This window comes from Ictidomys tridecemlineatus, chromosome 10, assembly GCF_052094955.1.
Source record: "Ictidomys tridecemlineatus isolate mIctTri1 chromosome 10, mIctTri1.hap1, whole genome shotgun sequence".
NCBI lineage: Eukaryota > Metazoa > Chordata > Mammalia > Rodentia > Sciuridae > Ictidomys > Ictidomys tridecemlineatus.
The window spans coordinates 37,870,664-39,024,096 of NC_135486.1; the positions used below are offsets into that span (position 1 = coordinate 37,870,664).

At 40.3% G+C, this 1,153,433-nt stretch overlaps 8 protein-coding genes, 3 long non-coding RNA genes, 1 other non-coding gene and 1 pseudogene across 36 annotated transcripts in view; 5 read left to right on the forward strand and 8 right to left on the reverse strand.

Moving 5' to 3' along the window:
• Positions 1-42,298: 42,298 nt before the first annotated feature.
• LOC120887301 (uncharacterized) lies at positions 42,299-48,979 on the reverse strand. Its single transcript, XR_013426533.1, has 3 exons — positions 48,838-48,979; positions 46,581-48,415; positions 42,299-44,674 (listed from the first exon to the last, which is right to left on the reverse strand). It is a non-coding gene; the product is annotated as an uncharacterized LOC120887301 (long non-coding RNA).
• A 38-nt stretch (positions 48,980-49,017) lies between these two features.
• On the forward strand, positions 49,018-60,753 carry Sertad4 (SERTA domain containing 4). Of its 2 annotated transcripts, none has more exons than XM_078022759.1 (4): positions 49,018-49,156; positions 54,038-54,229; positions 55,390-55,505; positions 57,846-60,753. In XM_078022759.1, exons 2-4 carry the CDS (start codon positions 54,055-54,057, stop codon positions 58,587-58,589), a joined length of 1,035 nt encoding a protein of 344 aa, XP_077878885.1. In that variant the 5' UTR covers positions 49,018-49,156; positions 54,038-54,054; the 3' UTR covers positions 58,590-60,753. The 2 variants fall into 2 exon arrangements, with proteins under 2 accessions (XP_077878885.1, XP_077878886.1); XM_078022760.1 differs by lacking the exon at positions 49,018-49,156 and adding an exon at positions 49,439-49,530.
• LOC101964016 (putative uncharacterized protein SERTAD4-AS1) lies at positions 49,578-50,021 on the reverse strand. Its single transcript, XM_005329525.2, has one exon. The coding sequence runs from the start codon at positions 50,019-50,021 to the stop codon at positions 49,578-49,580; it is 444 nt and encodes a 147-aa protein (XP_005329582.1).
• Positions 60,754-69,823: 9,070 nt separating the features above from the next.
• LOC101963714 (glyceraldehyde-3-phosphate dehydrogenase pseudogene) lies at positions 69,824-71,376 on the reverse strand (annotated as a pseudogene).
• Positions 71,377-137,535: 66,159 nt separating this feature from the next.
• Hhat (hedgehog acyltransferase) lies at positions 137,536-453,945 on the forward strand. Of its 3 annotated transcripts, none has more exons than XM_078022761.1 (13): positions 137,536-138,152; positions 156,395-156,528; positions 171,558-171,625; positions 191,722-191,835; positions 204,889-205,083; positions 208,866-209,081; positions 217,303-217,474; positions 271,237-271,387; positions 315,505-315,540; positions 382,026-382,227; positions 411,412-411,556; positions 446,350-446,424; positions 451,891-453,945. In XM_078022761.1, exons 2-13 carry the CDS (start codon positions 156,438-156,440, stop codon positions 451,980-451,982), a joined length of 1,557 nt encoding a protein of 518 aa, XP_077878887.1. In that variant the 5' UTR covers positions 137,536-138,152; positions 156,395-156,437; the 3' UTR covers positions 451,983-453,945. The 3 variants fall into 3 exon arrangements, with proteins under 3 accessions (XP_077878887.1, XP_077878888.1, XP_040134635.1); XM_078022762.1 differs by having other exon boundaries at positions 137,536-137,667; XM_040278701.2 differs by lacking the exon at positions 446,350-446,424.
• Positions 180,394-180,509, reverse strand: LOC120887755 (U5 spliceosomal RNA). The gene has a single exon (XR_005731081.2). It is a non-coding gene; the product is annotated as a U5 spliceosomal RNA (small nuclear RNA).
• Positions 453,946-456,515: 2,570 nt separating the features above from the next.
• Kcnh1 (potassium voltage-gated channel subfamily H member 1) lies at positions 456,516-813,532 on the reverse strand. Of its 3 annotated transcripts, none has more exons than XM_005329450.5 (11): positions 813,210-813,532; positions 789,869-789,992; positions 786,958-787,064; positions 775,574-775,702; positions 767,737-767,855; positions 738,611-739,084; positions 672,767-673,196; positions 566,487-566,686; positions 561,129-561,381; positions 541,457-541,653; positions 456,516-461,552 (listed from the first exon to the last, which is right to left on the reverse strand). In XM_005329450.5, exons 1-11 carry the CDS (start codon positions 813,286-813,288, stop codon positions 460,695-460,697), a joined length of 2,970 nt encoding a protein of 989 aa, XP_005329507.1. In that variant the 5' UTR covers positions 813,289-813,532; the 3' UTR covers positions 456,516-460,694. The 3 variants fall into 3 exon arrangements, with proteins under 3 accessions (XP_005329507.1, XP_005329508.1, XP_040134634.1); XM_005329451.4 differs by having other exon boundaries at positions 738,692-739,084; positions 813,210-813,531; XM_040278700.2 differs by lacking the exons at positions 767,737-767,855; positions 789,869-789,992; positions 813,210-813,532 and having other exon boundaries at positions 786,958-787,058.
• Positions 813,533-912,481: 98,949 nt separating this feature from the next.
• Positions 912,482-914,759, reverse strand: LOC144367210 (uncharacterized). Its single transcript, XR_013426534.1, has 2 exons — positions 914,406-914,759; positions 912,482-913,286 (listed from the first exon to the last, which is right to left on the reverse strand). It is a non-coding gene; the product is annotated as an uncharacterized LOC144367210 (long non-coding RNA).
• Positions 914,760-914,883: 124 nt separating this feature from the next.
• Rcor3 (REST corepressor 3) lies at positions 914,884-959,789 on the forward strand. 12 transcript variants are annotated; one of them, XM_078022763.1, is made up of 13 exons: positions 914,887-915,249; positions 915,645-915,701; positions 915,972-915,989; positions 922,394-922,471; positions 925,038-925,090; positions 926,398-926,559; positions 928,086-928,210; positions 929,064-929,142; positions 937,632-937,850; positions 942,625-942,702; positions 949,054-949,111; positions 956,475-956,716; positions 957,193-959,789. In XM_078022763.1, the coding sequence occupies exons 1-13, from the start codon at positions 915,084-915,086 to the stop codon at positions 957,535-957,537; spliced, it is 1,680 nt and encodes a 559-aa protein (XP_077878889.1). In that variant the 5' UTR covers positions 914,887-915,083; the 3' UTR covers positions 957,538-959,789. The 12 variants fall into 12 exon arrangements, with proteins under 12 accessions (XP_077878894.1, XP_077878889.1, XP_077878893.1 ...); XM_078022764.1 differs by having other exon boundaries at positions 914,888-915,246; XM_078022767.1 differs by lacking the exon at positions 926,398-926,559.
• Positions 959,790-974,853: 15,064 nt separating this feature from the next.
• Traf5 (TNF receptor associated factor 5) lies at positions 974,854-1,017,721 on the forward strand. Of its 2 annotated transcripts, none has more exons than XM_021729191.3 (11): positions 974,854-975,021; positions 999,240-999,458; positions 1,000,793-1,000,850; positions 1,003,463-1,003,564; positions 1,006,354-1,006,518; positions 1,007,114-1,007,191; positions 1,007,473-1,007,547; positions 1,010,121-1,010,213; positions 1,012,596-1,012,736; positions 1,014,107-1,014,275; positions 1,015,198-1,017,721. In XM_021729191.3, exons 2-11 carry the CDS (start codon positions 999,241-999,243, stop codon positions 1,015,773-1,015,775), a joined length of 1,677 nt encoding a protein of 558 aa, XP_021584866.2. In that variant the 5' UTR covers positions 974,854-975,021; position 999,240; the 3' UTR covers positions 1,015,776-1,017,721. The 2 variants fall into 2 exon arrangements, with proteins under 2 accessions (XP_021584866.2, XP_077878897.1); XM_078022771.1 differs by lacking the exon at positions 974,854-975,021 and adding an exon at positions 994,226-994,379.
• A 9,445-nt stretch (positions 1,017,722-1,027,166) lies between these two features.
• Positions 1,027,167-1,062,329, forward strand: LOC106145017 (uncharacterized). 2 transcript variants are annotated; one of them, XR_013426535.1, is made up of 8 exons: positions 1,027,167-1,027,346; positions 1,031,353-1,031,434; positions 1,031,570-1,031,716; positions 1,045,369-1,045,436; positions 1,047,820-1,047,900; positions 1,048,523-1,048,621; positions 1,051,068-1,051,139; positions 1,062,125-1,062,329. It is a non-coding gene; the product is annotated as an uncharacterized LOC106145017 (long non-coding RNA). The 2 variants fall into 2 exon arrangements; XR_001229890.4 differs by lacking the exon at positions 1,047,820-1,047,900 and having other exon boundaries at positions 1,027,168-1,027,346.
• A 9,364-nt stretch (positions 1,062,330-1,071,693) lies between these two features.
• Positions 1,071,694-1,092,785, reverse strand: Rd3 (RD3 regulator of GUCY2D). Of its 7 annotated transcripts, none has more exons than XM_021729188.3 (4): positions 1,084,469-1,084,887; positions 1,083,919-1,084,184; positions 1,075,570-1,075,882; positions 1,071,694-1,073,800 (listed from the first exon to the last, which is right to left on the reverse strand). In XM_021729188.3, the coding sequence occupies exons 3-4, from the start codon at positions 1,075,863-1,075,865 to the stop codon at positions 1,073,509-1,073,511; spliced, it is 588 nt and encodes a 195-aa protein (XP_021584863.1). In that variant the 5' UTR covers positions 1,075,866-1,075,882; positions 1,083,919-1,084,184; positions 1,084,469-1,084,887; the 3' UTR covers positions 1,071,694-1,073,508. The 7 variants fall into 7 exon arrangements, with proteins under 7 accessions (XP_021584863.1, XP_021584862.1, XP_021584865.1 ...); XM_021729187.3 differs by having other exon boundaries at positions 1,075,570-1,075,879; positions 1,084,469-1,084,886; XM_021729190.3 differs by lacking the exons at positions 1,083,919-1,084,184; positions 1,084,469-1,084,887 and adding an exon at positions 1,092,363-1,092,785 and having other exon boundaries at positions 1,075,570-1,075,879.
• Positions 1,092,786-1,149,591: 56,806 nt separating this feature from the next.
• Positions 1,149,592-1,153,433, reverse strand: part of Slc30a1 (solute carrier family 30 member 1) — a 7,544-nt gene continuing 3,702 nt past the window's right edge. Inside the window, exon 2 of the mRNA XM_005329444.4 lies at positions 1,149,592-1,153,433. This exon is cut by the window's right edge and continues 881 nt beyond it. Coding sequence (XP_005329501.1) covers positions 1,153,407-1,153,433 — 27 coding nt within the window. The 3' untranslated portion in view covers positions 1,149,592-1,153,406.

Genomic DNA, 1,153,433 nt, shown 5'->3' on the forward strand with positions numbered 1-1,153,433 from the left:
TCCTTTAAAGTTCATACAAACGAAGAATAAAACCAAGTAGCTTTCCAATGGCCTCAATGTTCCTAGCTAGAATATACACATGGGTCCAGCTTTCCGCCTTACACTTCCATTTAATGTGACTTTCTCATGATTCATGGTGATATTGTTCTTCCATTTAACAATATCTTTTTCTACTTGGCAGCAGTAGAATGATGATTTTTTTTTAATTTTTTCTTATTAGGTAGTTCTATTATTTCCCAAAGACCTTGAAGTGAGGTTCTTTTCATCTTTCATTACTTTGTCCTTTTATTTCCAGAAACAAAGATTTATAACAACACATTCAACAAGTACTATATTGCATATGAAAGAGAATTTAAACATTTGGTGCTCTAAAATTGCCAGAAATTAAAGTTGCTGAATCATCTAATCTTTGATTGTCTTTGAATCCTTAGTTTCCTAAATCTAGTATTTGACTGTCTTTGAATCCTTGGTTCCATAAATCACCTGAGCTTTTCAAAAGTGGAATGCCAGGGACCAGTTGCTTTACCTTTTTTTCTTTTTTATAGAGATGTCTCTATTAAAACAGTGAAAACATGAAACACTTCTGCTCAAAATAAATGGATTCATAATGTAATTTCAATCTAAAGTTTAAGTAATTTTTATCTCTTCCTAGTACTTTGTTAATTCTTCCCCTTTTTCAAATATTTTGGGCTTCCATTGTTAAGACATTTTAAGTTTCAAGAAGCAAAAACAACAGACTTCTTGAGTGTTCATAAGAAAAAATGTTTTCTGAATTGTAAACAACTTCTCAACTGGGCATGATTTATTAGTTATTTAGCACTTTAAAAAAGAGTAATTTGCATCTGGGTCATGGTTTATTGTCTTTCAGAGAATTATAATTTATATAAAGTGAAATTCCAGCAGAAAATTGTCACAAAAGTTGGTATTTTCTGTTGTCACAGAGGGTTTTAGGTGGTTAATCTTCATAACATGTTATTATACTTAGGATTATGTTTTAATTGCAAATTACTTGTAACTCTTTTTGACCTCCCGTATGCAAAATAACATTTAAGTCAACTTTTTCTTTCCATAGATTATCAAAATATTCCATAATGTTTCCCATTTGAAAATAAAGTCATTCCCAATTTAAAAACAAAAGGTCTCAGTAAAATATGTGGGATATTTTGTTTGGTTAGTACTTTATAATGAATTATAAAAGTATAATATACACTAAATGCTTCTAAGTAATTAAATACCGAATAGGGACAAATTACAGCCATGCGTTGCTTAATGAAGGGGATATGTCTGAGAAACGTTTAACTTGGTCTCATCATTGTGTGAAAAAACTGCCAGACTTCCAAAGTGTCTGTAGCATTTTGCAGTACCACCAGCAATGAATGGAAGTTTTTGTTGCGCCCATCACTGCCAGCAATTGGACTTGTCGGTTTCTTAGATTTTAACATTCTAGTAGATTTATAGTAGTATATCATTGTTTTAATTTGTAGTTCCCTACAGATGAGATAGTTTCTAAGTTTGTATACTTTTGTTGGTGAGGTGTCTGTTCAGATCTTTTCCCATTTTTTAAAACTGATTTATTTCCCTAACCTTGAGTTTTAAGAGTTCTTTGTATGTTGTATCTGTATCAAATGCAATGCTTCACAAGTATTTTCTTCTAGCCAGTGTAATGTCTTTGCATTCCCTTAACAATGTCTTTCACAGAGCAGAAGTGTTCATCATAACGAAGTTCAACTTATCAATTTTTTTCTTTCATGGGTTGTACTTTTGATGTTTATATAAAAGCTCATAATCAAACCCATAGTTGCCTAGATTTTCTCCTGCTTTTTACCCCTAAATTTTCCGTTTTTGCATTTTTCATTTATGTCTATCAAGTATTTTGAGTAAAAACTTTTAAAAGGTAAAATGTCTGTATCTGTATTTGCTTACTTTTCATGGATGGAGATATAATTGTTTCAGCACTATTTTTTGAAGTGCCCTCTGCTCCTTTGTCAAGATGAGTTGACTATATTTGTATGGGTCTGGGGGTTTTTTTTCTTTTTTAAAATTTGTTTTAGTTATACATTACAGTAGAATCCATTTTGATATAATTATGTAAGCATGGAATATATCTTATTCTAACTTCTGAATGAGAGTAACTTCTTATTTTAATTCTCTTTATTTTTCAGTGATCTGTGTACCTATTCTTTCACCAATAAGGATGTGGTCTTTGCTACCATAGTCTCACAGTTAAATCTTAATGTTAGGTACTGTGAGAACTCTTTTCTTCAGTATTGTCTTAAATTTTCTAGGCATTTTATCTTTTCTGCATAAACTTTAGAACCAATTTGTTGGTATCTACAAAACATCTTCTTGCATTTTTTATTGGAATTGTGTTGAACTTAAAGATCTATGTGAGAATTGACATTTTAATATTGAGTTTTGTACTCCAAGAGCACAAAATATCTTTTCATTTATTTAAATCATTACTTGCTTTCTTTCATTATTACTTTTATAGTCTTCCATATATAGGTTTTCTGAGAGTTTTCATAATGGATGGCTATTGAATTTTGTCAAATGCCTTTCTGTATCAATGGATAATGATCACATGGGGGTTTTCTCCTCATTCCCTTTTTCTCCTGTTAAAGTGGTGGTTGACACTGATAAGTTTCTTAACATTGATCTAACCCTGCATACCTAGAATAAGTCTAATGTGGGGATGGTAAACAGTGACAATTCTTGTTACATACATTGTCAGATTTCATTTGCTCATATTTTGTTGAAGACTATCAAGTCTTTAGTTCCTCCTTTGTCTTCACATTTTAGTATTGGGCCTCCTAGAACAAATTCTAGGTGTCCCTCAATAGATGAATGGATAAAGAAAATGTGGTATATATACTCAAGGGAATATTACTCAGCTTTAAAAAAGAGTGAAATTATGGCATTTGCCAGTAAATGGTTGGAGTTGGAGAATATCGTGCCAAGTGAAATAAGCCAATGCCACAAAACCAAAGGCCAAATGTTTTCTCTAATCTGCAGATGCTAATTCACAATAAGGTGGGAGACACTAGGGAAGAATAGCCTTAGGTAGAGATTAGGTAGAGGGAAGTGATGGGAGGGGAGGGAAAGGGAGGTGGGGATAGGAAAGATAATAGAATCTATTGAAACAGACATTATTACTGTATGTATATATGTGACCAGTATGACCAGTATGATTCTGCATCATGTACACTCAGAAAAATGAGACATTATATCCCATCTATGTATATCAAAGTGCATAAATGCATTCTACTATCATGAATAACTAATTAAAACAAATTTTAAAAAATTTAAATCTCCCCCCAAAAAAAGAGTGTTCCATCTACTTCTGTTTTTTCTGGAAGAATTTGTGGAGAATTGGTAACTTTTTTAAAAAAAATGTTTGATAAAATTCATTTGTGAAACTATCTGGGCATGGTGCTTTCTTTTCTTTCTTTTCTTAAAGTTATTATTCAGTTTTTAACAACTACCAGCCTATTTGTATTATTGACTTATTTTGTGTCACTTTTGGGTCAGTTTCTGTTTCATTGAAAGTATCAAACTCGTGGATGAGGAGCTGCTAATACTATTCCATTGTCATTCTTTTAATGTTTATTGCATCATAGTGATGGCCTTCTTTCATTTCTGATACTGTTAATTTGTATCTTTTCCTCAGCCTAGCTAGGAGTTTGTCAATTTTATTGATATTTTCAGAGAACGATGTTTGGTTTTGTTGATTTTATCTAGCAATTTCTTGTTTCTAGTTTTATTGATTTCAGCTTTAATTATTATTTATTTTCTTTGACTTGCTTTTCTTTTTAAATTTATTTATTTATTTATCTATCTATCTATTTATTTATTTATTTAAGGGATGCAAGTGATAATATCCAAACTCTTAACATGTTGAAGCTAAAGCCAGAAGTTCTTGGGAAGGTTTTAACTCTCTGAGCCTATTTTCTGACCTGGAAATACAATTTACTTAGCACAGAATTATGACTTATAAAGTGGGTTGACTGGGGCGAGGGCAAATTATCTCACACTTACTTAGTAAAAGTTAAAATAGTTTTATTCCCATTTTTTCATTTTTAATGAAAGGATTATGTTTTTAGCACAGTCACTTCATATACTTAAGGGACATTTTTAAATTAGCCATCGTTACTCTATATAATACTGTTACCTTGGATGAATCCTATTTTCCCAGTTTTCCATCCTAGAGAGTCTTTTGAACTACCTTAACATCTTTAATCTGTGAAATTATAACCTTTATCCTCTATGTTTTTAAATCACAAAATAACCATGAGGACTCAGTTTTAATTATAAGCAAACTCTCAAGCATAACTTTTTTTTGCCTTGCTAACATTATCAGTAGACAATGGAAAATTCCTCCAGACTTTTAAACTGGACAGTAACATTATGAGATTTTCATTTTATTAAGATTTTCATTCTTGCAGCAATTTGGAGGATGAGTTGGAGCAAAAGGAAACACTGAAAGTAGGACCTCCATAAATAAGTTGTCACAGTAAAGGAAGTGAGGAGTATTGAGGAACGAAGGCAGTTGCAGAGAGAATATGGGAAAGAGAAAGAAGAAATGCAGAGATGGAACAGGGCTTGGTGACTGGCTAAAGTAGGAAGGATTAGGTAGAGGAAAAAGCCTGGGAAGATACTCAGTTACCAGCATAGGCAACTGGATATAGGAAGGATGCTACTGTCTAAGAGACGGTGAGCCTTTCTCAAGGAAAAGGTCCTGCATCAGCCGCCTTGGGTACCTGTGGGTATCCCAAAGAAGGTTTCCAATAGGTTATTGCATATTCAGACTCAGAGCTCCGAAGAAAATTCTGAGCCAATGACATAAATCTGTTTCATCAAATTTAAAATTAATTGACGTGTGAATAAGCAGAATTTGTATTTTCCCACAATATATAGTTCAACCAGCATATATTACTGGTGAACATTTTAAAAACATTTGGGGTCTGGGGTTGTGGTTCAGTGGTAGAGTGCTTACCTAGCACATGTGAGACAGTGGGTTTGATCCTTAGCACCACATAAAAATAAATAAAATAAAAATGTCCAGCTACAACTAAAAACTATTTTTAAAAAATAAAATAATAAATCCCTGGGTTCGCTCCCCAGCACCTAAATAAAAATAAAAATCATTTGGGGAATACTAAACTCAATAGGAAGATGGCATTGTGGATAGTCAACACTTCTGCCACTTATTAATTATAAAATAATTAGGGATTGGAGGTCTAGCTTCATGGTAGAATACTTGCCTAGCATGTGTGAAGACATGGGCTGGATCCCCATCACCCAAATAAAAATAATAATGAGAAAATTTCAGATAAATTGGCATCTAAAACTGTCTCTAGAATGTAAAGTGCCACCATTATTGCTACACTTAAGTTGGCATTTATCCCTCTGTATATTAGATCATTGTTAAGAATTAGTTTAGGGAGCTAAAGATGTAGCTCAATGGTAAAGCATTTGCCTAGCATGCCCAAGGCCCTGAGTTTAATCCTCAGCACTGCAAAAAAATAATAAAATAAGAACATTTTTTGGTCTTCGTTTGTTCGATTTTGTGTTTTTATTTTTGGAACTGGTTTATACCACTTAATGTTCCACAAATGTTGGATGGATGGACAGTAACTGCTAGACAAATAATGAAAAATTAATGAGCTGTTTCAAGTAAGAGGTTGAAACACATAAAATAATAAAACTGATTTTAAAACATTTTCATATTGCAATGAGCATTATACTTTGGTAGTCCTGTCACATGGTATGCTATTTATCTATTTTAAAAATGCTGCCTTATTCAAACATTCTGGAAACATACCATTTTGATATTATTTTCAGAAGCTGCCTAGCAGCCATGTAAGAAAAATATCTCATTGTTTTATAGTCAACTCAGTTATGACAAAAAAATCAGCATTTTTTTCTTTTTAAAAATGTTTTATTAAATTGAAAACACCAATAAAATAAATGGGTTCAAATAAAAAATGTTCATGAACTACTCACCCAACTTTAGTAGTTAACCAACAGTCTGTCTTAATCTTTAATATTTTTTAAGTTTGCGTGTTTATCTGACTGTACCTTGCACATACTAGGTAATTTTTCTATCACTGAGCTGCATCCCCTGCCCTATTTTTAAGCTTTTGAAGTAAAATGTACCTAAATTCAGATGCATAAATACTACTGAAATGAATGATGTTAGCAAACAGATGTGCCTTTGCTGCTACACTATCATGACAGGCCATCTTCATCCACCAAGAAGTGTGTTCATGACCTTTCTTAGCAGGCTGCACCCAAAGGCAACCACTATTCAATGTATTCATCTTAATTTTGCTTGTTCCAGAATTTGGAATAAGTGGAAATGTACAGAATATATTCTGTTTCCAGCTTCTTTGACTAAACATAAGATCTTTAAGATTTATCTTATTTGTCACATTTATTGGTTCATTCCCTTTGATGGCTGAATAATATCCCACTGCATATATTATACCACAATTTGCTTTCCATTCTCTTTTCCTAATTTATTATTGTATAACAAACCACCCCAAACTCAGTGGTTTTAGAAAACATACAACTTTATTTCTCTCATCTGTATTTTGTGCATGGAGTGGCAGGGATAGTTTCTCTCTGTTCTGGCCAGAGACTGGAATCAAGTCACATATCTTGTGGTTGATACTCACTATCAGCTGGCACTTTATCTGGAGCCTCTACACATGGCTGCTTACCTTCCTCGCAGTCTGTGGGAACTGAGGTCCAAGAATAAGCATCCCAAGAGAACAAGGTAGCGTATGCTATTTTTATGATGTCCTCACACATCACAAAGGTGCACTTTCTTTGAACTCCATTGGCCAATATAGGCACAAAGTTCTATCCAGTCTCAGAGGAGTAGAGCAGAGACTCAACAACTCAATGAGAGGAGTGTCAGTGTCACACTATAAGAAAATGAGGGATAGAATATGTTACTGTGGCCATCTTTGTGGCTATCTGCCACTTGCTCCCTTCTGGCTACTAGAGTTTATATTTCTCTATATACAAAATGCATCCAAATCCCTCCTCCAAGAGCCCTACATCTTTGGCCATTATGATATTAACATAAAGTCGGAGATTTCATCATGGGCCAGGCATGGTGGTGCACGCCTGTAATCCCAGTGGCTCAAGAGGCTGAGACTGGAGGATTGCACATTCAAAGCCAGCCTTAGCAAAAGTGAGGCACTAAGCAACTCAGTGAGACCCTGTCTCTAAATAAAATACAAAATAGGGCTGGGGATGTGGCTCAGTGGTTGAGCGCCCCTAAGTTCAATCCCGGTACCCACCCCCCAAAAAATAAAAATAAAAGATTTCATCACTAAACTGGGAATGTAGCCCAGTGGTAGCACATTCACCTAGCATGCATGAGACTCTGGGCTTGATTACCAGCACTGTAAAAAAAAAAGTCATCGGATCAGTTAGATATAAGTGTGGATTTGTCGAATTGAGTAGCATTGTGAAGAACCGTGATCTAGAGAAACACATTATGTATTATTGACCTACGTAGAGCATACAGCACACAGCAATGGAATAGGCAGAGGATAACCACTGACCTTACTGTTCAAAAAAGACTTCTGCCTCTGAGATTCCTTCCTTCCAGTAAAATGCGGTCCATCTTTGCAACTGAACAGATTACTTTCTGCTTTAAAAGTTTGAGGGTCCCGTGGTCTCTTTTCATATTGTATTTTCTTCGTTCCTTTCAGTCCAACCAATATAATTTTTACAAATCTGATGGAATTTTTGTGTATTGATTTCCAATTCAGTGTATTAAACAAAAACCGTATTCACAAATCACTCCAAGATAAGCCTTCTTTTCCTGGGAATCTGGGGCTCAGATGTTAGATGGCCTATTGTTTAACAGGGAGAGTTTCCTTCAGATTGTTAGAAGGAGCTATGTTTATTTGAAAAAGTATCTAAAACACTACCTTAAGAGTTTCTGAGGTCTTAAAGAAATTTCCAGCCTTCTGGCTTCATATGTAGATCACATTTTTCTGCAGCATCATTGATTTACCTAGAAACTATTTCTTAATTCAAATATTATTTATCATTTGGAAAGGCTGAGAATGAGAAAAAGTTTAATTTTTGTACCCATTAAATCCTGGCTCCTTATATATTGTTCTTTCTCTTATCTCTCTTCTAATGCATAGCCTGTCAGGAGTCAGGTGGAATTTTCAATGCAAGGTCTGTAAATCTCCTTAACTAGATTATTGATTGAATTGGGTGCATTTCCTATTTTCAGTAGTATTGCATATGACTTAGGGACAACTCTTTACCATTATAAAGCAAAGCTTTTTTCCCTCTGTTTCTAATAACATTTTCCTCGATTTCTTTTCAGCCCTTGCTGACAGCCACCAAAAGGTCCTTTAGACCCCTGATTACCATACAGTGTCTCCTGAAGGCCCTTCCAGCTCCTCCCATACCTAGTCTTGAAACCAGTGTCACATGTTTTAGGTTTTTGGTCAGCAGTACAATACTGTTCTAGTTCTGTATGGCTGAGTAACAAATCACGCCACAGGTGGTGGCTTAAAAGACCAACAACCATTTGTTTTACTCAAGAATCTGTCGTTGGGCCAAACTTGGTAGAGACACCTCATCTCTGGTCTTTGTAGCATTACCTGGAATAACTTACCAGCTGGGAGTGACTCCATTAGTTGAAACTGAAATCACTGGAAGGCTCAATACCTGACTGGTGGTCGACAGGACACCTCTGCATGACCTCTCCTGGTTAGTGTCCTTTCAGCATAGTGCCTGGTTCCAAAAGCAAGTGTCCTAGGAAAACAAGGCTGAAGCATGTGGTATTTGTATAAAAGAGGCTTGTATGTCACAAAGTATTACTACTCCCACTATTTGTTGACAGAGTCACCAAGGTTTGCCCAGGTACAAGTAGAGGGAAAGTAGGAGATGTGATAAAAGGAGGTTGACTTCCTCTGGGAAATGTTATCTGTCACATTCCTATTGAGGAATACTACTCAGTTTAACCTATAGTTTTAGTGTGTATGTTATTTACAAGTCTAGATTCTGATTAATATTTTTGTATTGTTCGTGATTAAACCCATTCTGGAGGAGCTGTGTTTAAGGTCTTAAGAAGAATGAAGTAGAGACTTTCAAATTCCTAAAGAATTGTTAACAATATTTTTGAACAAAGCCATAATCTTTTAAAATAGTGTTTGAACTTACATATAATTCTAATTACCATCCCTTTAAATAGATTATTTATATGTTTAATTGAATGCATTGTCTACTTTGACTCTTAATTGCAATGGTTATATCATCACTATCAGAGAGAGAATTAAATTTTGCTGGCAAGGGATAGACTAATTTCTCCAGCTCTCCAACACCTGCCAACAATTTCATGAAAATATTTTGAGACCTTGGTATTGTTAATTATTAGCATGCTTGATTGTTCTCTCCCACTAGCATATTCCTATGAGGAAAATCAACTCCAATATACTTTTCATGAATTAACCAGAATATGTAATAATCTAATTGTATGCATAATTCCACTAAGAACTAGGCTATTAAAAATTGGTCCTGAGGATCTCTTTTGCTAAACTCTCTTCAAAGCATAAAGACTTTTAAGAAAACATCTGGGAAGTAGTTAATATATAATTCTTTCTTCTATATTTGAGATGCCCAACTGAATTGAGAATGTTCTACAGGCATAGAGACAATGCTGCTTTTCTTGAAACCTTCTAACTGTAAAGAAACCATTAATTGCATATATTCTTGTCACTTTCCTATGTTCCCTTGCAGGAGGAAAGACAAGAAAAAGAGGATATATGAAAATGTCAATCAGAATCACTTAATCTTGTTGGCTGGTTGAGTCAGAAAAGAATAATCTTACTTGCTAAAAGACAGTGAAAGCCACAAGAGCACAGGGAAGTATTTGGGTGCACAATTCTGGAGCTTTGTATTCACCCTGAATAGGGTGTTTACCTTCAAAGTAAGAGATGTGGAATAGTTACCAAAAATCTGCTTAAATTTGATTTAAATTTGGTTCTTTGTTAAAGAAAGAACAGGCTTTACTAGCATGTTTTACATACTATATATGTATAATGTTTTAAGTCATAACAGTAACAATTACTGTTTAACTTTTAAAACAGATATTAAAAGAAAAATGTGCATAATTACATGACAAATAAGAGTATAAGAATGATAGCTATTTTGGTCATCTTTGCATCACTGTGACCAAAAGACCTAACAAGAATAAGTTAATAGGGCTGGGGATATAGCTCAGTTGGCAGAGTGCTTGCCTTTGTGCATGCACAAAGCCCTGGGTTCAATCCCCAGCACCAAAAAGGAAAAAAAAAATTTTGGAGGAGGAAAAGTTTGTTTTGTTTCAGAGGTTGTGTCCGTGGTCAGTGGACTCCATAGCCCTGGGCCCAAGATGAGGCAGAGCATCATGGAAGAAGGGCATGGCGGAGGAAAACATCTCAGGAATGGCAACCAAGAAGAAAGAGAGCTCCACTCAGCTCCACTCACCAAGGACAAAATATAAACCCCCAAGGCACATCCTTAGTAACCTACTTCCACTAGCCACGCCCTACCTGCCTATAGTTACCATCCAGTTAATCCATATCAATGGATTAATCCATGATTAGTTTACATCCTTCATAATCTAATCATTCATTTCACCTCTGAAAATTCTTGTATTGTCTTACACATGAGTTTTCCAGGGACACCTCAGATCTAAACCATAGAAACAGTTATCAGCTGGGACCATGTGGCCATTACCAAGGGCTCATTACCATTTAGTGCAGCTCTATCCTAAGTGCAGGAGGAGGGAAGCAAAACCTTTTGAGTATCAGATTTGCAGTATTCATAGGAAGGTTCATGGATAATATTTTTTGGAAAACAGTGTTAAGTATGATTTTGGAGAAGAATGAACAGATGTTCTTCCCATTTCCACTGTGTGAGTTGCCCTAGGAAGGCAGTTATAGCAGCTACCCAGCCTTCTCTCCTAGCTTCAAGCATTAGCTTGTTTTTCAAAGTTATATGATCTCCTTTGGTTGATCTTTGGTTGGCTCTATTTTGTTATTGAGAACATTTAGTTAATAATGTTATCTACATAACATTCCTAGATAAGAATCATTCTTTATGAATATATATATCATCAGGGTACAGGAAATCATAAAAGGTAAAAACTGGATTTGGTTGTTTACATTTATTCAAAGTGTTTTAGTTTTTATTTCTTGAATCCATGAGTGGATGGTGGTCTATGTCTTCTCATTCTCACTACAAACACAATCACTTTTTTCCCAATAAAGTTACTTCTGATTCTCTCTTGATTTTGACTTTGTTCTAAATGGATCTCTGACAGCAACAGGGTGAAATGTCTTGAAGGGGAAATTGCTTCATATGATAGTTTTGAAATAAAATTTCTGCCAGATGGGGTTGATTGGCGCTCTGAATGCAGCAGTATTAACATTAAGTGGGGCTGGGGATGTGGCTCAAGCGGTAGCGCGCTCGCCTGGCATGAGTGTGGCCCGGGTTCGATCCTCAGCACCACATACAAACAAAGATGTTGTGTCCGCCGAGAACTAAAAAATAAATATTAAAAATTCTCTCTCTCTCTCTCTCTTTCTCTCTCTCTCTCTCAAAAAAAAAAAACATTAAGTGAAGGGTATGTATTCCATAAAAACCTTTGGGTAAAATAATCACTTACGGGCTGTATTTCAAGATGTTAAATGGAGTTCATGAAAATGAAACACTAACTTTAAAAATGCCAAGGGTACTCAGAATTATAGAGATGTGCCTAGATCTGGAGGCATAATCCAGTGGTTTTTAGTCTTTATTTCTCAAAACCCACTAGTGGATAGTTGCATTGCCTTCTCATTCACTTTATACACACACACTTTGTTCCTAATAAGGTATTTCTGATTTTCTTTTTGATTTCGATTTTGTTATTGGCAGCAACAGAGTGAAATGCGTTAAAGGTCATTTGGGATGCTAGGTATAGAGGAGGTAAGGAGAACACTCATTAGTTCTCCTGTCAGTGATTCTCAAACTTGCATGTGCTTACAAACCACCTGGGGAGGGAGTCATATTAAAAACACATATTTTTCTGCACACAGAGCATCTAGAATGTACAGTGGAGGAAAGAAATAGGTCCCATTCCAAGCTGAGTATGGATGTATGGGCCACGTACAATTTGCGTATGAGGTTGTTTTAAAATGTTTTCTCTCAAAACAAGTCACTTCAAAAATAATAATTTTTTAAAAAAGAACAGATTGTTCAGACCTCAGCCTCGAAGGTACTTCCCAAGATATTCCAAAGATTACATTCCATTTACTTCTATGATCAACGGAGAGTATCTCTTTACTGGATCAGTTCTTCTCAACTTTGAAGAATTTCCTTATTAGGATTTGGATCCTAAATGCCTCCCAAAGGTCCATAAGCTGGAGGCTTCGTTCCCAGCCTGTGGTGCTGTTGGGAGGTGATGGAACCTTTAGAAGTTGGAGCCTAGTGGAAGAAAGTTAGGTCTTGTAGGGGATATTGGGACTCCCAGCCTCTTCCTCTCTTCCCAGCTGATGTTAGGTGAGTAGTTTTGCTCCACCACATTCTCCCACCATGATATTCTGCCTCACCACAAGCCCAAAGCTGACCAGGCACTGAAACCATCAGCCAAAATAAATCCTTACTCCTTATAATTGATTCTCTCAGTCATTTTGTCACAGTAATGAAAACATGACTAATGCACCCGCTTCCTGGTCCCTTCCTCTGAAAATGCTGTGAATCTTTTTTTTTTTTTTCCTAAAGTAGCCCAAACCTAGGACTGAATACTGATGTTGCCTGGAAACTTTCAGTACACAATTTACTCTCAAGCATCTTCAGGCTTTGAATGTATGATCTCTAGAGGTCTAAAAACTATTTCCTGACTTTAATGATTATTGCAGATTTTAAATATATTTATTGTACATCGAATATTATTTGAAAATTATGAAAGTAATTTATATGTTCACTGAGCATATTTATTTATTGCAGGACATTTCATTTGGCAGGAAGTTCTCTTTATTCTGTCACTGCTAAAATCTTCTTTGAGCTGAATCGAAGTTCAGAGGTCCAAATTATGAACTCAGACAGAGCGATATCCATTGTATTGCTTTGCAGATGCAGAGTTATAAAGGAAATGAGGAGCCCTCCTTAATGGGGAAAGGAGTAAGGCTATAACTCTACCATCCAGTGAGGTTTAAGAATGAAATATCATTTCTGATGAACTGGGATAAAATCAAACCAAATCTTGATCCCAGAAAATGGTACTGGGACCTCTAAGAAGAAAGAGGGATATTGTAATTATCTTTTGATAAATAATGTCATGGTGTAGATGTGAGATGTCACCCAAAAGCTCACATGTGAGACAATGCAAGAAGGTTCATAAGAAAAATGATTGGGTTTTAAGAGTCTTAACCCAATCCGTGATTTAATCCCCTGATAGGAATTAACTGAATGGTAACTGAAGTGCTAGGATATGGCTGGAGGAGGTAGGTACTGGAACGTGGCTTTGTTGTACATATTTGTATCTGGAAAGTGGAGTTTCTTTCTCTGCCTCCTGATCACCGTGATGTGAGCTGCTTCCCTCTGCCTCTCTCTCCCACCGCGATGTTCAGTCTCACCTTGAGCCCAGAGGAATGGAGCCAGCCTTCTATGAACTAAGACCTCTGTGACCGTGAGCCCTCAAATAAACTTTTCTTCCTCTAAGTTGTACTGGTCAGATCAGCAAAAAAGATGACTAAAACAAATAATAACCCCCAAACTTAGTGACCTTAAAAAATGTATTTATTATGAGTCTATGAGTCAGGAATTGGGAGTGGGTGAAAAAGGAATGGCTCATCTATCCTCCGTGATGTCTGGGGTCTCAGAGTGATCCCAAAGCTCTGGGGCTATAACTCCCTGAGGCTTTTTAGTTACCCTACCCCTGTCTTAGCATACAGCCTGTCTTCATGGGTAGCTTAGCATCTTCTGGGATAAGACTCACCGTTGTCTAACATCTTATGTAGCAGATAGGGCTCCAAGAGGAAGTCTCTTATAAGATCTGAGCAGAAGGTAAAAATCTTTTTATGACCTAGCCTCAGATGTTCCAGAACATCACTTCTGCCACATTCAACTAGTCAAGGAAGTTAGATCCTCTCAGATTCAAGAAGGGAATCAGATTCCACCTATCAATGGGAAAATAACAAAGAATTTGCTGTCATTTTCCAGTTTGTTTTTTTGCCTACAAATCATTTACGTTTACCCCACTTGCAAAACACGTTTAACTGCTCCCGAGTCTTCCAAATCTCTCAGCCTATTTCAGCACTGGCCTGAAGTCTATGTTTTCGTCATGTAGATAAGTCCCCTTGATGCAGTTCCTTGAGGACAGTCTCTTGATCTGAAGATTGTGCAATGAAGATGCACGTTATCTGTCTCCCCCACATCCCCATATCCAATGGTGACACAGGGATGGATGAGGACTGCAATCACACTACCATTCCAAAAAGGGAAGGGGAGAACCAAAGGCTCATTATAGCCATGGGTCCACAATACTTACAAAACCCATCAGACCTCTATCAGCAGTCCCTTTGCTCTAAAACCATTTCTTAATTTGAGGTTCTTGTTGAAAGAGACTAGGTATTAGAAACAGTTTTATTTTTTAACCAAACATGCTCTAGCTCCTTAATATGTCCTCTAAGTTTTCAAAAGTTGAACAGTCCCATGTTCATGTTTTGTCTTCGCTTCTCATACTTCTATAAATTTTAAAATTTTATTTAGATATACATGACAGTAGAATGTACTTTGACATATTATACATACATGAAGTATAACTTCCCGTTCCTGTGGTTATACATGATGTGGAGTTACACTGGTTGTGTACTCATGTATGAATATAAGAAAGTAATGTCCGTTTTATTCTATGGTCTTTCCTGTTGGCATCTCCCCCTCCCTTCCCCTCATTCCTCTTTGTCTAATCCAATGAACTTCTATTCCTCCTCCCACCTCTTATTGTGTTAGCATCCACATATCAGAACATTCAGCCTCACTTCTCATATTTTAATGTAGGTAAATAGAAAAGGCCAAGTAGTATTTTCTGCATTCTGCCTGGAAATCTATTTAACCACAAAATCTTTCTTTTTTACATAACCCCAGGTAATGGTTTGCCTACTTACTCTGTGAGGACATATATTTATTACACATTCTATCCTCCAGCATCTCATGACATTTTCCTCACCATCCACCAAGGCCTTACTAATGGCTTCCTTAGGCCTGAATAGGTTTCATAAATAGTCTCCTCAAGGCCCTTCCAGCTTCCACCTGCCACCCAGTCCCAATCCAATGTCATATGTCTTAGGTTTTTTTAAGCCAGCACCCCACTCCTGGCACCAAATTCTCTTCCAGTTATCTATGTTGTGTAACTACTCCAAACAGCAATCTTTCCATTTTCCTCATGAATCTGTGAGTCTGAAATTCAAACATTGCATAGTGGGGATAGCTCATCTCTACTGTACCAATTCTGGGTACAGCTCTTGCTATTCTTTCTTACCTTGGATGTATGACTTGAATAGCTGGAGGCTAGAGCAATGTAGGGACTTTCTTGGGTGTTCTTGTAGCATAATGATGTCAAGGAAGTGAGAACCTTTTAAATTGGTAGCTCAGGACTCCAAGAATAAGTATAGTCAGAGCTGCCTTCTTGTGACCTAACTTCCAAATTCCTAAATTGTCATTTCTGATGCATTCTATTTATCAAGAAAGTCATTATAGTCATCCCAGATTCAAGGAGAGTGAAATTGTACCCCATCTCTTAATAGGAGAAATAGCAAAGAATTTTTAGCCATCTTTCATCTATCAATCACAAGAGATATTTTAGACATCAAGAACTGATTTTTCTTCACATCCAATTCAACAGAATTCTAAGAGGATTCCTATAGTTCTGTTCCACTAATGCCTACACCTTTCCCTAGTTACTCATAAGACACTAATCCAGGTGCTGCTTGTGAAGGGTTTTGTAGATATAACTGAAATCATTTGATTTTAAGTGATGGATGTTTTCCTAGGTAGGCCTGACCTAATAATCAGATGAGTGTTTAAAAGAAGTCAGGAGACACCTTCCTGATGGCCTAGAAGAAAACAATCTGCCACATTGTGGTAAGGAACAACAGGTAGCTTCTACAGCTGAGAACTTCCCAGACTGGGGGCTGGCAAGAGAGTGGTCTTACAACCCCAAGGAGCTGAATTCTGCCAACAACAATGAACTTAGAAGTAGACTCTAAGCCTCAGGTGAGATCATTACCCCAGCTGATACCTTGATTTCAGCTTGGTGAGATCCTAAGCAGAGAGCCCAGTTGAGCTCTGCCCTGACTTGTGATTCACAGAACTGTAGAAAATAAGTGGATATTGTTTTAAGCCACTAAGATTGTAGCACTTGGTTACATACTGTCATAGTCTGTTAGGACTGCTGTAACAAAATGCTTCATACCAGCTAACTTACAAACAACAGAAATGATTTTTTATATAGGCACCAGAGTTGTCTGATGAGAGCCAACTTCCTCAAAAGGTGGCATTCTTATGGTTGCAGTGTTCAGTCAAAGTTCAGGTCATTGGTGTCACGGACAAAGAATTGAGGGAGACATACAAAAGTAACAGAGTCCAGATTTATTGAAGGTGACGATAGCACTCGATTAGGTAGAACATTTTACCTAATGGAGAGAGAGAGGCTTAAGGCCCCAATGTCTGGAAATTAGGGTCTTATATCCTGAACTGTGGGGCATGTTCTTCCCTATACAGATCTGATTGAAGACTTTACCCCATTTTCTCCATTAGTTACCTTATACTACCTGATTAGACTATTTTCCAGTTTTCTCCCCCATTGGTTACTTTAGAAAACCTAATTAGGATACTGCCCACTTTACTTCCACTGGTCATTTTAAATTTGAACTTGTGGCAGGAGTTGTCATGGTGATAAGTGGTAGGAGTTGTCATGGCAATGGAATTTATTGTAAACAGGGACAGGACTTGCCTGCTTGTCTTGTCTTCCAGTGACTCCTTTTCAGTACCCTGCCTCTGCCATCTTGGTGTCCCTGAACTCCTAACAGTACCTTCCTCCTGCATGCTCTCCTGGGAGAAAGGGCCAGTTAGCTCCCTGGCTCTAATCCCCTTCATGAGTGCTCTTTCTAATCACCTTCCAAATGCCTCCTTACACTATTACATTGAGGATTAGATTTAAATGTATAAATGGGGGGGGGGGTATTCAGATCATAAAATATAGCAATGGAAAACTAACACAAGCAACATTGTGAGTTGGCAGGTATCTTCTCAATTGTCACAAGGCAGAGTGATTCTAGACCTAAAAGATGTAGCACAGAAGACTCCTGGTCCTACAACTTCTTGATCATGGTACAGTCTGGTGGTCTACCAGCAGCCAGCTTTGTGGTGGGTTTGAGAGTCATTTCTGAAGTTCTGCAAAGAGTTTCTTTCTTCAGTTCTTTCAAGTGTCCTATAAGCAAGAGTGGGTTCTAGGGCTGGGGATGTGGCTCAGTGGTAGAGCACTCGCCTCGCACGTGCAAGACCCTGGGTTCGATCCTCAGCACCACAATTAAAAAATAAATAAACAAGTGAAATAAAGGTATTGTGTCCAACGACAACTAAAAAAAAAGAGAGAGACAGAGTGAGTTCTGTCCTCTTTCTTAACTAATGCCCTTTGAACCTACAAGCCATGCTCTGTGCTGAGAGCTAAATGGGAGAGCTGTTGATTCCAAGAGTTCATCCCAATTCAGTAATTCTAGGAACTTGACCCCATCTTGGGGAAATTGGGGAAAATGTGTCTGTGCATGTAAGAATAGCAAGAGCTGTGCCATTAAAGACATATCCTTCAGGGTACAAGCCACTTTGTTATAGAAAGCTGGGTTAGTATAACAAAGCAGAGCATTTATTGTCTCATGGTTGCTGATGCCCAGCCTACTTGGAGCCAACCTATAATGACACCAATGGATTCAGTGACACAAGACACTGACAGGGCTCTATGAATTTTGCCAACAGCAAAACATCTTTTTCATCTATGATACACTCAAGTTTTATATATGACGCACTCAGGTCATATGTAAAACAGAGCAGTTTCGCTGCTAAATATTCTTGAAAAGCCTTAAGAGTGATCATACCCACTGGATTCTGGAAGAGGGCATCAAGCGGTTCATAGATGTAAAGTTGAGCTTCCAGAAAGACACTGAAAGACATTCTTCCTCTATACTAGGATAAGTGAAACCCAAGACTAACTTGCAGATACATGGATATGATCACTCTTAAGGCTTTTCAGGAATATCTAGCAAGTAAAACAGCTGTGTTTTACATATGACTTGAGTGTGTTCCCCAAAGGTTCGTGTGTTGGAGGCTTGGCCTCAATGAAGCAATGTTAAGGGCTGGTGGGACTAAAAGTCCATCCTTAAAAGGGGTGGGGCCTGGTTGAAGGTCCTTAGGTCAAATGAGAACATGCCCTTGGAAGAAATCTCTGGGACTTCTGCTCTCTGGGATCTCTGTGGCTTCCTAACTGGCAATGTATTCTCTTCCTCTCATATGTGTTCCCTCCATTGTGACACCAACCACCTTAAGGTCTTTACCAGATTAAGCTGATGCCTATGTCCTTGAACCTTGAGCTGTGAGCTAAATTAATCTCTTTTCTTTATAAAGAAGCCTGACCTGGGTGTTTCATTATAGTAAAAAGAAACAGATTAGGGGCTGGGGTTGTAGCTCTCGCCTAGCTTGTGTGAGACACTGAGTTTGATCCTCAGCAAAATAAATACTGGCCAGAGCAATTACACAGACAAAAGAAATTAAAGGAATACAGATAGGAAAATAAGAACTCAAATTAGCACTATTTGCTAACAATATGATTCTATACCTAGAAGACCCAAAAAATTTCACCAGCAAACTTCTAGAACTAGTAAATGAATTCAGCAAAGTAGTAGGTTATAAAATCAACACCCATAAATCAAAGGCATTTCTGTATATCAGTAACAAATCCTCTGAAAGGGATATGAGGAAAACTACCCCATTTACAATAGCCTGAAAAAAATAAAATGCTTGGGAATCGACCTAACAAAAGAAGTGAAAGACCTCTATAACAAAAACTACAGGGCACTAAAGAAAGAAATTAAAGAAGAATTTAGAAAATGGAAAGATCTACCTTGTTCTTAGGCAGAATTAGTATTGTCAAAATGACCATACTACCAAAAGCACTATACAGATTTAATACAATTCCAATCAAAATCCCAATGACATTCCTCATAAAAATAGAAAAAGCAGTCATGAAATTCATCTGGAAAAATAAGAGACCCAGAATACCTAAAGCAATCCTTAGCAAGAAGAGTGAAACAGGTGGTATCACTATACCAGACCTTAAACTATACTACAGAGCAACAGTTAAAAAACAAAACAACAACAACAACAACAACAAAAACAACAACAGCATGGTATTGTCACCAAAATAGACTTGAGACCAGTGGTACAGAATAGAGGACATAGAGACTAACCTACATAATTACAGTTATCTTATATTAGACAAAAGTGCCAAAAAGATACATTGGAGAAAAGATAGCCTCTTCAACAAATGGTGCTGGGAAAACTGAAAATCCATATGCAACAAATTGAAATTAAACCTCTATCTTTCAAAACATGCACAAAACTCAACTCAAAGTGGATCAAGGACCTCGGAATTAAACCAGAGACACTGCATCTATTAGACGATAAAGTAGGCCCAAATCTCCATCATGTCGGACTAGACCCCAACTTCCTTAATAAGACTCCTATAGTGCAAGAATTAATATAAAGAATCAAGGACTGGGGTTGTAGCTCAGTGGTAGAATGCCTGCCTCACACACATGAGGAACTGGGTTCAATCCTCAGCACCACATAAAAATAAATAAATAAAGATTGTATCCATCTACAACTTAAAAATTAAAAAAAAAAAGAATCAATAAGTGGGATGGACTCAAACTAAAAAGATTCTTCTCAGCAAAAGAAACAATCAGTGAGATGAACAGAGAGCCTACAAATTGGGAATAAATTTTTACCACACACACATCAGATAGAGCACTAATCTCTAGGATATATAAAGAACTCAAAAATCTTAACACCAAAAAAACAAATAACCCAATCAATAAATGGGCCAAGGAGCTGAACAATACTTCTCAGAAGAAGATGTATAATCAATCAACAAATATATGAAAAAATGTTCAACAACTCTAGCAACTGGAGAAATGCAAATCAAAGCTACTCTAAGATTTCATCTCTCTCCAGTCAGAATGACATCTATTAAGAATACAAACAACAATAAGTGTTGCTGAGGATGTGCGGAAAAAGGCACATTCATACATTGCTGGCAAATTGGTGCAGCCAATATGGAAAAGAGTATGGAGATTCATTGGAAAATTGGGAATAGAACCACCATTTGACCCAGTTATCCCACTACTTGGTCTATATCCAAAGGACTTAAAAACAGCATACTACAGGGACACAGCCACATCAATGTTTATAGCAGCACAGTTCACAATAGCTCAACTGTGGAACCAACCTAGATCCCTTTCAGTAGATGAATGGATAAAGAAAATGTGGTATATATACACAATGGAATATCATTCAGTATTAAAAGAGAATAAAAATCATGGCATTTTTGGGGTTGGGATTGTGGCTTAGCGGTAGAGCGCTCAACTAGCACAGGTGGGACCCGGGTTTGATTCTCAGCACCACATAAAAAAAATAAAGGCATTGTGTTGTGTCCATCTGTCCATCTACAAAAAAGATTCTCTCTCTCTCTCTCTCTCTAAAAAAAAAAAAAAAAAAAAAAGTCATGGCATTTGCAGGTAAATGAATGGAGTTGGAGACTATAATGCTAAGTGAAGTCAGCCAATCTCAAAAGACCACATGCCGAATGTTTTCTCTGATTTAAGGCTGCTGATTCATAATATGGTGGAGGAGGGGCATGAGAGGATTAGATGAACTCTCGATAGGGGAGAGGGGGAAAGGGGAAGGAGGAGAAGAGAGGGGGCATGGGGGTAGGGAAGATGGAGGAATGAGATGGACATCATTATCCTAAGTACATGTATGAAGACACAAATGATGTGACTCTACTTTATGTACAACCAGAGATATAAAAATTGTGCTCTATGTGTGTAATATGAATTGTCATGCATTCTGCTGTCATATACAACAAATAAAAATTTTAAAAAGAAAAATTAATTAAAGATATTATATCCATATATAACTAAAAATTTTTTAAGAGAGAGAGGAGAGAGAGAGAGAGAGAGAGAATTTTCTAATATTTATTATTCAGTTTTCGGTGGACTCAACATCTTTATTTTATTTTTATGTGGTGCTGAGGATTGAACCCAGCGCCCCGCGCATGCCAGGCGAGCGTGTTACTGCTTGAGCCACATCCCCAGCCCCCAACAACTAAAAATTTTTTAAAAAAGAAATAGATGAACACAGAAAGACTCATCAAAGATGTAGTAGTGTCAAGGAATTCAGAGATTGGTCAAGACTATTTGTTGTTTCCAGGCTAGCTCAAAAACACAGGTTCTGGTCCAGTGGAAGATTGATGGATAGGACCTACAAATCATGATTCTATATGCTATGAATCTTATTTATTAAATGATAAAGTTTATAACATACATTGAACAGGGCCCGGCATATGGTAAGTGTTGTGTAAATGTAGTTCTCTAAATACTTTTATTTTTTAAAATATTTATTTTTTAGTTGTAGTTGGACACAAACCCCAGCCTCTCTGAATCCTTTTTTTTTTTTTGAAGGTAACTATATATATATATATATATATATATGAAACTTTGCTAAATTTTGTACAGAATTATAGTAAAAAGGTGTGGTTCCTATTCTTAGTTTCTAACCTGCAGAGAAACAATTTAAAATGGTTATTTCCTAAATAATGAATTAAAGAGAGACCGAAAAAGTGAAGAGTATGTGTAACACCTTCTGTTTTAAAGAGCTCTACACTGTAACATAACCACATTACTTAGACATGAGCATTTTTCCAAATGGCAGCAACCAAACAATAGCATGTAGTGTGGGAGCCAATGAACAGTGAAAAGGGAAAATCAAGTATAATCCAGAAAAATATTCAAACCAGAGGAGTGGTGCAATAGACATCACTCCTATACATTAGGGTTCCTATTTTAATTTTTCATCTTCGTAAAATTTCTCACAAGTACATTTAGACACAAGGTGTCAGCACAACCTTGAGCTCACTTAACTCTCAGCCCACTCTCTAGATAATTGAGTGAGGAAGACTTGGTCTAAAGACAGCAATGTAGCTTTGTTCTCTATTTCGTGTGAGACATTCTACCTACTCATAAAATACTGATGGTTTTTAAATGCTGTAATATAAACTCAAAGGGGTGCTCAAAATAATATTAAGACAAAGCACAAAACCATAGGAAAGCTATAAAATTTATCCAATGGGATCATATAACACATCATATGGATTTTACAAAAACAATTTATCTGGCAGTAAACCCTGGTACGATCATGAATAATGCGTAAAGTTTACTGTTATTTGTTTCAGGCCTAATTAGAAGTCATGCATCTCAGACTATTAATAATAGAAAGCTATTTCTACAAATGCATGTTATCACTAACATGTACCTGCTCAGCCTCGAGCAGAATCTAAGCAACTGTTTTCAATTGTGAGTGAAATACTCGATTTTTTCAGATTGCCACTGCTTATAAAAGGTGTTGCATATATTTGTATCCCTACATTAACTAACTGACAAAATATTACTCCACTTTTGGGGTTTGGGAATAAAACAGGACATTACATAATGATACAAGGGTATATTCACCAAAAGATATAGCAATCGTAAATGTGTGTATGCTAATAGCTGAATCTTTGCTTTCATTCTCAGTTACTTTCTTAAGATTAATTTGTTGCATCCAAGTACATTCATTTGTAAACCTTCCGGCAAATCCTGCCATATTTCCCTCCAGAAAGGTCATTCCTATTCAGAATGTATCAAAAGTGCCTTCTTTCTTCATTTTCATTAAGGCTAGATAACCATTCCATCTAAAAGGATTTTTCAAAGTGCTTTTTTAAAGTTACTTTTAATTTCTCTACTTATGGCAACTACAAAATTATAGGAATTTTTCTAAACATAAGTTCTCGCATCTGCTTTCAAAAGTGAATGAAAAATACGTTAGTGATGTGCAAATGAGTGCTTCAAAAAACTTAAGAATGAGTCAAAGTTTTTCTTTGAAATTTGATATGGAGTGGTCATTTCAAACAAAATTGTGTATGTATGAGAGAGACATAGATGGAGATAGAGACAGAAAGCTTCAATTTTAGTAAATTCTCCCCTTTTAGCCTTCATATATCTCTATCAATAAATTGTCTCATCATTATAATGATCAAATCATGTTTTGCCTGATAAATTGTGACCCTCAGGGACTGATATATGTTTTTTTTAAATTGTTTTTAGTTGTTTATAGACCTTTATTTATTGTGGTGCTGAGAATTGAACCCAGTGCCTCATCCGTGCCAGGCAAGTGCGCAACTGCTGAGCCTCAGCCCCAACCCTGATCTATGTTTTTATATCTGGAAATTACAGAGTCTGGTATAGTAACCATGCAATAAATACTTGGTGAAGAAAAGATGGAATGAAGGAAGGAAATGCGCATTTCATATCCAAATATCACAAATGTCAATTAGCCTTAACCCATGAGTGGAGGTTAACTGTAATTATAATTGGTTATTAATTTGTTAGTTTCTAAATTCATTGTCTATGTTAAAAATACAGAGGAAATTGCATTGCAGAGCCTACCTAGGGCCCATCAGAATAGTCTTGCTTGTCCAAATATTTTCATAAATTTCATCTGATAATCTGTATTTCCCAATTAATGAAGGAGTAAGAATTGATTGACAGCTATCCAAATGTTATATATGAACGAATCAGCCCTGAACAAGAGAGTTACATCTCTTTCTTTTCCTGGTTAATTAAAGAATTAGGGTTTGTTTTATTAACATGAGGGTAAATTTTTCATTGCCATTAGAATTTTATATTTGTGTAAAACACTTGTAAAAGCTAATCTAATGAGGCTTCCATTAGTCTGAAATTTCTCTTTAACCAGAACTTTGCTAGACTGTTCATAGTAATGCCTCTAAGCAGCATTTTGAAATGCATTCTGAATTATCAAGAATTTAATTATATTTAATATAAGTTTATATAGTGTATTCAAATAATTTGAAAAATGGTGTTGCATGCAGAATCAGAAGTGGTTTTTAGAGCTGTAGTTAATTTTAGGGATTATCAGATTGAACCCTATCTTTATACATATAAGAAAACTAAGGCCCCCCAATATGACTTGACTTGCCCAGAGTCAACAACTAAAGTCACAGTGGAACTGGAGCCAAGTCTACTGAAGCCCAGCCAATTACTATATAAATTGCTTGTCAAGATTGACTGACTGAGCACTTCTTTCTTCAACTGACCTTAATTCCTCACTCAGGAAATAGGGAAATTTTTTTCCTGTATTCATATGTAGTAAAACAACAATAGGTCAAATGGCCAATCCCATTAAGATTTGTCTGTCCGATGAAAAAGCAAATAATTTCCTAAGTCTGAATATTTTGAAGTCAAATCTCTCTCAAAAAAAAAAAAACTCTCTAGTCTAGGATCTGCTTCTCCTTTTATAGTTCTAGTTTTTGCACAAAACTAAGCATCTGGTACTTACTTGTTAGTTCACAATGAAGAATGATAAGAATTAACAAGAAGTAGCTCAATCCTCTTTCTTCCCAACCTTAATGATCAGGTTGAGCATCTTTATCTCATTAATATCTGACTATGAAAATCCCTTGACACCAGAAAACACTAGCAATTTATTTGTAAGGATATGATACCTGATTGTGAAGCCTTCTGCCAGCAGAGATTTTTCAAAGATTTATCTTTCTCCTGGAGTAAATATCATATTTTTTAATTATTCATAATGTTTCTTCTGTTTTACCAGAAGCTTCCTCAGAGGACATTAAGGCTCTTCTGTTACTATAAGAGTAAAAAGAAGTGTGAATAGAATATATATATATATTTTTAGCATTTCATTGTTATTCTGGGCAAACAAAATTAAACATGATTGGCAATCGCTGCTGTCAGAGGCAACAGAAGATGTAAAGCGAGGCAGCAGAATCACTCTGCGTGCACACCAGAAAACTTAAATGAGAAGTGCTCATAGATGAAGTAGAAACTGAAAAGATTTCATAGGCTTAATAGCTATATTAGAGAGGAAAACACGTGAGCATGCCTAGACAGATGATCAGAAAAGCTTTATTTAGATTTGTGCTGGAAAACTCCACCATTGTGTCTTCTATACAAGCTAAATTTGGAAAACTGACTTTTCTCATATTGAAGTCTTAATAATTAGTCAAAGAGAGATACTTTCTCCATATTTCAAAGTTACTTGGAACATTAGGTTACTATCTTGTAAATGAAAAATAGCACTATAAAGCAGCCTTATATTACCTACAGTAGAATTCTTCATTTTTAGTGCAGACTGTACAGTCCTATGTGTTTGGACAAACCCCAGTTACAACCACCCCTGCAATCAAATGTCCAATAGCTGCCTTTCTTCCCTAGTCTCTTTTGCTTCTTTGTTTACAATCTTTTCCCCACTTTTAAACTCCAGTAACCACCCATCTTTTTTTTTCTGCTTTACCTTTTTAAGAACATTGTATACATAGAATCAAACAACTTAAGACCTCTTGGGTCTGACTTGGTTTTCTTAGTAGAGTGCATCTGAGGTTCATCCACATTTTTGTATCAGCCCTCTATTCCTTTTTATTGCTGAGTGGTATTCCCTGTTATGGATGTACCAGTGTGTATAACTACTCACCAGGCGAAGCACATTTGTTTTGTTTCCAGTTTGGGGTGATTACAAATAAAATAGCTATAACATTCACGTATAATTTTTTGTGAATGTAAGTTTTCAATTTCTCCTAGAAAAATGCTAGGAGTGGGATTTCTGGATGATATGGTAAGTGTATGTTTAACTTTATTTAAAAAAATGCCAAACTATTTTCCAAAGGAGCTGTAACATTTTGCATTGTCACAAACTGTGTGAATGCTGCTTTGCATCCTTGCCAGAATTGAGTATTGAAAGTCATTTTTGCTTTACTTTTTAAAGGTTAGCCATTCTAATAGATGTATCAGTAACATATTATGATTTTAATTTACTTTTCTCTAATGACTAAAAATGTTGAGTATCTTTTAATGTGTCTGATTTGCCATCTGTTTGTTTGGTATAGTGTATGTTCAAATCTCTTGCCCATTTTCTTATTGGTTTACTTGTTTCTTTATTATGAAGCTATTTTAAAAGGGTTCTTTATAGATAAACTGTGGTTCCCAGTCTTATGGGAGATAATGTGGTTTGCAAATATTTTCTTCCAGTCTGTGGCTTTCTTTGTATTTTTTCAGCGCTATTTTTGAAGAGCAGTGGTTTTTTAGCTTGAGTTTTGTTTTGTGAGGATTTTATATACAAGTGTCCAATAGTTCTAACACCATTTCTTGAAAAGATTATCTTTTCCATTAAATCAACTTTGCACCTTTATTAAAAAAAAAAAAATCAAAGGACCACATCAGAGTGGGTTGATTCCTGTGTTCTATTTTTCTTCATTGATCTCCAAGTCCACCAAACACCACAATGTTTTGATTACTGTAACTTGATAGTGAGCCTGGAGATCAGATAATGTGAGTTCTCTAACTTTGTTCTTATGTTGGTCAGTCGGGAGTAGTGGGAAATGTGGGGAAAATGGAGAATGCATGACCAACTTATAAACAATCAAATCTAATCTTTTTAAAATACAAACTTTGTTGTGTAGGCCAACAATACATAACTGCAGGCTGAATTCATTTAGTAGATGGCCAGTTTGTTTGGAGGGAGATTTCTTGAAAGACCTCATAACACTAGCCTTTGCAGAAAAGTGTTCTTCAACCCTGCAAACTGGGATTGATCTCAGCAGTATTTTGCCAATTTTCCCAAAACAAAAACCTACCCTCATCTAGAGAGTACACAGTCTATCTTCTGTGAGAACCAGAAGCACTCTACAAATCACTCTTAAAGAATAAAACTAGATTTCCCCTCAGTGAGAGCCTGCTGTCCCTCCAGCTTTATAAGTCTCTCCATTGCTTATTAATGGTTGAAATTCCTTTAGTTAAGGGAAAATCTTTGAATTCATATTCAAAGATGACTGATCATATGATCCAGCAATTTCACTCCTGGATATCTGTTCAAGAAAAATAAAGATATGAATCCACACAAAGACTAGTACGTAAATGTTCATAGCAGCTTTATTTACAACAGCCAAAAAATAGGAACAATCCAAATGTCAATCTACCACTGAATGGATAAACAAAATAAGGCATATCAACCCGAAGGAATAGTATTCAGCAATTTAAAAGAGGAACTAAAACACACTTCAAAGTCTCATAAAGATTATGCTAAGGAAAAGAAGTCAAACACAAAATACCCTTTACTGTCCAATTTCTTTTTTCTCCAGGATCTTTAAAAAGGCAAATCTATAGAGACAGAAAGGAAAGTGGTATCCGTGCCTGAGGGTGGAAATGTGAGTATACTGTAACTGAGCATGAAGGAATTTGTTTGGATGATAAAAATATCCTAAAAATGAATTCTTCAGGACAGGTTGCATAGCTCAATGAACCTAATAAAAGTCATTGCATTGTACACTTAGGGTGAGTGAATTTTATGTAAATTTATACCTCAATAAAGTTTTTTAAATGTGGGTAGCTGGCTGAGGTAACAGCTTAGTGTGAATCAGTTTCAAGTACACTGCAAATCTTGTCTCTGAACTAGATGTAAATAGTTGCAAACTTATCTCTTGCTTGGGAGGAAGATAAGCATAGCATTAAGGATTAGAGTTCAGAAAAGAAACAGAAGTTCAGGGGAGAAAGCTTTGCAGAGGCATTAGGAACTTAGCCAGAGCTTGGCTTCTCACACTTCCTAGCAGGACATTATGAACAAGATATTTCTCTTCCTTTAATCTTCATTACCCTTCTTGAAAGAGTGTCTCTCTTGGGGATTGGGGTTGTGGCTCAGTGGTAGAGCGCTTGCCTAGCATGTGTGAGGCTAGCATGTGTGAGGCTAGCATGTGTGAGGCACTGGGTTCGATTCTCAGCACCACATACAAATAAATAAAATAAAGGTTCATCGACAACTAAAAAATAATAAAAAAAGGAAGAATGTCTCTATAACACTATTGTAAAACACACACACACACACACACACACACACACACACACACACAGAGGATAATCCATGTAAAATACTTAGCATAGTGCCAGAACCATGAAAAGAGTTTTTAAATAACCTATTGTTATTTAAAATAGCAGTTTTTGAATAGAAGACAAAACTCTAAGGTGCCACTAATTTGCAGGTGGCATTCCTTATTTACTCTCAACTGGGAAGATTAAGTAGATTTTTATCCTTTATAACCCAAAGTGCAGGCCTGGATGCCAGCAGAATCTCCTTGAACCCATCTGGAGTTTCTCTGGGCTAGGGGGCATTGCTCTAACTCATATTCTAAGGTCTTCTGGGTGGAGTTTTATGTGCAGGTCACTAAACTTCGGTTTTCATAAGTGAAGTCTGACATTTTTTTTTTTCTCCCAACAAAGCCTGACTTTCAAGACTATTATCGAAGATGGAAAAATGAAAGAAAGTTGGACCAAACTGAACAATAAATTCATTGTTCCAGCAGACGCCTGCCATGACAGTGAAATACTAATTCGGTGAAGAGAAAAATCAGGGCATCACACTATAAGAGAAATTTTAAACTACATTGGTTTAAAATTTTCAAAATTATTATATCTGTTATAAATGTATGAGAAAAAAAGTCATTTTAAATTTAAAAAATCAAGAAATTTAAAACTATTTTTTGACTATTGGTGAGAGTGAGAAGCTCACTCATTACAGGTGGCTACCTAGACTTACTGAATGAGCCCGCATAAGGTCCAAGCAAATTTCTGTTTCAGCTTGTACCTCTGTTCACGTCTACCTAACCCCTTTCTTACCTTCCCCTAAAATTAACAGAAATGTCCATAGATAGGAACTCTCCAAGCCTGGAAAGAAGTTATTTTCTCTTATATAAATAATTTACCTAATAAGCTAATTGAAATACATCAAGGACATACTTTCTTTTTCAAACTATTATCTTTCAAGATGTGGGGATAGTTTATTCCATCCATATCAATCAACATGTTATTATGAAATACACAGGTTCCTTTTAAGGTTGGCAGTCTTTATTGTATCTTTTTACCTGTTAATTCAGTGGATTTCTAACTTACTGAAGTGTTGATTAAGGTCTTAAAGGTTTATGTTCATAGAGGCTGTCTTGATTCAAATTTTGTATTTTTCCAAGAGTAAGCTTTGCATATAGAAAAAGTAGCATTTCTGGGCCTGGGGTTGTGGCTTAGTGGTGGAGCGCTTGCCTAGCATGTGTGAGGCACTGGGTTTGATTCTCAGCACACCACATAACAATAAACAAATAAATAAAATAAAGGTATTACGTTCGTTTACAGCTAAAAATGTTTTTTTTTTTAAAGTAGCATTTCTATCCAGATTTACCCCACAGGCCTAGTGGGAGAAATTTCATTTTTTCTTATCTTATGCCCCCATAGAATGAAACTTTAAGAAGCAAAAGAGACTTTTGTTCAAATACACCAGATTAAATATATGAGTTTGCCTCCACTTCCTTCCCAAACCTTACTACCACAAAAGAGATTGCCTAAAAGACATACACCTTTAAGAGTGATGCAAAAGAAAGAGGGAGATAACAGTATAACATATCAGAGAGTAGAAGGCAGATACATGAGTGGTATGTTATTCACTAAATAAAAGAAAGGTGAAGCAAACCAGAGGTGAGGAAACGGGGGGGATAGCCCAGAAGCAAGATAATTAACTCCAGAGAACCCCAGAAAAACTCAGAAATTACAGGTGCTAAAAATGGAAGGGTGGGCAAGTCTGTATAGGATATAGTTAGAACTCCTCAGAGCTCCTCTGTACCCCCAAATAACAACAACCCAAACCCCAATAGAAAATTTATTTTCTCTCTGAAGAGGCTGCACTGTAGTAGCTTGGGTCATAGGAGATCAGGAAGCCAGAAACAGCACTACTATCGTGAAAATCAAAGTCTTATGTAAGAAAGATAAGAATCTTATCAACCTTCTTTCATTCAGCTCCCCAAAACAATGGCATCCAGACTGACACCCCCAAGAAGACTGGAATATTCCTCTCTGGGGAAATAGACCCACTCAAGAGGAAAGGCTCACAGATATTATGGAGGGCACTATCACTGTCCAGTCCAGCCACCCTGGGATGAAGACCACCACTCACACAAAAGCTCCATCCAGTTTCCCGATGCCTCGCTCTTCAATGAACTCACACAGTAGCAGAGGAAGATTGTGCAAAGAGTTAAGTTAATCTGCTAAGAGAAAAAAAAAAAGACAGAGGTGGGAATGGGAGAGAAAATTTAGAAATTTAGAGGACCTGTGTGCACAGTACAATATCCATATAATAGAAATTCCAGAAAGAATGAGTAGAGGAAACGAAGTGGAGGACGTTATTAAAGAAATAATTGAAGACAATGTCTCACACTCGGTGGCACCAGTTTCCAGATGATGTCCAAACGCAATACCAAGGCACCTATGAAAGTCATACCAAGACTCATCATGAAATACCAGGACCCTATAATAAAGAGGAGACCCTAAAAGCTTCCAGAGATTTTTTTTTTTAAATATTGTTCAGTGAATCAGAAATCAAACTGGCATCAAATTTCTTAGCAATGACAATGGAAACTAGAAAAAGATGTAAGGGGATTCAAAATTCTGAAGGAAATATTCTCAACCCAGAATTGTCTACTAGCCAAGTATTCAATCAAATGAAATGATAGAATAAAGGCATTTTCAGATGTGCAAATTATCAGACCAAATTAAGTTAGAATTCTGACTGATGGAGGGATAACTGAATACAAAGAATTCATAATTAGTAAAAGATGATTAACTACTAAGGGGGGGGTAAAAGAGGACCCTAAAGAATAAGAGAATACTAAGTGTAGGGAGCCTCTGCTTCCTCTAGGGCTGAGATAAAATATCCATAACCAAGGAAGGAATCAACTGGAAATGTTTCCTCCTTGAAAGGATGAAATTCAGATCTCATCCTAGAGGGTGTGGTTGAAGCCTGCGGAATGGCAGAGAAGTTCCTTGGGGATACCAGAAGCCAAAACAGATCCACAAGAAGCTGGACCCCCGAGTGTGATGAGCTGAAGCCAGTAGGCAGGAGGTCACCCCCTGGAGAGAACTGGAGCTGACTGCTGGAGAATCGAAGGAGCTGACTGGAGACCAAGTCCCCTGTCCACCTGTTGGCAGCTGCGTGAGGAAATCAAGAAGACTTTTTCTCTGCAGTGACTTACAGAATCTTTCCAGAGCCTGCAACTGACAAAGCCTAGCATTATTCCAACTGGCAAAAGAAATGTGGACAGGGTCCAGCTCCAGTATCAGAAAGAAAAATAATAGAGTTAAGAGGTAACAAATTGATCACAGGCGCACGAAGCCTCAGAAAATACACTTGCTACGTACCTTTTCTTAGGAAAGAAAAAGGCTGAAACTTGTGGTCCATCAAAAGGAAAGTATATTAAGAAAAGAAGAACGTTTGAGATCCAAGAAACAAGAGATAGGAGACAGAGTATAGGACTGAGATGAAGCGAATCCCAGAATGATGACAGAGGAAGTTCCTGGATGACAGCTGGATGCAGCAGGACTGGGGAGCAACCAGCATCTTTGATTAGAACAGAGAGATGAAGGACTTCAGAAGGGATGCCTGAAAAGAGAAAGTGTGCGTGTGCATGTGTGTGTGTGCACAAGTGAGGGAGAGGAAAACGGAGAAAGAGGAAAAGGGAAGGAAACAGAATATTATCTAAGTTTGGATCTTAAATGTCCCCCCAAAGCCCATGTGTTAGAAATCTTGGTCCCAGGGAGGTACGATTAGGAGCTGGTGAAAACTTGAAGTGATAGTGCCTTAGTTCTTCAGGAGTGTGATCTTGAAGTGGATTGTGGTATCCTGACCCCATGCTCACTCTCTTTTGCTTCTTGGCATAAGGTGAGAGGGTTTGCTCCACCATGCACTGCCACCATGAAGTGCTGCCTCACCACAGCCTTAAAAGCATAGGTCTATCCAATCCTCTACCAGAATCTCTAAAACTGGGAGCCCAAAATAAACCTTTTATCATTATAATTTAATTATCTCAGGTATTTTCTTATAAGGACAGAAATGACAAGCACAAACTATGTTAAGAAGATGGGGTGAGAATTGGAAGAATCTGGGGGGTGTAAGAGAATATCATCTTACATAGTGGGAAGTCAATGATAGATGATAACCAAAATTAAAAAATAGAAGGTGGTAGCCTTCTAGAAATGTCATTTAGAAATATCAAGGTAAATACCACAAGAAAGACCTAAATGTGTGTAAGTGGTTGTTTCTGGCTAGCATTAATTGTGGATGAGGAAAGTAAGATGGAAATTGTTGGTTTTAGTTATAAAATTTATAGAACTTTAACATTTTAAATCGTGCATATGGATATCTTAAATTAAAATTGGGGAAAATATGTAATAAAGGGCAAGTTCTTTCTTAATTTTGAATTGGAGCTTAGGCCTAAGTTAAACCATATCGTTGCCGTGACCTTTTTATCTCTCCTGGCTGTGGCCATTAATTAATGAGATACCTGTTGTGCAGAGGCAATGAGGGATAAAGAAAAGACAAACAGACACACATAGAAAAAAAAGCTGGGGCCAGGTGGGTAGCCAAGCCCTGGTGAAGCTTGACCTACTCAGAGTGAGCTCAGCAAGTTTATTATATAGGTTTTATCATCAAAAGGTTAATTGTAGGAAAGTTTCAGCAAAGCAAGCAATCTGAAGGATGCAGGACTGGTGAGACATTAGGGTTATTTTGTTTTGCTCAGAATTTACTATCCATGGGAGAAGGTGCTGAACTCAAGGCCTCAACTGACAACAGCTCTGTAATTTGGTATGGAGCCTTCTCAGGCCAGTGTCACCATAGCAACTGGAGAATCTGGGCCTGAACCTTTGTACAGGCAGTTCCCAGTTCCAATGTGCCCACAAGAGTCAGACACCAGGATTTAGATCATTGCTCTCCACATCTCTTCACTTTCTTTCAATGAAAGATTGATCCTATGGAATATCTCCCTTCTTTGGGTGTATTCTCAGAGATACAAATTCTTGGGCAGTAAAGACACCCTACTCAAATTGCGTGATTAAGCAGACCTACAGTATTCTGGAAGGAATGAGGAACTATAGTGTAAGCTTGATCCATCTTTAGATTAGGGACTCAACTTTACCCAAGGGTTACTAGCATAAAGATCCTTTCTGTGTTAGAAAACATGTTCATGTTATAGGGAACAGTGAAGCATTAAAACACGGTTTTAGATGAAGCCTCAATATACATGCTCATTCTTCTCACTATTAAGAACTGCTGCTAGTAATTACCTTAAAGATAGAGAGAAATTGGAATTAATTTCAGTGCTAAGTTGATGGTTACACTGACATCAGAGCTTTCTGAGTACTGTCATTTCCTCTCAAGAAGTTCAAGGCCCTCTAGCTTTTCATAGGCATATTACCTTTCAATTCAATATTTCAAGTATATATTGAGGGCTGGGAATGTGGCTCAAGCGGTAGCGCGCTCGCCTGGCATGCGTGCGGCCCGGGTTGGATCCTCAGCACCACATACCAACAAAGATGCTGTATCCACCGAAAACTAAAAAATAAATATTAAAAAAAAAGTATATATTGAATACTTAATGCCGCAGTCTGGCTGGGCACAAAATCACGAGCCATTCAAGCAGGAACAAACTTTATGTTTTGAAACTGCCACCAATGCTCTGTCCGCGCCAGGGAAGATTGCCGATCCACCCACATGGCGTTCTCTGGACCCCCACCCCCAGCAAGTTCCTCCCCCGGAATTCCCTCCTACTGCACCCCTCCTACTGCACTTCCCCAACCAATGGGAACTCTCCAGGAGTCCCGAAGCAGGCCAAGGTGAACTGTAGGAGTCCAAAATCCATATGAATGTAAATCTTAACATAATCATATCATCTCAATGGCTAGCTGGTGTCACCTTTCAACCAAAAATGTCATGCATCATATTACTTGGCTGTGGCTCTTAGCAACTTAATGTGTATGTTATGGCTTAAATTGTGACACCCCCCACCCCATTCATATGCTGAAGTCCAAACCCTCATCACTCAGAATGTGACTTTTTTTAGAAGTATGGCCATGGCTGATATGATTATTAAGATGAGGTCATTAAGGGCAGATCTTACTCCAATAAGATTGGTGTCCCTATAGAAAGGGGACATGATCCTCCTGCCACAGAAAAATCACCATGAGAAAATGAAGGCAGAGATTGGGGTGATGCTTCTATAAGACCAGGAATACCAGATTGCCAACAAACCACCAGAAAACTAATACCATGTGAAATATGTGTTTGAAGTGATAGTCTACTGGCCAGATAACTTTCTTTTTGTTGTAAAAATTACCTAGAGTCAATATGGCTATCGTTTATCTTCTCAACATAATTATGGTCAACTGAATTAAATTCTTCTTTAGAGCTTCAGGTGTAGAATTATGAGAGGGGATAGCTGAGAGAGAAAATATAATACATTCTTTAGACTGAATGAATTCTATCATGGGATGGAAAAGATCAGACTCACAAAGACTTTCCAGTTCTTTATTTGATTTTCTAACTAATTCAAGTATTTTCAGTGTACATTTGGTTTATGTCTTAGTCCATGTTCTGTTGCCATAACAAAATAACTAAGACTGGGTAACTGGGTTTTTTGTTTGTTTGTTTTGTCAGTACCAGGGATTGCATCCAGGGGGTATTTAACCACTGAGCTGTATCCCCAGCCCTTTTGTATGTTTTATTTAGAGACAGGGTCTCACTGAATTGCTTAGGGCTTTGCTGAATTGCGAAGCCTGGCTTTGAACTCACAATCCTTCTGTCTCAGCCTCCCAAAATTCTGAGATTACAGATGTGCACCACCATAGCCAGCCTGGGTAACTTATAAAGAAAAGTGATCTCGCAGTTCTGGAGATCCCAGAGTAAGATACCTGTATCTTCTTAGGCTCTGGTGAGGGCCTTCTGGCTACATCACAGCATGGTGAATGGGATATTAGGAGGAGCAAATGCCTATGCGGAGAGAGTATATGGTGAGACAAGACATCAAACATTTAAGGAGTCAATAGACTTTTTGTTGTTGTTGTTACCTAGGATCCAACCCAGGGATGCTTAACCACGGAGTCACATTCCCAGCCCTTTGTTATATTTGACTTAGAGATAAGGTCTTGCCGAGCTGCTTAGAGCCTAACTCAGTTGCTGAGGCTGGCTTTGAACTCATGATCCTCCTGCCTCAGCCTCCCAAGCTGCTAGGATTACAGGCATGCATGCCCCACCCTCCCCAAGCAACAGATCTTTTTATCAATCCCTTCTAAGGGTAATGCTCATAGCCTAAGTTGTTTCCACTAGACTCCAGCTAGGTTCTACCACCTCTTCATAGCACCACCCTAGGGACCAAGCCTCCAGCACATGAACCTTGAGAGACAAACTATATACAAATCACAGAAATTGTTAAGCTTTCTTGAAAGATCACTGAATGGGGCTGGGGCTGTAGCTCAGTGGTAGAGCCTTTGCCTTGTACATGTGAGGCACTGGCTTCAATCCTCAGCACCACATAAAAATAAATAAATATATGTGTCCATCTAGAACTAAAATATATTTTTTTAAAAAGGTCATTGAATGTACACTATTGTATATAGATTGCTTAGGATCTATACACTTCAAGTCAAGAGTAAGCCTGTGTTTCCATTTAAAACATTCCCTACATTCATACAAATGACCAGAAGGTCTGAACTAGACAGTACTATCCTAAGACAGAAGTATTACACAGAAGTCCAATTGGTTTAGAGATCTGTGGATCCAGATGGAATGACAAAGGTTTATCTAACACAGAACTCATTTCTAATCAATCGTGAGTATGTATCTTGATGCACAGTCAACCACAAAAATCTCTGGAATATATGAGTTATCTCAGTGTGTGTATTTGGAGTATCTCCAGAAAGAGTCACATTCCTCTTCATATTCTTAAGAACGTCAATTCTGGCACTTGAATCTACGTATTCGAAGTGCAGTTGAGAATTGTGATATTGCTATGCTGCTAATTCAAGTTAAAAACACTTTTTCTTTGATTATCTGGATATTGCAGGCAAATGTAGGAACCTATTAGCGTGAATTATTATCTAGAGAATTGACTCAATTTTCCATTTCATTTTGCTCATGTAAGCATGGTCTAAATCATTGGGTGAAAAATATTCCTTGCAATGAACTGCATTTAAAACCTTGGTAAAAAGTCATTTTTATCTAATGGCCAAGGATAACAAATAATAATAGTGATTCCTTATAGAGTTGGCACTGCTGAGAAAAATGAGTATCCTAGGGGTGAATTTGATGGAGAGTACACAATTTATGACTCAATTCAAGTTTCTTCCACTACTTCAGAGGTTCTTCAACTTTTTTGTTCTGTGAGTTTTCTTAACAATCTAGAGAAGCCTTTGAACTCCTTCTCAGAAAAATGTTTTCAAATATATTTTTTAAGGGGCTGGGGATATAGCTCATTTGGTAGAGTGCTTGCCTTGCATGCACAAGGCCCTGGGTTCAATCTCCAGCACCAAAAAAATCAATCAAAACACACACATACACACACAAAAATAAATAAATTAATTAATTTAAAAATATATATATATATATTTTTAAATACCATAGAATCACAAAAGAAACCAATTATATTAAAATACAATTATCAAAATACTTTAAAATTTGTAATACAGTAATCCACGTGCATAATTAATATATTAAATATCAAGATACAGTAGCAAATCTAATAACTAGCAAATACTAATAACTATAATTACAAAGCAGTGATAGTGTAAACAATATTTAAAGTTATCTATAATAACTGTAATGTGCTGGGTGCACATCTATGATTTCTTTTTTTATTGTAATTGGGCACAATATCTTTATTTTATTTATTTTTATGTGGTGCTGAGAATTGAACCCAGGGCCTCACATGTGCTAGGCGAGCGCTTTACCGCTGAGCCACAACCCCAGCCCCCAACACATCTAAGATTTCTATTGATGACAAAGTTGCTGTTATTGCTACATGTAAGACTTTAGGAGTTACCAATTAGTATAAACAGGATGTGGCATTTGTGTTTTGAATTGAGATAATTATTTGATCAGTTTCTGGATTGATTCAGGAACCCTTGTTAAGTTCTAAAGAGAGAGAAACTAACACCTTGGAGTAGCTTGACATTGGACTGTGGGTGGTGGGAGGAAGGTCTTCAGTGCCAGCCAGGGAAGCTCTGCAAGCATATGTTGCAATGGAATTCAGTTATTCCAGAAGAATATCTACTGGGAACACAGGAATAAACTGAATCATTCCTTTGCAACTTGGCCCTATCTTTAAATATTCAAAAGCCAGTCATAAAACTCCAAAATCAACAGGAAACTAAATTGCACTAATTTAAGAAAAAGCTATTCATCTTGATTGGATTGGCTTTCAAGATAGGGGCAAATATTCTCCATCTAGTCATGTTACAGGTTCTCTCGGTATTCTTGGATTATTCACTGTGTGTGTGTGTGTGTGTGTGTGTGTATGTGTGTGTGTAAACATATTTTCATAGGCTTAATTGTGTACAAGGGTTTTAGATTTATAGAAAACAACAAAATTCCATATGCCCAGTACAACTATTTTTGCTCTTATGAACAACTTATGGTATGGGTGTTTTTTTTTTAAATTAATGAACAATGATGATACATTATAATTAAAATCCATACTTCCTCATATTTCCTTAGTTTTCACCGAATTTCCTTTTTCTGTTCTGTGGATACCATATTATATGTAGTCATCCTGTCTTGGTGGACTCCTCTAGACTGCAACAGTTTCTAAGTCTTTCTTTGTTTTTGATGATCTTGACAGTTTTGAGGAGTACCAGTCAAGTATTTTATACAATGCCTCTCAGTTGGGATTTGCCTGGTGTTTTTCATGGTTAGGTTGAAGTAATGGCATTGGAGGAGGAAGACCACAGAGGTAAAGTGCCACTTCAATACATCACACCGAGCATACTATCAACTTGAGTTAGTATTTGTTAACATTGACCTTGATCACCTGGTTGATGTAGTGTTTGTTGGGTTATGATAAAGTTATTTGTTTTTCCTCCTGACAATTTACTTCTTACCCTTCTGTAATTAATGATGAAAGAGAAAATAATTTTCCTTCCACATGATAAGCTAGTCCTGTATAGAAGCCTAGGTCTATAAGAGATTTGGGGAGATGGATTTATCCAGTCTCTTGTCTCCATATCCAAACCACAGATGAGTTTCTGGATTAAAAAAAAAAAAAAAAAAAGCAAAGGTGAAAGAATCCTGAACTTTTAACAAATCAAGGTTCTACCACTCTGTTGATCAACACATACTTGTAGTGTACTGTGTGCTAGCTGCTTAGATATGTATAACTCCAAGTCATTTCCACTACCTTAAATCACTTCTGGAACAAGGTGGTATATAGTGAATAAATGCATAAGTGGAGAGACAAATGACTGATTAAAATACAAGGCCATGTATCTCTGTGGGTGTCAATATGAAAAAGTTGTAATGGTTATGGGCACATTTTTTTTTTTTGATTCATGAAATCTAAGTTTACATTCCAGTTCCACTAAGTTAAGAAATACAACTTTAGATAAGCTACTCAGGCTTTCTCAACCTTAGTCTTCGTGAATGTGAAAGGAGGAAAAAAATGATACCCACTATTAAAAGATGTTCAAATCATATAACATATAGAAAGCACATAGCAGGTCCTCAGTACGTTGTAGCTATCTTTAGAAGGCAGGGAATAACCCCAGGATCCCACTTAAGATTCACTGTAAATTACATGGGGTCTGCTTTAGAAGGGTCTTCCTCTGCAGACCCTAAGCTTAAGGAATGCACACTGCGTATTCTTTTTAGTTTTCTTGACACTTCCCACCTTCCTCCTCTTCCTTCTTCCTCCCTTGTTTTTTTTTTTTTTTTCTTAGATTTTGTTACCTCCCTCCTGTTTTCCTAGACTGCTGGTGCCTTCACACCTTTTCTGGTGCCAAGTCCCTTTGTTACTCTGGCATTTCTGAAGCAGCCAAGCTGCTTAGCGACTGATAAAATCAACTTCTCCCCTAGGTAGTCAGGGAGAGGCAGGGAGCAGGCACAGTGGAGAAAACAGGACCACTACAGGACTTGGATTCCTGCATCTGTTTGTTTTGTTTTAAGTGGTTGCTTTGCTGATCCTATTACGGTAAAGGGTAATGATATTTGGGAATAAAAGTCTATGAATAAGTAATGATAATAGAAGTAGGAACCAGAGCTGTGGGATAGAAAGCTCGTGTTAAAAATAGTCTGTCATTTCCAACTCTGCCTACTAAGCCTTTTCCTTGACTGAGAGACACAGTGCTTCAGTGAGAGGAGCCAGCACAGCATGCTGGTCGCTCACAACCACAGGGAAACGTGCTGCAGAGCAAAGCAACTTCTCCATGGTGTTCAGACCACCTCCACTGAGTTCCTCTGATGCAGGCAATGAAACTTTGTTTTCCATCCAAAGCCAAGTCACTCAAAGTAAAATGTATTAAGAATGGAAACTACCAAATGAGAACATGTCAGGGTCTGCTTTGAAAACTTCCTGCTTCTCAAGATGGTCCTTCTTCCAAGTAGTGTTCATGGTTATGTACACTGCTGTAACAGGCAGGCCATCCGGGGATCAAATAAAAGCCTAGGAGCAAGGTTGAAACCTAAGGAAATATGAGAAGCGTCTGTGACTCAGGATGAGAATTCAAACCAGAGCAGCTGAGGCATCACGCATGTCATTATCTAGAAGACTGGTCACACTGAAGTCCTGCAACCTCAGCAGAAACGGCTGCCAAACCCTGGTTCTAGTGAACTGAGCAAAAACAGACAACTCTGCAAGCAGAACTTTGTGCCTGAAACACCCAGCCTGTGGTCCACGAAGACCAGATCTTTAGGACTGCAAGCCAAGACATTACAACCCACGTAAGCAATTGCTCTGGTGCCAATCATGGCCTTGGATTTATTGTTTTAATGGCTAAGGTCACAGGCTAAGGCATTCTCCAGATCCTGCTATTGAATACAGACCCATCACCCCTCCTGCTTCCCCCCCATCAAACACCAGGAGTCTGTTAGGGCAGAACTGCACAAATGGGAAACACCCATCAAATGCAGCAGGAATATTAACTTCACTAGGAAGCCTTTATATGCCATTACTTTAGAAAGGATTCCTTGTTAGTCCTACCATTAAACAATTAAATTGTCAGAGATGAATTCTGTGCATGTGTGTGCAGAGCCTGCCTGTGTGTGCAGGATGTGTAATTTCCTGCTCAGGTGATGTCTGCTGCAGGTTGTTTCTTTTCTTTCTTTCTCTCGCCCTTTCTCTCTCCCCCACCGCCTCCTTCTGCCTCTCTCTCCATTTTTTTTCCAGCACCAATTGTGTGGCTTTCCCTTTAGATTGTGGAAAATAAATATACCTTTCCGATGGCATAAGCAGGTTTTGTTGTGAAATTTGATAGGCCTGCATGCTTTTTACAACTCATAAAGTAGGAATACAAAGAAATGCTTAAAGATGAATTTTTCTCCTGGTATCCCCCCCCCCTAGTTCCCCTTTCCTGCACCAGTTATTGACATAGTTCACTCTCTCTGTGTTGTATACATGGTCATTCAATCAAGAGCTTTAAGCCAAGGCCATTACCTACAGGGGAGAAAAATGATCAGCAAATGCTATGTCTCCCTTATATTTTTATCAGAAATAGGGCTTTATGCCTTTATAGCTATCGTAGATCTCTACTGGAACATATTTGATCTATGAAAAACATGCTTGTGAAAGTGGACACATTTCACTTAAACTTTGTGTCAATCATTTTAGTAATGAAAGAGCATACTACTTAAATTTAATAAATAGAATTATGATGGCACTTAAATCTCTATCCTTTTTTAAAAACAGAATAAAGATGCACTTTATTTGTTTTGGTTTTTATTTTTTGGGGGGGGGGCGGTAATAGGGACTGAACTCAGGAGCACTCTACCACTGAGCCACATTCCCCAGCCCTATTTTTTGTATTTTATTTAGAGTCAGAGTCTCACTGAATTGCTTAGTGCCTTGCTTTGTGCTGAGACTGGCTTTGAACTCATGATCCTCCTGTCTCAGCCTCCTGAGCTGCTGGGATTGATTACAAGAGTGCACCACTGTGCCCAGCTCTATACTTTTTAAAAATAGCTCAAATTATTACTTAATTGGAGTGTATTCTTGTCAGTTACCAAAACTTTTCTTTGAGGCTTGAATCTTATATAAAAAGCAGAAATAGACTAGGTGTACATTAATGTGTAAAGACTTGTAGGTGAAATTTGAGCTCAAAAAAATACTGCCAATGTCTACAGATACCACAGCTCCTGAAAGAACTATGTTGGGCTAATTCTCTATGTGCCAATGCAGCTTGATTGTGATGACACAGTATCACTGACTATGCTAATCTGTGCATAAAATGTTTAGCCTGCCTGTTTTATAACAATGTACAGATGAGGCATGTAAGAGAAGGAAAAGGAGTTTGAATCAAATTATGAGTGGCTGCAGTTTCTCTATATATGCCCCCTTTTTGGATCTTATGCCCTTTGGCTTATATCTTCTTTCTATTGGGATGATAAAACGAGGGTTTCAGGAGGCTTCTGTTGTTGTACAATGAGAATAATATTTAGGCTTAAACAGCCTTGTGTGTCGCTGTCCAGCTCTGGACATCCCACACCACCACCACCAACCACCCTGCACAGCCTCTCCCTGGCCTCACCAAAATCTGCATTTAGATTTCAGATGAAACATGGCACCTCTGTATTCAGTAATTCAGATTTCAAAATTAAGTGTTCTAGAAAGTGTTGATCTTGTGTGTTGGGTTTTTGGTGAAGAAAAAAAAAACTACATATGCTCTTAAAAAAAAAAGGAAAAGGATACAGGGAAGAAAATCTCTGGAAGAGGAAAAGAGAAATAACAACAACCAAAAAAAAAAAAAGTGATATTTCTGGCAAATATTCATGTCACCATTTTCTCATTAACTTATTATCCAAGTTTATTACGTAAAAAGTTTAAACCCAGTCCACTTCCAAAGCATGCGCACGTGCACACACACACACGTGTACACACACACACACACACACACACACACACACACACACACACACATACACTCTTTCACTACCTTTTGCTCAAACAACTCTTCCCTCCTCCCTCTGTGCTCCTGACAACAGCACGGCCATATTCCCAAGCAGATTTTTTTGAAGCATCGAGTTGGCTTTGATTCATCCAGTGCCCTCATTTCTAGAGTATTCAGTGCTCATGGTCACATGTGGGTCACACAGAGGGCCTTCCTCTTCTCTGGTTATCCAGGTCCAACCCAAATTCATACATGACTTAGGACCCATTTTCTCCTTGACGTCTTGAGATGAATGTTGGTGTCATTGGACACCTAGTTACCATGCTTTTTTAGCTAATATAGTATTAATAATATTAAGGGAATTTCAATGGAAATTTTTAAATTAAAAAATTACCAAGAATGTTAGAAGAACATCTCTCTACACATAATTGATAAGCTTACTGTAAATCATTCCTAGCTATTCACCAATGTAGGTCCCCCCCAAATAGTACCCTGAGCAAGGACGATATGTGTTATGGAATTTCCATTAAGAAATAATACTTACTGACTTGTATTACATCTGAAATCATGTCATTAATTATTAATTGCTTTGATTAAAGTCATGATACTCCTATTAAAATGCAAATATCCCCAAGAGAGATAACACTCGGAGCTCATGATCAATAATGAACATCTTTTCAGGGGTTATTTCAGGATTATCTGATGAAACAAATCACTTTCCACCTATGATGGCACATAAGTAAATTCAGCCACATGCAGAAACATGTCATAAAATTACCTCTGTGTTATGCTTTCAAGGCAGTTTGGAGAGACTCCTGGTACCAAAACTCTACCACCCCGTCCCTAATTTCTTCCTTTAAATTTAAGCCAAAGGATGTACACTATTAACTACAGATAATACTGAAATAACTCATATATCTAGCCCACAAATGTTGTTTTCACCTCTAAATAAATGCATTTAATAGATTGTTTAAAGTAGTGATGTAACTCTTTCACTCTTGGGGTCTTGACAATGTCTTCAACCATTGCACCAAGTTCTAAGGCTTCAGCTTCAATATATGTTAAAATAATGATACAGTTCTATAATTTGCTCTCTTATTCTGCCTCAGCTAGACCAGGACATTCAGATGTCTATTGGATGCTCCATCTGTCTGTTCCATAAACACCTCACATTCAACATACCCAGAACCAGCACATCCTATTCCCTTCAAACCTGTTTCTTGACCACACAGTAACTCAACCAGCAACCTCAGAGTCACTTTCCACTCCTCTTTCCCTCAGTTAAGTATAGCCCAAACATTCCATCTCCCACATGTCCAAGAGTCTCACACCTGTGGCATCTCAGCTGTCTTCTTCTCACTCAGAGACCTGCACTCTAATGCAGAACCACATTTTTCCTCTCTTGGCGGCCAAAAGAGCTTTCTGATTGTTATTCCCAATACCATTTTCCATTGGACCGTACTCATCCTTAAACTTGGCTTTGACTATGTCATCCCCCAGTTCAAGTATCTTTAATGAACTCATTGCTTATTGAATGAAAATCAAGCTCATCTTGTTTTTCAGTGTCTATTATGATACAGCTTCATCTACCTTCTACTTTCCCATGCCCTCTAGTAAAACCAGATCACTCACTCTTCTCTAAAAGTACCTTTTGCTTTCCAACTTACATATCTTTCCTCCAGTTGTTTCTTCTGCTTGGAATACTTTTCACTCATTGCCCATTTCTACGAATTGAGAGCTACCTATCTTCAAGGTCAACTTCTTAGATTTTACTTTCTTAGATTAGTCTTTCTGGATCATCCCACTGAGAATATGATTGTCCATCACTGGTATCCCATGGTTCCTACTATGCCCTGAGTTACTAAATAGTACCACTAATTCTATGCTTGTCTTTGCAACTCACCATATGGACAAGCCCATAAGTCTAGGAACAGTGTCTTACTCATTTCTACTTTACCCGTCTTGCCTAGCTCAATTCTTGCATATATGAGGCATGTAATTATTGAAGCATTTCTGAGTGAGTTTTGAAGGAAGGTGAGAAAGTGGAGGAGTTCTGGGCTTCTGCAAAGGTGGCTTTGCCAAGAAGTAACACTATAGGGTCCTGGAGAGCAACTTCACATACTTTGTAATTTTGTCTAAGATTGTAGCTTAGGAGAAGCATCTGGGTGATGATGGAAATCTGAGTTGGGAGAAAGGAGGGCTGGTCCAGAGCACCAGCACCCACTTGATGACATCGTATTGGAGACTCTCCGGCAGGCAGGGCAGCATGAGACCATTGGGTGCTAAGGACGTTGGTAGTATCCTCAGGTCTTGAAATGCTGCAGATGGATGAGAACATGGAAGCAAAGAATTCTACAAGAGGCAAATGAGTTGGTAACAAAATAAACTGTCTGCTTCACCATTCTACATGCACTAGAATAGCTCTATTTTAGCCTTGTTGGGTTTCTGTACATATGTGAAACAAACTTCAGTCAAATCCTCAATCAATCAACGCACGTATTTATTGTCTTTGGTGTACTAGGCAATGAAGATTTAGACAGGGGTAAATTAAAAAAAAACAACATTAAAATATCTGCCATATGGATCTCTCTTCCTAGCGGAAAGAGAGAAGTGGTAAATAAAATATATACATAAAACAGAGCTTATTAATCAATCTTCTGGATAAAAATAAAGCAGGATATAGAGTTGAAGTGTTCACATTTTAAGTAGTGTGGTCAGGACTTGTTAAGAAATTGATATTTGAGCAGGATGTGGAAGAGGTGAGCATTGGACTACACAGTTATCTGGGAAAGTGCATTCCACACAGGAAACTGCCTGTGCAAACATCCTGAGGCTAGCAAGACCTGGCATGTTGGAGGAACAGAAAGAAGGCAGAATGACTGGAGTGACTGCAGCTCAGAGTGAGGTCAAGGAAATTCAGGGAAGTGTCAGCCTCTGCAGCCCATTGCAAAGTTCTGGCTTTTGAGTAAAATAGGGAACCTTAGGAAGAGTCTTAGCAAAAAATAACATGAGTGACATCAATTTTGAGCCAAGACTAAACTGTAGAGAGGGTCAAAGATTGAAGCAGGAAGACCAGTTAGGAGGCTATTGCAATATCCCAAGCATGAGGTAGTGCTGATGGCTTAGACGGGTGATGGTAGTAGCAATACTGAGAAATGATCAGTGTCTAGAAAACTTTAAAAGAAATTCCTTGAGGAATTTCTGAAGCGTCAGATGTAGGGTGTGAGGTTAATGAATAGAGAATGTCAATGATAGCACAAGTTAGTGGGGGCAGAGACAATCGGGGATTGAGTTTTAGATCTGCAAAGCTTGTGATACCTACTGGAAATCTAAATGGAGTTTGGAGGTCAGGAGAGAATCTGGGCTGGAGATATAAATTTAGGAGTCATCAGATTTGGACAATATTTGAAGCCAAGAGACAGGATCAGATTGATAAGGGAGGAGCTATAGAGCAGAGATGAAGTTCAAGGGCTGAGCTTGAGGGAGACTGACATTTTGAGATCCCAGGAGGAATCATCAAAGGAGCCTTGGAAGGGATCAACCCAGTAAAGTAGGAGTCAAGTCAGGAAAAGTGTGTTATCCTGAAAGCCATTTTAAAAGGTATTTGAAGAAAGAAGAATTGAACAACTGATTCAAACTCTAATAACAGGTCAAGAAAGAGTAGGAACAAGAAAAGACTTTTGGATTTAGCAACATGGAAGTGATAGGTGACAATGACAAGAATAGGTTCAATGAAATGATTGGATAAGAAAGTCTAATTAGAGAAAGTCCGAAAAAGGGAGAAGAGGAATTCGATTCAGTGCTTCTTTTTGCTCTAAAAAGAGTTGCATTTTTTTTAAAAGCCAGTAATTCAGACTTTATTAATCCAAACAGGGTTTGTGTCCACAGAAATCTGAATAAGTCAGATTTTACTTGCAAAAATCTCCCTTTCAAATGAGTAAAAGATTTTGTGAAATGGGTTTCAGCAGTTTTAAGTCTGGCACTCTGTTTGTTAACTGTAGAAAAACAATCACTGCCTTCAGTGAATTTGCAGCTCCAAGTATTTTAAGTTTTATAATCAACCGTCTATCTTGGAAACTCACACACATATCCACATATATCCCAAAATGATGATGTCATAGTTCTCAGTCGAATAGTGTCCCTCATAAATAGCATTCACTCATTCCAAATATTTCATTGTTGAATTGCAGTTAGTTCTTTACTCGAGCCATAGCTGCCACTTACCTTAAATTTTTAAATGATGTTTCTCATTCCATAGACATATGGCTGCCTTTTCTACTTGTAGACACAGGTTCACATTGTCAACAGTTGGGCACTGAATCTCAGAAAACAATAAACTTGAGATTAAAAGTAGGCAAGGAAAGCCGGCAGTAGGACATGCTAGCCTGACATATCTGAAGGAAACAGGGTCAGGTTCACACCCAGAGCCGCAAGGGTACTGGGAAGCATAATGATTTGATTCTTGTGTTGTGATGTCATTTTGTTGTACCACTAAAAGCCAAGAGTCCTCTTCACCCAAGGGCAATGCCAATTTCCCAGAAGGCTCATTTCTCAGAGACAAAGCAAAGCTCCAAAGATGCCAATGCAACCCATGCTGATTCTTAGTCTCATGTTATTTCTCAATTTTATGCTTAATTTGCTCCTTTTGGTTTTATGTATTTTGACACAGCCAAGTGTGTGTGTGGATTTCCCCATAGTCCTTTAAATGCTATAAAACTTTAATACAGAGAGATAAAAACAATAATAAGCCATGCCTCCAAGCCCTCACATTTAGTTCATTGGAGTTAGAGGATAACCAGTTTTACATACGGATTTAGAATTCTCAAGTACTTACACTGCTTTGGATGCCCTTGTGCCTTTCCTTGCCCTCCTCCCTGACCCAAATGGAAATTATATTCTACCTTTAACCTGGACTACAACTCTCATTGATTGCAAATAAATAAATAAATAAGTGGCATTTTTACAATTCTTAAATCATCATTGTAATAACCTGCATCATGCATCAGCCAATGCAATTTGATATAGTTTTCAAATAAAGCCAAGACGGGTGCCGGTTCCCAATTCTAGGCATCCAACCCTGGAATGTCTTGTGGAAAAAATGAAATAATGCTCCTGATAGTCTGTTGGGTTAGTCTGTTTTCAGCATAATTGCCTCCTCCAGGCTTCCTAATACCCCTGAAACCTCTGAGTGTCTTTAATGTACAAAGTTCAACAAAAACACCTTCAAAACAGATTAGTTCTAATTATGCTTAATATTTGTTTGCTGCTTTATTGAATAAACCACATTTTCTTTTAAAAGGAAAAAGGAAATTCACTTAACTGCATGTCAGTCACCCAAATTTTAAGTATACAAATGAAATGGAAAACATTTATTACACAAATTTAATTACAATTCTAAGAAATAAACATGCAAATTAGATAGAGTTCAATTTGCAGATGCTAATCCTCATCCTTGATCTTGTTCCTTTCCTCCCCGATTTTCAGTCTGTGCATCTCCCTGATTCCTAGGGAGTCAGGCAGCCAGAGGTCTGGCTTTTCACAGTTGGAGGATCACTGTTTTAAAGAAGTGTTATATTTAGCACATCTGGCATAGTAGCAGTAAACAAACACGATAGTCCTTGTAACACTTTTGTGCAGGTGCCTCCTCCACCCCCGATTTTATTAGGTGTATGCATTCCAAGCCCCTGCGTTCATTACACCTGAAATGACCCATCTTAACTATGGAGGGGTCCCTAGACACAAGTTATGAATTAATGTTTCAAAAATACAAACTCCAATTGAGACCAATATAGGGGAAACCACTATTTGCAAAATAGTGTGATTCTGGAGCTTAAATTACATTCTTTTGACCAAGGATAGCTTCCTTTATTACTTTTTTTTCCCCTGGAGGTTTTCACCAGAGAATCCCCACCCAGAAAGAGTTGCCAATTCAAGTTGCAGCAGGACCTAGGTTGCTTTTTTATACATATGCAGCTCAGGAGGGGAACGGGCGGGGGCGGGCGGCGAGAGGAGAATAACTGCTTGGTCCTGCACAGACATCTGTTTCTCATCTCCGTTTGCTGTGGCAAAAGAGAAGAAAGTCTTTTGCAAAGGGTGGGAAAGGCACAGTTTTTTTTTTTTTAATCACACGCACACACAACAAAACTAAACCAAATAAAAAAAGACAAGACATCTCAGAAGGTTGCAGAGTGAATACATTATTCGGTTGGAGCCGAGCCCCCAGGGTTAGGGCGGGAGCCGAGTGCGCGTGGGGTCTGGGTTGCGGGCTGGAGCTGGGCCCGGGTGTCCCCGGGCACCGGGAGGGGAGGGGAAGGGAGGAGAGGGAGGAGGGAGGGCGGGAAGGAGGGAAGGAGGCAGGGGGCGGGCTGGGGTGGGGGTGAGGGGAAGGCGCCCCGTGTGCTGCCTGAGGAGCGGTGGCGGCGGCGACGGGAGCAGAGAGAGGGAGGGAGAGCGGGCGCGCTTGTCATGTTCCCTCTCTCACCCTGGGGGCATCCTGCAGAACCTCTCCTCGGAAATCCACGGGGAAATGGCAAACAGGATTGACGGGTTTCACACGCTCCTCGCTAGACAGAGCCGCTCATTACCATAACCGTCTGCAGCGACGGCGGCGCAGCACCCCAGTCGCGGCGGCGGGACCTGCCGGGACCCTCGCCTGCCGCGCACCAGCGGCCACCGCCGACCGGGCCGCTCGGCCGGGATCGGCGCGAGTGTGCACCGGTGGTCCGGCTGGCGCCGAGCCTAGAGCGGACCAGCGGCAGCCCAAGCGCTGCGGCCGCCGCCGCCTCCCCGCTGACCCCGCGGTAAGACCCGGCTGGGCGCGGGTGGCGGGGGTGAGGCCGGGGCGGGCGGAGGGCGAGGGCCAGGTTCTGGGCTTCTGCTGGCGCAAACCCGCACCCACGCGGCCTCCGGCGCGCCCCCCCCCGGCTCCAGGGCAGCGCCCGGGTCACCTAGTGGACTCGCGGCGGCTGCTGCGGGGTCGGAGCGGCGAGGCGGCCAGAGCGGCGAGGTGGCCGGGGCAGAGCTGGGCGCGGAGGCGGCGCGGGCTTTTCCCGGGGCTAGCATGCGCCGCGGGGCCCTTTACCAGGGCGGGAACCGCCGCCTCCACTAGGGCTGCTCCGACTGTCGCCCGCGCGCAGGAGCTGACTCCAGAGGCTGGTAGGGACAGCAGCTCTGGGTGAGACCTCAGGGTCCTGGGTGGCGGCTTAGCCCCTCATTCTAGGGTCAGCAGGAAGGATGTTCCCAGAGCTGGACGCCGCGGTGCTTGGCAGGTGGGGAGGGAGGTGTTATGGATGTCAGGAGCGCGCGTTTGCAAGAAAAAGGAATAGCTGCAGGAGCTGACACCTTCTGTCCCCCGCCACCTCCGCCCCCGCACCCTCCTCCCCAGCAGCCGAGCCGCGCTGCGGGCGGCGGCGGCTCCTCTGTCCTCAGCTCACCTCCCCAGCGGGCTGAGGCTGCTGCCCGCCGGGTCCACGCCTCCGCCTCTCTCCTCGCTTTCTCTCCTCCCGCCTCCTCGGCCTTAGCAACTTTCCCAAGTGCCCGGCTTCGGCCACAGATGTTTGGGGGGAGAGGCGGACCCCAGGTCCAAGGAAGCGCAGGCCGGGTGCTCGCCGGCGGGTCCCACCAGCGCGCCGGGCGCTCCCGCAGTCGCCTGCTCTGAGCGGGCATGGGCCGTGAGGGCGTGAGGGCCCCGCAGGCATCTGCTGCGGGCAGGAGCGCGGGGCTCGGGCCAGCCTAGCCAGAGCCCTGCCAGCCGCCGTGAGTCATTTCCTTGGAATCCTACCTTCGGTGTTTATTTCCCTTAGAAGGAAACTTGGTTTTGAAAGAAAGAATGAATAATAATAGCTCTTATTCTTCAGAAGAGGCACTGGGCTCCTGCACCGTGGAAAGACAACTTGCCTTTGTTCCCAGACACTTGGGGTGTTTACTTTCTCCTGCGGTCAGCAACTGGCCGGGCTCTGACCGCTACCCAGGAGAGAGATTTAGGGGCCTGGGCGCCAATCCCCGGGGGGTGTGGTTGTGCGGAATCCAGGAGTGGTGGCTGCCACCCGCTGGTAGGGGATTGGCCCGCCAAACCCCAGACCCCCCTCTTTGGGCTATCACCCAGGGAACCCCTCAACCTCCTTAGGAGCAGCGCCCGCATTCCCAGCCCCAAGACCCAACTTAAGCTATTGGCCTCGCGGGATTACAGCTGAGAAATGGACTTCCCAGGGAAGACAGGTGTACTGCAGGGACCAGCAGAAAAGAGACAGCTGTCTGTTTAGAAAGGTTGGAAGATTTTGTTCTGCCTATCCAGCCTCTTCCACAACCACCACCATGAGCCAGCCAAGGTGTTGAGAGCTTGTTAGGGATAATGTCCAGGTCAGGGGCTTGATTCCACCTGGACAGAATATTTAAGACTGGCAGTGTCAAGGGTGAGTTGGAAATACCTGCCCTTTACCTCCCGGCTTCCAGCATTGGAATCAGTCCTCTCACTGCTACAATGCTCTCAATAAAATGTTTTCTGATTTCTAATGACAGATGGGAGGAGGGATGGGCAAAACATGACCAGGAGCCCTCTGTTAGATTCAAGGTGCCACTGAATCATAGCTACCCTCCTGTTCTGTGTGCCAGCCACTCCTATTAGCATTATAATGAAGGAAGGAGCAAGCACAGCTCATCTGGAAAAGCCAAATTGTATTGAAATGCCTGGTAACTTTACTATGAACATTTGCTAGGACCGCTTGACATTTTAACCCTCATACTCAGGTATGCTTGAGGGGGTCATTCCACTACATCCCCTTGGGTAACAAAACAGACACACAGTAGCCTGAGGATAAAGGGTTAGGGCTTTTTTATTTTTTAAATGCATGCACAGACAAAACACACTTTAACACCCTCCTTTTGAATCTGTTCACTTTTGATGTTAAAAAATTTGCCATAGTGAACATCTTTGTGGCTATATTTAATATTAACAGCATATGAATTTGTGGACTTGAACTTCTGAATTCTGTAGCAGAATTGTAATGTAAATCTCATCATTCTGAGAATAATGAGCTTGGCTGTCTACATATACTACAAATAAAGATGCATGTTAAACGTTGGTGTTGATGCTATACAGTCCAGTGTTTCATGACCATTAAACTTTCCTTCTTAATTTAATATCCCAGTGTAAGTTCTAAATAGGCTAGGAAGATGCAATTGCAAAATCTCCTCCCTGCTCCCAAATAATCCCAACTCATTCATGTTTTATTCAGATTTACATAAATCACTTGCAGAACCCAGCCTCTTTCATTTAGAATTTTGTGTGCAACAGTTTCCAATTCAAAAAGGAAAAACTTAACTGAAATTAGATGTTGTAAACAAAAGAAACAACCAAAATAAAAACTATTATGCCACATTTCAAGTTCAAATGCAAAATGATGAAATTTCATATGCTGGAAACAATACTAACAAATAGAAACACTGAAAATCTTAACAACCAAAAAAGCTACTCACCATTATAATACAAACAAACTCTGACTAACATAAAACAGCACAGGGCCCAGGAACATCCTATTAAACAAAGGTAATTGCTCCTGGGGGCCTGCAAATGCTTTTCTTTCTTAAGCGGGTTGGGTTTGTCAACCTGCTTTTGTTTATTTGTAATAAAAGTTCTGCCAGGCGAAAGGCTTGGATGTTTTCCCCAAAATCCAGCACAAAAATGAGTGTAAAATTCAAGCTGGAAAATATCATTCTTGTCAAAAAGAGAAGCCTGCTGATTCTGATAAAAAGCTATGATTTGTGTGCTTCTAGCAATAGCATTTCCTGATATGATCATCTCTTAGAATAGTTTAAGAAATTGGATCATTTCATGAGAGTTTTCCAGGGAATAAAGTATCCTGAGGTTTGATACCTTGCCTGCTTGTGGAGTTTGAGAAGTGATGGACAGAGTGGCTTAGTTTGTTAAATCAACAGAGGCTAAATTTCTTGGTTGATGATTCAAACAGAAAAAAAAAATGGCATATCCATTATTTCTTCATAATTACTCAAACCTCTTTTCTCTCCCCCTCTTGTAACAAAGTTCTCTTATAAGTCCTTGTGGATGTCTCTCTGGAGGGCATCTTGAAAGAAAGGGGAGGTCAGGTTTAGCAGCCTAAATCAGCTGAGTACTAATTCCACCCAATGACCTGGACACCTTCTCTGTCTTCAGTGGGTTTGGGACTGACTGAGAACTGAGAGAGAAGCCTGATGAAAGACAGGCACTGCTGCCAAGAGCTGCTCTGTTAGCCAGAGGACTTTGTCACTTTAATGAAGCTATTTCCCCTTACCCTGAAGCTTTTCATTCTTTTACCTGGAAGTGGACCTTCGTTATAGCATAAGGGAGTAATGGTCTCCCTCGAGACAATGACAGATTCACACCCACCTCCAAACATTACAAGCTGTATAATTTGGAAAAGAAAGAAAGAACGAGACCCTTAGTGTATATTTGAAAGACAATCAATCTTCAGAAAGCAAGCCTGACATCACTTTTGTGACAGTTCTTTAAACCACAGAATGAGAGAGTGGAGGTTTGGGTCTCCTAAAGGAATTGGCAGTTAACTAGGCATTGAGGCTTCGGGGCTGTCACCACTGGTCTACGTCCCCAAGATCTTTTTGTTTTAATATCAGACTCTCTTCTCGTTCTTGTTTCAACTTATCCTTGACCCTACCTTGAACCCTTCTTTGGATCAAGTGAAAACATGGAGTCCCCATGGAAGTGGCCCCATGCATGAATTATGGAGGAGCCCAGGGAGCATCACCATCTAAGATATTCCCATCTTCCTGCAGTCTCCAGGGAAGGGCGTGACCTGGAGAGGAGGGCAGTGATGTGTTGCCTCTTGGAAAGTTCCTGCCTTGTGTCTGGGCTTTGCTGTGTAAGGAGTTGCTGGCTGCCTCTGGCCCCTGAGCCCTGGCTGCTGTTTAATATTCTGCCTGCTCCGTTGATGTTGTGCTTGGCTCCTGTGGGACTGCAACTCACGGCTGGAAACTGGAGCCAATTTTCTGTCTTCATCTCACAGTGTTTTGACTGGAGGCAGATCCAGTTCAGGCGGATCAGGGCTGGTGGAAACAACTACCAAGTGTCTCTCTGTCTGCTTCGCTTTGGAAGGAGAAAGTGGAGGGAGCCCCCAGAATGTTGTAGAGGAACTGGCCTGTGGAAGCGAGAGGAGGAGGGGACAGGGGGCAGCAGAACAGACTGAACCTCAGAGTATCAGTTGGGATTATGGTGGAGATTTCTGCCTCCCCCGCCCTTTCCTTTTGATTGATTAGCGGGTTTCATCAAAGGAGACTCCCGGGGGATTGACTAGAAAATTGATTTTGCCTTATTAATAGAAAGGAAGCGCAAGGGTTTTGGCCCTGCCTCTTAGTGGAACATTTTCTGAGGGAAGGTCAGGAGGAAAATGTGTTTAGGAGGCAAAGCAGCTGTCTGGAAGAGGGCTGAAGGGAATCTGAGAACAATAAGAAATGGGCTTTTAAAGATCCGCCCCTGAGATGCAGATTGCTGAACACAGAGGCTGAGCTAATAGCAGGAGTTTGCTGAGGTTTTCTTGGGAAAATAATCAAATGGTTCAGGGTGAAGGGGAGGACTGGGAAGTAAAAGTTTCCCAAAGCAAAGGCATGAAGATGCCAAGGCAGTCCCTTAGCTTAGTCTTGATTAGGGCTGTTTTCTCTTTTTCTTTTTCCAGATCTGAGGCTGTCAGAGATGACTCTGGTTCTGTCCATGAATAGATTCTGCGAGCCCATTGTCTCGGAAGGAGCTGCTGAAATTGCTGGGTACCAAACACTATGGGAGGCTGACAGCTACAGAGGCCCGAGCCCCCCGGGGCCAGCACAGGCTCCTTTGCAGGGAGACCGGGGAGCCGGTCCCCCACTGGCAGGTATTGCCCTTGACCTTCCCCTTCTGCCCTCCACAGCCAGACTGGTAGACAGATGGGACGTCCTTCTGAGCTGAGAGCTGATGCTCCAGGGCTGCCAGTGTGCCTTTCATAAGCAAACCCAGGGCTCCTGGAGAGGACAGTGGTGGTATTTAAATTGCATTCAAATGTGCCTGTACTTCTGCTGCTCCTTGCATACAAGTCATGGGCCTGTATTTTTAGGAGCAGCAAACCAAATTTTTGAAACTCTGAGTTTATTTTCCAATCTCGTACAACTGTATAGTTCTCTCAGAGTGGCACAAACTCTGGTGGGCTTGACAGTGAAATCTTTACCCCCTTGAGACATAAAAGAATATGCACTTTGGATGAGCAGCTGTGTACCTTTTCTCTTTATGGAACATATGACCGGCTTTGGTATTGGAGGAAAACTATTACAAGCCAACAAAATAGAAGTCTATTCTTCCTGATTCTTTATCCTTGAGGTTTAAGTTCCTTTGGGGATTTTTTGGTAGCACTGGCTATTTAAAGAAAAAAAAAACTAAAATATTAAAGTAAGACTTGAAGGAAGTCTGTTTATTAATAATAAAGCCTACTTTATTATGAATGATGTGCTACATTTTTAAGAGTGAAAATGATTTTAATTACCCAAAATCTGAATTTTAATATCTAAGTTTTGCATTTTAAAAGAACTGTTATAACACCAGTGTGTCCCCATGTGTTTACTACCTAGAACCAAAAATATTTAAAAGAAATCTGGTTACCAGTGGTTCCCATTAAAGATGTATACATCTGAATAGTGATGTTATGTTGTCTGGATTTAATGAAACAGTTGGAATAAATATTAATATTATTTCGGAGTTGCCATACTCCTCCCCTTTACAAATTTCACTGTTTGTCTATGCATTGAGTTAAGAATCTGAGTGTTTAGTAGGTGCTGAAAGTTATCATTTTCCTCTAAAATTGCCTGGAAGCCCTCACCCAGCTTGGGTCACAGGATTCTGTGTGATAGCAACTATTAAGACAAATGTTTATTTTTAATCACCACATGTACAGACAAAGATGTAGCCAAGCTATCTTCTGGAAGAAAAGGAAATGAAAGTATTTTGTTTGGAGAACCTCTGGCAAACCGCATGTCATTTGTCATATCTGATTTATTACCACAGGATCACATTACAGGGGAATTTCAAATCCTATAACAACATCCAAGATCACATACTTTAAGAGGAAGTATGTGGAAGAAGAGGATTTTCACCCACCACTCAGCAGCTGTAGCCATAAAGTATGTTTTTTTTTAATAGTCATTATTTTTATTAAGAGTTTAAGATACTTAGTTGCTTGAGCCACTTCTTTGGAGGGCCACATTAAGTGTTGTCACTTTTTTGGGTCCTGTGTTATTTTTCACAAGTACTTGAAGAGAGAGCCAGAAAGAGATCTTCTATGCAGAAATAACAAAATCATACAATGCAACAAACATCTTTTTTACTTAAGATTTAATATTTCTCAAGTTGCCTGAAGGGTTATAGTTGTTCTACACTTTCATGTGCCAGGAAATGCACTTGTTCTGTCCTGACATGCTCTCCCCAGCCTGAGCTCTGCCTCTGGTGGCCCATGTTACTTCTGTGTACCCACATGGGGGTGGCTGCTCAGGGCTTTCCCTGCCCTCTCAGTATGTGCATGCAATACAGACATGCGCTTCCTCTTACATTCATTCATGGCTGAGGGAGGTCACATTCATTCATGTTAAGTTTGTGGAAATATAGAATCCATTCCTAAGAGAAGAACAAACCTTACTTTCTTGCACATATTCTAAGAGATTATTAAGATGAGGAAAGAGCATAGGATTATGGAACTTTTGAAATATCAATTATTTTTTCCTTATAATAATCTTCCTTCAAAAAATGATCTGGTGATTTAATGAAAGAGGGAAAGAGGATATAGCCCCAGACCATTGTTATCTGAAATGCAGAGGGGTTTTGAGTTCAGCTCCCCTTCTGTCTCCTCTGGCACCTGTACCACATGCTTTAGATGTTGCTTTTGCCTTGCCCATAGAAAGACACCAGCATGTGTTGGCAGATGTTCCTTTCCCTGTGTGCGTTGTCCTTGTCTCAGCCTCTGGTCAGTCTTCCCTGATTTAATTCACAGCTCTTTGGGTCATGCTACCAGTTTGCCTTTTTTTTTTTTTTTTTTTTTTTTAATGATCTGGGAGAGCTGGCCCCCAGGACACTGGCAGTTTATTTTCTTTTCAATTTTGAAGTTGTGGTTGTAGCAGTTTTCCAGTGTCTACTGGATCTGCACCAACCATCACACAGGGATGGTATCTCACAGCCCAAGAGTGAGTCCCCTCATTTCCTCTCTGCAGTTGCCTTCTCCTGCCAGACCCTAAAAGAAAGCTTACTTTGGTCCTTCAACTGACAGATACTGTCCATGTCTGAGCCTCATTAATTATTGTCATTCTCTTATCAAGCAAGGGTCATTACAGATATGACACCCAGAGGATTACAAGAAGGACAGCACCAAAAGCCAAATCTCATGCTCCCTGACGGCTAGATCAGACTCTGGGTATACTTCAAAGCATACCCAATATGATCTGTGCCTTGGCATCTTTTTAAAATCATTTATTGATATGCAGTACATGTGTATGCCTATGTGTGCATATGTATTTGTATATACACACATAAAAAAAAAGTGCAAGTGAAGTACAGCTTGATGATTTTTCACCCATGAACATACCCACATCACTAATATCCAGGTCAAGAACCAAAATGTAACCAGCTATCAGAATGCTTCATTGAACCCACTTCTAGTCACTACCCCTTTGCTCCACCCAAGGTAACTGCTCTTCTAACAGCTTAGATTAGTTGTGTTTTTCATCATCTTCCTCACTGAGCCATAAAAGATTGAACAACCAGGCTGCCCCTGCTGAGATCTGCACTGGGCTGGATTCTCTGGTGTGACCATATCAGTGGGTGGGAAGACAGTAGAATGAGTCAGACATCACTTTCCTGTGTTCATATATGAATACATGAACAGTGTAACTCCACATCATGTACAACCACAAGAATGGGAAGTTATACTTCATGTATTACAATATGTCAAAATATACTCTACTGTCCTGTATAACTAAAAAGAACAACAACAAAAAAAGTGTCAAACCAAAATACTCATAAGAGTATCAATGTTGGTTTGGGGATATTGTGAAAACTTGCGAATTTTCCAAAGTGTTAACCAAATTGTTACATATATAGGCAGTTAGAAGTGTAATTCCAGAGGGGTCTTTAAAAACTTTGAAAACTTTATAAATGGTTTTCGTGCCCCAGGAAAATAACCTTCAAAAAAAAAAAACTTATAGATTTAGTTGGTTATTTTACATCCTAGTTTGTTGCCCCTGTAATAAGATTGTGATTGGTTTCTGAAAATAAAGAAAAAAAGAAGTGGGTGGGAGCTTTGCGGGTGAGGATGGGGGGCATCTGCAGCATTGGGGTCAGCCTTTCTAAGTGGACCCCCGGGGGAAGCAAGAAAACAACATTGCCAGACCAGATCCTGCCAAGAAAGAAATATGCAGGCATGATATTTTTGTACAGTCTGTTTTCTAAGCTTTCTCTTTTTTTAAAATTTTTAGACCATCTCAATTTTTGAGGAACGAGCCCACATCCTTTACATGTCCTTAGAAAAGCTGAAGTTTATCGATGATCCTGAAGTGTACCTCCGAAGATCTGTCCTTATAAACAACTTGATGAAAAGGATTCATGGAGAAATCATCATGCAGAATAACTGGTGCTTTCCCGCCTGCTCCTTCAGTGGCGCCTCTGCCCAGGAGTGGTTTATGGCTCAAGACTGTCCTTACCGAAAACGACCACGGATGGCCAAAGAGGAGTGTGAAAAGTTTCATGCCTGCTGCTTTTACCAAGAGTGCGGTGGTCACTACCTGAATTTACCCCTTTCTGTCAATGCGAATGTGGGAAGTGCCTCCTCCTCCTCTTCTTCCTCTTCCTCTCCCCCTCTGCCTTTGCCGAGTTGTTCCCATCAGGTGGATTTTGATGTAGGCGGGGCTCCCATTTACAAGAGTGATGGCCAGATACCTGCCAATGAAATCTTTGTCACTAATGTCAGGTCACTTGGCGTTCAGGAAAAGGCCAGGTTAAGTGAGGAGAAAGCGAACGACACCAACAGAGAAGGTGACCCCCTCAGCCATGAACCTGTGGGCAATGACCTCGATCTGGAGTGCAAAGGCCAGTTTTATGATTATTTCGAGACTGGATATAATGACAAAAACAATGTAAGTGAGTCCTGGAAAAAGTCTTTAAGGAAAAAGGAGCCTTCACCAAGCAACAAACTGTGCTGCAGCAAAGGAAGTAAAATATGAACCATCTTTTCACCGAAACTTGGAAGCATGCGCAGCATGATCAGTTAGCTCTCATAAATTTTATTTTGAATGGATTTTATAGTTTTGTACAACTGATAAAATTATGCCATGAACATACCGTGTCGTTTTAATGCCTGGAGAGCAGATTGCATAAAACATCTGTATAGTAGGCATCAGCAAGCTACTTATAAATGCGGTGATTCTACCAAGGAAACAGTTGACTTAATTCTTAAAAGTTCATCTTAGTTTTCTTACAGAAAAAGATCAGTAGGTTAAATTGGGGGACAACCTGCCCTTGTGATAGTTTCATGGCCCCCCAAGAAGCCTGTCACTACTAGCTAAGAAAGTTCAACTCGTTTGCCAATTCATTAGGTAGTTATTTGGTAAGCAAATCAATATAACCAGCAAAAGATGTCTGCTTCTTCCATATGATACAGTATTTTTTTTTTCTGAATAAAAGACTGAAGACAGGGAGCTAGATAAATGGCTTCATAGTGCTGTTAAGTATTTGTATTTAACAGTCTCTGTGTGACAGGTAAAAGTAGGATGGAACCGAATGAAACACCTGTCTAGGGGCAGCAATTGACACTCTTTGGAGAGGGTATTCCCTGCAAGTTCCCGGCTTGCCTGTGATGGGGGATGAGGCTTTTAGGGAGGTGGTATACAGGGCGATTTTTGGTGCCTTACTTTATCTTAATTTTTGCCAATGTGAAAATTAAGGATAAATCAGAGTTACAGCAGGGATTTGACAAACAGGAATAAAAAAAAAAAAACACAGGGTGGATACATATGGTTTGGAAACTGTTAACTTTGAACTATTGCGTTCAGCTTTTGATTCGACACCTCTATTCTCCCTTTATTTTTGATGCCCAGTTGCTTTGGGTTTGGCATTTTTGGATAGGGATGGAGGACACAATAGAGAGAGCTGTTAGCAACCAGCACTAGCTGCTTGAGCTTTTCTATGGCAACGGTGTGTTGCTGGGGTCTGGGTTTTCTGGGTTTTGGGTTGTTTTGTTTTGTTTTGTTTTCTTGTCCAATGAAGTTCATGAGCCCGTGGCATGCATTATACTTTAATCTGTTTTGCATCATTTCACTCGTTTAGATTATAAAAGCATGTGGTTTTTTATATATGACTTTTGCTGTTGATTAAGAAGCACAATGTTAATAAATGATGTGGTGATCAATAAGATTTATCTTAAAGAATGTAAAGATTTTAGTTTTTGGAAAGTTATTTTGGAGAAATGGGACTTGGTCTGTAATCATTACTGTGTATTTAGCCAACAGTCTTCTCAGTAATGTCTTGAATTTGGATATTTGCAAGAGTGTTCAGGTGACCCTCTGACCATCTTTCCTTCCACTCCAGCCAACTCCTTCTGCGAAATGGTATTCCTATTGCCAGGGTTACCAAGTGACTTGGGCCTCTTGAAATATTACTTTACAGGAACCAAATGCCAAACAGAGGAAATAAGTAAGTCCTCCCAGTTTCTCCAAGATAAAGCTTTTTTTTTAATTATTATTATTGCTATTAATATTAAATATAGGTCTCATTCATACAGTGTATGAGTAGGATCATTTGGACAATTGTCCACAAGGACCAATTTTTAAAACAAATGTTCTTGTGTTATAGCTAAATAGTCTAGCAATGTTTTGTCCTTTATTTTCAATATTTGATAAACATTTGATGTTGAAAATTTAGATGATAGATGCTTGTATATGAATGTGTTGTAATAAAGTGAGGTTTTCTTGATATATATTTATTAAAATGATCAAAATTCATTAAGCTTTTTTATTTTATCTTAATGACTATTGGCTATGGTTCTCTTTGCCATTATTCTCTCTCCATGAAAAAAACTCAAAACACTTAGAAACTGTAGTGGAGTGACCACACAGGAATTTTCAAATTGAAAGAGTACTTTAAAAGGCCAATATTTTAGACTGGTCCTAGTTCGTAGGTGTAGATTACTGTTGATTAAGAAGCTCAGTGTTGATAAATGATGTGATTGATTAAAGTTATATCTTAAAGAATGTAAAAAGTTTTGTTTTGGGAAAATTTCTGAAAAAACTTGTGTAACACAAATCCATTAAATACTGAACCCTGGGTGATTTCTTTATGAAATGTCAAATTATTAAGATGACCCATATATAAATGGTTTTAACAGCTACAGATTATTGCAAGTAGTATTCCATTCAATTCTGTATTAATGTTATTCTTAAAAGCCAATATTTTATTTGATAAAGGGGAAAGCTAGTTGAAAGCTAATTAATTTGTCAAAAGTAGCATTCTTATTATAATACCATGGAGATTTAAATATGAAAGAAAGGGCATATCTTTTTGCTGTTTTAAAAGCCCCCAACGCTGCCATATAATGTGTTCTTGGTGGCCCAAACTATCAAATGAAGGAGTTGGTGATTTTTCCATTTGCTCAGTAGAACCAACTGGAATTACTTCTTTGCAGGGTGGGTGGTACCTTTGAATCCAGCAGCATAAAAATCTGTAATTGTTAGTCATCAGTTTTTTTTTTTTTTTTTTGGATCCTAGGACATTTCCAGAATACGTATAGAAATTCTTTTTATTCACCAAATATAATCCCTAAACACCCATCCAAATTACAAAAATTTTCCGTGTTATTAGCATGAGAGCCTGAGTGCCTCCTGTGTGGGCCCTTCATGCCCAGCATTGTCACTTCTGTTTACAAGATACTAAGATTTTTCCCAAAGTGGCCAAGGCACTCCTTCATGGTATGTTAAATCCATTATGGGAGAATTGGAAAAGTTGACACTTTCCACCCAATCTGCCATCTGCCTGCTTGGAAGTAGCACCTTCTCTCATTGCTGTGCTCTACCTTAAGTGTAACCCAATAGAACTGAATCCAGACTTTTGAAAGACAAGGGAATTCTTTAGAAAGTGGCCCTGCTTCTCAAGAGTGCCTTCCATTGCTTCTCCCCGGCATCTCAGGACATGTCTTGAGCCAATCATTAGACTTTATCACTGGACCTTCCTTTCCAAAGTGGGTCATTGTAGAAAGGGGCTCAGCAAAGGCAATTTAAAAGGGTAAAGATTTTATACACTTCCATTCTTAAAATCCTATTCTTGAAAAGAGTCTTAAGGCTAGGACAGGATGGGATGTGGGAGGAAAGTAGAAAAACTCAGTCAAGAGAAGTCACAGTTTGACAATTAATCAATAATTAGAGAAAAGCATCTTTAGCGTGATCTTGTAAGGTAACAGAAATTTAGAACATTTTATATGCTGAAGCAAGTGAATGAAAGTATTTTTATTTTTAGAACTCATCCTTAAATCCATCAAAGCATGACTACCACCCTTCCAATCATGAACTTTTTATTAGAGTTCCCCTTGATTACCTCCTTTCTGTGTATCAGAAGGGCAATAGAAAACTTACAGAAGACATGGGCATTCCACTGGGACTCCAACTTCCCAGGAAATATCAGCTAATAACATAAGGATTCTTAGGTGATGCAGCCAGTCTTCTAACCTTCAAACAAATTGGGAGCAGGAGATGTTTTTAGACATTATTAGTCATTCGAAACCATGCTTATGACAGCCCCTTAAATTTGAAGTCATTTCATTTGTAGTTAAGGCTATCACATCCCTGCCAATTTTATTAGGCCTTTTCGAAGACAAGGATTCAGCCTTAACAATGATGGCTGAAACTAACTGCACAACTATCCTATGAAGAAAAGCATGAAATCAGCATTTAAGTGAAAAAGAAGAAACAAGGTATGGTTTCTAGTTACTCATTTTAAGATTGCTGTGTTTTGATTCTTCAGTTTAAAATGAAGGCAGTAAGGACCTAAGTTACCTACAAGATGCCTCTGTTGCTTTCCTAGGGTTATGGTACATCCGCAAGGTATATTCTCCTCACATGGCTAAAACTTCTCCATTTTATGTGATATAGCTGCATGACCTAGGGTGAAACAGTTACTATTTAAGAGATGTTTCCAGTCCTGGGTACATGCTAAATTTTAGCTGGGAGAACTCACTCAGAAAAAGCACTTGCAAAGATGTAAGTTATGAACACTTGAATCTCGCATCCTGCCATAAAGTGCATCAGCAAGTGAATTTAATAAAACATGCTGTTTAAAATAGTCTGTAATTTCCTGTTTCTGCCTTTCCCTTCACTATCTGTGACAGGCTGAAGAACGATGACTAAACGAATGGAATTTATACAAGTTAGTCTGGTGGTGTTTGCAAACCATTGCCATGAGCTGCTTCTTTGGTAAACAGTTCTCTGGTGGGCTGTCTATGATTGTTTTTTTTCCCCTTGGTGTTGATCCAGTTAACTTCAAAAATGCAAACTACTTATTCATAGCCTGAAAACACCTGCTTTTGACCACAATGAAGCTAATAGAAAGTATGGTCATGTATTAATCATTTCTCATGAAATTTCCCATATTCCCATTTTATAAGTATTTCTTTGATTTAAAGTGATAAAGTTAACACAGTAACTTTATCACTTCTAAGCTCATGCTTCTAATCTTAGCAACTCAGGAGGCTGAGGCTGAAGGTTCAGGGCTAGTCTAGAACCTAGCAAGACCCAGTCTCCAAACAAAAAAGAGAAATAAATTAAAAGGTCTGAGGATGGGGGGGGTGGTGGTAGAGCACCACTGGTTCAACCCTCAACACTGCAAAAAAAAAAAAAAAAAAGAAAATACTAATAAAAATAAAGTGATCCCATCTTATAAAATGCCTTATGTTGGGGACAGAATCCACGTCAAAAAGAATTTACAGAGATATAAATTGTGATATTCCCACAGAGATCCTCAAGACAATGAACAAATATCAGAACTTTGTGGGGAAGGGATCCAATCTACACTTTGGCTTGTGCTGCCCAAACCAGCTGGGCCTTTAGTAGATACTGTTTCCATCCAGAGCTACTGAATCCTGGCATGTGATGTGATCAGTCAACTCTCATACAAACCAGCTCTGAGGCTTCTGACATGTCTGCAGCTGCCTCTTGAGGTTGCTGCAATGAACTAAGCTCAGATATGGCATGACCCTCGCATTCTTGCAATTGAGAGATGAATGTGTCGCTCTAAAGTTTGCCTGGCACAGCAGTCCGACAGCTACACCATCTTCAAAACTCACAGCAGCCCCCTGTGCTGATAAGGAAAAAACAGGGCGAGAGGCTATGCAAGGGATTTTGGCAGAAAGTTAGGGAGTTGATCTCTGATCCAGTAGAGTGGAGGAAGTCTGGTGTTCCACATGAGTTACAGAATGATCAGTTTAAAGTCTAAAGACTAAAAAGGAAGGAAGACAATTTTTCCCCCTCTGTCAAAGCTCTTTATGAAGACAAGAAAAAACATCTCAGGGATGAAAGAATTTCCTTTATGTTTTTGCAGGAAGAGGGAAATGACTTGTCTGCCCTTTCAGGAGCCAGAGGAGTTTCTTGTTGTTCTCCAGGTCTATAGATGCCGCCCAACTGTCTTTGTGAGTAGGTATAGGCATTAGCACCTGTCTCCTGTTCAGTTCAGGCATAGAAGTTGTGGGTGTCTAATGAGATTGGGACGTAGCAGAGGGTTACTAGTGTGGGGTTTGGAGTGGAATTGTCTGGATGCAAATCCCAACTCCACCATTGTAGTTGTGCAGTCCTGGCCAACGAGCCACATACCTCCTAGTGCCTTTATTCTCTTGACTGTAAAATGGGATGGCACACGGTATCTCCACATCATAAGGTTGTCAGGATTAAAGTCTTCAATATTGAGGAAGTGACTGAACCTGGGGCAGGTATGCATTATGGGTGTACCATAAGAGCAAGCCTCTGTGACTTTTCCACTACTGTCCCTGGATGCCCTGTGACAGGGTCCTGACAATACTAGATTCTCTTTTTGATGGAGAATGTTCAGCCTCTGCAGTTTTGTACAGTGAGCTTGAAATTGAACAGGGGGATGTTGTCAAACTTGGGGTCCCAGGGCTTTTAGACAATTATAAAAGTAGTCTCAGGACATTGGTGTCCCTGAGATACATTCAGTGCTTCCAAAAGCATATTGAAACTCATAAAATTTCCTGAAAGCAGTTGCGTTGGCAAACCCATGTCAGATTTCTTTTTACCTTTGTTGGAATTAAATCAGCTCTAGGTCGACCCATTTATCACAGATTGAGAAGAAAATGAGGAAATCAAGGCATGATTCTTAATAAGTGCAATTTGTTTTGAAGTTAGTATATTTTAAAACATTGTGTTGAGGGACTAAGAAGTGTCCCTTACAAGGGAAAAGATTAAAAACCACTAACCTCTGACTCACCCCCAGAATTTGCCCAAGTTCCAGTTGATTCTATTAGCATAATTAAATGGGTCTCTGAGAAAAAAATGGTGTTAAGTTTAATATATATATATATATATATATATATATATATATATATATATATATATATATATATACACATATATATTATTATTATTTAAACTCAATACTATTCCCTGGCAACAAAAGCCAAAGCAGAATTTTCTAGATAATCATAACTGAGGACTTGGCCTATCATAAAATAACTACGACAGAGAGCTGGAAGTGTCGGTCAGTGGTAGAACACTTGTCTAGCATGCATTAGGCCCTGAGTTCAATCCCCAGCACCACAAAAAACAAACAAAACTAAGATACAGTTTCCACTCATAAAATCTAAATTTAAAAAGTAGAACTACCAGAGTTGTAGCTAAGGGTTAACCACAACTCTTAACTATGGGGTGATTATCCCTACTTCAAACTGTCATCCCTTTTTAATGCTACCTCTCAATGCAGCCCAACTGATGATTTCAAAAAAGATTTTCATTTACAAAGTTGCATTTCCCTCTCTGACCACTTTTCAAGAGTATATATTTTTCCACAAGATGAGATGCACCTGTAGTGATACTTGCTGATTGATAGGACCTGAAATGAGTTTCTGAACCATGTGATTTGAGAATGAGAAATGGGCACCAGAGTGTAATGAAATCAATGTAGTTTGGGTCATGATGGTTCCAGGACTTCTCAGCAACAGGGTCTCCTCCTACGCCCCCCAGGCTCTGGAATGGCATGATTGGTATCCGTAGTTGCCATTGCGGTTGATTGACAAAAGGAAAGGAAAGGCCAGGACACCTGAACATGCTCAAGGATATTCCAGCTGTGCATCTCCAAACCCCTGTCCTCTCTGTTTGGAAACCCAGAAGATGATTCCAACCAGTAAGGATGATCAATTCGATTTTTCAACCAGTCCAGCCTTGACCTAGCTGGTTTTAGCCAACATGATAAAGCTCCCTGGGAAACATTGTTGGTACCCAAACAGAAAGAACCTTAAATAAACCTTAGGATCATCTGTCCATCTGGGTGTTTTAATGGGTGAATAAATAGATACATATGTACTGGAAGAACCTTGGGATGGAATTTGTAAGAATTAATTTCCAACTCTAATTATAGCTCAGATAAGATTTAACTTAATCATTCATTGTTAAATTTTTCTCATTTTTAGCTATTTTCTTAGGGTCTACTACTCATTTCTGGTCAAATAACTGCTGTTTCTTAATCACAAAATTATAGCTAAAGCAGTGATAAGGGCATTAGGTTAGGAGTTAGAAGACAGATTCTTGTCCATCTCTGGTACCTGCTAGCTGTCCTACCATGAACAGTGTCTGGGTGTCAAGTGAAGAGGCTGGACCTAAAGGGACTCTAAGATTGTTCTCTCCTGAGTCTAACATCTGTGACTCCAACAACCTGGGATCTTTCTGAAGATTTGCATTTGAATTTTCAACAACATTTTTCTTTCCTTAGCTTCCCCAGGTTCTACCCCCTTGGTGAAACTGCTTCTGGGTGTTTTAAAATTTTATTTTATTTTATTTTATTATGGTGCTGGGCATTGACCCCAGGGCCCTGGTGCATGCTAGGTAAGCCTCTACCACCGAGCCACATCCCAGCCCTCTGAATGATCTTTAGAGACTAAATATGAGATTTTTCTGTTCAGAATCATTGCTTTCTGCATTTGGCTGCCAACCTATTGTCTGCATTACATTCCTCCAGATAGTCCACGCTCCCCATCCTCAATACAGCCACTCTATCCCTCCCCCTGGAGTGCTCCCCCCTCCCCGTTCCCCGCCCCCAGCCCATTAGCTGCATACACCCGGAGCCAGCCAGGCACAACGCTGCTCCTCTTGGCATAAGATTGTCCTCGCCTTCAAGCTAGTGTGGTGCAGGCAGGGGATCCGTGAACCCTCTTCTCTCTCATGTTTATGCGTAATAAAATAGCCGACTTTCCTTGGTTTTATGAAGACAGTCCTTGCAGCTGTGACTATAACTGTTTTTTTTTTCCATACCAGCCAAGATTATGGTCCCATAACCCAATTAGTGTCATTTGGTGGTGGTCCAAGTGCTTCCCCTGCACGAGTTTTAATTTGGGGATCCCCGGAGGCTGCACTCCACATCTGTAGCCGGCCTGTTCTTCCTCTCCCCTTATTTGCTCGAGGTTTATGGGAGGATTAGCTGTGTGGTCTGGGAGGCGGCTTCCTCTCTTTCATCCACACGGCTCTCGAGCCGCCAAGGAGCCTTTTACTTTTCATCAAGCCCTGGCACCTGGAGGGCGGGCAGCCCAGGCGACTGGAATGAATCAGTGGATGCCCTGAAGGCCCCTAGGGGCGCGGCCTTGCAAGCATGGGGGAGGGAAGGATGTGGGAAGGCTGCTTATTGGGCAGCTCACCTCTGCGCCACGCAGGGCCAGGCTGAAATCGCCGGCGCAGGGCGTAGTGTCCTCCCCCCACCCCACCCCCGCGCCCCCCACCCCACCTCACCCCCCGCGTCCCTCTCCACCCCCGCTCTCTGGCTGGCGAAGGCTGGCGAGGGCTCCGGGCGCTCATTGTGCAGGCAGCTGGCACCAGCTGGGAAGGGGAATTAGCATAACAAAGAGCCGAAGCGAGCGCGGCGCGGCCCTGCGGGGGCTCTGCACAGCGCCCCGGGCTCCGAAGAGCCGCGCTGTCACCAGCAGCAGTGCGTCCCCGGGCCGTGGGGCAGGAGACCTTCTTTGCCCACCGCTGGCGCACACTGCCTGGGTCTGGGCGGCTGGACATGCCAGGAGAAGACAGTGCGTGTGGGTTTGAGCGTCCGTGCAGCGCCAAAGTGTGTATGTGTGTGTGGATGGGATGAGTGTCAATCCCTATCAATATGCGTCTGAGCACGCGTGTGACCGTGTTCCTACGTGTGAGTGCAGGTGGGAAAGGCTCACCTGCAGACGGCAAGGGACCCAGCAACTCCCTTCCCTCCTGCCCTGGAAGGCCTCTTTGTTTATTCCTTTCGGAAAGAGCGCTCGTTTTACTTACCTCGCCAGTTCTTAATCCTGGCTGTACCTCGGAAACCCCCGGAGAGCTTTTACAAAACCCCTAGGCCCAGGCTTTGCCCTGGAGAATCAGGACTAATTAGCCTCCACTGAGACCCCCCAACGTGGGCGGTGATTCCTAGCGACTGCTGGGCTGGGAATCCCGGAGCCAGGCGCTGACCTTGGCCTAGAGCGAGTGCGGAACAGGGAAGGGCCAGCTGAGCCTTGGATGTAAGGCCTTGAAGTTTGTCCTTTGCCCTCACTGGCCGAGGTCAAGTGCACCTTCTTTGGCTGCGCAATTTGATTACTACATGTAAACCTTCCAGCAGTACCGTGGGAAGAAAGCTGGCTCAGGAAACGAAGGCTCAGTTGTGTTACAAAAGGTCACAAAGCTGGTATTTCGCCCCCACAAAACTGGAACCCAGGGCTGTGGAACTCCAGAGGCCACCTTCTTCTCATTGTAATATTTTTAAATAAAAAAAAAAGATAAAAAGAACCCCCAAACACAGCTTTTAGATTGATGCCAGACCTTGAGTTGGCCAAGTCCCCAAAAGGACCCTGGGATGCCTGCGGGGAAGTGAGGGTCAGGCTGCCCCAGACACCACGACCCGAGAAAGCGGACATGACCCAGACAACGTCCCTAGAAGAAGCCCAGGACATCTCCAGCCACCTTCGACCTGGGTCTCCCCCTCCCTGGCCACAGATGTCACACAAAGGTCCCCGCCCAGCCTCTGCAGACTCCAGCTCCCAGCCCACTCTGTACTCAAAGAAAAGATGACAGCACCAGGGATTCGAGGTCCTCAGGGAGCTGTCTGCAGCTATGCTGCCCTGGGCGGGGTAAGGAGGAGGTGGGAGGAGCGCCCCAGCAGGGGATCCAGTACCTGGGGAACCCGGCACTGCCCCTCCGAGGCTCGCCTGGCTTCTGGGCCTGCCTCATTGCCAAGCTTACCTGAACCGTGCCTCTCAGAGCCTCTGACCCCCTTCGCGACGTGAGTCAGTTCCTTAGGCTGAGCAGCCCTGCGGAGAGGGAGGAGAGAAGTAGATGAGCTGCCGGGCTCTGCCAGCCCCAAGCTGCCCCATTACTCAGAGAATAGTGTAGGTGCTATGGGGAGCCTCAGCATGACCAAGTTCCAGAGAGCCTGGGCTTCTAAGGCCACCTAGGCTCATCGCCCATTTTTTACAGACCTAGAGATACAGGCCCACGTTGGTGAAGTGACTTTGGAGGTTTAAAAGCCTTCTGACTGCCTTGCCCCAGCCTTGCTCCCGAGCACCAGATGATTACTTAACACGTTGAACCCAAGGGCTGGGGAAAGTACAGCCTTAGGAACGTGGGCAACATCTGGCCCCTGAGGTGCCCGGGAAAGAGAGGGAGGGTTGGGACCCTTGATCCCCAGCCTCAACATCACCCATCCGAGTTAAGGAGACCAGCAGGTGAATGGGTGGCCTGATGGGGCTGCTGGTGGCTGCTTTTGTTATTAAGAGTTCAGAATTCTCCCAGGTTCTAACAACTGTGTTCACTCTCAATAAATGGTTTCTTAATAATCGTTTTAATTAGCAAAAAGGCTGTCTTATTAAAGCTAATTAAAGGCAATTTGGGAACCTTATTTTCATACAATCATAAAATTAGAGAAATAAGAGGCTGGAGAAATGGGGGATGTCTTGGTTTTAATGCAGAGGGGGCAGGGAAGAGCTCGGAAGAGACCCTAATCCCAAATCTGGCCTGTGGGGTAGGAGTGTTCAGTGGGTAGGCTGGAGACCCCTGACTTGGATGTAGCTTCAGACTGTGCTGGGGACCAGGTGCAAGGAGGAACCTCTGTGCACATCCTCCAACTGGGGCCTCAGAGTCACTTGTACTATTCCTCCTTTTCCTCCCTCTGCTCCTGGTTTGTCAGTTCTTGCCCTCTAATTTTTACATATTAAATAAAAGAAGGCACTACTGTTGTTCTGCTACCATTGCACCTGGCACCTTTTTTCAGGGTGGTACAGTGGAGTTTTTATTAAGGGTATATGACAGTAGGGCTCTCTAAGCCTCTCCCCTTCTTCGGGGGTCCCAGAGGGGAACTGGGAGGAGGGAGATTCTCTGTGTGTAGTCCTTGGGGCAATGCCAGCCCCAGTATCAAAGGTGGAATTGTGCATGTTGCTGTTAAAGTCACAGGAGACAACCTAGTCCTCACTGTAGCCCTGGATGTCCTTCAGGGTGTTGTTCGATGCCTGCTTACCACCTTCTTAATGTCATCATACTTGGTGGATTTCTCCAGGTGGCAGATCAGATCCATGACTGACACATTGGGGTAAGCATACAAAAAGCCATGCTAGCAATCTTCCCATTCAGTTCCGGAATGCTCTCGCCTGCTGACTTTGCAGTGCCTGTGGACACAGGTATGATGTTCTGGGTAGACGCGTGACATCATGCCAAAGTTTCTCAGAGGGGACAGCAAAGACTTCTGGGTGACAGTGATGACAGGAACTGTGGTCCTGAGTCCCATCACGCACATCAACTTGTCATGGATGATCTTGGCCAGGGGTGCTAAGCAATTGGTGATACAGGAGGAATTTCTGGTGACACTAAAGGAGTTGTTATGTTTCGTGCCTGTTACAAACATGGGGGTATCAGCGGAAGCCTCAGAGATGATGACCCTTTTGGCTTCATCCTTCAAATGAGCTCAGGCCTTCTCCATGATAGTGAAGACACCAGTGGATTTCACAACATACTCAGTACCAGCAACACCCCATTTGACGTAGGCAAGATCTCACTGCTGGAAGATGGAAACCGGCTTTCCATTGATGACAAGCTTCCCATTCTTAGCTTTGTGCCATTGAACTTGCCATGAGTAGAATCAAACTAGAACATGAGAATCATATAGTTGAGGTCACTGAAGACATCACTGCTAGTGACAATATCTCCTGCTGCTGGCAACAGCTCTGCAGGCCTATGTGCACACTTCTGTTCTCAACCTGCACTGGGCCTGTGTGTTCAACCAAAGCGTGATGTCCGGGTAAGGGTGTCTTAGCACATAAAAACAAGCACATAGACAATTGGTCTTCAATTCAAATGAAACACAAATGGTCCCTTTGTTCACAGTTCATAGCGCAGGCTTGGAGACAGACAGTAAGGATCAAGTCGTGGCCCTTAATTTTGCCAGACTTGAGAGCAGTCCTGATGACCAGGTGCCCAATATGAGGCAAATTTGGTAACTCTGACTTTAACTATCCTGCCTCAGGGACATGACTGGTACTCCCTGAAATGCAGAGAGCCACCCCTAGCAGCTTTAACCTGCCAAGCTTCATTCCTGCCTAGAGGCATAGCTTCCACTGATTCCTGGTGGCATTCCCTCCCCAGCTATTATGTGACTGATTGTCCTAAATCACCAGCCTCAAGTGAGCATTTAACCTCCCAGCACTTTCACTGCCCTCCAGACTTCAGCCCAGGCCACACGTCAAACCCTACCTTCTGCTGTCTGGGGAGGAACCTTCTGATTCATCTTGTCTGTCCTCTTCATGTCCTCTCCTGCTGGCTGACACACACCCCACCATCACACCACCAGCATTCAACCCTGCACTTAACCTAGGATAAGCTCTTCTTGCCCCCACATCCTCAGTCACTTCCTCTCAAGGCCCATTCAAGGTTCATGCTCCATTGGAGCTGTCATAGGGCCTGCTGCATGATATAATACGAGAATCATAGTTTTTTGATGGGTGTTAGGGGGCTGTCTCTTAAGAAAGACGTTATAAAGTAGAAATTCAGTTGGTTTTGGAATCACAGACCTTTGTTACAATCCTGGCTTCACATAACTTTGTGACTTCAAGCAAATCCCTTGATTTCTGTAAGCTCTGATTTTCTCACTAGTAAAATGAGGCTAATAATGTTACCTACATAACTAAGTTATTGGGATTTATGGATAAATAATGAGCACAAATCACTCATAAGTCACCTTACGCAATGCCAGGCACATAATACTAATAGCTCTATGATCATTATCCCAGAGAGTCCCCCACTTAGAGGGATTTCCTGGTTATCTGAACTCCTGCCCTGCCTTATCCCTAGAGGTGCTAATGTCTCAGGGCCTGCTTGCTATCCCTTCTCACCAGGGTCCTTTGCAAATCCCTAGGATGGGCTTCTTCTCTGGAGTTCACAAGCTAGTAATATTTAAGCATATACTATAATCAGAACTCCACACAAGGAAGACACGGAATGGGGGTGAGTTCCTTGTCTTTGTTCTCCAACCTCCATCGCTGGCTCTACCACTCTTCTCCTTTGATGTAGTGCCCCGAGGCCATCCATGCAGGCCAGGTCAGGCCTGGGATAGACACAGCACTTCCCAGGTGGTAGACCTCCTTCCTATGGCAGAATTCCACAATTTAATAGAGTTCTCCAGCAAATCCTGCCATAATCCAAGAATCCGTGCCTGTCCTTGAAGATGCAAGTTGATGCATACTTACATCGATTTTGCAAGGCAGGTCTTGTGCCTCTCTTTATATGTTGCTTAGACCACAGGACAATGAGTGGCTATGAGTCAGCAGGGGCTCCTGTCCTGCCCCCCGCACCCAAACGAGCATGCTTTGGATGAAATCTTAACCATGGCAAAAGTGACAACGGAGGAGGGACAATGAGCAGTTCCACAATACATGTACTAGTGTTTAGCTGCCTATTCTCAAAGTAATTGTTTAAGTAGAGGTCTCTACCTTGATAATAGCTATTATCACCAGACCTTATGCTTAGTAGGCTCTCCTCATCAGAAGGAAATGCAAACCTATGACATTTGGATTCTAATAAGCAGCATGCTTTCACCTACCAGGGCTGTAATGGAAGCAGTTGCACTGTACAAATTAACCAGCAGTGTCCCACATACCAAGCACAGTGGTTATTTTCTCCATTGCAGCCAAGAAAGGGACTTGTTTCCCAACCCTGAGCATCCGCAGTTATGTCAGCCCCAACACAGCTTCCGCTGGGGCTGGAGCTACCCTGACATGTATGATTAAAGCCCCAACGTTATATGGCAGTGGCTGCATTTTCAAGGAGACGAAGAAACCGCACAGGACCCCTGGGGCAGGACACAGCGCTGCTCCTCAGAACATTTCTTTTAAAAAAGTTGTCATGAAATCCAATTAACCAGCTGGAAGGCCAGCGTGGGCAGGCCTCCTCGGGGTTAATAAATAATAGAACATGCCCTGCATTGGAAAGGGTATCTCTCTTCTCTAAGCTTGCAGGCTGTGACAAGCCCTCCTGAAAGGAGGAAACTCGTACCACCACCACCCTGGTCCCTGGAACTTCTGTGGGTCCTGCAGTAGGTAGGACCCTTAGGTAGGTGGCCTAGAGTCCTGGGGGCACCTTCTCCCATCCATCCATCATGAGTCACCAGTTTATCAACCCATCCTGGGGAGGGGAAGGGCTTGTGTCTTAAAGGAACAGAATATTAGAATGGGGTCAGGGACTCTGGTTCTAGCTCCAGGTCTGTCTCCTTCCCAGGTAAACTATTCAGAGGCTTCTGTTTCCAGCCCCATTCTGTGAGGTGGGCATCGAAGGCCCTCCTCAAAGGCCCTCCTCACTCCAGAGCTGATCCCCTGGGTGGGCCCTCTGCTTTGGCTAGGCCAGACCAGCACTATTCCACAGAAATAAAATTTGAACCATGGATATGATTTTAAAATTTCCAGTAACCTCATTAAAAGAAAAAAAGAAGTTCAAAAAAGAAGGTGACATTAATTTTAATAATGTATTTTATTTAATCTAATTTATGCAAAATATTGTCACTCTAACATGGAATCATATAAAATTCTGAACAAGATATTTTATATTCTTTTCAGTGTTGCCATGTCTGAAACCTGGTGTGTGTTTTATATTTACAACACATATCAATGGGGATGAGACACATTTCAAGTGCTCAGGAGCCACATGTGGCTAGTGGCTACCATTTTGGATAAAGTCAGTCTATTTCCCCATAGTCCCTTGGACAGGGAGTCATGCAACTCCTGTCTTGATCATAATCACTTTCTCTGCTCTCCCTGCCCTCTGGGTACCATATTCTTGTTTCTTAGGGGCTCCTCAGCCCAGTCCTCTAGTTCAAAGCAGGGAGAACACTGAAAGACATTAGAATCTGCTATCACTCACAGCAACTGCCCAGTGGAAACTCCCAGGGACCAGAGGGTCAACATCCTGGGGTGGACACGCTGCGGCCCACGTTCTCCTGCCTCATCCACCCTGGCCTGAGCTGGAGGTTGTGTGGGGCCATCCTAGAGCCAGTAGAGCCATGAAAGGCAGACGGGGGTGGAGGACTGCATAACAGCATTGTTCCCAGGGTGGTGAGGGCTTTTGTTAGGAGGAGAGCCAGGATCCTTTAATCCTCTGTTACCAATGTGGGTGGCAAGTAAAGTCTTGTCAGGGAGAATACTGGCAGGAAGGTGAGCCACATGCCTGAATAATCGCCGGCTCTACCACTCTTCTCCTTTGATGTAGCGCCCTGATGCCATCCGTGCAGGCCAGGCCAGGCCTGGGACAGACACAGCACTTCCCAGGTGGTTGTGACTGGATGTGGATGTCTGTGGCCTCTAATCAGGTTGCAGATGGTTCTTTCTATATGCTTCACAGCTGAGAGCATCCCAAGGAGGATACTAATCCTGGGTTCATATATTCTGAACCCCAAATTTAGATATATGGTTTGAGAAATAGGACTGTCCTAGGGATGTCACTGTCTCACTATGCCTGTCCTTCCCTGACTGCTCCCAGGGAATAGCGGTGGATGAATGAGCATAGAACTGTCACAGGCAGGGAGCATGTGTCATGCAGCCATGGTCAGTGGGTTAAATAGAGGGTGCTGCAGGAAGCAGACAGCTCTGGAGGAAGTGATGTTCATGGGTCTGAAATTCAGAACATGAAGCAGCTTCAAAGAGGCCCCCGAATGGGGAAAGGCCCATTCATTTCTAAGGGGTGACATCACTGGGTTCTAGTTCTCAGGCCCTAGAGTGGTACCAGGGATTCTGACAACTCTAGCCTGATGTCACCACCATCCCCTAGGTTTTATAAAAGGCAACTGCCTAAGTTATTCCTTACATTTACAAAAAAAAAAAAAAAAGTTCACTTCTACTATGGTATGATTCTAACAGTGCTATAGGATTGGCAGGGTGGCTTTTATTAGCCTTTTAATACAGGTGAGAAAACAGGCTCAAGAAAGAAATAGACTCTTTTTCTAGGGGCAGAACCAAATTGAGCTGGCAGATTTTTCCAGCAGAGTTTTCCAGAATCATTGCCTCCAGGTGACTTTAAAGCAGGGATCCTATAATTTGGAGATCATTAGATCCCTTTGGGACTCTGATGGTAAAACAACTTTGAATCTTCTTGATGAGTAAGTGAACTTGAAACCAGGCACTATGGCATATAACTAGAATCCCAGCTACTTGGAAGGCTGAAGTAGGAGGATCACAAGTTTGAGGTCAGTCTGGGTAATTTAGGGAGGATGGCAAGTTACAGATCAGCTGGTTTCAAAATTAAAAACCAAAAGGGCTGGGGATGTACTCAGTGGTATAGTGCTTGTCTAGCACACATAAGGCGGCCCTGGGTTCAATCCCCAGAATCAAAGAAAAGGAAGGAAGGAAGGAAGGGAGGGAGGGAGGGGATGGGACCTAACAAAGTACTTCTTGAAATCTTACAGAAAATATTATGTATTACCACCACCACCACCACTCCTCCCTCTCCCTCCGCCTTTTTTTTTTGCAGGAGTGGGGGTTGTGTGAGAGTTGGAGACAGGAGGAAAGAGGATCATATTTTTAATGGCTAAGAATTAGTGATCCTTCCTTTAGCAGATGAGGAAACTGAAGTCCCCACAGTCAGTGGTTTGCCCTAGATTACATTAGCCTCAGAGCAGAGATGGGAACTGGAAGTCTGAATGGGTCTGCCCTTTTCACTAGACACCAATCTAATGAGGTCTGCAGATGTCTGAGCTACTCATAGCTCCAGGGAGCCCTGGTTTGGGAAGCACCAAGCCCTTGAACAGAAAGAGATAGACTGATGTGTCTGTCACTGCCTCTCCACCCGTAGCTGCTCAGTCAAGATGCTGCCTTCACTGGACATCATTGTACCTTCCTGAAAGACAGAGACAACTATCTTCTCCTGAGTTCCCCACTTCTGAGGAATAGTGTGACGATGCAGGGAGAGGAAATGTGAAGAGCTAGGGCAGGAGAGGGCAGGAGCAGGGACGTACGGGTGGGAGCCAATAAGTAGAAACAGGTAGACGGAGGCTGGGGCTGGACACTGGGGGAAATAGAATGGCTTTATTTTATGCTCTCATTTCATTCTCTGGGGCCGAATTTCCCCCATCCTTCATACTATATGCATGTGACAAAAGTCTACTGAAAATTTGCCCCTGAAGCATAAGAATTGGTCAGGGCTCTTCTTTGAAAACAATGCAAACATAAAGAGCTGGAATCCTGCTCCCTGGTTTAAACATGATGGGATTTAGTAAGGGTATTGGGAGAACTGAAGAAATGACTTCAGGTGGAGCTTCTAGGATGACTCCCAGAACCACAGCACAGGTATGGCTGCCAGCAGAGCTCTTGCCCTGGTCAGGAACAGAAAAGCTGCCAATCCCTACCCACACTGTGCCTACTGTGACCTGTGCCAGCAAAAAGGGATGACCTGGTCCTGCATATCCCTATTCCCAGGTAACTCTTTTCTGAGTCAAAGATTGAGTTGGATTGGTGGGGCTGGAATCACTTACCTGTTCCAGCAGCAACAGAAAATGGAAGATGGACGCAGTTTGTTTTACTTTTCATTAGGAAAGTGGGATGTGTATTCTCAGGAACTATCAAAATACCAAGAGGGTGTTGCAAATATGTGGGCAAACCACAAATGACATCTATTTGTGACACTTGCTCCTTGGAATGCTGAGGATATAATCCTAAGAGGCTTCCTGTTTTTTGATGCCTCTCATTTTCATTTGAATAATTAAAAAATAAATACATGTAACCTCTGTATTTTATTAATATTTATCCCTACCTATCTAGACCCAACTATGTATTTCTATATGTATACACATATATACTTCTTACAAGTACACATATACAACATATGCACATACATCTTATTTAACATAATAAAGTCTTCCTTATGTTGGATCCACAGACCTAAACCAGGCCTGTTCCAGATAAATTGAAAATATGAAAGTCTTCATGTAGAATTGAGGCATTGAAGGATATTTGAAGCTAATCCTTTGGCTTCTCTGCAACCTCCCCAGCTGCACACACACAGGCCTTCAAGAGTTCAGGAAGGGAGGGGGTGCTAAATGTCCTGGTTTACGTGAAGCAGGCCTGGCGTATGCCTGTGGCCCAGCAGAATGATTAATAAGACCTCTTTCCTTCTCCAAAGTGTCCCAGTTCAGATGATAAATCATGTGGTCATCTTATTCTTGGGGGACACCTGACAGTCCCTAGCCTCTAGGACGGGCTGACAAAGATGTCATTACAGCCTGACCCAGCAATCCCTGCGGCTGGGCAAGAACCTTCAGGGAAAACTAGGCAGTCAAGTAATTTGTCTTTGTTCTCCTACTGTGAAAGATCTGGCACTCAGACCCTGCTTCACCACTCCCAACCAGTGGAACTGAGAGCTCTGGGGACGTGGGTGCCTAAATTCTGCCTGCTAAGAACTAACAGGCTGTTGTCCTAACCAAGCCATGGACATCTTGCTGCTCTTGGGAACCAGCCCTAACTCCAATGCACTGTGCATGTAAATCCTTCATCTGGCCTGAAATCCAATGGAGCCTGTTTTCATGCCAGTTTTAGATGAGTTTGATGACTGCTTGGTTTACTACAGTCCTGCTCTCCCAACACACTAGGGATCCCAGGGTCAGGAGGAATCCCTAAATGCAGGATTGTCCCTGAGGGCAAAAGACTGCTTTCCCTATTCAATGAGGCTCCCCAGGACAGGAATCCTGTCATCTGCCAGACAAAGATTCCATCTGTCAATTGCTCCAGCCTTTTCCCTCAGCGCCCAACATCCGCTCTCAAGGTCAAGGGAAAGTATAGGTATGAGGCTTGTTCTCCTAATTAGCCCCCAGTCGAGCTGGGTGGATGGGTGAGATTTGTCCCTGCTACTTCCCCTGGAAGCAGTTCTGATTTTTCCAGGCTGCCTGGGCCTCCAGGCTGCAGAGCGGACTTGTGCTTAACGAAGCGCATTCTCCATCTGTGGTCTGGCCCTCCTGGCAGCTCCAGCTGCCTGGGGCCTGGCTGTGGGGAGAGCAGTAAAGAAGTTCCCTCATCCCACACCCCCACCCCCTGCATACTCACCAGGGGATGGCAGCCCCCACGGCCTCACCCCACCCATGTTAGTCTAATGAGTTCCAGACCCCACACCAGAGCCGCCCTGATGGGGTTGACCTATTTAATTAAAACGGCAGCTTCCAAAAATGGAGGTTCTGCTCCAAGGCCCTGGCCCTGGCCACAAAGACAGACTCTGGCTGTCTCTGGCCAGCTTGGACTTTGGCATTCCTTCTCTGTCCTTTGACTTTCTTCTCTCCCTCCCTCCTTCCTTCTCCTCCTTTTTCCAACATCTGTGTCCAGAAAGGAAGAAAAACCCTGTTTGGACTGGCCTCCTTCCACCCGTCATTTTTTTTTTTTCTGCTTTCAAACGTCTTGTCTAAAGCAGAGTCAGTTACATAAACATTCCACCTCTTTCCATAAATTGGCCGCAGTTTCTGAACAATAGAGTTACTGTGTAAGGGAAGAGGGAGCCCAAGGCCACACCCCACAAGTGCTGGTCCCTCAGCCAAATAGAACCAGAGACTCATTCTTTGAAAGAACTAAAGAGGAAATCCAGAATCTTCAGGCGAGACCTTTGCTGTTGTGCTTGGAGCCGTTTCTTCACCAAAACCCCTCCTACCCTGCCCTGGCCCCCCTGCTGCTGCCCTTCCATCTCCATATCCTCAGGCTGTTTGAAAGGATGCCCATTTTCTGTTTTTTTCCTGAACTGCCGGACACTGAATGTCACTGTGTGTCTGTATTTCAAGAGCAGAGTGTGGATGATGGAGGTGGTGGTGGGGTGGTGTTGGTATTGGTGGTGGTAGGGTGTGTGTGTGTGTGTGTGTGTGTGTCTTTTGGCAAGATATTCAGAGGCACACCCACAAGATTTTGTTGCCTTTTTCTTTAAATAGAAACAGACCTCACTAATTCAGAACAGTTGAAGAAAAGTCCAGAGGGGAAGAAAAGTCTGACTTAACACAGTTAAACTTAGGCTTTCTTATTTCTCCCAAGTGTATTCAGTTACTGGAAAGGGACGTGATCCCATAGGCAGATACTGTCCTGCCAGACCTGCTGCATGTATATAGATGAAGATTAGTTATTGCCACCATCTTGAAGACCTAATGAATGGGAGGGTTAGGCAGGGTGTGGAAATGCTTTTTTAAAAGGATTTCTTCAACACTTGTAGTACTTCTCCCTGGCTTGCAAACTGTCTTCCTGGCCAGATTGTACACTCTTTAGGGACCCTTGTCCTCCAATGCCTATAATAGCTTCTAGTGCAGAGTAAGTGTGCAAAATATGTGTTGAACAGGAAATGAATGGGTGGATGAAGGGAAGGAGGAATGGATGGATGGAGAAATGGAGGGATGGACGGAGGGATGGAGGGAAGGATAGATGGATAGATGAAACTAGTGAGGTAAGAGTACAGGAATGGGCAAAGAACTGTGGTAATGGAATTTTGAAGGAGACTTCCTGTCCTGATGAGTGGGGAGAACAAAAAACTTTGTCAGTGTTATCGTTTAGAATTTTCCCTAAGGCCCATGTGGCTTTTTAAGGCTTGGTACTTAGATTGGCACTGTTGTGCGGTGGTGGAAATCGAAAGAGGTGGGAGGTCCTCCAGACAGTGGAGGGCATGCTCTCAAAGTGGATATTGGGATCCTCACCCTGTCCTCTTTCTTTCTTTTAGTTCTGGACAGGCCAGCAGGTATATGGCTCCTGTTTCATCAGGTACTTCCTGTTTTGATAGGCTTTCTTGCTACAGATGCAAAAGCAAGGGGGCTAACTTACCACAAACCCTCTGGAACTGCAAGTTAAAATAAACATTTCTTCTTTATAAGTTGATTATCTCAGCTATATTGTTATAGGAACAGAAAACTGACTAACAGGGCAGGAGTAAGTAACTGAGCCCCTTGTCACCAGCTTCCACAGCAAGTGGCAGGAGATGCTAAAGGCAGAGATGATATGAGACAGTATAAAGCAGAGATAGGAAGACTGGTATTGAATGGAGCTGGTAGGCAGATATTTTTGTGTGAGTGTCTGTGAGCGGGTCTGGAGCTGGAGGCAGGTGTGGTGTACATAGATAAAAAGAGATTAGTCTGCTATGGGTAAATCAGCAGGACGGTGTTATATCAATTAAGATGATTTTGGCTACAACCAATAGAAAATGTAGATCAATTGGCTACACCAGTAGTTCTCAAGGGAGGCCATTTTGCCAGGGGACATCTGATAGGGTATGGAGACAACTTTGGTTGTCGTAACTTGATGAGGGATATTACTGGTACATTGCTCAATGTCCTATGTGGCCCCAAATGGCAGCAATGTTGAGAAGCCCTGGCTTAAACCAATAAGGAACAATTTATTCTCCCATATAACAAGTAGTTTCAGGCCCACAGGTTATTTTATTTCCTTAATGAGGAACTGGGTTCCCTGCATCAGTAGGCTTTGCCTCTGCCATTTATGGGACATTTATTTCTTCTGAGCCACAAGACACCCCAAGTATCACAGTTGCACATAAAATTTCCTTGCGTCCCATGCCTATTCCTTAATCTATCCCAAGAAAATTTAATCCAGATCCTTCACCAAACATCCCCACATCAATGCTGGGGTAGGAAACCTGAACCCTGTTAGAAAAAAAAAAAAAAAAAGCCTTCTGGAGTGGGAAAGGATGCTGCATAGTTTCCAACAGAATCTAACCTGGACACTGTGCTCATGGAACTGAGAAATGTATTGCTGACCCTCCAGGTTAGAGCTTGCTTCTTGGGTATCCACTTTGGATCTACCTCTTCAGTAAACAGTAGGAATTTGCAGAAGCCTTTTCTTGGTGCTAGGGGCATAATAGACTTGGATCCTACCAACCTGGACCTTTCAGTCTTATAAAGGAGACATAAAATTATCCCACAGATCATGTGCAATTAGGCAGATATTCTGTGAATAAAAGGCCTATGGAGTTATGAGAGCATCTAATAGGAGCCCCTACATAGGGGTGGGACAAAGTCAAGAGAGGATTCTTTGGTTGAGCTAAGAACAGGAGAATGAATAAAAAATAGGCAAAAGACTGGGGACAAAGACATTTCCCTGGAAAGTGACAACATGTGTGCATCCCCTGTTGAAATGTCCCAGAATTGGCACAGGGCAGTGCAGTGCATAGCAGAGATCCTAGGAAGAAGGGTTAGGATTTGGGGGGTTTAGGCAAGGGCTAAATCTCACAGGGTCTTGTAGCCCATGTTAATGATGTTGGTCTTGGCCTTAAAAGCAAGGGAAAGCCATTTAAGTGACCCAATAAAGGATCACTTTGGATGCAGTGTAAAGACCAAATCAGAAAGGATCAAGTTACACTTAGAGAGACAGGAGACTACTACAGGCAAAGACATTGGTGAGGGATGATGGCAGGTTGGACCAGGATGATGGTAAGAATCATGAGAGGTGGTGAGATTTGAGGGACAGTTAGGGATAAATTGACCTAATTTGTTGATGGATTTATTGTGGATTGAGGAGGAACAGGAAGGATTAAGAGATGATTCCTAAATTTCTAGACTGAGAACATGGCTGGAAAGTGGAAGCATTTACCAAGAAATAACACACTGGGAAAAGATCCTACCTGGAAAGAGTTTTGGATGTGCTGAGATGACAGTTGAGCTATCCAAGTGCAAATGATGAATACACAATTCCATGTATGGATTTAGAGACCAAATGAGAAGCCTTGGTTGGAAAGATGAATTTAGGAGATATCAGTATACAGTGGTTATCTATTGCTGAGTAACAAAGGACCTCAATGTTTAATGACTTTAAACAACATGTATTATCTCTTGTGGTTTGGGTGTGTTGGGACTTTGGACAGGGTACAGAGGGGATGGCTTAACTCTGGTCTATCATGTCGGAGGTCTCAGCTGGGAGCCTCAGTAGCTGACAGCTGGGGCTATCTGATGTTGATGTTGGCTGTTGACTAAGACCATAACTGGAGTTGCTGGCTTACAACACCCACATGTGGCTTCTCCATGTGGCCTGGGTTTCCTCACCAGACGACAGCTTGATTCTGAGGGAGAATCCCAAGAGAGAGAGAGCCAAGTGGAAACTATCCTTTATAGGACCTAACCTTGGAAGTCATAGAGTATCTCTTCTACCATACTTCCTTGACTCAGGAACTCATAATCTGAAACCCATATGCAAGAGGAGGGGACTTAGACTTCACTTCTTAGTGGAAAAGTATCGGTTGTATTGTAAGAAGAGTATGTGAAATGGGATAAACAGATAGTTGTGGCCGTCCTCAGACAATACAAACTGCCACAGATGCTAATTAAAGGTAATGAGTGAAATCTCCCAGGGAAAGAGAATGCAGACTTAACAACAATTCAACTTTTTGACTTTATAGTGGTGCTAAAAGCACACCCAAACTGCTGTTCTCTTTTTCACCTACAGTACCTTCAAAAATTACATGAGTCAACACTTGACTATAAAATAGGCTTTGTGTTAGATGATTTTTGCCCAACTATAGGCTAATGTAAAAGTTCTGAGCACTTTTAGGCTAGGCTAAGATCTGATGTTCCGTAGGTCAGATACATTAAACACACTTTTGACTTGGGATATATATTTCATATATATATCTCAAATATATATACATTTCAAATATATATGTATATATATATATATTTTAAATATTTATTTTTTAGTTGTAGTTGGACATAATACCATTATTTTATTCATATATTTATTTTAGCATTTTATTTATTTTTTTTATTGTTGGTTATTCAAAACATTACATAGTTCTTAATATATCATATTTCACAGTTTGATTCAAGTGGGTTATGAACTCCCAATTTTACCCCATATACAGATTGCTGTATCACATCAGTTACCCTTCCATTGATTTACATATTGCCTTTCTAGTGTCTGATGTATTCTGCTGTCAATCCTATTCTCTACTATCCCCCCTCCCCTCCCCTCCCCTCCCCTCCCCTTTTCTCTCTCTACCCCCTCTACTGTAAATCGTTTCTTCCACTTGTATTATCTTGTTTTACCCCTCCTTTCCTCTTATATGTAATTTTGTATAACCCTGAGGATCACCTTCCATTTCCATGCTATTCATATATTTTTAGGTGGTGCTGAGGATCGAACCCAGGGTCTCGCATGTGCAAGACAAGTACTCTACGGCTGAGCCACAACCCCAGCCCCGACTTAGGATATTTTAAAATTTTTTTTAGTTGTAGATGGACACAATGTCTTTATTTTATTTATCTATTTTTATGTGGTGCTGAGGATTGAACCCAGTGCCTCACATGTGCTAGGCAGTGCTCTACCACTGAGCCCCAACCTCAGCCCTGACTTAGGGTATTTTTGGCTGATGATGGAATTATCAGGATGTAACCCCATCATAAGTAGGGAAGCATCCAAATAGATGAGAAGAGAAAATTGCCCAGGATGGAGTCTTCGAGTGTCCTCCATGGCAGGATGAAGAAGAGTCTACAGAGGGGACAAGAAAGGAGAACACAAGGAATAGGAGAAAACTGGGGATGACCATGTCACAGAAATCAATGGAAGAAAGTTCTTTTTCCCTGCCCCTTTCCTTCCTTCCTTCCTTTATACTGGGTATTGAACCCAGGGTTGCTTTATTACTGAGCTATATCCAACCTTTAAATTATTATTTTTTTTTAATTTGGAGAGGGTCTTGCTGAGTTGCTGAGGCTGGCCTCCAACTTGCAATCCTCCTGCTTCAGTCTCCTGAGTCACTGGGATTATAGTCATGCCTCACTGTACCTGGCTCATTTTTTGTTTACTAAGCACCTATTATCCCAGTCTTTTCTAGATTCTGGGAAAGTAGTAGTGAATGAAAGATTTTCTGACCTCATGATAATTTCATTCTATTCTAAGTACCCAGTTAGTTGAGGACTGAAAGAATGTGCTTCGGATTTAGTGACAAGAAAGTCACTAGTGTCCCTCATGAAAAAGTCTTTACTTTGTTTAGAAGAAATAGGGTGAAATCCAGACTGGGCTGAGTTGAGGAATGAATTGGAGATGGATTGGGAAGGTGAAGGCAGCTCTGATTATGAGGATAAAGAGAGAACCCCTGGCAGGACATTTTGTCTTCTCTATAACCTACCCCGTTATCAGCTGGCTGTCTGCAGTGGCTCCTTATGCCCGGGGACTTGTAAGTGGCACCGGCTGAAGACACAGCGTAACTGCCAAGGAGCCTGGGTGGTTTGATCCTGGGCTCCCCTCTGTTGTTTGGGAGGGAACTGAGAACATGCGGCCTTGTGCCTCTCCACCTCCACAGTTTGGCAACAGCTCTCTTGTCTCCTTGACCCTCACAGATTCTTCCTTGGGTGGATTTTTGGTTCCTGCCTGATCCTACCCTGAGCATGCAGCACAGCTTCCGCCACATGGATCTCCTCATGGGCTATGCCTATTCCTACCTTCTTTTATATTCCACTCATTTTTTTATTTGTATTTTTTAGATATCCATGACAGTAGAGTGTATTTTGACATACATACGTGGAGCTAACTTATTCTAATTAGGATCTCATTCTTACGGTTGTACTTGATGTGGAAATTCATTATGATTTATTCATATATGAGCATAGGAAAATTATGTTCAGTTCATTCCACTATTTTTCCTACTCTCATTTCCCCTCCCTTCCCTTCATTCCCCTCTGTCTAATCAATTGAACTTCTATTCTCCACCCCTACAACCCCTTGTGTGTTAGCATCCACAGGTCAGAGAGAACATTCGACCTTTGGTTGTTTGAGATTGGCTTTTTTCACTTAACATCCATCTCTAGATCCATCCATTTACCACCAAAAGTCGTGTTTTATGGCTGAGTAATATTCTATTATGTGTATGTACCACATTTTCTTTATCCGTTCATCTATTGAAGGGCACATTGGTTGGTTCCATAGCTTAACTATTGTGAGTTGAGCTTCTGTAAACATTGATGTGGCTGTGTCACTGTAGTCTGTTTCCACCTTCTTGATGCCTGGATTCCAATCTTTCTTTCCAACTATTCCCACTGAAGATTTCCTCCATGAGGAAGTACCCACTCAAGCCCTCACAGATCCCCTGACCCAGTAAAGGCCACCCCAAACTTGGCTGTGCACCATGTGCTTTTCTGAATGGCCTAAGATCTTTGTGTCTAACAGTCTCCCCATAGCACAGGTCACTTCCTTGAAAGAGGACCAGGTTACCATGTTTTCTATGTCCATAGTGACCCTGACCTGAGCTCAACATTGAACTAAGTAAACAGCGGGGACCCAATATTTGTTGCATCTAGTGGATAAATAAGTGCAAAGCCTCCCTATGGCTTCCCACAGTTGTCCTAGACTACACGTCATGTGAGCTGCTAGCAGTAGACAAAGATGGGGTTGTGGGCTGATTTTTCAAGAATCGCTTGCAGAGCTTCCGGAGAATCAATGGCAAAAGAGGCCCTCTCTGTACACAATAAATTTAGGGTTCATTATGGAAATCCCCTGTCCCCAGAAGCATTTCCAAATAAGTTAGGCAGAACACACCAACTCATGACTGAACAAGCTCATTTAAATATGGGTATTGAAACAAAACAAAGACCAAAGCAGGATGGTCCTCGCTGGTAGTGTTTCTTCCAAGTGAAATGTCTTTAAATGGATAAGGGAGAAATACCAAGCATCATTTTTGGCTTGTGCATATCCTATAACCAACTGGGCCCAAGTTTTCTAGTCTTTAAAATGGGAATTATATTAATACCTACCACATGGAATTGTTAGGAGAAGTAAATGGAGTAATATAGAGTCAAACCTTAATATTGGTGAATTCTGTATTTGTGAATTTGCTTACTCACTAAAATTTATTGGTAACCCCCAAATCATTATTTGCCATGCTTTTGGAGTCATTTGTGGACATATACAGAGGAGTAGAAATGGGACTCACCCAACACACGTACTCCCAGCTGAGGTCAAACAGGTGCTCTCTGGCTTCTTACCTCAGTTCTTGTGAATAAGTTCTTGTGTCCCCTTGTTTGGGGACACTTTTGTGCTTTTGGTTGGTGATTTCACTGTTTAAAATGGTCCCCAAGCATAATGTGGAAGTCTGCATCTTCCTCGGCACAGGAAAATCATGGTGAGACTTTCAGAGGAATTGAGCACACGGGATAAGCTGTGTTCAGGTGTGAGTTATCGTTCTGATGGCTGGGAGTTCAATGTTAATGAATATGTATTACTCATTATTTACATGTATATTATTAATATTGAGTGAACCGGAAGAACACATCCAAGAAAGTTATATATTGTTCAGCTGAAAAAAAAATGTTGGGGCCTGAGGCTCACAGTGACCTACCTGTATTTCTGCAAAGAGCCAAGTCTCAGTGTTGGCTAATTCAGGGTTTGCGGTGACAGAGTGTAACTACCATAAACAGAGGCTCCTATGCAGGGTGCGTGTCAGGGTGAAGGATTCCGGAAATGCTGACTTCTAATCTCAGTAAGAAGGCTGGAAGCCCTCAGCTCCTCCATTGCCACAGTTACTCATGCTGTGCCAGGACTCTGGGTCCTCAAAGACTCAAAAGGCTGCTTTCACACATCCCTCACTTCTTCTCCTGTCAGAGATAGCAGTAAGACAATGGTTTATAACTACCCCTTGGAGCTCTCCGTCTGCTGCTATTTGTGTTCTTGTTGATAAGTTTCTGTCTTATTCCTCTTATTTCCTATGATGTTTCTGCCCTGGGACAGGGAGCTCTAGACAGGGGCTGCATCTTCCCACAGCCCTAGGGGTGCAAAGGGGGGGCATGTCTTGCTGTCTCAGTATGTTTCCTCCTGCATTCCTCCCTGTCCTAACTATCTTGTATTTCAGGGGTTGCCTCCACTTTGATCCTGGGGAAAGAAAACAGCCACATGAAACCTTGTCTAGATACAGATTCCCCCTCGGTGAGAGAGAGGAGGTCTCTAAGCACGAGCCCTGGGGGAGACCCTGCTCACCAGGTCCCCAACCCCATAGGAAAGGTCCTCCCCTTTTGGGGCAACTCCTGTGTCCTCCGGGTAGGGACGGAGGCAGCAAGAACAAGAGGCAAGGACAGTGGTTTTCTCGACACATGGGTCTGATTAGACTCCATTCCTGAGGCTCCCTGGACTTGAACAATCTCTCCCCAGGAAGCCAGACAGCCAACTGGAGGAAATCTACAAACGCTGTTCTGAGGCCCGGTTTCAGGAGGCCTCTGGGGTGAGATGGGAGGGCTGTGGGCACTTGATCTTTATCAGAGCCTTCTCCACCTCCGGCCTCCTGCCAGCTCCTGGTAGCCCCTGGCCAGGATCCTCCAGAATCCAGAGCTTCGGGATTATGTTACCTTCTGAATTCTATTAGTTTGGGGGTAGGGACAGGGGTGGCAGGGCTCACAGGGCGCCTTTGGTTGCCTGTTTTTAACTTTTCGGCTCCAACTCCCTCATCTCTCACGTTCTCTGCAGAGAAGGGTGTGGATTATTTATATATATAAATGAAAAAGTTATAAGTTTTTCAGATGTTCTTAGGGAACAGAAGTTAACAATAAGAGCTTAATGATCTCCAGGCTGAGTATCTCTTATCCAAAAAATACTAGGATTTCAGCATCTTTTGGATTGGGGATTATTTTCCCATATATAATGAAGTATCTTGGGGATGGGACCTAAGTGGAGAAGGAAATTCATTTATGTTTCATGTACACCTTCCGCACGGAGCCTGCAGGTAACTTGATACAGTATTTTTTTGCGCCTATGTTTTGACTGCAACTAGTTACATGAAGCCAGGTGTGGAATTTTTCACTTGTGGTATCAGAAAGTTTCAGGTTTGGGTGCATTTTGGATTTTCAGATTAGGAAGAATTCAACTTGTGCTAGCAAAAGAGTGTGCCAGGTACTGTTCTAATCACTGAACACGTATCAGCACATTCACCCTCCAAATACCTGTTTTATAGATGAGGACATTGACACTTCCCATTTTGGAGTATGGTTTCCTCATAACCGTAAAATGTACCTACAGTACCTTTGGTCTTTTTATTGGTCTCTACTTATAACAAGAAGGAGGAAAAAAGGAGAAAAGAGATTTTATGAGTCCCGACTACATTGACCTTATAACAGGGTCTGCAAACTTTTTTTTTAAAGAGCTAGTAAATATTTTAGGCTTTTTGATTCGTACAATGTCAATCACAACTACTCAGCCCACCTTTGTAGCATGAAAGCTGCCAGAGATCATCTGTGAGCTAAGTCTAGCATGACTGAACTTCAGTGAAACTTCATTAACCAAATAGATCAATTTGCTTTATAGATATTTGATTACCTAGGCCAGAGTCTTGCCTCAGAAAGTTGAGGTGTGTGGATGTGACTGGCACAATCATTTAACATACAAAACACATACATGCATGGAAACTACACACACACACACACACACACACACACACACACACACACACACACACACCTCACACCTTCCCAGGCTTATGTCTATTTGTAAACTAAAGGTTTCTTTTACACATTGATGAGTACTTCATATCTCCAGGGGGATTTGCTTCAAACTGTCATTTGTTTTTTATTTTTATTTTTGGGTACCAGGAATTGAACACAGGGGCACTCAACTACTGAGCCACATCTCCAGCCCCTTTTTGTATTTTATTAGAGACAGGGTCTCACTGAGCTGCTTAGGGCTTCACTAAGTTGCTGAGGCTGGCTTTGAACTCACAATCCTCCTGCCTCAGCCTCCCGAGCCTCTGGGATTACAGGTATGCATCACTGTGCCCAGCATCATACTGCCATTTATTAGATATTCACTATTTCCAGGCATTGTGGCTGGTGACCTCATTTTGACTTCATTACCTCTTTGAAGACCCTGTCTCCAAATAGATATTCTGAGACATTGGGGATCAGGACTCTAACACATGAATTTCTGGAAGCTTATAAGTCAACCCACAATAGTCTCATTTATAGGAAAGATAACAGAGACTCTGAGAGGCCAAGTAATCTACCCAAAGTCATACAGTAATTTAATGCCTTATTCCAAAGCTCATGATGCCTGTATGTGTCAGTAGCTCATTACTCTTTATTGTGGTATAACCAATATCTCACTATTTTCTTACACATTTTTTTTCATCAACAGATATTTGTGTTGTTTTCAGACTATTAATAATAAAGCCACTGTAAGTATTCTTGTGAGTCTTTGTGGACATAAACTAATTTCTCCTGGCTAAATACATATGAGAGTGTATGTATTGGGTAATAGGGAAATTGAAACTTTTAGTTTTATGAAACTACCAAACTGTTCCAGAGTATTTCTCTAACACTACAGTTCCATCAGTAAAGGATGAGAGGTGTGATTGTTCCATATCCTAATCAACATTGGGTTGTTTGCCTCTTTGTTAGTGAGTTATAGGAGTTTTTCATGCAGTCCTTCATTGAAGAGATACACTTCCAGTATGACACAGTCAGGAGCCCCCCGAAGGACTATTTCTCAGTGAAACTGATGAAAATCATTTTTTAGAAACCCTAAGCATTTAAAGACTCAGGAAATGGGTCTAAGGGAAAGCAGTAAATGAATTTATATCTAGTGAAAAAATCTATAAATACCTGGTAAGAAAAATTATAATCTGCCATATTTGAGCTACTGCTCCTTTGTAGAAATTGACAAGCTAATTCTAAAATTCATATGGATTTGCAAAGGACCCAGAATAGTGAAAATCTTGCAAAAGAAAAAAAAGTATGTCTCACACTTCCCAACTGGAAAACTTACTACAAAGCAACAAAAAACAAACATTGTGATACTGGTCCAGGATAGACGTATAGACATATAATCAATGGAATATAATTGAGAATCCAGAAGTAAAACCATCTGTCCTATGATCAACTGAAATTTTTACAAGGGTACCATTTATAAAATAGGAAAGGAGTTGCCTTTTCAGTGAGTGGTGCTGGGATAACTCAATGGCCATGTACAAAAACTGAGGGACCTTACCTCACAATATATATAAAAATTAACACAAAATGAATAAAAACCTAAACATAAGGGCTGGAGTTGTGGCTCAGTGGTAAAGTGCTTGCCTCCCATGCATGGGACACTGGGTTTGATCCTCAGCACCACATAAATAAATAAAATAAACGTATTGTGTCCATTTAAATTTTTTTAAATATTAAAAAAAAGAAAAATGCAGGGGCTGGGGTTGTAGCTCAGTGGCAGTGTGCTGGCCTCCTACGTGGGAGGCACTGGGTTTGATCTTCAGCACCACATTAAAAAATAAAATAAAATAAAATAAAAGTATTGTGTCTAGAAGTAAAAAAAATTAAAAAAAAAACAAACCTACACATAAGACCTCAAACTCTAAAAATCTTTGGAAAAAAATTAGGGATAAATCTTTGTGACCTAGGATTTTGACAAAATAGATTGGATTCTAAAAATTCCAGCAAAGAAAAGAAAAGAAAAGAAAAAGGAAAAAGATAATCTTAACTACATCAAAATAAAAAACTTATTATCTTTAAATGACACTACAGATAAATAGAAAAGACACTCCAAAGAGTGAGAGAAAATATTTGCAAATAATATTCTAAAATGACACCTGTATCTAAAATATATAACAAACTAATTCAATAGCACAACAACTCCATTCAAAAAAAGCAAAGGGCCTGAATAGATACTTCTCTAAGGAAGATAAACAAATGACCTACAAACACATGGAACGTTTCTCAATATCTTAGTCATCAATTAAATGCAATCCCATCACAATGAGTTAGTACTTCACACCTGGTAAGGTGACAAGATCAAAAAATTAGATAACAAAAAGTATTGGTAAAGATGTGGAGATATTGGGACTCTCATATACTGCAAATGAGGCAACATTTAAAGGAATGAAGTACCACAGCATGAAAGGGACTAAATGAAAGAATCCTGGCACCGAAAAAATCATGTGCTGTATAATTTCATCCATATAAAGTATCCAGACTAGGGAAATCTGAAATAGAATAGTTATTGCTTAGGACTGGAAGTTTTGGTGGATAAGAGGCAATATCTAAAGGGTTTGGATGTCTTTTGGAGGCAATGAAACGTTTCAAAAACTGACTGTGGTAATGATTACACATATCTATGAGTATACAAATGACCATTGAACATATTTTGATTAATTGTATGTGAATTATATTTGAATAAAACTATTATATAAAGCTGTTTAATAAAAACTGTTAAAATTGTAATTCTTTGTTGAATCAGGAATATTGGTCTACATGTGCATGTCTGTATTAGTTCCCTATTGCTGCTGTAACAAAATTACCACAAACCTAAGAGCTTACAACAACATTTATTGTACTGAAAGTCAAAAATAGAAAATGGGTTTCACTGTATCGTCAGGGCCATCCTCCCTCTAGAGGATCTGGGGAGCGTCTATTCCCTTGTCTTTTCCAACTTCTCAAGGTCACTTGCATGGATAGCTCCTCTGTGTTCAAAACTCATTCCTCCATCCTTTCCATCTCCTCTTTCTGACTTTGACTTCCTAATAAGGACTGATATGATTACATTGGGACCAGCTGAACTATCCAACATCATCTTCCCATCTCGAGATCCTTAATTTAATCTGACACTTTCAAATTCCCATTTTCCATGTAAAATGATGAGCGTTCTAAAGATTAAGTTGTGAAAATCTTTGGGCAAACCTTTATTCAGTTTACCATGCCTCAGATGCATGCAGGTGCATGTATGTGTGTTTATCTCAAATCTCTCTTCCAACCCATATCTTGCCTATTCATTTTCTTAACATCCTTTTTAAAAAATATATTTTTAGATGTTGATGGATCTTTATTTTATTTATTTATTTATATGTGGTGCTGAGAATTGAACCCAGTGCCTCACATGTGCTAGGCAAGTGCTCTACCACTGAGCCACAACCCCCACCCCTTCTTTTTAAAAATTTTTAATTCTAATTTGTTATATATGACAGCAGAATGCATTACAATTCATATTATACATATATAGCAAAATTTTTCATATCTTGGTTGTATACAAAGTATATTCACACCATTTGTGTCTTCATACATATACTTAGGGTAATGATATCCATCTCATTCCACCATCTTTTTTACCCCCTTGCCCCTTCCCTTCCTCTTCCTCCCCTTTGCCCTATCTGGAGTTCATGGAATCCTCCCATTCTCCCCCTCCCAACCCCACTATGAATCGGCCTCCTTATATCAGAGAAAACATTCAGCTTTTGTTTTAGGGGGGGATTGGCTCACTTCACTTAGCATTATATTCTCCAACTCCATCCATTTACCTGCAAATGCCATGATTTTATTCTCTTTTATTGCTGAGTAATAGTCCATTGTGTATATATATATACCACATTTTCTTTATCCATTCATCTACTGAAGGGCATCTAGGTTGGTTCCACAGTTTAGCTATTGGGAATTGTGCTGCTATAAACATTGATGAGGCTGTGTCTCTGAGGGATGCTGTTTTTAAGTCCTTTGGGTATAGACCAAGGAGAGGAATAGCTGGGTCAAATGGTGGTTCCATTCCCAGTTTTCCAAGGAATTTCCATATTGCTTTTCATATTGGCTGCACCATTTTACAGTCCCACTAGCAATGTTTGAGTGTGCCCTTTTTCCCACATCCTCACCAATACTTATTGTTGTTTGTATGCTTAATAGCTCCCATTCTGACTGGAGTGAGATGAAATCTTAGAGTAGTTTTGATTCGCATTTCTCTAATTGCTAGAGATGTTGAACATTTTTTCATATATTTGTTGATTGATTGTATATCACCTTCTGAAAAGTGTCTGTTCAGTTCCTTGGTCCATTTATTGACTGGGTTATTTGTTTATTTGGCGTTTAGCTTTTTGAGTTCTTTATATACTCTATAATGCTCTATCTGATGTGCAAGTGGTAAAAATTTGCTCCCAAGCTGTAGACTCTCTATTCACTTCACAGATTGTTTCTTTTGCTGAGAAGAAGCTTTTTAGTTTGAATCCACCCCATTTATTAATTCTTGATTTTAATTTTTGCCCCAGTCCCTTCCTAACATCTTTGACTAACAAGTTTCTTTTGGTAGAACCAGATACACTGATTCTAAAATGTATATGAAAATTCCAAGGACCACAGTAATTAAAATAATCTTGAAAAGAAAAGAACTCTTTCTTTTTTTTTTAAAATACATTGCTGAATTCTACTTGCCAATACAGTATTGTATTAAGTACTTTCACATCAATATATATAAAGGCTATTGGTCTATAGTTTTCTTTCCTTGTAATTACCCATCTTTTTCCAATTTTGGCTTAGGTTTATAGGGACCTTATAGTATGAGTTGGAAAATATTTTCTTCTATTTTTTAAAAGTGTTTTTGCAAGACTAACATTATTTCTTTCTTAAGGGTTTTATACTATTTACTAGGGAAGCTATTTGGGCCTGAAGTTTTCATTTTGGGAAGGTTTTAAATCATAAATTTGAATTCTTCAATAGATTACAGTACTGAGATTTTTCTATTCCCTCGTATATGTATGTAAGTATATATGCATGTATGTATTGTATTGGGGATAAAACCCAGGGCCTTATACTGACTTAGCACATGCTGAACTATAAACTATACCCTCAGCCCCATTTTTATAATTTGTGTTTTTCAAGGAATTTTGTCCATTTCACCTAAATTATTGCAGTCCCCTTATTTGACAAACACAAACTTCTTTCCTTCTTCTTGTCATCGATTGGACAAGATTTACTAATTGCCCCTGGTTTCAATGCAGAGTAATTGCTTATCAGATATGTTTTCTCTGCCCCCTCCCCACCCTCTCTTTGGTACCAGGGATTGAACCCAATGATACTTAACCATTGAGCCACATCCCCAGCCCTTTTTATTTTTTGAGACAAGGTCTTGCTAAGTTGCTTAGGGCCTCTCAAGTTGCTGAGGCTGGCTTTTAATTTATAATTCTTCTGCCTCAGCCTCCTGAGATTACAGGCATGGGCCACTATGCCCAGCTTCTTTCTCATTCTCTTTCTTTTTTCTAATTGTAATAGCAATGCTAGTTTATTAGTCATGTTTGAAAACATTCATAAGCCTAAAGAAGAAACTAAAAGTCACCATTGGTCATACTACTCAGGAACAAATCACTATTAACACTTTGCTCTAATTTTGTTTTATAATAATTTATATATATATATATATATATATATCCATATGGATATATATATAAATGGATATATATCCATATAAATATATATATCCATATATGTGTAGATATATATCTCCATGTGGATATATATATCTATATAAAGTTCCATCGACAACTATATATATATGTGTGTATATATGTATATATATATAAACCTCTCTCTCTTTTATATATATATAAAATTGTCAAAACCTCTGAAACCTTTTTCTCTCTCTCTCTCTGTCTCTCTATATATAATTGTCAAAACCTCTAAAACCTCTCTCTCTCTCTCTCTCTCTCATATATATATATATATATATATATATATATATATATATATACACACACACACACACACACACACATATATGGTTGCCAATAGACCTTTATTTAATTTATTTGTATGTGGTGCTGAGAATTGAACCCAGTGCCTCACACATGCCAGGCAAGCGCTCCACCACTGAGCTACAACCCCAGCCCTGTAATAATTTCTAATGACAAAAAACAATATTATTAAAGGTACACAGAATAAAATTGAATTTTTAGGGTATAGCCCTCTAAGTGTATGGGAATCATAATGAGGGAAGTTCAGAAAGCACTGCATTGCTGGAAGGAGCACTCTTGACTCTCTTTGCAGGCTGGGTTTTTCCTAGAGAGGTAGGGAGGCTAACAGCATCTTCCTAAGGGAGGGGTCCCCAGCACTTTGGAGGTAGTGACCAAACAGGCTAAGAGCAGTCCAGGGTTGGAGCCTGACACGGGATTTAAATAAATGGATTATTTTGGCTCCAGCTACAATGGAAGTAGCTCCATTGTGACTGGAGTTCAGAGGGGGTCTTGGGTGTCTCATTGGAATTTCTAGGTGGCTCTAGCTTCATCAGAGTCTATCATGATGGGTAGGGAAGGGCCTGGATTCTTAGGACTTTGATTAACCCTATTTAAAAAAATTTTTTTTTGTAGTTGTAGATGGACAGAATGTCTTTATTTGTTCATTCCTATATGATGCTGAGGATAGAACCCAGTGCCTCCCACATACAAGGCAAATGCTCTGCCACTGAGCTGCAGCCCCAGCCCCTGAGCCTATTTTTAAACTAGCAAAATGGCTCCCCTCAGATATGGAGTCTCAGTGAAGGCAACCTGTATGTTATGAAGCTTAAATGTCCCACAGAGATTGGTGTGTTGAAGACGAGGTCCCCAGCTGATGATGCTATTGGGAAGTGGTAGAATCTTTAGGAGATGGGGGTTAGTAGAAAGATGTGAGGTAACTAGGGGCATGTCCTTGAAGGAGACATTGGAACCCAGGTTCTTTCCTGTCTTTGCTTTTTGGCGGCCATGAGGTGGGTAGACTTCTTTGCCATGTTTTTTTCTGCCATCATGAGGTACTGTTTCACCACAGACCCCAAGGTAACTAAGCCATCCATGGACTGAAACCTCTGAAACCCTAAGGTTAAATAAACTTTTGCCCTTTTAAGTTGATTTTCTCAAGCATCTTGTCATAGTATCAGAAAACTGACTTATTGGAGAAGGGTCATTATCTGCCTGGGGATTCCTGAAGATTCATAAGGCTTAGTGAGATACTGGAATGACGGAGTCTTGGGTCCCTGCCTGATATCATTGTTCTTGTTCCAAACTTGTCTATTTGGAGAAATGCCCAAGAACTAAAGCTGAGATGGTATTTGGCCTTGTATCTCCCTCAGTCCAGATTCACTGATGAGGCAAAACTAACGAAGGCATGGATGGTGACTCCCTCTCCCTCTTTCCCCTTCAACCTGCCTCTCCTTTGTCCCTCTTTTTTTTTTTAAGATTTTTTATGGGCTGAGGCTGTAGCTCGGTGGTAAAGTGCTTGCCTCGCATGTATGAGGCCCTGGGTTCAATCCTCAGCGCCACTTAAAAACAAATAAAAACAAATACTGTGTGTTCATCTACAACCAAATAAATATTTTTTTTAAAAAAGATTTTTTAATTTGTTTTAATTAGTTACACATGACAGAACAATGATCTTGATCCTTTGTCCCTCTTTATCTAAGACCTCTTCCAAAGAACAGGAGCTTCTCCTACTTTAAAAGTACTCTCCTCTTACAGGTATTTTGTTAAGAGAGCAACTCATAGACTTATATGAGGTTATTACCTTGGGAGATGGATCAATCCCAGTATCTCTGGGCAGGGCTGAAGGAAAGCAAATGGCATCCAGGCAGAGCCCATATAGATCTATCCCTGTGGTGCTGGCTTGAGATGGAGTAGGGAGGCCTGTGCACTTGACCTTCATATCAATAGCCCTCAGAGGCTGGGACTATGTCTTAGAAAGAAAGAGTATGCATCACAGCAGTTTCATGTAAGGGTCCACATTTGTCAAACTATCAGCCGAGGCGGCCTGAGCATCTGGGACTTAGGCTTGATTTTTTTTAAAATTTTATTTATTTATTCATTTTAGTTATTGATGGACCTTGATTTTTTAATTTATATATGGTGCTGAGAGTTGAACCCAGTGCCTCACACATTCGAGGCAAGCGCTTTACCACTGAGCCACAACCCCAGCCCCTTAGGCTTGATTTTAAGGAAGTTGATAATCTATGCAAGGGAGGCAAGAAAGTGTTTTTATTCTTGGGCCCATCAACATTAAGGAATCGATCAGTAGAGCTCTACTTCAGTGTAATTGTTTTCCTAAGCAATCCTATTTATTTTATGTATTTTAAAACACTATTCAGAGAAGGGGCCATAGTTTTCATTAGGCTGTCAAAGTGGCCTCTGACACCAAAAAAAAGAAGGTCAAAAGGATAAGAGCACAGTCTCTCTCCCCACCCTGTTTCTCCTTACTTTCCTCTTTTCTGTCTCCTTTTTCAGTCTTCAAAACATAATTTCCATGTTTGTTAAAAAAAAAAAAAAAGAAAAAATACACACACACACACACACACACACACCCTTAACAAGAGAAGACAGGGACAAAGGAGACACTTCACTCCACTTTCCAGTGAGGAATCCAACCTGCAGTATATGTGTTGCTTAGTTCCTTCCAGAAAGAGCTTGGGGCAAACAGGAACATTTCAACACATGCCAACCTAGGGGTTATGGGTTAAAGAGCGTGACTGGGAGCAGGGCGTGATTCTGGAGTGCTTGCTTAGATCTTGCTTAGCTGTTGAAATCAGCATTAGCATTTGGCTCTAGTCCCAAAACTTCCTTCATCACCTTCAAAATGTATCTCAGAATCTAATAATAATTTTAGTGAGTATTTTTGTCAAACTTAAAAAGCCTGACGTATTCTGCCCTTTAATAATCCCTTCTCAGAAAAGGTAATCTACTTAATAAATCTCATTGGTAATGGATGGAATCAATCCAGAGGAAGAAAGTTTATTCAGTAGTTCTTTGACTTAATTAACCTTCAAAATATTTTCCTGGAGAGAACTTGGACAATTCAAGGCATGTTCCCATGAACATTGATAAGGCTTTGGTACTTAGGTAGCAGTGGGGTCATTGTAGGAAGCTTGCAAATTCCAACTCTTTTTATGGTTTGGCCTTTTAAATGATGGTCACAAATGATATGGCATTGTCATGTGTTTCGAAAATCATTGAAATAAAAATTCCCATTAGGATCCCAATGTCCATTAGTTCTAGAGCAGACACAATGTCCATTTCTCCTTTTTTTTTCACCATGATTTAGCTGAGTAAGTGACTACTTAGCTAGACTGTATTCCCAGCCTCCTTTGCAGCTCTTTGATCATGTGACTAAGTCTTGGCCAATGAGATATAAGCAGAAGTGGTGTACATCTTCTAGGTTATTCCTTTGGGAAAAGGATATAATCACTATCACTTTTCTCTTTTTCCCACTGGCTAGAGGCCAGATGTTATGGCAGGAGCTGCAGCAGCCATCTCAGACTAAGAGATGGAACCACATGTTGAGAATGGCAGACCCACAAGGCAGAAGGAACCTGGCGGATCTCCAATACCGTGGAATCACCATACCAACCCTGACCCATCTACCCCGATTTTTATGTAAGAGAAATATTCTTTATTAAACATACCATTATTCTAACTTTTAGTAGAGTAGCTAAATCGGTATCCTAACCCATGTTTTTCACATTTCTTCCTGCTCCTCATTACTCGTACCCTCTTTGAGGATCCATTTCATCTGGCTGGTCAACCTCTGACACTCACTGTTATAATCCATTGCCAAAGCTTCTCAGTCACTCACCTTCACAGCAGTTTGTATCATTTCTTCATCCAGTTTCCCCTCCCCCTCTGACTTTCAGTTCTCCACCATGGCCTGAATCTCCACAATCTGTGATCTCCCACATGGGGAGAGAATCCATCGAAATGAAACAAAAAGAAGTTGACCATGTTTATTGAGCACATATCATTGCCAGTTTCTGCTCTAATTTCATATTAATGATGTGTAACTAGTTACATCTCACTTGAACCCTTCAACAACCCTTTGAAATAAGGAGCTGTATTTCCTCCCTGTTGGAGACCAGGAATCCTAGGCCCAGATAGACCAGGGGATGCTCTGCCTGACAGAAATCTCCAAGAGACAGAGAAATCATTGAGGACACGGAAGAGTATGATGGCTTGGTTATCTATGACCAGGGGCAGTTGCTGGCTCTTCCTTGGTGGCCCCAGAAACCCACCCAAAGTTGGCAGCCTCATCTTGCCCAAGTCACTCCAGGAAAGCGGCAGATGGTGAGGGAGCAGAGCCCCGTGGAGGTGGCGCTTCTTGTCGTTCCAGGCTGTTGAGCTTTATAGGACAAGCTGAAGGGATTCCCCAGACAGACTTTCCTGACGGTGTAATTCCATTTAGTACCCCCGTCTCTCCTATCCTCATCTCTGCAGCTTCTTCTGGCGAGATCTCATTTGGTCACTGACCAAACCCCAGTCTATTCTCCAGGCACCCTTCAATCTTTGGCCGATGTCCTTGACTGTGTCCTACCTCAGCAAGGCAACCTGCTTATTGATCCCGCTAACCCAGGACGGGCAATCTAAGCCCATTGTGTTCTGCTGCCACACATAACTCTGGGTGGGACCCTAACTGAGAGGTGGAGACAAGACCAGTGGTTTTGAGGGCCCCCTCCCATGGGTCTGTCTCTCAAGAAGCTGTCTCACAGCCATGCACTTCTTTTGTCACGAATGCCCTTTCCCTGTGCACCCCTCTCCCTTTCGCTCCCCAAACACATGCAATTCCATGGTTGTTTAAATGGTGTCCTCCCTAGAGGCCCCTTTGGAATCTTCCAATTCCTACCCTCAGGCCCTTTTCATTTTTATCTAATTTTTTTCTTTGTCAAGCTTTGTGTTTAATTAGAACCACATTACAGCGGAGAGCAGCTCGCCAAGTCAGACCCCCAGAGAGCCCTGGGAGGAGGAACTGGGTCTCTCCTCTCAGCCTGGGGACAGCTGTGTCACTCTTCTCCCACGCCGCACACTGACCCGCTGAAGGACATTCAGTCAGACCACAAAAGAAGTCAAATGGAAGGAAAAGATGCCTATTTAAGATTGAAAATATACCTTTTTTCATTCTTCCATTTTCCACCTAAAATGGCTCTGTTTCCTCCTTCCTTCCCCCAGCTTCAGCAAGGGTGGTGTGTAATCATATTAATGGAGGTATAAGTCCTCCTCCCTTCAAGTGGGTGGTTATTTGTTCATGAGGGAGTTTGATGCTCCTATGCTAGGGATGCCAGGGGTAGTTCTTCCTTTTAAAAACCAGCATCTGGCCTGGGTTCTGTGTTCGCTGTATCGATGCTATTGTTATTTTTGCCAAATGCATGATAGGGTCACAGTAATTATGGCCAATGGGCACTCAGCATCTCTTCTACCTTCCCAGGTATGATATCCTATATGATTTACCCTGAATCTGTAAATTCTGTTTTTCAGACTTCCTTGTAGCTAGAATTCTCAATGAGAATGTACGTTCTGCCTGTTCAATGCACTGGTACAAGCGAGACAAAGGTTCTCTTCCTGCAGCTTTGGCCCTTGAGTGTCCGCAGGAGAATTGAGCAGCCCGGCTTGTCTTTCCTCAGTCTTGTCCAGAGTCATCCGGGTTCCTGCAGCAGGTGTGTCTGGGCAGACATGGTGTGCTCTATAGCGGCCTTCCTGTGCCCTGTCACAGCCTTAAAGGTAACAAAAGGTTGTGGGTCTGATGATGGTGGTGACAGATTCTTGATCCCTGAAGTGAGTGGTGGCCCTGGCCATGTGGATGCTTTAATTCGTCATCTTCAGACTCACCGTCATGGGCAGCAGTACCCCTATCCAGCCAGCTCTGGGCTGTTGTTTTGGGAGTCATTCCAGTATGCCTGGGCTAGATCTGCTGCTTCAGACCTGCCAACAATTTTGCAGGCACCTAATTCCTGATATTAAATAATTTTTCTGTTTAAAATGAGTATAATGGTTTCTGTATCCTGAAACCAAACTCTTCTGAATCAGGGGCCTTTGGAAGAAAAAAAAAAAATTGCTGAGAGCCATGGAGAAAATTCTAGAATTTGACTATGGAAAGAGACAGTCCTAATACTGTTCTTGCTGAAATGCCCCTGAAAAGATAGGAAGATACTTCTAATGCCAACGTTTGTTTCAGTTAGTCACAAGACTTAGAATTAAGGCTTGCCCTAAAAATGTCATTCATTTATTCAACAAACCTGTATTTTGTGTCAGTGACTGTATACCAGGACTGGGGTCAAATGGAGAATAAACTGTAATTCTTGCTCTCCAGGTGCTGGGGCAAACAGCCAAAGTAAAATTAAAGGTAGCTTGGAAGAAGCATTTTAATCAAAGTTTGGGAATAGGACCAACTTAAGATTAAACTGTGATTGATGACAGTTAAAATTACCCATTTCTGTACAGTTTTTCCCCGACAAAGCCTTTTTGGAACTGATGGGAGTCAGTAGATAGAGATCCTTGCCTGTATATGTCTTATTGAAAGCTTGCTTCAGGAACATCTTATCTGAATAGATTGTTTGTATTCATATACAAATATAATTAGGAAATAATTATATTTTTTATTTCTAAAATGTCTGGAAATGTTATTTTCCAACTAGACCTTAGGTATAACACACACACTGTAGTTTGTGATGTGATATCAAGGCATCTATCACCAGCACGACACAGAACATTTCAATTGGGGGAAGAAATAGAGCATCCTGAGTACTGAATTTGTAAATTTAAACCATTAAAGAAATAACAATAAAGTGCCAGTGGCTATGGCTGTATATACATACAAACATGTTTTATAATATTGACCAATTAAATCAACTGCTTATTTCAACATGCACAAAGCAGAACTTGTCTTCAATTTCTTCTCCAAACTTTTGTCTCCCTCAGGACTGGCACCTTCTGTATTTTGCTCACTGATGAACCTCCAGCAATGATATTAGGCCCTCTCATATAGCTGTACTCAATACGTATATTTTGAATGTGGAATACATTTTTGAAAAGGATCTTTCTAGCTACTAAGTGAAGGATAGGTAATAGGTGCAGGATGTCAAACAAGGTCGGTGTAGTCATCCGACTGAGATAGGGCAGTGGCTTGGATTAGGATCATGTGTACTAGTAGAAGAAGTGTTCTGACTTGGATTCCCTTGAAGTGGACACCTGTCAGGACTTGCCAATGGATTGGCTGTGGCACAAAAGAAAAGGAGTCAAGAGCCACTCCTAAAATCTATGGCCAGACCAATTGGGTGAATCACGGTCCACTTATGGGAGCTACAGGTCTAGGGACCGCCCAGAGAGCAGCCCAGGCAGGTGTGTGCTTGGCCTGTTCCAGGAAGAGCCAGGGCTGGCGGCTGGTGAGAAAGCAAAGGCGGGACTGAGGTCAGAGAGGTGGCTGGCAGAGGCCTGAGGGCTTTGGCCAGGCAAGGGAAAGACCTGGGATGTTGTTGTGAGTGATGGCAAGTTCCTGGAGGCTTTTGTAGTGTTCTAACATGATCTCATTTACATTTGCAAAGGATCACTAAGGCTGCCTGTATGGAAAATCGGCCATAGAAAGCAAGAAACAGAAATTGGGAGACAGGCCGGAGCTATAGGGCTGGTAAGAAACGAGGTGAAAGGCCAAGGAAGACAGATCGGGTCTTGTCTCCCGCTCAGATACGATGCACGTCACCCTGGCTCACTCCCATGCAGGTCTCAGCCTGAATGTCATTGCAAAGGTCTTCCTTGAACACTGTTTTTTGGGTGGTTCCCCGTACCCCCTTCTCTCCCATTTCCTCCTCCTTACTTTATCATAATAATACATTTATGTGTGTGTATTGTGCATGCTAGACAAGGGCTTTATCACAAAGCTACTTCTCCCCTCTTGCTTTATTTTTATTCACAGCCGGTATCGCTTACTGTTCTTATGTTTTATTTACTATTTTTTGTTTTGTTTTGTGAGCTATGTTGCCCAGGCTGGCCTCAGTCAGCCTCCTGAGTGGCTGAGACCACAGGCCTACACCTGAGATCACCTGGCTTCTGATCTTTGTTATCTCTCTCCCCCACTAGAGGGTAATCTTCATCAGGGTGGGGGCTTTGTTCTGCTCACTGTTACTTCTAGACCATCGCCTACAAATAGACCCTCAAGAGGTACTTGTTGAATATAAATGAAGTGCTTGGGTAGGTGCTGGAAAAGTTTTCTTTATATGAGAAAAATGTTGCATATGCATATATATAGCATAAACATGATTAAAGAACAGGGGTAGTAATCCAACTGCGTTAGGGAACTTTCTACCTTAGGGACCGTTCCATTGACATCCAGTCATCTTGTGATGAGAGTACCAATAGATGTATACCGATGTGTGCAAGGAATCTCTAAATAAAAAATGCTATTTATTGTAAATAACTTATGAATGAGTCATATTTTTAAAAAATCATATAGCTACACATGACAATCTTTTCCCAATTGCATGTGTTGAGCAAATTCATGGCTTTTGTTATTTTCAAGCGTAGTCTTCCCCCTGCCCTATTTCGGTTGTATGATTAGCCCTGGCTCCATTTTCTACCCACCTTAATACCATTAATATAGAGTATATTCTCCATAATTTTCTTTTTGCTCTTATAATTCTGTATAGAATATATACTTATGCACATTCTGGGGTGGGGAAGTGCTGCTCATTTTTTTACAGTGGTGGGAACATTTATACACCTTTCCTCGCATCTTACTTTTCTTGCTTAGCACCTCATGGAAATTCCACCAAGCTATCTGGTGTAGCTCTGATTTTTCATGTTCATTAGTGTGTACTATTCCATTGTGTGGGTGTGTAGCAACAGATCCAGTTATTTCCTCTTAGAAAGTATTCTCTGCTTCCTGGCTTTTGCTCCTTTGAACCATACCATAACAACCATCCTTGAAATGTACCACTTCAGAGCAGGAGGTGGAGCAGAATGTTCTTTAACTCAATCTCATAGGTTTTTTTTGTGTGGGGGGGTTGATATTCTTTTTTTTCCCCACATTTTTTATTGGTGCACTATAGTTGCACATACTGACAGGATTTGTTGTTACATATTCATACACGCATATAATATGACAATATAATTTGGCCAATATCATTCCCCAGCATACCCCTCTCCCTCCTCACTCCCATCCTTCGGTCCCATTCCCTCCTGATCTCCCTTTGATTTTTAAGAAATCCACACTCACCTTTCTTTTCCTTTTTACTCTCTAGCTTCCACATATAACAGGAAACATATGACCCTTGACCTTCTGAATTTGACTTATTTTGCTTAACATAATGGTCTCTAGTTCCACCCATTTTCCTGCAAATACCATAATTTCATTTTTCTTTATGACTGAATAAAATTCCATTGTGTATATGAACCACATTTTTTATACACTCATCCATGGATGGACACCTACGCCTGCTCTACAGTTAGGCTATTGTGAATTGTGCTGCTATAAACATGGGTATGCATGTGTCACTGCAGTAAGATGATTTTACTTCTTCAGGATAAATACTGAGGAGTGGTATAGCTGGGTCATACAGTGGTTCCATTTCTAGTCTTTTGAGGAACCTACATACTGTCAATCTCAGTTTTATAGTTAGGATAAATAAAGATCAGAAGGTAAAGGAATGTACACAATTATTTTCCTAGTGCTTTATAAAAATGAGAATAGCCATTATTCAAATGATCTTCATTAGTGGGGCAATAATCATCAAGTCAACCTTTAAGGTGGAGAAACTGAAGCTACAAAGACTAATTTCCTGATTTTATGGGTAAGAAGGGCTAAAGCTAGAGCTGAAAGACAGGGCTTTTTGCAGTACTGGGAATTGAACCCAGGACTTTTAGCAAGCTAGGCAAGCACTCTACCACTGAACTATATTCCCAGCCCAGAAAGACTAAAATTTTTGATTCTTAATCCTCAGAACTTTCTTCCACTCCTAGGTTAATCACTATCATTAACAAGAATGTCTACAAAGGAAAGTTTTGCTAATATATTGTAGACATTAACTATACAATCTGCTTTAAAAAAAAAATGTTTTGGTATAAGAACGACACAATTTGGACTTGCCCAAAATTCAGACAGACTTAATTTTGAGTGTTGACTCTGCCACTGACTGTGACCTTCGGCAGATTACTCAGCATCTTTAAAACCCAGCTCCATTTACAAACTAGGGATACAGTTTTATTGTACCAGGTATTGTTAGGATTATATAACATATGCATAAGAGCAAATAGGAGTGTACCTGGAAAGGAATGAACTCACAATCAATGTCAGATATTACTATTATTATTACCTGGTACTGGAGATTAAACTCGGGCACTCGACCACTGAGCCACATCCCAGCCCTAGTTTGTATTTATTTTGAGACAGAGTCTCACTGAGTTGCTTAGTGCCTCACCATTGCTGAGGCTGGCTTTGAACTCACAATCTACCTCCCTCAACCTCCCAAGCCGCTGGGAGTGTGCCACCTGGCCTGGCAATAAACACCAGGTATTGTTTTAGTGGCTGTGATTCTTTGGTCCAACTCAACTAATCTGATACATATCTCTCCTTCCTCATTGTTCTTTGGAAAGCCTTTCTCATCTAGGTCTAGGTCTGTTAGATGTCCTTGCTGGCTACCCACTTGTTTCTTCATAGATGTAGAGTAAGAGTGGGGAACACCTTGAAAGTGTTTTGTCTTTTTTGTATTGGATATTGGCATAAAGTGGAGAGGAATCTGTCCCTAAAAAGAGCAGAGTAGGAACTGAGTGTGCTTGCCTGTGTGAGACAGGGAGAGTACAGACATTTTTTTCAGCAGCAGAGCATAACTGTCAATGGATGTGTTACAGCTATTTTAGTGCCTTCTCCCCTCCTGGAGAAAAGCCATATTCAAGCCAGTTGCTTGCAATGCATCAAGTGATGAAATACAGATAACAAATTGTGCATTTGTTTGGCTTCATGCTTATTACACCCCCAGTTCTGGAAAGCATTGCACTTAGCCCCTTAATAATCCCTCTCCCGAGATCAATTACCAGGATTTATCTGGTTCCTGGAGCATAAAAGTGTTTTATTGTTTTTCTTTTGCTCCAAGTAAAGTGTGAGGGGGTAGGCCAGGTTTAAAGGGACTGTCTGTCCCAGGCAAGAGTGCAAAACGAGGATCATCAGTTGGGTTTTACTGTCTACCATGAACAGGAAAGGAGAGAACATTTGGAGGCACCTTCCCCTGAGGAATGACCTGGTCCAGATGTTCTCATCTCTGGTTATTTGCACAGAGAATGTAGGTCTGCAGGTGCCTGGGAAGGTGGGTGCTTCTCCAGGGGAGAGGCTGGATGCAGAGCTAAGTTACCATTGCAGACCAAATCGTTTTTCCTCTAGAGTTTCACTGTAATCCAAACCAGTTGAGCATTTGAGAAGTAGGTACCATGAAAAGGGGTAATGGAATTAGCTTTCATGTTTTTCCAGGACTCTAAACCATATTTCCTGTCACAACTGTACATTATTAATACAAGGCATCTGTTAGCACAGAACTGCCTGAAAATGTGCACCCCAAACCTTACATCTGGTTTCGATCATTTATTTCTGACATTTGTAGAGTGTGTGTGTGTGTGTGTGTGTGTGTGTGTGTGTGTGTGTGTGTGTTGGGGGGGGGTACGATGGGAAAAAAGAAGGAATTAAACCAAGATGTTGCCTTTAACTCATCAGAAGCTCCTAGTTGGAATAGAGAGCCGGAGTTCTTAACGTGGTTTCTGTATTAGGTAATATAATTATATTAATTTAGCAGCAAATAGCATGACTCTAGGCCTAGTGGGTGTGGGTCCCCCGCTCGCTTTTATCCTGCCTTCTCTGGCTGCAGTAATTAGCTTCCTCTCGCGAAGGGATTAGCAGGACCACCCCCCAGCGGTGGCGGGTGGGGGGCTCTCTCGGAGCTGTCAGGTGTCATTCGGCTTACCCGGCCCCCTCCTCCTCCCCGCCCCTGCAATTAATTCCTTCTCCTTTGCCAGCCCCTCACCCTCATAGACAAAGAGCCCTGATCCCGAGGTGTCCGACCTCCCGCCCCCTCCGAGGGCCCAGCAGGGTTCCTCCCGCAGGAATCGCCCCAGGCACTGGGAGCCAGAGCCGCGCGGGTCTGAGACCCGCCCCAGACTTTCCACGATCAGATTTCAGCTCCGCTAAGCACAGGAAAAGAAAGAAAGAACACGCGACTTCCGCGGCTGGGGGAACCGCCAGCCTGGCCTGGGCAGGAAGGGACGCCCAGAGGCTCTGGCGTCCGCCTGTGTCTGCCCGGGGTTGGCCCCAGGACTGGGTCAGGCTTAGGTGTCCGAGGAGGGGGCGCCCTGATCCTGGCGCCAAGGCAGCCTGCACCTTCGCCACGACTCCCAGAAGTGGCCCTGCCTCTGCCCAGATGTCATTGCCTCGGTCGGAGATGTTCTACGTGGATGGACTGTCCACTAAAATGGGCGGTCCTCAGTGATCTGGCCTGCAGGGGGTCAGGGCCCAGAGTGCCTTCAGTGAGAACACTTGCCAAAAGGGGGCCTTAGTGGTCTTTGGGATTTGGAGACTTCCTTTTCAATCAATAGCCCTATCTTGGTAGAAATACAGGCTCTCTGTTTATTTCATTATTAGACCCTGGAAGACCATCACCTCCAACAGCCTCCTTTTCCAGATGAGGGAATTGAAAAGCAGAAAGGTTTTGCGTTTTTGATCAAGGTCACTGGGCTCAAGTTCAACTGTGCAGCTGAGACTAGAAGGGCCATGTCTATTGAGCCTCAGCTCAGTGCTTTTGGGGCTATAATAGGAAAACAATAAGCTTGGCTGGGGTGAGGGTATCCAGGTCTGGCCTGGACAGCCGCAGGGAGGCTCAGCCGGGGTTCAGATTTTCCTGGAGCTGGTCCACCAGCGGTCAGGCCACATGTGAGTAATAAAGGATTGAGTGTTGTGTACTTTAGGTTGGCCTCCTTCCCCAGCCTTAACTTCCTTTTGGAGTCCCTACAGACTTCTGGGTGTCCACAATGGGCCCTGTTGGAAAAATTTCAGCTCCATCTCAGAATAAAAGGAATGAAAACTCGGGGAAAGGAGCCAAGGAGGAAAGCCACAAATATGCATCTGGCCGAAGCAGACGGAGCAGCTCCAAGAATCTGCAGAGATGCACCCTCACGGCTGTTTGCAGATGTTAAACTTACAGGGGCTCTGGTGCCCTCCCTGGGCCTGCTTTGGAGAGATGAGAGCAGCCAAGAGAGAAGACACATTCCCCCACGGAAATTTCCTCCCTGACACTCACCCCCAGTCCTTCACTTTTCTGCAGATGATGGGGAAAAGGAAGAGCTGGGGAGTCAGACAGAAATAGCAGGGATGCTAGCTCTACAGTTTATGAGCCGGGGTCTCGAGCAAGTGATTTAACCTCTTTGAGTCTCAGTTTCTTTACCTGTTACATGGGGATAACAAAAGGACTATTATGAAGACTCCTATATATGAAGTTCTTAGCACAGTTCTCATACCCAGGGTCTCATTGTGACTTTTGTAGGTCCTGGGCACTTTGGCCTTTGTGGTTGTGGGTATCTTCATCAAAAACCAGCAAAATATATTTTATGACTATTGGTATAAAAATAAATATACTAATTTATGTATTAAAATATTTTTTATTTAAAATTTCATTTTTCTTCTGTTTCTAAAAAAAAAAAAAATTGAAACATTTTCATGGGCCCCCAAAAGTGTTGTGGGTAAGTTACCCCTACTTATATCCTAGCTCAGGGTCTAGGATGTTCCAAACCAAGACATAGGTTGCATTAGGAACCCCAGCAAGAGGCTATTGGGAGTATAAATGAGAGAGAGAGAGAGAGAATTTTTTAATATTTATTTTTTAGTTATCGGCAGACACAACATCTTTGTTTGTATGTGGTGCTGAGGATCAAACCCAGGCCGCACGCATGCCAGGCGAGTGCGCTACCGCTTGAGCCAAATCTATTGGGAGTATAAATGAGTGAGGGTGTGGGTAGCAGGAGAGTAATAGCTTTCACAAATCCAGTCTTACACCTTACCCCCTGTACCCGGCCCCCACCATCTTTTCTCCACTCCATGGGACTGCGGTTCTAGCTTTCTCTGTCAGGGCCATGCTTCCTCTACATCAGTATGCTCTCTGCACCACTGTCCTTCATCTTCCCTTCCTCTGCTCATGACCAGGCAAGTAGAGTGAGGCCCACCTTTCCTTATAGACCTCTCTCCTCAGTCCCTCTTCACAGACAGACATCTATCCTGCTCCTTGTAGGAGAGACTCAGGCCCTGGCACTCCTCATCTAATCCCTCACTCTCCGAGTCTCCAGAGGCTCGCATCTGGATATCTGGCCAGGCCTTCCTGCTCACTTCCCTCCTCAGAGCAAGTGTCCCTCAGGTACACTTTGGCTTCAGAGAGCCTCAGGAACCAAGTGGACACAAGAGAAAAAAGTCGTCCTCTGGCATGATATTAGCTTTCTTGCCTTCTGAAGTCACCAGGCTGGATCCCGTCGTCCCTGGGGGCTCCTAGCTCTTAGGATTCTCTCCAAGCTACCAGGCAACAGGCAGGGACTAAAGCGCTTATGTTTCTGAAGTGGGAGTGGCTGGTGTTTATCAAAGACTGATGTGTGGGCTCCAGAGGCCTCTCCAGACAGTGGCTGAGGCCTGTCCCGAGCTCTGGGGAAGCAGGAAGTCCCCGGCTGGGCTGGGGCTTGCAGGCTTTGCCAGAGCACTGGCAGGATCTGAGGAAAGCATTCCTCACAAATGTCTCCTTCAGAGGCTGCCAGATTCTTTAACAGCTAATTAGTGAGAAGCCGCTACTGTGGTGGGGGCTGACCTAGACCTTCCTCTACCTCCTCCTGGGGTCCAGGCCCCTGGGGAGGCCCGTGAGGCTTTACCATAGCCCTGCTTTCTCACTTGGCTCTTTCTTCAGGAATCCTCTCTCCTGCCTAAGCTTTTTCTCAGAAACCAGCTTTTCCCTGACAAGTTTGCAGCTCAAAAGGAACCAGCTCCTCTTTACTGTTGAAACCAGACGCATCTGGAAGCAGTAAACTTTTCAACAGGCTGAGGGGAGAAAAAAATAAAAGACACATTGCAGGGGATGGATCCACCTCTGGGATTAATTATTCTTTATATTTCACCCGTCACATTTACCATTTTCGTCAGAGCAAAGAGACAATAAATGATCTCATTAAAACCCAGGAAGATGTTCTCCCTTCAAGAAGAACCTCCTTTAAATATCCTGTTCTCTGATGAGGGTGATGCCAGGGAGATTGGCATCAGGGTCCTGGGAACCAGGGATGCGTGGGGCAGGGGCTTGCCAGCTGCTTTACCATGTTCGAATACCGTATCTATGTTTTCTGCTTCTGGGAATACCTCCTGTGTCTGAAACCAAAGTCCTTTCTGGCCACATTTTCCCAAGAGGCAGGTTCCCTGGGGAAAGAAGGTCAATGAGAAGGAATGCTAAACGGTGGGGTTAAAAACAAAAGATCGTGGAGGAATTCTGGACCAGCTACTCTCTCTTTTGCACCTTACCAAAAACTTATTCTGTTAAAAGATTCCAGAGAAGACACAGGGTCAGTTTCTGATAGGACTCAGGTGACACCCACAAAGCCATCTCTGGGATAAGAGGGTATGGGTAGGGTTCAAGAGCTGTCATTACTTCTTTTCAAACACATAAAGGGGCAGTCCAGACTCGGCCACAGTACCCCCATGGTTCTCTCAATCCATACCTCCTTACTTTCTACCTAGCACAGTGGCTTTGGGGCAACTTAGATGGAACGTCTCCTCCCCACCCCCTACCGCATACATCCCCACACTACTCCTTCTTTAAGGGAACGTGCATAGAAGCAATATTGGGTGCTGGCCTGAGGTTGTCCTGAAGAATCAGAACCCTTTTTGCTGAAGGATGCTGGAGTCTTCCAGGTCCTTGCTATTTAAAATGTGGTTGCCAACTTGAGCATTGTATGGGAGCTCCTTAAAAACAATAGAATCTCCTGATCCTTCCCTACCAGACATCCTAGGCATTTTAACAAGACTTTCAGATGACTTGTATGAATGCTGCAGAGTGAGAAGTCATGTCCCAGACCAGTTCTCAATCTTTTGCTTGGCTTAGAGTTAGCTGCAGCTCCTGTTAAAACTCTGAGTGCAGGACCCTGCCCCAGAATTTCTAACTCAGGAATCTGAGAATTTGCATTTCCAATAAGTTAGGTGTTCCTGGTCCAGGGACCACACAGAGGTTGTTCTCTAGCCTAATGACATAGCACTTGAAAAATCCTGCTTACAAATTCAGATTCCTGGGTTCTTTTTGAGGACATTTACATTCAAGGTTCGTGTAATCTAATAACAAAGTTATACAAAAATGCATTTGTATAATACTTCATAGTTTACCAACTACTTTGAAAAACCATATTCAATGTATTCTTTGGAATGAGGAAACTTAGAATGAGGAATCTCAGGCTCTGGCAGGTAAATCTATTTATCTAGCGTTTTTTTAGTGAATAAGCAAGCCAGAATTTGAACCCAGGATGCTATGGTTCTTGTAAGTGCCCCACCCTCCTAAGGTCATATGTCAAAGGCTTGGTTGCCAGCCAACAGGAGCAGAGTTGCTGCTACCCCATTGTGGAGGTGGTCATACCTTTAGGAGGTGGAGCCTAGTGGAAGGAAGTTAGGTCATTGGGGGCATGTCCTTGAAAGGGATATTGGGACCCTCTCTTGCTGTTTGCTTTCCAGCTATCAAGACATGAGTAACCTTGTCCCCCATGTGCTCCAGCCATAATGTATTGTGTTGCCACAGGTCTGAAGCAACAGGGCCAATAAACCATGGGTTAAAATCTCTGAAACCATGAGGCACAATAAACCTTTCCTCCTTTGAATTTATTACCTCGGACATCTTGACACATATTAGCACAAAAGAATCCTGAAGTCACAACCTCAACTTTCCCATCTCATTGCAACTTCTATTACAAGATCATTTTAAAGAACGTTGAGTTCATTTTGAGTATTTTTAGTTTTATGATCACATTTTCTCACATGAGTCTGTGGTGCTGGGGATTGAACCCAGGTCCTTACACATGCTAGGCCAGCACTCGATACTGCTGAGCTACATCCCCAGTTCTCCTGACCACATCTGAATTAACTGTTCATAGGGGTTCTCAGAGTCAGTTTTATGGTTCTGTGAAGGCTTGTTCATGAACAGATCAGACTGTTTTATACTGAGCACTGAGCGGCATCCATTTTCATGCTAGCAATATCCTACTGAATTTAGAAGCATGGTAAGTGATTGAAGGTGCCTTCTCAGTTCTTGCCTTTCAATTCACCTTTTAAAAAATACGCCAAAAAAAAAAAAAACAAACTTGACCCTTTCTTCTAAGGTTAACATGATCAAATTTTGATTTGGCTGAGCTTGAATCACTGAGTTTTCTGTTATGTACAGAATCCCAGTCCCCCTTATTGCCCAGTTAAGCTTTTCTAGTCAAAGAAAATGCATCTGCCTGTATTGTAAGTACTAGTGGTTGATGACAAAAAAAAAAAAAGCCCACACATTGTATGCCTTAGGCTATATTTATGAAAAAAAAAAAAATCTTCTCAAAGCCCGTCCTCAGATCCTTTTAAAATGCAAGTTGAGACGAGAGGTTTTCAAGCCGGCTGGAACCAAGAACAGTGCCCCATGGCTGAGGGTGTGGGAGTGGGTGCGGCTTGTCATCCCGCAGCTTTTGAACAGGTGTCAAAAAAAGGCCATTTCGAAATAAATGTTCCTGTTTGCCTAAAAGAGAGCAGTGAGTAGGTCAGAAATGTCCAGAGGTCGGTCCCTTTGAAAAGACAAAAAAGGCGAGAAAACCCACTTTTCTGCTCTGAGCAGGGTCTGGGAAGCAGAGCTGCTGCTCTCCCATTGACAGAGTGCTCTCTCTCTCCCAGAGGTGTTTCTGGAAGCACGGAGATCAAATTACTAAGCCATTTTCTGCCTCACAATTACTTAGTTGGGTTTTTAACTTGTAGAACTTGCTTCTTTCAAAGTCTAGTGCTCATCTACTTTTCCTCTCTCCACTCTCTGACAGGGGTGGGGGTGGGGGATTGAGGTGCCAAGGAAGAGTGAGGCAGGGGTGTCTGTGCATTAGATCACATGTCAGAACCAGGAAGTATTTTTAGAAATGAAAAAAAAAAAAAATCTCCTGGGTGAATGGTGTCGATCTGGCGCTGTTTGGGGAAAGTGGCTCATCAGAGTAAATGCCTTTTTTCTCTGATGCCTTAAGTATCCTCCCAGCCTCCGATGAGCAGGTTATTAAGGTAATGTTACCCTTTATTGCTGAAAAGCAGTGTAAATAGACACCCAGACTACAGAGATTACCTGCTTTCAAACTGCAGAAATGAGACACTTTCTCTTACAATTTCCCTTTCCACCAAATAGCATACCCTATTTACTTGAGGGGAATAGTCGCCTTATAATGACCACACCCATTCGCTCAGATGGAAAAAACTGGCAAAGTTAAGTGCAGCTATTATGTGGGCAGATCTTTGAGAATTTTCTTCCATCTCCTGTGTTGCTCCGTGTACCTTAGTACCCTCTTATGGTTCTATCAGCTGGAAAAGTTACTGCCACCCCCACCCCCGCTTGACACCTCTCCCACAGGGGTCAGGGGAGTTCCCAGTCCTAGGAGAGCGGGTGTCTTTTCACTGATACGGGAGGCAGAGAATCATCCCAGGAACCTCTGAGACTGAGGGAGGAGACCCAGACAGCTGTTCTAGAGTGTTCCCAGGGGATGGAGAAGGCACAACCCTGAGGTGACGAAAACATATGCATACACACACGTACGTACATATACACACATATTTATAGGAATATATGTATTTTCACCACATATTATATTTTACAATGTATACATGTATTTCACCTACAACATATGGGAAAATGGTTTTTGATAAATAACACTGAGATAGGACACAAGGACATCGTTACTATTAGTTGAGTCCAACTGAAACGGAGTTTTGAGATGAGACTGGATCCCCTGCCCTGCCAATTTCCTTCTGTATTCTTGTCTCACAAAATATAAAGAATAAAATCCTTGGGCAACAATGCAGGAGAATAGTAAACAGAGCAGGATTTATTTAAGCGAGAAGAGAGGACTCCTTCCATGCAGGAGGGGGCCTGATAGCAGAAATTTCCCCTTTGGTGTGCTAGTTTAGGAGGATAGAGCATGACTGGATAGGGCATGGAGCAAAATCTATGTTAAACAGGCACTGAAAACAGCACCAAGGCTTTAATCCTCCTTGCCTCTGGGACAAAGGAGTTGTTCCACAGGTGAGCCTCACGGCCTTTTACATTTGAAATAGGCCTTGCTGTTTAGATCTAAAGGTTAGCTTCCTGGTGTGGGCTTTGCATTTGAACAAGACCTCAGATGGAGTCCATCACTTCTGATTGCTAACCACTGACTATTTTTATTCAAAACTTTATGGAGTTAGTGTTAGGAAAAGAGGTTTAGAGAGAAGTGTTGTCCAGCTCCAAGTAAACTGAGTCAGTGCAGCCTGGGTATATACGGCGTGCTTCCTAGTAGGCCAGAAAGGATGGCAGAAACTCTTCCTTCTCAATAGGGGATTCCTCCATAACCAAAGCACAATAGCTTTACCAGCCCACTGTAACAGGATAAACACTTTTGATGTAACTTCCAAATCTATTTTCTATTGTAAGTTCCGTTTATTGAATAAAATAGCAATTCAACATGTTTGCAAATCATGGTGCTGCTAGATGCCAGCGCTGGCAGAGATTCATGTGTTTACTGTACAGCTCGCCCAGTTCGGCTCTGCTACTCAGCAGAGCAGCAATGTGGAATTCCAAACAGCTGCAAGTAGTAAGTTGAAAGCAATTTTTGCTAATCTTCCAGGGGGTTATGTGGCGTTGCTGGAAACTGGTTCCAGACAGCAAAAGGTACTTGCTTTGAGCGTCAGAGCTTGAAGCAACTTCTGGATACTTGCTTTTTTGCACTGACAGAAATGGAGAGCCAGATAGTGTAGTGAGTTTGCGCATTTACGTGTAGCATTGTCTGAATGTGAACCTGAATTTGTTTCCTATTTTTTAACCAAAAAAACATTTAAAAAAAAAAAAAAAAACTTCTTTTTTTCAACATTTGTTGGGCCTGGTTCCCAGTCTCTGTGGAAAATGTACAAAAGCAAAGATGTGGTCCACTGGTGGAGGAATACGGGAAGATGGGAAGCTAACAATACCTCCTCAAGCTTTTCCAAAGGATTCAGACATTCTTTGGGGGATTAGTTGTTTAGCTTTGCCAAATACAGAGTTAACTTGCATCCATTCAACCAGAGAAGTCAATCTTGGTTTCTCAGTGAAAGCACATTTTCAAGGTACACATGTGGAATGGGGGACTTTGGTGGGGGGTCTTCCAAGAAGTGCACCTATCTGTGAATTGCCCTGCCTCAGGTGGCCATGCTAAAAATCAGGATTTTCTAGGCCCATCATCACCTATGGCCATTTAATCATCCCTGGTCCTGTTCTATTTTGCCCTCCTGCTGCAGCCCAGAATGGGCCATGGAAGCCTGGCCTGGAGGCTGCATCTCTCTCTCATCAAGACCAGCCTGTGAAGACCTTTGCTGTTGCCTCTTGCCTGCGGCTGGAGCGTGGTGAACACAGCCTTGAATCTGACTGCCAGGCCCATGAGTGGCCAGGTTGTCTGCTTGGTCCCTTCTGTCCTCATCCTTGGCATGGAGTAGGCCTCGCCTGTGTTCCAGCCGCCTAGAGGGTTGCTGCCAGTTCAGTTTCCCAGGACTTGGGCCCAATCCCAGTCTCACGCCTCACAAGGAGCTGGCTGGTTCCTGTTAGCATTTCAGTCTACCCCTAACAGCGAGCGCTGCTGCTGCCAAGAACTCATGAAACTGGATTCCCATTTGGCCTCTTCTGATCAGACCCTCCTGGATCACTTTGCCTGCTTGGAAACAGACGGCGGTTGTGCCACGTCCCTCGGTCTTGACTGTGGCTGCACAGGGAAGGGCTGCATCTGGTCCATATGCTCTGATTCATGATATCTCCTTTCTCTGGGGTTGCTAGTGCAATTGGCTGTAATCTGGAATTTTCCGTAATGCTAACCCCCTTTTGGAGTAGTTCCTTATGGCTATGACCTGCGCTAAACAAAAATAAAGAAAGCTTATCAAGTGGGAAGGCTTTCAGAGTTATTTTATCTACCTTTCAAAGTCTTCAAAGAAAAGTTCCCAAGAACATTCTAGAATTTTTTTTTTTTTTTTTGCTTAATAGCCTAGCTCAAGTCAAGGGGGATTTGATAGATTTATGACAAGGCCTTTTTCAAAAATGTTGGTTTGGCTAGCTTTGACTGGCCCTCAAAAGAATGCTCTGCCCTGGAGCAAGCCCATCTGGTCAGACATAGTTACACAAATGGATAGGTTTTTGCAAATGGTCCATCAACTTACCATAGAGAAAAACAATTAGCCAGGTCTTTAGTTATGCCTGGGGGTGTACTTCTACTTTCAAAGCTATTTTCATTGAGACCTTCTGCCTGGAGGAAAATACTTGTTGATAGGTGTATTATGAAGTGTTAGGCTAGGACATTCAAAACTGTTAACATTCACATATTTTTTATTTACTATTAAACTTTAATCTTTTCAAATCCTTTTTGAAAGCAACAATAATCTTCTGATCAAAATTCATACAGAAACACAATTTATGAATTGGCCATTATTTTTTCTTGCTATGGAAAATTAGTCAACAACTGTTAAACAGACCCACACAACCAGCAATAACTTTGAAATATAGATAATAACAAACGTATTCACGATCTTTCACTATTTTGCTTGTTTCCAATAGATAGAATCAATATAAATGTCCCACATTAAGATTTGTGTTTGTTCATTTCTGGTGTTTGCAAAAGAAAGAAAACAGCATTCTCAACACTTTACTATTTTAATTGCTTTGTTGTTTTCAACCAATTTTAGAAATAAATCACTTTCTCTGGTTTCATCCATTAATAAAAAGTTATTGTAGCTTCAAATCCTCTTTTGCCTCAATTGTGTATACAAATACATACGTAATTCATTGAAAATCTATATATGAGTCTCTGGGCTTAGTCAAGGGAGCTCTAAAACAGGGGTATTTGAGAGCTTTTTATGAAACTATGAAGGTCTTTTTGTTCATTATGAAACCTCTCTTACCAAAAGAAAAATAGATGAAATAATGACTGTGGCAGTTGAGTTGGTGGTGAAAGGCCCAGAACCTGCTATCAGATACTCCACCCATCTCACTGTATTCCTGGGGTCTCTTCAGAACACTTAGACTATTATGGAGCACAGCCTGACAGATGAGGTACAATTTTAATCTTACTGTTTCTTAGGTATGGCAGAGGCAGGAAGGGGATCACCTTAGTCTGAGTAATACAAGTTTTGACTCTTTTTGCCACATGTTCAACTAGGGTTTTCTACTTATTTCAATAATGCCCCACTCAGACCAGATGCGGTGGCACATGCCTGTAATCCCAGCCGTTTGAGAGGCTGAGACAGGAGGATGGTGCGTTCGTAGCCAGCCTCAGCAACAGTGAGGGACTAAGCAACTCAGTGAGGCCCTGTCTCTAAATAAAACACAAAATGGGGCTGGGGAAGTGGTTCAGTAGCCGAGAGACCCTTAGTTCATTCCCTGGTACCTCCCTCCCCGCCAAAAAAGAAATGTCCCACCCAGAGTATGTCCCATTTGTCCTTATGAATGGTGACCACGTTATTAGAGTCAACATTCAGATTCCCCTAGGCTCATTCCTCCTTTTTCGTGGCCTGATTTCTAATCCAATGTCTTCTGTCAACAAAGACTCTAGAGGGTGACTTCATTGTCCCTCTTTCTAGCTGCTGTGCTGAGGGCCATTACCAAGTAGGAATGACCGAAATTTCCTTGCCAAGCGTACCCCATGCTGCTTAGAGGACATTCGATGGGACATTGCATGCATGCTTTAATAAGGTGACCTTGCTCAAGGACCAAGGCGGATCCGGGTTTAGAGCTGATCAGGTTTGAGGAAGTAACCGGCTCCTTGAGTTTAAGGCGTTGCCAGTTTAAGACAATGGGTTTTAGGGAAGTTAGAGATTGAAGATTATTGCTGGGATTAGGGTGTTCCTGTTGCTTGTTCCCGTTGAGTTCTCGTGAGATTAAAATGGGATTTGGAGAGAGCCTCGTGGAGTAGGTGAATTGTGCGGGAGATGGCAGAACGTTTTGCCCCTGGACCTGTGTGGAGGCGGTGTGAGAGCTGGAATAAAGAATTGCTGTTTGAACCTACGAAGCTGTGTGGTGGCTCGTGATTCTGGTGCCAAGCCCAGACATTGGCACTGCTGTGATCAGAATTCCAATATCCAAGCCAACTAAATCTAGAGGCCAAATCCTCCAATCCATCATGGCCAGAGAAGTGCTATGTTTTGGCCCATCTATCCAGCAATCTGCATCATATTAATCTCTCATGGACATAAGAATGACATTTTTCTTTTTTTGCCTTGGGCCTTACAGAGTCCTTCATAGAGACCAATCCTATAATTTTTGCTCACTGCCCCTTTTCTACAGGACTCAAGACACTAAGCCATGGTATCAGGTATGGAACAAATCCCATGATGGCGTCTCATTTTTACCTTGTACAAAACAGCCACCAAATCTCCTCTCTTCTATTTCAGCCCATTCAATAAATCTGAAAATTGCCTCTTCTTGTCTACCTGGCACTTTAGGTTTATTATCTGACATGTTTAAATCTCAGTTGGAATTTAAATTGGAATTTACCAGATGACATTCTAACCACATTTGCTATCAGCTGTTTTGCTTTTCCTCCGAACAACATCATCAACTTCTTTAAGTAAGGGCTGGGTTTAGAGTCCAGCCCTTAGGGTGCTATGAGCTCAGACAGTGAGATGTACTCAGGACAGGAGACAGTTTCAGTAAATGTATCAATTTCTTTGGTCCTTGAGATGAATGTTTTACCCAAAAGGCAGCTACTGTCTCGACTAGATTTCTTGGAAAACTGCAAAGAACAACAAACACACAAACAAACCAACCACAAAAACTCTTTCCTGGATCTTCCAGCAACTCTGACTAGTCTTGAGTGGGGTTGCTTTATTCCTTCCTTTGGGGGAACGAATTAAAGTTGTATGTTTATTTCTTTGGTGTTGAGAAACACAAAGAGAAAGCCTCCCAAAAGGACGGTCCTGTTTCCCATTCCAGATATCTGCCAACAACCACATAAAAAGGAAAAATATTCTTAAAGTCATTGCATTATGCAATAGACTTTCCTTATAATATTACTTAAAATTCCATTTCTATTTTAAATTCACTTGAGGTGTGACTTACATCCCATGCACCATTCAAAGTCATTGAAAGACCTGGTTGATACAGCAATGATCACACTGATACAGCATCTCTTATTACCAGAGAAAACACAATTCTGATAAAAGCCAGTTGTGACCATACTCTGGTGTGGGATGGAAATCTGTTGTTTTCTTTTCCCATTGATTCTTCTTGGAGGTCATACTGAAGATAGATTTAGGGCATCTAAAAGCCCTTTCCAGAGGACTTCTTGAGACTGGTTCCAGTTAGTGGCTGAGTCCAACTTTTTCAATTTTCCAAGAGGACCATCCGTGAGCAAACTTTCTCCTTCCAATAGTGATGCCCTCACATAACTGTGATGTGTTTCTGTGATAAAAGAATGTATTTCTCATTCCAAGGTGAGGAAGGGATGGAATGAAGACAGTGAAAAGGGCTGAGAAATACACACGTATGAGTTTCTTATAGCTGCTATAATAAAATATTACTGATTTCATGGTTTAAAACAACAGAAATCTATTCCCTTTAATTCTGGAGACTAGAAGTCCAAAGTCAAGGTACTATTAGGGTTAGTTCCTTCTGGAGACACTGAGGAGGGATTCATTTCATGCCTGTCTCCTACATTCTGGTAGCTGCTGGCAATCCTCAGTGTTCCCTGGCCAATGCATGCAACATCCCAGTTTTTGTCTCCACATTGCCTTCTCCATTTCCCTTCTCTACATTGAACTTGGGGTCCACCTTCATCAAGAATAATCTAAAGACTCTTAACTTAAGTACACCTGAAAAGACCCTTTTCCCAAATAAGCTCACAGTCATTACTTCCATATCTTTTTTTTTGGGGGGGGGCACTACTTAGTATCATGCAACCACCATAACATACAAGGGAAAATCTAGTAAATCCAAATAAGAAAGGCAGTGACTTTCTCTATAACTCTTTAAAAGCAGATAAAATAGACTGGAATTGTGAGCTGAGAGTTAAAATATTGGGTGCTAGTCTTAGTTTTATCTGCAGTGACTCTAGGATCTCAAGGAAGAAGAGACTTTTCTTTGTAAGCCTGATTTCTGCAGCTGTTAATCGGGAAGAGGATTCAATTTCTGCAGAGGCAATTCCAGAATTCCATTTCTGGTGTTCCTTGAATCCACATGAACAGCCTTTTCCTAACTAGTTCTCACATGCGCTCATGGGCCTGCACACAGGTACAGTGTTCCCCATAACTCCTGCCCTTCAAGTCAGACATCTCCCAGTTCCAACCATGATTTCCACACTAAGTCTGGAGCATAGACTTCCTCCTATGGGACTTTTGGAAACCATTGTGTCATGTTTGACTTGGCTAGAGAAATAGAGTTGGCCGTGTGGAGAAATGCCACACCTTTATATTCTGAGTTTTTCCTCCCCGACAATCTTCTTGGAATCCTGAATTTTGGAACTTTTCTTTCTTATTTTCCAATTACGTACTTCAGTCTCTGGACCTCAGTGTGTTCACAGAGATTTCTGCCCCAGGAGAAGCCCCCAACTGTGGTGTATGTCCTGGTCTCCTGATGACCAAAGAAGAATGAGATGGGGAAGGGTGGAAATCTAATGGCATTATTTCTTCATGGAACTCCTGGTCATATACTAGAAATTATTCTGCAACCCTCCTCCAGGAAATCTTTGTGACATCTAATTTTGGTGGATTAGTTGAATCTTGTTATCCCATACCTCTATATGTGAGAGCTGGACAAAGGAAGAGTATCATCCTGGAAATACAGAATTGTACATAATGGAGAAATTGTATGCACTTTTTCTATGTCTATGCATTTTTCTCAAGTGTTCTGTGAGAGTACAGGGGCCATGTCAGTGTTGTTCACAGTTGTCTCTCTAGCACCTCGCCTAGGTGTGGCACATGGTAGGCGCTCATTAAATTCTGATTATGAATGAAAATGAGTATGAATCAGCTTCTTAGAGGAGTTCAAATCTCTTGACATATCCTGATTTCTGATTCATTCTTTGTAGCCAGAAACATTAGCAGGCGGACACTTCAGTTTCTTTGCCAAATAACTAACTGATGAGCTAAAAATAACTAAAGGAATTAAGGGAATTCTGCTCCTTTTTAGCTTTGTGCTTCTTCCATTTTAGGCATCAAGAAAAAGAATCACCTTTAAGGGAACAGTTTTTGTAAACTTAGGTTATTTAGCATTGGTTTTTCTTAAACTTCTGCCTTTGCCTCCCTAGGTACCCTCCTCTCTCTCTCTCTCTCTCTCTCTCTCTCTCTCTCTCTCTCTCTCTCTCTCTCTCTCTCTCACACACACACACACACACACACACACACACACACACACACACACACACACACACACACACACACACCCCTGTAGAGGGTCTGGTCTTTGCCACCAGTTTAGCACCTACAGAAACAAACAAGGTCTCAGGCACCACCTAGTGGTGACACTTTATCCCTGCAACGTCTGGTAGTTTTTAAAGGACCTCTGAGGGACCTGCAGGCACAGAGACACCCTTGAGATGGCCCACTTCCTGGAGGCCTCTGACAGCAGCCCTGGAAGATGGGCCACTTGGGAAAGGCGGGTGAGCTCAGGGTGTGTCCAGCTCTGGCCGCTGCCCACTTCCTCCTGGGTCAGCGGCCCAAGGCCTCTGGGTGTGAGACTGGCTGACCCAGAACCACCCACCCCGAAGGATGTGATGTCATGGCTCCTTCTTAGAGATGCCTTTGATACAGCGGGAGGGAGAGGGAGAGCAGGAATGAGTAGTGCCAGGAGGAGACAGACAGCCCTTGTTTCCTGAGGAAAGTTAGGTTTTGAGAGACTCATTTAGCAAAGTTCCTTTGCCTCAAATTTGAACTCTCCATTTGAGTTCTTGTGTAGAACTGCTCCTTGGGACCAAGAAATGATTGTAGAGAACACACACACACACACACACACAAAATATGTCAGCAAAGAGAACAGTGATCAGAACACAGGGGCCCAGGGAAAAGTCAGCACCACTGGTTCAAATGAAGAGGAAATTGAGCCATAACACTGAAGGAGGCTCCTAGAAGGGAGGGGGGATTCTGAAACCCTTCCACTGGGTCTCCATCCTTCCCAGGTACTCAGGTGTTGGTCTCCAAGAAGGAGTAGTGCTGGGGGTCAGAAGTCAAGGAGAAACACTGCTCAGACTCACACCTTTAGAAATACCTTCCTCTGTAATGTTTTGAACAATCAATAAAAAAAGAAAAGAAAAGAAAAGAAATACCTTCCTTCCCATTCCCTATTCCTTTCTGCAGGCGTCCCAGGACCAATGAGTGACACCACCCTCCCTTTGCTAATGTTACCGCTGTTTACCTGTGACCAGTCCTTGCTTCCCCAAATGCCGAAGAATAACACCAGAGAAGCCCACGGAGGAGGCAAGTTTAGAGTGGAAAGTAGAAGCTTTATTAAAGGACAGCAGAAAAGACTTCTCCGGAGGAAGAAGGGGACCCAAAAGGTGGAAGGGGGAGGTCTTCCCATTTTTATAGCTAAGGTCTTCTTTCAGCTTTCCCACACTCCTGTCCTTTGTTTCCTGTTATCTTGCAGTGATAGAATGCAGGTGGGAAGGTCCAAAAGGTGGAGGGATAGGAGTAATCTGGGCAGGAAGGGCCTGGGGCAGCTTTGATCAGCCTTTCCCTGTTTGCTGGAAGCTACTTCACTAACATTTCCTTAGGATGGGCTCGAGACCTTGGGAACATTAACATTTCAATTTCCCCAAGTGCTACTCTGGTTTCCAGGACTCCATTCTCAACAATGGCCTCCATTTATTCATCTTACTGGATATTAGACCCAATTTACCTAACTACACTAACTACCTATCTTCAAATCTGGCTTCACTAATTCGGATCAGTTTTCACTTTAAAAACATATCTGATGTACACTGGCTCCTGCTTTTACCCAAGGATAGCTCTGTGTACGTCCTCTTCATCTGCCTACAATTTTTTTCCCCTATAAATTCTTGTGTTTTTCCATTTAAAATAAACAGAACTTTCCCTCAAGCCTGCTGTCCATATTCTTCCATTCCCACTCTCCTTGCCAGTGTCTCCAGTGAACAGTTTATTCTGACCACTCTGTCCTGACCCCGTTCCCATCTGGCTTGTGTACTAACCCTTCTTCGGAAACTACCCTTTTGGAGAGTGCTCAAGACGTTTAAAGCACCAAATTCAAAGGCCTCATTAATAATATGTCAGGGTTGATATTTTATACAGACCCAGCCCTGAAGTTCAAGGATGTAACTTTACTTTTTTAGACCTGACCTCAGATCATGAACACAATTTCCAGCGTCTGCAATGGCTGCAGAAATTGTGGTCTTCCTAGTTTAAGATGAATTCTGCCAATTCTGCTTTAAAACATGCTCTTTTTCATGGGCAGCTAATCGAGAGTTCCTTCCTTCTTCTTCCCTGTAGTCTCTGAGTCTCTGTAGCTTCCAGGAACAGGCGTTGTGGTGCAGAACTTGTATACCAGGCTGATTGGGGGAGGAAAGCAGTGGCCAATCCATCATGGCGTTCCCTCCACACCAGCTTCCACAATGGGTGGGTCTTCTCACTTGGTCAATTGCCATCTTCTGCTCTTGATGTCCAAGTTTCCACCATTATCTTCTCTTCACACATTCTTATTATCCAGACTCCAACTCCTTTAGGTCTTTTGGCTTGTTTGGGACCTCTTCTGTATTCTTTCTGCTAGCCACAGAAACTTTTCAGATCTTTCTTTGACCTCACGAAGGCTCTTGGGGCTGGGTATGGCCAACTTATAGGCCTTGGCTGCTCTGTTCTTTTATTACCTTTGATACAGAAGTTCCCTCAGGAACTTTGGTTCTTCCTGGTATATTCTGAGAGGACAAACATGTGTGTCCTCTGCTATAGAGTCCCTGGCGATAAACAAACCTGTGACTATGATAGAAAACACATTTTTTTTTTGCAAGGGTGGGGGGGTGTATCAGGGACTGAACTCAAGGGTACTCGACCACTGAGCCACATTCCCAACCCTATTTTTTTTTTTTTTTTAAGAAACAGGGTCTCACTGAACTGTTTAGTGCTTCACTGGATTTGAACTTGCAATCCTCTTGTCTCAGCCTCCCCAGGCACTGGGATTACAGGCCTGCGCCACTGTGCCTGGCTAGAAAACACATTTTAAGTCATGGCTGAGTATGTGCATGTAGCACAAATAAAACAATAGCTTAATGAAACAGTATTTACCAATACCTTGTAATATACTCAGATATGTTTTAAATTTTTCTTTTTTAAGGCAGGGTCTTGCTATGTTGCCCAGGCTGGACTTGAACTTCTGGACTCAGGTGATCCTCCTAACTCAGCTTCCCAAGTAGCTAAGACTATAGGCTCATGCCATTGTACTCGGATATGTTCTGTTCTGTTGTGTCTTGTTTCTTTTAATGTGGTTTTATCCCAACAAATCAATTTTATGATCCAAGAGTAGCTCTCAGCCCACGGTTTGAAAAACATTGCCTTAATAGTGGGTGTACTTGGTTCAGGATGGGGGTGCTGGGCTCCATACCAAAAAAATGAGGAAACCGCTACACACTTGTTTTGTTCTTTTTCAAAACGCACAGCTTTGTGAATAAAAGAAAGTCTTGCCTTTCAAGCTGTTGTCTCTACTATGGGTTTAAAATAAATCCATTCAGACATTCAACAGATTTTTTTTTTTTTTTATCGTCAGCCTTATCTACTCTGTCTGAGAACAATGTGTATGGAATAAGATAGAATGATAAAGAGTAATGGGTTTAAAGACACACAAAGAAATAAATCTTCAGTTAATGTTTCCTAACGTTACACATTCTGCTGGTAATAGTAACAACACTTAGTTATGAGTGAGTGCATATTATGGGCCAGGCACATTTCGCATTTATTATTTCAGTCAATCTTTATAACATCCCTATGATGTTATGAATACTGTCCAAATTTGATAAAGAAGAAACTAGGGTTGACCTCACTTTGCTCCCTCCTGGAAACCATTTCTCATGTCTGTTCCTTCCTTTGATCTTATCTGACCTTCATAAAATGAGGGATGGGGACCAGGCTCTCTCTCTTACAGCGCAGAAAGAACTGGGCAGGCTTTCAAGGGCACAACTGATCTCTACTAAGTGTGAAAAGTGACGGTTTCATTGCACACTCCTGCAGTTGGTCCGGCTTACATTCCTCCTGCTGCCCTCAGTCACTCCCAACCAGGGCTGCATTGACCTGGAACTCAAGGTCATACACAGGCCACTCCCAACCAGAGGGAATCGGGAGTCTTTCCAAGTTCTTAGCAACTCATAGGCCCTTATGGAAAATGACCTTGGCAATGGCCTCAAAAGGAATAGATAGAAAGATGCCTGGATAACGTGGACAAGAGGTAATTACGTACCATTGAATTTTCCCTTTCAATTTGGTTAGCTCCTTCACTTATTCATCAAACATCTATTTGCTGAAAAAATAGTTATATTTATTTGGCATTTTTTTGGGTGCTACTAGAGATCTGGTGATGAATAAGACAGATCAAATCCTTGCCCATCTGGAGTTGCTTTTTATAGGGGCTGATGTGGGAGGAGGGAAGGCACTAAATGATACTTTTGAACTTACTAAAAAAAATCAGACCTCCTAATAAAAAAGTACCTTTTACATAGCAATATATTATATTCCTCCTGCCACTACACAACAGAATAAAAAGTTTTGTAGGACAAAATTTGCTCTTATTACATATAAAGAACTGAAAACAAAAGGCTAATATTACTTTACTAAGACTTCAATGCAGCTTAGAAGAGAGTTCTCCAAATGAGCAATACCAAAAAAAAAAAAAAAAAGAAGGAATCAGGCAAGATCCCTATGCATCCAGATGCATAGGGATGCTTCTCTGCTTTTAAGTTTACTGCACTCCAGAAAAACATACAAGGACAATATTACTATGTGCATGCATTCATGGGCCTGCCTCCTTCTTTCCTTTGCTTTATTCAGTTTTAATGGTTGAAAAATGCTTACCAACACAAAAAGGTAATTGTGAACAGTAATAGTATGTATTATGGTTTGGACCTTAAATGTCTGCCAAAGGCTGTGTGTTAAAGGCTTGACTGGCTGCTGGTGACACTACTGGAAGATGGTGGAACTTTTAGGAGGTGGGGCCTCTTGAAAGAAGAAATATTATTGTGGACATTACTCTTGAAGGAGGTATTGGGACCCTTGCCACTTTCTCCCTCTCTTTTTGCTCATGAGATGAGCAGTTTTGCTCTGTAATATGCTCCTGGTCACGATGTGCTATCTTGTCATGGGCTCAAAGAAACAGGGACTAAAATTTCTAAACCCATGAACCAAAATTAACCTTTTCACCTTCCAAGATTAACTTTTCCTCTTTTAAATTATTTATTACAGGTATTTTGTCACAATAACAGAAAGCTGACTAATAATAATAATGCATTCTTTTTGTGAAACAATGGAAAATTTTTCTTAATCTTACTCTAAAATGATAAAATTTATTTTCTTGTGATCATTCACTAGTATGGATTAAGGACTAAGCTGTAATAATTCATTCACCTCTTTTGAGCATGAAATTGAGGTCAGTTATTGAGTCAGGGTTTCAAAAAGAACACCATTATTTGATTTTTAAAAATGTCTCTGATATTTATCATTTCTCTTCTGGAAAATAATGTAACAATATCCCTAATTTTATTTCAGTAACACTGAAGGAGACTAATAAAGGAGACCAATAATGTCTCCTTCAATATGTTGAAACAATACCATGAACAAACAGGTGAGCTTGGTGACTGCTTTTCGGTCTCACTTTCTATAACAAAAAGTCTTGAAGTCCTGGATATGTTTGGCTTGCTGAATTATATTGTGTTTTTATTCTCCCTGAGGGAAAAAAAATGTACATTTAAGTTCATTAAAAATATCAATAACCTCCATTAAATATACTAACTTTAAATCCCAAATATCATATTTGAAAATGAGATTGCTTGCTAGATGAGATTGCTTTTCAATGAGAAAAATGTGGCTGTCATTTCTGGGTTTATTCACTCTGCTTAATACTTTTCATTATGTTCCCTCAGTACAAACAATGATTATTAGTATGTTTCAACATGAGGGTATGGTTAGCTCTGACTTGAACAAAACATGTCCAGATTTTCAGTATTTATTTATTGTGGTGCTGAGAATAGAACCCCAACTAGGCAAGCATTCCTCTTCAGTCCTTGTGTGTGTGTGTGTGTGTGTGTGTGTGTGTGTGTTAGGGTTTTTAAAAATAGTTTCATTCAAAAAATAATTCCTTTCTTTTCTTTCCTTTTTTTGCAGTGCTGGGGATAGAACCCAGGGCCACTTTGTCACTGAGCCACATATCCAGTTCTGTTTCATGTTTTCTTTAAATAGCAAGCTCATTATTTCATACCTAAAAATCCTGAGTTTGTATGACACAAGAAACACATTTGTCACAAGAGCAAGGTTCACTCTGCTCTTAAAGTCACGAAATGAAAACAACACTTGAGCTTGCTTGCTGGATCTTTGAGGGCAGGAGAGTCTCTTTGGATACAGCATGTGACTCTACCTCTTCCAAGTAAACTTTCATGATAAAGATGCCCAGTGTGTGAAAGAAGAGCTCATGGCTATTTCCTCAATCATACCATAGCCTTTACCTACTGAATCTAAAGAGGTTTATTTTGGCTCTACTTTCATTTTATGATAGAGACTGAGCACCTGATCGAGTTCTATTATTCTGCGTGATATTTTTGTTGTGTTGCTGCGTGCGTGCGTACTGAGGCTAACCTTGGTTTTGCTCAGCCCCTGTTTTGGGTATTTAATGTGTTCTCTTTAATAAATTTAACAATCTTCCCCATAAACACTTCCATGAGATATAGTGGAGTTATTTATAGAGGTGGCACACAGAATTAACACTGGGTTACTGACCCTTACTGATATTTTAATAGTTTTGTTATGTTTTTCTTTTATCTGCTGGCCCTATCATTCATAATTCCACTATTATTTTTTACATTTTATTAGATATTGACTAATAAAACTCTTTCCAGTTTAATAACTAGATTGAATCCACTGCACATCAGGTTAAATTTTAGTACCACCATACACACACATACTCATCTTGCCATTTTGCATACAGTAGGGGAGATAAACAATTGTAGTATCTATGCTGTTTGGGGGATAGTCTTAAGCTCTATACTGGATTTCAATCACATGAAAAGCATGACTCCAGAAGGTTCTGTAGCAATGCAGATTAAGAATAGCATTATCATGAAGAATTATACATTTTAACTTATCAGTTGAGTCAGCATTAAAAATTACACATGTTGGGGCTGGGAATGTGGCTCAAGTGGTAGCGCACTCGCCTGGCATGCGGGGGCACTGAGTTCGATCCTCAACACCACATAAAAATAAAATAAAGATATTGTGTCCATCTTAAACTAAAAAGATAAATATAAAAAAAAATTACACATGCCTTTTTTTTTTTCCAATACTGGGGATTGAACCCAATGGCACTTTGCCACTGAGCTACATCACCAGCCCTTTTTTAAAATTATTTTTTATTTTGAGACAAGTGCTCCTTAAGTTACCCAGACTGGCCTTGAACTTGTGATCCTCCTGTCTCTACCTCCCAAGCAGCTGAGATTTCAGGCATGTGCTCCTGCACCCAGCCATATGTACCATTTCTATTCATGTTAAAAGAGTTCATTTTTCAATAACTGTGCAAGCCATCTTTTCTTTTGCAGAACCATATGCAAATAAAACTCTTTAATACTCTGTGGAACAATGAAGGAATTGTGCCAACAATTTTTAAAAATATTTGAAGGGCCAGGCACAGTGGCACATGCCTAATCTCAGCTACTCAGGAGGCTGAGGCAGGATTGTGAATTCTAGACCAGTCTTAGCAATTTAGCACTGGGGATGTAGCTTAGTGGTAGAGAACTCTTGGGTTCAATCACCAGTGCCAAAAAATAAGTCTATCATGCTATCTTTCCAAGTGTTCTGCTCGTTTTGAAGATATCATCACAAATACTATATTGGGGTTTGTCACTTTGTTTGATTTTATGCACTGAGAAAAATATTTTAAAAATCTGCCTTAAAAAGTCTTGCATTTTCTTTTAATTTTAAAAATCCTCCTTAAATGAAGTTGAAGCTTACTAATTAGAATCAAGGATTGTCTCAACTTTGTCACTATTTACAGTTCTAGATATTTGGTGGTTGAACTTGGCTGTTGTTTTAATTCTCATTTCATCATTATTTTTTTTTGTCAAATAATAATGAGAAATCCTGTTAAAGGGAAATTCATGCTAACTTAATAAAACGTGCATTTGATGCAAACTTGAAATATTTCATTTGATAATGTCCTTTCATAAAAAATGCTTTACTGGGCTGGGGATGTGGCTCAAGCGGTAGCGTGCTCGCCTGGCATGCGTGCAGCCCGGGTTTGATCCTTAGCACCACATACAAATAAAGATGTTGTGTCCGCCAAAAACTAAAAAATAAATATTAAAAAAATTCTCTCTCTTTCTCTCTAATATTAAAAAAATTCTCTCTCTTTCTCTCTCTTAAAAAAAAAAAAAAAGGTGCAGTTAAGGGCTGGGGATGTGGCTTAAGCGGTAACGTGCTCGCCTTGCATCCCCAGAGCGCTGGATTCGATCCTCAGCACCACATAAAAATAAAATAAAGATGTTGTGTCCACTGAAAAACTAAGACATAAATATTTTAAAAAAATTCTCTCTCTCTTAAAAAAAAAGAAAAGAAAAAATGCTTTCTATGAACTCTGAATAATTTTAATAAAAAACAGACTGTTAATGGTCTTATAATGGTGATGGCCATATTTGCATCATATACTAGAAAATCAAATGAGCTTTTTGCTTTTAAAAGATAGAGTGACTTGTACTACCCAACTGATACTCATTTTTCCTTCATTATCTCTTTTAATCCTGCTCATTGCCACTGAATGCAACATTTCCAACAATGTTCATAATCCTTAAGAAAAGTCCAGTGATATGTTCTCTTCCATTTTGTTAAAAAATTTAGTTGTGACCAATTTGCATTATTTTATAATCTACTTATGTGTCATCTTGAAAGTAGTTTGAATAATGCTGACATTAATAATGCATATATAAACAGACAAGAGAAGTCCAGATGGTGGTGCTATAGAAGTACATAGGAAAATAACAGGATATATCAATGGTAGAGTAGAGAGTGCTTGGGCAAGGGTTAATTTTGCCAGGGTGGTCAGGGACTGTTTCATGGAGGAGGTGACATTGAATTGTGCTCTGCATAGTTTAGGCTACAGATGTGAGTCCTTTCTTCAGGACTTATGGGCAATTTGAAGTATATTAATGCAATTTTACATATGTTGTCTAGTTGTGAGTGTGTTTTCTCCCTGTCCCTCTCAGTTATGGGGTCTGAGCCTCCTGGTTGTCTAGCTGGTTGTCTAGTGTTTATTTGGTGAATCTGCTGGTAGACTGGGCAAATCATCTTTCATTAAAAAAAAAGCAAAACAAACAAACAAACAACAACAACAACAAAACAACTCCTCCAGCATGTAGTTTTGTGCTATATGTAAAGCAGCTGCTGGACAAGTACTGGTTGAACATTGACCTTCGAAATGTAGTGGAGAACAATAAGATACGAGGCCAACATCCTGATAGGTAGAGCAGAGCCTGTGGTAGGTGGTGGGAGGACCTTTGCATCCTTCAGAATATTTCCGGGTGTAAAATTTCATAATTAGATATTTACTCCTTTGTTTTAATGGCTTTGTGTCTCATCAATCATTGTGTCTCTGTTGAATGAAGATAATTTCTATGACGAAGTCCTGGTTGAGTTTAAAAGAGTTGGCTTGGATAATCCCTCCTAAGCTCCAGTTCTACTGTCTGGAGTGTTGTTACCAGGTGCTCAGGTCTGCCTGTCTGATGGGGTGGCCCCACTAGGAGGCTCAGACCCCATAACTGAGAGGGACAGGGAGAAAACACACTCACAACAGGCACTTGATGAATGCCTTAGAATTAAAATAACGGCACACAGAATCAGTGGCCATTGATTGCTCACATTTACATGCTCATTCTGATATTTTTGCTTTTAAACAAGCACATTACCAAGGTAAAATTTGATTTTCTCTTTTAAACCTCACTTACGGGTTTTGCTTAATTTATTCTATTCCTGATTTGCTTCTCACCGCCAGGGAGGAGTCTCCCTGGTTTTGCATATATGGTCAGGACAGTAGTCTTTCAAGCCAAGGCAGCTCTGTTCATGTCTGGCCCCAAGTTGGCTGCTGTGGTTTCAAGTCAGGGAGCCCAGTGCCTGACTGTTCCAACACTGGTTTCTGCCTGTGTGTGAAGCCATAAAGATATGGAGGAAAATCTTCTCTTCTTTTTCCTCCCTTCCGCTTACCCTTCCCAATCAAAACCCAACTATTCTAGGTGGTTTATACTTTGAAATTGGTTTATTCCTTTTCTCTTTTCTCTCACTCCAAGAAGAATTTAGTTTCTGACCATCCATTTCTTCAACTCCAAATCCAGACACCTAAAATATGTCTATGCTTTTTAACAAATGGTACTAGGAAAACTGGATATCCACAGGCAAAGAGTGAAGTTGGACCCTTACCTTATACCATATAAGAAAAGCAACTTGACATGGACAAGACACCTAAGAACTAAATCTGCAAAGCTTTTAAAAGAAAAATGTAGTAAAGAAATTTTATAGCATTAGGTTTGGGATTTGGCAATGATTTCTTAGATATGACATCAAAAGCACCAGCCACAAAAGAAAAAATAGATAAGTTGGACTTCATCAAAATTAAAATTTCTGTTCTCCAAATAGCACAATTAACATAGTGGTCATGGAAAGTGAGAAAATATTTGCAAATCCTATGTATAATAAAGGCATAATATGCAGAATATATAAAGAACTCCAACAACAAAACACCACCACAGTTTAAAAATGGACAAAGGATTTGATAAGACATTTCTTCAAAGAAGATAGGTAAATGATCAATAAGCACATGAAAAGATGGTAAACATCACTAATCATTTAGGAAATACAAATCAAAACCACAATGAGTACCACCTCACACCCACCTAGGATGAGTATAATAAAAATCAATGAACCAATCAGTGTTGTTGAATACATGGAGGAGTTAGAATCTTCTTGCCCTGGGCTGGGGTTGTGACTCAAGCGGTAGTGCACTCACCTGGCGTGTGCGGGGCGCTGGGTTCGAATCTTGACACCATATAAAACTAAAATACAGATATTGTGTCCACCTAAAACTAACTAACTAACTAACTATATATAAAAAAAGAATCTTCTTGCCCTACTGATGGGAAGGTGAAATGGTAAAAACTCTCTATAAAAAATAGGGCAATTCCTCAAAAAATTAACAACAGAATTACTATCTAATCCAGCAATCACACTGGTATATACCCAAAATAATTGAAAGCAGTGTCTCAAAGACATATTTTTATATCCACGTTCATATAGCATCAGTATTCACCAGAGTCAGAAGGTGGAAGAAACCTAGTGTTCATCAATGGATTAATGGATGAAAATATAATATGTACATACAATGGGATATTATCTGCGTTTAAAAGGAAGAAAACTCTGATGCATGTTACAAAATGGATAAATCATTTTGGTAAGTAAAACAAGCCTGTCACCAATGTATAAATGCTGTAGAATGGCTCCCCTCTATCTGTTGGACTCAGGGTAGTCTAAAAGTCTCAGAGACAGAAAGTAGAATAAATAGAGGGAGGAAGGGAATGAGCAGTTGTCTACTGAGTCTAGGGTTTTATATTTGCAAGACAAGGAGCCTGGAGGTGCACAACTATCTGAATGTACTTAACACCTGGAACTGTACAATTAAAAATGGTTAAGAGGGCAAACTTTATGCTATGTATATTTTACTACAAATGACAAAAAACACCGTCTCAGCTTGTGCATTTTGGAGTTTAATCCAAAGGAAGGAGTGAGGCTTCATGTGACTTGCTGAACTTAATAAAACACTTAAGGCACTTTTATTAGCATGTAGTTACATGAATGACTAGCTTGATAAATTCAGTGTAGAAATAAGAATTTGCTAAGGATAGTGTCTAAGTTAACAGATAACATGTGGAGTTTGGAACAGTGTTTATATTTAGGGGAAATGTTTTAAGGAGTTTTAATATTTAGATAGGCTTAGTATTTAATAAAGACCATGTAAGCTGAGATCTACAGTTCATAAAAACACCTTCATAGGGCTGGGATTGTGGCTCAGCGGTAGAGCGCTTGCCTAGCATGTGTGAGGCACTGGGTTCGATTCTCAGCACTGCATATAAATAAATGAATTAAATAAAGGTCCATTAACATCTAAAGAAATATTAAAAATAAAAACCCTCACTTTTATGGCTGTTATAGTTTGGCTCTGGAACGTCCCTCAAAGGCCCATGTATTGAAGGCTTGGTTTCCAGCCCATGGAGCTATTGTGAGGTGGTGGGGCATTTAGGAAAGGGGGTCTAGTGGAGGGAATGAGGCCACTGAGGGCATGTCCTTGAAGGGGATATTGGGGCCTGGCCACTTCCTGTTTCTGTTTCCTGGCAACCATGAGATGGACAGCTTTGCTCCTCCAGGTGCTCTCCACCATCATGTGCCGTCTTACTGCAGACCCAAAAGCAACAGGGCCAACCATCCTCCATAGACTGAGACCTCTAAAGTCATGAGCCAAAGAAGTTGAGCCAACTTCTTTATAAGTTGATCATCTCAGGTATTGTTTTAATCAGCACTTTTTTTTTTTTTTTTTTTTTTTACTGCTGTGACTAAAAGACCTGACCAGAACAGTTGTAGAGGAGGAGAAGTTTACTTGGGGGCTCACAGTTTCAGAGGTCTCAGTCCATAGCCAGCTCCATTCCTTGGGGCTCCAGGTGAGGCAGAACATCAGGGTGGAAGTGGGTGGCGGAGGAAAGAGGTTCGCATTATGAGCAGGAAGTAGAGAGAGACTCCACTCACCAGATGCAAATTATATACCTCAAAGCCACACCTCCTCCAGCCATGCCCTATCTGCTTTCAGTTACCACTCAGTTAATCCCACCAAGGGATTAATTCACCGATTGGGTTAAGGCTCTCATAACTCAAACATTTCTCCTCTACCTTCTTACATTGTCTCACACGTGAGCTTTTGGGGGACACCTCACATCTGAAATATAACAGGTATTTTGTCACAGTTCTAGAAAGCTAACACAGTGATCATAAAATTATTTTGTTTGGATTCAAATTTGTTCCATTATAAACTAACTTATCTCAATGAAAATTTTCAAAAATTAAGAATAAAGCAAGCACCCTCATCTAAATGATTTTATTTCCTCTCCAGTCATATCCAGTCATTTTTCCATGCACAGGTTTAAAACATACATAGTTATGATCATATTACATATGAATAGTAACTGTTATTTCAAAGGTTGCATATGTAATACATCACAGAGAAGAGGATATAATTTTGATTAAATTTCTACTTCTTTATTTTTATAATATTATGGAGTTTCCAAACTGCCCCTGGCCCCCATGGTGAATTTTGGCATATACGGTGCATTTTCCCTACTATGGTATAAATTAAAATGAAATGAATTAAGAGTAAATTTTTTTTCTTAGCCAGGTGTGATAAGACATGTCTGTTATCCCAGTGATTCAGGAGCCTGAGGTAGGAGGACTGCAAGGTGCCAGTCTCAGCACCTTGGTGAGGTCCTGTCCCCAAATAAAAATGGGCTGGGGGTGTAGCTCAGGAGTAAAGTGCCCTGGATTCAATTCCCAGTACCATAATTATATAATTTTGTAATTGTTCTTTTGATTGACAAGTCATAGTTGAATATGTTCATGAAATTTAGAATACTTGCTGATAAAGATAATTTTCTAGCTTTATTCACAATAATATGGAAGCAATGCAAGTATCTAACAACAGAAAAGTGGATAAAGAAACTGTGGTATATAAATACAATGGAATATTACTCAGCCTTAAAAAGAATATCCTACCATTTTGTGACAACATGGACAAACCTGGAGGACATTATGCTAAGTGAAATAAGTCAAACACAGACAAATACTGCATGATCTCATTTAAATGTGTAATCTGATACAGTTGAATTCACAGAAAGAGAATAAAACAGTGGTTACCAGGGTGAGGGGGTGGGGGAAATGAGAACATATTGGCCATTGGCCATAAGGGTACAAACTTGTATTTATAAGATAAATAAGTTCTGCACATCATAGTGACTATACTTGATAATATATGGTAAACTTGAAATTTACTGAGAACAGGTCTCAGGTTGCCACAGTCTGGCTGGGCACAAAATAACCAAGCCACCACACAGCCTTGTAGGTTCAAACAGCAACCTTTATTCCCGAACTGTCACTGGCACTTTACACACACACTTCCCGGAAACACACTGCCTCTACCAGGCTCTGCAGGCCAATTCTCTCAGAACCGGAGAACTCAACGGGAACTCCAAAGTTGGGGGGGAGGGCAGAGGCAGCAGGATCCGCCCTAATTCTGGAGCCGCCCTATTCCCAGCAGGATCTGACCTAATCCAGGAGCAGGGTCACCTTTCAACCATTCTCTCTGGCAAAAATGCCAGACGACTAAACTGTGACTCTCAACATCAGATATTCTATACACACACACACACACACACACACACACACACACACACGCACATACAGAGTTAATTAAACAAGGTGATGGAGGCTAATTAGGTTGATTATTTTCATCATTTAACAACGTATGCATATACCAAAATATCCAGTTGTATACCTTGAATATATGCCTCAATTAAACTGAAAAAATATTTTCTACATTATGGATTATTTCCTTTGGACTTATTCTCATAAATAAAATTGATAGTCAAAAAGGTTTGAATGTTTTTGAGGATTTTCATATATTTTAAGTGTTTTGATAGTGTCAAATTGCTTGTGTACCTAAGAGTTGTGTGGTGACTGCTACCATAATCACCCTTACTAAACTTTAAAGTCATTTTTAAAATATTTATTTTAGTTATAGGTGGATACAATATCTTTATTTTACTTTCATGTGGTGCTGAGAACCGAACCCAGTGCCTCACGCATGCCAGGAGAGCGCTCTACCTTGGAATCACAACCCCAGCCCTCATTTATTTATTACTTTTAATTTTTTTTTAGTTGTTGATGGGCCTTTATTTAATTTATTTGTAAATGGTGCTGAAAATAGAACTCAGTGCCTCACATATGCTAGGCAAGCGTGCTACCACTGAGCTACAACCCACTCCCCTCATTTATTTTTTTTGGTCAACTTTATATGTGAAAAACAGTGTTCATATTTTACTATGCATTTCTTCAAGGGTTTTGCGAAATATATGTTTCCTAATTTTCCTTCCCTCCTTTTTTAGTGCAAATGCTTTCCCCATTCTGTAATTAGAAGTAAATGACAACGGAACTTTAGATAGGGCCTAGGGGAGAGAGGGGAAGGGAGGGGGCAAGCGTGTAGGAATGACCGTGGAATGAATGCAGGGAATATATTACCCTAAGTATATGTATGAAGACACGAATGGTGTGAAAATACTTTATGTACAATCAGTGACTTGAAAAACTGTGCTCTACGTAAGCAATATGAAGTGAATTGCATTCTCCCATCGTGTATAACAAATTAGAATAAATAAATAATGACAATAAAAAAGAAATAAATGAAGACAAACCAACATTAATATCCAATAGCATCACTTAGAAATAACAGGAGCTGTTATCTCTCTCCCTGAGTTGGCCACGCCCTGAGCTCATACCTTGCCACGCCCCTGCTAAATCCTGGGGTCTAGAGTTGACAGATAAGAACCCAGTGAACTATGTACATATATAATTACTCGACAAGTGTGATTCTACATCATGTACAACCAGAAGAATGAGAAGTTATATTCCATTTATGGATGATTGTGTCAAAAATGCGTTCGGTCATGTATAACTAATTAGAACAAAAAATGTAAATAAAGAAAAAAAAACAGTTGAATTTGATTTCCAGATAGCAGGATGCCCGTTAAATTTTAACTTAAGATAAAAGACAGAAGATTTCCTTTTTTTAGCACAAGCATATGTCACAAATATTGCATGGTCCATACTGATTGTAAAATTTATTCGTTGTATATCTGAAATTCAGTTTCAGCTGGGTAGCCTGTCTCTTTATTGGCTACACCTGTCTCTCACTGGGGCTTGTTTACTAGCACCTGTCAGATGAACATTGTCCTTTGAACTGGGCGTTGGGGGCCCAGGAGGGTGACATACAAGATAGTTCCAATTCTGACTTCAAATTCTGGATTTCAGGAGAATTCTGCCATTAGAAAAACAATCCCTGGACCTTCATAATGACTGGTAGTTTAAGCTTCTTACAACACAACCTTTGTTTTCCTGCTGCCCCAGGCAGAGTTATCCATTCCTAGCTCACCATAGAAAAACACCTGGGAACTCTGATTCCTTATTGGGAGAAACCAGAAACAGGTCTTAATGAGAGCCCAGGTGATTCTGCTCCTATAAATCTGCAGAAGTCAGGCAGTTTTGTTCCTCAGATCTGCACAGGAGGCCTCTGAGCATCAACACTCAACGTAAAAGTCACCGTCCTAATTACATCCTTTGAGCCATCTTCAGATCGTCCACTCTTCACAGTTCATTCAAAATCTGTTTGCAGTAGTGCTCTCTGCAAGTTGCTTGACAATTCATAAAGTTGTTCCCATTTGATCTTCACTCTCATTTTTTTTTTTTTTTAACAAATGACAGAGAGACTCACAGGGGCTAAGTTCACAGGGCAAAGCTTGTGAAGCTGCCAGGGCTGCAGAGCCCTCCCTCTTTCCACCACCCCACCAAGCTACCTCCTTTCGCCTACAAAACGTACGTGGGGACCACTGGTGTTGGATTTACTGTCCACTTCGGGTTTCAGGTGACATCCGCCCTGCAATTGACCCGAAGCTAGCCCCAGACCTGCAAACAACACGCGGCGAGGGGAGAGATCTGGGTGCTCTGCTCAGCGCAGGAACCCGGGCCTTGGCAAGACAGAGCTGGCGCGATCTGCTACGGAGAGGCAGGCCGCCCTCTTGCGGGTCCCCTTCCGGCAGCAGGGCCTCCTAGCCATCGCCCCTGGAGCGCCCGGATTCCCGTGAGCCGCCGCTTGGAGCTGAGGGCGCGCGGGCACCGCGGCGGGGGCGTGCTCCGAGGACGCGCGCGGGCTGCTCCTCCAGAGGGCCGCTCCCTGGGAAAGAGGGCGGTGTTCGGGGAAGCTGGCTGGCGCTGGCACTCGGAAGTGCCGAGAGAGGGGTGTTGGGAACTCGTGGCGCGCGGGAACATCGCGGTCGCCGCCGCCCGGGACAGCCCCGGAGGTTGGTAGCTGGTGACCGTAGGGAGTCCTGGGGAGGTTAGGGTGCTGACTTTTTTTGCTTTGGTTTGCTCGGTTGAAAAAGCGAAACGAACAAGACGCTTTTCTTATCCTAACCCGGTCCCCGTGTGCGCGCCGGAGGGCGGGACAGAGGAAGTTCCCGGTGCCGCGGAGGAGACAAAGGCGGCGGGGACTGCGCGCCTGGCAAACGCGCGGAATCCGGGAGCCTGGAACAGGGCTTGCGTACCAAGTCCGTGCACACCTCTGCCCGCGTCCTCTCTCCGCGATTTCAGGCACTGTTGTTGAAATTGCAGAACCCTGGTTCTCTTGGCAGTATTAGGGGTGCGCCTGCCTGCCTGCCTGCTGCAAATCTAGGAACCCCAACGTTAGGAATGTCTTGCTTTCTGATCTTCAGACTCAGTTTCTCTCTTCTGTTCTGAGTCTAGCATTCAGATGGCACCAGTCTTTATAAGAAAGTTCCCCACATGCTCTTGTTACCCAAGGTACTAGGTAGGAGTGGCATTGGTGTTAAGAACAATTGATGCTTCCCGTGTTCCTTGCACTTGGATCAGTGCTGCCTGGCTGGGGATTGGCATGTTCAGTGGTTTGCCTTATGTGAGGGGAGAGTCATTGTTTCTGCACCTTTCTGTTTTGTATTTCTTATCCTTCCTTTCTTGTAGCTAAGCACTCACCAGAGTGTGATTAAATCTCATAAGAACACCCGACAGGAGAAGGAGGGCTTCAGTGAGGTGGTGATTTTTATACTGGATTTTAAAGAATGACCCCCACATTCTCTCTGTTCCACCTTCCCCGTGATTTTTCTTCCTTTTTTCTCACTGGCAGTCCCTAATGTTATTAAGTGTTGCATAAGGACAGTTCTGCCCTGAGAGATGCAATTAATGTCAAATTAAGGGGGATGATGCTTGGCATGTGCTTTAGATAATTATGTCTAAATCTTATGGTAATTGGGAAAGATGGGTAGCTTATCCTTTTTACAGGGCTTGGAGGGAATGTGAACACCACAGAGTAGTATGTTTTAGACTGGGTTTGGGGCTCCTCCATTGGATCAAAGCCTGTGCTTTATCTACTATTTGCTCCCTTCTTGAGAAGTTTGGATAGGTGACAGCCAAGGACCTGAATGAAGCAGTCATTTTTTTTTTTTTTTTTTTTTTTTTTTTTTTTTTAAAGAGAGAGTGAGAGACAGAGGGGGACAGAGAGAGACAGAGAGAGAGAGAGAGAGAGAGAGAGAATTTTAACATTTATTTATTTTTTTCTTAGTTCTTGGCGGACACAACATCTTTGTTGGTATGTGGTGCTGCTGAGGATCGAACCCGGGCCGCACGCATGCTAGGCGAGCGCGCTACCGCTTGAGCCACATCCCCAGCCCTGAAGCAGTCATTTTTGAGGGTGTCCAGATGTTGGTGGGGAACTCTGTAGGTAACATAAAGAACTGGTTAGTGTGGGCTTGGCCCAAGGGGAAGGACTCCTTAAATGTTGCTTTGAACTTCCTGGGTCCCTTGTAGGTAGTTCTTAAATTTCTTTCTTTCTTTTTTTTTTTTTTTTCCTTTTGACCATGGACTTCTTTGGAGTCTGGGAAGTCAGTGTTTTAAAAGGCATGAAAAAAAATTACATATGATAACTGGGCATGGTAGTGCATACCTGGAGGCTGAGGTAGGAGGATTGCAAGTTCAAGGCCAGCCTGAGTAACTTGGGGAGACTCTGTCTCAAAATAAAAAGTTCTGGAAATGTAGTTCAGAGTGTTAAGCCCTAGGTTCAATTTCTGCTACTGCAAAAAACTTATAGAAAAGTCATAGGATTATAAATGATACTCAAACAAAATTATCAAAATAGTATTAAACCTCATCAAATTTATGTGCATCTTCATTAATGCATTATGTAACAAAATTCAGTGCTGAAGCAATGGAGTCTCATACTTTCAAATTGGTGATGTTCATGTCAATGATATTTTGCAGTGTTTGCAACAGTTGGACTGTAGTATGAACATATCTATGATTTTTTATTGATGACTCAATCGCTAGAACTTCTCTTATTGTGGTTTGTTGTCCACACTTATAATCCAATGAAATAGTGATTTTAAATTAGAGATTTATGAAAATAAAGATGTGTGAGAAAAAAAAGTATGAGCTAATGGCTTCTTGGGTAATATACCCGAGAATAGTAGATATGCGACATATACCAGCCCCCCTCCTCCTTTTGTGTGTGTAAATGATCTTTAGTGGTATATAGTATTACTAGTGTCATGAAAGAAGGAACTAATCATTATATATTCCACACATAAAAAGATCTGAAGATGTTACTATGAACATTTTATGCTAAAACATTTTAAAATTCAGATGAAATGGACAAGTTTTTCAAATAAAAAGATATGAGAACTAGAAAATTTGAATAGGTCTATATCTATTAAAGAAATTGATCATAGATAAAAACCTTCCATAGCAAAATTTCCAAATCCAGATGGCTTCACTCATGAAATTCTCCAAAAATTTAAAATAATAAAAGAGGAACCACTCCCTGGTTGCTTTTATGAGGCCAGCATAAGCTTGTGACTAAGGCTTGATAAGGAAGTTACAAGAAAATTATAGGCCAAGTGCTCATAAAAAAGAATGCAGAAGCCTTAAAACAATGTATTGGTAAATCAAATCTAGCAACCTATAAAAAGAACAATAAATCATGAACAACTTGGATTTATTCCAGAAATGTAGACTGTCTAACATTTGAAAACCAATAAATGTGATTAGCTCCATACACAGAATAAAGGAGAAAAAAGTTTGATAAAAAGCAATACCCATTCATGATTAAAAAAATTCTTTGCGAGCTAAAACACTGAGGAAAATTAAAGAAGACTGAAAATAATGGAGAGTGTGTCATCACTCAATAAACAAATCTAGAGATTCTGTGCAATGCCAATCAAAATCAAAATCCCAAGAGATTAATATTTTTCAAAAAAGTTGATAAACTGATTCTCAAATTTATTTGGAAATTGTACACAATCTAAGAAGAGCAAAATTGGAGAACTTAAGCTGCAAGATCAATACGTAGTTATTTCAATGTGTGTTGGTACAAGGCCAGACAGGCAGAGAATCCACAAATAGGTTTACATACATGTGATCTTTTGATTCATGACAGAGATGACCCTGTAGTGGAGAGAAAATGGCCTTTTCAGTAAATGATGCTGAGTCAAGTGGAAATTCATTTGGATAATATTAATCTTGATCATCTTCCTTATCTCATATACAAAAATCAGTCAAGAGCCATCATGCACTGAAATGTGAAAGCTAAAACAATAGGTTTCTGGAAGAAAGCTAAGTAAAATATCCTTGTGACCTAGGACACACAAAATACAAATAGTTAAAGGAAAATATTAGTAAGAACTTCCATTCATCTAACAACTCCATAAAGAGAAGACAAGCTACAGAATGGGTAAAGGTATTTGTAATACATATTTCAAAATCAAGAACTCATAGCTAGATTGTGGAAAGATTTATAAATAAAGGAGAAAAACAATTGGATAGTTCTGAAGAAAAATGGGCAAATGTCACCCCATAAAAGAGGATCTCCAAATTTCTAATAAAAAATGAAAAGATGAACAAGTTTCACTAGGAATTAGGGAAATGCAAATTAAAACTACAGTGGGATCCCATTATATGTTCACCAGAATGGCTAAAATTAAAGACTGTCAATGCTAAGCACTGATTAGAATGTGGATAAACTGGAATTCTAATTCATGGGTATGAAAGGTAGCATAAGGGCTTGGAAATTTGTTTTGCAGTATCATTTACTGAAGTGGGGTATGTACATCCCCTATGATCCAGCTGTTCCATTATTAGACACTCAAAAATAAGGTATACATATGTAAACCAAAAGACAGGTAAAAGAATAACTTGAGCAATATTATCACAGTAGGCCCCAACTGGAAAAAAAACTCACATGTTCTTCAATAGTAGAATGGATAAATGCATAAAAGACATTGTTTATACAATGGAATACTCTACAGTAATGAGGGTAGACAAATTATTGCCTCATACAACAATTTGGAAGAGTCTCAGAACAGGAGGTGGGTAGAAAGAATATACACCAGGACAAGTGCTATGTGATTTCATTCATAGGAAGTTCAAAAGCAAGCAAAACAAACTATAGTGGCCGAACTCAGGCTAGTGGTCTTTCCTTCTTACCTCCTCCTTCTTTTTTTTTTTTTTCCTGAACTAGGGATTGAAACTAGGGGCACTTTACCACTGAGCTCCATTCACCTCCAGTCATTTTTTATTTTGAGACAGGGTCTCCCAAAGTTGTGGGGGTTTGCCTTGAACTTGCTATCCTGCCTCTTGTGCTCCCTTTTGGTGGAGTTGGTGAGTGGGAAAGCACAGAAGGGGCTTCTAAGGCATTCAGGTTTTCAATCTCAGTGGTAATAACTAGGGTGAGTCTACTGCTTAAAAGCCTCTCCCCCCATATATTTTAACAAAAAATTTACTTAAAATATTATATTGTGAAAAAAGCTTATATTCATTCAGATGCCCCTAATCTGGAGTTTATAAACTGTGGTGGACATGATTCTTGGTGATTTAAAAAGTTTAAAATAGGTTGAGAATTTTCAGAGGGAAAATACAATATCTGATCAGTAGTTTTGTTGAATGAAGGACTTATCAAATTAACTCCTTTTTGCTGCTCTTTAACAGTTCATATAAAAAGACTTAGAGTTATGTTTGATTATAAGATTGATATTGGAGTATTATGGAAGCCAAGAATTGCTAAGGGGAGGACTGAAGACAAACTTTTGTTTTCAGATTTCATTTTCTTCAATTTAATTTTTTAAAGTTTATAACCATTGGATTTAAAAACCCATCTGTTTTAAACAAAACCTTTAGATAGATACTCTTTTCCCATGAGACCATGAGCTAACTGAATGCAGGGATGACATATTAGTTTCCTGTTGCCTCTAACAAATTGCTACATAAGTTAGCAGCTTAAAAGGACACTCAGTTGACCCTCCATGTCTTTGGGTTCCATAGCCCTGCATTCAACCAACTGTGTATTGCAAATATTTGAAAAAAATTGCATATTTATAGACTTTGTTCTTGTTATTTTCTAAACAATTCAGTATAACAATTATTTACATATCATTAACATTGTATTAGATATTGTAAGTAATCTAGAGATGGTTTAGAGTATGCAGGAGGATGTGTGTGGATTCTAGGTAAATACTATACCATTGTGTATAAAGCACATGAGAGTTTGCAGATTTTGGTGTTCACGGGACTCCTGGAACTAATCCTGTATGGATTCTGAGGAACCACTGCATTTATTATCTTGTGATTCTAAAGGTCAGAAGTCCTCCTTCTGGAGGATGTAGGGCAGAATTTTTTAAAATGTTTTTATTAGTGCATTGGTTCATTTGGACATAAACATATATGCATGGACGATAATTTGTCTCATTTCAGTCCTCATAGACAAGAATATTTTAGTCGTTGCCTCTTCCAAATTCTAGATGCATCTTATATTCCTTTTTAGTGATTCCTTCCTCCATCTTCAAAGTGCATCTCTTGTCTCCTCTGAGAGCCCCCTCCCTGCTTCCCTCTTGTAAGGGTCCTAGTGATTACACTGGACCCACCTGGGTAATCCAGGATAATTTCCCCATGGAAATATCCTTAAGCACATCTGCAAAGTTCCTTTTGCAGTATAAGGTGACAAAGTGGCAGGTTTCAGGGATTAGAAATCTAGGGGAGTCCTGTGTGTGGAATCCCATGAGGGGATCTTTATATTTTGTCTCCAATAATGGCACAGTTTCTGGTTCTCATCTGGAGTTTTGGGTTCAGTTATAGGTACCTACGATGTAAAGAGATAAAAAACACATAGTACCTATATTGTAAAGAGACAACTGAGACAGACAGTAAAAGGTCCAGAAACCAAGCCGCCCAGGAAATGGTTAGAAGGAGTCATGGATGTTGGTTCTGGAAGAGGATGGCATCCACTATCTTTAAACATTTGAAGGATTATTGGAAGAATAATAAAGCCTTATTTGTATACTTAATAACAAAAATAATGTTAAAAACAAAAGAATAAACATTTCAGAGTCTATTATGCCCAAGATACTGTTCTTTCACTTTTAAAATTAACTCCTACAGAAACTGTCTGCAGGTTGCTCTTTTTTTTTTTTTTTAAGAGAGAGAGAGAGAATTTTTAATATTTATTTTTTAGTTCTCGGCAGACACAACATCTTTGTTGGTATGTGGTGCTGAGGATCGAACCTGGGTCACACGCATACCAGGCGAGCACACTACTGCCTGAGCCACATCCCCAGACCCTACAGGTTGCTCTTATCCCTACTTTGCAGATAAAGAAGTTGAGGCATGGAAAAGTTACGCAATCTGTCCTAGGCCCACAAAGTAGAAAGTGGCAAAACCGGGAAGCAAACTTCAGCATTCTGTCTTCAGAGCTATTATAATTTGGATCTTAAATGTCTCCCAAAGGAATATATATGCTAATGGTTTGGTTGCCAGCTTGTGGCACTCTTGGGAGGCGATGGAACCTTTAGGAAGTGTGACATACTGGAAGGAAGTTAGGTCTATTGGGGGATAATGGAACTCAAGCCCTTCCTTTCTTATTGTTTCCTGGACATTATGAGGTGAACAGTGTCCTCCACCATGTGCTTCTGTCATCATGTTCTGCCTTGCCACAGACCCCAAAGAAATAAGGCCAGGTGACCATGGACTGAAACCTTTGAGACCACAAGCCCAAATAAACCTTTTCTCCTTCTAAGTTGTTTATCACAGGTATTTTGTCATAGCACTGGAAAGCTAACTAACACAAGAGCCATCCTGTAACTTACATTATATCCTATCTTCATGTCTTGTCTTTCAAAAGGTAGCAGAAGACTGGTAGCAGATTTTTTTTTTTTTTTTTTTTTAGAATTGGAGAATTGGATTTGGACTCTGTTAAAGAAAAAACATGCTGATAATCAAAACTGCTTAGGAAAGAGTTTCTCTGCCTTGTAATGTTATTGGAAAGGGCCAAATAGTTTATTATAAAAGGAATTCCCAAGCTGGCAATAAGATCCCTGCTGATTTTGAAACCGTTTTCTTTGTAATTATATATAAATTAATATGTATACAGTGACATGTTGTTTAGAGATGGGGATATAAATCTGGGAAATGCATTGCTTAGCAATTTTTCTCATTATGTAAATGTTATAGAGTGAACTTATACAAAAGTAAGATGGCTACAGTGTCACTAGGTGATCTAATCTTATGTGACTACTGTTGTATAGGTGGTCGGTCACAGATCAGAATGTTGTTACACAGTATAAGACTGTGTGTGAGAGAGAGAGAAAAGAGAGAGAGAGAGAGAGATATGGAGATGGATGGAGGGAGAGAGAATGAATAACTCTTTGCAACATTTTATGTACTAAAGACCCATCAGGGAGCTGCAGGTGTAGCTCAGTGGTAGAGCATGTGCTTAGAATGCATGAGGCCCTGGGCCTTTCCTAGCACTGGAAAAGAATAAAAGTTCTATTGTGAAATGTTTTTCAACTATTTTTATAGATTTTAGTGACTCTTTTGGATACTCCTGATGTGGCAGATTATGTCCCTGTCTTCCCCTTTCAAGATGTCGTTCCTCCCAGGCTGGGGATGTGGCTCAAGCGGTAGTGTGCTCGCCTGTCATGTGCGGGGCACTGGGTTCGACCCTCAGCACCACATAAAAATAAAATAAAGATGTTGTGTCCACCAAAAACTAAAAAAATGAATATTAAAAAAATCCTTTCTCTCTCTCTCTCTCAAAAAAAAAAAAGATGTCATTCCTCCCATAAAAACAGGGAATTGATTATTTTTCCCTTTTCTTTGGATCTAGGCCAATCTTTGACTTGCTTTGGCCATTAAAAAGTCTCAAGACATTCAAAGACGTCATCTTAAGTGACTTTGCACCTTTTCACTTTGGAATCCTGCCGCCCCTGTGCTGTGAAAAAGCTCAGGTTGTCCTGCTGGAGGGTGAGCGCCCACATGGTGGGGGGGATCGAGGCACTTGGCATCTACTTGCCCCAAATATCAGACAGGCACATGAGCCACTGGCTGCTGTTGAGCTGTGTGGTGTTTGTACTCACATGAATGACCCCAGGAGTGACATCAGCATAAGAACCACCCAGATTGTGTTCACATAGAATCCTGAGAAAGAATAAGTTTTTGTTGTTTGAAGGCATTACATGTCAGAACAGTTTGTTAAGCAGGGCTACAGAAGAGATATATGGTATTTTTTAGTCGGATGCGGTGGTGCACACCTGGAATCCCAGTGGCTCAGGAGGAGACTGAGGCAGGAGGATTATGAATTCAAAGCCTCAGCAACAGTGAGGTGCTAAGCAATTCAATGAGACCCTGTCTCTAAATAAAATACAAAATAGGGCTGGGGATGTGGCTCAGTGGTTGAGTGCCCCTGAGTTAATTCCCAGGTAAACCCTTCCCCCCCACACACACATACACACAAAGAGAGGATATGGTATTTTTGTGCAAAATTGGAAGTAGTGAGCATATATTTTAAAATATTCTGTGGCTGGACTTTTTGCCCAGTCTGTGGACCTCCTCTGGCCAGTCACATCATTCTGTGGTGAAGCTGCTGTGGGTTTGGAGAAGTGTCTCCCGTTTGATTGCTGTGGGTCAATCAGACTCTGAAGTGAGGTTTGGAGAGAACGGTGATATCTGAGGACACCATGAGTCTGGACTTGGTTTTCCTGGGAAAATCACATAATTTATATTCCGCAAAATAGTCTTCTTTCCCATCAAATTGAACCCTGGAAAAAAGCAGAAGTCCCATACCACTTTTTTTTTTTTTTTTCCTGAATATGCTAGACTCTTGCTCCACTGTTCCATCTTTTTAAAAGCTGTTGTCATTTTGATGGGCATATGCTCCTTTCGTTTTTACTACTTTGTGGTTTCCATAGTGCTCATTTGCTCCTAAATTTAGAGCTATTTCTGTTTCACTCAGCCCTTGTCTCTATATAACTGCCAACTTCCCCTTTGCTATACAAGGTAAGTTGGTTTGGTTTGCCCTCTTCATTACATCTTTTGAGGAACATACATAAGTTAGAAGTTTTGTGTGCATTCTGATTACATTGGCTTTTCCAATTTTCTTCAGGAACATCTGAAAGTATACATAACTTTGAATTCTTTTAGATAACTTATGTGATTGTTTTGCATTCTGATAGATTGGTTTCATTACAGATTTTGAAAAAAAAATGAATCCAGTGTTCTTTTAAGAATAGTGAGGTGATAGAGGAAAGAATTTGGAGTTAGACCTGGTGGGGGAAAGTCTGACCTCTGCAGCTTGCCAGCTGGGTGACTTTGGGCAGGTGTCTTAACCTTTCTGGACCTTGATTTCCTCTTGTGGTAAATGAGGATACCCTCAAAAGAATATGATGATTAAAAAGATCATACTCATAAGGTACTTTTTTCAACTCAGGTTGTATGTACTTAATTATGGTGTGGCTATTGCTAAAGTGTAAGAAAACTTTGTGGAGGAAAATCTTAGTTTAAGACCTCAAGCATTTGGTGGAAGTGTTCTTGGGGATGCTATGCTGATGATTGCTAGCTTAAAGCTGAGCATCTGATTTTTAAAAAAGTCCTCTGGTGCATGTGAGTATTTGGTTATAGCCCATTTAGTACTTACGTCAAGATTTAGGAGCAGAAACACTTTAAAGTGCAAGTGTTAGAATCCATTTGTTGTCTGCATCAGAACTAAAGTAATTTTGAAATGATGTTGGAAATTGCTGGGGAAAAAGCACTTCTGGCAGTTACATCGATGCACATTTCGGGCTTTGGCACAGTGAGCTGTGTACTCTTCCCCTCAAAGTAAGGAACAGAATTTCTGCCTGAGAGAGTGGAAGCTGGGAACTTTGGTTCTAATTTTTGGTCCAGTGCAGGCTTGTCTATATCCTTGGTTAGATCCCTCCTTTTTCCTCAGCAGATTCTGAGAGATGGCATCTTTGAAAGCAGGTAGAGTGTTCAATTACAAAGCAAATGCGATTAGAAGTCACTCTACAAAAAAAGCTGTCAGCTGAGTTCTTGCCTTTTTGTGGCTCTCACTTCATTCTGTGAGCCTCTTGATTTTTATGATTCCCAGATAAATACTTTTTTTTTAAAAATGTACAACCTCTGGGCTCTTACACACAACCTGGTTGAGAAAGCTTCTTAGAATGGCCGTCTAACTTCCCTCCCTCTGGTTCCAGGGAAACCACTGCAATGATTTCCTTCCAACACCTACTATTAAATGCATTTCCTATCCCTTTGTCTTGAATTTCTCCTTCTCATCTATAACATTTAGCTTTAAGATCCTGTAGTCTTAACAGCTTTGGAGCTGCAGTTCCATGTTCTTTATTTTCCTCTTTCTTTCTCCCCTACTGATTCCTGGACTAGTTTGATGCCAGGTACAATTTAATTTCCTCTCAGCTGTGTGGCTTGATTCTAGCACTTTCTCTCCACCTCCTACTGAAGGCCCAAGTGGCCGACCTCCTTGCTTGTAGACTCTACCACAGAGTCAAGGGGCTTCTTTCTGAAGCTTCCTTCAAATCATTAAATGTCCAGCATTTCCCCCTTATCTGAGGTTTTTTTTTTTTTTTTCTCTCCATGATTTGATTCACCTGTGCTCAATGGTGATCTGAAAATATTAAGTGGAGAATTCTAGGAATAAATAATTCATATGTTTAAAACAGGCCCCATTTCGTTAGCATGATGAAAGCTCTGTTTTGCCTGGGACATGAATCAATCCTTTGTCCAGTGTGTCCTCATTTTATGCACTACCTGCCAGTTAGTCATTTAGTCATTCGATTGACCGGCACAGTATCACAGCTTATGTTAAATGACCCTTATTTTACTTAATAATGGTGCCAAAGTGCCAGAATAGTGATGTTCGCAATTCAGATATGCCCATAGGAAACCACAAAATGCTTCCTTTAAATGAAGAAGTGAAAGTTCTTGACTTAATAAGACAATGAGTCATGCTGAGGTTGCTAAGATCTTGGGCAGGAACAAATCTTCTTATTCATAAAATTGTGAAGAAGGAAAAAGAAATTCATGCTATTTTCGCTATATCTCAATCTGCAAAAGTCATAGCCACGGTGCGTGGTAAGTGCTTAATTAATATGGAAAGGCATTAATTTTGTTTGTGTGGAGAAAACGGCAGTGCAGATGGTCCCCAACTTAAAATAATTTTGACTTAGGATTTATTTTATTTTATTTATTTTTTTTACTTTGCAGAGGGCTTACAGGGGTTTTAGGTGCATTTTAACTTATACTTTTCCAAATTTGTATTGGTACATTACAATTATACATGATGATGGAATTTATTGTTACATATTCGTACAAGCACCCTACACAATAATATAATTTGGCCAATATCATTCCCTGGTATTTAACTTATATTTTCAACTTTCAATGGGCTTATCAGGATATAAGGCCACTGTAGATCAAGCAGTGTCTGTATGTACAAGAGCTGGTGCTAAGTTTCAGACATTCACTGGGGTCTTGGAACACATCCCCCCTAGAATAGGAGGGGACTACTTTCCTGGCTCACCAGCCTGAGGTTTCTTCAGGAAATCCAACCCAATCCTGAAATCTCATGTTGAAGACCATCTGCTACTTGGCTCCTAGTCCCCTTTCACCTAACCATCTCCATTTTCCCTTATCTTCAGTTTTGACCAGCACTCCTGCCCTGGTGGAAGTGCTCTCAGGCACATCTCTTCACGTCAGATATCCACAGCCCTTCTTAGTGCTCACGTATCCATGGTACAACCTAATTCCTCTAGATTGATCAGATAGATGGCCTGTGTCCTTGGAAATGATGTTATGAATGGCAATTAGTTTCTAGGCTGTCTCACGGCTACCCACTTACATATTGCTGCAAGACTGCATCTGTACATGAAAACAAGAAGCATCCCATATATATTGGAATAAGAGCCTCTCTGACGTTATCATGATAGTGTCTTCTTAAAGAAGAGCATGCTCCTTTAGAGCATTGAGAAATAGAAACATGGGGGATTTGTTGAGAAAGTATTTGGAAACATTTAAAGTCTTGGACATTAAAAAAAAAAAAGGTTTTGGTTATGTTCATATCTACTCTGATTTGCTTTCTGAGTGCACAGATAAAAAAACCCAGAATGGCAAGGGGAATGATTTTTCCTGAGATAAGAGGGCAAGAGTTAGAAAGTGAGGTATGAGGAGGGATGATCTATTCAGTGTTGATGTCACTGTTGTTTTGAGTGGACATTAATCCACTTGTGTGAGAACACTATGTATAATTCCTTTGGGGATAAGGACAGAAGGGGTGAGGAAGAGTTACTGGGCACAGAGCTCCCAGCTGGCCCCAAGGAGAGTTTGTGTGATGTCCAGGGTGGCCTTGGGCTGAGTGGGTGAAGAGGAAGAGTGAGGTGTTAAAGAGAATTCCGGAGCTGCCAATCTGTTGAGAGAGGTACAGAGGCTGTCGGGATGGCCGTGCCCCATGTCAGGTCAGTTAGATTTCTTCCATTCAGGGAGTCAACCAGGGCCATGGCAAGGGAGGAAACTGGTGTATCGAATCCATGTTTATTGAGTGCATATGTAGTGCCAGGCCCTGGGCTAAGCAATTATATTTCATCAACTCCACAACGCCAAGAGAAACCATATCTGGGAGCTTCCGGCCTACCCAGGTTTCTCAACCAGCACATGGCAAAGCTTGGATGATTTGCCTAAGCTGAGTTTGGTGCCAGAATTTACTACCATGTCATGTTGTTAGGTGGAAACTGGTTCAATCCCCCAATTTTTGAAGTGAGGCAGGAGATAGTCCTGTCGTTTTGCAGCTAACTGCTACGTATATTTGTGTACGTCCTCCCAAACCATATACAATATAGCTCAGAGCATCCCAAAAGGGAGAAATGTTATAAAAGTGAATTTTGTGCTCTTTCTTAATACATCATGGCATATATAAGGCATCATTCCATATATAATGTCTCCAAAAAGCCTCTAAACAGTAGGGCTTCTAGAACTTTAATCTTTAAGATTATTTACATTCAAATTTTAGTAGATTTTTAAGGAATTCTATTCTTTACTCTTCAGACTCTCAACTGAGTTGAGGAGGTCATCTAAAGCAATCTTAGCATCCTTTGACCCAAGAGGCACTATGAAACCAAGCTCAGGGGATGGCCGTGCTCGTCCTACAAAGTTCTGGAAAGGAATCAAGTGAGTCTAGGAGATGCCAGGTATTTAAAAACAAAGTATGAATGGAAATGCATGAAGTAGAGTGGTTTTGAAAAAGAGTAGGGAACCCAAGAAAGCATTATTGAAGTAGTAGGATTTTGAGAGTCTTGTGCTTAAATCATGACTGTCTGTAGGAGCAGCCATATCAAACTTCCTGGGCAATTTTTTAGGTCATGACCATGGGGTACTTTGGGTGAAGGACCATTGATTTCTGATTTTATAGTTTATGAAGACTGAAATTTCTTTCCTTTCCTGCATGTCTTCTGGCAGCCTGAAGAAAAGATTCTGTGGCAGATTCTGAGCCTGGCTTTGAGGGGAGAGGCAGAGCCAGGAAGCTCTGGATTCGAGCCCAGGCACAGTTATTTATTTATTCATTGTTTTAGTCAGCTTTTTCATCACTGTGAGCAAAAGACTTGATAAGAACGACTTAGAGGGGGGGAATTTTATTTTAGCTCACAGCTTCAGGGGTTCAGTACATGGTCAGTCAATTCCATGGGTTCAAGGGGAGACAGAACATTGTGGTGGAAAACATGACAGAAAAAGCAGTTCAGCACATGGCCAGTAGGAGGCAAAGAGAGTTCTGTTCACCAGGAACCAAAATATATGCCCCCAAAGTATATCACCAGTGACCTACTTCTTCCAGCCACACCCTACCTGTCTACAGCTCCAGTTAATCCATATCAGTGAATTAATCCACAGATCTGGTTATACTTTCTTATAATCTAATCATTTCACCTTGAAAATTCCTCCATTGTCTCACACATGCACTTTTGGGGGATACAACATACTTAAACCATAACATTCTGCCGTTGGCCCCCCAAAGCTCCTACGCATCTCACAATGCAAAATACATTTAGTCCATTTCAAAGATTCCCCATAGTCTTAACAGTTCTAGCATTGCCCACAAGGTCAAGTCCAAAGTCTCCTCTGACTCAAGGGAAACTCTTAGTGTCAGCCCCTGTAAAGATCAAAAACAAATTACACATATCCAGTATATAATGGCACAGAGTAAACATTTCCATTCCAAAAGGGAGAAATAAGAGACATTGAAAGAAGGGATAGAGCCAAAGCAAGACCAAAATCTAAGCTGAGCAAACAAATTCTGTAGATGCACATCCAGCATCTGGGGCACATGGCATCAAGATGTTCTCTTAAAAGGTCTGCTCCTGTAACCTTGCTGTCCACATGCCTCTCTCTTACCTTGTACCTGCTTGATTCTCACAGCTGTTCTTGGCAGACATTTCCCAATACTGGCGTCTCTTAATCTCGGGGGTCTCCACTGCAGCTGCAGCTTCCTTCTTGAATCATCATGCATCACCCTCTCAGAGGCAGCCCTTAGGGACTCTGACTCTGCCACACTTGGCCAGCCTCCCAAGCCTTCCTTTGAAATCTTGGTGGGAGCTTCTATGATCTCCTGACTCCAGCATCCTGCAGTCCTGCAGAACCAGCACCACATGGTGGATAGTGAGGTCTGCTGCCATTTTGGGCAGTAGCCAAGCCTCCTGGAACCATGCTGCAGAAGCCTCTGAGTACCTGGGTCACTGAACACATGTTAGGCCCCCTGTGCAACCAGGGTGCCCCGTGGTCTCTTCTCAAAGGAATTTTTACTTTTATACCTTTGAGCCTGAGCTGGTGTAGTCTTGCCAATGCCTGAGACGCCCTTAAGCCATCTTTCCTATTGTTTCTTTAGCGACTGTAATCTCTCTGACAGCCACACTTTCCTTAGCCCCAGTTTTACTTACACTTTTCTGGCCAAACTGCAAATCTTTATGCTCTGCTTTCTGCTCCTAATTATGACGATAAGGTTGGCTGAAAATTACCAGGAGTATCCATGTCACTGTCTGAATGCTATGCTGCCTTGAAATTTCCTCTGCCTGATTAATTAGTCTACCCCCTTTGAATTCAGCCTCCCAGAAAGTCTCAGGATATGAGCAAAATATAAACAATTTCTTTGTTAGAATACAACATGAATGGCCTCTCCTCCAGTATTCAACAGAATCCTCCTTCTACTCTGAAATCTCATGAGACCAGCCTTTACTGTCCACAGTCCTGTTGACATTCTAGTCTCTGAACTCCCATCAGAATTGCTCATTAAGTTCTGCTTACAGCATTCTGAAACTTTTCCAGCCTGTATCGCCAAACTTTTCAGAATTCCTCTTGCCAATTCCAGTTCCCAATGCTGAACAGCATCGTGAGGTTAGTCACAGCAATGACCGTATCTGGGTACCAATTTGTTTCTGTCAGCTTTTTCCTCTGTGACCAAAAGACCTGACAAGATGATTTAGAGGAGGAGACGTTTATTGATAATTTAGAGGAGGAGACATTTATAGATAATAAACTTATTATCACAGTTTCAGAGGTTCAGACCATGGTTGACTGACTCCATAACTCTGGACCTGAGGTCAGGCAGGCAGAACATTATGGAAGAAGGGCATGGTGGAGGCAAGCTGCTCAGAACATGATCACCAGGGAGCAGAGAGAGGAGAGAGAGAGAGAGAGAGAGAGAGAGAGAGAGAGAGAGAGAGAGAGAGAATGAATGAGAGAGAGAGAGAGAATGAATGAGAGAGAGAATGAGGGAAAGAATGAGAGAATGAGAGAATGAGGATGTGAGCTAGCTGTGTTCACCAGGGACAAAAATATAGACCTCAAAGGTACACCCCAGTGACATACTTCCTCCAATCACACCCTACCTGCCTATAGTTATTGCCCAGTTAATCCATATCAGTGGATTAGTCTATTGATTAGATTACACATCTAATAATCATCTCACCTCTGAAAATTCTTGCATTATCACAAGTGAACTTTTGGGGGATATCTCATATCTAAACCATAACATTAATTTAGACAAAAATTGTACATGTTCCTAGTGTATGATGTGGTGTTTTGATTAAAGTGTGCATTGTGAAATGACTAAATCAAGGTAATTCACGTGTCCCTCGCCTTAACATATTTATTTTTGTTTATTTTGTACTTGGGATTGAACCCAGGGGTGCCTAACCACTGGGCAACATCTCCAGTCCTTTTAATTTTTTATTTTGAGACAGATTCTCACTAAGTTCTGAGGCTGCTTTGATCTCTCAATCCTCCTGTCTCAGCTTCCCAAGTGGTGAGGATGCTTATGATCTACTCTCGGCAATTTTCAAGCACACTGTGTTGTTATTAACTGTGGTCACCATGCTGTACAAGAGATTTCCACAACTTGTTTGTTGTGTTTTTACTGAAACTTTGTACCTTTTAACTTCCCTCACCCCTGCTTCCTGGCAGCTATTGTTCTATTCTTTGCTTCTGTGAGTATGACCTTTTTAGGTTCTACATGTAAATGAGATGGTGGAGTATTTGTCTTTCTGTCCCGGGTCAGTTATTTCTGGATGTGTGACCTCATTGCATTCGTCATCTGTAAAATGCCTACCTCCTTTCCTCTACCTGCTCTACAGAGCTATTGTGAAACACAGTGAAATCTTAGTCTTAACAGTTCTAGCATTGTGAGAATTCTGAGTCTTAACATTACCATCCACATATTAAGAACTGCTTGCTTGGGGCTCAAAAATTTGCTCTCATTTAAATCTGGCATCCACAGTGACATGTATTTCATGTTGAGTAAAGCAATGAGATTTATAAAAGAGCTTAAATTTAGTTAATTCTTTGTTACTTGGGAATATTTGGGATCATTGAATTTGCAGAATTTTTAGACCTAAGTTTCCTTTATCTCTTTCATTACTTAGAAAACAGTAATGCCATCTATTTGGACTAGTAGAGGCTTAAACAACCTACAAGTACATTTCTCTTTCATGTAATAGTCCAGGTAGAAATGGTCCAGGACAGTTTTAGGGGGTAGGTTGGTACATGGAGCCAGGGATGGAGGTGTCTCTTTTGTTTTTAAAAAAATTTTTAGTTATAGTTAGATACAAGTTTATTTTATTTATTTTTTTGTTTTATGTGGTGCTAGGATCCAACCCAGGGCCTCAAACGTGCTAGGCGAATGCTTACCACTGAGCCACTAACCCAGTGTCTATCTTCTTTTTCATGTGGCTTTTATCTCTTGGCCCAAAGTGGCTGTCCCAACTCTGATCATTCGGAAAGGGATGAAAAGAAGACAATGACCACAGCCTCACATCTCTGTATGCACATCCCTGTGGGCAGAACTATTCAGTGTCCACTTGGCTAGGGAGTACTTTTGAGCTCAGTTCCATGTGTCCAGATAGAAATTCAATTACTAAAGCAGGGAGACTGAGTATCATTGGGGATGGGTGGGCAGTGTCTGCCACAGGTGTCCAGGGTCATGTCAGTAATCTTCACTTAAGGAGTTCACAGATATGTGGAAGGTAGTTTTTATTAGACCATCCCCATCCACAACTATGGGATGACATTTAAAGAGAAGAATGGGGAGCTTGAGGCTGTTGGCTTAGAAGAGGCTTGGAGATTTTATTTGTGCTTTTCTTTTATTCAATCTTTTGAAGCCATTTATTATTCATGGAGTTCTTGGTTATTCCTTCTTGCCACATTCCAGGCACATTTGTAGGTGCTGGGGAGTCAGAAATCATGATTCCCGCTCTCCAAAGGTCTACTTTACAGGGGAGATGGATATCACACAAAAGGAGAGAACTCTCTGCTACGTACTGTGATAGAAGGCCCTGGGCAGTGCTGGGGGAAGACCTAACCACCTCTAGCAGGAATGAGTATGTGTGTGTGTGTTGGATGCAGGATGGGGTGAGGTCCTCGGAAGGAGGAGGTTTGATCCGGGTCAAGTTCGCTCACCTTGAATAGTGAAGGGTCCCTGGGAGTATGAACAAAGTGCAGTGATGTTAAGAGGGTATTACCTGGGCTGGGGTTGTGTTTCAGTGGTAGAGCGCTTGCCTAGCACATGGGAGGCACTGGGTTTGATCCTCAGCAGCACATCAAAATAAATAAATTAAAGGTTTTGTGTCCATCTACAACTAAAATAAATAAATAAATATATATATGGCTATTATCTAGGGTCAAGTCCATGGTCTCATGTTTTATCATTTTCTCTTCCTAGAACCTCTCACTGTGGACATTGAGAACCATCCTGAGAAGGAACAATGCTGTCCCGATGGGAACTATCTCTTTACCTGCTGGCTTCACTAGGCTTCCACTTCTATTCTTTCTATGAAGTTTACAAAGTCTCCAGAGGTAAGGATCCAAGCTTTTCTGATCTCTTATCACAAAAAAAAAAAAAAAAAAAAAAGCGAGGAGGGAATGCCCACAGATATAAGATTCAGGAAGATGGTTCCATAGGATTAGGATGACTTGGATCCTGCTTTTCTTTTGCTCATAGTTTGAATTAATGACCTGAGTTCATGACATGCTTTATCTCAATGCTGTGGTCTTTTAGGTGATTTTGTGACTCATCTCCTGTAATAGCTGCTGCTACGTGTGTGTTTGTGTGTGTGTGTGTGTGTGTGTGTGTGTGTGTATGTGTATGTATATGCAGTTGTTGGGGACAGAACCCAGAGCCTGGTGCATGCTGATCATATGCTCTTCCCTGAGCTACACCCCTAGCCTCTCCTGTAATCGGAGGATTTGATTCAATAGCTGTTGAAGGCCCTGGAGGGAACTTGCCTTAGGAATTTGAAGTATAACTTTTAAATTTCTCTTTCACCAACATTCTTTTCAGGCATATCTCAGACATATGGAGACAGTTTGAAGGTGTTAGTGTTTCAGACTCTTTTTATCTTCTTTATTTTTTCATTAGTCAGAGACTTGCTGTGTTCCCCAGACTGGCCTCGAGCCTCTGGACTTAATCAGTCCTCCATCTCAGCCTCCCAAGTGGCTGGGACTGTAAGAACCTACCACCACACCCTGCTTCCTTTTATCTTCTCGTTCTGCCATATTTAATGTGTTGCTGTTGTCTGTGTGTTGGAGGTGAATTACCCCAACTCATATTCTAGCCCATAGTAAGGGGAACAGGGTCCCGCTTTTCTTTTGACAGCAGTTTGGCAAGAGTACCTGTCACTCCTGCTCATTTGGTCCAGTTGGTCAGCACTGAGCCACATGGCCACAGCTGGGAGACTGGGAAGTATAGTCCTTAGCTTAGTGACCATGTGCTACCTAAAATCTAAAAGAATTTTGGAGGGACCGGGGGTAGTCTCTACCATAGTTAGGGACAATTTCTTAGATATAATGGAGATTGTGGAGGTTGTCCTAAAGAAGGGCAGGAGCTAGTCAAGTAGAGAGGAGAGTTGAGGAGCTGTGGCTAGAGATGGCTTTGCTGGCGAGTGGACAAGCTAGTGTAATACCATTGGGACATGAGAAAGTGAAATATGATCTAGGAACTGCAAACCACTCATGGGATGTAGTGTATGTCTGGAATGTGGGATATGATGAGGGGGTGGAAATAGTTGAACTCAGATCAAAAAGCTATGGATTGTGAAAGACATTGTATATTCTACTGAGGGATTTGGATTTCATTTTAAAGGAGGGAGAAACGTTTTAAAAGTAGGTGAGGTCACTTCAAATGGAAAAAGTAGAAGCCAGGGGTATAGCTCCAAGTAGAGTACATGCTCAGTATGTGCAAGGCCCTGGGTTTGATCCCCAGAACTACCATAAAATAAAATGGCAATGTTAGGTTTGGGGAAGCACCACAGAGTGTCTCTTGTCTGTTGTGTGCAGACTACCTTATGGATCACCAGGATTGGTTTGGATACAGATCACCAGTATTGACTTTTCTCTCCATTTTACTCACATCCCAATTAAAGCCATGGGCTTGATGGCAGGGACTGACTAAAGTAGAGGGGGGTTGGTTTTGATCAGGGCTGGCCACGCAGTTGTGTTTCCTGCTGAAGCTCTGGTCTCTCAGCCCATGTAGAGGAAATGAACCTGCTGTGTCACACACCATGTTGGCTACTTTGTGTTTCTCATCTCATTGAATCTTTGGCATAGCCAAAGATGAGATAGTACATGACTTAGAAGACAGGTTTGGCAACAGGAATGACATCCCAGATAACTGTGGTCCACAGTGGCTATGGTGTCTAGGTGGCATTAGATATCCTGGTTCCTTCTCCTGTGTCCCTCTGAGGTCCTTAGCACAGAGCTCCATCTCATGCACCGGGGCTGCTCCAGGAGTCAAAGGATGGAAGGGGAGGAGAGTCAACTCCTTTTAAGAAAGTGACCTGAAAGTTGCTTATGTCATATATATTCAGTTGTGTCCCATTTACTGGAACCTAGTCCTGTGGCCACATTAGTTGAGAAAGAAGCTAGGAAGCATAATCTTCCACTAGGAGGTCATTTTTCCAGTGTAAACTCAATGGTTTTATGATAGAGGGAGAAAGCAAGAATGGATATTAGCAATTAATCAGTCTCCTCCATAGATGGGTGTCTTAGTTATCGATTGCTGCACAATGAATTATCCTAAAATCTTGTGATTTAAAATAATACCCGCTATCTATTATTTCTCACTGTTCTGGGAGAATTTTCCCCTTCTGGAAAATAGGCTTTACATATATGCATCCATATACATATCAGGGATTGAAACCAGGGGACATAACCACGGAGCCACATCCCCAGCTCTTTTTATTTTTTATTTTGAGACAGGGGCTTACTAAGTAGCTGAGGGTCTTTCTGAGTTGCTGAAGCTGGCCTCGAACTTGTGATCCTCCTGCTTCAGCCTTAGGTGTTGCTGGGATTAGAGGCGTGTGCCCCTGTGCCCTGCAAAGTTTTACTTTTTTTTTTTTTTTTTTTTTAGAGAGAGAGAGAGAGAGAGAGAGAGAGAGAGAGAGAGAGAGAGAGAGAGAGAGAGAATTTTAATATTTAGTTTTTAGTTTTCGGCAGACACAACATCTTTGTTTGTATGTGGCGCTGAGGATCGAACCCGGGCCGCACGCATGCCAGGCTAGCACGCTACCGCTTGAGCCATATCCCCAGCCCCTTTGTGTGGGTTTTTGTGTGGACTAAGTTTCTGACTTATATGGGTAAATGACAAGAAATACAATTACTTGATCATACGATTAAGAGTATGTTTATATTTGTAAGAAACTGCCAAACTGTCAAACAAGGTGGCTGTACCATTTTGTGTGCCCCTCAGCAATGAGTAGCAATCCTTGTTACTCCACATCCTTGTCAGCAATTGCTATTGTCAGAGCTGTGGTTCTTGGCTGTCCTCATAGGTGTGTAGTGGTGTCCTGTTGTTACATTTGATGACATAGGACATGGAACATCTTTTCATATGCTTATTTGTATATCTTCTTTGACTAGCTGTTTGGGTCTTTGGCCCATTTTTAAATTGGATGGTTCATTTTGATAATGTTGAGCTTAAAGATTCATAAAAAAAAGTTGAGTATATAAAATCTTTGTGTATTTTGGGTAATACTTCCAAAATGTATCAGATACACCTTTTGCAAATATTTTTTTTCCTATTCCGTGGCTTGTCTTTTCATTTTCCTGACAGTATTCTTTTCAATTTATTATTATTATTCTTTTTAATTTAAATGAAGTCTGGCTTATCAATTCTTTCTTTCAGAGATCATGCCAAAAAAGTCATTACCACACCTAATATCATCTAGGTTTTCTCCTATGTTATCTTCCGGAAGTTTTACATTTTACTTTTAGATTTATGTTCCATTTTGATTAATTTTTGTGAAAGATTTTTTTTTTCTTTGCACATGGATGTCTAGTTGTTCCAGGACCATTTGTCGAAAAGACTGTCTTTATTCTATTGTATTGCCTTTGTTCTTTCTCTGAATCTGTTGATTATGTTTATGTGGGTCTATTTTTGGGCTCTCTATTCTGCTCCAGTGACTTATTTGTTCTTTGACCAATACCACACTCTCTTTATTACTGTACCTTTGTCATTAAAATCTTGAAGGCAGGCAGTGACGGTTTTCTGACTTTCTTCAATATCATGTTGGCTATTCAAGAATCTTTGCCTCTCTCTATAAACTTGACAGTCACTTTGTCAATATCTACGAAATAATGCAATGGGATTTTGATTTGGATTACATTGAATCTGAAGATTAAAATTGGAGAACTTCTTCAATATTGAGTGTCTAGTGGAAGCATGGACTGTCTCTCCATTTGTTTAGTTCTTTGATTTTTTAATGAGAGTTCTGTATTTCTCATCATGTAGATCGTGTACATATTTGGTTAGATGTATACCTACATATTTTATTTTTTGGAGAGATAATGTAAATGGCACTGTTTTAATTTCAAGTTCCATTTATTTATTGCTAGCATATAGTAAAGCAGTTGACTTTTGTATATTAACCTTATATTCTGCAACCTTGCTATACCTATACTTTAATGGACTGGAGGTGGAAACCCAGGTCTTTTCATCTAGACCTAATCCTTTTTCTATTCTACCACTCATCTTAATTGATGTTTCCTAAGTCAGCTTGTTTTAAAGGGGAGATTCTTTTTGTCTGTTCTACTATTAAACTTTAAGCTGAAAATTTTTATTTCAGTGGAGCAAATTATTTTATTCCTTCTTACACAAGTGGTAGCTTCCAGGTTGGGGGTGGGGCTTCCTCTGTTTTGGGGTATAAAACCTTCTGTGCCTCAGATGGCTCAGAAGCTGAATGCTCCTTGGCATATTACTGAACACTTTGCAGCCCAAAGCTGCTTTTATCCCTCTGATTGTCGGTGCCAAAATGTTTCTCAGAACATTGTCGGAAACTATCTTCCTCTAATCCTTTGGCCAGTTCAGTTCACGGAAGCTGGATCTCCCTGCCTTGATGAAGTGTGCTTTATTGGTGTGATGCCAAGCCTTCTTGATTCCTCATTTCACTTACTAGCCCAAGAAAAAGTGCCACTAACCTACATTTTAGAGGTAGGACACTGGGAAAATTTTCTCCTTGGTGAACTTTTCTGGAATCCTTCTATCTGGTGCAAGCACAGTGTCTAGAATAAACTAGAGGCTCATAATGTACTTGTGAAGTGAAATGCCTGTGGTGGACATCTGCAGGGCTGCTCTTTTTTCTGGGCTTGGGGCAGGCATCTTGTCCACGGAGGCCTCAATAGTTGCAGAACTGGCAGGCCATGAGGGACAGCAGATTGATTTTAACAGTCTCAGTCAAATGGAATCTCTTGACAAATTTATAGCAGGGATTGAACAGAATCCCCCTATTCTCCCTAATTCTACCAAATCTAGAATATCTCTAAGTCATAAAGAACTTTTTGGGGAAGGTGATGGTGATCTGCTGTGCCGGGTGGCTCGCCCCTGGTGTTATTGGATTAAATTTAAATAATTAAATTCAATAGCTACTGGATTAAATTTGTGCTGATGTTTTAGGAGAGGTGGAAACACTTATCTCTCTGCTTACCCTGAACATGGGGAAAGTTGCAGTGTACCACGCAACTTATAATGTATCCTGCCAAGCCTTAAAGGCTTGCATAATAAGCCTTGAAAGGATGAATGCCTGTGCCTAAAAGAGGACCATCTATTTTTGTGACACTATCAGCTTAATGAAAAACTGGAAGTGCAACTAACTGAATTCCTACTAGTGAAAACAATGGATGATAGGAGGTTACCTGTTAAAACACGAGAGAGGGAGAGAGGGAATCCTTTAATGACCCGTTCATTTTACTACCTGTTGGTTCCTACTTAAATATTTTATTTCTTCTTGTTCCCACGTTGACAGTTTGTAGCTTTCTAGGAGTCTGTTTTATGCAGCTTTTAAATTTGATTAGTATATAGTTCATAATATTAAAAGCTTTTTTTTTATGGTTTCTTTAATTGTCCTTTCTTTTTTATTGTGTGTGTGTGTGTGTGTGTGTGTGTTTAATTTTACTTTCATTTCTCTGTTCCCCCTGGAGCTGGGCTCCCCACTCCCCATCCCCTGCCATATTGTATTTTAAAATTTTTTTCTTTTTCCCTTACTCCCTCTTTTGTTCTTTCTCCTTCTTCCCTTATATATTTTTTCTTTCTTTGATCCACTGTGCCAGAAATTGCATTCATCTTTTCAGCTTTTGACTATTAGATTTCACCGTTGTTTCTTTTTCTCCAATTGATTGATTTTCTGCCCTTATTATTTCCTCCCTTTTTGTTTCTCTGGGTTGGCTCTCCTCCTTTTTATTCCAACTTCACGAGTTGGATGCTTAGCTCCTTTAATTTGTAAGGAAGGGATTTGTTGTCTCTGATTGCTGTTCTCAGAGGTTTTTCAGGTTGTATGGAGTGAAACTGCACAAACACCTTCCAGGTTCTTCCTAGACCCCGCCTACTCTCAGGTGATGTCTGAACACTGGAGCCTTTATGTTTTAATCCATTGCAAATGCACTTGGCATGTAATGTGAGATGAAAAGTCAGATTGTTTTTTTCCACAAATAGTTAACTTCACATTATTTATGAAGTCCCTTTCTCCATTGGCTTATGGTACAATCTTGATCATGTCTTAAATTTTTAAATCCCAGACTGTCTGGGGACTGTCTCTTCAGTTTCATTGATTGAGAAATCAATTCATATATTAGTACTGTGCTATTTTAATATTTTTTGCTTTGTCAAATATATAAGTGTTTCTTAGCTATTCTTACTGGTTTATTTTTCCTAGACATATCTTTGAAATTTCCAAGTTCCAAAAAAAAAAATCTCAGTAGGTTTTCATAGGAATCACAATAGACTAGAAAGTAATTTGTAAATTGTTTATATTTTTACAACACTGTATCTTTCCTTCCAGGAATACAATATTGTATCCCCTTTCTTTTCTTTAAAATCTTGTTATTTCCCTTAATGAAGGTTCATGGTCTTCTTCAAAATAGATCCTGCTAAATTTTTTTTTTTAAGAGAGAGAGAGAGAGAGAGAGAGAGAGAGAGAGAGAGAGAGAGAGAGAGAGAGAGAATTTTAATATTTATTTTTAGTTTTCGGAGGACATAACATCTTTGTTTGTATGTGGTGCTGAGGATCGAACCTGGGCCACACGCATGCCAGGCGAGCGTGAGACCACTTGAGCCACATCCCCAGCCCTAAAATTTTTAAGATTATTTATGAGTCTGTTTTCTCCTCTTAGGATTGGGATATTTTCCATCTGATTATTTCTGGTCTATGGTAAAGGTATTTATGTATTTCTTTTATATTTCCATTACTTATCACTTGTTTTTGTGTTTTTTTTTTCCTGTTTAGATAACACCATCCACAGATAATGACTTTGCTTCATCTGTTTTTACTTTGCTAGGCCTTCTAGGACCATATAATAGTTGGTGGTTTTTCTGCTTTAATTCTAACCTAAATGGAAATCCTCATATTGCTTTCACCATTAGTGAGAGATTGTGCAAGTTTTACTTATTTATCATTAAAGAACCATGTTAAGGATTCCTTCTGATTTCCTTTTAAAAGTGGTATTTTTTTCAATCTTGAAAGCTCCCATTCAGAAGAGTCCCTGGTTTCCCTCCTTTGTTCCATCAGTATGACATTTAAGAGTAATCAGCTTTTCAGTCGCAAACTCCAGAGACTCCTACAATAAACTGGCCATGACCATGGGATTTTAAAATTCACTGCTTTCCCCAAGTTTTTTTTTTTTTAATACTAATTTCTAAGTGAGATTGATTGGCCTGTAATTTTATCCTCAGATTTCAATCTTGGCACTCTGCTAGCTTTATAAAACACATGGGGAAGATTACTTTTTAAAGTTTAAAAAATAATACTGTGAAGCTAATGTATGATATGTCTGTGTCCTCAAAGCTTTGGATCATTCACTTGTAAGTTTGTCAAGGCATGAAGTCTGTTTGGCAGTCGAGCCATTGAAAACTTTCCCATATCTTTCAGGGTTATTGGTATATTTAGAATTCTCTTCTTCTTAAGTCAGTTGGGGCAATTTGTATTTTTCCATATCACAGAGATTTTCAAATGTACTAACACACAGTTGTATCATGTTCTCATGATGTTTTTTTTTAAAAAATTTAATTTTAATTAATTTATTTCATTCTTACACTCATGGAGCACAACTTTTCATTTCTCTGGTTGTACACAATGCAGAGTCACACCATTCATGCAATCACACACACACACATAGGGTAATAATGTCTGTTTCATTCCACCATCTTTCCAACCCCACAGCCCCTCCTCTCTTCTTGCTGTCCTCTGCCCAATCCAAAGTTCTTGCATTCTTCCCTTGCCTCCCCTACACACATTATGGATCACCATCCACTTATCATAGAAAACATTCAAACTTTGTTTTTTTTGGGATTGGTTTACTTTGATTAGCACGATATTTTCCAACTCCCTCCATTTACCTGCAAATGCTATAATTTCATTTCTCTTTAAGGCTGAGAATATTCCATTGCATGTATATACCACAGTTTCTTTATCCATTCATCTATAGAAGGGCATCTAGGTTGGTCCTGTAGTTTAGCTATTTTGAATTGAGCTGCTATAAACATTGAGTAGTTATGTCACTGTTGTATCCTGATTTTAAATTCTTGGGGTATAGACAGAGGAGTGAGATAGCTGGGTCAAATGGTGGTTCTCATAATGTTTTTGGATAATGTATGCGTTTCATTTCACCTGTTTTAAGATTTATCTAGTAGGTTTACTTTCTTTCTCAAAGAACAAGTTCTTGGATTTATTTGTAAATTCTACCATTTTTTTTTCTGTGTTCTGTTTCTGAAGATTATTTTTGAATGAATAACAGCCACCCTAGGTCCTTCTGACATCATGGAGTCCAAGCACACCTTCTTCTCTGCAGTTACTACCTTCCTGGAAAGTTAGACTAACCATATTTTTATAAATGGAACTGTGCTTTCCATCGACTTGTGTTCTCACTTCATAGGAGCTTTATTATCATTTCTTTAATCTTCAGTGATATGAAGTTAATGTTTCTTTAAATAAACTCTCAAATGCAGGGAGCCCTGCCGGTTAAAGAGTCTGATTTTTATGGTGTAAAGTATTTATTTGACTTGCAACCCCCAGTTTCTTTGTTTTCATATAGCAGGCATCTCCAAGTGGGATGTAACGATAATTGAACACTTTTACTTTCTGCCTTTTCTTTTTTCCTGTACTCACGGGTGGGATTCACTGTTCCTCATCTCAGTTTATGTGAAAAGGGCAGAGCAGCTCATTTATGGATTAGTTCTTTCTTTCACACAATTTGTTCAATAGGAACCTCTTGAAGGGTGTGGGCTTTGTTAGGAGAAAAATTTTCCCACTTCCTCTTGTGATTAGTGAAGTGTGGTTGCAAGATAGTTGGTCATTCTGGAAACCTGAGAACAGGGTGGGGAAACCAAGCCAATAGGTCCTGTCCTTCAACAGGTGGCCTTGCCTTAGGAACCAGGGGAGCTGGCTCACCAAGGGTGGGACAACCAGGGACCCCTCAGTTACAAGGCTCTGTGGAAGTCCACGGTCCCACAGGAGCCAAGGACTGGACAGCCTGTTGCAGTGTGATAGGTGGAGTGACACGGCAGCCAAGGTTCCAAGCATCCTGTTTGGTGACACTTCACTTTGTACCTGACCATTGTCTGCCCTGTTACCTGTGGCCAGGGCCTTGGGAAACTAGTGAGTCACTGTCTTCCTTTTCTGGTGTTTTCCCCCTTGTTGATACTGGTCCTTAAAGTAGGTGATGGGGTTCAGGAACAATACCCCAAGTCTGGTACCCTGGCATTTGAGAAATGCCAAGTAGCAGGAAGTCAGTCTCACCTGCTGTCTACCCTTTTTCCTTGAGACATGTCATAAAACCTAGGAAGGATTTTCTGACCCTCCCCTGAGGTTGGTAATGAGACCTCTAATAGGGAGTTGCCCTTTATCTACCTGGAGGAAAGAAAGATCCTGTTCTCTGAAGATACAGGGATACAGGAGAACCTAAAAAAGATCAGGCCTGGTTGTTTCTGTCTTTCTTTCTTTTTTTTTTTAAATTGTAGTTGGACATAATACCTTTATTTTATTTTACTTATTTTTATGTAGTGCTGAGGATCAAACCCAGCCACCTCCTACATGCTAGGCGAGTGTTCTACTGCTGAGCCCCAGCCCCTCCCCCAGTTTCTTATCACAAGATCATACTGGTTGCCTGTATATTTCCCCACAATCGCCCACTTTTCCTGAAACCTGGAATCGCAGCAAGCAAGCGTATAACCATTGCTTTGGGTTTTCATTTCCTTATGAAAGCTCCTGTGTCATGTGTTAAACCAAAACTTTGAGGGAATCTCTGAAACACAAGGGTTTATTGAGCTGTTTCAGACACTCGTCAGGAAAGAGACCAGATCCTGGGACAAGTTCCTGTAATTTCTGGTAGCAGAACCGGGAAGGGGTTGGAAAAATGTCTGTAGGACCTAGAACTAAGAGAATCTTTATTCCTTTGGAGAAGGAAAGCACAGATGTTTACACCAAACTCATATTGGTCATGGGTGACAAGGGTGGAATTATGCAAAGCAGAGTGAGGGGTCAGAAGGGTGATCCATAGGAAGTGACTTGCTTCTGCATTTGTCCAGTTAACAATTGGGAACGTTTATATGTAAACAGCCCTGCTGATCCTCTGTGATGGGATTTAAGATTCCAGCACTCATTGAAGAGTAGCTTTCATTGTTTTTGGCTTGTAGCTTGTTATTGATTAACCTCTTCCCCTTGTTCTTCTCTGTCCCCTTAGATTAAGGACATCTCAGAAATTCTTTTATCACATGTAAAAAATTTACATGAAATAAATTCATATGCTTTTGTCTTTGTTGGTCTTTTATTATAGGGGCTTTAGCCACAAGTCTAAGAAAAGGTAAAGACGAGATGTTTGTCCTCCCCTATATTATGTAGGGGTGTGTGGGGTTCCAGAGACGCTGCCTCCTGATGTTATGGGGCTAGAGCCTTCTGTGAAACTGAGGCAGTGCAAAGTCCCCTCCAAGTCCCAATTCTTGGGATCAGGCCAGAAAGACTTCAGATCGTGTTGCTCAGAGTTACAGGAATGAGTTCATTACAAGGGAGAGTAAAGGGGAAAGGGGACCCTCTCAGAAGGTCTCTCTCAAAGGAGACAGTGGGTCCTCTCAGAGAGAAGAGGGATGGCATGTACGTCCTGTCCTCCGGTTTTCTAGGAGGTCCCAGGGAAGTTTCCAGAGAGTCTCGACCAGGTCCACCTGGTCCAGGATTTTTGATTGTTAGCAGCATGACATTAGACTTTCAAGTCCCCACTGCCATGACAACTCTAGGTCACTTTGGCCCATGTTGACCTAGTCTTGCAGCTTTTATGGTTAGGGGCAATTATCCTTATCTCCCCAAGTTCTGAGATCTGATCTGCTTCAGGGTAACTTGTGTTCTTCTTATCAGCATTTCAGGCCTACCTTTCTCCTGCAGATAACAGGTAGTTTCTGGAAGAATGTAGCATATCCTGTGGACTTAAGCCAGGCAGGGCTGCAGGTAAATTGCTTTTTTAAAAGAGAAAGTTGTGGGAGTCAACACATGGACCCATTTACAGAATTAGTCCCTTAAGCTCATATTCCTACCACTCAATGTCTGTCTGTCCCCTATCACTGATACTTTTTTTTTTTTTGGGTACCAGGGATTGAACTCAGGGGCACTCAACCATTGAGCCACATCCCTATCCCTATTTTTTATTTGATTTAGAGACAGGGTCTCATTGAGTTGCTCAGTGCCTCTCTTGCTGGGGCTGGCTTTGAACTTGTGATCCTCCTGCCACAGCCTCCCAAGCTGCTGGGATTACAGGCTTGTGCCACTGTGCCCCCAGGCCTCACTGATACTTTAAATAAATTCTTTAATAAGTGCCTTGGAACATGGCCTAGGTCTGAGGGCCCTTGAAGGCAACCCGTAGTGTTGGATCTCCCCACTCCTCCTCTGCTTTCTCCCACTGCTGCCCACCAGTGATCCATGTTGCACCCGACACATGCAACAGCACACCTCATAGTTCTCTCTTAGCTTGAGAGTTTCCATTTTCAGTTGCAATGTCATTTGGAATGGTAAGGATTCCCATAGAAATTGCATTCTTGGTGGTCAGCCCTAAGAGATCTCAGAATTTCTTATGTGAGCAGCTCTTTTTGGGGAGGTTTGCAAGCCATTTATGAAGTGTATAGGTTTGCATCCTATTTACATGTCTGATTTGCTTTTGCTTAGGCTATTTCTAAATAACATTTTTATTCCTTAAGTGAGGATTGGGATAGAGGAAAGGGAAACCCAAGCTTCAAATGGCGTGGAAAAACCAGCCCTTTATCACCACTCTTCTATATGATAATTTACCTATGAATATTTGAAAGTTGTTTCCCGTTACATTTTCTTATCATTAGTGGCCCATCTTTTCTGCTCCCCTTCCCCTTTTTCATTTATTGCCCTAGTTGGCTGTATCCACTGGCTTCCTAGGGAAATAAAGAATCAGCAGAAGCTGATTGGAATTTTTCAAACGCATAGAAACAGCAGGACACAAACACTATGAGTGGGTGTGCCCCTCTATGACAGTGCAGTGGCTTGCATCAGTTGAGAGAGAGAGAGAGAGAGAGAGAGAGAGAGAGAGAGAGAGAGAGAGAGAATATGAATTTTCCCTTCTCCCTGATTATTGCCCACTAATTACCCCCTCCCCAGAACTAATTTCCCATCAAAATCTTGAGGGTGAAAGTGGTAGGTTAGTTAGAGGTTTTAAGTAAGTGGTTTACTACCATTGCTCATAAGCAGAGATTAAAATGCAAATCCTCTGGCTCAGTAGGTAGGATGGGGATATGAAGTATTCTTTTGTTGGGGGCTGGATGGGGATTGGGGGGGTGGAATCCACAACAGACTAGTAATCAAGGCTCATCAGTGGGAATTGCTGCATTCCTAGGCTCTCAGGCAGCTTTGTGGAGTGCTGAATTTTGGGAAATGGTACCAGGACACTAGAGGAAAGGACTGGCTCTGCTGCCAATCTGTCCTGTGAGGTATGGAGAGTATTCCCAGGGATAGAAGGCTTCCACCCATTTGCAGCAGCCTCCTGCTTGACTGCATTTGAGTCAGGAGGAAAACTCCAGTCCTGCCCATGGGAGTGAGGGCGTGGGCCCCCAACCTGGGAAGGAATTGTCCCTGAGGGTCTGGGGGGCTATCATTCTTCAAAGAAAAATCAGTTGCTGCAGGTTCTCAGCTTCTGCTCAATCAAATGCATTCTGCAGCTGTGAATTTTCAGCTAACTTCAGACAGTCTAAAGATAATGATTTCTAAAGGGGTCATGGATAGATTTGAGTTGGAATTTAACATTAATATCATATGTACAGCATTTGCTTGCATCAAGAAATCAGACAAGGGTGATTTGTAGAAATTCTACAAAACTGGGGGAGAATTTTTGGCCTGGAATTATGTTGTCCAATCTGGTAATCCCTAGCCACCTAGGCGTAGTAAGCACTTAACATGTGGTTCTTCTGAATTAAATGTGCTATAAGGACAGTGTGTATTTAAGATTACAAAAGGAATGTAAAATAACGTATTAATAATTGTTTAATAGTGATTGTATATTGAAATAATGTTTTGGTTATTTTGTTTAAAAAGAATATAATAAAATTAATTTCACCTTTTTTTTCTTTCTTTGTTGCTATAAGAAACTTTAGTGGCTCAGATTGAATTTCTGTTGGACCCTGCTGAGCAGGTTTTATCCTGATTTTCCTGTTTACATAGGTGACTTTTTCCCACTAGATGAAGGAAAGGAATACTCTGTTCTTAAATTCTGAATACTTCTGGCTGGATATTTCCTTTCTTGGAGCCTGTAGGAGGTGGCAAGCAAATTTTTCCCACTAGAGGGAGATATATTACAATTTCAGGAAGTCTGGGATTAGCATGTCAACTGCTATTTATGAATATCCTTTTTTAAAAAGAAGAGACTAGCTCAAGTTTTTGCTTTGTTTCACTTGTGCATAATTTCAGTGTTTCTGGAGTTTGCATTTTGTGTAAGCGTGAGGCTGAAATAAAAGAGGGAATAGGCAGAGAGGTTTCCCACTCTCTCCAGAATGAATTCTGAGCTTTCTGTTACTTCTTTGTGGGATTGCAGTCACTTGTCTGTTGCCCATGGACTGTTTCCTTGGACTGGAGCCCAGGCACAATGCAAAACACACAATGTGGCCTTGGTGTAGCTGTAACAGAAAAGACCAGTGCCCCACTACACTTGCACGCCTGCTGTCATCATGCCCCTGTGTGACACCCCATGCATGTGGGATACACATCAATGGGTTCCTGGAGCTGTGATGTGGTTCCCTGGGCCAGCGTGCAACACCCTGTCCTTTCCTCTTGTTCTTTGGAGCAGTGTTGCCTGGGGTGTGGGCCTGGGGCTACTGCGTCCATCTAGTGCATGTGAGTCTGCCCCTCAATCCTACTCTGAAAAAGCAGCAGCATTTCATGATCATGCTTAGTGACCCCACCCTCTTTTGGTTTTTGCTTCTGGGTAGTTCCTTCTCAATTTTTGGAGTTTTTTTTTTTTAAATATTATTATTTCTAATTCTGATAGGCATAGAGTTTTCTTCCTTTCCTTGTCTATGTATTCCTTGTCCCTCTTTAATGAATCACAGCCATTCTGATGGCTTTGTCACTACGGTTGTACTGAGGACCCCTATGCCTTTATCTCTCCCTTAGGACATTCTTTGAGCTCCACCCCCACCCACTCCTCTGTCTCCTGGACATCACACAGGCCTCAAGGTTAGCTCTTATGTCCACTATCAAGGCACTACTCAGCCCAAGGCAGTTTCATATTTTCTGTTTGTGTCTCTTCCCCAGTGGACAGGACGCCCCCAGAGGCTGAGAGCTTTGCCAGTCAGATTCTTTTTCATTTTTTCATTCCTAGTATCTCACATGAGGTCTGGTTATTGCACACCCTTAAGAAGAATCGAAGATTTTGTTGTTTAAAAAAACAGATAAGCCATCATGTCATTAACTTAGGAACACATTCTGACCCTGATTTGATTCCGTTTTATTCTATCTTGTGAGCATTTTGTCCTAGAATCGTCATGATCACTATCATTTGGTGGCACCAGTCCTTATAGAAACAAATTTAATTACCTGTCCAACTGGGGAATTTGCACCAGCCTCCCCCAGTTTCCCTGTGTTGGACACTTTTCTCCTCTGATCCCCTCTCCTTCTGTGACCCTAATTACAAGTTGAAAGGGCCATTTCCACCAGCCCCATCCTGTATTTCCAAGAACTTAGATCCCAGAAAACCAGAAAGGAGGTCAAGGAGTGTGATGGGCTTGTGCCCCCACCCCGTCTGCTTTTGCAGGACATTCTCCAATTTCTTTTAGTGCCTTTGCTCTGTAGCCAACCCGTTTGTTTAGACTTGTGACTAATGGAGACTGTTTTTCTTGCCAGAGCATGAAGAGGAACTGGACCAGGAATTTGAGTTGGAGGCTGACGCTTTCTTTGGAGGACTAAAGAAGGTACAAAGTGGACCGATGGTGAATTTTCTCAACTTTCAAATCTAGTGTTTTGTATCACTTATATATTTGGAGTTTGCCAGGTACAGTATGGTATTCAGCAATAACCGGGAATAAAGTGCCTTCCTAGAGTAGAAATATGAGAGTGTCCGGCTGGATAAGGCACTCTCCATGGTTATTTTCTTGTTCTTGGCCTCTTCTTAAGGCACCAGAAATCTGGTTATGTAACCTTATTGGTCAGTACAATTTTCACTTGGGTCCAGCTCAGGAAGTCCCGTCTTGATCTAGCTGTATCTATTAGAATCAACCATGGCCCTGGGCACTCCCTGTGCCTGCCCTTGACAACTGTGAGAATGTCCTCCTTCAGCCCCTCAGGGGCCCCGCTGTGCCCGCTGTGGTGGAGCATGCGGGGAATGGCCACCCCTTTCTTCCTCCCCTGCCCTGGTGGAGGAATGGCTCCTTTGTCTTTTGCTGCAGTTTATTTTGTAGCAGGCAGGATGGCCATTGTTCCGTCAGACCTTTTGATACGACAGGTAGCACTTCCGTGCTAGAGAATGTCGTAGGTGGGCACCAGAACCTCCCCTAAGTAGACCCCTCAGTCTTTCCATCAGCACCTTTTTTCCCTGAAATTCTTCTCATTCTTCCCTTGTAAGTTTCCCAGGAACCTGTTTTAATACTGACTTGGATATCAAGAGGTCCATAGCCCAGCTCTTGGTTTGAGGTTCAGGTCAAAGGTCAAATCCAGTTATGAGCTAGGTAGTTGTTTTCTGTTTCAATGTTCTTGTTTTTTTTTTTTTTTTGGTACTGGGGATTAAACCCAGGTGGTGCACTTAGCCACTGAGCCACATCCCCAGACCTTTTTTTGTGTGTTTTATATATAGAGAGAGTCTCTGTGAATTTCTTAGGGCCTTGCTAAGTTACTGAGGCTAGCTTTGAACTTGTGATCCTCTTGTCTCAGCCTCCACATCTGCTAGGGTTCCAGATGTGGGCCACTATACCCAGCTTCAAAATGTTTTAAAAATGATATCAAAGCACTGCTTTTTACCACTTCTACTCTAAGTATATGGTATAATGGGGTGGCCTGCAACCTCACAGAGTAGGTTCCTGCTCAGGAGGTGTGAGCTGCCTAGGAAAATTAAAAAGTCTGAAATAATTAGTAAGAAAAAAAGACCAAGCCAGAAATTAGCTATAAAAAGAGGAGCAGCTGATGGGTCTTCCAGTCCAGATAGGGGCTGGAACTGAACAACTAAAAAAAAGGCTCCTATTCTGTATTTAAGGGGGAGTCCGTCAAAGGCAGGGACAAGGTTTCAGCAGGAGGAGTCTTGGTTTGGAGCTTGCTTTGCAATTGTGGCAGGGGTCTTGCAGTAAACAGGCTGATGGGCATTTGGGCAAGCCGCACCCATCTCTGGGAAGCTGTGTGGCTCCACCCAGTCACTCCCACCTATGTAGCTATGCTAGAACTTCAGCGGTGAGCTAGGTAGGACCCCACATGAACCAGGCATTTTCAAACCAGTGGATTCCTACAGGGAGTTCCTAATACCAGGCTTTCCTGCCTAAACGGCTCCAACATTGCTTTAGTCCATGCACGGTTCATGGATGGCCCCCGGCATACCAGATATCGTTTCAATCATCTTTTGTGGGCTGGCCTGAGACATGAAATAATGCGTACAGTTCTGAGCATCCTACTTATCAATGAACTTTTGGAGGACAATTCATCTCAGAGTTGGGCACTGCCTGTCCTGCTGTTTTTCTCCCTTGACAGTTGCCAATCTTGCTGAGTTGTTACAAGTTTACTTCAATTTCCATTTTGGTTTGCTGGGGTGGTCTGTCCCTCATCCAGCTCTGGCTCTATACAGAGGCGGTATGTTTGACGTAAGGCCCATGTTTATCTGGTACTAGGAGGAGAGCCCTGTATTGCACGGGGTGCTCTTCCTGGCTTTTATTGTTCTATCCCTGGACTATTTCCATGAAAAATTGGATGTAAATTGAATTTGCAATCATGGCATCCTTTTGTAGATGTTTCTTGTTCACACAGCCCTCTCATAGTAAGAAGGGGAGGTTGGTAGGTTTGTGCCCATTTCAGAGATGAGGAAACTTGGGAAGTTTCTGTCAGGGTGGAATTTGGGATGTAACAGGAAATGACCCTCATGACTCTCTTTAGAGATAAAACACTATTGAATCTCTGATGATAACAACAACAAAACACAGTGATTTTTTTTTCCCTGTGTAGTCACAATTCTGGCATTTCAGATAATACTGAATAACATAGATTTTTTTTCTTTTTTTTTGCCAGGGTCCAAAATAAGCAAACTGATTTTAGAACAAGAAACTTTTAGCTGAAGAGATGCTATTGTGAGGTAGTATGAGAACATGAACACAGGGTCAGGCTCTGACAAGTTTTTGAGCTGTGGCCGGATTTCATTGTCAAGGGCAGGCTCAGCCCAGGGTGTGCTGCTATTTCTAGACAAAGGGGCTTTGTGTTCACTGACTTCCTGCCTCCCACCAAATTCCATTAGTCCAGCTGCCTGACTCCCCCTAAGGCTCTAGAGTTCTGGGGAGTTGATCTCTCCCCAGCCATTCTCTTTGGTGGCCCTCGTAAGAGGCCAGGGGTGTTGACAGTCAGGCCCACCCTGCCTTCGTGAAAAAAAAAAACCACACACACACACACAAGGCACAGATACATGTGCATGGGAGCCCTAAGGACTACGTCCTTTGCCATCCCAACACATCTTTCTCTTTCCCTCTATCCATGTGACAATTTATCCCTCGGCCCGGGGCTACTGAGCACCTGTTTTCTCATTCGTTTACATTTCATGTGGGTGGGTGGTTTGGAGTCCTAGAGTTTAGAGAGAAAATGACGGGTCCTGGTGGGTATCCAACAAATGAAGGAAATTGATACCACGCCCTGAGGTTCTAGATGCTCCTCACTGAATATTTCCCATTTTGGAGGCTTTAACAGGCGGCAAGCAAATGCTCCTTTAGTCTGAATTCTAATCAAAGGAAAATGTTAAGTGTGGACAGAAGAGGAATCGTGACCTTAATAAGAAAGCTCGTGTTCTCCAGCCAGCCCGTTCCTTGCCCATGAGTCTATGGCTGGCTGAACCTCAGCGCCACGGACATTTGGGACCAGAAGATTCTTCTTTTGGGGAGTTGCTCTGTACCTTGTAGGATGCATGACATCCCTGGACTCTCCTAGTAAATGCCAATCAGATTGTATTTCCCCTGTCTTGACCGTTAAGAATGTCACCAGGCGCTGCCAAAGCCTCCCAGGGGGCGGGATCACCCACTTGCGAGAACAGCTGTTCTATCCAGCAGTGAAGGGCTTTGCCCCGGTCCCTTGGTCATGTTGACTTGACATTCTCACCTCTGCCCATCCTGTTTCCTCATCTGGAGGTGTCTCCCCTCTTCCCTTTCTGGCCCTTACACTTCAGATCTCACCTGGGTTTGCCCGTCAAGGATGTGTTGCCTGAACCTCAAAGGTGTGCTTAGCCCCCAACCCTTCCCTACCTCTCTCTATACTTCCTTCCACAGCTTTTAATGAAGGTGTTTCTGTGTCTAAGTTCATGTTGGGAACAGCAGTGAATCAGAGAGACAAGGTTCCATGCTAGTGTCTCCTAGTGGGGACAGACCAACAACAGATAAATGGGCAAATGTAGGCTGGGCAAGGTGGTGCTTGCCTGTAATCCCAGCAACTCAGGAGACTGAGGCAGGAAGATCTCAAATTTGAGGCCAGTCTAAGACCCTATCTCAAAATTAGAAACACCCCCCCCCAAAAAAAGAGCCTCCACAAACAAGCAAACAAATAAACAAATAAAACAACCAGGGATGGGAATGTAGGTTAGTGGTAAAGTGCCCCTGGGTTCAGTTTCTAGTACCATTTTAAAAAAATGTGCAAATGTAACAGCCACAGATTGAGCTAAATGGTACAAAGGTGTTCTAATCCATTTACATACTATAGCAAAATACCTGAGGTAGGCTATTTTATAAAGAAAAGAGGCTTATTTTGGCTCACAGTTCTTTAGGTGCAAGGTTGAGAGGCCTGAACCTCAACACCTGGGACAACACCTTCTGGGTGCCCATCGGAGCAACCTTCTTGCTGTCAGGGTGAGTCCCAAGGTGGCACAGGGCATCACACAGCAAGGGACAGTGAGAGCTCATGTGTCTGTGTGGTCTCTCTTCTTATAGAATGACCTAATGACCTTTTTCCTAAGGTCCTCTCTAAACACCAGAGTTGGATTAAGCTTCCACCCTCTTCATACCTCATGGTGGGAATTAAATTTCAACACTTGAAACTTTGGGGGACATACTCATCTAGATCCAAATCATAGCAGAAGGAAATAAACAGGCTATTGTGATAATGATGCTTTGGTCGAATGCCCTATTATTATAAGGTGGCTGGTAAAGTGTCATTTTGTATTAGCCATTCCCACTAGACTGTCAGTCTCCCAGGCAGGGCTGGAATTTAATAATTTCTGTATCTTCTATGCCTGGGACAGAGTAGATGAGTATTTTAATGAAGCTATCTGCAGGAAAGAGTGGATGCTTTGAAGTGAAATGCATCAATCCCAAATGCGGGCAGACAGACCGACAGACACGTAGGTAAATGCTAGGTGGACAGTGTTCATATCACAGCAGGAGAGACCATGTGAGCACCTCCTGCTGCTGGGAGGAGGAGGTCGACCTTCTGTCCAGCTCATGTGTAGGATTTGGCCAGATCTCCTCAGTAGAGGAGACACTAATTTGGGGTTGTGGGTGGGGCAGGTCACCATGATTGGAAAAGGGAAGGGCACATTGGGGATATGCAGGTGCCAGGTGCAGCTGCATTTAGGACAGGGAAAGGGGGCTGGGCCCTACCATGGACCTCCATGTGTCAGTGATGGTAGGATTTGGAAGATCACAGTCCACATCAGGATGCCTTCCAGAGACCTTGTGTAGTTATGGCTGTCGGGCTTCTCTGAGGTCTGATCATCTCGTCTGCTCTCCCAGGCCCTAAGAGGGCATGCCTCAGGACCCCACAGACTCCAGTGGCCTCCTGCAGTGGTTGTGTGCTGGGGGACTGCATGTGGCCTGGGCCTTGCCTCTTGGGCATTATCTGTCATGGTGTGCGGCAGCCTCCTTCCTCTTTTTTCTTGACAGTCTTCTCTCTAGTGGTGGCAAGGAGCTGCAGAGGCTCCGTGTCATGTGCCTTGCCTGATGCTCTGAATGTGCTTGTAGGCTGCAGGGTCTGTGTCAAACGGGTACTATTGCAGCTCTCATCTTTGGGTTGCATTGTTATCAATTTTTTTTCTTCTGTTTTTATTTCTCGGTCAAGGTACTTGGAAGCCAAATGAAAAAAGCTCAGGTTTGGAGTTGGGTAGACTTGAGTTCAAATCTGACTTTGCTGCATCTGGGAAAATATTTCCCTCCTCTGAGTCTCAGTTTTGTTATCTGGAATGTGGGTGTGGGGGGGTGGTTATGGGGAAAGAGATGATGGATATAAAGCACCCCAGCATGCAAGTGCTTGATACAGAATAGATGGCCACTGTTTCCTTCAGTGGGTGATTACTTCCTTGATTGAGTGTTAAGAGCCACCGGCTCCCGCTCTCTGGCAAGGAGATCATGCTCTACAGAGAAGCATTGAAGTGCAGAAGGAGATGCCACGGAAGGAGCGTTATGCTCCTTTGCATTACGAAGTTATCTGCAGGAAAGAGTGGATGCGTTTGAAGTGAAATGCATCTGTCCCAAATGTACAGGTCGTCAGTTCTTCGTTTCTTTCCTGAGAAGAGGTTTTTCCTGTGGCAGGTTGCTGAAATTGGGGTGTGCCTGTGAATAAGACATTCTTTCAGAAGTAAAATCAGAGAGGATTTTACTTTAAGAGTCTGTGGGAAGGACTAGGAAGAAACCATAAGGGGCAGAAAGGGACCCTTGATGGGTTATGTCTTGGAATATAGACAGAAAAGAGGTACTTTCCTAAGACACAGTTTTTTAGCTACTCAGGATTTGGCATAAAGATGGTAAGATGCAGTTTATTTATAAATGCCTCTTTATCTCAATGCTTTGAAAAATCAACAATGCTGTCTTGATCCCTTTGACAAAGACGCACCGGGCACCTACTCAGGAACAGGCTCCCAGGCCGTGTGCTGGGGATGCTGGGATGTTCCAGGCTCAGCCTCTGACCTCGGGATATTGGGAGAGGGTGATAATGAGATGGTGAGGTAAGCAACTCAACTGCCACAGGGGACTGTGGAACAGAGGAGGTTTGTACCTGGCTCACTAGGACAGAGGCTGAGGTGTGGGCTGGGGGGCAGAGGAAGGTGAGTGGTCAGAGCAGCAGGCCTGGGGACCTGCCTGAGGACCTGCCTGGGGACCTTCCTGGTGTGAGCCAGAGCAATTCAGCTTGACTGGAGGGTTGCATGTGAGGAGGGGAGGGCCCAAGAAAGGACAGTCCATGGGAGGGTTTCAGTGTCATTTCTTCTGTGGGCTCTTGGGAGAGCCCTTTGACTGTCTCCCCATCTTGCTGTTCCTGTCACCTCCAACTTGATCTTTCGGTTTTGCAGAGCTAAACCCTGGGTTCTAACTTCATCTTGTTTTCTCCTTGCTTCTTCAAGAACCTTTTCAATGAAACAAATGTACTCTTTTACATGAAGTAGTAGATAGATCAGCAAACGGAGAGCAGAGCTGGGTACTTGGTGGCCAAGAGTTAATAAGCAAAGTTTAGCATTTGCACTGTATATTCTTTTTTTTTCTTAACATAAGAATGCAATATACACTCTGTACTACCAAGAAATCTCCACCATCCCCCCCCCTTTCTCCCCACATGCCTGAAAATCTTCCACATATCAGGATGGAAATCCAGCAAGGCTGAGTCTAGACGGGAGGCGGGGGACTGATGATACAGAGCAAGAATTTTCCCACATGTGCTTGTGAGCCTTCCTTCCATCACTAACCCTTGGATTTTTTTTGCCCCTACTGTTTAGAGACTCTTCCGCCCACATTCTCTGTGCCCACTGAGGTTGGCACAGGACACAAGAACATACCACTCTGCAAAGGGGTAAAGCTGTAAAAAATCCATTTTTCTGCAAGGACAGGCTGAAACTCACACACAGCCAGTGTGCATATTAATCTGCTGTCCTCCCATGGAGGGAGGCAGAGGCAACAGAGAAACACTGGAATCATTTTTGAGAGCTTGCAGCTTCATGAAAATGAGCAAAGGCCTACCCCCTGTCAGCTCAGAGTTTGGACACATGAAGCAAAGCAGACAGTGCCAGAATGTCCCCTCACAAGAAGCCCCCGACCACACTCGCACGTCTGCCTCAACCCAGGAAACACCGCCAAAGGCCTGCTGTGTGTCAGGGAGCTGGATGCAGAGATGAAAGACGATCTTCCCTCGGGAAGGGCGAGACATTTCTCAGCCACGCTCCAGTCAGTTCATCAGTAATTATGTGCGTATTACCAGCTTTATGGTCCCGATGGTGACAAGTTCTGTGGGATGAGGGAAGTCAGAGGCATGGTTTCTCTCCTCAAGAAGTTTAGACTCCAGCGGGGGTTGTGGCTCAGTGGTAAAGCACTTGCCTATGGTATGTGAGGCACTGAGTTCGATTCTCGGCACTGCATATAAAAATAAAAAATAAAATAAAGCTCCATCAAAAACTAAAAAAATATTTTTTTTAAAAAAGAAAATTGAGACTCCATTTGAGAATGACAGGTGGCAGTTAGCTCTTGTGAGGTGATTGTTATTGAAAAATCAATTTTTTGGTTTTACTCTGGGCAACTTCTGGCAGTGGGAGGTGAATAGAAGTTACATGTGTTCTCTCCCACAACCTTGCTACCTACTGGTGTGTTAGAGTCTGGATCTGAATCCTGCTACGTGTAAAAACATTTATCAGTAAGAAGTTACTAAACCCATCCTCAAACCTGGGTCTGAAGCTTATGAACCTCCCCCTGTCTCTGGGTCTTTCAACAAGCATTACAGAAATGCCATGCTGCCCTCTGAAGAAGCAACCCTTCTTCTTCTTCTTCTTCTTTTTTGGTACTGAGAATTGAACCTAGGGCCAGTCTCCTTAAAGCTTAAGCACTGACTTGAAAGATTCCTACAGTTTATTCTTATAAGCATATTGGAGCCTGAGAAAACATTTTTAACCCACCACATGCTGAATACCACTCTTTTCATTAGTAAAATGTGGATTTCTGTTATTGGAATTATTTGAATAGCAGCCATGTCTGGGATGTGGATTTCTGATTGGGATCTTTCAACGACTAACTCACGCCTTTTGGAGTGTGGATTCCTCAGGTGGACACTTTCAGTGTTAAAAACTGTCTTTAGGAGGTGGATTAAAGTTAATTTACACACACATATGTTCTATAAGTACTCTAACAGATAGGATTGTGTGTGTGTGTGGGGGGGACAGGGATCATTCCAAGTAGGCTGCATTTAGAGACACAGAGCTGAAATTTGGGGGGTGGTATGGGAAAACAGGGAGGAGGGGAAACATTTTCTTTTCTCAGTACTTTCCCTAAAAATGGTGCCTGTCAGCATTGTTAAAAAGGTTATTACCTCTTAAAATCATGACATGACAGTTGATAATTCTCTGTTAGAAAGAAATTAGAAGCAGCAGCAAGGTAAGTGCAAGATCATGGGGCATGAGGGAGATGTGCTGGGTGTTGCCTGAGTGGAGAACTGACTGAAGCCACTTTCAGGGATGACAGTAGCTGCTGAAAAATTTGAGGTAGATGAAGGTTATTCAAATACGGCATCCTTAAAACTTAAGGTCTTACTTTGTGACAACATTATTAGCCTTGCCTAAGCAAGGCCTCAAAAAATTGGTTTAAAACTCAGAAATGTTCCTCTCCACGGAAATCTTTAGTAAAAGGCGAAAGATTTATACGATCTGAAGAGAAACCAGAGTATGTTTCTATCTTTGTTCCTGCTCTCTGCCAGTAACTGCAAGTCCTAGTTCAATGATGGTGGCTGTAAGACCAACCCCTCATGGCTATTTACTGCCTAAAGTTGTTTGTATAGGAATTAGTAATTAAATTTTTCACAGTTAGAAATGTTGAGCTGAAAAAAAAAATATGTATATTTTAAAGTTGAAAGGATTGTGCAGGGTACTATGGGTATGCAAATGAGAAGGCTGAGTCATCAACTTATACCTTAGTACTCACCAGTTTCCTGAACCACCATTAGGGGGCGAAGCAAAGGTTGAGTGGCTGGCTTCTAATCCTTATCTTGGTTCAACCAAAGAAACTCTGGTTTTGTTCCTTTTTTTTTATATTGGGACTTTGAGTCCATTTGTTTCTTTCATTTTCCATTTTGCTTAAAGGCTTTTAATTTTGAAACAATTGTGTGCTCACAGGAAGTGGAACAGTGGTACTGAGAAGTCCTGGGTATTTCTGCCTGGCTTTCCTGAAGGGGAATCTAACTTAACTCTAGTGAACTGTGAAGTGCAGGAAGTTGGCATTGGTATGACCCCCAGCCCTTTTTAGGATTTCACTGGTATCACAGGCCCTCATTTGTGAATGTGTGTAAAACTGCCTGCCATTTTGTTACGTGTGTGGATTCATGTTACCACAACACAGCAAAGGTACAGAACCTCAACAAACGACAGTGCTGTCTCTTTAGAGTCACACCTGCTCCACCTTCCTCATCCCTAACCTCAAAGCCACAGTGATACAATGGAGCAGGCACACGATTCCGACAACACACAGCTTGAAGATTGTAAGATCCTGGTGAGAGGATTGGCCCTTTTCTCATTCCGCAGTGACTGTTTTTGACCTTGGTGATGTTCTTTCTCTGGTCTCCTATACCTGGTATTATTATGGCCATTCCCTTTTCTTTTGATTAATGTTGTATGGCATTATCCTTTCCATTTTCCATTCTTAATTTTCAGCCTTCCTATATTGTTTTATTTGTTTCTTTCTTTCATTCTTTGGTTTTCTTCTAGTTTTTCCCCCAGGGCCTTGCACATGCTAAGCAGGAGCTCTTCTACGGAGCTCCATCCTCATCCCCTGAAATGAATTTCCTATAGACAGCATAGAATTGGGTCATTTTTAAACTATTCATTCTGCCAATGTCTTTTTTTTAAATTAGTGTATTTAATTTGGTTGGGGTTCATTCACCTTCTAGAATCTATAGGTTTATGTCTTCTACCAAATTTGGGATTTTCTTGGCCATTATTATTTTGAATATTTTTTCAGTACCATTTTTTTTTCTCTTTTCTTTCTGGAAAATTTAATAACACCCATGTTAGATCTTTGGCTATTATACCATGGTTCTCTGAAGCTTTGTTAAATTTTTGCCTATTTTCTCTCTGTTATTCAGATAGCATAATTTCTACTGAACCATCCTTAGGTTCAATGATTCTTATATCATCATCTTCTACTAGTAAGTCCTTTCAGTGAGTTATTTTATTTAGTTAACTTTATTTTGTTGGTTGTCATTTCTCAAGTCCTGATGTCCCTGGCTAACCTGCCCTCTTCTTCCCACCTCTCAGAGTCTTCTGATGATTATTTTCTAGATACTGTGTTGTTCTTGGTGGGAGAGGGGAAAATGTAGCTATTGTATCTTGCCTGGAATTCAAAGTACGCATGCCAAAATGTTTAAAGTAGATTTTTTAGTCATGATATCAAACATAAACCATTTTATTAGCACACAATAATTTTCTGAAGAGAGATGATGAAGGCTGTGTGTCCTGAAGATGGGATGAGTCTTTGGTCTTGTTTGTCTTTGTTCCCACTCTCTCAGGTACTCTCCCAGAAAATGCATTAGTACATTTTTTTTTGTTGCTATAGTAAAATACTTGAAGCTGAGTACTTAGAAAGAAAAGAGGTTTTTCTTTTCTTTTTCAGCTCACAGGTTCAGAGGCTGAAAGTCCAAGGGCAGGTGGCTCCATCGGTTTGTTCTCTGGTGAGGGCCCACTTGGCTGGGTCACAACATGATGGAGATATAGAATGGAAACCAGATGGATACAGAAGCTAAACCATGAGGAGGCCTTATTTTATAATAGTCTGTTCTCTAGAGAACGAATCAGGGCCCCGTGAGAACGATACTAATGTCTTCAGAGGGTGATATCCTGAGTGACCTAATTACCTTCCACTTGGCCTCACATTAAAGGTCCCACTATCTCTCAACAGCACCACACCCAAGACCAAGCTGTTGGCACATGAACCTTTGGGGGACACACTCACCCTCCATATTAACCATAGCACTGACCCTGCTCAGAGATGCTCTTGGATAACTTGAACAACTAAAGGGCAAAATGGGCAGATGGAGGTGTGTGGGAGAGTCTCTTCATCTAACCTCAGTTGCTTACTACATTTCTGGTCTTTATACATTGGAGCAAGGTGGTGCTGTGGTTTGGATGTGAGGTGTCCCCGAAAACCTCATGTGTGAGACAATGCAAGAACATTCACAGGTGAAGTGATTGGGTTATGAGAGAGTGAACCCCATCAACGAATTCATCCCCTGATGGGAATCAATTGAGTTGTAACTGAAGGCAGGTATGGTATGGCTGGAGGAGGTAGGTGTTGGGGGCATGCCTGTGGGTGTATACTTTGCATCTGGCAAGTGGAGTCTCTCTCTCTCTCTCTCTCTCTCTCTCTCTCTCTGTCTCTCTCTCTCTCTCTCTCTCTCTCTCTCTCTCTCTCTCTCTGCTTTCTAATTATCATGTGACCCACTTCCCTCCACCATACCCTTCTGCCGTGATGTTCTGCCTCACTTTGAGTCCTGAGGAATGAAATAGGCTATTTAGGAACTGAAGCCTCTGGAACCATGAGTCCCACATAAGTTTTTCCTCCTAAAATCGTTCTAGTTAGGTCTTTTGGTCACAGCAGTGAAAAAAAAAGCTGACTAAAACAGTCGGTATCTGGGATTATGAAGAATTCTCCTCTCTTCCCCCCCGATGGAGGGCCAAGAGGCTGAGTTTTCCTTCATTTCTGTTTGATCAGGCTGACTTCTTCACTGGCCTTCTGCACTGGCAACCTCTGAGATTTTAAAATTCCATCTGGAGCTCTAGTTGGCCAGTGTGCATCCACTCAGAGGTTTTTTTCTTTTCTTTTATTTGGTACTGGGGATTGAACTCAGAGGCACTGAGTTAACCACTGAACCACATCTTCAACCTTTTTAAAAATATTTTATTTAGAGACAAGTTCTCATTGAATTGCTTAGTGTCTCAAGAAATTGCTGAGGCTGGCTTTGAACTCATGATCCTCCTGCCTCCGCCTCCTGAGCTGCTGGGATTATAGGTGTGCACCACATCCGGCCACTTGGAGATCTTGTGTGCAAACCAGCTTGCTTGAATGGGCAATGATTTCCTGGGCAGAAACCATAGTGTCTGAGAGCTTGTCGGAGGCTCTGGTCCCTGGGGGGGGGGGATAGAGATCTTCATTTTCTTTGTTATTGGGACATACCTTGTTTCTTTGGTGTTCTGGAGAAGTGACTTGAATCAGCTGCATGATTTGTTAGCAGAGTGTGTCCCTGGGGAGTCTTGTGAGTTTGTGCAGTTTGATTTCTAGTCATTCCAAGCTCTTACATTTTTCGTGATCCCTGACTTATTTCTCAGTCCTGCTCACTGTTTACAGTTCTTTCTTCCCCCATATACCTTATAGAAAACATAGTGTTTTTCCGGTTTGGAAAAGGGTGGGGGAAATCATGTAGTTTTCATGCCTTTGACTTCATCCTGGAATTTAATGCTTCTTTTCAAACCTTGTGCTATAGTTTGGATGTGGCTGGAGTGTGTCCCCAGTGGTTGCTGTGCAGGAAGCCTGGTCTCCAGTATGGTGATGTTAAAAGGTGATGGGACCTTTAAGAAGAAGGGCCTAGTAGGAGGACATTTGGCCACCCAAGGCATGTTCTCATACGAAATTTACTTACTTTTCACAAAATACCAGCTTCTCTCCAGCTTTCTAAATTGCCATGTGATATCTTCTTCTCACATGCATTCCTGCCATGATGCCATCCACCATGAGGTCCTTCCAATATCTGGTTCTAGGCCCTCAAACCTCCAAAACTGTTAGCTAATAAACCTTTTTTTCTTTATAAAGCACCCAGCTTCAGTTATTTTGTTGTAGTAACAGAAAATGGACTGATGTTGTTATATTGTATGCATATGCAAATATGTTACAACAAATAGAAAAGAAAATGGACCAATACAGATTTATTCTTTGTGAGCTTCAGGAAGAAAGGGAGGAACATAAAACAGATAAATCAGGGAAACAAATCTATCCATGTTAAATCAAGGATATGTTAGTCTTTCATAATCCAGGGTAACTTCTAAGAATTAGGTGAGTAAAGAGTTGTTGTGACCAGAAGCTGTTATGGACTTCAGGTTGGCAGTTGGGTTGAAAATATTCAAAGAATTTACCCGCATTGATTAGGTCATCATGAGTCAATCAAGTCCTCTTAAGAGGGCTTCTCTTTCCTTCTTTCATGAACCTCTTTTCCTCTGCCATCATACCCTGGATCAATTTACCTGTCTTAGGTGGTGAGGGCATTGAAGAAATTGGGCATGGCACACAGATTGGTGCTGTTTGTACCTCTCTTCTTGGTACCATTTCCACCCTTGTAAATATCTTCATTTGTACAGATGGAAAAGATGTTTCAGCACAGACTCTGCTCTTTGCAGGAAAAAAAGTTTTATTAGTGAAAGCATTTTACCTTTAAGGAGTTTTAGTTGAGAGAGGGTATTGTCTCTGGAAATGGTGAGCAGTAAAATGATTTAGTTCAAATGATTTTAGAAATAGCAAAGCAGCTGTTGAAAGAAAAAGAAAACTCTTCCAATAATTGCTCGGTGAATCATTAGCCTGAGTTCATCCAGAGAGCAGTGCTTCTTCTTTGTAGAATTTCTACAAAATTAGTCTCCTTTTGTGTTTCTCGTCTGGAGATTTATAGACCATTAAGGTGGGTTTGTAGCCTTTGAACGTGCAAGGAAACATTTGTGATTTTGAGAACCTTTTAAAGGTTTTCTCTGATCACAGGGAAAGTTTTACTCAGTGTAATTAGGAATCAGGCATAATCTCAAAGCAAGTAATAAGCAAATAATGTTGTTGGGACTTAGATACACAAAAATGCCCAGTGTTTCTCTTGTGTTTTGTTTTTGCAACATGTTGGATCTGAGGGTAAGGAAAGAAGTAATTATATTTATGTTTAGCTCTCTACCATTTTCACTGTGTGAGGAAAAAAATACAAATTGGTGAGGAAGGCAGGTCGTTTTTTGGTTTGTTTTGGAATACATAAATAGGTGCATTGGTGAATCTGCTGTGACAAGCGTTTACTGCCTTTATATCTGTTTTTTTTTTTTGGGGGGGCAGTGCTGCAGATTGAACCTGGGGGTCCTCTATCACTGAACATACCTTCCCTTCACCATTAGTGTCTTGTTAAGTTGCTCAGGCTGGAAAACGTGGATTTCTCCTGCTGCCTGAGTAGCTGTGATTACAGGTGTGCACCATTGGACCCAGCTCAGTTCTTGAACACTTAACGGATTGACCTAACTGGTATTTTCTTCAATTGAATAGATTTATTTCAGAATAATGTTCTTTAAAGGACATTATGTTCATAATGCTCATTTTATAAATCTAGAGCCGGATACCAATCAGAAGAAGCATTTATTTCTTCATAGTATGTTAATTGAAGTTTATTGCAGACAACAGAATCCAATCCAGACATTTAAAAAAGAAGAACAATTATTGCAAGGATTTGAAGGTATTTCACAATAATTAAAAGGGCTGCAGGAGCAACAATAAGTGAGTTTCCAGAGCCACTCTACAAAACTACTGCTGCTGTTCAGCTGCTGGTTTGAGAACCTGTGCTGTGGGTGCACTAGCAAAAGCGTCACCCCAGGAAGCCCCAGCACCCCTGGATTGATCAGACCCTGGTGTCTCTAGCATGGCTGCTGAAGAACAATCAAAGGGTCTCTGCCACCATTCTTCCAGATGTATCTCACAGCCTATATGTTATGTTATATTCTTTTTACCTTCAAAGTCACAGTGAATTGTTTCCTCTGAAGCTAGGCCATTTGCAGACATGCCAGCCACAAGGAATTCTGGGATATGTAGTTCTGAACCTCACCTCTATTGTGTAGGAAGTCATGCTAGAAGGGACTGGAGCTATGATGATTGAGTCCAACAGCAGCGTCTGCCATAGAGAACAGGAATCTTCTTTTGAGGAAAAGATTAACATGGTTGCTTTCCCATGGCATTTTGGAAGTCACAGCTTCTCTGAATATGGATGCTGCCCTTTCTTTTGGTTGGAGTTGGGAGCTTGAACAGCTCTACTCTCTTATGTTTCACCCATAGGTGTCTCCATGGGTTTGAGTATGTGCGGCTTGGAAACTGTTGGATTTATTGTTTCTGGGGCTATCAAAGTAAAATAGAGTTTCTTTGTTTACATATTTACTTAATGAACATGTCTATAGTATTTAATAAATGCCAGACATTCTTCTAAGTGTTTTCCATATTTAATTTATTTAATTCTTATAATTGAACCATGATGGATCATCTGTTGTAATAGTACTGTTTTTTTTTCCTTGTTTCTAAAATGAGTGAGTGATGTATCAGAAAGTAGGCCTTGATTCGTGCAGGTAATAGGCAGAACAGATCATCTACCACAAATATTCTGTGAGTTTATTATGTTTGCTACCTGTGTTTATAATGGCATTCAAGGGCAGGTCCCAGATTCTCTACCTTTTGTAATTCTTCTTCCCCTTTCTCAATAGTCAGTGCTTATGCCAGGTTCTTATCAATGATTTGAACCATGTATAATAGTGTGTATTCAGTTAATCTTTTCAACACACTTTCCTCAAGTGTCTAGTTTGTTTATTTACTGGGGGAGACAATGCTAAGTGTCAAAAGAGAAACTTGTAGTCTAGTGGCCTGCAACCACAGTGCAATGTGGGAGACTGTCTGGATGAAGGTCCTGGTGAGGGACACTGAATCCAGAGTGGGAACAGGTGACTTAGGAGAAGGCTTCTGCCTAAGCTAAGACCTGTATGGTAGGCTGTCATTAACAGGGTGTTTGGGTGATAATTTCCCCAAACAGAGGGAGAAGGCCCAACCATGTGGACATGGCACTTTTGGGTAATGGTTAGTATGTTGTAATGTGGGATGAGGGGGACAGAGCAGGTAGGATAGTAGTGGGGTAGATGGTCTAGGTTACGAAGAACTGCCAGGAGTCTCATTGAAAAGGCTTCTCTGGAATGCTTAGGAGAAGCATGAAGAATATCTGGTGGTAGGAGTGACAAGATGAGGTAGGATCTTCAACTTATTATTGTGGTGTTATGCAGAGGGGACAGAATGCATGGAATAAACCTGAACTGGCAGAGAATAGATCCCAGGACTACAGTAGGTCCTGCACACAGCAAAGGCAGGAATGAGATTCACAGTGACTCCCAGTTTTTCCTGGATAACAATGACTAATTGATGTGCTGTTGCTGAGACTCTTCCATGGCTTCTCTAGAAGCTGCTTCCTTTGTAGCTGTGGACATCTGAGCCAATGGGAAGTTATGCCATCCATACGTATAGTAAAAGAACGCTCCTGATCATACTCACTGCAGATGGGAGATAATTCATGGACTGAGTGACAATTTGGTGTGAATGATATGGCTGAGGGCGAATTTCTCTTCTTTTTTTTGTGACATCTTGCTTTGAGATTGTGCTTGGCGCTTGGCAATTTAACAATATTTTAGTCTATTGACCTGGACTTTTTAGCCACATTTGTCGTCTGCAGCTAGAAGATAGGCTTCGGGGCCTGTGGCTTGCTTCAGGATTGTATGGGGGAATGCAAGACAAAGCACAGAAATCAGGTCCTAGCCTCCCCCCTGTGATGACAGTGTATACCCCACCAAGAGACCAGAATGCTGGCGTTAGGATCTGGCCAGGTTTAAGGGTAATGAAAATTCATGCAGGAAAGTGGAAGGATTTTTATCAGCAGTGAATTGATAGTCTAAGTCCTCATTTGCCAAGAACGTTTTCTTTTAACCTTTTTCCCTGGTCATGTGGGATGGAAGATGGGAGATCACCCCTTCTCAGCCAGGTCAGCCCATGGGAGGGTGGGTGACCAGTGCTCCCCAGGGCTTCTGTCCTAGAAAGTAACTGTTTCTTCTACCCTCTGAGAGGAATCTTAGACACTGTGTTAGTTCAGCTCTTCATGGTACCAACAAGGAGACTCAGGCCCACGTAGTAGGTGGCTTGTTCATGTTCAAACAAGGGCAGAAATATGAGGAGGTCTTGGGCTGCCTGACTTCTCTGCTCCTTCCACACCCCTGACCACTTTAAAGGCCTACTGAATGTCGGGCATCTGTGATGTAGATTTAAGTATTGAATTGTACTGTTTATTTATTTATTTTTTAGAGAGAGAGAGAGAGAGAGGGGGGAGAGAGAGAGAGAGAGAGAGAGAGAGAGAGAGAGAGAGAGAGAGAGAGAATTTTTAATATTTATTTTTTAGTTTTCTGCGGACACAACATCTTTGTATGTGGTGCTGAGGATCGAACCCGGGTCGCACGCCACATCCCTAGCCCCTGTACTGTTTATTGAGTACTTTTTTGTATAGGTTGCTGGGCTGGCTTTGGGTTTAGGGGGTGTTAATGAGGCACCCTCTGGGTGGTAGATCTTTGGTCATACCAATATATATATATATATATATATATATATATATAAATACATATATATGTTTTTCTCTTTTGGGGGTTCTCAAAAATATTTATTGGGGATGCCAGGAAAGTCATTTTTCTTTTAAATGAATATTTTCTGAAAGAATTAGGGAAAGATTATATAATTTTTGTTGATGGGATTTTATCAGCACAGAATTTTCAGTAGTTCTGGCTTTCTAATGGAAAGAAAGTTGGTGTTGTTGCTTATATAATTTCACCCCCTAAAAACTTAAACTTGGAAAAGTTTTGAAGTATAATTAAGACTGGGGTCATGGATACTAAATGAAATTTCTTAGTGTTCAAAAACATTATATATGTGTGTGTGTGTGTATGTATGTATGTGTATATATCTATATATACACATACATACATATAAAGTTATTTCTATTTTTTGGTACTGGGGATTGAACTGAGGGGCACAGTTAACCACTGAGCCACATCCCCAGTCTTATTTTGTATTTTATTTAGAGACAGGGTCTTACTGAGTTATTTAGTGTCTCACCATTGTTGAGGCTGGTTTTAAACTTGCAATTGTCCTGCCTCATTCTCCCGAGCAGCAGGGATTACAGATGTGTGCCACTTATAAAGCTAAAATGTCAGAGTCTTTTTTGAATGGTATAATAAAAATACTCAATTTTGGTTTTTGGTGTCTTTTGGCCTTTATCTCTGTTACGAGAGTGGTATTTACCAGCATGGCCTTATCACATGAACTTTAAATTTGCTTACCTTTAGCTAATTTGGAAATTTAGAGATGGGGCAGTAGTTCTGGATCAGGAATGGAGAGACAGATTAATGGTTTGAGTTTTCTGCTCTGCTGCCTGGCTATGTGGTGCTGTCTCTAAATAGAAGGAATTCTACTAGCTCCATGATTTTCAGCAGGGGACAAGGATTCTCCGAGGAGGTTGTGTGTGTATTAGCACCTTGGGGGTGTGGGGAGCATGCATTATTAGAGAACACATAGAATCATATTTATTTATTTGTAAAAATAGGAAAAACTATTTTTTTAAACAAGAGGCAAAAAGTAAATATGGTATAGTCTTGGCTGGTGGTTAACATGGATAGGGCGGGGGCTGTGGCTGTGGCTCAGTGGTAGTGCACTTACCTGGCATGTGTGAGGCACTGGGTTCGATCCTCAGCACTACATATAAACAAATAAAAAAAGAAATCTATCAACAATGAAAAAAATTAAAAAAAAACTGGATGGGGCACTCATGGGACTATAAGGGAATAGCAGGTAACATTTCTTTTTGAATATGTTCTTATTTAAATCTCATAAATACCAATAAATGCTATCGTCATGTGAAGAAACAGAACAGAAAGGTTATGTCTCAAGGTCATCACAACAAATGTGAGGGTAGATTTGGGGTCTTAGGCTAAGTCTTTGAGGTTTGTTCCCTTAGCATTCATATCTGATATGAATCAAGATAGGTTTTTCTAGAAAATAGAACTTTTATAACATATATAACTGGTATACAATTACTTCTTTATTTTCAGGTGCAAAAACAGTTTTCACTGCTAAATCCAATTAAGTGGGTCTCCAAGATCCATTTACAGAGATCCATAAAAAAAGCGTTTAATATCAGTAGTCATTGGAACATTCCTTCCCCACCCACACAATTTACTAGAAGATTCTGACTCCATCATGATGGTGCTGCTCGGTGGCCAAGCCTGCCCTGCCTTAGGGTGGCCGATAGCTGTGTTTGTTTTCTCCATGCTCAACTTGGCCACCATGATTTCCCCTGGGGCTCCTGAGGCTATGGCTTTTAGATGCTGGCTCCCAGGTGTCCTCATGTCTGTTGCTGTCGGAGGTTTCCATCTGCCCCTGCCAGGGTGCAGCATAGAGATATGGGACCTGGTACAGATGCAGACACAGAGCCCTCCATTGATGCAGAACTTCTCCAGGGGAAGGGAAGTGGATCTCTCATCCTTTCTTTCAGTTTATATAAAATTGGCTAATTTCTCTATTCAGTTACCCTGCTGCCTGTAAATGACAGCAAGATTTAACATGACAGACCGTAAGTGCTTTTATTAGTGTCCAATTTACATTCTGTTGTTAAAGGAGGCGTCTTGGTGTCTAAACAGAGACAGCCTCAATTCATTACTTGTATTATCTTTGTGACCTTCAGTAAATGAATTGATGTCCTTAAGCCTGTTTCATCTTTTACAAATTGGGGATGGTAATAGCTTCTATCCCATAGAGGGTCCCAAGGGGCCAACTTTAGCAAAAGATACTGAATTATAGAGAAAATGTGAGGTTTATTTGGAGATTGGCCCCAAGACCAGCCAGACTGGAGGGAATAGTTTAGGATGGGTGGAGGGTCATTGCGTGGGGAATGGTTAAAAGTAGATAAATACTATTTTACAGATTTAGGCTCAAATTGATCTTCTTTGAAGTTGTGTTATTCACTGAAACTTACGTTCTGACTCAGACATGTGCTAAAATCTCTCTGATAGTATCAACTCCTCTTTCAACCTATTTAGGACCCAACCGATTTTGAGTGGAGCTTCTGGATGGAATGGGCGAAGCAGAGACTGGTGTGGCTCTTCCTTGGCCATATGGTAGTGTCTCAAATGGCCACACTGCTTGTAAGGAAGGTATGTGCATCATTTCCTTTTAAGCCTCTTTCTGCTTAGCTTTTTGTGGAGTTCTGAGCTCAGAATCAAGAGACACAGGTATTGACCTTTAAGATAAAGGTGTCTTATGTTCTCATCCTGAATGTATTTCCTCCAAGTAATTTTTTTTAAGGCATGGAACAAGAGGGTGAAACTAACTTCAGGTAGTGTTCTCTAAGATCATTGCTGATCAAATGATCTTGTAAAGAGCCACCTGATGGGGAGAATCTACATGGTTTCACTTACAAGTTTAAAAGCAAGTGAATGATTTCATTAAGATGTGAGCATAATTTTAGTGTCAAGTAAGGTGTGCTATTGTGGATGTTTTAGATCAGAATTCCAGTAGCATTTTGTTCTCACCTTGGCCTGAATTACAGGAAAAGGGATTCTTTAAAATCGATATTTGAGAAGTGCTATGTAAGCATAACAGAGACTATTAGGGAAGGGGAATAGGGCAAGAAAGGGTGGAGGGAAGGAGGATGGTCATGGTCAAGGCACCATATAGAAATGTCACAGTAAAGCCCATAAATGTGTACAAATAATATGTGTTAATAATAATGAAGTGCTTTCACAGGAGGCAGAATTGTGACCCTTTTCTTAGTCCTGAGGTACCAGAGGATTGCTCTATCATACCAGGAGTCTGGCTTTTGCCCAGGATCCTCTGAGACTTGCTTCTTACCTAATCTCAAATTTTAATGTAAAAATAAAAATGAGTCTGTGCTTCAAAATCTGTAAGGTGAAAACAAAACACAAGCAAACCGACTTAAAATTCAACTCAGGAAGCATGTTTGATTCTCAGAGGTTCATGAAGGTGATGACACCGAGGATCAGAAGCAGCTTCTGGGAGGGAGACCAGAAAGGGAAACTGAGGAACAGGTACCATGTGATTACAGATGTGCCCTGGACTTTTTTTCAGCTCTTTCTTGAAAATTGTTACTTTCTAGGCTGGCTTCTCATTCTGGAAAATCAGAAATCCCAACAGCATGCCAACTTTCTTAAAGTTAAATATAATATCAATTACTTTTTTGTACTCAAGTGTTTGTTTCCATCTTCTAAAGTGGCAAAAACTAAAATATAAAATGCTGTCAGATCTGAATATATTTAAATTTCATGCAACTTTCTGAGCAAAACTAATAATAAATAGTGTATTTATTATTATATTTTTTCATATTTTTCCTTTATAAACATCTATTTAGTTTCTTTTTTTCCCAGAACTTCAGAATTTCTAGAAATTTAAGACTTTTATTTATAATACAGAGTTTCTCTGCTTATAGATACTATAAATGTCTTTAAGTCTTAGATTTCCCATGTGCAAATGAGTAGCTTAGCACTTGTCTTTCACCTTACTTTGAAGTGCTTTGCAGACAGTCTATAGTAAGATGTCGAATCTTTCTATTATAGCCCTGGTTAAGGACCAGTGAAGTAGTGGGAGAGTACCAGATGCTGTGTTACTCATGTTTGGCCCTTGGCTTTGTCATTAATCAGCTTTCTAACATTAGGAATGTGTTTCCCATTGAATCTTAATTTGTCATTCTCTGCAAAATAGAGTTGGTAAGAAACTATAATTCCTTCCCTTCATTAAAATATGATGAGCTTCATTTGTTAGAAATTTCGTCACTAAAGGTAAAGATAAAATGTGGGAAAAAAGAGATGAAAACGCAAAAGAGATGGAAGAAATAGATAAAAATATGTTAGTAATTGCCATCGGAATAAATGGATTCTTTAAAAAGATGAAGATTGTCAGACTAGATTTAAAAAAACACTCAGAAATAAAGGAAAGCAAAAAAAACAACAAAATCCAGAGATGTGCTTCTTAACTAGATATGTTTAAAACAGAAGGAAACGAAGTTTGAAAGTAAAAGGTGGGAAAAGATATTCTAGGCAAATACAAACTCCTATATCCCCTAACAAAATACTGGTACAGTTTTCTTCGTAGCTGGCAAATGGCATTACTAGTGACAAAGAGGTTCATTGTTTAATAATAGGGAGTTTGGGAATATATCACAAGTGTAAATTTGTTTACTTTAAAATATATAAAGAAAAATCAGAACCATAATAAAAATAAGTAAGTCAGTGATTATAGGGAGAGGTTTTAATATAACTCCTTCAATAATCGATATTCTGTGGAGTAAAAAAACCCACTGAAGAACCATACAACTAATAAGCTTCATATAAAAAATACACATATAAATCAATGTATGCACAAAATACATATATATATATAAATGTGTATATATATGTGTGTGTGTGTTTATATATACGTACACACATATATAGGTGTGTGGTGTGTTTGTGTGTGTGTGTATGTGTGTGTATATATACTATATATATATAAAACAAAGAATCTATACATATATAAAAGTTTTTGCATTCAACACTGGAGAATCCACCTTCTTTTAAAAAATATATATACATATATTTTAGTTTTAGGAGGATACAATATCTTCATTTTATTTTTATGTGGTGCTGAGGATCGAACCCAGTGCCTCGCATGTGCTAGGTGAGCATTCTACCATTTGAGCCAACCCCAGCCCATAGAATTCACATTCTTTTTAAGAACACACAAAATGTTCAAAATGACTATATATTGGGCCAACACATTTCAAAGGATGTGTTTTATATAGATCATGTCCTCTAATTCTAGTGCAATTAAGTTGGAAGGTAGTAACAAAATGACCTAAAAACTCTTAGTTTATCTAGAAAGTAAAAAAAAAAATACCTTAAAATAATTCGTGCATCAAAGAAGAAAACTTATTAGAAATTAAATGTATTTGTAGATAAATAGAAAAAAATTAGATATCAACATTTGTAAAATGCAGCAAGAGTGGTACTGAATTAAACATAATCCTACATATTCATATTAAAGTAGAAAGACTGAAATTAATGTGCTAAGTGTACAACATAAACTGAAAAAATAGAGCAGGAGTAGAAACAGCAAAGAAAGAAGGAAGGAAAACAAAAGAGCAGAAATGAATGAAATAATCAATGACAAGATTGATCAAGAAAAAAGAGACTGTACAAATAAACAATATTAAGAATGGAAAAGCAGATTACCATAGATATTACAGAGATGAAAAACATAGTAAGAGTATGTTTTACATACCTTTATGGTTATAATTTTGAAAATGTGGGCAAAGCAGACAAATTTCTAAATATATGACAAAATTGACTCATGAAGAAATAGAAAGGCTAATACCATTACAACTGTTAAAATAAATCAGTAGTATTGGGCACCGTGGTGTACACTTATAATCCCAGAGGCTCGGGAGGCTGAGGCAGGAGGATAACAAGTTCAAAGACAGCCTCAGCAAAAGTAAGGAGCTAAGCAACTCAGTGAGACCCTGTCTTTAAATAAAATAAGAAATAGGGCTGGGGATGGGGCTCAGTGGTGGAGTGCCCCTGAGCTCAATCTCTGGAACCTTCCACCCTTGTGTATATATGTATATGTATATGTATATGTATATGTGTGTGTGTGTGTGTGTGTGTGTGTGTGTGTGTGTGTGTGTGTATATATATATATATATATATATATTAAAAAACAAACAAAAAACCCCAAACCAATAATCTAACAAATGAATTCTGTCAAATATCAAAGGCACAAATAATTTCATTATTTCCCAGGATATTTTCTAATTCATACTTATGAAGCTAGCAAAAATTTGATAACCAAAATTGGAAGTTATGACCTACCAGATATATAAAGACATAATAATTAAGACATGGTTATATTGGCACCAGGACAGACAAATAGATGAATAGACCAGAATAGAATCTAGAAAATAACTACATATATACGGAAATTTGATTTATGACAGAGCAAACATTTCAGATCTGGTGGAAAAGATTATTCATTCAAATATAACACAGGAAGTGAAAAGGCAAGTTAATTAATTAAAATGATTTGCAAACTGACAAATAATTAGTATATAGAACATATGAAGAGATTTTGGGGGCTGGGATGTAGCCAGTAGTAGAGTGCTTACCTTGCGTCTGAAGAGCCCTGGGTTCCATTCCCAGTACTGCTAATAATAATAATAATAATAATAGATAAATTACTCAATAGAAAAATGACACAGTATTTGAAAAGGAATTCATAGACGAGGAAACAGAAATAACCAATAAGCTTGATATTCAACTTCATTAATGATCAAGTAAATATGTCTTAAAACTACCATAAGATATATTTCATACTTTCCAGTTTGGCAAAAACAAAACCTAAATCCCCTGAAGATATCAGATATTGGCCTCCTGAACTCATCCACTGATACACACTCTAGAGAACCTGCTCATCCTACCAGGGCCCATGAGCCCTAGTGTTCCTTGCTGTGGTGTTTGCAATAAGAAGAACTGGAAGTAGTCGATCCAAATGTACATTTTGGGGAAATAGATGAATTGTAGTGAATTATTTCATGAAATAGAATTAATTATAGTCATAAGTTTGTCAATATGGATGAATTTCTGAACCATGACCTTGAGCTAATAAAACAAGTTGCAGAGAAATAGATTAGATATGATTCCTGTTTAGAAAGCTCAAAAGTGTGCAAACTAAATAGTACATTCCTAAGTGCAAAACTACCACATAAAATTAGGTACTTGTTATGGTTTGGATATGGCCTGAGTGTGTTGTCCCCAAAGGTTTCATGTGTTGGAAGCTTGCTACTGAGTGCAGCAATATCTTTCCACTTAATTTACTTATAACTTTAAGTTCAGGCTCCTTTGCTTAGGAGGCACTCTCCTCAGTATGTATCGGGGGATTTCTTCCAGAACCCCCTCTCCTCAAGATACCAATGTCCATAAATGCTTGAGTCTCTTATATAAAATGACACATATTTACATGTAATCTACACACATCCTCCTGTGCATTTTTAGTTGTCTCTAGAATACTTATAATAACTAATACAATATAGAGACTAAACAATATAATGCTATTATTCAGGAAATTAGGTCAAAAATGCATGTGTTCCGTGTAGGTGCAATTTTTTTTTCCCTAAAGATTTTACATTTGAGATTGAATCATCACATGTGGAACCTTCAGACATGGAGGGTTGACTGTACTTGGAAGAGCACTTGGTAAATCGTAGCGTTGTTACTTTCAAGGTCTGTCAACTCAAGCAAGTTACTTAATGCCTTTGAGGGTGACTCCTCAGTTGTTCAGTAGAGGTGATGCTGCTGGCTTCTTGGTTGTGGAGAGAGGCTGATGAGCGATGCTTTTCAAGGTTATCCTTGCCAGTGATGAGAGCCAAGAACCTGGTGGCTGTTCTTTTCTCTGCTGGCACTTGCTCCTGGGAGCCGTTCCCTCTATGGTGTATAAAGGGTGACTGTCTTGAGAGTCCAAAATCCTCAAGGGCAGCAGCTGTGTTTGCTCATCCACACCACTGGTCTTCCCATGAACAGCTTCTTCTGAACCTATTTTAAGCTTGTCTTGGGGAAAGGATTGGGAGATACAGTCCCTTTCTTTGGGAGTCATGGTTGAGTGAGAAGTTAGAGAGGAAATCAAATACTGATCACTATGCTATACCTGTTGTGGTCCTGGGCTGTGCCAGCTGCAGTGGGTGCCTGGTACCATGAGTGGGCCACTGTGGCCTTTCTGGTATCAGGGATGGACTCCGAGGAGGCCGCTTTGGACATTTGACTTTGAAGCAAATGACAGTTCACCTAGTTGGGCTTCTTGCATCATTCTCAGGCATGGGTGGACAGGTAGACATCTTCTCTGCAGAGCTTGTGTGATCCAATGTCAGTAGGAGGTGTACTTTGCATTTTTCTTGGAATGAAGCAGAGTGAGCACTGCGTCATCTCCCTGTGTGTGTCTCTCTCATCTCCTGTGTGACCACAGGTTTGATTTGTGAGACAGCTGGTGGGCAGGGATCTGCTTGTGGCTGGGGCACAGTGCTTGCTTTGTCTGAGTCTGCTTGGCCCTGGTGTAAATATGAACCACAACTTTGGCTTCATTAGCTCCAGGCTTTCACCACCTGGATTAAGTATTCCAGATGGCCTTAATTTGGGTAGTTGTTTTTGGTACTTATTCAGGGTGGAAGATTTGGGCTGTAGTTGGCTTTTATTTTCCCATCCTCTGAGGCATCATAAACCAAGGCAATGCTGTGGAGGGTCAGGCGTTAGTGATTCTTGGTTAAAACCAGAAGCCCCAAAGGATGCTTCCCATCTCCATCTAAGATCTAACCTCAGCTCTTTCTTGCTTGTCCCACCTCCTCGCACTGAGAGGCAGGTTACTTTCAAAAGCATAGTATTATTTCTTTTCTTTTTAAAATGTTGGGTCATGATAAGTAGTAAAACTTTCCACTGTGCTCCTTGGCAGAGGTGAAATGCCTTTTCTCTGGGTAGGACTTTCTCTTTGGGTTTTGGCTAGACTGTTTAAGGACCGGTGCTCTGGAAGCAGAGGCTGAGTAATGGCTTTGAGCTCTGGCTCTGGGTTTGTTATGGTTGGATTGCGTGTTGGGCGGGTCAGACAGTGGCCTCCTTTCTAGAATACCACTGTGGCCTCACCACCAGCTGAGACACTGTGTTCTCTGCCCTCAAAACTAAAAATACCCCTGGGTGAACTTTGAGAAGGCCAGCTTAGTGTGGGGGGCAGAGGTGTGTGGTGCTGCTGATTACCCAGCAGTTTCCACTGTACCCCCAACTGGGAGGACCTACATCGTTAGCATTGGTCCTGATGGTGGAGCTCCTCACCAAGGATATGCAGAAGGTCAGTCTTGTGGCCTTGGCTCTGGGAGGCCAAGGTGTACAGGAGTTACCTTCTAGAAGATTGTCAAATCTATATACCTAATAGGCATCTCATGCACTAACGGTTTTCCTTGAATTCTTCTACCTTCATTAGTACCATCTATGGAGGGGTGAAATTCCCTTAGTATGGGCCCCATAGACTTTGCTCCTGGGGAAAGCTGGCCCAGAGGTAGTTGTTGGCACTCTGGGATGAGGTGTTTTTGTTTTTTTTTTCCTGTTTTCTTGGGGAGATTTAATCTGTGTGTATATTTTTCTTATATATAATATGTGCATTTCAGCAGCTGCACATATTGATTATGTAGTATGTAATAAATCATGCCATGCATAAGAATATTGATTGACTCCTTTTCTATTTCTCAAATGATGTTTCCACTAAGTGGTTTCTTGGTAGATGTGCAAAAAGAATTAAGGTGCAGCAGTCTGATACTGTTGCCCATAGGAGTCCTGACCAAAGCTTTGCACTTCTGCCTCTCCCTGCAGAGGGAAGGTGAGGAGGGAAACCACTCAGGCACATCCTATTATCACTTGGTGCCCAGAGCACAGAATGAGCTGAAATAGAGAGGGTGTGGGAAGGGGCACTGTCAGCCAGTTTTCCCTTTGGTTTGAAGAGTATAGTTTTCAGAGGAGAAGGGAAAAGTCCAAAGTCTTTTCTCAGGGGCATTGAGCTAGCCTTAGAAATAGGCCAGCTCAACTAATTAGCATCCCAGGAGACAGCATGGGGTGAAGGACAGCAGGCGTGCACCTTCATGGGTTGGAGCCCATGCCTCATCTGCTGTTAACAACACAAGTTGAATTGTAAGAGACCCCTGTGAGTGGAAAACAGTATTGGATAGAAAGATGTGAAATGACACCCATCTATTTTATCTGTTTGGTTTATAAGGAAGAAGATGGAACAAGTAGAGATTTGGAATATTATGTGTTTTCTCATTAGCTGGCTAAAAAATATCTAAAAATTTGATGCTAATTTCTTCATCTTAGTCATAACTATCAGGTTAAATCCCAAGTCTTGAGAAGGTTGACCTATCTACCTACCCACCCTATGCATCTAGCTCCCTTCACCTACCCAACCACCCATCTACCCACCTCTACCCCCGTCCATTTGTCTACCCACCCATCTCCCTTCACCTGCCTACCTCACCTCCATCCGTCCATCCACCCACACAACTTCATCTATTCTCCCTTCTCCATCCATCTCCCCATCCACTCACCCATCCATTTGCCTTTCACTTTCTTCCTCCCAACCATTCATTCATCCACTTTATGAAATTGATATATGCTAGGCACCATGCTAGATTCTTACATTACTGTGATATGAGTAAGAGAAGGTGTGCCTGCTAAGGGGGACTTGATAATCTAAAATAAAACACAGTGGGTGTTTTAGTCAGCTTTCTTGTTGCTGAGATTAGAGGGCCTGACCAGCACAATTACAGAGGAGGAAGAGTTTCTTTGAGGGCTCATGGTTTCAAAGGTCTAAGTTCATAGAAGGCCAGCTCCATTTCTCGAGGCTGAACATGGAGGAAGAGTGTGGCAGAGAGAAGCAGCTTTTTAAATTTTTATTTATTTATTTTTTCATCTTTTACTAAAAGCAGAAGAGCCTGGGGTAGAATCAAGTGGGGGTCATCCTGTGCTCCAGTCAAGTCCTTTTAGGTCATCTTGATCTCAGGTTCCAGGTTGCTCACATTTTTATACCCATCATAAGAGCATCATAAATTCAGACTAGAGCCACAGCAGGATATCACTACACACCTACCAGATGGGCTGAGATTAAATGCAGTAACCCTACCAAATGGGTGGTATTACTGGCAAGGATGCAGATACACTGGATCATTTGTACATTGCTGGTGGGGATGTACAATGTCAAAGTCACACTGGAAAACTGCGCGGCTGTTCACTGCGGCACTAAACATGCAATTGCCATGCCACCCAGCAAGTGCTCTTTTGGGGAGAAATGAAAGCTTATTTGTACACAAAAACCTGTACACATATATTTGTAACACTTTATTTGTAATCTCCCCAAACTGGAGAGAGCCTAAGTGTCCTTCAGCTGGCACATGATTAAATAAACAGTGGTCCATTCATACCATGGAAAACGCAGCAATAAAAATTCAAAACCCTCAGTGACCACAGCAACTTGGATGACTCTCCAGGGAATTACGCTGAGTGAAAAGAGCACATCCTACAGGTGACCTACTGTGTGAGTTTGAAGTGACAGAATTTCAGAAATGGAGATTAGTGGTGGCTGAGAGTTATGGTGGGGAGGGGAGAGTGGATGAGAAGAAGGTGCACGTGGTGTGAAAGGGCAGCATGGGGATCCTTGGGGGGAGATGATTGTTCTGGGTCTCTACTGTGGTAGAAACCAAACCAACACTCGAGATGAAATTGTACAGAACTCAACACACACACACACACACACACACACACACACACACACACACACACGAGTAAAAGTTAACTGGGGAAATTTGAAAAAGTATAGTCATGTTAATATTTTGATTGTGATATCATACTAAGGTTTTGCAAAATGTTACCACTGAGGAAAACTAGGTAAGGGATTTATCTGTATTATTTCCAACAGTTGCATGTAAATCTATAATCATCTCAATAAAAATATCAACTGGAAAAAGCCTTGTGTAAAAGTTATACTTAATGAAGAGTGAAATTTTCTAAGTGAGAGACATCATAGCCAAGCATTCAATTAAGTTCATGTTTTCTTCATCTACTTGATCGATGTGATTCTCTGTGCTTTCTTTTCTAGTGATCAGCAGTTACCAATTCTAGTTATCTCTTGAACATAATAATTTAAATGAATTGGCCTGATTTGATTTCTGTGTGGGTTTTAAAGATGATCTGAACTTGACATAGAATATGTGTGTGATCCAGACCCTGTATATCTGCTAAAGCTTGGAAAAACACTTAGGGTGCTTCTAGTGACAAGTCAAAAGTACTGTTTTGCAATGAAACATAACACATTTTATTTTTGAAAAGTTAAAAAAGTTCTGGCCTGTTTTGGGTTAGAGGCTTAACATTTTCACTTAACAGATAGGTAAGAGTTTGATAAATATGTAATACATTTGGAGTAGAGATAGATGGGCAGGCCTGAATTTAGGCTTTTGTACATGATATTGATCTTTGAAATACTTGGAAAAATCTCCCTTGCCACCCAAAGAAGATGACCATCCATGATGACCTTGTGGCCATGGGCAGCAAAGGCAATGTCACTCTGCGGTTCCATGACCCCTCTGAGTACTGCTGCTTCTGGTTCTAGGCCTGCTGGTGGAGGGATAGTGGATGGGGTGGGTGGGTAGGAGCTGCGTCCACAGGGGGGACTGCTCTCTATGATGCAGTTGGAGAATGGGGTGGGACCGATCATGCAATATCAAAATTTTAATGGTATTTTGGGGATGGGATTTCAATAGTGTTTTTATAGATGAGATATGAAAATCAATATTGCAGTGGGGTTCTGATTCACACAGCTGTTTTGTATAGGTGGTTCTCGTTGCATGATTCAAGTCATTTCATTTCCTGTTCACCACCAACGAATTGCAGAGTTAATGGACTGGGGGAGGTGGGGGCAAGCAAGGTTAGTTCAGAACATGAAGCGAACTTGAGAGCATTCCCTGGGTGTCTTAGTACTGTATTCAGGGTCATCTGTCTGTACTGTTTGGCAGGAGGCAGACAATGGGGCAATGAGGCAGAATATGGGACACATTTGTCTGCCCCCAAGGTGGCTTTCGAGACCACTGTTAAATTCATCATAGGATCTCTCAAGTAGATGGGGTGGACACAGCACTACCAAGTATTTCCTGAAGGTTCCTTCAGCTTTTTCCAAGTTGAAGCAGCTTCAGTCTGCGGTAAGTTCCAGATGAATCCCAGCAAACAGGCTTTTTCCAAACGGATCAAGTAGCACTTAATAAAAGTGGAACTGTGTGTGTGTCTGTGGACGCAGCCACGCATGCATGGAGAAGAATCCTGCCAGTAACTGCTTTAGGTCAGGCTGAAAAGGAACTGTCTTTCTTTCATTTGTTAAAACTATGTCTTAAAATAATCTTTGGCAACCTTGTTCCTTAAAATTGGACTGTGCCCAGAGGTGAGTGAGTGGGGAAAAGTCTGAAGCAAATTTATGAGCCTGTGTTCTGCGGGTAGTAGGATGGAAAAAAAGTAAAATTGGGTTTCAGATTTCTCTGGTTTTCTTGGAACTTAAAAGTGCCTGACCTAGTCTCACATTTAAAATATTCTCCTAGACTCGGGTATAGGTTTGGGAAATAGTAGTAGTAACTCAAGTGATATTCTGGAAGAATTAACATCTAAGCATGGAACTTACAATTTACATTTCACATCTGTCTTTCCCTGCAAAAAGTCTTTTTGTTTTCACGAGAAGATCTAAATTCAGTCAGTTGCTACTTTTTTTTTTTTTTTTTTAAGCTTTGTGTGTTTATGGAAACCACATTTTAAAATGCACACCCAGGCTGGGGGATGTAGCTTAATAGTAGAGTGCTTACCTAGGAAATGCAAGACCCTGGCTGGGTTCAATTCCCAGCAAAACACACACACACACACACACACACACACACACACACACACACACACAAAGGCACACCCATGAGACATGAGACATCATATTTCCTTAGGAATAACAGCTAGTATTTGAGCATTTCTTACTGTGTGTTGATACTGTACTAAGTATTTTATAGGTTTAACTTATTTAATCTATGCAACAACCTCGTGAAGTTGATATTGTCCTTACCCCAATTTTATATATGAAGAAACAGAAGTATAGAGAGCTCAAGTAACTTGCCTAGAGTCACAACAGCTAGTTGATGGGAACACCAGCATTTGCATTTAGACAAATGGACTTCAAAGATTGAGTCATTAAACCATAATGATATTACTTCTCAATGTTAAAGCATTATTATGGATTTTAAACATGAATTTACCATCCACAGACTGCAAATTGCTGCAACCACTCTGGAAAGCAGTATGGAGATACCTCAAAAATCTTGGAATGGAACCACCGTTTGACCCAGTTATCTCACTTCTTGTTATATACCCAAATGACTTAAAATCACCATACTATAGGGACTTACCCACATCAACATTTTTTAGAGCTCAATTCACAATAGCTAAACTATGGAACCAGCCTAGGTGCTCTTCAACAGATGAATGGATAAAGAAAATGTGGTGTATATACATGATGGGATATTACTCAGTCTTAAAGAAAAATAAAATTATGGCATTTGCTGGTAAATGGATGGAACTGGAAACCGTCATGCTAAGTGAAATAAGCCAATCCCCTCCCAAACCAAAGGCCGAATATTCTCTCTGATTTGTGGATGCTAACACATAATAAGGGGGAGGGGGAGAGGGAAGAATAGAAGTTCATTGGATTAGACAAAGGGGAAAGAAGGGAAGGGAGTGGGGATGGGAATGAGAAAGACAGAAGAATGAATTGGACATAACTTTCCTGTTTCCATATATGAATACATGACCAGCGTAACTCCACATTTTGTACAACCACAGAATGGGGAGTTATACTTCATGTATGTATAATGTTAGAATACACTCTACTGTCACGTATATCTAAAAAGAACAAATGAAAAATTTAAAAAATTTACCAGCCAGATATGACTAAGCGTATATCATAATAGCAAGGACATGCTGATTTATCTGCTTAGTTACTCAATATAATAACTGTAAATTACATGGTAATTAAATAGAAAAATATTCTGATTCTCTTAAAATGGGAATACGTGTTGTCAGTTTTGATGACTGCATAAAGGTCTCACCATCTTGTAAAGCTGGTAAGATATGATTTTATTTAATGTAATTAGATATTTAACTCTCTGGCCTGGATGTCAGGAAGGCTTTTGTGGTGTGGACAGTACACTCCCTAGGAATGCTCAGACTCCCTCTCCTCTTCACCTTGGAAGGGTGGTGCCTGCCGGGTGTGGCTTCTGGGGTGGCACGTTTTGCACCTGCCTTCTGTCTTCCTAGTGTCTGCTGAGAAGTCAGCTAGAGCAAGGTCTTATTGGGGTGGGATCTGGTAGTCTGGGATCCTAGCTGAGGGCAGGGAGGTGGCCACCTGCTCTGGGGTGGATCTGATGGAATTCTGGAAATGTGGGAGTGAAGCTAAGTTCATCTGAACTTCAGGGCAGTGAGAAGAGAGGTCGGTTATGGGTCACTGAGTGGCCGAACATTGTCCTCTGAGGTGTAACAGCCCATGAAGTCACCTCTTTCTCTTTTCCTCCCTCTGCCCCCTCCCCCTCTCCCTCTCCCTGGGACCCTCCCTGTCTGTAGCACAGACCCTGGATTCTCATGGTCTATGGGATGTGGGCCTGCTGGAGTGTGCTGGGGGTCCCTGGTGTGGCCATGGTGTTCCTGCACACCGTCATCGCCTTCTGTGTGGCCCAGTTCCGGTCGCTGCTCCTGTCATGGCTCTGTTCTCTCCTGCTGCTCTCCACACTGAGGCTGCAAGGTGTAGAGGAAGTTAAGGTAAGTGTCTTCCTATTGTGTCTTTAGGCGGAGAAGGTGAGGTCCCCCTGGCCTTTCCTGATCCCAGCAGGTTAACTTTTTTTTTTTTTTTTTTTTTCAAACACAAAAAAAACGATTGTGGCGCCTCGGCGGAGCTCCCCCTTGTGGCCACACAGGGTTGATACAGGTGAGCCCTGCTTAAATTCTGCAATCTTAGTTGTTTGTTCTGTCTCTGCCCTGTGAGGTTGCCCAGGTCTAGCCCTGTACCTTTCCTCCCTATTTGGAAAGGCAGGGAGGGTGCCAGATGTCATAAATAAATGAAGAGTCCCCTAGGCATTTGATTAAAATGATCTGTTCAGTGGCCTACAATTTTTAGGGAATGTTCTTGCTCACAAGCCTTATCACTTCTAGTGCCCACCATGGCTCTGAGACAGGTAAGACAAGTGGTTTTCTTCTTAATTGATGAACATACCTACTGATTATCTCCTCATGTAGATAACGGACGGAGGCTCTTTGTGGTTAGAAAGTGAGAAAAATGTGTTTTGCTGCAAAATGCACAGTCCAGGCCCAGGGGTTGGCTCTGGAGTGTGTAGCTGAGCTGATTGCACCCCTCTTCCTGCACTGTTTTCTGGTTCCTGTTGAACAGTCCCAGACCATGTCCTGGCAGGTGTACAGCATCCTCTGGACACCTCTCAGTGGTCTCTTCTGTGATTCGTAACTTGAAAGACTTTCTACTTGTGCAAAATGGGGCTGGAACGGGACACCTTGGGCAGTTTGCATAGCTTCCCTATCTCATCCCCTTGTTGAGAATCAGGCTTGTCATTTAAGACCACAGCCAAGGAGGCCACCAGGTGTGCAAATGGTATGGAGGTCTCAGCCAATCAGAAGTGGGAACTCTCCTTGGGGAAGAAATGCATGGTAAGAAGAAAAAATTCCAAACACCAAGGGCAGCATGTCTGAAGCCCTTGAACTTCAGGCTCAGTCGACTTTGACACCAAACAGCTGGAGAAACTCCCAACTCTGAAAACTCAGGGCCATCATGTGCCTAGGGCAGGGGTACCACCGTTGTCCATCTTCCCATGTCAAAGCTGGGTTCCCAGACACTTCTTGCGTGGAGATGCAGGTGCTGATGGAGTCCAGTGACTCTGCCTCCCTTTCGCCTTTAGACATTTATGTCCTGTCTCTCGGACCTAGCCTCTTCCCTCATCCTTGTTCGTCTGATTCTGTTGTTTCCTCTGAAGCACAGCCCAATGTGCTACTCCAGCCTCTACAGAAAGCCCTCTCCTGTCTGGTTGGTTTCTCAGGTGAAATCTGTCAGTACTTGACTGCTTCGTTGGTGTTGGGCCTGCTGTTAGCTGAAGATTTTTCATGTTCACTTTAGAGGATGTGACAATGACTATTCACTGCTTGGTATGATGAAGTAGTTCCTATACCTGGTCTTGCAGACTAGAAATATGAACTCTTTGAGAGGAAGGGCCCTGTTCCCAGGCACCCAAGTACAGGGCTCCAATCCAGGCCAGTTCTCTGAAGATGCCTGCTCACAAAGTGAATGAGTGTGTGGAGATGATATGGTGTTAGAGGAAGGGATAAGTGTGTTAAACAAAATTTGTGAGAGGTCAGGGGTTCAGACTGGGCATCTGCACTGGGCCCAGCAGGCCACACCAATGTAGAGTTTAATCACAGTAACTGAGCTTTGGTTGATTGCAGAAGGCCCTGTAGCCAATTAACTAATTAAGCTGTAAATAATTAATTACTTAAGCTGTAACCAGTTGATGGCTTGATTGACTAGGCTGTAGCTAATTAAGTTGTTCTTTATCTGATCACATTGTTGGCTGGAGTTCTCAGAACCTGGTCTGATCTGGAATCTGCTGACTGGTGAATCGTGTTTTGATTTGTTTTATTCTTCTTTGCTCAAGTGAATGTTACTAAATTTAATTGGTCGAAGGATTTTCCTCTTAACAGGTGTGTGTGCAGCACCCCACAAAGCTCCACGTGACGCCAGCAGCTCTAAATGGTTTATGATGTTTAATGGATCTGTTTTCCTGTGGCCTTCTTATTTCTTGCCTTCACCCCATTAACATTCCTTGCATAGAAAATCTTGGGAAGTTTTGATGTTCTTTCCTCCATCACTGTGGTCTTGGAACTCCTTATGATGTCTTTATTTTTGTTCACTTGTTTATTCCAGGTGACTGCATTTAGAATTGGTGTGTCTTGAGTCAACATTGGTGGGAAAGATGAGAAGACAACCTGGTTTCGGATCTGTTCTAGTTACTTTCTTTTCACTTCACCTCCCTCCTGAGATTGTTCCGAAGGTTGAACAAAATAATCTGCCTTAAGCAATGTTGTTAACACTTCTAGTATTTGGAAAGTTTAGAAAGTTTTTGCTGTTAGGAGATCTTAATTTTTCTGTCCTCTCACCAATGAACTGAGGCTGGTTATATTAAACACATATATAAGAATTTGGACCTAGAGGAAATAGGGTGGCTGCTGAAGTCCTAGACATGGAGCAGAAAGTGTTTTGTGGCAAGTTTTTCTGGGTACAGCCTTAAAAGACCCTCATAGACCAAACTGGGATGTGGTTCGGTGGCAGAGCTCCCCTGGGTTAAATTTCCAGTACTACATGGACAAAACAAAAACAAAAATAAATGTGTATGTTTATCATGGAAAATATAGATAATAAAAAATGATCAAATGCTCATGATTTTACTCTCGCCAATGTTGCTAAGCCTTCCCCAGTCTTCCTTTTCTTGTTCCATGCACATTTTTTATGTGTGCATGTGATTTGTTTCATGCTGTATGGATGTCCTCTATCCCAGGCCTCTACCTGAGGAGCGTTCTCCTTCTCCATCTATCTGTAGGTTCAATATAAATGATTTATTTTCTTCCACCAAATTTTCATTATAAAACATCCTAGTTCTCTAGGTCCCGTGGACATTTTCCCAACTGCTATCAGGCTGTGCTGCTGGTGGCTTAGGAAACCTGTCCCAAGACCATTTCTTTTATTTTTGTCTACTTAGTCTCTGTAATAACTCAGTAAATCCTTTGTTTTAGAGACCTCTTAGTCTGCGAAGTTTGATTTAACATAGTATTCAGCTAAAGTGGAGCCAAATTCATAACTGAAGAGCAAGGAGAAAAAGTGTTTAAGACAAAAACCCCAAGTGACATTTACAAGTCCCTTTTTGTCATAAGAATTACAGAAGGAACTGTCAAAGTATCCGTTGAATGTAACGTTCCTCCTTGTTATCCAATGGATGTTTCTCATAGTTGCATATCCACAAAAAACTTTATTATGTGCATCAACCCTCATGCTAATTTGAAGGTGGATGTAAGAGACATTTCTTTGTTCATTTCCTGTTTATTGGCTGCTTGATTGAGTGTGTGTGTGTGTGCGTGTGTGTGTGTATACACACACGTGCGTGCGCGCACACTGGGGATTAACCCAGGGCTTTATGCATGCTAGGCTCCTGCTCTACCATTTAACTACAACCCCACCCCACCCCCACCCCTAGCTCTAACTGCTTGCTTTGATTGCCAAGCCTGGCCTTAAACTCGTGATCCTCCTGCCTCAGCCTTTCAAGCCTTTCAAGACCTGGGATTACAGGTCTGCGCACCACACCTGGCTCCAATGAGTTAATTGATTTTCAATGGCTCTTGACTCCCTTTATAAGCAGCTGTCCTAGCCAAGGAAGAGGTCTCCTTTTGCGCTTCTCAGAAAACGGTGATCCTGCTGGGCAGCTCCTGTATCGGATCCATGCTGTCTCTCCTTGCCAGTCAATGGTTGCTTTCTCCTTTTGGTTTTGCAGAGAAGGTGGTACAAGACAGATAATGAGTATGACTTGCTGCACTTCACGCTGACGGTTCGCTGCCTGTGCTACACCAGCTTCAGCCTCGAGTTCTGCTGGCAGCAGCTGCCCGCAGCCCGGGCCTCCTACTCCTTCCCCTGGGTGCTGGCCTATGTCTTTTACTATCCGGTCTTCCACAACGGGCCCATCCTCACCTTCCCGGACTTCGTCAAACAGGTTAGAGCCCACTTTGGGGGTTGGATAGGATTCCATAGATTAAACCTTTGTCTGTGTTGCTGTGTGGTCTGTGACTGAGTCCTTCCACTCAGGTGCACTCACAGAATTAACAACACCATTAGTTGTCTGGAGTTTTTGCAGGTAGGTGAAATGTATCGGGCAATAATAAGCCTTCACAATAAATGTTGACCCGTCTCTTGTGTTTTAGCTCCAGGGGCCCCACCCTTGGCTGCCAGGGTTCCAAACAACTCGGTTAAGACTGGGAGTTGATATCCACTACAGCAAAAGTCCGGGGAAAGAAAAAGTTTGGTTATGATGCTATTCCTTGAAAGAGTAGGAAGAGAGAATGTCTATGCTGTTTGTTGTTGCTTGGCAAATAGTGTGGTTCCTTTCACATTCATAAACTGCTCATGAAATTGTTCCACTATAGCTTAGGAATGGTTCAGGCAACCTAGATGCAAAAGCAGAGTTGGAGAACATTTGAAGACAGTTGTGGATTCTGAGGTCCCAGAGCCTGTCTGCCTTCTCTGGAGGGCATCCTTATGGGAGACACTGTGCTAAGCTGCTGTGCCCTTATCCAGCACTTTCACTCTACTAAACCTCCCTTTCTTCCTCAACCCACAGCTAGGTTCACGGGGCATATTTAAGTTAATTATCTTCAAGTGTTAAGGAACAGTTCTCAATATTATTACTAAGGGGTACTTCTGCCCTCCACCACCAAAACAATTTTGGTAGGGGAGAGAATAACACGTGCAGATTTATACAACAAGTGCATACACCTGTACAATACACACAGATGCATGTGCCTGGAAGCATAGTTCAAAGTATAGGGCCAGCAGCAGTGTTATCCTTTACTGAGGGACGACTTGAAAGATGTACCCCCCCGCCCTGGGAGAAAGTGGGATTCTTAGTGGAATTAAGACAAAATTGGTGATTCTCAAGTTCTGCATTGCATTTAAGGTTACTTTTTTTTTTTTTGCATTATGATAACATCATGTTCTCAAATTGCCAGTGACAGATGCAACTTCTTACTCTCCAGTATTCTTTTATGTGAAATTGATATACTGGGCAAATGGAGGTTTAGTATAGGGTTTCTCATACTTCAGTTTGGGTGACGTGGGATTATTCTTTGACTGTGAGGTAATTTCATATCTGAAACTGTTGCAGTTGGTAAAGGATAGAGGTGGCTAAGTGATGGCAGCTGATCTTCTAACTGAGCTGCTCTCAGTGAGGTCCCAGAGCCAGCAGGATCAGCACCTCCAGGGACTAGTTAAAATGCCAATGCTTAGAACCTCTGGGGGTGGTCCTATCTGGATAGTTTAACAGGCCCCCCCCAGGTGATTGCGATTCTCCTGTATGCTAAAGTCTGAGGGCCACTATTCCAAGTCCCCTCCCCCAGGAAGAGCAGGCATAGTATAGGGAAGGTTCAGATCCTCCAGTTTTTTTCTTTTATATTTTGTCATATAAAAAGGGACACTGTGGATTTTTATTTCTTCCCAATTTTCCAGTCAGTAACTTTTGGACTAAACATCTCCCCATTTCCTCCCCCAAAGATGAATAGTAATTGTCTGAGAAACAGACTGAATCTATTGGGAGGAAACAGATTATTTTCCTGCCTCTTAACCATAAAGAGCTTTGCCGGGTGGCAAAATCTGTGCTTTTGTTATGAGGCAAAAAACATCATTATAAAAATTTCATGTCTCCTTTCAAAATTTACCCTTAAGGGTCCAGCAGGAGTACTAGAGGCCTATCATAGCATCCTGTATCTGCTCCATAGAGGCCAGCTTTGAGATTATTGCTCCCCTAAACCTTAGCCAAGAGCCCCCATTCTTGTCCATCTCAGACTGGGAAAGAGAAGCGGGTGGCTTTTTATAGGGGTCAGATTAGGGATTCTGAGTTCCATTTATATATTATCCCTGTCTTGTTCCCTTTCCCAAATGGTAGCAATTGCTGAGAGCAGGGTATTTGGAAAGGCAAATTAAAGCCTTTCACTGTGGCCTGGGAATAGTCGGTCTAGAAAATGGAAAAATGTTCATTAAGGTACAAGGCAAATTAAAAAATCCAGGGGGTTTCTATAGTTGGCTGAAGAAGCCTATGGGGTTGCTTACCTGTGAAGAGGGGAGGGTTGAATGAGAAGCAAATCTGGTGGTGAATGGGCTCCTTCAGGGAGGCCTCCAAGGAAAAGCCTGGGAAGGGGTGGAGAATGTTAATTTGAAGAACTCTTAAGCAGAGTTTTCTCTGAATGAGTGCTTGAATAAATGAATGTATGAAACACTTTCAGAAGGAAGGACTGGTAATAAGGAACTCAATGGTTATTTCTTAAATGGTCAGGTCAATTCTTAGACAAGGTCAGGTAGAAGAGTAAGGCTTCACCAGCAGGGGGCAGCAGAGCCCTACAGTGAAAACCAATCCAGGCCCGAGAAGCAGTTGGGGACGCCACAAACTTAAAATGAGACAAAAATGAGACAAAATGAGATGAGGCACAGCCCTAGTAAATGCCTGTGTCACCCAAACTTTTAACATGTTGACATACACAAGATGAAGTATAGAAGAGGTGACTTTTTTTAAGTTGAAGCATGTGAAGTTTGCACTTAGCAGTGATGAATAGCTAAAAGTTTTACCTGTTGCAGAGTCTGTGCTCAACTTGAAGTCCATTTCTGATGGCATTTAGAGTTTCAGGAACACAATCTTCAGCTATTTTTTCTGTTGTGCTTCTGTGGAACTCGAATACTGAGCAGGAGTAAAATTGGGGGATCCAGGAGGGTCTAGGGAAAAGTAGAGTAGTTTACTTAGCTGGGAGTCTGAGGCCCCTGCATCTTTGAACAGGTGGACTGTGCTGTGTATGGGCTGGGTTGGGAGGAAGTTGGGCCAAGGGATCCTCCTTGTGGAGAGCCGTGCTCCTACCCTGGGCAGAGAGCCAGTGCCCAAATGGGGAACTTGCACCAAGGTTGAGAACAAAGGCTCTGCAGCTCAGCTCCTGGTCTCAGGCTTGAGTGGGTTTTTTAAGTTACCTGATATGTGCCTGTTTCCTTTGAATGTGAGGACTAGTACTTCCATCACAGGATTGAGAGGATTAAATGGTTTTGTGTGAGTAACATAGCTTGACACAAATAGTATAAAGTGTTACCTACTATTACTGTTAAACAGAAGCATTTGGCAATTCCCGGGTAAGGTTAGGCCAGAACTGGGACCCTGGGTGTCTAACTTAGTGGGCAGGCACGGCAATGGGGGATTCTGGAAGCAACCATCTTGACCTCCAAAGAGCAACCATCTTGACCTCCAAAGAGCCAGTCCATCTTTTTGTAGAGAGATGAGAGCAGCTGCTGCAGGTATGGGGTGGTTTCGGCCTGAGTGGCTATCAAGGGCTGGGCAGGCACCCAGTGTATAGGAGTCTGGAGAGTATCAGGAATAATATTATCTGTGATAATAGTGAGAACTTACTCTCAACTGGGCTTTCCATATTCTAGCTCCTTCAGTCCTCAGTCAACCCTGTGAGAGTCTTCTCTTACCACTTTATAGATGAGCTAGAGGCAAAGGGAGGCTAATGGAGTGTAGATTGAGTGGAAGAAATAGACATGAGCCTTGTGCCTCTGACTTGCTGTGACAAGAGTTTGAGGGGGATGGAGTGTGGTCTGGTGGACTTACCTGCATGTCTGGAGGCTCCAGTTGGCCAGACCAGGACCACTCTGGAATAGCACCAGCTGCAGGCCCATGAGCAGTCTGGGAGAGACCAGTGTGCATCTCTGGCCTTGGCATGGGAGGCTGGGCTGGGGCCAGTGAGATTCTGATTAGGGAGTGATTTTAGTTTTTTGGTGTGGGAGTAGGGTTTGGTCTGTGACCACCAAATGCAAAGCAGCTACCCACCCACCCTGAAGGAATAAGGCTTCTGCCAGAAGATCCCTAGATCCAAGCAGACAGAAGTTGGTGGTTGGTGGCAGGGTGGAATAATTGGCTCTGGGTAAGGCCTTTGTTTGCTGCCCTCAAACATACGTGTTACTAGTGTGTGAAGGAAAAGAACCTTTTCATCTTTGAGAACTGTCATCTTTAATCATCAGAATATCTTTGAAAGGAGAAAGGCTTCGATATTCCCTTTCATGCAATTTGCATGAAATGAGGTTTTAAAGTATAATGTGTTTTAAAATGCACTTTGCAGATGAGTTAATGTGTTTTTTCTCTTTTCTTTTTTTTCTTAAATGGAGCCTGAACTTAAAATTCCCTTGATGGCACTTTCCGATGGTCTGCAGGTCGACAATCCCCTAGGTTGGAAATCTCTCAAATGAAATGCTTTACATGCAGACAAGAGTGCAGCCTTGCTCATTAGCTGAGCTGTGTGTCGAGTGTCTGCTCTTCCCACTGCTTGGTGCTTTAAAGAAGAGTCCATTAGACTCAAGGTACAAGTGGATTATAATAATGGCACAACCCTACGGACAGACAAAAATGACCTTTTTTTTTTAGGTAAAAGCAAATAGAATGAAAAAGTTGGGTTGTCCCCCTCTTCCTGTATGCATTTGTACAGTTAAGGAATGTTTCCTTTGCTTTGAATGAGGCCCTCATCTAAAAGGGAGCATTGTAGAGAGAGGTCCAGCCTTTTTGGTCCTGTTGTGACACATAATTATGCTTTATCAAACCTGGTAGGGAAGTTTCGGCCTGAGGAAAGTAGGTAAGTTATTATTAGGAGGCAGTCAGCCACAAACGGCGCCTCATGGTTCTTGATAATTACAGATATTTGTCATTTTTAGGTTGCACCTGGTTTGGGGAGGATAAGGAGGCCTTACCTTGAACTGACATTGAAGTGTGATTGCCTGGAGCCCAGAGGTGACTGGGAAAGGTGTGTTTTCTGGATAGCCTGGCAGAGATGCCCTGGCTTTCTGCAGGGCCACCTCCACTCCAGCTGCTGTCTCTAATCCCAGGGATGGGGCTACACATTGATGGTGCCCTGTGGCCTCGGGTGCAGGTCTCGTCTGCAGGGGACCTGAGTTTAGGGTAGGTGTTTGCTCAGAGGCCTTCAGCCTTTGTGCAGAGCTACTCATTTAGAAACCAGAAACATTCTGTTGTGTGAAGATTGTCTCCTGCCAACATTGCTTTTGGGGACATTATCACATTCAGCCAGAAGACTTGCTTCTGTCCAAGACCATAGGCACTGAGAAAGATGTGTCTGTTGCTCTAGAATGATTTTTGGTGCCTCTCAATATCTTGTCCTTGTTAGTGGCCTTGGTGTGAACTCTCAGCCTCCACAGATGAATGGATTCCATGCATTTTAGCCATCCAAGCTGCTGTAATGAAAGTCGATTCCCCCTGCCCTTAAATCCTGGAGGCTAGGAAGTCTAGGATTGAGGCACCAGTCATCTTGGGGTCTGGTGAGGATCTACTTCCTGGTTTACAGAAGACCCTCTTCTTTGGGGTCCCTTTTCTAAGGGTGCTAATCCCAGTTATGAGGGCTTTGTGCTGGTGACCTCATAACATCAAAGGTCCTACTTCCTAATATCATGACTGAAGAGCTAGGATTTCTACCTATGAACTTCAGAGGGACATTGAAACTACAGCACTGTTTGTGTATTGGGGTTTTCTGAGCTCCTGGTGGTCATTAAGACAATAGATTTGCTTCAGTGAGTTGGGGAAAAAGAAAGTGAACAAAGAAACTCGGTACGTGGCTAAGAAGTTGAAAGGAGGAGGTGGGAAGGTAAGGAGACATAAAGATGACTCTAGCGTAAAAGAATACATGATCATAGAAGATGTTGGCCTTTGTGAGATAGGCTTCCTGGGAAAGTCCTGGCGCTAGGCATCATTTTAGAAGCAGGGTGCAGAAATCCAAGGACTTTGAGTGTTTTCCTCACCAGCAGAGGTTCAAAGTTTTCACAGTATTATAAAATTACATTACTTTGCCCAAATTACAGAAAGAATTGATTTTTAATTGTTAACAACTGAAATCTCACTATCCAAAGATTATCGTTGTGATTTGGGTGTTTATTTTATCAGTCTTTCATGTTATATATAGTGAACAAAAATTATTTTCATGGCTCTCTAATACCAAAGGACAGTCATATTGGATCAATCCTCTACTGTAGGATATTTTTTTTCTCAAATAGCAGGTATTAATGAGCTGGCAGATAGTTGTTACAGCATTGAGGATGTACTGATCGACTGTCTTGAAGGTCCGTTGCTGTGGACTTTGTAGGGCCTCTCAGAGCATGTGTGCTGGAGGTGAATTTTGACGTGAAACTGTTCTTGGTTTATGCCCAGAAAGGGGGTCTGCCCTGGGTCATTGTTGTACAGCTGTCATTGCAGCTACCTCTGACCACTACAAGTACCAGGGTAATCCTCCTCCTTGGAGACCCCTTTCCAAATAGGGCTGTTCAGGTCAAAGCCTGCCAGGTGAATCCTTTAATAGCAGATGCCATTTGTTTCCTAACAATTCAGTCTGGTTTGGCTGGACAGAATGTCATCCTGAGGTGAACTGAGGGAGACAAAGAAATTCCTGTTTTGTGAGTTTACATGAACAAGATATAAACCAATGAGCTCTCCAGGGCGTAGCCAAACAGATGGCAAATGGAAAAAGTCCTTTCTTCTACTAACTGTAATGCTACCGAGCCAGCCAGGATTTCTTAGCATGGTTTCTTGGTGTAGCACAGTTTGAGAAAGTGGTAGACTGTATGTTAATAAGTTTCCTGGCCTAGAGCTCTCCCTTTGCCAGCTGCTGCACTTGGTGGTTAGAGGGGAGAGAGAAGCTGAGGTGGCATCTTGGGGGTCCTCAGCTAGGTTGGCCTTTCTGGTTTACTTGCGTCTTGAGCCCCACATGTCAGAAGTGAAGCCAAGTCTACTTCCTCTTTCAGCCCTTTTGCAGGTTCAGCTTTTTGTTTGGCATGGCCTCACCTCGGAATCTCAAGGCAGCCTCTAGCCCAGTAGACCCGAGATCTCGTAAGATCAGAAAACTACTTACCTGCTCTCTGGTTTATCTCTCTCTCTCTGTGTGTGTGTGTGTGTGTGTGTGTGTGTTTATATGGTGATATAAGGATGACATTGAATTCACGTCAAATTGGGTAGCAAGTTTATGAATTCTAGAATCAGTTTAGATGATTGTATATTGCTTGTGCAGTAGATGAGACTTCACAACTAGGCTGCTTTAGTAGAACTGTGATGCGGTGTTGTGGGTCGTGTCCCCCCCGCCCCGTGTATTATCCCCATATGTTGAGGATAATCTCGGCACAGCCTGAGCATCTCAAATTTGAAATGCTTCAAAATCTGAAAGTTTTGGGGCAGATTTTCAGACTGGGCACTCGACTAGTAGAGTCTGTGTAGATAGTCTAAAATCTGAAAAATTGAAATACTCTTGGTCCCAAGCATTTCAGATAAGGGCTAGTGGGACTGTAATTCCTCTCTGAACAACATGAACACCTCTCTCTCTCACCTTTGATGTTTGGCCATGAACTTTCTTTCTCTTCATGCTGCCCTGAAGCTGGTGTTCTAGAACTCCAGAGGGGAGAACATGAAGAAGGTACATGAAGGCTGTCAGTTACCTGGTGCTTTCAATATGCTAAGTGCTATACTTAGTACTTAAGTGCTTTTTCATGACAACTTTTTTTTTTTTCTTCCCATGTGAGGAAACCAAGACTGGTTGCTCAGGATCACACAGATCTATGGTTTGTGCTACAGTTGGACCTTGACTTAGACTCTAAAGTCTTGTGTTCTTAACTAATATATTGCTGCTGAGCAGGACACATATCACTGTTAGGTTGACTTTATTTCAAAAACAACTTTAGGTAAAATAACACACACTTAATATCTTTATACTTAATCTTTCTTTCTCTCTCTCAGGCTGGCTCCCACTCTTTCTCTTGTCGGCTGGTGCCTCTTCCTGACTTGGCCTGACTCTACAGACATGAGTGAATGTAGGAAGAAGACAGATAGGTTGACACCTAGATTCCCCAGATGCCAAGGTCCCCGGGGTGGGGGTTCAGGGGCAAAATACACTAAGCGCTGCCTCCCAGCCAGGTAGCTTGTTGGTTGGTTCCACCCTATTCCTTTTCTGGGACAGTCTTCCAGCTCAGATATGACATTTTCACCCAAGAAAAAGGTTTCCAAGGCAACCCAACCCAACCTTCTGTTAGCAGAAATGGCAACAGTTTTTGAGCAGTTTATTAAAAACATCACTGAAGGGACTATCTGAAGGTTTTGGAAATCAAGGCACCATTTAATACCACCTTCTCCTTTGTTTCCATTTTAGATGCAGCAGCAAGAACTCCCCTCCCTGAGGGACAGCCTCTGTGTCCTTGCCCGGGGCCTGGGCCGCCTTCTCTGCTGGTGGGGGCTAGCCGAGCTGATGGCTCACCTCATGTACATGCATGCCATCTACAGCAGCATCCCTCTTCTGGAGACCGTCTCTTCTTGGACCTTAGGTAATTGTGGAAACCACTGTTGCTAGGACAAGCGCAAGAGGTTGGCCTCAGAATTAAGTGGGTTCAGGGTGGGAGAGGTTCAGGGTGCTGTGGCTTTGCACAAACCTTTTATATTAAACCTTTCCCTCTTGTGGCTAAAATTATACGTGTGAGAAGTTTGTGTCTGGAGGTGTGGCCTGGGAGTGAAGAATGTAGTGACCCCCTCCTTGTCGCAGAATCCTACCCAGCTTAGCAGGGTGTGCATCTTGATATGTGGCTGCATTGCATTTGGCATTAGAGAGCAGGAGTTGCTGGGGGCAGCCTTGGAGTCCATTCTAAGAGAAAGCACTCCAAGACTGTGTTATTCTACAGTCATTGTTTTTCTTTTTGTGTGAGATACAAAAGGAGTGTGAGCTTTAACATCAGACAGACATAGGTTTGAACCCCAGTCTACCAGCCAATCATGGGCTTTGGTGTCTTATTGAGTGTTAGCATCCTCGTGTCTAAAGTGAGACTTGTCTTTGCAGAGTTTTGAGGATTACATAAAATAATGCGCTTTAAGGGTATATTCATAGTGTCTGGTGCACAGGGTAAGTAAGGGGTGTGTTTGTGCACTTATGTGTGTTCCCTTGGCCTGTTTCTTCTCTACCCCTCTTCTCTCCATCTGCCTGCAAGGTGGGGCGAAAGTCTTATTTCCTCAGCAGGACATAGCCTCCGGTATAGAATTTGTAAAGAAACCTGTCCTTTATTCCTCTGGCCAAAACAACAGTGTGTTGCCCTGTTCAGAACTACCTCTCCTCCTTGCCTTGTTCTGCTCCTTTGGAGAACTCCAGCGGTGGCCGAGTTCTGCCTGTGGTCTGACCTCTAGTTTTTAATGACAGCTGGGGGTGTGTGATCTTCCAGGCAGATTAAGCTGCTCCCTGCCAAGGGCAAGAGTAGAAGCCTGTTTTATCTGTTCGGTGACTTATAGATTTATAAATCTTGATTGTCCTTGGTTTTGCACATGCTTAATCAGAATGTTTTAAGGAGAAAACCTTTTAGGATTGAAAAATGCCAAACAGTTTAAATGAGTCTCTTCTTTCCCAGTAGATTTTTTTTTTTTTAAAAACTAGCTTTGTGCAGCTTTTTACAGCATTCTTTGACAGAAGGTTCTTTTAATTTTTTTTTAGTGTGTAATAACTACAGATTTATGGGACATGATGTGATGTCAGTACATATATTGAAGGCATACTGATCAAATTGGAGTGATTAGCATTTCTCTATCATTTATTTGGAGCATTTGAGTTCCTTCTAGATCTTTTGTAGGTGGGGCTGATACTGTCAGGTTTTAATGATGAGACAAATGGAATAGGGTTAAATAGCCTAGACTAAATCGGTTGTAGAGCATCCAAATTAAAGGAATTTCTTTTGGAGTCCTTTTTTTTTTTTTTTTTTTTTTTAAACTGAGTAATGGAAAACAACTTGGGGCTTTAAATAGTAAGGAAAAGTTGCTACATATAAGACTTACACCTAAGATCAGCACTAGGCATGGTAAATTTGGTAACGCAGATGCTACCAATGATTACTTCTTACCATTCGCTTTAACCAGAATCCTAGAGGCCCGTTGTATCATCCCATCCTGTCGATCTCCTGGTGCCACTTTTGGTTTTGTTTATCATTCCCTTTCCTTTCATTGTACTTTGACCACAGTCAAATCCCTAAGATTACATATCTTAAGACCTCTTCATATACATTAGGTCCATTTTTTTTTGCCATAGAGGGGACTGAACCCAGGATCTTGTGCGCAGGATAAGCCAAGTGCTGTACGGCTGAGTAACATCTCCACCCTTGTGTTCTTTGACTTTTTAAATTTATTTTTTTACCCCCACAATGGTTTCTGAGAAGTGCCCATGTTGATACGTGTAGCCACAGAGTGCTCAATATCACTGTTGTGGAGCACCCCTGTGCATTTGTGTACTACAAGTCATCTGTTCTATGTGTTGGAAACATTTGAGTTTGCCATTTCGTGTTCTGCATTTGAGAGTTTCTTGGGGCTTACATGCAAGAATTCCCCCATGTAGCAAACTCTTTGGTACATGGCCAATAGTAAGAAATGCACTTTGTGTGTGGGGGGTGTGTGTGTGTTTGTGTATATATGTATGTATGTAAACTATCACAAAGCAATACTTTAATGCACCAGCGAAGTGCTGACTTAATAATTTATGAAAAAATGCTGCTTAGAAACTTCAACTGAAATGGATGTAGTGGCTCATACCTGTAACCCAGCTACTAAAGAGGATGAAGCAATAGGATCTTGGGTTCAAGGTCAACCTCGGCAACATAGTGAGATCCTGTCTCAAAAAACAGAGCTGGGGATTTAGCTCAGTGGCAGGATGCACCTGGATTCAATCTCTAGTACCACAAAACAAAACCGAAAATAATCCCCATTTGACTGGGCGAGTTGCTGTCAAGGGTTCGTGAAAGTGTAATAAATACACCTAAAAATGGAATTGGGTTGTATGCAGTATGCATGTTAAGATTTACAAGGTAATACCAAGTTACTTTTTTAGCTGGTTAAAAGAATTAATGCTCCTCTTGGCAGTGTCAAGAGTTTTGCCCCTTGAAATTCTCCTTGGCACTTGATATTGGCTTTTAATTTCAAAAAAATGTGGGTGTTGAATCAGATCTCATAGTTTTAATTTGCATTTCCTTAATTACTAATGAGCATGTGCATCTTTTCATAGGTCTATAGGACTCGGATTAATCATCTTCAGTGGTGTGACCATTAATAACTTTTGCTCATTTTTCTGAGATTTTTTTTAATGGAGCCACAGGAGTTATTTATTCTGTTACCATCTTTTTAAAGTTTGTGTACAGCAAATATTAATATCCTTCTGGTTTGTGGTTTGACTTTTTACTGTTGTCTTTTGATAAATAGTCCTTATTTTAATGCAATAGTATTGGTAAAATTTCCTCCATACTTCATGCCCTTTTTTGGCGGGGGAGGTGGGTCTTTTAAAATAAGTCTTTGTGACCTTGGTAGGAAAGACATTCTCTTCTAAATCTATTAAAAATAAAACTTTTGTTATTATGTACATTTTCATTGTAGATAATAAAAAATATGGGTCATCCATAATTTAAAAATGAAAGCATTGTATCTATCCAGAGAGCATTGTATCTAAGGTCACATCTGATAAAATCTTATGCTTCTTCATTTTTTAATACCTCATATACAGTGCTCCCAAATAAGCTTATGTTCTGTGTATATATGTGTGTGGTGTGTATGTGTGTATATAAATATATATTTTTGTAACTAGATTCAAATGATCTCTACCTTTACACATTAAATTTTTAACTGATGTCCAGACAATCTAGATTTTTTTTTTACCAGTTAACCCCAAACATCCTTCATATTCTATTTGGTAAGTAGTACCACCTGTTGTTTCTACTTGTTCTGTCCTTAGAAAGGGATGGTGCTACATTAAGATAGTCTATGTCATCAACTTGGACCAGGCCATTTCTTTCAGGATGTTCTACCTTATGCCTCCTAATGAGGCCATTTAGCTTAGCCTCCCTTGACCTATATTTCTTATAAACTGAAAGTTATATCAAAATGCTTAATGGATTTTTAAATTATTTTTAGCTACCTCAGAGGTGATAGTGTATACTTGAGCTCTTCCCTAATTTTTATTAAAAGTTTTAACTAAACACTAGAAAGTTTTCAGGAACTACATAATAAACATGATGTAACCATCAGATAGATTAACATTTTTCCTATGTTCTCCTTTCTAATCTCAATTATGTATCACATGTATCATAACTAATATCTAGTCTCTTTATATTTTTCTATCTCAAATGTTTTTGGCTATTTTCTCAACCTAGACTCTATCCAAATGCATCATTTGATTTGATTTTTTTTTTGTTTACCTCAAGGTTTAATAGTTCAACCACTTTTTAAAATAATTCTTTTTGAAAAATCCATACCTGTGATCTTACAGAATATCCTATATATAGGATATTTTTTTTTGTTTCATTATTCTCAAATTTGTTTTTATATTATGTCTGCTTTCTGTAAACTGAAAGTTGGGTCTATATTCTTTAGAGATTTGCTGTATGAAAACTTAATTATTTTTTGAAAAATCACTTCATATGGGATGCTATATGCCTCATTTATTTTTGAGAAGCATACAATGTCAGGTCGTCTCTGCTGTTTGCATTGCTGAGCTACATCACCTGCATGTTGAGCTACATCACCTGCAGGTCTCAACCTTGTAAAGATACATTTAATCCCCTTGCCATTGGCACTTATCACATGATGTTAATTTAGTGCGCCGTGATACCCTGTTCCTCAATAGCCTAGAATAATGTTATTGAATAGGTTTTGCATCCTTTAATGAACCATGTCTGCATCAGTTTTTTCCCCCACTGGAGTTGGAAATGCTGATCGTCTAAATCTATCATTACAGTTTTGGTGTTCTGTACAGAACTTTCCCTTATAAATTGGATTTGAATAGTTTCTCATTAAGACTGGGCAAATGTGTGGTAATGTCAGTTTAAATATATATTTTTTCAAAGTAAGAAGTTAGTGAAATGCTCCCATCCAGTGGTAATTTTCCAAATGATTTTGTTTTAAGCATCAAAAATCAAAATAACTACGTTTAAAACAAAATCATTTTGATTTTTATGCTTAAATGGTCCCAAAGGTGGTCAAGCTGGCATCTCTGTGTTCTCTTTGTACCTCTATTTGCTTCTGAGCATTTCCTTGCTTTCTGGAATGATAAATGTCCCAGTGCTCACCTTGGATTTTCCTGGGTCCAGGATTGGAATCTGCCAGATCTCCAGAGAAACTTTGGTTCTTTTTAGTTCGGAGACTGTACTTAGGAGCCGAGAGCTGAGTTTTCATTGCTATAGGGGTGTGATTGCTTGGAGCCTTTTCAGTGCACAGACTTAGAAATATTTTCCATAAAATATACTCCCACGAGTTTGTATTGATATTTTAAATTCAAGTTTACTTACTGTTTCTTAGCTCCTTAGATTTTTGTTTGTGCCTTTTTACTTTAAATCAATGGGAATTTCTGTTCCTAATTACATAACTGTTGACTTATTTGTTCTACTCATGCTATACATAAAATAGTCTCACAATTACACTTAGCATTATGACTCAAAATATAACCACTGAGTAGCATTTTATAAGAAATAATTTCAGTTCTTTTTGCTGTTATAATGTATACTAAGTGAGTATATACTGCATTCAAACTATTTGAAGTAGTGTGTGTTCAAAATTTGTGATCATTACTGCTTTGATATTTGAGATTAATTTTTGAATTTTGGATTTATCTTTGTGTTTAATTATCAATTATTTGAATTTTCTTTGGTACTTTGGTACTTCATATTTGCAAAGTCTTTTTCAGTTTCCTGTGTGTATACATACATATTGATATATGTGTATGCATAAAACAGTCCTTGGTATCCATGGAAGGGTTGGCTCCAGGACTCCCCCTTGAAGTTCAAAATCTGCAGATACTTGGGTTCCTTCTATAAAATGGCACATAGCCAACACATGTCCTCATGTGTCCTTTAACTCGTGTCTAGATTACTTATAATTCCTAAAACTATATACATAGCATTTATATTGCATTATCTAGGAAATAATGACAAAAAATCTGTTCATGTTCAGTACAGAAACAGTTTTTTTGAATATTTGACTTATGGTTGATCAAAAACATGAATGTGAAACTCAGATAAGGAGAGCTGTGTTTTCAAACATGTTAAGCATTTTGTGTTCTAGAGCTATAGATGATTTAAAATATCTTAGTCTCACTCTCCATCTCACTATCAATTTTCACCCATGTTCTAGGGGTTCTGATTGTGAATTCATGTTCTTTGCCATTTTTGTCTTTGGCATTCTTTAGCATCTGGATTTGGAATATGTGCATCCAGAGGAGGTTTATTTCTGCCAGGTCCCTGGAGGTGTTAGCACCTTGGTGCTACTTTAAAGTTCTGGCTTGGGTTTTTGGGGCTATGTGGGTCATGGGAATTTTGGCCTTTGGAAATCTAGATTTTTGTGGAATCTCATCCTAAGCTCCTCTGTAATGTGGGCTCCAAGTGTTGCTGCCAATCCTCACATGTGGCTGATGTAAAGTCAAGGGCCTCAGGGTCTGACAGATGCAACCATGGCAAAGACGAGCAGCTCTGCTCACCCATCTTTCTGCTTGGGTTGTTTTTATGTTTCTGCCCTCCAAGGACTTTATTCATTTTCCAAATAGCTGGTTATATATTTAAAAGTTTGCTTTTAAATATTTTATCCAACATTTAAATGTTCTCAGGGGTGGTTATCTGGATGGGTAATCTGCTATCTGGCCATAAATGCAAGTCCCCTGTGCCTCTTTGTAAGAAGGCAAATCTCCCAAGTCCCCCAGCAGCCTTCTTGGTGGCTCATGGCACAAACTGGGTCATACCCCCACCCATGTTGTATTCGGGCTCCCACAAAGGCAATGCGTGCCTGTGATTAGCTGAGAACCAGGAATTTCTTCTAGGTCACATGGGGAAGAGGTCAGACAAATGAACGAACTTGCACTCTCAACATTGAGGACTGGAGAAGGGAGTTGTTTGGGCAACCGGTAATGTTCATCCATTTCTGAATGCAAAATAGCAGTACGGTGTTTTGGAAATTTAAAAAATTAACATAAGGGGCACTCAGGAAAAACTTCTGTTTCATGTCATTCTTAAAACAATTTTGGGATCGTAATTTGTAAGGTGACTACATTCCATTTTAAAGATCTGTTTTAGATCTATCGACTTGGCATAATATCTATTTGCTTTTTCCTCCAAAAGTGTCCTGATTTGAGTAAAACAGTCACCGTCTTAATAATTTCCTCTTTGCCAACCTGCACTCTATTCTTTTAAAAATATTTTAAAAATTGTAGATGGACACAATGCCTTTTATTTTTTTTTTATGTGGTACCAGATTGAACCCAGAGCCTCACGCAGGCTAGTCAAGTGCTCTACCACTGAGCCACAACCACAGCTGCCCAGTACTGCATTCTTAGTCAAATCCTGACTCCAGATAGTAAGCCTTTTGTATTAACCCTTTCCAAACTTGAAAACATTTTTACTCTGAATTCCCTTTGCACTTGAGTATTTAGCATATGAGCTGAGAGCTGTCATATTCATTTCTCTACTCAGTAAGCATTTATTGGGTGCCTGGTTTTGCACTTGGCCCTGGAGGTATGAAGATGAATGGGATGTCATCCTTGTTCTTATGACTCATTCTAGAGAAGTCATATGCAGAAAATAGACTTTCTTCATTTTATATATAGTTTTATAGGACTGAGATAGATGTCTGCAAAGACTCAGTGGTCAGAGGGCATACAAAGAAGAGGGGATTATCTGCCTCTTGACATGGGAAAGAACAGGTCATAAAATCATCATAGGGTAAACTGATGCATCTGTTGGTTCTAAGAAATCAGGTGGATGAGCCAATGAAGGGGTTGGGGCTGTGACGTGAACAAAGGTCCTTGGTTGGGTGGGTTACTCTGAGGCATTCAGGGAAGGATGAGTTCTAAGTTGAACTGGATGCAGAGTTGAGATAAAACGGGGCATGTTTCTGGGAAGGTAGCAAAGGGTTTTATTATGGAGAGTTTCTGGATCATGCTAAAGAAGATTTGCATGGTAGTATTTAAATGGTGAGGAATAGTATTAAATCTGGGGTTGAGAAATGTCAATCTGATTGCAGTGAGGAAGATGAATCGGAGTGAGTCTGAAACTAGGTGATAGAGATGGACATTTTGGAGCCATTGCTTATATGTGATCACTGAGGCTGTGGGAGTGAAGAATTTCCTAGAAAAATGTCAAAGGAGAAGGAAGGAGAGCCAAGTATGGAACCTTAAGGAATGCCAACATGTAAGAGGATGGTAGAAAGGACTGGCTATGAATGAATGAAAGAGGAAGCAAACGGTTTCATGAGGAAAGAAGTGCTGACGAGAGGCTGAGCAGGAGAATGAAGTCTTTCACTGCAGCAAACAGGAAGTCATGGCTGACTTTGTTCATTTTGGAGGTGAAAAATTTGGGATAAGTCAAAGATGAGAAAACAGAAGCAGCAGCTGATGCAGTGTCACTGACTGGTGTGTCCAGTGGGTCCTGATGGCTTCATTTATCCTTGTGGTGGACCTGCCATCTCTATGCCACTCCCTAGGGCTTTCCTCTCCAGGCATGTGGCATTAGGGCACATTGTGACAAGAAACCCCTTTACTACGCATAGGCTTTTCCCCCAGCTTTAGGGTTTGGTGGCTGATCACTCTTGGGATGTTCAGAGAAGGCGAGAGAATAAAGCACGAGGAGGTTAGGAGCTTGCAAAGGCCATGCAAGTCCTGGACCCTGACTAGTTTTTTTTTTTGTACAGAGGATTGAACTAAGGGGCGTTTCGCCACTGAGCCAGATCACCAAATTATTATTTTTTTTGAGACAGGGTCTTCATAAGTTGCTGAGGTTGGCTTTGAACTTGGAGTCCTCTTGCCTTGGCCTCCAGAGTTGCTGGGATTATAGGTGAGCCCCACCACATGGGCTCTAATTTCTTTTTGAAATTATGAAGATGTCATTTTATTTCATCCCTTTTACACTCTTGATCACAGAAGATGCTCTCTTCTGTAATAGCCTTCCTCCCCATCCTAAAATTGCAATCAAATGTGAGACAGCACAGGCAGAATAAAGGATGTCTCTTGGGCAAGAAAATGTACAACTGGCTTTTCTCCAAGGATCTTAGAACTGAGTCATGTTTTACCCTGCCCAGAAATGACCCTTCTGGCCACCCCCAAGCAGAGAACTGTTTTAGAGAAAACACCGCTTCGGCCTTTGGTGTCTGTCTCCCTCCATGCTCACTGTGGAAATGCTTAACGAACACTCCTGTAGCTGCTTTAAAGAAAAATTCCATAAGAACAATGCCTTGTGGATGACATTAGATTGGTGTTCTCAGGAGTGGCCAGATATCCTAGTTAGTGATCCAAGATCTCGCATAAGGCAGCAAAGAGAAGCTATGCATCTTTATGTTGTTCCAGAAAGCGATCCCTACAAAACGAATAGGAATAGCTGTGTTGGTCAGGGTTATCGTGGGATGCATTTGTGGTTAATCAAAGGAAGAGGACATCCATGAACTCTGGGAGGTGTTGAATCCTCTCCTGGTGCAGAGGGAGGAGCAGTGTGGTTGGGTGTCTATCAGAGCTTAAGTACTACTTACTATAATTGAGAGGACATTAGGAGCTCCATGGTAACCAGGGACACTGGATTTTTTTTCCCTCTTTCATTCCCTTTAATATTCTCCTGGAGACGTCAAAATAAAATTTTTCTCCCTGTGTATTTTTATTTTTAGGGTGATATTACTGTTTGAAGGTTTAAAAAAAAAAATTCCAGAGACGCTTAGAGTTGCTCTAAGCCTTGGTGGAGTCTGATCTGGGAAGACCTGCTCCACAAGGGCATGGACAGGGCACTGGGAGTCGTGGATGTTGCCCACGTTGGGCTCTAGGCAGGTTACCTCAGACCCCTTTGGGACTATTTCAGCACTTGCATCAAACATATCTTCCCAAGGACCAGACCCAGCTGAATATTCTCATTTAAGAGGCAGATGGAAGAGGAGGAGCCCAAAGTGAGTGGGCAGGAATGTTTGACACAGGAGGAAATGTGGTCTTGTGACCCACTCAAGAAGAAGGAAGTGTTCTGTTAGAGTTTCAAGAGGCCAAAAGAGAAGAGACAGAGGAGGGTCTCTTTCATTTTGGCAAATGGGAAGTCCTGACTGACTTTGGTCATGGTTGGCAGTGTTCATTTTGGGGGAGTGTAAATCTTGGTCAAAGAATAATTGGAAGTGAGAATGAAGGTAGTTTAGAGGTAACTTTAACAACATCTGCTTTCAGCTACTTAAAAGCAATCAGTGGGGAAAGTGGTAGTAATTGTAGCTTCCTGAAGGCCGATGGGAAGCTGAGTGCTGTTACTGTGCAGGGACATTTGGGAAGAGGGGTACTGAGCAGCTCCTCCCAAGGTCTGCTGAGAAAGATTTAAGGAGGTCTTATTAGAGATAGTTGCAGGGGGTGTGCTGCAGGCTGGATATCTTCAGAAAAATACACACCTATAGCTCATGTCACTGAAAATGTGCATGCCTCTTCCCCAGTGAGATAATTCATGAGTATGTAATTGTATACAGTGCTGGGGGTGTCCATGTCTTGAGTTCTGCCATTATGTTAATTGGCTGTAGTTGTGGGCTTGGTTGTAGAGGTGACCCCCACTAACATGTTTTAGATTAAAAGGGAAATAATGGAAGTTAAAATACATTACACAGAAAATAACTTGGAATGCATGCTTCAGAGCTAACGTCTGTTACTGATGGGATGGTCTGACTTTTCCCTTTCGTGTGTCATCATTCTGTGTCTTCTTTGTCAGTACCTTTGCCATTTGGGGTTCTTAACCCAGTGGTTAAATCCATAACCTCCATTCCTGTGAGGTTGGTCCAAAGCATTGCTAGTCCCATGTGTGTTTGGTTACTATAGTCAGATCCACAGTTAGTGGAAGGCAGGAGCTCTCGGGTTCTCCTTCCTGCCTCCATTAGGTAGGAGTAACTGTTTGCCCTTACGGTAAAGACTAATCTTCCAAGCTCATACAAATCTCCTTTACTTGTTCACATAGCTCCCTGAGGAGTCCCAAGGGACTGGGTGATTAAACCCTTGATTTGGTGGAATCATTGTTTCTTTCCTGGGTGGTAAGGCTTCTCAATGGCACATGAGAGTTGTAGAACAGAAGGTATTTTAGGAGTGGATTAAGAGGGTACTCATGAGAGATGCCACTTTTACCATGTGGACACCTTCTATATTTAAGCTGTGGATAAGGGCGTAATATGTAGTCTGCTGGTTCAGAGCACATTTTATTTCCCATGGGACAGCATCCCAACCTCCTAATGTGCTTCAACAGACTATTTTGTAAAGCCAGCTACTTCTGGATGATTTGTAGGACCAGTGAACCCCATGAGCAGTACCCAGGTCTTACTGTTACCAAGTAAGGTCCCTAGAGGTGATATTATACTTGATAACAGGACAGTGAGCCTGTGGATGGTGGCACTGATGATAGAAGAAGCATGTGGAGTTGGAAAGCCTATATGTTCACGATAACTCTCTGGCCTCTCAAAAATGGTCCAATGTAATGAACTTGGCATCTAAATGTGGGAGGTCAGAGACTGGAAAGTTAGACTCCCAGCTTTTCTGGGAGTCAGGTCAGTTCTGTGAGGGCTAATCCACATTTGTTGACCCATCCCAAAACCCTTGTTGCTGCCACTATGGCCACTCTGGTGATGAACCCCTTGAACAAGCATTGGAATGACTGTGGGAAGAGGCTGGCGGGTGGACACGGGGCCTTGTTGAGATCAACAGGTCCTTCTGTTATTTACATAAATAACTAATATTCTTGCTAGGCTCATTCTGAGGTGTTCCTTTACAGACATCTTCCCCCAACAACCCTATCAACATTCATCCAGTTAATTTCTTTCGTGCTCCTGACTATCCTGGGAACTACTGAAGACTCTCATGAATCAGTTTTAAATACTTTCCTTCCAGAAAAAAATTGGTTTATGGAATATACCACTTAGTAGTCTACTCAATATGAGGTTTTTCTTTTTTTTTGGTTGCTTCTGGGACCGCCTCGTGTAAGGTTGCAGCTGTCCATTTCTGGGAGATTGCAGAGTAGCATGAATAAATGGCTCATTTCTATCCCCACCCCCACTGCTGGCCCCCACCCGCCCCCATCCATCAAATCCTTTTGGGGCCTCAGGTGGGGCTTGAGAGGAGGTTAGCAGTATAGCAGGAGTCGGCAGCCTGGGAGGGCAAGTTCCCTTTTTCTTCAACTTATTTATGAATTCAGGCTCCTCTCAATGTATGTGTTCATGTATTCTTGGATGGAGGGCTGTGCAGCATGCCTGACTTTGTGGATAGGTAGAACAGGTAACTCCCAATTGATCATGGATGACTCAGGTAGCATGGCCTCCTAGTGTTCTGTGGTCAGGTAAAACTCACCTGGTAAATGAGCTTGAGTGACATGCCTGTGTGTATGTATATTACTACCAAATTCCTAAGGCTTACCAATAGTTGTGCTTCTGAGGAATAAGTGACACACGTTGACCAATTTGTCCTTTTCTTGGATCTTAAGCCCCTAGAAACTTCAGTGGTGATTAAACCTTTAAATATTTAAAATTTTTTTTTTCTTTGTATGTTAGTACCTTGTTAAGGTTATCTGGTGTGCTTCACACTAGTAGATTTTTATTTTCTATCTTCATGGTGCTATTAATGATTTTGCTAATGGGTATTTGGCTTCCCGTTCCTTCAAGGGGCTTTAGATCTGTGAACTGACTCCCGTCTTGGAATTGGGTACAGAGTTGTAATAATCATGGTTGTGAGCAAAGCTTTGGCTGAGCTTTGTTCATCCAGACTAGCTATTTTCTGATTGTACTTACAATGACAATCACAACAGTTATAGTAATAGTAATAATATCTAACCTTTACTGAGTACTTTACACATGTGGCTTTAAGAACTGATATCAAATTCTCACAACCCTATGAGTAGGTAATAGTCTTATCCTTATAAGACCAAACGGTATTTATAGGTATGGGGCAAGGCAATGGAGAGGTTCAGTAACTTTTCTAAGGTAAGTGACTTCGGCCCTCATCTATTCAAAGTCGAGGAGCCTTATGATAATGCTTCACCAAAAATTCCCCATGGCTCACAGCATTCTGACCACCAGGCTGGCTGTGTGGCATAGAGGACTAGTCATGCCCACACTACCTTGGGGTTAAGTGCCACTATGTGTTTTTATCACTTAAGCAGTCTGGTCTTCCTATTGAAATGAAGACCCTCAATGTCCCACAGCAGCATCTCTAGCCTAGAGAATAGCCTGGTTGGCACATTTGAGATGCCTGGACTCCTTGCACTGAAATATTTCTCAGTCTTGGTGAATGGTATGTATCTGGGCTCTCTTAGGGCATAGTTAGCAGGTCACAAGTGATGAATCCACTCTGACATTCTTATTGCCTGAAATCATTCTATTACTTCCTTGATGATTTCTCCATTTCTGACATCTCGGCCACATAGAGGGAGCTTTGGAGTTTGGATTACCAAGTGTGCTCAGTTGGTACCACTTCTAGCTGCCATAAGCAATCTTGGATTTCTTATAAATGCGTCCATGTCAATAACTCCATCCAATCTAACATTTGTTATTTGGTCCAACTAGAATCCTCAGAATCGATTCCCATCCATATTTTTGTCCATGTACAGTAGCAAAAATATTATTGTGCTTTGGGAATGAAAACCTTATAATAAGCCCCTTAGGGGATGCTGGGGTCCATTTCTAGACAGTGAAGAGTGCTGAGCAAGAGGGATAAGGGAAATATGCTTTTCTTGCACAGTAATTCCTCAAGTGATTTCATTAAAAAGTGTCCCCTGGCAAGGCCAGATAGCCCTTATTAGGGAAAGGGGTTGCTACTGCTGTCAAGGAATGCTGATTAAGGATTAGGTAGGCAGGGTCTCAAGTATCGCACATCCCTACTTTATTTTTTTGAGACTTCTAGATTGGGATCCTAATCTATGGATACCTTATAAAGGTAGGAATTCAGCTGGCATTGGAGCTTAATAAAGTAGTGATCAAACATTTTATTTTTGCTTTCTTAGCCCTATGACTATAAGATTGTTTATAGCAGAGTCATAGAAGGTTCTGGTGTCAAGCCATAAATTCAGGGATTTTTTTTTTGTGGGGGTACTGGGGATTGAATTTGGGGACACTTGATCACTGATCCACATCCTCAGCCCTATTTTGTATTTTATTTAGATGCAGGGTCTCACTGAGTTGCTTATTGCTGAGGCTGGCTTTGAATTCGTAACCCTTCTGGTTCTGCTTCCTGAGCTGCTGGGCTTACAGGTCACTACACCCATCCCAAATTCAGGGATTTGATCCTATCATTCTCCTTATAATTCTTTAAACATTTCATGGAAATTGAAAGCGACCAGCCTCTCCTACTCTTCTTAGAATTAAAGACACCAAAAAATGGTTCTCCAGGTAGACTAGCAAGCAGGTACGTGTTAAGGAATTCTCTGGAGGTCAGCAGCAGCGGAAGGACAGAAAGCAGGATTGGGAAGAGGGAAAAGCGCATGTGGTGTAGTCTTGATGGAAGCTTCTTCACTAGATCCTGTAGGAAGTTGAGTTGTCCCAGTTGGAGTGGCAGTAGGGAGGCCTCTATCCTTCCATATCAATTGGTGATCAGGTGCAGGCTGCCCTAGAAAGGTATTGAACTTGGGTGAGGCAGCTTCCTTGGAACAGAGGCGATCTCCAGTAAAGGTTAACTGTCTGGGTTTCTGCTGGCCAGCTGGGGTGCCATGATGATGGGAGAACTGGGTAGTGTCAGTGTTCACCACAGAAATGTTCTGTGGACTTGCTCACTTGGTTACTTGGAGTCTTACTGAGGCTTCTTTCTGGGTGATCAAACATCTTATGAATAGTTCATCTGCGTGCCGCAACTTCCAGAGTCTGTTTATTAGCATCTGGATTTTTCACTACCTTTAAGCTCCAAAGAATCCAGAGTGAACAAATGTAGATTCTCTAAATTTTTGTGACCATAATGCTGACAGCTATGCTGGTATCAGTTTCTGGACCAGCTTCCTCTTTGGAAAGAGCAGAAACCAACTGGATGATTTATGCAGAAAACCAGATTTTTTCAAAAGGGAAAAAGCGTAGCTTAATACAATCACAGGGATCTGAACAAAGAGAATGGGATTTGGGGCTATGCCCCCAGGAATCAAACTCCTACTTGTGACACAGACTTCATTGTGTCAGGATGTTACTGCCCCCAGATAGTACTGGGCACTAGTCTGTCTTACACCATGAATACCACCAGCACTGGCTACTGTGTACTGCCACCAGAGTGTCCCCAGCTAATTGGCAGAGCGTAGGTAAATTATGAGAGCCTGGGTAAGCAAGAGCCTTTTTTCCCCCCAATAGCAGGAGAGAGGTTATACTAACGAGACTCATAAGATGAGGAATTCCCAAAAAATGGGAGAATCAGTGCTGGGAATCAAAAAGCAATAACAAATGTTCACAATTTTTTTAAAAAAATCAATCACCCTTCACCCAATCACCAGGTTATCTCCTTTTCCTTTAACACAACAATTGCTCCTGCTTTCACTCTAAATTCTTTTTTTCACAGATCCGTGCTTCCTATACATCCACCTTTCCAATAGTTTTTTTTCCATTTTTGTTAGATCAATATGTAATGCTTATAATAAGATGGTCTGCTAATGTATTTTTCATGATTTTCCTTTACTGCAGTGTTTTCGTTTCCTCAAAGTTAATAGTTTTTCTCATTTTAGTTTTCTGTGTGTCCATTAATTTATCTCCACTTTTTCTCCCAGGTAAGCACATCTCCTTTGAGTGTGTTCAGAGATTAAGTACTCTATCAATTTTTATCTTCTAGTATTTTCTGGAAATTTCTGTCTCCATCTAGATTATTGATCCCCAGGCCTGTTACTTACAGTTGTTCAGGGAAACTTTATTATCCTGGATATTCCTTTTGCCTCTTTCTTGGGTTGAAATTTTACTTATTGGAGTTGATGTATTTTTTAAAATTTGCTCTCCCATTTTGGCAAAGCTCCTCCTTCAGTTGCTTCCTGAGAAAGGATGGTTGGGAGGTTAAATTTTGTTACTGACAATGCTTTTTTAAAAATATTTTTTAGTTTTAGGTGGACACAATATTTTTATATAGTGTTGAGGATTGAACCCAGCGTCTCGCACATGCCAGGCAGGCATGCCACCACTTGAGCCATATCTCCAGCCCCTGACAATGCTTTTTAATCCTTTATGTCGCTCCACAGTGTGGCTAGGTGTAGAATTCTGAGTCGGAAATCATCTAGGATTTGAGAATGTTGCTTTCTTACCTTCTAGCTTGGATTGTTGCAGTTGATTCTGAGGCCATTCCATTTCCGTGTGTGTGTGTGTGTGTGTGTGTGTTTGTGTGTACACACACACACACATATATACACACACACACACGTATGAAACTTGACTTTTGATCCTCCTTTGAGAGCCTTTAAAATCTTCTCTATGGCTAGAATGTTTTAAAATTTCATAATGACATATCCTGGAAAAGGTTTGGGACTACTTTCATCTATTGTACTGGATGCTCAGAGGTTGTTCCAAACAAACGAATTTTAAATTCTGGATGCTATTCTTGAATTACCTTGCCCATGGTTCTTTCATTTTTTTTTCCCCTTTGAGTTTTCTTTCATTCTTTCATTCAGTTTTGGAACTTCTTGATGAGTCCTCTAATTTCCTAAAGTTTTTTCTTTCCTGTTTTATAGGCTATATTTTAAACTCTTTCAACCTATTAATTTTGTTTTTAGCTTTCTTGCTTTTAATTTTTAAGAGTTCTCTAGTTCTCTGATAACATCCTGTTGTCAGGGTCACAGTATCTTCTGATCATTTGACAGACTTTCTTTTCTTTGTGTAGTTCCTTTCTCCAGGCTCCTGTTTTCTCCTTTGTTTGCTTTTTTTTTTCTGTCTTTGAAGTTCATTGGTGACTGGGCTTTAGTCCTTAGTTTGTGAGAGTGAGGCTCTTAAAATTAGGAGCAGAGTTTTTGTTTGCTGCCTGTGGTATCCCCAGGCAGGCTACATATTTCAGAAAGCTGACTACAGTAAGAACCACCACCCAAAAGTGTTGATTTTTCTCACAATATGATGTGAGCAGGTCAGTGTTCCTAGAGCAGCTACTACCTGGGCTCTTTCCAGCTTTCTGCTTCCCCGTTTGCAACCTGTGGTTTCAAGGTGGCTTCTTCACCCATGGGCATCATGATGTATTCTAGGAAGGGAGACTAGGATGACAAGAAATGAGCTTCAAATCTATTTTCCTTTTTTTTTTTTTTTTTTGGAAAACAATTTCCCTGGCAGTCCTATGGAGATAATTACTAGCTCAATCTGGGTCATGGCCACTCCCAGGTGCAAAGCATCCTGGGAGGTATTTTTACAGAAGGTACACTGCTCCTTGAGCAAAATCGGGATTCTGATAGAAAGGGCAAGTGGATGTTGGATAGGCAAAAATGGAAGTGTTAGCTTCACCAAACTTAGCATCTGACACACAAATATATGTTGAATGGATAAATGAAGAATGAGACAAATTTTACAGAGCATGGATACCCATCTGTTAACATGTCTATTTTCAAATGTCTTTTAACTGTGAGACACCACTGAGAAATCAAAATTTTTGTTTTTGCAACTATGAATATAAATTAGTTTCTTAGAAAATGCCATAGAGGAAGAAAAATAAAAGATCAACTTTTCCTTTAGATCAGAAGTAATTTACCCTTAGTCTAGTAATCTGGCATTGCTGGCTAGATAGGCAGCTCTGTCCCAGAATTATAGACTTTTTCTGAACTGGAAGTCTGGTCTATGTACCCCTTCTTGCTCTATTTTCCAAATCCTTATTCCCTGGTATGTTTCCTTGTCTGTCCTCTACTGCAGACCTACCTAATCCATGTTCACTGCTTGCTTTTAAGGTAAATTTGTGTATCCCTGTGTATGTTGTATTTGTGTGTGTATATATTTGTGTTTATACACATATATGCATATATGATCTGTTTGAATATCTCATATCTGTCCTAGGCTCTCTATTGTGAGCAGACCCATGAGGAACTGAAAACACCTTCTCTTAATTCCAGTTGTGTTGCTGTGGAATCTGGAAGGGCGTCCCCTTTGCCCTGGGTTGCACTTTCAGGTCTGACATTTGAAAAGGAAGTAAGTACCTACTAAAAACTGGAGGCCAGGTGTTGATTGTCAAGTGATGGCTATGGGTCTTTTTCCTAGGGTAAGAACCCCCAGCAGCAAACATCCTGTGGCATATATTTGTCATATTCGGATGCCTCTAAAGCTAAAGACTGGTGCTAACATTATAGTACCTTATTCTTCAGAAAGTTATGCAGACTGGGGGACAAGTAGATAGAAACCAATTCAACAGATCCCTACAATATTCATTTGAGGTAACTAGGATTTCTGTCCTTTGCACTTATAATTGCTTTTCTTCAGTTAATGTCATTCTTCCATGAACTGTATGTGACCAAAGCTTAAACTTGGGCTAATATCAACAAAGGAAAAGTTATTACTTAAGGTATGTTGACATTTCTTACTACCATTATGACTATCCAAAAATAAGTCTCACATCATACAACTGAAGTTGATTGTGTGAAAATGTATTAGGCCATCAGTATAAACTATTTCCTTTCAGTATTTTTTAGTAGGATCTCGGGCTTACTTAGTGTCATAGCATAATAGGATCCTGTGTCGTCATCGTCTTTTTTTAATTTGCTAACAGATCACTTTCCTTTTCTACTGAGCTATAAGCCTGACCATAAATGCCATGTGCTCTTATGCTCATTGTCCCCAATTCTGTCTCCAGCCATGTTAGTGTCCTTTCTGTTGTAAATATTTGGGCTATAAACTCTTGGGAATGGGACCTAGGTATTTCTAGGGAATCTATTTTAGAGACCCTTTTCTAATACTATTTGTGACTAAAGTGAAATCCCCAGGGTTGTCTGCCATGATTGTGGTCTACAAAGATAGTATAGGACCGATAAAGTCAGCACCCCAAATTGTCTTCCATGACAAGAAAATAAGGATCAGAGCTAGAAAGTTTGTTAGATTTCTATTGCTGTAATAAAATGCCTGAGATAATTATAAAGAGAAAAGTTTTATTTTGGCATATTTATTCCTTTGGGCCTCTAGATCTGCCAGATGGCAACAGTGGGGGGGGAGTACATTGTGGAGTGCACTGATGACCATAGCTAGAGGCTAGTGACAGAAGACAGACATGGCCAGGAAGCCAGAGGAGAACAAGGAAGATATGAGGTTCCACAATCTTTTCAAGGACACACACCCACTGACCTAAAGACCTTCTACTATCCCTCACCTCCTGGAAGTTCCACCACTTCCTGGTGGGGATCAAGCCTTTAACACACAGTCCTTTGGGGAAAACATTCAACATCTAAGGTGTACAGCCCAGTAAGATTTGAGATAGGGTCATGAGAGATGGGAGGCCATTCTGAATTGTTGGAGTGGAATTCTACAGGTAAAGATCGGGTTGTAAAAGTAATACCAGTTAAACCCAATGATAATAAATTTAAAGTTAGGGGCACAAAACAGATTAAAAATTACCAAGTGGCCAGATAAGGTGGTGCATGCCTGTAATCTCAGCAATTTGGGAGGCTGAAGCAGGAGGATCGCAGCTCAAAGCCAGCCTCAGCAAAAGTGAGGTGCTATGCAACTTGGTGAGACCCTGAATTGACATAAAATACAAAATGGGGTTGGGGATGTGGCTCAGTGGTCAAGCGCCCCTGAGTTCAATTCCCAGTACAAGAACAAAACAACAACAACAAAATTCCCCCCAAACAACTGGTACTACATAGATTATAAATTCCCAGGTTTCTGCCTCTGGGTGGGGGGTGTTCAAGGAATTTAAGGGGTAATCGAGAAGCAAAGACCCAGGTCCAAATGGTGGCAGTACTCAAAGCTTTATTTGGGTTAAGCTTTGATGGGGTGGTGTTTAGGGAAGTTCTATGAAACATGAGCCCTGCCAGATGTTATGGCATGGGGGCATCTCTCCGTAGGAGAGGCAGGCAAGAAAACCCCTAAGGGAGATCATGTGGCTCAGTATTGTCACTCACCAGCAAAGCGGGGAGGCTGGATCAGAGTTCAGAAGGGCAGCAGTACCTCGGCCTCTGTCTTCTGAGCTTTCTCTTATCTATGGGATATAGTTGCAAGGAGTGCAAAGCAGGCAGGCTCTAAATGGCCCAAAACCCGCTGATGTAGACTGTTATATATTTGAGTCTTGGTCTACTGTGGAGAAATAAGGTAGGGGCCAATATAAATTGACAGTCTTTGGCTCATTTGTATCCTGCTTCCTCTGAGGGCCATACCTATTAGTGCATTGGTCTGGAGAAGTCTGGCCTAGGAGACAGATGGAAAGCAGGTGATGGTCTAGCCTGGGTCAGAGTCTGCTCAGATTTGGAGCCCAGTGGCAAAGTGAAGCTCATGGACACAGTTGAACTGGGCATTACCCATTCTAATGAACGATTAGTTGGTGGTGCATGCCTGTAATCTCGGCAGTTTGGGAGGCTGAGGCAGGAAGATCCTTTGGTTGAGATGAGAAGGTAGTAAAGATGAAGAAGTCAAGGGTGGCCTCTGAGCATGGTCTAAATTGTGGTTTAGACAGGCAGTTGTAATGTAGATCCCTTGGTGATAGGAGTCCAGTGTAGAAATGCAGAGGAAAAGTACCCGAATCAGTCCAGAGGGATCTGAAAAGACATCTAGGAGGAATTGATGTCTAAGAGGTAATGAGAAATGGAACAAGTGATAGGGAGATGAGAGACTGAAGACTGGGGAAGAGGTGCTATTGGAAGAGGGACCAGTATTGAAAAATCTAAAGATGAAATGAGGCATACTTGGGAACTGAAATTTCAGCATGGTTAAAATTGTGTGTGTGTGTGTGTGTGTGTGTGTGTGTGTGTGCGTGCGTGTGTGTGTGTGCGCGTGCATGTGTGTTGTGTTACAAAACAAAATTGAAGCAAATGGGCAGATGAGTGATGGCCTGAACCAGGACAGCGTATTGAAGTCTGTGCTAACAGACCCAGACCCATAGCTAAGGCATCCATGAAGTGGACTTGACTGGGCATTTCTAACTGGCTGACTGTGGAGGTTGGGGGGAGCAGGTAGAGCTGGGGATGGTGGCTGGGCTTCTGCCTGAGGCAGCCAGTGGGTGGGGTACCATCAACCTACTAAGCCACACCCTTCAAGGCTCTCTCTCCACGTTTGTACTAGGAGATATGTCTTTCTACCATTCCAGTGACCAGCTGTGATGGAAAGCAACCATTGGTGACTTCCCATGTGTTGCCTGCATGAATGTATGTGCTCATTTCTGATCATATAAGCCTGAAATGAGCTCTTGTCTGTCTTCCCTTCTTTCTCTGAGTATGTGGAGAACTTCTGAAAATCTAGCACTCTGTTTTGTTCCCTGTTTAAGATTTTTTTTAGTGGAAAAGGCATGTGAGCTTTTAGCCACTCCAAGTGCTTCTGAATTCTGGCACCCTGATTTTGAAGAGTGTCTTGGTATGGCAGATGAACTGAAGCTACAGAACACTGTCTTCTTGCTTAGAACAATTTTCTTATCTTCTTGCTTTAGTCTGACCATTTTTGATATTTTCAGTACAATTTCACAAAAGGGGTGAGGTGCTCTGAAGGGTTAAAGAAAAGAACACTCATTCTGTGGATATTCCTAGGTCTCTAAGATATTAAGGGTGAAATAATTAATGTTTTAACTTTGATTACATGTAATCAGACTGGAGCCAATTTGGGAAATGGATTTGTTAAATGCTCTGATTAATATCCAAACTTTGAGATTGTAATTTCCATGTCACGGTGTCTTTCTCTCATCATTGTTTTCTTGGCACAGAGGAAGTGCTCTGAGCATATTCGTGAGGAGAATCAACAAGTGACTACAATCTTTTATTCACTCTTCTGTTGTTGGCCATGGGTTTGGTCACATCAAAATAATGTACAGTGATGATTCAATGCTAAAATAAAAGATTTTTTCTTTTTTTTAGGTTGAATAAGAGAAATATAAAGGAATTTTTGAGTACAAAATCATGCCATTTTAAGAGCACTGTTTTAGTCAGATTTCTCACTGCTGTGACTAAAAGATCTGAGTAGAACATTTTAAATTTTATTTATTCGAATTAGTTATATATGACAGCAGAATGCAATTCAATTCCTATTATACAAATAGAGCAGTTTTTCATGTTTCTGGTTGAACACAAAGCAGAGTCACACCATTTGTGTTTTCATACCACCATCTTTCCTATCCCCATCTCTCTTCCCCTCTTCCCCTTTGCCCTATCTAAAGATTGTCTATTCCTCCCATGCTCCCCTCCATCCCCACTATGAATCAGCATCCTTATATAAGAGAGGTGTGGCATTTGTTTTTTTGGGATTGGCTAACTTCACTTAGCATTTGCAGGGAAATGGATGGAATTGGAGAATATAATGCTATGATTTTATTATTTCAATGCTGAATAATATTCCATTACAAATATATACCACACTTTCTTTGTCTGTTCATCTACTGAAGGGTACCTAGGTTGGATTCACAGTTTAACTATTGTGAATTGTGCTGCAATAAACATTGATGTGGCTGTGTCCCTGTAATGTGCTGTTTTTTTAAGTCCTTTGGGTATACATTGAGGAGTGAGATAGCTGGGTCAAATGGTGGTTCCATTCCCAGTTTTCCAAAGAATCTCCATACTGCTTTCCATATTGGCTGCACCATGTTGCAGTCCCACCAGCAATGTAAGAGTGTGCCCTTTTCCCCACATCCTCGAGGACACTTATTGTTTGTATTCTTAATAGCTGCCATTCTGTCTGGAGTGAGATGAAATCTTAGTTTTGATTTGCATTTCTCTAATTGCTAGAGATGTTGAACATTTTTTCATATATTTGTTGATTGATTGTATATCTTATTCTGAGAGTGTCTGTTCAGTTCCTTTGACCAGAACAATTTTAGGGGAGGAAAAGTTTATTTGGGGGCTCATGGTTTCAGTGTTCTCCATCCACAGACAGCAGGCTCCAAGTGTGGCAGGGGGAAGTAGCTCACATGATGATCAGGAACCAGAGAGTTCTCCACTCTCCAGATGAAAAATATATACCCCATAGCCTTGCCCCCAGTGAAGCACTTCCTCCTGCCACACCCTACCTACCTTTTGTCACCACTCAATCCCATCAGGGATTAATTCACTGATTAGGTTGATGCTATAGCCCAATCAATTCTCCAAACCGTCTTGCATTGTCTCATACATGAGCTTTTGGGGGACACCTCACATCCAAACCATAACAAGCACCCTCCTAATGGAAAGCGGCAAATGCAGATACTCTTACCTGAGGACAATCCAAGGAATTCATTGTGAATGATCTACAGCTGATATTGATTTGAGCAGCAGTAGGACTGTCTTGGATTTGGCACTGAAAACCTATTCCTGCTCAACTTCCCAGTCTTAACAAATTGAGATGAATGGCCCTTTGTGTGAGAAGTCAGAATTGAGAACAGAGGGAATGTAAGTGGTACTTCTGCATGATGAATGAAATGTTTAGGATAGATGTTACACAGGATGGCTTTTCCAGGAGGGGCATAACAGAGGCACCTCATTGTTTCTCACTGGGTCCAGATTTGTACAGAAAGCGTTGCTATAAAGTAGAAATAGTGTCAGATACTCTCCTGTGGATCTCTCATAGATGGGACTTATCTCTCCAGGGCAAAATATTTATTTAGTGAGACATTTGGGAGATTTTAAAAACCACAATTTGAATATGAATTAATTATAGATCATCTAATATCCTCATGTTACAGACTGGAAAACAGAGGCTCAGAGAAGGCTTAGTGACCTTTTAGGGTCATAGGTGGTTCATGGTCAGGTCATTGAGAGCCAGGTGTGTCGGCTTCTAGGCCTTGTTCCTCTGCCTTGGCTTCCTTTTGTTTGGTACATCATCCAGGTACATGGTAATATTACAGTGACTCTTGCCATTCGGAACCAACGTGGGGTTTGTAGGGAGAGAAAGTAATCTTTTCCATATCCATTGCTAGGTTCATGGCTGAAACCCCTATAATGAAAGATAAACTAACGAGAAATGCATAACAAATTGATTTAACCAAAGTTTTATGTGATCCAGGAGTCTTCAGAAATGAAGACCCAAAGTCACGGAACATTTTAATGCTAATGTTTGCAGAAAGGACAATCATTTAGAAAGATGGTTGGACCAGAAGGCATGAGCTAATGGTAATAAGCTCAGGGACACTTGGTAAGGCATGTTAGTTCAGATTATTTTCCATGTCTGTTTTCACTTCTTTCCTGCAAGTGTAAGGCAGGCCATTGGTCATCTGAGGGTGTTCAGGGAAGAAGGGTTATTTTTATGACCCTGGGAGAAAGAAAAGTTCAGAGGGTGATTTTGCTTCTGTAGTTTCTTCAACTTTCTTCATCTTAAATACTCAGTGTGCCAAGGTACCATGTTCTGGGCAATTGTATTCTGAACCTTGACAGCTGTTTGAAGGTTTCAAAATTGAAGATCATTGATATTTTGGCCTATGGTTGTCCCAAGACTCACCATTTGTCTATTCACATTGTTCTTTTTAACAGTATACATTATAGTTATGCATGGATATGAAACTGTAAATGATCATTAACTAGAACAAAAGTATTTGTTCATTATTTATAATGTGTTCCCCAATTTGTAATTGAGCATAAAAATTCACTGAACATTCCAACATGGAATACAAATATAGTAAATACATGTTTCTGCATGTGCATCTGTTTATCTCATACAAATGTGTTTTTAACAATGGTCATGCTCACACTAGTGAGCAAACTAACAGTGTAGAGAACACAAAATATAATCGTGAAAGTTGCTTCCCCTATTCCCTTCTGCTGTACCCATTTGCTTTCTGCATTTGTGTAGATAGCTACAAAGACTTGGTTGTTGTCCTTCATTCCATATAACCTACTTTTAAACTTAAAATATGATCTTTTCTTCATGTGATAAAATACTCTTAGATTCTGTTCTTTTAAAGTATGATTTTTAAAGGAGTTTTATGGTGCTTTTTATGACTTTATTTGTAATTTAGTTAACCAATTCTGAGAAGTTACATATTTACATAAGCCTTCTTGAACTCATCTGGGATGATTTCCTGGGTCAAAGGGTTTTGCTATTCACTGCCAAACTAATCTTTAGAAAGAGAGTGCTGTTTTTCTTTCCCAGGGTCAGTGGTGGTTGAGCGATTGTTGTAGACTGATTTTTTTTTTTTTCCTAAGACAAAATATTATACATCTTTATTGGGTACATTATGGTAATATGATATATACATACATCATACATATATACACAATGTATAATAAGGGTAATAAATATTTTCATCTCCTTAAACATGAATTATTTTTATATGTTGGAAATATTTGTACTTGCGTGGTCATTTTGAAATAGACCATAGTTTTTTTTGGGGGGAGGGGGAGAGCAAACTGGGGTTTGAATCCAAGGCTTCAAACATGCTAGTCAAGTGCTCTGCCAACTGAGCTATCTGCCAGCTGAATTATATCCTCAGCACAGATAGTTTTAACCAATAGTTCCTCTACTGTGCTACAGAAAAACTGGAACTAATTTCTCCCGTTTTGGTGTCCCTCGTTTAACTTCTTTCCATCTCCCCTGTTGTCTGCCCTTCCCAGACTCTAGTTACCACTGTTACATTCCCTTCTATGACTGTTGAGTTCCCACAGATGAGTGAGAACATGTGGTATTTGTTTTTGTGTAGGCTTATTTTGATTAACATGATGACCTCCAGTTCTATCCATGTTGCTGCAAATGACAGGATTTCATCTTTTTAAATGACTTAATAATTTGTGTATATACACCACATTTCTTTATTCATTATATTCACTGATAGGCATCTCTGTAGATTCCATATTTTAGCTATTATGAATGGTACTGCAATAAACATGGGATTGTATCTTTTTGGTATAATGATTTTTCTTTTTTTGGCAATATATACGTATATAAATATATATATATATAAATATATATATAAAATGTATATATAAAAAATATACAGCATTGAAATAGCTTGAAATTATTTTTAATTTTTTTGAAGAATTTTCATGCTACTTTTTTCCAGGGTGGGTGTTAAATGGATCTGAGCTATTACAATGAACTGACAACTATTAAAACTCTAATGAAACAGAACAACCACTCATACACCCAATGAGGTTGCAGGATTATCTATAGGACTTGAAATCATGTTTAAGAGCTATCACCATTCTCATGCTCATTGCAACACTTTTTTCCATAATGACAAAACTAATTTACATTCCCAAAAGTGTATGAGTTCCTTTTGAAAGAATGTTAAAAGGAGCCTATAGAATGAGAGAAAATCTTTACCACCTGAACCTTAGAACATTAATCTCCAGGATATATAAAGAACTCAAACCTTAAAACCAAAAGCAAATAACCCCATAAATAGGCAAAGGAATGAACAGGCTTATCAGAAATATAAATGGTCAACAAATATGAAAAAAGTTCAACATCTCTAGCAATTGGAATCTGTTTTAATCTGCATTTCTGTATATCACGCCAATCAAAATGGGCAACTGTATTCTGAACCTCAAGAATACAAGTAACAAATGATGTCTAGGATATAGGGGAAAAAGGTACACACATACATTGCTGGTGGGACTGCAAATCGGTACAACCGCTATGGAAATCGGTATGGAGATTGCTCAAAGTAGGAATGGAAGAAGCACATATATCTAAAAAGAACAAATAAAATTCCCTTTTATCCACATCAGTATTTTTTTTTAAAGAAAGTGAGAGAGTGAGAAAGAGGGAGAGAGAGAGAACTTTAATATTTTTCAGTATTTGGCAGACACAGCATCTTTGTCTGTCTGTGGTGCTGAGGATCGAACCCGGGCCGCACGCATGCCAGGCGAGCGTGCTACCACTTGAGCCACATCCCCAGCCCAGTATTTTTTTTTAATAGCCATTCTAATTGGGTGAGGTTTCATTGATGTTGTGATTTTCATTTTCCCATTAGTAATATTGAGCGTGGTTTTCTACACCTGTTTGCTATTTATTTTTTTAAAAAATATTTTTCATTTGGTTTGTTTTTATGTGGTGCTGAGGATTGAACGCAGGGCCTCCCATGTGCTAGGCGAGTACTCTACCATTGAGCCATAACCCCAGTCGCCCTGTGGGCTATTTGTATGTAATCATTTTGAAAGAATCTATTTAGATCTTTAGCCCATTATTAGTTGGATTATTTCTTTTCAGTGTTCAGCTTTTTTAGTTCTTTATATATGTTGGATATCAATACCTTCTCAGATGATAGTTTGCAAATATTTTTTCCTCATTCTGGAGGTTGTCATCTGAATAATAGAGGTGTTGTATATGCCCGTTTTTTTCTTTAATTTTTCTTTCCCCCTCCAGATTTTATTACTTTAACATCCTATATTTTTTCTAAGTACATGTTTTTGTTTTATGTATTCTAGTGTCTTCCTATGTACTTGTCTACCCTAAATTACTTCCTGTCTATTCTCTTGCTATTAACCGTCTTCATTAGAATTCTTTCACACTTCCTAAGATATATTAACTGTATATCGTCACATCCATCCTTCTCAGCATATCATTCTACACCCCACCCCCATTCATTATCCACTGCCAGAAACTTTTACAAAACTACTGATTACATTTTAAATAATAATTGAACCCAACATTTCTGTACATTGAGACTAAACTATAAATGTCTTAATAACCACAAATTGTTCATAGGTGGTATATTGTTGATATTGGGATCTGTTAACATTGTCCTTCCCTAGAAAGGAGAGATCTTGTTTTCTGAGAAGAAAGTCATTGGTTTTTGATAGGGACTACCATGGATCCTTAGATAGTATGGTCTTTGTAATATTCTTTTGATTCATGAACATTGACTTCTCTCTCCATATTTTGGAGTGTCCCCTCTATAATTTATTTCATCAGTGTTTTATAATTTCATTGTAGAGATCTTTCACTTCCTTGATTGATTTTATTCCTAAACATTTTTTATAGCTGTTATGGATGGGATTGCTTTAATTTCTTTCACTCAGTTCATTTTTGTCATTTAAAATGCTGCTTTTTGTATATTATCTTTTGTACCTGAAAATTTTACTGAGTTCATTTCAGTTCTGATAGCTTTTTGATGGAGTATTTGGTTTTTCTAGGAATAAAATCATGTCATCTGCAAACATGGGTAATTTAACTCTATTGTTTTGGATGCCCTTTCTTTTGCCTAATTGCTCTTGCTAAGACTTTTGGTACTGTATTAGATAAGTGTTGAAGCATCGTGATCTTACAGGAAATGCTTTCAGCTTTTCCCCATGTGATATGCTGTTGTATTTTTTTCATATATAGTCCTTAGTGTTTTGAGGTATGTTTTTCTCATATTTAATTTTTAAAAAATATTTTTTCTTTAGTTTTAGGTGGGCACAATATCTTTATTTTACATTTATGTGGTGCTGAGGATTGAACCCAGTGCCTCGTGCATGCTAGGCGAGCACTCTACCACTTAGCCACAACCCCAGCCCCCATATTTTTTTTTAAAAATATTTTTTGGTAGTTGTAAATGGACACAATACCTTCATTTTATTTACTTATTTTTATATGGTGCTGAGGATCGAACCCAGGGCCTCATGCATGCTAGGCAAGTTGCTCTACCACTGTACTACAACCCCAGCCCGCTATATCTGATTTTCTAGAGAATTTTAATCTTGAAGGCATGTTGAATCTTACCAGATGCTCTTTCTGTATCTATTGAGATGATCATATAGTTTCTCTTTAATTAACATGTTGCATCATGTTCGTTGATTTATATATGTTGAATCATCCTTGCATCCTTGGGATTAGTCCCACTTGATCATGGTATATGATCTTTTTGTGCTATTGATTTCAGTTTCTTTATTTCTTATTCAGTTTGTATTTTACTGAGGTTTTTGTATCTATGTTCATCAGGGATATGGGTCTATTGTTTTTTGTTGTATCTTTGGTTTTGTGCTGGGGTTGTGCTGGTTTCATAAAGAGTTAGAAGATGTTTTCATTTTTCTGGAAAAATTTAACAGAATTGATATTAGTTCTTTAGACGTTTTGTAGAATGCAGCAGTGAAGAGATCAGGTTCTATAACTTAATATGGAGAGACTTTACTCTTTAACTCATTACTAATTGATCTGTTCATATTTTATACTTTTGATTCAATTTTGGTAGCTTGTATGTATTCAGAAATTTGTTTCTTCTAGATTTTAGTTTTTAGTATGTAATTATTTACAATAGTTTCTTATTTCTATGGAATCAGTTGTAACTTTTTCATTTGATTTTATTTCAGTCTTCTTGGTTAGTCTAGCTAAGTGTGTGTCAATTTTCTTTAAAAAATCAACTGTGTCATTGATATTTTGTATTTTTAGTTTTGATTTTATTTCTGCTCAGATTATTATTTCCGTGTACTAATTTTGGGTTACTTTGTTATTGAGTTTCTAAGTCCTTGACTTCAAAGACATGATTTCAGTTTTTAAGAATTGATTTGAACTTGATTTATGCTCCATCCTGGAGTTTTTCATATGTTGATAAGAATGTATGCTTTGTTGCTTTCTTCTTTTTAATATCTGAATGTTTTTTGAGGTAAATGGGGTGTTGAAGTCCCAGTTATTGTATCAGTCAGTTCGATGTAGCAATATTTACATGATATATTGGGGTGATCCTGTTTTGGGGAATGTAGATTTAATTATTGTATCATCTTGCTGAATTGATCCTTTAATCAATATATAATCACCTTCATTGTTTCACTTCACATTTTTTAAAAACTTAAGATTTTTAAAATCTGATTTGATTACTACAGCTACTCCTGCTTGCTTTTGGTTCCCATTTGCATGATGCATCTTTTTTCAATTCCTTACTTTCAGTCTGTCTTTATAGATACCAGCCAACTGAATTTCTTGTGGGCAGTGTATAGTTGGGTCCTGTTTTTTAAAATACATTCATCTAGGTAGGGGTGTGTGTGTGTGTGTGTGTGTCTGTCTGTCTGTCTGTTTGAAGTGGGGTTTCAATCTGAGCCACATCCCCAACCTTTCTTAAACATATTAAAACACATTGTTACCCAGTCTGCCTATGAATTTTCAATCCCCTTGCCTCAGCCTCCCAAGTAGCTGGGATTACAGGCATGTGCCATCACACCTTGCTCACTGTATATTTTAACTGGTGAATTTAACCCATTTTCATTCAAGGTTATTATTGATAGGTTATGAATTTTTCCTACCCCTTCACTGCTCGTTTTTGCTGATTTTTTTTTTAATTTTTATTTTTTTAAATACTTTCCCCCCTTTTACCTATCCTATTTTTATGATTTGGTAGTTTTATCATGCTGAGATTTGATTGCCTTCTTTCTTTCATGTACTTCCTCTAGTGAATTTTATATATTCATGTTTTCCTCATGGTGGTTGTTATTTGTAGATGTCTCTCGAGTGTTCCCTTGGGGCTGGTCTGGTTGTGATGAATTCCCTCACTTTCTGTTTACCTGAAAAAAAACTTCTTTTTCTTTTTCTTTTTTTTTGAAAGAGAGCTTTTCTGAGTATAATCTTCGTTGGAACATTTTATTTTTTTTTCAGGACTTTGAATCCCATTTTCCTCTGGTTTATAAAGTTTCTGTTTAGAAATGTTAAATCTAAGGGACATTCCTTTATATTTAACTTGATGCTTTCCTCTTGCTGTTATTAGAATTCTTTCTTATACTCAAAATGATAAAAGTATATATTGATGAAAGTCTTTTTTTGATTGAATCTAATTGGGGAATTTTGCACTTTTTATATTTGGATGCTATACTGCTTTGAAGATTTTGGAAGTTTTTGTCTATTCTCAAAATTGGTATTTGGTGCTTTTGAATTCCTAGTATTTGTTTACTTAATGGTATCCTTTAGGTTGTAAAAGCTCCCCATTGTTTTAGCTCTAAGATTTCTGATTGGTTCTTTTTTAGGATTTTTATATTTGGCAAATTTCTTATTAATATCCTCAATTACTTTTCTAATGTACTTCTTATTGTCTATTTGTGTTCTTTTGTATATGAGTTTTCTTAGTATTAGTCTGAATTATTTTTCAGGAAATTCATGTATTTTCCAAATTGGTATGTTTCTGGAGAATTATTTTTTATTGAAGGTGTCTTGTTTCCTTTTTTTGTGATACTACATTCATATCTGCACATCTGGTGCAACAGTGACCTTTTCCAATTTTATGGAGTAACCTTTATAGGACAGGTTTTCTCACTTAGATATGATATAGAGCATCAATTGGGTAGGTGCTTTGGTTTGGTTATAGGGGAGCTCAAACATGTAGTCTTTGTGTGATTTCCTCAGCTTTGATGTCAACGAAGTCTGAATACCTCAATAGTCTAGACTGTAGTGGTTCATGGAGTAAGTTGTAACACTTTGCAGAAGACAGATTTCCAAAGGTTTGTGTCCTCAGGTGCCACAGAGTCAAGCACTAGTGGTGCTGGGGCTTGTGGAAATAGCTGTCATATTCTTGGTGGTACAGAATGTGAAAAGTCCTGTCACCAGATCCTTTGGGGCAAGCACAAGTATTATGGCAACAGCTGCCATAATTTCTGAGCCACAGAATGTGAAAGAAATCTTCCCCAAGTTTTGCAAGATGAATGCAGGGGATGCCTGGGCCTGTGACAATAGCACCCATAGATCTGGAGCCACAAGATGGGATGAAACTTTCCCAAGGTCCTACAGGATGAGCATAGGTGATTCTTGGGTCTGTAGCACTGGTAACTACTTACTTCAGATCATGGATTGTGATGCGGACCTTCCCTAGGTTCTATGGGGGTGATTGTGGTTGGTACTGAGGTTGTAGGACCCAAGTGATATCTTTTCTATGTTCCAAGGGATAAAATCAAGTAAAGCCATGGCTTTCAGCATCATCAGCTATAGAGGAGACTCCTCTGGGTCTCCCAGTGTGCATATAACATTTTAGCTTATGGCACTGGTATCCCTGCTCCTGGAGAAGACCTTCCCTAGACCCTGCAAATTGAGCATGGTGGCATTAGGGTCCATGACTTTGGTAACTGTGGTCATAGAGCTGCAGGATATGGATGGGAGTAGCCTTAGGTCACAAAGGGAAAGAATGGTGGGCCTGAGGCTTATGACATTAGTAGCTATGGTCCTGGAGTTGTAGGACATAGGAGGAACCTTCCTCTGGTCCCAAGAGACAAGGTTGAGTGGTGCTGGACTTTTTGTACCAGCAGCTGTAGTTCAAAGGAGGCCATGACTGAGTAGAAATGCTCTCCATTGGTTCTACTGGATGAGTACAGGTGGTGCCAGATTTGAGGCAGTGATAGCCAATATTCTCCAAAAGCTATATGCTGGGGAGGAGACCTTCCCTAATTGTCAAAGGGAGAGCCCAGAGGGGATTTGTTCGCATGATTGTGAAAGCTGTTGGTTCTGAGGTGGCAGGATGCTGAGGGGGCTATCTTCTGCCCTTCCAGGTGTGCATAGGTCCAACACTTCTTGTGGCCTCAACATTGGCTTCTGGTTTCTTAGGCCAGGTAGCCTCTAGTGGCTGTTGTAGCAGTTTGGATTAAGGGATAGAGCAAACCTAATCTCCTCTTTTGGAGTACAGCAGTCAGAACAGCCAGCCAGCTCTTAAGATTAAATTTAAAGCTCACAAGAACTTTAGAATTCATGCCATTAAGACTACAGGTCTGCCACCCATGGGCAGGTCAGGCCCAGCAACCTGCGGAGTGACAGAGCTGCCCCACGCGCCTGCAGGGTAGGCGGACCTGCGACACACCAGCAGGACAGGTCCAGTGGCCTGCTGAGGGGCAGGCCCGCCCCCTCCCCCAGTGCCTGCAAGGTAGGCGGGACTGTGACCACTGGCAGATCAGGCCCAGCGGCCTGCTGAGGGGCGGAGCTGCCCCCTCCCCCCACACCTGCAAGGTAGGTGGACCTGCCACCCACCGGAAGGTTAGGCCCAGAAACCTGCGGAGTGACAGAGCTGTCCCATGCGCCTGCTCGGTAGGGGGACCTTTGACCGACTGGCAGAGCAGACCTAGCGGCCTGCCAGCGTGGTAGACAAATCACCCCAATTGGAGGAGGATCACAGCCACTACCTGCCCTGCAAGGGAGATTTTTCAACTATACAAGAGCAATATAAATAGAGGGAAAATTTCCAAAACACAACAGTTTCACCAAGCAGAAAGAAACACGAGCAGTATGAAAAGACAAGGAAAGAAAGGACCACAAGCAATGCAGGTCAACTCAACTTTAGAAGAGGTAATAGCTGCAACAGATGGAATGTCAGATAAAGAGTTCAGGATATACATGCTTCAGATGATCAGGAGTCTCAAGGAAGACATGAGACGGCAAAATCAGACAATGAAAGATTACATTGACGAGGAACTACATAAACAAATCCAGGAAGTAAAAGATCAATTTCACAGGGAGATAGAGGTAATAAAAAACAAATAGAAATCCTAGAAATGCAGGAAGCAATAAACCAACTTAAAAACTCAATTGAGAACACTACCAGCAGAGTAGATCACTTAGAAGATAGAACATCAGACAATGAAGACAAAGTATTTCAACTTGAAAAGAACATAGACAGCTCAGCAAGTCTGCTAAGAAACCATGAGCAGAACATCCAAGAATTATGGGATAATATTAAAAGACCAAACTTAAGAGTCATTGGGATATAAGAAGGCACAGAACTCCAAACCAAAGGAATAAACAATCTATTCAGTGAAATAATAGGAGAAAACTTCCCAGACTTGAAGAATGAGACAGAATCCCAAATCCTAGAAGCCTACAGGACGCCGAATGTGCAAAATCATAAGAGATCCACACCTAGACACATTATAATGAAGATGTCCAACATACAGAATAAGGAGAGAATTTTAAAAGCTACAAGAGAAAGGAAGCAGATTACATTTAGGGGTAAACCAATCAGGATAACGGCTGATCTCTCAACACAGACTCTGAAAGCTAGAAGATCCTGGAATAACATATTTCAAACACTAAAAGAAAATGGGTTCCAACCAAGAATCGTGTATCTGGCGAAATTAAGCTTCAGGATGGAAGATGAAATTAAAACCTTCCACGATAAACAAAAGTTAAAAGAATTTGCAGCTAGAAAACCATCTCTTCAAAAAATCCTTGGCAAAACATTACAGGAAGAGGAAATGGAAAACAACAATGAAAACCAACAGTGGGAGGTAGGACAGTAAAGGGGGGAAAATAATCAGAGGAAAACAAATCGGGTTTAGTAGCATTAATAAACAAATATGGCTGGAAGAACAAACCATATCTCAATAATAACTCTAAATGTTAATGGCTTAAACTCACCAATTAAGAGACACAGGCTAGTTGAATGGATCACAAAAGAAGACCCAACAATATGCTGCCTACAGGAGACGCATTTGATAGGAAAAGATATACATAGACTAAAAGTGAAAGGTTGGGAAAAATCATATCACTCATATGGACTGCAGAAACAAGCAGGCAGGAGTGTCCATACTCGTATCAAATAAAATAGATTTCAAACCAAAGTTAATCAAAAGGGATAAAGAGGGACACTACATACTGCTCAAGGAAATCATACACCAACAAGACATAACAATCATAAATATATATGCCCAAAACAACGGGCTTCTATGTTCATCAAGCAAACTCTTCTCAAGTTCAAGACTCTAATAGACCACCATACAATAATCATGGGAGACTTCAACACACCTCTCTCACCACAGGACAGATCTTCCAAACAAAAGTTGAATAAGGAAACTATAGAACTCAATAACACAATTAACAACCTAGACTTAATTGACATATTTAGAATATACCATCCAACATCAAGCAGTTATACTTTTTTCTCAGCAGCACATGGATCCTTTTCAAAAATAGATCATATATTATGTCACAGGGCAACTCTTAGACAATGTAAAGGAGTAGAGATAATACCATGCATCTTATCTGATCATAATGGAATGAAACTGAAAATCAATGATAAAAGAAGGAAGGAAAAACATTGGATCACTTGGAGAATGAACAATAGGTTACTGAATGATCAATGGGTTTTAGAATACATCAAGGAGGAAATTAAAAAATTCTTAGAGTTAAATGAAAACACAGACACAACATATCGGAATCTATGGGACACACTGAAAGCAGTTCTAAGAGGAAAATTCATTGCTTGGAGTTCATTCCTTAAAAAAAGAAAAAACCAACAAATGATCTCGTACTTCATCTCAAAATCCTAGAAAAAGAAGAGCAAAACAACAGCAAAAGAAGTAGAAGGCAAGAAATAATTAAAATCAGAGCTGAAATTAATGAAATCGAAACAAAAGAAACAATTGAAAAAAATTGACAAAACTAAAAGTTGGTTCTTTGAAAAAATAAACAAAATTGACAGACCCTTAGCCATGCTAGCGAAGAGAAGAAGAGAGAGAACTCAAATTACTAGCATACGGGATGAAAAAGGCAATATCACAACAGACACTTCAGAAATACAGAAGATAATCAGAAATTATTTTGAATCCTTATACTCCAAAAAAATAGAAGATAGTGAAGGCATCGATAAATTTCTTAAGTCATATAATCTGCCCAGATTGAGTCAGGAGGATATAGACAACCTAAACAGACCAATATCAATTAAGGAAATAGAAGAAACCATCAAAAGATTACCATCTAAGAAAAGCCCAGGACCGGATGGGTATACAGCAGAGTTCTACAAAACCTTTAAAGAGGAATTAATACCAATACTTTTCAAGCTATTTCAGGAAATAGAAAAAGAGGGAGAACTTCCAAATTCATTCTACGAGGCCAACATCACCCTGATGCCTAAACCAGACAAAGACACTTCAAAGAAAAAACTACAGACCAATATCTCTAATGAACCTAGATGTAAAAATCCTCAATAAAATTCTGGTGAATCGGATACAAAAACATATCAAAAAAGTTGTGCACCATGATCAAGTAGGATTCATCCCTGGTATGCAAGGCTGGTTCAATATACGGAAATCAATAAATGTTATTCACCACATCAATAGACTTAAAAATAAGAACCATATGATCATCTCGATAGATGCGGATAAAGCATTTGACAAAGTACAGCATCCCTTTATGTTCAAAACTCTCGAAAAACTAGGGATAACAGGAACATACCTCAACAATGTAAAAGCAATCTATGCTAAGCCTCAGGCTAGCATCATTCTGAATGGAGAAAAATTGAAGGCATTCCCTCTAAAATCTGGAACAAGATAGGGATGCCCTCTCTCACCACTTCTGTTCAACATAGTTCTTGAAACACTGGTCAGAGCAATTAGACTGATGAAAGAAATTAAAGGCATAAAAATAGGAAAAGAAGAACTTAAATTATCACTATTTGCAGGTGACATGATCCTATACCTAGCAGACCCAAAAGGGTCTACAAAGAAACTATTAGAGCTAATAAATGAATTCAGCAAAGTGGCAGGATAGAAAATCAACATGCATAAATCAAAGGCATTCCTGTATATCAGCGACAAATCCTCTGAAATGGAAATGAGGACAACCACTCCATTCACAATATCCTCAAAAATAATAAAATACTTAGGAATCAAAACAAAAGAGGTGAAAGACTTATACAATGAAAACTACAGGACCCTAAAGAGAGAAATTGAAGAAGATCTTAGAAGATGGAAAAATATACCCTGTTCATGGATAGGCAAAATGGCGATATTACCAGAAGTTCTCTATAGGTTTAATGCAAAGCCAATCAAAATCCCAATGGCATTTCTTGTAGAAATAGTGAAAGCAATCATGAAATTCATATGGAGGAATAAAAGACCCAGAATAGCAAAAACAATGCTAAGCAGGAAGTGTGAATCAGGCGGTATAGCGATACCAGATTTCAAACTATACTACAGAGCAATAGTAACAAAAACAGCATGGTACTGGTACCAAAACAGGCGGGTGGACCAATGGTACAGAATAGAGGACACAGAAACCAACCCACAAAACTACAACTTTCTTATATTTGATAAAGTGGCTAAAAGCATGCAATGGAGGAAGGATAGCATCTTCAACAAATGGTGCTGGGAAAACTGGAAATCCATATGCAACAAAATGGTACTGAATCCCTTTCTCTCGCCATGCACAAAAGTTAACTCAAAATGGATCAAAGAGCTTGATATCAAATCAGACACGGCATCTGATAGAAGAAAAAGTTGGCTACGACCTACATACTGTGGGGTCGGGCTCCAAATTCCTCAATAGGACACCCATAGCACAAGAGTTAACATCTAGAATCAACAAATGGGACTTACTCAAACTAAAAAGTTTTTTCGCAGCAAAAGAAACAATAAGAGAGGTAAATAGGGAGCCTACATCATGGGAACAAATCTTTACTCCTCACACTTCAGATAGAGCCCTAATATCCAGAGTATATAAGGAACTCAAAAAATTAGACAATAAGATAACAAATAACCCAATCAACAAATGGGCCAAGGACCTGAACAGACACTTCTCAGAGGAGGACATACAATCAACAAGTACATGGAAAAATGCTCACCATCTCTAGCAGTCAGAGAAATGCAAATCAAAACCACCCTAAGATACCATCTCACTCCAGTAAGATTGGCAGCCATTATGAAGTCAAAAAACAACAAATGCTGGCGAGGATGTGGGGAAAAGGGTACACTTATACATTGTTGGTGGGACTGCAAATTGGTGTGGCCAATTTGGAAAGCAGTATGGAGATTTCTTGGAAAGCTGGGAATGGAACCACCATTTGACCCAGCTATTCCCCTTCTCGGTCTATTCGCTAAAGACCTAAAAAGAGCATGCTACAGGGACACTGCTACATCGATGTTCATAGCAGCACAATTCACAATAGCAAGACTGAGGAACCAACCCAGATGCCCTTCAATAGACAAATGGGTAAAAAAAAATGTGGCATTTATATACAATGGAGTATTACTCTGCATTAAAAAATGACAAAATCATAGAATTTGGAGGGAAATGGATGGCATTAGAGCAGATTATGCTAAGTGAAGCTAGCCAATCCCTAAAAAACAAATGCCAAATGTCTTCTTTGATATAAAGAGAGTAACTAAGAACAGACTAGGGAAGAAGAGCACGAGAAGAAGACCAACATTAAACAAGGATGAGAGGTGGGAGGGAAAGCGAGAGAGAAGGGAAATTGTATGGAAATTGAAGGAGACCCTCAGGGTTATACAAAATTACATACAAGAGGAAGTGAGGGGAAAGGGAAAAAATAATACAAGGGGGAGGAATGAATTACAGTAGAGGGGGTAGAGAGAGAAGAGGGGAGGGGAGGAGGGAGAGTAGAGGATAGGAAAGGCAGCAGAATACAACAGACATGAGTATGTCAATATGTAAATCAATGGAAGTGTAACTGATGTGATTCTGCAAGCTGTATACGGGGTAAAAATGGGAGTTCATAACCCACTTGAATCAAAATGTGAAATATGATATATCAAGAACTATGTAATGTTTTGAACAACCAACAATAAAAAAAAGGAGTAAAAAAAAAAAAGACTACAGGTCTGCTTCTATGATTGCGGATACTGGCACTTTCTTGCTTACCTTTTCTCCACAGTATGGGATTGTCTTTTGGCCATGGAGCCTGGATTGAACTTGTAACTTGTTTTGTTCTTTAGGTTTCATTTCTATCTTTGTGCTCTTTAGGGTTCCTTTTAGTTCCTTGCTTCATCCAGGTCCCGAACCTGTTGGACTGTGCTGCCCGCATTTAGAGTGGGTCTCCCCCTTAGTTTGCTGTCCCACATGCCAATTGTTCCTAGAAATTGGCCTTACTGACAAACCCAAAAGCCTCTTAATCTTGGGCATCTCTTAATCCAGTCGGGTTGACAACTCATATTAACCACCACATCATCCCATATTACCCTTTTCTCTGATTCTTTCCCTGTGCCCACTCTCGGGGAGTTTTGAACTTCCTTTTGTTGTAGATCAGTTATATATTTGATCTGTGAGTCTGGAAAGAGTGGTAGTAAGGCTTCTATCTAAACCACAGACTTTGAAAGGGCTTGATGGGCCATAGCCTCAGGGAGCTGCCCCTGACAAATGAGGCCTGGAGCTCTGTCTGCCTAGTCTCACTTAACCCAGTCCTTCTAAAAGACATCTGGTGCCTCAGGGAGCCTTGCAGGGCTTCCTGGGACCCAATTTCCCTGAATGCAGAGCGTTATGGACCTACCACTTATAAATATGGGTGTTTAGATGGAACAACCCCCTTTCCTTCTTGCAGGATAGATTATGTTTGAAGTCTTTCAAATATTTCCCATTTTATGGAGCACTATATGAATAAAGAGTTGAAATGTGTTCTAGGAAGAGTAAGATGATGGGAAGTTTGAATCCTGGAGTGTAAAACCTGTTCTAGAGTCGTGTGACCTCATTAAAGAGCAGCACACATCTGTACTGTTGGAATGGCTTTCCATTGTGTTTAGAGTAAAGCCAGACTGCACCTCCTTAACAAAACACCATGTGGTTTGGCTCCTGCCCACCCTCTGCACACTCCTTTCCCTCTCTGTTCTAGCACACTGGGCTTCTTTCTCGTCTTCAGACATAGCGGGCATGATCCCATCCTACAGTGTTTTTACACTCTTCAGAATACACGTTCCCTTCATCATTTACGCCCTCTTGTCATCTCCATCTCGGCTTAAATGTCACTTCCTAAAAGAAGCTATTCTCTGGTGATCCAAACAGAATAGCCAAGTAGTGTTTTGCTTTCCCCTGTTTTGGTCTCAAAAATAGGACTCGTCACCATCTGAAATTGTCCTCTTTTCTCTGCCTTCCGTTTTTTGAATGTATGTTCCATGGAAGTAGGAACCTTACTGAACTCTTTCATGGTGGCATCCCGAGTGCCTACAACAGTGGTAGCTAGTATTGACACTCCATACATACCTGCTGAATATAGGAATAGTGCAGTTGGTCAGGCAAAGCTCTTGTTTTCTCTTAAGAGCAGATGTTTTCAGCAGAATCATTTAAGATCTGAATACGTGAGTTTTAGTCTTAACTCTACATTTGCTAATTCTGTGACCTTGGAAACATCATTTATCCTATCGGAATCTGTCTTATCTGTAAAATAGCAATGTCAGTACTTATCCAAAGAACCCCATTCAGTGGTTGGGAGGAGTAGCTGTGATAATGGATGTGGAAACTCTTTGTAAATTTGTCATCATTAAACAAATGGAAATTGTCACTCCCAATAAACTAGACATCTACGCAGTGATCTGCTTAGATGTCTAGTTCATTTATTGGGAGTATATCAGACTATGATGAAGGTACCTCCAAAGTATTTCCAAGGAAATACTGGAAATATAGCCCATACGAAGAGCAGGCTCTATGTCAATGCATAGTCCATGTTGGACAGCACTTGACTGATTATAGCTTCATTTTTGAGTCTTTATCATACCCATGGAAAGATTATGCTAACCAGGAAGGGAGTTGGTTGGTTGAACCTAGACAAGGAAACATCCCAAAGGCAAGTTCTGACAATGCCCACTCAAGCTGGCTGGGGAAGGATATTCTCATCTAATAATTTATTTGTTAGGTCAGGGCATAAGACAAGGCCCCCCTGAACATATCATCCAGAGCTTGATGGCATTATAGATTCATGTTTTCTGGCCAGTTCTCTGGCATCTATCTCTTCACAAAGCAACTGAATACATGATTTGATTTCCTATATAGCCCAATTAGAAAATAGACTCTCACAGGAAGAGGGGAGGCCTGTTACCTTGGAGGTAATAATTCTCATCCTAAATTGACAAACTGACATTTCAGTATTCTAGATCTGTTTCCATGCATCTAGGCTAACATGCATCTGCCTTCAGGCTGCTGATGGATCCTGACCTGAAAAATTGGGGACCTAGCCGGGATGCCTTAAAGGGATATTTCTGGGTGGCCACTTGCCTTGATTGGGGTTTCCCACTCAAGTAGGTTAGCTTTTTATTTGTGAAGGAGTCATGGTTTGATGCTTTACTTGGTTGTATATTCCTAAATGCAATGATTTGAGTATGTTATCAGTATTAGTCGTTCGGGGTAGATATACTGGAAAGGGCCAGGAGGGGGCAGTAAAACCTAGCTAGTGATTTGAGCAATTTTAATCAGACAAAATTCCATTAGTCTAATATTCAGCCTCTCCTGGACAATTGACAGGGTATTGCCATGAGGAGCGGGTAGTGCCTCTTGAATATGAGAGAGGTGATCTACCAGAATAGCCATACTCATCCCAGCTTTCATGATATCCTTGTTATCACTTTAAACTTTTTTTTTTGGAATTCTGTGAAATGTCAAATTTCCCCAATTTTCCTCTTGTTTTTATATTCTATGAAGAACATATTTTTATATATAGGCCATAGATGAGATTGTCATTGGGTATCAGCAGTGAGGGTCTCCAGCCCCTTAATTTCTAGACCAGATGGGCTTGACTCTATTCCTTGGCCTCAGAAGAGCCCAGTGCTGTGCTGAGATGTCTAGTTCGTAGTTGCATCTGTCCCTGGTCTTGTGCCTTTGTGGAACTTTGCTTAGGGATCATCTTGCTGGCCTCAATGTACACCTCCCTGATTACCATGTACTGTTTGTCTATTTTTCTCAATTTGTACACACATGCCATGTATAATAACCATAGGCCCCAAACAAAAGTATGCTCAGATAAGGCGTTTGTGCATATTAGAGGGTTTTGATAAAGGTTTGGCAGCAACTGCACAAATAGCTTAAAACTGGGGATTGGGTCTCACCTGTCCCTACTCCTGGACTTTGTCCACCTCCTACTTCTGCCCTTCTTAATAAAGTCCACCCCCATTTTCTTACAGACTGATATTTCTAAAACAACAAATATTATTTGCAAAATTTCACAGGTCTTTCACTAATATCTTACCATGACCAATCATCTTCTTTGTTACGGAGGTCCCCATTCCTGCATATGCTTCCCCACCCCACTTTGGCTGTTTGGGCTGCCTCATGTCTTCAGGCTTTGTACATGATTTTGCTTGAGGTTTCTTTTATGTAGCTAACTCATCCTTCACACAATACTTTTAGACTTAGCCTGGTGTGATGGTGTATGCCTGTAGTCCCGGTGGCTCAGGAGGCTGAGGCAGGAGGATCTCGAGTTCAAAGCCAACCTCAGCAACTTGGAAAGGCTTTAAGGAACTTAGTGAGACCCTGACTCAAAATATTAAAAAGGGCTGGGGATGCGCAGGATATGGCTCAGTGGTTAAGCACCCTTGGGCTCAATCTCTGGTACTCACCCCCACAAAAAAGAATAAAACCATATAGATTTAGAATTTACCTCCAAGTCTTCATCCTCTAGGTACATCAGTGACCAACTCTTGGCCAATTTTCTTTCATCTGTACTCTCATATTGTTTTGAAGAAAATCCCATATATCTTATTATTCATAAATATTAGTATCTCTAAAAGATAAGAACTCCTACTTTTGAACTTGAGAATATTTTAAGAAGACCAAATATGGCACAGTGGAACCATACTCCAATTTGACAGAGTCTAGGATTAAGTGGAGCAAAGGAGGCTGTGGTTCTTCTTCAAAAGCTCAGAAAGATCACCTTTCTTGAATTCGTCATTGAATGGTGTTTTTTCCATGGTAAATTCAGGTATATGAAATTATGGGGGCGGGGGGGAGATTGTCAGGGAGTCTTGGAGTTGAGTGAGAAAAGATGAGTAAGTGAAAATAATAACTTAGTTGTTCCAAGATTACAGAACATACTTGAGAGTCCATTATGGAAGGTTTAACTGTGCATGGGCTGAAGTTCAAAAAACCTATCTCCTAAGTGACAAGAGACAGAGGGGTTTTTAAGCTCAGTGCTTAAGCACCAGCTGGTGACTTGTTGAAATAATGGCTGTGTGCCTATCTAAATGGTAATGAAATGCTAACCAAGTCATTTATTTGCTTATTCTACAAAATCCCCGAAAGAAAGGGGTAAGACATTTGGCACCTAATATTTGTTGTGAAAACTGGGGACATGAACATATGTCAGGTAGCATACAATTTTTTACTTTTTTCCACCCTTTTGAGACATTAGACATTCTAAGCCTTGTTAAGATACAGTGGAAAAAATTAACTTTTATAAATTCTCATCTTGGATTAGAATCCAGAGGTTATTTAAAATTAATGCAGTGTGAATCCAAAGCTACTCTGGGATTTACTACTGTGGAACTCGACTGTTCAATTACAGATGTTCCATGTGGTGTGAGGATAATTTCATGGAGCATGCTTGCAGAATGGAAGAGATGTCTGCTTGATGTGGCAGTCTAAAGGGTATCAGGTCTCAAGACAGTCCTTTAATAAAACTTCAACTATACCCTGCTACCACTCCTCTTGCCCCAATAGCAGAATTGAAGAATATGGATCCTTATTGAGCTCTACTTAAACCATTATTGTGCCCGAGTAAGTTGGCATACAGATAACTTCTTAGATACATAAAGTAAGAATCTTTTTTGTTTAAGCCAAGATAACACTATGGAAACCTAAATATGTTAGACACCTTAGGGAGGCAATTATTTGCTTCCTAAAGGGATTCTTGGCTTCCTTGAAGGGTTTCAAGTAGAATCCTTTAATTGGTAATTCCCAATTCTTTTTGCACAGGGTTTTCAGAGCATTTCTCCTCAGCAAAGCAAGTGAGAGTCCCTACTTGAAAATTTGCTTTTCAGAATTTCCAGACTACTTGGCCCTGTATGAATTCTCTCCTTTCCCCACATGGCTTGAGTCTTGCATAGCTGAGTGTGCATGCTGTTACTTTGCCTCTGCTGGGTGAGGTCTTTTTCCCTGATGTTTCTTGGATCAAGTACAGATTGACGGCACTAGGCATGTCATGAAGAAGATGGGGAAGGGCCTATGTGAAGCTAAACTCTGTTCTGTTTTACTACTATAGTCAGTGAAAAAAATTTTCATTTTTCCATATAGAAATACTTCTAGAACACCTTGATTTAAGATACGTTTTGTGAAGTATTCCATGTTTTTATTGGATAATTATAATTTTGGTGAGTGTGATATATCATGACTTACAACCATTTTCTCCAAGACATTAATAGACAAAGAGGATGGGCAAATAGGATCTAACATTCTACCTTGGGGTTCTGGGGATGTGGCTCAGTGGTTGAATGTGTGTCCGGCAAGCATGAGGCCCTGAGCTCCCAGCACCACAAAGCAACCCCCAGAACTTTATACCTAGGTAAAAATTTTCTCCCAGCAACACGCCTTTTCTTGGGAGAGAGAAACTTTAGTGTTTTAATGACTATAAGAAGAAAACACTTAAAACTGAATTTTCCCATGTCTAATATGTCCAAAGATTAAATACCTCGAAACACGAACTCCCCTTTGGGTTTCTGAGTTAATAACCACTCTTTTCTTACACTGAATCAATCTAAGGTTAGAGGTAATATGGCAAAAGACGTAGTTTAGTTTGTGGTTGTCTGGCGAAGAGTGCTTTTCACTGACCACTGGCTCAGGTCACTTGGGGACAAGGCAAGGGAGAATGATAGAGGCCAGACAGCAGGTCAGAGGTGAAGCCCCTTTCTGGGCTTCTTCAAGCCAAGACTTCTCTCTTGACTGGTATCACCCTCTGGGAGTAACTGATGGTGTGTTGAAGACCAGCAAGATAGGAGCCTAAGTGCTTGCCTGCCTGTCCCATCTGTCTGGATGGTGGCCTCTCTTCTTGGACTTCCACTTCTTGGACTTAGTATTTGCTTGAACCAACTCACAGCAAATTTGTTTGCAGAGAATCATGGTGAGCAACTCTGGGCAACCTCAGTTGTTTCTCAGATACCTTTGCAGGCAGTGTGCTCCTTGAGGCCTATTATGTAATCTATCCTGAAGCATGTTCAACTTGCTGATTAGAATAAAGTGTATTCTGCAGCCGTTGGATGGCATGTTCCATAGATGGTTAAGTCCATTTGGTATAGGGTGCAATTTGACTTCAGTTTCTTTGTTGATTTTTCTGTCTAGATGTCCTACAGTAGGGAATTTTATGATACAAACTGTACAGGTAGATAAATTCCTGATGCTCACCTTAGAGATTCAGCTTAGACTCTTGCAGTGGATGAATCCATACTCCTGGGTTCCAACCAGTATCCACTTGAAACAGGCCAGTTGTCCTGCCGAGCCCAGCAGGTAGGGACAGTAACTTCTAGATGGATGGGTTTTGCTGTAGTCATTTGTAGGATTCAAAGACTAGAAATAACTGAATTCCTGTTCCCTCCTCGACTTGGGAGAGGCATGTCTCATCAGCATGCTCTTCTTTTTGATTCTAGCACTTGTGGGGTTCTTGGTGGCCCATTCCTCAGTGCTGCTTATTGCCTCACTCTTCCCTATCAATCACACTTAGTGACTCTTGTTTTTCATCGCACTGATATTTTTTTTCTGACAAGGAACCTCATGTAACTACTGTAAGGCAATAGCTATCTTTTGTTTAATGTTTTTACAGAAATCGGTAAATCACAGTGACTGATCACTTGCGTTGACTTTTGCGGGACATTACCTTTTCTTTATGCCTAAGCTGGAAGGGAAAATCTCTCTCTATCATGGCACTTCTACTTCATCCTGTGGTTCCTGGTTTGTTTTCTTCTTGGTTAATCTTTATATTTCTAATACTGATGCCAGATGTCACAGGTGAAAGAAAGGTTCTTACAGGAAACTTCATGTGAGAAGCAGCTTGGTTTAAAAAAAAAAAAAGTAAGCTTTCTGAATATGAAAGGATTTAATTGTAAAGTAGTTAAACAAGGTTTTTTTTTTTGTTTGTTTGTTTTTAAACAAGGTTTTGAGTAGATGTGAATGATGTGAAAGTGATTGGAATCATTTATTGTTGAGCAGAAAAGGTCCAGATCAGAGGTCAGGCTGTGAATTGAGGTGGAGCCCAGGACCAGCTGGAGATGAGGGTGTGTAGGGGTGGGTCAGGGTGGCGCAAGCTTCTAGAAGCAGAGACAACATGCTCCTTGATGTCAAGTGAAGCTGAACTGGTCTGTTATGCTCACTGTGAGAATTGCAACGGCAGGGCTCCAATGCAAAGATGGCCGTTCAGCAGCTGTCTGACAGAGCTGGAGGGCATCTATCTCCGATCTTGGACAAACCCTGACATAATGTGGTTTGTAAAGGTTTTCATGATGCAGTTACTGAACTGTTCCCCAATTCTGTGGGGGAAGCTAAGAATTCAAAAGGGTATTTAATACAACTCAACCCTTGTGTTCCCCCTGAAGAAAATCTTATCTTTGGCAACATTTACTGGACAAGCTACTCTCAAATGAGCACCTGCTACTTGGAGGCCTAATATTCAACCATCTGGGGATAGGCTTGGAGCATCCTGTAATCTGGTAGACAATACAAGCAAGTACAAAAATAACTATGAGGTAATGTGTAATAGAGATGTTAATGTCACTTTCTCGTGCATGATGTTTTGGTTGGCTTTTCTCATTGCTGTGACTAAAAGACCTGTCAAGAATAATGAGAGGAGGGAAAATTAATTTTGGTTTATGGTGTCAGAGGGTCTCAGTCTGTAGATGTCGACTCCAAAGCTCTGGGCCTAAGGTGAGGCAAAACATCATGGTGGGAAAGTGTGGAGGAGGAAAGCGGTAGGGTATCAGGAAGCAGAACTGTGCTTACCCGGCCAAAATAGAACCCCCAAAGGCATATCCCCAGTGGCCTACTTCTTTTAGCCACATCCTACCTGCCTATAGTTACTGCCCAGTTAATCCCTATGGGTGGATTAATGTGTTGATTGGGTTATGACAGCCTTACCTAATCAATTCACCTCTGAACTTTGTCTCACACATTAGCCTTTGGGGGACACCGCATGTCTAAACCGCAATCATATAGTTGATATTCGAATTGAAATTATAAAATACGAAAATATTAAATCTATATAACAATGTTTTTACATAAACAAAAAACACATTTCTAGATATGTGAATGTTACAGAACGAATACATTTTAGAAGCATCACATTTTGTGGGAAATAACTGATTTTGGAGCCAAGAGAACTGGGTTCAAGTCCCAAATGTTGTTAACTCTGAGACTTTAAAAGGTCATTTAATTCTTAATAATCTTTCTTAATATGATAGGTAGAACCAATAATAAATATGGCACAAGGTTGGGCAAAAATTAAGAGTGGGATATCGTGTGTGCAAATGCATTCATTCTCTCAGCTTATTCATTCATTGAGAAAACGCTGCTTCTTATCACTGTGTGTCTGGCACTGCTTGGCACCCAGAAGGTTGAGAAGAAGCCAGCCATGGTCTCTGCCCCACAGAGCTAATAGGTAACATGGTAGAGCTTCCTGTGAAATACTGTTATGTTGTTGCAGGGTAGCATGTGACTCTTGTGGCTGTGGCGTTGAGGAAAAACTGAAATAATGGTATTTATGTGGCACCTTGAAGAAAGGTAGGATTTTGATAGGAAAAAAATGGAGGATATGAATGTGTTGGCAGAAGAATGAGTGTGAGCAAGAAGAAAGTGAAGGAGTAAGTGGGTAAAATGAGGGAAGTCCAGCAAGGGTGGGAAAGTCAGGGCAGGAAAATTGGGATGGGTCTTGCCTCCTCCTCCCTACTCCCTACTCCCCTCAGGGTGAGATCTTCAGCAGCTCATTTGAGAACTAGAGGTGAGAGGGTGGTAATAAGCTAGGTAGAAGCCAATTGCTGTCAGTTAAAATCGTGGTGGGGTAATAGGGGAGAGAGCTGAGTACGTGGGTACGTCAATCTGGGAAGGACGAGCTCCAGGAGTTGAGGTGGCTTTTGTTCCTTAGTCCTCCTCTTTCTGGGACTCTATAGCACTTGGCATTCATCTTCTGTCTTGAAAATGTACTGTTTCTAGTTTTGAGGGGGAGAGCTAAATTGTTTAGAGGAGGTACGTTTGACACACTTGCAATTGGAGGTGGCCCGGCCTGCTGGTAGGCAGAACTAACCACTCCTCTAGTAATTTCCACACAGTAGCAAACGATGCTAGGACTTCCTGTCCTCACTCGTGTTCTTGATACTGGGAGTGCAAGGTCTCAAACCCACAGAAGACTCCTGTTTGGCAGATCTGAGCCTCAGTAGCAACTCGACAATCCTCCAACCTGATGATAGAGCATCAGTACTGTTTCCAGAAAAGTCATGATGTGGGTAGTCTTCATGCTTTAAGTGAGTCATTAAATGCTTCATTGAGAAATAACTGAATTGTCAAACATCAACTATTTACCAGATATCAGGTACTGGGAGTACAAAAGGTGCAAGACACCAGTTTAAACTTGAGCTTGTGAACAAGCAGGATAACTGTGCATGATCTGATGTGACAATCCTATAAGTATGATGGTAGTCTGTGACTGCATAGTTGACCTCTCACCCCATTCAGACTTTTGCTGAAATATGCTCATTTCAATGAAGATCACCCTGACTTCCAACTTCAAAACGGCAGCATCTGCTGTCTCAGTATTTTATGAGCTTTTTCAGTTTGGCTTTTTCCATTAAATTTCTTATCCTCTCAGTTGGCTGTTACTGAATAATTATCTGAAAATTTACTAGCTTACAATAATGGCTTCCTCTCTCACTGATCTGTTGGTTGACTGGTCTTGAATGGGTATTTCTTGCCTGGGGTCTCTCCTAGGGTTCAGTCAGACATCAGCTGGTGCTGCAGCCTTCTGCAGACTAGATTGGGCAGGACATCCAAGATGGCTTTTCAATTGGTTGGCAGTTGAGGCTGGCTGTCAGCTAGAAGCTCAGCTGATGCTGTCAGCCAGAACTTCTTCATGTGATCTATGGGGTATGTACTTCTAACAGTAAAGCAGCTGCATTACAAAAGGATGTGTCTTAAGGGTGGGTGTACTCCTTAAGGGTGGGTGTATTCCAGCTGGGTGTACTCCTACAATCTTAGGGGCTCAGGAGGCTGAGGCAGGAGGATCATAGATTCAAAGTTGGCCTCAGCAACTTAATGAGGTCCTAAGCAACTTAGTGAGACCCTGTTTTAAAATAAAAAACAAAATAGGCTGGGGATGTGGCTCTGTGGTGAAGAATCTCTGGGTTCAATCCCTTGTGGGGGCAGGGGAAGCATTCTAAGGGGCAGGAAACGGAAGGTGCCAGGCCAATGTTAGGCTATACTTGAAACTGAAATTGTGTTAGTCTTCTGTTATTGTAAAGAAACACCTGAGATAATAAACTTAAAAGAACGGTTTATTTTTGCTCCATTTTGGAGATTCAGTCCATGGTTGACGAGGCAGCACATCATAGTGGCTGGAGATGGAGGGAGAGAAGGTGGGGAGGGAAGAAAGGTCCAGTGTCCCAATATCCCCTTCAAGGCCATGCCTCCTGTGATCTAATTTTCTCCCATCTCTGAAAGGTGTCACTATCTACAAATAGTGCTATAGACTGGTGAACAAGACTTTAACACATGAGCCTTTGTGGGACATTTATTCAAAATAACGAATAGCATTATTTCTTCTGTAGACACAGAAGACATTCCAGTCTTACTTCCAATGGTGGGAAAGGGAAGGTCACCTTGCAGGAGAGCATGTGGGATGGAGGACATGGTTGTAGCCATTTCTGGTAATATGTTCTGCCATTCTTCCTAGCTTATTAATCTAGAATTCAATTTGTTTATTTTTTTGGTTGATTCTTGACAATGTCTCTTGATGTATATTAAACACTTAGAATCGTGCTTGGCACACAAACACAGAATGAGTACTTATTAAATATTTAACAAATGGTGTCTGAGCCACTGTGTACAGATTGTTTCCTGTCCCAGTGGTGCGAGTGTAATTGCACTCCTGATTTAGTCTCCTCCTCCTCTTACAGACCCTAATGCTCCTTAAGGGCAGGTGTCTTTGCCTCTTTATTTACTATTACATTGCTCAGTGCCTACCAAGCCCTTGGTGCTCAATGACAATGTTAAATGAGGGAGATAGGACTGTGTTTGAGCTGGGATCTCAATGATGGATAGGATTTTTGCTAAGGAAGGGAGGTGGAGGGAATAAAGGCAAAAGAAAATAGCAAAAAGGGAAGGGTAAAGGTGAATAAAATGGACCATGAGCCCACAGAAGCTGACTCCTACCTAATTTGACCTCTAGTTGGTTTCCTATAGTCCTTAATGGATTCCAGTGGTCATGTGCTCAGTAAATGTTTCTTGAATGAATGTCAAGGGAGAATGTAACACATAAACTTTATCCATGGATTTTTGGAGGGGTAAAGATAAATTCAATTATAATTGACGAGTTGAAAAGAATATTTGAAATACCCAGCAGTTTTTAGGAATTGAAATACAGTCACACTTTGTATCTTTGAACTTAAAAAGGGTTACTCCATTTATATATGTCAAATAACTTTCAGTCAGGGTAGAGTAATTTATATTCTTACGTTGTTTTCTTGCCACTTATGTGCCTGAGAGAATGTAGCAAAATCCTTAGGGTCAATTCCAAAAACTTAAACTAAATCTTACAAGGACAAGGCTAATTTCTAGGTCAAGGGAAAAGAACAAGCCATGCATCTTTCATAGGGATAATGAAAATCAATAGCAAGACAGAATAGTTAACCCCACAGGTGAAACACAATTAAAAAAAAATTAACAGATATTGTACAATGATAATCTAGGAATATCATTATGCATCCTTTCCTTAAAATTTTGTTAACATTTATTAAAAGTTCAAAAAAGCAGCTATTTAAACCTTTAGTGTCTTAATCCATAGAAATATTCAATAACAGAATATGGTATTTGCTGCATATTAATAAATGTGTGGCTTTTGTAGTTTTTATCCATATTGGGATTTAAAAAAACCCTCAGATTTAGCTATAGAGTTACATTGAACACTTCTACAAAATCTTTCTTTGGCCTCATTTTATATGAAGATACTAACAAATGGTAAGGGTTTTGTACAAATGGTTATATATAGACTCAGCTATTGGTTTAACATATATGCCTTATATATGACAATTATACAAAAATCATGGCAGTTCTCATATTTGTGCTTTTTAAAATTTTAAAAAATATTTTGGTGATGCTGGGGATTGAACCTGGGATGCTAGGCAACACTGTACCACTGAGCTGTACACACAGCCCTAAGGGCAGTACTTGAGGCACAAAGCAACTTACTCTTCCTGAGCTGACATCCTGTTAACAGGGCAAAGCTGTTAAGCACAGCTGCTACTATATGTAAGAGCTCGAGTCAGCCTTCACCAGCCTTCACTGGCAGTCTCTGGCCCTGGAATGTTTCTGATCTCAGAGTGGCCATATGTCTCCCTGCACCCCGAGTGCTTTTAAGATGTATTGTTAGCACAGATGTCTCTTCTTGATCAATGTGTATATACACGTTTTCACACACCGGTTAGCTTTGTAGCTTTGTACTTCTATCGCACAATGTTCAAGAATGAGAGTCTGTACCCAGGCTTTCCAGCATATTTCCAAACATCTAAAGAATCTTTCATCACTTCTGAAAGGGAACAAGACGATGATTCCTGAGGTCTTCTAATTGTACATCCTACAATGAGGTAAACCTACAGTTTCCACATTTGAACCACCATCTGCCGTCACCCCAATTATCTTGTTTCATTTGGCACAGAGCTACCATTTACAGCCACACACTCCACAGTAGGGACATTCTTCAAAGATCCTCCTGTGGCATTAGGAAGGCCAGATGGTAATATTTTCTGTTGGCACCTTTTTGAGGCTTAGATATTTTCTTTAGAATGTTCCAGAAAATTACCTGGTCAGCTACACCAACATGTCCTGCAGTATTTCTCTGCACACTGGGGAAGGTGGCCTTGAGGTTGGATAGCACGTGGCCCCTGGTCATCTTCTCTGCGGCTGCCTGCCATGCTTTGCCTGGGAATATGTTCTGCCATATCCTTGCCAACACTGCTCTGGAGACCTGCCTCACTGTCTCCACCACACTGCCAAGGCCAGCAGGAATGATATCCAGTCAGCGTGGCGCCCAAGCCCTTTACCTACCTCCTGGGTGAAGAGGTTGAAGTGATCATCCAGGACACCCGGGGAGGCTGGGAATCATGGAGCACCCCAAGTCCCAGCTGGTGCTGCAGGGTGTTCCCACTGGGGAACCAGAACTGCCGCATTGGCTTCACATCATACCCAGTGCCCACACCCTGCTGGCCGAGAGGCCAGCACAGGGCCTACTGTAGAGTTTTTTGTTCACTTTATTCCTAACAATTTTTAACAGGTTACAGTTGACATACTGTACAGTTCACCGACTCAAAGTGCACAGTTCAATGGCTTTTAGTATAATTACAGATACATACAACCATCATTGCTTGCTAGTTATATACTTTTTTCCACCTCAAAAACAAATTCTACCTTTAGCTGCCCCCTTCTTGCCCCATATCCTCCTGCCTTCCCCGAGCATGCAAAAATCACTATCCTGCTTTCTCTAAGTTTCCTCGTTCTGGACTTTCATATGAATGAATCGTGAAGTATGTGATCTTTTGTGACTGGCTTCTTTCCTTTGCATAATGCTTTCAAGGCTCATCCATGTTGTGTCAGTACTTAATTCCTTCTTAAGATGGAATAATATTCCTTGGGTTGGATATACCATGGTTAGTTTATTCACTTATGGAAATTTAGATTCTTCCCAACCTTTGGCTATTATGAATAATGTTCCTAAGGATATCTGGGTATACAGTTTTTAAAATTTTTTATTTATATATGACAGCAGAATGCATTACAATTCTTATTGAAATTATACATCTAGAGCACAATTTTCACATCTCTGGTTGTATACATAGTATATTCACACCAATTCATATCTTCATACATGTACTTTGGATAATAATGATCATCACATTCCACCATCATCAATAACCGCATGCCCCCTCCCTTCCCCTCCAACTCCTCTGCCCTATCTAGAGTTCATCTATTTCTCCCTGCTTCCACTCCCTATCCCACTATGAATCAGCCTCCTCATTTCAAAGAAAACATTTGGCATTTGGTTTTTTGGGATTGGCTAACTTCACTTAGCATTATCTTCTGTAACTCCATCCATTTACCTGCAAATGCCATGATTTTGTTATATTTTGTTGCTGAGTAATATTCCATTGTGTGTATATGCCATATCTTTTAATCTGTTCACCTATTGAAGGGCACCTAGGTTGGTTACACAGTTTAGCTATTGTGAATTGTGCTTCTATAAACATTGATGTGGCTGTGTCCCTGTAGTATGCTGTTTTTACGTCCTTTGGGTATAGACCAAGGAGAGGGATAGCTGGGTCAAATGGTGGTTCCATTCCCAATTTTCCAAGAAATCTCTATACTGCTTTCCATATCGGCTACACCAATTTTCATTCCCACCAGCAGTGTATGAGTATCCGTTTCCCCCATATCCTTGCCAATACATTGTTGTTTGTCTTCATAATAGCTGCCATTATGACTGGAGATGAAATCTTGGAGTGGTTTTGATTTGCATTTCTATAATTGCTAGTGTTGAACATTTTTTTCATGTATTTGTTGATTGATTGTACATCATCTTCTGAGAAATGTCTGTTCAGGTCCTTGGCCCATTTATTGACTGGGTTATTTGTGTTTTTGGTATTTAGCTTTCTGAGTTCTTTATATTGGGTATACATTTCTGTGTGGATCTGCTTGTGTTTCTGTTGGGTTCACACCAACGGCTGGTTTTCTGGGTCAGATGGTAACTGTGGCATTGTTGGAGGAACCACTGGACTATCTTCCAAAGCGGCTATACTGTTTTACACCTCTGTAGGATGGTTCTGTTTCCCCACGTCTTTACCAATACTTGTTGGTCTGACTTTTGACTCCAGCCATCCTAGTGGGTATGAACTGATAGATTTTTGAAAGGATTGGGAAGAGTTTTCCCTTTCTAATAGCTTTTAACTACAACATTTTTTAAATTTAATTTTATTTTTGGTACTCCCTTGCCTATCATCTATCATGTGTTTGAAAGAAACAACAACAAAAGATTGCTATAAGGTCCTGTTGTCTGTCAGAATAATAAAGGAGATGTCATTATTTGTTCAAGATTTTTATGGAATAAAACCCATGATGAGATACTGTTTAAAATGTGTGAGATGTGGGGGAGAAAGAGTTGGTGGAGAAGTGGGGCAGGTGATGTGCTCCTCCAGTGTCTGTCTTCTTCTGTCCCAGGAGACTGCCTCCCTTCTGGCTGGTGTTTCTAAGAATGAGCCCCTTTGCCTTTCAGGAGGACTGGCGTTGGCCCAAGTGCTCTTCTTCTATGTGAAGTACTTGGTGCTCTTTGGTGTCCCCGCTCTGCTCATGCGCCTGGATGGACTCGACCCACCGCCCCTCCCCCGCTGCGTGAGCACCATGTTCAGCTTCACCGGGATGTGGAGGTCAGTCGCATGGTTTCCAAAGTCCTTCAGGGGGTGTGTGGTGGGAGGAACCGCAGCTTATTTGGCTTCAAAGAATTTGAGTACTGCTTGCTCTTCCCCTTACTCAAGCCCCGTTTGGCACTTCAGTTTCTTTGTCCCACTACTAGAGCCATGACCCAGGCTTTCTGTGCCTCTCAAAATCATCATTAAGCTAATGAAGACGAGTTTCTCACCAAGTCTGTCCGCCAGCGCACAAAAGGTTATGTTTGAAGTGATTTCTTACTAGGGGTGGGCTACTATATATTATTTTGAAAATGATATCTGTAGTTGATTTAAAATACAGTGTCTCAAGATGATAGAATAGTCATGGTGGCTATTTGCTAGATCTGGGTGACTTGAGAAAATCTTGGTTTTAGTTTCCTATCTCTGCAACAATAATGATAAAGATAACACCTACCCACAGGAGTTGTTTTGAAGATTATATAAGCTGATGCATTTAGAACAGCTGGCACATAGCAGATATTTACACATTAGCTTTTAGCTTTATACGTTTCCAATGCTCAGAGCAGATCGATAGAGAGGTGATTTTTGAGTTCTTTTACTATTCTTGATTTTTATCCCATAAAGTAGGATTGGCCTGGATGTTGTTGTTTTTTGTTCCAGGAGATCCCTCAGCCCCACACCCCCATTGTTTGATGGATGTTTTACAGATGGACTTGCTTGTGGCTGTTTCTCTTTACTTTCAGTGTGTAACAAGTGACAGGAGTGCTTTTGCAATTGCACACCTAGTGGATAAAGCTCCGGGTTGGCACTGGCTCAACCTTAGTCAGTGCCTCCTTAAAATTTGTCCTCTGAATACTTCATCGGGGATTCCTCTGGTCCTGGTCAGAATTTTCATTTCACCTCATTCCTGTGACCTGTTCAAGTCTCACATTTTCTATCAGGGAAGAGCTCAGTGAACATTGTCCTACCTAATGTTGCTCTTCAAAAGGAGGTGGGCCGCACTCTACAAGCTGGTTTACCATAATAACTTATTATAGATGCTGAAATTATCTAAGTCTCTTTCAGTGCAAAATCTAGTTTGATTTGGGGGGAGGGTTAGAAATTTCATATGGCGATTGCAGGGAATGTCAAGTAATTGCTTTGATTGGTCCTTAATTACTTCATTGAATACCAGGTTGCCCTGTTTTCATGGTAAGATTAGAGAAGGCTCTCCCTAACAAGAAGGCCATGGAGTAGCTTTTTGTTTAAAAAGTGGACCTGATGGGAAGCTCCGTTAACTTTCAACCTACCCATAAATGTAATTTCCTGAATCAATGGGTTGGGACCCACCATGATTTGGGGACATGACTTAAATGTTTGTGAGCTTCTGTGCCTCTGCGGTGTGCATGTCTGCGCTGATGCATTCTTGGAAAGCACATTCTCCTTGGGGACTTTTCAGTGTCCACTCGTACCATAAAACCATGACTCTTGTAGCAGGCCTGCCTCCAGGTTCCTGATCCAGAAATACCAACCCATTGATTGTCACAGAGGCAGTTTAGACAATTGACTACATTTTTATACTCGGGCTGCCTGTCTTGTCCTTTGTTCATTCTTTCTGTCCCATAAAGGCCCCTAGTTCCTCATGAAGCATGGGGGAGGGGGTCATGTCTACCAAGAGTTTTTTTTTTTTTTAATTGTCTTGATTAGAAAGGATTCAAATAGTTTAGACTCCAGGCTATTTGAACCACTCTCTCCTTCATCCCAATTAAAATTTTAAGACAAAGATGGGGAAGAGAATAATAATGAAGTTACATCAGGGAGGAAGCTCTAAGTTGACCCTTTGGAGTGAACTCGTTCTGAAAGATATTTACAAGGGCAGATGATAAAATGACCAAAGGGTGTTTCTGGGAGCTACCTGGACTCCTGTCCTAGTTTCTTTATTCTACAAGGATGTAGATTTAACCTTGTGTGGTTTTAAGTTTCTTGAAGAATTTTCTAGTTTGCCAATTATACTTACAAACACTTGGATTATTGTACACAACAACCATTTTATATTAAATGGTTGGATTTAGGAATGAAGGTTAACTGTCCCTGAGCTATAGGGAATAAAGGAAAGGCTCCAAAGTAGTTGAATTAAAAAAAAAATTATTTAAGCTTTTGTGCTGTTTGCAAATGTTCCTTCATCCTTAGGAAGATGTTTATCATGTTTCATGTTTGGTATTTGCTAGCATAACCTTGACCCTGGTCCCCAGTTTTCAACTTTTCTCTTTAGCAATGCATATTTAGGGAAAACAAGTTTTGAATTGATATGTCTATTAACAGCTAAATTCATGCTAATATTTCTGGACTATTGAGGTGTTGCCACAGATAGGAAGTGGCTCCCTCTTCCTGGATTTAGGTCCAGAAAGAATTTAATCATGAGCAGATGGGAAAGCTGGTGATCCAGATTATTCCTCTAGGCCATAGCAGTCTTTATACAGTAGCACGAAGGACAGGGTGGGTGGGAAATGGAAGGAAGAGATTTAAAACAGTCTCTGGAGATTATGATTATCCGAACTTGTAGGAAATCTATACTGAATGGGGTTTAGAACTTATGAAGAGAGATGAATTTTTAGCCCACCATGTCAGAGGCACCTTTTATGCCTCTGGACACAGTGCTGATCGATTGCACCATCTTTCAGTCCACTTAGCATTGAGAGAAGACTTGAAGCTAGCAGTTTGCCCCTTTGATAGGAATCTGAGCTCTACATCATAGAACAGATGAAATTGGCCATCAACAGAGAGATAATCTTCCCTGACACGATAGTTCAAATTGGCCATGAGAAATTGCCATTCACCCAGATGGCCAAACCTTAAAGTTAGGACCTGATGAATCTTTTTTTTTTTTTTTTTTTTTGTCCCGCTCCTGGCTCTCTTTCATAGAATTACTGTTGAAATGGTTTCAGGCACAGCAAAGCCCTCAAGAGTATGTGTACACTTGCTTGATTCCCCCACCCACCCCGTGGTCACACAAACCAGAGAAATTGAGAATTTTCTGCTTTAATTTTTAGGTTTCATGTTTTAATTTAGATGGGTTGAGATCTATAATGAGTATCTTTTTCCCAGGGTCATTAAATATGACATTGCATGTCTGAGGTTTCAAATTAGAAATCTGATCATGCCCCTCTGATTTGCTTTCTAGTTATGAAAGCAAAACTTGCAAAGTGATAGAACTTCCCATGGTGGCTGCTGAGTTATGGGTCAATTTCAATTATCTCAGGAATCTTGCCCTCTGCATTTTTTGACTTATGATGCTCTCGGGTCTTCACACGCAAACTCATGCATCACTGCTTATCACAGAAGGATCTAGGTGCTGTTTGGTGGCTGCAAGACCTTAATATATGGGAGGTATCTTTAGCCTGGAAGGAGGAGGAGTCTGAACCCCATCTTCTGTTCAGGCTCCAATTGCATGGGCTGGTAGTTCAATAGAAGAATTTAATTTCCTAGGTTGGTTCAGGCATGTGGTAGATGATAAAAGCACTGTTAGATGCACAGCAGAGTCAGGATAAACCCAGAAGAAAGGTGAAATGGGTGTTGTTCCTTTTTTTTTTTTTTTTGGTGAGACGGTCTAGTGACTAAGAACTTGCTGCTAACTACTTGGGCAACTGGTTTAAGTTCTAGGCCAATCCTTCCATTTGTAAAAAAGAGGATAATACTATTTGTCCCAGAGGTATGATAGGAGCATTAATTGAGCCTGACATGAAGTACATCCTCAGGTAGTGGCAGCTTCTCAATTTTTTTTTTTTTGATGGGGGAGAGTTGAAAACCTAAGAAAACCAGAGGTGACTGAGAGGCCAGTCTGCTGATGGTTCAGGTTGGAGAAGTGGTGAGTTAATGGGACGGGTGAGGGAAAGCTCCATCCAGCTTGGAGCTAGAGATGTGATGATTCATAGACTACAGTGATAGTCATGGGTTCTGCCCTCAAAAGAGGGCCCAGGGTCAAGTCATTTTTGTCTCATTTTCCTCATCTGTTGAATGAGACTATGAGCAAAATCCTAGCACTAGATGGTGCCTATGCTCCCGACCTTCTTGCTGTGGCACCTGCCACAAGGCACAGGTGCCTCCACTCCCAGTACCCACATCATGGGCAGGTTGTTAACCTCCTCATGCCTCAGTTTTCCGAGATGCTAAGATGGGGCTACACATAGTATTGCTTCCCTGGGTTGTAGCATTAAGAAAGATCATACACTAAAGTGCTAAATCCTGGGCAAGCATATCGTCAAAGCCAAAATATTCACTAATAGTTGTCATTACAGTTAAGAAAATTTTCCATAGTTTCTTTAATTTCTCAGAAAAGCCTGGTAGGGTGGTTGAAGTGGGGAGAAAAGGTGGTAGTGATGGGTGATAGGTAGTATGTGAAAGATGTGGGTTTCAAAATGGAAGAATGGGGTTCCCAGTATCACCTCCCTTACCCTAAGCAGAACTCTTAAAATGACTTTGCAAGTGGTTTCCAGCTACTGGACATTTATATGACCTCTTTTTACATCTTAGTCAATGCTTTCTCATGATTCCATGTCAACAGACTCAGAAAACATTTTCCTCCTTCTAACATTTATGTTTTAACACTCCTTTCCTTTTTCTCCAAGCACAGACTTCATAGATCAAAGTAGGAAGGAAATACCAAGTTGAGGCATATTTTATGAACCATGATTATGTTTTGCTTCCTGGAATTTATTTTTGTTCAAAGATAGTCTGTCCTCTTCATTTTCTCTGGAAGATTTTTTTTTTTTTTAATTTCTAGCTCCCTTTACTGCTAAGCTCTTAGACTGAAAGCTTCTAGAGGAAGAAGAGTCTGACACAAGGAACAGCAGGATACCTTCATTTAGAAGGTGTCGGTCACCAGAGCGTGGTGTTTGCATAGATGTGGAGTCAGATGGCCTGGGCTTGGATCTTGCTTCCACTCCTTATTAGCTAGTATCTTCTCTCCATCCTTGGTTTCCTTCTCTTTTAAGATAGGGATATTGTACTGCCTACCCCATAGAACCAAAACATATGGTGCTCACATATTGCTCAACAGCACAATAGTCACATTCCACTTACCCACATCCCACCAGATCATAAACTTTTGGAAGGCAGCCATCATGTCTCCTCCTGGATTAGCACTGTTATTCTTCCTAATGACCTAGCATTTTGTGACACTCAAGAAATCTGTGCTGAATGGATGGATGGTCACTCCTCTGAAATTTTGATCACTGGGTCTTAAGAGTAAACTTTTCAAATCTGATCTAGTAGCTGAGTGATTTCTCTCTGCAGCACGTGTTGACATAAGACTGTAGGTGTACCATGCCATGATCACTGGTGATGCTTCATCTCTTAATTTTCTCATTAAATATTGGGACATGGTATGCCAAAATATTATGTCTACCTGCAATTTTCATGAATGAATTTTCCGTGTAAGGAATCTAGAGTGAGGAGTGTACACCTTTCCTACTTAATGACTGTCATTATTTGATCAGGCATTGTGCTCTGTCCTAGATATCAGATGAGCAAGGAGGTTGAACACTGGAAGAAAAGAAATTCAGTTCAGACTTGGATAGGAGAGAGGAGTCTGACAGCTGTTTGTCTTTGGGGATGGGATTTTTCTGAGGGAAGTACTGAAAGGAAATGCCTTATTTTAGATGAAGATGAAAAAGGTTAAATAAGAGGCTGAGAGTGAAACACACTCTCAGAACAGCCCAAACTTTAATAATAAATAATAATGATAATAATTACAGCAGCAGTAAACACCATGCAGATGTTCTGCAGGTCAATTCTAAGGTTTTTTTTTTTTTTTTTGTATTCAGAGCATTTAATCCTCACAACACTCCTGTGAAGTAGGTGCTGTTATTGTTTCTACCTTATAAATGGTGAAACTGGGTCAGAGGGTATCCTTAAGTCACATATCGAGTAAGTGGCAGATCTGGGCTTTGAATTCAAGCACGACTCCAGAGTCTAGGCTCTTAGTTGCTCCCTTTTAGTGTCTTTCTAGTGGACTGAAGCACAGTCCTCCCTGTCTGGAATGTGAGGCTTGTTTGATAGGATCTAGAACTCGGGACCTGGGAGTGATGTAGGCTTAGGTACTAATACCTAAAAATTATACGTCAGAGTGATAGAAGAAGGATGTGGTGGGCAGTGAGTTGGTCTGTATTCACCAATGGACCTTAGAAGAAAGGGAGTATTCATTTTATTTCTATATTTTTAATTCTTTTTAGATATATATGACAGTATATTTTGACATTATACATACATGGAATATCATTTATTCTAATTAGGATCCATTTTTGTGGTTATACATGATGTAGAGTACACTGGTCATGGATTCATGTATGAATTTAGGAATGATGTGTCCTGTTCATTCTGTTGTCTTTCCTATTTCCATCCCCTTTCCCTTTATTCCCCTTTGTCTAATCCAGTGAACTTCTATTCTCCCCCACCTCCCTTAGAGTGTGTTAGCTTCCACATATCAGAGAACATTTGGCCTTAGGTTTTTTGGGATTGGCTTATTTCACTTAGTGTGTTAGTCTCCAGTTTCACTCATTCATTGGCAAATGTTCTTTATGGCTAATATTCCATTGTGTATATATGCCACATCTTCTTATCCATTCATCTGTTGAAAGGCACCTGGGTGGGTTCCATTCCTTAGCGATTGAGAATTCAGCTGCTATAAACATTGATGTGGCCACCTCACTATAGTATGCTGATTTTTTAAGTCCTTTGGGTATATACCAAGAGTGGGATGATAACCAGGTCAAATGGTGTTTCCATTCCAATATTTATGAGGAATATTTCAGGTGGGTACACTAATTTGCAGTCCTACCAGCAATAAGAGTGTACCTTTCCCCTTATATCTTGCCAGTATTGTTAGTGTATTCTTGATAATTGCTGTTCTGATTGGAGTGAGATAGAATCTCAGTGTAGTTGTAATTTGAATTTCTCTAATTGCTAGAGATTTTGAATATTTTTTCATATGTGTTGACCATTCTATTTCTTCTGTGAAGTGCCTGTTCAGTTCCTTTGCTCGTTTGCTGACTGGGTTATTTATTTATTTTTGGTGTTACGGTCTTTGAGTTCTTTGGAGATTAATGCTCTACTGGGAGTATCCATTTTAACCTGAGACATGGGGTGAGTGGTGTGGGGTCAGCTGTGTCTTCTGCTCTTACATGACCCCCTTACATTACAAATGACAACCCAGTCAACCTGGTGGAGGTGAGAGGAGGGGACTTTGACATTTATTGGACTAGATTGCTCCTTTCTGCATCTCCTCTGCCGTCCCCCTTACCCACTGCCACCTGGGTGACTATCCTTGTGCTGCTCTGTTCCTTCATCTCACTTCAGGCTGGGTCAGGTCCTCTTTGCCAATGAGGGAGGAGAATTGCCCTGCGTCTGCTAATCTTCAGGCTTCTCCCTGTCCTTCCCAACACTCTCACCCCAGCACCATCCTACTTCTAGTTCTGACCCTCCTTTGAGTAGTATTGCCCTTTGCCTCACCTTAATTTCTGAGAAATGAAGAATATTTTGATATACCAATCAAATGGACTTCTTGGTTGCAGTCATGTCTTTTCCTGAATAGTTTCTTTGATAAGTTGAGAACATGCTTCTACATTCCATCTGTAGCATATTTTTGGTATGTGTGCGTGTGTGTGTGTGTGTGTGTGTGTGTGTGTGTGCGTGCGCGCTATAATTCACAATTTGGGGATCCATAAGCTACTGAAAAAGTTTTTGTTGTTTTGTGTTTTAGATTCTTAGACTTCTCATCATAGGATCCCTACTACCTAGCATGGGGCCTGACACACAGTAGGCACTCAACAGATAGTTCCTAAATGAAGGAACAGATGATTCCCTACTATGCACAGTCTCTTGAAGAGATAAAAATCTGGTTTAGGTATGAAATATGGGACTAATGACTTATTTCCAGGGGTTGCCCTGCCGTCCTAACTGCATTTAGTATAAAATGCCATCTGTTGTCACATTATCTATTTCCAATGTTGATTTAGGACTTCCTGGGTCCATCCCCTGAAAGAATGTATTCTAGGTTTGTTCTTCAGAATGTGAATTGTTCCCTTTTTTATGCATTGAAAGACTCAGCATTGGAATCCAAGGAGGGTGGTTGTTGGTGTGTTTTTTTTTTTTTTTTTGGCTATACTACCAGGAGCCAGGCTTTGAGGTGTTCAGACTGGGTGGAGGCCACTGAACCCGGGGCATCATGCATGTTAGGCAAGCACTCTACCACTGAGCTACATCTCCAGCCCCGGATTTGTGGTTTTTTTAATTGAGTCTAGTGGAAGAAAGTGGGTCTGAGAGATAGTGGAGAATGTGGCTTGGTTTGGGCCCACACTCTCTCTACATTGGCCTCCCTCAAGTTATTACCCACTGTGCAGACCCTTTTGAATCTTAGCCAGGCCCTGGGTGACTATCCATGTGCTGCTCACCTTGCCACTTGTGTGTTCACCTTGCCGTTTGTCATGGTGTCATGGTTTTCTGGGCCTCATCTCGCTACCTTTCATGCAGGAAATCCTCAGGCTCTTTTTGGTTCCAGGATTGTTGAGGGAGACTCAGCAATGCCAGTGAGGCTTCATATTTTACTTTGTGTGATAGTTATTTATTATGATGTGGCAGTCTGTTTTCTGGTACTACAATAAAAAATTGATGTCTGGGTACTTTATAAAGAAAAAGGGTTTGTTTAGCTCATTTTTGGAGCCTGAAAGTCCAAGGTTGGACATGACTATTGATTTGGACTCCATTGAGGGCCGTATGAGAACATGGCCATAATGGTAATAGGAGATTTGTAGACAAGATCATATGGCAAGACAGGAAGTCAAAGAACCCACTCATGCAGGAACTAACCAGGGTTCCGTCAGAATCACATCTTCCAAGGTCAGTACCGCTAATAACCTAGCCACCTCCGACTGGGCCCCACCTTTAAAAGGTTCCACCACTTCTCAGCATTACCAGGCTTTCAGCACATGAAACTTTTAGGGACACATTCAAGCCATAGTAGCACCTTGTGCTGTTGTAGAGTGTACTACAAGGTGCTCCCTGCTTGAGTTCTTACTTCCACTTATACAATAGACTTCTCTTTTAGGACGTCATGGGTTTAGTTGAGGGGAGGGGAAGTTAGACTATGTGTCTCTTCCATCTCTTTCAGTATCTTCCCACTCTCCTCTATGTCACAGGGGCAGGTTTTCTTTTTCCTCTTCCTATATTCTCTTATGACATTCTTTCTTATGAGAATGTGGCCCAGCTTTCTTGGTGAGAATGGGATCTTCATTTTGTAATGTGGAGAAAATTACTTTGAGAGTTGACTGATTTGATTCTGGGTATGGGAGCAACCAGACAACCACCAAGAACTAGGGATTGTTGAGAACAAAACATTGTTTTAATTTAAAATTCCCTGTTATTTATTCTTGTGTAATGGTGTTAAGATTTAGATGTGGTTATTAATAGAAACCAGAGACACTAAGTAAGACATTCTAGGTCACATCACTAGTGACCGAGCTATACTTAAGTACTAGCTGCACTCAAGTACTAATCTTCTTAGAAAGGTTTTGACGTATAGATGCATTTGCTCATAAATAGTACATGAAACTTCAAACATTCAGTAGCACTGGGGGGGGGGAGTAGTTCTCATCTTCCTATTATGCCAAGAAGAGAGGCACAAGTTTTTGGTGTCGTCTCCTTTGTAAGTCCTGAGAATGTGGCCCATTTAGCTTCAGCCATGTTTGCTTTGTGTTGCTACTGCAGAGTGACCCGCCACTTAGGCAGGTAGATGGGAATAAAGAGGCTTTAAGTGGCAATAGTATATATTTGTACAGTAGCAAAATTCTCCGATACTGCTTCTCTGTCCAACTGCTTCCTAATGAGCAAGATTAATACTTTGTCCTCTAAGAACTGTAAACTGTGGTTAACCTGCAGGGTAAAAGTTTAGAGTAATTGTCTGGTTGTCATGCTTGGAAATGCCTATTTATTTACTTACTTGACATTATACATAAACCTGGCTGTGATGGGCCATTCCAAGTTCTTCCCACTCACCTCACATTAGGGTAGTAGAGAACAGGTCTGCATTCCTCAGTCCTGCCCATGCAATTCTTTGTACATCTCCACGACTTTGCTGTAGGCCTTCTGGTACTGTGAGGGGCTCTTTATAGAACCTTCTATCGGGCAAAACATCTCTGAACTTTTGGAGGCCAGGAATTGTATTTGACATTTTGTGTTAACATAGTCATTGGGTGTGCATTAGCAAGTGCCTTGCATTAGATCTTTGCAATTCCAAAAAACGGTCTTGGGAACAGCCTCTCCTGGGTGCTCCTTAGAAACCCAGGACTTTGGGCCCCACCCCAGACCTACTGAATCGGGTTTTTGACAAGATCACCTTAGAAAATTATGTGCATATTAAAATATGAGAGGCACTGGGCTAGATGACTGCTTAGAGCCTCTCCTCCTTGATCTGCCACAGCTCAGGAGGGTGGCCTTAAGTGGTACAAATACATATGAATATTCAACATCTTATGACACACAGGTGCCAGGGACTAGAGCCTGAATGGGGACTTTGGCTGACTTTCCTAAGGTATAGGTCCATAATAGGACTGAAAAGGTGGGCTAGTTCCAAGGCAGGGACGGCACTGGAAGGTAGCTCTTTTGGAGAAGACAAGGAGTTGGGGGAGCCAGGCTTTGAGGTGCTCAGACTGGATGGAAACCACTGATCCATAACCACAAAACTGAGGAAAATTGAGTTGTCCATATGACGTGTTTGTCCTCCAACTTCTTTTCCTACATGTGACTTCTCTGCCTTCTTTCCTCTGTTGTTCCCCTAGACTTGTTCCTCACATGTAAGAAGCTGACAGGTGAGGGGCTCTGCCACGTAGGAAGGAATGACCGAGCCACTCCTGGTGGGTGGCAGAGTCCTGCAGACAACCCTCTATAGACTTAGGAGGGTTGCCTTCCTGCTCCCCACTACAGGGAGGGATATAGTTCCCTGTGAGACTGTTTACATAGAAGAGCTGACCCACCACATGACTGGAAACCAGCACTAGGGATGCTGCTTACTGTTAAAATACAGGTGACAGGTCCACATAGACGTTACCATTTCTACGTAATGTTATGTAGAGGATTTTCTAAGAAGTTAATTAAAATATACATTATGAATATCCTATAGGTGCCCCCTGGGCTGTGATCAGTGAGAGAGAGCGTTGGGTGAGGTTGCTTATTATAACTGAGGTTCTCCAGCTGGGGGCAGGGAGCAGGGTTGACATGAAGGGAACTTGGAGGGGATAGGGGTGACATGCTGTCATAATGTAAACCTGTGGTATAGTATTGTCTCGTTGGCAACTGACTTAATTGGTGGCAGTTAATTACCCTAGAAATATTTTCCAGATCACTTAGGGTCTTATTGCAGTTCTTGTAATCTGTAGTTTTCCTGTGACAGCTGAGCCTAACATATTAGGTTCTCCAGGACTTCTCAACTGAGTTTCTATAGCAGGATGAGAGGTGGTACACGTGAGACTGACGGCATCTTTCCTTCTAGTAGTTGGGTGGTGACTCACTCCAGTGAGATTAATTCTAGAGAAATCCAAGGGACCTGGTTTTATGTGTTCTGTTTAATTTCCATCACAATAGCAGACTTAATTTCTCCCAAATATCTAACAAAATGACTAACAGTGTTTTGCCTTTGACTTGGTCTTCAGCAACAAAAATGCCATCACAGTGCTTCTCTTCCTCAGGGTTGTAGGTCACAAAGTTTATCAGTAGGACCAAGAAATTGGCCCTTTTGTAGGTTTAGGTGGAGACCTCAAATTGAGTTACCTGTGGGGGTTTGGCTGAGATCTTTGTCTCTAATAATGGTAAAAGATGAAGGTTGGGGGCTGCCTTTCTGAATTGGGAAAAATCCTTCCTATTGTGATGGTTCTAGCATCCCAGCTGTGGATCACAGGAGCAGGGAGAATGTGAGGTGGAGTGAGGTTCTCTCCTGCTCTGTAAAGGACTCAATAATGGAGCCCTGACCACGAGGCACTGTTTCAGCACAATGAAGGTAGGAAGGACTTTTTCTTCTGATGGGTAGGTATAGGACTTGTTCTCTCCCCTCCAAACAAACAAGAACAACAAAAATCCATGAGGTTGTTGTTGGTGCATGAGTTCGTGGGTTCCATATATGAACCTCAAACATAGATGAAAATTTCAGAATTGCTGGCAGCAGGGAACATGCCTTGGAATGTGTTCTTGGTACTGGGGATGGTTGTTGGAGCCTTTTTTCCTCCACAATGAAAGAAGGTTGTCGGCTAGGGGAACCCTCTGCCAGGCCACCTGGCCATTGCGGGGGTTAAACTCATGCCCTGTCAGCTCTGTGCTCCAACGATGAAGCAGTTGGTAGAAATGTCCTACAGATGGGAAGCAAAACATTCAGCATTTCCAAAGCAAGTTTAATCATCATCTCAAAAAGCAGAGTGACGGACTTTCCCAAACTATTCTGTGGTTTCATGTTTGATTCTCAAATGATTTAGATAATTTTCACTAGTGATTTCCTTAGACTGTTAAGACACATTGTAAACACTGAGTGGATTTCATCTAAAATCCAAATTCTTTGTTCAAGGAATATTTCTCTAACACCTATTATAGTCCAACCACTGACCTATGGATGTAGAGCTGAACAGGGAAGTCTCTGCTCTCCAGAAACTAATACTAAGAAGTAACAGGTCACAAAATGGGCATCACCACTGCTGGGTCTGTATAGTGCTTGAGCAATTAAAAAAAAATTCACTTTTGTGGTCTCATTTGTTGTTTCTATGCAGCAGTCAAAGAAGTTCTCCCCATTTTATTGATGAGAAAAACCCAGAGAAATTATATGACTTTAACATTAAATGTGCCAAGGAAATGTGACACATGGGGTCAATACCATGTCATCTTTCAGTAACATGCCCTTATTTTAATATTAACTTCTTTAACATTTAATTTTAAACTGTCTTTATGCAAATGTTCTATCTACACTAACTATTAGGTATAAACAAAGCTCTAATTAAAAAAAACTAAATATACAAAGCAAATGCACAAATAAAAGCAAATGTTGTAGAATGTGGACACCATGAAAAATATAGTAGTTCCTTAAAGATATGTGAAATAAGTTGGTTTGTTGTTGTAATGGTCTACCACTGCTGATGTAAAGTTGTTGAAAAGGCAGAGCAGTATTTTATATCAATTTACTAAGCATTTCAGGGAGTTGTTAGAATTTACAAGATAAAGAGTCTAAGCTTATACTCCCATGGGACTGGGGCCACATTCTCTCCTGACTAGTTTGGTGACCTTGGTTATGTGCCCTAACTTCTCTAAACTTTAGTTTCTCTGCCTACTAATAGGCCAATGATGCCTACTGCTTGGAAGGAGATGAAAATTTAATCATTTTGTATGCATGAAATACTTATTTTTCTTATTACTGAATCTTGTAGGTGGTGTGTGTGTGTTGGGGTGAGCGGACTTAAACTTCTGATAGGCTCTGTAGTTGATATTTAGGATTTAATGATATAGTAACTTTGTTGAGGGTCCTGATATTAGGGCCCACGACATAGCTGAAGTGAATGCTAATTGGGAGAGACCTGGCCTGTGTATTATAGATTCTGGACAGAACACAAGCTGAGGAATCAGAGTCTCCATTCTGAAGTTTCCAGGGTAGACCCTGACCTGCAGTTACTGATTTGTGCTAAAGGTGCTACTTACGTGGCCCACTCTATAGAGCTTATTCCAAGGTGCATAGTATTAGAGATTGTGTTCATCAGGAAACATGATGGCTCTTGGTACCCCCACTTCTCTCTGGAGTCCATTGCATCCCATGTTCTGTGGTGGCCTGCACCCCAAGTGTATAGTCTGTCTCTAGAAACTTAGTGACTGTCTCCTGGGATCAGCTTCAGAGCCTCTAGGCAAATTCTTTGCTCTAACCAGCTTCTGTCTTTCTTTGGCCTCAGCTGGCTCTGACCTGCTTTCTTGGGCCTCATTTTGATATCTATCTCCTCTCTAGGCTAGAATTCACTTACTTTTTCTGGGTGCACCCATGGCTGACTTAACCTTCAGGAACACACCTGTCCAGACTGCTGCTTCAGAAGCAGTTCTGGCTGTCAATCTTCTGATCATTTATTAACTGAGCAGAATATTGGCTAACCACCTACTGTGTGCCAGCAACTGTTCTTGGTGCTTAGGATGTGGTATTGAGCAAAACTAGCACATGTGCTTGATCTTTGAATTTACTCTCAAGCTGGTGCAACAGATAGTAACCAATAAACGTAATAAGTATGTGGTGTGCAAATAATGTTTTGGAAAAAAGTAGTTAAGGAGGATTGGTAAGACACATTGGAAGGAAGGTTGCTATATGCAATTGATAGTGTTTCTGTAAACATGGAGTTAATGGGTAATGAGCCTTGCTCCTATGGGAAATACTGGGTCAGATTCCTGCCGGCCTCTGGTCACAACCATTTACTCATTAATGCAGGTTGATTATCCCTTGTCAAAATGTTTTGGATTGTTTGCAAAGACATTACCAGTTGAGCAACCCTAGTTGAAAAATGTGGAATCTGAAATGCTGCAAACAATGTTGGTCAAATGCTCAAAGTTTTGGATCTTGGAGTACTTCAGGTTTGGGATTTTCCACTTAGGGATGCTCGCCTGTGTGTAGCTTTGTTTTATGTTTCTGTTTAAAGACTCCTTATTTATATTGGTTTATTAACACTGAATACAGGGTCAACAGTGCTATAACTCATGCCTGAATGAAGCTAATCTAACACTTAGGCTTTCTCCACAAGGTACATCACAGCCTTCTTGCACTTGGAAGCACTACACGGCACGTAGCACTGTGCTTGGAGACCCTTTTAAATGGTGAAATCGCCTAAAACACAAAATGTGGCAAATGTGGCACTTCAGAGCTGGAAGAAGGGATACTGATATAGTAGGAGAGCTGAAGCCTGAAGTCAGAGTGCGCCCTGTTCAGTCGAACATGAGTTAATTCAAATATTTGGCCACTGAGCTCTTTTGTGAATGTCTGAAAAGGTGTCTCAAGTATTGAATGTGGGATCACTAATAGATTTTAGTGAGCAGGTGAATTCACAAATGCTGGAACTGTGAATAACGAGGGTGGGCTGCCAGTGGGTGATCAGGTAGGCCTCCCTGAGAATGTGAGGCCTGATGAGGGCTGGGAAGAAGGCATGTGAATCACATGGGTGTCTGCAGAGCTGGTGCCTGAAGAGGGTATAGTCGGTGCAAAGGCCCTGGGCTAGAAGCATACCTAAAATGCTGAAGGAACAGCTAGGAGCTCAGTGTGATTGTAATGAAGTAGGAAATGACCCATGAGAGATGGCATCCAGCAACTTTTTTTTTTTTTTTTTTTTTTTAAATATGAGGTAATAGGAAGATGTAGAAGAGAGTTGAGCCGAGAAGCAACTCTGTACCATGTTCAGGCAGAAGCAGTAAACCAGTTGGAGGATGTTGCAAGTAACCCAGAGCCAGGCCCTAATGTGTTTGAGTCTACTACTTCAAAGAACTTACCTGCACCTCCCTGTTCCTAAATTGCTCCTGCATAATGGAACACAGCTTCTGGAACCTGGTGCTCTTTTTGGAGGGTTAGGAAGAGAACTGAACTCTCAAATTGCAGTAGCTGGTGCTGGTGGTGCCTATCTGAAGATGTGCTTTAGCTTAAGTTGAACTAATGGAAGCGTTAGTTTCCATAAAGCCATTTGGCATTTGCATTTGTAGTCTTGCACATTCAAATTATTTCAAATATAGGGTGGCAGTAACTAGAAGAATACTCCTTTGCTCTTCTGAATAAGAGGTCCATATGATTCCTGGTTAAGTTTCAGCTTTCCTTTTTGCAACCATAAGCCCAGTCCTTGAGGACCACCTGTCCCTCACCTGGGCTGGGAAGGGGAATGTGGTGAAATGATCGTCTGTGTGAAGATATCTGCATCCGAAGTAGAGTATAGAAATGATTCATGTCACGTTGCCACACTGCTTTAATGAATACAGAAAATGCTTTAGGTATTGCATTATTAAAGGCATGCGTGGCAGGGCTTCTGTGTGCACAATTTGAAGCGTGAACTTATTAGCATTTCAGGTTGATACCTCTTTTAGATTTAATTAGATTTCAGGCTTCAATCGATTTATTAAATGAATTTCTCACTGCTTAAAAGGTGTAATATGTTCACGACAGTAGCTTTTCATCACTCTCTTCTCATTTCCTCATGCGCTCAAGCAGATCTCAGCTTCCGTCTTGAATTCAAAGCCAGAGGTTATTTTTCGAAGATACTGTGCTCTATCAACTTGGCCTCTTTTGTGCTTTGGGATGCTGGGGCCAGGAGAAGGGTTGTGTTATCTGTTATCTGCCATGAATGCATCTCTAGTAGATTTAACATCAGAAAACATAGCAAATGCATAATAATAGAACTACCTTTTGTTCCAGTGGCCTTTTGTCACTGTGAATCTTTCCATAAACCTTTACTTTTGCCATGAGGAGGACTGGACTGGGGCTATTCAAATAACGGAAAATTAAGTGTAATGAATCAAACCATATTAGCGGTTTGCAAGATGAGCTGCAGAGATAGACCTTACAATGCAGTAACTTAGTGATGTTTTGTATTTGTTTAGAAATGTGGAGGGAACACTTCCCTGAGCCACTGGAGCATCCTAACCCCATTTCTGTCATTGCCTGGGCCATGATTGCTTCATTTACAAAATGGGGGCTCATTAAAGGCAGCAGGGAGGTCTACTTCATGTCCACAATTTCCTTCAAGCTTTTAGTTTATGTGTGTGTGTGTGTGTGTATGCATGCATGCATGCGTGTGCGAGTGTGTACATGCACAGTGAAATATGCAAAATAGACTAAATTCCAGTTATGTTTAATAACTGATCTAGGTCAATAGTATGAAGTAGAAGATATCATCTGTAGTTTCAATATTTAAATGAACCAGGGCCTCAGGTTAAAGACTATTGGCAGCTTGATAAAGGAAATTATTTTTATTATATAATGGACATCTATTATTGTGTTGTTTTTGAAACTTCAGTTGGAAAGAGGATTAAAGTCCAGAAACTAAATCAGAATAATGTAACCCTTTCTATAAGGATAAGTTCATTTTTGTCACAAAGCAAAAGCTGTGTTCCGAATGCTGTGATTCAAGATTCAGAGGGGGGAAATGCTTAAGAAGCAAAGCCCAGAGGCAAAATGGGATTGTGGCTGATTGGCAGTCTCATCCTAGAGAAGAGGACTGGTTTTATTTATTTTTACAAGACTCGGTGTGCTAGGTTATGTAAGAGGTCTTTGAATTTTAAAGAACTTCTGATTTTGTCTGTACGCTATTCACATAAGAGGGTTTACCACTCCTTAATAACCCCAGGCCTGATTCCTTCCGGGCGGGTAAGTGGGAGAGTGCTAGACTAACACAGAATTGGAGTTCCAGGGTTTCCTTTAATCTGGAAAGTTCTCATGGCCTTTCTTTGTCTCTTATGACATGAAAGGGCATAGCTCTCCCTTACTTAATAGAACATTTGCCATTTTGATGTAAGATTTAAATTATGCATTCTGGGCAGGAATACTGAATAAGAAATGTTATATCCTCTTTCTAGCATCACACTGGAGGCACGCCAATTCAACTGTTCTCACTGGTGGTTAGTTTTTTTTTTTTTTCTTTAATTTTTTATTTCTTCTTGGTGATAGTTTTCATCATCCTGGAAGGCTGTTGTCAGATTTACCCACTGTATAGCTGTTTTTCTTTTTTGCCTTACAGCTAATGAGCAATCTACAGGAGACACTTGCAGACCATGCAAGTATCCTGGTCTTTGCCAAAATTTTCCCTCCTACGTTTGTCATTATGACCGATTCTTGTCTAAGTCGGTCTTTATTCTGATGGTTGCAAAATGATTTTCCAACTTTGGCGTTTAGCATTTGGTGCTTGGCATTCTGTTATATACAAGAGCTTCCCACTGCCCCATTTGTCATCTGTGTGGATGCCTCAACTTTGTTTTTCATGGTTCATAATTCTTACTGTGCTCAACTTTGTGGCGTTCCAATTGTCCCCTCTTCACCAGGGTGCCCCATCAACCTGGCTTCTGTATCCTTAGACATGTTCACCCTAAGATCAAGGATGCTTGATGTTTACAAATCTTGCTCTACCAATCACCCTTCTTTTCCTCTCTGGTCCCTGAAGTATCTAAATAAATTCAGGGTCCTGGCTGGCTTGACGCAGAGAACCAATAAAATGAGGTATGGGCTGGAAAGCTCATGGAGTCTCTTTGCTCTTCATGGAGTCCAAACTTGAACCTCGGTATCCTAGCTCAGCTTGAGTGGTTACTGGAAGAACAAGAGCAAGAAGATTCCATAAGGATATGAATGAAAAAGGAGAAAGGATGAAGAGGCCAGATCTCATCCCATTCAGGAGTGGGCCCAAGGCCAAGATTGGAATGAGAATATAGACCAGGCCTCTCTACCCGATTTTTTAACATGGGGACCCCTCCCTCTGGGATATGCAGTGTGCAGTGCCCTAATCTGGCCACTTTGAAGTGAATCCTCTGAGGGCTTGGGATCAAGCTTCATGGACTTGTTCACCATCTTCCCTTTGTCAGAGCTGTGACCTGGTCCTTCACTGTTGCTTAGGAACAGAGCCCGTGTCTTAGCTGCTCTGGCACAGCTGACACACAGCCCTTTTCCACTGGCATCTTTTCAGACTCCAGGGCCACTTGCACCTTAGGGTCTCAGACTGCATGCTCTGTGTGGTCTTGTTTCCAGAGGGTCTGTGATAAGCTATTGTACTGAGCCTCAATTTCCTTTTATGCTAAAACACATGAAGGTATGAATTTGATGTGCTTGAGCTGGTATCCTCATGGATTTGTCCACAGCCGTCAATCCTAAGTTTTCTGTCCTTGTATCAAGGAAAATAGGCTCTTTTCATGGAGTTTCTTCTTTACTAATTAACTCCCTTAAATTGTTCCTAATGATAGAAGTATAATCAGGATTTTAATTAATACATTTTCTGACTATATTGTAGTGACACGAAGACAAAAATTATTCTTACAATAAGGGAAAGGAATTTCTGTAACAGGCTGTTAAATGGCATATTTTTGAATTCCTCCTAAGACTACATTAAGTTAATGCTCATCCATAATGAAGAACACTCTAATCAGCTTCTCATTTCTCCTTCACTCATTTAAAAGGATTGTACTGAAGCTCCTGAAAGCGCTATTCACATTATTAATAATTAGAGCTATTATCAAGAGATGGGATGCTCTTCTCAAGTACTCTGTCTGAAGTTCTGTATCTTTATTTGCCAGACAGTGGCAGGACTGGCCAAGCTCTGTGTCCACTCAGATGGACTGACAGAGTCCACACACTGACCTTCAGTGTTTCCTGTGCATCGGGCCAACTTCTGAGCTGGTTCTCCAGTATTTAAAATTTATGCCAAATAGTGCCTTTTCTGGAGTTCATACACTTGGGAAGTTGGGGACTTCTGAATATTCCAGAGTCAAAAGCATTCATCCCAGGCATATCTATCATATGATCAAGCCTCCTGATTGTCTTGTTGGTGTGGACATCAGGCAGGCAAGTGTCCCCTCCCCCATGTTTTTAAACACTGCACAGGCTGGTAGCCTAAGGAAAGCTTGAATTGTTAATTCTGTGGTTTTGAAAGCTGTTTCTGCTTCCTTGAACAAGGAGGAAACAGTTTGCCTCTAAAGAATGAGGAGAAAAAAGGAGGGGATAATGAAGTCCCCAGTCCCTCTCAACTTAGATCTATGTAATTATTTTAAGTTGTTTTCATTGGCTACTCTTCACACCTGGGAAATGCTTCCCCCCACCCCTAGGTGTCACTCCTAAGAAGTCCAGTTTTTGGTGCAGAGGACAGGGGAAGGGAGACTGGGGGGAAAGCCATGCATGTGTGCGGCAGTGTACAGAGGCTGAGGACCAGTTCCGATGGCAAAGCAGCTGGACCAGGATGGAGACCAACAGGGTTCCAGAGTGAGGAGAGTGTGGCTTGGGAGACCACACCCAGAATCTGTAAGGGTCCGGTGGAGCATCGGAGAAAGAGACCACACAAGAGACTGGCTCCATGCAATTGGCAAAAGGGGATTTATTGGGGATCCATTCCAGCTCCCTGGGACCCCGTGCTCACTCAAGAAGGGAGAGCAGCCCGGAGCCCAGAGCAGAGATCAAGCAGAGCTTAAGTACACTTTCTGGAGAGGGCGGTGGGCTTTGCATACATCAGAACAAATCATCATGAGGCGTGGGAAAAATTGAACAACAACTCTGAGACGTGATTGGCACATTCATTGGCAGGAACAGGTCAGGCGGGAGTGATTGGTCACTCCTAAGCAGGATACACATTCAAACTGATTGGTTCGGGCCCTGTGACAAATTGCACAGGGCCCTAGGCTAAATGGCCAGTAGGGCTTTGTCTTAACTATCTCAGGAATCTGGGTGTAACAGAGGAACTCAATAATACCTAATCTTTTACATTTTAATTCAAGCTTTCCAGCTTAGAAACTTTACCCTTTCAATCCATGGACCTAGAAAAGCAACAAGAACCAAGAGGGCTTTCTTAACATGGTCTCCCACTAAACCACAAAACACCCACTTGAATTCCTTCCTGGATTTTGAGAAGAATGTTCTTTAGGGATGTCCATTTAAGGACACAGGCTGAAAGTGTCCTGAAGGGAGATACAGTGGTGGCCAGGGTGCTGTCCTCGTCTGTTTGTTTTTATAGCCAGGAAGCATGTGTTTGGAAAGTGACGTGGAGGTGCTGGGGAAGGGGTTCAGAACACGACACACCAAAATATGTTACTTTGGCAGATTGATGAGTTGGAACTAAAAAGAAATTGAGAACCAGCCAACACAGAAAAAGCTTTCCGTCTCCTCAACTGCCTAAAATAAAATGTAAGTCTTCCCTCTTGTGAAGGCAATTTCCGTTAGTAAAGGCATCTGTACCAGGAAGAGAGTGGCTGGGACGCCACATACATCACCTGAGAGGGGCCATCTGCATGCCACGGCTCCTTTATTCACCACGTGTTTCCTTCTCTTCTCTTGCCTCCTCCACTCCCTGAAGCCTGGAAAACTTTAATTCCTTTCTCCAGCTCAAGATGATGTATGAGTCTTGGTCATCTGAGTGCCTCATTGAGTCTCAAATTTCGTAAAATTCCTGGGCATATGTGTATAATTAAAACTTTTTTTCTTCTGTTCATCTGTTTTATGCCAGTTTAATCTGTAGACCAACCAAAGAGAACTAGAGGGAAGCCATTTTTCCTTCTTTACAAACTGGAAGACTTGACAGATCAGCCCAGGGGTTCATGATGCAGAAGGGATACTTCTGTAGCTCCTGAAAGCACTATTCACATTATTAATAATTAGAGCCCCTCCTTTTGCCTGATGCCTCTTCCCTCTATGCATTTATATCACAGATTGGCTCATCTCCTTCAAGTCTTGATTCGAATGTCACTGTGAACATGAGGACCACCTGACCATCTGTCTAAAATTGCAACCCAGCCCTCTCTCCCCTCTTATGCTGCTTTTTCTTTTGACTGTAGCACTTGCCACCCCAATATGACATGCTTTCTTCTTGTTACATGTGCTTTCCAATGTCTGCCTCTTGTAGTTGGGACAGAAGCCCCAAGAGAGTGGGGGTGTTGGTCTGTTTTGACCACTGATATATGCCCAGAGCCCAAACCAGGCCTGGCATCTAGGAGGTGTTTGATGGCTATTCATTAAGTGAATTAATGAATGAAATAAGAGGTGAACCATTCAGATGTAGCCAAGAAGACAAAATGGGAGCCAGAGGAATCTCATTCTTGAGTTTGGCTTAAGAGAAAAAGGGTATCTCCATAGCTACGACTGAAGCAAGGTTTTGCTGAATGGGTTTACAACAATTTCAGTTGACTGAAAAAGCCTAGGTATCGGGTTTTACACCTGTGCTTGTTCGTGGAAGATTCAGTCTTTTGGGTATCATTTTTGTTACTATTCACTTCTGGTGCCATTTCATTTAAAAGTAGAGTAAGTTATTTATTGGGGGGGGGGAAGATCACCAACGCAAACTTTTGCGAGACTGTTTTCTGCTGGCCCTGAAGGACTAAGCATGGGGGATGGTGGGGTTGAAAAGAAGTAGGTCACCCAGGGGTTGGGGGGGTGAGTGGATTGGGTTTCCTTAGGAGGAATGAGGGAAAAGTCATTCCGAGTTCCTGTCAGTTTAATGACATGATTACCCACATAGTTAAATACATACACATTGAGTAAATACTGAAAGAAGCCCTCAGGAGAGAGAAGCTGATCTAATTTTAGGGTCTTGTTTTGTGCTCCTTGACCTGTGTTTATAGTTGTTCTCATGTTATTTTGTTTTAAGCCTCTCCAACTTGTTACCTCCCCTCGATCTATTCTATTGTGGATCTCCAACCCAGGGACTCACAGTTGTCCCACGACAGAGCTACACCCTTAGCCCCAGGGTTTTGTTTAATGTCCTTTTCCTACTTTGTAGTGACTGGTATTCAGCGTTGTCCTCGTAACTGTCAACTCCTGCTTCTGCATCCCTTACTGTAAGCTGGTGGAGCTGAGGTGGTAGGTGAACCTCCTACACACTGATGTGTGAATCCAGGAAAACTGCCCAGGACCTTATTATCCAGAGCATACATCTCTGAATTGTTAAAGTGGGGAATGGGGAGAATCTGAATGCTCATCCCAGGTACCCGACCCCAGTGTGCTAGCGTATAGAGCCAGTCTTTTGTGAAAGCCCAATTATGCCATTCCTGATCATTTCAAATTAGCTGAGTGAGTTTGCCTGTGTGCATGGTCCTTACACATGATCCACGCCTTACTAACTGCTGAAATTCAGAAGGAAGCAAAGCTTAGCAAGGGCTCATTTTAGTAAAAAATCGATCTAAAAAGTCCGAGTTATATGAAACACACCATTGTGAGATCCAGTCACCAGTGCTGTGGCCTCAATGTCAGCCCATGTTTGGTATCTGAGCTTTGTTCTTGCTGGCTGACAGGGAGGTCTGAACTCCTGGCTTGGAGCTGTCGGAGTCTCCAAGTTACGCTAAGCCTGAATGGAGTGGGGTCCCAGTAATGGTCTAGAAGAGGGAATGAAGGAGACTTGCAAAACCAGGGAAGAACTTTGGCCTTTAATACTTTATAAAGAAAAGAGATCTCTGAGCATCTCAGAAAATTTCAGCCACCAGCAAATCATCTACTAGAAATGAGTACAAATTTATGAGTGGAAATACATCTCTGCTAATTTCCTTGGACATCTCCATTTGGAGGTGAAATGCCCTTGCTTACACTTGGCTCCCAGGAAAACCCTCTAGAGAGAGCCCAGGCAGACAGAAAAGCTGAAGTTCAAAAACCAAACCAAGGAATTTTCAAGTTCGTCCAAGAAATGCTATTCTGTCTGAATCAAACTCCTTAGAATCCTTATGTGTCCTTAGGCAAAATCCCTTAATGAGACTATTAGTCAAAACTAATGTTCTCACAACAGGAATGAAATGGGAAGTCACTGACCTGCTGATGGCATTGTACCAGAACTTTAAATTAAAGTTGGTGGCATTTAATCTTGGTGTCATGTCTTAATTTTTGTCAAGTGCAAATTTGATAATAGGAAAAGGCTGTGGAGACACTAAGAAAACATTCCAAGGTGGAGATTTCTACTTTCAACTTCGAAAATGCTTAAAATAATGAAACTACAAAAATACTTCTTTCATACCAAAAGGCTAAAAGTAACATATGGTAAGGAGTATAGGAAAAAAGTTCCTTAGAGAAAAAATTGAAGCAGCTAATATGTGTTTAAACATCTTCATTATGCAGCCATCTCATAACCTGCCAGAAGATAATGGTTTTTGTATGATTTTATATATATATACACACATACGTGTGTATATGTGTGTGTTTATCTGCCTGTATGACTTCCTATGCATGTATATATGTATTTTATATGTTTATACTCCCTTGATTGAATATGGGAAGAAGTGGGAAGGGGGGCATGATTTCTTTATGTGTCATAACTCATGTGGGACCACAGTCTACCCACATGCATATCTAAATTGATTTTAAGGATTTGGCAAGCCTGAAATCTGCAGGACATGCCGGAGACCCAGGGAAGAGTTAATACTATAGTTTTGAGTCGGAATGCAGTTTGCAGAAAGAAGTACTTCCTTCTTGGAGGTCCTCCATCTTTGTTTTTAGGGCCTTCAGCCAATTGGATAAGGCCCACGACATAATGGAGGGTAACCCAAAGTCTGAAGTGTTGATCACATTTTAAAAACATATTCACAACATCTGGACCAGTGTTCAAACAAATAACTTGGCTATGCTATGGTCCCAGTTAAGACAGAATTAATTATACAAGGTTTGGAATATGGACAAGAGATCAAAGCTAGAAATAGAAATCTGGGTGTCTTTAGCATCTAGAATGCATTTACAACCTTGAGACTGGACTTTGCTGAGCTTAACAAGGGAATTTGATCTAGTGTTAGGAGTCTTCCTAAGGCAGTCCATTGGTTATAATCACATTAAAAATCTACCTGAGGATGTTTTCTGATCTGTTACTTGTCTGTTTAAATTTGGTGATTCCTTGTGTTACACCTTCAGTTGGCTTACTTTCAAATCCCTTCTTCCTGGCTGGTACTTTCTGAGTATGTTCCTCTTCGTTGATCTCTTTGAAGTACGTACTTGGAAATTGACAGTGACTCTCCAGATATGGTCTAGTGAGCACAGGTCATGCCCATTTCTTTTGTTCTCTTAAAGTTAACAAATGTCAGAATTCTCTGGTGGGAGGGAGGCACCTGTTAGTTGGTGGCATGCGTTCTTGGCTGAAGCCCTCGGATCTGAACCTGCTTCTGCTGCCCTCCCTTGCCCTGATCCTGCACATGCTGTGCTCTGCAGCCCATAGCAAAGACTGGCTGTTTCTCTGAGTGAAATGGGGAGCCATGGCAGGGTTTAATAAGGAATGATGGACCCTGGGATTTTAAAGGCTCCTCCTGAGGCTCTATCAAGAATGGCCTTTTGGAGAGCAAGAAGAGCATTTGAAGTAGAAGTGTTGAGAAGTCATCAGATGATGTACTTTTCAGTAGAGATAACAGGTTAATTGGATGTGGGGGTTAGAGAGTCAAGGATGATAATGGGGTTTTGGGTTCAAAGAGCTGGAAGAAAGTAGCTGCCATCAATGGAGATGGAGAAGGCCACCATAGAAGCAGATGCAAGGGAAAATTAGGAGTTTAATTTTGGATGTGTTAAATGTAAAACTGCTTATAGATAATCCATGTCAAGATGTGAAAATGGGGAGATACATGACTGGAGTATAAGAAGGAGGTCTGAATTGAAATCCAACATGGGAGCCTTTTGTATTTGGAGAGGCTTCGAGACCTGAGGCTGGATGGTGAGACTATCAAAGGCTGGACTATGTAGAGAAAAGGACCAAGAAGTGAAGAACTGGTTATAATCACATTAAAATCACATCTCAAGCAGCCAGAGGTAGGAATTGGCAAAGATGCCAGGGGCACCTGCCAGAGAGTAGGAGGGAACCCAGAGAGTTCTGAGTGTCCTTCCTGGGTGTTTGTGCAATAAATCAGACTTTACATCAATGTGTGATGTAGAATTTTTTTATAAATATATAGTATATTTTATTTATTTTAATTGTAGATAACATTAGGATTCATTTTGATGTAACTAAAGCATGGAATAATTTGCTCAAGTTTAGTATTTCCCCTTTTCCTCCCTTGTCCTGTTCCCTTCCCTCTTCTCCTATTAATTTTTACATGAGGATTATTTTTTGTTAATGTTTTATGGATATACATGATGGTGAGATTCACTGGAGAATACTCATATATAAAGATATATATAACCTAATTTAGAGTAAAGGTAAGTAAAACTTCTTGAAATTTTTTGTTGGGTTTCTATATGAGCTAGTTATTACTGTATAATAAGACACACACATACTGGGTTATAAGATTTCTGTGATGGATTATATCTGAGGAAATACAGCAAACGTGTCCTAGTGAAAAGGGCCTCAGGGATCAGAAGGCCCCAGTGATTGACCTCAGTTCTGCTGCTTTTTGTTCTTTGACTATAGGCACATTAAATAGCTTTGTTTTCTAGCACCATTTTAAACTTATCTGGAGTGTGGAGGTTGTAATCCTTGCTTTCCTCTGTTATTGTAAGAATCAATTGAAATAATAGCTCTGAATATGGCTTAACATGAGTGTCTCTTTCTGTATGAATGTGATCCCATATATTTGTTATATTATTAGTATCTAATAAGTTACTCAGATTATCACCTATTGTAGGCCATAATCATTTTAGTGGTTTTTACATAGTCATTTGACAAGTGGGGTAGAATAGAAAGTACCAGTAATACTGCTCAGAGTAAAGATAAGGTTCTTAATTTTTCCCTTTCAGTTGAATACTTGTATTAGTTAATGGATATACACACATATATGTATATGTGTATACATGTATACGCGTATATATGTATTATTTAACTAGTCTGAAAGAATTACTCTCAAATTTAGAAGTTTGAAACAGTAAGTTTGTGGGGGTGGGCAGTGGTGGTAAAGGATCTGTGAGCTGCTTCGTTGGTTTGACTTGGGTTGAAAGCAATCCATCAGGCAGGAATGGAAGGCCTCTGAAGTTCTGAGTGAGTTAGAGGACCCATTTCTTTCTTTTTCTTTTCTTTTTTTTAAAATACATAACAGTAGAATTCATTACAATCCTTATTACATATAGAGCACAATTTTTCATACCTCTGTATATGAAGTATTTTCATGCCAACTTATGCCATTATATATGTACTAGTTTTGCATTACAATCCTTAATACACACATATACCACAATTTTTCACCTCTGTTTGTATATAAGGTATGTTGGCAGCTTACCCTTCACTTCCAGGCTTAGCCTTGTGGGTGTTGCCAGGGGGCCTTGTTTGGCCTTTCGCCATCTGGACCTTTCCTTAGCACTATTTATCTTACCATCACTGCTTCCTTCAGACACATGATCCAAGAAGGAACAATAAAGTGACTTGAGTCATAGTATCTTTTGTAACCTAATCTCAAAAGTGAAATGTGATATCTTTTGCTGTGATTCTCATTAGTCACACAGCTCCTGGTACAATGTGAGAGGGGACTCTATAAGGGTGTAAACACCAGGAGTGTGGGAATCGTTGTTTTGGAGACTGGCTACCACAACTTCTATATATTTGTGAATACTGGGTTAAGATAGAAAATAGATTTTGAAAAAATGAGTCATGTGAATGTATTAATGAAACACCCCTCTACAATGTCTTACCATTAGAGGTGCATTTTAGATGTACATTTAAGCTCAATGCTTGATGTTCTTTACACCCTTGGTGAATTACCAGCGACTCTAAGATCATGGATATGCACTCTAGTGATTTTTACAATGACATGATGTGATTGAAGTTTTATGGACCATGTGGGACTGTTTGTCTTTAAATAAATCCAGCATATTCTAGCATCTTTTCATAATCCTCCTGTCTGATTTCTGTAGTTCTGCATCTTTTTGTATGATCTGCAAAGTACAACTACCATTGATGGATTCTCTTTCCAGGTGTGTGGCTTGATTCAAGTGTTTTGGAGAATTCAATACATAGGCTGGTGGTAGCAGTTATACCTTCTCCCTTTTCTGCCTGATACTGGCTTGTGAGTGTGGTCTGGGTAATGAGCTTGTGGGAAATTCTACCTGCAGATAAATGGGGTATAATTAAACTCTTATATTTTGTGAATAGACTATTATATCCATAAAGGTTTGCTCTACTTTAAGATATCTTGTAGAATAATTATAGACATGATTTTCAGTATAATTTGATATACCCTGCTGTGAAAAAACAAATCTCTTAGTTCTCCTAGCTGCTAATTTTTGTTTTTCTTAGTATAAGTGACTGAGAAAAGAACCAGATTATCTTTGAAGTGCTAATAGAGCCTAAGCAGACTAAAAGTCTCGGGTTATACTGTTAAAAGAGCAATAGAAAGCACAACACAGGAAAGACATATGGCCACTGGTTTTTAACTTAAAAACCGTGGGAGTTTCAAAACTTGTCATCAAGCAAGTGCTACAAATTAGTTGGAAAGGAACTGTTTTACAAGAATGCCTCCTGTTTGGCACTTGCTGTTCATACTGCAAGTCAGCCCTGCAGCCACAGGTCTTTTCTAGCTTATTAAGGTCTTGGAAGGAAGCCAGTGTTTCTCCATCTTCCAGGCACAGTGAAGAAATGAGGGACCTGTTACTCTCAGCAGGCTCCTAGGACCATGCATAGTCACTTTTCTTCTTAAAGATGTTTTCCCAGAAGGCTGGGCTTGCTGAAATTTCTTTTTAATTTATGCATCAGTTGCCTCCTTAAGCTGCCAACTCCTGTGAGCAGGGACTATTTGTTCCAGCACCTGGCATCTACTGGAGGTTCAATATTTTTTGAAGAGAAAAATAAGAATTCATTCTCTGGAATGAATTTATGTCCAGAAGAGTTAGGTTTGTGTGTTATAATGTATATGTTGTTTTCTCAGTGTTTCAACTAAATGTACTAAAACTTAATTGTCCTTGAAATGTGTGAAATTGTAAATAGCCTCCAAATTTTTCAATATATAAGATGAATGTCTTCAACCGGAATATTTGGGAATAGAAGAGTTTCAGATTTTGGATTTCTGGATGAGGGATACTAAAACCTATAATTACTACTTCTTGAAGTAAGATCTCCCCTTCCCCCTCCTTTTGAATCCTATAATTATTTCTGCTAAAATTCAATGTAAGGGAGATTTAATTTCTATAACTCAGATGTGGACCACTGACAAGTTGAGCAAGTTGATCTACTGGATTGGAGAACTTCGAGGGTCCCTTTATGCCTAAAGCTGTAAACATTCCTGAAGGCCAAGCAGCATTATCAGTCAGCCGTCTAAAGTGGCTTCCTTTTTGTATAGAGGCTGCTGAGCATCAGGCTGGCTGCTAATGCAGTTGCTAGAGACCTGGCTCACTAACTTTGGCTTTGGTACTGTGATTATGAAAAACAAAAGCAGTGTTGGCATGATGATTTATGAAAGGCCAGGAACTTTTGTTTTTAGCTGTCTGTCTTTGTAGCCTCCTGTGATTTTCTTTACTTCTCCCCCGCCCGCCTTGCTGCTTCTTTTGCACTGATCAGTCTTCTGTGCATGCCCTGTCTAGTCTTGGTGAGAGCATCTGTGTCACAGCCACAAGCCTTGCATCATAACCCAGCCCGGAGGACTCCAGTTTATCCATGTCCCACTCATCTCTGCTCCCCATCTCGCCTCTGCATGTGCTGGATTGTCATGTGGGTTAATATTCCACTGATAAATGGTTACTCTTTTATTTTCTTCCGGATTTAAAATTTTTTTTTATAGAATGCTATAGATGGGAAAAGTCATATTTATTTAGATTGATTCGGCCATTGGAGTGAAAGAGATACAAGGAAATTGTGCTAGTAATTAGCATAAGAGATGCTGCAAAGACCTGGTGACCTTGTTTTCAAAACCCTTGTTTTATTCTCTGGAATGGATTTATGGAATCTTGGGCATTGAAGTAGGGAATAAATATCAAATGGGCATTCTTTTAAAGGTGCCTATATTTAATTAGTATGAAAATAAAACTGAGATGGGAGAGATTATAAATTAGTGAGCATGACACATTGAACTTATTTAAAAATCTATTATGCATCATTTTTAGACACAGTGGCATTTAAAAAATAATTTTGGTTATAAGAACCTTTTTTCATTATAAAAAGGAGAGAAAAACCTGTGTACTTACCCCAGTTAAATACACTTGAGTCTTTTCAGACCTGTTGGCCTTGGGTTTCTAACAGTGGCAGAGCTAAATGTTCACCTGTTCTGACAGATGAAACCAGATTGCTGAGGTGATCATACAATGGCAAGTTTTCAAACCATACTGAAGGGATTCATCAAATACCTATCGCAGAGATTGTAAATATGTTTGTGCTGAGAAGATCTTCAACTTTTAGGATTGTATACTTTTGTTGTTGTTGTTTGTTGTTACTGGGAATTGAACTAGGGCACTTGACCATTGAACCACATTACCATCTCACTGAGTTGCTTAGCACTTTGCTTCTGTTGAGGCTGCTTTGAACTCATGATTCTCCTGCCTCAGTCTCTTGAGCTGCTGGGATTACAGGCATGTGCCACAGCATCCAGTGTCTTAATAGTTTTAACATTTGCTTTGTGTTAATTTTTTTGTGACCTGGTGACATTTTTAACAATATTATCTAATTGCCCAGCTTTTAGAACCCAACCATCTTAAGGCCTGGCCTGACTTTTTTTTTTTTTTTTTTAAGGTCCAGAATCATGGGGTATTTGAAGCCCAGTTTATTTTACAAACAGATTTAAGGTTCCATATCTGCATTCAACTTTTTCCTGAGTGGGGGAAGTGCAAAAGTCATATATCCTTGTTCTTTCTTTGGAAATGCTCAATATTCTGTTACAGGCAGCCTGAGCCAAAAGATCAGCAGGGCACTATCTATGGTTGCCTTGGGGATGTGAATTTCTCTTCCCTTTATCTTGCTGCTTCTGGTCCTGTGGACTTCATTGCTGCAGGTGTTGCTTGGGAGAAAGATGAGAGCATCTGTTGCCATCTCCTCTGGCCTTGGAGCTACCTCCCCTTCATATCAGTAACATTAGGTGCTCTATGGGGGACATTGCCAGTTGGCTTTCAGTTTCAGGAATCTAAGTACTTGGAATGGACATGTTGCTTGGTAAATACCTCCCACCAGGCTATCTAATTACTATGCATCTTTCAAAACCCAGTGAGAGTGTCACCTCCTCTGAGGAGCCCTTCCTGCGTCCTTCCTCTGCCCTTCCTTATGTTGGTGTAATAGGAATACCTTTGCATGAGCTCCACAGCATCCCATGCTCGGCTCCTATTTTGTATTTTCTACCTTGGTTGGTATTTCTTACATTTCCTCCACTAGACTGGATCCTTGGGGGAACACTGTGCTCTTGATATTCAATTTTATTTCCCCAGCATCTAGTATGTTTGGCTCATAGTAGGCCACCTTACATATTAAATAAATGAATTTCTCCTCTCTCCTGACTGTGGCCCATAGACTTATTCTCCCTAGCTTCTGCCCTTTTCAGGTGCTTCAAATTGCCAGGCACACATGTTTCTATCCTTGTCACCTCCCCTCTCCCTTTCGCTCCAGCACCTTTGCCATCTTTTATCTATCTATTTCTTTGGTGTTTGGCTAGGAAGAAAAACCGCTCTAGGTATTTTGAGTGGTGAGGATTCAGTATAGGGAACCAGAAGCGCATGCTCATCATCATTGGGGGGTGTGTGGGCCGGTGAAGGCTGGGAAGGCTATGGGAAGTTGCTGCAACTGGAGCTCAGCTGCCTGTAGTGCCCAAGTAGGGTCTCGGGAGGCCTCCAGTGTAGAAGTGGCTAGAAAAATCTGTGTCTGCCATCTCTGAATATTCCCAACTCTGGCAAAACTTAATAAGAAATCCGCTGAAAGAGAATCTGGGAAGTGTAATTTCATAGACTTTCACCCTTGAGCTACAGGCTAGTTAGTTCTTAGAAGAAGAGAATAGTTTAAAAAAATGGCATATCCAGTGTTCTGTCTTGCTGGATCCTGGATCTGAGACTGCTGCAAAATAACCCGGGGGTGGGAGGGCGGGGGTGATGAGCAACTTGTGTACATTGATACAGCAGGAGTGGGAGCCGTTTATTGTAGGAGAGGAGAGGTATATATACATTCCACACAGCTTATCTTAATTAACATAAACTAGATACAGCAGTCAACCAATGAGGAATCTCCACGCTTAATGGCTTGCTGGCGTTACTTCACAAACCACTCCCTCTGGCAAAATGCCAGGCGCCATCCTGACTTGTTTACAGACTCTAACGTGAGACCTTCTCCCCAAGCTGCTGGATACCACATATTTTTAAAGTGCAAGATTTTTCCCACCCCAATAATAGGTGCTTTAATTTCATCAATATAAAGGAATCCTTATCCATAGCCCTAAGCCAACAATTAAGATTCTCTTTATAGCTCATTTTATGTTCCCATGAGATCTTCTTTGGAATAAAAAGAAATCTGTTTTAGTCCAGAAATTATAGACATAAATGAGGAATGCGTTTCAAAAATTAAGTCACTTTATTTGTGTACCCAGTGCCTCACACATGGTAGGCAAGTGCTCTACCACTGAGCCACAGCCCCAGGCCCTAATTTTTTTTTTTTTTTTAGCAGTGGTATCATGGTCATGCCAAGTTGTAATGCCTGAGGTAGATCAACCTCAGTGATTGGCTTAGCCTGAATGCCTTGCTCATGTTCTTACTGAAGGTAGGGATGAGAATTGATTGTTTTACTAGAACTGGGCACAGTGGGTGAGATCTGAGTTCCAAAGCAAGTCAGTTCTCTTCTCAAACTGAAAAACAAATGTCTACCAGGTAACCCAACCACCCCCCCCCCAAACAAAAAAACACAAGCATTTGCAGGTTGAACTGGACATGGTTGATAATGCCAGTTAGCATAGGATATCATGGGGAAACTTGTCCCAATCACTGCCTCAGCCATTCTTAGAAAATAGATGTTGATTGAGGCTAAGACAGGGTAGCATTGTGGCACCCCCTCTAACAACTGGAGTGTAACGGACTAGCTCAGCTCTGCCACTAGACCCTGAGTATACAGGACCACTAGATGGGTTTCAAATGCTTTCATCTTCCTCCTCCTCCTGCTTTCTCATCAGTCAAGGGAAGGGTTAGATTAGCTCAGCTCTAAGGCCTTTTCTGCTTTCTGAAATTAGCACTGGACTATCTGGCTTAATCAGGGCCTCTTCAGTCTAGGGGTAAACTTTCTTAGTGATTTGGTGTAGTTTTTACCCCTCATTCTCTAAGTTGGTTTCCAGGCAGGAATGTGAAAGCCAAACTCCAGCAGCCTACCAATGGGATAAATGACCATGCAGCTGAAAGACTATGATGATTGTAAATTGAAGAGACAAAGGCAAGGATTATGATCTGAATGTGGTACTTTGTATAAATATCACCCTTCATGTGTCATGCTAAGTGGCCATAACAAGGACTTCCAAAACTGTCCTCACGAGCTGTTTGGCATTTGCAGCTTTTGGCCACAATTCATTGCTGTTTTTAATGTCTAGCTCTCAAACAGCCAAACTCGGCCTGGGAGGAAGGACTAGGACTTGGTGGGCAGGCAGCATGGTAGTCCAGAACAAATCCTGGAACCAACCACGGGTTCTGGCCCATGTTCTATCATGGACATGCACTGTGAAGTGTAAAGGTTCCTTTGTCACAGTCGCCTCTAAATGGAATGGCACATAAATCCACATGCTCTGTGAGTGTGGGCAGCACCACAAGGCTTCACAAGCCTCATTATTGTGCACTGTGAGGCTCTAATGAGTATGGCAGTCATAATTGTTATAAATAAACCATCAGGGGCACAGCAGGTGCATGAGCCCAGGCACTCTACTAATCCACTGATATAGTCATCAGACGAGAGCCGAGGCTCTGGGAGTGAGCATCGGTACTTGGAGATGTTTTTTTTTTTTTTAAATGTCCCTGGAACTTGACCACAGAAGCCTGAGGCTAGAAACAATCTTAAAGGTGACCCCTTTCAGTTTTCCAAGTTTCCTCTCAACACCCTGTGCTACCTGAGCTCATACTCATCTAGTAATAGGAAGTTTACAGTCTCCTGTGGATACTGCAGTTTATATCAAACTGAAATCTACCTTCCCATTGCTGCTGTCAGTTGATGTTCAGGCAACAGAATCTTGAATATCTCAGATATGCACATAGGATTTCCAACTTTTATTTCTGGGAGGAACTAAGAAGAATTTGCATAGGATTGATGTTCCTTATATCTCCCTATAAGGAAATCCTGGCTTTCTGTGTGTTAGTGGCCATGAAAGATTATTTTCTTACTAGGTGACAAGAAAAATTGTGCTTGAGTCTAGTAACTTTCTTACTGCAGAGGAATAAACACATTCTTGTTTATTTTATGCTTTTATATATAATAATTGATGTATTAAATAACCACTTTTGAGCATCTTCCATCTGCAGGGTACTGTTGTAATTGCCAGAGCATACAGAGGCATTGGGGTCTTATTACAGTGTATCGTTCACCCATTAAATTGGCCCAGTATTTGGCTTATGGAATAGATATTGAGGATCTGGTGTAGGTTCTAGGCTTTGGTTCTTGCACTCTTGAAATTTATAGTCCATCAAGGGAAAGGATATTATACCATATTGAAATTCTTATTGATTTTTTTTGCCATCTCTTTACTGGACTTTCTACTCCTTGGAGCAGAGGTTGTATGCTATGCGGTTCTGAATCCCCAGAATTTGGCATATATTAAGCTTGTGGTAAATAATGATTGACTGAATATAGGAAGGGAAAGAGTACCAACATTGGCATTTGATATGCCTTACTAGATCCTGAACCAGCAGTTTATTGGTTATGTGACTAGGAATAAGGACATGAGGCTTCTTAAAATAGGAACCTATTTTTCAGGGCTCTTATGAGAATTAAGAGATAATATAGAGGGCCTAGCACAGTGCTTGGCATAGAGTGCTAAAAAGAAAATTGCTCATTTTCTTCCAATTTTAGTTCCTGAGGGACCTTTTGCATGTATATAAGAAAATTAAATCAGAAGATATTTCTGGAGTTCACTGGTTTGCTTGTGTTCTGAAATCACAGCCCCACTTCTGAGTTCTTTAGAAGGAACCCAAGTCAATTCCAGAGATCTGTTCTTGTACATTTGCTGTCCAACGCTGGAATCTTGCATTTCTGGAAGGAGTTTGTTGGGTGGGTTTTAGAAACCATAATCCAAGATTAAGGAGACTCGTTACTACTAGGTTGGCTATTTCCCCTCTACACATTTTCAGTGGACACAGTGGGGAGGGCAGTTGTTTTAAGAAAAACAATTCTGAATTTATTCTTCTTTCCAACCCAAATATAGGATTAGCAAGTTTTTTTTCTAACCTGCTTTGACTTTATATTTTAATATATGTATTTTTACCATGCTAAAGAGCTGGATGTCTAATAATAGCATACAAGATGATGCATGGCTTTGGAGGTTTCAGTTCGTGATGGTTTTCAGGCCTGTTGTAAGACGGCAAGCACATCACGGCAGGGCAGTCTGCTCATCTCCTAGCTATAAAGTAAAAACAAGGCCAGAGGAAAAAGGGTCCTACAATCCTTCCAATGACTGGAAGACTTGCCACTAGTCTCCACCTCTTCAAGTTTCCACCACCTTCCAAAAGTGCCACGCAGGAGACAAACATTTTATGCATGAGCCCCTGGGGGAACATTCCAGATTCAAGTTATAGTTTCCAGTCCTTTACTGTTGCCAAAAAAACAAACAAAAACTGCCGTCAAGTCTAGTCTTTACCCCTAGTCTTTCTCATAAGTGCTGGATGAAGGCCCAAGGAGAAAAGTGTGTGAACAGATATGAGCACTCCTCTGTCTGGGGCTTTAGACTTTCATGCTAGAACACATTTGGGTTTTAACCATTTGTTGAATGTTTTGCTGAATTCTTACTTGCCTGTGTGGTACCTGGTGTCACTTTCATGCCCTGCCACAGGGTTCCATGTCTCCTGGGAAGAGCCTGCTTTCCTCGCCCATAGGCTGCACGATCACCATGCAACCTCATCTCTCTAATGATTGTATTTTTTTTTTTTTACATTAAGATGACAGAGCCAACGTTCCCAACTTTCTATATCATGAGTGATAGTGTTTCTTTGGTATGGTTTCCTACAAAGGAGATTGCATCATTGCAGGGTGAATGTATATGAAATTGACTTACTGCCAACTTTTCTGTCCTAGCGATGACACCATTTGGCGTTTCCTCAGAGATGACACTATGCTACATTTCTTCCAGCAAAGTAAGAGACTACCTATTTCCCCACAGCCTCTCTAACACAGGATGTTGGCAAATTTAGAATGTTGACAGTTTAGGTGAGAAATACAGTTGAGTTAATCTGTTTTTCATCCCCGTAACTTTCAAAATACCTGAGATGATCAACTTAAAAAGAGAGAAGATTTATTTTGGTTCATGGTATCATAGGTTTCACTATGTGGTTGCATGACCCTGTTGCTTTGGGCCTGTGGTGGGATAGTGTATCATGGCTGGAGTGTGTGGTAGAAGAGGTCTGTTCCCTTCATGGCACACAGGAAGCAAAGAGAGGGGACCTAGGTTCGACTATCCCCTTCAAAGATATATTCTCAGTGACCCAAGGTTCCTTTTACTAGGACTCGCGTCCTAAAGTGTCACCACCTTCCAATGGCACTAAGAGCTAGGATACCATGCCTTCATTACATAGACCTTTAGGAGATGGGCAAGATACAAATGATAGCTGGGTGTGGTGGCACATATCCGTAGTCGCAGCTATTTCGGAGGCCAGATAACTTGAGCTGAGGAATTTGAGGCCAGGCTGGACAACATAGTGATACTGTGTCATCTCAAAAAACAAAATACGATAGAGTTGGTATTGTTTTATTTGCACATTTCTTAGTATGAACAAGATTATTTTTTCATGTGTTAAAGGTCCATTTGCATGTCTTTTTTTCTGTCTCATTTTGTAGGTTTTTTTTTTTCTTAGCCTGTTCTTTAGTTTTAGAACTCCTAAGTAGTGTTGTCTGTTTCTTTTTTCTTAATGATTTTTGGTCATATAGGAGATAGATTATCTTTCTTAAATTTTAATGTTGAAAATTTTACTACTACTTTTTGATGGCTGAGTTTTGAGTGAATTTTATCTACTTCCAGGTGGTGAAGTTCACCTCCCCTTCAAAAAATATTTCCAGTACTTGAATAAATTCATATTTTACATTTAAATGTCTGATCCACTTAAAATTATTTCCCACTATGGGGTATGAGAATTGGATCCAGTGTGACATTTGCATGTGTGGCTGGCCAGACCCACTGATTTGAGATGCTGCCTTAATACTAAAATTTTTGGTTCTCATTGGGTCTATTCGTGGATTATCCCATTCTGTTTCACTTGTTCTGCCTGCTCATGTACCAGCACGGCACTACTTTAATGAGAAACCCTCAGTACTATGTTCCAATGACGAATGGGCTTAATTTTCCTTTTTTGCTGTTTGTATCCAGAGTCTCCCTGACTATTCTGCCAAATGAATGTTATAATAAATTTGCAGAGGTGTCCACACAGATCCTGATGGTATTTTTATTGGGATCAAAATTATAAATTAATTTGAGGAAAATGACATTTCTATGACTATCCAAAAAATATTTTATGCCTTTCCATTAGTTTGAGCCTAGTTTTGTATCTTTTTGGTAGGTTTTTATAACTTTATCATAGGTATGGATACCTTTCAGGTTTGTATCTAAGTATTTCAGTATTTTTCTATTCTAATAGGGTTTTCTCTTCCTACTAGTTTTAAGTTGAATATCAATGCTATTTGCATGTTTATATTTAACCTATTAAAATTTCTTTATTTTCTGTAATTCCTTTGGGTTTTCATGTGCATGATCACATCATATGCACATAGGGGAATTCTGCTTTTTCCTCTTTCATTCCTTTGCCTCTTCTGACTTGAGCGCTTTTTTTAGCTGCATTGGCCAGCACCTCAAACAGAGAATTCAGTATAGTGGATACAGCGGGCCTCTTTGTCTTACTCCTGACATTGGTAGAAAAGTGTCTAATATTGTCCCTTGAAGTAATTTGCTATTTTTGGGTCTGAAGTACATACATATATTTTTATGACAACAACCAAAATTTTAAATGCCATTTTAACATGAATGGATATTGGGTCTCATTAAATGCTTTTTCTGAATTAATGATAAAATGATTTCTCTCAAATAGTTTTATGATACATTATTAGATTTTCTAATATCAAACCACTCTTGCACTCCTGGAAATAACTTATTAAATTTTTTTTCCTGATATATTTAGAAAAGTCTGGTGAGCAGCCTGATCTCTCAATACTTGATCATTCTCAATAAAAGTCAGGAATATACCTAGTTATTTTCCATGTACAATGATTCCTCCTTGCAAATTGTGTTTTTTTTGAGGTGCTTTAATTTTTTAGTGCTGGGGATTGAACTCGGGGCCTCACATATGCTAGGCATCTGATCTATATTGCTGTTGGCATCTGCCTGAATTGCCACAGTGAGTAAAGGGGACCTCTTTCCTTGGGGAACTCTAGACTGATGGAATGTGCTTGAGTTCAGATGCTGGCTTTACCTCTAACTATGACCATTGGACAGTCATTTATCTATGCCTATTTATTCCTCTGAAAATTGGGGATAATAATAGCACTCACATTGTAGCATTGTTGCAAAGACTTGCTGTGTATATGTGTATAGCTCCAGAGTGGCTGGCACGTATTGAGAACTGCATGTGTTTGGACCAAGATTACTAACATTCGCCCCTTCACTGTATGCTGTGCCCTGCCCTCACAGTGAGAAACTCTAACCCTTTACTCTTAGAAAGCGTTGCCTTTCTTTTCCACATGATCCAAAGAAGATGGGAGGCAGTATTAAATTAAAACTTTCTTGAATTCTACCATATTATGTAGTCTCCATGAAGGCTCTTACATTTAGAGATGGTTATGAGGAGTCTATTCTTTGACCTGTGTCTGGAGTTAGAATATTAGTTCTTAGTGAGACTGACACTTTGGGTTGAAACCTTCATGCATCAGTTGGTTATAAAACAATTATCACCGAGACGTAGCTCAAAGTCTAAAATGTGCTTTCCAGTGGAAATCTCTCATGTGTATTATAAGAATGGATAATTTCCTGGCCATTAGTCACATAAGGAAGAAAAATTTTGCTTTTCAGAGGTTGTTAGATTCTACCACGTGATTGCCATTTTGAATGTTTAGTTTTTAAATACTGGATGGATGGGGTGATAAAGCTTAGTGTCCAGTAGCCAGACCATATGTTATAGGTGGAGGAGGAGGAAGACTCTTATTGGTTAGCTATTCCCTTCATGCTACAGGGCAACAGGATATGGAAGAAGACAAAGTTCTGACCACATCATTCTGGAGGCTTTGGATCTTAAGAGAATGATGATGTTGGTATGAGTTAGGTGAAACCTGTTTTTAAAATCCTGTGTCCATCCAGATACGAAAGGGAAAACATCATATGATCCCACTTAGATGAGGTACAGACAATTGTCAAACTTATAGAAACAAAGAATGGTGGTTGCTAGGGCCTGAGGCGGCAGCAAAGTTGACTTATTATTTAATGAGCATAGTTTCAGTATGGGAAGATGGAAAAGTTCTGAAGATGAAGGACAGTGATGATAGCACAGTAATTCGAATATGCTTTCCCCCACTTTTTTTTTTTTTTGGTGCCAAGGATTGAACACATGGTCTTATGCATGCTAAGCATGCACTGTACCACTAAGGTACATCTCTAACACAATATGAATGTACTCAATGCCATTGACATGTACTCTTAAAAATGCTTAAAATTATAAAAAAAAAATGTAGCTGTGATTTATAGCTCTCCCAGCAGGCAAACCATTTCCAAATTAAGCTAGTCCGAGGACCATTTCATTCCCTTGGCCTGAATGTGGGTCCTCAAGTATTACTCTGGAGGTTCTGTAGGAAGTCAAAGATCTGGTTAAGTTCTATTTAGGTTTCCTGATTTGAAATTGAGCAATAGGAGGCACTTACAGCTGTTTTGAAGGTCATTCTCTTTCCCTTATTTTCCCAGCTCTCTCCGTAACCAGCACTGTAACCCAGAAGTCCTGCTGGGGTTCTGAGAGATGATTTGGTTGTGCCTCTGCCCAACATCAGAAACGAGAAAAATTACAAAAAGAAAAAGGGAATTCAATCAGTCTTCCTCAAATTGGGAAGGTAGCTAATCTACCTCATTCCACCCTACGGAAGTGGTTAAAATATATAGGGTGGGGGGAAAGAAATGTAATTGTGTAGATTCAATCAGGCTGTGCTAGCCAGATATTTTTCATAATTCCAGTTCCAATGATGCCCACCAATGGGCCAAAGGGACATCTTTTCAGTTCCATCCTAAGTATGAGGAAGCTGGGATGGAGGAATACTGGTTATCTGGAAATTGGGAAGATAGGGGCTTTTAATTTTAGAGGTGCTCTATTATACCCGCACACACCTGCGTGGATTTATTAATAAATCTTTTTGACTATACCACAGAATCATATCTGGATCCACCCCTGCCACGCTCGGTTATTTCTCGATGTACTACAGTGATCTTCTATTGTCTCCCTGCCCCAATTCCTCTCTTACCATTCACTGTCTGTGAGATACCCAATGTGACATTCTAGAACCATAAATCAAACAATCCTAATTAAGCTTCTCCAGAGACCCTCACCATAATTGTTCTTTTCAACAGAATATCAGCAAAGATTTCTGCAAAAGAGCTTAAATGTGGTTAGACTTCCTATTTTCTGTTGCTCTGTCTTGCAAAAGCTGTTTGTCCCTGGATTTCATGTTACTTCTGTTTTTGTGGAAAAATGTGTAAATCCTCTGACTAATCTTAAAAAATGAGACAAAAAGTACTCTGTGAACTCAAAGAAAAGAAATACTTTTATGTAGACTAAATAATTTTATGTAAAATGTAAACCTCCAAGCCCCTCTTCCCACGAGGTATAAAGTTCAAAGAATTTCTAGACTCATTGTTCAGAAGAAAAAATTTTCGGGCACAAGCCATACTCTGAACCGGCTGCAGCCAACAAACCTGCTTCCTACTAATTCCTCGGGTGTCCAGGCTCCTCTGTCCTACATCAAAAGTATGCTATGCCCCACCCCCCCACCTCCATCTCTCCGAAGAATGAAATTAAAACAAATTTAAGAACTCATTCTGCTGTTATGTTATCCTATCAATGTTCAGGTAAAACTAAAACTAAAACTTCTTATGCACATGGCTGTAAGATCAGGTGCCTGCTCAGTTCTCCAAACCCAGCCTGTCCTCATTCTCTTGTCCACCGTGCTCTGGTTATGTTGTCCTGCTTTTGGCAACTCTAGCCTGCTTCATTCCTTCTCAGTTTGGGCCCCACTTTCCCACTTGGTTCCATACCCTAGATGTCTTTCTTTCTAGAATATTCTTCCTATGGTTTCTGTTCAGCTGTCCTTGAACTGTACAGAAAAAAATATACCCCCCCTCAAGGAGGTCTTGCTGAGTCTTTGTGGGGGCTGGTCACACTATCCTTTTGCCTCACTGGCATTTGTTGCTATCAGATATAAATTATTTATGCACTGCTTTGTTTCCCTCTTCCAGAATGTGAGCCCCATGAGAGCTGGGGGCCTTGATACAATGCTCACCTCTGTACCCGCTGGACGTAGAAGACACAAAGTATTTATTGAATGAGAGTGTCAACATAGATGCATAAAGATGTAAGACTAGCTTATGCTGTTGAGGAAGCTTTGATTTCCTCCTTTTACTGTTTTCCTGTTGCATTTTCTGATGCTAATTCCACCCTCGATCTTCTCCGTTTCACTTCAGTTTTCAAGGGATTGCCAACTCTTTATTCTTTTTATGCTTTCCCATCATAAGCACACAGCCTACTTCTTGCTCCAGTCTCTAGTTCCCTCTGTAATCAATCACACATGCATGAGAGAGAGTTTGATGCAGCATGTGTCAGTCCCTCACTTCTGTGCAGATAGACCCTAAGCATACAGTGGTGTGTGCACTGGCATATGTCTGAGGCAGACAGGATGAGGTCATCCCTTTGTTCTCATGCTTGCTTCCAAGATCTGCCTGATCCTACTGTCCTGCCATTTCCTGAATTCTGTGCTGGTCACTTGGAGGCCCTGCCCCTCCCAAGCCTTCAGCTTTCTATCTGCCCTGGGTGGGTCCTGAAAGAGTATTTTCCCTTTCTGGGCCACAGTGTAAGTCATCTTATGTCCCTTTTATACAGTTAGTTTCTCTCAATGAGTTATTGGGAAGGGAGCTCCATTAAAAATATGGAAGGAGATGAACATTTATTGAGTACTTCCTGTGTACCAAGTACTCTGCTAATCCATGTTTACATATATCACTTATTTCTCATAAGTTGCCTGTGAATAAGTTCTCTCCATTTCCCCAATGAGGAAGCTGAAGCCCAGAGAACTGAATCAAATTTCCAGAGCCCGACTGATACCAAGATCCTGCAGAGCACATGAGCATAAGGGAGCAGAAGAAGGTGGGCTTACCTGGAGCAGGGTAGCCATGTAGGGGGAAGCAGAATCATGTAGGTGAGAAGGGATCTGTGTATAAAATGACCACCATTTTCATCTAGCAATACTGAGAAGTAGTGAGAGCCTGTGCTTTTAGAAGGGTACTTGGGAAGAATAAATAACTCCTGTCTTTTAGAACTTAAATTTAACTCCTAGCTTTGTCTTCTACTGACTATGCGCTCTGCAAGTTACTTAGCCTCTCTGAACCTTAGTTCCTGCACCAGTGAATTGGGTACCACTACCTGTTGCAGCAGTAATTATATGCATATGTGAGTACTGAACATAGTGCTTGCCACATTCCAAACAATAAGTAGTAACTCGTAATGGTTTTTCATTATTCTCCCTCCTACTCCAATATTATACTGAGTATGTAGTGATTCTTTCCATGTCTGTTTTGTCCTGTGGTCCTGAAATAAGTCTGTTGCATCTGTAGCTGATGTAATTGAAAGAGCTGAATAAACTTTGGATGAGCGAAGGAAACGGAAATCTTTGTCTAAAGCTGCACATGTTTCTTCCTTCCATATTGCAGATCTGGCAAAGTTACTCTTGCTACCTGAAGTGCAGATATTTACTTTTGTGGCTATGCTAAGTACCCTTGGTTTTTAAGAGGAGGGATCATTTTTTTTTATTAAGAAAATTTTATTAAATATTATTGCGCAAGAACTTGGCATCTCATTCAGGCCAATGTAAAATCTAATGTAACAAGTCAGCCACTCCTAGTATAGGTATATCTCCCTTTTGAGAAGGGCTTGGGCAGAAGACTTAGAATAAGTGGAATCTGTGTATCTTAAATCCCATCTCTCCTGAATTTTTAAATTTTTTCAGGTAAGGTATGTAGTGAATGATGTATCTTCTAATTTGGCTTTGAGGTTATCTATATGCATAAAAGAACCTTGTCATTTAAAGGTATCCCACAAGAAATCCTATTGTAATGTGCGAAATCACTGGGTGTTTGTCAAGTGGGTGAAGTGCCAAACCTGCTGGGTTGCTCCAGGGATAGAGCCAAAGGCCAGGGACAGGCAGGGCCTGGAAAGTCGAACCCCACCCTGAGTGAATTCCTGTGTCCATTGCCCAAAGGGACAGAATTAACTCGGTCTTCCTCAGGCCGATTGCCAACCTAGAAAGTGAGTCTGTGGATGGGGCATGACAACCATCCTCTAGGTATTATGAGCATGAACTGTGCCTTATGGACAGGAGCATCATAATTCACTCAACGTTGCACACAAAGGGAGAGAAGGCAATTGGTTCAGGAGGAGCAAGCTAATTGAACAAACCAGGACAGTGCCAATTGTGTGCACTAAGTCAGTTGGATGAAGTAGGAGGGTTGTGATATGAATGGTCCACCATTGCGCAGGTCTTACTAAAGGCTCCTGTGGGTGGAGCTGCTCTTTCGCCTCCCTGCTCAACACAGACCCACCTATGAAACTGGGGTCTTTCCAGGTGGAAAGCTGCAGGGACTTCACCTGGGGGAAGCTCTGAAGACCAGGGCGAAACCTCACAAGGGTCACTTTGCTGTTGGCTAGTATTATGTGCTTTCTAAACATGTCTTATTTATTTTTGAGGAAATGAGTATCTGAGGAAATTGTATTATAACAGGTCTCCTCTATTGGAAAACAGAGTGGAAGGTACCTTGAAATCCACCTGCATGACCTTGATTTTTAGAGAGCTTAGACTTGCTGAGATACCTTGCTCTCAGAGAGCCATGGCTTGACATTAGAATCACGAGGAGGGCTTGATAAATTTCTGGGCCCCATCCCTAGAAATTTGGAATCATTATATCTGGACATTTGCATTTCCAACAATAATGCTGCTGCTACTTAAGGAGTCACACTTTGAGAATCACTGCCATGGAGTAATTCATTTCTTCATCATGATTTGAATGTGTGCATATATATATTTTGTGTGTGTATATACATGCATACATATATATACATATGTATTTTTTGTCAAGTTTACTATTGTGTAAACCTGTTTTGTTGATATGCTTGTCTTTTTTCCTTCTCTGAACAGGCATTTTGATGTTGGACTACATAATTTCTTAATCAGGTAAGTCAGTATTTTTTTATTTTTAATACCATTGAATAGCATTTCTATTATGGAAAATTGTAATAGAAAATAAATCCTCATTAAATATCTTGATAAAATAATGGTAATTATACACTTGCAAGAAAAAAAACCTGCTAAAACTATTTTTTTTTTGTTTACCACAATCACACATGATTAAGTAATCAAGGAAATCTATGTTTAGAGATTTGTATCTGAACTAATAGTTAACCAAGATCTTAATTCTAACTACTAGGCTTTTGGAAAGACAAATAGAAAAGGAAGCAGTGTCAGCTTATTCAGACATTAAACAGACCATTTAATGTTTCTCCATTGAATTTAATCTTTTTAAGCTGAATTTAATGCTTAGTATATTCAAAACTGTTAAATATCTTGTTCATAATTGAAATATTACAGATGTCCATTTATACCCTAGCTTATTGGTGATTTTTACCAGAGTTGGCTTATGGGCATATTCATTTCAAGTAGCTATTAGAAAGATTAAATGGTAATGTACCAAATTGTAACAGTACTTGTAAGAATTTATGAGATTTTAAAAAAACATCAACTTGGCCTGGGGATGTAGCTCAGTTGGTAGAGTGCTTGCCTCACATACACAAGGCCCTGGGTTCAATCCCTAGTACCGTGCGCGCGCGCGCACACACACACACACACACAAAACAAACAAACCAAAAAAAAAACCCATCAACTTGCCGAATTTCCTAAATTTTTCATGTTGTGCATGTATTACTCTAAAAATGGTAAAAAATGGTTAAAATGCTTATTAAAAAATAAAGGAAGCAATAATGGTTGTTGAAGTGAACCACTGTAAAGATTATAGGGAAACTGTACATGATTATGTATAGTGATCTGCACATGTGATTTTTAAATGCTATTTCATTCAGATTGCCTGCTAAGCTCTATAGGTCGGTTGCAATTTTTGTATAGATGTTATGGTGGCTCATTTTCCCATAATGCATGACCATCTATTAGCAAGATGTTCTCTGAGGGGAAATGTTCAGAATTCATATCACCTTTATTTACCCTCTCTGCTGGATTGCATATGGCAGTGTCCAAGAGAGGTCACGGGCACCTTGTCTTCTTTTTCAAGCCTCACTCCAAGGATGTACATTTTGAAAGTCTCCTTTGCTTACCCCAGACTGTGGGAATATGGATTGTGCCATTTTCTTCCAGGAGTTCAATCACAAAAAAGAATCTTTTCTTAATACACCAAGGGTGAATTAATTTTAGTAGCAGAGATAGTTGCCAGCAGTCATGGAAAAAGTAGGCAGGAGAAATCTTTATCTCAACTGACCAAAAAGTGTCTGTATATATTTCATGGAATGGTTAGGATTTTTGACTTGGTGGCTTTGATGCTTTGGAAAACTCTTGAAACTGCTCACCTCATGCCTTTTGATGAGTGCAAATTTGTACATAATTTCTCTAACTTTGAGGGCAGAGGGTCGTGCTTAAGCACCTATTGATGGTTAAATTCAGAGTCTTGTATAGAATTAACCTTCAACATTTGTGGTAGGAGTGAATGAAATGAGACAGAGGGTAAGTTGAATTGAAGTTGTCCCATGACTTATTCAGCACATAGTTCACAATTCTAGCATGCACCACTTACTTGGATATGTCTGGGATACTGTCATTTGCAAAAATAGATGTCTGATTAAAAGGCTTTCCTGAGTTTGTTTGCTAAGCTTGTGGTCTGAGCAAGAGGTGGTCTGCCTCTGGGGTCCTGTTTCCCTTTCCTCATCTGGATTCCCATCATTTCTCCTGTGTTGGATCTGTGAAAAGGGAAGAATAGTCAAGTGCCTGTAATGTAGCTGGTGTTGGGATCACTATGTCCTGGCCTTGTGGGGGCAGATACTGGAAGATGCTCTAGCTAGTCACTTTCTTCAGTGATCTGTGAAGCAAGGAGAACTGGGGAGTCAGGTTTCTCTCTGCCCTGCAATCTCCCTAGAGTTTTTCTTGCCCTTACTCTGGGAGGGGCAGAGCAAATTAACACATGCATTACTTTCCTAATCGGTGAATGAGAGGTCAGTTTCTCCTTCTTGCAGGCATCCCCATGTCCCCAGGCCAACAACATAGACTCAAAAGGATTCCCCTTTTCTTTCCTCCTCCCACCTTGGGAGCAGCAGGAGGGAGTGAAGAGATGGGTAGATAGAGGTGGTTTCTGGGAACAGAGTCAGTTCTCTGGATAGCTGGCTTTACTTGCACCTTGCTGGGTGTGGTGGTGCATGCCTGCAATCCCAGCAACTCATGAGGTTGAGGGAGGAGGATCACAAATTGGAGATCAACCTTGGATATGTCTGAGATAACTGTCATTTGCAAAAATAGATGTCTGATTAAAAGACTTTCCTGTGTTTATTGCTTGCTAAGCTTGTGGTCTGAGCAAAAGGTGGTCTGACTCTGGGGTTCTGCTTCCCTTTTACTTCAGGATGCTATGAGAGGACCTGGAGCAACCTTTCTCCTGGTTTCTCTAAAACATTCAATTTTTCAAGTTCCCCTTTTCTAATTTTTCATTGCTTTTATGTTTAAAGATTTAAAAATTAGAAAAGTGTATATATATATATATTATTTTCTATATTGTTTGTATTTAAATATCATTTCATATATATAATTTCAAATATATATTTCAAATAGGGTCTAATTTAGAATTATATATATCTCAAAATGTAAAAAGAACTGGGGATGTATCTCAGTGTAAGCACCCAGGTTCAATACCTGGTTACCTTACAACCCCACAAAAAGAAAAAGAAAAAATGAGCTCTTTGTTCTTCAGAATTGGAAGGTAAAGTATGGGCACTGAATACAATTTAGGACTGAATCCATTACTGAATTATTTCACTGGAATTATGACCCTGGAGTAGTTTGAAGAGGGTGAGGTCCAGTCGAAAGGGAGGTAAGGAAAAGGAAATGACTATTTTTAAGGAGTTGAACTATGAGGTGGAGAAAGGAAAATGAGGACAGCTGATGGAGAAGGTGGGTTGAATGGACTGTTTTTTTTTTTTTTTTAAATGGGAGAAACTCTCATGTTTAGTTACCAGAACTTCTTCAGTGCCCTTTAAGTGCAGAGAAAGCGGTTTCAGTTGGGTAGAGAGGCACAGAGTCTGATTGCCAGGGGGCAGTCCGTGGTCCCATGGTTATTCTGGAGAGCAATGGCATTTTTCTGCAAAGCTACTCCTAGAGGAAACCTTAGGGGTTGTAAGAGTCAAGGGGATGGCACCTGATAAATCTAAGGGAGGAAAACATATTTCCCTTTGCACAAGAAATGTGGGAAGAATTGGCATCATTTTTTTGCTTTTGTTTCTAGATTAAGTACATATATTGGCTCCAACGAGCTCTTAAAGCATTTCCCGAATTGACAGACTATATTGAATGCCTAGTGTTTGCATAAAAGAAACTGCAACATGCCTAAAATTAATCAGTTGCATCTTTTACGTTGATGCAAGTCACATTGGCTTCTCTGGAGTGATGTAAATTTCCCCAGAGCCCTATCTGTGATCTCGGCCTGGGCAACTGCACAAAGTAACAGGCTTCCTTGTGAGTTGTTGGAGTGCTGCTCTGAGCTCTGGGGCAGGAAGGAGCTGTCACCTTGAATGAAATGTGAGCGTTTTGGGTATAGGTGCTTAATGGCGACTGTGGGAAAACTCGGCTCAAGCCTTCCACATCTTATGGCAATCAGAGGAAAGACTTTGAGAAAGCAGGGATCACAAGTCACCTGAGAATAACCTGAGAGGACTGTTGGCTGGAATTCTTCATATGTCTCTACAAAAGAAAGCAAGGAAATGACCAACTTGGAAAGAGATTCTAGAATAAAACAGCTGTTTATTATAGATAATACAGCAGCTTGTTTAAATCTATCTTAGCTTAGGCAAAGAATTAAAAAAGGATTCGTGGGGTTTTTTTTTGATTCTTTCATTGTACCCTGGCCTTACCACCACTCCTTCCCTTTAAGAAATGGGATCTTGCTATGTCACCTAGGCTGGCCTTGAACTCCTGAGCTCAAAACAATCCTCCTGCCTAAGATGAGAGAATGAGTTTAAGGGATACAGGTTGCTACGAGAGGACCTAGAGCAACCTTTCTCCTGGTTTATCTAAAACATTCAATTTTTCAAGTTTTCTTTTTCGAATTTTTCATTGATTTTATGTTTACATATTTAAAAATCAGAAAAGTATTCATATATATATTGTTTGTATATAATTTCAAATAAGGATCAAGCTTTTTCCCCCCACTAACAAAATTTTCTTTATTCTTTCTGTATTTATTTCAAAGATGTGTGTATCCATGAGAGCTGCTCCTTCTGTAGTCGGGGGGGATGTCTTTATCCTGTTAGCAGAAATGCAGAGTGTGAGAATCCTTCCTTTGATACTTCTTAAGCAAATAGAAAAAGGCCATGGGTCTCTTGCATGGCCCTGAAGTTATTTAAGATGATTTCTGGAGTTAATATGGTTCTTGGAAGATAATTTTCTTTTCATAAGTAAACAGATTCTACATATGGAGTGGCATTCGGTATAGTGCAGGTTGACTCCTATACAAGTGCTAGCATTTATGTGAAACGGCACATGCCCTTCTGAAGCATGATCGATTCTGAAGAAGAGAGGAGGTAGCCAGGTTGGGAGGGTGGCTGTTCACTTCCTGTGCTGTCCTTACTTCCTCTTCTGGAGTTTGGTCCAGGCTGGCCTTTCACCAGGCTCTGGAGTATCTTTGAATTGTCAGAAGGGAAGGAAATGTCATTAAAGTGTGAATGGATGGTCCACTGAGTGCTGAAATGAGCAAAACTGACATTGTTGCCTTTGGCTTTTCCTTGTTGACACCCAATGTCTGACCTATTAATAAATCTAGTTCTACAGAAGAATTGAAGAGTCGTTTGGGGGTAAAAAATAAATCAGGGTTCTGAGCTTTATGGATCACAGTGTAGTTTTTCATTTTACCCTGTACTACCAAACTGACTGCTGTAAACAATTGTTGTAGTTAATTGTAATATTCAGTGTTGGTGGAGATATCTGTTCACCATCATTGGAAGAATATCTTGGGTTGTGTGATGTCTGAGATATCCAAAAGAGTTTTCCTGATGTCTTTAATAAGCCAAACAGTCAAATGAAAGATTCATTTAGACTAAAGGACTTTTGAGAGGAAAAGAGGCAGTGTTTTAGCTTTTTGTTTCCTGCTGTGACCCAAAGACCTAATAAGAACCATTTTAGAGGAGGAAAAGTTTATTTGGCACCCAGAGTTTCAGAAGTCTAGGTCCTAAGATGATTGACTCCATTGTTCTAGACCCAAGTTGAGGCAGAAAACCATGAACATCATGGTGAAGGAGTATGGAGGAGGAAAGCATTTCAGGACATGGCAGTGAAGAAACAGAGAAAACTGTTCACCAAGGCCAAAATATAACCCCCAAAGGCATATATATCCCCAGTGACCTACTTCTTTCAGCTACATGCTACCTGTCTAGAGTTAACTGCCCAGTTAATTCTTATCAGTGGAATCACAGACTAGGTTAAGGCTCTTACAACCCAGTCATTTCACCTCTAAATTTTCTTATATTTTACACATTATCTTTTGGGGAACACCTCAGATCCAAACCATAACAGGTATAATGAACAATTATCTTCCTTTTGTTCTCTTAAGATCATTGAAACCTGTTAGTGCCCTGAGCTGTTCTGGAAACAGAAGTTAAGGCATTTGTCCTGCAAGTATGATCCGGATAATGGGCAGATTGTTAGGGTTGGTATTCAGTCTAGCAGCCTAAGAACAGCTAAAGCGCACATGTCTTCTGGATCCACCAAGAGAGAAAGGCAATGTGTACATATTTAACTCAGTGGTGATAACTCAAAGGCTTTGATACAAAGGATTTTGATTTGTTAGTTTTGCAAAAAGAATACAGAAGCCCACTTCTGTTTGAGTAAATAATTTTCAATAGAGGTGTATAAAGTTGAATGATATTACAAAGTCCTGCTCCAACCTAAGCTCAGCCTAGGGTCTGTGTTTTTACAGTCCTGATTGGACACTACTGATCATCTCTTAGTGGCAACCAGAGGGGAAAAGTGGTACCTGAAGGAGCCCTAGGTCTCTTTTGTTCCTCCCTCCTGCAAACTCATATTCCTTGAAGTGGCTGTGGTATCAGTTTTCTTCATCACCACCCAAGGCCTGTGAAAACCAGAATCTAGTGAGATGTGTGGTGCTCTTATAAGAGGGTGCTTTAAATAAAAAGTGGAGAACTTGAGAGTGAAGAAAGCCAGATCCCAGATCAGGATCCAACAGAGGCAGATAGTAGAAACGAAGGCAGGTGTTGAAGACAAGCTAATGCTTCCCTGTGGCTGGGTCCCTGCTCTGTCTTTCCCTGTGCCCAGTTTCCAAATCCTGTAGGCTCCTTGACCTTAGCATCTTGTATTTACCCCTTCCTTTCTCTTTCTGGTGGAAAAAAAATCCACCTTTGTCTTTTTTTTTAAAACCTCACCCAGTCCTAGTTGAGGTTTAATATATATATTTGGTCTTCTGTATCTGCAGGTTCTTCATCCAAGGATTAAACCAACTGCAGATTAAAAACATTAAAAAAAATTAAATCTGTACTGGTCATGTCCAGACTCCCCCCTTATTATTCTCTAAGCAACACAGTACACCAATTCTTGACATAACATTGACATTGTATTAGAGACTACACAGAGGTTAGAGATAACTTAAAGTGTATGGAAGGATGCGTGTAGGTTATATGTGAACACTATGCCCTTCTATATAAGGGACTTGAGCATCTGCAGATCTTGGTATTTTGAAAGTGGGCTGTGGGGGGAGGGTCTCCTGGAACCAGTGCTCTGAGGATACAAAGGGATGGCTGTGTACACTCGTTCAGATCTCTGCCTGGGAACAGTGGGGACTGATGAAGGCTAGTTATCACTAGCCATTTTTAACAGGAATTACAGTACTTCTTTCTCCCCTGTGATGTTATGGTGCTACCTTTGATAAAATGGGTAGGAAGAATCTCTAAGAGTAGGTAATTTGGGCTGAGAGATGAATGAAGAGAATATAGCAGCCAGGGGATGATCTGGGCTAAACTATTCTAGGAAGAGGGAAGGGCAAGTCTCAGATCCCCAAATTGAGAAGAGTATGTTTGGGGAACAGAAGGGATTCCAGGGTGGGAGGGTAGAAGAGCCAGGAGTCCCAAGGTGAGGCTGGAGGAAGAGGGAAGGGTCAGATTGATGAGAACTGGGTACCATTTTAAATGCAAGAGGAGCCAGAAGTTTTAAGGAGGTGGGGAAGATGTGATCTAGTTGAAAGTCAGTTTGACTAATTTCACCAGCAGTTACTGAAGTTGGGATTTTTGAACTTTGGCCATAACCATGTTCTTCCATTTTAAGCTGGAGATCTGTGGCCCAGGCCTGTGCTTGCTCCCCAGGAAAATTCCTCTGACAATCAACACAATAGCCCTGAACTATCCTTTAATTTCTTCTTGGTGTATAAAAGATGTAATTATGTGTCAATACCAACTTGGAGGCAGCTACCTGATGGTGCATTATGGCAGTTGGAACTCTGAGGAGTGTGGTCAGCTGGGGGAGAGTCTGTTACAGCTGGGAAAAGCCACTTCCTCCGATCACAATGTAGGTTTGGAAGGGCCCCCACTTAGAAGGGAGGTTTCCAGCTTTCATGGGGTGAGGAATAACTACCTTGTCTTTAGACCTGTCAGCAAGACCAGGCTTCCAATCCTCCCCATGTTCTTTACCCTCTCTGTTAGGGTTCAGTTCTTAGGCTACTCTAGGGCTAAGAAGCTTCCACAATCCACAGCCCGGAGCAGAGTTCCATCTGGAAGTCTTGTATATTAAATGTAGTACAGAAACAGAACACCTTTCGTAGTAGCTTCCCATAGATCACTACCAATGCTCGTGACAACATTCTTTGTCCCTCAGACCTCAACACCTTTCACCAATTTTCAGTTCCTTGACTTTTTTTTTCTGATTCCTCCCTCCAATTCTACTGCTACCATTTTTGAGGTAAACGCTTGTTAGAATTATTCTTCTTTGTAGCTGAGCTATATTTAGGTTTGTTAATTAGAAAATCCAGGTTAAAAAAAAAAACAAAAGGAATCCTCCATAGTCAGAGTTGAAATGCATAATTCATTTCCTGCCATACATAGCTTTTACCCATACAGATGTTCCTGTGAATAAATGTATCTTTTAATAAAATTAAAAAGAGCCCCTGGTGACTTGATTGAGACATTTGAAATGTAGAGACAGTTTTCAATGTAAAAAGCTCTGAGTCGGGGATGCTCCTAAGCAAGCTGGGCTTTAGGATCCATGGCCCCTAACCAGTGCCAGTGGGTTATTTAATAGGTCATTTGGTAAATGTTATCCTTGCCACCTTCTGAAATTTCATTTCTAATGCTTGGGGCTCTTTATGTTTTATGGGACAAGGCACAGGGTAGAAGCCAGAAATACCTTTTTGTATGGCAAGGATCTTGGACTCCCCAGTGTCTGAAATTTAGATTCTGAAAAGAATGATGTGTGGTTAGAGGTGAGACGTGGGATGCGTTCTGGTGAGTGTGGTGGCAGTGACGCCCTGCTTTGAGAGGCAGTGGTCCTAGGGTGGAGCCCCGTGCCCAACACTGAGAGAGAGCCACTTCATCCGATCACAGTGTAGGCATGGAAGGGCCCCCACTGGAGCAGTTAGTGGTATAATTTCTTGATAGTTTCTGATTGCTTCACCTCCAAGCCTTGAAAGTCAGTTTGACTAATTTCACTAGCAGTTAGTGAAGTTGGGATTTTTGAACTTTGGCCATTTGGGGTGCTCCTGGAGGTCATGCATGGTGCCAGAACTTGCTTAATTTAACCTCAACAGGAATTTACTAACCAGAGTGCATTCTTATCTGCAACTAGGAAAATCTAATGCATTTATTTATTCAATGAACACTAGAAGAGGCCTAGTTCAGCAGGGGGAGTGCATGATCTTTAGTTGGCTTTGCCCGTGAGCTGCATTGATTCCACACCCCAGAATTAGACAAAATAGCAGCTATTTTTATATCATTACTAGAAGCATCCCATGAAATGGAAAGGGCATTGGATCAGATGCAGAAGACCAGGGCTTTAGTCTGCTTTCCTTCTTTCTTTGCTTCACTGATTTTGTATGTCACTTGTCCTGCTTGGACCTTAGTTTTTTTTGTTTTTGAAATGAGAGAATTATACCAGATAAACTCTACAATTCTTTCCAATCTCAGCAGCCTTGGTGTATCTAATATTAGATAGCAGCTTCTGTTGTCTAGATCTGTGCTAGCCAATACACTGGTTATTAACAGCGCGTGGCTGTTTAAATTTAGGTTAATTAAAATTCAGTAAAATTACCATGATATTGTGATAGAATATGAAATAGATATTAGGTTTCTGCCCCCCTGCCCTGGTTTCTAGCACAAAGCTTCTAAAAACCTTGTAGATAGGGACACTGGGAGAACCTTCTGATATTTGGTCTTTGATCCCCCAGTTCCTCACACACAGCTCCTCAGACCTTTGTAATTCTCTGAGTGATAGGAGCATCTGACACAGCTCCAAATTCCTTTGGGATTTCTTGGATGATACGCACATCTTTCCCTCTAATGAGGCAACTCTTGGTGAACTCCTGGGCAGCGTCAGGATGGGGAATGGTTGCCAGGGGAAACAACCATGTGATTAGAGGGTTAGGACTTTCAGTGGTACCTTACCTGTCACCCCTACCTCTGGGTGGAGGAGCAGGGATAAAGGTTTTCTTAATTGCCAATGAGTTCATGGTTATGTAGTGAAGCCTCCAAGAAAACCCCCCAAACAAAGATCGAGGCGTTTCCAGGTTGAAGAACACACGAAGGTACCTGGAGGGGGGAGAACCCAGAGGGGGCATGGCAGTGCTATGTCCCCTCTCCTATAACTTGCCCTGTGTGTCCCTTCTATCTAGCTTTAATCTGCATTTTAAAAAAATGTTTATAATAGACATTTAAATAAAATTCTTTATAATAAGCAAATTAAGCCTGAGAAGGAGGTCCTGGGAACCCCAATTTATAGGCAGCTAGTCAAAAGCATGAATAAAACAACCTGGGACTTTCCACTGATGTCTGAAGTGGGTGCTGGCCTCCTGGGACTGAGCCCTTAGCCTGTAGGATCTTTCCCTAGGTAGACAGTGTCAGAATTGAACAGCATTGGCAGAACTAGTGTCTGCTGGAGTATTGACTGCTGAGTGTGTGGGCAGGAACCCCCACACATCTGGTCACAAAAATGTTCTGGGTTGAATGTAAAAGAAGGAAAAACACCTTGTTTTTTTTCTTTTCCCCTAACTTGGTAATTACACAATCAATTCCCCTGTTGCAGTAGCCACCTTTTAAGTGCTCAGTGGTCAAGCGTAACAGCTGGCCAAATTTTCTATCAGTGCAGAGAATCCCCTGGGATAATGTGGGATTGGGTCTGATAGTGTCATTTTGTACCTCCTTTGGGGGAGATGCTGGGGTTCTGTTCTATGTCAAGCTGACTTTCTGAATCATCATCATACCCCATATATAACTCGCCACCTCTCCTGTTTTCCCTCATGCCTTAACCTTACTCCTCCCAGGGACTGGTACCCCACACTCGCCCACCAAGGCAGAAACTTTGGTATTCTAGAAATTTCCTTCTTCAACCTCTATACCTATTTGTCTCTAATTCTGTCAGTTTCCCCAATTAAATATTGATTGAACAGGCTCTGTTTTCCTCATTCCTATTATATTCACTACAACTGAGAATTCTTTCATCTTTCATTTGGCTTCTGTGAATCTACCTGAAGTTTTTTTCATTCCAGTGTGTCCCTTCACTCTATGCGTAAGGGTACTAAGCAAAATGCAGTTTAAAAGCAAACAAAATGCAGTTTTAATTGGTGAGTCTCCTGCCTTCGCCGTCATATACTGGGCTTGTGGATGTAAACTCACAGCTCTTCCCCCGTCTTGTCACATTTTTTTCTATTCACTGAATAAGTCACGCTCATCTGTTTCCTTCTTGCATTTTGTGCATGCTTCAGTCTGTCTTCCCGCACAGGCTCCTCAGCACCCAGGTGGGAGGTCACCTCTGCTGTGTAGCCTCTGCCACCTCCCATCAAGGAGTGGGTGCTTCCAAGCTGCTGTGCTGCCTCTTCCAAAGCATGGCCCATTTTTGCAGCTCAGGCTCTGGTGTCGGGTTGTCTGGGTGTGTGTGCTGGTCCCGTTGCTCTCCACTAACCTGCCTAGCAGTTCTGGGCTTCACTTTCCTCACCTGCAAAATTGGCATTAACAGTACCTACTCCACTTTTTTCTTTCCTACATAATGATTTGATTTTTCACGGAGCAGAAGGGACTCTGTCCTCAGGGCAGCCAGGATAATGTTGAGCCCCTCTCACTTCCTCTTGGTCTGAATACATGTCCTCCCTGCACCCCGCCTACACATCATGGACTTGACACTCATTTGTGCTTGGAGAGCTCCAGCAGCTCCTTACTGAGCCCATTGTGCTCACACACTTCTCAAATTCCTTGGTAAGCTTGGTGAGGCATGCGTGAGGGCAGCTGTACCTCAGCTTGCTCATTCTTTTTTAAATTTTTTTTATTCTAATTATACATGACAGCAGAATGTATTACAGTTCATATTACACATATAGAGCACGGTTTTTTATATACAAAAAATTGTATATACAAAATATATTCACACTATTTGTGTCTTCATACATATACTTAGTGGAATGAGATGGACATCATTATGCTGTCTCTCCTATTCCCATGTCCCCTTCCTTCCTCTTCTACCCCTTTACCCTATCTAGAATTCATCTAATCTTCCCTTGCTCCCCCTCCCAACCCCAGTATGAATCATCCTTCTTAAATCGGAGAAAACATTCGGCATTTGTTTTTTTTAGATTGGCAACTTCACTTAAAGTTATGTTCTCCAACTCCATCCATTTACCTGCAAATGCCATGATTTTATTCTCTTTTAATGCTGAGTAATATTTTAATGTTGTGTATGTATACCAAAGTTTCTTTATCCATTCATCTATAGAAGGGTATCTAGGTTGGATCCACAGTTTAGCTATTGTGAATTGTGCTGCAATAAACATTGTGGCTCTGTCCCTGTAATGTTATGTTTTTAAGTCCTTTAGGTATACACCAAGGAGTGGGATAGCTGGGTCAAATGGTGGTTCCATTCCCAGTTTTCCAAGGAATCTGCTTTCCATACTGACTGCACCATGTTGCAGTCCCACCAGCAATTTAAGAGTGTGTCTTTTCCCCCACATCCTCACCAACATTTATTGTTGTTTGTCTTCATAATAGCTGCCATTCTGACTGGAGTGAGATGAAATCTTAGTTTTGATTTGCATTTCTCCAATTGCTAGTGATGATGAACATTTTTTTTTCACATATTTGTTAATTGATTGTATATCACCTTCTGAGAAGTGTCTGTTCAGTTCCTTGGACCATTTATTGACTGGACTTTTTTTTTTGGTGTGTGTGTGTGTGTGTGTAGCCTTTTGAGTTCTTTAGTGCTCTATGTGCAAGTGATAAAAATTTTCCCAAGCTATAGGCTTTCTCTCTTTACCTCACTGATTATTTCTTTTTGCTGAGAAGAAGCTTTTTAGTTTGAATTAATCCCATTTATTCTTGATTTTAACTCTTGCATTATAGTAGTCTTGTTAAGGAAGTATGGGCTTAATCTGATATGATGAGATTAGCGCCTATTTTTTCTTCTATTAGAGGCAGGGTCTCTGGTTTAATTCCTAAGTCCTTGATCCACTTTGAGTTGAGTTTTGCACATGGTTTAATTTCATTTTGTTGCAGATGGATTTCCAGTTTTCCCAGCACCATTTGTTGAAGAGGCTATCTTTTCTCCAATGCCTGTTTTTGGCACCTTTGTCTAATATAATCATCTTGTGGCCCTTGCTAAGACCTATGACCTTGGGGTAATTCCAAACCATGACTGCTGCTCTTTAGTGGTCTCAATGGTAGAAAATATATATAATTTTGTAAATAACATAATAAACTAACAAAGTGTTTTAAATAGTGTTCATAAACACTAGCAATATTTCGTGATTGTCATTGTCATCCTTATACTTTCCCTTGCTATCTAGCCATTCTCTGGGATGTTGGCAGATACATGAAATGCAGGATTCTTTGCACTAAGGTTTGGCGATTCATATGTAAGTTTCTGCCAAGGGCTAGAAATATGACTGACTGGCTTCTGCATTTACTTTGAGCATCTGGCAGAGTTTGGTGTGCCCACAGGATGGCACAAGTGGATGGAATTGGCTGTAGCCCAAACCCAACTCTGACCCTTACTAGACATGTGATTTTTACTACCAAGTTATGTAATAAACTGCCTCAGTTTCTCGGTCTGCAAAACAGGGAACATTGTCACCTTCAGGAAAAAATTCAGATGCTTTGTAACTGAGTTAAGCAAAGAATTACGAAATGGGTTCAGGAGTGAGACAGGAACTAGCTATAGGGAAGGTTCCATTAGGATGTTATGATTGGGATGAAAGGTGGAGGGTAAATCATTCTGAAAGCCCTATGGAGGGAGGAACAGGGTGCATGTTGGAGGAAGAAGAGAAAACCAGTCTTTCTAGTTGAAGCACCAAGAGTAAGGGGCACAGTAAGGCTGGGGCTGTCCTGGAATGCCATTTCAAAGATGGGAATCAGGCTTGTATTCTAAGCACTCACTTGGATATTGGTGATTAAGGGGTTTCCTGGGCAGGTGTGCAACTGCAGTTAAAATATATGTACACATGTTTGCTGGTGGGACTGCAAACTGGTGCAGCCATTATGGAAAGCAGGATGGGGATTCCTCAGAAAACTTGGAATGGAACCACCATTTGACCCAGCTATCCCACTCCCCAATTTATACCCAAAGGACTTAAAATCAATATACTACAGTGATGCAGCCACGTCAATGTTTTTAGCAGCTCAACTCACAATTGCTAAACTATGGGACCAACCTAGATGCCCTTCAACTAATAAATGGAAAAAGAAATTGTGATATATATATATATATATATAATATATATAATATACAATAGGATATTACTCAGCCTTAAGGAAGAACAAAATTATGGCATTTCCTGGTAAATGGATGTAATTGGAGACTATCATAAGTGAAATAAACTGATCCCAAAAAACCAAAGGCTGAATGTTTTCTCTGATATGTAGATGCTGATTTACAACAGCGGGTGGGGTTAGGGAAGAACAGAGGTACTTTGTGTTAGAGGATGGGGTGGGGAGGGAGTAGGAATGATGGGTAATAATGTTTGATTCATTCTACATGCTTATATTATTACATTACTGGTATAACTCCACATGAGGTACAACCAGAAGAACTAGAAGTTATACTCCATTTATGTATAATGTGTTAATATGTATTCTACTGTCATGTATAACTAACTAGAATAAAAAGTATGGACTGGTTGCTTGTTTTCTTATGAATTAAAAGTATCCTTGTGAGTTTAGAGACATTTCTTAAAAGCAAATTATTTAATTTTAATCTTGGTATAATTGTTCAAATATATTTGCTTGACTCAGTTACTGTGATTTTTCTCTTACCCTTATTTACCCTATTTTCATATGTACTACTATTTACTAAAGAAAATACTTTGAAAATACTAAATAAAAAATTATATATGTATCTGTATCCTAGGATGTCTAGAGTACTCTCTTAGATGATGGAATTAACATTGAAATGAAGGAACATTCAACAGGAAATGTATAGGCTGTTAACATGCTAGAGACGAAGGATCCGTTGTAAGAAATATTATCACTGCTCTGTTAACATTAATAACACCAATGTTTGCCATCGTGTACATTTTTATATTAATTAGAGCAGATTCATTTGAATTCAGATGACCTTTCCTGAATGAGAAAAAATGTATGATAGAATGATCAGTGAGCTAGAAATTGAGCCTACAGTCTGTAGGAATAAGAAGTTGCTGATATACCTGCTAATAGGTGTGATGTTCTGAAGTCTGTTTTGGAGGACTGTCTAACTACCCATGTGCTCATGGGAATGTTATTTCTGGAGCATCACTCGTTGATAAGGGCAATGTGTGAGGATTGTGCCACACGTTGCCAACATAGATCAAATTTATTTGCAGTGAAGATACATATTGTTAAGCTGATGTACAGCAGACAAAACATTGAATTAAGCAGATTGAGGAATGAGCTCCACTCTCTGTGGAGGAGACACTTGATAAGCTAGTGACCAAGATGTTCATCTTTTCCGATACTTATGTAAAATTTGCTTCCTTTAGTGTAGTGGATATTTGCCGAATACTCTGGTTATTCAGTAGCTTTTGAACACTCTGGGTCTCTCTTGAGGCTGGTACTAGAATGTATCCCAAGTCTCTACACTCAGGTGTATCAAAGGGTGACTTTGATTCAGAAAAGCATCATGAGAACAAAGAAGGTGTCCAACATAAGTGTTTGTCAAAAAGGTGATGAAGAGATGTATTATTTTTTATACAGCAAGGGCAGTGGCTTTGCAATTCAAGTCAAAATCCTCTGAAAAGTGACATCCAGAGCAGTCTGCTAGAACCATCTGGCAGAATAATTATCTCCCAGCCTGACTTTGTTGGCTTATGCAGAGATTCTATGAGCTAATGTCGTTTCATAAATTCTTTATTTGCTTAAATTCTGATTCTGTTTTTTTACAACTAAAAACTCTTAATTGTATATCGGAATATGTATTTAGCATAGACAAGGCAGTAATTTGCTTTGTTATCAATTTATTGATTTTTTTTTATTAGCTCAAAACATTACAAACCTCTTGATGTTGAAGGACCTTGTGAATCTTGAGGTAGCTGGAGAAAGTTTAATCCTTTTGTGTGTTGCAGTTAACTTAGGTGTTTCTGCTATACTGCAGGATATACAGACTCAGTAAACCTATGTAAAATTGTGCACAAAGAATAACAGGACTTATGGGGAGAACAGAGGTGGGGAGATCACTGAAAACCTATGCAACTTTGTTCAGAGCACCAAGAAAAACAATACCAATCCTAATAAGAATATTAGCACAATTGAAAAGCTATGTGGAACGCCTAGTAAATATCTCACTGAGTGCCAGGTTACTTGACGAAAGGGAGCTCTCTGGTGGGAGACGAGGGCAAACTTCTGAGTTCCAGAGGCAAGGGCAGGGGAGATACGGTGAAGCACTTACAGACATTGCCTGAGTTTGAGCGAGACTTGTGGGGGATGGCTCTGGATCCTGGCTTTGTGTTGTGGGGTCTGGGAGAGCTGTGCTCTTCATGCCTAAACTAAGCCCATGGGTAAACTGGCCAGATGCATGGTCACTTCAGTCATCTAGCTGGCTCTGCTAGTGAAATCTGGCTTCAGATTCATCTACCTGGAGCAGAGCATTAATATACTAGGGAAAAAAAGTATATAAACTGACAACTTGTGTTGTCCTGTTTACTAAATTCCACACCACCTATGATAACTGAAGAGGGAGTGTTACAGTGCAGCAGTCTACTGGGAAGAGTGGTAAACCAAAAAGGTGGAGGATTCCTGGCATGGAAATAAAGAGACCACTAGATTGGGATGGTCCTCAGTGTTGGTTAAGAGGCGTGGATGCTCCCCCCACCCCATATGGGCCACAGAGTGAAATAGCTTAGTGGTAGAAGTATAGGCAGTGAAGTCGGGCTCCTGAGTTTGAATCTTTTTGTCACATATTACTTGGTTTTATAATTTTAAAAATGGAAATGATGATTTTATTTGGGTGATGCACGTAAAATACTTGGACAAGAGATGGTTGTGCACTCATTCAGGATGAGGAGAGAATAACCACATGCAAGTGGCTTTCACAGGGTCTGACAATGAATAGCACACGGTCCACATTTGTTCAATTTGAATCTAATGAGAAATGTCGGCATGGGCTGCAATCCTCAGTAAGTCAGTGTGGAAACTGATAAGTTGCAAGGATGGCAGGATCCCGATTGAAAGGACAGATCTAGCAGCACATTCTGTACATCCAGCGGTGATTCTGGTGTCCTCGGGAGCAACATAGGATCCCAAGGGAAGGTCAGACCTTCAAAAGCATCCAGGATAGAAAGAAAGAGCAATTAGCCCCCAGGCTGGTTTCAGTTGTGAGCAGGCCATTTAAAATAAAAACACTTTAGAATCTGAAAGCCCACAATGTCTATTTCTAATTGAAAGGTTACTTGCAGACAGTGTTTCTAATAGTTACATTTGTAAGTGTTTATTAATATACTGAGTCTATTGCAGAGAAATCTACTTTAGAAATTAAAATAAATATTTCTGAACCTTTTAATCATTTTTTAAGCAAAATAATGAGCTGGAAAGCATTTAGCTGAGGAAGTGCATCTGATTACACAGGCAAATGATTGAGTTGGAACAAGCTACAAATATATAGTCTCCCTTTGCTCTATGGGGGGTCGTTTCTAGGTTCTCGGACATTTTTCACTTTCGTCTACTGCTTCAGAGGCCCAAGATTCCTTTTCCATTTGTTTCTTGATCTTGGGCAAATCACTTTTTGTTTCTAGGCAACACTCATTTGTAAAAAAAGTTTTATGATTTAAAAGGTCTCTTCTAGCACTGAAACTACATAATCATAGGATTCTGAGGCTAAAGTGGACAAAATTGTGCTAGGACTTAAGCAATTCAAGAACCATGGTCTTCTCCAAGCCCCAATCCAGAGTTTCCCTGAGCACCATATCCGGAGTTCCAGCTACTTACAGAATATTACCAATGTAATTATGGGACAGGACAGTAAGCAACTGCCTGAACTTCTTTTTGTGTGTGGTAAGGACAGAAAAGGCAAGTATTTATGGCATAAGAAAGATCAAGCCAGTTAGAATACTACAGCATGAAGCTCAATGGTAGAACACTTGCCCAGCATGCATTAGCTAAGCCAAATGTGGACTATTCATTTTCTTTCCATCAGTTTTTTTTAAGTGGTTGGTAGGGTCATGGTTTCTTTCTAGGTTTTGGGAGCACCTTGAAGGTCTCTCTTCTTTGTGTTTGAAAACCCCATGATATCTAGGACAGCAGTTTATTCACTGTAAATGTCTTAAATGATGGAATACCCTGATCCTCACCTTTTGACCCTACCATTGCTCACTGGCACATGAATTTAATCAGAACCAAGAGCAGGGGTTGGATGAAATGGAGATGAGTGATACAGAGAACCCTGGCTTTTGTTCATAGATTTGCTTTTGTAGCAATGCAGATGCTGCCAGCTGCTTCAGAAGGTATTACCTTTGGGGATTATCAACTCCAAAGGAACTGGATGTACCTGGAAAGACTGCATCCCCAGCAGTTGTTCTTTGGCTCATGTCTAGAGCTAGTCTTTCCATGGTTTAAATAAATTTGTAACTGACATATGGCCTACATCTTTATACATGTAAGAGCTTCTTCATCCTATTCTGGGTTCAATATCATGGGGCAGGTAGTTGAGGTCAGCTTTCTCATCATTTGTGTATGGTTACTCAGGTGTATATTTTTCAAGGGTGAAAATAAAAATAAATCCAGCTTGTCATCACTACTTAAATTGGCAGTCATTAAAGGGTTCTGTGGTTTTGTCAGTGAAGTGACTAGGGATTTTCTATGATTTTGATAACTCTGGCTTTCTCTAGTAAGGAAATCAAGAATTTGGCAATTTGGTTTCATGAAACCTGGTTAAAATTGCTGAGAAATCAACTTTGACTCCAAGAGCAAAGAAGATCTAGTTTAAGTGTGTTGGCATATGGCATGGCGTCTCCATGCAGAATATTCCACTGGTCCCAATGTTACTGTGGGAGATGGGATTGGGGAAGAGGCAGGAGATGAAGAGAATGGGAAGCTGGTGGGAGACTTGGGCGTAGTGGCTGCCATATGAAGAGGAAGAATATCTTCACCTGCTGGCTACCCAGCATTGGACTAGTTATATTTTTTATTTGCTATATGCTCTTCTGGGCATTTCTGCTAGGTGCTGCTAGGCAGGCACCTGTGGGCTTTGCGTATCATCCTACTCCTTCCTGATTCAGATGGCTCATGTGGAGCTCAATGATCTTTCCTTCCAGATTTCCCACTGTGTCCCATCTCTGGTGCTCTGGTAGTTTCCTACATTCCTGATAGATTTAACTGTGGCTACCAGAGGACCTGGAGATGATATCTTGGCTACAGGAGGGCATAGGGGAGATGACTGTGGCTGCCAGAGGATCTGGGGGAGATGATCTTGACTACCAGAGGATCTGGGGGAGATGATCACGTCACGTGGAGCAGAAGATTATGCATTTTTTTCCATAGAATATTGTTTTTAATGAAACTCCTACCCTATGTGTTCCCTGTATATATAAGCAGTAATGGACTGCCCAGAGAAAACCTGGAGTCTTGTGGAGTTTTGCCTATTGCATTGGGGCCAAGGTAGCAACAGAATTGACTCCTGTAATTTTTTGGTCATCCACAAGGACTCTCTGCATTAGGTTAATTTTTATTCATTTTTTTTCTTGCATTCTGTGTGTGTACTACAAGTACAATGTGCTGCTGGAAGTGACTGGTGGAGAGTTGGCCTAGCATCCACATTTCTTAGTCTTCCTGACCAATCTTAGTTTTAAAACAATTTTTTTTTAAAGAACTGTTCAGCTGTTTTGGGGAAGCAGGGAGGAGCACAGACACTTCTTTAGGGGATGGCCCTCGCTGTCGCTGTTCATGGAGCTCTGGGTTGTAGGGCATGGCCTCAGGTGCTAGCACCTTGTCTGTGAAGCTTCTGTGCTGATACTGTGGGGGGTAGGGCAGTAAAACACCCTCCTTGATGTTTTCTAAAGTTGGGGGAAAAAAAAACCTTTTCCTGTTTTTAAGGATGTGAAAGAACCATAAGGATATATAAAACATCTGTCTTGTGTAGTTGATGGTTCTCAGGATATTTGTTGGAATCTCTGTGGCTGAGGGAGGAGGAAGAACAGTGGGAGAGGAATGGCCAGTCAGCTCTGTCCACACAGCAAATGTGGGCTGACCCACAGTTAAAACTGCTGTGAAGGACATTCTTTCTGGTGTGTGTGTGTGTGTGTGTGTGTGTGTGTGTGTGTCTGTCTGTCTGTCTGTCTGTCTGTCTTGCTCCTCTCCCTCCCTCTTTATTTTGTACCTGTATGGGAAATATTGGAAAGGTTTCAGTTGAAAATTTGGGGAAGCAAGAGATTCCTTGTGAGTAGATAGCACCGAACACACTAACAACATGCCAAATGACAACAGAAACCATTCAAATATGCCAAATGGGTGATAACTAACAGCCAAAACCCTGGGCTCTAAATTACAGAGCCTGAAGAACATCTTGGGGGTGCATGAAAGTAATTCCAGCAGTTACTCAGTTGGCTTCCAGCTTCCCAACTCTCAGAACTACTTCAAGGGGAACAGGGGCATGTGGTTGTCCCGTCTGGTCACTAGCTGTTGTTGGACATAAGAGTGCTATCTTAAATTGACAAAATTACTTTAACTCAGTTGTCTTAAATTGAAAAAATTACTTAAAAATTGTTTTATTTTTGGTAAAAAATACTTTGAGATGTACAGCTTATCACTGAAGCCATAACTATAAAATTTAATAAAAACAATCTAAGAATTTTCTGGGAAGTTTGTATGCATCTAGCATGCATACCCTCACCATCCCCCACCCAACCCAGACTGATGCTATTGTTTTTTGGTGGCTCATAGTTAGTGTGGATATTTAGAAGATCAGATTAGAGTTTGTTTTTTAATTTTTTCAGTATTCTTTCAACACCATTCATTTGATCAAATAGAAAGTGGCCAATTCTCTCCAGTATCTCACTGGGGAACTCAACCACTTGCTGTTGTCATATGTAGGCAACCTAGGCATGCCGAGTTCAGCATTACATGACTGTGGGCGGATGGGCTGGGGGCTTTTCAGTATCTCATTGTTAATGATTATATCTTTCCTCTACTATGTCATCGAAGACCAAGAGGGGAGAAACACTGCCTTTCTATACTCACTGGAGTTGGAGAAGGATTTATATATCTTAACAAGTTAATGTAACTGCATTTAGATAAAGCATGGTATGCTAATATAGGTGATCAGGAGAACAGTGAAGATGCCTGTCAAATTATTCCCCCAGGGGTTCTGTTTCACACCTTCGCCATAAAGCGAAATTCATCAACTTCAGCACTGTTGGCATTTTAGATGGGGTAATTATTTGGTGCGGGAACCTCTCCTGTGCATCTATGATGATCAGTGGCATCTCTGGGCTATAACTGCTAAATGCCAGCTGCACCTTTAGTTTTGACAACCAGACATGTCTCTCTAGAGTGCCAATACCTCCTGGAAGGTGAGGGGTGGGGATAATTGTGCTTGGTTGAGAACTACTGCTATAAAACGAATATTTGGTCAGGTTTTGAACTGTATATAAAAGGAAGATGTGAAAAAAAGTGACTCGGGGCTTCAGGTTTAAAATGATATCTGTCTATGGCTTCTGATATGGCCTCACCCAACTGCCCATTGTGTCTAGAAAACACTGTCTAGAGAACACTGAAAAAGATGAACAAAACAAATGGAAAAGTAGGACTTCACATTATCCTGTTCTGTCAGAATCGATGGGAATAGAACGAGAAATTTCCCTTAATATGGCACCTAGGGCTAACAACTCTAAAAATTGCAGTTGGTAGCTGATGCATGTTGTACTATAAGGCCCATTCACCCTGTCTTGTTGTCTGCCTGTTTCACTAGTTCAGAAATTGTTCCAACCAGAAAAGTGAGCTGCCCTTTCCTTTTATATAGTTATTGTACTGGTTGTAATTTGTCTCAATGCAATTGTATCCTTCCTCACTTCATAGGTACCCCTCTTTCTGTACCAGTGTGGATACTCCAACGATAACAAAAGTAGAAAGGAAATGGAGACCATGGGATTGGACTAACAGAGGTGCATTTCTATGATCTATTTTCCACAGTCAGCTGCTATAGGTGAAGAGTGGAGACTGGAAGGGCCCTGCCACCCTACTGCAAATTGGCATTTTAATATATCGGGTTGGATAATGGTTCAGGCAAGCAAGGAATGGGGTAGAAGATGTCCCTTGAAGGAATAAGAACTCGTGTCAGAGAATACCTGTTGGAAACTTGAAATTGGACTGGGCTCTGGCTTATGATTTTGTTTTGTAGTGTTGCCTAAGAGATTTGATTATTGCTTAAGACAAAGAACAAAGTTATAGGCAATAAACTATTCCCTTCACATTTTTCAATTGCAAGAACAATTTTGAGAAAATAGTCATTCGAAGCCTCTCTTCATTAACAATAGGAGTTGTGTTATAGAGACTTGTTCTGTGATTCTGGGTTTTGTTTTGTTTTTTGGTAGTTGAATGGAAAACTTTTTTCTTTAAAATTAGAAATTCTTAGAGTATCTTTGTATTACATAGCATTTTCCTTTGAACAATTGTATGCATTTTGTATTTTAATGCTTTTCTCTATATAGATTTATAAGAATGGATTTACTGTGTACTGTAACTTGCTACTACAGCATATCTTGAAGATGAAAATAGGGTCTGAGAAAGCCATGAATGGACACAGAGTAGCTGTCTCAGTTCTTGTTTCCACAAAGACCTTTTTGCCTTAGAATTTTGTCCTGTGTCCTTATAGTAAATCCTCATGGACATGAGGATGTATCTGTTTCTTCTAGTCAAGGAAGGTTCTTTGTGCAAAGACTTCTCAGATCATCAAGGGCTTATGAAGTAGGCCACTGTGACCTTTAAATGAAAAAGTTGCTTGAAGAAAAAGAATTATAAACCAAATGATGAAATATGAAAGCATTGGATTGTCCTGTAGGATTCTCATCATATTTAATACCTCATTTATCACTAAAGTCCTGAAAAGACGGGTCACCTAGGAATCACGCTGATGACTTTGGCATCCTGATGGCATAGAAGATGGCAGAGGACTTGGTTTTTACCCCTCCCACCCCCACAGTGGCATCTAGAGACAGTTTAAAAGTAAAGAACATTGTTAGGGACCATTATTCCTAATTTAGGCAATAATCCTGTAATCATAAAAGATGTTCCGGAACAGCCTTTCTCCTAGGTAACATTTATCATCAGAATTAAAATTACAATTTAGTGTAACCACAATAATGTAGCAAACTGTGAGCCTTCATACAATGTAGCCAAAGGAGAGAACTGAGGGAGGGAAAAATAGTAACATGGCTTCCTTTGTTAGTAGCAAGAACAGGTGATTTTTTTTTTTCTTTACACACATTCACATACTGGTACACAAAATGTATACTGTGTATATATTCTCTGTGTATGTTTGCATCAATGAGCATTGCACTTCAAATGAAGAGATTTTTTTTTACATTAAAAAAATGAGCGACACTGAGCAACATTTTTTTTCCACTTTTTTGATTGGTGCATTCTAATTATAGATAATAGGTTCATTATGCCATATTCATACATATACATCATATAATTTGGTCAATCTCATTTCTTGGTGCCTTCCATTTCCCTCCCTCTCCTCTTTCCCCAGATCCATTCAACTCTACTCAACTGATCTTCTTCTGTTATTGTCTTAATCAGTGCTTGAACAACATCTTAAAACTAATGCCATAGTCATGACTTGCTAAGATCCTACCAAAGGGTACGGGGTACTATGCTTAGGCTTTTTATAGGAGTCATCTCCCCCAATGCTTCCTATGAATCCAATAAGGGGAACATGGATTTTTGCCATTTTTTTCCTAAAAGAGGGAACACATGCTCTTTGAGTTTCAAGACTTGACAAAGCCTCACAGGCAGTAAGTGGCATGTCTGGAAATTTAAATTCAGGTTCGATTCACTCTAAAGAGTTCTTTCTCTGCCCCACTTCACTGCCTCTTCCGAATAAGCCAGGGATTGAGATAGGATCTGGCAAGATTGTGTCACAGCACTGAAATTAATCTCCACAAAGATGAGTTGATGTTTGGGAGAATTCAGCAAGTTCCTTTATGTACTTGAAGACTTTTCTTTTTCTTTTTAGAGAAAACACCATCACACGATTTGGAGCCAGTCACTGCCCTGCTGTCCCTCCTCCCGGCCCCCAGCCTAAAGCTTTAGTTTCTTTGTGGAACTAGGGACTTGGGCCACTCTTGGGTTCACTTAAGTAAGCAAGGCAAGGGGAAATGGGTTGTTTCTTTGTTGTTGTTTTTTTTAGCAGCGATTTAAGATAGGAATGCAAAACCAGTGGGCAAAGTCATGAGGAAGAGTCGAACCAAATCATAAAGCATGTGGCTTTATGATTATACACATTATACACATCCAACATGGATTGGACAGTGATTTGAAAATACACATTTGGAAACATTTTCATTTGGATTTTGCATGTTCATGAAAATTTTGTTTTTTTACTAATCTATAGCTATAATATAGATTCTCGGTCTGCTGGATGCACCTGGCCAGGCATGCAGATGTGGCCCTCCCTTGGAGAATGTCCTCTGGGCTGGCCAGAGGAGTCCTTAGCAGTACATTCCAATGGAGGATCCTAGTGCAAGTGTCTGAACAGGGGACATTGACCAGTTGAGAGTTTCTCTTTCCTCTTTTGTTCCTACTGCCAAAAAAATTTGTCATTTTTCTCTGCCTCCAGTGTGATTTTTTTTCTTTTTTCATGACAAAGGAAGGTGAAATTCATCGTCTTAAGATGGGAAAGAAAGGAAGTTGTCACTGTAGACAGAAATGATGCTTTTGAGTCCCTATAATCTTGATTATTTTTTTCACCTGCCTGCCGCTCCTACCTCTGGACAGAGAATAAGCAAATAAAATGTGAATTGGCTGCTAATTGCCCAGACTTCTTACTGTCACTTAAACCATCATCGATGGCTTACGAGGGCTCTGATAGCAGTGTGTTTGAAAATGTGGCAAATGCATTAGTGCCTTTTTCTGTTTCTGACATTTCAATACTAGGAAGTTTTTTTATTAGGAAATAACATTTTGAAAGTTATTTTCTGCTTCAATGTTTCATTTTTAAAAGCCAAAATTGTCCTAAATACTAAATATGTTGTAATCTTTTGTACATGTGTACATATTTATGTATCTCTGTGTGTGTGTGTCTATCTTCTGGTTGCTTATTTTGTTTTTCATTTGCAAAAATGTGTGAGGGTTATTCTCAGGGCTGGTTGTCAGCAGAGGTGGGGTGAAACGTTCTGTCACTCATAGGCAAGCATCATGGGGAAAATTGCGCTTACTTCATTGTAATGACCAGACTTAACCAAAGGTTTTGGCTTTCTTGCTCTAAAGTCTCTATGGAACCTCAGTTCTTATGAGAAAAGGAAAGCACATTTAGGGAACCTATGATCAGGAGCTGACAGTGTAGGTTTTAAAAAAGGAAGAAAAAAGAACTGAAGAAAAAAATGGCACATTTCATGAATGTAGGTAATGGGGGGTAGGACTTGATAATACGAATGAAGTGATTCTGTGCTTATTCTAAATATTAAAGATTGCTCAAGTAATCTTTTTAAAAATTCACACTTCATGTGAATTTTATGATACTACTTTTCTTTAAATTCATTGCAAGACTCATGTTTTTGTAGGACCCTTCTGCAACCCTCTCACTGTTTTCTGTGTTATTGCCTGTGTCCCTTTGCCCTTTCAGTTCTTTCTTTCCAGTCTCATTTCCTTCTTGAAACATTGACCTGAGTCTGCTGACCTCCTCAGAAACCTTGATCCTTCCTCTCTGCCCACAGGTGAGGTTTGAAGACATCCCAGTGTCTGCTCTGCTCCCCTCCCAGTCCTGTCTTTCTACACTTGACTTCTCTGTCCTTCTGCTTCACCTTGGCCACTGAAATGGTTGTGAGTCCCAAATTACATCACTGACTTTTCTCCCTACTGTGCCCTGGGGTTGTAGGTGGCTCACAAACCACAGTATCTAAGATTTGTTCCGTGGTCCTTGGCCCTGTCAAACAGCAGACCCTGAGAAAAAGCCTCTTCCTTCCATGGCCAGGAGGATGTGGTCTGCACTGCCCAGGCCCTCTGTTCTGCCACCACTGGGTGCGGGGCAGGGTCCTCTGAAGCTCTAGACATCTCCACTGGGATGGATGCAGCTATTGATGCATACAGTTTTAGTGACTTATACCGGTATAGATTCCTGTCAAGTGACCATGTTAGATATCCTTATCTGAAAGAAAGGGTCTAGTAGGGTTCCAGGGATTGAGATGGGATCTGGCAAGATTGTGCTACAGCACTGAAATTAATCTCCACAAAGATGAGTAGATGTTTGGGAGGATTCAGTAAGTTTCTTTATGTACTTGAAGATTTTTTTTTTTCTTAAGAGAAAGCACTATCACATGATTCGGAGCCAGTCACTGCCCTGCTGCCCCCCAGCCTAAAGCTTTCTTTAGGGTATTTCTCAAAGACTATTCCTAATGTAGCTCTTACCTGGCATTTGATCTCACATAGGCGTGTCCCTTCCCCAGTTAATTTGTTAGCTATAATTATTGTTCTTTTCCCAGTTTTTGATCTCTTCCAAAGTTATCTCAGTAAGTAGTACCATTACCTTTTGTGTTGCATGGACCAGATTCCAGAAGTCATTTCTGATATCACCTGCATTCTCACCTCTGAATTACCAAATCTTCTGGTTGCTATATACCTAACATTTCCCCAAATTTTCTATTGTTTCTACATATCCATTGCTGCTCTCATCTCTTGTATGAACAATTGAAATAGTTTTCCACCCGGTCAATCCCTATTTATTGTCCCCACCCTACCCTCACTCCATTTTCCGTATTGCAGGGAGAATGGTTTTAAAACACAACACACACTTCTGAACATGGCATCCTTTGCTTAAAACACTCCAGTGGTTTCCATTCCTTCTAGGATGAAGGGAAAATTCTTGAACTGATCTACAAGATCTATAAGACTCTCTGCTTTGGTCTCAGCTATTTTCTCTCTCCTACCTTATCATACACTATGCATTCCCTCTATAGTGCAGCCTTAGGAGTTTTCTTTTGATTTCTGGAATGCACCTTGTCTCTTTCTGACACAGGGAATTCCCACATGCTGTTCCATCTTCTTCAAATACTCTCCTTCCCCCTACTCACTTAATAGACTTTCCCTCAGAACTCTGCTGAGGAATTGCTTCTTCTGGAGAGCCTCTTCTGATCTCTAAGTCAAATTCTCTGGTTATTAGTTTCCAAACAATATATTCTACCACTTTGGGGCCTCATTATAGCTTTGCATTTATTTATGATATGATTCCTTATTGGATTGTCAGCACCATTAAGACATGGACAAGGTCTGCTTTTGCTCATTACCATGTCGCCAACACTTAGCATAATACCTCACACTAATAGGTTTCCTTAAATGCTTGTTGAAAGGCATGAAGAAGGGTATTTTGCCACACGTTTAGTTCATGGTATTGTCTCACAAAAGCTCTTTGCCTCCTCCTCAAGCATCAGTCTTAGATACATTTTCTTAGGTTATATTATCCTCATTCTCACCAGCCTAAATTAGTCTAATTCAGCCAGTCTAGCTGACATTCTCTGTCTGCTCTGTAGCAGGCAGCTCACTAGGCCTTGAAGACATAAGAATAGATAAGCTCTGGGCCACTCTGTCGGGGATCACAGCTTATCAGGGTGTTGATACCGTCAAGCGCTTTCCTGGGACATGAAAATAGTGACAGAAAATACAGAAGGAGCCTCAACTTGCCCTCTGAAGCCTTCAGGGAATGTGACACGGGGGCTGGATTTGAGCACTCACCTGAGATGCTGCCAGACCTGGCAGATGGGGAAGAGGGCATCATGGGTGAGGAAGCAGTGGGGCTTAGAGGTGGGGAGGGGGGGTGTGTGTTTGGAAAGAATGAGGCCCAGTGTGGCTGGGCAGAGGTGTGACCCATGTGAACAGAGGGGAGGCCAGGTTGTGGAAAGCCCTGAGGGACTGGCCAGGGAGCTGGGGTTTAATCCCACTGAGGCATCGAGGAGCCTCTACCTGGCTTTAAGCACAGGCTTAACAGGATCGACTTTGTCACTACAATGGTAATCCAGTATTGGTGTGGCAGCTGGTGGGTGGTGAGGCAGAGAAGCATAAGGTGGTGGTTGTGGTACACCTGTTAGGTAATGAACCAGAAGGGCCTGAATCTTCCCATGGAAGGGAGGATAGAATGATTTGAGAGACATCATGAAAGTTGAGGTGACGGAACTTGACAGTGAATCCCTGGTGGGTAAGAATGAAGGGAGAGTGGGCCTGATGGCTGGGCTTTTTAGGTGGCTTTGTGAAGTGACAGAAATTGCTGCTTTGAACTGAGGCAGCACAAAGACTTCTCTGGACCTATTTACATGGTCTTAGGTGGCTTTAGTGGTCAGGAGTCAGCAGTGGGGGGTTGAACTATAACAGAGGATGAAATTTTATGGATTATAAAAAATCTTCTGATGCGTAAATTGAATACAGTCTGAACAGAAATTTGAATTGGTTCTGTATGAAAAAGGAAATTACCAGACTTTTTAAAAGTGTTACCAGAGAATTGCAGGGGCATGTGTAATCCCATTAAGAGATGGGTCCCTGGCCCCTAAACAGCATTCATACTAGTAATGAGGGCACGTTGCACTTATCTGTTCATTGAGGAAGGTCACAGAGGGCCTCTGGCAATACTACAAAAATTGTTACTATTTTTTATTCCTTAAAACTTACTGGGCACCCATTGTGTATATAATGTCGAGCTAGGAGCTGGGAGGAATCGGATTAAATGAGAAAGCTCCCAAGAACACCTAAGAAAGGGATCAGGCCTAGTTGCCAAAAGACCAAGCAGCTGTAAATGCCAGTCTGATCTTGCCTGTGTTGGTGCAGATGCAGGAGGAGACACGGTGCTTCCAAGGAGGCTGGTGGAGTTGATATAAAAGTTAACAAAATTGCAGCCTTCTTTAAAGGTTATCCACCCAGAGCCTAGAACAGGGCCTTGATAATAGCAGGTGTTTGATAATAAACTGGAAGTTTTATGAATGGGTTAATGAAGAATAATCATTAATCACGGTTGAACCGTGAATCAGAATCTAAAGGAGGATCCAAGGAACTTGGTAGAACTAGTGAGGCAGGTAAATACAGAAGATGAGAGACAGGTATCCAGCTATAGCTTGATGCTCATCCATTTCCAGGGCTCTGATTCTCCTTGGTGCACTGGGGATCGGGCAACAGGCCAGGTGCAGACTAGCGGGAAGGTATTTTGAACTTACCGCCGCCAGGCTGTCTTTGGTTCAGTGCTAGATGGCAGTGTAGCATAGTGGTCAAGAACCTGGTCTCTGGAGTCTCTCAGGTTTCAGTCTTGGCTCTGTCATTTACTACTGCCTTGACCAAGTCACCTAATGCCTTTATGCCTCATTGCATCTCTGTAAATTGGGGATTAAAATAGTACCTATTCATAGGACTGTGAGGAGCAATGATAGAACACATGTAAAGCACTAAGGTAGGTACTGTCATTTTGGTTATTTTTTGATCACTGTTACACTATTGGAAGTAGGAGGGAAGAATGATCAGACCTTGTCCCTTTCTATTTTCAACATAGTCTTGGTGTGTTAGCTTTGGGTCATTGTGACCAAAATACTTGACAAGAACAAGTTAGGGAAGGGAAAGTTTATTTGGAACTCATGGTTTCAGAGGTCTTAGTCCATAGATGGCTGAGTCCATTGCTCTTGGGCCCAAGGTGAGGCAAATCGTGGCCAAAGAATATAGAGGAGGAAGGCAACTCATTCTGTGGTGCTTGGGAAGCAGAGAGTGAGAGCGTCAGGGGCCACACTGACCCTGCACTCTTCTAGGGCATCTTGGACTCCCAGTGACCCACCTCCTCCAGCCATGCCCTACCTTCTTACAGTTACCACCATCCTATAGTCAAATTAGGATGGACTGAGATTACAGCTTTACAATCCAATCATTTCACCTCTGAATATTCCTGCAGAAACAGAGGAGCTTTGAGGGAAACCTCATATCCAAACCATAACACTTAAGTTCCTAGAATGAAGGGCCTATATTGAATAATTTCCTGAAAGGGAATATGAACTTTGTCAAATACATATGAAAGATTTTCTGGCTGAGCGTGGACTTGCGTGGGGCATTCAAAATGTGTACATTCTGAGTACACAGTACTCTAGGCAGTCGAAGCTAAACTGGCAGGATTCACTGCACTCCTGAAGTTGTATGAAGAAGTGTGCGTGGAGAGGTGAGCATATGAGAAGCTATCCATCACCCTAAAGGTTTGACAGAGCCCCTGAGTTTGAGGCTCACTACTTACGAGTGTTATGGGCAAGTTAGGTCTCATTTCTCCTGTCTGTAAAGTGAGCAGAACAATTTATACCCTGTTTACCTCCTGGCATTATTATAAGATAAAAGTAAGAAGGAAATAATCTGCAAAGATTAAGAAATCCTTAAGTATAAATTGTTCCTGTTGAATCAGATCACATGACTTTCATTGTCCTTGAAAAAACTTGAGTTGTCACTTTATCCTATGAATCGCATAACAAAGGCTCATTGGACCAGAGAAAAAGATGTTTCTTGTCTGCCCCGGGCCCTACCTTTCCCTGTATCATGCCGATTCCAAACTGCATGTCTTCAGTTGGCTTGAGTTTCTAAATACACCATAAACAACTTGAATATAAGAAGTATAGTTGGTTAATATTACAGTTTGGATCTGGAATGCCCCCCCACCAAAGTTCACATCTTGAAAGCATAGTCCCCAATGCGATGAGTTTCAGAGGTATGGCTTTTAGATAATGACTGGATCATAGGGCTCTAACTTTATCAGTGGATAAATATTTTGATTGGACTACTGGGTGGTAACTGTAGGCAGGTTGGGTATGGTTAGAGGAAGTAGGTAACTGGGGGCATGCCCTTAGGAACTATATCTTGTCTCTGGCTTTCTCCCTGCTCACCCCCTTCCATTTCCCTGCCCTTCCTGTCTGCAATGAACTGAGTAGCTTTTCTCTGCCACACACTTCCACCATGATGTTTTTGCCTTGAAGCCAACCAATAATAGAGGGAACCTCTGAAATTGTGAGCCAAAATAGGTCTTTTCTCCTCTAAGTTGTTTTTGTCAGGTATGTGGTCATAGCAATGAGAAGCTAACAGTTAACATAGGTATATTCAAAAGTGCAGGAGAGAAAAGAACACTGTCTATACAGCAGAAAAAGAATTTTGGAGCTTGAGATGGGAATCTGATCTCTGCTTTTTAGTCTGTGTCTTTGGGTAGATTAGTTGAACTCTCTGAACCTCAACTTCCTTTGTTGTAAAATAGTGACATTAAAACCTATTTCAGGATTATGCAGTTTAAATAATAAAAAGCTACAAACATATAGTAAACATTCAATAAATATGGTTTATTACTCCCTTCTGCAGGAGTAAGACTTGGAATAGGGGAGGGCTGGGAAAGATACCTTTAACACCACCAAAACCCAGCATTGAATTATCACTGGTATGTCTAATCGTCAGAAGTGACTGTTTCTCAAGCTGGGATGAGAATTTTTAAAGATGGATTCAGAGCTGATGGGCATGGGTTCTGAAAGAATCCTGATGTGAGCTGGAGTTTGAATTTCACTAATAATGACTTGGCTCCTCTCAGAGTCCTAGGTCCCTTGGAGGAGGAGCTGTGTATTTCATCAGCAAATTTCAGTGCCTGTAGACTTTCTTAGTGCTATCCTGCAGTAAAACCCAGGGGAAGTACCAGCATTAGTCAAAGAGCCAGATTCCTTCATGTTCTGCTGCAACCCATTTTCTGCTGGGAGATGGGAACTCATGTCTAAAGGGGTACAAAACCACTAAAATCATCTGTACCACAGGCCATCTGTACCTGTTTCGACATGGCTCACGTTGAATAATATTTCGAAACTCTTAACTCCGTTATAAGATTGGTGAGGTTTTTGTTGTCGTTTTTGTTTTTGAAACTGTCTTTCTAAGTAATCCCCTAGGAGAGGCAGCTGGGCTGCTGGCTCCAGAGACCAGCCAATGGTGACTTTAAAGTGATTAATGCTTTCCCCCTTCATTATTCAAGATAAAAACTTTATCATCACAAGGAACTACTTAATCAAAATGCCAGGAATCCTCTCGGTTATAAGAAATTTATTGGAATGATTCTTTTTTAATCTCAAGTCATAAAACCATTTTAAACTTTAAATGTCATAGCAACATTAATGAACGATTTATTGAGGGGAAAACAAATTGGTTTAGAGGCTCCGGGCCTGCTTCAGCAACCAAGGTACTTTGGAGAAGCCTTTTTGCCTTTGTTAACAGACACAAAGCCTTCAAGAAAGGAGAAGCTCATGAAAACTTCAGCAATGGGAAAGTTTTAGAAGAATAACCTTGTACTTTTCTTTACCCTCAAGGCCATCTCGGCTGTATCTCACCATGATTTTCCACAAAGTGGCTAAAATAGGATCTGATAGACAATGAGCTGTATGTGCTGTCAACTACTATGCTAAGTCGAGTTTCCATTCTTTCTGTTTCATCATTCACAACTAACAGTTTTAAAAAACTCTAACCATGCTGTTCCCTCAGCATTATTGATTGTCCTGAGGGTGGCTTTCTCCTCATTCGTATTCCTGATCACAGCTCTAACGTTTTGTTTCTATGGATAAACAGACTTATAAAGAATGAAGATGATGCTGGGGAAGCAGGTGGCAGGCTTAAAGTTTTAAGTAAGCTCCTCTGAGCATTGGAATGTTCCATAGACTCCTCAGAACTTTTGCATCTTTGGCAGATGATCCAGTGCTTTGCTTGCTTAAAATATAAGTAACTTTTGTATCTTATTTGTCCCCTTCTGAGATGCTGCCTGGATGCTGTGCCTGGCTAAGATAGTGGCTTATCTAGGAAATGGATTCTGAGATAGAGATTTGTGTGCATCTGGTTTACTGCTCATGGGATATCTTTTGAGGGAGTGAGGAAAGCAGGATTAAACAAAGAGGAACTTGTACTGCTGTTCATTTGCAGCAAAAGCTTTACTTAGCTGGCTCCATTGTGCTCTGGAGTTGGAATACCTTTTATAGTTGTCCCTGCCTTGGGACAAGGGAGATACACATTCGTAACCTACTCCTACTGGACCAGTGTCTGATGTGGGCTGCCTCAGGGAGGGACTGTGCCCTTGGATGAGCCAGTTCTGTAGGACTGAAGGAAATTCCTGGAGAGGGCCTCAGCTACCAGCTATCGACCAAGAAAGCAGATGGAAGCACATTGTATTTGCCTGCTGATCATACACTGATGGGCCTGGTTATTTCCTTCTGGAAGTTTTTCTTGGCTTTATACCCTCACAGGATGATTCTTGCCCTCCTTGGTATCAGACCTTTGTTAACATGGTTCTCATTCTGTTTGCTGCTGAACCGTCACAGCAGGAAGCTGGACTCCTTCATCTCCCATTGCCAGCCTTTAGTGTAGTACCTATTCCCAACGTGGGCTGCATGAAGGGTTCAATGTAGTTCTTCCCTTATTTGAGTGGCTCCTCACCATCTTTCCTTGTCTCACTGCCTCCCTCTGCTCTGACTTCAGACCCAGGGATTGGGGAGAGGAGAGGAAGATGACAGGTGAAAGATGTGGATACTTCTTGTCTCCAGAGGTTCCCATTTCTTCCCAGAAAGAGGGCTGAACCTGGTTTATCGGTCCCACAGCAAAAAAGGGTCAAGTTGTGTGATTTTTAAAACCCAGGATGAATTTTCAGAGTATGACGGTCTGTCGCTTGCTCTTGTTGAGCTGTCAGCTTGGTCTCCCTCTTCAAACTCTGCCATTAGAGATTCTGAAAGGTTTGGGGCAAGAGAGGTTACTCAGCTACCTTAACTTCAAGAACCTTCCACATGGAAGAGAGGACATTATTTCTTGTGTGGAGGTGCTTCTAGGTTTCTAGGGAGACATGAAGGCAGAAGAGAGACTTGAGAAGCATGAGTTTCGTGCAGGCAGTAACACCCCAGCCTGCTCCTCTGTGGGAGTCCTGGTCCACTCAGCTGTGGGGCTTCTAGAATCTTTCAGATTCCATCCTTATCCTGCTGTGTGCTCAAGGAGCATGCTATGGCACTCCTCCCTGAGGCTGGTGCAAAACATCTAGGTGTTCAGGTCTGGCTTCATCCTCTGCACTGAACTTCTCAGATCACTTCCCTGTGGACTTTGGCTTCATCCCCTAATATTAGGAATGCACTTAGATTCTTGGCTTTATTACTCTCACAGGATGGTTCAGTTCAGACCAGGCTGGCTCCCACTCCTGTCTCCCCCACCCCCAGTTGGCTGAACCCTGGCCTGGCTCTTCACCAGGCTATTCACCTCATTACGCTCAAGCTCCCTCTTATTCCCATCTGGGACTGACATGTTATTAAAAATGGCCCTGAGATTGTTCTGTTTTCTGGATAAAATATGCATCACTTAGATCCTTATTTTTATTGAAAATTTCAAGTGGAGTAGGCTCTGTTTATGTTGTCATGTATCATAGGAATGAAACGCTTGCAGTAAATGGGTGAAACTGAGGGCCAAGGGGTTCATAAACACTGACTCTCTGCAGGGCCAGGGAGGAGGCTAGTGGGTGCCATTGACCTTTCCAACAGGCATTTTCAGAAAGAGGTGGTAATAATACTGATGATGATAAACCAGCCAGGTTGATAGCTTTTAGGATGAGGGTTCTCATCTTATATAATTAGAACTTCATTCTCTGTATCTGTAGTGCCCTCTGTAGTGTTATATATAGGAGTTGAAAATTATTCATTGAATTAATTGTTTTCAGGAAAACATTCTCTTCTAATCTAGTCTCAGAGCCTCAGTTTGCCATTGTGCCTTTACTTTTGAGGATGAACTTTGGTATTGAACTTTGAAATTACAACTCTGAAGACTGAGTTTTACTGTCTCCTGAAGCATTGGTCAGAGTTCAGGGTAGGCTTAGTGCCTTGGGGGTTGAGACCAGTCTACCCTCCCTGCGTGTGAGTCATGGGCGTGTGTCTGAGGCTGTGGGTGACATATGGAGTCTGTAGAGTGCTGTGGGAATGTGTGTGATAGTCCATGGGGGGTGTGTGAGGGCAGATGTGTGGGCGGAAGCAGGGAGGTTTCTATTGAAGACCATGGAAATGCTAAGGAATGAGGAGATGTCATCTCTAACCCATGAGGATGGATTTTCCTTAACTTACCCACTCTAGGGATGAATTTGTGTGGAACCATCCATCTTCCTTAAGTGACCCCACGTGAACTTTGGAGATCTGACCTAAAGGTGAAGATTGAACCATTGGGTCAAGAGAGATTTTTCTTTTTATTCTGGAAAGCCAGTGAAGACCCGAAGCCAGGACAGCAGCAACTGGTCTTACATTCTAGGTGTGTCCCGAATCAGAATCGGCCTCAACCCACTACCTGTCAATATTGAGACTATACAAAGGAAGAGTTTAGAGGAATAGAAGTGTTTATAAATAGAAGTGATTCATTTCCTCTATTCTGCACCCCCTGGGGAAGAGGAACGAGCACCTTCCTCTCTGGAGCCGAGATAGGGGTACCTGACAATAACTCATCGTTTAGGGGATGCCTAAACTCTTCCCCTTCAATCAAATCAAGAGTCATGATTTTTTTCCCCCTCAAAAAGCTTTTGAACTACCAGGTTTACAAAATATCTGATACTTCTATGGTTGGGTGACAAGGCTGGGGGGAGAGGAGGATTTGACTGAGGGGTGTTATGGAGCAGTCTGTTCCCAGGCCATGAGGCAGCAGTGCTAGAATACACAAGGGGCGTGTCTATTGAGTGGGGCCCATGGAGGGTGGCTGGGCTTGAGCTGTCTCATTGGTGTCTTCTCTTTGGCTCATCTCTCCTACCTGCCAAGAAGGGTGCCCACCAGATAAGGGTGTCCCAGGGCAAGAGACTGTGTCTTCTTCCCTCTCTAATAACAGATGCCAGAAGAGAGGAGGAATAGGGTGAACTTGAAATGGCTATCTCCTACCCAAGGTGGGAGAGCGTCCCTCCAAGAAAACAATAAAAGCTTCCCACAAAACACTTGATTTGGAAACATTTATCCCAATCCACAGAACACTAGCTCCTTGCCGTAAGCACTGGAGAACCCTTTCACTGGCTTAATGTGTTCTCCCCTTGACCCCAGAATGAACCCCAGATCAGCAGAAAGAGGAAACATGCCTAGAGGATTTGTACCCCATCCTCCCCAAGAGTCTAGAACATAACAGCAGATCCCACCAGTGCTGGGGGGGAGGAAGGAAGGAAAGAGTTCGCATTCAGGAACAAATGAGACTGGAGTTATGAGAAGTCTGGGTGCTGGGCCCTGGTCCAGTGAAGGGAGACCTGCCCCTCCATGGGAGTCCCTGGGAAAAGGAGATAGCACTAGAATCGCCAGGGCAGTTAAGGAACTGGGAGGAGAGGTTATCAGAAGTCATTGTGGGAAGCAGGGATTCCCGGAGGGGAGTCTGTGGTGTTTCAAACCAGCTGGTTTATCCTGTGCTGACCCTGGTAAGGTCAGATGGGGATTTAGCCCTGGGTCACATCACATGTGGGTTTCAACCTTTAGGGAATAACCAGCAGACCAGTTGAACTAATGGCTGAAGCCTCATGTGTTGGTTGACGGGTACTTGGGGACAGAGCTTGTGCCCATTAGGCCCTCTGGGAAGCCTGAAGGTAGATTCTGTGCCCGCAGCCTCATTAGTATGCGTGTGCGTGGACTCCTGTCAAACAGGGCTGGGAAGTGTTATTAAACCCTGCCAGGCAAAGCGGCCTGCGGAGTCTGATTAGTATTGATTAGAATTTCTTCCTACCAATAAATTTGCTCATTAATGTCGGTGTTTGAAGTCCTTGTTTTCCTAACGGCAGACATCCTTGTTCTTTCAACTTTCACTTCTCCTTCACCTTGATTTTTTTTTTCCTTTTTACTTCTTTTTTAAACATTTAATTTTTAGGTATAAGTGGACACAATACCTTTATGTTTATGTGGTGCTGAGGCTGAACCCAGTGCCTCATGCATGCTTGGCGAGCACTTTTTCTCTGAGCCACAACCCCAGCCCTTTTACTTTTGAAAGGACAATTTACATTTGAAAATGTGTTTTATGAAGGAGTAGAGCTAAGGTCTGCAGAGGGTTTGTTCTTCCCTCTTCCCCCTCCTTCTGCCCTGACACCCCCTCCACCCTCTTCTCATCTAGTGCCCAGCACTGGGGTGGGGCTGGGGGCAGGAAGAGGCATTCAAGTCACCATGCCACTAGCCACTGCCATTGTTGTCTCGTGTTGCCTGGCCTTGGGGGAGAACTTCTTCTTCAGTGATCTTTTACCTGGTTTTCACAAAAGAGAAGTAAAAATCTTTAAAAATCTAGATCCATTCTTTTGAAAATGTCAGTTCTTTTGAAGCAATGGCTTGGTCTCTCGTGTTTGTCTGGCTCTGGTCAGCCCCAGATGTGTGTCAGGTAGGTGACACGTACATGCACTCATGTCTACAGTGCTTCCCACTGCACCCTGTGTCCTGCCCACATGCAGTGCTGCTTTTCCTCTCTGCACCTTCCATCCTGAACATCCTTTCCTTCCAGTGATGCCGTCAGACCCACAGCATCCCAAGCCCTCCAGGAGGAAGGCCTGACCACACAGCTCTGCTCTCTCGCCTTGTTGATTGCAGTTCGGCAGATGATGTTGATGAGCTCCTGGAGTTGGAGATTGGTACTGATCGTGGGGTTTCACTTCCTGTAATTTGTCCAAGAATAACAATTCATGGATCCCAGATTTTACCTCTAACCTAGCCAGCCGATCACAAATAGGTGTGATTTGTTCTGGGAAACAAAAGGTAACATTCAGCATAATTCGACACCACGGGCAAAGAGCTTGAAGACAGTAGCTTCCTAAAGGCCAGGCAGGTGCTTCATCTTTTTTATATGAAGCAAACTGTAGCATCCTGGCTGTAGAAGTGGGGACGAGGACCCAGGTGTATACAGATAAAGCTTTCTACAAGCTGTGTGGATTGTGGGGCTCTAGTTTAGACCTAACCCTCAAAAGATCAGAAGGAGTATGGAGAAGGTACAGGAGGTGATAAAAAGATCTCAGAAGGGAGGCTGAATGTTACTGGGACCAGCTTCAATAGTAGTCTAAGGATTAAAATGCATTGTATTAACTGACACTGGGTAAACTGTTGAATCGGTGGCACAGAAAGATGTTATGATTCAAGGACTGGTTCATTATAATAAATACCTCCACAATATCAGTTTCCTTGGGTGACAGATGAATCCAAGATAAGCCAGACATTCCTCCTTCCCCTCTTCAACTCCCCAAACCCTCTAGCCCAACGAGTTGAAAGGTTGGCATCTTCCGTGGCCTGGAGATCATAACCCAAGCCATATTTTTGCTTGAATTTCTCCTCCTGGGTAAGGTTTGGGCTGGCTGTTGTTTGGCTCTTCTGTGGGGAAGAAGTGGACAAGCCACCAGGCTGATTTTCTGAATGACTATGTACATATGAATGGGGCAGCCCAGGTGACACTGTTCATGTGGGTACTTAGACACTTTTGCTAGAGGCTTGGAAGAGTGGCTTTCCTGCTGGATCTCTGTGTCCTAGGAAAGTGGTTGAATTTTACACTTGGATCCCTAGGGATCTTTTCTTCAGCTTCAGTGGTGAGGAGAGTTGATCACCTTATTTTGAGGGTCATTAATTGTGAGTCACTTAGAGAGATTTTTCTTCTCGCCTAGGTTTGAATTTTCCAGAGCATCTCGCACAGAGCTTTCTGCTCGAAGGTATCCAGCAAAATTTGGATGGAAAAATCTGAAATGAATATAAAATGTGCTTCACAAAGCAGGGTGTTTTCAGTGTCCCCCAATAGTTTCAGAAGGAATCGGGTTATGGGAGCTTTACCCCAAAGGCTGGTGACTGTTTTACAAAGGATTTTGGCACAGAACTCTCCCACCTGCCTGACTCCTACCTGTGCTTTTTCTTGTTACTTTATTTGGAAACAAAGGATGCAGAGGTCCCAAAGATCAGAAGCTGGCCATCTGCCAGGACTTGCCTCTGGGTCTTATCTATTTTTGTTGGCTTGAATTTGTAGCCTCAGTGATTCTAGTGGGAACCCTAGGAGGAGGGGAAAGAGAAGGAAAAAGTATGTTTTCCAGTGTAAGGAAATGGATTTGGTGACTTTTTTTTTCTTGCTGCATTCTGGTAAGTTTTGGGGGGCTTACAGGTTTTGGCAAAATGAAAAAAAAATTAATTTCCAAATGGGTAAACAATCTGTCCTTTTCTCCATACCTGAAAAACAATAGGTATGGGAAAGTTGCTCGGAGAAGTTGAAATAAAAGGGGCACTGCTGCATTGAGGTCAACCTATGTCCCAATGACAAGGATCCAGTCTGGAAATAGCAGTTTTAGAAGCACAGTCTCCTATGTATTTTATAAGGATGTCAACTAGCACCTGATGGGGTTAGATAGTGTCTAAAGTGGTGGAATCCTCTGTAATTAATATACTCTTAATTGACGGGAGTCTGTAGAATGCTTTCATGTACTTGGCACTCTAACAGATTTCATAGGGAATAAAGATTCATAAAGCGTGATCTCTTTGCCCAAGAAGTTCTCAGTCTGGTTCAGGACATAGGTGAGCATACAGAAGGAAGTACCATATAGCAGTGTCATTCATGGAGAGACCCAGAAATATGTGCTCAGGATTTAACTGCTTGTATTGATTTTATTTTTTATACTATAAATAATTATATTGACTTATTTTTATATAGACTAAAAGCACATCATCTATTTTTTTAAACTTAAATGTCTCCCACTAGAATACTTGATGAGAGCAGGGACCTTGTCTGTTCACAACTGAAAAATAAACAATTTAATCTTCCTCTGCTTGGTTCTCAGTAAATATCTGCTGGATAAATGGAGTGGATTTTTAGTGCTCGAGAAGAGGTTTGTCAGGAAAGGTTGCTATGAATCAGGATTTAATAATAGGTCTAGTTTTTAGTTCCATGCATTATATATTATTTGTTAGCCATTATATTATAGATCTAGCTCTCTATGCAGAGTCACATTGCTGAATTCAGTGGTGGGGCTAGGATTTGGACCTGGGCCTGTTTGGCTCTTAACCCTACCTCTTTCTATTGCACAATGCTGCCATCTGTAAAACTGGGCAGGTCTTCCCACCACATGGGCTGGGGACCACCAGTCAGGGATAGAGAATCAAATCTGGTCTGTGTATGGTTGGCCTGTGGTTTAATTTGGTTGTGAATCCCTGCTTGCAAGGTGACTTCTGTAGATGTGATTCCTTTTTTTTTTTTCAGCCATAGTTATTGATGCCACCCAGGAAAGTAGAGGTATTTTTTATGACATTTAGTGAAACAATGAAAGCATTATCAGAGCCCATACTTGTTATCTGAGAAATTATGACATTTCCTTCCCAGAACCATTTCTAATGAGGCAAAGTGCCTGATTAATCTGAGATCATTTCAAAGTGACCTTTTCTGGTGTTGCATAGGTGAGTGGAGCCTTCAGTCCACTCTGAACTTAGGCCTTTTTATACCTAGAATCCTGGGTTCGTTTCTCTTGGATTGGGTACCTCATAACTCTGCCACTCTGCCCATCTTTCCTGTGCTTTTCTTTCCTGCAAGCTCTTAGGATCATGTGAAGACCCTTGGTGCTGGGTGCTCGGTCCTCTCATTTCTCTTTTTGCATCTCTCTAGGAACTAATCCTCCCTTCTCAAATGGTATTAAGATGGTCCTGTATTTCTTTGCTTGTTATTCCCCATTAGAACTGTGAAAAAGAAATAAAAAGAACAGGGTGAGGGTATTTCTGACTTTCTTAGAGTCAAAAATGTTTCTGCTAACTTAGGCAATATATGTACATGCCTGTTTTTTTTTTTTTTTTTTTTTTTTGCCTTATCTCATGCTTTGTTGGTTTCCCCCAAATCCAATTGCTCTTAGGCATGTTTGTGCTGGGAAGTTATTCTCTGGAGGATACCTTTGGTTTCTTTGAAGGTAGCCCTGTAAAGAGCATGTAGCTACAGGTTAGAAAGAACCAATGGAAAGAGGACAAAAGTAACATTCTTATTTAAGATGAGCAGAGGTGTGAAGGATCCATATTTTCCTCTTTCTGACTTCAAAGGTCTTTCAGATGAAGAAAAACTTGACTCTTGGGCTGTACTGATGATAATAGATACAGAAGAAAGCTCATGATTACTGAGGGCCAGGAAGAACCACCAAGTTCTTTCATATACCTTTTCTCAAAGAGTGAAGGGAAAGATGTAATAATTGCCACTTTTCCTGGCTTAGGAATGATTCACTGCTTTGTTCCAGTCTTGGGCTGAGATTTAGGGTGAGCTTCAGGGGACTACTCAGTTTTCTCCCTGGCCTGTTGTGCCCTTGATCTTGGCATGTCCTTCAGATGATGCTGGGCTGATAAAAGATCCTTTAGTTTCCTCGTGAGTGGTTGATAGGACTAAAAACTCTCAAATAGGGCTAGGGATGTGGCTCAAGAAGTAGTGTGCTCGCCTGGCATGCGTGGGGTACTGGGCTCGATCCTCAGCACCACATAAAAAATAAAGATGTTGTGTCCACCAAAAACTAAAAAAAAAAAAATTAAATATTAAAAAAATTCTCTCTCATTCTCTTAAAAACTCTCAAATAAACCCATCCACGTTTTAAAGATGTAGACAAGGTATTTAACCATTCTGTGCCTTGTTATACATAAACTTTGCATAAATAAGTCTAAATGTTTAAATAAATCTAAATGTATAAATATGTCCAAAGGGGTCAAACTAATATTTAGCATGGTGTGGTGACAGGATGTCAGTTTTTAAAACTTGTTCTATCTTTGAGACAGATCTGAGTCCAAGTCTGTTTCTTCATCTGGCCAATGATAGTTTTGTAACTTTTGGCAGAGATTGAAATGTAGTGAGTGCCCAGCCAACTGCTTGGTGCCTAGAAGGTACTTGGGTACTTGGTAAATGTTTTTGTTTTCCTGCTAATCCTGTTGCTTAATATGATGTCAATTTCATTCTTTTTTTTTGCATTTTATTTTTAATTGACAATGTGTGCATATATTTATGGGGTACCAGGCAGTATTCTGAGATATGTATTCATGGTAGAATGATTAATCAAACTAATGTCCATAACCTCACATATTTCTCACTTTCTTGTGAGAATATTTAAAACCTACTTTTTGCTGTTATTTTCAAGGTTTGTCAACCAGATGATAGATTCCCTGAAGTGAGGATTGTTAGCATCTTTCTATTCCTCATTCTTCCTGGCACTCTGCCTGACACCTAAGAGCCACTTAATGAGTCCTTAATGATGGTGCATCGTGGGTGCTCACAGTAGATGTTGAATTAATTAACGAATGAACACGACAAACTCACAATATAATGTAAACTTTCATTATGCTATATCAACTGCTGCAGAGCACTGGTGGTGTAGGCACTGGTGAAGCCTTAATTACAGGATTATAACTCAAAAATTTCATTCAATAAGCCAGCTCACTTTTAGGGAGCTGTAGAGCTCTCAGGAGCTGGAGAGTTTACTGCTGTTTCTAGAGCACCCTTTGGAAAATATACCAAAAGTACAAATCATACAAACACTAATGAGAGAAGGTACTTTGGAATAATGTGTTTTTTTTTTTTTTCTAATCTGAACTGTTGACATTGGGTATTCCCGCTTATACAATTTATTAAGGAAAGTGAGGGCCATGAAGAATATATTTAGCAAATCTTTCTAACCCATTATTAGGAGTCAGGAGAATCTGTGCCCTCAACATTATGCGCTTTTTTCCCTAATATTTTATTTTAGTTGTAGTTGGACACAACTCCAGCCCCACCATTACACTTTGAGGTTGCTCTTTATTTTAATGCTTCTGGTGGAGCAACCATGCCTGTGGCAAGTACCCAGAGGGTAATACAGTAGGGTGCTGGGACTGGGGCTCTGGATTATGTAGCTGACAAAGTCTCAGCCCTCTGGGGTTCCAGTATAGCCAAGACAATGAAGCAACTGAGCAAGTCTTAGGTATAGAAACTGTAAAAACAAACTTGGGCACAGTAGAAGAGTGAGTTAGAGGGCAGGGATGATAGTTAGGGTTTGGTGGAATGGTGGTAATCTGGGAAGGTTTTCAGAAGGAGCCCAAAGGTGAAGTGGGGGGAGTAGGGTGGAAGGCAGTTTATGGATAGAAGCATGGTAGGTTTTTCTTCAACAGTGAAGTCTTGTTCAGTGTCCCCTCGCAAGGACATTCTTACAATGATGAGTCTGATTTTCAGGGGCCACCGGAAGCGACTTCTTGCTCATTCAGTGGTGTTTTCAGTAACTGCATGGCAGATCCAACCCTCAGCAAAGGTATGAAGGAGAGAGTTTGGTTTTAAGCTTTCTTAGATATTTTTTCCTCAGCTCTTCTTTCTTCTTTGCTGTGATCCCATGTGGATCTTTGCCTGAGCTGAGTCCTTTGGGGGTGGCCTGTCCAGTAGTACCTCTCCCTCCCTCTAGCTCCTGTTCTCTGGCCTCCTAATTAATTTGGCAACCATTCCTTGAACATCTCCTGAATACTGGCACCGATGTTTACCTGCTGTACACGCGGTGCAACACCCTGGCTAATATAATGAATGTGTCTGTGCTATAGTGTTAGTGTTAATGTGCTGATGTAGTCTCCCAGTGTGGGAACCTGGGAGTCAAGGAGCAGAGCCCTAGGTGGTTGCTGACATTTTTAGAGCTCAGGAAGAGAATGAGAAGACTGTAGTTGAGAATGAGAGCAATGGCTTAAAAGGAAAAGGAAAACAGAGTGAATCCCCAGGAGCCAAGGAAGACTAGAACATGAATAAGGAAGGTGGAGATGTGGCAGTACGCTCAAGATGAATGAGGGAAACAGGAAAATTCCTAAAATGGTACGATGTGATACTGTTCTGATAAGAAGTATGTGACCATGAATTTATGGAGCAATGTTAGGGCATATATAATCAGGTAATGATTTCTGTAAGTTTTAAAAATAATTTACTTAAAAATTCTAAATAGTTATACATGACAATAGAAGGCATTTTTTGACATGTCATACATAAATGGAGTATAACCTCTAATTCTTCCAAGTACCAAATAGTACTGTAGTGGTAGGGCATAAAGCAGTGATTATCAGAAGAAGAAAATGCAAGGCACAGTCCATGCAAAGGGTAATAGATAACAAAAGGACACAGATGTACCCATCAGCTCTGGCAATAGGGTGCTCGTGGATAACATTGATGAAATTGTTAGAATGGTGAGGAGCAGAAGTCAGATTGAAACAGGTTAAAGAGTGAATCGGAGGGGAAGAATCAAGGGTCTTCTGTCAAGACTCTTGAAATACTTATCAATGGAGAAAGGACTGAAGCTAGAGGCAGTGAGATAAACAAAACATGGTCCCTCGGAGGAAGAAGGGATAGGACTAAAGAGAAGAATCAAGCTTAGTCATAGAAAGGACATATCTTTTGTGGAAGAAGGGATGAATGGGTGGATAGGTGTGAATGAAGATAAGGATGTACATGATTAGGGAAAAAGAAGAGACCACTCTTGGGTGATGGTTTAACTTTCTCAGAAAAATAGTAGGTGCAAGCTTTGGAATAAGTCAGCCAGAAACGAATGTCGCCAGAGGCTTCATCAATATTAAGGGTGTAAGCTCTGAAAACAACCTTATCTGGTACATTCACATTTGTCCCCAGTGCTTAGCATAGGACCTGGTACAAAGTAGATGTTTACGTGGTGAAAGTTGCTTCTTTGGTACAAAGCAGATGCTTAGAAAATATTTGATAAGAATATGATTGGAAAAAGAATATGGCACTCCTAGTCTGTTCTTCATTATTTATGTTCCAGAAATGTTCAGTTGACATTGGGCACTATAATCAGATGACCTATGAAATATCTAGAGAAAAACTATGATAGTGAAGGGATATAGCATATGCATAAAATAATGAACAAAGAAATTGGAGATATATACCATGCCTTGCTCCAAAGTGGGTCTTGAGAGATGAGAACCTTCATCAGATACTTGACAGGCTGTCAGCTGGTGACCTAGAACTTGCTTCATATTGCTATGAAGAGGAGTATCAACTTTTTACTAGTTGTCAAAAAGTAGAAAAAAGACTTTCAGAAGATGAGATTTCTCATTCACCAAGTGTCTTGAGGGCAGAGATTGGATAACTCCCAGTGTGGATATAGTACAGGGGTCTATGTATTTAAATGGGCTTATGGATCCATTTCTGATATTTTCTGTGCCCACAGTGGGGGATCATTCTTGGCTTCTCAACTTTGTGGTGTTAAGTGTCTACTAGTTTCATTTGAGTAGAAATGCATTGCATTTTTTGTCATGAGTTTGCAACTTTATTATCTAGAAGTTTCATGCTTTGCTGCCACAATAACATAGGTTCCTAAACATGACTCGGAGGTACCAAGAGATGATAAAGAACCATCTAAATCAAATGAAAAACCATACAAATCCACAAACATGGTGATTATCATTGACTAACAGCTTAATAAATCTTTAAAAAACTAACAGATTTAATATTAGCTGACATTTTAGTGGTAGGTGTATAGGTTTTCTGTAGCTGTTATTCATAGTTATCATAGAAAAAGATGGGAAAAGCTTTTGTTTTGAAACCAACAAACCTGCATCTGTTTTCTTTCCATTAGTCCTGTAGGCTTTTCTCTTGTGAGACATTTGAAATTGAAGAGAACATACTTCACTCATTTTTACCCATTGATCCAAGTTCTGTCTGATGGAACATGGAACAAGTCTGCCAGCTCTTCAATTAGGGAAATAAATAACTTGTCTGAGCTTTATTTTCCTTATCTGCAAACTGGGGGAAAATTCCCAGAGTAGTTTTGCAAATTCGATAACACCAGTAAAATGTTTAGCACAGTGCCTGGCTCACAGTAAGCAGTTGATGTTTTCTCTTCTTTAGTAAGCAAATTATTTAATGGTGTTTCCTTTCCTAGTTACTAATATACTATGATACAAATATTGTCAGCATAATAATCACTTGTTTTGCATTGTGTTTCAGTTCCTTACCATAACTTTGACCCTCTTTGATCATCACATGCAATCCGATGAGATTGTATAAGGTGAGCCAGACACAGATGATAAACACTTGAAAGAGACACAGCCATCCAGGGTTTTGTAGGTGGAGACAGCCTGGCTTGTGCCCAGGGACATGCCTGCCAAGCCAAGCTCATTCCTGGGGCAGCTATAATATCCAGATGTCATATCCCTTAGTTCTTAGATAACTCATTAAGAAAGCTTCCTTTCATTTTAGTATCATGTGCTCAATTATCTGTTGGTAAACTACTACTTGGATTTTTCCAAAGTGAAATGTCCAATTGCATTTTAAAAATATTTGTCTACTTTTTTCCTTGAAAGACTGAGGTGGGGTGATGGTAATCTTTTTTTCTCTGCCATTGGCTTTGTAAGAGTTTGTTACTAGGTTTGCATTAGGATATGATATCAAGTAGTCAGTGAGGCTAAAACAAGGCCTTTCTCTCTGCACGTTCTTCTGTTTAAGTTGTCTTTTCTGTGACTCCCACCTCATCAGAATCAACCCCTTCATTCTCTACACACCCCTGCATGTGCACATGGTCTATATTTCCTAGCTGCATTTATTTCATTCTGCTTTGACTCTTTTTTAAAATGGTACCTTTAGATGTTTAACTTATCATAAGACTATCTGCTGTAGGCAAGCGCAGGATGTTTCTATTCATCTTATTATTCTTGTGTCAATCACAGTAGCTAGGCAAGCTGGTACTCAGCATATTTTTTTCTTTTGAAAAGCACATTCTTTTTACAAACACAAATGCACATATGATTTGGGAGCAGGGAGTCACTTGACCTGATTCTACTGGCAAGTTGCTGTACAATTGATGTTCTATAGGTTACACAGGTAAAATTCAGAGCCACCATTTGAGTTTTACACATTTTTGTTCCTAGGAACCTGTGCACTGAAGAAAGGCATTTTACCTTGAGTATTGTCAAAAGAGAGAATGACCTCTAGCCTGCATTCCCCTCTGGGAGTCCATCTGCAGGAGTATCTGAGCTCATCCAGAGCCATGGAGAGGCCTGGTCTTTTGCCAAGCCCTGCCCTGCTCAGACTGGTCTGGTGAGGTGTCTCTCTTCCATGATTTTAGACTAAGGTCTTCCCAGCAACTGTGCAGCCCTGTTGGGCTCCATAGAGACTTGATGTGAGTCTCCTTCAAGGGTGGTGACGGATGTGGCAGTGTGCTGGAGAGAGCAGGACATGCTAGAGAGAACATTGAGCTCTCTGAAATTGTGCCAGAGGCAGCCACAGCCCAGGGGTGGTCACACCGAGGGAGAAGACAAGCCACAGATCCACCACCTGGTGGTGTATAGCAGGAGGAGCAGAAAGGGCATCAACTAAGTTACCTGCTCACCTGTGTGAGTTGGGAGTCACCCTTGACATTCACTATAGCATAGAGATTTCCATTCTCTCAGCAGATTGCTTGCTGAGGAGGTAGGAAGCTGTGGACTGGAGTCACCAGCCTGTAGGAGAGGCTCCCTGAGCAGTGCTCTCAAGCCCAGACCTAGGCTTTGGGGTCTTGGTGTGATCATGATGCAGCAGGAAATAGTTGCCAACATCATGCTGACCAGATGTGCTGGGAATGTTGGTCCCACAGATGAACTCTTCAGAGTAGGTGGCTTGCTTCCCTCAGTCTGGTCCCTTCTAGCATCCCTGTGCATGGTTCTCCTGCTGCTGTAGGATGAATAGATGTTTAAGGCACCTGTCTACATCTCTGCACCCCCAGTCTTTGCTGGAAAGCCACCCTTCTCTCATAGGCCTCTCATTTTAGGTGAGCTCTTGAAGGAGGCTACCTATCTTCTAGCCTTGGCCACGAAATCAAAAGTTCTGCTTGTTGAGCTCTCAAAATAAGCAGCCTGATCTGAGCCACCTAAGGCAAAGGGTGAACTCTTTTAGCTACTTCCTGTCCTCCCACCTTGCCTTTGGATGTAAACCAGGTACACTGCGTTTCCTCCAGGCCCGGCCTGCCTTCTCGGGAAAGCCAGTGGTGTTGGAGGGCCAGCCTGCTCAGTTGGTTATTGGCCCCCATGTTCATGTTGGTGGATGTCGTCTGGGTAAACGACTCCATAGGCATGCAGGAGCTTGGAGGGAATATATTAGCTTTTTGACCTCCGAGAAATGGCTTTACTTTTGAGAGGTGTTTAGAAGGCAGGACCATAATGTGGGAGGGAAGAACTGGGAACAGCACTTCTCTCATGGGGACCCTGCTGCTTCTGCAAATTCAAGACCTGGCTTCTTCTCTGTAGCCACATTAGCCACTGAAGCTGGGGAGAGTGATGGATTACCTCTCAATTCCTCTGCCTGCCTTTTTAGGGATAAGGTAAAAGTCAAGCTTAGTACTTTGTACCCATAAAACTTTTCTCTTCTTGACCCATCTTGAGAGGGATCCTTGAGAGTGAAATGCCAATAGTATGGTCACTTCTTCCCTCAGCCCTTGGGTGGTGGCTGTTTCCCAGAAGGAATTATCATGTTAATATCGAGTTCTATCACTGATTTTATTGCATGAATGGTGGCATTTTAATCTATAGAAGACTCTGTCTTGTGTGACACAAATAATGTCATCCTTAGATTGTCTGTCTAAAATGCTGGCTCTTAAAATATTAATCTCTAATGTGCACTCAAGAGTTTATTTAATTACCATGGGATTTTTTTTTTTTTTTTTTTTTTAATAAGCAGCATCATCCGGGCAGCACTCATTGCATTCAGGGAAAAATGCTTACCGGGCCATTGTTTCCCGAGTGTGGGAAGATATTCTTGCTTTGTTTCCGTAAATGTTACGCTGACACGTGTGTCGTACTACTGCAGATTTATTGTCATTCATGCCTAACCTCAAGCATTATCAGTTTTCTCTTCCACTGCCCAGCTTTTTTAAAAAAGCATTGTTCCTGATAGGGAGTGTGAATCATAATCATGATAAATGAGAGGGAGTTGAAACAGATCTGTCAAAGCTGATTCATCAGAGTGCTGATTTCAATCCAGGGAGGGAATGGCCTCATTATTACCACCAGCAGCCATTTCACTTGTATTATTATTTTATTTTTTGAAAATAGCCTCAACTTCTGAGATCTTTCCTTACTTTTCTCCTGAAAACATTCATGATTGGCAGTGTTTTCAGATTGGTGCCCGTATGACATCAGCTGGCATGTTCTCTGACTTTCCTCCCTTTCTGGGCATTGAACCTCATCTGTGGCCACCACAGATGAGCATTTTCATTATCAGTGCGCCCTTTAACAAAGTCCAGAATACAAATGTCTGAACTCATGAAGCACATTATTACAGAATGGATGTTTGCTAGTAGAGGATTTGTCACCTTGAGTCATGAGTCACTGGGGGTTTCCTTCAAATCCCCCCTTCCCCATGATTTCACACTTCTCTGAGCATTTTTAGTATGTTTACAAAGACCAGAGTTAACTTTATGACAGCTGATGGGTGGGGAAAATGGGGAACCCTGGAGCAAAAGTTAATGTTTCAGGAGCTCTATGTCCTCAAAACCAATTAGGGAAGATAGATCCTCTCTAATAAAGAAATAGCAAAACAGCACACCTATTTAGTCCTTCAAGAGCACCTATGCTAAAGTCAGAAATATTCCAAGACCCTTTAAAACCTTTATAGAGACCTCGTTTCTCAGTTCTCTCCCAGCCTTTGATTGTTTACAGTTGTAAATCGAAGCTCCAGCAAGTGAGTGTCTCTGAAATCTGTGACCCTAACTTTGGCATCCTCACTTTCATCATTACTCCATGCTCTAAGGCACTTTTTTGTTGTCTGTTCGTTTCCAGCAATGATATGACCCTGCACTACTCTTGTGACCAATGAGTACACTGGGGTTGGGTGTGATGTGCATGGCAAAGGGTGTCTGCCAGGAAAGTTAACCCAAGTAATTCAGCAATGGGTCAAACCATACCGTTGGCCTCATGAGCAATCTGCCTCACATATCTAATGCTGATGGTTTAATTGGGGGCTTTTAAAGTCCAGTTCATAAAACTTAAGTATCCTCACTTGAATACTTTAATTTAAAAAATACTTAACCTTACAAAAGAAAATATCTTTTCTTTTGGGAATTCTGGTGGCTTCCATGGAGGCGTAGGCATTGGCAGGCATCCCACCTGTCAGTCTATACCAGCTGTCCCCTTTGCTCAGGGCACCTCCTGTTGGTGTCTGAGATTTAGTTCCAATTTTCTGAATATTACCTCCAAATTCCACTGCACTGTCAAGGAGAACTTGGCAGCAGTAGACGTAAACAACAATATTTACTTACAAGGTCACAGTTTATAGTTGGAGAGTCATCTTTAGTTTGCAGAGAGTGGTAGTCAAAAGAAGAAAGAGAAGGAAAATGAATCGGGGGAATGACGAGGAAAACAGGAGGACGATGAAGGTGGTCAGGATTTACTGAGCACCCCTGGAGCCAGAGTGTAACTTAGACTCTGAGGGAAATGCAGAGAGAAAGTTTTCTGTTCTGTATTTTGATGTAATATGAGGACTACTTCTCGTTCTGAGACCTGATGTGGCACCTTAGAAGCACTAAAAGCATAACACATAAAGTCCAAAGAAATAATTTAGGCTGAAATACACAAATCCTAAAGAGATGGAGAACCAAAGGGCAACATTGGCTGGTGAAATTTTCTTGAAGTGAATCTTGAACTTCTTTAGAAAGATGAAATAGTGAAAAAGATGGCAGGGGCCTTCTGTGGTTGAAGGTGGGTAGGGGGCCTGGTCACAAGGCCAAGATTTGTACAGCAGTAAAGCTATGTGACTGGATTTGAGAATATAAAATGGAGTTGGTGATATAGGGGGAGTCGGCCGGGTAATGACTTTTGAGAAAGCCTTGTAGATGGGTTTTATGTTACGGTTTGCACATGAGGCATCCCCCCAAAAGCTCCTGTGTTAATGCAAAAAGTAAAATGAATAGATTGAGACTTGTAACCTCATCAGTGGTTTAATCCATTTGATGGATTCATCCTTTGAATGGACTGAGTGGTAACTATAGCAGGTGGGGGATGGCCACAGGAAGTAGCTCACCAGGGGTGTGTCCCTGGGGCCTCATACACTCTTTGCTTCCCTTCCACCATGCCTTACCTCAGACCCAGAGCAATGGAGCTGGCTAACCATGGATTGGACCTCTGAAACCTTGAGCCCATCAGGTATTTTGATCACAATGATGGAAAGCTAACACAATTAGGGCATATGCAGTAGGAAGCCCCATTGTAAGTAAGACACCTTTGCAGCTAAAGACTAGGCTACCATTATCAGAGTAGATCCTTCCTGAGGATAAATAACTTTTTTTTTTTTTAAATGTATTTGCCTCTTTTCCTCCCAGTTGTATACCTCAACTGTTAATTGCTATTTTTTTTCCTGACTGAATGCCTGAACTTTGTATGTGTGTTGCCATGGGAACATAGTCTACACTTACCAAGGCTGTGGGTACTGCCTCTGTGAGACCCCAATCCTGCATGGCTGTGAGTCATTGTACCATACACCCAGATGGAGAATCAAATGCTTCAGGAGTCGGTCATTTCTTTATCACTTGTCTTCAGGATACTTTCTCCTGGAGACCCCAAGGCATTGTACCAGCAAAGTAACCCTCAAGTTGTATGAGTTCCTTTTATAGTGAATATTTTCCTAACAGCTATGATGGATGAGTTTGAAGATTAGGTCCAGCAGGGTTGGCACCAGGTAGGATGGGGTGACAGGCAGAGATAGAAGGGGAACATCTGGGAGAAACAAACAGTACAGTTGCTCACGGGGAGCTATGTGCCCAATGGTTGTAATGTTGATCCCCAACCTTGGGATCTGCTGATGGAACCAAGGTTGGGGAATGTGTGAAGGGTGGGGAGGATGGGGTCTTTCCCTCCACCTTTCTGCTTTTCACTGTAGGGGAAGTCGCACAGCCCTTTATCATACACATCCGGATTTGCCCCTCTGCCTTTCCATACACTGCCCCCTTTCATCTGGCCTAGGAAAGCTTAGAAGTGCTTTTAGCATCCTCTTGGGAGGAAGGTGGGAAGACAGGCAGGCAGCCAGGAAATCTTGGTGGTTATTAAACTGAGTCTTCAAGGACCTTTTTATTAGTGATTAGACCCAGCTCCACAACACTAAAGAGTATAAACTCCCTCTCTGTCTCCTTTGCTCAAGCCTCCAAAGGATTTGTTTTATATGGTGTTTATTTATAGCCCCAAATAGATGTGGGCCTGGGAGCCCTGGGGGTGGCTGAAGCTTCAGTGTGCTCTCGAGCAGAAGGAGAGGGTTAAAAACCCCACGGAGGGAAATAGCGTGGCCGCCTTTCTGGTGTTCATCCTCCCCAGGGCCTTTCTGTGCCCCTATTTGTGACTGGGAGCTAGTTTTGAAGATAACATCTTTAGAGTGTTGTGTGTTGTGTTCTGGAGTCTGAATGTGTGAAGATTATAATAACGTAAAGAATCGTGTATCACCAAGTCAGTGACTTTCCAGAGCGTGATTGGGTGGCTGCAGAATGAGGAAATCTGTATAAGAACATGCTTCAAACCCTGCTCACACAGCAGTCAGGTGCTGTTTTTACTTGATAGGTAAGGGGAACCTAGTTGGAAGGATGGCAGTGATGGGATGTCAGTGTTGCAGGTGGGCGAGGGTGTGGTCGAGGCTGCCTTTCCCTGATCCATATATCCTGAATTCCAGATGTATGCTTAATTCCAGATGTTTGCCGTCATCTGTGTTACAAACCATTAACGGGTCTATGTGGATGTTGAATCCATAGCTTTGACCACGTAATACCAGTGACCTGGCTTTTTCTTAATGGTGTTCAGAAAAAAGCAACTGCCAAGCAGGCCAGAATTGTTCAAAGGCTTGTGAAAGATAGAAGGATGCGAATCATCATCATGGCATTACAGCACCCTTATGAGGTGTATTTGATATTTTAAAACTGCACGTATTGTGACTAAGTTGACTTTTGATGTATTTACACTCATGAAACTATCACCATGATCAAAGTAATAAGTACATCTGTCACTTCCAAAAGTTTCCTTACATTCCTTTTGTTTTTGTGATAGAACTTTTTAAAAAAGTTTGTTAATTAGGTATATATGACTGCAGAATGCATTTTGATTCATGGTACACAATTGCAGCACAATTCCATTTTCATTTCTCTGGTTGTACACGATGTAGCATCACACCACATGTACAGTCATACATGTACCTAGGATAATGGTGGCCATCTCATTCCACCATCTTTCCTGCCCCCACAAACCCTCCCCACTCCTCCTTCTCCTTTGCCCAAATTTCTTCCACTTTTCCACTCTACCCCCTCCTGCCTCGTTATGAATCGGCATCCACTTATGAGAGAGAACATTCAGCCTGTTGTGGGGCAGGTCACTCAGAAAATACACCAAGTCCCAGTTTTGTCCAAATTGAAGTCTTTATTTAGCCAGCCAGCCAGTGACTGCTCCCCACAGGACCCATAACTGTCTCTGCAAGGAACAGCCCCAAGCCTGAGCATTTTAGGATATTTAAAGGCAAAAACTACATCTGGGTTGACGTAGCTGTAAGCAAACTGGTACAGAAGCTGGATTGGGCAGTTAGCAAGGCAATGCAATGGGTATTTCCCACAGGAATTTCCAGGTTGGCGTAGCAGCAAGCAAGCAGAAGGGAAGTGGGTCAAAATGACCCTAGTTGAGTACAAGTTAGAGAATGGTTACTAAGTCTAGACAATCAATTTCCGACAAGGTACATTGCCCAAGAAAAATGGAAAGCAAAGAGAACAATATTACATTGTATAAGAATTGCTATTTTGTGATGCCAAGTATGTTATGCTAGGTAACTATTAATGGGTACAAATATGGGGGTTTCCCATGGGAAAAGCATTTCTTACATGATATGGAGTCTATTTGGTCATTGCCTATATAGCCTGGCCCATAACAGGCCTTTGGGTTTTTTTTGGAATTGGCTTACTTTGCTTATTATGATATTCTTCAACTCCATACATTTACCTGCAAATGCCGTAGATTTATTCTCTTTTAATGCTGAGTAATATTGAATTGTGTGTGTGTATGTGTGTGTATATATATATATATATACACACACATACACACACACAATTCAATATATATATATAATATACACACCACAGTTTCTTTATCCATTCATCTATTGAAGGGCATCTAGGTTGGTTCCACAGTTTAGCAATTGTGAATTGAGCTGCTATGAACATTGATGTGGCTGCGTTACTATAGTATGCTGATTTTAAATCCTTTGCTTATAGACTGAAGAGTGGGATAGCTGGGTCAAATGGTGGTTACATTCCAAGTTTTCTAAGGAATCTCCATATTGCTTTCCAGATTGGTTGCACCAGTTTGTAGTCCCACCAGCAATATGAGTCCCCCCCCCCACAACATCCTCACCAACACTTGTTATTTTGTATTCTTGATAACTGCCATTCTGACTAGTGTGAGATGGAATCTTAGTTTTGATTTGCATTTCTCTAATTGCTAGAGATGTTGAGCATTTTTTCATATATTCCTTGATTGAATGTATATCTTCTGAGAAGTGTCTGTTCAGCTCCTTAGCCCATTTATTGATTGGGTTGTTTGTTTTTTTGGTGTTTAGATTTTTGAGTTCTTATCCTAAAGATTAGTACCCTATCTGTGCATGTGGCAAAAAAAATTTGCTCCCAAGCTGTAGGCTCTCTTCACCTCACTGATTGTTTCTTTTGCTGAGAAGCATTTTAGTTTGAGTCCATCCCATTTATTAATTCTTGATTTTATTTCTTGCGCTTTAGGAGTCTTGTTAAGGAAGCTGGGGCCTAATCTGACATGAGATTTGGGCATACTTTTTCCCCTATTAGGTGCATGGTCTTTGAAATAATTCCTAGGTCCTTGATCTACTGAGTTTTTTTTCATGGTAAGAGGGGTTTAATTTCATTTTTCTATGTATGGATTTCCAGTTCTCCCAGCACTATTTGTTGAATAGGCTATTTTTTCTCCTCTGTATGTTTTTGATGCCTTTGTCTAGTATGAGATAACTGTATTTATATGGGTTTGTCTCTGTGTCTTCTATTCTGTTCCATTGGTCTACAAGTCTATTTTTGTGCCAATACCATGCTGATTTTGTTACTATGGCTTTATAGTATAGTTTAAGATCTGGTATTGTGATGCCTCCTGCTTCACTCTTCTTGCTAAGGATTGCTTTGGCTATTCTGGGTCTCTTATTTTTCCAAATGAATTTCATGATTGTTTTTTTTCTATTTCTATAAGGAATTACAATGGGATTTTAATTGGAATCACATTGAATTGGTATAGCACTTTGGGTAATATGGCTATTTTGACAATATTAATTTTGCCTATCCAAGAGCATGGGAGATCTTTCCATCTTCTAAGGTATTCTTCAATTTCTTTTAGTGTTCTGTAGTTTTCACTTCAGATGTCTTTCACCTCTTTATTTTTTTTTTTGAGGCTGTTGTGATTAGGGTAGTTTTCCTAATTTCTCTTTCAGAGGATTCATCACTAGAAATGTATTTGATTTATGGGTATTTATTTTATATCCTGCTATCTTGCTGAATTCATTAATTCTAGAAGTTTTCTGGTGGGGATTTTGGATTCTCATGTCATCAGCAAATAATAATTTTAGTTCTTCTTATTTGTATCCCTCTAATTTCTTTCATTTACTTTCTCTGTCTGGAGTTTTAAGGGCTATGTTGAATAAAAGAGGTATATCCCTGTATTCCAATTTTTAGAGAATACTTCCAATTTTTCTCCATTTAGAATGATGTTGGCCTTGGGTTTAGCATAGATAGCTTTAACAATGCTGATGTTCCTACCATTCCTAGTTTTTCTAGTGTTTTGAACTTGAAAGCATGCTGTATTTTGTCAAATGCTTTCTCTGCATCAATTGATATAATTACATCATTCTGATCTTTAAGTCTACCGGTGTGATGAATTATATTTATTGAACCAAACTTGAATCCCTGGAATGAACCCCACTTGATCATGATGCACTATTTTTAAAAATGTTTTTGAATGTGATTTGCCAGAATTTTATTGAATTTTTACATCTATGTTCATCAGGGATATTGTTCTGAAATTTTCTTTCCTTAAATGTCTGCCTGGTTTTGGAATCGGGATGATACTAGCTTTGTAGAATGAGTTTGGAAGGGTTCCTTCTTTTGTATTTCATGGAATATTTTGAGGAGTATTGGTATTAGTTCTTCTTTGCAGGTGTTGTAGGACTCAGCAATGAATCTTTCTGGTCCCAGCCTTTTCTTGGTTGGTAGGCTTTTGATGGTGTCTTCAATTTCCTTAAAATCGATGTGTTTACATTGTGTATGTCCTCTTGACTCAGATTGATTTGATCATATGCCTCTAGAAATTTGTCGTTGTGGTTTTCTATTTTACTGGAGTATAAGTTTTCAAAATAGTTTAATTATCTTCTGTATTTAAATAGTCTGTTGTGATATTTCCTTTTTTCATCACAAATTTTAGTAATTTGAGTTTACTCTCTCCTTTAGGGTGGCTAAAGGTTTGTCAATTTTATTTTTTCAAAGAACCAGCTTCTTATTACTTTTTTGAATTTCTTTAGTTTTTCATTGATTTCCACCCTGATTTTAATTATTTCCTGTTTTCTACTATTTTTGGTGTTTGTTCTTGTTTATCTAGGGCTTTGAGATGCAATTTCAGGTTGTTCATTTGTTGACTTTTTCTTCTTTTAATGAATGAACTCCATGCAATGAACTTTCCTCCTAGCACTGCCTTCATAGTGTCCCAGAGGTTTTGATAAGTTATATCGGAGTTCTCATTCACCTCTAAGGATATTTTTTAATCTCCTCCCTTATGTCTTCTGTTATCTATGTTTCATTGTTTAGTCTCCAGGTATGGGAGTAGCTCCTCTTCTTAATTTTATCATTGATTTCTAATTCCATTCCATTATGGTCAGATAGAATGCAGGCTAGTGTCTCATATCATTCTTTGGATATGAGATTCTTGGTTGGCATCCATTTTCTTTCAGAGCTTGCTATATGTTGTTCCAGGATCTCCTGGCTTGGAGTGTCTGGGTTGAAAAATATGCTGAGATACGAATTGGTCTCCCCCTACGTTGTCATCTGATCTATTGTTTTGTATTTGCTAAGACTTGCTTTGTGACATGTTGTCTGTTTTGGAGAAAGATGCAAGTGCTGCTGGGAAAAAAGTGTATTCTCTTATTGATGGATTGAATATTTATGACTGTTAAGTCCAAATTACTGATTGTATTATTGAGTTCTATAGTTTCATTGTTTAGTTTTTGTTGGAAGATCTATTCAGTGATGAGAAAGATGTGTTAGTTACCCAGCATAATTGTGTTGTGGTCTGTTTGGTTTTGTACTTTCGAAGGCTTTGCTTAACATAGATTGCCCCATTATTTGGGGCATAGATATTTATGATGTCTTGTTGATGTATGAATCCTTTAAGCAGTATAAAATGTCCTTCTTTATCCCTCTTCACTAGCTTTGGTACACTTTATCTGATCTGAGGATAGAAACCCCTGCTTGTTTATGTGGTCCATGTGAATGGTACATTTTTTTCCTATCCTTTCACCTTCAGTCTGTGGGTGTCTTCTCCTGTGAGATGAGTCTCTTGAAGGCAACCTATTGTTGGGTCTTTTTTTTTTTAAATCCAATCTGTCCATATGTCTTTTAATTGAGTTTAGGTCATTCACTTTCAGGGTTATTATTGAAATATGTTTTGTATTCCCAGACATTTGGGTTTATTTTTTATTTTTAGCTTGACTTGGTTTCTCCTTTGATTGGCTTTTCCTTTTAGTGTAGTTCCTCCCTTTGCTAATTTTCATTTCCTTCTCCTGGAATATTTTGCTGAGGATACTATGTTGTGTGGGCTTTCTCACTGTAAATTCTTAACTTTTGTTTATCACAAAAGGTTTTAATTTTGTCATTAAATCTAAAGATTAGCTTTGCTGGATATGAGATTCTTGGTTGGCATCCATTTTCTTTCAGAGCTTGGTATATGTTGTTCCAGGATCTCCTGGCTTGGAGTGTCTGGGTTGGAAAATATACTGAGATACGAATTGGTATCCCCCTATATTGTGATCTGATCCCTCTCTTGCAGCCTTTAAGATTCTATCCTTATTCTGTATGCTAGGCATGCTCATTATAATGTGCCTTGGTGTAGATCTGTTGGAACTTTGTACATTTGGTGTCCTGTAAGCCTCTTGTATTTGATTTTCCAATTCATTCTTTGGGAAATTTTCTGATATTATCTCATTGAAGAGATTGTACATTCCGTTAGTTTGAAAATCTGTGCCTTCCCCCAATAACTCTTAGATTTGGTCTTTTCATGCTGTCCCACAATTCTTGGGTGTTCCATTCATGTTTTTTACCATCCTCACTGTGTGGTTAACTTTGTTTTCCAGATTGTATACTTTGTTTTCATTATCTTACGTTCTGTCTTCCAAGTGATCTAGTCTGTTGGTGATGTTCTCTATTGAGTTTTTTTATTTAGTTTATTGTTTCCTCTATGTCAAGGATTTCTGATTGTTTGTTTTTTAGAATATCTCTTTATTGAAGTAATCTTTTGCTACCTGTATTTTCTCCCTTATCTTTTTGTTGGTGTGATCAATGGTTGCCTGTGTTTGCTATCTTATCTCTTTGTTGGAGTGATCAATTTTTATCTGTATTTGCTCATTTAGGTCCTACTTTGATTCACAGATCATTTTAATTATGCATATTCTGAATTCCTCTTGATATTTCATCAACTGCACTGTTCATGGGTTCTGTTATTGTAGTGTCCTGATTTGTTTGGGGAATGTTCTGCCCTTGTTTTTTCATGTTGCTATGTGTCTTCTTTCTTGCAGTGTGGATCTGAGGTATTATAGTTTCTACCCTATAATCTTGTAGTAACTGTGCAGATTATCTGTACCTTACTTTAGTTTTGGACCCTGCCTGTGTTCCACAATGGATGAGACTGCAACTAAAGGTGCTGGCGGCAAAAGATAACTCGAGATAGCAGTGGGGGTGTCCCAAGATAGATTCTTTCACAGATGGGGTTGAAAGGGTGGGCCTTACACTGGCTTTGGGATGCCTCTTTGGAGACGTAGCTGCTTTTAGGCTCTGTCCGTTGTCATAAGATGGAAGCTACTGTGTGGGGAAGGCTATGGTGATGGCTGCAGTATCCCAAGATGGGGGTTGGTTAGGCCTGGGCTCCCAAGTGGGTAGGAAAAGGGGGCGGACCTGGGCTGCCCTGAGCCTGGGCTCCAGCATGGGTCTGCCGGTCAGTGGGGTAGACCTAACCTGGGTCTGGGCTCCCACGCAGGTCAGTGTAGGCAGTTCTAGGCCTGGGCCTGGATCTGGTGTAGGTCGGCAGGTGAGCCGGGTGGTCCTGGGCCAGTGCCTGAGCTCTAGTGTGGGTCTGCTGATAGGAGGGGCAGACCTGAGCCTAACCTGAGCCTAACCTGGGCCTAACCTGGGCCTGAGTTCCTGCATGGGTGGCAGGGGCAGATCTGTGCCGGGTCCTGGGCTCCAGAGTGGGGTTTGTTGGTTGTTGGGGCGGATCTGAGCCTAACTTCATGATAAGAACTTTCAATGAGATTTTTCTTGAGTGCATGTATGTTGCTGCTAGTCCCTGATTAGTAAGTGTGTAGGCTTTCACTGGTATGCAGGAAATCCTGCCATTGCAACAACTTGGAGAACATTATGCTAAGTGAAATAAGCCAGCCACAGAGGGACAAATACTGCATGAGTCCATTTATATGAGCAATCGAAAATAGTCTAATTCACAGAAGGAAAGAAGAGAATGGTGGTTGCCGGGGGTCGTGGGGTGAGGGAAAGGGAATGTTTCTAATTAACAGGTACAAAATTTCATTTATGCAAGATGAAGAAATTCTAGAGATTTGCTCTATATCATTGTGACTGTTGTTAATACTACTTTGTGCACTTTAAAGTTTGTTTAGTAGTTGGATCTCATGCTAAGTATTCTTGCTTCAATTAAAAAAGAAAACAGAATCAGAGTCCTCATACATACATTGTCTTGTCTGGTCTTCCCAGCAATTCATACTCGGAGAAGGTGTGGGTACTCCCAGTTCATACTCGGTGTGTGCCTTGAAGCAGAGCAGGCTCAATTGACATGCTCAGCATTACAGAAATTGGTAATTGGCAGAGCAGGGCCAAGTCTGCATCTTCTAGCATCCAAGCATCACCCTCCTTGGCCTGTGCTTTATAGCTTGTGGGCAGACCAGAGCCTAACACGGGCCTGGGTTCTGGAGGCGAGCATGACTGGGCAGAGCCATTCATATTCTTTCAGCCTCCTGCAGTGAGAAAGAGCTTTGGGGAGCTAGGCTTTGGACTATGAAAGTGGGGTTGAGTCGTTCTCTAGAATGTATGCTGCAGACCTGGGCTCATCAGTATGGTACTTCAACCTGCTGAGCTGTGGGGAGTGAGGAGGATTACTTTTTAAAGATAAATATTCAAATTTTTAAATGCACATGAAATGTAGATGTTGAAGTGTAGACTAAATATAGCTGGAGTTTAACATAAATTACACAAATTCCCCAATGTTCTGTCGCCAAATAGGACATAGAATTCTTAATAGTTAACTTTTTAGACTTAAGAATGAAACTTACATCTAACATCTCTCAGTAAATGAATTGAGAATTAGCCCAGCTCAAAATATTCCCTCTGCCTTGAAAGTAGACCCCTTGTAGCCTTCTGGAGAGAATAGTCTATGGTTACCCATTAACCAACTGCTGCTTTTTTACTTATTAAAATCCCATTATGATCTTTACCGGACAGAAAGATATTAAAAGTAAATTATATTTTCTGAGTGCATCTTCTTAGAAAACTTCTTACAAGTAGATCTTTAGCTTCTTTGATGTGAGGAATAAACCAACACTTTATCCATTACCTGTAGGGTGGAGAAGTGACTGGGCCATCACTGGCTAACAAACACTAAAATTTGGGCTGAGGCCAAAACCCAGAGCCAGGATTGGGTCAAGGAACCACTACCGATGAGAAATGGGTTTAGGAGAACACAGCCAACTCCTAAGGGATCTAAACAGGAGCTCCTTTCAGTCCACGGGTGGCCACAGCCAGGTCACCTTGCCACCAGTGTAACACAGCCACTAGTCTTGTCCTTCCTGGCTACCAAAGACTGTGATTATGAAAGAGCTAGTACTTTCATTCTTAGTAATATATTTCTTGGGGTTGGATTAGTTCTAGAGGTTTGGAAATACATGCTTTTGACTTTAGTAGCAGAAGTAGGATTTCAGGGTATGGAAAGACCTCAGGGTACTTCAAATGTCTGTACTCTGTGGAGATAGGTGTCTTCCAGAGTCTCTTCCAGTAACTAGTGCAGGACCTTGTCATCATCTCTTAGTTTCTAATTGGTCATAATGGGCCTGTGACAACGGTGACAATCACAAGTTTAAAAATGAATGAAAACTCTGAACAATATGTGGCAATTATGTTGTTAGGTATGCTGTTGATAAGCAGCTGGATAATACAGGCACATCACATCACATGAATCTTATACTTTAAATCGATAGCCATAGTGGAAAAGATGTCTTTTGGTGAACAATAAGTTGGAAAATTCGAAATATGCTTCCTGGAGAAGGTGGAGAGTCGACTGGATTTTATAGACTAAGTACAAGTGAGAAATTGGGGCAGAGGAATGAATTCTAAATGTAAAAATGGAATGACTAAAAGCATGGGAATGAGAAAGTTCCCTCTGTTTAGGATTTAGGATTTGCTTAGAGAGCTAAATTGAGAATAAAGGAAATACGGATGGAAAGATAAGGCAGAGCTTGAGTAGGATGGCAGCAGCTGCCTGCCCAACTTGGCCAAGCAATAAGTCCTTGGAGATGGGACACTGGAGACCTGCAAGCTCACCTGGGCTTAGTCCATGGGACAGTGAAAGCCAAGTCCATGAGTATCTTGGGTGCTTCATCTTCTTACCGTGATGGAGCCTTGGGGTTAGTATGGAGAAATGGGTTCAGAGATAACATGGAAAGACATGGAACTATTTTGTAGGCAAAGGATTTTACCATATGGATTCCCACTGCCCATCTCCCATGCTCAGGGCATGTTCTTGAATTGTTTTTCATTGTGGATGTGAGGGAGGTGGAGATTGTCTTCATGTATATCCACTCAGCAACTCCCCCAACCAAATTCTTATGTCCCACTTCTGACACAGATGTTTGCAAGATGCCATCATAGCAGGTGTCATCTCTGTGGGATCAAGACAACTATTAAGTCGGTTCAGCAATGGAAGTTTTACTTTTGACCTTCTGGCACTGAATAGTAGCTAACAGGTCACTGGTCCAATTCCTTTAATAAATAACAAGCTTTATTTTTCTGAGCAAGTCTTCTTCCCTAGAAAGGACATTTTTTTTTCAGTCAAGACTAGTAAATATTTCTGTGGAAACTGATTTGAAGATAGGGATAAATGTTCCTTTTATTTTATCCAAAGAAATGCTCCCTTTGTGATAAATAGCGCAGTAGAACATTCTAGGTTCAGATTCTATATCTCCTGTGTGTTAAAAAAAAAAAAGTTGTTATTTCCTTGCAGGTTGTATTAATGATTTGAAACAGAATATATAAATAACCCAGATCATGGACACTCAGTGAAAGGTGGGTATTATCTGTACCATTCATATTTTATATCAATTCAGTCTCCTCGGTTGGGGGTTTGCTATGTAGCATTGATTTCATGAGATGGTTTTTGATTAAGGTGGCTGTAGATGGATGCTCACCTCCTCAAGCGACATTCTCTGCATTAGTGACCATATGAAATTGGCCAGGCAGGGAGAGGCCTTGGACAGACTCACACTCGAATAATCTCTGGCAAGAAAAAAATCTTTTATTTTTGCTTTTGCTGAGAGGGTGGTTCTGATTGCCTTCTTCCAGTGGGAAATCAATTTCACCGTGCAGCACATCTCAGTAAGTGGGGTCTCATGATTGCTTTTCAAAAACAGAGACATGTTTCTGATTTTATTAATCACAGAACAGACACAAGAGCGATAGAATTTGTAAAACTCACCCGTTCACTCCCCCCTTACCAAACTGGTGCACTGCCCTCTAGAAAATAAGAGGGAAGAGGAGATTTTATCTTCCAGTCTGGAAAGGATACCCTCTTACGGTTTGGAACAAGCAGCCTCATGTCCTTGGAGATCTGCCATATATGAATTTCTGGAATAAAGCATTCTCAGAGATGTTTGTCAGCTGTCATTTTGAAGGCAAAGTAACAGAGCTATGGTTCCAGGAGACGCCTAAAATAGTTGTGCTTGTGATCATGGGGTTAGATGCGTCCTCATCACAAGCTGGAAAAACACGTCCCTTTTGGAGTTGAATCGGCTGTTGAGTGCTATCCGTATGGAGCAAAAGAGGGTCTGATTCTTTCCAGGAGTTTTGGACATACACAGTACAGCTCACTTTTACACACTATAAAAATCTCTATGTGAAAACAGGTGTGTTGGGGGAGGGGAGTATTAGATAAATTGTTTTGTAAATCAGTACTTGCGAAATTTCCTTAAACTACAGTCATTCCTCATACTTTTGAAGGTGGTCACTTAGTCATAATTACTAAATGTGTGCCGGCTGTTACCAACACTGTGGGAAGTGAAGGGCAGCACTTACCTTGGTGCAGGTAGGAGGCAGCCTGGGATTTGTAGCCCATGTTTTGCCATTGCTGAGTGTTCACACCAATAACCACTCAGCCTCTAGGGGGCAGCAGAACACCAACTAAGACGTGTGCCCCCAGCTTTCCTGGGCTTTTTGAGCAAATGCCCCCCACGACTCTTGTGTGTCCTTGGTGCAACATCCCCTTTTCTCCTTTGCCTAGAGAAAGAATCTCATCCTCTAAGCCTGAGTTAAGTGGTGACTTGGCCATTCTGCTTCATCTGTCCCCTTCTCTTCCATAGTCTTAAACCATAGTCAGGTGTACCTGTCCTCATGGCAGGAGCAACATCTTTTGTCTCTGTTTCTCCTAAAGCCAAAATTGCCCGGAAGGCCTAAATAGCTACAGTACTGCAGAAGTATGATCCCTTAATGTAAGGAGTCCTGGGTGTGTGTTTGCTGAGTTGGTCGTGAAGATGGTCTTGGTTTTGTATGAGAGGAAGTATTTTCTCTGCTTATTTTAGAAATGAGTACTTTCTCCTTTGGGCTTAATCATTTCTAGCTAGTATGAAAGAGGGCTTTGAGAGATAACCTTTAAGTATGACACAAAGCATTAACTTTGGTGCCATAGATGCAGATTTATATTTTGGTTCTTCCCCTTCCCAGCTATGTATCATGGACAAATTAACTCACAACCTCAGTTTTCTTATTTATAAAATGGGATTTTCTAAGGTGAGCATATGATTCTCTAAATTACAGTATGTTTGAGACTAAAGGGCATTTAAGGGAAAACCAGACCTAGACGGTGCTTTAAAGTGGTAAAAACAAAAATTTGGGGGGTAGGATTACTGAAGAGTGAGCCCAGGGGTGCTCTACCACTGAGCTGTATCTTTTATCCCTTTTGATTTTTTTAAACTTTGAAACAGGGTCTCCCAAGTTTTTTAAGGCTGAGTTTGAACTTGGGAATCCTCCTACCTCAGCCTCTCAAGTGGCTGGGACTTACAGGTGTGTATCACCATACCTATCCATAATGACTGTTTCCTTCAACACACTTTCCCTTTCTCTCCTCCTGTCCCCCATACAAGGAATTCAACCCAGGGGTGCTTTACTACTTGGCCACATCGAAAGCCTTTTATTTTTTCTTAATTCCCTAAATTGGTCAGTGTGGCCTCAGACTTGTGATCATCCTCAGCGTCCTGACTCCCTGGGATTATAGGCATGTGTCACCATGCTTGGCTTCTATAAAAACAAATTTTATGAAGAACTATTAAATCAGGGCAAAAAGAGACTTCAGTGTCATATTCAATTCTGAATATAACTTGCACGAATGAGAGATAGCCAACAAGCAGAGTGGGGGTCTTCGGATGAAAGAATACTAAGAGGAGATGTTGGATTAGAGGGGGGTTCTGGTTAAACAAATGTAACAAGATTCTTGCTGAGCCGGACACAGTGGCACACACCTCTAATCCCAGTGACTCAAAAAGCTAAAGCCGTAGGATTGTGATGTTCAAAGCTAGCCTCAGCATCTTATCAAGACCCTATCTCTAAATAAAATATAAAAAGTGGCTGAGGATGTGGCTCAGTGATTAAGCATCCTGGGTTAAAAAAAAATCTTGCTGAAAGCAGGTGAGGGTGACCAGATATCATCAAAGGTCAGGGGTCTTCTCTAGACTGAGCAGGATTCTTGCTGCAACTGGATGATGCCCCCAAAATATGACACTATGGTCAAGGTCTGGAGGTTTTATCAGAGCTTCACTGAAGTTTATCCAAGGAGATAGTCTTTGTGAAGGAGGATATTTATGAATAATTATAATCACAGATAAGAGCAAGACATTTTGGTGCTATTGTACAGTAGGCAGCAATAGTTAGTAATGTGCATGCATTTTTTAAAAAAAGTTAGAATAAGAGTTTGAAAGTTTTCATCATAAATAAATGAAAAAAGTTTGAATAGCTAGTATAACATTAAACACACAGTACCCTATTAATATGTACATTTTTTGTCTTAAGTAAAAAAAATTATAATCATGTAATTTTTAGCATATTTATTTATGAGCTAATTTGTTTTCATTTATTTTTTGACTTGCCTGTCTGTAAATGATTCTATTAAAAATGATTTTCAAACTAAGGTTTGTTCCAAAAAATACAGTAACATATAAACAGGACAAATGCTGACCTCTTCAAGATGCTAGGACAGTAGTGTAAACCATATGGTGCTTTGAAGAATCAAAAAGTGTACATGAAGTGTCTAGTTCTTGGAATACACTGTGTAGAATGAGAATGGTGCTTCCTTTTCCTTCCTGGAGGAAGGTGGGATAAAGAAGCACTAACCATAAATCAATAAAGGCCTATGGGTTCTTTAAAAGGCTGCTGTGTGTTAGGGCATGCTCCTAGCTCCCCTTGGTTCTAAAACCCAAGGTGTGAGCTTTGTCCCTCCCAAGCAGCAAGGTCCTGATGAAAGAATGTAGTTCTGCCCCTCTCCCTGCAGCTCTTTAGCAGTGGAGACCATAACTGGAGGATGGTTCTGTGTTTGGGTGGTGATTTGGCTGCCTTGTAAGCACAGAGCTTTTCTTTCTATTAGCAAATTCACTCTGGCTTCTGGGCAGCTTTCCTGGAAAACTAAGGAAACCAGCCTTTGCACCCCTCTTCTTCACCCAGGTCCTATCATTTAGGGGCCTGGTTTTAGCAATTGAACTTAAATATTTTGGGCTACAGAGTACTTTCCTGCTTTGAAGGTTGGTGCCCCCATGTAACCAGCAGCTTAATTGCCATTCTGAGATTGGGTTTCCAGGGTTGGGTGCGTCCCTTTCAGAAGTGAACTCATTACTTCTCTCCCTGCCTCTTGTAAGTGCTACATTGCTCTGGTAACGAGAGCTCTTGAGCCTCTGTGTTCATTTAACCTAAAGCCCTACAGGTTTGGGTTTTTGGCCAATTCCTTGCGTGACAGAGAATTTGGAGTGGTCTGTGGCCTTTGGGAAGTAGCAAAGGGTCTGGGTTTGGTGAGTGGCCAGGGAGAGGTAAGCCCAGGAGCAGGAAATGTTGCAGGCATGTCCCCCGTCATGGCTTCTCATCGCATTTTCTTTCTCTAGGTACGTGTACATTCCACTGGGAGGGTCCCAGCATGGCCTGTTGTGGATGCTCTTTTCCACTGCAATCACGTTTGCATTTGTGAGCTTCTGGCATGGTGGTCATGACTACCTCTGGTGCTGGGCAGCACTCAACTGGCTGGGAATCACCGTGGAGAATGGAGTCCGGAGGCTGGTGGAGAAGCCCTGCATCCGGGACAGTTTGGTGAGCAGGGTCCTTGGTTGTTGGGGACAGCTGAGTTAGAAGAAGAGGTTTAGGAGGGACAGTGGTCATCAGGTTTGCCCCAGCATGTGCTGAACCTACCAGATTGGTTCAAAGTCCCTGTGTCTAGAGGCACCACAACTAGAGCAGAAGCTTCTGTAGCCATTATTAAAGTGAACAAATGAATACAATGGATGACAATTGTAACTATTAAAGCCATACATGATTATTTTTAAATTGTTGTTTTAATTAGTTATAAATGACAGTAGAATGCACTTTGATACATCATATATAATGGAGTATGATTTCTCATTTTTCTGGTTGTACATGATGTAGAATCACACAGGTCGTACAGTCATATGTGTACATAGGATAATAATGTATGATTCATTCTACTATTCTACCCCCATATCTCCTTCCCCTCCATTCACTCCCCTCTACCTAATCTGAAGTAACTCTATTATTCCCTATCTGCCCCCCATTGTGAATTAGCTTCTACATATCAGAGAAAACATTCCGCTGTTGGTTTTTTAGGATTGGCTTATTTCACTTAGCATAATGTTCTCCAGCTATATCTGTTTACTGGCAAATTCCATTCTTCTTTAAGGTTCAGTAATACTCTATTGTGTGTATTTACCACATTTTAAAAATTCATTTATCTGTTGAAGGACACCTAGGTTGGTTCCATAGTCTAGCTATTGTGAATTGAGCTACTATAAACATTGATGTGGCTGTATCACTGTAATATGCTAATTTTAGCCATACGTGTTTTGTTATATAAAAATTATAAAATTCAGACGAGAAAAGAGAAAAATATCTCTTGAATAATCATTATGTTAACACTCACTTTTTTCTGTGTATGCACAGGTAACATTTAAAGAAAATAATCCAGAGAGATTGTTGTATTGGGACCACTTTTCCAAATTGCTGAATGTATTTCTAACAATCCCTTTTAATGGCTACAAGAGTTTTAATATGGATATGCCATAATTTATTTAATTTTTCTCTTATTAATCATATACTTACATTTTTTCAACTGTCAATTTAATTGATGTGAATATCATAACCAAGGTAAATTCTCACAGGTAAAATTGCCTGGGTAAAGTCTTCTCATCTTTTAGGTTTTGCATCCTGCATATCAACTAGTATTCACCCTATAGACAAAATATATCAATTTAATGTCCTCTAAACACTGTGTGGGAAACCCTTGCCAATACTAAGTGGTATGATTATTTTTAAACTGATAGGTACTGTAGATAGAAGTGCCACCCTCCACCCCTCTTTAAAAAAAAAAAAAAGCTAAAGTTTTAATATACATTCCAATTCTGTGGGAAAATTAAGAACTTCACACACATATTTTAAGTGATTTTTTTAAAAAATGAGCACACACTTTATCTTGTAAGTGTGGTACAGGATGTATTAGAATCTTATAGGAAATCACTCCTTCTAAATATGCAGCAATATTCTACTAGCCATGAAAAAAAGTAGCTAAAAAAAAAGCTAGTATCAATCTTTGTGACAGATTATAAAACAGAAGACATTTATGGGAAAAAAATGATTCTCATGGATAAATTCCCCCCAGTACATACAACTAAAGCAGTAGATTAAAACACACACACACACACAAAAAAAAAAAAAAAAAACAAAAAAAAAACAGAGTACGCTTGAGTATGTATCTATATAGTTGGAGTACAAATGGTCAGTTATTTCAATGAAGACTGATCCAAAGTACCTACTGGAAACACATTTGAAGGAATTTAAATATGCATGAGCATATTTAAATCTTTTCAGTCCTGTCTGAAGCCATGTTTCTGTGTTTCATCAATGGTCCAACTTTCACCTTGAATGTAATGTTAAGCGGGGTTCTGTGGCCTTTGAGTCATAGTTTATGCTATTACTGCATTTTTTAAAAACCTAAAACATTGAAGCAATAACCAAACTGGTAGTATGTAACCTATGGCTGTTTAATTTTGATTAAAACTAAGTCAAGACAACAAATACACTTGTTCACTGGATGAAGCATTGAGAGTGTACCCCAGGACTCTCATGTATATTCCTTATTTAAACTTCTGTCCATGGTTCAGGTGTTGAGGAGGTACAGAGAAATTTTTATATGCATGTTTAGTGAGATATTTGCCTTACATGCTGCAAGTGTTGTGTTCAGTTTACAAATTTATTTAGAACCTATTTTATAGAAATTTTCTCACCTATCTTTTCTCTTAGGAGTCTGGGAATTGATAGCTTTTTAGATGATGTCCTCCTTGAGTTACAGGATCAGGATCCTGTTTTTTATGCACATTGTATATCTGAGTTATTCTCAATATATCACTGTACAATTAATTGCTCCCAAGTTGGAGTTTTTTTGGGTTTTTTTGTTTGTTTTTTCAAGTCTTCTTTCACTGTTCAGAATCTTTCTCTACTACTCTTCTCCTTGAATAGTTCAGGAGAAAATCTGTTTTCCTTTGCCAAAAAACAAACTGGCCTTCTAAATGCACACAACTTCTTGAGTTTTTTTTTAAGCTTCTGTTTCCCTTACTTTTGCCAAAATCCAAATAAAGATTTAATGCCCTCTTGGTACCTAATTAGATCTGACTTGAGTCTTCCCAGCTCATTTGATAGTGTAATCACATTGTGAATTCACTGCTAACTGAATGAAGAAGATGAGTAAAAGTTTTGCAAGCAAGGATGTGTCCCTCACATCCTCAGAATTATTCAGAGTTCTCCCAAGACACAGAACCAATAAGGAGTGTGTGCACATATGTGCAAGACAAAATTTAGTATACAGAATTAATTCATGATTATGGAAGCTGAGACTCAGGAGAGCTGATATGGTATAAGTTTCAGTCTGTCTGAAGTTTGTCTTCTAGAGAAGGTCTATGTCCCAGCCACGCAGAGGAAAGAATATTTTTCTCGGGCTGGAGATGTGGCTCACGCAGTAGTGCGCTTGCCTGGCATGTGTGCCGCCCGGGTTGGATCCTCAGCACCACATACAAACAAAGATGTTGTGTCCGCTGAAAAACTAAAAAAATAAATATTAAAAAATTCTCTCTCTCTCTCTTTCTCTCTCAAAAAAGAATATTTTCTTGACCTTTTATTCTATTTAGGCTTTGAAAGCATTGGGTGAGGCCCACTGATATTGGGGAGAGAAATCTGCTTTATTCTGTCTTCTGATTCAAATGTTACTACCATCCAGAAATACTTTCGTAGCACACCCCTTAAATAATGTTTAACCAAGTACGTGGGCACCTTGTGGCTTATCAAGTGACAAATAAAATAAACCATCGTACTCTTTCTCCATGGCATGTATCCTTCATCTGTTTCATTTAGATTGATGGATATCTGAACAACAAAGATGATTATTCCTTCTTTTTTCATATCATCTTCAACCTCAACTTCAAGGCCTTTTTTGGGGCTCAGGATATAGAAATTCTTGGTGTTGGCTTATTGACCAGCTTGGATTAGGATGATTTTAGAGGTAATGCAAACAACTGAAAGTCAAGATCTACTTAGAAAATAGAATGTACAATATGTACAGGTGAGACCAAGGGGGGGAGAGGTACAGGGTTACTTGATGACTTGTGCCTTGAGGAACTAGATTTTCCCTTGGTGCTGAGTGATGTTTCTCAAATAACAACAACGAAACCCTGAGTATATTGCTCTTCAGAATCACATTTACTGGCTTCCTATTGTCTTAGAACTGTCCTCAGTGTTGAAGATGATGTCATATTTAAGATGAAGCCCTGCCTCATTGTCATCTTGAGACCTCCCACTGCCCCTGTCCCCTGATTCTCTGTTCTTCCTTCTATTGGTTTAGGAACCTGGGTCCCTCCTGCTTTCAGCATTCCCACATAGGCTCCTCTACCTCCTTGGGTGCTCTCTCCCCTTCGCCTCCTCTGCTGCTCATCCTTCGGATTTCAGCTTGAATGGTGCCTTGCTTGTGAAAGTTTTTTTTTTTTTTTTAAGAGAATTTTTTTAAATTTATTTTTTAGTTTTCGGCAGACACAACATCTTTGTATGTGGTGCTGAGCATCGAACTCGGGCTGCATGCATGCCAGGCGAGCGCGCTACCGCTTCAGCCACATCCCCAGCCCCTTGGAAAGTTTTGCTCACCCTCACTCAGTCAGATCCCATTGGACAGTTTCTTTTGGACATGTCATGTTCTGTCATACTTATCATATTAAATATTTCATTACCATGGGGATAACTTGTTTAATCCCTATCTTTCTCACTGAGCTGTACTCTCATAAGGTCAAATACACTATATCCTCAGTGCTTTCCACAATACCTGTGACAATGAAAGAATGAATGCTGTTTTCTGACTTCACTGAGGGGGAGTAGAAGAGAGAACCGGCTTAGGCAGGCAGCAAGGCAGTACAGGTTGAATCCTGGAAGAACCTACTAAGGCCTATGCTGGAACACTATTTTATAGCTATGTAGATACTAATAGGTCTAGTGATGGAAAAATGGTAGTTTACTGATCAGTGCACAAAAATATATATAGGAAAAAAAAAAGGAGTAGGGAAGAATTAGCCTTCTTGGTACCCTGCTGCTTTATTGGGGGAGGGCGTTATTGGTTGTGACTCACTGAGGCACTGAGCTGTGGGAAGCTGACAAAAGGCGTTTTCTCAAAGCATCCCATCTGGGTGGCTGTAGAGGAGTTACTCCTGCAGTGACATGATTTTTTTTCTCCACACAAGTACTCTCCAGGGAGCTGGAATTTGTGTTCGGCATTGAAATCTTTAGTAAGTGGAAACAATTTGAAGCCTCAGTAGAGTAGCACTGCTTCTTGCCAATTGCTGATTTGATCTCTCCCTTGGAAGAAGTCACCTTCAGGCTGATTGGGGGTTATTCCTGCAAAAAGGAGGATCCATATGTCAAACAGTTTATCCACCCCACCCCTGGTTCCCATTTCATTTTATAATTACATCTTCCTCTCCCAGCCCTTATCCCCTCTTTTTCTCCCTGGGAGTGTCCCACTGAGCTGACAGAGCCTTTCTGAAGAAGTTTCTATTTATACTTATTTTAGGAAACACACCTCCAGTGGTTACCCTCAAGGGTCAGCGTGGTGGTCCTAGAAAGGATTTGATATTCTGATTGTCAGGAAGAACCCAAAGACCAGGTTCATTATGATGCTATCCATTCAGTTTATTGGCTCTACTAATCTGTTTGATTTTGAAGAAACAGGTAGAGAAATCCAATGAGTTTGAGAGAGGGTTGACTATGAAATAATCAACATGATCCAAATTATGGTATGTTAGCTCTCTGGAATACTAACTCAACAATTGGCGAGGAGTATGTGTCTTTTGGCCTGATTAGAAAACCTTTTCATTGGGGGTCAGAGGTCGTGGCCCCAACTCACTCACTGAGGAAACAGCAAACTTCTCAGAGTTGTGCTGCTTGACATGTGGCCATCTTCCACATATTTGACATTTCTCCACCGCTTGGATTCATTTCGGCAAATAGAGATGATGTGCTTATTGGACATAAGCCACTCCAGAGCAGAACCTTTCCTAGACCGAGCCCATTTAAGCTTAGTCAGCCTGGTCCTTCATGTCTTAATTTGTTCATTGTGTGTGTGTGTGTGTGGGGGGGACCATGTGCTATATGGGAGAAAGTTCATTGAGCACTGGAGGACTCTAAACCAAATGTACCATCATCCTTACCTCCTAATGCCCCACCCCCTTTTTTGCACGCTCCTTCGCTACTTAGATGCAGATATGTATTAGTTTATCATTGTGCAACTATAGAGCCTATATTAATTTGGACCATGAAGATGATCGTTTTTGTGGTAGATGCTTTGGATTAAAGAGACAATATTACCATAGAATGAGAGCTTCTCTCTATGGAGAGCTAACTGATCTGTGTGGAAAATGGAGTTATTTTTCTGTGTGGAAAATGGAGTTATTTTCATAAAAAACTGATTGACTTGCCTTCCCAGGCATAGCTCAGAAGAAAAGTTCAGGCTAAAAATAGAAATTCAGGAGCATTGGATGTTATTTTGGAGCCATCGTAATATTTGAGAAATTTGAGAGAAAGAGGCACCTGCCAGGACTGAATCTGGATGGAGGAGGAGGAACAAAGAAGTAGAGGTGCTCTCCCTGGACCCAAGAAAAAATTTCATGGAGGGGGGAAAAGTCAATGGTGGTGACCCTATTCAGAGGTCAAGTAAGTGAGGCTAAAGAATAGTTATGTCTCCTTGTGAGAGGACTCGCAATGAGAGAACGGTGAGTCATCATCTCTATTCTCCAGGAGTTAATGGTGTAGTTGGGGGGATGGGGGAGCAAGATGTGTGAAAACCAGTTGAGGACCAATGGAAGGTGTTACATGCAGAGTAACCAGAATGGGGCGTGGAGGCAGCTCACGTGGCGAGTGTGGTGGTGAGTGTGAACTTGGCTTTTGGTAATGGTTTATTAAAGAGCTGGGGTATGAGTAAGACCCTGACACATTTAGAGGAGGATTTGGCTATGTGGGTAGGGAGGAGGCAGAGGACTAACATTCCGGGCCAGGGAAATGGCACACACAGCCCAAAGTTGGGAATGAGCTTGCTGTGTTCAGGGCTGGAGGCTGACAGGACAAGTGGGAGAAAGGGAATTAGGCCGAATGGTCCCCCATATAAAAGGACTTTGAATGATATGCTTAGAAATTTAGAAATGCAAATGACTTAACCAAACAGAAGAGCATTAAATTAACATATTAATCCCACACATCAAATTAGCCTGTTGTACCAGCTTGTTAGCGCTCACCCGAACCTCCAACCTGTGGGTCTGGAGAAAGCAATGCACATGGTTGTGAACAGTGTGTTCCTTGATGGATTACGACTAGTTGGCACCCCCCTTTATTGTCTCCCACTCCCAAGGATCATTAATGATGCTGGAAACACACTGTGCAATTCACTGGGTATATATTTTCTTCACTGTGGGAATCTGAAGTTCCAGTCTTAACCTCTCTGGTCTAAGAGGTAGAATTCTGGAAATAATTGCACCTTTCAGTTCAAATAGGTGAAGCATTTCAGAGGTTCTTTTTAACTTTGCATTACTGAGTCTGCTATCTGACAGAAACTTTTGGAATAGAGTTCATTTTCAGTTATTCCCAGACTGGTTGCCCCAGCTCTTGGGCCTCTGCTGCCTTTCCCACCCTGCTGAATTCAGGCTACAGTAGGGCAGGGGTCCTGCTCTGGAAATTTGCCACTCTGATGGCACTGTTGTCTCCCCCCCGCCCCCCCCCCCCCCGCTAAAGGCATAGCACGCACACTCACCTTGGAAATTGTAATCTCAGAAAAGATTATCAAGCCAAAGGTGAGATCTATGGCTTGAATGATAAAGGTTGAAAATGGCTTTTTTAGGTGGTTTCTGGAATTAGATTCTTGATCTAAGAATCCCTGGTTTCTTCTATAGCAGATGAATGATGGTTACTCTAACCAGTTGGTACAGCTTTCCACAAATGAACTTAAGAAAAAGAAAAATTATTTTAGTATACATGTTGAAGGGTTGGATGTATGTTTCCAAATGTGGTCTTTTTCTTCCCAGGAAAATCCAAATTACCCACTAGATGTTACTGAGCTTGAGTTGCCAGTGTTCTTGTTTGTTGAGGGAAGGTGGAAAACAGCCCCTTTGCTGCTTCCCAAAATAATATGCACATACTTGGTGCAATATATTTTTACAACATGTATTTATATATGTGCATATATATATATATATATATGCTGAGAATATATGTGTATACAGCATGTAAGTATGTGTTAGTTTTTTAAAGCTCTAAAAAGGCAGAGATGTGCAGGACTCCTAAAATAATTCTTTCAAAGTGTCTCACGTTCCTCCCAAGACCTAGAAATAAACTGCTTAAAAAAGCATATCCAGCAGCTGCTGGTCTTGTTCGAGATCAGCTGGTTGGTATCAATGTGCTTGTGACTACCAACATGTATTGAAAAGCAATTTAAGTTGGAGCTCGCTCTTTCCCTGGTGTTGACCCTGTAGTTTACTCAGCAGGTTGGAGTAAAAGCTGGAATAACCATTGATTGTCCCCTGAGGGTGATAGGAAAGAATACAGAATAAAAAGTGCAGGACCTTTATCAAGATGGCTATGCAATTATTGAAAGTGATGCTGTCCTCTCTTGTCTGTAGTGCAATCAAGGTTTTAAGTGCAAGAGTTACTACTCACTATTAATCTTTCTAATTCTCTTTATAGTTTTGATTGGAATATTGGATAATAAAGTCTTGAACAGATTAAAAAAAGAGTGCTGGGGAAATGTTATTGTGAAGACACATGTTCTTGACATATTAAGTGAAAATGAAGTATAAAGCCCAGTAAAAACTTATTTAAAAACACAAATGTGGTAAGTGCATGAAAGTTGGGCACTGAAAGGTTAATGGTGCTTAACTCTTACTGGTGGGACTATTTACAATATGTGTGTGTGTGTGTGTGTGTGTGTTTATATTTTTCACCATATTGTGTCTAATCAAAGGTTACTGAGACAGAGCCAAGCGGGGTGGACTCATCTTTGAAGGATTTGCCCGATTAACCCTTAAATCTTGATTTATATTAGAAGTTGAAGGGTAGAGTTGTCATTCTCAGGAGCAAGCTAACATAGGGTTGTTGAAGTTGCTATCATTGGCCAGAGACTAGACCAGATACTGTCAGAAAGACACATCTTTCACATGTTTTACTCAAACATTCCAGTGACCCTTCAGGGTAGGTGTGACTATTCCCAATTTTACAGATAAGGAAGCTGGAGACTGGGGAGGTAAGTAATTTCTGAGCTTCCTGGAGTTCAAAGAGCTGGAAGCCTCCCTTGATAAACCCTCCCACTTAGAGCACATGCATGTTTTGAAAGTCTTGGTTGCTTAGGCATCTTAGGACTAACTGCATTCCTGCTTTTCAATTTCAGATAACATGGGATTTAATTGTGGTTCCATGTAACCTGCTTGTGGAATGACCAATTTGAGAAATTGGCCCAAGTATTTGGTCATGTTATTTCATGTGATTTTTTTTGATGAAAGTCCTCTAGGTAAAACAGTGTTACCATTATTCCTACTTTACCATATGAACTGAAACTCAGAAGGTTTAAGTGTTACAAAAGTAGAGTCATGATACAGTCAGAGAAATTCATCAAGTGATTCTGTAGTTGTTGGAACTTCATACATGTGCTTACGCAAACTAAGGCGGCCACAATGGCGCTGCGTGATAGAATCTTACAAGGCCACCATTGTATCCTTGGTTCACCCTTGAGCAAGATGTTTCGCCCAAATTACACAAGCCTTTATTGTGTTCCTATCATTCCTGTGTCCTTTTCCCAGCAATGGAAATGTTTAATTCTTGGTTGTTTCTGGTATTGACTTCTATCTTTTGAAAGTCAACACTTCTCCCATTATCTCCTCACTTATGATTTACAAATACAAAGCCTTCTACACAAGCTTCTAGCATCTTATATCCCTATTTCTTCTACTATAACTCATTTTGGTTAATTCAGCTCTAAGTGTTTAAGTCATTGCCATAATAGGTGTGGTTCAGTGCCAAATCATTTAATACAGGTATTTGCCTTTCTTGTACAATCCTTTCTCCCACTTAAGAATGCTTTACATTTTTTTGTTAGACTTGTTGACTGTCCCACTTCTTTACAGACTGATAGAAGCAAAAAAATCCCTCACATAATAATTTCTACCTGGTCAGATGTATTTGGCAATCTTCGTTTCCTAGAAAAATCTCTCTTGAAACTCTCCCCTCCTTCTTTGCCACCTGGATCATTTCACTTTAGACTTGCTATTCTGATATTTTCCTGAATTTCCCTTCTTTCTCCTATACTAAATCCATTTGTGTCCTGTGTCATCTTGACTCCCTAACCCTTCATTTGATGGAGCACATCCTTTTGTAATTTTCTTAGAAAAGGATCTTTAGGAGATAAATGTTTTGAGAACTTTCATTTCCAAGTTTGTCTTATTTTGCCCTCACACTTCATTGATTGGGCATTGGATTTCTGATTAAAGAGCTATTTATCTTGAAAACTGTGAAGATACTGTCCGTCAGCTTTGGACTTGACTCTTAAAAATGCCATTTTGTTTCTTGTTTCTTTGTGTGCAATTTCTTTTTCATACTAGAAGCTTGAATGCAAATATCTGTGGCATTCTGAAATTACACTGTGCCTGTTGTTCTTAGAGTCCTTCTGATGCAATTTATCCAGGGAAAATACTTGTCGCAATGGTTGTGGAGGAGGAGGAGGAGGGAAACCTGGAGGTCTAAGTGCTCACGACTTAAGCTTTTACCTATTTTCTTGCAGGGATTACTCTCGCCTTCTGTGGCACATCCTGCCTTTTTGTTTGGGTTTTATGGTATTCTGGTGTGTGAATGTCTTGTCTTTGGCATCTAGTGTTCAGTTATGTCAGATCTGCTAATTCCTCCATCTTCTCTAGCTTATAAAAATAGGTTGATTTGGCTAACCTGCTTTTTTTCTTCCATTTCTTATTTGGGGTTATATACATTTTTCAAGTGTTTACTCTGATTTTAATAGGGTTTGTGAAAGGAACAAGATGCTGAATCTTCTATGTTTAACTAGATATCCCCAGAATTCTGTTATGACTTGGTGAATAATTTTAGAGTGTTTTACCTGTTTCTAAGTCTAAATGTGTTAAATATCCAGGTTGTTTAAAAGGCAGGCCTTCTCTTAAGCTGTTTTGTTGTTGTTGTGTTGTGTTGTGTTTTGGTTGAACAGGATATAGCTGGGGCCATTATTGCCATATCCTTGGCTTGTATAGTAATCCCAAGTGACCTCAATGTTGCCTGAAGAGGAAGGCCCACAGGGCCATGAGCAGCCATGACTTGGGTGAGATTGGTCATCAGTCTTTCAATTTCCCACCCACATGCCTGAACTATGCTCAGGGGAGGTGGCCAGGGTCTAACGTCATTTAGTGGAAAGATTTCTAGATTTCCTTTTTCTTCTTTTTAGCTTTTGTAGTTATTCATAACCGAGCTCTTTAAAAATGTAAAGAAAAACCTTCAGTCCTCTTATTCATCTCCCAATAAACATACCCCACTCACTTTCCTCCCCCTACAAATAACCATGGTTATGAGTTGTTACAGCCTTCCAGACCTTTGCTGCTGTGCATGCATGCTATATGTGGTTTGAGAAATAAGTATTCTAAAACTTATTTTCATCATCAATGATAAAATTATGAAGAAGGTTCTGTAAATGTGTACATATGCATAATTAGGCCTGGTTGGGATATATCACAATTTGGCCATTCTTGTATTGAAAATTTAGGTTGCTTCTAATTTTGTCCTTTTGCAAATGCAGCCTTGAAGTTTCTAATTCAAGCTTCCTTGTACATATGTGCAAGTGTTTCTTTAGGGCAGATACCAAGAATGGAATAGGGTGAGAATTGGCAAACTATGTCTCATGGCCAAATCTGGCCCACTGTCTATTTTTGTTTAGCCTGCAACTAAGAATGATTTTTACATTTTAAAAATTGTTTTTAGCAAAAGCCTCATCCTTTCTCCACTGATTTGAAAGACCACCTATAATAGAAACATCCAAATATAAGTGGATTCATTTCTGGTATCTCTATTCTGTTCCATCAATATATTATTTGTATTATCCCTATTTTAAAGACTGGTGTTTTATAATATATCTTGATTCCTGGTAGGAGCTCTGGTCCTTTTGGTTCCTTTTCAGAATTACATTGCCAATTTTTGCATGCTGACTTTTTCATATGAATCTTAGAATAGGCAAAGTTCTCCAAAACTCCCTTTGCATTTTTTTGGCACTTTTAGGTCTGCATTGAATCATAACTTAATTTTGATAGTTAATATTACTTTAATTTGTGCTTTTGTAACAAAATACTTGAGATTAAGAAACTTGTAAAGAACAGAAATTGATTTCTCACAGTCCTGGAGGCTGGAAGCCCAATATCAAGAACTTTGGGGTTCATTGTCTAGTGAGGGTCTGTTCTTCCCTTTCAAGATGGTGCCTTGTTGGGGCTGGGATTGTGGCTCAGTGGTAGAGCTATTGCCTAACATGCGTGAGGTACTGGGTTCGATCCTCAGCATCACAATATTTATTTATCTAAAACTAAAAAAATTATTTTAAAAAAATGGTGGCTTGTTACATCTTTCATGGGGCATGAACACTATGTCCTTTTGTGCAGAAGGGAGAAGAGCGAGAGACGCATCCACTCCTGAAAGCCTCTTTTATAAAGCCCTAATTCATTTGAGGGTAGAACCCTTATGACTTAATCACTTCTCAAAAGACCTTACCTCCTGATACCTCCACAATGGGAATGAAGTTTGAATTTTGGAGGGAACACTATCATTCAAACCATAGCAAATATTTTTATTCAAGTCTTTGTTAAGTCAGGTTTTATCATTTCTTCTTGGTTGTCTTGCATACTTTTCAGATTGTTGCATCATTGTAAAGCATGTGGGTGGAAAGCATGTGTCTAGAAAAGGTACTGATTTTTGTCTTGGGTTAATTGTTTTGCCTCTTTTTTTCTATTTCTAATTTTTATTGCTGCATTATACTTGTACATAATGATAGCCTTTCTTGTTACATATGTGTACATGCCCACAGTGGACCAATATAATTTGTCAAATATCACTCCCCAACACTTCCTGACTCCTGCCCCTTGGTACCTTTCCTCTATGGATATCCTTTGATTTTTGAGATGCCCACCCCACCCAACCTTACTTTCCCTTTTTATCTTCTGCATATGAGACAAAACATATGACCCCTGCCCTTCTGAGTTTGGCTGATTTTGCTTAATATAATGGGAGGAAGTTCTCCCATTTTCCTGAAAATGACATAATTTTACTTATTTTTGTGGTTGAATGGAACTCCATTGTGTATATATATATTTTTTTGCCTTTTCACCTACTGATGGACACCTAGGCTGGTTCCACAGTTTGGCAATTGTGAATTGTGCTGCTATACACATGAGTATGCATGTATCATTGTAATAAGATGACTTTTAATTATTTAGAATAAATAGTGAGGAGTGGTAGAACTGGGTCATATGGTGGTTCCATGCCTAGTCTTTTGAGGACCCTCCATGCTGATTTCCATAGTGATTATGCTAATTTACAGTCCCACCAACATTGTACATGTGTTCCTTTTTCTCCACATCCTTTCTAGCATTTATTATTTGAATTCTTGATGACTGCCAATCAGAATGGTGTGAGATGAAATCTCAGTGTAGACTTTTTCCAGATTATATTCATTTAATCAATTAGCCACAAATATTTTGAAGATAGATTGCAGCTTAGTTCAGATATGTGTGACAATAGAATATATTTTGAAATCTTTATACAAGCATGGAATATATCTTCTAATTAGGATCCCAGTCTCATGGATATGAATGATGGTAAGAGTCACTGTGGTGTATTCATATATTAACACAGGAAAGTTATGTCAGGTCAATTCCATTGTCTTTCATATTCCTGTCCTTCTTCCTTTCTCTTCATTCCCCTTTGTATTATCCACTGAACTTCTGTTCTTGTCCCCCTGCCCATTGTGGGTTAACATGCACATTCAAAGAAAACATTTGACATTTATTTTTTGAGGTTATTGGCATATTTGACTTAGCATGATAGTCTCCAGATTCATCCATCCATTTACCGGTGAATGTCAGTCATTTTTCTTTATAGCTGAGTGAATATTCCATTGTGTTATATACACACCGCAATTTCTTTATCCATTCATCTGTTGAAGGACACCTATGCTGGGTTCCATAGCTTAGCTATTGTGAATTGTGCTGATACAAACATTGTGGCTGCATCATTATAGTATGCTGAATTTTTGAACTCTTTTGCATATATACTGGGCCAAATGGTTCCATTCCTAGTTTTTTGGGGGGACTCTCTATACTGCTTTTCAGAGTAGTTGCACTAATTTGCAGTCCCACCTACAATGTTTGAGTGTACTCTTTCCCTATGTCCTTGCTAACATTTATTGTTACTTGTGTTCTTGATGATTGTCATTTTGGTTGGAGTAAGGTGAATCTCCTTGTACTTTTTGCATTTCCTAATGGCTAATGGTGATAAATTTTTAATATATATTTGTTGACCATTTGTATCTTTATGGAAGTGTCTAATTTGTTTGCATATTTATTCATTGGGTTATTTGATATTTTTGGTGTAAATTTTTTTTAATTACATATTGTAGATAGTAATCCTTTGTCAGGAGTAGCTCGTAAAGATTATCTCCCACTTTGTAGGCTCTCTTCACATTTCTAATTGTTTCCTATTTAGTGAAGAACTTTTTCATTTTGATGCCATCCCATTTATTAACTCTTGGCATTATTTCCTGAGCTTTTGAGGTCCAACTGACAAAGTCATTGCTTGTACCTGTATACTGAAATGTTGACCTTTTGTTTCCCTGTAAGAGTTGCATAGTTTCTGGTCTTATTCCTAGACCTTTGCTCCATTTTGAGTTGGTTTTTGTTCAGAGTGAGAGAGAAAAGATCTAGTTTCATTTTTTCTCACACATAAATAACCAGTTTTCCCAGCACCACTTGCTTTAAAAAGGTTGTCTTTTCTCCAACATATTATTTGGCCCCTATTTCAAGGATCGTATAGATGTGTGGATTTGCCTCTGTGCTTCTATTCTGTAGCATTGGTCTGTTTTTATGCCAGTACCATGCAGTTTTTGTTACTATAGCTCTGTAGTATAATTTGAACTCGGGTATTGTGATGTCATTGCTTTTTTGTTTGCCTCTATCTTATATGAATTTTTTTTTAGCTCTTGTCAGTTGTTTCTTTCAAATTTTCTAGTCACATCACTCACAAAGCCACAGTTTTGTTCTTACTAATGGTTATAACTTTTATTACAGTAAGACAATTAAATGTAGTAACTAGGTCTTTAATTGGCTTTAGATAACAAAGAAGAAAATGTACCCATTAAAATCATCTAAAAATTTTCTTGGAGTATGGAGCTTTTACCACTGCTTCAATTCTTCTATAGTTATGCCTTTTAAGTGTCTCTACTTTTTTTAATTTGAAATTTAAGTCTTATATTTTCAAGATATTCTTTTTCAGCTATACCAAACATCCTTCTATATTATCTCAAATTTTAAAATCTATATATTGATTTTTGTTTTATTTTTTCTTAATTGGTCATAACTAAGTTTACCTACTTCTTAAATAACAAGTTTTGCTTTGAATGGGAACACATTTAAGAAATTTAATGGTATGTTCATTTTAGGTAACTTTTACTCATTTCTTGCTGGATTAAAGTATTAGTGATCATAGCCTTTGTAACGTTTCAGAATGCAATGATTCCTTCCTGGCTTAGTACATACTCAGTTTGATTATGGTTGAGATGTGTTTGAAGATTGCATGCATTCATTTCTGTATAGATATTAGACAAGGCCAATTAATTTTTTCATTGTGATAAAACATGCAATTTACTATTTAAATCACTGTTAGGTGTAAAATTAAGTAGCACTAGGTATATTCACATTGTTGTACAGCTGTCATGTCAATTTCCAGAACTATTTCATCATCTCAAACTGATTTTTTAAAAAAATTAGAGCATTAGTTTATGCAGAGTATTTGGGCTCCTCCTAACAAAGTCCTGCATACATGGAATTCAGTTTCACAACCCCCCTCCTTTTCCCTCCCATCCTCCTTTATCTGCCATTCTCCTTCCTCAATTCGACTAGACTTGTTTTTGCTCATCTATTTTTGATTGGTTCTTTTTATATATAAAGGTGAAATTTCCTGTGGTATATTTATATGTATACATAACATGATTAATTCATTCTACATTGTTTTTCCAATCCCTCCACTCTGCCTCTTGATCTCCTCCTCCTATGTTACTGATCTTCCCTTTTTATCTTTCCCTCCTTTCCTTTATTTTATACGAACTTTCATATAACAGAAAACATTTGACCTTTCAGTTTTTGAGTCTGGCTTATTTCACTTAATGATGTTCTCCATTCCCATTTTCCATTTGCCAGAAAATGCCATAACTTCATTCTTATGACTGAGTAAAACTCCACTGAGTTTTATGTACCAAAGTTACTTAATCTATTCATCTACTGATTGGCATCTGGGTTGATTCTATCACTTAGCTATAGTAAATTGTGCTTCTCTAAATATTGAGGTGGCTATAACACTGTAGTAGATTGATTTTTTTAGTCTTTTTTTTTTTAAAGTACCAAGGAGTAGAATAGGTAGTCATATTATGGTTCCATTCCTAGATTTTTGAGGAATCTCCATATTGCTTTCCAGAGTGGTTAGTCTGTAATCCCACCAACAATGCACAAGTGTACCTTTTTTCCTCAACATCCTTGCTAGCATTTATCATTGTTTGTACCTTTTTTTGTTTATTTTAGTAATGGGGATTGAACCCAGTGGTTCTTGACCACTGAGTCACATTTTCAGCCCCTTTTAGACATAGGGGGTCTCAGAGTTGTTTAGGGCTTTGCTAAGTTGCTGAGGCTGGATCTGAACTTGCAATCTTCCTGCCTCAGCCTCCCAAGCCTTGGAATTATAGGCATACACCACCACACCTGGCTATTGTTTATATTCTTGATAATTGCCATTCTAATTGGAGTTGAACAAAATCTTAGTTTGGTTTGCATTTCCCTGATTGCTAGAGATGTTGAACATTTTTTCATATATTTGTTGGCCTTTAGTATTTCTTCTTCTGAGAAGTCAGTTCTTTCGTTCATTTATTGATGGGTTATTTGTTTCTTCAGTGTTAAGTTTTTTGAATTCTTTTTATATTCTGTATTTTAATCCCTTGTCAAAAGAGCAGCTGGCAAAGATTTTCTCCTATTCTGTAGGCGCACTTCATATTCTTAATCATTTGCTGCACAGAAGTTTTTTTTAACTTGATGGTATCCCATTTATTTAGTCTTGATTTTATTTCTTGCACTTTCAGGGTCTTGTTAATAAGTTAGTGTCAGTACCAGGATAATGGAGTATTGACCCTGTGTTTTCTTCTACCAGTTGTAATGTTCCTGATCTACTTACTGTTGATCTACTTAGATTTGACTTTTGTGTATGGTGAAAGATATGGATCTAATTTTACTTTTTTACATATGACTATCCAGCTTTCCCAGCACCAGTAAAGAGGCTGTCTTTTCCTCAAAAATATTTTTAGCAACTTTGTCAAATATCAGGTAACTGTAAGTATGTAGGTTTGTCTGTCTTTTATTCTGTTCCGTTGGTGGTCTTTTCTATTTTTTTTTTTAATTGAATTAGCTATACATGACAGTAGAATGCATTTTGACACATTGTACACAAATGGAGCACAACTTCTCCTTCCTCTGACAGATCGGTGTGTAGAGTCACACCAGTAGTGTAATCATACATGTATATAGGGTAATAATGTCTAATTCCACCATCCCATCCCCTCTGCCCAATCCCCCTCCCCTCCCCTCTGCACAATCCAAGTTTCCTTCATTTTCCCCTACCCACCAACCCTTCATTATGGATTCACATTTGCTTATCAGAAAAAAAAATTGAGCCTTTGGTTTGGGGGGATTGACTTATTTTGCTTAGCATGATGTTCTCCAGTTCCATTCATTTACCTGCAACTGCCTTAATTTCATGACATTTGCAGGTCTTGTCTATTTTGATGCCAATACCATGCTGTCTTTGTTACTATAGCTCTGTGGTATAATTTCAGATCCAATATTGTGATGCTTTCTGCATTGCTTTTCTTGGTCAGTACTTTGGCTATTTTGGATCTCTTATTCTTCCAAATGAATGTAAGGATTTTTTAAATTTTGTGAAGAATGTCATTGGTGTTTTCATAGGAATTACATTAAATATGTATATTGCTTTATATTGCATTATATGTGTATATTAAATCTGTAATTTTTTTTAAAGTACCAAGGAGTGGAATAGATAGTCACATTAAGGCCATTTTGACAATATTAATTCTGCCTATCCAAGAATATGGGAGATCTTTCCATCTTCTAAAGTCTTTTTCAATTTTTTTTCACTGTTCTCTTTTACCTGCTTGGTTATTAATTCCCAGCTTTTTTTAATCAGGTTATCATTGAATGGGATAGTGTTATTGATTTCTTCCTTGGCTGAATTACTGTTGGAGAATAGGAAAGCTACTGATTTATGGATGTTAATCTTGTATCCTACTACTTGGCTGAACTCATTTACAAGCTTTAGAAGTCTTCTGATAGAGATTTTTTTTTTTGGTCTTCTAGATATAAGATCCTGTCATCCATGAATAGATTGTTTCACTTCTTTTTCTATTTATATCTCTTTAACTTTTCTTGCCTGATTGCTCTGGCAGGTGTTTAGAGAACCATATTGAAAAGGATGAAGAGAATGGACAGACTTGTTTCTGATTTTAGAAAAAAATACTTTTAATTTTTTTTTACTCAATATGATGCAGGCTTTGGATTTGTCATAAATAGTTTTTATGTTGTTGAGGTCTGTTCCTTTCATCCCTAGTTTATCCCGGCATCAAACTAAAATTCTATACCTTTGAAATAACTCCCTATCCCTCCTCCCAGTTCCTGAAACCACTATCCTATTTTGTCTCTCTGAATTTGACATTTCTAGTTACATCAGTAAAGTCATACAGTGTATCTTTTATTTTATGGCTTATTTCACTTAGCATAATGTCTTTAAATTTCATCCATATTGTAGTAGGTGTCAGAATTTCCTTCCTTTTTAAGGTTGAATAATAATCCTTTATATGCCATATTTTGTTTCTGTATTAATTCACTGAAATATACTTGGATTGCTTCTATCTTTTGCTTACTGTGAATAATATTGCTGAGAACATGATAGTATACATGCTATCATTTCTTTAGGTTATATATGTAGAAGTGGACTTTCTTGCTCATATAGAATTTTTTAATATTTTTTTTGAAATGGAGATACTTTTTCCATAAAATGTGAGGACTCCCTTGTGTCCTTGGTATCCTCAATTGTTATTTCCAGGATTTTTGTTGTTGTTGAACCTTTTGGGATTATATACATAGACAATCATCTCAACTGGAAGCTAACATAGCTTTATTTCTTCCTTACCCATATGTGTGGCTTTTATTTCCCCTTCTTGTCTTATTACAATGGCTTGAGCTTCCACTATGATGGAAGTCCAAGGAAAACTAAGAAGGAACATTCTTGCCTTGTTCTTAATTTTAGCTATAGGAATTTTTTAGTAGATCAAGTTGAGGAAGCTTTTTATCTATGTTCATAAAAAAGTATGGTCTTCAATTTTCCGCCTTGATTTTTTTCTTTATATGACATTGATGTTAAGGTAGTGGTGACCACATAGAATGAGTTAGGAAGTGTTTCCTCTTCTACTGATTACGGTGAATTGGTATAATTTCTTCCTTACATGTTTGGTAGGGTTTACCAAGGAAATCATGTGTATATGATGCTTTATTTTTTTTGGAGGTCAGCAATGATCAATTCAAATTCTTTAATAAATACTTGCAAATCCAAGAAAATTGTAAGGATTCCAATTTCTTCACATCCTTACCCCCATTTAATATATTTTTGTTTAAATTATAGCCATCTTCAAAGATGTGGATAATATCTTCTGTTTTAATTTGAATTTCCTTTATTATTACTGATGTTGAATGTCTTTCTGTGCTCATTGGGCATTTGTATAACTTCTTTAGATAAAAATCTATTCAAGTTCTTCGCCCATTTTTCAAGTACATATTTTGTTGAATTGCATGGGTTCTTTGTATATTCTTGATCTTACTTACTCCCTTAGTGATATGTGATTGCATATATTTTATGCTTTTCCTGGGTTGCCTTTTCATTCTGTTGACAGTGTACTGTGATGTACAAAGGTTGTGCATTTTGATAAATTGGATTTTATCTATTTTTAACAATTTTTTCAGAGTCATATCCAAGAAATCATTGTCAAATTCAATACAATGAAGATTTTACTATATATTTTACTTTAAGAGTTGTATCATTTTCTTATGTTTATCTTTGATCCATTTTGAGTTAAGTATATATATGTGCACATACATATATAGTGTAATACAGTGTCAAACTTCATTCATATGAATATCCACTTTACCCAGAACCATAGTTGGAAAAAAATGTCCTTTTTTAAATTAAGCATTCTTAGTGCTCTTGTTGAAAATCATTCAGCTTTGTTGAACATTATTAAGCCATATTTGAAGGTTTATTTCTGGGTTTATATTCAAATTTTTTATATGCCTGTCTTTTGCCAGTATTGTTTTAATTATTGTAGCTTTGTAGCAAGTTATGAAATCAGAAAATTAGAGTTCCTTCAGCATTGTTCATTTTCAAGATCATTTTGGCCATTCAGGTCCCCTGAGATTCCATATCAATTACAGGATGAGTTTTCCTATTTTTGCAAGAAAAAAAATAATTGGCATTTTGGTAGTGATTACATTGAATCTGTAGATAAGTTTTCATAGCATTGAATCTTCCAATTCATGAATATAGGATGTTTTTCTGTTTTATAGTTCCAGTATACAAATATTTTGCTGTCTCAGTTTACATCTAAATATTTTTTTAATATTACTATAAGTAAAATTTTTCTTTCTTAGAATGTCAACTGTATATATAACACAACTGATTGTTGCATATTGATTTTTGTATCCTGAAATTTTGCTGAGTTCTTTCATTAGCTTTAATGCAGTTTTATTGCTCGTTTTTGTAGAATATTTAGACTTTTTACAAAACTACGTTTTCATGTAATCTGAATAAATTAATTTACTACTTTCTTTACAGTTTAGGTACTAAACATTTTTAAAAATTTTAAATTGCACAGATGAAAATTATTTATATATTCATCATGTAAAAATGATATATGAAAATATGTATATATTGTTAAGTGGTTAAATTGAGCTAATTAATGCAAGCCTTGCCTATGATTTATTATTTTGTAGTGAGAACACTTGAAAATTGCTTTAAAAAGTAGATTTACAAATACAATATATTGTTATTTACCATACTACCGTATTGTTCAATAGTTGTTTTTTTTTTTTTAATTTAACTGAAATTTTGTATCCTTTGGCTAACATGACCCCAAGCCACTAGGGTCTATTAACTTTTATTATTTTTTAAGATATTATGTTTTCTTTTGGTCTGACACTTTCTGGAGAATATGCTAAACCTTACTGTAACTGTGAATTCCAATTACAGTGACACTGTAAACCATATGTTCTTCTGAAATTGACACATGGTATCTACTGAACTCTTGCTAGAAAAATGCATGCATGATGTGTTTTTTGAACGTTTGTTCAAAAAACACATCATGCATTAACATTTCCTGCAAAATTTTGTAGCTGGCATGGAAGAATCAAAGATCATGATGGTTCTAGGTTAGAAATGAGAGTACATCCTGTTACACAGATGTGAGTTAGTGAAATGTGGGCAAATCCTTTAACTGTACTTGTCAATATGTAGCTGAGGGTCAGAACTGAATCTCTCCATTCTTCTTATTCTTCACTGGTAAAGTATGAATGGTTTTAAACTACTCAAAATATAGGTAAAGCTCCTCAGAACAGTGAACTTTTTGTACTACAAAATGAAGTTATCTAAAACATACAGGTTGATGTGATCTGTCCCATGGTTTATATCAGCACATGCAAATGGATGATTGACTCTGCAAAGATTAGGACAACTTATCTATTTCCAATTGTGAACTGAGTAGAAGAGCCTGAGCATGTTCTGGGCAGTGGAATTACATGTTCCAAGTTACCTGTGCAGGTTAAGCAAGACTGCTTTTGACTTTATCACTGCAGATATTGAATTCTCTCCTATGGCCATGCATTATTTAGAGCTCAGTACCACACTGATGGAAAAAATGTAACTTCAGTGACCCTATTTTTTTTTAACTTTTGTACACTTAAAAGGAGGAAATATTACTTTCTTGATATCTTCATGTATTCATTTAACTTAGACTTGGGATGGGAGAGATGCTAAGGGCTCAGGAGATTCTGTGACTATTGTACAGCAGAGAGGGATAGGTGTTAGATAATTATTGGCTACCTACGCATTACTATGCATTAGTTTGGGGGACAAATAATGAAGATTTGGCCTTGTACCATTCTTCAGGAACTTGTTACTAGGAGCATGAGGGGGAGGGGAGAAGAGTAGAATACAGATTTCTAACTGAAAGTAATGGAAATGTTTTGAGGAAAGGAGCAAGTGTAGTATCCTTCAGATTGATACAGAGATGGAACAGGAGGCCCTGAAATGTCTTTGTAACCTGAGTCCTCCTGAACTTGAGTGTTTCACTCTGGCCATTCTCGGGTCTCATCTTAACTCATAGGTGTCCATGCTTCATTTTACTCTCCTTGGTCTCTACCAGCCTCCTCCCTTGACATTGCCTTATTCATCTCTCCTACTCTCTGGTTAGGATTTCATTAGAAAATGAAGAACGTCAGTGATTATATGGAAGAACTGTGTCCAGCTGCTCAAACCCACCCAGTTTCTTTTTTTAGCTTTCCCCCCACTGAAAAATAAACAGCATCAGGTCCCTCATGCCAAGCCTTTGTCACAGTCTCCAGCAGCCATGCCTTCAGCCATCTGCTTCCCCAGATGCTCGGCCTGTCCCCTCCTCCCAGCTTGGTCCCACAAGCAGCCCCTCTGTGGATAAGTGAGGGACCTACCAGGCTTGGCAGCCTCCAGCACCAAAGCGCTATCTGCCTCTCACACCTCGAACGTCCTCAGATTTCACAGCTTCTACCTCTAGATTGGGGCTTGTTGACCCCAGGCAATCCTGGGATTTCCAAGGACAGGATGTTGACTTCAAAAAGATGGAGCTGCCATGGAGAGGTGAATAAACAAATGGAACATGGATACGTCATAGGAGCAAATACAAACTAGTTTGACGAAGTTCAGTTCAGCCCTAAGGTTTAGTGGGTTTGGGTCACAGTCCTCACCTTTGGAAGTCAGTGTATTAGTAAAGACACTGCTAAGCTGTTATTACATTTCTGCATCCCATCTGTTCCTGTGGTCAGAGACGGTGCACTTGGACAGCAGAATTGAAATTGTATCCTAGATCTGAGTTTCCTGGTGCTCTGTGAGGCTCTCTGTAGCTAGTTACCTGTACTTGAACCTGAAGAATGGGCTATATCAACATTCACAGGGAAAAACTGCCCCACTCCACCTTTCTGCCATAAGTTAGAACTCTAGAGAGAACTGACCACACAGGCATGGGGCAGTGATTCTAACTTGCCCCACCTCCCATTCTTCCCCCATCTTCTGAGTTTGAGGGGTGTTGGGATGAGGGCACTTGGATCTGGTGGCAACACCTTGTGTATCAGTAGCTGAAGGTGCAGGAAGCTCCTCCAGTTGATGCTCCTGTGGCGTCTTGGCTAGGAGGGGCCTAGCACTGGGTGCCAGAACACTTCCTTGCTCCAGATTGTATTTCTCTGGATCCCAGAGGAAAGGGGACATGTTTTGTGAATTGCTCTTAATGCCCCCATAGGCTGAGCAGGAACTCTGTTCTATGAGGAATATGGAAGAAAAGAATTTATCTAAATATTTTGGGCAGGACTTGGTGAAGGAAAAGCAAGGAACAAGAGATGGATAAGCAGGTAATTGAGAAATGAAAGATGTAGACCAGGCAGAGATATACACGAGAGTTTGTCAGAGCTCTATAGAGTGGAGAGAGGCCCTGAGATGTTTGGGTGTCCAGCTTTTGTGGGGTGGGGGTTAGAAGTTGTAGCTGTGGCACTATGGGATAGGCTGCCGGTGCTACATCAGAGCTAGGCAGGTGGGGAATAGCATGGGATTGGCTTAGGTCAATGGCACCATGGGGCTTTCCAGAGCAAAGGGGTCGTGGACTTCTGAGATTGGCTTAGGGTTCTGGTGCCATGGGGTAGGTCACTGATGGGGATGGGAGGAGTTCAGGTAAAAGGAAGTACAGGAAAGCAAAACTTATAAGATGGTGGTTAACATTTAAGATGGCTGCTCAAATATTAAATCAAGACACACTACTTGGTATTCTTGTTGCACTGTGTTTATTGTTCCGGGTCACTACCCACCAAAATCCACAATTGCCTCTTATTCATTGAGACAAATGAAAACTGCCCAGCAACTTTACAAACATCCCCCATGGGAGAATCCACTTCTAGTTTTTTTTTTTTCCTGCTTCCAAAATATTGGATTGCCACAGACTCGAGTATTCTCAGGGGAAAGATCATGACCAGACCAGAGCTCTTTTTCTTTTATCCTGATAAATTCATTAATAAGATTCAAGGTCTGTTTGTCAGACATGGCCTTATCTGATCATGTTGGCAATTCTCATTTTCATACCTCATGGCTCTTCATTGTACTGTGGTATTTCCTATTTACATTTCCTCCACACGAATTCTCTTCTCAAGGGCATTTTCAAGCATCTGAGCTAGGAAAATGGATGGCTGACCTATGAGGCATGGCTCCCACTCATAGCAGCCTGCATCCTAGATGTGAAGGGACACGGGAGTAATAGCTACAGGACTTCAGAGGAGCAGTGCTGAGAGCCATAGCCAAGTAGGAATGACGCATGGCAATTTCCTTGACAGCCTACCCAATGTTGCTTAGAGGGAGGACTCTCCATTGTGGAAATGGGCTTGCCTTGGACCCAGGTCATTTGGAGTGACATTGCATGAATGCTTGAGAGTTTGGGTTTGAAAGGTGACCTTGCTCAGGGATTAGGGCTGCTCCAGGTTTAGGGTGGATCCTGATGGATTAGGGTGGCTCCAGGTTTAGGGTGGATCCTCCTGGGAATAGGGCGTATCCTGGTGCCTCAGGCACCTGCTCCTTGAGTTCCTGTTGAGTTCTCGTGGGATTCAGAGGGTATTTGGTACGCAGAGCCCGGTGGGTGTGTATTTTCCCCAGAACCTGCGTGTAGAGTGCCGGTGAGAGTTCGGGAATAAAGAGTTGCTGTTGGAATCTACAAGGCTTGTGTGGTGGCTCGGTTATTTTGTGCCCAGCCAGACTGCGGGAGAGCAGGTTCAAAAGAAACAAAGTGGGGAATTTAGAAAGTCATATTTATTGTTGGAGTTAGCTGGTTCAGGGGAGTACACCCTCTGGCCTTGCTCATATGGCATTTTTCTTCTGGGAACACCTCAGTATGATACTTCCCCCAGAGTTCCTATAAGTCAATGGCTAAGACCTTGGCTCCAAAGTAAAGGGATATAAGTCTCGGCTGCCAATGTCTGTCCTCTTTGGATTCTCCAAACACACTACTGAAAGTGACAGGGATCTCTCTACTTTGGATAGTTATTATGATAGTTTCCTCTTATCTACAGTTCACCTTTCCAGTTTGTTACCTGTAGCCAACTGCAATCTGAAAATTCCAGAAATGAACAACTCAAAGTTGCAGATTTCTCACAGTCCTGTGTAGGTTTGATAAACTCTTGAGCCATTCTCTCCCACCTGGACCATGAATCATCCCTTTGTCGAGCATGTGAGCATGTAGCTACCCACCAGGTGGTCACTTGGTAGCCCTCTAGGTACCAGACTGCTGGTGTTTGTGTTCAAGAAACCCTTTTGTAGTAAGCTAATGCTATGTCATGGTGCCGACATCCTTCACCTCACTTTCCTCTCCTCAGAAATATGAGGATCTCACCTCATCATCATCAAAAGAGTGAATATAGTACATTAAGGTATTTTGATGACAGACCACATTCACATGACTTTCATTACAGTGTATTAATCGCTCTATTGTCATTAATCTCTAACTGTGCCTCTCATAGGAAATAGGCACAGAAAGAAAAAGAAAAACTAGTATATATGGGGTTTGGTACTATTTACAGTTGCAGGCGTTCATAGTCCATCTCGGAACACACATCCCTGTGGAGAAGGGGACACTGCTGAATTACTCTTCTGTGGATTTTCAGATAAAGCCTCTTTTTCCTTCGTAGCCTGTCATGACTTTCTTCCACTGATTCACAATGAAAAGAGGCAATGCTCTCTGGATTCTGCTGCTGATGGGCACAGCTAGTTTTCTCAGAGCTGCTGCTATTAGTTAAAATTAGGTTTGGGGATTTTTCTTGATCATCGTCTATTTTGTCTCCCACCCACTCTCCCTGGGGGATAATCAAGGATTGCCTATAAGCATTGTGCCTTCTCTTTTGCATACTTGCAGTTTACTGATTCTAACAAGCCATGCCTTTAATAATGCTGCTCACTGAAACAACAAAAAGAAAAAGCCAGGTCTAAAAATTGAATTGTTGTTAGTCATTTCAGAGTTTAGAGCTACCCCACCTTGTTACCGAGATCAGAGAGGCTCCTTCACAGTTGCTATTATTTTGACTTTTTATTTCCTAAGCAAAACCAGAAATGCATTGAATCATGTAGGTGAGAGACTGGGGTAATCACAGAATCCGGGGAAGATCTGTAAAACCGTGGGCTTCAGGTGAGCCCGCTCATGCTCATTCTCCCTTGCCCCACCCCTCAGTGTGGGCTCTCTCCCTGTACCAGGTAACAACACCACAGTTGTTATAGAGCCTAACCTTGGACCCTCATGCTTATTTTGCTCATTGTGCAGCAGAGAAGTCCTAATGTTTTGGGGACAGAGTGCTGTCATGACGCTGGCAAGCGCAATTTCTTTGCTCCTTTGACAAGAAGTTATTCCTCTGTTGGTGCAAGGTCAGCCTATGTGGCAGTTTCTGAACTCTTGATGTCTGGACTTCCGTAGGATGAAGTGTTGTATATCACCTCTGGCCTATTATGACTGTTAAGTGTAAATTGGCCCATACCCACCATAAAAGCCATTTTCAATACACAGTAAAGCACACGCTATTCTCTGAAACAGTCTCTGGAGGGGTTTCTCCATGCCCTCAAGCTCCCCACAGTGGATGCTGGAAGGGCAGGCCCCTCAGCACATAGTCTTGCTTAGCAACCCCTTGGAAGACAGTCCCTCTCTCTTAGTACCTGTTGATTCTTTTTTCAATTATTATCCTTCTGTATAAAAGGAGAACCACTTTGAGATTAACCACACTATGACCACTCTCTGAAGTTGACATTAATAAAGGAAAGATAATGCAGGGCCCTTGAATTCTCCTTCAAGGGCAACAGGTTTGGAGGAGACTGCCTGGGTGAAAACAGAGGGTCACTTTTGATTCACTGGGTCCCTGAGAAATAAAATGTGTTATCTTTGGCCCCTGTACCTGGAGGGAATTATTTGGATATACTATGCCAATTAAGATAGTCATGCTTTCTTGATTTATTATTTTGGATTCTTTTTTCCCCCGACTACTTCTCACCTTCTCATTACTGCTAATTGATTCAGTAATCCTCAAAAAATCTTCCTGTTTTAAAATACACAAACTGGTAGATTAATGTCTCTTTATTCTGAGAGGTGAAGATCACTGATAGTACGCTGGTAACTTCCCCCTTCACTCATTTCAAATTTGTACATCATGTACTTATCTCTTATCTAATCTCTGGTCCACATTCATGGCCTCTTAGAGCAGACAGAGTCAATAGGGGTTGGCTGGTCTGGAGTCTCCAAGCAAGACATGGCCACTGCACTGGAGAGCTTTGTACATCATGTCCAGGCAGACAGCTAGGTCTGCTACACGTTTTTTTTTTTTTTTCATGTAAAGAAAACATGTTGTGCCCATAAGTATGCTCTAAAGTGGTGTTGGAAGAGAGAACCCTGCGGGGACATACATGGTAACAGCTAGATCTGAGCATACACGGTCAACCCTGAGGCTCACAGGAGAGAAAAAGGAAGGGTCAGGAATTTGTTTCTCTAGATTGAGAGGACTCTGACCAAAGTACAGTATGGATACAGGTGACCTGTGGTGGTGTTGCCTGAAATTCGTGAACTTCCTGCTGGAGACTCGCCTTCTAGGGGAGTCCTTTTTGCTGTCATGTATTGCATACACTGCTGCCATTGTGTTGGCCAGAATTCTGTTTGTAATTATAGCATAGTTGAGGTTAAGATGCACGTAGAGGTTTCTGGAGGATATTCAGGAAATATCTTGTGACATTTGGTTCTCTTTTCTGTGTTGTGTTAAGCTAAGGTATTTGTTAGAAACTCTGGGGCCCTGTGTACATGGCTGTGGTGCTATATCTGATTTTCATTCTGAAAATACAGAGGCACAGTTGTGCTGATGGGACTCGCGTGCTCCACACAGCACAGTGACCTCACGCTGGAGAGGCCACCAGAATAGTCAGTGATAAGGAATAAAGTCTTTGTTTGCTTTATGAAATCTCTGAGGAAAGATGAATAGCAGAGGGAGTACAATGAAGAGCTGGGAAGGATGTGGGGAATTGTTATCATGATTGCTGGAAAGCATTCCCTAAGCCTTGAATACTTCAGGCACTGTGATCAGCCACCATGTTAGATGGTGTTGTGTGATCTCAGTGGAACATCTGTCCTGTGCTTGATTCCACAGGGGAGTTGTCTCATATCGATTCTCCTGCACCTTTGTTTTGGGATTCCTCCTAATAATATATCAGGTTTACAGGGTGGCTGGCTGGCTTCCCAGAGTCGAGATCACTCTGACCTTGAGTTCTGATCACACTGATCTTGACATGAACCTATTTATATTAGTCCTTGTGGAGAGCACCTACAGGCTTATATGCAGAAGACATGAAGATGTTTCAATGACAGGAGGAGGTGCTACTGAGTCTTAACTAGAGCTGTGGTTTGAATTTGGAATGCCTCTCCAAAGTTGTGTATTAAGCAATACAGTAACATCCAGAGGTAAAGTGATTGAATTTTGAGGACTTGACCTCATCAGTGGATTAATCCATTTGATGATGAAGCAATAATGAATGAACTAAGAAGTGGTTAAAAACTGTAGGCAGGTAGAGCATGACTGGAGCAAATCAGTCACTGGGGGCATGACCCTGGGGACTGTATCTGTCTCTGAACACCCCCCTAATTTCACTTATGCCTTGAGCTAAGCAACTTTCCTCCACCATGATGTTTATGCCTTGGATCCAGCCAACCATAGCCTTAATCCTTTGAAACCATGAGCTAAAATAAATACTTGTTCCCCTAAATTGTTTTTGTCATGTATTTGGTCACAGTGATGAAAACTAACACAACTAGATTCCACGCATGTATTATATGGGTCAGAAGAAGTCCATTATGGGAGGACAAAGGAACATTAATGATACATCACCTTCTTTCGTAAGACCAGAATATTGCAAGGATAGAAGTTTTAATATCTGTTTCAATAACAACCTGGCATCCTGGGATGGTGTTAAGAGGGTGGTGTCTTAGCCATATTTCTCGCACCCTTATGATGAGGTGCCTTCTTGTCGTTGTCCTCGTAGGCTCGACACCTCTCCCCACAAGCTCGCCGTCGACTGCATGCTGCCCTTGCGTCTTGTGCCACCTCAATGCTGATCCTGTTCAACCTGGTGTTTCTTGGGGGCAATCAAGTTGGGAAAACCTACTGGGATAGGATCTTCATACAAGGTAAGTTGCCAGAGAGTGAGTGCTGTGTTCGGCCAATTTCTTGTTTTCTGTGTATGCAGTTGATAGCATGAATAGGATTTGGGAGTTATTTGTCGTTACATTCATGGTATGTGAAAGGTATCAGGAATAATTTCCCATGTTTAGATATGACTGAGTGTTTTCTATTTTTGATATACTTCATATCTACCACATGGGATACTTGACATCAAACTGTACTGCCCCAACTTTTTCAATTAATTTTTTTTCTTTCCTACTAAATCTAAGTCTCGGTATACAGTAAAATCTAACCTTGCTTCACTTACTGCTCTGAATGTCCTAGAGAAACGTGTCCTAGAAGTCCCACTCTGCTCTCCTGAAGCTGTGAGTATGGTCCTTGTGTTTATGTATCTCTATCTTGGTAGATGCTTTTGTCTGAACACTAGTGGCCAAGCTTACGTTTCATGTGCATTCTGTGGATTGTCTCATTATCCATAGCAAAGCCACACCTCCAATAGGTCAATTTGCTAGTATGTGGGAGTTGTTAAAAGACTACAGTCATAACTTACCATTATTTATTTATGGTCACCATTTCCTTTGGACTGGAACTAAGAGATACACAATGTCCTTAAGAGAATTGAAGTATTCTCAATAAACTTTACTATAACCAATTCATGATGGTTTAAAAGAAAAGATTCCCTGTTCTTTTTCTCTGACCAGTAGCATGGTGTTGTGTTGGGAGGTTTGGGGAAGCTTTGTCAAATTCTGGTGATGTGATTTTTACAGGATATCCAGCTTGTCATCTCTACATCTGGGTTCTTGAGGAGCCAGTGATTCTTTAGATGTAACTCTTTTTCTTTTTTTTTCTTTTTTGAATTTTTTAATAGTTTTTAGTTTTCGGTGGACTCTTGCACATCAAAAATAGCCCATACACAGCTGCATGATTCCAGGATGCCAGGTCATGAATCGTAACTGGGGAGCAGGCTCAAAGGGGCCAGGAAAGAGTGCTGCTATAATCTCTCACTAAAAATCTCCTCTTTGATCTGAGAGGTGTTTTATCTGATAGTTCCTGAAAAGACCATATGCTTTTTGACTAGGAGCTGTCCTTTCATAAGGATGGGAGATAATAAGATGCAGAGAATCTAAAGATAAAAGCAATAAAGGAGAAGGAGAGTATCTTTTACTTTTCTTGCCATCCCCAATTGCAGAACCTTGCACAATGCTGAGAACACTGTGGTGCAGAGGGAAACCCTGACTTGGAGTTTTCTTGTCACCTAGTGAAAAGGCTCTGATTTTTCCTTCAGTGCATCAGACATATTAGGTGTTGGTTATTTGCAAAGCGCTGAGAATACAGGGAGACAAAAAGAGGTGCACACATGTTGGGCCACACATGCAAATCAAAATGTGATAGTTGATTCTGGGTTTTGTTGTGACAAATGTATGAAGGGAAGTAATGGGAGGGGAGGGGAGGGGAGGAGATGTGGGAAGAGGAAAGTTAGATAAATAATGTCTGTTTCTTTCTACTATGTGACTGCATGACCAATACGATTCTGAGTATGCAACATGTACACTCTGAAAATGAGAAATTATATCCCATCTATGTATGATATATCAGAGCTTAAATGTGTTCTACTGTCAACTATAACTAAAATAAATTTTAAAAATTAAGAAAAAAAAGACCGTTCTCAAATCTAAAAAAAAATTTTTAAAAAGGGATTGGAGATGTATCTTAGTGGTACAGCACCATTGGGTTTGATCCCTAGTACCTTAAAAAAAAAAGTTGGTGATGGGTAACAGAGAAAACTAATGATTGAGATGTGAGCATCAAGGGCATAAAGCTTGTAGGTTCAGTGATCCAGGGAACATCATAGAGTGAGAAGACAACAGGGTAGGAGGCAAAGCTTCAGGCATGTTGGTGTTTAAGTAGACAGAGATGATAGCTAGGAGGTGTTTTTTCTGCTTCTCAATGGTGGAAAGATCACAGCATGATTTGCTTGGCACCCTGTAGAGTTATGAGTCACAGGTTATCAAGGCTCTGAAATATAGGGTCTGGTCCCTCTGTGGTCTGATAGGATATACTATTTGCCTCCACCTCGGAAAAGTCTTGGGGTCTTGGAAACTCTGATTCTCCCATTATGGAGAATGTTGTGGAATCATTTTCTTTCCAGGTTCTGTGGCTAGGGAAGCTCAGCTTAGAAGCATTTACTGTGTCAGGAATTCTCTCAATGAACCTCTTTGGATCTCAGCTGATCTGTCCCATGGGCCCCCTGAGTTGGGGAATGTTGGCTGGGGTTTTGGCAGTTGCATTGTTTATTTCCTGCGGAGGGTTCTTGCCTCTGAATGGCTGGGTTTAGAAGTCTTTTGGAGGAAAGTGAAACAGATGGTGCCAAATCTCCCATCCTTGAAAACTTCAGATTTTATCCTATATCTAATTTTATTGACCCAATTGAAGACTGGTACAAAAAAATGAGTCTATAGGATGCTTCCCCAGGCCCTGCTGGGAATGTTACTATATTGGCTTTCTAAAAATTAAAAACAAAATCTGAATTCTGACATTCTTCTGACCATAAGGTTTCAGATGAGGGATTGTTTACCTGTACAGGTAGCCTCTAATGAACGAGCTAGGACCTTGATAGCCTGGTAGCCTCTGGCCTCTCTTCTTTGGGTACATGATCAGTTCCCATTGCTCCAAGACCCATCTCTCTACAGAGTGAGTGAGTAAACCGGTCTGTAGTGAAGGGAGAGCATTTAAGCTCGGTATCTAATTTTCAAGGTTTAATAAAAGCAGGCCCTTCTCTCTCTGCCTTCGGGACTGGAACCTGCTACAGTGACGAGGAGCTATTAGTGCTGCACCCCTTTTTTAGATCTCACCTGTGGAGTCTGGGCAGAGCTGGGAAGTGACAGGCTGGTGTCTGGGCAATGGGGATTATTGAGGAGATTTGCAAATGTCTCCTAGTTGATGGTACAGGGCTCCACGTAGAGATGCTCACTAATTCTTAGGAAGTCATTTCCCAGCTTTATGGATGTTCCTAGAAGATGTATCATGGTTTGCTGAGGGAGTTGTCTTGGTCTCCAGTTCACTGAATTTGGCCATAGATTTACTTGCTCTAGGCTTCAAAGTTTATAATATTATATACTATATTATATATTATTATAATATACGAAGTTTACTAGTTTATATATTATTATAATATACGAAGTTTACTATACGAAGTTTGCCTTCATAAAAATCTTTCTCTCTGTGGGTGACATGGATGGTGGATAGAAGACTTCTAAACCAGACCCTTTCCTTTCTACTGTGTACCTGCACTGCTCTCCCCAAGAGTAGAAGGCAGCAATTCTGAGCTGTAAACCTTGAGTTCTAGTATGTGTTATACATATAGTATTTTTTTAAAAAATTAAATTTATATATGACAGCAGAATGCATTACAATTCTTATTGAAATTATACATCTAGAGCACAATTTTCACATCTCTGGTTGTATACATAGATATTCATACCAATTCATATCTTCATACATGTACTTTGGATAATAATGATCATCACATTCCACCATCATTAATAACCCCATGACCCCTCCCTTCCCCTCCAACCCTTCTGCCCTATCTAGAGTTCATCTAGTCCTCCCATGCTCCCTCTCCCTATCCCACTATGAATCAGCCTTCTTATATCAGAGAAAACATTTGGCATTTGGTTATTTGGGATTGGCTAACTTCACTTAGCATTATCTTCTCTAACTCTATCCACTTACCTGCAAATGCCATGATTTTATTCTCTTTTATTCGTGAGTAATATTCCATTGTGTATATATGTCCCATTTTTTAATTCATTCATCTATTGAAGGGCATCTAGGTTGGTTCCACAGTTTAGCAATTGTGAATTGTGCTGCTATAAACACTGATGTGGCTGTGTCCCTGTAGTAACACACATAGCACTTTATCAATAAGCATAACTTCTGAAGTTGGAGAAGTGATGTTCAGTTAATTCAGCAGAATATAAGGAGTCAGTATTTTTGCTTTTGAAAAATCTCCAATTTTCTACTGTTGAAATTTGCTTCTAGCTGCTTGAGAAATTTTCATAGATTTGAGAAGGATGTAGCTGGGGATTAGTTCACCTGCTCACTCTAGGAAACTGCTGTCATGCTTTGCAGACAAGTGCAAGGTGTTACTTACATAATGCTTTGTCTTTAAAAAGATGGGAAAATCTTTCTTCTGTCTACCTTACACCTTGACAATGAAGTCTAAGTTAATTTTTTCAACAAGCAGTTGAATACAGCTCTGTAATTCAAAGGGAACCATAAGTTGTAACCCCTAGATTGACAAGGGCTAGTCCCTACAATCCACCTGTGGCCCCAGCTATCCTTACGGTGCTCTCTAGAGACCTAGAGCGGTGGGGAGGAAAGATATTCAAGGGGGGTGGTTATATTATTGGAACTGTATCTGTCTTTGAGAGGGATAAGGGCTCTGTGTTTGGGTGCAGGATGGTGTTCCTTCTGAAAACTTTGCTTTGGTCCAGGGAAGGCATTGACTTTGTAGCAAAGGACCTAAAATGTCTCATAAGAGTTGGGGCCTCAGCTCCTGCATCTAAGATTTTACATTGGTAGGAACTTAGTAGACACACGGCATCCACCAAACATTCCGATCAACTCCTCGTTGTGCACGCATGTATACCTGCACATGTTCACACACATGCTGGTTTTCTCTCATTACCTGTTCTAGTTTGGCAAACCCATCTCCACACTTATCTTCCACAGCGGCCCCTTGCCAAGGCAAGGAGTATTTTTTTTTCCCTCCATATTGCAATGAGAGAGGAGCTAGTCATTTTTTATGCAGGTCAGAACCTTAACCCTCCTCATATTTGCTTCTATTTCTAGCTGAGCGAGAAGAAAATATCTTTTCTCCCTGATTACCAGCTTGTCCAGACAGTTTATTTGTCTCTTGACTCAAATGGTTGTGGACAGGCTTTTTATTTAAAGCTGAGCTGGAATGTTGCACTGGAAATTCTAGATGGTTGTAGTTAAGTAGAAACTCATTCCCTTCACATCTTCTTGGGAGTAAAATATCATTGCTGATGAGAGAAGACAGAGGGCAGATGTCAACATCTCAGAGGTCTTCCTCTCTGATTACTTCATTTTGCCATCTGCACAAGTCCTTACTATGGAGAGCGCACTGCAAGCATGCTTGGGCCACAGGTGGTTTGTGGGGACTGGCCTTGCCAACCTAGAGCTAAAGCTTGTTGCTATCTTTGAATTACAGAGCTATATTCAACTTTTTACTGAAGGAATTCACTTATGCTTTAATATCAATGTCCTTCATTTTGCCATCTGTATGAGCCCTTAATAAAACTCCTTTCAATGGAGTTTCCATGGCTTTCATGGATTCTACTTCTGCCTCATGGGGTCCTCTGAAAGTTGTAGAATTTGAGGAGCTGGGTGCAGTGGTGCATGCCTGTAATCCCAGAAGCTCTGGAGCCTGAGACAGGAGAATTGTAATGTCAAAGCCAGCCTCAGCAACTTGGTGAGGCCCTGTCTCTAAATGAGATACAAAAAAGGGCTAGGGATGTGACTCAGTGAGTAAGCACAACTGGGTTCAATCCTGGTACCGATTAAAAAAAAAAAAAAGTTTGAGGAGCAGGAGGGTTTGTCCATGGTACTAATGGTAAAACTGATACGTAGAAGTCAGTCAAGCAATTCGTCCATTTATCTATGGTCATACACCGCTCCTTTTGTGGCCATACTTGGAATCTGAATTTAAGACTCTCAGAAGCCTTGGCATTTTTATTCTGTGCCATGTTGTCACCCAGATGTCTTGGGCATCAGGTGTCCTAGAAGGATTTTAGGCCAAGTCGCCAGGCACAGGAGTCCTAAGGTGGGTGTTAAAGCTGAAAGGATATCTGAAATATTAGAAATTCCAGACTTTCAACCAGAATGCATCAAATGTTGTTTTCCGTGAATTTTTTCCTGCTAGTTAGGGGTTTGCCTGAATTCATTTTGAAGAGTTTCATAGAAGATGGGGTGGTTTTAAAATATCTTGATATTTAGAAAAGCTGATGTAGTTTAGACCACAACCAAATGCAAATGAAATAATTTTGTATTTTTACTGATATATGAGCATATAATATTTGGAATTATTTGATTTCTCTTACCACTGACCTCTCTCTGGCCCTCTAGTCTTCCTGCCCCCAATCATACACATGCAGAGTGATTCTGGTTTTCAAGATGTAGTACCCATTCCCTTGTGGGTTTTATGTCCTGAACTAATATGCTAGGATAGGATAAGGATGGGTGAGAGGCTTGTTTTTCCTTTGTAATATGGAATAAAAGCTCTTCTAAAATTGAAGGGGAAAGGAGAATATTAGTAATAGACAGATTAATTTTTAGGGAAGAGTAAATACATATAGATGTTGAGAATCTTGAAATCAGTTATTCTAAAGTTAAACATGTGGTTTACACTCTGGGACGTCCTGTTTGTCTCCTGTGGTATGCATGACAGTTTGAAGACTACTGCTCTGTACGGGGGGAAAAGGCCACATTTTCTTTGGGTCCCATTTTCTTATCTTTACCATAGCTCAAAGGAAAATTATTATTGGTCTAGACTTGGATAGCTGTTGAGGTTAGCATTTATTAGTTAGCTACTTCTGTATAACAAACCACCCTAAGACTTAATGGCTGAATACAATAATTTATTTAGTCTAATACTCTCTGTACCAACTGAAGGCTAGCATATCTGGGACAGCCTCATCTATAGGTTAGCCATGGGTTGGATTTATTGATCTTAGCTAGGTGATTGTGAGGGCCTTAGCTGGGATGAATTGGCTGACTCCTTTCTGCTTCTGATAAAGAGATCAGATTTGTTTCTTATCCTTCAGTTGACTTGCCCAAGCTGGTTCACATGACAGTCACTGGATCAATAAAAAATATATATAAGTTAAAAAAAATTAAAAAAGCAGAGAGTACATAAGGCCCTCTCTGGTTTACATGATCACTTCTGCATTATTTTGGCCCAAGCATGTCATAAACTTTTAAACCCCAATTCAAGGAGAAGGAAAATAGCCTCCATCCCCAGAAGAGAGGAGCTGCAAAATCATATTGTGAGAAGAGCTGGCACAGGAGTGTGGCCCTGGGTATGTGATCCTATAAGGCTGTAGAAGTAGTAAGTCTCACTGGTCCCATTCTGCCACCTCTCTGAATCCTTTTCTTGTGGCCATCTCTCCTCCTCCTCCCTATAGAGGCTTTCTTTGCCTCCCATGTGATGAAGGAGACCCTTGTGTTGTTTTGGCTGATGAAGGCCAGGAGATGGTTAGGGGCCAAGTCCTGCACCATTTCTGCATGTAGCAATGAAATAATCACAAATGCACTTGGCAGGGAGCGGGGGAGGGGGAAAAGAGAGTTGTTCATACTGTTAAGATCTAGGGCATTCAGGCTGACCTAGCTCAAAGGAGTTTTCCCATGGTACAGGTGAAATTGTGTGCAGTGTGTGGGGCTACAGACCCAGCTAGTAATCAAGTATTCATTTACTTTGCATAAATGTCTTGGATACCCAATGTTTAAATTTTCGTGAGTCTTCCAACTAAATAGAATATTTAATTGTTCTAAGTAGCATCGACTCCCAGTGTTTGAACTCTTTGTTGTTTTTGAAGTAATTTCCCTTTTACAATTGAGTTGATCTTCTCCACAGGCCTGTGAGATAGTTCAGGCAGACAACTTTGTGGCATTACTAATACCCCTGTGACTCAGAGGTTGGAAACCATGCTCAGAATTGTATAGCTCATAAGCAGCGAACCAGATAATATTGCAAGCCCTTTGACTCCAAAATCCCATGTTCTTTGCATCTTACCCCTCCTCCTTCTTTAGGAAGCTTAAATCATTACTGGAAAACAATGATTCCATTGCAGATTATTCCTGGATGCTACTGTCAGAAGCAGTCTAGGCTTTGCTGTTCTGATGTTTAGTACTTGTCATTTGGAGTGTTGGGAGGAAGATGAGCCTCAGAACTTCCAGTTTTCTGTGGCCAATGGGCCTCAGCCTTCTAGGTACATTAGCCACTTACAGGTCTGCGTAACTACAACTATTTTTATGTAAGCCTGCTAGTTGGTGAAGGATTCTTGGTCACAGGATAGTCGGCATTCAGGGTGTTGCTGAATGCTTCTTGCAGTCTTTCTCGGACATTGCTAGGTTGCTCATAAGTTCGTTTTTTAAAATAATCTCCCTTATCTAGAACACAAAGCAATGCAAGGACACAGTCATTTTGTCTTGGCATGCTACCCAAATGACCAGAGAAACAGTGATCTCAGGGTGGCTGTCACTAGAGCTGAAGGCCTGTGATTATGATGTATTATGAGCAGCATTGTGGGCTGGCTGTGGTTTGGTTATTGTTGTTTTTTTGTTGTAAAGATCAAAGAGTGGAATTCAGGGGACATTTTCTTTGCCTTAAGAATTCTGCCTGGCACCGTGATCACATTTCTTGAGTGTCATTAAGGCACTCAGGTATTTCAGCAAATATTCTGTCAGAGTGAAACCCTTATCAAAAGCTTTTCATTGTCTTGAAATAAAGATGGGGGGGGAAAGGTCCTGTGTTGTCAGCACCTGTTTAGTGCCAGTTCAAGGCGTCAGAGCTCTTTTTCCCCAAGTGTTGGAGCCTCATCTGGATCATTGTTTCCTTTACTGACTTCAGCTTCCTGCAGCCTCTCAGTTGCTGACCTGCTCCCATCACCTGCTACTGCAGAGGATTCTTTGCAAAGGGACCTACCAAGAGGGTAAAGCTTAGCAAGGAAGCTGTTCTGGGTTGAATTGTGTCCCCCAAACAGGTATGTTGAAGTCCTTGTCTCCAGAACCTCTAAACAACCTCGTCTGGAAATAGGGACTTTACAGAGGTGTGAAATTACAATGAGGTCATTAGGGTGGGCCCTAATCCAGTATGACGGGTGTCCTTATAACAAAGAGAGGTTTGGGTGCAGAAATTTCAGAGATGTTCTGAAAGAGAAGATGATAGGAAACCACCGGGAGAAAGTGACCAAGTGAGGGTGAAGACAGATCAGATGGATGTTGCCACAGTTCAGGAATGCCCAGGACCACCAGAAGCTAGAAGAAGTAAAGAAGGAGCCTCATGTAGAAGTTTGAGGGAACGTGGTCCTGCCAATACCAGGTTGCACACTTCTAGACTCAGAACTATGAGATGATGCATTTCTATTGATGTGAGCCATTCGGTTTGAGGTACTTGGTTCTAGCAGCCTTAGGGGTGGCTCCATAGTGTGTGGTATGGGAAGTGGGGAGAGGCGGGACAAGGCACTGGGATGGGCTGGCAGTGACTCCTTCCCTACTCTAGAAACAGTTTGGGGCATGAGTCCAGGACTGGTCGTTCCTATACACCCACTTCAAGTGTTTCAGTTCCCACTGTAGGTAGGGTGGACAGGGGCTTCCGGACAGATGTTCCAACAGAGTGACAATAGATGTATGCCCAGTCACAACAATGTCATATGGCAATCCAAAGCAAGACTTCCTGGGCTAAAAGCACAGTAGTGAGGGCCCTGGGAAAATGAGGAACAAGGAAAGTTGGCTTAGTTTCTGGGGAGCCTCTTGTCTGTCATGGATGATCTGAGTCAGTTTGAAGAGAATTGATGTGATAGGGGAAGGTGAGCCTGCAGAAACCCAAACTCTCAGTGACTGTCCACATGAGCACCTGCAAACTGACTTTCCGATCAAGGGCTGAGATTGTTGCTCAAGGATATGGTGCATTGTTAGCCAATGCAAGGTCCTGGGTTCAAACCCTAGCACACATGTATGTGCACACACACATACTTGCATGCGTGCACACACAAAAAAGCTAAACTTCTACCCCGCCATGCCCTCATGTCTGTTACTGTCCTGTGCATTATTCTCTATCCCAAGACATCAATTACACAGGAAGCAGCAGATAGAACGAACTGGCCTGGAAGCGTGTGTTGCACTGTCGGGCTGTCAGGTCGAGACTTTCTGGGAAGACGAGTGGAGCTGCTGCTCCCCTGGGGAGCTGCCCTGCTTCCAGCTATCCCGAGGCTATCCCGAGGCCCAAAGCCTTTGCTCCCTGGGTGCCAGCCTGAACAGTGACCTGCAATGCCTTTCTGCTCCTGTATGTCCTCCTCTGGCCACTGTAATGCTCCAGCTGCTGCCCACATGGCCCAGAGATGGAGGCAGCTGCTAATTTTAGCCTTATTTAGGTCTCCAGGCAGCATGACTCAGGGCTTTTTTTTTTTTTTTTCCTGGTTGTATTCTCTTGTGACCTTGTGGGGGTGTGTGTGTATATGGCGGAGCAAAGTAGAAAGGTCACCTGCTATCAGTAAAATAAAATGGGAAATGTAATACTGTGTTTTACAAAGTAATTGTGTTTCTTAGCTGTGAGAAATCTCCCAGGGACCAGAGGCAGGCACCCAAGAGAATTACCTCTAACCTCTAACCTGTGGCTTTTCGGGACAGAAGGAAGCAGACAATTGAGGGCTAAGCCAGTGAATAGAACATTCTACCCAGAAAGCATTAGGAAGATGTCTCTGGCCTGCTTGGGGGAGGCTGCACCATCCAGTTTCAGGAATGTGGATTTTTCCTTGATAAACCTGATTTCTCTTGTCCCCATTGTTTATTTATGTGTTGGGTGGATGGCACCCTCCTGTTTGTCTTTATTTTGAGTTGATACTCCTCAGTCCTCCATTTGTGAGTCACACATAGGAAGCAACCATTTGCTTTCTGAGTATTGTCCATCACAGAAAATCCAAAAGATGTCAGGCAATATTAATGGGCATTATAGCCAAACCATACCAGAACATCTTGTTACCCAAACCCATTTAGAGATGAGCTTTTTTTCCCTCAAAAAGCCCTCCCACCCTGCCACTAAGCTCAAAGAAACCAGATAACTTTTAACTTAACAAAATTGTTCGTTTTAAAATTCCATTTGTGTTCACAGTTACCTATAACTTTGTTTTCTCATATTTGAAGCTAGTGTCTTGATTACTTTTCTCATCTCCTGGCTGCCCCAATAAGATTGCTGGAGGGTTGGGTCATACATTTTACATTGCTGTACAAAATTGCTATCATCAATGAGGGTTTTACTAAAAGAAACAAAATCTCACAGCAAGGAAATAAGCTGCGATGCTTCCCACATTTCTTATCAGAGCCAGGAAGGAGAGGGAGTGGTCAAATGAGTCTAGGTATAAGGCTAAGATCTTTTTATGGAGAAAAATTGCTAGAAGAGCCTCCCTGAACTCCTGCTGGTCCCTGCCCTGTGTGGAGGACACATGATACTGAGATGTAGTATTCAGACCAGGCAAAATACTCTGCAGGTCTCTGGGGCATAGACTTCGATAAGTGCGGTAGGGACACAAAAGTGAATGGTTCAGAGAGACACCTACAAGCCAAACTTCCAGCCAACACTTTCCTTAATATTTGTCTTCTCCTTAATTTTATCATCTGCATGAGAAAGTCATAGAGTAGATGACATCAGATATGGGATGGAAGGATGAGTAAGGACCAGACTTGGAGGATGGGCACAGCTGGCACATGTCATAGAGGCATAACAGCACATTCAGGAAATTCAAGTTTCTTAGGGTCTTAGCAGGTGAGGATGCAAGGTGTGATATTGGGGAATAAGCTGGATGAACCAAAAGATACTAAAAATCTAACTTAAAGACCAGATTATGAAGGTCATACATGCCATGCCAAGGGCTGTGGACTTCATCCTTAGTACATGGGGGGAGGGGATGGGTCAAAGGCATTTTGCAGAGTGACAAGATTCTGTTTTGAAAAATCATCCCTGTGAAAGAAACATGGAGGCCTATTTGGAGGGGAGTAGTACTAGCAGACGGTTTGGAAGCTGTGTGAGGAAGGATAAGAGCCTAGGTTAAGGGTGCCACGAGGCAAAGGAGAGGGAACAGAAGAAATCTTCAAAATTCTCCCGGGGAGGATTTTTAGGGACTTGGCTATGTCTTCATTATTTGTGCAATGTAATGCTTTTGGTTCCTGAAACTGGAAAAGTTCTTCAGGTTTGTTTGTTTGCTTGCTCTTCGATTTCCCCAGGTTGTCATAGATTAATTTCTGAATTTTGGAAAAAGAAGGCCACTATGGAGTTGCTTGTTCTTTGCCCAGGAATTTGAGGGGGTGTCCAAGTGCCAAGGAAAATGCCAAAGCAAAGAGGGTTCCTTTGTAGAGATAGTAAACCGAGAGGTTAGGAGTGTTTAACGCAGCCCCAAATTGCTGACAGCTGTGGGGCATTGACAGTGTAGGAAGAAGGTGGTAAGGGGCTTTCGAGTCACGCAGTTGAGTCATTTCTAGCATGGGACCCTTGGGCAAGATATCCAACTCTAATGCTCACATTATCACCTGTAACTTGAGAAAAATACCTACCTGCTGTGGTTGTGGGGATTAATGTAATGAATGTAATCTTGAACAGTCCCTGGTATGTGCTATGTGCTTACTAATTATAGTTTGTTATATTAACATTATTCTTCCACAAGGCTCTTTTTTCTTCTTTTAAAAATAACTTGGGTAGGACTCTACATGCAAAGGAATGAAATTGGACCCTGTTATGGTTTGGCTGTGAGGTGTCCCCCCAAAACTCCTGTGTCAATGCAGGAAAGTTCAGCAGTGAAATGATTAAATTCTGAGAGCTGTAATCTAGTCAGTGGATTGATCCATTTGATGGATTAATAATTTGAGTGGATTGATATGGATTAATAATTTGGGTGGTAACTGTGGGTAGGTGGAGCATGGCTGAAGGAGATAGGTCAGTGGATGCCATTAGGGATTATACCTTGCCCCAGGTGCCTCTTTCTCTCTCCCTATTTCCCAAATGCCACATGATCACCTGGTGAGAGCTGAGCAACTTTCCTCCATCACACCCCTTTGGTTAGGATGTTCTGTCTGACCTCAGGCCCAGAGTAATGGAGCTGGCTGACATAGACTGAACTTCTGAAACCATAAGTCAAAATGACATTTTCCTCCACTAAGTTGTTCTTGTTGGGTATTTTGGTTACCACAACACAAAGCTGACTAACACAGACTCCTATCTCATACCATATACAAAAGGTGAAAGTATGTTGAAAAACTGTAAGAGCTAAAGCTATATAAAACTCTTAGAAAACATGAACATAGATTATCCTGACCTTTCATCAATGGTTAAATACAATTTTTAATATGACATGGAAGAGAGAAGTAGCCAATGAAAAGGCGTATCAATTGGATATCACCAAAAATTAGAACTTTTGTATCTTAAAAGACAAAGATTTTGAAAATACAACCAGACTGTGAGAAAGGTTTTGCAAATCATATAACTGATAAGGAACTTGTATCTAGAATATGTAACTCCATAATAAAAAAAAAAAGACAAATAGGGCTGGGGTTGTGGCTCAACATTAGAACACTCCCTAGCACCTGCAAGGCCCTGGGTTGGATCCTCAGCACCACATAACAATAAATAAATAAAATGGTAAAAAGATATCGTGTCCAACTACAACTAAAAAAATATTTTTTTTAAAAAAATGAATAACACAATTAAAATGGCTAAAGGCTCTGAATATATACTACTTCAAAGAAGATGTACAAATGACCAATAAGCACATGAAGAGATTTCCCATATCATTAGCTATTGGGAAAATGCAAATCAAAACCTCAATGAGATGCCGTTTCAGAACCACTATAGTAGATGGCTATAGTAGAAAAAAACAAAAATAGAAAATAAGTTTTGGTGAGCATATAGGGAAATTGAAAACATTATATACTGCTGATGGGGATGTGAAATGGGAAAAGATACTTTGGAATATAATCTGGCATGTCCTTAAAAAGTTAAGCACATGACCTAGCAGTTCCACTCTTAGTTACATACTGAGACAAATGAAGACATAAATTCACACAAAAAAATTGTACCTGGATGCTCATAGTAATGTAAGGCATAATAGTCAAAATGTAGGGCATATGAAATATTCTTGCAATGAAATATTTTAAAAATGAATCACTGATACATGTGACAACATGGATGAACCTTGAAAACATGCTAAGTGAAAGAAACCAGTCAAAAATAACCATGTATTGAGTGATTCTATTTACATAAGTGTCCAAAATAGAGAAATCTATGAACACAGTAGAATAGTAGTTGCCTAGAACTTAGAGGGATATGGGTTTGTAGGGTGATGGCTAATGGGCATCAGTTTCTTTTTTGAGGATGATAAAACATTCTAAAATTGATTGTGGTGATGGTTGTACAACTCTGCAAATATACTAAAAGCCATTAAGTTGTATATTTTAAATAGATGAATTGTGTGGCATGTGAATTATATCTCAGTAAGCTGTTAAAAATAGTTTAGGGCTATATAATAATTGGTCTGAACTGATGTCTCTGGTCTTCCATCATCCATCTTTCCACCTGTCCATCAATTTTCCATAAATCAATTCATTTATCCATATATCCTTTCCTCTACTTTCCTGCCAGATGCCATCCTATTTTCTCCTCCCTTTCTCACTGTCCACTCCCCACCCCACTCCCCCCAAAACCATTCAGTACTCGTCTAATAAAGACTGGGAGTCATGCTACTCTTGCTTTTTATCATTCTAGTTTGGTATTTTTGGTCATCTTATGCTTTGTGACCTAGCATAGGGTGGCTTTTCCAGGCTCTGCAGAGGAAAGACATTTTTTTTAATCCATCCAGAAACACATGGATGCTTAGAAGTGGGGGCTGTTTGGAGTTTGATCCATAGCCAGGGGCTTGCTGAAACGGTAAGAACACCTGGGTCACATCTTACCTCTGAGTGCTCAGAATGATGTGTAGGAAATTTTCTGGTTTTGTTTATTGACTGTGACAGCTCAATGTTAAATATGTATGACACTTGCTCCTGCCTTCTGTCTGTGGCTCAGTGCAGGTTTGATGCCTGGTAGCTGTGCTCCTCATTATTTACACAGTGTTGAGTGATTTCAAGGTTGACCTGGTCTATAACAGCTTCTTTAATGAGATTGCTCCCCTTTCTGCCATTCATTAATCAGTATGATGTCAGCCGTTTTCTTGCCCAGTCTCCAGTACAGTTGTTTCCTAACTTTATAATCCATCAGAATCACCTGGAAACCTTACTTTTAAAATGCAGACTCTTGAGCCCATACACTGAGTTTGATTCAGTGGGTCTAGGCTAGCACCCCAAAGTCTGTATTTTACTTTATTTTATTTTTATTGTTGGTTGTTCAAAACATTACATAGTTCTTAATATATCATATTTCACAGTTTGATACAAGTGGGTTATGAACTCCCAATTTTACCCCGTATACAGATTGCTGTATCACATCAGTTACCCTTCCATTGATTTACATATTGCCGTTCTAGTGACTGATGTATTCTGCTGTCTATCCTATTCTCTACTATCCCCCCTCCCCTCCCCTCCCCTCCCCTCTTCTCTCTCTACCCCCTCTACTGTAAATCGTTTCTTCCACTTGTATTATCTTGTTTTACCCCTCCTTTCCTCTTATATGTAATTTTGTATAACCCTGAGGATCACCTTCCATTTCCATGCGATTTCCCTTCTCACTCCCTTTCCCTCCCACCTCTCATCCCTGTTTAATGTTAATCTTCTTCTCAACAAAGTCTATATTTTAAAGAGTTTCCCCTAGTGACTGATTACAATGCTCCTTGTATCATCCTGAGATACTCTACCATAATTGGTCTGCTAATGCCAGCATTCATTGGCAATATGGAAAACTCCAATTTACCTATCAGTGACCATTTCTTTGAGCCTGGGAAGGATGATGTATGGCTAAGAAGGACAAGCATCATTCTGTGGGAACCTCCTCTCACCCCTGGAGTTTAATGAGTATGAGCTACAATGTGCTTAAAGATTCTTGGAGGAGACAAGAACCCATCTGAGAAACTTTTGTATATTCAATGGTGTAGATAATCCTGACTAATTTATCCAAACAACTGGCCTCTGGGTTTAAAAACATATGATAAATATCAGATTTTTGCTCCTTCTAATTGGCTCAACTTGATTAGAAAACTTCAATTTCTGGAGACGATAGGAAGGGGTCTCAGAGAGAGAATTGCCCAGGTGGGCTGGGGAGGCTGTTAGCTACAATGGAAACTTCCCTTGCAAGTAGATAACCAAATTCTTGCTCTAATAAGGTCACCGGATCATTTTAAAATGCCCCTGGGAAAAATAAATAAATGTCTCTGGATCTGCATAGACCTCAAGATGCTGTATGTAGATTCCTCTTTTCCTGATGGAGATGTGAATACCAGGGCACCAATTCCTCACCATCAAAAAGCCCTTACAGAAGCCCCAATTACACAAGGGATTATATTTTTAAAACTTAAGCACACTTATTATTCTCTTCTAGTTATTTTGAAATATACAATAAGTTACTTTTACCTACTGTGGTATAAAACACTGAAACTGATTTCTCCTATCAGTACCTGTTGACCAAACTCTTCCCTCCCCTGTGCTTCCCAGCCTCTTGATTTTTCAAGGTGATATACTAATTACCCTGATTTGATCATTGCATCTCATATACATTTATCAGAATATCGCACTATAACATCAATGTTCCAGTTTAAAAAAAAAAAACTTGGCTAATGCCAGCCATCCTTCTTATTTAGGATCTTGATGTCCAAAACATCCTGAATATGCTCACTCAGGAGAATAGGAGACTTAAACTAAGTTTTAGTTGAATGTGAGTAAATACTGCAGTAGCATCTTACAAATGTACATCTCTTTTTACAATTTATAAAGTAGTTGCATTTGCATTGTGGCCCTGTGTTGTAGATTGACCTAGAATTCAATGACCTGACAACTCTATGTAGTAAGTGGCAGAGCTGAAATTGGAACCTGTCATCTAGTTTCTTCAGTGTCATTTTCACCACATCCACACTGCTAAGAAAATGCTGGGGTTTGATAATGTACAGAGTTCCACTTTGCTATTCTTCAGGTATGAATGATCTTCTAAGCACTGCTTTTAAAAAGCTGTATTGTTTGTGACATGAGCATCAGTCATGAGTGTATGAGGGGTTCTGGGAAGGAGCTGGAGAGTTCTTTTAAGGGGTTAGAGAAATCTCATCACTTGACTGAAAAAAAAAAAAAAACCCAGTCAGCTTTTCGAAAAGGCATTATTTTTCCATTGTTCTTCTTAATTTTAACTCTTCTAGTATATGTGTGTGGCATCTCAATGTAAGTTTAATTTGCATTTCCTCAATAATAAAGCTTTCAGAATCTTTCCATGTGCTTACTGGACATGTGCACGCTCTTTTGTAAGATTTCTTTAAAACTTTCTTTAGCCATTTAAAGAAGTTGAGTCATTGCCTTTGTCTTCTTGATCTATAGGCATTCTTTACATATCCTGTATAAGAGCCTTATAGTAAATACGTTCTCCTGAGGCTTCCATTTTTTTTTTACTCTTTTAATGATGTTTACTGATGAACAAGAGTCTGTCCAATTGTTTATCCATTATTTCCTTCATCATTACTACTTTCTCTGCCTCAGTTAAGAAATTTTTACCTGAATTCACGAAGATCTCATATTTTCTGCTGGAAAATGTCTTTCCTTACCTTTTTTTCCTATTTAGATCTTGGAATTAATTTTGTGTATGAGGTGCGATGGGGATCAAGATTTTGGAGGGTTTATTTGGATATCAAGTTGATCCAGCAGCATCCATGGAAAAGATGATAATTTTTGCACAGTTGCACTGTTCAGTCTTTATCATAAATAAAATATTCATGACCTATTTGTCTCTTTCAGCATTAATACTAAGTAAAATTTTAATTCTTGTTACCTGCTAATGTAATTCTTCAAGATTGTCTTGGTTACTCATAGACCTTTGACGTTGGAAACATCTTGCAAATTTCTACAAAAAAAAATCATAGCTTGGTTGTCTTTAGATTGAAATCACATAAAATATGTATACAAATGTGAGAACTAACAACTCTACAATATAAGTATATCCCTTGACTTATTTAGAAAACAAAGAAATATAAAACTCATAGTATCTTAGATCAATTAAAATGAAATCATATTTATATAATGGTGATACGGACAATATATTCCAAGATGTTCTGGAATGTACAGATGCAGGGTGAGTCACTCCATCATTTGTAAGGCAGCATTATAACAATGCCAGTTAAAGTTGGAGATGCAGAAGTCGAGGGGGAATACAATTTACTACTGGAAAATGAATCCCTTGTGGGGTTTGTGTCAACCACCTGCCTGCAAAGAGTGGCTTTCATGTCGTCCCTTATTAGCTCCATTATTTTTTTCCATCAGACAGCTTTGTTGGAAGAGGGAACATCTTATTCAATTTAATGGATAGAATTTAGATACAACAGAGCTAATTGTAGAAGCATCTGGAAAAATTACATAAATGAGCCAGTGGTGCTCAGAACTTGTGGAAAATGATGTATTCATATGGGAAGAATTGAGATATGATGCTTCTGGAAATGCCATACAGAATTTATTTTCTTGAGATGGAGGGCCAGAAGTTGACATCTTTGCAGAATTCCTTGAACATTTTTAGTCTTCTGGTCCATCTGACTCCCAATGCAGGACAGGTTTCAGGTGTACTTTGCAGAAAGAAGCTGTAGAATTATGGACCATTAATTTCAAAAAGATCTTGGAAGAGAGATTCTGACCTGACCCTCCAGTTTTGTAGAATGGAACACTGAGGCTCAGAGAGGTAAAGTTATTAGGACCTAACCAGTACTAGAGGCCAGGTCTCCTGACTCTTACTCCAGCGCTCATTTCAAGACATCAGCACTTCCCAAAGTAGTCTCAAGGTATAATCCATGAAATAATAGTATTGGGGGAATGAAATACTCTATTTAAAAAGGAATCTTTGGCAAAGTTTAGGAACTTGTGCATAGCATGTCCTCTTTTGGAAATGTATGATATACATTAGCATTTTTGCTATATCACAAAATATCTGTTTAACTTTAATCCAGTGTAGCCTAAACACTTAACCATGGAACAGTTTTTGCTTAAAATGACAGTTTAAGGCATGGGGCTCTCTTAAAGAAACCTGAGGTAGGTAATGTGGATCTGCCTAACAGACTTTGCCTGCTATAAAGGCTATCTTTATAACTGTAGGCCACATCCTCAAGTGGTCATTTGGATGCAAAGATCCTCTAACATTTATTAATTGCACTTGCCTGAGCTTTTGCTTATATTAGTCCATTTAGTCCTCAAAAACTTCTTTAGAAGAGTAGTTATTATAATTTCTATTTCATAGATGAAAGTAAAAAAATTTCCAAGAAGTTCAAGAATTTGTTCAAAGCCATTCAACTTAGCAGAGAGGATATGATTTCATCATACCTGGCTGTCTTTCCCAGATTTACCTTCACTATTGTGGAGATGCTACCATGTGTCACTGTTCTTTTATAAACTTTATTTAGGTAGAATTTACATACAATAAAATGTTATGAAGTACTGTATATATGTGATGAATTTGGTCAAGTGTACGCATTGTGTAGTTAACTGCCGCCATCAGTAGATTGAGCCTAAACCAGATGAAATGCTCTAACTGCAAGTTCTGTGCTTTTATCCTCAGTTCAGTCTTGCTATGGTGTGTTGGGTCTGCTTTGTACAAATCGGGGTTTAGTCAGGGACTTGGCCATGACTGAAAGGTTGATCAGTTGCCCCCGCAGTCCTAATGAGGGTTTGTGTCCCTCCTGTGCAGGTCACACATGAGCCTTAAAACTTGTGGGGTTCACACATCAAGAATTCCTTTGCCAACTCACTCCCCTCTGGAGTGAGAGAACCAGGGTTCCCCTGGTTCTCTCCAGTTCATAGGGACCTCTTTTTACAGATTTCTCTGTCCAGAAAGACAAGATTTGTGTTTTGAGTTTTAGCCCCTGACTTGTTGCTCCACCCTGCTTTTCCACAATTGCTGCCTGCTGTTTGGATATAGCCTGGAGGAAAAAGAGAAGAGATGGTGGGAAAATCACTAGGCTTCTCCAAATTTTGATTGCTCCAAAATATCCTAGTTTTGTTTGCTTTTTTTTTTTGAGAGCTCAGTAATTGATATGTATTTTTTGTCTAGTTTTAAGTAGCAATAGATGGGGGTTCTGTTGGGTATGTGCCTCCATAGAGGGACCAGAACACTCCATTTACTTTTAAATATACTTAATTTTTATTATAAGAGAATTAATAGATGAAACAGCTGTACTTTAAGGCCTGTTTGTAAATACTCCTGAAAATAAGAAGAACTTACTATGTTAGTCAACTAAATCGGGGAAAATAAATTATTCACAAGCTCCTTGGCTTGAGCCTCTTGTACTGGCAGGGTAAGTTCACTTTTTCCCAGTCTCTAAAGGATCAAATACATGTTCTTGCCACTTTGTGTTCTATCCTAATCATTTTAGGTCTGATCACAAGTCTATGAATATATCCTTGAGACCCAGGATCAAAAGTTAAGACACACACTCCTACGCTAGAAAGCATTAAATCCTCTTCATTGCTTTTATGAAAATAATATTTCTTGGAAAGTAAAAATGTGTTCCTCTTGAAAATATTTCTTATAATGTGGAAGATTTCAAAGTAAAAAAACGACAATGAAAATGAACTATAATCTCATAATCCAGAGATGATCGTTTGACATTTTCTCTTTGCTTGCACAGCTTGGAGAAATGCATCTTTAGCTTTTGTTGGCAAATTTGCCATAAGATTAGCCCTGGAATAGAAAAAAGGATTGAGCATCAACTCCAGATACTTAATACATATAAAACACACACCTTTAAAATAATTTTGAAGAATTTAGTAACAGATTTAATTCAATATATACAGGTGTGCAGTTCATTATTCTAAAACAAAACACTGTAACATCCCACTTATTCCAATTTTGAGTAAAATTACACCCAAAATCTTCCCCCAAAAGAAAAAGAAATGAAAATCATGGACGATTTCTTCCCTACTATGTTAGCTTCCTAGAGCTGCCGTAACAAAGAACCACCCACAGGTGGCTTAGACGGTTCTAGAGGCTGGAAGTTGAATAGGCAAAGCACCCGTCAGCAGGGCACGCTGTCTTTGAGACTCTGGGTGGAATCCTTTTTCTCTCTTCCTGCAATGTTGCCAGCTGTTGGTCCTTTCTATTCCTTGACTTGAAGTTGGGTCACTCCAGTCTGCCCCATCATAGGGCCTTCTCCCTGTCTCCGTTTTCCCTTCTTACAAAGGACACGAGATTTTGGGCCTATCCTAATTGAGCATGACCCCCATCTTAACTTGATTATCTCTATTTGTAGAGATCCTATTTCCAAATAAAGTTTACATCCTGAGGTACTAAGGCTTATGACTTCATCTTTTACATATGGGAGACATAATTAAACCCACAGTACCTGCCATTTCCCGTCCTTTACCCCATTCCACTGGGAACATTTTCCTCTAACCAGGACACCTACCTAATCACTGTGACCAGCAGAGAGGACTCGGACTGAAATGTGTGGCACATCCTGGGGGTGTCTCTTGATGCAATGCCCTGGTCACCACCTTCCCTGCTTCCCACCTCTACCAGCCTTATAACTCCTTCCACTCCCCTTTCTTCCCCACTCCCTGTCCCTGGATCTCTGGTAAATTAGAGTTAGAAACTTACTAGAATTGAGGAGATCTCTGGTGTTCACAAGAACAAAAATCTGAGGGTAAATGGGGAATTTTGGAGAAGAAATATTTTTCTTCTTAAATTTCCAGATTTTGATTCAGAAACAGTCATTGAATATCTGTTATGTACCGGCATTAAGCCAGTTTCCTCTAAATATAACATCATTTATTTAAAGCATTATATAGCTTTTCCTGATGAGGATTCCTTTTGAGGTAGGTTGAGTCACACAGTAGGTAAATCTCAGACTAGGCTTTACATCCCCAATGGCAATTGAAAGTATAAAAATTGAAATAATGAGTCTGTTTCTGACCTTTGACAGCTGACAGGCTTTTAAAAGCCTCACCCCCTCTTCTCTTGGGTCCTACCTCAGGCAAGTCAATAAAAAAATGGACTTGATCCTTCCCTGGTGTAAGCAGAAGTTCAAACCATGCACACCCAGCTGTTGCTCACTCTGGCCTTGTCCCAACTACAGTATAAACCAAAGTTACCTCCCTACTCCCTTTGCTTAAACTGTTTTGAATGGCTTAGTGTCTACTCTTGCTCTCTCCAGAAAGCCTCATTAGGTGAGGGATAACTTTTTCAGCCCTTTGGCGCATATGTGACATCATCTCTCTCCACATCTGTACCACTTTTGCAACCACAGATAAAAACATTCAAGTCAATTGAGTGCTGCTTTGTTGATCTTCAGAGGACTAGTATGAGCATGTAGTCACCATATATTTGTCTAGAGGAGACTTGAAGCCATGCATTTAGTATTCAGGCCCTTCCTCCCCAGCAGTGTACTTGGTGGAGCTGATGGTGGGGAGAAGGTTCTGCTATTGCCCTGCTCTGGGCTCATCACTCATTGGTAAAGATCTTAAATCTTGCCCTTGAAATCCAGTCTGCTTGCTCAATGCTATTTGGGTGTTATCCCAAGACCCTATATCCATATACACTTAATGTGAAAGCTGATCGATCATGTTGGGCACCAAATGCATTCTCTGGCACTTATTTTTTTTCCCTTCTAGGTAAGGATTTATGTGTTCTATAGAGAAATTAGTGGCTGTGTGTATTGTGCATGTGTTAATGTATAATGCAGGATTAATTTGAAAAGTACATGGAGGTCTGAGTGTGCATTATGCAAAAATAGCTTGTATTATGAACGTTTGAGTTAACATGCCGGCATGCAGAAATGTTCAGGGAATTTGTGGTTCAGTTCAAGTGACACCAGGATTGAGCCTTTTAAAAACAGACCATTCTCAGCATAATGATTCTATAATTTATTCAGCCTCAGACATCCAGCACTGTTGAATTCTGTGTTAAATAACCCAATTGGTGTATATGAAAACAGCTTCCTATAATTTAAACCCTTGGAATCAGCCCAACTGTATAATCTTGGCCTCAGCAAATACTTGAGGATGGTAGAAGGGTAATATAGCATACCTCTAGGTATATGACCATACATGGGGCTTATCCTCAGATGAGCATGGCTGTCTTCAGATAGTGTTTGGAATCACATTCTAGCTCCCTAATAAAGACCCTTTTCCTCCCCATGCCTAAGACTTTTGACTCGGGAATATAGACTGATTTTTCAGGAGTCTAAGCATATAACATCATTGCAAAGGGAATCACAAAGTAAGCCATGGTCGCATGTCAGATTCTAAAGAGGTAAGCTCTATAGGCTTGTGTGGGTTAGACCAAGGTAGTCCTAGCACAGTGCTGTTAGTCACTCTGAATGCAGCAATGATTAATCATGCCAATGGTTGAGGTAGAACTTTGTGCACAAATAGGACCTTGAGATAGTGGATGTAGTCATGCAGGATTTTTTCACTTGTGAAGATGGGCTGCTTGGAACCATCATCACACGGTTCAGGCTGTGTATGAGAGATGTCTGCCTGCAGACATGTCATCCCTGCAGACATGTCATCCCTGCAGGAGCTATCTGGGGATCAGAGATAAGAATGACCTTGGCCTGTCTTATGTGGTACAATCAGCTTGAAGTTAGTTTGGGGGTTAGAGAAAACAAAATGGCAAGATGTTCATGCAGGAAGAGTATATTCAGGGCTTATTTCTCCATAACTGTGTAAGCCACTCATATCATTGGGTTTAAAAGATGGGCTTGTTCAGTGGCAAGAATTAGGCTTTAAGAATATCTTTTTAGACTTAGAATTGTGAAATGTTAAAGGACATTCTTGCTAGAGTTTTAGCCCTACCTCCCTAGTAGAAAGGGGAATGAAATTGTTTTTACTGTGTATGATGTTGAGGACTAGAATATTAAATTCTGGAACTTTCTGATGCAGCTCAAATTCGTCACTTGGGATTTAGGCTCCTTACTCGTTTTCACTTGGGCACCCTGTTAAGATAATAGAAAATCAAATGGCTCTAATTTTCGTGGTTTTGAGGTTAGGAATTAATAATTCTCATTTTAAAGTCAAGACTCAGAAGTTGGTGTGTAGAGCTAACAAGTAGTGGAGCTTGGCATTATTTTTGTTGTGTGGGGCTGAAAGTTCTGTGATCTGAAACTGGCCCCACATATGGAACTATGGAATATTATTCTTTTGTGGTTCATCGTCATAGGTACTATGCTGAAATAAAGAATTTTCAAAATTTTATTTTAAAGGTTCTATCAGCTTGAACTATTAGTGCATTCTTTAGGTCTAACAGAAGGGAACATAGTCTGATTAGTTTTTCGTTTCATTTATAAGGGCAAGTATAATACAAGGTCCTTTAATTGGTGGCTTTGGAATTTAGACAACTAATTTAAACACATTTAAGAGGATTCAGATACAACTCAGAGCTGCTCTGGAGGACAGATACTTTCCTCTGTAAATGGCAAGTACTCATCTCTCCAGATTCGGCATAATTATTGCTGCTACTTCCCTGGGTCCTCCTGTTATTACAAGAATACTGAGCCTCTGGTCTATAAGTGGAAGTTAAGACAATATATCTGTTGAAGTCTTGCTTGGAAAACAAAGATTATGCTAGCTATTTCAAACAAAAGGCATCTAATACAGGGGAAATATTAGTATTAGGAAGGAACCAAAAGATACATTGACACAATCCAGGTATTAATAATAGTAGAAAATAGTGACATTCCCTAAGATTTGGGGGTGGGGGGGAGACAAAGATGTGATTCCTAGAATCTAGAAGTTTGGAGAAGAGGATCCTAGGCAGTGGCACTCAGATTTCTGAGGGGGTGCTTTGTCTTGTGCTGAAACCTTGGACCAAGGAGTGCTGTATGGCTGGTTCTCAGACCCCAAGGAGGTGACTCCTGCTGAGGTTGAGAGTGTCAGTGGAAGCTGGAACCTGGGGGTACTGCTGCCTCCGGCACTGGAGGAACGCTGATAAGACCTGGCAGCAGGGAGTCCACTCTTCCCACCTCCTTTATTCCAGTAGAAATTGCTCAGAATCGAGGACCTAAACATCTTAGTGGTAGGTCCAAGACCATCTACAGATGAGCATGGGAAACCTGGGCCTTAAAGTAAGTAAAATAGGCACCTGGACTTCCCCCTGGAGGCCTCAAGGACTAGGTTGGAAAAAAAGGGAAACCCAGAAAAGGGGCTCATGGATGTGAGTCCCAGAGAAACACTGAATGTGAGGCCCCTAGATGGGGCAACTGAGGTTAATTAGTATAATCCCTGTTGTGGTCTGTCATTTTTTGCTTTAAACTTGAAGGAAGACCTAACTGTGAAGAGCTAGGGGAAATAATTGGAAGACATGCTGGGTTTACCTCACTGGCTCAATCATGGGACTTCCATAAAAGGTTTAGGGAGAAAGGCCTTGCCTGCCCTACCAGTCCGTATTAACTTGGTGGGTTGATGGGATGGATAGATAGGAAAAGGAAGGAAAGGAAGGTGGTTAAAGACATTTGTCCCTGGCTCTCCAGCTGAAGGGTCCTATAGAGTAAAAGCAGAGGAAGTCCTGCCTGGCTCGCTGTGAACCCCTTATAGAGATCGTGATGCCATAAATTCATTTTTATTTCCTTAGTTAATGAGGTTTCAGAAATGGTGAAAAACTAGAGCTGCTCTGGAGGACAGAAGCAGGTGCCTGTCATTTTCTTTGCATAAATTCCTGCTGTGCACACCAACAGCACTCGTGCTGCCTGGCCATCGCAGCCAGCTCCTGGCTAAGCAGACTGTGCTGGGCATGTCCCTTCTGTGTCAACTCCCCTCTGAGTTAGTGCCCTTTTCCTCACTATCCTGTAGACTATTGCAGAACATCCTCCATGCTGAACACCATCATAATGGCCTCCCTCCTATCAAACTATAAGAAAACAGCCCCAAACTGGTAGAAAAATGGGGAAAAGATGTAAACAAATATTTCCTGGGAAAAAGAAATACTGAAACAAGTGGAAAGATGTTCAACTGTTTTCTTTTTCTCACCCTTGGTGCTTCCACACATGTTAAGCACATGCTCTACCTCTGAACTGCACCCAGCACCTCAGCCTCTCCCTTAATGAGAAAAATGCAAATTCAGAGTGTGACAATGTGCTGCCCCAGGTTGGCATAGATCTAGCAGTTTCCCTTCCTACATTCAGGCAGAAATATAAAGTGGCGACTCTTCTTGAGAATGCTTTGCAATGCCTATGAAAAGTGATCTGGCAATTTCACTTCTAGGATTTTACCATTCACGTATAATTTCACATGTATGAAATGAGATATGAGTAACGCAGCGTTGAACACTCTTGTACATAAGAGCAAGAGATTGGAATAGACACAGGTGTATCAAGCCACTGAGTAAATGGATGATGGCACGTTCAGCAGAATTTTTCACAGCCAATAGTATCTGTGGCATTTGCATTCAAGTACAATATGTATTTAAGAATGAAAGGTTATGTTTTATAGTTTTGTGCATGGGATATCTAGGAGGACAAATGAGGAGCTGGAAAGGAATTTCTAGGGAGAGAGGAATTGAGGGCTTGGATGTGTGGGAGTGGGAGGATATTTCTTTTCCCTAACTTTTGGAATTTATGTTATGCCTTACCTGTCCACACCACCCCCCCCCAAAAAAAATAGTAGATGAAATGGGGGTGGTAGTTGTTGGTCCTTTCTAAGTCTTGCTGGAGGAGACCTGAAGAGGACAGGAGCTTTGAAGGCAGTCTGTCTCCTGTGGAGGGAAGGGTAGATGAAACTACTAGAAAGTGCAATCTCCCTGCTCTAGCATCAGAGTGTTCATCTCCATGTTTCCTTAGCACTGTTCTCCCACCAGCCAGGCTCTCAATTCTCTGGAGCCTGCACCACAAATGGCTATGCCCTGTGTGCTTGCAGCCCCCTCCTCTCAGAAGCCAGCTCTTCTCTTTCCAGACCCCAACCCTTGGCATAGCACTCAGCACATGGGGAAAGCTAAGAAGTGGTACAGCAACTTTTCATTCTTTCACATTGGGAACACCCTGGGGTCATGATTTGTCTTTTCATATCTAATTCTTGTCTCAGTGTAAGTCAGCCTTTTACTCTCTCTGGTATCCCCTGAATGTAACCTAGTGCCCCGAATATAGAAAGAGCTCAGTAAATGTTCAATGATAAGAATCACAACAATGATTAATCTCAGATCCTTCCCAGCCAAATGGCAAGAACAGAGCCACATTTTCCCTGTGGATATCAGGCAGCCTCTAGGAAGGGGCGGTGGCAGGCTCTGAATGCAAAGCTTCTCCAAGCCTAAATTAGCATTTGACCCTATGTGTATTGTCAGAAGCGGACTAGGAACATGCAGAGGGGGACTGTCGCAGGTTCTTCTGGAGCCATGACCTCAAGCTCCAGGTGCTGAAACATCATTAGGAAAAACTGGATAGATCCAGGCCACATAGCTGACCCTTGCGGACATTGCCTGTCACTTGAGCACAATCAGAGAGCAGATGGAAGGCTGGTTCCACGCCCTGAAGTGACCCACAACTGAGGGAGTATCTGGAAACCCTACAAGGAGTCCATCATATAAATATTGTGCTCTGAGGTCACAAACATCCACCAGATGCTGCTGCAGCAGCTGAGACCCCTTCCCTGGAGGCCAATAATTAACCCCATGTAGATGCTACCAGAAGAGAATAAACAACTGGGAAAAAAAAATTCTGAAGAATTTCAGCCTTCCTGTCCCTCTGCTCTCTGAACAGGCAGTACAAGGAGGCAAGTGGTGCCAACATACTCCAGGAACATAAAAGAGCTCTGCCCAGATGCTTGGGATTTACTTCTCCTCCACCCTCTGTATTGTCTTCTCTGCCCCCAGTGATCAACTGGCTCCAGGTGTTGGATTCCAAGCAGAGTCGCAGGTGAAAAAAAAAACCTTCCCCGTGAGCGTGTCTCAGATTGCCTAGTATTTGCTCCTGCCAGGTCTCCTAGAGGATTAGGAAATCCAGGCTGCCCAAGGAGGTAGGGGGGCCTCAAAGGATTGAGGGGGCATCACCCCCAGCTGGTGTGGTGTGGTGTATCTGGCAATACTTGCCTGCTGTCCCCAGCAGACCCACCCTTGGGGCCATCTTCCAGAACAGAGAGCCAAAGGGGAACACAGTGTTCCTTCAGAGTGAAGTCTTTTAGGCACAAAAATGTCTTTGTCACCTTAGTTGAAAAAAGTATGTGAGTCATTGTATACGTCAGGTAGATAGCCTCATAAGCACGTCACTAAAACTGTGCCGTCGTCTTCTGACGTTGCTGCAGTGTGCTGGAACACTGCCTTCTGTTCCAGGATGGGACACCCCCACCCCCTCCTGACCAAGTGGTCCCTCAGGATGTGAGCTTGTCTTATTATGCACTTCCCTGGGGAAGGAAAGATGACTAGGGGATGTGAATGTTTTAGGACTATAATCTCTTAGCATCAGAAGGTCCTAAGGAGGAGCCTCCCATCAGAGGCAGACATTTTTCGGGAAGTCCTTCCTACTGAAGAGTTGCTCAAAGTTCCTCAAAGCCGAGTGCTGGGAACTCGGGTGCCTGCTCATCTGTAGGCTCTAACCACTATAGATTGTCTTTTGTAGTAACCTCTTGAAAATCTGCCTCTCAAAACTTTTACCTGCCGGTCTCATTTTGTCATCTGGAGTGATGTGGCATAAGTGTAATTCCCTCTCTATGTGACTTTGTGGCCTTCTTCCAGGCTGAATGTTGGTTTATTTGTATGCCCAAATAGCGGGCCCTTTCTAGACCTCCTGGAAGTGGCTTGTGTGTGACAGAGCTGCTGGTTAGGCGTGGCGCTTGGAATTGGTCAGCCTTGTTTGAGTCTACAGTCATGTGCATGAGCTTTTACTTATTCTCAGGCTGAGCTAAGCTATGTTCCCCCACTAGTCCCCTGATTCCCATGTGGCCTGAGATGACAACAGCAGTGACCGTGGCTACTGTCCAGGGCCAGGCAGCCATGCTCCCACATGGCTTCATAACCTATGCTCCTGCTGTGGGTTAATCTGGGGAAGAGAAGCTATGGTGTCAGCAACTCTGACTCTAAGCAAAGCCCTTGGTCTCTGGAGTGGGTGACTCTGATAGAGGGCCCTATGGGGTCATTTCCCTCCCCTGGACAATGACATAAGAGCCCATACTTCATCCCTGGGCAATTCTGATGCCTCTTTAGCAGAGATATCTTGACATTCATTTGACCTGTCCCTGTGCTGCCACCTTCTGATGCCCAGGACTGCCTGAGTGGTCTTTGCTCCCGAGGGATAAGCACCCTGCTGCCTGTGAGCTAGAGGCTGGAGGGGCATTTATGGACAGTGCCACCAACATAGCATCCCCTGAGCTAGGACACTCTTCTCATCTATCTCCCACACCCTTCTTATTCCAGGACCTAGGAGATGAGCTGCCTTTTTCCAAATAGCATTTGTAAAGTTCAAACTATATTTTTCTGAACTCATCTCAAAACTGTTCTGTGCTTCTGTCAAGTTCCTTTGGAGGAAGGCAAGGGGAGGCTCACGTAGTTAATCAACACCAAAGAGACAATGGACTTGGGTTTCTCCAAAGAAACCCTGGCCACCAGCTGAATCCCAGACACAGCCAGCCTGCCTGTGACTAGCCCGTAGGAGCAGGGGGAGCCTGGAGTGGGCCTGACTACCTGGCAGCAAGCACTGGAAGATAGTTACATATTTAAGTCTTGTTCCCTGATACCTCCAGCTTTCAAACCGATCATGCTTCTCAGCATGTTGATGAGCAAACTAGATTTTTGCAGACACAGCTAGTGGGTGCAGCAAGGTAAGAACAAAGCCATCTTTGACAGCAGGCAGGAACATTCCCTTCCTCGTCCCAGTGGTGTCTGGCATTCATAACCCACAGTGGCTTCTGAGAGCTCTGGTAGCATCCAGCTGCTGCTGCTGGGAGTTTGGTCTTAGTGTTCTGTTCTTTGCTTCAAAATTCAAGTCTCGTAATTTGGAATTCTTTCACAACAGCTTTAGAAGAGGGACATGTCAGATGCACTTGCTGATGTCATCTTTTCAGATATACACAAAGTTCAGACATTATTCTTTCTCTTTGCCCCCTCACCCCTTTTCCACTCCTGGCAGATTGATTTGGGGGTGGTAGGAATTGGGTGAGTGGATGTGTTTCTGCACTGCTGTCTCTTGGTAAGTCCAGGTGATCATGGTCAGTAAATGCCAGATGCCTCTTCCTCCAAGACACATCCACAGGAGTTGACTGAGGGCGCTTCTGCCAGTTGACTGAGTGTCCTGCAGGCTGGGAAAATGAAGGCCAAATGGACACATGGGGTATGGTTTCTTGTACATGGTCTTTGCCACAATCATGATTTTCAGTTATCTGAAGTAAGCCTTGGCAGTCTTCTAAATGAGTACTCTGAATTAACAATGCATATGTTTCTTCATTGACCAATTTACCATGCGTGTCCTGGTCCCAGTCACCTGGGAAGAAGGCAGCAGATTCTTAGGCACTTAGATCCGGTTCTACTTCTGGTCCAAAGGAAGAATCTCTGTCATTGTGTTCTGGCTCACTGGCCATCCTGTCCCTGTCCCTATTCCCCCAGGAACAGGAAACTCATTCTTTTGGGTTGGCTTCAGTGCCAGAGTGCTTCAACTGCAAAGTGTCCCTTTGCCCCCATTCCTTCCTCCTAGCCCCGTCCTCTACATGCTCAGGTGTTTTCTCGGCTCTTCCAAGGGTAGATGTTTATGTTTGGGGGTCGGCCATTTTCTCTTCTCCATAGTCTTTGTGTTTCCAGGCAAATGTCACTAGATCTATCAGCCACTCTTCCTGTAACATGGTTCCAGACCTTTCCCAATTCCACCTTTGTATGGTGGATTTGGAAACAAAAAGTGCTAAGTTCAACTGTTTTTTATCTTGTTCAATTTTATCTTAAATATTAGTGTCAGCCCATCATCCCAGCCTACTCAGACTTTGAGAATCCTGTCTCCATCCTGTTTCTTCCATGCCTTTTATCGTCTCCATGTCTGGATCACAGAGCAGTAGTGGAAGTGAACTTATTCTATGGGTGAAATGCTTAGTGTTCCTGGTCTGCCCTCGGGCTTCAGTAGCATTGTGATAAGGCCTCAAATGAAGGTGCAGACTGTGCCTGTAACAAGAATTGAGGCTGCCTGTCTAAATGCTAAGCTCGCAGTAGGTGCTTCATAATTACAATAGACCCATCTTGGATATATTTTTTTCTGAGATTGTAGTAAACTGTGGTCAATTTCAGCCCAAACATCTTAATGGAAAAATACAGAAATAAACAATTCACTAGGTTTAAATTGTATGCTGTTCTGAGTATCATGATGAAATCCTGTGCCAGCTTGCTTTGTACCTGGGACATGAGTTACTCCTTTGTTCACTGTATTCACACTGTACATGCTTCCTACCCAACATCCTCATGACTCCATGATTACCCAAAGCAGATGATCCTCCTTGTGATGGATCGTCAAAAGACCTATAGTATCCCAACACCATGTCACAATATCTATGTCACTTATCTCACTTCATCTTGTCAGGTAGGCATTATATCATCTCATGTCACAAGAAGCAGGAATACAGGACAATAAAGTATGAACAGAGAGAGATGCCACATTCACATAACTCTTATTACAGTACATTTATAATTGTCTTTATTGTAAATCTCTTATGGCACCTAATTTTTAAATATTGTATTATGTATAAGAAATAGCATATGTAGGATTGAGTACTATCCACAGTTTCAGGCATCCCTTGTGGGTCTTAGAATGTACTCCCTGCAGATAAGGGAGGACAGCTATACAGGTGTGGGTGAGTGGTTGTCAGGGTAAGGAGCCTGACTCACAGCACACTGCCCCTTTGTTTGAGGAAAGTGGCTTTCTTAGCTTTTTTGCTATGCAGCATCTGCTGTGTTATATGGCATGTCATGAATTACCAATGAACCATAGTCCTAATTAGGCTGTATTAGAAACCCAAGTTAGAGAAGAGAAACATCTGTGGAAAAAAATGTTCCTACTGTGCAGCCTCTGGCCCCAGTGGCTGAAGTTGGGCTATGGCATCAACTGCAGAGGACAATTTTGTGGCAAATAGGTCCCCATTGATCCTAGAGAGGCAGGAAAAAATGTGCGTTTTCCAGTACCACCTTCTGCTTGTGCTGTCAGAATAAGAAAAGTGGCTCTGGCTTATTCTTCCCGCTTCCTCAATTTCATGTGAAATGATTTTACTTGATGGCAGTGAGTGCTTCGCTAAGTGTCTGCCTGCAGGGCTTGTAGGGGTAGCTGGGGAAGGATGAAAAATGTGGCGGAGGTTGGCTTCATCAGGATGTGAAATTGACTGTGAACAATGTGATTTATTAAAGACCAGTGTTGGTGCTGGTTACAATGTGCACATGGCACCTAGCAAGGGACTCTTGTGCAGAACGGAGCAAGCTCCCTGAGGGTGACCCCAGCTACCTGCTTCCTTCATCTCCCTGCTGAATCCCCTGTGGAGTATCAGCCAATATCAGGGCACAAATAATTGTGCTTTGGCAATTTTAATAAAGGGTCATTCAGGTACTGGGAACATGCTCTGCACTGCCCCTGGTCTAAATTAAGCAGTAACCAAGACAAAGAATGTAAGCATGCCCACCCATACTTCTTCTGTCCCCTTACGTAGAGAAATAGAGGCCCCAGGAGGTGGGCTGACCCAAGTGAGTTAGTGATGGCTGAGGTCTGAGAAAACAAACATTTTGCTTCTGCCTATTATGAGATGATCACCAGCAATAGGGGAAAGGCAGGAGATTTATAGGCTGAGGATTTAAAGGAAGAGAGACCTGTTAGAAGGAAGAGGAACCTGGTTTGAGTCTTTCCATCAGGTGACCCAAAGCAACTATTTCCTGAGCTCTGGTGGCCAAAGGAGTTACACAGCCTCGAGCTCAAGTGTAGCTTGATGACAATTAGCTGTTAGACCCTTGGAAAGTGACTTCACTCCTTTGAGCCTTAATTTCCATATCTGTGAGAACTGAGAAATGGAGCTAACAATACTTGCCTGAGAAGGAGGTTGTAGGACTGAAATGAGCCAAGCAGAGTACTTGGCAACAAATAATGCTCAGTAATCTCCTCTGGTCATGAGAGTGCAATCTATTAACAAGCTCTGTCATAAGAAAGCCCTTCCCTTGGCTTTCTTCAGGTTCCCCTAGAATAGTGGTTTCCAAAGTGTGACCCCTGGATTATCAACGTTCACATCACCAGGGAACTTGTTAGAAATGCACATTCTCAGGACTGCCCAGACCTGCTGCATCAGAAACTCTGGGGTAGGGCCCTGTAATCTGGGTTTAGCATGCCTTCCCAGTGATGCAGATGCAGACTATTTTAGGGTTCCCTGCTTCAGTTCTAAACACACAAGAACCATCTAGTTCTCCTCTCTCAGGATATAAAAGAGCAGAGTTTTTGAAAACTCAGGCCTAGAAGCCTGGGTTTGAGTCCCAGGTTTGTAACTTACATAAAGGTCAGAAACTTTCAGTAGAATCCTAAAGTATCCAGAGCCCATTCCTCAATATCTGTCCATATCCCCATCTGTTTAGAAATAGGCCTAACCAATTTATAGGCTTAGAAATCTGGGCAGCTGTATCTTCCCCATGTCCATCCTTCAATAAGGGAGCCAGCCCTCTGACAGGAAAAGGTTCCTGCCTTATTGCTTTATTAAAATTAAAGCTCTCAATTAGCCCTGGTAGAAGGACTTTAGGCTTAGGACTATTTGATGCATGGCTTCAGAATATCTCTTGGCTATAGCTACTGGAGTAAATATGATTTAAATAAAGCACCTTATCAATTCCCCTCTCCATATCTGAACATTGTTAAACGTAAAGTGCTGTCAGGAGCCAGCGATTTTAATAAAGGCAGTGTGCCTAAAGTTATCTGAATAATTAATGGATGATGGTAGTGAACTTGGCGGGATGGTGCAGAATGTCAGGGCAACCGTGGGGATGTCTCCAACACCTGAACCAGCATGCCAGGAGCTGGGGTCTGATGCAGGAGCAGGTACATGAGACCTCAGACATCATCCCTTTTCTCATATCAAGAGCAATCATAAGGGAGAGGCTTGGACTGAGGCTTTCATGAGTCTTTAGGCAGCATGGCAGGATAGTCAACCATGAGGGTACCAATCATCTGAGGCTGTGCTCGAGGTCAGTTAGAGGGAATCTATTCTTTGGCTTCCAAGTCTGGCAGTCACCACATTCCATGATTCCCTCTTCTGCAGCATCTCCATCCTATTTCCCTACAAGACAGATGTTGCTGAGACAGTCTATTCACAAAGGCTCTCTGGAGGTCACAATTCATCAGCCTCACTTTGATCTTAACAGAACGGCAATGTGGACTTTGTAACATATGCCCATGTATTCCCAAGGACATGAATGGATAGGTTGGTGGCATTTCATAATCATAGTGTATGTCCTTCACATTTGCAAATTTACTCTTCAACCAAGCAGAGTTTGAGCCTTGTTTCCTTTGCCTCCTGATGGCTGCATCAGTTAGCTGGTGGACCTGTGTCTTGTCCTGTGTGTTGAGTCATGAGAAGCTCCTCTTTTCCTTCCTTAGAATGGGTGATGTTATTACATGGGACCAGAAACTGGTCTATCAGTCCATCTGTGGATACCCAAGAGCCAAGATGGGGGAGGGGTATTACCTTTTTCTTCAATCCTCAAGAAGAGCTATAAACCATCTGAGCAGTTAATGAGCTAGAGGTACAGTGGGCAGCAGGGCATTGGAGCCTCTGGCTGGAAAACGTGCTTGGAGGATGGAAGATGAAGCTAAGGCAGAGTTGATGGTAGATTTTAAAAAGTGACATTCCTTAGAATATTCTCCAAATAGGATTAAACCTGATGCCCTAGACTTGGGATATGCAAATATTGCACTCAATATTTGGTCCTTTTCAGGCAGTGTGACTGTGAGCAAGCATGTCAGCATTGGGTTTAAACCAGTTCTGGAATCTGCTAGCTGTGTGGTCCGTGGTAAGTTATTTACATTCATGAGCCTCTACTTTTCCCTCTTAAAATGAGAACAGTAATTTCTACCTCAGAGGGTTGTGAAAAGTAACGGAGATTGCATATCCCTTGTAAACTCCACAGTACATTGCTTAGTCTTTGTAAACTCTTTCCATGAGGACAGAGTGCTAGATGGCTGAGAAGCTAGCCAGGAAGCAGGCGTCCCTGCAAAGCCTGTTCATAAGCCGATTATAAGCCATTTTCTTGTAGAAATGGTTAACAGTAGGATATGGCCTTTGAAAAAGCCCTGCGAGAGCCAAGATGGCAGTCAGGGCCTCAGGAGTGTTGCCCAACATGACAGCTGAGTGAACCTTTGATGGGGTAATTGATGGCTCCTACACAATTCAGCAACTCTGTTAACTCCTCTCCCATTAGGAGGGATTGATTTCTTCATGGGATAGGAGTTTGTGCTGATTCAGCAGTCACAGCTTTCCTTCTCCTGAACTGATTTGCATAGTGAAGAAAGAGTCCTCGGGGCTGGGGTGTGGCTCAGTGGCAGAGCGCTCACCTAAAGTGTGCAAGGCCCTGGATTCAATCCTCAGCACTACATAAAAATGAATATATAAAACAGAGGTATTGTGTTCAACTACAACTAAAAAAAATAAATATTTAAAAAAAGAAAGAGTCCTTTGGTTCTCCTATTCCTCTTTCAAGGCCCCAGTGGAAGAAGGCACGATTAGAGGAGCCAAATATTTGGTCCTATAACTCAGTCCCCCTGTCTGGAGGGAGTTGGAGTGAAAACATATCATCACTTAAAAAACTGTGTTCCCTTATAACTTCTGCTTGAATGTTTTGGGGATATACATAGCCCAGGACATTGTACCCCAATGCTGCAAGTCTGTGATTTGCTAACGTTCCTCTTATGGTTTAGATCTGGAATATCAGTCAAAGGCTCATGTGTTGAGGGCTTGGTCCCCAGTGCAGCAGTGTTCAGAGGAGGGACTTTGGGGAAATGGTTGAATCATGAGGGTTCTGATCTCATTAGTGGATTAATCCATTGATAGGTGAACAGGCTCTGGGGGAGGTGGGACCTAGTTGAAGTAAGTCATTGGGGGCATGCCCTGCAAGGATATTTTTTGCCCCTGGTGTGTGTCTCTGCCTCCTGGCTGCCATGAGGTGAACAGCTTTTCTCTGCTATGCCCTTTGCCATGTTTCTGCCTCACTGCAAAGAAGCCTAAAATCAATGAAGTCAGCTGACATTGAACTGAAACCTCTGAAAATGGGAGCCGAGATAAATCTTTACTCCTGTAAGTTTTTCTCAGGTATTTGTTGCAATGGCACAAGATAACATGGTCCCAGTGCCACCTTTTGTTAATGTCAGCTTTATGAAAAATTAAATAATGCACAGTAAGAGGCATCCATTTGAGGCATGCAACAGAATGAATTTTCCACTTGTAAATACCATTCCTGCAATCAAGATACAAAATATTTCTCCTCACAGAAGGTTCCTAGTGTCCCTTTGCAGTCCCTCTCCGTCTGACCCAGCTCTGCATAACCTTTGATGTTTTTTTTTTTTTGTGGTTATAAATGAGTTTGCATTTTATGTAAATGGATTATTTTGTTAAGGGCTTCTTTTAGCATAATTTTTGTTGTGTATTGTACACAACATAAAAAATAGGATTTTAACCAATTTTAGGTACCATTCAGGGGCCTGAAGTATATTCTCAGTGTTTTTCAGACATCACCATCTACCATACCTGGAACTTTTCTCACTTTCCAAAACTAAACCTTTGTAACCTTTAAACACTAGCTTCCCATTCCTCTCTACCTTCTAGATCGTGGCTGGAAATTCCTTGTGAATTTGACTACTCTAGGAAGGTCACGCAAGTGGAATTATGGACTTCTTTCTTTTGGGTCTGACTTACTGTGATATCTTCGAGGTTCGCTCATGTTGTAACCTGGGTCAGCATTTACTTCCTTTTTTAAAGGCTAAAAATATCTCATTGTACATATATACCACAATCTGTGTATCCTCTCATCTATTGAAAGACACTTAGGTTGCTTCTACCTTTTGGAAATTTTGAATAATTGTGCTGTGAGCATTGGTGTATGACTGTCTTTCCCAGTTCCTCTGCCAATGCTTTGGGGTGTGTGTTTCGTAATTCTATGTTGAATTTTTTTAAGGAATATCCATAATGTGGCTGCACCATCTTACAACATTGCCTTTGGTATGTTTTGTTTTTGTAAGTTTTTCAAAACATTTTATTGGTCCATAATAATTATACAGAATGGTGGGTTTCATTGACAATATTGTGTTTTAAACAAAGTTTTTCATCAGCTTTCTTTTTTTTTTGGGGGGGGGTGAGGATACTGGGAATTGAACTCAGGGGCACGCAACCACTGAGCCACATCTCCAGCCCCACTTTACATTTTATTTAGAGACAGGGTTTCACTGAGCTGCTTAGCACCTTGCCATTGCTGAGGCTGGCTTTGATCTTTCGATCCTCCTGTCTTAGCCTCTGGGATTACAGGCATTCACCACTGTGCCTGGCTCATCAGACTTCTTGTTTTGATTATTTCCTCACTTTACAGAAGACACACCCTTGGACTTCTTGTACTCCTGTGTGATGATGATCTTTTTCTTCAGTATCTGAGTTTCTGCCTTTCCAGGTCTTTCAGACAGATTTAATTGCTCAGAAAATTGCTCAGTCATGATAACTTCAAGTAAAATTTTACTGCTTAATTTCTCTTAGCTCTAGTTATTTCCCTCTGTGTCCTACCTGGTGCTCATTAGCTGTAGTTATTGGAAAACTTCCTTGTTATCCTATTACCTGTATCATTATACAACTATCTATATCCTATTAACTCTTTCCACCTACATTAGCCTTTTTGAGAGACTATTGTGCCATACATCATACTTATATGTGTTTAGCTATGTTTGTTAAGTAATCCATTTTAACTATGTTACCCCATCTTTTGCAACTGTGGTCTGACTTGCTAACAACCTGTTCCTAATACTTTCAATGCTGCCGAGGTATGATCTGTTAAAACTCATCCCTCACTTAGATCTTGTTTTGTCCGGGTATCAAAAACCCAGTAGGAAGTTAAACGTATCATTGATTCTAGGGACTCCACCTTGAATGTGCAGAGAATGTAGAGGGTCTCAGTTCTAAAACACCCTTTTAAGAAGGCTCTTTCCCTTTGGCCAGTGCTGTACTGTTCATCAGGCTGCATGAGTCATCTTGGAGGTCGGGGGGAGAGCATGCACATGTGCTTGGGGTGTGTTGAGGGGCTGCTCAGTGGGGGGAATGAGGGTTGGAAAGTGGGAAGCTGGGTGAGGAGCAAGATCATGGAAGTCTGAGCAAGGAAGGCCGGGGAGAGGTCAATGTTCCTTGGTCACAACAGAACCCTTTTTGACACCATCATTTTGTGATGACTGACAAGGCTGGGTGACTGCTCATCATAGAGGCTCTGGGAAAGTTGCCAGAACAACGGCCCATCCCATTTGCTGTTCAGTTTTGGTATTCTGTCCTCATCTGAGCCCAGAGGGAGGAGGGTCTGCCCCAAGGCCACTTCCACCTGCCTGGGTCACATGAGTACTTGGGTAGCAGCTACCTCAGTCAAACCTTGTGCCTTTAGGCAACCAAAAAGAGGGTGATGTTAGGGTCTAGGACAGGGCCAGACATGAAGTGTTGGTTGGTTGGTATGGAAAAGTGACTAGAGAACTTCTTTTTTTCATCAATTTTCTTATTCCTGGGAAAGCTGGTATCGACTGGGGTTGCATAGTATAGTAGGGTTTTGAGTCTTTTAACTGGATGGCATATACAGTAAGAGTAGGGAGATCTTTCAGGGCCTACATATGGCACACATTAAATATGATGGAACCTCACTTCTGGTTGGCATTGGGGCCGTTCCTCCTCCTAGTCTACGTGTAGGCTCATCTCCTGATAAGCATAGTGGTCAAGCACAGCTGGGCAATGCCCTAGGCCCAGCTTTGTGCAGGAAACACCTCTGTTTGCCCACCTCTGAGCTGGCCTCTGGGCTCCCTGTTTACCAAATACCCATTGATGTCTCACCCCAAACACAGCTGAAGTCCAGGAGTGCTCCCTGTGTCCAAAGCCCTCTCCCCTCATCCAGCACCTACAGCCCACTCAGGAGCTCGTGCTGACAAGTCCTCTGATTTCTATGTCTGAGCCACAGAGACATCTAAGGACCCTCAGGCAGAATGGGTCCCTCTCTTTAATTTTTTTTATATGTTCCTTGTAGTTTTACATGACAGTATATTATGACATATTATACATACATGGAGTATAACTTCCCATTCTTGTGGTTGTACATCATGTGGAGTTACTCTGCTCATGGATTCATACATAAACATAGGAAATGTATATCTGGTTCATTCTTTCTATTCCCATCCCTTCATTTCCTTCACTCCCCCTTTGTCTAATTCAGTGAACTTCTAGTGTTGCCTCCCCACTCCACATATTGCATGTTAGCATCTACATATCAGAGAACATGCAGCCTTTGGTTCTTTGGGATTGGCTTATTTCACTTAGGATAATAGTCTCCAGTTCCATCTATTTCCTAGCAAATGCTATAATTTCATTCTTCTTTAAGGCTGAGTAATATTCCATTGTGTGTGTGTACTACATTTTCTCTCATATTTCTATTCCTGCCTGTCTACCTGCCCTTTCCTAGGATGGCCTGATGGTCACATTTTGGGTGGTTTCTCTGGTAGTTTGTCCTTGTCCCTTTCCACCCCAGAAAACTATTGTTCATCCCAACTGACTCAGTTTAAATGTGCTCTGGAAACTGAATCATAAATCCTACTGTGTGTGTTTGCCTTTCCCAAGATGGAATGAGAGTGCCTTTAACACAATACAGAGTCTTTTGATTTTGGTCCCTCATGTTCTCCAAAATCCCCAACCACGGTTAGAACAAGTGAAACATGTAGAAGACATGAAGATCATTAAAAACAAATGCTCAGCAGAAACATTAATTTTAAAAGATGAAGAAAAGATATTCTAAGACAAATATTTGTAGAAGGAATCACTAAAAGCTTCGAGTTTTGAAATCAAATGTTAAATCTGGAGTTTCTATTTCTGTGTACATACAAATGTCACTCATTTCAATATAATGGTCAGTCTATATTTTGAGATTTACTGTGGGCCTCGTGAAAATTTTTTGGGGGGGTTGATTATCTAAAGCTTTAGTCTTCTAAGTACATATTCTTTAAAACCCTGCCCTATTCTAAGTGTTTGCATTTGTCACAGGACACCTGTCTCACCTGTCTTTTTATACTGAGCCTGTTGGACTGTGGGACTCTGCTTACTGGGGTTCCAACAAGAGCACTTTGAGGAGCTAAAGAGCTGGTGTACAACAATGCCTGTGCTGTTTCTCATGTTGCCTTATCCCCAGGGGACAGTTTGCCCATGTGGGAAAGTTTGCCCCCAAACTTCTGACCATTCTTCCATCTCTGTTCTCCCCCTACAGGCTGGCCGTGGGTGACCCTCTCTGTCCTGGGATTCCTGTATTGCTATTCCCATGTGGGCATTGCCTGGGAACAGACATATACCATGGACTAGTGCCACCAGGCCAGGCCAACATCCAAGGAAATGGTACTTCACCGTGACCTCCTACTCCAAGATAATCTCCAAGGGATTATCTCCTGCTCATCTTCTGTTGAAGATACCTCACTTCAAGACTGGCAGCTTAAGCTCTCCTAGAAATTTTATAACCAGACTATCTTCTGACTTCTGGGTCTTAAGAGATTTTCTACCCAAATATTGTCAGTTTCCTGTTGGGTAAGCTGAAGTGCAGGGCAATAGATCATCTTGCATAGCTATACAGGGCAACAATTTGGTCTAGAACCCAGCCCCATTGACCCTTTGAGTTCTTTCGCCTTTACCAAGAATTACCTGGAATGGATATTTCTTGATGGAGCACAGAAATCCTGACTAGTGATAGGCCTGTCCTCCACTGCATAGTATTTCTGAAACATTTTACCGCCATTTTGGTGACTTCTTTCCCATGATCTACATTGTAGGCTCTAGAACCAGAAGCAGAGTTGGACTTCCACACATCAGCTCCTCAGCAAGGAGGTGACAAAGACACAGCTGGTTCTGATGACCTATACAAAATGAAGGCAGTCTTGTGGCATTCTAGGGAGTCTATACCCAAGGAGCCCCATGACTTGAATTTCATTAGGGTAATCTACCTTTGCCTATTCATTCCTGAGGTTTGCAGGGATATATAAACATGGTAATTCCTCTGATGTTTTCTAATAAAGAAGCAATATGAAAACCAGGGAATCGGTGTGTCCACAGCTGGGTGACACTGGGCAAGTCACAAAAGGTGAGGATGGCATCCTGTGGTCTCCATCTCCACTCAGGTCCCCAGTCACCATCCTACTCAGTAGTTCATGTTCGCTGGTGTATGTTGCCCCATTTTGATTCAAATAAAATGGAGTCTTTGTGTTACATAGAAAATTCAGATTTTTCTAGAATTAGAGTATTCTTAAGAAAAATGTTTAAAATCTTAGCAGTTATATAACTCTAGAAAAAAAATGCTGGACAGGCTACCAGTATCCAAGTGGTAGATAGCTTAGAAAATTTATTTGATTTTGGATTTATCTGTGGAACAGACATTGAAGGTTTACAATTTGAATCCATAGTGCATCTAATTTTGGGAGAATTAGTAACATCCTTAGTACACGAATTGTCGTTGAGTGACAGGTGGAGGTTCACTTGAACCTAGCTACTGTCTTTCATTTGTTATATGATTTGCCTTGGGTCTTGGCTGTGGTTATCAACTTGATGAGACTTAAACTCCTCGGTGCAGGACCAGTTATCTTGTTGACTCCCTTTCTTCCTAGCTGCTCTGATTGGAAGAGAGATGGGAGGGAACCAGACATTGATGAGCTGGTATGGGCACAATGTATTACTTGAAACAGGACAGAACAGAGCAGCTGGCAGACCTGGCAGCAGTAGACTCCACAGCTGGCTGGGTAAAAAAGAAGACACACGGCAGGAGATTCCGGGGTGCTGAGAAGTTTTAATCGAGGGAATGAGCCTGAGGGAATGCAGTAGAACTTGGAGGAACACTGAGTCAGGATTTGTGGTTCACCTGGAAGGAGTGTGGCTGAAGTTTACTTGGAAGGAAAGGGCTTGCTAAGAAAAAGTACAAAAATGATTGTTGGGAAGTGTCTAATATATGTAGGTATGTAAAACAAAAGATTTGAGGTCTTCTAAAAAAGACCATTTATATAAAAACACATTTAGTCAATCACTAAACTGTCCTGGACAAGGCAGTAGATGTATTTGAAAGTAATAATCCTGAATTACTTTTATGCTGTGATTCAGAATGGTTCTTGGTAATTAGTAAGCTTATTGTGTTTAACTCTATTTGAAGCCTGGTTAACCAGTGTATGTGTTATGTAGTACTACTGTTTTCTTTAACCTTTTCCTGATCCCCAACTGTAATGCAAAAATGACAATACTTCTTTTTTTATGGATATGAATTAAAATCCTGGAGTTGCTTTAAACAAAAGACGCTTGAGGTGGCTGGGCATGCAGAGCTGTTCAGCTGAGGAGCATCAGATGTGTCACTAGCCCTGGACAACTTCAGACAGGGTGTGGGGAAGAGAATGGACAATGTCCCAGGGTCACTTCCAGCCCCAGGATCTTCTGACCTCAACCTGGCTCTATGGGGAAGACCTGGCTCTGCACTTTACTGCCAAGATGACACCCAAGGAGAGAAGTAAGACACCTGAAGGTCAGTGAAACCTCTATCACTCTGATTAATTCCTGGAACCACAAAAGAGAAAAGTATTTATGCTATGATTCAGAATGGTTCTTGGTAATTAGTAAGTTTACTGTGTTTAACTCTATTTGAAGCCTGGTTAAACAGGGTATGTGTTATGTAGTACTACTGTTTTCTTTAACCTTTTCCTGATCCCCAACTGTAATGTGGAGATGACAATACTTCTTTTTTTATGGATTAATTTGTTGTTTTCAGATTAATTTGTTGGAAGTGACAGCACAGAATGTTTTGTTCTGTTAAAGACCACAGGCCTAGAGAGAGAAATGTATCAGACATATGAAGATCTACGTACTAGGAGAATAGCAATTTAGTGTGAGTGTGGAAATGGGAGATCCTCTTAGAGAATTTGAGACTGCTTACTTTGACTAAATATCAGAAGTGAACTGTAATATAATGCTTTTGCATTTAGCTGACTCTTATGGTTTAGATATTAGGTGTCCCCCAAAAGCTCATGTGTGAGACAATGTAAGAAGGTTTAGAAGTGAAATGTGACTGGGTTTTGAGAGTATTAACCCACAGTGTATTAATCTCCTCACAGGGGTTAGCTGGGTGGTAATTGGAAGCAGGTAGGGTGTGGCTGGAGGAAGTGGGCCCCTGGGGGTTTGCCTTTGGAGTTTGTATTTTGTGAGCTGAGTTTTGCTGCTTTCTTCTGCCACACTCTTCTGCCATGATGTTCTGTCTCGCCTTGAGCCCCAAGGAATGGAGCCAGTTGTGGATTGGGACCTCAGAAACTATGAGCCCCAGATCAGCTTTTCCTTCTCTAATTGTTTTTTTCAGGTTCTTCAGTCACAGCAGTGAAAAAGCTGACTAAAACAGATACACCAGTACAGATGCATACTGCAGGGTTTGCTTCAGTGTGGCCAACACGAGAAGCCAGATTATCAACAGTGCTGGGCTTCACCGTGTAGTACTCTCAGTACGGGCCTCTCTGAGGCCTTTCTTCAGAGAAATGTTTTATTTGGAAACAAAAAAGTCTTCATTTAAAAATAGTTCAATCCCATTTGTCACCCCAAATGTAATATCTGTGTTCTATATTACTAGTCCTTTTGACTAATTACACAAGTCATTCACAAAGATAGTATTTTGTCACCATTAAGAACAACTAAAAAATTGTGATGTTCAGTGCATCTATTAGGTGACATTTTTGAGATTAATTTCAATTATTTGCAATTTTAATATCACCCTTGAATTATTTTCATTATGATATTCTGCAGGGTAATTTAATAGAGACTGGGGAAAAATCATTAAAAGTACTATATTCATATTATGGCATTAGGAGATGAAGCAGAGACCTGAGTTTAGCTTGTATGTCATAGAAGCCTCATCTCTGAATTTAGTTATATTGTCTGTTAAAACAGAAGTGCCATTTTTGAGATGTAGTCCATTGGGTATTAAATAAGAATTCAGATTGGCAATATTGTGGAGTCTTGCCATGAGCAAGAAATGATACCTACTAAAATTATAGCAGAACTGAAATCGTGTTGGTGTATAGGCCAATTTAGAGTAAGAAGTCTTCATTTTAATAGCTTCAAAAGCTATCAATGAAGTAGAGCAAGGTCCAGAACTTGTATTATTGACACTGAGTCATTTAGAAAGATTGAGTTATAAACCCTTCATCCATTTTGGAAGGTAACTTCTCAGTGGGAGTTCAACTTTCAGTGTGTTAAATAAACATGTCACGCAAATTTCAGTGGTTCCAAATTGTTGTGGCTTAAAATTTGACACCACTGTGGCATAGTTGGGAGGGAGAACCTTCAAGAGGCGATTAGATTGTTAAGAGAGATTAATACCTTTATTGTGGAACTGGATTAGTTTTTGTCATAAAGCAAGCCTGCCTCATCTTGTCTTGGTGGCCCATACCAACTTGCCCTTCCAATTTCCAGCATGTTATAAAGCAGTATGAGGCCCTCACCAGATGTGACCACCCTGTCATGGACTTCCAGAACCTTCCATCCTCCAGAACTGTGAGCCTTAATTAATTTCTTATCTTTATACATTTCATTATAAGTTCTTTTTATAGCAACAGAAGTTTTTAAGACACCATATTTTAAAGGTGATCTCTATACACTTATAAAGCAAATGCAGCTCTACCTCAAGACAATATGGTGAAGCAGCACTTTGACACAACCTTGATGTCTCTAGAATTTTAAGTTCTCCAAAAACCACAATTATAGGTGTCATTCAAGTTAGAGCTTCCCAAATCTTGGAATAGAAAATGCCATCCTTGCTCTATCTTCTTAGGTCAGAACACCCAACTCAATGATTTATTATTATATAAGGAAAGGCAAAAGCAAGCATCATGTATAAAATAGTTTATTACCATAATAAATAAAATTAAACTTTTTTTTTTTTTTACAAATATCATTTGTGCTTGTTTAAAAATGTTGAAGGGAATATCATCAAGGGAGGGGCCCGTGTGTTCTTCTTGACATTCCCAAGCTGCAGATATACAGTGGAGTTCCTGGCAGCATCCTCAGCTGACCACAAAAATAGTATCAGCTTATTTGCACTTGCTTATTCATGTTCATTTGGACAAAGTGACAGATGCAAAGGAAAAAAAATACCAAAAAAGGATTTGGCAGGACTCAATGGAAAGATCGTTAATATAAGGAGAAGCCCCAGAATGATGAACTGCTCATGAGTAGAAATGTCCTTGCAATGAAATGTGGACAGTCTCCAACTGATGCATAAATACAGTGTCTGAATACTAAGAGAATACATTCATTCGGGTAAGGGGTTGCATCCTTAACATACGAGGAGTTCATCTCCTGATACAAGATCTGTGAACTTGTCATTGAACAACTAATGGATGCACTGGATGACTCAGAAATCACCGACAAAGAGACAATGAGTCTAAGAAAAGTTGAATGGCAGGCAGAGGGGGCACCTCCAGGGTATACAAGTACAGTTTTAGAGGTTCCAGAATAAGTCTGATATGCTTGTATGAGAATGAAGTTTCATTTGAAACTCATTTAAGCTTCAGGTAAATTCACATTGATTCTCTTGAAGTGTGGGGGCAGGGGTAGACATCAAAACTTTTCACCACCTTTGGTGAGAAAACGAAGCTTTCTCTGATGGCTGCAGTTGGTTCTAAACGGAGAGTGAATTCTCCTCCTGGTGCAGGGTTGAGGAGGAGCTGGTGAAGGTAATTCTTACTGAAGCAAGTGAGAAGGCAGTAACAATGACTTACAGGAGAGGGTATCCAGGGGTTAGAGTCTACCCTCAATGGACTTCCTCTTTAAGCAATAGTAAGAGAGCGGAGAGGAAGGGGCATTGGCAGCTCCATCACAATTGGAGTTTCATTCAAAGGTCTTAAGGCTAAACATCTTTATTGCAAAACATAGTACATTCTGTTAATCAAATGCATATCAGCAACTTCTATCACCACCAGGGCTCCTAAAATGTCCTAGAGTGTATGTGTGAGATGTGGTTGGTGCAGCAAGTGGAAATAAGAATATTCTCCAATTAGTATTCCTAAAGAGTTCTGACGGCATCCTCACACCAACTTGGCTTAATACTTTCACTTTACACCTAAGATTTGGAAGATAAAGCTTGACACATGGGGTAAGATGGTGAAGTGTATTTTTGCCCCTTGTCCAGCTACTTCCACTTTTGAAGATTCTAGGAAAGGAGCTGATGTATTATTAACAACACAGAAGATCCAGGAGGTCAAGTGTAAAACGGGACTCAGGAATTGGGCCCAAGAGATCAAAAGCAATAAATGTATTTCCAAAACAATGAGCACAGTTTTAAAACACTCGGGACATGTTGTAGCCTTTTTAGCAGATGTAGCACTGCATTAATGCAATCAAGTATTTGCATTAATTGTGCACTAGACTAGAGCTTTTCAACTAAATGGCTGCCTCTATCCAGCAGAAGAACTCTTTGTGGGCTGTGGGATGGCAGCACATGTTGCTGGAATTGGCACTTTCTACCAAGAACCAACACATCATCTTGTTTCTCAGACTTAATCTTCTTCCCTGCTGATGGGGGTGTGGGGCATAGATTATGTTCAACAGGCAGCCCTAAGTGACAGGGGCAGGACCTCCCCCATGAATGACATTCAAAATATGCAGAGATCAGGTAACCAGCACTTACTGGACAAGGGTGCAACATATCGGTGCCTGTCCCCTCCAAAATGAAAAATAATGTTGTAAAAATATCTCTAATTTTCCTGAAGTCTAAATGTTGGGTCTAATCCCTAGCAACCTTTGGTTTCCTTAATCCTTTTCAGCCACCAGATGGTTTCTGCTGGAAGGTGCAGGTCAGTGGTATCTGAGATTTGTGGTCCTTGCTTGGGAATGCGGAGTTGTATCCTGGCAAGAGTTAGGTAGGTAGCACAAAGCAGCCTGTGGCCAAATACACACATCAAAAGGAAAAAAGGAGTGGCTCATTTAGAACTGTTTTTTCAATGGGAAAAAAAAAACTTTCTAAGATCCTTAAATGGACAATAAATGCAGATGCAGCCATACTCCTGGTGTTCTGTCCCCTCCAGGAACTTATATTGTGGGCTCTGTAGTCCAGAGATGAGCAGAGTCCCCCTGAGGGGGTCTGGGCTTCCCGTCATTATCTCACTTTGATACTAGAATGTATTTCTGAAGCTCTTTCCCAAAGCAGGTCTGGACTTCAGAGCCTCATTAGCATCTTTGCTCTCAGGCAGGTGGTATAGCAGGGGTAGATATTTCTTAATAGGCAGAGCCTTTCCCCACTGGCTGTGAGGTGCTGATAGAGGCTGTCATCAAGTCACAGGAGAAAAACCTAGACAGGTGTTTCTAAAGCTGGGGTGATTAGGGGTTCTGCCCTAAAGTAACAGGTCCTAAGCTTTAGAAGCAGGTCCGTGAGCATGTTGAAGGAATAGCAAAGTGGAACATTTAGGGGGCAGATAGGATTATTCCAGATATTTTATAGCCTATGCCCCAAGGATTCATTAGCAGCTGCTCAAGTTAGTCTAATGCTCATCCAGCTTTAGCTGGTCACAACCAAGTGTGACTTGGCCTTGGGAAATGACACTTTCCTGGAGGCCATTTGAGGCCAAAAGCTACATGTGGACGTGCCTTTGACCTCTCAGGGCCATCTCTGGAAGCTCCACACAGACAGGTGAGATCCAAGTCCTGGGAAATGCTGTGTGGACGGGCAGGCTCATGTTGGAGATGCTGACTATCTTTGGTAGGGCAGGTCTCCACCTATCAGGTTCCCTAGGGACACGGGAATTCAGAATCTTGACAGCAAAGCAAAACCAGGGACAGGGTCGGGACAGTGTGGCAAAAGTCAACAGCCTGGACAAGGGCTAGCTGTGGTCTGACTTCAGGGCTGTACTTCTGCCTTGCTTGTTTAAAGGGTTAGTGTCCCAACACCTCACTGGAGGGTGTGCAGTTCTTTCTTTTCCTGAACCTTGAGTAACCTGATCCTAGCTAATGAAGCAGCAAGTGTCCCTGAGCATCATGGGACTGGGGCAGCCCACAGACAGTTCTCTGATCAGATATTCCCCCATGGACAGGTTACTGAAACAACTCAAAACTCCGCTGTTGTGTTCTTGTTTATCATGGTCCTGTCTTCATTTAGTAGGAAAAAGGTTGCTTTCAAATAAGGCCAAACATGGCTCCCAAGTGTCCTTTAATGACCCCATGCAGTGTACAAAATACAAACTTCTGAAGGACAATCCCCATGAGAATCAAAATATAAACATAGCACTTGCTACAATCATTTTACTGAGGTCATATGTGTGTCTGTTAGTAAAGCAACTCTGGGCTCACGCCCCATCCTGCCGATGCTCCATACCCTGAGGAATGCCATGGGAACACTCGGGAAGAGGTCGGGAAGGAGAGTAGTCTGTGCAGTGAGGCCTGCGGCATGGAGCAGGGCCAGAGGGCCACCTGCAGCCTCCCTGTCAACGGTCCCATGGGAGCAAGCTATGACTCGGACAAGTGAGTCCTTGGAGGCCAAAGGGCCCTACCTATTGTTCAGCCTTCAGCAGAGATGTGTGAAAGGCTCTGTACTCACAGCTCCCCTTGTCCCAAATGATGACAACAGGAAAATAGATGGTGACATAAGACAGGCTGTACAAGGTTGGGGAACGCTGGGAAGTCCCTGCCCATACCTTGGTCTTTGGGGGTGTCAGTGAAGGAGCTCTGCATGGTATATACATGAGGGGTTCTCTGTACTCTCCTGTCAATCCCTAAATGGCTGGTTCTTCTTTTCTGGTAATTGTAACCTTTTATAAATATCACGGTAGTAAAAAATTTTAAATACCCTTTAGACAGCACACCCTGCTTCCAGAATTGTGCAAAGACTGTTCAGATGTGGCTGCCGTCTTGCAGGGTGGGGCACGAGATGCATCTTTTTTTTTTTCTGAAAAGAGCATGACCCCACCTGAGTCACTGGTCCCACTTTGAAAATTGTTGGTCAGGTGTGGTGGGGTGTTGTCCAGGACAGGGGTGCAGATATTTTTCTTTTTTGACTTTTTTTAAACAAACCTCTCAGCTGGCCCCAAAAATGTCTCTCTCTGAATCTGGGGACTGAGGCCTCGATATTTCAAACAGCTCCTGAGGCGACTGAGAGGATCTTCTGGAAGTTAATATCCTGAGTATCTCCGAGAGCTGTTTCTCGATATTGGTCATTTTGGCGTTCAAGGCCTTGATGTCCTCCTTGAGCTCGTGCTTCACCTCCAGAACGGTGGCCTGCAGCGTCTGCTCGGGGATGGGGTAGAAAGAGTGCTTGACCTCTGCCAGGATGGGGCTCCGGTCCTGGGGACTCCTGGCCTCGCCCGCGTTGTCCAGGCGCAAGTCGCTCTTGGTGATGCCGCTGTCACACGAGTCTGTCTTCTTCAGGGTGGCCTCGCCTGAGGCCTTTGACCTCTCGGGGAGCGTCTCCATCGACTCGGCCTTGGACACCTTGTTCCAGTCCTCGCCCTTCCCACAAGCATCTTTGAAGCGGGCCCAGCCTTTGCGCTTGGCACAGTCGCCGCCACCTCCCTTGGGGCCCAGGCACTCGGACCCTGGGGCATGCAGCTTGGCGTGGTCCGACACCACAGAGGTGGAGGCCGCCTGGAAGGACACGGGTGTGGCGGGGCTCTCTCGGACCGTGACCACGCTGGCCTTCACCAGGCAGTGGTTGGCTGAGCCGTGCTCCGTGAGGGTGTTGCCCTTCTCCACGTCCAGGTCATCCAGGTCGCGGCCCCCTCTCTCCGCCGCCAGCCTGGCCTCTTTCTGCTGTCGGAACCTCTGGAAGAGTCGCCGGACAGGATGGTCGGGGGGCAGAATCAGGGGGGCTTCATTCTTCCGTTTCATGCGCTCCTCCTCTTCCCGTTTCACGTCGCTAATCTTCCGGAACACGATCTGGAAAGAGACAGAATGACATGCTGTGTTAACAGGCTCCAGCAGCCCAGGTTGGCCATTCTGTCTGTCACGACTCTGTCCACATCACAGGCCTCTGGGACTGTTCTCCTCACTGATATCACTTTCCTTTTCTCCAGAACAGGGAGTTGGCACCCACTGACATCTTCAAGAGGAAGAAATTCCATCCTTGATTTTCCCCACCCCCCCATTTTCTGGGAATCTGGAGAACCCAAATAGTGTCCTCCCAGCAGATTGTCCTAGCTTTTGACCTTGGTCCGCATTTAGCATGTTTTTACCTGCAATTCAGAATTATCTGGTAAGCGTTTAAAAAAATCACTTTCCTCTTATGACCTCCATTAGAATCTTCAATAGGGGAAGCTCTTGAATCTAAAAGCAGCAGTTCCCTAGAGATTCTGATACACAAAAATTGGAGCATTGCTGATCTAAAGCACACTCTAGAGCCAGAAAGTTCAAGTGAGTCTCTAGGTATGATTGCAGCTAGGGCTGCCACTGACAACTGTGGATCTGAATCCTACCCATGCTTGTTTGTGACAAGTAAAAGTTCACCTCCTCCAGAAGCCCTCCTTTTCTTGGGGAGTTTACAGTAGAACAAAGATCCTTGAATATACACTTGATCTAACAATAGTACCCAATACTTGGGCATTGTGTGCAGTGCATAAGGGAAGTTCAATGCTACTTCACTCGTGTAAGATTGAGACATACACTATTATTACCCTCTGAAATTGGAAAACGTCACATAACAGGTAAATTGCCTATAAGAAACCATAGATCCATACTGCATGAAGAGAATAGACAGTAGATTTGAGATTCTGGCTCTGAGTATGTATAAGCTGAAAATTACAGGGTTTTCCCTTGGCCATCATCTGGTTATTGGGAAGGCCTATAATTTCTAACTTTCATTGCACGTGGCATTTAGACTCGAATATATGTCTTGACCCATGCCATATCCGGAGGTGAGGGAAGCAATAGGTTGTCTTTTTAATATTTTTTTAGTTGTCAGTGAACCTTTATTTTATATATTGATACATGGTGCTGAGAGTTAAATCCAGTGCCTCCCCACACCAGGGCCCAGCTCAAATAGCACCTTCTCCTCCAGAAAGCCTTCCCTGAGCTTTAAGTTATCTTTCTGCCTCCCAACCTGAACAGCACTCTCTGCTTGTACCCTCCTGTCCTTCTTACTCCATCTTGTAACCATTTGTGGTAGAGATGCATTCATTTCCTTCCTACTCACATCCCTTTTTAGGGCAGGAGGAGAACAGTAAGGGAGGATGGAGGTAAGGAAAGAAGATTTGAATATGAATGTCTCCAAGAGGAGAGAGAACTTTTGGAGATAATTACTTTGGTTTGTGCTCCTTATTTCTGTCAGAACTCTCTCTCCTCCCTTTTTCACTTGAGCTACTTTAATCAGGTTTTATTCCTTATAAGCAACAGTTCCTGAACAAGATACCAGTTGTTTAATCCATCTCTCACCCCCCTCTGAAAGCTCGTAGGGTTTAGAACAGAACTTTTTCACACTTAGAAGCTGCTTATTATCTGCTTTAAGAGAACAAGGATTCTCTCTTATGTTCACGATTCCCAGCTCTTCAGAGTGTCTGGTGTCTAGGGCAGCCTCAATAACTATTTCTGGTGAGGGTGGAACACTGAATGGTCACCAGACACAAATTTGGTGTCACTGTTCTTGTCACGTGAAATAAGAGGGTGCTCATTCTGTTCTCCCCCACCCCCTAGTGCTCAGGATTGAATCTAAGGCCTTGTGCAATCCAGTCAGGCACCCAACCACCGAGCCACAGCCTCCTGAGTGGTTGTTACAAGTGTGCACACAGCAAGAGCAGACCTTTTTTAATTTTGGTGAAATCTAATCTGTATTAACTCTTTCCCATTTAAGGTCATGATTTATTTCCTTTTTTTTTTCTCAAGAGTTTTTCGGTTTTACACTTAAGTCTATAATCAATTTTAATTTATACTACCAAGTTCACTTTTGTTTTTCCTCCCCTGGGCATAGAGATCCAATTGTAACATTGCCATTTGTTGAAAAGGCTATTCTTTCTCTGCTCTATTACCTTTGCATTTTTTTTAAAAAAAAATTATGTATGAGCAGGTGTATTTCCGGGTCCTCAGATCTATTCTGATGTGAGCTGACATCTTGACTCTTTTGACCTATAAACAAGGTATTTCTTCCCAGTTATTTGTAGTTTTCATTTTACAGGTTTATCAAGTGTTTTGTCAGTATTACAAATTTCAGATTGTAGTTTTTTAAAGAACAAATATAACTGATGTTGGATTTGGGAAAAAAAAACTCTTTGTGGAATAAATGAATAACAGGTAAATACTGTCAGTAGGAGGATGTTTTTGGCCTGGAAAGATGAACTCACAGGCATCATAGTCCACATTATAAAAGGGTTTGCTCAGAACACCCTTGGTCCTTTATTAACACTCCTTACACCCAACATCAGGGGCAGCCCTTGAGAAGAGATGTGCTATGACTACAGGCTGCAACACAAAACTTATCCTGAGAAGCTGTTCAGCAGGAGTATTAAGGTAGGTTTATGAAGATTTGATATAAATTTGAGGTGGCTGTTCCTGGTGTGTGTGGGGGGGAATGTGTGGCTACCCCATGGATCAGAATCGTGGACTGACCCAGACAGCATATTCAGATGTCACATGTACCTTGGGAGGGGACATGTGTCTCTGGGTCTACATAGACTCATGAATCCTCTTGGCTTCCAAAGTGTTATTATCTTACGTGCCTGAGGCAGCCCATCTGAATGGCCCTGTCTCAACCAGTGGGCAAGTGAACCAAAGCTTCATACCCTGCAGCGATGTCTGTACTCTCTTGAGAATCAGTAAGACCAACAACCCCCAGGGGACAAGGCACAGGAGTTCTTACAGAGCTCATGTGGCCTAACAGCTCTGCTGATCTGGGATTGAGAGCTTATTTCAGTTGCTTTTTTGGAGAAGTTAATCATAGTCTGCCTCAGAGGCAGCTATGACCATGCATTTTGACAAGTATTTTAGATCCAAGTGGGCAGGGGTGGCTGCGTGACTCGCAACAATGAGGTCTATGCAACTAGCCCTCTGTCTACTTGGAGATGCTTATAGTTCCCTAGAACAGGAGTGTACCTTAGGGATGGTGGGCACAACCCCAAAACGCCTTCTGTGCACATCAGGCTATCCAGCTTTTCCCAAGTGTTCCATGAGGCTTTAATGGATGCTACAAGAGGAGGAATAGTTTCGAGGTAAAATAAATTTGAGCTATATTTACATTGTTAAATGCAGCCTTAAAATGCTAATATGCATCTGAAGGAAAGACAATGCAGATGATATTTCGGACTGTATTCCACCCAGAATTCCCTCTAACAAACTCCCAAATTATGTCAATATGTACAGCTTGGGTGTCATTTGTATATTGTGTCCTGTTCCAGGCTCTTTGAGACCCTGAAATTTCAGATGTGTATTATCCCTGGTCATCTCTGCGTCCTATATTCTCCAATAATGCTGAACAATTTCAGGTCCTAGGTTACCTTTGGGATTCAGCTTAGATGCTACCTTTATCAACAAGCTCCCCGACCATTACAAGGATGAACACCCTTCCTGGTGGTGCCAAACAGGGGACAGCTATCTATCTTGAGAAGCCGCTTTTGGTGTGTCCTTTCCTGTAGCTCCCCGAAGGCAGGTGCTATTACATTTTTCATGTTCAACATCATGCCTAGCCTATAAAGGGCTCAATCAATGATCATGTGTTGTTGAATTAGGGCCATTCTCATTTATGAAGCCTATGCCAGGGCAAAATAAGTGACAGACCCTGCCCCAAAGGCTGCTTCTGATGTTTGTGATCTAATGGGGAGAGGAGACTGCAGGTAGATTTATTCCATGTACACCACAAAAGGTGCTGAAGGGTAGTGTGTAAATAAAATTTAAAAAGATTTCCACTGTTACTCATTTCAGACTGACCTCATACTGATTTCATCATCTATTTTTTTTAAATCTTACATAAGCTCAGAGAGCTAATTTTTTTGCAATGAGGACAACTGCTCCTGAATTTTTCTTCTGCATAAACTGATATCTTCCAAGGGAAGGACAGTGGGTATGTATAGTGCCTGTTTTAGCTCTGCTACCACCTGGTCAGTGCAGGGATAGTTCTCCCCACCCCCCCATTTTTTTAATTGGTGCATTATAATCGTCCATAATGATGGCATATACAGGTGCACAGTATAAAAATATAATTTGGCCAATCTCACTGTCAAGCACTTCTCCTCTACTGATCTCCCTTTGATTTGCATGAGATCCACCCCCACCTTTTCCTTTCTCTAACTTCCAAATGAGAGGAAACTCAACCTTATTTCACTTAACATGGTCTCTAATTCCATCCATTTTCCTGCAGATGCCATAATTTCATTTTCTTTGAGTTAAACTCCATTGATTTATGTGTTGATGTGGCTATTGTGAATTTGCTGCTATAAGCATGGGCATGCATGTTTCACTATAGTATGATGATATTATTCTTCTGAATAATATCTAGTCTTTTGAGGATCCTCCATATTGATTTCCATAGTGGTTGTACTACTTTACAGTCCCAGCAGTGGTATAAAAGTGTTCTTTTTCTCCACATCCTCTACAGAATTTATTATTTGTCTTCTTGATGACTGCCAGTCTGACTGGTTTGAGATGAAATCTTGGTGTAGTTTTGATTAGCAGTTCTCTAATTGCTAGTGAATATTTTTCATGTTTTTTTTTTTTGAGATGGGTTATTTGATCTTTGGTATCAGAAGAAGAGCTAGCAAAGATTTTCACCCATTCTGCTGATTGTTTCCTTTGCTGTGCAATCTGATGCTGTCCCAGTAGCTCTTGGCATTATTTCCTAAGTGTTAGGGGTCCTATAGAAAAAGTGGTTGCCTAAAAGCTGGGGTTTTAGCCTATGTTTTCCTCTAAATCTGAGGTCTTTCATCCATTTTGAGTTGATTTTTGCACAGAGTAAGAGAGAGTGGTCTAGTTCATTATTTTTCCCAATATTTGTTTAGGATTAGATGACCGTATTTGGGTTTGTCTGCAGGTTTTCTTGTACAATTTCATTTCAGGGAAAGGTTTTAATATAAGACACTATAAAAATACAAAATGGTGGTTTATTCCATATATTCTGGAGCATTATCTCATTCAACCCATGTTTCCTGTGCAGTGGTCTTCATCACAGTTAATTTGAAGCAGTACTTGAGGGTTGGGGGGGGGGGTCGGGGTTCTTTCCTTCCTGTCATGGAGAGGTTGTTCCCTCTGGAAAGGCCCAGTCCTGATGATAGAGCATCATGAGTAAAGTCACAATCCTGCCAGTCCACAAGGTAATGCATTTTCTTAATTTATTGGGCATGGAAAGTTCATGCAGAATGTTGAGCAGCTCTTAAGTTTTTGCAACACTGGGGTGGGGGAAGCCAGAGGATGCCTCCAAGGTAAGTATGGCCACTGTATCTTGCTCATACAGCTTGCCATCCTTCTGAGACTGCACTAACTAATGGTCCCAGATGAGGGAGGAGCATATTATAAATGGCTGTTGAGCTGAACTGAATTGACAGATCCTTAAGCTACAGGGTTTTGTGAGCAACTATTTTTAAGTTTAAAAACAACAATCCTGGGATCTGAGGTACGTTAGGACAATTGACCACCTGTTCCACATTGCCGTGAAAGAAGGCCTTGCCTCTCTTAAGTCTAAATTCTTCTCCCCGCTCTGGCACTAGCTAGACTTGGCACACTCTTGCTCCAGGGGACTGCTGCTCCCCTTGGCCAACAGTATGAGTGGAAGAAAGGGAGGAGACACGAGCAGGAACAGTTATTTAAAAGAGCTCAGACTATGCAATAAAAATATAATGTCATTTCTCAGTGGTTTGCATAAATGAGCAGGGACTGAAGTATGAGTCATAGAAAACCATGTATATTGAATGCAGACCACCTCCTTCACCAGAGAGCCATAGACAGAAAGAACACAGCCTTGGAGTGGTTTCAAATTTGACCACTGCAGGTGGCTGGGTGACCTTGGGGAAGTCACGTCTTTCTACAATTGGACCAAATCAACGGTTCTCGTATCTGGCTGTGCTTCAGAACCATCTGGAGAGAGTATTATCTACTAAGTGAGAATTTCCTATGGCAAGGTTAGAAACTGGCATTTCTAATAAGTGCTCAGGTGATTCTGATGCAGGTAAGCTTGACCAGTATCCAAGAGCTTGAGGTCACTGCCATTATGTGTGGCCCCATAGCTGCTTTGTTGTCCCCAGTGAGTCTATTGGCATCTGGAAGATGACTGAGCAGGCAGGGGTGTTGGCAGATTCAATCATTTTTTGATTCTTCTTCCCATAGACTTTACAAATTCACTTGAGTAGAGGACATAAAGCCAAGCAAATATATATGCAACTATATACTGCACACATAGGGTGGCCTCATGGCGCCAGGCCTCCTTTCCCCTTGGGGCTTAGGTTCCTGCTGGAGCCCCCCTCCCTCCAGGCCTTGGTGACGTCGTTTCCCTCACCCCCCAGCAACCCTGCCTAGTTTTAATGCAGAACATAAAACATGTAAAAACAAACTGACCACTTTGATTATTATGGAATCTAATGTTTTTCCGTCATCTGCATTGTGAGGAGGAGAGGGTCAATAATTGTCAATGAACTAAAACTCTGTGATGCTAAGGATTGAGGCAGGAGAATAAACATAGCGCTGCTCTGCAGGGGATGCCAGTCACGTAAACTCACAGGTTAAACATTAGGTGGGCCCAGGGTAGGAGGAGGGAGGTCATGAAGTCACAGAGCACCCCCTGCCAAGTCTTGATTTCCTCATCTATCAACAAAAGACAACTGCCGCTCTGTAAAATTGTAGAAGGATGAACTGGACTTAGGTATTGAAGGTGTTCAGAAGAGGATATGTTTAGAATGTTAGTGACTGCTATCAGAAAAACATCAGAGAGCTGCAGTGTCCAAGCACAAGATTAAATATTGGACAGGTGCCACCCTAGGCCATTCCTTACAGCAATCCTCGACAATGGGTACATTTTAAAGCTACAGCCCAAACCCAGACAGGCTAGGTCCCTTCTAGACCCCTGTTCTTAGCCACTCTGCTGTGGAGAATTTCTCTTAAGGAACCTAGTGGTAGGGCAGGATAGAAATCATCAGCATCTACTAAGTCAGTGTTTGAAGAGGACATGATTCTAGTTGTGTTAGACTGAGTGGCCCTTGAATTCATCAGGATGGAGTGACTTAGGGCAAAATGCAGATTTTGACGGGTCAGGTAACTTAAGAGCCTGAGTGTTTTGGTTATTGGAAAATACTGCCTCCCTGAAGGATGCTGGTAACCTTGGGGCACAGCACTCAATAGGAGAAGTAGAATGATTAGAGGCCCCAGTGGACTTGGTAGAGGAAAAATCTAGAGGCAAGAGATGTCGTCCTCTCAGGAGACCTGGTCCCTTGGCTCCCCGTGGGTTGCTCCTTCCCACTTCCATGCAGACTGAGCTTTCTTACCCCGCACTGATGTCCCCTGAAGACTGACATCTCATTCACTGGTGCAAGGATCCCCATAGAATAGTAGGTACTGCAAATAGGTAAACCAGCATGGTCATTCTTTTGACAGACAACCCTAGGGGCCTGAATTTGTTCCATAGATTCATCAATTCCTGTTTTTTTAGGAACACGGGATACTTAAGGCGTCTCGTCTTTTTTGGGCTTGGACCCAGGGAACATAGAATTCTTTCTTATCAGCACTGCTCAGGGAAGAGAGGACACTGCTGTGCAAGAGTTGGATATTTTGGTGGGGACCATATTTGTTACCTTCTCCTTGCTTTGTGCTCTTCGTGTAGTAGATTAAAGTCTACCCCCACCAAAGACATGTTCATCTAAAACCTCGGAACGTTATCGTAGTTGGAGTCTTTGCAGATGTAAGGATTTTGAAATATTATCCTACATTGGAATGGCTCTCATTCAACGATTGATGTCCTTACAAGGCCTGTAATTCCAGGGACTCAGGAGGATCTCAAGGCCACCCTCAGCAACTTAATAAAGGGCTGGGGAAGGAGGTTATGTATCTTTGGGTTCAGTCCCCAGGAAGGAGTTACATAACTATAAGCCACAGGTTACTACAAGGACAACCAGAATTTAAGGAGGAGGCATGGATCCTTCCTCAGAACCTCTAGGATGAACCAATGCTAGTTTCAGATTTTTGGCTTCCATCCCTGAGAGAGAATGTCATTTTGAATCTCCAAGTTTAGAGTACAGGGTTTACTTTACCATGTCCTCTTTCCATTACCTGTGTAACCCTGTTGGCTGTTTTCCTGGGTTCTTCCACATCAGTATTTACCCTAAGAGTCGGTGGCAAGAGCTAGGTATAGGTGCCCACCCTGAGGAATTCACTTGCCTTTTCTAAGCCTTAGTTGTTGTTTGTACAAAATATCTACTTAAAGCTTTGCATGGAAGAGGATCCAAGATGGCAGCATGGAGGCATCTAGCACCTAACCTGATTGTCCCCAAGTAAAAAGTATTTAGCTGCTTTTAGAAGGGAATGTCTGTGGGTTTCAGCACTGGGAGAGAATCTGTGGGTGAGAGACTGGAACCACCTATGCTGTTGTCCCAGCTCTTGGAAACAAAACACTCTTGTAACTGACAGCCCAACTCCATAGCCAGGGAAGAGGGACTTTCTGCAGGAGTAAAGGTGAAAGGCACCCAGCAAACTCACTGGAACATTTCAGGTAACTTACCTGAGAATTATAAAATGTGCACAGTGCTCTGGTAAAGGATGTCAAATCATGTCAGTAAACCCCCACAGGTGCTATAGCTAAGACCCCCTCTTGAGCTGCGGCGTTTGGATTGCTTAAGGGGTAGCTGCCTCACAAACCTTGGCCCAGCAAAGTGACTGTGACCTCAGTCCCCTGGGTGCCCTACACTTTAGGAAATGGATGTTGCAGCTTCGAAGGAACCCCAGAGTGTGCTGACCTTGAGAAGCAGGAGGTAAAAAAGCTCACCTCTATGACGAAAGATGTGGCCAGCCATACTTCCCATGAATGAAGGGAAGGCTGTTTCCCTGCCCTCAGGTGCACAACTAGGAGAGGTCAAGTACAACGCTGCATGGCTCCAGCCCCACTTCCATGTAGGGAGGAGCACCACAGTTCCTGTGCCACCACTGCCCCCAAACCTTATCCGAGCTGGTGGGTAAGTTCCACAAAAGGTGTTCCTCCCTCTTCCCAGGCAGCATCTGGGTCCAAACCACCGACAAGGACTTCAGGCCCTCACCACTGCTAGGACAGCCTAGACCAGAAGCCCAAATCTGTCCCTTGCTTCATAGGAGCAGCCACCCGAACTGCTAGTGGCCCCCAAAGACAGTAGGTCTCTTACTCTGCGTCTCAAGTCGTTAATCACAATCAAAGAAGCCATCGGGAGACTGCTATGGTGCCCAACTGGACATAACATGAAGACAACTGCCCTGTAAAGTGGTAGTGATATCTATCAGATGCACAAATCTCAATGTAGGAGCACACGTAAAATGGCTCTACAAGAATACATTAGCAACTGGCCGCTCAAAATACAGTGTGGAAGAAAAGGATAAGAGTAAGAAATTCCACACACAAAAAAAGCTCAAGAGAAACAATAACGGCGTAGAAAATATGGACATCCAAGTACAGGAGGCTTTTAGAATCCCCCCATAGACATGACCAGAAAAGATCTTCACGATGGCATATTTCTAATCCAACTGTCTTAAGAAAGTTCATAAAATCTGCCACAGAAGCACCAACTCCTGCCAACCAAGAATATCATCCAGAAAATATTAAGGAAATTCATGACTACCAAACCAGCCTTAAAAAGTATGCTTAAGGATTCTTACATCTAGAAGAAACATAACTACCATCATGAAAGCATAAATCACACAAAAGAAAAATCCTTAATTGTCAATACTTACCTTGAATGTAAATTGACTAAATTTAATTCAAAGATTGCTGGGTCTTGCTTGGTCATCCAAGAAACTCATTTCATCAGTAAAGACACAGAAAAAAAAATTGTAATAACCTGGAAGCCAAAGTGCGCAGGAGGAGCTCATCTGGCAGGCAAGATAACAGTGATGGATAGATCATCCAGATAAGAAATCAACATAATTATACTACAGGTCAAAGAGGATTTGATATTTACAGAGAATTCCATCTAACAGGTACAACATCCAAATTATTTTTAATGGATGGAATTTTCTTTACAATATGTTAGGCCACAAGGAAAAAACAGGGCGGCAGGAAGGAAGTGCTTTGTGCCCGAAGATCTCACCATCTCTAAGTGTTAGAGGACCCCCATCCAGCTGCTCTCCGCAGAAATTACCAGCACTGTGACCCCACGTGGGGCTGTGGGACTCAGCATTCGAGTAGGACCCAAAGCCCAGAAGTTCTAGCTCACATAAGACTCTGTGATCGCCAAGACTTAGCTCCCACACAAGTTACTCAGCTGCTACCTCCCCATGGCACAATGCAGTTGCCACCTAACATCCCGGTGCGGGCAGAGGGAGATAGTACCAGTCCCAAAAAGAGACCTGTGAGGTGTGCAGTGTTTCTGCAGGAAGTGGTGGATGCCAGGACCAGTCTTCCACCAGCTTACAACAGACGATACCACCTACTGGATGAGAAGAGAAGCAGGAAAGATACGGATCTCTAAAGCTAGCTACAACCCTGGCTTCTTCCTTCGAGTGTGTGTGTTGGCAGGTGTTCTCTCATCTATTCCTCCATTCGCTGGCCCTCACATCCCCAACATATGTGAAACCAAAAAGTTTGAGGACTGAGTCATCTGAATAATGTAAGAGAGAAGTTGTATATGCCATTTTTTATTCTTTCATTTAACATTGGCGTTTGTTTTATATATTCTACTCTCATCCCATGTACTTGCCTACCCTGTCTATTCTCTTACTACTAACCCTCTTCATTAGAGTTCTCCATAGTTCTTAAGATACGTTAACTCTCTGTCCTACCTCCTCAGTATATAGTCCTAAGCCCTACTCCCAGTTTATTGTCCACTGTAGAAACTGTAAATGTCTTAATAACAACACGTTGTTCATAAATCCCAATATCAACAATATACCACCTATTAACATTGTTTTTACCTTGTAGGGTTCCAAGACCTCTCCTGTGTGGGGAAGGACAATCTAGACACACATAAGAAACCATGAAAAGACGAGGGAAGAAAGTGCCCCACAGCAGAAGAAATTATAGAGAAGGAGTTTTAGAATGTTCTGTGAACTCAAGGAAGATATAAGAGAGCAAATACAAGAAGTGAAAGATAACTTCAACAAGGAGCTACATAAACAAATACAGGAAGCAAAAGATCACCTCAACATCGAGATAGAGGTACTAAAACAAACAGAAATCCTTGAAATGGTACAGTAGCCCACTTGGAAGATAGGACAGACAATGAAGATTATATATTTTATCTTGAAAAGAATATACACCACACAGTAATAGTTGAGAAAACATGAGCAGAACATTCAAGAAATATGGGAGAGCATAAAAAGACCAAATTTAAGAGTTATTGGCATAGAGGTCCAAAGGGGAATGAACAATCTGTTCAATGAAATAATATCAGAAAATTTTCCAAACATGAAGAATGAATTGGAAATTCAATTCAAGAAGCCTACAGGATGCTGAAGGTACAAAATCACAACAGATCCACACCAAGGCACATTATAATGCCCAACATACAGAATAAGGAGAGAATTTTAAAAGCCACAAGAGAAAGGAATCAGATTACATACAAGGGAAAACCAATTAGTGTAATGGTAGATTTTAACAGACCCTGAAACAACATGTATCACACTCTGAAAGACAATGGGTGTCAACCAAGAACCTCATATCCATAAAATTAAGCTTTAGATTTGAAGATGAAATAAAAACCTTCCATAATAAACAAAAGTTAAGAGTTTATACCTAGAAAACCAACACTACAAAACATCTTAGAAAAATATTCCATGAAGAGGAAACAAACACTGAAAATCAGGAGAAGGGAGCATACCAAAGGAAGAACTAATCAAAGAAGTCAAGTTAAATAACAAATACAGCTTGGAATACAAACCATGTCTCAATAGTAACCCTGAATGGTGAGTTTAATAATCAAAAGACATAGGCTAGCATACAGGATTTTTAAAGAAGGCCCAACAACATACTCCCTCATCTGATAGGTAAAGACATACATACACTGAAAAATCATACCACTCACATGGACTGCGACGGTTACACAGCCAAGTTCTACATAGACCTTTAAAGAAGAATATACTCTTTAAATTTATTTCAGGAAAAAGAGGCAGTATTTCCAAACTCATTCTATGAGGCCAATATCACCCTGATTCCATAATTGGGTAAAGACATCAAAAAAAAGAAAACTTTAATATCTCTAATAGATGCAAAAATTCCATGACATTCTGGCAAATTGAATACAAAAACACGGTGCACCATGATCAAGTGGGATGCATGGTTGGTTCAACATAAGGAAATCAGTAAACGTAAATTATCAATAGATGCAGTAAAAGCATTCGACAAAATACAGCACCCCTTCATGTTCAAAACACTTGAAAAACTAGGGATAATAAGAACATATCTCAACATCGTCAAGGCTGTCTACATTAAGCCCGGGCCCACATCGTTCTAAATGGAGAAAAGTTGAAGGCATTCCCTCTAAAAACTGGAACAAGGCACGAGATGCCTTTTTTCACCATCAAAGAAAGAAAACTATTTAACATAATCCTTGAAACACTGGGCAGAGCAATTAGACAAAAGAAATTAAAGGGATACATACAGGAAAAGAACTTAAATTAGAATTATTTGTTAATGATATGATTCTATACCTAGAAGACCCCAAAAGCTCCACCAGAAAACTTCTAGAATAAATGAATCCAGCGAAGTAGCAGGTTATAAAATCAATACCCATAAATCAAAGGCATTTCAGTATATCAGTGACAAATCCTGAGAGGGAAATGAGGAAAACAATTCCAGTAGCTTAACAAAATACTTGGGAATCAGCTTAATGAAAGAGGTGAAAGATCTATACAATGAAAACTACAGAACCCTAAAGAAAGAAATCAAAGATCTACCTTGTTCTTAGATTGGTCATTTTGATAATATTAATTCTGCCTTACTACCAAAAGCATACTATACAGATTTAATGCAATTCTGATCAAAATCCCAATGGCATTTCTCATAGAAAAAGCAGTCATAAAATTCATCTGGAAAAATAAGTGACCCAGATTAGCTAAAACAATCCTTAGCACGAAGAGTGAAGCAGGAGGCATCACTCTATCAGAACTTAAACTACACTACAGAGCAACAAAAACAGCATGGTATTGGAACTGAAACAAACTGCTAAAACAATGGTACAGAATAGAGGACACAGACTAACCCCCCAAATTATAATTATTTTATATTAGAGAAAGTTACCAAAAACTTGCATTGAAGAAAAGATAGTCGCTTTAACAAATGGTGCTGAGAAAACTGGAAATCCATATGCAACAAAATGAAATTAAACCCCTCTCTCTCACCATGCACAAAACTCAAAGTGGATCAAGGACCTAGGAATTAAACAAGAGACAGAAGAAAAAGTAGGCCCTTATCTTCATCATGTGGGATTCTTAATGAGACTCCTAGTACAAGAATTAAAACCAAGAATCAATAAATGGAATGGACTCGAACTAAAAAGTTTCTTCTCAGCAAAAGAAACAATATGTGAGGTGAATAGAGAACCTACATCTTGGGAGCAAATCTTTACTCCTCACACATCAGAGCATTAATCTCTAGGGAGTATAAAGAACTCAAAAAAGCTAAACAAAAAAAAAATAACCCAATCAATAAATGGGTCAAGGACATGAACAGACACTTCTCAGAAGAGGCTATTCAGTCAATTAACAAATACGAAAAATGTTCATTTCTACCAAGTAGAGAAATGCAAATCAAAACTACTCTAAGATACCATCTCACTCCAGTCAGCATGGCAGCTATTATGAAGACATACAACAATAAGTGTTGGTGAGGATGTGGGGGGGAAAGGCACACTCGTACATTGCTGGTGGGACTGCAAGTTGGTGCAGCCAATTTGGAAACCAGTATAGAGATCCTTGGAACCACCATTTGACCCAGCAATCCCACTGCTTGGTCTATACCCAAAGGACTTAAAAACAGCATACTACAGGAACACAGCCACAATGTTTTTGCAGCATAATTCACAATAGCTAAACTGTGGAACCAACCTAAATGCCCTTCGGTAGATGGATGGATTAAAAAAAAGGTGGCTTATATATACAATGGAATCTTCCTGAGCAATAAAATCATGGCATTTGCAGGTAAATGGATGCAATTGGATAAGATAGCCAATCCCATAAAAAAATGAATATTTTCTCTGATATGACTGTCTCATAGTGGGAGAGAGCCGGGGGTTAGCATTATCCAAAGTACGTGTTTGAAGACATGAATTGATGTGAATATACTTTATATACAGAGATGAAAAATTGTGTTCTATGTGAAATAGGAATTGTGATGTATTCCTGTCATGTATTTAAAAAATAAATTAAGTCAAAGGAATATTTTGTTTCTATATTTCCTGAAATCTTACCATTCAGAAATACCCAACTGTTTACCTTATGTTGTTTTAGTTTTTAAAAGTATATGAATGTTTATGTGTATATATGTAAACTTTAAAATACACAAAAATGTTTCATTTAACTACTTAGTTTTTCAAATCAGATTTCACTCCTTTGTATATTATATAAATTTTCAATTTAACAAAGAATATATTAGGCCACAAAACAAGTTTTAAATTTGAAAAGTTGAAATCATACCCTGTCTTTTCTGATCCCCATGGGAACAAAAATACACAACTACATAGGTCAAAGAAATTGAAATTTCTCAAATGAGAATGGAAACAACTTTCAAAGGTAGGACTAAGTTTAATGAGTGCCTAAGTTAAAAAAAATCAAAGTAGTAGAAAGAAATAATAGATCTTTAAAGAAACAGGAATAAAAATGATACAAATTATCAATGAATTGTTTTTTTGGGAAAAAAAATGCCAAACCAACTTTCAGCTACACCAACCAAGAAAGCTATTTCAAATTTGTTCTGTGAGGCTAGCCTTACCCTATTACCAAAACTAGACAAGGGTATAACAATGGACCAGTATTCCTAGTGAATATAAATGCAAATTAAATTCAACAGCACATCTAAAAGACCATTCATAACAATCAACTTGGTTTTATCCCAGGGCCACAAGGATATTTCAACATCTGTGAATCAATATATTTTCACTGTGGATGTGATACATCATATGATCATCTCAATAGATGCAGAAAAAACATTTGATAAAATTCAGCATTGCTTCATGATAGAAAGCCCTGAACAAATTAGGTATAGAAGAATTTTACAGTAACACAATAAAGACTATTTATGGCAAACCCATAGATAACATTTATTGAACAAGAAAACATTTAGTATTACAAGTTTTAGCCAAAGCAATTAGGGAAGATAAAGAAACAGCATACAAATAAGAAGGGAAGAAGTAAAATTATCCCTGGATGCTGATATCATTCTATACACACACAAAAAAAATCAAGACTCTACCAAAAGACTTAGAATTGATAAATCAACATACAAAAATCAGTAGCTTTTCTATATGCTAATAATGAATTTGCTGAAAAAGACATTGTGAAAGCACTCCCATTCATAATAGCTACCAAAAATACCTAGGAATAGCTTAACCAAGGAAGTGAAAAATCTACAATGCAAATTACAACATGCTTATGAAAGAACTAAAGAAGACACAAAAAAGAAACACTTTTGTTGATGGACTGGAGGAATTGCTAAATTGCCCATGCTACCCAAGTGATCTAGAAAATACACTCCCAAATTTCACATGGCAGCACAAGACACTGAATAGCCAAAGTAGTATTGAGGAAAAGGCACACAGCTGGAGATATCACAAATACCTTATTTCAAAACATGCTCCAGAACCAACACAGTGTAGAAATGTAGTTAAAACATAGAGAATGCAATAGAATAGAGATCTCAGAAATAGACCCACATTTCAATAGTAATTGATTCTTGACAAATACAGACCCTTCAATAAAACAGAAAACTGGATATCTGCATGTAGAAGACTCAATCTTGACCCCTCTCATCCTGTACAAAAAAAACAAGTAGAACCAAAAATACTAGAACAAAACATAGACGAAACACCTAATACATCAATACAGGCAAGGATTTCTGTATAGATCTCCAGAGGTATAGGGAACAAAAGCAAAAATTGAGAAATGGAATTATATTAAAGTATTCTGCATGGCATACTCAACACAATGAAGAAATAAATAGCTGGCAAATATTTCCTGCAGGTTATCTGACAGAGGGTATTAACCAAAATATATGTAACTCAAAATACAATATAAGAAATTCAATTTAAAAGTGGGGCAAATTATCAATAAATATATGAAAAAATAGGGAAATGCTAATAAAACCTACAATGTCATACTATCTAAACCCAGCTAGAATGGCCATTATCAAAAAATGAAGTTGTTGAGGAAGTGGAGAAAAAGGAAATCTTATATACTGTTGGTAGGAATGTAAATTACTATAGTCATTATGGAAAACAGAGATCCTCAAAAAATTGCAAATAGATCTGCCATATGACCTAACTATCCCACTTTGGGGTATATGTCATTAACCTAGGTGCCCATCAATAGATTGATAAAGAAAATGTGGTATATTTTATATTATATATACACACACACCATATAATGGATGGAACTGAAGGACTTTTTATGTGAAATAAGCCAGACACAGATCACATTGACCTGAAAGTAGATGTGATTGCTGTAGATTGGGGAGGGGTGGAAAAAGAAGATGGATTTATCAGCACATACTGTATGCATTTATAGAAATATTATATTCAACCCCATTAATGTGTATATGATTTTTTAAAAAAAAAACAAACTTCGTTGTGGAATTGTCAAGACAATCTTTTTGCAACAACCCTCTCTGCTTTCACATTTATAAACCAATGCTGCTTTTCTTGGTGGTTCTGGTTCTAAATGTAAACATTCCAGCACTCAGCATGAGACCTCAGTGTCTCCTAGACCCCTCAGTGGGAAGCAAATCACCAATCAGGCCATGAGGACTCCTGACTTGAGTGGGTGGGTAGGAGAAAGGCCAGGTAGACTGCTGTGATTTTAGGGACAAATATGGAGGAGGTGGCCCGGGGAAGCAGAGGAGCAGACAGATGAAGCCCTCCCCGACTCACTTTTAGGCATACTGCCAGTTTATGATACTGTGAACCTCAGCCTGCAACTTCACCTGTGCCAGATTCCTAAGGAGCATTTGCAGCGGAGTAAGCACCCCAGGAAACATGGACTTGGTGTCCATGTTGTCTCCCACCCTAGGACCCAGATGGAACTGCGTGCAAACCCTGCAGCTTCCCTTAACCCTTCCAGAGGCAGATTTTGCATTCTACCTGTCTAGGCTTCCACTTCTCGGGGATCCCACTTTATTAGAGAAGATGAAATCCTGGGGAGACCAGTCTTAAGTGGCGCATCTTACAAATTGGAGAGCTTTTCACCTCTTCCTGCTTCCATCAAAAGCTCCCGGAAACTTTTGCTCTGACCAGGTTCCTCTGCAGCAGTGCATTATAGAAAGAAGAATGCAGTCGCTATCTTCTCCTCTCCCAGCAGCAGTTGTAAACTGGGAGGCTGGCGAATCATTCAGGGAAATTTTTGTAAATACACACCAATCCACCACTCCCATCGCTTCCCAATCCCCCACCTCTACTTTGAGAACCAGCCTCCTAGTCTAAAAGTAGAGATTGTGCCAGTTAAGACTTATACTGGGAAATAGGGCCACATTGCCACACAGGTCATGTTTCACACTGTTTAGAGGGTACACATGGGCAGATGTGCACGCGTGCTATGTTGCCGTTTCTCAATGTCAGAATACAAGCAGCGCACACAGGGCCCCCTACCTAACTATCCTCAGCCTTCTCTTTTTCTCTGCTCCTCCAGGCCACCACGTATCCCTAGCCTGTCTCCCCAGTCACTACTCCTGTCTTCAGTAGAGGCCTGAGGCACTGGATCTGAAGACAAAAATAGCTCTGCTAGGGCCTCAGGTTATTTATATCTCCACTGGCCTGAGCCCTATGCCTGCAGCATGTGAGCACTGGGGAACAGAGCCACATCCTGTCCCCCTGGTGGGGAGGAGCTCTTAGCCTGGGGTCTGCAGTGGAAGCCTTCCTGGAATTCTAAGGATGGAAAGAGGCTGGGGACATATAGTCTACCCTCTGGTGGCAAAGGGCCCTGTGAATCACCCCCTGGCCTAAGCCCCTTCAAGAGGCCTTGGTGCCATGACAGACTTCATAGCTCTGTGCTCTCGTTTTTGACCTAAGCTAACTTCCTCCCTGGAGTTTCAAGCCTCAGGTCATTTCTCATGGGGAGATGACACACTCTGCTAAACCTATTACTGCACAAGGAAGTAGCTCTGACCAACCATTCAAAAAATCTTTACGCAGTGCCTATTGAATACAGAGGGAGTATGAGATGGTAGAGCCACATTGAAAGAATGCGAAAGGAGTCTTGCCCTCAGAAGTGCATCTTTTTTTTCCTCCACATTATCAATCAGCACCACATCGCGACCCTCCAGACTCTTCTAGGAGACCCTGATGCTGTGAGTTGGCCAATCAGTTTCCCAGACTTCTTTGCCAGGGGAGCTTTTGGTTAGGATTTGCCAATGACAGCCCTGGAAGAGACTGAAAAGTGAGGATGAAAGGAGCCTACTTTGGGCTCCTGTTGCCGTGGCTCCAGGACAATTGATCAGCTTCAGCCTCATCCTCCAGCAGCTACTTTGGGATCTTCCAGCACAAGCTTTGCAGGATTCAGCTGTGTGCCTTGGTGATCAGAGCACAACTCAACTGCTGCCTCCTTCCTGGAGCACCCACCAAACTAAGCCCCCTTCCAGATATCTGGGCACCTGCTTCTCAGAGGTCCTAGCATCAGATGGATAGCGGTCCTCCCCAGAGGGCATAGAGCATAGCCTCCAAAGACCCAGGCCCCTCCCCTAACCTCTGAGGTTGGTAACACTGCCCTTTTGTGCACCCAGCCCTGAACAGGAAGCTGCTGCTTTCAATTCATTAACTTTCGTGTGTCCTTGGCATCTCCTTTGCACTCTTTTAGCCTTCTAGCACCAACTCTGGATTCAGAACCTCTTAGAAAACAATGTAGTTTCTGTTTCTGTTTTCTTAACTAGTTGGGTGGGGAAGGGGTTCAAGTTCGGGCACAGCAGGAGGAAGGGGATGCTCCCACTGAAACCCATGAGGAGCCAATATTTACCTTTTTCTCCTAAAGCAGCCCATAGCACCAGAAGAAAAGGAACTTGAACTCCCACCTGGTGCCCTACAGTCCTTGTTTGGTACTGGCTAAAGTCACTCCTGGTGCTGTCACTAGTCAAGATCTTGAATGTCTATTCTATTCTCTTGGTTACAAGGACCGGCAGGTCCCCTTCCTTCAATTCCTCTGTCTGGTCTCCTCATTCAGAGGCCTATGCAGAAGGTGGCAGATTTTCACCCTGGTCTTAGATACCTGTCTTTTGATGACTCATCTGCTGCGCAACTGTGGTTTGGGTGAAATCCTGTAATGTGTAGCTGTTTACCGAGCATTTTGCCTGTTTTACCTTATTAACCCTCAACCATAAACCCACTTAATAGAAAGTATTATTTCTCTTCTTTCAAAGGTGAGGAATCTCAGGTTCAGAGAGGTTAAGTCCATTGCTGATGGTTTGTTCAGCCAATGAATGGACAGAGCTGTAACCAGAGACCAAGGTAATCGATCCAATCTCCAGGCCCGGCATCCTGTAGATTTTTACTGTGAAGGGGAAGAGAAGGGTTTGTTTTTCTGTACCTGAGGACGACACCAGGGCCCTGGTACAAGCAGAACACCAAATGCCTAAAGAGGACTTTCCTGATGGAATGAACACAAGAAATATGGTCAAGACACCTGCTTAGGCCAGGCTTTGAACTTGTGCTGGGATATGCACTGCACTCCCTTGAGGATTTATGAGTTGATCAAGTGTGACCAACACTGATGACCCAAACCCAGTGCTGCCTTCCACATGGGGACTGGCTCCACGTCTGGGATCTGAGAATTCAACTCTGCCCTCAGGAGTCTTCAGCTGCCTCTCTTCCAGGCTTATAAGGATTTCTGGCCTCATAAGACAGGGGATATGCTAATTTCACCTCCAGATGACACACTCAGTAGCTCTGCAGGCTGACTGAGGTCTGCATACTATGCTTCGGTGCAGGAGTGTGCCCTCTTTCTAGCCCATGATAAGGGCTCAGGGACCAGCCCCTTTTCAAACTTGTCTGGCCATGCAGCCTTCTAATGGCAATCTCTCCAAAAACCTACTTCTGTCCCCATCAGTCACATACCAGGCAAGCCAATAAAATAATCCACATCAGCACATCTCTGGAAATGGCATTGTAACTTCACAAAGCAACTGTTACAAAATTAGGGGATAAAGGGTGCACATCAAGGGTTTACATCACTTCCATCTCCTTACTTTTTTTTTTTCCCCCATGTGATACCATTGTAGACACAAGGCACATGGATACCGTCTAGGGATTGCATTTCTTTCCTTCTCTGATATACCCAAATGGCAGAAGTTAGTCCTGAATCCAATACAGAATATGAAGGCTGGGGTATTCATTCTAGGAGTAACCTCTGGCATTTGAGTTGACCCAGAGTTGACATCAGTTAAGGCGCTGGAAAACTTAGCTTTCCTGTCCCACACGATAGGCTATTCAGTCCACAAAGTTGAAGCAGATATGCCTACCATATATTTGGTTTTCTTGTGGAAGAGGAGACGGAGGAAGAATACCCTGCAAACAAGCCCCACCAGGATGTATCATTCCCACAGAGGACTGGGGCCTCCCACAGCTTACCCCATGTGAAATCCCCAGTAAGCTAGGGGTCTGCAGGAAGTGGGAGAAGGGAGTTCCAGCTCCAGTGGAACAGGGCATCTAAGAGGGACAAGACCCTAAGAGAAAGATAATTAGGACAAGATTTAATGAGATGGAGAGAAGACAGACAGCAAAGAGAAGAATCCCTTGCAGGAGGGCCTCACATGAAAGCGAAATGAAATAAAACATAGCTAGAGAATGGGCAGAGAAGCCCACAGAGAAAGACATCATACTGGCAGAGAAATGAGCCCTTGTGACCCCAAATCAGAGGGGAGAAGGGCTGCACCACAGAGGGGGCCCAGAATTATCTGATGATGATGGTGGCCTCTGGGTTCTGGGTTCTGTACTCCAGATGATGGAAACAAGAGGCTACAATAATGAGCAAGGCTGAGCCCCACTTACACGAATCCCAAGCCTATGGGCTGCAGCACCTGCCTGCTACCAGGCTACATCCTCCTGTGGAGGCCAGGGGCACCTGCTGCTTCCTCCTTGGTTCTCACTGGGAGTAGCAAACAGTGCTCTCAACCTTTGGTTGTAAATGGACGTGCTTTCCTTTGGGCTGCTCTCACCCCCAGCCTACTGTGTAACAGATACCTGTAGGCCAAGTTGAATTCTTTAGCTGGGTTTCCACCCATATTCTGTATTTTGGAGCATCTCTCTCCAGAGTGCGTCTCTTTTGTGCCATCTTTGTACCCACTGGAAGAGAACAATGTGGGCCGAGCGTGGTGGTGCATGCCTATAATCCCAGTGGCTTGGGAGGCTAAGGCAGGAGGTTTGTGAGTTCAAAGCCAGCCTCAGCAAAAGCGAGGCACTAAGCAACTTAGTGAGGCCCTGTCTCTAAACAAAATATAGAATAGGGCAAGGATATGGGTCAGTGGTCGAGTGCCTCTTAGTTCAATCCCTGATATACCCCCCCAATCCTCACCAAAAAAAGAGAACAACGTGTTCCCAGGTTGGGCATTTGGATTAAATGAGGTCAATGTACATAAAGCACATGGCACCCCCTCCCCCAATGCAGAAATACAGTGTCTGCTGTGTTCCACTCTGGATTTAAGGTTTTGCCTTTTCAGAGAACATAGCCCTTGTACATCACTAATTCAGTGGGAGGGACAGTCCTGCCACTTTGTCAAAGGAGCTGTGTCTATTTAAACTTGGGCCTGTGTGTATGTCGTGACCTGTTCACACCAAGACAGAAGAGGGATACTTTCATAAAGTGAGCACAGGAATGGCCAAGAGAGAGCCCTAGACTGTGGAGGAGGAGCTTCATAGAACCATCTTTGGTGCAGGAGCAGAACCTTCAGCCTTGGGTGGTAGTACCAAAGAGGTGACGGATTATCACAGGAGAATGCTGGGAATCAGGAGGGGATGGAGAAGAGCTTCACCTGCAAGTTCCTGTGTGCCTTCCCCTGCTCCACTTCCTGATGTCCCCAGTTTTCGGTGTTATTTCAAAAACATTTCACCAAACCAGGTGAAGTGGTGCACACCTGTAATCCCAGCAACTTGGGAACCTAAGGCAGGAGAATTGTGAGTTTGAGAAGTCGCAGCAACTTAGTGAGACCTGACTCAAAATAAAAAGGAGTAGGGATACAGCTCAGTGGTCAAGTGCCCCTGGGTTCAATCCCAGTACCAAAAAAAAAAAAACACCCTAAGATGAGTATAGCTGGAAACTGGGATGTAACAATTATTCTATGAATGTAAACAGTAAGGCTCAAAGAGGTTTATGGGTAATAAGTGGAAGAACTGGCCAGAATTTGAAATCAGATATGAATTTACAAACCCAGGCTTAATTTGGTTTCTTCCTACCCAGTTTCTAAACTAAATCACGGTTCACTGATGAGGCCAAGAATTAAACTGACCGGGATAGCAAGAGCAGCTGGTCCCCCTCCTGTCTCAGAAAGAGTCAGCCTGCTGCTGCTACCCCTTGAAAACCAGCCAGCCAACAAGGGAGCCAATTAAAGCATGTCACAAAGTGATGAGCCACCAAGGTACTGCTCATGAGACACATCTTTTTATATGCAGTAGTTGCAACAATTAGGCTGCCCCCCAAGGCTATTAGGAACTAAACCACACTAAACAGCTTACACAGGCACTGAGCAGGGGACAGCACACTGCTTTCCTTGGCGTGGGTAGCAGACACTTTACTGCCCAATGGCAAGACTCACAATCTCCTCCTACATTCCCCACAGCAGGTATGGGATGTTCAGAGACAGCCTCACCCTCTCACCGGGCCCGTTGGTCCAGGACTCAGGAGGAGAACACCTGTCTAGAAACTCGTCCTCTCCTTCATTGGGCTGCAGCCAACAAACCTGCTTCCTGCCAGAGTTTCCAGGTCCACAATCTGATGCCTTTCTTCCCACTCCAACCCTGAATTCTCGTTCTTTGATTTTTCTTATTGATTTGTTATCCTTCTTTATATATTTTTGCTTCAATTTGTTGCTGCTCACTTATGTTCAAAAAGTCTCCTAGTCCAACACTTGGTAGAGCCTTTCTCTAAACAGCTGAAGGACAAATATCTTTAGCTTTGTAGGCCCATACTCTTGCAACTACTTAACTCTGTGACTGTAGCACAAAAATAGCCAGACAATATGTAAGCAAATGGGCACTGATGTGTTCCAATAAAACTTTATTTATAAAAGCAGGTGGTGGGCCAGACTTGGCTGAGGCCATAGATTGCTAACTGTAGACTTAGTCCATAATTTGTGTCTCAATCATTATTTTCTGTGGTCTCTTGTACTAAAGTTTTTCAGTTTGATATAATCAGAATTATCTTTTTACCTTGGTTTGTGCTTTTTGTATAGCCCACATACTCTATAGAAGAGGACATTGCATCCCAGAGAGGGAGAATGGTTTACAAGGGGACCAATTGTGGGAACACATAGCCTTGGCTTTGAATTTTGACTGTCACTTAGCTACACTTGGGCAAGATCTAACTTATTTTTATAAAAAAATACCAAGTCTTTCTTTTTATGAGAGTTCAGCTTTTTGCTTTCTTCTTTCTTATGCATGGTTGTCCACTAATCCATCAACAATTTATTTCACAAGTCCTAAATCTCTGTTACATGCCCATCAATAATACTTTCTATGTATCTAAATACATTAGTGCCTCCCACCCCAGAGACATCATTTTGTAAGTCTTCTGTCTCTTTATTCTAATCTGGTCTGGCTGTTTTCCAGGCCTACATCTCCCCCACCCCCATTGCTGTCCTATGGTCCTGTTCAAGCACGTCAGAGATCCCCACCATTAACTATTTTTATTAACAGAATATCAGCAAAGATTTCTGCAAAAGAGCTCAGTGTGGTTAGAACTTCCTATTTCCTGATGCTGTCTTGCAAGAGGTAAGTTTAACCATGAACTTGCTGATATTAGTCCTGTTTTTGTTGTAAAACCTCTGGCTCTTCTAAAAAAAAAAAAAAAGACAAAAAAGTACTCTTGAGAACTCAAAAAAAAAAATACCTTTATATATACTCCTGCAAAAATGTAAATCTCCAACCCTCACCCCCTCCAACTAGGTGTTTCTACACTCATTGTCCAGAGGAGGAAAGGCATGAGCCACTCTGGATGGGCTGCATCCAATAAACTTGCTTCCTGCTAATTCCTTGGGTGCCCAGCCTCGTCTGTCCTACATCACTGTAATTTTTTTTTTTGCCTTGTTTTGCAGTAACACATCCTCTAGTGGATCCCCAAGGAAGAATGTCATGAAAGTCATTGGAATCCATACAATCTTAAAAATGTTTTCATTTTCATCGTTGACTCATAGTTAGGCTACAGAATTCTGGGTTGTAACTAATTTTTCCATCAGAATTATGGAAGTATCGGTTCACTAACTTACATATATCAGTGATATCCACTCCTATTACTAATCCTTTGAGTTTATCTTCTTGTCTCTCTTTTGGAAGTTTTTTAGGATCTTTTTTACCCTACTGTAGATTAAGAATCCCACAGTGCTATATTTGGATGTGGATTGAATAGCATTCTAATTGAAGGATTCCTGTTCTTTAATAATGAAAAGTCTTATTTTCTTATTTTTCCTTTAAGCCTTTTTGTGTGTGTGATGGGGTGGGTACCAAGACTGAACCCAGGGGTATCTACTGAGCCACATCTCCTAACCCCTCTTTTTTAAAAATTTTATTTTCAATTTGAGACAGGGTCTAGTTAAGTTGCTTAGAGCTTCACTATATTGTTGAGGCTGGCTTTGACCTTGCCATCCTCCTGCCTCAGCTTCCCCACTGCTGGGATTACAAGCATGCACCACTCTATCTGGCTTCCTTTGAACTTCTGTGATTTGAAGAGTGGCATTGGTATTTCATTGCATTCCCATCATCTCTTTTATATTATTTTATTACCTTCTGAAAGATTTTCTCTGACTTTATCTTCTAGACTCTTTACTGTGTTTTAAACTTTCAGTTACCCTATTTTTTTTAAGCTCCAAGATCTTGACTATTTATGGATGATTTCTTTTTATCACAACCTGTTTTGTTTCATGGACACATATGTTAATGTTCTTGTTTTAAGCATTTTTCTTTTGATGTCTGCATTCTCTCTACAGTCACTAGGGTGGAGGAGGTAGCGATGTAGAGTTAATTTACCTTCCCTCCACACCAGGGTGATTTGTGTCTCCAAGACCAGAGATTTTATTGAGTTTTGCAGGAGAAACATAATGGCTCCCTTTTATATCTTTAGCCCCTTCTGCCTCTGAGCTACAGATTCCTGCACTTTATCATTTATCTTCCAAAAATTTACAGAAATCACTTACCTACTCTCTCCCAGTTTTTGTATCCTTATAGGTTTCTTTTTTTCTTTTTTAAAAAATTCAGTTAGCATCATTGCATAGAGTTTCAGGAAAACAGAAAAATAGACATTGTGTCCAATTCCCCAGGTTTAACATGATTTTACTTTTTAAAAATTTAAATGATATACTGTAAACCCTTTCTGACTTAGAATCCAGAAACCAGAAAGTGAACATATTTTATGTTGAGTTAATGGAAAATGACAAAATAGGAAAATATTTGTAACTTATGACAAAATAACTCCTAGAAATTGACAAGAAAAAAAAATCCCCAATATTCCAGTTTTTAAAATGGACCCAGAGATGAAGAGGTCACAGAAATGGATATCTAAATGACTGCTAAATGTTTAGGAAAAAACTTGCTGAACCTCACTCATGATTAAGAGAACTACAAATAAAACTGTTGTAGGGTCTCTCTCTCTCTTTTTTAATTGATGATATTGCTAGAATCCCAGAAACCTAGGCCAGGATAGATACCATAATGTCTACTTTGTTGAAAAGGGTGTGGGGTAACTTGTGTTCTCACATATCACTGACAAATTACCTCTTTGAATATCAGTTTCCTCATCTGCAAAACAGTGCTAGCAATAGTGCCTGCCTACTTTATAGGACTGCAAGGAATAGAAATAACTCTAAGGAAAAGAAATAAATAGCACGTGTAAAGTGCTTAACACATGCCCCCAGTCTTACCACTGCTACCTATTAATACATTAACACATATGCCATTATGTTTTCTTCACTGATGCTGCTATAAAACACAAGTTTAAATGCTCCCTTCCAAATTCTCCAGTGAGACCTCTGGGGACAGAGACTATGTCTTACATGTCTTTGTCCCTCTCCAGGCCCAGCACAGTGTAAGGAACACAGCCTTGTGCTCATTGAGCACTTGATTTTCAAGTAAAATAGTCCATTTTTAGGCTATACTTGTAATTTTGGGCTTGTGCTCTTAGTTTCTAATTATGCTGTGAAGTGGCCCAACCCCCAAAGCAGAAGAGCAGATATAGGTCAGCAGCTAAAATGAACAACTAAAATCCAGGGGCCAGGCAGAGGGAGGTCAGAATTAAATGATAGTACTCCGAGATAAAGTGGAGGGTGTACCCCAGTCAGCTGACAGCCACAAAAGAGATGAGGCACATCACTCCGGGTCTGTCACAATACCCAGATATTCATTTAAGGAAGCAACACCCAGGCAGGGAGAGGGTGCCCTGGGCCATGGTAGATACCATAATGCAATCTCCTTGGGTCAAAGGTGGGGAAGCTTCTGGTGCCACCTGAAAACATGTCTCAATGGCAGGGACCCTTCCTGCCTCCTGCTGGGAAGTCTAAAGGAAGGGAGGGGACAGCGGAGCAGCACAATGCCCCAGTGTCTCAACAGGAGAACCGTCTCGACTTCCTGACCACTTCAATGTTTAGGTTATCATATTCATTTCTAATAACAATCTCTAGCCTGGAAGATTAGAGACCTCGGCCTGACACTGTCTTTCCACCAACTCACTTCCACTTCTCTTCCTTTGTTTCCTCTGATCACAAAGAGGAGCCCGAGGATGACGAGGGAACCAAAAGGGACCTCAAAGGGCCGCCTGTCTCCTTCCTCAGTTTTCAGGCCAGAAGACTTTCTAACTCACTCTGTGCGGATGGTCAATACTCCTGCCACTATTAACAATCTGACAAGTGCATTGGTTGCCACTTTACAGGGGACAAAAGGCTGGCACCCACACGTTGTCTCATTTGAGCCTGTGCAGATGGGGCAAGTGTTCTCATCTAAGTGAGGAGACAGACTGCGGCAAGCTCCCCGGCTCTTCAGACCCTAAAGGCTATTCTCCTTCTTGAAGATCTGTAGAGTCAAAGTCCATAATATACCCTCAGAATCCATTCCTGTAGTTCATTATCTAATGGTCAATTTTTAACATACAATTTTGTCTGCTTTTGTTTAAATCCAATTCCGTTCGCTCACTTCTTCACAGGGAGAAAGCTGATTAGGGCCCTCTCTTCCTATGCACATTTCTAAGGACAGAAAATGACTCATCTGGGAGCCTTCTCTGTGCCAGTCTTCAAGCCCCAGCCTTCCTTTCCTCTCTAGTTAGTTGAGGTCCCAGGGTAAGGTGGGGAAGCAGCTTTGGTCTGAGTTTTCTAAGTCAGGCTTGCAGGGAGCGCGAGGTGGGGAGCTCAGGTGGGAATTTATCTCACTGGCATTGAGAACTTTGAAGGAGGACTGACTTCTTGTTCCTCCCCTCCACCAATCCCTGCCAGGCTGAGGGTGGAGGGAAAAGCAGAGGGGCACCTGCTGAGAAGTACTTGGGTTAGGCAAGACCTGCCTGTCCCTGGGAAAGGAACCCTTAGCCCCATCTGGTCAGAAAACCCTTCTTCCAAGCCTTCGAGCCTGAACTATTCTATAGCTTGCAGACTCTTCGTCCACTTGCTGGAGCATGTGAGGAGCTGACAAAGTGGCAGAGAAGAGGTACAGGCCTCTAAGTCTCTCTTACTGGGGGCTACATCTTTCCTACAATAACACATGGAAATCTGTGGCCAGAGAGAGAAAACCAGTTTCCAGAGATGTGCAATTTTTGGATAACCAAGAAGCCTCCATCAGAGTGACAATGATAGTCTTGTGGGTGGCTGTTGGAAGCCCAGGAGCTGAGTTCTAGTCCAGAAAAGCCAAAGGGTTAACCGTGGCCCAGAGGTAGATTCCCATTTGGCTGCCATAGCCAAAAAGGAGTGATGATGACTGAAACCACCTCTATCCATGGCACGATTATTCTGAAGATTCAATAGGAGGAAAGGGTTCAGTGGACAGATGGCAGGGCTCTCGGCTCTGAGGCTTCACAATCTCCTTTGTCTTCCCTTCCCCCTGGGAGATCAGCATTGAACCTTGCTCTGAGGTTCAAAGTCAAGGTCCTTCTCGTATCAATCTCCCTCCTTCCTTGCTCTCTGGCTCCTAGGTTATACTGTGTGTCTCCCCAATATCTGGGCATCCCAATCCCAATTCCATTCTGCTCTCACAGCATGCCACCCCTAAACAGTGTTCCTCCACCCATAATCACCATCAGCTGCAAAAGCACTGACTGCCAAGAGGCTGGTGATAAGCCACAATCTTTGCATATTGCATTATATTTAATTCTTACAATAATCCAAAAAGAGGTACTATCATTGGTCCCATTTTACAGATGAAGAAATTAAGACCTGGACAAATGGTTAAGTGGAAGTACAGAGAGTCAAACTCAGAATTGGGTTCCAACTCCTGGCTTTTTCCAGTCAGTGTTCCTCCTTGTCACTAGTGATATTCATCCTGAGATCTCAGCTCCTCCACAAAGCCTTCTGTGACAAACAGGAGGAGAGGAAGTGTCCCTTCGGACTTACTCAGCCCTTACTACCATCAGCATCACAGAATTCAGACACCAGTACTTTGCCTGCAGATTCTGCCTGTGGCTGGGGAGTGTTCCTTAGATTTATTATACATTCCTTTCCTTGCCCTCCAGCCACTGATGCTCAGGGATGGCAAACAATCTTTAATATTTGCAGGAGCAAACTCAGCAGGGAAGGTAAAATCTAACAAAATAAGCAAAGCATCTGAAAGTCAAATAAAGCTGACCTTTGCTTTTAGCCACTATTTGGGATTTTTTTTTTTTGAGCCCTTGCTGGTGACTCAGAATCTGTTTGACAGCTTCCTAATGATTTAATTGAAACACAAACCTATGTGACTGGAAAAGACTGCATTACTTTAAGCTTCTCTGAGTAACAATCGAGAAAAGTGAGGCCCAGGAGAGGATAAAGACATCCTCCAGTCCTCGGAGTCAGGAAATGGCAATCTGACTGGGAGCCAGTTCTTAGTCTTAGGCCAGGCCTCTAAAGGTGTAGTAGGTGGAAGACTAGCACTTACTAGCTATTTTTGTCAAGCACAGTGTCTAGTTCTCACATCGCACCACACCAAGAAGATGCTGTTATTTTCATCTTACAGATGAGAAAACTGAGGCTTAATGATATGCCAGCAAGTAACTGGAAGAACCCCTGTGCTGGGGAAGGTTCCTGACTGAATTCTGCTTTTCTCCATCATCTCACACTTGGCCAATGTATACTAAATCCAAGTTATGTCATACCACAGATAAGGTCGGATGCAAAGGATAAATCATAATCCCCACTCGGCAGTGGGGTGTGTACCTGCACAAGCTTGCAGGGACTGGTTTTAAAAGGCACTGAGGTCAATTTTCCCTTGCTGCTTAACCATTATCTGAGAGGAGTCTGGTAGATATGGGCAATTGAATTCTGGCTGAGTAGGAAGAAAAGCCATATAGTAGGTTGATGGGCAGGGCCACCCACCCTAGAAATACTCTGCGGTTCTGCAGAAGGTCTCTGTCCAGGCCCCACAGCAATGAGAGACACTAAGCCATTGCCACTACCAGGCACACACAAAATCTGCCTATAATAAGGCAGGTGGGCATTTACCCTGGCTTGACCCAGAGTCTCCTCTAAGAGAGAGCTATTTACATCAAGAACTGTTCAAGGACGGGGACAGCACAAGCAATTACTGCCAGTAAAAACCCAAGCCAGGCTCTGCTCACTCTCAGCACACTGTTCTTTATACCTTCAATGAAGCGGCTGCCTGATTTGTGCTTTTGGCAAGTAGAGGTTAGGGAAGCCCACCTGCAGCATGGTGAGAAGGAAACACTGTCATTGTGTTGCTGTTCTATGCCCCAGCACGGGCAGGCTTTGGATTCCAGATGTGACCTGTCTGCAGAAAGTTTTCTAAAACATCACTCAGCACTAACAAAGATGAAAGTCTTACAGCCATGCCATTCCTTCGCCTTAGGAGCCTATAAAAGGGCCATCAGTGTGTCTTGTCCTGGGGACAGAATAAAAGGAGTCTTCTCTGCCCTTCCTCCAAATGTCAGATGAATCTACTCGGGCCAACGCAGTTTTCACAGATTTGCAAACACAGCTTTCTTTTTTGCCCCCACCTACCAAATATGCTCATCAGGTTCTTGGTGAGAGTGGACTCAATAATGCAAACATGGATAACAGCATGTCACACAATAGAGAAACATGGACCCTCACATGCTTGAAATAGCCCTTTACAACCTTATCTTCCACGCAGAGGATTCCACATGCATCATGCCCACCATTCACCCCTCCATATACATCATGCCCACCATTCACCCCATCTGGAGCCTATTTATGTGGCCTGTTGCATGGGCAGCTCTTCCTTTTCCCCACCTCCATTTCTATTGGTTAAAAACCTCCCTCTTCTGCAAAGGATTGAGGAGAACCACTTCTTCCCCAAGTCTTCCTCCATCCTCCAAGCCAGAGGTGCACAACCCTCTTCTGAACATAGCATGATCTCTAACCACAGCCTTCTGCCTTGAATTAGTCTTTGATATAAATATTTGAGACACCGACACCCACCCAGAGACATACAAACCAACTTGTCAACTCTGCTGAGCAGAATGTGTGTCATTTTGGCATGCTCTCAGGGCTGAGCACAGTCTTGGCACCCAGTAGAAGCTCAGTCTGTTGAATGATGAACATGACCTTCTTACATGGACATGAGTCAAGTGCACATAAGAGAAACGGAAAGATTTTCTGATCCCCCTCATTTGCTTCACTCCTTTTTGTACACACTTCTGATGGATGGCCTTTTGATTTTGTACTGAACCGTTAAATTTCATATCAAATTTGTGCAAGGAGAGACGGGAGTAGTATTAGCAAAAAGAAAGTTTATGGCCTGACAGTCGGGTAGATGCTCCTTTCTCGAGACTTGAGAAAGGCAGGCACCTGCTCCATGAAAAAATTGGGTGTTCACTGTAGCCCTGTGGGGGTAAATCCAAGCCTCTCGGGAGAGGGTGGGGGCTGTGAGAAAGGCCTCCCTGCAGGGACCTTCCTGAAATGTTTGGCCTCCTCTGTTCTCCCAAGTCTGACACTAAGACAGCACTCATCCCAGACAGAACCTGATTGCAGAGTAGCTGAGGCTTCTGGTGGCCCTACAGAGCCCAGGTAGCATGCGAGGACCTGAGTGACTCTCAGCTCATGGAAACTGTGGCTGCCTAGGAATTCTGAACCTCTAAAAGAGACCATTTCCCTTCTGTGCCTAGATGTTTAATGAAACAGTAAACACCATTCACTCTTATATTTACATAGTAGCAGTCATAAGCAGCTTTCCTTTATACAATTCCTATAAACTGATCTTTTTAACTTGCAGGTCACTCTTGGGTTATATTCTGTTCTTTTCCTTTTGTTGGGCTACTGGCTAGACCTCCAGGTTGAAGATTACCTTACTCATTCTTTCATCCACTCAGCCACTGCAGGCACAGGCACAAGCACAGGTGCAGGCTGAAATAAGGAATCATCTCAACTAGACTGGACTCCTTTCTGGGAAGAGTTCCTGTTAGGACAATAGGTGCTTCATTTGGTTTTATTGCAACATTCAGATTTCCAATTCCAAAAGGAAAATCTCTGTTAGGTTACTTTAATAGTCCCCCACTATTTAACATCCTCTTGCCAGCATGATTCTCATTCCCCTAGAAGGGGAACAGGGCAGGGAGGTATTTGTACTTGAGGCCAAGACTCGGGGCTAGGATGATTCTGGGAGGTATATATGGACTGAGGATAGCCTATCATCTTGATTTCTCTTGTACATGGGAGAAGAGAGGCATAAATAACTCTAAATGATAAGGACTTTTTAAAGTCCTAGATAGTCGAGGGTGAATTGAAGTTTTAGGTGTTCATTTGACTTGAATCTACAAACTCCACCTTGTTCTGTTAGGACAATAGGTGTTTCACAGGCACTAGGACTAGGACCTTATACTGGCACCTTGAAAGTACACAAGATCTCTAAGAAAATGAAAAACCATTATGATTGAATTGTACTCCTCAAAAATTCACATGTTGAAGTCCCAACCCCCAGTATCTCAGAATGTGGCCTTTTCTAAAAATAGGGTAGTTGCATATGTGTTCCATTAAGAATGAGACCATACTTGAATGAGATGAATAATACGCAGGTGTTCTTATCACAAAGGGGAAATCTGGATATAGAGACATATTTGCACAGGGAGAACACCATGTCATGGTAAAGTTAGAGATCAGGGTGATGCAGAAGAAGACAATCCTATGCTTGACAAAGATGGCAGGAAAACCACCAGAAGCCAAGGAGGTGCATGAGTAGCTTCTTCCTCAGCCTTCAGAGGGAACCAGCCATGCAGATATCTTGGTCTCGGACTTCAAACCTCCAGAACTATGTGACAATAAACTTTTTGTTACCCAAGATGTTCCTTTTGTGGTATTGTGTTATAGCAGTCCTCGAAAAGCAATACAGATTTAAGATAGATCATTTGTATTGGTTATGACATCAAAGCTAAAGAGTATGGGTCAGACCCATACTCCTATTAGTTTTAAAACATTAACATACATGTAGGGAAATAGAAATGGATAGATATCTGGTGCATGCATAAATGGACAGAGAAATGACATCTCTCACTACTATACAGGCATGGTACCTGGCTTCTCCCCATTCCAGGAAACCTCCCAGATGGTGCTGGGGAGAGACTGCTGGCCATTATTGAGAGTTTTGGGAAAAACATCCCATAAAGAGATCATGGGAGACACACTCCAAATCACTATGCTAATCAGTCCTCATGAGCATCCTGTGATATTGATATTCTTATCTCCATTTTAAATATTAGGAAGATAATCAAATAATTAATTTCTTTGAGCTTTAAGGCCATGTGGTTAGTGAGTGGCAGACCTGGGGGTCACACTAGCATCTGCTTGTTTCCAAACATGGGCCCCTTTTGTTACATCTGCTGAACTATACAAACCCTGCTCTCATGGACTCCATGCTCAAATCAGTGAGTTAAATAATCCTGACTCAGAGATTCAGACTCTGAAGGTGATGGATTTCACTTTGCCCCCTCTCATCGTAGCCCTGTCCACTATACCTCTATAGTGACCAGAGTACCATCAAAGGTCATCTCAAAGCCTCTGCCCTCTGCTCTGTGATTCTACCTTACTTCCTTTGAAATTCTGGCTCTCAGGGCCAAGCTTATGCTCCCACCTGTCCTGGCATGGATTCTGCCCTCCCACACAAGTTCTGGCTCAGTCTGCCTCCTTGGCTTTGGAATCTTTTGTTTTTGCTTCTGTTCCTGGCCCATGCAATGCATCCTGACCACTTTTAATCAAGCCAGTCTTTCTGGCCTTTTCTAGCCCTTCCATGGACAGAGGGAGAGGAGGCCACATACTCTCACTAATGTAGATGCCATCATACCCCACGTATCACAAATCTTGCCTCCTGCCATCACACTGGCGATCATAGCATAAGCCTCTACTATTATGTGCCTGAATCTTAAAAACTCAGGTGTCTGATACCCTGTTCAGGGACCCAGGCCTGGTTCCCCTTCATCTCCCTAAGTGGTACTACCATCCCCAGGCTTTGGCCTGTCAGGGATGTGTTAAACTGAACCCATGGCATCTGTCTTCTCTCACCTGTCCCACAATGACTAATATTGGCCTTTCTTCTCAAAACAACTCACAAATGACAACAGTACTTCTATGAGCTAAAAAGGAAACAAAACAATGTGAAAGGAAGGTTGCAGATTGAACCAACACGTCCTTAGGGGAATCTTTCTGACAGTTCCATACACGCAAATCAAAATCCTGCCTGGCTTACTGGCTTTGGGCTCGAAGAGTGAGCAGGGAGAGAGAGTGGGAAGAGAAAACCCAGGACACTACCTGGAACCTCACAGCCCAGGAAGGAGGAGGGGAGAGGGATGTTTCCAAGTCCATCTGGCTCAGAGTTTATTCTTTCCAGCAAGGAGAGTAGCACTTTTGATGCTAGAGTTTATTTTTTTTTTCCCTTTGGCCAGCATGACGGTCCATTCCTCTAAAAGCAATGCCAGGGGAAGGAGGTAACAGCAGAACAGGTTGCTGCTGTCACATTCAGGAACACATTCACCCACTACAATCCATTCAGGAGACTCATCTTTCTCACCTGAAGCACCCCTATTGCCTTGGTTTCCCGTTTCAATTCATTTGAAGGGGTCTGAGAACTACACATCCTCAATAACAGGAGTCTGTGCCCACCTGTATGTTTTTAAATTTCTGCCTGTGTGCCCCACACCCATTCCAAGGCCCAGGCTGCCTGCCTTCCCTTCTGCCCGGCTCCCTGACACTCATGCAGGTGACTCCTGTGAATCCCTCTCAATCTTCTGCCTCACGAGAGATACTATCCTGTAGGCACTATGCTTTTAATTGGGGTTTACCAACTTACTTTATTCAAAGGATTTTTTTCTTCTTCTTACTGAAATTCTAAAAAATAACAGGTTGGAAGGTTTTGGCTTAGATGCATAAAATGCAATAAGATATAACATAATAAAATGAAAACTGAAAGAAAATAAAAATGGGGGGCTGGGGATGTGGCTCAAGCTGTAGTGCGCTCGCCTGGCATGCGCAGGGTGCTGGGTTCGATCCTCAGCACCACATAAAAATAAAGATGTTGTATCCACCGAAAACTAAAAAATAAATATTAAAAAAAATTCTCTCTCTCTAAAAAAAAAAAAAAGAAAAAAAAGAAAAGTGGGAAATGAGATATAGCCAAATGCCAAGCATAAGATTCTGGCAGATGTGCCTAACCTGGTAATATGAGAAGACAAAAATTAAGAGTACCAAGCCCTTCATTTCTAAGATTTCAAGGGGCCAGTTCACTCTTTGGTATGGAAGAGGCAGCTTTGGGGAATATGGTCTGTGAATGAGCATCTTCTAATTGCCTGCAACTTTTTTTTCTGGGCCAGTCTTTCTGGCCAGTTCTACCCTTCCATGGACAGGGGTAAAATATGTATCAAGATGTGATCCCTCCTTCTGTGTTCCATAGGAAATAGATTGGCCTTCCTGATTGTGCTTGGCTTTGGGGAGTGAGTTTTTGTCCAGGGGTGTGTGGATTAGGAAAGAGGTTGTGGGGAAAAAAAAACAGCTCATCTTCCTTTGATTTCCTCTTTCCTCAGCCTACAATGTTCAGCCCTTCCTTCTCTGCCCAAAGACGTGGTTGCCCTTCCAACCTAAATGCCACCTCCTGGAGGAAGACTTCTCATATTTTCATGCCAAATTAATTAACCCTGTAGAGCACATGACAAGTGCCTCTACTTGGCACTTATTCTTTCTTCTGTCATCAACTTTTACCTTTCCCTCTAGTCAGGACACAGCCTCAGGCCAGGAACATAAGCCATTAATGTGTCTGCTTGTGTTATTTGATTATCTATTTCCATGGAGTGGGAAATGCAGAGGTCAAATACAAGATCCTCGTGTCATTCAGGATCCAGGCACCTCTGAGTGGAGCAAGCACAATTCAGGACCAAGAAATCAGACCCATATCCTGAGCACCTTGAGGAGTTCACACATTCTTCTGCCACTCAGGTAGGTGACTTCTTGTGATTTCCCTAAACAAAACGGTGTGAGTATTCATAGCCACAAGCCTGCAGACTAATACGCTGCCTGTGTTGCTCTTACAGAGAGCAACATGTGGAGAAGAGGTGTCCTTTTATCTAGAATGTGTCGAGGAGGGCAGTGGGGACCACAAAGAGTGTAGAATTGCACGTGGACTATTAATTCAGCTTCTTTGTTTAATGGTGGATGGCTGGGTGCACATAGGGTCTATCACTTAAGCTCAGTTTCAACAAGGAGAGTAAAGTCCAGCTCCTAGAATTTTATGAAACATCCATGTTCCAAGGTTTGTAATAAAATCTGGCTCAGGATAGATGCATGTTAAATAGAAGAACTTCCTAGGTCGTTGGTTGTTGTTGGTTATGCCTTTACCTGGGGTTGTGAGTCTTAATCATGTGACTTAAGGCAAGTTGCCCAACCCCAAACTCAGTGTCCCCATCAGTGAATGGACTGTTGAGAATCAAAAGGAGGCACATGATGAACCTGTTATAGCCACACAAGGGGACAGACTGTACACATGCAGCATAATCATAAATTAGGTCTTAATTCATCCATTCACTCATCCATTCAATCAAATAGGTAGCTGTGTCATGTATGCCAGCCACTGTGCACAGTGCTAGAGACACAGAGGACCCTGACCTCCCCCACACTTGCCTATTGTTTTTTTTTTTTAATATTTATTTTCTAGTTCTCGGCGGACACAACATCTTTGTTGGTATGTGGTGCTGAGGATCGAACCCGGGCCTCACGCATGCCAGACGAGCACGCTACCGCTTGAGCCACATCCCCAGCCCTTGCCTATTGTTTTGATCTTTGTGTATTCCACACTCCGATGTATGCACTTGGTCTTTCCGGGAGTCAGCTCTGGAGGACATGACCAAGAAAGTAAGAAACGTGACTCAGTTACTTGATTCACACAGGGCCTCTGTGAGGCTGATGCTGCAGCTCCCCCCTGGCCCCTGGCTATTTATTGTCTCATGGTGTTCTAGCACGAATTGGGGTGTGTACTATCTCCTCAAGCAGAGGCCTGTTTCCAAAGGGTCCAAACCATGGAGATGTCTGATCAGCCCAGACCTCATCAGAGGCCTTCATTGGTCCTGGGGAAGGTATAAGCAGCGAGACCTGCGGAGAAAACCTCAGTTCAGGTCACAGGAAGGATCTGCCTCCGTGGCACAGATAGGGGAGGAACTGACAGCAGAAAAGACCTGTGATGGTTCAGTCACAGTTCTGGGGAGAGAAACCTCTAAATCTTTCCCCAGTAGGGTCAAGGACAGATTTCCACCCACTTTGGCTGCATGGCCATTTCTGGGAGAACCAATGTGCTGCCCGCACTCCCAGACACTAAGTGAGTCTCCTGCCACTTCCTGGAGGAGGGTGAAGTTCTCTCTTGTCTTGAGCCTCAGTTCTCAAAGGTCAGATTTAAACAACACATGATATAATTGGGTTTGTCTCGGTTCGACTTTGCATTACTGATCTATTTCATAAAATAGATTAGTACTCCCACCACTAGGGCATATTGTTTTCTATCGAGACACTCTTGAGTTCCTATGATTTTTAGCATTGAGAAAGTAGAAATATAGACTCTAGTTTAATGTTAGCCACAACAAAAACAAGACAGGTGACCCTCTGTGGGACCTGCAGAAGAAAGATGAAAGATTCCCTGAGGTAGTGATGGAACAAACACAGCCTTTGGCTGGGGGTGCTAGGATAGCTTTGGATTGGGGTGCTGGCAAGGCAGGTCTCAGATGGGAGAACAGAGACTTCAGAGGAAGCTCTAGGGGCCCTCTGCCTTAGCTTTAGGGCTCCCAAAGGAAGCAGATCCTGGGACAATGAGAACAGCCACTTGAGAGAGTAACCTGCACGTTCATATGCCACATTCCCTGGCATCCCATCTTCTGAGTACCCCCCCATCCCTGTTCAGATATGCAACAACTCAGGTGTGTGTATTGCTTTTTAAAAAGCACATTATTCCATAATACACGATTTTCAGAAACACCTCCAACAACTGCATGCTATTATTAAAGTGTTTACATAACAGAATGATTTACTGCAGATTTCTCCAAATAGTGGTGCCTCCCTTTGAACATTCAAAATGGAATTTGAGCCATTGTGTGAAACTTCACCTTTCCCCCAAGCTGGTCTACAACATTCATTGAGCCTCCTGTGCTAATCTTCAGAGTTTGTATGTGCCACTGGGCATGGTGACGAAGTTGTCTCTGGTGGCACATCCTGCCTCTCCAACCAGCTCCCTGAGGAGTCCTGCTTTCCCCTCCCCCATCCCCAGCTATAGAAACTACTAGGGCTATCCAAAGAGTAAGTGCTGGGGTTATAGTTGATTAACGATCTCAGGGGAATAAAAGGGAGTTCATATTTTCTGTTTGAGTTGTGTCTTCTATTTGACTACATGCTGATTAATTTTAAAAACCATTTTGCTCCTCAAGTGGCCCATCTCTGCTTCCCAGGGAGCCTCTGGAATTAGGTGAGATAGTATAGGAAGAAAAAGCTGCCGTCATTCGTCTAACTTGCCCTTTCCCTAATAATGTGGAAGAGTCAAGAGTCTCAGACATTAGACAAATGATCCAATTTCTGGCTGGGGGACTGAATACATCAGCTGTCATTTACGACCGTGCTGCAACACTGGGGGCTGTGAGGGGAGCCATCAGCTACATCCTGATGTCTTAGGAAATGGACACACTTGAGTCCCCAGACTGCTGCTGAGCATGACTTCTGCTGCTCTCGGACCCTCAGGGACTCAGCTTTGAACCACTGATCCTGCTCTAAGGTTGACTTGTCTCTTCCTCCCCTCCTCCTTGGGCCTTACCTTCCTCCTGGGAACAGTGTCAGCCTGTAAGTATCCCCAAACCCTGCATCATAGATCCAAAGGGCTGAGAACGCTCTTCTTACATTATTTATCAGAGAACTCGGTTGCTGGGGTGGTGAAGTAACATTTTAAAATACTCCCTCTGGTATTTGCTGTTACCCCAGGACACTTGTTCTTCTCGCAGGCCACACTCCCAGACAATGGATTTACATCTCCCTAGAGGAGCTCAGGATCAGCAGAATGAGTCCCTTAGACAGAGCTGCTTGAGGATACCGGTGAGAGCACAAATGTGAGCCATGTATATGGATTTTCTAATATCGCCATTAAAAAATTTAATAGGTCAAATTTTAATATTTAACCCAATATGTTCAAGACATATTTTAATAGGTAGTCAACATTAAAACTAATAAAAGGAAAAAGGAATATAATGTATCTTGTTATTTATTTATTCTAATTTGTTATATATGACAATAGAATGCATTTCAATTCACAGTACATATATAGAAGCAGAATTTTTCATGTCTGGTTGTACACAAAGTAGAGTCACACCATTTGTGTCTTCAGACATGTACTTACACGGAATCTTCAAAATCCTTTGTATATTTCATGTTTATAGAACAGCTAAGTTCTAACTAGCTGCATTTCAAGTTCAATAGGCACATGAGTCCGGCAGTCACCATGTTAGCATATGTAGCCCCTGAGCCAGTGAAGTGCAAAGAGATGGCTAAAGCCATTTTTTCAAAAGCCAGAGCCTGTGAGAATCAACCACTTGGACATGTTGATGCGAACAAAATCGTTTTTAAGTTTCCTGAAGTGGTAGGTGACAACTCCCAAGATAAACTCCAAAGACCCACCAAATGTCTTTGTATCAAGTAAGATTTCCCACAACTGCATTCCGACATGGTAACCACTTAGCCACATTGACTTAAATTAATTTAGCAATTAATTTAAGTAAAAATAAAAAGTCATTAGCTTAGTTTTAATAGTCACCTTCTAAGTGCTCATTAGCTATATGACTAGCGATTGCTTTATAGAACAAGTCAAATATATTTCCATCATCACAGAAAGTTCTACTGGACAGCACTAGTTAGAACTTAGATCAACCCCTGAGAAATGTGGCCTGGCCCATTAGGGTGGCTTCCTCTCTCTTCTTGAGCTATGTGCCCATGTCTGAGTCCTTGCTCTCTTTCCTCCATTCTTCCTAAATGGAGAAGCAGACAGACCTTCGTCTCCTTGAAACCAAGGTCCCCATTCCAGCACTGTATTGTAAACACTTCCACAGATGAGATGTGCTCTGGCCAGACAGAACTTGTGAGAAAGTAGTGGGCAGAACTGCCGGAGAGAACAACTTTCTACAAGGTAGAAAGAACATCAACATTTTTAGGAAATATTTCTAAGTTTGGTCTCCAGGACTTAGAAAGAGGGGAAAAAAAGAACAAAGGTGAGTGGGAAGTAGAAGGTTGGGAACTGAGGTTTTTTTTTTTTTTGCAATTTTCTAATGAGAGAGAGTCGAAAGGGGAAGAGAGTATAACTGATAAAATTTCAGTGAAGGCTGACATTGCACATGCTTATCAACATATCCTCATTTTCACTCCTTGGCACCCCATGCTAAGCATCTAAACCAGGGCCTCACATACACTAGGCAAGCACTCTACCATTGAGTTTCATCCCCAGCCCCAAATGCTCATCTTATGGCAATGGTATCAAATTAAGAATAACCACCTTCAATTAAATAAAACAGTAAATAAAGTAGAGTCCCTCAATGTCAGGTTGGCTTGGGAACAGAGTCAGAAAGAACATGGAGTGGAGCTGTGCAGAACACAGAGGGTAAAATCATAAGGAATAGAATTTAAATTATATCTAAATTGGTGGACTTGAGCTTGCTTGCTCAAAAGAACTGGAAATAAGCTAGATGTATTGTTTTCTCTAATAATTCTGACCAAACAATATGAAGTGCCATCTCCACTGTTTTTCTTACTGGAATCCCTGCCTAAGAGACCCTAGCCTGGGAAGAGGTAGCAGATTTCTCTCGGCTGGCACTAGGAACAAGTATAATAGCTTAGGTTGTTCACCCTTCTCCTTGCCGTTGTCCAGGAAAATTAGGCTTCTTCACAGGGTAATGGAATACATCAGTCAACAAAAACTATACATGTCCTGATGAGAGAGCTGCTGTGACATTAAAATCGTCCCTGCCTTCTACATCCTCTTCCTTTAAAGCTTTAGCAATCCGTACAACTTCCTCTGGAGCTTTGGAGTTAGGAGGACCCTAAGATGCATACTCCATTTTTCTTTGGGGGTTGGGGTACTTAGCCACTGAGCAACATCCCCAACCCTTTTTATTTTGAGATAGGGTCTCACTAAGTTGCTGGGGCTGGCTTTCAACTTGTAATCATCCTGCCTCTGCCTCCCAAGCCACTGGGATTACAGATGTGCACCATTGTGCTAGGCTCTCATTTTACAGCTAGGATTCAGTGACTCAGAGTTCAGGGAAGTGCTGTGCGTTAGAGCCCTTAGCACATGGGAACCAAGGCCAGGACACCAGACCAGGCCTCCTGCTTCAGTTCAGGACTCTTCCCACTATGCCTTGGGGCTCCTCTATCTGGTACTGGGTTTGCACTCACAATGGGTGCTTCATATCCTTATTGACTAAAAGCTCCTAAATTTAACCCGCTTCACCCAGGCCCTACTGCCTGGGTTCCTAGCCACCCTCCATGAGCTAGCTTAATAACCAGTGGTTCTTTTTAACTTTATAGAAAACTCTTGAATGGAAGAGCTCTGGCTCACAAAGGCTGCCGCCAGCTATATAAACACTTGGTGGTTTGGGTTAATAAAATTTTTTAGATCTTATAAAAATCACTTTCTCTTGGGGATATTCTTGTGTTGTTTTTTTAGAATGAGATTCCAGATATACTCCAAGATTTAACAAGAGTCTGCCTAGAAGAAATAGATGACCAGAATAAAATTTAGACTCTCTCTCAATGGAGGGACATTACTCCCAGACACAAGGCACAGAGTAAACTCGGTCTCACCCCTCATGCTTTTTTTGAGAGATGTCAGCAGCTGTGAGGAGAAGCTGTGGTTAGGTCTAAGCTGTCTTTCCTACAACTCCAGGAAGAGGCCACAGAGGGGCCCAGCTTTTTGTCCTTCTATTTCTAAACTCCCCAGCATCTGCTGAAGATGGCCCTCTCCACACATACCCAGCCACTTCCCTCCACTGTCAATCAATTCATCAGTGAGCAAATTTCCTGATGGGTTTCAACCTGAGCTTTGTAAGGAGGCCAAGGCGCTGGGCCAGATCCTCATGAGGGTCTACGAGAAACTTCACAAAGACATAAAGAAAAAATCCGCCCAAAGTCAAAACATTTTACTTCCCCAAAGCAAGCAAGTCCCTCCCTGTCCTCTGTGGATAGGGATAAGGATCTCTGCCAAGTTGCTTCAGGGGGTGGAGTGGAGCTCAAAAGGTAAGGAGGGGAAGGTGCTTAAAAAACAAAAACCAACAACAATAACAACAACAACAAAAGAAAATAGAAAAAAAACAGAGAAGGGACTTTTGATTCTTTCCCAAAAATTCTTCTGGGGCTCAAGAGCTGCTCTGGCTTTAGTTTTTGTTGTTATGTGCGGTTACATACAGTCACATATATTCATAAATTACTCGCTAATTTTTCAGATGTGTCCCCCCGCCCCCACCAATAATTACTTTGCCCATTAAGGAGATTGCGGCTGTCCTGTTAGCTACACAGGCACACAGCAGGAACCTGTTGGAAAAGCCAGGCAGTGAAGGCCACCCGAGTTCCTACAGAAGGGGGCCAGATATTGAGGAGGGTCTGGAGCTGTGAGGGCACAGAGGAATGGCACCCTCCACCACTCGTGCCTCTGTGCACTCCTCCTCTGTCACCCTTCTCCCTGGGACTGTGATCCATAGTTGATGTGTCCCTTTCCTCTCAACCACCTGGGCTCCTTGGGGTCTGGTTCGACTTCTAAGCCCTGCTTTGCACAGTGTAAGGGACTCGGTAAAAGAGGTAGCAATGGATTGTTGTCCCTCTCCAAGTTTTTAAAATATGTCTTACAACTGGGTCCAGGATAGCCATCAGGGAGCAAAGAGAGAAACTCATTTACATATTGGCCGAGGACTCCTCCCAGCCCCCCTGCCGGCAGTTCACTGTTTGCTGTAACCCCATTTGTGTAGCAGAACTGAGACGTTTTGGAAAAGTTCCACACTTGTCTTGCTGGGGTTAATGTGCTTCCTTTTCCTGACAGGCCACAGAGGAGACAACGTAACCTGATAAAATCAACACCAGTTTATGGAAATGTAAATAGACTTCTGAAGGGCACACAACTGTAAGGGGAAAAATCACTAAAGATGTTTGATCAAAGCACTTAAATAAGCAGGGAAGACTGGACAGAAAAACTACCTGGCATTATCCATACCGGGTACCCTCTTAGATCATTTTCTTTAAAAAAAAAAAAAGTTTTTAAAATTTAAGATTAAAAAACCATGTTATATAGCATAAAATTGGGCCTCTGTTATCCTTTAGCCATCAAAAAAGTGTCCTTTTGTTGGATGGGTGGTGATGTTCATGATGTGGTCCATGTGAATGAGCTCTGCCTTAGGAGAGACGACCACAGGGAACCAGCCACTCCTCAGAGCTTCAGAAGGCAAAGGAGCAGGGAGGGTCCATCCTGGCCCCCAGAAAGCCCTCTCCAGAGATCAACTGAGAAAAAACTCCTTCCCTTTAAAATAAAGTTAATTGGAAACCTGATGACCTCATCAAAACAAAGAAAGGCCTTCTGATGACTGAGTCTGGGGACCCTCAGTCAGTGTGCTAAGCAAAATGTAAAATAAAATCAAAGTTTTTCATTCCCTTAGTTCCTCTGGCTTTAGGATCTGTTTCTTTAAGCTTCAAGGATGATAAAATAAAATGACAATAATAATTCTCCAACAAAGAAGACAAACGAATTAGCCATGGGCATAAAAGAATACATCATTTGAATGGTTAACAAAGGGACACATGTAAGCTGATGTATCTTGGGTAGCACTGACGCTGTGGTGGCTAACACAGACAGTACACCTGTGGTTCATGGATCAGGGACAGAAGGCCTGTGATCTGACCTTGGAGTGAGATGAGGACTCTTTATCATGGCTTAGTGAAGCCAATATCTGATCCATCTACAGCCTCTCACGTTCTCTGCCATCACTGGAAAAAAAGTGTGGCCTCTGTCATTCACATGGGAGACTCAAAGTAACTGGCTTACGTGGGTCATCTGTCATCCCATCTTTAGAAACATGATAGCAGTAGTCATCACTCACGGAACAGATATTATCTGATTTCATTCTCACAAGCCTGTAAGGTTCACATAATTTCAAATCTGCAAGGAAGAAAGATGACTCAGAGAGGTTGGGTAACTTTTCTAAGGTGATTTTCTTAGCACAATAGTTCTTAACCTTAGATGTACTTTAGAACCTCAAATCACAGGGCCCAGGCTGAACTTAGATCAGAACCTCTGGGGGTGGAGTATTTTTTTAGAGCTCCCAAATGATTCTAACATGCAGCTATGGCTGAAGAACATTGATCCAGTCAAGGGAAGAGTTAGGATCTGAGATTGGGTCCCTCCCTCATTTTTTCTCTGTGACATTGATCATGAGGGAATATTCCAGAGATTTAAGGAAATATTTATCAAATAGCTTTCCTATCAGAAGTGAGAGACTTCAGGTTCAGAAGAACAAAATCACCTTGGTATCATGTTTATAAATAGGATAAGAAACAGGCTGAGGGTTAAGAGCCACATCCGTGTTTATAGCAGCCCAATTCACAATGGCCAACCTCTGAAACCAGCCCAGGTATCTGTCAATACATGAATGGATTAAGAAAACATGGAGTGTGTATACACAATGGAGTTTTACTCAGCCATAAAGAAAAACGAAATTATGACATTTGCTGGTAAATGGTTGGATTTGGAGAACATCATTCTAAGTTAAATAAGCCAGACTCAGAAAATCAAGTGTCAAATGTTCTGTCTTATATACAGAGGGTAGTGCAAAATAAGGGGGGTGGGGAGGCAGGGTGGCAGGTATCATAAAGAGAGAGAAGATCAGCAGAGTAGGAGGAGAAAGATGGGGAGGGAGGAGGGACAGGAAAGGGAAGCCAATGCAGAATGCATTTGACAAAGTTAGGGTATGTGTATGTATTCAGCCTAGTAGATTTCAAATATACATAAAGCACCAATTAAAATTTATGAGTGAGTATAAGGTAGATCAGTAGAGAAAGGTAAATAGGAGTTTGGAGGGAAGGGGGAGACACTGGGAACTAAAATGAAGTAAATTAAATTCCATACGTACATGATTATGTCAAAATGAATGCAACTATTATGTTCAACTGTAACACACCCATAAAAGCATAAAAAAGTGTGTGTTCGGGGGTGTGGTTCACAAACAGTTGTGTTCATGAACTTTGTGAATAGAATCTCCGATATTTATTCTGCCATAAATTTCCAGCTGTGTGTTAGAGTGTTTAACTGGAGTTTGACTTCAGCATCTCATACTACCTTGGGAGGCCCCCAGAGAGAGTACTGATTCAAAAGGGCATCCGAGGCCAACAGCACCCTCGCATACCTTATCTGTTCAGACAGACAGACCCTGCTGCCAATTCCAATGAATGCTTCAGTTCTAGTTCTCATTTTCTAGGGCAAAAATCATCAGAATTGAAACATCTTCCTCCAGCTGAACATGGTACAGAACATTCCATCTCCCTGACTTTTCCTGTCATGAGGAAATGATGGAAAACCACTTTCCCTATTTAAATGCCTGCTTTCCTGGGGATGGAGCTTACCACAGCCATTTTAGCTGAGACAACTTGGTTGAGACATAAAAGCTCGACTACTCAGAACTGCCAGCCATAACTGTCATCTAATTAACTCTTTCTTGCAGCCTAGATTATAGCTTCTAAATGCTTTAAGGTCCCCCTGGCTAATAATCCATCTCATGGAAATTCTGTTCTGAAATGGTTTCCTGCTGCCTACAGCTATACGATACACTAGTTTTGTTTTTGTTTTTTAACTCTGGATTACTTATGAAAGTATCTCTGAACTTTTAGTTATAACAATATTGAGCTCCATCTTTCAGTGGTATTTAGAGCATTAATTCAGTTTTTTATAAATTCATCCAAGATACATTATCCAGCACCCTTTCTATGCTACCTAGATACTGGACAAAAACAAAAACAAAAACAAAGAACAACTAAAGCCCAATCCTCAGACCTAAGGAAGTGTCCAGTCTGACATGGAAGTTAGAGACATGGAAGGTAATTAGAACCTAATGCTTTGGCTAAATGATGGATCTACCCAAGGATTACTAAATCCAGTCTAGGAGAAAACAGAAGGATGGTGAAGGCAAGCCCCCTGGGCATAAGGAAATCTGAGTGGAGGAAATCTACACAGAGCTATCAAGGATGAACCGGAATGTAATGACCAACTGTAGGCTCACTTCTGCAGGACAGCCAGGAATTTACTTGCCTAATTCAAGTTTCAAATGACTCTCAAGGTGCTTCACAATTGGCTTTCTGGCCCCTTCTGTTTCCCAGTCCTCTGTACCAACCTCTACAACAACACTCAGTTCCCTGATCAGGCCTTGCACATCTGTATCTTTTCATCTTTCTGGGGCTGTGTTCTTTGTTAGGAAGCCCAACGTATCCATTTCCTGTCTGTTGAGTTCTTACTCATCCTTCAAGGTCTAGTACAAATGTCACTGTCTCTGTGAAGACTTCCCTACCTCTGGGCAATCGCAGTATTTGTGATATTATGTAATATTTATCTGTTTCCCTGTCTGAGCTATAAGTTTTTGGAGGACATGACTATCTCTTAATTATTCTCACTTTCCCTAAGTTTGGCAGATAGGAGATGTATTGTATGCCTTTTTTTTTTTCAAAAAGGGATGAGAGAACAAAGCAACACATCAAATATTCACCAGAATTATTTTCATCTGTTCCAAAGTAGAAGGCAGAGTATCCTCATCACAGGCTACAAATAGGGTAACAAAGAGAAGGAGCTTGGTCCCAGCTCCTGACAAGCCAGTCAGTTGCACTTGCCTGACTTCTGCAAAGGCGGCCTTTTGGTGATTTGCCCATGCTCAATTATAGCTTAAGCAAGTAGAAACAAACGGGGAGACTTGGGAGCAAACTGATTATTCATGAATCCAATTACAACTAACAGTTCAAGAAAGGCCTCTCTCAGATGCCTGCAATAATTCATGCAGAGGACAGAGGGAATCCTGCCAGGTTGGCATCTGGATGCTGAAGTGTCAGGGAGCTGAGGCAGGAATGGGGTGAATCATTGCAGGCAGGCCAGATCAACTCTTCAGACCTGATGCTGGCAGGATCAAGGTCAGGCTCAAGTCCTTTGGCTAGTTCATAACACAAGGCATACTCTTCCAGTGGCCAGAGCCTGAACCCCCTTACCAAAGCCAGGCTTCCCCAAATTTATTTTTATTTTAATGACAGAATCTTCAGATACAGGATGAGATAATAAAGTAGATGGATTTGACAAAAAATATTTTTCTGTTCATGTACTGCAATGAACCCCCAAAGAGAGTGAGCAAAGTGAAAAATATACTTATTATTTCAGGACCACAGACAGTGCCCAAGGGATGGGCAATGGGTCAGGCTACTTTTCTCCATTTATTCAAAAGTGTAGTGCAGAAGCCTCCCTAGGGAGGTGTGGGTATGGAAACCCTCCCCGACTCTTTCACCACCAATACTGAGAGAAACCAGAGTGAATTCACAGAGGATAAGGCCATGCCTTTGCCACCACACTGTCAGCCCCAGCCACTACTTGTGTGTTACAAGGTCAACATCTATAAATGAGTGATAAATTATTATTTATTTCTTGATGCTAAGTGGTATTAAGAAGAGCACAAAGGTCTTCTTGCTCTATCACAAGTTCTTCATATCATAGAAGACATTATTTTGAACATGGCGGGGGTGGGGGTGGAGAGAGAGAAGTATTTCAAAGGGGAAAAGAAAAGCATTTACTTCAGTACTGAAGCCCTATTTTTATATATCAGCAAGTTTACTGTGTATTCCCACTGGGTCTCCTCCATACTGTATTTGACAGTTCCAATGTGTGCATGGAGGTTCACCTCATTCAAGGAGCCTAAGGAGAAAGGCCTTTGGCTAACTTTTCATCGTGCAGGACAAAATGGTAGAGAAGATGTGTATAACTTTTATGGCCACAGCAACACAATGAGATATTGATAATATCAAAGAATGCAGCTAGATGTTCTGCCATCAGACATTCAACAAATTGTCCTGATTTCAAGCCAAACAAGATCCTTTCAATCAAGGCATGAAGGAGTATCATCCTCTGGAAATGACTTGTTAAGCTCTTTCTCAAGGAGTCGAGAGTCAGCTAAGGTGCAAGAACCAGGTGCATTTTTATCCTCCCTCCGATATTAAAAAAAAAGTACTGTTGTGAAATAGGAAGCAGCAGCAAAATCTACAGAACTAACCCTCCCACCGAAGCACGTCTCCTGTCTCAGTGGGGCTTATACTATAATCCCACAGGGATTTCAATGATCTTCCAAACAAAAGAGATGAATCTGAATTTGAGAGCAAAGTGAAGCAACTGTGGATAAACCAGTAAGGAAGGACAAGTGGGACTCGGGGGTTCTAACTCTGGGTTCTTTGTGGTCAGCAGACAATCTGCGTCAGCATCACCTGGTACTTGTTAAAATGCAGACTCCCGGAGAACACCAAGCATCTACTGAACTTTAATCCCTGGCGTTGGCACCAGAACCTACATTTTAAAATAAGTTCTTCAGGAAGGAAAATTGGCAGACAACTACTCTAAACCATATGAGCCTCTCAAGAGTCTGAAGATTCTTGGTCCCTCTGACGATTCTGATGTGTTCTGAATCTCCAGACTGTCTTGACGGCCTCTTTATGAAAACCTCACAATCTGGGACCGGCCTACACAGAAAGAATTCCTTATGAATGCTGGATAAGTGAGTGGTAGGATGAGTGAATAAGGAAAGGTCACAAAGGACAGATGATTGTATAGATGAAATAATGAACAGAGGCTAATGGAAAAATAATAGATTCCAATATGGCAATTGCTAAAACATAAACTTAGAATTAGTTTTCTGCCTTGCTCTAATGGAAATCATAAATAAATTTCTGTCTGGCAATTCTACATAATGTACTTAAAACAGGAAAGACAGTGGGGACCCTCAATTTCAAGTATGTATGCAGATACACGCATGTACACACAGGCAAACACACACACGCATGCATGCATGCACGCACGCACAGAAAGACACCTAGAGGCCCAACTGCCCCACTCAATATTTAACAGTTCTGCAGGAGGAACCATCTCTAAACATGTTTACAAAAGAAAAACAACTTCACATAGCCAGTCCCTTAAGAATAAAGTGTAGCTTTACATTTTGATGGCTTTGACACTTTACCTGGGGTGCACAGATAGAGCCAGCAAATGTATTGCTGGAAACCAGCTGGGCTGTGCATGCCACTCTTCTCTGATCCTTCATCTGCATCCCAATTTGCCAAAGGGCCTTCATTAGGCACTTTCTTGTTCAATGCACTACAATTCATATGACGTCCTACCACCTGAAGACTTATAAGCCAAAGCCAAAGCCAAAGCCAAAACTGTCAGGTTAAGAACCAAAGGAAAAAAGAAAGCTCAGGGTAGACTGTCTGGTGGCTGGAGTTGAATTATAAATGAGAACATGAAGCTAGGCTTCCATGTGGGCAGAAAGGGGTTAGGGAAGGAATGATTTCCCTTAAGCCATTCTGAATTTTTAAGCCCCACAGCATGCAAGTGCAGAAGGCAAGGAATTTAGGGTACAGAAGACATTTATGAATCGAGAGACCAAATCAATCATTTTTTAAATTATTCTTTTAAAAAAGAATTATTATTATTATTATTATTATTATTAGTAGTAGTAGTAGTAGTAGTAGTAGTAGTAGTAGTAGTAGTAGTAGTATTTTCTTACTGCTCCTGCTGCTGCCCTGAACTTTGGTTAAGAGACTATCAAGGAAAAAATTCAGTTGTCTTTTCCCCATGCTTTGAGGCCAAAGGGAAGTTTCTGGTAGAAACATCTAGCAATAAGTACTTAGAGCAACCACGTCCATCCTGACACATGGCAGAGAGTGTTCAAACACACTCAGGAATCCCCCAGCTTGGGATTTACCACAGTACACTTCACTCTGAAAAGCACACTGAAACACAAGTGGATGAGAATGGATTATAGGTCTAATCTTGAAGGCAGTATAATTTTTAGAGCAAATCATGTGAAAGCATTTGTAGTTGACTGTTATTAGTCATCTATTCACAAAAGGCCTCATAACTTTTCATGAAAAATCCATCAGTCTAGCTAACTTGATAACAGAGTACTTATTCCTCTGGCTACCAGAGGGGGAAAAAAAATCACAGGAAATTAATAATACCCTTCCTCCTCAATGAAGATGATGACCCCTCTCTAAAACTTATGATCAGTTCTCTACAAAGACCTCTCAGAATCTGGAAGTGCAGGGTTTAGGCCAACACCAGAGCTGTGTAATGCTACTGCTTTGCCACTCAGGGAGCTTTGGGACCTGCTGTATCTAAAGGACATCCACTGTGTTGTTGGCACACCCATCCTCTTTTGTGAGTATAAACCACCCAAGCCTGGGTAGGTCAGTTAAGGGATGGAATTTAGAGTTCCCCAGCTTCAGATTAGGTCCTCTCCTTCCACCCCTTCTTTCCTACAGCCTGCTCTCAATAAAGCTGAAAGTTTTACTCTAAAACAATTGTCAGTGGTCTCATTTTCTCTTTGGCACATGGATAAGATTAAAATAGATACCTCTGGAAAGTGTAAGGACAGGGCCTTATCCACAATAAATGCTATTTCAATATTTACCATTATGATGATGGCAGTTTACAGCTGCAGAGAAGAACTATCATTGCCTTAGGTGAGGCAGGAAAATGAGACTGAATGTCCAAATGCCCTTCTTTCTAAAAGGCAGATGCTACCTATTTCCAAAGGATCACATTTAGGGCTAAGTCCCCGGGTGTGAAAACACACTTATCTATGTCAGAAAGAACTCTTGGCATGGGGGCGTGAAATAGCTCAAATTATTTGCCAGGTAATCTCAGTAGCACAGTGGTTTTTTCAAAAGTTGTTGTTTTAAGGTAGCAAATTGGCTTCAAGCTAAGAATCAGCTGGATAAACCAGTCTCACTCTCTACCTCTGATCCTCTAAAATTTTAAATATGGCCCCAGGCATGGTGGAACACACCTATAATCCCAGTGATTTGGGGGACCAAGGCAGGAGGATTGTAAGTTTGAGGCCAACCTGGGCAACTAAGCAAAACGATGTCTCAGAAAATAAAAAGGGTTGGGGACATAACTCATCGGTAGAGCACCTCCGGGTTTAATCGCCAGTACCACCAAAAAAAATTTTAGTGATCAATGAAAAAATTTGCCATTTTCCCCTTGCTTTTCTAACTTTTCCCAGGGCAACCCTTCTGGTGTCATAATGTTTTGAGAGAAAAATCAGGGGTAAGTGGGGCAGGATGACTTTGAGATGGCAGGAGGCCAGATGTGGCATCCAAAGCTAAGGTGATTACAAACTGTCTGGATTCCAGACCTGACCTCAAGGGCTGCCTGGACCTGCAGGAAGGCTCTTTGTTGGGCTGGAGCCCATCAACACTCCAAGTTTTAGCTTTTTCCCTTCCAAATGATACTTAAGACAATTTGGAACACCATGTTGCTTACTTGTGCCCCAAAGTAACCACCACCCTTCTACTTTCAACAGGGCTCTGAAAGACTCAATGGCTGTTTTAATCCTTTCCTCCAAACACCATCCAAGCAGGCACCTGGCCATTGACCTTACTTGTTCTCTCTGACAAACTCCTCTCTTCCTTATTCAAGATGAGGAGTCTGTTGTTTGAAAAAGAGCTGAATCTATATGCAATATGGAAGTGCTCACCTGACCCAAGAGCAAAGGTGGGAATATTGTCTCCCACCTGCTTTCTCATCTCCAGTTAAGTACAAGCTTTGTAAGAATAGAAATGATGCTGAAATATTCCCAGCCCTCCCTCCATCTTCTCTGACTTCCTATATTATTTGATGTTATAGTAATAATGTGTACGTATGTCTTATAAATGCTATTATACTTGGAGTAAAAAATCCTGAGTCTGTCACTTTCCACAGAGCAGTTAAGAAATCTGCCCACAGGACTGGATAGGATATGGCAGAGCTGAGGTCTTCCCCCAGGTTGTGCAGCTACAGAACCTGCAACTTCACCCACACTGTCCTGTCCCTCAAAACGGCGGCTCACTGTGCTCTTTAACAGCATCTCTGTCTCCATTAATTATATATATTTACAGAGGCTTAAGTGAGTTTAAGTAAGTAAAAGCGGATGTGTTACAGAAGCCAAGAAGGGGATGAACTCAAGGGCTTATTTCTAGTTAGTGGGAGAAAAATAATAAAAGAGGTGGATTATCAGAAATGCCACCAACCTTTGAAAAACAACAAATGGTATAAATCTAGATCAAATTACCTCTTTAAAAACCCATACGTAGCTTTTCAATAAACAACTGTCTTAGGGAGGCTCAGAGTTTTCAGGCAAAGCAACAAAGCTCTAGGTTGATTTAGTAAGCCCACTAATCATTATCTGAGCAAGCACTAAGCAAGGGAGAAAATCAATATGTGACAAGTCCACCCTGCCTGAAGTCCTCCTCCAGGCTCGGCAGGGTGCCCCACCTTCCAAGCTGAGAAGGAGAGATCATGCCTTTTACCTCGGCCACTTTTCATTTTCTGTGCAAAGCTCACTTGTGTCAGGTTGGAACAAATGAAGCAAATAAGTGCTTTCTTATGGCCTAAGGCTGGTGTGGCATGGTGGCATGCAGGCCCCCGAGCAACTCAAAAAAGCATTTAGAAGCTCATCATCAGAGCAGAGGGGTCCAGGCCAGCTGTGGCCCTAAGAACATCCAAAATAGCGGCTGCTAACATCAAGCCACAGCTCAGACTATGTTGCCGATAACTGCCTCCTGAGTTGCACCCCCACTAGCAAAACCTAGTAGCCCAGGGAGGCACCATAGGCTCTCAATAACCTCCTGTTCAGAATCTAGGTGGCCTAGAGTGATACCATGAACAATAGTCTGGGAGAGGTAACTGAGCCACAGTGGCTTAGACAAGGGGCACAATTGATATACAGGCTTCAGGGTTCTTCCCAAGTACCAGAGTCTGCACTCACTTTGTGCTTTCCGAGTTCCTACAGCAGACATCCTTGCTTGGCGCTGTATCACAAATCAGCCATCTCATCTACATCTCATCATGGCTCAAGGGCAGAGGCTCTGCTTTCTCTCTGAAATCTTGGACAGAATCTTATCAAGTGTTCAACACAGAGGAGGTGTCCGGGTCTGTTAGGACAGCTATAACAAAATACTTGAGACTTGGTAATTTATAAACAGGAAATTATTGTTCATACTTCTGGAGACCGAGAAGTCCCAGGTCAAAGTGCCAGCAGATCTCTTGTCTGGGGAGGTCTCCGTTTCATAAAAGGACCATCTTGGTGAGACTGCACCTTGGTGGGAGAGTAAAATCAACTCTCTGAGGCCCTTTTATAATGGTACTCATCCCATCTACAAGGACAGAGGCCTTATGACATAATTATCTGTTGAAGGACCCACCTTCTGATACCATCACCTTAGTGATTAGGTTTCAACATATACATTTGAGGGAACTCCAAATATCAGACCTTAGCAAGACCCCCAGTACTTTTTGGATTAGGTGGCAGGAAGACTTCAGATGAACGACACTCAGGGAGGCCAACATTGGTAGGGAAAGGAGAACAGATGCTTCAGAGGACAGCTAACTACATAGGGAGGCTGGAGTGGGGGATTCAAATTCATCCAGAGTGCACAAGATAAAGAGAAATACTATGAGTAGAAGACAAGTCTTAGCTATGCCCTTCCTCTTCCCTGTGCAGGATCTCGTCACGAGTTTGCTTCACCTGTAGTCTCTAACAAGTTAATGCCTGAAGCATCTTCAAATAATTTCTCTTTCAAATTTCAGAAGTCTTATTCAGCGTCCCTAGAGTAGATTCCCAAGGCTCTGTCCATGGTTCTAGCAGGCGAGGTTACGAAATCTTCCCACAGGGAATTATAGACATCAAAGCCAAATTTACATGTCTATCATTATTTACACTGCACCGGATTCGAAAGGATTAAAGCTGATTAACTCATAAAGCAGATGAATTGGGGGAGTGGTGGGAATTGATTACATGAAAGGATTTCCTGCTGAGTCCCCTTAAATAGGATTGAGCCCCCTCCCTCCACCAGTCCCAACTGCGCCCAGACAGCACCCACCTGCTGGGGCCTCACCAGCAGCTGTCTCTTCTTTGAGGGTTGCAACACTGGTTTGCTGCATTTCTTAAGCCTTCTCTCCAAAATGCTTCAGAGGGAAAGAGGCTCAACTCAGGGCCCCCGTTAAAAACACAGCATTTCTCTCTTCAAGCCCTATATTTTATTTTAGAATTAGGTGAACTTTGCATTCTACTTCATAAAGCATCTATTTTTTATCCTAATATAATTCTTCCCCAAAATGTCTGGGTAAAGTGGATGCTCCAAAAGGCAGCATTTTGAGATCAGAGGCCCAGCCCCGAAGCAGCAGTAGCTTAGCCTTCTCTTCTGCTCCTCTGAGGCATGGGTTGGGGGTGAGGGGTGGAGATAGGATGTACTTGCTGCAGGCTGCTGGCTTCTGGCTCTGTGATGACCGACCTTCTGCTCATGGGGCTTCCTGGGACCTGAAGAAGGTACCCCCCCCCTTGAGCAGGAAGCCCTAATAACACCTACCCCACAAAGTTGAAGGATGAAAGGAAATCATCCATATGAAATGCTTACAGTTAGGTACTTAAGAAATGGTAGCTGTTAATATTTCTTCCCCTTCTATCTAGTTTAAAAAACAGTAACTTTTTGCCAGGCAGAGTGATTGACATACGCCATTCCACCTATTTGGGAGGCTGAAGCAGGATGACTGCTTGAGCCCCTGAGTTCAAGGTCAGCCTGGGCAGCCCAGTGAGACCCCATCTTAGGAAAACAAAACATGAAAGAAAAAAAAATTGAATCTCTTTCTCCCATGGAAGGTCTTTTTGTGGCTCTTTAAGGCTGCAGGGTCTCCACCACTGGCCACTGCCCGACTTTCTGTCTTCATTTTCCGCTTATCTTCCCAGTCACCCCTGCCTCAGACCCCCGCGGTCGAGTCTGGAACCATTAGAGTTCCCCTCACTTTCCACGCTCCACCTGGAACGCCCCCTCCACAGCCTTCCATTCCACCAGCGAACGCCCCTCACTTGAGGAGACCAAGGAGGGGCAGCACCTTTCCTATGAAGACTTTTCAGCATTTCTCCACCCTCATTTCCACAGACCCAAGCGAGGGGCACCCCAGGCAGTACCATTTCTGCTCTACAGCCATTATTATTTTTTAATGTTTAAAGAAGTTGTTCGATTCAGTTGAATTCTGTAAACCCCTTCCTATATAAACTCCATTAAATATTTGTAATAATATATATTCTTAGAGGAGCCACGCCATCCCCACCCACATACAATAATAACAGCAACAAAAAAGGGTTGTTGTTTTTTAAAAAAAATTGGGGATATTACCTAAGTTTATTTAATTTAGTTTACCTTTAGTTTCTTTTAATTTTTTCCCAATGGTTTCCAACCTAAGTCACCCTGATCACTTTCTTAGGAGGAATTTTAGTTTATCACACGATTCTCTGAGTGACTCCAGGTTCCCTGTGTGGCCTCGTCAGGACAAATCCAGTGGAATTAGGACCACATTTGCTTTACAGACTGTGTATTCTAATAACCTGACATGATGATCTTATGTCTATTAAAATCCCAAAGAATCTATTATTTGTTTGCCTCATACCACCCTTCAGATGTCCAGCTCCTTGGGAACGGAACTTCATCGTTTAAGGTATTGTCCACACATATAGGACAGCCAACGAACATTGGATGAATGTGTGCACGTGCATGTGTAATGCTGAGGAGGTAGTGATGGATAGGAGATGGAACCTGTAAAAATGGATTATCATGCACCAGAGGACAGGAATTCTACCTCCAAAAGTGCTACCAGACCCAAAGGCTCCCTAAAAGGTTTCTGTACACTGACCAAAAATGGTTACAGGGTTTTATTTGCTTTTAAATCAATCTACAACATCATCTCTCCTCACTTGAGTACACAGGTCCAGGGTGCCTGTCTCCCCACTCCCCACACACACACTCTCACACTCAGTCCTTTAGCTCTTTCCTGCCCCTTCAGTTTTACTAACCCTGCTTCTTTGCTCCTATGTGGGTGTTTTGTCTGAGACTTTATATTTGTACATTAAAGTCATTTTCATCATCCATTTTTCTTCCTACAGGATGCCTTTTAGCTTGTTGTTCTTCTGTATTATGCCCTTTATGAACCCTTAAATTTTTAAAAAAAATGGGTTGTTCCTGAGTAAATGATGAGTGGCTATAAAGATTACTCATAACTGGGACCCAGGGGCTCCATGTAATCCTGGCCCTTGGGAACCCCCCGATTCATGGTAGGGGTGAGGAAGGTGCAAGGGAAAAAAGAAACTTTTGATGTAAATTTGTCCTAAATAACCTTGAGCATCTCAGGATCCAGGTTCCAGGAAGATGAGTGAAGCAGGTCAGAGTAGCTGTGGGGAGCCAGGGGTGGAGTGCTGAAGCTGTCATCAGGTTCTAGTCCTCGCAGTACTTGGACTTCTGGGTTCTTTGCACAGCATGGGCAACCACAAGGCATATTACTCAGGCTGGTACAGGGCTGCTCACTTCTCCAAGAGCATTGGCTACCCTCCCACACCCTCCTCCCAGGCAACATCACCATTTATACTGAATTACCTGAGTCAGTTCTTCTGAAAGGAGTTTGTAGTTGCTTTCTGGTAAAATACCAAAGCAAAGAAGGAAAGGCACTCCAGGAGTGGACAAAGCCAGGCAGGGATCAGGTCTTTCATTTTCAGCCTCATCATGCCCTAAAACCTGAATTTCCACTGGAGTATTTCCAACAGGAAATAAGGAGGGAGGAAGGGTGGTCACTGGGTAGCCAGAGGACACAGTAATAAGCACTTGTTCTCCAGATATTAGCGGGAAGTGGTCTTAGGACTAAGTAGTTCACTAACAGAGAGCAACTAGGAGGAAGGATACCCAAAGGGAATAAATACAGTGAGGAAGAGAAAAAGGAAGACATCTGGTGCTAATGAAAAGTGGGCTTTTGTTGTCTGGATGTATACCTTTACCCTTCTTGTTTTGGAGCAAAATACTGTATGCATGTTCACTGTCTTACATTTTGGCATTTAGAACTATGGAGCTACATTTAGAACTATTTTCCTTCATTCAATTAATATTGAATTGGTGAGCTTTTATACTCTGCACTTGAGATTCAGATTCTCATCTCTTCCTTTCTTTGTATGTATATACTCCTCAGATCATTTAACTCAATCTTATGACTTTAGATACCATCAATATGCTGACAGTTCCTGGATAAACATGCTTAGGCTGGAATGCCCCTCCTATGTCTGAATCTGAACTCTTTATTCTCACCTCTTCTCCCCATCAACACCCCCTGCCCTGCAAAACATGAAAGAAAAAAAATCTTTGATCCTCTAGGTCTTTGTTAACCCAGCGTTACCTCCATCATTGCAGTGAGTCAGGCTCAAGGTCCTGTATTTATTCACTCTGGGAGACCCACAGAAAATCCCACTGCAGCACCTGGCCACTTCTCCCCACTCAGCCTCTGCTACCCACCTGGACTAAGTCACCATTGTTTGTTATCTGGATTATTATGGTATTCACCTAACTGACCTTCCTGATTTTGCCTTTCTCCCACTCTGTTCTCAATAAAGCTTCCAGATGAATCTTTTCAAAACTCAAGATATAACACATCATTGCCTTGCTCAAAACCCTACAAAAGTGTTACATCTCAGAGTAAGGGCCAAAGTCCATTAATTGCATGTCAGTTCTTCTGTAATGAGGCACATCCTCAAGCAACAGCTAGAGGGCTCCACTAGTCTGCACAGTTTGCTTGCTTGCTTGCCTTTGAGAGGCCACATCTGGCCACGGAAAGTTCTCAGAGATGATTCTAACCTGGCAGGACCCAACCCCACCATGAATGTTCTCCATTGGACTGGTCCTGTATTATTTCAATGACATCACCATGCTTATTGTTACCAAATGGAGCCAAGCAACAATCAAGGAAAAAGTGATAACTCTCATATTCATGCAGTCTGGCATGAATTCCCACCAACAGCAGCCTTTCTCAACTCTAAAAAAATGCTTGTAGTTTTATTTGGAAACCAGCCATAGGGCTTTAGCTAAGATTAATTTTCAGGCTAAGGCAAGTTTAGAAGTCACCTCAACTCAGTATAAACAGAAAATCAGCACCCTGGACAGTGTCCTCCATAGGCTAAAGAAGGATAGGTCTCCCAGACCGAGAGGAACCAGCTCCAGGAGACCAAGCCCTATTCTCTGCAGGTGGAAAAGCCCAGTTGTTCCACCTTGGTCTCAGTCCTAATGGTTAATCCTGGATACTGGGGGGTAAAATGAATATGAACCATGAACAAAAGCTTAATCTGCAGGAACTCCATAGAATTAAATGTGGTGCTGCTGGAGGAATGAGAACTAAATAAAGAGAGCTTCCTGGAAAAAGTGAGACCTACCCAGGAGTTTAAAGGAAGGAGTTTGATATCCCAGATGGAAGGTTACAGGAGGCAGGAGGGCACAGACAGGCAAAGATTAAGACCACAATCCAGACCTACACACATTTCCGTTGATACACTCGAAGTAATCCTAACCACTTCAGGAAATACCATCTCTGAAAAAGAATGCCCCACCCCACTTTTCTTCACATATAGTCATAAAATCAACGCTGTGATAAAGCTCTTTTCATGCCTTCCTATCTTTCTTCTTCTTTTGAGATAAACAGACTTTTACCTTCTAACAATTGTGACTATATTTAGAATCAAAGAAATAGTAACCAGGATATGAGGTGTCTGTATTCAGTTCTGTTTCTGTCTCCCCCGATTACCTAATTCTATTGTTTCTGGGTTTACTTTTCCTTCTTTTATGCCAAGATCTTCAGTCCTATGCTCTGCCAGAAGCTGGTCTCTTCTGGAAAGCTTTTAGAATTTTACTTATAGGTTGCCACTATCTTTCCCCCTCACCCTTTGTTACTTATCTGTTGGGACTTAATTCAGTGAATTTGGAATCATCATCATTTCCTCGGGTTAGCTGCCTTTGCTTTCCTTTTCTCCCTGCTCTGAGAAAAAAAGTCTCTGATTAAGGTTTGTGATTAAAAAAAAATATTTTTCCTTTATTCAAAGAGCCTTCAGTGGAAGGAAATTCATGATCTCCAGAGCTGAAAGGCACTCACCATGTCTCTTTTACATTATAATGACAAGAGTAAAGAGGAAGGGGAGGGAAGGACAGAGAGCATTTCTGCAGCAATTGAAACAAGAGGAATGAGAATCAAGGCTCTTATAGCAAAGCCAGTTTCAGAGGCTAAAACAGGCAGAATAAGCAGTTTGGAAGCCAAAATTGAGACCAATCGCTTTCATTATTTCTAATCAGAGTGATCAAGGTGCCTGCTTTTCTCTCATATAATACCAAGTCTCTATAAGGACTACAGAGACACAGCCTAATTTAAATTGGTGCATTGCAGGCTGTGGTAAAATGGTAACTGAGATTCTTCAAATGGCTGGGGTGTGTGTTGTTGACTATGAGCAGAAGGGCTTTCTGAATCACGTTACCATGGGATTCACGACAATAAAGACATAAAAAAATAATGAAATATTGCAAACTTCCTTTTCATTTTGGCTTGTGTAAACAGAGTTTATCAACAATGGGATAAATGAATTCATTTTACTAAACTGGAAACAAGCTGTTAAATATACTTCATATAAATGGTATAAAAAAAAAAATCCCCAAGGCAAGAAGAATGCAAGGAGATCCGGGCCAAGCCAGCTCCTCTTCAGCAGACTCTTTCCTCAGTCCTTCTGCCTGTACAGGTGGATGAGGCAATTGGAAGAAGGAATGAAGATTGGGAAAAGCTAGAGTTATGAAAGATGGAGTCAGGCAGAGGTGAAAACTGAAGTTATACTCTGACCATATATATATATTTCCCTTAGGCTCTATGATGCCCAGGTTGACCTTGAACTTCTGCACCCCAAGCCATCCTCATACCTCAGCCCCCTGAGTTGTTGGGACTATAGGCATGTGCTATGGCACCCGGCCTTCCTGGAGATCTTGACACCAAGCTGCACAGGAGCAACTGTTCTACCCAAGCCACTCTGCAAGGCAGCACATATGACAAGGATGGAGACAGAGGTGGTGAATGGGAGGCCCTCACAGAAAACCCTGCTGCCAATTACAAGGACAGCCAGTGTTCTGTGTCCTGGGGATGAGCCCTGCCTTAGCTACCAAATGGTAACAGTCAACAGGTAGCCATCTGACAGGTGTCCAGGGCACGGTGAGGGTCACTGCAATGCTGATCTTCACTGCTTAACTTGACATCAGTGTGGAGAGAGTCAAAAGAAGTACTTAAAGGAACTGTGTTGGGGTGTGGGCAGAAGGGAGCAGCTAGGTTGAAGAGAGTGGATGGGATTCCTGGCAAGCTAAATATTGCTTAATTTTCCTGAAGTCAATTGATTAGACACAGTGCTCTCAGAACTCCTGGAAGGAAGACAACTGTGTGAGCTGCCAGGGCTGAGTCAGGAAGTCACCTGTTAGAGCAGAGGGCAGAAGGGATGGGCCATGCATAACTGAAGGCCTTCTCAGAAGGGCTCAGAAAATAAAAAACAAGGAAGAAAAGGACAAAAGATCATATCTAGTCACCATGAACTCTGAAAGAATCATTTCTGAGAATCTGGCTGGAATAAATTTCATGTTATTTCTGGGAATTGGGCTGGGCCAAATCTCAGCAAAAGGGAACCTTTCATTCAGGGTGAACTTCAGCCAGAGAGAGTGATTTTTCCTCAAAGGGTTTCCTTCCTTCACCCTGATGACACTGGCCCCTGGGGCTTTATCTCTGTGTCCCTAGTGGAACCATGCTGGGGCATATCTGATGGGAAAGAAGATTCCTGTTTTTGATAGTTCATAGTCCACAGTTTCTTCTGGGCTCCAGGAGGCAGCACACAGACCATGGTATCTCTGGTAGGGGGTGGGGGCATGATGGGGGGGGTGGTTGGTTGGGGCTTTGAGTGAGAGCATATGATCTGGGTTTGAGCCTACCACCCTAGGCACTTCCCTAGTAAAGCATTATAAATTTAAAATGCCCTGATTATGTCCCCCCATGCCCTATCCTCCCACCTCTCAGCTCTGCTCAAGGAAAGGCTGTTTGAAAGGTCATTGTACCTGGGAGCTGGTGGGATGGGCTTCTGGAATCCAAATACAGAGAAAGAGGAAGAAGAATGAACCTGAGAGGGGCAAAGATGCAAGTTTTGAAAAAAACAGATTGGGAAAGCTTAGATCACGTTTTGTGTGTGTGTGTGTGTGTGTGTGTGTGTGTGTGTGTGTGTGTGTGTTTGTGGTGGGTCAGGTATGGTAGATACTACAAAAAAGCATCAAAGCATTCAGGCACATTATTTATAGGCCCAGAAATGTTTCCCAGCAGGAAGAGAGAAAAAAAAAAAAAAGAATGAAGATTAAAGCAACGAGAAGAAATTACAAGTCAAGAAAAGAGGCCCTTTGTAAATGTTTCATGAGATCAATTAAATAGAGTCGACTTCACAAAAGATGGGGAGAAAAGTGACCTTCTGGTCCAAGCAAAGAGCCCAGGGGGAAGAGGAGGGCAGAAAGAGGCGAGAGCCTGGAGCCGTCAGGGAGGTCGGTGTGCTTGGTCTCTCTCCAGTTGTTCAGACTTGTAGATAAACAGTCAAAAATCAATCAGAGTGCCCTTGGAGAGGATCTAGAGTAGACACTGGGATCAAGGCCAGAGCAGCTTTCCCCAGAGGCCAGGCGGCCTCTCAGAAAGCCTTTGGGATCAGGTAGAAAACATACTCCCAGTCATCGCCTCGGCCTGGTTGGCCAGAGAGACTGTCACTCTCCACTGGCCTGAGTCGGCCTGGTCACCTGGGGGAGCTGGTTACACCCAACACAGTGGAGCTGAGGAAACTCAGACCCTCCCAGGAAGCGCACACAGTTGATTGTGACAACATGAGACTGAGGAATCTGAAGGTCCAGCATTCAAGCCCCTGTGTCTAGGTGAGGGAACAGGCCTGGGGCTAATGCAGCCTCTGGCCTGCCAGTCAAGGGAGGTCTTTACTGTATGGTTTGAGTCTTGCATGTCCCCCCTAAGGCTCATGTGTTGAAGGTCTGTTCTCCAGCTGATGGGGCTGGTATGTGGTAGTGGAACCTTCAGGAGATTTGCCTAGTAGAGGGGGCTGCCTTAGAAGGGAATGTGGAGACCCTAGTCCCTTTCTCTCTCTGCTTCCTGGCCACCACGGGGTGAGAAGCCTTGCTGTACCACAAGCTCCCTGCTGCAATGTTCTGCCTCACCATAGGCCCAGAGCAATGGGACCAAACACCTATGGACCAAAGCCTCAAGACTGTGAGCCACATTAAAGCTTTTATCCTTACAGGCTGACTTACCTCAAGTATCTTGTCACAGTATCTGAAAGTTGACTAACAAACACATTTACTGTTTATTATTTGAACACTCTCAAGTCTATTGGTGACAAACACAATCTGAAAAAGCAGAACTAGACTTGGAGTTGGAAGTAAAGTTACTCATTCACGTCTCAAAAATCAAGGGCCTCCTCTGTATGGAACCGTTAGCAGAAATATCCTGATCCTGAAGGTCACTCTATATTGTCTAGGCACTCAGCTGACTGGGACTGGGAACTTCCCCTTCCTCTTGTGTGAAGGACTGCATTTAAACTGCAGGATCTGCGGGCTTCCACTCTCCAATATTTGTGGGTAGTCTATAGCCTCTCATGGGGTCTAGAGCTTTTTGGTTGCCTGGCAGTTGACTTACCCAGATCCTCCTATCAACAATCAACATTCCAGATCCTCCTACTCTGCCTGTGCCCTTCTATGTCCCTTCAATACTAGCTTGTTCTCTCACTTGTCCTGTAAGGGGAGGAAATCCCATCACTGGAATGCACCAGAATATGCCGGGACCCCAGCACCTCGGTGAGGCTGAGTATGTCTCTCTCCTTATTGACCTTCGGCTTAAGTATAGCTACTTTGTAACCTGTGTGGCATTATAAAATTTGTTCCAAACCCTAAGGCAGTGATTCAGGTTAAGGTGAACCAGAATCACCCGCATGACCTAATAAAACAGATTCCTGGGCCTTGCCTGACCCCAGGATTCTAATTCAATAGGCCTCAGGTAGAGCCAAGACTTGCCTTTTTAACTGGAGTCACATATTGAGAACTATTCCTAGTGACTGAGACACAAAGATTGGACCTACCCTACAAGACACAAGCCCCACTAATTACTGGGACACAGTAGGGGACAAAACCACTTTGAAAAAAATTAAGATTTTATATGTAAAATTATAAATTGTTTAAGTGCTATGAAAAAAAGGGTGTAATGAATAAAATCTGAGGGACTTAACTTGGATTGGGAGCATGAGAGCAGGGAGATCTCTGAGAGAATAGTTTTAGGGGTATATCCCAGCCCTTCAATTTCTTTTTCTAGGGTAGCCAGGATTCAAATGGTTTGCTGCGTATTTTAGCCTAGAAATTCTGGTATTTTAACATCACAAACCATGTGTCCAAATGGCTGCTTGCTTCTGAAAGAAGCTGAAAAGACCTTTGACCATGTATGCCAATTAAGAAACTATGGTTACCAGACTTAACAAACCATTTATCTGATCTATAATGAGATGTGAAGCAGGGATTTGGGGATAGGACGGAGACGCTAGGAGACCCCGGCTGTCTGGAAAGTATGGCGGGTGCAAATGCTTCAAACCCATTGATACTTTCCCCACTGCCCCAAAGTTAGTCAGATAAACCTGCTCCTACCTGTACCTACCTTCCCCGGAGCACCCCTGGGAAGCCCCAGCCTCAGTGCCCAGATGCTTTCTCTTCTCCCACTGTCAGTTCTAGAAGGATTTTCAGGGCAGGGCATGGGGAAAGAGGTAGGATTTAGAAGGGCATCCATGGTAGCCATGTGGATTTTGGGGGAGCAGACCTGGCCCTGTGATAGAATGGCAGCGAAAGGTTATAGGTGATACTCTCAGGTCTTGGACTAGGGTGGTGCTTCTATTCAGAGAGCTGTGCACCCCAACAACTTAGGGGAAGGGAAGAAGAGGTCCGTTCATAGACAGCTGAAGCAGCCACACAGGGAGAAGCTGGGGTGCGTCAATTCCCCTCGGGTCAACATCCCGGGATCTAGTAGGTGCTATCACTGAACTTGGTCCAGAAACTCTCCGAAGAGGTTGAAATTTAGGGCTGTCACTCAGCTCTAGGAGCCCCTTTCTCCATCCCATAACACTGTGTGAATGGCACCTGTTGTGCCTATGCACACACAGCCTGCCCTGCTCTGAAGCAAGACCTAGGATGTGCTTTACACTCAGGTTTTTACAATGTGAAAACCACCTTTCACGCTCTCATATAAACCTCAGATCAATTAGTAAAGGCAGAGATACAGCCCCTCTCATTTCACAGATGAGGAGAGGGAGGCTCTGGAGGTTAAAAGATTTGCTCAAGGTCACACAATTGCTAAGCAGTAGCATGAGGACATGAACCTTGGCTTGAAGTTTAGTCCTCCTTCGAATCCACCCCTGTGCTTCTTGAAGCGCCTATGCCACTGCCCATACCCCCGGCCTTCACTGGACCCCCAGGATGGCAGAGGGCTACAATATGCAGACTATGATGTCATGCAATTTTTCAGGCCCTGGGGAAAAGGCATGCCAGGGTTTTCTGAAGAATTTCACAGAGGAAGATGGGGAGTGTTGACCCCAGACAGCACAGCCCTCCAGTTTGCAGAGTCTCTTGGCCCAGTAATGCAGACAAACTACATTAGAGAAACTCAAGAAACACATAAGACAACTTCACTGTGGGAGATCGCAACTTGGGGACCAGGGGGTTTGTAGGGGATGAGTTTTAAGAAGAAAAAAAACTAAATTAAGTCAAGAGGAATTCCCAAAATAATTTTTAAAATGGGTCTCTACTATATAATTGTCTGAATTCTATGTGCCTGCCTTCTCTAACACGACTAAGGTTAGAATGGTCTTGGAGAGCTACCGAGAGGAGTGACTAATACTGGCCTGGGTCACTTCCACCTGTTCTGTGGATTCAAGGTCTGACGAGGTGGGGACTTGGAGAGGGGTACATATTTCAGGGCCCTTCTGGGAGCTTTCATCTCATACCACTGTTTCTGAGCGCAGAATGAGGAAGGCAAGAAAAGAGTGCTTAACAGAATATTTTCAACTCAGACCCCATGAGTTAGCGTTGAGGTTGGAAAGGACAGCTGATGCCATTGGATGCACGGGAGATTTAATGAGCAGATTAACAGACAGCCAAGACTTGGGAAGAAGTTAAGAGCATAAAGAAATGCCTAGTTTATCCTGTGTTTTACATGAAAATAATTGCCCTACTAAATAGCAAACTGTTTCACCTTTTGGTTAAAGTTGGCCCTCCTAAAAGGGAACATTTGTTGTCCTTAATTTATTACTAAGCATGCTTGAGTGCACAGTATTCTATCTGGCTCTTTAATACTATTCTGTAGTTCAAGATTTCACTAATCCAACTTGACTGTTCCACCAACTGGTTCATATTTGTGAAATCGGGCCTATTTATCATCATAAAAAATTAGTATAGTCACCCCAATTGTACCATGGAATTATCCCAAGAAAACCACTTCTATATAATTTATCTCCTGAGCTGGGTGAAGCGGTGCATGCCTGTAATCCCAGTGGCTTGGGAGGCTGAGACAGGAGGAACACAAGTTCAAAGCCAGCCTCAGCAAAAGTGAAGCACTAAGCAACTCAGTGAGACTCTGTTTCTAAATAAAATACAAAATAGGGCTGGGGATGTGGCTCAGTGGTCAAGTGTCCCCAAGTTCAACCCTTAGTACTGAGAGTAGAGCAGCTTTGGAAGAGCCTGAGTGTGTGCACCTGCCAGAGTGTGTACTTGTGTCTGGGTGTAAGGGCCTCACTGGCACCATGCCTTGGCTCGGCCCTGAGCAGGGCTCTGGTTTGACTCCATCAAGGAGCACAGCTACAAGGCTTTGAAGCCAGGTCTCAGGCTGAGCACATCGTGTGAGATTTAGAAGGCCCACAGGAACCAGCATGCCACACGGTCCCACATCCAGGTGGCTTACAGCCCCCTGTGTGGGGATGGGGTGGGATTGGAAGGGTGGATTCTGAGCTTTCTTATCCCATGAACACAACTTCATGCCCAGCTTTAGCCATCAAAACCAAAATGCACACCCCACACTCAATTGGCCTCACAGCCAGATACTTTTAAAAGAAGAGAAAGAAACCCTTGATTAATGGAGCATTTACTGAACAACTATTGTGTATAGTGTTCCCAAACCATAACTCCTTCCCTCAAAATCTTTAGATTTCTTTTAGAAACAACACAGCATTGAACACAGGGCTGTGCATTAGGGAGAAACCTTATCAGAGGATGGTAATAAGATGACAAAATGTTATGGTATTGTATAAATTATATAATTGTAATAACTCCTCCACCCAAACCTGCTGCTCTTAATGTGGCCAAGAACAGGCACAGGTTCTCCCAAAATAGACCCTGCCCATTGCACCGGAGACCCTCCTAGCCCACCCCAGGCAGGCATCTCTTCTAATGCGCTTTTCCTACCCGAGGGGTGAGCTTGGCTTTGTGGCCACCTACCCCTCCTTCCTAGTTGTGCTGTATGACCCAATAAATAAAGGGCCATCAATAACTAATAATTTTTTTTAAATACCATGGAAACAAAGGAGAGAAGAGAGAAGTTCCACCTGGATGGATAGGGGAAGCTGTAGGCAGGAAGGAGTATGGAACTGGGGCCTGAACACTGGATGGGAGGAGATAAGCAGGGTGAAGATATCCCAAGAGAGAAGAAAGACAGATGCAAGGACACAGCATGTTCTGAAACTGTCACTGCCCAGTGGGGCTGAGCTGTCAGGCAATTGTGTGGAGATACAATCTGAACTGCGATTAGAAGTTCAAGTGTTTGCCAGATCCCTGGGTCTGGACCTTATTTTCTGAGGCTGTCATTCATCCTCAGAAGATTTAGAACAAGAAAATGACAGAGCTATGAATCCAACAAAATATTGTTTTTAATCATCTGAAATTAAAGCAATTATGTGACTCCTTGGTTTGTTCCTACCACCGTCTCACAGTCCTACTGGAAGGAAGCTCTTGCTACTGCCTAATTCAAGTCTCTTTTCCTGGAGTCCTTTGGGTTTTAGGTAGACATTGCTCATAAGGTAAAAGAAAATGATATTTTAACTGAGAGTCCAAGGAGCTAGCAATGAACCAAACACTTGAACATTCCAAGGTCCACTGAAAAAAATAAACACACCTTACAGAAGAATAGTCTTTGACAAAAAAAAAGAAAAGAAAGAAAGAAAAGTCTTCGAGCCCATCGCAGGAGTTAAGAACAATGGAGAGGAAGAGGAGAGAAAGGGAGCAGAAGAAGAGGGAAAAGAGAAGGAAGAAAAACAGAAAGGAACAGGAAAAGAAGAAAGAAACAACAACAAAAAAACCCTTTCCTCCAAAGGGGTGCTCTGGTGGGTTTAATTGTGTTTCCCCCCAAAGATAATGTCCAAGTCCTAAATCATGGCACAAGTGAATGTGATGTTTAGAAATAAGGCCTCTGCAGATACAATTAACTTAAGGATCTTAAAAATGAACTCATTCTGGAATTAGGGTGGGCCCCAAGTCCCATGACTGATGTCCTAATAAGAGAAAGGAGAAGAGATTTGACACACAGGGCCACAGAGGTGAAGGTCATCTATCCACAGAGGGAGAGACTAGAGTTATGCTTCCACAAGCCAAGGATTGCCAAGAAACACCAGAAGAAAGGAAGGATTCTTCCCTAGAGACTTCAGAGACCAGCACTTAGATTTCTGACCTCAGTCTACAGAGATAGGAGGAAAATATTTCAATTTTCTATTTGTTTTAAGCCATCAAGTTTGTAGCAATCTGTTGTAGAAGTCACAAGAAAACTGATACCCTTGGGAATACCCTGCTGAGTGCACATTGGGGGTGTGCCACTCCCCATTTATTTTTTTCAGTGTGGGGGATCAAACCCAGGGCCTCATGCTTTCTGAGCAAAAGAACAGGACACTTGGGGTAACTGGATCCAAGGAATGGCTGCCTCTTTAAGGACTAGACACTGATAGGAACACACCCCCCACCCCCCCACCCCCCCCACACCCACACATCCCCTCCACCCCCCCCACACACAATCACACATACAAGTGGGAATAATGCTAGCAGAAAGACCAGTTCATTGGAGTAGCAAGCAAACTTCCAGTCAGGTGTGGGAGGAACAGGTACACACATGTGCAGATGGTGTCTTGCTCTTCAGGAGGCAGTTGCAGCCAAAGCTTGTGCAATGACAAAGAAACAGCTGCTTATGCCCTAATCCCCTGTGACCTCTGTGCACCCATAGTAGCCACTAGCATTGGCAGAAGGAGGAAGAAAGCAGAGTGCAGGGTTCTGCCCCTGCTCACAGGCACAGAAAGTAGCTCTGCTAACAGGTTAGTTGAGGCTGGTGGAAATGGAGGTGCTGCTTGAAACCATTGCTTATGGATTCCAAGGAGTTTTGTTGTTCATGACCACGAATAATTAGAAGGTGCCTCCAGCACTAGTCAACAAGCTTAGAGCTGAAAGCATTCCAGTTCAGGTTCTAACCTGAAAGAAATGTCAGAGAGGAATTAGGAAGTGCTTAAACATAAAGCCCAGGATGAAAATCTTGGCAGCTCCCCAGCTGCCTCAACATGCAGCGTAATAGCTGAACAAAGCCACTCTGCTGCTGGATTCATCTGGCCATGAGGTGAAAGGAGTGGGAAAATTGGATTTGGCATGCATTCTTTTCTCTGGGTTTTACTTCTAGCTCAGCTCACAGTTTGGGGTTTGAAAAGACATCTGCGTCCCTAGGCAAGAAGTTTGACTGTGTAGAGAGAGCAAGTACCAGGTTCCTCTCTTTAATTCTGGCAAAATCTACTCTTTCTCCTGAGACTCTACAATTACCGGTATCTTCGCCTTTTTTTCTCCTCAGTGGCCTTCCTTTCCTTTAGCCCAATCCTTTCCCCAGATCCTCACCTTCCCAGGGCAGAAGAAAATGGCTTCCACTCACAAAGTTTTCTGAAGCCTCCCCACTGCCAAGTGAAAACCAAATGAAGAAGATATCAAAAGCAGCACTGAATACTTCCTGAAGCTTTACGTAATAATTTTATAACTTCTTATGAAATAGAGTTCAATCAAAAATTCTTATTGAAGAATTTCTCCAACTGCTTAAGTTATAGACTTTGGGGAAGGAATGGCTGCAGGTGTGAGCCGCATACTGTTGGCTAACCACAAAACAAGCATACTGTTTTGGGGATTTTCAATACTCTGTTTCCTAATTCTGAAGATGTTCTCTTCTCTCCACATACATCTTTTTGCCCCTGTCATCTGCCATATGATGTATTCTGTTCCTGGAGAAGCCCTCTCCTGGCTTACAATGATGGAAACCCAGTTTTCACATCTGTCTCATCCAAATGCTAACAGAGGTCTAATAGAGTTAGGATGCACTATCACATATCACCACTAGGAGGTGTCAAATGTAAGACTGCTCCAGCCTGAGGGTGCCAGGTTTTAGATGCCATCACATGAAGTTTCCCCTTTTAAGAATTCATACTCTGTGAACCAGAAGCTATTCTTATGTCTAGTTTAAGCATTTGCAAAAAGTATGCTGGAAAATACACCAGAACACAGAAGTTGTCAGCAAACAGATCTCTAAGGGGTGCAACACAATCATCAGCATGCTGCCTGCAGCAGGGGGCTTTTTAAAAATTAAATCTGTCACGAAAAATATGCTGCAGCTCAGAGACAGTCAGGTGGATGTAAAATCCCGTGAAGTAGAAGGGTTGGAGAGCTGCTGGGTCCCTATTGCATTGCCATGTACCAGAAGAATTGGGCTCACCCTGGCCTCTTGGGAACATCACTTCCCAGTTCATGCTGATCTACTTGTTTTTAGGGGCTGTAGTCAACTCCAGAAATGACTCATCCTGAAGGCTGCCCTACCCTGAATGTCTGAGAGAATTTCCTCTGGAGTCTCTAGGCATTCCCCTGCACCCCCCTCTTGGATGGAGAAGGAGATAACACATTTGGGGATGGGGAAACTGGCCAGAGATTTCCTTTAGCAGGCTCTTTTCAAAGGTGCTTATTGATTTGCAATTCAAATCCACTGTTCTCATATAAGCCAATCCAGGAAAGACCCCAAAGACCCCTTCTTTCCTGGATTGTCAATTAAATTGACAATCTCTAACTGTCTGTCCCTCATGAGGTACCTTCTTGAGATACCCAGAAGGGTCTGAGATTCTAAGGCTGGTCAATTCCATGTTTCCATCAAGACCCAATTCAACATTTACTTCCTTAAAGCTTTTCCTAACTTACTCCTTGGACCTTAGACTCAATTATCATATTCCCACTCTCACTTGAAGGCTTCTTCCCAACCTTAGCCAGATTCTAGGCTTCACCTGTGTCTTCCGGGACCTGCCCAGCTGCAAACCTCCAGTCATCCTGGCCACAAGCTATCAGCCTCTCAAAATGAACAGAAGCAAACTGCAGCCCTGATATTCCTGCCAATGGACCATCACAGGATCATCATGAGGCTTTCGTGCTGCCTCTGTGATAGCAGAGCTGAGCCACAAGCCAAACAGAAACCTGTCAGGAAGATCACTTGGCCTCATTTTGTCCCATTGTTGGATAATGTGAACTCATCCTCACCTTCATCTCCTTCCTCCATCTCTGAACAAAGAACAAACTTTCAAATGCCTTCACCCATCAAGCCCCAGGGTGTCTCTATGAGGCCCAGATGCATTTAGGCTGTGGCCAAGGACCTGCTGCTGCCATGAAATTACATAGAAGACAGGCAGAGCATGCTGAAGCCTTCAGGCATCCTTCGGTTGGTAGCCATCTCCTCTGGTGGTACTGATGGTGCATCACCCAGGGCTGCGCTCAGAGATCAGACACATGGGGTCACCACATGGAAGGGGTACAACACAAAAGCAGGAGTATGGTCTTGCTCATTTCCAGACTTTTGCTTATATTCTAGCTTTAATTAGTTTATTGGATGAAAATTATTCAAACTCTTTGGTGTTCAGTTTCCTTAGTACCTAAATGAGATAATAACACCTAGAAAGACTTTAGCATATCATGGGAAAGACAACATCCACTAAATAAAGGTGATTATTATTGGTTCCTGGCATCAGTGTACCTGTGGAGACTGAGAGACCTCGGTATCTATATCTGAGGGAGAAAAAGGGGAAAAAGATGCTATGGAATATGTAAGCAAAGCTTCAGAGGGAGAAAGAAGGAAGGGTTTCTCTGCAGATACCATCTTGCAACTAAGGCTTTACAAACCTATAGCAATAACAATAGAGGGAGGCACATGCCCCAAATTGGTTTCTGGATTTGTATATTTGTTTTTTGAATGGTTGGTTGGTTCCTTCGTTTCACCTGTTCATTCTATCGCAGAATGTTTACTTTGTACCAACCTCTAAAAGAGCAGATCAGGACAGAGAAGTGAACCACACAGACATGGTCCAAGCTTGTGAACTTGTAGACAGCAGGAGAGATGTACAGAAAACAGTGAAAATGAAGTAAAATGAGAGCTCTGAAGAAATGACAGGTGCTTCTTAGATTAAAAGACCAGAGACTTCACCTAAACTAGAGAGATTAAAGAGAAGATATGTGGAGTGAGGGGCCCATTATGGATTCCAAATTTCACTGCAGAAGTCCAAGTTAAGAACAGGCAGGGCAAGACCATTAAATGACATTAGTAAGAAGTAAACTGCAGCCAACAAAGTTTGCAGGGCAAAGTCCCCAAATAGGACGGGCACATTACACCAGATAGGGTCTGCCTGATATCTGGTCTGAATAGAGTTTGTATGTGGGCTCTTAATGCAGGCATTCAAAGTCCCCTTGGAGGGGATAAATTAACATTTATGTCTATTACTTCTGACCTCATAGAAAGTGGATGTTATGAGAACTAAGATGTAACCTAGACTAGAGTCAGATTTCCGCTTTCTGAGAGCAGGGGCTAGAACAACAACTTCCCTGACTGGAAGAACATTTTTCAACACCATAGAGCAAATTTTTAAGAGCAGAAGGAACACTTAAAGAGGAACAAGGGGAAAGGGATGGTATGGAATATATAAGGAAGTCCAACATATGGCAGATGAGTTAGAAACATAAAATTTAGGCCAAAAGAAGAATGAGAAAGTAACCTGACTTTGAAACCAGTTAGAATATCCTTCATCAGCTTCTAGTGTTAGCACACGTGCAGACCGACAGAGGACAAAATGCTCTTTGAAAACATAAGGCTGGTGGCAATCAAAAATGAATGGGTTACTGGGCACTTGAGAAGAGGGACTCGAGTTCAGGAGAAAGTTCAGAAAGCAGAGAGCCCTGGCCCATCATCTCTGTTGAGGATCTGCCAAGTGATACCAGCCCCCAGTCTTGCTGTTAAATTGCTTCTTGAGGTTTTGCAGGCAAGACTTGTCCATTCTACAGGTCAGCGATGATTTGAGCTGGAAGAGACAATAAAGAGCGTCTCCTCCCTGTTTACTAAAAATAAACTGTAAAACACAAGCTCTGATACATACAGGAAAACATTTAAAAAGTTCAGGAGCCCAGTAAATGAGAAATGTTGGGCTACTGACATCAAGTCAACTCGCTCACTTAGGTCCCATGAACTGGGACTTGTTAGCACAACCCTATTCACACACACCTAGGAAAATATGATTAAGGTAGGCTACTCTCCAAAGGACGGCAATGGCCTCACGCTTCTCTAAACTAGACCAGATCTTTTCCACTTTGTGGTAAACACAATACATCACAGTACAGAAAGTGACTTAATACGGTTAAGATAAATTATCACTGCCTTCCTGTAGCCCTTCTTCTTCCAGCCATTCATTGCCAGAGGATCGAATCCACAAGTGAGTTCAGCAGCACCATGCCTTACCCCACCTCGCTGATGAATAACCTGATTCTCTGTTGCCTCTTAAGGGACCCATATTCTAAACATAGAGTTTAGAATAGCCCAGGAGATTTATAGGTGTTAAAATTCAGTCTCTGCTGTGTGTGGTGGCACACACCTGTAAACCCAGCGGCTCGGAGGCAGAGGGAGGAGGATCTCAAGTTCAAAGTCAGCTTCAGCAACCTAGCCAGGCCCAAAACAATTTAGTGAGACACTGTCTCAAAATAAAAAATAAAGGGCTGGGGATGTGGCTAAGTAGTTAAACATCCCTGGTTTGTGTGTTTGTGTGTTTGTGTGTGTGTGTGTGTGTGTGTGTGTGTGTGTGTAACAAAAAAATAAATAAAATTCCTTACTTCCCTTAAAATTTGTTTGAAGTATTTGATGGGCTCCCTGAGAATCTCTAAAGTTAAATGACACGTTTGATGACTATCCTCCCATCACCATCATCATCTTTATCACGGATAAAGACAGCAACTCATATACCAAGAATTGCTATGTCAGAGCCTCTTTCTAAGGTGCTGTTATTACCTGTATTTTATAAATGAGCAAACTGGGCACCAGAGAATTTAGATAACTGGCCCAAGGTTGTTAAGTAGAGTTGGGACTTGAACTCTAGGCTCTCACTAGAGTTCATATTTTTAGCCACCAATATCTACTGCCTCCAATTTATTATTCAATGACCCAACTATTATGACTAAGTCTCCTTTGCTCTGCTGCCCCATTCCTACAGATAATGGAAGGGAAATAACAGGAATATACACCCGAGGCCTGGAAGCAATGGGGCCGCCCATTGGGTAGGCAGCGTGAATCCACAGAAAAGGAACCGATCCACTTGTTCAGTGCTTGCTCTCACCCTGGCCCCAGCCTAGATGGGAGGTTCTCTCTGTGGAGCCCAGGTTCATTCCAGAACTTTGCTGCTTCCTCAGAAATGGCCAGACACAGCCTGTGACCAATTGCAGCTTAACCTATGTAGACAATGAACCATGGAGCATTTCATTCTCTGCCTCCCCCCCAGGCTCCCAAGGTGGGGGCTCTGCAAAGTGTTTTCTTTTTTTGGGGTGGGGGGATTGCTGGGGAAGAGTCCTGGGGCCCATGGGAGACTGCTAGGTCCCTACCATCACTTCTTGATCCTTTTGAGGGAAAAGGAAACTGATTTTTATTTTGTTGTTCTGAAAAAATTATGGACATGTCACTCACATCATCGTCCCCTTTCTACCACCCCTAATCTCAACCCTGATTTTATTATCTCTTCGGCTTGACAGTCTAACAGGTAATTTTAATTTCACAGAAGCTTCACGATGGAGGGATGACAAGGAAAATATGGGCTATGCAGAGATCATTTTAAAAACTCAGGCTATGATGTTTCAATGGGAAAATGGGTGACATTTCTAAACACCCAGCTTTATGGTCTTTTCTGACAAACCTTCCACAAGAATTTGGAGAAAATTGAAAGGCTTCCCAGTGCCACTTATGAGCCAAGCACTTTCCCACCCTCCCATGCTTTCCTCTTCTCAAGGAAAAAAAAAAAGCCCTTTGGTTAAAATGGTCTAGAAATGTACATATGGTGTCCAAGACAGTTCACTATGGCAACCTCAGTTTTAGAAAACTGGCTTTAAAAGCCCCAGTAACTGCAGTTCCAGCTATCTCCCCAACTCACTAGGTTGGAACCTTAATCAGGATTTTAAAAAATCCATCTTGGAACAAATTAATAAAAGCAAACACTGCAAAACACACTCAAATACACAACAATATTGGCTTTAAAAATAAAACCCTGCACGGAGAATGAGAACCACCCTACCAATTACCTACATGTCAATTATCCTGTGCACTCACTGCTGTTAATTACCTAACTGCTTGTCTGTAGTACATCATTTCTTTGTGGTACTCTTCCTTACTGTCCTAATGATCTGCAGGAAGACCCAATTCCCTGGCACCCGGGAAGTGAAACCTCATCTCAGGTTGAAAGAAAAGTAGAGCCCAGAGGGATGCGGATTGAAGAAATGGATCTGCTTATAAATCAAGGGGGGGGAAAAAAAACAAGAATTCAGAATCTTCTAGATTGGAGGTGGAGGTAAGGGACGGGTAGTGGGGAAAAGAAAGGGGTAAATACCAACTGAATGATTCTTACAAGCACTAGATCACCTTTATTTTCGTTTTATTGTATATGAGATTCTCAATAATTCTAATTAGGAAGGACTCATATTAGGTCCTCCTTAACAGTTCAGCAACTTGCCTGTGAGTTCATAGCTAGTCAGTAGCCAAACCAGCATTCAAATAGGTTCTTAGACCTAAGACTGCTCTTTCTAGGAAGCTATTCTCATGGCCTGGTTTGTCTGCTGTCCAACCAAGCTGTCATTACTAAGTGCCTGTCACTACTAAGGGTACACTTCTTATGTCTCCAAATCTTGAGTATGGCTGTGGTTTTAGGCAAGTTTCTGAGTATAACACTGATATGACAAAAGCCATTGTAGATACACAGGAGACAACTGTGCCATCCAGAAAAAGTCAACACACTGGAAGAAATCAAAGAAAACTACCATGGGAAGAGCTGACAGTCACACTCCCAAAAGCTAGCTACAGGATGTGATGCTTTTTAGCAGAAGGAACAGCGTTGGAGACTGCCAATTTAGTAGCTGGGTGAAAGGGATTCTCTTCTGCACAGAACCCTAGTTTATTCCCACAAAAAGTGGGAACATTAGTGTCATGAAGCTGCTCTGAAGGTTTGGTAAGCTGACATAAAGCACGCACCAAGCCAGGCGAAGTGGCTCACACCTGTAATCCCAGTGGCTTGTGAGGCTGAGGCAGGAGGAGTTCAAGTTCAAAGTCAGCCTCAGCAACTTAGGAAGGCCCCAAGCAACTCAGTGAGGCCCTGCTGTAGCTTGCATTGTCTAGACTGGGAAATAATTTTACTATTGATAGTGAGCAAGTATGATGACAGAGGAAGACTTGTGGCCTATAGGAAAATATTTTTAGAGCCTGGTACCCTAGATAGGCAAGAGTTTGAGTTGTAGAAGTTTCTACCTTCCTCTTCTTTTCACTATTAACTGTAGCTACCTCCTTTAAGAAATAAGGATGCTGAGCTCTCCACATAGTGTTCCTCTTGGCTCCCTGGTGATTGCTTCAAGGTCTCAAGATAATCTGATTTTTTCCCTCCAAGAATGGAACTGATCAAAACGATGGGCAAATACTGGCCTCTCCACTGGCAGGAGCTGAAGGGTCAGCAAGGCCCATGCTGGGTTTCATTTTCCAGAGTGGCCAGTTGTTCCTCTGTTGCAAAAAGCGCAGAGAACCCTGGAACAATACACATACCACAGAACATCCTGCAGAGCAGGAACTCTGAGCAAAGGCAGGGGATCTGCCTTCTGTTTATTTTTCAAAAAAATACAAGATGAAGAAGACTAGGATAGCACTCAAGCAGACCAGACAAAATAACAATCACCCACAGCTTAACTAGCCCTTACTATGTTCTAGGCTCTGTAATAACTTTATTGAGTACTATCTTATTTAATCCATGGTCCTACACGGTAAAATTTTCATCATTTTAAAGATGACAAAGCTTTCATAACTTGTACAGAATTGCAGTAGCACTAAGCATCAGAGACAAAACCTAAGTCAAAGTCTTATCTGGCTCTGCCAAGAAAAACTAAAGGTCTGAATGCCAAATTGGCTTCCAGGCATCTCTTTCCTCATTTTTGCCCAGATCCTCGTTGTATGACTTCAGTGGAAATGGAGGGAGTAAAAGGTCTCTTCCTGAGTTGAATCCCAAGAGCAGTATTGACAGCTGGGTGTTGCTTATATACTTGAATTCAGGGATGGAGAAATGAGGCCTAGAACACAGACTTCTGAAGGGGCCAAGCGGTGGTAAGAAGCAGGAAGTTTCCTGGTCCAGAAGTGAGTTCTGACTCCAATTCTTTAATTACCAGCCCAGCTATGTAACCTTCCTATAAAATATCACATTTTTGACAGGCAAGTGGTAGGGACATGGGAGACAGACTGGTTGGCTACTGAGGCACTTTCCAGTTCAGAGTTTTTGCTATGTACAGGATGAGGTCTACAGGATCAAACAATTCCCCAAACAGATGTCTAAGGGACTGTGTTCTCAGAAATCTTAGCAAATAACTTGCTTGATTTTGCCAAGATAGAAACAGCCCTAAGAATATACTTCATTTTGCCAGACCGAAAAAATAAGCTATAAGAATAATTCATGTGTATAATGTTCTCATCACCCATGCCCCATGCAACTAGAAATTGTTTCTCAGAAGGACACAATTGGAGACAAAAATGACAATACCAAAATGACAAGTCTCCTTTTTCTAAGAAAAGAACAGCTACCTCTTTATATCAAGGTTCTCACTAAAATTCCTTTGGATTAGGACCAGACTTACAGGCACTTGAGATGGGAAGAAAATCTGGCTCTCCAATGGAGGCCTAAGTTCCTTCCACAATGTTCCTGAGCACAAATAATGGATACCCTCAGGTCAACAAACCTGAGACCACTCAAGGCAGCCCGTTGCATGCTTTGGGGGCATTCTGCTCTTTCAAAGAATATTGTGCCAAAGCTTTCTGTCCATAGTTTTGCTTCTTCCTCTGCAATTGTGGCTCTATAGACTCAGTCCTTCAAAGCTGTGGTTTCCAGTCTTCTCTTGTTCCAAGTTGTCAATCACTCTGTACTTATAAAAATGAACTGACCCCCGAGGGTTTATTCTTTTTGTTGTCTTCTTAAAGACAGTTATTCCAAGATGATTACATCTCTAAATAAACCTAACTGCATATTTTTTCAACTTATATTATCAGCAACACCGAAAGCTGATTATAATCAACTTGCTTTCATAGAAAGAAGGAATAAATCAAAAAATAAATTTTAAGAAAATCCATTTGGCTAAAAGTATCACCAGCTAGCATTCCATGTTCTCAGACAACAGGTTTCAAATCACAGATCCCTAAAAATCATCTAACCACAACCTTACATTTTATGAGGAGGAAACCGAGGCTTAGAGAGCTCATTTCTTTCTCCTTTTCCACCCTCAAATGCTTGGTACTCAATTAAGCACTCCGAGATAAGAACTCTCAGGTCTCCGAGTAGGAATTTGCAAAGCAATGAAATGCAAGGGGTTTGAAAGAGGAGGAAACACAGTGATTGGGTAATCCAACAATAGGTAATTCAAGCCTTATACAAAGAATTTAGAGAACAAAAACTTGTTTCCTTTCTCTAGACCTTGTTCAAATTGTTGCTCCAAGTAGAACGCCTGCCCTTCTGTTTGGGAAACGCATGCTTTGGACTCAGCTCATCATCTCCACACATTCTCCCTGACTCCCCATTTAGCTGCCCTACCCCTGTATTGTCCCACGATGCCCTGGGTGAATCACAATCATGGTATTAGCATTTCGAACTGAAAGTTACCTTTCCAAGTTGGATCCATTAGGCTTTAGATCCTTGGAGATAGAGAACTGAATACCATTCGGTTTCATTTTTTTTATAGACTACTTGGCACACTGGGCATAGTCTAATTCATTTGGCCATTCAGGGTGCCAGGTATGGCCAGGAGTGGCTGAGGACAGGGATCAGGAGTTAAGTTTGGGTCACATGTGGACAGCACACATAAGCCATGCTAAAGTGTACAGGATCAGATTGTTTGAGTGAGCATGAGAAGAAAGCACTGAACAGGGGATGGACACGAGGCAGGAAGGCGAGTTGGTAAGTGTGGAACCCATTGCATGATCCTACTGGGTCTGGGCTATAAGAAAGGGGCTTTGTGTTCTTAGGAAGAAAGCAAAGTATGATTTCTGATTTGAGAGCTTAGGTGGATCCAATAGGATCTAATGAGAATCCAAGGCATGGGGGAGAGAAAGGAGCAACATTGATACTAGGATTTCTCACTTGGAACCCCAGGACAAATCAGACAATGTAAACAGAAACAGAGACCACATGACAAGAAACAGGGTAGAGGAAAGACTAGAGGTCATTTGGGGGAAGATTTTTATGAGTCTTTCCAGATGGTTCTTTTAGGTCGAGAACTACTGCATTACCAATTTGACCAAAAGAGATCATTGAAGTACAAGAAAATCAATCATGAAAACCTAAAGAGGACAAATATTTTAATCCTTATAAAACACATGGAAAAATTTTGATGATTTAAGCATGAAAAAAATAATTTCAGAGGAGACATCTTCCAGATTCTTAAACTACTGATCAATTCTTTAGCAGCCGTTTACAAACTGTTCTCTAGACAACCAAATTCCAGATCTTTTTCCATTTCCTGGGCCCAATTAAAGTATCTTTATATCTTTGTAGAAAATGTCATTGCCAATTGGTTGCACCACACTACTCAGTGGGTTCCAGTACTGGGGAGAACTCAGTTTACATTAATTAAACAGCTCCATGCTGCCATTTTATTGGTGAGCAACCTCATGTTTTACTCATCTTTTCCCAATGCTAGAAGGTCTAGATATTGGTAGGAAGAAAAATGCCTCTACCGTGCATTATCAAATGCCTTTTGCACCAAATCCATCCATCTTCTAATCAAGCAACATTCCCTCTCTCCTCCATTGGACAGCAAAAACTTTGCAGAGCAAGAAACATGCAGAACCTTGTTAGCATCCACTACTCCACTGAAAATAAATAGCACAAGGACTCTCCTGGCTTCCACAGTGAACATGGCAAAGTATAGAAAAGAACTAAAACTGTCAGCTCACCCTCTTCCTCAAGTTGTAGGTGAGGATCAGGTTCCGGGAGAAGGAGTGGGAGAAGGCTGTGTAGAACTCCAGCACTTTCTGTAGGGCATCCCGCTTGATCACATGCAGGTCACAGTAGGTCAAGGCCCTCACGTTAGCACAGGACTGGGCAAGTGTGGCTTCCTTCCAGAACACATCTCCAAACACGTCTCCTTTCCCTAAGGAGAAAAAGTTGTCATGAGCAGAAAGTCAGCCGGGAGGGGACCTGGCCATGCAGCTGGCTTCCCTCCACTCCCCAGAACTGATGTCCATTTGACGTTCTACAGTTTGGGCTCAGGAAAGGCAAAAAGGATTTTAATTTTAATCTTAACAACATATGATTTAAGAAACTTGAAAACATCACATACTAGAATTTTCACGTTTAGCCAGTGGGGTTAGAATTGCGCGCAATGTCACCTCCTTGAAGGGTTATCCCTATCACCCTACTGAAAGGAATCCCCTTCCTCTTATCCTTTATCCTAATTCCATTTATCCCATAGCACCAATCAATCTGTAATTTTATTATTTGTTTGCTGGTTTACTGTGTGTCTCCCAATTTGAGAGTTCATGTGACATTCCTCCATGTAATAGTGCCTGTCCCATAGTAGGTGTTCAATTAATATTCATGGGCAGAAGAGAAATGAGGGAAGAAAGTAGACTGTGTGTCTACATCAGTGTGACTGAAAGGTGAATGGTTAGACTGCTGGTGGGGAGGGGTGGGCTCTATCAGGGAGCAAAGAACAGGACAGGTCTCTATGTGAAATGATCTACATAGAAAAGGTCAGGCAAGTGTGGATTTCAGCACCCGCCTTACTGTCCACTGTCCTAAGGTTTATATTTATGTGATGCTTCCTTTTTCTCTCCCATACCCTCTTCCAAAGAATGTTCCTTACCCTTTCCAAATGCCTTCATAGTAGCATAAAAATGCAAGCCTAATAGAATTGTCATCTCCAGGAACTACCTCTAGAGCCACCAGTACATTTAATAAATCAAGAGCAATGTTACAAACTAAATGCTAATGTTCCCCCCAAATTCGTATGTTGAAATCCCAACCCCTAATGTAATAATATCATGAGCTGAAGCCTTTGGGAATTGGGTAAGTCATGAGGGATCCCATGAATTCGCGAATGAATGGGATTACTGTCTTTATAAAAGGGATCCCGAAGAATTCTCCGGCGCTCTTTCTGTCATGTGAGGCTATTCTAGGAAGCAGGCAGTCTGCAATGTGGAAGAGGGCTCTCATCAGAACCCGACTATGCTGGCACCCTGACCTTGAACTTCTAGCTTCCAGAACTGTGAGAATTTTCTGTTGTTTATATGCTGATCCAGTCTACGGTATTTACTATAGCAGCCCAAACTAAGACAAGTACTAATCCCACGTAGAAGTCTGACTCAGAATACGGCTATCAATCTCCTCTAAACATCTGCTTTTCCCACCTAGGGATATTCTTCTGACCTTTCCTAAAGACTAATACTTCAATGTACGTCCAATGCTAAGCCTAATTAATTCTGGCAGAGTCTCCGGCTATAAATACATTAAAATGTTTATCTTGTTTCTAAATGGTCAGCACAGACACAACACAAATCTAAATCCCCAGAGAGAAATATTCAAGGGATAGGAAAAATGTTACAAATGGTGAAAAATAATATATTCAAGGGAGCTGTCAGCCTTCACATCCAAATCAGCCAAGCTCCGGAGCTGGAATCCAGGAACCTATGGCTCATGTGATTAACAGGACAGCTGTCAATTAAAGTTTAGGAGGCAATTATACTTTCAAGCTCATGGACAGAGTTGACTTTTTTTAATCAAACACCAAGAAGTGTCCATTCCAAGAATAGAAGATACTCCATGGACACAGCCTTGTCCAAGTACCTCCCAAATGCAAGCAAAAACCAAACGGACCAGATGTGTTACGTCATCTCCCTGTGTGTCTATGGTTCCAATACGAACATGGTTTGACTGGCTCAATGTAAGTTGGATACAAGCTTGGCGTAGCTTCTAGGTAAACACATCTTTGAAACTGTGCTATTTACAGTCCCTTAGCAAGTTCTTTTTTCAAATATCTTTAATATAGGTGGGATAAGTTATGGCGGGCATTAATGGTTGGGAGAATTTTTTTCTGTGGTATGCTACTGGCTGTTGTGGAAATGGGTCCAAATAGAACTCTCCAGCACGAGTTCTAACCATCAGTGCTGCCCAACTCATTTGTACATATTAAACATGCTGTAACACTTCTACACTGTCCACAATAACCTATGTTCCCTGTATAGTCACATAGTCCTGCTCCTCTAGAGAATGCCCTTCCTCTGAAACAGGAAGGTAGATAGTTTTAAAAAGGACTCCAACCATTCCCTTCTCTGTCGTCACATGCTGCAACTCATACCAAGAGGAGGAACTTAATTCTCCTCCCCTTAAATCAGGGTTGGCCTTAGTCACTGGATGAATAAAATCTGGCAGACATGAAGTTCTGGGATTTTGAGGCAAGATCATAAGGAGCCTTGTGGCTTCTGCCTCTTGCAATACTTACTCTTTTGGGACTGTCCCTCTTAGAATCCAATTACTATGTGGGAAACAGAAGCTGAAAAAGGGGTCACATATGAGTGCTGTGGTCCTTAGCCCAGCTGAGCACTCAGCTGACACTCGGCCTCAACTGCCTATCATGTCCATCAGCCATCTTGCTGACCCTGCCCAGGCAAGCCTTCAGATGACTGCAGCCCCAGCACGGAATGGCAAGACAAAAATCACATTTATGGATAATCAGCAACAGATAATGGAGAATATACAGAAGCACAAAAGTACAGGGCAAGAAGCTTACGAGACCCTAATAGGGTAGCTCAGGGAAACTAATACATTCCCTACTATTTAGCAGAACATTCCAAAGCTTCCAAGCTCTAAGCTCTGAGCCACATCCTTCATTAGAGAAATGAGACAAGAAAAAACAAGGAGTAGCTTTGACAGGGGAAGATTCTCCTGGGCATACAAATTTTGAAGATCAGTGAGAAATGTATAATTTACAAAACCTGCACTCTACTGGGTTGAAATGCAGTGTAATTAAGTCAGAACAATTGAGATCTAGAAGAAGCCTACCGGTGACTGTCTGATTCTTATTATCTCATTTAAACAAGACCCAATATATAAGCATTACTCTTCTTAAGTGAATTTGGAAGTCATTTTTCTAATTATAGGAACATCCTTCAAGTAAAATAATAATTCCTCAAATGCATTTAATGTATGAATTTTACTGTATAAGTTCAGTTTATAAATAATTCTTCAGGGGCATACCCACTGCATAAAACAAAGGAAAACCCAAGACATAAATAAGTGTTTTAGAAATGACAGTGTTCTTATTATAAAAAGTTTTCCAGTCAAAGATTTTTGACAGAAACAATCAATGGAGAGCATTTTCTACCACAAAAAGCATTTCACGGTAAGATAATCACAATTAATCTGTAGGGTCCTGGAGTCTCAGTGTTGTCATATGTTGGATTTGGTTTTCAACCCAAATTGAAAATCATACAATCTTCCTTCCTGTCAAGGCAGCATCTGGGGTTTAAATTGTCTGTTAGTGAGACTTAAGAATGTGGTATCAGAGGACCTGTCAGATTCAAAAACAAACCCAGGACTATTCTGGCAAACGAGAAATGTTTTTATGACATGCACGAGTTAGGAAAACTGTCAAAAGGCAGGCTGTAGGGCATTTGGCAGGCCTCTCGCAAGTTACACACGTTGCTGGGAAGAATGACCACCCGCCCAGGTCAGAATTGCAAATCAGAAGCCAAGACAAACCCTACACCCACATTTCCCTCTCATTTGCTAGTGAGAAATGATCCCTCACTCAAGAACAATAAAAGTACCCCAATGCACCGGGCAATCAAAGGACTCAGACCAATCAGCTTATTGATTTATTTATTGCATAGAGACGGTGGGTGCAGAATGTAAAACCTAATGTTCCAAGTCTCTAAAACACTAATGTTCTAAGTGGATGTTCTGAGCTGGGGATGAAAGGAGGGTGGGGTGGGGAGCAAGGAAAGGCAGTCTAATTAAAACTCCAGGCAAACATCCCTGTAATCATCAATCATTCTTCCTCCCCTGCCCCCAGTTAGACACAGCTGCCTCTGCTCAACCTGGACTCCTGCAGCGGACCCAAGCAGCCCTGTGGAGCACCAACGGGGAATGAAGAACAGTCACAAAGCACAGGTGGGAGGCAGGACAAGAGCAGAGGTGCACAGGACAGGCAGGGGTGATCTCTGCAGGGGCACAGCGCAGGAGACCAGCAAACCCAGACTGGCAATTTGGTTTAGGGAAAGGCAAAGGGAGGGCGTGGGTTGGGAGGGCGTGGGTTTGGAGGGCGTTCCCAGGGCGCATTTAAGAGGTTCTGAACAGGTCACTGAAAGCCTCCAACAGCCTTCCAGCATGTTCAGGAGTTGCAGGGAAGAAATTCTGAGCTAAACCTTACATCCGAGTTTGGAGCTCTCTAGAGAAGGCCCTGTTTATTCAAAGACAGACTCGGTGAGCTTGACAGGCCAGGGGGATCAAAGCAAAAGTGATGTTTCTGACCTTTTCTCTTTACTGTTCCCTATTATGTGCTCCTTAAAGAAGTGCTTATGGTGAAATCTTGAACTAAACAAAGCTCCAAAGTAAAAATCACTCTCTGCTACTCTAATCACTAACCATTTCTAGGCTCAAAACAATTAGAAAAACCTCAGTCATTCCTGCAACAATTGTTGGGCACTATTCTGGGAGCTGAGCCTGTTGGGGACGATGAGAGAGGAAATCGTGGGAGGGGGCATCCAACTCAGGCTCAAGGGTGAGGGAGTCTTCAAAGAGGTGACACCTGAGAATTGAAGGATAGTTCAAATTAGCCAGCAGAGCTCTGCAAATGTCCTGAGGCACAAGAATCTGGCTCCCGTGGAAGTGAAAACCATTCAGAAGCCTCTGGATTACTCATATTTTGGATTATCTTCTCCCTTGCTCACCTTTAGCAATGAGTGTTACCCGTATGTTTTGTAATCCTTTGCGGGAAGACCCTGGTCCCCTCATGTGGCAGGCAAGCTCACCTAAGTACCTTCCATCCTCTCTACACTGAGAGTGGCCAACACTGAATTCTTGTGTAGCCGTCTAAAGTTCTGGCTCTGATTCTGTTGGGGGTTGGGGGGGCTTCTAGGGAGGTACTGAGAGAGTTGCCGAGAACACAGGGTGCACCGAGGGCTGCCCTTCTCTGCCTACCCCATCCCTTTTATACCTTGTCCCCAGGACATCAGGAAGTCCTTTGCCCTCAAGTCATTTCCAGACAAGAGAGGCCTTTTGTTCACTTTCCCAGGATGGCAAAAGGCAACTGCAGAAATCCTGGCAAAATAAAGGGAGGCTCTGAGGAAGAGGCAATCTGTCTCCTGGCCCTAGGAAGCACTCTGCTGGTGAGACATAGAAAGGGGACTGGATTGATCTTGGCAGATCGGTCTTGGCAGAATATGCACATGCACTGGACCAGAGAGTTCAGGAAGACAGTGACGAGGATGTCACCTCCATTCACCATACATGCTAGACAGACATGAAGATAGGACCCAAATTTAACTAAGACACAAAGAGAATGTGTCTTCTCCCAAATCTCCTCTTTCCTGGAACTGATCTATTAGGTTTCCCAAGAACTTGACCAACCATTCTCTCCACATGAGTTTTCCGGGCAGACAGGCTGGCTGCGAGCCCAGCTCCACCTTGCTGGGGGCTTTTGCTGGCCCCTCTCCACCCTCCAGTCACACTAGGGCTCTCAGGGTCCCACCAAGGCAGGCTCTCCTCAGGGCCTTCCCAGCATACCCTCCAAAACCCATCCTGCTCCTCAGCCTGGATAACTCCTGCTCATTCTTTGACTACATCCAAATTTCCTCCCCAATCCCTTGGCTGGAGAAGCTTCCCACCATGTGGGCCCTTTTCACAGTTTCCCTTTGGAAACATCTATGATACCTGTAAATGTGCGTCCCAGCTCTGTCTCTGGCACATAGCAGCCACTCAGTGGTTGGGGAGTCCAGAAACAATGGTGACTTACGAAACCTCTCCCAGCCTTGAATCACTCAGCTCTAAAACAGGGGTAAAAATGTCTCCTTTAGAGCTCTTGTAAGGTTTATGTGAAAAAAGGTAAAGCACTTAGTACTGTTCTTGGAACTCAGTGGGTGCCTCAAAAACAGCAGCCGCCACAAAAGAACCATCCTCTTCACATCCCAGAGGATTCCCAGTCCCATTTTAAAGGGAGGAAAGTGAGTTCCAGAGGGGTTCAGTGACTGCCTGTGGTCCATCAGCTTTCCCTAGACTGTGATGTGGCCTCCAAACCAGGAGAGGCTACACAGTGCTCCCGGTGGGCTGCCCCCTGCATCCCCTTCCTCATGCGGCCCTCCCCACTGAATCAGTGGTCTGTGAAACCGGCCTTGGACAGGCAGCACACGAGGTGATAGAAGAATAAACGAGCAGGAGAGCTTTGACCTTAAAGAACTGTGGGCTAGGATTTCAGTTGTTCCTCCAAATGAGCCCTCTCCTCTTACGGTAATAGAGCCAGAAAAGAATGCAGACTACATCCCAGTTAGGTGTGGCCCTTTGTCCAGGTTCTGGTTAAGGGAGGAGAAGGGATGTGTGTGATTCATGAAAATACACTTAAAGGGGGAGGACCACGAACTGCTCTTTTGCTTCCCACTTTCCTGCTGACAGGAAGAAGGATATGAGTTATTCTGGACCAGAAGGCCCAGGGCAATGATCTATTGAAAGTGAAGCAATACTGGGAGGAGCCTGGGTGCCTGACACAGGAAGTTGCCATGCCCACTCCCTTATACCTGGACTGCTACATGGAAGAATAAACTTCAGTCGTGTGTCAGCATCTATCATTTGGGGCTTTAGTTAGAGCAGCTGAACCCAGGTCCTAGCTGATGTGAGAGTCCATGGTCTGGAAGGGCAGGGCAGAATAATATGTTGGGCTCCACGGCAAGATGCTTGCATAAGGTGAGAAGTTGTGGGCTTCCAGATGTCTGGGGGACCAGGTGGTAAAGTGTTGACAGAGTCTCAGGCAGAACATTCAAAGCAAGAGCTATAATGACTTCGCCTGGGTGCCTTGGCAGATCCACCCGCTTCTCTGCCCAACCCTGACTGACCAGAGAGCCTGCATTGCTGAGGATTCACTGTGCCAGGCTCCAAGCACCCAGTCTGCCTCACCCAAAGGTATTGAAGTCCAGCCTTTCAAGTTTTTTGAGGAACACTTAATAACTCTCCCATGCATATTTGGGGCTATTTCCCCAACTGGTAGGTAAGCAAAGTTCTGACATCTTATAAATGTTGCTTTCTCTTATCTGCAGTCAAGCTACAAAGCCCTTTTTTATCCTCAATGCAAAAACCAAATGCTGTTGGAAGTCTCTGACCTCTGTTTCATCTGCTACCATTTACAGATGTGAGAACACACATCAAAGACAGACAGACACAGTGGAAGCCTTATCAACTCGCCTTCCTGTCTGAGTTGTGAAAACACGCTAATAGGGATAAAGCTTCAGCTATAAGCTCCGGGGCTTATCTGATTGTGTTGGGGCATTGTGTGCTTAGCCCACATGTTTTATTGGATTTCTTAGGCCAATGAAGAAAGCAAGGACTGGAAATGCAGAGGTGGCCTTGGCTCCAGGGACAGGCCTGCATTTCTTCCTACTTCTCAGAGGGTTTATCTATTTCTAGAAAAGTTGATCTTCATTTTAGGTTTATGTAGGAGAGCTCAGAGATGTTAAAAACATTTTTCTCTTTTGCGGTTAGTACAGAAAAAAGCAATAGTTATGCTTGTCTTCAAACCACCTCCATACCAGAGTTGGGATTCTGGAATGTGTCACATGTTTATCTGGTCAGTGACACTATCATGAGAACCTTGAAGTCATAGGCCGGGTCTTAAGGGAACTGCTTCTGACTTTGTCTTTCCCAGGCAGCTATCAGACTCAAGTTCCCATAGGTGGGTTGTGTCTCACCATGTCTTTGCACACACTCCAACGCAGCTCAACCACTTGGCCATGCCTACTATGGACCAGGCAGTGCCCCAGAAATTCAGGAGGACAAAAATGGAACATATGAGGTTGTCTATATTCAAGAGGCTTATAATGTAAGAAGACCAAACTCATATATATGTGTAACACTAAAGATAAAATAAAACAATAAAATAATGTAATATTCAGATGTGGGGGAGGTTGGGCTAGGAAGAACTATGGAAATTTCTCGGAGAAGATGAGGAGACATCTGACCTTACAAGGTAAGGCAAGAGGATTTAGATAAACATGAAAGTTGCAGATGATATTTTCCAAACAGCAGGAAAAAAACTGAATAGTTGGGAACTAAGACCCACTCCAGGGTAAGTGAGCACCACAAGGTGGGCCTCGCTATTGGGCATCCTTCTTAGATGTAGACAGAAAGCATCATCTCTAATATTAGATCTGGATGGAGGATGTTTGGGCCCCTACCTGTGTAACTTATTGTTCCTATCTTGGTTCAGAACTCTGGGGAGATGGATACGAATTACTAAGCATACCTAAGGCTAGAACCTGCCATCTCCATTTCTCCAGTCACCCCACTCTTGCTCCTGACCTTCATAGTCTACTAACACTGCTCTCCCCATGGTCTACATAAGTCCTCTGATCACCCTAAAAGGCAATTTTTAGTCCTCAATGTAGTAAAGAGCTGTGGTTCTAGTATGTATGTATGTGATTTAGCAATTTGTAGAACTTTGAATCGAATGTCTTAGGAGACCATAAAATACAGCTGTGTCTTGCAATCCGTGATACCTTCTATTTCATTAAATATAATTCTGTGACATTTGCAAATGCCCACAGCCTCCTCCCACCACACCTTGGCTGCTTTGCTTTGCTTTCCTTCTTGGCTCCTGCTTTCCTGTTTTCTGCCCCTCTTCAGTCAGTCCCTCTCAGGCTCCAACTGGTATTCCTCAGGCTCTGCTCTGGACCTTATTCCTTCTTACCCTCCCCTCTGTCCTTGGGCATTTCCATCCTCTCCTCTGTTTCCAATTGCAAACTGGACATTTATACTTCAAGCCTTGATCTCTCTTATAAGTCCAGAATTTTCCCACATTGACTCAGTGAAAACCCCCCAGATCTGATGCTGGAATTGGTCTCTTTCTGGGAAATCCTGCCTGTCCTCCAGAGCTGCCCACCCCAGTGAATTCTTTGAGTCATCCCAAGCTTCATCTTGCCCTTCTCCAAAGACAATATGTGACTAAGTTCAGTTATTTGACCTAAGAAACATCTCTCGAGTCTGTCCAATTTTCCGCTGTTGTAAAGTCAGGTCAAACCACTCTCATCTCTCAGCATCCTCCTTGCTAGTCTCCCTGCCTCTCATCTTGGCTCTGACCCATTTTCCAAACTACCAGGATGATTTTTCTAAACACAAATGCAATTCTGTCTTTTTCTCTTTGAAATTTTCACTGGCTCTCCGCTGCCATCCATCCAAATCCTGAACAAAGTTCAAGGCCTTGGGGCTGGGGATGTGGCTCAAGCGGTGACGCGCTCGCCTGGCATGCGTGCGGCCCGGGTTCGATCCCCAGCAGCACCACATGCCAAAAGTGATGTTGTGTCCGCCGAGAATTAAGAAAAAATAAATGAATGTTAAAATTCTCTCTCTCTCTCTCTGTGCCCCCCTCTCTCTCACTCTCTCTTTAAAAAAAAAAAAAAAAATCAAAGTTCAAGGCCTTGTCCACCCGCTTCAGAATGCTGGGCCTCGAGTATGTTGACTACTTTTCATTCCCAGAAGTGTCTCCTAAACCTTCGCAGATGCTGTCCCCTCTCCCTGGAGCATTCATTCTGTAATCTCCTCTCCCAACCCCCTATAGTCCCTGCTACACCTGAGGGAACTCAACTCAGACATCCTCTGTCTTCCCATGGCTGGGCCAGAGAAGAGGCCCGACTATAAATCCCAATAGCACCCTACTCCCACTCCTATTATAATCCCTTGGAACCATAAAATGCACATTCGTTTCTTTGATAAGAAGGTTCACTCCATGAGAGATGGGTCTGTGTAGTTCACTCTTGTATCCCCAACTCCTGAACACCACACCTGGTATGATTATGGAGCTATCAGTGAACAGATAGGACCGAGTGACACAGAGTAAGGAGCGCTAGGATACAAAAGACCCAGAATGCATGAAGCTGCATGACTTTGAGGGGAAGACTGGTCCCCAATCTAAGTGTAAGAACCCAGGTAACCTCAGGTACCTACATAGTCATCCTGACCCAAAAGAAAAGAATTTGCTGACTTGCTCAGGAAAGCTCCCTTAATTCACTGTAATTTGCTTTAATGCCAAGATGTGGTTTACAGGTAAATTTAAGAATAAATAAATAAAATGCATGTTAGAAATTACCCTACGATAATAATTGCTCTTCTAAAGTGTTAAGACTTCATCTAAAAATGGGTCACCAACTTTCCTTGTGGGGACCTTACTGAGCATGAGCCAAAGGCTGGCATCTCTAGCTTAATGGGGGCTCACAGCTAAATGGTGAAGCTAAAACAGTGATTTGGAAAAAGCATGACAGTTCTCCTTCTATTCTTCACGACTGCAATTAGATAAAATTAAATTAGCCCAACGTCTCTCCACCAAGCAGATTATAAATTTTCCACTGGAAGCAGGTGAAAGTTTTCTAAGATCCCTGCAGATGAGAGCTGAAAATTGTCTTTATCTTCCCGTTTCTGGTTATTTATAAAAGAATATGACATGCATTGCAGAAAATAATTGAGATATATTAAAAAATAAAAATTATTGAGTCTACCATTCAGAAAGTGTTAATATTTTGATAAATCTTTTCTTCCAAGCATATACGCATTTTTATGTAGTTGAGGTTATTATATAGTCATATATTCTGACTTTTCCCATTTAAGATTATATTTGAAACATTTTTCATGTCAATAAAACTTCCTATCATTATAATAAATGCCTTATAATTTATTATTCCACCAATTTCTCTGTCTGGACACTAAATGTTTAAGAATTTCCTTTAGAAAGGAATGACAGATATAACTTCCAGTGCCTTCAGGGACTGTACACCAATTTTTTAAATCGCTCAAGCAAAAGCAGAATTAAGAAAGAGAACCTGGTCTCCGCCCCACTCTTAATCAGATAATGTGTGCATTATCTAATAGAGTATTTTTGTGTTTTTGAAGTTCTAGATTTTTCATGCTATCACTCCTCGCTAGGAGTGTAGATTTAATGTAATTGCTTTGGTTGATGGAACAGATTTATGAATATTAATGCTTGGTTGGAGTGTGTAGAGAGACATGCCAGCGTAGCCTTCTCTCCCTGTGCCAAGTGCAAGCTCATGTGCTGAGTGGAAGTAACATCCATCCAGAAACTTCACCAGATCCTGGATGGAATGTAGAGCAAGGGAGCGCAGGGAGGGTAGGCAGTGGGGATCCTTCTTCTCCCCTACCCCAACTCATAAGAATCTTGGGAAGCATCTCCAGGAAGGATTTAGCTTCCCTATCTCTAAAGTCATGAGGGTTTACACAAAGCTGTTGTGGTTGTTTAAAATCTTTGTTAGTTAAGCATTCTATCTTCACGGTCTGGCCACCCTCCTTTCCAAGAACACTGAAGGGAGGGGTTAGATCGTGCATGGAAAATTAATGTCGTTTATTTTCTGTCTAGATAAGTAAATAACAAAAGACATCTATTCAAAAAATGAAATACTATTCTTTTTATAGTACTGGGGATTGAATCCGGGGCCTTGCACGTGGTAGGCAAGTGCTCTATCACTAAGCTACACCCCAACCCTAAATATCATTCTTTTAAATTATGTCTTTTAACCAAAAGCATCTTAGAAACTTGAAATAATGCTTTCTCAAAGTCTATTTGAAAAGTTAAATTTTCTCATTTTGAAACTAGCATATGCTCTTTTAAATAGACTTGAAAAACAGAAAAATATTTAAAAAAAGAAAATTAAAATTTCCTACAGCCTCACAAAGAAGATATCCAGTATAACACGGTGGTGAAGATGTTGATGGGCTTTCATCCACGAAAGTTTTCCCCCCATCATCAATGAGACCATATTGCATTTTAAAATTGTGTTTTACTTACTTCATTGATCAGAAGAATTTCTAATTACTGCGTAAAATTCCTTGTGAGCATTTGATTGGCTGCATGCCCATTAAAAATCCTCTGGTAAAAAACTGATCATTTAGGGAAAAAAAATGATATGTCCATCTTTAGTCTCTGCCCCCCCGCCATTTCTATTTCCTATTCCTTCCATGGATTTCTCAATCTGTCATGAGCTCTGACTTCTTTTCCTGGTTCAGAGCCATCTTTCTGAGTGATGCTGGACCCTCCACTTGGATGTCCTACTGGCCTTTAGATGCAACAAGCCAAACAATCTTATCATTGACTCTCACAGAGCCTCTTCCTGCTGACTTAACCTTCTATGCCAATACCTCCCTTTCCTCCAGTAAACACTTACCCAGACATCAGAATCACCTCTCCTCCACTTGCTCCCCACATCCTAGTATTTAAAACCCTAAAGACTTCTCCCTGGTATTTTATTTTTATCCATCTGTCCCTCCCAACAAATATTAGCAGATTTAGCAAAAATAGGATGTCCAGTTAAAATTGAATTTCAGTGAGTGAATAATTTCCCTCAAAAAACATATCTTGTTTGTGTTTGGGGAAAAACTTATGCTAATAAGGACTTCCCATTTATATGAATTCAAATTCCCCTGGCCATTCTGCACTTAACTTGGGAGCCCCTCCAAACCCCACTTTCCTCGTCTACATACGTGCTTTGTTCCTATCATAAGCCAAGGGCACCAGATGCCTCCCCCCCATCTCCCTCTCTCTTTACAAATCATAATGCTAACTGTGGCATACCTCTCTCACTACCTTTGGTGGTCTCCACGGCCTGCTCCTCATGCTGACATTCAGAGCCATCCACAGATGAGCCCTGACATGCCTGCTGTTCCCATAATTTACTGCTTCCCTGCATGATCCTTGGCTCCAGCTCAAGTGCTGATCTTGTGATTAGGTAACCTACCCCACATTTTTCCTTCCCCTGATCTGTTATGTACCCTCCTTGCCATTTAGAATACCCTCATCACCTGGTATATAGATCATGAGGAAGTTTATCCTACCATTTGATAGGTCTAGGAAAGTTGAAAATTGGCAGCTTCATGCTGTTTAAGCTAAAGTAATAAAAGGTCCCCTGCCTGGAGCGTCTTGCCTTCCCCATTCATCATCCCACTCTGTCCCACAACAAACATCAAGTACTGACTGCCTAAAGCAATGCTTCTCAAAGTGTGGTCCTCAAGCCACAGGTGTGGAATCACATTTAGGGCTTCTTGGCACTGTAGTCTCTGAGGCTACAGCACTACAAAATGAGAATCTCAGGGAACAGCTGGGACTCAGTATTGTGAACATGCTTCCCAGATGAGTCCTGCACTCAATGAAGCTGAGAATCCCAGGATCCATTGAAAAGTGGCTCAGTCTAGTCGGCCAACACTGGTCCCTGATCATGTCCTGCACATTCCCATCCTGATGCCTCTCGGGGCTTTGCTGCTCTGACCACATCAAGACTCAGCCCATCAAACTCCTCATGGGCAACCCACACCCTGCTCAACTTCTACCTCCTCCACGAACATTTCCCTGATCACCAGGAAGTATACAGATAGAGGTACTGGGCTGCTTATGGTCAATAACCATGTATTGGTCTCACTCAATTTGACAGAACATTCCCCCAAGACTAAGATGTCTTTCTGTATTCCCAATGAAACTAACACTGTTATGCTAATTTCATATGTTAAAACTTCCTAATTTCCAGATAAATGGATGCTGCATTAATATCCAAACAAAGTCAACAGCAAAGAAGCTAACTGTCAAGCAAAGATGAGTGCCCTCCAATGTAGTAACTGTGAGAAGGACATACTCCTGTATGTTTAGGAAGGATGTACTTGTAAATTTTAACCATGACAGGACTGCAGATAGGACTTGTGTCACATAAGACAGTCTCGCCCATTAACCTTCCCCCCATGGCCATTCCTGCCCCACCCCAACCCTGTGATTAGGCTTTGGCTCATCTAGAAATTGACCTGTCTCTAGGTGACAGTTATACTTGGATCTGTTTCACTGCAAATTCCTCCTTCCCTCCCCTTCCACCCCATCCCTCCTCCTCCTCCCCCTTTGACTCTCCAATCCCCTTCTAAATCTTGCAGGTTCTCCTTCTCCCAGTACCTCTGGACTCTGACTCTCCTACTCATCTCCCTTCTACCGCCCACTCTGGGCCTCACCCTTTCTTCTGAGCCTTCCAGCTCTTCTCCATGCCTCTGCATTTGTGGAACCCAAATCCTCATGTCACTCACCTGCTTAACGTTCTCTCTGGGTCCCTCATCCTCACAAGGTCAAGTTCAAACTTGTTATGGTTATGTGCTAAAGGCTTAGTTACCAGCCTGTGGCACTATTAGGAGGTGGTGCCACCTTTAGATAGTGGGGTCTAGTTGGAAGGAGGAGGTCACTGAGGTGCAAATTTGAAGGGTGTATTTTTTACCTGGTCCCTAATCTGTTTCCTAGCTATCATGAGGTAAGCAGTTTTGCTTCTCCATGCATAATCCCAACATGATATTCTACCTTACCATAAGCTCACAGGCATGGGACCAATCAACCATTGATTAAAACCCAAACCCACGAGCCAAAATAAATCTTTCCTCTAAGTTGTTTTGCTCAGCTTTCTATTGCTGTGACAAAATACCTAACATAAGACTCTTACTTTGACCCATGGAGCCAATCACAGTCCAGCCTGTGTCTCTCAATTCCACTTCATTCAGTAAACAGTCCCTGGTACCTTCTATGTGCTGGACCCTGTGATAAATGCCTGAGATATGAAATCAAAGGGACCTGGACTCACAGAACAGAAAGATGAATAATGCAAACAGATGTAGTAGGATGGGCTCAGTAGAAACACAAGAGGATTTGAGACTCTTAACCAAACTAGTGGTTCACTTTTTCAAGGCTATGACTAAATCTCAAGTCTAGATCCAGGCCTCTTTCTACTACTTGATGCAGCCTGGCCAAAAGACTTCCGACGTTCCAACAGAATGAAAGCAAAATGAAAAAACAAGACACAAGATGACCCATGAACAAAATGCAAATCAAGTACTAAAATGCAAAACCCATTAGTTACAATGAAGTGAGATTTTATAAATACGGCACTTATAGGATGGAAACACAGTGAGATAAGCACCACCCTGAGGCTGATCTCTGACTCATCTATGCTGGTCAAGGAACTGAATACCAAGACGAGAATCTACATGTAGAAGCGAACAGCACTTTGGGGTAGGGACAAAATGATACTTAGGTCTTTTTATTCTAACATCTTTAAAGATTCAGAAGAAATCTACCTCTCAAGAATCTAATAAATAGAATGGGCATATTAAAGTGTGAATTTATTTCAAGGAGTCAAGAAACTAAGTTTGAGAAACTGCTATGTAATTTCTAAGAAAATTCCAAAAGGAGATTGGGGGAGGGTGTCATATCAAATATAAGGCAGAGAGAAGAACAGAGGGAAAGAGATTTCTAGAACCTTCTGTTGTCAGAGGGCAGCATGGCTTTCGATGCAAACAGGATGTTGTCTAGATTTGTGGGACTATGTTTTTAAATTGTGGATTTTGATCATTTCAAGAAAGCAATTTAGTAGGTCATGATGTTCATTTAAAAAAAATAGAGCTGGGTGAAATGGCATATGACTGTAATACCAGCGGCTTGGGAGGATGAGGAAGGAGAATTTCCAGTTCGAAGCCAGCCTCAACTTAATGAGGTCCTAAGCAACTTATTTGACAGCCTGTCTCAAAAAATAAAGGGCTGCCTGTGTGGCTTAGTGGTTTAATGCCCCTGGGTTCAATCCCCAGTACCAAAAATAAATAAAATAAAATAAAAAAGAAAGAATAGCAGCTAATAAAAAACACCATGTTGCATTTCATACAGTGAAAGAAATACTAAATTTTATGTAGCACTGTATGTATACATGTATTACTTTGCAACATCATGCACATTTCATGTGGTGGGTTGCAATCATGAAAAGTCTAGAAGACTTTCATTAGCAAAGGTTCTATTTTTAACACATACTAAATACACTCAGTTATGAGTACTGACCTTTTCTTCATTCTTGGAGTCGGTGCTAAAATTAATCAGAGAATGGGGGTGGAATATTGGAACTGGAAAGAGGAAGCAAATTAGCAGAATGTAAATGAGTCAACTGATAACAAGAGACCAGAGAGCAAAAGAATGAGACATATGAGCTCTGGATATTTTTCTAAAGTCTCTGGCTTGTGATAAAGATTCCCTGGATATTATCCTTCCTCACTGGAGCACTGGGTATATCGCAGCTACTCAATGGGCGTTTCTTCAATGAGCCCCTAGAAGCACTTGCATTTTCTCTGTGGTAATACTTGTCACAGAGTGACTGCTGTCCTTTAAATGTCTGTCCCCTCCATTACAGCAGTTCTTAGAAGGCTGGGGCTATGTTTGGGCCACTGCTGTCACCCTCACCCCCACATGAAAGTACCTGATGTAAAGCAGGTGTTCAATTAGGTTTTGTTAGATTTAACTGAAGGGCATCAAAAGACCATCAACATCTAGTTCCAACACCCATTTGATGTTTGAACCCCTTTGCAAGAACAAACTGATTTGGGCTCATTATTCTGTTGGGGGTGGTAGGCACACGCCTGTAATCCCAGTGGCTCAGGAGGCTGAGGCAGGAAGATTGCAAGTTTAAAGCCAGCCTCAGCAACTTAAGAGAAGCCCTAAGAAACTTAGTGAGACCCAGTCTCAAAAAATAAAAAGGGCTGTGGATGTGGCTCAGTGGTAAAAGCACTCCTGGGTTCAATCCCCAATACGGAAAAAGTTCTACTGAGAGCAAAACAATATGAAAACTCTAAGTTTCTAGGGAGCAAATAGCTTGGGCTCTCTTATGCCTCTTGACTCCAAGGAAAGGCTAATTCAAGGACTTGTCATGTCCTTTTACAGAATAAGGACCTCTTAACAGATTATTCAGGATATAAAGTCTTGGACCTAATTTTAGGACCCAAAACCTGGCTGCCAGGGAACATAGGAGGTGCCTTTTCTAGTCTGGACAGCTTGAGGGCAGCAAACACTGTGAATCCAAAGCCGAAGAGCTATTCGAGTTCCCAGCCACATTGCCACCTCGAGCAGGCAGATGCCCAGGAGGGTCTGGATTTGGAGAAGCAGTCAATGGACCAGGTCAGCCAGACTGAGGGGAAGCAAGGAGGGGTAGTAAGTACCATTTGCTTCCTCACCTCTGCCCAGTTCCATCCTCCATGCCAGAGTCTAGGTGTCTAAACCAATTCCTAACAGAGCAGGTGTTTAGGATGGGTTGTTAAGGATGGCCAGAGTATGAGTGTATTAGGTAGATGGTGCTGGTCTCAGGCTGGATTCCTTGGAAAGGCACATGGTGAGTTATCAGTGGAGAAATGAAAGATGCCCTGCACCAAGCGTTAACCCAAATTCAAACTCAAAGGATTGCTCCTAGTCACTAGTCTTTCTCAGCCAGGTAAACATCCTGACAGCTATTACCAACACAAAAATTAAAAAAGTTCTATCAAGGGTATTAAAGGTGGAGATAAAAGCCCTTTCCGTTCAGATATACCAAAGCAAAGTCTTTAACCTTCCCGAGTCCTGTTCCTTATGCTCTATCAAACCTCACTTTTCTGTGGCAAGGCAAGGAGCAGAGTATCTGGTCCCCAGGTCAATGGATATCACAGATCCCAGAACACTTAGCAAACAGGCTCAGTCTCCAGGCCCCTCCCAGAAGCTACTCCAGTCTCCCTCTGACCATCTGCCAGCATATGCTGAAGGAATATAAATCATCCTGGGTTTACCCTGAATCAAATGGAATCAAGAGGGCAAGTTGGCTTGGGGCCCAGGGAGAGAGAGAGAGAGGCTGCAGATTGTATACTCCAGCTCCAAACAGTAACAAAGTTTGGGAATTTTTTTTTTTTTGCACTAGGGATTGAATCCAACAGTACTTAACCACTGAGCTGTGTCCCCGGTCCTTTTTAGAGACGTGTCTCACTAAGTTGCTTAGGGCCTCACTAAGTTGCTGAAGCTTGACTTGAACTTGTGATCCTTCTGTCTCAGGCTCTCTAGTTTCTAGGATTCTAGGCATGTGCCACCATGTTCAGCTTCAGTTTGGACCTTTTAAGCAAATAATTCTATCTGTCTCTATGTAGTTTGTATCTCAATAAAACTAAGTTTCTAGGGAGCAAATAGCTTGGGACTTCAGTGTAACTCAATCTCTCCCTGCCTTAATTTCCAGAGAGATCATATATCAAAGATAAAACATGTGCTTATAATATCTAGCATTGCCTGGTAACATTAAGGGCTGTTAATTATCATTAGGATTATGGCACAAAATGGGTGAGAGCAGAGGTATGTTATATAGGGGTAAGGTGATGGTCAAGTCTGAGGACTCCATGGGCCCCATCAGCCATGAGGAGATTCCCTTAACCTCTCTGAACTTTAATGTCTCATCTACAAAATGAGGATAATAAAGCCATTTTATAGGGTTACTGGGAGGATTAAGTGAGAATCTGTATGTAAGCTGTTTGGCACAGAGTAGATGCCCACAAATGATGGCTCTTATGATGATGGTGATGGCTTGTTTCCCTCAGAGGGACAGAACCCCAAGAAAAACATGAGTTCCTGATGAGTTCCTCGAAAGCCACCCATGTTCAGTGTCCCAAATATCAACATGTCCCCCCTGTCCCTGCTCTTTCTTTCATGTCCCCTATCACTGTGTATGGTGTTCCAGCTTCCCTGTTCTCCAAGTGAGAAATCCTTCAGTCCTCTCGACTGCTCTGTCTCCCCCAACAACGAATTCCATCTCCAGGCTCTGTTGATTCTACTTGTTAAATATCCCAATTCCGTCTGCTTCTCTCCATCTGCCTGTTACCATCCTAGTTCAGGCCACCATCAACTTGTCCCTAGATAACATGCCTACACAACCTGGTCTCCATGCCCCAGCCTCCCGCCTTCAATCCAATCTCCAAGCTGCAACTTCTGTCATCTTTCTAAAGACTAAATCTGACCATGCCTTTCATCTTCCCTATCCTCAGTGGCTTCCCCAGGTCACATCCAAGGCCCTTTATGTGGCTTCCAGAGCTGGATGTGATCTGCCAGTGCTCCGCTCTCTCCAGCTTCATATCTTGTCAGAGCCTCTCTCATTTTGGAAACACTGAGTAACTAGCAGTTCCCAAAATGAATCTGTGTCTCTGTCATCCCTCCTCTTAGACTATTCCTTCATTCCTTTTATTCTCTATGCTAACTGGTTCTCAATTTTTCGGTTTTAACTTAGGTGTCCTTTCTTGGATACTGGATTGGATACCCCTTTCAATGTTTTTTGCAAATATCTGTTTGTTCATTTTTCTCCTAGACTGGGAGCCCCAAGGACAAAACCATTCTTGTCATTGACTATCCCAAGTGCCTCAGACAGCACTGGCACAAAACAGGCACTTAAATATTTGTTGGAGCCTGCACCAATTGGCCCTGCTCTGTGGAGCAACCTCTGGTTGAAGGTGACGATGACACTGAACTGTCGAGCAGCTAAGCCAATCTTGGGTACTAGAACCTGTCCATTCAGCAAGGGAAATGCCTACCTAGGATAGCCACCACCTCATCATCTTGAATCACCTCCAGAGAGCCAGAGACCACAAAGCAGAGGCTGTCGACACTCTCTCCAGCGTGGTAGATGAGGTCCCCTGGGGCACAGTGTACTGTCTGGAACTCCATGGCTAGTGCCCGCAGGCAGCCATCGCTGGCCAATCGGAAGGCTGGGTGCTCCTTGAACACCTTGCGGTTCAGATGCACGCAGATGTCAGCCCTCATGTCCTTGGGGCAGATCTGCAGGACCTGGATGGGCACAGAAAGAAACAGTGTGAGGGTCCCCATTGCAACCTCCAGTTCACTTCCTTCAGCACCCCTGGGGCAGCAGCAACACCCCACAAAGCCCGACTTTACTCTTCTAGCCAAATCCTGCCCTGGCGGTGCTCCCATTTTGTGGGAAAGACAAGCAGAGACTAAAATAATCTATACTGACTGCTCAGGACACAGGTCTGAGGGTTGGGACTGGGAATGTGTGGGACTCCATTCAGGAAGTCTTCTCTAAGGTGACATTGAGGCCAACACTTGCAGATGTGAGTGGGCCACGTGGAAGAACAACATTCCAGCAGGCTGGCAAACAGAATGGTTCTGAGGGGGCCTAAGCAGTCGCCATCATGGAGGGAGGGGAGGGTGAGGAGAAGAGGTGCAGGGAAAACAGCAAGCTCGAGGGACTCTAGGTCAGGATTAGCCTTTGGTTTCATTCTGGCTTTGATGGGAGGATCACTGGAAAACATTTTAGCAGCGGTGGGATGAGCTGACATATTTTAAGAGGAATACTGCAGCCACAGAGTGGGTTTAGAGAGCCCTGATTGTAGGGTGGAGATAGTAGAATCAAGGAATTTGTTTAGGTCACTCCTAGAAACATCCCAGTATGAGGCTAGGGACCTGGGGAACTTTGTCAGTGGAGCCAAATTCAGGTTACATTCATAAATAAGTTAAAAAAATCAAATTGACATGTAACAAAACGCACACACTTATGGGGTACAGCATGGTACTTTGATACATGTATACAATGAGTCTTGATCAAATCAGGGCAATCAACATACTGCAGTATTTATCATTTCTTTGTATTGAGAACATTCAAAATACACTTAGTTCTTTTGAAATATATGGTAAATTTGTTGTTGACAGGTACAAAATTACAGTTGGATAGAAGGAATAACTTCTAGTATTCCATAGCCCAGTGGGTTGATTATAGACTAAAGAATATATTATGAATGTAGAACTGACATGATCTGCTGATGGACTAAATATGGGGTATTATTGAAAGAGATGCATAAAATAACATTTATTGAACACTTACTGTGTACCAGGCATTGTTAAATACTTTAAAATTATTCACTTAATACCTATTTATTGAGCACCTTATGGTATAACAGGCATCATTTTTAGTTCTGAGGATGAGGCAATGAAAAAGATATAGACAAAAATCCTAACCCTTTTGCAATTTACCATCTAGTAGGAGCAAACAGACAGACAAATAATATCTAGTGGTGAGTGTCAAAGAGAATAACAAAGAAGGAAAGGGAAAGCAGATGAGGGACCCAAATTTACACTTTAAAAGTGTTGTGTGCAATAGCTAATGTGGTCTTCATATAAACCCATGATATAATGTTATTGTGTCAGTTTTTCAGATGAAGAAACTGTTGCTCAGGGAAACGACATAACTTGCCCAGAGTTGCACAAGCAAGAAATAGGATAGGAGGGAATCTCAAACCTGTTGGTCACATCTTAACAAACTCTTATACTAGGCAGCTACACAAAACAGCTGGGCTTGTAATTTTACTTGCAGCATTTTCAAAGAAAAATGGGAACTGTAAGGGGACATATAGGTCTCATCTTCTCAAACAATGAAAACATTTTCAGCTTTTTCTAGAAGGAGAAATATTTCCCTGAACTGAATTTTTGTTATGAAGCCTCTTCATGGCCTCTTACATAGCAAGCATTCAGTAACACAATAGAACACCTTCAAGTGGACTTTTCCAGTGAATTCAGGAGTGGTTCTGAAATAATTGCTCCCACCCTCGTCTGTGAACACAGCATGGGGCCTACAATCAAACATTCAGTGAAAACTTTTCCTTGCAGTGCTGGGAACTTTTCTGCCCCTGCTTCTCTGCCTTAGCACAGGCCATTTGCTGAGCTCAAATAGCACCTTGCTCTTGACAACTTTATTTCCTATCCACCCACCCACCGGGTCTCTGCGTGGAAGCTCAGCAGTGGGAAAAGGTCAGAGTCGAAATCCCGACTCCTTCCCCATCAAGTGACTTAACAGCTCTGTACCTCTGTTTTCTTGTAAAACACAGACTGGTAACATTGACTTGCAAAGGTTAAATAAAATCACATCTACCAGTACACAGCTCAGGGCAGCGTAGCCCCAGCAGGTGACTTAATGAACATCCCCTCCTTCTGGGTACCCGCTTTCTGGGAGTGGGGATGGAGGACTCACAGAGGCACACAGAGCTCAGGCTGCCAAACCTTTGGCAGAGTGCTTGCTAAGTGCCTCGCTCCATAAGGCTTATGAAAAACAAGGCTCCTGCAGAAGTGAAGATTTAATTTGGGTTTCTTCTTTCCAAGCAGATCACCAGAGGGCAGGGAGCAGGTGCATGTCATATCAAAATGGTGCTCGGTAGTTTGGAACCAAGATTTATTCTGCAGGTGAGTTCACCTTTAAATATTTGGTTTCCTCTGACTTGGGCTTTGCTGGCAGAGACTGCTAGCAAACAAGGCAAGGCATGGAGGCAATGTTTTATTCATGGGCTCTGATCCCAGAGCCCACAATATGAGGAGGTGAGAGAATCTGGAATGGAGGAACTGCAGACTGCTGTAGCCTTTGGGCATTTCCATCTTCTCATCTACTAGCTCCACAGAGGGGTGGACGGTTCTCAACCCCACTGGCAATCCCCTCCCTACTGCTTATAGGAGGAGATACCCTCCTCTTCCTCGAGAGCCTCAAAGGCCACAGGGATATGTCACTGAAGGCTCATAGCCTCCCCCAGTTGGGCAGGACTGGGTCAAGGTTAAGAGAGAAGATTTAGATTCAGGCAGATCTGGATCCAATCACAGCCTCAGCATTTGCTGGAAGCAATACTTAGCTTACTGAGTTTTCATTTTTGAATTTGTGTGTGGATTTCACCCCCCCCCGCCCCCGCAGTACTAGAGACTGAAGCCAGGGATGCTCTACCACTGAGCTATATCCCCAGAAATTTTTGCTTTCCTTAAATTCAAGACAAGGTCCAAGTTTCCCAGGCTTGAAATTGTGATCTTCCCAAGTAGCTGGGGTTACAGGAGTGCACCCTGCACCTGACTCCATCATGCGTGAGAATTTTTGCAAGGATTCCATGAGCTGTTGTATGGAAGGTCCTAGAATAAGCAAATATTCAGTGCCCGAGTTGTCATTTTTGATGTTATTGTAGCAGCAACATCATGTCATCAGAGGGAGTCTTTGTAGTTCAGAAGTTCATAGCTAAAGGACCTTAGAGGACATCTAGTTTCCAGGTATTATAAATGAGAAAACTGAGGTTCAGAGAGACAAGCATGTGCTCAAAGTCACCAGCTACTTACCACTAAATCCAGAGTGTTCCAGAACTACCCTGGTAGGTTCTCTCCCTAGCAGTTGCCCGTCATAAGCCCCTGCCAAGGGGAACAGCCATTCGGGCCACACTGGGCTCTGTAGTAAGTAACCATAGTGAAGTTCATAGCTATTTCCTCTCCTATCTGGGCCAGGAAATGGGACAAATCCCAAAGCCCTCCACAACAGGGAGGGAGAGGGAAGGTAAATGCTGACTGTGTCATCTCTCACGGGCAGAGGCCCAGCCTAGCCCTGCAGGGAGGGTAGTGGGGAAAGGCTTCTTTCCAGACAACCAGATTTACAAAGGCATTCTGGGGCCTGGGAAAAGGAGCTCCCGGGCAGAGAGATCAAAGTTCCTTTCTGCTCCATCAGCGGTCAGGAACCCACAGAGCCTACAGGCATTGTTGAGAGAGAGGCACAGAAAAAATAGGGACAACTGGGGCAGGGGGTTGGCAAAGCTGGGGACTCAGTGCGGCTCCAACTCCCAACCTGCCCATCCGGGAAATCAGAACCTCATCATCAAGACTCCTGCTTCTTCCCTCCAGTACATGTTTTCAATTTTAAAAGGGTGGGGGAGGGAATCGAAGGAAAAAACTTTGGAGTCAAAGGGAAACTGGGTTCAAATCCTAGTTTTGCTGTTCTTTGCTCCATGACCAGGGGCAATTAGTAAAAGGATTTGGGCTTCTTGTCCTCATCCTGTCAACAGAGATCGCAGCAACTCCCTCCCATGGCCACTGAAGGCCAAATAAGGTTCTGTTGCAGGGGCAGACAGGCAGGAGAAATTAAAAAATACATTTATTGTCAATGCACGGTCAAGACATGATAGCCGATGCTATGGTGGTGCTGCTGTAGGTCTCATGGCACAGTCAACAGATCCAAAGTGACATTTCTTTTAAAGTTGAGGGCTGATTTTAGTTCATTTTTCCTTTTACACTGTCACTTCTCAACCAACTATTCCAATGAAGGAAGATAGGAACATGGACAGCTGATCCCAAAGGCTAGTTGAATTCGGACTTGAATATGTCAATAGGTATTTTTACAATAGTGTTTTGGTTTTCCTAATTCTAACAGAGAAAAGGAATCGGTATTTCCCCAAGTATGTACAGATTGGCAATAAAGGGAGGAAATGTGGTAGAAAAGACTTAAGTAGAGAAAAATTGAGCCAGGATGGAATCTTTGCTTTTAGAAAATGTACAAAGGAGACGATTCATAAATGAATAATAGAATTTTTATCTAGATTGACAGGAGGGAAGATGAGTGGGGCAATATCCTACAGCACATGATTTAAGGGGAAGGCGATAAACCTCATTTAACAGGAAATAGCTAATTTTAATGCGATTTAAAAAAAAAAGTCAATGTTCATGCAAGTAAATTCCCGTTGAACAAAAATCAAAAGTTGGAATAAAGACTAGATTAGTAACAGTGATGTGCTACCTTACAATGTGAATCAAAAGGAAAAATCAGTAGTACTAACAACCTCCTCTTATCATGACCTGATTCTCATCATTGTCCAAATCTGGGAAATTCTGTTCTGGATAGTTAGACTTCCAGTTTTTCTCTTTTCCAGGAGGCACACCTCGCTTTTCCAGTTTCTTAAATAATGACTCTTAATTGCTGATCTTTGGGCAAGGCTGATGTGGAAGCAACCAAACCTTGGGAGAAGGGATCTGAGAATCTAGGATCACCCAGATGAAGTCTGAACTCAGCTAGGTTTGAGGGTCTCAGCCCACCTTGAGAAAGCCAACAGACAAGTGATTTCCCCAGGTGATTTCCTGGCACTCCTTACCTTCTCTGTGTCGATGCCTCTAGACATGGACCAGGTAGACACAATATAGTCCATGACTCGCTCACTCAGTCCTTTGGGCACCTGGTAGAGTTTCAGGAAGTCCCGAACACTGTTGAGCATCTCGTGGTACCTGTTGGTATTGGCGTACATCTGTTGGAAAATTGTCGTCACATTCCCGAAGATGGTGGCATAGAGAAGTGCTAGAAGCAAGGAGGAGAAAAGGAAAAGAAATAATGCAAGAGTGGTCCTTGAGTCAGGTCCCAGAATGCCCAACGTGTTCAGAGCAGGCCAGGCCAGCTGCCTCTCCCTAGAACAGATGGCCAAGGTCCTTCTCAGGAAAACTTCATGCCTGGAACCTTTGGGGAGGTGGACTCAAAGCAAGAGTTTTCTGATGTCAGTCCACTAGGAAAAAAACATGGGGAGACAGGGGCAGACTGGCTGGGAGCGAGGGCCAGAGCTCAGACACAAGCAACGGCCATGAATTGGGGAAGGCAGTTGTACTGCTTCACTTAGTACCTCTTTTCACAAAACTTTGACACATGTCTGGGGCACCAGTCAAATGTCTGCCCATGTGCTGCAGTCCAAATCCAAACCTACGAGCTAACAATCTTCATCAAGCTCTGCTGTGTGCCAAGCCCTATGCTACCTACAGGGGACAGGATGGTGAATAAGACATTCAGTTTTGGCCCTCAAAGAACACAGCAGGAAGGACAGACTCTGAATATGTAATCAGAACTTATTTAACAGTCTTCAGAGGGCAACGGAAGGCGTTTTATCCTTGTTTTCCACTTATTGTTAAATCCTTGTTTTGCACTTAACAATCTGCTTCGCTGACAAGGCTCATTGGAGGGAAAAGCATGGCTTTGATACAGTGCAAATAAAATCAGGTGCCCTCTGAGATGTAACAACTGTGTAGTATGTGTCACTACTGCTCCCCTTCCGTTAGCATCACCAAGGAGGACTGTTACATCATCACAGATCCATCACTTCCAGGAAGACTTCCCCAATCCCCTCTCCCCTCCATCTGTCACCAGGAAGGTGACCATAACTTACTAGGCATATTTATACAGAGCTCATATTATTCTATTGTGCAATCTATATATGCTTCTTTCCTGGCCTGTTGCCTGACAGAGTACGAGTTGCTGCTTGAAGGCCGGACACCTCTTTTCCTTGCCATTGTACCCCTAGACTCTAAATACTATTCCTCTACTGAGTTTACACATGTTTTTTTCTTCCTGCTTTTTAAAAATAATTGACAAACCAGATAGGACTAAAATATGTAATTTAATCAACGTCGACATAAAACCATTACTGCAAATAAGACGGTGAATATATCCATCACTCCAAAAAGTTTTGTCATTTCCCTTGGAAATCCTTCCCTCCTGCCCACACCTGCTCTTCACCCTCCCATCCCCAAGCAACCTCTGAGCTCTTTTTTAACACCACACATCAGCCTGCATTTTTTAAATAGTTTTATGTACATAGAATCATATAGCATATTCTCCTTTTTAATATCATTGATATAATTCATACAACATGAAATGTATCCATTTAAAGTGCAAAATTCAATGGCTTTTTAATTTATCTACAGACTTGTGCAACCATCACCACAATCCAAGTTTAAAATTTTTTCATTCCCTCCCCCCAAAGAAATTCCATACCCATTATCAGCTGTTCTTATTTTCCCCCAGCCCCCTATCCATAAACTACTTTCTGTCTCTATAGACTACTATTCTGGAAATCTTATATAAATTAAAATTATACAATATGTGGCTGCTTGTAACTAACTTCTTTCACATTGTACCAAGTATCAATACTTCATTTTTATTGTTGAATCATACCCCATTGTAATGGATTGCCTACATTTATTCACTCATTGGTTATTGGATATTAGATTTTTTTTTCCTTTTTGGCTATTATGAATACTACCATTATAAACGTTCACGTTTAACTACATTTAAAATGTTGAGAAACGGCCAAACTATTTTCCAAAGTAGCTCCACCTTTTGACATTCCTACCAGTAGTGTATGAGTGTCCCAGAATCTCTGCATCCTTATTCACACTTGTTATCACCTATCTTTTTGATTGGCATCCTAGTGAGTGTGAACTGTCCATTGTGCAGTGTCTCATTGATTTGCACTTCCATAATCGATAACAGTGTTGAACCTTTTTTCCTGTGCTCAGTGGCCAGTTGTATATCTACTTTGGAGAATTGGCCATTCAAGTTTTTCAACTGGGTTGACTGTCCTTTTGAGTTTCAAGAGTCCTTCATATATTTTGATATAGATTCCTTATCAGATATGTGACTTCCAAATACTTCCTCACATCCAAGGGTGGTCTTCACTTCCTCTACCATATCATTTGCAGCACAAAAGCTTTTGGTTTTGATGTAGTTCAATTTATCTACTTTTTCTTTAGTATTCGTTTTTGACTGGCTTCTTTAAGCATGATTATTTTTTCTTCTCTGTTAGGGTGTCAGTAGTTCATTTTTTTTAAATGCAAATATTTGGAAATAATTAGATATTCACAGGAAGATTCAAACAGAGAAATTCCAGTTACCTTTCTCCGAGTTTCCCCATTACATTTCATATAACAAGAGTACAATGTCAAAATCAGAAGACTGGCATTGCTATGAAGTATATGTCTAGTTCTGTGTCATTTTATTACATGTGTAGATTTATGTAACTAGCACTAGAGAGAAGTATTCTACCACCAGAGACCTCCCTCGTGCTGTCCCTTTATAGTCACACTTCCCCCTGGCAACCACAAGTCTTTCCCCCTCTATTATGCCATTTTAAGAATATAAAATAGATCATACAGTATATAACCTTTTGAGATTGGTTGTTTCCACTCAGTAAACTTAAGGTCCATCCAGGTTGTAATTTTTAATTTTTTTATTTGTTTTAATTATTTCTATATAACAATAGAATGCATTTTTGCACTTTTGATATATCATACATAGAAGGGATATAATTTCTCATTTTTTTGAGAATACCTGTTGTAGAATCATGTTGGTCATGCAGAGTGTATATATTATTAATTTATGTCTGTTTCTTTCTACTCTCCTTCCTAACCCACACTCCCACTTCCCCTCCCCTTCACTTCCCTCTACCTAAGAATACCTTATACCTAAGAATCCCTATACTGAAGAAGGTAACACTATCCCTGTACCTGCAATTCTTAGTGTTACTTAAGGTAACACTACTCTTCTCTAGTGCCCTCTCCCCATTGTGAATTAGCATCCACACATTAGAGAAAATATTCAGCCTTTGGTTTTGGAGGATTATTTCATTTAGCCAAATATCCTCCAACTCCACGCATTTACTGGAAAATGTAATCCCTTTGCTTTTAATTGATGATGGCTATCCTGCTGTATGGATGCACCACTGTCATTTCTTTCAAATGATCTTATTCAGATTTAGCTGCCTATGGAAGGGAAAGAGAAGTGCATGGATCTAGAGGCAAGGGAAGAACTAAACACAGTTGAAGAGAATTATAAATGAGGAAGGAAAGAGCACTACCAAGCTCTGGAAAGACACCAGGGAGTACTGTCAGTATAAAGAGGAGAAGCCAGACAGAAAACAGAAATAGTGCAAAGCCTGAATAACATAGATACCAGTTATTCTAGGCTCAGAATTACTTCATAAACAAAGGAGAGGCAAAGCACCAGCTCTCCCCATGCCAGTAATGTCACTGAGTATGCTCAGCATCCTCCTCCCGGAGACTAGGCCAGGCTGGTTGCCTTGTTCCCAGAGAGTCTGATCCTAACTCAACAAACCTTGGAAGGCAGACTTGCCTCGGCTGTTTTCTTATCTACAATGAACCAGGGCTCATGGGCAAAGAGTAGAGGGGTCTCTTTATGGAATGCTTGCTAGAAAACTAATCTAACCCTGAGCTTTAAAAAGTAGTTACACCAAATCAGTAATATAGTAAAAATAGCTCTGTTGACCGTGATCGAGTGCCAAGTAGCAGGTCCTAGACGCCAACATGCTGGTCAGTCAAAAGCAGTATTATCATGAATGTTCCATGGTTCAGACTGCTCCTGTGGCATTCTGAGGTTAAAGGTCTGCAGGAGGGCCAAATTCTAGAATGATGATGACGATGATGTAATTTTATATTACAAGTATATAATTTTACTCTAAATTCAGGTTGGATACATATTTCTCATGCATATGACATTTAATTTGTTAACATCTCAATATCTGTATCAAGCTCTGTACCTGCAATTCTTAATACCTAACTAGGAGAGAAGACATGTTAATTCAGGTTACACCCAAATGGATATATGAGTGTGATATGGGGAGAAAGGGAGGGGTAATGTCACTGTCACAAGTTTGGGGGGAGGGGGGTGGAAAGCCAGACTGAATCTGGCCATGCAAAGGGTGTCTTGGAACCCTCTAAACATGGATTCATTCAGTAATTCCATTTGGGGAAAGGAAAGAGACTTCTCCCAACTACAAGGCAAAAGGCTGATTTGGAGAAAAAGAATTTTTTTTATCCATGTGGTTTAAAGTTTTATATTGTATCATAGCAAGAGCTCTGGGTCCCATCCAGGGAAAAATAAGATTGTGTTCTCTAGTCCTTAACTAGAAATGACTGTATGGAACTTGAGAAGGGCAGCATAAGTTCTCCCCCACCAGGTCTAAATTTTTAAGTTTAAATTTTTTAAGCCTAATTTTTTTGGTCTAAAATATAAATAATCATAGTTCAAAGAGTTAAGAGGTCAAGACATTAAAAAAAAAAACAAAAAACGGTCCTTTGACCTTTCCTTTTCATGCAACTTGCAATTGGTTAGCTAATTGTTATTTATCTCCCTGTTTGAATATCAGGCTCAAATTGCTATGTCCTGATATTCTATTGGAGGCGTTATCCTTGCCTGCTGAGAATTTAGCACTTTCCTCCATCATCCCACTCATTTCACACACCTTTTCTCATTACTCCACTCTGCTGGTAGAGCTGATGATTTGGGTTAGATCCCACATCTGTGTTTATGTTCCAGTGTCCAGATGACTGCTACCCACAGCTGAACCACGTTCGTAACAGCACTTGCTTCTCTGCAGTGTTCTCTTTTACCTGTAGCTCTTAACGGTCTGTCTTTTCATTTGCTTAATTTTCTTATCATTTCATTTGATTCCAAAATTTCCCACAGATAAATCTCTTAATGTATTAGAGCACATTGACTATCAATTTCATTTTCTTAAAGCAGTCTTTCCTGGAGCCTTCTGAATCTGTTCCATTGCCAGTTGTGTGGCTCTGTTCATTAGTAACCTTACTCAGGACAGACTCCCTCATTCCTGCATCCCATGCCCCACCCCTTTCTTCTCCTAGTAGGTTACTGAGAAAGGGAATAGGATCAGAGCTTTTGAGATGAAATATGTATGCTATTATAGTTTATGAATAGTTTGGCTAGGTATAGAATTCTAGTCTGGAAATAATTCTTCTCAGATTTTGGAAATATTTCTTGACTCTTAAGAAGTGAAAACCATATAAAACATTTCTTTTTCCTCTCAAAAACTTTCTACAATGTTCTAACAATTATATAATGATATACATTTTGCAGTGGTTACATTTTCCTCTTTTGTGCTAAGCTTTCTTTTCATATTTTTATTGGTGCATTATAATTAAACATAATTTACATACATAAGTGGGGCTCTGTGTTGCATATTTGCATAGCATTGTGCTAATCTTTCAACAAACCCTTTCAATGTGAAAAATGTATGTCCTACATTTCAAGCAAGTTTTCTTGGATTGTTTCTTTTATGATTTCTTCCCCTCTAGGCCTCCAATTTTCAGGTGTTGAGCTCCTGGAATCATCTAATTTTCTTCCGTTTCTCTCTTATTTTCTATATTTTGTGAGAGCTTTCTTTAACTGCTGTCTTCTATTCTTTTTACCGAGTTTTAATTTGTTCTCATGCCTTAATTTCCATGACCATTTTGTTCTGAATAGCATGCCATTCTGTTTCATAGGTATCTCTTTTCTTACTTTCTTAGAGGATAAAAATGATAGATGTATTTTTAAGTTTTCTTCTCCCTGCTTGGCTTCTGTTTCCTCACTTATTTATAATCATATTTGTCTGCCTTTCATATTAGAAATGAAAATTCTTAGATGCCCACTTGGATTTAAGAATGGGGCTCTAGAAAACTGATTAAAGAGTTTTGTGTGATTGAGAGTTACCAATTGTGGCTGGAGGTTACTCTACAGTAATGCAATTGACTTTGCTATTGTCCTTTTTGGACTGCTGAGTCCCCAGGGAAGACTTGATCGCCTGTCTGGAAAATGCTGACAGTGCTCAGTGACCATGGGAGGAGAAGGCATCTAGAGGTCTCCACATTCAGTGAATGAACTTTTTCTTAATCCCCGTTTTCTTATAGTACCTCTGCTTCCACAGTGCCTGCTATCTCCCATCCAGAGACCCCAAAACAAACTAGGGGTTTTGATTTTTGGAGGAGGGGCAGCTGCGTAGATCAAGAAAGAGATCTGGGGGTCTAAGTGCCTCTTAAGTTTCCATCCAGCCCTCATTTTCTCAGAACTGCCTTCACTCTCCCTTCTGGAGGCATTTATTGACACTAGTGTTTGAGTTCTTTAAAGGTCTTGGAACAAATCAAATTATTTATTTCCCCTGTGTCACCTTAGGGTTCAGCTTTATTGAGTCTACCAAGCTGATCATTGATTTTCAGTTGTCACATTTTGTCCCTTCTGCTGTCTCCCCTCTCATTCTCTTTGTGGATTTGTACTCTGAGAAAACCTTCCCTTGCTGTGGCATGAGTGGAGTTTCAGGGGTGGCCAGATGTAATGGTGTGTGGTCCAGTCAGTCATGCGTAACAACAGCGAACAGTTTGCAAAGGCTTTTAGAATTTCTGCTTTGACCAAAGGTGGCCCATATGAAAGAAATAGTTTCAAAATCTTCAAAGTCAAGAGCTCAAGGCAATACTATAATAATAAATAATACCTGCCTTGAGGTATGGTTGCTATCACTAACTAGCCAATAAAGAAACTAAAGTCCAAGATCAAAGGAACAGTACATACTGAGAACCCAGGATCTGCTTAGCGCCACATTGTATCCACTAACTCATCCCTCCTCAAACTTCAGTGTGGGCCACAATCACCTTTTCAAAACAGTGTTTGGGCCTTACCTCCAGGGTATATGATTGAGGAGGTCATGGGTGGGCCCTAGACAATTTACATTTCTAACAAATTCTCAAGTGATGCAGTTACTGTTAGGAACTTAAAGAAACATGGCACAGGTAGAGTATCCTTTATGTCAAATGCTTGGGACCAGAAGTGTTTCAGATTTTGGAATTTTTTGGATTTTAGAATATTTGCATACATATAGGGAGATATTTTGGGGGATGGAACCCAAGTCAAAACCCAAAATTCATTTATGTTTCATATATACATAGCTGGAGATAAAATTATTAAAAATATTGAATAAAATTATGTCTCAAGGTTTCATGGTGTAGAATTTTGCACACATGACCTCAAGGATGCTCAAAAGATTCTAGGTTTTGTATCATTTTGAAATTTAATGGTGTGTGGTCCAGCTGGGATTAGGGATGGCCCAACCTGAAGTAGGACTATCTTCTATTGCCAATCCTTGTTTAATTTCAGAATGTCATGAAACTGGATACAAATGTTGATTTTCATGGCCAAGGCTGTTTGGTTTTTTATAGGTTACTTCTTCTGGAGTAAGGACAGATATTGAAAAAGAAAAGAGCCACTTAGCTGGGCCTGGTAGTGCACACCTGTAATTCCAGCAACTCAGGAGGCTGAGGTAGGAAGATCACAAGTTCAAGATGAGCGAGCAACTTAGCAAAACCCTGTCTCAAAATAAATGAGACTGTTGGGATGAACCCAACTACTATGCAGAACCATAAAGCTCTAATTAAAAGAAAAAAAAGAAAAGAAGAGGGAACAACAAAAATGGGTAGGGAGATGGGGATGGGCTTTAGGGGTCGACTCCCCAGTTGGTGTGGGGGGGATAGCTATTTATGTATGAGAAGACCATTTTCTAAAAATGGACAGCAACATGCCTTCTCTCCCCCTCTTTCAACTCTACTCCTACCTTTGGCTACACATAAAGGATTTTGGTGTATGAATTTCCCTTAAAATAAAATCTTCAGTTTTACAGTCCTCAACTCCCTATTAGCCAGTCACATGATTAGAATGAACTGCTCATTAAACTGTAGCTGCACTAGTCGCTGTGTCCGTGGAGAGGGGCTTAATAACACACACCACATTGGCACTGGGAGCTCAGAGGCAGTCCAGAGACGCTATTGCTTCCAAGTCATGAATGAGGTACAAAAATAGGGTCTAAAAAGGCAGAGCAGGAGTTTAGAAGTTGAATTTTCTGCTACATTAAGGACAGCCTACATATCTCTACAGGTGAACTCAGCGATGTCTACACACAATATTATCTCTTGTTAAGAGCATAAAGAAGGGATTTTTAGCATTATACCCTCTTGGATTTAAGTTTCAGCTCAACAGCCCAGGATTATGTGGCCACAGGCATATTCTTTTTCCCTCTCAGTCTGGCAAAGAGAAAAATACCTGCTCACTTCCCCCAATTGGTGGCAGAATTAAATGAGATATGGTGTGCCATGATTTGGCTGTCCTCCAGGGGCCCAGAGGTTAAAAGTCTGGTAGAAACCTTAAGAGGTAGGAGACTTAGCGAGAGAGAGTTGGGTCATCGGGGGGAGTGACATCAGAACAGATGAAGGTATTTTTCATGGGACCCATTAGTAGTTCCTGTGGTGCTGGATCACACCCAGGCCCTGTACATGCTAGGCAAGCCCTCTCCCACTGAGTGACATCCAGCTGTCCTTAGGTAGTTTTTAAGAGATGGTTGTTATTAAAGGAGCAGGCCTGGCTCTGGCCTCTCTGCTTCCTGGTTCAAGATGTGACTACTTGTCCAGATACATGTTCTCATCACTGCCATCTGCCATCCACCATGAGGCCCTCACCAGAACAAGCCAGTGAGGGTGCTGTGCCTTTGAATCTCCAAAACTGTGAGGTAAATACATCTCTTTTCTTCATAAGTATCCTGCGGCAGAGATTTCATGATAGTGATGGAAAAATGAAGGTCTCTATGACCAACCTAATATTCTGGGTACTTTCCACACAGAACCTTCATGTTATTTTATCTTTGAGTTAACAGGCCTGGAGTCAAATGTCAAGGCAGTTGACACATGCCAGACAGCATTTCATTAAGACAGTAACCTGTAACACAATATTGCTTTTAGTTGCAAATATAGACCCCCCAATTTACCCATTTGGGTCCTGAAGAGAAATATTTAAGCCAAGCTCATCAAATATGGAGACCTTCCAATACATCTCTGAAATCCGTAATTGTTAAGATTTTTTACACTTCAGCTAAAATACTGATCAGTGATTTTGATAAAACTCCTCACTGATGAGGAAAGGCTGAAGAGCGAGTATAAACCCCGGGGAGAGGAACGCGAGGGAATAAGGCTTGGGAACCAGACTTAGTCTCTATTCCATTCCTTTCGGTCCAGTTGAGAGCAACACATCTAATTTTGTTAATGCAGTATTTTTGGACTTTGCTGTTGTTGCTTATTCTAACGTGATAATGATGGAGTGGGTGTGAGAATCCTGTTTATATTGGCATGGTAACTGACAACTAACTTGGAAATTCTTACTTTCTATGACTTTATAATATCCACTGGGCAAAAATGGGTAGTGAAATGGGAAGAAAATTAAATACCCACTCGCTGTCATGCTAGCAGATCAATCCATAGAGAAGGGTGGTACCCAGGAGAAGGCAGAGTGTGTGCTCTGGAGATATTTCTGGTTCCACTCCTGATCTCAGGATAATTTACCTTCTCTAAACTTCTTCACAAATAATGGGGTTTATAATTACTTTGTGGCTTTATTTTAAATAAGTAGAATAATATACATAAATATATTAATATAATAATATTATATTATTATATAATAATAAATGATATAATAATTTATTATTATATAATAAAAAATGCTCAGTAAATAACAATAGTTAAAAGGATGGTTACAGTCTAGAGACACAAATGCCTCTAGTTATTTCCTGGAAACATTACCTTGCTGACTTAATCGGATAGCTGTTTTAAATCATCAAACATTTATTGAATATCCAGGTATGTCATGTGCTATGCTAGGAAGCAATATGGTATTGAGAAAATATTCTTGTAAGTGCCTCAGTTCCCTCATCCATGAGAGGGGAAGGATAATCCTCACCTCTCAGAGGAATGGGAAGATTTGATGCATTATTGTGACAAGTGCAAACATGATGGTGGCATGAGGCAGATCCACAGTGAATCTTGGTTTTCACTTCTGAACCATCCGGTGTTCGTTTCTGTCCATCAACCACACAAGGACTCAGGTCCCCTTATCTCCCCTGTTGGGGACTGGTATACCCGAGTGGTCTATGCTGGCCTGTGCTTTTCCTTAAATAGGAGGCTTTCTGGGGTGCAGAAACTGTGGAGTCATTTCAGGGGCATCTTCCGCTGCATGCAGGAGGCACACAATAAATGCTATTGACAAATTATTAAAGGGATTATCTCAGAGAGGCGAGTCTGCTTTTGTTCAGTTAGACAGGGGCATCTTAAAGTACAGTCTTAGACCAGCAGCATTACATCATCTAGGCCTTTTGGTAGAAATGCAAATTTCCATCCCTACCCCAGACCTCCCAGACCATCTCTGAGATGGAGGCTCAGGAATTTGTGTATTTGTTATATACTTCAGGTGACTTTGAGAAGCACCACTTTATATCACATTGATCCTCAATGTTTCCCTAGTGAATTTAAGTATGATGTTCCTTCCATTCCAGACGGGAGGATGGTCAGAGAGGAGAAAGATACTGGGTCATACTGAGGATGCAGAAAGAGGCTCTGAAGTGACTAACCTTTACTCCATTGCAGGGAACAAAGGCAATGAACATGGTGGGGGGGGGAAGGCCATGCCACAGGTTAGCAACACCTCCATGCGTGGGACGCCGAGATGGAGATGACTATTCTCAGTTCTGAAATGCCAGCTAGCTCTATCCCCCCTAATTTCTCCTTGTCCTGATCAATCACTGCCTTGGGCACAGAAAGTAGCCTCCCAAAATGGAGAATATAAAATGCATCTACTTTCCCCTATTTTATGACAAGCCTGAAAACTTTTCATTTAATATCCTGCTAAGAATAGCACAAATTCCTATACGACATTCAAACTCAGCCGTGTTGGGGAATGTCACTTAACAAGCACAATTCTTACAGGGGAAATATAAGGTTATTTTCAGCTACTTCTCATCTAACGAATAAAACAACAGCTCCCACTTCACCGTAACCCATTAACAATGCAGTCTGCACCACCTCATTTCAGCCAGCATTTTAATAGCACCACAGATAAAAAGCACAGCCATTTCCAGAGGCAATTACTTCTGCAAATGAATCAAAAAGGTCAGACACAGGTTGCAAAGGTCTTCAGATAATTTGTTACTTTTGCTTATTTTGAGTTTGCCGAGAGTTCTTAACTGCAACAAGGCGACCTGCAGCGCAAGTGACAAAAGATAGATAGATTGGCTTGCAGGTGCACAAACCCAGGGTCTGCTTCACTTCTTGATGAGAACCCGAGGTTTATATTTCACCAACAAGAGTCATCAAAGAGAATCAAATTAACAAAGCCGTTTAAAATAACAATTTTTAAAGCCATTGGAACAAGCATGGTAACCTCAACTCGGCTCATTTTCCAATCATTAGTTATGTCTAAGTTCTAAGCTCTCACAAAACTCGAACTTTTCCTTCTACATCTCAAAATATAAATGGAAAACTTTTGATAAGCCACTATCATCAAGACCAACTAAACTGGAACATCAAGATGATTGGGCAGAGAATAGCTTTTAAAGAAATGCCTCTTCCAATGATAATGGGAAGAAATTAAAATCACTTTGCCAATTCACAACTCTAATCTCAGTCCCTCTAGCCTTTGTTGATTTTCCTCAGTGAATAAATCAGCCTCTTCATTTTTCAAAGGCAGAATTGGGGCCATTTAGTTGCTAAGTGACACTGTAGGTCCAAATGCCTCTCTCCTTGTTGCCTCCAAAATAGTCATTACCCAGAAAGATAGGTTCCCTAAACTTTCTATCACATAAGATGCCAAGAAGTAGAGGTCTGTCAATCCTTTGTACCTGACAAAGCTCTTCCTGCATGAATCAGTGGTCCTAATCAGAGTTCTGCTGCTGAGTAGCTCTAGGCAAGTGACTGCACCCGTTGGCCTATAAGAAGTTCAAATATTTGTACAATGAATGAATGAATCATGACAACATTAACAACTAATGTTTACGTAACTCTTATGCAGGAGTCATTGTTGTGACCACTTTGCATACACGATGTATATCAATGATAGTTACCCTATCTCCATTTTACTGGTATTCTGACTCATGAATGTTTAAGTCACTTCCTCAAAGTCACATACTCAGTGAGAAACAGATGAAACTTTCACACTCAGGCAAGTTGGCTTGGAAACTACTCAACCACTGCACCAAACACCTCTTGAAACTCTAAACACACATGCCAACTATGTGCCAGATATTATTCTGGTGCTTCATATACACCAAATGGTGTAAATCTCCTAGCTACCTTAAGAGGTAGGGACTGTCACTAGCCTCATCTAGAGATGGGACACAAGAAAAGTAGCTTGGCCAAGGTCACATAGCTAGATAGCCTAGAGCTGGATATAAACTCAGGAAGTCCAGATATGACGTCAGTGCCCTCTGCCTTTCCACGGTGGTTTCTCAGCCTTGGCACCATAGACATGTGGAGTCAGGTAACTCTGTTGTGGGGTACTTTACTGCACATTACAGAATGTTTAACAGATCCCTGGCCTTCTCCACTACATGCCAATAGCACATCCCAGCTGAGAGATGGAAAGTCTCCAGACGTTACCATGTATCCTGTAAAAGGCAAATCAGCTCCCAGTTGAGAACATGGCTCTATGCACTGCTCATTTTCCTCAAACCTGTCCAATGTGGAAGTTGGACAAAAAGTACAACTCCTTGGGATCTAAAGTTCTTTTGAACTCCAATATGACTGTGATCATAAATTATGCCTATTGAATGAGAAAGAAAATTTTATAGATATGATATTAGACCAGGTCTATTCATTATGATAAAAACTTGAACTTTTTCATCTTCCTGGAGACAATTTCTAATCTAATGGTGAAGCCCATTACTGACATTGAGGACTTCTTATAAGCACACTTATCTGTATGTCACAAAGATTTGATCAGGTGGGAAATAATTCTCTCACCATTACCCACAGCATGAGTCTCTGCCACTTCCTGTCCACCAAATCCAGCACATCATGTAAACCCGCTTATTACTCCAGCTCTGATACCTACCTGCTGTGTAACTTTGGGCGAAGTATTCAGCCTCCCTCAACTTTGCTTTCTCAACTGTAAGCATGAGGTAATACCATCTGCCTCACAGGATTTTAGTAAGGATTAAATGTGATGATATATATATATATATAAAATAAATGTGATGAGTTAGATATATAATTATTTCAGTAGTATATGCTCAACACATGTCAGTTTCTTGCTGTTATCATTCTTGATCCATCTCAAAACATAATTCTTCCTGAAGTTTCCCAGACCATCCCACCTCACATCTGTACTGTGTTCCCCCCGGGTGGCTCCTATGTGATGAACAATAGGATACCAAATGGGACCCTACCTGGTACCTAGGACTACCATGGCCATGATGATCAGCCAGTGACATATAGAATCACTGGGAAGGCACTTTTTTAAATTACATTTTTAGGGTGGGAAGAGGATGAGCAGGAAGATTTTCTTCAAATTCCCCAGGATTCTCACAGGCATCATAACCTCCTCCCCACCTGTCAGCCTCACATTTGGTCTTGGAATAATCCACTGAGTACCTGATTTTGAATAACTCTGGCTATTTTCAATTGTTTTAAAATGTGTAAGGTGTCACATGTGATGTTCTATGAAACAGATTCCAGACTTCGCCACAGGAGTGCTCAATGCTAATTGGGTAGTGATGATTGAAAAAAAAAATTATATAAGAGAAAAAGTAATTGATTGAGGAAATTAGCATCTAAGTTATGGAGGAATTTTTTTCTCGTTGAGAGGAAATAATCATAGACTAGATTCTGATTTTACAGAGACTAGGAAAAGATCATGATCTTTAGTTTTTCTCTTTTTCTTCGTTGAAAGAGAATAAGATTAAAGAACAATGTGTAGAGAAAAGGGTAATTTTAGGCCTTCAAGATAGAAAGGTCATTATTTTCCAAGGAAGAGAGATGGCTAGGGAGAGCTGGCTGAGAGTCAGGAGGGAGGAAGGAAGGGGCCCTCACAGGGTCTGAACAGGCAGGAAGTGTCTGCCATGACACCCTGGAGAGGTTTCCTGCCCTGAATCACTGGGAATGCAAAGCAATCAAGGTTATCCTGGGAGTAAAGAGAAAAATGAAAAGCTAGGCAGTAACTGGGGGCTGGGGGAAAGAAAAACCAAAGTCTAACTTGTATTAAGCTGCTAGATAAGGTATTTACACACCATGATAAATGTCAAGAAATATCAATCGGAAATCACTGGATGGTACCTGCTTGTAATCCCAGCAACTCAGGAGGCTGAGGTAGGAGGATTGAGAGGTCAAAGCCAGCCTCAGCAACTTAGTGAGACCCTGTCTCTAAATAAAACACACACACACAGACCAAAAAAAAAAAAAAAGGTGGGGGGGCTGGGGATGTGGCTTAGTGGTTTACTGCCCACTGAGATTGAGTGCCCACTGAATTCAACTCCCAGTACAAAAAAAAAAAAAAAAGAAAGAAGGCCTGAATGGTCAATTCCTCCAGGTTTTTCATTCAGTTTTACCACAGCATCACCACAGAGCAGTTTACTCAGTGGTAAATACCAAGGACGATAGGAAGAGTGAAAATGTAGAAAAAAATAGCACAGGAAAGGTCTTAAAAATATCATTCAGTTTCTGTGTTGTCCTTCTAGATTGCTTGCTCTGTGGAAAGTCAGCAGCTATGTCATAAAGACACAGCAACCACAAGGAGACACCTATTATGTGCAGGAGACACCTATCATGTGCAGGAGTCACCTAGGTAGTGGATCCTCCAGTCCTGGTCATGCCATCTGAAATTTGTTTCACTAAGGGGGTCTTCACAAAGGTCTTTATAAGGGAGAGGCAAGAAACTTAAAGGCAGAAGTAAAAGACATAATGACTGAAGCAAAACATTGGAGTGATGCAAAGAAGGTGCCAAGAGCCAAGGGATGTCAGACCCCTAAGTGCTGAGAGAGGCCACAGAATAATTAACTTCTTCCCCTGAAACTTCTAGTAGGAACATTTGAAACAGTCATTTGACCTCCAAAAGTATAAGGGAATAACTTGTGTGATCTAAGCTACTAAGTTCATGTTGATTTTGTTACAGCAGCAATGAGAAACTAATTGAGAAACAGAGCCTACATACATAAGATGAAATCATCCTAAATTTTTCAAATGAGAATGATTACATATTCATAGGCAATGGGGGGGGGACCTGGAAGTGGTTGAAATTTAAGGTGACTCACTAGAATATTCTGGGCCTCACTCTGTTTCACATGCACACAGAAGGTGGACGGACCACAGTCATGTTGGTGAGCCACACAGCAACATCTTTAGTGTGTGAATCCTCAGTGACCATGCAGGAGAGCTCAGAAGAGCGAGTCTGGCAAGGTGTGGGGAGGGGGAAGGAGTGAGTCTGGCAAGGTGTCCCTGGTACACACGGACACACTCAGAAAAAGGCCACAATTTGAGACCTATTTCAGAGCTAAGTTTAGAATAGAGGGTCAGAACATCAGATACAGAATTAGATGCAAAAAATTCCCTATGAAAAGGGCAGGACAGAGATGGGGGTGCACCCCCTAAAACAGACACCTGAAAAGAACAGAGGCCCGATCCAGTCATCCAAATGGAACTGAGGGTAGACCTCCTCCATCCCCTTCCTACAGAAGCCGCCCAGAGAAACTTCCTGCTCTACAGAGGGCCAGGCTGGGTGGGCTGCCCCCTGGAGGTACATGGGGAAACTTCTAGTTGGAACACACTTGCTTGCTTTCTCCATGTCAGCAGTCGGCTAGGCATGAGAGAGATTGACACAAAGATTAATATGATATGGTTCCTGACATGTAGGAGCATACAATCTTGTGGCAGTAAAAAAGGAAGCAGATGACTTAAGATGAATACTTGGATCAAGAGGAGTAGTGGGGTAATTAAATAAGGATGCAACATCCAACTGCTTCTGTTTGAGGGATTAAGCAAAGAAAGACCCCTCAGATAAGAAGCTGCAACTATTCTTGCATTATGCTGTAAATGAGGGTATGGAGAGAAAATGAAAAATTACAGACCAAAGAAACACCATGGCCAAGAGGGAAGGTTGAAAAACCAAATTTTGTTTGAAGATATCCAAGTCTCTCAGCATGGCTGGTGCCTAGAACTAAGGGTGGTGGTGGTGGTATGATCCTAAGAGAGAACTCAATGATGAAGGGTGTCATTTGGGTTTTAAATTGCAGGCTCCTATTGTTTCTGGTATCTCTACCCTTGGTCTCTGTACAGACTCCATGACCTCTGACCCAGTATCCCAGGATGCAGATGCTCCTCTGCTCCTGGCCTCCAGGGGAAGGATCGGAGCAGCCCACTTACTGGATGCTCATTCTAATGGCCAAACTAAGGCCAACAGGACACACCATCTGTTCATTTATGAGTGACCTACTGTGCCATTATACTTGCTGATTTGGTTTGCCAAGGCAGAGGGTCCACATATATTATAGAATTAATTTATGGTTTGTTAATTCTGATACAAAATGTTGGCTAGTAACAATTTTCAAATTGGCATAGCTTCTGTAGCTGTTGAAATGTTTTCCAGCTTAATATGGCACATGGGGAGAAGTTTTGGAAAGATGTTTTCACCCAGTGACATGTACAAGTCATCCAAGTGATGACAGACCAGAAATACAGCCTCATTCCTCCCTCATAAATTTCTCTTCTCAGTCATACATGCAGGAGCAGGCAGCATTATTCCTGCAGAGAAATGAGGGTCCTTTTACCTCGCTTCTAAAACTTTCAACTCCACTCAAAGAGGATCCTCTAAGCCCATAGGCCCTCTGGATGCCTCCCTGAATCTGAAGGATGCAGAGAGTCCTAGAAGAGCCAGGATTGTCCCAGGTAGGTGACTAGGACACAGCTGTCCACATGCAACCCCGATTCCTGGCCTAGAAGGAGGAAAGTGGAAACTCTAAGTGACTCAAGCTTATAGAAAGAGCCTTGAGAGAAGTGATCCATACCATGTGCTATTCCCCAGTGAAGCATCTTTATCTTTTCCTCATGTCCCTTTCCTCCCCCTTCGCAATTCAGTTACCTGCAAACTCTGCTTTTCCTATGCCCCTGAGCTCCATTCTTCCCATTCCACCCCTGCTGCTCCCTCTAGACTTGAAAGTCACTCCCTCTCAAAGGTCCACATAGCTTCTCAGGCTCTTGCCCTCCTTCAGAACCTCCCCAACCCTCCCAATTCTGCCTCTACACCATGGTAGACATCATCCAAAACACTTATAGTCATATCCTTTCCCGTTTCAAACTTCAGAAGTTCCCCCAAAGAACTGTTCTCCTAGCCATGGCACCCAAAATATGGCGCCAACCTACCTTTGGACTGTAGCCTTCAATTACCCACTCTCCCTCATGCACTGGTTCTTACAAGCCATGTGGTTAGTTCTGCCTGCTTTGCACACTGTCGTTATTCATGTCCTTTCCACATCGAAACCTTCATCTGTCCATTCTTACCTGCTGGAACTTGAACCCACCCTCCCTCAAGACTGAGCTCAAATGCCAGTGAGTCTTTGCCTGTCTCCACGTACCCAACACAAGCTCTCCTCCAGGCTCCCAAAGAGCTTGATTTTACTTCTGTTTTAGTGTTTGTCACACGATACTTGAACTGTTATGTGCAAGCGTGCCTAGATGCCCCTTCCAGAAGGGAAAACAGGCTTCCCTAGGATGGGAATGGGAGGTACCTCTCACCTCTGTTGCTCCTCCATGCCTGGCACACAGTAAACTCTCAAGACATGACTGCTGTCCTGAATTCCACTCCCTGTACAACCCAGTGATCTCTTGACCTCCATGGGGTCTCTGAGACCTCTACAGGGTGTTCATGAAGTCAAAACTATTTTCTCTACATGAGCTGCTCCTGGCACAGCTCCAGGACTTCTGGCGACCTCAGAAAACATGATAAAGTAAAAAATGGGAACTAGGCAGCAGTTACTTGAAGAGAGTGCAGTGATTTTGTAAGTGGTAATGCACACGAAGAGCTGCCAGGATGACAAGGGGGAAAAAAAATCACCCCAAATTTGAAAGTCAATAGGTCAGTGAAATTTTCCACAAAGGAGAGCTGATTCCGAATTGTGTATAAAATTACTCCTTGATCAAGTAAGTGGCACACTGAGAGGCCCAAGAGCCTTCCTGAGTAGCCAGTAGAACTCAGCTGTGGTCACTTTCCCTCGGAGCCCATGCTCGGAGCCCATGCTGCATAAGAAGTCCCAACCACATTTCTTGCATTTCTCTTATAGTATACCTCCACCTATTTGGACCCTTTTCTTGCTTAGAACCTTCCAAACTCTTACTAGAGAACAGGGTCCAAAGGCCTTAATAATAATAATAATAATAATAATAATAATAATAAAAAGCAAACATTTATGGAATGCTTTGTGCCAAATATCATGCCAAAAAATTGACAGAGATTATTTCAGTTCTCATAGATGGTATTATCCATGCTTATCTTAAATATTTACAAACTAAGATACAGAGAGGTTCAGTAACTTGCCCCGAATCACACTGCAACAAAGTGATAGAGCCAAGATTTGAACTTTGGCAGTCTAAGTCCCAAATGCTTTATCATGGTGCTGGTCCTTGTCTATGCCAGGCACCAGCCTCATCTTTCACTCCTGTCCCATCTCCTGTCCTCACTGAAATCCTGATGATCTGTGCACAGTACTCCAGTGGGCCCAGTTCTCTCATTCAGGTTTCTTAACCTTGATCTCAGCACAGCCAGTATCCTAGTGAATGTGACCCTCTTAAATCGGAGTCTTAAATTGGTCTCAGGACTTGTTTCCACTTTTAAAAAAGACTGAGAACCACAAGGAGCTGTTGTTTGTGTGGATTATAGCTATTGATATTTACGATACTAGAAATTAAACCTGGGAAACTTTTAAGATATTTTTTTTGTTCATATAAAAATAAAAATGTACTTCTTGCATATTAATGTAGATATTTTTGAAATCAAGAGCATCATCCCAAAGGGAAACCAATCAGTAAGGAGAATATTATTGCTGTATATCTGGCCAGATCATTTTAACGTCTAACTTAATGGATGGCAACTTCATTCTTACACCTGCTTCTGTGCTTAATCTGATATGTCATTTGCGCTGAAGAAGGAAATCCTGCTTTATAGAGACATATGATTTGGGAAGAGGAAGAGTATTTTAATAGCTTTTTCAGGTAATTGAGAACAATCTTCTTTGATATTATCTTAAATTTAACAAGAGAGTATGAGAGATTGTCTCTTATGGCTTAGTTTCCAGGGTAGAATCTGAAACTAATTCATTCGTCGGTCTCACACTGAGTGGCTCTTGAACTCAGCATGATTTTATAACAAGCATTAATCCTTAGGAAAACACAGATTTATTGGCTCTTACATATCTCCCAAATGTCCATACATTTCATTAAACCATATATATTTTAAAAATCACATTCACTTATCACCATCAAGCTCATGAAAACAGTCTATAGCCTTGGAAACTGCCAACACCACAGTAGCAAAGACCTGTTTTCCATAAGGCATTTTGCTTAAAAGCCTTAATGTTATCATTAGTAACAAATACTGTCAGTCATTTTCCTTGAAGTGATGGGCTTTATTTTCAAGAAAATGTTCTACCAAATACTGGAGTCTGGATTACAGTAGCTCATCTGTCAATCTTTCAGGTAAAAACAGTGTCCAGGAAAATAACATGAATTCATCTTGGAATTCAATTGCACAAAGGCTTTTCCTTTAAACAACTATAGTATTTCAGTGAACAAAAGTGCTTGATGTATCTTTCTCATTTTTGTCACACTAAATATTAATATATTTTTTTATTAATAAATTATTAATTTCAACCCTTGAGTTGAAATTAATAATTTGAGTGATCTGGCTTTTTTTTTTTTTTTGGTAGAGAGGAATAGTGACACTAGTACCATTCAGAGCTACCTGATTTGTGCCGTCAATCATTTTACACCATCAATTTTGTGCAAACATCAACACAGTGTAACAGGAAAGTAATACCTTAGTATTATTATGAAAAGAGGCTCACTTCATGGTCTCCCTGTGAAGGTCCCAGAGACCCCATGGATCTGCAAATCTTTGAGAACTAGCCCCCAACCCCACCACACACATTTTTAGAGCCAAACAAACGTCACTTCTCTGAGGATGTTTACTGCTTCCTCTTCTGTGCTGCCACTGCATCCTGTGCAAACTTTTCCCTTTGATTATAGATCATTACAGCATCCTTTCTCCGACAACTAGCAGTTCATTTAGGGCAGAAACCATGTCCTATTTTGTGAGTCCCCAGGCTTTAACAGTGCCAGACCCAAGGTAAGCGCTTGATAACTATTGGTTGAATGAATAGCTAATATAGAAGTCTGCACTTTCTAAATGAGATCACAGTCCTACGTCCCCAACACACACATTCTTCCACAATCTAATCACTTCTCCTTCAAGAAGCCTGTATTCCCCTCCCCTTTAATCTGGTAGGTCTTTGAGACTTTATCAACCAATAGGCCATGATTAAAAAAGATGTGTGACTTCTGAGATTAGGTTCCTAAAGAGCCATGCATTTCTTCCTTGATCTCTTGGGACACTCACACTTGGAACCCAGCCCTCATACAGTCGACAAGTCCAGGCAGCCCATGAAGAGGTCTACATGGCAAGAAACCTGGGTCCCTGGGTCATTTCCAGCTAAGTTACTAGCTTACATTCACAGATCACATTGTCACAGCAGGTCCCCACAGGCAAGCACCATGGCTTTGTGTCCCTGGTGCAATCAGTCAGGTTCTGTGGTCTGTGCCCTGAGAATAGTATTTTTCGTCAATTCCAACCTTGATTAGATAAATTAGCAAGCAAGAAGCAAGCTCATGTATACATGATGTTCATGCAGAGTGTACACAGAGTTGCTTAATATGAGCAATTGTGATTTCATTTGTAACTGCTTAATTATGATCAGGGAAGACAAAAGTACAAGTGTGAAAGGAATTCGATTAATCACTCGAGTGTCCCCTTCAATAAAAAGAAAGTGCAGGGTTCACATTCTTTACTGAATGTGTTTACTTCAATATAAATTTATGTCTGTTGAGTCTAATAAAAAATGGAGTTCGTATTTTATTCATCTTTTTTAAGGTTTTCTAACGTTCACTTATATTTTGACAAAAGTATTTGTCCAAAATGGATTGAATATTTTTTAAAAGGTCAAAAACCAGTTCTTCACCACAGCTCATTTGATCAGCACTGAACTAGAGGACTAGGAAGGAGCCATAGACTACTAATGTCACTTTTTTATTTGTGGATGACTCCCAGACCCATCCGCAGCAGGTGGGCTCAGAGCTGCTTTCTCCTTGCAACAGTGGGTTTGTGGGGATCTGTCTATACCCATTCTCCTCTCCTTTCCCTGCACCCTTGACGTTACACAAGATGACTCCCTGCAGAGTTAGTAATGCCACCCACAAAGAATAAAGTGAAAAGAGTAGAAATGGAACCCCATGTCAGTGTAGTGCCTATTAGATGATGAAGCCAGCTATATAGAAAGCCCATCGAAAAGGTCAACTGATGCAGGGGGCATGACATCTTACCCCTTATGTGAAGGAGAGCTCAAAGGGAATTGTTTCTTTTCCTTCTTTTCAAAAGAGCACAGACATCAAGAAGAAGAGAGCTGAAAACCCACCTCAGCTTCCAGAATTTCAGTTGAGAATATCTTAGAAGTATTTCTTCTTTTCACCATGAAATCACCTGCTAAAGCAATTCTGCAGTCACCCTGAATACACAAAAACTAAAATGACTTATACTCTGAAAGTTACATTTCCAACTGACAACATGCGAAAAACAGCTTTGTAAATGTGCCTTTGTGTGCAGAGCCCAGTGAGAAATCACCTCTCCCTCCTGACCAGGCTGTGCGGCAGAACCCAGCAGCACTGCATCAGGGCTGCTTGGCACCTGCAGAGTTGGCACAGGGACATTTGGAGGCTGGTGGGAAACATAGGCAGACTCTTAAGGAACTCTTAAGTTCCTTAAGTCTAGACTGAATATAAATTTACATTTTACAGTTTTATTACCACACTTCCAACATTTTAAAATAATTAATTTTATTTTTGTTCAGCTGCAAAACTCTTTAGGACTCTGTATTCTCCCCTTAGCTCCCAGTTTATCAAGTGAAAAACAAGTGCTGCTACTTTGCAAGAATGTGGCTGAGAATTGGTTAGATCAAAGATAAATAAGATGATTTCTGTGCTAGGAGCTTTTACTATATAATGAGGAGGTGATTATTTTAATTCCTTATATTTGTACATTACAGTTCACATTTGAGCATCGATACTGCCCTCATTCCAATGAAACAGGGAAGGACTATTCCCATTTTCTCAAAGAGAAACTGGAGACCAGGAGGAATTAAAGAACCTCCTTATATTCACACCACAAGAGGGCACATCCAGAACACAATGGTGGTGAGGAGCCTCACTTTAATCAGATGGATCTAGGTTTTGTGCCTCAGTTTTCTTTTCTATTAAATGGAGATAAATGACACCTGCCTCACTAGGCTACGGGAGGATTAATTATGAAGATGAGAGGAACTTAATTATTGGTAGTTATCACTATTTCAAAATTCCTTTATTTAAGCTCCTACTTACATACCCTGCAGTATGTGGAAAACAATGTAGATTCAGGAACTCACAATGTGATACAAAAGTAACTAGGCAAAAGATATAACATAATAAAATAAAAGCATCTAACTGGGCTTTGAACACAACTGCCTCCTTGGTGTTTCCACAGTAACATCCAGGTCTTAGAGCACTTTCCAGAGATCCATTCATTGTCAGGATGTTCCCCGATTGCTCTTCCTCCCCCAAGAAAATTATGAGCTCCAAGTAAGATCAACTCTTTTGCTAAGTCCTTATGGTACAAGCACTGACCCATCATCAGCCAGAGAATGAGTGAGGACATAAAGCCATGATTCTCTCCCTTGCGACCTGTGCTGTGCAGCAAGCACTAGACAAAAACATACTTCTATGGCTTGAATGTCTAGCGTCACACACAGTATTAAGAATTGGGACTGTTGGGTTAGTGCCTTGTAGTCAGCTACAGGAAGTTCATCTCTCCCCTTTGCCATCAAGTGAGGACACAGCAATAAGCACCACCCTCAGAGCAGAGAGCAAGTTTTCACCATATACTAAATCTTTTGGCACCTTGATTTCGGAACTGTGACAAATTTCTATGATTTATAAATTACCTAGTCCATGTATTCTGTTATGGCAGCCTGGACAGACTAAAAGGGCGCTTTAGTGAGGTGTGTTCTCGATGACCAGACTGTCCTTCCTTCCACATGGCTTAGGGGGCTGCCCGTCCATGTCAAAGATCCCTAGGGCTCCACTCCCAGGTGGGATCCACATCTGTTAGCACCACATTAGCTAATCCTCTAAGCCATCCTCAGCTAAATCCCAGTGTCCACAAGCAGGCCCTTTCAGGACCGACTTTCTGAATAAGAATGAAGAGGAATCTCATTATTCCTAAAGAGTTCAAAGGAACACTTCCGGGATGGATTAGAACATTAGCCCTCTTGTGGTTCTGGAGGTGGGAAAGGAAGGCCATCATGGCTTAGGACACTAAGCGGGTTGCAGAGGATATTCAAGGTCATTTAGGTTCTGGCCCCTGCATGTCTCCTTAAGGCTTTGGAACTGACACACAAGACTCACCGGGGACAGAATCAGTCAGAACCTTATTTTAAGGGGTGAATGGCCGTTTCCAGTCGGCAAAACAAATGGCCTGCAGTTAACCAGCCCATCCTCCCCTAGAAGGTATAATAGATGTATTTGTTACCCAGTTAAACACAACCCTGGGTGGTTTCCCTCCCTAGGTACAGTACTTTCCCTAAGGTGAGCTCCGGCAGGAACAATTTCTTTCATTTCCCAGTGTAATTTCAGGGCCCTTTAGGGACTGGTGCCCTGTAGAGCTGCCGGGTTGGTTACCTCTCTATGGGACCATTGATGTGGCCCTCCTAGAGCAATTCTCAGAGAGACCAGAAACCAGAGTGGTCCCTTTAGTCACATTACCAGTACTCCACATTTCACGCAGAAGGAAAGCCCAGCCTGACGGTGACCCTTCTGCCTTTCTAATCCTCCAACCTCATCTTTCGACCTGGCATCCTCCAAGACACTCTCCTGGGTGTCTGGCTGTCACCTTCACAGGACGACTCCTCCCTCACATATCCATATCACTAGCCACACCCCTTCCAAGTCTTGGTTCCCAAAGAGATTGTAACCTCACTTCCTACTCCCAACACCCACCTCTGGTACTTGCAATTTCCTTTGCAGAACTCTAATATCCCTGCCCAACACTTTCCACCTCAAAAAACTCACCAAGATCTCCCATTTATTAATCAAACACATAACCCTTAGAATGGGGAAAGGATTCTTCTCATCTCTTTAGAAAGAGCTAATTTTATATTTGTATTATGTGTATTATTTTCTGACTCCTCCCTCTACCACCAAAACATCAGTTCCAGAGGGTGGTACCTTGGTTACTCAGTAATGCAACTCTGGTACCTAGACTTCACACATCAGGATACTCAGTACCTAATTGTTAATCAATGAATGATACCCTGCTAGTTCTTTTCATGGAACAGCCTTCAGTTTCCCTTAAGTGTCCCAAGGTCTGGTGTCTGTTTCTTTGTGCACTGGCCACTCCCTCTCCCTGGTCATCTCCCCCACAAACTCCTACTCCTTCTTCAACTTCATTCCAGCATCACCTCCCAAGACAACTTTGCTTTGACTGTGAGCAGGCATAGTCAAGAGGTCCTTTGTCAGTGAGGCTGGATCAAATCAAAGATGCTTTCCTGAGGGCACTCAGCTCTGGCAAATAAATGTGTCTGTGTTTGCCTCAAGGAGACACTTCCTCCAGAGGACAGAGCTGACACCTGACCAACCAGGGCAGGTTGAGTTGGAATGCACAAGAACAAAACATTTCCCCATACAAAATGTGCCCCATCTACCGGTTGGTAGTAATCAGACTCTGTTGAACAGGAGAAGGCAAAGGAGAGAAAAGAGGAGAGATCAGCTGCACTATCTAAAGAAATAAAATTAAAAGTTGTTTACAAATAAACAGCAAAGGGGGGGGGGAGTAGACAATGACAAGGTCAGTCCAAGATGACTGAGGAGTTCAGACCACAAGCTGTCTCCAGTGACTCTGTAGAACTACAATTCTTTCTTTTTGCTTCATGGAGAGACAATCCAAATGTATTTAATTCACATTGTTTCCCTCCTCTGGTACTCTCAGGTGGCTTGAAAGTGTCATTTTAGAACTCTAAAAGACCAATAAAGCTTCCCAAGCTTGACCAGACTTGAGGTTCTTACTCAGGGCAATGCCATCAAGTGTCAGCTAAAGAGTGTGCTCATGTAACCAGTTCTGGTTGTAGATGGCCAGAGATAATTCTTTGAGTTCTCAGGTTAAAAAGCTTTGGAAATACCTAGCAATGATACTCCCTCAATTCTCTATATCTGACCAAGCATTTGAGAAAGTGGGACTTTGCCATAAAGAGATATACCTTGCAAACACACAGGCCAAATACTTGGTGACTTATCCAAGGAAAATACTCTTTAACTTTTAATTGATGATTTATTCTGCTTCAGTTTGAGTGTTTGAATATGCGGAAACTTGGATGACTCAAGCCTAGGTAGGGGTTAGAGAATGAGGTCTCTTAATTATCCTCATTCATCCAAGTTAGTGTCCAGAAAATATATCCTCAGTTTTGGATTTCCTGAAATAATTTCTACCCATAATTTCATTGAAAGTTTTTAGTGAGCTTTGTAAATTGCCATCCTTCCAAGGAAGGGCTTGAATCCGATTAAGTCAGACAGAGAGGGAGTTGAGATTAAGGTCTGCCATGCCACCAGGGACTTCCTACTGAATAATGGAGGAAGTTGCCGAGCATCAGGAATAGGTGCCTGTGTGGGCTCGCTGGGTGGTGGTACAGCACTTGGCATGGAGCAGTCAAAGACTGACAGCTCCAGATGTCTTCTCCTCCCGCTTTCTTCTCCAACATCCTTGATGGGGCCCACCAAGGATATTCCCCTACTTAGAAACCTTCCTACCCTGATGCTCTGTTACTGAGCAGCTCCAGTGTTGGAAAAATTTCCGCTCTAGCCCTTTTCCATTGGGCACTATGAACCTTCTGGATGAATCCTTTTTCTTATTCAAAATTCTTGAAATATTTAGAGCAGCGCTGTCTAAAAGAACACTCTGTGATGATGGAAATGTACTATACCTGTGCACTAACAGAGCTACTGGTAGCCACATGAGGCCACAGAGCTCTTGAAATATACTGGTGCAACTGAGAAAATAATCTTTACATTTTGTATTTAATTTTAATTAATTTAAATGATAATAGCCACATATGGTTGATGGCTTATTGAACAGTTCAGTTATTTATAGACATTTCTCATGACCTCTTTGCTCCCCTAAATCTTCCCCTTTTCCAGGTAAACAGGACTTATTTCTTAAAAAACGACTTCTAAAATCTTCTCTAGCCTGTGAGTCATCTATTTATGTGTTCCAATCTGCCAAATTCTGACAAAGTATTAGAACAGAGAACTTTGAGCACACGTTTAGCATAGAAGAAACCCTTTGTTCAATCCCTAGCACCAAAGACAAAACCCCCCCAGAACTCCTAATTGAAGTCTACCCTAAGATGATGACCTCTGACCTAAGCAAGCTCAAGTGTTTGATAACCCTCTGTTTGGACCCAATCAGGAAGAGTTTGGAATACTAAGCACTCAAGAAATATCTGAAGCTTAAATGAATATGCCAGATATCTTGGCGTAATTTGATGAGCCCATTTTCCCAGTTCTCCACTGTCTTCTCAGAATTTATACATTTCTTTTTCTTTTGTCTTTATATTTTGTTAACTTTGAGGGTTTGTGCCTCTCAAGAATATCAGATAGTCTCGTGTTAAAGTTGTATAAAAACACATTAAATATACATTTTAAGAATAATCAGGATCATTTGGTCTGCCTCTAGGAGTAGATAACAAAAAGTAATATCAAAATAAAATACTTTCTGCAGGATAATAAACCTTCTAGGTAAACATCTCCTTTTAGATGTCACAAGTGACATTAATCAAAGTCCAAGAAAGTTAAATTCTCTGTGGATGACAGGAACTCTACCTCAGAAGGGTGATACAGATATTCTATGTGCTGAATGTCTTATAAACATTAATCAAATATTAGCAAATTACAATGTTGCTTATTCAGTAAGGAAGCTTATTAAATTAGTGTTGGTTTTCTCAAAAAGCAGTATGAGCCAGGCATGGTGGTGCACGACTGAAATCCTAGAGGCTTGGGAGGCTGAGGCAGGAGAATCAGAAGTTCAGAGCCAGCTTCAGCAAAAGTGAGGCTCTAAGCAACTCAGTAAGACCCTGTCTCTAAATAAAATACCAAATAGGGCCTGGGATGTGGCTCAGTGGTTGAGTGCCTCAAATTTAATCATTGGTACAAAAAAATAATAGTATGAATATGTTGAACTTGAAGTTAAATCATGTCACAGATACTAGTTTATCACCATTGATTACTGTCGTTCTTTAGAAAGCCAGAAGGTTTCTAAACATCTTAGCTTTATCTTCCAATTCTAGATTGTTAATGATATGTAATCAATCCCCGAGAGGTAGTAAGAGAGGACTATTTTAAGGAATTTTGATAAATATACTTATTTTCAAGGTGAATAATCACACTAATAGATCTGAGAATTATTGAACATTTATGCTTATAAATCAGATTTCTCAAAGTTGGGTACAACATGAAAATGATTCTACTGGATAAAAAGAGTTCATTGCACATTCCCAAGGTAATGCTACAGACTAAATTGTATGCCCCTCCAAAATTCATATAGTATTGAAATCCTAATCCCCAATGTGATGGCATTAGAAGGTGGGGTTTGGTAGGAAATTAGGCCATGAAGGCAAGACCCTCATGAATGGGATTTCATTCCCTTAAAAAAGAGGATTGCAAATTGGTGGGGCCAATTTGGAAAGCAGTATGGAGATTCCTGGGAAAGCTGGGAATGGAACCACCATTTGACCCAGCTTTTGCCCTTCTCAGACTATTCCCTGAAGACCTTAAAAGAGCGTACTATAGGGATACTGCTACATCGATGTTCATAGCAGCACAATTCACAATAACTAGACTGTAGAACCAACCTAGATGCCCTTCAATAGATGAATGGATAAAAAAAATGTGGCATTTATACACAATGGAGTATTACTCAGCACTAAAAAATGACAAAATCATGGCATTTGCAGTGAAATGGATGGCATTAGAGCAGACTATGCTAAGTGAAGCTAGCCAAGCCCTAAAAAACAAATGCCAAATGTCTTCTTTGATATAAGGAGAGCAACTAATAACAGAGCAGGGAGGAAGAGCATGACAAAAAGATTAACATTAAACAGGGATGAGAGGGGGAGGGAAAGGGAGAGAGAAGGGAAATTGCATGGAAATGGAAGGAGACCCTCATTGTTATACAAAATTACATATAAGAGGATGTGAGGGGAAAGGGAAAAAAAACAAGGGAGAGAAATGAATTACAGTAGATGGGGTAGAGAGAGAAGATGGGAGGGGAGGGGAGGGGGGATAGTAGAGGATAGGAAAGGCAGCAGAATACAACAGTCACTAGTAAGGCAGTATGTAAAACAGTGGATGTGTAACCGATGTGATTCTGCAATCTGTATACGGGGTAAAAATGGGAGTTCATAACCCACTTGAATCAAATGTATGAAATACGATATGTCAAGAGCTTTGTAATGTTTTGAACCACCAATAATAAAAAAAAAAAGAGAGAGAGACCCTGAGTGTTTCCATGTCCTCAGGCCATGTAGGGCATGGAGAAAACCTGGCTGTCTGTGAACCAGGAAATGGGCCCTCACCAGGCAATGAATCTGCTGCCACCTTGGTGTTGGAAATAATACATTTCTATGATTTAAAAGTTATCCAGTTCATGGTATTTAATTAGAACAGCCCAACTGACTAATTAGACATCCATCTTCTATGGCCAACAGAGAGAACATTTACAGATCCCACTTTGGTGAACCTCTACCCATGAGTTTCAAAACTTTCTGAAGATAAAAGGGGAGAATCAGGCTTCTCATCTTCAAAATAGAACTTAAAAACCCATAGCCACAGAATGCCTATTGTGTATTCTAATGAGTAATCCTTCACCAAAATTATGCATGCAGATCCTTTTTGTGTGTATTGAATAAAAATAAATGCATACATATTCACGTGTAGGCACAAACAAGCCGAGGTCTCCCTGATATCTCAAAACCTTTTAGTTACCTTGAAAAAATCTTTAGGCACAGAGTTCAGCCTCTTATTCTATAAGACCAAGTATTAATTTTAACACATTCGATAAAAGCACAAAGGCCATTAAATCTATCCACATGTTCCAGAACTCCATGAGGCATAATTAAATGTTAACCAGAACACTAAACTGCATAAATTCAAGAGAATTTTTAATGCTTTTTAATGCTTATTCTTTCAAGAAAATCTTTTATTTAAGGGATGATCATTTCTGACTTAGGGTCTCTTTGCAGGCATCTATTGCTAGGTGCACAAATGTCTTGCAGACAATCCTGGAGAATCCTGTACAAAAACCTGAGAGGGAGGCAGGCAAGCAGAAGAGGGATGTCAGACTCCCGCCAACTTTTTTGGAAGATACTAGGATCCAGAGAGTGGTAAAACAATTTAGATGATAAAAACAAAACCACCAAGTGATTGTGAAAAATTATGCGAAACAATCAAACAAGAGAAATTGGGTGAAAGTGAATAATTGGGCAAAAATTGCAGCTGCTTTTAATTAGTGGTTTTCACAGTCCCTTTGGACAGAGGTGGGGCTGCAAAGAAGAAAATGGCAATGGTACAGGGCTTCAGGTCCCCTCATCTGGATTCCAGTTTTAATGAAAAAAAAAAAAAAAAGCTTCTTGGAAAAATTTGATTTCTATATTGAGCTTTCATTTAATAAGATAAAGAAATTTTCAAAGTCACTGTGCTAGATGACTGTCCTCCATAAAATTTCTAGGGAAGAGAGCATGTTTCATTACAGTGAAGAGGATAGGTTTGTACTTGGAAATATAAGTAATAGAACCAGCAAGTGCTCTTCCTACCTCTAATTATTTGCTCTGAAATCTAATTTAGTTTTAAGAGATTGCCCAGGAGTTGTATCACATTACCAAAAGCAAACAATTAGCCTGTAGGGAAGTTACCTTAAGTCTCAGAAGTATGGTAATACACACTGGCAGAGTCCAAGTGGAGCCTAATAAAATTCTCATCTGTTGGCACCTCTCAATTTATTGAAGAGCAAAATAATTCTCCTTCCTAATCTTTCCTTTCCAATGACTTCTTCCAAGCACTGACCAAAGAAGAATGCTACCTACAGCCATGTTCAACGAACACTGTCCCTACCAGGAGCTGGAAACACAGGGACCAGGCATAGTACTTCTTCAGCAAATACACGGATAAAGATTAAGTAGCTGCCCTGTAAGAGCTGGGGCCTTACTGTACAGCAGAAAATTAGAAGCTGCTTTTGTTAAAAGCACTGCCTCTTCTTTTGGGCCTGTAGATGCCCCATGAGCAAATAAAAGCAGGATGAAGTTAGTCATCTCTGCCTTTATTTGTACCCATCTTCCTGCTCAGTTCTGCATGTAGGCATGTTCATCTCTTAGGGAACGTCTATCAAAAAAACGAGTAATACAACATTTATTAGTCTTAAAATTACCTGACCTATCCTGCCCCCCTTCAAGATTGAGGGCATCAAGATAAGAATACCAAAGGTGTTTTCAAGATTTGCAGGAACATTTCCCTGCCATTTTCACAACATCCTGTTCTAGATCCCTGGCATGGTTCCTGCAAGTCCCCAGCCATTGCTTGATACCTTCCAGGAATAGCAGAGCCCTGCAGAAAGATCACCCCATGATGAGACAGCAGCAGCAATCACTCATGGGAACCTGGATGCCCCCTTCCAAGATCACAGGTCTGATAAACCTTCTGAGCAAGAAATGGACATTGCACCTTCAAGACACAAGACCTTCTCTGAAGTCAGCTCACAGAAACAGAACTAGGATAATGATCAACCAGATCACAGTTTGACCAAGATTTCTTAATTATGAATACCTTTCACCCTCTGCCCCAATTCTTCCTCTATTTAAACCAAAGCTCATGCCAGGATTCCAAAGACACTCATCTCCCCTGGCCTTCCCAATGTGGCCATATTGACTAAAATCCCTTTCCTGCTTTTTACCATTACCATTTTTATTTGGGGGTGAACGGTCAGACCTAATTTGGGGGCACACCCAGAGTCAGACCTGTGGTCTAGAACTCATGACAATTGGAGAGGGACATGAAGCGTCCAGGAAGACTCTATACTATAAAATTCTATGGAGACAAGGGACTGAATGTCCAGTGGTAGCAGGGTGGCAAGCCTAATGCAACAAATCCATTAAGTGCATCCTGAGGAAGCAGGAAAAGCTTAGCTCACTGTCTCTGCCTTAGGTGGGGACCCTCATGGTTTCTTACCTAGACAATTCTAATTGACTTTAAGTGGGTCTCCCTGCCTCCAAGCACACGTTATCTATTCTAGCCCATTTCCTACAACTCCTGCTTAAAATCTTTCAATGGCTTTCAGCCAACTGTAGCACTGGTTAGCACGGCTCACAATGTTCTTTGTGATCTAAATTCTGCTCCTCTCTTGGACTTCCTTTCTTCTAAACTTTAGTTCACAATGAAGTTCTTGGAGGTTCCCAAAGGCTCCTGCTCTCAAATACATTTGGTCCTTTGCACAAGATGATTCTTCTGTTCAAAACAACTTCCTAATTTCCATCTGGTTAACTCCCATTCATTCTTGAAGTCCGAGCTCTACTAAGAAGTTTGGGCAATAAGCTACTAAGCTAAGTGGGCCACCCGTCTCATGTTGCCAAAGCTCCCTGTGCTTAGTTCTATTATTTATCACCTTGCTTACGTCTGTCATGGTATTTTTATGTACATAACTCCCCAGACTGTGATTTTCTTAAGGTCCGGAAGTTTCATTAATTTCGTGTCACCAAAATTTAGTGCAGTACTTTACATATAATAGCAACTCAATGAGTTCTTGGATCCAGTAGAATATTGCTGTAGTATGACCGAGGAGGAGGGGGAAAATATCAATAAACATAAAGGAAAAAGTCTTAAATTTTATTCTGTCACTTCTCCCTAAAGAAGCAGAATCAAATCACTTAATTGTTCAAAACTCAGGGTTCTCATTTGACAATGTTGATGAAGAGGTCACACAAGGAGTAAAAGGTAGAAGAATCTCGGAAACAGCTACACCTAGAGTTTAACCCTTTGCCTCAGCATCTGCTGGCTGTATGGTTGGGGGAAAGACTCTCAACACCCTGATGCCTCAGTTTCCAAATGTGTAGTGGAGATAATAATAGTATGTATAAGATGGAATGATTGAGAGGATTAAACAAGCTAGTGCCCAGAAAGCATTTAGAAAAGTGTCTACATTTGCAGCAGTCAATAAATGCCAGATTACAATCAATTGCTACTGTTGATATGGCTTTGGGCAAATGCTTTGCAAATTGCCATACAAATGTGTTTTTCTTAAAAAAATAAAATAGCCTTTTCAATCTAATAGTAAGCAAAGTCCCCAGAGGGCTTTAGGACAAAATAATTTACATCAAATTTAACTCCAGTTTTAATATGATACCCTACTCCGTTTTCTTTAGAAATATTCTATATGTTTTTTAAACTTAGAAGATATACTGTTAATGAAAAACAAAATGTGTATTCATGGTGGAAGGAATCACTTTAGTATTCTTAGGCTGGATTCTACCTTCCCTGGAAGAAATGCAGAAATACATGACTGCTGGTCTTAAAAATAAGAGAATGGCCCCAGCTGACCTGGGCTGGGAGAGTGAGGAATGTGGATATGGGTGTGTGTCTTGATGGTCTCTGAAAGCTTTCTCCAGGAAATAACTGATCCCATATTCAGTTTATTATGACAACATGATCAAAGAGTCGATGTGGCTCAGCCATAGAATTGACTGCAATGGGGTATTTTTCTTTCCGTAACTGCAACATACAACTTCAGATAATGACTCTGGAGCTCTGTTTTTTGTTTAAAAAGTCATCCTAGATCTGTGAGGAGGGAAGGAAAAAAAAAAAAAAAACCTCTGCATGTTCCCAGTCTTTGAGAAGATCATCACAAGGGAAAAGAAAAAAAATTATGAAGGTAAAACTGAAAGGGCCGCTTCACAGTAATTTGCACACATGCCTGGAGCAAGGCAGAAGGGGGAGTTTGAGTGTGAAGGGACAGCCTGTGAAGTGTGGAGACTCTGCTCTGCAGCCTATCGGGAAAAGTCCACATGGAAATGATGGTGTCATGCTCAGGTGGGCCAGGGATGAGTTATTTGGAAGAACTTGTTTTCTCCAATTTTGCAAAGCAGGATTGCAAAAGCAAATTTGAGCTTTCTGAAGCAGTGTTGAGGGCAAGCTAAATGTATTTTCAAAGGATGGTGGAAAGGTAAGGGGATGGCCTGTATCAGTAGCTTTCTGTTTTTTTTATCATTTCAGACTTAAAGCTCTCAAGTTACTATTACTTCCCCACTACTATTAAAATAATGTAATTCAAGTTGCAGGCTCAAAGATATCAGGAAAAATAATCCATATGTATGAATGAATATATATATATATAAAACCCCTGGGAAGCATACTTCTAAACAGGTCCAAGTGGTCAATTTGCACTCTATGCAAGCCTGTTGTCTTTCTCTCTACACAAGGACATCAGGTCAGCTGTCTCACGAATGTGGGCCTTTAGACAGAAAGATCAGGCAAAGCAGAGCTTTAGCTTCTGCAAAAGTCTGTCCCTGCTACTTAAACAACAACTCAAAACTTGGGTCTCGAAAACGGTCATCAGTTAATGGATAACATATTGGGCTGTTTCCCGTTAAGTAGCAATTAAGGGTTTAAGAGAATCATTGCCTTGTGCTTCATCCTCTTTCAAAACAGATCCTTCAACTTCAGTTACATGCTTTGTCATTTACACCTGTCCTCTTCTAAAAGAGCCACAATGGCTCAATATCATATTAATACTATGAGATCAGCCTTCAAGGGCCTCTGTAAAACCCTGGGGACCATGAGCTCTCAGCTTTTAGGATTCTCTGCTCTATCAAGAGAACCATCAGGGAATAGGACGTTTTTGCTACTCTCTTCACAGTAAAGGATGAATTTTAGAATATTAGGTCAGGCAGGGGAAAATAAAAACTGAGATGTTTACATTTTATTCCTAGCTAATATTGCTAGATTAAATGTAGATATTAAGATTACAAAAGAAATTTGCATCTTTTTCTCACTATGATAACTTTATAAGAGTGAGGACATAAAAAAGGTAATAGGGCCATGAGGATCCAGAATCTTGAATCTATGTTGGAATAATAGCTGCTAACATATCATATCTCAAGATTGCTACAATCTCTGGTTTAGATATGAAGAAAAATGTCCACTGATAGGGGAAAACATGTGGATATATATGATATATGTCACACATATTATGATACATGTCACACATATGATACATGTCACATACAATATATCATAAAAACAATATATTGTGTATAATACATAACATAGTATATGTGATATTTGCATGTTATAAAACATGTAACATGTATTACATATAACAATACATGCTATATGCAACATGCACACTATATAATATATAACATTTAACACATAATATCACACCATATATTATATAATATTTGTCACATATTGCATATGTGTGTCATATATGTTGTATATTATGTATGATGTGTGTTATGTTATATATATATGTAATATATATTTATATCAAGGATTGGTCTTCTCTGCACCCCAAAGACCACTGAACCTTCAAGTTTAAGTATCCCTAGTAGGTTACAAATACTACTGAAATGCAGGCACCTTGGAGATGTGGTAGGGTGTAGGAACTGGGTCTTGGTATTGTCTTCAAACCCTCCCCCACACCTTCTGAAGGAGATTAAGAAATATGTCGAAGAAATGAGAAAAATACTGAAAACTTCTGACAGGTAGGTTTTATATAGGACTTAATCTGAGTTCCTTTCTTAACCAACTTTTTTTCCAAAGGAATACCCATCAAGTGCTCCAATTCCAATTACTGGAATGGACAGAGAAAATCTAGCGTACTCACAAATTTGGCTTTGTCCCCACCAGTTCTGAATTTCTCATTTTCTCTGTTAGCCAAAGATAACACCCGACACAAGAGCATGTTGCTTTCTTTCCCCTACTGAGACTGTGGAAGCTCACTCATAAACCACACTAAATAATTCCGTAAAAACAGTAATACTCTATAGCACTCTACCATAATGAAGCCTAAAATAAAAAAAGTATTTTCTAAAAAAAAAGTCAAACTCTTCATTCATAGACATAAGGGTTGTTTTTAAGTTGGCAGTTAGGCAGGGGACATAGATGGCAAGGGACTGAGCTAACAAATGGACCTGATGAAAAATACCCATTACATGCTAGCCAAAGGTGCAATAGCTTAATGAGGTGATCAGCCAGGGATATTGGGGAATTCAAATTCAAGTCACATTTATTGAATGTCTGCTAAGGCCTCGGGCACGGGACTAGATCTGTTGATCATGGTATGGCATTTATCACATCACTCCATGTGGTGTCTCCATTTTCAGATTTCAGGTGACAAAAAAGGAGGTTTGAGGACACTAGGCTGAAAGCCTTCTCCATGATGATGTTGACAACCTTGGTGGACTGCAAGAATGCTAAAGGGCCATCACCTCCCAGCTGGGGATGTGTGTCCCACCACCCATATTACTTTATTCATCACATGTATTGACAAATCAAAAAGCCAAAGTTAAGGAGAAAGTAGTTCTTCTTCCCAAATGCCCTAAGTGAAACAGATAAGAAATGTGCCTTCAAAGCATTCAAAGTCATCTAATATGACCCCATCACCAGACCACAGAAGATAGGGATGATTCTCTCAGAAGCAGCAAGGATCAGGGAGGACACTATGGTGGATCAACTGTCAGTGCATATCTCTGCTTCTTAGGCCGAGTTAATGTGCTTCCAAGAAATATGGGAGTGGCCTTCCTAGACCACTGGGACATTCTCAAGACCATTAACGGTGCTAACCGTGCTTGGCACTCCAGATGCTGAGCAATCACCTTTAGGAAATAGACCCCTGGCGCAGCCCTTGTATAATTTATTAAGAAACTAACCACTAACATGCTTACCTCATTAGAAGGTGGAAATGCCAAGTAATCTGTTATTGCCGAATGCTGATCTTTCTGTTCTGTACCTCCATTCTGGTATCAGTTATCAGTAAGTTTTTTTGTTGTTGTTGGAATTCTTCTCTTTGAAATCAAATCTCCCAACACCTGATATTAAGTGTAAACTGCCCTTAAGTGGACATTAAGGGAAGCCCGAGGAGGCCAAGACTGATGAAAAACAGTAGTGCTTACCAGAAAGTCACAGGATCAAGTTCATTGGATGCTTGTTTGTGTATAACATTAATATCCACATTCAAAGTCACAGGTTAAAAGCAATTACTTATCTTTGATTCTGTTTTGTTTGAGGAGCACATAGACCACTGTGTCACCTAGTTCGTTAGCTTTTGAAACACACACTAAAGAGGCAACTTGCTTCTCACTTCTACTTTACATCAGCCCTGCTTCACCAACAGTTGCCTTGGCCAAGTGAATAGCAATTGAGTCCTGAATAAGAAACAATAAGCATTTGTAGTCAGCATGGTTTACCATCATTATCAACTAGAAATTTTCCCCCCCAACAAATGCTGATTTTGTGATAGTCCATAAAGGAGGACTTCTGCCATGGCTCATGTCTACGTCAACCCCTTTGAGCAACATCTGGTACTCTAAGGGATTTACAGCAAGCCGAGTTAAAACTTCCTTTGGTTGTAGCTGACTTTTTAATAAAAACAACCTACTGAGGCAAGGAAACACACCTTCATGATAATATAATGTGTATGAAAATTCCTAACACTGTGCTTGGCTTAAAACTGGCTTTTGAGTAGGTTCACTCATCTTTTCCATCTCTCACCTTACACACAGATGGTTGATTGATTTATTTTATTAATGCAGTAAAATGGATGGGAATGGGGAGACTTGAAAGCATTTGTGTGGGCCAGCAAGTGTAAGCATTTGCTGTACTTTGGAGAACAAGTGTAGAAGTCACTGGGTTACCATCATGGGTTTTCCAATCGATGCCCCTACCTGTTTGATTCAACTCAGCAAACATTTGTTAGTACTTAACTGTGCTGGTAATATGAGGACAAAAATGCATGGGGACCCTTCCCCATATGCTCACAAAACCACAGGGAAGCAGCTTCCAGATGCACATGGAGGGAGGCAAGGAAGAAAAATGAGTGAATGCCTACTTGCCAGGACAAGAGTTTAATTAATGTCATCAAAACATAATGAGACTAATTGTGGCATGCAGATCTTGCCAATTAACCAACAAATGTCCAATTTTTCCCACAAATCTAAAAATTATACCCTTTTTAATTGTTGAAGGAGGGGAAAAAGCAATGGCAACAAGAAAGGCAAGTTCTTCATATATTATTTATGGGAAAGTCGAAAGATATCCCTGCCCCTCAAAATCCTCACATGAAGTATTAAGGGCAAAGTGACAAAATTTCATTTGCATGCACCAGAATATCCAATGCAAAAGCTAAAGTGGCCTGTCATTCATGTCATGTCTGAAGAGCAAATGAAGACAATTGCAAAGAAGTACAATGGATGCCTCCATTAATTAGGGTCATGTTGCTTCCACCAGAGATCATCATCACTGGTTAGAAGTTTCATTATGGCTTCCACCAAGATTTCAACAGAAGGCCTGGGAGGCCAGGCAAAGTGCAGTGGAATTGGAGTCCCTGCAAGTAGCCCTTCAGAGAGCAATGCATGGAGGTGTGAGAAAGAAGCCAGAGCTGCAGTGGAGATCCCCCCCCAAGATTAAGCAATGCCAGAACTGTGCTATGTCTGCCTAGCAAAGATGCAGGACTTGAGCAGAAACAGGCCAACAGAGAGACCACATAGGCTGCAACCAGCAAGGCCACAGAAGCAGAGGCTTTGTAGAGAACATCACAATGCCATGTGCCCCAAATGCTGGACATGGAGCCACAGAACTCATTTTCCCAGTTGAATTTTGTTCTTGCTTTGGTTTTAGCCCTTCTCTCTCTTTTTAAAATATTAAGGTGGTGTATATATATATTCTTATTTTTTTGCCCTTATACATGTACTTTTTTGCATTACAATTCTTAATACACATATACCCCATAATTTCTCATATCTCTGTTTGTATATAAGGTATTTCTATGTCTCTGTTTCTCCCTTGTGGAAATGTTTACTGTGTGCCTTTATATATTGGAATTTATGTAACATGCCTTGACTTAAAAAAAATTTTTTTAAACAGTTGATGCTGAGAGTTTGTCTTGAATCTCAGAAGACTTGGATTTTTGGCAGTGATGGAACTTGTAAGACTATGGTGACTCTTGGAAACGGACTAAATGTATTTTACATTGTGAAATGGGCATGAGCTTTGGGGGCCAGAGGTGGAATGGTATGGTTTAGATATGAAGTGTGCCCCAGAAGCTCATGGGTGAGACAATGCAAGAAAGTTTAGAGGTGAAATGATTAGGTTAAAACTCTTAATCAGCGGATTAATCCTCTGACAGGGAATAAATGCGTGGTAACTCTAGGCAGGTAGGGTGTGGCTGGAGGAGATGGGTCTTGGGGTATGGCCTTGGAGAACTATTTTGTCTTTGGTGAGAGGAAAAGTCTCTACATCCTGGTGTTATGCTTCCAGCTTCTTTCCTCCAACACACACTTCCGCCATGATGTTCTGCCTCACCTCAGGCCTCCAAAGACTGAGACCTCTGAAATTGTGAGTCCCAAATAAGCTTTTTTTTTTCCTCTAAAATTGTTCTTGTCAGGTCTTTTAGTCATAGCAGAAAAAAAACCCCACCAAAACAACAACAGATTAAATTAAAACAGTATCTATTAGGAAATCATAATACATTTATATTTAAATTTCATCTTCTAATACTTCCTGTAGGTATAACAGGGAATTAGAGGCTACTTCTACTAAAATCACTGACTCTGCACTTAGACCTGCAGATGCCTGATGGGTAACTAAAAGCAGGATAAAAGCATCTCTGCCCTCATTTCATATCTGTTCTCTTTGCTTTAAACTTTGGGTCTGATTCCAGATCAACTCTACACATATGCACATCAACCATTAAAGGGGTGTTCACCCAAAGCAAGTAACATACCCTCTTCAAAGCTGAAGACACCAAGATAAGAGTAACTAAAGTATTTAAGATTTTCAGGAATGTTCAACTGCCAGCTCTTACAACTTCCTATTCCAGATCCACTGGATGAGTGCCTAGATGTCTCTAGACATTGCCCTATCCCCATGGGCACCCTGAATACCAGGAACAGCAGAGACTGACAGATCACCCCATGATAAAAAAAATCACTCCTCTAAATGGAAACAATTACCCCATGGCAAGAAGTAGGGCTACCCTCATAAGTAGGAGCAATCATCTCATGGGAACCAAATTGCCTCCTGAAGTGATAAGTATTTCTATAGAGCCACCTCTTAGAACCACAACTGAGGTAATGATCAACCGGACTATAGTCAGTCCATTTAAACCTAAAGATCATATCAGTGCCTCAAAGACAGGGCTGAGATGCTCGATCTCACCTTCCCAGTGTGACCATTTTGATTAAAGTTCCTTTTCTGCTTTTCACTATTTCTTTTTCCTTCCCCCCACCCCAGGGCAAGTAGCCAAACCTGGTTCTTTGGGACTCCCAAAGTAAGTCCTCTAACCTGGGACTTTGGTAACAGAGGGATCTAAATTAAGTCAAGTTTCCCAGCAATAGTTTTATCCCATGTGGAGTTCTTACCTCTTTTTCTAGACATTTTTCAATGTTTTCCTAAGGACCAAAATTACCATGGGCAAAACTAGATAGAAAGTAACTATTCCTCAAGCTGTCAGGGTACAGTCTAGGGATGAAGAGTAGAAGACTGAAAGACAGGCTGCGCCAGATTGGATTCTTAAAGACCACTGTCCTTTAAGATGAACCACAGTAATAATTGCTGGGTAATCTCAACCTTGAGTATTCAAAGCTGATAATGTCCACATAGGTGGTGAAGAATTTGTGAAGCACAATTGTCGAAAAGAGTTATAGGTTCTCCCAAGAATCTATAATACTATCTAGCTTAATACCTTCTACTCAAGCTTAGCAAGGTGCTTTATAGATAATGGACCTTTAACAAATGGTTGTTAGATTATATTTTACATCATTTCTAACACTGCGTAATTTAGAAAGTGATTTGACATAGAGAACCTGGGGAATGGACCATACTAATTTTCCAATACTCATGTTCCTCTACTTGGCTGGTGGGACATTCTCACTGTTTTCTTGACCTTTGCCTTAGTCAGTTCAATTTAATTTTATATTTGAGTTTGAAGTGGCACCCCCTTTCTCCACAGAAAAGTCTTAACTGGGATTCTCCAGAAATCTTTACCATGACTGATTTTAGGACTGTCAACAAAAGAGTCTCTGCAAAAGAGTTCAACGTAGATAAGCTTCCTATTTTTGTGTCGCCCTGTTTTACTTGGCCATTGGCTGAGAAGATATCAGCACTCCAGGTACTGGACAACCCCTTACTAGTTTTTTTTTTTTTTTAAACAAACATATCCAGTATAGTAGTTTGTAGAAATGTGAAAACAAGGCCTCTGGCCTTGAGCTGGGGCTTCACAGAGATATCTACATTTTTAAAATAAGTTACCAACTGGGCTCCATGGTAACAACTAGCAGGGGAAGGAAGGAAAGGGGAGAAGCTCTCCCCTTCTCAGGTGGGGTCCTTGAAGGGTTGACTTGCCCAAAACAGTAAAAGAAAAAGTTGCTTTTATGTGAACTTCTGCAGACTGTGAACTTCTGAGTCCCTCCCCTTAGATGCTGGGTATAAAACTCTGAATCTACCTGAACTCTGAGTTCAGGGTATTAATTGATTACAGCAAAAGCTGTGCCCTCTGAACCTGGCTGCAGCCAAATAAAACCATTTCCTTTTATCTTTGGTGCCTTGCCTTGTTTGTCCCTACAACAAGTTGAGTTCCATCAAGACTCAATTGTCCACATTAACCACACACATCAATATCATTAGCATAAATGTGATCTCCCAGAACCCTCCACTCAACAGGAGTTTCTTATAACACAGATTCCTGGCCTTCTATAATAATACCTGTAGCTAAAGTTGTTTTTCCAGGATGGAAATTAATTTGCACCGAGCCAGCGGTACCAACTTTGTCTGTCCCACATTGTGAATAACATTATACATCCGTATGCTCTCCTCTTTGGTCAACTAGAATTTTTTTTTTTCCTGTGTGAAAAGTTAACTAGGTCCTTATGAGGTCCAAGCCTGAAATTTTGGCTTTACAATAATCCTCTATATTTTTACTAAATGGACTCCCTAGACAATATTTTTTCTACTTTATAATTCTTCTCAGATAAAATAATGCCTCAATTGCACGAGCAAAGCATGTTGCTAGGTGAATAAAAATAAAGACCTAAGTGTCTGTGACCCTAAAGAACTTAGCGTGGGGCTGGGGTTGTGGTTCAGTGGTAGAGCACTTGCCTAGCATGTGTGAGGCACTGGGTTTGATTCTCAGCACCACATATATATATATAAATAAAGGTCCATCAACAACTAATAAAATATTTAAATAAAATAGAAAATTCTTTAAAAGAAACCTACAGTATGACAGGGAGAGAAATGCACATAACTAATCATAATTCAAGGCAGAGTAAAATTACTGTAAGAGAAAAAGTAAGTTAAAGTGGCATGCTACAGAGCCATGCAGGGTTACTTCCAGGTGGAAGGATACCAACATTTTCTTTAAAGATGTGGGCATTGGAACCTGGCTTTATACGAATGTGTTTGTATGTATTATGTGCATATAATAAAATACATATCTACTTGTACAGAGTCCTAAAAATATTCTAGTTTCTTGATATGATTAAAAACAATAGACTGATAACTAAAAGCTCAACATCTCCATATAGAAGAAGAATTGTAACAAACATTCATTGGGGTCACTTTTGTCTTCCTGGAGGATTTGAACAAGGTTAGTGTTTGTCAAGCCATGAGCATTTCGATGAAGCAACATCTTAAATTATCTTATATTAGACAAAGGTGCCAAAAAATGCACTGGAGAAAAGAGCATCTTCAACAAATGGTGCTGGGAAAACTGGAAATCCAGATGCAATAAGATGAAATTAAACTCCTATCTCTCACCATGCACAAAACTTAACTCAAAATGGATCGAGGACCTAGGAGTTAAACCAGAGACTAATAGAAGAAAAAGTAGGCCCTAACCTTCATGTGAGATTAGGCCCTAACTTCCTTAATAAGACTCCTATAGTGCAAGAATTAAAACCAAGAATCAATAAATGGGATGAATTCAAAGTAAAAAGTTTCTTCTCAGCAAAAGAAACATTCTGAGGTGAACAGAGAGCCTGCATCCTGGGAACAAATTTTTACCCCTCACACATCAGATAGAGCACTACTCTCTGGGGTATATAAAGAACTCAAAAAGCTAAGCACCAAAAAAAAAACAAATAACCCAATCAACAGATGGGCCAAGGACCTGAACAGACACTTCTCAGAAGAGTATATACAATCAATCAACAAATATATGAAACAATGCTCATCATCTCTAGCAATCAGAAAAATATAAATCAAAACTACTCTAAGATATCATCTCACTCCAGTCAGAATGGCAGCTGTTATGAAGACAAACAACAAGTGTTGGAAAGATGTGGGGAAAAAGGTACACTCATGCACTGCTGGAGGGACTGCAAATTGGTTCATCCAATATGGAAAGCAGTATGGAGATTCCTTGGAAATCTGGGAATGAAACCACCATTTGACCCAGCTATCCCTCTCCTCAGACTATACCCAAAGGACTTAAAAACAGCATACTACAGTGACACAGCCACATCAGTGTTTATAGCAGCACAATTCACAATAGCTAAACTGTGGAGCCAACCTAGATGCCCTTAAGTAGATGAACAGATAAACAAAAATGTGGCATATATACACAATGAAATTTTACTCAGCAATAAAAGAGAATAAAATCATGGCATTTACAGGTAAATGGATGGCTTTGGGAAGATAATGCTAAGTGAAGTTAGCCAATCTCCAAAAAACAAATGCCAAATGTTCTCTCTGATCTAAGGAGGCTGACTCATAGTGTGGTATAGAGGGGGAGCATGGGAGGAATAGATAAATTCTAGATAGGGAAGAGGGGTGGGAGGGAAAGGAAGTGGCAGGGGATTAGCAAGGTCAGTGGAATGTGATGGACATCATTATCTATAGTACATTATGAAGACATGAATTGGGTGTCAACATACTTTATATACAGAGATGAAAAATTGTGATATATGTGTAATAAGAATTGTAATGCAAAAAATGTACATGTCTAAAGACATGAATTGGCATGAACATACTTTATATACAAAGATATGAAAAATTGTGCTCTATGTGTAATAAGAATTGTAATGCATTTTATTTTAAAAAAATAAAATCAATTAAAAAAACAGAAGTTCAATATGTAAAACAAAGAATGACTGCTTAGGTAGGAGAGGAAGGAAGCTCCATCTGCCCTGCCCCTTCCCCTCAAATTCCCAGAACCACAGTGGAAACCAGATGGCAAGATGATCCCCAGTCCCTTCCTGCTGCCAGTCTTTGACTCAGTCTGAGTCTCTTTGGAGCACCTGGCAGACTACAGCACTGGGTGGCCTGGAAGGAACAGCTTGGTGCAGGAGACTTGGAGTTTTCCCTGGGGAGCACTCCCTGGAGGTGGAGAAGGAAGCCAAACATATGTGAGAAGAAGGGAAGCCAAGCATCTGTTGAAGTGTCTGTACCAGCAAGGAAGTCTTTCAGAAAAGGAAGAAAAGCCAGGAAGACTTCATAGAAGGAACAAAGGAGCCATGAGCTGGTAAATATACTGGTCAGTGGAAAGTGGTAGAAAAAAAGAAAAGAAATGGTTTGCTCTAAGAGCATTTGGATCCATGTTAAATGCAGAACCCAGCAACTGATGGCTAAATCCAAATGGAGCTCCAAAGATGGGCAGGCATCGCACTCCTCCCACAGTTCTGCTTGCTAGGCCTTGGCAAAACAGAGACCACGACAAAGCAGAGCTTCCTGAGGGATTTCAGGGCACCAGCTCAGGCCTGTAGCAGCAGCCCTGATAGCAAGCCAAGAGGCAGAACACTCTAGCATGATTTATAATGAGCTGGAAATCACAATACCTCTTGTTAGAAGACAGGGAAATGGTCTTTGCTTGTCATTCTGGGGGAGATAAAAAGCCCGCTTTCTAGAGCTTGTTCCAGATGCTCTGTCATCTCTTTAAGAGCCCATTGGCCCCCAGAAGCCATGCTCATAGCTCTGTTTCATGCACAAAAAGACCATTTCAGGCCCAGTAAGAAAGCTGTCTCTTAACACCTCTCAAATCCACCTTACTCCCCTATGGGGCTGTTCAAAAATCAGTATTCCTGGCCCATGTGTCTCCAGAAGATAAAGCCAGTACCATGTGCTCTGGGACACATAAGAGTCGACCCAGCACACCCTCTGGTTACAGCACTGCCAGCCTTTGGAGGGCTGTGAGTCCTCAGCCCAGCAAGGCCTCCCCATTGACACAGGACATGCCATCTACTCCCTTGGTGTCCTCCACCTGATGTGCCTAAGGACCTCACTCTTGGATTTTCTCTAATGTTGAACTAAATATAACCACAACAGACAAAAGAATCTGCTCCCTACCAGCCCAACTATGTGGCAAGAAAGCCACATTCTCAAAATAATAAAAAGTCACCCAGAACTGTAAAGAAAAGCAAGCACTGGACTAGAGAGCCAGGAACTAGAATAGAGTCCTAGCTCTACTATTTACCAGGTGGGGACTTTCAGAAGCCACAGGATCTCTCTGACCTTCAGGTTCATCAGCTGGGGATAATAATACCCATTCAAAAAATCAAAACTTATCGAGTACCTGCCTATTCTGTGCTACGAATCATGCTAGTCTGTGAACCACTCTGACCTAGCTTTTGCCCTCACACAGCTTAAATACTAGCAGGGAAGAAAGGACAGTTAATCCTTAAATAGAGAAATTTATAATTACAAAGTCGAAGTGTTTTAAGGGTAAATATATATATATATATGTGTGTGCTTAGAAAGGAAGCAAGATGGGTGTGGGGCTAGAGGGTTTCTTTCAACTGGGGGAAAAAGAAGCATCTCCAAGAGAAGGTGTGTTGTGCAAAGAGGAAAAGCTGGCTAAGGAAACCGCAGAGATTTCAGGCCATAGGGACATCATCAGCAAAGGCCCAGGGGAAAGGTAGGGCTGGCCTGTTCAACAACTGAGAGAAGCTCAGGTGTTGGGAGCAGTCAGAAAGGGTAGGGAGGAAGCTGGAGAGATGGCTGGTCAAGTGAGGCGACTCCCACCAATCCCCAGCACTCTATTCGCCGATGGTAGCCTCTCAAGTAATAAAGACTACATGGAAGGATTTTTTTTGGCTAGTAAATTTTAATTTGTAATCCAAGTGATCTCTATGATCTTTTCAAATTTAATGATTCTAATCCACAAATTGCCAAGGAAAAATTCTTAAAGAGCCCCTTGTTCTTATGAACCATAAAATACATAGTATCCGAGGAAGGGGGATTTCTCTCTTGGAGCCCACCACTTCCCCACACAAAGACAAGGGTACCCCACTTAAATGGTGTTTAAGCAAGCATGTTTGGTCTAAGAGAAGAAACAGGTACACTTATAACTAGGAACACTCTGCAGGTTGCAAGTTAAAATTATTTCATGGTTCCCTTTCCTTCATGAACAGACATTAGCCTGGCTCATCAAGAAAGGTATTAGAATTTCTTATGTATCATATCAAAAAGATTCATATATACACTGGGTATGGTGGGGCACATCGGTAATCCCAGCTGCTTAGGAAGCTGAGGCAGGAGGATTGGAAGTGTGAAGCCAGCCTGAGTAACGTACAGAGATCCTATCTCAAAATTTAAAAAAATAAAAGGGGGGTGGTGCTGGGGATGTGGTTCAGTGGTAGAGTGCTTGCCTGACATGTACAAAGTCCTGGGTTTAATACCCAGTTAACAAAAATAAAAATCCATACAGCTCAATGGAATTTAGAAACTGTATAATTATGCCATTTATTTATGCTCAAAAGAATTCCATTTTAGAACCATAGCTTAGTGACATGTCCTCTTTTGGGACCTTTGTTTCCTTCATTCCAACATTTCTAGCATAGGGTAGCTTTTCCACTGGAAATTAAGCATGAATTAAAGCAAAAAAAGAAAAAAGATTGAAAACTATTGAAACATTCATTTTTACAAGGCAATGTCTGCCAGCTGGGATAGAACAAGTAAGGGATTTGCAGTGAGACAGAGCTGGATTCAACCCCAGCTCTGTCACTTCCTGACCATGTGAACTTTTATTCCTTTTTGAGTCGGTTTCCTTCCTGTTAAACAAAGATACCTCCAGGGCAGGACCTGTGTGGCTTAAGAAAGATCACATCTAAGCCCCTAGCCCTGTGTATGGACCCTAATAGGCCCAAAATAACAACAGGGCAGGTTTAAAGATGGTCCACGTTTGGAATGTAGCCAAGTTCTTGCTGCCAGGACTGTTCTCCAATGGCTTGGCCACTGAGACAGATGTGGAACAGAGAGATGGAGAGTTTGTCATAGAAGGCCAACTCCACTTGCCAAAGTCAGAAACCTGCACGAGACCCTGCTCCTTCCAGGGACTCTGTCTCCAGAAGGGACTAAGGCACTGTCACTCTTTCCCTGGGACCAGGGCACTCCAGAGAGCCCCACCACACAGTCTGCCTGGGAGAAACTAACTGAAGAATTTACCTTTAAGATCTGAAAGATCCCTGTCTTGGAGCAACCCAATCTTTGGGCAAGTTCTCAGGTCTCACCATGATCCTGGCTTCTACCTTTCTTTCTAGTCCTTCCTTTCTGATTAATGAACACATTTAGAACACTAAATGCTGCCTGCAGACCCAACCCAGCCCAATTCTCTTCTGCCTCTTGTAAATTCTTTGGTGAACATTTCAATTCTTCTGGGAGTCTGATGAGTCTGAATCAGGTGACATTTTAATATTCCTAGCAGTGAAAGGACTTATTTAGGGGGAACAAAGGAGATGGAAGTTTTACCTGCTTAGAACAGTGGATTTGATCATCTTGATGAGTTTCATCACGTGGATGAAATAACCAAGGTCAAAGTCATGTTATTCTAGAAACATGTTGCCCCTTTTATCTATGATCTTAGGTTTAGTAGGAGAATTCAGCAAATGACTCGTTATTAGCAATAAGAAGGCTTTCTATTTGTAATCTATTCATTAGCTTAAAAACCACAGCCTTATTTTATTTGATAATGGGTTCCTTCTTCCAGTCTTAATTTGTTATTGGGTTGTAATGAGAAAGTTTATACCTCATTTCACAGAATAACAAAAATAGAAGGGTATCCCCTCTATTTACAAATGTGGAAATAGTCTCAGAATGGATTGACTCAGATAGTTTGGCTAGTCCAAGCGGAAGGATGATTGATGAATGCCTGATTCCAATATGATCAGAAAGAAGAAAATGGAAAGAAAGAAAGGGATCTGGATATTCTATCACTGAAGACCCAGACTCCCTAGACTTGGGTCTCCAGAGCTGGTTTTTCCCATGCACCTGTGAACATCTCCTAAAGCAGAATAAGAGGGAATACGGCAGGACTTATGTCTGGGAGACATGAAGACTAGGCTGGGAAGTGGTACCTGTTCACCAGGCACAACCAGGGACAACTGAGTACGTCATATGCCTGGGGCCAGCCCAAGGTGAAAGTTGCACTTGGTATCTGACCTATACCCACACAAGTATTGGGAGTTGGGCAACTGTCCTTAACCCTTGCATTGTGTCATGACAACTGCTAAGACAGATAAATCTGACAATAGATTTTTTAGCTAAAAATACCTGGGTTCCCTTCTCAACCCATCCTTTTCAATTTCTCTCCCTCATTTATGTCACCTGGACACAAATGGTAAGTGACAAAGAATTTAAAGGTACCAGTGTGGGAAAGTTCTGGAAGTCCCCCCCAGCCAGAGGAATCTCCTCCCAGGAGATTCTCCTCCCAAACCAGTCCATAGCCCATGACAGAGACATTACTAGCCATGGTAGAAAGTAGCCACCAACAGCCAGAGACGGTGGAAATTGCAGGAGGGTGACCAATACTTTGACTCTCCCACAGTTTTTTTTTTGGGGGGGGGTATGGGCACAATACCTTTATTTTATTTATGTGGTGCTGAGGATGGAACCCAGTGCCCCAAGTAAGACAAGTGCTTTACCACTGAGCCACAACCCCAGCCCTCTCCCACAATTTTTTCAACTAAATTTTTAAAAGAGACATGAACCCATCTCTCTCAAAATCCAAATTATGTACTATATGATCCTAAGCAAAGTTGATTTTCTCCCCTAACGGTACTCCTCCTCTGGTGACCAGTTGCATAGGTAAAAGTGTAAGTATCATAGCCATCACTATAGGGAACACCTAGGAAGAAGAGGGAAGCCCAGCCTCTATATATCTGTTTATTTGTAAGGATGTGGCCTTGACCATGTTCTTCTTTAGGCTGAGAATTAAACATAAAACAGAGCAGGTAAGGGTATCAAGAAAATTGTTTAGCCAGAGAGTTCATAGCTGCTCGTCAGTACCATGGAGAGCGAAGCCCTGTCTCAGGGGCCTTGTGGGTTATCAGAGTCTCCTGCCTTACCCACTCACCTCTGTCCTTCCACAGCAAAGCCCCATGGAGAAGCTTTCACACATTGTCTAGGGGGCTTGGCACTATAATCTACTTTCCCCCTTTGTATTTTCTTCCTGCAGTGATTCATTCTACCTGCAAGTACCTGAACTATAATTGATAGCTCATTTATTTTCTTTTTTTTTTTTTGAGAGAGAGAGAGAGAGAGAGAGAGAGAGAGAGAGAGAGAGAGAGAGAGAGAGAGAATTTTTAATATTTATGTTTTAGTTTTCAGCGAACACAACATCTTTGTTTATATGTGGTGCTGAGGACGGAACCCGAGCGGCAAGCATGCCAAGTGAGCGCGCTACCGCTTGAGCCACATCCCCACCCTGCTCATTTATTTTCAAAGAATAATTTCAGAAGCCTTTTTTTGGTAACAATCTGGCAATTAGTTCATTCTTAATCCAATCTTCCACCTTGTTGACAAGTGAGCTCATGCCCAAGGCAACGATGCTGATAATCTGAAGTCATTTCTGCCTCTTGCTTTATATGCCATTCCATCTCCAAGTCCCTTTCAAACATCCCCCCACTACTGAATCTTGAGATCTTAACAGATTTTGTGACAGAACAAGAGTCCTCAATGCTTTGTGCATCCTTCCATCTAAAAGCCCCATCTTCCATAGATAGCTATAGTTCAGACTTTTCACTGAACTCATTCTTAGCATGAGTACCAGCCACCTTTTAGAAAGACATACTGTGAGGGATGTTTCATGTAGTGCTCACAAACCAGAGCCTGCCTAGAGTAATCCCTGCTTCCGTTACCACTGGAGAGCCAGAAACACCCCCTGAAAAGAGGCTGAATGTCTGCTGCTCTTCATTATTTGGGCAATTGGGTAAGATTTCTGCTGCTCACCACCACCCCCCTCTGCACCTCTAGACCTCTTTCCTTTATTGACCTCGGGAAGAGCTTACCTGTAAATAGCATCTCTAGCTTTGTTTCAGATGACAGATTTTAAGGAATGTTTTCATGTTTGTGTGACAGATCTGAATGGGATCCCCACCACTGGAATTATTTTTGTTTCTCAAGCCTTCTCTGCTCTCATTGGGTAATCTGGGAAAATCAGATGCTGAACCTGCAGGAGCTGAACCTCATCAATGTCCTCATAGGAAGGGTTACAGCCAGGAGAACTAGGTCTCCCTTTTCCAGTGTGGGTCTCTATGCTAACCATGCAAACCCTCTGTGCCACAACACAAGCAGTTCCCTTGAAGTGCTCTCAAACTCTGCAATTACCTGGCTTCTCTCTTGCTATGTCAAAGGACCATAAATGGTAGGTCCTTAAAGCTGTGGATAAGAACAAACACAGGCACTTTCTTCAGAAATGGGCAATTAGAGAACCATCTTACCAGAAGCCCAAGGGCAGGCACCCTGACCGGAACAGTACAGAAGAAAATGGCCCATTCCAGAGAGCCTCAGAAGTCCATTGATAGGAGAACCAATACATAGGATGGTATCAAACTAAAAGGCTTCTTCATGGCAAAGTAAACAATAAAGAATCTAAAGAGACAGCATACAGAATGGGAGAAAATCTTTGCCACCTGCAACTCAGAGCATTAATCTCCAGGATATATAAAGAACTCAAAAAAACTGCATGCGCACACACACACAACAACAAAAACCCCACAAAAATCCAATAAATAAATGGGCTAAGGAACTGAGCAGGTACTTTCAACAATATATGAAAACATCTTCAATATCACTAGCAATTAGGAAAATACAAATTAAAACTACACTGAGATTCTATCTCACTCCAGATAGAATGGTAGTTATCAAGAATACAAGTAAGAGTAAATGTAAGGAAAAATAAGGGAGACACACAGACAAGATGCAGAGGAAAGAAAGATGGCAGAATGGCAGAGAGGTCAAGCTGCCAAGCTTTATTTATATCAATAGGCCCCTGGCATCATTAGTATATAATATTCAATGTATTCCTAGTCAAGTTACAGACTTAGCAGCATTGTATAGCTTATTCCTCAGTTACATACTAAGTTGCAGTATGCAATGTTAGGAGCTTTGTGTTGCTCTCAAGAAAGTCCATTGTATAAAGTTACTGTATACAAACAGATATGAAAAATTGTGGTATATATGTGTAATAAGAATTTTAATGCATTCTGCTGTCATTTTTTAAAAAAATAAATTAAAAAAAGAAAGGAAAAAAATAAAGTTACTGTTACATGGACAGATTTAGGTTCCATGAAACATTGTGACTTTCTAACAAGAGTGTCCCTATATTCCCAGGAGCTGTGGGATGAGATGAAACTTGAAGCTGATAAGACTAACACAGAACTTCCTCATGAAGAACATCGCTATAGCAGCCAGGCATCCTGTGTCTTTACACAGAACTTTCCCAGAAGCCAGGCATTCTGCATCTTTTCACAGAAACTTCCTAGCCACCAAGCATGCCACAATCATGAAGTTTATTAGAGACCCCAATCCCAAACACAGAACCCCTACAAGTAAATGTTGGTGAGGATGTGGGGGGAAAAGGTACATTTATGCATTGCTGGTGGGACTGCAAATTGGTGCAACCACTCTGGAAAACTGTATAGAGATTCCTCAGAAAACTTGGAATGGAACCAACATTTGATCCAGTTATCCCACTCCTTGGCATATTCCTGAAGGACTTAAAACCAGCATACTATTGTGAAACAGCCACATCAATGTTTATAGCAGTTCAATTCACAACAGCTAAGCTATGGTCTATGTTCCTCAGCAGATTAATTGATAAAGAAAATGTGGTACATATATGCCATGGAATATTACTCAACCATAAAAAATAATGAAATTATGGCATTTGCCAGTAAATGGATGGAACTGGAGACTATTGTGCTAAGTGAAATAAGCCAATCCCCTCAAAAACCAAAGGGCTTGAATGTTCTGATATGCAGATGTTAGCACACAGTAAGTGGGGAGAGGGAAGAATAGGAATTCATTGGATTAAACAGGGGAAGGAAGGGAATAAAAAAGACAGTAGAATAGATCAGACATAACTCTCCTACATCCATATATGAATACATAACCAGCGAAATCCACATCATGTTCAACCACAAGAATGGGAAGTTATACTCCATGTATGTATAATGTGTCAAAATATACTCTACTGGGCTGGGGTTGTGGCTCAGTGGTAGAGTGCTTGCCTAGCACATGTGAGGCACTGGGTTAAATTCTCGGCACCACATAGAAATAAAGGTCCACCAACAACTAATAAAATATTTCTTTTTAAAAATATACTCTATTGTCATGTACATCTAAAAAGAATAAAAAAATTAAAAAGAAAAAAAGTCCATTGATAGGAAGCAGAGCTAACTTATAAGAGACACAGCATTTAGCTGCAATCCCCCTCTGATGCCCACTCAGCCCTGCTCTCACATGCCTATAGCACAGGGAGGGTGGTGCCAGGCAGGCCTCACAGCACAGGAGCTGCCTCAATTGCTGAACCAAGACAGCAGTGACCCTAAAATGGCATCTCTGCCCCCTCAGGATGGTGGCAGAACCAGGGCGGTGGGCACACAGGGGACCAGGCACAGCTTAGGAGTGAACAGCTCAAGGGGTCACAGGGTAAGGTCCATCATGAGAACTGTTGGTGGTAAGAGATTTTCACCCAGTTACCACTTTTGACTCAGTACAATAGAAATGGAGAAGGGAAAATGAAAGAAAGAGGGAGAAAGACAGCTTCCTGTGCAGTTGTGAGCACTAACTGCATGCAAAGCACATGGCAGCTGCTAGGACACAGTCACCCTCAGCAGATGGTAACTTAGTGGTTTGGGCTTTGGTACCCACATCCTCTTCCTTGACCCTGTGGACAAAGTAGGACACTTGGACAATCATAGTCGAAGGGGGCATAGGGATTTCTAATTGGGATTGCTGTAGAACAAATCGCCTCAACCTTAACAGCATAAAGCCACCACCATTTTATTATGTTCACAAGCAATTTGAAAAAGATACAGCTTGTCCCTGCTTCTTGGTATCTGGAGCCTCAGCTGAAAAGACTCAAAGACTGGGGTGACTTGATTGGACTCCTTCATGGGTGTGCTCACTCCAACGACAGGTGGCTAGGGAAGAAGGCAATCTCCTTGAGTACATTCTCCTTGGGGCTGGGTCATTAAACCACCCACAGGTGCTCCCTTTTCAAAGGCTGATTAACTACAATGAATTTCTCATTGGTAGGATTTCAGGTGGGGAGGGAGAGCACTCTGGGAGGCATTTTGTCCGGGCTGATTTTGACACCAATGCTTCTCACACTGGATTGTGTGAAAACGGCCGATTCCTGGTTGGTAAGTCTCTGAAGGCAAGACTCCCCATGCTGTCAGCTGGAACACCTACAGGGTATCTTCAGTGCGTGGTAGCCAGGTTCCAACAGCAAATGTCCTAGACAATTCAGGTGGAAGCTGTATAATCTTTTCTGACTTTGTCTCATATATCATAATGTCATTTTCACTGTAGTGATCGATTCAGGGGCAGGGAATGGATGTCAAAGGCACATTAACAAAGGGCATGTTGAATGGGAGATGGTATCAAAGTCATCTTTGAAATATACACTATTCTCCATTTGTCAACAGCTAAGTATATGCACTTATGTCTTCCAATGCAGAGCTGTTAAGTGTAGGGTCTGCAACAAATATTTTCGCATGATAGATCATTCATTTATTTCATACCACAATGATGCAAGACAATTTTTCATTATCCCATTTTGTATCTGAAACCAAGCTCAAAATATTTAGGATAACTTACCCAAAGTCACATACTTGTTAATCACAGTGGTATGAAATCCAGATCTAACTCTGTTACTGAATTACTCAGATGTGAAAGCTCATAGTCTGCAAACCAAATGGTCTTGGGTTTTAAAGGCAGTGGAAACAAGATTAAAAAAAAATGAAAAGTCAGCCTTTGATTAGAAATTGTTCCTTCGATGCCTAAATGTTGAAAGCATACATGCAACATTCACCTAAGCCTCATAATTCATAAATGTTGTTTCTCTGGCTAATAAATGCATTTCATATACCAAAGACTTTAGTAAACACTATTTCCAGATGAGAGGGGAGGGATATGTGTGGGCTGCCCTGCTGGTCCCCATACCCATCACACTTCCCATCTGAAATTTATAGTTTGATCAGTTTTGACAGATATAATCACCAACACAACCAAGAAATACAACGTTTTACTATCCCCAAAAATTCCCTTGTGTCTTGTCAGTCCCTCAGTGCCTGTCCCTAAGCAACAATTGATCTGCCTTTATATACTTACAAGTTAGTTTTGCCTTCCCTCTGATTTCATATAAATAAAATCATACCATGAATATTGTTTTGGGTCTGGCTTTCTTTCTTAAAAAACTCAGCATAATAAATTTGATATTCAACCAAGCCATTATGCATATTTCTGATTCACTGATTTTTATTGCTGATAGTATTCCATTGTACAAATGTATTAAAATTTGTTTATCTAGGCATCTGCTTATGGACATTTGGGGTTTTTCTCGAATCGAGATATTGTGAACAATAATGCAATAATCTACAAATTCTCTCTGAAAACAGGTTTTCATTGCTGTTTGGCAAATAGAAGTGGAAACACTGGCTCTTATGATAAGTATATTCTTGACTATAAAAAAACCGTCAAACTGAATTCTAAATGTCAATACCATTTAACAAACCCACCAGTAATATATGAAGGTTTGTTTTAACTTTAACCATTATAGTGGGGATCTCATTATAGTTCTAAACTGCATTTCCTTGATAATTATCTTTTCATGTGCCTTTGGCTATTTATACATCCTCTGTAAAATGTCTGTCCAAATCTCTTATGTATTTTGAAAGTTAATTTTCCATTGTTGAGTTACATGAGTTTTTAAGTATACTCTAGATTCAAATACTTTATCAGCTAATCAGCTATTTTATCCTAATATATAGCTCAAAATCTCATTGTTTTTCTTAATAGTGTCTTTAATGAAGCCAAGTATATCAATATTTTCTTTTGTTTCAAATGTTTTGTCTTAAGACATTTTTGCCTATCCTCAGATTTCCTATGAAGTTTTATACTTTTAATTCCAATCTTTCAGCATGCTGCTTACCTCAAGGTTATTTTTTGTCAGTGTGAAGCAAGCATTAGGATTCCAATTTTGAATATGAATATGGGGTTTGTAACATCATTTGCAGAAAGACTGTTTCCCCCCTGAAATGCCCTCTTGGCTCCCTCAAATTTCCCCTTCAAAGCAGTTGAAATTAATTTAAATTAAATAGAATTTGGTCAAAATTTTGAGGATCCTTCAAATGTCCCCTTAGTAGCCACTGATTTCCCTCCCTCCTCTCCTCAAGTCCTGGCAACATCAAGTGGTCTCTATTTCAATAATTGTTGTTTCGAGACTGTTTCATGAATGGAATCATAAAATGCAAAATCTGTCATATTGGTTCCCCGGTGATACTTTCCTTCATTTGTGTAGATCTAAGTGATTATTTTCCTTGCATCTGAGTAACTTGCATTTCAAGTCTGCTAGCAAAGAATTCTGTCAGTCCTCATGTGGAATCTGAAACATGTTGATCACATAGAAGTTAAGAGTAGAATGATAATTACCAGAGGCCAGAGAAGGAAGAGGGAAAAAGATGAGGAGAGGTTGATCCGTGGGTACCAACTTTGGTAGAAGCAAGAAGGTGATAACAATGACAATAATGAACTATGTATTTAAAAAAATCAGGAGAAATCATTTTGAAGTATCTCCTTTTGAGGAGATAGATATGTATAACCTGACTCAAACATAACACAGTGTATATATGTGTTGAAGTATTACATGCTATCCCATTAATATGCATAATTTTTGATTTTTAGGTATCAGTTGAAGTTAATTTAAATTAAAATAGTATTTGGTCAGCTTTTGTTTATCTGAAAAAAATTTTTTAAAAATCAGATTTTTGAATGACTTTGGTGGATGTAGAGTTTCAGATTGATAGTTTATCGATTTTGTTTCAGCATTTTAAAGATGTCATTTTCTTGTGACTTAAAAAATTTCTAATGTGTGAGAATTATCATCTGTTCCTCTGTAACAAATATGTCCCTATCTGTGAACAATATTTTTCTTGTCCTCAATTTTTTCTTGTCTTTATCAATTGTTTTCAATAATTTGAGTTTGAACACGTTGGTATCATTTGTGTTTGTGTGTGTTTTTTCTTCTAGGGACTGTTGAGATGCTTGGGTCTGTCAGTTCATAATTTTCACAAAGTTTGGAAAGTTTTTAGCTTTTTCCTATGCCCTACTCCTGCAACTTCTAATTACATGCATTTTTATAATAGCTGTCTTTTTAAGGACCTTATCTGTTAATCCTGTTTTCTGTCGTTTTGGGTTTGTTTCTAAAAACTACTAACTTTTCTCCTAGTTATGGATCACATTCTTCTGCTTTTATGAATGCCTAGTAATTTGGGGCCGCATGCTGAACATTAAGCTTCTGTTGTTGAATGTTGGATTTTGTTGTCCTCTGATGAGCAGACTGTGTCTATAAAGTATCAATTTACTTGCATATAAGCTTGATCCTTTTAAAGCTTTCTGAAAATTTTAGTAAGTAGATGTTAGGGATTATTTAGTCCTCTTAATAAACTGTAGCTGTAGTGGAATTGGTTCAAATGCCCTCAATAAGGATCCTCCACTCTGGCCAGAACTCAAACTTCTACAAGTCTTATCTGGCCTCAAGGAATATCCAACTTACATTACGTAGTCATTCTTTGTCTGCATTTTTGCCTACATATGGTACTCAATTGTAGATGTAAGTTGTAGATGTAATATGCAATCAACCTAAATGTCCATCAATAAATGAACAGATAAAGAAAATGTACTATTTATATGGAGTACAATAGTATTTGGTGTTTAAAATGAAGGAAATTTTGTCATTTGTGACAACCTGGATGAAATTTGGAGGCTGTAAATGAAATAAGCCAGAAACAGACAAATAGTGCATGATTTCCCTCATACATGAAATCTAAAAAAGTTAATCTCATGAAAGTGGAGAGTAAAATAGTGGTTACCAGAACCTGGAATTGATAGGGTAGAGGATGGGACAGGAAGGAAGAATCAATTCAAGAGATCTGTGGTTGAGCAGGGTAACTATAGTTAACAACGACACATTGCATTCTTTAAAAATATCACCATGAAAAGGACAACTGTGTGAGGTAATGCATTTGTCAATTAGCAACAGTTAACCATTTCACAGTATTTATCTACCTCATAACATGTTATACATGATAAATATACACAATGTTATATTTTAAGTTTTATTTTTTTAATTTGAAAATATTTCAACTGACTGAAAATGTGCATAATATGTATGGAGAAAATTATCAAACCTTGGCCTTAGAAAGTCTTTTTAAATTCTTGAGTAAATGGAGAAATAGTTATTATTAATAATATTATTAAAATCTCTATTCTTCTTAAATTGCTGTATGTATTAAAACTGATTCCAAGAAAACTCCCATGAGTTTCTAAGGCACTTAATCTAATTTTAAAATCAAATACATAGATAATATTATATGAATAATTAAGACAAAGTTTAAAAGATAACTGACCTGCTAATTAAAATAAATTACAATCTATGTTAATTAAAATATTAGGTATGGCTGTAGTAGTACAAAACAGATTGGTATATCAGATTACACCTTTGGTATATCAAACTTAACAGATCTAAACCTGATCCCCTCATGAATCACTAACTAAAGCTATTCTTCTAAAGCTATTCTTCTATCTTCCTCATTTCAGTTGACAGACACTGTTGGAATTTAATTGTTTAAAATAAGAAATATCCACTGGCACATGCCTATAATCCCAGTGACTCAGGAAGCTGAGGGAGGAGGATCTCGAGTTCAAAGCCAGTCTCAGCAATGGTGAGGCACTAAGCAACTCACTAAGACCCTGTCTCTAAATAAAATTCAAAATAGGGATAGGAATATGGCTTAGTGGTTCAGTGACCCCGAGTTCAATCCTGGTACCAAAATAAATAAATAAAATAACAAGAAATATCCATCTTCTTAGGATTCAATTCCTTTCTCTGCTGTAATGAGGACGGGTTATGACATGTTCCTTGAAGTTTTACTGGAATGACCAGGGATAACTTGGTCTATTGGGAAAACTGAAATCTTTTCTTTATTTTTCTTCTCAAAACTACTGAGGTCCCCTAAGGCTCTTTTGTCTCTGTGGAACCTTTGATTTTTATTCCTTCTCTTGAAAGGCACAAAAAGGGGTGGTCCTTAATGTCAACATTAAGGACCTTCTTGAAGAAGGAAACCAGGGCCTTCCCTATTCTTTGAAGGTACACTAAAGCAATGAGGAACATAAAGTGCCCAGCTTTATGTTCAATGAAGGACATATGGTCCTCTCATGTGGAATCACTCAGTATCCTTAGTGTCAGTGCCATCATGCCCCTCTCAATGCACAGCCAAATGCAGCGTAATTTATAGTGGGTCACAGTAAAAACCAACTCAAAATGGATTAAGCATGTCAGCTCACTAACTCCACCATGACTTCCCCAGCATTTAACCCTAGCTCTCAGCCTTAGAGATGAGTTCATAATGACTCCCCTTTTTGAGAGAGATCTAAGCCAATTTAGGATGCAGCTTCTCCCCAGAATTGAAAAAAAAAATAAAGTGATAAAGAGCGGGAAGAGAGAGAGAGATATGAAGCCTTATTTCTGCAGTTCACCCATCAGGATAAGTGACTTGTTTGTTAGAAGTACTATATACTTTAGAGGCAGAAAACTTTCTAGAAATTTAGCTATGTTATGCCTAATTATACCTGTAATTATGTGGTATTTATATGCAGAAAAAGAAACGGGCAGGGAGGGTGGAAGATCTGGTGGCATAAGTTTTAATCAGGACACTGAGTGCAATCTCACGGGACTATCACAGGTGTGCAAACCAGTCAGGCTTCTCCAAGTCCCAGCTCCCATGGAGAAAGATGGATGAAGCTGTGACTCAGGAATCTGGAAGGTTCTTGAAGCCTTTAGATGGCAGGGCTCAGGATGCATTTCCTTCAGCTTGAAGTCACAGGATGTACCATTTTCCACACCTACATCAGAGCCTGTAGGCTTCTGCATCAACAACACTGACAATGATGGAACCTATCACCATCCAAAACTTCCTCCCCATATCTGCTCCTATTTTATCAAATTATCTTGCACAATTTATTCAATATATTTATTGTACAATGAAACCACTACGTTTATATTACTGTATACCCTCTGAAAAAAAGATATAAAAGATGTCTACATCTCATGCTCAAAGATCTCTTACCACTGGGAATGATTATTTATTTAATTTTCTGTTTTCTCCACCAGACCATTTACTCTAGATGGCAGGAATCATGCCTTTCTTGCTCATTATTATTGTATTTCCAGTAAAAGGCCTGCCACATAAGTAATAATGAATGATCTCTTTCCTCCTGTCATTACCAAGGTAAGCCAAACATACAAAAACAAGAAACTAATTAAATTCATAAATAATGAAGGCACTTAGATCTCTTCCTGAATTATAACTCAGAGTATGAATTCAATATTTTCCTCATCTATTTCTATTTGTTGGCCATCTTTGGACTTTACTAAGTTTACAGTTGGAGGAAGTCCTTTAGATAGTGTGCTAAATGGAGGTTTCAAATGACACAATTACAAGTGGGTCAGTTCTCCAAGAAGACATAACAGTATGTATGCACCTAATCATAGAGTGTTAAAGTACATGAGGAAAAAAAACCTGATAGAACTGAAAGGAGAAATAGATGAATCAATCCATTATTATAGCTGGAGACTTTAACACCCCTCTGTTAAAAGTGGAAAGATCCAGGAGGTCAAAAAAAAAATCAGTAAGGACACAGTTGAACTCAATAACACCATTAATCACCTGAATGTAATGGACATGTATAGACTACTTCACCCTACACCAGCAGAATACAAATTCTTCTCAGACTCACATGGAACATTCACTAAAACAGATCACAGTCAAGACCACAAAAAAAAAAAAAAACACCTGAACAAATTTAAAAGAATAGAAATCATACAGTGTCTGGCTCAGAAAAAAAAGGGAATTGAAATAGAAATCATAAAAAATATAGCTAGAAAATTTCAAAATGCCTGTCGATTAAACAATACAATTCTACATAAAACAAGAAGTCCCCAGAGAAATTTTAAGATACTTTGAACTAAATGAAAATGAAAACAAAATTTTTCAAAATTGATGGAATGCAATAAAAATAATGCTCAAGGAGAAACTTAAAGCATACAAATAATGGGTATGATGGCACTTATCTGTCATTTCAACTACTCAGGAGGTTGAGGGAAGAGGATCATCAATTTGAGACCAGCCTGGGAAACTTATCAAGACCCTGTGTCAAATCAAAAAATAGGAAGGGCTGGGCATATAACTCAGGGGTAGAGCTTTTGCCCACCATGTACAAGGCCCCGAGTTCCATTCCTAGAATTGGAAGGGAAGGAGAGAGGAGGAAAGGGTAGGCCACACACAGGAATATTAGCCATAAAAAAAGAATGAAATCCTGTCACTTGTAGCAGCATGGATGACACTGGAGAATATTATGTTAAGTGAAATAAACCAGACACAGAAAGATGAATACTACCTGATCTCACTCATATGTGAAGGCTTAAAAAATTGATTTCATAGAAGAAAGTATAATAGTGGTCACCAGAGGCTTGCATGGGTTGGGAAGAGAAAAAATAGAAGGATGTTGGATGATAGGTTACATAGGAGGAATAAGTTCTACTGTTTGATAGCACAATACAGTGACTATCATTTGCAACAATTTATTACAAATAGTATGAAGAACTAGAAGAAATGAGTTCAGAGCTTTCCAAAGAAATAATAAATATTTCAAGTATAAAACATGCTGAATACAATGATTTGATCATTTCACATTGTATACATGTATCAAATCACCCTATACCCCCATAAACATGTAAAATTTAAAAAATATTTTAAAACTTAGAGCAGATAACAATTAAAAATCAATAGAGAAATTCACAAGACCAGAAGCTGGTTGTTTGAACACATCAGTAAAATTGATAAACCTCCTATCACACTCAGACAAAAAGACAAAGGACACAAATTAATATCAAAAATGAAAGAGAATGCATAACTTCAGATTTTATTAAAAGGATAATAAAGGAATACTCTGGGCATCTAGATAAATGGACCAATTCCTTGAAAGACAATATGCCAAAACTCACATAAGAACTATTTGGTTGGGAAGCTGAGCCAGGAGGACCACAAGTACAACACTAGCCTGGGCAACTTAGCAAAACCCTGTCTCAAAGAAACAATAAGAGTAGGGAGGTAGTGCAGTGGTAGAGTGACCCTGGGTACAGAAAAAAAGAAATAAATGAATCTTATATCCTTTTAAGAAACTGGACAAATGTTAAAAAACTGGAGAAACAATAAATAATCTGAAATAGAAAGCACCAGGCCCATATGTAATCACTGGTGAATTCTACCAAATGTTTAAAAAGTTATATCAGTTCTCAAGTAGACTGCAAATACAAAAAAAAAAAAAAGAATGAAAGATACAGATATACTGTGTTATGCACATTTTTAATATTACCCCATGAGAGATAAAAAGCAAATCATTCAAAAAAAAAAAAAGAAATATCAGTTCTCTGCAAAATCTTTCAGAAGATAGAAGGAATATTTCTGAACTCATTCTACAAGGCCAGCATTATGCTTATACCTAAACCAGACAAAAACATTAGAGAAAAGAAAACTGCACACCAATATTTCTCAGTAATATATATGCAAATTTCCTAAAAATCTAGCAAATTGAATTTAACAATGTACAAAAAGAATTATAAACCAAGAGATTCATTCCAGGTATGCAAGTTTGGTTCAACATCTAAAACCCAACTAATTCTAATCCATCAGATCAACAGACCACATGCTTATTTCAATAGATGTAGGAAAAGCACATGATACCCCACTTCATGATAAAAACTTCCAGAAAACTAGGAATAGAGAAGAATTTCCACAACTTGAAAATAAAATACCTACATAAAAAACCTATAGCTAACATTATACTTAATGGTGAGAACAAAGCTTTCTCACCAAGATCAAGAGCAAGGCAAGAATGTCCCTTCTCACCACCACTTTGCAACATCATATCAGAAGTCCCAGATAATTCATAAGAAAAGGAAGTTTAAAGATTGAGAAGGAAGAGCTGGGCTTGGTGGCCCACGCTTTAATCCCAGGAACTCTGGAGGCTGAGGCAGGAGGACTGCAAGTTCAAAGCCAGCCTCAGCAGATTATCAAGGCACTTAGCAAATCAGTGAGACCCTGTCTTTACATAAAATATAAAAAGGGTTGGGGATGTGGCTCAGTGGTTAAGCCCCCACGGGTTCACTCCCTGCTACTGAAAAAAAAAAAAATTGGGAAATAAGAAATCAAACTGTCTTTTTTGTAGATGTCACGATTGTTTATGTAGAAAATCTGTAGGAATCAACGACAACAACAAAAAAAGCTTTCTGGAAATAATAGGTAATTATAGTAGGACTACAGAATACAAGGTTAATATACAAAAAATTAATTGCTTCCCTATTTGTGTCAGAAATGATAAAGCATAATTTGGAATTAAAAACAATATATTTTATGTTAGTCCTCCAAGATGAAATACTTAGGCATAAATAACAAAATGTGTACACGACTACTACAAAACTCTAAAATAAGAGCTAAATAATGGAGAGATGTTCATATTTATGGATGGGAATACAATACAAATAGTGCCTAATTTATAATGTTTCAATTTATGATTTTTTTACTTTATTATGACACAAAGCATACTCATACAACATTGTTTTTTCTCAGAATTCATTAAATTACATGATATATTAAACACTTTACAATTAAAAAAGGCTTTGTGTCAGATGATTTTAATCAACTATAGTCAATTAAGTGTTCTGAGTGTTTAAGGTAGACTACACTAAGCTTGATGCTTGGTAGATTAGGTGTATTAAATGCATTTTCACTTATGATACTTTCAACATAGGATGGGTTTATCAAGATGTAACCCCATTATAAGTTAAGGAGCATCTATATTGTCAAGATGTCAGTCTATAGATTCAATGCAATTTCAATCAAAATTCTATAATTTTTTCCAGTTATTTTGTGGATATCGACCAATTGATTCTAAAGTTTAAATAGACAGGTAAAAGATCCACAATGGCCAACACAGTATTACAGGAGAATAATAATTAGAGGATTAACATTACACAACTTTAAAACTCAGTATAAAGCTATAGTAATCACTATTGGCAAAAGAATATACAAATAGATCATTGCAACAGAATAGAGAACCCAGAAATAGACCAACATGAATATATTCAATTGATCTTTGAAAAAAAGAGCAAAGGCAATACCATGGAAAAACAATCTTTTCAACAAATAGTACTGGACCAAGTGGATAGCTAGCGACATAGAAAAAATGGATTGAGTCAGACCTTGCACTCTTCAAAAAATTAACTCAATGTATTCCCAACTGAAATGTAAGACAAAACTATCCAATTCCCAGAATATAGGAGACAAGTCTAGATGATCTTGATTTAGTTGCAAAACTGAAACTACATTCATAAAAGAAATAATTGATAAGCTGAATTTCAGTAAAATATTCTGCTCTTCAAAAGATACTGTGAAAAACAAAACATGAGAACACAAGTGTTGTGGTTTGAATGTGAGGTATCCAAAGCTCACGTGAGAGACAATGCAAGATGATTTGGAGGATAAATGATTGGGTTAACAAGCCTTAATTGGTGAATTGATCACCTGATGGGATTGAATGGCAATTGAAGGCAGGTGCGTGTGGCTGGAGGAAGAGGGGCATTGTGGGTATGGCTGTGGGGTATATATTTGTATCTAGCAAGTGGAGAACACTCTCTCTGCTTTCTGATCATCATAACAAAATATCTACATAAAAAACCTATTGCTAACATCATGCTTAATACTGAGATCATCATGTGAGCCACTTCCCTCGGCCACACTCTTCTGCCATGATTTAGCCTCCCCTTGAGCCCCAAGAAATGGAGCCTGATGTCTATGGATTGAGACCTCTGAAACTGTGAGCCCCCAAATAAAATTTCTTCGTACAATTGGTCAGGTCTTTAGTCACAGTGGCAAAAAAAGTTAATTAAAACAACAAGCCACAGATTGGGAGAGAATATTTTCAAAAGACATAGCAGACAAAAGATATGAGAAATATATGAGAACCCCTAACATTGAACAACAAGAACACAAATAACCCAATTTTAAAATTGTGCCTGGAATCACAGCAGCTCAGGAGGCTGAGGCAGGAGGATATCAAATTCAAAGCCAGCCTCAGCAATTTAGTGAGGCCCTAAGCAACTTAGTGAAATATAAAAAGGGCTGGGGATGTGGCTCAGTGGTTCAGTGCCCCCAAGTGTTCAATCCATGATAACAACAACAACAAAAATAGCCAAAGACTATAATGGCCACCTTACAGAAAGGGATAAACAGATGGAAAATAAGCATATGAAAAATATTCCACATCATTATCATTAGGGATATGTTAATTAAAACAAGCATGAGATACCACCACTATATATCTGTTTGGTCAAAATCTAGAACTGACCACAACAAATGCTGATAAGGATGTGGAACATCCTTGGTGGGAATGCAAAATGGAATATCCAGTTTTAAAGACAATTTGATGGTTTTTCAAAATGCTGAACATATTCTTACCATATAACCCAGCAATCATGTTTCTTGGTATTAAATACCCATGAATTGAAAACTTATGCTCACGTAAAAACTTGCACATAGATGTTTATAATAGCTTTATTTGTAATTGCCAAGACTTTGAAGAACAAATGAGATGTCCTTCAATAGGTGAATGGACAACTGTGATATATTTGGATAATAGGACATTGTAGAGTGCTAAAAATAAGTGAGCTATCAAGCCATGAAAGTTCATAGTCAAAATTAGATATACATTATGTGAATGAAGTCAAAATATAAATGCTACTTACTATATGATTCTAACCATATGACATTCTGCAAAAGGCTAAACTAGAGAGACAAAAATATCTACTAACAACTTTGCCTTCTGGTGGGATGTTGGGAGTGAGGGAGGCCATGTACGTGTGAAGTAGGAGACACATGGAAATCTCTGTAGCTTACACTTGATTTTGTTGTTAACCTCAAAATCACTTGGAAAACAAGTGCTATTAAGATGTTTTGTTGAAAATTTTATAAAGAGATGACAAAGGAGATGGTTTTCATTGGCATATGTTGTCATGGGTACACAGAACAAGCAGGCAATCAATACTTACAAAATGGTGCCTTGGAAAAGCTCATCCTCATCTGTGTTATCACAAAAAGAAGTCAAAAATCTTACTGAGGGAAGACAGAATCACAGGATAGCTTCAGAAAAAGTTCACTCTGGAAGGAATCATCTCATCCTGGACAACATCTAACCTCATTCCCCAGATTGCAGATTTGAAAACAGCCCTCGGGAGTCTGGAGCTCAGAGAGGCTTGCAGATTTTGGCAGGGCTCAGAAGACAAACCCACTCCCCCCACCTTCCTTACCTCCAAGTACAGAACTTTCAGGACTAGACAAGGAATTTTCTGGCTGCTTTGCTCTGAGTCAGAGAAGCTTTTGGTATAATCGTGAGCAGCCCAGAGGGGGAGGAAAACACAAACATAAGGAGGATGAGGAGTAGGAGGGAAAAATCATTCCCTTTTCAGACTGTGTGCGCTTGCTAGAAGACGACTGAGGTGTTTCTCTTTGTTTGGAAAGAGGCAATCGATGCCTGCATCTAAACTATGTCCTAATTAGAAGTCACATCAGGCTAAATCTCTAAACCTTTTCAGCCCTGAAAAGAAAAAGCATCACCACATTATCACTCTGCAAAATGGAGTCATTAATACCCGGGAAAACACGGAAACTGTGAAAAAGACTGTGAAGCATGCTACCACCAGTGTCTAGGAGAAATGCATTACAGAAGAATGAGTGATAAGCTCCTGTAGCCGTGGTGGGGATATAATGAATAAGTCTTGCCCTAAAAATGAAGTCACCTCATTCTCTTCATAAATTACAAAGTCAATAGACCAGAAACAAGTGCTCCATGTGATGTTGGGGGAAGGAAGCATTTAGAAAAGCTTCCAATGGGTGGTCCAGGCATTTCAGAGGAATGAATGTAAATGAATTTAGTCATAGGTGGTAAGCTCAGCATCTCAGAGCTGAGGATGCATGCTAATGGAGACAAAGGATGCTCTCAGGGATTTGCTTCCTACAGAGAAGAGCTCTTCTCTACTGGGCAACCTGCTTAAGGCTGACCTAGTCTGTCTGCCTCACTATGTTGGTCCTTGCTGGCCAGATCTGGGCAGGGAGAATGTCTCTATGAAAACGTTCTTGGCCCCAGACAACCATCACAAAGCACATGTCCCCCAAACTATTGGCAGTCTTCATGGACAAGGCATAATGTGCTTTATGTTCTATTATGGGATAGCACTGGGAGTCTAGATTCAGAAACTAGGTTTGAATCCAGACTATCTGTGCAACCTTGAACAAATTGCTTAATCTCTTTGCACCACCCCAGCCAACCTGATTTGAAGTGCACATAAATTATAGACTTCACATTGTTGAAAGGATTAAAGAGGGCATAGTGAAAGGTTTTGTAACATATAAAGAAAGAGCTATACAAATTCATAGGATTATGATGTCCTGTTTTGAGAAGCCAGTTTCATCAATGCCAAGTGCGGTTGGTGGAGGTTGGACCATCCAGAAAAAAAAGAGAATCTACTGCAGTTTGAAATGCAAGGTATTCGGTGGAAATAAATGTGTTGCTCTGATGAATGACTAAACAAGGTTCAACAAAGAATTAAAACATAGATGATTAAACCAGGGCCTCATTTAACCTCCTTCCAAGCCCATACTCTAGGTACCTCTTCAACCTTTTTCAGGCCACTAAGCTTGAAGCTGTGCCCTTTGGTACCTATGGCAGATTTAGGGAGAGGTAGAAACAGAAAAAGATCTGGGGATCAGCAGAGAGCACAGAAACTGTTATACCCCCAGGCATACACAGAGGCAGGGCCATTCGCCTTTGGAAGAGACAGGACCCTTAGCAAACCTCACTCAAAAAGCAGGTGAGGACCAGGCCCCACCTCAGCCATCTTTTCCTCCATCAACATAAATTCCAAAAATGTGCCATCTACAGCAAAGACGGTCTTTTTCTAAAAAGAGCTTTGTTCCCTCAGAGGACCCCCACCCTCTTCTCCACTTTCTTGCACCTGTGGTGTGCCTGAGGGTTTGCAAAGCAGGACCACACCTATGACCCGAAGCCAGCATGAATCCCCTGAGGCAGGCAGAGCTGTTCTTTCCAGTTCTGTTTTATAGTTAAAGAATCCAAGGACACACAACATGTAAAGCCTGGAGCTCAAAAACCAAACCTGGCTTCAGATCCTGATCTTTCCTCACCTTTAGGATCATTCCACAGACTTTGAGGGAGAAGAGGAACAGCAGCCAGGTAATCTACCTGCACACACCATTCCTGCCCTTAATTCCCAGGCCTGGCCCGGCCCCATATTTGCTTCAGGGAAGTAGTTTCTCCCCTACCAAACTGCTGGGAAGAATTGTTGGAGGCTTCTTCTCAAATTTCCTTGCTCTCTGCCAAGCATTCGTGCCAGTTTGTACCACAGTTCCTGGCCTGAGTCTTCATGGCATATTTGGATACATGTCTTCGACCCCTTCTGGAGGAGACACTGGGCAGAGGGAAAGAGGACAGTCACTGGCCTACTGTGAGTGAAATTTACAGTCCCAGGCCCAGCTGGGAGCCAAAGTTCAATTACTTGGCCTAGACAGTTACTGAACCTCTGAGAGGCAGGTTCTCAATTTAATATCTGAAGCTACACTTTTCCCATTTGGTTTCCAGAGGCACTACATATCTGATAGATCTACTGATAGATCAGTACTGTCACCAAGAGTGTCTTTTGATGGTAAACTCCTTACATCCTGCCCACAGTCACACTGACTCTACCCTCAAAGCCTGAAACTCATTTGCAAACAAGCTTTATTGCTTTGGCGTGTGCAATACCCTCTAGAGACAGAGCCTTCCCCATTTCTCTGCCTGAGAAAATGCCTCAGAGCTGCTTGAAGGACATCATATTCCTTCTTCCTGTCACTTATTCATGCAAACAGTAGCAAAGCCTTCCTGTCCCTCAGGGGCAGTCATCACCTCCACCAACAGTTCCCCATTTATGCCTCCATCACAGCGCTAGTCCTGCTGTGTTTTTTAAAATATATTTATGTAAAAATGTGTGACTCCGTTTAAACAGTAATATGAAGTAAATCACAATACAGTTGAACTTAGGGCAAAAGGAAACAACAGATTGGCTAAAGTCTGCACCACAACGAAGTGAATTCTACTGCCCCTTGATGGCCTTATCATGAGTCTTAAGACAAAAAACTGAGGCAAATGCAATTATCACCACTGCTATGCCTTGATTCAGAACATTGAACTACCCAATAAACATTTGCTGATCACTGCCAATTATCAGTGTAGTCCTTCCAAGTTCTCTGCTCTCAGGAGGCTCAAATTCCTAGAGGGGTCAGATAAATGAGCAGACAACCATGTCAGTATGGTGAATTCAATGTCAAGTCATCAAGGTGCTTTGGGAGGCAGGTGGATTTCAATCAGGGGTTGGGGGAAAGTAGCAGTCCTCTGAGGTGACTGAGGAAGGACTCAGCCACAAAGTAGAAAGTTCAGGCAGAGGGGCAGCCACTTCTGGTGCTTTACAATCCTTTACCAGTATTTACTTGTATTTTCACCCACTCCCATTTTCTCTTTGTTGGAGGGACTATTTACACTTTTTTTTTTTAAATAGGGCTGATATGTTTGTGATACTTTTTTGTTTTCAGTTTTTGTTTGACTGAAATGTCTTTATTTCACCTTTGTTTTTGAAAGATGTTTGACAGGTATAGAACTCTGGTTGAGATCCAGTACAGAGAGATTCCAACATGGCGGCGGGCGCGGAGAGATCAAGTCTCTGACCTCTTCAGCTGTGCAGGCATAGGGAGTCGTAAACAGCCTAATTCTGTTTGCTCAGGATCACTAGGCAATGCTGAGCTGACGTGGATCTGGGACGAGCAGTCTGGGCCTCTCAGAACACACACTGAACCCGGATCGGCTGAATTCAAGCTCCCGTTTGCCTGCTTCCCGCAGACAAACAGCTGTGACTCAGCACTAATCCATCCGGCTGAAACAACCGGTCAGCCCTTCTGATCCTACGGAGGTAAATGCCAACCGAGCCTTCATAGGTAGTGGCCACAGGTTTGAAACGGGGCTTGGGAGAGACAGTAAGGACCCACCCGTTGCACTGGTCACCCGGCAAAGGGAAACGAACTGTCGCCATTTGCAAGAGATACCACCATGGCAGAGAACTGACGTCATCAGACTGCGGCGGAGGAGATTACTTCATTGAAACCTGCGGCTACAGGTGTGTAATCCCCTAGCCTTCCCTCTCCACACATCGGGGAAACCTTAAGGGCCGATCTCAGCTCTCCTGTAAGGGCCCCTCCCAGCTCTCCCGTGAGCACGGTAGCCAGACCGAGGGAATTAGAGGTGGCGCGGGACCCGCGGCGCGGGACTACCGCTCCAACCAGTGCTGACAGCTGAGGTCTCTTGCACCAGCTACCGGGGGTGTGGCTACCGGAGGGGCAGTAAAATTCGCTGAGGATTCTCAGCCCCAAGCTCTACAAACTTAGGGTCTGAGGGATTGGCAAACTGGAAGAGTGTGCCCAGTCATTCATGACAACAGGGCTCCCGGGAGCAGCAGACCTGGCGTGTACCCAGTATTGTGGTGAGCGGCACCCGTGAGAGGGGCCTGGCTAGAGGAAAAGTGGGGAAGTGACTAGACACAAGAGGACGCCCTAGGCACCCAGGATTGGAGACTCGCCCAGTCTGGGAGAAGGAGCTGCTGCACAGTGATTGGTTTCCGCGTATTGATAGGAGAAACTTGGCCTGGTGGTCACAGCGCCACCTACTGGAAGAGAAGTTAATCAAACTCTAAGACTGCATTTATTAGTTTTTTTTTTTTCTTTTTTCCTTTTTTTTTTTAATTTTGATTTCGGGTTTTTTTTTCATTTTCATTTTTCTTTCTTGTTTTATTAATTTTTTTTACATTTTTTTCTTCCAATTTTAATTTTAATTTTTTTCTTATTATTTAAATTTTTTTTTATTTCCTATTTTTTTCTTCTTTTGTCTTTTCATTTCTTTTCAATTATCTTACCCCCCCTTCCTTGAATTCTACCTGATTACTCTCATTCTCTTTAGTGACTTTTTCCCTTCCCTTCTAATACCTTTCCTCCCAAGCATCAAATAAATTTATAGGAGTAAACAGTAACTCAGCAGTCAAACAGAAGAAGAAGTAACATGAGCAGCTTCAAAAAGCAAGGAAGAAAAGGAGTACAAACAATGCAGGACAGCCTAAATATTCAGGAGGACCTAGAGTCATCAGAAAAATGGTCATATAAAGAACTCAAGGAACACCTTAGACAGATGGAATGGAACCTTAAAGAGGATACGAGACAGCAAATTCAAGCAGCGAAAGAACACATTGAGAATGTATTACACAAACAGATAAAAGAAGAAGTTAAGCACCTTTATCAGGAGATAGAGATTATAAAAAAGAATCAAACCATAGTCTTAGAAATGAAGGAAACTATAAACCAAATTAAAAACTCAATTGAGAGTATCACTAACAGAGTGGAGCAAGTAGAAGCCAGAACGTCAGATAATGAAGACAAAATATTTCATCTTGAAAAGAGTCTAGCCAACTCAGAAAGGCTGGTAAAAAATCATGAGAAAAACATCCAAGAGTTATGGGATAACATAAAAAAACCAAACTTACGAGTCATCGGGATAGAAGAAGGTACAGAGATTCAAACCAAGGGAATGAGTAACCTGCTGAATGAAATAATTACAGAAAACTTTCCAGAAATAAAAAAGGAAACAGATATACAAATTGAAGATGCATACAGGACACCGAGCACACAAAATCACAGTAGACCAACGCCAAGACACATTGTTATGAAGATATCCAATATACAGAACAAAGAGAAAATATTAAAAGCTACAAGAGAAAGGAGACAGATTACATTCAGGGGTAAACCAATAAGGTTAACAACGGATTTTTCATCACAAACACTGAAAGCAAGAAGGTCATGGAACAATGTATTTCAAACACTGAAAGACAATGGATGCCAACCAAGAATTCTGTATCCAGCAAAATTAAGCTTCAGGTATGACAATGAAATAAAAATCTTTCATGATAAACAAAAGTTAAAAGAATTTGCAGCCAGGAAACCAGCATTGCAAAGCATTTTGAGCAAAACACTACACGAGGAAGAAATGAAAAACAATAACCAAAACCATCAGAGGGAAGTGCCTCGGTAAAGACAGAGGGCGAGGGGAAAAATAATCATGGAGAAACAAACTAAATTTTTTTTTTTAAAAAAAGGATAAATAATCAAACATGGATGGAAGTACAAACCATATATCAATAGTAACTCTGAATGTTAATGGCTTAAACTCTCCAATAAAGCGACATAGGCTGATATCATGGATTAAAAAAACAAATCCAACAATATGCTGCATCCAGGAGACACATCTGATTGGAAAAGACATACACAGGCTGAAGGTGAAAGGATGGGAAAAAATATACCACGCACACGGTCCTCGTAAGCAAGCAGGGGTGGCCATCCTCATATCGAATAAAATCGACTTCAAGACTAAGTTAATCAAAAGGGATAAAGAAGGACATTATATACTGTTGAAAGGAACCATTCACCAACAAGACATAACAATTATCAATATTTATGCACCAAATAATGGCGCTGCGACATTCATAAAACAAATTCTCCTCAAGTTCAAGAATCAAATAGACCACAACACAATAATTATGGGTGACTTCAACACACCTCTCTCACCATTGGACAGATCCTCCAAACAAAAGTTGAATAAGGAAACTATAGAACTCAATACCACAATCAATAACCTAGACTTAACTGACATATATAGAATATATCAACCATCATCAAATGGATATACTTTTTTCTCAGCAGCACATGGATCCTTCTCAAAAATAGACCATATATTATGCCACAGGGCAACCCTCAGTAAATATAAAGGGGTGGAGATAATACCATGCATTTTATCTGATCATAATGGAATGAAACTGGAAATCAATGATAAAAGAAGGAAGGAAAAATCCTACATCACATGGAAAATGAACAATATGTTACTGAATGATCAATGGGTTACAGAAGACATAAAGGAGGAAATCAAAAAATTCTTAGAGATAAATGAGAATACAGACACAACATATCGGAATCTATGGGACACAATGAAAGCAGTTTTAAGAGGAAAATTCATCGCCTGGTGGTCATTCCTCAAAAAAAGAAAAAACCAACAAATAAATGAGCTCACACTTCATCTCAAAGCCCTAGAAAAGGAAGAGCAAAACAACAGCAAATGTAGCAGAAGGCAAGAAATAATTAAAATCAGAGCGGAAATTAATGAAATTGAAACAAAAGAAACTATTGAAAAAATTAACAAAACTAAAAGTTGGTTCTTTGAAAAAATAAATAAGATCGACAGACCTTTAGCCATGCTAACAAAGAGAAGAAGAGAGAGAACTCAAATTACTAACATACGGGATGAAAAAGGCAACATCACAACAGATGCTACAGAAATACAGAAGACAATTAGAAATTATTTTGAAAACCTATATTCCAATAAAATAGAAGATAGTGAAGACATCGATAAATTTCTTAAGTCATATGATTTGCCCAGACTGAGTCAGGAGGATACACACAATTTGAACAGACCAATATCAATGGATGAAATTGAAGAAGCCATCAAAAGACTACCAACCAAGAAAAGCCCAGGACCGGATGGGTATACAGCGGAGTTTTACAAAACCTTTAAAGAAGAATTAATACCAATACTTTTCAAGTTATTTCAGGAAATAGAAAAAGAGGGAGCTCTTCCAAATTCATTCTATGAGGCCAACATCACCCTGATTCCGAAACCAGACAAAGACACCTCAAAGAAAGAAAACTACAGACCAATATCTCTAATGAACCTGGATGCAAAAATCCTCCATAAAATTCTGGCGAATCGAATACAAAAACACATCAAAAAAATTGTGCACCATGATCAAGTAGGATTCATCCCTGGTATGCAAGGCTGGTTCAATATACGGAAATCAATAAATGTTATTCACCACATCAATAGACTTAAAGATAAGAACCATATGATCATCTCAATAGACGCAGAGAAAGCATTCGACAAAGTACAGCATCCCTTTATGTTCAAAACACTTGAAAAACTAGGGATAACAGGAACGTACCTTGACATTGTAAAAGCTATCTATGCTAAGCCTCAGGCTAGCATCATTCTGAATGGACAAAAGTTGAAGGCATTCCCTCTAAAATCTGGAACAAGACAGGGATGCCCTCTATCACCACTTCTATTCAATATAGTTCTCGAAACACTGGCCAGAGCAATTAGACAGACGAAAGAAATTAAAGGCATAAAAATAGGAAAAGAAGAACTTAAATTATCACTATTTGCAGATGACATGATTCTATACTTAGAAGACCCAAAAGGGTCTACAAAGAAACTACTAGAACTAATTAATGAATTCAGCAAAGTGGCAGGATATAAAATCAACACGCATAAATCAAAGGCATTTCTGTATATCAGCGACAAAACTTCTGAAACGGAAATGAGGAAAAACACTCCATTCACAATATCCTCCAAAAAAATAAAATACTTGGGAATCAACCTAACAAAAGAGGTGAAAGATTTATACAATGAAAACTACAGAACCCTAAAAAGAGAAGTAGAAGAAGATCTTAGAAGATGGAAAAATATACCCTGTTCATGGATAGGCAGAACTAACATTATCAAAATGGCGATATTACCAAAAGTTCTCTATAGGTTTAATGCAATGCCAATCAAAATCCCAATGGCATTTCTTGTAGAAATAGATAAAGCAATCATGAAATTCATATGGAAAAATAAAAGACCCAGAATAGCAAAAGCAATTTTAAGCAGGAAGTGTGAATCAGGCGGTATAGCGATACCAGATTTCAAACTATATTACAGAGCAATAGTGACAAAAACAGCATGGTACTGGTACCAAAACAGGCGAGTGGACAAATGGTATAGAATAGAGGACACAGAGACTAATCCACAAAGTTACAACTATCTTATATTTGATAAAGGGGCTAAAAGCATGCAATGGAGGAAGGATAGCATCTTCAACAAATGGTGTTGGGAAAACTGGAAATCCATATGCAAAAAAATGAAACTGAATCCCTTCCTCTCGCCATGCACAAAAGTTAACTCTAAATGGATCAAGGAGCTTGATATCAAATCAGAGACTCTGCGTCTGATAGAAGAAAAAGTTGGCTCTGATCTACATATTGTGGGATCGGGCTCCAAATTCCTTAATAGGACACCCATAGCACAAGAGTTAATAACAAGAATCAACAAATGGGACTTACTTAAACTAAAAAGTTTTTTCTCAGCAAGAGAAACAATAAGAGAGGTAAATAGGGAGCCTACATCCTGGGAACAAATTTTTACTCCTCACACTTCAGACAGAGCCCTAATATCCAGAGTATACAAAGAACTCAAAAAATTAGACAACAAGATAACAAATAACCCAATCAACAAGTGGGCCAAGGATCTGAACAGACACTTCTCAGAGGAGGACATACAATCAATCAACAAGTACATGAAAAAATGCTCACTATCTCTAGCAGTCAGAGAAATGCAAATCAAAACCACCCTAAGATACCATCTCACTCCAGTAAGATTGGCAGCCACTATGAAGTCAAACAACAACAAGTGCTGGCGAGGATGTGGAGAAAAGGGTACTCTTGTACATTGCTGGTGGGACTGCAAATTGGTGCGACCAATTTGGAAAGCAGTTTGGAGATTCCTGGGAAAGCTGGGAATGGAACCACCATTTGACCCTGCTATTGCCCTTCTCGGGCTATTCCCTGAAGACCTTAAAAGAGCATGCTACAGGGATGCTGCCACATCGATGTTCATAGCAGCACAATTCACAATAGCTAGACTGTGGAACCAACCCAGATGCCCTTCAATAGATGAATGGATAAAAAAAATGTGGCATCTATACACAATGGAGTACTATGCAGCAATAAAAAATGACAAAATCATAGAATTTGCAGGGAAATGGATGGCACTAGAGCAGATTATGCTTAGTGAAGCTAGTCAATCCCTAAAAAACAAATACCAAATGTCTTCTTTGATATAATGAGAGCAACTATGAACAGAGCAAGGAGAAAGAGCAGGAAGAAAAGACTAACATTAAACAGAGTCATGAGATGGGAGGGAAAGGAAGAGTAAAGGGAAATTGCATGGAAATGAAGGGAGACCCTCATTGCTATACAAAATTACATATAAGAGGTTGTGAGGGGAATGGGAAAATAAACAAGGAGAGAAATGAATTACAGTAGATGGGGTAGAGAGAGAAGATGGGAGGGGAGGGGAGGGGGCATAGTAGGGGATAGGAAAGGTAGCAGAATACAACAATTACTAATTGGGCATTATGTAAAATTGTGGATGTGTAACCGACGTGATTCTGCAAACTGCATTTGGGGTAAAATTGGGAGTTCATAACCCACTTCAATCTAATGTATGAAATATGATATATCAAGAGCTTTGTAATGTTGTGAACAACCAATAAAAAATAAAAAAAAAAAAAAAAAAAAAAAAAAAAAAAAAAAGAACTCTGGTTGATAGGAACCCCCCCCCCCAAAAAAAACACAATATTTTCACTACTTTAAAAAAGGTGTTCCATTGTCATCTACTTCCATTGTTTCAAATAAGGAATCTAATGTCTTCATGTCTTGGTATGTGACATATTTAATTCTATGGTAGCTTTTGAAGTTTCCCCCCTTCCCCCACCCCTTATTATTACTACAGGGCTGGGGTCTTCTGGGAAATGGAGACAGTGCGAAGACCTGCCTTCTGCCCCTCACCCTTTAAAACCTTGATTCTTGTGATCAAGGTAGAAGTATTTCAGACATGTTGCTCAGAGGAACATGCAACAAGTTTATTCAAGAGATAAGAAAAGGGAGAGGGGACAGCTTCAAGGGAGAGAATAGGTCCTCTCAGAAAAAGAGGGACATAATGCCTCTTTAGCACTCCAGTTTTACTGGGGATCCCAGAGAAGTTTCTTGAGAGTCCTGTCCAGGTCTACCTCTTGGCATAAAGCAGGATGACATCAAATCCCCTCTGCATGGCAACTCTAGGTCACATTGGCCCATGCTGACTGGTTCTAATTGGATTCTTAATCACAAATTCTTAGATTTTATGGTTAAGAAAAATTATTCTCATCTCCCCGAGTTTCAAGATCTGGTCTTTGAAAAGACACACCAAAGTCTCCCCCTTCAGGGTAACTTGGGTTCCTCTTGTCAAGATTATTTGGGGCCTACATTTCTCCTGAAGATAACAGGCAGCTTGCTGAAGAATGTGACATAATTCTGTTTACTTAAATCCAGGCAGGGCTGCAGGTACATTGCTTCTCGGAAAAGAAAGCATGTAGAGGTCAGCACAGTGGGCGCATGTTATAGAATTATTCCTTTGGTCTGTGTTCTCATCACTCCCATCTGTCTGTCCCCTATCACCATACTTGCTGAAATACAGGTGGACATGCCAGAAGTAGACAAGCACCAGGGCCAGGAGATATTTATCTGAAATCTCAAATCTGGAAGCAGGAGTCTTTAGAAAGGAATGCCTGGAATTTGAGTAAGTTAAGGAAAGGTTGGAGCTGAGGAAGGCCTGGTGCTGGTGGGAATGGAAGCAGGCCCCAGCTTTACCTGGGTGTTAACCACAGGGACAGAGGTAGAGTCTTGAGCATCACACACCTCATCAGGGTTGGAGGTGGGGCAGAGTGGCCTGAGCACAAGAGTTACTTACTTATAGCATCACTATTTACTTTTTATCACTGGTTTTGAGCAATTTGATTTCCTTTTATGTTTTTTATGCTTGGAATTTGAGGAACTCTTCCATCTGCAAATTGAGAATTTTCATTGAGTTTGGAAACTTTGCTGCTGTTTCTTCTTCAAACATTATGTTTGCTCCCTACCATTCTCGTATCCTTCAGGGAGTCCAGTTACATGTATAATAATGCCCTCAAGTTGTGTCATGGCTCACTGATGCTCTGTTTATTTTTTAAATTCTTTTCTGTTTCATTTGATAGTTTCTATTGCTATGTCTTAATGTTCATTCATCTTTTCTCTTCCAAGATCTAGTGCTGCCATTAATCCTATCCAGTACAGTTTTTATCTTGGACATTGTTCTTTTCATCTCTAAGTTTGATTTGGATTTTTTTTTTAAAAAAGCAAAAACTTCTCATATCTTAACTATCAGAACACATGGAATATAGTTATAATATCTAACTACAAGGCTTTGCTAATTCTCACATCAGTGTCAGTTCTGAGCCCATTTTGATTGACTGATTTTTCTCCTTGTCATGCCTGGTATTTTCCTCCCTCTTTGCACAACTGATGATTTTTTTTTAATTGAATGTCTAACACTGTGAATTTTTATTTTGGGATACTGCATTTTTTTATTCCTAAAAAAATACTCAAAGCTAAAAAGTTTTTATAAGTCAGATCAGAGCAACATTTGGTTTAGGGCTAATTCCCCACTTTCAAGGAAAAGACTCATCTGAGAACTCATGTGCTCCATGAATCCAGTCTACCTTGTGGGAGCTAGAACTCTCATTAGCCCTTTGTGACCAGCAAGCATCGTTTTCTCTAAAACTTGTCAGTGTTTCCCCTCCCAAGCCTTGAGTATTTTCTTCATTCACATATGATTAGTAGTCTATTAAAACTTGTAGGAGATCCTCTGCATATCTATATTGTTCTCTCTCTGCATAGCTCCCACTTGTTTGGCAATCTATTCTATGAAATCTAGCTGCTTCTATCCACCCCACACTCTCACCTCCATCTCCTAGGCCTCTGCCTGGTTTAACCCTCCCTTACATCCTGGAAAATATCCTAAGGCAGTAAACTGGGGCAGCCACAGAGCTATCTTCATTTACTCTTTGTGCTTCAGGAATCACTATCCCTTATAGCCTGATGATCAACGTCTTGAAAGCATTGTTTCATGTATCTTATCTGTTTTTTGTTTCAATTTGTGCAAGAAGGTAAATTTAGTCTCCCTTAATCTTGGTGGGATTAATCACACTGCATTTTAATACTTGGTTATATGTCTATCTTTCTACTGGACTCTGAACTCCTTTAAAGAGTTCATGTTTTATTATATCCTCATATGTGCTTAGCATACGATGTAAACACATGATAATTGAAAGTGGTTTTTTAAATCATCTTTTTCACTGTGGTGAGTAAAAGACTAGACAAGAACAATTTTAGAGGAGGGAAATGTCTTGGGGCTTAACTTCTCAGAGGTCTCACTCAAGGTGAAGCAGATCATAGAGGAAGCATGTGTTACAGGAAATCAGTTCAGGACAAGACAATCAGAAAGAGAACTCTCCTCACCAGAACAAAATATAAACCCCAAAGGTATGCCCCCCACCCCAGTGACACCTCCTTCAGCCACTCCCTACCTGTCTATAGCTACCACCAAATTAATCCCCACCAGGGGATTAATGCCCTGATTAGGCTACACCTCTTATAATCCAATCTTTTCATCTCTAAACTCTCTTGCATTGTCCATACATGAGGTTTTTGGGGACACCTAATATCTAAACCATAACAAAGGTTAATTCAGGATCACAGCTCTATGCTTCAATTTTCTATTACCTAGATCACAAGGAGGGTGGCAAGAGGGAACCACTGCTTATTTATAGCACCTCAGGACTGTAAGGGACCACCTACGCCTGGCTTATCTCTTTATGAAGTATGAAGTGCTCTAATGCATCCCTACCTAGGCAGAAGCAGCTCTCCTGGTATCTAAGTGGAGAAGGAAGACAAGAGATGAGATACCATGTCTCATCTGTATATAGAACACTTTGCAATAGAAGGCTCCTCTGGCCCATAATTATCTCCCCACACAGAGAAATTACCAAAAGGAGTCTGGAGACAAAGACACTAGGACTGCCAAATATAGGAAAGGGACAAAAGTTGGAGAGCAGAAAAGAGAGATGCCCTAAACCAAAGAGGTGACTATTAAAAACCAAGGGCAGGGGCTCCTTGTCTCCCAGATTTTCATTCCTCCTTAGTTCTCACAGTTTCTAAATTAGCCTTCACTCTTCCATCAGAATCACATCCCATGAAGGTACATGCGCACATCCTAACCACACTATGTGGCTGAGATTTACATGAAGATCACCAGACAAGCAATCCTGCAGCAACCCTTCAGACCATCACCAGAGATTCTAGATAATTTAGGATGTCAAAGATTGTCATGGCCATTGTTTATCTGAGTAGGTATATGAGAAGAACCTCCAATATGAAGGAGCTTTGCTACCAACGAAACCTTCCTACTCCTAGGTATTGAGATAGGAACTTGCTCTCCCATTTTACACAAGGGAACTAAAATTCGAAACAATTCAATGACAAATCCAGAACTAGTTTTCCTAGTTCTTAATTTTAACACCCTCATCTGAAAGACCCCAAACCACAGGTAACTGATAAAGTTGGTGTCACCTCAGTCTGGGATCCCTCCCCTTCATCAAAGACAAGGAGACTGGAGGGTTCTCACCCTTTGTTTTTCTGGTTTCTACTATAGACAGAGGAGCAGTACCTTCCAGAGAATAAGATGAATTTCCTGGACTAAATCTAAGTAATCGAATTTATTTATTATTTTCTATCTTTTAATATATGAACCAAGGATATCAGGATAAAAATGGTGGCCTTTTCCAAAAGGTTAGATGGAATCTCTAACAACCTGATATGGGGACATTCTGGGTTTCTGGAGTCCAGCATCCCAGGGGAAAGTTCAGCCTTCTATAGAATTCACACTAACCTGAAACCGAGAAGTTAAGAAACAAAGAGGAAATGAGGGCGTGAGGAGGAAAGAACAAGGAATAAAAGAGAAAAAGAAAGGAAAAGGAAAAAGGTAACCTTTCCTTGCTATTGCCTCACGGAGGGGGTGGTGAGTATCTGTATATAACAAAATGCCATCTTTTTCTGGCTTCTTCCAGCAAATAGCAGTAGAATAAGGTGCCTCTCAGAGCACATCCCTGCAGCATTTCTAAACAAGTTTATTTGCACTTGGCAAACAAACTCTTGCCTGTGACTAAGCTCCACATCTTTAAATGGCATCCTCCTCACCACAGAATCGGAAACACTTCCACCAAGCCAGCACTAGGTGAACTATCCCCTGGGTGTCTTGAAAGACACCCGACCACAGAGATCAGAACTGGAGGATGGTAAGGGGTTGGTCTTCAAGTCAGTGAAGAACCACTAAGAGAAGGAGTCTGCCAGTCTGACCTTCCTTCAGCAAAACATAGTGGAGAGATCCTCTTTCTAGGAGTAGGAGATGAATCTGAATGGATTAAAGACAAACTAGGTAGGTGTGGGCGATGGTAGAGCATTTAGCTCAAAAGTCTTTAAAATCAAGATAAGTAGTTACCCATGCCGACTGGTTGGTTATAAACTCATCAGAAGGCAGGTTGGATGGCCCTGAGGGGTTTGGATGGTGTCTGGGTGTGTCCCCTGAATGTTCATGTGCTGGAGGCCTGGTTCCCTGGTGGAAGTGTTGAGATAGTGAAATCTTTAAGAAGTGGGGCCTAGTGGGAGGTGACTGGGTCATGACTGTCCTCAAAAGGGATTAATACTGGACTTGTAGAATGGGTCAGGTCTGGTAGGAGAGTAGTTCCCCCAGATTATCAGTTGTTATAAAAACAAGCCTGGCTCCTCCCTATTCTCATGCTTCTCATCTTGTCATGGGATCTCTTCTGCATCTACTCCCACCACTCTGATGCCACTCACCACGAAGTCTTCACCAGAGTTGAGGAGAAGCTAGCATCAAACTCTCAAGTCTTCAGAACTGTAAGCCAAATAAACCTCTTTTCCTTATTAAGTGTTGAGCCTCAGGTATTTCGTTATAATAGAAGATAGTCTAACACCGATGGGATCCACTTTAGAGTCTACCTTGGTCTCAAACACTCTTCAGTGCCCTGCCGGAGTAGGTAAGAAAATCAACTGTGTATCTTGGACATGTGACAATGACATACCAGCCCTATATCCCAGCAGCTCCTACAGGCTCCTGTGGAATATGAATTAGACAAGAGTCCGATAGTGGTTTTCATATGCTGTAAGATAAATAACTAGGATCCTAATTTGAATTAGGATTTGTATTATTGCTACTAAGGCTTTCCCTTCCCTGCTCAAAGTAGGCACCAGGCCCTGCTTACTCACTTGCCTTTGGGAGTATGTGGGGGAGGGGCAATGGTACTCAGAAGAGCAAAACCCAACTACAACAACTTCTTTTCCTGAACCTTTGTTTCATGCCATTCTGAACAGTTTAAAGGGGCTTATGTCACAGAGAAAGTGGAGATGCCAATGCAGGGAGAGGGTGATCCTATGCTCCAAGACCAGAAAGGGGCACAGTGTGCAGTAAGAAAAATGGTCTTCTCTAAGAGATGGCCAGGCCCCTGAAAGAGTAGGAGTCTGATTATGCTGTGGCTGGCCAGGACCACCTTTCAGCTGCCTTTCCCAATAACAGCTGGCTTAGTCTGATGCCTGTCTAAACACCTCTAAGGCACTATGTTCATTTTTTCCCCTCTGAGTTGCATTATATTGAAAAATGTTCAAAATATGCTTGCCATTAGCAACGACTTAGAAATCTCCTTTGTTAAACAGATGTGTTTGTGGCAGGTGTCTGTTGTCAATGGAACGATCCGCCTGACGATTGTTACTTGTTTATAATATCACTTTGTAAGAATGACTATTTCCTTGACAAATATGTCATCCCATTTAAGCTGTTCATCTGGCAAGGGCAGAATATGCATCCTCTAATTCTTTTAGACAGTACAAGAAATATTTATAATATTCGGTCCACGGAAGGTACAGAAATATTCAGAGGTGTGGTTTTGGCCTCGAGTAGCTTACAGTCTTCAGAAACAAGACACAGGAGATAAGAAACAATGCAACCTACAAGTGAGTGGTAAATGCATGTGGTATTCGTTTTTGTCACCCTGAGGGTTTAGAAGAGAGTGTTCAGTGGTGGCCACAGGGTCAACTGGCAGTTTTACCTGCATAGCATAGGAAAGAACTATCTACTCAAGACCCATTGTGAGCTGGTGGCTGCTACACCCAGGTATGTAGCATCATTCTCTCATTTAGAACTACAAACCCCCCCAAGAGAGGGGGTCCTGTCAATTACCTTTTACCAGGGACCCTCACCATAAATGAATCAGCCTGGATGACTCCAGAATGCTTTCTCCTATGTCACATTGTCACACCAAAGAGAAAAAACCTGGGGTCGACATCCAGGTGGAGTAATGAGCACCTGGACTCAGGTGGAGATAATGGAGAGGATGAAGGTAAAAAGGCAGCACCTCACAGAGCCAGCTGCCACCTAGATGTTGGGGAAGGACAAATGAACTGAAGATGCCTGGGCTCTGAGATTCTGACGGGGCCTTCCAGGGCTCGACTCGTGAAGGCTGTCAGTCTTCCTGATTGCCTTGCTCAGATGAGTCCCACATATACAAACATGACTCTTATCTGTGGAACCCTGTACTAGAATAGCAGATTTCAACATGTGACCAGGGAACAGAGAGTCCCCGAGATCCCTTCAGGTGGATCCTTAGCATAATTACAAAAATAATTTTGAACTAAGACATTCTTCTTTCTCATTTTCAAAAGTGCACACTGAGTAGAGCTTCTGGTGGCCACATGGTGCGTGATACCACAATGACAAAAGATAGACACAAGATTCCAGCCGTCACATCATCTATAAGGTAGCATTAGAAAGGTTTACAAAATGCCTTGACATGAATTATTTTTGAAAATATGGTTAAAGCCAACATGCAGTGAGTTCATTAGAGTGATTAACAGCTACTTTTGAAATTTCTGCCTTTGGGGGCTGGGAATGTAGCTCAGTGGTAGGGCCCTTGCCTCGCAAGTATGAGGCACTGGGTTCGATCTTCAGCACCACATAAAAATAAACAAATAAAATAAAGGTATTGTGTCCAACTACAAATAAACAAAATATATATTTTAAAAAAATTTCTGTCTTTTTGCTATATATGCATACAAACAAAAGTTCGTACAAACTGAAGTTCTTTGGGAGTTTTGATAATGTTTAAAAGGTTATAAAGGAGTCTTGATAATAAAAAATTTGAGAACTGCCAATCTACAAGAACAATGAGAAAGAAACTCTTAAAATGTGTTTATGTTTCCCAATAATTGGTAGTCCAGACACTGTACTAGGGAATTTATATTGTGACTTCATCTTCTTGTCTCCATTTTGCAGATTAGACAAATGGGACTCAGAGGTTAAGCAGCTTGCCCAAGGTCACAAAGCTATTATGTGAGCAGAACAGTCCTCAAGTCTGTATCTCTAATGCTGTTTATACCACTGCCTTGTCCTCACAAAGCCAACACCACAAAGCTCTGTGTTAAAGCCAGATTTCACACACACACACACACACACACACACACACACACACCTCTCATAAGTAGAGAAGACTCACTGTAAAGGAAGACACTTTGAGACACAGGTAGTAAATGAGCATTATTTTTTAATATTAAATGCCTGTGAGGCAGGATACCATGCCCCAAGAATGCAGTAGTAACCAAGGGAGACCAAGTTCCTTCCCTTTAACACAGAGGGGGAGAGTAGAACAGCAGAGACACACTTATAACAAATAATTACACAACCATAAAGCAGCTCAAAAATACAGCAGGATATGGATGAAATGGGGCTTGCTCAGAACGGTCCCTAGTCATGTCCCAAGAAGGTTGGAAGGCAACAGAGCATCTGGCACCAATCATCCCTGCTGCTCCAATCAGGACTTGAGCTGAAGCAGTTCCCAAAATTGTCTGGGCAGGAGGGCACTTAGAAGTTCTTTTGTTTCTTTATTTCCAGCTAGAGACATCTTTGGACTGTTGAATCTAGGTAAGCCAAGATTATCGTTTCACTTTGAAAGGGCAAATAAGTTTTGTGAGGCCTGGTGGGCCAGGGGCGGCTGTGGGAGGTGTGAAGCGCTTGGGTTTATTCAGAGACTTTCTGAACAGGACTCTGGGCAGAGGCAGGAATAATAACTAGGGCAGTGGGTAGTGCTGATGGAGGATCCGTGTCATTAGCCACATTACAAATTCTAGTATGCAAACACTAGGCCAAGGTCACAATGGAGCTAAGATTATATGTGATTGGCTCACAGAACTGTCCTTCTATTGGACCAATGAAGGGGTCACGGTCATTTTTGTAGATTATGGTAGAGAACAGAGTCCCCATTCCTGAAGGTCTTTTTCATTTTAACCCCCATGGTGCCTTGTTCTCCACTATTCTCTTCCTCCTCCTCAACCTATTCAGATAGAAAGAGGCCCCTGCTCTAGTATTCTGTTATAGCCAATGCATAGCTCATACTATCTAGCAGAAAATAAAACACACACAAACCCATCCAAGACCTCTGATAACCGTACACACTTAATATTTTGATCTGAGATGTCACATGTCACTGACCTCTAGATATATCTCTGAGCCAAACGTCTCCCTTAGCCCTAGTCCAATAAGCCAATTCACACTTATATCTCTTGGATAGCTCAAACTCGACGTATTTGAACCCGAGCTCATGTTGGTATGCTTGCCCCATTTCCACACCTGGCTCACTTCCATTTACCCAGCTCCATGGAAGGCACTAGTATCATAAGCCCTTTCTCCCTAACCCTTCCACAGCCAACCTATTACCTTGTCCTATTGAGTCTGCCTCCAAAGTCCATCCTGGATCTTCCCACCTCTCTCCATGCCCATTACCACCACTACTGTCAGACCTCCCCTCAGCTCTCACCTGGGCAACCACATCCTCTTCACCCAACTCTCCGCCTCCAAGTTATTCTCCACAGGGCAGCAAGTGGTCATTTCAGAGAGAGATGTTTGGGATGGTGGGAAGAGGGAAAAACAAGACATGGGGAATCCAAATTAGGAGGCTCTTGCAGAACTCCCAAGAGTGTGTTGTGAACCAGGAACAAGGACATGTTAACAGGGGCCTAAAGAGTGTGAGACACCAGAGATCTCATGAAGGTAAGCTCTCCAGGGAAGAGATGGTACAAAAAGGATAAAGAGTCCCAAGGGCTGATGTTGGGGCTTAGTTGCTGAGCATATGATGGTGCTACCAAGAAGGTTAAGGAAGTCAAGAGAATGAGCTACTTTGGGGGTTTGTGTCAACTTCTTGATCCTGTGATAGAGGAGCCCTCACACTGTGCCTTATACCCGTTATGTTTTACATGAGGGGATCTGATAGTTACTTGGATGCTGAGCTACTTGGGGCTGGGATTGCATCTCCTGTGGCTTGGGATCCTTGGCCTTTGAAAGTCATGCCTCACTTTCAAAATACCTTTCTATGCCTCGTGTGCACAGCTTCATTCATTGTACCAGTCCAGCTCAGCTGACCTGGACCCTCTTGTCCTACTTACTGGCATTCCATCCATGTTTGTGAGTTACTTTGCTTAAATGCATCCTCTGCCCACAAAATGAGCCAATTCCAAACAGATAGGACCACTAACTCCTCTTCTGACTGCTTAAGGTTCATGGTATATATCCATTGGCCAGATGGACAGATGAGTGCTCATCCCTCATATTCAAAATTACCCTGAGCCTTCAGATGTACCACAAATAACACAGAGACTATGAATTAATCCCTGCTTTACCAGTAATGGCAGTAATAAACCTTGGAGGAGCAGGCTACCATCAACATGATATTTTCAGAAGTCTGCTCATAAAATTGTAGGAGATATTTCTTCTTGAAAGTTCCTTTTCATTCTCTAAACTCCTGTGGCTCTTTATCCAGAGACTTTCTGCAGCATTCATCATGCCAATTTTGCTTTGGAGTCATTTACTAGACCATTAGATTATAAACTCTTTAAGGACAGGCTCTCAGAATGATTCATCTCTGGGTCCCCCACAGCCTGGCCCAACTCTGGGAACAGGACTCCATTCATATATGATTAATGAATGTATGAAAAAAGCACAGTCCACAAACACAGCTCTGTGCATTTTAAAACCTCAGTGATGCTTAGAGGCTTGGAAGGAATGTTGCCAGATAAAGACAAAATAATACTATAAGACAAATAAAAATGGTCAAGAGGCATGCACCTCAGAGAGAGGGTCCTGGGTCTCCCTCTGCCAATGACCCCGAGTCTGGGTGGTTCTACAGAGGACTCTTGCAAAGCCCTCCAAAGGCCAGGGTCCTCTCCCCCAACTTCTGATCTATGGAGACAGGGACCCCTAATTTGACTTCCCGTATATTAGAGTGAAACCATTTCTCAGACGAACACCCAAAAAAAAGTAATCAAAGAAGGGAGAGAGCAGAATGTTTGCGACTGAAGGAACCAGGGTCCCAAACCAGGCCTTCAAGACATGTCCTGTCCACCATCTGTTAGGTTCTCAAGACAGACACTTCTGCTCCTCTCTGGCTCACAAAAAGGTCTCAGCAGCCCACAGGATGGGGGGGGGGGCTAAAGTCAGAACCAAGCATTCTGATCAGATCTTTTTGTGGGCTCCCCAGTCTGGAAAAGCTGGAAGGGCATTTCAGCAAGGCTGTTTAACTGGGGCAGGCAGATGCACAACCCCCTTCACCCTACCCCACCTACCCTTCTCCCTAAGCTCCAAGAGAATTCTAAAGTAGACATAACCATTTCTATTTCTAGTGACTTTAAGGAAGCTCCAAGTTTGGGCACTGGGGCTGTGGGTAGGAGCGGGTGGGGACGAATCGGACCAAGAGTTTTTCAAAACAAATTGCACCCACTGATACTTTTAGCTCCACCAACAGCAGCCCCTGAGTCATACAGAAGATCAAGAAGGGAGGAGCCTCTTTCTCCTGGAGCAGTTTCCTCCACAAGTAACAGGGGCAAGAGGCTCCATGACAGACTGGTTCAGAGCCACAGAACTGAACACCGTCTCCATCGTCAGGGGAGAGACTGAGACCAAAGCAGCAAGGGCCAAAACCTGGCTGAGAGGAGAGGGAGGATGGTGCCTGCAGAACCCCGTGAAGCCGCTGGGCAATAATTCTGCAGCTCAGAATGGAGACCCTGGGCAATTCAGGAAAAGAAGAGTGAGAGACTGTCCCGGACAAAGTGGGGAAAGGAAGGTGAAAAGCCAGCAGAAGGGAGGGCCCTGCTTGGAGATCAGGAAGTGTGCGAGGCTGCTTTCCATCCCAGTGACAAAATAACCGTCAATCAACTCAAAAGGAGGAAGGGTTTACCTGGGCTGTCTCAAAGGTTTCAGTCCAGGGCTACTCAGCCCTGCTGCTTTGGGGCTGTGGCAGTGCAGCGCATCATGGTGAGAGCACATGGCAGAGGAGGCTTATTCACCATGAGACAGCTAGGAAGTTAACAAAAAAGAAAAAAGAGACAAACAGGAAGGTGTAGAAGTCCCAATATCCCCTTCAAGTCCCAATATCACAGCCCTAGTGACCTCACTTCCTTCCCCTAGGTGCCATCTCATAAGGGTTCTATGGTCTCCCAATAGTGCTCCAGGACTTTAACACAAGAACTTTGGGCAACATTTAAGATCCAAACTATAACAGGCAGGTTTAGTGTGGTCATTCCCATGGGGAGGAAGAAGGGAGGTTCTCGTGTGGAGGAAGAGGAGGATGGGGGCAAGGTGAGTAAGGAACACAAAGGTGAGCCCAGCCTGCAGCAAAGCCCTCAGAGCCCCCAAATAAAATAATCCTTCTTCTGAAGTTACTGCTTATCTGAGCACTTGGACCTCCAAATCTCCAGCCTTCGGAGAACAAAGGGAAGGTCCAAACCCCGCACTCCACAGCACTGAAGGCTGACTTTATTGTGTCCCTGGTTCAGACCCTGAGCTGTACCCTTTCCAAGGTGGTTCCAAGGGTAGGGTGAATGCAGGGGAGGCCACCATGGATCAACCCTGAGGAAACATCACCATAGACAAAGCAACAGATGGAGGGTAGGAGGGGAAAAAGCACCCCCCCACACACACCCTCACCAGCAGCAGGCAAAATATAACTGTGGTGATGGCTGGAGGGAAATTATTGGGATCTGACCAATTGTTCCTCTAGTCAAATAATTCCATCAGGACAGAGTGTTTCTTCCGTGTGCCCCCCGAGGAGCTCAAGCAAAGGGCACTGCATGAAAAAGACGATAAAGCTGGTGTTCTGCCGTTGACCGTGATATTTCTCTGCATGAGTAAACGTGGCCAAAAATACCATCAGGTGACCCCCTGGCCCTTGCACCTCTGTGCTCACAGTGGTGGTGGGAGAGAAGTGGCTCTGTTTGAGGTCTGAAAGGGAAGACTTGGCTTCAGGAGATGTGCTCATTCATCGTCACGGCTGGCCTGCCCGTCTGTTCCCCACGGTGGCTGCCCAGCCGCCCACAGACCCACCATATGGCAGAGAGTGGTGCTTTCGGGCATTGTTAAGAATGCTGCATCTACCTGCCCGGCTGGGAAGGAAGCCCACAGTGAAGTGGGCTCTCCATGGTGCAGTGACACATTATGTCCCCAACCCCAGGCAGGATGTTGCCAAAAGCTGTCCATCTACTTTTTAAATATTTCTGGAATTCCTCCAGTTCTTTCTGTCCTTGATACCACTGCTTCAGCTCACAGTACACTTTTTCCACTAAAATATACCAGAACTCCCTGCTGTTTCTACCCACCCCCCATTTCACTTTCCTCCAATTTCTACTATTCACATTCCCTGCTTAAAAATCTTTAGATACCTCCTCCTGCTCCCAGGAGAAAGTGCAAGCTCTTGAGCACACGTGTCCCTTCAAAAGTCACCACTACTTCCTGCTTGAGCCTTGATTCTTGCTAGTTGCTCTCATCCCCCATTTCAGCTCTGTAATCTCCTCTCATGCTCTTCTAATGCACCCCATCTTTGCTCTGCCTCCATCACCTCCCCTCCTCCTTCCATCTGGTTAACTTCTATTTTGTCTCCAGGTCACAATAATCATCCATTATTCCTTGGCCCCCCTAGGACTGGTTTGGGCAACTTTTCCCATTCTTCCCTTAGAAAACCATATTTGACTGTAACCTTATGTCTTCCCACACTGTATGAAAATCGTGTACTCTCCCTTTCTAGACTGCTGCCTCTTGGCAAGTTTTTCATTTCATTTATTCTCAGCATTTAGCAGCTCAATCTTTTGTTAAATGAATGAATAAAATATATTCAGCAACCACAGGGAGAAAATTGATAACCTCTCTGGGAGGATTTGGGAAGGACTGATGGCACCACAGGATTATGTCCGCATGTGGTGACAGTCCCCTGCTTTCCTATAGATGCACTGTTAGGAAGAAGATTTGTCTTTAATAATTCAGCAATATCCCTACCATCTATGCTAAGCATGGAGGGTGGATATAGTATTTCATTACATCAACAAATAGCAAAAAACTTTTTGCAGATATGCAGACGTGGAGTAAAAATGACTTATTTGCTACAATGTGCTTTGCACACTGTCGGCATTCAATAAACATTTAGAAAACAAGGAATACTATAACCAAGAAATTAACACCCCGCTCACCTTCCCGTTGGAATAACACCTCAAGTCAACTCCCATGGCTTTCCCCACTGAAGTCCTTCCGAGAAAGTCCTGGCCAAAAGTTATAGAGCAGATCTCAAAACTATCCCCATCTGTCTGTATCCCAGGAAGACAGAAGTGAAAGTGATTTTTCTCATTTCTGGGTGATGAAACACAGAGGCACAGAAAAAGCAAAATTGCTCTTTGTGGGCAGACACAGAACATAATAAACAAACAATAAATGGGCTAAGGAACTGAACAGACACTTCACATAATATAATTGTTCAATAAATATATGAAAAAATGTTCAACATCTCTAGCAATTTGAGAAATGCAAATCAAAACTGAGATTTCATCTCACTTTAGTCAGAATGATAATTATCAAGAATACAAGCAATAAGTGTTGGCAAGAATGTGGTGAGAAAGGCACACTCATACATTGCTGGTGGGACTGCAAATTGGTGCAACCACTCTGGAAAGCCATATGGAGATTCCTCAGAAAATTTGGAACAGAACCACCATTTGACCCAGCTATCCCACTCCTCGGTCTATACCCAAAGGACTTAAAATCAGCATACCTCAGTGACTTAGCCACATCAATGTTTATAGGAGCTCAATTCACAATAGCTAAACTATGGAACCAACCGAGATGCCCTTCAACAGTTGAATGGATGAAGAAAACGTGGTATATATACACAATTGAATATTACTGAGCCTTAAAGAAGAATAAAATTATGGCATTTGCAGGTAAATAGATAGAACTGGAGACTCTCATGCCAAGTGAAATAAGCCAAAAAAGCAAAGGCCAAATGTTTTCTCTGATAAGTGGATGCTGATCCATAATGGAGGAGGAGGGGATAGGGAAGAATGGAGGGACTTTGGATTTGGCAGAGGTGTGGGGGGATGGTAGAATGAGACAGACATTATTACCCTATCTATATACACGTATGACTATACTACAGTGTGACTCTGCACCTCGTATATCCAGAGGAAGAAGTTGTGCTCCATTTGTGTACAATATGTCAAAATGCATTCTACTGTCATGTGTAACTAATTTTAAAAAAAGAAAAAGAACTGACCCCTCTCCAAATGCTTGCTGTCTCCTTCCTATCCCCACCCTGAGAGAGCACAGCCACACCAAGCACAATGACCTCCAAGGACAGTGTGCTGCAGAGGCATGTAAAGGGCAATACATTGTACCTTAGTCATTCTCCAATGATTGTATGATTTCTTTAAGTCCCTGTCAAGGAAGTGTGTACTGATAAGTCCAACCTGTGGCCTCCTAGCAGACAGCGCAATGCAACACAGGTACTTGTCTCACTAATATGCATAATTAAGGTCATTAAGTTATAAATGTGAGCACATTCAACTGGAGAATGAATAACAATGTAAATACTTTGCAAGGAGAGGATTCAAGGAGAAAGCAGCAGCAGAAAGAGCCCCACAAGGAGACCAGCTCATCAGAAGCCTCTATCATAACAGAAAAGCAGAGTATCCTTTTTGGACTTCTGACCCTGCGGAGGCCATAAGCTTGCACCCCAGCCCCCCCCCCCCCCGCCCCCAATCCCTGCAGCAGAACCTCCATCTCCAGAGGGTTAGAAGGTGGTGAGGAGAGTGAATACACTCAGTGGAGGATGTGGAGAAATTCTCTTTGAGGTAAAGGATGCCTGCATTTCATGACAAAAGGAGGTGGTGCTGGAGCCAAGGCTTCGTGAGGGATGGCCACCTTCTTGTACTTCATGGGCTCCACACCAATTTTGAAAGAAGGAGTGGGGTCATGCAACTTCTAGACAGTGCTCACCACACAACACCTGCATCTCCGTCTGGGCTGGGGGACAGGAAGAAAGAGGAAGTGGAGTGATAACAGTTATTTATTCAGCACATATTATGTGTCAGGCGCCTGCCAGGGGTTTCACAGACATCAGGAAAGAGCTTTACAGCCATGCTGCTAGGCAGATATCATCATCTCCATCTTACAGATGGGGAAGCTGGAGCTCAGAAGGTAGCACCTGGCTTTGGGAATTTTCCAGAGTTATACAGATAATAAGAAGTAAAGAGAACACAAAGAGAACGGAGATCATCTCTAACCGCCTGTTTTCATCAGAGGGTCTACCCACCTCACTCTGTCACAATTCCCTATACCATCAGAGGTGGGAGCATGAGCCACCTCTGAACTGCAGGGGTTAGGACACAGGGAGGCCTGCAGCACAGAGCTGGGATCTATGTACTGCAGCTCCTTCTCTTCCTAGATAATTAGATTCTGGCCTCCAATCATCTATGCTTCAGTTTTCTTACTGTAAAATAGGGATGATAATAGTATGAGTTACTCTTACATATGAGTTAAGAGTGTGTGGCCTTAGTGAATGTACAACACATCTTAATATCATTAATGCCACCATTACTAATCCTAATACAAAAGCATGACATCTGGGCACTGCTGAGCTTCGATACAGACAGAAGCTAATTCTCCTCCCTGAGTCTGATCAGGATTGGAGTGTCTCTCCTGTAGATACCTCCAGAGCCCCGCGTTGGTTCCATATGGGAAGTTGTTTGAACTCGATTCTTGACACACAGCCCCAACTCCAGGGGACGGAGACAACCGCCCACGATGAACTGTTCACATTGACAGTTTAGAGCAGGAGAGTTCTGTGCGAGTGCTGCGTCTCTCATCTCAGTGAGGAAAGAATGGGGAGGAACAGGCCTTGTTCCCAGTGGGGTTCCCAAAGGGGCAGCAGTGGGCTGCCAAAGGAACACTTCTGAGGACTCGGGTGTGAGTTCTAGTTCTTCTACTTAGTAGTCCTGTCATGTCAGGAAAGTCAGCCAACCGCTGAGCCTCACTTCAGCTGTGTTACTATGAAAATTGAGGGGCAGAGAGTGGATGAAACACTCTGCTTGCTCAAAGCAGTGTATCAGGTTTTACATGCTTCCTAAATCCAACCCATTCAGCCCAGCGGAAGGCCTTGCTTCTCTCACATCAGACCTCACAGGCACACTGCTGCTCTCCCTCTTTCACTAGTTGGTTTCAGGGTCTCTGGGGAGAGGCTGGTTGAAGGGGCAAAGAGGTGACAAATGAAGTCAGGCCTGAATGCCCAGAATTCATCATTCCATTTTCGGCCAGCTAGGAGGGAAAGGTCATTATGCGACTTTACGCGAGTCTTCTCCCTGCCCCAAACCTCATGTTCAGTTTCTAAGGACTGAGATAAGAAACCACCAGGTTTCTGGGGCCTCAAGGAAAAGCAGGTTCATGACTCCATATGGGAAAAGCAACAGCCATGCCCGACTGTCAGGGCGTCATGGCAGATGGAAAGCCAGAGGAGCTGGCAGGAGGCTGTGGGATCAGAGATCACTGTTAAACACAGCATGGCTTCTCCCAGACTCTGCCCACACCTTTAATTCTTAGGAGCACCCATTGGGGAGTGGTACTTATTGGCATTCCACACAATAGCCTTGGCTCTAGCTTTCAGGAATATATCAGAAAAATTAAGAGATATTCATAACCATTTCTTACGTCTTCTTTACAACTTGGACATGAGATACTTGATGGGTAAAAATTTTTTTTAAATGTCAAAGTTTTGCATCCATAAGAAAGTCGAGGATTTATGAATTATACATCTAATAATTCAGTGCTTTCTCTCATGTTCACTCTGATTCTCTGATACATTCAGCAAGTCCCACCCTCCAAATTTCTGAAGTGAGTGGAGAGGAAGGGTGGGTCTAGAGCAGGCCCTGCTTTTATATGATATGATGTGAAGACACAATGAAATTGGGCCAGAACACTTCAAAACAGTGCCATGCTCCCCTCAAAGTCATGGGTGACTCGAGGTTGGGGAGGTCATAACCAAGAAGGTAGATCAAAGATCTAAATCTCTAAGTAATGACACTAAAAGCACAAGCAACAAAAGAAACTGAACTTCTTCAAAATTTCAAACGTCTGTGCCTCAGAAGACACCATTAAGAAAGTGCATAGGCAATCCACCCACAGAATGGAAGAAAATGCTTGCAAATCATATATCTGACAATCAAATAATCATAAGAATAAAGTTAAAACTATGACTTGGTTGATGCTATATGCAAGTACAGAGAAGCAAAAAAAGGCTAAAATTTATTTAATGAGAGGCCCCAGGAACCACTCAGATAAGAGTGGTTTGTGGGAATTAATGGCCACTTCACAGGATTATACCTTCATGTGGTTAGGGAACAAAAGCCCTGCGTAAGTGCCAAGAAGTTGTACCCAGTGGGGAAGAGCCCACTCTACAGGGAACCATGGAGTTGGGCCCACAGAGCCAGTTGCCAAAGCAGAGGATGGTAGAAATGTGGTTTTCCTGTGCATAGATACTTGTTCCTTTGCTAGGAACTTTGTCACTGGCTGAGATTCTGTGAGAGGCTCAGGGAAGGAAGAGTGAGTATAGTATTGAAAATGGCATCTATTGGGCCCAAACTCAAGTCAGGGACTATGAAAAAGGACCACAAATAAGGAATCAAAGCAAACGAAAGATGTGTTCTATCACCAGTAGCATGATGGGATGCTGTCTGCTCCAGGGCCAGAGCTCAGCACAGGTGGAAGAAGACATTTAACCACACATTGGGCAAAGTACAGAGGTTCTGCACGTCACTGTGAGTCACATGAGAGGAATAACATTGGCATTTTGAAGGAGAGAATGATCCCTCCCAGCAGAATAGGATCATAGTGCAACTGAGGAGCCACATGGTATGTGTCAGGAATGGCCAAGAATGGAGACAAGATGCTACCCCGTGGAAGAACAGGCAGCTTTGATCCCCGTCAAGTCAACCTAAGACCATTGATAACTTCTTAAACCATGAGTGGGGTTTTAATGATCTTGCCGTTTTGTTCCTGCTACTATGTCTCCATTCCATGTCTGTGTTCCCAGATGGGTGAAGTGAAGGAAAATAAGAGACACGTTTGGATAATGTCAGGTCATGTAGTTGGGTGCAAAAAAGCCAACTGCAGAAGCAGAGAACACTAGGAAAATGATTCACAGGACAACCCATAAAATGATTTTGAGGTTCTCAATCCCAAAGCTTTGCGAGCGCCCATCAGACTACTGGAGATCTGGTTAATTATCTCAGAAAAAGAATGTCTGATTACTCATCTGTCCACACACCATTGCTAAGTGGTTGGCACCTAGCAAGTTTGATCAGTATTTGCGGAAGGAAGAGAGGGAAGTGGAGACAAAAGGCTTTAAACCACACATTCTGTGATCCCGAAAGGCCTCTGCTCTGAAACCCTGCCTCCCTTTCACTTGTTAAGCAGCTGGATTCTAGCCAAGGCCTCCTGCGCCTGCATGTGATCACAGCTCAGAGTAATTAAACACCTGAGCTTCCCAGGAGGGATAGAATCAAAAAGGCAGCCAGGGGAGAACCTGTGGCTTCTGTGTGTTCTCCGCCTTCCTGCTTGCAGGGCTTGGCCCTGTGGGCAGCTCCATGGTCCAACAGCCCCAGTCACTGTGTTCTCTGCAGGACTGTGGTCAGGCTGCTGTCCTCTGCTAATTTGCACACTTGGGAACTGGGATGGAGCTCAGCGGTAAGCGCTTGCCTATCATGTATAAAATAATAATAATAATTTGCCCATTTGGACATGGCTTTGTAAGGATCCCTTAGAGTTCACTGTAATTTCTTCAATGGTGCCCTCTGTTGCCCTCATGTCAAACCTGGAGACCTCTAAGCAGGGGGTCCAGGCCTTCAGTGATGCAGTCACGATCAAGAAGGAATACCATCTCTGGCTCTGCCACCCCCACTCTAGCCCAGCCCCTTGTCTCATAGCCTTTCCCCTAAAGGGAAAAAAAGGGCCGTCCTTGTGACCATCTGACCAAGGTTAGCCTGCAAGCAGGTGTACCTGTAGTTCTGCAGAGCTCACTGGTGATTTTTCAAATATTTGATTTTCTTTCAAAGCCTCCTCCTCTTTCATTTTTGCTCTTCCTACCAAGACCTCTCTCCCTGCCAAGCTTTCTTGAGGCAACGGTGGGTTTTTTATCACCACATAGCTATGATTCAGAGCCAGACCTCTAGCTGATGACAGCTAAAATTATTCTCTCACACGCATGCACAGAGGACCACAATGGGGAAAAGTGAAAATGGAAACATTTTGTGAGTCTGCACAGTCACTGTCAGGCGAGGATTTATGGAGTTGGCCCCATGAGTGCTTCATTTTGCAGCGTCCTTGCCACAAGACTGTCTTCTTGATGCTTACTCCACATGCAATGAAGCTTGTGTTATACAAAGCTCTGTGCTGTCCCTAAGCCTTGTTACTATCTTTGCACATGACAACTCTTTACCTTCAAACCCTCACCCAACACCTCTCAAAGTCCTTGGGAGAACTGTTAAAGGAGTCAATCAAATTAATGAGCAAACACCACAAACAAAAGGTGATGGAAAAAAAAAAAAACAGGGCATCAATGTCAAGTAGCAGGCCATCTGTGGCTCTGGCCTGGATGCCTGGCAGTAACAAATGTTCTGAGAAGGAACAGCCTTTACCTTCAGAGGTGCCCCTGAAAGCACATCTTTCCCATTAACAGATATAGAAACAGGCTCCGGGACTGAGCAGTTCGTTCACCTGACTGTTGAGTCACAGAGCACAATTCACACCCGTGCTTCTCTGCTTTGCTCCCATGGACTTTCCATGGTCTGTGATTACAGAAATGGAAATCCTTACTCCTGACCTCACCTCAGCCGTCTATGCAGTTTGACTGGTTTTGTTGGCAGTAGAGATGGCTTCCATAAATCCTCTTCCTCATCTGGTCAGTTTCCTCCTGGGGAGCATCAATTGAAAGGGGGGACTGGCTAGGAGAGGGGTCAATCTTTGATGAAAACAAGCCGACCAATATTATAAATTGTGGCTCTGTTGGTCCTATTAAACTGAGTGATAAAATCCCCAAATCTTGAAGATGAAAAGTAAAGCGTGCTTCCCAGTGACTCTTCTAAATGAAAGACTATAAGATTGAGATCTGGGTCTTCCAAAAGAAGAAAAGAAAATAGCAAATTGGTCTTACTGTGGCACTTGTCCCTTGTCATATGATAGAGGGTCCACAGTTGGTCTCCAAGCAGTAGCCCACTGTAGGAAGAAGTCTACAGGACTGATAAGCCAGGAAGCTCAAAGCAGGTGCTCGGCGGTTTGATCAGCACATCTTACTTTCTTCTAACTACTTGGCAGAAAGGAAGTGGGGATGGTTTTCTCTGCTACCTTTGGGCCCAGAGACATCCTCATTCCTGCTGATAACTGGGGATGCAGCACAGACTGGTAGAAAGTTGATGAGCTCAGGGGTCAGAAATCTAGGCTTGCACTCTGGCCCCATCATTCACAGGAACATTGACTCGGGGAAAGATAATTGACCTCTCTGCTCTTCAGTTCCTCACCTATAAAACTGGGATAACCCCTCCAACACAGGGGTGTTAGAGTTGAATGAGAAAGTGTTCTGCACACTCTGTAGGTTCCACCCTCCATCAGCCGTAATGCTATTCCTACCTACTCATCTGTGAGAGTGATGCGAATCCTATACATTATTCACTAGACAAATAAAATCTTTTGTGATGCCTTCCTGGAAGTCTGAAAGCTTATTCCACAAACATTTAGTGCTCTCCAGCTTCACGTGGTTTTTTCCTGTTTGCATCTGCATTTCCCAAACCAGATTGTAAGCAAAAAGAGAAAGGAATTATATCTTGTTTTTTCTCCCTTCCTCCATGCCTTTACTACTTATTGAGCTCACGGTGAACCATGTACAGCACTGGTTCACGTGGCCCCATGGAGTCCAGCTCCGGGGAACATGTCAGGGAGGCTCTCTATGCCCCGCCCAGGCTCTTTTCTAATAGTTGGAGTATGTACTCCCCGATCTCTTCCTTCTCCTCTGACTGGGGGAGGGGTCTCCTGCACATGTCCCCCTAACAACCATCCTCTCCTTCATGGAGACACATCTCACCTATTAACCCACTCACTGTTCCATCCTCAGTGCTCACTCATGCCTGGTACGTGGGCGGCACTCAGATAACTCAGGTAAACTGTTGATTGAGATTCTGGAGAACTGCAGGTAAATTCAACAGTTTTTTTCTCAGGGACCAGACTGGTTCATGTGCTTTTAGAAATCATGTCCCTAAGCAGGCACAGAGGCATACACTTTTAATTCCTATGACTTGGGAGGTTGAGGCAAGAGGACCACAAGTTTGAGTCCAGCCTCTACAATTTACCAAGACCCTGTCTCAATATGAACAAGGGCGGGGGACATAGCTGAATGGTAGAGTTCTCTGAGCCCAGTCCCTAGTATGGAAAAAGAAAAAAAAAAAAAAAATGATGTCCCCGATCAGGTTTCCTTTTTCCTCCAATTTTGAAGACGGGAAAGTTTCTCTCCTGTCTGACTTCTCTTTAGCTGTCTGTTTTTGTTCGACTGTCAGTTGAGAACCACAATAAATGCTTGCCAAAAAACAGCTGAAGAGCTGAGAACTGTGATTCATCAAGTTCCGTTGATGAAAGTAGGATGGAGACTTTAGCCACTCTTGGCCCACATTTTCACCCCTTCCCATCAGAGTTTAAGGGCATCCCAAGAAGGGAGAAGCTCCTAAGATCCAGTGGCAGAGCCTGTGGTCTCTGGCTACCCACACCAATTGCCACCACAGTGACCTCTAAGAACAAGAGCACTGAGCTGGGAAAGATGAGCCCAGATCCACTTCTTCCTAGCTGTGTGGCCTTTGTCCATTCACACCAGTCAGTAAAATGGGGGAATATCCCCTGCCCAAAGAGTACTATGCATTTTAAAGGAGGTAAATAGAAACAACTGGGTTGTAACATCTGTTTACACATTTTAATGTAATGGAAATTTGAAAAGGAAAGGGATTTTGCAAATAACACAGGTACCTGTGATGTCAGAGACAATACACCTCATCACTTGTATGCCACCATCAGAGCTTCCTAACATCCAAAGCTTGTAAATTCCTTCCTTCACCCAGTGCAGTAATCCCGCTACAAACAAGGGTGATGTCTTCCTATAGCTCATGCAATCAGATTTTTTTCACCATAATTGTAATCCAAAATAATAGAACTATCTCCCAGGAAAAGCAATGCCTCCCTGCTGTCTCTCCACAGCCCTCTCCCTTCACTCCCAGCTTCTCCACCCCTCCTGCACCCAACATGCACATCACAAAGAACATTTTTTTCCAACTGCCACATCCCGAAATAATCAGTAAGGGAAGCGACAGCATGAAGACAGATGAAACTGGGGTGAAAACCCAGTTCGTGCCCCTCTTAAACTGCAATCTGGGAAAAGTCCTTTTGTGTCTCTGAACTCAGTTCTCTCACCTGTAAAACAGGGAGAAGAAAACTTATCTGCAGTTAGGGTTGTTGGGTAGTGAAAATTAACACCCAGCAGTCTCTGGTGCTAGTTCAGGACTGTTTCTAGTCCCTTCTCTCCTCTTTAGGGGGAGCTCTCCTATCACTCTCAGTATCCTGTCATTCCCAGTGAAAATCCTGCTAGTCAGGCCTGGACAGCGACAGACACCTGAGGTGCCTCCCCAGCCATATGACACAACCTCTCACTAAGAACTTCTCCTAATCTGCTCTGCTCTCATACTGTTTTCAAAGTATTTATTTATTGTTTTGGTACTAGGGAGTGAACCCAGGGACACTTTACCACTGAGCTACATCCCCAATCTCCCTACATTACTGAGAATTTCGCCAAGTAGCTCAGGCTGGCCTCCAACTTGCAATCTTCCTGCCTCAGCCTCCCAAGTCACATGATTACAGGTGTGTGCCACCAAGCCCGGCCATTTTTTTTTTAATGCTTCATATCTTTGGAACATCAAATCCAGCTATATTTAATGACCTGCACATAAATACTAAAACACATCTTATATTTTATGCAAGTTCAAGTTCTCTTAGATTGTACCTACAGGACTAAAATGGTTAAGAAACATCATTGTGGAGCCTTATAAATGTGCTCAAGAGATGAAACAGAGCAGGGACAGCACTGCTGTTGCTTGAAAGCACTGTTGGGTGCTTTGTGTCATCCTATTTTTCATCCCCAAATGGTACCTCCGTATTCAGCTGGGCAAGTACCAAAGGTCAAAGCACTAATCAGGGGGTAGATTTTACAAGGCAACAACAACTGATGGGTAACAAAGCCATCCTCATTCCCACAATCTTTCAGAATGTGCCTAGGCACAAAAGAGAAGAGGAAGATCTGGGGGTCTAGAGTCTCACTGGAGCTGGATGAAATATAAATCAGGTGAGAAAAGTAACTATGATATCATGAGAATGTTCATAAAGAAGTAGCACAGGGCCCGTCAACACAATAAAAGCTTAATAAAACCAAGGGACATGGTGGGAGTATCCAGGATTAGTTTTCTGGAGGAGAGGAAGAAGGGATGTGGAAGACAGAAGGTAGTCCAAGTTTGTGCCAAAGATGGGGACATCAACTGAAATGCACCATGGCAGGCAAAACTTTTTAAAAAAGAAAAAAAATGGTTCTAGAGGAAAAACAAGCTGATTTGCTGGCTAGAAAAGAACTCCAAGAATAAATGAGAAATGAGTGCTAATTTCTCTCAGAATTCTGAACACTGCCCCATTTCCAAAAATAAACAAACCAAAAATGAAATCAAATAGCATTCCCCTGCTCCTGAGAACTGCAATTATTATTTTTTTTTCCTAAGGAAAGAAAAAAATTAACTGGGAAGAGCAATTATTGTCATTAAAGACACTAAAAAATCATGACCTTTTCAACTCTCAACGTAAAATTATCATCTTTTCAAACAGCTGTCATACGCCATTATTTCATTTTTACTTCCCACCCAGTAAGATGGTCAGGATAGCCTCTTGCCTTCAGTCCACCAAAGCTAAAGGGTGGAGTAGACCTAGAACTTGGGTCAAAGTCTCTCCACTAACTCCAAAACCGTGTGCCTGGTGGGGGGCTTCATGTATTGCTGGTATCAACTGAGGACAGATGAGGAGGAGGAGAGCTGAGGCAGACACTGTTGGCTACCTACCAGCATCTGTTCTCCTTTCTAAATTACTGTACTTCTACCTGGGCACATGACCACCCAAAATAAAGCCCCCATTTCCCAGCCTGCTTTGCAATGAGATGTGGCCATGTGACCCAGTTCCAGCCTATAAGATGTGAACAAAACGAACAACCAACTTCCTAGTCTTGTTCTTCAAGAGAAGGCATGTGGCCAGGCTTCCCTTTCCCCTTCTACTTTCTGGAAAAGAAGGGGGGGAAAAAAGAACATATGGCTGAAGCTGGAACAGCCATATGGGATCCCAATATGGAATTCGTGTGTGAATACAGCAGAGAAGGCAGGGCTTCTGAAGACTGTAAGGAATCCAGATGAAGCTTAAACTTTTAGGAAACATTTTAGGTCTGTTTAGAGGCAAAAACCAATCTCCCATAATAAAGCTCTCTCGATAGCCCTGAAGACCCCCTTCCAAAATTCCAGAGCCTTCTCAATTATTCAGAATCAATAAGCCAATTACTATTTAACTAAGAGTCCATAAAGTGTTTGAAGTCTTCTAAGAGCATTCTTACATTTCCTCTTTCCTGGGAGTTGTGACCCACGTCATTTTAGAAAAACTAGTACCTAACGCAAGAAGGGATATTCAGCAAAGGCGAGGTGGAAAGAAATAAGAGATGTTTAAGTAAGGTCATTTAGTGGTGGGGGAAGCCCCGTATTTGATTGCAAGTGACAATCCAAGATGAAGAGCTTCATAAAGCACTCTGTTAGGCTATAAATGGGTGAAGTAGTGGGGTCAAACATCCAGAGGTGTAAGTTACTAATGTCCCTTCCCCCAGAAGAGAAGGTGATAAAAGGAAGCCATTAAGGGTGGGCCCTTTTGCTGTCTGGGTGCTCCCAGGCTTGGGGGTAGGTGACAGAAACATTCATCAGGATAGGATCTAGCCCAGCAGGTGGAAGAGAAGGAGCAGCTCTGCAGGACTGAGCAGATGTTCATCAGAGTCCCTTAGCACTGGCACTGAGCCAGGATTTTAAGGAGCCCAGGTGAGGGCAGAGTGGGAAGAAAGATGTGGATTCCAAGGGACAGGTTTTGTGCAGTGCTGAGGCAGGAGGCCACCCGTGAGGCCTGAGGGTGGAGAGTGTGTGGAGTGGGAGTGCAGTGTCTAGACCACCTGCCGTTATCAGAGGGAGAGGAATGAATGCAGCTTACTTGAAATGACAGGATGACAGCAATGACATTATGAGAAGAGAAGCAGAAAAGTGCAAGCGCATATTTAGAAAATGGCAACTGTCTCTTCACCATCAAGTTCTCCTGGGGAGCTGCCCAAGACAGCACCAGGTCTCTACCCAGACTGAGACCTCCAGATAAAGGGGCTCTTCCTCTGACCATTCTTCGTCCTTTGAGGGATCCTTCAAAGGTGGGGCAAGGCTCAGCCACATTGGATAAAGACTCTACTTCCAGACCTTTATCACTGACTGGTGGACCATAAGGGCCTGTCTTTGTTCCTCCCACCCACATCCACCACCAACCTGAAGACTCAGAGCAATAATTGTGAGGTAATCAGCTTGTGCCTGTTGAATAGGGGACAGTCTCTGTCAGATGTGTCTCAGGGTATAACACACAGGAGAGATTTATGTGGAAAAAAACGTAAGTCCATTCACCACATCCCAGGGTGACCACTGTAGACCATCACAGACCTATGACGGGAGGGCAGGAAGGCCAGAGCAAGGGCTATCTTGCCCCTGGTCAAGGCTAAGACCTAATACTGGGACTCAGAAATAAAACCAGACAGTTGGAGACACCACAGAACACCTACCCCCATGGCTAACTGCAAAAAATTATTTTAGCCAACAGTTTTCACCTCTTCCTAATGCAATTTTTTTTTAAATTAGAATTGAGCAAGGTGGACTAGCTTGCAAACATTTAGTTTTTTTTGTTTTTTGTTTTTGTTTTTTTAAGTTCCTGGCATCCTCTGGAGAATGAACCCAGTTGTAATGAGATGTTGACTGCAGTGAAGAGAAGCAAAAGAAAGCTTAGATAATCTATATTATGGCTAATACACTGTAACCAAATAGGCAAGACATACTATTATCAGGGCAAGTAAAATTCAAAGCACAGAGGGAAAAAAAATCACAATGTAACCACTATTTTAGAAGTCCACTGTTTTTTGTCTTTTTTCCACTTTGTAAAGGCTGCTGGGGTGACCTTGGATGGAGGCAGCACAGAGCCCAGGGTAAATGCAGGCTGCAACCAATATTCCCCATGGCTAGAGATCCCCATTCTGGTACAGTTCAGTGCCATGAGGAAGCAGGTACGTGTTCACATGTGTACACACAGGCAAAGCAAGATAGAAGAAGCCCGTAAACCCAACAAGACATCAGCAGTTGTCCTGAACAAAGGCTGTTGAGAATGTGAGTTTACAAGGATAATTACCACTCATTACACAGAGTGCAATAACTTTCTTGTTAGCACAAGAATTTGTCAGACGTGTGTCACATGAGAAGTGGAACAGCTGTAACCGTAAGTGACAGGTTGCTGAAAAATGGCTGGTTTCCTAAGCACCTGGTCCCCTGAGACTGTAACATAATCTTGTTCTTAAATTAAAATGACAACAACTACAAACAAGCATAGAAAAACTTTCCACTGCAGAAGCTGCTGGCTTGCTAAAGTTTACAGAGAGAATTTTCAATATGTCAGGGAGTAAACATGGAGAGGTAGTCAGAACCTGCCTTATTAAACTACTCCATCACATCCCAACATCTGCACTGTTACCCCATCACCTTCACAAGAGGGGTCTGGATCTGAATCCTCACTCTTGACCACAGCCCCACATCCTTGGGAAACTGTGTCAATTTCTCTGAGCGTCCATTTCCGTATAAAACAAAGATAATAATCTCTAATGTACAAAGTTGTCATAAGCAATAGAAACCACGGAGTGCCCTTAGCATAGTGCCTGACAAATAGCAGGAAACAGTGTTAAATAGCCCATGCTTAACTAAATGTCATGCATGGCTGCATAATGCAGAGTATTACCTGTGTATTACACTTTTTAAAAACATTAAGAAATGCAAATGTCACCTGACTCTGAGAAGGTGAGAAAAGACAAGAAGTGGTAATAATTGAGGTTCTCCCTGGATACCCAAGAAATTATGCTCTTCATAGAAGATTGGTTTGGGGAAGAAAAATAAATTGCTTATTCTGATTATATGCCACCAGAGCTGCTTTCTTCTAGGTAAGAAGTTGCAGAGAGATTGGTATTTGAAAGCCTTTGGGGGAGCCGTGAAACAGGGCCTATTTTCTAACTGAACACTTTCGGCAAATTCTCTGTAACAGATATAATGAGCTGTGCAAGGTGACAAAGTGTTTCATCTCCCCACTAAGAGAAGGAAATCTTTTTCCAAGCATACTGCATCTTGTTGATTACTGGATACTCCAAGGCTCATAAGAATGCCACCAGCAGGTGAGGGGTGTTGCTCAGTGGTAGAGCCCATGCTTAGCACGCACAAGGCCTTAAGCTGGATCCCAGCACTAATGGAGACACACACACACACACACACACACCCACCCACCCAAGACTGCGTCTGTTTCTTAGCCAGGGCTCACAGCTTTTAAGGCTGAAACCCTTTTAGAAGAGTAAAGGTCTTTAATTCTTTCCTACAACATGAGAAAGTACCTCAAGTTCTAATTAAACCAAAGCAATTAGCCACCCACAGATCCTTAACACTGCTTCCCATGGCCAGGCAATCATCTCTATTAAAACCCCTCTTAAAGTAAGGAGCAAACCCAAAGCTCCACTGGCAGACACTTCCTGCTTCCCACAATCCATTACCCCTTTAGACACATTCTGTAAATATGCTCGGGCAAACTCTGCCTGCACAGAGGGCTTTGATGAAAGGACTCCCTTAGACATGATGAGGCAGTTGCCAGAAAGGAGGTGACAAGCAGCAAATGTGACAATCTGGGTAACAAAATCCACTCCCAGAGTGGATGCTCCATCTCCGGTCAGCTGGATAAACTGAAGCCTCAGATTTTCTTCTGGTTGGTTTAACAGTTAATTTGTCAACTCCACCATAACAAAGCACAGCAAGCAAAAGCAGAACCAGAGCCCCCAAGTCCTTCAGTGTAACCAGAACATTGTCCAAACTGATGCTTCACTGGGGCTGTCCCCTCCCATGACCCAATCTGTCACTGAAGCATTGGCAGGGCGTGCCTGGTGGTTTCAGAGTGAGTCCAATCTGCTCAAGTTTGCCGTTTCTGGCCCACTTGGGGTCGTCCTACCCAAGACTCCCTTTAATGAAGGGACTTCATTGCTATCTGCAGCCCAAGGTGACTTTCATACTCCACAATAGGAATAGCTACACAATGGTCAGCGGGCTAGTTACTCAGATTTAAATACCTGCCACAAGAACTAGGGTTATTTTTCAGGTCAGGCATGTTACTCCATTAATCTCTCCCTTCTCAATTAAACAAGGACTTCCCCCACCCCTTTCTTTTACTTGTGTGGTTTTATTTTTGTTTTGTTGTTTTGAGTTGGAAAATTTGTCAACCATTAGCAGATATCCAAAATGTTGGTCTAGATTAGCATTGTCCAAAAGGAGTAAGATTTAAAAATTTTCCCAGGAGCCACACTTAAGAGGATAAAAAGATTATTATAGAATATTTCATTTAAGCTAATATATCAAAAGTATTATTCATTAAACATATAAACATCAAAGAATTAATGAGACATTTTATATTCTTTTTTCACATTCTTCTCATTCTATTGGGCTGTGTAGAACTAGAGCTATGTTCAAATTGACATGTATAACATAAGAATAATTAATTCCATATTGAATGTTAGAACTGGTTAAGAGTAGATTTCAAGAACTTTCACTGAATAAAAAAAGGTGAGTAACTAAGCAAGAAGATGAATATGTTAATTTGCTTCACTATGGTTCACTGTATATGGCAAAACATGTTATATACCTCTTATTAAGAAGAAAAATGTCTTGGGAAGATTTCTACAATTCACTGTTACAAGAAAATTTAAAGTATTCAAGTAACACGATCTCATTTTAACTTTATAAAAATTGGTATCTATGTGTTCAGATTTATACAGAAAGTAGTTTAAGGAAAGGCATCAAAAAGTTACAGTTATCTTTATCTGAGAGCTAGAATTATGGATAGTCCTCACATTCTACTTCATACTCTTATATTTTCTAAACTTTTTTCAGTGAGCATGTTTAATTATCATTAAAACTATAAAGCTAGTCTTTAAAAACAACACCACCAATAACAACAATAACAACAACAACAACAAAACTCTGTCCCTTATTTTAACTCTCTCCATCCTGCTGGCACAAGAGCCACTGCCCTATTTCCAGCTAACAGAAGGGATGGCCCAAAGTTACGTCCCACCCCGCCATCCCAGCACTGCCATACTTACAGCCAATCATCATGATAGCCACTGCAAAGATCTTCTCAATGTCTGTGGATGGGGCAATATTCCCAAAGCCCACGCTAGTGAGGCTGGTCATGGTGAAATACAACGAGGAGATGTAGACAGAGTTCTTGCTGGGACCACCTTCCCACTTCCCTGAGCCAGACCCATTAAACTGGTAAGGAGTGCCAATGTCCATTGCCAATTGGTACAGCCAGCTGTTGTTGCGGATCGTCTTGGTGTCCTCGTCAAAGATCTCATAGTCCCCAATGCTGTACCAAATGCAGGCCATCCAGTGTGCAGCCAGCCCAAACACACACACCAGCAGGACCAGCACGGCAGCTCCATATTCAATGTAGTGGTCCAACTTACGGGCTACCCGCCCTAGACGTAGCAGCCGAACAACTTTCAGAGAGCTGAAGAGGCTGCTGATGCCCTGTGAGAAGAGGAACACAGGGTCAGGATGGAAGATACGACCCCTCCCCTCCTCCCCACTTGGGCCATTATTTTAAGCATAGTGTATTTTCATGAGATACAATATTATGCAACCCTTAAAAATTAAAATCATAATTTTATTCCCAAGAGTATGGTATGGAGATTTCTCTTAACGTTTTCCTTCTTTCTTTAAAAAGCAAATTAATAGGAATTATGTTGTGCCAAAGTATACAAATAAAAGGGAGTATCTTTATATCATTACTTATTTTTAAACAAATTTTAAGGGTTGCACAACATTTGTATTTCACATTCCATTGTGCACAGGCATATAAATATGGGTTACAAAATGGTCAAACACACACAAAAAAATTTAACAGTCATTATTGCTGCATTGTCAGGTTATGAAATTACAGGTAATTTAAACATATTGGTATATATTTGTTAGACTTTTATACACTTATTTTCTATATCATGACTTTTATAATGAGTAAAAAGGTATTTATAAACCATGGAAATTTAAAATAAATTAAATAGCTGAGAAGGACTAAGATTGGTTTCTGAGAAAAGTTATAAATTCTTGAAAGACTGTCATTTCTTTCAGGTTAGGGGTTGTATAATCAAACACCATCTACTAAAACATTATCAACTGAGGAAACAGTGCTACAGGGAGACTCCTGGATTTAGCTGGTCAATCCTCTTCCCTTTTGAACTGGTGTTTATGAATCGCACCAGGCCAGGTCTGTTCAACAGCCTTCTATGAAAGTATGGTGGTGGTGAAAAAAGCCATCAGAGCAAAAATCTGGAAAAGGGCGATTGAGACCATATATACTGTAAATGTAGACCCTTCCATTACCTCTCGGTTCCCTTGTCTGGACAGTGAAGGGAATATACTACAAGGTTTCTTCTTCTTCTCCAAACACTAACATCCTCTCATCTCTAAAGGGAAATGAAACATATTACAGAAGCCATACCTACTCAAAAACCCCAAAACTCCTATTCTAAGGCAAATCCAAGATGTATACAAGGGAAAGTCCAACTTTTTCAAAGTTCCACTAAAAAAAAAATAAATAAGAAAACAGACTTTTCTTTAAGACTTTGTCCTCCTTTAAGTGGCAAAAATCCAAGGAAGGATGATGTCCTTCACCAAGAGGATTGAATGACTTTCTACCATCCTAAACACCAGACAGTTTCTAGGTCACTGCTATTCTCTCATTCACTGTCCTTTAATGACAACCTGTCCCCCACAAAGGTCAAGTTACATCACAGTCAAAAGGAAAACAGATAAATGCTTTCTGATGCATCTGTGTATTCTTACTCTCCAAGGCCATTTCCTCTCTCTGGGCACATAGTGAAATGACATTTCCCAGTCACCTTCCATCTGGGGGACCATGGGACAAGTTCCTACCAATGAAAAGTGAGATGATTTATGTGTCACTTGCAGGCAAAGGCATGCTTTCTCTTTCCCCCATCATGCCTTAGAGGTAAGGCTCATTATGACCTTGAAGCTACCTATTGAAGATGGTGGAATTACAGCCTGCAAGGAACCTAGATCCAGAAGGACTATGTGGAAGGCCCCTTCCCCCAATCCACTTGGATTATAATGTGGTGAACCAGAAGGAAACCTCTAAATAAGCCACTGAAACAGTATTAGCATTCTCCAACAAGCACAGAGCCCTTTTGTCATATGAACACAATCTCACGTAGCATAGCCTTGCCAATACAGACCAGAAATCAGGTTGCCGCAAAAAGTATTTTTGTTGAGGTGAGGGTGGGAGAGGTGGGATTTATTGCCCTTTAAAAAACAAAAACAAATACACACTGTTGTTGCCATAAAACTTAAAACTAATCATTTCTTATCCAACACAGAGCAAGAAACAGCTGGATGTAAGAATCAGAATGGATTTTTCTTGACCAAGGGAGTACGTCCTTAGGGTCAGCTACCTTGGCTAAGTTTACCACCAGTGTGTCCACTCTCCTTTCTATGGTCTCCTTTCCTTTTCCCTCCATGTGCTTTTCTCAAATTTCTACCATACAGAAAGGCTGAGAGGGGCTGAAGTGGTGGCTCAGTGGGAGAGCGCCTGCCTACCATGTGCACTAGGTTTGTTTCTCAGCACTGCATACAAATAAAGGTCCATTGACAATTAAAAATTATTTTTTTTTTTTTTAAAAGAGAAAGGCTGAGAAAATCCCTTCAGACGGATGAAGGTGAATGGGTATTCCCTCTCCAGAGGGCATTTGCATTGCCACAGAGGGGAAAACCTTAGGAAACCAACTTCCAGTAGTAGAATTACAAGTACCCACTGTCTAGATGGAGGAGATATTTTGGGAGGCAACTGAGCCTTTTTGATGACTCAGAAATCAAACGTCATGTAAGCAGCCACCTACCCTCCACCTCCTCCTAAGGCGGTCCCTGAAGTCATCTTTCAAAGCAGTTCAGCTCCGAAACAGAACTTGGCACAAGAGCAAAAACTGCCTTGTCATTTTTCTTCACCCCTATTCAACTCAGTGACGTTTCTGTCTTCCAGAATCCCTGAAGGAATGATCATCCTATCTCTCCTTGACCTTTCCCCTTGGCCACTCCCACTGCCTCTCAGAGATCCCATTCTGTGATGGTCCTTCATGGAAATAAATGAAGAGGCTCCCATCACTTTACCTCACCTCCTTCTAAATTCATCCCCCGTCCCTTCTCTGTCCCTTCCCAGTGACCACCTTGGTACCCAAAACCACTACTCAGAGGTCATGCTGTCCTCTAGCCACACCCTCCCGACACACAGAACATTCTACATTGTAGGTACACTAAGGCATCACTGCACCGGCTCAGACTAACCCCTTATCCCAGAATGCTTTGCTGTCCTGTTACTGCCAGCGAATACAAGTCATCCTACAAGCTTGTCACCAACTGCGCCCTGAAGCCTTCAGTGACTACCGTGTAGTCACATTCTCTTACCGACTCCCTGTGTCTACTGTTCTGTACCCATAACCACTTGAACACACTGCTTTTCATGATGGTTTCCTGTACCCATTTCCCCAACTACATTCAGGAACCACATCTTCCTAAAGGCAGAAGTCACTTGCTATTAATTTTAGAAGCCCACTGTATTGAACTGAGCTATGTCCTTCCCAGAATCTCAAAATGTGGTTTCATTTGGAAATGGGGTCATTGTGAGTATGGTTATTTAAGGTCATACTGGAGTTGAGTGAACCATCAATTCAGCATGACTGATGTCTTTATAAGAGAGGAGATGGACACAGAAGGAGAAGAGCATGTTACAGATGTACAGAGTTGGGGTGATGTGTTTTCAAGGCTAGGAATGCCAAGGATTGCTGGCATCATCAGAAGAAAAATGCATGCAGTTACTGGGCATGGTGGCACACATGGAACACTGAGGCAGGAGGATCACAAGTTCAAGGCCAGCCTGGGCAACTTAGTGAAGTACATCTCAAAAAATAAAAAGGGCTGAGGATAGAGCATCCTTGGGGTCAATCCCCAGAACCACAAAAAGAAATAGTTGAAAGAGAAAAAAGAAAGGTGTGCAACATATTCTCCCCCAGTCTGCTGGTACCTTCATTTCAGACTTGCAGCCTCCAGAATGGTGAGAGGACAGATTCTATTGCATGAAAACCTGGTTTGTGGTCATTTGATTTGGAAGCCCCCCAAAAATTAAGATACCCACACAAGGTCTAGAGAACAGTGTCTTTCGAGAAAAAATCTTGAACATTTTCTAAACTGAAATAAAGAGTTATTAGAGAATTCTTTCTCATTTTAAGGAGGTTCTGGAACAATATAAAATAAGAACTTTTTCACTGTGGTGTCTGACTACCCTGATAACTATTACACAGTCATTGCATAAGTTCTCTTTTATTAACAGCTGGAATTCTAGCTCTTTAAGAGCATTTCAAGCTATTAATTTTGGGGTTTTCCCATTACTTTCCTGAAGTTAAGCAGATGCAATAAATAAAATACTCCAAACTTTTTTTTTTTTTTGGTACACTGAAAACATGACAGCACCATATGGTAGGAAAAAAATACATTTCCCCAGAGATTTCTTGCATCAGAAAACTCATCTCACATTTCAAATAGTTCCAGATATCACAACCTTGAATTATGAAGAACCAAGAATTTCCAGTCAGGTGGACATGGATGAAGGGACAGTGAGACTCTATACTGCTGAGTTTCATCCCTGAAAGCCAACAACTATAGCTGGAGGGAAAGCTTTTGCTTCTAATAATACTGATGCAATTCAAATCAAATGGACACTTAGCAGTCATCAGGATTATTCGTGTGCAAACTACTAGAGTTTCACCTAATTGTTCAGCCTAAACAAATCACTTAAATTTGACTTTACCTTGCCTTCTCATCTAACCAGATTCATTGATTCTCTGCTCTTCTTTTTTCCCTCCTGCCATACATATGGAAATAAAAGTCAGAGATGGATGACAATGTGTAATTGAAAAGAACTTTCATGTTCTTACATAGTTCCACCAGGTTTCCAGGTCTATATCAGGATACAACGGCTTGCCTAGCAAATTCCGCAGGTAGCCTTTTAAAGATTAAAAAAAAAAAACAAACAAAACTTGTTTTCAAGCCCACTTTATTTATGACCATTTTTCTGTATCCTTCTTCAACTAAAAGTCTCCTTTTCATTCTTTCCCCTGAGGTCCTTTAGAATCCATCTTCACATGGAGGAAAATTCTAAGCCTCAGCATCTCCATCTCTGTGGGTTGTTCCCCTCCATCTTCATCCTTTAGTTGAAATCTGGATTTTTCCTAGCATCCTACTTTCTCCATTTCTCTGCCTTATTCTCCAGGGTTAAGAGTAGTTTCACACTTGTATCTTCCAAACATATGCTATTTGGTATTCACAAAAAATATCTCACCTGCTTAGAAGATGGAAAAGACTTCCCATGCTCTTGGATAGGCAGAACCAATGTCATTAAAATGGCCATAATACCAAGAAGCATTATACAGATTCTATGCAATCCCTATCAAAATACCAATGGCATTCTTCACAGAAATTTTCAAATTCTGTGCTTTTTCTAGTTCTAAGATTCATTTGGAAAAATAAGACTCAGAATAGCCAAAGCAATCCTGAGCAAAAAGTGATGCTGCAGGCATCACAATACCCCATCTCAAATAATCCTACAGAGCTAAAGCAACAAAAACAGCATGGGACTGACACCAAAACAGACATGAAGACCAATGGAATAGAAGACACAGAGATAACATGAACAGTTATCTGATACTAAACAAACATGCCAAAAAAGAAAAAAAATACATACATGGAAAAAAAGATAACCTGTTTAACAAATGGTGGTAGAAAAACTGGAAATTCATAAGAATGAAACTTGACCCCTAATCTCTCACCCTGCACTAAGGTAAACTCAAAAGTGGATCAAACACCTAGGAATTAGAGCAGAAACTCTGCAAGTGTTGGAAGATTGGAACCACCATATGGCCCAGCTATCAGACTCCTCCGTATATATCCAAAAGACCTAAAATCAGCATACGATAGGGATACAGCCACATCAATGTTATAGCAGCACAATTCACAATAGCCAAGCTATGAAATGAACCTAGGCACCCTTCATCAGAGGAATGGATAAAGAAAATGTGGTAAATATACTCAATGGAGTATTACTCAGCCTAAAGAAGAATGCAGCTATGGCATTTGCTGGTAAATGGATGAAACTGGAGACTATTATACTGAGTAAGCCAGACCCAAGAGGTCAAAGGTCAGACATTTTCTGATATGCAGAAGTTAATCCAAAATAAGGGAGACAAAGAGAAAGGGAGAGAAAAAGAAAGGAAAAGAGGGGTATGAGTTCCATCAAAAGAGAAGATCATTGGACTAGATGAAGGGGAAGAGCGGAGGGAAGGGATAAGGGAAGAAGAATGGAATGAACCTGACCTAACTTTCCTATCTACATATGAATATACCACAGTGAATCTCACCATTATATATATCCACAAGACACTAACTTAAAAACAACTATAATAGCAGAAAGATCAGTTGAATAGAGGGAAGAGAATATGAGGGAGAGAGAAAGAGGAAATACTGGGGACTGAATTAGAGCAAATTATATTCCATGCTTTTATACTTTGTCAAAATGAATCATAATGTTAGGTATAACTAAGAAAAATATTAGTAAGCTTATTTCAAATGAAAAAGTCTCCCCTTTCAAGATTTGTGCTATCCAGCAATACCACCAACTCATTATTGCAATCTGATTGATATGTAATACCTATTAAATGCTTGGAACTATGTCAGAATTTGGTCTTAACATTTTCATTAGTTTTCTTGTTCATCGAGTCCTTGGCTCCTGTCTTTCATTTCTTGGATCATTGTGCCTGGGTCTCCAATCTATCTCCAATCATCAGCTTGGATAACTGCAAAGTCAGTGGGGAAAACACTATTCAACTCTCTGCTCTTTGATCTCATGGCCATTACCTTCCACAATTACTCCACATCATCCCTAGACTAGAAAACACTCTACCTCTTAATTCTGACACACCAGATTCTACACTATGATCACAACTTCCCATTCCTCCCATTCTCTCCCACCATCCCCTACTAGTTATTCTTTGGCCTCCCTTTGGTATTCCTGTTCCTCATCTCTTCTTCTCCACCATCAACACTCTCCAGACTCCACTTCCTTTCCCATCACAGTAGATCCTGTGTTAGTCCAGCACTTCAGGTACTCTCCCCCCAATACCCCAACAACCTTACTACCTGCCCACCTGCCACATTTGTCCCATCCAATTTCCTATTAATCACAAACTGAAACCAGAATCAACATGAAGCTCAGTTTGCTCATCTCCCACTCATTCCTCAATCTACTGCAATCAGATGTCCACTTCCACCATTCCCCCAAATCTACTCTTCCTAAGGTTACCAATGACCTTATAATTGTTGTACCTTTAGCATTTGACACCTATTAATGTACTTTTGACAATCTGTGTGGTCACAGTGTCTACGTGCCTTTCCAATCTCCAACCACAGAAGTCAGGTATGCCAGAATACTTGCTTCTCTAGCCGCCCATGCTGCTATAGTACAAGCATCTGACCCATTGAGACACCCATATCAGTCACTGAACAGTAAAAAATGGAAGAATACAAATAATAATAAATGTTGGCAAAAACAAACAAACATTCTTTCTGCTAAAGCATAGCAGCATCACCAGTTCCCAGAGGCAGCCGGTGGCAGCCATGCAAGTAGTACCCAGTATCCACTGATGGTGGGATCTTGACCCATGTCCAGTGGTATCATCAGTGGAAATATTCATGAGATTAGTTCTGCAATAAGAGTTTGGACATTGTTCTTGGCCACATAGCCTCTAAAAGTTTTCCTGGTCTTTCCAAAAGTTCTGTAAGTACCTAACATTCTTTTCCCTTCTATTGGCCAGAATTGAGCACTGACTACCAAAACAAAGTGGAATGGAGATTTCTCCCTTGACCCTCTGAGCAACTTTTATTGCATCTAATTATTCCCTAAGGCTTTGGTTCTAGCCTTCTCTTTTCAACTTTTCTCATTTCCCTGGGTAGCTGCATCCATTAAGGTGATCTTAACCACCATTTATTCATTAATGACCTATAAATCTTTCCAACTAGACCTTCCTCTTACCCTAAGTCCTCTAAGGCATGTCACTGGTATGCCCATGGGCCTGGCACTTTTAACCCTCAGTCCATCTCCTATTCCCTCACTCAGAGGAGGCTCTCTGGGTCTCAAGTGAAATTTAAAAAAAAAAAAAAGGTGTCATCATTCTAGTTGGTTATGCAAGCATTTCTCAGCTGAATGGACTGTTAAGAAGGGTGATATTAGGGTCGATTTTGCTGCCATTTGGATACAAACAGGGAATAAACATGTTCTTGTCTATCTCTAGAAATACATATAAAATATCAGAGATATCAATTAGCCCCTGGAAGGGAAATTTTTGCTGTTTTGAACATAATACCACGTGAATTTATTGCTTCTTTAATCTTAAAAAATAAGTTATAGTTAAATAAAAACTTAAAAATACAACAGATCCTACTCATCAGGGACTACCACAGGGACAGGGAGCAAATGCACCCTACACCTTTACTCCTGGCCTGACAGCCATTAAAAGATACAGTATATGATGTTTTGTTGTTTTCCTTTGCCTCTGATCTCCCACCTAACTCAGCTTGTTAGGTATTCAAAGCTTGGTCTTGCCTCATCCATTCTGCTCAACCAACATATCAGCTTCAGAGACCAGGTGAATCGCAAGCCAGGATGCTCCTGCCATGACTCTCCCAGGACAAACAACAGAGGGTAAAAACTATTGAGGAGCCATCAAAATGGCAAATTGTCTCTTGCCAGGATTTGTGCTCTTGTTCACTTCCCACCTGTGTATTGTCTCAACAGCTCCAGCAGCTCCTCCTTATGTCAAGGCAGAGATATTTGCACAGGGCGAGACAGAGCTATGAAAAATTAACTCTTGGCTGACCATGTCTTCTTTGGAGTTAAAGTGCCCTCATAGGAAAAGATAAAACCCAACTTTGAAGTATACCTAAAGCTTATTATCATTCCTAAACCTCAGCCTAGTGAACATGCAGGCAAGACTTTCACTCGCCTGATTTTTGTTCCTACTGTCACCAGGTCAAAGTTTCCATGTCTTGCACCATTTCTGAACCACTAGGACACATCATCCATCAGCCTTCTGGATAAAATTCAATTATATTAGCAAACAAGGTCCTTTGTAATTTGGTCCTTCCAAAGCTTCCTGTCTCCTGCTCCCCTCCCAGGCATCCTCTGTTGTAGGCAAACCAACTTCCTTGAGATTCCCATGGTCATGCTGTGCCCTCTCATCTTCACTCATGCCATTTCCTTTACCTCAAACACAATCCTTCTAGAAATCTGCCTGGAAAACTCCCTTCCATCCACAAAACATTCCTTAGGGCCTTGGTGGTCATATGAGTTACAAGGTACTTATCACTAAAACTATCCCTGCATAAAGTATGCAATCAGTTTACCTTTTAAAATAAATGTTAGAGTGGATTCAACCTCATCCAAGTAGTAGTATCATTCTTCCACTTTAATTTGCTTTTGGGGCCTATAGTAAAAGGAGCACACATATGGCAGCATCTTAGAAACTGTGATGCATTGGTCATACACCCAGGAACACAATCCTGCATGTGAAGAAATGTTGAGAACTACTAGTCCAAAAGTCAAAACAGTCACCTCACTGTGAAGCCTCCCCTGACACACACAGGTAGAGCTTAGTGTTCCTTCCTCTCAGCTCCTATGGATCTTTATTCTTTCAATAAATACTCAGTGAGCTAATAATACCCAATAAGAGACACACGCAGTTTTAAGCACTGATAATATACCAATGAGAAACATGACCAAAATTCTCATCCTTCTAGAAATTTCATTCAGTTGAGGGAGATAGACAATAAATGTAATTATAATTAGTAACATAAATACCATGTTATAAGCTGAAAATTTGGGCAGAAAATAAAGAATGCCAGGAAGCTGGAGTTAGCCAATAGAGATTGACAGAGATGTTAGCATTTAAGCCAAGGCCCAGTGGAGAGGAGAATGAGGTCTGTGAGAACATCTAAGGGAAGTGTGTTCCTGACAAAAGGATCCGCAAGTTCAAAACATCTGAGGCAGAAACGGCATTTTCTTTCGGTTAGACTGAAGGCCCTTGAGATCAGGAAGCATCTGCAATGAGAATAATTAACATGGAGCAAGTACTTCCTAAACACCAGGCACCATAAGGACTATTTGCCTTCTCTCTCAATCATTATAACCTTTTGAGGTTGTATCATATACCCAATTTACAGACGAAGAAACCAATTCCCTGTATCATTTGTCCAGAATTGCACAGGTGAAAATGGCAGAACTGGAATTTGAACCCAGATCTACTGACTTCCAAGCTTATATATTTGGCCCTTCATTCTCAAGACTCCACCTCTAATCTTTGATGTTTTTAGCTCCTTGCATAGGCTCGTTAAGCGTTTGTTGAATGGTAACTGACGAGATGTTGTGATGGTAGTAAGTCCAGTGATCTTGTTATTAGGATTGTGATGGTTAATTTGGGATGTCAACTTGATTAGCTGGAGGGATGACCAGAAAACTGGTAAAGCATAATTCTGGGTATGTCTGTGAGGTTGTTTCCAGAGAGAACTGGCATGTGGATCAGCGAACTGAGTGGAAAAGACCCATCCTGAATGTGGACAGCACCAGCCAATGAGTGGGGGGGCTCAAAGGGAATGAAGCAGAGCTGGGAAACTTGCCTCTTTTTTCTTTCTCGCTCTTCTTTACCTAGCAGGTGAACTTTCTGCTTCTGCCCTTTGGGCATCAAACTCAGGTTCTCCGACCTTAGGACATGGAGTTGTGCCAGAGGACTTAGGTGGGGCACCTCTCAGGTCTTCAGCCTCAGATGGGGCCACATCATCAGTCTCATTCTGAGGCTTCCCATTTCTTGGATGGAGCCATGCTACTAGCTTCTCTGACCCTCCAGCTTGCAGGCAGCCATCATGGAATTTTTTTTTTAGTCTTTGTGATCCTGTGGGCCAATCTAATAGATTCTGTGATATCAATCTATATTCTGTTGGTTCCGTTTTCTCCGAAGACCACTGATCCAGGATTTACTACTTTATTAACGGAAACTGACTTGTTTGTTATCTTTGAAACAGAGATGGCTTCAAGGACCAATGTTCCATGAAGATCCCACCACTCTGAGAACTGCAGGGCCATTTCAACTGCATAATGGAGTCAATGGGCTTACCAGATTTTATTGGAAGTCACTCACTGAAGCGTAAATATAATTTGCTTCCCTTTCATTGTTTCAACATTTTACTTTAGGCTTGTTTAATTCAATTCAGCAATCACTTCCTGAAAACCTAGGACAGAAAGAGCCGAGAGCTACCAGTGATGGCAAAGCAAGGAACTCTCACCCCCCTGCCCTCACCTTGCCTAGAATCAGACCAGAGAGCAACAGTCCATGAACCACAACCCAGCATCAAACCTAAGCTAGCTATGACTGTAGAATTGAATGCGTGAAAATCCTGTGGCTATATAAAAAGGGAGTTTTCTTCTCATTTAACAAGTCTAGTTGACCACAAAGGTTGGGTTACTGCATGTAAGGGGAGCTTTACATAAAAAAAAAAATGGAATCTCAATCTTCCATCTGTTTAAGCCAATGATGTTATCCATAGGCACAACCGCAGTATCCATAGAAAACAATCATTGAGGGAAGGTTCAAATTAATTGCTTAAAAATCTACTTTCTTTTTGTTTACAATTCAAATGACAAAGTAAACTGTGCATTCATTGATGACGTAACTATTAGGCTTTTCTGAAAATTAAAATCTTTATAGTGGCCAAAAACATTCCCAAGGATAAGAAATAAAGAATCAGGTTTTATCAAACTCCATCATCTCAGAATACTAATCTCAGAGATTTCTTTTCTCAGGGTTTTCTTTTTCCAAAAAAGTGAAATGAATCCAAGCAGTTTCGAATGCATTTTCTCTCATACTGAAGGAGGCAGTCAAATCACATTGTATCTACAGCTCTGACATTGAAGCAGGGTTAGCTGTGCCCTTAATCTACTTTAAGCTAATTTGATTTAAATTCTCAGAGAAGACAGCAGGTCAAGGTCTAGCATAGGTTAAAATCCCAATAACTTTCATGAGGGTCAAGTCTGTAGGTGTTTTTGGCATTGGAACCAAAGTACAATATTGGTCCACTTATCACTCCCCTGGCTTAGGCTCTTGCTACAAAACCACATGGACATTAGGAAAGCATTACTTTGATTAGTAAAATTTAAATAAGCAAGGGAGGAGTTAATATCTCCTGGTCACAGCAATAACACTATTTATTTAGGTACTGGGGATTGAACCCAGGGGTACTGTACCACCAAGCTCAACCCCTGCCCTTTTTATTTGAGGCAGGATCTCATTTAGTTGTCCAGTCTGGCCTCCAACTTGCAATCTTCATGCCTCAGCCTCCTGAATTGCTGGGATTACAGGCTTTTGCCTCCATACCAAGCTAACACTCTATTTAAAACAGAAGATATGCACAAATTTCTGTGTTGTCTGACGTGGCTTTAAAACTCTCTCGTGTTCTCTCTCTCTCTCAAACATAATCCACCAGTCTCATCCTTATGCAAGACGAAGCTTTCTAGAAGCCCTTAAATGTGTAGGCTTCTAACAAGCACCAGGATTTGTTGTACAGGCCTCCAAAGGGGAGCTGGAAGATGAAGAGGGAAGGTTCAAGCAGCCAATTTAGACGTGGAAAAGATCCCCTGGAATTTGAGGAACCAGACATGGTCAGTAGCTCAAACCCCTGGGTTTTATGGGCAGAGTGCTATCTATTCCTAATGCCCAGGGACTAGCTCACCTGTAGGGGGCGGGGGGAACCAAAGCCCTGGGTGGCAGGGCACCCTGGGGAAAGGAACTCGTCAAACCACTGGGCACACCTCTCAGGGACCACAGGGAAACCAAAGCAGGCTCTGATGGAGGATGCCATGTGTACACCACGACAGTTCTTGGCATAATTGAGAAAGGGATTAGGGGAAAAAAAAGACTTTCAGCATGGTCCTAGCACTAGGAAAAGGGCCAGTGTTTTGTCTTTCATGCTGTTCAGTTTTAACTATCCAATCTCCACAAGCAGATTTAAAGCTCTTGAGGGCCGTTCCTCCTCCCTTGGCAGTGAATGCTGATGAGCCTACCAATCACTCCAGACTCTTCCATTCCCTGGAGCAACTGGCATGGACAGAGTTCCACTGTCCTGCCATCTGGCCTTCTGAGGATAAGTCTCTGTAAATGTCCTGAAGAGAAATTATGGCACCTTTAAGAGGCTTCCAGTAAATACACAGTTCTAAAGTTTCTGGAAATAGAAGTCAAGAGAGTCACCATTCTGTGTGGAGGAAAATAATCAATAGCTACAACTTTGGGGAATTTGATATGAAGAAATTATATTCTGGTTAGAAAAACAAGGCCAAAGTGAGGAGTCTTACATAGGATTCCATCCACAGGCTTAGGGCCAGGTCCCATCTGATGTACTTTCGTTAGCTCTGTGACCAGTAGAATTCCCAGCCCCTGAGATTCATTTCTTCACCTTGGGGAAATGCCTGTATATAAGTTTAACACTTACTTAACTGATGGTACCCAAGTGTGTTGGCTACCTTATTCTCTTTCTGCTAAAAAATAAGCTAAAAAAGAGGAGTCACAAAAGTAGAAACTACTTCCCTACTTTCTCAGTGAAAAGAGCTGAATTATCAGAAAGTAGGCATCTCTAGATAAGGATTAATCAAGAGGGAATATAATGCCCCCCTTATGAAAAGTTGCAAACCAAGCAACGATCAATGAAGCAAATTCAACTAAAGCAGCTGTGTAAGCTTCAGGAAAGTGGACAGAAATCCTGGACTTGTGCTTCTGGACACACACAGCCCTGCAGGGAAGGAATAGCTTAATCTGATTTTGATAAGGGTATCAAGAAACCCAGAATGTCTGAAAGGGAAATCAACAATACAATTTATCCCAAAGTTTTTGCATTTCTAATTTTGCCTTAAAAGATCATTGACCATAATGATTAGAAATTATTAAAATAACACCACTTGAAAGTTTTTTTTAAAAAATTGATTTGTTATAAATGACAGCAGAATGAATTTCAATTCATAATACACATACAGAGCACAATTTTTCATTTCTCTGATTGTACACAAAGTAGAGTCACATCATTTGTGTCTTCATACCTGTACTTAGGGTAATGATGTCCATCTCATTCCACCATTTTCCCCAGCCCCTGTGTGCCCCCTCCATTCCCTTCCCTCCCCTTTGCCCTATCTAAAGTTTCTCCATTCCTCCCATGTTCCCCCGCCACCCCCATTATGGGTCAGCATCCACATATCAGAGAAAACATTTGGCCTTTGGTTTTGGGGTATTGGCTAACTTCACTTAGCATGATATTCTCCAACTCCATCCATGCAAAGGCCATGATTTTATTCTCTTTTAATGCTGAGTAATATTCCATTGTGTATATACACACAATTTCTTTTTCCATTCATCTATTGAAGGGCATCTAGGTTGGTTCCACAATTTAACTATTGTGCTGCTACAAACACTGATGTGGCTTTGTCACTGTAGTATGCTGTTTTTAATTCCTTTGGGTATAAATTGAGGAGTGGGATAGCTGGGTCAAATGGTGGTTCCATTCTCAGTTTTCCAAGGAACCTCCATACTGCTTTCCAGATTGGTTGCACCAAATTGCACCAATTTGCAGTCCCACCAGCCACGTATGAGTATGCCTTTTCCCCCCACATCCTCACCAACTCTTGTTATTTTTAATGGAAAAGTTGTAAAATAGACCTTGACCTGTCAACCTAATCCTACTAAGTTAACAACAATCACAACAAGAATTTATGCAGCGCTTGCAATATGCCAACCTGTCCTATTAGTCTTACACGTATTCATTCACTTAATTCTCCCAACTCTCTATAGGATAAATATCACAGTTCTCTACATTTTATACAAATATGGATTTTAATGAACTAACCATTAAAGGAGCAGCCACAGGAAATGAATTGTGTGTTGATTATAATCAGACTTTTAAAAGTGAGCAGTGAAATCAAACTCTCCAAGGCTGTTCCCAAGATATAAGCCAAACCAGCCTCCTGCTCTCCCAATCATTCAGGAAATACTCTCCTGAAGTCAACCTGACTATAGTAAAAGAGAACTGATAAGTCTGTCTTTCTAAGCAGTGAGCAGGCTATGTGTATATAGCAGGTAGCAGAATTGAAAACAATTTTAAAACTGTGGTAGAATAAAGATATACCTCCATCCATTTCCAAAGACAAATGCGCAAAAAAAAAGCTTAGCTATCATCCCTGCCGTTTTTGTGCATACTGAGAACTCTGAGCTCTTTAAAGGTGACCTGCAGATAGGCAAAGTGGCCTCCTTGGACTAGCTAGGGCAGTACCTTATGTTCATTTTGGAAGACTCAGTGGATGTGGGTTTACCCCCACATACCAAACCCAAGAAGCTTGCCTCAGCTTTCAGTGCTGTTTATTATCCAAATCGCTTCACGTCTGAAGGTAAGTAGGCACTAGGAGACTCCCAGGACTCTCAGCTCAACCTCAGACAAGGCCACTGATGCCAAGAGAGGGAAGGAGACTGACCTGCAAGTCAGAGGACTTGCTAAGGCCACTCACGTCCTCCAATTCTCACCTCACTCCCAGAACAGTGATGAGGCGCTAGCAAAATAATTCATAAAGATAGTGTTTGGAAAGTTTAAAACTAAAAGTTCTACAAATGAGTGCTGGTGGTAATAGTGATGTTTTTGAAAAAAATGTTTTTTAAAGTCACGATGCATTTATGGATAGCAATTTAAATCCCTTCCTGGTGACACTAAAATATGATCCCATATTTGTACAGAACAGAATCAACAGCTGCAAAGGCCCTCGAGGCAAGCAAACAGCCGCAGTTCCCCAGGCCAGAAAGCAGATGGCCAAAGAAAGCTGCCAACGGGTGGGACAGCTAAATAGCCCGGATCCAAATGGAGGGTTGAGGACATAAACCTTGGTTCAGAAGTTCTGGGATCACACAACTTGGGATCAGGAGAGGACCCCAGAGGTCACCTAGCCCATAAACTCCATCTTACAGATAAGGACAGAGGTGACTCATTTCAGACACAGCAGCAAATGACACACTGAGACAAAAGCCTTGGTTCCCAGACTGCACCTCATTCCATATGCCAAATCTGGATAACCATGCTGCACTATGTCTTATTGCATTAAAATACACAAAGAATGACTATTTTAAGCATATATGTCAGTGGCATTAAGTACATTCACATTATTTGTGTGTTACTCAGGGCCTCATGCATGCTCGGCAAGTGCTCTGTTGTTGTAGGGACAAACGAGGCAAGGCACTGAAGATAGCAGGAAACAGTTTTATTTGGCTGCATCCAGGTTCAGAGGGCTCACCTTTTGCTGTAATAAATTAATCCTCTGAACCGAGTTCGGGGAGTTTGAGTTTTATACCCAGCAAGTTAGGGGAGGGGCTCAGAAGTATGGTCTGCAGAAGTTCACATAAAAACAGCTTTTTCTTTCTCTGTTTTGGGCAAGTTAACCCTTCAAGGACAACACCTGAGAAGGGGAGAGCTTCTCCACTTTCTTTCCTCCCCCTGCCAGTTGTTACCATGGAGTCCAGTTGGTAACTTATTTTAAAAGTGTACACATCTCTGTGAAGCCCAGTTCAAGGCCAGAGGCCTTATTTGCACATTTTCTTCAACGTACTATACTGGATATGTTTGTGAAAACCTAGTTCAGGAGTGTCCAGCACCCGGAGTGGGCTGGTATCTTCTTGGCCAGTGGCCAAGTAAAACAGGGCAACACGAAAATAGGAAGTCTATCTACATTGAAATCTTTTGCAGAGACTGTTAATTGTTGACAGTCCTAAAATCAGTCTAGGTAAAGACTTCTGGAGAAGTTAAGTCTTTTCTGTGGAGAAAGGGGGTGCCACTTCACTACCACATAGCTACAATCCCCAGCCCAACACTCATGCTAAAGTACAACCATCACCACCTCCAGAACATTCTCATCTTCCCAAACTGAAACTCGGTATCTATGAAATGATAACTCTCCATTCTCTCCTCCCTCACCCCTGGTACCCTTGAATCTACTTTGTCTCTATGAATTGGTCTATTCTAGGTATCTTATAAAAATGGATTATAGTATGTCTTTTTCTATCTGGTTATTCTACATAATACAGATGAACCCTGGAAATGTGCTATCACATGTGTCTAAATTTTATTCTCTTTGTGAATGAGTATTTTTCATTGTGTATATATTCCACACTTCTTACTCGTTCATCTTTCCATGGACCCTTGAGTTGTTCCTACCTTTTGACCACTGTAAATAATACTGCTACAACCATTGGTCCACAAATACCTGTTTGGGTCCCTAGGCCATAGTACTTAAAATTTTTTTTTTTAAATAAACTGTTACTCAGTGTTTTCCATGTGCCAAACACATTGAAAGCACGTGTTGTAAGCATGACCTCATTTAAATCATCTCCTGAAAGGTAGGAACTACTATTGCCTCCATTTTACAAAGGAAACTGGCTCAGAAAGGTTAAGTAACACAGACAAGATGACAAAATGAGTACATGGCAAAGCCAGGTTCAAACTCAAGCTGCCTGGCTCCGAATGGCTAGCAGGCCACAGCAGTGCAAGAGAAAAAGTCCTAACAAAGGCCCTTCCAAGGGCGTCCTCTAGGGATGAAGGCCAAAATCCTTCCAGTAGGATCTTCCAATATCCCTCATTCACTCACTCTGGGTTGTTTCTCGAATGTCACCTTCTCCAAAGAGGCCTTTCCTGACATTCCACTTCAATTACAACCCTCAACCCAACAGACCCTTTCCCCTTTCTCTGGTTCATTTTTTTTTTTTAAACCAAGCATCTGGCCCATTAACACACTAGAGGTTTTATGTTGTGACCTTGGGCACACTAGAATATACACACTGTCCTGCTGGGCATAGCCCTGTCCTCAGCACCCAGAATGCTGCCAGCGCCAGACTTTCATGAATACACAGCATCCACCTGCCGCTTAACAGTTCATGAAGCTCTTTCATCAAGAGTACCCTACTCTGCCTTCTTAAAATAATTTTGCAAACATCTTAGAGATAGCACCCTGAAAGCCAGACTTTATACCTCTGCAGGTCCAAGCATGTTCTTGTGGCCAGAGGCATGATTTGTACTTTCTGGAGAATTTGGGGGACAGCTGTTGTCTTGGCAGCCTAGAAGCATGCTGGCTGGCCTCAGGAGGCAAGATGCCCAGCCCCTCCCTATCGAAAGTCCAGAGGCAGAAATCATGTTTCAGAATAAGAAATCCTTTTCCATTTGCTTCACTGTTACAAAAACCAGGGCACTGTTTGGGAGGCAGAGAGTCACTGAGACAGGTCTGGTTTTGGAAACTCCTGTATTACTCATCCAACCTCAGATGCAGATATACTGTCTGGGGCTTCAGTGACAGAACAAGAGACAGAATAAACAAAGGAGCAAATTTATGCTCTATGCTCTACCTGTGCTATTCTCACCCACCTCCCCACCTTTAGGATGGGCCCTTACCTTCTTCCTTTCTTCTCTCAGACCTGCTCACTTGGTGACTTGAATTCTCAAATGTGTCCTGGTCTGTCTTACCACTTCCTTCATGTAGGCTGGTCCCCATGACTGAAATGTCTCTTCTCAATCTCCTTCTACTTTTCACCTGGCCAACTCCCCACTTATCCTTCACTCCAAAATTCTTCCTTGACCTCTCAGCTAGAGTAGCCCCAATGCCCAGGTGCCAGCCCAAACCTATGCTGTGAAGTCACCGCCATGCTAGCCTGACTTTTTATCCCTTCACCACCCCATACATAGCAATGTGAACTGCAATTCTCTGCAAAAGATGCATCTATACTAAAAATTCTGCAGACTGACTAGGACTTCATGATTATGGAGAAGTATAGAGCTAAATTGATCTTGGACTATCTCTGGCCCTTCAATAACTTTTTAGCCTAATTTTTGTATCTGACATAACATTCTTATAACTAATAAGCTTTTCAGAACGTATAGTTAAGCTTAGAATTTCCTCTAGCCTCCAATCTTAAAGCTGACATCTGAAAACTACAGAATTGATCACCTAGCTTTACTGTAGCACACCTATCCAAAGTTCCCACCAATGTGATCGACAGATGTATTGATTTATGATTTTCTTTTGTTCTGTGACTTTAAAAATTCATGTAACCTCTTCCATGGTGTAACTTGTCATTCAGTGTAACTTGAATCCAAGTGCCTGGACCAGGGTCACTCATTTAACTCAGAACCAACTATTTTCTTATTTCCTTTAAAGCAGAGTTATTTTACATAATCAATTTTCATGCTCAACCTGGGACTCCAGGGATGATCCATTTGCACCAAAGGAGTTGCCCAGATTGGTGCCAGGCACAAAATGGGTACTTTGTGTCTACAATCTAGATCAACTCCTCTATTTGGTTGATCTTTGGTACATTCTGAGCTGATAAATTTGGATATCCTTTGCTGTTGCAGAACCTTTCTCAGAACAATTGCTTGAGATATTTAGTCTTCATCTTGCCACTCCTCAATTATAGGAGGAAATATTTGGAGAAAAATGGTCATTTGGTACAAGTTGGCTTTATGTTTAATGATTATGAAGCTGCAACTTATAAGTACTTAGAAAAAAACTGGAAAATTTAAGGATGACTTGGCTTTATGTTTCCCTCAATGAGGAACATTTACTATTCATAATTTGGCCTTCTTGAATGAACTAGGGGCCTTGGGCATTGAAACAACAAAAAGTAATTACTTACACACACACACACACACACACACACACACACACACACACACACACTTTGGACCAGTCATGTCTAAATGTCAATGCAATGAGAAATGTTAATTTGGTCCCCATGTTTTCTGGGTTACATTCTCTAAAACTGGGGCAACTTTCAACAATGAATCAATGAAAAGAAAAAACATTCTTTTGTAATACTTGGCACCAATATTCTTTGGGATCAGGAGATAAATGGCCTGAAAATGGTCCTAAAGACAATATTCACAGATTTTAATTCAAGCCCATCGGGGTAAACTGCTCCTGGAATTACTAGGAATAGACGGTGGGAATTCCCCAGCCACTCCACTATTGCTTGGCAGGAATTTCTCTTGTACTATTTAGTTCAAGAATTCAATGCTTTAATTGTTTTTAATTTTTAAGTGGGCTATAATTGTATAATAAGAGTGGAGTTCATTTTGACATAGTCATAAATGCATGTAACATGTTTTTCTCCATTTCAATTCCCTTCTCTCTTCTCTTTCCTCCCCATGACCCCTTCCTTTACTGGTCTCCCTTCCATTTACTTGGTTGTAATTGGTACAGTATATATAAAATGGGAATGCATTGATATATTCATACATGCACATAGCATAATTCATTCAACTTTATTCCCCAGTTCTTCCCCTTTGCCTCCTCACCTACCTCACCCCTTGGTGCCCTTCTTCTGTTCTACTATTCTCCCTTCTACTTTCCCGACATTTTTTTTTTAATACTTATTTTCTCGCTAGCTTCCACATGAGAGAAAACATTCAAACCTTTGACTTTTTGAGTCTGGCTTATTTCACTTAGCCTGACATTCTCCAGTTCCATCCATTTACCAACAAATAACATAATTTCATTCTTTTTAATGGCTAAATAGAGTGAAATATCTAAAGAGACATTTTTCAAAAGAAAAATACAAATGGCTAACAAATATGTGGAAAAAAAATGTTCAACATTCTTAGCAATCAGGGAGATGCAAATCAAAACTACACTGAGATTTCATCTCACCCCAGTCAGAATGACAACAATCAAGAATACAAATAACCATAATTGCTGATGAGGATGTGGGAAGAAAAGTACACTTATACACTGTTGGCGGGACTACAAATTAGTACAACCACTTTGGAAAGCAGTATGAAGGTTCCTCAAAAGACGAGGAATAGAACCATCATATGACCTAGCTATCCCACTCCTTGGTATTTATCCAAAAAATCTCAAATCAGCATATTATAGTGATACATACCAATATTTATAGCAGCACAATCCACAATAGCCAAATTATGAAACCAATCTAGATGTCCATCAATTGATAAACAGAGAAAATGTGGTATATTTCCTGTACTCTGATTTAGTTTATGATAACATCTTAGGGCCCTTTTGGTCCTAAGGCAGGAACAAAATATAATCCCTACCATTTGCACCCAGCAATCCATTCAAATTATAAATCCCTCAAATGGATTAATCCAGTGATTATAGAGCTGTGATCTCATCATTTTATCTCTGAATATTGCTGCACTGTTTATCACATGAGTTAACTGAAGTTTTTATTTAGCCTTCCTCAAATGGTGTTCAGATTCTGTTCAGGTCTTCAAGATGTAAAGTTTCTGCCTCCTTTCGACCAAGTCATACACCTTTGGAAGTACAAATTTAGGGTTAAGGATTGCTTAGGGATGTGGAGAAGGTGAGCAGATCCAGAATTTAAAAAATAAAAATTATAAAACCCCAAAACTTTGAAAGCTGTCAAATAATGAATCTAAATGAGAACTATAAAAAATCTTTGTTTTCTATTTTTATGTATGTGTTTTTGTATGTATGTGTTGTGTGCTACATTTACACATGTGCTCATGTTTTCATATTTAATTGGTAACAAATTGACCTAGAAATAAATTAGCACTCACAATTTTTTTTAAAAAATGACCTTAAATGATTATCAAGTTTATGTGACTTGACAAAGTCTTAAAACCTATTTAATATTGGTTTAATGAAAAGCAGCTGTGAGCCTGGCACAATGGCACATACCTGCAATTGCAGCTACTCAGGAAGCTGAGACAGGAGGATCAAAATTTGGAGGCCAGCCTGGGCAACTTAGACCTTATCTAAAAATAATGGGCTGGGATGTAGCTCAGTGTTAGGGTGCCCCTGGGTTTGAGAAAGAAAAAAGAAAGGAAGAGAGGAAGAGAGGCAGGGAGGAGGGAGGGAGGGAGGGAGGGAAGGAAGGAAGGAAGGAAGGAAGGAAGGAAGGAAGGAAGGAAGGAAGGAAGGAAGGAAGGAAGGAAGGAAGGAAGGGCAGCTGTCATTTAACCAATAAAATACCCATTTAACATGATAAAATTCTTTCTAGGTAAAGACTGCCTAACATCAATATGCTGTTAAGAAAAAGAAAAGGTTCTATGGAAACTAACTAGCTTTTTTATTATGTCTTAAAATTTCCATGAACTAAGGCTGAATGTTTTCTCTGATATGCAGATGCTAAATCACAATAGTAGGGGGCTAGGGAAGGATAGAGGTACTTGGGATTAGACAGAGGGGAGTGAAGGAAGAGAAGAGGGTATGGGGATAGGAGGGATAGTAGAATGAATCAGACTATGACCCTGTGTGCATATGATTATATGACTGGTGTGATTCTATATCATGTACAATCAGAAGAATGAGAATTTACACTCCATTTATGTATGATGTATCAAAAATGTCATGTATGACTATTTATAATAAAAAAAAAATTTCCATGAGCTACTCAATGGTTGAGACTAGGTAAATGCAAATGGGATAAACATTTACAAATGAATTCCTCAGAGGTTCAAAAATCTTCAATAAACTAAAATCTTAAGGTTATGTTTCACTAAATTCTGTAATAGTCATTAGATGTCTTGGTTAAACTAAAATGTTAAAATATCAGTTATTAAACAGGTTTAAGGTCTATAAACGTTGACATTTTGCCTTTATTATGTAATGGTTTGCTTGGATTGAGGTGTGCTCCAATAAACTCATGTGATAAACAATGCAGCAATATTCAGAGATGAAATGATTAAATTATGAGAGCTGCAATCTAATCAGTGGATTAATCCACTTAGTGGATTCATAATTTGAATGGATTACTGGTAGGGAACTGTAGGGATTATATTCATCCCTGCCTTCTCTCTCTCTCCACCCCTTTCCCTCTCATTCCAGCTTGCCATGAGCTGAGCAGCCTTCCTCCACTATACCCTTCCACCATGATGTTCTGCCTACTCAGGCCCAGAGCATTGAAGCTGGGTGACTATGGATTGAATCTCTGAAACCATGAGCCCCAAATAAACATTTCCTCCTCTAAGTTGTTCTCCTCAGCCATTTTGATCACAACAATGAAAAGCTAACACACATGGAAATGGAGTAAGGTAAATAGATTGGGAACATTGATTACATGGGGATTGGATGGAAGGGAATGATAAGTAGATTAGGAAAGATGTAGTAAACAAACAAATCAACCAAAAACCTTGCAAACACATGGTGTTCATGAAATAACCATGTATATCTGGATCATGTAATTCAATTTATTATTTTTAAAGTCTTTCTCATTGTCTAGCTATTATGTAACAAAGTCTTGCAAACCCTCAGTATCACAGAACAAGCAGCATTTATTTAGCTTATTAACTACATTAAATGTATTTGGATCCATTTCCACACCTTAAAACTTGGTTGTGAGAAAGCACATACTTTGTTTGATATCAGGGGTTGAACTCGGGGGCACTTGACCACTGAGCCACATCCCCAACCTTTTTGTATTTTATTTAGAGACAGGGTCTCACTGATTGATTGGCAGTGAGAGTTAGCCTGGCTTTCAACTTGAGATCCTCTTGTCTCAGCCTCCCAAGCTGCTGAGATTACAGGCGAGCACCGCTGCGCCCTGCTGAAGGCATATACTTTTAAAAAATCATTAGTCTACCTAATTGCTAAAGATTGACAACCAAAACTAAAAATAGAAAGGGAAAAACAACAACTCTGAGGAAAAGGAAATATTTTTAAAAAAGTTATAGATTATGAGAATGTGTTGAGGGAAAAAGATTTGGTGGGGAGGGGCCCTAAAGATAACTATGGCTCCAAAATAGCAAAGTTTAGTAAAAACTAAGGGTTCACACCAGTTGTGAAAGATTTAGAAAGTTATCAAAACATCTGGTAAAGGAATATTTAAAAAAAAGAAAAGTAACTTGTGGAAGATTTTACATGTGATCAAGTTGATGAAAGTTGCTGATACATTTTTCAGAGATTGAAGAGTTACCAAAGGTACACTGAAACAAAACTAAAGTTTGATCATCTGTGTTTAAATGACAAGGAGTTTTCCTAGAGTAGTGATCTGCTCATTAATAGGAAATTGTGAGAAGATTTTCTTTATTTTATTAGGAAATTTATCTAGAACAGTCTGTTATTTCTCATGCTCCTATCCTTAAAGTTTATTTCACTTTATTTCACAATGACTTATTTAACAAAATGCTTTAAAATTTTTATACATTTGACAAATTCTGAAATTCTTTTTTGTCTAGAACTGACATTGGTATTTCCAGAGGCCCCTTGGAAGTCCAAAAGACACATTAGACCTATGTTTATATAAATACACTATTAATAAATATTCCAAAGTCATATGACATGCCTAGATATGTCCCTGATGTCAGTCATAATCCTAATGTCAAATTATTATGTGCTACACAATTACTACATTTTGCTGCCAATAATAAATAGTCGTTAATCGTAGCCATTCTAAGTCTTTTGCCATCCAGTTTTTCTTAGTTTTCTGAAAAAAACTAAACTCGCCTTACAAATGAGTTTTTCTTTGATTATCTTTGGTAAAAAAAAATTATATTCTTATAAGAAAAATATGTTTTGGGGTTCAAAATTACACAAATCAGGTCTTGTCTTGCCCTTATTAGTTTTTATTCTTTTTAAAAAACTTTGTACCAGATAACCATCAAAATTGTACAGAAGTATAATTTCTAATAAGAAGGCTGGTTGAATGCTCTGAGATAATACCCATTGCTTGTGGAACACACAAAGTTGATCTCAACAAGGAACTCCAGATTTTTTTCCACGGAGATCACCCAAGAATCAAAGGATTGAATAAATATGAGTCATGGTTTTGATCATGACTCCTTGGATGCAGCAATGTTCAAAGAAGCAGTTGGATCATGAGGACTCTGCCTCAGTGGATTAATCCATTGATGGATTTGTAGTGAATAGACCATTGGGAGTTGGTAGAAATTGCAGGGGGTGGCAATTAGTTCAAGGGGGTATGTTCCTAGGGGTATGCCCTTGGGACCTATTCTTGTCTCAGGCCCCATCCTGTTTCCTGGCATCCATGAGGTTAGCAGCTTTTCTCTGCTACAGCCTTCTGCCAAGAAGTGTTACCTCATCAGCTGACCATTAACCCAAACCTCTAAAACCATGAGCCAAACCATGAGCTCTTCTAAGTTGAATTTTCTCAGAAATTTTTTTCAGAGATGAAAAACTAATACAATAGACCAAAAATTAGATTATTTCACCTCTTGGAAGAGAAACCACAAAAAAATTTTTGTAGGATTCTCCTTGTCAAGTAAAAGTTAGCATCTTGTTCCACAAAATTTCAGGAGATAAACTCTTGGGTTCACGTTTTTCACTTCAAACGTGTCCAAATTCAGATATGAGGACACCAATTACTTGGAGTTCTGAAAAACTGAGTGATACTCATCTTTAACTATGTCAATAATCAGTAACCCCAAGTAAATGAGCCCCCAAACCCCTCAAACAAACATTTCTTACAGTCCTGAATACCTTTGTATATTGTCTGAAATATGAAATTTGCTTTGGTACATTTCCTTAAATGATGAGAATAGTGCTAAACTTAATGACTTTAGTGAAACGACAAATGCTGATGATATGTTTTTCTATTAAGCATGCTTTTGTGTGACTGCTTACCTAAATCGCCTGATTTAAACCAAGTCTTTACACTTGGAAAGCTTCAAATTCTATGCAACCCTCAGAAAATAATTCTCTCATTATATGGTACATTTTAGATAAGAAAAATTCTAGGTTTTAGACAGGCAGGGCCCTATTATATAGTCTCCATGGCAACAACATTCATGGCAAGTTTACCAATATTGGTTAAATATTAGAACCAAGAGACCTCACTGGAGGTTTAGACTAGGAATTTTGGAGACTCAAAATTTTAGGACAAGTTTTACTTGCTGTAAATGAAGATATTCCTTAAAAAGAATTAATTTTGGGGGGAAAAACAGACATATAAGGAGACATTATTTCACAAGGAAATAAAATGATGGGAAACTCCTAAAATTATGAGCTGAGTGTAGTCCTGCTTGCCTAATCCCAGTGAATCTGGGGGCTGAGGCAGAACGATCATAAGTTCAAGGCCAACCTGGGCAAATAGTGTGGCTGAGGTTAGCCTTGAAATTGCCATCTTCCTACCTCAGCATCCAAGTTTCCAGGATTATAAAACCTGTGGCATCCCAAATTCTTGTAAGTCTAGCCTTTTGTTTCTATCCCAATTATGAGCAATATTTGGTACATGAGAAAGAAATGATTGTTGCAAAAAAAATATTCAAGAAGATATTCAGTGTCTAAATTCTGTAATGTGATCGTACCTCCCCGACAAGAATCTTGGTAATACCCAAATATGGCTTTAACAACTATCTCCCTTCCTCTTCTGAAGACCATTTTCCTGCCTACTAGGCCACATCTTTATCAGATCCTATCAATGAAACTTCGGAGCCTGATGGGACATAAAGCAACTTTTGTCCTCCACATGTATACAGTGTGGTGCTCAGTCAATGGGGGAACTGTGAAGTTCTCTGCAGAAACCACAACTATACTGAAGATCCTGTACAGCATTTAACCCTGGCTGACTAGAATACTGTAATTGTGGAGAGATGAAATTTCAAAGTCCAGAGCCAAAATGATCTTGGGCCATCTTTGGCCCTTTAATAACCATTTAGCTTAATTGTGTGTTTGAACTAACATTCTTCTAACTAATAGATAAGCTTCTCAGTGTGTAAAGCTTAGCTAGAAGACCTCTAGCCTCTACCAACCCTAAAGTTAAGATGCTATGATATCTGAAAGCTCTACAAGAGATCACTATGACTTGCTATAGCCCACCTGCCTGATGTTCTGATGTTATCACCAATGTGACTGGTGATTTGTGACTTTTTTGTTCTGTGACTAAGAAAATTCATGTAACCTCTTCCATGGCTCAATTTGTCATTCAGCGTAAATTAAAGCCAGGTATCCAGGTTATGATCATTCATATTTGGTTCAGAATAAACTATTTTCTTATTTCCTTTAAGGCAGGGTCATTATTTTACATCAGCAACTATTAGCTTTTTCAGGGCAGGGACTCTGTTTCAATACTAAGACCCCAGAAGTTACTTATCCCCATATGCCTAGCTTGAACAGGCACCTCACAAATAATTGCTAAATGATGTTGGCAATTAGATTGGCCTCTAAGGAGGCAGCTTCTGAACAAGGGCAAGACCTCTTGTCCTAGAGTTATTCCTCCTCCCCCATTTATAGCTCAACCTTCCCCATTCATACCAATGGTTCCGTGTGAAAAGTAAATGTTCAGTCTAAATTTCTCCCTTTAAAATAAATAAAATGTAAATTGGTCAAATGCACACAGTTCACTGAGACACAACTAGTAAAAGGAAGAACTGATAGAAAACAGGCTATATATCCCCCAATAATTAAAAATAACTGTATAATCTTTCCCCAAGTTAACCTAAACTATCAGTAAAGTAAAATGAAAAAGGGTCTTGAAGAAACCCTGACTTGACTTGCTCACTCTGATCTTAGTCACTGTGAAAATCCCATCAAACTGGACTTTGTCTTATCTCGGGGGTTGTAGTGATAGCCATCCAAGACAATGGATATAAAGAAGATTTTACATTCAAAGCATTATATAAATACAAGCTCATTAAAATTATAATTTTGATTACTAATAGGAAAAGGTTTATGATTCAATGAAAAAAAAAATGGTACACAAAAGTGTGCCTAGCTACATAAATTATGTGTGCATTCTAGGTAAGGACTGGAAGAAAACAGGAAGAAATGAAAAATGATTGGACTAGGGCAAGGGTCAGCAAGTATTTTCTGTATAGAGTCAGACATTAAATATTTTAGGCTTTGGTGGCTGTACAGTCTCTTGCACAGTGATTCAGCTGTGCCATTGTGGCCCAAAGTGGCCCTGGACAAGAAAGATATAAATGATGGAAATGCCTGTGTTCTAAATAAAACTTCATTTATGGACACTAAAATTTGAATTTGATATCACTTTCATGTGTCGCAAAATAATACTCTTGATTTTCTTCAACTATTTTAAAATGTAAAAGAAAAAAAAAAGTGTTCTTAGTTCTTAGTTAATGGTCTGTACAAAAAACAAATGTTAGGCCAGATTCAGCCTCTAGGCAGGCCATAGTTGTCTGACCCCTGGGTTAGAGTGATGTGCAATGAACAATTCTCTTTTATTATAATCCTCTAATACTATTATTTTGTGTACTAGGGATTGAACCCAGAGGTGCTTTCCCTCTGAACTACATTTCCAGTCCTTTTTATTTATTTATGTTTAAATTTAAGACAGGATCTCACTAAATTGCTGAGGCAGGCCTCAAACTTGCAATCCTGTCTCAGCTTCCCGAGTTGCTGGGATTATAGGCATGTGCCACCATGTCTAGTTCTTTATACTATTATATTATTTTTACATAAAAAGGGAGAAAGGGGAACGCCAGGAATTCCCTGGAGTATGCTACAACCATTCAAAACCATGTTCAGTTTCATACACGAGTCTTCTGGCTCTCGTGTTTTCTGCAAACTCCACGTAACAGCCGTCACAGCTCCTGAAATCTCTAGGCTCCTTGTTTCCTTGGAGACTCTACCACTTGGCATACTTGTTCTTTAACTTTGTCACGTTAGATTCCTTTCTAATGCCTTAGCTCTCAACCCTTATATTCCCACTTTCCTCAAGACCAAACCCTAAGCTTACCTCTTCTAAGCAGTATTCTCCAACCAACCACATTCCATACAGGTCACCCTTTTGCTTGGTAAAACAACTTTAAACCCAACACCGCCACTTCCATCCCAGGGTACCTTCTCTCTCCCTCAAAGATGGCAGGATCAAAGGCAGTACTTGTGCCTTCTGCTATTTATCTGCCTCCCATAGCACCTCCGTGCAGCCTGGGTATGACACAGCACCTCAGAAATGCTAGTGGAGTAAATAAGTCAACTCAGGTACTGAAGGGGTACATTAGTAAATAGTCCAAGCTTCTGCTGTTCGTTTTAGTGATGCTATGATAGTGCTCTCTGAAGATCTGCCACAATTAGCTATATTGCCCATTATAATGGTTCCTCTGGTCATTATTTTGGCACATTTCAAGCTGCTGCAAAAGCAATTATATTCTGTGCACACAGCCACTCACCCCAATTACAGGCCTTTGCAACATTATGAGATAACATTATACAAAGACATTGTGACTCAATGGGCTGGGTATAAGGAGGATTTTAAAAAGGAAGAATGGAAGAAAGGCAAACTAACAATGTGAAACCTGCTTTAATCAAACGCATCCAATGAGGAAATTCTTGCCAAGCCGCACAGACACAAGGAGAACAAAAACAGATGTATAAACAGGAGGTCAGCGTCTTCCCCATGTGCCTGTTCCCTTAGTGCCAGCTAACAGAGCCCTTGTGCTCACCCTCCAGAGTGCCACCTACTGCTCAGGAAAGGGGAGGGCAAGTGGGAAGTTGGAAGTGGCTGCTCATTTCTCAAGAGTTCAAATATCTCCAAGACAACCCTGAACAAGGACCCCAGAATGTGTCCAATCACCATCTGCCATTTATTGGGACTAATAATTCCTGTGGCAGATACTGTGCTAAGGGCTCTACGTGCATCATCCCAACCTATTGTCACAATAACTCTACGGAGTTGGTACTGTTATCCTCCTTTTGATAAAGATGTAGGAAAGGCTAACAACCACTGACTTGAGACAACTGCTTATTGAGTGGCCTCATGTGCCAGGCCTTGTGCTAGGACCTGGAGATTCAATGTTAAGCAAATCAAATGATCTCCTCCTTTATGAAACTCACCTTCCAGAAGATGAAGAAAAAAACCTTTAAAGTGAAAAGGTTTAGCAAGATCATAATACATGAATGTGTAAAGTGCTGTAAGTGACATAAAAAGATTAGGCCAATAAAGAGTTATTCTTAATGACAAGAGAAGGAAGGAAAGTTTTTCTAGAAAGTCTCATCCTAAAGGTGCAGTAAGACTCTCTGCAGACTCAAATAGCACAGAAAGGGGTCCAGGAGCCAGGCTGGACAGATCCTGTTGTCCAGGACTGACAGGACTCCACTGATATTGACATCCTCTATAAAGGTGCATGATATAAAGGGGGGTGGGGCATGGGAATGAAAGCCTCAGTGCAGCCAGAAAAACAAAATGCAATAGGGTTTGTACAGCATGGAATCCAGAGGCAAGAATAAAATGGAGACACTTATGCTAACCTGCCAAAGAGCATGCTGCTGAGGCTCAGAGCCTTTGAACCTGCAGCATATGTAATTCATAAAACAGGGCAGAGCTGCCGAGAAGGTGCTTCTCTGGAGTTGACCTAATGGAAGCTATCCATCTGCCAGTTACTTGTTGAGCCAAGTTTACGAAGCTGCCCAGCAGAAGCGTTTCTTTCTAGGTACCCTTCTGGTCATGATTCTAGGGGTTGATAGGATAAGATATCCTCAGGCATGGGAAAATGTATTGGTAACAGGATAAAATCCAGTAGATGCTTTTCCTGTAACAGTGTGGTTTTAATTTTATTAAAATGTCAGATCCACATTATAGCTATTGACCGTGCATCATATATAAAGAGAGAGATGAGGTTCAGGACAAGGATTAGAGCCAAAAATCCACCTCATTACAAACAGAATAACCCTGCTGAACTCAAGCCATCTCCCCCGCACCCTGTTACATGCAAACAGCTATCTATACGCCACATACTGCTGCCTTTTCTAGAACACTATTTTTCTTCCCTCTTGCAAAAGCCCTCTCTTCTTTGAGGTTTAAGTCACCTGTTTTTGATCCTTCTAGCCCTCTCTATCTTCGGCCACGATGAGGACACTTGCTTTGAGTTCAGCTCCAGTCATCAGTTTAGAGCAACTTCCTGTGTAATTTTCTTCAGTTCTGCCTCTCAATACCTAAGCACATCCTCTTCCACCGCAGCACCCACTGCCCCAGAAATGTCTAGGACTTTTCACTTCACAGGCTTGTACTATTTCTAAAAATCTCAAACACAGATGTCCTCATCCAGTTACAAGCCTCTCCCTACTCCCTCATGACTTTATCCCAACTTCATCAATCCTTGAAACTCCAAAATACACAAGCATGTCTTTTGTTTTCCACTGGCTTATAACCCTCTTACAAAATGTGCTCATTTTACTACTTCATCCTATGCTGGCAAAGTCTTAAACATCTAGCCTGGCTTATGACTGTTGGTGATGTAACTCCACTCCCCATAAAACCTTATCTTACAAGCAGCAGCCAACAGACGTGGATGCACTGCTTAATACATGCACTGACCCATGCATGGGAATAGAGTGGACATGAGCACTAGTCACATCACTGTGGAGCTTACTTACAGCTTTTTGGAAGAGACAACCAAAGAGAGGAGGGGAGCACACAGAGATCTGAGCTGGAATTTCATCATTTCCATCGCCCTCTAACCACCATCTTCAACATTCAGTACATTTGTCTTTACAGTCTATGCTCCCAAAAGTCTTAGAGAAAAATCAAACAGCCAATTGTTCTTACTGGAAATTTATGGTTTCCAATCTCAGCCTAACCTATAGCTGAGACTTCTCAGGTTGCCCACTTCACAACCCTCTAGGGCATGATTCATGTGGACTATTATGAGGATATTTGTCTCTATATGCATGACATAAACTGGACAACACAGTGGCCCTAACCATAGCAACATTTTTCAGGGTCTTTTATTGGCTTGCTTGGTTTTTTTTGGTTAACTTCTTTAATATATGGTTTTAGCTGTTTCAAATTTCTATACCCCATTTCAAAAGTCAGCACAACTCTCTTTTCACCCAAACAATTAAAGCTATTGAACACCTCCCAGTTTCCTCTATCCCAGTCATCACATCTACACCTGCACGTTCTCAGACTCTTCTAGAACGAAGAGGAGGTAAGCTGCCTTCACATCAAGTCTGAGCCCTCTGGCTCTGCTCTGCCTTCCCCAACTTGGGGAACTCGCTGTCCCTCCATCTGTAGTGTCTTTAACTTCTTCTCCTTTCCTCTATGTATAAATAAGTCTCTTCCTCTCCCCCAGTCACAGACTAGTTTCTGGAAAAAAATCTTGCCAGGCACCTCCATTTCTTCACCGTAGGTTGAACCCAGGGCTGCCAGCATCTACCATCAGTACCCCACCAGGGATGTTCTCAACAAGCCTATTAGGTCTTCTGATGTGACCTCTTAGTGCCTGTATTTTTGTTTTGGAGGAACGGGGTAGGTGTGACTGGAGATTAAACCCTGTGTGTTTTACCACTAAGCCACATCCCCAGTATTTTGAGAAAGGGTCTAAGTTGCCAAAGGCCTAAGTTGTTGAAGCTGTCCTTGAACTTGTAATCCTCCTGCCTCAGCCTCCCAAGTTGCTGAGATTACAGGTGTTTGCCACTGCACCCAGTTGTATTTGCCTTTTCTGCAGAATGTACAACTGTTGACAATTATGTCTTTTTCCAATACTCCCCTCTCCTGACTTCTATGACAATGCTTTTTTGGTTTCTGTTCTACTTTTTTTTTTTTGTCCTACTTTTTCTGGTACTTTCTCGAGTCTGCCCCTTTCTGTTCCACAGCCCTCACCTTCTCATGTGTGGATTACTCCAACTGCATTTTAATCGTCTTCTGGATCAAGTGTCAGTCCCATCATAAAGAGAAACTTAGAATTCTAAAATTCTAGTACAATCTTGTGTCCTCTCTGCATGAAATCCTCCAGAGGCTTCTCAGTGTCCACAAGTGAAGTTCAAGCCTCTTGGTGCGGCACACAGAGATCTGTCCTCCCTAGCACCTGCGGGCCCTTTATATCTTCCATTTTGCTGCCAACCTCTTGCACTCTTAGCTCTGCATATGTTGAACTGCCTGTAGTCTTCCTCATAGGCCATGCTTTCCTGACTCTAACTCAGCAGAAGATAGCAGAAGATGCCAGGAATTACTTTTTATTGCCAGCAACATTTAATATTCATGTACATAAAACAAATTTTTTTTACACGTCACATAAAAATGATGAACCCCCCCCCTCCCCTAAGAAGTAGGCTATTACCAATCCTAGCACCATCACTTCTGTGCTCCTTCCAAGTCTCCTCCAAAGTAACTACTATCATAAATTATGCATTTCTAACTCTTTTTCCTTAATTTTTTTTTGCTTTACTTAAAATTTTACTGAGGCAGAATAACTTTTGCATATGCATTAAACCATCACCACATCGGAGAGAGTGACATTTCATCCAAGGGCACTCTCCACTGAGCCATACCCCCAGACCTATTTTTTATTTTTATGTGTTTTGTTTTTGTGGTACTGAGAACCCAGGGGAACTTTGCTACTTTACTACTGAGCTTCATTCCCAATCTTTTTTGCAGGGGGCAGTATTGGGGATTGAACCCATGGAAGCTTTAGCCCCGAGTTATACCCAGCCCTTTGTTTTTATTTTAGTACTGGCATTTAACACAAATGCTTAACCACCGAGCCATAATCCCAGCCCTGTATTGTTTTAAGACAATCTGAGTTACTTAGGGCCTAGTTAAATTGCTGAGACTGGTCTCAAACTTGCAGTCTTCGTTCCTCAGTCCCCTGCACCATTAGGATTACAGACATGCACCACCACACCTGGTGGATGCCATTTCTTAACAACCAATGACATCAAATACCTTTTCATGTGCCTATTTGGCCCCTTTATATCTCCTTCAATGAGGTGTCTGTTAAAATCTCGTTTCTTTCTGATTGGATATTTTCTTATTGGGTGTGAAGAGTTCTTTGTAGATTTTGGTTAAAAACACTTATTAAATATGTAATTTTCAAATACTTTCTCTCTAGTAGAATGCTTATCTTTTAACAGTACCTTCCAAAAAGCAGAATTTTCTTGTTCTAAGTATTCCCCCACCCTGAGTTTCATTATGGACAGTTTGTTGAAATGTCCACGATTGTTTTTTTCACTACTAGGGATTGAACCCAGGGGAACTCTACCACCAAGTGACATTTCCCCAGTTTTTTATTTTCCTTTAATTTGTGATCCCCTTGCCCCCAGCTTCTGGAGTAGCTGAAATTACAGGCGTGTCCCCTACACCCAGCTAAGATTACTAATCTTTCTTCTAAAAACACAAATCTACTTTTAAAATCCACCCAGCATGTTTTTCTACTTTATAACAATTTTCATCCCAAGAAGTTAGATGTAGTTTTTTATATCTTTCGTGACTCCTCTTAACATTGCTCAGTCTTTTATTTCTTGAACATATGGAATACTACAGTTATAATTGTTTGAATGTCTTATCTCCTTATTTTATCTTCTGTTATCACTTCTGGGTTAGATTTGCCAGATTGGATTTTCCCCCCCTCATTTTACATCATATTTTCCTACTTCTTTGTAGGACAATTTTTTATGTGATGCCAGACAACTATAAATTTGCTTTAATAAGTGCTGAATACTTTGGAATTTCTCTAATTATTGAACTTCATTCTAGGATATTGCTAATTTTGCTAGACATACTTTATCCCTTCTGGTATTGCTTTTAAGAGTTGCTAGGCAGAATCACAGTAATTTTAGCAGAGGGCTAATTTTGCCCCAGTGCTAGGCAGAATCCTTCTGAGTACTCTACCAAATTATGAAGTTTTTCCACATGTGCTGGTGGGAACATTTCTAGCCCTATGTGAGTTCTGAGTATTGCTTCCTCTACTCCTATGGGTGGTTCTTTCCCCACAACAGTAGTATCCTCACTTATTTGCACTGATTGGTCCCCAGCTGAAGGTGCAAGGGGACACTTTGCAGGTCTCATCTCTTGCTGCTCCACTTTAGCCCATCAGTACTCCTAGTTTCATATTCTCACTCAGAGGGGCTGATCCTTTCTGCCTGGCTGAATACAAACTTAATTTGTAGTTTTAATTTGGTCAAATACAGCAATCTCTTATGTCCTTTTGTGATTACTAAAAAAGCTAACTATAGCAGATTTTCCTCCATCTTCTTGTAAAAGTTTTTACATTTTCATTTACCTGGAGTTTTTATTTTTATGTGCAGCATAAGAATTGTTTATATCCATACAAATCATGAGTGTCCCAGAACCACTTACTAAGTAGTCCTCCCTTTCCCCAATGACCTGTGAAGCCACCTTTGTTCTTTATCAGATTTCCACCTGTGGGGCTGAGTCTGTTCAGTTCTATCACTCAATCCATCTATCCTGCGTCAACACAACATAGTTCCAAGAATCGTGCTGCTATGACTAGCTTCAATCTGTTAGAATATTCTCTAATTTCTCTTATTTCATCTCGCCCTTCCCAACTGTTATACTGTATATATTTCTTTTACGCTTACTGTAGTGGTTAAAAAACTTCTAGGAAAATGTTGATTTGAAGCTGTGACAATCAACCTCACTATCTCATTTTTTTAAAAATTTTTTGTGGTATGGGAGATTAAACATTAGGGTGTTCCACTACTGAGTTACATTTCCCAGCTCTTTATATTTTGAAACAGGGCCCCACTAAGTTGCCCAGGTTGGCCTCAAAATTTTCAATCTTCCTGCCTTGGCCCCCAGCATCAACAGGGTTGCAGGTATGTGCCACTGTACCCAGCTCGTTTCCATTTTTTTTTAAGTTTCTAAAACATTCATGATGAGAATAATATTTGCAGAGGTTTTCAGTAGATATTACTTATCAAATTAAGAACATCTGCTTCTGTTTCCAATTTGCTAATAGTTTTTTTAATTGGGAAAAGGGCTGGCTTTTAATAAAAAGTCTTTTTTGCATTTTAAAGATAATCTTATGGATTATCTCTTTTCATCTAATATAATAAAGTAGATTTAAGTTTTCTAATAGTAAGCTACCTATGCCTGCTTAGAATAAACCCAGTTATGACAGACTCCCTTTTCTGTACAACACTGAAGCACTCGTGTATTCTTATTTGGTCATGAGTTTTTTTTCATTTTATTTTTGTATACAATCCTCATGTGTTTTGATATTGGGATTGAGCTGGTCTTACAGAATGAATTAAAGACTTTTAGAGAATAGAAAAAAATACTCGTAAGGCTCTAATGAGATATGATTTGAAGATTTGATATCATTTATAAAATCACCTGGTACTCATGTCTTTTCCCCCCATCCCCACTCCATACAAGGAATTGAACCTAGGGCCTTGGGTATGCTAGTCAAGAGCTCTACAACTGAAGTTATGACCACAGCCCTTTATATTTTCTTTGTGAAAAGTTTGTTAACTACTCCTGTAATTAGTAATGGCTTTTGGAAAATTCAGGGTTTTTTTCTTCTCTTCAAAAATAAATACTCAAAACACATTACTTTGTTTTACTCCATTTACAATTATCCATGTTCTCCGGTAATTTCTATCATCTGGATGGTGACAACAGTATATAATACTATGCCACTGTGCATCTCTTTCTGATAGTCCATGCAGTCATGCTGGTAGGCTGAAGTCAGCTATGGACAAAGCATGTATACTATGGAAACTGGCAAATTCTACAAATTAGAACTTTTTTTGTAATGCCTGGAGAGTTAAATATTTACACATGTTATATTACCTGAATGCGTTTTCTAGTAATGTATTATTTAAAGGAGCTTTTAAAATGCTATACGTGAAATGGAAGGGACTAGGAAGGGAATAGGAAAGATAATGAATCGGACATAACTTTTATGTTCATACAGGAATACACAGCCATTGTAACTCCATGATCAACCACAAGAATGGGATCCTAAATTAGAATAACTTATACTCCATGTATGTATAATGTCAAAATACATTCTATTGTCAGGCATATCTAAAAAGAATTTTAAAATGTTGTGACAGAATTGGTGGATTTAGTATCTGTCATTGTGTCTTCTAACAAAAAGAGGTTATGAGGAACATGTGGGTAGATTACCTTCAGAGGCCAAAAGATACAAAACGACACAGCAGTCCTTGGAATTCTACTCAGGAGTCAACACCTGTGACGTGCTGTAAGCACATAAAGCTTTTATTTTGCTTTGTTGGCTTCCTATCCAACTTTAAAGCAGTTTCTTTCATGTTTGTCATTTTTTACCCAAAACATCACCAAGTTCCAATCATATTATTTGAATAGTGCTTTATGGATTACAAAGCATGTTTATATACAGTATCTCTAAATCCTTACAAAGACCCTAGGAGGCAGCCACTATCCTGTAAAAGGCTGCCTCATTCTCCCACCTAAGAATTATGGATCCGATTACATTTTCTCTGAGCTTTTGTCAATTTAAACTTTCATTCTGTCATGTTCCCCCTTCACAACACCAGAATAAGGAGTCTTAATCCTTTGATCAGTGGTCCTCATCTGTAAACCTCACCACCTCTTTAATGATTTCAGTTGCCCTAAAGTTACCTTTTAAAAGTCTTATTTAAACACTGTGATTAAAAGAAAGAAAAAAAAAAACAAGAAAACCCTGCTCTTAACAAAGAAGCTATCAAAATTGTCAATCTAGTTTGTTTTCTGATGAAGACAATCATTGTAAGAAGCCAAAAAACTGAGAGACTGATTTTTAAAATTCATTTCTCACTGCAGTAGAAAATTATCATGAGGGAGACAATCATTTCAGTCCCTGAACACAATGGAATCGTGTGTGCTTCATTGGAAGAGGTCTATATCTGCCAGGCAAGTGTGTGTTCAAGTCAGAGGGGGTCGGAATGCATTCACAGCAGTGGTGAGTCTAGGCAGCCCTCTAAGCAACAGGAGAGTTTCAGCCCAAAGTCTTCAGAAAAATCTCTAACAAATCTTCCCCACTGTCTTGCTTGAGTAAATACTAACTTGAGTGTTATCTCATCTTCGTTTACTGTCAAACGCCTCGAAAGAACAGTAAGACAGACAGACTGCCCACTCCCATCTACTTCTCCTCTACACTTTGACCTTAAAACATCCATCATTCCACTTCATCTGCTCTCCTCAAATGCACAACTCTCCCAGTCAACTCCTCCTCATTCTCTAGCACATATATATATACATATATATATATATATATATATATATATATATATATATATATATATGATTCCCATATCTACCCTTTCAGACCAACTTCTCTCTGAACTTCTATATATTAATATTAATTTCATTCTGATCTTTGGCCATCTCAACCTCGAAGTCACATCGGTCCTTCAACTCAGAATATCCAAAATGATGACAGGTGATATATGTATTAATTAGCTAAATTTACTCATTCCATATTGTTTACATAATTCAAAACACATGTTACATAATACATACATTCTGTCAATTTAGAAAATTAAAGCTAATACTGAAAGGAGCATGCCATGCATTAAGATTATTTTCCTTCAATTATTTCCAAGTAAATATTTTAAAAAAGAAAAAAGTTTGCATTAATCAATGTTTATCTTAACATTTATCATTTTTACAAAGGTTGATAAGTTTTCTAAGTGTGAGTATCAGTTTCATTACAACCTCCCCAGAAATGAATACCATTTTTGTGCAAGCCTACAGTTCAGTGATCTATGACCCATTCTACAATCTTAGAATTAAGCATTCTATTCCATCTTTCACCATCATAATGTAGCTGTAGGTGATTTGTAATGATCTTTAGCAGGTTTAGAAGGAGGTTCCATTACTGTTTCTAGTGTGTTGGAAGTTTTTTATTATGAATAAAGCATTGCGTTTTATTAAAGGTCTTTTCTGCATTGAGATGATCATGTGGATTTTGTCCTTTATTCTGTTAATATAGCATATTAATTTTGGGATATTAAATCAACCATGTATTCCTGGGATAAATCCTTTTTGGTCTTGGTGAATAATTCTTTTTATGTATTACCATGTTTGGTTTGCTAATATTTTGTTGTGTTTTTTGTCTTTATCCTTAAGGGATATTAGTTATTGTACAAAAACAACAAAGATATCAGTAATACTAGTTCCACAGGTTTTAGGTTTTCCTGTTTTAAAAAGATTATGTGCTCTTATATTGTCATCTGTGTTCCATCTACATTATCAATCAATGTATTATAAATGCTTTATACAATGTCTTTTAAAGACATTAAAATAAATAATAAAATGATATACTTAAGCATCTTTTTTCTTAGCCCTATTTTTATCATTTATGAATGAATGAAGGGACTTCATTTCTTCCTAGGGATTTGGGTTTAATCTAGTATAATCACCTTTCATTCTCAAAAGATTTCATAGACCTTATAAGGCATGTCTACCAGCAACCATTTCTCCTGGTCTTGTTTATATGGAATGTCTTCATCTTACTTTCATTTATGAAGGAAAGTTTTGATAGTCAATTCTTGGTTGAACAGTTTGTTTTTAATTTCAGCACTTTCAATAGGCCATTCTATTGTTTTCTGGCCTCCATTATTTCAGTTGAAAAGTCTGCCTCCAATTAAATCCATAAGCCTGTTAGTCATTTTCTCTTGCAGCTTTTCATAATCTGTCTTTTGCTCTTTTTCTTCAATATTTGTTTTCTCTGTTCTTCAGGTTATATAATTTATATTAATCTGCCTTCAAATTCAATTCTTCTGCCATCTTTCATCTGATTTAGTCCCTATAGTGAAATTTTCACTTCAGTTATCCTTTAACTCTAGAATTTTTATTTGCTTCTGTTTTATAATTTTTAGTTCCAAGTTGAGTCATTGTTATACTCCCCTTCAGTTCTTCAAACATAGACGCATGTAGCTCTTTGAATATATTTATAGTAACTTCCTTGAAGCCTTTGTCTGTCAAACCCACTGTCTTAAGGGCACTGAGAAACAGTTTGTATTGATGGCCCTTATTTCCCGAATATGGGTCACACTTCATTCCATTGTATGCCTAGACATTATCGATAGCATACTGTAGTGACTCTGGATATGATTTTTCCCTTCGAAGGTTACAGTTGCTCTTTAACAACTTGCCTCAGCTAAATCCATAAAATCTGTCTCCAGATATGTGTAACTATTGTATCTCTGCTGATGTTTTTTTTTTTAACTATTATTCTATTTTCAAGGCTGGATTCTGAAGTCTACAAAGGATAGCAATTAGTCATTGATAGATGATATAATCAAACACTTCAAGCCCATAAGATGTTCACCCTTGGCCAATGAATCTATGTGGGTGGAAAGTGTTCAAAGTTGGAGCTTTGGAGGCCTGCCTGCACCCTCTATTATGTCCTTTAGTATCCCCTCTGCATATGCAAATGGCCTCAACATTGACCAGGAAGGTATAACCAGCTTGAACCCCCCTCCCAGTGTTTGTTAGCATCGCTCAGGATGCGCTTCCCTTAATCACCCTGGCAACCTCAGGATGGTGGAGGTGGTGGCCTTCCCCATGCACCCTACTATTGAGATCATCACTTCCACCCAGAATACTGTTGAGTGTGGGCATCACACACGTCAAATTAAGTCAGATCAGCAGCACAGGTGCCGGTCCCCACAGCCTGCTTTGCCCAGCCAGCACCTCCATGCCAACTCAGCTTCTAGGGAAGGGATGTGAGAGAAGTCCCAGCAAGAACTTCAGAGACTAGTACTGTTCTTACTTCAAGTTCTGAAGCTCTTTAAGTATAAAGGCTCCCCAGATTGCTGTACAACTCTGGGTAATTTCTAGAGCACTGAAATTGTTATTTTTGTCAAGTTGTCCAGGTTAAGAGTTGATGTTTTATCAACCTCCTTACTGAGACAGCTCATATTTTAAATTTATCTTTCTTTCATTTGATATTATGGACATATAAAAAAATTCAAAAATGTAGACTAAATATGCTCTGAAGGAAGGAGCATATTTAGTCTATTTTTGGAATATATTTCTCCCACATCATTTACTCCGTTTTTGTTTGGGGTTTTTCCTCCCCCCCCCCCAGGGTTTGTTGCATTTGGTTTTGAACTTAGACAGGGTCTAAGTTGCCAAGACTGGTCCTGACTGAATCTGTGATCCTCCTGCCTCCATCTCCCAAGTCTCTGGGTTTTTAGATATGTGCCACTACGCCCAGGTCATTTACCCTTGAAATGGCCTCCTTTGTGGTTGGAAAGATTTAGCACAGGCATTGTTGGAAACAATTGCTAAATGAGTACTTCATGAACTTGGAAGCTGGACAAGGTATATGAACTCCAACATAAACCTGATCCCCAGATGCAAGTCAGGACATGTCGAGACAGCCATCACACAGACCAGGTAAGAGCCCACAGTCAGAAAAGACCACCTTCTATGATGGGTGTTCACAGGAACGGACACATTGATGAGAGGACTTGCCGCCTTATGACATCTTCCCAGGACTAACACCAACATGAGATTTATAGGCAGTACATTGAGAGCCTGGTGTCCTTACGCTCCAAAGCACTACTAGAAAGCAAATAGTATAGGAGATGATTGGGTGAAAGTTTTGTAAAATAAGAAGCTGCAATGGTAACAAAATATGTCGGTGAGAGTTGATAAATTTGCATCACTTTATGATACAATCTAAGGCCGAAAAGATTGCTTGCCAGACCTGAATTATGAATATGGTATGAACAGTAGCAGGAAGATAGTCTCTCCATCACTACTCCTAGGCTCTCCAGCCAGGAAGATACCTGATACATACTGAGAAGCAACAGAAGCAGCCAGGAGAAGAGATGTCACAATGTATTAGGCAATGTGTGTGTTTAGATGTATATTTATGTGTTCATCTACAACAAGCTCAAGATACTGCTTAGTCACAGAGAGTGCCTCAGTCCTCTAGCTCCAGAGCCTAGTCCTATGCACGTCCCACAATGACAATGCCAAAAATGCCCCAAATCTTGAGAGTGGGGAGGTTTTATGAATATTCCAGAATGGGGACTCTTCTAATTCTTTGGCTCTCTGGAACAATTCCATTCCATGAATGGGTGTAACAGGCCAAAGTCACCAAAATAAAGCCAGTAAGGATCTAGCCTGGTCCCCACAGACAGTGCTTACAGCATATTCAGGCCACACAGAAACAGATAGGGAGTCTAAATCATGTCTTATCTAGACATTCACCATCTTGGACTCAACTGCCAGGGAACTGCCTGTCAGTCAAAGGAAGCAAGCATGAGAGAGAAAATTGCTTTGAGAACTACATCAAATCCAAGGGGCTTCTCAGTCCATGAATGAGTCATACAACAAACAAAAAAAAATGAATCATCTCTTATCACAACTATGGCTACATGAAGAAAATTACCAGCATGAAAAAAATAATTCATCAGTGTTTGGTTTTCTTAATGATTGAGTAGGAGTGACTGTCTGTCCCCAGTGAATCAGGTCATTAATACAGGGGAAACTTTTTCAATATAAGAATCTTTGGGTTGGTTAGTTCTCAATACCATCTGAATTAAGAATTACGTAATGTGACACCAGGCTTTCCTCTATAATTATGCTCAAATTGCCCAGAGTCCATCTGTACTGTTGAAGCGAAGCAGAAATGGAGCCAGCCTTCCGATGACTTGGGCAGAACTTTGCAGAAAATTAAGATTTTTTTTCCTTATCATTTCCTTTATTCAAGCTGCATTCATTCTAGAAGTGGAGATGTTTAGAGACAGTAAAGAACCAAAACTTTCAAAGTCTCATGGAGGTGAGAGAGGGCCAGAGGAATGCATATGAGTAACACATTAATGTGGGCACAAGTGTGCCCAAGACTGGTATATAGATAGTGGGGGCAGGAGGTATGGTTTGAAGGTGGGTGCCAAAAGCAAAATTCATAAACTCAAAAAAAAAGGGGCTCAAGAAATCAGGAAAGAATTAAAAACTTTTGTCTAGGGGTCAAGAAATCTGATCTTGAGTCCTACTAGCTATGAGACTTTGAGTAAGTCAATCACTCCTAATCCCCTTCTTTTTCAACATCCAAAAAGGGATGTTGAGAACAAAATTAAATAATAGCTAATAAAAGGGCATGAAAATTAACGTTTTATTATTGTCAGCCATGCCGGAACTATTTTAAAATTCAGATGAATCTAAAATAAGCTAACCACAGTAACATAAGATAGGTGATGGCTTATTTCAATGAACCTAGGAAATCCATCTCCTAATGATGGGCTAAATATTTAGAGGTAACATATCCAAAAGTGTTTCCTCAAGACATAATAAATGATCATAATGATTAATTTGGGGAACCAGAATTGGAATTGGATTCTGTGAAACAGAAAAGCAATAAGCCCTCTACACAAATATTTTTCTATTTAATATATGAGACCCAGGAGGAAAGCAGAACTCATGTCTAATATAGTGCAGGAAAAAGAAAACAGAATCATTTCTAGAATTCAATTCTATCTAGAAGAATAAAAATGGAAGAATTAGATGGAAACTGTTTCTTACTTGGTGCTGCCTGAGATTAGAATCAACATTCAATAAAGCAAATATATTTCATTCAGTGCAGGGGTGGCGCTGGACAACGAGTTCTATCTGTCTCCATCTTGGCTTGAAAACTGACCTGCTTATGGTTAAATGAAAACAAGAGAAGGTCAATGTATCTCTTCTTAGCTTTCAGCCACAAGGTGAGATGGAGAATAAAAATCAAGGTGGCACAATGTCCAACAGTAAATTAAGCTCTGTTGTTCTTTTTCCATTTTTGATGCTCTTCTCATACAATTTAGGTTGCTTTTACAGGAATGAGTTTGGCCAAACAGTGACATTTTTACATTCTTTAAGTATTTCTGTGTCTATGGGCTGGCCCCACAATAACAAAAGGAAGTACAATGGGCCAAGACTTGAGATTTTTCAATGCATCTTCTCCCCCAAAGGATTATTCACTTCCAGTCTCAGGACTCTTAGATACATTAACTTGTGCTGATGAAAGAATTTTTAAAATAAACTTCCAATGTTTTATGAAACAAAAATAAAACGCCAAATACTAATTTTGTGGATAGAAATACTCAAACCTAGTCTGAATTTTCTTGTTATAGCCAGTACACAGTTGATTCTGACATGTTGCGAGCCAGCCACATTAGTGCCGTCTTCAAGGGTCTAACCTGCAAAATACAGAGTCGAAAGAGCAACCACATCCCAAGTATCCTGGTGCCTATTAAAATCAGGTTCTTAATGAAAGTTTGTTTTCATGCTGGGAAATAAAAGTGAATGATGCTGGGGTTGTGGCTCAGTGGTAGAGCACTTGCCTAGCATGTGTGAGGCACTGGGTTCCATTCTCAGTACCACATGTAAGTTAAAAAAAAATGTTCATCAAAAAATAAAAAACAATTTTTTAAATGAACGATGTCATGCAATTATGATCTAGAGTATCTCATGCATAGTACTTTAATAAGAGTTTGAAAACAAAGTTCCCAAATACAGTAAAAACCACTTGGGCCTACAAGAATTAGTCTACAGGTATCAAGGCACCTGTGCCTGGAGAATGTTCTAACAACCTTAAGGAGAAAAAAAAACAAAACCTTTAGTAATTAGTTAATGAGCCACTTATTCTGTTTCCACTCTCATGCTTTACTATTATTTGATTTTTAGAAGGGACACTTTGTAACTAGCTCAATTTTATTTTTAAAGATTCTAAGTGCCTTCTCTTCTACTGTTTCTTCTGTGCCACAGCAGAGGAGCTATTGTGTGATGAACACACTGTCCTGCCTTGCACATGTATTGCCTAGGCAAATACTCAGCTCATCTATATTTAATATGGCTTTCCTGCTGCTGATCCTTCAGGGTGTATATCTCCCCACCACATCTAATAAGCATGATGGATTATATTCAATTTAGCTAATGCCAACCTATAACTAATTATAGCAGCATCTCAAATCAGGCTGGAGTTACAGACTTGTCAAAGTGCCCTTTATAAACAGCCTGTCTCTACAGATTTACACAGTGAGGATGGGAGAATTCAGTTATAAATACGAGAAGACGATAGAATGACTAAGCTGCCAATGCTGGGGGCTATAAGTCCCAACTACTGAGGGACAGAGGACCATAGATCTTTGGAGCAAATGAAGAAGAATGATTATTGCAACATTTCAGATGGGCTTATTTATGCTATAAAACAAGTATTATGCTAGGGTGACTTTAGCCTCGTGTCCACAGGTCAAGTGAAGATTTAGAACCACCTGAACAAGCTACTGCTTCATCATTCCCAGTGTGACCCTAGACTAAGTACTCACTCTTGATCTCAGGTTCCAATCAATAAGATGGGAAAGCAGCAGAGCTTGTTTCTAAACCCAGCTCTACTCCTAAAGGGCCCTGGAAGTTGAGTGTAGATTACTTAACCTTTCTAAGCTTGGGTTTCCTCATCAGCAAAACAAATAATGACAACCGCTTTGCACAGTTGTGAGGATTCAATGTTATGTTTATAAAACATTGGCTAAGCACCTAGCACATATTAGAAACTCAGTGATAGCATACTGGTTCCAACTGGTATTATACTCATTTTGACTATGAGAATCAAAAATTAAATTTCATATGGAAATGGGATATAATAAAAGATTAAATGCTAAACCATTATAAAATGGAGTTTACTCAGAACTCCACCTAGTCTGAATAATCTGTTTCTGTCATACCAGCAAGAACTATGGGAAAATAGGCAAGAGAGGGACTCCCTACTTTGGTCTCTACTGAATATGATAAAAATCAATCCTATGTGAGACCCTGGGCTAGATACTCACTCTTGGTTACAGGAGTCAAAATGAATATCACGCATACCAACATCAAGAAAGACTGAACTCAGAGCCCTCCACCATCTTCCTATCACACGTTCAGGCCTCACCTCCCACTTCCTTCTTCAACACCACTCCAGCCACACAAGGCACACCACGCTCTGAACTCCACAGTGCATGCTCACACATCCAGATCTTGGCTATACTATTAGCTCAACTTCGAAGGTCATTCCTCACTGCTACCTCATGATACTTACTTCTTATCTTTTGGAATTTCTTACTCTTCTCAGAGGGACCAGCCTCAACATACAGGTCTTCAGCTGATTCTCAAACATGAGCAGTCTTTTAGAGTAATGTGTGCAAACGCATGCACACACATGCGCACACACACACAATATGTTGATCGTGGCTTTGTAGATTCTGTGGTTGTTATTTATCTTCTCTGTTGATAGGTCAAGCAGAACTTGGAAACTTTAGGCCCTGGAGAACCTCTTACATGTCCTACATTGTACCCTAAATGTTGATGAAATGAATGAATGAGGGCAAGTACATCTTTTATACAGTCACCCATTTCCTCCAAAAAGCTTAAAAATCTTAACATCTGTACACATCTTCCACATTTTAAACTCCTCAAACCCTGGCTCAAGGAAGTCTAGCATTCAAATGAACTAAGTCATCAGATTTCAGAGTCTAAGAATCACCCAAGTCACCAGAAATGTTGACATTAAAGTTTTCAATGGATCATTGGTATTTTAATTGAGAATCATCCTAATCAGAGCAGTGGAGAAAGTCTGCTTGATGTGGTATCATCTGTTAAAACATGTCTTCTCCCTCAGGGCACAGCCCATCTGCCACTTCCACCATGGAATCTCCCATGGTGCTCATACTCAGATTTAATAACTCCTTTCTCTTTGTTCTCGGAGTACTTTGCAAGCACTTGCACTCATTCATTCATTTCATCAACATTTAGGGTACAATGTAGGATATGTAAGAGGTTCTCCAGGGCCTAAAGTTTCCATGTTCTGCTTGACCTATCAACAGAAAAGATAAATACCAACCACAGAATCTACAAAGCCAGGATCAACATGTTGTGTGTGTGTGTGTGTGTGTGCACATGTGTGTGCATGCATTTGCACACATTACTAGTAGTGGTACTGAGGATTGAACGCAGGACCTTGGGCATACTAGGAGAGCACTCTACCTTTGAGATATACTTCCAACCCAAAGAGCAGGGCTTTGAAGTCCAACCATGAAAATATCAGCTTTACATCCTAGCAGGAAATCACCTCCTCTATAAAATGGCCTAAATCGTCTTCATCGAGTTGTGAAGAAAAGAATTAGATAAGCATTAAAGCACTAAGCCCAGTATCTGCCTGGCACAGGGTAAATGCCCAATAAATGGTACCTATTTTTTTAATCACATAATTGTTATCCCCCATTACAGCATAAAGACAGGCAACATAACAATGCACAAAGAGCTAGGAGTCAAGTTTATAATTCTAGTTTTACACTTCACCTCTCTAGAGCTCAGTAAATGTAAATTCAGATTTGGGAGAATGGTATAGGCTCTAAAAACTCAGAGAAGGTCTGACTGTGAGGGAGAGTGCCAAGGGAGTCCACTGGTCAAAGTATAAAGGTGCTGTTATTTGACCACATGACAATTCTACCTGGCAATGATCCCACCTGCTGATTTCTAACCAGACTTTCTGGACCTGGTTCAAAATCCTCAATCTGAAGAAACTGTTTTCTCTAGATTCCCAGGACACCATGTACAGAGCTCCATTTCTGGTGTTGTTCAATGAGTAGCCACTGAAAAACCACAGGGGTGAGGTAACATACTTCCACCATACTTTTTCCAGAGACACGAAACATATCCACATTTACTATCTCCTCCAATCTAGTTATTGGTTTTCCTTTTAACACTTCTATTGGATTGAGACACAACTAATAGGGTCTATAAAACACATAAATTGAAGTTATTTACAAAGTTCCATTCTTTCCTCTAAGTGTTACCATGCTGTTTTATTGCCTTTTCTATTTAAAAGAATCTTCACTTTTATACATTTTTTTTTTAGTAGAAACAGATTTCTTTATAAACTTAGAGAAGTCTCCTTGCTTGGAACTCGTTATTTTCTGTTTGTTTCTTTATGCTTCCTCTTAATGCAGATTTGCATTAGCCCCAAATGAATCTGCCATTTACTTACAACACATCTAAATACGCACTATTTTCAATACTTTCATGCATACATCCTTGGACCACCAGGAAGGGACAAGCTCATCTTCAGCACCTCCATCCATGTCTCTGCAGCTAGCCAGTCCTGCCTTCAGGTCCCCACTAGGTTACCCCACATGGCCAAGGTCTAATTGTGAAGTCAACACATTTCTCCAGCTCACTGAAAGTTGCTCAGCCCTTTCTGCTTGCATCTGTCCCCCAATACGTTCACGTAATTTCAAAATTATAAATGCATGCACTATTTTGGTGTGTTATTCTGATTAATATATAAAAGGATAGCGACAAGGAGCAAAAGTAGTCATGGAATTTTAAGTGGGAGAGAATTCTAAAGAACTTTTCTTGACTACCTGAAATCATTGGAGTTTCTCATTCATCCTGAAAGAAACACCTCCCTACATTCTATTTCCTAGTGTGTTTACAATGACATTTGTGCTGTCAGTTAATAAGCAGCAAGTACCACCTTGTCTTCAACATTTTATCAATGTACTGCTAGGAATAAGGGTGCACATTTATAATCCCAGTGACTCAGGAGACTGAGGCAGGAGGACTGCAAATTCAAAGCCAGCCTCAGCAACTTGGCAAGACCCTTTTACCTCAAATTTAAAAATAAAAAATCTGGTGTAGTGTAATCCCAGTGACTCAGGGGACAGGGGCAGGAGGATTCCAAGTTCAAAGCCAATCTCAGCAACTTAGTGAGGCCCTAAGCAACTCTGTGAAATAAAACATAAAAATGTCTGGGGATGTAGCTCAGTGGTAAAGCACCCCTGGATTCCATGCTTAGTACAAAAAAAAAATCAATATATTAAGAAAGTAACAGCACACACACAGCAAAAATACTCCTTTATAAGGAAGGCTTAAATTATTTAGTTCTTACAAAAGCCTGACATAAATGTTCAGAGCTTTCCTCTCCTAACCAATATGCTAAAACATGAGCTAATCCTCAAACCTTATGTCTTATCAACAGGTTTGACTTGTGTGTAGATGTACCACCCTTGATGCCAATTTCCCCCTGGTTACACTACTGGAACCTCTAGGGGGAAAAAAAGGGAAAGATGTGTCTGTCCTTCAGTCACCAACATCTTCTCTTCTCAGACTCCATCAAGAGTCAGGAGGCGTTATATACAAACCTGTATTTATAGGGATTTTGTGAGGTTCATAAAGAAGATATATAAAAACAGTAAATAGCACTGTACAAACATTAACTATCTTAATATTAGAGAAGAAAGTCTTTTCTAAACTCTAAAAGGCAATAATATAAAAGCATAGTATTAACCCAAAACAGAATCACTGATAGTCTCTACAAACATACCAAGCCACCATTTATGAACAGCTGGTATTTATCATACCCAAATGATACCACCAATCACAAAGCAATAAGATACAATACCTTCTCTCCAAATTTGGTTTGACCATAATTAACCATATAAGGAGATTATACCACTATAAAGATATGTTGGTTTTGTGTGCACAGAAGAGCACAGAAATGCAGAAAAGTGTCCCTGTTGGGCTGAGAGGCTTCAAGGACAAGGCACCATCCCTGCAGACCCTTTCCAAGTTCTTTCTAGGAAAAGCACCGAGTTCAACAAATGAGAGAAAAGTTTCATAGTATGAATCAGTGGGCCTGGTTACCACAGACACATAACGGAAATCATTTAGAAGATAATGATGTGGGTCAGGGTTTAATCTACTCTTGTTTCTTATAGTTAAAGCCCTTCCCAGTCTGGCTTCTACCTAATTGTTCAATGTCATACTCCATTAGATGCGTAGCACACTGGTTGAAAAATGTAATCTAGAACCAAAAACAGATTGTATGCAGATCCTACTCTAAAACCATTAGTGTAACCTGGGACAAATGGTCAACCTCTCTGACCCTCACTTTCCTTATAAATGAAATAGGATGACAAACTGCCAAATCCATAAGATTCTTATGGGGAGTTCAAGATATTAGTATGTAATAAGTGATAAGCATTTTATATACTTTAAATTCTCAAAAGTATTAGCCAAGAGTGCTAGTTGTCTACCCAATATCCACTTTTCCCTTCTTTCTTACTAGGGACTTTGGTATACTGTGCCCTAATGAAAAAATCTAAAAATTGCATTTCCTTCATTCTCTTACAGAGAGGGGTGACAACATGACACAATTCTGACCCATCAGATATGTGCACAAGCCATCACACAGGCTTCAGAAAAATCCTTAAGGGAACAAGTTCAGGAACCACGCCTTTTTTTTGCCTCTTGCCATTTTCCCTTTTCTATTTTGAACATGAACTTGATGGCTAAAAATGGAACAGCCATCTTGTGACCACATGGGGAAAAAAAAAGAATCACAGAAATCTCAGTTCAGATAATCGTATGCCACTGAGTCAATATTAGCAAATACCTACCAAAATATTTCTAACAGTGTACAAAACATTCCCCCTATTTCCAGGCCAGTGCTCTCAAGTTTTCTTGACTAATTACTGTTCATCAAATTAAATACCTAAGTAATAAATATTATTCCTCCTCTCCCAAGTTTATTCCATTCACACACACATACACACACACACACACACACACACACACACACACACACACACACACACACCCTTACCTTATAAGAATAAAACTGGACAAGTTAGATGAGGATGAAGGCATATTTTCTGCATTTACGGTACACACTCTATCTAAACTGGCCCAATACACCTTACCCAAAGCCCTTCAGGCCCGTAAGTTTCATAGTTCGGACAGGTAATAAGGTCCATAAATCATGACCAAATACCCCTAAGAAGGGTTGGACAGCACCTTATCCCCAAGAACATTAATATTCTTTGCATATAAGTGTACAAATATTCAAATAAGTGACATACATGAAGACACTAAGAAGTATACAGTAGGTCAGGTAGGGTTTCTCTAAGGACATTCAGGTCAATGGAAATTTTGCTCAAATGGGTTATAAAAACTCATTCCTCAGTATTTTGATTTTGGAGTTGTAAATAATAGACTGCCTATCTGTAGTACAAGATAGAATGAGTCTATAATCCAAGGGTAAATAATAGTCTTTGGGAGTTTGAATAGGAAAATACATTACACATGGTTCAGAGAAATTTTTTTTTTAAAAAAAAAAGGTATCACAAGGGAAGGAACATCTGAACTAATCCATAAAGGATGATTATGATTTTGAGAAACAGATCTGTTAATTAAGAATTGCATGAGTAAAGACCTTAATACCATTGATCATTAGTGGAAAACAGATAAATATTAATGAAAATAAAGCTAACATTTACTGAGAGATTTTGATGTATCAGTTACTTCTCTGCTCACTTCATCAGGATTTATGCATTTCATTTTTATCTCAATCCCATGAGGTGGATATAATCATATCCCAATAATCCAGATGAGTAACTGAGCACAGAGAAGTTAAATTTAATTGCTTAAGGTCATATGGTTATGGAGAACTCAAACTCAATCTAAATGATAGTTGAAAGAAAATCCAATGAGATTCTAATTTTTACCTATTAAATTAGCAATTTTGACAATTAATATCTAATATTGGTGAGGTATAAGTTTGCATAAACCTTAGCAAACTTTTACAATCTTACTGATAAACAAACAAATGGTATGGATCAAATCCTTTATAACGTGTGTTTCCACTGTCTCACTAATTCTACTTCTAATGATTTTTCCCAACAAAATAATTAGTCTTCTGGTAATAGTGGACTAATAAATTTGGATGAACTCTTCCATTGAGAGGGTCTACAAATTCTAGGCAGATTTTTTTAAAAGTCAGCTTGAATGCATCTCAGGGAGGTAGCAAGGCAAAGAATTATGGAGCCAAAAATCCAGGCGATGATGGAAACCCAGAGTGAGTCCAGCTTTGGAGCAGTTTTTCCCATGGAGTATTTACCAATTTCACACAGGAAGCTAAAAGGCTAATAATGATCTGAGCATTGCTTCTGAAAAAGTTTAGGGGAACACTGGTAAAAGTCTGGAGGCTATCAAAGAAAATCATCTTGGTAATCTTGCTCTTAGTTAGACCCACCATGACCATTTTTAGAGCAAAGTGAACCAGAAAAAAAAATTTTTTTTTGAAATACAGCTTCAAATCACCTCAAGCATGAAGATGTATTCAGGTGGGTATGGTTGCTAGTGTTCTCAACTACCTATCAAAATTTAAATGTTTTCTGAAAAACAATGCCTTTACCCCCAAAATATTTCTATAATTTCACAGATTTTCTAGTACACAATCAAAAACGATCAGCACATGAAGAGATCAGGCAATCTGTAAGAAACCTAATAGAAATGGGAAAAAGACAATAGGATGAGATCAGAGACTCTAGATTATGGAGTTATCTTTAATAACAAGATAAGTGACAAGATAAAAGGTCCTTTCCTTAAATTCTTGATCAAGAGTAAAATAAACAAAATGACAATTCTAACTTTAAAAAATACAAGAGCTTTTACAGGGGGAGTATTCCCTAAAGCACTGTGTTAAATGCTTGTCCCCCACCCCTCCCAAGGTAGCACCATTGGGAACTGGGAGAAATTTTAGGAGGTGGAGCCTAGTAGGCAGCCCTTAGTGCTCAGCATCCCAGGTTTCCAAGAAAAGCCAAGAAGAGGGAGAAGAAAAAAAGATCAGAGTATTTATTTCCTCAGCTGCCTCCCACAGGTCACCCTAGCCAGCCTGTAGCCTTTAACCATAGATGAAGTTCCCTCTCAGTCTCTTTCTTCACACTGCCTCTGCTTCAGTTTTAAGTGATAGCCCCCTAGCCAGCCCTTCATGTGCGGGGCAGTGAAGTCCCTTCACACCTAATCAACCATCTCTTTTTAAAGTATCTCTTACCCACAAGGTCCCCGATAGATGGTGGCCATACCCAAGTGTATTATCATGAAATGTTAGAAGAATGAGCAGAAGAACAGTGCCATTAAACTCTTCTTCTTCTGAGTTGATTTGTTACAATGAGAGAAAGCTGACTAATGCAGCTTGGTAATAAGGAATGGGCTCTACTTAAAATTATGGTCAGTATAAATTAGAAACCCTTTTGTTTCCCTATGCCCTTCTAGTTTCTGCTGGGCTATGTTTCATTACTTTACTCCTAGCATTTAGCTCAGTGCCACAGTGCCTGACACAAAATATGCTCAAATAAGAATTAGCTGAAATATAAATATCTAATACTGAAGGACGAACAGGTCTTCCACTATGGAGTGACCTAGGGGAAGTTACTTCATTGGTTGGTTTCTTTATTCAAAATGAGAGATGGATGAGGACAGTGGCTCTCAACCAAATGGTTCAACACAAGTCATTGTAAAAAAAAAAATCTGAAAAGCCATGTACATTCTAAGTTTTAAATAAAGACTGAATTTGGTATTTGTCAAAAAAAAAAAAAAAAACCAGAAACCCCACAGGAAAAAAAGATTGAATTCATACAACAGAACAATGAAACCAAGAGCTGAATTCTCAAAAGAAATAGAAGCCAGATGATTTGGGAAAAAAATATATCAAATAACAAACAAAATCATTGCCAATCTAGAATGCAATTACCAATGCAAACATTTTTCAAGAATTAAAATGAAATAAAGATACTTTCAGACAAACAACATAAGAGAATTCATCACCAGCAGACGGAATACTAAAGAGTGCTCTCCAGGCAGAAAGAAAGCTTACCAGATGGAAGTTTCAAGAAAGACAGGAAGAGGAACAATGCCCAGGTTAATAGACATAAATGAGTATTGGCTGAAAAAAATAATGAATGTGTCATTCAGACACACACATACACTTGACACCAATAACATTAAAAAGGCAGGTAAGAAGAAATTTTAATGTTCTAAAATCTGGGAAGAGGCACTAACACTAATTTACATTAGGAGTTGAAAAGTACGTGCACAGAGTGTCCACTAAACAAGAGTAAGAAAGCAAAAGGTTAATAAGAGGTGGAATAATACAAAATAATCCCCAAAGACAAAAGTACCAAAAAGATAAGTGAGACAAATAAGAGCAAATAGCAAGGTAGAAGATACAAGCCAAAAGATCACATTATATGTACTAAAGGTGATGAATTATATCCCTCCAATTGAAGGCAAATATATCAGATGAAATTAAAAATAGGCTGCTGAGAAATTTTCAAAACATAATAATATAGTATGAATGGGAAAAAAATGTACCAAGGGAACATTTAAAAAGTTAATGTAGCTTTAAATGAAAATTTTTACTAGACACATTTTATAACATTAAGATTCAAATGATTCTAGTGTCTTGGGATGCTAAGGCAGGAGGATCACAAGTTCAAAGCTGGCCTCAGCAATGCTGCAATTCATCAAGACCTTGTCTCTAAATATTTTTTAAAAGGGCTGGCGATATGGCTCAGTAGTTAAGTGCCCCTGGGTTAAAAAAAAAAAAAAAAAAAGATCCAAATCACCAGAAAGTGATTATTGAGGGGGGGCGGGCGGATAAATCACTATGAAATTATGAAAATTCCAAGATTCCAAAAGTCATTTCTTTAAAGCATTTAATAATAAAGTATCCTGGGGATATTAATTAGGGAAAGAGGAATAAAGAATAAGAAGACAAAAGAATTGACCAATATCAGAAATTTAAAATGTCAAGTATTACTTCATATGCCATAGATATTAATGATAAAAGAATATGATTAATGATAATATAATTTACAAACAACTGACACCAATAATAAAAATTTAAATGCGATAGAAAAATTACTAGAAAAATACAGCTCACTAAAATTGACTCCGGAAACAGAAAATGTTCATGAATCTTTGATTATTAAATGAATTCAATCCATAATTTAAAGTCTCCTTGAAATAGAAATTTCCAAGCCCAAATTGCCTTACTGGTAAATTCTATCAAATATTTAAAAATTAAAACCAGTGTTAAAACTTATTACAAAACCACATTAATTCAGACAATGTGATATTGAGGCAAGAACAAAAACACAAACCAAGTCCAGATAAAGTTCCATGTCTATCAAGACACTTAATGTGCAAAATGTTGGACTACAGACAAGAACGAATGGTGTTTTCTAATAAAGGCTCTAGGTCAACCTGATATCCCTATCCATGCAGGGTAAAAAAAAAAAAATGAAATTTGATCTCTACCCCACACTATAAATGATAATTGGTTCCAAGTGGATTTCAGATCTGTGACTAGAAAACAGTCGAACTTTGGGAAGACAATACAGGAAAATATCTTAAACTTTGAGTATGAAATTTAAACAAGACACAGAGGCATTTAAGTGAAAAGTTTAAGCTGCTCTAATAAAATCAAAAGGGTACATCAAAAAGGCACTCTTAGGAGGAAAGGAGAAAGACACAGCAAGGAAAAAAAGGGTATTTACAGCATATAACCCCCAAAGGGCTCATTTCCAGACAATACAGAAGACTTCTAAAAAAATCAATTTTTAAAAGAATAGCTATTGTAGAGAGAAGCAGAACCTTACAGTCACTTCAATAAAGACAATAACCAAAAATGACTGCCCCCAACAAAAATCTACGAAAAGATGCTTGATCTTCTTTTTAGGCATCAGGGAAACAAACTACAAAAAGAAACCACTACAAATTTGTTTTATTAGGTGGAACAAAACAAACTGAACACATCAATGTTGTGGAGGAAGTAAAGCATACTGTGAGACCACTTCGTGCAACAACTCAGCACAACCATTGTAAACACCGGCCTGCCAGTGTTTACCAAATAACACACATAATACCTATGGCCAGTAAGTCCACTCTTTCCAATAAAAATGAGGGTTTTCAGAGAATAAGTAACAGAAAATGTAACCTAAGTGAATATCAACAGCAGATTGAATTAAAGTTTGTTCATACAAGAGATTATACAACAGTGAACTGACATCTAACATACTTACTGAAAAGCATGTCTTTCTCTCTCAAGTAGCACTGCACACAATATAAAAGGATTACCTTGTCTTATTTCACTTCTATAAAATTCAGAAGTAGGCAAGAGAAAACTAGAGTTAGAATATTGGCTACTTTGGGGTAGAGGAAGGGGAATTAAGAGAGATGAGGTATGTAAGAGGAGTGGTTATGTTCTATTTCCTGATCTGCATGATGGCCACATAGACAACGCTTGCTTTTTAAGAATTCACTGAGCAGCACATTCGAGTATTTTCCCATGTGTTATACTGCAGAAGAAAAAGGGAAAGAAATAATCAGGAATGTGACACAGATTTACAAAAATATTCTGTGCCATCATTTATTATAATATTATATGAAAATAAAACTAAATGTCAAACACTAAATTATGATATCCTCATAATGGACTATTATGTAATCATTTAAATTCTTGTAAAACTTCAAACCTATTGTTTAGATATAATGGGCTACAACTCACTATATACAGCATAATCTCATTAAAATATGTAAGATATATATGCACATGTTCCAAGGCCAGGGGTGGCGGGAAGAACCGGGATGACATAGGCCAAAATGCCAGCAAAGATAAAAATCATAAGCACTGTGTCTATTTCTGCATCTATATTTTCTTAAAATATCTTACAGATAACATGAAAATCTTTTTTAAAAAATGAGGTCAAAACATTTTTTTAAATATTATCCAAAGGCTCTTATATTTGCCAGTTCTGCCTATACTTGGAAGCATATCATTGGAGCAGAATATTCCTCCCATAGTCTGAAATACTAAGTTAACATGTAAAGATCCAGTAAAACATAACACAATATAGGAAGAAATCACAAGATCTCCGACACAGACTCCCAATCAGTGGGCCCTTTGTTTGGAGCAAGTGATGAGCTCCTATCCCCTTCTCTCAAGTTTTACATGAGTCGAGATTCATTAACCAACAGGTCCAGATATTTTTCACTAACATTGATTGGTCTTCTTTCAAAGGACAAACCCAAGAAAATGCCCGTTTGTGCCTCACCTTTCCTGCTCTCATGAAGTCCTTCCCACCCCTCAAAGTCCCGCCCCTCTCTCCATAGCTTCCTAAACAAGCTTTGCTTCAGGGAAGCCTCCCACAATCCCCCAGGACCAGAAGCACTCAGAAGTTTCCCCAGTATGTGTAAGTCCTATAGGACCCCTTAGCAATCATTCCTTTGTTGCAACTTTCTCTTCCACAGGCTTCTGTAATTTCCAGTGCCTCATTTTCCTACCTCGGAGTGTATGGTTCTGCCGCTATCTAGATGATAGGTGAGAAAGAAGAAAGACTAGGAAAGAAAATGGTCTTAAAACTCTGGGAATGTTTTTCTAAGGAAATAAAATACCACATCATATTAATTATGACGACTTTATGGATGTGTTAGGATGGCCATATAAAGAAAAGAACAAATGTTGGGAACAATGTGGAGAAACTGGAACCTCTGTAGGGTTAATATCTTAAATAGATATCATAAATAGATATTTGTTCACCAATGTCCATAGCATCATCATTCACAATAGCCAAAAGGTAAAAGTAACCTAAATTTTCATCTCTGATGGCAGAATAACATTTGTACACATACCCATATACACACAATGGAATATTCTTTAGAAAGGAAATTCTGACACATTATAACACAGATGAATCTTGAACACATTAAGTCAGTCACCAAGAGACATACTATCTTATTCCAATTACAAGAAACCTAACAGTCAACAGAAGAGCTTCTAAGATGAGCCACACCCAAATTTCAACAAAAGAGCAACAAAATGATGATTGTATTCAATCACTAAGTTTTGGGGTGGTTTGTTACACAGCATTAGAGAGCTGCTATAATATACTACCTTAATAAACACAGCAACATTTGTTTCACAAAGCGATTACGTGCAAATACTCGCCTATAAAAATTAAGCTATGTACCCAAGATTAATGCATTTTATTGCACTTAATTATACATATTTAATACTTGATTTTTTAAGTTTCAAAATTATAATGGAGAGATTAACAATATCAGACATGAGGAGAGCTATAAAAATTTCTTTTTAAATAATGATATTTTAGGTAGATTGGTCTGGGAAAGTCAATCCTATCTGGGGCCATTGAACAGACACTTCATGAAACAAGAAGAAAGACAGGTGGACTTATAGGGGAAGAATATTTTAAGAAGAATGAACAGCAAGTGACCTGAGGCCAACATGCTCCAGACAAGGTGGCCAAGGGATGGACTACTAAGAATCCCCTGGGCCATAATTGTGGATTTTTCTGTATTCAAGATGACAGGCTCCCAGGTCTATACCCTGCTGATGGGTATAGTCAGATGAGAACCGAGATTTAACCATTGGATTTAGCAATGGGCACGTCCCAGGTATCCTTGATTGGAGCAGTTAGTTTCAATAGAATGACAAGAATGAAACTTAAAAGCAGGTTCAAGAAAGTAAATAGATGGAGAAAACTCTCCCTGGGTCTATTTTAGCAAAGAGAAGCAGGAAAAGGAGGCCCGAGCTGGATCAAGTCGAGAGGGTTTTACAAAGGTTGGGTATATTCCTTGATGGTGCAGAGAAGGGAAACACGGGCACAGTCCTTGAGTGGGTGAGAGGACGTGGCCTGGGCACTGAAGCTGACCCCCTAACAGGGAGCGGATGAGAGTGTGTGGGGTCCACTCAGGGCAGAGAGTGGACTTGGTGGTGGGAGTATGTGGAAGCTCTTTATATCCTTCCTCTTTTGTTGGTAAAGGAGAAGAAAAGGGAGGGGGGCGGCTGTGGCCAGGTGTGGTCAGTTTGAGGAACTAGGAAAGGGTCTGAAGGCTTGCCCTGCCCGTGAGCCCGGGAAAATGCACAGAGGCCTCAGAAGACGAAGGGGGGGGGGCGTGTGCATGGTGCTGCAGCTCTCCAGGCACTTTCAGGCACTTGGTGCAGCCCAGGGGAGGTAGAGAATGGGGTCAAATTGGAGAGGGGTTGTTGGCCAGGCATTAAGGCTGAGGGGCCGAGGAGCCGGAATTAGGGAGAGGCATTCAGGGTGCTAGTAGATGTCAGCAGGAGGAAAGATAAAGTGGGGACGTGTGTCATTTTCTAAGCTCCTCCTCATCACTGCTGCCTGGGTACCTCCTCAAAACCCCAAATCAGATGTCATGCCCTGAATGAAAGCCCTTGACGGTTTCTTTCTGCCCACATAATAAAATATAAACTCCTTGGTAAGATGTTGGGATTTTTTAATCAGTGAATCCTGCTTCCTGCCCCTTCCCAACACTCTGCTTTGGGCACAATGAATCCCTTGTGGTTCCTAAGAGCAGGGCCCTTCCCCATGTTCTTTCCTCCCTTCTCATCACCAGACTGACTCCAGCCATCTCCTCCAGACAGCCTCCCTGGATGCTCCTACTAGTCTCAGTTCTCCCTGTTGAATGCCTCAACAACCTCAGCTGGTCCCTGGAATGCATCCTTCATGTTCTCTGCCAGGGCCTATGATTAGTGGCCCACACTGGACTGAAGCTCCTTGGGAAGCGGTATCCCCTCCCCCTCATCTAAATCAATGATAATTTTTGTTGTTTTTTTTTTGTTTTGTTTTGTTTTGTCTTTAAAGAAGGACCAACACAGGAGAGATACCAAGAAACGCTGGTGGAGAATTGAGAGAGATGTAGAACTTGGGTTGTCCAGAAAAGCGTCTGGGAAAGAAGGGAGGTGTGATGGCACAGGGGAACTGGCACAGCAGCTGAATCTTTTGTTCTAAAGGGTAGAACCCTTGCATAACCTCCAAGCTTCATGTTTTACTATTTTCCTTAACTCTGGAACCACAGTTTCATAGTAAATCATTGCTTTCTGGAACTCTCACAGAGTCAATTTCTTACTTATAAAAATGCTCACCCTGGCCCTTCTCCTGCTCCCATAGATACACATCCCAAATCATGACTTGGCACCTGTGCAGGCACAGGATACCTAAGCCCAGGTCTTTCATCCGAACCTCTGCTTGAAGGAGAGGTGCATCCCTGCCCCATCCCTCACACAGTGAGCACAGGTCAGGAAGGAGACTGATAAATGAAAGTTCCAGTCAGCTTTACCAGCAGAGGGGCAGCAGCACCATTGACCACATCTCTGGCACAGCCCCTTCACCCCCCTTGCATTGGCGGACCTCCCTCAAACCCGAGGGGTGAGCGGTTTGGGTGGGCAGCCTGAGTGACTCACCGAGGTCACTGGTGCATGTGTACAGGGCTGGCTGATGAGGGTGGAGGTCAACAGCGACTCCAGAGTCCAGTTACCCAGCTTGCTCGTCTCTCCCTTGCAAGCGGTCTCAGCTCGAGGCTCTTCTGAGTTCCCAATCCCCTGCTCTTCGGGGCTTTCTTATCACCAGTGCTCAATGCAAACTGGGCCCACGTGCAGCACTGCTCGTTCTGTTAACTTAGGGTTGCCTGCCTTCACCTGTGGTTTCTTTTAGGTAGATGGCTGTTTCAAGTTTCACACAGGTGACTTCTCTGTTGTCCAGCTGAAAGTCATGAGGTGATCCGGGCTTTTCTTTCTCAGAGTTCCAACAACGCAGGCAATCCTTGGGTCTCATATAGCAATCGGGGTTTTGTTAATAAATAGACTCCTTTTAGGGCAATTTTACTTTATAGGAAAAAAAAAAGGAATAGGACCTACAGTGACAGTCCCCAAACACACCTATCATTAATGTGTTGTATTAGTGTGGACATTTGTTATATATAATTGATGAGCCAGTATGGATGCATTATTGTTAGCTAAAGTTCAACAACCTGGCAAGACTTTGTCTCAAAAGTAAAAAAATCAAAGGGCTGGGATATTGAGCAGCCTTGGGTTCAATCTCTACACACACACACAAAAAAAAAAATTTAAAAATTAAATTAAAAAAATATAAAAGAAAAGAAATCATTACTCAGTAGCACTGTTTTTTTTTTTTTTTTTTCAGTCCTGATCAGTGCAGGCCTTATCCTGAATTTTTTCTTCTCCTATGAGTCCCTGGGACATCAACAGTGGAGGAGAGGGGAGACCCTGGATATACACCCCAGAATCATAATTCCTGGATAAAAACCAACGACTTTTCACACAAGTTGCTATGTCTGGCGGTTCTGTGGACAGCAAACTGAATCCTACTCTTGTAGTCTCATATTTTTTCCTCTTTATCTTGCAGTCTCATATTTTTTCCTCTTTATCTTGTGTGTACTGAGTATTTCTGCCACCCAATTAATTTGGTAAAAACAGACACACTGTAGTTTTCATCCTCAAGTCTTGTTAGTGGCAGAAAATGCTGATGGGAATGCTTCTCTCTTGATGATTGTGACTTGCTGGCAATGGCCAGTGGCTAAAGTCTGGTTTCAGAGATGTTAGCAATGCCGCTGCTGGGAATGCCGCCTGGAACTTTTCCTTTGATTGAGTGATTGATTATTCTTCTTCTTCCTGACTTGGGCTCATGGTGTAAAGGACTGTGGAGATGATGCATCTCTCCTTCAAGCAAAGGCTCAGATGGAAGACCGGAAGTGCTGTGCTCTGCCCAGACACCTGAGTCAAGATCAGACTTGGCCATGTGTGTGCATAGAAGCAGGGAAGTGACCAGGGGATTGAGCCCAAAGGTGCTTCACCACTGACCTACATCCCCAACCTTTTTAAAATTTTTTAAAATTTTTAGATAGGTTCTAGCTCAACTGCTGAAGCTAGTCTCAAAGTTGCAATCCTCTTGCCTCAGGCTCCTGAGTTGCTGGGATTACTGACATGCACCACTGCGTCAGGCCTGGGTGCAAGGGGGAGATCATTTTTGACAGTAGGAAATTGGTCCTATGTAGCTTCCAGAAAGCAGTGATTGGAGGAACTGACAAGGGGCCCAGTGACTGAAATGCAGATTTTGGTTTCCTCAGCCCTCAGGTTCTCTGGAAAAGCAGCAGAATCTACAGGAAAAAGCACAGGCTTGGGAGTCAGGAGATCATAGGCTGTAGGTGGGTAGAGCACTTGCCTAGCAAGTGAGAGGCCCTGGGTTCAATCCCCAGCATCACTGCCCCTCCAAAAAAGAGGGGGAACCAGGAGACCCCCAGGCCAGTTTCACCACCTCAGAACAGCTGCCACCAGGCAAAATGACAACCTGTTCCTTTCCTCTCACCTGCAGAACATGACAATGCCTGTCCTAGAGCCACAGGAGGTTAGAGCTGAGATGCACTCACTATACAGGTGAGGCAAACCAAGTCCAGCAAGGTGGAGTGACTTGCACAAGGTGGAACTGGATGACACATCATCTTCCTCCTGTTTCCCTACAATTTCTTTATGGCCATGCAGAGTAGAGGTGGGGAAGCTAACAGTATGGTAGTCACTTGCTGCTGTCAGAGGTATTCCTAGTTATTCGCATGCCTTGCCCATCTCCAGCTCTAAGGTGAGCATCTCCTGTGACAGAGGGGTCTTGGGGAGGACCAGTACTGACAGTCTGTGCTGCTGTCTGATGTCACAGAGCCAGGCGCAGAAAAGTTTCTTAGCTAAGGAACTAGAATTGTGACCCAGCAGATAGCATGACTGTCCCTATTCTCCCCTTTGCACTTCCACACTCCAATAGCAATAAGCAACAAGGCTTCCTAATAATTCTATCTTTAATCCATGAAGCATTTTAGGCCAATAATCCCCTAAACACTGGAAAGAAACTAATTTAGCTTTTGCTTCAACATTCCCATCCCAAGCTTTGGTTCACTCAGTTTCCAGACCTTTTTGTCCTCTAACCAGTTTAACTAATGTGCAAACATATTCCCAAACAGCCTCCAAAACAGATTATTACCAACAGACTGGAGAATGACGCAAATGGAGACCATATACATAAGTGAAACAAGTTGAGCCACAGGGAATGTTGTGTGGCTTAAATCATGGTGCTGGGTGATAGCCACTGGGCTGAGTTTATGATGGCAGGTGTCAGCAATTTATCCTTGTTCTTTCTTGACCCAGGTCCAAGGTGCCCACCCCCACTCCACACACGCACAGATGGCAAAGTCACCACTGCTCTTTCCTGTCTTCTTTGGTGGCCTCCGTGGGCATGCAGCACTTTGGTATAATTGGGAGGACACCAGGGACAAGTAAGCTCTGTGCATTTTTTTGAGAAATGAGTCAACAATTTCTTATTTCTCCCCACACTCTCCCAGAGAAAGAATCTAGAGCAGAAGCATCTACCATCTTAGATATGCAACTCCACAACTTTGACTGTGGGTAAGAGTCAAAGAGCAGGGGATGAATATGAACCACTAAGCCATTGATCCTCCTATTAAGTGGACTTCTCTAGGCTTTTTCCAAGTTCCATTCAGGTTCAAGAGGTGGGGGGCTCTTCATGTCCTCCCCAAACTCCTCTAACCCCCACTAGTCCTTTATCCCCACTAATTTAATGATGCCTTTTCATTAAAGGACTGCACCTGAAAACCAGCAGCTCTGACCCTCCTCAAGCATCTGAAACTGCCATCTCACCCCACACAGCTGCCTTGGGGAAAATGCAGCTGCCTCCTCTCCACCACCATACCCAGTGCCCCACTACTTTCCCACCACATGCCGCCATGCCAAAGGGTGAGTCACACACACATCGGAAGCTTCCTGGTCACTTTTGACTCACTTCATAAGTGTTTTGCTCCAATTTTGCCAAATCTGTCATTATTTAGAATAGAGAAGAATCAGAAGGGGACTCATTATTACTGGTGATTATATGATTTATTATGAAACCTTGAGTGAGTCAAGTCCCCTCTCAGTCTGTTTTCTTACTTGTGAGCTGAGAAGGTTGAACTAGAAGACCTCCACCAGGCTCTGAGCTCCCTCGGGTCTATTCACCTCCTGCTAAGAGCCTTGCTACACTCATCTTCCTCCCACTAGGAAGGTCAGGGGCAAAGTCTCTTGTTTTTACACTCAGTTTCTGGAGGTGGGACTAATGCAGGTGAGACTTGGAACACACCAGACTTGAGCCTTTAGAGCTGACAGGGAGCTCAACTAATCCACTGCCCAAACACTACACCTTTCAGGCAGCTCCTGAAGATCATCCCCAAGATCTAAACAGGAAAACTGTGATCCAGAGAAGCTCCATAACATGCACCAGGGCCCCAGAGTCCTAATAGGTGATAATACCAAGAAGATAAGAACCACATTTTCAGTTTCTTTACACATCACCACGATTGTTATGAAAGGGCATTATTATAGGTGTCAGTCAAAGCTTTAAAAGATATCACCAGATATAAAATCAATCAGAACTGTAACCCTTTAAATTAATATTTTTATTTTTGGTCAAGAAGTAATATCAGGAACTTGGATGCTAAACCTTTTACCAATAAAAAAAGACATAGAAAATGGAGCTTTTTTCCCTATTACTAGTCTATTTCATGAGTCTAGAATTCAGAAGTCACCATCAAGGGTACTCACAACTCAAGGAGTTCCCCCCCAACATTCACTGTTCCTTAAGACAAGCTATCTGCTCTACCAACCTATCAAGTTATCTAGCACATTTACATATGTGTTTATAACTCTGCCAATTCTTAATGAGAATCCATGCAAGCTGAAGAACTGTTCTATTTATCTGCAAATTTTCAGTGTCGTTGCTACAAATGATTTATTTCACAAACTCAAGTACTTTTTTTAAAGTTAAATTTTATTTCTCATATGTGTATGAGAAGCTCTTTCAGATTAAGAGAATTCTTGTGAATTACCTAAGCCAAAATGATCATATTTTCCTCGCTAACATAAAATTTCCTAAAGTGATTTCAGAGAAAAACATTCCAAACATCTACTAAAATTCACATTTAAGAATCCCAACATTCACTTTACAGATGATTCTGCTGTTGTAAACGATCAGTCTTGACTCATTTAATCCCTTGCAAAATCCACCCAGAGAATTAGTCCTAGGGATTTTAATGTATATTAAGACACAGCACACAGACAGGCACAGGGATTGTTCTGAATCTAGAGCATCTGAGCATCCATGTTCTTATCTTCCCAGATCATACTTGCCATCATTTTGCAAGAAGAGCTACTCTTCCCTGCAAAGAGAAGTGGTCAGTTGGTAAGTTCTTCCAGAGGAAGGGGCTGGTATCCTCAGCAACCATTAGTACTCATCTGAAGGCAGAGGGGCATCACTATGCTAACCGTATGATACAGATTTACTTGCTAGGTCTTCATATCCCAGCAGGGAGCAATCTGTTCCTTTAAACTGTCCCAAGACTGCAACACAAGTCTGTTGACCCTAAGAGTGGGCCTGCATTACCCAGTTAATCCTTGGGAACTTCTGTATCTGATACAACAAGAGCCATGAGTAGGTGCACAAGGCTGAAGGTTAATCAAATGAACTGCCTTATCTTAATCCATCTGGAGTGTCAACGAGGTATAAGAACAGGAGTAATTCCCACAAAGCACCAACTAGATAAGAATATGGCGTTTTTCTTTGCAATAACTTGACATCCTTTGCTTTTTCATCCTTTGCTTTTTCAAAGGAGACAGTCATTCCTAACCATCCTAGCAGTTAGTTGCTTTTTGCTGAAACTGTCCCAGGCACCCATTCATTCAGACAATGACTGTTCAGTCACATCCTAATTCCAATACATTTATAAGGTCTTTATTTTCTTTAGAGTCCTTCCATTGCCTGCAAAATTAACCATCTCAAAACACTACTCTTAACCACTTACTCTTAACCTGACGACCCCAGCAAATGGTCACCTCCAAAACTCATTTTAGGGAAAAAGAAATCATTCCAACATTTATCAAAGAGAGAGACAGAGAAAAACAAAAACAACAAACAAACAAAAAAAATTGAGTGACAACAATATCTGTTACCACAAGTTAATTGTCTGTGAAATAGCCAAAGGTCAGAAGCAAATGAAAGAAAAAGTTCCCATAATTCAAGTGATCAATAGGTAGACATTCCACATTCAAAACCAAGAGGAAGATTCACCAGTGCAGTGGTCATGCATGACTGCTTCTGCAGCCTCACCTTCCCGAGCCAGTGGCCTTGACTCCTCGTGGAGAAAGAGTAAGCCTTTGGTCTTGTCCACACCCATTCGCTGACATGCAGGGCCTCCAAGCTTCCAAAGGATAGGAACAGCAGGCAAGGATAGCTACCCAGCATGCTCCCTCCGGTGTGGACATCAGTCATGCTAGTTCCCACCCATTTCATTACTCTTTTGTTGACCACCCACATTTAATTCAGCTTTAAAGACATGACAACAAGGTCTGAGATTTGAGGGATGTACCTGACTCTCTCTCCCCTCCAGTGGTGGTGGAATCTGATCAGCAAAACCAATCTTCCCTGGATCACCCATAAAGGCACTAACCTCATCCACGTTCTCAAAAGCGTTGATGACGTCATATGGCAAACAGGACAGAAGGTCAATCACAAACCATGTCTTCAGGTAGTTCATTCGGATAAGTTTGGGGTCAGAAATCACCTCCCCAGCTGGTCCAACAAAGGTGGTATGAAAATTCAGCACAATGTCCACCAAAAAAATGACATCCACGATGCTGTCCACAACCAGCCAGGCCACATTGTTCTGCCTGGTTTTAAAGGAGACGTTGTAAGGGACCAAGATGGCTGTGTAGAAGGTCAAGATCAAGATGATCCAATCCCACGTGGTTTTAAAAACACAATAGTGTAAGATGATGTGAGGGGGAGTCTTTGGTGCCTCTTGCTTGTATTGGGGAAGGATATCTGAGCCCAGCTGCAGGACCTGTATGAGAAATAGGACCAAGAGAGTACTAAGTTAGAATTTAATTGCAAGCATCTAACCAGTCAGCATATGTCACTGAAAAATGCACAGAATACTCTGTATGGATCATTAGCTACAATAACAGTTGCTAGAGGAGGATGGGAGAATGTACGTGAACATGATAACAGAAATGATCATATCGAAACAATGAGAAACTATTACTTGGCTTATCGTGAACTGAGAAGCATACCAAATATTTCATGTGGATTTATTATCTCATCAATCCAAGATACAAAAATACAAGCTTGTTTTAGTTCATTGCTCTTTGTGACAGGTGAGCAACTGAGGCTCTAGAGAATCAAGCAACTTGATTCATCAGATATTTATTGCTCTGTGCCGAGAACTGGTCTAGTCCCTGGACATATGGCAATGAGGACAACAACCCAATCCCTGCTCAGTCTGGTAAACAAATCAAAGGTTGTTTCATATTGTGCTCTGAGCTAAATAAGAGGCGAGGGAGGGGGAAAAACAGAAAATTGATCAAATGTGGCTGAGGAGGAGGGCTGGGAGAAACCCGACTGCTCATAAAGAACCAGCCATTCAAACTTGTATGGAAAAATTATCCCTGGCAGACAGCATCCAGGGTGTAATGACTCAGAATGGAGCAAGCTTGATGTTTTCAGGAAAAGAAAGAAGGCTAGTGTGGGGAGAGAGAAAGGGAGGGAAAGAGAAGGCACTGGGGAATGAGGTGGATCAAATTATGTATGTACATGTGTGAATATGGCACAATGAATCCCACTCTTATGTATAATTATAATATACCAATAAAAATTAAAAATTAAAAAGAAGAGAGAGAAAGCCCATGTGAATGAAGGGCCCTGAGGAAGCTGGGGGAAACCGGAGATTAGCTAGAGTTGCCCAGCAAGGAAAGTACAACCCAAATCATGCAGACCGTGGTTGGCCATGGGGAGGGACTGGATTTTATTCTCAGATCAGCTGGATGTAAATTGAGCGTCTTATGCAAGGGGATAATAACCCAGTGTATTTTTTTAAAAGTTACCCTAGATAAGGGAAGAGAATCCAGGTACCTATAATAAACTGAGGGAAAGATGGAGTAATAAAAAAACTTTGGAAATATTTTTGAAGTGAAGTCAGCTGGATCCCCTCGTCGCTAGAAAGAGAAGAAAAGAACAATGAAGCGAATCCACCACCCTATGCCACCAGCTCAGCAATAGTGGCCAGCCCAGAGAAGGTACCCTGGGTTGTTTTTAGGTAAATGAATGAACTCTAAAGACACAGAGCTAGCAAATGATGGAGTCACAAGCCCAAACTCCATCTAGCTTCAAAACTCATGCTGTTCCACATCAAGGTTCATTAGGTTTCTCTGAGTAACCCAGGCTTCTAAGACAGCAGACTGTGCAAGGAAATGTTTGGCTCCACGACAAGCTCATGGATGGCCTTTCCCATCAACTAGTCAAAGGCAAAAAGCAGCGCCTTCTGAGAACAGGCCAAGCTAGAAAAGAGTCCTTAGCCGCATCTCTGTGCCACTTACAGATTCCTGTGAATCTCAGGGTGAGACCCCGTCTTATGTCATCATTGCCACTTCCTTTTACCTCTAGAGGTTGAAGGCCATTAAGTAAACATAAACATCCCTCTTTTCCCTATGGTTGACCCCAGCCCTTAAAAGAGACAAAGGAAAGCTAAAAATGCAGAGTATCCACGTGCATCTTCAGGTAGGGGTTCTCTTTCTACCTCTTCCACGAACACACACAGCTTTTCTAGGCCAGGGGGTTTTAATTTCCCTTCTCCATGAAAAGGAACTTACACAAGTGTGATCAAGGAAGGCCAGGCCCCAAGACCTCAGGCAGGAAAGAAGATTGGCCTCTAAAAATAGAGCAAAGAATAACAACCAAGTAGGACATCTGCTTCTGAAAAGATGGAGTAGTCAAGTACAAGGAGAAGCCCTGGACATTGCCTATAAAACAAATGTAAAAGATTCAGAAAATTGGAGAAAAGAGAAAGCAAACCCGCTAGGTACAGCACAGCAGTGAGTTCCCTAGGATTTCTCTTTGGCTCATATATTCCCAGACTTGGTGTTAAAGAATCTAGAAGATACGGATGTGTAGAGATAAAGAGGCCCGCCAAAAAGTCCCTTCTCCTACCAGAGAGGCTGAGGCAGGAAGATCAGAACTGAAACTGGAGGCCAGTCTGAGCAACTCAGCAACTTAGGAAGACCCTGTCTTGTAGTAAAAAGGGCTGGAGATATAGCTCAGTGGTAGAGTGCTTGCCTAGTATGTGGGAGGTGAGAGGTCTGGGTTCAATCCCCAGTAAAAGGTTAAAAAAAAAAATTCTCCTCAGTCAAAAGTCTAGGAAAGTGATGGCCTCCAGACAGAAAGCTTTTAGATAATAATCACTCTATTAAAGCTATCCACTACAGGAAAAAGTTGTGGGCCCACTCCCACTAAGTTCTCTGTCTAGAAAACCTGACTTCCTCTTTCTCAAGGCTACAATGAAGCCCCAGAGAAGGACCAGCCAGGAGCCTGGACTTCCACTAGGACCCAGCAGTAATGAGACCACCCCTAGTCCCCTGCAACCCAGGGAGGATCAGTGTGAGCTTAGAGGGGAGCTGAAGCTCCCACTCCCACCTAGCACAAGAAGGAGCACCCTCTCAGGTGTCCCAAGAGGCTGAGAGGAAAATCTGTTCTTTTACCCCAACCTGGCAGAAATCTAGGTGGCCTCTGACATATAAGTGTTAAAGAAAGTCAACTACAATGAAAACTCTAAGTAAGATCCAGAGTTTCAAAAATGATGCTTAAAATGCCCAGATTTCAATTTTAAAATGATCATTATGCAAAAAAACAAGGAAATATCAAACTGAATAAAGCATAGATAATAAATAGATGCAATACTAAAATGATAGAGATATCAGAAATATCCAATCACAGACTTTTAAACAGCCATCATAAAAATGCTGTAACAAGCAACTGTGGACAGGATTTAAAAAAAAAATGAAGAAAAACAACTTCAGCAAAAAAAAAAAAAAGAAGAAGATAAAAAGAAGAACCAAATGGAAGTTTTAGAACCAATAGAAAAAAAATCTAATGGGTAAGCTCAATAGCAAAATAGAGAGGATAAAGGAAAGAACCAGTGAACTCAAAGATAAAACCATTGAAATTGTTCTGCAATTGTTGTTCTGTAATTGAAATTATCTGTACAACAGAGACAAGAAGGTACAACTCATAGTGATAAAAGGATCCACCCACTAAAAAGAAGCAGGAATCCTAATGTGTTTGTACAAACAAAGGAATTACAAAATATGTGAAGCAAAAACTGATTGAACTGAAAGGAGAAACAGATACACAATACACCTCTCTCAACAACTGATGGAACAACTAGATAGAAGATCAGCAAGGGTATGAATTCAACCAGAGAGGACTTAATTGACATTTCTAAAATGTTCTCCTCAACAGGAACAGAATACACATTCTTCTCAAGGGCACATGGAACATCACTCAGGACAGACCATATGCTGACCCATAAAACAAACCTCAACAAATTTAGCAGAATGAACATCATACAGACTGTGTTCTCCAGCTACAATGGAATCAAACTGGAAATCAATCAAAGAAAGATAACAGGAAAATATCCAAACGCTTGAAAACCAGGGGAATTCTTAATAACCCCTAGGCCAAAGGGAAAGTGTCAAGAGAAATTTTAAAATAGATTGAATTCAAGAAAATGAAAATTCCACATATCAAAATGTGTAGGATACAGCTAAAGCAGGAGAGAAAGGGGAATGTAGAGGAACAGAGGCAAATTTCCTAAGCTTGTCAGAGAGTATCTACAGAAAAACCCTGTAGCTAACATTATACTTCATGGTGAAGACTGAGTACGTTCCTCACAAAGATGAGGGGCAAGGCAAGCTACCAGCTCTCATCACTCTTATTCAACACTGGGCTGCCATCACAATAAACCAGGAAGGAAATAAAAGGCATCCAGATAAGAAATTAAGAAATTAAACTCTCCCTATTTGCAAACCACATAATGGTTTACATAGAACATCCCTAAGAATCTACATAGAAACTCCTAAAACAGGCTAGGGGTGTGGCTCAGCAGTAGAGCACTTGCCTCACACACACGAGACCCTGGGTTCGATCCTCAGCAACACATAAAAATAAATAAGTGAAATACAGGCATTATGTACAACTATAACTAAAATAAATAAAATTAAAAAATTTTTTAAAAATAAATAAATAAAAAATAAAATAAAAACTCCTAAAAGTAGGTGAGTTCAGCAAGGTCATGGAGTACAAGATAAACATGAAAATCATCATATTTATATATAATAGAAATTCACATAAAAATTATATATTGATAACCATTTAAAAAATTTCAGGTATAGTAAATACATAGAACATGGACAGTGAATTAAGAAAATAATAAAATGTTGATAAAAAAGATAAAGAAATAGAAACACTATGCTTATAGCCTGGAAGACTCAACACACCTAAGATCCATTTTTTCCAAATGAGTATACAAGTTTAGCTTAATTCCTATCAAAATTCTAGCAATTGTTTTTGGAATTTGCACAAGATTATTCTAAAATGCATATGGAAAGGCAAAGGAACAAGAACTGTGAAAACAATTTTGAATAAAAAATATTAAGTGATTCAAAATCATCAAGTTATATACATTAAACATGTGCGAGATTTTTGTTTTGGGTTTGTTTTTGTTTTGTTTTGTTTTTGTGTGTGTGCATGTGTGTGTAATGATTATGCCTCACTAACGCTGTTTAAAAATAAAGAAGAAAGTGGGAGGAATCAGTATAGTCGATTTCAAGATAATGTATAGTCATGGTAATTAAGACTGTGGTATTGGCAGAAGAGTAGACACAGATCAATGGAAAGGAACAGACTCTGGAAATAGACTCATACCAATGTGCCCTGATTTTTGACAAAAGTGCAAAAGTTATTTGAGGAGGACAGATACCTGATTTAACACATGGTGCTAGAGCAAATGCAAATCCTTAGGCCAAATACAAACCTCTAAGTCTAACACCTTATGTAAAAATTAACTCAAAAATGGACTGTGGATTTAAAGGCAAAGCATAAGACTTTAGAAAAAAAAAATGTAGGAGAAAATCTTCAGGATCTAGGTCTATGGAAAGTGTTTTTAGATTTGGTGCCCCAAACTCAATCCATATAAGGAAAAACTGACAAATTTGACTCCATTAAAATGTAAAACTTTTACTCTGCAAAAGACAAGCTATGATTGGAAAGAAATTGTTATGGTTTGGATTTGGGGTTTCCCTCAAAAAGCTCATGTGTGAAACAATGCAAGGTTTAGAGGAGAAATGATAGAATTATGAGAGCCTTAATTCAATTAGTGAATCAATCCCCTGATGGGGATTAATTGAGTGGAAACTGATGGTGAGTATGGTGGGTATGGTGTGGCTGGAGGAGGTGGGTCATTGGGGGCATGCCTTTGGGGTATATATTTTGTAACTGGTGAGTGGAGTTTCTCTCAGCTTCCTGATCATCGTGAGAGCCACTTTTCTCCACCACACTATTCTGCCATGATGTTCTGCCTCACCTTGAGCCCCAAGGAATGTAACCAGCCTTCTATAGATTAAGACCTCTGAACCCAAAAGCCCACAAATAAACTATTCCTCCTCTACAATTGTTCTGATCGCATCTTTTAGTCACAGCAACAAAAATGCTGACTAGAACAGACATATCTGCAAACCAACAAACAGTATTTAGAACACATACTCTACAAAATATAATCACAAAACTCAGCAATAAAGAAGAAAAATTCAATTAATGATAGAAGTAAAATGAGTAAAAGTAAAATGAGTAAAAGTAAAATGAACAAAACATTCCACTCAAAAAAAAAATACATGAATGGCAAATAAGCACCTAAAAAATGTTAAACATCATTAGCCATTAGGGAAACAAATTAAAACTGAGATATTACTATAGACCTATTGGAATGGCTAAAATATAAAAACAGTATTGACAATACCAAATGCTGATAAACTAGATCCCTAGGAATGTAAAATGGCACAACTACTGTGAAAGAGTTTGGCGGTTTATTACACTAAAAATGCAATTACCATATGACCCAGCAATTTTACTCCTAGGCACTTATTCAGAAAAAAATGAAAACTTACAATCACATAAAAACTGTATGTGCATATTTATAGAAGCTTTATTCATAATAGACAAAAAACTGGAAACAACTCAAACACCCTCAGTAGATGAATAGTTAAACAAACTATTTGGTACATGTATACCAAAAAACACTGTTCAGAAATAAAAAGATACAAACTATTGATACAGGCAATCACCTGGCGGGATCTCCAGAGACTGAATAAAAACAACCACCAACCCAAGTCACATACTTAATTGTATTCAACCATAAAAAAATAAATAAAATTACGTCATTTGCAGAAACATGGATGGAACTAGAGACTATTAGGTCAAGTGAAATAAGCCAAATTCAGAATGTCAAGGGTCATATGTTTTCTCTCATATGTGGAAGCTAGAGAGGAAAAAAAAAAGTAGAGGGTGGGGATCTCATGAGAATTGAAGGGAGATCAACAGAGGAATCAGGGACCAGGGGTTGGAAAGTGGAGAGGGAACAAGAGAGTGCTGGGGAGTGATATTGGTCAAATTATATTGGTATGCTACATGCATGTATTAATATGTAACAACAAATCCCATCATTATGCACAACTATAATGCTGAGTACGTTCCTCAAGAAGATGAGGGGCAAGGCAAGCTATCAGCTCTCATCAAAAAACATGGAAAGAGAAAAAATGTGAAAAAGACCCCCAAAGATAATACACTCATTATCTCTGAATTTTATCCTTCCTGTTTTTCATTTAAAAAATAATTTTAAAATAATAAAAATAAACCAAATATAGATGAATTCCAAATATTGGGATGAAGGAGTCCTGAGCATTCAAAGGAAAGGCAGCTGGAAAAGAGAGGTGAGTATTTTTTAGGAATTTATTATATGTTTGCAAAATCCAGCCTGGGTGATAAGACCATTCAGCAAAATCTCTAAAGAATCTATAAGACTCTTCAGCAAGAACTCCAAAGAATATACCAGTAAGAAGCCACCTGCTGATTATGAACCAAAGCTGCCTAGGGATCCATAGTTCTTGCTAACAAACCCTGAGGAAGAAATGCCCTTTCAGAGAAAAATGGTTGTAACTGTGACAATCTGATGTAATCCATAACTATTTCTAAATGGATTTCCCATTCTGATTCTTTCTAGGACACTATTAGGCCCTGCCTGAGCGAAGGCCTGAGTCAATAGAGTTCTTCCTATCTCTCAAAAATGCCATGTTGACTTCCAGCTGCTATTTCTACAACATGTACTCAAAGAGAAATTAACCAAGGTGCTAAGCTAAAAAAAAAAAAAAAAAAGGGAGATTGATGGGAATGTGTATTCATTTTCTCTTTTCCTATCTCTGGGTTGCAGCATCTTAAGTTTAAATCACAGGGCATCAACTTTATAGAAGTAGATTGATACCGGGACATTTGATGAGTAAAAGAGATATTCTCTTTCCAAGTCTTTATGTAAAAGTCTACGAATGATTCCCATAAAATCAAGATTTTCGAGTCTGATTTAAGACCCTATATATGTATACATCACTCTGATATGAACTCTTAGTAGTTATCATGACACTATGGAAAACAGAAACAAGATGGAAATTCTGCACAGTGAGTACTTCGTTACAGAAAATCAATATCCTTAAGAAAAATTCCCTGACCCAAAGAGTATTTTGCATCCAGTTAACTATCTGGCAGTGATAGCCTTTTTGTAGTACAGTGATAAATGACAAATTATTCTTATTGATCAGAAAGATTCCCATGAGACTGACCCCCCATCCTTCTCAGAAGTGAGTTTGGGAATGGAATCAGACTAGGAAGTCAGGTACCAGGATCCCTTTGATGAGCTCTATGACTGCCACCTTCAGGAGCAAAAGCATTCTCAGGGTTCTTCAGTATATTCTTACCCGGAAGCTGATTAGTTTCCTCCAAAAGGAGGGAATATCAGGGTACAGAGTCAAAACAGAGAGTACAGACCTCATCCAGCTATATTAGCTGTGCCCTGGGTTCGCTACAGCAGTGATGCCTCAAAAGCTTGCAGTGAAACTGGGTTTCACCCAGGGTGGAGAGTGGGTGCTCATGGAAAATAGGCTGGTCGGGTGGTCCTGGTAACCACAGCAGAGTATTCTTTCCAACCTCTTTTCTGCCATTATCAGTATGATCATGTATACTTCTAGTTTCTTCCTTTGGTCAGTCTTATGCAACAGAAGCTTGCAGAAGTAGAAAGCTAGTAGCCCTTTGGGAGGCACTTCCTAAAAGAGGGCTCGTGTCTGTCCTCTTCCCCAGCCAGATTGGGAGTCCCCCTAAAGGCAGATGCTACCCCTCCTAGCATGATGTCACTCTCTCCCTTGTCTCTCCATGCAACACCCCATGCCAGGATCTGCCCACAGGAAGTGCTCATTATAGGCCTTTATTGAATGCTCATTTTGAACACTGCTTCTGGAAAGAAAATAGGGTTAGGATTTTTCCCTTGAGGAAGAACAGGGAAAATCAGACCGACTAGTCAATCACATTTCTCTGGTATTTTTATTTCCAAAATCCTCTATTGCATTTTTGAATCCTTATGATCACCCTGTGAGGGAGATCTATCTACAGATGGGAAAAGGGAGGCTCAGAATAATGGAGGTGAAGTGACTCACCCTGAGTCATGCAAGGGGTGAGTAAGCAGAGAATCTGGGAGTGGAAGGCGGGCTGCCAGCTCCAAGACTCCAAGTCTCACCACTAATCCATCTGTGCGGGCTACCTGACACACATCAGCACATCTCGTGAGCTGAAAAGGTTGGCATTTTGCTTATATTGCAGATTGGGAAAACAGACCCAGAATGTAAATGATTTGCTCACAGCCAAATTCAAGATGACAAACAGGACCTTAAGTCCAAATGCAGTTTTATGATTCAATGCTTTTCTTCTATTGTATACTAATTCTTAATAAACTGTTTCTTATCTATAAAACCCATGAACGATGGCAACATGCCATCCTGACATCTTATGCACTAGTTGAAGGCACCATCTTGCACTGTGGACCTTCTTCAGGACTTCTCAAAGTCCTGAATGAGCCACATTGGCCAGGGCCTGTCACCTTTAAGAGTACCAATCCCAGTCCCAAAACCATACCTAGTAAGGTTATAAAAGAGGTAAGATCAAACTATGATTACCCAGAAACACTTATGAATCGAGTGGCTGTCACCATGCAAAGTGATTTTTTGCTAAGGTAGATGAGAGACCATAGTCTTAACTTTAAGTTCTTAAATATTTTCTACTACACCTCACTTTTAGTTCATGTTTCTGCCTTATGAATCACTGAAAAGACAGAACCACAGGAATACTCCTGCATCTTCCAATGGTCATGTATCTACAAATTGGCCTCCATCCTCACCCACCTACCTCATCCTGTTTCAATAGAGGAAGTGTCCTCTTCCATCCAAGGCCAGTTCCTCTCATCCTTCTCCCACCCCCTGGAGTACTTTACACCCAGTCCTTATCTATGACTCCCTCTTCTCTTCCCTTCCACCTCTCGTTGGACAAGGCATCATCCCATCGGCATCTTTAGAGATAAATCAACTTCCCTTTCTTGCTACAGCTTCTTTTGCTATTTCCCTTTAAGACTTTTGAAAGAGAAGTTGAAACACAGTATCTCCACTTTTTCCCCTCAAATGACCTCCCTCACACCTCAACCTGGCTACTGCCTCCTGAATGCGCCACTCCCACCCCCTAATAAAATAGCTCTTGTCCAGGTTACCAATGATCTCAATGTTATTAAATCCATTGGACTATTCCATACATTTTATATATTTTAGTACTTTTTCTTTCTTAAAACACTCTCTTTGCTTGGCTTTTTTAATGCCACTCCAGTTCTGGTGCCACTAAATGTGAAGCTCAGATCTCTCTTGAAGAAAACCTCCAGAACGATTTCATGAGGGAATTCTGTACTCTCTTGTCACCAAGTAAACATAACTCAGGCTCCATTCACTATTCTGCAGCTCATTTTTATGACTCTATCTTATGCACCATCCTCTCCTACACTTTTAAGTATCAATATAGGGTTGATAACCATAGACACTGTGTTGTATACTATATCTCTAGGACTTTTTCTGGTTATAACTGAAGCTTTGTAACTTTATAATTTTGACTTATGCCTGCCATTTCTCCCTTGCTATAGCCCCGAGCAGCCACCTCTCTACTGTCTGCTTCTATGAATCTGACTATTTTATATTCTTCATGTAAGTCCTATCATGTAATTTAGTCCTTCTCTGTCTGGTTTATTTCACTTAGCATAATATCCTTTCAGGTTCATCTGTGCTATTGCAAATAGAAGAATTTGACTCTATTTTAATATTATTCTACTGAATGTATGTCTATATAATTTTCTTTATCAGTTTAGCCATCAGTGGATAGTTAGGTTGCTTTCATGTCTTGGCTATTGTAGACAATGCTGTAAAGAACATGGACATGTAGATATCTTTTTAAGACCCTGATTTTAATCCATTAGTATAATGTGTAACAAATTTGTAATATCAGGAATGTTCTTAGCACACCATAATAAACATGATATGGACAAGGGAGGATATGTTATGTGTTAGGGCCATATTAGAATTATATTTACTTCCATGAAGAAGTAAAAATAAAAAACAGAGTCCACATAGACCACTTAACATCAGGAAAGTTTCTAACAGATGCTATTTCTTAGGAATGGGATACAATGTTATTGGTTATCATTTATGGGGTGCTTACTGTATGTCCCGTTCTGAATTAATAAGCCCTTTATACACCTTAATTCACTTAACTCATGATTCCATGTGATACCTACTATTATCATTCCCATTTTATAATAAGCAACTAAGTCTTAGAAAGGTAAGATTTTAACCTTTGAAGACTTTGAAGCTTTGTATACTTTGACTTATGCCTGCCGTTTCTCCCTTGCTTTAAACCTTACCTTTCTAAGACTTAGAAGGGCAAAGGTTTTTAAGTGGTGCATCCAGTATTAAAACCCTTGACAAGTTTAACTGCAGGCCCTACTTCTAACCCTTAAGCTCCCATGCCAGACTCTGGCCTTGGTACTTTACATATAAAATACAGTTTAGTCCTAACACAATAATGTGAGGTAGATAGTGGTCTTCATTTTATAGAAAAAGAAAAATTATTCCAGAGGGGGTAAGTTGCCCAAAACCCACAAATCTAATTATATGGTGAAGCTAAAATTCAAATCCAAGTCTAATTCAAAAGCCTACACTCTAAACCAGCACTATCCAATGGAAATATGATGTGAGCCACACAAATTTTCTAGTAACCACATAAGAAGAGGAAACAGGTAAAATTAATTATAATAATATTTAACCCAATTATTTAACCCAATATATCCAAAATATGATTTTAACACATAAAGATGCTTTTTACCTTCTTTATTTCATAGGAAGTTGTAAATTCGATGTGTATTTAAAACCTCTCAATTCAGACAAGCCACATCTCAGTTGCTCAATAGTGGCACTGGGCTAGTAATTAGCATACTGGAGAGTACAGGTCTAAATTGTGAAAGTTATACTGCACCACAAGAACATCCTAAGCTCATTTCAACACAGGTAGGTAAGTGTGTAGTAAACAAACACATTTCAACACAAAAGTAAGTGTGTAGTAAACAATGTATACACAAGACAATAAAAAGTGGATTAAAAAATGTGACTACGGGCATATGTGTCATGTAAATGTGTGAGAGACAGAAGGTGGGAGGCTGGCAGAAAATGAGGGCTGTCTAGGGAAATCATTAGAGACGGCTGCAAACACCGAGTTGATCAAGATACAGGTTCCACAGGCTCAGTCTGGCAGACCCTTAACTTTGGTTTCATTGATAGGTCTCTATATGCCTCAACTTCACCACCTGAAAAATGAAGGCAATACCACCAACATCAGAGAGATACAATGAAGACCAATTCAGAATATAGATATGAGTGCATATTCATATTCTGGTAAATGCTGAGGCAGAATTCAGGAAATTCCAGATGAGAATCAGAAAGGTTCTGGCTATCAATCCATGGAGCCTGGAGTCCTCCAGGAATCCATTCTTTCAGTCACACTGGGTGATATGGGAAGTCCTTGGCTTTTCCCAAGGATCAGGGGTCAAAGAACAGCAAAACTAAAGTGACCTAAAAAGAAATGGGGACTACCGTTTAAATGCATTTATTTTAATGCCCCCACAGATTTTAAGGGCTCTTATTCTAATAAAAACAGCCATTGATTAAATGTTTGTTGGACACTAAATGTTGACCACAAGGAACCCATAGTTTAGAATAGGAGAGAGATGTATAAACAAATCACTAACATATAAAGCAACAAATGGGAAGAAATGCAAAAGTACTTTGACAGCAGAGGATAAGAGAAAATGAATTGCCTTAGGTGGTCCAAATAGACTTAGGACTGAGGCTATTGTCAAGCTTCCCCTTGAAGGAAAAGCCTCAAGACCCACAAGTTCCACATAGGACATTTTTGGCAAACAGATGTTCAAGTGTGGCAGAAGCATAGGGGCGGGGAGAGGGGGTGAGGTTTTGTTGTGTAGGGGTGGACTAGAAAATATAATATTGGGAAATGAAGTGAAATGAAATGATATACCCTTGGTGCACAGATTAGAATTTTAGATAAAGGAGGTCCATAGTTTGAAGATCTCTTGGTGAAGCCAACCAGGCAGCAATGTGGAGGAAGGATCGGAAGAGGTAAGTCTGGAGACAGGGAGGTCTGACAGGAGACTAGTGCAGGATTCCAGGAAGGAGAAGATGCAGGCTTGAACTGGGCGATAGCACTGGACAAAGCTGTGAGCAAACTCAGAAGTCTTCCTGGAAGCTTAAAGACCTACCCAAGCCACTATGGCCAGAATGGGCCCTAACAAGAATGGGAGGAGTCAGCAGCATCTAGATCATCATCTCTAGGGAGTACCACCTTGGGTACCAGCAGCAGAAGAAAGCAGAAGTCAAACTCAGAAAACTTCCTCTTTAAGAGTACCCCCCCAACACACACACAAAAACACACACACACACACACACAACACACACTAACCAACCCACCTACCAAATTGGCTACCTTGGTCATTTAAAGGCACAGAAGAAACACTCTCCAAAAACACTCTAGTCACCATTACCTACAATAGCCTCACACACCCTCCCTCAGTGGGTGAAGAGAAACCTTGATTCTCTAAATCCTTTGCTCCAACCATACCCACCTTGGCACCTGAATATTCATTTCTTTCCATTCGTCAGTACAACTTTCACAAACTCGCTGGGTTAAAATTGACTTGGGTTTTTGTGACTACAAAATGAGGACAAATTCTGTCCTCATATTCAAAGGGAAAGAAAGAGCTTGATGTCACCAGATGGGTGGAGCTCTAGCCTCAAAACAAAGCCTGATTTGGGGCTTCAGACATCCCAAGCTAAACAACTGCTTAATTTCTGTCATAAACACCATTCTCCATAAAAACCGGGCAGGTACTATTTTTAGGACTTTTTCCATGATGCACTTGTTCTTTAATGGAAAAAAAAATAAAGACAGGGGGAAGCAATTAAAAGTATTAAGCCATATACTTTGCTATAGTTGAGCACGAACTCACATGATACCTTCACAAATAAAAATCTCTTCTTGAAATATAATTGGGCAACAATCTTAGTTTGTTCCAATTTGGCTAAGAAGTATTTCAGCTGTATTATCCTTTTAACTTCTTGTTTTGACATCTTCCATTACTACATTTTTAAAATTTAGGACTATTAAGAATTAGAGGTGCAGCTGAGTCCTAGAAATGTTACCATCATTATCAAGTCAGTCACCAATGGTTTTCCATTATCCATGATCATGACAGGCAACTGACAGGAGGGGAAGAAGGGATTAATGTGAAAGGAAAAAAACAAAATTTACTAAGGACCTAGCCTCAGGCTATGAACTAAGTGCTAGCTTCATATTTTTCCTTTCATTTAATGAACATTTGCCAAGCACTTACCCCATGTTAGCATGGTGTTCCATGCAAAGATAAGAGTAAGCAAGAGAGACACCAGCCCACCTGCAGGGAATTTTCATCCCCTAGAGAAGGCAGAGATAAAACAAAGCATTCCTGGTTGTCAGAAGCACTCAAAGAGGAAACCACACTTGGCAAAAAAGAGCTTCTGAGAGGGACACCTCACTGGCCTGCGATAGACACGGACAGCTGCAAAGGCCTTGAAAATAAGTGTAAGGTCTGTGTCAAGACTTGAAGAATGATCAGGAAGTACCCCAGCCAAGAGATCAAGCAAGAACTACCAGGCTAAGAGAGGGCATGTTCCAAGGGCCAAAGGCAAGTGAGAGTTTGACAAGTGTGAGCACTGCCTGGCTGGCTCTGGGGCAGAGGACAGGGCTGCCAGAGAAGCTGGGATGAGCCGGAGAGGTGGGTTCAGTCTTGTATCAACACATAAAATTTAAATTTATCCTTTGACAACAAGAAGACATTAAGAGATTTTGAAGCAGGGAGTAATTAGATCAGACTTGTCATTTAAAGAACCAGGAATCCTTACAAGAGTCTTTTAGGGTAGGTAATATCCTCATTTCATGAAGATAAGGAAAGATTAGGGAGGCTAAGTAACTTTTATAGTCACACAGCTGGAATGTTGGGGAGTTTTGGAGGAGGATTTGGGTCAATCTGACTCCAAATCTCTTTCTCTTTCCACTACATCATCCTGTCTCTAAGGGGGAGAAAAAAAGAAAAGAAAATAGAAAAGAAGGAAGGAAGGGAGGGAAGGAGGGCAGGCTGTAGAAAATCCTTAAATCAACTGACTTTATGACTTTTTCACCAAAATCAAATGTGGAGTTCACTCCCAGCATCCACTGAACATTTGAGTTCCCTCTTTTCTAATTTAAGTCAGTGAAATTAACTAAAATATAATAAGCATGTACACAAAACAACCCTCCTAGGGAAAAAGGTAGAAAACAACTCCCCTTCCCAGACACACACAAAATCCCATCCCTCAGACAAGAGAGGAATGACCTGATGGAACTGCATGACCCCCATGTGCATATACAGTGACCCGTCATGAACAGTCTACAGGGCTAGAAGGCAACAGGAAGGCCATCTCCAAACAGTTTTCAAGCTCACTTTCAACATACTTTGAGGTGGTCATCCAAAACACCACCATTAACTGCAATCGTAGGACCTATGGCCACTGCCTTGCTGCCCATGTCCAGACAGTCATGTGTTCAAAGACTCATCATGACAGGTAAAATGAGCTACTGGGTGAGATTATCTACCTTTAGCAAAAGAGTTTAGTTTGCTTATATTTACTGTCATTTCTGATATGTTTAAACTTCTTTCTGGTGTCTAATATGGGTTTTTTTTTTCTGTTTACATCTCCCTTCTTCCCTCCTTTTCTTCCTTGATTTCTACACAATTCCATTTCTCTCTATTGGTTGGAAAGACATGCATTTGATTTTCATTCTCTTATTGATTCACATTTGTATATTTTTAACATGTATACCTGTCTTAAAGGTAATCACTTTAACTGCCCCCAGAATAAAACGAAGATCTTGGGGCTGGGGCTGTAGCTCAGTGGTAAAGCACTTGCCTAGCACATGTGAGGCACTGGGTTCAATCCTCAGCACCACGAAAGAAAGAAAGAAAGAAAGAAAGAAAGAAAGAAAGAAAGAAAGAAAGAAAGAAAGAAAGAAAGAAAGAAAGAGAGAGAGAGAGAGAGAGAGAGAGAGAGAGAGAGAGAGAGAGAGAGAGAGAGAAGAGAGAGAGAGAGAGAGAGAGAGAGAGAGAGAGAGAGAGAGAGAGAGAAAGAAAGAAAGAAAGAAAGAAAGAAAGAAAGAAAGAAAGAAAGAAAGAAAGAAAGAAAGAAAGAAAGAAAGAAGAAAGAAAGAAAGAAAGAAGAAAGAAAGAAAGGTATTGTGTCCATCTATGACTAAAAAATATTTTTTTAAAAAAAGGACCTTGGAATACTTTAATTCTTAAGCACTTCTATCTATAGACTATTTGGCATTTTAGCTTTTCCTTATTTTTAACTATCCCACTGGCCATTATTATTTTTCTCTTTTATATTTAATAGATAATTTCATTTATATATCCATGAGTATATATCTCTCATAAGTATATCTTTCCTTAAAAGAATATGAAGATAATAAATTCCTTTAGTTTACATGTCTAAATATGTCTTTGTTCTTCTTTCTCTCTTAAATTATAGCTTAGTTGAGTATTTAATTTTAGGTTGACAGTAATTTCTTTTGTTTAATCTGTTCGTGATTATTTTTACTTTGTTATTTGTTGTTGTTGTTGTTTGTTTTAAATATCTGTAATTTTCATTTCTAGAAAATTTATTTAGTTCTCTTGTAAGTCTTCCTGTTCTTCAAAAATAATGCCTTGTTTATATCCATTAACACCTTGTCTTTTTTTTTTTCTCTAGAAATTTAGGCAGATTTTCAATGCCTCTCAGTGTTTAGTTGCCAGGATGGGCTTATCCACAATTATGGTTTTTGATGCAAGACCACTGGGTTCAGGTGATCAAGCATCTGAAGGTAGTGGTTGAGTTTATGAATGCTGCATACCATAAAGTCTCACTTTTCTGTAAAGGTTTTGGCCTTGGGGTTTCCAACCAGATAAATGATACGAACTCTAGCTCTCTATCATTCACAAGATTGGGAAAACTTTAGAATTCTAATACCACCAAGTGATAATAGAAGATGGATAGTCTTCTTATACACTGCTGATAAGAGTGTTAACAATATATTTTTTATATGAACTGGAATTTCACCAAAGAGGAAATATGGTTTGAAAATAAGATCATGTAAAGATGTTCAACTTTTTATCCATTACTTAAATGTAAATTAAGACCATGAAGATATATCTCTACGTACGTATTAGAGTGGAATGCCAAATGCTAGCAAGGTTATGAAGAAACTAGATCCCACATACATTACTGGTGGAAATGTAAATAAATGATATGGCCAACTACAACTGAAAATAAGTTTGGCAGTTTTCTTATAAAACTAAATATACATTTACATGTATGCATACACACACAAAATTCAGCTATCACACTCATGGGCATTTATCCCAGAAAAATGAAAACATATGTTCACACAAGAATCTGTATGTTCATAGTAGCTTTATTTGTATAGTCAAAAATTGGAAACAACTCATATAGTCCATTTAAGGGTAGATGGTTAAATAAATTGATCTAACCATCTAATAGAAAAAAAGAATGAGCCATCATTGTATGGAGCAACCTGGATAGATGTTAAGAGCATCTATCTAGATTAAGAGCATACTGAAAAGGCTATTTTGAAGGGTTCATTTCATACAATACCACTTATATAACATTCTCAAATTGACAGAATTATACAATAAATTAATGCTTTCTAAAACCATGGATAGGGATGTAGGCATGACTACAAATGGATTGAATAAGGGAATTCCATGTTAGTAATGAAGCAAATCTCATTTTGTTTAGTTTTGTTTCTGAGGTACTAGAGATTGAACACAGTATTTGATGCATGTTGGCAAGTGCTCTATCTCTGAGCCACATCCCCACCCCTTTTTAACTTTTTTTTTTTTAAATTTTGAGAAAGCTTCTCTCTCAGCTGCCCAGGCTGGCCTCAAACTTTTGAGCCTCCTACCTCAGCCTCCCAAGTCGCTGGGATTGCAGGTGTGCATCACCATGCCCAGCTCAAGTATGTATCTTGATTGTGGTGATGTTTACACAAACCTACACAGGAAATGAAATTGCAGAGCTGGAGGTATACCTCAATGGTAGAGGGCATACTTAGCATGTGTGAGGACCTGTGTTCAATACCCAACACCAAAAACAAAAGCAAACAAAGGAAGAAAGAAAAGTACATAGGACTACACTCCCACACACAGATGGGTGCATGCATAAACTAATTAAATCTGAATATGTTTTTAATTTAATTAAAAATATTCTATACTTGTCAATTTCCTGGTTGTGATATTGTACTACATCTAGTAACATGAGATGTTACTATTGAAACAAACTGGGTAAAGGGTACAGTACATTCTACTAGTTTTGTAACTACCTCTGAGTTTAGAGTACTCAAAATGTTAAAAGTTTTTTTTAATCAATATTAACTGTAAAATATACATTGTCAATATCATGGTATGACATCATATGTTCAAATATATAAGAAAATCACATATCAATTATATTAATATATTTTGTAAATAAATAAGCATAAAAATATCATAATAAAGGTGACACACAACTTTAGAGTAGTGTGTGCTTCTGGGAAGAAGTTCTAAGAGCACTTCATCTTTACTCATAATTTTTTAATTTAAAGAAAAAAAAATTCATAGTGAGAAAGTGTCAAACATTTACAATTTCTATAAAGGATTTTAAAAATAGATGTGTGTTATAGTGCTCTCTACCACTCTAAACATTTGAATAGTTTCTATATTAAAACCAAGAACAGACCTACCAAGAAGTTTACTCAAGTATTATTATAATAACCAAAGATTGGTAACATTTTAGATGTCCATTATTGAGACATAGCAAAGTAGGTTTGGATATAGTCATGCAAAAAAATACAATGCAAAATGCTATGTTGTATTCTGCACAGTCAATAAAACAATCAATGAAATGAAGACTTCTATGGTTTGGAACATATATGCAAACAATACATCTGATAAGGAGCTAATATCCAAAATATCTAAGGAACTCATACAACTCAATAGTAAAAATACAACCCACTTAAAGATGAAGAAATGACCTGAAAAGACATTTCTCAAAAGAAGATACAAAAAGTGACCAATAAATATTTGAAAAAAAAGCTCAAAATCACTAATTCATAGAGAAATTCAAATTAAAATCACAATGATAGTGCCTCACGTATATTAGAATGATTGTAATAAAAAAGATGAAAGGTAACAAGTGTTGAAGAGGATGTAAAGAAAAGAGAATCCTGCACTTTGCTGATGGGAATGCGCTTATTATACCCATTACCCAAAACAATATGGAGTTTTCTCAAAAAATTAAAAACAGAATTACCATATGATTCAGCAATTGCACCCCTGTATATACATCCAAAGGAAATTAAATCAATATGTCAAAGAGCTATGCCTTCCTGTGTTAATTGCAGTATTATTCACAATAAGATATGGAATTAACCTAAATGTACTATAATCGATGTATGAATTATGAAAATGTGGGGTAGGGATACAAACACACATATACACTGAAATACTATTTAATGAAATATCCTTTTAAAAGACAGAAATTCTGTCATATGCAACAAAATGGATGAACCTAGAAAATATATTTAGTGAAATAAACCAAGCATAGAAAGAAAAATACTGCATGATCTTGTAGAATCAAAAAATAATCAGATTCATAGAAGTAGAGAAGGGCTATAAGGTAGAGAAATTGGGAGTTATTGGTCAGAGGATACAAAATTTCTGTTAGACAGGAGGAATCAATTGGAGGCATCTATCTTACAACATGGTAACTTATAATTAATAACAATGTACTATGTTCTCAAAAATTGCTAGTAGAGCAGATTTATTGGAGGGGAGGTCCTTGGGGAGTAGATTTTAAGTATTCTCACCACAAAACAATGAGAGTATAACTATCATTTTAGTTCACTTGATTTAACCAATCTACTATATATATATATATACATTTTTGAAACATGTTGTATACAATAAACATATTTTTATTTGTATTAAACAATATAAAAATTTTATTTTCTGTATTAATATACAAGTAACAATGTGAAAAAGTACAAACACTTGTAATAAAATGTATACACTGTTTAAAAGTAGTTACTTCCAAGAAACAATGGGCATTTCAACATTTATTTATATACCTTGAAGCTTCAAAGTCTGACAAAGAAGTGGATTTATTTCCAAAATTGAGAATTTTTCCAAGAAGGGATATAAAAAGCCAAAAGTCAACATCTAATATTTGTGGAGCATTTACTATAAGCCACAGTGTGCAAATTCAGAATCTCCTTCGCTTGTCATAAATCTATGAGTACATACTATTTTCATATGAACTTTCTGCTTGAAGAGAAGCCAGAGGAAACAAGAGAAGCCCTTAGAGGTGAACTGACTTGCCTTAAATCACACAGCCAAGTTGCCAAATAGCTTGTCACCTTTAATGCTATTTCAGCCCCACTACTCCTGTCACCTATGTGAAAATGGCAATATATACAGTATTTGCCAGATAAATTTTCTCATTCATGAGTCATAATCTAGGTACCACTCACCCTCCCTAACACACACACACACACACACACACACACACACACACACAGCTAAATGGATGTATGTGTACTTCAGCTATCAAAATCACTTATCTCAGATTACATCTTAACAGCTTCCTCACAGGGAAGACGTCAGAAACCATGTGATGGGAAAAGATGGGTTCCCTTCCACATCTTCCCCATGGAGGTCACTGGAGAAAGAGGCTAGCCGCACAGAGTGGGCCCAGGCACACCAAACCCTAGATAACTCCTGCATGGAGGCCACAGTGACTCCTGCCAAGCAGGGCTGCAGCTCTCTGCTTCAGACGGCAGCTTTCCTTGAAAAGGAAGAAATAGGCTACAGCAGCAGATTACAGTGAGCTCAGGGCTGTGCCCTTCAGATCCCCCTTCAAGAAAGATTCTCTGCCCAACTTCAAGGAATGCGGCTAGCTGACAGCCTCCAGCTGTTAATGCCCAAGAGATGGAAAGCCAGGCTTCCAGTGAGCACTGGCCAGCGACTGAGCAGGAAGGTGTTTAAGAGCTATTTATGCCCTTCGTGGACCCATCTGGCTGGCAGTGCTTGCTCCAGAGTTCTCTGTCCTGTCCAATGGCAGAGCCTCTCTGGGATCTGCATAGTGCTCTAAGCTCCCCCTGCCCAGTGCTGCTTCCTTCCCAAAGTTACTCAGTGTCTGCTTCCCTCAGAAACTCAACGCATGACAAGGGGCCTCCAGCTTGACTTAGGTGCTGACATAAGTTATTTTTAAGACCAGAAAGTAAATTTGGTTTCTCATCCCAAAATGAGGGTGATCGCAGGCCCTTACAGATCTAAAACCAGAAAACCCAGTCACCCTGGTATGAGCCATAGAAGACAGCTGGTGAGAAGGGACACTGTCCAGAAGGAATCACCCCAAGAGGAAACAGGCTTAAAGTCAGATAAACCTGGTTCTTAATCTACAGTCAACCACTTACTGCCAGGTGACCTCAAGCCAGTGAGCTTTCCTATGACTTCGTTTCCCTTTCTGTAAAACCACTACAAGTTATTTAGAGGATTAGAGAAGATGAGAAGCAAGAGATTAGGTACACAGTTAGTGCTTCCTTCTTTTCTAGAATCATCCAGGAGGGAGATATGAAGACTATAGTGAGGACCAAAGCGCTATTTGCCCAAGCTCAGAAGAGAGGAACAGTTCATCAAGAAATAAATTTGCCTTAAAAATACACAGGCCATACTTTTTAATGCAAAACCGCTATTTTCAGCACACTTGTGCTTTGTATCGACCTTCTTTCGCCCAGAGGTGAGAGGTTCACAGACCCTTCCATTCTCTTACCCAGTCTTCATTTCCATTCTTATTACCCCAACCAATGGCACTTGCCAATGAGGAAAAAATAAGCCGAGTACTGACTGTAAAGTTATGGATGAGAAACGGCTTTTTCTGTTTAAAATTTCCTAGCCCACTTCCATGGAAGGAGCTTGGAAGTCATCCTCTGAACTACAACACAGCAAAAAGCTGAACAATCTAAAAAATCAACAGGTTTTCTTAAATCCACCAGGAAAATGAGGTTACAGAGCAAACTGATGACTTTCCCATTGAAAATGCAGACAGGTGAATACATAAGTTTTCAGAGAAGAAACCTCCACAGGAGGGAATAAGGTAAATACAATTGTAACCGGAGAATTGCTGTCGGCTGTGTGGACAGGTCCCAGAGTTTAAAACTCCAGGGGATCAGTCAGGCAGGCCCCTGTGCTTCTGTGACTTTTACCTCCAGGGGCTCTACCAGGCTCTCACTGTGAAGAGCTGAGAAAAATTCCCTTGTGTTTCTGGCACAGGTAAGGAAAAGAAGCAATTTTGAAATATGCCAGCATTTTCTTCTTAAAAAGGCAGACCTCAGGAAAACTCTTCTCAGGGCCTAAACCTGCTGGTGTTTTATCAGAGCTCAGCTGACCTTACGTAAGGAAAATAACCAACTCTAGCACCTCTAGTCATCCTGTCCCTCCTAAGGGGTTAGGGAGAGACAGAAATGCAGACTGAGGAATGTGCATTTGACAGTCACAGCCCAGAGCACAGGCTCATAAGAACTGAGACTTGCTGACAAGGCTACAGAACATTTCCCATGCCCCCATCTGATCACCACATTACTAAAGGCCTATTTGCCCAAGTTCCAATTTCCTAATACATCATGTACTGCTTTCAACCAAAGCCCACAAGGCACATTGAAAGGCAAAAGGCATCACCCGAAGGAGGAGAATGAGCACCAGAAAGAGACCCAGACATGGAGAGGAGGCCTGAGTTATCAGACTGGGAATTTAAAACAACTATGATTAATATGCTAAGGGTTCTAATGGATAAAGCAGGCAGCAGGTGAGGATAGATGGGTAACGTAAACAGAGATGGAAATTATAAGAACCGAAAGGAAATGCTAAACCTTAAGAATACTGTAACAGAAATGAAGAATGTCTTTGATGGACTTTTTAATAGATGGGACTTGGCAAAGGAAGAAGCTCCAAGCTTCAGGATATGAAGATTCAACTCTCCAAAACTGAAAAGCAAAGAGGGGGAAAAACTGAAAAAGAACAAGAATGGAATATCCAAAACTGGTGGGACAAATGTGCAAGGTGTAAATATATATATATATATATAATGGGACTACCAGGAGGAGAATAAAGAAACAGAAGAAGCACTCAAAGCTAAATCACTGAGAATTAATCCACATCAATGTCAGCCACCAAACCTCAGATCCCAAAACGAAAAGAATACCTACCAGGATAAATGCCACAAAAACAAAGCAAAACAAACCTGGGCATATAATATTAAAACTGCAGAAAAATCAAAGCTAATAATGTGGGAGACCAACCTTACATGTGACTGAGTCACACTCCCCAGCTAGGTGCTAAGGCACTCAGTCGAAGAAATGTGGCAGAGCTTTCCCTACCCTTCTTGAGTTCGAGAGTTGGTGTCTCGTGCATGGGTGTGTCTGGCTACAGCCCCATGGGTGAAGCTGTGCTCACCTGTCCCTTTGTAATATAACCCCTTGCCCTGTTTAGGGTAGAATCTTCCATGGAAGTGCCTTGTGTGTGTCCCCTTCTGTTACTGTGCCCTTGGGTGTGGCCTACCCAGATGTCAGTCAACCTGATGACAGTGGAGTCGTGAAGATAGACACAGCCCCATGAAACCTGACCCTTTGCCTCATTTGAATAGCTTCTCCTCAATAAAAGGGGTCAGCGCGCATGTGCTCTTTTTCTCTCTCTTCCTGCGGACCCTTAAGGTCAGAGGAGCCGTCACAGCAACCCCAAAGAAAAAAGTATTTGTGTCTCTTGTGTGGTTATTTTGCTCAGTCCAGTCATCTCAGTTCAACTGGAGTGACCCCTGAGCCTTTTAGTCACGAGAACAGAATCCTGGCATAATAAAACATACTGAAAGAAATCAGAGGAGGAAATATCACCTAATCTACAGAAAAGAAAAAGTAAGAAGTGTACCTGATGCCTCCTCAGAAACCAAGAAGATGACAGTGAACTGAAATATTTAAAGTGTTCAAACAGAAAAAGAAAACAGCCTAGAGATTCTGCACCCTGTGAAATTAATCCTCCTAAAAGTGAAAGAAAATTAAAGACTTTCCAACAAATACTGAGACAAAAATTGAAACAAAATTGAGAGAGAATTGTGGCCAGTAGAACTGCTTGGAAGGAATAGCAAAAGAAGTTCTTCAGAAAAAAGGAAATGATACAGATCAGGCACAGATGTATATAAAGATAGGAAGACCATTAGAGAAGGAATAAGGGAAGGTAAAAAAATCATGTTAATTTTTCTAATTCTTAATGGATCTAATCGATTAATTTGATCAAAATAATAGTAGCAACAACATGTTTGATTGTGTGCATAAATGTATGGCTCATGTGTAAGTGGAATGAATGAAAGGATGATACAAGCAGCAGGATGGAGGGATATTTTTTATAAGGTGTTTTCACTGCCCATGACACAGTTATTTGAATGTGGATATGGACTAGTTGAAAATGAATGTTGCAAACTCAGGGGGAACCACCAAAAAAAAAAAAAAAGGATAATGAGGAGGAAGTAAAGCATAGCTTAAGGGCAAAAATAAAATAAAAAATGCTCAATTAAAACCAAAGCAGGGCCAGGCATGGTGGTGTACACATGTAGTCCCAGCAGCTCTGGAAGCTGAGACAGGAGAAATGTGAGTTCAAAGCCAGCCTCAGCAAAAGTGAGGTGCTAAGTAATTCAGTGAAATCCTGTCTCTAAATAAAATACAAAATATGGCTGGGGATGTGGCTCAGTGGTTGAGTGCTCCTGAGTTCAACCTCTTAGATTATTTAAAAATCAATAATCTAAGCTTCTACTTTAAAAAAAAAGGGGGGGGGGATTGCTAAGGATTGCTTTGGCTATTCTTTATTAAAAAAATAGTGGACAATAAAACAGGAACAAAGACCAATGGCAATTAATAGAAAACAGTAACAAATATCATAAATATTAACATAATACATATCAACAGTCACTTTAAACTTCAATGGCCTAAATAACCAATTTTTTAAAAGATACTTTTTTCAGAATGTGTGAAAAAATAAGATATAACCATATGTTGTCAACAGATGTCCACTTCAAAATGAAGACACATAGAGATTAAAAGTAAAGAAATAGAGAAAGAAACATGCTAATACTAATCAAAAGAAAGCAAAAGTATGTCTGTTAATGTCCAGCAGACCAGACTTAGAGCAAGTACACTTATCAAGGAGAAATAGGGGCCTTATAATAATAAGGAGATAAGTCTCAATGAAGACCTAAAGAATACTTACTGCATAGGCACCTAACAACAGATCATCAAAACATGGGAGGCAAAACTGCAAGGAGAAATAGATGACTTCATTATTACAGTTGGAGACTTCAACATCCCTCTATCAGAAATGGACTGATCCAGAAGGTAGAAAATAAGTAAGGACATTGTTGAACCCAATAACACCATCAAGCAACTCAAATGGCTTGGATCTTGAAGGTTCATGTGTCAACATCTTGGTGCTACTGTAAATCAGTGGAATCTTTAGGAGGTAGGGCTAGTGGGAGATCTTCCAGTCATTGTGGGTGTGCCTTTGAAGGGGACTCCAGACCCTCTCTCATTCTCTTTTGCTTCCTGGCTATGAGATAAGCCATTTTCTCAGCCTGTGATCCCCAACATTGCCATCCAGCACCTCCACCAGAGGCCTAGAACCAGTAGATCTGTCCCTTCATGGACTGGAAGCTCTAGAACCATGACTCCAAAATAAACCTTTTCTCTTTATTAGTTAATTGTCTCAGATACTTTGTTATAGGGACAGAGAATACACATTCTCTTGAGCTCACATAGATTATTCTCCAAGATACAGCACATTCTGAGCCATAAAACACACCTTAAAAAAGAATAAAAATTGTAACACTGCTGTCAGATCATGATGGGATTCAGCTAAAAATCAGAGAAAACAGCTAGAGAATCCAGAAAGATTCGGCAATTAAACAACACACTTCTAAATAATGCCTGGGTTGAAGAAGAAATCTCAAGAGAAATTAAAAAATATTTTAGCTAAATTAAAAGAAAGATACAACTTATCAAAATTTGTGGTATTCAGTGAAAATAGTGTGAGAAGGTAAATATCTAGTATTGAATGTATGTATGAGAAGAGAAGAAAAATTTTAAAAATCAATAATCTACGCTTCTACTTTAAGAAACTAAAAAGAGAAAATCAAAGTAAATCCAAAGTAAGCAGACTACAATTAAGTAACAAAAATTGGAGCAGAAAGCAATGAAATTGAAAATAGGAAATCAATAGAGAAAATCAACATAAATAAAATCTTGTTCTCTGAAAAGATCAATAAAATCCATAAGCCTTACCCAGGCTAACTAAAGCTTACGCCTGGGATGAGACCTAGATTTTTGACTCATATTTGAATCAATGAACAATTACTTATGCCAGACAAGTAGGCAAAAACACTAACATCATTTCCTTTCTTTCATGAATTCGATCAATTAAAAAATAAAATAAACCAAGCAACTATACTATTGGCCATTCATGGTTCTAAGTGCCTAGGGTTTGCCTGTAAACAACAAACACAATAAATAAAATAAATGTACAGCACATTAGAAAGTCTGGAGTGGAAAAAAAAACTCAACAGGCTAAGAAAAAGATTAGGAGATGTGTTTCTTATTTTGTGGTAATATTATCTTCTTTCATATCCCTTTTTTATATGATAAAAGATGTATTGATAATACTTAACTTTATATCACAGTATTTAAGTTCTGAAGGAAACTTAAATATATGAAGGAAAAGAGCGATCACCAAGGACTTTGCCTCCTTTTCTGTGAATGGGTTGGCCTGTTTTCCTTTGTATGTAGGATAACCATATCATGCAAGGCAGAAGTGTGACCTTGAGACTGACTATATTATATGGCTTCAGGAAACATGTAAGGGTAGGAAGTTGACAAAGGGTAAAATTTGATGTTTCATATGTCAACTTGGCCAGGTCATGATAAGCAATTGTCAAGCAAACACTAACCTACATGTTCCCGTGAAGTTATTTCATAGATGTGATTAACATCTATCATCACTTGACTTTCAGGGGAGAAAGAATATCATCTGCCATCTGAGTAGGTTTCGTCCAATTATTTGAAAGGCCTAAAGAAGCAGAACTGGGTTTTCCTGAGGAAGAAGGAATTCACCTATAAATATTCCACTGGCTGCTTCTCTGATAGAACCCTGACTAGTACAGGTGACTACATAGAGGAAACAATATTTTGGCAAAGGCTTGCAATAAAGGAGAAGTCATGCAGATATCTGTGGGAGGAGTAAGGCCAATGTGTAGACAAAAGAATAGCAAGAAGGCCAGTGTGGCAGGATGAGAGTAAGCAAGGGGAAAGAAGCCAGAGAGAAGGTCAATTATTAACCACAATAAGAAGCAGGGAAAGTACAGACTGTGAGTTGAAAGGCCTCTTTCAGCATCTATTATAAACTGGGCCCACATCGTGACCAAAAAAATCATACTGCCATCATTCTAAAGCACTTTTCTCTTAACATGATATAAATTAATGTTCATCCCACTGTTGACCAAAGTTCCTGGCTGCTGCAAGGAGGTCTAACGTAGTTCACTCGCTGCCATTCACTTCACAAAAAAGCACCTGCTGTGTGGCCATGTCATGTCAGGAGTTCTTCTCTGAACAATCTGGGGGCCAGAAGTCAGGTCAGAAAAGGCTGCACCACCCAACCATGCATCAAGGGCCGACTAGAAATCCCCAGACAGAAGGACAGATGATGTTATTACATAAGGGTAAGATGAAGGTTCTCTGTGTGAAGGATTTAAAACCCCTAAGTGGTTCCACCCAGGTCTCATTTGAAAAATGAAGACCTGGCACCACCAATGGCAAATTATAGTGATGGCTGCATTAAGCCTCATCAAACACCTTCTCCAGGCTTCCCAGACTCTCACTGGTCCCAGCAAACAAGGAAAATAACACCACCACAAAGTTTCCTTTCTCCAAATGTTATCAAAACAACCATTTTAGGGGCTGGGGCTGTAGCCTAGTTACAGAGTGCTTGCCTAGCACATGAAAGGCATTGGGTTTGATCCTTAGCACCACAAAAAAATGAACAAATAAAATAAAGGCATGCTGTTCATCTACAACTACAGAAAAATTAAAAGCAATGATTTTAAGTATATTTAGTAACCTGGAAAGAGGTTATTGATTATATAAAGTGAAGAAAAGATACCATGACCTCATTCAATGTGCACATTGATTTTCAGATGCATCTCAACACCGTAAGCATTAACATGTGAAAAAACTAATTTCTTTGTCCTTAGGAAATAGGATATACTCAAAGGAAAGAGATAAATGCGCGCGCACACACACACACACACACAAATGTAACAATGCTATGAGGTCAGTGAGGTTACAGGTGGCCTTTTATTTTCTTCTTTTTTGATTATTATATCTTCTTTTCCTATAATAGCATAAGTATTACTCAAATAACAACTATAATAACATCATGTGGTTTATGAGTTAAAACTCTTTCATGAATATGGAAATACTTCTGCCTCCTTTTTTCTGCCTTCAAAAATGTTTGACACTTATAAAAAAAAATTGACAACTATCATCTCATGTGAGTTGGCATACAGCCATCTCTGGCCTGGTTTTACATATGAGAAAGTAGGAAGCTCAAACAAGTTAGGTCACTTACCCAAAGTCATACATTGTGAAGCCCAGCCACAATAAAATTCTGGGAGTTCCAAAGATCCTCCTCCAAGCCAGCACACTAGCTTTGTGCTATTTCCTTAGCCCAGACGCCCCTAAGAAGTGTGACTAGAGAAGAGTTCCCACTGCCCTTACCTCTGCCAGGCGGGAGTGCTTGTGGACGTTCTCACCCTTTTGCACACTGGGAGCCAGCTGCTGCAGGACACCCCTGCTGCTTGTCAGTGCTCTGGTCAGCCGAGCAAACTTCCCCCAGCCTGAACATGTGAAAGAGCAAAAAGACAGGCTCAACCATGTCCTGAAGGAGCACAGACATTCACATCACCAGTGACACTGTCAGAAACACACCCACAATGTCCTCTGAATTCCCATGAGTCACTCTTCATCCCTGCAAGCAAGACTGGCTGCTCGTAAAAGCACCTTGACATTCTCAGATTTGTGTAGCAATTTCCTTTTACCATGAATTTTCACCTCATCCTAATCACAAGTTTGAGAAGTTGCTAAGGTAGGTCTTAGTACCTTTCTCAAAAAATGACACAGGGCACCCAGACAATGAGAAAGTGTAGAATTCAGATCTCTCCACTCTGGCCTAAGGCTTTTCCACCAGCTCACATCAGGCCTTCCAGAAGTTTCTCTGACTTGGAAGATTGGCTCAGCCTGTACCAATCTCCATACTGTCTAATTTTAAAAAAAACGGAGCTGATTTGGGGTTTTGCATGAACAAGTCAATCATAAGGTCATTCCATGGTCTTCTCCAAGACCAGGGGAATAAAAAACGAATTCAACTCCTGAGTAGGTCGGGAAAAAACTCTGACCAGTTTTAGTCAGCTTGGGGAAGAAGGAAGGATGGTCAATGACAGGTCTCTTCTGAAAATCTGTCAGTGATCATTGCTGTCAGAGGCCCCCAAAGATAACCATTCATTCTAAGACCCAGCAATCCATCCGTATTAAGGTTATAACCATAGCAGTTATCCTGTGAGACCTCTGAAAAGCTGTCAGAGATCTCAAGACCAAGCCTGAGTTTCAGGAGCTCCAAAAACCCAAATGTGTAATGTACAGCAAGTAAACAGAGCATGCAACTATTTTTGCAAGACAGCTAAAAGCAGAACTAGGCATTTTTTTTTAAGAGTTTAGAAACATTCAGCACCTTCCAGCAGAAATCTCACCTTCCAAATTTTACCCTGGAGTGCCTTTCCAAGACAGAATCCAGATGACAATGGAATTAAGGAGAAGAATGGTTTTTAAGAATCATGATCCTGGTAAATATTTGCCAATGTGTAGCAAGATAACTAAATCAACTGTTTTTTGTTTTTTTTTTTTAAATCTCGTTCCAGAAGTACTGGGTTTTAATAAAAGCTTTCATCTACTCTGATGCCATGAAGCAGAAATGGAGGACTCCTAGTGTCACTTTGAAAAGAAGTGCATGGCAGTTGGGCTGTGGGGATCTCATTAATGCTAACAGGAGAGGACAGCCGCGACTCTGCAGGGGTCTATGACATCTCTCCCAAATGTGCCATTTATTAATGCTCTCCTGGAACTGTGCTTGTGGGAAGCATGGACTAGGAATTTTCAAAAAATCTCTTTCAGAGTCAAGCTCAAAATGAAGTTGGAACTGAGTTCTTCAAAGCTTTTCAGGAAGAGAAGAAAGCATATTTTTTAATCAGGTAGAAACAATTACTCATGAAAACATTTGCCTGGGCTCTGTACCTACTCTAACACCATGATCACCACCACAGCAACCCATGCTGTGGAAATAATGATGAGAAGGAGGTAGCAGGACAGACATACCAGATCTCTCCTGGCAGGGAACTCAGGGCCCTGGACTATCAGTTGAACTACCACAAAGGTATAGAAAAAAAATTCCTGTACCTCTGGGCATTTTCCTGGACTCAACCTAGCCCATTCTCTTTGGCACAGCCTTATTCTCTTTCCAAGAACAGGTGCTTTAAGGAGCTGGCTCTTAGCTGGCTGAGTGGAGTGCATGGGAAAGTGAGTGTGGGCTGGATGAGAAATGGATGGGCAGTGTGAAATTTCCAACATGTTTCTACCCAGGACAAGCAGGATAACAAAGAAAGAAAGAAGTTCTCTCCCAAGTTCTCAACCCATGTTTTTCTTTCTGGACTATAGTTCATTCATTCGTTCATTCATTCATTTGTTCCTTCCTTCCTTTTTCTTGTAGTACTAGGAATTGAACCCAAGGCCTCATGCATGTTATGCAAGCACTCTACCACTGAGCTACATCCCTAGCCCTTTTTTATTTTATTTTGACACTGGATCTCTCTAAGTTGCTGAGGCAAGCCTCAACCTTGCAATTCTCCTGCCCAGCCTCCCAAGGCACTGGGTTTACAGGTATGTAGCCTGCACCCAGCTTTGGACTATGGTTAGCCATCATGCCTAACCAGGTGGAAGAACAGATTCATTCATTCATGAACTGATTCTATAAACATAATTATTATGTATCAAGCACAATGCTAGGTAACTGGAGATAATAAGACGAATAAGATAGATTCAGGCCTCAGGTACCATGTACTTTAGTAGGAAAGACTGACAACAAAGTTCAATAGCAGAGACAGCATGGCCAGGATTGTCCAGGGAAGGCAGGAGAGTAGAGGAAGGCTTCTGGGGTGAGATAACACTAGAGGAAAACTTTGGAAGACCAGCAGGAGCTAGGTGGACTCCACTATGAAAGGAATTTCCACACAAAAGAACAACACCTACAAAAACAAGAAATCATAAAATCGAGCAAGATGCTAGTGAAGAGTAAGACATTCTACATGACTGGGTAAAAGGACACAGCTTGTAGGGCCTGGGAGGTTGAGAGAGGGGTCTCAATGCTAAAGAGGTTTTCAGGGGCCAGGTCAGGAAGAACACAGGCAGTTAAGAACCTGGAAGATAAGTTTAAAACCTTGAACTACATTCTGAAATCCAAGGGGGACCACTGAAGGAGTTTAAATACGAGGGGGAGAGGCGTGCATTCTAAAAGGACAGAACTACAGAGTGGACACTGGACTTTTTAAAAAACGTTAACAGAAGACAGACAGGACTCCAGGCCAGAGGTCATACAGGGCTGGGCCAATGCTGTTGTCTAAGTTGGGGGACAGGGAGAGATACGAGAGCAGTGACAGAGGTGCAATTAATACAACTTGGTGAACAACATTTGTAGACAATGTTTGGAGAGTGAGAGATGAGGTGACCCCTCAATTTCTGGTTGGGGTGATTGGGGTAACAGCCATTAGATGACATTAAAAACACAGGAGGAGAAGCAAACAGGTTTGGTGAAAGATAATATATACAAGTTAGACCAAGATGTCCTTCAAGCAGAGCCATCAGAGGAATCATCCCTAGAGAAAGGGAACCTCCTAGGGTCCAAAGAGCCAGTTGGGAAGGGACAATCCAATGGGAACCCTGCCCAGATGACCACACTTGCAGCAAGGCAGATGATCATATTCCAGAAGGAAAATAAGGCAGCAGATGTACTCTCCCCCAAAAAAAGTCTTTCCCAGACACTGGCCTCCCCCAGCACAGCTGTCCACTCCCTCTGTTGTACCCCCAACTTGCCTTAGACAGACTTCTATTAGGCCATTGATTATCATTCATCATCCTTATTTGCTAACCTGGCTGTCCATCCTCCAAGTGGTCTCCAAATGAATAGGGACTCTACCTGAGACATTTCCTTATATCCAGCACCAAGCACAAGGATAGATGCCAAAGTGACACTCAGAAATGTGTGTACTGAATAAATGTAGATGGGGAACAAGTTTTTTTTTTTTTCTCATTGCCTTACTTCTGTCTGGGCTTCCAACAGATATGAATTCCAAAGGATACCAGCCCGTTTCAAAAACTCTATTAAAGTTTTAAGAAGTATTTCTGTGCCTCCCTCTTTCTCGGGCATTTCTGCACCCACTCCTCCTAGAGCATCCCCTTTGGGAATTCAACACTCAATCAAGCTCAATTGAAGAAACTCCTGGCCCAGGGTTCTTGCAACTCTGTCAAATGTCATGAGAGAGTTAGGCATGGGCAAGGCTGTGGGTGCTATGGGAAGACTGAAAGCATTGCATGATCAGGAAAGATGAGACGGGGTGGGCATGAAGGGAAGAGGAAGAGTGAAAGAAGAAGAAGGACAGGAGGAGGGGAACAGGGTGTGCAATCTAGCTAAGGTATTTCCTGGGTCCTGTCTCCCATCCTCAGGAAGCAGGACTGTTCCCTTTGCCTTGACCCCTTGACCCCTTGAAATGCTATTGCATTTCAACTTGGGTGAGCTACCCACTAGGTTACTTTATCCCATAAACCCTATATACCCTCTAGGCCAGAAGAGGAAGGTCTGGGATAAGTTAGAGTTCTAGCTCCTAAGAGAGCAAGTCTGGGGATCCCAGAAAAGATGGAAGCCAGGTTTGTCCTGAGATTTAGAGTTGCAGATTATCTTAGAGAAACTGAAGTCATAATCCAACACCCAGCAGAAAGCAGTAGACACTAGACCAGATATAAAACCAGTGTGGACCTCAGACTAATGTCCTTAAGTCTCTCACGGTCTTTTCCCTGTCAATGTGCAAATATGCCAAAACCTAGGAAGGCTTCTTCAAGTAGCTGCCACTAATTCATCACTTTTCCACCACCCTAAAGGCAGACAGATAAAATGTTAGTACTGAAGGCAGAGAGGCTGTAACTTTTAACAATTACTCTGTGTCTTTCCCAAGAGTGTCTCATAAATATCCCACTTGAAGACACATGGAGAAGGGCTGGCAGCCACAGCAGCTGCCAGAACCCACATCCTCACATATTCTAAATCTTCAGCCCTTAAAAAATCTCCTCTGGAGTTTTACACTCCATTTGTTGTCCGTGTTTGCATCAAGTTTAACTCTGAATGTAAAAGTAAACATAGCTTAACTCTGAAATTATTTGGTGGATTAAGAGAGAAAACAAGAGGGAAGACCTCATTTGGTGAGCAACAGGGGGAAAGCTCTGATTCTCTTCTAATCAATTGTCAGGCCTTTGGTCCAGAAGGGAGAGTGGGACAGAGAACACCATCTTGCAGCTCACTCCCCATTGTCCCCAACAAAGAAAAAGCAGAAAGTAGGGAACAATGAAACCCCCAGAGCATCGCAGATTCTCATTTTGGCCAGGAATTCCCACCTGTTACCAAACAGCAACCCTAGCTTGACTTTCATTTCCTGTTCCACACCATCCATGGGCACTGTTAAGAGAGTAAGGGAATCAGTCAAAAGGTGGGCAGCAAAAGAAGGATGAAGAATTCAGGGACCTGGGTAGCTCACAAAAAGCATTCTGAGAACTGATACAACCATCAACAAAGAGAGGGCTCAGAAAGCATTCCCAAGGCCCACTACCAGCAACCAAGGCTCTGGATAGAAGGGGAATGACTTTGCATCAGATGCTAAAATATCTTACTCTCAATATCACATATTTTACCCCTTTGTGGGTTGTTTATGGGAAAATGTTAGGCACAAACTGGTTTCTTACAACACTATCAGGATGCACTCACCCTCCCCCACCCCCAAAGTTAGGCACTATATAATCAGAGAAAACAAAGGCATTTTCAAGATAATATGAGCCCAATTGACTTAAAGGACCAACCTGATGGTAGAAAACCACCTCTTGCATCTATGCCAAAGAGCAATTATTTGGGGATTCTCTGTGGTTTTAGATTATCCACCCTTCCCGTCCATCCTAAAGTGAATTTTAAATAAGCATGGGTCAGCAAGACTCTTAAGTCTCTTAATGCTGACTGAGGTGGTGTGCTGAAAACCCAGCTGGGTCAGCTAGAAATGAACCACGAAGAGCACAAACAAGAAATGTCAAGCCAGAACTATCACAGTCCTGCCACATGGCAGCATATTTTCCATCTAGAGTTGATTCTTGCAGCCAGAACTAAATTTTATGGACTTACAACTAAGAAGGCCTGGCGAATTATCATGCTCTTCCATCATAAACAGGCTAATATAAAATTTGGGTTTGTCCTAAACAAACCAACAAATCAGTGTTGGCCAGGGGCACAGTGACATGACAGGTGGGAGGGTCTGGACACATCTGCCATGGCCTTCCATATGGACAGGCTTATAAAGTCATGGCTTTGAGGAGTCACTAAGCATGATCCACTAGCAAGGTGTGTATGTGTGTGTGTGTGTGTGTGTGTGTGTGTGTGTGTATTCTAACATATTTACAAATGAAATCATGTTACTCATGTTAGCTCATTGCAGAAAGAATAGCTGACCAAAAAAGTAAAAAATACCTTGGCTAATAGGGAGTAGAATAAATGCATGTGTATGTGCATATGCTTGAATGAGTGTATCAAGATTCTTAAAATCAACAAAATGCATCACTGAGGCAGGTTAAATGAAGTAGAGTATATGATTCCTGTAAAATAAACCTAAGTGAGTCTCACTATATCACTCTGATTTATCACTTCTTTCAGGTTTTATGAGAATCAAATGTAGACACTCACATGGAAGGTAACTAGTATTCTCCATAAGATATGCCTTTTCTATTAAATAATACTTACACATCACTTAAAAATGTTCCAGCAGGGATGAAAAGAAAGCACTTTGACTTGGCCAAATCACATATTTTAAATTTTTAAGAGAAAACTTGCAAAATTAAATGTCAAAATATCAGATTGCCTTTAAACAATTATTTATGAGCTTATTAGGTTAAAAAAGCAAACAGTCTTTCTATTTGGTGACATGATAACAATAAGTGAGCCTATGACCACTTAGTACTTAATGTACTGAGGAATATTCAAATCAGAAACTAGAAATTGGGCAACCACAAACCTACAGGAAAAATGGAGATGGAGACACTGGTTGAGAGATTTTGCATTTGCTAGAGTCCTAAAAACAAGAGGCAAGTAGAAATTGATTCATTGAGCTTACAAGTTTGTTTGGTTTTTTTAAGGATACATTGGTATACACAGTATTATGCTCCCAACTCCACAAATGTGTCTAAATGTGCCAGAATTTTAAATGCTCTCAGGCCCTGAAAGAATATCCACTTAATGTTTTTTTTTATTTCCTCCTGTAATGCCCACTTAACAATGAGACTACTGCCATATCCAGAATAATATGCCCCAGTTTGATGCTTGACTCTCATCCCTCTGCTCAGCTCAGGAGACCACAGGAGCAGAGTTTTCAGGTAGAGCTGGAAAATCAACCATAGAGTCAGGTAGTCCCGTCACATGAAATAGCTTCCAGTCTGTTGGTTACCTCGAGTGCGAGCTGTGGAGGAGGGAGGTGCTATAGCACTCCCTGATCCCAAACCTCTGGGAACAGCATGATATCTTTTGTTGATCCCATGAGCTGGACCTCTTCAGGGATATGATGGTTTCAAAAAATCGGCCATCTCCTTTTCTAGGCCTCCAACGTAATTCAAACAACCCATGCATACAATATAAACAAAATCTGTGGTCTCGAGCTGATTTAATGACCCCTTTGAAAACGTTCCTCAACACCCTGACCTCATAATGCCATGTTCTAAAATGAATTAACTGGCCACAGACTTAATTCAATTGATCACAGAAGTAAAGATGTGCTAACATCAGGTGCAACAATCCTAAAGTGCTAGAATTCAGTCAAATCTAAGGAAATCTGTATATAAATCAGAAGAATATAGATTTGGACTGTCCCATTTGGTTGACTGACATTTGTCATGTTAAAACCTAAAAAGATTCTGATGATACTGGGTTTGCCAATTGCTTTCTTCTGTCTAATCATAATCAGAAAGAGTTCATTCTAGAAGGTATGAAATTGATCAAATACTTCACTTGAAACAATTTTTCCTCTCTCTTTCTTTCCCCAATACATTGTAGAATGGCACAGTACTTTACTAGACACAAATTAAAGTTTAAATCTTGATCTTTGTGCAGAGATTGCCTTGACAACCTCAAATTCTCTGTAGCAAAAGTTACACTCAAGGCGAGAAAATAAAAAAAGGTATAAATGTATTTGTACAAATCAGAATTACAAACCTTTACATGAATCATCCTCAATCGGCTGTTTGAAAGCAGTTATGTCACTGAAAGTGCAAAGAAATAAAACCACTTTATCCTGTTCGTTTCGAATTGGAGCAATTTTCACAAAGAACCACACAGGTGTCCCTGAAAGGAATATTAAAAGGTTGGTCAGTAATTTGCATTCTCATTTCAGGGACTATGGAAGCAAAGACTTAGGAATGAATAGGTACAAATATTAATTCATTTTTTTAAATGGTCTCATTCCTTCAGGTTCTGATGTATTACACCATTGATTCTTTCCTTGCTGGAATAAAATCTTTCTTAGTGACAACACAGTTGGGATTTTCTTCTGGTCAAATAACTTTGTAAGTACAAATCTCTTAACCCTTGTAAAACAGGAAATAGGTTGAAAACCTCATCTGATCATAGAGAAGAAACTTAGTAAGGAGACCTAACTACTTACCTTAGACCACATAGGAGACATTAAAGAGTGCAGGCCAAGAAGGGTACTGCCAACATGGCCTGCAGACCCTACAAACTTGAATTTCAAACTCTGTCCATTGCTAAGGGGCCCCAGGGTCAAAGTCCAGTTTGCAAATCCATCAACTTTGCTCACATTATTCAATCACAGGTTAGAAACTATATTTCTAAATTCTTCTCCCTAAAATAAAAATCCCAAAGGTTCACTATGATGACAAGTGACAAGAAATTGAAGAAGGAAAGGAAGACCATGATGATTTCCCTAGCAAAGTCTTCCAGAAAGGAAAGATTACAAGTTGGACTATGATCATATTAGTGCCTTAGTGAATGTTTAAAATTCAATCCTTGTTCCTGAGCTAATATGGGGATAAACAAGCTCTTCTTCTTTATGCCCATAGCCATAGAAGGAGATGAGCAGAGTTCATTTCACTGACTTCTTAGATAGGCACTCTGTCAGGTAGCTATGACCAAGTATCTTCATAGTGCTTCTCTTGCTTCAAAAAAAAAAATAGGAAAAATAAACCCTTTCTGTCCATAGAGAACAACACAGCAAGAAGCACCAATATATTCTGTGATAGTCAGTTAAATAAGACACAGAGCCGTGGTATGTTCCTCCCTATCTAGTTCCTGCATCCAAGTTCCCAAAATAGCATCTGGCATATAAGATGAAATTAGTAACTATTTGTTGAATTTGTATACAAGAGATAATATCTGACATACTATTTATTTCAATTTTCAAATTAAAGCCTAGTAATATTTCCCCATGATATTAAGTGTTAGAGAGTTTCCCGTGTTCCAGGCATTGTGCTAACATTTCCCATAGATTATTTCATAGTATGAGATACAGAACAGACAACTCATTGAATCTTGGAGATGAAAATAGACACCCTGAAGGTTTCCTGAACTTCTCTGACTATAACTAGCTTATAGATTTGGATATACCATTTATTCATAAGGAAGTATGAATAACCCTAAAATATATAAAGAGGCAGAAAATAGACCCAATGGAAATGTATTCTCTTAAATCTTGATTGTGTGTGTGTGTGTGTGTGTGTGTGTGTGTGTGTGTATTCATTCATGGTTGCCTTAAATCTTCTTTCATTTTTCTTTGCATAATTTTAGCTGTCAGTTACTAGGTGTTTTGTGACAACCAACAGACTGTAATGTCATTGTAAGAAAAACATGTTTTGAAAGAAAAAAACTACCATATAAAAATTACACATGGCATTTCAAGATCAAAAACAAAACATATGACCTTTGAATTATTTACTGTTCTTGGAAGGTCTGTTATCATTTCTCCCAGTCCCCTCCTCAGAATCTGTGGGATTTTAAACCATTTTCAAAAAAGCAACACAAAGCCCAAAAGAAAGTATCACGAAAAGAAAGCATCACGGCAATTGAGCCCACACACTCAAAGCTTTCAGTTGTATCCTAGCTGGTAAAACAAAAAGGAAACAAACCAGAAAACCATTTTCTTTTTGTTTCAAAAATTTTTAGGTAGTTATTTTTCAGATGAAAACACTTCTAATTTATCAAACTAGTAACAAATCCAATGAGAGGAGCACCACTCATCATGTCTCATACCAAGAGCGTCATCTTGCTAAAGTCCCCAGTACCATCCCCTTCTCAGATGAAGTCAGATGGCCCATCTACTGCATGACACCACACCATCTGGGCCAGATGCCCAGGAACTTGTTCAGTTGGAACTATTCTAACTAATCTTCATATTTCAAGCTATTGCAGTCGATGATGCTACCCCACATCTCTGAGATCTTGAACGCCACCATATTAGCCATTTTAGCAGGCCTTTTTCATTTTTCCACAGTTCAAGTTCATCACGAACTCTACCCAGTTCAACAGGTCAATCTGTTCATATTGTATGCCTCTCTCCATGAAAGTGTGCCCATTGCCTTTTCCGGGAATGTTCCCTGATTAAACATGTACTACTCTGATCATTCCACCTCCATATCGAAAAGTATATCTAGTACCCAAAATTCATACAATTGGTCTGTATTGACATAGAGTTCAATTTGAGTTCACCAAGGGGGCTTGTTGAGGGTAGGAATTTCCTTTTCTTTGATAGGGTATTTCCCTGTGGTGGGCAGGGGACATCTTTGAATGTAACACTCAAGTCTTTTCCCGTGGACTTGGAAAGAACTGGACATGTAACTCAGAACAGCATGCTCCCCCATGCTATACATGTTAGGAGGAAAAGCAAGGGGCAGCGGTGATAGCTAGTGGGAGGAGAAGCCTGCAGTTCCTCAGTGCTACCTGAGACAGGTGGGTAATTAAGATTGAAGGGTTCACTTTTAGAAACTCTCTTGCTCATAGATATAAACTATGTTTTCCAGGATCAGCTTTATTTGTCACAAAAGTGATATTTCAACCTCTATTTGCCTGATTCTTATATCCTGATGGGTTCTGACATGTGCAGGGTGCTGCTATGTATTGACCACCCTCCCCCCCCCAAAAAAAAAAACTTAACAACTAGGGACTGTTTCTTTAAATATGTCATAATCCACTCCAAGAGCAGAGTCCTGAACTATTTTCTCTCTTACCACCTTGTACCCCTATCAAAGGGCATCTAATATAGTTAGTTATACACAGGGTCATGTGAGGTCATTGCATTGCTCAACTCCAGGGAGTGCCATTATGGAGCTGTTCGACATCCTTGGCAGGATGAGTGCTCTAGAAATACTTGCTGAGTTTCCAAGACATAAATCCTATTTCCAGTGTCCTCACAGTCATTCAGATCTGCCTTCACCCCAAATTATCACCATCCAAACCATCTAGGAAAGTAAGCAGAATGCATATATGTGCACCTCTGGAATTCCTTCCCTCTTAAAAAAGTATTTTTATCTAATGAAATATTACTCAAAGTCTCAATATATGAAACAGTTTCTTCAAGTGAAACTGAAGCCAGCAGACACTGGGACAGGTGGCCTCCCAGAGTCCTTCTCAGAGCCAGGATCCTGCAGCAGGAGCCATTCCATTGAAATATTAGAGAGGCAATAAATGTACATTCACATACATACATAAGAAGAATCGGGGAGGAGATTAAAATTCTGCCTCCTCACTCAAGTGTCCACTGTGAAAAACAGAAAGACAAGCATTTGATACCTTGTTTCTGCAAAAATGACAAAAGAGCAGTGTACATACTCAGGAACAATAGGGCATCAGACACCCCTGCTGAAGGCCAGGGCAGCTGTGCTAGGAGAAAGGCTCTTTCCTGGCTGAGGATGCCTAGTGGGAAGGAAAGTCCAGATCAAACACCTGTTCCTAGTCACTCTCATTCTCATCCCTTATTAATAACGGAAGTTTCCACCGGGTGCCGTGACACATGCAATCCCAGAGGCTCCAGAAGTTGAGGCAGGAGGATTGCAAGTTCAAAGCCAGCCTCAGTGGCTTATCAAGGCTCTAAACAACTCAGTGAGACCCTGTCTCTAAGTAAAATATGTTTAAAAAGGGCTGGGGATGTGGCTCCTGGGTTCAATCCCTGGTACCAAAATAATAATAATAATAATAACAGCAAGACTCAAGTGTATGAGAAAATTAGGGACCTTTGTCAATTTTCCTTCTACCCAGGGTTCCTGCTAGGTACTGTCCACAACTAGGCCTCTGGGCACCCAGACCATGTTCAATGAAACAGAAAGACAAGCACTCTTGGTTGACTCCTGGGAAGCACTGCCATTCTGATAGATTCAAAAACTAAATTTGGGAAGAGCAGCTTGCCCCCAAAACCAGACCAATTTGTCTGGAATCAACTTTATTTAGATAAATGACAAATGCAGAGGACGAGACAGCACAAGCAGGGGAGTAGTGGCCACTGTCTTTTAGAACATCTGATCTGGAGGTCCCAATTCCAGGGTTTGAGCTCTTTCCCTTCATTAATTGTGTGCCGTGGCCACACTGATTTCACTTCTCTCAATGTCAGTTTCCTTGTATGAAAAATAGGAATAGTAGACCTGCCTAAGATTAATTAAAAATATAAACATTTGATACATAGGTGTTTGAAACTATTACTTTTCTTTGTTCCTTCCTTTTACAATCCCCATCTATGAGATCAAAATGCCCCATCTCCCCTCACAAGGCTGTTTGAATGACTTAAAAAGAAAAAATATCTCAAAGTGTTAATGAAATTCTGAAGCTGCCTCTGCCTGTTCTGAGGGAGGAGAGCCAGTGCCAAGGATAGCAAGGGGAAAGCTGGGAAAATCAATTCTTCGGCCTCAGTGTAATTAAAGAGCATAAAACAAAACCTAAATAAATGTTACATTGTAGATGAAAAGATTCAATTTTCTAAGATGTCAAACTTCCCCCATTTAATATATAAATCTAATGCACTATCATTTGAAATCTTTATTGGGCTTTCATGTTTTTCTCAGAGTTTGATGAATTGAAATTCAGCGTAAATAGAAAAATTAAGGTGTGAGCATGGCCAAGAAATCTTTGAAATTTTTAGAAAAAAAAATAATGACAGGGACTATTACAGCATTTCAGAGTTACTGGAACTGTTCCCAAAACAAACAACAACAACAAAAATAATATTTATTAAAGATTTACACATCGTGTCTTACTTCTCACAACTCTTCTAAGGTGGAATAGCTACTACAATATCGTCCCCGTTATGAATACAGAGAACCCAAGTGGACAAATCTCTGAACCAAATTCAAATAGATAATAAACTACAAAAAAATTCCTGGAAAATGAGGGGATGGAAATAAACCAATGTTTAGAAGAGAATTTGCATATAAAGAAGAGGCCATTTCAAATCAGAAAGGAAGGACTGTGTTATTTAGTAAACAGTATCAGGACAACTGACTAAACAATGTGGAAAATAAATTAAGTCAGAATGCAAAATTCACATGATATATGAAAACAAATTTCAAATGACATTAGCCCTAAACATTTTAACACAGCTATTGTGGTACAGAAGGAAAAAAAGGAAGAGCATTTTTATTGCTTACGTAAGGAGAAGAGCTTCCTAAGTATTATATAAAACTCAGAACCATAAAGGAAAATACTGCCATTAGAGTTTTGACCTTCTATGTGATTAAAAAGCTTCTGTTTAAAAAACAATGTTGAAAGAAAAAAATGTTATTGGGGAAAATATTTTTCAATATGTGTGTGATTTTGGACCAATATCCATTTTATACAAACAACTCCTACAGAATAGATAAAAGACAAGCCACTAGGAAAATAGGCAAATATGGTTGCTATACCTATTAGATTTGTCCCCACAGTTAGTCTGCAATCTCCTCAAAGGTAGAGGCAGTTGCTCATGTCTGTATCTCTGAACCCCAGAGGGTCTAACCCAGTGCCAAGGTGATTAATAAGCAGGTGGCCAAAAGATTCTCCAGTAGGTACTGGCTCAGCAGAACTGCTGTGAGCTGTCTTTCCCTGGGCTTCTCTTACTGGGAAGCTGACCGGAGCTCCCAAATGCCAGGCCTCCAGCCACGCGAATAGAATGCAGAGAGTATTGTCCAGAGGGTATGCTGCTTTTATCAGGCCAGATACTTCTTGGTTTTCTTGTTCGAAAATGGAATACCTGGGCTAGGGCTGTAGCTCAGTGGCAGAGTGCTTACCTCACACGTGTGAGGCACTGGCTTTGATCCTCAGCACCAAGTAAAAATAAATAAATAAAAATATTGTGTCCATTTACAACTAAAAAAAATAAAGAAAATAGAAAACTAATTATCAGGTACAAGAGTGATCCCATAAATATTCACTGAATTAGTTCATTAATGATGTCTGGCAGCAGTGTAAGAAAGTCATATAGCCTACTGAATATGAGGTAAGTAACTTACAGAAATGACGGGTTTTCAACTGACCAATAGATAGGAACCTATCAAATAATCCATCTTTCAAGATACATAGTACTTTCCCACATACTCATTCCACACCACATCATGAAACCATTTGCTACTACTCCCAACTCACCCAAAATGTTGGACAAACATCAATGTTTATCAATAAAAGACCTTTGTAAATACTAAAGAATGTCCTTGAAAATACTAAAGAATGAAAATGGGGAGGGGAATAAAAACAAATTATTAAGAGCTTATAAAAAAAACCATAAGAAAATCAGTTGTATTAAAACAGAACATATGACAAAGAATCTAAACAATTAAAATTTTAAAAAGTAATCTTAAATGGATTGGAAAGAAGAAAAAATATTCCAATCTCATTAGCATTAAAAACTTATTGAACAAAAAAAGTTAAATGTGGGCAATTTGATAATTTAAAAATTATACTATTCAAACCAGTGAGGTGCAGTGAGCCAGACCCATTCTGCATGTGAACTTGGAAATGGACAGCTGCTTGATAAAATGTCTCAGGAACCTGTGTCTTTGATGCAGCAATTCTCAATCTAGGAATTATTTCACAATGTCAATGAAATACCTTTGACATTTACTTAAGCATTGGTTTTTGTTTTGTTTTTGTTTTTTAGTACCAGGGACTGAACCCAGGGGTACTTAACCACTGAGTCACATCCCCAGCCCTTTTTATTTTCTACTTTGAGACAAGTTCTCTCTGAGTGGCTTAGGACCTCACTAAATTGCTGGAGGCTGGCTTTGGACTCATGATCCTCCTGCCTCAGCCTTCTGAATTCCTGGGATTATAGGTGTGACCCACCAACCTGGCTAGCATTGTTTTTAATAATGAAAACTTAAAGCCTCATAAGTGTCCAGCAATAGAGGAAGCTGTAAGAAAATTCTTTCTAAATTATTTTATAAGAAATTTAATGGAAATATTTTGCCACAAAAGATAAATAAATCTATGATTTTTAATTGTGTATACATATCCAAATCTCAGCCAAAAACTAACGGGAAACACGTCAAGAAATTCATATTATAATAGTATTTCCTCTGAGTCATTTGGGTTCTTTTCTTTGGGGTGTTCTCCATGATAAAAATGCATTAATTTAAAAAGAGAGCAAAATAAACACTATTTTAGATGGAAACATTTTACTTCTTAAAGTCTCAACAGTATAGACTTTTCCCTCATGGGAATCGACGCTGCTTTAAAGGGCTGAAAGTTGCACTCTATTGAAACTAGAAGTTTGAAAGCAGAAGCAAACTCTCCTCCACAGAGGTGAAGGGAAACACAAGGCCCTCCTCCCCTCTGAGGATCCATTCCTACTCCCCTTCGCTCCTCCTCTGGTGGTGGTGTTGGGCAGAGAAGGCCCACCCTCTGCTCAGGCCTTGGCTCAGTGCCCTCACTTTAAATCATGTAATTTTTTTTTTCCATTCATCTGATTCTTGGTAACTCTTGGGTTCCTTTCAAACTCACTCAACATTCACAGTTGCCTTCAAGCTGGTCACTAGATAGCAGCATGATTTGCCTCAGGCCAGAAGATGGTTTTCTAATTGGAAGTCCTGGGTTCCCACTTCCTGGCGTCTGCCTGGGGCTCAGCAACGAGGGAAGAGCCAGTCCCTGGGAACCACCAAAAAGTCCCTACTCCCCATCTCTTCTCATTGTCCCCCTGGGACAGCTCTCCGATTCATGTCTCTTCCACTGACTTGGCCACAGTCATCTTGTCACCAGGCAACTCCTAATGACTCCTCTAGCTCCAGTCTAATCCTACCATCTAACTGGCGCCATCTTTCTAAAATAAAATCTCATGACCCCTCGAAACCTGGCACCCCTACCATCTTGCCCATCACGACTGCTCTTGATACAGATTCTAAAATCAGTAACTTGACCCTTCCTAACTTCTTGGATATCACTAGTTTCCCCTCACTTATGCATGTATTTATTTACTCCATGAATTTTGATGGAGCACTTTCTAAGTGTCAGGCACCGCACTAGATACAAGAGAGAGAGTCACGAAAGGTACACATCAGGTAGTCAAGGAAGTCAGTCTTCACTGGAGTTGCTTTCTGTCCTGGCTCCTCAACAGTGTGACTGTAGACTAGTAGCATCGACATCGCCTGGGAGCAGAACCTCACACCCTTCTTCAGACTCGCTGCATAGACATTTGCATTTCTATTCACAGGTGAGTCCCTGTGTAGGTCAAATCTGAAAAGCATTGCTCTGCAACTCTGGAGCCCTCAGTCTCCTTCTCTCCCTTGCTGCCCTCCACACATGCATTTAACTAGCCAGGGATATTCCTTGCCCTGTTCTTTGCTCAACTCCCATCTTCCCTTCAATTTCTGCAATGATTTCATGTCTTCTAAGAAGACTTCCTTCCCTGACCTCCTAAGATAGGGTTAAGGGACCCACCTATGTAGTGTCTCCATCAAAATATTGATGGCTCTGTGTTGTGAAGACTGCCACCACCCCTACAAATGCTGCAAGAGCAGACATTGCATCCATTTTCATAACTGCATCCCTAGCAGCAAGGCCAGTATCTGATGTAGCTGGTCAATAAAAAGCTGTTGAAAGAAACAAGAGTCCAATGCAACTGTATAACTCCCAGGCTTAACAGATAATGTAAAGTTTCTAAATTCCTCAGGAGAGGGTGGGACTTGGAGGGGATTGGGGGACAGTGATCATACTCCTAGAAAGAAATCATTTCCTTATTTTCATGTCTCATATCCTCAATTTCTTGCCCAAGGCGTTATGTACAGGGTTAACCTTGTATGGAACCTCTGCTGGCCCAGTAGATGTCTCTGTGTAAATCACAGAGAAACTCCTTCCTACCATAGATGCAATTTCAGACAAGGGCATGTAGAAGACTCAGCAGGCAAATGACAAGCTGATTTCTTGTTGGCCCCTAGGCAGGGGGTAGCCTTTAAAACTTTTTGTGGTGGCCTGCCTTGTCCCACAATTAGACTGGGAAGAAAGGGCATGGAGTGAACACTGAACGTCAGGCCCCAGCACTACATGACCTCAGACGAAAAATTTAACTTTCACCATACCTACTTCACCGGGCTTAGAGAATCAATAATGTTAAAATAGGGTCAAGTCATACCTTACATAAAGTTTAATTTCTAAAATTAAAGGCTATATTTTAAAAATGGGTATAACCATAATTACTCTTAAAACATCTTAATATTCATAGAGTCCTGTGCCCAGGTCAATGTGCCACTTTGGAGGTTGTCACTTACCACTCAATAAACTTACCACAACCTCCAGGGAGAGGAGAGATGTCGACTCTTCAGTAACCCATAAGTTGAACTAATTGGCTTATGTGGATAGTTCATGAACTAGCTGGCTTACATAGATAGTTCATGTCTATATGAAATACAGAACTTTCAATTTCACACTCATTTTCAGTACAGTAAGACACTCATCATACAGATCCTTCAGCTCCAAGGACAGATGGAGTATGGAAGGTTCCCTTTTCCCATCTCTTACTCATACTCACCACAAGAAATGGCAAGTAAAATCTAATGCAATGTATTTTTTTAAATTTATTTATTTTTTAATTGTAGGTGAACACAATATCTTTACTTCATTTTTACATAGTGCTAAGGATCGAAGCTAGGGCCTCGCGTGTGCTAGGCAAGCACTCTACCACTGAGCCACAACCCCAGCCCACTAATGCAATTTAAACTATGTTTCCCTCTCTCTTTTTGTGCCAAATACATATAGCCAGAATCTGGGCGAGTGATAGTTAGAACGCATAGTCTAATAAAGCTTGAGAACTCTCAAGTAAAATGTACATGCAAGGTATTCTTTACGTGATACACCTATCCAATCAGTGTTCTGTGTCGTGGGGAAAGTCCTACTGTGCAGTACATGGAGCTGCAGTGTAGAAAAACACCAGCTTATTCAGCTCAGGACACACGTGAGACCACATCTGCCCATGAGAAGGCTGCTGCCAGGTGCTCCTGGTGAGAGCTGCTGCTTGAGCTGTGCTCACCCAAGGGGAAAGACTGGTATGGAGCTCCTCCTCATCTTTCCCCTCTTTCCTCTTATAGCTAAAAGTGGGATAGAAACAAGATCTACTGGCTGGGGGAAAAAGCTAGAGCAGAATGAAAGCTGTGGGAACAGCCCCCTTGAATCTACTGAAGGCCATGGTTCATTTTTCAGATCAATATCTGCACAGGCCACCAAGCAAACAGTCCTCTCCGTTGCTCCAACAGTACAGACAGGACAAAAGAGTCCCAGTTCCTTCCAGATAAAAGCAACATGTGCCCTTTGCTTTCCAGAGCAAAGAATCACTGAGACCTGAATATACCACCAAATAAACACTTATCCTTGTGCCCATCTGGGCCATTCTGGAATGTTCTACTGAATCAAAAACCTACCAGTCAACCCTATATATAAAAACAAGACTCTTTACAAACAAAATAGTGTTTTAAAACAGAAACAAAGCACCATTCAACATCTCTGAAGGCCTGCTAGGACCATGTGTTCACATTCCATGCAAATTAATATAGCTAATCTCTCTTGACAAGAAATTTCTTAAGAGAAAAGCAAGTTTCTAGGCTATTGACCTAGAAATCTCATTAACACACTTGATGGAAACAACAGTAACCAAAACAAACACAAATAAACAATGGATTATTATTAATACCTATCTCCTAAGGCCATGAGAAGAACAAAATTTTATTCAGAAACTTGACTGGGCATCTAGTGAAGTTATTACTGCTCTATAGGCACTGTGGAAGATAGAAACAAAGATAAATTGAACAGTTTCTGTCCTACCATGTCCCTCCCACTTTAAGCTTAGTCGACAAGAGCCTTAAGCCAGCATCTCACCATAAGGGAACTCATACGGAGAACACTAACTCTTCAGCAAAATAGATGAAGAAGTCTTAACAGGTTAATGACAAGAACTTCATCAAATGTTCCTGTGAGGAGAAGTATAACTGATCAATCATATATTTATCCCAATATATACAATGATTTCAAGTAATTGCATTCACTTGATGGGAAAGAAGAAAAACCAAGACGGCAATAGAGGAAAAGGAGAGATTTTGCTATTTCAAGCACATAAAGGTATGATTGAGAATGGTTTGAATACTCACTGTTCTTCTTGTACATCAGAATTTCAAAGGAATTCATCTCATAGTTCTCAAAGGTTTGCCGCACCTTTTCAATTGTGTCTTTATCAGTCAGCTCCCCATACATAAAACTGCAAATCAACCAAAGAACTCCAGTTAGCAAATCAACAGGTATTTATTATTCTATGAGCACATGTTAAATATCTGTTCTGTACCCCCGATCTGTGCTAGGCACTGTGATGTGCACATGTATGCAAAAACATTTGTTGGATCAAAAAGACTTAGTGATTTAGACCAAGGAAAGGGATAGCTGGGTCAAATGGTGGTTCCATTCCCAATTTTCCAAGAAATCTCCATACTGCTTTCCATATTGGCTGCACCAATTTGCAGTCCCACCAGCAATGTATGAATGTGCCTTTTCCCCCACATCCCCAACAACACTTATTGTTGTTTGTCTTCATCATAGCTGCCGGTCTGACTGGAGTGAGATGAAATCTTAGAGTGATTTTGATTTGCATTTCTCTAATTGCTAGCAATGATGAACATTTTTTCATATACTTGTTGTATATCATCTTCTGAGAAGTGTCTTTTCAGGTCCTTGGCCCATTTATTGATTGGGATATTTGTTTTTTGTTTTTGTTTTTGGTTTTTTGTTTTTTTTTTTTTTTGGTGCTTAGCTTTTAGAGTTCTTTATATATCCTAGAGATTAGTGCTCTATCTAATGTGTGAGTGGTAAAATTTGCTCCCAAGATGTAGGCTCTCTATTCACCTTACAGATTGTTTCTTCTGCTGAGAAGAAACTTTTTAGTTTGAATCCATCCCCCATTATTGATTCTTAATTTTAATTCTTGCACTATAGGAGTCTTATTAAGGAAGTTGGGGCCTAATCCCACATGATGGAAATTAGGGCCTACTTTTTTTTCTATTAGACACAGGGTCTCTGGTTTTATTCCTAGGTCCTTGATCCATTTTGAGGTGAGTTTTGTGCATGGTGAGAGATAGAGGTTTAATTTCATTTTGTTGCATATATAAGTCTCTGTTTTTAAGTTGTTCTCTTTTCCTACATACCAAGAAAAGAGAATACTGACTTTGTTAAACTATCTTTTAAAAGAAGAATAGATCAATACTAAATTAGCCCTACCTGAGAACAAGAGATTTTCTCTTTTTTCTCTTTGTGAGTTAATTTTCTAGATATATGACCATCATTTAAGTGAAATGATAGTATATATGCTAGCAATTTCCTTCCCAAAGTAATATAAATCACTGCAAAACTGAGTCTTCATATAGGTGAAATGCTGTAATTACACCCAGTTTTTACTAGTCTTAGGTACTCTTTCAAGCAGGGTAGATGTAAGTTTCCCTTACCTGAACATTAGATTGCAAATATCTACAATATAGGAAATAAGCCAAAGAGGTTCCTGAGCTATTAGGAATATAACTAGCACAGAAGTTTATTTATTCCTATAGAAGGGACCAGCCAGGTAATTAAATAAATTGTTTTGAATTGTGTATAAAAGTTTGCTAAATTAGCAAGATATTTTATTTGATTTTTTGAAAGTGTAATCCCCAACAAGAAGAAAGAAAGGTAAGGAAAAGCTGTTCAAGTTACACCAAAAAAAGTAGGTAATCTTCTCAATTTATTAATTATATACATGAAGTACAGATGCAATGTAGATGAAGATATGTAGATATATAGGTACTTAAGAGGAAACCATCACAGAAAGAATATAACAGCATTCTATTGCATTTCGAGTCATAATTTCTAAACCTCTGAATAGTAGGAGAAAAATCTTAAATTTTCCATTGCTCAGTCATCACACTATAAAATTTAAGAAAATGAAAATGTTTCCAAACATTTAATGTTTTCACCAAACTTGTCATTTATCTGATTTAATACATGAAAACGTAACCTCTGAGAACAGACAAGTATGTCTGACCAGGCAGGCTTTACCACCCTCCATAGATGAGTTTATTTCTTAATTTGGAAAAATGATTCCACTTCATACAAACACCACTGATGAGAAAAGGCTGAAGAAGGAGAAGAAAGAGGAGCCAGAGGCCATGCTGTACCAAGTAAGACCTTGCCAAGGCTCAGCAGAGGAATGTCTGGCAAGATCCAGGCTCCATGTCCAGCTCAACACCTTGAAAATGCTTTGAAAGAGCTTTCTCAATGCCCAGGCCCAAAGGTAGTGCTCAAATACACAAGATTTGCTGTTAGCACAATTTGCTAAGAGTGATCTAACAGTACAAATTACAAAGGCACAAAATATTGGTTCTCTTCTCTTTTTCTGAAACAAAGAATTTGAGCTGAGAAAAAAAAACTATTAAAAAGGCTTTTGTCTCCAACATTATAAATTATTCTTCTCTAAAATGTTCATAAATTCTTAAACATTAATTCAATCATCTAAATTTTCTTTTCATTTTCATTTAATTTTATTTGATAGTCTAACTTTCACATTTATTCAATATGAAACTTCATAAGCTTTTGAGTTCACATTTTTAATAGATAAAATGGTTTTTCTGAGCTTTTCTAAGTTTCTCCCTATCTTACTGAGTGATGGCAAATTTGTCAGTTGTAGGGACCATGTTGAACATATTCTTTGATTTTCCTAGCACATTCATGAATGAGAGAACATGTTGCAATAAAAATTTCTCAATAAAAATGGAATGAGGGTTGCTGGGGTTGTGGCTCAGTGGTAGAGTGCTTGCCTAGCAAGTGTGAGGCACTGGGTTTGATCCTCAGCATCACATAAAAATAAATAAAATAAAGATGTTTTATTTATTTTAGTTGTAGATATATACATCTACAACTAAAAAAATTTAAAAAAAAAAACTAAATGAGGTTAAGGTAATTCCAAAACTGAGAAAGCCATTTTATCTTTCCAAAAGACACCATGATAGATCATCCACCAAAACAAAGCCCAAACATAAATACCTGCAGGTACTGCTTTTTTGCATCACTTCTGCCCTGTGGTAACCAGACAGCTTGCAAAATCCATCATTGCTGTACACGATAGGCCAGTCCACTATCTGGGCATTCCCCAACACAAAATTAGTATCTGTTAAAATAGAAGGAAAGAAAAAAGGAAAAGGGCATGTGAGGCAAGATATTAGCTGAGATTCAGTAAGGAATGTAAATAATGTCAACCAATCTCGGTATTTCTACTTCCCTTAAAAAAATAGTCTCTTGAACAGTCATATGGCCTTATGATATGAACGAACAATGCTTTAGAACTGATTCTTTGGATACAAATGCTAACTAAGATTAATCTACTCCAGGAACAGCTTAGTAAAGGAAGCATACTTAACCAACCGACCAATGAGCCCTGCAGAAATCCATTGGATTCCTATGATACTACTCAAGTCCTAATTTTTCATCCAAGTGAAAGCATACCAATAATATAGAGCAGAAGAAAACCCAAAAGTAATTTCTTCTGGGCTATGTCCAGCATCTTAGCCCTGTCAGTCTCTTGGCCAAAAGGTACAAATTAGCTGTATTGACCATGACAAGCATTTCCCATTCTGAGAGGACCTTCTTAGGAGGCAGAGGAAGGATACTGAGCACTATCTCTGGGAACACACACACACATACACACACACACACACACACACACACACACACACACACACTGTAAAGGAACCTCCCCCCTGTGGGGAAGTGTGTTCAGACCTCCCTCATGTGACCACTTTGTAGAGGGAGATCAAGATGCTCAAACCATAATTCCTTCTCACTGATTTTGAAATTTTGTGGTCATTAAGCTGGACACTGGTGCTGTTTTCACAGAGCACCAGCCTGCCACTCACTTAGGATGGTAAGTACCAAGTTTTCAATTCTGCAAACATCATAATTATTTCAAAGTTACCATAATGTCATATTTGTTGCTCAATTTAAGTGTTCATGGGTGTTCCACATGGTGTGGGTGATGGGACAATTAAGTAGGACAGACCTAGCTGGCAGGCTTTGTGTGTTCTCATTACTTCTGACATTTTTGAAGACCAAAAGTATTCAATTTTTTTTTATGCTCAGAAAATCAACCATCCTTCTCAAGAATTTAACTTAAGCAAATAACACCTGAAACTTACTTGCAATCACTGTTTTAGCTTGGCTCCCTCCTCTCCACAGAATACCACCCACCTTCACCTCCCAAAAACAAATAATACATACTCTTTTTTGTTATAATTGGAGAGTGTACATATTGGTGTGTGTGTGTGTGTGTGTGTGTGTCTGTGTGGTGTGTGGTGGTGTGTGTTCACTATGTAGAGTGAAATAATAGTCCCTTATCCAATTGAGAGGCCAATTTTTATATTTGTTCTTTTTTGATATGCATGACAGTAGAATGTATTTTGACATATTATACATATATGGAGTATATATAACTTCCCATTCTTGTGGTTGTACATGATGTGAAGTTACAGTGGTCATGTATTCATATATGAACATAGGAAAGTTATATCTGATTCATTCTGTCTTTCCTATTCCCATTCCCCTTCCCTTCCCTTCATTCACCTTTATCTAATCCAATGAATTTCTATTTTTCCATCCCCCACCTTATTGTGTGTTAGCATCTACATATCAGAGAGAACTTTCAGCATTTGGTTTTGGGGGGTTGGCTTATTTCACTTAGCCTAATAGTCTGCAGTTCTATCCATTTACTGGCAAATGTCACAATTCCATTCTTTTTATGGATAAGTAATATTCCATTGTGTATATATGTCACATTTTCTTTATCCATTCATCTGTTGAAGGGCACCTTGGTTGGTTCAATAGCTTAGCTATTGTGAAGTAAGCTGCTATAAACATTGCTGTAGCCGATTCACTGTAGTATGCTGATTTTAAATCCTTTGGGTATAAACCAAGGGGTGGAAGAGCTGGGTCAAATGGTGGTTCCATCCCACATTTTCTGAGGAATCTCCATTCTGCTTTCCATAGTGGTTACACCAGTTTGCAATCCTACCAGCAATGTATGAGTGTACATTTTTCCCCACATCCTCGCTAACATTTATTGTTACTTGTATTCTTGATAATTTCCATTCTGACGGGAGTGAAATGAAATCTCAGTGTAGTTTTGATTTGCATTTCTCGAATTCCTAGACATGTTAAACATTTTTTCGTATATTTGTTAACCGATCTTATTTATTCTTATGTGAAATATCTGTTTTAGTTCCTTAGCCCATTTATTGATAGGATTGCTTGTAGTTTTGGGTGTTAAGTTTTTTGAGTTCTTTATATATTCTGGAGATTTGTTCACTATCTGAGGTGCAGGTGGCACAGATTTTCTCCAATTCTGTAGGCTCTCTCTTCACATTCTTGATTGTTTTCTTTGCTGTGAAGAAGCGTTTTAGTTTGATACCATCCCATTTATTGATTCTTGATTTTACTTCTTTTCTTTTGTGGGGGTGGGGAGCACCAGTGATTGAACTCTGGAGCACTTGACCACTGAGCCACATCCCCAGCCCTATTTTGTATTTTACTTAGAGACAGGGTCTCACTGAGTTGCTAAGTGCCTCAATTTTTGCTGAGGCTGGCTTTGAACTTGTGATCCTCCTGCCTCAGCCTCCTGAGTCACTGGGATTATAGGTGTGTACCCACCCCTACCAGTTTGATTTCACTTCTTGTGCTTTAGATTCCAAAGCAGACATAATAGATAGTTGAGTCTACTTTTTCTTCTAGTAGGTGCAGTGTCTCTCATCTAATGCCCACATCCTTGATCCACTTTGAGTTGACTTTTATGCAGGGTGATAGATGGGAGGTTAATTTTATTTTGCTATATATGGATTTCCAGTTCTCCCAGCACCACTTTTTGAAGAGGCTGTCTTTTCTCCAATGTATGTTTTTGGTGCCTTTGTTTAGTATGAGGTAACTCTATTTATGTGGATTTGTCTCTGTGTCTTCTATCTGTACCATTAATCTCCATGCTTATTTTGGTGCCAATACTGAGCCATTTTGTTACTATAGCTCTGTAGCATAATTTAAGGTCTGGTATTGTGATGGAGTGTCTAATTTTGTTCAAGGACAGCATTTATAATTTATTCACAATATGGGTAACCATCCCTGTCTATCTTGGGAGGTGACTATGTCTGGGTCAAAAAAGCTTCTCCACCCTTCATAGATGAATTTATTTATTGATTAATCAGGTTTTGAAAAATGATTACCCTTCACACAATTAGCACAGGAGACAGAAGTCTTTTTTACCTACTAGTGAAGAAGACAAGGAGAGGGGCCAAAAGGTCATATGAGCCAGGATCTTGCAGAGAAGGGTCAGGGAGGAGGAGAAACTAAATACAGTGATACATTCTTGAGAGTAGTCCATTCTTGATCTATTTAAAAGGAACATAAAATACAACCTCAAGGAGCGAATCTGTAAACCTACTATTTTTATAATACAACTTTAATGGAAATCTATAACCAGCTCTTTCCACTATCTGATCCATATATACATAAATACTTCTGGAGTATCCACTAGAAACCCAGTATAATGCAAGACCCTGGGTTTATACAGATTGATAAGACATGATCTCTGCACTCCAGGAACTTCACGGGACAAAAAGACATGTGCACATCTAACTAAAGAAACTGGTCAGAAAACAACTAACTCTGAGGGAGGCAAAGGACTTTTTATAAGAGCAGACAACATTTGAACTTGCTCTAGCCTATGAGGACAGTAAGATTCATTCAAACATTTCAGATGAGAGCACAGGTAGGAAGATGGTGGGAGGTGAGCTTCTCCAGGCTGGGAAGAGTCCGGAACGTCAAAGCTTCCAGTTTATGATGGAGGCAAAAGAATCTTTATGTTGGTATTCTCTCCCCGAGTAACTCACAATTCCTGAAATGAACAACTAAACCTTAAAAAGAAATACAAAATTCACCAAATGATCCCTGAGTGCAAATGAATTCTAGTCAGTTTAACCATCTTTTTGTTGTTGTTGACTCCTAATATAGTGATTAAATTCCCTCAGAACACCTACACATAGGAAGGGAAACTGAGCAAACTTTTTTCATGGCTAATTCTCCACTGATATTATCTATGTGTAAGAGGGAAAAACAGCCAGTTTACAAGTAACTGTTTGATCACAGGAAATACAGAGTTCCCTCAGGGTAGAAGCAATTGTTCTCCTCTGGGTTTTCCTGACTATCTTCTCCATGCTTTGTCTTTTCCTTCACTTGAAAACTATTCACCTTTGACTTCCTAAAATGTTGTGTACTGACCTATTTCTAGATGTGTTTATTGTCTTTCTATCGTAGACCCCAGTAAAATAAAAGTAAATGGATTACAAAGATCTTTAAAAAACATAAAAATGAGAATATGATAAAATATGAGCCAACATAAATCACTGTGAAAGAAGCAGGAGTAACACAGGAAAAAGAACTTTAAAGACCAACATCCCTAATTGGTCTCCTTGAGAGATTCCAGTAGTATTACATCCACCAAAAAAAAAAAAATACAATAGGAGGATAGGAGGGAAAGAGCCCTTAGAGAATAAAGGGCTCTCATAAATCAAAAATAAGTAGAAATTTAAAATTCAACATAAATGTTAAAACCTAAAGTCTAGCCAAAAGTAGGTCAGAAAGAGAAAGAGACAAGACATATAGGGAAAAAATAAGACCTAAAAATTTATTCAATATGATAAGCAAGAGGAACCTTAACATGAACAGCAAAAAAAGAGAGAGAGAAAGAAAGAGAGAGAGGGAAAAAATTCAGGAAATATTCTTTTAAATAAATTAAAACAACCAAATATAAAGGTAGAATAAAGATATTTTCAGATATGCAAATATTTGGAGAATTTATTTTCCACACATTCTTTCTTAGAAAGTTACTTGAGGATATATACCAGCAAAATGAGAAAGTGTTTTGTTTGGTTTTTGTTTTTTGTTTTTTGTTTTTTCCAAGAAATAAGACACAAGGGAACTGGGAAAAAAGTGGCTTCAAATGTCAAAGTAGAGAAGGAAGATAATAGAAAGTATTTAATATACGTAGTTCAGAGAAGAGAAGCTTCAAAAGAGAGTTATCAAGGCGTAAAGTAGGCTAGTATATGATGATGCTCCTGATGATTTGGAACAATGTAAAAAGGCAATAATGGTGTGCATTTGGGGTGGACAGCGGAGTGGGGGTTGCCAATGACAGGAAAAGAAATATAAAACAATATAAAACATGAAGGAAAACAAAAAGCATACAAGAAGAGAAACCAAATCACACTGTCACATCATCATTGGAATTTTTTAAAACCAACACATAGTCATAGTATAGGTCATTGGATTATCATAAGTAGTGAACGTAACCTCATCAGCCTAACATGGTAAAAATACAGTTGATAAAAGTTTAAAGAAAGAAAAGAGAACAATCGTGAAATGGTGCCTAGATATTTTTTAAGATAAAAAGAAAGATATGAATATTTTACTAAAGCTGCAGAGATAATAAGAGAGTAATATAATTCTATTATCAGGAGAGGAAAGGGAGTAAATTAAGTGAGCTAAAGCCTCAGTTAAACTAACAGAAGTCCACAGGTGATATCTAAAATGACAAATAGAGAAATAGCAGAAATGCTTGTTCTTTAGAGATATGGCCAAGATTTATAAGAAGAGATAACTTGAGAATATGTGGCTTTTGGTGAAGTAAGAACTGAAGTATTTAATCCAGGTAATCTTTCAGGTATTCCTGAGAACAGGTACCATTTATTGATATTTACTCTGTATTTAGTACTGTACTAATATATTAATTCATATATTTAGATTTTTTTAACCTTTACAACAATTTTTATGAGATGGTATTACTTTGATGATCAAAATAGCAGAGATTTCATCATTTTACTTAAGGGGAAACTGAGTCTCTAAGGATGCAGAATAGGCAGTTATATCGGGCTAGAGTTGAAACTTGAACCTGGGTCCATTTGACTTCAAAATTTATGATTTTAATCTTTATATCACAGGATCTCCTTCTTCTTCCATTAAGTGCTAAAAACAGACCATTTCTGTGATTTATCTGCCTTAGGACAAAATATATAATAAGACCTTTAATCAATGAGCCAGCAGTCCCGTTATTGTTCTCATATATTATAATTCTACCATGTGATATACATCGATGCCTTCAGTAAATAGAGATATGGGTACAAGCACTTGTTCCTCCTTGGGTTTCCCTGTCTTCTCAATGTTTGGTGTCCTCCTTCACTTGAAAACTACCCCCTTTTACTTTCTAAATGAAATGTACTGACCTATTTCTAGATCCTTCCTCCTTCCACACAAGTAGAAGGAAAGAGGGAAAGAAAAGAGGGGAACATTTGCGCCTGGTTCCCTCTTTGAAACTCTGGGTGGGACAGAACATCGTATTGGGTGACCTAAAGCTACTGCACAGCAGACTGACCACCTGAGCACTCCTGAGACGGGTTTCATTTTCCATTCCCTTGAGGTCTGGACATGACACAGAAGTTCCCATTTTCCCTACGGTTGTTGAGGTTGCATCAACAGATGGTTATTACCACCCATGAAGCTGACCCTACTGCAGCTAAGGGCTGCAGTCAAACTGCCAAAGCCTAGGATCAACCAGGGGAAAGGGGAAAGGCAAATGTTAGAGATGAGCCTTAGGGCCAGTGGGAGCCTAGGTACAGAACCAGCAGCAGGTGGGAGTGGGTCAGAGACCATGTTCTGTTCAAGAGAAGAGAAGGTAGGTTCACCATGACAAACTTGGGCCCCAGTGGCCAGCAGAAGAGGGACAATTTCCAGATACTCAGATCTGAGGCTCCAGAGTCCATACAAGTATGACTTGCTTCTACCACACACGTCAACCTGGGGAGAAGCAATGCCATGAGTAGAACTGAAATCTGAAACCATAAGAAACCAAGTTACCCCTAAAATAATTTCAACGGCAAGAGCTTGAGAAACCACCAAATGGGAAGTCCTCCTTAATCAGCTTCCCCCTGTTGATTAGTGTGGCAGGAGCAGAATTAAGATTAAATAAATAAAATTAAAAAGTAAACCCAAATGAGTCTAGAAACCTGCCTGTTGTAAGAATAGACAGACCCAGAAAGTGGGAATCTCCTGAAAAAAGTGTATAGGTTCTATGCAAGGACTCCATGCAAGCCACGGTGCTTAGCGAAGGCTTCTCAATTCCTCCAGGTGGCTGGCCATATTCCCAGTGGCTGAGATTGCCAAACACGAGAGCTCTGGTGAAGTGACAGTTTCTAGCCAAATGCAGACATGCACTCCACATCCAAACATAAATGACTCTGGGATTATTTACTATTTCCCACACTCAGTAAATGGAAACTTAATTTGAAGCCAAGCAAAACTTAATTAGGAAAGCAACCCACTGCTTGAAAAAAACATCAAAAACCATAATTTCCCACACAGATAAATGGAAAGATGAACAGTGCCCATGGACTGGAAGAATTAACATTGTTAAAATGTCTATACTACCCAAAGTAATCTACAGATTGAATGCAATCCCTATATAAATCCCAACAGCATTTTTTTCAAAAATAAAAAAAAACAATCCTAAAATGCATAAGGGAATTAAAAATGTTATCTTAAAACACCCTCATAGAAACACCCATTACCTGGGCAACCTATGACCCAGTCAAGTTGACACATAAAATTAACTAAGCCCTGGGTTCAATCCTCAGCATCACAAAAGTTTTTTTTTTTTTAATGAAAAAAAAAAAAACAGTGCCAATTCTCTTAAGTGTAACTTCTGTAGTAACCTTTAATGGAACCAGCAGGACCACAACTTATAAATTCTGCAACTATCTCAAACTCCCTGGTAGTACTCTAGGTTTGTCAGAATAGAGTTCTGCTGTAGAGCTCTATTTTGATGTTTACAAGGACAGTGCCCATCTTTCAACATCTAGAGTTTCCACTGAGAAGAAGGGGTGTCCACCCACCCCAGGAAAGATGAAGTTGTTGGCCTAGATGCCTTTTTTTTTTGTAGATGGACACAATACTTTTATTTATTTACTTATTTTTATGTGGTGCTAAGGATCGAACCCAGTGCCTTACACATGCTACACAAACGCTTTACCACTGAGCCACAATCCCAGCCCCTGGCATAGAGGCTTTTGATCCCTCTCTTTATCCCTCTCATGTCTACCTTCATAATCACATTGATGGAGCTGTCAGTAGTTACTCAATAGCACTAAGAATCCACTGTATGTGTCTTGATCTCCTGGACTTGCCTGTGCCTCAGGGTGGAGAGAAAAAGAGCATGTGAGCTACCTGTCTCCTTGTGGTACTCAGAACCTACTTATGACAGGCCTGCCAGACCTCTGCCAGCTCTGGCTTCTTGGTCTAGAATTAGGTCAGTAACTGTTAGTCTAGAAGCAAGTCTAGGCTCTGGACCCTGCCCTGTTCTCTAAGACAGTTTATCTCTAACCAGTAATAAAGATAATTTTGTACTTTTCACCCTCATTTGGCTCCTTTAGCCTAGTAAATAGGAATGAGATCAAAATGGTCTCCAACACATTAACAAGGATCAGAGCTCCAAGACCCTGAAGGTATTAAGGGGTCACGCAGTTTCCTGACTCCTGGCACTGCCAAGTCACACTGGTGAGACTCTTCATGAATACCTCCAGAGGAAGAGGCGATACTATCCTTTCCAGGCTCTGCTAGTGTGGTTCAAGCCTTTTTCACTTTATTTCTCCTTTTTTAAAACATATTTTTTAGAAGAGAGCATCCCCTTACATGTCTCAGGTCCTTATTCTATGATAGCTGGTATAATCGAAGCATCACTATAAACAGTTGAAGTTAACATTGGTAGCCCCCCGGAAACCTGCCTCCTCACATTTATGCCCTTGAGTAGAGCTTTCCCCCTTGAATTTGGATGCGTCTGCGATTTGTTTCCACTGTAGAATTGATGCTGTGCCAATCCCAGGTCTAAGCCTCAATGTCCAGTGGCTTCTGCTTTTGCATTCTTGGGAGCCCTGAGCTGTCATGTGACAAGTCCAGCTATGCTACTGATGAGGCCATGTGGAGACTCTGTAAGCAGAGGTCACCTAGTAAAAAAGAGGTCATGAGATTACATGGAGAATCAAGGAATCCAGTCCACAATGGAAGAAATAGAAGAATGATAGTCAACAAACACCATAATCCACCCTTCCCTTTCCCAGCAACCTCTAGGGTTCCCAGAGCATCATTTGAAAGAACAATGGAGTTGACAAATTGGACAACGGAGTTGACAGCTAGAGTGCTGTCTCTAAGCTGTGTGGGTAAGTCACTTTGGCTCTGTGGGTCTAGGGTGGTGGGGAAGGATGCTAAAGTAGATCTCTATACTTTTGGAAGCAATAAATCTGACTCTCTAAATAGCTGGGCTCATGACAAAGATCAAATCAGATGATGCTTCTGCTACCTGCAGGCCCATATGGAGTCATCAACCAATCATTACCCTGAAATACCACTTCTGTAAATGCTAGAGTCACTTCAAAAATAGCAGAAAGACCTTTTAAAAACAATATTCACATTGTATCAGGCTTCTGTTTGGTGGACTTGTTTGGACTTGGAGCATGATGTGATATGCAATATTAACGTAAAAATGTACAACATCGTCAAAGGATTCTTCAGTAGAAATCAATCACATATTGGTCCATTCATAGACACTGAAAACACCTAAATGTGTCTTTAGAAAGAGTTAAGTCCATCCAAGAAATCTGCTTTTATTTATTTAATTTTTTTTACTGGGGATTGAACCCAGGGGCATTTTACCACTGAGTTACATCCCCAGCCCTTTTTATTTTTTGTTTTGAGATAGGATCTCACAAAGTTGCTTCAGGACTCAGTAGGTTGCCAAGACTTGCCTTGAACTTGCAATCCTCCTGCCTTAGCCCCCTGAATAACTAAGAGTCACTACGAGTCACTATGATTACGGGTATGTGCTACCACAACCCTGCCAATAAATCTTCTCTTAATATATGCACAGTTTTACCTTCGTGCCCACAAAGGATTGATTCCATTAACCCCACAGATGTTCTGATCCCTTAAACTGGTGTTGTATTTGCATATAACCTGCATTCATCCTCCCATATTCTTCAATCATCTCTAGATTACTTATGACTGATACAATGTAAACACTAGGAAAATAGTTGTTACACTGTATGTGAACCCATGGGTCTGGAGACTGTGTCTTTTGCAAGCAGAAAGTGTAACTTCCATTCAGCCAATAGGCCATTCTGAAGCACCAAACCTGCCTCCAGATTTATATTTTACAAACTGACCAAGTCTCTAGTACATTGTTCAGTTAAAAATGTGCAGACTCAACCCCAATGCCCTTGCCATGATTTATTCATTGGCTCTCATCTGAAAATTCCCAGGGTCTCTAGGTCTTTGATGAAAATGAGCCAATTCCCCTGCCTCCTTCTGATGCCTTTTTACTCCCCAAGGGTCCAGAGCAGCAAGAGTGCATGCAATTACATGTAAGATTTCCTAAATTCAACTTTCCCCAGCCCACACAGTTTTCCTCTAGTTCACAGAATAAAACAAACATTCTTTAAAAATTGAAAAGAGTCCCCTTCCCCTCTCATGAAAAGTTTTCTTCAGCTGATGGGACATGAACCAAACTCCACCACAGTATTCATGCATGATAAAATCATCCCAAACCCACCATTTGCCCATAAAGTGTAATACAGAGATATTCTAAAAAGAAATTATTAGAAAATTACTTTTCATCATAATTACCACAAATAACAAAGGAGAAACTAACTAAAGCAATGACTTAGGGAAGTGACTCAGTTTGGGCAATTACACAGATAAAGCAACATTCAGCAAGCCGTTCACACAAATGTATTATTCCCTGGCAACACTTATTTAGAGGGCTGCAGTAAATATTTCACAATACACTTGTAATAACTTGAGATATTTTACCTAGAGGACAGCACATCTTCTTGATGTTTCATAATGTTATAGATTCCAAAAGCTATCAGTGCTCTTACAAAAAGCAAGTTTGAATAAAAATACAGTTTCCTTTTCTGACAGAACAATGGAACATTAGAAAGATAACGAGTCAGTTAAATGAGAACAAGAATTACAGATATAAGCACTAAACAAAAACCAGGAAACAATATTTTGATTTATCTAAACCTAAATAATATCCATACCAGAAATTACTTTTTAAAAGGCAGATCAGATTGGTAATATTTAGAAGAATGGAGAGGACAGAATGAGAAACAAAGAAGCTAAATCAGTATGCTACACCTAAATAAAAGGTCTAAAATCTTAATATCAGCCAAAGTCATTTTGTGGCTCTCTTGTGTTTTTGGACAATAAAATTCCATGAAAATGACTTTTCTAAATTGTCAAGGGCCCAATCTTTGCACAAAACAAACTGAACTCCCAAGAGATTTCAATAGTTATTTGCTTTGTCTGTGATTTTAATATCCTACAGAAATACATTTTTATTAAGTTAGTAAATTACAATAGGGAGAGAGATTTCAATTTCAAAAGCAAACTCAAACACTTCATTTACTGGGTGGTTACCCCTAAGTACATGGTTTCAAAAGCATGACTTCATCTTCATTCAGCATCAAATAAAAAATTTAAAAACAGTAAAATAGATGAATTGGTTTTGCAAGCAGTATGGAAAAGAATGAAAATGTGTTAGAAATACACAAACTTTTTTATTACTGAATGATATTTCACTTAAAAAATAAGAAGTCAGTGATATATTGAATTACTGCCAAGAATCATCGGTATATGTGGTTGATGGTTAAAAAGTAGTTCAATAGTTTCACCCATCAGATGTTCTATTCTCAGTTTCACAGTCATAATAATTTCTTAACACACATCTATAGATATTATAGACACATTGACCAAAAAGGCTTAGATCATCATTGAATAACACAAATAATTCATTTCCAGAAGTTAAAAAAGAAAGTGATTCAAAATAGGCATTATAAAAATATTAGCTAATACTAAAAAAGATTTTTTTTCTGCATATAGCTTTACATTTGCTTCTGTGTGTTACTTAAAAAAAAAATTCTTGGTAACATAGAATATCCCATTAGCATGGATGGAAGGAATCTCTGAGTAGCTCAGTTTAATACAACAAATATTTGAGTATCTACTTTGTCCCAGACCTGGAAGGAATGCAAGAGACACACCAGTCCATTGGAAAGCAATGCCCAAATGCTTGTCTAGCTTTATCCACCCCACTCTACATATAATATAGCTCTTTATCCCTCTTCTCCCACCCAGGCCCTGCCACAGAAGACTAAACCAGGAGTGGACTATTGGTCAAACAACATCATCATGGCTTGTCCGAGTAGATTCTCTCTCCAGAGCAAAAACTAAGACATTAAGTCTGAGAGGTCTGTAGAGTGGAGCAGACATCACTCATCACTCTGTTTGCTGGGGAACAAACAGAAAGGTGATCTTGAGAGGGATATGGGGAGCTCAGACAGATACACAGAGGAGCAACCATGGAGGCCAGGTGAAGGGAGAAATATATAGATGCAGGGACAGATAGTGAATAGGGACAGATGGACAGTGACAGAGGCAATCAGCATCCACAGACTGAGAATGATGAAGATAGATGGCTGACAGTGGCAAAGAGCAACACAGACAAAAGGCAGAGAGCAACCCAGGCAGCGACAGGCAGAGACAGATGGAGAGAAGGAAGGAAAGAGTGAGAGAGTGGAGGCACATAGGCATGGGAAGAGGGGAGAGTCCAACAGAGTAGGCAAAAGCTTGACCCAGAACTAAAGAATAGGCTCTCGAGAACAAGAAACCAAGAGCAAGATCCAGCAAGAGTGTGAGACCACCAGGGAGGGTCCATCAAAGACTGAGGGGAGAGAGAGACCACAAGCCAGAACCATATTGGGGCTCAGAAAACAGCACCTGGGACTGGAGTGATCTGACACGTGGAGCTAGAGGAACAGTCTCAGAACCAATGTCTCTCTGACTTTGCCCCCACCACCATGTCCAGCCCTCCACCCCCAGTCTCTCAACCCTTTATGATCCTCTTTTTATGCAAAGTTGCAGGAAGAAACTTTCTCTGAAATTCTCTTATTTACCTAAAGACTGGATCTGCCAAAGAGGAACACAATTACCTTTAAATCTTCTTACTGAAATGTCATTAACCAAGGAAGATTAAACTCATATCTCAGGGAAAAAGACTATAAAATCAAACAGCGTATCTATAGCCCATAGAAACTTTGTCTCAGACCACTGTGGATTCCCTGGACTTTTTATTTTCTCTAAAAATCATTTATTCTTACCCTTCTAAAATTGTCTACAGCCCTCACTCTCACATCCCCGCTCCCTGTGAAAAGAGTATTTAAGCTTCAACCACCTGGCCCTTTCTTTGACTTTTTTATTTTTTATGGCTCCCATGTACACATGCACATTAATGAATTTATTCAGATTTTTTCTTGTTAACCTTTTCTTTTTTTATAGGAGTGTTGGTGATGATACTTTATGATAGACAGGAAAGCAATCACCGTCTTTCCTACCTCTACAGGGAGATAAGGAGAAAGAAGAAGAAACAAGAAAATCCAAACAGCAGGCATCACTAGGACAAGTGAGAAGCAGGGGTTCAAAAGTTGATGAGATGAGGTGTTTTAAATTAGGAAAGTAACAAACACACATACACCCTCAAAGACATTGGGTCAAATGGAACATAACTCGGGTTGTTCTAGTCAGGTGACAGAAGGAAAATGACTGAAATGTAGGACCTCCCCTTCCTTCAAAAATTATCAGTTATCATTTCAAAATAGGAGATGAAACATACATATTCATTCTCCATTCTCAAATGGCAGCTAAAAAGTTAAAAGGTACAGAGCCACCGAAACAAAGAGAAGGAAGCTACCAGCAGACAGAAGCTCAATCGGTTTCCGAAAAATGAAAGGTAGACGGGGGATAATATGTGGCAGAGGACACCATGCATGATTTTAGGCCAAAGCAGAGAATAATTAATTAGTCTAGCAAGTTCCAGGAGACTTGAGACATGGCAGTGCTAGGTACTACCTGAGGCAGAAATGGGATGTTGACCAAAACTGGGAAACAAATAAAATTCAATAGAAGAGAAAAAGTTCACTCACACTCCTACACACACCCACTCCTCCGTCCACCCATGATCTCCAACAGTAATGTCCATCAGAACGGCCTGGGCAACTTACTAAAACATGGAAAATTGGGCCTATCCCCGGAGTTTCTGATTCACTAGATATGAAGTAAGGCCTGAGAATTTATATTTCTACCGTAAAGTTTCTAGAAATTCTACTACTAGAAATTGACCTAAGGACAATTTATTTAATCTCTTCAAATCCAGTTTCTGCCTTTATAAAATGGGAATAATAAGAGTACCCACAAAAGAGAGTTATAGGGAAAATTAGAGGAGAAGACATACATAAAACTTTTGGCACACTGCCTGGTACACAGGTGAGAAAATTCTATTTAATTTATCCAAGATCCTGATTAGAACTAATAATGATAATTGGTGGTTATAACTAGTATTAGTGGACTTCCAATGTCATTGACAAACTCTATTTCATTATGGGATTTCACGACTTCTGATATTATGAAACTAATAAAAGATGAAAAAGGAACATGACAGCACATCACTCAGCTTGTAATGAGGCCACGGTAACATGCTCTGCCTCTGTCAGGCAGAAGACAGGTGGTTTTTTTGTGTTGAAAGGAGAACCTGAGTGCACATCCCTCACCAATTCCACCCTCTTGACTGACACTGGTGTAGACAAACGACTGAGAAACTATTTTAATCCAGAGTACAAGTAACTGACAGTTGAGGCAGGAAAATAAGACACATGGGTGATTTGAAAAGTATTGAATAAAAGAACTATTTACAAAGGCATGAGTAAGACATGGGTAGTAGTATGTTAGTAAACTCACTCTCCGGAGGAAACAGATCGGATGTGCAGCATTTGCTAATTTCTAATGTGTAAATATTCCCACCATGTCCAATTTCAGGCTACCAAGGTTGAGTCTCTTTGAAGTCTTGGTCCTTCTCAAGAGGCACACCACTTCTGGAAAGCCTGAAGGTATAGTACAGGACCCCGGAGCTAGTAACAGCAGGAAGCTTGAAGCCTGCCAATCCTATCCAAATGCAAAAAAAAAATAAGTGAGCTGAATATACAATCTGTAATCAAGGGAAAACAACCAGGCTCCAGGGACCACACAGGGAGGGATCTTCCCTCCCATCTCATGCAGTACCCCGATTAAATGAAGCTAGCCCATGAAGCAGGGGTGCCTAGTGATCTAATGTCTACAGAGTAGCTTCCCAGGACACAAAGCAGGGTGGAAAAGAAAAGAGATTGGTCCTAAAGCTCCGCACAGAAGATGTACAGAACACTGGCTCAAAACAGAACACTGAAGAGAGCAGCACACAATGCTCATCAACTCAGTCCCAATGATTGTAGAAGGCAACCAAAGTAAAATAAAAACTTAAAAATTCATTTAATTGAAATGAGAAGTCTTATCACTCAAATTAACTTCATTTTTTTTTTACTATAGTTGTTAAATTCTGGTCTAAGATACATTTTCCAAATCCACTCACAATAAAAGCTGAAGTTAAGCAGGCAATAAATATCAGTCAGTTGGCTGATATGGTACCATCTTTCCAATGCTGACTCCAAAACACTGAGAATGCCAGTGGAGGATGCACATAGCACTGCTTTAAGGAAAGAAGGAGGACAGGAGAAGCCATGGCTGTTCTTTACAGAAGCACCAGATATCACTGCAGAGCCTTTAAAGGACTATGAGAAATGATGGTTTTGAGGTACTCACACTTAATAATTACATTAACAATGATAGGATTGGCACAGTTAATTTCAGAACATCAGTTTTAAGCAACATAGGACTAATCAAAGAGTTGTCATTTTAATTTACATAATGAATAATCATTGTGTGAGTAAGCAAACTGACTATTGGCATAACTCTGTAATATCTAATCAGAAGAATCTTAAGTAGTTTTTTTCATTAATAGGAGTGCTTGATTGTTGGAGCAGAGACCATAAGAACCAAGAGAGATGCTTAAGTTGGCCAGACTGATATCTACTCAGCAAGACTGCACTTGCATAGAGAACAAGTAGAGTATCAGACAAATTCCAACCTCTAAGATACACTAAAACTCCACAGTGATGGGTGAGCCACAGTATGCCAAAAGACAGAGTAGTGGGATACCCCAGAGAATGAGGTTTCAAAAGGACACTTCAAGCACATCAAAACCAAGCTTCAAATCTTCTTCAATCTTCTTTTAAATAACTTCTGGGATTTTGTCATCTCCTAACCAACTTCATACAAAAAAAAGACACAGATATAAAATCGAAGAATAATTTTGGGTGAGATGTTTATAAGGGAAAACTATGCAGTAAGGATCAGTATAGCATCTCTTAAATCTTTGGAGAGATTTACAGTGTGATTTGCTCTTCACCATGGATTTCCCAGAGAGGCCCAAGGTCACAAAGTCTCAATCATCTTGATATTTCCAAGCACAGAACGGGGCTTATAGAAGGTCTACCATGCTTATAAGACTGAACCTTTTATAAGTTAGCTTTTGCTTTTTGTTTTAATTTTCCTTTGATTTTTTTTTAATTTTTCCACTGGATCTGTGCCCTTCCTTCAATCATTTTGTTTTATTTCTTTCACTGAAATAAAGATAAATCATGCACTTTCTAGTTCCTTTGCCCTTTCAGCTCTGATTCTGATTCTTGCATAATCTCTGTCCCCAGAGTTTACTGGCTTTTCCTAAACACACACATTAAAAAAAAAAACAAACCTTGTATGTGCCCTTTGCACATAATCATGTGTGAGAATGCTCAAACAGCGAGAATATTTAAACATCACTAAATGCTGATGCTTCCCAAAGGACAGGAGCTAGTTTTCTTTTCATTTCATTTTGATCATGTGCTCACTAGTAATACAACCCTAAATGACTCTTTTTCATTAATTACTGGATTGCTTGGTCAACGTCACTATTTTTTTTTTAAGGAGAGAATATTAAATGTTGATGAGGATGTGGAGTGATAAGAACTCACACTGCTGGGGTGGATTATAAATTGATTAAAAAAATTGGAAAACTGTTTGGCAGGATCTACCACAGTTAAACATATATACACCCTAGGTATATCTCCAAGAGAAATGTGTGCCCATGTGACCCCCAAAACACATAGGAGAATGTCTCTAGCAACTGTCTTGGCACAAAACTGGAAATGAACCACATAGGCATCACCATCAAAATAGAAAAGTAAAATATGTGAAGTAGTCATACCATAAAGTGTTATGTAGCCGTGAACGTCAATCGACAGGACAGATGAACACGTGGAGAAATTGCTGACCCACAAAAGAATACATATTGTATGGTCCCGTACTCATAGCACTTCAAAACACAAACAATAAGTTGTCGTGTTCACAAATGCACAATAAAGTGGTAAAAATATGAGTAAAAGCAGGAAATGATGGCCATAGAACCAGGAGATGGCTCCATCTGGGAGGAAAACAAGGGATTCGGAAGGATCCTGGGGACTTCTGGAGTGCTGGCAAGATTCTGTCTCGTGATAAAGGTAGTAGTGACATGGTAATACACTTCACGGGAATGGGGTAGAGTGGGGGCTGTACAAAATTTGTTTTATGTGATTTTCTATTTACCTTATTAAACCAATTAAAAGGTTTAAAAATAAAGATGTAGTCCAGACAAGATAACTTATAGAATTACAAAAAAAGCTATCCCCCTTCTTGGTTTATACCCAAAGGACTTAAAAATCAGCATACTATAGTGACACAGCCACATCAATGTTTATAGCAGCTCAATTCACAATAGCTAGACGATGGAACCAACCTAGGTGTCCTTCAATAGATGAATGGATAAAGAAAATGTGGTGTATGTACTCAATGGAATATTACTCAGCTTTAAAGAAAAGTAAAATTTTGGCATTTGCCAGTAAATGTTTAATATGTGGATGCTAATTCACAATAAGGGGGGGTGCACAATGGAAGAATAGCATTACCTTAGATTAGGTAGAGGGAAGTGATGGGAGAGAAGAGGAGGGGTTGTGGGGATAGGAAAGATAGTAGAATGAAACAGACATTATTACTCTATGTATATATGTGACTACATGACCAATATGATTCTGCAACATGTACACTCAGAAAAGTGAGAAATTTTATTCAATCTACATATGATATATCAAAGTGCTAAATCCATTCTACTGTCATGTATAACTAATTAAAACAAATTTAGAAATTTAAAAAAAATGAAAAACAAAGTTCTAGCTAGATTTGTTCCAAAGCATGAATCTTGAGTAAGTGGTTGCTGTTAGAGCACAGATTTTCATGAGATCAAGCAAAAGCAACAAAAGAGGAATAGAAAGAAAGAAAACAAAATAAACTATATAGTTGCGTAAAATCAGAATATTCCTTTACAAGAAATGAGAGCCCATTCCCTGAAGCTAATCAAGCATGGGCTGCATAACCACTGAGAGGGATGTTCCAGAGAAGATTCAAAGAGGAGTTGTACAGAATGTCTCTTCAGCCCTAAGATTCTGTGGTTCTATTTCTCATCCTCACCAGTAATAGCTGTGGCCACTTAAAGAAACAAACACAAAACAAAAAATGGTCCCAATGTCCTAAATGTATAAAGAAAATACTCACCTTATAAATAGAGTTCCTTGAAATAAATAACTGAAGTAGATTTTAAATGTTTATTTTCAAGCCATCATCAACCAAAAATAAAAGAGAAGGAAAGAACGGAGGAACTTCAAGGTCATGCTCAAGGGACAAGAGCCAAATAGGAAGTCCAGCCATAAATGAAGATCTGGTATCAAAAAAAAAAAAATGAAGGATTCCATTTATCCTCAATATCTCTCAAACACATGTAGATGATTTAACTAGATGGATTTGATTTAAAAAAAAGTCATGAAGTTCAGAAGCTTTATTGCCTTATGTTAAATCACAAGGCTTCATCTTCTCTATCCTTCTGCTAATATTGATCATTAGATTCAACTTTTTGACACTTTCAAAGAAAGGTAGCTGAAGGTTACCCTAAGAACAATTGCAAGAAAAAGCAAGCACTGTTGAGCTGTTAATAACCCAGATTATCATCCATTCCCCTTTCAGAGCCCATGTATTTTAACCAGTTTTCTGTTTTATAAATATTGCCATGGCTCAACACATCTCTGAGGAGACACAACATTACCCACGGTTCTCATCCTGTTTGCTAACTAATTATATCAACAACCTGAACCAACTTAACACTATACAAAAACACAGCTGACTTAGCAATCTGTATATTATACATGTACATAAATCTGTACCAAAATGTACTGCATTTCACTTCTGTTAATGTTCATGGATTCTTACTGGCATCTACGATTGTTTGATATAGGTTCCTGAACACTAAAACATATGTTCTGCCTAGAATTAGACCATTTAGAGTAATATTTTTGCAGTTTCCTGGCACCAAGGTCTGCTAGCCTTTCTAAGACATATCTCCTATTTACTTCAACAAGCATTGTGACGAGTGCCTGCAGATTTAAGCAATCTTCAAAAAACATTTCGGAACAACACTTTCCAACCATGAAGATCAAGCAAAGCAGACTGGTTTTGCCTATGTGGCAACAAGGCAAATAGGATTTGAAATGATCAATGATATGATTATAAGCAAAATCAGATAGAATATAGGGTATTGATTATTCCTGCTGGCTACTTATGACAATCCAAAAAAAAAAAACACATAACGATCAAATCTTTTCTTTGAATCATACTCAAAATGTACCAAAGAAAGCTAAACTAGGTTTAGTGCCTGTAAGACCAGTAAGCATCTTAAAAATGTACAATGATAGGCCTAAATAAGAGCCACAGCCATTCAACACTGTGGAATATGAGGAAGGACGTTGGACCAAGATTCACTAGGATGTGACTTACTAATAGTAAGGTGGGTTTCTTGTTTTTTACTATATCTCCAGAGTTCAGTAAAATATGCTCAATAAATCTTTGTTGAATGGTAAGCCCATAACAAATGCTGTCTAGTCCTGATCTGCCTATAAATATCTTTTTCTAACTACCTCTTGCTAACTGTAAATGAATCACTTAATCTGAAGATTCTAGCTCGATAAGCTCTATCCTGGAGACACTGCTCCTCCTCTGCTGATTCATGAGGATCAAAGGTGACAGCCTATGAAAAGTTGAGTTGGGGGCTGAGGCTGTGGCTCAGCGATAGTACACTTGTCTGGCATGTGTGAGGAACTGGGTTCGATTCTCAGCAAAACATATAAGTAAATAAACAATAAAGGTCTACCAACAACTACAAAAAAAAAAAGTGAGTTGGGACTCCATGAAGGAGCACATAGGTGTGGAGTATGGCTCCTCCCACCCATGCCTTCTGCTAAGCCACTGAGGAAGGTGGGGAGACTCCAATTCCTTGAAATATAATTGGCCTCTCCTTTGCTCTATTAGTCTGATTGGGTAGTGTGGCTGTTAGCCAAAATGGATCTTGTTCCTAATGTTATAACATTTTATTTAATCTCCACTGGGGAATGATGTTTCTTGAGGGAAATAATGGTAATACAAGGAATGCTGATGTGTGGCATACTAGAGAGAATGTGACACTGCAGTGGAGGAGACTGGGCCTGACTAGTTCTGCCATTAAATATTTTAGGAAAGTTACTTGCAGCAATTTCTTTATGGATACAGGAATATAAAAGAAAGAAAATACTAGATAGTATCTAAGGTCCATCTCATAGTTCAATGATATTCAGACACTAGATATTAAAATCATCTCCAAACAAGGCCAGTTCTATTATCCATTAGTATATAATATGAGTAGATATTTTAAGGATGATAAAAATAGTTCCATGGACCAAGGCCTAAGGGCTAGGTAATAATGTTGCTACAAGATGTATGAATGATATTCTCTAAAGGACACCAGCTTCAGGAACTATCTGCCCTGCCACTTTGAGTAAGTCACTTAATATGTCTAGGGCTCAGTTTTCTGATCTGTAAAAGAGGAACAATAATATAATACAGGACTACTGGGACGAATACCTAACAGAACGATTATGAGGTATTGCTATTTAAAGATAAAATGCTATTTAAAAGCTGTTGTGTCCAAAAATAAGCAGGTGGATTTTAGGAAGAGACAATCAATATTTTTTAAATAGACCTTTGCCATCACAGTAAAATAATGTAATGCATGCAGATATTGTGATATTTCTGAGAGTTCACATTTTTGTCCATTTGGGTTCAGGGAATATTATGAAACGGATCACTAAAAATATAAATCCCACTTTTCAAGATCAGCATTTCTTCTTCTGAAATAATAGAGCATTTTAAAAGTTCAACCAACTGGTCCAAGATGATTTGTTTTTGTTGTCGATGTTGTTGGTCTGGTTGGTTAATTGAAATCAAGCTGTTGGAGCTGGTGCTGAGATGAAAATGCCAGCGCTAAAAATATTCCCCAGCGGCTGCCTCTATTGACATGCTTACCCAGAAGGGGCTCTAGAGCCAGCAAACTAGAAGCTATTCTGCCTGCTTAGCTCAGGTTTCTCAAGGTCCTCCTACAAACCCAAGGATCCCTGAGACTTGCATGTAGGATTCTCTTCCTGCTATTCACAACCTAGATAATATACATTAGATACTGAGCTTTCCAACTTACAGGATACTACCTCTCCACCAAAAGGTGGAATTGTCATTGATATTTAAATGTAAGTTGATATCACTGACAATGGAATCTCCCACCTGCAAATTGTCTCCACACTCCCTAACAGTAGCAATAACAGTAACTCTTAAATGATGATTTTATTTAAAAACCCATGTACACTTCCAGCTTTATGTCAGAACAGTTCATTGTGACTGTTCATACAGTAATTACATCCCCAGGTAATGATTGTGACCTTGCTCAAAAAGCCTCTGAGTCTGTTTGACTGGAGAAGATCTTGAAGGGAAGGGGGATATCTGAAACACTCTTTAACATTCTTACTCCTAAGAGGGACACAATAAAGGAATGATTGTTTCCAAAAAAAAAAAAAAAAAAAACAAATCACTTAAGTAATGCATGATGCCTGCTATCCCAGTTCATACTTTTTTTTTGTAAGATGAACTTAAATCACTTTTTAATAAAAGAATATTTATTAGTAGCAGAAGTTCACTTTTCATGCTCTTCCCCTGAATGAATCCCTAACTAAATCCAAATGGAAACACATAGTTTTAAATACAAGTTCCTAAGGCTCAGAAACTGTGATACTTGCACTTTATTAAAACTCATTTCCTGAGTTAGTTCCTCAGTCTTAGTAGAATAGCATCTGTCTCTGGAAGGAGAGGGGTCCAAGCGTCTGCAAAGAGCATCTGGGGCTTGGCTGCCTCTCGTTGTAGCTGTTTGATGAACAGGTGTATGCGGCACTTTCCAAAAGCCAGGACTCCGCAAGTGCTTGAGCTCAGGTCACTCAGCTGCGTGTCCAAAAGGCATATGAAATCCGTTCCCTTTCCATCCCTGCTCCTAGGAATCTCACCTCCCGGAGCTTCAAGCCACTGTCCATCTTAACCATAGGGAAACAGTACAGGTTTATTGGGTAATGGATCCAAAGATAGGCTTGGTGAATTTGGGGATTGACAGGTGAGCATGAAACACTGTTGTGGGTTTAGAAGAGAATAAATGTGAGATTTGTACCTGTGTGGCCACTTAGCCCGCTTTATTCCTGTGCCCTCCACTTCCCACCTCAATCCAGCAAAACCATTGAATCGTCATGATCTTTCACCTCGAAAAGGGTGCGTGGGCAAAAGGACAGAATCAGGCAACCCTGACAGCACGTCCCAACTCCCCGCATCACTACACCTCAGACTTTTCAACTGCAGGGATGGAAGGTGGAGACAGCTGCATCCTTCCATCCGGAGGGGGCCAGAACCCAGAGTTGCCTGTCTTTACTGCTGGCTCTCCAGGGGAGAAAGGAGGCACCTCGGATAGCAGCTCCGAGAGCCTTCGCGGAGTGGTAGGCAGTACTGATGCGCTGCCGCTCCTGCTGCGTCCAGCTTCCAGTCACTTTTCCCAGTACTTTGCTTATCAACTGTCACGCTTTTTTGGCGATGAAGACAGAGAGGAAACTAGAAAGGCCCAAAAGGTGTCCCCTAGATTCTCTGCCCTTGGGATGGGGGCGCATCGGACACCGCCCCGCCCTGCCCACCTTCCCCTGCCTCCGGGTGGCAGCCCCGGGCGCCCGCGCTGTGGCGGTGCAGAGCTCCAGGGTTCTGCTGCGTCTGCTGGCACGGTGCAGCGGGAGGCGTCGGTGATAAAGGTATCGATTAAAACCAAAAAAACAAAAAATCTGGGAAACCGAAATCTGAATGCACCTCTTACCATTGGACCGCCGGACAATATTCTCCAGAAACGTGTTTTGCGGGGCCACCAGTCCTCTCCTGCCCCCGGCCATGGTCATCCTCCCGGCAGCTCGGGGTCTGGGGGCGTCCCGACGCGGCTTCTCACCGCAGCAGGCAGCAGGGCGCGAGACCCGCACGCGATCCGGACTCGAAGCACCCCATGCGCCCCACGGGGCCCCGGGCGGGCAGGGGCGGCGGCTCGCTCCGGCTGCCACCCTCGCGCCCTCTCGGTACCTCCCTCCCTGCGGCCCGCCTCGCAGTGCACTCGCGCGGGGCTCCGCTCCCTGCAACCGCCTTCGGGTGGGCGGAGGGAGCCGCGGCGCCTGGGCCGGCGGCGCCCCCTACCGGGAGCGCGTTCGCCCAACGGCCTGCGGGAGACCGAAGTGGGCTCCCTCCGAGGCCCAGGAGCGACCCGCAGCAGTGGACTAAGGCTGGGAAGGCAGCGGCACCCTCTGGGCACAGTTGGAAAATATGTCCAAGACCCTAGGTGGAGAGGAGGATGTCGTGAGCAGCTTTCTGGATAAATTCACTCCAAAAAAAGTCCCTAAGAGTCTAGGGGAACACATGATATAACTTTCTTTGCTGTTTGGGACAGGAGGCTTGGAACCTCCGAGGCTCTTGGAACACCTTCCTGCCCTCCCACAGGGTTTGTTAGCCCGATTTGGATTTGTGAGTTTCCTCCACATTGATTCTCAAGCCAGTGTTTTGCCCGTATTCAAAGAAATCATATTGGAAGAGGGCAGACTTGCAAAGTGACTGACAGCTTCAGCACAGGTGTCTTGAGCTGTCTTTACTATCTGTACACAAGCCGCATCCTGACAATAAGTTTCCTGACTGACCGATCTTGGGCCCATTCTTATCCAGCAAATAATTTACCAAAAGACCAAGAAAGTACATGAGCATTCCGTAACATATTTAGTTAAAACACAACTTCTTACAGTCAGTAGGAAACAAACAAACTGCCTGACAAACATCAAAGCAATGGATTTGTCTGGGAGGGTAGATGCTTGAGGGCAGCTTCACAAACTTTGTTTTCACCGTGCACAGAACAAGGCAGGTGCTCGTCTTCACACCTACCCCCTTCACATGTGCCTGAAGTTTCTGGACAGGAGCCAAGACAATCATCCTTTGTTCATTTATTTGGGGGGATATATACTTGCACATAGCCTGCCTTTTTACTGTATGAGTGGGTGTGACAGGAGACTAAACGTATGCTCCGCATGCGTGATGAGTTGATAGTTTACTAGTTACTTCTAGACTGTGTCAATAGTCCACAGGAAAATGTAAAAAGGGCAAAACTGACCCTGTAAGCTCAGTTGTCTGGGTTTTCCATCCTGATGTATCCCAATGTACTGCAAAGACATTCTGCCTCAGTTTGCCAATCTCAAAAATCGAAGAATTCCTTCCCAGCCATCTCTCAGAGATGCTATGAAGAACAAAGGAGATTGCATAGGGAACAGCACTCTTAAGTTTTAAAGTGCTATACCAAGGTCGGACATCATCACTGGAGTGACCAAATAAATTGGGCCATTACAAATATCATCCTTTGTCTACTTGTAAGCAGATGACTGCTGATAGCAGTTAGGTACAGCTGGTATAGGACTTTGAAATGAAAGTGATGCTACTCTTCTTCCCTAGGATAACGTTCTACCCATCATACCAGGCACCCAGTTTAGAGCTGTGATTTCTTAAACCCTAGCTCCGTCTAGTGGTCCTTTGTTCTATTACAAGCAAGATAACTGGGTGGTTGAATAGAATTTGACTCTGAAATGTATTTGGTGCAGAGTTCAGCTGATTTGGTGTCTATCCGCTTTATTTGTTTAGGTTGACTTGAATAAGGCTCTTAAGGTTGTGTTATCTATGCTCCGGGGGATATTTTTCAGGATGATATTAAAAACTTATCAGCAACTTCATAATCCTGTTTATGAAAGGAAGATAAAGAATGGCAGTTGGGTAGTTGTCATAAAGAATTAATAAAACTTGGATTTTAATGAGTTCCTACATACTACGGCTTAGATTAAAAAAACAGATGATAATTGCTTGAAATGAGAGATGTGAAAGCCTCATCATATGTTGGATACTTTACATCTTCGTAGTACTGGATAAGCAAAAGGGTCAAGGAGATGCCTTCCTTTTCAAATGTAGTAGTACTGTGGTTCTCAACCTGAACTCTGTGTAACCTCCAGCCATTCCCCCATTCCCTGAGCTCACCTCAATGTATCTCACCTCATGAATAGAATCACATTCTTCTCCATCCCTGTTCTCATGGAGATTTACAGGAACAGCTTGCACACATTCCAATGAACACTCCATCATTCCAGGTGCTGGTTTTGCAAGATGCTGTGTTCTCATCTCTTACTTGTCACCTTCTGTTCCCTCCTCTACATTCCATCTCAGCGCTTCCTGAACTTGAACGTCTGGGATATATCCCTGTAACTTAAGACACTGAGAGAACATTTTCATCTTACAAATTTGTCAAAATTTGGTAACACATTTGTGAAGGATTCACAATATAGAGTGTACCTTGGTAAGCCTGCTGAGAGGTCCTGTACTTTCATATGACAGTCATTTTCATCAAAGGGATGGCTATAAATAATTCACCAGAGTTGCAGTTGGACTTCTGTAAGTGCCTAGAGCTTCCACCTAGAAAGATGCAGAGTCTGAAAGAAGAGCTGCAGAAATTTTCTGGGCTTCTCTTCTTGTTTCCCTCAGCACTACACCCATTTATGACTGTGTTGTACAATAGATTGTGGGCTTCTTGAAGTAAAGACAAACTTGAACCATCTTTGTTCTCATGAATGTAATGAAACTGTGCTACAATGAGTGAGTTCACAAAAGGTGTAGATAACGATGGATGCAGAATGCAGATGCAGAGAAAAGACAGAGATGGATGTCTGTAGATCAGCTGGGAAAAGAGTCCAAGAGAAGACATAAAAAGTCTACTCAGCAAAAAGAAAATCTTATCACAAGAAGATGATGACAATGCCACACACCAGAAGGGGCAAGTGGTATCATACAACAGAAACTGCATTTTTCCTGTCATGAAGACCACGAGGTGTGGGTGAGAGATTTTAGAAAACCAAGAACCCCCAAGACATATAGGAGAGTTGCTAGTGAGTCCTAAAAGACCAGGGAACCAGAAGGGACAGGACAGGGCTTTTCCTCCTTAACCACATAAGAGGAAGAGAAACTGGACAAAGCGGTGATTTCAATACTCAACCACCAGGAGTAACATATCTAAAAGTGGAGGAATTCACAGCATGGGAAATTTCCGTTTCTACAACCCTTTCACTGGTTTATTGTTTATTACATGTAGTTTTTATTAACTTCTAATAGGCTTATAAGAAGTGTGTCAGGCAAACTATATCCGTTGGAAAACCCCGTTCTGCATTACAGATAATGGTCACAAATGCTGGGGAAAGGGAATGAATCTCCTCCGTGGGAATTCTAGCCCACAAATTTGATGACAGGGGAAAGGATGCACCATGTGAGTGTTCCAGCCAGTGTGGCTAACCCAATAGACATCTTTAAGTGTTTGTAGAATCTGATTATTTCCTTCCTAAGTGCCTAAAGCAATTATCATCCTTTCTCACTTCCTGTTATCAAAAGAGAAAAGGATCATTTACCATACTCCTCCCCCTAGTGTAAAATAATTAAAAGTCATTTATAAAGCTTCATTTTATGATTAAAAAATGCACAGTCAAGCATGCTCTAGCATGCTTGATAAGTTCTAAGGAAGAAAAAAAATGGGTTGTGATTGGCACCTGCTCTCAAGAAACTGAACAAAATACTTTGTGGATAATTATTTTCTTTGTGATTTCTTTCCTTTTGACTGCATTCATCTCTCCATTGTGCTGTCTAATCTTGTTTTTTATGTAAATAAACTATAATTAAATTTGACCTCTTCAATAAAGACTTTCCAGTCTCCTCTTAACTGAGACTTGGTTCTTCCCTATGGGGTCTTGGGGATCCCAGTTCTTTGGAAGATATTTATTCTGCCATGGTCTATGCACATAGAAGTCAGAAGATGAGATGAGAATACAGTTGGGTCCTCATTGCCATATCCAAACCACTATTCTCAATCTGTGTAGAATTTCTCTGGACTTAGAAGTTCATGATCAATAATGATGTCACTCTATTCTTCAATTCTTACAACAGATTTGGGGAAAATTGTATTCTGTCTTGTATCTGAAGGAGGTTTCAGAGAAATATTAAGTAGGCAGTTGGACAGACATGTCTAGCCCCCAAAAAAACTTCTGTATGGAGCCAGAGATTAGAAATGATCACTTTGTCATTTTCAAAGGAGATCGAGAAAAAGTTCTGAAGTGGAAGACCTGGGAGAAGTGTTTCTGTAGAAGCTTAGACGGGAAGAAGTGAAGAGCAGCATCATATGTTGGACACTATAAAGATAAACACTGGAAAAGGCTCATTGGCTTTCATGACTACTTGGCGAGTTGAGATCATAGCAGAAACGTTTTCAATGAAACGGGGCAGGAAACCAAAATACAATGGATTTAAAGCTTAAATAGAAACAGTCAAATAAAATGGTAGACTGACCTAAGGTGCAATCAAGTATTGTCTTTTACCCCAAGCATAGAAATGCCAGATAAATTATTTTAAAATGTTTTAAATGTATTTCCAAGCTCAAAAGCAAACAGGGAAATTTCAGATGTCAAAATAAATAAGAAGTCCACAGCAGTTAGGGCCCATCAGTGGTGTTGGTTGGGGGGAAGAGAATATTTCAAATAGGAATTCCTTTTAGGGGCTGAGGGTTTAGAGTTTGGGTGGTGATGTGTGCTGAGGATACAGGCCTCAAGCATGGGAGAGAGCCTAGAACCAGATCCCTGAGGGAGCCAAGAGCCTGGAAAAAATAGGATCTACCAGTAGAGCCCTTAGCCTGCCCAGAATATGAGCAGAGAGAGTTAACCTTCAAAATAAGCAACTCTAGACTAAGCATTCCACAAATATGGGATAGACTTTTTCCAACTACCTTCATTTTCTGGGAACACTGTGCCGAGATATTAATACAGAAGCCTCATATCATCCTTTCAGAAACAATAAGGAACTGTCCCATAGGGGAACCTTATGCCAACCAGTACACCTGAAGACCCCGACAGAAAATTCCTCCCGATACTGAGCATACAGACAGAATTACAAGTTATACCAAAAAAAAAAATCGACACCATAAATGAAACTTCCTAACAAATTAGAAATAAAGGACAACTGAGGAATAATGTATGCTGGAGCAATTGCAAAGAGACTGCTCAAAGAGAATATTATTAAATATTCAGAGAATAAGAAAGAAATAGTACTCTTAAGGTGAAACCATGATTTAAAAAAGAACATTCTGGAAAAAATCAAAGAATTTTAAAAAATGTTTATAGAAACAAAAAACTGTCCATGTATATTAAATAGTAAATCAGATCTAATTAACTGGAGAGGAAATTATACACAGCATATTCCAGAGAAATAAAAAAGAAATGTAAATGATAACACAGCCAGTAAAACAAGAAGCTCCGTATGTGTCTAAAAAGAATTCTCTAAAAATAAAAACCATGGAATTGGGAAGAAATGATATTTGAAGGGATGATGTGACAGAATTTTCAATAATTCTCAAATTGATAGGGAGGATAAAAACTAACAAAGAAAGACCTAAAACTTATGAAAGGAAAGGAGAAAATCTTAAAAGCTACCATTGGAAAAAAAACAGATTATCTACAAATAAGTGAAAATTATACTGACACTAAACATCTCAACATGAACAAGAGAGTCAGAAAACACTGGAATACACACAAGCTCCCATATATACACAATAGAATGACTAAAGTTAGTACAATTAACAACACAAAATGTTGACCAGGATGTTGAGCCCTCAGAACCCTCCTATATTGTTGTAAAATAATTAAAAACCACTTTGGGGGCTGGGGTTGTAGCTCAGAGGTAGAGTGCTCACCTAGCATGCATGAGGCACTGGGTTTGATCCTCAGCACCATGTAAAGTAAAATAAAGACATTGTGTTCACTATAACTAAAAAATATTTTTTAAAAATCACTTTGGAAAATAGCATGACAGTTTCTTACAAAAGCTAACATTCACCCACTTTACAAACCACAAATTCCACATACATTCACAAAAAGACTTGTTTAAGAATGTTCTTTTTTGTCTTCATTCAGAATAGTTAAAAATTGAAAATAGCATGTGTCCATTTCCATAGAATTAATACATGGACTGCAGCACAATCTTTCACTAGGATACTATGCGATAACAAAGTAGAACAAACTATGGATAAATGCAATCATCATAGATGAATCTAAAAGACAATTATACTGAGTGAAAAATCATTAAACAAAAAAGAACTTGGTGTTTAATTCTGCTCATACTAAATTATAGAACAATTAGATACAGTTATAGTGAAAAAGAAATTGAAGCCATGTTAGACTCTCAGAGAGGATACTAGGGATTGCCTGTGAAGAGGCTTCATGGAACTTTTTGGAGAAAAGTAATTCTTTGTCTTCATAAGAGTATGGGTTATAAAAGTGTATGTACTTGTCAAAACTCATAAAATGATACATTTAAGTTTTGTGTATAATATACATTTTATTTTATTCTATAAGTTTCTAAATATTTACAGAACTCTGTAGTGTGCAAGTCAAATGTTCAGAGGTGAAGTATATGGAGGTCTACAACTTATTTTGCAAAAAAACAACTTAAGTACAGTAGACAAATGTGTGATAAAAGGAAAGCAGCCCAATGTTAACAATTACTGTATCTAAATAGTTGGCATGTGTTCACTGCACAATTCTTTCAAATTTTTGAATTTTTCTCCCTATTCATCTAAACTGTCAAAAAGAAACATGAAATAAAGGCATTTTCAGATGTGGACATTTGCTAAAAGAACTATTTAACAATATACCTTAATAGAAAAAAATAAATGAACCTAGAAGAGAGAAATGGAGTACATAACACAATGATGAACAGAGAAACTGATAAAAACCTATCAGTGAATTTCAATAAATATTTACTCAGGAATAATGAGGAAAATAAGAGATGTATCAGAGGAATGTTGGAAAAAATATGGTAATACTAAACTGCTAGACAATAGTAAAATGAATGATGGATATAGAAGAATTCTATAGTCCTTGTCTTAAAATAACAACACTAATAAATTTTAAGCCTTGTTAGAAACGTTTATAACTTCTAAATGACACGGGGGGAGGGAGATAAAGAAAACACAATTAAGCCAAAATAAGCCATGAAAAGAGAAAAGCAGATATAAAGAATAAATGTGGTAGCTAGAAAATACATTTAAAGTGACAGAAATAAACACAAATATATCAATGATCATGATAAATGTAAATGGATTAAATTTGCTTAAATTATTAATTAGATAAAAAAAATCCATCTTCGGGAGTTTAAAAGAATCTCATTTGGAACACGATGACATAAATATTTAAAATAAAAGTGGAAAAATATATAAAACAATTTTGAATTCAGGAACTATTTCAAATCAAATAAAAACCCTCCTACTTGGATAAAAGGATGGTGATACATATACATACAGAGAGACATTTAAATGAATAGCTGAGTTCAAGTAAAATGAAGGGGAATCCTCAAAGATCAAAAGTGAGGCAGCACTGAAAAACCAATGACATGAACAGTGTGATCTGACACTGTCTGCCCATGTAAGGTGAGGAGGAGAAGATAGAAAACCAATCAAGACCAAGCCAAGGAGAGTCATGTTGTCATGATGATTTTAGGGTGTATTCTGTGAATTATCTGGTGTCAGTAAAGCTTTTAAAAGTGCATGACATGGTTTGTATTTTATAAAAATATCTCTGATGGCCCTGGGGTCCCTGGGCATATGGGAAGATTAACCAAGGAAGCTGAATAAGGAAGGCAAAGCCTATGCTGAGACAATAGTAGGGAAAATAAAAAGAAATTGAATGAATGTAAGAGTCATAATTGAAATGGAATCAGCAGAATTTGGTGCATGCACTCCTGTGAAACTGAGATGAAACTTCGTTCTTTCCTTCTGCTAGAAGGTAGAGTCTGCACAAGCCACAGGCCTCTGCAGCCAAGAAGGATTGCAGCTGTTAGTATTTATTATCTTGGTGAGCCATGCCTCCAGCACTGTAGCAGAACCCAGCAGCTCACCATCCATTTCTTATTCTTTACTCTAAATTATGAATTCAAAGAACGAAATTCACAGACTGTAATGAGTGAGTATGAGAGTAGGATTTATTAAAGAATAGAAACAGGAACAGAACTCCCATTTGAGGGAAGAGGGGACCCAAGAAGGGTTGCCATCTGGCTATGCTAGTCTGAGGGTTTATACAGTACCTGGGTCAACTCTGTTGGTCCAAACTTATGCTAATCAGGGTTTGATAACAGTACCAATGCTGTTGGTCCAAAATTATGCTAATTGGGGTTTAGAAAAGTATGAACTCTATTGGTTAACTTGGAATTCCATTCAGATTTATCTCACGTCCATTTTCTCCCTTCTTCTGGAAGCCCCAGGGTCGAGGTCAGTGAATTGTCCATGCTTGGTGGGGGAGGGGGTGTCTAGAGCTGTAGTGCTGCTTGGAGCAGCTGTGCGCAATGTGCTGGAATAACAGGTTGGTGCACCTTGGGGGTGCCTCAGGCCAACCTGGCCTCAGGCACATGCCAGCATGGTGGGCTCCAGCATGGTGGGCTCCACAAGGCCGCAGCCCTGTGCTTGCAACTTACCCTCCAGCTCACCTGGGTCGCCACTCTGTGCTCCACGGCTCTGAGGCAGCTTCTCAACAGAGACCAGTGGCCTGGCTACACAGCTTGGTGGCTAAACCACGTCGGCTGGATACAAGAATCTCAGATCAAAAGTCAAAATGATAGCCAGTATTCTTCCTGGACAGAGAGGCAGACATTCCTTTAGAGAGGAGCAAAGAAAATGTCCAAGGACCATTTCAAGAGGCTAAAAAACAATGATAAAATGTCTCTGCCTTTAAGGAGCTAAACCCTGGTTGGGTGAGACTAACAAAAATAATAATAAATAAGTGGGGGATGGTGGCATACACCTGCAATCCCAACAACTGGGAAGACTGAGGTATGAGGATTTCAAGTTCAAGACCAGCCTGGGCAACTTAGCAAGACCCCATCTCAAAAGAAAAATAAAAATGGAAAATAAAACTACCCCTAGATAGATTAACAGACAGATAATGCTTATGTTAGAACATAGGTATTTTTCACTCACCTTTAATCATTTCATTATGGAACTAAAGGAGAAATGGCTTAGAGCAGGTATAACCATTACAGGAAATATGAGCAACCAACATTACTTTACAGTATGGAATCTTGGGAGGGGTGCTATTTTATTATGGGGCTATCTCTGTTGCTTTTCAGCCCTCCTGAAAGGTCCTCTGACATTGTCTTTTCTAGTGGACTTCCTCAGATCACTTATAGAACTGGAACCTATGAAATGTTACTCTTTTTCAATCTAAAGTGATTTTTGTTTGAAAGACCTTTTTTGTCTTTTAACAAAATATTGAAGTATCTAATTAGTTCTTTGAAAAAATCCTATTAGTTGCAGCATAACAAATTACCACACAATTTAGCAGCTTTAAGACAAACCAGTATTTATTAACTTGCTGTTTACTTGGGTCAAGAATTCATAAGCAATTAGCCCTGGGTGCTTTGGTACAGATGTTTCTGAGATTGCAATCAAGCTGTTGACTGATGCTGTAGGCTCCACTGGCAGAAAAAGTGAGTCTAAACTCCTCCAGATTGCTTTTGGCAAGATTTAAATCCTCATAGGCCACTAAGCTGAAACCTCCTCCCACTTCTTACCATGCTGGTTATTACCAATATGGCTGCTGGAACCCTATAGAGTGCATGAGATCTCAAGAGTGTGCCCAAGATGGGAGCCACAGTCTTTCTGTGACCTAATTTCAGAAGTGAAATCTCATCCCCATTATTTGTGCTATATTCTGTTAATTAAAAATCAAGACCAGGGGTTGGGGTTGTAGATCAGTGGTAGAGAGTTTGCCTAGCACATGTGAGGCACTGGGTTCGATCCTCAGCACCACATAAAAATAAATAAATAAAAATAAAGGTATTGTGTCCATCTACAACTAAAACAAAATTTTTTTTAAAAAAAATCAAGTCTACCATGGGGAAGGAGGAGGGGAGGAAAAGGGGAAATACTGGGAAATGATACTTTATTGCTATATACATTGACAACTTATATTGTTAAATCCTGTGTAAGTATGAATATGTAACAATGAACCCCACCATTATGTTTAGTTACAATGCACCAATAAAAAAATGAAAAAAAAATAGAGATAAAAATCAAGTCCATACTTAGAAGGAAGGGATTATGTAAGAACATGAATGTCAGGAGGCAAGGATCATTGCAGAAGCTTACCATATCTACTTTTGACCTTAAATGTCAATCTTTCTAATACAATTATTCAACCGTTGTCCACCACAAATATTTTTCTGTACCATTAGGGTATTCGGGCCCCTGAATTCATCTAATCCTTCACACTTTGACCTTCATTTTTTACTTCTGAGATTAGGTCACCTTCATTCTCCAAGTTATCCATCTTAGATGACAGTTTGACATTTTAGGAACTTTCTAATCAGTATCTTAAACTCTCTTGCTTCTCCATCTTTTCACAACCCTGAACACACTATCTCTCTGTGCCTGCATCCAGGCAGCTACACCACACTAGAGGAAATGGTAAAATGAGCCAGATTGACATTGCTGTGCCTTAGGATTTCCTACCCCACAGAGTCTCGATGCTCAGTCAGCTTGATTTTTCACTCTTCATCATTTGAAACCTTCTTCCTTAATTTTCACTTTCCCAACTTTAATTTTGTGCCCCACTTTCCAAGAAACGGAAGACAATGATGGGAATTCCATCTACCAACAAACACAATTGCTATGAGACTCTCATGTTTTCCATCTTTTGAAAGAGTAGTGCTCTCTGAATCCCATATCTTCCTGGAAAGGAACACTATGCCTTCTTCAGCCTGCATCTTCAACATTTCCTCTGTACTGAACTTTTCATGTTATATTTTAAAACTTCTTCCTATCTCTCTAACTATCAGTTGCTATCCTACATTTCTCCTCTTCCTCACTGATAATGTTTAAATAACTGCTTGAGCTCACTATTTATATTTACTCATATCCTTTCGTTTCTTCAGTCTGTTTCTCCTTAGCCCTGAAATCAATGAATATTTTTCATTCCTTATATTACTGGACATCTTGGCCGCATTTAAAATATACTTTTCTCTTCAGTTCTGGATCCCACATTCTTATTTATCTGCAGTGTCTCTGTTATGGCTTGGATGTGAGGTATCCTCCCAAAGTTCCTGTGGTAATGCAGGAAGGTCAGGAGGTAAAATGGTTAGACTTTAAGAACTGTAACATGATCAGTCCATCCTTATTTGAATGGACAGAATGGATGGTAACTATAGGTAGGTAGGATATAGCTGGAAAGGTAGGTCACTGGAAGCATGCTCTGGAATGGTGCATCTTCCCTGTGGTCCCTTTCTTCCCTGTGGTCCCTTCCTGCGCGCGCGCGTGCACACACACACACACATCTCTCCCTCGCTGCTATCTCTCTCTCTCCCTCTCTTTCCTTCCTGGACCTACCACTAACTTAGCAGCTTTCCTCCACTGGGCCCTTCTCCCACAGTGTGCTGCCTCACCTTGGGCTCAGAGCAATAAAGTCAACCATCTGTGGAATGAGACCTCAGAAACGTGATGCTCAAATAAACTTTTCCTCCTCTAAGTTGCTGTCAGGTATTTTGGTCACAGAAACACAAAAACTAACTAGAACAATCTCTGTAGTGTTACGATTCATATTTATAGTTTCTCAGCATCTTTTAAATGCATTTCTGCGTTGTGCTCATTTCTTTCAGTATGAGTCCCATGCCCCATGGCAAAAAAACTGGGCCTCCATTGCCTACACTCACCACTGAGTGTGAGTACTCAGGTCCCACTACTCAGCTACACACACGTGAGACTCAACTAGACATGAAAAGGAAACAAGTCAAACCCATTTCCTTACATAGGTTATAGTAAGAGTTAAATTTGGTTATATTCTTTTTTTATTGGTTGTTCAAAACATTACAAAGCTCATGACATATCATCTTTCATACATTTGATTCAAGTGGGTTATGAACTCTCATTTTTACTCCAAATACAAATTGCAGGATCACATCGGTTACACATTCACATTTTTACATAATGCCATATTAGTGACTGTTGTATTCTGCTACCTTTCCTATCCCCTACTGTCCCCCCTCCCCTCCCCTCCCCTCCCATCTTCCCTCTCTACCTCATCTGCTGTTGTTCAATTCTCTCCCTTGTTGTTTATCCCCCCCTTTCCCCTCACAACCTCTTATATGTAATTTTGTGTAACATTAAGGGTCTCCTTCCATTTCCATTCAATTTCCCTTCTCTCAAATTTGGTTATATTCAAAGTAATTAGAATATTGTTTGCCACCACTCAAGCCCAATATAGTGTTAGCTGTTATTATCCTTAAGGAAGAATGATAGTTCTAATATTTTGGGGGGGAGGAAACAAGAAATATCTTCAGTAATCACAAAAACCAGACTTGGGGCTAATTATTTTATTGTATACAGCTTCAAATAACTCCCCAATATATTTTAGAGTTCCCTTATCCCCTTAAGGTATAGGTTAGGTCTTTATTATCCCTTAAAGGTCCATGTGTTAAAATCTTTGTCACCAGGGTAGGACTATTGGAAGGTGGTGGAACCATCAGAACTGTGTCCTTGAAAGGGATTGTGGGACCCAAGCACTTTCCCCCACCTCTCTTTTGCTTCCTGGACAAGAGATAAACAGTTTATTCCATCATATGTTCCCCAAATTGCCATGTGGTGCATCATCCAGGGCACCCAGAGCAATGGGTCTACCTGATCTTGAAATAGAACTTCCAAAACAGTGAGCCAAAATTAACCTTTTCTTTTTTTGTGAATGATCTCAGGTATTTGTTATAGTGGAAAGAAAGCTAATTAACATTTCCTATATCAGCCAAAGGTCCTCATCAAATGTGAGGCACACAGAGTCATTTAAGGACCTGTTACTATGGCTTTATGCCAGAGAAGATCATGACTAGGTCAACAAATAAGGAAATAGATGAATAGGTTTAACAGGATCTCTAGGGAGTTATAAGATTCACTGTGATTTGAATAATCAAATGTTAAATCCACATTTCAGGGTGTGGTTAGCTATAGGACAACATGGTCAACCTTCAAAGGTGAAATTTATTCCCTCAGGAATTGAAAGAAGATTGGGGGAATGGATGGGATGCTTTGGGTTTGAGGGCAAGAGTGGACTCACTTAACCAGAAACAGGGGCACCTCTTCTCTACTGCTAAGGTTTAGAATTAGCTATGACTATAATTTGTATTGAGTATTCATTTTTTTAATTTGTTCTAGTTAGTTACACATGATAATACAACGTATTTTGACATATTATACATATATGTAGTATAACTTCTCATTCTTCTGGTGTAGAATTACATTGGTTGTATAATCATATATGCACATAGGATAGTAATGTCTGATTCAGCCTACTATCTTTCTTATTTCCATTCCCCCCTCCCTTCCCTTCATTTCCCTTTTTCTAATTCAATGTATTTCTATTCTTCCCTAACCCTGCCTCCTTCCTTTGTGAAGTTGGCATTTGCATATCAGAGAAAACATTCAGTCATTGGTTTAGGGGGATTGGCTTATTTCACTTAGCATGATATTTTCCAGTTCCATCCATTTACCAGCAAATGCTATAAAATTAATTCTTTTTATGGCTGAGTAACAGTCCATTGTGTATGTTTACCACATTTTCTTTATCCATTCATCTGTTGAAGGGCATGTAGGTTGGTTCCATATTTTAGCTGTAGTAAATTCATCTGCTATAAATATTTACATGGCTGAATCACTGTAGTATACTGATTTTAAGTCCTTTGAGTATAAACAAAGGAGTGGGATAGCTAAGTGAAATGGTGGATCCATTCCAAGTTTTCTGAGTAGTTGCACCAATTTACATTCCCACAAGCAATGTATCGGTGTATCTTTTCCCCCACAGCCTCACCAACGTTTATTGTTGCTTGTATTCTTGATAATTGCCATTCTGACTGGAGTGAGACGGAATACCAGTGTAGTTTTGATTTGCTTTTCTCTAATTGCTAGAGATGTTGAACATTTTTTCATGTATTTATTGATCTATGGTATTTCTTCTTCTGTGAAGTATCTGTACAGTTCCTTAGCCCATTTATTGATTGGGTTATTTGTTTCTTCATTTTTAATGGATTACAGCTTTATGGGGCTAAATAACTGAATAACAGGCGATAGCATGCATAATTTTATATAATCAACACATCTATAAAATGGAGATGATTTATTATCTCCTCACTTGGTTGTAATAAAGAGTGATTAAATAAATTAATAAATGTAAAGCATTAAGAGGAATGTCTGGCACATTATTGTTACTTTATTTTTTTATTTAGTTTCAATTACACACTTTATGCCATACTATTTCCCTTTTCTGTTCTGAAAGTAAAAAGTACATAGGACTAAACTGCCTGAAATTCGGGGACTTTGGAGGGAAGGGGCACTGTGAGAAAAGAATATAGAAAAAACAAGAATTCTAGGAGTTTATCTAAAGTCTTTTCCTCTCCCTTTAGTCTCCCAGGAATTTGTAGCAGAGGTCTTATAAGAGAAGAGGAGGCAGAGGCCTTGAGGGTATCTACTGCAGGACAAACCTAAGGACAGACCTACCCACCCAGTTTGGCTCTGTGCATACTATAGTGCCTACCCGAGGCAGTGTCCTCCTCCTCCTCCCCATGCCAAGGATTCTGAATCCTCCATGGCCTTGTGAGCAGCAGTTTGTATAACCTGAACTACACAAATGTTTGTCCAATTGCAAACAGAAAATCCAAGAGAAGTGCACCAGAGGACCTCCTTCTCTGTACCTAATATTGGGAAAGATCTGGAAATCAATACTAATTCCTCCTTGTGCTTTTAAATCACTGGGGAATGACTATAAAAGTGTTTGGATGGCTTTGATTTGGTAACCCTACACATGTTCTTATTATCACAAGATTTCTCTCTCCACCATTCTTGATCTGCTTGCCTCTGCTCATCAAACACCACTTTGTCTATTTGCTAAGGCAATCTTTCCTAAAAATAATGTCCCTGCATTTACAGGCCCTTATGTTACTGTTTTACTCAGAATTTTTACTGCTGTGATAAAAAGACCTGACAAGAAAGACAGAGGAGGAATTTTATTTAGGAAGTTTATTTGGCTCACGTTTCAGAGGTCTCAATTCATAGAGACCTTTGGGCCCAAGGAGGCAGAACATCGTGGTAGAGGGATGTGGAGAAGGAAAGCAACTCAGGATATGACAATCAGGAAGCAGAGTTAGCTCTGCTCACCAGGGACAAAATATAAACCTCCAAAGTCATGACCCCAATGACCTAGCTCTTCCAACCACACATGACCTGCATACAGTTATAGCCCAGTTAATCCATATGGGGGGATTAAAGCAATGATTAGGTTAAAGATGTCATAACCTAATCATTTTGTTCTAAACTTTCTTGCATTGTCTTACACATGAGCTTTGGGGAGAAATGTCATATTTAAACCTTAACAATTGCTACCTAGCATGTCACTTATAAGTTCTCTTTTAGTAAGAATTACATAGAATGAATTATTCAATTGGCCTATGTAAAGAAATGATTATTAGAAGAGCTATTAAATATGGAAAGACATATTTAGAAATTGTACAGCTGAAGTTCGTTTCCAAGCCCTGCTGAATAAAAAGTTAGAAGTCCTAGAAGCCTGAACATAAGAAAATTTTTTCCCCTATTTTATTCAAAAAGGGTAAAAAATTTTGACATTTTCTCTTGACATTTTGAAACTCACAGTGTAGATTGATGCTGCCTGTACAAATTGCTCATAGTTTATTAAATAGACCTACAAAGAAAAGAGTTAAGCTCTGGGAAGCAGAATGAAGAAATTAAGCAGAAAAAGAAGAGCAGGTGATGGTAGAAGAGAGAGTATAAAAAAAATTGTGAGCTGGGCACGGTGACACATGCCTATAATCCCAGCAGCTCAGGAGGCTTAGACAGGAGGATCATGAATTCAAAGCCAGACTCAGCACCAGTGAGGCACTAAGCAACTCAGTGAGCCCCTGTCTGTAAATAAAATACAAAATAGACCTGAGGATGTGGCTCAATGATTGAGTGCCCCTGAGTTCAATCCCCAGTATCAATTAATTAATTAATTAATTAGTCAGTGTCTAGCACATAACTTCCAAGGCATCTGATTCTATAGTTTGCCTTTCAAACTCCATAAGCTGTAGACAACCAGTAATAATACAAACTATTCTTTTCCAGCATATTAATGGACATACTAATGGATTTTTTTCTGATGATGATTCAGTTGATTTCCTTTTTCTAATGTTGAAGTCATCAGTTTTGCATTTTTGAGGAGATTATTTATGTAAGTATCCCTGATGGCCTATGTAGCCTCTGCATGTGCTGCTTTTGGATTCTCCTTTGAACTTTTTTTTTCATAGCATTTTACTAGTTAACTCATTAATTAATAAATTAAATATAATCTTTGACCTGTGTTTATTCTACATTTGTACAAGATGCATGAGTTTTTTTAATGTGTCCTTTTATGGGAAATGGGTGGAAGAAATTATTGAAAATATAGTCATTGGAAAGAACATGGTGTGTTGGCAACAGAAGAGGTACAGAAGTAGTGGGAAGGCATTAGCTTTCTGTCACTATAACAAAATAGCTAAGATAAACAACTTAAGAAGAGGAAAGGTGTGTTTTCAGTCATAATTTCAGAGGTTTCAATCCATGCTCTGTTGGTTTCATTGCTTTCAGGCCTTTGACAAGAGAGCACATGATAATGGGAGCATGTGACTGAAGAAACTGCTCACCTTATAGCAGCTAAGAGGCAGAGAAAGAGGAGAACAAGAAGAGGCTGGGGTCCCAATATCCCCATCAAGAACATACTCCTGCAGGATATAAAATCAACACCTATACTTCAAAGGCATTTCAGTATATCAGTGACAAATCTTCAGAAAGGGAAATGAGGAAAACTATGCCATTTACAATAGCCCCCCCCCAAAAAAATACTTGGAAATCAACTTAACAAAAGAAGTGAAAGATCTGTATCATGAAAGCTACAGGACTCTAAAAAAAGAAATAAAAGAAGACCTTAGAAGATGGAAAGATCTACCTTGCTCTTGGATAGGCAGAATTAATATTATCAAAATGACCATACTTCCAAAAGCACTATACAGATTTAAAGCAATTTCAATCAAAATTCTAATGACATTTCTCATAGAAATAGAAAAAGCAGTTATAAAATTCATTGGAAAAATAAGAGACCCAGAATAGCTAAAGCAATCCTTAGCAGTAAAAGTGAAGCTTGTGGCATCAATATATCAGACCTAAACTATACTACAGAGCAATAGTAACAAAAACAGCATGTTACTGGCACCAAAACAGACTGGTAGACAAATAGTACAGAATAGAGGTCACAGACTAACCCACAAAATTACAATTATCTTATATTAGACAAAGGTGCCAAAAAACATGCATTGGACAAAAGATAGCCTCTTCAACAAATGGTGCTGGGAAAACTGGAAATCCATATGCAACAAAATGAAATTAAACCCCTATCTCTCACCATGCACAAAACTCAACTCAAAATGGATCAAGGACTTTGGAATAAAACCAGAGACCCTGCATCTAGTAGAAGAAAAAGTAGGCCCTAATTTCCATCATGTGGAATTAGGCCCCAAATTCCTTAATAAGACCCCTTTGGCACAAGAATTCAAATCAAGAATCAATAAATGGGATGGACTCAAACTAAAAAGTTTCTTCTCAGTAAATGAAATAATCTGTGAGGTGAATAGAGAGCCTATATCTTGGGAGCAAATCTTTACCCCTAACACATCAGATAGAGCACTAATCTTTAGGATATATAAACAACTCAAAGATCAAACACCAAAAAAACAAATAACTCAATCAATAATTGGGCCAACGACCTGAACAGACACTTCTCAGAAGATGATATACAATCAATCAACAAATATACCAAAAAAATGTTCATCATTGCTAGCAATTAGAAAAATGCAAATTAAAACCACTCTAAGATTTCATCTCACTCCAGTCAGAATGACAGCTACTATGAAGACAAACAACAGTAAGTATTGGCAAGGATGTGGGGGAAAAGGTACACTCATACATTGCTGGTGGGACTGCAAATTGGTGCAGCCGATATGGAAAGCAGTATGGAGATTCCTTGGAAAATTGGGAATGGAACCACCATTTGACCCAGCAACCCCTCTCTTTGGTCTATTCCCAAAGGACTTAAAAACAGCATACTACAGGAACACAGCCACATCAATGTTTATAGCAGCACAATTCACAATAGCTAAACTGTGGAACCAACCTAGATGCCCTTCAATAGATTAATGGATTTAAAAAATGTGGCATATAGAATATTACTCAGCAATAAAAGAGAATAAAATCATGGCACTTGCAGGTAAATGGATGGAGTTACAGAAGATAAAGTTAAGTGAAGTTAGTCAATCCCAAATAACCAAATGCCGAATGTTTTCTCTGATATAAGGAGGCTGATTCATAGTAGGATAGGAAGCGGGAGCATGGGAGGAATAGATGAACTCTAAATAGGGCAGAGGGGTGGGAGGGGAAGGAAAGGGGCATGGGGTCAGAAATGATGGTCGAATGTGATGGACATTATTATCCAAAGTACATGTATGAAGACATGGATTGGTGTGAATATACTTTGTATACAACCACAGATATGAAAAATTGTGCTCGGTATATGTAATAAGAATTGTATTGCATTCTGCTGTCATATATAAGTAAAAGAAAAATTAATTTAAAAAAAGAACATACTCCTAACTTCCTTCCACCAGGCCCTATCTCCTAAAGATTTTATCACCTCCCAATGGTGCCACCAACAGAGGGCCAAATCTTCAACACAAGGGTCTTCAAAGGACATTAAGAGTCAAAGTATTGCAGGAAGTAAGGCTAGAATTTTAAGGAAAAGTTAGATCAAAATGGCAGTGTGATGTAATGGAAGCAAAATATGAATTATTTTAACAGCTGGTATCAGAGTTTCTCTTAGGGAGGTTACTATATTTTTTTGAGGCAATACTTTGAATGCTCTTTGCTGTTGGTGACAAGACATGAATTTCATCAGGGACTAAAATAAAAATTTTAGGAAATGGCTAAAATTATCTTCCTAAAAGAAATAAAAAGTCTTAATCCCTGAAGAGGGAAGGAAAAGGAAAATCAGGAATATAATGTGCAGTTGAAGATCATGTAAAGTAAAGAGCTAGTAAGAAATTTCAGAATTAGAGCAGTTAAAAAGCATTTCAAAAAAAAAAAGGATGCCTAATGCTCAATTTGAAGTCATTTGCATTGGTGCAATGTAAACGCTTCCAAAATTAGTTTTGTGTCAGTTAATTTTATGGGCAAATTCTAGGAGATTCCATAAGTATTTGGAGATTTAAAAAGGAACAGAATTTTGCATGAGTTGCTACAAACGCACTACCCACGAAAACCTGAGCCCAAAAGAAGGGTGTGATGCAAAACATGCTCCACACAGAGACATAGAAAGGAACTCAAGTTTCCTAGGGTTTGAGGTGACCTTATTTAGCTCCCAGTGGGCAGCTCTACAGCTTACAAATGGGTTACAAAAACCAACCATGAAGAATTTCAATTTTTGTCTTGGAAGTGATAGAGAGCCACAGAGGTAACTTGTGTGCCAAGATAGACATGCTCATAGATTCATGAAAAGAATGATAACTAAACACTGATTCAGGGTTGGGAGAGCAATGGAAGAGTGTTGCAAATTATAAATGGGAAAAAATATTATACATGGGACATTAAAAATAAACTCATCCAGCACAGAATACAATGCTGTGACTGACAGAGTGACAAGAGACCAAATAATGGTTTGGATCACTGATTCACTGTTTCATACTTCAAATTTCTAGCAGAGGGAAAGCCTAAAATTAGCTTCTCAAATATTGAGAGCATTTAAGAAATCTTATTAACATTAACACATGGCAAATGGGAAATGATGTGTGAACACCGTTTTAGAGAACATTGACATTTTCTCAGAAATGGTTCAGAGAAGAGCCATCTTTCTTATCATCCACAAACACTTTTTGAGGATGAACTTGCACTGAGATACTGATAGATCCAGGTGACTTGTATTAAGAGCAAAAAAGAAAATCCAATCTCCTTTTGGAGTCAGTATAACACTGAAGTTGAGAACGTGAGTTTTGAGTTTAAACAGAATCCAGTTTAGACCATGCTCTATGCCTTACTAATTGTGTGATCCTGGACAAGTTATTTAACCTCTCCATGACTCTTTTTTTTTTAAATCTGTGAGAGTTAATAACAATAACTTTATTAAAAGAATAATAAGAATTAAACAACAAGAATGTTTAAGCACTTAAAAACAATAATACCTTATTACATTTAATATCTGCCACACTATGTAAAGCACTTTATATATATCTTTTAATCTCCATAAAACTCTTGTTAGAAATCATGGCGTTTACAGGTAAATGGATGGAGTTAGAGAAGATAATGCTAAGTGAAGTTAGCCAATCCCAAAAAAACAAATGCTGAATGCTTTCTTTGATATAAGGAGGCTGATTCATAGTGGGGTAGGGAAGGGAGCATGGGAGGAATAGACGAATTCTAGATAGGGCAGAAGGGTAGTAGGGGAATGGAGGGGGCATGGGGTTAGAAATAATGGTGGAATGTAATGGACATTATTATCCAAAGTACATGTATGAAGACACGAATTGGTGTGAATATACTTTGTATACAACCAGAGATATGAAAAATTGTGCTCAATATTACAATACTTATTATAATGCATTCTGCTGTCCTATACAAATAAAAAAGATAAAAACTCTTGTGAGGCAGATACTATTATAATCCTCATCTTACAGATGAGATAATATATGCAAAGCACTTACATAGTACATTATCACTAAATGTAAACTAAGAGTCTTACAGATAAGTTTCTTGTAAAAGAGCAAATGTTAGAAAGAAGAGCCAGAGATCATCTCATGACCTTTTCTACATCTATCACCCTTGGACACTACCTAGAGGCCTGATAGAAAGGAGATTTTCAAAATTTTTTCTGCAGTAATTCTACCACTTTTTATCTATTTAGTCTGCATTAAGGTATCAGAAATTTTTTCTATAGCACAATGGCATGATTAAAGCATGTTTAAGAAACATTGACTTGGCAAGGGTATATAAAAGGAATAGGAGTAACAAAAGGGAGGCAGAGAAACCAGCTAGGAATTAATATTAATATTGGCAGAGATAAGGTAAGCTAAAGATAAGGTAATATAAAGAATATTTTTAAGAGATTTTAGAGACCCGGAAGAGTCCCAGTGACCCGCCGGTGTGGTAGTCACGTCACCCCAATTGGAGTAGGGGCAGACCTAAAAAGAGCATACTACAGGGACACTGCTACATCGATGTTCATAGCAGCACAATTCACAATAGCAAGACTGTGGAACCAACCTTGATGCCCTTCAATAGATGAATGGATAAAAAAAAATGTGGCATTTATACACAATGGAGTATTACTCTGCATTTAAAAAATGACAAAATCATAGAATTTGCAGGGAAATGGATGGCATTAGAGCAGATTATGCTAAGTGAAGCTAGCCAATCCCTAAAAAACAAATGCCAAATGTCTTCTTTGATATAAGGAGAGTAACTAAGAATAGAGTAGGGACGAAGAGCATGAGAAGAAGATTAACATTAAACAGGGATGAGAGGTGGGAGGGAAAGGGAGAGAGAAGGGAAATTGCATGGAAATGGAAGGAGACCCTCAGGGGTATACAAAATTACATACAAGAGGAAGTGAGGGGAAAGGGAAAAAACAAGGGGGAGAAATGAATTACAGTAGAGGGGGTAGAGAGAGAAGAGGGGAGGGGAGGGGAGGGGGATAGTAGAGGATAGGAAAGGCAGCAGAATACAACAGACACTAGTATGGCAATATGTAAATCAATGGATGTGTAACTGATGTGATTCTGCAATCTGTATACAGGGTAAAAATGGGAGTTCATAACCCACTTGAATCAAAGTGTGAAATATGATATATCAAGAACTATGTAATGTTTTGAACAACCAACAATAAAAATTTTTTTAAAAAGAGAGATTTTAGAAATTTTGCTTGTCTATACATAGGGATGATAACCTGTCAGTTTTCTTTTAATGTCTTTGTCTGATTTTTGAATTAGAGTAATGCTGGCCTCCTAAAATGATTCAGAAATAATCCATCCTCAGCAACTTTCTGGAAGAGTTTTCATAGAATTGATATGATTTCTTCCTATTATGATACAGAGTCAGCCCTCCACACCTGTGATTTCTGCATGCATACGTTCAATCCACTTCAAGTCAAGAATATTTTTAATTGCATTTGTACTGAATTTTTACTTGTCATTATTCCCTAAACAACAGAGTATGACAACTATTTACATATACATTCTATTATAGATTAAAAATAATCTAGAGATGATTTAAAGTAAACAGGAGGGTGTGCATAGGTTTTATGCAAACTCTACATCATTTTATACAAAGGGCTTGAGCATTCACAAACTGTGGTATCCACAAAGATATTAAGAGATGACTATCTCATATGTATGTTATAAACTCCACCATACACTGGGAGTTTGTTTGTTAAAGTGTAAGATATCTTTTAAGTAGATTTAAACACTATGTAAAACCATAACAGTGTTTGAATTTATTTGTCTACTTTGCTTTTCTACCTGGTAACATTTACCTTCTACAAAAAAGATGTTCTTTAACCTTTCTTGTAGTGAGGGTCTTCTGGTAATTAATTCTTTAAGTTTTTAAATATCTGAGAAGGTCTTCATTTTGCCTTCATTTTTGAAAGGTAATTTTGCTAGGTATAAAACCCCAGGTGACAAGTTTTTTTTGTTGTTTTTTGTGTTTTAAAGATTATTGCATACTCTTCTTATTTCAATTGTTTCTGATGATAAATCTGGGACTGTCTATATCATTGTTTTTCTGTTCATGTGTCTTTTGTGTCTGGATACTTGGAAGATTTTCTATCATTTTTAGAGATTTGATTATGAAGTGAATTAATGTATCTTTCTTTATGTTTCTTGAACTTGGGATTCCTTGAGCAACTTAGACCTGTAGATTCATGGTTATCATCACATTTAGAAAATATTTGGCCATTATTTTATTCAATTTTTTTCTGTTTTTCACCCTACTCCATGGAATTCAACTAAACATATAATTGTGCCTGAAATTGTTCCACAACTCACTGTTCTTTTAATTTTAAAAAATTCACTTTTTGTTTATTTTTAAAAGTTTCCTTTTTTATTTGTTTGTTCATTTTTTGAGACAGAGTTTTGCTATGTTGCCCAGGCTGGATAAAACTTCTGGATTTGAGTGATCCTCCTGCTTCAACTTTCCAAGTAGCTGTGATTATAGGTGCTATTTTGAACAATTACTATTGGTAAATGTTCAGGTTCATTTTTTCTTATGTATTTATAACCTACTGTTAATATTATTCATGGTATCTTTCTTCTCAGACATTGTAGTTTTCATTTCTAGAAGTTTGGCTTGGAAATTTTTAGTATGTCTTCTTATCCACATCTAACTTTTCGAATGTATAGAGAATATTTACAAGGACTTTTAATATCCTTGACTGCTAATTCTAAAATCTATGTCATTTTGTGTCTAACATCTGGCTAACTATGCCTGACTGATTTTTTGAAGGAGGATTGACTTTCTTGCTTCTTTGCAAGAAATCTTTGGATACCAGACATGATGGGTATTGTGTATTCTTTTATTCCTATAAGCATTCTTGAACTTTTTCTAGGATGCAGACATCTTATTGGGTTTAGTTTAGTCTTATTGGGTCTTGCTTTCAAGATTTGTTAGGTGAGACCAGCACTTAATCAGACTTAACTATTTCCCACTAGTAAGGCAAAACCAGTCTAAGTATTTTACCAAATGCTCCATGAATTATGAGATTTTCCAGATGGAATTATAGGATGAGGTACTATTCCTGGACTGTGCTGGTACTGGGCACTATTCCTTTTAACTTCTTGGATGGTTCTTTATTCAGTCTAGATAATTTCTTCAAACACACCCATTAATAAACACTCTGCTTAATGCTTAAATCTTAATACCTTTCTCAGGCACTGGCCATATTTCATGATCTCAATTACCATATGTAATTACTGGCCAATGTTTGGGGCAGCACAGATATTGGAACATTTCTAGCATTGCAAAGAGTGCTATGCTGAAATGTTGTTCTAGACTTGGACTCAACTGGCCTCAAGCCTTCATTTAGTCTGTCAATGCATCTCAAAATGTATTGTGCCTTTGGATCATCTGGGGATCTTGTTGCAATATAGATTCTGGTTCAGGATTCTGCTCGGTACTTGAGCTTCTTCATTTCTAGCAACATCCCAGTTGATGAAAAGCTGTAGGTCAGCAGACTGTATTTGAATAACGCTATAAACCCATGGATACATGTCCCCATACATTATTAACTTGGCATGTGTTCCTTTCATGAGAAAAGTTGTACTGGAAGAAACAAGAAATAGCCTGACAACAAGTAAGGATCAGTGTAATATCTCTTAAGCTTTTTTATTTTTATCCAATAGTTTCAGTATCTGATAACTCTACCTTTACACACAAGTTAATTTCTTAGAGACACATTCAGGAGGGTGAATTTCGTATTTGCCAAATCTCAATGTGAATAGAACATTTATTCACAAGGGAGAAAATTGTGTTTAGTGATATATTGGAGCTCATTCATACTAACTTATGAGAGTTCATTGTTAAATTTTCAGAAATTTTGTGAGCCAGTTGTTAAATCCAGTCATTATTCAAAATTAAATTAAATTATAACTAAATTCTATTTAAAATAAAGATAACTACACAAACTCACCACTTCCCAATTATTTTACAACTTTACTATTCTTGCTAGACATAACTTTTTTTTTTACTACTTTACTATTAGGTAACTTCTTGGGATTATTAGCATCTATTTTAGCTGATGCTTTGGTTTAAATGTGGTTTTCAGGAGTTCACATGTTGCAAACTTAATTCCAAAATTCATAATCTAATAGTTGGAGGTGAGGCTTTTGAGATGTAATTAAGATTAAATAAGTTATGATGGTATCAATGGCTTTATAAGAAAAGGAGGAGAGAACCAAGTTAACATACCTATTCTGTCTACTCTGGTGATTCTGCATAATGATGAAACAAAGAAGGCTTTCATCAAATGTCAAGCAGATGGTAGTACCAAACTTTTGGACTTCCTGTTCTGTGGAACCATAAGACAAATAGAATATCAGAAGCTAGAAGTTCCCTGGTCTCAGGCATTTTGTTATAGTAACAGAAATTGGACCAAGACATCTTCCAATGGAAATGCTGTGTATTAGTGGGCTACCACAAGTTGGTAGTTTGAGATCAGCTGTAGCAAAAGTATTTACACCACAGAAACAAATAAACATTGCAAATAAGGACTTTCCCTCCTCCCCAGAAGGCTGATTGTTACACATTTACCAGCACACCTCTGATGGTAGTACTTCAGAAATGACAAATTGACAGGAATTCAACTGCCTCTCCAACTGATATTTTCCATCTAGTCTTACAGCTACCTGAGATCAGACAATTTGAAACACAAGAGAAACATGATAGTAAGCCTAGGAAGAAAAAGATGGGATACCCAGGAATAAAGTCTAGATTCTTAGACCAGAGAATCTGGCATGCCATGTAATACAGCTTCTTATCCATTGTAGGAACCATAAGGCTATACAAGGTCTTAAAAAAGACAAACAGGTTTGGTTTTAGCTAGAATAGGGATCCCTGTCACATATGTGCTGGTGACAAAAGTTATTAATGCAGGATTGTTCCTTCTGTGTGCTTTCTGACTGTCCACTTCCCAGCACCCCCAGAAAGATCACATAGTGTCTGGCTTTGCCATCACAGATTCTAGATCTATAATGCAAAATTGGGAAAATGGGTAAGAAGAAGAACAGAAATGTAGGGTTTCATGGGGTAGAAATGAGAACTTAATTCAGACTCAAATAAATTGCTCATTTTAAGCGTCAGTTGTTGGGAAGGGTACATCACAGGTTGAGGAAAAAGAAGGTCAAAATGTGATATAGTGGGCTGGGGGTGTAGGTCAATGGTAGAGCACTTGTGGAGCATTGCAAGACCCTATATTCATCCCTACTACTGGAGGAAAAAGATGTGGTATAGCTTAGTCTAAGAGAATGAGAAGAGGCATGGGTAGAGATATATTTGTGGATGTTAAAAGAGGGATCATGTTCAACCTTATTATCATGTTTAAATTTTTACCCTATCCAAGAGAACAGAAGACCACAGAGAATTTTTTTTTTTTTGTACCAGAGATTGAACCAGGGGCACTTTATTACTGAGCTACATCCCCAGATCTTTTTATTTTTTATTTCGAGACAGGGTCTCACTATATTGCTTAGGGCCTCACTATGTTGCTAAGGCTGTTCTCAAATTTGCAATCCTCCTGCCTCTGCTTCCTGAGCCACTGGGATCACAAGCATAAGCCACCGTCCTTGGCAATCACAAAGAATTTTAAGGAAAAAAGTCATAGAATTAAATCTGCATTTTAAAATGATCATTTCAGCTGTGAAATAAAGAATATATTGGAATGAGCCAAGCCTAGAGATGGTAGGACCAATTGGCAGTAACCTAATGGTTGAAAACTCAGGGAAGTTAGGGGATATTTACATCTTTGCAGGAGGTACAGTAAGAGTAGGCAAATCAGACAGACAGACATGGTTCACATAAGCTATAGGAAAATCATTTGAGGACTGAGGGTATAATTCAGCAGAATATGTGCTTAGTATGTACAAGGCTTATGGTTCAATCCCCAGCTCCAAAAATATAAGTGATTTGAATGTTTAGGGTCTTAATCTTTTCATCTTCAATATTGCCATCATTCCTGGCCCTGCAGTGTTCCCCTCTCCCCTGTCATAAGTATACAGAACCTATTGTGTGCAAGACACCATGGGTAGAGTAAACTTCTAATGTTTTGAAGAAATTTAAATTACTAAACATATACCCCTTCCATTCTCAGAAGTGCCTTTCTTTGCTGGGAATGTAGTTCAGTGGTAGAATTCTTGCCTAGCATGCACAAGGCCCTAACCCTGCAAAAAAAAAAAAAAGTGTCTCCTTTTACAGAAAAAAAAATTATAGCATTGTTTAAAAACCCTATTGGTGGGCCTGGGATTGTGGCTCAGTGGTAGAACACTTGCCTAGCAGATGTGAAGCACTGGGTTCAATCCCCAGTACCATATAAAATAATAATAATAATAATATTGTGTCCATCTATAACTAAAAAATTTTTTTAAAAAAACTATATTGGTTTCCAATAGAATAGAAGCTGAGATAGTCAATCAATTGTCTATTGACTCAATAACAGGGTTGACCATTTTCAGACTAATTGATCAACTACACAGAGGGAGTGGTCTCTCCTTCGAGGATTTTTTCTACCATCAATATTGATAAACTATAAGATCCTTCAGGCTACCTTAAAAGATTAAGATTCTTATTTGAGAACTTTTAAAGATTCCTAAATAAAGAGGACCGATAAGCATCTATGATTTAATTTATTTGTGATAAGACATAAATTTTTTCAACCTAAGAATAATAACTAATCATAATACCATATCTTTTATTTGTATATGCACAAAATAAACATATATTTCAGTTCAGAATAACTTGAGCCCAATTTTCATATAGTAACATTAGTCATAATTATCTGATACAAAAATGCAAGGCAATAGATTTTTTTCTGTTATTGTTTAAACTGTTTTTATTGATTCTTAGAAAAGCTATACCTGAATACTTCGAACTTTATGCACTCATAAAAACGTGACTGCTTGTTTTGAGAATATTCGATTTTTATATTTAATTTCATATCTGTAGAATTCATAAGAACACTCAAAACAATACATATTTTTATAGGTATTTAGATAGATAATAGATCAACCTAGAAAAAAAAACTTGATGGTAATATTTATAATTCTGTTCTCTAAAAGATTTTAGGTTATTTGAAATTTAGAATTCATATCAGACTGTGAAATTAAACTATAGACAAACATGTTTTGATAAAGGGAGCTTAGCAGAAAGGATACTTTTCAAATTCAGAGTCAACCATGGAGGTATGAGGCGAGACCACTGGGATGATCAATGGCTGACATACAAAGTAGTATGTAGTACACATAGTAAAGCTGGGGAGAAGTGGTGAGTGAGTTGTATAGGAAAAGTGCTCAACTGTTAGAAAAACCCAAGAAGCCAAAACAAAACAAAGCCCCAGACATATTTGATTGAAAGGGAGGAGGACCCTCAGGAAAGTAAGTTTACTGCTTACCATTTATATTGCATGTAAGACCTATAACTTAAACACTGTCACAACACTAAATGCTAAACATCTCCTTGCTGGAGAAGCATGTCCAGGGCTCAGTTCTACAACTCTATTAATGTATTTGTTTGCAGATATTCAAGTGCTGTGGCCATACAAAGGCAAGAGATATAAAGCTAAAAGATGCTCAAAGACTCAGATAAAATGAAAACAAGGAAAGGAAAAATTTACAAAAAAATAGATGGTGTACTTGGGCAGGGGCCTGTGTGGTGCAAAGGGCTGAGAGAATATAGAAACAAGCTCTTGGTTAAAGTAACTAATATTTAGTGTACATTTGCATGCCAGGCACTTAACTGAATGCTTCATATAGATTAGCTCATTAAATCTGCACAAAAATCTAAGAGTTGCATTGTTAATCCCATTTTGTAGAGAAGGAAATGAGGGTACAGAGAGTTCCTTTTATTTGTCCAAAGTCATATATCATTTTCAACCAAAAGTTCAGGCTGCCCTGTGCAAAATAGGGCAAATGTCTTGATCACCTTTAGTAGACTTTATTTTTAAACATGTTTTAGGTTTACAGAAAAATTTTGTTGAAAGTACGACAGTTCCCATACACCTTCCTTTTCCTATCCCCAACCTTACTACATCTACAATTTCTCCTATTATGAACATCTTGCGTTAGTGTTGTACTTTAATTATAATTGATGAACCAATATTGACACATTATTATTAACCAAAGTCAATAGTCTACATTAGAGTTGCACTGTGCTGTACAGTTCTTTGGGTTTTGACAAATACATGGTGACATGTATCCATCATCATGGTATCATACAAAATAGTTTCACTGTCCCCAAAATCCCTCATGTTCCACCTACTCCACTTACTCCCTCTCCCTCACACATCTAAATTTTGATGGTTTTACTTTCTTAATAGTTTGTGTTTGCAACCGCTGTTGTTTTTACATTATTAATAATTTGTATTTTATAGAATGTCATGTGGTTGAAATCCTTCAATGTGTATCCTTTTCATAATGCCTTCTTTCTTAAAGACATTTTATTAAGTGAAATGCATTAAGTCTGCTTTAAATTAAATGCATTAAATCTACCAATTACTGGACAGTAATTATCATGGTCATTGTCCTCCTACTCCTTCTCTTCCTCCTCCTCATCTTCATCTTCTTCATCTCTGTTTCTTCTCTGTAGGTGATCCAGACATTTGCCCTATTTTGCACAGGGAAGACTAAACTTTGGGTTGGAAATGATGTGTGACTTTGGACAAATAAAAGGAACTCTCTGTACCCTCCTTTCCTGCTCTACAAAATGGGGTTAACAATTTAAATTAATGTTCCTTTATGCCTTTTCATGAATAATATTCTATTGTCTGGATATACATGTTTCTTTATCCACTCACTTATTGAAGGACATACTGGTTTCTTCTAGGTTTTGGCAATTATGAATAAAGCTGATGTGAACATTCTGGGCAACTTTTGGGGTAAACATAAGTTTTTAACTCATTTGAGTACGTACTTAAGAGCATGATTGCTAGATCATATGGTAAAAATATGTTCAGCTTAATAAGAAACTGTCAAACTTCCAAAATGGCTGTACAGCTTTGCAGTCCCACCAGCAATGAATTAGTGGTCCTGATGTTCTACGTCCTCACCAGTATTTGGTATTGTCAATGTTTTGGATTTTCACTATTCTAATAGAAGTGTTGTTTTAGTTTGGAACTCCCTAATGGCCATTAGTGTCTTTTAAGATGCTTATATGGCATCTGTTAAGATCTTTTGCCCATTTTTAACTGCATTAACAGCCTCATCGTTTGGATGAAGTAACTGAGACAAAGAGAAGTTCCACAACTTGCCCAAGGTTACACAGCTGGGGTTGAAGTCAGGCAGCAGGGCTCAAAGTCCACAGGCTTGATCACTCTTCTGTTTTGCCTCCAGGGGGCATGTTTTAGAGTTAACAAGCCTGAGTCCCGGGGCTGCCTCTGCAATTTACTTGGTGTCTAAATGTTGGTGAGTTTATTTCATCTCTCCAAGCCTCAAAGCTTCTTCTGTGATATGAAGATCACAGGTCTCCATATTGTAATGAGAATTAAATGAGAGTACAGAAAGTGGTGAATTTCTTCTCAGCACATAGCAGCTGCCAATAAATGGCAGCGATATCAGGCCAATGCACATGAAAGAGTAAGAAAGGCCTAAGAATTAGCCATAAGAATTAGCTCCTGCCTATAAGCTAAAATAGATCAGTCTGAATCTTTAAATTCTATAGAAACTCAGACATTTCTCAGTAAGGTTTTTATAATCAGTTGTCAGCTGAGACCTCAATCCTTACACCGGGTGTATATGAATGAATAAAGGAAGTTCTAGTTTCTAAAATATGAATAGAATTTTATTGTATTGAACTTCCCTTTCCTGTTCATCTTACCCTCCTGCTATCCCTAAAGAAAAAAAGAAGAAAAGTCACAATTCTATTAACCTTGCAGCTAACGAAGCATGCTTTCAACCAGATGGGACCTGCTTGGAGTCACTGACACTGGAATGGGTAGCAGAAAAGAAAAACATCCAAACGATTGCACCTGATGTTTATGAATGGCTCTCAGAGGACTGAAAGCTCCTCTGAAATTACAGGAAATTCTGGGTTGGGAATGTCCTTAAGACCACAGGGTTTAGTTTAGGGTCAGAACTAAAAACAAAGGCAAAGAGCTTGTAGAGATACTGAAGAGTGTATGTGTGGAGCGGGTAGTGGGGATAGAACATTATTTTAGCTTTTATTGAACCATTTTATCAATAAAAGTAGACAATTGGCTAACTGTATTTGGCTACTTTCAGAGCAGTTTCTGAATGGTTTTCTAACAAAAGCAAGATAAAAGTTCCAATAGGAGAAAAATCCCTAAAGAAACCTCATCTTCATGCCTTCCACTTTATTCTAACTTTGTGGCATGTTTAGAATACCTTATTGTCTTTAAATAATGTCCCTTAATTAATTTGGGTAACTTTTTTTCCTCACAAGAGTTAACAAAGTTGAATATTTTACCTAAATATTTGGGGTGAAAATCTAAGTACTTCCCCTTAGTTATTCAAGTTCCCAGAACTTACCTGTTGCTTACTTCTTCTCGTAGTAGTTACTGGAAAAGTTCACATTTAGTAAAACAATAAGTTCATTAGTTGTGTTTAGAAGAAACCAGTTTCATGGGCATAGACTGGTATTAAAACATTACAAAGTATTTTGGTTCTGATTTTTTAAATTTTACCTTTTGATTTCCATTCACTCATTTCACCAGTGCAAGCACTGCCACTGCATAGATGTTATTAATATGAAGATGAGGGGATCCAACATGGCGGCCGTCGAGGAAGCAGCACTTTCAGTATCTCCACATTAACGGGATCAGAAAGACCCATTAATACACCTAGATTCTACCTGCTGAGGAACTTCTAGCAAAATTCCGCTAAAAGGAGACTGCTGGGAATTAGTAAGTTTATTAGAGGTGACAGTTTGTCCCAGACGAGTGAATCTTGGCCACGCAGCGCACAGGTCCAGTCCCGTGGCTGCCGCCTGCCTGGCTCTGCAAGCGGCCCCCGGCAGCCTGGCACAGCGAGAAGAGTCCCCGCCCAGGCGGCAAACGGCCCCCCGCCCTTCCAGCTCTGCTAACGGCCCCAACCGCACAGTGAATGGCCCCCACCTGCCTGGCTCAGGAGGCAATGTGAAGGGAATCTAACCAAGCCTTTATGAAATAGCGAACTGGGAACTAAAACCAGAGATTGAGTCAGACCAGAGACAAGCCAGTTCCACCCTTCCCTTCGGACACTCCGGAGCCAGGGGCTCGGCATAGCAGAGAGGGGAAGTCACCAAAGTTCAGCCAACGAGATTCCTTCCCAGCAGAATCTACTTTAGCAGGTGTGTGACTCCTACCCACATCAGATACAAACAACCGGGAAACTTCAAAAATCTCTCCGTGGGCGTGACCGTAAGGGCCAAGGGACTCCGGACCCCCAACTCCCCCTAATGCCAGTGATGTGGGTGTGACTGTAGGGGCAGAGGGAAGCAGAGAAGACTCCCCACCCCCAACTCCCCTAACCGCCAACTGAGAGGGCGTGACAGTAGGGGCGGAGGGAAACAGAGACACTCCAGACCCCCAACTCCTCCTACCGCCAGTGGAGTGGTCATGACTGTAGGGGCTGAGGAAAGCAGAGGGGATCCTCGACCCCCAGCCCCCATTACCACCAGTGGCGACACCAAAGGTCTTAGCTGCCAGCTTCTGAGGGCGTGCCCACCAAAGGGGTCCGGAAAAATTAAACTATTGACTCCCAGACCACAGCTCCACAGCACTGGGGCTTAGATGAATGACAGAGAGAGTGCTCAGTCGTTCAGGAAATAGGGCACGCGGTGGGGCTGAAAGTGTAACCAGATCCTTGGGGAACCGCCTCCAGTGAGCAGGACCTGGCTGGCTGGGAGGAGGAAGGGGAGGAGGGGCCGTAGAAGTGAAACGGCTCTGGACCAACAGGATTGAGAGACTCCCAGGAGCCGCCTTATGGGGATTGCTGTCAACACATTGTGGGCAAAACTCAGCTCGGAGGACATAGCTTTGTCTACGGGAAGAGAAGAAAATGGATCTCTAAGACCTAATTTTATTTCTTATTTTATTTTTTCTCTCCTTTTTTCCCTCTTTCTTTCCCCTTCCAAGTTTTATTGTTCTTTCCATTCTCCTCTATGCTATCTATCTCCCTCTCCTTCTCTCTTTTCAAGAGCACCTTCCTTCCCCTTCCCCCCAACTTTCATCCCAAGCATTACGTCCTCCATTACGTGTAACTGTCTAAATGCAAATAGGTGAATGTTTCGAGACCGTCTATAGTGCGCCTAAATACCTAGCTACTACCAACAGCCTAATCCAATCGACGGTTAGTATCCCCCTTCAGTAGAGCAACCTTCTAAAGTAGCCAAGACATACTAACACTTATACCTTCATAGCACCTAACCTAAAGTCCTAAGAACAAACAACAAATCACTATATGCATACAAAATCCGGAAGCCCTTTATAAATTGAATGAATCAGCTCTAATGTACAATAAAGCCCAACATCTCTAGGCATAATCTCCCACCACAAAGGAGAGACAACAGAGATATACAAAGCCAAAACAAATGTATAGGAGAAAGCAGTTACAAAGCAGTCAAACAGAACTGGAAAGTAATGTGAACAACATGAAAAAACAAGGGAAAAAGAGATTACAGATAATGCAGGACAACTTAAATCCACAGGAGGACCTAGAAGCATCAGAAACATGGACAGGGAAAGAAATCAAGGCATACCTAACTCAGATGGAACGGAATATTAGAGAAGACATGAGACAGCAAGTCCAAGCATTGAAAGTATATTTTGAAAACGAACTAAACAAACAAATTCAAACTGCAAAGAATGAGCTTTACCAGGAGATAGAGATCTTAAAAAAAACCAAACAGTAATCTTAGAAATGCAAGAAACCATAAACCAGATTAAAAACGCTAACGAGAATATTACAAATAGACTAGATCAAGTAGAAGTCAGAACATCAGATAATGAAGACAAAGTTTATCAACTTGAAAAGAATATAGTCAACACAGAAAAAATGCTTAAATCTCACAAGCAATCTATCCAAGAGATATGGGATCTCATAAAAAAACAAATTTGAGAGTCATTGATATACAAGAAGGCACAGAGGTTCAAACCAAAGGAATGGACAACCTATTAAGTGAAATAATCCTAGAAAATTTCCCAGAGATGAAAGATGGAATGGATTGCCAAATCCTGGAAGCCTACAGGACCCCAAACATCCAAAACCGTAATAGACCAACTCCAAGACATATAATTATGAAGATAGCCAACATACAGAACAAGGAGAGAATATTAAAAGCTACGAGAGAAAGGAGGCAGATTACATTCAGGGGTAAACCAATTAGGTTAATGACTGATTTTTCATCACAGACTTTGAAAGCGAGAAGATCCTGGAACAATGTATTTCAAACTCTGAAAAATAATGGTTTCCAACCAAAAATACTGTATCCGGCAAAATTAAGCTTCAGATTTGACAATGAAATTAAAATCTTTCATGATAAACAAAAGCTAAAAGAATTCGCAGCCAGAAAACCAGCACTGCAAAGCATTTGGGGCAAAATTCTACAAGAAGAGGAATGGAAAAATAGTGCCCAAAACTAACAGCAGGAGGTATCTCAGTAAAGGGGGAGGAAAATAACCAAAAAGTAAAAACTAGCCAAACTAAAATAAATAAATAAATAAACATGACTGGAAGTACAAATCATATTTCAATTGTAACCTTAAATGTTAATGGACAAAACTCACCAATCAAGAGACACAAGCTAGTAACCTGGATCAAAAAAATAAATCCAACAATATGCTGCCTTCAGGAGACTCATATGATAGGAAAAGACATACACAGGCTGAAGGTGAAAGGATGGGAAAAATCATACCACTCACATGGTCCTCAGAAGCAAGCAGGAGTGGCCATACTCATATCGAATAAAATCAACTTCAAACCTAAGTTAATCAAAAGGGATAAAGAAGGACACTATATCCTGTTAAAAGGAACCATCCACCAACAAGACATAACAATTATCAATTTGTATGCACCAAACAATGGTGCTGCAACATTCATAAAACAAACTCTCCTCAAGTTCAAGAGTCAAATAGACCACAACACAATAATTGTGGGTGACTTCAACACACTGCTCTCGCCATTAGACAGATCCTCCAGACAAAAGCTGAATAAAGAAACTATAGAACTCAATTACACAATCAATGACCTAGACTTAACCAACATATATAGAATATATCAACCATCATCAAGTGGATACATGTTCTTCTCAGCAGCACATGGATCTTACTCAAAGATAGACCATATATTATGCCATAGGGCATCTCTTAGTAAATATAAAGGTGTGGAGATAATACCATGCACCATATCTGATCATAATGGAATGAAACTGGAAATCAATGATAAAAGAAGGAAGGAAAAATCCTGCATCACATGGAAAATAAACAATATGTTACTGAATGATCAATGGGTTACAGAAGACATAAAGGAGGAAATCAAAAAATTCTTAGAGATAAACGACAATTCAGACACAACATACCGGAATCTATGGAACACAATGAAAGCAGTTTTAAGAGGGAAATTTATTTCCTGGAGTTCATTCCTCAAAAAAAGAAAAAACCAAAATTGGGAGTTCATAACCCACTTCAATCTAATGTATGAAATATGATATGTCAAGAGCTTTGTAATGTTGTGAACAACCAATAAAAAATTTTTTTAAATAATAAAATAAAATAATTTTTGGAAAAAAAATAAAAAGTTAAAAAAAAGAAAAAATCTACAAATAAATGAACTCACACTACATCTCATAACCCCAGAAAAGGAAGAACAAAACAACAGCAAATATAGCAGAAGACAAGAAATAATTAAAATCAGAGCGGAAATCAACGAAATTGAAAAAAAAACATTGAAAAAATTGATAAAACTAAAAGTTGGTTCTTTGAAAAAATAAATAAGATCGACAGACCCTTAGCCATGCTAACGAAGAGAAGAAGAGAGAAAACTCAAATTACTAACATACAGGATGAAAAAGGCAATATCACAACAGACACTACAGAAATACAGAAGATAATTAGAAAGTATTTTGAAACCCTATATTCTAATAAAATAGAAGACAGTGAAGATATCGATAAATTTCTTAAGTCATATGATCTGCCCAGATTGAGGCAGGAAGACATACACAATTTAAACAGAACAATAACAAAGGAAGAAATAGAAGAAGCCATCAAAAGACTACCAACCAAGAAAAGCCCTGGACTGGATGGGTATACAGTAGAGTTTTACAAAACCTTCAAAGAAGAATTAATACCAATACTTTTCAAGCTATTTCAAGAAATTGAAAAAAAGGAGCTCTTCCAAATTCATTCTATGAGGCCAACATCACCCTGATCCCGAAACCAAAGACACTTCAAAGAAAGAAAACTACAGACCAATATCTCTAATGAACATAGATGCAAAAATTCTCAATAAAATCCTGGCGAATCGAATACAAAAGCATATCAAAAAAATTGTGCACCATGATCAAGTAGGATTCATCCCTGGGATGCAAGGTTGGTTCAATATACGGAAATCAATAAATGTTATTCACCACATCAATAGACTTAAAGATAAGAACCATATGATCGTCTCGATAGATGCAGAAAAAGCATTTGACAAAGTACAGCATCCCTTTATGTTCAAAACATTAGAAAAACTAGGGATAACAGGAACTTACCTCAACATTGTAAAAGCTATATATGCTAAGCCTCAGGCTAGCATCATTCTAAATGGAGAAAAACTGAAGGCATTCCCTCTAAAATCTGGAACAAGACAGGGATGCCCTCTGTCACCACTTCTATTTAATTTAGTCCTTGAAATACTAGCCAGAGCAATTAGACAGATAAAAGAAATTAAAGGCATAAGAATAGGAAAAGAAGAACTTAAAATATCACTATTTGCAGAAGACATGATTCTATACCTAGAAGACCCAAAAGGGTCTACAAAGAAACTACTAGAACTAATAAATGAATTCAGCAAAGTGGCAGGATATAAAATCAACACGCATAAATCAAAGGCATTCCTGTATATTAGCCACAAAACTTCTGAAATGGAAATGAGGAAAACCACCCCATTCACAATATCCTCAAAAAAAAAAAAAAAACTTGGGAATCAACCTAACAAAAGAGGTGAAAGATTTATACAATGAAAACTACAGAACCCTAAAGAGAGAGATAGAAGAAGATCTTAGAAGATGGAAAAATGTACCCTGTTCATGGATAGGCAGAACCAACATCATCAAAATGGCGATATTACCCAAAGTTCTCTACAGGTTCAATGCAATGCCAATCAAAATCCCAACGGCATTTCTTGAAGAAGTAGATAAAGCTAATATAAAATTCATATGGAAAAACAAAAGACCCAGAATAGCAAAAGCAATTCTAAGCAGGAAGTGTGAATCTGGAGGTATAGCAATACCAGATTTCAAACTGTACTACAAAGCAATAGTTACAAATCAGCATGGTACTGGTACCAAAACAGGCAGGTGGACCAATGGTACAGAATAGAGTACACAGAGACCAATCCACAAAATTAGAACTTTCTTATATTTGATAAAGGGGCTAAAAGCATGAAATGGAGGAAGGATAGCATCTTCAACAAATGGTGTTGGGAAAACTGGAAATCCAAATGCAACAAAATGAAGCTGAACCCCTTTCTCTTGCCATGCACAAAAGTTAATTCAAAATGGATCAAAGAGCTTGATATCAAATCAGAGACTCTGCGGCTGATAGAAGAAAAAGTTGGCTCTGATCTACATATTGTGGGGTCGGGCTCCAAATTCCTTAATAGGACGCCCATAGCCCAAGAGTTAAATACAAGAATAAACAAATGGGACTTACTTAAACTAAAAAGTTTTTTCTCAGCAAGAGAAACAATAAGAGAGGTAAATAGGGAACCTACATCCTGGGAACAAATTTTTACTCCTCACACTTCAGATAGAGCCCTAATATCCAGAATATACAAAGAACTCAAAAAATTAAACAACAAGATAACAAATAACCCTATCAACAAATGGGCCAAGGACCTGAAAAGACACTTCTCAGAGGAGGACATACAATCAATCAATAAGTACATGAAAAAATGCTCACCATCTCAGCAGTCAGAGAAATGAAAATCAAAACCACCCTAAGATACCATCTCACTCCAGTAAGATTGGCAGCCATTAGGAAGTCAAACAACAAGAAGTGCTGGCGAGGATGTGGGGAAAAGGGTACACTTGTACATTGTTGGTGAGACTGCAAACTGGTGCAGCCAATATGGAAAGCAGTATGGAGATTCCTGGGAAATCTAGGAATGGAACCACCATTTGACCCAGCTATCACCCTTCTCGGTCTATTCCCTGAGGACCTTAAAAGAGCATACTATGGGGATACTGCCACATCAATGATCATAGTAGCACAATTCACAATAGCTAGACTCTGGAATCAACCTAGATGCCCTTCAATAGATGAATGGATAAAAAAATGTGGCATTTATACATAATGGAGTATTACGCAGCACTAAAAAACGACAAAATCATGGATTTTGCAGGGAAATGGATGGCATTAGAGCAGATTATGCTAAGTGAAGCTAGCCAATCCTTAAAAAACAAATGCCAAATGTCTTCTTTGATATAAAGAGAGCAACTAAGAACAGAACAGGGAAGAAGAGCATGAGGAAAAGATTAACATTAAACAGAGACGAGTGGAGGGAGAGAAAGGGAGAGAGAAGGGAAACTGTATGGAAATGGAAGGAGACCCTCATTGTTACACAAAATTACATATAAGAGTTTGTGAGGGGAAAGGGGAAAAAAACAAGGGAGATAATTGAATAACAGCAGATGGGGTAGAGAGGGAAGATGAGAGTGAAGGGGAAGGGGGATAATAGGGGATAGGAAAGGTAGCAGAATACAACAGTCACCAATATGGCATTATGTAAAAATGTGGATGTGTAACACATGTGATTCTGCAACTTGTATTTGGGGTAAAAATGGGAGTTCATAACCCACTTGAATCAAATGTATGAAAGATGATATGTCATGAGCTTTTTAATGTTTTGAACAACCAATAAAAAATTATGTAAAAATGTGAATGTGTAACTGATGTGATTCTGCAATTTGTATTTGGGGTAAAAATGGGAGTTCATAACCCACTTGAATCAAATGTATGAAAGATGATATGTCATGAGCTTTGTAATGTTTTGAATAACCAATAAAAAAAAAGAAAAAAATAGGTTTGGGAATGTGGCTTAGTGGCTGAGTGCCCCGGAGTTCAATCCCTGGTATGAGAAAGAAAGAAAAGAAGAAAGAAGGAAGGAAGGAAGGAAGGGAGGGAGGGAGATAAAATGAATAAGGAGCAATATAACAACAAAGAAATGTTATAGAATGAGAGGGGTATTATACCCCATGATACTCACACTTTTGGTAAATGTTCTCTGGATATATGAATGAAATAATGATGAATAATGACCAAAGTTAACATTTATTACACACCATATGACATTCATTTTAATAAGAGCTATATATTATCTGTATTATAATATTTAACAGATAAAGAAAAAGTAGGAATATGATTTTGAGCAGACTAACCATAAGACAGATATTAAGATGTTCATATTTATGATTTTTTTATGTGACAAATATTAGCATATATATACTTCTTATTATCTCTGTTAATAGAACAACAACTTGTTATTGAAAAAAGTCTTTGTTAAACATGGAATTACTTTTCAGTATTCCTGTTTGCAATTGTGAAAACATGAGTGTCGATTAATAAAAATTTCAGGAATTGTTAAAAAAAATATATGAAGATGAGATCCCCACATTAAATAAGGGTTGAGGAGCAGCTAGGCTAGGAGAGAAAAGAAACTAACATTTTAATGAGCACTGGGGTTGTAGCTCAGTGGCAGAGCACTTGCCTAGCATGTGTCCGCACTGGGTTCCATCCTGAGCACCACATAAGAATAAACAAATAAAGTAAAGATATGCTGTCCATCTACAACTGCAAAGAAATTTTTTTAAATGAGCACTTACTCACTGCATTTCTCATTTTTACATAGTATTCTATTTCTTCCCACAATAATCCCACAACAAAATACAGTCACTGAGGACTGAAATTAATAAAATTCCTATGGCTGTGTTAAACAGTCTTGGACTGGACATACCTGTGTATTAACTAGTACTGACAACAAGCAAAAATAACCTAGCTACTTGATCCTGGAATATGAGAACATGAGCCAAATAAAATAGTTTAATTCCAAGATTAAGTACATGCTGGCCTCACTTGAGCCCACTGTTATTAGCAAACTATGCCATGAACACAGACTGGACACATTTGCGTCAGAATTTAGTGAATAAAAATACATTCACAAACTACATCAAATTCATCGATATTAATTCACCAAGTATTCATGGTTCACTTGGTGCCATGACTTGGGCAATCTCAATTTCTTTTATTTTATTGCAATCTTAATTATTAATATCTATGACATTCGTATCATACATTACATTTTTACACCATGATATATAAGTTACAGAATGGCTCGGGGTTAACAGCCACAGGGTTTAGAGTCACAACTAAAAAAAAAAAAGGCAAAGAGCTGGTAGAGATGCAAAAGAGTCACTGCAGATGGTCAGATGAGGTAGAAGCAGCCAAAGAACATGTTGGAGGAGTGAAGTTTGTTCAAGGAGCAGAACTATTCAAGATGTGGAACTGTTCAAGGCTCAGAACTTGTTCAAGGTGAAAGCCCAAACAGCAGGCAATCTCAGAGTGGGCCAAGTCAAGCAAGGAGATGGAGCTGAGTCAAAGCCCTAGAAACCAAGTTGGGAGTTCTGTGGACCTCTTGAAGAGTTCACCAGGGGTTCTGACAAGATGACCAATCACAGTGTGCCACCATGTCATGCCACCATGTCATACCACCATGTTAGATGCCCTTCCTTTTTGTGTTTCAGATCAGGGAGTTGCATTTGGGTTCTGATGTTTTTGATAAGCTCATAGGCCTGGTTTTCCTGATATGGGTTTGATAAATCCATGCATCCCATGTGTCTGTTTTATAATTCAAAAGATTCATTTATTTATCAGTTTATGCCTTGTGTTTGTGCTGTGCACATATGGGTTTTTCTTTTCAATGACTTCTATATGCCCAACATCTGGTGATTATCTGTTTGCCCAGAAAAGTTACCAAGTCGTTCTGCCTTAGCATTTGTAGTCAAAATAGAGTAGCTAAGGGAAAACCACTGCTTTACAAAATGGAGTAACTCAGGACGAGACAAAGATGAAAGCTGATGTTCTATGTGGTATGAAATAATTCAGCCTGCTCTCCACAGCTATTATGTCACAATTTCTGCCTAATCCCAACAAATCCTTCACTTTAAATTTACTCAGCCCTAGCCCCAAACCCTTTATATATCCTCCCCTGCCTAACCCCTTCTGAGATATTACTAAATCTCTGTCAAGGTTATGTTTACCTTTATTACGGTAAGTCTAATATGCTTAGATTTGTTTGCCAGTGATTTATCTTTTTCCTCGTGCTTTTTTTTGAAGAGACAACAGTCCATATTTTTCAGATGCCAAAACTTGCCCAAACTCATACAACTACTATGAGCTACTTCTTGAAGAGCCACCTGTTAAGCCTAGTTGTAGCTAACTCTGAAGTTTACATTTTATCTACTGCCATATACATTTAGGCATAAGTGTTAGATTAGTTTAAAAAAACACAGACTTGTATTATATATTCTCAGAAGTTCATAAGTGAGCAACTTAAGATGAGACAGCAGCATTAAAAATGACAATCTATAAACACAAGGGAAATTCAAGTCCTTAAATCAAGTCAAAATTTATTTATTGCCATCTGCTCTTCACGGTGACATGACAATAAAATGCATAAATAAATGAGTCACAGATCATAAAAGAGTTTCCCCAAAGAGTCCTATAAACAGATGCAAACAAACAAGATCTGAAGTCTAAGTATTGATTGATAGCACAAAGGAAAGCTTAGAATTTTCCTCATGATCCTAAGAAAATCACATAAGCCTTCTGGGGTCACTAGGCAATGTGCTCTATAATCATAGGTTTTAGGGGACTGAAAATTGAGAAGTTATTGAAAACACAAAACATCAAATAAAATGCAAAATGATATCTGTTCCAGAGGCATTAAAGATACTTTATTGACTTAAAAATGAAACAAGATAAATAGACTCTTTGGGATACAGAGAGAGGCAGAGTGAATCAATAGTCCCAAACAGTTTGATTCATTTTAAAAGGAAGTAGAGAAGGGGTAAATATCCTAATGACAGAGTCAAATGAAAGAAAACAATGAAGCCCTTGCCGGAAAATAGAAGATACATTCGAAGTATACCGGCCAAGGGTTTCCAGCTCTGAAAGTGGGATTCTAGGGTCAGGATGAAAAACTGGAGTGAGGCCTAGTGAGTCTTGACTCTGCCATTGAAGATCTTACAGAACACACACTGGAAAATAATGCAGGCAATTTGCATAGCAGGGAAAGTTTCTCCCGACTCTTGGTACAGAAACCAACCACCACATTAACATTATAATATCTTAAAATGCTAACTGTACTGTTGATGAATCATGTGATTCTGCAATTTGTACACGGGGTAAAAAGGAGTTCATAATCCACTTGAATCAAATGTATGAAATATGATATGTCAAGAGCTTTGTAATGTTTTGAACAACTAATAATAATAATAATAATAATAAATAACAACAACAACCACCATAACTGACACACATGTAGCACTTTTTCTGCCCCAGGCTGTGCTCTAAGAGTCTTACATAAATTAATCCATCTGAGTCCACCCATGAGGTAAGTACTGTTATCTTTACAATGAGGAAACGGAGGCACAGGGTAAGTAACTTGTACAGATCTCACAGAAATGACAGAGCCAGGGACTGGGGATGTGGCTCAGCAGTAGAGCACTTGCCTAGCACATGTGAAGCACTTAGCACCACATAAAAATAAATAATTAAAATAAAGATATTGTGTCTACCTACGACAAAGAAAATATGTATTTTTTAAAAATGACAGAGCCAACATGAATCAATCAATTTAAAATGTAGCCACTTGCTCTTAAGTAGAAATATACTTTCCTCAGCAGTTTACTTCAAACCTTTGTACTGAGTCCTCCTCAGTATTTACATAGTCTATAGGCTTCTCCTTACTTTTGGTACTTGGTGCTTATTTAACACTTATGAAGCACATGATTTCTTGTATTTCACCCACTGTTTCTTTATTATTATATGTACTGATGGGGTCCAACATGATGTTTTCATATAGAGTATATAGACGTAGATAAATTCAAACTGATCAACATATCTATCATATCACATGCTTATTTTGAGGATGAGCTATTTAAAATGTACACTCGGCAGCTCTTAAATATATGGTATATTATTATAAACCATAGTCACCATGCTGTTAATAGATCTCCAGAAAACAGTAAAGGAAGAAGATCAAGAGAAAACATACTGGGGAATGAAATGTACCAAACTATGCTATGTCCATGTATGGATATAACACAATGAATCATATTATTATATTGAACTTCCCTTTCCTGTTCAGCTTACCCTCCTGCTATCCCTAAAGAAAAAAGAAGAAGTCACAATTCTATTAACCTTGTAGCTAAGGAAGCATGCTTATTAAATTAAGCATTATTAATTTAAGCATATTAAATTAAGCTAATTAAAATAATAATAACAATAGAAGGGAGATAATAGAGTAGAGCAAGTGAATGAAGGAGGGATGGAGGTGGGAAGGGAAAGGGAAGGTACTAGGGAATGAAACTGATGAAATTAGTTGTTTGTTACCTATTTCACATAATGAATCCCACTTTTATATATAATTATGATGCACAAAGAAAAAATAAATTAAATTTAGATCTCTAGAACTTATTTCTCCTGACCATCTGAAACTTGGTACCTTTTAGATTTCTGCTATTTCATTAGAACAACTGGGTTTTCCTATGTAAGTTATACTCTTGGAAGTATATTTAGGTTAGTTGGCCCAAACCAATTAGTTATTTTCTATTCATTTTCATAATTATAATTATCCAATTTAAGGGATTATTTTTGATATTTTACATTTATAACTTTTTATTTTGGAACAATCTCAAATTTACCAAAAATCTTCAAACAGAAGTCAGAGAACTTTTCTTCCTGAACCATCTGAGACGGTTGGTCAACTTGATATTCCAATACTCCCCAAATACTTTATTGTGTTTCCTATAAACAAGAACATTCTTCTGTAGACTCATAATACAATCATAAAAATCAGAAAGTGAACACTTTCACTACACTGCAATTTAATTCTTAGATCTCAATGGTCCCATTAAATCCTTTAAGGATACAGTTTAGAAGCATATATTGCATTTAGTTGTTCTGTCTCTGGTCTCCTTTAGCCAGGATCAATTCTTCAGTCTTTTCTTAATTTTCATGGCCTTCACAGTGTTGGAGATTACAGACCAGTTAATTTTTTTAATGTCTCTCAATTTAGAGTTGTATGATGTTTTCTTATAATTAAATTCTGGTTGCACATCCTTAGCAAAAATAATCGTGTGTTCTCATTGCATTCTATCAGATGGTACATTTAAATTTGTTCCATTACTAATAAAATCAGCTCTAATAATTTGATGTATCTGGCAGATTTCTCCACGACAAATGTACTCTTCTCTTTGTAATTAATTATTATTTTATATGGAGTCATTTTTGAAACAATGGAAATAACCATTCTTATCAGACATTTCACTTATTAATTCATATTAACAAGGACTCATGACTTCCTATTACATTCAGTGGGTTACAATCCCTTAAATGTTCAGTGCCATTACTTATCCAATGCTCACTAGGACCAATGGGAACTCCTTCAAGTTGGCTTCTCTGTCCTTTTGACATGGTCTGATCATCATAGAGAACTATTCTGCTTTCTGTTCAACAAGATATTCCAAAAGTTTTGTCCCAACCCTGGAATAATCATAGTTTCAGAAATCCCTAATTGTTTTTATTAGAAAATGACATTTCACAACCTGACTGAGATGTGTGCTCATTGCTAATAGTGGGAGTTTCTACTACAAGGTTGTCTTACACACACACAGATTTGATAGGTCGTACTTACTGAAATCCATGAATGCACATAAATACAACCAAGTCCAGTCTGAGAATTGGTTCATTCCAGTGGTCTCCCTAGTAGACAATAAAAGTCTTAACTCCCTCTTTTTTTGATATCTTTACTTTTTGATCAATCCCTCTGTTTGTAATCAGTTCCCCCTTACTGATACTGTGCCTACTCTGTCTAGAGGAGTATAAAATGTATAAAACTATTTTTTATAATCACAAGTCAGTTAAATACCAAAGATAATTAAATTTAATTATAATTATTTTTGTCTCAGTGTTCTGCTGATGAGCCAGTGTTAACTAGATGAGTCACCAGACAAAAGCAGAGATAATTCATTAATTACATTTATTCTGTAAATTTTACTTCTCTAGCTTTCATTTTAGCAAAATCACTAATTTCATGGTTGTAATCAAGATTTTTCACATATTTACTTCTACTACAAGTAATTCCAAACTAAATAACCTTTCGTGGCCCACAGAAGTCCCTATACAAGTTTTTTTCTGAAAATTGGTTTTTATCAATTTCAATTAGTAAATTGAAATTTTAGTGAGACAACAGAAACTAAGATAAAAATCCCTAAACAATAAACTTATTCAGAAACTAACTGAATTTTATGTGTCATTGCTTTTGTCAGTTTTTTCATTGCTGTGACTAAAAGACCCAACAAGAACAATTTTAGAGAAAGAAAAGTTTATATAGGGCTCACAATTTCAGAGGTCTGTGTCCTAGATGACTCCCGACTCCATTGCTCTGGGCCTGAGGTGAGGCAGAACATCATGGCAAGGGACTGTGACAGAGGAAAGCAGCTCAGGACATGGCAGCAAGGAAATAGAATGAACTCAGCTTGCCAGGAACATGACCCCAAAGTCATGCCCCCAGTGACCTACCTTCTCCAGCCAAGCCCTGCCTGCCACTGTAATCCATATCAAGGATTAATCTATTGATTGAGTTAAGCCTCTCATAACCCAATCATTTTATCTCTAAACTTTCTTGTATTGTCTCACTCATAAACTTTTGGGGGACACCTCATATCTAAACCATAACAGTCATGTTCGAACATTTTAATATATCATAGGATAGATTATTATAATTATAAAAGTATTACAGAATATTCAAAATTCATCATATAAATCATTATCATATAATAATTTTCATAGTTTAAATCAATATCTATATCCAAGATTTTATGTACAGAATCGGTATCACACTTTATACATGTTACATAAAGACCTGCATAAAGATAAATATAAGAACATTGTGACACATTCACTATTGCAAAATATTTCCCAAATGATATGTTCAACTATTGAGAGCCTGCAGGAAAATGGACGCTGGCAAGACAGCATTGGTATTTGATCATTTATTATGCAAAATATATTCATAGTATCTGAGAGGAAACAATTGGCAAATTAATTTGATCATTCTCTTACCTAAGTATTTCTACTATTCAAATCCTTCTCTCATAAATAATGTTTGCTTCTGATGTTGGCAGCGGTACAGTCTACAACCTTCACAGCACTCAGACATGGTCACCTTTTATTTTGAGGACTTAGGGCAGGAATGAGGAGATGAATGCTGTTAGTCTGAAAAGGTTTAGAATCATAGGTCATGCTGCTCCATGGCTGAGACCATCTCATGAGTGACACCCTGACCATCAGTTCCTCAATAAATTTCTATTTTTGTGTTTGTGATAAACAGAGCCCTCTGAGCCACAGGCCCAAGCAGGGGGACCCTTTGCTGAGATTTAAGGACAGGACTGCTATGCTGCTTACACTGGGTTAAGTGCTATGGAAATAAAAGACAAATTTTTATTGATGAGAGATTGAAACAGATAGGGATAAAAGGGAAGAGTAATTGGATCTAAATGGGAACAAACACAGTGAGACAGAAAATTGTCTATATACCCAGAAATAGGAAAACTTTGTACATACCTACATTATCCCTATGACTTCCAGACTGCCCCAAGGGTAGAGGTGATGTCTTGCAAAATGCCCAATATAGGGCTGGGGTGGTGGCTCAGTGGCAGAGCACTTGCCTAGCATATGTGAGGCACCAGATTAGATCCTCAGCACCACGTATCAATAAATAAAATAAACGTCCATTGGCAACTAAAAAAATTTTCATTAAAAAATGCCCAATATAAAATCAATCCACAGTAAATGCTGAGTATGAAAGAAGGGAGAACATAGCCCCTGAATTGATGAACTCAGACTTCTGGTGCCTTAAAATAAGTCCTCGTCCCATGTGTCCTTCACTTCTTTCTTTCTTCCCTACTGGCTGCAGCTCAGTGGCAGAGCACTCACCTTGCACACGGGAGGCACCGGTACGATCCTCAGCACCACATTAAAAAAAGCATACACACACACAAATAAAATAAAGGCATGCTGTCCATCTACAACTACAATTTTTTTAAAAAAATAGTATTGAAAGTCTGGTTACTCATATTTATAAGGTAAAGTGTTTAAGCAACTCCTTCCACAGATAGCAATTATGGAATCTGGATGAAATATTTTTTTTAATCAACTACTTACAGGTATTCAAATGGGACCAGAAGGAGGTGGAAATGAGAGGCAAGTTTTCATTTGAAAGTCTAGAAATGAGTAAGAATTGAAAATTTTTGGTGGTTTTGGCCTTAAATATTCCCTATACTCCATATATCCAGAAGTAGAAAACTGAGACTGTACCTCCTCCATATGAAACAGGAGAGAGTTCCCTGAGAAAGAGTTTAATAGCATAACCCTAGAAGTACAGATATCAAAACCTAAGCATAAATCTTCCCATATTCCTGGACAACCAGTAAATTTTGAATTCATTTGAGGTACTGATGCGACAATTCCTGTTTTAGTCCAAGCACTTTAACTATCAAAATAAAAAAGCCAGCAATCATCAAAAGAGCATAAGAGTAGTCAGTGTTGCTATAATGTATTACCTATAGCATTCAGTTTTCAACCCCAAATTACTAACTATGCAAAGAAACAGGAAAACATGACTCAGACTTGGGAACAAAAAAGGTAAATAGGCAGTGGCTCCAAGTGGCCCTAGATGTTGTACATGGAAATCAAAGATTTCAAAGTAGTTATTATGAAGAATTAATTTTAAAAAACACATTCAAAGAATTAAAGGAAAATCTTTCTCAAAATCTGAGCAGGTAGAGAATCTCAACAGGCAAATGGAAAACATTTTTTAAAAAGAAAAACAAATAAATTCTAGAGAGAAAAGTAGGATGATAGTTCACTAATGGACTCAATAGTAACTTTGAGATAGCATAAGAAAAAATAAGGGAATTCAAAAGAAAACAAAGAAAAGTATTCAACATTAAGAAAACAACTGAACCATTTCAGAAAACTAGGGGCCAAGGTAACAGGAGTCCCAGAATAAGAGAATAGAGATAATGGGACAGGGAGGAAAAAAAAAAAAGATGAATAAAGACTTAGAATCTCCCAAATTTGGTGGAAAATATTAGTCTAAAGGTCCAATAAGACCAACAAATTCAGAGAAGGATAAATATAGAGCAAATTACAGTGACATACCACATAAGAAGTCAAAGTGATAAAAGTTAAAAAAAATTAAATCCAAAAATTTTATATTTTATCTTGTTTCCTTATTATATTTGGTAGAATATAACCAAGTATTCCAGTAAAGGTTGAAAATCAATTATGCAAGTAGAATAGAAGAAATAGAAGTACTACTCAAATACTACTCTTAAATCTGGTTATCATGAGACCAGCTGATTGACCTGTACTTATTCTATCTTTATACTCTATGTGCCTCACCACTGGCTTTTAGTATTGCTCTGTATATCCCATGACTTCTATTCCTTTTAACCTATTTGTATTAATCAGTATCAGTTACCACAACAAAATTACATAGACTAGGTGACTTAAACAACAGATATATATTTCTTCCAATTCTGGAGGTTAGGAAGTCTAAGACCAAGTGCTATAAGATTCACTTTTTCTAGGGACCTTCTTCCTGTCCTTACATGATGGAGAAATAAAGAGCTCTGTTCTCTCTCTTCCTCTTATTATAAGGATAGGAATCCCATTAGGAAGGCACCACCCTCATGACCTAATCTAAACTAATTACTTCACTGCTGTGACCTGCATGGCCGTTAATTCAGGTTCCTGGACCCAGTGGTGAGGGGATGGAGAAAAGACAGACAGACACACAAATGAGAAAAAGCTAGGTCCTGGTGGTTCACTAACAACCCTGGTAGGGAGGCAGTGACACATAATAAGCCCAGCTTGTTTATTCTATAGGTATAAACATCAAAAGGATTTATTATGAGAAAGTTTCTCCAAGGTAAGCAGAACCAAGGTCATGAGTATGAGCAGTCCAATTATGATTATGTTTACAGCTTGCATCCATAACTTCCTACCCCAGAGCAGCTAGCCCTCTGAACCTCAAGAATTGAATAGCTCCATGGCTAACACAGAACCTCCTATTGAACAGGGCAGCACCATCACTGGGCAGTCTCAAATCAAGGTCCATCATCACTGGGCAGTCCCAAACCCAGGCCTTCACATCGAGATTCCAAAGAGAGGCCTCTGTCACAGGACAGTTCAAGACCCATAATTCAGTTAAGATCCTGACACTTCACAGAGGTCCCATCTCCATCGTATTCAGAGTTAGAGCTGCAATATACAAATTTAAGGGATGGGGATACATTCAGTTTATTACATGATTATTGGCCCTCTTAAAGCAAATGAGAACAATCTGAATTATTCTGTAACTTATAAAAGAGTTTTGATTAAGATTTTTTAACATTAAAAAAAAAAATCTCCCTGAACTTCTCTGAAGTTAAAACAAACTTTGGTTGTTTGAGAAACAAGAAGTATTCAAGGACTTGAACTTAAGAAGAATGATAGAAATAATGATGTCACCTAACTAAAGACTTTTAAACAGTTGTCAAACCGTTCCAGAACGGTTCTCTGAGCTGAACCTTTTCTTTCCTTCTGTCATCTCTCCCTCTGTCATTGTCTTGGGGACTGGAGTAAAAATGCAAATTTAATATATTGTTAAAATTATCATGAAAGGGGAAGGAAAATTTCTCACAACATTCTGCTTCCTTTTTAATCCCTTGTGTGATAGGCTATATTAGTGTTCTTTTAAATATTTTATTGGTGCATTATAATTATACATAGTAGTGGGATTCATTGTTACATATTCATACATGTACACAATATAACTGTTGGGGTGCAGCGTCGGAGGGGAGAAACCACACAAGAGACTCACTTCATGCAATCGCAGGGGGGAAGTTTATTGAGGATCCTGTTCCAGCTCGCTGGGACTCTGTGCTCACTCAAGAAGGGAGAGCAGCCCAGAGCCCAGAGCAGAGTTCAAGCGGAGCTTAAGTACACTTTTTGGAGAGGGTGGGGGGCTTTGCATACATCAGAACAAATCATCATGAGGCGCGGGAAAATTGAACAACAACCCTGAGTCAGGATTAGTGCATACATTGGCGGGAACAATTAGGGCAGAGATGATTGGTCATTTCTAAGTGGGGTACACATTTAAACTGATTGGTTCTGGGGTCTAGATGCGTACGTGCCATGCTACCTAGAGCCCTTAGCTATTAAACAACCAGGAAATCAATGGAGACATTTACTAGGCAGTTCCCTCATTGTTCTAACAACTACAGGGATTACAGGTTTTGGGGGTAGCAGAAGGACTCTAACAATACTAGTCTTTTACTTTTTAACCCAATCCCTGCACTTTGGAAACTTTAGGATGCCTGGTCTTTTACACTTTAACTCAGGCTCTGCGGCTTAGAATCAGCTTGGAAATTTTACCTTTACATAACAATATAATACAGTCATTTTCATGTGTTCATATCTTTTTAGCACATAAGAACCATTGAACCATTGAACCACTTTCAGATCTTCTTTTCTTTTGGACAAAAAGACAACTCTTTTCTCAGCAAGGACAAAATGCTAGTATGTTAGAAAAAAATTAAATTATGTGACCGGACGCATTCTTTTATTTCCACAAGTGGTTTAAGAATTATTTCAATTAAATAGGCTGACACTGAAACAAAATTGAAATAATCCAAATCTGAACACAAATTGCACCCATTTATTGAACATGGATATTACATTTTAGTGTCAAATAAATTTAAAGCATTTTAAAAGCACTTTAACAGTTCAAACTGCAATTGAATGTGTAGCTGATTTTGAAAAACTTCTGAGTAAATTTGGACATGAAAATATTCTCCAAAACTATCTGAAGAGAAATAAGATTTTATGTGATTGAATGTCTGTTCCTCAAGAAGTGAAGGCAGAGTGTTGTTACCTTGGGTTTTATATGGTATATTGTGGGAAGTCTGGACGTTTTGTTGTTGTTTGTTAAAGAAATCACCACTTTAGTATAATGATGAATAGCATGCTGGGAGGAAAGAATAAGAGGTAGAGAAATCAAGAGAAGGAGAAGGAGGGCCACGTTGGAACTCTCTGGGGCTAGCCACAACATGGTGGCATTCCCCCAGGCCAGAGTCAGCGCATTTCAACAGAACCAAACTCTGGTCAGTGTTTGGTAATTGTTTTCATTTGTAATTCTAATCACATTTTTATTTGCTCTGCATTTTCTTCTTGGCGCTGCTAATTATTGACACAAGGAACAACTTGGTCAAATTTGTGCGATTCCTTGTACCTGACGGGACTTTATGTTTATCTTTTGCAGCCAGGGTATGAGAAAGAGATATTTAAGATGCAGTGGGTAGAGATGGAATTTTCCAGTCCTTGAAATGGGCAAGAGGATAAGCAATATGTATTCTTCTACTTTTAATTTACTTTGACTAATTTTTCCCAGCACATTTCGCCCCTAAGAAATAGGAGGGGGAAATTACTTTACCTTGGATCTCTGTAAATTCCAAACATCTTTGGCTGTAATTAAGAGAAATTTTGAACACGGTCCAGATTGTTAAGTGTCTTAATTTGATTTTTTTCTCCACATTGAGATAAACCTGACATACTTGTCAGAGGGCCTGTAGCCTCCTTGGCTTGCTTCCACTTTCTTTCTACAAATTTCCCTTCCTGTTTATCCAAGTATTGTAGGTCTTTTCCATTTTCTCAAGACTCCCAAATTCTGAACAACATTTTCTCCATTTCCTTAGCCAGACTGTGAAGAACAGGCTTGTCTCCTCCTCTGTTCCAAACAGCATGACCCTGTTTCTTTTTTCTTTTTTTAAGAGAAAGAGAGAAAGAGAGAGAGAATTTTTTTTTAATATTCATTTTTTAGTTATCGGCGGACACAACATCTTTGTTTGTATGTGGTGCTGAGGATCGAACCCGGGCTGCACGCATGCCAGGTGAGTGCGCCACCGCTTGAGCCACATCCCCAGCCCATGACCCTGTTCTTAACTGGAGGAAAAACAAGCTCAAACCTTAGCCATTAGTAGCAAGTGTAAAAAGAATCAAATAATTCTTAAAAACGCAAAGCCAGCAAATTATTCCATATCTGTATCTAGGGCATGTGCCTCCAGGTTCATGGAGCCAATACCTGAGTGTCAGAGGGAAAGCTTGCATTTTTAGTTTAGGAAAGTTTGCTTCATTTTACACAGAGGTTTTTGAAGGCTATCAGAAAAAAATTCTTCATGAAGGGAAGCCTAGACAAAAATTTTACCAAATATGAAATTTCACTTACAAATAAAATCAGTCTCCTCAAAAAGTACATAACTGGTTTGCCTTTAGGATAGATCTGCAGTTTGTATGGCTGCTAAATGCTAACAAGCTTTCTCGCTTATTCATTTAGCTGCGAAGGCCACACAATCACATAACATGCAGAGCCTGGAAACTGTATGTTGGTGGTAGTGATTTGTAGCAATCACTGGACATGATAACATGCCAGTTTCAAACCTAGGTTTTGAGCTGTCACTCAGGTTTCCATTTGACCTCTTAAGTTTCTGCCATTCCATGGAAGAGCCTGTGAGACAGCCTGGCAATTCCAGGATGAGAGCCATGTGGAGCAAAGCCTTCCATGCCAGCCCAGTCAACCCACAGATGTGGAAGCTAAATAAATGCTTATTGTTCTATGGAACTGAGAGTTTGCAAGCCTTTGTTACACAATAGCTAGGCAATGAAAACAGCTTTAAAATAATACATTGCATTATATTCTCCACATATAAATGTTGTGTTGCATGAACACCTTGTGCTTGCAAGTTCTTTATTGTTGAATTTTGTTTGCTTGCTACATCTTTTCTACTCTCCTTGACATATCCTCCCCTCCAATGCCCATGTAACTGATGTTGCGAATCTAGGTTTTATCTTTCTTTAATTTTCTCCATATCCATATGTGTTAGTTAGCTTTAAGTCACTGTGACCGAAATATCTGAGAACAATTTTGAGGAAAAAATCATTTGGGGCTCAAGATTTCAGAGGTTCAGTCTACGATCAGCTGATCCCTTTGCTCTGGGTGCGAGGTGAAGCAGAACATTATAGCATGAGGATACAGCAGAGCAAAGCTACTCAGTTCAGGTCAGCCAGGAAGCAGAGACGGTGATTGAGGCGCCAGAGACAAAATATAGATCTCAAAGGCACACACTCAGACGCTTATTTCCTCGAGCCACACCCTACCTGCCCACAGTTACCACTCAGTACAGTTGCCCTTTCAAATTATTAATCCATCAAATGGATTGATCCAATGATTAGTTCATAGCTCTCACAATCTAATCATTTCACCTGTGAACATTCCTGCATTGTGTCACACATCAGCTTTGGGAGGATATCTCATATCCAAACCATAATACAATATAACTACACATAAACCTGCAAAATATATATGTAAAAGAGAGTTGTAATAGTTTGTTTTTACAAAAATGGGATAATATTGCAAATAAACATCATAAAGGAGAAGTGCAGGCTGATACACATGCATATGATAGAAGGATGCAAATATTTCTCAGGGTCATAAAAGACTTCCTTCCCCAGGGAAGTAATCTTTAAGCTGCACTGTAAAATTATTATTATGGGCTGAACTATGTCCCCCCCAAAATTCATAAATTAGCTCAGAAAAATCACTCTCAACAAAATAAAAGGTAGCAAAGTTTTGTAACTATGCAGATTATGCTGGTTTTCTATTGCTGCTTTAAAAAAATACACAAATTTAGTGGCTGTATACAACACACATGTTGTTGAAACCCACAGTTTCTATGGGTCAGGAGTCTAGGGGAATGGCTTAGCTAGATTCTTTGAGAGGCTACAATCAAGGTGTTATGTGGGCTGTGTTTTCATTGAAAGGCTCAACTGAGGAAAAACTTGCTTTCTAGCTTATTCAGATGATTGGCAGCATTCACTTACTTGTGCCCATAAGAGTGAGGGCCACAACTTTTTGCTAACTAGAGGCTAGAGTTCACCTGTGTTTCTTTGCCATGCAGGTGTCCCCAATAATATCATTTACTTCACCAAGCCCAAAAGGAGAACCTCTAAAGTGAGTCTATTGGCAAGTCGGTCTTTAATATAATATAAACACAGGAGTGACATCCCATCACCTTTGTCTTATTCCATTGGCTAAAGGCAAGTCACAAATTCCATTCACATTCAAGAGAAGGAACTACACAAAGTCATTAAAAGTAGAAGACCATGGAAGCCACATTACAGTCTCTCTGCCACACAGGTAAAACCTTCCTCATCTATGAATTAGGATGCACACCTTTTCTTGGAATTCCACTGATCAATTTTATCAACGTGTCTGACTTCTGAAAATAAGCCACCAGATGACTAGTGTTTCTTTCTCCCTACCTTGGGCTTCCTATGTCTTGAAGTTGATTTTGCTTCCTTTGTTATTGAAAGAGTAAAAGAAACTGAAGTTAAAATGTAAAGGACCAAGTATTATTAAGTTTCTAAGCTACACTAAAAGCCTGAAATTCCTGTAGCTGTTAAGACAATTCCCGGAACTGCCCATTAGATGTGTGTCGAAATCCCCCCTGACCACTTAGTTGCTTAACAACCCGGACCCCGTGCAGCTCAGCACGTATGCACCCCAGGGCCTAAACCAATCAGTTTGAATGTATACCCTGCTTTAGGACTGACCTATCACCCCCGCCCGACCTGTTCCCACCTATGAATGTACTAATCATGTTTGAGAGTTGTTGTTTGATTTTCCCACGGTACATGGTGATTTGTTAAAGGGGACTATGATGTATGTAAAGTCCCTGCCCTTTCTAAACAAATGTATATAAACCCTGCTCAAGTTGTTCTCGGAGCTCTGGGCTGCTTTCCCTCCTTGAGTGAGCACAGAGCCCCAGCGCGCTGGATCTTCAATAAACCCCTTTTGCTGTTGCATGAGACAGTCTCTTGGTGGTCTCTTCCTCCGTCATTCGCCGGTCCCTTTCATTATAATTTCATTCAAATCAACAACATTTGATTTGAATGAAATTATAATGTAGTAGTCTTTGCAGAGGTTGTATGAGGTCCAACCACTTCTATTTTTAGAGGATACTGCTATACTTAAAAATTTCGAGAAATAAGCCATAACATTTACAACATTGTTGTATGCTTTAAGTGGAAATTTTAGAACTAAAAAGAATATCTAAAATTTTAAAAAAATCACTGGGTGGACTTTACAGCACAAAGATAAGACAGGAAAGAATTAGTTAATTTCAAATTAGATCAATGGAAATTATCCTATCTGAAAACAGAAGGGAGAAATCATAAATTAACAGATTTTTTAGGAACCTGAGGGATAATATCAACAGGGTTGACACACAGGCAATGGGAATCTCAGAAGGAAAAAAAGAGTGAATGTGGTAGAATAAAGTGTGTAAGAAATTTATGGCAACAAAACTTTCAAAGTATGCTGAAAGGCATATATTAACAGATTCAAGAAAACTCAATAAGGAAAAATAACAGAAAGCCATGTCTAGATATATCCCAGTCAAGCTGCGTAGGCAGTTCTTGACAGTGACCACACTTTGGCTCATATCCTTGTACAATCCTCTCTCCGTGAACGTGATTTAAACCTAGTGACTTGCTTCTAATTAATAGAATACAGCAAAACTAATAGGACATACACTTTCAATATTAGGTGATATAGTAGACAGATATTGGCCATCTTGCATGTACTTTTAGTATACCTTGGTACCTCTTTCAGAAACGATAAGGTGGCACACGTGCGTCAGTCCAGATCCAGTTAAAAGAGGAACTACCAAAATTATTTCAGATAGAATTTCACATAAAGGATTGTGAAAGGATTGAGAACTAAAAATGCAAACACGGAAGCTAAGGTATTGAAGTGGCACCCCCTTTCTCCACAGAAAAGCCCTCTTCACCATGGCTGATTTAAGACTGTCAGCAAAAGAGTCTCTGCAAAAGAGTCCATTGTAGATAAACTTCCTATTTTCATGTCGCCCTGCTTACTTGGCCACTGGCCAAGAAGATACCAGCACTCCAGGTGCTGGACACCCCCTTACTAGTTTTTCACAAACGTATCCAGTATAGTACTTTGTTAGAACTATGCAAACAAGGCCTTTGGCCTTGAGCTGGGCTTCACAGAGATGTCTACATTTTTAAGATAAGTTACAGATGGGCCCATGGTATCAGCTGGCAGGGGGAGGAAAGAAAGGGGAAATGAAGCTCTCCATTTCTCAGGTGTTGTCCTTGAAGAGTTAACTTGCCCAGAATAGTGAAAGAAAAAGCTGCTTTTGTGTGAACTTCTGCAGACTGTGAACTTCTGAGCCCCTCCCCTTACACGCTGGGTATAAAACTCTGAAACTCCCTGAACTCGGGGTTCAGGGGATTAATTGATTACAGCAAAAGCTGTACCCTCTGGACTTGGCTGTAGCCAAATAAAACTGTTTCCTGCTATCTTCGGTGCCTTGCCTCGTTTGTCCTTACAACATTTTCACAAAGATTGTCACGGTCAGAAGCAAGTAGTAATCTGAGGGCCGGGGAGATATTGATAATTATAAAATGTTGAGGCTTGAAATGGGAACCTTATGGAGAGGAACAGTCCTTCCAAGAAGGATACTGGTCAGCTGGCATCAGTATCTCTGAGTTGTCACAGTAAGGTAATAAGGAAAAACAGCAAACAGCAACATTGGTGCTATAGCAACCAATTTTCACTGTCAAGTTGAAGAACCATTTGCCTTGATGACAATAAAGAGGAAGGAGCAAGTCTTCCTCCTCTTCTAATCTTCTTCTGACAGCCATATTGCCAACCTAAAAGGAAGCAGCTGGCAGGAAAATAAAGAAAGTGGCTTGTGGAGTCCAACAACACAGAGCAGAAAATAGAAAAAATAGAATGTTGGCACTAAAGAAGAAATTAGCTAACAAAATGTGAAAAAGCAAATCAAAATCACAGAAGTAAAGACAGTGGGAAGTTGAGAAGCCAGGAATACATGGATGAGCTCCTTTAAGTGGAAGGAGAGGCAGGACAAAGTAATGGTACTGTATTCAATGAGTGGCTTTCTTTACCTCTAACTTTTGACAATGTGGGAATTCACGGAAGAAGATTCTAACAGTGAGTGAAATATGCCTTTAGGTCTGTGCTTACTTGTTCATGTTATAGTTGAAAAATTGGGACAATTTTAAATATTCCATGATGCTTTACCCTGCCCCCAGTTTCTCCAACAACCTGGACTCCTTCTCCTGATGTTCCATTCTAGAAACCTCAACTCTGGAGCATCGGTTACCTTGATAAAAATCCAACAGTAATTGCAAAAAGAGCCTGAAGCTAGTTCAAAATAGATGTCATAAAAGTCATGCACTTTATCTATACACAGTATATTTGAATTAATATTACACTTAATACTTACTTATCTGGTTTCCCTTAGCAACCAGGCAGGAGTGGCTGAAAAGAGAGGAAAAGAAAAAAAAATGTTACCTCATTCTGGCTGTTTCAAGAAGTTACCATGGAGAAGAGAGGTGCCAATAAGAAAGAAGACATTATCCCCATCAAAAGCAGAATAGCAGTATGAAATGTGGAAGTACTTGACCCTACAAACCATACAATTTCAGAAGCATTGGTGAGGGAGAACATAGCACAACTGTCAATTAAGATAGCACAGCAGCCTGGGAGTATTCAGGGGTTGAGCTCTACCTTGCCTCATCTCTTTGGGAAATGTCATTTTTAAAACAAACTAGAACAACCATGTGTCTGCTGTTTATCACCACATGCCTGATGTCTGGAACAAGACGGACAAACAGTGAATCATGGATAACCACACTGATGCCAAATCACAAAAAGTATTTAAAATTGTGATCAATATATTCTAGTGGAAAATGCAGAGATTTATCAATTACATTTTGAAAAGTCATTGTTATAATAAGCACTGAAGACTATGCTATAGAAGGTAGGTCCAGAGTTACTTAAGAACAAAAATGCATCAAAGCAGTCTACTGCCCTAATTTTCAGTAGGCACAAGGTGAGCATATGGTTCAACATTCTTTACTTAAGGAGGAGCTGTATTTAGATTTTATATATCTGTATATAGATTAGTTATCTATTTGGACCTTCTTATTTTATGACTAATCAAAATTCTTCTGTTGGGACTGATGCATTGAAAGAGATAGATACATAATGAGCAGTTATGAGATTATCCCACAAGTGGAGAGGGCAAAAGAGATGCTTTAAGAACAATTTTGAAACTCATCTACTATTTGATATAACTAGAAGATGCTAAGGATGTCTAATAAATAGCAACTGGAAATGGCATAGTTCTTTTAACATCAAAATGCTATATAATTATTGTGTTTTGAGTATGGTTTGAGTGTCCCTCAAGGGTCCACTGTGATTAAAGTCAGTCTCTAGGGGGGTAGTGGAACTCTTAGGAGGTTGTCTCTTAGGTCATTGGGGGCATGAAGTAGTTCATGTGTGATTTTGGGGGAGTTCTCCTTCAATCCCTTCAATTCTCATGAGAGGATTGTTACAAAAGAAGCAAGCCTTACCACTCACATCCTCTTTCCTCTTCCTGGATGGATATGTGACCACTTCTAACATATTCCCCCATCATTGCCATTCATCATTCTCCATCACTCACCAAGGGATCATCACCAGAATCAAGCCTATGCAAACATCATATTCTTGAAACCACAAAACTGTGGGATAAATAAACCTCTTTTCATATAAAGATAGCCTGTGTCAGTATCTTATTATAGTAATGAAAAAATAATACACTAATCTTTAGACTTCTTCACATAAAAGTTTTTTTTTTAAAAAAAGAAGCTCTTATCAATCTAGTACTTTTATCAAGAGCAACTATAAAGTTAGATAAGATTTTTTAAAATATGGTTATTTGAAGATATTAAAAAAAATAACCAAGCGGCCAGACAGGAAAGTAAAGGACCCCAATGACAGGGAAACATATTGGAATACACCAGACATTCCCCACAAATTTCTCCTATCAGAATGTTTTCCATTTCCTAATGGGAGGTAGAGGCACAACAGAAAGCACTCCTCAAGAGCTTTAAATAACCTCATGGTGATGAGGAGAGAAAAATTGGGGTTCAAGACAAATAGAGCAGCCAAGATCCTGAAGGGAAAAAAGCTCACAGAGAAATGACTATGACATTTTGCAAAAACTTTACCTCCAGGAATCCAAAGTATCTAGAGAATAAAAGAAGCAGATGGAATAGTAACAGTAAAAACAAACAAGCAAAACCCCACAATTGTTAAGATGTTTAAAAGATAAAGAGAGATTTGGGAAATCTCATGGTGCTCAATTGGCAAAAATTGGAGTTCAGAACTTGAAACAGAGTTGGAATACTGAACAATATTCCAAGTTGTAAGTAGACATCTATAAGTGAATATAGGTTAAAGAACATAAAATTATTATTCAATCCCTCACAAAGATTGATAGGAACCAACGTTATCTGTCCCCAGTTAAATGCTGACAAGTAGAAAATGTAATCCCCTTTGGAGGAAGGGTAGTATTCAGTATTTTGAAATAGTTCCTTATATAATGCTCAGCATTCAATGAAAACTGCACTAAACTAAATAATGGAGAAGCAAAATAAAAACAAGCAGTAGAAAAGTAGAAAGTGATTCTCGCACAACTCAAATTTTGAAGTTATCATGTAAATAATTTAAAATAATTTGATTGATAGCATTTCCATATCAAGGTAAAAAAATTAGTTAAAAACAAAGAATTGTTCTAGATGATTGGGGGATATATATATATATATAAAATAAATCCTAAAATTAAAAATAAAATGTCAGTAATATGTAGGATTAACAAAAATTATAAACAGCAGAAGAGATGATTAGTGACGTGAATAATATGTCAGAAGACTGAAAAACAAAGATTAAAAAAAGAAATTTGTAGGATGGATTTATAAGATACAGTTTTTTTAAGTCAAAATATTTACTTATTTGTAAATGCTAGGTGATGTCCTAGAGGGGAAGGTGCTGAGAGCCACAGCCAGTCGGAATGGCCCCTGGCATTTTGCCAGAAGTAATGGTTGCCAGGCGAGCCATTAAGATGATGATATTAAATTAAGCTGTCTATAATTGCTGTGACTGGATGATGTTGGATTGAAACAGGCTGTGTATTCAATTGTATATTAGACCTTTACTGTCTGACTGGGTGCCCACTACTTTGGAGTTCTCTTGGGAATTCCTGGGGAGTTTAAGTTGGTTGGTGAAGTTCTGGTGGAGGGAGTTCCGGGTGGTGTGGTGTGTGCCAGGAAGGCCCCGTGGATAGCATTTGGGGGAGTTCAGAAATAAAGTTTGTTCCTGCTTGAGTGGCTTGTGATTTGTGCCCAGCCAGACTGCGGCAGGAAGGAATAAAAAAATAGGCAACATAATATTTGAAGTCATAGTACTGAGAATTTTCCAAAATTGTTGAAAGACAATAAGTCACAGATTCAACAAGCTTTAATAACCCCAAGTAGAATAAAAACAAAGAAAATTGTATCTAAATACATCATAGTAAAAATATTAAAAATTAAAGAGAAAGAAAAGATCTTAAAATCATTTGAAAAGAAGGAAAGTTGCATATGTTTTAAAAAGTAACACTGAAACTGATAGGTGAGTCTTCAACAAAAAATATGGAAGCCAGAAACAATGGAATAAAATCTTTAAAGTTCTGAAAGAGAATAACAGTCAACCTATTCAGTTAAAACACACTTCGAAGGTAAAAGGTGAAAGAAAGACATTTGCATACACATAAAAAAAATCTGTGGGAAAGCTAATGCCAGCAGATCTATAGCCACCAAATACTCAAGAGGTTTCCAGAAAAAAAGAAAAATATTCCCTAATTAAGCTCAGTAACTCAAGGTATAAAGAATTAAGAAATGGGGCTGAGGATGTGGCTCAAGTGGTAGAGTGCTTGCCTAGCATGAGGGAGGCACTGGGTTTAATCCTCAGCACCACATAAAAATAAAATAAAGATATATTTTTAAAAAAGAATTAAGAAATGGCTAGTTCTCTCTCTCTCTCTCTCTCTCTCTCTCTCTCTCTCTCTCTCTCTCTCTCTCTCTCTCTGCCTTCTGATGCCATATTCCCAGCTGCTTTCCTCCACCATGCTCTTCCACCATGATGTTCTGCCTTGCATTGGACCCAGGGTAATGGAGTCAGCCATCTATGGGCTGAGACCTCTGAAATCATGAGTTCCAAAATAAACTTTTCTTCCTCTAATTGTTTTTCTCTAGTCGTTTAGTCATGGCAGTAAAACAGCTAACTATAACAAATAAAGATACTGAGAAATGGGGTTGTTGCTGTGATTAACCTGACCACATGTTTTAGAAGCTTTGGAGCTTTGGGAATTTGTGGGAGGATTTTTGGAACATTTAGTGATGAAAACTGCAAAAGCTTTAGAATGTTGTAAGTGGACATTAATGGGTAATTCTGATGGGAGTTCAGAAGACCAGAATGCTGATAGGACTGTAGACAGTAAAGACAGGGATCATAAGGTTTCAGAAGAAAAAGAAGACTCTATTAAAGATTAGACTAGAGGCCATTCACATTAAGTCAGGCTAAGAAGTTGTCTGCATTTTGTCTATGTCCTGATACATTCTGTGAGGCTGAATTTAAAAGCAATAAACTCCTTAATCTGGTGGAAGAAATTTCTAGGCAGCATAGCATTCAAGCAGTGGCATGGATATTGCTGGCAGTCTTTAGCCAAGTTTATTGTGATAATTAGGAGCAGAAAGATTTGAGAAACTTGTAGTTTTCCCAGAAAACTCTCTGTAAAACTGGGACTAAGGAATACCTTGTTGTTAAAGACAATGCAACCATTAAAGAAATCTTAAGGACCTTGCACAGAGACAATGAAAAAGATGGGTTAAGGGCATCTCAGGAATTGGCAAGACTATATCCATCTCAGGCTGAAGAATTTAAAAGTAAAAATTCCTTTGATCAGAGACCAGTGGGTCAACCTACTTGTACAGAGCAGACTAGGAAGTTGTTTCACCCTGCTCAGATGGCCAGGCACTCAGAAGCTGATGCAAGCCATGGTTTCTGGAGGATTGGCTACTGCTCCAGATGGCAGCAGACCTTGGCAGCAACTATGTGGTGCTGGTTTTGCAGGATTGCATGATACTGGAGTTCTAGGGTCATGAAGGCTTCCACCTAGATTTCAAAGGAAGGCCTAGAAGGCCAGGTAGAGTGTAACCGAGTCAGAGTTCCTACAGCCATCCAAGAGGGTGATACATGGAAATGTGAGAAAGAAGCTGAAAGTGCAGTGGAGACCCCCAAGATTAAAAAAAAAATGGCAGTACCATGGGAGGTATGCTGAGGAAAGCTCCAGGACTTGAGCAAAGACAAGCCATTTGAGCTACAACCAGCAAAGTCATGGGGGCAGAGCTATACAAGCCCTTAGAGAAAACATTAGGGTGCCACATGCCCCAGATGCTGGTCATGGATCTACAGAACTTGTTTTCCCAGATAGATTTCAGTCTTGCTTTGGTCCCATCTCTTCTTTGCATGCCCCCATTTCTCCAATTTGGAATGGAAATGTTTACTCTGTGCATTTATATGTTGAATGTATGTAAGTTGGTATTGATTTTCACAGGGGCTCATGCTGAGCTTTTGCCTTCAGTCTCAGAGGACACTTTGGGCTTGGATGATGAACCCAGCCTAATTTCCTCTTAAGATTGGGAGCCATCTCCTCACAAAGTCATGAAAAGTTAATTTCTGTTTTACTATAAATTACTGGGATTTCTAAACTTGTTTGGTATTCCTGCCCATGCTCTGAACTCACCCATGCCTGGGTTTCCTTGACCAGATAACAACCCTCTCTAAAACCTTAGGGGCACCTCATAAATCCTGGCTGCCCCTGACCAGACAACAACACTCTCTGAAACCTGGGCGGTGCCTCATAGACTCTGATGTTCGGATCTGAATTTACTCCCTACCTTAAAACATCATGCCATGTAGATCATTAACCTGCTATCTGCCTTTGTATTATGCTTGTCAAAATCCTGTTAGCTGTAAGTTCTCAAGACAGCCCCCTTTGCAGCTTTTTGTGCTATAAAACCTTTTTCCCTAGAGAGCTGGGGGGCTATTCTCTGGCCTGGGTTTTGGGTGAGACAGTCACTGGCAGCTATTGTGTACACAACACAAGCCTGCTTTAATTTTATTTAAAATTGGAGTCAGTGGTCTTTTCTTGCATCATGGTTCAACATTGGACTTTTGGGAAACCCTGGAAATGTTAAGACTATGGAAACTTTTGGAAATAGGCTAAACACATTTTGCATTATGAGAGGAGCATGAGCTTTGGGGGGCCAAGGATAGAATGTGATGATTTAGATACGAAGTGTTCCCAAGAAGCTCCTGTGTGAGACAATGTAAGAAAGTTTAGAGGTGAATGATTTGGTTATAAGAGGTTTGACCTAATCAGTGCATTAATCCCCTGATAGGGATTAACTTAGTGGTAACTGTAGCAGTTAGGATATAGTTGGAGGAGTTGGGTCACTGGGGATGTGCCTTTGGGGTTTATATTTTGTCTGTGGTATGAGAAGTGCTCTCTCTCTCGCTCTCTCTCTCTCTCCCCTTCCTGATGCCATGTTTCCAGTTGCTTTCTTCCACCACAATCTTCTATCATGATGGTCTGGGCCTTGCTTTGGGCCCAGAGCAATGGAGTCAACCATCTATGAATTGAGACTTCTGAAACATGAGCCCCAAAATAAACTTTTCTTCCACTAAAAAAGAATGAATAAAAGAATCAGATATATAATTAAACTAAAGGAATACTGACTATCAAACAATGATAATATCTTACAGAAGCTAAAATACGGGTTCAACCTAAGTAGAATTAAGATATGTGACATTAATGACAAAAATAGGTACAAGAAGAAAAAGACTTTAATGTATCATTTTGCCAGAATAACTGTAAAATAAAAGCATTTTCAGTTATACAAAAAAAAAAAAAACTACAAAAGTTCAGTACAAATAAGTTCCTGGTGGAAAAAAAAAAACAACTAGCAGATGTTCTTTGGTAAAAATGAAAATGAGCCCAGAAAGAAGTGATAGAAACGCATAAGATTGGTAAATGTTTTTATGGCTCTAAACAAGAAAGAACTGCTATGAAGGAAGGAAGGGAAAAGGGGAAATCAGAAGGGAAGGAAAGAGAAAGGGAGGGAAAAAATAGGCAAGAAAAGAAAGAAAATGAAGGTAAAAGGGGAGAAAGACAGGGAGGGGAAAAGGAAAGAAGGGAGAGATGAACAACAATAATAAATCACTCCTATAGTGTAGATCTTAATGTCTCCCAAAGGCCCATGTATTAAAGGCTCATTCCCCGAAGTAGTGCAGTTGGCAGGTGGTAGCTCATTTCAGAGGCAAGGCCTAGTGGGAAGTCTTTGGGTCATTGATTATGTGCTTTTGAAGGGGGTGTGAGAACCCAGTCTCTTCTCTTGCCCTCTTTTATTTCTCAGTCATGAAGTGAGCAATTGTGTTCCTCTTCATATCCCTGCTGTGCTATGCTACCTCACCACATCCCTAGAGCAATAGGACACCAAAGTGAGATGGCACACAGCTGTAATTAATCTTAGATACTTGGGAGGTAAAGGCAGGAGGACTCCAAGTTTGAAGACAGCCTGGGCTCTATTGTTGTAGGGACAAACGAGGCAAGGCACCTACGATAGCAGGAAATAGTTTTATTTGGCTGCAGCCAGGTTCAGAGGGCACAGCTTTTGCTGTAATCAATTAATCCTCTGAACCCTGAGTTCAGGTAGTTTCAGAGTTTTAAACCCAGCATCTAAGGGAAGGGGCTCAGAAGTTCACAGTCTACAGAAGTTCACATAAAATCAGCTTTTTCTTTCACTGTTTTGGGCAGGTTAACCTTCAAGGACAACACCTGAGAAGGAGAGAGCTTCTTATCCCCCTTTTTTCCCTTCCCCTGCCAGCTGTTACCATGGAGCCCAATTGGTAACTTATTTTAAAAATGTAGACATCTCTATGAAGCCCAGCTCAAGGCCAGAGGCCTTGTTTGCACATTTCTACAAACTACTATACTGGATACACTTGTGAAAAACTAGTAAGGTACCTGGAGAGCTGGAATCTTCCTGGCCAGTGGCCAAATAAAACAGGGTGACACAAAAATAGAAAGTTTATCTACATTGAACTCTTTTGCAGAGACTCTTTTTGCCGACAGTCCCAAAATCAGCCATGGTGAAGATTTCTGGAGAAGTCCAGTTAAAACTTTTCTGTGGAGAAACAGGGTGCCACTTCAATATAGCAAGACCCCATCTTAGAGGGAAAACAAAAATGTTTTAAAAATTTTTAAATCTTTAAAAAATTTTAGGACCAAAAAATCATGTACTGAAACTTCTAAAATTTTGAGCAAAAATAAACCTTTTTATTGGTTGATTATGTCAGGTACTTGTTATAAAAACACAAAGCTATTAGCACAATTGTTAACTAGAGAAGTTTTAAAAAACAGAAACTTTGCAAAGATTCAAGATGGCACATTAGAATAAGGCTGCATGATAATTGCTGTATGACTCAGAATCCAAGCACCAGAAGAAATGGTTCTCAGTGAAGTTTGGTGAAAGAGGGAATTCACTAAAATTCAATATCATGCAATCAGAATCTCTTTAGAGATTTCAGAGACTCAAAAATGTGGGTACATTAAACACAAAACAAGGAAGAGTACATTGTGGCCAAGCCAGTTACCGCAACAGCAGTGACACTGGTTCTCAGCAGAGAAGTGGGAATAAGACAAACAGAGAGAAAAACAAAAAGAACAAATTTGGCACAGAAAAACTTGCAGATCAGAAAAGCAGCCTGAATTTAGCTAATCTCAAGGCTGCATAATGAACTGATGCCTGAAAAGTGCTCTGTATTTGTCAACTGGTAAGCAGAGAGCTGAAGCAGGAGCCATTGCAAGGAGGTCAAGCTGCAGCTTCCTGCTGTAGGAGTCCAGGAGATCATAGAAAGCATAGCCATAGTGTCTTGGCAAGTGCCTACCATGTGGCCTAGGGTGTGCCTAGCAGAATATGAATTAAACAGCCACAGAGCAGATTGTATCCATGTGAATTCAAGTCAGAAATACAGAGGGGCATGCAACTCACTTTCCCTTTGAGTCTAGCAGTTCATGTGACCAGCTGAAGAGGGTCAGGAAACTGAATGGATAAGTGCAAATATATTCAGGGACTAAGCCTTCAAAGACTACTCATGGGCAGCAGATTGTTGAGACCTGTGGAAGGTTGACTTCCCTATCCAATGAGATCCAGACTTCCAAAAGAGGTCAGCATCTTCCTGCCCCTAGGGATGTGTTGATATAATCTCTTCAGAGCAGATACTACCCTCCCCCCCAAAATCCTTATGGCCTAAATCCTAGAGACCAGAACTTCTCTCACAGAACTCTGCAACAGTCCCAGCCTGGGAATGCATGGATCTGGTGTGTGCAGATGAAATTGCAATTGATAATACTTTCTATTCCATCCTACCATATACTGGTGAGAAGGGAAGCTGACAACTATTTCAATCAGCTTCAGACTTAGGACCCTCCAACTGGCATCGTGGTGCCCCAAAGAGGAAGAGGTTAGCATCCCTCCCTCCCTTTCTCTCTCTCTCTTTCTCATAAATAGCCCCAAGAAGAAATAGAATGAAGGATGGTCAGACATAGGCAGTGACCATCCATCCATCCTCATCAACAGTTTAGAGCATCTCAGTGGAGACAATTCTTTCATTTTTTTCAGTAAGAATCTTTTTTCTTTCTTCCTTTCTTTCTTTTATTTTTTTCTTTTCTTTTATTTTCTTTTTTTGTGTGTGCATATGTGTGTTCTTGCTGTGCTGACTCGTTTGTGAATGTATGTGCATACACATTCTTGAGTTTTTTCTCATTCTTATAATAATTATTTTTCCTGGTCTTTTAAGGGCCAGAGTTTTTGGCTTATTTCTTTTGGTTTTGTTTGTTTCTATTATCTTTATTTTTCTCTTTTATTCTTCCACTCACTAGTAACCAAATTTTCTTATCTCATTCTCATTTTACTTTTTTCTTTTTCCTCCTCTGTCCTCCCAGCTATCATTTAATATCTCTCTCTCTCTCTCTCTCTCTCTCTCTCTCTCTGCATTCTATTTGTATTTTGAACATTCTAAACTTTTTTTGCCTTTCTATCATAATTTATTTTCCCTTATTTTTTTTTTACCATCTTTAAGAACTGTTTGGTTTATATAACTGCTGCCCCACCATTCATTTAGTTGCAATTATTGTACTATGGATGGCATAGATGACACCTGTGATTTACTTTACTGCCCAACTTAGCTCAATTTTTTTTTTTTTTGCTATTGGCAATTGATGACCCCAGCATTCCTCTTTGTGTGGTACTTATGGTTATAGATGACATAGTAGGTATCTGGTTTTTATTTTAATGTTGTATATTGATTGCTTTAGTTGTTATTGTTTATTTCACCATTTTATATGAGATTGTGGAAAGGGGCACTATAAGATCACGGGGTAGAGACTCTGCTGCTGAACTAAACTGAGCCAAGAGACACGTCTTGCTTCATAGACAAACTAAACACACGAAAACTTCAGTGATATTTTAATACAGGAATAGAAGAAACAAAACTCTCCCAAATAATGGCCAGCCATAAGTTCCTGGCTAGAGTGGGTTCTCAGGTCCCACTCACAGACACCCATTCCTACAGAGACAAAGAGAGAGGAAGAGAGAAATAATTAATTAATTAATTAGCACAAAGATTGTAGATACCACAACTGTGAGAGGACTCAATATATGTCACTCTATGATATATTGGCAAGAGAAGACCATGCCTAAAATGATCCATGCATAGAGTGGAAGAGAAATTCATCCCAACAGATGCATAAAACCCAACATGGGAATTCAAGAAATATGGAAAAACAAGGTTACACAGCACCTCCTAAAGTTCATAATTCACAAGCAACTGACCCAAAAGATATTGAAATAGATAAAATATCAGTTAAAGAATTTGAAATAAAGATGATAAAAATGATCAATGAATGTTAAGAGAATAGAGAAAAACAACTGAATTAATTAATGAAGTCAGTACAGGATATGAAGAAGAAATTCAATAAGGAGATAGAGATATTGAAAAAGAATTTAACAGAAATCTTAGAAATGAAAGTGTACTGTTGAAAGTCTTTCTAATAGAGTAGACCATGCTGAAGACATAATCTTAGAACTGAAAGACACAGTGGCCAGCCTTGAACATTCAGACAGTATTAAAGAAAAGAAAATGCTAAAGAAAATAAAAGAGAGAGGCAGGCTAATGGAATGAATAAACTCTTCAGGAAAATAATAAGGAAGAATTTTTCAAAGATTGAGGATGAGATGGACATCCAGATACAGGAGGTATTCAGAACCCCCAGGGACAAGATCAAAAAAGAACCTCTCTGCAACACATTATACTTAAAATCCTTAATGTAGAGAACAGGATAGAATTTTTAAAACCTCAAGAGAAAAATATCAGTCCACATTTAGAGGCAAGACAATAAAATAACTTCTGACTTCTAAGCACAAACTCTAAAAGCCATGACATCTTGGAATGATGTGTTCTAAGTCCTGAAAGAAAATAACTGCCAACCAAGATTTCTATATCCAGAAAACCTATTTTTTCAGAATGAAAGAAGAAACAAAACCTTCTAAGATAAGCAGAAACTAAAGGAATTCCTCACTATGAAGCCAGCACTAGAGAGAAATACTTGAAATAAAACTTCACATCAAAGAAATAAAAAACTAAACCCAAAGCTCAAAAATGAACAAATCTCATTTGAAGAGTAGCTAAGCAAATGAGGGACAGGACCAAATTAAACATTTGTAATTAGTCAAAATAGCAGGAATTCATAAACATCTCTCTATAATCACATTGAATGAAAGTGGTCTCAACTCTCCAATTAATGACATCAGCTGGTAAAATGGATTAAAAAACAAGACCCACCTATATTTTTGCAAGAGGCTCATATTACAAGCAAAGATACTACAGGCTAAAAGTTAAAGAATAGAAAATGATATAGCTTGCACATGGAGTCAGAAAGCAAGCAGAAGCAGCTACTTGCATATTTGACAAAGCAGACTTCAATCAGAAGAAGCAAAGAAGTTCACTTAACACTAGTAATAGAAACAATCCAACAAAAAGATAAGATGATAGTAAATATTTATGCACCATATATGGCCACACCTAATTACATAAAAGAGATGACTTGAATTAAAGAAAAAAACAAAGACCTAAAAAAATAAAAAATAAATTTAAAAAGACTCAGATCCCAATACAATAATAGCAGGTGATTATAACACACCTCTCTTACCAATATATAGGTCATCCAGACATAAACTCAGTATAGGTTCTTTGGATTTGAAAAATTTTATAAATCAAATGCCCTTAACAGATATCTATAGACTATCCAACAACATCAAATATACTTTTTTCTCAGTAGCTCATGGAACCTTCTCCAAAATGGACCACATTTTAGGCCACAAAAGAACTCTTAGCAAGCACCAAAAAACTGATATAAATCTTTGCATCTGATGTGATCACAATAGAATAAAATTAGAAAGCAACACCAAAATCACTATATAAATTATGTAAACAAATGGAGACTGAACAATACACTTTTGAATGATGAATTGGTGATATAAGAAATCAGGAGAGAAATTTTAAAACACTTAGAATCAAATGAGATTGTGATATAACATATCAGAACCTCTGAACACTATGAAGGTGATTGTAAGAAGTTTATGGCTGTTAGTGCCTACAAAATAAAATCAGAAAGATCCCAAATAAACAACTTAATGACACATCTCAAGACCTTTGAAAAAAGAACAAACCAATTCTAAAACCAATAGGATGAAGGAAATAATTAATGTCAGGGTAAAAATCACTAAAATTATGAATAAAAAATATAAAACAAAGTAAGAATGAAACAAAGAGTTAGTTCTTTGAAAAAAATAAACAAGATTTATAAGTCCTTAGTCAAACAAACCAAAAGAAAAAGAGAGAAGACCCCAAAATTATTAAAATTAGAAGAAAACATTAAAGAAAACCAGGGAATCATCAGGTACTATTTTGAAAACTTATACTCCAATAAATTGGAAAATCTAAAAGAAATGGATAGATTTCTGAACACACATGACCTGCCAAATTTGAATAAGGAGGACATAGAAAACCTAAACATACCAATAAACAGCAATGAAATTGAGGTAGTAATAAAAAGCCTTTCAATAAAGTAAAGCCCTGGGTCAGAGGAATTCCTAGTTGAATTCTACCAGACCTTTAAAGAAGAACTAATGCCAATGCTCCATAATTTATTCCATGAAATGAAAATGGGTGGAACACCTCCAAATTCATTCAATGAAGACAGTATCACCCTCACACCAAAATCAAATAAGGACAAGTCAGGGAAAGAAAACTACAGACCAACATACCTGATAACCTTAGATGCAAACATCTTTAATAAAATATTAGCAAATCATATTCAATGACATATTAAGAAGTTTGTATATTATGATCAAGTTGGTTTTACGCCAGGGCTGTGAGGATGATTTAACATGCAAATTATTAAATGTAAAATCATCAAATGTAATTCACCATATAAATCAAATTAGGGGAAAAATTCACATAATCCTCTCAGTAGGTGCAGAGAAGGTCATTGACAGAATTCACCATCCATTCATGATTTAAAAAAAAAAAACATTGAAGAAATTATGGACAGAAGATACTTACCTCCTCATCATAAAGCTCTGACAAATCCAAAGCTAATTTCATGGAAATCATCTTTTAAAATCTAAAACACAACAAGGATATCCACTCTCAGCACTCCTACTCAACATAGTACCAGAAATTCCAATCAGAGGAATTAGTCAAGGAAACAAAAGAGATTTAAGGGAAATAAAGAAGTGAAATTACCTCTGTTTGCAGTGATCCTATATTATAAAATTCAAAAAGCTCCACTAGAAATTTATTAGCTAGAGCTAATAAACTCAGAAAAGTAGCAGGTTACAAAATCAACATACAAAAATTAATAGCTTTTCTATACATGAACAATGTATCTGCTGAGAAAGAAATCAGGTAAACAATTCCATTCACAAAAGTCTCAAAAAATTAAATACCTGGAATAAGTCTGACCAAAGGGGTGAAAGATCTCTACATGAAAACTACAGAACATTGAAGAAAAAAAAACTGAAGAAGATCAACAGACCTCCCGTGTTCATGGATAGACAGAATTAATATTGTTAAAATGCCCATACTACCCAGATTCAGTGGAATGCCCATCAATATACCAATGACATTCTTCACAGAACTAGAAAACAAACAGTCCTAAAACTCATTTGGAGGAATAGAAGACCTAGAATAGTGAAAATAATTCTAATCAAAATAATTCTTGGTCTATACCCAAAGGACTTAAAATCAGCATACTATAGTAATGCAACCACATCAATGTTTATAGTAGCTCAATTCACAATAGTTAAACTGTGGAAGCAACCTAGATGCCCTTCAATAGATGAATGGATAAAGAAACTGTGGGATATATACACAATGGAATATTACTCAGCATTAAAAGAGAATAAAATTATGGCATTTGCAGATAAATAAATGGAGTTGGAGAATATCATGCTAAGCAAAGTAAGCCAATCCCAAAAAACCAAAGACTGAATGTTCTGTCTGATAAGTGGATGCCAATCCATAACAGGGGAGCATGGGAAAAATGGAGGAAATGGGAGGGAGTGATGAGGAGGGGGGAAAGGGGCAGGAAAGATGGTGGAATGAGATGGACATCATTACCCCAGGTACACATATGACTGCACATATGGAGTGATGCTACATCATGTACAACCAGAGAAATGAAAAGTTGTGCTGCAATTGTGTACAATGAATCAAAATGCATTCTGCTATCATATATACCTAATTAAAATAAATAAATTATTATTATTTTAAAGGCAATGCTGGACAATACCTAACATTCTCAACACTTTATTTTAAATTATATTACAGAGCTATGGTATTAAAAACTACATGGTACTGAAATTGGGTGTGGTGGCTCATGCCTGTAATCCTGGTGGCTTGATAGACTAAGGCAGGAGGATGACAAGTTCAAAGCCAGCTTCAGCAAAAGCAAGGTGCTAAGAAATTCAGTGAGACCCTGTCTCTAAATAAAATACAAAATAGGGCTGGGGATGTGGCTCAGTGGTCGAGTGCCCCTGAGTTCAATCCCCGGTATGAACAAAAACAAAAACAAAACAAAAAAACTGCATGGGACCGGTATAAAAACAGGCACATAGAACAATGGTACAGAATAGAAGACACAAAGACAAACCCACACATTTACAGTTACCTGATCCTTGACAAAGTTACCAAAACATATATTGAAGCACATATATTGTGCTTGGTAAATTGGTTTTCCTAGATCTTTATCTCTCACCCTGAACAAAAGTTAACTCAAAACGGAATAATACCTAGGAATTAGACCAGAAACTATGCAACTCCTAGAAGAAAATATAGAGTCAACACTACAACATATAGGCACAGGCAATGACTTTCTTAATAGGACCCCAAAAGCTCATGAAATAACGCCAAGAGTTAATAAATGAAATGGCATCAAAAAGTTTCTGCACAATTAAAGAAACAATTAAGAATCTGAAGAGAGAACCTATAGAATGGGAAAAAATCTTTGCTAACTATTCTTCTAACAGAGGATTAATATTCAGAATATATAAAGAAATAAAAAAATTAACAAAATGACAACAAATAACCCAATTAATAAATAGGCAAGTAAACCAAATAATTAAATGCACTTCTCAAAAGAATACAAATAGCCAACAAATATATGAAAATATGTTAAACATCATTAGCAATTAGGAAAATGTAAATCAAAGCTACACTGAAATTTCAGATCACTATAGTTAGCACTGCAGTCATCATGAGTACAAACAAAGCTTAAAGAGGGGGAACAAAAATGGAGATCTGATTCCATCATGTATGAATTTGTCTAGATGAACCCAACTACTACTCTATATAAGGCTCTAATAAAAATTTTAAATATCAAAAGAGAAAGAGAAAGCCAACATGAAAATGGGAATAGGATAATTCACAATTAAAGCATTTTGGTATTTTAGTATTTTCTACTCTTGCATAAATGTTATCTTTGTAAACTGGATAAGTTATAAATGCTGGGGTTTTTTTCTTTTATTTTTGTAAGTAAATAAGGTTCTACTTATGGGGCTGGGGATGTGGCTCAAGTGGTAGCACGCTCGCCTGGTATGTGTGTGGCCCAGGTTTGATCCTCAGCACCACATAAAAAAACAAAGATGTTGTGTCCGCCAAAAACCAAAAAATAAATATTAAAATTCTCTCTCTCTCTCTCTAAAAAAAAAAAAAAAAGATTCTACTTATGAAGAATGATTTACGCATAAGGTCCAAACATAATGTTTTCTATAGATCTATGATTATGGAAAATAAAATTAAGGTCCATTAAGTGGATAAACTTATCAAGACTGCAGATTCTGGGATGGGCCAAAAGAGAATTCAGGCATTCTCCTTTTCAGGATCAATAAAAATACATTAGTTGTGTTTACTTCTGACACAACTTACTCCTAATACAGATTGTATATGATACAGTATGAGGTTGAATAGGAGCCAGATCATCACTTCATTCATAAATTTGGTTGGATTCTTTCATTCTTGTGTTTCTCTGTTTTCTGTGTTTTTCATTTCAATGACCACAATCTCTCCTCTTCAGAAAAAGGTATCTTAGAAACACAACCTGTAGTTCTAAGATTCTTGACTGCTAATCTCTAAAGTTAATGCATGCCTTATGGTGCTTAAAGTACCCATTCAATGAAGAAACTTCTGAAGATCCAGGAAATTAGGCAAAGGAGTCATGAAGATGTTTGCAAAAAAAAACACAACTTGGGTCTGGAAGTGGTAAAAGTTCTTTACAGACTGTTTTGCTTTTGCTATTCAAAGTGTAAATTTATTCTCTTTGTAAAATTTATTATTCAATACAAAAATATAATTATTTTTCTAGGTACAAACTTGCCCTATCTTTGATGCCCCCTACTGCGGTGTCCATTTAACCACAGAAATATATTAAAACCTGGAAGCATCCAGTTCAGCTTTAAGATTTTGGAAGAATGCTTTCCGAAGCTTGACACACTTTTCTAATAGCAACATCCTTACATAACTCTCTGGGTTATAAAATGTTTATGGGAAAACATCACCAAAACAGTTTAATCATAAGTCAAAAGCTTTTAAAATTTTTTTCTTTAATCTTAGAATACAATACATTAAAATGCATAAGAACAGGCAAATGAGGTAGCTTTTGTGTTCTTGAACAATCCCCTGCAGATTTGATACTTAAGAAGCACCTCAAGTTCAAGATTGGGAAGATTTTCTTCTTGTTTCAAAGTCCTTCCACATCAGTCTTACCAGAGTACCAAAGATAATATGGTGTAGAAAACCTAGAAAAGGGGAATAATTGGTATTTTAAAAGAATTTCCCTTTTCAAGGATTCTATATTGCATTATCAAGGCCTCATAAATACTTGCTCTTGAACAAGAAAATTATTCTTCAAAATTTTTGAAGAAACCTTTAGAAAATCCTCTTCTGACCTCATTTAATGAGGTATTGTTTTATATGCTTAAAATCTACCAAATTTTTCAAATAGAATTACTCATGTAGGGGCTGGGGATGTGGCTCAAGCGGTAGCGCGCTCGCCTGGCATGCGTGCGACCAGGGTTCGATCCTCAGCACCACATACCAATAAAGATGTTGTGTCCGCTGAGAACTAAAAAATAAATATTAAAAATTCTCTCTCTCTCTCTCTCTCTCTCTCTCTCTCTCTCTCTCTCTCTCTCTCTCTCTCCTCTCTCACTCTATAAAAAAAAAGATGTTTTTAAAAAAAAAAAAAAAAAGAATTACTCATGTAGCAGAGTTTATAGGAATGTGATTGACATGCTTCAGAGGAGTTTATACAACTATGAAATTAGACTCAATGTTTTTGTTGCCATATTGTATCAACAAATTGTTTTCAGTGTCTGTAATTTTGTTATATAACACTTCCTCACTAGTTTTGCCTAGTTTCCTATAAAAATAAGTTAAAATGTATTATGGCTAAAAGTCTTTGAACACCATATCTAGTATTTGAACCCATCCACCCCCCAGCACTCTCAGTACCTTTAATTTCTTAATTTCTTTCGTGCCTTACCTTTAATTTCTTTCTATAGAACATACCACCTTCTAATATAATGTAATATAATCCTATGTTATAATAATTGAAATTCATTTTTAATTGAATAAAAATTGTATGTATTTATCATATACACATGTTGTTTCAAAGTGTGTGTATACGTGTGTACGTGTGTTTGTGTGTTTAGAGAAAGGCCTTTGGGAGGTGAATAAGATATATAAGTTCATCAGGTAGAGCCCCGTAACTGAATACAAGTGGCTACAGAAGAAGAGAGAAAGAGAGACCAGAGGATGTATACACACACACACACACACACACACACACACACACACACACACAGCATTCCTTGACTTTTGCCATGTCTCTCCCAGCATGAAATCTGGAAGGCCATTACCAGATGTGGGCCCTTGAACCTCCAGGACTGTAAGGTAAATAAAACTCATTTCTTTAGAAAGTTACCCAGTCTCAGGTGTTTCACTACAGTAATAGAATCCTATGACCAACATTTCCCCAACTTCCACACCTCACCCAAAGCCCATGGTAACTTACCCCTTCTGTGCTCTCTACTTCTACAAGTTCATGTTTTTTAGATTTCACCTATAAGTGAGATCATGCAGTATTTATATTTTATTATTCATTGTCCACTACTTCTAAGATATAACCTCCACAAAAACAGAGATATTTTTAAGAATAGTACTAGGCACATAGAAAGCAATTGATAATATTTGCTATTAAGTAAGCAATAATAAGAACCCATGGACAGCAAAGCTGATGAAATGTCAGAGAAGGTGTTCAGAAGATTCATAATTAAAATTATCTGTGAATTAAAGAATGATATAAATAATCAAATACAGGCAAAAGTTGAGGGGCTGGGGATGTGGCTCAAGCAGTAGTGCGCTCACTTGGCATGTGCGGCGCGCTGGGTTCGATCCTCAGCACCACATAAAAAATAAAAGATGTTGTGTCCACAGAAAACTAAAAAATAAATATTAAAAAATTCTCTCTCTCTCTCTCTCTCTCTTAAAAAAATTGATCTCTCCAACAAGGAGATAAGAGAGCAAATACAGGTAGCAAAGATTACTTCAAGAGAGACATAGAGACTGAAAAAAAAGCGAGTCAGAAATTCTTGAAATAAAGGATACAATAAATCAAATTTAAAAACTCAATAGAAAGCATAACCAACAGACTAGATCAACTGGAAGAAAGAATATCAGATAATGAAGACAAAGTATACAAACTGGAAAATAAAGTTGATCACACAGTGAAGATTGTAATCAGAACATTGAAGAATTATGGGACAGCATCAAAAGACCAAATCTAAGAGTTATTGGGATAGAGGAAAGGCACAGAGTTTCAAACCAAAGGAATGTACAATCTATTTAATGAGATAATATCAGAAAATTTCCCAAGCATGAAGAATGAATAGGAAAACCAAATATAAGAGGCTTTCAGGACATGAAATGTACAAAATTACAACAGATCTACACCATGGCACATTATAATAAAAATGCCTAGCATACAGAATAAAGATAGAATCTTAAAAGCCACCAAGAGAGAGGAATCAGATTACATAGAGGGGGAGACCAATTCGTATCCCAGCAGATTTTTCAACCCAGACCCTCAAAGCCAGGATATTGTGGAACAATATATACCAAGCTCTCAAAGAAAATGGATGCCAACCAAGAATCTTATATCCAGCAAAACTAAGCTTTAGATTTTATGTTGAAATAAAAACCTTCCATGATAAACAAAAGTTAAAAGAATTTACAACTAGAAAGCCTGCACTATAAAACATCCTCAGTAAAATATTCCATGAAGAGGAAATAAAAAACAATGATGAAAATCAGCTGAAGGAGGTATTACACTAAAGGAAAATCTAATCAGAGGAGAAACCAAGTCACATTAAATACCAAAAATAAACAAAAGTGACTGGGGAATACAAATCATGTCTCAATAATAACCCTGAATGTTAATGGCCTAAACTCACCAGTCAAAAGATATAGACTAGCAGATTGGATAAAAAAAAAAGACCCAACAATATGCTGTCTCCAAGAGACTTTTCTCATAGAAAAAGACATCCACAGACTGAAGGTTAAGGGTTAGGAAAAATCATACCACTCACATGGACTGCAGAAGCAAGCAGGGGTTTCCATCCTCATATGAAATAAAGTAGACTTCAAGCTAAAGTCAATCAAAAAGGATAAAGAAGGACACTACATACTGCTCAAGGGAGCCATACACCAACAAGACTTGACAATTATAAATATATATGCCCTAAACAGTGGAGCATCTATGTTCATCAAACAAACTCTTCTCAAGTTCAAGAATCAAATAGACCACAACACAGTAATCTTGGGTCACTTTAACATACCTCTTTAATCACTAGATAGATCTTCCAAACAAAACCTGAACAAAGAAACTATTGAATTCAATAATACAATCAATAACTTTGGCTTACTAACATATATAGAATACTTCATCCTTCAGAGAGTGAATACACTTTCTTCTCAGCAGCATATGGATTCTTCTCTAAAATAGACCATATGCTATGCTACAAAGCAACTCTTAGCAAATATAAAAAAGTAGAGATACTACCCTGCATTCTATCAGATCATAAAGGAATGAAATTAGAAATAAATGATAAAATAAGACATAAAATCCACTCCAATGCCTGGAGACTAAATAATATGATACTGAATGAACTGAACAATAGATTACAGAAGACATCAAGGAGGAGATTTAAAAAAATTAGAGGTGAATGAGAACACAGATAAAACATATCGAAATCTCTGGGACACTATGAAAGCAGTTCTAAGAGAAAAGTTCATTGCATGAAGTTCATTCCTTAAAAGAAGAAAAAGTCAACAAATAAATGACTTAGCATTACGTCTCCAAACCCTAGAAAAAAGAAGAACAAATCAACACCAAAAGCAGTAGAAGACAGAAAATAATTAAAATGAGAGCTGAAATCAATTAAATTAAAACAAAAGACACAATTTTAAAAATTGACAGAACAAAAACTTGGTTCTTTGAAAAAATAAATAAAATTGACAGACCATTAGCCATGCTAACAAAAAGAAGGAGAGAGAAAACTCAAATTATTAACATACATAATGAAAAAGGAAATATCACAATAGACACTACAGAATGAAAACGTGTACTCCAATAAAATAAAAAATATCGAGGGCCTCAACAAATTTCTAGAGTCATATAATTTTCCCAAATTGAATCAGGATGATAAACACAATTTAAACAGATCAATTTCAAGTGACAAAATAGAAGATGCCATCAAAAGTCTTCCAACCAAGAAAAGCCTAGGACCGGATGGATACACAGCAGAGTTCTGCAAGACCTTTAAAGAAGAACTAATACACATACCCTCCAATTTATTTCAGGAAATAGAAAAAGAGGCAGCGCTTCCAAACTCATTCTATGAGGCAAATATCACTCTGATTCCAAAACCAGGCAAAGACTCATCAAAAAAAGAGAACTTCAGACCAATATCTCTAATGAATATAGATGCAAAATTTCTCAATAAAATTCTGACAAATCGAATACTAAAACATATCAAAAATATTGTGCACCACGAACAAGTGGGATTCATCCTAGGGATGCAAAGTTGGTTCAACATACAGAAATCAATAAATGTAATTCATCACATCCATAGACTTAAAGATAAAAATCATACAATCATTTCAATAGACCAGAAAAAGCATTTGACAAAACACAGCACTGCTTTATGTTCAACACACTAGAAAAATTAGGAATAACAGGAACATATCTCAACATCATAAAGGCTATCTGTGCTAAGCCCCAGGCGAACATCCTTCTAAATGGAGAAAAATTGAAGGCATCCCCTCTAAAAATTGGAAGACAGGGATGCCCTCTTTCACTACTTCTATTTAACATAATTCTTGAAACACTGGCCAGAGCAATTAGATGAAAGAAATTAAAGAGATACACATAGGGAAAGAAGAACTCAAATTGGCCCTATTTGCTGATGTGATTCTATACCTAGAATTCTAAAAGTTCCACCAGAAAACTTCTAGAACTAGTAAATGAATTCAGCAAAGTAGCAGGATATGAAATCAACACCCATAAATCAGAGGCATTTCTGTATATCAGTGACAAATCCTCAGAAAGGGAAACAAGGAAAACTACCCCATTCTCAATAGCCTCAAAAAAATTACTTGGGAATCAACTTAACAAAAGAGGTGAAAGAGCTATATAATGAAAATTACAGAACCCTAAAGAAAGAAGTCCTTAGAAGATGGAAAGATCTACCTTGTTCTTGGATAGGCAGAATTAATATCATCAAAATGACCATACTTCTAAAAGTGCTATACATATTTAATGCAATTCTGATCAAAACCCCAAAGCCATTCCACATAGAAATAGAAAAAGCGGTCATGAAATTCATTGAAAAAATAAAAAACTCAGAATAGCTAAAGCAATCCTTAGCAGGAAGAGTAAAGAAGGTGGCATTGCTGTACCAGACCTTAAACTATACTACAGAGCAATAGTTAGCAAAAACAGGATGGTATTGGCACCAAAACAGACTGGTAGACCAGTGGTACAGAATAGAGGACACAAGACTAATCCACAAAATTACAATTACCTGATATTAGACAAAGGTGCCAAAAATATGCATTGGAGAAAAGATAGCCTCTTCAACAAATGGTGTTGGGAAAACTGGAAACAAAATGAAATTAAACTCCTGTCTCTCACCATGCACAAAATTCAACTCAAAATGGATCAAGGACTTTGGAATAAAACCAGAGACCCTGAGTCTAATAGAAGAAAAAGTAAGCCCTAATTTCCATCATGGGGGATTAAGCACCAACTTCCTTAATAAGACTCTTTTGGCATAAGAATTAAAATCAAGAACCAATAAGTGGAATGGACCCAAAGTAAAAAGTTTCTTCTCAGCAAAAGAAACAATCTGTGAGGTGAATCGAGAGCCTACTAATTGGGAGTAAATCTTTACCCCTCACACATCAGATAGACCTCTACTATTTAGGGTATATAAAGAACTCAAAAAGCTAAACACCAAAAAAATAATAATAACCTAATCAATAAATGGGCCAAGGACCTGAACAGACACTTCTCAGAAGATGATATAAAATCAATGAACAGATATATAGAAAAAATGTTCATCATCGCTAGCAATTAGAGAAAACTAAGATTTCATCTCACTCCAGTCAGAATGGCAGCTATTATGAATACAAACAACAATAAGTGTTGGGGGAAAAAGGCACACTCATACACTGATGGTGGGACTGCAAATTGAATGCAGTCAATATGGAAAGCAGTATGGAGATTTCATGGAAAATTGGAATGGAACTTTAAAACAACATACTACAGGGACACAGCCACATCAATGTTTATAACAGCACAATTCACAATAGCTAAACTGTGGAACCAACCTAGATGCCCTTCAATAGATGAATAGATTAAAAAATGTGGCATATATACACAATGGAATATTACTCAGCAGTAAAAGAGAATAAAATCATGGTATTTGCAGGTAAATAGTTGAAGTTAGAGAAGATAATGCTAAGTGCAGTTAGCCAATTGCAAAAAAACAAATGCCAAATGTTTTCTCTGAATTAAGGAGGCTGATTCATAGGAGGTAGGGAGAGGGAGCATGGGAGGAATAGACAAACTCTAGTTAGGGTAGAGGGATGGGAGGGGAAGGAATAGGGCATGGGGTTAGAAATGATGGTGGAATCTGATGGACATCATTATCCAAAGTACATGTATGAAGACACGAATTGGTTCCCGTGAATATACTTTGTATACAAACAGAGATATGAAAAATTGTGCTCTGTATGTGTAATAAGAAATAGAATGCATTTTGCTGACATATATAAATAAAAAATTAATTTAAAAACATTAAAATAATAATAATACAATCTATAGTTATTATGGGAGAATTTTAAACATGTGATTTATTTATTTATTTAATAAATCCCACATTATTTAATTATTAAATTTTTGTGTAAAGGCTAAGATGATCAGCTTAAACTCCTTCCCCAATATTTAGTATAATGCAAAGATTAGAATTTTTCTTTAAATGTGCTTTATTCAGGAAAGGGGGTGAAGCTCAATGGTAGAGTTGACCTTTGCCTAGCATATTAAGGCCCTGAGTTTGATCCCCAGCACTACAGTACATAATAAATATTCCTTATCCAATTGTTCATTATTCATAAAATTCTTCTTACTCAATGAGGGTGCAGTGAGATGAACAGATCAAAACCAAATGACTATTAACTGCAGTGGCCATAGACTATATGCTACCCCATAGGTCTCAAAACTGTAAATCTAAGTCAGGCCTAAAGCAACCTGAAGCTGGCTCAAGAAATCCGTCCTGGCCTGAGGAAATGATCTGTCAGATCTAACAAGAAATTATGAGGCTACATTTCTGCCTACAGTCTAATGGATTTTCAAAAACCACTGTCAATTTTTGTGGTTGAAAATGAAAACCTGTAAGAAAAGTTAATAGATGTTAATTGTTTAGAAGATTATTTTGTATCCCATTTTAAAAGTTACATATTGCTTCCACATACATATGACCTCATTTTGATCATGACTAAGCTGTTCACCACTTTATATAACAAGAAAATAAAAATGAATTTTTCAACTTTAAATGAGATTTCAATACTTTTTTGTTTAATAATTTGTATTAGTATAGACTTCAGATACTTTAAGTTTCAGATACTTTATTACTATGATATAAAGACTATAACTTTTTATTACATACATAAATGGTGCTCAGTTTTAGACCATGGTTGAAGTTAAAGGAAGACAGAGCTGACTGGTTGTGCCTCCGTAAAGTGCAGTCTGTATCCCTGAGAAAGTTCACAAATCAATTTTGTCACTTATCCAGAGTTGGTCCAGTGTCCAGGTCCTTCCTCCTACTGATCAAACATACAACAAGGCTGTCATTTGTAGAATTACTTCCTGTTTCCTGCATATTAAAGAAGTTTGTGATCCAATACAGGTAGATAAATATATAATCTCAATGATATGGTAGCATAATTGAGCCTAATGTCAATGATATGCTATGGTTATTATCATAGGATCTGTACAATCTATCAAGGGGACTGAATGCACAATTTCCTTGGCATAGACCCAGAGATTATTCTATGAAAGAATTGCATTTATTATGATTTGGATCTGGAATGGTCCCCAAAGGCACATGTGTAAAAGGCTTCGTCACCAGCCTGTAGAGCCACTGGAAGGCTATAGAACGTTGAAGAGTTAGGGCCTAATAGAAGGCAGTTAGGTCATTGGAGGAGAGCTCTTGAAGGGGATATTAAGACCTTGGCCTCTTCCTTTCTCTCTCTTTCACTTTCCTTTTGCCATGAGGTGGACTGGTTTCCTCTACCAGGCACTTATACCATGACATACTTCTTGCCACAAAAGCAACAGGGCAAACCGTGAGTCAAAATAAATATTTCCTCCATATAAGTTTCCTTTTCTTAGTTATTTTGTCACAGCAACAGAAAGTCACAGTATCTTTTTTTAAAAAAATCAATATAGCTGAGGTGAAGGGAGGAGGCAGAAGTGAGTAATAAGTAATAGTATTTATGGAACTTATGTGTTGAAAATGTTCTAAAATTGATTGTGATGATGTTTGTACAACTCTGTGAATATACTAAGAACCATAGAATTATATATTTAAAATTTGTGAATTGTATGATAGCTGTATTACATTTCAGTAAAGCTGTTTCTTAAAAAAATGACTGTAATACTAGATCATATAGATAATACAAGAATTGAAGTATTTAATTCACTTAATAGCTGAAATACAAGTATTTTCCTTTTTAAAGCTTTTTAGCTCATAAAATAAAATGTAAGAATAAGTATTTAATACATTTTCTTGAAAAAACTAATGTTTAAAAAATTAAACATTACATAAAATAAAAAATTACAAAAGCTTAAATATTAAATATAAATCATCAGTCTAAATATGTTATTGGCAGATAAGAGGAATAATGTACCACAAAACAAGCTAAGCTAAAACACTCTATAAAATAAACATAATTAGTTATAGAAAATAAAAAATGAAATATTATGGTCTTTAAGAATATCCATTAGTCATTATTAGATAGTGAACTTATTTTTGTGTGAAATTTCCAACTGCTAAAAAAAGCTCCTAGTTCTACAATAGCTGGATGGAAGCAGAGCAGATCAACCCCAGGTAGTGATTGAGCAGTGAGCCTTGCAGGTAGGAAGTAGGTGTGGTCAGATAGTACCTACAGGAAACTGAAAGAACATGCAGGGAACTGGTCACCACAGCAACAGCTGGATCCCAGATAGGTGAGGCCAAGATGCTCTGAAGGGGTTCATGCGAGTATCCCGTAGAAGAACAAAACTGAAAGCAGAGGACCTGGCCTAGGGACTTTGGTGAGCCAGTTACACTATACTCTTTCTTGTGAACCTAATCACCTAATCTGTTTTGTGTTGTCTTAGTTTGGGTTTCTAGTAGAGGAAAAAGGAGAAGGAGGAGAGGAAGAGGGGGAGGAGGAGAAGCAGGAGAAGGAGGAAGAGGAGGAGAAGAAGGAGGAGGAGAAGGAGGAGGAAGAGGAGGAGAGACCCTGTGGCAAGGACTTGAGCGTAGAAAGTTTACTTGTGAAGTGATCCTAAGAACAGATGAGGAAATGGAGAAAGTAAGAAAGAGAAGGGAGAAAGGACAATAACTGTGTTTTACTGAGTGGGCTATTCATGAATAGGTCTCTGCTGTGAGTATCTAGGTTAAATCCTGCTGAAAATCTTCTGAGCCATCATGTAGAGCACACCTGAGAATTGTCCTTCAAGAGGAGGAGGTTGGGTATGTACCTACCTACGACATCCCCTGTGATTGAAGATTGCCTGTCTGGAGGTTGACCCATACCCCACTTCCGCTCTGCCCCTGACTGAGGCAGAGTAAGCTCCCAAGAATAGAAGGAAACCTTCCGGTTAAGAGGAAAGCCAAGGGCTTTGAAGCCAATTCAGGCAGAGTTTTAGTTTGTCCTTCACACTGTAATTCCACTGCCAAAATTGGGCCAACCCATCAATAAAGAGATTCATACTTATCTGCATTTTAACTTGTGGTCCTGGATAAACTGAAGAGACTTTCTTCCCCAGCCCCATGTCTTTCTGAAGGGCACCAAGTCCAGTGTCTGCCAGTACAGATGGCGAAGACACACAGCTGAACTAGGGATAAGTATAGGTATCTCGAAGAGGTCCTGAGTGGGCAGCTTAAGGCAGGTATAAGACCCAAACTTCCACACCATCCCTACATGAGATGATTCCAACTTCCTCAAGGGCTTGAGTTATAATTCAGTGGTAGAATGGTTTGATGGCTTGTACTTTTTTTTGGGGGGGGGAAGAGGTTGAAGTAAGAACAAAGGTTATTTCTAAAGATTAATGAGAAATGAGTAGTGAAGTTAGAGAAATGAGAAAAATGGAGAAACTCTGAAATAGTCCTTGAGGAAATGTACGTGAAAATAGGCTGACTTTAAAACACAGTACAATTGTTGGGAGGCATGGAAGATCTAATGAAGTCGGTGCCAGTCAGTCACTTGCATAGAAGTTTGTCCAGCAGTATGATTCTCTTGAGCTGTGCTTGGATCCAGGTGAAGATTCCTAAAAGCAGATCACCTTGATGGAGTCTTTTCTACTGGTTGCCCCACTCGTTATAATCTGCCCATCTTGTTATAGACTTTTTTGTGCTTACATCTCTATCTGTAAAAGGGAAATGAAGAGGGATGTATGATTAGACAGAATTTATGATCTGACATTGCAGGATTGTTTTTGGCAAGACCCTTTCTTTTGCAAGATGACAAATCCCTGAAAGCCATAAACTATACTTTATTCATTTTTGTGTCCCCAAATATCCCAAATTTATGACATGCAAATATTTGTGAGATAAATGACGCAGTGAATTTTATAATCTCTAAGTTTATTGAACTTGGTTTGGACTTATTACCTCCTTCAAACTAGGAAATAATGAACAAACAGGGGAAAAGTTGAATAACTAGGAAAGCCTTTTCTGTTTTATTAACAAATAGGGAGAGAAATATTAAGAATGAGTTAGCCTGAAATCCCAACAACTTAACACCTTAAAATTCAGTCTTTCGGTTTATAAGAAAAATAGTTTAACTTTCTGAACATTTGGTTGATAAAAACAATTGCATGTATATTTATATTCCATGAGGATTTGAAATTGTTTTATGCATTTATATACAAAAAATAAAATTACATGAAGCTCATTTAAAACAGTATTATTTACAGAGAGGTATTAAACGACTGAGGATATTTAGTGGTGAGCTGGGGATTCATAAGGCTACAAAATAAAAATGGCACATCTTCAAGAAATGTGGGATTTTCATGATTTTCATGTGGGAGAGTGAGGAAGGAGCAGTCTGAGAGGTAGATTGATAATGACTATTGTTCTCTGAAGAAAGCACAGCATAAAAAGACTATGATGATTGATTTTTATATGTCAACTTCACTAGGCACAGGTGGCCCAGATATTTGGTCAAGCTTTACTCTGGGTGTTTCTGTGAGGATGTTTCTGGATGTGATTAACATTTAAATCAGTAGATTGAGTGAAGCAGATTGCCCTCCATAATGTGAGTGGGCCTCATCCAATAGGCTGAAGGCCTCAACAGAACAAAAAGGCTGTGTCCTTCCTCAAATAAGAAAGAATTCTTTCCACCTGACAGCTTGTCTTTGAGCTAGGACATTGACTCTTTCTGGGTCTCAAGCCTGTAGCCTTCTGAGAGGCACCAGTCTATTAGCTTGCTTGGTTCTCAGGCCTTTAGATTCAGACTGGAATTTATGCCATCAGTTCTCCTGAATCAGCAGACTGCTGATTCATCCTGCAGATCTCAGAATTTGTCAGTCTCCAAAGGGAGCCAATTCCTTATAATATACATACTCTGTTGGTTTGCCACTCTGGAGAATACTAACAAAGAGACCCAGAACATTCATGCTTGACCTGTCAAATTAGAAATGACTCCCTTTCCAATCCTTCACAAGTATATGCTGATTTTGGTAAACAAAATTATAATCAATCCACTTCCTAATTAGGCTTCAAATTAAATTTTTTTAAGAGAGAGAGAGAGATAGAATTTTTTTTTTTTTTTTTTTTTTTTTTTTTTTTTTTTTTAGTTTTCGGAGGACACAACATCTTTGTTGGTATGTGGTGCTGAGGATCGAACCCGGGCCACACGCATGCCAGGCGAGTGCGCTATGGCTTGAGCCACATCCCCAGCCCTTCAAATTGAAATTATCATAAAGTATAACTAAATTGTGGAATCCAAGCAGTGGGTAACTTAATTCTCCCTGTATAAGTTATCACCACTTTTCTTTGATAATTTTCATTTAAAAAAAAAATTGGAAATGCCAGGCACGGTGGCACATGCCTATAATCCCAGTGGCTCTGGAGGTTGAGGCAGGAGGATTTCGAGTTAAAAGCTAGCAAAAGTAAGGTGCTAAGCAACTCAGTGAGACTCTGCCTCCAAATAAAATACAAATAAGGCTGGGAATGGAGCTCTGTGGTTGAGTGCCCTTGAGTTCAATCCCTGGTACCCCCACCCCGACAAAAAAAAGACAATTTGGAAAAAGAAATTGCTTTGAAATCCATAAGTTGTGAGGGGAAAAGATCTTTATACTAAATAAGAAAATGTTTATAAAATTAATTGAATAAAGTAGTAAAATCTTGCTAGGTGCTATAGGTTAGATCTGGAATGTTCCCAAAAGGCCTGTGTGTTCACGGCTTGGTTGTGACTTGTGATGGAGGTGGTGGAACCTTTAGGAGATGGCATCCAGTGGGAGGAAATTAGGACACTGGGATGTGCTCTGGAAGAGGATATTGGGACCCCAGGCCTTTCCTCCCCCTCTCTTTAGCTTCTGGAACATCATGAAGTGAGCAGCTTCTTCTCCCACACACTTCCATCATAGTCTTCTGCCTTGACATTAGCCCCAAAGCAGCAGGCCAACCAACCAGGAACAGAAACCTCAGAAACCATGCACTAAAATAAATCTTTCCTTTTTAAAAGTTGATTATCTCAGGTATTTTGTCAACAGGAAATGGGAAGCTAAAACACTGATTTTGAATAAATTTAGTTTAATTCGAATCCTCCCAATTTTAAAATGACATTAATAGAATAGAGAGCATCATAAAGTAGGGTATTTTTTAATAATTTACTACTCTTTTTAATACCACTACCCCCATTCACTCCCGAGCAAATAGCCTTCCTCTCTACTTCACTGACAAGAGTGATACCATCAGGCATAAAACACCCTACTGTTCACCACCCTTACTTGGAAATTTATTTGTAAGTACCTCCTTTTTTATTTTTTCCAATCTCAAAGGGTGAGTTATATGGCCTCCTGTTCAAGACCAATCACATTGTCCCTTATCTGTCCTGCAATCTCCAAAATCTTTTTCTATCAGTTGGTCCCTTGATGCTCCTTATTTTGGGGGCCCCCTTTCTCATTACAGCCCCCCACCACGATATTTCTGAAATGTTTAAGAACTTATGTCTCTAAAACATTCTACTTTTGTCTCAGATACACAAGGTAACTATTTTGTGGAGATTCCTATCTAGAGGATTCTGGGTATTCCTTGGACAATGGCTACTCAAAGTGCTAGACTATGAACTGTGTGTTACTGGTCAGAGATTCTGATGAGGAGCTTTCATCAGAATGTAGAGTAACTATGTCAGTATGTATGCAGCAGCTTCATTTCTCTCTCTCTCTCTCTCTCTCTCTCTCTCTCTCTCTCTCTTCTCTCTCTCTCTCTCTCTCTCTCTCTCTCTCTCTCTCTCTCTCTCTCTCTTGTGCGCACGCGCGCAAAATATTACCAATGAAGGTAGTGTGTTGATTTACATTCTGGCCCAGGCCTCTTATCTCAGTATGTCCTAGCAATGAATGTTTGTGGACCTCAACCAATCTGTGAACCAACTCATTCGTGGACTACACATTGAGTAACACTGGAGTAATCCTAATGTAACTATCTCTCTCCACACCAGCAGCCTACCCACTTAAGTAAAGCTGAAGAGAGAACTGTCATAATTTTCTCTGCTTGGTGTTCAGCATCACATGTGCTTGAATTAATTTCTAACTAGTACACTGTTTTCCAAATTGAACTAAAAACGTCTTGTGAAATCAGTGTAGTGGCCTTACCAGCTAAATTCAAGGAATTGAAGTGGAAAATACTAACAGGCATCACAAATTTCTTGGTAAGAATTATTTTGTGAAACTTCTGATTTAGCTATGTTTATATATAATCTTTGAGAGATTAAATTATTGTTCAGAAGATTCATTCTCCTAACCTCTAAGTGTAGAGTATACTTTTCTTCCCTTGACCTTGGGCTTGCCTTATGACTTGCTTTAACCAATGGAATGTTAGCAGATGCAACAGGATCAAAAGTTTGATGAATATTTATGCAACTGGACTTACTCTTTTGCACTTCTTCCATTTCCAGGAGAAAAATATGCTCAGGCTAGTCTGCAGAGAGCAATAATAAGATGAGAGATACTCGGGGCAGAGTCACCCAGGCTAAACCACCCAGCCAGGCTAAGCCTATGTCAGCCAACCACCAACCACCCACAGGCAAATAAACCAAGTTCTGCCAAGATCAGCATGCTACCCAGCTGAGTCCAGCATAGATCAGCTGGCCCTAACTAACCCACAACAATGAATGAAAGAAAATAAATGCTTATTCTGGATTGTTCACGAGATGTCCTAATTGTTTTATTATGTAGAAATAGCTGACTGATAAATATTTATTTATACATGTTTATAGTGGATTGACAACATAATGTGTATTGCAGTGAGTTACAAAAGATTTGAAAGCCACTGGTCTAGAAAAATCCATGTTTCTCCTTCACCTCTTGTTGTTTAATAAAGCTTAACAGAATATCCTGTCCAAGAGTGGCTATTTGTAAAGAACGCAGGTACACAGAAAGATGATAGAGCTGTGAGATGAAGAGAAGGGAGTGTGGGGTGTGTGTGTGTGTGTGTGTGTGTGTGTGTGTGTGTGTGTGTGTGTGTAGAGACAGAGAGAAAAACAGGGTTGGATTTATTGGCAATGAACACCTATTTTAGATTCTGAGCTTCCTGAAATTGTTTACTGCAGCCTTTTCTTTGATTCCCTGAACTATCAGTGTCTTCCAACAAATCCTCTGCTTTCCTCACGCTATTTCAAGAAAGGTTTCTGTTTACTTGCAACATAAGTGGCAACTTCTTAATTAATAGCATTGTATTTGTAAATAGTATTAAGTCCTGATTTTCACACTGGCATATATTAATTCTATTTATAATCCACCTCCTTGCAGTATGCCTACCTGAAGAGCATATAAAGTTAAATACTGAAAATTACAGCAAGAATTTTCTCCCACAACTTAATTCAACCTAATACTTTTCTAGCCCACTATTGCTATTACACATCAACCTTGAAATGTTGGCTGCTTCACAGAGGTTTCAAATATCCTACCATTAAAAAACTTAATTTTCAAAATACAATTCATGCCTCAAGGGTAATTATTTCTAATAAATACATCAATAATTCTTATTCATTAACTTCATACTTCCTATGTTTTTGGTACTCCATCCAAGAGGACTACCCATTGGGTGAGAAATCACAGTAAACTCACCCACAGAAGGGCTAAGGCACAGTGGAAGAGGGAGAGGCTGCACAAGAGTACAAGTGGAGAATCCAGTAGGACCTTCTGCACAGCCAACTAAAACATCCCATGCCTTTGGGTCTGCTGTACCCGGTGAGTGCTAAACAGAGAAGCAGTAGCAACCAACAGAATGAAGACTGTATGCTGCGTGTTATGCATAGTGGAGTAAGAAGATAATGTCCCTTCTTCCTCTCCTCACTGACATCAGAGTTGTAAGGGCTGAGAGAAGAGGAGGCAAGGGCGTGGCATGCATTCTGATTCCCAAGAGCCACAAGTTAGACCTTTGCTAAATAGAATGACATTGTTTTGATAACCAAAAGTAATGAAATAAGATCCAGAAGTAGCTGAGAGAGCCCTGTATGCAGGTGGCAGTGGTATATGGGCATGTGTGCCAAAGGCAGCCAATGGGCAAGTTTTTGTTTGTTTTTGCAGTGCTGGGGAACAGTTCATTAAAAAAAATCCTTCTTATATTTAAATGAGATTCTTCAGAGCCTGTTTCTCTGTATTGTTGTCTCTGGGAATATTTTCATCTAAGGAGACCACCAGGGTGACATCTCCTTGGTGACCTCTAGAGAAGCTCTGATTTAATTTCTAATCTCTACATTTAATAATAGTAATTAACATCTGAATACTACAGCCAGCAGCTGCATTTTTGTGATTAACATCTAAGAGCCAAATTGTACTATTCTACACAATATATTTAGATTACTGTCTTCAATCTACAAGAAAGTTTTTTAGGAGCCCCCTAATCTCATGAGCAGCAAATTTCCAAAACAATTTAGAGTTATTTTCTAGGATTATTTACACAAATCGCTTTAATGTTATACTTTGTTTCCATTTTAGTGGTTGACACATCTAATCTTTTTCACAAATCCACAGATTACTTCATAATTTAGATTCCAGCATTCCTTAAAGATTTATTTTTAGGGAATATACTATATTTAAAAGTCTTGTTAAACAGGAAAAAAAGACAATTCTATTTTATAACTTGAAAAATGAGGGGAAAGAAGAGAATAGGTACTGGAACAGTGTATCAGGGACAGAATTAAGATGTGAAATCGTTTCATAATCTAACTTTTCTTCATATTTAGCAAAATGAATCATTATAACATCATATAATAGGAAGAAATTTAGTAAAATTGTTAAATGGCCTGTTTAGAAGACTGTGCATATGTTCTAATATGATTCTCCCAGACAGATAAAAGTACCTTATTTGAAAATTATAGGGAGATTTAATAATGTCCTGTCATAAATAATTCTGAATTTTAAAAAAATCTTCTGAAAAAAATGTTATTTCTAACTGCAATATTCATTCACTAAACAAAACTGGGAACCTACAATGTGTCAGACATTGTGCCTGATGCTGAGGATATAAGTTAAAACTCTGAATCATCGACTTGATTGGATTAAGAGATGCCAAAGATTAAGAGGCTTCTGGGTGTGTCAATGAGGTGTGTCTAGGAATGATTGGCATAGGGGATAGCAAACTGAAGCAGAGACCCTCCCTAAGCCTGGCCAGCACCATCCAATAGGATGGTGGCTTGGATGGAATAAAATTTGGAAAAACAAGGAAGCAACAGCTGCAAACTGATTCTTCTTGAATGGGTTTTTTATTATTGCTGTGATTGCCTGAGGATATTTGACTCTCACTTCTTCACTCTTTCAGAGTGGACTCTGTCAGTGATTATCCAGGGAGTTTTCCAGAAGCCTTTGGTCTTGGACTAGGATAGCACCATTAATTCCCCTTGTTCTGAGGCTTCAGTCTCTTGAACTGTACAGCTCCTGGTTCCTCCAGCTCTTTAGGCTTCAGACAGCCATTGTGGACTATCCAGGTACTGGTCATGTAAGCCAATCTAATAAATCCCCTTTTATAATCATACTTCCTATTGATTCTATTCCTCTAGAGAACCCTGGCTAATACAGTCCCCACTCTTAAATAGAAATTCAGCTTATTATAAGTGGAGATGCCTAGGGGTGAGACATAATATGTTGGATAATAAAGTTAGAATTTAAAATGTTTCCAAAAGTTCACAACTTCAAGAGTCTTCACAAGGTTCAAAACAAACCAGGTGAAATTACATAGCAGTATATTTCTACCCATTCAGAAGGGAGGAAAACAACAAATCTGCTGGAATGAAAGTACAGAAAGACCAGGTTAAACACCACCAGATACAAAAAAGACCCAGAGGATGCAAATGACACCAAGTTTAATAACCATGTGCAATGGTTGCTAAGCACTCTCATTTTAGGATGGATTAATAAAAATATGCAGAGATAAGGGGCCAACATATTTTTCAATTGATTTTACAACACTCAGATCTCAGAGAGTTAGGAGATGGCTTATTTGAAATACATATTAGAGCACATTCATAGGACAATAGGAAAGGCAAAGGATCGGAAATAATAACAATAAAGATTTGTGAAAAGGAATAATGATGTTTCATCTCTAAAAGAAGCTTAAGTGGAAGATGATTGCTATTTTAAAATTAAGAGTTTTGTGACAGAGTTCGATAGCTGTCTTTCAATACTCATTTCCTCCTTTGTCCTTAGTGGTAGAACTCCATTTTTTTTTTAAAGAGAGAGAGAGAGAATTTTTTTTTTTTTGGATTTTTAATGTTTATTTTTTAGTTCTCGGCGGACACAACATCTTTGTTGGTATGTGGTGCTGAGGATCGAACCCGGGCCGCACGCATGCCAGGAGAGCACATTACCACTTGAGCCACATCCCCAGCCCAAGAACTCTAATTTTTAGTGGGAATTTTGATATTTTCCAGCCTCCTGTGAGATTCAGTGGACCAAATTCAGGACATGGGTATAGTAATATAAATGGTATATAGTACGTCCAGAAAAATCTCCTTAAAGAGCGGGCGTACCCTTTTACCTTTCTTCTTCAGTCCTGCTACAATGGAGCATGGGCATGACTGGAACTCCAGCAGCCATCCTGGATCCCAAAAACAGAATTTACACCCCAAGAACTGTGTCAGGGTAAGTAGAAAGATCCTGGATCCCTAAAACTTTCAGGGCAGTTATCATCTCAGCTGGATACTACCGACTTCTGGATATCTTCTATATAAAAAGAAAAAAATGTTCCTTTTTAAGACACAGCTTTTTGGTGTTTCCTTTGCATGTAGCTGAACTTTGAATATGAGAGATTTTCCTGAAAGTTAAGACATATTTTTTAAATGATCCACAATGATAGTTATCTATTCTATGTCTGTTTAAATGGAGATTGTGAGACTGGCTTCAGAAATGGTGAATATTCCAGGATATGATGAAAAAAAGTGGTTACCAGACCTCTTTAAGTTTCTTTCAAGCCAGGTGCAGTGGTACATGCCTATAATCCCAACAACTCAGGAGGCTGAGATAGGAGGATGGCAAGTTCAAGCCCAGTGTTGCTTAGGGAAACCCTATCTCAAAATAAAAAATAAAAAAGTCTGGGGTATAGCTTAGTGGTAAAGCACCCCTGGGTTTAATTCCTAGTACCATAAAGAAAAAGTTACAGCTCTTAAGATTATATGATTTCCTCCACCTTGTAGATCAGTGGCTCTTAACTTTTTTTTAAATAGCTCTTTCCCCCTTTTATAAATATGTTTGGGATGTCATTAGCACATTGGGCCCAACATGAGCAGTCTCCTAACGTTGCTTTACAGCATCACAAGATTACCTTTTGGCGTTTAAGTTATTTTAAGACCAGAAATACTGAAATAATAATGAAGAACCAAACAGTGAATTGATAAACTCTTGTAAACTGGTGTTATAATCATTATGAGCCTGGATAAATTGATAAAATAATAGAACTTCTGTTGAGGCCCTTCTTGTGTGCCTAGAACAGTTGGTAAATTGAGGTTTAGTTAGAATTATAGCCTTGTTAAAAATGAGGATACTGATGGCCTTTCCCTTTTTCCATCTGTTCTTTTCCTTTCTACTTTCCAATTTTTTTTAGCTGTAACTCTATATCATTTTAATATTATTTTGTTAAACTAGAATTAGCTGTGTTTTATCTATCAGTTGGTTCTTTAAACATTTATTTCCTCAAAACAATAATCTATACACATGTTAGGAGCAGCACACTATGCAAAGAAATACAAAAGAAGATAAAATCCCCCTTCCATCCCAGATTTCTACACCTTCTCCCCAAAGGCAACCAGTTTTTATGTCATCTGGCAGAAATATTCTAAGCATATATAGACAGCTATGTGTATGTCTTTAACTATATGATAAAATATATATATATATATATATACACACACACACAAATATACAAATGCATATGTGAATGCTTATTACTATTTGCACATTGAATTTTTCATTTGAAATGTCTTCAAGATTGTTCTGTATAGGTATAAGTATAGGTATAAGCTGAAAAGGTCGTGTATATTCCATTATACATATGTGTGTAATTTTATTGACTAAAAATCAACCACTGCATTAACAAAAAATACTAGTAAAAATATTTTATTACAGACAAAATTCTTAAAAGCTTAATTTAGAACTCAATTTTTTTTTCAGTTCAGCAATCATTTAGTAAGCATGTACTATGTGCATGAACCTACCTTTATTTTCTCTTCTTTAGCATAAGGCCACAGTTTATGCTTAATATCTAATAATAGGGACAGAGAGTGAGAAATAGCAGTATTTGGCACTTCAACTTTTAAAATATTACATATGTTCATATTGTTTCTAACTCTACAATTACGTTGCCTAAGACACTAAGTGGTTTTCAATTTGTTTTATCCATGTGAGTTCTTCTCTAGAGTAGGCTCATTTTATTTGTTCCTATTTCCTTACTTCTTGACAGCTCAATCTGTCACTGAAAGCTCAGTCCTTGTCCCTGATGCCAATCCAACAATGAGGACACGGTTTTGAGAAAATGGAAAAAGATGGTTTATTGCTTTGCTAGCAAAGGAGAAACACAGGGTACTCCTGTCCCAAAGGCTGCGATTCTGCCTATCATCAGGAATGGATGCGGGGGTGGGGTAGGAGGGATTCAGAGAAAATGAGATTAGGGAGGAGAGATCAGGACGGAGAAGAGCAACGAAAAGAAGATCAGGAAGAAGAAGATCAAGAAAAGAAGACTAGAAAGGAGAAGATCAAGGAAAAAGAAGAAAAGAGAGTGTTAGGTTGGTTTGAGGTGGCTAAGGGAACAAAGCACCAGGCAACCCATGCGTGCAAAAGAACAACCAAACAGGTGCTGGCAGACAAGCAGTGATGTGCCTCATGACCACCTGTCAATCAGCAGGGTCTCCTGACCAATCCTGGAAGGACATGGATCTCAGCAAGTTCCCCTGACCAACCCCAGGAGGACAAGAGATTCTAAAAACTTCCCTTTCCTGTTCCAAGCCCTCCCTTCCTGCCCTAAATCCAATAAAATTCCAATCTAGCTGAGCCTGGGCGCGATCCTGGGGACCTGCTCTGTTGAACTGGAGGGTCTCATCCAGAAGAAAATCTCAATAAGGCCTTGTTCAGCTGCTTATAATCTGCCTCATTTTGATCACCGGCACCTGACCTTACAGAGAGATGAAGATTGGGAGAAGTTTAAGGAAAAGAAAATCAGGGAGGAGAAAAATCAGGGAGAAGTAGTTTGGAAAAAAGAAAAAAACATGTAAGTTTCAAAGTGACAATGGATATAGTCAAAGCATGAAGTGGACCCCCTGTTACAAATCTACTGCAGTTTGGCACTTTAGTGCATACATTCCAGTAAAATTTTTCCTACCAAAATTGTTTATGACCTCTAACTTGTGTGAGCATTTGAGACTTATCTTACTGAACTTCTCTCTTGCCCAGTGACACAGTTTCTCTTTAGACAGCTCTGTATCTTGGTTTCAGTAAATGTCTCTCTCCTCGTTCTATTTCTTCTTTTATGGATTCTCTTTTCCTTTTGCTTTCTTTTTCCAGAACTGGACATCAAACACAGTGTCTCACACACACTAGGTAAGTGCTCAACCCCTGAGCTACACCCCCCAAATCTCTTTTATGGTTTTCTTTCCCTTTTTGGGGGGGTTCCATGTTAGCCTTCCTCTGCTTTTCATTTCATATGCTCTTCTTGTGTGATATTGGGTCTTCAAAATGCACATGGTAGAATCTAATTCTCAATGTGAGAGTATTAAAAGGTGGACACTTTGGGGAAGTGATCAATTCAAGAGGGCCTGCTCTCATGAGTGGGATTAGTGCCCTTTCTGACTTATGAGAATGTAGCAATATGGCACCATTTATGAAGAAAAGAGCCCTTCTAGATACTACCACTGAGTCACAACCCCAGCCCTGAAGTGTCTATTTTTTTCCACTGAACCTTGATCTTGGACTTCCCAGCCTCCACAACTGTAACAGATTTCTATTGTTTGTAAATCACCCAATCTAAAAGTCTGATATAGCAAACCAAATAGATTAAGAAGGGTCTTATTTTAGCTATGATCACTAAGAAATTTTTCTCCATCCTGGTGTTACTTATATATCCATCTGCATGCTGGACATCTCCCCATGGAGTTCTCTACATGTCCTCAAATGAATTCATCCTTGTGCCTCAAATTGATAAGTTTTCAGTATTCAGTTGTTAACACATTGCCCACCCAGATATCCAAACCCAGATCCTGACATCTGCTTAAGATTCTTCCCTTCCATTTTATATACTTAATCCATCCCCCAATTTTTCTAATTTTACTTACTAAATGTTTGTCTGTCCTTGCCTCTAGTCTTGCTATTACTGTTGTAATTTTAACCTCATCACTTCTTGACTACATCAATAGCCTGATTTTTTTGCCAAATTTTGTTTCCATCTAACATACAAATTAGGCTGGGCCCAGTGTCACATGCTTATAATCCCAGCAACTTGGGAAGCTAAAGTGAGAGGATGGCAAATTCAAAAGCCAGGCTCAGTAAATTTAGTGAGGCCCTAAGTAAAATTAGGAGGCCCTATCTCAAAACAAACAAACAATAAAAAGACCTGGGGAAGTACCTTGGGGGTAGAGTGCCCCTGAGTTTAATCCCTAGTACCAAAATAAATAAAATAAAATGCAAATTGGATTCTGGAGTCTGAGGCAGAATGTTTACAAGTTCAAGGCCTTAGCAATTTAGCAAGCTTGTGTCTCAAAAACAAAAAATAAAAAAGGGCTGGGGATGTAGCTCAGTGGTTAAGCACCCTGGTTTAATCCTCAGTAGCAAAAAACTAAAACATAAATTAGACCCAGTGTCTCCTGTGATTAGATCTTTTTTTTCATGTCTATAAAAGTAATTTGCTTTATTGTTTGAATATCATAAAAGGAATCATGTGTTTCAGAACTTCTACCTCTGTGTTTACTTCGTGCTCTAGGAATATATAACTATTTTTAGTTCTCTGTTGTAACATTTTAATTAAAGACTTTTTGCCTTTCCCAGACTATTTTCTGTACCTGGAATGTTCAACAGTATCTTTTACAAATAGTGTTTTTATATTTTATTTAAGAAATGTTTAAGTATCCAAAATTACAAAGTCACTGTTTTATCTTTTACATTTAGGCCCACAATAAATATAGAATTTTTTTTTAATGAGTAGGCATTAAGATTTCTTTTTGTTCCACATGAATATTCTATTTCCCCAGTAGCATTTATTGAAATGCCCATTTTTTTAGATGTTGATGAACCTTTGTTTTATTCATTTATTTACATGTGGTGCTGAGAATCAAACCCAGTGCCTCATACATGCTAGGCAAGTACCCTACCACTGAGTCACAACGCCAGCCCTGAAGTGTCCATTTTTTTTCCACAATACTATAGTATCACCTTTGTAGAAACAAATATTCAAATCAACATGTTTGGGAACTCTATTCAGTTTCATTGGTTTTCTTTCTATCCTTTTGCCGTACTATAATGAATTATTTTTTGTAGCTTTTTTTTTTTTAAGTATTAATATAGTAGGACAAATCCTCCAAATTTGTCCTTCCAGATTGTCTTGGAAGTTTTTAACTTTTAAGTTTATAATCAGCTGGTCAATTTATACAAACACTCACCCTGCTGGGATTATACAACTAGGGATAGACTAACAGAACTGACATCTTTACAATACTGAGTCTTCCTATTTATGAGCATAGCATATTCATTCATTCATTCATTTGGGTTTTCTCAAAATTTTCTCAATAGTATCATTTTCAGTATATATTTTCTTACTGTATGCTTCATAAGATTTATTCCTAAGTGTTGTAGACTGAATCATTGCCCCAAAGGTATCAGGTCTTAAATCCTGGAACCACTAAATGTTACCTTATTTGGAAAAAGGGTCTTTGTAGATGTGATTAAGGAAACTGACATGAAGAAATGACTCTAGATTATCCAAGTGGTCCCTAAAAAACATTATACTGTCCTTTATGTGAGAAGTAGGGTCAATTTTGAGATGCACATATAACAATGACAATGTAAAGATCAAAACAGAGTTGGAATGATATGACTTCAAGCCAAGATAAGCCAGGAGACACCAGAAACTAGAAAAGGCAAGGAATAGCTTCACCCCTAGAGCCTCTGGAGGGATAACAGCCCTTTGAATACAGACTTGGGGGCTCTGGCACTGGGAGAGAATAAGTCTGCTTTAAATTACCAAGTTTAAGGTAATTTGTTACAGCAGGAAATGAATAGAGTAGATATTTGATATTTTTATTGTACTTGCATGCAGTATCACTTTTTTTAAAAAAAATCATTTTCTAATTATTTAGTGTTACATATTTTTGTTACTGTATCCAGCAACTTATTAAATTCACTTACTACTAACAGTTTGCATATTATGTGTGAAAATGATAGACTATCATGTTTTCTCCAAAATAAAAAAAAAGACATATATCTTTTCAATTTTTACTTGCCTTTTTATTTTTTGCAACTGCTGGAATGTTCAGTACAATAATGATACACTTTTGATTCTAGAACTAAGAGATAGTATTAGCTGTTCCAAATTTAAAATAAGAAGAAAATTGTGAAAAATTAAACACAGACACACACATACATATCCCAGAAAACAAACTAGTCAAAAATAACCAACAATCTTCTACTTAACAAACCCAAAGAACTTTTCCTAAACCTTTCTTCTGACGCTGTATCACTGGACATTGCTTATTAACCCAATTCTCAAAACTTCTTTCTTCCTTGCTCAGCTGCTTTTCTTCTTCTAACCCTTCTCAAAATTGGCATTCCCAAGACTTTCTCTCTAGAACTTTTTTCTCTGTCCTTGTCAACTCTCCAGAAATCATTTTAAGGCCCATTGTTAATTCTTCAAACTTAGGCCAAGTTCAGGTGCTTTCCTTTTCTTCAGGAGCAAAACATTCCTTTCTCAGGTTCTTTCCCCTGCAGAGGAATGTAGTCTTCTTTGCTCTGCCCTATTTGCTGTACTCCTGTAGAATCTTTTCACTTCAAAGGTTTTACTAATAAACATGAAATCAAGTCACAAAGATCCCAAGTCTTCTCAGTGTTTTGGTTCCTGAACTACATGTAGATTCCTTTTTTGTAGAAAAGTGCAGAGTTGGAGTGTTAAGAAAGCTGGCTTAGAGGACTCAGTGGCATTTATCTTGGTGAACTTCCTGAGTTCAGGATCTAGCTTTGTGTTACAGGACCAAAGGAGCTGAGTCATGTTGATTAGAAGCTCTTCTATAAAAACTCAAATACCAATATATTAATTTACAATGAAAAACATAACCATCAAAGGAAATGGCTATTCACTTCATTTAACCAGGACATTCTCTCCTTGTAGAAAACCGTATTGGCACTTAAAATATTATTCAGAACTGTATTTGTTGAGAAAAGAAACAGAATTAATAGTTTAGTTGTATGATTCAAATGTTTAATGTAATCCTATCAATTTGGATAGAGAGGAGACTATCTTCACTATCAGAACCAGAGGTTCTATACTGGGTAGGATGCATTGTCCTTTAGACAGGGTCCGTCAGATATTTGCTTCCCAGGGGTTTCTTGGCTCAATTCCTCATTAGATATGTTATGTCAGTAAAAGCTTGTTCTGACCAGAAACTCATTTCTGGTTTCATCCAGACAATCTTTATTTTCAAGTGTTTGTAAACTATTTCACTGGTACTCCTAAATATTGCTCGGCATACATCTGCATATTACACACAGTAAGTCCTCACTTGTACTCAAAGAGAGACTATCATGAATAGCCCCTGATGCCACACAGCCTGGCAAACAGCAGACACTCTCAACTCTGGTGAACGAATAAATGCAGCTGAGAAAAGCATTACAAAGCACCTCTCCTTCCAGGCTGGAAACTCTGCCAGAATGCAGCTCTTGCCTCACCTCTACTTGAGGACTCTGCCTGCCCACGGATCTGCTCCAAGCTACCACCATAGGTCAGGGCGGACAGAGAAAGGGCCAACTGGGAAAGGACTTCGTCTAAATTTTATTTTCCGACTCTCAGCGTTTATCCCTCAACTACTAAAGAGTGATTAAATAGAACCGAGTGATGGTAGCGGAAGATAGAGTGAACGTGTCCCCTCTCCCCGTGCGGGAGGGTTTTAGCAAAACACAGCTGCATTCTCATCTTGCCACCCTCAGTCTCCCTCCGGTATTGGGCCCCAGTTCACAGATCCAGGGGGGGAAAAAATGTAGCTCCAGGTCGCTATGGCCGAAACTACTTGCTGGCTGGGCCACGGCGGACTCAAGGCCGCCACACTAGACCTCGCGACTGCATGACGGGCAGGCGCGCGCCGCCAGCTTGTCGCTGCCGGAGGATCGCGGGAGCCGAGCAGCCGGCGGCGGCAGTACCTTGGGAGTACCGCGCTCCCGCCGGGGTCTGGCGGATCCGCCTGACCTGCGGCTGCACACCAGACCGGAGGCCGCTCCCCGCCCCCCCCCCCGCGACTAGGGCGGTCGGGTCTAGCCGGACTTTCTCAGGCTGACCGCGTTCCTTCCGCTCTGAGAGGGCAAAGAGTCCCGCTCCCTTGCGAGCACCTCTCGCCCGCGCTCCCGAGCGCCCCCTAGGAAGGACGCCGAGTGGCGGCTGCGTCTCTACGGCGGTCTTCCGAGCGCACGATGGGGGTGGCCCGGCCCGGCCCGGGCGGCGAGCGGGGCTTCCCCGCCCCTCCCCCTCCACTCTGCTCCCCTCCCCCTCTGGCGGCCGGAACCTCCCTGCGGGGCGGAGTGATACCGGCGGCGGCGTAGAGCGCGGCGCGGCCGTGAGGGGCGCCCGGGACTGCGCGGGGCGGGCGGCGGCGGCGGAGGGAGGAGGGGAGAGAGGCGGGGCCGGGGCGGGTTGTTGTGAGGCGACTGCGCTACTGCCGGACCGGGGCGGTTATGGCGGCTCCATATTAACACCCTCCTCCTCCGCCGCCGCCGTCTCCTCCTCCTCCTCCTCCTCTCCCTCCGCCCGCGCTCGTAAGCCATCTCCCCCTTCACCCTGACGCCTACCTCTTCCCCACACCTTTCCCCCTCCCCTCTTCTACCATGCCCGGCATGATGGAGAAAGGGCCCGAGTTACTGGGGAAGAACCGATCGGCCAACGGCAGCGCCAAAAGCCCGGCGGGCGGCGGCAGCGGCGCCTCCTCCACCAACGGCGGGCTGCACTACTCGGAGCCCGAGAGCGGCTGCAGCAGCGACGACGAGCACGGTGGTAGCCTCGAACTCCTCCCCGCCAGCCCGCCTGCCCCCCTCCTCCCTCCTCCCCTCCCCCAGCCCCCTCCCCTCGCCGCGCTCCCGCCCTCCCTCCCCTCGGAGCCCGGGCGCTGCGGTAGCCTCGAACTCCCGGTGCAGTGCTGCAGCACCCCGCGACCCCCGTCCCTCCGCCCTCGACCAATCCTCCGCCCTCGCCCCCCCCAGCTCCCCGCCCCCCATCCGCTGCCATCTCCCGGACTGCCCCGAGTTAATATCTTCCCATCCACCGCCGCTTCTGTCCTTCCTCCAGCAATTTTTATTTTTTTATTAAGTGTCTCTTAATTTTTATTTTTTTCTTCTTTTTTCATTTTTATTTTATTTTTTATTTTTTTATTTTTTGGCATTGCTTTGCAGATGTTGGGATGAGAGTCGGAGCTGAATACCAAGCTCGGATCCCTGAATTTGATCCAGGTAGATATATTTGCTTAAGGAAAATCTCGTCTCCCCTTTTCTGGGCTTGGTTTGGGGGGCCGGGGTAGGGGTCCGGGTGTGGGGCTTGGGAGGGTTGTGGGGCTGGGTTGGGCTGGGCAGGGCAAGGCAAGGCATCTCTGGCGGAGAGGCTGTCAGGCTTGGCCGGGCAGTGACACAGGGCGTGTGGGCAGATGTGTGCATTGCAAGGTTAACATGGTTTCCTTTGGAGACCCCTTGCCCGCTGATGGCATCGCCTTTCTGCCCCCGCAGCACGAAGCTGGGTTCGGGGTGAGTGGAGTCGGAGGAGTCCGAGGCCGGGAAGCAGGGACTGCGGAGCCGGGGGCTGGAGGAGAGAGGGCGTACGGGCTACGTGTAGACGAGCCTGCAAATGTCAGTTGCCACATAACCGGCCCCCGGGAACCCCTGGCCGAGCTCTGCAAGGACAGGCTGTGAAGGCCTGGGCGCCTGTCACCCGCCCAAGCCAAGGGCAAGCCCTGCCGACCCCCTTGCAGCCGGGATTGTCTCTTTTCTTTCTTTTTGGCTAGGTGGTGTGGCTTTGGCCGCTGCATCTCTGCGGAGTGTTGAAGCCGCGGAGGAAAAGGGGTGGGGGAAGGGAGTGGGGAGACGCCAGCGGCACACCTCGCTCTCCAGCCAGCCCTAGGAAGTCAGACCACAGGACAGTGGCTGCAGCTGCCAAGGAGACATTTTCTCCCCGAGCAGCCAGGTTCCAGCGTCCTCTGCCAACCCAGCTTGCGGGCTCCCAGTCTACTTTTCTCCAAACAGGCTCCCTCGTGGTCACGGGATTTCAGGCTGCGCGGGGATTGGGCGAGAGTTCCGCATATGGAGGCGCCCTTGCTGGAGCCTCTCAGGAGTGGAGCGCGTTTTCTCCTCCCTACCCCGCCCAGACTCTCTTCAGTTCAGGCTTTAGACAGGCTTAGAAAAGCCTCCTCCCCTTTTTTCTTAGTTGTTCATTTTTTGCCCAGTGCCCATTCATATCAACATCGTGTCTGACTCTTGAATTATGTTAGATGTTAATAGTGCTTACTTGAATTTTCTAGAGGGTACAGCATGTTTGTTTAATTATTAGAGGGGGATGGATCTGTTCGTTTTCTTCCTCCCTGTTGGAACAGTGCAAAATTATATTTACCAACCATTTGAACAGTTTAGGTAGCAGCTTTTCTCCCATGGGAAGAGGATAAAATAAAATAATCAGTGTTAAAATATTGTCGAGACAGTCTCTTTTCCAGTAGGTGAAAACAATGTTAGAAGAGTGCTCACAAGATCCGGGTCGAAATGACATGACTGTTAGTTTATTTTATGCAAAGGCTATCAGTATGTGTACTGGTGGGTTTCAAGTATTCTTAAACATTTTTGTGAAACTAATTTTCCTATTCGTGTAACTAGTAGGTGAATGGCACTTGAACAACACCGTGTACCTCAGGGTTTAGCTTGACATTTAGAAAAAGCATACCTTGGCTTTAGGATAGACTTAATTTACCTACTCTTGTTTTTGAGCTCTGAGCAAGTCATTGGCCTTCCTGAATCTGTTTGCCAAACTATTTTATGGTATTCTTGCCAGGATTAAATGATGGGGCATATGGCTCTTTTTATTCAGTAGATTAAATTTCATAATTATGAGAAATTATTCTCAGTATATTTACACCTTTTTCACTTGGAACTTTCATTAGTACACTGTGCTTCTCTTGATATGATAAAGTTATTTCCAAATTAGAACTTAGCAGCCAGAATTATTTCATAAGTTAATAAGCATATCTTTTTGTCCCATTAGGTCAATGTGAGTAAACATTTGTTTCCTGTACAGGTTAATTAGGGGTTTTGTGTTTAAGAACCAGACATCATACTGAAGTGAACTTATACTGTAAAGCGTTTTTTAAAAATAATAAACCATGGAATAAATTTCAAAATTTAAAGAATAATTCATTAAAACAAAATATTGTTTAGGTGGTTTGACATGATGACTATTTGGACTAACCAACTTAATTAAATATACTTTGCTTATTTTGAACATAAGTAGAAAAATCTCCAGTCCAAGCATGTAATTAAAAACAGTTACCATTTAGCCTTAGATAGACTTTTCTGTTCTGACCATAGGTCAGTTCTGCCAACTAATTGTATATTACCAATTTGTAGACATTTTTTAAACATAAATATATCTGTGTGTGTGTGTGTGTGTGTGTTATATAAATTTTTTTTTTAGTTGTCCACAGACTTATTTATATGTGGTGCTGAGAATTGAACCCAGGGCTTCACACATGCTAGGCAAATGCTCCACCACTGAGCCACAACCCCAGCCCAGACATTGTTTTAGTAAGGAAATATACTTTTTGCTGCTCTGTTTTATTCCAAGTGTGGAACTATACTTCAGAGTTTTCATTTTATATCAATTCAAAATAATTAGGTGAGAATTTGCATTTTGAAAAGATAATAATGGAAGAGATACTTATTAACTTATGACAGAAATTGAGAAGTAGCTATGCTATCCTTTTCTCCTACCATTCCATTCTGAGTATCTCATAAACCACTCAGCCCACCTTTGTGAAGATTATTCACCCATAACCCTAATAAGTCAACTGACAGAGAAAATTATTTAGGTACTGAAATTATTAAGATAAAATGTAGAAAAAATAAGATTATTTGTGAAGGGTATTTTTATTGAAAGATATGATAGTTTGTGATAGAAATTGAGCACATAATGAATTTATCAATGATAAAAAATAGTTACTGATAAACTGATATGTAGATTTATGTTGGAAAACTAAAGTTAGGAGATCAAGGACACTTTCTCTTTCTTAAGGGATTATTGCTAATAATGACTTTAAAATTTACAAACTAGATTTCTGATTATTTTTCAATCATTTACTAGTTTTTCTTTTTATTTAGTGGTCACTGACATCTTACTTCATGAAGAGTGGTTTTCCATAGTGAATCTTAGCTCTGATCATATGCCATTAGTAAGGATGGTGATCTTAGGTGAACTATCTGACTTTTCTAGGCTTTAAATTTCTTATTCATAAAAGGGAGGTGTTAAGTGTATCACAAGAGTAAGTGAAAATCAGTGTATACACAATAGGAGTTTTCAAAATATTTTGCTTACATACCCATAAACATATTTTGGAGCAACAGATTCATATATTTTAAAGTTGACATCTCTTACTTGTAACTGAGTTTAAGTAATTGAAGAATGTAATCGGTGGTATATTAAATGCATTCATTAAATACACTTTATTGATATGATCTTTCTTATCTCTTTTGTAAAATATATTGGTAGATTCCTTAAAGTCTGAAAGTTTACATTATTCCTCTTTTGTCTTTGAAATCATTTCCATGCATTTTCCCCACATAATTTTATCTTCCATAATACATTTGTATGCTTGGAAGTATTTTATTGATCACCTGCCCAACTTCTCTACTTCACAATATGTCCAACTTTTTTTCATAATATATATTCTTGTGAACATAAGATGCTACGTGAATAGCTCTTCTGAATTGAAGTATTGCATCACTGATTAAAATTGTAGTAGTTATATCTCAAAGGAGGGTTTTGTTGACACCTTGTCTGGAACCCTTTAAGTTTTAAAATTCTGGTTGTTGTGTTCTTGTAATATTTGGAATGGATAAGACATTATTTGTTTTTGTTTTGTTTAAGAGAAGGGCATTTTTTAAAGAGGGATGGCAGAACTAGAAGCAGCACATAGTAATCCCCCAATATCTGCAGGGATATGCAATAACTTAAGGTAGGCCTTAGCAAACTCAACATATGTTTGTTTTGGTTTTTTTTCTTATTAAGTCAAGAACTTCCAACTTTCACTTAAAGTATTTTGTGACTTTCCTTTGGCATATTTGAATTGTCACTATTGCTATTCTTGCACTTTGGGGACATTGTTAAGTAAAATAAAGAGTTACCTGAATACAAGGACTGCAGTACTACTACAGTTAATCCGATAACCAGGACAGCTGCCAAGTGGTAGTACATACAGCATAGATATGTGGGACAAAGTGGAATGATTACATCCCAGGGAGGACTGAGTGGGACTGGGTGAGATTTCATGATGCTGCTCAGGTTGGTGTGCAGTTTAAAACTTATGAATTGTGTATTTCTGAAAATTTTCACTTAGTATTTTTGGATCACAGTTACCATGGGAAGTGAAACCTCAGATAAGGGGGGACTACTTTATGTAACATAATTGACAGATGAGTTGTCAGGCAGATTGTCTTGGGAAAGAAAACAAAGCTCAAAGTCTGAAAATTAATTCCCTTAAAATTTATTTATTCTTATGAATCCCTGGGAGTCTTTGCTGACCCCAATTTAAAGTTGGTATATCAAGTGTATTATTTAAAGCCTACTATATATAAATAGTAGAATTTTTAAAATATTCAGACTATCTCACTCTTCATTTTTTAAGTTGATTATTTAGTGTGTCTGTTCCATGATTTCCATCACAGTCCTTAATTTTAATGCCTTAAAGGAAATCTAAAAACTTAGATTTTTTTTTTACATATTTTGAAATTTGCTGTTGATAAGAAGTCTTAGCCTGTCAAATTGTATTATAGTTTCTTAGTTGATTGTCCCCAGTAGCCTCATAAATTACCAACTGTGTTTAAAAGAGATCCAAGTGACTTCAAAAAATTAAGCTTTTAAATGTTTTATTTAAATATTGCTTTAACAGTTTATTTTCAGAACTGACATGGCACTACATAGTCTTAAAATTATGGTAGCTTTCAATATAGGTTTTGGTTTGCTTTTAATATATTCAGAAGATAATATACTTCTAAGGCTTGATTACGTTGTTTGGTGAATCAGGTTTGATTCTCACTATTTCTGAATGGGAAGATAGTATTTGGGTATGCTTTTAAATATTTTTACAGTTAAAATAAGCATTAAGCTTATTTATATCCTTTAAATATTTGTTTAGTGTAGTTTTTATACTAGAATGGGTAAAGCTTTATTGGATGTAAAGTTTTCTAAAGCATAATTATTTTAATAGGACAAGTTACTCTATCTTTTATAGTAGGATGAATAAGATGAGATGTTAGGAAAACAAAAAAGGTCATTTCAGTTATCAGTCTTATTTTCAAAGGATGGGTGAGAGAATATTAGCCATTTGAGTTATATCCCCATGAGGTTTTACTTATTTATTTTAGGTAATGGTTGATGAGAAGAAACCTTTCCAGGTTAAAGAAGGGAACTTAAGTAAAAACTATCTTAAATAAATATGCCAGTAATATTAAGTCTTCTATAATGCTTATCATGTGTCTAGCACTTACATTAATTCAGTTTTTGAACAACTCTATGAAGTAGGTAAGTACTCAACATTGCTATTTTTAGAGATGAAGAAAACTGAGGCTCAGACTGATTATGTGGATGTACCCAAGGAGATACAACTACCAAGTGTCAGAGCTAGGATTCAAATGCTGGGAGTCTGACTCTGATCCACTTGTGTAAACATCAGTTCTCTCTTGGACCTAGTTGACCCACATACAATTGAAAATGTTAGAGTCCAGGGTCAGGGAAACATTCTAAAATGCCTGATTAGGCATTTTCTGCTATCAGACAGAATTGCCCTCTACTCGTACCCCTTTTAACCCCTGTGTCAAAAGAACTATTAGTCCCCACAGCTTAGATGCCAGTTTCTATCAGGTCAAGCCCTTCATTACAATACTAGGAATTTGGGGGAAAACATGATTGATATTATTCATGGGAAATTTTTTCTTTAAAAGTTCAACTTTTGTTTAATGAGATATAATTTACACTTTATGTAAGAGTGAGTTGCAAGAAAATGTATTTAATTGTTAAGCATGATATGCTATTAAGACTTGAGACAATGTATTTCATTTTCTATTATATATGATTTAACTGATGTTATTGTTAAAATACATTATGCAAAAAGAATCAGTTCCATGTTAAAGGTTTCAAGTTTAGGACATCACTGGATTAGATTTTATTAAGTCAAGGCTTCTGACCAACATAGATAGAATTTCTGTTTTATTTCCATTGAATGGGTTGACTATTTTGCATTTGTATATGTAGGTGTATTTATTTATTTATTGGTACCAGGGATTGAACTCAGGGGCACTTGAACACTGAGCCTCCTCCCCAGTCCTCTTTTGTATTTAATTTAGAGACAGGGTCTCATTGAGTTTCTTATTCTTAGGGCCTTACTTTTGCTGAGGTTGGCTTTGAACTCATGATCCTCCTGACTCAGTTCTTGAGCCACTGGGATTACTGGTGTGTGCCACCACGCCCAGCTTGCATTTATATTTTTACATGAGAGTCTGACAAAAGCAGACACTACTATTTAAAAAATTACAGCAATCTTGGTCGATTTAGAGTGGGGCAAAACAATACCTGAGGTATTCTCTCTACTTTAAAAATTCAGAATTCTTAGTGATGATTCCTAATATATGGAGTAATATGTAGAAGGTTGAATCAGATTCTGTTAGGAAATAGGAATATGTAATCTACTTCGGAAAGTCTTTTTAATTTAAGTTGGCTAAGCATCAGAATTTGCAAAATTTCCTATGTTATCATAAATGGATATTACTGTCTTTAAATGTATTTTTCTTCTCTTTGTTTTCCTATACTTTCTTTGTCCACCTTTGCAGGTAATGTTACACTTACTTTCAATGTAAATAAATTGCATAATATTCAAAGTAATTAATTTTTTCCCCAGGTGCTACAAAGTACACAGATAAAGACAATGGAGGGATGCTTGTATGGTCTCCATATCACAGTATCCCAGATGCCAAATGTAAGTTTTCTGAGATTGAACATTAAGGTTAACAGGGATCTATCAGCCAGTTCAAAATGCAACTTATGTTTGTTTTTGAGTCTTTTAGATTCTTATAAGAAAACAATTTTGTTGTTTGTTTTTTTTTTTTTTTTTTAATGGAGGTTGTTATATTAGAATGTTTTTCCTTTTGAAAGATAGTGGGTTGATCATTTCAAGTTGTGTCAGGCCCATGAAGAATGAAAAACCTAGGATCTGATGGCATTGCTGCTTAAATCCTCAAGCAGGGGAGGGAATTACTATATAGACCTCTGCACAGGCTTTTCCTCAGTATATGGAGCTGTAAAGAAATGCCTTCAAACTTCAAAGAGCCCACTATCATTACCATTTTAAAGAGGAAAGGGGAAAGAACTGACTTCAGCAGCCATCAGGTCATCTTTGTGCTCTCCATTTCTGGACGGAGACCTTCTGGATCATTGACCATGCACTTCTTGAATCATGGTGTGGCTTTAGACTTCAATGTGATGTAGCGGACCTGATCCTTTGCGGCACATCAGATATAGGAAACGTGCAGGTAACAACACTAAGATCCCCGTCCCTCCATTCAGTTATCATTGAACTTATTAAATAACAACAGCAACAGCAACACTGAACAGACATTCTAGAAGCTATAAAATAGCTTGTCTTTTTAAAATATTTACTAACATCATAAAGATGTATCATGCTTTCAGTCTCAAGAAAATTAATGATGTCCTATGTATCATGTGCATAGTAAGTCTAATCATGCTTATTGATGCAATAAGAAAACTAAAAATTGAAAACTGAGTGTACTTTTGCATACCTGATAATTCTTCCTATTTAAGAACTCTAGAATACCAGCTAAAGGTCTAGCTGGTAATCTAGGAATATGTTCTTTTGTGGCATTCTTAATTGAAAACATGAAATTGTTCATTTGGTCTGGAGTTGTGTACTCAGAATTTGAAAGATTGGGTTTCCTAGGTTTAATTGTCATTAAAGGCAAAGATTTTCATTCACAAAAAACATCAGGGTGTCATTGCATTTTGCTGTTTTATCCTTGTTTTATGCAGTGGTGCACTTCTTAGAAAAGTGGAAAACAAAATCCAGAAAGCTAGCATGACCTTAGTAGTGTGGTGTCCATTTAGAATATCCAGTAAAGGTCTAGGGCAGTGATCTTAAATCCTGGATGTACATTGGAATTATTTCGGAAACTTTCTTTTAAGAGTACTGATGTCTAGCATTCCTCTTAAACCAATTAAATCTAAATATTCACAGGTGAAGCCTGGGCATCTTTTTAAAAGCTTCCACACAGATTCTAATACATAGCCAGGGTTGAGAACCACTGGTTGGTTGGTATTGGTTAGTTTTCTATCTATAGGACTATAAAATACTTTAATTAAATTTAATCAGCATATATTTAGATGTAATGTATTTAAATGCTGTGGATTCTAAGCAAAATGTAATATTTGGATTTTTTGCACCAAAAATTTATACTGGGGAGCTAATAATAGCATCCATAAAAAAATAGTTACTGTTATAATGGCATATTGTTATATAACACAATATTAAACTGTACTGACCAATATTAGTAGCAGATTCTTAAATACTTAAAATGATGTACCAAATGCTGCTCTAAGCACTTCCCATATATTAACTCATTTAATTGTAAGAGGAAGGCACTATTTTTGTCACCAGTTTGGGGGGTGGGGACTTGAGGTAAACAAGGTCAAGTTACTTGACCAAGTCAGAAAACTCAGTAATCAGAAAATCAAGCCTAGGTAGACTAGTTATTTCTGGCTTGAAATTCTTAACCACTGCTTCTGAGAAGTATGTTTAAGGAAGTATAAAGGGTCAAGAAGAAGTGATGGTTTGGACTTCACATAAAACCAAGTCCTGAATTTGGTATATTTCTTAGCAGTGCGACCTTGAAATAGCCAGTATCGTCATTAAAACTGCTTAAGTGAAGAATTTATTAACTTAATTACATATGAAGGATGAATGAAAATGAAATATTCAGATTCTCTTTATATAACAAGCAGGGAAAACTGAAGAAAATTTCAGAAATACTGAAGCATACTTAAATTTGTTATTATTCTATAGAACTGGCAAAATCATAGGTAAATCATCCTTTATACAACAATCAGAAATGGAATAGTAAAGGCTTTGAGCCAACTCTAAAACATGAGAAAGGGTTTTAAATAGCTAAGTTTCTCAAATGAAGAGTAATAGAAAATCCAGAATTTGTCTTAGCATTTTACATTGTAATTAGATTCTGTTGTCTACTCACAGATTGGTATTTTTCTCCATATAAAAATAATTGTACTGATTCCATTGAATTTAATAAGTATATGATATATAGTCAAAGAGATGGCATACTAAATAAAATTTTAAACCAGGCAAACCTCTGGTCCTGTTTATATAAGTGTCTTTTTGTAACATTATGTGGAAGATGGATTTGGCTACTTTTTTTGCCCCAGAAGAAATAAAGTATTTTGTCATGTTTAAAAAAATAATATACCTGGGCATATTAAGTAAATGAAAATAATTGTCTAACATTGTTTCATTACAGTGGATGAATATATTGCAATTGCAAAGGAAAAACATGGCTACAATGTCGAACAGGTATAGAGAATTTTTTAATTTTAATTTTTATTTTTTTTAAGATGTGGGTTCTTATTATGTTGACCAGGCTGGTCTAAAACTCCTCAGCTCAAGCAGTCTTCCTTCCTTGGCCTCCTTAGTAACTGGGACTATAGGCATGCACCGTTGTACTCTGCTTGGAAATAGATTCTTAAATCTCATTTCAACTAAGTAGCATTTCATCTTTTATCAGAATCAACAGTAAAATTTTGTTTTAGAGAAAATATTAGGTAGATTTGTTTTAGAGAAAATTTAGGTAGATTTGTTTTTAGAGAAGTGAGAAAGGTAAAGCATTTATAACCTGGGTTATTGAGGACTAACTATAGTCTGGCATGGTAAATTAATATTATTTTATTGAGGTGTTTATCTGTATATCTAAGCTTCTTATTTAACTTTTTTTTTTTGGTGGTGCTGGGGATTGAACCCAGGGCCTTATGCATGTAAGGCAAGCACTCTACCAACTAAGCTATTTTACCAGCCCCTTAACTTTTTTATGCTGTATCTCTATTTTTAAAGTCTTCAAAGATTTATCCCCTAAAGGAGTTGACCTACTACTTAACAATAGGGTGGAAAGTTATAGAAATTTTAGAAATTGGCCATTTCAGGCTTATGACTTAGTGACTAAGAATTGAAGTTACTTATATGCCTTCTAATAATTCTATTTGCATATATTATGATAATAATATAACTTTAAAAATATGTAATAAAATATTTGAAAATTGCAGGGGAAGTTCAATTCTTGGAAGTATTTAGCCTCTCTATACTTCTAAGTATTTCTCTACTAAGTCCCAACTGAACATTTCTGATTTTGTGTTAAAATCAATAGTTTCATTCAAGTATTGATATACTTGATATTTTCCTTTTAGTATATTTTTTTCTACACATTGACAAATTAATAAGTGTGGTGGTGTAAAAACCATGGTATAAGCCTATAAATCTGCTTTAGAAATCAAAGTTATCCTCAGCTCACTCTTTTTCTTAGATTGTGCAGCAAATATGGTATGTGTGAATATTCATTGTTCTGACACGCTGATTTAAAAGAAAATAATTTTTTAGATGATGCAGCAAATATGGGATGTATGAACATTTGCTGTTCTGGGGCTCTGATTTACAAGAAATAAACAAAACAAGGTATGCTACCTGGGTACCTCTGATTAAAAGCCCTAAACTATGACTATATCTTCAGTTGAAGTCATAGGCTTAATATTTTTATAATTTGTGTTTAACTTTTTTAAATGTGATAGAACATAAGTCCATTAAAACCAAAGAGGAATGATTTCTCTTCAAAGGCACTTGGCATGTTGTTTTGGCATAAACATAACATTGAGAAGTCCCTTGCTGATCTCCCTAATTTCACTCCCTTTCCGGATGAGTGGACAGTTGAAGATAAAGTCCTATTTGAACAAGCCTTTAGTTTTCATGGGAAGAGCTTTCACAGGATTCAGCAAATGGTATGGTGATTTTGGTCTTTCTGCAATTCATACCTGAATGACATCTTATGCTACTATTGAATACTTCCTAATTAGTGAATATAAAAAAAATTTCCAACTTTTAATTTTAAATTATTTAAAAATAGGTATATTTCCATATCGTACTATTTTCTAAACCATTCATACTTGACAGTTGTGTGCTGTTTGTATTTAATAAATTAGTTTTTGTTTTGACTTAAATTTTATGTGGTGATAGTTAGAAGTATGTTTGTTCTCAGAGGAAAAAAATCATAATTTCAACTTTATTTTTAAATGTTCATTTTATGACATTAGAATTAGTTCTTAAATTTTTAATGTATCAATGTCTGAGAAGTTACTGATTAAACTAATTTAGCCAAAGTGAATAAAAATTAGATGATATTTGTAAATATTTCTAGACATCTTCCATAACCGAAGAGAACATTTTTGTTGGGACGTTTGAGTGATCCTTGCTTGCCAGTATAACATTTGAGTGTATGATAATTAACTTTGATACTCAGAGACTTTATTCCACGACTAAAGTCTGCATTATTTACCATCTTAAGACCTGGATTTAAAACCAAGTGATTCAAAAAGTTCAGTATTAAGAATTGAACTAGCTCTTCTTATTTCTTTATTTTATTTATTTATTTATTTAGTAACAGGGACTGAACTCAGGGTACTAAAGCCACATCCCAGCCCTATTTGTATTTTTTTATTTAGAGACAGGGTCTCACTGAGTTGCTTAGTCCCTCACTTTTGCTGAGGGTGGCTTTGAACTTGAAATCCTCCTGCTTCAGCTTCCCAATCTGCTGGGATTCCAGACATACACCACCATGGCTGGCTGGAGCTAGCTCTTAAAAACATTTTGCTAAATGAAAGGAAGCCAGGCTCAAAAGACCATATGCTATATGAGTCCCTTTATATGAAAATGTTTAGAATAGGCAAATCCATAGAGACAGGAAGTAGAGTCGTGGTTACCAGGGAGGAAAGAATAAGGAATGGCTCCTAATGGGTATAGGATTTTTTTTTGAGGTTAGAAAATGTTATGGAATTAGATAGCGGTAAAGTACAACTTAGTGAATATACTAAAAACCACTGAACTATTCACTTATTTTTGACTTTTATGTTACTTTAATTATATTAAAAATTTTTAATTTATAGAAATGATAAAGAATTGAGTGGGTCTTTAGATGATATACTATTATATGTTTAAAGTTAATACTGAATACTAATATGGCTATGCTGCAATTTCTGGGGACATTCTAAGTTAATTTGTGACATTCTTCCATCCACCTCCCCCAACCCAGAACAAACTTTTATATTCAGAAATGTCAGTGACATTAGTGTGGTACGTACCATGATTTGAACAATACTTTTTAACTCTTATAATTTATAAAGATACCTATGAAGTATTTTTCATTTGTGAATTTATTACCAAAGAACAATATCAATGATACTCATCTTGTTAATCAAATTTCATGGATTAAACTTGCAGTATCAACATTCTTTGTTTTGTTTTCTTTAAGCTTCCAGATAAGACAATTGCAAGCCTCGTAAAATATTACTATTCTTGGAAAAAAACCCGTTCTAGGACAAGTTTGATGGATCGTCAGGCTCGTAAACTAGCCAATAGACATAATCAGGGTGACAGGTAGGTTTAATACTCGTTTACAGTTATACTTTTAAAGACATAGCATTGGATCACTTCTGTTTTTAAGGCAAAAAATTAGCACAACAGATTTTAAGTGTCTCCTATCCTTACATTCATGTTTCTGCTCTGATAAGAAAAGCCAAGTGGTCAGAAGTCTTAATAGTAAGAACTCTGTTGAACTCTTTTAAGTATAATTACCAATGTTTCCTTTTAGTTTTTGGTTTTGATACTGGGTACGTTCTTATCCATTTTTTTTTTTTTTTTTTACTTTTTATTTTGTGGGTTTCACTAAGTTGCTTTAGGGACCCACTAAATTGTTGAGACTGGCCTCAAACTTGTGATCCTCCTGCCTTAACCTCCCCAAGTCGCAGAAATTACAGGCATATGGAACCACGCTAAACTCCCTTTTGGTATTGATATACTCAATACATATATTAAGAATATATTTTGAGGATGATGTCCTTTTAACAATTACCTGAGTAACTGAGCACTTCATTATTATGACTGTAACTTAGTGGTAGTATAAAATCATTTTGTTTCCTAGTTTTTGTCTGTTTTTACTCTTTAGCCAGCTGAAATTGTAAGTATTATATCAAACTATATGTATTTTCTTTCCTATTGAACCTTTGGTTTTTTAACTATAAATGTTGCTAAAATTGTTCTGTAAGCTTCAAAGGATTAATGTTTCTAAAAACTGAAGGAATTAAAGTATGAACTCATCTTCCCAACAAGAAGTCTCATTCTGTTGAAGAATATTTAGTAAAATTATTAAGTGATAGATTGCAGCTTGATAAGAGCACTGGAATAAAAGGGAGAAAAAAGAATTAAATGTCCTAATCTTTGTTTATTTCAGTGATGATGATGTGGAAGAAACACACCCAATGGATGGGAATGATAGTGATTACGATCCTAAAAAAGAAGCCAAAAAAGAGGTATGATCATTAGAAGTTCTTATAATTTCTCTACAAATCTACTATAAAAGAATGAGTAGTACTTCATATTAAGAAAAAAATTTTTATATAATGATTTAGGGGATAGTAAATATCAGTGCCAATTAGAGGGTTTTGGAAATACAGTAATATCAAAAACCTCAGTTAACCAATGTTTTAAATAATTGGGGACATCTCCTTTAGTCAGAGATATAAACCCACTGCCAAAATCCCCAGCCTTTAATACATAGAAAAGAAATAAAACTACCCTTAGTTGATATATGTAAAATTAAACTTTCTGGTTTTGTTACCTGGTTTTCCTTGGAAACGTTTTGCTTCTTTTATGTTATAGCAAATTAGAAAGTAGTAGCAGGTATACTGACAACAGGGGAAATTGAAAGCTGTCTCAAAGAAGAGGTGGAAGAATACCCAACTAAAAAAATACTCATATACCTCAATATGATGATGATAATGATAACTTAAAATAACATTAAGAAAAGGCTAAATTGGTATACATGTTCTGTTGAATAAGGCAAGAAATTTTATGGTTGTGAAAATAGTTTAATGTTGATGGTTAAAGGATTATGAGATATAGGCAGCTTTGAAGTAGTAAAAATAACTTTGAAATTGAAGACAGTAGAGTTTGTTCAATCTTATCATATGCTAAATGTGTGACCTCATCTAATTGAATGATTGCCACTCCCTTGAACTCAGTTTCATGGCCCATTCTGGTTCTTGTCAGCACTAACTCTTTCATTAATAAAATTTTTAAAATCTTACTCTACTTCAACTTGATGTTTTACTATTCTTTCTACTGCTAAATATTCTCAAAGTTCCTTGATTCCTTCATTTTCCTCCGAATCTGCCTTGCCTTTATTTCTTCAAGCCATAGATTCAGTGAATAATTACTCAAATTGCTTTCTTCCCCATTTCTTCAACTTCCCATTTCCCATTTCCTCTTCCCATACACATCCCATAGGCATGTAAATCCAATATGCTGAATCAGTTGCATTCTTGAGAGGCATTGCAGGAGAAAAATGACAACATTATGCAGATTTTTGTTACTACTAAAAACAGCTTCCAATATCAGGGAAATATTTAATGCCTCTCAAATTTTAACTTCTCAGTTTTTTCTTTGGTAAAATAAAAAGAATAGGATTGTTCTGAAGAATACAGGGACAATGGATCTTGAATACCAGTGGCTATTGTTTTATTATCCAGACAACTCTTTTGAACAATTATCCCTTTCTTCACCTTGCCTGAAAGCCCTGTCCCCCTAGAATACTTGGCAGATTATTTCATGGAGAAAATAACATGCAGATGCTGCCTTGCATTAGAGCTGTTCCCCTAAATTCTGCCCATTTCATCTTAAGTGTGTTTGTGTGTAAAACATCATATTACATTTAGTTTATTTTGTCCACTAAAATATGAGCTCTTTGAACTCACAGGAACTGAGTTATTCATAAGTTATTCATCTTATAGCCCCCAGCGCTTCGTGTAGTATCTGATAGCAGATAGTCAATAAATGTTTGTTGAATGAACGGTTTTGTGCCTGAATGCCTCTCTCTCACACTATCAAAGTTTTCTACTCTTGTTCTATATAGTTTCACTGCTTGTTTGATCCTCTCCATCCCTTCTTATCTATTCCAGACTTTGTTCATCAGACTTTCTTCATCAGTTATCCCTTCTCTTAACCATATTTCCACTACAGCCCAGATGTTTAAGTCTTCCATTTAAAAGTATAACCATCTTTCAACCAGTCTAGAAAGAACTATACTTCTGTCCCACCACTTCAATGAAACTGCCAGCACAGGTAACCAAAGACCTCTAACTGCCACATCCAATGATTAATTACTAATTGTATTCTTGTGCTTTTTATTAGATTTCATGTTTTTGACCCTTCTCTTCTTGAAAACTCTTTTACTTTTGTAACATCTTCCTCTGATTTCTGTTTCTCTTGTTAACCATGTGTCTTAGTTTTTCTGACATTCTTCCTGCTTTCTTATTTACTGTATTCATTTTGTCACTGTCTTTCTCAAATAATTATGAATTTTGTCCATCTCTTCTCTGAATTATCACAACTATTTTTTGTCCTATTGCAGTCCATTGTTTACCTTGTTGTCAAAGCAGTCTTTTTAAAACTGAATCTGCTCCTTGCAACCTTTCCATGGATTTATCTATAGGATAAACAAACTCTCCAGTTAGGCATACTTGACCTACCCTATATATTTCAAATTGACATTGTCTTAATTTCCTTGCTTTTGTCCTGTTGTTATGTTGGTCCCTTTTTTCTGGAATTTCTTTTCTACCCAAATCTTCCCATGAAATTTCTTACAACTCTACAAGATGTAGCTTTTTAATGAAATCTTCTTGTGCCTTATCTTGAACTGACAACCTCCTTATTTTTCTTAAATCTGTTGCAGTGCTGATTGCTCTGATCAGAATAGGTTTATTCTTAATCCCCCTATTCCATCCCCACCTGCCTATCCCTGGTTAGTAAGTTCTAAGAACTTTGTTTTCTCTTTTTACTCCCAGAGCCTGTCAGATAGTAAGCATTTGGTGAAATTATTATAATGAATGAGAATACATTTTATAAATACAATTACTATACATATATATATATATATATATATATATATATATATATACTGTTTTGCCCAACTATGCAAGATGATGTATACTCATTTGTTTTTGTTGTTGTTGTTTGAGGGGATTGTTTTTGTTTTGTTTTTGCCTGTGTTCTCATCCTTTTAGCAAACAGTATGAGATGAATGTGAGCTTAAATGCATTAAAAAAGATATGTTAGGGCTGCATTCCAGATCTAGCACTATATGTCAGGAGCTTCATTGCTCTTTCAAAAATTATAGAGTACATGCCTGTAATCCCAGCAGTTTGGGAGGCTGAGGCAGGAAGATCACAATTTCAAAGCCAGCCTTAGCAACTTAGTGAGGCCCTAAGCAACTTTAAATAAAAATGATAGGAATAATAGGCAGGGAAGTACTACATTATGGCTTTTAACATAAATCTTTGTTCTTGCTACTGCCTGTTGTTAACATACTACATAGAAGGTTTTTAGACTTTTAAAAATTGTGAACTTTATGTATGATAGTATATATACAGTTTAAAAAATAGTAAACACCAGTCTATCCATCCCTGATCTTAAGAAACAGAAGTCTTTTGTGTATATTTCCTCAACTGCATACCCATTCCCTTCTCTCCAGGGGGAATCTCCATCCAGAAATGTTTTAATTATTCACTCCATTATATCATGTATATATGTATCTGTGATTAATTATCATTTGGTTTTGTCCATTTCAAACTTTATTTAATTGGAATCATATGAAATGTTTTAAGACTTATTTTTTGTTATTTTGGCAATTAATTTTCATTGCTGTATTATAGTGTTCCATTGTTACATATTCTATAGCCTATCTATTACTCTATTTTAGGAAATGATGGCCATCCTTTCCAGTTGGTAGTATGAGTAATACTAATAGGAATATGTCCTTGGCCAGACGTGGTGGTACACATATGTAATCCTAGCAACTAAGAAGGCTGAGACAAAAGGATCACAAGTTTCCAGCCTGGGCAACTTAGTGAGACTCTGTCTCAAAATAAAACAAAGAAAGGGCTGGGTATGTAGCTAAGTAGTAAAATGTCTCTGGGTTCAATCCTCACTACTACAAAAAGAAAAAAGTCCTGAATGCACATGTATAAGGGATCCTTTGGGATAGTAATTTTCATCAAGGTTTAGCATTGCCCCCATTAGAAGCATTTAGAAATTATGGAGGTATGTTTTGTTCTCACAGTGATTATAGGGCACCATTGTCACGGAGTGGGCAAGAGTAAGGGATAACAGCTGTCCTAAAGTGCCCCAGGATTGTTAGAAGTTGAATTACTCTATTTTAGGGCATAGCCATATCTGGTTTTCCTAGATAATGACAAAATATTTTCCATATTTGATAATACTTCATTGAACTGTGGAGCACTCATTGTTTGCTTCCTTGCCCATACTTGATTTGATCAAATTTAAAATGTTACAAATCTGGCAATAAGAGATTTATCTCATTGGACTCTCATTTATCAGATAATTAATGAGGCTGAAAATTTTTCCATTTGTTTATTGGCTATTATGTATTTTTAAGTACTTTTTGTATTTTTACTACTATATTGGACGGTTTTTTTTTGTCTTAAAGACAGAAAATATGAATTCTTGCACATTCTGGCTATCAGTCCCTTTAGTTAATGTATTGCAAAGATCATTTAGCAGTTTGTGTTTGATCTTTTTATTCTCTACAGGCTTAGATAAACAACTGTTTTATGAAAAGCATGTCAAGTTTCAAATTTCTATATTGTTTTGTATTGTTTTTAAAGTTTTCCTTGTTGCATTTAAGTTCTTGAGCTAATAGTAAATTATGTAAGGTAGAGATTCATTATTATTATTTTTAATATGGAAGTGATTCTATCTTTTTCAGCTAGTCTGCAATACAAGCTTTATCATATATGTCATATATGAGGCTTCTATATATGCATGACTCTGTGTTGTACTCCTCTTGTCAGTTAAATATCCCTTGTCAAGTCTACATTGTCTCACTCAATATAATTGACTTTTTTGAATCTTTTTTTTTAAGAGAGAGAGAGGAGAGAGAGAGAGTTTTAATATTTTTTTTTTCAGTTTTTGGTGGACACAACATCTTTATTTTATTTTTATGTGGTGCTGAGGATCGAACCCAGCGCCCCGTGCATACCAGGCGAGCGTGTTACCGCTTGAGCCACATCTCCAGCCCACTTTTTTGAATCTTGATAGCTATCAGAAAGTTCCACTACTTGTTTTTTCTTTTTTTAAAAGAAAACATTTATTTTTTAGTTGTAATTGTACACAATATCTTTATTTATTTATGTGGTGCTGAGGATTGAACCCAGGGCCTCGCACATGCTAGGTGAGCACTTTGTTGCTGAGCTACAGCCCCAGCCTGGCTTTTCTTTTTTAAGTAATAAGTTCCTTAGCTATTTTGGGGCCCTTGTGCTTCAAGTTTGTCACATTCCTAGTACACCCTTACTAGATGTTGCATTAACTATGTATAGAAATAGGAGAAATGAAACCTTTTATAATATACTTATGGATTATTTTAGATTCCCTATGTAGAGATTTTTGTTACTTGAAAATAATAGCAATTTTTTTTTCTTTTCAGTCATTATCCTTATTTCTTTTACTGATTAAAATCACCAGTGTAATACTGAGTAGATGTTATTTGTTTTTAGTCTTGATTTTAGAAAGAATGATTTTTATATTTCTACATCAAGTGGGATGTTTTGGCTCATTCCCATTGCTAATAGTTGATGGTAGCTATTGGTTGGAACAATTCATGTGGACTCTGTAAACTGGTCGTCTTTGAGTGTCTGTTTGGCTTCTTAACGGAATGGTGGCAATTAATCCCTAAAGCACTATGTGGCTACCCAGCATGCCCAGCCTTGGAAATTACTCGGTGTCACCTCTACTGCATTCTGTTTCCTATAGATGAATCAGAGTTTTCCCAGACTCAAGGGAGGAGTCATAAATCCCTGCTTCTCAGTGGCAGGAATGTTGAAGAGTTTGCTCACATGTTTTAAACCAAGCTAAGAATATGCAATTTTCAAAAATATTTTTCCATGTGTTCTTAAGAATATTCTATACTCCATTGGTATAAGTTACATGTATGTATTAAGTTAAGCTTGTCCATTTTGTGGTTGAACTCTGTATTCTTATTGCTTGCCTGTCTTGCTAGTTTGGCTATTTTTGTCTATTCTTCTAATCTGTTCAATCAATTATTGAAAATACCTTTCTATATTTTGAAGCTGTTGTTATTAGGTGTATCCGAATCTACAGTTTATGTACTTGATGCTGAATTGAGCCTTTTATCAATATATAGTATCTTTCATTTCTTGTTTTAAATCTTGCCTTAAAGATTATTTTGTCTGATATGATTTAACTCCATCATCTTTCTTTTGTTAAGTGTTAAATGTTTATTATATCCTTATACTATTTTTTTACTTTCAGTGTTTGTGTCCTCATATTTAAGTATGTATCTTATAAGGAATATATAGCTAGAATTTTATATTTTACCTGAAGAGTGTAAGCCTACTTATATTTTATATTGATCACAATCATTAATGTTTATATTTTTGTTTTTTCTTATTTTTACATTCTGACTTTTTCTAGTTTTCTGGTTGTGCTTCATGGTCTATTTTTCGGGATCAAGAATTTGTTTCTTTTATCCTATTCTACTAGGTTTTTTTTTTGTTGGTTTTTTAAAATTTTTTTATTGCTGGTATTCTACTAGTTTTTTATTCTATTCTACTTTCTATTAGTTTGAGTATTTCTAAATTTTATTCTTGCTATTTACTCTTAGAGACTTTATCCTGCATGTTTAACTTAAAATCTAATATTGGTATGATGTTAATAGATTTTTGATTAATACAAAGCACTCTTAACCACTAGCCTTCTGATTTATATCCATCATGTTAGTCACATCTTAGTTTTTGAATGCCTCAAATTAAACATATAGCCACTATTTAGATTTACCTATGTGTTAAGTTTTATTTGCTTATCATTCTTTCTTGAATCTTAGTCCTTTCTTTTAAGATAATTTCCCTTTTTGCCTGAAATACATCTTTCCTTTAGAGTTTATTTAGTGAGGATTTCTGGGTTGTAAACACATGTCTGAGACTTGAATTTAAAATGTATTCTTATAGAGAGGATTTGCATTTGTTTCTGCTAAGTTTCTATAGGCACTACCAATCTGAGGTACTTTAAACTATGTTTGATTTGGGGCTTTTCAGGCTAGAAGATTTTATAAACTTAGGCCCCAAACCTGCCTGAAGGCAGGCCTGTGGTTGTTTCTGCTTAGTGTCTATAAGCACTACCAACCTGAAACACTTTAAATTTTTGATTTGAGACTTTTCAGGATAGAAGATCATATAAATTTAGTTCCCAAATCTGCCTGAAGGGAGGCCTGTAGTTAGGGATTCTCAGGGGAGACTTTTTAATATTGCTTTCTTTTTTACTCAGCCAAGGGTGAGATAGGCATGACTGCCCTTTAATCTCTCTCCTTCTGCAGAGCAGGGGTATTTTTTCTACTTTACACAATGATGATATTCCCCTTTCAGTGTTATGGTTTTGTCTCTCATGCCCTGCACTGGTTGTTCTTTGAAGCCTGGGCTTTAGACAAATGCCAGTTCCTGCATATTTGCTTATCTCTCTGGATTCTTGCTTTCTCATCATTTCTGGCCGCTAAGGAATTTCCTCACCTCCCTGCCAGCTCAGAGACGAATTTTAAAGGATTTTTAAAAAATACTTGACCCTGCAGTTTTAGGGGTGTTATATTGGAAAGAATTTTCTGAATATCAAATCTGTCACATATTACTTTGAGTTTTAAGAAATAAAGCAAAACTATGTTTCATTATACAATGGTTTTATGAATTTTACTTAATACCTAAAGAACTGGATTATTCAATCTAGTCAGTAAAATAAAATTCCATGTAATAGACACATTAAAAAAAATGGATTCCCCTCCCAGAAGCACAGAATACCATTGTATTTTTCTATCACACTTTAAGAATTTTGCAGGTAATAGTGAAATACTGCTTAAGACAACATGGTCATCATTGTTGAATAGCTTTCCTGAACTGAGTTTAATTCTTCCTTTCTGAGGTATAAACTGATATTTTATTCACAGATTTGAAACTTCAGAATTATTGTTAAGGTTAAGATAATTTTAACCTTTAGAGGTATACTTCTCTTTTGATTGATTGATTACCAATCAATTTGATTGAACCCAGGGTAGCTCTACCACTGAGCCATATCCCCAGCCCTTTTTTTATGATTTATCTTGAGATAAGTTCTCACTAAGTTACTTAGGGCCTCACCAAGTTGCTGAGGCTGGCCTCAAACTTGCAATTCTCCTGCCTAAGCCTCTGGAGTCTCTGGGATTATTGGCATGTGCCACCATGCTCAGCTCAACAACTTTAAAGTGAAGATAAAATGTTACATCTTTTCCAGCTGCCTAATCTGCATGTCAGAATTCCTAAGTTACCTCTTTTTTTTTTTTTCTTATTTATACTTTTTGAAAAGTTTGTATTTAGTAAACTATAGTTTGATTTTGGTTTTGTTTTTATTTTTCTTCCTCTGTTGCTTAGGGAAAATATATCCAATCTTGAAGCAAATAGGAATAGTTTAGAGTTAAACTTATTTTTCTAATTTTTTTTGTAGTCTTCTAGGCCTAGAAACTAAGCATTTGATTGAGTGAAATAATCAAGGATGCATTGTGTCATAGTCTTTCCCTTATCCTCCAGTTGATGAGTACTGTGTATAGGTTTGAACTTGTACATAATAATATAATTAGAAGTATTTTTCAGGTATACTTAGTGAAGCAAATACTTCTACTGGAAACTGTTTTCAGCTCATATATTTGTAAAAACCAAATGACCTATTACTGTTATCTTTATTCTCTTAGGGAAACACTGAACAACCTGTCCAAACTAGCAAGATTGGACTTGGAAGGAGAGAATATCAGAGTTTACAACATCGCCATCATTCTCAGCGCTCTAAGTGCCGTCCACCTAAGGGCATGTATTTAACCCAGGAAGATGTGGTAGCTGTTTCTTGTAGTCCCAATGCAGCCAACACCATTCTGAGGCAACTGGACATGGAGTTGATCTCTCTGAAACGTCAGGTAGTTTTATAAAAATAGTATATTTAATGATTCTGTCCATTTTGCTTATCTACTTTTTACCTAGGTTGTACTATACTCTTGCAGATTTTCTTAGCACCCATTTATATTAGTTTCTTCGTTTTGCGTTCTGGACATCAAACCCATGTCCTCCAGCATGCTAGGCAAGCATTCTTCCACTGAGCTATACTCCAACACAATTTCATTCTTTAAAATTTGTGGAAGATAAGTCTTCCATTTCTGGATTTGAATCCCAGCATTATTACTTGTTAGCTCTGTGATCTTGGGCAGACTGTATTACCTTGCTAAGCTTTAATTTTCTGTGTATGAAATTGAAGATAATCAAAATTCTCTTGGAGTTTGTTGAGAATTGTTTGTAATATATATTGTTCAGCAGTGTTTGGCACATTTTGAATATTCAGTGATGACTGCCATTTTCATCATCATCAGTAGTCTTATAATAAAAATATCATCATAATCAGGTGATTAAAAGACAGGACCTAGAATCAGGGAACCTATTAAGTTCTAAATCTAGGCTACACCATTTCCTACATGTATAACCTTAGGGGATCTGTTTAATTTCTCTCAGCTTCATTTCTCTCATCTGAAAATGAGAATTAAAATATTGTGGTTGGAAGGAATTAAACAAGATTATTTAAAGATTATGATAAGTGCTTAAAAGCAATACCTAACATAATAAATCCTCATTGAATAGTTGTTACTATTTCTGGCCTTTCTCCGACTTCTTTTGGTTTTTGGTTTTCATTGTTATTTTTCTTTATCCCTTAAATCTAAATGTACTTATAAATCTGTCATTTCTTACTTCATATCATCCAGCCCTGTACCCTACATGCCAGCGACTTCTGAATCTATTTTTCAAGCTGTGACTTTTCTCCTAAGCTCAATAGCTGTAGCACAGCTGCCTGCCAGATCTTCCACCTAAAGATTTTTCTTTTCCTCTTCCCTCTCTGTTGAAATACCAGAATCATCTTTTTTAGGCGGGATGGGGAAGTACTGGGGCACTTTACCACTGAGTTTACATACCCCCAATTCATGACACGGTCTTATTAAGTTACTAAGGGTCTTGCTTAAACTTGATCCTCCTGTCTCAGAGTCACAGGAGGGGATTACATTAAGGCATATGTGCCACCATGCCTACCTCATCAGAACTTCTTTGCCTCATTTTCTGTCATTATCTCTCCCCCAACACACATAATCCCAAGGGGTAACACAGCTATGAGTTTTATCGTTGAAATTTCTTTTCAGTCAGTGCTCTCATTTATACTATACCTTGTTTGACCTTATCACCTCATGTCTGACAACTTCTCTCTTGTTTATTCTTTCTGTCTGATTTTTAACTCCATGCAACACACACAGTTGTCAGTTATAAAGCTTATCATTAATTTCTACTTGTCTTTTGCAGGTAATAGTAGACACTGATTTATCAAAAGGCAATATTAAGAAATTTGAAATTCATCCTGAGTTAGGAAACAACTGATTGACTTTAAGAAGAGGTGTACCATGGTCATGTCATATTTACATTTTTCAGCTCGCTCTGCCTGTGTGTGCTCTCCCCCTCCCCCTCCCTCCTTCCCTCCCCCTCTCTCCCCCCCCTTCTTTCTTTCTACTGATTCTAGGAATTATAAGATGCATCCCTATGTTATCACTGTGAATTTGGCATACTCTTGATCTTTAGAAAAATTGATATATTATCTTTTCATATTATACAATATTAAGAAATTTATTAGTAGTTTAAAAACATTGAAATTCTGAAGTAAATGTATAATATCACTGATAAAATAGAAATTAATATAACTCTTCACACTTAATATAAGAACTTTTTAACTGTTTAGTTTAGGACTAAGATTCTCCAACATTTTCAGACTTCTTTATCCCTTGACCCTAATTATCCTGTTTCTCTTTCCTTAGCAAACTTCCTGAATGAATATATACATTACTTCAGTTTTCTTACCACCAGTTATTTTCTGACCCTTTCCAATTTAGTTTTTGTCTCATTTCCCTTTGTAATTGTGCCACTGAAGACTATCTTAAGATCATTTATGAAAGAATTATCAGATCAAATGCTTCCTTATTGGTTCTTATCTCCCTTGACTACTCAGTAATGTTTGACATTATCAACCACTCCTTTCTTCTTGGAATTTCTTTCCCTTGACTTATGACACTGGTCTCTCTTGAGTTTCTTGAATATGTCTTTGAGGAGTGCTTAGTCTTTAGTCAAACCATGCATCTTTGCAGGATTCTCCATCCTCCAAATCACAGTTCTCCTTTTTAGAAAACTCTGAAAACACTTTACCTATAATATTTTCAAAGTTCTCAAGAAAACGGAGGAATAAAATATACTGGTACCTGTGCTTATATTTCATCCTCAGTACTATTGCTATACATATGGATTATTTGTGTGTGTGTGTATGTGTTGCTGAGGATTGAACCCAGGGCCTTATGCATGCTAGGCAACCATTTTCCCAACTGAGCTACCCATCCTCATACAGATTTTTTTGTTGTTGTTGTTGTTTTTGTTTTTTTAATAAAGGTACTTTAGTTTCAGCTTTTAAGCTTCCTTGGTTATTCATTTAATGTGTGACATAGTAAAAGTTTACATTAATAATTTCATAAGTTATTACTACTTTTACATTGCCCAGACTGATTTCCACACCTAACCTAGTTATCTGTGCTCTCTTTCTCTCTTTTTTTTTTTTTTTTGTATTCCCTGTCTCAGTGAGTGGTGAGTGCCATATACACTCACTCAGCTAACTAGTGGTCCTTGATTTCCCCCAGTTGTCTACAATCGAGTGTTTACAAAAGTGATCTTAATTGTTTCTGGGTTATTTCTTTATCTGACCTTGTGTACTGCCATGATCATTCCTTCATATCTACCCTCTGTTTTAATGAAAGCTTTCTTAATTAATATTTCTCACTTAGATTGTTAAATTAATCCATCCTCTTTACCACATTCACTTCTCCATATTATTACCAGAATTGTCTTTCTAAGAGGCAAATATGGTCATGTTGTTCCCTTACTTAAAAATCCTATGGTTTTCCTTCATTCTTTAGGCAAAATTCAAATTCTATAATCTGGCCTCAGCTTTATTTATTACCCAAGCCCTTGGGCTTTTTGTCTTCCTAAATGCTTTTCTGCCTTGAATGCATTCCCTCCTCCAACCTTGTCTGCCTTCTTAATTCTTGCTAATCCTTTAAAACTCCTTTAGGTGTCAGCTTCTCTTGAACATTTTCCCTGATCTTCCCTACCACCCTCCATCCAGCAACACAAACATGCACATCTACTTTCTTCTCTGTTTTTTCTCTCCAAGTCTACGTTAGGCGTTTTAGCATTTATCACATTTTTATATTTATTTATCTTCCCACAAGTCTATGAAATCTTTGAGAACAGGGACACTTTACATTTTATATCTATATGTCTGTCTAACGTAACCAATTAATTGTCCTTGAACCATCATAGATATTTATATTTTAGCTGTATTTAAGATCTCTAGTGAAAAAAAATTCACAAATTCTTTTATAAATCATTTGGTTGTCCACACTGAGGAATTTAAAAAAAAAAAAAAAAGGATTAAAGTAACCAGTCCTGACCCTTAATGTTCTAAATGGCAAATAACAGTATTGCCAGTAGAATAGTAATTTAAAACTTGGCATGGTTTAAATTCAGATTGTACCTCCTACATTTATGGTGTTAGGAGTTTCTTAACCTCTCTGTGCCCTTTATTCTTCATCTCCAAATGGTTGTAATAGAAATAGAATCAGTTCTACACTAACTCTTGTTTTGAAAGCTTTCATTTGTTCCATTGCACTTGATATACTGGGGAACAATTTAAGCATAACATGAATTGTGTTCTCTTAAGTATGATTTTGTCAGCAAAAAGTGCACCCAGCTGACCTGAAAAAACACATACCTCAGACATGTACCAGCTATTTCAATTCACTGTGTGTTATGAACCATATACATATAGTGTTAAAACTTTGATCTGATTTCAAATAGCCTTTCTTCTGCTTCATAGTAACTTAGAAGCTGGGGACAGCGGTAGCAAGTGCTAGGGATCAAACCCAGGACCTTAACCATGCTACGCAAATGTTCTACAATTAATTCCTTGGCCTCATACTTATGAATTTCTTAATAATTTAGAATGAATATAACTGTGCTCTCATTTTTGTTAGTTTTTTTTCTTTTCCTGTTTGTCATTACTGAAGTTTTTGAGTGCTGTATCCCCACTTGTTTTTCCCCATAAGACCTGTGATTTTTTATTGCATATGTTGAGTTAGAGCAGATAGTGCTTCTCTCACAGGGAGGTTGTGAAAAATTAAATGATTTTTTTGTCCAGAGTACTGAGAGTGATTTTTATACATAAATATCTAATATTAGTCACCATCATTATTCTTACTGGAGTAATCATTATTTGGTCAGAACACTGTAGTAATGAGAACTGTTGATGGAAATGAATCCCTATGTACATTGGTTGCCTTTGGTTATAAGAGACATTGTTAAAAAGGTATTCAGAGACTATGATTTATGATATTTAAAAATATTTAAATCTAGTTTCAAATCTATTAAATGTGTATATTAGTTGATGTGTGTATTAATTAGTTAAATGAGCAGTATAAGTAGCCTAAGTGTGATAAGAATATTTATTCACCTGAAATAAAATTTCAGAGAGTTTTGATATATATCCTTGTCATTTGTTTGAGTACTCAAAAATTTACCTAAGTACATGATCTGATTTACATTTTGGGTTATTTGTTGAAGGTTCAGAATGCTAAGCAAGTAAACAGTGCACTTAAACAGAAAATGGAAGGTGGAATTGAAGAATTCAAACCTCCTGAGGTATGATATTGAAAAATACATGTGATTAAACATAGTGAAGCTTATTCTTTCAGTTATCCAGTCATTGTTTAAGTACTGTTTTGGTGACTTGTGTTGGTAACTACTATGAAGGTTTCCTAATATGGATAATTTGTCATATATTTTTTTCATTTAGGTAGTTGATATTTTGAGGTTTGGCTAATGCTTTTTTATTTAAATTATTACTGCCCTTAGCAATCCACATAGAGAAAATACTTAGGGAAAATAGCTATAGGAGCAAGCACAGTGTATGTGAAACTAGAAGGTCATCAATAAGCTGATATATTTCTGGGACTATGGCAGTGTTTTCTCAAAGCCCTTTACTGCCTATTTGAATTGGTAACACAGCAAGAATAAATTATAAGAAAAGGAGTTCATTTCAACAGATTTTTATTTTCAGACATTTATCTTTCAGTTCAGATAAGGATTTTCCTGTGTGGATTTAAATTCTTGTACTTATGTCCCTGAAAATAAAAATATCTAAAAAGATATAGATCAACCATTATTTTTGTGCCTTGTATTTTAATTGAAACCTAAATGTATTTTGGTATTTGTGGTATTTATAGGACTGCTTAAATGCCCTGTAAGAACTAGTCAAGTCTTTTTATAGAAGTTTCTACTTATATAAGATATTTTTTCTTTTTTAACACTCTTTATGTTATGCTTCATATCCTGGATTTGCCTTCCTGTGTATGTGATAATCAAATAATCCTATTTGGTCCTAATAATGGGACTCTTTTCCCCCCTTCCAAATCACAGGCTGACTGAACTATCTACAGATGAAATATGTGTGAGGGGCTGTGGGAAGACAAAAGAGTAGTACTTCAGGGGCTGGGGTTGTGGCTCAGCGGTAGAACTCTCTCCTAGCACATGTGAGGTCCTGGGTTCGATCCTCAGCACCACATAAAAGTAAATAAATAAAATAAATGTATTGTGTCCAACTACAACTAAAAAAAAAAATTTTTTTTTTTTAAATAGTAGTGCTTCAGAAATAATGTATGTGTGGCATCTTAGTCATTAGAATTATTCTTCCAGAAAGGAAGACTTATTACAAAAAAAAAATGTTGTTTTTAATAATCTCTTTCAAGGTTAGGTTATGAAAAGCATGTTCTAAACCCAGAGTAAACTGACAAACATTCTAGTAGCATTTATTTATGTAAGGCCAGTATAATATAAAAAAAAATAGTGCTTTATTTTGCTATATTATGACAGTAAAAGTTATTTTAAATTTTGTATTGAAATGTTTAGTTTTTGTTTAAGCATAAGTTTAAATTTATAAAAGTGAAAAGATTAAAGTTCCCATAATTTCAAAATAAAATTAAAATACAACAGACACTAAAAACATTATGGGAATACCAGGAAGAACTTTGTGCCAATAAGTTTGAAAAATTAAAACATAGAACTTTGTTGGAAAATATCTTACCAAAATTGCCTGAAAAAGAAAGAAAATAACTTATAGTCATTAAATAAAATCATAGAATAATTAATATTTTTCTCATAAGGATATATCATGCGTAGTAACATTACAGAAAAAGTCTACCTATTTTTAATGAAAAGTTAGTCTTAATTCCAAAATATCATAAAATTATAGGACCATCTCAGTTATTAACATTATATAAAGTAAGATTTGCAAGTACAGTAATATTTTATCCCACCTGCCTGCTACCTCTTTGATTTTACAGAAATTCATACAAGTAGGCAAATCAGGTATTATTATTTTACATGAGGAAACTGGACTCAGAAAGTTCAACTGACTTACTCAAGGTCACACAAGTAGTAAATCAATGGAATGCTTGGCTGTATTTTAGATTTTTTAAAGTCCTGCTTCGTTCTTGATTAGCATATATTATGCTGTCACTTTCATAGAAGAGCAAAATTGCTTATTCGATTCTCACAGTTTAATAATTGAGTTAAACTTTATCAAGCATTTTCTAAAATCTTGTTATAAAAATAATGATCACGATAAAATCACACTCAATCATGCATACACTGAAATTTAAGTATTTGGGGTGATTTATTGAACTTATATGATTTAATAGTATATATAATATTATGTTTTGTTATATTGAAAGTCCCCAGGGTATATTTATATTTATCATATTTTCCTGTTCCTTTCAGGAGGAGGGCAACTTGAATGGATATTTTTCAAAATATTAGATTCATAATCACAGTAAAGACCTTTAAAATCCTCTCATCCATCCTGTTACCTTTAGGTTAGATTTTACATAATCAGTGAATGCTAATAACCTTCAGAATAATTATAATAGGTCATTAAAAGAATTACCTCATAATTACTAAGGAGCTTTACTTGTTAATTTGGCTTTATTTGATATTTTCACTTAGGGAAAGAAAATCCATTTGCTTTCACAAGTGTTTCTTGATAATCTGATGTAAGGCACAATGGTGTGAAGCACTCTGAGAAGTATGGTGGGGGAGGGTAGGAAAAAGGACAAAATGAGGTGATTTTTTTTCACCTTTTTTTAAAAAAGGACTTACGGTATAGATGTTGTAAGACAAACTGATAAAAGTTATATGGTAGGTTTATAAACAAAGTGCTACAGGAAAATAGCAGCATTATTCATTATTCATTCTGGCTAGGATAATCAGGAAAGATTTCCTTAAGGAGGAATGTTTCATCTTAGGCTTGAAAGATAAGTGGAGGTTTTACTCTCACATAAAATGGAGAAGAGGACATTTCAGGCAGAGAGAATGAGAGGAATAATGATGAAGTGTTGAATAATACATTCAAAATATATATACAGTGTGGAAATAAAAAGCACTCTTACAAACCAATCAACAGGTATTTCAAATATTTCCGTATAGTATTAAGTTACTATGAACTCATTATTGGGCTAATTGCTGTATGGAATTCAGCAGAAGTATAAAACAATCTTCTCTCAAGAATCATATTGTCTACTTAGGAAGGCAAACTTGGATGTGGAGGAATAATGAAAACCATATGAGTGAGATATTAACGAGGTTGAGTGGGGACTTCTTTGTGATAGAGATCAGTGGGCAAGAGGCAAAGTGCAGAAGTCCTTGCAAAAAAGAAGCAAATTAAGTCAAATGAAAAAAACCCTGTTGTTTCTTCAGTATAGGAGGATGTATTTATTTTTTTAATTGTGTGAAAATTATCCTCAAATATTATGTTATGCAGTTTTATGCAGGAGATATTTGATAGCTGCTAAAATACTAAGTATATGAGTGATAAATGGTAAAAGGGTTGGAATAGAGTTGGGTATTAGTTATAGGAATGGAAGCAAATGATAACACTGCAAAGTAGGAAATAAATTTATATCTCCTCAAGTTCGTGAGCATATTAGGGGTAGAGGTAGCAGTTTTTGTTATGCTTTGATTTGTTTTGGATGGAGGTAGGTAGAAGGAGACAAGGAGACTAATACAAGAAGGAAGAATAATATAACTGGAAAAATGAGTGCTTTATGAAGCTATAAATTTCCCATCCATGAATGTTTTCTTGCAAAGGTGGGTAACCCTTTTATTATGGATGTTGGATAGAATTTTTAGCATTGAGTAGAAGGTTTAACTTGGTAATCATTTCCAACTCTTCAGACTTTATATATATAAAATATACACATACATACATATAATACTGCTGACAAAAGTGAGAAATACCTGAAGGCAAATTGATTTATTGGGGAAAGGATGCAGTAAGAATGCTGAATTCACTAAGGAAGTCATGAATTATTTATTCTAGAAGTATCCTTCATACAATTATTAGATTGTATTGTTGTATATTATTATTTTTTAAATAACAACATTTCAGATCAGGGTTTGGTGTAGAAGGATATAGTCTGTGGTACCACCCAGCTAATTTTGATATCAACACAGTTTTAGATTCCTAGTTATGTTCTAATTGTCCTTTTTCTAAATTAAATCTTTACTAAAGTGTAAATGGTTTTAAAATAGACTATAAAAATGAATAACTTAACAAGAATCCTGTCTATTTAAAATTTTTGACCCTATTTCTCCTTCCTTCTCTTTTTACTGCTTCCATTTTGTCATATAGTAACTATTTAATCCCATCTGGTTTCAGCTCTTTCTTCCTAAATTTTTCCAACAAAACTGCTTCTTAAAGGTTGACATTGTCACTGAAGACAAAACTTTTTATTCTTCATACCTTTTCCTGAGCTCTTGTTTTAGGTGATTACCCATCTTTCTCTATGTTCCTGTAACTTTCTTTTTTTCTTTTTTTACCCTCCAGTTTTTTTTTCCTTTTTGTTTTTTGAACCAGGGGCATTTTTTTAATCATTGAGGTACATCCCCAGTCCTTTTTATTTTTCATTTTGAAATGGGGTCTCACTAACTTGCTAAGACTAGCCTAGAACTTGTGATCTTCCTACCTCAGCCTCCCTAGTCACTGGGATTATAGGCATGTGCCACTGGACCTGTCTTCCCTTAACTTTTGAGAGATTATGTTCTCTTTTATACTACTATGTTCTCTTCTCAGCATGATTTTCCTTTCTCTACATAAATGTAGGCATTGTCCAGGGTTTCTCCTCAAAATTCCTTTTTTTCTCCTCCCTTAAATATAGACTCTCACCACTTTACTATGTTAAAATTGCATCCTATGTGCATTTAAATGATTCAAATTCAACTGGATAGACATTCAGCCATTTAAGAGAGAGAAACAGAGAATGTTTAGCCATAGCAAGTACAGTATTGCTGCAATTCTGTCTGATTCCCATTTATTGAGTATCTGTCCCAAAATGAACATTCATGAATTGAGAATTATGAATCCAGCTTCTTAAATCTGTTTTAGCTTCTACATGACTCTTTGAACTGAGAGATTCTAGTATTTAAATATATATAAAATATACACATACATACATATAATTATACGGATTGACAGTTGTATTTGGGGTTCAGCTGAAAAACTAGTGGTGCATTTCAGTGCTAGAGGGAAGTACCTGATTGTATAGATCTATTGAGAGATCATGTGCCTATCAGTAGCTACACTATTAAGCACGTTTCAAGAGTAATTTGGCAATGGGGATGCCACAGTTTTTAAAAAGAAGCCCAATAAGTAAGTCCTGAGTAAGGTATAACTCCATTGTTTTCCCTATGAAAATTTTCCAGACCCTTCAAAAATGTATTGGAATAAACTTATTGTACCCTCAAGTGGGTACCTGAGCTCTCCCTGAGTGTCCTATCCTAGTATCTCATTTTCAGCATATCCCAAATTAAATGTATATTTGCTTTACCTTTCTACATCTCCCAAATCTGCATTTCTTGACTTCTAGATTCTTAACAACATAGCTCTTCTTCCAGCTTTCCAAGGTTAAAGTCTTATTATGGATAAAATCATACTCTTCTCACATATACTCTTACCATCAAAAACACAACCGTTGTTTATTAAATTTAGTGCAAGCTTATCACCCTTGTTTTTTTGCCATTTTTTCTATGATTAGTTACCCTTAATACATTTTAGTTTAGTAAAATACTACCAACTTTCTGGGCTTATTTGTCACTTTTTCCTGATAGATTCTATTGTTCCCTATACATGGAATACCTTCTGTTTTCCTTTCAGAAACTTCTTTCCTAAAATCCATCTCAATTTCTAATCCTTCCAGTTTCCCTTTTTCTTGTTCATGTCAAGGTGTTACATAGAGTCACTTTATCTTTGCAAAAAGTTCCTTTATCTACCACCAAAGGTCCTTAATATACTGGTCAGTGGATATATACTAATGAAATCTGATTGATATTACAATATTAAAATTCTAGAATTTTTTAAACAAAAAATTGTGGAGGAACATTGGATGATTTGGGGAGAAAAAGATCCATTCTTCTCAGCCCGTCACTTTCTTTAGAAATTAAAAAAAATATTTTAGGACTTAGGCCTATTCTACATTCTGTGCTGATTTGTAACACTGTTTTAGGGTGAGAAAGGCTAGATTTAATATAAATTTGAAGGGAAGAAATTTAAATTTAAGAGTCACAGATCTTTTCTAAAGAAAATAAAATCTCTTAAATGTTAAAAACAAGGTTAAAATTAACATTTGTAATGATTGATAGGAACATTGTCATTGGAAAATGGACAACTAATAGGTTTTCTCAGGCTTCAATATCTTTGATATAGAGCATAAATGTTAATGTTGTACATTCTCCCAAATTGGTACATTTCCCTTTCATTACCTTTCTGTGTGGGTAAAAAGTAACTCAATATAAATTTTAATCCTTCTAAAAATGGAGTCTTCATAAATCAGTTTTAGTACTCTCATGTCTGTAATTTGGTGAAAAGTTAAAAAAAAATAAGCACTTTGAAAAAATGTCTGTCTTCATATCCTCATTAGGAAATTCTCTTTAATTTTGTAGTCAAATCAGAAAATTAATGCCCGTTGGACCACAGAGGAGCAGCTTCTAGCAGTGCAAGGTATATTAAAGATAAGCAGTTACTGTTGTTAATAATTATTTAACTTGTCATGAAAGGTGACTATCATAGTTCTTCCCTTCCTTTAGAAGTGAATCAAGAAAGAAAATGGATTTTGTATTAATCACAAAGTTTTGGTGACCAGGAATTCTGTGTTGTATTTGTGGATGTGACAAACTGAGTCTATGTACATTTTGGGTCCAGAACAGCACATAATGCATTCTCAGCACTGAATAATCGATGTTGGTGACAAGCATGACCAAGTCATGTGGGCTCGGTGTCTGCTTCACTATTCTTGCAATTAGACTCATTTTTCCTGTATCACTCATTGATGATTCATAATTAAAAGCATAAATTATAATGTTTTTGGTTTTCTAATCACTCTGTGTAGTAGTCTCTATTTTATAAGTGTCAGGTACTGTATGTTTAACTTTCAGTTTATCATACCTTACTTAAGAGATGTACCACTGAATGCTTAGAACCCTGGCTTTAAGTATTTGTATTTTTAAAAAGAGACTGAAGAGGTATAAATTATACATATAGCATTTTAATGTACTATGTATAACTTTTTTGAGTTATATGACAAAAGACCTTTTGTGTTCTGAATGCCCTGGGCAAATTTAAAATACTCTAAACTTGGATTTTCTCATGTTTGAATTACCTAAGAGTAAATTGTATATTTTTATTCAGTATTGTGGGTGTTTTGTTGTTTTTCCTCTTTAAGATGAACTATCTGCAGACTCTGATTGAGTCATTTTAAGTATGTATGGTCTACCCATTTTGGGGTTTTTTTGGGTGGTGGTGGTGCTGAACCTTTTTGTGTTGAGTATCTATAGCATTTTTACCTAGATTAACTATTATATGGGTCCCAGTGAAACGAATATTCAAGTACACTTTTTAAAATATTTCCAAATGTTCATGGCAGAATATATTTGTAGAAATGCCATGCAAGCATCATTCAGATATGAAAGTAATGTAATTAAAGATTGACTAATAGATGACTCCACAGTTTGGAATAGAGAACGTGAGAATTAGCCCACTAGCATGATTTTAAAATGTCATAGGATAAAGTCAGCCTTCCCTTTGGCATCCAGCATGACATATTTCATAAAGAGAAGTACTTGATGCTCTGAAAGCAGGTAGCTGTGCGTGAGTATCAAGCACATCCATAGAACTAAGTTTCTGAATGAGTCAGAACAAGGTTTAATTACTTTATAATGTTCAACAATAGCTGCTTTAAAATTAGACTCTGATAATTTAAATTTTGTTTAAAACATTAGTGAACATTTTCAATGGCTGCTTCATATTCCTTTATAACTATGACTGACAGCTCTAGCATAGTTATTTTGAATAGACATTCCTTTTATTCAAGTAAACCCTGTTTCCCTCCATCTTAATTCTGTACTGTAATATAAGAAATTATCCCGGTGAAAAGCAATTTCTGAATAGGATTTTCTAGGAAAACCTGGGTTAATATTTCTCTATTCAGCACTCAGGATTTGATACTGTTGTACAGTACTACTTTAAGTGGTAGAGTCCATTGAATCTTAATGCTGGGTTGGATATTAAGAAAAGCTTCATTCAAGGAAAGGGCAGTGGTAAGATTTGTGTATATATGTGGACATAGCTTATTAAGATGGAAGAACAGAGTATTAACACATTTAATCAAACATTTCCTCTGTATTGAGGCATATTCACTGTTATTAATGCTTATTTTAAAAGTAACCCTTTAAATAAATTATTCTAATGCAGCCATTTGTATAGAAGTATACTTGATCTTAGGATTTCAAAGAATCTTTTTTTAATAATGTGTTAATGTCTCGCTTTTATTTATTTTGACTCTGGAATTTTTGCTTCATTTTGGGCATTTTGTTTTTATTATTGTTATTACATGAGATAAAACAATCTGAAGCTGGGCTGGGGATGTGGCTCAAGTGATAGTGCACTCGCCTGGTATGTGTGGGGCACTGGGTTCGATCCTCAGCACCACAAAAAAATAAAATAAAGATATTGTGTCCACCTAAAACTAAAAAATAAATATTAAAAAACAACAATATGAAGCTATCTGTGTCCAAAATAGTTGTTTAGAGTGAATTAAAAAGTTCCATTTTGTCTTATATTCCCACATAATGCCCAGAATTATGTCTCATAAGTAATATAATTCATATGGTAATATCGATTGTACCTGAGTCTTGGTGGTTATATAATTGCAGTGTCTAGCTTAATGTGTAGTTTGCTATTAAGAAGCTATTTATCAGGCAGTATTTTCTTTTTTATTATTTTTCTTTAATCTTTATTTATGAGAAATTTTTATGTAGTTTTGCACTAATGACTTTTTATTTTTGCAACACAATAATAAATTGTTTTGATATTAACACATTTTAATTTGTAGAGCATTTTATATTTAAGACATTTTATACATGTATTCTGACTTGACACTCAATTGTAAAATGCTTTATTTTCTTGCTCATAGTAGTCTATTTACAGTGACCTGGAGAAAGAAATAATGACTCTAGTGCTATTATTAATAATTATAACTGTTACATAAACTCTCTTGTTGTAACTCTTTTAAAACCAAACACATTAAGATCATTTTCTTTCCTAGGGTTTAAATATATCTTTGTCACTTTACTTTTCTAACCTATCTACTTAGATTTTTTGTTAAGTAAATGATAACCATTTAAGTAAGCTTCTCCTTCTTTTTTTCTTAATTGAAAGGGGAGTGAGGAATCAAGCTTAGATTGAATAGTAATGTCTGCTTATACTTCTGTAATCTATTGATTTATTATGTTCTTTTTAGTTCTACCTATAATTTTAGTAACATTGTTCAAAGATCCCCAAGTGGGTTATCATTAATGCTGCTAATTTAGTTCATTTAAAGTATCTATCAAGAATAGTTATACAATTTCTGTCATCTGTTCTAGTCTTAGATATCTAAATTTTACATTATAACAAATTAATAAGAGCAAGACCAATCATGATCTTCCCATATTTTTGTTAATGGTAAACTATTATCCCTGTTTGTATCATATATATAAATATGTGTCTTATATATTAATGTTTATATATAAATATCTTAAATTATAGTACAAAACACTTTTTTAAAGTTTATAAGGGGGTAGAAGCATGCTAAACAATATTTGCCGTTTTTTATTTTAGGCCACCTCTTAAATGTATTCATTTCCTGGTTATTAGTGCTAATAAAAATATACATATATAGATATGCACATATGTGTGTATACACATACACACTCCCCTGTTAAAATTTTTATGCTCTAATTTTATCAAGGTCCCAATTTTAATTTTTAGTTCTTTTAAAACAAAAAGTGACAGAACTATGTTCAAGTGGTGTGTTTACAGTAAATTTTACCTTCTCTTTCTATAGTTTATACATTAGATCATTTTAAAGAGGAAATAAAGTTGCAGATCTAGAAATTGCTTCTTTCGTTTGACATTTGATAATAATGTAAGGATAGTAAACATGAATGATCAAAAGGAGGTGGAAATAGGAGATTCATACCTTTGCATTTGAAAGGCACACTTGTGCTTTAGATAATTCTGTTATAACAAATCCCCCAAGAATGAAGGTTAAAAAATAGAACTGTAAACCCTCTGATGCACTTACTTCAAACAATCAACAATTCAAAATTTCCAGCATTTTTGCAATGAAATGTAACTTATAACAAGGGAAGGTGAGAATACATATATAGAAGAGACCTAGAAGAGAAAAGATAGATATTGAAAAGAAAATACATGATTTTGACTTTCAACTCTCAATTATATACAGGATTCATTGTTCTACTGCTATTGATATTTTCTACCTTCTTTAATATCGAGTATATGAAGAGATTTACAGGAGGTTCAAAGAAACCCATGTTCCCAAGTGATTAAAATTTATGTCTTAGTGATTGAAAAGAACCACGATCCTACTTTCTAGATGTCACTCTGTTACTGTTGTTTCAAAACTGGATTATTGATAATTATGGATTATTTATAATTCCCAACTATATTAAGTACTTGCTCATTTAAGAAATTTTGGCATAGGAAGAAAAAAAATTTTCTGAAATTTTAATACCTAGAAGTAGCTTGCAACAGTTAATGCTTTGGTTTTTTGTGTGGAGTGTTTTTTTAAGTCCAAATTTAGCTTTTTAAACATACAAAAGCAGCTGTCCATACTATCACTTCTAAATAAAAAGACAAATTCAGATTCCCTGTCCAGTATTGGGAAACAGCATATAAATGTTCCTGAAGGTACCATCTTGTTAGCCAAAGCTCAAAACATGAATGGACAAACTCCACTAATTTAAAATTTGAGATAATATAGACAATGGCTATGGTAAAGTCTTTACTATTAATAACAATATCTTCTTTGGCAAACTAAAAGTATAAACAACAAGTGTAAAAAGAATTATGTATGTTTTATGTTGGGAAATGTAGAATACTGGTTGGAAAATGTGAGCTTTCATAAAATAACAAAATATCTTAACGACAATATTTTTATGTTAATTCCCAAAACTTAAAAAATATATATTAAATAGTATAGAATATCATCTGCCAGCATAGGAAGTCAGGTTGTTTTAACTTTGAAGTGATGTTTAGAAACTTGATTAAATATCATTTTTTTCTTCATAGGAAATTTATGTTTCTCCAAATGTATATTCCACTGACTCTTGAAAATTTTAATTAGCAATTATGGTTCACATGTACAGACCTTTTATATCTTTAGGAAGATATTGACTTAATCATCATCTTTAACTCCCTTGTTGAGAAAGCAATCAGATTGCTTTTTGATTAAAAACTGTGAAAAAAAGAATGGGCCACTTGTCCCTAGGTACAGATCGGAACTCAGATAGCTGTGATGCTGTAGTTGTTAAGTCATTTGTTCCTCATCACTACCCCTGATAGGTGTCCTCTACAAGCTTAATTGGGGATTTCTTCTCAAAAAGCAGTTCCAGCAAGTTAGTTGGCATTTCACTAGACTTTGCCTAGTTGTGGACCGACCACAGTAAAGAGCTTTAAGAATTACATCCATTTTCTAGCAAAAACATATTGTTGAACAGTGTCATCAGGAGTGTGAAGGTGATAAAGAAGATTATTATGTATGTCTCTTGTGGTTTAAGGGGCAAAAATATAAAGCCTAATTTTTTTAAAAAACCATATTTCCTGAACACTTTTTGCAGACTTAGCATTGCAGTAATGCTTGTGCTGATTTGCATCCCATAGGTCAGTACTTTCAACCTTTTTCACATCATGTACATAGATGAAAATTATAAAATGTGTCAGAACACAGATAAATAGATGAGGCTGCTCCAGTCCTGAGAAGACTGCCTAGGAGCTCTGGCTATTACAGCCCCTAGCCAGCCATCCTGCAAGTGAAAGGGATTATTTTTTGTGCATGCTTGTTCTCAGGACACTGATTGGGATCCAGCCAAATCAGAGGTCTGCGTATGATCTGAGCCCTTAGGTTTTAGATAGTTATACAGGAGTTAATAATAACACACCTGGGTGGCTTGGAAGAAGTCCTTCACATCCAGGTCTCCAGAAAAAACTAAAGCTCTTATGAAAAGTAAATATGACAATATTGGTGACACGGTAAGGTCCATTGAGCAAGGAAAATTAAGAAGTAAAAGAGCAAAAGGAAGATAGTCAAAAGAAGACAACTTTGGAATTTATTTTGCAATATTTGGAATATATTTTGTAAACCAGATAAGTATTATATCTGCAGACTTAGAGTAAGAGTTATTCTTAAGGTCTAAACCATTTCTTATTTAAAGTTTTTATTTGTAATCTCCCATATTCAGGTTTGGCCATTTCTAGAATATAAATTAAGTATTGTTTATAAAAATTAGAACATTGATGGAGCACAGTATCTGATTTCTGATCAATAGATATTCTTCAGCACAGCTCTCAAATTTATAAATTAGAAATAGCATAGAAATTTGGTCTTTTACAAGCTACTATTCTTTAAAGTATAAGTAGTGGAGAAGTACTTGAATATCTTAATAGTAACTATTACTGTGAAGTAATCTGGAATCTATTGTCCAATAAGCCCTCAGTGTAAACCTAGTCACTGTTAGAATTCCTCTTATATGTGAAGTTCAAATTGGAGATCAACCTTTAGATTTAAAGGGAAATAAATTCATTTGTGTTGATAAAATATTGCAAACAATGTCTGTCATTATTACTTTTTGTTATAATTTGAGAACAAAGCAAAGGAGCGTAGCTTACAAACCCAAAGCTCTGCATTTAAAATAGGATATAATTATAGGTAAATGATGGCAGACTTCCCTCCAAATTCTCTAAGGTAAAGAAAGGAACTCCCTGTGGATCAAGCCCAGCTAGTTGAATATAGCCAGAGATGCTTGTTCCTCAGGAGCAGAATTTAAAAACAGAATCAGGTCACATTATGGGTGCTTTCGGGTAATTGGGGATTTCATATTAATTGATATCAGTAAGAATATAACTAGCCTTTCTGCTAGGATATTTTATATTTTGAGCTAAGTGCATCTGTTTCTAGAAATGGGTCCATAAACTTCTTTTAGAATTCCTTTAAGAGCAAATTAGTATCTATTTTAAATTCTATAGCATAATCTGAGCTTCATAAATCAATTACTATCCTTCATTATAATGAAATTTTCTTAATGAAAAGTTCTCAAATAGCAGAGTACACACATTGCTTCTAAGAGCACTACTCTAACCTTATTTAAGCTATAAAGCATAGTTAGGAATCCTCCTCACGCAGTCTTTAGAACTTATAGATGAGTTAACATCCAACTGATTCTCAAAAATACCTTCCCTTTTTTTAATCCATCAGATTGTGATAATTCTACTTTTATATTTTAATTCTTATTTCTTTTTGTTGGTATCCTGGTGGGTTAGTAATTAAGACCAAAATTATAGTGGGGGAACCCTAAGGCTACTCACTCAGTCCATTGAGGGGATAAAAGAGATGGCTCATTCCCATCCAGTTTTGTTTACAAACGGTGTTGCTCAAATTTAGGTGACTGGCTACTAGGGAAATAAATGAATGTGGAATTGAGGATGGAACAAAGAATTCAATGCTTTACAATAAATGGACTGTATTTGAGAGTTCAAGAGAGGATTGGAGAAAATAACTGAGTATGTAAAAAAATGGTAAGTTTCTGATTGTTCAGTTGAAGGCAAGTGGCTGGCTCAATGAAATGACCTAATTGATAGTTTTCATCTGTGACCCTGATATCTTAGCCTCTGTCTCAGAATTGAAAAAATGAGCAGAGTTTATCAGATAGGATTTCATTGCTGGTATCTTTGGTGTGTGCATGATGTATAGTACACACAGCTCTCCTTACTGATCCTTCACAGGTGTATTATTTACTTTGCCTTCCAGGTGTCCGCAAATATGGTAAAGATTTTCAAGCTATTGCAGATGTAATTGGCAACAAGACTGTTGGCCAAGTGAAGAACTTCTTTGTAAACTACAGGCGTCGGTTTAACTTAGAGGAGGTATTGCAGGAGTGGGAAGCAGAACAAGGAACCCAGGCTTCTAATGGTGATGCTTCTACTTTAGGGGAGGAGACAAAAAGTGCTTCTAATGTGCCATCAGGGAAGAGCACTGATGAAGAAGAGGAGGTGTGTTTGTGTCTGGAATTTGAGCTAATATGAGTTGAGGAGTCACCATTTTGTGTGGTGTTCTGTAAGGTTAATTTGTCAGAGGATTAGCTAAATGAGCATGAAAGGTTGACAATACACTTACTCAGTGGTGCATCTCTCGTGACTCTTAAGTCATAATGACATGCTAATTTCTGATCCTAGCAGAATGGAGAGTGTATTGTTCTTCCATAGTCTTATTTTTATTTCCAGTGTTAAGCTGTTTACTAATAAAGATGCCTGTTTGGTAGCCTCGTTGCTTTTTTTTTGTTGTTGTTTTTTATTTTGTTTTTTGTTTTGTTTAAAATAAAAGAAGCTTGTGCTTCCAATAAACACTGGTGTTATGTTTTTGTTTTGTTTTGATTTGTTTTGTTTTTCCTGTGACAGCCCAATCTATATTGTATTAAGTTCATTAGGACTTACATCTCATACATGTATTTTTGTTTCCTCACCTCTAGGCACAGACCCCACAGGCTCCTCGGACTCTGGGTCCATCACCTCCTGCCCCATCATCCACTCCAACACCAACAGCCCCCATTGCCACTCTGAACCAGCCTCCACCACTTCTTCGTCCAACACTGCCTGCTGCCCCTGCTCTTCATCGGCAGCCTCCTCCACTCCAGCAGCAGGCTCGGTTCATCCAGCCCCGGCCAACTCTAAATCAGCCTCCACCACCTCTCATTCGCCCTGCTAATTCTATGCCACCCCGTCTAAACCCAAGACCAGTGTTGTCCACAGTTGGTGGTCAACAGCCACCATCACTTATTGGAATTCAGACAGATTCACAGTCCTCACTGCACTAAAAATTAAATTGGACAGTGCTACAGTAACTTTTCACCCCATCATTATACCAGTGCTCATCTGACTGATGCAAAAGAGGAAAGAATAATCCTTCCTAGATGCTGAGGCTGCGAACTAGTTCTGAGGCAGTGGGCTGGCATAAGTGGATGTCTAAGAAATTTTTCAGTTCAATAATATGTTATAAAACAAAAAGCCTCCAGATAGCCTCCTTTCTAGAATATGTGTTCACCAATGTGATCTCATAAAAGGAAAAGAAAAAAAGGATTTAAGTATTCTATATACCAAGGGTCTTTTTGTTTTGTTTTTACTGTATTTATTTTATTGAGATTCTTTATATTCCTGCCTCTTCATAGTCAAGGCTCTTAGTACAAGAATATTGACTTAGTAATTGTGAAAACTCCTTAAGTTTCTTAAGTTAAGGACGTTTGGCTTTTTTTTTCTTTTATTTAATTTTTTAAAAACATTTTCCTATGTTAGGAGTGCAAGAATAAATAGCCTGCATTTCAGATTTTGATATATGTTCATTTAATTCATATTTAAGAAATTATAGCTGCATGTCCCTTTTTTCAAAATGTGTTGCTTTTTTTTCTAAAGGAATTCTAATTCCTTTAAAAGAAAGCAATTTAATCAATTGCAAAGCAATTATATGAAATCACAAAGAATGTACTGAATCTACTAACCCTTTAACATACAGTTTAGGGTCCTAGTGCAAAGTCCTTATTTAAAGGTCATTGACCCCCATCATCTATCAGTAGTAATAAGTAAATTGGAATAATAATTTTACATACAAATGAGGACTTGATTTATTGGAATATAATATCTTTAAGTTCCTTGAAAATGTTCATTTTGAAAAGAATTCATATTTCTAAATGCCATTTGCTTTTAACTAGTTGTTGCCTACAGTTGAGGTCTTTAGAAGAGAATTATATTTTGTCAGTTATGTAGAGACAATGGTTTTGGAAGCATTTATTTCCACTACCCTTTTTGTGTTTAGGTTATTACCCTCATATTTATTAATAGAGTTTGCATTTAATATGAAGGGTGTTTTCTTGATAAATCTCTATTGTACTACAATTGTTTATTCCTTGCAGTCAACCTACTCATGGGTTTGTTTAGGGTTAAATCATCAATATTTCATAAAATGAGTTTTTAGAATTTGTTCTGCGTTATCTAAAGATGTATTAGTATATAGTCACAATTGTGCTGTTAACTAAATACCGAGACCCCTTTTTATAAAGAAAAAGACTTCAGGTCATCTTAATTCAATACATAATCATTAAGCACCCACAAAAAAATATTTTACAAGTGATAGTATTTCAACAATGTGTTACTAATATTTTTTATATAATGATTTCATATTGGAATCATGACTTGTGCAAAGGGACAGATTTGCTATACTAGTGGAACATAAGACTAAATGTTTGCACATTCACATTCTCATCACATTTAGAACTACTTCACCAAATAGTCAACTTCAGAAGTCCTAATTTATGTTTTGAGAGGTCATGTATTCCCAAAATATTGGAAAAATTGTCCCTTCCATTGGCTCTACAGCCTTAAAAGAGCTCTAGATTTAATTTCATCGGTTCCTTTTTCTTTTCACATTCAGACCAGTTTCTTCTTAAGCACCCTGTGTTCTGGAATAACCAAAACATTTTGCAGGATAAGTCTTTCTTTCTCATTGGATCATTGTTGAGGCCTGGATAATAACCAGATGAAATTTAACTGACTTAAAATTCTTAATAGTATAGAATTTATACTTATTTTTACTTTAAAAGCCATGGGGGACAGTTATATATCTTAAAATATCTAGAGCATTTTTAAAAAGCACTTAGATTGTCTTGCATATGTGCATACTATACCTTGACAGCTTTTATTGTCTTGTCTGTTGTCAGTAGACCTTCAGTACACAGTATGTGGGATATGTCAGTCAAGTTGGTCAGCACCAGCATCTGTCCAGCTGTTGGGTATATTGTGATTCATTTAAAATCTGTTCTATCCCAAACATGGGCCAAGGTGCTGTATCTGAGGGATGTGCTGTAATTTTATTTACATACATTAGAGCGCACAGTAGAAAATCTTAGCTTCATTAGTAATATGACACATGTATATAGTGAGATGTCTTTATTATGTGCTTTGCATATTTTGTAAATATTTTGCACGTCATTATTTTCCTTTTTTGTTTAAGCAGTGTTTGGCCTGGAAGAGTGATATGCTTGCTGCTTAATCAAAGGATTAAAGATTTAAAGATGTCTATGTCTTCTATTTTTATATAATTTCATGTTGTATGAGGATTAGGACCTCTTCACTGTGAAATTCTAAATATTGATTTTTATAAAAAAGCAAAATCTAGAAATCTTTTAATGACCATTTTCATTAATTCTGAGGTTATCATTTTTGAAAAATCTACACCAAAGTGTTTTATTACATAACTAAAAATAAATCACAATATTGATGCATCTGGTAAAATTAATGAAAAAATATTTTCTCTAAATGATTTAATTCCATTGTAATATGGATGGAGGTAAAGGTAAGTTATAATCAAAATATGTTCTTCATCAGTGAACTTACAAATAAGTGAGTAAATGAGAATATAAAATAAAGATGAAAGAATCATTTTCTGTCTTAATATGGGCCTATATTCTTTTTAGGAATATATGTAGAGAGCAAACCAAGAATGTGATAGTCATTATTTTTAAAAAATCAGGACTTTTGTTTGGTTAAAAGTACCAAGTTTAGTTATTAAATTTTATATTAATTTAATGTTCCTTGTTATCAAAAGAACATTACCCACAAATATTAAAAACTGGTAACTAGTTAACACAGGTCTATCAGGATTCCCTAAAAAGAAAATAATCTTACAACTCAAAGCAGAATTTGCTTTTCTTTGAATAATTCCCAAAGATAAATTATAAATACATTATTATTAACAGGAAACATAAGGAAAAGAAACCAAATTGTTTTGATTTTTTTAACTTAGAAATTATAGATTTTATCACTTAGAAGAACATAATAGACTAAATGAATACAGAGTCCAAGTATCAAGTTTGAGAAACTTGACTGTATTAGAAAATATCGAAAAGAAACTAGCTCATTTTTATGACAGCTGATGTATGGGAGTATATAAACAGTTTTCTTTTAGGAAAAATAGGTCACATAGAACTCACCCCAGTTTTCATCCCTATCATAACTTCGGTAACTTCCTTGTGAAGGAATGTTATTGCAGCAAAATAATGGTGTTTGGAAGTTAAACTTTAAAAGGAATGCAAAGTGAAATTATGTCTGAAAGGTCATGTGGACTTATCTACCTTTTTTCTGCTTTCTGAGCCCTATATGCTTAGGGGAATAAGACTAGAAATTATTGTTGGACTGAGATATTTGCCACTTGCTGTTAAACTACTGATAAAGGAATGAGTATTTCAACTGTGGTAACTTCTTAAATTTTAGAATCCTAAAGGAGGAATTTGGATGAGCAGGATCTAAGGAAAAAAGTGGCAAGATTGAAGTGGTGAAGTAGCAAGATTGAAGGGCAGTCTTTACAATGTAAACAACATATAAGTTAATGTTCCAGAATGCTTTTTATAAAATGTCTTTTTCCTTTAGATTATTTTAAGAAAGGTTGGATTTTTTTCTGCACGATTTAATTTTATTTATATGTATAAGGTACGATTACCAATAATTAATAAGATCCTGAATAATACAACAATATAAAATGTCTCTTTTTAGAGTGCTTCCTAGCTTACTGCTCCTAACAGCTTTCTTATTTGACAAAGATTAGGCTTGAGGGCTGGGGTTGTGGTTCAGTGGTAGAGTGCTTACCTAGCATGTGTGAGGCACTGGGTTTGATTTCTCAGTGCCACATATAAATAAAGGTCCTTCGACAACTAATATATTTTTTAAAAAATTAGGCCCACCCAAACTAATTTTTGTTCACGTGCTGGCTGTTCACACCATTTGGTTTGCATATACTGCATGGTTGCCCCTCTACCTCTTACAGGATGTCTCTTTTCCAATTTCACCCTGAACAAAGTTACATAACCTTTCTGAGCCTCAGTTTCTTCATTTGTAAATTGAGAGACTATAATTGCCCAGTATACTTAGAAAACTATACGTGTCTTACTGCCTTCTTAATAAGGAAAATGTATATTTTGACATTGATATATTTTTTTCAGTGCAAAGAATTAAGTGAATTCTAGGTGAGGTTAATGGGTTAAACATACTTATTTTCTTTTCTCCCAAAGTCTCACTGAAATAAACACAAAAACTGAAATAATCCAATCCTTAACAGTGCTGGATATCCAGAGGAGATCCTACTAGCAAGTAGGGGACAAATTTATAACAAAATCCTTCGGAATTAGAGAATGTCCCAATTCCATAAAGGTAAACAATAGCATGGGAAAACAGTCACACTTTTTTTAAAGTATCCCCTAATAACCTCAAAGATGTGGAGCAGCTCCCAGTGATTCCTGCCCCCTTGTTTTTCATGACTTTATAGGGATAGACCTAGTGACTTGACTTCTAGCCAACAGAATCCAGAAATGGTTATGGATGTTACTTATATGATTAGGTTATATTAGGATCCCTATCTTGCTAGCAGATGCTTGCCTTTTCTGTTTGCACATTTTGATGAAGCAAGCTGACATAATGGGGAGGCCCTTGTAGCAAGGAGCTAAGGAGAGCCTTCTGCCAAACCAGCAAAGAACTCGGGCTCTCAATTCAACAACCTGCTAGGAATTGATTCCTACCAACAACTATGTTGTGCACTTGGCAATTGATCTTTCCTCAGTTGGGCCTTAAGATGACTGGAGCCCAGCCAACAACTTAATTATAGCCTGTGAGAAACCATGAAGTAGAGAACTTGGCCAAGCTGTGTCAGAGCTTTACTCACAGAAACTCCCAATTAGAGTGTACTGTTTTGAGCTGCTAAATTTGGGGCTAATTTGTTTTGTAGCAATTAAAAATAATACAGTAAATAAGTATATACCATGTTAACACTCATCAAAAGGAAGTTGGAGTTATTAACATCAGGCAAAGATTTCAAAGCAAAGAATATTATCTGGGATAAAGATAGTTATTTAATAATGATAAAGTTGTCTGTTCATCAAGAGGATCTCTGTTAAAACTGCAAGAAGAAATAGGCAAGTCTACCACTATAGTCAGTGTTTCAAAATCCATCTCTTGAAAATTGATAGTGTAAAACCAAAAAAGTCAGAATATTACTTGAAAACCCTTACCAGTCACCTTTACCTAATTGAAACTAGATAGTTCTACCCAACAATTACAGAATATTCTTTTCATGTGTACAAGAAATATTTCCAAGATGGATCATATTCTATGCCACAAACAAGTTTTAGTAAGTGTAAAAAGGATTCAGATCATCCAAAGTATGTTCCCTGAGCATAATGGAATTAGAAATCAACAAGAAGCTGGGTGTTGTGACACGTGTGCAATCCCAGAGACTCAGGAGGCTGAGACAGGAGGATTGCAAGTTCAAAGTTAACCTTAGCAAGTTAGGCCCTAAGTGACTTATTGAGACCCTGTCTCAAAATCAAAAATATAAAGGACTGGGGATACAGCTCAATAGTTAAGTGCCCGTGGCTTCAATCACCAGTACCAAAAAAATAGAAACAGCAGAAAGAAATCTGGAATATCCCCCAAATATTTGAAAATTAAATCTCATACTTAAAAATAACATATTTCAGAAAAGAAAGTATAAAAGAAATTAGGAAATAAATGTTAGTGTAAACAATATATCAAAATAAATAATGCATATGCAACAATGCCATACTTAGACAGAAATTGATAGCTTTAAATGCATAAGAAAGATCTCCAGTCATCTAAACTTGTTCTTGAAAAGCTAGCAAGACAGCAGCAAACCCAACAAAACCTAGCAAAAGACAGGAAATAAAGATTACTGTCTAATGAAATAGATTAAAAAAAAATAAAGTCACTGAAACCAATAGTTGCTTCTTGAAAAATCCAACAAAATGATTATGGTTAGAAAGAATGACCAAGAAAAAGACCCAGTACCAAAACACACACACACACACACACACACACACACACACAAATGATGAATATCTAAACTGAAAGAAGAGAAAACATCACTACCAATCAACAGAAAATAGAATTATAAAAAAAATTATGAATATACCAAGACATTTGAAAGTGTTTAACAAAATGGACAATCTTACCAAACTGTCTCATAAAGCAATAGAAAACCTGAATCAAGTAAAAATAAATTTATAACAAAATATTTACACAGGAATGTCCTGACCCAGTAAATTTACTGGTAAATTCTACAAGCCCTTAATTATAGCCTTAGGAAACAATACCAAGCCTATCCAAAATCTTAGAATATACAGGTATTGAAAAAAAAAATCCTACTCATTCGATGAGAACATTAGTGGTCTGATTCAAAGCCAGATGAAGACATTACAAGAAAAATAAAATTTAAAATTAATATCTCTCATGAGCAGAGATTCAAGGATCTTTAACAAAATATTAGCAAGTCAAATCCAGCAACATTCAAAAAGGACTATACATTATCCCATGGAGTTTATACACTAGGGCTTCTCAACATCAGCACTATTGACATTTTAAGCTAGGTAATTCTTATTATGCACTGTAGGATGTTTAGCTTCTACCCACCAGATCCAACCTCCCTGCTAGTTTAACAATCAAAATTTTCTCCAGACATTGTCAAATATTCCCTAGAGAGCAAAATCACCTGCAGCTGAGAATCACTGCAATATCCCATACTAATAAAATGAGGAACAAAAGACAGGAATATACTAATAGACATAGAAAAGGGCATTTAACAAAATCCAAAACCTAATTATGACTTTTTAAAACTTTCAGAAAACTAGGACTATACCAGAACTCCTTCAACCTGATAAGGGTATCTACAAAAAAACTATAGTATAGAAACAGCACATTTAACCAAATGCTTTTCCCTAGGATCAAGACCAAAGCAAGGATGTCTGCTCTCACCACTTTATCATTTTACTGGATGTATGAGCCAGTGCAATAAGGCAAGAAAAACAAAGGCATACAGATTGGAAAGGAAGAACTAAAATAAACTGTCCTCTTTACAGATTACAAAATCTTTTATGTAAAAATTTCTTTTTTTTTTTACAGGAAGACCTTGAATATATTGTAGCTTTGATTCCAGATTGTCACAATAAAATGATCCACCTGGATTTTTTTTATTGGTTGTTCACAACATTACAAAGCTCTTGACATATCATATTTCATACATTAGATTGAAGTGGGTTATGAACTCCCAATTTTTACCCCAAATGCAGATTGCAGAATCACATCGGTTACACATCCACATTTTTACATAATGCCCTATTAGTAACTGTTGTATTCTGCTACCTTTCCTATCCCCTACTATCCCCCTCCCCTCCCCTCCCCTCCCATCTTCTCTCTCTACCCCATCTACTGTAATTCATTTCTCTCCTTGTTTATTTTCCCATTCCCCTCACAACCTCTTATATGTAATTTTGTATAGCAATGAGGGTCTCCCTTCATTTCCATGCAATTTCTCTTATCTCTCCCTTTCCCTCCCATCTCATGTCTCTGTTTAAAGTTAATCTTTTTTTTCCTGCTCTTCCTCCCTACTCTGTTCATAGTTGCTCTCATTATATCAAAGAAGACATTTGGTATTTGTTTTTTAGGGATTGGCTAGCTTCACTAAGCATAATCTGCTCTAGTGCCATCCATTTCCCTGCAAATTCCATGATTTGGTCATTTTTTAGTGCTGCCTAATATTCCATAGTGTATAAATGCCACATTTTTTTTTATCCATTCATCTATTGAAGGGCATCTGGGTTGGTTCCATAGTCTAGCTATTGTGAATTGTGCTGCTATGAACATCGACCACCAGGCGATGAATTTTCCTCTTAAAACTGCTTTCATTGTGTCCCATAGATTCCGATATGTTGTGTCTGTATTTTCATTTATCTCTAAGAATTTTTTGATTTCCTCCTTTATGTCCTCTGTATCCCATTGATCATTCAGTAACATATTGTTCATTTTCCATGTGATGTAGGATTTTTCCTTCCTTCTTTTATCATTGATTTCCAATTTCATTCCATTATGATCAGATAAAATGCATGGTATTATCTCCACCCCTTTATATTTACTGAGGGTTGCCCTATGGCATAATATATGGTCTATTTTTGAGAAGGATCCATGTGCTGCTGAGAAAAAAGTATATCTATTTGATGATGGTTGATATATTCTATATATGTCAGTTAAGTCTAGGTTATTGATTTGGTATTGAGTTCTATAGTTTCTTTATTCAACTTTTGCTTGGAGGATCTGTCCAATGGTGAGAGAGGTGTGTTGAAGTCACCCATAATTATTGTGTTGTGGTCTATTTGATTCTTGAACTTGAGGAGAATTTGTTTTATGAATGTCACAGCACCATTATTTGGTGCATAAATATTGATAATTGTTATGTCTTGTTGGTGAATGGTTCCTTTTAACAGTATATAATGTCCTTCTTTATCCCTTTTGATTAACTTAGTCTTGAAGTCAATTTTATTCGATATGAGGATGGCCACCCCTGCTTGCTTATGAGGACCGTGTGCGTGGTATATTTTTTCCCATCCTTTCACCTTCAGCCTGTGTATGTCTTTTCCAATCAGATGTGTCTCCTGGAGGCAGCATATTGTTGGATTTGTTTTTTTAATCCATGATACCAGCCTATGTCGCTTTATTGGAGAGTTTAAGCCATTAACATTCAGTTACTATTGATATATGCTTTGTACTTCTAGCCATGCTTGATTATTTATCCTTTTTTCTAAAAAATTTAGTTTGTTTCTCCATGATTTTCTTTCCCCTTTCCCTCTGTCTTTACTGTGGCACTTCCCACTGATGGTTTTGGTTACTGTTTTTCATTTCTTCCTCGTGTAGTGTTTTGCTCAAAATGCTTTGCAATGATGGTTTTCTGGCTGCAAATTCTTTTAACTTTTGTTTATCATGAAAGATTTTTATTTCGTTGTCATACCTAAAGCTTAATTTTGCTTGATACAGAATTCTTGGTTGGCATCCATTGTCTTTCAGTGTTTGAAATACATTGTTCCATGACCTTCTTGCTTTCAGCATCTTTGATGAAAAATCTGTTGTTAACCTTATTGGTTTACCCCTGAATGTAATCTGTCTCCTTTCTCTTGTAGCTCTTAATATTTTCTCTTTGTTCTGTATATTGGATATCTTCATAACAATGTGTCTTGGCATTGGTCTACTGTGATTTTGTGTGCTCAGTGTCCTGTATGCATCTTCAATTTGTATATCTGTTTCCTTTTTTTATTTCTGGAAAGTTTTCTGTAATTATTTCATTCAGCAGGTTACTCATTCCCTTGGTATGAATCTCTGTACCTTCTTCTATCCCAATGACTCGTAAGTTTGGTTTTTTTATGTTATCCCATAACTCTTGGATGTTTTTCTCATGATTTTTTATCAGCCTTTCTGAGTTGGCTAGACTCTTTTCAAGATGATATATTTTGTCTTCATTATCTGACGTTCTGGCTTCTACTTGCTCCACTCTGTTAGTGATACTCTCAATTGAGTTTTTAATTTGGTTTATCGTTTCCTTCATTTCTAGAATTATTGTTTGATTATTTTTATAATCTCTATCTCCTGGTAAAGATGCTTAACTTCTTATATTTTATCTGTTTATGTAATTCATTCTCAATGTGTTCTTTCGCTGCTTGAATTTGCTGTCTCGTATCCTCTTTAAGGTTCCATTCCATCTGTCTGAGGTGTTCCTTGAGTTCTTTATATGGCCATTTTTCTGATGACTCTAAGTCCTCCTGAATATTTAGGCTGTCCTGCATCGTCTGTACTCCTTTTCTTCCTTGCTTTTTGAAGCTGCTCATGTTACTTCTTGTTCTGTTTGACTGCTGAGTTACTGTTTACTCCTATAAATTTATTTGATGCTTGGGAGGAAAGGTATTAGAAGGGAAGGGAAGAAGTCACTAAAGAGAATGAGAGTAAGCAGGTAGAATTCAAGGAAGGGGGGATAAGAAAATTGAAAAGAAATGAAAAGACAAAAGAAGAAAAAAATAAGAAATAAAAAAAGAAAAAAATTTAAAAATAATAATAATAAAAAAATTAAAATTAAAATTAGAAGAAAAAAAATTTTTTTAATTGTAAAAAAAAACAAGAAAGAAAAATGAAAATGAAAGAAAAACCCAAATCAAAAAAAAGAGAAAAGAAAAAAGAAAAAAAAAAACAACTAATAAATGCAGTCTTAGAGTTTGATTAACTTCTCTTCCAGTAGGTGGCGCTGTGCCCACCAGGCCAAGTTTCTCCTGTCAATAGGCAGGAACCAATCACTGTGCAGCAGCTCCTCCTCCCAGACTGGGCGAGTCTCCAATCCTGAGTGCCTAGGGCCTCCTCTTGTGTCTAGTCACTCCCCCACTTTTCCTCTAGCCAGGCCCCTCTCACGGGTGCCGCTCACCACAATACTGGCTACACCCAGGTCTGCTGCTCCCGGGAGCCCTGTTTTCATGGACGATTGGGCACACTCTCCCAGTTTGCCATTCCCTCAGACCCTAAGTTTGTAGAGCTTGGGGCTGAGAATCCTCAGCGAATTTTACTTGCCCTCCGGTAGCCACGCCCCCGGTATCTGGTGCAAGTGACCTCAGCTGTCAGCTCTGGTGGGAGCGGTAGTTCCGCGCCGCGAGTCCCTCGCCACGTCTGATTCCCTAGGTCTGGGGGAGCTGGAAGGGGCCCTTAAGGTTTCCCCGATGTGTGGAGAGGGAAGGCTAGGGGATTACACACCTGTAGCCACAGGTTTCAATGAAGTTATCTCCTCTGCCGCAGTCTGATGACGTCAGTTCTCTGCCATGGTGGTATCTCTTGCAAATGGCAACAGTTCGTTTCCCTTTGCCGGGTGACCAATGCAACGGGTGGGTCCTTACTGTCTCTCCCAAGCCCCGTTTCAAACCTGTGGCCACTACCTATGAAGGCTCGGTAGGCATTTACCTCCGTAGGATCAGAAGGGCTGACCAGTTGTTTCATCCGGATGGATTAGTGCTGAGTCACAGCTGTTTGTCTGCGGGAAGCGGGCGAACAGGAGCTTGAATTCATCCGATCCCGGGCTCAGTGTGTGTTCTGAGAGGCCCAGACTGTTCGCCCCAGATCCACGTCAGCTCAGCATTGCCTAGTGATCCTGAGCAAACAGAATTTAGGTTGTTTACGACTCCCTATGCCCGCACAGCTGAAGAGGTCAGAGACTTGATCTCTCCGTGCCCGCCGCCATGTTGGAATCTCCAGTTTTAATGTTGATATGTAAAAATTTCTAAGAAAACACCAAAAACCTACTAGATGATTAAGAAGTTTAACAAAGGAAACAAGATGAATATAAAATAAGCTTCATTTTCATATATTATGAATGAATGATCTGAGAAGTTAAAAAATTATTTGCAAGAAAATAAAATAATAAAAATGTGCAAGATCTGTCCACTGAGAACTATAAAATATTGATGAGGGAAATAAATTTAAAGATCTACATAAATGAAGGGTAGTACTATGTTCATGGATTGGAAGACTTGTATTTGTTACAATAGCATTCTCAAATTGATTTATGGATTCAACCTAATTCCTGTAAAATTCTAAAAGGCTTATTTTATACAAAATGGTAAGCTAATTTCAAAAATTTTTGGTAATATAAATGACTTGGACCAGGGTTCGGCGAGACTTTTTCTATAAATGGCCAGAGAGTAAATATTTTAGGTCTTGCAGTCCATAATCTGTCACAGATACTTTACTATTGTAGTACAAAAACAACCGTTAGAAAACATACATGAATGGCATAGCTCTGTGTCAATAAAATTTACAAAGACATTAACCCTAACTTAGATTAGCAAAAAATATTTTGAAAAAGAATAATATTGGGTGAGTTACTCTGATTTCCACACTTGTTTCTAGCTACAATAATCAAAGCAGTATGATATTGGTGAAAAGATAGGTATAGTTCAATGGAGAAGAAAGACTCCAGAAATAAACTCACACATACATGCTCAATTAATTTTCAGTGAATGTATTGAGATAATTCATTGATAGAAAGGTTAGAACACATGTATGCAAAAACAAAAAACAAAACCTAACCTTGATCCTTACCCTACAACATGCACAAAAATCAACTTGAGATGGATCATAGGCTTAAATGTAAGAATAAAAACTATACACTTATAGAAGAAAACAAGTCACCAAAAGCATGATTCATAATAGAAAAAAATGATAAACTGTTTTATCAAACTTCAAAAGTGTTGCTTTCCAAGGAACACAGTTACAAAAATGAAGGGGCAAACTGCTGACCAGGAGAAAATATTTGCAAAATATATATCTGAAAAGAGATATGCATCCAGAATGCATTTTTAAAAACTCTTACAGCTTATATAATAAAAGGGAAGAAAAGTTAAAGGGAGTGAAAGATTCCAACAAATACTTGCCAAAGAAGATATGCAAATGGAAGCACATGAAAAGATGCTCTCATCATTATTCATAAAGAAAATGCAAAGCAAAGCCACAGATGCAGGAACACCTACAAGAATGGTTAATATAAAAAAGACTGACAATAGCAAGAATTGTCAGGGATGTGGAGAAACTGGAATACTTTCACATGGCTGGCAGAAATGTAATATGATACAGTCACTTTGGAAAACTATTTGGGGATTTCTAAAAAATTAAATGTACTTTTACTCCTACTTATCTATTTAAAGAGAAATTAAAATATATATGATTACAAAAAGTTGTTTACACAGAAGCATTATTCATTAGAGTCAAGTCCTAGAAATAATCCAAATGTCCATCAGCTGGTGAATGGATAAATAAAAATGCCATACATTCATACAATGGGACAGTACTCAGCAATAACAAGGAAAAACTGCTGATATATGCAATATCATAGATAAACCCTCAAAAATATTCTGACACAAAATACTGCACATTTACATGACCTTTTTTCCAAAAATGCAAAGCTCTAGAAAGAGAAAGCAGATCTTCTCCTACCTTAGGCCAGGCTGAGAGTAGGGGTTGACCTCAAACAGACACAAAGGGTGATGGATTTGGTCTAAAATTTTATTGTGGCTATGATTGCACAACTGTGTACGTTTACTAAAAACTCATTGATGAGGTAAATTTAATGGTATTAAAACTATTAAAGTTTTAAAGAATAAGAAAGAAAAAATATGGACCCAGAAGAGCTGTACAAAGGACACAGCAGCTCCAGATGGCATGCCACAATAAGAGACCCTCATGGTGCCAACTGAGGTAGCATGGAATTCCCAGGATGATCTCAAGGTCATGGAATACTGAGGTATGTTGGGGTCCAAAATACTGAATTTTAATTATCAATGTTTCCCAGGATAGGCCCTTCCTGAGTTTATGCCTTTCCTTCATAATGCTTCTGACTTGTTTTCTGTGAAATGGAAGATGTGACTAAAGAGGTTACAAAATTATTTCTTGAAATCTCTTCATAGAGAATAAGTGTCATTTTCAAAATACCAAATAGTTTTCCTGATTATTCACCTATTCCCAAATCTGATACAATAAAATTGTACCAATCAATCTATGTTCCTACTTCATGGTTCCTAAGGCTAAATAAGTTTAAACTCTGTATTTTAATGCTTTATAGTGAGTACATAGAATTAATATGTTCCAATGTTTTTTCCAACAGTGGTAGGAATTACATTGTATGAATGTTAATAAATGAACTGTCAAAATGACTAGAATCCAGGCCTACGTTTAAAACAATAAACTAAAAAGTAGACTATTAGACAAGTGAATTGTGAAAAGAGATGGGAAGGAGGAAAATGTATGGATTAAAAGTCTCCCACTGGAACAAATACAGAAAATATGGCCATGGGTATAATATGTGTCTGCTTCTTAAAAATTGGTGCTGACAATTACATAGAACATAGACTCTGGACAGTACTCAACCATGCTAATTCCCTACCTCTGACCTCCACGGGTCTACCAAATCATTGTTTCCTGATTACCTAACCTAAGTAACTCTACATCATGTATAACCAGAAGAATAAGGAGTTATACTCCATTTATGATGTGTCGAAAGTTATTCTACTATCATGTATAACTAATAAGAACAAATGAAAAAATAATTTTAAAAAATGGTGTTGAGCTGGGCATGGTAGCCCATGCCTGTAATCCCAGTGACTCTGGAGACTGAGGCAGGAGGATTGAAATTTCAAATCCAGCCTCAGCAAAAATCTAGATGCTAAGCAACTCAGAGAGACCCTGTCTCTAAATAAAATAAAAAATAGGGCTGAGGATTTGGCTCATTGGTGGAGTGCCCCCGAGTTCAATCCCCAGTACCAAAAAAAAAAAAAAAGAAAAAAAAAGGTGCTAAATTTACAGTACATAACAATAAAAAGTGATTGTTTCTTAAGGTCCAAAGTGGAAATAAAGTGTTTCTTATTTCAGCTGCAGGATACACATAAGATAGGCTTTCTGGGAATATGGATCTCTCTTTTTTTTTTAATTTACATCAGTTTTAAGAGAAATTCCCCTGCCTCCCTCAGCATTCCCTGCCTCTTGTTGTGGTCTAACACACTAAGTGGCAGAACTGAGGTAAAAGTTATCTGATGGAAGCAAAAGGAACACATATCACTGCGTCATAACATGAAACACAGACAACCCACAAACGTTCATTCATTTACTGCCTCAGTGCAACACCTATTTGGTGAGCAAATGAGCATTCAAAGTTATCAGGGCCCTGGGGTTTGCTTTTTGCCTGAGCGTGGTTTGCTGCTCTATCACAACTTCCATGTGTTCTATTACAAACAAAGACTTTCCATTATAACTTGTAAAGAAAGTCAGAGGTGCAACCCAAGTTCCAAGAAGAGGATTTTTCTTCCTTGTCTGATCTTACCCATCTCTAGGTAATGGAAAGTATGACCTTTTGTCCTGCTCAGCTAACCACGTTTATCAATGTTGCAGAGAAGCCTCCCGAGGAAGACAATGCATCCATCTACTGTTCCAGAAGGTGGCATCCTCACCACTTGATTAGCACCATCTTTACATTGACAGGCGGGGCTACAATTGCTAGCCCTACCAATTTATCCAGTAAACAGCTGAAATCCATTTTTTTTTAATGTTTTAGACAATCTTACAGTATCTAGAAGAAACAGATAAGATAGTTAGCCCTTCTCTTCTTGTGTAAAATATTGATAGTCCAACCCTACTCTTACTTTATAAATGAGTTTAGTTTGAAGACTGCACTTTGCTTAATGTTAGATGCAATAATGTTGAGCTTAATGTCAAAAATTTTCAAAACTGCTAAAATTTGTCTTCTTAAGGTTTTATTTGTTAAATTTACACTCAATATTTCTTTGAGGGGCTAAGAGCACCCGGAACTAGACTTCCCAAGTGTAAAATTGACCTCTTCAAAACTAAAAGTTCTGTGATTTGGGGCAAATTACTCAATAGATGAGTTTTTCCATTAAAAAAAAATAGAACTGATCTATAGAAGAGGGGTGATGATTAAATGGGTTAATAGGATAAAATACTGAACACAGTACCTGGTACATAAGACTTAACAAATGTTTTTATTTGCAAGTATTTAATGTTTCTCTTACGTGTACATTTATGTCCTGTCCTTCTCATCCACCTTCAAGATTCTTGAGGAAAGGGAACACAACAGACCAGGTAGCTCTCAGGGTCTGTCTTCTCTATTCTCCCAGACATCCTGTCTAGGAGTCTAGGGTTCACACAGGGAACTGAAAATATGTCCTTGACTTCTAATGCCTGCCTAAAGTTCCTCTAATTCTTCACTTGGGCTCCTAGCCCAGGATTCAGACAGATCCCACTTCCCACTTTTTGTCTGATCTCACGATGATGGAAAGTATGACCTTCTGTCCTGCTCAACTCTCTATCTTGATCAGTCTCTATATCAGCATGTGATTTCATCATATTGGTGGGGAGAAGGGTGAGCAGAGACAAGTGAATCATAGTCAATAATCATAGCCTAATCATAGTCAATATCAGGGACACCAAGCACACCTGCATATATGCATACTACCCATTGATGTGCCCAACCAGCGAAAGGACATATAACTTCTAAACACTATAGAGATTTGTATTATGCTGTGGGGATAATGAAAAAAAAAAAAAAGAAGCAGGTAACCAAAAGTGAAGGCATATTATATGGAGGAGTAGGGAGAAAAGGCTGGGTTATTAAGCACTTATCCTGTGTGAGGCATATAAGAAAGCTGTCTCATCTAATTATCACAAGAAGACCATGAGCTAGATCTAGAATTCCAAAGAAATGTCCTACAGGCACCACTTTCCCTACAGAGTGGTTGATCTGCTCACTAACCAAAGGTTTGAATCCAGATTTTAGTTTTGTTGAAAAATAATAGATCAGGAAAAAACAGGCTGACAGTAAGCAGAGGCGGCTCCACTAGACCCCACATCTGCACTTCAGTGCACTCATGTCCCTCATCCCTTCCCATGACACAATCTTTACCTCCCTCCTTTGAGTTTCCTACACAACTCCTATGCACAACTGCATGTCAAATCCCAAAGCAGATATAATTATCCCTATCAATTAATGAATAATTGAAACAGGTGGCTCAGCACCTTTCTCAAGTTTGTTTGAAAATAGAGGGGCTAGAATTGGAATGTTGATCCATTTCCTTTTATTGAATATAAACATTATTCAGAACACACACTCTTAGAGAGAACACTTTGTAAGAAAAAACCCTCTCTAAATTTAGGAGCCGAGAGAGATTTGGATTCAAGTTACTGTACTTGCCAAATGTCTGACCTTGAGCATGCCACCTCGTGTCACTTCTCAGGACCTCAGAGAGCTCATCTGTAGAATGACCAGGCCTACTTTACTAGATTGCTCTGAGCACAACATGAACCGTTTGGAAAGCCCTTGAAAGTTCTACAACTCTGAAGAGACTGCTAATGTTGGCCAACAGCAAGATGGTAAGGTTGGCAAATAGCAGCTACTCTAAAGGAATGTGGGGGGGTGGAGAAATTGGAGCCAGACCTCAGACCTTGAGCTAATGGATCAACACGTGAAAGGACTGGCTGAACTTGGTGGTCCCAGGTGGACGAGCAAACCGTTCACAATTCGAATGCATGCGGAGGAAATTCAGAGATGACACTTTTGTAGGCACTAATTTTCTTAACGTCCTGGGCGAAGGTCTCACCCTCCTGCCCAACACCTTTCAGCCCCTCTGCCCTGCCCTGGGCAGGCCCGAGCCCAGCCGGCCGCGACCTCTCCCCGGCCCCTCCCCGGCCCGCCCCCGGCCCCGCCCCAGCCCCGAGCCGCCCCTCCTTCCCTGCGGTCTCTGCTCTGGGGCCCCCGCCCAGGGCCGCGAGCCTGGCATCTCGGAGCAGCCCTGCTCCCGTGGACAGGCGTCGACCGAGCCCCGCGCGCCGAGCCACACCAGAGTCCCAGCAGGTGGCCGCCTGTCAGCATCTCGGCTGAAGCCTGGGTGAGGACACCGGGAGCGCCTTTCGGCTCGCCCCAGTTACTTTGAAACCGAAAACGTCGCTGCGGCTTCAGCTCGGTGCGGGGCCGCGGCGGCCGCTGGCCTGGCCGCCCTCCGGGCTGGTGTCGGGCCGGGCCGGGCCGGGCCGGGCCGAGCTGGGACAGAGGCGGTGGGATCCGCGTCCTAGGCGCGGGAGGCCGGCGGGGCAAGTGGCCGAGTGGGTGCGGTGTGGAGCGGGTTTTCTTAGCAGGGGGGTGTGGCAAGGACAGAGACTGGGGGTTCCCGAGCTGGGGAGCTGTTCCAGAGTGGCTGAGGGCTGGAGAAGCCAGGTTCAGGTGGGGGTGCTCTGGCAGGGTGGGACTTGCAGGCACACCCCAGCCCCTCCACTCCCTTAGCCCTCCCTCCACTTCTGCAAGACTTTCCGAGCTGAGTTCCCCTCCAGAGGGAACCGTTAATATTGCCATGAATGGAAACCTCCACCAGTTCCATTGCACAGCACCCCCCCCCTCCCCAGAAGGTGAGTTCTAAGCGGTCTTGAAGCAAAAAAACAAGGGTCCCGGCGGTGAAGTGAGTTGTTCAGGGGCACCCAGACAAATCGTGGAATTACCAGGACGTGTCCTCCCTCGGCACCCCATCCCCGCCCGCCATTATGGCTCTGCAGGGTTTTGGCAGTTGTGAGAACTCTCGGTGAAGATCAGGGCCAAGCTCTTGCTGCTGGTCGCGCAGGGCCGCTCAGGTCTACTTTTTCTTTCTTTCTTTCTCGGCTGTTCTGCTCCCTCCAGTGGTTTCCATATTTGGCTATTTCAGATTTACTTTCGTGAGAACTCGGTTATCTCGCAGTTGACAGGCAGGACTGCCGGAGGCATGTTGAGGTTAGTGAAATGAGGCAAGGCTCCCTCCCCTGGCTGCCCCCTGCAGCCCCACCCTCCACAGCTCTGGGCTCTGACCCACGTTCTGGGAGAATGGAATCTAGTAAACCAGTTTAAGGCACTAAATCTTTATTGGGCACAGGTGCTGTGTGAGAACTGGACTAGGGCCAATGGATATGTTTCCTTTCTCCAGAGGTACATGCATTTTAAAAGGGGTTTAGAAGACATGAAATGCAAAGAGATTGGCTGAAATACCTCTGGGAATAAAATAGGTCTGGGTGTGTGTGAGAGAGATAAATTTAGACACCAAAAGGCTGGGCTAATGGGTTAAGACCTCTCAGGGCCCAGCATGACTGCCTGCTCTGCTTTACACATACACAAAACCCAAGTCAGGAGCCTTAACATAATTGCTGGTTTGGATGAATATCTGCTGTCTGAACACTCCCACCTCCAACTCCCATCTGAAGAAGAGAGACAGAAATTGCTGCAGGAGAGATGAATGTGAGATGGAAGTGGGAAATGCCTGGCCTTTATAGAGGGTTTTTGTTCTTGTAACTCTAGGAATGGGTCAGCTCTTAGATCTCCATTTATCTCTCATTAGGTAAAAGGCAGGAAAAAGCCTCCTGTCAGAGCCAGCCTCTGGAGAGGAGAAATGAATGGGGAAGGTGACTGGCCTGGGGTATGTGGTAGGTGGGGGAAAGAATAGCAGGCAGCAAGCATCACCTGAGAACTATTGGATGTAGGTAGTAGGACAGTGGAATGAATATGGAAAAGAAGTGGGGGCCCAGCCATGGGAAATATTGTCGTGACTTGGGTGTTTCAGGGGAAATATTTGCAGAGTGGGGGAGCTAGATGCCTCTGAGTCATTCCCATTAGGCTAGCAATGGGAAAGGTGCCTCAGCACTTGAACAAATAAACCTTCTGTGATTATCTCTGCTTTACTAGAGAGGACCATGAAGAAAAAATAATAATAATTTCTTGTTGTAAAACTCATTCCTTTCCAAAGCATTTTTTCATTATTCTTGTCACTTTGTTCTTATTTTGTCCTCCATGACACCCTCATGAGTCAGGCCAGAGCAGGATTATTCTCCACACCTCCCAGATGGTGAGGGGGAAGCACTGAGTATAAATAACACTCAAGCGCTTCTGCTGGATTAGGCTGGGGGCTCTAAGATCTGGTTCTACTGCTCCAGGACCCTCACCCTGGTTTCTCACAGAGCCTCACATCTGCCCATCTCCTCTTCATCTGAGGGGTCAGCAGGGGACCTTGAATCCTGGATGGTCTGTTCCCAGCAACATGAAGTAGATTTTGTTGGAGATTTCCAGAGTTATAACCCGAATAGATACTTCATAGTCAGTTCTGCCAGCCAGGTGAACTCGGGGCAAGACCTGTATCTGTTTTTGTGTGTGTCCTGGAATCTGGCATAGAGTTTGATGAATTGCACTGAATTCATTTAGGATGTGTCTCCCTTGGGCTGCAAGCTGAGAACATGTGAGAACATGGGTAGGGCTTGGGAGAAAGATCTTGAACTGCTAGTAAGACTTGCTTAGATCCCAGGAATCAGTGTAACACTGTACAGTTTACAAATAGCCCATATCATTAGATTAGCTCCTAGTTACTTCCCTGAGAGAAGGGAGAGGCAGGTGCTATTCCTTCCACTGTACCTAGTTGCAAGCTGGGGCTTAGAAGTCATGTGAAAGATCTCGGGTATGAGCAGAACCCAAGTCTTCTGAATGAAATTCCTGTGCTCTTCCCATGGTACTTTGACTAAAGGAATCCAAGATTCTGGGCAGGAAGGAGGTGACAGAACCAGCAAGGCATTCATCAAAAATTGCCAGGTACCTTTGTCACTGGTGGGGGTCTTTAAGAGTTCATAGACCAGGGGGAAGGGGGTTGTGGCAGATTCAATCTCTGAAGAATTTTCTCTGCCCAGGTTGTGGCTTTCCCAGTGTGTCTCTGAGCAGAAGCTCTTGTCTCAGCAGAGCTTCAGCAGAGGAGTACCGGTGTGCATGTGTGTTGGAGGTGGTGGGGGGGACACACTAGGACAGAAATGATCTCTAGGACTGGGGGCATCTGCTGCTACTGCTGCCAGACTTGGACCAACATGAATTTGTTGCTTTGCTAAAAGAAAAGCTTTATTGGAGGGACCCATTTGGCCTCTGGCAAGTCATGTCTTGTGAGGAAGTAGAGTGGAGGACCAGGAGACAAAAGTGAAAATACTCATTGGTCCGGAGAGAGGCACATTTTTGCAAACAACGACAAGCACATTTTGCATATCGATGTTGGCAGGCAGGTGGTGGTGCTGCAGCAGAAGCAGTGTGCACCCCCATGGCTTGAACATGTGCAATGTACATCAGACATGCAGTTCCTGTGGACACCCTGTTAAATGGCTTAGCTCAGTGAGCATCCCTCCTGGGGTATTCTGAGGGGTATGTGCATGTGTGACGGGGGTGCTACTCACTTTCAGCAGATCCCTGTGCCTCATTTCCTGACAACATGAGCTCTGTCATTTTCACTCCTCACCAATTCACAAAACCCTTGGAATTCCCCACCCCCCACAGCCTTTTCTTTCTTCACCACAAAGGTGCTCTCTTCCCAACCAAACCAAGAGCACCTTCTCCACCTACACTCCTGAGTCACTCCTCCTTCAGAGTCAGGTTCCCTCCATTATTCCCTCCCCTCTCCACAGACTGCCTTCTGCTGCCTGCCTTTACTATTAAACAGGAAGGCCCTGTGTTTTCCAGCCCTTCTTCTCTCTCCTTCACCAATTAGTTTCTGAAAACAGTAGCCAGCATTTGCTCCCTCTTCCTCACTCAGCACCCAGCACCTGCCCTGCTGCTCAGATTGCCTTGTGAAGACTTCCAGGACCTGGTAATCTTCTGTCGCCAGCCTCTGCTGCAGCTGTCACCAGGCCGCTACTCCATCTCCACTGGTGTTTCCCAGCTTGACCTCAAACTTCTAGTTCTCCCTCCCTCCCTGAAAGTGTCAGTGTGGGGCCCAGATTGCATCCAAAGGTGGATTTCTATTCCCCAGGCCCCTCTTCTAGAGCACTTTGTCACTCTGAAGGCTTAACCCCACCCTTTTAAGGAAAGATTATTCCTCACCCAGCTCTATTCTTGGCCACTTTGATTTGTGATATTTTAGTAGCCCCTTAGATACTTGTCCTAAGACACTTCTTCCTCTGCACCCTCCACAACTGTTGCAGAAGTCCTCTGTTTCCCAGTCAGTCCCCATCTAGTCTATTCCCAGATCAAAGCTCTCCAGCCTTTTTCCTGGATCTCTGAATTATCCATTCTCTCCTTTCCTGCCCCAGGCCATCCATATTCTCTTTTCCACACTGTTGCAGAGGGTCTTCTTAATACATCACCTAGTCAACACTGCTTTCAGTAATAGCACAGTGGAAATAGTGTGGTCTTCGGAATCTGGCAGAGCAAGCTGCAGCTTTGAGGAAGAATAATACCTGGCAAGGAGCAAACACCAGGAAAGCAAATAAAACTGATTTGGGAAGCAAAATGGAGGCTCTGGCTTAATCACCATGATCAGAGCATATCAGTGATATTCTACTGTGAAGTGAGAACAGGATGAGCTGGATTTGTTGCAAACCCATTAGCCAGAGGCCTTTCTGTTCTCTCTCTTCTCTCTCTCTCTCTCTCTCTCTCTCTCTCTCTCTCTCTCAACATATATTTATTTAGTTGATGATAGAACTCCATTTTTCATTTACTTATATGTGGTGCTGCAAATCGAACCTAGTGCCTTACACATTCTAGGCAAGTGCTCTATCACTGAGATACAACCCCAACCCCTCAGTTCTCTCTTACTAAGGCAGATGACTTAGAACAGTTAGGCTGAGTTCTGAGTCTTCCAATAGTGAGGCTCTTGATCCTGGAGGATGGAGGCTGGTGGGTGGGGTTAAGCTAAGCCAAAATCAGGAAGGTCCCTCCTGATGCTGTTAGGACTCTGAGAGAGAGGTTGGGTATGTGATTCAACCTAGGAAAACTTACCCTACCTCCCAGTTTAACATAAAGCAAAGGATTAGATGCTAATCTAATGAAAGAAGTTATCTTTCACTAACCTAGTGAAATTGGGTGAGGTTGATTGTGGGGTTGGAGAACAGTAGACAGAATATGTCCATAAGGTCCATTCAGGAGGCCTCAGCTACCAACTGGATGTGGGGAGGAAAAAAGGCATCTCCAGGAATGATTCCGGTATTCTGGTGACTGCAGCAAGGCAGACAGTGAATGTTCACCAAAAGGGAGCTCTGGAGAGAGAGCAGCCAGGGAATGTGGAAACTGGCTCACTTTTGGATGTGCTGGCTTTGGAGTGTCTGCAAGGCATTCACAAAGACAGATGGGGTTGGCAGGAACACGGACAGTCTACAGGCAGAGGGGCTGTCTGGGATGGAGGAAGAGACAATTGGGAGTTGTTTGTTCATACATGGTTATAGAGGCCAGCTCAGTTTGGTTTCAGTGAAGCTAGAGGAAAAGTATTTTCAAGTGTGAGAGTTGGATGTGGAGAGTTGGAGTTAACCATGTCACATGTTGCCTGGAGGTCAGACAAGGGGAAAACTGAAGATTGACCATTAATGTTAAAGACCCATCGTCACTGGGGGACGTGGCGAGAGCAGTTTTGGGGATTGGTGAGGATGTGAGCAGGCTGGAGTGGCTGTTGATTGGGTGGAAGAGAGGCCCACTCGCATGGGGTATGAGGATGAGTCCAGAAATTTAGCTGTGAGATGGGAGCGAGCACAAGTTTTAAGGAAATCTGAGAGGGGGAATGTTTTGTTTTTCTTGAATCTTGGGAGACTGTGACTGTTTGATGCTGAAAGGAAGGAGAGGTGGGTGGTAAAGGAGGTGGAGATGGATGAGAATCTACATCAAAGGATCCCTGGGAAGGGAGGAAGACAGGAGTCCAGGGCAGGTGCAGACCATCTGGCGAGATTGGCCTAACTCAGAAGTCACCTCTGCAAACACCCTGGGAGGGAGAGAGCAGAACAAGGCCCCCAAATAGGGAGATATGCAGATTTGGTGGCAGGAAGTGGAGGTCGTTCTGGTCTGATGACTTCTAGTTTTTTTGGTGTGTGTTGTAGGAAATTAAGTTTCCTGGTGAGACTGGGGGGGAGTGGTCAAGGTTTGTGGAGAAGAGAGAAAGCTTTGAAATAAATAGTGAAAACACAAATGAGCTCAAATAAAAAACTAGCCTTGCACCTGTCGACATGATCCCAAAAAGGATTCTGGCAAATGGCATTTTAGATCTAGCCCCTGTGCAGTGCCTGGCACCTCAGTGAGGACACTATAAATGTCTATTGAACTGAATTGTTGCCTATCTGCCTACAGACATCCTTCTCAGCATTTCTCCCCTCCTTTCCAGGTAACTGGTGCCCTTAGGCCAGAGCTCTCCACTGTGGCTCCTAAGTGAGTGAGGAGCATTGCTCTAGCTTCACTCTCGACCATGTAGACCCTCCTTCTCCTTACCCTTCTACCCCACCCCAAGTCAGCCATCAGTAGTCAACCTTGCCCTCTCTAGCTGAAACTGGTAGAATTTGAGGACTTACAAACAGGTGGCATGTTCCATGGCAGAGAGGCTGTCTGCTTTCTGTGGAATACCACTAAGGCTCTCAGTCTTCAGGTCAGTATTTATTGAGCATCTGTCATGTGCACCACTGTAAGGGTTGGAACCTCAGAAAGCAAAAGAAACAACCCCTGCCCTCTTGGAGCTTTTATTCTGCTAGGGGAAATCAGAGAGTAAACATAGAATATCAAAAGGTAATAAGGGCTTCAGAAAAAAAATACAACAGGGGTTGGGAGTGCCAGGGACATTGGGTTTCCATATAGGTTGGTTGGCAAAGGCCTCACTAATGAGGCAGCATTTGAGCAGATGCCTGAAGCAAAAGAACAAGTCCTTTGGGCATCAGGGTGAAGAATATTGTAGGATTAGCAAGCAGAAGGCAATTGTGCCATTAAGAAAAAGCAAGGTCAGTGTGACTGGAGTTAGAGGGGAGACGGGGGAAGCAATTAAGAAATGAAGATGGAACGAATGGAAGGCCACATCACAGTGGGCTCTGCCATCTGAGGACCCTGACTCCTAAGTGTGATGGTACCCTTTCAGAAAAGAAGTGACAGAGATGACTTCTATTTTTTAAAGAGCCACTCTGACTGCTCAGATGTGAATGGGCTATAAAGGAGCAAGGTAGAACAAGAGACCAGCTAAAAAGATGAATGCTATAATTAGTGGAGAGATGGTAGCACCACTTAGACCAGGGTGGTTTTTCTGAAATCGGTGAGAATTATTTAGATTGGGAATATGTTGGGATGGAAGAGCTAGTAGGATCTGGCCTTGTGAAGTGGAGAAAGGAACCAAGGATGACTCCCAAGATTTAGGCCCAAGCAACAGGGTGATTGGTGGTACCATTTCACTGAGATGGACCAAAGCTATAAGGGGAGCAGGTCGGGGGGGATTGAATGTGTTAAGTTTGTGATGCCTTCTAAATGTGGGGGAATGGACGAGGCAGTTGGAATGATCTGAGGTTCAGCAGAGGGGTTTATATACATAGAAATTGGGGCATTGTATGCTATTGATGGTATGTAAGCTGGGATGGACTTGGCAAGAGAATGAGTGTAATTAGAAAACAAGAGGAAGTGCAGAACCTACTTGGAGCTCCCCAAGAAGGGGCCTAAGACTGCTACAGTAATCTAGTTGGTGTTCTTGCACTGTTGCACCCATAGAGTCTAGCCTGGGAACTTGCTAAAATATCACTCTTCTCATTGCTGCTGAGAAGTCCTGATGCTGAAGTATATTAATTAGGGTAGGCTAAATTACTATAACAAATAGACCTCCTCAAAGTAGAGGTCTTGTCCTTTGGAATAAAGAATCCAAGCCAGCAATTTTATCATGCTTGGGGACAGATTTTTCGGCAGCACATGCTGGGACCTGACCACTCTGAGAACTGCTGCATAGATATGATCCCCACCTATACTGAATACCCCTTGGGAATGAGAGCTGTCCAGCAACCCACTCCAGCTCCACCCATGATAGAATAAGGCATAGATCTATCTGCATGCAATAGGCACTGAGTAAATATGGCTGGAATGGAAAGGTTGATATTACACGGTTATTAAGTGCTGATTTATGTGCCAGATACTATGTGCTACTAATTTATGTGCATTAGCATATTTAATTTTAGCTATAAGCCTTTGAGGCAAGTATGGTTTTTTGTCATATTTTCTATATGAGGACAAGGTGCCACAGGTCAGAGGAGGGCAGAAATCCCAACAGTCTGGCTCCAAAGCTGGTTTCTAGCCAGTAGGCTGTACCATCTTTCAAGACTACTTGGTGTTGGTTGGGATGATGGAACATCTCCCAGCTATGACACAGAGTTAAGAGCACTGGATTTGGAGTCAGAAAGTTTATACAGGTTGAGCATCCCTAATTCAAAAATTCAAAATGCCCCCAAATCTGAAACTTTTCTATTGTCAACATGATGCCATCAGTGGACACTTGCACACCATGAAACTCTGTTTTATGCACAGAAGTATTAGAAACATTCTACTAATTACTCCCAGGCTGCGTGTATGAGATGTATAAGAAATAAAAATGAAATTTGTGCTTAGACTTGGGTCCTATCCCCAAGGTATCTTGTTATGTATGTGCAAATGTTTAAAAAAATTCAGAATACAAAACTCTTCTGATTCTGAGAATATTGGATAAGGAATACTAAGCCTATATTTTAAATTCCTGCTCCACCACTTAGCTGTATGATTGGAGGTAAACTGCTTAACAATTTGGGGCCTAGATACTAGATTGGAAATGGGACAGTGAAAATATTGTCACAGGATTAGTGGAGGCCTGGGTGTGATATTATATGTAAAGTAAGCTGGCAACTGGTAGTAGGTGCAAAGCATCATCATCATCATCACCACCACCAACACCCCCCCTTAAAAATGAACTGTTGGGGGGCTGGGGCTGGGGCTGGGGCTCAGCGGTAGCATACTTGCCTGGCATGTGTGAAGCACTGGGTTCGATTCTCAGCACCACATATAAATAAATAAATATATTGGGATAGAAGAGTTTGTTGGATTTGGCCTTGTGAAGTGGAGAAAGGAACAAGGATGACTCCAAGATTTAGGCAAAAGCAACAGGGTGATTGGTGGTACCATTTCACTGAGATGGACTAAAATTATAAGGGGAGCAGGTTGGGAGGGGATTGGATTTGTTAAGTTTGTGATGCCTAACTAAATGGGAGGGAATGGACTAGGCAGTTGGAATGAGTCTGGGGTTCAGAGGAGAGGTTCATATACATAGAAATCTATCAACAACCACAACAACAAAAAACTGAACTGTGGGGGCTGGGGTTAGAGCTCAGTTGTAGGATATTTGTTTGCCCAGCATTTATGAGGCACTAGGTTCGATTCTCGGCACCACATATAAATAAATAAATGTCCATTGACAACTAAAAAAAAATTAAAAATAAAACAAACAAACAAACGACCACCACAACAAAAATCTGTGGATCCCCTGCAATTACCTAAAAGAGCTTCCAGAGAGCAAACCAGAATAGTTCTTTGGTACATTTTTATGTGTTGGTATTTCTGCATGGTATTTGGTTTGATGAGTTTTGCTGTGTTTGCTTGCTTGATTTTTTTAAATGTGAAGTACTTGACTAACTTAAGTCCTTCCAGAGCTATGTGGCTAAATTGGGGAAAGAAAGAGCCCCTCCCCAAATTCTGCCTGTTTCTCTTGGGTCTCCTTTCTGGAATCTCCCTCTTCTGTGTTATCAAGCCATGAGTCTCAAAGGCCAATGTCAAGTGTTGTCCCAAGGGACTGAGTTCTTAGAGTCAGACCTTACAATGACTGGCTGTGTGGGGGACATCTGGGGTATGCCTGAGAGTGGACCTCAGGAAGACTCTTCCCCTGAGGCTGGATTGAGAGGGACCCCGCTGGTCCTATCTGCTTCTTCCATGATCCTGGGCCAGAGCTGGCCTCACTACCAGTCAGGAGGGGGTTGTCCTACCTCCTACACAACATCACCTCATGCTCTAGCCACAAACTTCCAGCTCTGGCAGTAGAATGTTGTCAGTATGTCACGTGTCTGTGACCAGATTTAGAGATATGTATCTCCACAGCTGACAAAGGCAGCGATCGGTGAGCATTTATAGGAAGGTGGGTCACAGGTAGAATGATGTTGACCTTTGGCGGCTAAGCATCACCAAGTGATCAAACCACTCCTTATCCACAGGAGATATGTTCCAAGACCCCCCCCTCCCCGTGATGAATGCCTGAAACCTCGGATGATACCATACCCTATTTCTACATACATACCTACAGTAGGGTTTAATTTACAAATTAGTAACAATAACTAATTAAAGAGATTAGTTAGAGATTAGTAAGAGATTAGTAACAGTAACTAATAAAAATACAATAATTAAAACAATATGCTACAATAAAATTGCCAGCATAACTCTTCTTGTGCCTTGGGGCCAGTATTAAATAAAATAATGTTTACTTGAACACAACACTATAAACTGGAACAGTGGGTTGATAGCCAGGATGGCTATCAAGTGGGGATGCTGGACAAAGAGATGGTTCATATCTCAGCATGGAGAGGGATAGTATGATATTGCATCAGACTATTCAAAATGGTGTGCAATTCCAAACTTTACTATTAGTTTCTTTCTAGAATTTTTATTAGAATATTTCAGACCTTGGTTCATCCCAGGTAGCTGAAACCAAGAGAGCAAAACTGAGGATGGGGGGAGCTACTGTACTCATTAGCATATCGGTTCTGGAGCCTGTGTAGAATGGTCTCAGGTCCTTTGCCTTCCTTCGGAGCACCTTTCTTAGGCCATGGAGGGTAGAGTTATACTCAGTCCTTACTTCAAAATACTTCTGAATTCACCCTAAATCTAAAGTGTTGTTTATTTAGCTATGTATCCAAGCTCCCATGTCCACAGGACCATTGGAATCCCATTCAGTTTCCTAGTGTGTGCTCTGTGTGCCTATGTGAGCAAGTAGGTAATTAGGAAGGGAGAATGGAAGAAAAAATTGGGCCTGAGATGGTAGTCCCATAACTCCTCCAAGTGAGGATTTGCCTACATTCAGAAATACAGTCCAGCTGGGGAGGAGGGATCCTTTTTAATAAGAAGTGGAATCTGTGGCAAGAACCAAGGTCAGAGGGCTAACCCAGCCTGGGGAGCCCCACAAAGGGTAGGGTGCTGACAAAGAGCCTCCTAGTGGTGTGGTCCAGGCTGGGAAGAGAACCAAAAGTACAGTGTCCCCAGGGCCAACAGATCAGGGGGTTTCAAGAAGGAAGTGCCAAATGCCACATAAAGGGCAGGAGGACAGTGATTTAGAAGACACTGTTTGGCAAATCCAATTATGTGATTATAGTTTAGATCATCAAATTAGCATAATGTGTTTTTCCACACTAGGACCTTTATGTATACCCCTCACCCTCATGATTTGGGCCCCCTCAGCCTATTCAAGGGTACAGATGAACTCAGGAGGGTAGGGAACACCACAGGAAAGTGCTGGTGAGGTCTAATGAGGGACAAGAGTCTTTGGCCACTATCTGGATCAGGTACCACCCTGGAGCCGCCGGGAGTGGGAAGGTGTTTGGCTGGAGCTATGACTGGGCTTGAGATGGTGAGTGAACTGAGCTCCAGAGAATGAGAAATCTGAGCCCATCAAACTGCATTTCTGTTTCCTCCCCTGCCTCTGCAGGTGGTAGGGACTCAGCAAAGGAACTATTTGCACAGAGTGGTTGGCTAAATGAACGAATGTAACCATGAATTCAAAATACTGCATTGGGTGAAAAGTGATCAGAAAAAATGGAGGATGAAATAGAGAAATGAGAAAAATGACAACAGAAGACAGTTCTAGGTAGAAAGAAAGCCGTCAGCTTAGTTAAGAGTGACAGAGGAGAGGGAGCAGCCCTGTTGTATGTTTGGGGTCAGCAGTAGTGACTAATGAAAAAGCTCATGATGTGGGGAAAAAACATGGAAACAGGTACAGTTTGGTGAGTAAATATGAATGTCAGCCAGCAGTGTGCCATGCTAAGCAGCCAAAAGGTTGCAATTATGACCTTGAGCCTTAATAGACATACTACTACTGACTGGGAGTGGGGAGACAAAGAGAGGGAGTAGGGAGTGGCCTGACAGGACTTCACTGTGGTCAGATCACGTTGACCCATCACATTTCCTTCTGGGCCCAGACAAGGGGATAGGGATGCAGAAAAAGCAGTGTCCATTCCCAGCAAACTGATGGGTGGAGAGACAAGCATAAAAAGCACATGGGAAGGCAGTGGGCTTGCTAGGCTTAGGCAGGACTTCTTACTCAAACAGGTCTTCAGGAAGAGGGATTGGGCTTTCTCCCAGGGGTCCTCACCTTTCCTATCTCACTGGACAGCAGCACCCAGGTCCAGGTATGAAGTCCCAAATCTTGAATGTTAGTCTTGGTTCCTTCTGGGCTTTCCAGCGTCACTTTCAATCTCCTGTGAAAACATCCCGAATCTCTCCCTCTCCCCACCCTTCTTGGACCCACACCATCTCCTTCCCCTGGATGGTGTTCAGTTTCTTAACTTCCCTTGCTGTCCCTGATCCTCCATTCTCCATTTAGCATTTGGAACGGTCTTCAAATTCCAGAACAAGTACTGCCAGTGGCTGCCTAAGGTGCTCATGTGGCTTCCTGTTGCTCTGTTCTTAGGACAAGCCCCAACTCCTTCCCTGGTCCACCTGTCCCTGTGGGTGCTGGCTCCTGCTTGCTCCTACTATGCTTCTCCTCCAGGACACTTAGGCAGCACTGCTTCCCTTCTGTTTCTCTGACGTGGCCAGTCCTTGCCAGCACTGACCTTTGCCCTCACTGGCCCTCCCTCCATTCCTCACACCTGCTGCTCAGGTATCACCTCCTCCATGAGGTTTTCAGTCTAAAGTGGATGCTTCTAGCTCAACATCTTATTTTTTTTTTTTCAGAGACCTTATCATATCCTGTGATTGCCAACTTTGTTTGTTTTCCCTTTGTCACTTCCATTAGATTGTAAATGCCATGGACCATCTTTCTTATCCACCCTTGGCCCTGAGCCCTGACATGTCAGGCAGCTAGTTATCCTCAGAGTGGATGATGATGATGGAGGCTTAGAGGAAATGCTTAATAATTATAATAGCGTTTTGTGCAGCACCATTACAAGCACTTAATGCCCATGGGGGTCTACAAACTTTTTCTGTAAGGAACCAGATTATGACTATTTTAGGCTTTGTAGGCTCTATGGTCTGTGATGCAACTACTTAGCACTGCTGTGGTAGTGCACAGACAACCATAGTCAATAGAACAAATGAATGTTCCTGTGTGCCAATGAAACTTAGTTTACAAAAGCAAGTAGCAGCCTCACTGAGCACACCTGTAATCTCAGCAACTCGGGAGGGTGAGGCAGGAGGATCCCAAGTCCAAAGCCAACCTCACCAAATTAGTGATGTCCTAAGCAACTTGGCAAGATCCTGTCTCAAAATAAAAAATTTTTAAAAAGGGCTAGGCATGAAGCTTCATGGCTAAGCACCCCTGGGTTCAATCACTGGTATCAAAAAAAAAAAAAAGTATCAGACCAGCCATCCCCTGATGCATAGTATTAACTTAGTTAATCTTCAAAAGTTCTATGAGGTAACTACTATTATCACTACCACCATTTTCAGATGAAGAAACCAAGAGTCTTAGACACTAAATAACTTGACCTCAAGCAAGAGAGGTGAAACAAGAGTTTGGACCCACATTACTGCACTTCAGAGCCCCTGGTGGTACCTACCAGATGCTGCCTCTCAGTGGGCCCTGGAGAAAAAGGGAGGAACCCCAGCTCCTGCTTATCCCAAGGGCCTCACTGCTTCCTGGTAGGAAGAACTCTCCGGTGTTCAGTATTCTCATTCAGTAATTAGGAAATGATGCTAATATGTGTGTCATAGTGTTGTCAGGGTTAAAATGGTTTAAACAGGTAAATTAGCTGGCTCCATGCCTGGACACAGCCCTAATAAGGATAATCCTAACCCAGGATTGATTCTAGTCTTGGGTTCCATGTACATCTTTCCATATCATCCCCTTGTCCTCTCCTCAACCAGAACAGTCCTGGATTCTCTTCATGTCCCTGCATACAGCAACCCTCCTACACCGTGGCCTTGTCCATTAGCCCCAGCTTCCTTATTGATCAAGCGCTTGAGTGCTTGGCCAGGCATGGTAGGTCTGAGGGTCAGGAGATTAATGGGGATGGCCATCCCCTCGGGCAGCCTCCTGAGGGGTTGCTGGATAACAGCAGGTCATTGGAGATTCACAGAATCAGAAATGAGGAAGGGTCCTAAAGTAGTACTAGAGTCAAACAAGCCTTTCTGGGGGAGAAGCTTTGTATGACCAAATCACACAAAGTGTGATGCTTGCTCCCTTTTTTTTTCTCTTGGTTTAAATAGAGCAAATTTGAAAGTTCTCCTAATTACCTAAAAGTAGCTCAGGTAGACTCTGGATGGTTCTGAGTGGCTTCCCTTCGGTGAGACTGACCTAAGGCATCCTCAGGATACGCATGGGTGTGTCAGCAGCAGCAGAGATGCCTTTTAGCCATTGCACACTTTTCTGTTCACCAATATTATATGTCATGCTGCCAGGAAAATGAGGAAGCAGAGATTTCCTGACAACTTGGACAGAATCACACTTCTCTTCCAAGGAATTACGGTCAGAACTACATCACTCTTCATCCTGGTTGGTGGCCTATCATCATATCTCTTCTGGCTACTATGGTGTTAGCTGGTCTGGCCTTGGTCACCCTCCCTTGATAGGCCCCATGGAAGAGGGCTTCGTTGCTTCTGCCTTTCACCAAGGCCCTTCCTCTTTGTCTAACCTGTCTGGTTAAATATCAATAAAACCAGTTTCTCCCACAGGTCACATAGAGGGTTTTTTGGGTTGTTTTTAAGGTTAGAGTTGGAGGAGAGCCCTGGCAGTTCTTTGGTGCGGGTGCTTCTTCACAGTCTTAGATGGCCGGGCTGGGCTGTCACAGACAAATTGTTTCAGTTCTCTCTTGTGCCATGGAAATAACATAGAGAAAAAGAGCTTTTCTTCACCCCTCCTTTTTTTAAACATTCATGGAAGGAAATCATCTTCTTGAGAAAGCAGATCACTGAATTCAAGGCCAGGTGCAATCTTGAACAGGGAGTTGCTGGCCTCCTAGCTGGTGAGCCTCTGGCAGCAAAGCCAGGGCGACTGTCTTCTAGAATACCCAGGGCACAGCTTCCAGAGCCTCCTTGGGTTACTGCATCTGGAAATTTTAACTTTTCCTAATTACTAGTCACAGTTTCTCCTCCTTTGAGCCCAGGGTCCTTCAATGGGCCTTAGGAAGGTTTGGAGAATAACATATTTGCATCCCCCTCCTACTGCTGAATGTGAGTATTAGGAAGTTGGCTGCAAATACTCCTGGCAAGGCCTGAGAAGAACTGAGAAATGGACAATTTGCAGTTGAGCAGCCCATCCATGACTGGGCAGCTTTCACTGGTCAGTGTAGTGTTGCTTCCCAACTGTCCATGGCTTGAAGTCTATCCTGGAGCACTGGGCCAGCCTTTGTATTCCCACTTCATCACCCAGTTCTACAGCTTTCACCTCCCAAAGAAAGTGAAGTCTCTTGGCTCTTCAGCTTATTAGCCTCCCTTGCAGAGGAGCCTTGGAGAAGGGCCAGGGGCTTCTCCTGTATCCTCAAGATCCTCCCAGGAACCACCACAGTACTTAACAGCAGCCCGGACCCTGTGTGTTCTTGTCTAATCTAGTCACTAATAGCTTGAATCTTGGGCCTGGAAACAAGTCACAAAAGAGTCACAGAAGGCTAAAGGGGATATTCTTTGGGGAAAGCAGCACCAATTAAATCATACATGGGGTGTGACACAGAGGCTGTGCCCCAGCAATGTGTGTGCACAAGAGGGTTAAGGCTTTTATACTCACTTCAAAGAGTTTTCCAATGTGTTCTCTTGGCTTATCTTTCCATATCTTCCTGGCATAGACTAAACCTATTACATCAAACATCCCCACTAAATAAGAAAAGTATTTGTAAAGTGAAAAAAATTTTAATTCCCCAGACACATTTTTAAAATTTTTTTAAGTTGACAAATTCTGCATCTTTAATGAGAATTCCTGGTATTCTTAGATCTAACACACTGGTTTTTTTTTTTTTAAAAATTGAGGTAAAAGCCACACAACATAAAAGTAGCCATTTATAAGCATATAATTCAGTGGTATGCAGTATATTCACAATATTATATGACCCTTGGGCGGGTTTTAAATTACTTGTATCACAAAGAAAACATGGCCATTCCTAGGAATAATGAAAATAAATGATAGTTTATATAATATGATAAATCATATGATTTTGACTAATCATATAATTTATTCCAATAGAAAAGATGTGAGAGGTCAGCAGGTCTCACTAACCCCACTCTCCCAAGACTGTCCCAAAGGCATCCTGACCTTACAAAGCCTCCACCCACACCCTCGCCTTCCCTCTCCATCCTCTCTTCCTGGTGCCAGTCCTTCCCTGGAGTCTCAGTCTCATCTCCAGTCTCCTTTTCCTCAGCCCTCTTAGCCAACTCACTTCTACACCTATGCATGTGACCTCACAAAGTGCTCCACAGACATGGGTCATTGCTTTGGGTCCGGCCGTCCTCACCTTCCTTTGCTCCCTTGTAGTTTCTTTCCATAAATTCCCAGCTGGGCTGTCTTCCACACTTATAATCCCTAAGAAGATCAAAATCATGGGGTGAAGTGTGCAGTTACAGGCTGTGGTATTCATTTGGGAATCTTCACCATGTGCTTCTCCCACCTCTCCCAACTAATGTCTCACAGATCTTTCTAGGTATTTCTAAAAGCTAGTTAAGTTGTACAGGAGTCAGTCATAGGCCCTGGAAAAGCTGGAAAGCCAAAAAGGAGATTTGGAGGGAGGCATTCATACTCCTCCAGGGCTGAAGGCACTAGGGAGGGGACCCAGGAGCTGGGGATCATGCTGGGTCAGCCTGGTGGGAATTAGTCCATAAAGAGGGGTCTTTGGTCAGTGGGGTCTTAGAGCCATGGAAGAGACCCAGTCATGTTGAGATGCTGCCCAGCACTGGGAGATTGGGAAGAAATCCTCTGGCTTCTCCTCTCCTCCTACTTCTATCTCCTGCCACTGCCTTTCATTGACTGAAACCAGCCAGAAGCCAGGGAGCCCAGAAAGCAGAGTTTGTGGGGTAAGCCTCACCCCACCTCATGATGCAGACCCTTGCAGAACAAAAGTAGTGAGTAAGCAAGCCAGCAAGTGACCACAGTGTTCCTTTACTTCCACTATAGTGACAGTTAATTACTAACCATTCTAAGAGCTTTTATGATACCCTCTGGGAAATTCTTTTATGACTTTCATCTAGAAAACGCCTCCTTTTTGGGGACCAGCTGAAATGCTTTCTTCTCAGTGAAATCAGCATGGACACACCTCAAAAAATGTTAGCTACCCCTCATCTGGGCTTCCACAGTTCTTTGTCTAAATCTCTTGGTGGCACTTGCCACCAGAATATTACAATTTATCATTTCTATGTCTGATTTCTTCTGCCCTTGGAGGGCCGTAGGTGTGGTCACAATGTCACAGGCTTCTGCATTCTTAAGATCTAGTGCAGGATGCAGTCACTACAACTGCATGGTGCCAGGAACATATGGACCAGCAGGCTGTGGAGGGTTCTTGCCCAAGATTCCACAGCTGGTGAGTGGCTGAGCATGTGGTGGGACTGTCTGTCCACCATCTCTTACCCAGGAGACTTGGTCATGTGTCCTTTTTACTCTGGGATATGCTTTGTTGTAATCAGAACTACCCAAGAATGAGCACTTTAAAACCCTGGAGACACAATTCCTGGGCTTATATCCTAGGAACTGTAATGTAGTGTGTAAAAATTTCCAGACCTCCATGAATCCAAAGAGGGTGTCAGGGATCTCTACAGGTGGTGTGGACAGACAGACAAGGACCGACTTTTCTTCATTAAACCTCGAGACTAAATTAACATGTGGCCTTTTTGTTGTAGCTAAAGGCTCAATGCGTGCTGCTTCTGTATGTGAAACTACTTATTATATGTTCCTCAGAAACAAATAAATCAGAAGGAATGTATTAGTAAAGAATTTAAATTGCGACATGCACATCTGTTCTTGGAATTCTCAAAAAAAATATTCTCCTGGAAAAGATGCATCCATTTGTTAAAAATCAAAAATGGTATTTAAAAGAAACTCTATGGTTCTTAGGGAGCAGAGAGGTGAGATTTTTCTTTTGTCTTTCTTGACCTGAGCTAATAACTCCTCAGCAAGAGGAGCACCCTGTACCCTCCATCACCCACAGAAATCAGGTACTGTTGACTACAGAAAGACGATGTGCAAGTTCTATTATTAGTGGCTTTGATGATTTCTTCCTTTTTTGTAAGAACTGAGCTTCTTTGCTGTTCCTGTTACATAAGCTATTATACACAGAGGGGAAAGGCTTTAATAAAGCGGGGTGCTGACTCATTCCTACGAAACAGCTGCCTGGGAATAACAGAGGACCAGCTGGAGTGCCTCATTAACTAGAGAACCATATATGCTAGGCAAAGAGCAGCCTTTTTAGTTCTGTTGTTAGGCTCTCATGTGGGTGGAGACCTGAGGAAACTTCAGAGGAAGGAGCAGGACCCCACCCTGCGAGATACCACAGCTCCCTTTGCCATGTAACAACATCAGAAGTCCCTACCTTACAGTTAAATGTAAACGTTGGGTTTTTTATATGTGTAATGAGATAAAAACTCAATTTCATATAAACAGATATTGAACAAGACAGATAAGGGCAGTGAACAAGGTCAGTGGATGGCTTGGGCTTGCTGAATAGGTCTGGGAAATGTACATATGGGTGGGGAGAAAAACGGCCAGGCATTAGTCCTCGGGCCTCTACCGGCTGTTGAGCAGCACCAAGGAGACTGTCTGTGAGGGTCAGCTAGGGCTGGACCAGCAATTGTGAAAGTGGCAAGATAAGAACCTACACAATAGCCTACTAGAGCAGTGGGTCCCAAAGTGTGCTTCAGGGTCCCTAAAGTGCCAGAGCAGCTCCCACGAGAAAAGCATGCACAAGATCTTGCTAACCTCGGGCAAGTTCAGGAAAAAAACAGTTGTGTGCACCTCTTTCCAGCTGGTGCCCATGGACCTCCTGCATTGGTGGCTTGAAACCAGCCATGGAGGGAGTATTTATAGCCACAGAAGTTGGCAAATGCTACAGGCTGGAGCTTTTCCTCCAGGAGAGCATATTGTTAAACATTTACAAGCACATCCCTGATTGGATTGCCTGACACCCGTTCAGAGGGTCTGTATTGTCAGAACTATTTTCATAATACTAAAACATCCTTCACCACTTTCGCTCTTCTTTCCCAAATGCTCAGAGTTGCTTTCCAGACGCTGTGACACGTGATGCTGCAGATCAAATGTAGGAGCAGATGCCAGAATTCAGCTATCTTCTTGTAAGCCAGATAGTAAAGAGATGTGCAAAAACAGTGCCACTCTTTTTACTGATTTTGTGTGTGTGTGTGTGTGTGAAAATGTTTTTTTTTCTCAAAGATATTATTTATATTAAACATATGATTGGCTTATTATGTTAAAGTGAATCAATAAAGAAATAGTGTTAAGTTTATCACTTTTAATCTCAAATACAGTAAATATTGATAGATAAAATTCACATGAACAAAATACCTTAGGAGTCCTCATTTTAACAAATAGATTTATTTTAGAGCAACGTTCGCTTCACAGCAAAACTGAGAGGAAGTTTAGCATATCGATTTTTTTTCTTTCCTGGATTGTGCCTTTGGTGTTATATCAAAAGTCATTGCCAAACCCAAGAACTAGATTTTTTTCTCCTACACTGTCTTCTAGGAATTTTATAGTTTTTCATTTTATATTTGTATCTGTGATCCATTATAATTTAAATTTTGGGATGTGTGTAAGATCTGTGTCTAGGCTCATTTTATTTTTTTTAAATGTGATGTCCCATTGTTCCGGCACCATTTGGCTTTGCATCATTGAACAGTACTACCTTGTCAAAGGTCAGTTAGCTGTATTGATGTGGGCCTATTTCTGGGCTCTCTGTCCTTCCACGGGTCACACTAACACTGTTGTTGATTACTGTGTAAGTGTTGAAGTTGAATGGTGTCAGTCCTCCAATGTTGTTCTTCTCCTTCAATATTTCGTTGGCTATCCTGGGTCTTTGTGTCCTGAATTTTTAAGGGTATCATCTAGTTTGTTTGTATTGTTAGAATAAAATTTACGGGTTACTAAAGAGCAGCAATTTATCTCACAGTTCTGGAGGCTGGGAAGTTCAAGGCGCTGGCAGGTTCAGTGTTTGGTGAGGGCTATTCTGTTTCTAAGGTGGCACATTTTTGCTGTGTCCTCACATGACAGGAGAATAGAAGGGCAAAATGTCTTGCTAATTCCTTCCAGCCCCTTTATAAGGTTGCTGATCCCATTCATGAGGGTGCTACCCTCATGATGTAATCACTTCCTAAAAGCCCCACCTCTTAGTATTATCACATTGGATCTTAAGTTCCAACATAGGAATTTGGGGGACACATTTATAGTCAAACCATACTAAATGTGAAAGGGGAGGAGTCCTGAGACCACAAAGTTTGAGAACTGCTGTTGTAGAGAAAGATGGACATATAGATGAGTGCAACAGATTCTTGTGCTGGGAAAGAAGACAGAATGTAGTGGAGGAAAACTGAACTGAGTTTTGTACATCTCCCTGCTTGTTCTAGAGACTGAATGAGTCTGTTAACTTTAGGGTGCATCTCCAAGATTCCATATTTAGATGCTGTGTGACACAGGCATGATTTTTGTCTTAGAAGAGAATCCCAGAGGGTCATAGAACATGATCTAAGGGTGTAGGATGTGAAATGTCATCCTTCCTTGAGACTAGAGACCACAGGGCAGGTTAAGGCAGTGGGAGATTGGTTCTTGCAGTTTTCTCAGAGAAAGGTGGCTTTTTGGTTATTAGGGTTGTGCGTGAAAATCATGCAAAGAGGCATACCTCTTCATCTTCAGAATTAAAACTTTGTTAAGTACCAAGAACAAACCACGTTAAAAGGGGAATAATAACACTCACCTCTCATCTGTCAAGATTTACAGGAAACACATGCTAAAGGGAAGAGGTGGGGTAGGTTCTGGTCTCAAACCTCAGGATTGAAAAAAAAGTCCCCTGGTCTGCCAGAATCCTCCAAGGACAAAGCTTATTTGCCTAAAGAAGCCAGTTGTTTACTCTGCTCCTTTCTCCCCAGCCACACTCCAGATTTCCACCTCTCTGGCAGGGAGAGAAGCCAGACAGGTTACATAGGAAAGAAAGGCAAGCAGATGACCCAAGCAGAGCTGGGTGGCCAACGGGGCTGTGTGTCTCTCCCCTGGCTTGTTTGAGCTTGCAGCTGCTCCCAGGCCCAGCAGAGTCATAAGGATCTCCAGAGCAGCCAAACCAAGCAAGTCTGCAGGTCAGGCCTTCTCGACCCTGGCCATGTGGAGGGGTAGTATCTCCAGTAACCACTCCAAAAGGCCTCCCGTCTTTTAACCTTTAGCCAGATTCTGAAAGCACATTTCTACACGGTGCCCCAAAGTAACCTCTGCTGGCAAGGCTAGAATATTCTCAATTGGGAAGAACTAGTATGTTCCCAAGGTCCTAAAATGTTCAGAAATCTGCTGGTGTGTGTGTGTGTGTGTGTGTGTGTGTGTGTGTGTGTGTGTGTGTGTGTGTGAAGATCTAAAGTTTACATGACATTTTCAAAGAGGGGGGCATCTTGCATACACACACACAAAATGTTAAAAAAGGCTACATTAGAGACCAGCACTAATGAGGTTGCGCTATTGAGGGTTTTTCAATGTTTTGTAGAATTAAAAATATTATTTCAGGGAATAGCTGACTTGTTCTCCACGCCAGGCATAATGCTAGATATGGGAATACAATGAGGAGCAAGACCAGATGTAAACTGTGTGTCACTGAGGGACACAAACATAAATCAAAAAATTGCACCAATGCTGTCTAATGTCAGACCAAGTGTTGCACTGGAGGAGCGAAACCTGGTTCTATAAGTGATGTGATTTAGTGGATGTTTAGCTTTTGTTTTCTATATTTATTTATTTTTTAATTGATAATGCATTCATTTTTAAATAAATGTAGTGATTTTCATGATGTAGTAAAAAACCTTGTTCCTCATCTATTCATATTCCCAACCCTCTCTGAAGTCCACATACATGTTTTACAAACTGGTCATAGACCAGGAGGAGAAGAGAAAGCTTAACCTGAATATATGACTCTTGAAAGTCACACCTGGAGTATAAGTTCATCAAGTGAAGAAGACTGGAAAGAGACAAAGATGTTCCAGACACAGGCAACAGTCTTGCAAAGGCCCTGTGAAGTGTATTAAAAGAACCAAAAGAATGCATACATGGCAGGAGTGCTGAAAGCAAGGACGAGAGAGACCAGGATGCCACTAGGTGGGAAGGATACAGCCTTGTAGCGTGTTCAGCACTGTAGACTTTCCCTCAGAGATTGGGGAAGCCCCTGAGAGACAAAGGGCGATAACTTTAAATCATACTTGAATTTTGAAAATAATTACTCTGGCTAGGTAGCATGGAAAATGAATTGGAGGAGGAAGCAGTTAATGGTTTCCTTTTTCATTCAGGTGAGAAATGATGCAACTTGGCACTGGTCTTGGTTGGATTGCTATCTCTGACAAGGTACCATAGACTGTGGAGCTTATCAACAACAGAAATTTCACTCTCATGGTTCTGGGTATTCTAAGTCTGAGATGAAGGTACCAGTATGGTTGGGTTCTGATGAGGACCCTCTCTTGCACTTTGCAGATTTATTGTTTGCAGCAAGAGGGTGAAGAAGCTTTTCATTTATTTATTTTTCCACATATTTACTGATGTGTTATAGTTGCACATAATGATGGGATTTGTCGTTAGATACTCATACTTGCACACAATGTAACTTCCCTCCTCCCTGCCTGTCTCCCACCCTTTGGTCCCTGTCGTCTATTGATCTCCCTTTGATCCACCCCATCTTTCTTTTCCTTTTCCTCTCTAGCTTCCGTATATGAGAGAAAACACAACCCTTGACCTTCTGAGTTGGACTTATTTGACTTAACATGACATTCTCTAGTTCCATGCATTTTCTTGCAAATGACATAATTTCATTTTTCTTTATGGCTAAATAAAACTCCATTGTGTATATATACCACATTTGCTTCATTTGATGGATAACTAGACTGGTTCCATGGTTAGGTCATGGTGAATTGTGCTGCTGCAAACGTGGGTATGCATGTATCACTGAAGTATGAAGACTTTAATTCTTTAGGATAAATACTGAGGAGTGATACAATGGGTCATATGTTGGCTCTATCCCTTGTCTTTCGTGGATCCTCCATACTGATTTCCATAGTGTTTGTACTAATTTATAATCCCAACAGTATAAAAATTTATTTTTTCTCTGCACCCTCTCCAGCATTTATTATTATTTGTCTTCTTGATGACTGCCATTCTGACTGGTGTGAGACGAAATCTCAGTTTAGTTTTGATTTACATTTGCCTAATTGCTAAAGATGTTGAACATGTTTTTTTTTGTTGTTGTTGTTATTGTTAGCCATTTGTATTTCTTCTTTTGAAAAGTGTCTGTTTAATTCATTTGTCTGGCCTCTTTTATAAAGTCACTATGCGTGCTCTGCCCTCTTGACCTAATTACCTTCCTCAGCCTACACTTTCTAATTGCATCACCTCATGGGTAAGGATTTCAACATGAATTTGGGGGGCCAGGGGGAGATAAAAATTCAGTCTGTTAAGATAGAGGAGTGGGAAGAAAGTGTGTGTGAGGGAGCGAGGGGAGATCAAGATTGATGGTAAGAAATGTATTTGTGTATAAGACATTTGCTTCTGGAATTTTTTTTTAACAAAACATCTGTTTCAATTCTCTCAATTTTGGAAGAAAAACCCATAATAGTTTGCTTATAATGTACTTAACCCCTGGCAATATTTTATCCAAACATGTGGCCAAACTGACATGACAATGTAGCATCCTATAAAAGGTTAATGAACAAAGAGCTAAAGTCTCAGAGAATCTTGCTAGAGGTCATCTGGACCAGCTTCCTGGCCCGTACCCCAAGGTCATCTCACCTTTGCAGGAGCCTCCCCATTAGCAGGAAGTTATTATTGTTGTCAACAGATCATAACAGAATGAGCGTGCGGGTGATGTTCACTAATTTTGAAACAAGTAATTGAACACTTGGTGGCTGTATCGTTTGGATGTTTTCACACTTAATTTTCCTTCTCTTCCCCCGACTCCCCAGAATGGCTTTCTCAGAAGAACAAGGAGGAGCCCCCTGTGGTTTCATCCGCCAGAATTCCAGCAACTCCATCTCCTTGGACTTTGAGCCCCACACAGAATACCAGTTTGTGGAGCAGTTGGAAGAGCGCTACAAATGTGCCTTCTGCCACTCGGTACTTCACAACCCCCACCAGACAGGTTGTGGGCACCGCTTCTGCCAGCACTGCATCCTGTCCCTGAGGTGAGTGGGCAGGGCCTGCAGCTCCAGCCACAGCAGGCCAGACCCAGGCGGCGTGTTCCTGGCATCTAAGAGTCAGCTGCGCCACTCAACTGTAATCATGGTTTTGGGAATTCCTGTCGCTGGCCACAGAACCACAATAGATAGGAGGAGCTTTCTCAGGGGTCCTCTGTGAGGGCCTAAAGAGTAACCTTCACTTTTTGCCACTTATGATATATACCTTTTCTCAAAACCCAGACTCTGCCCATTTTGCATGGCAGAATAGACCCAGTTGCACAGTCTGACATGAGTTGCCTATCAAGAATGGATTGTATCTTACAGCATCTGAGTTGTAACTTCCTTGACTGTTCTTTCCTTGAGGTAAAGATGCTGTCACATCCATAAAGGACTTGTTGCCATGGCTGCTGCCCACTCCAGGGCAGCTATAAACCCTGTGTTAGTCAGATTTCCATCACTATAACAAAACACCTGAGATAATTAATTTATAATGAGAAAAGGCTTATTTTAGCTCTCATTTTTGGCGATTCCAGTCCCAAATGATCAATTGGCCCTGTTATTATGGGCCTGTGGCAAGGTAGCACATGGAGGCAAGGGCATGTGGTGGAGAAAAAACAGTTACCTTATCAGACAGGAAACAAAGGTAAAGGAGAGAAGGGGGCTTGGGTCTCACTATCCCACTCCAAGGGCATGCCCCCAATGACCTAAGGACCTACCACTAGGCCCCAGCTCCCAAAGGTTCTACCATCTCCCAATAGAACTGGCCTGGGGACCAATCCTTTAACACATGGGCCTTTGGGGACATTCAACATCCCAGCTGTAGCAGCCTGGGTCATGCCATTTTGAAGATCAGGAGAGGTGAAGAAGCATTCTAAGGGGGCTTCTATAGGGTCCTCAAGGCAGTTGTTTTATCCTGCTGACTTTGAAAAGGGTTATCAATAACATTCTTATTTACTCACATGTTCATACATTCAGCACTTGCTCTCCTAAGCTCTAGTGTAGGGAGGTGAACAGCTAGAGTATAGTGTGGAAAAGGACCTGCCATATGTCTTCTAGAATGTCTCAGTCAAGTGAAGGAGACAGATTATGGCAAAGGACAGGGGCATTTAACACTGTCTGGGGGACTCCATTTTTGACTCTATACTGAAGGATGAATGGGAGTTTTTCAGGTAGACTGAAACAAGGAGGGGCCCAGGGGTGCCTTCTGGGTAGAGAATAGCAAGTGCAAAGTCAAGGTCCAGCCACCAGGGATGGAGTGTAGCTAGAGTACTGGACTGCTCTTAAAAAAGCAATTGAGGTTAAATGTCTAATTCTGGCTCTATTTTTATTTTTCTCTCCAGAGAATTAAATGCAGTGCCAATCTGCCCTGTAGATAAGGAGGTTATCAAATCTCAGGAGGTAAGAAAATCACTACTTTGCCTTAGCATCTGTCTGGGTGATAGTGAAGAAGAAGCTGGCGTCCTGGGTTGAATTGGACCTTAAGGAGAGTGGTCAAGGGGGACCTTCCTTGGAGCCTCTATTTCTCTGTTTTCGGGTCAAGTCAGACCCTCCTACCCCTGTTTGAGAGAAGCTTGCCTGGGTCTTTGCTGACCACACCTCCCCCCACAGGTCTCCTCTCCTGCTTCTTCCTCACCCACTTCCTACACTAGCTTTAGCCACCCCAAGCTGCTGGGAGAAAGTGGAGCATCCTGCCTAGATTTCACCTTTTCATCTGGTTGATCCCTAAAACTTCCTTTTATTATATGTTTGTGAACAGCTTTATTGAGATATAATTCACATACCATGAAATTTACCTATTAAAGGGTAGAGTTCAGTAGTTTATAGTGTGTTTACAGATTATTAAGCTACCATAGTATCTAATTCTAGAATATTGTCATTACCCCAAGAAGCAACCCCATGTCCAGTGCTGTAGTTACTCCCCACCCTCCCTCATCCTCAGCTCTTGTAAACTACTAACCTAGTTTCTGCTTCTATGGATTTTCTATTCTGGATATTTTTATATAAGTAGAACCACATAATATGTGACTTCTTGTATCTGGGTTATTTTACAGCGTAATGTTTTCAAGGTTCATCCATGTTGTAGAACATATCAGTACCAAATTCATTTTTATTGCTGAATATCATTTCTTTGTGTAGATATACCACTTTTGTTTGTCCATTCATTAGCTAATGGACACTTGGGTTGTTTCCCTTTTGAACTATAATGAGTAATACTGCTATAAACATTCATATACAAGTGTTTATGTATTCCTATGTATTTCTCTTAATTATCTAAGAATGGAATTACTGGGTCATACTCTATGTTTAACATTATGAAAACTGCCAGAGTGTTTTCCAAAGCAACTGAACCATTTCTTTCTTTCTTTCTTTTTTTGATTCACTCTTTTTCCTTTTCTTTATTGGTTCTTTTTAGTTATATATTACAGTAAAATTTATTTTGATATAATTATACAACATGGAATATATATTATATATGTGTGTGTGTGAGTGTGTGTGTAGTGTGTGATAGATATATATGTGTATATATATAGGTTCTTGTATCTAGTTTTTTTATTTCTCCAGACCTCATAAAAATTTGCTATTCTGTCTTTTTTGAGTATAGCCTTACCTTGTATATGAAGTGAATTCATTTGTGGTTTTAATTGCTTTTTTCCCTTGGCTAATAACATCGAGTATATTTTCATATGCTTATTGGCAAAAATGACTATTCAATTCCTTTGCCTCTCTCTCCCTTTTTTTTTTTTTAAGTGCTGGGGATTGAACCCAGGGCCCTGTGCATGCAAAGCAAGCACTCTACCAACTGAGCTATATCCCCAGTTCCTCCTTTGCCTCCTTTTTAATTGGGTGATTTGTAATTGTTGAGTTATAAAAGTTCTTTGTATATTCTGGATACAAATTTCTTATCAGATATATGATTTGCAAATATTTTTCTCTCATTCTGTAGGTTGTTTTCATTTTCTTGATGGTGTACTTTGAAGCACAAAAATTAATCATTTTGATTTTAAGTCCAATTTCTTTGGTTGCTTGTTCTTTTGGTGTTGTATCTAAGAAACTCTTGTATAATTTATGATCATGAAGCTCTTCTCTCTTAAGCTTTCCCTTAATTAGATTCAGTTTTCTTCCTCTAATATTGTGTTGCAGGATGTCCAAGCTTTACTTTCTCTGGGGCCTTCCCAAGCACCTGGTCTGATGTCCTTGCTTCTTCTCTAAACTCTTTATGATGGGTTTTGCAAATGCTTCTCAGAGGACTGTGCTATACCTAATGTCTGTCTGACCCACAAGATTAGGGCGGGGGTGGGGGGTTGGCATACTACACCTTGGAGCAAATTTAGCCTACCACCTGTTTTCATATGATCTGTTAGCTAGGAAAATGGTTTTTGGTTTTATGTTTTTTTAAAAAAGGGGTTGAATTTCAAAATAAAAATTTACTTTAAAAATCAGAAAATGAGTAATTTTTGTGACACATGAGAAGTATATGAAATTCAAATTTCAGTGTCTGTAAATGTTTTATTGAAACACAGTCATGTCTGTTCCTGTAAGTATTGCATGCAAAAGTTGAAATAAGGCAATAGAGATGGTTGTTATGTGGCTTACAAAGCTGAAAATATTTGCTGTCTGACAGAGAAAGTTTGCCAACTCCTGGTTAGTGCTGAATAGCAAGTCAGCACGGCTTCAGGGACATTCTCTGATTTACCCTGGGACAGGAAGCTGAAAGCATCACCCTTGGCCACAGCTCCACCTCCTAACCTTTACTGTGTGGGGTCAGATTCACCATGTGATTCTCCCAGCAGTAGCAGCCTTTTGCACTGAGTCTTGAGTTACCTCCCTTGTGGGATGTATTTATCTGAGATGGCCTTTTCTTTTAGTGTGGTGATGAGTGTGATATTTCCATTCCAACTACTGGAAGTTTCCACCTGACTTCAGAGATATACTTGAAGATCAAACTTACAGTAGCTTCATTTGCATTGCTGTTCAGCATCGGAATAAGACCTATCATCTTTATCTTTTAGGTGTTTAAAGACAATTGCTGCAAAAGAGAAGTTCTCAATTTATACGTATATTGCAAAAATGCTCCTGGATGCAATGCCAAGGTTATTCTGGGACGATACCAGGTTGGTTTTACTTAGGACCAATGTTTGCCTTTGCCTTCTTTTAAGTGACATTTGTTAAACCTGTTGATGCCACAGTGCCTGGGTCAGCATGAGAGAGGAATTCACTGGCTTAGCCCCAGAGGATTCCCAGCTAGTCATACAGTGAGTGGCAATGCTATAGCTGCCAAGGACCAAGGTGTAGGAAGGACACAGGGGGTACATGCTTTACTTGGTAGGGATCACTGAGCCAAAACAGAGGGTGTTGGACATGCCAGGCAAAACGAATGCACAAACAAGACTGTGTCACTTGGGGGTAACTGAAGGAGTTGGAGTCCCTGAGGTCAGAGCCAGGCATGACTGCAGAAAAACATGATGGTGAGGGTCCCTCCCTGAAAGCATCTGCTGTGTGTTGTTGTGGAGGGTGGGTTATGATCTGCAGAGTTATGACCCAAGGCAGATCACACAGACCAGAAAGAAGTAGTATGTGGTTTAAAGGTGAGCTATTGATATGAGATGCCAACAACTTCCCCTGGTATATAGGGGAAGTGTAGGTGAAAAGATTCGAATTTCTTTCATTCTGCGGGAGAAGGCTATTAATGGGAAGTTGGAAAAGTGGCCCTGCCAGGCCCATATCAGGTTTGATCACACTGAATGAGGGAAGACTCAGGCATCACCGGCTTCCAGGGAATTGCCTGGAGGCTGCTGAAATTTTCCCCTTACACCCACACAGTTTGGAACACGTATTTCAGATGATTCAGCCTTTTCTTTATCAAGCCTCCAAATCCCCCAGGCACTGAGGTAATAAATGTGTAAATGATTTCTTTCTTAACCCAGGGAGTGCTTTGGAGGCTCCCAGAATATTTTTGCTTTCCTGTGATGGTTCTTGGCTACTTGCTATAAATGGTGGGGCCTAGAAGGAGGCCTCAGATCCAACTTTCTTGTCACTAAGCCCATATCAGACAGCCCTAGTGACCAGACCACAGGCTACTAGAGAACAGGGGCTAGTTTCTTTCAACCTGTTTGTTTGTTTCGTTTTGTTTTTAATTTCCTGCTAGGCGTGATGGTGGCGCACACCTGCAATTCCAGTGACTCAGGAGGCTAAGACAGAAGGATCACAAGTTCGAAGCCACCCTCAGCAACTTAGTGAGGCACTAAACAACTCAGCAAGACCCTGTCTCTAAATAAAATATAAAAAAGGGCTGGAGATGTGTCTCAGTGGTTAAGTGCCCCCTGGGTTCAGTCCCTGGTACCAACCAAAAAAAAAAAAAAAGAGAGAGAGAGAGCGCAAATGAGAGAGGTCACCCCTAACTACCTCCATCTGGAAATGTCCCTCCCCTATCAGATTACTTTTTCCTTTCCACCCAATTTCCTTTTATTTCTTGTCCACTTCCCCCTTGTGTGGCAAGGTATAGGATCTTACAGGTAGCAGAATTTTGATGACTATTGACTGGGTGTGTTGTCTCAATGAAATTTGGAAATTTCAATGTTGATTAATAAGAACCATTTGTTTCTTATTATCAGAAGCAAAGAAAAATAGCTATCATCTTTATCCTGCTGTTGAAAAAAGCTGCTCTTTTCCTTCAGAGAAGGGTTAGCAAACTGCTTCTGCTAAGAGATAGACAGTAAATATTTGGGGCTCTTCAGGCTAGGTGGTCTCTATTGCAATTACTCAGCCTTCCCACTTTAGAAGCAAGCAAGACAGTATGTGAATGAACAGGTATTCAATAAAACTTTATTTACAAAGACAAGTAGCCAGGCCAGATGCAGCCAGTTGGCCTTAGCTTGCCAGCTCTGAAGCAGATTTACAGGGAGACAAGTTCACTAAGGTTTTGGTACCTTGTCAGCATCACAAGAACTTGCAATGATCTAATGGTTTTTATTGAGATATGCCTGCTTTTAAAAATCTGGAACATGAAGAACCGTAAAATGAACACTATCATGTCCTTAATCTCTAAGGTTCTAGTTAAGAATATTTCCTGATTTTTTTTTTTTTTTTTGGTGGGGGAAGGTACCAGGGATTGATCTCAGGGGCACTTGACCACTGAGCCACATCCCCAGACCTATTTTGTATTTTATTTAGAGACAGGGTCTCACTGAGTTGCTTAGCACCTTGCTTTTGCTGAGGCTGGCTTTGAACTCACGATCCTCCTGCCTCAGACTCCTGAACCACTGGGACAGGTGTGTACCACCGTGCCCAGCAAGAATATTTCCTAATTTTATAAGTTTGACCATTCCTGTTACCTTTGGCCCATGAACTCATGTTTTCCTCTCTCTCTCTCTTTTAACCACTTCTAGAACACCTTCCTTTCCTTCTTCTTAGTTCTTTACTTTCCTTCATTGAGTTAGGAGATGCCCCTTTCTCCTTCCTTCTTTTGCTTCTGTCTTTTGCCATTTGCTATGCACAAACCAGTATGAGGTGCTGGGGATGGAGAGTAAACAAAAGAAACAAAAAATGTCCTCAAAGAACTGGCAAGTTATTGGCAAACCTAAGGAAAATATCCCAGGACTGACCTGAGAAAATGAGCAGATTCCTAGATCACCTAAAACAAATGGGATATGAATTTCCCTTCTCTTCTCCTGATTCCCACTAGACAAGGCTAGCTTTCAGAGCTCAGGTCCCAGCAGCCCTCTCCATGTCCTGTCCTTAGCAGATGCAGTGGGTGGCCTCAGGGACAGCCGGGGAAACGTTGCCCCCTCCTCCCCTGTGCCAGTCTTCGTGCCCAGCTGGGCCCTTCTTCTCTTGCCCTCACTGGACCTCCAGCTGGTCCCTCCCACCACGCTGTTCTGCAGCCTGTTGTTACCCCTCACAGGACCACCTTCAGCAGTGCTTGCTTCAAGCTGTGCAGTGTTCTAACAAGAACTGTCGGGAAGCAGTCCTCCGGAAAGACCTGAAGGAGCATTTGAGCGCATACTGTCAGTTTCGAGAGGAAAAATGCCTTTATTGCAAAAAGGATGTAGTAGTGATCAACCTACAGGTAAGAAGCACAGTCGTCTCTGTGGGGCTGTGTTCCGAGTGGTGGCAGTGAGGCAGGTGGGATACCAGAAGCACATTTCTGCATTTATTTATGTACAGAATCAGGTCTATAGAGTGAGATTATCTGAGTTCGAAAGGCTCTTGGCGGCAGGACTCTGTTCACTGATCACTGGCAAAAATAGCACTTGAACACCTGCCGTGTGTGAGTGTGGGTGGAGTGGCGTGAGGCCTGGATCACAGGGAAGTGACGCGGATGGCTACACTCCAGATTGTGTGATCTAGCTGCAGAGGCTGGATGTAGGCAGGCAAAAGAGACCATGGGTACCTTTCACATGTGCCAGAGCAGCCACACTGGTAATTCCCCAGGCTGCCTTCTTTGAACCCCATGCTCTCTGACCTTCTTTTGGAATAATCAACAAATTTAAATTTTAAATTGAATTCATTTTCACTCAGAAAGCAAACTTTTTTTGGAACTAAGCCATAACTTCCTGTGGAGAGCAAGACACATGAAATATATCCCCAAAGAGACAAGCCTTCAATCACTATGAGGCCACAAAAGAGACTTTCTCTGTTTTTCATCACTTTCTCTCTTTCAGAATCATGAAGAAAACTTGTGTCCTGAGTACCCGGTATCTTGTCCCAACAAGTGTTTGCAGATTATTCCAAGAACTAAGGTGACTAAATAGTCCTCTCTGTAGATTCTATATAAGATAAGTTTTAAGCAATCATTGTGGTGTTTGACAAAATTCCATAGGCAAATGCCCATGGTAAATGTGTGTCTATCTTCCCTTTTCTTTGCTCTCAGAACTCTTAGATTTCATCCCAGCTTTTACCAGCTCTCTTCTTTTCCCGGTCCCTCCATTCCTCCCAAGCCACCCCTGACTCCCTGCAGTTATACCAGACAGTTGAATAATCAGAGGCGAGTCTCTGTAGCTGAAGGTTGTCTGTTTTGCAGGTGAATGAACATCTGGCTGTGTGTCCTGAAGCCGAACAAGACTGTCCTTTTAAGCACTATGGCTGTACTGTAAAGGTATGGGATGTCTTTTTTTTTTTTTAATATTTTTTAGCTGTTGATAGACACTTATTTAATTTCCTTATATGTGGTTCTGAGAATCGAACCCAGCGCCTACACATGTGAGGCAAGCACTGTACCACTACTGAGCTGCAACCCCAGCCCTAGAAGATGTCTTTTTTTCTTCCTTGCATTCTATTCTGAAACTCACTTGGTGAGTCCATTATACTCATTGATTTCATTTAGGATGTATAAGGACATAGAATTTTGAGAACTTTGAGATTAGGCTTCTCCAGAGAAGCAGAACTTAATATAAATACACACACATGGGGTAGAATTTGTTTTAAGGAATTGGCTCCTGCAGTTGTGGGGGTTAGGCAGGCCAGTGATCTGGAAACTTGCACTGGAATTTCTGTGTTGTAGTCTTTAGAAGCAGTGCTTCTTCAGGAATCTTAATTCTTTGCTGGTAAGGCCTTCAATTGATTGGATGGGACCCATCCACATTGCACATGGGTAATATTCACTTAAGGTCTACCAATTGTGTTAATCACAACTACAAAAATACCTTCACAGCAACACCTAGATGAGTTTTGACCAAACAATTAGGCACCGTAGCTCAGTCAGGTTGACACATAATATTAACCATCATAGTAATAATTTCTAATTCTGGCTCTACTTTCTTCATCACCTTTTGGAACCTTCCAGCATCCCATCATTACAAATCTTGGTTTTATGGTACTTCTATATATCACCAATTATTTTGAAGAAAAGTGATTTAAAATCATGTTTAAAATTTATTTTATAGATTTTTTTATTGCTTTGAAAATTTATCTTTACATTTGTTACTTTTTAAATGCCTTCAAAACAATTCTTCAATAAATTATGTATCAAATTAAAAATAAAAGAAAATGGAGTCTGATCTCTACTTCAATTCTTTAAACAGATTTCAAATGGATCAAAGTTGTAGACATTTAAATATATCTTGCTTGCTTTGTATTATCATTCCAGGTTTTCTGAAAATCTAAATCCAAAATAAAGTTTATTTAAAAAATTCTAAAAATACTAGAAAAAAGATGAGTGGATTTTTTTTTTTGGAGGGGGAGGTACTGGGGATTGAACCCAGGAGTGTTCTACATCTGAGCTATATCTCAAGCACTTTTTACTTTTTATTTTGAGACAGAGACTCACTAAGTGGCTGAGACTGGGATTACAGGTGTGTGCCTTTACACCAGGCTGAATTTTTTCATTCCCTAAAATAAAGAAGCCCTTTCTTAGATGACTAAGTACAACATCAGAAATCATCTTTTTTGGGGGGTGGGATCACTTAACCACTGAGCCACATCCTCAGTCCTTTTTCATATTTATTTAGATACAGGGTCTCATATAGTTGATTAGCATCTTGCTAAATTGCTGAGGCTGGCTTTGAACTCAAGATCCTCCTGCCTCAGCCTCCTGAGGATCCTCCTGCCTCAGCTTCCTGGGATTACAGGTGTGTACCACCACCCATGGCCCAGAAGTCGTCATTTTGATAAATTTAATCACAAATATTTAAAACTTCTGAGTGTGTTGGATTTCTAAAATACCATAAATAATAACGTTAAATGGCAAACCACAAATTTGGAGAGGAGGGAGAATCTCCAACATGACTAGACCAAAAAAAAAAAAGGGAGTTGTTTTCTTTATTATACAAATAATTATTACATATGAATAAGTTATTCAACTTAATAGGAAAGTAGGCAAAGGAAAAAATGAGCAGTTTCAGGAAAAAAAAATCCAGTTAACTGATAGATGTAAGAAGAGGTGCTCAATTTCACTCTTACATAAATATAACAGGAAATATAATTTCACCATCAAATTGACAAAGACTAAAAAAATTATAGTATGTAGTTGTTTTCAAGGGTAGTTTTATTATATCTATGAAAATTAGAAATGAACCCAAGGCTGAGCATATAGTTCAATTGGTAGAGTGCTTGCCTGACATGCACATGGCCCTGGGTTCAATCCCAAGCATCACACACATACACACACACACACACACACACACACACACACACACACAACACACACACAAAGAACCCATATATTAACCCTGCAATTCTTCTACTAAGAATTTATTACAGAAATCTTTTCTTAAGTGTACAGTGATCACACACATATACAAACACACACACACAACAGTGCATATTATAGCATTGTTTATATAGCAAATTCCCCAACACAACAACCTTTGAGTTTATCAATAAAGGACCAACTATATAATTATATATTCATATTTTAGAATATTATGCATCTCATAAGCAGAATGAGATAAATAGAAAAAAAAGAAATAGCATCTAATTTATGCTATATATAGGGTAAAGATTCTCTGTGTAAGTAAGTTTAAGATTGCCTCATGGGTACTATAGAACCCCAAAGCTGGAAAAGAGACTTGGTGGAGTCAGTTTTCCAGCAACCCACCTAGAGAGGGTTGCATATTTAAACTCTTATAGCAAGCAAAGTTGCTAAGCTTCTGCATTAGCAAAATATTCCACTGCTTTTCTTATTTTTGGAGCCTCTCAGTCACTGGACTTCTTTTTCTCTTAATCTTGAAGGATAAGCGGGGGAACCTGCAGGAGCATGAACATTCAGCCTTGCGGGAACACATGCTTCTGGTTTTAGAAAAGAACTTTCAATTAGAAGAACAGGTAAGTCTTCACGAATTCACAGATAAAGGGAGGCCATGGAATTGCTGGGGTTTGCCTGTTTTATCTTGCTACTTTTACATTCTTCTCTGTTCAGTATAAGTTATTTGGAGATAGATGTTTTTCTACCAGTGGCCAGACAGGCTCATAGGATTATAGAACCTTAGGACTGGAAGGTAATTTTGAAATCTTAAGGTACAACCTCCTTATTCAAGAGATGATGTAACCAAGCTCAAAGAAATGTTGATGTGTTTGTAACTGATAGGTGGTAGAATTCAATCTCAAGTCCATCTCTTCTGACTTTAAATCCAGTGTGCTTCATGGTGTACTTTTCAGCCTCACCATATCCTATTCACACACTTTTCAGTTCTTACCTGGCATGCAGTAGGTGTTTAATGGTTTTTTTTTCTTCCCTCTCTCTTTGACATACTTTGACATACTCTATTTAAGCTCTGAGTACAGTGCCTGGTACATAATAAGCATTAAGTGGAGGCAAGATGCTAGAAGTGGTGGCGGTGAAGGCTCATGTGAATGGGATGACGAGGTAGCATGGAGAGACATTCTGAGGTTGAAAGGGATTGCTGTAAACTTGGAAGGTGGGGAACATAGGAATTATTATTAATAATTATTAATGAGATGGACTCCACAAGAATAGGAGAAGGTTAGAAGTGATGGCAAGGAGAAGGGATGCTGACTTTGCTTTCGTTCTAAGTAGAAATCTGCCCCAGTGGTCTACAAAGAAGATTCTGAGGCCCAAGGTCAAGAGCTTGTTATGATAGTTTAAGCATGCATTCATCAGGCACACATGCAGTGCCTTCTGTGTGCCAGGACTGTGCTAGGCCCTGGTGATAAATGAATGAGATATAGCCTCAAGAAACAGTTTAGTGGAGTAAAAGGAACAAAACAACAACAAAAGCAAATTGTAAGAATGGTAAGGATAAGTTATACATAGGAATGTAGATAGAGTGTTGTGGAATGTAGATAGGGTTATCTGAGTAGATAGTATTGGTCAGGAAATATTTCTGAGAAGATGTACCTTTGAATGGCAGCTTAAAAAGCTGCCAACTTAAAAAGTTTTAGATGAAGATGGAAGTGTTTGAGTGAGCAGGGCCTGATGGGAACTAGGAGTTGTGTAATCTTGATGGCCAGGTTAAACTTAGGTTCTGAATGGGCATGAGCCCAAAAGCATAGCCAGGGGCAGATCAAGTAGGGGGCCCAGTGTAACCTGTAAAAGAAGAACACACAATTTAAGTGGGGAAGGCATGAGATCAGATTTGTCTCTTAATATTATTCTGGTCACAGTATGGAGCATGAATTGACTAAAGACAAGGAAAGCATTCATGCATTCATTTATTAAACAAATATTTATCAAGCACCTACACCCATTCAGTCGCTGGAGTTACAGTGGACTGTGAAATCTTCATCAATCCAGTTCCCACAGAACTTCCTGGTATATGTCAGGGTAGAAGGTGTAATGTAGGCCCGGTTAGGAAGCTGTTTGTCACAGCTCAGGTGAAAAATAATGAAGGTTGAAATGAGAGGAAGTGAGAAAAGGTTTTAAGAACTTTTTTGTTTGTAGTCTTCTGTTTTAGGAGTTAAAAGTTGGCAAACATTCCAGATTGAATGGATGTGAGGATAAGAGAAGGGTTGTCTAGGATTGCTTTTAAGTTTCTGGTTGTTTCCCTCAAATAGATTACAAATTCTAAGTAAACAGACTACTCATTTGTTTTGCCTACTACTTCCTAGTTCATATGCTGGGAGGGTTACTTAAACCCTCTTCTGTTTTATCTTCTTAAAAAAAAGTGGAACAAATATTTGCACCTTAACTTATAGGGTTCTTTGAAGATTAAAAGAGCTAATAAATATAAGGGTATGATAGAAATTGGGAAGAAAATGCTTTAAACATTACTAAAATATAGCAAAAATTACTTTAAAATCATGTACATATAATATATAATATAAATTACATATACGTTAAATATTATGTATATAATACATAACTTATTTATATACATATATGTTATTTATGTTACATATGTTATTATTACATATACGTTATATATTATATACATAATATATAATGTGGTATGGTGATCAGTACTCTGGTTGTTTAGTAAGTGTGTACTTGAATGGGTGAAGTGAACAAGTTCAGTAAATTCAGCTAAGTGATGTCATTTTATTAGATGAACCATCATAATAGGTTAAGTATAGAACAAGCTGATGAGAAATTCTGTGGGTCCGATTTTTAGAAACCACCTGCAAATGTTTTCCTAGAATTTATGTATGTTTTTCCTAGAAACACATTCTTAACTGCAAGGACTGTTTTAGCCAGAATGTATACATTTTAATGACCTCATTTTTTCTCATTCACATTCCTGTTACTAGATTTCTGACTTATATAAGAGCCTAGAACAAAAAGAAAGTAAAATCCAGAAGCTAGCAGAAACTGTAAAGACATTTGAAAAGGAATTCAAGCAGTTTTCACAGTTATTTGGCAAAAATGGAAGCTTTCTCTCAAATATCCAGGTGAGAAATGGCCTTTTTACTCAATGCAAATATCTGGCTTTTTTTTTTTGAGCTTTTAAAGTGGAAATAATTTTAAATATATAGATATACGATAAGAATAAGATGGTGCAAATAACATGTCCTCTGCCCAGATTTGTCCATTGTCAATGTTTTGTCCCATTTGCTTCATTTGCACCTTTCCCCCTCCAGCAAGTGTGTGTGTGCACACACGTGTGTGAGTTTGTTCTTTCTGAACCATTGATAATACACTACAAAAATTACAAACTTTTACCTCTACGTGCTTCAGTATTTACTTCCTAATAAAGATCATCTTTTTCATAAGCCCACCACATGTAGAAATGTCAAAAATTTAGTTTTTATATAATACTTTCATATAACTTAGGGAATTAGGGTTTTAATTAATGTTGGGTGAGTATTATTTTATTTCAGATTCTTTGAGAGCATCTGTAGTTCTGCATTTTGTAGGGAACAAAGTGAAACTATTCCCTTGGAGAGAAAATGCTTTAAGCATCATTAAAATATAGAACAAAATTACTTTGTAAATCATGAATGTTAAATAATCACACATGGATTCCTAATGAATAATGTCTTCATCATGATTAAAAATTCAGAGTGAAAGATTTCAAGACATATAGAATGATTAGTATATTTGAAATCTAGTTTATCCCAGAAAACCTAGAAATCTAGGCCATATAATTTTCATACTTAGTCAGCATATTTAATTTGTGTGTGTATATTTACATATACATATATTTGCATGTTTATGTGTGTATAAATATTTGTGTCCAGGAAAAAAGTAATCCATTATATGTTACTTTCTCAATTCTGGTATTGGTTTAATACAAAGACCAACCAGTTAGAATGAAGGCACTTAGGACAAGGTCGTTTTATTTAATCCCTTTCACCCAAGAGAACAATCAAAGGTCTCTTTAGGCCTTCAGTTCCACTTGCAGTGCTCAGGCCGGAATAGGTGGGTCTGTTTGCAGGACTCTCTGACTTCTAGCAGAGCAGGAGTGAATCTAGAAAGCAGCATCTAAGAGAAGGAAGTGATAAGGCAAGAGTAGAGACAACCAGAGAAAGACATATAAAGATGGGTTAGAGAAACAAGCACAGAAAAACTGGAGGAGGAGTAAAAATTAAGAAGAAAGGTTCAAAGATTTGGAACAGTAGTTGGGATAAGAGAGGAGGAGGAAGGTAATTAGGAGCTTGTCTCTCTGAAGTCCTCATTGAGTTTTCTGAATTGTGTATTTTTCATTTCATTAATTGATTAAGTAACAAATGTTTTGAGTTGAAAAATTTTAATCTCAACACATCACTAGAATATTGACTTAAAAGTTATTTTAACGTTATGATCCATTTTCTGCGGAAAGGTTCTTGCCAGTCACATGGACAAGTCTGCTTGGCTAGAAGCTCAAGTGCGTCAGTTATTACAAATGGTTAACCAGCAACAAAATAAATTTGACCTAAGGCCTTTGATGGAAGCGATTGATACGATGAAACAGAAAATTACCCTATTAGAAACCAATGATCAAAGATTAGGTATGTCTAATATTTTACTTCTCTTTTGGTGATTCATTTATCGGCATGTATGCATGACATAAGCAAACATCTTGTAGAATAATCACATCTCTCCAGGATAAATAATGGCTGAATTTATTATTTGTAAAAAAAGGAGTGTGAGATTCTGGCTGCTCAGGCAAAAATGAGGGAGGCTTGAATGGGGAGTGGAAACAGCAAGGGGTAGAAATGGGCCAGGAAATTCCAAGAACAGGGAGTGGTGATTTTTAAGGAGAGTGGAAAATGAGAAAGTTAAGGGAGAATGTGATAAGATGATTTTTAGATGTCAAAAAACCAGAAGAGTTTGGCTATTTAAAAGAGTTCTGATTAGAAGAGTATGGGACTCACCATGTCAATTCTTGCTATGCAAATGCAGTATTTGATCTACACTTTGGCAAGCCTCTTAAGAGTACACATTCTTAGCAAGGCGTTCGTGCCTGAAATCTCAGTGACTCAGGAAGGATGAGACAGGAAGATCATGAGTTCAAAGCCAACCTCAGCAAAAGGTCCTAAGCAGGCCCTTAGCCAGGCCCTAAGCAACTTTGCAAGACACTGTCTTAAAATAAAAAAAAAAATTAAAAAAGGACTGGATATGGCTCAGTGATTAAGCCAAGCACTCATGGGCTCAGTCCCCAGATTAAACACGCACACACACACACACACACACACACGTTTCTTTGTATATGTGTGTTTTACGTGTGTGTTTTGTTTTGTTTGCAAAACAAGACTTACTGTTCACTGAGTTAATATTATTAATATAAGTGGTTCATTTATGGGCATTGAATTCAGACCATCGTTAGGAGTCAGAATGTTATTGTTTCTCTTCAGGTAATAAAATTCCACTTTGGGCAAATTTTAAAGAAACTTCTCAGGCGATGAAACCTTTTGTTTGTTTCCTTTGCAGTTGTTTTAGAAGGGGAGACTAACAAACATGATGCACACATTAATATTCATAAAGCACAGTTGAATAAAAATGAAGAGCGATTTAAACTGCTGGAGGGTGCCTGCTATAATGGAAAGCTCATTTGGAAGGTGACAGACTACAAGATGAAGAAGAAGGAGGCAGTGGACGGGCACATAGTGTCCATCTTCAGTCAACCTTTCTACACCAGCCGCTGTGGCTATCGGCTCTGTGCCAGAGCATACCTGAATGGGGATGGGTCTGGCAAGGGAACCCACCTGTCCCTGTACTTTGTGGTGATGCGAGGAGAGTTTGACTCACTCTTGCAGTGGCCATTTAAGCAGAGGGTAACTCTGATGCTTCTGGACCAAAGTGGCAAAAAGAACCACATAATGGAGACCTTCAAAGCTGACCCCAATAGCAGCAGCTTTAAAAGACCTGATGGGGAGATGAACATTGCATCTGGCTGTCCCCGCTTTGTGGCTCATTCCACTTTGGAGAATGCGAAGAACACCTACATTAAAGATGACACCCTGTTCTTGAAAGTGGCTGTGGATTTAACTGATCTAGAGGATCTCTAGTTCACTGTTCCTGGGGTGATAGGAAAACTTCTTGGGTTCTAAAGCATGGTTCACTTGATTATCATATTGAGCTGGACTTCACTCAATGTATTTGGCTTTTTGCCTTTAATGTTTAAAGTCAGTTGAAAACGTCTAAATGCTGTCTTTTTACATTCTACTCTGGTGAAGTTTGTAATTTAAAAATCCTAGAATGTCCTATTTATATTTTTATATCTCACGAAAGATGGTAAGTTTCTTGAAAACCAGGTCTGGGGCTTATCTCTTTTGCTGGTGCTTAGTGCGGTGTATCAGACACTCTACAGTATTCAATGTTGTTGAGGGCACAGAAGTATTAGAATTCCCAACTGAAAAATATTTTTGTATTTATTGTTTGGACTGTTGATTCTATCTCTGACCTTAAGACTGGAAAAGCCCTCTTTTCAAAGGTAGGCTGTTCCAGTTAAGTAGTGCATGACATAATTAGAAGTCAATATAATAGGCCCAGTTAGGACCCGATTTTTCATTTAAATACTAAATTTTGGGAAATTACTGCACTCTTAAATGTTTTCATGAAATTCACCAAATCTGCATAAGAACTGGTAAATGGCATAAACATTTTCATTCTTCTTCTTGAAGTAAACCAGAAAGCATTACATATTGTGTGTGTATGTGTGTCTGCACACGCACATGAATGTATAGAGAGCTAGCCAGCTAAAGTGAAGATTTTATTAGGGTCTCTAATGTCACAAATGTGTAAAAGGAATTTAAAACCTAAGGAGAAAACCATTAAAATTTCGAGTGGCAGAAGTACTCCCAATCCAAAACTGATTGCTGAAAATAGTATCTCCTTTTTCTTTTTGGAGACCTTTTGAATTTATAAATTGGTATAAAAATGGGCATTTAGTCAGCTTGTGAAGTTTCTTTTAGAGTCCTGAGTACTTTGCAAAGAACAGAAATGATCATATTCTTATACTTTTATCTGTATAGACCTAAGGGTGTATATATAAATCAAGATGAGTCCTTATTACTTTTGATAAGCATGACTTTAACAAAAACTAAAATACTGTTTTCCTGATAAGAAACAAATTATTACGCCATTACCATTGCTCATATGTGGGCTGGCTCTCCTGAGCATGTAAGGACAAATTACATGACCCAGTGGTCACTGAAGAGCAGCTCACTTGGGTGATGGCCATGCATCTTACACTTTCTAAAGAAGAAACATGATTAGGCTTATGGGAATAACGGGAATCTTACTCTCTTCTATGGTACTTCCAATATACTAAAGACTCCTATTACAGGAATCACTCCAAAGGATTAAATTTAATGAAAAAGTGCACAGTGGAAAGAACTGTAGTGAATGAACTCTAATATAGTTAAAGGTCTACACATCACCTCAGACAAACTCAGGATGCATTCTGTAGCCCACAATGCCAGACCCAGAGGTTTCTGCATGTTTGTTCTGTTTTTAATCATGTCCAAGGTCACTCTCTGTGTCTCCGTTGAGTACCAGGTCATTTTGTTGTAATTAGTTTTAAGCAGCTGATGTCGAAAACATTTAAAAGTGAATTTGTCAAAGTATTACCTATCTTATGCACATAAAATTCTTCTATGCATATAAAATATGTCATGGTTTGCTTAGCAGTTCAGAGTCCCTTAATCCCTGAAATAGTGATTAAGTGATCATAGATTAAGGAATAAAAAGTACACCTTTTTCAGAAGAGCTGTGTTTTTTTAAAAAGTGAATTCTTGTAATCTAATTTTCCTCTCTTATGGTCTGAACTGTTTTTATTCTGTATAAACAAGACTTAAATTTTTATTTTCATTTTTGTCTACTGTCAGTTTTTGATGAAGAAAAAAACAATATTCTAGACATAATACTGGAGTTAACATCCTTGAAAAAGGTTTATAAGGATCACAGTAGGATGGGAGATGGGGGAACATATTAAAACATTTTTTTAAAAGTATATTGGCAACTAGTTTTATTTTATTTTTTGTTGTTGGTAGTTCAAAACATTACATAGTTCTTGATATATCATATTTCACACTTTGATTCAAGTGGCTAATGAACTCCCATTTTTACCCCGTATACAAATTGCAGAGTCACATCAGTTACACTTCCATTGATTTACATATTGCCATACTAGTGTCTGTTGTATTCTGCTGCCTTTCCTATCCTCTACTATCCCCCCTCCCCTCCCCTCCCCTCTTCTCTCTCTACCCCCTCTACTGTAATTCATTTCTCCCCCCGTTATTTTTCCCATTCCCCTCACTTCCTCTTGTATGTAATTTTGTATAACCCTGAGGGTCTCCTCCCATTTCCATGCAATTTCCCTTCTCTCTCCCTTTCCCTCCCACCTCTCATCCCTGTTTAATGTTAATCTTTTCTTCTCATGCTCTTCGCCCCTACTCTGTTCTTAGTTACTCTCCTTATATCAAAGAAGACATTTGGCATTTGTTTTTTAGGAATTGGCTAGCTTCACTTAGCATAATCTGCTCTAATGCCATCCATTTCCCTCCAAATTCTATGATTTTGTCATTTTTTTAATGCAGAATAATACTCCATTGTGTATAAATGCCACATTTTTTTTATCCATTCATCTATTGAAGGGCATCTAGGTTGGTTCCACAGTCTTGCTATTGTGAATTGTGCTGCTATGAACATTGATGTAGCAGTGTCCCTGTAGCATGGTCTTTTTAGGTCTTTAGGGAATAGACCGAGAAGGGGAATAGCTGGGTCAAATGGTGGTTCCATTCCCAGCTTTCCAAGAAATCTCCATACTGCTTTCCAAATTGGCCGCACCAATTTGCAGTCCCACCAACAATGTACAAGTGTACCCTTTTCCCCACATCCTCACTAGCACTTGTTGTTGTTTGACTTCATAATGGCTGCCAATCTTACTGGAGTGAGATGGTATCTTAGGGTGGTTTTGATTTTCATTTCTCTGACTGCTAGCGATAGTGAGCATTTTTTCATGTACTTATTGATTGTATGTCCTCCTCTGAGAAGTGTCTGTTCAGGTCCTTGGCCCATTTGTTGATTGGGTTATTTGTTATCTTATTGTCTATTTTTTTGAGTTCTTTGTAATACTCTGGATATTAGGGCTCTATCTGAAGTGTGAGGAGTAAAGATTTGTTCCCATGATGTAGGCTCCCTATTTACCTCTCTTATTGTTTCTTTTGCTGAGAAAAAACTTTTTAGTTTGAGTAAGTCCCATTTGTTGATTCTAGTTATTAACTCTTGTGCTATGGGTGTCCTATTGAGGAATTTGGAGCCTGACCCTACAGTATGTAGATTGTAGCCAACTTTTTCTTCTATCAGACGCCGTGTCTCTGATTTGATATCAAGCTCCTTGATCCATTTTGAGTTAACTTTTGTGCATGGTGAGAGAAAGGGATTCAGTTTCATTTTGTTGCATATGAATTTCCAGTTTTCCCAGCACCATTTGTTGAAGATGCTATTCTTCCTCCATTGCATGCTTTTAGCCCCTTTATCAAATATAAGATAGTTGTAGTTTTGTGGATTGGTTTCTGTGTCCTCTATTCTGTACCATTGGTCCACCCGCCTGTTTTGGTACCAGTACTATGCTGTTTTTGTTACTATTGCTCTGTAGTATAGTTTGAAGTCTGGTATCGCTATACCGCCTGATTCACACTTCCTGCTTAGCATTGTTTTTGCTATTCTGGGTCTTTTATTTTTCCATATGAATTTCATGATTGCTTTCTCTATTTCTACAAGAAATGCCGTTGGGATTTTGATTAGCATTGCATTAAACCTATAGAGAACTTTTGGTAATATCGCCATTTTGATGATGTTAGTTCTGCCTATCCATGAACAGGGTATATTTTTCCATCTTCTAAGATCTTCTTCTATTTCTCTCTTTAGGGTTCTGTAGTTTTCATTGTATAAGTCTTTCACCTCTTTTGTTAGGTTGATTCCCAAGTATTTTTTTTTTTTGAGGATATTGTGAATGGAACGGTTGTCCTCATTTCCATTTCAGAGGATTTGTCACTGATATACAGGAATGCCCTTGATTTATGCGTGTTGATTTTATATCCTGCCACTTTGCTGAATTCATTTATTAGCTCTAATAGTTTCTTTGTAGACCCTTTTGGGTCTGCTAGGTGTAGAATCATGTCATCTGCAAATAATGATAATTTGAGTTCTTCTTTTCCTATTTTTATCCCTTTAATTTCTTTCGTCTATCTAATTGCTCTGGCCAGTGTTTTGAGAACTATGTTGAACAGAAGTGGTGAGAGAGGGCATCCCTGTCTTGTTCCAGATTTTAGAGGGAATGCCTTCAATTTTTCTCCATTCAGAATGATGGTAGCCTGAGGCTTAGCATAGATTGCTTTTACAATATTGAGGTATGTTCCTGTTATCCCTAGTTTTTCTAGAGTTTTGAACATAAAGGGATGCTGTACTTTGTCGAATGCTTTTTCTGCATCTATCGAGATGATCATATGGTTCTTATTTTTAAGTCTATTGATGTGGTGAATAACATTTATTGATTTCCATATATTGAACCAGCCTTGCATGGGCCTGTTCCAGGCGCGGACGGCAGCTCTGCTCTGCTCCTACTCCAATTGGGGTGACATGACTACCACGCTGGCGGGTCGCTGGGCCTTTTCCGGGTGTGGGCAGCGGCTCTGCTCTGCCCCTCTGGCTTGATGACAAAGTGAGAGAGACTCGGGTGTATGTGACTCACTTTCTTTACCAGGAGACCAAGTGTTTCTGTCGCCGCTGGTATAGATGAAGTTATCTCCTCCACTGCTTTCTGATGATATCAGATCTCTGCCATGTTGGTATACCATGCAAATTGCAGCATTTCGTTCCCTTTGCTGGGTGACCAAAGCAACGAGTGAGTCCTGACCGGCCCTCACAAGCCCCATCTCAATCCTGTTGCTACTGCCTATGAAGACTCGGTTGGTATTTACCTCCACAGTATTCAGTAGGACCCGGACCGAGAAGCAGTTTCCGCAGGTTCTTTAGCCCTGGGCCAGAGCAGTTCCGGGAGCCGGAATTTGGCCGCTCTGGGCTTGGTGTATGTTCTGATAGGAGCAGGCTCCAAGAAGCAGTTTCCGCAGGTTCTTTAGCACTGAGCCTGAGTAATTTGTCTGTGAGTCGCAGGCGAATGGCAGCCTGAAATTACCTGTTCTATAGCTGAATGAACTGCGCTCAGTCGAAAACGGTGACGTCAGCTCTCCAAGATGGTGGCCACTGGCTTCCTCTATGTTCTGACCGGTGTGGAGAACCAAATTGGACCACTTCCTTCCCCAGTCTCAAACCCAGAATTCAGCACTGAGTACAGTGATTGCACAGGTGGCAGGAGCCCACAGAATCTGCAGCGCTGTATCTTTGCATTGCTATCTCGTCGTTTCCCAGCGCGCACCGCAGACTCTAGCTGAGGGGCGATTTGCTGAATAACCCTCCGTGTGGACAAATCGCTCGCAGTTAAGCCCCCGTAGCTGATCCTCGTGCGATGAAAATCCTTCCTCTAGGTTTTGGAGCACCCCAATTTTGCTGGAAATTCCTAACAAGATAGCTTTTAGGACGAGTTCTAACTCGTCATTCTCCCGCACAGTGATGCGGTACACGGGGGTGATGCACTTCCTTCGCCGCCATCTTCCGGCAACTCATATTAATACATATTGACTAGTCTGAATTCTGACCAAATGTGACATTTTTAGAGAAATAAGAGATGGTCGCAGCTGGATTCAATATAAGTGCCAGTCCTAAATATAATAAGATAGCAAGATACAAATCTTTCATGGGGTCCCTGGACAATCAGTACACAACACTGACTACCTTGTCTCTCTTAGAAAGTGGTTGGAGACTTGTGTCTCAATCATATAAGAATTCTGAGCTGGAGATAAAGATTTGATGGATGCACAGGAGGGGACCTTGGGAAAAACACATTTTATGGGAGGAAGAAGAGAAGCCTGCAGAGCATCTGGAGAAGGAATTGCCAGAGATAAGAGAAGTATGGTGGGAGGTGTGAAGGGAAAGATGTCGACCCTGGAAGGCAGTTGCTCCCAGCTCCCTACAGTTGGCTTGTGAACTTATCATCCACACTCTTCCCTCCTTGGTCTGTATCTGCCTCTGGCCTTTGTCTTTGCTTTAGATTTATATATCCAAGCAGGGCTGAACAAGGAGTCAGGTACTTTAGAGTCTACTTCTCCATAACTGAACTAGAAGTTTCCCTCTCCTCCTACCACAGCTAACCTATTACTTCTCCTGTGTCTTCTGCCTCAGGTAATGACATCATTCAAGCTAGAGTTTATACACTCTAGATTCTTCCCTCACCTTTCCCATCCAGTCACCCCAACTGGTCTTCAAATATTTCCTTTAAATGATTCCTACTATTTACCTCTACTGCATATTGCCACACTATTTTAGGCCTGCATTATTTTTTAAACTGTTTTCCGTATTTGGGGGAATTTTGCCTCTTTCGAATCCAACCTCCTGTCACCTGGTGATTGATTTCTCTAAAATGGAGATCCACTCTCCACCCCACCTTCACTGTGGTGCCACACACATAGGAAAAAGCTCTATGGTACACACAAGGCTCTTCCTGCCCATCTCTTCTCCCCCAGCCTTACTTCCTGACATTTCTCCTACTTTGCATTTAACAATACCACATCAATCTATGTGACATTTAACTGAGCTTATGCTACAGGACTACCTGGCATACATTTCTCTAACATCACCTCCTTCTTTGCCTGATGAATTCTTGCCCTTTAAGATTCTGTTTGGGCTTCATCTCCTTTACAATGTTTTCTCACACTGTCCCTTATTCTGCACACCCTACTCCTTTCCCTTCACCCTTCCCTAGCTCTAGATGTTTTGCTCTGTGTTCCATACTTCCATATATATCCCAATTGATGGACTTTTCTTTCCTTTTTTTTTAAAAACCCCAGCACTGAGAACAAACTCAGGTCCTTGTGTGTGCTGGGTAAGTGCTCTGACATTGAGCTAAATCTCTAACCCTGGTACTTCTCTTTTTTCCAGAAAACCAATGTTAATTACATATTTGCCATATTCTGTGTTACATTATCCCTGTCCTTCTCAAATTTATAATGAGGGGGTGGTATCAGAGCTCAGTGGTAGAGTTCTTACCTAGCAAGTGTGACATACTGGGATTGATTCTCAGCACTGCAAATAAATAAATAAATAAATAAATAAATAAATAAATATCCATCAAAAACTAAAAAATATTTTAAGGAAATAATGTGGCCTAATCATGTAAAGAAAATGGGGCAATGTGTAACAGTAGTCTCCTGTTTGATAGATTTTGCCTCTCAACTCCTTTCCCATTTGCCCTAAGAAAATCTCTCTCAGACCAGTTCTGGATGTTTGTGGTGCAAAATAACAAGAATAGACAGAAAGACATTTGAAGGAATCCAGGGGCAAGATTTATGGAGAAGAGCTAAAGAGGATCCACCTAAGGATTGGGGAGAATTAAAGAAGAAAGAAAAAGAAATAGAAAACTATGGGAGCTGCTGAGAATTGTGACTCCAAGCCTCTGATGCTTTTTCTTCCAAGAGACCCATGTTAAAGATTAAAATACATTTACAAATTATTTTTGGCTGTTTAAAATATACATATTTGAAACTTCAGATGAAGACTAGACTCTGAGGCTCCAGAGTTTATAAAGCATTTGACAAGTATTTAACAATATAAGTTGTGTTAAGTGCTTTAAAGAAAATGAGAGTACAGTGAAAGAATGAGGCAGGGTGGGGAGAATAGACTTCAGTTTGTCAGGGAAGGCCTTTTTTTTATGTGGCAGTAACATGATATTTAGTGTTCATGTAACATGTTTTCTGAAAGCCCAACACTTGCAAACACTCATGTCTGAGGAATTTCCTGTAAAAAAAAATTGCCTTCTTGATCCCTTTTGTAACAGACATGTGACCTGGGTACCACCAAGAGTCATAGCCATGCAAAACTTCAACTTGAAAGTGAGCAAGAGGAAGGAAACATGCCAAATTCCCACTACCCCGTGGCGATCAACAGTGTCTGTGGAAGTTGCAGTCATATATAGTGGCTACAACAATAGATTTCCACTAGATCCTCTAGTGGTTTGTATATGGTCCCTGGGCCCACTGTAGATTCTGTGAGCTATATAATAATGTTTGTAAAAGCTTCTTTCTCAACCAGAGGGGATTCTATTGTTTGAAACTAAGAACCTGACTGAATCAAGCAAATCTGAAAGAGAGCCAGGCATGGGAAAAGCAGATGGAATGGATCAATTCTGGGCAGGAAGAGTTGGCTCAGGGATCTGAGAAGAGGCCAATCTAATGGAAGTCGTACAGAGGGAGGGGAGTGGCACTTGATGAGATTCGGGAGGCAGGATTCAGAATCTGCATGTGGTGCTGAGGTCACAGTGAGAAGTTTAGGGTTTATGTAAAGTATAATGAAAGTTAACATGTTTTGGCATGAGAATGCATGATCTGATTAATGTTAAAAATATACTCTGTATAGAGCACAAATGGGAGGGACAAGACGAGAGGACACAGTATTAAAGTTACATCATAATGAAATTACACTTATTAGATCATAAAATTCTTGAACCTAAAACCATGTCTAATTTGAGTACATGGCAGATTCTCAAACTGCATTAAAATGAAGGTATATAATCACTGAATATCACAATTCTGCTAAGCAGGTATTATTACTGTTTTTATACATGAGGAAATAAGCCACAGAGAGGTTACCTGATAAGCCCTAGGTTACACAGCTAATGAGCAGTAGAACCCGGACCCGCATCTAGGCAATTTAGCTTTAAGGACTTCACTTTTAACCACTGTGTATGAGACTGTGTCATGTAAAAATTTAAATTTAAATGAGGAGTGACAAAAAAACTAGAATTAAAAAATCAAATTAAAACCTTCAAACCATTCAAGGGTGGGGCAGAGTGGAGTGAGGGATGCTAATAAAAGAAACTATCAAACCAGAGGAGGAAAAAAAGAACAAGAAGCATTATACATAGAAAAAAACAGCATATGTATGAATGAATTAAACTTTACTATTAAAAGAGCAAAAATCTCAAATGAAGGGAGTGGGACAAGTATCTGATTTTAAAATCATCTACACAAAACAGAGCTAATAACTCCATTACTAGTTATATATTCAGAGAAACTCTTGCACAGTATACATGTATAAGAAAGTTTACTGACAGCATTGTTTGTAATAGTAAAACAAGGGAGAAAATCATAACTTGCATTGGCATGCATGTGGAACAAAAGCAACTCTCCTATATTACAGGCAGAAAAGTAAGCTGGTACAACCACTGGAGAACAAGGTGGCACTATCAAAACTGAATTGTGCAAACCCTTCCATCCTACAATTCTATTTCTAGACATATATTCTGAAGAAATTCTTATCACATGCCCAAGAAGTTGGGTGCAAGAATGTACATTTACTCATGTTGTAATGACAAAAATCAGGAATCATCAAATGACTAGGAAGAGAATAAACTGCAGTGTATTCACAGTGAAATACTACACAGCAGTTCAAGTGAAAAAAAAAAAACTAGAACTACATGAACCTACATGTAGTTGGTTAAATTTCACACACATAATTATGGGTGGCAAAAGCAAATTATGGAATGATATGTAAGTTTAAAAACAATATATATCTGCATAATAACAATACTGTTTATATATATATATATATATATATATATATATATATATCAATAGGTATGTATATATAGTAGAAACTCTGATGGGAATGACAGATACCAAATGCAAGGGAGTTAACTTTGGGAAGAGAGGGAAAATGAGACTGCAGAAGGATTCACAGGGAGCTATAACTGAATATGGAATATTAAAGTATAAAGCAAATATGTGAAAAGTTAAAACATGACAAAGTGAAGTGTTTGGTACAGAGATGTTCATTGTATTCTCTGTAACTATACATATTTATAATTCATACAAAACAGTTAAAAGAAAAGCTGTGCTTTCAAGATTCTATTTTTTTAAATAAAAAAATAAGCTCCAAGAAAATAAGAATGAAGGAACTAATGAAGGCATACATTAGAAAGAGAGGTAACTTTCAAAAATGTTTTGTCAATAAAACTAAAAGCTGGATCAATAAATCTGATCAATAAAAATGCCAATAAAATAAAGAATGCATGAGAATGAGGTTTTTAAAAAGTTGAATACCATTGATAATTTTATACCTATAAATTTGAAAATTGATTAAAACTCTCAGGAAGCAAAATAAAATGCTATCTATATATTAGTAACCATGGGAATTATGAAACAAAACTCGAAAGAGCATCCTCATCCAGCTAGCTTTAAAAATGAATTCAAAACCTAAAGAACAGATCATTCACATACTATGTCTATTTGAGGTCACATAAAAGGAAGTTAATCCGACTCATGAGATCTAGCACAGCCTAAAATCAAAACTAGACAAGCCCAGAAAGAAAAACCATAAGCTAATCCAAATTATGAAAACACACACACACACACACACACACACACACACACACACACACACACACATACACACACTCAGCCTATTGCACCCAGCAATCCACTGCAAGGATACATACCAGGAGTTAAGGATTGTTCGCCATTAGAAAATCTATTATTGTCAAATAATGGAGAAAAGCTATATGGTCATTTCCAAAACTGATATAGAAATATTTGGTAAAATTTAGTCATTTGATTTAAAAGAAAATGATGAGTTGGCCAAGAAGGAAAAGAACAAATTGACTTTAGTTTTTATTTTTTTAAAATAAAGGTATCTACCAGAAATCTGTAGATAATAACATGAATGAAACAAAATGCAATCAAAATAACTTCTGGAAAGAAAGAAGTTTATCCTTAAGACTGTTATTCAGCATTGTCCTGGACTCTTGGGAAGACCCAATATTATTATTTACAAATAAAGTCTTACCCACAAAATCAAAGAGAATTGTCAAATTTTAAGAATGTAAGGTTCAGCAAAACGACCAGATAGATCAACCAAACCCCAAGCTAGCCTAGGGAACAGTAACAACAAAAATAGCCAGGGAAAAAGATAAAACCCCAACACTTCACCTTAAGAACAAGGGAAAACTTGAACTAACAGATGGGAAGTCTCAAAACGGAACTGGTTATCAAGTCTGGGCAAATCTACACAAGTAAAGAATCTCAAATCTCAAGAAATCTTTGCCATTTGGCGACAACTTATTACTGTTTGTGGTGCTAAAGTTTGAGGTTCTTCACAACTTGTGTGGAAAGGATATAGCGAACCGGCAAGGCCCTGACCGAGAAGCTACAACCCACTGCCTTCGCCCTTCCCAGAGGTCTCCGCCCCCACAAGCCCACAGATCCTGTAGCCGCGGCAGAAGGCCCACGCACACGGAAGAGCCATTTGCTCCCGCCCCTCTCTGTGTCGTGGCCGGACGTTTCCGGCCGGCGGACGCGCGCGCGTCCGGAAGTCCCGCCCGCCAGCCACAGCGCGCTGGCGCGCTGTCGGGTGTCCACCTCCGCGGCGGTCGCCGCCTGGCCTTTTCAGCACCCTCGAAAAAGTTTCCCCGAAGTTTCCAGTAAAAAGATGGTTGCAGCGGGACCGTGGCTAGAAAGAGCGTGAAGGCAAGCCGATAGAGGCCGTGCAGGCATTTCGTTTCCGCCTTCACCCTACCTTCAGGTCCCCTTCTGCTCCTCCCTGGCCCCTCGATTACTCTCTGGACTGCCCTTTACCCATCCCACCGACGGGTCCTTAGAGGTGTCCTTTGTCCTAAGCGCTCGTAGCACTTATCTTGAGTCTTTGCCGACTTCTATTCTTGTTATGACATTTGAGAGTTCCTCCTATTGTGAGGATTCCCCGCCCCCAGTACACCCCCCCCACACACACACCTCGTCTTTTGGGAATATAGCCTGTTGCAAAATCCTACCCGCTGACGGCATTCCCACAAAGGACCATCTCTCTCAGCCCCCACTCCCTTACTGAAAAACCTTCTCTCTCGATCTTTTTTTTTTGGGGGGGGGGCGTGGGTGGTGGTGGTGCTAGGGATTAACCCAGGGCCCTGTGCATGGGAGGCAAGCACTCTACCTACTGAGCTACAGCCTGAAAGCCTTCTCTTACGTGACAACAGTTGACAAAACAATGTTTTAGGAGTAAGGGACCTGACTTAAAACCTTTACACGCACATTATTTAATCAACGATCCTAATGAGAAAATTGAGGCACAGAAAAAGTCAATAATTTGCCCAAGGTATCATAGTTTAGATGTAGTAGAGTTGAAAAGTTGACTCCATTACTACTCCTCTCTCTTTCCCAAATACTATTGATCTCCCTGCCTGTCTTTTATTTGCTTCTCCTGAAAAATTGTTTCTGAATGCTGTCTAGACTCAACATTTATAGGTACCTGGCTTATGTCTAAGAACCCCCTGCCCACAACTCTCTCTTCACACAGGCCCTCAAGTGTTCCTTTTTATCAGATATCTAAACTCTAAATTTAGTAATATTTTGTATCTCCTCGTGTATGAAGTGTTAAGGATAGGTTAGATTACTAAAATATTGTAAATCTAAGTTCAGACAAAGGAGTGATCATTCTTCACTGATGTGGAAACAGTTGGGAAGCATAGTGGATTGATAGACAAAGATTTAGTTTGAAAAATTTGTTGCACATGTTCTTATTTTGAACGTCTAATAAAGATAGAAATAAAATTCACATTCATATAACATTTTGTACTCAATTTTAGGAGATTCATGAATCTTCCCCCAAATGTTTTTAAAACCCCCAGTTTAGGGAAATAGAATACTATACCTCAAAAGACAGAACTAAGTAAGCCAGATGTGGAAAAGACCTTTATCCTGTAGGCAGTGCAAAACCATTGGAGATACAAAAAGGTGGACCCAGCACTAGTATGACGGGTTCATTAAAATAAGAGGCAGTGAGATTAGTTAGGTGGCAGGTGGCATAGTTTAGGTAGGATATTGTGCCACGGAGCATTGGGAATGAGGGTAAATTAACAAGAAATAATGGCAAGGGCAAATCAAAAGAACTTGGTATCTGACTGGGTATGGAACTGAAAGAGAAAGAAATAACAAGGTTATTTGTTATGTCCTCCATTTTTGTCTTCAGGTTGGTTTTTTTTTTTTTTTTTTTTTTTGTACTAGGTCATTTCTAAAGAGGGGGGCATTACTACTGACCCAGTAGACATTAAAAAGGGCAAGAGAATACTATAAACAACTCTATTCTCATAAATTTGATAACTTGGGTGAGATGGAACGCTGTCAAAACTTCCAAAATTTACCCAAGAACAAAAAGATACGATGAATAGTCTTTTGATTATTTAAGAAATAGAACTGTGTTTAAAAGTAAAGGAAAAAAAAAAAGGAAAAATTTCAGGCCCAGATGGTTTTACCAGCTAATTTAACCCAACATTTAAGGGCAAAATATTACCAGTTCTATGCAAGCTCTTCCAGAATTTAGGACAGGAAGAAGGACTTCTCAATTCATATTATAAAGCCAGTATATCCTGACACCAAAACCAGATAAAGATAAAACAAAAAATAAAAGTATAAATCAAACTTCCGGTTGAACAGACTCAAAATTCTCAAAAATATGACCAAATCGATAAAAAAAATTTAAAATAATACACTAGGGCTAGGGTTGTGGCGCAGTAATAGAGTACTTGCCTAGCATGTGTGAAGCACTGGATTCGAGTGAGATACAACATTAAAATTACTATCAATAAGGAAAAATATCAATAAATTGAAGTTCATCAAAATTAAAATCTTTTGCTATATAAAGGAAAGAAAATGAAAGACAAGTCATACTGGGAAAATACTTGCAAATCACATAATTGACAAAGGACTTATATCCAAAATATATAATTTTCAAAATCTAATAAAATTTAAAATGGGCAAAAGTTTATAGACACCCCACTACAGATGACAAAAATTTAGTAAAAGAACAGGAAAAGATGTTCAATATTATTAATCATTAGGGAAATTAAAACTAGCCTTATGTGGGTAGGTTAATCAGCCACTCTGTGTCATTTCAAAAATGGAATGATATGTTGTTTATTGTTTTGGGGTAAATGGAGATTTCCTATACCATCCTTAGAACATTGCCTGGCATATTGCAAATACATATTTAATATTATTAAGGCAAGGTGGCAGTAACTGGCTATTTCATTAAAGGTCCAATACAAAACAAGATATCAAAACTTACCCTTAGTGCCCCAGAATTTCCCACTTTTAATCAGATTTCCTTCAACAGTTTTTGGAATTTTTGCCTGGGAGTAATCACTGGGCTGTATGTTAAACAGATCTTCCTACCCATCCTTCATGGTCTCCCTTGATCAATTAGAACAATTAGAACCTCTTCTAGTTTCTGCTAGGTGGAGTCACTCCCAGGGTAATGTCCCAAGTATCCCAGTATCCCACTCAGTTTCTTATGTCAACACACATTTATTTTCTATTTTCAGACATTTGTTAAATGACATTTCCTGCTTGAATCCTTTTATTTTTCCTATTTTGCGTTTCTTAATTTTTATTCCTCAATTATTGTTTTAATATGAAGTTTAGGAAGGAAATCCAGTGTCTTGGATGAGCAACCCCATTTATTCTTTGTATGTTTTGAAGGGGGAGATTTATTTAATACTTTAAATTTTTTGTCAGCCGGGTGCAGTGGCACATGCAAAAAAATTTGTCAAATTAATATTTACAGTATTTAATCATAATTAAAACACCCCCAAATGTAGTGCAGTACTCCACCAAAATCTCCATGGACAGTTCCCTTCGATTCTTTTAGTTCTTTCTGATGGTGTACTTGTATATTTTAAGTAATATGTTTATATTTATGGTTCCTAATTCAGATATTATCTACTTCAGACATCTTTTGACTTTAGTTATGAAAGATGAAGATTTAGCACTCCATTATATGGTTTCTTTTGTGATATCATTCAGTTTTGTGGTTTTCAATACTCTGCTAAATAAACACAAATTTATACTTTCAGGTTCTTTTCTCCATCAAATAATCTTTGTTAACATGAGATATATATTTACTTGAAGAGTTTGTTAGCATCTACTAAATTTCTATTTAGGCATGATTTTTTAAAAATCTATTCTATGTTTTCTTAGAATATATTCCAAACCTATTCCTCTTTATTGTTTCCATAGATCTGTTAATGGTCATATTTTCTATCTGAAGTGCTCATGCCAAAAACTTAGAAGTCACCCTTTTTCTCCTTTCCCTCAATTTTTATATACAATCCCTCATTACTCTGATGCTTACATTTATCCTCTTCTTTCAATTTCTGTCACTGCTACTCTAGTCTAGTGGCTCCTGATGGGATTGTTGTTCTTAACAGTGGTTGCCCTCTGAGGGAAAATAATAAATGTCTGGAGCCATTTGAGGTTGTCAAATTTAAAGGGTGCTCCTGACATGTAGTGAATAGAGGGATCTTTACCCACATGTGGCTATATGCTAAAAGCCCTTCAAAATATAGAATAAATGGTTTATTTGATAATAAAGCTCAAAAATATTAATATTGCTGAGGTTGATTCCACTTATATGTTCTTTCTCAAGAAACATCATTTTGCTTCTAAAATTCTCTAATACCTTGTCAATATCTTAATTTTGTAGACATGGCAGACAGATTTCACAGACATGGAGCATAAGTTCACACAAAGAAGTCCTGAAGATGCTGGGGCTGGACAGTGTGAAAGTAGGAGTTTGTACTTGCTTTAAAATCTTTTGAGTGATTTTGAATACTTTTTATAAATACTTTTTATAAATTATTTGTTTTTCATTTGTTCTTTATATTTGAAAAAATAATTACATTCCATTTTATCTCCCTAAGGTAAAAACAAACAAAAGAAAGAAAAAAAGCAAAACCCAAAACACCATGAATCTCAGTATAAATCAGTGAAATATGATTCTTCAGATAATGAATTGTTTCCTCGTGCATCATCTTCCTCAGGATGCCAGACAGATTCAAGCAATGAAGGTTGTTTACCACCCTGTTAAGGTTTTTGCATATATAACTTAAGTCATTTTAAAAAATTAATTAAACCTCCTTCATAATTTGTTTATTTGACTAATATTTATTGAGCCTACCTAATATGTGCCAGACATAATGGTAAGTATGGCAGGAAGTAATGATACCATAATAATGGTAAATATTTCTTCAGTCAAGGAACTTGTTTTATATTGGGCAATACAAATAAACAAATAGTCTATTACTGTGTAGATGAGTGCACATGCTAATCACCATTGACATTAGGGATTTTTATTCTCTCTCAAGTAATATGCTTATACTTTTATTCCTTGATTTATTAGTAGTCTAATCAGAATTTTTTCTTACTAGCAAAAGGAACTAACTGGCTGATTTAAGTGAAAAGGAATTACATTGAGTAACTTACATAATTGCCAAGAAGCATAGAGAATAATTCATCTCTGAATGTGGATAAGAGTAAGGTGAAATTTGATAGCCAGACTATAGCCAATTTTAGTTCACAGAGCCTGATGAGGGCACAGTGCCATCACTGCCACTGTTGAACCTGCAAGCCTTATCTTGCAATGTCAGTGTTACTTGATGTCACCATTACCATCACTGCCACTGCTGCCACAAGACACTGTATATTTCTGCCACCATGACTAGAATGGATTCTTCATTATTTCTGTCTCATTATGTCATTAACTTCTAGGCAGCAATAGGCTGATCCTAGGTCATATGCCTATGTCCTAAGTGCAAAGGAAGCTAGGAAAACAAGCACTGGCATTTTCAATATTGACAGCAGGAAACATAGGAAGCAGAATCAGACACTGGGCAATCAAAATTACAACATATATTATGCATATTCATACTAACTCTAGATTATGTCAATTGACTATCTTGAAATTATTCTTTAGTTTTACCTATCCTTATTCTCTCAGTGTTTGCTAGTGGTGTTTTGATTAGTGTTTCTATGAATTAATAAATATTATCCTTATAACTCTTTATATACTCTCTTTTATATAGGTTAAGTAATTGGTGTTTAAATTACTATCACTATATAAATATTGTTACATATGCAAAATCATATATCTAATATGATTATTGAGATTCTCAAAGGAAAAATATCTCTACAGTGTTTCTAGTCAGCATTAAGAACATCATTTACATTTTTTAAGTTCCTTAAAATTATGCCATATGTCAGTTTTGCTTCATATTAGAACCATGACTTTCCTGTACAGTTTTTTCCTTGAATTTTCTAATTCTCCTACTTTTTTTTTATTGTTGAGGATAAGATAATGTAACCTTGCCATAAGAAAAAAATTTTCTGTCTTTTTCAATACTACTTTTCATTTCTTATGAACTAGAAATAGTCATGCCTGACAAAAATCAACTCAAAATGGACCAAATAGCTATGAATTAGAACAGAAGAAACTCCTAGAAGAAAATGTAGGGTTAACACTCCAGCATATAAGCACAAGCAACAACTTTCTTAATAAGACTCCTAAAGCTCAGGAAATAATGCCAAGGGTTAATAAACGGGATGGCATCAAATTAAAAAGTTTCTGCACACCAAACAAAAAAATATCACACCAGTCAGAATGGCAGTCATCAAGAAAACTAAACTACAAAATACTAAAGAAAGAAATTGAAGAAAACTTTAAAGATTTAAAGATCTCATATGTTCTTGGATAGGCAGAATTAAAATAGTCAAAATGGCCATACTCCCAAAAGCTTTATACAGATTTAATGCATTTCCTATTAAAATCCCAATGACATTCTTCATAGAAATAGAAAAGGTAGTCATGAAATTCATTTGGAAAAATAAGAGGCTCAGAATAGCCAAAGAAATCCTCAGCAAGAAAAGTGAAGCAGAAGGCATCACAATACTAGACCTTAAATTATACTACAGAGCTATAGTAACAAAAATGGCATGGTATTGGCACCAAAATAGACATGAAAATCAATGGAACAGAATAGAAGTCACAGAGACAAAACCACATATATACAGTCTTCTCATATTAGACAAAGGCACCATAAACATACATTGAAGAAAAGATAGACTCTTCAACAAATGGTGCTGGGAAAACTGGAAATCCATATGTAGCAAAATGAAATTGAATCCCTATCTCTTACCCTGCATAAAACTCAACTCAAAGTGGACAAGGACCTAGGCATTAGACCATAGACCCTGAGCCTACTAGAAGAAAATGTAGGCCCAACCATCATTATGTTGGTTTACATATTGACTTCCTCAATAAGACTCCTAAAGGGCAAGAAGTAAAATCAAGGATCAATACATGGTGGTGCTGGGGTTATAGCTCACTGGTAGAGTGCTTGCTTAGAATGTGTGAGGCACTGGGTTCGATTCCCAGCACCACATAAAAATAAATAAAATAAAGGTATTGTGTTCATCTATAAACTTAAAAAATCTTTAAAAAACAGAATCAATACATGTTATGATATCAAACTGAAAAGTTTCTTCACTGCAAAGAAAACAATCAAGAACATGAACAGACAGCCTAAAGAATGGGAGAAAATCTTTGCCACTTTCACCTCAGATACAGCATTAATCTCCAGGATATAAAAAGAACTCAAAAAAACTTAACACCAATAAATAAATAAATAACCCTATCAATAAGTGGGAAAGAGAACTGAACAGGCACTTCACAGAAGAATAAATATGAATGGCCAACAAATAGTGGGAAAAAATGTTCAACATCTGTAGTAAATACAGAAATGCAAATTAAAACTACACTGCTAGCCAGAATGGCAATTATCAAGAATACAAGAGACAATAGTGTTGGTGAAGCTTGGGGGAAAAGGTTCTCTCATACAGGCTGGTGGAACTGCAAAGTGGTGCAACTACTATGGAAAGCAGTATGGAGATTCCTTGGAAAACTTGAAATGGGACCACTATTTGACCTAGTTATCCCATTCCTCAATATATATACCCAAAGAACTTAAAATCGGCATACAGTGATGCAGCTACACCAAGTATACAGCAGCTGAATTCACAATAGCTGAGCCATGGAACCAACCAAGGTGCCCTTCAACAGATGAATGGATAAAGAAAATGTGGTATATATACACAATGGAATATTACTCATCCATAAAGGAAAATGAAATTATGGCATTTTCTGGTAAATGGATGGAACTGGAGACTATCATGCTAAATGAAATAAGCTAGTCCCAAGAACCTAAAGGCTGAATTTTCTCTCTGCTATGTGGATGCTAGCGTACAATGGAGGGTGGGATAAGAGGGAAGAATAGAAGTTTATTGGATTTGACAGAGGAATGAAAGAAATCCCATCACTATATACAAATATAATGCACTGTTTTAAAGTGTGGAAAAAATATTCTTGCCTAATAATATAATCTGGAGCACTTTCTACCACCAAAATCTTCTACGTAGCTGACTCTGGGATTTCTCCTCACTGGAATTCCAGGTTGGGGCCACTGTTTTCTTAGATCCATGACTTCTTCTCTCTTAGTTTCCTGTCTTGACCATTAGAGTATATTGCCAAATAAAATTTTTTTTCCAAACCATCAACTTGAGAGAGGAGATTCAAGACAGCAGATTAGAAGGTGGCTTAAATTACTCTATGCCTCCAGATTTAAGCAGCAGGAGAACTGCTTTTCAGTGAGGTGGGTAAAAGAATGATTTCACTAAATTCAATATCACAGTATCTTAGGGACTAAGAAATTTGGGTGCATCAAATGAAGAATAAGAAAGAATATTTGGAGCCAAGGCAGCTGCAGCAATGGCAGTGACACTGGTTCACCACAGATAGTAAGGATGACACAGAGAAAGAAACACAACAACAGATGGCACAGGAAAGCATGGTGATCAGAAAAGCAAGCTAAATTTAGCTGACCCAGAGGCTGCAGAGAAAACTGGTGTTTGAAAAATGCTCTGTATTTCCCAACTGGCAAGCAGAGAGTTGAGGAAGGAGTCCTCTTGAAGAGGTCATGCTGGATTTTGCTGCTGCAGAATCCCAGGAAATTATAGCAAACATTGCAATACAGCTCTGTCAAGAACTTGAATTGTGGTCTAGTGTGTATCTAGCAGAGCATGACTGAAACAGGCATAATGTGGATAGTATCCAGAAAAATTAAAAAATGGAGTACAATTCACTTTACCTTTGAGTCTCGTGGCTTATATGACCAGCTGAAGAGGATTAGGAAAATGAACAAATGGGAGAATACATCCAAGGACTAAGCCTGGGAAGGCTACACTTGTGGGAAATAATGTATGCAGTATTGGGTCTCCTTCCCTGAGAGTAGAATTCTTGGGAGGCTCCTGAAATCCAGAACCCAACAGAAATCAGAATTTGCCTGGTCTGAATTGTGATGTTATTCTACTTTCTCCAGAGCACATTTCACCCAACAAATTCCCTAAGACCTGATTAGACTAAGTGCCAGCCACTGGAACTCCCCTCACAGAACCAAATTCTGTGAACCAAATTGCTGTTGAACCAAATTCATCCAAAGGATAACATACTTTGCTCCACGTAAAAATTAAACACACTCTGCAGCAGCCCAACCCTGAGTGGGCATCAATTTGGTCTGTGCAGACAAAACTCCTATTAACAGTATTTCCTATTCTGTTCTATCTTATATTGGTGAGGAGGGAGGCTGAGAGTTATTTCAATCAACTTCAGGTTAGGGCTACCCCAACTGGAAGATAAGTAAGCAACAACAAAAGAGGAAGGGGTTAACAAACCCCAGCCCTTGGCGCACTCCCCTTCCCCACTCCCCTCAGTACATAGCCCAAGAAGAAATGGGAAAAAAAGGACAGTCAGGAATAGGTAGTGACCATCCATTCTTGTTGACTGTTTTGACCATCTCAGTGGAGATGATACTTTCATTTTTCATTAAGAACATTTTTTCCTTATTCATTCATTTTTTTTTTGGTGTTCTTGTTGTGCTGCCACAACCCAACATTTCTTTTCACTCAATTTTAGCTTTTTTTACAATAATTGTTTTTACTTGCCTTGTCTTTTGAGGATTAGGGTTTTTGGTTTATTTCATTTTTGTTTGTTTCCTTATTTTTCCTTCTTTCTTTCCTTCCTTTTTGGCTCCTAACAGCCAAATTCTCTTATTGTCTCCCTCCATTTGTTTTTCTTATTTTTATTCCTTCTTTAGAGCTATAACTTTTTACATCCCTTCTGAATTCTCTCCTTCATGTTTTGAACATTCTAAACTCCCTTCTATCTTCCTCTCCCATTTTCTTTTTCTCTTCATGAACTTTATTTTTACTGTTTGCTATAACTAATTGGTTTATATAACTCCTGACTCCATCATTCATGCTGTTTCAATTATTCCTGCTGTGTATATCATAATTAACATCTATTGTTTGCTTTAATGCCAGATCTAGTTCATGGTTACTTATCATTTTTTGCTGTTGGCAATTGCTAACCCAACCACTCCTATTTTTTATTAATTAGCATTGTAGATGTTATAGTAGGAGACAGGTATTTATTTTAATGCTGTATATTGTTTGCATAAGTTTTTGCTATTCTTTGTTTCTCCCTTTTCTAAGAGATACTTGGAAGCTACAGGTATACTATATGTTCATAGTGCAGAGACTCTGCTGTTGAACCAAATTCATCCAAAGGATAACATACTTTGCTCCACGTAAAAATTAAACACACTCAAACTTCAGCTATAATTCAATACAAAGAATATAAGAGATAAAACCTCAAAATAACAACCTGGCCACAAGTAGAAAAAGCTACAGCCAGGCCCTTTGGTCCCATTAATGGATATCTACACTTGTAGCAAAAAGAGAGAATTAATGCAAAGTCTGTGGATACCACACCTATTAAAGAGTCTTAATCTGAATCACTCTAGGACATTGTATCAAGAGAAGGCTATGCCGTAAAAAGGCCCACACATAAGAGTAGAGGAGAAAACCATCCCAACAGATGTATAAAACTCAACACAGGGATACAAAAAATATGAAAAAATAAGGTAATATAATTCCTCCTAAGTTTATAATCTTCCAGTAACTGATTCCAAAAGTATTGAAGTGGAAGAAATATCAGATAGAAAAATTCAAAAGAATGATGATAAAAATGATCAAAAAATTCCAAGAGAACATAGAAAAACACCTGCATGAAATAAGAAAATCAGTGCAAGATACAAATGAGAAATTCAATGAGAAGATAGAAAAACTGAAAAAGTATCAAACAGATATCTTGGAAATACAAGACACAATCATATAAAATGTTCAGTTGAAATTTCCTCTAATAGAGTAGACCATGCCAAAGATATAATCTCAGAGCTGGAAGACAAAAGTGGCCAGCCTTGAACGTTCAGACAGTATTAAAGGAAAGAAAATAACCATGACCAGAATATACAAGAACTGAAGGACAACATTTAGACAACAAATTTAAGGAGTTGGAATTGGAGGAGGATGCAAGCTAATATAAAGGATAACGTCTTCAGGGAAATAATAGCAGAAAAATTTCCAGACCTTGAGAATCAGATGGACATAAAAATGGAGGATGCATTCCAAACCTCAAAGAGACAAGATCAAAAAAGACCCTGTCCATAACACATGTAATTAAAATGCCTAATATTCAGAATAATCATAGAATTTTGAAAGCCTCAAGAGAAAAATGTCAGATCACATTTAGAGTCAAGCCAATCATAATTACTTCCAATTTCTGAGCACAAACCCTGAAAGCCAGAAGGACTTGGAATGATATGTTCCAAGTCCTGAAAGAAAAGTAACTGTCAACTACAATTTCTATGTCCAGCAAAGTTATCTTTTTGAATCAAAGAGATTAAAAACCTTCCAAGTAGAAACTAAAAGAATTAATGATGACTACTAAGTTGGCACTCCAGAAAAAAATTTCTTCACACAGAATAAGTAAAAAACAATCCCCAGAGCTCACAAATGAACAAATCTCATTTGAAAATTAACTAAGCAAATGAGAAATAGGACCAAATTAAACATTAACAATCAGTCAAAATGGCAAGAATAAACATCTCTCTATAGCAGCACTGGATGTAAATGGTCTCAACTCTTCAATTAAAAGACATAGGCTGGCAGATGGATTAAAAAACAAGTCCCAACTTTATTTTATTTGCAAGATACACACATACAAAGACTGTCACAGTTGAAAGTGAAAATATGGAACTTGATATGCCATGTGAAGGGAGCCCCCAATCAACCAGGAGATGGACTCTTATATTAAACAAAGAAGAATTCAAGCCAAAATTAATCAGAAGAGACAAAGAAGATTGCTACATAACTAGTAAAGGGAACAATCCAACAAGAAGATATAATAATAGTAAATATTTGTGCCACAATTATGAGTGCACCTAATTACATAAAAAAAACACTACTTTAATTAAAAGACTCAGATAGACCCCAGCACAATAATACTGAGTGCCTTAAACACATCTCTGTTACCAATAGGTAGATCATCCAGACATAAATTCAGTAAAGACTCTCTGGACCTGAAAAATATTATAAATCAAATGGTCTTAACAGAAACTTAAAGAATATTTCATCTATTTGAATGAACACCCAAATACACTTTTTTTCCAGCAGCCCATAGTATCTTCTCCAAAATAGATTATATTTTAGGTCCCAATACAACTCTCAGAAAATTTTTTTTAAGTTTTTTAAATATAATTCCTTGCAGATCAAAATGTAATGGAATTAGAAATAAATATCAAAATAACATACAAAATCTAAACAATACATTTTTGAATGATGAATTGGTGGTAGAAGAAATCAGGAGAAATTTAAAAATTCTTAGAATAAAATGAGAATAGTGATACAACATATCACAACCCCTGGGACACTATGAAGGAACAGTTTTAAGAGGAACATTATAGTATGAATGCCTGCATAAGAAAATCAGAATGATCCCAGATAAACAACCTTAATGATACATCTCAAGGCCCTTGAAAAAGAAGGGAATAAAACAATTTTAAAACCAGTAAAAGAACAGAAAAAATTATGGTCAGAGCTAATAACAATGAAATTTAGAATAAAAGAAATACAAAGGGCCAATGAAGTGAAGATTTCATTCTCTGAATAGGTAAACAAGATTGATAAGCCTTTAGCCAAAATAACCAAAAGATAAAGAAGATCCAAATTGTAAAATTAGAAATGAAACAAGAGAAATTGCCACAGAAATCCAGAGGATCATTAGGAATTATTTTGAAAACTTTTACTCCAATAAATTGAAAAATCTCTAAGAAATGGATAAATTTCTGACACATAAAATCTGCCAAAATTGAATCAAGAAGAAATAGGAAACCAAAATAGACCAATTGCTAACAATGAGATAGAAGTTACAATAAAATATCTTCTAACAAAGAAAAGCTCAGGATCAGATGGATTCTCAGCTGAATTCTATAGACCTTCAAAGAATTAATGTCAATGCTTCTCAAACTATTTCATGAAATACAAAAGGATATAATACTTCTAAATCCATTCTGTGATGTCAGTATCACACTCATGCCAAAACCATTAAGGATATACATCAAGGTTAGGAAACTATAGACCTATATCCCTGATGAACTTAGATTCAAAAATTCTTAATGAAATATTAGCAAATTGTATTCAAAATCATACTAAGAATATTGTACAACATTACCAAGTTGGTTTTATCCCAGATGCAAGGAAGTTTTAACATATTCAAATCAATAAATGTAATTGAATATAATTAAGGATAAAATCACTTAGTCACCTCAATAGATGCAGAGAAAGCCTTTGACAAAATTCACCACTTATTAATGATAAAAACATTGAAGAAATCTACCTTATCATCATAAAGGCTATATACCAAAAGCCCCAACCAACATCATAGTGAATGGGGAAGAACTGAATGCATTTCCTTTAAAATCTGTAACACATCAAGGATGTCCATTCTCACCACTCCTATGTAATATAATACTAGAAATTCTAGCCAGAACAATTAAGCAAGAGGAGAAAATAAAAGGGATTCAAATAGGAGGAAAAATAATTCAAATTACCACTGTTTGCAGATGATAAGATATGATACTTAGAAGATCCAAAAAGTCCTACCAGCAACATAGTTTACAAAAATCAGTAGCTTTCCTATATAACAACACTGAATCTTCTGAGAAAGAAATGAAGAAAACAATCCCATTCATAATAGCCTCAAAAACTAAAATAAAATACTTAGGAATAAATCTAACCAAGGAGGTGAAAGACCTCAACAATGAAAACTACAGAACACTGAAGAAATAAATTGAAAAAGATACAAGAAGGTGGAAAGACCTCCCATATTCATAGATAGGCAGGATTAATATTGTTAAAATGGCCATAAGCAATACAGATTCAATCTACCAAAAGCAATACAGATTCAATCTCCATCAAAATATCAATGACATTGCTCACAAAACTAAAAAAAAAAAAAGTTGTAAAATGCATTTGGAGGAATAAAAGACCCAGAATAGCCAAAGAAATTCTAAACCAAAAAAGTAATGCTGGAGGCATCACAATACCAATAATATAATTCAAATTCAAATTATACTCCAGAGGTATCATAACAACATAAAATGGCTCCAACATAAAAATAAATACATAGACTAATGGAACATAATAGAAGTCACAGAGACAAACCCATACAGATATAATCATCTAATCCTTGACAAGAGTGCCAAATATCAAATTGGAGAAAAGAGACTTTTATAACAAATGGTACTAGGAAAAACTGGTTATCCATGTGTAGAAAATTAAACTAGAACTTTATCTTTCATCCTGCACAAAAGTCAACTCAATGTATCAAAGACCTTTGTAACTCCTAGAAGAAAATAAAGAATCAACACTCCAACGCACAGCCATAGGCTAGGACTTTCTCACTAGGACTGCTAAAGCTGAGGAAATAATACCAAGAGTTAACAAATGAAATGGCATCAAATTAGAAAGCTTCTGCACACCAAACAAAACAATTAGGAATGTGAAGAGAGAACCTACAGAATGGGAGAAAATCTTTTCTAGTTGCTCTTCTGACAGTATAAATATCTGGAATATATATAGAAGCTGAAACAAAACAAAACACACACAAAAAAACCCAAATAATCAAATTAATAAATGGGCAAATAAATTGATACTTCAAAAAAGAAGAAGTACAAACAGCCAACAAATAAATGAAAAAAAATGTTCAACATCTTTAGCAATTAGGGAAATGAAAATCAAAACTACACTGAGATTATTCATCTCACGAACTAGTCAGAATATCAGCCATCGCAAATACAAACAATAAATGCTGGAGAGGTTGTGGGGGGAAAGTAATATTTTTACATTGTTGGTAGGATGGTAAATTAGTACAACCCTATGGAAATCAATATGGCGGTTCCTCAAAAATCTAGGAATGAAAACACCATATGACCCAGCTATACCAGTCCTTGGTATTTATCCTAAAGAATTGAAGTCATCATACTATAGAGATACTTCACACCCATGTTTATAGTAGCACAATTCAAAATAGCCAAATTATGATACTAGCCTTGGTGTCCATCAGTGAATGAATAGGTAAAGAAAATGTGGTATGTATATCCAATGGATTTTTAATCAGCCCAAAGAAAAATGAAACCATGTCATGTGCAAAAAAAAAAAAAATGGATGGAACTTTAGAGCAGTATCGTAAGCAAAATAAGCCAAGCTCAGAAGGTCATATGTTTTCTCTCATATGCAGAAGGTCGAGACAAAAAAGGAAACGAAAAGCGTGTGTATGTAGGAGGGTGGATCTCATGAAAATAAAAGGGAAATCAGTAGAATAGAAAAAAGGGGAAGGAGAAGGGAAGAGAAGAGGAACTACTAGGAATGATATTGGTCAAATTATATTGTTAATATGTATCAAAAAATCCCACCATCATGTACTACAATGTACAAATAGAAAAACATGAAGAAAAAATATATCATCTGGGAGGTAAACTTTCTGAGTCTTGGCATATTTCAAAATGTCTTTGTTCTGCCCTGGCCCTAATTGACAGTTTCAGAATGACTTTCTCCGATTTCAGTTTCCAAAGGCAAGCATTTCAAAACTGTACTGCAGTATGTTTTGATATTTACATCTGAATCTTTGAATAACTTGCTTATTGAGTCATTTCTTCATTTTTAAGTTTTAGGTTAGGCTCTTCAGAAGATAAAAAAACTTGGTTCTTTTTTTTTTTTTTTTTTTTTTTGTGTGTGTGTGTGTGTATGGTCCTGGGGATTGAACCCAGAGCCTTGTGCATGCAGGGCAAGCACTTTGCCAATTGAGTTATATCCTCAGCCCAAGTTTCTTTTCTTTTTAAACCACCATTTTCCTCTCATATTCACTTCCTCTCATCCTCCTAAATAGGATCTCACTATGATAACTTTGATGATTTCATTATTCAATAATTTCATTATCATGAATTTATAGGTGCTATTCATAACTGAGCTAAATAATGTTTCCTTTCCAGCACTTTTTTTTGTTTTTCTTGCATTTAGTAATTTTTAAATTTTTGTTTAGTTTTCTGTTTGTGATATATAGTCATAGTCTAAATTGCCTTTCAAAATATTCAAGCACATCAAGTATTCCATTCATTTTACTTGAGGTTTCTCTCCTACATCCTTTTAATAAACTCCATTTGAACTTAACTGTTCTCAAGATGTGTGAAGTAGCTATGATATTAGATTCTTTTTTCATCTTCATTCTGAGCATTTTCTTTACCTCTCATTTGGGTTTGATCACCCATTTTTTTTCCATAGACACTTAAATTTTTATTTGAGTAATCACTCAACATATTCATACATAAAATGGGTGACTGCTTTAAAGCTTTTGAACAAAAACAATATATGCTTTATCAAAATACTTTAATAGTACAAAAGTATATCCATATATATACAAAAATAGGATCTAGACAAAATGGTAAGCCTTTTGTAATAATTCTGATGGCATTGATTAAGAATGAGTTGCTAGAATACACTGATGGCATAAGGAACTAACTTTGAAAATTTCTCCCCAGTTTGCCTAAAAGTATGCATGCTTAACACAGGCAGTTACAAATAAATATAGATTTATCTACCAAGTGCAGTGTCTCCAGGAAACAAAAGGAAGAGAGGGATTCTTATCTTTAAAATAATCCTCTAATGCTATTTGCAACTCAAGCACTGGCCTTCCAAAGGAATGTGATTGATTCACTTGATAGTTGTGAGGGCCACAAGATTCCTTGCTCTTGGTATTCTTTATGCAGCTGCCTTAATTCTGCAGTGGAGGTCCCAGGGGTTTAATGAGGCTTTTAAAGAAACACCTAATTATGTAGCCACTTGATCATCCATTTTATGAAGCATACGATTCTTATCTTTTTTCCTTCTTATTTTATTGGAGCACCTCTTCTGGTAACCTCCAGGAAAGATGGACAATTACTATTCTGTTTATAGTTGTAAGTTTATGCCATTAAATACATTTCATTTATTGACTTCTTCCGCTAGCATAGACCTCTGTTGAAAATCCAGGAGGGCTAGGGATGAATCAGAGGTGAATTGAGCTTTACTGGGACTCTAATCTCATTTTGCATGGTTCCAAACTGGGTTTAGATGATCATCCATCATTCAGTTTATGTGATAGAGGAAGGGTCTTTAAATAGTCTTTATAGGTCAATAACATCATCTATAACTTCTAAATTTTTTAAATGAAAAATACTTACTTTTAACAAAAGATTACAAGACATTGCCACCTAACTCCAATATCTGGGTTACCGATAGGACTAAAAAAACAAGAGAAAAAAATAACAGCCCTATAAGTATCCCAAATATTAGGGTTAGGTGGCAATGAATTTTAAACAATTGTGATTAATATATTCAGAAAAATAGAGATTTATAAACTACATAAAAGAATCAAGTGGTCTAGTATAAAGTTCATTGGTATAATTCTAGTAAAGTTCAAGTATAAATTCCATTGTTTAAAATTAACAGTCTAGATAGGTTTACCAGTAGATTAGTCACCAAAAGACAGAATTGGTGAACTGGAAGTCAGTTCAGGAGTAAAATAAAAAAATGGAAGGTAGAGAAGAGAGTCCATCAGAGACATGTGAGATTCAGGGAAAAGATCTAAAATATAACTGGAATCCAAGAAGGAAAGAAGAGCCAATTGGAGAGAAGCAGTATTTAAATAAAATAATGGTCAAAAGTTTTTTTGAAAGACATCAAGTACAGATTTAAGAAACTCTGAAAACTCCAAACCGTATTAAAATATATAGGAAATCTTATGCAGGGAACTTTTTCTTAGAGTTAGGAAAGAGAATGTCTTTTATAGTATGGAGTAGTTAATATGGTGGCAGGCTAATAATCACCTTTTCCATTTCTCCTTAAAATAATTTATTTTTCATATTTCCCAGTAAAGAATTTAATAGTTGCATTTTTATAGTTTCTGCTAATAAACATAGCACCTTATGCTTTCTAGGTTATCCAAAAGTTAGATTCTAGTGGAACAATATTCACACCAGTATTGTTCTCTAGATGAGATTCTAAATGCCACATATTTATTATATATGGCATTTATAAATGCCACTGGGATACGTTTCTTAGCTTATTTTCTGCTTCTATCATAGTCTATCACAGTTTGATTAATTAATAAAGAAAAGACACTTTTCTATTTTTAAAAATGAATTAAAACTTCCAATTTTTCTTTTAAAAAATTTAGAGATTACCAAGGGAAAAATTAAGAGAAAGAGAAAAGACAAAAAGAATAAATGGAAAAGAGAAGGAAAGGTAAGTGATTGTGACTAATTTAAATAAAGATAAGATTGACTGCTGTAGGATACTGTACTTTCTTATTGATCAAAGAGCACAGAATCTGCAGGGTATTTTGAAGATAGATATAAGGTAAAGAATGGTTAACATGTTGGTGCTAAAGTAACAGTGCCTTTTTCCTTTTCTTCAGATATTCAGAAAACTATATACATAATTACAACCCTAAAACTGCAAATCTTTTAACTTTAAAATTAAATTAATTTTAATTTTTCATTTTATTTTGCCTTTTAGTTTTGATGTTATAAAGTGGTTATAAAATGCATATTTACTTTGAAAAATACAAATAATTGGAAGGAAAATTGAATAACAGGTGAAATGGCCACACTTTTCTCTTTAATTCATCCCCCTGGGGTTATCACTCTTAAAATTTTTGTGTATATCCTTAGGTTCTTTCTCTATTCACATGGAAATAAGTGAAATTGATATAAATAAATGTACATAATTTTCAGACATTAACAACCAGCTGAAGCAGCATACTGAAAAAACCAATCTTTTAGCAGGGCATTTCCCTAGGAGCCCTTTACCCCCAGAGAAAAGCAGTTTCCTGGGGCAGGAATTGGAGTACAGAAAGCTTTAGGTAATTAAACCAAAGGAAAGCAATAAGAATCTCAAAGAACCAAGCCAGTTTTTTGTTTCTTTTCCCCTAAATCTCTCCTACCACTTTGCTTACTGCAGAATATACTGTATTTGAAATTGCTATAATCCAATCACTAATTTTTCTATCAAAAACTATCAAAATTAACAAATATATTAAAAATTAATCAGAAGATCTACTGGTAGCATATAAATAAGGAAAGGGATATAACTGCATAAGAAAAAATTAATTCTCCAAGTCACAACCAAGGAAAGAAAAAGAAAATTTTGGCAAGGCCCTTCTCCAATGAAACTATGCTACGGAAAGAGGGTAAGAGTAAAACCAACCAAACAAACAAAACCACAAAACAAAATAAAACCTATGTTCTAATAAATATCACATTTGGGTAGAAGCATCCTGAGAGTATGACGAGATTTAATTCTGAGAAAAGTTCATGGAAAAATTCCAAGTAGCAGCTTTTTCCTCCTATTTGAAGATCTCCCTGGGGCCTAGCATTTTGGTTTCTCAGGGCTGTCTGATAAGGAAGTTGTCATGCTGCTTTGTTTGTTAGTCAGAAGCAGCAGATGGAATTCTATACCTACTCTTATATTAATGAGTAGAGGAAAGTTCTGTTTGGGTTTGAGTTTTTGATCATCCCCAAGTTGGTTAAACTAAATGGTGATCTTTAAGAATCTTGATTAATCAAATCTTCCAACAGGTTCTTGTTGAATTGTTGAAACTTCACTGAAGTCCTTAGATCTAAGAAAGATCACCAGCAATTGGTCCTACATCAGTGACTATAGGATCTACCCTTTTCTGCCCTGAATTGCCTCAGGACCTAATGGCACTGAAACAGCCTGAACTTAGAACATAGGTCCCTGGATCAGATCTGTGTTGTGGTAATTTTTTGCTCCCAGGAGCAAAGACATCTGGAATTGGTGGATTCTGGAAGCAGATAGTTCCTTGCTGAAAAGCAGAAAATCTCCAGACAGTTTCATATTAGGTCCCAATTTGTCTATTAAGGATAAACCATTCATTAACATGTTTTCTTGTATAGATGGTCTCTGGTTAACTCTGGTTCCCTTCATTTTGTAAAAAGTTATGAAGATTCTAGGGTTGTTTGCTACTATATGCTAATATAACTTACCCTGTCTGATACATTTGAGTTGGTTATAAATATCATTTGTATTGTTAATTTCCTGCCTTTTTCTATCAATTAAAAAGATAAGATTTAAAATCTTCCTTATGATTATGGAGTTCTCGTAAAGTTTTCAATGTTTGCTTATACTTTGAAGTTCTTTTAAATGAATTTAAAATTTGAATGATTAAGTCTTCTGACAAATTATGGTTTTTATTATTATGAAGTTACTTCTTTAATAGTATTTATTGTCTTAAAGTCAATTTTACCTGATAGTATCAGCTATATCACATTTTAGAGGGAGAGAAGAAGAATTATTGTTTGTTTGGTATCTTTTACTTCCAACTTCCCTCTAGTCAGCATAAATTAGTTGTGTTTTATATTATTATCCAGTTTGATGATCTTCATCTTTTGAATGTTGTCACAGATTTAATATAATTACTAATATTTTTCAGTTTAATCTTACCATTCTATTTATGCCACTTAGTTCAGTTTTTGTCTTTTTAACATATTATACATTTTCTAATTTATATTTTTCTTCTTTTATATTGGTTACCATATAAACTATAACATACAACCTTGATTATCAAAGACTAATGTTATTTGGTTCTTTTACTTTCCACTTACAGAAAAGAAGGACATCAGAATATTCTGATTTCTTTACCTTTTCCCTGACTTCTATGCTGCTGTGTTGTGTATTTTAATTCTGGGTAAATTTTAAACCACTTAATATTATCCCCCTAAATCAGAAATTAATTCATTCATGTAAATGTTTTTGTCATTAAAAAAAAGTAAGTGAAGTTAACTTTCAAAAGAAGAAATTAGAAAAGATCAACTAAAATACAACTTAAAGTAGGAGGAAGGAAATAATAAAGATTAAAAACCTTAAAGACTTTTAAGAGAAAGAAAAAAATGGATCATAAATTCAAGAATGGATTTTTAAGAAAATCCCAATAAATTGATCAAAGCCTTGACAAATCTACTTAAAAAAAAGAAAAGGAAATACAAAAGTTTAAAAGGGGTGTATCAACAGATATATAACTTTAAACACTTAAAGTGAATAATATGAACAACTTTGCTAATCTATGGGTTTGAATCTGTCCATGACACAGCTATGTAAAAAATATGACATTATCTTTCTGTAATTCATCCAATTTTATTTTTGAAACCCTAAGTCATTGGCCTAGGACAAAAACCTGATCTCAGTCAGTTTGGAGTTTCCTACTTTTAGTCTCATTTGAGGTGTATGAGGGGAGATCTCTATGTTACCAGGGAAGGGCAGGGAAAACGTACTCGTACTCCCCTTGTCCTAAATGTTATCTGTTCATGCAGGAATCTTCTGAGACATCCATCATCCTATCTGGTCCACAGTCATTGATCCACACCATTTGCCACTGAGATGTCATCATTTCTGATTGCCTATTTCTTCAGGTATGGTGTTGTGCTCTCACTGTAATGACATGTCACATATAAGAGAATGTACATAATGCCTAATTCAATGTAAATGCTGTGTAAATAGTTATTATATTGTTTAGGGAACAGAGACAAGGAAAAAAGTCTGTACATTTTCAGTATAGATACACCAGATGGGTCAAAGGTTTACATGTAAAGAAATGAAAGCCACAAAAGAATTGCAAGAAACTATTGTGAGGTTTTGAAAATCATAATAATAGATGGAGAGAAAATCCTTTCTGTGTATGTCACAAGATTCAAAAACCAGGAAGTTAATATTGATATATTAAATCAAACATATATGTAGCCTGGGTTCAGAAACTCAACAGTCTCACTTATAGGTGTATTCTCCACCATTTCTACACCAATATACCTGTAAAAGAAGTGCATGGCAATGTTGTTTATAATTGCTTTTTTAAATAAAAGGAATCCAGCAACAACAGAACAGATAAATAAACTATAGTATAGGTGTATAGTTAAGAATTTAACCTTGCCCAAAGAAGTCTGACCTTTGGGAGATAATCAATAAACCTGTAAAATATTGTACCCAATATGAGTATATTTGTTCACAAGTAACTTTGGAACTTGTGATCTAGATAGTCTTAACACTGTGATTTAGCATGGAGGATAATCAATAAGAAAACACCCTACAATCTAATAGATAAATATGCAGAAGATATGATCATACAACTCACAAAAAGAGGAAAATATAAATGGCTCTTAACTTTATAAAAGTATGCTCAAACTTATTCATAATAAGAGAAGTATAGATTTAAATTTAATTGGAGAGATTGTTTTTCACCATCAGATTAAAGATTCAAGTTTGTTATTAAACTTGGTAAAGGTTTAGAGGAGTAGGTACTCTCTCTACTGGTGAGGAAGAAAATTGTTAAAGCTTCAGTAAAAGGCAATTTGACAATACCTATTAAAATTAGAAATATATTTATTCATTACTCCCAAGTTCTACATGTAGTAATTTATTCTGTAGTTATTTTCACACACATATGAAAAGACATGTTTACAGGTTATTTGTAGTAATATGACTTTTTTAAAAATCTCCATTTATGATAGACTGATTAAATCAATTTGATACATTACAATCACAAAAATATGTGGGAATTCTTTGCTTACTGATTAGAATGGCCTTCAACTATGTCTGTACAGAATGGTATATAAAATATGTTACCATTTGTGGAAATAGTGGTGGTGAAGATAAGAACATATCTTCTTATTAGCCTATAAGTGCTTACAAATATCTTTGGAAAGATATGCAAAACATTTGTAAGACTTGTTATCGTCTTTGAGAAATGTTTTGACCTGAGTGTCTGTGTCCCCCTCCAATTTTTTTATTTGTTTTAATTAGTTAATACATGGCGGTAAAATGCATTTGGACATATTGTACACAAATGGAGCACAACTTCTCATTCCTCTGGCTGTCCCCAAAATTTATATGTTGAAGTCTTTATCCCCAATGTGATGGTATTAGGAGGTGGGCCTTTGGGAGGCGATTGGATTTAGATGAGGTTACAGGGGTGGAACCCTTCTGGTGGGATTAATGCCTGTAGGAGGAAGAGACACCAGAGCTTTCTCTTTCTATTCTGTGAAGATACCATGCCGCAGTCTGGCTGGGCACAATTCAGGAGCCACTTGTCAAAAGAAACGAACTTTATTTTTAGAACCACACACGCCAAACAAAACAGCTCCTCAGGAAAAACCTTCAGAGCCCAGCTGCCACCACCGGCTTCCCACAAGCCTCTCCACCTCCCCCACTCCTCCTGCTCTTGAGGCTGATTGGCTTGGTTGCGTGGGCAGAGCCAAAAAGTCCCCCAATGAGCAGCTCTGTGGTCTGAAAGGGCAGGGAAACAGCCCAATGAGCATCACCGCAGAGGAGCCAATCAGTTGGCAGCTAGAAGTTGCTGGGGCCGCTGTGCCAATCATCAGCTGGCAGCTGGAAGTTTGATGGGGCCCCTTTGGCTGTGGCTCTCAACAATACCATAAAAGAGGTAGCCTGTAAGCAAAAAGTGGTCCCTCACCAGACATGAGAGCTACTAACACTTCAATCTTGGACTTCCTAGCTTCTAGAAATGTGAGAAATAAATTCTGTTGTGGTATTTTGTTATAGCAGTTTTGGGTGACTAATACAGGGAAAATTTTGATGAATGGGTGACAGGTGAAAAGGAGACCTTTTACCTTTAAATTTTTAAATTATGGTGAATGTAATCACTATCCAAAAATAAATGGGGCTGGAGTTGTGGCTCAGTGGTAGAGCACTTTTCTATCATGTGTGAGGCCCTGGGCTCAATCCTTAGCATCACATATGAATAAATAAAATAAAGGTCCATTGACAACTAAAAAAAACTTTAAAAATAAATAAATACGGTCTATTTTGTAATTTAATTACTCTTTGATATATTTTTATTTTTAGGATAAAAGATAACATCAAGAAAGAAAAAAGAAAGAAAAAAGGGGAAACGATTACATATGTCACCGTTTTAAGGTATCATATAGTTTTAGAAGATTATGATGTAATACTTTTGATCATTGGTTTGTATTTTCAATCAGTTTGGTTTTTCAAGATCATAATCACAGTGTCCATGGTGTTAAAGAGAAAATTATGTGTATTATTTTTTCTTGTTAGTTTTATCTACAATATATAGATATTTTAAAATTTAGGTTTACATTGTCATCTCTTAAATATCTGCATTAAGATAAACAGATAAACAGCAAAAAGACCTATTGCATTATTTTCAGTCCATGTACCTTCAAAGAGTAATATTCACTGAACAGTTACCTACTTTTAAATTTTATTTTTTTAAAAATATATGTAACATAGCTTCATGTAATATCCTTGGAATCATTTAGTCTAGTTAAAATACAGAATTACCAGGTCCTTAGAAAAGAAACCTATTGAAAAATTTAAAATAACTATCAAAATAAATATGATAAAAATGACAACATTGGTTTTCATCTTATATTTTATCTTGTGTATAATATAGTTGGGATAATATGCACTCTTCCAAATCAGGTGCTTATAGATACATTAAGAAATTATTTTAGCTTGTTAAACCTGGTATCCAAACTTGAACACTTCATATTTATAACTGTGACTATATTTCTGTTTGTATTTGTCCAAACTTTTCTACATGTTCCAAAAAGGCAGAGACTTCTAGAGCATAAATGCTGTCTTAAGAGTACAGTTCTCTTGAGACCCAGAACAATGATTAATCTGTTTCAAATTGTAAACCTTGTAAGCCTCCCCAAAAGGAGACAATGGTGTTTGAGTCAAACATCAAAAGATGAATGGATTTTAGTTGGCAGGAAAAAAGGGTAAGAGCATTCCAGGCTGAGGGCAAAGCATTAGCCAAGGCAAAAGGAGCAAAAGTCTATTTTGGATCAGGAAATTTGTAGATGAAACTACAAGGTAAGAGATAGCATGTAACAAATGAGACCAGAGTAAAGTTTTGGGACTAGTTTGGATTTTATTCTGTGGGCAGCAGGAACATTTGAACACTAAAAACAGGAAAAAAAATGACATTCTCTAATCTCTTATCTAGAAAGATATGTCAATATCATAATGATTTGGAAGTAATAACCTACAAAATGTAGTTGTGCCTTAATGAAGAAGAGATATATTAATATAGCCAATTATAGATCAAACTAAAGACAGTGACTATGGGGTTGATAAGGGAAGAACAAATGGAAGAAATACTGTGTATGACCTGGTATTTGGGTATGGAAAGTTTGGAAGACAGTTTTGTAAAAATTCATTGTTTTAATGGAAGAAATCTTATTAAAGGGGCATCCCAAATGTTTTTTTAAAGAGTTTTTTCCTTTTTAAAAAAATTATTTATTTGTTGTAATTTGTTGTACATGACAGTAGAATGCATTTCAATTCATAATATACATAGGAGCATAATTTTTCATGTCTCTGATTATACACAAAGTATAATCACACCATTTGTGTCTTCATACATGTACTTAGGGTAATGATGTCCATCTCATCTCACCATTTTTCCAACCCCCATGCCCCCTCCCTTTCCTCACCTCCCTTTTGCCCTTTCTAAAGTTCCTCCCTTTCTCCCATGCTCCCCACTGATCCGCATTATGGATCAGCATCCACATATCAGAGAAAATATTCGGCCTTTTGTTTTGGGGGATTGGCTTACTTCACTTAACATGATATTCTCCAACTCCATCCATTTACCTGCAAATGCCATAATTTTATTCTCTTTTAATGCTGAGTAGTATTATATTTTATATATATACCACATTTTCTTTATCTATTCATCTATTGAAGGATATCTAGGCTGGTTCCACAATTTAGCATCTAGATTGGTTCCACAATTTAGCTATTGTGAATTGTGCTGCTATAAACATTGATGTGGCTGTGTCACTGTAGTATGCTGTTTTTAAGTCCTTTGGGTATAAACCAAGGAATGGGATATAGCTGGGTCAAATGGTGTTTACATTCCAAGTTTTCCAAGGAATCTCCATACTGCTTTCCAGATTGGTTGCACCAATTTGCAGTCCCACCAGCAATGTATTAGTGTACCTTTCCCCCACATTCTTGTCAACCCTTATTGTTGTTTGTATTCTTAATAGTGGCCATTATGACTGGTGTGAGATAAAAATCTTAGAGAAGTTTTGATTTGCATTTCTCTAATTGCTAGAGATGTTGAACATTTTTTCATATATTTGTTGATTGATTGTACATCTTCTTCTGAGAAGTGTCTATTCAGTTCCTTGGCCCATTTATTGATTGGGTTATTTATTTTTTTGGTGTTAAGATTTTGAGTTCCTTTTTTCCCCCCATTGATTTTGATATTTTATGAGTGGTTTCTGAAGATGGGGTAAGTTTCTTTTATGAGAACATTTATCCTACCTTAATTTTGTTTTTATTTATTTATTTATTTATATTTGTTATATATAACAGAAGAAGCATTTCAATTCATATTATGCGTATAGAGCATAATTTTTCATTTGTCTGGTTGTACACAAAGTAGAGTCACACCATTCTTGCCTTCATATATGTACTTAGGATAATGGTGTTCATCTCATTCCACCATCTTTCCTACCCCCATGCCCAAGATTTTTGAGTTCTTTATATATCCTAGAGATTAGTGCTCTATCTGATGTGCATGTGGTGAAAATTTGCTCCCATTCTGTAGGTTCTCTATTCACCTCACTGATTGTTTCTATTGCTGAGAAGAAGCTTTTTAGTTTGAATCCATCCCATTTATTGATTCTTGATTTTATTTATTGTACTATAGAGTCTTATTAAGGAAGTTGGGGCCTAATCTGAGATAATGAATATTTGGGCCTACTTTTTCTTCTATTAGGCACATGATGATATAATGACATGATGAATATTTAGGCCTACTTTTTCTCCTATTTCTTCTATCTGGTTTAATTCCTAGGTCCTTGATACACTTTGAGTTGAGTTTTGTGCATGGTAAGAGATAGGGACTTAATTTTATTTTGTTGCATATGGAGTTCCAATTTTCCCAGAACTATTTGTTGAAGGGGTTATTTTTTCTCCAATATAGGTTTTAGGCACCTTTGTCTATATGAGATAACTGTATTTATGTGCATGTGTCTCAGTGTCCTCTACTCTGTACCATTGGTCTACAAGTCTATTTTGGTGCCAGTACCATGCTGTTTTGTTACTATTGTTCTGTAGTATAGTTTAAGGTCTAGTATAGTGATGCCACTTGCTTCACTCTTCTTGCTAAGGATTACTATTCTGAGCTTCTTATTTTTTCAGATGAAGTTCATGACTGCTTTTTCTATTTCTATGAGAAATGTCATTGGGATTTTGATTAGAATTGTATTAAATCTGTAGAGAGCTTTTGGTAGTATGGTCATTTTGACAATATTAATTCTGCCTATCCAAGAACAAGGGAGATCTTTTCATCTTCTAAGGTCTTCTTTAATTTCTTTCTTTAGTGTTCTGTACTTTTCATTGTAGAGGTCTTTTACCTCTTTCATTAAGTTAATTCCCAAGTATTTTTTTTTTTGAGACTATTATAAATGGGGTATAATTTTCCTAGTTTCTCTTTCAGAGGATTTGTCACTGGTATACAAAAATGCCTTTGATTTGTAGGTGTTTATTTTATATCCTGCTACTTTGCTTGAATTCATTTATTAGTTCTAGAAGTTTTCTGGTGGAATTTTTTGGCTTCTCTAGGTATGGAATCATGTCCTTGGCTAATAGTGATAGTTTGAGTTCTTCTTTTCCTATCAGTATCCCTTTAATTTCTTTTGTCTGTCTAATTGCTCTTGCTAGAGTTTCAAGAACTATGTTAAATAGAAGTGGTAAAAGAGGGCATCCCTGTCTTGTTCCAGTTTTTAGAGGTAATGCTTTCAGGTTTTCTCCATTTAGAATAATGTTGGCCTTGGGCTTAGCATAGATGGCTCTTGCAATATTGAAATGTTTCTGTTATCCCTCATTTTTCTAGTGTTTTAAACATGAAGGAGTGCTGTATTTTGTTGAATGCTTTTTCTTCATTGATTGAGATGATCATATGATTCTTATGTTTAATCTACTGATGTGATAAATTACATTTATTGATTTCCATATGTTGAATCAACATCCCTGGGATGAACCTCACTTAATCATGGTGCACTATCTTTTTGACATGCTTTTATATTCAATTTGACAGAATTTTATTGAGAATTTTTGCATCTATGTTAATTAGAAATATTGGTCTGAAGTTTTCTTTCTTTGATGTTTTAGAATCAGCATGATATTGGCCTCATAAAATGAGTTTGGAAGTGTTCCCTCTTTTTCTATTTCATTAAATAATGAAAAAAATTTTGAGGAGTATTAGTATTAGTTCTCATTTGAAGGTCTTGTAGAACTCAGCTGTGTATCCATCTGGTCCTGGGCTTTTCTTGGTTGTTAGGTTTCTGGTGGCATCTTCTATTTCATTGCTTAAAATTGATCTGTTTAAATTGTGTATATCATCCGGATTCAGTTTGGGCAAATCATAGGACTCTAGAAATTTGTCGATGCCTTCAATATTTTCTACTTTATTGGAGTGCAAATTTTCAATATAATTTGTAATTATCTTCTGTATTTCTGTAGTGTCCATTGTGATATTTCCTTTTTCATCATGGATATTAGTAATCTGAGTTTTCTCTCTCCTTCTCTTCATTAGCATGGCTAAGGGTTTATCAATTTTCTTTATTTTTTTCAAAAAACCAAATTTTTTTGTCAATTTTTTTAGTTGTTTCAATTTCATTTATTTCAGCTCTGATTTTAATTATTTCCTGTCTTCTGCTGCTTTTGGTGTCGATTTGTTCTTCTTTTTCTAGGGCTTTGAGATGTAATGTTAGGTCATTTATTTGTTGACTTTTTCTTCTTTTAAAGAATAAACTCCATGCAATGAACTTTCCTCTTAGTACTGCCTTCAGAGTGTCCAAGAGATTTTGATATGTTGTATCAATGTTCTTATTTACCTCTAAGAATTTTTTAACCTCCTCTTTGATGTTTTTTGCAACCCATTGTTCATTCAATAACATATTATTTAGATTTCAGATGTTGGAGTAGCTTCTATTTATTATTTTATCATTGATTTCTAATTTCATTCCATTATGATCTGATAGAATGCAGGGAAGTAGTTCTACTTTTTTGTATTTGCTAAGAGTTGCTTTGTGCCTCACATGCAGAAGGCCTTGGGTTCAATCCCCAGCACCACATAAAAAAAAAAAAAGAGTTGTTTTGTGGCATAATATATGTTCTATTTTAGAGAAGGATCCATGTACTGCTGAGAAAAAAGTATATTCACTCATTGATGGATGAAATATGTGTGTGTGTGTGTGTGTGTGTGTGTGTGTGTGTGTGTGTATAATGATTGGGTTATTTATTTTTTTATTTTTTTGGTGTTAAGATTTTTTAGTTCCTTTTTTTCCCCACTGACTTTCATATTGTATGAGTGGTTTCTGAAGATGGGGTAAGTTTCTTTTATGAGAACATTTATCCTACCTTAATTTTGTTTTTATTTACTTATTATTTATTTTATTCTAATTGGTTATATATGACAGAAGAATGCATTTCAATTTATATTATGCATATACAGCATAATTTTTCATGTGTCTGGTTATATATATATATATATATATATATATATATATATATAATACCTCTCTCTCTCTCTCTCTCTCTATATATATATATATATATATATATATATATATATATATATATATATATATAGCGTTTTTAGAAACACTATCTCCCTATTGAAATAATCTTTTGCTTTCTGTATTTGCTTATGTAGTTTGTTATCAAATTGATTTTATATATATATATATATATATATATATATATATATATAAAATCTGTTAAGTCTAAGTTATTGATTGTATTATTGAGTTCTATAGTTTCTTTGTTCAGCTTTTGTTTGGAAGAGCTATCCAGTGGTGAAAGGGGTGTGTTAAAGTCACCCAGCATCTTGAACTTGAGAAGAATTTGTTTGATGAATGTATATGCTCCATTGTTTGGGGCATATATATTTATAATTGTTATGTCTTTTTGACATATTTCTTTAAGCAGTATAAAATATCCTCCTTTATCCCTTTTGATTAACTTTGGCTTGAAGTCTACTTTATTTGATATGATGATGGAAACTCTTGTTTGTTTCCACAGTCCATGTGAGTGGTGTATTTTTTTTTTTTACCAACCTTTCACCTTCAGTCTGTGGCTGTCTTTTCCTATGAGATGATTTTCTTGGACACATCATATTGTTTGGTCTTTTTAAAAAAAATCTAATCTGCCAGTCTATGTCTTTTGATTGGTGAGTTTAGGCCATTAACATTTATTCAGGGTTATTATTGAGACAGGATTTTTATTCCCAGTCATTTTTGTTTATTTTTGGTATTTAATATGACTTGGTTTCTCTTTTGATTGGTTTTCCCTTTAGTGTAATACCTACCTTTGCTGATTTTCATTGTTGTTTTTCATTTCTTTCTCCTAGAATATTTTGCCAAGGATATTCTGTAGTGTAGTCTTTCTAGTTGTAAATTCTTTTAACTTTTGTTTATCATGGACTGTTTTTACTTCATCATCAATCTAAAGCTTAATTTTGCTCGATTAAGATTCTTGGTTGGCATCCATTTTCTTTCAGAGCGTAGTATATGTTGTTCCAGGTGCTTCTAGCTTTCAGAGTCTGGGCTGAAAAATCTGCAGATAACATAATTGGTTTCCCCCTATATGTAATCTGATTCCTTTCTCTATGGCTTTTAAAATTTTCTCTTTATTCTATATGCTAGGCATTTTCAGTATAATGTGCCTTGGTGAGGATCTGTTGTAATTTTGTACATTTGGTGTCCTGTAAGCCTCTTGTATTTGATTTTCCAATTCATTCTTCATGTTTGGAAAATTTTCTGATATTATTTCATTATATAGATTATTCATTCCTTTGGTTTGGAACTCTATTTCTTCCTCTATCCCAATAACTCTTAAATTTTGTTTTTTATGTTATACCATAATTCTTGAATGTTCTGCTCATGGTTTCTTACCACCTTCACTGTGTGGTCAACATTCTTTTCAAGATTATATATTTTGTCTTCATTGTCTAAGGTCCTGTCTTCCAAATTATCTAATCTGATGGTGGTGCTTTCTGTTGAGTTTTTAATTTGGTTTACTGTTTCTTTCATTTCAAGGATTTCTGTTTGTTTTTGTTTTTTTTAGAAACTCTATCTCCCTATTGAAATAATCTTTTGCTTCCTGTATTTGCTTTCTTATATTATCTAGAACTACATATTTGCTTATGTAGTTATTTATTGAATTGATCTTTTGCTGCCTGTATTTGCTTTCTTATATTATCCTTTAATTCACAGAACATTTTAATTGTGTACATCCTGAACACCTTCTTTGTAATTTCTTCTGTTGTGCTGGCCATGGATCCTAATAATGTAGTATCTTGGTTTGTTTAGGGCACTTTCTTCTCTTGTTTTTCATGTTGTTTGTATCTTCCTTTCTAGCACTCTGGATCTGAGGAATTAAAGTTTTTACCCTATAGGCTTATAGTGTCCCTGCAAGGTTCCAATACCTTTCCTTTAAGGGGCAGAACAATATTAACAGATCTCAATACAAACTATATACTACCTTAAACCAAATAGCTGCTATTAAGACATTTCGGTTTTGTCACAATATACATAAATGGAGAGTTCAATTATTATCTACAATATAAATAGTAGGTTTGCAAAAGGGTCTACAGTTTCAGATGGTGGACAAAGATCTGGGGATGAGGTGTAGGATGAGATATTGAGGGGGTGGGGTGGGAGGTGAGGATATAGATTTATTAGATCTTAGGAAGCATGAAAGAGGAATATAGAGAGGTTGGTTAGTAGAAGAGAGAGAAAGTGATTTGGGGGAGACAAGTAAGAGGGAAGACAATAGAATATAGAAAACAAACATAAATAGTAAAAAAATTTAAAATCTAAAAATAGGAGATAAGAGAATATACAACACAACTGTAACATACTATTCACACATCCCAGTCCTCAGTAGACTAATTCATGAAAAGTACTTGATTTCACAAATGTTGGGAATGTGACAGTGGGAGAAGAGAGAGAAAAGAGAAAAAAAATATTTTTTTGTAGGAAAATACAAGGATTGTTTTTGTTGGAGATCAGTATCTTTTCTGCTTCCCTTTTCATCCAATAGGTTGTCTGTTGTTTGCTGGTATCTCCACCCTCAGGATGGTGAAGTTTATTAGTATGGGAGGGTTGGTCTTGGGGGTGGAGTTCCTGGAGGCAGGATAAAGCACTTGCCATTCTGATGGGAGACTGCATCCCAACTGTCTTCTTTGGGGCCCACTCTTGTGATGTGGGCATTTTATCTCCTTATATGACCTGTAGACCTCACAATTCCTGGTCTCTAATTTAGTCTCAAACTGTATCTCACTCACCACTTCCCTTTCTATTCCCAATAGGGAACCTTTCTCACCAGAGGTCTTGTGTGCTGTGCTCTGAGGGCTGTGTATCCTTCCTGCAGAGCTGTTTTGTTTTGGGCAGTTCAGGACCAGGTTTGGGAGCTATAGACTGGATGTGTAGCTGCAAACACTGTGCTGGGTTAGTGCTGCTGGGTAGAGGCAGGAGTTGGGGACTATATGTACCTTGATATTGCTTCTATGCACCAGCTGGTGTCCCAAGCTGGGAGTTGTCCCAAGCTTGGAGTTGCCCCAACTAAAGATGACAACAAAGATGGAGGCAGCTGCTTTAAGTGATGGGGTTTTGGGTGGGGTGGGGTCGAACGGTGGCATTGAGCAGCATTTTCAGAGATACAGCTCTGTGGTATGCAGTGTTGTGGCTGGTGGCTGTTTCCAGACCCTGTGCCATGTCCCCAGGTGCAGGCTACCACATGATGGGATTATGGCAGTGGTTGCAGTGTCACAAGATGGAGGTGACTGGGGGAGCCTCATGTTGGTAGATTAGGGTCCACATGGGAGTGGCAGCCAGAAGTCTTGCACATGGGCAATGGCTGGGTATCCAGCGTGGGAGCTGCAGCCAAGATTCCTGCTTGAGTGCTGATGCCTGTGGTCCTACTCAGGCACCTGGAGGTCCTGTGTGGGTGAGTGGCCAGGAGTCCTGCACTGACACTTAGGCCTGGAGACCTGCACGAGCACAGCAGCCATGATTCCTGCACTTGAGCAGCTGTTGTATGTCCTCTAATAACTCACAGAGAAACAGTATTTCCACTACTTGAATCACAGGTCACAGAGCGACACAGAATGCAGCCCCCCTTGGGCCGCCATCTTGGAACCTTCTCCCAAATGGTTTTTGAATACTCTGCACAAAGTTCTATAATTTAAGGCAGTAAAATTTTAGGAAATTAAAGTTTTACAAAGTAGACGGTTACTTAAAAATAAATATGGTCAAGATAGGTAGATTTCAGGTAGACTTGGCAGCACACAAGTTTTCTTTTTGTTATTAAATCAGGGTCTCAACTATGTTGCCTCAAACTCCTACGCTCCTGCCTCAGCCCTTGGTGGAATAAGTTTTCATACTCAAGTTTCTGGTAAATCATAAATAAACAATAGTGCTATAACATCAACCCACCTTGTATGATTGGTGTCCTTATTGCCACACAATCTCCTAGTTAAAATAGTAGAAGAGGTAGAATCCTATTAATAAGTAATAATAACCATATCAAATTATGTAATTAATATTTGTAGGATAATAGGTTTAAATAGAGAGGGCTTATTTCCTAGGAAAAAAGGGGAATAAAAATGTTTCTAATAGTAATTTAAGAGTTAAGAATCTCAAAATAACCATTGCATATAAAAAGGTATGTTTATGCCAAGAAACATTTTATTTATGTTCAGCACACACTTTTACTGAAAGTTCTAAGTAATTCCTACATTGAAAATGTGTTCATTTGGTAGGAAACTGAAGCTAAATGAAGTAACTTTTCCTGAAAAACTCATGGAGACCACAAATCTAACATCTATGCAAGCACTCTATAGTAAATTATTTCATTATGGTGGGGCATTCCATTATATAATTGACAGGCTGAAATTTGCTACAAAGTTGACAACTATTATAAGGATTTGGATGATTACAAGTGGGTTTTTCCCCCCTTTAAAATCCATAGCACAAATAGTTGCACATGTTGGGGTCAATCAGTGAGTGTGCTCTCAAAAAAATAAAAATGAAGAGCTGGGGCTCGGTGGTAGAGCACTTGCCTCACACATATGAGGCACTGGGTTCAATCTACAGCACCACATAAACATAAATTAATAAACAGATATTGTGTCCATCTACTTCTAAAAAAATTTTGTTTAATAAAATAAACATGAAACTTTTAACTTCTCAGTGCTCATTAATGATAAAATGTAAACTTTCTTCTCCTTCAGTCTTCCTTTTTTAAGTAAATTTAGTACCTAAGCCTGACCTGGAGGTCATTCTCAATTCTCTTTCTTGCCTAACATCACCACCACATCCACATTGTTAGTGATAGTTTCTGCAGGTTTGCCCTCTTAATAATTCTTCCCCCCTCCTCAGCCTACAAAGATTAAAAAATGAATCTTCAAATCAATTCCCAGCCTTCCTTGAAGCCAGGAATAGCCATCTGGCATGATTCTGGCCAGCAATTTAAAGCAAAATTTTTATCCTTTAAAAACATAATTCTGATAAAAAGATTGGGTTAGGTACCAAAGTTTTATTTAACTCAGTGAGGGAGGGAATTAATTAATGATTTCCAAGTTTTGAATATTTTCCTCCATAATTGTAATAGTAGACACTGAACTTTACACAGAGTTAAAGCTTCTTCCCTTCTCTGCATTATTCTCTATTATTACTTCAGGGACATTTGCTGGGAATTTGAAGCTCTAGTGTTAATCTAACTTACTTTTCCAGATTTAACATGCTCTGGTCTTAACACAATGATGTTTTCTATTGTCAGTATCAAGAAAAGTATAAGTAGATACAGCAAGTAATGAATCTATTCTAATCAAATCTACTTTTTGTCTGCAGAGGGGCTGAAACCAGGTGAACCTTTTGATTTCCAAACTTCAGACTTTGGTGTAAGCTAATCAAATGAGGATGCAAATTCCAGCACTGTGAAACCAACAGAAACATCAAAGAACTCAAAGAAACGAACATCTCTTGCACCAAGTCTAGACTCTCAAAACCAATCCATGTCCTCTGTAACCACACAATAAAGAGTTTGGAAATCATATTTTATGTTTTGAAGGCCCATACGCAATACTTAGGAGCCTAAAGTCCAAGCCAGTTGTGGCAGTTGCAGAGTGCTTATTCCATATTCAAATGCTTTATAAAGAAGGAAGAGACCCACCCACAAAAATGGGGTCCTAATTAGAATAAGATATATCCTATGTTTGTATAATTTTCTCAAAATGGATTCTACTATCATGTATAAGTAAGTAGAACTGATGAAACAAAATTTAAAAAAAAAGAAGGAAGAGAATGAGTCTGATCTCTTGAATATTATACCTAATAAAGGAATAGAAAATACTTTTGCTGCAGTCCTACACAAAGCAGAAGACTTACAGATGGCATGAAGAAGGTAAAATCCATATACTTTTTTAGTTTTTCTTAGCAGGTTTTATGTTTCCATTTCTCAATAATATAATTTCTTTCTACAAGAATTATAGATTTGGGGGCTGGGGTTGTGGCTCAGTGGTAGAGCGCTAACCTAGCATGTGTGAGGTACTGGGTTCGATTCTCAGCACCACATATAAATAAATGAATAAAATAAAAATCCATCAACATCTTTAATTTTTTTTAAAAAAAGGATTATAGATTTTTCATAATTACAAATAAAATTTGGTTTGAGAACATGATGTAATGTTCCTTTACTTTAACTTTAGATACTGGTTAGGAGTTTCCAAACAAAACTTTTTAGCTCTAAAAATAATTATCGTGTTTTATAAAATAAAAATACAGAGAGAAGTTCCAGTGCAGCCTTTGTGTTGCTTCCGACACTTTTACAAATACTTGGACTTTTTCCTCCTTTAGGTTTGGGGTGAATGTGTAGCCAATGATAGTTACTTTTAAAATAGACTCCTGTTAAAAGTGAAGGATGGAAGAGAGGGCTAAGTTTTTTTTTTAATTAGAAATTGAGATATTATTACCTTATTATTGAGGCAAACCATTTAAAAATCTTGAGTCTCATTCTTTGCTAGATTTTAATATGTTATACATATTAACATAATGTAGTATTGTTACTGATTAGAATTCCTTAAAGGAGTTTTTTCCCCCACTGATATTAACTTAAAGAAAAATTGTAATAAGATTGTACATGCTTAATTATAAATTAAGCATCTTTGGTTATAGAGATAATTTGGCCAACAACTGATAGACATCATTTCTTCCTATATTGTCTTGGGCATCTAGTATTTATGTATGAAAAAAGTTATTTCTTTATGTTTGAGGCAATGACATTTCTTAACTGTACCAGCAGAGAAAACAGTTTGTTCTTCATTATTGTATTTACTGAAGAAATAAAGGTGGGCTGGGGATGTGGCTCGAGTGGTAGCATGCTTGCCTAGCATGCGTGAGGCATGTGGTTCAATTCTCAGCACTACATAAAAATAAAATAAATATATTGTGTCTACTTAAAACTAAAAAATAAATATTTTTAAAAAGAAAAGAAATAAAGGCAACTTCCTTTACAAATGTATTGTTTTCTTTTTTCCTGGAAGATTAATTTTTATAATTATGGGATAATCATGGTGTCTTCAAAAAGCATAATAAAATGTAGGCATTAGAATGTAGTTATTTCAAAAATTTTTCTGGTATTTATTGATAAATTAAAATAGAAGCCATGCCCTCTGGAGGAGACAGTAACAGAAGCAGTATGACCAGATACGGTTGGAGTAGTGCATCACTTTCTTTCTGAATTCTTTTCTAACTCCAAGCTTCTATTTACTTACTCACATAAATAGTGCTGATGGTGAATCAAACTGTGATAATGCTTTCCAGAATAAATGTTAAATTTACTGAAAGAATCTTAAAAAAAAAAAAAACAAGAGAGGGAGTATTTCAAAAGAGGGAAAATTAAAAAAAAAACATTTTAAAATATGTTTAGAAAAAAAACTGGATTACAATTAAGAGACTTGAGCTCTAGTGCTGATTTGTTCCTATCAAGTTGTTGTCTTCTCCATTTTCTCCATGAGCAGAAGCTGACATACAGGAAGCTGATGCCTCACCAAAGACCTTGGCTAAAGGAGATAAGACAAGAAGAAAACCCTGTCTTTTAACATGCCAAGGTCATTTTATCCTTGTAATAAATACAATAAACTAACATTTAATATTCTTAACTATTTTAGTCAGCTTTTCAGTCTCTGTGACAAAAGACCTGGCAAGAACAATTTTAGATGAGAAAACGTTTATTTGCACTCATGGTTTCAGATGCCTCAGTCCATCTCCATTGCTCTGGACCCAAGGTCAGGCAGAACATCGTGGTGGCAGGGTGTGGAAGAGGAAAGCAGCCTAGGACATTTCAACCAAGTAGCAGAGAGAGCTCTGCTCACCAGTGACTTACCTCCTCCAGCCACCTCCCCACCTGCCTAAAGATATTGCCAGTTAATTTATATCAGTGGATTAACATACCAAGTAGGTTAAAGCTCTCATAACCCAATCGGCTCACCTCCAAATTCTCTTGCATGATCTCACATATGAGCTTTGGGGGACATCTCATATCCAAACTGTCACATTAACCCATCAAGGCCCAATTCTGTAAATATTTCAATGATACTGATACAGGTATATTAAAATACATTGGAAACAATAATCTATAGCTTATGTAATAATTATTGTACTATAATATAATTATATAATTATGTAATATACTATATTTAAGTCCTTTTTTGGGGGGGAGGGTACCAGGGATTGAACTCAGGGGCTTGCGGCACTAAGCCACATCCCCAGCCCTGTTTTGTATTTTATTTAGAGACAGGGTCTCACTGAGCTGCTAAGCACCTCACCATTGCTGAGGCTGGCTTTGAATTCACAATTCTCCTGTCTCAGCCTTCTGAGCCACTGGGATTACAGGTGTGCACCATTGCATCTGGCTATTTTTAAGTTCTTATAGGTGTTCCACATCTGGGACAGTGGGACAAAATGGGTTAATATATGAAGCCCTAAAAGCTCAATTAGAGAAAGAGTCAAAATATTTGACTAGGCAATTCATAAGATCATACAAATTGCTAATATGTGTCCCTTTTCATGTTCAAGAAGAAAGGGAAGAAAGGGTTCTATACAACCCATCCCCAGTCAGTCACTTCTACCTGCTGTATTCAACCTTCTCAATTTCTCCCCTATCCCCTCATCTCTGCCTTATGAATAGTGTCCACTGTAGACATCCAATAATTGTCATCCTCTACAAACCTAAATCCTCAGGTTTATAAGAAACAGCCTAGATTCCATTATCTTCACCATCTTTGCAGTTGCTGTAAAATGGTATTTGCAGCATGGCTTGCAGAATTTCATCTCACCTCCAAGCTGCTCCTCAATTCCACCAAGGAAATGAGAAATAGGCAGCTATGTGATACGCAACCTTGCAACCATCTGTCTGAGATCACACGAGGCTATTATAGAAGTTCCAGAGAGTATTCATTTCTTATTGAGATGAAATCACTCAGGCATGTGTTAGATCCATATAGCTTCAGAGAGGACATCAGAATTGTCTGAGTCTTCCAGAAAGCATCATCCAAAACCATGATTTTTATAGCTTTGACTGTACAATAGAATTAACTGGAAAGATTTCTAAAAAAACAATGCCTGGGTTCCATCCTGAGTTTCTGATTTAGTCAGTCTAGGGTACAACCTGGATTATGTGACATTTGAAGGCTCCTAAGTGATCTAACATGCAGCCAGGCATGGGAACCACAGATCTGAAAGAGTAGGTAAATTGATCTCAAGAAAAATTTTAAAGCCAAGTCAGAATACTCCAGGAGAAGAAGGGTGAGAAGTGAAAAGTACTCTTACATGTGTTCAATTGACTTCCTGTTATTCATTCTAAATGAAGGGAAGATCATCACAGACAACTGTAAGATCTTAGATTTGAAAGTTCCTTTATACTTTGCAAAGCATTTGATCTTATTTTAACCTCCCCACAAGCCTGGGAAGCAGACAGCTGAGCTTATCAGATAGATGAACAGTAGCTTCAAAGAGGTGAAGGCTTTGCAAAGATGTTAAGAGGGAGATTCATTTTGTTGGACTCTGATCCAGAATGTTCCACAGTCCAAAAAATTCAAACAATTTTATATGTTCAGTTAAACATTTTTTTTTTCACCCTCCAAAGAGCGAAATTTTACTCATGGGTAAAGAACAGAAATATTTTATTTATTTGATTTTTCAGTGCCAGGGATGGAGTTCAAGGGCTTGTGTGCTACCAGAACAGGTGATTTTTAAGTGAACATGGAGTGGGCAGAGAGAGGAAAAAAAAAGAACCAAAGGAAGGAAAGAAAAGAAAGAAAATTTCCTCAGAAAGAAAAATGAACAGCTGCCATTCATTTCTTCTTGCATTTATCTACACCTGGCCAAAAGACTGATATGCAGCAGGAGATTAGACAGGTAGAGGAATTTTCTAGTTTTCTCATCCAAGAGACCATCAGCTGGAACCTTTTATGTGGCCCTTGAAGCAAGAGTATAGGCAGGGTGGAAGCTTCTGTGAGTTACCTCGGTAAGGGATTAAAGTATGCTTTAAGTTCTCTGAAAGAACTAAGATGATTTTACAACAGTAATAAGGAAAACCATTTTAATATTAAGCTATTCAGATTTCCAAAGAGTAATTTTTAGACCTTTGAGATTTCAATTGCTCTCATTCAAAGATTTGGGGGCTGGTTTGGAGGAAGCAATCTAATCTGTTTTTCCCATCCACTTCGTTGTAGCAATAGCACTCCCTTCCAGTTCACATGTTTCCCATGGGGCTGTGATCTAGCACTCCAAGTTCTCAGATAGGCATGTGATCCAGGTTGGGTCATAGCACCCCACATCCAATAGTGGCAGTCATCCCAAGCAGGAACAATTAATGTGTGTGTTGTTTATAGATCAATAATCTTAGAATCTGCAAAGATAATTCCCAAATTGGGTGGTTTAACAAATAGAAGTGTATTTGTAATTCCTGTTTCATTACATGTGGTCATTCAGGGACTCAGATTCCTTTGATCTTGTGACTGTCCTCTCTTCCGGGGCCTTGGAGTCCTATTCATTCATCCAGAGAATGGGGAAAGAAGATAATCACATTGGGGTCATGAAACATATGGAACCTTTCACATCTAACCACCTTCCATCAGCCAGATTCTGTCCCATGGCCCTCCCAAGGCAAGGAGGAGTGGTAATGCCATCTATTATGAGCCTAGGAGAATAAAGAAGCAGGTTTGGTGAACAGCTGACCAGGCACTGCCTCAAGGTCTTTTTCTGGGATTAGTATCTGGGGTATTGGGAGTGCTAAACTGGGGTCACATCAGCCCAGGTACCAGCAGTTATCTTTCCTAGCTGCAGAGAGTGATGTGACCAGACTAAAAGAAGAGTCACCCTCCATGCAAAGGAAGGCAGTACACAAGAGGAAGGAAGAGAGAGTGAGGAGGAGACAGGATGGAGATGGAGGTGGGGCGAGAGGGAAAAAGAGGAGGAAGAGAAGGAGGAGGACAAATTCCACTGTATGCACCTGGAAGTACCCATTATACATAATCTTCTACTTAAGTGCAAAATTACATCTGAAGCCTCTTGTTTAAGAATTATAAAGAATTTCAAGGGAACAGCAAAAACAAACCAAGCGTGGGACCTTTCCAAGCCCTGCATGGCTGAGTAAATCACACACACATAAAGCTAAGAGTCACATATGCCCTTTCATGTTTTTACATGTGTTGCTTTTATAGGATTGGTGGCATGTTAGATTTGTTCACACCAGCGTCACCTCTAACACGAGTAAGGTGCTGTTTTACAATATTAAGATGGCTGTGAGATAACTGGGTGATGGGAATTTTTTAACTCCAATATAATCGTATGGGGCCACTATTGTATATGTGGTCTGCACTAGTTGAACTGCCATTACCTGATGCACAACTCTATTTTCAGAGTCATCCCACCTCTCTTTCTCCAGAGGACCTGTTGCCTGGCAGATCAAAATATTAAGCAGAAATATATTTCTTGATGCCTACATTATATGAGGAAAATAAGGGATTTTTAGCAATCTGGATTCACTTTGAGTCTACATGCATTTCAGTCATTTGACCAAAGAAGCCCTTGGGAAATCTCTCCCCAGAAAGCCCCTTCTGGAGTGATTCAGAGAACTAAAAGCTCAGCTCTGTCTTTTTTTTTTTTTTTTTTTTTGAGAGAGAGAAGGATCATCTTACTATTCTTTTTTTTTTTTTTTAAGAGAGAGGGAATTTTAATATTTATTTTTTAGTTTTCGGCGGACACAACATCTTTGTATGTGGCGCTGAGGATCAAACCTGGGCAGCGCGCATGCCAGGCGAGCGCGCTACCGCTTGAGCCACATCCCCAGCCCTCAGCTCTGTCTTATCCAGCTGGAACACGGGCAGATAACCACTCTCCTGCTCCATCTCCTCCATGGTTCCTACATAAACAGGTGTTCAGTGTGTGTGTGTGTGTGTGTGTGTGTGTGTGTGTGTGTGTGTGTGTGTGTATAAATAAAATGATTGTGCAAGTGAATTCTTAAAAAGTATGTTGACTACCTATTATGTGTCATATCAGGAGAAGTACAAACTGAAATCAGACATGGACACTGGCCTCAAAGAACTTACAATCCAATGAATGATGCAGATACTTCAGAAATGCCTCAATGTTCATCCAACACTTCCCTCTGCCTCTGCCCTGGGTGAGCTCTGTGTTGGTGTCCATATGCACTCATCAGTTAAACATATTTGTAAAGTAACTACTGTGTGTGTATGCCCAGAAGGTAGGGACATGGGCATGAAAGACCTGGGTTCCCACACTTAAGGATTCCACAAGCTATTAGAAACAGGAAAATGATGGGAGAGGAGAACAAACCAAACAACTCTGTATGATAAGTACAGTGAAGGAGGATTTGAGGGGCTGTTCTGGGAGTACATTGGATATATCATGTTGGAAGGTACTGCAGCATGCAGAGGGAACCCTCGCTTCCAATTCTAGGCAAGCTACTTACATGTAACCTGAGACTCGACTCAATGTACTTACTTCACCTCCTGGTCAAGATCAAATGAGATAATATGGGTTAAAACTCTTAGTGAACTGTAAAGGACCATTCAAATGTTAGTCAAGGAATTTCTTTTTGACCTTGCCCTCTTTATCCATAGCAACATTATAGGGCTGGCTTATTTGATTAGAAGATGTATTTCTCTTTATTTAATTTTTAAATTTTTTAAAATTGAATTTTTATTTTTTGCATTACAATTCTTAATACATCTTTTACCACAATTTATCATGTCTCTGATTGTATATAAGGTATGTTGACATCAAATTCACATCTTCATACATGTATTTGGTATAATGATGAGGGTCTTCTTTCACCTTTCAGAAGGGGAATCCCTTCTCCCTCCCTTTCCCTCCCACCCCTATAGAAGATGTATTTCTCCCATTCCTTTTTTACCATTTTCAGCAGTTTCTTTGCCTGGTGGTTTTATTTGGTTTCTGTTAAGGAGAAGCTAAATTAACCTCAACTATATCCACTTTGGCCCTGGGTTCTGGAGCCTGGACACTTAGTGAGAGCCTAGCAGAGGCCACTGGCTCTGATCAGGAGCCAGAAGAGGCTCTAAGCAGATAGTGCAGCACTGAGCTCACACTGAGAACAGCTTGCTCCTAGAATGTCATCCTCCCCGCAGGGAATTCCAGCCGGTGGGGTAGGATGTTGCATTTGTTCCATCAAGGGGTTGCCTCTCATGCAATATAATTACACTAAACGTGCCAGAAAATTTTGCGACCTCTGTTGACTTGAGAATACCTTTCTCAGTGATATAAAAATTCTTGGGCATCTAAAGAGACTTTTAAAAACTCATTCTTAGTTTTGCCTTAAATATAATAAAGAAATGATTTTATTATTTTTTTTTACTTTTAGATGAGCTCCCGACTGGATATTATAATACTAATTATAATACTAATTTAATACAATACATAATACTATTCCAAAAAGAGAAACAGATGTTGGTATCTGCTTTTGACAAATGAGTCAAGCTATTAAATTAATTTGAAATAATTGTCAAAAATGAATTGTTGATGAATAAATTTTGAGGCTACACTGTGTTTGGAGGGTTCCATAGGAACATCAGAACACAGACTGAAATTTACATGATGAATGATGCCATCAAAAACAGACACGACTGGGGCTGTGGTAGACTGCTTGCACATGTGAGGCTCTGGGTTCAATCCTCAGTACACATTAAATAAATAAATAAAATAAAGATATTGTGTTCATCTACAACTTAAAAACATTTTTTTAAATAGACATAACTGTCGGGAGTGATGGCACATGCCTATAATTCCAGTGATTCAGAAGCCTGAGGCAGGAGGATCACGAGTTCAAAGCCACCCTCAGTAACAGTGAGGCTCTGAGCAACTCAGTGAGACCCTGTCTCTAAATAAAATACAAAAATAGGGCTGGGGATGTGGCTCAGTTTTTGAGTGTCCCTGAGTTCAATCCCTGGTACCCACCCCCCCAAAAAAATATGACATAACCTTTTTTTGTTACCTACCTTTGTGAATTCTTGATGTTTCCTTTGAATTGTTCTGATACATTTTAGTGTTTTGTTTCTAAATGGTAAGAAAAGGGGAAAGGCTTTTTGTTCACTATTTGCAGGCATGTCTCAGAAAATAAAGCATATGGATGTGGCAAGTGTTTTCATCAAATGAAAAGTCACATTCCATACACTGTCACTACCACTTGCAGAATTATGATCGTTTGGGAGAGGTAATTAACTTACTGTACATCAACATGGATGTTCCACAGGCCCTCTGGCCTACCATGGAAATAAACAGCACTACATGACCAAGTATAAAACAATGTGCAACTTTCTTGTCAACGTGTGGGGCTTGATCAGATCCTCATTCAAAGACATAAACCGCAAGAATCAGGTGTTGGGAATAATTATGGAAATTTGAAGATGGATTGGGTACTAGATAATATTAAGGAATTAATATTAATTTGATTAGAAATTATAGCAGTATTGTGGTTAGAAAGAAAAATTTCTTATTCCTTTGGGGTGCATTCTGATGTGTTCAGGAAAGAAATGTCATATATCTGGGATTTATATTAAAATACCTCACAAAAATTTGATAATCGATAAAATCAAATATGGCAAAATACTAAGAACTATTAAACTTTGGTAATGGATGTATATGGGCTCCTAAAATTTTTCTCTCTGCTATTTTGTTAATTTGAAATTTTCCATAACAAGTCAAAAACACCACAAAGTCAAATAAAATGATAGTCATATGTGGTCTAACCCTCACACTCTCCCCTCTAGGGGCTGCTGGTATTGAGTGGAGTGCTAAAGCACAAAGTCCCAAGCATGCCCCACCCTGCCCCTCTAGCTACTGCCCATCCCTCATCTGACAGTCATAAGAAGACTCCCACACTCTTTTGTCCTTTTATTCATTGCTCCTGAGTTTTTAAAAATAAAAGTAGAAACAGATATCATTAGTCTCTTTAACAAACTGAATGTACAGGAACAACCTTCTGACCCTGGTAAGTTTGAGTGTCAATGTTGAATCAGCTGCAGCAGAACATTAGTCATTGGGGAAGCTGGTGGGCTCTGTCACAAGTGAGATTGGCAGAGAAGGTTTTAACTGGTAGTCAGTCACTTAAACTTTGTTTTAAAAGGACACCATGTTGAAAGCCTCAGGTCTTTCTTTTCTCTGGGGAGAACAAGTAAGTGTACGGTGATTGAGAAGAAAGAAAAGAGTAGATGTTCTCTGAGCCAGCCTCTTGAACCTCCTTCCAGGTGAACCATGACCCTCCATTCCTCTAGTGAAAACATGCTGATCCTAGTCAGGGCACCCAGAAAGCTCATGGCTTGTAGGCTTTGTTCTTGCTCTTCCTCAACACTGTCACTCCTTCCAACTGGGTGGCTGCTTACCAAGAGTCTCTTCTGTTTGTTCCAAAAACTTGTTGATGCCAGTTGTTCTTATTGATATAATTACAGTACACACAAAGCAATCAGCTGGAGTGTGGAACTCCCATCACTCAACCCATACATGTCACAGAGAAGTGAACATAGCTTGGACCTACATCCAAAGTTTGGCAATTGAATGAACTTTCTAATGTCTTCCAATCAAATACATGTTTATTTTAAGGTGTACATTTTCTTTAAGTGATTCTCAGCTTCTCCCAATTGTTCAATAAGCCAATCAGCTTCTCCATCTTTATAGCACTGAATGAGAGGGTTCCACCATCCAATGATTTTCTGTTCAGATTTGAGTGAAAATCCAAAACCTGATCATTTAAAAAAGATTTTTTTTTTTTTTTTGAGGCTGAGGCAGGAAGAGCACTGGGCCTATGAGTTCAAGACCAGCCTGGGTAAAGTGGCTGTCTCCAAAATAAAAGGAAGGGGGATGAATTTCCACTGAGCTTGGTCAGGAAATATATGAATTCACTCTCTATTGTTTCACTTCCTTTTGGCATTTTATTTAGATTATTAATAAGATCCACTTGCATTTTCTGAGCATGCACTGGTAGTTAGGGACACTTTTCCCCAACACAGGGGAGGTATTGATCAGACCACAGAAATGGAGATGCACCCCCCTAGGACGTCCCATTATAGCCCAGAATTCAGGAACTCAGGGGCAGAGACTTCTGGAACTATCTGTCTGCCTGTGTGGACCTGGCTGCGCTTTAAGACAGAAGAAGTTGTCCCAGTCTGAATTCTGGCTTCCTCACTCACTAGCTGACAAGAGTGGATGCAGTGGTATGTTGCATCTGCCGGCTCTGCCCGCCCACGAGGCTGTGACCCACCCCCGAGGGATGAGATCAGGAACAGAGAATGGACACTATTCCATAAATCGCTTATCATTACCAAGGAAGGGAATGAAGGATATTCCTAAATTTGGGGTGATATCTTGCAAAAAAAAAAAAAAAAAAGATAGGGCAACTCATTGTAGGAGATGGAGATGGGACTTGGGTCTCTTTATCAAGACCTTGAGACTCTGCGGGGGGGGGGGGGGGGCCGCCTGCCACTGCAGCTTTACGCCCTGACTCTCCTGACTTGGTCCCAAGGTCAGAAAAGGGTGAGATGGGGAGAGGTCGACCCATTTTACAGCAGCATCTTGGGATAGGGCCGCCTCTGATCTCTTCATCGGGGTTTGGGGGAGAGGTTCCAGGACCGACGACCAGGTCACCGGCCTATCATGCCCTCCTGCAGGTGTCTCGGCTTTGAACAGGGGCGTGGCCGAGGTCAGTTGGCCTTGGGTGCCCGAAACTCAGGCATGCTCCAGGTGCGGGACGGCCGCGGCGCGTCGCGCTCCACGTCCTCCGAGATGGTCCGGATGTCGCTGGCGAAGGGCGAGATGCGCGCGCGGCTCTTGAACGTGCCCAGGCTGCCCCGGGGTCGCAGGCTCCACTGGCGCGTCAGCTTGTGGGCCTCCTCCTCCTGCTTCATCCTCTCCAGGACCTCCTGCAGCACCGAGCGGAAGAGGCCGGACACCTCCTGCACTTCGGGCTCCTGCTCCGCCAGCAGCTGTCGGAACCTGGACAAAAGAGGGGGCGCCTTGGGACCCTTGCGGGGTGGCACATGGCGGGCCTCTAACCCTGAGGAGCCGCTCGTGCCTCCCTGTGGTCAACTCCCCTTTAGTCCATTTCACCTGCAACTGAAATCAAACAGCAATCACCCCGCCTCCCTATTTTCCCAGCCCATCCTGAGTTCAAACCCCAGTTCTGCCACTCCTGGCCTCCATGAGCCTCTGCATCCTCATCTGTAAACGGGGTGTAGGGGGCTTTCCTACTTACCAGAGAGGTTTCATGCGCCCAAGTATGTAAAGATCCCGACACTAACCTAAGGTGGTCAATGCCCAAGTATTCTGGGGAGCCCACTGCCGTGGCAATTTTGCTGTGTAAGACTTTCTGCCTTAACCCTCTCCCTTTCCTTCTCCACACACTACCCTATGTGATCTCTGAAGTGGGTATCTGATTATGTCACTGCTTGTGACGGTGACATAAGCTGTGCCTCCCACAACTTCTCTGTCACCTTCTGGATGAGGGGGAGCTAAATGGCCGTTCACAAAGGGCTCCTCCTGCTACTTCCCCTAGATGATCCTGCATTACAGCCAGGAAGGATCCTATGAGGCTCCCACAGGCCTGGGTTGCACCTGGGTCCCTGGGTGTTTTCCCAAGCTGATTCCGTTTCTTAGAAAGTCTTTGCTTAGCGCTCAAGAATCAATGTTAGTGAGTCCATTGAATACCTGGTTTCCTCCCCCATGTTGAGAGTCAGGACTTTGCAAACTTCTTAGCAATGATGTGAGATGGGAAATGTATCAGAAAAGTCATTATCTCATTGCCTTGTGAGTGTTCTCAGTCTTTCCTTCACTTAGGAGGCTTAATTTGCAACTGAGTCCCCCCATCAGCATCCCACCCCTGTCCCCAGGTGCTTCTGGAGTAGGTCTACTTGGGGATTTCCATGGCACAAAATCAGAAAAATGGGAAGAGTGGCTAGGATTCTCAGCCTGGATAAAAGTAAAAAGACTATAAAAGGAGCCAGAATAGGGCTGGAGAAGGCATTCTAAAAAGGAATTTTAAATGGAAACGTGTACCATAGATGTTTACACTGGTTAAAGAGATGGGTAAAGGGAGATTTGAGTAGTCAGGGGAATTTTAAAATGTTTTATTGTTGTTTTGTATTCCTTTACAAAGAGAAATACAGATAAAAGAAATTGAGTTATTTTGAAATTATTTTTGGCTGTTGGACTGACTACATGCTTCTTTGACTTCACCAATCTGAGACAGGACCCCGTGGGTCACCACTTCAGGAAGGTTACATTTATATTCAGGAATATTGTTGTATCCAAGCTCTAAATGTTCAGTGCCCCAGGGCTCCGAACCCTTCACACACACTCACAGTCACCTTCACACCTTAGGCAGATTGGTGTGAAATAGGATGATGAAGACACTAATTTTGGAGATTGTCTGGGAAAACTCCTCTAAGAAAGTAATAATGATCATAAAATGATGAAGGAGGAGAAGCCAGCTGTTGAAATCCAGGATACTAATAATCTTGGCAGGAAGAACAGAGAGTCCTCATCCACCAAAACTCATATGCCCCCAAGAGCTGCCTCTGCCTCTCACTGAAGCCCATGCCCCAACCTGCTGCTCCATGCTGTCCCTCAGCTTCCTCTTCCTGCCTTGCTCCTTCTGACAGATTAACCGTGTCTTCCAGGAACCCTGGGTCTAGTCCTGGTGGCCTCAGGGCCCTGCCTGGAGCTGCAGCCCAATAGCTGGTCCCTGTCCCTATGCCATGGATTACCTGAGGATGGCAGGCCCACAGTAGGATGGGTGGATCTTGGCACAGACATCCTCCAGTTGCAGCCGCTCCCCTGGGCTGAGGTCATAGGTAGACCGGGGCGTGCTGGCCAGCCAGCTGTAGTCCACACCGGTGCAGATCTTCCTGACCGAGTTGCTCCGCTCCCGCTGCTGCCTCTCAGCCTCTCGCATCTGCCCCACCAGCTCCATCATGAGCGTCTCCAGCACCATCTCAGCAGGGCTCCTGGATGACAGCCGGGGTGGGGGCTCATTCCACCGGAACCACGGGATGAGAGACATGGCCCCTCCAGGCCCTGCTGAAACAGAATGGGAGTGTGTCTTCCCTGGAGAATCCAGGAGACCAAGGGGTAGGGAGGAGAACTGAGCCTACCCCTCACAGCTGAGCACACTTGCATAGCTGGCTTAACCTCTGTGAGCACTCATTTCTAATTCTGTAAGACAAGACAGGGCTGTGGTAAGAAGTGGTTGTGAATAAATGTGATATACTATAAGCACCACATAGAAGTAATATACTCACTCATGGTTATAAGGATTCTTAAAAAGCATTCTGGGGGCTGGGGTTAGAGCTCAGTTGGTAGAGTGCTTACCTTGCAGGCACAAGGCCCTGGGTTCAATCCCCAGCACCAAAAAAAAAAAGAAAAACAGAAAAAAAGGATTGGGCCCAGAGAAACTGCTTCCTGAATCCCCACAGCTCCAAGCAGGAAACACACTGTACATGGCTGAACACAATTTTATCCCTCTGATGGAAACGGGGAAATGCATAAATACACAAGCACACACACATTTAGAACAGATGCTTATGTCCTGTGCCAACCAAACAGGAAAACACCGTTTCCAAATGCCTCCAGCCTAGTGTTTGGACACTTAGAACTGTATAGGGTTGACATTATCCTGATAAAACCTGGCTTACCCACTATATTCATTCATTCATTCATTCAGCAAACATTCATTAAGTCCTATGGACCCATCTGTGGGAGGATACAACATGAAAGCGCAGAGGGACTCTGCTCTCCAGGGGATACAAGACTTGATGAATAAAAACGACAACATCAGTGAAACGAGGTACCTGTGATTGGCAAAGCAGAGTCAGTATTGATGGGGGAGGGGTGGTTCTAAGTGATGAGAACAGTCAGGCAAGTCTTGTTATGGACAAGAGCCACCAGAAGGTGAGGGCCGGCTTCAGACAAGTGGGCTGAAGGTGGCCCAAGTGGAGGATCCAGCCACGGTACAAGGACTAGCTGGGCAGGGCATCAGAAATAACATCAGGGAACCTAATTTATCATCATACTCTCACAGGCCCTGCTCAGTGTCGATTTTGTGAAGGACAGATCAACTAGATAGATGGATAAATAAATTAAGTAATAAGTGAATGAACTGCTATGTCTGCCTCGCACCATTGTCCGTCAGAAGCGGGTTGTGTCTCTGACAACAAAGAAGGAACGTGCCATCCTGAGCTAAAGTCTAAAGCTGGTCCTCAGGGTGCTTCACCTCCCCTGTCTACATCCTCCTCCCTCCATGCATGACCCATCCTCCTCCTGCCCAGGCCTTCCAGATGCAGAGAAAAGAGATTTGAGGAACTCAGTCTTGACAGCGTGGTCATGAGAGCTGTTGTCTCTCTCTCTTGCTTTCAAGGGTCTAAACTTAGAATCACACTAAGTAAATACTTTCAATTCTTGAACAAATGCCACCTTAGCTCTTAGCTTACACTTTGCTTCCTTCAGGAGAGTTCCCTGCGTCCTGTGACTCAGAGCTAGTGCCTGTTGTCTCTGCTGCCAGGCTGCTCTGTGCTGAGCCATCAGTGCTCAGTCACAGCGCTCTGTGACTGCCTGTGGGCCCTGGTCCCTCTGCAGACTGAGCAAGAAAACCTGTCTGTGCATTATCCTACTAACACCCAGCACAGGGGCTGGCCCACAATAAGTACCTCATGAACATATATAAATATGAAATTATTATAAATAGATTGTCTTATTTCTCCAATAATCTATTATACAAAAACTTTGCATAATTATGTGGTTTTGTGTGTGTGTGTGTGTGTGTTAGTTTTCAGTCGCTATGACAAAATGCCTAAGAAAATCATCTTAAAGGAGGAAATATTTCTTTTGGCTCCGAGTTTAGAGGTTTTAGTCTTCAGGTCACCTGGCTCCGTTGTTTCTGGGCAACAGATGTTTTGAGGCAAAACATCACGGTGGAAGGGTGTGGTAAAACAAAGTTGTTTACCTCATGGCAGCCAGGAAGCCAAGAGAGAGTGAGAGGAAGAGTCTGGAGACAAGATATACCCTTCAAAAGCACACTCCCAGGGGAACCTACTTCCTCAAACTAGGTACTAGAGTTTCTGCAACCTCCTAAAAGCCCCACTGGCTGGGGACCAAGTCCTCAACACAGCAGCCCTTGGAGGAATATTCCAGATCCAAACTATAACAACTATCCAAACTATAACATGTATGTGCATGCACACACATGCATGTGAGCACATGTGTGTTCAAGCGTGTTACACGGCTGGGTTACAAATCTACCTGTATGTGGGGGGGTTCTTCCCTCCACCAAATTTCTCGCCATTCCTAAAGCCCACTTTTGAGGAACTTATCTTTGGGTCACAAACTGCCCTCCTTAGGGGCCTGGCTTTCTTCTAAGTGTAGCTTTGCATTTGAGATGAAAGGAGGCAGCAGGAGAGTGGCATGGTAACAGAGGGTCTTTCTGGGGCTGAGAGAAATGTGGGTGAAGGAAGGAGAGTCACCAAAGACAACATTTGCCTCCATGACAAATTGATCCCAGAACACCACACCAAGGCCACTGAAGGCCTGATCAGTGCGGTGGGGGCTGAGCAAGGCACCCACCTGACAACTCTGCAAGGGGGATCCCAATGGAGGCTCACCTACCATCATCGCAATGTCCATAGATATATTTTTACATAATATGTAAGTATGTGTATATTTGTAAATAGTGTTATATGGAGTTATAGATATTTATTAGATTTATATCATTGAATTATTGTAAATAAATAGATGATATGATTATTTCTCCAATAATTATATAATTATTCTCTATCCCACAAATGCATATTTATTTAGCTCATAAAATTGCATGTGTATATGTGGTCTACATTTAATTCTAAATACTATTAAGTTAACAAAGTATTAAATAAGACATGTTCTGCTTCCTTCTTTGCCAAATTTACCTTCATAATGCTTGGCCTTCCCAGAATTCATGGCTCCTGGCCTGCAGCCTGCCCTTCTTCTCTCCCCCTCCTGGCTCCCTCCTACACCAAGAAGGGACCTCGCAGACATGCACGGGGACACCCCAGCCTTCACACTGAAGCCCTATCCTCATCCTCGTGAATAGCAGCTTTTTGCCACCCTCAGGCCTGGGCTCTTCCAACCAAGAGTCATCACGCTTGGGGGATTGAGAGGGCAGAAGGTGCCTGCACAGTGGCTTCTTCTGTGGGAAAGCAGGTGGCAGCTGTCTGGTGAGGAATTCAAGATCTCAGTCTCTCATCCCTGATATGGGGGTGAAGTGACCCTAGGATTGGCCTATCTTTTGAACCCCCAGACTCCAGAAGAAAGCCAGAGAAGAGCCTGAAGTGCAGCCTCAGGGGGTCCCTATTCCTTAGTGACCAGAGCTGGTCTCTAAAGGGGAACGAAGAGAATGGAGTAGGAAACACAGTAGAATGAATCGGACATCACTCTCCTCTGTGCATATATGAATTCGTGACCAGTGTAACTCCACATCATGTGCAACCACAAGAATGGGAAGTTACACTCCATGTATGTCTGATAGGTCAAAATGCGCTCTACTGTCATGTATAACTAAAAAGAACAAATAAAAAGAGTTGGTCTCTAGAGGCAGGTAATTTGACGGAGGGCAGGGTCTGGTGGGGTGGACCCAACAGAGATCTGTGGGTTCTGAGCTTCTCAGGTCCAGTGGTGGGGGATCTCACCACTGGGAAGGGGAGGAGAGTTTTCTGCATTGCCTCCTCCCCACCCCCCACACTTTCCAACTCCAGCCACAGCAGAGGCTTCACTGAGACAGGAGCTATTTCTGTCCTGATGCCAGCTGCTCCCACAGGAGGTTCTCAGGCAGGTCTGATTAAGTTCTTATGGGCAAAGCAGGGAGGGAGAGACAAGGGGAGGGAGAGAGGGAGGAAGACACGGAGCAGGGACACAGTCAGATTCCAGGGATGGCTGCTTCTTCCCAGCCCTCCTAGGACCTGATCTACAGCTGAGACTGATTGCAGGGTGAGTGTAGTCTGTGAACGGCAAGAGTGACCTGTCCTGGACTTTGCACAATTTGGGTTTTTCCCCTCCCTTGCTCTGGATGAACCACTATGGAACAGCCAGACTCTTCCATGTGAGCTTCAAGGGCCCTTCACTCTCAGAACTCTCCTGTGAGGAAAAGCTTCCCCTGAGCCAATGGTATTTAGAGAGTCTGCCTCAAACGTGTGCACATTGACTCCCTTTAAAATATCGGGGGCAACTTGAACATGAATTGGATGCTGGGGGATGATTGTTAAATTTTCTGAAGTATAAAAATGGTATTCAGGTTTAGGGTAAAGCCAGGATGCAATGCCAGAGTTCGTGGGTGTCCACAATATTCTACATTCAAGTCATTCAGACAGTGCAACGTATATGTACACTCACATAGAAATAGGGAAATTATGGCAAGATATAAACAATTGTCTTGTGGAGGTTTTGTGGGCTCTTATTGTGCTATTCTTCCAACCCTTGCACATATTCAAAATTTAAACATTGGAAAAATATCTAGCTCAACACAGACTTTTTGCAGTCACCTTTCCCTCTAATTCCATCTGGTGGGCTTGCTTCCTCTCAGCACCTCTGTCCCCAACTATGTTCATTCATTTGTGTTGCTGGGTGTCTTTCTCCAAGAGGTCCTGGTCATCAAGGCATTGGGCAGTGGGTGTGCTGGGCAGGCTTGGGGTATGGAAATAGAAACCTAGTAACACAAGGCCTGAGTTTTCTACACTTTGGCCTCAGCAACCTAGGGCTAGTGTGTGTGTAGTGTCCCTGTCCCTGTGCTGGGTGCTGGGCTCCTGGGGAGTGTGCATTCAAGAGAAAGAGGAAAACAAGCAGACCAGTGACTGCAATGCCCCTGGAGGGATTGACATTCACATACCCCGGGACATTTCTGGGCTTCAGCAGTGCAGTCATCCAAGGGCCGACTCCAAAACTCCTGCTGAGCACTAATGTATGATTTTGTTCAAGTTCATTACCTCGCTAGGCCTTGGTTTCCTCATTTATAAAATGGGGTTAATACAGCTGTGTGTCTACTCATCAGAGTGCCTGTGAGACACAAAGGATAGTGTACAAAAAGATTTGCAAAGTGTAATCCTGTTCAGTGACCAGGCTCTGTCATCTTTAGGACACAGCCAGGTAGATTCATGGCTAAGGAATTCAGAGAGCCTGGAGAGAGGTCAGGGAGGCATGCTGCCTTTGTCCTGGCCTCACGGCTGCAGAGAGCAGAAAGAATGCTGGCCCACTCTAACAATGACACATGGGGAGAGGAGGAGAAATGAAAGGCAGCCAGGGACTGAGGGTTAAGGCACCTCCAAGCTTTGTGGTCCCCTGTGAAAACCGTGGGGCTGTGTCTCCCTCCTCCATCTGAGAACTAAGCCAGGGATAGGATTGCTACCAACCCTTGATGGCTGTCTTGCCTTCCCTCTCCCCAGGTTCCTTTTCCCAAGGCTGGGGCTTAGGGTCAGTCCCTTCCCCAGCCTTCTTCCTGCTCATTACCTTTACTCCCTTTGACCTCAGACTCATGCTTGGTGGCCTGCCTGTACCCCTACCCTGCCTTTGGTCCATTGCCAGTCCAGGTGAAACAGGCTGGTGGTGGAGAGGCCATGAAGGCTTTAGAAGACCTGAGTTCAGCTCCTATGCCTTTACCTTCCCTGGCATACCCTGCCTGTGTCCATGTCACCTTCATGGCTCTGAAAGAGAGAAAACAGGGGTACCTACTTCAAGTTACTGTGAGATCAGTCAGGTAACGTCTGCATAAGTGCTTTCTTAACTAACCAGAAGCTGGTCCACCCAAATCTGTGGTCATCATTGTTGCTTAGAGCAGGGGTTCTTACCCTGGGGTCCTGGGAGAATTCAGAGATTATAAACTTGGATGTGGCCAAAAAAAAAAAAATCTTTACTTCCACTAATCTTTAACTAAAATACTAAAATATAGTATTTGCTTCAGTTATGAATGAGGACCACAGATCATAGTAGTATCAATGGCACCTGTGATTTTATCTCTAGCCGAGATCACAGCTATGTTCCTGGATCTTTAAAGTTGTTATTCATGAACTAGCGATTTTTGCTAGTTGAAGTCATGGTATTTATTAGATCTGTCACTAGATTTTTTTTTTTTTTTTGGTACCAGGGATTGAACCAAGGGGCCACTTAGCCTCTGAGCCACATTCCCAGCCCTTTTTCATTTTTATTTGAGACAGGCTCTCACTAAGTTGCTCAGGGCCTTGCTAACTTTCTGAGGCTGGCTTTGAACTTGCAAGCCTCCTGTGTCAGCCTTCCAGGTTCCTAGGATTACAGGCATGTGCCACTGTGCTTGGTCTAGATTTTATTAGTTTGCATGCTGATAGAGAGGCATGCATATCACCACATCACATCTGTTAAGTAGCTGCACTTTGATAGAGCCGGTTTCCTTTGCAAACCAATGGATTTCACTGAATTTACTTAGAAACATTTTTTCTGAGAATGTGTTCCCAGGCTTTGCTGACGAGCCAAAGGGTACCAGATACAAAGAGGGTGCAAGCTTGACCCCAACCCTGACTCTAACTTCTCCAGGTCTGTCTTCTGTCCTGGCATGGCAGGAGGGGACCCCCATATCCCTAGAGAAAACTCTGGGCAGGAGGATAACCAGTTCAAAGTCAGCCTCAGCAACTTAATGAGGCCCTAAGTAACTTACAGCCCCTTTCTCAAATTAAAAAATTAAAAGAGCTGGGGATGTGGCCCAGTGTTCAGGTGTTCCTGGGTTCAATCCCTGGTGCAAAGAGAAAGGGAGGGGGAGGGAAATGGAGAGGTAAGAGGAGAGGGAGGGGGAGGGGAGAGGGAGAAGGAGGAATGAGACCCAAAGCTCTAGTAAAGGAGCCTTTGTTGACCCAGAGCAGTACAAGCCTTGCATGTCCCACCTCTGCCCCTAGGTGTCGCTCTCTCACAGCCTTTCTCTTGGGTTCTCTGCTCTCGCTCCTGCCTTTCCCCTTTAGTACACCTTCCAATCCGCTGTACTCTCTCTTAGCCTTCCCTTAAGCCTATTTCTGAATATCCCTGAGGATAATGACTTTTCCATCGCTCACTGGGAGACAGGACTACCAGCTGCCACTCGTTAAAGACGCCAGAAAAACCTGCCTCAAGGGCAAGAGTCGTCTCTGGTTCCAGGTAGTTAGCAGCTGAGGGGGACCAGAGATGCTCAGTGACAAGAACAATGTTCCAGCAAAGCTCTGACCCCCTGATGGAGTGGGGAGAGTGTTCCAAGGCCCTGCACCAGTGTCCAGCCAACCATTGAAAGGTGTGCAGTCCTTGACCCAGGAATGCTGATTTCTCAGTCCAAAAAGAGCCACAGCCCAGGGGCCAAGTCCTGGGTTTCCCTCTGAGATTGGGCTCTAACAGCTGAGCTTCTGCAAGCCAGGACACAGGGCTGCCCCTGGTGACTCACTGAGCAGGCAGGCTGGCTGTGCTGAAGCTGGACCCTGGGTCTGGGCAGAGGCCCTGCAGTAGGTGCAGAGAGTGAGTACTCCTCTTTCTGGCTAATCTTCCTCCCAGGCCTGTTTTTGTCCAGGCCCAAGGACAACTTCATAGACTGCAAATTAAACTTATGTATCTTGGGTATCATGCAAAAAAGAACCACCAAGTAGGTCTACTCAGCCTGATTTGTGGATCCTCTGCCCACCTGACAAGAACTTGCTCATCAATCAAGATCCATCTTAAGGTTCAACACCTCCCTGCAGCCTGCCCCTGACTGCCTCCACTTAGGTGGCAGGGATCTCAGTATTCACTGGTGTTGGGCATGGTGCCTATCATGGCTCCATCTATAACACACATGGTTCTCCCTGGTTTGGGCTGTAGTTTCTCTCCTTCACCCAGCTATGACCTCTGCAAGGGCAAAAAGCTGTGTTGAATAGGCTGTACTTGATACGTAGTTCCTGAATGAATGAGTAGCCGTCTGTCCTTGTGCAGAGGCAGAGGTACAACCAAGGGCAGGGGGCAACTGACCACAGTTGGAAGGGACTGATTCCCAAGAAACTAGCCTAATCCCAGTGTCCCAGCCAGACTTTCCTTTCAAGCCCAAACACCAGCCTGGAGCCCCACCCTGTACTGACCTGTCCAGGCCCACACTCTTGGGAGTCTTATTGCAGGTTCACAGGCCGCTCCACGGTCAAGGGGACTAAGGCTCACACATCACCCACACATCTTGGTTGTTGCTAAATCCCTTGATCTGACTCGGAACCTTGAAATTACAGTTGATAAATTCATGGTTCTCAGACTGATGAGAGGATCTCTGATTTGGGTCTCATCTCCTCTTCCTTTTCCTCTCCACAAAAGCAGAAGAGAGAATACTAGAACTGGCTTCTCCCAGAGAGGCTTCCTGATTCCAGAACAGACAAAATTTTTGACTTCTTTTGAGTTTATAAAGCAATGACCAGACCATGGACCAAGGATACTGCACCAGTCCACTCATTTCCTAGAACCTATGGGGACTGAAGGGGCTTACCTGTGGCCATCTGGGCTCAGGTGCAGCCTGCTCTTTGGCTCCCGGCCTGCCACCCCCATGAGGCTGAGCATCCCAGCCTAAACTTTCACTCCTAAGGCTGTGGCTGTTCTGGGGTGTGAGTGGGGAAGCCTCTGCCTCCTGGGGGAACTCCCTCTTACCAAGTTTCCTGAGGTTCTGTCCAAGTACAGGTTCTCAGCAGGGATCCTGCTTTCTGCTTCCAAGTCTGGGAGAAGAGAGTCTGGATCTTTTCAGGGAAAACCAGAAAGTCGGTCAGCCGAGGGTGGAGGGTGGAGGGTGGCGGTGGCGGGCAGGGGCGGGCAGCGTGGACTACATCTTTCCTGGCTCCCCCACTCTCTGATCCTCTTGTGCTGCTGGCTGCCTCCTTGTGCTTTTTGCTCTTTGTACCCCGTAGAAGTTTTTCTAGAGAAAACAGTCCTGCCTGGAGGAGAGATGCAGCCTGCTGGTGTTTGTGGAGAGTGTGTGGGTCCCAGGAGGCTGGAGCCACTGCTCCCCGCTGAACTTGGAGGAGGGCCAGCTCCCAAGCTGCGGTTGCCGTGGAGACCTGCCTAAGCCTCTTTGCCTGCCACAGTATTATCTGATGAGGGAGCATCTGATCCTGTACAGATGCCTGAGACCTGTGGGGAGAGCGCGCCTGTGTCCAGATGGCATTCTGGGCCCCTTCCTCCCCCAGCCATCATTCAATGCAATGCAAACGCAAGCAAGGGATAGCAAGCCCAAGCTCATGGGTCCTCTGTGGAGCCCTCAGCCTACCTGCTATTGACAGGTTTCCAGTTACCTGGTGGATGACTCTTGAAAGGAGGCTCCCCCCAACCTCCACCTACTCCCTCCAATAGGAGGGGGTTATTCTGGTTCAGGGCAGAGAGAACAATAGAACATAAAATATGGATTTTAAGGTCAAGTTCATGACCTTCAGGAGCATCCTGCTGCTGTCTACCTGCAGCCTACTCACATCCTTTCTTTCTGCTCTCTGGACATTGTGCCACTGGTAGAATATGCTACAGGCCACAGGTGCCCACTTCCTGGACATGAGGTGACACTGAAACACAGGCATGCTGCCCTGTGAGAACCCCTAGGGAACTGTAATGGGCATTATGCTGCATGACACTAGCTCTTAGGGGATGCTGTATTGGGTACCAGGTGACAGAGTGACTTTTGGACATATCAGATTTGATTGTGTTGAAAATGAAGCAGAAAGCACAGCCATGGTTGTGAAATGAAGCTATGGTTGATGACACTGGCTCAGATTGCCCACCTGCCTGCATGGCTAGATTTTCATCTCCAGGTGGCAGGCCACTTTGGGCTGACTCTGTAGCTGGTGCCATCTGCCTTCCCTTCTTCTGCATCATGCAAACCGGGGGCCTTGAGGCCCGAGCTGCATCATGCATTTCTCTTGACCATTTCACAACAGAGCAGTCTCAAAGACTGAGAGGAGGATCACCGGCGGGGGTGAGGGATGCCCATGTTTTGGGGAGCTGAGCTGACCTCCTCTGACCCATAGTTCCTAGGTGGCCTCCAAGGCAGGCCCAGCTAAGGCCAGAACAATCTGAGTAAGGTAACAGGACTCCCCACCTCTGAGCTCTGCACCACTGTCCTGGCACCTCCTTAGGGGTCTGGCTCGGAGATCCAGGGCATTTCCACTCTGGGAGGAAGACAGCAGAGGAATGAAAGGGCGCTGATCTCCCTTTAGGTAGGTTGCTAGAATCATCAAGGTGTCAGGGCAAGCAACACCTGGCTCCTTCATGCAGTACATATTTCTAGAATCCCATTCTATGTAAGCGCAATGTCAGGAGTTGGTTGAGGCTGAGTGAGCCCATTTTCCTCTCCTCCCCACACTTCCCAGTCAAGCCTCCCTACATGTTGGGTCAGCCAAGATCAAGAGGGACATCTGGCAGATGAGCGGGAGCCGAGACAGGATTAGGACTCAGAGCTAAAGCTTGTTATCTGCCTGCTGTACGACCTTGGGTCCACACCTGACTATTCTGTGAATAATAAAAAGCCATCCTTTTGCTATAGCCGTGCTTTTGTCTTAATACTTCACACACACACACACACTTAATGTGAGATCATACAGGTGAGTGTTCTGAGCCATCGGAGGGAAGACTGCTCCACAGCAGTCTATCAAAGCAGATGGCTCTTCACGGCTCCTGAGCCTGTGGCTCCGGGGAACAGGTACACAGAGTTCTAGCAGCCTGTACTTCAGGCACAGCCAGACCCTTTCCCACATTTTCCAAATGACGCCTATGAGACAAGGAGAAGAGGCCTTCCCTGGCCCACCTCCTCTGCTGTCCGCTGCCTTGATCCCATAACTCAAAGAGGGCTTGGCGTGTGTGCTGACTGCTAATTTATTTTGATCCGTTGGCCTGTGGGGGCTTTGTGATTATCCTTGCCGAGGGAGCTCCTACTGGGGAAAGGAGGCGGAGAATGATTTTTTTTCCCTTTCAGGAGACATCAAAGAAGTTGTCGAAGTGCAGTTACATATTCAGCGACCATTCAAATGGAGAAGCACCAGGGGGGCCACACCACTGCCCCATAGGTGGCATTTGATTACAAAATTGCAGATGTGGAATTATAAGGCCATTGGGTGCAGAGAGATTAGAGAAGATCCCTGGCTGTGTGTGTGTTTGTGTGTGTGTATGTGTGTGTGTGTGTGTCAGGGGATGCTCTTCCTGTTTTCTCTTTTTCTGGCATCTTTCCAGGCTACAGGGACCATTTCAAACCATTTCTAGCCACTCAGTCACTCATGGGATCTTCAGGGTCCTGCTTAAGATCCGTGTGGCTCAAATCCCAAAAGAGGCTGAATGAAATTGGCAGAATATTCACAGATCCAGAGCAGTCTTGCAGGTTTCCCATCCCTCTTCTCTTGGTTCTCTTTCTGTTCTTGAGCCCTGTTTCTTCTCCAGATGTTTGGACTGAATATTTGTCCCTCCGAAATTCATGTTGAAATCCAAACCCCCAAAGTGAAGGTATCAGGAAATGGGGCCATTGGGAGAGGATGAGGTCACGAGAGTGCAGCCCTCACGGATGAGGTTAGTGCCCTGAGAAAAGAAGCTCCCAAGATCCCTCACTCCTTCCCCCATGTGAGGTCAGAGCAAGAAAGACATTGCCCATGAATTGGAAACCAAGTCCTCAGCAAACGCAAAATTGGCTGTGTCTTGATCTCCGACTTGCATGCCTCCAGAGCTGTGAAAATACATCTCCATGGTCCACATGGTACTTTGCCATAGCGGCCTGAATGGATTAAGGCACCAGGTAAAAGAGGCACAGGGTCTGGCTGTAGAAAAATGAGAATGCTTCTATTCCTCTCAGCCTACCTTCCCTTTCCTCCTTCAAGTCTTAGTCTTTATTCTGCTTAAAAGGTTAAAAGATATGTGTTTGGAGCTGGGGGGGAGGGGGAGGGATATATGTATATAGAGAGGGGGGGAGGATTTAAAGGAAACTAAAGCCATAAGGAGAGAGACATAATGCATTGGTCATTCATTCATTTACTGAACATGTTGACCACTTTCTCTGTTCTAGACAGCCCCTTGGTGGCCCATATCCACAGAAGTCACTCACCATGGCTTCTACCCTATGGTTTGAGAGCCCAATCTGAGGGCCTAGACAGAAACTGCCAGCTGTCCACCAGAACCATGCTCTCCTTCCAGAGTGTGGACATAATCCCGGTCAGGGCCGTGTAGCCAGGGACTTTATTCCCTAGCCCCTCTTGCTGCTGGGAGAGTTGGGGGGCTATGTGATGCTAGAGTGTGGGTGGAAGGGTTACAGACTCTTCCAAGGATCATCTGATTTAAAACCCTGTGCAGTTTGCCACTTTTCTTTTTTCCCAGGACTCTAAGGCACCTGGGGATGAGGTACAATTTTGAAGGAACCTCATCCCTAGATCTAATACCTGGAAAGCCAATCGCCAATCATGCATGTTGAACTCTGATATGTTTAGTAGGTCAAAGTGCCAAGAGTTGAGACGGCCGTGAGCACTACCTTAAGTAGCATGAAGATGTGGACCCTCTCTGTCCTTCCCTGTGTTCCTGAAGATCAGATCGCTTCCTCACTCACTTCTTTCCAGAGTTTCCGTTCTCACCCAATGACATTCCTTCATCCCATATTGTCTCCTGCCTCTGGGACTAATGCACACTGCACCCCAGGTGCCCTCCCACCTGGGAAAGTTTGTTTATCCATCCATGGAAGGCTAGTTTCAAGGCTAACACCTCTGTGACTTTCCCTCTGTTCTCCTAGCTCCTTCCTCTCCACTCCCTGAAGCATTGTTCTTACTTCTGTACATACAGTTGATCTTCAATTATTTGCAGAAGTATTTGCAAATTTACCTATTTGCTAAAATTCCTATGAAATCCCAAAATCAACAGTGGCAGCACTTTTGTGATCACTCACATATGTTGAAAACCGACTTTCTCAGCAAACACATCCTCAGCTGAGGTTGAACAAGGCCTGCTCTGCCCTCTCACTTCAGCTTTCATGCTCTGAACAATTATCCTCTCCATGATCTATTTATTTAGTGACACACTTCTTACACTTTGGGTGTCTTGCTATTTAAATTAGTCACCATGTGTGCTGAAGTGCTGCCCAGTGTTCCTCAGTGCAAGGAGGCTGTGAATGAGCCTCATAGAGAAAATACCTGTGTTGGATGAGCTTTGTTCAGGTTTGAGATGTAGCATTGTTGGCCATGAGTTTAATGTGAGTGAGCCAACAATATATAGCAAACAAAATGTCTTTAAAAAGAAACACACATAAAACGGTTATGTATTATTGATCAGTTGGTGAAAAGGCATGACCAGGAGCTCACAGGGACCCTGTTCCTGTATGTCCCCTAGGAGTAGTGCTTCAGTATTGGCCAATGCAATGTTCATGGCCACTTTCTAGATCATGACTGCATGAATAATGAGAATTAGCTGTTTTCTGAGCACCCAATTCAGCATCCCCTGCAGAATGGGAGCCTTTCAAGAGCAAGGAGTCCAGGCTCCAGCACATGATGGAAACAAAACAATTTAGAAAAGGTGGTATAGCTGGAGCACCTAATCTTGGTCCCAGTTTTAGAAGATGCAGAGCTTGCTCTCTGTTCTTGTGAACCTGAGCTCCAAGAGTTGCATGGTCACAGGCTGAAGGACCTGAAGAAAACAGATGGAAGCCAGGTGGGAGTGGACCGTGCAGAGCTCAGGTTGAGGCTGGGCTCACACATCAGTGATGCTGAGAGTGGGCATCCTGTCCTCATCAGCAATCTGTCCCCTCTCACAGCAGCTTCTTATAGACAAGACACACCAAGGACAAGGATGTGGCCGATCTGATAGAATTTCTCCCCCAGGTCAGAACGGATGCCTTGCTGTTGGCAGGAGCAGAAATGGAACAATTCTGTCTTGCGGCCTCTCCTCAAGGAGTCCTCTGATGGACACATACTAGTTCCTGGTTAGAACTCCTAACCAGGAACCCTAAGTACATTTATTTCTTCAACCAAGATTAATGAGACATGCACTTTGGGCCAGCCCCAAGGCCTGGGGCCCAGGGTGAAAGTGGAGAAGGCAGAGCTACCTATACCTTGGCAGGGCTTCCGATCCCAAGGAAGTCTGTAGGCTGGGCAGGGCACTGCAGAGATCTAGAGACTCCTGGAGAGCAGCCCCAGACCATGGCTCCTAACCCTTACCATGCACCCTTCTCTTGTCCCTGCGCTGCTCCACCAAGAATCCCCGAACCACAGAGTAGCAGGGGGCTTGGCTGCCCTATACTCCACACCTGGTGATATCATGGGTTCAGAAAGGGCTTGCAGCTTCATCAAATAGCACAGCAAGTGAGTAACAAAGCCCGGATAGTAAGCTTTGCTCTTCTATTGCCCTGTCCACTGCTGCCTTGGTGCCACCAACAAATCAGACAGAAGCCCTTGAGCACATCACCTTAAGCCTCAGTCTTAAGCATCAAATATATCTCATTTTCTGTCATAAGAATAAGCTCTTTTGGTGGGTGCAGAGGCACACAGCTGTAATCCCAGCAGCTCAGGAGGCTGAGACAAGAGGATTGAGAGTCAAAGCCAGCCCCAGCAAAAGCAACGTGCTAAACAGCTCAGTGAGACCCTGTCTCTAAATAAAATACAAAATAGGGCTGGGATGTGGCTCAGTGGTTGAGTGCCCCTGAGTTCAATCTCCTGCACTGAAAGAAAAAAAAAAAAAGAATAAGCTCTTTTTCCTGGAGGAGTTGAGGTGGGCCATTTGTGTGTATGTGCGTTTGGGTGGGTGGAGAGGAATTCCAGGTCACTGTCTCTTCTCATCGTTCTGGAAGGCTGCTTGAAAGAGGAAGCATTTCCACAAACTTCCAAATGCTAGCTGCTCTTGGTGGGGGGAACATGGGGGACCCCAGGGATCTGTGACCTGAGGCTGAGGGAGAAGCCAGGATGTCTGGCTCCACTGGACGGGGGTGGAGGACCTGCCCTTTACAGAGCCCACAGGCTGATGGAAGGTGCCAGAAGCAGCAGCGGACTCTCACGGGTTTCCTCACCATGCCCTTGGCTCTTTTCCCAGAAGGTAAACCAAAGGCAGAGTAACTTCCCCCCAGCCAGCCACCCAGTCAGCCACAAAGAAAGATCAGAGCCACCGGAGCCACCACAAGAAAAGCAAGGAGGTCTGCATTCCGGGGATGAGGCACGGACACGCTTTTCTTTGGGGCAAGAAGCCTCTTTTGATTCTGGACAGGAGCCTCATGGATGCTGCCAGATGCCAGGAATCTCTGGAAACCTCGCAGAGAGGACACTGGAAACAGAAATTGAAAATACCAGATTCCGAATCATGCTCTGACAACATACCAAGAGCGATCAACGGTGGAGGAGCCACTTGAAAATTAGGGTCCATCCTGCCAGGCATGGTAGCATATTCCTGTAACTCAGCCACTGGAGAGGTTAAGACAGGAGGATCACAAGTTGGAGGCCAAACTTTGAGACCAGGTCTCAAAATAAAAATGAAAAAAGGGCTGAAGATGTAACTCAGTGGTAGAGCACTTGCCTAGCATGCATGAAGCCTCAGGTTCCATTCTCCCCCAAATTACAATATATCCATATGCCAGACTACCCAGCTCTAGGACAATGGTGACAAAACTCGTCTCTAGCTTCCTATCCTGTGAAAAATAGCAGAAGCAGCAGAGTGGACCCACTGTGTGTGCAGGTACACAGAGGTGAAGTACCCAGAGGAAAACATTTGTGTGGCTGAGGATGAATGTCTCACCCCCAGTGAAGAAAATGATCACACACCTGCTGGGATTCTGTTCAAAATATTCACATGGCTGTGGTATTACCTTTCTTAAAACTAGAGTATGACACAGAAAAGAAAGAAAAGTTCATTACGCATTTACATTTTAGATGACAGCATCGCCTCAACTCTATTTTCCTGGGGAACATTTCTTAGGGAAAGCGTCACTACAAACGACGTGTTCTGCACTTCCCTAGACAAGGGAATATTGTATGTGACCATAATTATGGAACTTGACCTCTTTGCTTGATGATTTTGCCAAACAAGTATTAAACATGGAAATCCAACCTCATAATTCAGTGGGCCAGTCATTGTGCCCTTGGAGGAAAATAAGCTGCAATCACCTCACATTTGCTTAGCACCTGGCAGTTTACAAGGCACGTTCACACCCTTTGTTTCATTTAATTGATAAACAGGAGGAGGGCAGGGCAGATCCTGTGGCGGTGGGGCTATAAAGAACTAAGTCCTGGGAGCAGGGCCCCTGCCCTGTCCTGATCACCACAGAGATCAGGAGCCTCAGTATCAGTTGGTGTCTGTGACGAGTGTGCTTCTGGCATACAGGAAAGGGGCCTTCCAGAGAAAGAGAGGGGGCTCTTCAAAGATCCCCCTCTCTAGGTTCAAATCTGGACTTGGCACTTGTTGGCTGTGTGATCCCAGCTTCACCTCCGGCCTCCATAACCCTCCCTCAATCCTTATTCACTGGGTCAAACCCAAAGATCCCCAGCTCCCTTGTCTGAGGGGCAAGGGCAATTGTAGGGCTTGGAATTAATTCCCTGTTGACCCCCGAGACTCTTACCTGTTTATGCAGCCGACAGGTTCCACAGAGGCTCACCTGAGGGCGTCCAGAGGGGCAGCTCAGAAAGCTCAACTGTGTTCCTCCTGCCCCGCCCTCGGTCCCCGGGGGCCACCTAAGCTGGTAAACATGGCAACAAGAGTCACCAGCTCTCATTACCTGGCCTCATTTCCCATTCGAACATCTCTCCCTCTGATTTTGAGTTTCTCTATTGGTGACGCTGACGACTTTAAGTGGCATCTCTGACTCTCAGTTTCTACCATATACCTTGGTCCATTTCTCCCTGGTTTCCTACAAAATGTCAGAGTCTGGGATGGATGAGGACATTTCCATCCCTTCCCTTCCCTCAACCTTTCCTCCACCTATGTTCTGCATTCTAACCGGACTGGTAATCATTTCCATCCTCCGTTCTGGAAACCTAATCAAATCCTTTGTGCTTTGAAGCCACACAAGCCTCTTGCCTCTTAGTGAATCTCTAATAAGATTGACCGCAGGGTCATGCTTCTTCACTAAGTGTGGGCTGGGTCACTAGGAGACTAATCCCTGGGTCCATTTTGAATCCTCTCTTTGTTCTAAGAACACACGGCCAAGTGCTGCAATTTACATTTGATTTACGCATCAAACATGCTGTCTCTCACACACATGTAAGTCCTTAAAATGGTAGGCAAATGAGCATTAAGCTCTTTAAGCCTGTAACAGCCTATGAAATGCATGTTGTTACAATCTCCATTTTATGGGAAAAGTTTGGTATGGAATAAATAACTGGTTCAGGGGCTCACATATAAATGGCAAAGTCTGGGAAGTGCTTTGAAGCAAGCCAGTCTTCTTCTACTATTGGTCCCGGTGGCCACTAAATCATTCTGCATTGAGTTTTCTTCTTCTGGTTGATCAGAGTCCATATGTTAATTTGGAGATCTATCTATCTATCTATGTATCTATCTATCTATCTACATAGATAGATAGATAGATAGATCTCCAAATTAACACAGGCTGTTGAAATAAAAGCAATGAAGCTCAAATTCATAACATGCAATTAACAATTCCTCTGCTATAGTTGGGCACGGAGGCACATGCTTGTAATCTCAGCAGCTTGGGAGGCTGAGGCAGGAGGATCATGAGTTCAAAGCCAGCCTCAGCAACTAAATCAGACCCTAAGCAACTTAGCAAGACTCTGTCTCAAAATAAAATATAAAAAGGGCTGAAGATATGGCTCAGTGGAAGCACTCCTGGGTTCAATCTCAATTACCAAAAAAAAAAAAAAAAAACCCAATTCCCCTACCATCCCAACTCTACCAATCCCAGACACCTGGGATTACAGAGAACACAATTATCTCTTGTCTTTTAAAACATTATTCTCAAACTCATACGAATATATAAAAGCATATTGGAATTGTCCTGTCAAAATGGGATCATACACTTGACATTTTTCTGCAACTTCCAATATTTACAGAACAGATGGAATTGATTTCATTGTATTACAATTTGCACAAGCATACACATTAGGGAGGAGCTAGACTTTATGGAACAACTTCCTGATTGTTTCAGATATTCTGTTCTTTGCAGAGGAGCTTCCTTCTGCATGTGTCTCTTAGCCTACTCTCTCTTTTAAGGCAATTTGTTTACAGTAGGTTGTGACGAGCCTTTCACTTTGCTTTCTGTTTGGAGTTCAAAGAGCTGTGTATTTATAATTTTGCCTCATATTTGAAACATTTTCTACCATTATTTCTTCAAATATATTTGTGACCCACCCCATGCCTTTTTTCCTTCAATTGCACATAGGTTTGGTGATGTGATATTTTCCCATAGATCAGCGAGATTCTTTACTTTATTATTTGTTTGATTTTTTTTTTTAGTCTTTCTTGGGGTATATATGGAAATGGAGCAGAAGGCTCCTGTTTAAAGCATATGATTGGATGCTCCTGTAACCTCTCCCTGCAACTCACCCTGACATTCTCCCCTCTTCCCATCACCAGGAAAATGGTGACATGCTTTCTAGAAGAATAGATTACTTTGCATTCTCTAAAATTATGCACATATGATGATTATCAAATTCACATGGACATCTCAACATATGGATTTTTTAGGATCTGGCTTCTTTCAATCAGAATGATATTTTGAGATTCGTCTAGTTTGAAGCATGTGTCAGTAGTTTGTCAGTATTTATGGTTTTGTAGTCTTCTCTTGGATAGATATACATTTTATTTCCTTACCTTTGATGGACATCTGAGATGCTTCTAATTTTTGACTATGAAGATGTTATGAATACCCATGTATAAGTTTTGTGCAGATATATGCCTTCACTTGGCTTGGGCAGATACTTAGAAATGGAATGGCGGAATCATATGGTAGGTGTGTATTTAACTTTTTAATAGACTGCAAAAACTTTTTTCCAAAGTGGTTATAAAACCAAACATTGAGACCATATCTTGAGCCCAACTCCCTATTTAAAATTCCTCTGACCCTTGTCATCCAAAATAATTAGGGTGAATTAGAAAATGAATCCAATGTAAGGGAAGCGGACAGAAATCCACAGGTTTTTCTGAGGGGTCTTGGGGAGGGACAGGTTGAAGTAGGGTAAATAGAAAAAATAATTTTTAAGTTTCCCAATAAATAAATGAGGAGAGTGATATGTATCCATGGGGCTTAATTAAGGTTAATTATTTCGTGAGAACTAGAAGGAGGATTTAAGCCTTGCTCAATCCACAAGGCTTCTTCATTGTACACCCACTGATCCACTCCATGCCAGCAACAGTCTTCACCAGTGACCAGGCCCCTTCACGCAATCGAGAGTCAATGGGCTAGTCAAGGGGTTAGGAGAAACAAGGCCATTTAATAAGCATAGCAGAGCCTCCCTAACCAACGCCATGCCTCCTCGGACAGTTCCAGAGAGTTCAGAGCCTCCGTGGTGGGAAGCAGATGAACAGCCATGACCAGTGGCCCCTTTTGGCAGTCAGGGTGTCTTTGGGGACAGTGCAGTGTGCAAGGACCAGCATTGGAGCCAGACTCCACCTCATCACGTGCCTCTCAGGGATATTATAAGGACAGAGGACATGCATTTTGTCCCTGTGGACCCCAGGATCATCTTTGCCTGATCTGGGGAGGGGACAGCAGGGAGAGTGGAGGCTGTTGAACACTAAATATATTGAGCACCTATGATATACCAGATGCTCTGTGGTGTACATTACATAAGGCAATACCCCTTCAGAGACAAGTCATTCACTCATGACCACAGAGCTTGAAAGTGTCAAAGTATCATTCCATAGTTCCATGCTTCTCCCCATGCAGAGAAATGAGCTCTGGGAGAGGCAGCACCGTGTGACCATTGAGGGACCTAACCAGGTCAGGCTGCCTAATCAAACAGCTTGACTGCTACATGGTTTTAGGCAAATTACTTAATCTCTTGTTTCTTGTCAGTTTACTTATCGGTATCCTTTGTAGCATCTTCCAATATTCATTGATTTCATTGTAGTAAATTTTGCATAAGCATTACATTAGGGAGGAGCTACTTTATGGAACAACTTCCTGATTGTTGCAGATAGTCTGTTCTTTGCAGAGATGCTTCCTTCTGGGTGTGTCCCTTAGTCTACTCTCTCTTTTAAGGCAATTTGTTTATAGTAGGTCGTGAGGAGCCTTTCACTTTGCTTCCTGCTAGGACTAGATAAGGATTTAACAAAATCTTACACATAAAGCACTTAACTCAGGTCTAGAAAAGAAAAGGTATTCCTGTGGCGTAAGCAAGCTGCTGCATCGAACATGGCTCTCCCTGAGGGGCTGAAAGATAATTCTAGGTGAGAAAGAAGTAGAGGAGCTTTGGAGGGAAGATAGATCTCCTGAACAAGCTGCCTTCCAACTAACTTTAGAGCTTGTCACTCCAAATAAAATCAGCAACAGCCACAACATACTCCTACAACATACTTCTTTACCTTTAGCAGACACTGTCTCAGTTTAGCCTCATTACGATCCAATCCAGTGGGACTATTATCCCCATTTTGTAATCGAGGAAACTGTAGCTCTGAGATTCTAGGTCCAGCCCAAGTTTTGTGTAGGGTGGGAATTTCAGGTGGGTGACAGACTGGGGTCCCCTGGCTACCCGAAGAGGGGAAAGACCTTAGGGACATCAGGATTTGCAGAATGATGTATACCAGTGGTTCTTAAATTTGAGCATGCTTCAGAATGCCCTGGACAGCTTGTGGAAATCAGATCCCTAGCCCCACCCCTACTCTCTGATTCAGTAAGTCTAGGGCTGGGAATTACTCTTCCTCAGTGTCCTTGTGAGCGGCAGTGACATCTTGTGGTGAGTAAGGGAAGAAACCTTGGAGTCCGTGCAAATCTCAAATACCAACCAGTGTAGGATACTGGGGGAATCAGACCCCCTGATCCCCAATAGCCTGGCCCAGCCCTGGGTGCAGGCACGAAAAAAGCTCACAGGCCGAGACTGTGCTCTGGAGGAAGAAAACAGAATCTTGTATTATCGAACTTTCAGCTTCAATTCAGGTTTTTAATTTTTTTTAACTATTTCTTTAATTTTTTTTTAACTAATTCCCTCCTTGGTGAAGGAACCCCTCAAAGTGAGCCCATGCCAAGAAGCTCCAGGTGGTATGGCATGCAATCTGCGATTGCCTTCAGACCAAAGGGGCATTTTATTGCATGGCTAGTTCCCCTGGTGGCTGGACATGGATCCTTGGCAGGGTTTTCTGAGGGATTAAGGTTGCAGTCAGCATTTGTAAGTGTGTGAAAGGAGCCCCAAACCCCGTAGGCAGGGCAGCGACACCCCTTATTTCCTCTACTCAAGCAGCTGTTAAATTGGTAGATGGGATCCCGGGAGAGTGTCTTTGGAGTTAGGAAGCTTCTCATGACCTGTGTTTGCTGCTTGGGTTTGAATTCCGGCTCTGCCTGGGTTGGGATCTAGGGTGCCTCACCTCAGCTTTGTGAGCTGTCCATCTTTAAAATGGGCAAAGGGACTTCAGTGATCTAAGTGAATGCGCCCTATGGTGCCTGGCATTTGATAGAGATGGCTAAGCCTGGGTACCTGGGCAGGGGAGGAGGGCACCCAGGACATAGCTCAAGTTCCTGCCTGCCACCAACAGCCTCAGCCCAGGTCCCACCTCAAGACCTGGCTTGAGTCTTGCCCCTTCCTGAGCCTGTCTCCCACAGGCACAACCAAGACCTGAGGAGCCTCCAAAGTTCCAAGTTCTGGTACCCTATGGCCATCTCACTCTGAGAGATGTTAATCATTAACTGCCAGGTTAATGGGGCTGCAAGGGAAATGCCCTGGAAAGGACAGGGACAGGCCCGCCCTGGCCCTCCTGGTGCTCATCTTGCTGAGTCACTGCTGCCTGCCCAGCTCCTTGCCCCAGAGACTCTCAGGCCAGTGGGGGTCACAGGGTTCACACCCAGCGTGATTTTTGCCCTCCTATGGCCACTCCTCAGTGCACTGCTGCTCCCAGGCAGCAAGAGGGCGCCCTTCGCGTCATGGAAGGGTCCAGGCTGGCCTGGCTAGGATGGTGTCAGAGTGGCTAACTGGTTCCTCTCCAAAATCATAAACCGTCCCCGCTAAAATGACTTAGCCACCCCACATGCCCTGTTTCAAAAGGTGGCCTGTGAGGTCATTCAGGGAGCCAAGGTCTCAGGGAGCCAAGGTCTGAGAAGGTCAATCTCTTAGATCTGTCTGGAGATTCGATAAATTAATTGACAATGAGACTCATGTAATAAGGCAAAACCCTTCCTCCACGTTCAGGACCCAATGCCATAGCAACAACAGAAAAATCCAGTCCTGGGGTTAAGGCCCTCACAGCATCATGTAGCCCATATTGACTGTCTCCACAGCCCAGAGCCAACAGGGTACAAACCTGCCCACATGATCCCAGGGCCCTCTCTAAGCTCTCCCCTCGTCTGAGCCCTCTGAACTCCATAGAGTAGCTGAGAGGGGTGAAAAAAGCAGGCAGTGGGCTTTAGTGCAGGAACTGTCATGCATGGTATGAAAAGAACAAGGTTCTGGCCCCAGCTGGTCATTGGATACCTATGTGACAGCATCTAACTTCTCTGTCTCTGATCATCAGCTGTCAGTGATACTAATGGTAACTATCTGGGGGTACCTCAGAGGGTTGCTATCGTGTTCAAATCAGGAAATGCATATTTATTTATTATTCCACTCATGTGTTCAATGTGTATTAAGAACTTGCCTGGAATGTGAAAATACACCGTCTTGAAGGCAGAAGAAAGATTAAGAAGGACCCCCATAAAAGCCCCCCACTGTGGCCCAACCAGTCATGCACACAGACTTAGCACCGGCCTTTCTTACACTTGAGCCAGAGGCCTACTGCCAAGAAGCAGGAGGAGGAAGGCAAGCTGGAGGACAGAGGAGGGCTGTGCTGCAAGGTGGAGGAGGTAGGAAGAAGGGTGAGAGGAGGACATGGCTGCTTTGCCCATATGGCCTCATCTGTCCCTGTGATCTCAAGGCTGAGCCCAGTTTCTTCCATAAGCTCCCGGGGAATTGTTGAGCTTGGCATGATTCATTATCTCCACATCTGCCTCACATCTGCTCAGGCAGCTCAAGGACCTCAGCAGTCTTCTGGGCTTCATGCCTCCATCTCACTTTTCACCTCATCTGCCTGCTCCCAGCCACAGGGACCAAGATTTGGAAATGGAGGGGCCTGAAGAAGAAATTGCCGAAGAGGCCCACTCAGAAGCAGCCATGCCCATTTCAGGGCCAGGCTTCCTGGAGCCTTTCCCTCTGACAGAGATGCAACCATGACAGCTGGAACCAGCCTGATCTGATGGTAGCATCCAGGCAGATGAGGGGCTGGGCGGGTAAGCAGCGGCCCCTCTCACTCCTGGGTGCAGGAGGTAGTGAACCCTGGGCCAGGTGGTCAACACCAGCTGGGTCCATGGAAGGCAGAGGTCAAAGATTCATAGAGGAAAGCAGGACAGTTTGGGGTAATCCTAAATACTGATACAGAGGTGCTTACAATGCCATCCATCTGACACAGATTGACATAATAAGCCTGATGCCCCCAAATACAGACTCAGTCTTGTCACATCACACGTCTCCCACTAGGCTGGGTACTTCCCAAGGACACAAGCCATGTCCCCTTTTCATCTTACACCTCCTGTAAGAGGCTCCATCTCTTAGGAGAGTTCATCAGTGCTCACCAGGCACCTGCTGGCCTGTGGGCCAGCCTGCTGGGAGGGAAGCAGTTGCGTATAAATGGCTCCCTATCCAGGCTGAGCCCTAGCTCCACCCGTTATCAAGCTCAGAGCCTAGGCATACGGTGTTTGGAGAAGCCCAAGGGCAAAAAGGCAGAGTGAGTGTCATATGAATTCAGAGCAGAACAGGAAAAAGCCAGATAATGTGGGGCCTTGGGAGTCACATCAATAAGTCTTTATCCCACAAAGGGAAACATCAAAGCTTCCCAAAGCAGGTTATGTGCGTGGCATGACTAGATTGGTGTCCTGAAAGACCACGTGACTGCATTGTGAGGAATGGATTGGATAGGCCCAAAATGGACTCAAGGTATGGCAGGTAGGTGGCTGCTGCAGTAGTCACGGTGTGAAAGGTCAGGGTAGATAAGCACAGAGTGATAGTGCAGAAGTTGGGAAAGGAGGAGGGACTAGAGATGTATTTGGGAGATCAAATCAGCAGAACTAGGAAATCAGCTGACCTTGGAGGGAGGGAGGGAGGGAGAGAAGGAGGGAGCCAGCCAAGGGAGACTCTTGCTTTATTCCTGGTTTGCTCCAAAGGGTAGGTGGTGCTGTTAATCATGGCACCAGGAAACCCAGTAAGAGAATGACCCAGGCTAAAGAGAAGAATAAGTGTTCTGTCTTAGGCATACTGAGTCGGAGAAACCTTTGAGACATCCCAAAAGAGATGTCAGATAGGCAGGTGGATGTCTCAGTGAGGAGCTCAGAGATAATTTGTGTGAGTCATTTGCAAATTATATGCACTGACTGATGAATCACCCATCTGATGTGGGTTCTTCTGATCCCAGCTCCCTGTTTCATTGGTCAAATCACTTCTTGTACTAGGACTCCACTTCCACAATGGTTTTATGGCCCGCTCTAACGTTCTCTGAATCTGTGAGCACTTGAGGATGAAGTATTGCCCACGCATCTCTGAATTCCCCTCCAAACCAGGCAGAGAAGTTCCCCAAATTTAGGAGTGTTGCTGTCTCTGGTGTGTTGGTCTTTGGGATGTTCTTGTCCTGACCCTGGTTGCTCCTTCCCCTATCAGATCATATACCATCCTGAGCATCCCAGAGTCCTCTTCTTGGGTTTGAATGGAAGAAGAGTGAACTGCCCGCACTGCTGTGGTTCATATTGAGAGTCAAAGGCATAAAACTGGGAGACAAGGCTGTCTCCTGCCACAGACTTTCCTGAGCACTTTCCCCCAAGATTTTCCATTTGCAAAATGACTCCTCTCCCGCCTAGCCCCTAGTCCACTCTCCCCTGAACTTTCTCTTCTTTGCACTATTCCCAAAAATGGTGCAGCTGGGCATCCATGTAGTGTTTGCTTATTTCACAAAAGACCTAGTTTATGATGGTGTCCCAGGGTCCGCTGACCTTTCTTGGCCAGTGTACCTCCTAGAATAGACTCTTCCTGGAAATGTTTGATTGACAGCCAGCCCCTCTCATTTTGTCCAAGAGCTCAGAACCATTCAGTCAGGGCTCAATACTAATGATGTACAGAGATTTAATATGAACAAAACCCAAGCCCTGCACTTGAGAAGTTTTCCCACCATGTTTTGAAGTGTGACTGTGGTGAACATCACCTTCTTTCTTTCTTTTCTTTTTTTTTCCCAGTACCAGGGATTGAACTCGGGGCACTCGACCACTGAGCCACATCTTCAGCCCTATTTTGTATTTATTTAGAGACAGGGTCTCACTGAGTTGCTTAGCACCTTGCTTATGCTGAAGCTGGCTTTGAACTCATGATCCTCCTGCCTCAGCCTCCTGAGCCACTGAGATTACAGGCATACGCCACCATGCCCAGCATAAAGCCTCTTTCTTGATCATTCACTTAGTTTTTGAATTGTCCCAAAGATCATTAATGTTAGTGGATGTCACGCACAGAGGGCTTATTTCGTACTAGACTTGGTAAAAAGAACTTCCCATCCTTCATCTCATGGAATCTCCAGAACAAGTTGGTTCTGTTTCTCTTGCTTCACTTTCCAGAGTCTGAAAGAGATTCAGTCAGTTGCTGAGTTCAAACAATTGGAATTCAAACCCAGGTTTTGTCTGGTTTGAAAATGGCAGGCTCTTAACCGCGTCACTGTTGCCACCTTTGCTGGGAGAGCTCAGCATGTCCTGAGAGGCTGGTTATAGTCACATTAGAACACAGCACAGAAACCTGTTAGAACTTATTGCCAAACACTTAGAATGGATCCAGCAAAGATGTGTTGGATTGATTTGGATGAAAGTGACATTTTGGGAACCCTCTTCCCCATCCACTAGCACCAGGCAGGACTTGAAGAACTATCAAATGTAGTGTGCTAATTACACTATTAACATGTCGCAGTGACATCTCTAGCTGGAGTGCTTAGGGTACCCTCCAGGTTAAGAGCCTGGGGCAGCAATTTGTTGAGCATTTTGTTAAGCCGTTATTAGTAAATGGATGGTTCCTGCTTTTCTCAGGTATGTTTGAATCTCTTCCTATTATTCTAGGAGCCTAGTTCTCTGCTGCCACTTTCATCTGCCAGTAACCTATAATAAAAGCAAAGGGTTTTTAGTAAACAGTGAAGCAATTGCTTTTGAGAAGAAAAGAACAAATTGAAGCAAAGTTCATTATTTTCTAAATTTACTTTTCCATTGAGAACCTAGGTGTTGGCTTGACTGTCCCAAGGCTTCCAGTCCTTCAGGGCAAAGACCATCGGACACACACACACACACACACACACATGAGTCCCATTCTCCTCTCCCCCCAAGTCTACTCTGCCATGTCTACTGTGTCAGGCTTTCTCCAGCCCCTAGGTCTTGGTCCTCACAGGCCTCTCGGCTTGAAATGCTGTTCTCTTCCTCTTTCCTGGGTATATTTTATTCATTCTTCAAATTCTAAGGAGTCTTCTTAAATGCCCCCACTGCCTTCCCATCAGCACCCCCATACCCCATCTGGATCCAATGCCTCTCTTCTCTATTTCCTATACCACCAGTAACAACAGAGCAGTATTTTCTTGTCCATATCCCAATTTATATCCACCCCAGGCACTCATGTGTCTTTATCTCCCCATCTCCAAGCACAAGCCTGGCTCATGACAGGCATCATTAAATAGCATCATGGTTGATTGCTTTTCCACTTTATCAAACAGTTGAAGGAGCATTTATTGAGTATCTACTATGTTCCAGGAATCATTACTAAACCACACAACAACCTCACAGAATAGGTCGGATCACTGCTACTTTTAAGATAAGGGTGCTGATGCTGGACATTGTGGCACATACTTATAATCCTGGTTACTCAGGAGGGTAAAGGTGGAGGATTACAAATTTGAGGCCAGCCTCAGCCATTTAGCAAGACCCTGTCTCAAAATAAAAAGGGCTGGGGGCATAGCTCAGTGATAGAGCACTCTTGGGTTCAATTCCCAGTACTACAAAAAATAATAATAATAAAATAAATTTTACAATTAAGTTAAATTAAAGATAAGGGTGCTAGAGCTCAGAAAGTTTTGGTAACTTGTAAAGGACACACAACCATTTTATTTTATTTTTTGGTAGTGGGATTCTCCCTAGGGTCACTTTACCTCTGAGTTACATGCCCAGGCTTTTTATTTCTTTTTATTTTGAGACAGGGTCTCACTAAGTTGCTTAGGACCTCCCCAAGTTGCTGAGGCTGGCCTTGAACTTGCAATCCTCCTGCCTCAGCCTCCCAAATTGCTGGGATTACAGGCCTGTGCAAGGACGCATGTTTAGAAAGAAGCAGAGCCTAGATATAAGCTCAGGATTTTATGACTTTGAGCCTTTTCTCCCTTTCTTCCTATCTCAGGGCTTCAAGTCATCCAAATCTGTCATCTCCAAATTCCAAATTCTATAATTCAAAAGAAAATTTTCTTATTAAGTGTTTGACCTACAATACTACTTAGTGTCAGTTTTGTCAAGTGTAAAATAAGGGGGTAGACTGTATGAATTCCAGGGTTTCTGAACTCCAGGGTGATGTAATTTTACAAATTAGGGCAAAAAAAAAAGACCTTCACCTAAAGGAAAATACCCCTGGAGAATAAATCTGCTGCAGAAGATCTCCAACTACAGATGATTGGACTTAGGATCTTTTTATTTCACAATGATGCAAATACAATATGCTTTCTGTAGAAATAAGTTCTTGGAAATTTGAACATTCATCTTTTCCTGGGCTAGTGATATGCATTTGACACTCTCTAGTGATGCTGGGCAGAGGCGGGGAGGCACAGGGCCTGTCAGCCCTGTGATCACCAGGGTGAACAATCCTGCTCTTTGGTGCACTGGGTGGCATGGAGGTGGGGTCAGCTGGACGTATTCAGTACATATTTGAGTTGTGATATTTTCAGTGCATGGTGGATTTATGCGGCTGTAGCACCTCCATAAGTCAAGGAGCATCTGGAGAATCTGTTGGTGTTTTCTACTCTGTAGATGTTCACTGAGTGTGTGGCCTCAGCCTGCGTGAGTGTGCCTAGAGGCAGTGGGTGTCACTGGGCTGTCACCAGTCTGCGTGTGCAGAGGGCTGCAGGGTAGGCCATGTCTGTGGGGTTCTGGGCCACTGGCTGTTCATTTCTTGGCTCTGGGCATGATCTCCAGCCTCGCCTGGGCTGGCCTCTCCTGGGGTGAGATGAACTCGGCCAGGTCATGCTCCAGGATTATCCCACCAACAACCAGTGGGCTCTGCTCACCAGGCTTGGCCTGACCATTCCTGCTTTCTGGATCCTGGGAGGTGCTGAGCCTTCCTCAGCCCTCTACACTTGAACCCGGTTTTCTCCTGCTCCTGGCAGAAGACAGCTCTCCCCAAGGCCTTGGCCCCTGCTCACTGCTCCTTCTTGCCACCCTCTCCCTGCCTCACCATGAAGCCACATCTCCAGGAGAATGAGCAGAAGTCCTGCTCCACAGCCACCACAGAATGAGCCCAGTCAGCAATAACAATGGAGGAGGCAGAGATCTCAGTGGGAAACGCCTAGGAAAAGCGAACAGGATCACGAGGTCATAATTATCATCATCATCATCATCACCACCACCACCACCATCATCACCATCAAGCATACAGATGGCAAGAGAGAGAGAGAGCCAAGGAAACGGAGTCAGAAAGAAAAGGTACAGAGGATGATCCTGCCGCAGGAGAGGATGAAGGAGGGCCGCTCTGGGAGTCGTCACCTTGACCAGAAGCCAGCTAGAGTCCAGGCACCCCAGGCCCTCCTTAGAGCCATCCAAGACCTTGAGACAAAGGTCCCTTATTTGTTCTCCATCATGAGCCCAGCCAGCCACTGTGAGTACAAAAGGGAGGGACACAGGGCCTAGATGAAGACACAGATGGGCTAGGACTGTGTCGGAGAAGGGGCGGGGTGGGTTGGGGGTACAGGGCCATTGGAAAAGAAAGGCATTTGATGTCAAGATCCCGCTGTGCAGCAGGAAGCAAAGCTTCAGAGGGATTCAGGAGGAGGCACCTCGCTGGCTTCCTTCCTTCCGGGTCCTGGCCTAGAGAGAAGCCTGGAGCCAGGAAGTGCCTCGTCCCCAGGCACCCTGCACCCTCCACCCCAACCTCCCATGCACCCTCCCCTACCCCAGCCTCCCTACCAAGGACCAGGGACAGAGAGGGTCTCTCCCATGGAGCCCCCATCCAAAGAGAGCTGGGGCGAGGGAACACCCAGGCTGCTTCTGCCCCACCTGGCCCAGTACATTAGAGGGGAGTGTGGGCGGGGAGAGAATCTGCAGAATCTCCCTGGCTGTGCTCTAGACAGTACATGGAAAATATGTAAATGCTGTGCAAAAATAGCATGCAAATTAGCACATCTTCCTCCTGGGCATCCTCTGTCCAACCCTTCCCTCCAGAGAATTGGGATCCTTTAGGCACATGCCCCACAAAACATTAGGGGAGGCTTTCTTACACTCCCCACCTAAGAGCCTTGGGGCCAGCTCCTTTCCTACCCTCCTCCACCTCAGCCCAAGCCTTGCTCAGGGCCTCTTTCCACCATATGTTTTGGTGTCTGTCACCCTGGCTATAGCACCTCCAGCAGGGTCTTCTCCCAACCAGACCTGAGAACAGGTGGGAGAAGATGGGAGCTTGTCCAGGAATCGCACCCAACCCTAGATCCCCGGGGACCTTAACAGAAGATCCAAAAACTCCCTTGTCAAAGACTTTTCTGGATCCCTATTATGGTTATTTGTAGTATTACAATTTTCATCATGAGGGAAAGAGCCCCTGGATCCCAGAGGGTGAGATTCAAAATAAAGAAGCAAAGTACACATCAGCTCTGACCTGAGAGCTAACAAGCGGTGTTTAGAACTCTTCATTCTGAGAGTGGAATGAAGAACAATTGCCCGAGGCTGCCTGAAATAGTTTCACCAGGATCAGTTCAGGAACTGCCCAAGGTCCCTGCTCCCAGGAGCTATCTTAAGACAGACTGCCCCAGAGGGACAGAAATGAAATTCTGTGTCCCTGTCCTCACAGTGCCAGACTGGTGGGTTGCATCTGCCCTGACCTGGTGTAGGACTGACCCCAGCAACACCACCTCAGCCTTGCCTTCTCCCCAGCCTCTGCCCTGAACTGGAAGGAAGCCCCCACACCCATTGCCTTCCTAAGCTTGGCCCAGACTCAAATGGGCCTGGCTATAGCTCCTGGAGTAGAGAGGAAGGCCAGGATCCATTAGCCTGACTCTGCCTGGGGCAGGAAATGCTTCAGCCACTTTCAAAGGCACAGTCACCAAGGGAAGGAAGCCACGTGGGGTGGGTCTCCAGGGCAGGCCAAGGCCTTCCAGAGGAAGAATTGAAAAGGCCAGGCCCCGTGCCCTGGAGAGAGGGCCATAAACTACCTGTGGCCTGGCTGTGAGTAGGTGTGGATGGCCTCTAAGTCCAGCACCCCACAGACAAGGTGGCTGCTTCCCACTGACCAGGCCTTCCTCACAGGCCCACTTCCAGAGATGGGAGGCCAGTGGCTCTGAGTAGCCACCGCCCAGAACATCACTCCTCTGACACCAAGTAAGACTCCATCCTGACCCTCAGGGCTGAAACTCTCTTCCTTTCAAAGACTTTGATAATCAGTGGCTGTCACCTACTGTGGTACCCACTGTCCACTGAGGTCTAACTACTGTCCTTCTGGCTGCAGTCTGAGTTGATGCTTTTGATTTGCTCTCAGTAAAGAGAATTCTGGGTCTGAAGGTGGTGGTGATACGTCAGGCACCAGGTCTCCTGCCACACACTGGTTGCCTGCCGCCTGCATCAACCCAGACAGGGCATCCCTGGGCAGTCTGGCCCATTTCCTCTCCCACTCCCAGAGATGGAGAGTGGTGACTGGGCGCTCGCCCTGTGCCCTCTGCTGATGTGGGTAGTTGTGTTACCTGTTGAATCAGCTCAGCGTCCCTAGTAATATCCACATTTTACAAAGAAGATGCTGCTTGGAAAGTTCCAGTATCTTGCTCAAGTCCTCACAGTTAGTGGAGGTCAGAGCCTGGACTGAAATCCCAGACAGACAGACTCCAAAGCTTAAGCCCTTGTGACGGCTCTGTGGCCCCCATTACTTCATCTCCCCCAGAGCTCCAAGTCATGGGGGCAGAGGTGATTCCACAGAGTAAGGTCCACTTTGACATTTTTTTTGAACTGTGGTCATATTATGGGTTTATTAGTGGTGACCATAGGGCAAAGGTCCTTGGAAGACACCTCTTGAAATTTGAGGCAAGCCCCTCTTGCATTCATTCTCCCCTATGATCCTTCCCTGTGTGGTTTCTGCCTCCTCTCCCAGAGGTCCTTAAAGATTTTGAGTCTTTCAGCCTCTTCAGTGGGGCAAGAGACATGTGGCACTATCTCTTCCTGCCTGTCCCCTCTCCCTGGAGCACAGTGTTTGTCCCATCTCGAATCAGCTCTGAATTCTCATGGATAGGAGGAAGTAGGGAGCTGAATAGAGAACTGGGGAAGAGGGAACAAGACTAGATTCTTCCATGGGAGGTGAGTTTCCAGCCATAAATTCATTCCAGAATAAATAGCACCACCCACATTTTACTCGTGGGCAGATTGAATATGTCAGTGTAACACTATTGCAGTCCACTGGGACATCACGGATTAGCTCCCAGAGCACCTGGACTGTCTCATGGGCAGTCTTGGAGAAGCCCTGCCTCACAGCCCCTTGGCCAGCCCTTGGCTAGCCCAGCCTTCTACCCCCAGAACCCTGGCTCACCACTTGGAACCTCTGATCCCTGAGGTCTGGTACGAGCTTCACTGGAGCACACAAAGCCAGGCTCGGATACCCAAGGTTTCAGTCCAGTGTTGTGGGAAGGAAGTTTGGAGGAGGAAAGGCATCCTATTCCTGACCTTTAAAATCCTCCAAATATTCATGTATTGCCAGTAGAAGAATAAACTGGTACCACCTAGAAGACTTTTTGGCTGTTTACTAAAGCTAAATATAAGCCTACCCAGCAAGGCCACTTCTGGTATGTAATCAACAGAAATTAGTGCTTTTGCTCACCCAAAGATGCAAGCAGGAGAGTTCCCAGCAGTTTTCTTCATAATAGCTCCAAAATGAAACTGAAAACAACTCAAATGCCCATCATTAGGAGAATGGATAAATGAATTGATTATATATATTTTTATACAGCAATGAAAACGAAAGAACTCCAACACTCAGCAACAATCACGAGCCTCCCAGGCACACTGCGGAGCCAAAGCAGCCAGACACAGAAGGGCACTTTACTGTAGAATCCCCTTTCTACAAAGGTCAAGAACATGCAGACTGAAATGTAGCAGCTACCTGAGCCTGGGGGAGACAGATTTTCTGGGAGTGCACATAAGAAAGCCCAGTGGGAGCTGGACATGTGCTTCTGTGTTTGTGGGGGTTGAGGTTTATGTGTGTGTGTGTGTGTGTGTATGTGTGTGTTTGTATGCACACCTGCATGCTCACATGTGTGTGTTACATATGTAAAAATCACTTTGGTTGTACACTTCCGAGTTGTAAGATTTATTATATGTTACATTCACCCACCCACAAAAAAGAAGGCAAAACCTATTAGATACTTTATTTTGTTTCTGATCCATTTTGCTGCCTGAAAAAGGAGATAACTAGCTCAAATCTATCTTATTATAGATAAAAGCTGTTCCCTTTTACATTATGGTTCACGTAAAGAATAAGTATTCCTCAATGTTTGGGCTAATTCCAAGACTGACCTCCTGTGGGGGGGGGGATACGCGTGCATGCACGTACGCACGCATGCATGCATCTGTGCACACATGTGCACATACTCACATATTGTATATGTTCAATGCCAGAGGTTAGGATTGTATGTACAAAACTCTTCCTTCATACTGCACCACCTGCAGAGAATTTATTTCAACAAAATTTACCACATATCCACTACACACCAAGCGCTGCTCTGAGGACTGGGGGCATGGCAATACAATGCAAAAATCTCTGCTGCTGTCATGGAGCTCATGTGCTAAGGATGTCAATCAAGGCTCAGGAACGGTGGTTACAAGGTGGTAAAAAGGATCTTCTTTCCGACTTGCTCTGGGATGTTGGACAAGCATTCTCCTGGTTTCACATTTTCATGGGATGATCCCCCTGCTGCTCCTCAGTAAGACTGGGAAGAATGGGATATGCACAGACAGCTCTTTTACAAAAGTTGCATTACCAGTCAGTGCTTGAAAATCGCTTGGTTTTGAACCATGTGTCCCTAGAGTAGGCAGGGAAAATCCCAAAGAGGTCAGGTCACCTGGAAGGCAAGTGTGGTAAAAGGTCAATGAGCTACAAAGCAGATGAATTTAAAAAACAAACAAACAAAAAAAACTTTATGTTACTTATTTATTTTTATGTGGTGCTGAGGCTCGAACCCAGTGCCTTGCACATGCTAGGCAAGCACTCTACCTGAGCCACAACCCCAGCCCCCAAAGCAGATAAATTTTGATCCCTGGTCCTACCACACCTCTTCTCCATATCACTGTAGGCAGGTCCCTTAATCTTTTTGAGCTTCTGTTGTTCTCATCTGCAAAATGAAATGGTCAGAGCAATTTTAAAAAACGAGTGAATGGATTGAATGAAATGGATCAGTGTCTGCTGGGCATTCAGTGATTGTGAAATAAATAGTAGCTATTAGGATTAATTGGAGAGACAGAACGTACACATCCAAACTGAGTCATTCAGCCGCCTCCCACTCCAACCTAAAGTATGCTCTCCCACTTCCTCAGCCTCACACACAGCTCCTCAGACTCCCACACCCTCTGCCAAATCAGGACGCGTTCCACCTTCAAAACCCGGGAGGCACCCTCCTCAGCAAGTCTTCCTGGAAGAACTTGTCCACTCCTGGCAAAGCCCCTCCACGTCCCTGTCGCTGGCAGAATGCTCCTCCCAGGGCTGAACCCATCAGCCAATGGCAGGGACTGTCTCCCAACAAGCCAAGGACCCAGACAACAGCCATTCTAGAGCCCTTCTCCATAAGCCACTCTCCTTTCCACCCCAAGGTCTGTGCATGTGGCTACCATGCTGGTCACTCAGCCCCTCCTCCCAGCAAGTGGCCAAACAGGAGTCAGAGACTCCCTCCAGGACTCAGTGTGAACACCAGTTCCTCCAAGAGGCCTTTCCTGATTCCCAAAGAGAAACAGATGCCTTATTTCACCTTCTCAGGCAATCCGGCCACTCTCCTTCAGAGCATGGTCGGCAAACTGTAATCAGGGAACAGCAAGACTCTTTAATGCTGGTCTCGCATGAAATGGAAAGTTCGATGAGGACAGAGACAGGCATGTGGTTTTCCTTCATATCATCTCAGTGCTTGGGCTCAGGGCCTCATTTAGTAGAAATGCAATAAATGCTTGTTGAATGAGTGAATGAATGGATACAACCTCTCTCCACCACACCCAGGGTTCAACATAAATCTGTCCACAGAACATCCTCAAGGATCAGTATGAAAGACAGATATGAAGACCTTTTGGGCTGAGGGTATAGCTCAGTGGCAGAGCACTTGCCTAGCATAAGTGTGGCTCTAGGTTCCATCCCTAGCATAAAAAAAAAAAAAAGTGCCTTAAAAACCTTTTGCTTCCAACTGTGATAAAGTTCTCTTTTTTTTATAGTTTATTTTTTGTGATGTATTCCTCCTGGGTATGGTTGAGCCACTAGACTCCAGGTTTTCTGTACATTGCAAACTTTCACCACCCCCTCCTCAAGGAACACATTGGCCAGTAAGACGAAAACACCCCAAAGTGTTCCCCCACTGCCAGAAGCTGGGTGCTGCTGGGCTGGCCCCCTGCAGCAACCACAAGCTAAATATACCCTGCTTTGCATCCTGTTTGCTTTGAAGCACACCTGGAAGATATGCATCGCAGGCTGGGAATTGCCCCTCACTGGTTTGCTACCGTAACTCCAAGGAGCACACCCCACCACCTTTGCTGAGAGCCTGGCTGCTCCATTGACCACCCACCACCACCACCACCATGTATTCCCAATGTCTGTATTTTCCCTTTGCTCAGTTCTAACAGGTGATGGTCCCCACCAAAGTCTTGGGCAGTAGTCAAAACCCAGGGGGCTGTGGCCAGGCAAGCACTGAATCTGAAGACTGGGATCTGGTTCAGTAACAGGTAGCTTCATTTCTCTGCCAAAGAACAGAATGGTAAAATGGGGTGTGGAGGGATCATATCTGGGCTCCCCACCTCATGTTAACATAAGAGTCATCTGGGCGACTGGGGTGTAACTCAATGGTAGAGCACCTGCCTAGCACATGTGAACCTCCTCCCAGCACACACAAAGGGTCAAGCAGGAAAATGGAGGAGTCCTGCAAGGGGCTGGACACATGTACAGCGCTGAGGAAACAGATGGAGGTGACCAGTCCCTGCCTTCAAGGGTATTATGTCAACAGGGATAATACCGTATGGTGGAGAAAGGGGAGGGGTACTCTCCATGGAGCCTGGACACCCATGAAAGAGGAAGATGCCAAGGTCAGAGACACTGATGTGTGTGTAAAAGACAGGGGACTGGGAACTCAAGCCAACAGACTGCAGCCTCTGCCCACAAGCAGTGTGACTTTGAGCAAGCCACTTCCCCATGTAAGTGACTTACCCAAGTGCACCCTGCCTCCCAGGGCTGTTATGAGAATTCATGAATGATCACATGTAAAGTACTTAGAAGCATTCTAGGGCAAAGCAAGTGCTGAATGAGTGTCAGCTATTATCATTGTTGTCATTCTTTTCCTTAATTTATTCAACACATACGACCACGGCTCTATGTTAGGCAAGGGGAGCATAAACAATCAGTAAACAATCCAAGCAAAAAACCTGCTCTAACAGAGCTCACATTCTGGAATGGGAGAGAACAAACCAATCAAGGGCAGTAGGTATATATTTGATGACGAGTAAGGGTGCTGTATAAAAGGGTGCAGAACAGGGGAAAAGTCACTCCAAGGTATGAGAGACCCAAAGTCAGCCATCTGGAGGCCAGTGGTCCACACAGAGGAACAGTGGGGACTTCTGCCACATGACAATCAGTATGTCTGCAGCTGCAATATGGAAGTGAGCAATTTCTATGAGGATGAAATTAGATGACAAATGCCCAGCACATACTGCGCACACATAAAACTCAGCCTTCCTGTCTCCTCTATCCCACGGGGCTGCTCTGGGTTCCAGAGAAAAGTTCAGAGCCAGAGTGTGCTTCCTTCTCTGGCAAAGGGCCCTTCCTCCTGGCCTCTGCCCAGACCCTTGAGGGCTGCAAGGGCTAGTCTCCAGGGAGCCTGGGCAAGAGGCCACTGCATCATTGGGACAAGCGAGGGATCTCCAACTAGAGCATGGAGGGTCAACAGCAGCCCCACTGCTTTCTAACTATGGGTCTTTGACCAGGGACAATAACAACAGCCTCACTTAAACCAGACACTTGACATTTAATCCCTCCACCAGTCCTAGGAGACAGACAGGGAACATGAGCCTCAAGAAGGTTCACACTGTGAGAAAATAGAAAGCCAAGTCCAAAGCCCATTATGTCTTTCAGAATTGGAGGCCACTGTTCCGTGGACACGTGGGAAACATTAAGGATACAGGCACTGGGAAGGTGGGTGAGTGTGCTAACCATACTCCTGCTTAAAGGGTACTGACACTTGAGAGTGGGCTGGGGCTCACATGTTTAGCAGGAAAAAGGAGTGCCTGCTATAGGTCTTGAGCTTTTGGGGACCCAGATCTGACCTTCCTCTGGCCATGCCTCTCCCTACGAAGACACTGGAGACCTCAAGACCAAGATGTGACCACCCAGAGCCTGCCATGCAACACTCTAGTAATGGTACCCTTGACGTCTCTGTCCAATGGGCACGGAGCCTACTTGCAGAGTTTTCCATGGCCTGTCCTTACAGCTGCTGGAGGTTACCCTGGCTAGGGATGCCAGATAAAACACTTAGCCCTTGAATTTCAGATACATAAGGAATCATTTCTTAATATAATTGTGTCCCTCATATTGCAACCCTTCCCTCGGCCCAGCATAGCTGGGGCTGCTGTTTGGTGGTGTGTGGACATGGGGGGATTGGGCATTCCACAGGCGTTGGTGGCTCTGCTTGGCCTCTTGGGTGCAGGTGGAGCCAGGAATGAGAAGAGGAGTGGTCCATTATCTGAAAAAGCACGTGTTCTCCTGCATCCAGCCCACAAAAGCTAGGGCAGAGCATATTCCCTGACTTCTCGGCCTTTCCCACCTGACCACCTCTAGTTCCCAGCCCACATTCTCTAGAGGGACCACTCTGTGCTAGGCTGGAAGGCACAGCTGGCTGGTCTTCCTCCCTCTGCATGGAGGGTGGAGTCTCTAGCTACCCAGATTTGACCCCCCACCATACATCCCCTCATTCCCTCACCTGGCACCACCTCCAGCCCCCTCGGTTTCCCCTCCAGCCCTGTGATTTCCCCCATCGTCTCTCAATGCTCATTTTGAGGCCCACTGGGCATCAGAACCAGAGATGGGCTGGAGGGGTGGCACAAGGGTCACTCTGGTCTAGACAAGACTGCTTCAAGCTGTGGAGGTGGGGAACTGGCCCTGGAAGAGTTGGGAGCTGGGGCTGCGGGTTCTTGATCCATTCTAGAACCTGTGGTGAACTCTGGCTCCCCCTGGAGAAGCTTCTCCCTGAGATTGAGAGAGCGAGGACACTGAGCTCTCACTCTTGCATCCTGGGCTGAGTGAGGGGCTCTTCTCTGGATGCTCCCCCTCACTCTCCTAAGGAAGTGTCTAGAATAGTGCTTACTGTTATATTAGGTGCATGTGTGAGCTGTAGTCATCATCGTCGTTACTTATAAAGGTCACTTGCTGCCATTTTTATGTTCCTCTGCCCCCACTGGACAGCAAACTCCCCCAGAGACAGGCTATGTGTATTGGAGTATTCCGGTGCTCAATAGATGTTAGCCTAATGAAAATAACACAAAGTCTTTGAATATTCCTTCCTCACACCTGGATGTCTTTTCCATACTGTGTGTGCAAATGGGGTCACAGTGAAATGTCACTGACTCTTGTGCCTCCTTTCACTGAGCCTGGGACCCTTGACAAGTCTAGACAAGCTCCCCATATCCCTCCTTTAAAATCCTCCACCTGCATCTCTGTCACTCCAATGGCCTCCCTTGCATCACCAACCACTGCTACAATCTGTGAATTGCTTGGACTTGGAGTGTCAGAAGCTCTGGACCGTGAGGGTGAACAAGTCTTCTCTTAGGGTTACACTCACACAGTTGGAGGGGGTCAGAGCCATCATGGGCTTGGTCTTCCCGTTTTGTTCAGATGGCTCTTCCTGAGGCTCAGATCAGCATTGAGCTAGAATATCCTCTCCTCTGATGGGCTGTGGATCAGTGTCCCACTGCCATCAAACTGTTACCCACCTCCTTCCTGGGGTAAATTCTCTTCCTGGAAGCTGTAGGAACTTGGAACAAAGTTTCTCTAGGTTGGCCCCACCAGAGAGACACATCCAGATACTGTCTTAGCCCTGTGGATGCGTGTGTGTGCGTGCACCCCCCCACACACACACACACACATACACACACACATCCTTGCTCATGCACATATGCCCTCACACCCACACATACTCTTATCCTCACCCTCATACACACACCTTCACCCCAAAACATTCACACACTCACCCCTCCCCCATTCCTTCCACTGTCAGCAGCTCACAGAAGGTACACTGTGACCAACCCACAAAGCTCATACTGTAATACAAATCATTTCCTGCTTAAGAGCACCAGTGTGTAGGGACATGGCAGATTTTAAAATCTCTTCTTCTGGACCCCTGCATCCTTAACTCCCCTCAACCATTTAGTTATTGCAAATGGAGTCCCCCAGACTCCATCAACACCCCTAAGGACCCAGGGCTAGGGAGGGCCTAGACTGCTGTCCATGACAGGCTAGGGAAGGCTGAAGGGCTCTGCAGGCCCTTGCCATCTTGAGTTTGAAGGTCCTTGGAGATTAGCATGAGAGGGCTCAGAAGCAGGCACCAAAGACCTCCTTTGTTCCTGACCATCTGGGCACATCAGTGGGGCCCAGGCCTTTGCTGTGTCCCTCCAGCCTGCCATGACTTCTCAGTGATCTTTCAGGCCTGGGTTCACCTCTGTGCCTGCCTGTGGCTCGGCTCTCACCAGCCTCCCTGCTCTGCCCAGGTCTCCCTCTGACTTGCAGGCCCAGTTCCACACCACCTCCTGTGCCTTCCTGTCCTCCCTCTCTGCCTCTTTGGCTGTCACTGACTTCTTTGTTGTCCTCACCTTGCCTGGCAGCTGGTGGCCCCATCCTTGTCGGAATCCCTTCTGAGAAAAAGCCACATTCTATCTGGGGGACAGAGAAACAGATAGGGGAGGGCTGAGAAGCAAAAATAGCTCCTTATCTGAGTGCAGAGAGGAGCAAGCATAGAAGAATCTGGAATGTGAGCAGAGGGGTAGCAAGCCCAGGGTGGGCAAGAGCAAGCCAGGGCCCAAAGCCAGAGAAGCAATGAAGAAACTTTCACCTGACAGTAGCATTGTCTATGCCAGGAGAGGGACAGGGAGAGAGGGCTCCTTCTGAGTCTCTATAGGGAGGCTATGACCCTCCCATGTCTGGGATGTGTGTCTTTGGAATAGCGATGGACAGCGGGGCCTCCCAGACAACTGGATGCAAGACTCCTACCTGAGCTTCACAAGATCACGAGGTCAGAGATGAGCCCCAAAGACACTGAGAGTAGGCATTAGAACAGCCAACCTCAGGTAGCATGTTTATTCCATTTTCATTTACCCAGTGCTTATGGGGAGCTGGGCATGGCGCTGTCTCAGGGGCCTCAGGAGGTCCTCCCAGTCAGCTCCCATGTGCACCTGTATGTCTCCCCCAACTATGGAGCTGACTCTGGGTTCCACAGCAAGCAGGACCTTATATCTGCATTACTCCCAGAGTTAAGCAGGGGATGGTATCTGGAGAAGTGGAGGCTGGGACTAGGAAGGTACTGGGAGCCCAGGGCCCAGGAGGGCCATCCAACATATACTTTGGTGTCCTAGTTGTTAGTTTAGAAAATCTGGTCAATATGGAATGGGATACCACCCTTCCTTCCTTGCTGACCTCTTTCCTGCTGGCCCTGTCCCTCCCACACCCACCAACCCATGTCACTGTCCTCATAAAGGCCCTCATTCCTCCCTCAAAGAAGTTCAGCCACACCTCTGGGTCCCTGCCCTTCACATGAAAGTCCTTGCCCTTCAGCCCACTCAAATCTCCACCAGCCCAGGTGCCACCTCTGTGAAGTCCTGTGGCCCTGGGGAGTCCTTGCCTGTCCTGGCCCCTCAGCTGCAGCCTATGTCCAGTAGACACTGATTTCCATCTATCATTCCATGTGGGGTTTCCTCAACTACTGTCATGCTGCCAAGGACAAGTGTCTGTCTTAAAAATATTTCTCTGGGACATAAATAAGCATTTCCATCCTACTCACTTTATTTGCAGCATCATCACTATTTGTACGAATTCTCCCACAGAAAGTTGCTCTTTGGGGGAACACGTTGGATGTGCCACACATTTCCTGTACCCTGTTTCATTTGCTCTTCATCACGCCCCTTGGAGGTGGACTCTCTGTCTGCTATTTCTAAGAGGAGAGGATCGCAGTTCAGAACACAGCAAAAGCAGGCTGACTAGACTCTGGACCATTTGAAATGGTTGCCCCTCCTTCCTCCTCAGAGCTCTCTCTTTGCATGGCTTCCAGGACCCCAGCCTTTCCTGGGCTCCCTCCTATCTCCCTCATGGCTCCTTCTCTTCTCCTGGGATTCCTAAGAGTAGTGCTCAGGGCCCAGCTTTGACCTTGTCCCTATCTGTGCCCACATTCTTGTGATGTCACTCACCCTCTACAGGACAACACCCCAAATTTACACTTCTAGCCCAGATCCTTCTCTTACAGACCTGACTGATACACTGTTATGGTTTGGATCTGGAATGTTCCCCCAAAAGCTTGTGTGTTGAAAGCATGCTGGTCCCCAAGGCAGCAAGGTTCAGAGGTGTGGCTTGTAGGTAATGATGGGATCATGAGAGTTCTGACTTCAACAAATGGATTAATCCACTGGTGGTTGAATGCACTCCTGGAAGGTGGGTCCTAGTTGGAGGAAGCACATGCTCTGGAAGGGTTTATCTTTCCACACCCATCCTGCCCTCGTTTCCCAGCTGCCATAGTTGAGCTGCTTTCCTCTGCCACACCCTTCTGCCATGATCTTCTGCCTCACCTCAGGCCCAGGGCAATGGAATTGGCCAACCATGGACTGAACCTCTGAAACCGTGAGCCAAAATAAACCTTTCCTCCCCTAAATTGTTTCAGTCAGGTACTTTGGTCACAGAGACACCAAGCCAACTATCATATATACCTAACTCCTACTCAACTCACCCACAAGGAGCCTGACAGACAGGTCAAATGGACTGTTTCTAAGGCAGAATCCTCCCAAACCTCCTCAAGAGGTTTCCAAACATCTTGAAAACAGAAAAAAAAAAAAAAAAAAAAGAATAACAGCAGAATTCTCTGCTGCTATACACCTCCAAAACCTGCAGCTCCCTCTCTTTGCCATCTCTGCTGATGGACAATCTGTCCCAAACTGTCCTCTCAAGTACTCAGGCCCCAGACCCTTACATCTTCTTTGACTCCTTTTCCTCACATACACTCAATCCAATACCTTGGGAGATCCTATTGGCTTCGCCCTCAATGATGTCCCAATCAGCAGTGGGAGGGCCGCTCTAGGAGAGAAGGCAGCCCATTGTCACCTCTCCACTCAGAGACCTGCAATAGCTTCCCCTTCGTTTAAAATAAAGCAGACGTTCTTATGATGGTGTTTATACCCACAGTGATGTAGCCCTGTTCCTGGACACTCCTCGATCCTCCAGTCTGTCCATCAGCCTCTCCCCTCTAGCTTCTTGCTCTCCAGCTGTGGCTCAAATACACTGGTCTGTCCCTTCATCTCTACCTCTGACCTGGTCATTTCCTCTGCCTGGACCACAGGTTGATACCACAAGGATAAGTCCTTTACTTCCCTGACTGGTCTGTCAAAACTGCAACCAGAACCAACCTCCACTTCAGCTACGTACTCTCCTGATCCCCCTTTACTCTGCTCTGTCTTTTCCACAGCCTTCGTGCCCTAACTGACTTACTTCGTATGGTTATTACTTATTATCTCCCCACCCTCCACTGAAGGCAACTTAAGGTCAGGGATCTTGGTCCTTTTGGTCCCCAGCACCTATAACAACAGCTAGCCCATGGCAGGTTCTCAATTAATACCAGCTGCGTGAAAGAACAGATTATCGCTCGCTGCACTTTCACTTTTCTGTGTGTTGGAATTTCATGAGGCCCTGTCTGGGAGACTGGCCAGGTAGGCCTGCTGTGTTTTCTTAGCCCAGTGACCTGGGAACAAGGAAAAGAAAGCCTTAGAAAGCCAGGAAACTACTGGGGCAAGTTTGATCCATCCAGTTAAAATGTTTTAAATAAATAAATAAATAGACCACAGCTCAGGTTGGGCTGAGCTCTGATGGGCCCAGCTATGACTTCTTCATAGCCCCTACCTCATGGCCCTCCAGTCCCAAGCCTGAGAAGCCCAACCAAGCTTGTCACCCAACCTACTCATGTCACCCAACCTGCAGCGTGCCCCACCTTCCTACAGCCCCAACCTGTTTCCTCCCATTCTCTTCCTTCAAGGCCTCTCTAAACACCTCCCTGCAGGGGGCACTGCCTCCTGAACTCCACTCTCCACTTTGATCTGAATGCCCGCCGCCCCCCCCCCCAGCACCAGGTACAGGCAACTTAAATACCCGCCACCAGACACGTATGCACCCTCTGGGTGTTTTACACTATGGGAAATGCTGTGGAGGCAGATGGATTCCCTTCAAATCCTAGCTCCTCTGCTAGTGAACTTCATGAATGAAGAGGAGTCTTCTGTGCTCCCAGAATTCTTATTTCCTCAACAGTAAGGAAGGAAATAATGCTGCCTTAGGGGTTGCTGTGAGTATTAAAAAAGATTGTATTTGCAAAGAACTCAGCACTGCACCCAGCACTCAGGGGGACTCTCACAAACCATGTCCATCAGCTGTCCACATGAGCCAAGCATCCACATGTGCCACCTACAGTGGGTGGGGACGTGGCGGCAGCCCTCCGAATGGGCAGATTCAATATGCAGGGCTGGAACCCAGAATAGCCCCTGGACTTCTGTCTCTGGAGCAAATAGATAGAGGAGACAGTGTGTGATTTGAGGAGAGACCCCAGAGACTCTCCTAACTTCTTGCTGAGAAATGAGTGACATTTAGAAGAGAGAAATATCAACTGGTGTTCTAAAAAGACTTAAGACTCATCTGCAAAACTCCTGGAGAGTGGGAAGTTTTCAGAGTCAGGCTACTCTGGGTTCAAATCCCAGATTCATAGGGAACAAATCTGGGAGGACACACAGCTTCTCTGCACAGGGTTTGCCTTCTCCCCAGACCTTTCATCAGCACGCTATTGACAATGGGTGCCACCACATCTTAATACCTCTGGGTCCCCAGCTTCTCTAGGGCCAGTGGGCAGTGGGGAAGAATGGCTGGTCCCTTGTGAGTGGCCGCATCTCAAGATGCTCATCTCTAGAGGGGTCTCTGTGCTGCCTGGCGCAGCACTATGTACTTTATGTACTTTGGTTACCCTATAAGAAATAAAACATGGGGACTTGCAGGTAGCTGAGCTAAGTAAGTTCCACTCTGAGAAGGCTGGCATTTCCAAACATCTTGAAAACAGAAAAATAAAAAAAAGGAATAACAGCAGAATTCTCTGCTGCTATACATCTCCAGGCAAAGTCAGGAAGGCTGTGCCCCCCTCTCTCACTCAGGTCTGACTTCCACTACTTTGCTCCTCCTTCTCCCCAGGCCCAAGCTCCGTATTTAAATCACGTTTAAAATATTCAGTTTTGCATGAAATAGACTAGAATTGTGAAGCTTGTCATGTCTCCTGAGGATTATCCAAATCCCTTAATCTCCTTCTTTCCTATAATATTTTATAGGAAAAGTAATTTTGACAAATGCATTTTTAAATTGCACAAGTTTTTAAAAAACATAACCCTAGAGAATGACAAGGAGGGTCTTCTCTATCAAAATGACAACTAGTTTTACATGGCACCAAATTTTGTATGTTTGCGTGTGCAGGTGTGTGTGTTTAATCTCAGCTTCCTCGCTTACTTGTGACCTAGCATGAGACACTTAGCAACTTGAGCCTCGTTCTATCAACAATCTTCAATAATAATCCATCGGGCATCTTCTATGTTGGGTACTTTTCTAGACCCCAGGTACACAGTGAACAGAATGAGACTTAACCTGGTGTGTGGGAAGGCCAGACAGTAAATTATATACTTCAGATCATTTCAAGCATTTGGAATAAAAATGAAGCTAAGTAGGGATGGGGTCACCTGATCTGCTGTGCGGATCATGTTGAATGACAGGCCATGGGAAGAAGTTTAGTTTTATGTCTCATCCATCATCTCCCACAGCCCCCTGATCAAGGGGTGGAATGCCCCATCCCCTTTTATAATGTGTTTTTCTTTTTTCCTCTGTCAGCAGAATTTCAGGATGAGAAGCATGGGAAGCTAGAGAGGGAGAGGAACTCAGGGATGCTTTTCAATTTTTTCTAAAACTATTTATTGAGCCTGGTATGTTTCAGGCACTGAAGATGCAGTGGGTGCCCTGTACAGCCTCATTTGAACTGTCCTCTGACTTCTGGCCCTTAGAAATTGGAAACTCTGGTAATACTGGGCCTTCCCTTGGGACAACAATTAGCCAGTGCCAAGAGGTAGCTGCTTAGTTCAAAGAGTATGAACAATCTCTGGCTCACTATTCTTTATTGCTTGGCTGTGGAAGTCCTGTATTTGAGTTTGCAAACCCTGACCCAGGTTTTCACCATCATGAGAACATACACACATTGAATACTGAAGGAAATAAAAATATATGAAAAAGTCTGACATAGAGGGATGGGGTTAAATTTTTGTTGCTGTTGTGTTGTTTTACTTTTGCCCATCTAGAAGTCAAGTCTTTCGCTCTGTATCTGGGTAGGCTTGTGACTACTACAGCCAATAATGTCCGATAGAGTTATCCATATGTGGCCTTAAAGACTAGATTAGAAATGGCCACGTTCTTCTAGAATACTCAGTTCTGGAGCCCTGAGCTACCACGAGGAAAGTCCACTTGCTCTGAGGCTGCCATGCTGTAAGGAAGCCCAAGCCAGGAGAGGAGACCATGTGTTGACCCTTTAGTTGACAGATGCAGCTGGGTCCAGCCTTTCAGCCATCCCAGTTCAGGCACCAAACCTGTGAGTTAAGATGTCTCCAGATGATTCTAGTCCTAGCCATCCAAGTGACAGCCAGCTGTTCAAGTCTTACAGACTGAGACTACAGACACTGGAGCAAAGGCAAGCTACCCATATTGTGCCCTCTCTGAACTTCTGAAAGTAATAATGCAAAATAATTGTATTTTATATTATATTTTGGAGTAGTTTGTTCTGTAGTAACAAATAATTAGAATAACATCTCTGAGGGAAAAAACAAATCAAGTTTAGGATATCTAGGTAAGAAAGAGGGCATTGGGAAAGAGCATTTCAAACAGAAGCACAGAAGGTACAAAAGCCCTCGGGTGGGAGAAATCTGGTGCTTTAAAAACATCAAAGAGGAGCCGGGCAAGGTGATGCAAGCCTGCAATCCCAGCGGCTCCAGGAATCATGAGTTCAAGGCCAGCCTTAGCAACTGCAAGGCACTAAGCAACTCAGTGAGATCCTGTCTCTAAATAAAAAACAAAAATACGGCTGAGGATGTGGCTCAGTGATCAAATGCCTCTGATTTCAATCCCTGGTACCCTTTGCAAAAAAAAAAAAAAAAAAGGAAGAAAACAATTAAAAGAGGACTGGTGTAGCTCAGTGGTAGAGTGCTTGCCCTGCATGTACAAGGACCTGGGTTTGATCTCTAGCATCATAGCAAACAAGAAAAATAAAACAATGGCGACAAAAATAACGGCAAAAAAATCAAAGAAAAAAAGAAATCCCCTTGGTATTTCAAGCACAAACATATCACAAACATATTCAACATAGGGACTTACATGCTTAAAACAATTGGAAGAGCTAAAAGACAAAAATCAGCAAAGCTGCTACTAGACTACAAATTTGTCACCATCTTCCAGAGAGTTGGGAAGTCGCAAGAAGCACAGGAAACTTCCCAGACTCTACTATGAAGACAGGTGATACGCAGATCTGTAAAGCCAAAGCTCACGTGTTTGTCTAGCGCTGCCCTGCCAGAGAAACCATATTACTTCTGCTTCTCTTCTATTTCCAAATCTCTCATAAGTGTCTCTTGATTGTGAAAACTAACGTGGAAACTTACTGGCAAGGGATTCTGGGAAATACAATTCCCAGGCTTCTAGCCCCTACAGTCTTAGGGAGAGCACAGAGGGCAGAGGGACTGGTACCAACAAGCAATCTGGCCCTCCTGGCACCGCCCCCGCCCCCAGTCCTCTCCATTCCTTGACTATCTCACTTTCAGGGGACTCTGTCTTGCCTCCATCACCCACTTTCAAGGTCAAGCCCTGGGTATATTATTACCAACAACTCCATGATTTCAATTTCATGTCTCCCACTTTGGCCATCACCTCTACCTTCCCAGTTCACTCCCTCTGAGACCCCAACTCCAATAACCCCAACTTCAGTCTCCGAAGATTTACCCACCTTCCCCTTTTCCTTCACCTCCCACCACTTCCCCTCGCACCCATTTTAGATGATCTCCTCATTGTCTTATCACATATACCCTTAATGTTGCCCCTGTCCTCTCTTGGTTCACTCTTCTGGAGAAACACCGATTTGAGTTAAATCTGTTTAACACCAGAACAGCTCAATGTGTCTAGAGAGTATACCCCAGGCTAACTGGCCTTACTGCAAACTCGTGACCATCCAATGTCAAACCCTTCACTTAGATGCCCATCTTCTCTTACCTACCCAAGGACCTTACCCTAGCACTTGTCCCCTCTCCTCTGTCATCAAAGTTTCACCCTCTTATCAGATTGTTCCCATAATCCTACAAATAGAGGGCTTTTCTGTGAGGCTTTCTCCCTCACATCTCCATGTGTTCTTCTCAAAGCCACCTAATTACTTGGCCAAGTAATTAATTTCCTGTTCCCATCTTACTCGGCCCCTCAGAATTTTTTAACCTTGAGTCACTTTCCTCCTTGGCTTCGATCCTCTCCTCCTACCTCACTGGCTGCTCCTTTTTGGTCCCCTGAATGGGCTCTTCTTCATCTTCCTGATCCCAAAGTGAACTGAAGTCCCCTGGAGCTCCATCCCTCAACTTATCTGCACTGTTTTCCCAAGAGCCTATGGAGGTGGGGATTGATGAATCTAAAATAAGGCCAATTTCAACCAGACCCATAGCATTCAAATCCCTCTTCTTTTTAGAAACTCCTGAGTATATATTTCCAGCTAGATCCATCCCCTGAACTCCACACTCAAACGTCCAAATGCCTATTTAACATCTCTGGAGTGTTTAATAGTCATTTCAACTTTAACATATCAAACACCAAAGTCTTTGTCTTCTCCCCCAAACCTGCTTATCCTGTAGATTTCCCATGTCTGTAGGTGGCAAATTCACCCTTCCAGTTGTTTGGGCCCAAAAGATTGGAGCCATCTCTGGGTCCTCAGTTCCTGGTAGTTTCCAATCTACCAGGAAACCTGACAGCTCCACAGTACGTCTGCAATCTGGCCACTGCTCACCTCCTCCACCACTTGGCTGGTCTGACCTCTATCACCCTCCCCTGGATGCAACAGCTCCCTGCCCTTGCCTGCCTGCTTTCGGTTCTCAACAAAGCAGTGGGTGTATGCTTCTAAAGCATGTCAGATTATGTCATCACTCAGCTCAAAATCCCCCATTTCACTCAGAATAGAAGTCAAAGTGGGCACACCCTGGTACTCCTTTGATCCCTGCTTCTCTATCTCCTACTCTGTTTTGGCCACATTGACTTCCTTGTTGTTCCTGATCAAGGGAAGGACCTGTGAAGCCTTCCACCTGGTACCTCTGCCCTCCAAAGCCTAACTTGCCATCATTCTCTTCTTTCAGGTCTTTGCTCAAATGTTTATTTTCAGTGAGGTTTTCTTTGCTAACCCTTACAAAATAGGAACTTTTTTACCTTTCTAGTTTTATTTTTCTCCTTAACACTGACTACCATCTGACTTACTGTAACTTTTACCTATCTCCCCTAAAAGAACATAAGCACCCCAAGGGTAAAGGCCATCTTGGTTCAAAGCACAGAGCAATGCCCAGCACCCAGCAGACATTCAATGCCATCTCTGGCGTTCATTCAAAGACTAGGTGTGGAGGTCACAGGTGTGAGATGAGGCTGAGAGGCGGGCAGGAGCCAGACCAACAGGCCCTGTAGGTCTTGCTAAAGATCTGGAGGAGGACTGACAGATAATGGTTGTGTTTGAAAGAGCTCCCCTGGGCCCCAGGAGGAAGAACTTCTGGACCCATGATTTTTGCCTTCATGGGGTTGAATGTGGGGAGCTTTGAGGATTTGTTTTCTGGAAAAGTTTCTCCTACTTAAGAACCTCAGTGGGGAGGGGCTTTCAGACCAAGGAGATCTCTGCATTTTGACAAGACTCAGTACCACATGGGCCTGTAATTATGGGTAATCAGCCCTGTGCTTCTGAGTCAGCTGCTCAATCAAGCCCTTTAAGGACGGTGACAGGTTGCAGCACCCCTCCCCCACTCACCCTCTCTGTGGAAGTCTGCTCCACCCTGCTGAGGCCTCTGCTTAAGAGGGAGCTGCAGTCAGCCCCGGCTAGCCCCCACCTCCCTGGGCACCCAGTCTCACCACTCCTATTCCTCTGCCCTCTGCAACCTGGAGAGACTTCCGTAGAGATCAAGTCCAAGAGATAGGAGGCCAGCTGAGCTTCTCAATCCCCCCAAGAGAGTTGACAAGGCCATATGGGCACAGCGGGGATTAGAGCTGAGCAGAGAGGTTCCATCTTTGTATGGAACCACCAGTGGCCACAGGAGCAACCTTGGGCAGCTCTCATTCAAAAGGTCCCCATCTCCAACCCTCCAGCTATCCAAACCACTAGACTATGTATGCAGCATCTCCTTGGCCTACTGGGCTCCTCAAACTCAAGTTACCTTTTGCACATTCCTTGAGGGTTTTAATAACCTATCAGTAAGAACAGCAAGTCCATTTCTACTAACCTAACAAGTCAAGCCAAGGTGGAAATGCCTTTCAAGAGCCCCTCCCTTCCCGACTCAGCTGGACTGTCGCTGCAGAAGGAAGCAAAATTAATTTTGACTCTGCTGCCGAGATTCACCTAATTATTTAGCTTTGCTAGGGCGGGGTTGGGGGGAGATCACAGCTAGCAAGGAAGAATGCTCCATCTCCAGGGGTTCAGAATTCTTTCCTACCTTCTCACAGGCTGGCTTGCAGGACTCCTGCCAGCTACTGGCCTCCCAGGACCTGCACTGGTGGCTTTGCCAGGCATGTGCCACCTCACAAGGCTGCAAGGCCTCAGGGAGAGCACCAGGACACAGCAGACATTGACCTCCAGGAACTGCTGGGTTTAGTCTGTCACCCACCAGATGTTACAGGCAATCCCAGGAGTCTAGATAAGAGGGGCTCCCAGAAAGGCTATGGTTCAGACAAGAGAATCAGCAGTTCAGACAGAAAGTTGACCCTCTCCATTTCTGCTCCCAGCCCAGCAGGCAGCTCTCTGTACCATTTCCACTCTCCTGACCCAAGAAAGTCTCTCTTTTCCCAGTTCCTACTCCTAAAAACCTAAACACAGTGAACTCAATTCATTGGCTGATAGGTTTACCTATGGGAAGAACATTTTCTGTTCATTTGGGGGAGGGGAAGAAGAAGAAAATAAGATGGAAAGAAACTAACGTTTGAGTTCCTTCTATCCACTTCCCTGTGTTAGTCAGCCCAATGTTTTGGAAAATAGCCCCGTTTCTGATCATGGAATGAGAAGGACCTGGGTTCAAATCTCAGCTTGATTTATTTTGACTGTTTGGCTTTGGACAATCTATCTGGCTTCTCAAAAAAAAAAAAAAAAAAAAAAAAAAGTCACCCTAAGATTGTTTTAAACTTTTAAAATCCTTTTATAGTTTCTAGTGGAAACTGTATTTTCTTCTTCCCCTCATTCCCAAAATGGGCAGAAAATGTTTTCACTACAGTAAAGCTGTTAGCTCCATGTGACTACAATAAATCCCTGAGAAAATCAACTTATAAAAATAAAAGGTTAATGTTGGTTCATAGTTTTAGAAATTTCAGTTTCTGTACAAGTAGTGCCAATGTTTTGGGCCCTGTTTGAGTCAGCACTTCTTGGTGGGGTGTGCATGGTAGAGCAAAGCCCTCACTTCATAGCCAGAAAACAAGAAAGAGGAAGAGAGAGAAAGTGATCCCATAATTCCCTTTGAGGGCTTACCCCAATGTCCTAGGCCCTGCTTCTTAAATGTTCCACCACTTCCCAATAGTGCCAGGCTGGGAAATAGGCCTATTATTAATAGTTTGTGGTGGACACTTAAGATCCAAACTACAGCATTCTGTCAACTGATCCCCCTAAAATCATGCTCATCCTACTATGAAAAATACTTTTGGTCTATCTCCAGGAGTTCCCAAAGTCTTTGATTTTTTTCTTTTTATGAAACCCAGGGATGCTCTACCACTGATCTACATTCCAGCCCTTTTTACTTTTTATTTTAAAACAGGTCTCACTAAGTTTCTGATGATGGCCTCAAATCTGTGAATAAAGGACATATCAGACAAAAATCAAGATGGAAATCCAGCAGAACAAACCTTAACTCCTATAGCTCCATGTGCACCATCCAAGGCACATTGTCATGGGTCATGGGTTCCCAAGGGCTTAGGTATCCCTGCCTCTAAAGGTGTCCTGGTTAAAGCTCACATGGCTACTCTTAGACTGGTTCTGCTTGCTACCTGCAGCTTCCTTAAACAACGCATCCTGGTTTGCACAGGACTCCCTCAGTTTTCGTACTGAGCATCTCGCATCTCAGGAGTCCTAACTCTCCCTCAGCTCTAGTCAAACCAAAATAGTCAGTGACCCTCATCTATGCATTGAGAGTTTATAATCTTACTAGGAAAGCAAGACTGATACAAGGTTCTCTGAGGTGGACACTGAATGAGGTTTCTCAAAACAGAACTAACACTTAAGCCTCTCCATGCTCTTTAGAAATCTTGGGCTGAATGCTTTTGCAAAGATGACCCATGGAGCACAAGTTACAGCTTTTATTTGTCTTCAAGTTTTACAAATCACAGTGGGGAGAACAGATTTTTTTTTAATGTCAGAATTTATTGAGACATAACTTACATTTTAAAAATAGTGTATAGCTCATGGATTTTGACAAAAAATATGTATATTAAATCACGTAATCGCCATGATATAAAACATTTCCATTACCCCTCAAAGTTCTGTTATGCTCCTATGTAGTTGATGCCCTTCATTAAATTCTCAGCTGCTGACAATTACCAATCTTATCTCTGTTCTTGTAGTTTTATCTTTTCCTTGTCAGTTGTCAAGAATTATATAATGTGAGCCTTTTGGATATGGCTTCTTTCACTTAGCATAATATTTTTGAGGTCCATCTATGTGGTGTGAATCAGAAGTGCCTTTTTTTCTAAATAGTATTCTGTTGTATGAAAGTGTCACGATTTATTCATCCATTCACCAATTGATGAGCATATGGATTGCTCTGATTTTGGGGTGATTAGAAATCAAATAGCTATAAATATTCACAAATAGATCTTTGTGCTGACATAAGCTTTCATTTTTTCCTGGAAAATGCCTAAAAGTAGGATTCCTGAGTTCAATGGCAAGTGTATGTTTTACTTTGTCAACATAGCCAAATTGTTTTTCAAAGTGCTTTTGCAATCTCATTAGCAAGGAATGAAAGGTCCAGTTGCCCGAACTCCTCACCAGCACTTTTCAATTGTCGCCATTCCAGTGCATGGGTAGTTTCTCAAGGTAGTTTCACTTTGCATTTCCCTAATGATTAATGATGATGTTGAACATCTTGTCACATGCTTATTTGCCAAATACACTCTTTTATGAATAGTCTAGTCAAATATTTTTCCCATTTAAAATAAATAGATTCTTTAGTTCTAACTATTGCTTTTTAAGAATTTCTTGTATAATCTTATTCTGAGTCTGTTATTAAATATGTATTTTGCAAATACAGTTGACCCTCCATATCCATGGGATCCACACTCGTGATTTCAAACAACTATAGATCAAAAATATTCAGAGAAAAATTGCATCTTTATATGTACAGACATTTTTCCTTTGTCATTATTTCCTAAACAATATAGAACAACAACTATTTACACAGTACTTACCTTTTACTGGGTATTATATCTAGAGATGATTTAAAGTATACAAGAGGATGTATGTAGATTTTATATAACTGTTATGCTCTTTTATAGAAGGAACTCGAGCAATCACAGATTTTGTTATTTGCGAGGGGTCCTGGAGTTGTTCTCCCATGAATACCAGGAGGATTACTACATCTCCTCCAGTCTGTACCTTTTCATTTTCTAGAAGATTTCCATTTTAATGAAGTCAAATTTATCATTTTTTTTCCTTTTATGGTTCATGCTTTTTGTGTCTTTTTAAAGAAATCTTTGTTCAACTAAAACAATAACTATACTATGTCTTCTTGCAAAAGTTTTATGGTTTCAGCTCTTACATTAGGAAATACAATTTAAAAATGAAATGAAGCTGCATTTGAGCTCAAAAACAGAAAAGAGGACTTCTACTGGGTCAGGTGTTGTGTGAGGTCCCTGAAAGGCAGAAACAATACAGGATTATAAAGGTCACTGTTCTCAAAAGAAGAGGTGGCACCAAGAGGAGGTGGACGGTGAGAGCAGCTGAGGACTTGAACCCCCACCACCCACCTTCGCATTGTCCTCCCTCTCGCAGCCTGTCTCTGTCTAGACATATGATAGCAAAATTCTAGATACCAAAGAGCAGATCCTAAACCCTTCCTTGGAGAAGAAAACAGATTGCCTACACGGGAAGAGAGTCAAATTGAGATGAGCCTTCATCAGATCATCTTGATGTGAGAAGCAATACTTCTCTAAATGTTAAGACAAAATAGAAGAACCAAGAATTCCATGTCTAGCCAATCTATACCTTTTCTGTAATAAAGTTATATCCCAATAATAGAAAAAAAAACCATGATGAATAAAGAAGTTTTCATAAGGGGCAAATGTGGTGAAATGTGTGTGTGTGTGTGTGTGTGTGTGTGTGTGTGTGTGTGTGTGTAGCCTCCAGAACTATAAGAAAATAATTTTCTAGTCTGTATAAATTACCCAGGCTCAGGTGTTTGCTTATAGCAGTATAAATGGACTAAGACACTATCAAGAAATTGAAAAGTCAACCCACAGAATGGGTGAACATATTTGCAAATTATGTGTCTGATACAGGATTAAAATTCACAATTGTAGAAAAAAATTCATAAAACTCAACAACAGCAAAAGATGAGCAAATATTTGAATAGATGTATCTCCAAAGAAGATATACATAAATGGCCAATAAGCACATGAAAAGTTTCTCGGAATCACTAGTCACCTGGGAAATACAAATTAAAATCACAATGAGATACCACTTCACACACATCTATTAGAATGGCTATAATTTAAAAAAAAATAAAAAGGAAAATAACAAGTGGAGAAATTGGAATGCTGGGGCATTGCTGATGGGAAAGTAAATAGTGCAGTCCCGTGGAAAACAGCACATTTCCTCAAAAAGTTGAACCCAGAATCACCATATTATCTAGCAATTCTACTTCTAGTTAGATACTCCAATGAATTGAAGGCAGGGACTCAAACAGATATTTTCACACCAATATTCATAGCAGCATTATTCACAATAGTGACAACACAAATGTCCATCAACAGATGAGTGGATAAACAAAATGTAATATATACCTACGATGAACTATTTTTTAGCTTTAAAAGGAATGAAATTCTGACACAAGCTACAACATCAAGTACATTGAAAACCTTATGCTTAGTGAAACAAGCAAGACACAAAAGGGCAAACATTGTTCAATTCTACCCATACGAGGTACCTAGCATAGACAAATACATAGAGAAAAAACATAATAACTGTTATCTGGGGCTGTTGGGAAGGGATAATGAGGCTTTATTTAATAGGTAGGGTTTGTGTTTAGGATGATTGAAAAGTTGTGGGGGCTGGGGATGTGGCTCAAGCGGTAGCCCGCTCACCTGGCATGCGTGCGGCCTGGGTTCGATCCTCAGCACCACATACAAAGATGTTGTGTCCGCCAAATACTAAAAAATAAATATTTAAAAAAAAATTCTCTCTCTCTCTCCCTCTCTCTCTCTTTAAAAAAAAAAGAAAAGTTGTGAAAATGGATAGTTGTGATGGTTGCACAACAGTGTGAATGCACTTAACGCCACTAAATTACCCAATTAAAAATGGCTAAAATGGGGCTGGGGTTGTGGCTCAGTGGCAGAGCGCCTGTCTCACACATGTGAGGCACTGGGTTTGAGCCTTAGCACCACATAAAAATAAATAAATGAAATAAAGATAGTGTGTCCATGCATATTTTTTTAAAAAATGGCTTAAATGTTCTGGGTGCAGTGACGATGTCTGTAATTCCAGCAGCTTAAGAGGCTGAGGCAGGAGGATTGCAAGTTCAAGGCCAGCCTGGGCAATATAGCAAAATCCTATCTCAAAATAGAAAATTTAAAAAAAAAAGTTGGGGATATATCTCAGTGGTAACATGCTCCTGGGTTCAATCCCAAGTACTGCAAACATAAATAAATGGTAAAATTGTAAATTTTATGTTATGTATATTTTACTATAATAAAAACAAACTCAAAGAAAAATATCAGCATGGATAGGAGCACAGTGAAATGATCAAGGAGAATTATGAGCAAGATAATTTAAATTTCTTATCTTACTTAAGGGCATTAGTATCTAAACATTGTTAGAAAAAAGCATGTTAAAATATGTGTTAAATATTTAAGGGGTTGAAATAAATACAAGAAGAATTTAAGTAGAATGTAAAACTTCCTAATCAGTAAAGAAAATAACATGGAATAGAAAGCAAAAACAAAACTATAAAGCGTGGGCCTCTCTTTCTTTCTCTCTTTCATGCTTCCTAGTGCCATGTTTAAAAAAAAAACATGGGAATATAAGACAGACACAAATGAATAAGTCTAAATGTATTAGTCTCAATAAATGTGAATAAGTTAAATTTGCCTATTAAAAGACAGAATGTAGGATTGGTCTTTGAAAACTATCTAGACATAGACTTTAACAAGACATACATGCTTTATAAAAAATGACACAGAAATGTTGAAAATAAAAAATTGAAAAAGTTATATCATGCAAACATAAAGAAAATGAAAGTATTCATAACTATAAATGTTAGATTAAATAGAATTCAAAGTGAAAGCCATTAAAAGTGCTTATATCTTTTATTAATGAAAATAATCCCTCAAGAAGATATAATAGCCATGAATATTGATATGCATATAACATAACTTTGAAATATGTGAATTAAAACCTGATAGACTTGCAAATAGAAATTGACAAATAAACAATAATACTGAAAGGCCTTTACACTTATCTCAGAAAATGACTACTCATGCAGACAAAAATAATTACAGATGTAGAGGATTTTAATAATACAAATTAACAAACTGCTCTCAACAAACGAATGAAATGCACATGGAATTTGTACAGAATTGATCATGAATTGACTACAAATAGAAATTTTAGCAAATCCCAAATGTTAACTTTATAAGCCTCATTCACTAGTCATAATACAACAAAATTAGAAATGATTAAATAAATAACAGCTCCCCAAAATTACATCTACCTTTGGATCAAATAGGAAATCAAAATGGTGATGATGCACAATTAGAAATGCTCCAGAATGAGAATAGTGCGTCTCAAAATCTGCAAGGACTCAGACAAATCAGTAGTCAGAAGAACAATTATTATCTTAAACACATGCAAAATAGTAGTAATCAAAAAACAAGGGACCTAGATGCAATGGCACACACCTGTATCCCAGCGGCTCAGGAGGCTGATGCAGGAGGATCCCGAGTTCAAAGCAAATCTCAGCAAGTGCAAGGCACTAAGTAATTCAGTGAGACCCTGTTTCTAGGGCTGGGGATGTGGCTTGGTGGTCAAATGCCTCTGAGTTCAATCCCCAGTACGAAAGAAAGAAAGAAAGAAAGAAAGAAAGAAAGAGAGAGAGAGAGAGAGAGAGAGAGAGAGAGAGGGAGGGAGGGAGGGAGGGAGGGAGGGAGGGAGGGAGGGAGACCTAAAATCATCAAAAAAACAGGTGAGGTAAACTTTCAAGAAAAGAAGTAGGATGAAGGAATACACAAACACAGAAAAAAACATGGACTTAAAATATATGCATTTGTCTCTAAAACTAAATGATGATTCTTTGCAAAGTCCAATGTAATAGGTAACCTTTCAGCAAATATGATAATAAGGGAGAGAGAAGATAAAGTAAACAAGAAGAATAAAAGCATATGATTACAGATACAAGGGAGATGTTCGTAATTCGAAGGCAAGTTCTACCAGACCTCCAAGAGGCAAAGAGCTCCTAGTTTATACAACTTCTTCCACAGCATGAAAAAATGGTGGAAAGCTTCATTAATTTAAAAAGGTTGGTGTAACTCTGATTCTTATATCAAATAAAGATTTTTCAAGAAAAGAAATGTGTAGGCTAATACAATTTCTGAGCAATCATCTTGAAGAAAATGTAAAATCAAACCCAGCATTGTATTTAAAAACCAAGTAAAAACTGAAACAAGAATTCAAAGATGATTTGACATTCAAAACTTCAGTAATGTAATATACTATATTAATGAAATTAAAGGAGAAAAATCATTAAAAAGCAGTTTTTGATAAATTCAAAATGCATTCATGATTTTTAAATAGAAATTCATAGAAAGCTAAGAAATCAACTTTTTAAACTTGATGAAGGGCATTAGCTAAAAGTATATAGTGGACATGCTATATCCTTATGAAACACTAAGACATTCCCATTAACATAAATAAAGACTGAGTAGCCAACTTTATTTTTCAACATTTTGTAAGAGACCCTGGCCAATGCAGTAAATATATAATGAATAAACAATGAAAAAGAAAGAAAAAGCTCACATTATTAATAGATAATACGATTGTTTTTCTAAAAAAATATAAGACAATCAATTCAAAGACTACTATAACTGATCTGGGAATTTAGCCAAATGGCTAAATACAAAATCAAGAAGTAAAACAAATGAGAAAAAAAAAGGATAGCTTTCACATATCTCAGTTAATCCATTTAAAAAATGTCATAAAGGGCAGGTGATGTAGCTCCGTGGTAGAGTGCTTAGGACAAATAACCAGGTTTTTTTTTTTTTTCACTAAATGATGTCATAGAAAAGTAGAAGGAAAAAGAACTGCTATAGATTAGAAGAAACCAAGAAACATACCCACCTTGTTTAGATCCAAATTCGAGCAAACATGAAAAATATATCTTTAAAAAATCAAGGAAAATTTAGCCTGAACTGGATATTATATTGTGTTGAGATTTTTTTTTCATTTTTTGGTTGGTTGTCAGGTACAATAATGACATATTGTTATGTTTTAAGTCTTATCAGTTAGAAACATATTTTGAGGTTTTTATGGGTGATTGAGATAATATGCAATCTATAACTTTCTTTAAAACCAAATAAATTTTTACCCTAAAATAAATTCTATGAATTACATAAGTGTGTGTGTGTGTGTGTGTGTGTGTGTGTGTGTGATTTGATCAGAAATACTTATTACTGTGGTATTTGGAATGTCTGTTTAAACTTTTTAAAAAATATTTTTTCAGTTGTCGATGGGCCTTCATTTTATTTTTTTTATGTGTGGTGTTGAGAATCTAACCCAGTGCCTCACACATACGAGGCAAGCACTCTTCCACTGAGCTACAACCCCAGCCCTCTACTTAAACTTTTGATTCAAAACACAAAAACTGCTAGGGATGTAGCTCAGTGGTAGAACACTTGCCTGGCATGTGTGAGGTCCTGGGTTCAATCCTCAACACTGCCAAACCAATCAACAAATGAATCAAATTACAACTCTGCCTCCTCCCATTAAAAAAAAAAAAAACATAAAATTTTTTAATTTGTCTCTATAAAAAATTAAAATTCTATGTGTAAAAAATAAACAATTTTGTGAGGCAGAAGGATCACAAGTCTGAGGTCAGCCTCAGCAACTTGGAGAGGCCTCTAAGCAGCTTAGTGAGACCCTGTTTTTTTCAAAATTAAAAATAAAAATGGCTGGGGATGTAGCTCAGTGGTAAAGCACCTCTGGTTTCGGGCCCCAATATAATGAATAAATAAATAAAATTTAAAAATTTAAATTAAATAATTTTATAACTATAAACAAATATTAAATGCAAGCAACAGCCTAGGAAAAACAATTAATATCCAGAATATATTTTAAAAGCTGTTAGAAATTAGTAAGAGAAAGTTTTTTTAATAAACTAAATGACAAAGCTATAAAGAGAATTTGGATAAGAAATTCATTACCTGGGGTGTAAGCTCAGATAGAGCACTTACCTAGCACACATAAGTCCTTGGGTTCAATCCTCAGCATGACAAAAAAAAAAAAAAGAAAAAGAAAAAAATAATAATTGAAGAGGAACCATCAGTGGCCAATAAACACAGGAAAAGATTTTCTACTCTACTGGTACTCAGGTATGTGCAGATTAAAACAAAACCAAAGTGCCACAGACTTTTGGCAAAAATCTTTGCCTTTAGCAGTATGAAAAGTTTTCAAGTACTCTTGTGCACTGTTGGTGGGAATTTAAATTGGCACTCTGAAGGGCAATTTGGCAATACAGGATCTATTAAATTTAAATTGTATATACCCCATGACACTTCAAACCAGACTCCTAAAAGACCCACATACACAAGAGAACACAGTTGGAGATACTCTTTGCAGCACTGTCTCTAGGAATAAAAAACTAGGCCACCCTAAATACCCATCAGTAGGAACCCAATACAAAAAAAAAAGTATCACCAGGGAACACTATGGAGCAGTTACAAATAAAAAGGTAGATCTCCATGAACTACGTATTGTTGAATAAAAAAACAAACTGCAAAATGATTCAGTTTGAAACACTATCCACAGAAAATATTCCTGCACAAACTAATGTTGGTATTCACCACACGCGCACACATAGAGCACAGGAAAAGGTCTTGAGTGATATACCCCAAGTTGATGATTATAGTAGAACAGTGATTAGATTAAAGGACAAAAACCATATGAGCATATCAAAGGACAGAAAAGATAGGGAACACGTACATAAGCCTTGTCAGAATTATATGATTGTTTATTACATGAATGCATTTGGGTATAACTTGTGTAATTAAAAATTAATTTATTTCTTAAAATTCCAGAGTTAAGGAGATTGCTTTGGCCACACTGACCAGAAGTGCATTAGGACAAGGGAAGGTGGATGGGTGTGTGCAGTGGCTTTCGTGTCAGCAGATCTTAAACTGTGAGGACAAATACTGAGTCCATGACTTTTACCACCCCAAGCAGGTTTTCCCCAGCAAAAGTTCAAACCCAGGCCAATGACTGTTCCTCTACCCCACATATACTGGGGAAAGTAAAACTCTAATGAAAATTCTTTAATTCTATGACTCCATAAGTACCCAGGATGCTTTGATAAGGAGCAAATGATTCTACAACATAAAAATACACATATCAAAATATGAAAATCTGAATTAGTTAACCAAACCATTAGGAGATAGTGAGTCAACAATTTTAAAACACACACAATAAGATTTGTGTACAGGGCTGGGGATGTGGCTCAACCGTAGCACGCTCGCCTGGCATGTGCAGGACTCTGGGTTCGATCCTCAACACCACATAAAAATAAAATAAAGATATTGTGTCCACCTAAAAACTAAAAAATAAATATTAAAAAAAGATTAGTGTACAAATATCTCTTGTCACACCTAAAATAGGCTTTCATTCACCCAAATCCATATGCAATTGATGAGTCTACAGAATGACACAAGAGAATACCATATCCCAAGATCAAATGGGAATGATGCCCAGGCCTTTCTCAGCCAGGGAACATAATCAGAAGTTGATTGAATTTAACTAGCTCATTTGATACCGCTCTTCCCCTACCCACAACCTAGATCCTCCATCACACAGGGAGGTCATGTGGTCCATTTTCAGTTGTGATTCTGGATGTCCAGGAAAATTTAACCTGAATTCTGAACACTATCTAACATCCTGAATTTTCCTTAATTCTGGCTAAGATTAGGAAATGGACATAGTAGTGGGGAGGCTATTTCAAAGAGGAAAAACAATTGCAGGGATCATTTAGTGAACTTCTATGAAGTGCCAGCCTCGTATTACGCATGCCCCTACAACACCACACTCACGCTTTGTCACCTAAGACATAAATATTAATGTTCTCGATTTACAGGTCAATATTGCTCAAGGTTACGTAACTCTTAAACATCAGAGTGAGCACTGAAACCAGTTCTCTTGTTCCAAAGTCCCTGCTCTCATTTTCTCTCCTTTTTTCCAGGTAGGCAAAAATCAAGCCAAAAGACCTCAAGTCCTGGTTTCAAATATTTCAACAAGCTCCTAAAGTTCAGGTAGCAAATGTTGACATCAGGTCAGGCTTCAAAAAAAAATGTCCCCTTCCTTCAATTCTATTTAGCATCTGAGGGACCCCGGGGTCTTGGAGCTGGAGCTTGTCATCCATTGGGTTGATTCTCATTCCTAGCAGGGTGCTAGATTAGAGCAGCCACTGATGTTACACAACCAATTAGAGTGTCAAAAAGCCAGCTCTGCTCCTCAGGATTGCTTCAACCTCAGGCATTAGTGACCCAACAAAGGAATGCATGATGGTCGCATATGTTGGCAAATTCAAATGGGAGCAATATCTGCTTTGGGAATAAAAGCTGTTTCACAGTCCAATCCAAGAATGAAGAACTTGTTTCTAGGAACTCAGGCCTTCCCCCCAAGGACAGATACTTCTGTTCTTCAAAAGCTGGCTGGCTCCCATCCCAGAGCATTTGCCCCTGTTACTGCCTTGGCTGGAAGGCTCTCTGCCCAGAAATCCAAGGGGCTTGCTTCCCCTCTTTCTTTCCCTGCTTTACTTTTTTTTCTCCTTAGAATTTATCGTTAATTACTTCTTTATCTTGTCATCTGTCTACCTCATTAGAATGTACATTTCATCCAGGCAGGGATTGGCATCTGTGTCCACTGCTATATTCCTGTGCTCAGCAGATATATGTTGAATGAATAAGTCAATCTGTGCTCCAGGGGATAGTGACATCCTGGAAAACCCCACAAGATTTAAATATCAACTAAGCGAAACATCAAGAGCTTTGGAGGCCTGAGTTTGAATCTAGTCCTAGACAGGTAAACCATACATAATCTCACTACACCTCATTTTGTAGTTGGCCAAAGTAGGATAATATTTACCTCTTGGGAGAGTAGTGAACAGCTCAGTAATGATTTATTAGGCATTTATTTAATACCTGGTCCCATAGGAAGAAATGTACATGCATTATTTCTTTACTTCTCACAACAATCTCATGAAGCATGCATTGCTATTATCCCGAAGGAGACCGAAGTTACTTGCCCAAGGTGGTAAAGACAGGAAGGAGACAGGGTAAGATTTTTAACCCTCCTCTGTCTGTTTCTGAATTCCACATCCTAATCATCATACCAGATATAGAGTTAGTTTGTGTACAAAAATGCTATATCCTATATCCTGAGAGAGAAATTGTGCCCCAGTAATGCCCCTTTATTTCCTCTCTCATCAGAAATTTCAACAAAATTCCACATTACTCAAAATGTGGAGATACTACTCCTTACACTGAAAAAGAGCAGGGACAGTCACAAGCTAAATGAACAAACCACCTGCTGTACCCTTCCTATATTGATGGTTTGATGAAGCCTTTTGTATTAAGGTACAACATCATTGCCCCAGCCCCAGGATCTTACTTGGTATAAGGAACCTGATACCTCATTACTTTTGCATAAAGTAAGTGACTTATAAAGGAAAAATATTTTTACTTTAGATAAATATACTATTAAAATTGTTCTATAAGCTCCTTTTAAACATAATCTCACATTTCAAGAGTTTTACTCAAGATGGCAGATTAGAGGAAGACTCCATTCCTAGTTGCTTTGTGGGTGAAGATTCAGGCAGCAAGAATACTGTTTCTCAGTAAGATGGGTGAAAGAGGTATTTCACTAAAATTCAATATTGGACAGTAAACGTGTCTTAGAAACTCAGAAATTTGGGTGCGTTGAACAGAGAAGAACTACATTGGACCAGTACTGATCCATCACAGAGAAGAGAGATAACACAGAACAAGAAACCCAATGAACAGATTTGGCACAGAAAAAAAGTTATAGGTCAGAAAAGCAGCCTGAACTTAGCTGATCCACAGGATGCGGTACAAACTGCTGTTGAAAAGTGCTCTGTGTTTCTCACCTGGCAATCAGACAGCTGAAGCAGCAGCCATCTTGAGGAGGCCATACTGCTGTTTGCTCGTTCAGGATCCCCAGAGATCATGGCAAACATTGCCAATACTGCCCTGGTAAGTGGCTACCTAGTGTGTATCTAGCATGATATGAGTGAAACAGGCGGAGAGAATATTGTACCCAGGAGGATTCAAGTCAGAAATACAGAGGGGAGCCCAACTCACTTTTCCTTTGAGTCTGGCCACTCACATGACCAGCTAAAGAGAATCAAGAAACAGGCAAGTATGAATATACTCAGAGTTAAGCCTGTGTTCATGGGCAGCAGAGTACGTGGAGAATTGGCTCCCTTCCCCTGAAAGTAGAATTCCTGAGAGACTCCTGAGTTTTAGATTTCCCAGCAGAGATCCACACCTGCCTGGCATTAGGGGTTGGTCCAATGTCTCCAGACCAGATACCACCCAACAAAGCCCCTAAGGCCTAATTAGACCTGAGCCCAGCCTTGGGAACTCCCCTCGTAGAATCCTGCAGCAGATCCATCCTGGAAGTGCTTTGATCTGATCTATAGAAATAAAATTCCAATCAATAGTACTTCCCATTCCATCCTACCTCATAGTGGTAAGAAGGAAAGCTGAGAGCTATTTTTCTTTCTTTCTTTCTTTCTTTCTTTCTTTCTTTCTTTCTTTCTCTCTTCTTTCTCTTTTTAAAATTTATTTCATACATACATGACAATAGTGGAGTGCATTACATTCATAATTATCCATTCACAGCACAATTTTTTTGTAACTCTGTATATAAAGTATGTTCACAACAAATTAAGCCATTATACATGAGCTCTCTTATTTTTTTGCATACAATTCTTAATATACCTTTATACCATAATTTGTCATATCTCTGTATATAAGGTATGTTGACACCAAATTCACATCTTCATACATGTATTTTATATAATGCTGACCCTCTCCTTCCACCATCCTAGCTATTCCCCTTCTCCCTCCCTTTCCCTCCCACCCCTATTCTCTATTGAGAGCTATTTCAATCAGCTTTAGTCTTAGGCCATTCCAAATTGCAGCTCAGTGAGCAACACAAAAATAAGAAGGAATTGAAAATCCCCAGACTTTGCTCACTCACTCTCTTTTAGTTAACCTAGCCCAAGAAGAAACAGAAAGAAGGACAGTTGGACACAGGCAGTAACCATCCATTCATATCAATTGTTTTGACAATTCTTCCATTTTTCATTAAGAATCTTTTTGTTTTTGTTTTTGTTTTTTGGTTTTGGTTTTGTTTTGTTTTGATGTTCTTGCTGTGCAGATTGGTTTGTGGATGTATATATATATACATATAAATACTTGTTTTCGCATTTTTTAAAAAGTAGGTATTTTTCCTTGCCTTGTCTTCTGAGGGTTAGGATGTTTGTTTAGTTTTGTTTTTTATCGTTTTTCTTTCCTTTCTTCTCCTGCTAACAGTGACATTCTCTTGTTCTCTTCTTCTCCCTCCTCTTTCTTATTTTTTCTTCCACCTTTCTCATAACCATTGCCTGCTACATCTCTTCTGCACTTTCTTTTCACATTTTAAATATTGTAAACTCTGTTCTATCACATTCTCTTTTATCTTAATGAACTATATTTTTACCATCTTTTAGAAGTAATTGGTTTGTATAACTCCCACCCCCACTTTTTATATTGTTACAGTTATTGCTGCTGTGGATAAAAGGTTGGCACCTGCTATTTATTTTAATCCCAGGTCTACTTTATGGTTACTTACTGGTTTTGCTGTTGGAAATTGGTGACCGCACTGTTCCTTGTGTGTATGTGTGTGTGTGTGAAAGAGAGAGAGAGATAATTAGTGTAGTAGATGTCATAGTTAGAACTTTAATTTAAAGGTGTATATTGCTTGCATTGGTTGTTGCTATTGGTTATTTCCCCCTCTTCTGTGAGGTATTGGGAACCTACAGGGACACTACAAATTCACAAGGCAGAGACTCTGCTGCTGAACTAACCTCAGCCAAAACACAGTGCATCCTGCTCCACACACGAATTAACAACATTGGATTTCAACTATATCTTAATACAAAGGACAGAAGAAATGAAAATCCAAATTAAGGACCAGACCCCCGAGTAGAAACAGCTAGAGATGAACCCTCAGGTCCCATTCATGGATATTGAACTCCTACAACAAAAACAGAGAGGATTAACACAAAGGCTGTAAATAACACACCTGTAAAGGGGTCTTAATCTAGATCTCTCTAAGGCCCACACATAAGAGTAGTAGAGAAAACCATCTCAACAAATACATAAAACCCCAAACAGGAATACAAGAAATATGAAAAAAGATAACACAATGCCTCTTATATTAACCAAATTATATACTTAGAAGATCCGAAAAGCTCCACCAGAAAACTGATAATAAACAAATTCAGAATGCAGCAGGTTACAAAATCACCCTACAAAAATCAGAGGCTTTCCTCTACACCAACAGTGAATTGGCTAAGAAAGAAATCAAGAAAACAATCCCAAATTACAATAGCCTCAAAAAATAAAATACCTAGTAATAAATCTAACCAAGGAGGTGAACGACCTCTACAATGAAAACTACAGAGCATTGAAGAAAGAAACTGAACAAGGCACAAAAGGTGGAAAGAAATAGGCAGAATTAATAATGTTAAAATGTCTACACTACTAAAAGCAATATAGAGATTCAGTGTGATCCCCTTCAAAATACTAATGATATTCTTCATAGAACTAGAAAAAAAAAACAGTTCTAAAATTCATTTGGAAGAATTAAAAAGCCAGAAGAGCCAAAACAATTCTAAGCCAAAAAAAGCAATGCTAGACACATCACAATATCTGACTTCAGATTATACTAGAGAGGCCAAAACTATATGGTACCGGCATAAAACCCAACACATAGATCTAGTACAGAAAAAGAAGAATCAGAATGAATCCAAACATACAGTCAACTGATCCTTGACAAAATTGCCAAAAATAATTCGAGAAAAAGACAGCTTTTTTAAAAAAACAAATGGTGCTGGGAAAACTGGTTATCCATATGTGGAAGATTCTTATCTCACTCTGCACACACACACAAAAAAAACTCAAAATGGATCAAAGACCTAGGAATTAGACCAGAAACTATGCAACTCCTAGAAGAAAACAGGGTTAACACTTCAACATGTAAGCACAGGCAATTGTCTTCTCAATTAATCTCCTAAAGCTCAGGCAGTGATTATAAGAGTTAATAAATGGGAGGGCATCAAATTAAAAACCTTCTGCACAGCAAAGGTAACAATTAATAATGTGATGAGAGCCAGGCATGGTGGTGCACACCTTCAATCCCAGCCATTCAGGAGGCTGAGACAGGAAGATCTCAAGCTCAGGACCAGCCTCAGCAACTTGGCAAGGCCCTAGGAAACCTTAAAAATTAAATATAAAATTAAATATAAAAAGGTCTGTGGGGCTGGGGATGTGGCTCAAGTGGTAACCCACTCGCCTGGCATGCCCGGGGTGCTAGGTTCGATCCTCAACACCACATAAAAATTAAAAAATAAAGAAAAATAAATATTAAAAAATTCTCTCTCTCTCTCTCCTCTCTCTCTTCAAAAAAAAAAAAAAGGCTGTGGATGTCGCTCAGTGGTTCAAGCACTCCTGGGTTCAATCTCCTCTACTACCAAAAAGAAAAAAAAATGTGAAGACAGAACCTATAGAGTAAGAGAAAAAAATCTTTGCTAGCTGCTCTTCTGATAGAGGATTAATATTTAGAATAAATGAAAAACTAAAAAACTTAACACCCCAAAAAATAACGTCATCAATAAATGGACAAATGAAATACAAAAATGCTTCTTTAAAAAAGAAAATACAAATGGCCAAAAAATACAGGAAAAAATGTTCAACATCCTTAATAATTAGGGAAATGAAAATTAAAACTATGCTGAGATTTCATCTCACTCCAATTAGAATAGCAGCCATTATCAAGACAAACAATAATAATGCTGGATAGAATGTGGAGGGAAAGGAACACTTTTATACTGTTGGTGGAAATGTAGATTTTATGATCATCATAGAAATCAGTAAGGAGATTCCTCAAAAAGCTAGGAATAGAAAAATTATATGATTCAGCTATACCACCCTATGTATTTATCCTAAAGAACTGAAAGCATCACACTGTAGCAATACGTGCATATCCATGCTTATAATTCACAACATCTAAATTATAAAACCAGCCTAGGTGTCTGTCAATGGATGAATGAATAAAGAAAACTGTGTGGATGTACACACACACACACACACACACACACACACACACAATGAACTTTTAATCAGCCATAAGGAAAAATAAAATTATGTCATTTGCAGGAAAATGGATGGAACTTGAGAAAAATATGCCAAGTGAAATAAGCCAAACTCAGAAGGTCATGTTTTCTCTTTTGTGGAAGCTAGAGAAGAAAAAGAAAAAAAAAAAAAAAAGGTAAGTGGGGGGAATCTCATGAAAATCAAAAGGACTGAAGTTGGGGGAGGTAGAGATCAGGGAAAATACTGGGGAATTATATTAACCAAATTATATTGTTATATCATATGCATGTATGAATATGTAACAATAAATCCTATTATTGTGTACAACTATAATGCACTAATAAAAAATATGAAGAGGTTAAAAAAAAAGGAGTTTTGCTCTAACACACACTCCCACCATGATGTGCTATCTTGCCAGAGGCCCCCAAACAATGGGCCAATTGACAGGAACCTCCAAAGCTGTGAGTTAAAATAAAACTTTTCTCTTTATAAGTTGACTATCTGAGGTACCTGTTATAGTAACAGAAAGCTGACTGACACAGGATGGGAGAAAAGCAGCATGTGTTTCGTGTTCTGTAAAAAAACGCAAGATTGAGGGCTGTACTTTCAGCTGTTCAGACATCATGCTAAGCACCTACTAGGCTACGTTTTCCACTGGAGTCTTCAGAGACACTCACCACTCTGGTCCACCTGTGGATCATTCTGTTTGGAGAGGACGGATTTCAGGAACTTCCTAAAGGTCCTTAAATTGTTCTTGAAGGATGAGTAGTAACTTGGCTGGGGTGGCAGCATAGAGACCTTAAGTAGTCCATGTAGAGGAAACAAGACGAGGAATGAGATGGAGTCACAACACAGTGCAGCCTTTCAGGAAAAGTACCTAGTCCTGTGTGGCGGGAGCAAAAGTGGCAGAGGTGACTGATGAAAGAGGGAAAACAAATGACAACTGAGTTTTTTGCAATGTCTTGCACTCCAAGGATTTGAACTTGACCTTATAGGTAATAGGGAGTCACAGAAGGATTTTATGCAGAAGCACACAATTATAATTCAGTGCCTACAATAGTGCCTGACATAAAATAGCTGCTTAAAAATATTTTTTGAAGAGAGAGTCAAATTGGTATTTTAAAAAGATTATCTGGCAAAATTCAATGGATAAATTATAGGGAGACCAGCTGAGAAACTAGCAATCAGTTTCATTTTTAAACCTTTTTTTTTCACATTACTGGCCTTAAACCCAGGGGTGCTCTGCCACTGAGATACATCACCAGTCCTTTTATTTTTTATTTTGAGACACAGGTGCTGAATCTGGCCTCAAACCTGTGATCTTCCGTCCTCAGCCTCCCAAGTAGCTGGGATTACAGGCATGCACTGTGCCCAGCTGACAGTTTTAGACTTTAGATCATGGCTGGAGGAAAGGACTGTAAGAGATATATCAAAGGCAGATTTTGATACATTTTGAGCAAAATTAGGGAACATAGTGCAGACCAACTTCTGTGCAAGATTAACTGAGACCACAGGTATACCAAAATGTCATCATTCTTAGGCTGCTGATATCAAGCAAATTTCTAATCCCAAAAAAAGAATAGAATGAGACTCAATTATGGATGTTAAACAACCAAGACCCTGAGTCTTAAATGCCCATGTCCAATCCTTTTAATTTCTTTAGTACCCAATCCAGAAGGTAGTTTGCTTCCTTCTTCAGTGCATAGGAAGCATCAAATCTAAAGCTACATTTTACTCGGACCCTCAGAGGGAGTGACAGCATCTTTCAACAGATTATTAAACTGTCATGGTGTTCAGCTGCTAAGAGAGGCACAGTACCAGAATGCTAGCTCAGCCTGGAGATGATGCAGTCTTGACCCAAAGAGAGAGAACCAAGATTGACCCAAAGAGGAGAACCAACTTGTCCATGGAACCAATTGGTTACTTATGGAAGAAGAGAACAGCAGAATCCAAGCCTATCACCATTTGTTTACTTAGTCCAGGACTCTTTCTCCTGGGCCACCAATGGCCCTTATGAGGGCTTCTCATAAAATCCTGCATCTTATCTGGAAAGATCTCAAGATGTCATCATGTCCAAGCTCCGTCCTTTGTAGAAATTACCACCAGGGCTCCTGGCAACCGTAGGACAAGCAGCACACACCCAAAGGCCATCAGTGATGGCAACACTACATCACCCATTCCTTCTACACCCTACACAAATTGTTGGAATTGTCTTTGTTGTTTTGAATGCCACCATTTCTCCTGAAGCAATAAGCTACTGCTTCTCCTCTGGAGCCTTTTCCCCAAAGAAACAGATCTGTCCAGATCACTAGGTAAACACCTGTTTTCCCTCCAGATGCTTCTATTTCCTGAAAATCACATTTGTTATGAAAGTCACCTGGGGGAAATAAAAATGACTCATGAGTTTGGAAAAGGGAGAGAAGAGTAAACCCAATAAGAACAGAGTAAACCCAAGGGTCCTGTTGGATCCATTGAGGCCTTAAGGATCACTAAATTGGAAGAGAGGATAGAGAAAAGGGGGAAAAAGAAAGTAGGAAGAGAGAAAACATGAAGGGTGGGGAATGACACTCTAGAGCCACCACAGGAGGCCCTGGGGGCTTTCAGGATGGCTACCTCTAATCCTAAACCATAGTCTCACCATGAACTCTCTGTAGGTTCAGGCTTGTTCCCATTGTAACACATGAAGAAATTTGGACTCCCACCAAATCCCTTAAGGAATTATTTATCCTTTAAGCCTGATATCTCAACACACAAACAAACCACAAGTGTAGTTAAAGAAAACTGTTCATCATATTTCACATTCAACATCAGCCTCTCCTTCCTACCTTAGAGCCACAGATCAATGTTTCATGAACTTATTTATCCAATGCAAATTATTGCTTATGCATGAAACAAAAACTTGTATCACGACTTATTGAATAGAGCTCTTTTCTGACAAAATTTTATTCACAAGTAGTCTGCAATTTAACTCCAAAGAGAGCAAAATCTTTGTAATAAAAATACAGAAAAATCAAGTGCATGAATTATAGCATATATATCAGTTTCATATTGCTGCTATAACAAATTGCCACAACTTTAGTGGCTTACAATAGGAAAGATCTATTATCTTACTGTTTCGGAAGTTATAAGTTCCAAGTGGATCTTAGGGAATAAACAAGTTGTCAGCAGAGCTACGTTCCTTCTGAAGGCCTCAAGTGGGACAAAAAGAAAAAATGGAAGAAGAGCCTGCTGTGGTGAGTGGGACTCTACAGTTGATCCATTTCTTTGCTTTTTCCAGCTTCTTGAAGCTGCTTGCCTTCTATGACTCATGACCTCTCTTCAAAGCAAGGTAGCATCTTCACATCTCTAAGTACAATCTCTGCCTCTATCAGCATATCTGCCTTCTTAGTTATTACATCTTCTGACTCTGATTCTCCTGGCTCCTCTTGTAAGGGCCCTTATGATTACATGAGGTCCACCTAGATGATTCAAGATTATCACCCCATCTCAAGATCCTTAATGGCACTTGCAACATCCCTTGTTACATAAGGTATTCACAGGTTCTGGGGATTAAGAAATGGACATTGTTAGACGGGGGCACTGTTCTGTCTACCATAATACAATGCCTAATTTTTCTAGCTCATTAACTGTACATTACTAATGTATAGAAACTAGAGATTCAGTGGATTTATCAGTAAATGCTGTCTTATCACTACCTTCAAGAGCAATCAAAGCCTGATGCAAAAGCCCAGGGCAGGTGTTATTGAAGGTCATCCTTGTTCCATGTTATAAAAATGTTCTAATATTGCCTAATATTACCCTTGACCTTTTTGCCATTAGAAAGAGAAATTAGGGTCAGTTCTACATTTTACTCAAATTTGATGGATATTCAAATTTTATCATAATAACAGATGCTGGTTTTGAATCCCTTCTATATTGCTAAAAGCCAATTTTTACTTTATACTTTAAAAGAGCTAGCTAAAAGTTTCCAAGGCCAATTCAAATATCTGTATGTGCTTTCTTGGACAGATCAATCTTCAGAATAGATCAGCAATCTTCAGAACAGATCAGAGGAAATCCTGGCTACCTGGACCTACGGCAATCCTTCACCAAGTGTTGTAAAAGCCTCAGAAATCAAACTTTAGAATTTCTACTTTGTCAGGCATGGAAGCACTCATGGTTCCTAAATTGAGTGAAATTGAAGTTCATGTAAAACATGAGGAAATTATGTAAAAGTAAGGGACTTTAATACCCTTTAATTCCCATAGGAGAGAGTGGAAGAAGACGCAGTGGGGTAGCCTTTTACAGTTTCTCACAAGACAATACTGTCTCCCTAGGAAACACAACAGTTAAGGTGTCTTGATAATAGGCAGGGAAAGGAGGTAACTATAGGCATTTGTATAAAAGGAGGTCAGAATTGCCAAACTTGACAACACACAGGACAGTTCTGCACAGCGATGAATCAGGAGGCTGGGGCAGGAGGATTTCAAGTTCAAGGTCATCCTCAGCAACTTAGCAAGACCCTGTCTCAGAATAAAGAGTAAAAGGGGCTCTGTGGCTCAGTGGCAGTGGGTCCAATGCCTAGTACCAAAAAAAAAAAAAAAAAAGAAAGAAAAAGAAAAAAAGGCAGCAGACATTCTAGATGATCTTTTCCGGGGATCTCCTTATCCACATTTGCCTCAATTACCTCTGCTCCTCATACGCCAAAAGATCCACTTTTTTCAGCATAATCCTAAGGATGGTTTTTTAAACCATGGTTTTCCTGCCCCAGTAGATGCATTACTATATAGTTTAAAATCCAGACTTAAAACCAATTATTTTCTCCCCTATTGAATTCAAAGTAAAAATAACACCAAAACATGAGTTTAAAAGTCTGATTTAGACAAGAAAGGTCTTTTCATCTGGTGACTACAAATAATTTTTAAAAATAATTATCAAATGGTTTAAAATGTTTCCTTATTTCTTTTAGTGCCAATGCTTGCCAGTGTTGAGTCATACACCTTCTCTATCCAGTGCTCAGTGGATGAAAATACTAATTGTATTTTACTTATGCAGTTGGTGAAAAATCCAAAGCAATGTGAAAGTGAGTTACTTGCTACATCCTAGATGTCGGAGTTCCAGTCCTGTCTCCATCTTTTACCAGCTAGGTAACTTTGTGTAAGGTGTTTTATTGTCTCGGCTTGTCTGTGAAGTAGGAATGGAATGTCTAATGGTTTGTAAGGATTATATAAAATATGCCTCATGTAACAAGTGCCGAGTATATTTTAGCTCTAATAGTATTGTAACTTTTTCCACTCCTGACACTCCTCCATAGTCATCCAAACATCTTTAAATACTTCAGTGTCCTGGTCATTGGGCTATGAGAAAATATAGATGGAAAATAACAGTCCTGACCTTACCATTTATAATATAGAAGTAAACAGGTTTTTAAATGGGCAGATGCAAGAATGCTATAAATTACTGGCTTTAAAATGAAAAAGCCTGTAATAGGCTACAGTCCAGAATGGCAAAAATTTTGAAGGCCCAGAAATGTCTAAAAACCAATATTACTTAGGTACGGTGGCATATTCCTGTAATTCCAGAAACTCAGGAGGTAGAAGCAGGATTGCAGGTTAGAGGCCAGCCTTAAAAACTTAGTGAGACCCTATTTCAAAATAAAAAATTTTCAAAAAGGACTGGGGAATGTAGCTCAATGGTGAAGCGCTCCTGGATTCAATGCCAGTACCAAAAATTATATATCTCATATAACATTTATCTAATTCAAAAGCAACACATTTATTCAAATATGCAGGGTAAAATATATAAAATTGATTTTAGGGAAAATTAGCAGATATTTTGAAAAGCCACATTGCCCCAGAAGATAATTTTTCTCAGACACACTCAGTAAGAGATAACCTTCTGAATTCGGAACATGTTAAAATATAAAAGAGCATGTGGAATCCACTGAAATGTGTATATGTAGGTGTAAACATATCTGAGAGCTAGTTCAAACTTTTAGTTCCAAATAACAGGTAAACTGAGTTGTTTTCCTGTAGTTACTTTCACTATAACCCACACCAAATTTATCCTGTACAGTTAAGTACTTTTTCCACTTTTTCATTTATCCATTCAAATTGGTAACATCTCTTTTCCTATAAAACCAAGTTCAAACTGTTTTAACATAAATTTAACCTTGTCTTTTACCATCTGATTTTACTTCCCAACCCCCAGTCGTTTTTACTATCCTATGATGCCTCACCTGTCAGCCCCACTCCATCTGAACTGACATACTCTTTTCCAAAGATGTTTACCACTTCTTTGGAATATCTACTGTATTTATCAGTTCCTTTGAATGTTTATCTACTACCATTTATTGCCAACTTATTTTTCAACTGTTACCTCCCAGCATAAGTTCAAGGAAAAATTTTTATGTGAGCCTATTTGTGGAAATCGTGAGGTTCAATTAACACATTCATGTACTAACTTTTAAGTTTTAGATGATCACATAGGTACAAAATATTTCATAATCTTTATTAGTAACAATGCTTACAAGTAAAAGCTAGGAAGTATCAAAAGCAGCAGCTTACCTGTAACTATATAAATCTAATTTTAATGATTATAACCAAAAGAAAAGATTCATAGGCATTGAGTATTTCCTATTAGTGGACCTTGATAGTGAGCTACCCTTTCAATTTCTACTACAACTTTTGCCCACATTTGTTTCCTTCAATACCACTGTCCTGAAATCATTATTCTGCACACTAGCAACATTTGTTATTGAACTACACCTTTCAACTCAATACCTGAATCCCATTTCTTTCACAAAACCCACCCTAGTATTAAAGGGAAGGCCATATGCACAAAACAAAGTAGATATGAAAATTAGTTTATTTTCTACTTAACTTTTAATAAATGAGAAGAAACACAGTAGTCTGTCTCATATAGAACATTTATAATACATAACAATCCATAAAGCCTCGTGGTGAGGTAGGAACAGCTTTGGAAAATAACACACAGTCAAAAAACATACAAAAAGTTAGAAGTTAGGTAAAATGTTGCAGCACTAAAAGACAGTTTATCTGTATCTGCATTTAATGAGATGATAACTGCATTTAACTGTGCCATATCTGGCCCAAAAGACAGGCAACAGCAGACACAAAAACAACACAATTATGAAAGTTTCATAAGAATCACAGAATACACTTCATTGTGCTGTTTCAAGGCAGAACCATAACATGGCAATTTGTGTCTTTTTATATATAACCACATATTAATTGTATGTTACATTCCCTTCAGCATCTTTTTGCCAAAGACACTGAACCATAAAATTTTTGGTTTAAAAGTTTAAATTGTATAACATACAAAAGGCTCTTGTGCCAGTGAAAATGACTGCTAAACATTCCAGAGCTTGTTAGTGAAACAAATTAGCATCACCATATATTGGTAGAGCTACATCAAAATAGTGCTATTACAATTCCCATTTCAGAGACACGGAACACTGTATGACACAGTTTCAATTTAAACAACAAACAAACAAACAAACAAAACCTCCACTTTCCCAAGAGTTTTAACACTGTTTTATCACTTAACTGAAACTCAGTATTAAAATAAATATTTTTAAATTGCAGAATTACTCTCCATATTTGTGTATATGTGAACATCTTAAGACAGCAGGTTAATGACATGTTTATCATTCAAATGAGATCTACTTATAAACAGTAAATATCTTCAACTCAATACCAGTTAACCTACTAAACATTTCACATTAGGTTCCATAGGTCTTTTCCCTTAAATTTTTCAAAAATTCAAAATTAACTGAATGCTAACAAGACACAAATGTTAACATAACCTTCTACCTAGAATGATTTTCCAAGGTGCACTTAATGGAAATTTTTCCTATTCAAACTACATACCTTAGGATAAAGTTATTCAGCATTTTGTTTTCTCAAATACAGCCAAATTTTAGAGAATTTTTATTTTTCAGGTTCCAGTCCAAACTTTTATAATGTATATATCTTCCAGAATAAACAATCAAACAAGCTAAAAGTTAACAATAGAGAATTAAATCTCTCATCACTAAGGCTGCATTTGGCTTGGAAAAATTCCTGGTTAGTTTTAAATCAGGCATATGCAGCACCTTCTTCTCAATAAAATTTTCAGACAAGTTTCTAAACATTCTACACTGATCTTGCTCAAATATAAAAGAGCCAGTAGGAGAGATGCAACTCCCAAAACTGATGCAGTGTTATAAAACAGCATATTTAAATAATGGATGTAAGTCTCCCAATAATTCAGGATATTTCTCGCATTTTCTTTCCGGAAGGAATAAACTATTTTGAGAAAGACACTTAAATCCCACAACATTTAAATATAAAAGCATGTCTTTTTTTCTTAAAGATAATGCTAATATAGCTAAAAATGGGTTAGAAAGTGCATTGTAAAGAAATAAATAATTCTCTGCTAAAACTCAAAAGGTGAGTCAGTGCCCACTGATTTTGCTATGACAGAGTCCTTTGAAAAAAGAAAATCCTATGGTACCACTTTGTTACACATAAGCTACTTAAAAATTATGAAAAGTGAAATATCTAAAACCTAAAGGCTATCCCTTCAAAGCACTTTTGAAAAATAAAACAAAGCCCTTGTCCCATGCTCATATACCATTTTAAAAAATTCTCACTCTGGTGATGTCTTCTACTTAGGTGTTATACCACCTTTAAGATAGACCCCAAATGGAACATTGTAAAGAAAACCCCATTGAATGTAATATATTTTACCAGTTATCCTATTGTATCATTGCTAAAATGTTTAGGTAACAAATTGTTTTGAGATCTTAATAAAATGTTCTATAAAGTATTAAATCAGGAATGTACATGATACAATAAAATTTGCAGCTTTCTCTTGTTCACCCAGATAGGTTGCTCAATTTCATGTTTAAAAAGAAAAAACACCTTTTGCAAAACTCAAAGCAACTACTAGGTAAAGAATTGAATGACACACTATCAGATAAGAGTATTAAAAGATCAAGATATATTGCAAAATGGCAGGTTATGGTTTGGCCCATTATAATATATGTGAACTTACAAACTACGTTCCTAAAATTACCTCATTCTCATTGGAAAAACCAGCTGTTCTTAAATAGACCCATTGCCAGCAACAGGCATATATTAGGGGAAAAAACACCATCTACAACAAAAGATCATCTCTTTAAAAACTGTCATATTCAAACACTTTCATCTTAAGACCTATTAAGCAATGAATTATTTTAAATCCCAAAAGTAGTCAGCTATAAAAGTTACTGAAGTAGTCAGAATACCTTGTTTCTAGAAAAATAGAGCTATACATGATAACTGATATTAATATCCATTCTTCTGAGGACAAAAATCTTCATTTTCTTCACAAAGCAGAACCCCTTCTTCTAACAAGAAAAATATAACTTAAATAACCTTAAAATATTTGTGTTGGATTTAAAATCTATAGCAATAATCAAATAGCCAAGAACAATTTCCTGGATGGAAAGCATAACATCCTGCAAAATAAGTCACTGGTCTAAGAACTAAGCAATGTCAAGAACTGATGACTTACAGAATCTTCAATTCTCCCTTAATTATTAATTTTGCTAAGAATATCCAGATTGTATTAACCATCTTTCTTTTCTTTCAAGTTAGTGGTTCTTGGCAAAGCACAAGCTATAAATGGTTGTACTCAAAAAGCTGTTTAAATCCATTCATGATTAGTCACCATGAAATGCCTTTAACTTCAAAGTTTTTTTTTAAACACCCACAATTTAAAAGATTACATTAATACCTTGCATTTAGCAAGCTAAGATCAAGTTAAAATCCTTAAAAATATTTATAGATATTTTGTGAGTAAACATTCAGCTCAATGTTTCTAATACCAATCTTTCAAAGAAAGTAATGCTGGTGAACATGTTCATGTTTTAGGCTAACCTTGGTAGAAGAAAGGAGTTGAAATTCTCAAAATAATTTTAGAGATGTATGTAGTCTGAATATTAACATACAATAGTTTAAAGTATTTAGTTTGGTTCTTCCCTGCTCTTATTCCCTATTTAGCCTATTATGTATAAACTCTAATTCAATTTTTTAATTGTCTGTTTATTGGATTAATGTGTAGCAATATAGAATACAGAATAGTAACTGATCTTATTTTTCTGCTCATAGCCATGAGTCACTCTTAAAATACGCTGCCATTATACTATGTAATGATTTCAAAGAGCAAGTAAACATTACCCAAAACTTGCTGACGATTTTACAGGTCTACCAATTATAATCCTAATAAAGAATAACAATGGGGGGAAAGAAAAGCAGAGAAATTCCAGTAACAATTTTTAATTTATTTATCCCCCTAATTTTTTATCATGGGAAAACCGGAAATCAAATGTCATTATGTTATATAAGGTTTATACTTACTTTAAACAAAAATGTAACATAGTGTTAAAACTGGCTTTCAAAAATTGTTACAGCATAGCTGTACTCTGCACTAATAATCACAAAGTTGTAATATAGAACTCTGTTATGCAGTCCCATTATGTTCTTACAAAAATAGAATTAAACTGTGTGACCAGACAAGGACTTCAATTACACTACTTGGCAAACTTAGAATTTCAATGGAGTCTTTTTCCTCTTGCAGTTTAAAGCAAAAGTCAAATATCACATCTTTTTCAAGACTCACAAAGATGATTCAGGTTGCTTGTT

What these genes read in the sequence shown, in the direction of transcription:
- LOC101964016 (XM_005329525.2), bottom strand. Translation starts at nt 50,021, where the DNA reads ATGCCCGCTCAGAGCAGGCGACTGCGGGAGCGCCCGGCGCGCTGGTGG.
- Sertad4 (XM_078022759.1), top strand. Translation starts at nt 54,055, where the DNA reads ATGACTCTGGTTCTGTCCATGAATAGATTCTGCGAGCCCATTGTCTCG. An exon ending in AGCCGGTCCCCCACTGGCAG is followed by an intron (nt 54,230 to 55,389) that starts GTATTGCCCTTG and finishes TTATTACCACAG; the next exon opens with GATCACATTACAGGGGAATT. An exon ending in TCAGCAGCTGTAGCCATAAA is followed by an intron (nt 55,506 to 57,845) that starts GTATGTTTTTTT and finishes TAAAATTTTTAG; the next exon opens with ACCATCTCAATTTTTGAGGA.
- Hhat (XM_078022761.1), top strand. Translation starts at nt 156,438, where the DNA reads ATGCTGTCCCGATGGGAACTATCTCTTTACCTGCTGGCTTCACTAGGC. An exon ending in TCCCGGACTTCGTCAAACAG is followed by an intron (nt 209,082 to 217,302) that starts GTTAGAGCCCAC and finishes TTTCCATTTTAG; the next exon opens with ATGCAGCAGCAAGAACTCCC. An exon ending in CGTCTCTTCTTGGACCTTAG is followed by an intron (nt 217,475 to 271,236) that starts GTAATTGTGGAA and finishes TTTGCCTTTCAG; the next exon opens with GAGGACTGGCGTTGGCCCAA.
- Kcnh1 (XM_005329450.5), bottom strand. Translation starts at nt 813,288, where the DNA reads ATGACCATGGCCGGGGGCAGGAGAGGACTGGTGGCCCCGCAAAACACG. An exon ending in AGCACTCCCGCCTGGCAGAG is followed by an intron (nt 739,085 to 767,736) that starts GTAAGGGCAGTG and finishes TTTCTCATACAG; the next exon opens with GTCCTGCAGCTGGGCTCAGA. An exon ending in GGCTATCATGATGATTGGCT is followed by an intron (nt 566,687 to 672,766) that starts GTAAGTATGGCA and finishes CCTTGCTTCTAG; the next exon opens with CACTTCTCTATGCCACCATC.
- Rcor3 (XM_078022763.1), top strand. Translation starts at nt 915,084, where the DNA reads ATGCCCGGCATGATGGAGAAAGGGCCCGAGTTACTGGGGAAGAACCGA. An exon ending in AAAAAGAAGCCAAAAAAGAG is followed by an intron (nt 929,143 to 937,631) that starts GTATGATCATTA and finishes TTATTCTCTTAG; the next exon opens with GGAAACACTGAACAACCTGT. An exon ending in AAGAATTCAAACCTCCTGAG is followed by an intron (nt 942,703 to 949,053) that starts GTATGATATTGA and finishes TTAATTTTGTAG; the next exon opens with TCAAATCAGAAAATTAATGC.
- Traf5 (XM_078022771.1), top strand. Translation starts at nt 994,330, where the DNA reads ATGCTGCAGATCAAATGTAGGAGCAGATGCCAGAATTCAGCTATCTTC. An exon ending in CAGAATTCAGCTATCTTCTT is followed by an intron (nt 994,380 to 999,239) that starts GTAAGCCAGATA and finishes CCGACTCCCCAG; the next exon opens with AATGGCTTTCTCAGAAGAAC. An exon ending in AGGTTATCAAATCTCAGGAG is followed by an intron (nt 1,000,851 to 1,003,462) that starts GTAAGAAAATCA and finishes TTTATCTTTTAG; the next exon opens with GTGTTTAAAGACAATTGCTG.
- Rd3 (XM_021729190.3), bottom strand. Translation starts at nt 1,075,865, where the DNA reads ATGTCTCTCATCCCGTGGTTCCGGTGGAATGAGCCCCCACCCCGGCTG. An exon ending in TGTGGGCCTGCCATCCTCAG is followed by an intron (nt 1,073,801 to 1,075,569) that starts GTAATCCATGGC and finishes TCTTTTGTCCAG; the next exon opens with GTTCCGACAGCTGCTGGCGG.